The following is a 1,153,433-nucleotide window of genomic DNA, read 5'->3' on the forward strand; positions in this document are numbered from 1 at the left end:
ATATAATAAAACTCCTCCTTCAAAACAAAACACTCTCTCTGCGCATCACCCCCACAATATAAGACCCTCCTCCAATCCATCACCAGATCCCATAATCAATATATACAAACCTAACCAAAACTCAAACCCCTCACCCACACACATCCCTATAATACCATTAACCCTCACCCATAAAACAAACCCCTCTTTTTTTTTCCCCCCCCCCATAACTAATATAACCCAAGAAGAATAATAATAGAAAAAAAAAAACCCCCCACTCTCACCCTTACCTCTAACATACTCAACTCCCACACACTAGCCTCAACCACTCATCAACCCACACACACTATACAACTCTCATCAATATATATGACAATCAATTACAATACAACACTCTCCACTCACTCATTATCAAATCCCCCTAAATACAATCAAACACCTTAATGAAACAAACATCCCACTACAAAAACCAATCCTATCATAAATCAGACAACACAATGTATGTATTTAAAAGAGAACAACACATAATAGACATGTCACCATCCCACATCACATCTAATTATCCTAATCGTACAAGAATGACAACACTCCCACCTAATCAACAACACTATCCCTTCTGATTGAAATACATCATATGATCAACATACAAATCTCCCCAACAACAAACCAATACCTCCCCCCCCAAATTCCACTACACTAAAACATTTACTCACTCCTAGTCTACTAACAAATTACACCCCCCTACTCTAATCACACCTAAATCTATAGACTTACGCCAGATAAATGCATTATCTATCTCACTCTACTCTATCTCCTCTCAAATACACCCAAACCCAAGATACAATCAAAAAGACTCGAAACCCTACTCCCCCCCCCCCCCCCCCACATATCATATACAAAAATTCACCCCACTAACAGACAACCAGACAATACACAAATCATCACACCGTGATAGAACCACTACCCACCTATACCACCCCCCCTACAGATCTTCCTCCACAACCTCCTACGCATAATCTTCAAACTTCATCCCCCCATCTTTTCCCCTGTAACACTGACGCTACTACAATAATTAACCATCACAACATATAATTCCACACTTAGATGCGTTGCGATATTAAATCTGCACACCCCCCCCTCCACCCCCCCCCCCACCAAAGTAACTGTTAGATTAGGTTATTCGTATTGACAGAACCCCTATATTCCCCAAGTCCTTTATGCATCTTCCAAACTCCATAACTACTCGATTATTCCGTAGTTCACATTCTAGCCTCACCTCTATTATCTTCGGCTTGCTTTACTAGTCTCAACCAGACATTTACTTTGCTCTATTGATTTGTAAACTACTTACACCACCCTGAATAGTCAACTGATAATCTTGTTACTGCACATCATACGCATACCAATTTCAGCGCTTCAGCGCGGATTCTACTCAAATGCTCAGTAGGCACTTACGGATATTTCCTGCAAGTATTATGGTCGTATGGTCTAGAAGTAGAAACCTCTGACATGTGTAAGCCTATCTGTTTCTCAGTGACAGCTCAGTATCACCGAATCCATCAATCCGTCACACATACCACTCAAACTACAAATCCTATAAACATCCCATTTCACAATTCCCACCACTCCTCCATATCACCTATTATTATAATCCCCACACATGATATCTACCTCTTCATCTGACATGCACCACTACAAACAATACTCCATCACTCACCTCATTTATCCTTATACCAACCTTCATAAGCCATAATCAACTTCACTCTCACCCTAATGTCCACCACTTCCCCCATAGATTCCACCCATCCATGTAACTCACCCCCACCCCACACTCATATCACCCTAACATATCTACAAACCCCAATATTCCCCAATCCATCCCTGCTCAAATCACAAAATCTCGCCCACTCTACTCCACACCACCTCAACGTTCCTCTTATATCCTCCTCCCCCCCCCCCCCCCCCCCTCCCCCATCCACACAATCCAAACCCGCCCCCCTCTCACGCCCCCTCCCTCTCACCCTTCCCTCACCTCCTTTCACTCACTCCCCCCCCCAACAGTCAATTTACACACTTCCTAACCCTTTCCCACGCTCCGCCCCTATATGAGCTACCTCCTATAACTTATCATACTACACATTTCCCTACACTATAAAATTACTACTCGAACCGACGTACATGCACATCAAGAGTCCTCAGTCCATGACGATGAACGAGATGCCCAAGCCCCCACGCTAGACGCCACTATCACTGACGCCACGACCTTCGATGTCACCTCGCCCCACCCCCACACGCGTTCCCGCCTGTTGTCAGAGTCCCCCCCACCTCCCCCTTTACCACCAAAACTCTCGCCTAATCTCCATACAATACCCCCACCCCCCTTTAACCGTTAACATTACTATATCAGCTTATATTTGCTTTATTACTTGTCAACTGAAATGTCACGTAGACTAGATCATGACTACTTTATCGATGCTTGTATATCTGTTTAATAGACCAAGTAGTATCAGCGAGTAGTTCTTACCTCACCGAGTCTCTTCTTACGTTTGTACGACGTCGCAGCAATCCTCAGAGCTAAGCTTACGCTCCCAATTGTGCTACCTAATTGATCTAGTACATCTGTAACATGAGTCCCATTACCAAGAACTATTAAGTAAACGCCATTAATCCTAGCGCACACGCACTTTCTACATACGTCATATTGACTATAGACATGACCAAATAGATCACCATACAGACAAGAAACCTGACCACACAAATGGCATCTACCTGGGCCTAATAACTAAGACTGCCTGAGACACTATAAATACAAGACACCTATATCTAGCACAAAACCTCAAATAATCCTACTTGCTCCCGTCTATGCTGAACACTCTCCGAGCCCTGATGTTCCCAAGCGCACTCTACACGGTTACCACCCCGAGTGTGTATACGTCCCATAAGAGAAAATACGAGGACGCCTAAGAAAACCGTTCCCTCACAACCGCTCGTAATATGAATCCTTAGTCCTCTCAGAGCGTAGCGCCACCCCTCAGTACACTATGATATCTACCTTTATTGCCCGTGAGCATTTTTCAACTCAAGCGCCACTCGAGCCCGCTCCTCTCGCTGGCAGTGATCCCCCCCGCCCCCCAACTTTTTCAGATTAGTTAATGCAACCAATAGTATAGCTTTCCATTCGTGGTCAAAGCCGCGCTCTAGCCTAATAGACTTACAGTCTGTTCTATGTTGACGCTCTTGTTTCAGACACCACATACTACGTCCACCATCCGTCGTCTCCGTACATATCTGTGCCATCTTCGAATCACATTTGACGTGGCGCACATATATGCCTTCCTCTCTAGCGTACCGAATGACGATCACATTGACCCACAGCACCCTTAGTATGCGCTCCCTTACTGTGCACTACACACCACATATTATCGTCCTCAGCACGTCCCCTAAATGTCGAGGTATAGCGGGGGCGATGTTTTTCCTCTGCAACGAGAAAATAAAGCTTTAGCTCCGCAACTCCATTCCGCCCACTAGAACCAGTCATTTAATTACAGCAGCCCACTCGCCCTTCAAACATAACTCAGATCTCATCCACCCATGCGCTGACTATAGTACATACCACATACTGCACACATAGCAGTCCACCACTTCTATGTACCCTCCCACTCTCTCTCCGCGTGACCACACCCTCCCACCTAGATCACATAAACTCCCCCTACACTATCGACCCTATTCCACCTCACCAGACCAAGACCATAAATACGACACCACCCACCAGACCATACATCAGATAGCACATTTACTCACAATGCATGACACCTACCCCGCACACACTACCACTACCTATTGTCTGCACATCGCATAACACAGACGCATTACTCTAACTACACTCGCACCACCACCACCCCCCCCCAGAACTCTCCTCCCACATCCAATGCAGCGTCCCTCGACCCCAACAATTCTCCCACTCACTAGTGTTCAATACTCCCAACCAACCCATCATAGTCGCCCCAAACCAATACCGCAAACGTTCCACTATGTGTGTTCCACCCACTGTCCTCATAGTCCCTCTACTCCATCCATACATAGACTCCACATCTCCCCCCAGAGACGCTCATGTGTATCACCCTGTCTTCTCTCTTATCTACTGCTCCGCGACGCCACACAGACCTCACAAACTCGCCTCCCACGTCTCTCACGTCATCTCTCCCCATATCTCCCACTCCACCCCACAAATCACCTCACTCTCCAACGTCTTGTAACCCACCACCCCTATACGCTCTCCCACCCTACCTCGCTCGCTCATATTACATCTCAACAAAATGTGCTGAGTAACATGAATCACCAAAATCTTACCGACTACCCGCATTGAAACTCTACATACCTATACTACTGTATACTTTAGACTCCCCCTACCTAATCACAAACGATAACTACATCAACATACACATGATATAATGTCTCACATAAACTATGAGTATCAGTCTACATCGTCACACTGAAAACAACATAAATCATATACTCATAACTCTGTACCTCTCACCACATCCCAGCCCCAATAACCCACACTCAACCTCCACACACAACTGACCCCCAAACCCCCCTCCTAATCCCATCACCAAACCCTCCAAACACCCAACCCCCCCCCCTCAATACCCCCCCCCCCCCCCCCCCCCCCCCAATCCCCCCACAACATCCCACACTCACCCTCCACCACCTACTCACACCACCCCACTCCACCACTCCTCAAGCCTCACCTTCAATACAGACTCTCAACAACTATAAATTTTTCATATATCAGCATCTCTGATCAACGTCCTCAATACCCCCACCTCCCCCCCCCTTCAATCCCCATCACACTCATAGACCCGACCACCCCTCTCAATCCCCGTCCTCTGTTCCCCCCCCATATCCATTCCCCCCTCACACGATATCCTCGTCCCCATCCCCCCCCTCTACTCAGCTTCCACAGATCACATGCCAACATCCACACTCTATCACCACATCACAACAACTTCAAAATAAATACTGTACCCCCACATCCTCACCAACTCCCACTCCACCACCCTCTCCACCCCCCATCCACCTACAACCCCCAATAACCCCCAACCCCAACCCATACTACCCAACCCCCCCACCAATAACCCCCCCCCCACTACCACCCTCCCCACCACCCTCCATCCCCCACGATACCTCTCTTCCCTGCTATATACACCCCCCCCCCAACTTCAATCCCCCCCCCACCCCCCCCCCCCAACCCCCCAACTACCCACCAAAAATCGTGTCTATATATCATAACCACACTGTGAGTAACTACAAGTCATACACCCTGCACACCAGAAACACCCACCAAACAGCCTTTAAAGAAGAACCCTGACTATTTCCCCAATCAAATCCCGTCTCAAGACTCAAACCACCCACCCCCCCTCATATCCCCACCAATATACATCCTACACCATCCTCCCCTATCCCAAATAAAACCACAAAACCCTACCCTAAAACCCCCCACAACACTATAACACACACCAAAAACCCCCCTCCAATTCTTCCAAAAAAATCCACTCATCCCCCCACCACACTTACCCATAAAACAATATGTTTACCCTCCTAATCCGTCCACCCATTAAAAACACCACATCACACACTCATCTAAACCCAACCACCCAAAACACAACTCAGACTTACCTCGCTAGTAAACCCAATCCTTATATACTGAATTGTGTGTATACACTTACACACCACCACACATTTACCATAACCGTACAAAAATATACCTTGTTGTCTATCCAAACTACACCCCGTCTCATCCCCACACTCCTTAAATTTTTCTTCTCCTCCTTATATATCCCCCTGTATACCACCTCACATACCCCGCCCCCTGTTCCTCCAAAAAACGAACTTACACTGCAACCGTATATCCCTCTTAACACCCTCATACCACTAACTCTCACTACCCACCGACATGTCGCCACAACCGATCACTCTCTATCCATAACATAAACTCAACTATGTACCGTATATGTAACCTTTATATAATATACTCTCTCCATCATACTCCTACTCCACACACTCAATATAGTGTTAATCCACGATTACACTTTGTTCCCACCCCCTCTCTCTTACAAGTATATCCTAACCCCCAGCCATCTCACACACTCACCCTTTATTGCATAGTTCTTAGACATACTGACAAGTTCTAACCAGTCCTACACTGTTAGACTGTTATATACACATCCTCCTCACATCTGTTTACCACTAGTCCCCCCACTTAATCGACTGTAGATCATTATCTCTGATGACCACCAACACTATATAACCCGCAGAATGTGATCGAAACCTCTCCCCTCTGAGATATGATACATCTCCCGCTCATCAATCTCAACTACCCAGACACTATCCCATCGCCATGCCAATTGACCCCTACTCTACCCCCCTATTCACCGCACATCGCCTCCGATAACAACACACCCCCCCCCTCTTACATGCCGATATACTCTGATCCAACTTGTGTGTCATTACTAATCATATCTTATAGCCACGATTACCTAACTCCCAATGTTAACCTACCACAGCCAGTATACCCATATACCACCACTCTATCAGTCCATTGCCTTCTCATACCTGAATGCCAGCATACCACCCTGTTCGACCGTCACCCAAAACATCAATAAAATACACATCTAAACGAACCCACCACATTCTACCCCCACAACCCCCCACACTCACAAATGTAAATCACACCTCCATACCTCACCCCCCCACCCTTTGCAAGCCCCACATCTCACCCCGTCTCTTCAGTATAGTCCAACCGACTATAACATATACAATCGTCTCAATTCTGTCACAACAATAATACAACTCCTCCTTACTTACAGAGACAGACGAATATACCACACCAAGACTCCCATGATCTCACACACCCCATCTTATCCCTTTTGTTTACCCAACATCTACTACTAGTAATGATGTTAAACAGCAAAGCGCAAAGCAATCCTCCATAGTTGAGTACACTTGTACCTCAAACGTCTAACACATCATGTACTCTCCACCCCTTCCTACTACCCGCAATATACTTGAGATCAACATCTTCACAGCTCCTACGACACCACCGTATGTAGACATCTACATGTCAGACAATACGTATTCTGTATCCGCCAACCGTCGTCCTATCCCCCTCCAATCCCCATCGAACACCCCCCCATATAGTGATAATCCCCCCCCCACGCCCCTCTCCCCCTCCACTAACACACATATTACACCCATCCACCTGTCATACCTCAGTACACATTTCTGGTTGACTGTTGTCTGTCCCTCAGACACGATGACCAGTCACCATTCTCTAAATTTACAGATCTCAATCTTGTAGCTCACAAATATACTCAAACGTCACAAGACCCTGACTCACCTCCATACACTGTGTGTCGTCTCCTCACTCTATCAAGTTCATAACAGAGCAGTTATACATCACTCTCACTACCCTCCACCACAGAGAATCACAATCGTCGTCCTGCTCCCATCTAAACTACCCGCACGCCCCCAGTCCCCGTATCTTGTCCAACTCCGTACCCTCCGCACTCCCTCTAATTATGTGTACCCCGTTTCAAACCCACACAGCCCCAATTTGCAGAATCGCACTACCCCACCCCATCCCTAATATCTATAATATTATAATTATCATAAGAAGAAGACCTTTCTCCCCGATTAGTACTCACAAACCCTAACTCTCTCCAGCATTCATACTCTTGACGCTATTAATCTCACGCTAACCAATACTGTACACTTGTCACCCATACAACCACACCCTCCAATATACCTGCATATGCCAATACCTCTTAATAACTACTCTCTCCCTCTCCCCACTCACACTCGCCACTTCACTATCTCTGTAAACACTCCAAACTGAGACTCCCAGATCGCCCGTGTGTATCTGAACCACCCAATCATCCACCCTAGACTACCTCCCCACTGAACGATCTATGTCAAAGCTGAACACTCCATAAACACTAACACTACGCATACTACACAACCTCTACAATGTGTGCCCCCATGCGTTCCTCAGTCAGAATCAGATCTCTAATAACACCTATGTGTTCTCTACATCACTCTCACCAACTAATATCCCTCAACAATATCAAACCCCTCGATCACACATCCCCCACATGATGTGTCATTGCTAAATGTCGCCTCCACCACTAATCAACCAATCATAATATCTCACCACTCTCTATATGCCTCGTACTCTAAGACACAACCACAAAACCACTATCACCAATACATATGCAGCCATTCTCCTTAATATCTGAACACAATCCTCTTACTATCCACTAACACCTCTCTATAACACCTAGCCCTCTCCTCCAACCACTATTCGTCCTAGACCGTCCATTATCCCTACACCTAACGCACTTACGCTACATCTTCATTACTCCATTAACAGACTTGACAGTGTTTCAAAGTGTTTATGCACAAACATAGCTCACCACCTATGCCTCCACCCCCTACCAACCATCTACAATCTATCATGACCTGTATGAGTCCTCCCCCCCCACACTCCTCTAGCCACTTATCTATAGTGCAATACATACACCTCAGCTCTCCCCATAATAACGCCCCACAGAATATAGCAGTACTCCTTAGACCGCACCATACATCAAATCTTTCTCACCGCACTTGACTATCTCGTCCTAGACTCCCTATCATAAGACACAAAACATCCCTCGCCCATAAGACCCATAAACCTCAGTACTCATTTCTACCTCACTCGCTCTATTATATCATTCTAAACCAACTTAATAAATTTCAGATAATACCACTCTACTTATGACATCACACTGCACCTATCTAAACTGTGACCTCTACAATGAATCACAACTCATGACCCCAATTTACTATGAATAAATCTACATCACAAAACCCCCCTGCAACCACTCCCCCATCCTCTGTGTCAAGATACCACAACTGATCTCTGACTGTCACCAACATCACCACAACTCCTCCTGACCCCACACACCATTGTATAAAAAATCATACCCAACTCAAATTCATCTACTTCTCCTAGATACCCTTGCTCCTCTATCTCCACAGTCATTATACCACCACTCACAACATCGACATAGTGTCACACCCATCGTCTCATCCACACCACACATCCTGCTCCTATATCCACCCTGCCCCCAGACCCAATATCACCTCTACCATACTTATCACTCATCGCCGCAGATTAATACTAACCCCCCCTATCAGACCAACCCTATACAACTACATAACTCAACGTCTGATACACTGACCACGTTCTCAAACCTACTGCGACACTGACTCTCCACAACATCTAACCCCATCTACATACAAACATATCAATCCCTAATGTCAATATATGCACCACTCTTGTGACGTCACCATATTCCAAATTAAAAACTAATATAAAACGAATATCCACTGCCAAGAATCCATGTGTCTGCTTACATATAAAAGTACACCTAAACACCCTCACCCCCTATAACACCCACACACATACACCATTGAGCATTCAATAATACACTCACACAAAAACGCCCCCCTCCCCAGTCCCACGACTTCTCAGAGTCTGCAATCCTACCGCAGTGTTTAAGTGACCTATCCACTTAACTCCACAATCAGGCCCTTGACCTTCTCACTTATACATCACCTACTACACACCCCCCCTACCAAACCACCTTCCTCAAACCCAAACTCACGCAAACGCCTCATAAACTACAACACCTCACCTTTAAAACACCCTTCCACAAAAACAATCCTCCTCTCTATCAGCTTCAGCCCCCGCTCTGATAACATGATCTGAGCAGTTCATAAATACCAACCTAACAATATGCACAGTAGAGACAACTAGATAGATCCCTAGACTCAGATCCTAGCCACAACTCCCTCATCTGACTTTACGCTCTCTCAGATAACTTATATATCCTGCATACTAAGTCATGATAAAGACATATGCTCTTACTACCGACTACTACCTCACATTATAAAACTCACAATGCTCAGAGACATACCGTGTGTCAACAAATCTTATCACCATAACACCAACTTCCACCACCACAACCCACAACCCCCCACCCCAAAAATCCCCCCATCCCAAAAAACCCCCCCCCCCCCTACTCCCCCAATCCAATACCCAACCCACAAACTACCCAATCACTCCTGTGTCGTCCACACTCGTACCACCACTCTTCACATGTGATACCATACCTATGATCTAACGCCACATCCTGCAAACAGTTAACCCCCTGTCTATGACTGTCCACAATTGCCAACCTCACATTTAGATGTCACTTCTCGTTATCTAAGCGTTCTAACACACCTACACTATAAATTCACACTCGTCATTGTTCATCCTAATAATCCTTGTCGACACTTCTTCAACATACTCATCCAAAATCCTGTACCTAATAACCCGTGTGATTTCACATATCTCATATCATACAGTGAGTACATATATATATCTCCGAACTTTGATCCTCTCTGATCAGATGATACTCAGTTTATATTGTCCGTCACCTCCTACCTCCAACTCAGACCATACCAAAATAAACTAACACGACATACACTCTTACTCCATCCTCCCACACTACCTATGCATATAAAACTCCTCCTCATACCAGAGATTGTGTAAACAAAAGTATGACGCAATAATACTTGTATAATCCCCCTCATGGTCCACCGAGAAACTATGTGTGTGTCGCTATGCAATATATCTTCCATCAATACACTCTAGCAATACTTTTCACACATATACACTAACATTGCGAACTCAGATCCTGTCCTTGCATCGCACAACATCGTGCTTGCTCGTCTCTCGCCGTTACTGCCTCCAATTTGTGCGAAAAATCACAAGTTATAAATCAGTACTATACATAATTAAGCCCTCCTGCTTCCCCCGCCTACCAAGTTAGCGGATTTTAGCAAGACACCTGAATGTCGTAATTGACATTGCAGTGAAACGCTGTCTATATAGAGACCAGATACTTATGTTGAATTCATTAGTAGTTATATAGAGCATAATATGTGTATACTCTCTTAATTTCCAAACAACAGATTCCACTAGTACCGATCCGTTATTATTTAACTTACTAAGTGTAAGCATATGTCATTAAGTACCACTCGATAATTTATAAATAATTCACATCTCACGTAAAATTATTACCCACATCCCTCTCCGCCTCTATCATCGTACCAGAAAACACTCCCCTATACGTACCACCCCCCCCTATTCCGTTGTGAGAATCGTAGCTGCAGCCCTCTGCCACCAGAGGACGCCATAGACCGACACAGTAATTAAACTGTCCGTGTAATAAGTCTAAGTATCCTCGCGCAGTGAAGAGTAGATGGTGACTATACATCATGCGTCTAGAAGCTAATTCTACGCTCACACATGAGAAGACTGCAGAGTTAGAAGAGACATCGATCTTCATCTTCAACAGGAAGACATGTCGACCCTAATTAGAATCAACGTCGACCACCAGATAGATACACTCGTTATGGTCTCCACTACCCCCCCCCCCACATACTCTGGTGACTCTCATCTGCTCTAAGTCGTGTTATCAAGGAAGATACTGTATCGTTGCAGCGTGTAAAGAATATAGCTGTGCTTGAAGACCTCTAGACTCGTGCCACACTCTGACGATACTATCTGTGTCGTCACGTGCGGATAGCCAGAGAGCGATCGTCAGATTACCCTATCTACATGTGCCTCAGTGTTGCTAATTGTAAATTATATCTTTACCAATGCGTTGCGGGAACTTGAAAATATTTTCAACTAATATATGGTACCACTATTGTAGATTAATCTGACAGTTCCCATTCGGAATAAAACTCGTAATTCTTGGTATAATATAAATTAGCACATGGCGTTTGTTTATCACATACGTATGCAGTATCCTATATAGTGTGTAGGACTATATAAGCACTATAGGGGACTGTGTAAGACTAGTAACAATGTACGAGAACAATTTATTCTCCGACATTTAAGACTCTGCTGCAAATAGGTGCTATATTACTAGACCCATTTTATATTTACTCTCTTTAGCTGCCGCATTAATTTTTATTCCCTACTTTGGTTTTAGTGCCCTGGATCCCAGGCGACAGCGCCAGTCTTACCGAGAACTTTTATAAAGTCATGAGCTTGTAACGTCTGGGGCTTGAGTGTGTAAACAAAGGAAGGGTATGTTGAGGAAAATAAAAAATAATCGTGGTCTTTCAATCTTATACCCAAAGTTAATAAATAAATGTACTTAAAAACAAATTGTTCCAATTCACACCACATCCATTAAAATTAATCTAAAACATAAATCAAAACTATAAATTTTTTAAACGACATTTTTTGTCCTTGGTACCAAACAACATTATATGAAATCGTTTGCTTTTCTTGTATGTTATCTTAAATGAAATCGATCCAATAATAACAAAAATCCTATAGAACAAAAGTAGTATTCAACGAATTCTTGATTTACAGCTTGTAACATACATACTAAACCAAAGTACAGGTGGTGAAGACCGGTTAATCATTTATTGTAGCACTCTGTGATATTATGGACTGGCTCCTGCCCGGGACGAAACGCTGACTAACTTATAAAATAAACCATAAATTGATAGCCCTGAAAACTTACTTTATATCAGCGCATATTCCCAAATTCCAGCCCATCATTCCAAGATTAAAATTTATCCTCTTCGTATTATACCTTGGTCATATTATCAGTCTTGACCAAGAGTATGGATTTCAATCCAAGTACCTTTATGTTGGCCATTTTCTATTCGGAATTTGATCAAAGATTTATTTTTACAATTTCAACAGCTACTGTTCGTTTTAAAAAATTTCAGTGTGGCAAATATGATGTTTTGAATTTCGCTAAACATAACAATTAAGACAGTATCGCTCAAATAATACAATTAATAGTTTAATGGGGAGCAGTAAATAAACTAACAAGTCGAATAAATACTCTAAGTTCACATTTACCGTAATACGGAGCCGTTCTTGATGTGAACAACGTTCCGCTAGTATAATTACGTCATATACTTCTTTGGCTCAATCGGCAATAAATATTCCTTAACTCCTTTCTTAGAGTACGATGAAAACGTTTAGTTAAATTTAAGAGCTTCCTTTATTAAATTAGTTGTATAAGGCATGAAGCTGTGCTTTACTGCATTATTTAACCCTAAGCTTTATTCTATAGTGAGGGTTATATTCAGAACATACTCAATTAATATAAGTTGACACTTGACGAGTGTTTAAAGAACACAACCTCTCAGCAAAGTCTCTTAAAACACAAAACCAAAATGTGGCACGCAAGATCCAAAACTGTGTCAACAGTATAAAATGTACTCATAGTTGTAATAGACAATAAATAGGCGAGCCAAATGACCATTAAACGTTAGAATAAAAGAACACAAAGTAAGAACGTGAATTGTACATGTAGAAGTTTTGTTTGCCTGGCTCTTTTTTTATTGGGATTTTAGTCAAATACAGTAAAATTACATCATTTATTTCTTTATAAGTGTGTTAGCTGAAAAGCTAAGGACTTCAAAATCGTTGGAGCTATTCAATAAAATATCATGAAATATTGGAGAGAAATTTAGAAACTTTAGAGGTATTTTCATAAAACAATTTCACTTTCCAATTCCAGAGCTCTATCTTTAAACTTGAATACACTGTATTATCTTGCAATGGCTGTCACTAATTTCAGAATTGTTTAAAAAACAATACGCTCTTGGTGTCCCTTTTTTCAAAATTAAATTACGTGCAGAGCCTTAGGTAATTGCTATTTTTTTTAAGCCTAGATTTCACTGGTATGAAGATGTGACATAGGCAGGTGTAAATTTGACTTTTAAATTACAGGAAAAATACACGCGGAAATCGCAAACTATACGTCACTCGAACTACCACAAGGTAGTGACGTCTTACTACAAATTCCATCTCTGCATGGAGGTCTCTGGAATAGACCAAAACTTAGAGTTATATGCCAGTTAAAAAGTAGTAGTACGTTTACATTAACTGTATTTTGATCACAAAATTCTGTAACCCAGTTTCAACTAGTTATATACATTTTAAATGTGAGAATATTTACAAATATTTCATAATCACGAAAACTAGATTACAAAAATTCAGTTTAATACAAGGAATATGCGGTAACATCAGTGAAGTACAACGTGAATACACTGCTACATTTAGTACCGTGTGCATAAAGCTGCCGCCATTATAACTAGCCGTTGCGCTTACACGCCTAACTGGCACTCGTACCAACCTTAGAGTGACACTTCACTTTTATTGACACGGCTAATGGAGTTTGACTGCGCCAAGTCTATACATAGAAGCTTTAATTCACCAGCGGGACACAATACACACTGGTAAAGCAGCGTTCTAGGACTGCAGTGTGGGTATTTCCCTCACGTTTCATTTGATTTACTAAACTATCATTTACTTTTAGGTAGATTTGTGTACAAAACCAGTATATTACAATTAATTGTCTTCATAGTAGTACTTTAGTCATAGGAAAATATCTACATCACTTCATCAAACATGACCTTCAGAGTCCAAAACCAAACACTAGTCTAAAGTTTACGCTATATAACTAAGCTTGTGGAACACAAATGGTTGAAGCAGGGAAATATTTAGTGAAGTTTCACATACTATCAATCTATATCTTTACACTGAATACTCTGATACCAACAGTTTTAACCGTACTTATAAATTATAAAAACTCGAGAAAATGTTAAAACTTATAAAACCAAACACTATAAATGGCCCGTTTACCATGAATACCATTACTTTTATTTATTTTATACTGTTTATACACAATTTCTATTCCGTATCAAGATTTTATCACAAGACCTTCGGTACAGTGAATTTTATTTTTTTTATTTATTTTTTTTTACAAATAAGCTATATGTGTTAATATGGTACATGTTAAAATCTCATATACTAACTTGCATAAAAATGTATTTATACCGCTATTTTCTTGTTGCCATCACGGTTACCCAATATAATACTAATGGAAAAGTACTATCCCAAGTAACTATCCCACAGAAATGCAACCGCATGATTAAACGCAGAGTTGCTAATATAAAACGATGATTCATGCAAAAATTGAAGTCCATTAGATCAGTTCGTTTACGAGATACCGTGTGAACACTGAGACAAACAGAAATTAAATTTGTCTAGCCCCTTGGGAGATTAGCTTTACTAACGCATAACCAAACACTAGACGAGGTAGAAGTACGCTGCGCTGTACGGTGCGCCGTACGCTACGCCATAGACTACGCTAAGATTGAAACATTTCAAGTCTGTAGCTACATGTGTTGTTATGTCACATGTTAAAAATTATTGTTAGATTGTGCTTATCTTATTTAAAAAATGTATCATTGTTTTGTTTCCATCATGGATAACCATAAGACCAACGTAAAATTCACTAACGCAAAGCCAACTACCATGGAGTAGCATACACCATTATCAAACTCTATGTTCCCTATGAAGAAGTGTATTTTTTTTAAACTTTGAAGTCTATAGACCATTTCTTTCTCATGGTATTGTGCAGAAAGAAAGACAAACAAAAATTAAAATGTCCACTTCCTGAAGCGACAGACTACACTAACAAAATGTGAGAATAAATTATTAATTAATTATGTGTATTAATTAGTTATTCATTACAGTTATTTATGTGTGGTAAATTTTCATTTTTATGTATGTATAAATACAGCCTATATGAATAAACTATTAGCCATTTTGTTTGTCTTTCTATAAGTGATAAACAACTAAGATATCTTAGTCTTATTTGAACAAAACATATCTTTTTTTCTTTCAGGGAAAGAACATAACATTATATTTTTAGCTATACTTTTCTCAGTTTCTTATACTTCATTAATCTGTGCAAAGAATACTCAAACAGGAGGAAAGAGCTTATAAAACGTGGTATATAGTACTGATGAAGTTACAGGATTAGATTCCACATTATTCTTAATCCAGGCTCAGTTTCCAACTTCTCTAACTGCTTGACCAAGGCTCAGCCCTTCTTACTTCTTTTCTTTACTTTCAATGAGACACTCTTTCATTTTATGGTGAATGTATTGTCGATCCTTTCATTTACTTTCAGTTAAATTACAATAAATGTTGCGAAAATTATTGATGAATGTCTCAAAGCAAATTTAAATTTGTAATATTTTGTTATTTTAACCTTATTTTTTTAGTTTAATTTTGTTATTATGGAAACATAAAACTTTTTAAATTAAAGCTCATGTTTATTTTTAATTACTTGTTTTATTATTTGTGTCTTTTGCTTCTTTGATTTGCGTATAAACCTATTATTTTTAGCTTGTTGTGTAATAACCAGTATTCCATTTATAACTTTAGTATCAGAGCTTAATATTTGAATTGCTTCATATAGCTCAATTGAGATCAAGAACTGCTATCAAACCGTTTTTGATATTGTATGTTATAACGTTTTGTAACAATTAAGAAAACATTTTAGTTTATTTAAACGTAATCTGAATGAAAATTTAACAAAGTCCGACAATTATTAACTTACTGTTGCTATTTAAAATTTAATTATGGATTCTACAGCAAGTTAAAATATAGGCAATAATAAAATAGATTGAAGCAAAACATATATTTTAAAAGAATTAACAATCGAATGAAGATTTAAACTATAAGTTAAAAATAGTATTGTTCATGCCATGAAAGAGAATAATGCACTGTTTGAGGTATTTATTTACTTAAAAATGTTGAGTAATTTTTATTTTAAAAAATAAACATTTAATATCTGATTTTTATTTATTAGAATAAAAATAATAATAAAATTAAGAAATGCCTTAAATAAAATGAATATTTAGTACACAGTGGTTCGAATGACTGACAGCCGACTTGCATGCAAAACACATCATTATTGTACTAAAGGGTTGAAGTTGATTTTTGGGTTACTATTTATTAGGATAGCGACTTAATGAATCTAACTTTCCATTTTTGGAGATAAAAAATATAATGCATATGGCGATGCCATCACGTATTTAATGATAATAATGTAGGACGATATTACAATTCACTGATCTCATAAACATAAACTGGAACCAGTGACGTACAATTGGACCTCATAATGTCATGATGAAAAAATTCCACAAATACCGAAATGAATCCTATGAAGACCACTACGATGATCTCAAACTCGTAATGTTATAATGCGAACTGAAATATTGCTGGGAAATAAACGCACACAATAATATCAGTACCTGTGTTTCTATTTAATATAATGTCTATCCGACGAAAGAGAAGAAATCGATGGAATGGTCAAGTTATTTATTTTACTTGGTGCCTATTTCGAATTTTCTGATTAGGAGTCACCAACAACATCTGCATGGTGATTGATGCAAGGGTTTTATCTGAAACGAGGCATGGTGAATTAAATTATAGTAGAAGAGTATTTAATCTATTTAAGTAATTTACAGATCTCAACTGTAACCTATAATAACAATGACATAGTGTCACGACAGTATACAGGGATAGATGATAAGTAATTTAAATAAAACCAATGGTAGGGCAAATTATTTAACTACTAAATGTAACACCCTATGTGGCAATGTCTGTTTAGGAAGGTAAATTTAAAAGAAAGTTGTTCCTATAAAATAAAATAAATGAATTGGCGTGGTTAAGTACACAGCGATGAAAAATATAATACAGAATCAATTATTTTTTAAATCCTTACATTTTGATTTTTTTTACTTGTCACTAAGTCCAACCACTTTTATTTGGGCAAATTTATCAATCGGATTCACACATACATATTTCTAATGTGGGCCACGCGCAGATCTTGCAGAACTGGTACACTTTTTTATGAAATAACTCGTCATCAACTACCAATACCGGGCTAATGTCGGATGCGAACAGTATCGCCCGTACAATTTGAGCAATGTATTTGAGTAAGATACATATGATAAAGAATTAGAATGTTCCTATTAGCAAACTGACGACGGATCGCAAGGAATACGTGCCTTACCGCGATTGAAGCTGAGTGCATACTACTACGTGAACAAGTTGTGCAAATATATATTTTGTGAGAGCTCCAAGTAAAAGCCGATCCTGGCACCTTACCTCATGAATGGAACAGCAGGATCAGATTTGTGACGCCTTGCGTGTCCCACACGGTCTGTGCTCTTACAGTTCGTATTTTTTCGTCTCTATCTTTCTACTTCCATCAAGATTCAAGATATCTTTAAGACTTTAAGATGAATACCACTTCATACAGTACAATATTGAAGTACGCTCCCCTAGAAATATTCAAAGATCAATTATGATGATCGGTGTTGATATTAACACGAGGTTGTGCACCTTGAAGGATTAAAATAGTACTTTAACATAACAAGGTGCAATAATCTGAAAGTAAAATTATTTAAGTATCGAAGTTATATCCAAATTGATAAACTTGAAATGTGCTCTGTCCAAAGCCAAAAGTTTGTGTAGAAGTTTTTGTTTCTCTGGGACGCATAATGTCTGTAGTATAGTGGTAAAGATGAGGTTGTTGACAAATCAATGCCATGTGGCTTAAACAGTTTATCACAAGCTAAGGTTGTGAAAGATAACCACTCCCAGGACCAAATCTTTATTTAACACTCTCATAGTCGACTCGCGAGAATTAAAGACGAAATCAGAATTAGTGAAAATAAATATTGAGTATAAACATGATATGTTATATTTTTTTAATATATGATGTGCATAAATAGAACTCATAGCTGCTCAAACAATATCTTTTCATTTTACCATGAGATCGAAACAAAACCCTGTTTAAAGAAGAAACAACCACGGTACAATTATATAGAATAATAAACCTTTATAACACTTTTTATATATTTTTTTTATTTCGTACGATTTACATTCCAAATTCTAAGAATTCGTCTATACTCTTAATAATATTGTATGCAGGAGTAAAAGGTGTGAGAAAGAAAGAAAATATCTACTATTCTATTCTAGGTGTAATTAATTCCCTTTTAGGATAAAGCTTAACATTTGACTAGCAGCCAAGTAGTTTCAACTTTCTTTGTCTGGCTTTCTGTCAAGCTGGAAAGTAGTCTAGCGCCCTTTTTTGACTGGTATTCTCACAAATTTCCTCTTGTAAATTCACATCTTAAATTTTTTCCAACCCAATTGGACCAAAGGTGGCAAACCCTACTGAATATGGCCTGATTTAAATCTAATGTGGATACAGTGAGTCAAGTAACTAATCTGAATATTCTATGTATTACTTGCTGACCAGGATTGATAGTAAACATGTTCGTAGCTAATATGGAGCTCCCCCTCCCCCCCATATGTAACATCAATTCACAACTACACTGTTAGAGAAGATTAATTTACTAAACCTGACATAGCGGTTTCAACTGATCCAAAAGTGTTAATCGATTTCCAACAAATATGGCCACCGAGGGCCATATTCACTTTAGGTATAAGCAGTACTACTGTATCTTGATATTTATTATATAAAATAAGATTATATGAAGATATCAGAATATATACATTTGTAAGCAAGCTTAGTACATAGTAACACCCTAGACTTATTTATTAAGTAAAAAATATTAATTATAAATAATTAATAATACAAAAATAATAAATAAAAAATATCTGTCTGTAACAAGATTTAATTCCAGCACATTCTAGTGTTGCAGCTTCTCTAACTCACTGGAACTGTTTGTGTTTAATACTGCTATGAAACTTAACTAAATGGAAAAAATATGAATGAATATGGCAGGATATATTGATAAAGACTCATTTTTCACTCTTTCATTAATTAATTTCTTCATTTTTAGGCTATACGATTTGGACGAAACTTCATTTCTGCATAGACAAGAATGAGTTCTAAGATGGTGCACGTTAATCCAAGGAATTTAGTAGTATGAAACATTTTCCATTAAATATGGCAATAGAGGTGGCGTTTAGTGGAATGACCTAATGAATGGCCTTCAATAGATTATTCGCTTTTATTTCAAGTCTGATTGTGGTCAGACCAGAGGTTTTACCTAAAGTCTAATTAAAACTTGGGTATTTTTTACTACAAACTCAATATATTTTAATCTACAAAAATATATATTATATTTATCGCCATTTCTGACAGTTACATCGAAAAATTGATTTCTTTTTTGAATTCCAATTTTTTAAGTCTGAATGTTTTGTGATATTGTGACCTAACAGATAAACGCGTTGTAAAACTTAAAGCTGTGTTGCTTTTATTGACTATAAAAGCGTGAATACATTTTTGCTGTATCGCTTGCAGATGACCTTGTTAAATGGAGTTAGTTTTTGTGGTTGTGGTGAACACTACTTATTACCGAAAGATATTCACCATTTTACGATATTTAATTCAGTTGCCTGTTGTAAATGGATTAATGGTATCGAAAACATATTCATCTTTAGCCATGTTCATTACATTTATATTTGACTATAAAATTTCGATTAGTTAAATATGGTACTTTCTGGAAATTCGTAGAAAGTAGTGCAGTCAAACAGTCACCATTTCACAAAACAGTCAATGTTTTCCTGATTATTAATCTGTCTATTTGTATATATGACCGTCGGGATGTGATTGACTACACGTATCGATATGCACAGAAAGATATCAAGGTTTGTTGCTCATTGTTCAATGTGTCTGAAGATAGTTATTATTTCTGTTCGACTTTCGCAAAATGTTCACTAACCTTTTGCTAAGGTTTTCTTGTAAATGCAGTAATTGGTTTACTATATAAATCAATTGAATAGGAGAGAAAACAAATCTTTAGGATACAATAAATTCCAGAATTTTGTATTTACGTTGTAATGTCGCAATTATAACAAACATTGATAAATGAGTATACATAAAGCATAAATTGATTCCAAAATTAAAACCCAATTTTATTCTAATGGGACCAAAGGGGCAAAAATACCGATTCAAAGTTAATACAGAAACTGTGTTAGGTATCTTATTTGTTCGACGGACCTTTTAAATTTGAATAGTTTTTTATTTTATTCTTGTTTACCCATGCTTAATTACGTATAATACGTCCCTCAGCCTGAGACGTTAATGCAAACTTTTTAAACTAGTTACATTTTTAAAATTAGAGATGAAGTCTATGAAATTACAGTACTGTGAATTACAGTAAATTTTACTTGAGAACGAACTTAAACTATTCATGCCATCGCACTTCGGTACATAATTTACATTCTTTCTGTTCGCAACATTTTAGTGTAAGAAGATTCTATATACCGTATAGCCCTGTATCAAGTGTATAATTTAATTTAGATTGATAATTTGTTGTTAGATTACACAAATGTTGTTTATTTCGCTCCACAATATGTTTAATCCAGTTATCTTGAATAAGTTTTGTTTGCTGCAAATGTCGCCAAGAGCAATAACATTGATATGGAAGCGCTACCTGGAGAGACGTCAAGACTTGCTACTCTATATTTATTAATCCTGACCAAGTGTTACCAGCAGTCTCGAGTACTCCTTTATTAAGTTCTCTGTTTTCCTGTACTTGAAAAATGTATACAACTGGTCAAGAATTAAAGGTGTTGCCCAAATACATATAGAGATCAAGTACAAATTTAGAGTGTTATATAAAAAGGGGAAATATTACATACTCCAGCACGTTTAATTTTTTTGTAAAAACATGCAAAAACTTATTTATAAAAAAATCAAGAGATTGAACTTATTGATAGGAATATTTATGGATCTGAGGAATCTGACTAAGTTTTGGAAACATTTTTCAGTTGTTATGCCATTTGGACGTATGCAGAGGTTTAGATAGGTTGTAATAAAACTATCCAAATGTAAATATGCATACATATATATATTTACATTACATATATACATACATATATATATATATATATATATATATATATGTGTGTGTGTGTGTGTGTGTGTGTGTGTGTGTGTGTATATTCATCCTGAATAATTCTTTCATTGTGGAAAACACATTGTATTAGATGTTAGAAAATTTGTTTAATATATTTTTTTTAATTTTATTTTTTATAAGATATATGCACAGTATTTCCTACTTCTTATTAGCATAAAATATTTGAATTCGTCAAAATATTATAGAGTATGGAGAGAGACTATACGGGAATATATACATCTCGAAGAAACCAGCGAGATATCTCTTACTTTATTTCTGCAAAGCTACAGTAAATGCACGCATTCGAACAACAGTAATATACTATTAGTCAAAATGTGCTTTGGCCTTTGAATTTATGCAGGAAAGAGTAAATGATCAATTTTTATTGTTATAAAAATAAATATTTCACATGAATGTCAGATCGAAGGGCTGTCTGACTGTCAGCGAGTCTGAGTGGTGACGTAATTGCATTAATGAGGCTGTCTGTAATCTTATTGCGACAGGATCTGTCTCTGCCCTCTCAGCCCGGGGTCAAGTTGAGACAAGGATTATCTTCGGCAGGACTAAGCCTTCTCACCAACAATTTAATACTACGAATAGTAAATATTACTCTCTATTATTATTATGTACTTAGATAATTAGTTTATTAAGATTGAAACAATAACAGTGATGATAATAACTACTTATGTGTTTCCTGCTGAGTAGGATGAATTAGACTGGACAAAACTATTAATGAAATACCTCAAGTGACAAAATTGGCACTATATCTATATCAGTCCCTATCTTTATCAACTCCCTCAGAAAGAGGAGAAGTAAGGTTCTTTTGCTCAGCCAAAACTGTACTGAAGCGTTAGGAGGAATTCTAGATTTACTAGAATTTTATGTAGTAGTTTTAATACGCTAAAAATGGTAACAATTGCTAAACTGAGAATTAAACCAATTAAATTATAAGATTCTAATGGTAACAAAGGAAAATAAAATGAATACAATATCTTTTAAACTACTGCAATTTTAAAAATCCATATTTTCAAACGCTAAGAATCTAGAATATTGAGTGTACGAAAACAATATGAGATCGAAAAATATCAAATATATAAAAAAATTAATTAATTTTTATGTTACCTTTCTACACTTTAAATATATATATATATATATATATATATATATATATATATATATATCATTAAGTTTTTAGACTTGATTCTCTCTGTATATTTTTAACGGCTATCACATTAAATATCCTAATCAAGAAATTGTAAACATCGCCCATAAGAAATAAGTAAAACAAGTTTATGTTTAAGAATTTTATAATGGTAATCACTTTGATGCAATGTCACAAACATAAAATGATCATCATATTGTAAATATTATTTTAAACGAATTCCTTAGGAGTTTAGCCACTAATTATGTAATAAAACAATCTCTCATAACCATGTATAAGTGCAAGAAGAGTATTAACCAATGTCTTTTAATCTATACTCGTATATTAAATTTAACAATTATATTCCTTATTATAATAACACTTTTCAAATAATGAAACCCATGTAACGTTGAAAACTTTTACCCATTTATATGCTTCGATAATCCAAACAACATACCCGAATTTATGTTTAACGAACCTGTCAACGGTAAACCGTGCGGTATCTCCATTGCGGTCTAGCAGAGACTACATCGACCTGTTTTCCAAGTCAACAAACAACTCAGACTTTTGATACATCAGAGCCGAGTGAAATCATATCAATATATCACAAGCTTGTAGTTATATGCCTTCTGAATGTAAACATCAGCCGTGAAACCTACAATACTTTATTTACAGAGCTGATCCTTCATCCTTAACGAACTTCACTCAATTGAATGAAATAATTTTATTCCGATGTACATAAAATGATCATCTAATGAATAAAGAGCATTTTATATTCTTCCAATTATAATTTTATTCGAGATAATTCTCTCATTAAGCGGTGAAAGTTTATTTAGGTAACTCAACAAAATACAAAGCTGTATAGAGAGTGTCCATGAATTACTCTATCAAACTTCACCATTTGATCTCTCAGGACAAAATAAGTAATAACTATTATAATAACAAGTCATAATTTGTCGTAGCCAAATAAAGTTAGTTTTAATTTTTCCACTTACAATCAACCACTACTTCAATATCCTATAAACCCTGAAAAAAAACTCGCTTTTTAGTTACATCAGTTTAATATTTTATTCTGCAGCTTTAAGATAAGTTATTTTTTCAGAACTTTTTTCCAAAATATATCTTAACTAGACTAAATATTTTTCAAAGCTTGAACTTTAAACTTTTATTCAGTTAACACCTTCAAAGCGACTCTAGGAATGTACCGACTTTAGGAAAGCGGGTATAGAAGGAATAGAAAGGTATAGAAGTAAAGTGCATCCGGCACAGCCATTGTGTTACACTGCAAATACATCTCTAGTTACACAATTCGCTGTTAATGATATAATTTAAAAAAAAAAACACACACACAAATAGACATATCGTCAACTACGTAAAATAGGACTTTACTTAATATAAAATGTCTTATTTCTTTGGCCTGACAAATCAAATGTTTGATAGAGAAATTTATGAACATCTTGTATATGAAGTTAAATAAGTGTGTGTGTGTGTGTTTTATTTACGAGTATGTACGTGTATTATTGTTTATACAATCTTTTTAACAATCTTATTACATTCAATGTAGTTTATTTTACAGTTCGTTCATTTGTTTATTCCAATCAATTACGTTTAAACGCTACGGGTACCCTATGTGTAATCTGAATATAATTTACTAAATTTAGTTTATAAGTCACAGTATGATTAAATATAAGTTTATACAATCTTTTTAACAATCTTATTACATTCAATATAGTTTATTTTACAGTTCGTTCATTTGTTTATTCCAATCAATTACGTTTAAACGCTACGGGTACCCTATGTGTAATCTGAATATAGTTTACTAAATTTAGTTTATAAGTCACAGTATGATTAAATATAAGTTTATACAATCTTTTTAACAATCTTATTACATTCAATGTAGTTTATTTTACAGTTCGTTCATTTGTTTATTCCAATAAATTACGTTTAAACGCTACGGGTACCCTATGTGTAATCTGAATATAGTTTACTAAATTTAGTTTATAAGTCACAGTATGATTAAATATAAGTGTATATGAAGTTCCTGAGGTTTCTAGTTAATTACACCCATAAATAAACAGAAGACGAGATTGCTCTAGCTATATACCCTTAACAGCAAGGCAAGGGGTAAATACATCGCCTTCCACCGCTGTTTGTTCCCTAAGTTGCGGTTTTAGCAAAAAGGATTATCAGATTATTTATTTTCCTATGTATCGCTAGCAATACTAGCATTTAAACTGTTAGGAAATTCTCCCATTCGATTAGTCTCTAGGACAGTATGAATCACAATAATTACCTTATAATTCAAACATGTCCTAAATTTGGAAGCAATAGTTTAGTTTTTTGGAAATAATTGCGAATAGTTTGTTTGATACTAAATATACTCATTCAAAAATAAATTCTCAACTGATTATGTATCTCAAAATTATTACTCTACACACTAATGAATAGAAAACAATATAAGTTCTACATAATGAATTACTAACTGTGGAGAGTAATTATTCAAACTTTTGAATTAATTGTATTCCGTCATTATCTTTTATTCATTAATGTCATGGGGAAGTAGAGACTTTCAAAGATTTTGGGTAAGACGGCAATAAATATGAATAATTTCGGTATCGCCAGGTGCTCAAGTTTCTGCACACATTGTTACTTCACGCCCTGCGGCTCAGTGCTGAATTGCTAATCCCTCTTGGTTATTTAGTTTTGCCTGCTAGTTACATAATTCCAACCCCCCCCCCCCGTTCTCCAACTTTAAATCATCTGTTCCTGATGGTGGGTCTATATGATCGTACAACACTAAATTACATTACATCAAATGATCTTTGGAAACTGTGCCACCGGGATTTATATGCCTTTTAAACCATCGTGACCGAGATAGTTGTAATGTGGCACCTATTCTTGTTATCTATTCATATATTCACGTGGTACGGTCACCTAGTCTTGTGGTGGGCTCATCTAGTAGAGTGTTAAGGTTACCTAGTCTTGTGGTGGGATTATCTAGTCGGGTGGTAGTGTGGTTGAACATCAAGCATATTTTGTCTGCCAGAGACGTTTTATTTTATTCCTTTTTTGTTGTTATTTCCTTCCTGGTGTCTTTCAATATATAAATTTCATCTATAAAATTTGAAACTAATCTACGTAAATATAACATTGTTCAGTATATCTAACATTTGCGTAATTAAAGGCTTAATAATATTGAAAAGTAATCCATTGAATAAAAGCAAGAGAAAATTAATCATATATATTTGAGCACAATAAGGACTACAACAATCACAACTGTATGAACAAGAAAGGGTCTTATATTATGAATCGCTCTAAATTTGGGTTCAGGGATTTTATATAGATAGATATAAGTAGATATAAGTATGGGGTTCCTAGCGCACTTTTGGAGCCAACAGTAATTTAACATAAGATACTGTTCAATGAACCATAAATATGTAAAAAAAATTTACAATATAATTTACATAAATAAACTATGATAATCTGTATTCAAGCAATTTTTCAAGACAGTATGACAATATAAATTGTGGAATTTATAAAACTCGAATGTTGAATTTAGAATATGTTGGCAGTACCGTTATGAGTGAGAAATTTTGTTCTGTAAAGTTGAAAGCACTGCACTCTATGAGGAAAAGAGAGAATTAAACTCTTCGTCATCAAGCCTACGCCGCGATCAGTGCACTCCCAGCCCAAAAATGTTATCAGTCCATTCTTTACCGGTTTAATATCGCATTTTTAAATCTTCTCTTCAAAGCTCCATCATCTTCAACTCTATTTGGAACACTTTTACAAGACTCAGTGAAATCAATCCATAGTGACAAGTATGCAGCGCTTTTTATTCTACCACAACATTCTTCAGAAGCTTTTTGCTACAACTCCAAGACTCATTAATGTGAAACAATCTTTCTTCTAAAATTCAACAATCATCAATCATCAAGTGCAGTATAAGCCTGTGTTGTGCCAAGGCGCGGTGTTGTGCAACATCCGAAGCGGCGGAGGGTCAAGGACGCGTTATCAACCCATCCGGAGCCCTCACACTCTGACGCAGATATCATCTGGCTACTGAATACTCCGCTTACATCGCTTACCTGTTTCATCGTTTCTACATTATTGACTCCTTTCTACACCATCCAACTACGTCATTGCACCCCTTATGAAGAATGAAGATCACAGATGAGTTTTTAAAGAATTTAAGCTTAATCTATAGCTTCAATAATGTAAATAACGCTTATCAACACCTTCATGAACTAATTTCAAAAACCTTTCTAAAAAATAATAAACCAAAATTCAAAATTCAATCAGATGACAAAAATTGGCTTACAATTGGCATTCAAACTTCCATTAAAGTTAGAAATAAACTGTTTAGACAAAAGAGATTTGAACAAGCAAAATTTTATAAATCGAAAATTAAACATTATAGCAATATTTTAAAAGAAAACTATTATAAAGAACTGATTGAAATGTCATCTGATTCAAAAACCAAATGGAATTTTTTAAACAAATTTTTTTAAAAATCCAAAAAACCTTGTGGATACATAGGTGATTTAAATACAATGAACAAATTCTTTGCAAATATTGGTTCAGAATTGGCTTCAAAGATTCCAGATCTAGAAAACGAAAAAATGAAATCAAATCCGAACTCTATATATCTCTCTGAAATTACAAAATTAGAAATTGAGACCAAAATTAAACTTTTAAAGAATGATAAAGCAAGTGAATCAGATAAAATTCTAATCAAATTAATCAAAAATCTTGTATACATAATAAGTGAACCACTAGCATACATTTTTAACTTAAGTATTCAAACTGGCATTTTTCCCGATAAATTAAAAATAGCAACAATCAGTCCAATTTATAAAAGTGAAGGAATTTTATCAGATCCATCCAATTTTCGACCAATCAGTTTATTCCCAATAATCGGCAAGATATTTGAGAAATGTTTGTATGAGAGATTATATAGCTTTTTGGACAAATACAACCTGTTATCAAGAAAACAATTTGGATTTAGAGTTATCAAAAATACAGAGGAAGCAATCAATTTAGTTGTAAACAGTATTGATCAAAATACACTAATTACATTTCTAGACCTTAAGAAAGCCTTTGATACTGTAGATTTTAAGATATTACTATACAAATTAGAACATTTAGGAATTAGAGGTAAATGTTTAGATTTATTGCTAGTTATGCTAGTTATCTTGATAACAGGTTCTGTAATACAAAAATTGGCAACAAAATTTCAAATTTAGAAAAAATCACCTGTGGAGTTCCTCAAGGAAGTTGTCTTGGTCCTCTTTTGTTTATAATATATATCAATAGTATAACAACCCTTAATTTACATGGTGAATTAGTACTCTTTGCCGATGACACAGCCTTAATAGTTAAAGGTAATGATTTATATAAAAAAACAAACGAGGACCTGACAAAAATTAATAATTGGCTACAACAAAATAAATTAACTTTAAACTTTCAAAAAACAGAATATATAGATTTCTCAAAAACAAATGATCAACTACCCATCAAAAAAGTAGAGTGTTATAAGTATTTAGGATGTATTATAGACTTAGACTTAAATTTTAATCAACATATTAACCATATAGAAAAACAAATTAAAAAAGCTTTGAACCCGTTATATGTATGTAAAGAAGAAAACTTCAAAAAGTCAGTATTTTCAGCATTTGTCATGTCTTTTCTAAATTATGCAATAACCATTTGGGGTAACAAAAATATTTCAAACCTTTCTAACATTCAAAAAAATATTATGACTAGATTCAAGATAAAAAATATTATATCTTTAGATTCTTTATATACATATAACAGGATAAAATTAGCCCGTAAAAATAAAATAGATGTAAGTAGTTTAAGTAACATAGAATTAGATATTTTTAATAAAAATTTAAGCGATACCAAACTTAAGACATATTTCAACTATGAATACATACCAACTAAAAGTTATTCCAATCTGTAATTATCTTGTTTCAAAATTACTTAGGTACAAATGAGATTGCTTGGCCATTACTTTAAAACCGATTGATTGTAGGAAGTGTGGCTAAGTGGTCTCACCGTATCTCATTGTATCTCTCTTATATCGTTCTTAATCACATCATAGGCTAAAGATTTCTCAGAAACCACAACCACATAACATGTCGAGTTAGTAATAGCATTTTGAAAACCCATATTGATAATTATATCGTTCTTTGAACCAGAAATATTTGTCAAACTCTTTGTTGTATCAATGACATAAATAGGTCTATTCGCTAAAAATTCTTTAGGATTGTAATACATTTCCTTATTATTACAGTAAACTTTCTTAAAATCTTGATACATCTCATACATGATTCTGAAAAGACCTCCTGAAATGTTTAAATTTTGTAATTCATCTGGATAATAAGAACCGTTCAATTTTACTCTGATATTTTTTACATTCAAACTATCAAACTTTGAAGGATTTTTTTCTTGATTATTCTGTCTATCTGTTTGAAAACCTATAATAACGAACTTGGGATTGAAGATATTTCTATAAATATTTGTAATATCGAACGAATAAGTTGTTCCGGAAATACCTTTTTGTTCAATACATTGCCAATCTAGAAAATTAAACATAATGTTTTGACTTTTTGTAATTTCATCAATCAATCTAATTTTACTCGTGGTTTTATAATCAATCATTGGAACTCTAATAAAAAAATCTATAATTGTTATTTTTCCATCAACAGGCATAACATTTCCAGTTGCAGTCTTCAGAATCACATCATCGTCTTCTGCTCTTATAAAACTTAGATAAAATCCTCCTTTATAGATCGGAATAGTAACATTTTCAAAAAATCCTAATCCAAAATGAGATAAATTTCCAGCTGCTTCAAAAACACCAAATTTAAAATCTGATTCAAAGCCATTACAAGTTTGAGAAATAACATCACTTTTTTGAATACGAAATAGTTCCTTTAATTGTGCTTAATTGGCCACAGTTTTCGACTTCTTCTATCAATTTATTGTGTTTTCTTACTTCAATCTTAGAAAATAAAAACTGTATAAAATTACCGATTAATCTAACATTATCAGTTCCAAGATATGCTTGACCATCTTGTTTTGTTAAAGTTCCAGAAATATAAAACTGGAAGTTATACGAGCAAAAATTATCTCCAAAATCAATATTAAACTCAGTTCTTTTATTCGGTTCATTCAAATGTTGTTTACTAATTGGATAGAAATTTTTAAACTCCGCCCTTTCAATATCGCCTGAATACTTTTTGTAGTCCGCCATTTATTAAGAAATAATTTAGAAATTTTAAACATCATGTATAAGAAAGATATCATTTTTTCATCGATCTAATGTACGTTTTTATAAGAAAAGATATAAATTTTAGTCATTTTTAATTATCTACTTCGTCATATTCAGGATTCTCTTCCTTAAATTTTGCAATTTCGGCCACATATTTCAATACAATCTGCACAGGATAGTAACCACTATCTATAATATTATTCCAATCAACTGTATCTTTATTTTCATCCAAAAACTTTATACTCAAGTGTTGATAGAACAAATGTTGAGACAAAGAACAGACATATGATCTTTTAATTGATAATGTATATTTTCTTGAATGAACTCTGATGATAAAGTTTGATATTTAGCAATGTTATACCAATTCAATTTGTTTACGTATAATCTCATCATATCTTCGGATAATTCATATTTTTGAGAAATATCATCCCAATGTTCTTTTTTCAAATCTCTTTCGTGTTGCATTATAAAAAGATCGAAAGCACTGTAATGTCCCGCCATCTCTATTTATTAGGAAAAAATTTCAAAATCAAGTTTTTATAAATTGGCTCTTTTTAGCGTTACATTCAGCACATTTTCCAGATATTCTCTTAACTCCATTGATGTTTGCATAGTATTTTATATCATTCGTTGCAGTTTTTTCTTTACATCTCACACAGTATATGAGCGCCATTTATATAAGGAAAATTAGTCATCATAGCCGCCTAATCTATTAAATCTGTTATGAATATTTTCAAAAATTTTATTAATATCTTCATTAAAATTATTAAAGTTTTCTTCTAGTTTATTTACTTTATCAAGTAATTCACCAACATCGTCTACTGATCTTCTATTTCTGGCTTCTAACTTGTCATAGACTTCTGTTGTAAAATCTTTAACATGCTGTTTATGATTCTCATACTTTTGTTTTAGTTCATTAAACATTTTAATATGATCTTCGAATTGATCTTTTAAAGCACTGTAATGTCCCGCCATCTCTATTTATTAAGAAAAAAATTCCAAATCAAGTTTTTATAAATTGGCTCTTTTTAGCGTTACATTCAGCACATTTTCCAGAAACTCTTTTAACTCCATTGATATTTGCATATTATTTTATATCATTTGTTTCAGTTTTTGCCTTACACCTCACACAATATATGAGCGCCATTTATATAAGGAAAATTAGTCATCATAACCGTCTAATCTATTAAATCTGTTATCAATATTTTCAAAAGTTTTATTAACATCTTCTTTAAATTTATTAAAGTTTTCTTCTAGTTTATTTACTTTTTCAAGTTGTAAAGAATGTTTATCATCTATTTCTTCAAGTAAATCACCATTACTTTTTATTTTTTCACGAACATTATCTTGATATGTATGAAAATCTTCCTGAATTTTTATAATTAGTTCTTTAACTTTATTTTGATATGTAACAAAACCTTGCCCAATATTTATAACTTTTTCATTAATTTCACCAACATCGTCTACTGATCTTTTACTTCTTTCTTCAAGTTTTTCATAGACTTCTGTTGAAAAATCTTTAACGTGTTGCTTATGTTTCTCGTAATTTTTGTTTAGTTCATTAAACATTTTAATATGATCTTCTAATTGAATCATTACAACAACATCAAATGGATTAATTCCTTTACTAACACTGCTAATTCTTTTTCCTTTAAAATCTAAGGCATTTTTAACATTCGGATCATGAAAATCAACAATATCGATGTTTTCTGATAATTTTAGAGGTTTTAAAATTTGTTCTTTAACAACAACATCATGTTTGTCAATACCAGGTCGAACACCGACAATTCTTTTCTTATTAGCCAAACTAACATAATTCTTTTCAACTTTGATCGCTTCATTAATTTTATCAGCTTTTTCGATATGAGACATTAAATTGGTAAATAGTTTTTTTTGCACCATCATCAAATTCTTTTTCCAATGTTTTTATTTTATCAGCAACTTCTTTTGAACTCATGAAATTTGCAAGTTTGTTATCATATTCTGCTTTAAAATCTTCAATCTCGACAGCAAACATATCTGAATCTGGAAGGTTTTTTAATAAATTTTCTAACTTGTTATCAAAATCATTTCTCAAACTATCAAAATTGAAACTATTATCTACATTTTGATTACTTTCTGTTTTAATTTGTTTTCCAAATACGTCAAAAATATTTTGTGAATCCATATTTATTAAGTAATAATTTGTTAACAACTTCTTTAAAATCTTTACCATCAGTCAACTCATTCAAAACAAAAACACATAAATGACCACAAATTATAATCTTGAATCTGAGAATCATTGTAGTAGACGCTTGATTTTTTCAAATACTTAATCAATTCTATAGGAGGTTTGTCCTCAATTCTTCCATACGAATCAAAATAACATGCATTCTTATCATTTTTATAATAACAAATCCAATACGTTCAACTTCCCACAATCGAGTCTAAATTCACAATTCCACATTCAAATTTCTTAACTTTTTCAGGTAATGTATCTCTCATGAAGATTCCTCTAAAATGTTTAATATTTTTGCAGATTTCTTCCAATTCCCCGAATGTTAAAGGTTTAAATTTTTTTTTCAATGTTTGATTTCACGTAATTCAAAGTCTTTTCATCAAATCCAGATCCTGTAACATCTTCCAACTCTTTATCTAACCAATTTAAAATGTTTCGAACAATAGGAATCACATCTTTTTTAACGATTGGAGCAGCTTTACGAACATAAGGAACAACATTTTTAACAACTGGAATATTTTCTCCAAAATCTAATAAATCTTTCAAAAGTCCACCATTTTTAAGTTCTTTCAACTGATTATAAGAAAATACTATTCTGGTTCCTTTATTGTTTTTCTTATGTTTTTCGAGTTTATTGTATTGTCTATTTGTTAAAAATATCTTATCTTCGCCATTTTTTAGTTGATCTATTTTAATTTGAATACTAACAGGTATTTTCTTCTTAAAAGCGGATTTTATTTTTTCTTTCTGATTTTTGCTGAAATTTACGTTCACCTCCATTTATATAGTTAAAATTTCAAGTTCTCTTCGATTCCCATTCCTAGTTTTCTCTTCAAAAACATTGCTCCAGCTGTTGGAAGCGCAACAAATCTTTCACCTAAACTAGCATCTTTTGCCTTATCTTTTTGCCTAAAATCTATCCATTGCCTTATCTTGCAAAACTTTATCTGCTATATGTCTGGAATTTGTGTCTCTATGTTTTGCATAAAAAATATCGTGTTCCATTGCAGCTTGATCTAATTTATTCACACCAGGATCTCCTCTTTTTAGTCTTTTTTCGAGTTTTGTGCCAGGCCCCAGATACTGATAAGTTGGTACGTGTAATTCAAAAGGTAAATTGTTGATAAAATCATTCAAAAGTCCGCTACCCTCAATCATAGATGAACTTATTGCCGGCAAAATTCGTTTTAAATATTTAATTCCATCAGGTTTTTCAATCACTTCATCAAGTTTGTTCGAAATAAAATCTTTAATCGCTTTCTTTTCGTTCAAAAAATTTTTATCTCCAGCCTTTTCTTGAGCATAAATATAATTAATAATTCCATCAAGTTTTGTCAAATCGTCGATATATCTGTATTAAATCTTATTATCACTGTATTTTCTTACACCTGATCCTTCGATTCGTTTTTCCCAAATTGGTTTAATTAAATTCATATATTTTTTACCTCTACTTGACTTAGGCTTCTTAGTAGATGGATCATTATTTTTTTAAATTGAGTCAGATTCCCATAAAATTTCTGTATACTTTTTCAAATCTTCCTCAGAATATAAATTATCTTTTGGAGCGTTATGGTCTGTTAATAATCTCCATAAACCTTGAGTTCCTTCATATGTTTTTTCATTAATAATGATATCATTATGTTCAAAATTCACGGGCAAATTTCCAATCATAAAACTTTTCTTTTTTTATCCCAATACAAACCAAATTTATCATCTTTTATTCTAGGAATGAATTTTCTACCAATTGGACCAACTATTATATCCATTGTTCTAGGACTTATTGGTTCAACTATTGTAGATTCTTGAGGTCTAAATGGTGTTGAAGATGGTAATTTTGGCAATTCAAACTCTTCTACTTCAGATTCTGGAATTGACATATCAGCAAATTGTCGTACAACTGGAACTAAATTCATCAAATTTTGATTATCACTTAAAACGTTTTCAATTTTACCTTCAACATTTTTAATTGCAGAAGTTACAGGTTGATTAATTTTTTGAATAAATTCTTGTTCTTTTTCATCAATTCGAATCTGTTCTTTAAATTCTTTGATTAATTTCTTTTCGATTTGATCAAGTTTTTTCGCTTCTTCAGAAGTTACGTTCACCATTTAATTAGAAAAATTTTGAAACGTGAACGTGGAACGTAAAACGTGAACGTGGAACGTAAAACGTGAACGTGGAACGTAAAAACGTGAACGTGGAACGTGAACGTGAAACGTGGAACGTAAAAACGTGAACAGATTTACCGTTTTCAGTTGTTTTCATAATGTAAATAAAAAGTAAAGATAATGTAAAAATAATTGTAACAAATATTTTATCAAGTAGATTTGTCAGACCACTGAGCAGCACTTATATTAGAAAATTTATTCAGATATTTACCATTTTTAGGCTTCAAAGTTAGATTAATAGTTAAAAATCCATAGTCTTCTTTCCAAAGTTTATCACATAATTCATTACAGTGGTTAAAACTCATATCAGATCCCACATAATTGTTGTAAATTTTTCTCGAATAGTGATCATCTTGCTTAAAAACACACAACATATTCAAATTATTTCTAATAACTTGTTTATCAACCTTTGAAAAGCATTAGGAAAGATAGATACAAGATATGTTTTTGTGACGAGACATTACGAAATATTCCTTAATAACGTCCTGATTTTCCAAAATACAATCATCAAAAACGATTAACGAATTGGGTTTACATTCGCTTAACGGAACTATGTCCTCAGAAGCATTATAAAAATGTGATATTTCTTTGCTTAAGTTCTTCTCAATATTTTTGAATCTTTGTTGTAATTTTTTGTATGCGTCTTGTTCTAAAGATTTACTAAAAACATACAAATTGGAATAAGGAATCAACCTATTGTAGATAAAATTCAATAATAAAGTTGTTTTTCCACATCCACTTGAACCAACAATTAAAAATCTGATTGGTTGATCTTTCTTTTTTTCTTCAAACGTTTGAAGTTTTATCTGATCTTTTTGCTTTAAAAATTTCTCCATTTAAATAGCGAAAATGAAGCTGTTCAAGTTGACTTCAGAAAGCTCTAAATTAGTTTTAAACTTGGAACATCCTATTCATTTAGAGGAAGAATCAAATTATTTTATCGGTTTAAGCGGTTTTTATTCTGACAATTTTGTAATAAATATTAGTGAAAGTTCTCCTTATTGTATAGGATTTAGTGAGAAGAACATAACAAAATACTATGGTTTAAACAAAGGATATTATACCTTCGATCAAATAAAAAATTCCCTTAAAAATTATCTGAAAACATTCAAACAATCAGATAAATCTTTAAACTTTGACGAGGGCAAGTTTGAAATGCAAAAAAATTATCTCTCTAATAAAATTCAAATAAAATCACCAGTAAGAATAATGTTTTCAGCAATTATTGTAGATTTGTTAGGGTTTGATCAAGAAACTATTGAGCCAAATCAGGTATATTTAGGAAATAAAACGCCAAAATTTAGACCGTTTGATGTAATTGAAGTGCACTGCAATCTCGTTGAACCTAGTTTTGAAAATCATACCGAACATTTACACAAAGAATCTGAAATTTTGTACACATTTTTCCCAAATGTTGCTTATGGATCAAAAATCAGTGAAAAACCGAATGAAATGGATTATATTCCAATTAGAAAAAAATATTAAAAGAATTCAAAAAATCGTTCTAACTATACAAGACTCTAAGGGAAATTTATTAAATAATGAGAGTAAAACAACAATATATTTAAGATTGAAAAGGATTAAAATGGACCCCAAAATGTAAAAAAAGCTTCGAAAACATATATTCTGAAGGTAAGGGTGATTCGCCCCCCCCGCCTTCAAACTTTCAAAACAACACTATTTTCATTAATGAATCTGGACTTTATTCTCGAAATAAAAATTACTAGTTAAATGGAGACAGTTGTAGATCTAGTAAATAATCAACTCAAATTCAATAATACAGAAATTTTTACGATTGTTGACGAAAATAACGAAATTTGGTTCAAAGCAAAAGATGTTGCAGAAATTTTAGAATATGAAAACGCGAGGCAAGCTATCATAAATAATGTCGATAATGACGATAAAACAACTTTTGAATGTATAAATTACAGGAGTCTATCCCAAGTATCAATAACATTTAACATATACTTAAATCCATCATTTTGATCTGAATAGTTAGACATTATAACTAAATCTGCTGCCCATAAATCGTCAATTCCTAATGTTATAATTTTTCTCTTTTTAAACTTTTTTCGTACTGGTGCATGAATTTCTCTAGCTTCAATTTCTATCTCTTCTTTATTCTTCAATTCTTTCTTTACTTGTTTTTCATAAGGATTCTTTATAAATTTACTTTTATTTGTCTTACATTTTGAACATTTTGCTGCAATTCTATACAATCCGTTTTGAGTTTGAACAATCTTAGAATCTATATTTTTCGTTTTCTTTTTACACTTGTGACAGTGAATTAAATCATCTTCCATTTATATATCAAAGTTTCCAACTTTGTTTAACTCTTCTAAAATATCTGTTTTATATCCATACGGTACTGTATCGATCTTATTTTCTAGGACAATTCTCTCATCATCTTTAGCGTTCAGTGCTAACTTGTTTATAGTAACAGTGTACAACTCATGTTTGTAGCTTTTGATTACTGTCATCTCCCTAAATTCTTCTTTATCTTCGAAAAAACATTTCTTCAAGTTTTCGATATTTATTGTTTTATTTACAACGCTTCTCTTAATCCCTTTGCATCTTACTGGATTTTTGTCTAGATTTTGTACGAGTACATTTTCGATCTTAATCCACAAAATTCTTCTAAAACTTCGCTATTTAACTCATCTTTGAATTTCCCTATTACCTTCTTATTTTTAGTAGTGAAACATTCGTGATCTTTTGGATAATCACTTGTATCAAAGTCATCTATATTTTCCTTAATAATTTTAAAAGGATCTCGTTTCAATTCTAGGAAATAACTGTCTGTATCCATGTAACACAGATTCAAATCTGGGTCAAACTTCTTTAATTTATCGCAATAAAACTCGTACATTAGCAATTTTGATAGGTCAAGAACTGAAAATCCTATGTAGATTGGCTTGTTAAATTTAACCTTTTGTTTGTACATGTGACTCGCTATACAGTTATCGTCAAAGATATTAAAGCATTTGAAGTTTGTTTTCTTAGCTTGTTTCATTGAAAACTCTTCATTTCCTAGTTTGATATCACATCTATTTCGCACATTTTCCATAGATTTTCCAAAAACAGAGTTGTTCATGAGCTTGTAAAAATCTTTCTCAAAGTCACTTGTAGCTTTGGTTCTCATGTTTGTATTAAAATCAATGTACTTTTTCATAAAAGGCTTCTGATCGAATGCAATAACCCTATTCACATGTTTCAACACCATCCCTTGTTCGAGGTAAAATTTCAAATTTCTTGAATGAACAACGTATTCAGTTTTATCCAGTAAAGTTGTGCAAAGTTTGTTTTTATAATGTTCGGGAGCAAGAGGTGAATCCTTGTGATGTTCATGTAAATTTGTTGGATATCCTAGATCAACTCGAGAATATACCCATAATCTTCGTCGCCAGTGAGTTCCAAAATTGTTTCTTACCACTCTTCTTTTGTATATGTTTTAGGATTCATCCACTTGATATCACTAAACGGCAGTTTTTGCATAAGACCATAACCATAAAGGTTGTTTGCATCGACATAAAGTAAATAGTTTTCGGGCTTTATCTTATCGAAATCTTTCAAATATTTGTTATTTGCTTTAACATATCGTTTAATACATTGAGAAATGCCTCCACGAATGCCTTTTTCAATCATTAAATACATATCGTAATCGTGTATCAGTTGAAGCTCGATTTTCGTTAATTTTAACATAGCATCCCAAGCAAGACTTGGAGCAGTTAGATAATGTGCTGGATCAAGTTTGTAACAATTTAGGCAAATGTTTCTGAAGTTTTCGAATATATCAGCGAGCAATAGTACATCTTGGATATTGTACAAATCAGACTAATTTCCAAGATGTTTCTCTTTTAATTTGTTCCAAACGCTCAAGTAGTGTTGATAATCTTTCAAAGATATGCTCTCATCTGTCAAAAGTGAATAGAAATCTTCAATTTTCAGCTCTTCTGTGTAATCAAGTTTTTCAATACTATCGATAAATTCGTAAGGAAATATGCCTTTTCCAGATAGAATTTTAAAGATTTCTTCTTCGTCATTTGGTTGTCTTTCTAGAATTGCGTTCAGACCATCTTGTATAAAATGATTTGTATGTTTGAAGTCTTCTTTCTTGAGGTTTTTAGCTAACTTTTCAATAGACGATGCCATGAATCTAAATGTGTCTACGAAAGAAAACTTTATACATTTTCTAGGTTTATCATTGTCAAACTCATAGCCATATCCAGAATTTACAGAATAATTTATATATTTTTCATCTGTGTTTGCGATCAAATCAACATTTCCATATTGTTTAGCCATCTCTTTTATGTACAAATGAGTATCGTAATTTGACATATTATGACAGAAAACTGGAATATTTTGTGGAAATTTCAAATTCAGATTACAACATGAATGAGCTGCGCCTCGAAATTTACCTGTTAAATGACAATTATCTCTTACTTTTAATCTTTTTTCACCATCAAAACCTTCTGTTTCACAGATATGACAAACGTTTGAATTTTGATACAAAATTTCTTCTTCTTCAGTTAGTTTCATAGGCTTCATGTTCCTTGAATTATATTTTTTAGCTATGTATTTCGATAATTTATTAAGCTCTTCAAACAATTTTGCAGGAACATTAGGCAAATCGTCTTCATTTTTGGCTCGATAACATATCGGTTTATACATGCGATTGGTCACATTAGACACTAAATATAGAGTAAAACCATAAGGAATATGCTTCTGTCTGAATCTTGGTTGTAGTTGATCTTTGTGGATTGTTCTTGCATGTCGGAATCTTTTCCAATATGCTCTCAAAGTCCATATAAATTACGTACGGATGGTAAAATTTCTTTTGAAAATTATTAAATTTTGTTGTTTGACCTGGAAACGGCATAATTGGTTTACAAACTTCATGTTGTTTACAAATTTCCAAATGATCTGCTAAATCTCCAGATTTGTAGAAATGGCTTAAACATCTTCTACACAAAAATTTTCTTTCTTTATGTTTTGATAACTGCGAAGAAACAAGCTTATTTAAATCGGTTATCAAGACATAATGAGATTTGTCTTCTTGTTTTACATACAATAAATCAGTGTTTAATTCAGCGTCATATTTTTCAGAAATTTGTAATGGAACAATGTTAATTTTTTCATCAAAACTGTAAACATTCACAGACATTTTTGGATAATTGTACTTAGAATTATAGCTTCGTTTTTCAAATATTTGTATATCTTTCAGAGACATAGGATACTCAAAACCCGAAAATATTTCGTCATTCACAAATTTTTCATATTGTTTTACTCTTTCACAATCTCTTTCTGGTTTTTCAATAGCACATCGGATAGAATAAATAAAACAGAAATCATCTTTATTTTTTATATTTATACAAGCTTTCTTATCTTTGATTTTCTTTGGCAAATCGATATATGATCCAGCATTTATCATTTCGTGTTTGTTAAGGCTCAAAACTAGTTGTTTGCAGCTTTTAAATGTCCATCCTGAACCCCTATTTGGATGATTTGTCTGTTCTCGATGTGATAATTTATTAAATTGTTTAGTGATGAAATCGTTTACATTGAAGATTTCATCAGATTTCATTGTAAAATACATTGGACAAGTTTGCGGTTCACCATTCACTAAAGTTCGTTCGTATTCACATTCTAAAGATAGATAACCTTTCATATTTTTAACGGTCTCTTGAAAATTTTCGATTAAACTTTTAATTTCTGGACGCATAATTGAAAGATACCTGTAAATTGACATGAAACTATCGTTTAAATTCGTTAAAATGTATTGCTTGAAAAGACCGTGCATAGAGGACAAAACTTCGACATCGATGATATTTTCAGATTTGTGTTTATCTATTTGTTCGATCATTTCAGACTTAGTTTTTTCGTTAGTGTTGATAGATAATTTTTCGGCAATTGATTGAATTTTTTCATCACTAAATACTTCAAGATCTTTCTTTTCAATTTTAAAATCTTTCTTTAATTCCCTCAATTTATCTATATTATACATCCTTTCGTGATTAGCAATTTGATTTTCTTTGGCCCATTGTCTTAAATAATTTAGTTCATTATCGTAAATTTCTTTGTTCTTCAAATGAATCTTTGAGTTGTAATGCCGATCATAGTTTTTTTCTTAAAATTTCTTTTTTGCAAAAGGGACATGATATTTTTTCACGCTCCATTTAATAAGGAAAAATTTTATGAGTTGAGTTTCACTATTTAGTGGAATGTCTTTTTATTTAACGAAAATTATTTGCTAAATTCATATTATTTTCTTTCATTCCTTCTAATACTTCAAAAATATACTCTTTCGACGCTGAAAAATTCCGACTTCTTCCGTAATAATCTTTATAATCATGCACATAATAGCCTAAATAGTTGTACAAAAGAATGAAATTATTTCTATTTATCTCTGTTGTAGAAATGTAAACACAAACATTTGCGCTGAAAAATTTATATCTCGGCAGACTTAGTTCCATAATTTCCATTTATAACAAAAAATCTTTTTGTTTAAATGGAAGAGTATAATGCCAACTGTTACAAGTGTTATAATAGAGGAGAAATTATTGATAAAAGATATTTAGTTTGTAGAGATTGTAATTTAATTTTGTACGAAAGACCTAAACCTAAGAAATTTCGAAATAAACTAAAACATTTGAATAACCTGCTTACAAAATTGCAATATGGAGGTAAAAAACAAACAAAATTTGTTACAGAATTTAGAAAACAGAATAAAAATTTTTACTTATCTCTTAGAACCATCGACAAAATTATTTTCCTTTTCAAAGAATACATTAGGTTTGTGGGTATCGATACACACGTTTATTATGAAAAGATATTACCTGTATTTTTTCATTATCTGGATGTTGAATTTGTCTACGATTTTAAGCCAGAAATCCTCGATGATTTTATAGTACATTTGGAGAAAGAAAATGAAGAACCTCGTGAAAAGAATGTGGTTTTACTCACATTCTCCCCGAATTCTCGAGTGATTGTTAGCAAATTTCATTTTTTCCGTCTTTAAATTTTTTCTATTTAAATGGAGTTCTTGAAAGAGTTAAATGATATTGGAGAATGTAAGTTTAAAGAGTATAAGAAGTTAAATGAATTGGAAGAAAAGAAGAAACATAGAATCTTGAATTTGGAGAAACTGAAAGATAAATATGGTTGGACTATTATTGCAGATTTAGAAGATTGTAAAGTACATTTGCCTAATAGATTTGTAAATGTCTTAGATGATAAAAAGATAAAAGAGATGAACAAAAGAGATAATATATTTTTAATGATCATTGGTAAAAAAACTATAAAAGATAAAGAAATTATAACAATTAACTTTGTAGAATAAGGATTTTATTTCGTGGCTTGATCAATATACTTCCAACTCATCGGGGCTCCAACCGCCATGTAAACGCTTGAATTTCTCAAGAATTAGATTTTCTCTTTCTTCTTTAGAATCACAAGGAATATTACGAACATTAATGTGTTTCATTTCATCTAAAATGTCATTAAAAACTAAAAGCAAGAATTCTTTGTTATGTTTAATGAATTTTATTGATAAATCTTGATATTGACAAAGAGTCCCTAGTATTGCTGTATAATTCCTACATCCTCTTTCATAAACATTCATGTAGCTCAAATCCTTCATATCTTTAATCAATTTATGCTCGATAAAGTTATAATAGTGCCCAAAAAACTCCATACAAAATAGCTTAAAATATTCTGTTTGTTGTTTTTCTTTTAACTTTTTTCCAAGATCTTTTGAAATTAATTCATATATGTCCGCTAGAACTATCCGTGTTGAAATATATTCGGAATCCAATGTTGATATCAATAATTGTAGTTTGAAATATTCTGGCAACTCTTTGAACTCTTTACAATTTTTTCCCTTGGTAACTTCTTGAAATGCTAGAAATCGTAGAGACTTTGGAGAGTCCATGTTGTTTGGTGACTATTTAGTAGAAAAGAATTTTATTTAAGAAATATCTGTTCATTAATGAGTCTTGGAGTTGTAGCAAAAAGCTTCTGAAGAACAGAACAAAATTGCTCACTCATAACGGTACTGCCAACATATTCTAAATTCAACATTCGAGTTTTATAAATTCCACAATTTATATTATATTGTCATACTGTCTTGAAAAATTGCTTGAATACAGGTTATCATAGTTTATTTATGTAAAATATATTGTAAATTTTTTTACATATTTATGGTTCATTGAACAGTATCTTATGTTAAATTACTGTTGGCTCCAAAAGTGCGTCAGCAGCCCCATACTTATATATATCTACTGATATATATATATATATATATATACTGTATACTCTAAAGTTGGAATTTTGATTTATAAACTTTTCTTACTAATTTTCAAAATTAATGAGCGAAAGAGGTAGTAAAAACCTATTTTTTTCTTTTCACAGACTTTCTTTCGTTTGAAGCGTTTCGCAGTCGTAAAATCACACTTTACAGAAATAGTTGCAGTAAACCTGCATTGGAAGCTCCCTCCCTCCCCCTCCAATAGTGTTAGTAATGAGATCAGGGGACGGGTCTCTACGTCACCGTCCAATAAACCTGAGATTTAATGACGAACATGTTTCAGGCTCAATAAACGACACTATGTCGGCATTAAGTTCCTTTCTCACTAAATGGAATGTTAAATTGATTTTAAATTCAAAGATACACTATCCAGGTTTGTCTTAAACAGGAGTTTCAGCCAACGTCTTTACGTACGTGACTTCTAAGTACGTAATAGATTTATTAAAACATACAAACAAGACACAATTTAAAATGTGTGTGCCTTTTATGAATTTATGATTGCTAAGTAAAAATTACTTACTAAATTTATTATTGATGAAGAGTTGAACTCGATGTGTCGAAAATTGAATGAGAATAATTATGTAGAATTATCAGCAAATATCAATAATATCAGAACTGAGATGTTGTTCAGTAAAATGTTTCTAAATTTGAGAAAATTTACGAAAGCATTAACTGAAACAAGCTGAGTAACTAAAGTACGCCGAATGAAGAAAAGAGATTGAAATATGGTGATGTAAACAAGAGTCGCCTCCGTAAGTGGGTATTTTCAACTATATAAACTCATTCATTCGTGCTTGATACATGTTACATTATATATCAAAGTTTCTGCAAATAATTAATTAAGTCTTTGAATATGAAAAGATTTGAAAATATTAACTCTAAAAACGTCGTGTATTAGTTTCTTCTAAAATTAACGAGAAAAACTTTCATGAATATGCTATTTTGCCTCTCTTCATAACATGTCTTCGCGGGGATTATAATGTGATTGTATTTGATTGTTACAACACTTTTTCCGTTGGTAAGATTAATTTATTCATGACTTTGGATAGATACTCGTTGTAAATAAAAATAATATGCCATCTTCATTCCAATTTATTTTAATGAATAATACCCACATTTCCTTTGCATTATTATTTCTATTATAATTTATAACCACTTAGTTCTGGGCTAAATTCTGATATTCGTACACAGTAAAACATTTGAAGGTAACAAATAATAAACCACGTTTAAATTCCAATTTAAAAACATTTTGAAATAAAAATTAAATTTTAAACATATATAATAATTTAAATATTAATTTTATAGCAACTAAGGAAAAATTAAAAAGACTGAAACTCATAGTGTTTTTGTACATTTGCATTCATCAAATACTGAAAAATTAATATAAAAACCCTGATTCATCAAAGCGGAAAAATTATGTGTTAGACAAAATGGATCGGTTCACGAATACGAGCGAAATTAATTCTCTCTGAAGTGGTGTGGGATGAGCTGTCAAAACAGCTACATCGTATATAAATGCCCGAAATAGAATAGTTCAACCCATTAATCTGTAACCAGGCTGTGAACCCACTAACTTGTTTAGCATTTTCAACAAATATGGAAATCTCCAGTTGAAAATAGATCGAGACAGATGACAAAATGTTGAAAGAAAGAATACAAGGTTCGATGCTCACATAATTTTTTCCCACCCCGAAACATAATATAAATGGTCATTTATGCCTCAGTCGTTTTAGGCGTTTCCCGTCTTGAAGTGGTTGAGAAGCGACTCGTTTGAGCTAGGACAGCCCATACTCAGGACCCTGGAAAATATCTAGTGGAGGAAACAGTGGACTAGAGGACTAAACAGATCAAAGTATGGTTTTGAACTAAGGCGATTTCAAATTCTGTCAAGGCATATTGAAACCAATGCTAAAACGTGCTGACTTTTTGACCCCTTTTCTGAAAATACATGTGGCTAATACCTAAGTCTTTAGGTTTTTTACTGATATTTTTCCATAATTTTCTAATATTTAAAAAAAAACTTATATATGACAATTTTTAGAATTTAAAATTTTCATTTTGAGGTCTTATAAATGGTTCAGTTTAAAAAAGGCTCTATTTTGTTTGTTTTTCGAGAAAATTGTGTAAGACATCGAAAATTCATTTCCAAATCATTTCAACAAAGGTTAGATAAGTAACATTTTACAGAATAGTCCAGTTGTACTATTCCAGTTTTACTATTCCAGTTGTATTTATTTTCTTCCTATTATAACGTACTGTTTCTTTGCCTTCTGGCGTGTCATGTTTTCTTCGTCATTTCTTTTGCTTATTTTTCATTTTCAGTAAAGTAATATCGGCTCTTTTCTTACCTTTTTATAGCTCTTACTGATGAATAAAACTTTCATTCCCATCCCACCACAACTTCAAATATGACAGTATTCCCATCATTAAACAATATTTTCATAATGACCAGTGCACCGTTTGTATACCGACAAACACAAACACAGTTGCAATCAATGAAACTGTTCAATGTGGTGGTCATTCATATTTCGGCCACCCTTTTATCTCTTATAAAAATACCATTAAAACACAGTTTTCTTTGTTCGGGTATGTTATAAAAAGAAACACAAATACAAATTTACATTTTTCATAATATTTTAAGGCAATTTCAAGCAAAATTTATCCTTCCTTACATAAATAAGGAAGAATAAATTTTGCTTGAAATTAAACTTATGATTAAAATTATTAAAAAATAAAAATAACATCTAAGGTTTCGAGTTGGTGGCTGTTTAAACGTATAGAATATCTGTTAAAAGTGAATATATTCAAATATTTTAGTTCTGATTTACTCTAACCAAATCGAATGGGGTTTTTACAAATAAATTTATATGCTACAAAAACATACTTGTTTTATCATGTTTTATCTTTTAATAATTAAAGATTATGGAGTTTATGAATATTTGAAAAGGTTGCGATTGTATTCACATTCCAACATTATTATTTGGCAAAACGTTACTATCCAATCAGTGTTATGCAATTAAACATTTAAACTAATAATCCATATTTACCATGTGTTTACACAATTAAATATGATGGCTACATGCGAAATTTACTTTTCTTATGACTGAGTCGGAAAAGTTTTTTTTAATCCTTGACTACGATTTTGTTCAGCTCATTTGATGCCCAAATCAACTGTCTTCTAACAAATATGAAGAATGGTACATAGGAGATTACCGTTCATATTAAAACTGTTTAGCTGTAAGTATATTTAGTAATAGTATCATTTTGTGAGACATATTATGTATAAACTATGAAGAGCGAGAGAAATTAGCTGTTGAAACGAGATTAAATAATATAAATTCATCTACAACCCCTGTGTCGTCTCAGGTTTTTTGCCCTGTCGCTTAAAAGAGGTTGTCTTTGACTTCAATTGCAGTGAGGCATATATATGTGAGGCCATGGGCAACAGTTAGAATATTGTATATTTTGCCCAGTATTGATAAAAAGGTTCTTCAGCTATCTACATTTATCTGCTCTGTGATATAAATTCCAACCACCGTCGTGTATGTTGCTGGTAATCGTCGATTTTTTTCGGGCAAGTGAAAAATTTCACAATTTACCAGATAGCTAATGAAGCTGGGTTAATTAAAACCCAGGGTAAAATATTTTAATGTTTATTTAACTATTATTTATAGTTAGGAGTTGAATCAGATATCAACTGCGGAAGAAACCGATTCTTCCAAAATAATTGGGCTTACTTCATCATTACAACTCCAACATATTTTGAAAAAGACGAAAAGTATTAATTATCTTGTTTAGTAAAATGAAAATTATATTGCTTAGGGAAATTTATTGTTTATCGAGTTTAGAAAACAAACTTTGATCTTAAAATGTCAACACTTTATCAATATACCGTAAGTGTTTGTTAATACGTAGGTCAGTAAGTCTACAAATAGTATCACTCCCAAATCTTGATAGCGTAGACTCCACTAGTATCTTGTGTGGGAAGACGTGTATAGTAATAACTGTAAGAGCCCAGGTCAGCATGATTCATTGGTTAAATAATTGTAATACAAGAAAAATACAAAATTAGAGAAACGAAATAAATAGTAATATAATATATATGACAAACAAAGGCAATATTCAAATAACACCAATAGCAAATATACAGTGTTAGAAATTAATATTACTAGCCATACACCAGTAGGATCACATTGCAACTACTAGAGTCATAAAGTATGAACAAAAGAGTTAACTTTAAAAATCTTAAAAATGAGGCACAAAATCTGATAGATTTTGTATTGAATAATAGACGAAATTGTATTTATTCTGTTGGCAAAATGTATGACACAAATATATAATAACAATAACAACAAACAACTTGCAGATTGATGTTGTGCTTAACTATATGCAAGTTAAGAAATGATAAAGGCTTAAACCAGGCTCTATAAGCTACAAAGTTAAATTATGATGAATACGAAGGCTCTATGGATATGTAAAAATTCAAAACTTGCCTTATCTGCAAAATCCATTAAAAAAAGCTGAAATATCGTAAAGTAAATATTTATAAAGCAGACTCTCAGGTTAAAGGGGATAAGACCTTTGTCAATAAAAAATCTATTGATGGTTCTGAAATGTATAAGGAAAAAAGGATAACTACTTACAAACATGTAAAGAATTAGCAAACAATGTTATTAATTAAATTGAAAGCTAAAAATATTGATCTAAGGTAGGTTTGACATTTACAAAACATTTAATATTATTGAGATAGCAGAATTATGATCGATCGAGAAGTATAAAAAAGTAGTTTGAAAAAATAATATTGAATGAGTATAATGTAATCTTTATCAGGAAGGAGTACGCACGAAGAAAGTATTTTTGTAAAGGGAAGTCGTAAAGGTAGGATGTCAGGAAAATCGCTGGATAGAAGAAAATAATATACATGGCAAATCTTCATATAGGGGAATTTTTTCTTTTTTTAATTAAAAAAATTCTTTTTATTGTTAAAGAGAATTAAGTAAGTTAATATAAAACTATTTCAAATGCAGTTAGTTACAAAGGAGGGTTTACATGAAGCAATGCAAACAATCCACACAGGGTTAATGGAATATTATATTGCTCGAGATAAAAGCCTGGCTTTATTAAAGCTCCACCCGATCTACCCTTTCTTTACTCTTGGGTAAGGAAGGTGGAACTTTACTTGAGATTTCGCCTAATATTAAACCGGTTTTATGCAAGCTCAGGGGATACCCGAGTTTGTGATTAACTATAAAAATATTTACTCTATAACAATACTGCAGTCGTGTTAAAATCATGAAACCCAGTATTTGAGAGGCAACTCTCAAGTACTAGAAATATATTATCCAGTCTCAAAATAATGCATAGTGTTATATAATCTATAAGTTATAATAATCTATGCGTATGCAGGGTGTTCATAAATTACTGTCTTAAACTACTCGGTGTAAGTCCGTTTGTATTTCTTTCTTTCATTTTAAAGTATATTTATGTACTAAACACACAAACAGTCGGACAGACGGTAAACTACGCAAGGTATTGAATGTTTTCACATAGACACACAAGCACAAACTACACTATTGTGTGTGTAATGTGACCTTACATGACATTTTCAACTTATTTTGACCTGTTAATTCAAATAATGAAGTTTGATAGAGTTATTTATGGACAACCTGACAATGTATATGAAACTCTAACTTTGGAATATGTGTGATCACATATTATTAATTCATTAGCAGACCAACCGATCACTCAACCATCGAAATCAGTCCGCTTTATTTACTAATTGCAATAAAAAACCAACAATTAATTTCAAATTATCAAACAGATTAAATATTTCTAATAAACCAATGTGAATTCACTATATGGTTTTAAAAAGTTCATCTACAATGAACCAATAATAAAAATCTTAAAAATCTGAATCCCGGCACCTGATTTTCCTCCATCTTGTTACTGTTTAAAAAGATCGCCATTTACTATAGGCATCTGGTCAGTTTCCAGTGGTTGGTCGGTAGGTGCAGACCTCTGGTTACCTGTATTAAACTTTGTCCAAAACATTTTATTGACGATAGAAGGTTTAAAAGGATGATAGGATTCCGGACAGTTACCATCGTTATATCTTACAAAAAAAAACTAGAACTATTATAAATACCAGTTATTCCTGATGTGTCAAACTGATCATGTATGATTTATTTATTTATTTATTTAACTTCCAACGGTCAAAAGACCAATTTACAACGTGTTACAGTTTTACATAGTTTCTCAAGATGACTAATACTTATAAACACAAAGGGCCAAGCCAAACATGCAACGGAATTTAAAACTTAAAAAAAAAAAACTTAAGGTATGAGAAGGGACAAGCCAAACATGCAATTGGACTTTAAACTAATTGGTGCTTAAGCCCTAGCTCAAGCACCAAGCCAAACATGCAGGGAACAATACAGCCAACACTATGCAACAATAACAATAAATAAAGCTATATGATTTACAATAAATATAACTATACTAGTAAAGGTAAATAAAATCTACATAATTGTAATAAATATTAACAGTATTAGAGTAACAAAATAGAATCTATAGAATTCGTAACAAATTTTAACAACGATAACAAATAAATAACAATAATTTATAATAAATATTGAGGATCATGATAAGTAAATAGAATTAGGAAAAAAACTAATGAACATGCACCATATGTTATACTAATAACTACAGTTTTGATTGCCGAATACAGATTCAATGCAGTGCCTTCCAGTACAACAACTTCTTTTTGAAGGCCTCCTCACCTGTACAAAACAGATTAATGTCGTCCGGCATGCTGTTGGCCAGCAGCTGGAGGCGAGGAAAAGTGCTGTGGGTCGAATACTGACGTCTAGCGAAAAGATGGGTGTGGCGCAGGTGTCGAGAAGTGCGGAAGTCCAGCTTGACAAGTAGATCTGGGGCATCAATGTTCGAGTTAATCAGCTTCCTCAGGAACAGTAGGTCATTGATTATTCGTCTTGTGTGAAGTGGCATCAAGTTTAACTGAAGTTGCAGATCATGAACTGGAGCAGTGCGGTAGTCGAAGCCTAGCAGCACACCAACAAAACGGACGAAACGGGTTTGAACGTTCTCAAGTCCATCAATCTGGCCAATCAAGTAAGGGCTCCAAACAGGTGAAGAATATTCCAGTAAGGGTCTCACCAGATGGATGTAAAGGATCCGTAGAGCATGAATAGAGAACATGTTGCGGCTGTTCCGTATGACGAAGTATAGGGCAGAATTAGCTCTCTTACAAATATAGTTAATATGTTCTTGAGGGTTTAAATTAGGAGAAAGCATGACTCCAAGGTCCTTTATCATCAGAGAACGCGAGAGGGGTTGATCTTCAAGTGTGTAAGGGAATATGATAGGTGTGCTAGACCTGGAGAAAGATATCATAGAGCATTTGGAAATATTTAATGACATGTCATTATCATAACACCACTTCATCAACAGATCAATACTGTTCTGTAAAGCCTGGCAATCGTTGAGGGTTTTTATAGTTCTGAAGAATTTAGCATCATCGGCGAAGAGTAAAACTTTTGATCCTTGGGTTATTTGTTTGTCGATACTGTTATTTATTTAGTTATTTATTAGTTATTTCTTAGGTTAAATATCCACCTGAGGAAGAGATCAGATTTTAACTCTCGAAACGTAGTGTTACTGATATCTTGTACGTAAAATAATGACAAATGTCCGGAAAATCGTTTTTTCTCCAAGTCTAATCAATTATAAAACGTATTATAAACTTTTAGAATATATGTTTATCTTCTTTAAATTGAAGAAATTGTCACTACACGTAATATTCAGTTTTAGGACATGAAGCAACCTAGTTTTATTTTCAACATTTTTATTAATATATAATAAGTAAATGTGGTTTAACGTAATGTTTACAACCGTATTCCTTATCATAATAAGGCCATTCATGTTGTTGTTCCTGTAAGACATACGTAATTATTAGTAAAATAAAATTCATAAAATCAATGTACAGATAGTTGCTGAAAAGGAAGTCTTGTATTACAATTCGAGACAAACATCCTCCGGATGTAAGTGGATACGCACATCCGCCCAGACACCGATGATGAACAAACAGGAAATGCTTGTTTAAGCAGCGGAAATGCTTATTATCTAAAACCGTGCGACGATGTAAGGGACAGCCATGCTGATATGAAAAATTGGTACTCACCAATTATGATGGAGAGATTTGGCATAGGCGTGGTCATTGGAGAGCTGGCGGGAGAACAACATCAAAACTGAAGAACTAGGAAGATAGGAGGAAGTCGAGGACGGGAATTCGAAAAACGACGTTCGGGAGTGCCAGTGCTTGTGTTCGTGTGCGGGAAAAATATCTTTAGGCGTAATAAGTGTGAAGTGCAATAAGATGTAAGTAATTTTAGGAACTTAGTATATATCAGGGTTCATTAATCATTTACAATTCCATGGTACCTGTACCTAATATAATGAAAAGCAAAGATTATAATGTGTAAAAATCAAATGAATAGTTATTTAAATTCATATTTTCTTATTTCATATATTTTATTTAAATGTTCACAATTTCGAAAATGTAAATTTATGTAAATGTTTAAGATACTTTAAAAGAAAGTTTCTCACGTTAGTCCATGAACTCATATTTATTGCAACACTACAAAATTACTAGTAAATGTTATAGTGAATTAAATTAATAATAAATTGTAATGAATAATTTAATATTAAATATGTCTTCAAAGTATTAAGGTATTAAAATTTGTGCTCAATATGTCGGTTGACGTTATCAATTGTTAATTAAAATGTTAATCAATTTAATGAGATGTTGTCACAAATAAAATATGTGTTGGTTCATTTGAGGGTGTTGTATTGCCAATCTAACCTATTATTAAATCCTCTCACAGAAACCCTTGCTCATAATATATTATAATATTTCACAACCTTAATCTAAACTAAACCAAACTTACAACACCTTACACGGTAAATGGCGGCGAGTCGGTAGAGGTGTGGTGTAGGTCGTAGTTCTTAATTGAGGTATATATACTGGTGCTGTTTTAGTTGGAAGATTATTTAGTAGAGTAAAAGTAAAAGTTAAACATCATTGTAGCGCAATGAGTGATACCACGGCTTCCGAAGATGATGCCTCAATTGATAAAAATGAAATTGAAAAGCTAGGAGGCAAATCTGGCGTCATATTTTTGATCGACTGCAGACCATCTATGTTTTCTGAATCGGTTATCAATTCAGAAAATGTTAAAATAACTAAATTCATAGCCGCGCTGCAGAACAGGTCTGCTGAATAAGATGGCTCCTCAGCAGCAGGACCTGATTGGTTTGGTCTTGTTTGGAACTGCCAAATGCAATCCCAAAGATAAACTGAAAAATATTTCACGTCCTCTGGATCTTGCCCACCCAAATGTGGAATATGTAAAGCAGATTGATTTGATTATGAGTGATACAAATGCTGCATCACTACAGCGACCTTACAGTTCATCAGAACACTGTTCCCTTGCAGATGCTCTTTGGTATTGCAGCTCCTTGTTTTCTCAAAGTGGAAGTAACTTTGAAGCAAAAATAATCCTGTTATTTACGGATGACAGTGATCCTCACTCTACAGATACCGATCAAGCACACAAGGCACGAAAGAGAGCCAAAGATTTGAATCAACTGAACATTTCACTTGAGTTGCTCCCAATGGGGACCAATTTTGATTACTCAACATTTTATAAGGAGCTTGTGGAGATTGTGAATGGCTTCTCTGACACAGAAGTTGATGTAACATCGAAGCTGGAAGAACTCCTTGTACGAGTTAAGAGGTTGGAATTCAGAACTAGACGCCATGCCAAGTTGAAGTGGAATTTGGGAATGGGAGTTTCTGTAGGAGTCTCTCTGTACACATTTTATAGAGAGGCCAGTATACTACCTAAGGAGCCTTTGTATCGAGCTACGAATGAGCCGGTTAGAAGTGTGAAACAATCTCATGATCAGGCGACTGGACAGCTACTGTTGCCCTCCGATGTTGTGAACTATCTAACCGTAGCGGGAAAGGATATTGTCTTTACCAGTGAAGAAAAAGAAATGATGTATAAGTTTGAAGAGCCTGAACTAACTTTGTTGGGTTTTGAGCCACTTACCTCTGCCAAGGAAGATTTGCATTTTGGCCCGTCTTCTTTTGCATATGCGGAAGAAACTTTGATCAAAGGAAGCAATGACCTTATGGAAGGTCTGGTGATGCAAGGTATCGCCAAACAGAAGGTGGCACTGTGCCGCATGACCTCACGATACAGAGCCGCCACAAAATATGTGTACCTTTTTCCCCGTGATGAGACGTTTGACAGTGCTGGAAACCTGCAAACTTCTCTTGGCTTTCATGTGATTCCTGTGCCATATTACAATGATGCCAGAGAACAAAAGTTTGGTGAAAAATCACCTGAGGTTACGAGTTGTAAGGTTTGTAAGTTTGGTTTAGTTTAAGATTAAGGTTGTGACATATTATGAGCAAGGGTTGCTGTAAGAGGATTTAATAATAGGTTAGATTGGCAGTACAAATACCCTCAAATGAACCAACACATTTATTTGTGACAACATCTCATTAAATTGATTAAAAATTTTAAGTAACAATTGATTGCGTCAATCGACATATTAAGCACAAGCCTTAATACCTTAATACTTTGAAAACATGTTTAATATTAAATTATTCAGTACAATTTATTTTAAATTTAATTCATTATAACATTTACTAGTAATTTTGTAGTGTTGCAATAATTATGAGTTCATGGACTAACATGAGAAACTTTATTTTAAATAGCTAAACATTTACATGAATTTACATTTTCGAAATTGTGAACATCTAAATAGATATGGAATTGAAAATGATTAATAAACCCTAAAATATACTAAGTTCTTAAAATTACTTACATTTTATTCCACTTCACACTTACTACGCCTAGAGATATTTTTCCGCACACGAACACAAACACTCCCGAACTTCACTTTACGAATTCTCGGCCTCGACTTCCTTGTTCTTCAGTTTCGATGTTCTTCTCCCGCCAGCTCATGACCACGCCTCTGCCAAATCTCTCCATCATAATTGGTGAGTACCAATTTTTCATATCAGCATGGCTGCCCCTTACATCGTCGCACGGTTTTTTTATATATAAGCATTTCCGCTGCTTAAGCAAGCATTTCCTGTTTGTTCACCATCAGCGTCTGGGCGGATGTGCGTGTCCACTTACATCCGGAGGATGTTTGTCTCGAATTGTAATACAAGACTTCCTTTCCAGCAACTATCTGTACATTGATTCTATGAATTTTATTTTACTAATAATTACGTATGTCTTACAGAGTGAAGTTATGCTGCTTGCAAAAAAAATGATGATCAAATTAAAATTCGTTTTTAAACCAAGCGACTTTAAAAATGAAAAGTTACAACTTTTTTGGGAACATTTGGAAGCTCTTGCTTTGGGATACCTAATTCCAAATGATGTTGAAGATCAAACACTTCCAGATAAAGCCGCCCAGACAGAAAGATTGGGTCCATTAAACAAAGAGTTCAACAACGCTTGCTCACTGAATGGGGAAGACATCTCGACCTGCCCTGCGTCCATACGACCTGCTCCAGACACATCTGGTAGCCCAGCCAAGAAGGCCAAGAAGCCACTCCCCACAGAAGACCTGATACAACAAATTAAATCTGCCATACCCAAGAGAGAGGTAGACAGATTTACTGTTGCTCAAATCAAGGAGTTCCTTACCTATCATAAAAAAAAAATGTGACTGTTCTGTCAAAATGTGAAAGGCCAGTTTGATAGAAGCTGTGTACAAGAACTTCTAGAAAATTACCTATTCAAATATTGAACACATTTTATAGAGAGGCCAGTACTCAGTTTACATACAGTTCTTATTATCTAACTGACTTTACTAATAATAAAAAATAAAAAAACGAATGCGAAGTGTTAATAAGATAAAATACTGTTTATGAGCTCTTAACCCATACATTTGTATACTGATAGGAAATGTTTGGTTACATTTAGTAAATTGAGCAAACATGTTTTAAAAGAATAGAAAATGGTCATTTTCAAACTTTTGCCTCAGGCAGACAATTAACTTTAATTTATATTTCATATTAGTTAAAACTATCTATAAAAGAAATAGTTAAACGTTAAAACTGTTACAGTTTTTAATACGTAATTTTCTAGAAGTTCTTGTACACAGCTTCTATCAAACTGGCCTTTCTTAGAACAGTCACATTTTTTTATGATAGGTAAGGAACTCCTTGATTTGAGCAACAGTAAATCTGTCTACCTCTCTCTTGGTTATGGCAGATTTAATTTGTTGTATCAGGTCTTCTGTGGGGAGTGGCTTCTTGGCCTTCTTGGCTGGGCTACCAGATGTGTCTGGAGCAGGTCGTTTGGACGCAGGGCAGGTCGAGATGTCTTCCCCATTCAGTGAGCAAGCGTTGTTGAACTCTTTGTTTAATGGACCCAATCTTTCTGTCTGGGCAGCTTTATCTGGAAGTGTTTGATCTTCAACGTCATTTGGAATTAGGTATCCCAAAGCAAGAGCTTCCAAATGTTCCCAAAAAAGTTGTAACTTTTCATTTTTAAAGTCACTTGGTTTAAAAACTAATTTTAATTTATTCATCAATTTTTTTGCAAGCAGCATAACTTCACTCGTAACCTTAGGTGATTTTTCACCAAACTTTTGTTCTCTGGCATCATTGTAATATGGCACAGGAATCACATGAAAGCCAAGAGAAGTTTGCAGGTTTCCAGCACTGTCAAACGTCTCATCACGGGGAAAAAGGTACACATATTTTGTGGCGGCTCTGTATCGTGAGGTCATGCGGCACAGTGCCACCTTCTGTTTGGCGATACACTGCATCACTCATAAGGTCATTGCTTCCTTTGATCAAAGTTTCTTCCGCATATGCAAAAGAAGACGGGCCAAAATGCAAATCTTCCTTGGCAGAGGTAAGTGGCTCAAAACCCAACAAAGTTAGTTCAGGCTCTTCAAACTTATACATCATTTCTTTTTCTTCACTGGTAAAGACAATGTCCTTTCCCGCTACGGTTAGATAGTTCACAACATCGGAGAGCAACAGTAGCTGTCCAGTCGCCTGATCATGAGATTGTTTCACACTTCTAACCGGCTCATTCGTAGCTCGATACAAAGGCTCCTTAGGTAGTATACTGGCCTCTATATAAAATGTGTACAGAGAGACTCCTACAGAAACTCCCATTCCCAAATTCCACTTCAACTTGGCATGGCGTCTAGTTCTGAATTCCAACCTCTTAACTCGTACAAGGAGTTCTTCCAGCTTCGATGTGGCATCAACTTCTGTGTCAGAGAAGCCATTCACAATCTCCACAAGCTCCTTATAAAATGTTGAGTAATCAAAATTGGTCCCCATTGGGAGCAACTCAAGTGAAATGTTCAGTTGATTCAAATCTTTGGCTCTCTTTCGTGCCTTGTGTGCTTGATCGGTATCTGTAGAGTGAGGATCACTGTCATCCGTAAATAACAGGATTATTTTTGCTTCAAAGTTACTTCCACTTTGAGAAAACAAGGAGCTGCAATACCAAAGAGCATCTGCAAGGGAACAGTGTTCTGATGAACTGTAAGGTCGCTGTAGTGATGCAGCATTTGTATCACTCATAATCAAATCAATCTGCTTTACATATTCCACATTTGGGTGGGCAAGATCCAGAGGACATGAAATATTTTTCAGTTTATCTTTGGGATTGCAATTGGCAGTTCCAAACAAGACCAAACCAATCAGGTCCTGCTGCTGAGCAGTCATCTTATTCAGCAGAACTGTTCTGCAGCGCGGCTATGAATTTAGTTATTTTAACATTTTCTGAATTGATAACCGATTCAGAAAACATAGATGGTCTGCAGTCGATCAAAAATAAGACGCCAGACTTGCCTCCTAGTTTTTCAATTTCATTTTTATCAATTGAGGCATCATCTTCGGAAGCCATGGTATCACTCATTGTGCTACAATGATGTTTAACTTTTACTTTTACTCTACTAAATAATCTTCCAACTAAAACAGCACCAGCATATATACCTCAATCAAGAACTACGACCAACACCACACCTCTACCGACTCGCCACCATTTACCGTGTAAGGTGTTGTAAGTTTGGTTTAGTTTAGATTAAGGTTGTGAAATATTATAATATATTATGAGCAAGGGTTTCTGTGAGAGGATTTAATAATAGGTTAGATTGGCAATACAACACCCTCAAAAGAACCAACACATATTTTATTTGTGACAACATCTCATTAAATTGATTAAAATTTTAATTAACAATTGATAACGTCAATCGACATATTGAGCACAAATTTTAATACCTTAATACTTTGAAGACATATTTAATATTAAATTATTCATTACAATTTATTATTAATTTAATTCACTATAACATTTACTAGTAATTTTGTAGTGTTGCAATAAATATGAGTTCATGGACTAACGTGAGAAACTTTCTTTTAAAGTATCTTAAACATTTACATAAATTTACATTTTCGAAATTGTGAACATTTAAATAAAATATATGAAATAAGAAAATATGAATTTAAATAACTATTCATTTGATTTTTACACATTATAATCTTTGCTTTTCATTATATTAGGTACAGGTACCATGGAATTGTAAATGATTAATGAACCCTGATATATACTAAGTTCCTAAAATTACTTACATCTTATTGCACTTCACACTTATTACGCCTAAAGATATTTTTCCCGCACACGAACACAAGCACTGGCACTCCCGAACGTCGTTTTTCGAATTCCCGTCCTCGACTTCCTCCTATCTTCCTAGTTCTTCAGTTTTGATGTTGTTCTCCCGCCAGCTCTCCAATGACCACGCCTATGCCAAATCTCTCCATCATAATTGGTGAGTACCAATTTTTCATATCAGCATGGCTGTCCCTTACATCGTCGCACGGTTTTAGATAATAAGCATTTCCGCTGCTTAAACAAGCATTTCCTGTTTGTTCATCATCGGTGTCTGGGCGGATGTGCGTATCCACTTACATCCGGAGGATGTTTGTCTCAAATTGTAATACAAGACTTCCTTTTCAGCAACTATCTGTACATTGATTTTATGAATTTTATTTTACTAATAATTACGTATGTCTTACAGGAACAACAACATGAATGGCCTTATTATGATAAGGAATACGGTTGTAAACATTACGTTAAACCACATTTACTTATTATATATTAATAAAAATGTTGAAAATAAAACTAGGTTGCTTCATGTCCTAAAACTGAATATTACGTGTAGTGACAATTTCTTCAACTTAAAGAAGATAAACATATATTCTAAAAGTTTATAATACGTTTTATAATTGATTAGACTTGGAAAAAACACGATTTTCCGGACATTTGTCAATATTTTACGTAAAGATATCAGTAACACTACGTTTCGAGAGTTAAAATCTGATCTCTTCCTCAGGTGGATATTTAACCTAAGAAATAACTAATAAATAACTCAATAAATAACAGTATCGACAAACAAATCATACATGAGCAGTTTGACACATCAGGAATGAGTCATAGAATTGAATAATGAATTTGAATGAATTTAATTTTTTCTGTCCGGGCAGATGTACTTAATTCTTATCTGTATGATATATGTCTGTCTATCTAACCGCAGGACATCTCGTAAATGGAATGAGGCCTATAGGCTTTATTTTGCATGCAAACTCAACGAAGCTGTTACGCGACATTGTACTATATTATAATGCATACTATTACGATAAAACTATCATGAACCTCCGATTTGTTATGTTTGGCTGAGTTAAACACACTTCCGGTACAAAAGTGATGACATCCGTTAGGCAAATTGTACATAAATAGGAGATTTTGGCATGTGATATATTAACATGTAACCTAACTATCCTAACACTTACATCATTTAATTGTGAATTGGTGTGTAGAATTTTATGATTCACACAAAGTGATGAAACCCAAATTACCTAACAGGAATATGAATGTATCATATACAATATATCTCGAGAAATATTTCACCTTCATATTTGAAATCTTTCATGTAACTTCACTTCTACATAGTAGAATTAGTATAAGATTATGCATGTCCAACCATCAATATGGCTGGGTTTCATTGAAATATATCACTGAGTACGCTGATATAATTTCGTGTGCTCAAAATAATACTTTGGCTCTACATACAATTTAATATATAATAATGAATGTTTTTTTATTACTTTAACATATTATATCCGTATCAATTATAATGCTACCTACTTCAACAGAATTTTTAGCTGTCAAATAAATAAACATATATATGTACATATTCTAAGTTTGACTGTCCTTCTTTCTGGCAATAATGAAATGAGCTATTGACTTAAATTTTTTATTAAATGTCAGCGAAACTTGTTACGCGATAGGTGATGTGAAGTACTCCTACCTTGCTATCAATGGGAAGGCTCGATTTTGTCCCTGTATCAAACAAGCTACTATGTGCGATAATTTTGTAAATACTAATGAAATGAGCTATAAACTAAAAATTCTACTTGTAACGTACTTCAACGAGGCCTGTAACGCAACACGTAGTGTACTTCTACCTTATTCTAAAACAAAATATGTAAATATCCTGAATTATCAGCTTAAGTATCGGGTTATAGATATATGTAGTACAAGTACGTATGGATTTTCGAAAGTATATGTACAGAGTAGTTGTTCAGTTGAGTGAATGTGTAATTAAATATTAAGTGGTTTTTAGGACATGATCTAAGTTAATAGACCTATACCTCATGCTAACCGAGAGACTACAAATTATTTTAAGGGGAGGGAAAGAGGTAAAGAGCCCTGAAGCAGCACCTATATACTTCATATGACAAGCCGGGATACCACAGGAAATGCCGACAACGAATTTTTCCTCAGTCTTACACCTTCCCTGGTACGTGTGATGTGTTATTTAGTGCTCTTTGCTCTGTGCAGTGTCAAATATGTTGGGTTCATTTTCACTAGCCTGGACTTCATGGTGTTGGTGTGATGATTAAGTATTACTTGATTATGTTAGTAGCTGTCCATGTTCGCACTTTTCTTTTTTGTTTTTAAGTGTTTTGTTGGAAAAATGTTTACACCTGACGAACAGGGTAGAATTCAATCCTCAAAAACATATGGTGTTATATTTTTTAATTTAATCGTAGGAAATATCCGAAATCCTCTTAACATTTTAAGAAGATAGTAGTTATAACGTTATTTATATCAATTTCAATATATACTCAAAACACTTGTTACAAAACTTTGTATAGAATGGAAAAATACAACACTTTTAAACAAAAACGTGACAATTGAATCTGAGGAGTCCCATGAAACGGTATAACGAAGTTGACAAAGCAATCAACATGGCGGCATGCAATGATAATGTAACCCCTAGTGTGCAGTCTGTGCAGTCAACCACCACAATGTTATTGAACTGTAGATCCTATATAATTCTTTATTTAAATGGTCTGTAGAAATATCTGGTTGTGTTTACTATTCATCTCGATTTATATATCTCCATTATTTTAATTGTAAAAATCTTTGCTACTGTGATTATTGTCCATAAAATACAGGGTGTATTATGAATTCAATAAGACATTGTTTTCCAATTACTGTATACCCCTTTGAACTCCAACCTTGTTCAGACGTTTTATATACTTTATTTAGGGTTAGATTATTTTACAATGTATTGGACTATATCCCCGTGTAAGTGAGTAATGCCAAGAAGCTGCTGAAACACAAACGTGATAATAAACTTAGTTTCTTCAATAGATAATGCTTTAAGACTTGCAAGATTTATTGATACAAATTATTATTATAGATTGAAATCAATTAAATAAGTTTATCTACACTGTACCCTATGGGTAAAGATGTAATTCTATAACAGAGATGTTACGGTCGATTAGCTAGGAAACTGAATGGGTTTAAACAGCTTTCTCTTGAAAACGTTCAACATAAACCGTTATAAGCCCCAAACAAAAAGTTCTAACAAAAAACTCCATGCTTTGTAATAGTTATATCATAAATCTTAAATATTGGATATATAGGTCTTCCCTTTAATGATAACTGTAGATTTACTTCTAATCTTGTAATAATGGATTTATATATGTAAGTGTCGTTTTCCCCTATTATTATACGTAGTCATCAAAAATATCCGAACTATTTCATAAATTTTCGGGATTTCATATAATAAATACAATATGTACTTATTAAATTGTACGCGTAAAACTCAAAAACTCTGAAGTAAAAATAATATTTCTATATTTTAGGTATGTTTTCTTAAAAAAAGTCACCACAAACTTGTAGAAAGTATATACACAATAAGGATAAATATAATGAAGTACTTAACTAATCCATATTAAGAGAAGTTGGAGAAGTTGGGAGGTTGGTGTAATCCTTCATGTTGGTTTTACTTCCAATAAAGAAGGTTCATTTCACTCAACTTTATTTAAAACCTGTCATTTCAGTGAGGGTTTCATAGCCATAGCAATCTGTGAATGACAAGTGAATAACTACGGATCAACCACTGTTGAGATGACGGTCTGTAAATCCCTCGGATTGTTCTCTCACAGTACCATCATCATGACGATGATTGATTAGTTAATGTTTGCTAGATACGCTAAATATTTGATTTTAGTATTTAAATATACGTTGCAATAAAATCCTCTATTTCAATGATATTTCTGATTCAAATAACTAATTGCATTTTTACTCATACTAGTCTCGTTGACCCCTGTCACTTTATTTGTGTTACGATGATTAGAAGCTCTAATAAGCTAAGAATCTATTGAACAATAACTGGATATTGAAGTACATATATTTATAGTTACGGCCCATCAAATATTCATTTCTGGGACGGGATGAGTCAAACGTGTTTGTTACAGTGGTAAAGAATAATTCCGTTGTAAAATTATGATTTAAGCTTTATGAAAAGTATCATTTTATCACGTCTATATATCAGTCCAATTATAAATTGATAAGTAAAAGTAAAATGCGGCTTACCTACAATTTTCATACTGGATATGACCTCAGAAGGTTGGTAAACCTGTAAGACTGTATGCAGAGTTGCTTAGTTAGACAACTTGGTACAATGTCAGCCCTACAAGCTAATGAATTATGCATGCCTAACACCTGATCTTGGCTCTCTACACGGTTAGGGTGGGCCTAGGACAGTGCTGACGTCATACAAGCCTGGCACTGAGCAAACAAACTGCCAGGGAAATATAAACAAATATACTTCCATGAATATAGCAAAAAGTTTTTTAACTCAAATTTAAAGCAACAGCCGCAAAATATATGTCTAAAAAAATAGTTCCATTTAGTGGAAATTTTGATTTCATTAAGTTTCTTACACAATCGAAAAACCACGTTCTAAATACTTTAATAAACATAATATTTTCACTATATAACATTATTACACACCGATGCCATCGTTCACTGAAGACTATGGAATGAACATTTCAATGATATCAGTAGCATGTATTCTCGTTTCTAGGTTACAGAAATGTTGGGTGCTCGGAGAGCGAGAAAGGTCTGGGTCACTGGTGTCATATTTTGGGACTAAATTTTTGAATGATTTGAATGAATTCTTTATTAATTTATTACTCATATATAAATTATTACGTTGTATGACTATTTTAATTTGTGATTGTCCTTTGTTATTCGTTACTATACATGCAGATCTTACCTTTAATATTAATATTTTAAGCTATGTTGTGAATAAGCTGTTTATTTTGTGTGTTTTCATTTATTTGTTAAGGTAATTTAAAATCATGTATTTCGTATGATAAATAACTAGGCTAAGTGGAAGAGGTGGATTTATAAACAACCAATAAAGATAAATTTTATTTCTTGATACAGGCATACATAAGTGAATGAGTTCTCTCCGATGATAAAAACCTAACTCATGGTATAAACTATAATGTTACTCTAAATCATCTAGTGTTATGTAAATATAAAAACATTTTGTTTTTAATGAAACCCCCGTTCACAGTTTATCTTATCTAAATTCAAGTAATGAATATAAATTTCTGATATTTGAGTTACAACATAGAATGTGGTGACTTTAGAACATGATGCACTACCACCAAGCTTGTTTCCTATACTTGAGTCAAGGGAGTTCCTCTTCTTTGTTCTCAGTGTAAATAACATAGTTAGAAACCTCGTTAGGCTTGGCTAATAAATTATGTCTAGTCCCTGATCGGGGCTCTCTGTATGATGTGAAGGAGCCGCAAGCAATGTTGGGATGAGACTAGTCCCAACTGAGGATAGCAGGTATCGTATACGAGTACTACCTCTAAACTTGGTTGTTTCGTACGTGTAGTCAACGGAGATTCACCATTTATCTCATGTTTAGCCATTTAATACACTATAAATGAAAATAATTGAATGTATTGATCGCTTAAAAGTTTTAAATATTATATCAATAAGTATTAAGTATTCGAGAATATGCAAATAATCTAAACAATTCTTACCCTATAAAACTTTTCCGTATCTTCCTATTTTTCCTGGTAAATATGTACATTTTCCATATTAACGAAAACTGATATTAAAAATTGAATACTTTTATACTTTATTATCAAATGAGTCATTTAACCACGTTCAAGTGCAAAAACCTATTCTTTAAATTCTGTCACTGTCGAGAGTTACATATAATTTGTAGAACATTCAACCTCATACATTGTAAAGAACAGGTTAAAGGATAGTAATGGGAGGGTAAAGCATTGATATGAATGGCGTTTCTACCAGTAATACTTTCATTCCAAGGACAAAGCATGACCGAATCAATAGTTTCGGGCGCGCAAATCACTTAATAGAGCATGCACGCCTCTAGTATGGTTTTACACATTTACTCCGGAAGATGCCTTATTGGTTTATTTACTTACGGTTGTGGTCATCAGTACCCAAGGTGGTATTTTGGCTTACGAACACACTGTCTCCGGATTTCTCTGCATTTTGTATCCTCATTTTTTCTTCCCAGTCGTCTCAGGTCCTTGTTCGTCTGGTCCCACCACCTTTGCTTTGGCGTCCAAACGAATTTTTCCCTTCCGGGTTGTTCTCCAGAACTGTTGGTCGTGGTGCTGTCCTTTTCCGTCAAGACGTGCTCTGCTTATCTGCTCTTTCTAATTTATACCTCAGCTACAATACCTGGCCCTGTATACAGTTCTCTAATTTCCGATTATGCCTCATCATACATCTTGCATCGTCGAACACCGGTCCGTGTGTATCGTTATTTAGTCAGGGTACACAATTCTGTCTCAATCGGTGAGAGTATTGTCTGTATGTATTATACATAGACAGTTATTGTGCTGCAGTTTAATGCCTGGTATGTTGGTAATAGCAGTGTTGTAACCAGTCAGTTGTTGCGATTAGGTGGAATGGTTCGACAGACAGACACACGCACACACACTCGCAATAGGTGATTGATAGTCTGCCGCCAGCCCACCCCCACCCCCGGCCACACACTACCCCTAACTGAGTTGGTGCTGTGGTAAATACCTTGATTGATGGTACATGCTTAATTAAATGTCTTATCTGGTGCTCCCATGTAACTGTAGTTTACAAGTTTCCGTCTTTAGAAAATATGGCACAGTGCCTTCCTCGTTACTTATTGTTACTAATTCGTTAGACATCGAAAATAAATATATTATAACAAGTATTCCCGGTACCTGACTTAAAACTACGCATATTACAAATGATTTTAGTTAAAACAATTAGAATAATTTGTTCAAAACTAAGAAAATTTAATTGTGACCATCACTTAATATAGAGAACTCCCACTCAGTTATATAATAACTGAACAATGTCTAAAAATATAAACAAATTATAGATTATAATAAACCAATGATATATAGGAATATATGCAAACAGTGCTAAAACGTGACAGACGACCTCCTGTTATGTTCTTTCTATACATGACATCCCACCCGCCTTGTCAGAGAATTGTATAACAAGATTGGATAAATTTGTTGTACAATTCATGTGTTATTATAGTTCAAGTGCCAATATTTTTAATATATATATTTCATCTTTATATTTCTAAATGCAAATATTTCAGATGTGGTATTAATATTTTCAATATTTTTGAAAAATATCTATTTTTAATGTATTACAATATCAGTGCAAAATGACATACACTGATATATTTATGGTGTATGATTTTAAACAGCGTTTTTATGGTTGTAGACACGAAAATTGTATCTGTATGGTTGAAAAGGCCTGCTTGATCTTGATAGAAAGATGTCAGTAATCAATTCAAGCCTTCAGTCCAACGCATTGGTCACTCCGCAAAGTAAATTGCTGTGTGTTATTTGGTTTGGATCTCTCTTAACAATGGGTATCTCTGAGTCTTTCTTAACATTGAGACATAATCTTGGACCACATTATGGTGGTGAACCTCCTAGAGTAAAGACCAACCGTAATTAGCTGACGTATTTGAAGGAAATCGTCAGTATTTTAAAAGCGAATTTGCCAGATAAACATAGAACTTATGAAGCTACCATTAATCAGATACGTGTTTCGAGTTTTTTTGGAGCCCGAAGAATTCATTAGCCATCCGCAATATACTAATAGATTGCCTAAAAGTATTGTTTGCAAAGAAGTACATTTTATATTCGCTAACGCTTAGCCAAATCCATGCAGATATATTCACCAACATTGAACTCAGTGCTCTTCATGCGCAATATGAAGCCTCATGCGCAATGGCAAGCCGTAGGTCCGTTTATTTTCTAGATATTTTTGGACAGATTAAAAGAAGACAGAAATTTCATTTCTCCAGTTCCGCGAGTGATAGACTTTTGTAAAGCTCAACCAGTTACTATGTCACTATTAAAACACTACCGGCTTCCTTGAAAGAATATTTTTTGCCGTATAGCCATTGCATTGCACTGAACGCTTAACCTGAGTGCTAGATCAGTCGTTATCAAGGTCAAGGAGACCTACCAACCAATAGCGTACCCAGATATCTTCTCTGGGAGGTGTCCGGAACGGAATAAATATATCCCCGAATCAGTAGGGAAGTCCGGGGCTCTTCCCCGGAAAAGGGGTCACCGTGTATAAGGTTTATAGTAAAACCACCATAAGTAAGTTTATATAACTAAAACAACATTTTATCTTTCATACTATGTATATATATATATATATATATATATATATATATATATATATATATAGAGAGAGAGAGAGAGAGAGAGAGAGAGAGAGAGAGTATGAAAGATAAAATGTTATAATAAATATATAAGGTTTTATATATATATATATATATATATATAAACCTTCTAATAATCTTTACTGATAAGGGTGTTGCTATAAAAATTCTCCATAGAAGTCAATATGATCGATAATACCTTTGGTCTAGTCTAGTAGACTCCATTAGTGAACGTTGGTATGTGAGTCGAGATTGGGTTTATCTTATAAAATAACGCTGTCCTCGGAAATTCTTGTTGAAAACTTTTCGTTTCGTTCCTGTAATGGTATCCATATTTAAATATTGTTATTTTGTACATTTAGAGCGTGATGGAAAAAAAATTATGGTTGCCTGTAAAGTCGGTTTTACGGGCGAAGATTTTACGTGACAACGTCTTTTTCTCGGTAGAATATTTATTGATATGAATATTATTAAATTGCACAATAGGAACAAGGAATTGAATGAAAATAAGAATTGCACAAATTTTAACTATAGAAATATATTTTGTTTACTAAAACATTGTACATAATTTGAAATTAATTAAAATTTGTTATTGTAAATGGTAAAGTTGAATAAAACATTTTCTAAAATTGGAATTTGAAATTCTTGCTAAAAACAGTTAAATTCTAACTCCGCGCGTGGTGATTGGTCGGTTTAGTTCGTTTGTTTGGTCGCACTGTTATGACAGGTTAGAGGCTATAATTTGTTATTTTAAATGTTTGACTAGCAATACGCGCTGTTTCTTCTCAATCGACTGAATTACGATTGATTGCAGAGTGATTTAAACTAATAATTTACTTAACACTATCAAAATTTGTCAATAGTATGACATAACCTATAAACTCAGTTTCTCAACTTTTGTGTCAATCTAACAATTAATCAATCAATCATAGTTTACGATAATGAAATATCAGTGTACAATTATTTACCTTTATTGTTGTAGTTGTTGTAAATGACGAATCTAAGCACTCCACATTTTCACGAATAAACATAGTTATCTGCTTTATCCCGTGCGGCGGACCCACAGTTATCTGCTTTATCCCGTGCGGATCCCGTGCGGCGGACCCACTGGACGGGCATCGTAACGTTACCGGGCGTTACACTTTTTCATGAGTGACTCCGAGCCGCAACCTAATTTAAGACGTTGTCACGTCAAAACGCAATGGACCGACTCTATCGTTGCTTTGGAACCTTCTTAAATCCAAGTAGTTAACAAAATTTAACACTTCTTTTAACGTAAAAACACATCCAGCTGTTACATACACAGAGCATACGTATCACAAAACATATTTCAACACAAGTTATTTTTTGCAAAACACACTTTAAATACTCGTACTACAAATTATTACATTGAACAAAGATAATAGGAGCTTTTATAAATGTTCTATTATATGAAAAATTTATAGTGTCTCCAGTTCAGTTTTTCTATAAAGCAAATATAATTTATGCGTAAAAGACAAGTAAAAGCTTCAATAAATTCAAAAACTTATTCAATATATAACGTATATGAACAGATTAATATTTCATAGAGTAAAGTTCGAAACCTATATCAAACATTTGTGCGACAAAGAAGCTCAAAATGAACTCTTTACATCGTTTTAACATCGTTGACGCCTACACCACAAAATATAGTGTAATCTAGACAAGTTCTCTGAGCTCGGTGGAGAAAACCGAGTTGTCTAAACATTGCGTAGCTATGGTTAAAAGGGATGACACGAAATTTTAGTTTAGCTGCACATCACCCAATCATTTTGTATTTGTAACAATTTTTTTTAACTTTCCAACTCAATATTAACCCAAAACACGCAATACCTATTACAAACAATTATTTTGAAATGTCATTTTATCTTAGATGATGTTTCACTGTTGCTTATAAGAAGCAGATGATTACCACCGAAAGTAGATGATTGTTGACTTGATTGTAGGCTTTTAAAACCTACGTATGAATATATTTTCTTTAACGGAGCATCATGGTAAACCTAACTATGGCACCTAAAATATCTTAAACCGGAAATAGTTTGCAATATAATCAATGTTTTAACAGAAATAAAGATTGCATATTCCAGTGACAATTACTTATTTCATAATTGTTTGATGTGCGATTTAAAATGGATATACCAAGCGACCCTTGTCATTCTACAAAACGTTGCATGCATATCCGAAAGTGACCACTAGTAAATGAGAACAAGGTTATCAATACTCCACAAATTATAATTTTGAAGTAACGAAGATCTCTCAGATAAATAGGATCAAGAATAAGATTTTAAAGTTGAAAATGTTAATGAATATTTTAAATAAGATATATATCTACCTACCTTAGTAGATGTAAGTCTCCTTGGTGAATAAATACAATATTTGGGCGTAAGTATTATATGTAATACATCGTTAATTAATGGCGGAAATAATTATTCAAGTAGTTTTTAGGATATTGAGCTTAAAACAATATAAATATTTGTATCTATTTCCGCTTTATATTACTTTAAAATTTATTTTAGATGGCTATTTCCTTTGGGGTGTCAAGAACAGAAGTTTCGATTCCATATATTCAAGGTATAAAAAAGCCACTATATATATTGAACCTAAAAGGAGCAAAATATTTGCATCCGAGCATTTTGGAATAGTTCGCCAAATAATGTTTACTTTTCCTATTTTAAGGCAATGTATAACGGCAGCCTTGAAATAAATGAGAAAAAAGTGTAAAAGGGAGGAAAGAAGGTTGAAGTACAGAGTTTCCACTTTTAGAAATATACAGTAGCACTTGTTACCAGGGGGAAAATTAACGACGTATAATGAAGTTAGCAACATGACTTTAACGTCTGTGTAGAGTGCTAGAGACCGTGGGGACATTATTGTAATGTGGTTATCCTAATTGAGTTGGCCAACAGCGACAGCTTATTGGTGTTAATCCCTTATTGAATTCAACCGATAATTAAACGCATAATTTCTTGTTTAGGATTAAAATTGTAATTAGGACCAAATAAATTAGTTTCAACAACCTCCAATAAGACAAAAAAGTGTTAGAGTCTAACACTTAACCTCCAGGTTAAGTGTTAGAGAGGGCTTCTTAGCCCTAACTTCGCCTGGTAAAATAAGACATTCTTTACTTTACTTTACTTTACTTTACTTTACAAAAAAATACTGTTTGGGAAATGTTATACAGCATTAAAGCTTATTGGTAACTAATTTGACTATAGCTAAATTGTGAAAAAAATTTGACCACTTTTTTACCTATTTATAATAATGAAACGTTGGTAAAATTACCTCCAGTTAAAAAGTGTAATACATTTCAACGCACATATATCCCTCTAGTTTTCTTTTTTATGTCGCGTATCACACAGATCTGAATTACGGCTTATATTACAACAGCACTAACTCATTTACACACATTCCATGATGACGGGCGTTAAATGAAGCTAATTATGTGATTCTGGCAGTAATATTGTCAGTATGTGATGACCATAATCAGTGAAGTTAATTATTCTGTTCTGCTAATGATGTTTCATCCAGAAAATGGTTATGTTTACACGTCAAAATTAATGTATTGTTTTATTTGTAAGAACATATTATTAAATTCTTGATTACTTAACACATAATAAAAATAAACCATTGGTATGATTCGTACCAAGTACTTTCCAATAAATATGGAAAAATCAGTGCATTTATAGATAATTTAGTTTTATCGTTTTCTCAGTATTATTTACGAACTGTATTACCAAAAACACTCTAAATTTACTGTAAATCCCAAAATTAATTTAATTTGTAAATGCATAAATAAAAAATAAGACTTTAAAGTTTAAGAATATATTGTAAACCTTTCTAGTCATTTATTATAACTGTAGGTTGAATAACTCGTATCGTACTCAATTCAAACAACTTCCGTTATGGAGTTGATGAATAAAACTTATTCTAACATTTTAGACTTTGATGTTACGTTGAACTCTAAAAGATTTTATGTATGTGTATATCTTTTTGAGTTGCACCTCAATTGTACTATGAATAAAGGAAAATCCGTTCTTTTAGTTTTAATAAGACTTCCCCATCTTGTTGTCAGCAATGGCGTTCCAAATGATTGAGAGGAGACAACCAGCACGGTGTGACAGTAACAGTCATTCCTAGAAGTCACAGTCCATAGTTCACTCGGCTGATGGAACTTAATGATCTTAGTTGTCCCTGTTCACATTGCGTCGAAATATTGTCGTATATTTGGAGATTAATCTATAGTTAATAGAATGTGAAACTGTCAAACCCATTATTTTACTTCCACTAAGGTGAGTGAAGACGTAGAGCCAGTAATGCATAGGGGTGAGTGGTGATCGTGGAGTTTTAGAGATTAGCTGAAGCTCAAGCTATGGGCAGTCGGTATGGCCAATTAATCACAGTTTTTTTATTATTTCATGCTGCAAAAATAAAAGGATTTCGGACATTTGCTATCATTATATATGTTCAAAAAACACAACACAACATTTCGAGAATTGGGAAGTATCTTCCTTAGACGTAAAACGCTTACAAGATTAGCTAACATACGAACTTAAAACAAATCAAAGAGTGGACTTTAACTCGCCTTTGTCAAAATTTACAACTGAAACAGTTTTAATTGTGTGTACGTAATTATTCGCTATATTTTTATTTTTGTAATTTTATTAGGTTTCTTATGGTTTTGGTTTGGCCACAGAGATTCCAGTTCTTGATACTTCGTGTCATGCCGTATATTAATCTGTAATCCTGTTAACTATAGATTGATATTCTTATTCAATTAATATATTTGGGTGATCATTGATAGTATAATCCTGTTCAATATATAAATTGAAATGGGGTTCAAATGGAGGTAAAACCACGGTGCTCAGTACCGAGAATTTAATCGTCTGATCCCAATACACGCATCTGCCGTTTGGCTTACAGTAAGATCAACTCCAGCATACGGTATGAGGCTTATAACACAACTGCTGCTTAATTCCTGTGTGCTTTGCAGCCTGGGGTTTTTTACCGCTGCATTTTAGTAACGTGGTATACAACTTAATAGTCATATATTCAAGCATTCTACCTACAGTAGACAGTTTTAATTTATACAAATGCATGATAAAGAGGATATCGTATTATAAACTTATGTTGTAATTAAAACCAGATGATTTGAAATTCTGGTCTTATATATCAGAGTATTCCTCCTGAATTTTAAAGTGAGTGGCTGAGTGTAATTTTTAAAATGTTTAGCCTTTTTTTTATTATTTTTTATTTTTACATAAAATATTATTTCAGCAACCTTCTGCTCATTTCTAAAAATGTTTCTTCGAATATTACGTGCATTAAGGTTCAGTCTATTTCATTTATTTTCAAATGCCATTCGTTACATACTACAATATATTTCATTTTCATTTAAAAACTACCGTTTCAAAAAGTATTAAACAGTGTTTTTTTTAATTTTATATGAAGCAGAACCCATATATCCTTAAGTTTTTAAAACTTGAGAAAAATTAATCGCAGTAATTGCTACCCGTCCGGGCACACTATATGTTAAATGTAGCGGGTCAGCCAAAGGCATAAAAATACGAAACATTACATTTAGAAATAAAGTATGCTGTATTTCCATTAAAATTTGTTTAAATAAAAATAGAAAAATAAGGTAGGCAGACAGAATAAATATTTGTTTTTGGTTTGCGCTCAACTGAAGAATTATCTCTTAAAATTTCGGAAATAATAGTTCCGTAACAACCAGTGTAAACTCGTTGCAATTATTTATATCTAGGACTCCACGACAGTATTTCAGTCCGTAATCAAGGGGTACTCTTAGATTTATACATTTAAATCATTAATAAGCAACTACAATAATATATATTGTAATTTTTGCGCAGCCTAAAAACAATAAACTTTACTTTAAAAATTAATTTCTATTTTCGATTTTGAAGAATCTACTCTCCCTTTTGTTTGTTTAAATGCTGATTAAATTGACTCTGCTAAGTATGTGGGTTATGGGCATTTTTAGATTTTCAAAAAAGTAAATTTTACATTGGTAGAACATTATTGAAAAATATAGGCATATATGGTATCATTATTTAAAAGCTTGGGTCATAAAGTACAGTAAAGGTTGTATTTTCATGTGGATTGATATCACTACAGTGACATTAAAAAATAAAACCACTGTGTTCTGTATATTTTGTGCCAACATTATTAAAACAATAGAGATAACTAATTCTTCTTTGTCACAACGTTTAGGATGCAAACACCTGTAAAATTATGAGCAACATGAAGTGTGTTCGCAATACAAATGTTTGAAGTTCGAACATGGGAACCTCTGTTTCGAGACACCCTGTATTTTTACAGTTGATATTATTTTTAAAATTCTTTACAATTGATTTAGTAGGAACAAGTGTAAACTAAAACTCTACAGTTGCATAAGCCACAAGCCCTGTCAACATGTGGTTTACAAGGAACTAGTACTACAACATTTCTATGTCTCCATGTCTGCTGTTACTAACATATGACAGGCTAACCTTGGTCATCCATAAGCCCTGTCAACATGTGGTTTACAAGGAACTAGTACTACAACCCGTTTATGTTTTTGTTTCTGCTGTTACTAGCATCTGACATGCATACGCTCTGTAGATGTAGTAGCTAAATAGCTGTCATAGTATTTGTTATCATAGTTTACATTTGTGGTTTTATTGTTTAAATTAACTGGCTGAGCAGTAAAACAAATTTCATTTATGTCTGCCTGTCTGTCCGTACGATATCTCAAAAACGAATTGACCTATAGACTTGGTATTTCCATAAAGCTTCATTTATATATAAGGAACAGTGAGTCCGATGATTGTAAATTTCACACCATGGGATTTGGTTGAACGTTAAAAAATATTTGTTATTTAGTTTTATTTGTAACCATGATATTTTTGCTTTTTATGTGTACTGTCATATCGAAGTTTATAAAGTCTGTTCTATACTACCATCGCTGATTTTACAATCCTTGATAATACGTTATCCTTTTGATGAATCTGAGTGACAGCCTTAATAGAGGTCTTACAGGAGTGCAGGGAGCTCATCGTGTGTGGCAATCCATCATCCACCACTGCTGAAGAATAAAAACACGCTGTCTTATTGGGAGCTTATTATTCATGATTAATTTAATTATTTACTAACTTAATCTACCACAACCACTTCTAGCAAGACGCTAACTTCAACATAACTCAAAAATAACCTAATAATGCTGTTTTGTTGTAACAGCTGACAGGTTACAACTAGGGTTAAATTGATACTGAGTGACTTATTGGTAGTGTCAAGTGACTTATGTCCCACCCTGTATATTAACATATCGTATGATTGCATTCAGTTTGTTTACTAAAACAATAAATCACCAATTTTCTTGTTACCATCAATGTTACCTATAAGACCAATGTTAAACGATTCGCTGTCGTTCAGCCAAACCTCAAAACGTGACATACACCATCATCTAATTTTACGTTGTCTATATAAAAAGTATGCTTCATGCAAAATGTTTAAGTCTATAGTCAGTTCGTTTTTATGCAAATCCAACATTTAATTAATTTTCAATCCAGATACACGCTTAGATGCAATATAGTGGTAGCGAGAGATCCAGCTTCGAGTCCCGGCGGCGAAAGTACTTTTGTGATTCAATGTAAAAAAGTATATTAGGCTATTTATACAAATTTTATTATTGTATATATACATAATATATATAGTTGTGTATGTATAGCTTTGCTGGCCCACAAGATTTCAAATCTGAAATAATGTCAATATAGAGGTGTGTAAGCGTATTATGGAATAATTAATATCACACATGTGCTGCAAACGAAGTAGGTAACAGTTAAACATAAATTTACAGTCATTGTTATTCCATTACTAAGTTCTCTCAAGAGTATAAATACGACCAACCCATGCATTTAAGCGGATGAACTTCTTGTTTGTTGAAGTTTGGCACATTACATTAACCTGTCTCAAAGTTGGCAACACTGCGGTACAACTCATGACAGCCCTGTCTATCCCATGTCAGCTGTGAGCTGGTGCAAACGTGATCCTGGTCTCACTTTATTTAGGAATGCTTTTAAAAGCTGATTAAATTTGAAATAAGTCGTCACCCATATTAAATTTAAAGAGAACTTTCAAGTTAATTTATTAATTTTTATAGATAGAATTTTTTTAAATTGGTTCTAGCTACCGTTGCAGTGTGCTGAAATGTTGGTTAACAAAGGACAAGACTAAACTGCAGCAATTTGAACTTTTCGTCTAAGGCTTAATTTTGATCAAATGTAACCAAGGATATCCTTTCCTATTACGTAAAAGGAAGGTGAGTTTATGGTTTGTAAAACATTTAAATTAAATTGCTTTCATGGCCCACAATAGTGTAGTTTTATGTGAAGCTTAAAGTAGCTTATATGTTTATATAATTTTTGTATGCTAGTAGAAATGTTTCTACAAGTTCATAGAGATGATATAAAAAAATGTTTGTTGTCCAAAACATTTAAATAGGAAATGAAAATTATCTGCTATGTAGTGGAGAAAAATATTCATGTCAAGTTTGATGCAAATAAATATTAAAATAGTCAAACTTTAAATCTGTTAAAATTGAATGTAAATATATGTTAAAAATAAACATAAAATCTGTCAAAAACTTCTTACAAATAAATATTAAATCTACTACATACATGTTAAATCTGAAAAGATTAATCACAAACGTGTTAAAAATAAATGTTAAGTATGTTGACAATTAATTTTAATTGTGTTAAAATGATTGTCAAATCTGTCAAAAATGAAACATTTGATAAACATTAATGTGTAATTTATTAAACTAAATCTAAATTGACTAAAAAACTATTGAAATGTATTACAAAAACTTGAATTGGTTCCTACAAAACTACATTTTATTACACATTTTTTAAATTTTAATCAGAATATCTTTAAAATCGTCAGCATCATAATTGTTAAAAAAAAGAGTATAGAAAAGTAATATATTTCATAAAACCTGAGTTTTGGGGTAAATCATTACTTTCATCGTCTGTAATTAAAATATTTAATAAGATAAATACGAATTTCAATAAATTTATTTCAAATTGTCTACCATTAAAATTTTTTATTTAAAACTTTCTAAATGGCAAGCGAAAAAAATATTTTTCATTTTGTGGTACAGAAATATATAAATACGAGTAGTAACCTACAATCATTAGTAACATTAGTAACTGTTGCAACAGTAACTACTTTCTGATGAAAGTACCATTCAGTGTTACTGCAAGTCCTGTAGGTGACGACACACTTGCATCAGTGAGGCTGTCTGTAATCATGTTGTGGCAGGATCCTCATCTCCACTCTCAGCCTAGGGGTACTTTGGTACCGGGGTACATATTTACATTCGTGAGGCTCTCTATAATCATTGAGATAGGATCCCCCTCTCAACCCTCAGCCTTAGGATACATTGGTACCGGGTGACATAAGTGCAATCGTGAGGCTCTCTATAATCATTGAGATAGGATCCCCCTCTCCACCCTCAGCCTGAGGATACATTGGTACCGGGAGACATAAGTGCATTCGTGAGGCTCTCTATAATCATTGAGATAGGATCCCCCTCTCCACCCTCAGCCTGAGGATACATTGGTACCGGGAGACATAAGTGCATTCGTGAGGCTCTCTATAATCATTGAGATAGGATCCCCCTCTCCACCCTCAGCCTGAGGATACATTGGTACCGGGAGACATAAGTGCATTCGTGAGGCTCTCTATAATCATTGAGATAGGATCCCCCTCTCCACCCTCAGCCTGAGGATACATTGGTACCGGGAGACATAAGTGCATTCGTGAGGCTCTCTATAATCGTTGAGATAGGATCCCCCTCTCCACCCTCAGCCTGAGGATACATTTGTACCGGGAGACATAAGTGCATTCGTGAGGCTCTCTATAATCATTGAGATAGGATCCCCCTCTCCACCCTCAGCCTGAGGATACATTGGTACCGGGAGACATAAGTGCATTCGTGAGGCTGTATGCAACCGTATTGAGACAGCATCCACATCGCCACCCTCAGCCTGAGACGTTAATGCAAACTTTTTAAACTAGTTACATTTTTAAAATTGGAGATGAGAAAGTCTATGAAATTACAGTACTGTGAATTACAGTAAATTTTACTTGATAACGAACTTAAACTATTCATGCCATCGCACTTCGGTACATAATTTACATTCTTTCTGTTCGCAAAATTGTAGTATAAGAAGATAGAGAAAATACTTAACATTTTAGATCTTGACGATATTTTCATAACTGAATTATTATAAGATTAAGTCTATAGACCGTATAGCCCTGTATCAAGTTTATAATTTAATTTAGATTAATAATTTATTGTTAGTACACAAATGTTTTTTATTCCAGTTATCTTGAATAAGTTTTGTTTGCTGCAAATGTCGCCAAGAGCAATAACATTAATATGGAAGCGCTACCTGGAGAGACGTCAAGACTTGCTACTCTATATTTATTAATCCTGACCAAGTGTTACCAGCAGTCTCGAGTACTCCTTTATTAAATTCTCTGTTTTCCTGTACTTGAAAAATGTATACAACTGGTCAAGAATTAAAGGTGTTGCCCAAATACATATAGAGATCAAGTACAAATTTAGAGTGTTATATAAAAAGGGGAAATATTACATACTCCAGCACGTTTGAATTTTTCTGTAAAAACATGAAAAAACTAATTTATAAAAAAAATCAAGATATTGAACTTATTGATGGGGTTGTCTATGGTTCTGAGGAATCTAAGTTTTAGAAACATTTTTCAGTAGTTATGCCATGTGGACGTATACAGAGGTTTATATAGGTTCTAGTAAAACTATCTAAAATGAAATAGATATGGATATTCATCCTGAATAATTCTTCAATTGAGGAAAACACATGTTATTAGATGTTAGCACACTTTTCTAATAACATTTGTTTTTTTTTTTTTTTTTATAAAATATATTCACAGTAGTAGAGAGAAATTGTATGTTCTAGGACAACCGTTACACGGCCAAGGTCACACAACATCAACACAAAGGTCAATGACCCCTCGCCCCACCCCTCCACCCCCTCGCCCACAGAGGTCAATGACCCCTCGCCCCCCCTCCACCCCCTCGCCCACAGAGGTCAATGACCCCTCGCCCCCCTCCACCTCAGAGGTCAATGACCTTCAAGGTCATTCGATGACCTTGACTTTGGATTTCAAGGTCACACTATGACCTTGACTTTGGACCTCAAGGTCACCCGATGACCTTGACCTTGGACTTCAAGGTCACCCGATGACCTTGACCTTGGACTTCAAGGTCACTTAATAGCCTTGACCTTCAGTTGTAAGAACGTTTTCGTCATAACACTTGAGTCGTCATACAACTGTGACAACACCTGGCTATACGTAGTTTACTTATGATGTAATATTTATGACGTAAATATGAGATCATTGTAATAGTTTGTGGTATTACTGATATTGTATGTTGGCACAAGACATGCGCAGGAAGTAGTTTTCCTTCTGGAGTTTTTGATTCATTAATATTAATAAAGCGGATGACCAGAGTGATTAAGCCACGCGCAGTGCAATTTTGTTGCAACAGTATAATAATAAGTATTTATTCACTATGGTAATGGATTTCAACGAAGTGCGTGTAAAGTAAACAAGTGTAGTTATGCAACGTGTGATACAGCCTTGAGGTTTCTTTATAAGCTGAGGAGGAAGTTTTTACCCAACAGTGTTCTGTTCATGCTTTCCAAGACACTTCTAATATACAGGTATGTATTTCATACAATTACGTTCCATTATTTTCTACGTTTTTTGAAAAATATATTGTTTTTCCAAAACTAACTATTGGTAAATTATTTACAAATTGTGTTAAACTAGTATTAATTTGGTTTTATTAAATAGATGAAAACAGTGCATTTTAAATTTGTAATTTAAAAAATATTTAAATTTCTTTTGTATTGATTATTAACGAATTTTAATTTTGTGTTTTAGAAATGGATTCTGAAAACAGTCGTTGACTTGACACAATCCGAAGAGCATTCTTCAATACTACGTAAGCTTCTAAGTACTCCTCCACCTCCACCACTTAAACAGCAACAGCAACAGCAACAGCAACAGAAACAGCAACAGAAACAGCAACAGCAACAGCAACAGCAACAGCAACAGCAGCAGCTGACACAACAACCGTCTACTTCTTCATCTTTCGGTACGTCAGCAATGATGAGTTTCTTAACATTGACACAGATTATAGAAAATTTTATGGATGATTGGGTTTCGAAGTTTGGATAGTTGGGAACAATTGGTTAGTTCAACTGAAAAAATCAAAAGACATTTGCATGAACCCTATAGCAGTACAACTGCTATTTATTTTCAAAAACTTATGTGATTCTTTGACTAAATATTACCTAGTAGAAAATAATGACTTATCTGCAGATAAACAGGTTTATTATTTATTAGAAGAGCACACGTATGACATGTTATTAAGTATTTTTGATGATGTATTAAAAAATGTTACTAATGTTTCGTTTTCCACTAAATATTGTACAAAAAGATTCAGGATATCGGAAGAAAGTAGATTAATAGAAATTAGAAGGTAATACTGAACAAAAAGAGAGTAAAAAATTGAGAAAAGGAGTTAAAAGACCAAAAAGTGATTATTCGTCTGATTCAGATCAACTAAACTTTGATGATGACGATGATGAGGTTGACAAATTTGCTAAATTATTTAACCATAAAAAATAATAAATCCTTATTCATATCACAACATTTACAGTACCAGTCTGGCGATCAAAAAAGAAAAATATCAACACCTGGCGAGACTGGTACTCATTTAATTAAAAATTGAAATCACCGATGTTAAAAGATTTGAAAAAATGTAAAAGTGAAAAACAATACTGGCAAAAAGTATCGAAAAAAAGGCTATTTTTTATTAGACGTTAAAAAAAATCCAGAAGACAAAAGAAAGTTTGAAGTAATTAACAATGTGTTAACGTCTGTTTGGTCAAAAACATGTTAAAAATGGACAGTGTAAAACAAGAAACAGTTACATTTGATAAAAAAGACAAATCGTACTAAATGTTAAGTAGAGTTTGTTAAATATTTTTTAGGCTTACTATGTCTTATTGATTTTACAATAATTTTTCTATATTAATTAATTAGTTATTATTTTTTCAGCTAGTAACACTCTAAAATTTATTCGACTGTCGGAAAATGGATTTCCACCCGAACGTTGTTCACCATTAGCTGCGGGCTTTGATTTAAGAAGTGGAGAAAATGTAGTTATAAAAAAATGGGATCGTAAAATTAGTAAAAACAAATATTGCGATAGTATTACCAGACGAGTGTTATGGTCGAATAGCGCCGAGATCAGGTCTATCTTTAAAAAACGGTATACATGTAGGTGCTGGAGTTATTGATCCAGATTATAGAGGAAACGTAGGAATAGTGCTGTTCAATTTATCAAACGATAATTTCAGTGTAGAAATTGGTGATAGAATAGCTCAATTAATTTGCGAGCGAATAGTTTGGCCTGATATTGAGGAGGTTACTAAAAACAGTGTGTTAGAAAAAAACTAGTAGAGATGAAAATGGTTTTGGATATCAACAGGATTAAAATAATTATTTTTATTTTTTTTTTCAGATCATAAATAATGGAATCTTTTTCTACCATTTAAAAAAAGAAAACATACTTTTGTTTCTGAACCAATGAACATTGATAATAATGAAGAAGAAGAGCTCATGGAATTAGAAACAGGAAAATAATTATTCTCTATCACCATCTACATCATCATCATCATTATCTTCTGATGAAAATAAATTATTAGAAGTTCCCAATTTAAAACGAAAAAAACACAGATTAAAAATTAGTATGTCCAAATTATAAATTTATAGAAATTGAAAATGCGTTTAAAGGTATTTTAAAAACGTACTATTTGAAAAACCAAGACAAAAATTTAAAAGATATTTGTTTAATTTTACAAGTTTCTAAAGAAGAAATAAAACAGTTGATATTAAATTTACTAAATGAATATGAAGCATTAAAATTTAACATTGTTGTTGTTGAATGTACTTATATGAAACCTTTTTACAAAGGAGACTCAAGAAGTGGCTTTTAAAACCTCTAATTTTACAGTGTTTCGTGAAAATTCTTTAAATAATATCTTGAGAAATATGTTTACAAAAATTTGTGGTGAAGAAAATGATTATTTAGGAAAAGGTAGCGGTTGGACATTACATTCTGTAGATGGAATTCTTGTACGATGTAGTAAGTTATAGACCATTAGCCGGCTCTTCATACATTACTCTTCCAAAGTGTATTCAAAATAAAAAAGCTATTATTAATCCGCAAAATCTAGATGATGATAAATGTTTTCAATGGTCAATTCTAGCTCGTTATGTAGAAGGCGAGCATAGAGAACGTGTAGATGAAAGATATACATCTATAATTAATAACTTCAATTTTAATGATTTAGTTTATCCATGCACTTTAAAACAAATTAAAAAATTCGAAAAAAAATAATTTTGGAAATAAGTGTAAATGTTTATGGTATAAATTAAAAACATTCGAAATTTATCCACTCAGAGTATGTGAAGAAGAAGCTGAAAATCATTTTGATTTATTGTTATTGTCCAACGATCAAGGTATTAACCACTATTGTTTATATTAATGATTTTTCAAGATTAATTAGAACACAAATTTCACTCAATACGAAAAAAATGATATTTTGTAAAAGATGTTTTGCTCATTATTCAGGAATTGATAAACAAGTAAAATTAAATGCTCACAAATTAAACTGTAAAATCAATAAGCCGTTAAAAGCACAAATTGCCGGATAATCCATCAATTTTAAAATTTACAAATTTTCATTTTAAGTTTAAGGTTCCAGTTGTTGCTTACTGCGATTTTGAATGTATTTTGAAAAAAGTTGATGAACAACAAATCAAAAGTACACAACCATTAATGAAATACATGAAACCAATGAGTTTTTTGTGTGTATTTAGTTATTGATAAAGACTTTCCGGAACATATGACATCTCAATTGCCAAATGAACCGTATCTTTATAGAGGTCCTGATGCAGCTTCAAAATTTATGGATTATCTAATTTCAATTGCAAATTTGTTAGCAGAATTAATTGATATTAATAGACCTATGATACCATTGAGTGATTATGAAAGAAATAGAATTAAATCTATTAATAATTGTGAATTGTGTAATTTAGAATTTACCATGATTTGAACAACCTGTAAAAGATCATTGTCACTTTACTGGACGTTTTTAAGAAATTTACTCTGTAACAAATGTAATTTGAAAAGAAAAAATCAAACATGTTTACCAATATTTTTGCATGGAAGTTCTAACTATGGACACACATTTTATTGTTAAACAGTTAGGTTGTGACCAACAAAAAAATTAATGTTATTCCGAATTCTTCAGAAAAATATGTTAGTTTTTTCTAAAAAACACGACTGGTAAAATTAAATTACGTTTTCTTGATAGTTTTAGATTTTTAAATACCAGTCTAGCTCAGTTAGCAAATAATTTACCAAAAGAAAGATTTTATCATACTAAAATTATTTTTTAATAATGAAAATGATTTTACCCTTTGTTACTAGAAAAGGTGTGTATCCTTATGAATATACAGATTCGTGGGAAAAATTGGAAGAAACTCAATTACCTGCAAAAGAATGTTTTTTTAACAAAATGTCAGAAGAACATATTTCAAATGAAGAATTTGATCATGCCAAAAAAAGTTTGGTCACGATTTAACTGTCAAACATTAGGTGATTATTCTGATTTTTATCTAAAAACTGATGTATTATTATTAGCAGATATATTTGAAAATTTCCGCATTATATGTCTTAATAATTATGAATTAGATCCAGCTAATTACCTAACTCTTCCTAGTTTAACATTTGATGCGATGTTAAAATTTACAGAAGTAGAATTGGAATTATTAAACAATTATGACATGTATATGTTTATTGAAAAAGGAATACGTGGCGGTATTACTAGTTGTATAAAAAGACACGCTATAGCAAACAATAAAGATTTAAATGATACATTATTTGATTGTAATAAACCCTCTAATTATTTGACATATATAGATGCAAATAATTTATATGGCTGGGCCATGATCAAACCTATGCCAAAAGATGGATTTAGATGGTTAACAAATAAAGAAATAAAAAGATTCAATGTACAATCAATAACAAATGATAGTCCTATTGGATATATTATTGAATGTAATATTGGTTATCCATCATATTTACACGATTATCATAATGATTTACCATTTCTACCTGAAAAACAATGTCCGCCAAATTCAAAACAAGTTAAATTACTCACTACTCTTAATGATAAAGAATATTATGTGTGTCATTATGTCAACTTAAAACAGGCACTAGATAATGGATTAGTTTTAAAAAGAATACATCGAATCTTACAATTCAATCAGAGTCCTTGGCTTAAATCATATATTTTATTTAACACTGAAAAGAGGAAACAGTCGAATAATGAATTTGAAAAAGACTTTTATAAATTACTTAATAATGCAATGTTTGGCAAATCAATAGAAAATGTTCGAGACAGACTTAATTTAGAATTAGTAAATACTGAGAAAAGATTGTCAAAATTGATTTCCAGACCTAATTTTAAAAACCGAATAGTTTATTCAGAAAATTTAAGCGCAGTAGAATGTAGTAAAGATGTTGTATTGTTTAATAAACCTATTTATATTGGATTTACAGTCTTAGAATTAAGCAAATTTCACATGTACGATTTTCATTATAACATAATGAAACCATTTTATCCAAATAAAATAAACTTACTTTATATTGATACTGATTCATTTTTTTATGAGATATTCACTAAAGATTTATATGAAGATTTCAATAATTTAAGTATAAAAAAATATTTTGATATGTCAGATTATCCAAAAAATCATAAATGTTATTTTGTAGAAAATAAAAAAAAATTAGGCTGTTTTAAAGACGAATGTATGGGTATTCCTATAGTAGAATTTATCGGATTAAGGAGCAAACTTTATACCTACAGAACTATGAACGATTTGTATTTAGAAGAAAAAAAGATGAAATTAAAAAAAGCTAAAGGTGTAACAAAATCTGTAATAAAAAATCATATTAATTTTTATGATTATAAAAATTGTTTATTTTCATCATGTAACATTAGAAAAGAAATGAGAATGTTTCAATCAAAAAAACATACTCTAAGAACAGTAACAATAAACAAGTTGGCTCTAAATGGAAATGATGATAAAAGATGTATTCAAACAGACGGAGTACACACATTAGCGTATGGTCACACAAAATTGAAAATTTAATTTTTACATATCCATTTCTGTATATTATATTATATTTGTTATTATTTTTATTAATATTATACTAATGTTTTGTAAATATTGTACTAATATTATGTATTATTATCAAATATATTTACATACAATTGAATTACCATATACTATTGTACTTATTTTACCTCCTATTTCCTAATTTAAATATAAGGATAAAATAATAACACATCAATATTTACAAAAAAAAAATCATATTTATTTTTTTATATAATCTTTTTTACAATTCCTGATAATGGTGTGTACTGTACAATTGCATCATTTATAATTAAACAATAAACTGCAGTTCCAGCTGGAAAGTCTTTGTTTGCCTGCAATTCAACTCTTATATCCAATGCTCCGGTTTTTATTGTATCAACTTGCTTTGAACAGTCAATAACGAAAAGTGGAAATTTTTGTAGAAACTCATTTTTACTCAGACAAGGTTGGTTATCACTTCCTGCATAATATGAAGACTGGAATCTTGAATACAATTCATACATCAGTGCTGTGCATCCATTGAAATTATCATAAGGATAATATTTGCTATTTAAATAAAGTTTTACATTTTCCAAATCACAAAAATCAAAATGTGATGAATTTTTATCATTTTTATCTTTTCTATTTGTTTGAAAGCCTATTATTACATATCGAGGCTTTTCCACCAAAGATGTAGTTTTAACAGTCCAAGTCTGAGCTTTAGAAACAGGAAGTGAGGGATATTCATGAATTTGCCACCTTCTAAACGCCATTGTTATGGGCTGATCAGAGTCAGTAATCTTTAGTAATGATAATCTTATATTATCATCAACACGAACATAAGGAACTTTCCAAACAATCTTATTTATTTGAAATGAACAATCGTGAAGACTTGGTGTAGCTTGAAAAATTGCATTTTTATCAGTTGATGCGCGTATCAGCACTAATTCTTGTTTTACATTCAAAAGTATTTTTTTATAATCTTCTGCAAACCCCAATAACAATTGGAGCGGTACACAAAATGAAAAATTAGTTTTATCTGCAAGAACGTCCATCGATGGTGGATTCCAGCCTGCATTCTTAATCCAGTTTTCATCTCCCGGTTTCAGTGTAAGTATATTCTTCATAGTACTAGTTATACCAACATTTTTTACACGATCAATTTCCGTTCCACAAATTTCATATCTAATTTCATCAAATAAGAAAGCCATACAGTTATTAATTAGACTTGAAGTAGTATCATCTTTTGAATCAGCAGATTTAATAATTTTCCCTTCAATTAGTAAAAAACTTTTATTAGGACACGTATATGCGTCTTGTTGATGAACAGGAATACGAATTTCATCACTATTTTTAAAAGAATTAGATGTGTATGGATTGTGAGAATGCCATTCCCATTCTATAAGCGATTCATCAATTTCTATATTTTCATTAACATTTAATATATTACTCATTTTTAATTCGTTTAAATTCCGGAAGATTTTGTAGAAAAATTAAATTTTTCAATGTTAACGGTTTCAAAGTTCGACCATGACTAATATCTTTTTTAAATTTATTATTTCTTATACTAGAAACGCTAGTTGTAATACTGTTATTGTTATTTTCTCTAATCGGAAATACAATACCCATTATTATTTATTTCTGTTTTTTTCTTATATCAACTCTTAAATTGATTTCTTCGTTTCTAAAGTTCACTAAGTTCCCTTCTTGATCCTCTAATGTTATATAAAATTCACCTAATGTTGATTGTTTTGTAATTGGTAAGTATTTAACAATGTTTGGTTTTTCAACAATTTTATAACCAGGTGCTACAGCAGGATAAAACTCATGAAGCACATGGCCTTCTATCCCGTTTCTATAAGATCCTTTAACAATATTACAAGTGATTCGAATGATATCCACTTTATTAATGGCGACCTGATTAGTTGATATATGCCATTTATTTGCTTCTAATTTTTGACTATTTGTAAATCCTAATAGATTCGCTATAGAATTTGGAACTGTAAAGTCTACAATTTGATTACATAATATTTCACAATGAAGTGTGTTATTATTTGCAACAAGATTAAAAGTGGTAGAAGATTTTTTTTCTTCTAAATCTTTTATAATATAATTCTTAATATCTTCTATCTCGTATGCACCAGTTGGTAAACTCAGCACGTCTGTACCAATTTTGATTTTATTATTTATATCTTCTTCAACATTTGGAATTGAATTATATGTCATTAAATCTAAAAATCCCATTTCCCACTCATCAGACGAACTCAAATCCAGTGGTGGAAAAAGAGAACATTTTAAATTTGAATGTTTTCCAGTAACACAAATCATCTTCGCACGGCTAGAAAGTCTAAACACAAATGACCACAATTCACTGTGCCGGCTCGTTGTCTAGGAAAATAATTATATTTTATATTCACTTTGTTACCATCAACACTTTTTAAATATTTTTGAATTTCAATTGGTGGACGTAAATTCCCGAAACTGTCGAAATATTCAACATTTAAACCTATTTTGTAAAAACATACCCAGTGTGTACCTTGTCCTGCATAACTGTCTAAATTTATAATTGCAGATTCTTTATTACGTATTCTAATTGGTAGTAAATCACGCATAAAAACCCCTCTGAAATGTGGTAATTTAAGTTTTTTTGCACATTTTATTATATCTTTATTCGTTAATGGTCTATTAGCTAAACGATCGATTATTTTTGACGAGTACATTGTGATTTTTTTTTTGAATGACCAGAACCTTTATACGGTCTTAAATATAGACCTTTACCTTTTTTAACCGTTTTCTTTTTATTAACTTTCTTTTTTATTTTTTTCTTACATTTAAAGCAATTGTTTGACTTTTTCTTTTTTCCACCTCCTCCTCCTCCTCCTCCTCCAAGTTTGGTTTTTGCTTTCATGATATTAGTAACTGCCCATGCGGCTGCTTTTTCACCTAAACTTGAATCAGATGCTTTAACTCTTTCCCAAGCGCCTTCAGCTAATATACGATCCGCAATAGATCTCTGTTTATTATCACTATACTTTGCATACGCTATATCGTGTTGACGGCACAAAGAGTCAAGTTTATTAATTCCTTTTTGACCTAATGCAAGTCTCTTATTCAAATTAGTTCCTGGACCACAAAACTGGTAATTTGGTAAGTGTATTTCCGTTGGTAAAATATCGATTGCTTTATTTAAAACTGAACCTGCTGCATTGGCAAGTGATGTTATCAGTCCCGAGCCTTGATAACTACTAGCACAACTGTTTTTTCTCCTAGCCATAATATATAATTGTACTAAACGTCTTCTTTATCGTCTTCCAATTCTTCTAATATTTCTTGAATCGTATCACGAACATGTGATTTAAAATTTAAATAATCATTTTTTAAATTTATAAAATCGTTTTTAGTAAAATTTTCGAATTCGTTTTTTAAATCTAAAGTGTTTATTTTTATTTCTCTATCGGTTTGCTCTAATTTTTCTCTAGTTGAGTTTAGTTCTTGTCTTATCACAACATCGTTATCATTAATACTGGCACTAACATTGACGATCCTTCTTTTTTTAACCAGCGCGATGTAATAATTTTGTATATTGAAAATCGATTGCTCTCTATTTTTTATTTCATTTTTCAATTTAGTTTCAAGATGATTAATTAAACCGCTAACTTTTCCCTGAAAATCAGTTTTTAATTCTTCAACTTTATCATTTATTACTGTAAGACAATTTTGAATAGCATCGCTGAAAATACTAAAATTTATTGCATCATTAGGTTTTGCCGCATCACCTAGATTACAAATTCTCTTATTTAATACATCATAGTTTCCATCACCGTCGATATGGAATCCATCACCCTTAGGTCCTCTCAGATTACTACTAGAACTAATACCACTACCATTCGAAAAGTGACCAAACTTATCAACACTCATAGCTACTATCAGATACAAAGGTTGAAATAAAAATGAAAAATACAAGTATTGTAATCATTATTTATTAAAATAATTTATCCCTTAATTCATATAACTCTTCTAATATTGAATTTATTTCATTTGAATGTGCTGTATTGCCCGCCTTTTGAGAAGCCAATAGTATTCTCAACCTATCGACCAGTTCGTTAGGATCATCATAGTAAATTACATCTGGTTTTAAATTAGATAATATTATTCCACTGTCTGCCGCCGTTTCCTGGTGATTAATTTCATCTGTATAAGTGTTCATCATCATCATCGCAGAATTTGCTTTTCTTTTCTTAAATATTGGAAAATTATTATTATTATTATTATCTTTGTTTGACTGTGATTTTGTTTTTTCTAAAGAAGAAAAATTAGACAATACTATTCCACTACCTGAGGCCGCTTGTTGTTGTTGTTGTTGTTGTTGATTACCACTTTCATCGGTATTAGTGGTCTTCGTAGATTTCGGTTTTCTTCTCTTTAATAATCGAGAAATAATATTTTTATACTTGATGCCTCTATTTGATCTTATTTTTCCTGAAGACGAATAATTAGATTTATGTACATTGGTTTGCATTATAATTAAATAATAGTTTTCTAAATCATCTTCAGAATAAATATATGCATTAGGATTATTCATAAATATTAATTCATAAAGTCCTCGTGTTCCTTCATATCGTATTCCATCAATAATTAAATCATCACCGTCAATATCTACAAGTTTATCACCGATTTTCCAAGAATCACCTTCAACATGTAACCCGTAATTATGATCTATATGTTTAGTGCCTGTTATTAATTTAGAAAAATATTCTTTGGCTATTTTACCTGTAAAATTTTTATCAATATAATATTTAGCAAGTTGTTTTCCTTCGGGTGTTTTTAATAATTCCTCACCCGTAGGCCGGGTTTGATATATTTTTTCAAAAACGTCTGATCTTGCTGGAGTAACAGCAGTTGTTGTTGTTGTTGTTTCCATTTCTTCTTCCTCTTCATCAGTTCCAACTGTTTCCATATCACTGTTATCATCATTCGGAATTTGAGTTGCTCCTCTTTTAGATTTTGGAATGTCTAAAGTACCATCATCGTATTCATAATCACTTTCAAAATCATGTTTTGTTGGTAGATTAATTTTCTGTTTTCTTTTTAAACCCTGAGGAGGATTTACAACTCGTAATTTCACAGGAACTGAATCAGATTCAATTTCGTTTTTAAATAATTTTCGTTTCCGTTCAATTCTTTTAGTATTATCTTGTTCTTGTTCTTGTTGTTCTTCTTTTATTAGTTGTTTTAACGGTTCTGATACAGGTTTCAATTGTTTTTCCCACAATTCTTCCGTGTCAAATTGTTCTCGTTCAATCGATCTATGTTTATTTTTTATATTTTTTCTTAATTTATGTATTTCTTTAACCACATCGTCTTTTGTTTTGTTTTGAAACCAAGAATCATCAAATTTCTCCATGATGTTAACTCAACAAAACGTGTGACTACAATAATGAAATTCTTGCTAGTTTGTAGCTTTTATTAAAATCCTGTTATAAAAATATCAAAACCCGAACGATAACGTCCATTATTTAAACTTCTATCTTTGTCAATCACTACAAATTTATTTTTCCCTCGATTCCATACTTTGATACACATTTCTTTGAACTGTTCAAATGACATGTCTATATTTACATGATCATTATATACATGGTGTAAATTTTTATCATCTTGTTTAAATAGTATTATCAAGTTTGCATTATCTCGTACTAATTGTTTTGGTATAAAACTGTATGTTTGACAAATATAAAAAGTGTCAATCTTACAATGACGTCCCATTGCAAAATAATTTTTTATGTTTTTCTGTCCATCGCAAATAACATCGTCAAAAATCATAATTGAATACGGTTTAATTTCACTAGGAAATGGAACCTCATCTTTATCAGAGAAAGAAAAATATCCTACTCCACTTATATTGTCCAATACACATTGTAAAAATTTATACTTTTGTTGAAATAAAGATTTTGAAAAAATATAAACATTAGAAAAAAATAATCCTTTTGACGAAAATAATAAGTTTAAAACTAAATTAGTTTTACCGCAGTTAGAAGGACCGCATATTATACATCTTATTGTATCAGGTAGTAAATCACCGTGTCGTTTACTTTTTTGCATTTCACCAGAATTTCCTTCTACTAACTTATCCAAATTTAATATCGGTAACTGAACAGTTTGTTTAATAAATTTCATTTTACCAGCTCTTCTTTACTAATCCAACTGTCGTGTGATTCATCGAATCCTAGCCAGCGTACTAAAACTTTATCACCTTTACGTCTTATTATCTTTTCTATCAAATAAATATCGTTAAATTTAGTTTTACTTAATTCTTGTTGATAAAATCCACCTTGTACTATTTCTCCTCTATCGTCTTTCAAAATGTAAGTAACAGGAAATGTGGATTGTACTTTCCATATTGTATAAATTTCATTGCTCCATTTTGGTAAATAACCTTTTGCAAAAATATTACGAACTCTGCTTATCCTGACTCGATCACCAACCTTAAATGATTGTTTCAGGTAAAATGTTTTTCTTGCATTTATAATTCTAGTTAATACTTTTCTTTCATTTTTACTATTAACTTCAATTGGTCTCATTCCTATTGTACGGTGTACGGTATTATTATATTGTTTTACCAAATTAGGTAAAATATTTAGCCAACAATAGTTACCTTGTACACTAAACGAAATCCACATTTTATTTTTCAATGTGCGATTCCAACGTTCTACGATGCTTGCTTTTAAATCAGAGAAAGATTTATAATGATTGATATTATATTTATTGAATAAAGATTGAACTTTCACATTAAACCATTCTTTTCCCGCATCAGTTTGAATATGTTTCATTGGAAATTTGGATAAAATCGGGTCTAATGCTAGCGCAACATCAGTAGCGCTTTTTGATTTTAACGGAACAGCTATTGCAAATTTGGAAAAACAATTAATCATTGTCATTATATATTTATAACCTTTATTACATTTAGAATAAGGTATCATTTCAACTAAATCCGCTTGATATAAGTCTTTTAATCCCTTCAATTCTACATATCGTCGAGGAAAATTTTTACGCGCTTGTCTGTGCAGTTCTTTTGCTATTTCCTCTTTTACACTCATAGCTGATATGAAAAAGTAAATAACACTATTTTATATTTATAAAGAATAAGTGCAAGGTAAATAAAAAGAAAACATTTTTTTTTTCAAAAGCACACACACATTTATTTATTTACTATACACAATTTTCACCATAATTACAAAAGTAACAGTCCTTTATTTTCGGTTGTGGACCATCATTTTCACAAAATCTGGGGAAAAAATGCTCTTGACAACGTAGTGATTTTAATATGTCCTTGTCGTTTTTCAAATAAACTGGTAACTTATCATAAATACAATCAATGTTAACAATGTGATTTAATATATATTCTTTTGGTAGATATTCTAATTGATCTTTTGACAAATTTGTGTAACCAATTGTGGAACAAAGTTTGATTGCTGTATTAATTTTTTCCAAATTTTCCTTAACATATTTTGTATTCTTCCACCAATTTAAAATTGCATGTACATTTATATATGCGCAATTTGATGAATTATGACTAAACACACATGGTTTCAATATATCTACATTCATTTGTTTTCTTAAATTACATAAACTAGGACAATTGAGATTTTCAAGATTAATTACTTCAACATTGAATTCGGATAGCAATTTTTTTGTAAACGTTTCTTTTTCAGTGCCTTTTACATAAATTTTACCTTGTATTTTTATATTTTTAAAAACGTCTTTCAATTCAGAATAGTGTTTAACACCAGAACTCCATTGTAAACCGTGATGTTGTTTCTCTAACCAGTTGACTTGTTTTTGTAAATGTGTAGGGAGATTGTTAAAATTACACGGTGGTTGAAACAACTGCAGTTGGTACACTTGCTCGTCCGTTGATATTAGAGCAAGCTCTTTTATGACAAAATCGTTGATAATGTTTTTGAATCCTTGAAAGTCCAGTATAAACTCCATCCTATAAAACAAAAAATTAAAATAATATATTTTAAGTACTATATTGGTAATTTAATCTCTTCCAAAATTCACCATCAATAGTATTAATTTGTTTTTTAAATTCAGTCCATTTATCAAGATCCATATAAGCGAAATTATGTTTATTATCTTTATTTACAATACAAATTTGAACTTGGTTTTGCCAGCCGCTAACAACTACTTTCATATCTCCTGTAACAATAAAAGTTTTACTGTAAGAATACTCCATATTACCTGTTCAGTTCAACAAGTAGAATGAATATGAACTGAATATTATCACTCAAGCATATTTAACCAATAACAGTAGCAGTTCATTGAAACTAAAAAACCAACTACATTTTGATTTTCTTTAAGTAACCATATTAAATCGTTAAATTTTTGAAAAGTGATGTTATTTATTGGAAGATTTTTATATATTGATACATAACAATAATCATTGTGTTCTGAAAAATCTATAATTCTAAGATTATCATAAAAAATTGACTCTCAAAAAATCTATTGTAACACTTCGTAATATATTAATATCTAATAATCTAGAAAGACTAAATTCAGTATCACCTACAAATATTGCATAATTTGTAATACACCCATCCTCAACATAACAATTTCCCTTTTTATAAAATATATGTAACCATTTATGTAAATGATTACCTACGTAAGCTACAAAATCTGAAGAAATTTGATGTGAATAAATTTGACCCAAATACAATCTAGATGCATAAAAAGAAACTACATGCACACAATCTTTATTTAAAGTTTTATTAAGAATAACATTACTTTTCCAAGAAAATATTGCATGTTTTTTTTCAATACAGTGTTCTTTACAAAATAGATACCAAAAATAATCGTTTTCTATAAAATAAACATCTTCATATGAAAGGTTAAGCAATATTTTAAATTTTAACTCAAGTGGAAGTGAAGAAATATAATGGTTTATTAAATCACTCATTACTGTTCACAAAGTTGGCGACCTTGAGACGGTATAAGTTTCACAACTCGTCTTTCATTAACACACACATGAAAGTTTTCCACTCACGTTGCACTTGGTTTTTTTTCAAAATTGATTTAAACACTTCTTCAAATTCAGCTATTCTTTTTCTAAAACGATCTCTGTCTCTTGCAATTTGTTCCCATTCGGATTTTCTATCTTCATACTCATCTAACATATAACATTTACTGACTACAGGATTGGAAAATGATACTGTTCTATAATCAAGTCAATCAGTTATATCTTCATCATCATCATTGAAATTATTATGTCTCAATCTAAATTCAGTATCAATAACAGAAAAATATTTTTTAAACTTTTTCCAATTATCAATATCTAATATAAAAGTTTGATTGTTTAATTCTAAAACAACTTTTGTTTTGTTTAAATGTTCTCGCACAAAAACTTTAAAAACATTGGTAAGTTGAAATAGCCTTTCTTTAGGAAGTTCCATATTTAATTACCTGTATTAACACACACACACACACAAACTAAATAATCACTTTATGAAATGTTGTTCGTTACTAATGATTTCGTTCACAAATAACTCGGTTTTATAGTAAAATTATGACGTCAATAAAAAAAAATATTCTTATGAATCATGATTTATATTAATTTTAACCAATCAAATTAATCCTATACTTATATAATAACATATTTTTAATCACCTGATATCTCTGGCGGATGTAAAGTACACATGTATTTCATATGGTGATGCAACAAACAAGTTTGCACTGCGCGTGGCTTAATCACACTGGTATTTCCTATGCTGATGCAACAAACAACCTGGCACTGCACGTGGCTGGTATTTCCTAGTCATGCGCGTTTACACTGCGCAATCACCTAAGTATTACATCATTACGCTAACACGTCACAGTTGTATGACGTACATAATAAGTAAACTACGTATAGCCAGGTGTTGTCACAGTTGTATGACGACTCAAGTGTTATGACGAAACGTTCTTACAACTGAAGGTCAAGGCTATTAAGTGACCTTGAAGTCCAAGGTCAAGGTCATCGGTGACCTTGAAGTCCAAGGTCAAGGTCATCGAATGACCTTGAAGGTCATTGACCTCTGGAGGTGGAGGGGGGCGAGGGGTCATTGACCTCTGTGGGCGAGGGGGTGGAGGGGGGCGAGGGGTCATTGACCTCTGTGGGCGAGGGGGTGGAGGGGGGCGAGGGGTCATTGACCTTTGTGTTGATGTTGTGTGACCTTGGCCGTGTAACGGTTGTCCTAGAACATACAATTTCTCTCTACTCACAGTATTGCATACTTCTTACTATCGTAAAATATTTGAGTATGCAGAGAGATTATACGGGAATATACATATAGAAGAAACCAGTGAGATATATCTTACTTTATTTGTGCAAAACTACAGTGTATGCACGCTTTCGAACAACAGTAATATCCAATTAGTCAAAATGTGCTTTAGTCTTTAAAGTTATACAGGAAAGAGTAAACGATAAATCTGTGTTGTAATAACACTAAGTATTTCACATGAATAACAGTTCGAAGGGCTGTCTGACTGTCAGCCAGTATGGGTGGTGACGTAATTGCATTAGTGAGGCTGTTTGTAATCTTATTGCTGCAGGATCTGTCTCCTCTCTCAGCCTGGGGTCAAGTCGAAACAAGGATTATCTTCGGCAGGACTAAGCCTTCTCACCAACAATTTAATACTAAGAATAGTAAATAAGGCCTACTCTCTATTATTATTATTATGTACTTAGATAATTAGTTTATTAAGATTTAAACAATAACATATATGATAATAACTATTTATGTGTTTCCTGCTAAATAGGATAAATTAGACTGGACAAAACTATTAATGAAATGTCTCATGTGATAAAATTGGCAATCTATATCAGTCCCTATCTTTATCAACTCCCTCAGAAAGAGGAGAAGTAAGGTTCTTTTGCTCAGCCAAAACTGCACTGAAGCGTTAGGAGGAATTCTAGATTTACTGGATTTTTATGTAGTAATTTAAATACAATAAAAATGGTAACAATTGCTAAACTGAGAATTAAACCAATTAAATTAAAAGATTCTAATGGTAACAAAGTAAAATAAAATGAATACAATATCTTTTAAACGACTGCAATTTTAAAAATCCATATTTTAAAACTTTCATAATCTAGAATTTGATGAGTGTACGAAAACATTAATTTTAAACTTACCCTTCTACTCTTTAAATATATATGTATCATTAAGTTTTTAGACTTGATACACTCTGAATATTTAACGGCTATCACATTAAATATCCTAATCAAGAAATTGTAAAAATCACCCATAAGAAATAAGTAAAACTAGTTTTTTGTTTAAGAAAGTTATAATGGTTATCACTTTGATGCAATGTTACAAACGTAAAATGATCATCATATTGAAAATATTATTTTAAACGAATTGCTTAAGAGCTTAGCCACTAAAGATGTAATAAAAGAATCTCTCATAACGATGAATAAGTGAAAGAAGAGTATTAATCAATGTCTTTTAATCTATACTATAATAAATTTCACAATTGTATTCCTTATTATAATAAAACTTTGCAAAGAATGAAACCTATGGAACCTAGAAAAATTTTACCCATTTATATGCTTCGATAATACAAACACATATCCAGATTTATGTTTAACGAATCTGTCAACGGTAAACCGTGCGGTATCTCCTAGAGGCTGTCAGAGACTACATCGACCTGTTTTCCAAGTCAACAAACAACTCACTTTTGGTACATCAGAGCCGAGTGAAATAATATCAATATATCACAAACTCGCAGTTATATGCTTTCTAAACTTAAACATCAGCCGTCAAACCTACAATAATCCATTTACAGAGCCGGACCTTCATCCTTAACGAACTTCACTCCATTGAATAAAATAATTTTATTCCGAATGTACACAAAATGATCATCTGATGAATAAAGAGCATTTTATATTCTTCCAATTATAATTTTAGTTGAGATAATTCTCTCATTAAGCGATGAAAGTTTATTTAGGTAACTCAACACAATACAAAGCTGTATAGAGAGAATTACTCTATCAAACTTCACCATTGGATCTCTCAGGACAAAATAAGGAATAACTATTATAATAACAAGTAATAATTTGTCGTAGCCAAATAAAGTTATTATTACAATTTCCACTTACAATCAACCACTACTTCAATATCCTTATAAACACGCTTTTTAGTTACATCAGTTTAATATTTTATTCTGCAGTTTTAAGATAAGTTATTTTTTATAACTTTTTTCAAAAATAGATCTTAACTAGACTAAATATTTTTTCAAAGCTTGAACTTTAAACTTTTATTTAGTTACCACCTTTTCACAGCGACTCTAGGAATGTACCGACTTTAGGAAAGCGGGTATAGAAGTATAGTGCGTCCGCCACAGCCATTGTGTTACACTGCAATACATCTCTAGTTACAAAATTCGCTGTTAATGATATAATTTTTTTCTTAAAAAACACAAACAGACATATCGTAGACTACGTAAGATAGGACTTTACTTAATATAAAATGTCTTATTTCTTTGGCCTGACAAATTAAATGTTTCATAGAGAAATTTATGAACATCTTGTATATGAAGTTAAATAAGTGTGTGTGTTTTATTTATGAGTATGTACGTGTATTATTTATTATTTATTACTTTTTAACAATCTTATTACATTCAATGTAGTTTATTTTACTTTATACATGTTATTTTACAGTTCGTTCATTTATTTATTTCAATCAATTACGTTTGAACGCTTCGGGTACCCTAAGTGTAATTTGAATATAATTTACTAAATTTAGTCTATAAGTATTACTCATATTTAATAATATTTACACTTTGTCACAGTATGATTAAATATAAGTGTATATGAAGTTCCTGAGGTTTCTAGTTAATTACACCCATAAATAAACAGAAGACGAGATTGCTCTAGCTATATACCCTTAACAGCAAGGCAGGGGGTAAGTACATCGCCTTCTACCGCTGTTTGTTCCCTAAGTTGCGGTTTTAGCAAAAAAGATTATCAGATTATTTATTGCACTGTATATTTCTTCATGGCGCAGAACACATGACTTAGCTCAGTATATGTCCTACCTTGTTTTAGCCATTTCCTGGGAAATGCTTCTTATTATTACACTATTTATATTAATTTGTGATATTATTTTCCCATTTGTTTCACAATACTGAAAGTTGAACAAAATTATCTTCAAACATCTGTTCATTTAGTTACATCATCCTGATTATTACTTTCCATCTTATCACACACTCGCAATGTACTGCCAATAAAATAGTTAAATAGCGAGCTTTAACTCTCATAGAATATTTTTATAGTTTGGATTCCAATTTAGCAGAAATAAAATGTACACAAACACTGTTCCTTGTGGATTTGTCCAAGAATGCACTTGCGTGCTTTATCTGCTTAGATGTATTGTAATTAGATTATTAGAAGTTTTATTGTAAATAGATTTTTAATTACGGGTGCTCAAAGTGTTTGGTTTGAAGGTATGTAAATATTCTTTCAGTTAGAGTTGTAATAGGAGAAATCTATGCGTTATCCTTTAATTTTTAGTCAAAACTAATAACTCGTTTTAAATTCAATATCTGTAGAATTAAGCTATACATGACATATAAAAACGTGCCAGAAAAGAATATTTTAACATGATATCATTATTACTATTGCTAGCAGTACTGGCACTTAAACTTTGAAGAAATTCCCTCCATTCGATTAGTCTCCAGGACATTACGAATCACAATAATTACCTTATAATTTAAACATGTCCTAAATTTGGAGACAACAGTTTAGTTTTTGGAAAGAACTGCGAATAGTTTGTCTGATATTAAATATACTCATTCAAAAATTAATTCTCAACTGATTATGTATCTCAAAATTATTACTCTACACACCAATGAATACCCAACAATATAAGTTCTACATAATGAATAGTCAACTGTGGAGAGTAATTATAAAAACTTTTTAATTAATTGTATTCCGTCATTATCTTTTCCTTCATTAATGTCATGTGGAAGTAATGGAAACTTTCAAATATTTTGGGTAAGACGGCAATAAATATAAATAATTTTAGTATCGCCAGGTGCTCAAGTTTCTGCACACATTGTTACTTCACGCCCTGCGGCTCAGTGCTGAATTGCTAATCCGTCTTGGTTATTTAGTCTTGCCTGCTAGTTACATAATTCCAACCCACCCCCCGTTCTCCAACTTTAAATCATCTGTTCCTGATTTGGTGGCTCTATATGATCTTGCACCACTAAATTACATTAGACCAAATGATCTTTGGAAACTGTGCCACCGGGATTATATGCCTTTTCAACCATCGTGACCGAGATAGTTGTAATGTGGCACCTATTCTTGTTATCTATTCATATATCCGTGTGGTAGGGTCACCTAGTCTTGCTGTGGTCATCTATTCGTGAGGTAGTTTGGTTGAACATCAAGCATATTTTGTCTGCCAGAGACGTTTTATTCCATGCCTCTTTTGTTGTTATTTCCTTCCTGGTGTCTTTCAATATATAAATTTCATCTATATAATTTGTAACTAATCTACGTAAATCAAAAATTGTTTGGCTTATCTAACATTTGCGTAATTAAAGGCTTGACAATATTGAAATGTAACCCATTCAATATAAGCAAGAGAAAATTAATAATAGAGCACAGTAAGGACTACAACAAACACAACTATATGAACAAGAAACTGTATATATATATTCGAAAGTTGCTGTTTTGATTTATAAACTTTACTAACTAATTTTCAAAATTAATGAGCGAAAGAGGTGGTAAAAACCTACTTTTTTCAGACTTCCCTTTGTTTGAAGCTTTTCTCAGTCGTAAAATCACACTTAACGGAAATAGTTGCAGTAAACCTGCATTGAAAGCTCCCTCCCCACCCTCCTATAGTGTCCGTAATGAGATCAGGGGACTGGGTCTCTACGTCACCGTCCAATAAACCTGAGGTTTAATGACGAACATGTTTCAGGCTCAATAAATGACATTTTTTCGGCATTAGGTTCCTTTCTCACTAAATGGAACGTTAAATTAATTTAAAATACAGAAATACATTATCTAGATTAGTCTTAAACCGGAGTTTCAGAAACCTTTATGAAAAAGAAACATTTTTTAGTATAATTAGAAGAATATACTAGTGACTTCTAAGTACGTAAAAGATTAATTCAAACATACAAAAAAGACACGTGTTAAAATGTGTGTGACATTTATGTGTTTATGATTGCTACGCACAAATTATTTACTAACTTTATTATTGATGAAGACTTGAACTCGATGTGTCGAAAGTTGAATGAGAATAAATGTGTAGAATTATCAGCAAATATCAATAATAACAGAGCTGAGATGTTTCTTAGTAAAATGTATCTAAATTTGAAAAACTTTCCAAAACATTAACTGAAACAAGTTGTGTAACTAAAGTACGCCGGCTGAAGAAAAGATATTGAAGTATGGTGATGTAAACAAGAGTGGCCTCCGTAAGTGGGTATTTTAAACTGTTTTTTCAATATGAAAAGATTTGAAAATGTCAACTTTAAAAACGTCGTGTTTTAGTTTCTTCTAAACTTAACGAGAGAAACTTGCATGAATATGCTATTGAACATTGCTTCATAACATGTCTTCGCTAATATTATAATGTGAATTTATTTGATTGCTGAATTACAACACTTTTTCCGTTGGTAAGATTAATTTATTCACGACTTTGGATAGGTACTCGTTGTAGATAATAATAATATTTCATCTTCATTCAAAGTTATTTTAATGAATAATACGTTTACCTACCCTGGCATTATTATTCCTATTATATTTTATAACCACTTAGTTCTGATCTAAATTCTGATATTCGTACACAGTAAAATATTTTAAGTTGACAAATAATAAACTACGTTTAAATTCAAATTTAAAAGCATTTTGAAGAAAAAATTAAATTTTATCATTTAAAATAATTTAAATATTAATTTTATAGCAACTAATAACAAATAAAAATGACTGAAACCCATAGTACTTTTGTACATTTGCATTTATCAAATGCTGCAACTTTAATATAAAAAACTTATTCATCAAAGCTGAAAAAAGTTATGTGATAAATAAAATGGATCGGTTTACGAATGGGAGCGAAATTAAGTCTCCTTGGAGTGGTGTGGGGTGAACTGTCATAAAAGCTCTTATCGTATATAAATGCCATAAATTGAATAATTCAAGATATTAACTTGTGTGACCAGGCTGTGAACTCACTATTTTGTTAATCGTTGACATAACAGATATGGAAATCTGCAGTGGAAAATGGATCGAGTCAGGTGACAAAATATTGAAAGAAAGAGCTCTGGTAAAGGTACAATGATTACATAAATTTCTCCCACCCCGACTCGTAATATAAATAGTCATTTATGTCCCAGTCATTGTTAGGCGTTTCCTGTTTTGAAGAGGTTGAGAAGTAACTGTTTTCAGCTAGGACGGGCCTTACTCGTGACCTGGAAAAATATCTAGTAGAGTAAATAGTGGGCTAGAGGACTAAACAGATCAAGTTATGGTTTTGAACTAAAGCGACTTCGAATTCTTTCAAGGCACATTGAAACCAATACTAAAACGTACTAAATATTTTACCACTTTTCTGAAAATACCTGTGGCTAAATCAACAGTAAAGGCAAGAAACTGTTAGAGCTAATGGGAGACTTTGGTATGATAGTTTTGAATGGAAGATCTGAAAGTGATAAGAATGGTAATTACACATTCGTAGGACCAATGGGCAGTTCTGTGATAGACCTAGCTCTTATGACTGGCCACAGTTTACACTTAATTCGGGCCTTTGAGGTTGTCTGTCACCCCGGTTCGGATCATCTGCCAATTAAAATTTTATTAAAAATGAAAGAAGGTGAAAAAATTGAAAACAGAAATAATAAGAATAAGTTGTTGCCATTACTACCCAAATTAAAATGGGAAGAAAGGAATAAAGACCTTTATTGTACGGCAGTGGGTCAGTCTGCGTTAAATTTAGTCATATGCGACAACAATCAGGTAAATGTTAATAATATAATTGATTGCATTAAGATTTCAATAAACAATCAAAAGCACCGCGATGATACACGAAAGATGCGGCCAACTTTCAAACAGCCGTGGTATGACTTCGAGTGTTACAGTTCTAGAAAGAAGGTGTTTAGGTTATTAAATTTATTTAGAAAAACTAATTCGCATCAGGTTCGATTAAATTACATTGGAGAACGGAAATCGTATAAAACATTGTGCCAGTATAAAAAAATACAACATTATGAGAGTATTATTTTAAATATGAATAATATTTCGAATTCAAAGGGGTTTTGGGAGGCGATAAATAGTTTTAAGAAACAAAACGGGAGAGTGGTGGGAAATATTTCAGTGAGCCAGTGGGTTGCACATTTCAAGAGCCTGCGAAATCCCCCTTTATTATCAAATTATATCTGCTACGCAGAACCACTAATTATGAATGAAACCCTAGATAAGGAACTTGATATAGTTGAAGTCAGGGAAGTACTGCGTAAGCTGAGGGACGATAAGGCTCCCGGTTACGACAGAGTCCCCTACGAGTTTTTTAAATACGCTCCACATTCACTACTTGAAAAATTACTTACTGTTTACAATAAAATATATTTAAACGGCCAAATACCGGACAGCTTTAAAAAATCTGTTATTTTTCCAATATACAAAAAGGGCGAAATCAATGTAGTAGAGAACTACAGGGGATTATCATTTATAGATAGTGTATGTAAAATATTTTGTAGCATAATTTTAAACAGGTTAGAAAAATGGGTAAATGAGAGAAATATCTTGACGGAATTCCAAGCAGGCTTTAGGAAAGGCTATTCTACTATAGATAACATTTTTAATTTAACTTGTATGGTAAACTTACAATTGGCAAAAGAAAATTGCAAATTATACTGTTTTTATGTTGATTTTTCCTCTGCATTCGACACAATTCTTATTGATTCTCTATTGTATAAGCTGTCGTGTCTTGGGTTGTCGACTCACATGCTAAAAATACTCAGAGAAATGTACAACGGAACTTCGGCTGGTGTTTGGTGTAAAGAGGGGTGACGCCTGCTTTTAAAACTGAAATGGGTTTAAGGCAGGGCTGTGTAATGAGTCCCTTATTATTTTCTTTATTTATTAACGATTTACCGGATTTGCTGGGTGGAGGATGTATTTTTGGGAAAACCAGGGTGAATATGTTGCTTTACGCGGATGATATAATTCTACTCGCACCTACAGCAACAAGCTTGCAATGTATGATTAATAATTTAGAAAATTACTGTAAAAATTGGAATCTAAATGTAAATTTGAATAAATCAAAAATAATGGTGTTCAAAAAAGGCGGGAAACGGAGTAAAATTGAGAGGTGGCGGTACCAAGGGACAGAGATCGAGGTTGTAAATGAATACAAATACTTGGGGCTCATATTTACATCACAGTTATCGTGGAAACAACATTTTAAAGAAAAAGCAAGGGTTTCAAAATTAATTATAAATTCAGTTTGGGAATGTCTTTTAAAAGATAAGAAGGTGTCTCTGTTAGCAAAATTCACACTTTTTAATGCTGTTGTCAGGTCAGTTTTGTGCTACGGAGCCCAAGTATGGGGATACAGAGAATTTGACGCAATTGAGGGAGTTCAAAGAATGTTTTTGAAAAAACTTTTTAGACTCCCCTTTAACACACCAAATTACACACTTTTTGTCGAAACTGGCTCGGAAAAATTATATTACTTTACCCTTCAATTAAATCTAAATTATCTCGGAAGGATCTGGAGCATGACGCCAAATCGTTTACCTTACATATTAGCAAAGGAGATTGTATTAAAAAAAATGTTCTGGTTCAGGGAGTGGAAGAGCTTAGGAAGTAAGTGTGGAATCGAGGTAAGTTTTAATGTTGACAACAGCGTTGAGTTGGTGGGCCAATTGTCTAGGGTGGTTGAGGCGATGCGAACAGGCTGGCGAGTGGAACGTTCAGGCCGTGCTTGTATACGTCTGTCTATCATCCACATTATCTAACAATAAAACTTGACCTTGGAGATAAGACATTCCTGAAAGATTGTTATGATATGAATATTATGTCTTGGGCAATTAAGGCGCGGGCAGGCCTGGTTGATTTAAATTACAAACCTTGGATTCCTGATAAAAATCACGTATGTTCTTTGTGTAACCGGAATGAGTATGAGACGGTCTTTCACTTTGTGAGTATTTGTCCTATTCTGGCAACGATTCGGAGAAAATGGTTTGGGAGTAACGTGCTAAGCGAAAAACAATTTTTTGACTACCTTAATGGAAAGGATTGGCTTCAATTTGGAAAATATATGAGAGATGCGTGGAAAATGCGGTGGGATTTAGTGTATGAATTTAATTTTTAAATATTTAAATATAGATGAAAAACTTTTATATGACAGTTGTAAGGATCCCAAAATAAAATAAAAACAAATATTATATTATTGTGTGTGTGTGTGTGTGTGTGTGTGTGTGTGTGTGTGTGTGTGTGTGTGTGTGTGTGTGTGTGTGTGTGTGTGTGTGTGTGTGTGTGTGTGTGTGTGTGTGTGTGGGCGAGCGCGCGTGAAATATTACTTTTTCCTTTTCTTTTTTCCGATATTTTGAACCTTATTTGAATCGCCAAACTTAAAATATCTATAGTTTTGGTTAATTACATTTTTTTGTATTAATTGTAGTTATAAGAAGTGTACAGAAGTGCCAACCAGACAGACGGTCGAAATGACCATTGTATTTAGTGCAAATTTTTGTTCCTTACTTAGGATAAATAAATACTTATTTGTTTTAGTGAGCTAAAGCTAGTTCCTATTAAGATTATTGAGGGTAATATTTTGTTTTTTTTTTATTGCACAAATAAAGCACTGTTTCTTCTTCTTCTTCTTCTTCTTCTTCTTCTTCTTCTTCTTCTTCTTCTAATGTCTAAATGTTTTAAGGTTTTTTACTAATATGTTCCCAATATTTTCTAATATTTAAAAAATAACTTATATAAGGTAATTTTTCTAGTTTAATAAATTCATTTTAAGTTCTTACAAATGGCTCAGTTAAATCAATCCTCTATCTTTTTCGTTTCTGAGAAAAGGGTGTAAGACATCGAAACGTCATTTCCAGATAATTTCAACAACATTTAGACAATAACATTTTATAGATTAGTTTACTATTCCAGTTTTTATTTATTTCCTTCCTCTTCTAACGTACTGTTTCTTTTCCTTCTGGCGTGTCGTGCTTTCTTCGTCATTACTTTTGCTTATTTTTTATTTTCAGTAAAGTAATATCGGCCCTTTTCTTACCTTTTTATAACTCTCACTGATAAAAACTCTAATTCTCATCCTCCCACAACTTCAAATATGACAGTATTCCCATCATTAAACTATATTTTCATAATGACCAGTCCACAGTTTGTATACCGACAAACTCAAACACAGTTGCTATCAACAAAACCGTTCAATGTGGTGATCATTCATATTTGAGCCACCCTTTTATCTCTTATAAAAATACCATTAAAACACAGTTGTCTTTGTTCGGGTATGTTATAAGAAGAAACACAAATAAAAATTTACATTTTTCTTAATATTGTAAAGCAATTTCAAACATAATTTCTTCTTCCTTATTTTTTATAACATCTAAGGTTTCAAGGTGGTGGCTGTTATATGTATAGAATATCAGTTAAAAGTTAATATATTCACATATTTCAGTTCTGATTTATTGTAACCAAATCGAATGGCTTTTTTACAAAGAAATTTATATGCTAAAGAGCAGTATTTTCTTTTAATACTTAAAGATTATGGACTTTATAAATATTTGAAAAGGTTGCGATTGTATTCACATGCTAACATTATTATTTGGCAAAAGATTACTGTCCAATCAGTGTTGTGCAATTAAACATTGAAACTAATAATGCATATTTACCATGTATTTACACAATTAAATGTGATGTCAAATCTACTTTTCTTACGACTGAGTCGGAAAAGTTTTTTTTAATTCTACACTAGAATTTGTGTTCAGCTCATTTGATGCCCAAATCAACTGTCTTCTAACAAACATGAAGAATGGTACATAGGAGATTACCGTTCATATTAAAACTGTTTAGTTGTAAGTATACTTTGTAATAGTCTTATTTTGTGAGACATTTTATGTTTAAACTATGAAGAGCGAGAGAAATTAGCTGATGAATGAGATTAAATAATCTAAATTTATCTACAACCACTGTGTTGTCTCAGGCTTTTTGCCATGTCGCTTAAAACAGGTTATCTTTGACTTCAATTACAGTGAGGCATATATATGAGAGACCATGGGCAACAGTTAGAATATTGTATCTTTTGCCCAGTATTGATAAAAAGGTACTTCAGCTATCTACTTTTATCTGCTCTGTGATATACATTCCAACCACCGTTGTATATGTTGTTGCTGGTAATCGTCGATGATTTTTTCGGGCAATTGAAAATATTCACAATTTTCCAGATAGCTAATGAAGCTGGGTTAATTAAAACTTTCAGGGTAGAATATTTTAATGTTTAATTTAACTGTTATTTATAGTTAGGAGTTGAATCAGATAGCAACTGCGGAAGAAACCGATTCTTCCAAAATAATTGGGCTTACTTCATCATTACAACTCCAAAAACATTTTGAAAAAGACGAAAAATATAAATGATCTTGTTCAGTAAAATGAAAATTATATTGCTTAGAGAAAGTTATTGTTTATCGAGTTTAGAAAACAAACTTTGACCTTAAAATGGCAACACTTTATCAATACACTGTAGTGTTTGTTAATACGTAGGTTATTAAGTCAACAAATAGTATCATTCCCAAATCTTGATAGCGTAGGCTCCACTAGTATCTTGTGCAGGAAGACGTGTATAGTAATAACTGTAAGAGCCCAGGTCAGCATGATTAGTTGGTTAAATAATCGTAATACAAGAAGAAATACAAAAATAGAGAAGCGAAATAAATGGTAATATAATATCTATGGCAAAGAAAGGCAATATTCAAATAACACCAATAGTAGATATACAGTGTTAGAAATTAATATTACTAGCCATGCATCAGTAGCATCACATTCCAACTACTAGAGTCATAAAGTATGAATAAAAGAGTTAACTTTAAAAATCTTTAAAAAGAGGCACAAAATCTGGTAGACTTTTTATTGAATAATAGACGAAATTGTATTTATTCTGTTGACAAAATGTATGACTCAAATATATAATAACAAATAACAATAAACAATTTGCAGATTGATGTTGTGCTTAACTATATGCAAGTTAAGAAGTGATAAAGGCTTTAACCAGGCTCTATAAGCTATAAAGTTAAGTTATCATGAATACGAAGGCTCTATGGATATGGAAAAATTCTAAACTTACCCTATCTGTAAAATCCGTTTTAAAAAAAGCTGAAATACCGTAAAGTAAATATTTATAAAGCGGAGTCTCAGGGTAAAGGGGATAAGACCTTTGTCAATAAAAAAAATCGATCGCTGGATAGAAGACAATAGTAAAAATGAAAATAGTAAGTGTTGATAAATGTATAGGGGAATTTGTTTCTTTTATTCATTAAAAAAAGAATTCTTTTTATTGTTAAAGAGAATAAAGTAAGTTAATATAAAACTATCTCAAATACAGTTAGTTACAAAGGAGAGTTTACATGAAACCATGCAAACAATCCACACCGGGTTAATGGAATATTATATTGCTCGAGATATAAGCCTGGCTTTATTAAAGCTCCACCCGATCTACACTTTCTTCACTCTTGGGAAAAGAAGGTGGAACTTTACTTGAGATTTCGACTAATATTAAACCGGTTCTGTGCGAGCTCAGGGGCTACCCGAGTTTGTGTTTACCTATAAAAATATTTACTCTATAACAATACTGCAGTCCTGTTTAAACCATGAAACCCATTATTTGAGAGGCAACTCTCGAGTATTAGAAATATATTATTTCAGTCCTAAAATAATGCATATTGTTATATAATCTATAAGTTATAATAACCTATGCGTTTGCAGGGTGTTCATAAATTACTGTCTTAAACTTGAACAGAAGACATTTCACATAAAGTATAGTCCTTTCAATGTTTTAATTACAAGTCCGTTTGTAATTCTTTCTTTCATTTTAAAGTATATTTAAGTACTAAACCGACAATCAGTCAGACAGGCGGTAAACTACGCGAGGTATTGAATGTCATCACATAGACACACAACCACACACCACACTACTGTGTGTGTAGTGTGATCTTACATGACATTTTCAACTTATTTTGACCTGTAAATTCAAATACTTAAGTTTGATGGAGTTATTTATGGACACCCTGACAATGTAAGCTAACTTTGGAATATGTGTAATCACATATTTAATTAATTAGCAGACCAACCGATCAATCAACTATCAAAATCAGTTCGCTTTTTTACTAATCGCAATAAAAAACCAACAAGTAAAACCAAATTATCAAACAGATTAAAGATTTCTAGTAAACCAATGAGAATTCACCATATGGTTTTAAAATGTTCATCTACAATGAACCAATAATAACAATTTAAAAAGAACGAATCCCGGCACATTATTTTCCTCCATCTTGTTTCTGTTTTAAAACAATCGCCATTTACTATTGGCATCTGGTCAGTTTCCAGTGGTTGGTCGGTAGGTGCAGACCTCTGGTTACCTGTATTCTTAACTTTGTCCAAAGCATGTTATTGGCGATAGAAGGTTTAAAAGGATAATAGGATTCCGAACAGTTACCATAGTTATATGTTACAAAAAAAGCTATAACTATCATAAATACCAGCTATTCCTCACGTGTCACAATGCTCATGTATGATTTGTTTGTCGATACTGTAGTTATTTCTTAGGTTAAATATCCACCTGAGGAAGAGATCTGATTCTAACTCTCGATACGTAGTGTTACCGATATCTTGTACGTAAAACTAATCACAAGTGTCCGCAAAATCTTTTTTTATCCAAGTCTAATCAAGTATAAAACGTATTATAAACTTGTTATATATGTTTATCTTCTTTAAGAAGAAATTATCACTACACGTAATATTCAGTTTTAGGACATGAAGCAAGTTAGTTTTATTTTCAAAATTCTTATTAATATTTAATAAGTAATGTGGTTTAATAACATAATGTTTACAATAGTATACCTTATCCTAAATAAGGCCATTCATGTTGTTGTTCCCCATGCAAGATATACCATATACCATACAATGTTTTAGTGGCATATTCAAGTTTTCAGCAACATGGCCTGTCTTAAGAACGACCATGAATAGTCAATTTATTGCAACGGCTCACAGTAACCTTACGTCACGTAGCTGACTCTTTTTATAGTAGATTGCTTTTATAGTCGATGCCGTTGAAAGACTGAACAATAAACAGACAACCAGTAAATTAAATACAAAATCAAATTAAAATAGCAATGTTTCTAAATCGCGATGTGAAAAGATGGGCCGCTCCACGGGCAAGAACCGCAGAGTAATATTATTAGAACCACCACAAGTGCGTGTAGCTTTGTTTACGAAATTGCAATTTCTGAGTGAGAGGATAAGCCGTCGTATTTGCATATAATAACGAGCTAACAAGAGTTGTTACCTCCATACTTGTTCATAATTTTATGCAGCAGTAACACGATAATACCACAATATGGTGATGAAGATGTTTTGTTGTTATTGTTTTTTCTCTTAAATTTCATCATGTTTTGCCCCGGTAGCCTTTTAGGTCCAGCTTTTTAATATTGATTTCAGGTGATACAATATAATAATCCTTAAGTTAGTTAACTCCAACATATTTTAATTTAATTCTCGTTAATTTTTTTCTGTTTTCAAAATTAAACTATGGCCTTATTTCCAGTATAGTTACTGCCACTAGCCTACATTTGATACTTAATAAATATGTTGTCATATAAATAGCTTAAATGTCTCAGAAATGGCTCAAGAGACTACGGAGCACACCTCCACTTAAGTTCCAACATTCCAGTTATTTTTCACTAGTTATACTTTCAATTAAAATGTTCTAAAAATATCTTTTTTCTACAAATGTAAGCAAATGCTCTTACTTTGAGTTATTATAAGTAAACATTTTTAATGGCCGCCATCACGAAATGAATGCATGTAAAGCTTTCACTATAAAGTTTTTAAATATATGTTTTAATGCTGGTTGTAATAGATGAAATTATCCTATGTGGAAGAGTTTAAATTTAAAATCAGTTTTAATAAAGAAACAATAACATACGTACATATATGCAGAATAGTCAAACATTATATATATATATAAACTTTTTTATTTTGGGCTCTGGGGGCCAAGTTATGCAGAAATTTACTTTAAGTGTTACCTCGAGAGCACCTTTAATAGGCTGATATTGTATATAAAATGTACCTAAAAAATATCAATCTTAGCTTAAAAAAAAATGTTATAAAAAACAAGAAAAATCAATAAAATTGTTAGTAATTAATTAATTAATAAGTATGCTTACAGCAAGTGATCTTTTTAAACAGTGGAGTTCAATTAAATTGAATATTTTTTATTTCATTAGACAAAGGTAAGGCAACATGGAATTTTCTTACACGTAACCTGCACTGATCAAATAATCAATGAAAATTCATCCAATTTTTATATAAAACTTACTATTATAAAAGGTCTCACCTCATGGGAAAACAAATTAATGCCCTACACAATTATACATTCAATCACACATCAGTCAATTCCCTTCATTCCAGTCACCAACCGGGCAAAGCTTCACAATGGATGTAATGGAGAGAGGAAACGAATTCCATAAGCTACATGCAGTGATTATGATAGAATTTTAATCCATTACATGAAAATAGTTAGATCCTTTATCATGTAAAGAATTTTGGACAAATTATGAATCGGTTTTCAAACTAATTCTGACCGCTTCAAAGAAAACTTTGAGTAAATGGATCAAAACAAACAATGTGGATCACGTCCACGTCCATATCAACAATCTTTCAAGAAAATAATCCATATCAAAAAGGTAAAACTACATTTATATTATCGCTGTACCGCTTGCCGTCAACAGAAGACGAAAGAAAGGAAATATATAACAGAAATAATACATCGGGAACCACATTTATTCAAAAGGAAATTAATAGAGGCAACATACATCAAATTGGCAGACCAACCAATCAGTCGAGATTAGGCCGCTTTGGTTGCCAATTCAAAAAAATTAACTAAAAAGAAAACCAAAAGTATCAAACGGATCAGATATTTGCAATAGACCAATGCAGAGTCACAATATGGTTTTAAGAAGTTCATCTAGCATGAACCAATAATAATAATAATAAAGGCCTATTCCTGTCCCCCTTCCTTTTTATTTTCGCCATCTTGTTTCTTTCTGCCGTGACGATTGCCATTTGATATTGGCTTCTGGTCAGTCGTAGGTGGTTGATAGACGAATGCAGACGTACTGTGACCTGTATTCAGTAGTTCAGTTTAACGATTAGTGTTGTGTATAGTTTTTTATTAAGTTCATGTTTTAGAATTAGTTAAGTTGACACACAACATGGTAGTTGTGATTCCTGACTTAGGCGTGCCACAACGCTTTGGTATGATTTGTTTATTTTAACCTAGTTTGTAATTATGTATTAGGTTAGTTATTTACCTGAAGAAGAGATCAGATTGCAGATCTCAAAACGTAGTGTTACTGATTTTCTGTTTCACTGAAGCAAATGTCCGGAAAATCCTATTTCCTACACAATCCTTCCATCGTCAAAAAATAAACTTCAAACAAAGAAGATTCTATAACTTTGATTATTCAGTAACCCTTCGGTAGGGATATAGCCTATACAAATAAATAGTTTAAACTTGAATATGCTTGCGGTTAAAGCGTTGATTTTTTTATTCACTGTCAGAAGCGTATATAGATTATGAAGTCGGTAAGTACATATGAAATCATGAAATTAACGAAATTAAACCTAAAATATTAAGGCCACTTGTAAGATTTGTTAAACATTGTTGTCCTCCCACACTTGCAAGAAGGACTGGTTAAAATGAAAATTATGAATTAATCAATTACGTGACTTTTGCAAAAACAAAAACAATCATAGTTCTTATCGCAATACATTTTTGTATTTTTCATACAGACCTCCATTTATAGCCAAGGATAAAGACATCACAAACGTCCTGTACTATGTTATACTTTAACTTTAATGTTTCATAATAATTTATGAACTATGAATAAGGTCACTCTTAAATTCTCTCAATCTGTTACTGCCAGACATAAACATCTCAAAGTATATACTCTGCATCTTTACGAGTTTGAATGAACGCTCTACATTTCAAGTGTATTACACGAATTATTATGCCCGCTTTACAATGAAAACTGGGTTTGTTTACATTGAATTTAACTACAGATAACCCAAACTTCCTGCAACAGGACAAGTCATTAGTAAATTAAAGCATCCCAAGGTAGTTCTGTTTGTTATGTGCAGGTAGACGGTCCAGCGAGACAGAGCACTGTTCAATTGGAGTTTCTTCGTTAAGAATTCATTTTAAGTGATGCAACATCGAAAGTAAGAGATGACGCACTTCACTGTCAAATAATGCACAGGTTAATCAAGTAGGATAGAAACTATTATTTTATAACTGTAATGGGCATTTGCACTTATCCTTCATACTGCAAATAATAATTATAAAATTATTATATATTGTACCTGTTTATTATTATTCCTGTTGTTTTCGCAAGGAATTAATTCCTACATGGCGTGTTTGGAAAAAAATTAATGAATATGCTATTTTGCCTCTCTTCATAACATGTCTTCACTAATATTATAATTTGAATTTATTTGATTGCTGAATTACATCACTTTTTCCGTTGGTAAGATTAATTTATTCACGACTTTGGATAGGTACTCGTTGTAGATAATAATAATATTTCATCTTCATTCAAAGTTATTTTAATGAATAATACGTTTACCTACCCTGGCATTATTATTCCTATTATATTTTATAACCACTTAGTTCTGATCTAAATTCTGATATTCGTACACAGTAAAATATTTTAAGTTGACAAATAATAAACTACGTTTAAATTCAAATTTAAAAGCATTTTGAAGAAAAAATTAAATTTTATCATTTAAAATAATTTAAATATTAATTTTATAGCAACTAATGACAAATAAAAATGACTGAAACCCATAGTACTTTTGTACATTTGCATTTATCAAATGCTGCAACTTTAATATAAAAAACTTATTCATCAAAGCTGAAAAAAGTTATATGATAAATAAAATGGATCGGTTTACGAATGGGAGCGAAATTAAGTCTCCTTGGAGTGGTGTGGGGTGAACTGTCATAAAAGCTCTTATCGTATATAAATGCCATAAATTGAATAATTCAAGGTATTAACCTATGTGACCAGGCTGTGAACTCACTATTTTGTTAATCGTTGACATAACACATATGGAAATCTGCAGTGGAAAATGGATCGAGTCAGGTGAAAAAATATTGAAAGAAAGAGCTCTGGTAAAGGTACAATGATTACATAAATTTCTCCCACCCCGACTCGTAATATAAATAGTCATTTATGTCCCAGTCATTGTTAGGCGTTTCCTGTTTTGAAGAGGTTGAGAAGTAACTGTTTTCAGCTAGGACGGGCCTTACTCGGGACCTGGAAAAATATCTAGTAGAGTAAATAGTGGGCTAGAGGACTAAACAGATCAAGTTATGGTTTTGAACTAAAGCGACTTCGAATTCTTTCAAGGCACATTGAAACCAATACTAAAACGTACTAAATATTTTACCACTTTTCTGAAAATACCTGTGGCTAATGTCTAAATGTTTTAAGGTTTTTTACTAATATGTTCCCAATATTTTCTAATATTTAAAAAATAACTTATATAAGGCAATTTTTCTAGTTTAATAAATTCATTTTGAGTTCTTACAAATGGCTCAGTTAAATCAATCCTCTATTTTTTTTGTTTCTGAGAAAAGGGTGTAAGACATCGAAACGTCATTTCCAGATAATTTCAACAATATTTAGACAATAACATTTTATAGATTAGTTTACTATTCCAGTTTTTATTTATTTCCTTCCTCTTCTAACGTACTGTTTCTTTTCCTTCTGGCGTGTCATGCTTTCTTCCTCATTACTTTTGCTTATTTTTTATTTTCAGTAAAGTAATATCGGCCCTTTTCTTACCTTTTTATAACTCTCACTGATAAAAACTCTCATTCTCATCCTCCCACAACTTCAAATATGACAGTATTCCCATCATTAAACTATATTTTCATAATGACCAGTCCACAGTTTGTATACCGACAAACTCAAACACAGTTGCTATCAACAAAACCGTTCAATGTGGTGATCATTCATATTTGAGCCACCCTTTTATCTCTTATAAAAATACCATTAAAACACAGTTGTCTTTGTTCGGGTATGTTATAAGAAGAAACACAAATAAAAATTTACATTTTTCTTAATATTGTAAAGCAATTTCAAACATAATTTCTTCTTCCTTATTTTTTATAACATCTAAGGTTTCAAGGTGGTGGCTGTTATATGTATAGAATATCAGTTAAAAGTTAATATATTCACATATTTCAGTTCTGATTTATTGTAACCAAATCGAATGGCTTTTTTACAAAGAAATTTATATGCTAAAGAACAGTATTTTCTTTTAATACTTAAAGATTATGGACTTTATAAATATTTGAAAAGGTTGCGATTGTATTCACATGCTAACATTATTATTTGGCAAAAGATTACTGTCCAATCAGTGTTGTGCAATTAAACATTGAAACTAATAATGCATATTTACCATGTATTTACACAATTAAATGTGATGTCAAATCTACTTTTCTTACGACTGAGTCGGAAAAGTTTTTTTTTAATTCTACACTAGAATTTGTGTTCAGCTCATTTGATGCCCAAATCAACTGTCTTCTAACAAACATGAAGAATGGTACATAGGAGATTACCGATCATACTAAAACTGTTTAGTTGTAAGTATACTTTGTAATAGTCTTATTTTGTGACAAATATTATGTTTAAACTAAGAAGAGCGAGAGAAATTAGCTGTTGAATCGAGATTAAATAATCTAAATTTATCTACAACCACTGTGTTGTCTCAGGCTTTTTGCCATGTCGCTTAAAACAGGTTATCTTTGACTTCAATTACAGTGAGGCATATATATGAGAGACCATGGGCAACAGTTAGAATATTGTATCTTTTGCCCAGTATTGATAAAAAGGTACGTCAGCTATCTACTTTTATCTGCTCTGTGATATACATTCCAACCACCGTTGTATATGTTGCTGGTAATCGTCGATGTATTTTTCGGGCAATTGAAAATATTTAAAATTTTCCAGATAGCTAATGAAGCTGGGTTAATTAAAAATTTCAGGGTAGAATATTTTAATGCTTAATTTAACTGTTATTTATAGTTAGGAGTTGAATCAGATATCAACTGCGGAAGAAACCGATTCTTCCAAAATAATTGGGCTTACTTCATCATTACCACTCCAAAAACATTTTGAAAAAGACGAAAAATATAAATGATCTTGTTCAGTAAAATGAAAATTATATTGCTTAGGGGAAATTATTGTTTATCGAGTTTAGAAAACAAACTTTGATCTTAAAATGGCAACACTTAATCAATATACTGTAGTATTTGTTAATACGGAGGTCAGTAAGTCTACAAATAGTATTATTCCCAAATCTTGATAGCGTAGACTCCACTAGTATCTTGTGCGGGAAGACGTGTATAGTAATAACTGTAAGAGCCCAGGTCAGCATGATTCATTGGTTAAATAATGGTAATACAAGAAAAATACAAAATTAGAGAAACGAAATAAATAGTAATATAATATATATGACAAACAAAGGCATTATTCAAATAACACCAATAGCAAATATACAGTGTTAGAAATTAATATTACTAGCCATACACCAGTTGTATCACATTGCAACTACTAGAGTCATAAAGTATGAACAAAAGAGTTAACTTTAAAAATCTTTAAAAAGAGGCACAAAATCTTGTAGATTTGGGTATTAAATAATAGACGAAATTTTATTTATTCTGTTGGCATAATGTATGACTCAAATATATAATAACAATAACAACAAACAATTTGCAATCAATAAAAAATCTATTGATGGTTCTGAAATGTATAAGGAAAAAAGGATAACTACTTACAAACATATAAAGAATTAGCAAACAATGTTATTAATTACATTTAAAGCTAAAAATATTGATCTAAAGTAGATTTGACATTTACAAAAAAATTAATATAAGTGAGATAGCAGAATTAGGATCGAGTAGGCCTAGTATAAAAAAGTAGTTTGAAAAAATAATATTGAATGAGTATAATGTAACCTTTATCAGGAAGAAGTACGCACGAAGAAAGTATGTGTAAAGGGAAGTCGTAAAGGTAGGATGCCAGGAAAATCGCTGGATAGAAAAAAATAATAAAAATGGCAAGTCTTCATAAATGTATAGGGGAATTTTTTCTTTTTTTTCATTAAAAAAATTCTTTTTATTGTTAAAGAGAATTAAGTAAGTTAATATAAAACTATCTCAAATGCAGTTAGTTACAAATAAGGGTTTACATGAAGCAATACAAACAATTCACACAGAGTTAATGGAATATTATATTGCTCGAGATAAAAGCCTGGCTTTATTAAAGCTCCACCCGATCTACACTTTCTTCACTCTTGGGTAAGGAAGGTGGAACTTTACTTGAGATTTCGCCTAATATTAAACCGGTTTTATGCAAGCTCAGGGGCTACCCGAGTTTGTATTTACCTATAAAAATATTTACTCTATGACAATACTGCAGTCCTGTTTAAACCATGAAACCCAGTATTTGAGAGGCAACTCTCAAGTACTAGAAATATATTATTTCAGTCTCAAATAATGCATAGTGTTATATAATCTATAAGTTATAATAATCTATGCGTATGCAGGGTGTTCATAAATTACTGTCTTAAACTACTCGGTGTAAGTCCGTTTGTATTTCTTTCTTTCATTTTAAAGTATATTTATGTACTAAACACACAATCAGTCAGACAGGCGGTAAACTACGCAAGGTATTGAATGTTTTCACATAGACACACAAGCAAAAACTACACTATTGTGTGTGTAATGTGATCTTGCATGACATTTTCAACTTATTTTGACCTGTCAATTCAAATAATGAAGTTTGATAGAGTTATTTATGAATAACCTGACAATATATATGAAACTCTAACTTTGGAATATGATGTGTGATCACATATTAATTCATTAGCAGACCAACCGATTAATCATTCATCGAAATCAGTCCGCTTTATTTACTAATTGCAATAAAAAACCATCAATTAATACCAAATTATCAAACAGATTAAATATTTCTAATAAAGCAATGAGAATTCACTATATGGTTTTAAAAACTTCATCTACAATGAACCAATAATAACAAATTTTAAAAATCCGAATCCTGGCACCTGATTTTCCTCCATCTTGTTACTGTTTTAAAACGATCGCCATTTACTATAGGCATCTGGTCAGTTTCCAGTGGTTGGTCGGTAGGTGCAGACCTCTGGTTACCTGTATTCTCAACTTTGTCCAAAACATGTTATTGACGATAGAAGGTTTTAAAAGGATGATAGGATTCCGGACAGTTACCATCGTTATATCTTACAAAATAAACTATAACTATTATAAATACGGTACCAGTTATTCCTGATGTGTCAAACTGCTCATGTATGATTTGTTTGTCAATACTGTTATTTATTTAGTTATTTATTAGTTATTTCTTAGGTTAAATATCCACCTGAGGAAGAGATCAGATTTTAACTCTCGAAACGTAGTCTTACTGATATCTTTTACGCAAAATAATTAAAAAATCTCCGGAAAATCTTTTTTTCTCCAAGTCTAATCAAGTATAAAACGTATTATAAACTTTTAGAATATATGATTATCTTATTTAAGTTAAAGAAATTGTCACTACACGTAATATTCAGTTTTAGGACATGAAGCAACCTAGTTTTATTTTCAACATTTTTATTAATATATAATAAGTAAATGTGATTTAACGTAATGTTTACAACCGTATTCCTTATCATAATAAGGCCATTCATGTTGTTGTTCCTGTAAGACATACGTAATTATTAGTAAAATAAAATTCATAAAATCAATGTACAGATAGTTGCTGGAAAGGAAGTCTTGTATTACAATTCGAGAGAAACATCCTTCGGATGTAAGTGGATACGCACATCCGCCCAGACACCGATGATGAACAAACAGCAAATGCTTGTTTAAGCAGCGGAAATGCTTATTTTCTAAAAACCGTGCGACGATGTAAGGGACAGCCATGCTGATATGAAAAATTGGTACTCACCAATTATGATGGAGAGATTTGGCATAGGGGTGGTCATTCTAGAGCTGGCGGGAGAACAACATCAAAACTGAAGAACTAGGAAGATAGGAGGAAGTCGAGGACGGGAATTCGAAAAGCGACGTTCGGGAGTGCCAGTGCTTGTGTTCGAGTGCGGGAAAAATATCTTTAGGCGTGATAAGTGTGAAGTGCAATAAGATGTAAGTAATTTTAGGAACTTAGTATATATCAGGGTTCATTACTCATTTACAATTCCAGGGTACCTGTACCTAATATAATGAAAAGCAAAGATTATAATGTGTAAAAATCAAATTAATAGTTATTTAAATTCATATTTTCTTATTTCATATATTTTATTTAAATGTTCACAATTTCGAAAATGTAAATTTATGTAAATGTTTAAGATATTTTAAAAGAAAGTTTCTCACGTTAATCCATGAACTCATACTTATTGCAACACTACAAAATTACTAGTAAATGTTATAGTAAATTAAATTAATAATAAATTGTAATGAATAATTTAATATTAAATATGTCTTCAAAGTATTAACGTATTAAAATTTGTGCTCAATATGTCGGTTGACGTTATCAATTGTTAATTAAAATTTTAATCAATTTAATGAGATGTTGTCACAAATAAAATATGTGTTGGTTCATTTGAGGGTGTTGTATTGCCAATCTAACCTATTATTAAATCCTCTCACAGAAACCCTTGCTCATAATATGTTATAATATTTCACAACCTTAATCTAAACTAAACCAAACTTACAAGACAAAAACACGGTAAATGGCGGCGAGTCGGTAGAGGTGTGGTGTAGGTCGTAGTTCTTGATTGAGGTATATAATTATACTGGTGCTGTTTTAGTTGGAAGATTATTTAGTAGAGTAAAAGTAAAAGTTAAACATCATTGTAGCACAATGAGTGATACCATGGCTTCCGAAGATGATGCCTCAATTGATAAAAATGAAATTGAAAAACTAGGAGGCAAGTCTGGCGTCATATTTTTGATCGACCGCAGACCATCTATGTTTTCTGAATCGGTTATCAAGTCAGAAAATGTTAAAATAACTAAATTCATAGCCGCGCTGCAAAACAGTTCTGCTGAATAAGATGACTGCTCAGCAGCAGGACCTGATTGGTTTGGTCTTGTTTGGAACTGCCAATTGCAATCCCAAAGATAAACTGAAAAATATTTCATGTCCTCTGGATCTTGCCCACCCAAATGTGGAATATGTAAAGGAGATTAATTTGATTATGAGTGATACAAATGCTGCATCACTACAGCGAACTTACAGTTCATCAGAGCAATGTTCACTTGCAGATGCTCTTTGGTATTGCAGCTCCTTGTTTTCTCAAAGTGGAAGTAACTTTGAAGAAAAAAAGAATCCTGTTATTTACGGATGACAGTGATCCTCACTCTACAAATACCGATCAAGCACACAAGGCACGAAAGACAGCCAAAGATTTGAATCAACTGAACATTTCACTTGAGTTGCTCCCAATGGGGACCAATTTTGATTACTCAACATTTTATAAGGAGCTTGTGGAGATTGTGAATGGCTTCTCTGACACAGAAGTTGATGCCACATCGAAGCTGGAAGAACTCCTTGTACGAGTTAAGAGGTTGGACTTCAGAACTAGACGCCATGCCAAGTTGAAGTGGAATTTGGGAATGGGAGTTTCTCTAGGAGTCTCTCTGTACACGTTTTATAGAGAGGCCAGTATACTACCTAAGCAGCCTTTGTATCGAGCTACGAATGAGCCGATTAGAAGTGTGAAACAAACTCATGATCAGGCGACTGGACAGCTACTGTTGCCCTCCGATGTTGTGAACTATGTAACCGTAGCGGGAAAGGACATTGTCTTTACCAGTGAAGAAAAAGAAATGATGTATAAGTTGGAGGAGCCTGAACTAACTTTGTTGGGTTTTGAGCCACTTACCTCTGCCAAGGAACCTTGCATTTTGGCCCGTCTTCTTTTGCATATGCGGAAGAAACTTTGATCAAAGGAAGCAATGACCTTATGAAAGGTCTGGTGATGCAGTGTATCGCCAAACAGAAGGTGACACTGTGCCGCATGACCTCACGATACAGAGCCGCCACAAAATATGTGTACCGTTTTCCCCGTGATGAGACGTTTGACAGTGCTGGAAACCTGCAGACTTCTCTTGGCTTTCATGTGATTCCTGTGCCATATTACAATGATGCCAGAGTACAAAAGTTTGGTGAAAAATCATCTGAGGTTACGAGTGAAGTTATGCTGGTTGCAAAAAAAATTGATGACCAAATTGAAATTCGTTTTTAAACTAAGCGACTTTTAAAATGAAAAGTTACAACTTTTATGGGAACATTTGGAAGCTCTTGCTTTAGGATACCTAATTCCAAATGATGTTGAAAATCAAACACTTCCAGATAAAGCCGCCCAGACAGAAAGATTGGGTCCATTAAACAAAGAGTTCAACAACGCTTGCTCACTGAATGGGGAAGACACCTCGACCTGCCCTGCGTCCAAACGACCTGCTCCAGACACATCTGGTAGCCCAGCCAAGAAGGTCAAGAAGCCACTCCCCACAGAAGACCTGATACAACAAATTAAATCTGCAATACCCAAGAGAGAGGTAGACAGATTTACTGTTGCTCAAATCAAGGAGTTCCTTACCTATCATAAAAAAATGTGACTGGCCTAGGAAAGGCCAGTTTGATAGAAGCTGTGTACAAGAACTTCTAGAAAATTACCTATTAAAATATTGTAACAGTTTTAACGTTTAACTATTTCTTTTATAAATAATTTTAATTAATATGAAATATAAATTAAAGTTAATTGTCTGCCTGAGGCAAAAATTTAAAAATGACCATTTCCTATTCTTTTAAAACATGTTTGCTCAATTTACTAAATGTAACCAAACATTTCCTATCAATATACAAATGTATGCGTTAAGAGCTCATAAACCTCTAACACTATGAGTATTCTTGTTGTATGAGTACTCATAGTTCAAACAGTATTTTATCTCATTAATACTTCGCATTCGTTTTTTTATTTTTTAATATTAGTATAGTCTGTTAGATAATAAGAACCGTTCCTATCGTTACAAAATGTTTGTATTTTTGTACAAATAAATATTGTTTATATATAAAAAAAAAACTTACAAGACCTTACATGAAGGTCATTCATGTTGTTGTTCCCCATACAAGGTATACCATATACTATACGATGTTTTAGTGGCAGATTCAAGTTTTCTGCAACATGGCCTGTCTTAAGAACAATGATGAATAGTCAGTTTATTGCAACAGTTCACAATAACCTTATGTCATGTAGCTGACTCCAAGGTTGCTTTTATAGTCGATGTCGTTGAAAGACTTAGCAATAAAAAGACAACATGTAAATTTGAAAAAAATCGAATTAAAATAGCAATGTTTCTAAATCATGATGTGAAAAGGTGGGCCGCAGAGCAATATTATCAGAGGCACCACAAGTCCGTGTTGCTTTGTTTACGAAATTGCAATTTCAGAGTGAGAGGATAGGCCATCGTATTTGCATATAATAACGAGCTAACAAGAGTTGTTACCTCCATACTTGTTCATAATTTTATGCAGCAGTAACACGATAATACCACAATATGGTGATGAAGATGTTTTATTGTTATTGTTTTTCTCTTACATTTCTTCATGTTTTGCCCCGGTAGCCTTTTAAGTCCAGCTTTTTAATATGTATCTCAGATGATATAATATGAAAATCCTTAAGTTAGTTAATTTAATTCTTGTTCATTTATTCTGTTTTAAAAATTAAACTATAGCATTATTTCTAGTATAGTTACTGCCAGTAGCCTACATTTGATGCTTACGTTGTCATATAAATAACTTTAATTTTTTTGCTCAGAAATGGTTCAAGAGACTACGGAACACACCTCCACTTAAGTTCCAACATTCCATTTATTTTTCACTAGTTATACTTTCAATTAAAATGGTCTAAAAATCGATTTTATATATATATATATATAAGTAAATGCTCTTGCTTTAAGTTATTATAAGTAAAAATATTTAATAGCCGCCATCATAAAATGAATGCATGTAAAGCATGTAAAGTTTTCAAATAGATGTTTTAATGCTGGTTGTAATATATTAAATTGTCCTATGTGGAAGAATTTTAGTCAAATCTTATATATATCTTATATATATATATGAGGAGCAAACATTCAAAAGGTGATTTCTCACAAAAAATTTAAAAGTGAGTTTTTGGCTGATTGCTATTCTCTAAGTTGAATCTCACGAGATTCAATAATTAGTTTCAGTAAAAAAATGCTTTCTCCTATTAAAAATAAATGTAGAAAACTGACATCTCAATCAAAAAGTGTTTCCTCCAAAGCCTATGTTCATTCAATTAGTGGTTTCTCCAGTGGACCAATCACAGCTTGCTCACTTGTGTCACATGACCAGTTGTCGTCTGTTATTATTTCCAGCAGATATTTGAGGTTATAGTGAATGTTTAAAGTCATGTTAGACTGTTTTCATAAGTTTTTGGATTAAGTTAATGTTGTTTTATTATAATTTTGAAAATAATGGAAGAAGTAGTGGATGGTGTGTTAGTGAGCATTGGAAATAGTGGGACACGCAAGAGACAGGCAAGTGGTGGGAAAAGGAAAGAAGCCAAACGTAAGCGGTACTCTGCACCATCAGGTAGTAATGTTTACATCCCATGCAAACACTCCACTAAGACTTTATCATGTTCTGATATTAGACCAAATGATGTAAAGAAAATGCGGGACAAACTTTATAAAGTACCAGAAAAACTTCGCCAAGATTCTATACTTTCTTCATTAGTCGTTACAAAGAACGTTAAACGACGTAGGCCTAACATGCCGAACCAAAACAAGTCTCTTTCAGCAGGCTCACAGCATGCCTTTTCAGCTAATTACTATATTCAAAACAATGAAAAAAGAATTCCTGTTTGCAAGAAAAATTTTCTTGCTATCACCAAAGTAGGGAGAAAAAGGCTAGCCAATTTAGTCGCAAAAGTTTATTCTGGAGAGCCTATTGAGGATAAGCGAGGTCGTGATAGGAAAAGTAACAGGAGTATCGAAAAGAAAAATAAAGTAAGAGATTTTATTTCTAATTTGAGGGCATGTGAAAGTCACTATGGAAGAAAAAAGTCTAAACGTCTGTACTTAAATTGTAGATTAAGTATAAAGAAGTTGCACCAAATGTATAGTGACCAAGTAGTTAACAATGACCAGTACAAAGGCAGTTTTGCTATGTTTAGGAGATTATTCGTTAATGAATTCAACATTGGCTTTAAATCTCCATCAAGTGATGTGTGTAGCACTTGTGCACTACTTGATCAGAAAATAAAAAGTTTACCAATGGGATCTGCTGAACGTGTAAACCGTATGACTGAAAAGAGAATCCATAACCTAAGGGCGACCTCATTTTATTCGTTCATGAAAGAAAACACTGATGAATCAGTTATGAATTTATGTTTTGATTTGCAACAAATCCAACAAATTCCAAAAACAAACATCCAAGATGCATATTAACTAAGGCAGTTGAACTTTTATCGCTTATGTGTAACAAGCTTAGATGGTAAAAATTCAACTTTTTACACTTGGTCTGAAGAACAGGCAGGGAAAGGTAGTACTGAAATTTCATCAGCTCTCTATAGCCACCTCAAAACAATGAACTTAGAAGGTATAAAAACTTTGAGATTATTTTGTGATGGCTGCATCTCCCAGAATAAAAATAATATCAACCTTCACATGCTTTTGCATTTTTTGTATACGTCCAATTCAAGTGTTAATGAGATTAAGTTTTACTTCCCAGTGAGAGGACACAGTTTTCTACCAGCAGACCGTGTTTTCGGTAGGGTTGAAAAAGTCCTGAGAAAAAATGTTACATTAATATCCAATGAGCAATATTATGAAATATACAAGATTTTTGGGGATGTGAAAGTTTTGGGTGTTGATTGGGAACTTTAAAACACAAAATCACTTAGCGTGCTCTTCAAAAATCTCCCATACATTTCAGAATTAAAGCGGATTGCTTTTGAGAAATCCCAAGGAAGTGTCAAGGTCAATGGCTTCAAAAACTATAGGTTTGAGGATGAAAGTGAACAACTTGGGGTTAAACTTCTGAAAAAAGGTGTCAAACTTTCTAATATCAAGAAAACTTTCTTGGAACCTTTACCACTCAGTCATCATATTTCAGCTGAAAAGAAAAAAGATGTGGAGAAACTGCTGAAACTTTTGTATGGGGAAGATTGGCAAAATGAACCTGAAAACGCTTTCAAATGGTACGAGACAATCCTGTACGATTTACCAGACGGCAATGACGAAGAGGAAGAAGTGTGTGACTGTCTGGACAATGATATTGGGCTAAGGATATGATGATGCAGGTTCCAGAACAAACTGTAGACAACAATGTAGGCTACTATTTTACTTTTCAATCGACCTAAACCTGTTCATGTATCAATTTCAAATAAACCATTGATTTTGTATCATTTGTCTGAATTTCAATCAATACCATTCAAAAAGTGTTTTATCCCATTGATATTCAATCAAAACGTGTTTTCTCCTTGAGTTTCGGTCAAAAGGGGGTTTATCCAAAATTAAAATGCATTTAACTAGTTTGTTTTGAGGCTAACATCTGCCACATGTCTATTGATTATCTACGGACCATCTATACTAATAAATAAAAAAAAATCAAGGTTAAATCATGTGTTTGTGAGTTTCTATAGGTTTTTTTGGTTTCCTGTAAAATTGTATCAGAGTGAGAAATCACCTTTTGAATGTTTGCTCCTCATATATATATATATATATATATATATATATATATATATAATATATATATATATAATATATATATATATATATATATTTCTTGTGTGCGTGTGTATGTTAATGAACTCCTCCTAAACGGGTGGACCGATTTTAATAAAACTTTTTGTGTGTCTTCAGTTGGAATGGTTTAGATTCATAATTCGGTCCAATTTTAATAGTTTATTTAATTAATTTTTTAATAATAAATTGTTGTTGATGGTGGAGTGTTTTACATTGGATCCGCCAGACTGCGCCACGAACGACACGTAATACAAAGTGAACTGATACCAGCTGTGAATATTTTCAGCTAAAGTTCATCAAAGAAGCAGAAACATTTGTTCACATTATAATTTAGAAAGTTCATATTTTAAATTTGTAAAGTGCTTGATCAGTAGTGTAATGCAGATTGCAAAGATGAAGTTTCACCCATTGTTCTACGTAAATATTATAATATTACAACACAGCCATAATGTTTTTCAAATTTAATTCCAGGTTTTCCCGACATTTTGTGTTGTTTTGTAACATTCTGTAATTATTGTGTGAGTGCTAATTGTTATAATACTTTATAGAGATTGAAGATGTTTAAAGTGCATAAAAAACTATAGTTATTTATTAAAGTTATTGAACTCATTTTGCACATTTATTGAAGTGAGTATATTGGTCGCATACCTCAAATAACCTAAGTTGCATACAAATCAAAAGGTTGTGTTTCTATGTGTGAATATTGTTAACAGTTTAGATAATCAAGTTTTAAACTAATTGGATTTAAAATAATTTGTTGTAATTTACATTTTTTAATCTGCAGTCAGAATTGATCACATAAGTTCAAATTAAGTAGCATACAAATCACATGTGTGAATAACTACTTATTGTTAACTTAATAGTGTAGGAATTGGTTTTAAATTAAATTCTGTTGGCCAGTTCCGACATTATACTGTAATTTTAAATTACTAATTTTATAACAAGTATATTTTTTAAATTTACAACTTAATTTATCGTAATGCTATTGAATGTATAATATTTTTTGTTAATCCTTCAGGAGTGTACATAAACAAATTAGATGGTTTTCCGATAGGGCTGAAGTATAATAAGTGGCCTCCATCACAATCGAATTATTGATATTTCTGAATAGCCTATCCAAACTACTATCCGAATTGGATTATAGTTATTTAAAGGCTGAAGTATAATAAACAATCACAATCGAATTATTGATATTTCTGAATAGCCTATCCAAACTACTGAATTTCATTATAGTTATTTATTCGGTCAAATTTAATTACATTTTTAATTATAAATTGTTGATGTTGTAGTGTTTTATATTGGATCCGACAGACTGAGCTACGACATGTAATACAAAGTGAACTGATACTTAACAGCTGTGAATATTTTCAGCTGAAGTTCACCAAAGAGGCAGAAACATTTGTTTACATTTAGATTACGTTATTATAAAGTGCTTGATCAGTAGTCTAATGCAGATAGCAAAGTTAAATTTTCACCAATTGTTCTATGTAAACATTATAATATTACAACACAGCCATACGTTTAATCAATTATAGTCTTGAAAGCATAGAGTAAGCATAAACATATAAAAATAACAACACTTCTTATTTCAATATATTCTGTAGGCCTACTCACTTTGGAGGATAGAGATTATCCAGATATAAAATTGGAAGTTTTAGCTTTTAAGTGAAATTCTTAGTAAATTATTAAGTGTTGATCTTGGAAGAATACGCTACGATCGCAGTTTCAAATGTTTTTCTATTTTAATTCCAGGTTTTCCCGACAGTTTGTGCTGCTATCAATGTGTGTGTGTTGTTTTGTAAGGTTCATGTTTCAAAAGTAAATACGGCAAATAACATTAAAATATAATAGAATGAAGTTATAAAAAGTGTACTACGTGGCCGCGTTATAAGTTTATAAAGGCCAGCCAACAGGCAAAAAGAAGAAAATAAAAAATAAAACATTGTGTAATTATTGTGTGAGTGCTAAAATTGTAATAGTACATTAATAGAGATTATTGGTCGCATTACCTCAAATAACCTAAGTAGCATACAAATCAAAAGGTTGTGTTTCTATGTGTGCATAACTATTGTTAACATTTTAGATAATCAAGTTTTAAACTAATGGATTTCAAACAATTTGTTGTAATTTACATTTTTAATCTGCAGTCAAAATTGGTCAGATAAGTTCAAATTAAGTAGCATACAAATCACATGTGCGAATAACTATTGTTAATAGTGTAGGAATTGGTTTTAAATTAAATTCTGTTGGCCAGTTCTGATACTATACTGTAATTTTAAATAACTATAATGAAATTTGGTAGTTTAGATAGGCTAATCAGAGGTTATCCAGATATAAAATTGGAAGTTTTAGTAAAATACACTTTTAACTGAAATTCGTAAATATTAAGTGTGCAGTGATTGATCAGTTAATTTTTGGTTTATAAATAAATTGTTTTTTATCTTGGTATGTTTTACATTGGATCCAGCAGAATGCGCTACGATCGCAGTTTCAAATGTTTTTCTATTTTAATTCCAGGTTTTCCCGACAGTTTGTGCTGCTAGCAAATTTGTGTGTTGTTTTGTATAATCGTGTAATTATTGTGTGAGTGCTAATTGTAATATTAAATTAATAGAGAATCACATGTGTCAATAACTATTGTTAATAATGTAGGAATTGGTTTTAAATTAAATAGGCTAATCAGAAATATCAATAATTCGATTGAGTTGGTGGCTGCTTATTATACTTCAGCCTATAAATAACTATAATTTGGATTGTCATTTTAGTACTTTAGATAGGCTATTCAGATATATCAATAATTCGATTGTGAAGGTGGCCATTTATTGTACTTCAGACCAATAGGGAATACTTATTTAGTATATTAGATAAATTAAATTCTGTTGGCCAGTTCTGATACTATACTGTAATTTTAAATAATTATAATGTAATTCGGTAGTTTAGATAGATTAATCAGAAATATCAATAATTCGATTGTGATGGTGGCCACTTATTGTACTTTAGACCTATAGGGAATACTTCTTCAGTATTTTAGATACTGTAGTCTATGTTGTTATACATTTTTATCTAGAAGTTACTTAATTAAAATTACATATTCAATAAGTTACTCATATTCATTGTGTACTATTATACAGAATTTTATTTTTACAGAAAAATGCCACGTCTTCGTGGAAGAGGACGAATAGTTATTCAATCATGTGATTTATATGCTACTTAATTTGAACTTATGTGAACAAACTGTTAACAATAGTTATTCACACATAGAAACACAACCTTTTGATTTGTATGCTACTTAGGTTATGCGACCAATATACTCACTTCGTTCAATAAATTTTCAAAATTAGTTCAATAACTTCAATAAATAACTATAGTTTTTTATGTACTTCAAACATCTTCAATCTCTATTAATGTAATATTACAATTAGCACTCACACAATAATTACACAATGTTACAAAACAACACACATATTTGATAGCAGCAAAAACTGTCAGGACAACCTGGAATTAAAATAGAAAACATTTGAAACTGTGATCGTAGCGCATTCTGCTGGATACAATGTAAAACTTTCCAAGATGGTCCACCTATTTAGGAGGAGTTCAGCTCCATACACACGCACACAAGAAATATAAATATAAAGATAATGAAATTCGGTAGTTTAGATAGGCTAATTAGAAATATCAATAATTTGATTGCGATGTTGGCCGCTTATTATAATTCAGCCTTTAAATAACTATAATCTAATTCAGTTCATCATTTTAGTAGTTTAGATAGGCTATTCAGAAATATCTATAATTCGATTGTGAGGGTGGCCGCTTATTATACTTCAGCCTTTACATAACTATAATCTAATTCGGATAGTAGTTATATAGGCTATTCAGAAATATCAATAATTCGATTGTGATGGAGGTCACTTATTATACTTCAGCCCTGTCGGAAAATCATCTAATTTGTTTGTGTATACTCCTGAAGGATTAACAAAAAATATTGTACATTCAATGGCATTACGATAAATTAAGTTGTAAATTGAAAAAATATACCTGTTATAAAATAGTTTGTTGCAACGTTTTTACCTTCAGATTAAGTAAGTTTTCATTTAAAACATCCTCTACATTTCACATCACTCATGTTATACTCACACACATCGGTTGGTCGAAGTGTGATTAAATGTACATGTGATGAAGTTAGATATTGTAATAACTTTTTAATAGACATTTTTATCAAAACAGCCCAGATTGTTACAGATTAATCAAAGTTTAAAATTTTCGAATTAAAGACGTGTGTACAGGACAACGTCTGTCGGGTCTGCTAGTATATATATATATTTCTTGTATGCGTGTGTATGAGGCTGAACTCCTCCTAAACGGGTGGACCGATTTTAATGAAACTTTTTGTGTGTCTTCAGGTACATCCGAGAATGGTTTAGATTCACAATTCAGTCCAATTTAAATAGTTTATTTAATTAATTTTTTAATAATAAATTGTTGTTGATGTTGGAGTGTTTTACATTGGATCCGCCAGACTGCGCTATGAACGACACGTAATACAAAGTGAACTGATACTTAACAGCTGTGAATATTTTCAGCTGAAGTTCATCAAAGAGGCAGAAACATTTGTTCACATTTAAAATTTAGACAGTTCATATTTTAAATTTGTAAAGTGCTTGATCAGTAGTGTAATGCAGATTGCAAAGATGAAGTTTCACCCATTGTTCTACGTAAACATTATAATATTACAACACAGCCATAATGTTTTTCTATTTAAATTCCAGGTTTTCCCGACAGTTTGTGCTGCTATCAAATTTGTGTGTTGTTTTGTAACATTCTGTAATTATTGTGTGAGTGCTAATTGTTATAATACATTAATAGAGATTGAAGATGTTTGAAGTGCATAAAAAACTATAGTTATTTATTAAAGTTATTGAACTCATTTTGCAAATAAATTTATTGAAGTGAGTATATTGGTCGCATACCTCAAATAACCTAAGTTGCATACAAATCAAAAGGTTGTGTTTCTGTGTGTGGATATTGTTAACAGTTTAGATAATCAAGTTTTAAACTAATTGGATTTAAAATAATTTGTTGTAATTTACATTTTTTAATCTGCAGTCAGAATTGGTCACATAAGTTCAAATTAAGTAGCATACAAATCACATGTGTGAATAACTACTTATTGTTAATAGTGTAGGAATTGGTTTTAAATTAAATTATGTTGGCCAGTTCCGATATTATACTGTAATTTTAAATTACTAATTTTATAACAAGTATATTTTTTTAAATTTACAACTTAATTTATCGTAATGCTATTGAATGTACAATATTTTTGTTAATCCTTCAGGAGTGTACATAAACAAATTAGATGGTTTTCCGATAGGGCTGAAGTATAATAAGTGGCCTCCATCACAATCGAATTATTGATATTTCTGAATAGCCTATATAACTACTATCCGAATTAGATTATAGTTATGTAAAGGCTGAAGTATAATAAGAGGCCACCCTCACAATCGAATTATAGATATTTCTGAATAGCCTATCTAAACTACAATTAAATTAATTGAGAATCACATGTGTCAATAACTATTGTTAATAATGTAGGAATTGGTTTTAAATTAAATTCTGTTGGCCAGTTCTGATACTATACTGTAATTTTAAATAACTATAATGAAATTTGGTAGTTTAGATAGGCTAATCAGGAATATCAATAGAGGTTATCCAGATATAAAATTGGCAGTTTTAGTAAAATACACTTTTAACTGAAATTCGTAAATATTAAGTGTGCAGCGATTGATCAGTTAATTTTTTGTTTATAAATAAATTGTTTTTTATCTTGGTATGTTTTAAATTGGATCCAGAAGAATGCGCTACGATCACAGTTTCAAATGTTTTTCTATTTTAATTCCAGGTTTTCCCGAAAGTTTGTGCTGCTATCAAATTTGTGTGTTGTTTTGTATCATCGTGTAATTATTGTGTGAGTGCTAATTGTAATATTAAATTAATTGAGAATCACATGTGTCAATAACTATTGTTAATAGTGTAGGAATTGGTTTTAAATTAAATTCTGTTGGCCAGTTCTGATACTATACTGTAATTTTAAATAACTATAATGAAATTCAGTAGTTTAGATAGGCTAATCAGAAATATCAATAATTCGATTGAGGTGGTGGCTGCTTATTATACTTCAGCCTTTAAATAACTATAATTTGGATCGTCATTTTAGTAGTTTAGATAGGCTATTCAGATATATCAATAATTCGATTGTGATGGTGGCCACTTGTACTTCAGACCTATAGGGAATACTTATTTAGTATGTATTTATTTATTTGTTTATTTATTTGTATCAACGGTTACACCATTTCCATTCAATGACAAATTATAGACTCAAGAATACTTGACTTATTACTTATATTATATAAAAGAGAACTTACCAAGATAGTCTAAATAAGTGACAGATACATTGATAAGAATATCAAAAACAACTAAAATCCATAACAATAACGAGTAAATAAAATAATAACAAAAAGCAACTAAAAATTGGACATAAATAACGTTCAGTTTTAGGAGAACTTTCCCACTTTTGAATTTCTGTATGTGGCCCTTTAAAGGCGCCACCAAGCACTTTATTCTGCTCCGAACTAATCCAATCAGTAAAGTTCCACACAGGACCAAACAATTTCACTTAATTTTGTGACGCTATAAAGGCGCCACCTATCACTTCTCACCATATACACTGCTCATCCAATCTACTTATGTTGTTACACTAACAAAAAAAAAGAACTTCAAATTTAACCGTGTATAAATAAATAAGTTAGAAACGATAACAATAATAATAATAACAATAATAATGATATTTTAACAATAATAAATAGATAAAAATTCAATAATTTGATGTGTGTGATAAATTTAACAGTGATAAAAATAAATAAGTTAACAACAATATAAATAATTTAAACAATAACATAACATATGACAATATTTAATAATAACTATATAAGCAACAACAATGACTAATTAATCTACAAATCATAAACTTAGATGTGAACTGGATGCAATAAATAATGTTAATAAGTGCATGATATGGTAAACATATGATCAAGACTAATTGGTACACAATAACAAGTAAGAATAAATAGTAGTAAGTAGTTTATAACTTAAAAAGTCTTCTTAATGCTGATTCTGAATCAAAGAAGAAATCATATCCCAGCCCCGAAGACAGTGCATTTCCTCTTCTTTGGAGTCTAGGCAGACAACTATGGCGTAGAATGTGGAATACTAGTGACGAAAAAAACAAGTCTCGAGATCTGGTTGATCCAGGGATGCGGAAACTAATCCTTGAAAGAAGATCATCACAGTCAACCTGCCCAATGAGAAGTTTACGCAGGAAGACAGCATCAGCAAGTTGTCTTCGCACAGAAAGGGACAACAGCCCAAGAGACTCTGCTATTGTGTCAACAGGTGCTGCCATATAATCATAGCCCAGCCTAACTCCTATTATCCGCAAAAAGCGTCTCTGGATCTTCTCTAATCGATCTGTATCATCAACTTGATAAGGGGCCCAAACAACATAGCAATATTCCAGGATGGAGCGGATAAGTGCAGTGTACAAGGACATCAAAGCTCTGGTGCTAAGGCCATTTCTAGAAGTGCGGATTATAAAGCCTAGTGTTCTAGAGGCTCTGTTGCAAATATGGTCAATGTGTTTGTCCGGCCGTAAATCAGCCGAGAAAATTACACCAAGGTCCTTTACTTGAGTTTTTCTTGGTAACACAGTACCGCACAGTTTATACTCGATCATAACAGGGTCAGCTGAACGATGAAATGTAACAACTGCACACTTGCTTACATTCAACCTCATGCAATTCTGGGAGCACCACTTTTCAATCCTGTCGAGACTATCCTGAAGTTGTTGACAGTCATTTGGACCCGTAATTGCAGAGAAAACCTTGATGTCATCAGCAAATAATAAACACTTAAGACCAATTGCACTAATAATGTTAATAAAGATGTTAAGGGGACCAGGGTAGTGGGCAATCTCGCCCATGTAAAATTTACCTTTTTTTAGGTACACTTTTCTCAAAAACTAAAAGAGATATTGCAATGAAACTTTCACACTATTTTGTTTGTTGCTCTGTTAACAATAATAAGGATTTTTCAAACATATATTTTTTAAAACTTTTTTTTATTGATTTTTGAATTTTAAAACATTTTTTAAACATTTTTTTTTTGCATAAAAGTGTTATAATTTTTTTATTTTTTATTTTCATGTAATAATACATCTTATTATTGTTTATTGTGATAATACAAAGAATGTGTGCAAGTTTGGTCAAATTTGGTTCAATAGTTTGCAAAAATAATGGTACCAAATGACAAAAAAAACAAACTTTCGGAAAACCAACATTTAAATTTTACTCTGCCCTAAAACTAACAAATGTGTATAGGCCTACCTACTTGAACATAATTAGTGTGCACCATAGCCATAGGCTGGGTCATCTGGGTCTTCCTCATTCTCAAATATTCTACGTTTCACTGTTTTTTCTGACTTCTTTTGCTTTTTTTTCTATATCTTTCATGGCTTTTTCAGCTTCAAATATGCGGAGTTTATCTTGTCGCTTGAGTCCTACAACACAATTAGTTCCTGCTTGGCCACATAACTTATCAAGAACTTTTATCTTCCCAAGAGCTCCATCATTGTAACACAATATTGCATCTTGCACTCCAATTGTCAAAGTGGAAAGTCCAAACAAAATTGTTTTTGGAAATCCTTGTCCAAATCATATTATTGAAGGACTCGTTTTGGTTTTTGTGTCTTTCCGTGAACACATTTTTTTAATAAATTTGGGTCTTGCTAAGTCTTTATATATTGGTTTTATGTGTTCCATCACAGCAATTGGTAAATTGTTAGTGGGTGTAGGGGAAACTTTAGGGGAAACAAATGGGAAATCCTACTGATATGTGTATCAGCTCAGTGCGTTCCCGCACAAAAAAAATTAAAATTAATATGAATTAGTGCTTAGATTTGCATATATTTGGTATCAAATTGTTCAGAAAAAGATTGGCAACAATAATAAATAATAAAAAAAATTTTAAAAAATTAAAATATTTCACTACCTGGTTCCCTTAAACATAAAGGGTCCTAGATGGGATCCCTGGGGTACACCTTATTTGGCCAGAAAGGGTTCAGATAATGCACCCGCAAACTTAACCACAAGTTTCCTGTTAATAAGGTAGGAGTTAAACCATTTCAACAAGGAGCCATCTATGCCATAGGTTCTGAGTTTATAAATCAAGTGATCATGGTTGACACTATCAAAGGCTTTAGCGAAATCAATGTATGCACTGTCAACCTGTAGTCCGTCACTAAATGCTGAGATGATGTAATCTTCGTATAGAATAAGGTTAGTTGAAGTGGACCTTCCAGGCAAAAAGCCATGTTGCTCCTTCGAAATTATACTCTTGAATGTAAAAGACAACTGGTCCAACACTAAGCTTTCGAATACCTTCCCAATAGCAGATTGGATTGCAATAGGACGGTAATTGCTTATGTTTTTAAGATCAGAGGACTTGTGGATAGGGACAATGAAGCTAGATTTCAACCTCTCCGGGAATATTCCCAGTTCAAGCAAACGGTTGAACAAGACTGTCAGCTGAGGAGCAAGCAAATCATGACAATATCTTAGAACACTATATGGAATTTCATCAGGTCCAGGTCCTTTGTAAGGATCAAGAGACGCTAGATGGCGTTCACATCTTCTTGTCTGAGAACACAGGTAGAAATATGAAAAGGTGACTCAATGTTTAATGGCGAAGGTGGCAAATCAGAGGAAGAAAAAACAGAAGAAAAAAAGGCAGCAAACAGATTGCATACTGATTTAGGAGAAGATTCTTTTCTGCTTTCGTAAAAATATTCATCTACACTCTGAATATTTGTCTTCATGTTATTCACAAAAGCCCAGAAAGACTTAACGTTGGTGGGAATTGCAGAATTGATGTGGCCTATATAGTCAGAATAACACTTTCTACTGAGGGCTTTGCATTGATTTCTAACCTTGCAAAATTCATTATAATCATTGAGTCCAAGGCTACTTTTATAGATCTTATGAAGTATCTTCTTTTTAACCACAAGATGTCTCAGGTCAGCTGAAAACCAACAAGGAAACCTCCGTCTACCAATAGTCTTTAATAGGGTGGATTCAAGTACGACCCTGTGTATGCCATCAACATATTGGTCAAAGTACTCATTAGGATTGTCAATATCAAAATAGGTGGTTCCAATACTTATGCTAAGCCTCCTGAAGATATCAATCAAGTTGCATCTACGAAAATCAGGGATGGTTATCTCACCGGCATGATTACAATCAGCTCTAAAATTGATAGTGGTACTAAGTGCCGGGTGGGCATTCTCAACTGGTAAAAGGGGATCAGGAGCTGGCACCATATGGAGGAAACGAGAACTAAAAACAAGATCAAGAAGTACTCCTCGAGCATTAGAGATTCTGTTGACCTGAGCCAAGTGGTGAGTAGAAGCAATATCGATAATAAATTGTGAAGCCCTAGTAGCCCCCACAAGCTTAGGATCCAGCCAGTTAGTTTCAGGGGAATTGAAATCTCCCACCAGAACAATGTCCTCATGGTCAAGCTCGGAAGCAATCACCTCATCTACCATGTCGGCATACTGAGCATAGGAATTGGCAGGCTGTTGCGGAGGTATATATACACCGCTGATTAGCAATCGAGAAGAGAGACGATTTGATGGAAATAAACAAAGTTTCAATACCCTGAGCTGAAGGGTGTATTTCGGTAGCTCTGATAGAGGACTCGACTGCAACAAGGACACCCCCTCCTGACGACTTGTTACTGGTGCTGGCCGAACGATCCTTACGGAAAATAGAATAGTTTGACAGACCCAATTCCTCATTTCCAATATCTTTATGAAGGTTGGTCTCAGTCAATACTAATACATCATATACACAAGTTGCAATCGCTTTCCGTAAGACATGTAATTTAGAGCGCAATCCATTTACATTTTGGTAATAGATAGAGAGGTCATTGCGCTTAGTGTAATTTAGTTTTTTGGAGCCTCATTAACAATTTTGGGTACACCATTGCGGTACTTTATTGTGAGGTTGGGTTCACCAGCATCCACTCTGCTTTTGAGCTCCTCTCGTAGATTATTCAGGAACTGCCTTTCGGCAAGAGTTCTGTCACGGGAAATGCTGATATCGGACAACATCTGGTCCAGATCATCCTTGTTGAAATTCTTCATAAGTTCCGTAACATTGCCAACATTCTCGAAAATTATTTTGAGTGGTCTAGGTTTCTTAGAAGATGCACCTCCCAGGCGAGTAGTTCTGAAATGATGAGGGCCATTCGAATGGCAAAACTTCTTAATCAGAATGGTGGCCAAATCATTGTCATATTTGATTCTCAAGTCAGATTTCTTACTATCGCTTTCCGAAGCCCCGTACACAAGCACATTGTGAGCCCGACGGGTACGATCAGCTGTTTCTTCCAAGATAGCTTCAACAGTCACAGATTGCGACTTGATGGAACGCAAGGAATTTACCTCCTTTTCCATAGATTCCACCCGTTTCTCCACATCAGAGATACGTGGTTCAAGTGAAGAAATGGTAGCATTAATAGCAGAGATATCACTCTTTATGGATGTGATATCCGCAGGAACACCAGAAAGATTATCCAATCTTTTCAAGATCTCACCCATCTGAGAGATAAGCAGGGAAGTGGGGTGTTGGTCAGCAACAATTCAATCCGCTCGACCACAGTTCCATTTTCGACGGCTGTCGTTATCTAATTTATTATATTCGGACTCTGTGACATCAGTGCACATGGCATGAAACCATCGATCACATTTATGATCGCACTGTAAACCTTTTTCAGTATCAAGGACTGTTTTCATGCAAACAGTGGAAGTTTGCTTATTCGGAATAAAGGACATCTTGTATAGACCAATATATCCCACCTTATTATTTGAGGATATTTATACGTGTCAGTATTGTTCTACAGTTTATAATGAGTTGACGTTCAATTTGAAGCTACTCAGTCCACCTCAGAATTGAACACCTAGAAAATTGAATCTAGAAAATATGTAAGACAACATGCAGGCAACACGGTGATAAAGTAGCTTACATGCACAGTTCATACGAATTGCAAACTGTAGGCATCATGCATAAAAGACGTGCTAGGCTAATATACACTCTACATTTCACAGTCTATGACTATAAAAGAAGAAGACAATTTAAGCAACAATTTGCAATCGTCTGCTATCCTGCACATTCAATGTTAGTGAGATAGGTTGTTTTAATTTAATCAATAGTGAAATATTTAGCAAAGCATATTTAAAGATTATAATATTGTTGCACTCACTCGATTAAAATGAAGAGATAAATCCAACATTAGAGCACTTGAACACCAATGAAACTAAGAAAATCAGCTTAATTATTAGCACTAGCAAAATACGTTGGATTCAAAACTGCCATCCAAAAAAAGTGTATATTAGATAAATTAAATTCTGTTGGCCAGTTCCGATACTATACTGTAATTTTAAATAATTATAATGTAATTCGGTAGTTTAGATAGATTAATCAGAAATATCAATAATTCGATTGTGATGGTGGCCACTTATTGTATTTCAGACCTATAAGGAATACTTATTTAGTATTTTAGATACCGTAGTCTACGTGGTTATACATTTTTATCTAGAAGTTACTTAATTAAAATTACATATTCAATAAGTTAATCATATTCATTGTGTACTATTATACAGAATTTTATTTTTATAGAAAAATGCCACGTCTTCGTGGAAGAGGACGAATAGTTATTCAATCATGTGATTTATATGCTCCTTAATTTGAACTTATGTGACCAAACTGTTAATAATAGTTATTCACACATAGAAACACAACCTTTTTATTTGTATGCTACTTAGGTTATGCGACCAATATACTCACTTCGTTCAATAAATTTTCAAAATTAGTTCAATAACTTCAATAAATAACTATAGTTTTTTATGTACTTCAAACATCTTCAATCTCTATTAATGTAATATTACAATTAGCACTCACACAATAATTACACGATGTTACAAAACAACAAACATATTTGTAAGCAGCACAAACTGTCAGGAAAACCTGGAATTAAAATAGAAAACATTTGAAATTGTGATCGTAGCGCATTCTGCTGGATACAATGTAAAACATTCCAAGATGGTCCACCCATTTAGGAGGAGTTCAGCTCCATACACACGCACACAAGAAATATAAATATAAAGATAATGAAATTCGGTAGTTTAGATAGGCTAATTAGAAATATCAATAATTTGATTGCGATGTTGGCCGCTTATTATAATTCAGCCTTTAAATAACTATAATCTAATTCAGTTCGTCATTTTAGTAGTTTTGAAAGGCTATTCAGAAATATCTATAATTCGATTGTGATGGTGGCCACTTATTACACTTCAGCCCTATACGGAATACTTATTTAGTATTTTTGATAAATTAAATTCTGTTGGCCAGTTCCGATACTATAGGCTACTGTAATTTTAAATAACTATAATGGAATTCGGTAGTTTAGATAGACTATTCAGAAATATCAATAATTCGATTATGATGGAGGTCATTTATTATACTTCAGCCCTATCGGAAAATCATCTAATTTGTTTGTGTACACTCCTGAAGGATTAAAAAAAAATATTGTACATTCAATGGCATTACGATAAATTAAGTTGTAAATTGAAAAAATATAGCTGTTATAGTTTGTTTCAACTTTTTTACCTTCAAATTAAGTTTTCATTTAAAACATCCTCTACATTTCACATCACTCATGTTATACTCACACACTATCGGTTGGTCGAAGTGTGATTAAATGTACATGTGATGAAGTTAGATATTGTAATAACTTTTTAATAGACATTTTTATCAAAACAACCCAGATTAATCAAAGTTTAAAATTTTCGAATTAAAGACGTGTGTACAGGACAACGTCTGTCGGGTCTGCTAGTATATATATATATATATATATATATATATATATATATATATATATATATATATACAAGGTGTTTGAAAAGTCTGGGTATGGCTTAATATTTTACAAATTATAGCAGATAACATCTATAAACTTTGCACAGTGCCATATGGCTATGTAAACTATTTTTCCTTGCTATTACCGTGACATGCAAACCATGGTGGGACGCCCCACAGAGAAAAATATGGAAATCTTAAATGAAAGCATGGGTCGAGAGCTCACTTAGTAGAGTTGCATGCCGCAAACCGCATCTCGAAAAGTTTATCCAAACAGAAATGGCGGTTTGTTTTAGGTACACATTGTCAAGTACATTATGCGCTGCCATTTCTGACTGGATCGTCGTATTCTGATGCGGTAGGCGGCGTTTCACTCTACTAACCAATGGTTTCACTGATTAGTATTTATAAAAAATAACCAAAAAATTTAATTACAAAATTAAGTAGTAAGTTAACTATTTCACCAACAAAGAACAATGGTAGAACTTAATTAATTCATTAACATAAAGACGACAAATTCATTTTAGTTTTATTTATTGGGTTATAAATGTATGACATCATTTGCTATTTAAAAAAGTCAGTGAAAAAACATCGGTTTTCATGTAAGATTTCCATGTTTTCCTCTGTGGGCCGTCCCCCCATGGTTGGCATGTCATGGTAATAGCAAGGAAAAATAGTTTACATAGCCATATGGCACTGTGCAAAGTTTATAGATGTTATCTGCTATGGTTTGTAAAATATTAAGCCGTACCCAGACTTTTCAAACACATTGTATATATATAATTTTGTTATTTTGGGCTTAGGGGGCTAAGTTATGCAGAAATGTACTTAAAGTATTACCTCGAGAGCAATTTTAATAGGCTGATATTGTGTATCAAATGTACCTATAAGAAAATCAATCTTAGCTTAAAATAAAATGTTATAAAAAAAGAGAAAAATCAATAAAATTGTTAGTAATTAATTAATTAATAAGTATGCTTACAGCAAGTGATTTTTTTAAACAGTGGAGTTCAATTAAATTGAATATTTTTTATTTCATTAGACAAAGGTAAGGCAACATGGAATTTTCTTACACGTAACCTGCACTGATCAAATAATCAATGAAAATTCATCCAATTTTTATATAAAACTTACTATTATAAAAGGTCTCACCTCATGGGAAAACAAATTAATGCCCTACACAATTATACATTCAATCACACATCAGTCAATTCCCTTCATTCCAGTCACCAACCGGGCAAAGCTTCACAATGTATGTAATGGAGAGAGGAAACGAATTCCATAAGCTACATGCAGTGATTATGATAGAATTTTAATCCATTACATGAAAATAGTTAGATCCTTTATCATGTAAAGAATTTTGGACAAATTATGAATCGGTTTTCAAACTAATTCTGACCGCTTCAAAGAAAACTTTGAGTAAATGGATCAAAACACACAATGTGGATCACGTCCACGTCCATATCAACAATCTTTCAAGAAAATAATCCATATCAAAAAGGTAAAACTACATTTATATTACCGCTGTACCGCTTGCCGTCAACAGAAGACGAAAGAAAGGAAATATATAACAGAAATAATACATCGGGAACCACATTTCTTCATAAAGGAAATTAATAGAGGCAAAATACATTAAATCTGCAGACCAACCAATCAGTCGCGATTAGGCCGCTTTGGTTTCCAATTCTAAAAAATTAACTGAAAAGAAAACCAAAAGTATCAAACGGATCAGATATTTGAAATAAACCAATGCGGAGTCACAATATGGTTTAAGAAGTCCATCTAGCATGAACCAATAATAATAATAAAAAAGGCCCGTTCCTGTCCCCATTCCTTTTTATTTTCGCCATCTTGTTTCCTTCTGCCGTAACGATTGTCATTTGCTATTGGCCTCTGGGCAGTCATTGGTAGACGAATGCAGACGTACTGTGACCTGTATTCAGTAGTTAAGTTTTAACGATTAGTATTGTGTATAGTTTTTTATTAAGTGCATGTTTTAGATTTAGTGATGGTGATACACAACATGGTGGTTGTGATTCCTGACTTAGGCGTGCCACAACGCTTTGGTATGATTTGTTTATTTTACCCTAGTTTGTAATTATGTATTAGGTTAGTTATTTACCTAAATAAGAGATCAGATTGCAGAACTCGAAATGTAGTGTTACTGTTTTTCTGTTTCAGTGAACGATGGGAAATGTCCGGAAAAATCCTGTTTCCTTCACAATCCTTCCATCGTCAGAAATAAACCTAAAACAAAGAAGATTGTAAACTTTGATTATTCAGGAGGCCTTCCGTAGGGATATATACAAATAAACAGTTTAAACTTGTATATGCTTGCAGTTAAAGCGTTGGTTTTTTTATTCACTGTCGGAAGCGTATATAGATTATCAAGTCGATAAGTACATATGAAATCAAGAAAAACGAAATTAAACCTAAAATATTAAGGGCACTTGTAAAATTTGTTAAACATGTTTGTCCTCCCACACTTGCAAGAAGGATTGATTAAATCTTATTTCAAGAAAATTATGAATTAATCAATTAGGTACGTGACTTTTGCAAAAGCAAAAACAATCATAGTTCTTATCACAATACATTTTTGTATTTTTCATACAGACCTCCATTTATAGCCAAGGATATATACGAGGAAAAGGATAAAGACATCACAAACGTCCTATAATATGTTATACTTTAACTTTAATGTTTCATAATAATTTATGAACAATGAATAAGGTCACTCTTAAATTCTCTCAATCTGTTACTGCCAGACATAAAGATCTCAAAGTATATACTCTGCATCTTTACGAGTTTGAATGAACGCTCTACATTTCAAGTGTATTTCACGAATTATTATGCCCGCTTTACAATGAAAACTGGGTTTGTTTACATTGAATTTAACTACAGATACACCCAAACTTCCTGCAACAGGACAAGTCATTAGTAAATTTAAGCATCCCAAGGTAGTTCTGTTTGTTATGTGCAGGTAGACGGTTCAGCGAGACTGAGCACTGTTCAATTGGAGTTTCTTCGTTAAGAATTCGTTTTAAGTTATACATCATCAAAAGTAAGAGATGAATTACTTCTCTGTCAAATAATGCACAAGTTAAACAAGTAGGATTGCAACTTTCACTCCGGTGTTATGTGATGGACGCTCTTAGCCGCAGAAATCAAGTAGATGCAGTTTACATAGACTTTAGCAAGGCTTTTGACAAAATAAGTCACCGGCACCTTCTTGCTAAGTTGGAGGGATACGGGGTCGTTGGGGTAGTGCTGCGATGGTTCAAGAGCTACCTCTCTGATCGTAGATTGTTCGTCCGGTTTGCCAATCACCTATCTTGTTCCTTTGTTGCAAGCTCTGGAGTGCCCCAGGGTTCCCATCTAGGTCCTCTTCTCTTTTCGATATTCATAAATGACATCAAGGAAGCCATTGGTGTTCCCTTCCTGCTATTCGCTGATGACATTAAACTTTTCATTGAGGTAACATCTATCCACGACTGCCAAGTTTTGCAGAGCGCCCTGGACAATGTCCTTAATTGGTGCACCTCCAACGAAATGCCCGTGAACCCTTTGGAAGACCAAGCTTATCACCTATAGTAGGAGGACGACTGTTATAGTTGCTGAGTACTCCGTGGACGGATCCCGGGTGGAGAGATGTGAGGTAATCAGGGACCTTGGCGTCTTAATCTTCTCGTCTTTCGAATTTGGCTCCCACATCAGCCACATTTGCTCCAGAGCCTTAAGGTCATTGGGTTTGATTATCCGGACAGTTAAACACGGGCTGAGTACCGGCACTGCTGCCCTTATGTTCAGGACACTTACTCGCCCGCTGCTGGAATATTGTTCTGTGGTCTGGTCCCCATACCAACATGGACATATCAAACAGCTCCAGTCAGTGCAGAGACGCTTTGTGCGATTTCTGGGATGAGGTACTTTGACGTCTCAGTGGACGAGCTGTCGGCTGCGTACGGTTTTCGGAGTCTGGAGTGCAGACGAAGAGTTGCTGATATCTCCTTCCTGTACAGGCTCATAAACTGTCAGATCAATTGCTTCAGCCTACTTGAGATGATCCGGTTTCGCATCCCCACAGGAACAAGGCAGCAGCATTTGTTCGAGCTGAGTCATGCAGCCAGGAACTACCTCCGACATAGCCCCATCCCACGATTGATGCGACTCGGCAACGACATTAGCTCGTCTGTGGATCTTTTCTCCACATCCCTTCGAGCCGTCAAATGCATTGCTGCGGACTCCAGCCCAGACCTGCATTAGTCATCTCTTCTAGTCATAATCATAGTCTTATTGCAATTTATTTTTTGTTATTAATCACATTCTCTATAGTTTTCTTATTCTATGGTGTTGTTATTTATTCGTTTGTTATTCATTGCTCTGATTTTTGCCTTGTTATAGTTATTATTAAGTCCGTTGTTCTTGTTCTTTCTGTTATCTAATTCGTAGTACTTTCTAGTCACCGCATTATTAGCATTTGTGGCAGAGTTGTCGGATTTCTTCGTTGTGTAAGTGTTTAAGTATTCAATGTCAGATTTAGTTGTAAGACGTTGCATTACATGTGTGCATAACAGTACATATAGACAGTTAAGCATTTTGTAGCATAGCTATTGTTATATCCAATTGTTTGTTTTACTCGTTAAGTTTTGCTGTTTTGTTTTATTCTTAACATGAGCCATCAACGTGTTGTAAAGTGTAAATTGGTGTATTGCCGTTGGAATGTAAATAAATAAATAAACTATTATTTTATAACTGTAAGGGCATTTATATGGGCACTTATCCTTCAGACTGCAAATATTAATTACAAAATTATTATTTATTGTACCGCACATGGAGCAATGCTTTACTATTTAATGCTATGGAAGTGTTATTAAACATTGCTGTGTTATTAAAAGTAAACCTAACAAAAACTGTTGTTTTCGCAAGGAATATATTCCTACATGTCTTCCATGATGCTAGTTTTTCTACACTTTAGTGGCTATAGTTGATGTTATTATTAGGCCTTGTACGGTCTTTGAGGAAGAGCCGTAACCGCGGTATAGCCGAAATAAAAACGACTGGTGATGTACCTTGGTCCCCACCCCCCCCCCCCCCCACCCCCCCCCCCCCCCACCCCCCCCCCCCCCCACCCCCCCCCCCCCCCACCCCCCCCCCCCCCCACCCCCCCCCCCCCCATGGCGCTGTCGCCTGGCGATCCCAGGGCACTAGAAACCAAAGTAGGAGACATAAAATTAGATGCGGGCAGCTAAAGAGGAGTGAAATATAAAATGGGTCTAGTAATAAATAGCAACCTATTTGCAGCCTAGGAGGCGTGAGTCTTAAATGTCGGCAGAACTTAAATTGTTTCTCGTACAATTTGTTACTAGTCTTACACAGTCCCCTATAGTGCTTATATAGTCCTACACCACTATATAGGATAATAGCATTACGTATGTGGAGTAAGAATCATAACAGTCCATGCTGAATAATTTGATATGAAATTAAGTACCGAAGCAAGCTTACGAGTTTTATTCCGAATGTGGAACTGTCACGAATATAATTACTACAATAGTGGTACCAAGTATAATTAAGTTTTGAGAAAATAGTTTTCAAGTTTCCCGCAACGCACTTGGATAAGATGATTATAACTGGTTAGACAATTCAGCAAACCACGTTGTAAGAGCACATGTAGAAGTAGGGTAAATCAGCTATAAATTGAATCGTAGATGAATGAACATAGAATGTGATCGTGATGAATTCAGCACAGGAATAACAAGGAAGAATAAAAACCGAGACCAAACTCGTTCGTCGGCCAAAATGTCATCAATTCACAATCAAATCAATCTCTTTATTGCATTCTTGACAAATGGTGATCAGTTGAATTGCAAAAAGTCAGAAGTAAGTAAGGAATAAACCACAGGCATTAGACGTTCTAAAACACATTCATACTTACAATTCATGCATTGCATTCTCAAACACATTCAAAAAAACTGACTTCAGGTATCGCAAAGTTAGAATATTTAGACATCCCACGCGGGCTGACACCAGATGGAAATTCATTCGATGTAGACATTGACATTAAAGAGACGTCTATTAGGAGGTCACCAAGAAAGGCGTATTAAGGACGATAAGGTTCTTGAATTGGATATCTGTTAAGATTGTGCGGAGTATGTTTGAGTCACTTTCAGGGAAGCTTAGCTTGCATTAGCGGTGTGTCCCTGTACAGATACCAAGCTGAAATGTTTTAGAGGGGAGAATGTTGTCGATGTAAGATGATTCCCCCAGTCCTGTATTGCTACGTGGGCAGGGTGTGGTGGAAAAAGGTTGTCCCAGAGACTTTTGCACTCTCTTGTTTCTATAGCGGTGAACGTCCACCGCCACGAATACCTAAATCAACACTTTTGATTCGCCAGTACGTGCATCACCTCCTCCAGAAGAATATATAAGGGACAGGGAAACCCCAACCTAACAAAGTCAGCAATTCACCACACTCCCATGACTTGAAGAATTCCCTACAACGAACCATTCTACTGGTGAATTTTAAATTTGTGCAATGAATTTTCTGATTGCCCTTTTTTTGGAGGCTTGAAAAGATTGAAAACCTCTTTCCATGTTTTGTTTTTGGCACCAACCCTCAAACCGACCCAGAGTAAGACCAGAGTCCTCACTCACATTAGCGCAACATGTGTGGATGAATCAGGGCCGCCGAACCGTACCGAAATAATATGCCATTTTCAGAATACACTCTGGGGGTAAACAGAAAACTTTGCGCAGGTTGCCGCAAGGCATATATGCCTGAGGGACCACTCTAGCACATACATTTGTCAACATGAGTGCAGCCCCAGGGTCAGTCCTCCATGTCTGAGGAAACATTCCTCAGAAACTTTGTGGAGATTAGTTTCCTCTAAAAGCACATCATCCACAAACAACGGCAGGCTAAACTTCGTGATCGTTTTGTCGAAGACTAAAACACATGACATTTGTTTTTGAATGATTTGTTTTCAGGTTCAATTCATCAAAATACTGAATGCATGCATTCAGTTCCATGAAGGATGTGATTTCCAGGTCGTGAGTTGATTTGTTTTGATACAGAGAGTTGTGTCGTCAGCATACTGAACTAGTTTTCCATGCTGGATCACGTGAATTCAGTCTGCAGTCGTAAACTAGGAACAAAAGAGGCCCAAGGATGGAGCCCTGAGGGACACCATGGGTCATTTTAATTTTGTTCGAGACGAAGTTCGATACCTCAACGCACTGGTCTCGATCCTTGAGGTAAGAAGTGAGCCATAAGTGCGAGAGACCCGAACGCCGCATTTATCCAACTGGAGCAAAAGTGTTTCATGATGCACACAGTCAAACGCTTTGGATAGGTCGAGGAATATTACTGAGCACATGTTCTCGTCCTTCCAATCCATCGACAACATTGTCCAAAAGATTGTTCACAGCGTCTATTGTGGATCTGTTTTTCCTAAATCCAAATTGTTCCGGATTTAGGATATTGTTATTTTCTAGAAAGCTTGCAAGCTTTTCATAGAAAATTTTTTCAAAAATTTTGCTGAAGACTGGAAGAATTGAGATTGAACGATAGTTGCTTGCAAGGCAAGGATCGTCCTGTTTGAAGATCGGAATGACTTTGGATGTCTTCAAAAGTGATGGGAAGGTTCCTTTTTCAAAAGAAAAGTTGATCAATTTTTGTGAGTGGTCTCAATATATGCCTGAAGCAGTGTTTGAGTAGCCACACTGACATCCCCTTTGCGTCACAAGACAAGATTTTTTGATTTGAGTCTCTGTATGACTCGTGCAAACCTCCCCCTCACACACAGGAGTCAGGGCCATGGATGCAACCGATACAACAGCATCTCCTCCGTGGAATCCCCGTGGTTCAGTTTAATGCCGAACCCACTGTAGCCACGGAAGAGAAGTATTTATTTAAATTCGTCTGCCACTTGAGCTCGGTTTTCAACAATTTTGTCTTCAATTTTAATTGCGATTTCTTTGGTGTTTTTTATCTGGTGTGTATCTCGAGAAAAGTCGTTTATGATTTTCCAAGCTGTTTTCGAGAAGTTTTCGCAGTTACCCAAGGCCTTATTAACATCATAGGCTTTAGCAGCTCGTATGACTTTTTTTATAAATCCTCCGGTAATTTCTGAAAAAAAATTTGAAATGTTCGTTTTTGGGTTCCAATGAAAATTTTGTTAAAAAATTTAAGCTTTTCTCGAGATACAAGAATTCCCTTTGTCAACCACGTGCCTTTTTTAGGTGCGTGATTGACTTTGGTCCTTCTGAACGGACAAGCAACATCCAGATAATAGTTGAAACTATCACTGAATGCCGCATACATGTCATCGACACTTCCAGAGTTATCCAAAAATTGCCCAGGGCTCAGCTTCCAAAACATCGTTTTAAGTGGCGAATGTTCTGGGGCCGAATCACTCTTGCAATTTTAAATTTTGAATTTTGACTTTCAAGTTTGCACCCACGGATCACGGCCCCCTGCGCAAAGTGGTCAGAGATTGCAGAGTTCAAAACCGAGGACTGTGATGTCAGGAATGTTTGTGACAACATTGTCGATGGCATTCACGGACCAATTTAGATTGAAAGAATTTTAAAACATCGCGAAGCCGCTGGGTTAGGGGGTCGGTGGGATTCATTACATTAATGTTAAAGTCTCCCATTATATAGGAACTTCACAGAATTTAAAAACAGGGTCATTAAGAAGTCGCTCAAAATTTTCAAAAAAGGAGTTGCTACAGCCATTGGGTGATCTGTATAACCCGATGACTGCTATTTTTCCCAAACAGTTTGATGTGATTTTTTATGCCTTCGGCTTCAAAATTCATTTCAATCATGTTGTTAATTTTGAAAGGTTCAAATTTTGAAAATGCTTTTCACAAAAATTGCCACACCGCCCCCTTTGAAACGATTTCGACAGAAATGTTTTGCCAATTCAAAATTTGGAATTTTGAAAAGATGGATGTTGTCATCTATGAAACCGTGCCTCAGATACTATAAACACATCGGGATTTAATTCTTCGCACATGACTGCCAATTCATCAATTTTGTTGGTTGCAATTTGGGCATTCTGATGAACACAATTTCAAATTTTCGGTTGTGAATTTGGAATTTTGAGATTTTTGAAGATTTTTCCGTGTTTGGTTTTGTTTTACGGCTGGATCCGAAATCATCCCTATACCGGTTTCACTCTAACAATGTTCTCCAAGTTTTTTTGTTCAGGAGAGCGTCCATTTTCGTCAACACTGCCTGGCGTTGGTGACCCCCTGAGTGCTTCCGCGTAGGTGGCGTGCTGAAGTCTTGGAGACTGATGGAGGGTGTCAGCTGACTCCCCGCCGGCAGCAGCAGGAGCCGGGACGGCGGGGGCCGGCGCAGCAGCGGACGATGTGCAGTGGCGGCCGCAGACACCCTGGGTCTCAGCAGTGCAAGGGTCTTCACTACCATCCCCGCCAGTAGCCGCTTACCCCGCATTGAGAGATGCTGACTGTGCCTCGTGAAAATGCCTCCGGCCGATGTTATTGAAGTTTACCACGCGGGATGTTGTGCCGGACAGCCAACTCTTCAATGTAAAGCATTCACTAGCACGGTCTCATCATGGATGGGGTGATCTGGTTCCAAGTCATGTCGAAGCGGTAAGGTGACAAGAACAAGTTCAGTGTTGGCAGGTCTGGCAGTGATGTGAGCTCCAGATGGCGGTAAATGACGTGCTGTTTTCCCACTGCCAGATCGTTTGAGCTCGCGATTAACACCTCGCAGTGGGTCCCGGACCGAGGTGGAGTATGGCCCGTTCTTCAAGATGTCCAGCAGGCCGGCGCCGGGCATGCACATGTCACCAACAGAGGCGGGAGGGAAGGTCATGGATTTCACAAGTCCCGAGATTGTGGCGAGAGTGGCTATCACCTCTGATATTAATGGAACGGAGAGTGAGGGATAGGGGTTTGGGGCGTCTGTCGATTTTTCTGTAAAGGTTTAACTATGATTGAGTGTTGGATTGGGGATTTTAGAGCTATTTTTAATTTTTTGATCATGGAAAGGCATTTTTTTTTGTTTTTTAGTCAGAACTTGAGAAACTTTGTTTCTGCTTGGTTGGAGCTACTTTTTTTGAAGGTCTCACTTCTATCCATGGATGAGTAGGAAGTCACATCCACATCCTCACATGTCCTCAGCTGATTCTTCAGGCATTGATTTTGTTAGTTTTTGACGCGGGATGTGTTTACTGTAAATATCTGGTCAGTGAACTGGAGCAAGCGAGAGTCTGACTCAACGGTGTGATCCAGAAGTATCTTAAATGCATTTTTAAGGCGCTCAATTTTCCCTTTTAAGACGAGAAACCTCCGCTGCTGGGTCTTCAGCTGATACTGGGGCGATGCTAATCTCGTTCCGCTGGACCAGGTGTGGTGGGGACAAGTGTGAGGCCAGGGTTCGGGCGTGGAGCAGACAGGCGCAGGCGGTGTGGCGGGTGTCGGCGGTGTGGAGGGTGCAGATGTCGCAGCTGAGAAGCGGGTGGAGTGGAGGATGACGAAGCGGCCGCAGGACAAGGCTTGGTCAGCGGCGACAAGAGGGAAACGCATGGTGACTGCGTGATCGCCAGTGTGTTTGTCGTTACACACAGTTCACTCTCGTCATGTTTGCATCGGTTTTGATAGATGCACCGCAAATTTTTGCCCAGCAAGCAAAGCCAAGAAACATCACCATTCCTCAGAATTCTTTTTTGTCTATATTTCACATTGTTGAAAATAATGCAGGGACTTCCAGACTTAGTGTTTCTCAACGGTGAATGTCATGGTTATTAAATAAATAAAATATAGGCTATTATAAATAAAATATATAAAATAAAGTATTTAAAATATATTAAATAAATAAAATAGATAACAATTTGATAAAATTTAAATGGAAATAGTAACAATAAAATCTGGTCAATGAATAACAATATAGTTCGTTTGTGGAATTAAAATTATTTACAACAGGTTTGTTTGGTGTTCAGAGTCTACTGAGCGGGGGCAAAAATGTAACTGTCAGACTCGTGATTAGAACCAGGAATCCGTGAGTCGTAGTCCGTGACGCTACCGGTGTTTGCCACTGGAGCTGGTCTTGGCGGTGATTACTGGTGAGTTGACTAGCCGCGCCGCTCCTAGTTATGTTAAACGTGGTTTGTTTGGCAGAGTACAAGTCTAACCTTGTTAGTTCTTTGGTTAGATGTACACACAGTCATTACTCACGGAGGAGATAAGCAGTCCTATTCACTTAAAAAAAACATTGATTTACGTTAAATTACGCCTATTCCGAGGTCAAACACTATTATCAGAGTTATATAAAACCATTCAAAAATTTAAATAAACTGTGGAGCGTCGATCGTTGCGTGTTTACATGATAGGACCAGGCCTACCAACCAATGCAATAACTAAAAAACTTTACCAGGCAATGTAATAACTTTCAAGTTCTTCTCTATTTCAGTTTTTAAATTGTTAGGATACAACTCATGTCACTCGAAGCAGCATTAAGGGAAGTTTAATAACTCAAGATTGCGCAGAGTGCTGGCACTTTCAACAATTATAAACTAGGTGTATAACTTTTTTTGTATATATATTTTCAACAGTTAAGAATTAACGAAGACCAGAAATAACCTCGTGTAGCTCTTGCTACTGCTATTATAAACACTAGGAAAGTTGAAAAAAATATGTTTTATAAAATTGCATAACGCTATACAAAAATTGTGTTTATATAAAATTACGCTGCAGAACAGGAATGCCAACGCATTTATTTGCGATATTTTTCTATACTTTTCTATCCTAAAGTCTACTATAAAATACTGTATAAGTATAATTGTATGTATATGTATATATAACATGTAGTTTAAAGCTAATATTACGTTGTAACAGAAACTCTATCTAAAAATGTTTATTTTCAACCGATTTATTATAACTATTATTTATTCTTCTTCTTTATAAATTATAGTATACTAGGCTGGTGGTCATGTATTAAGCCTAATCCATATCGGTTTAAAACTTGTATCTGAAAGTTACCTTTTACAATTTTATACCTAAAGATTTCACTGTTGCTAAAAACAGTTTACATAAATACTTTAAACTGTCATAAGAAATCATTAAAAATAAACCTTGACATCATTGGTTTGTTCATAAAGTAAGTTAAATAAACGCCAGATATCTGTCTGGTCAGTGTAAGAGTTCATACATTAAGTGTTTATACATTATACAGACTTCTGTACCGTACACACTCACTCGTCTCATCTACTACACTATTCTTGCCTCATAAGGAAGTGTACAGTACTTGTATCACACAACAGATCAGACCGTTATGTCAGCCACATGGTGATGGTGATTCTGACCTGAAATTAGGGAACATTTAGCGGCTGTCTCTTTCCGGGATGTAACGAAAACTTACCTTATATTAAGATTCACCTGTGGGAGATATGTTTAATGAATAACTTTTCAAAGTACAGTATTTTCCAAAGACCATTCGGATAATACATTTCGAATAAAAACATTTCTACTCTAATGCACATCTTTCCGCTCATTCTTGTAATAATCGTATCTGAGAATTGCTATACTCATTACTCGTGTTCATTGATATACTATTTAAAGGTCACATTTTCTTGCGTATAGTCTGTTTTACGTGTTTAGTATACCTATTATTTTCATTCAGTTAAACTCCTGAGACTTTTTATATATTTAAAGTTTATTATACATATATTATATTATTTTATATATTATATTATTATATTATTGTAGGCTTAATTTAGTGGTATTACTTTTTGTTTACGATTTTAAGTAATTGTAAATTAAAATTTGTTAGTTTACTTACCGTTTACTATTATTAGAATATGTGACGTATTGTGATATCTATAAGTGGTTAGCATTACTTCCTTTCCATTATTTTACTATTTTGGAGATATTATGCAGATTTATAAAGTGATTTTAATAGTTAACAGAACAGTGGCATTCTGATTAATGTATTTATAATTTTCACTGGCTAGTTGGTACATTAATGTACGAAATATAAACTTAGGCCTACAAACATAGGAAAACTAGTATATAGAGTGTAACACATAAAATTAAAATATAAAATAAATATAGTAAAATAAATTTAAACGTATGTTTACAGTTTTAGTTTTATTGGACTTTGTAATACTTTTATATAATTAATTCTTGAAACAGGTTCAAATTAGTTAATCGAATTATAATTTTCATGCTGTATTAAACATTAGTGTCAAAATCAAATTACCTCTATTATTATACACAATTTGAATTGTTCAAAGAAGAGTTCTTCACATCTGAACAAAATGGTAGAGACTGCAAAATTAATTTGAATAATTGCTGGAAAGTACAGAAAAAATAAATGTTTTCTCAATGCCAGCCTGGTAATTAGGTAAATGCTCGCCCACGGCGCTAATGACGCCAAAACATTTCCCCAGGGAGTCGATGTTAGCGTTTCTCCTTCAAACAGTTTGAGCTCGCTTCAGTCCACTTCAGCTGATTCGAGCGCTGAATCACAGATAAAATAATATAGTACTACCGACTCCTACAAATTAAACTGAACTATTCTACTGTACAAAGAAAAGCAACACTTATACTAAGTCCGGCTGACATATTTATTTCATTAGCAATGTTTGACAATAAGGATAGTACTTTTGATAGTAATACACACCGGACATATCAATAATTTTAGCAGTCCAATATTTGTGCAGTTATGACACATGCAGTGTTTCGTAAACATTGCTACTTATTATTAGTACGTTTTTTGTTTTAATTATTTTAATAACTTTACATTATACTATCAGAGCATTGTGGCCCTTGAGGACCCTTGAAGACCCTTATGTTCAATCATGCGCACTCAGCAATAATGGGCAGGTTCTCCTCTCAATCATCAAGTGTGTTTCCAATGTACATTGTCCATTGATAATTGATTGTTATGTCATTCTGTTAAGGGGAGAGATCTCCCTTTTCCGATCGATGCTGTTTGGATAGTGGATTCACCAGTTATTTGGAACCAACTACTCGATCAATTTCTTTAACATTTCAAAATATAGTAAAGGTTATATTACGCATATAATATAAAAAATATAAGTTTACAATTAAATTGCAAAAAGATATAACCATATTGTATTGATATTTAATCTTTATTAATTTTAAAAACCACTAATTAATATTGCAGATATCATAGTAAACAATGTACAGAAAAATTTCAGATCTTTTAGGTGATTGGTTCAAAAGAAAAGTTTGCCTAAATTATGAAAACAAGGTAACTGAAATCAAGATTTTAATTAAAAGTTTAATTATGATTTAAAATCTGCTGGTGATGGAAACAGTATTTTTTACGGACATTTACCATCATATAAAAAAAATCAGTAACACTACTTTTAGAGATCTGCAATCTGATCTCTTCTTCAGGTAAATAACTAACCTATCACATAATTACAAACTAGGTTAAAATAAACAAATCATACCAGAGCCTTGTGACACGCGTAAGTAAGGAATCACAACCACCGTGTTGTGTGTCAACTTCACTAACTCTAAATCATGCACTTAATGGAAAAAGTAAGTACAACACTAAATATTAAAACTAAATTGTAGAATTGTTTATTAATAAGTGCACAGTAATGAATAAGTGGGCACCATGCAATCGCATTTTGCAATTACATGCAATAAATGACAAAATATTTATGTATTAACAGTTACAGTTACACATTACAGAAGGCTTAGTAATTGTTTCGTATATCGACTCCTCATTTTACTAGACATTTCGCTAAACACATTGCGCCTACTGTTTCCATATTGCACAAATTCTGTGGTAGCTAAGTTAAAATATTTTTAAAGAGAAGAAATCGGTGTAATTAAATAAGCCCATCTCTTTATAAATATAATTCAAGAATATACCCTGCCTTAAAGGTGTGTAATATTGTTTTATTTGGTGAAATATTAGAGTAATTGCATTTATCTTTATTCATATAAAATAAGTGTGGAAGTTGACTAAGTAACAGAATATTCATGAGGTACGTGACGGGCCATCACTTATCGAGATCCATTTTTAAATCCCCTATAAGGAAGGATGGTGGGCACTATCTTATTCTCGTCAATTTGGGGGTGGGGAGGAGTGATTTGCTGTGTTCCAGTATCTTCCAGTGAAAGCTGGCAATACGGTACACACTATGCTATAATGAATACTGTATATCTATCAATCCTTTTACCGCAGTATCTCGATATTTGTGGTTAGTGATGTGCCGCTCCTGGACAGGCTTCCTGAAGTAAATCGGTTCCTGCTGCATCATATGAAGCTCTACTTCCAAGTATAAACCAACCAGAAGTGAAGTCTGCTGTACATACAACAATTTTAACAGCCTGTTGAAAACCTACGCGTAATAATAGCATTGCACGGCTTTACCAAAGTGTAATTTAATGGCAAGCTTGATGTTTTTGAATATTAAAATTCAAGATCGATCTGAAGTAATAGTAAGGAATAGAAATGAAACAAAATTGGGAATACGGTAGGTTTGTTTAAAATAATTTAGTGTACATAATTAAATGTTGAGTGTGTATCAAAACTGGACCACTTCAAATTCTAATACAGATAAAAGCATGAATCACCTTCAAAATGACTTACCTTAATTGTGTTTAGTATACACAGTACTTGAAAATAATCTACTTTAAAAGTTATAGTACAAAACTTGATAGTGTGTACAATATCTTAGATATCTGGCGACGTACACGGTTAGCAGAGAACAAAGCTGATAGAGAACAATATGCTTCTACCGCAGGCATGAATACAGAGAGGTGCGGTGTAGAGCATTAACATAAATATGACGTCTTAGTTAACTGCTGCCTGTGATCTATAGTAACCTTAGAGCAAACTGGTATAGATGATACACTTACACTTATATAGTGTATTTATTCTCTCATTATCTGAGCCTTAAAACTTTGTATAACACATTGTCATTTCGGTTTCGAAAGAATCTGAATAAAAAAAAATAAAACTATTAAATATGATTAGGTTTGAATGTTTCATTATGATTTTATTTACAAACCAAAGGAAACTCTAAATCGCTTTGTCCTCATCCCCACCTTGCTATTCTTACATATATCCCAGCATTAAGTGCCAGTCATTATAGCAAATCACTTTACCCATAAATGTTGTTATTTCTCAGTTTTTTCAAGTTTTAAAGTATTCAACGGAATGGAACTTAGAAAAAAACACCATATTACATTTTAAATCAAGCTTTAATATTAGTAGCTGAAAATATTAATAAATAGTGGGAAGAAGAAATGTGTAAATAATGAATAAATAAAGAATGCGGAGTGGAGTACCGTACTACGTATTAAATTATCATTTGAGTTATTTATTAAAGGGTTGGTCATTATTCCTCTCATTACGTCAAATGGCAGAAATGAAAAGAATCAGCGCCTTAATTTAAAATTGTTAAGGATGAATGTCATATTAGTTGTTTGCATAAGTGCATTGCAAATTGCACCAGAGGTCCTTTAAAATTAATAACTATTAATTTTTATAAGTTTTAATTATTCCTAAGTAGTTACAAAAGTGCCAGTATTTAGATGGAAAACTAAACTGGGTTGCAGTACCTTATCGTATCAATTTAATGCTAAAACTATAAAAGTTTTAAAGCTTTCACATGAAACGCTTTGAAGTGCCGCCGGTCTCACAGTGAAACCTTTTTACTACTCTATTTATTTGAGTTCCAAACGTAAATTCAAGGCGTGTTTTGTTAGAAAAATATTTGCAATAGTTGTAATTATTTAACTAACTAAACGAAATGACTGAAACCAAGAAAATTATAACCTCCTAATTTTAGGTTTTGAAATACAACTGATTTCATACTAACACCGCTAGGATTGCTATACATCTTTTAGTTTTAAACGTAACTGTAAGGCGTATTTAGTTTAAACAACTAATATGAGTTACAAATGAAAAGACTAGAACGTTGTTATAGCTTGCACGATATACGTTATGAAGAGACACAGATCTCACTGTCTAGTACACTGTGTTGTATACTGTGACTTGTACACATATGCTTTTATTTGAGTACAAAATACATTTAAATAGTCCAAGAATTAACTTTGGTTATTCCATTCCAAGTATGTAAAATGAAATACTTGAATGACTAAAATACACTTCTAGCCTCAAATGTAAGAACCAAACTCATTGTACCTCTATATTAGTAGGAATATATCTTATTATATAGTTATTAAAGGTTTAACACTGAGTTTTTCTGTAAATCAAAGATGTGTGAAAAAGCTTGTGGTATATTTGAATTTTCTTACAAGGACAATGATCGTAAGGAGTACATGCCTTGCCGCCATTGAGCTGAATGCATACTACTATCTTAAGTACACAAACAAGCCCAGTTACATCTACTGTCACAAGGGACGCCACTGGTAAGAACATGCAACCACCTTTTATAACGTTTTAATTCATTCAACTAGAATACTATGTAACATATAATGTAAACAAGTACATGAAAAAAGTGCAACATTCAAAACAAAAGTATACAGATTGAGCTAAACACTGCAGGGAATTTTCCCTACTGATTACGAAAATGATTATTTATTAGAAAATAAACCGTTGAGAGATATAAAGGCCTTAAAATTCCAAGTATGCAACACACCTAAATTATTTTAAATGAAAACATTCATATATTTTACATGCACACCTTTTAACTTCATGTACGTTCCACAACATAAGTATTATTTTAGCAGAACGTTTTATGAAGGTACTTCCCTCTAGATTTCCGTGAACGAGCCGTGCAAACATATATTTTGTGAGAGCTGCAGCTAAAAGCCGATCCTGGCACCTTACCTCATGAATGAAACAGCAGGATCAGATTTGTGACACCTTGCGTATCCCACACGGTCTGTGCTCTTACAGTTTGTATTTTGTCGTCTCAGTGTTACTCATCTTTCTACTTCCATCAAGATACAAGCTCTCCTTTTCCTAAAACTTTGAGATGAAAATTCAGCTTCATACAGTACTACAATCTTGAAGCAAGATCCGTACAGCAAACTAAAAGACAAATTATAATGGTCATTCAAAAATCTTATTCCGTAAATTTAGTGTTCATATTTACACGAAATTGTGCACCTTGAAGGATTAAAACAGTACTCCGACATAACAAGGTGCAGTATTATACCTAGTAAGTAATATTATTTAAGACACGATGGTTATTTCTACATACGTTAAACTGAAAAGTACTCTGCCCAAAGCAGGAAAGTTGGTTAAAAGATTACGTTCCTTTAGGACTCAAGACGTCCTTTGTCCTCCGCTCTAATGTGCCATACTCTCTAGTACACTATATACTACAGTAGTAAAGGAGGGATTGTTGAAAAATCAATGCCATGTTGATGATGATCACCAGCTAAGATGGTCAAAGACACCCACATTACCATGGCCGACCATTTATTTTTATAGTCAACTCTAAAGACTTGCAGATGTATGCATTACTTAAATTATACATATTCATTTAATTGTGAATAAATAGAAGCAATGGCAATGGAATAAAAAGAAGAAGTTAAGATCTGTTAGTTGTACAATGAAGTTGACCCAAAAACTGTTTAAAAAAACAACCATGGTACCTCTAAAGATTTTATTGAAGACAATAAACAATTATTTATTCATACTACTAATAATAAGCCATGTAGGAGTAAGGGGTGCGAGAAAAAAAGGACATCTATTCTATTTTCTTCTATTTATAACTCCTTATTGGCAGAACGTAGTAACACTTAGCCGAAGAGTGAAAAGTTTGAAACTTTGTCTGTCCTTCTGTCTCTGTCTGTAAAGACCTGTTTCAGACTAATTTTCTCCATAGATTCCTCTTTTAAATCTAAACTTCATTGATCATCCTATAATGCGTTGTATCTTTAAGCCATCCTAATGAAATTTTGGAATTGTGATTTTACAGGTTAATTCCATGAATTTTGGACTGATTTCAATCTAACGAGGAACCAGATGGAAAAAAGTGAATCTGTAACTAATTTGAATATTCTATGAATTACGTGCTGACCAGAATTGAAAGTAAACATCTTTGTAGCTAAGGGGTAGAGCCCCCTCCCCTATGTGATATAAAGTCTTAACTATCAGAGTTAAGTTAAACTTAAGATTTAGTAAATTAATCTTCTGTATCAGAATAGAGAGGATTAACTTACAAAACCTGACATACCGGTTTAATTGAAAGATCCAAAAGTCTTGATCCGATTTCCATCAAATATTGTCAACTCCGGGCGATGAACTTGGGTGAAAGCCGTGAATTAAGCGATAATATCAGCTTCAACAGATTATTAGCTTTTGTTTCAAGCCCGACTGCTGCTACCCGGAGGTTTTACCTGAAATATTATTTCAAAATTTATATTTTTATATTAGCTCAATATAAAAATGGTTGTTAGAGATTGCAGAAATTAGTGTATTTCAATGTTTATCTGTTTATTAATATATTTGTATATATGACTGTCAGGCTTGATTGACTGCACGTGTCGGCATACAATGTAGATCTCGATTTGCCGCCGGAAATATCAAAGTTTGTTGCTCGTCATTCAATTTGTTTGTAGTCCTTAGTCCTTATTTTATACTCGACTTTCGCCCTAGCGTTTTGGTAATATTTCCTTTTAAATCCAGTACGTTGGTTCATTATACAAATCAATTGAACAGAAAGGGAGAAGAAATCTTTTGTAAACAATATATTTCAGCAATTTTTATTTAATGGTGTATTTTAACACTCGAAAAAATATTGATATATGATTAGTTATTGTATAAACTTATTCCAAAATAAAAATCAAATTTTATTCGAATCTGGGAAAAATGCTGATACAAATTGAATAGAGAACAGTTCCAGGTATCACATATATTTTACTCTAAAAAGCTAAAAAATATAATAATATTCTTTTCGTGAATGAAAAAAGATGTGTTCTGTAAAGATAAAGCTTACAGATCTAAATTTTTACGACTTGTGGAAAGACAAATAAAGTGCTTAATATTTTATCTGTTATATATATTGAATTTGAATTGAACTGCATTTATTCAAGAAATTATATATTTCTGAGGTCCCGCTAAGTACTATACTTGTCAGCGGGAACCTATATAACTATATTTTACTACAGTTAAGATACATAATTACATTCCATTATCTTTCAGGTCCTTAATGTAGTATTTTTAATTTAACTGTGGTGAACATTGGTATATAATAATATACATGCAACAGTGCAAGTATTAATTTGGAGTGATTTTAAAATATTGTCTGATTATTACTATAAGTAATAATAATAATAACATAACACTAATAAATATTTAGAACATTCTGTTGATTAAGTTTTTAGATAACCTGAAAAGTTGAACAAAAGTGAATAAATTGGGTGAATAGGTCAATGTTATTGACCGTGGCGAATAGTCTAAAGACTCGGCCAACTAAGTAACTCATCAGTCTTATCAGTTATTACCCCTTCCTATCCATTTGTGTAGAGTTCGACGATGGTACATGTCACTCCAGGATAGTTAGTTGAGCGTTAGTGAACGATTTTACATTGGTCTTATGGCTGACAATAATAAATTTGTAAATAAGTTGAGCACAATCATATGTTATTTTAACATGTGACATAATAACACATGACTTTGCATGATGAAATTTTGCATGATGGTTCATTTGTGTATAGAGAACTCTGAGTTTTATCATGGTGCATGCCAAGGGATTTGGCTGAACGTTTAGGGAGTATTTTTCCATTGGTCTTATATTGTGTAATCATAATGGCAACAATAAAATAACAGAATAAATAAGTTTTTAAGCAAACTTTAGAACAATCATATCAGATTTGGACATGTAAAATATCAACAAACATAGCTTATTTATAAAAAAATAGATTGGAAAGTTAGTGGATCAAATCTTGATACATTGTGATCAATGTATACAATGTATATAATACAATGTATACATACAATGTATACATAAAATACAATGTATACTCCCCATACAAATCATGATATTTAAGATTGTCAAGCTCATGAAGTTCCATGGAATGCCATTAGTATGAGAAATGACAGGGTTCAGCTTAGAGAAGGGTGTGTGTAAGAAAATATTGGTAAGGAATAAAAATTGTGAGTTTTCCTATTGTTTATGGATAGGTAAATAAAAGTTCATGGTTATAAGTTCATTTATAAGTGTTTAATTAATAGTGTTTCGAGTTTTAATAATTTATAAGTGGATTTTAAATTGTTAGCAGCAGAGCTTTCAGTGTAAATATATAACCTGATAGTTTGTGAAACTTCACTAAATCTTTGACTGTATCAAATTTTTGTGCTTTTTGGGACAGTTTTGGTTTCCACAAGCCAAATTGTATAGCGTAAACTGAAATAGTGTTTGGTTTTGGATTCTTGAGGTCAAGTTTGACGATTTGATGTTTCCTGTGTTTCCTCTATACTCAAAGAAAGTTTCCTGTGAGTAAAGTTCTAACATGACGACAATATTATAATATAGAGATTTTGTAAACATCTTATCTAAAATTAAATGATTTTGTGGTAGATCCAATAAAACTCTCTTTACCTGTGTGTATTGTGTCCCTCTGGCGAATTAAAGTTGCTGTGTATAGACTTGGCGTAGTCAAACTCCAGTAGCCTGGTCAATAAAAGTGAAGTGTGCCTCTAAGGTTGGTACGAGGCGTGTAAACGAAACCGCCAGTTATAATGGCGGCAGCTTTATACACACGTTACTAAAATGTTGCAGTGTATTTATGCTGTAATTCACCGATGTTTTTGCAGATTCCTTGTAGTAAACTTATTAATTTAAACCTAATTTTTGTGATTATCAAAATATTTGTTACATTATCACATTTAACTAAAGGAGATCCAAATACAGCAAACATGTACGTACTATTATGATATGTACTCACCTATAACTGACGCTGTTTTATTGAAGAGACCTGCCAGCAGAGATGGAAAGAGATTCAATATTTTCGTACCTAATAATAATAATTGTCAAAACAAATCAATGTTATCCATTTGTAGTGAGACGTCACTGCATTGTGGCATTTCGAGGGGCGTATAGTTTGAGATTTTCGCTTGAATTTTCCTGTAATTTAAAAACAATCTTTACACTTTTCTATGCCCCCTCTACATACCAGTGAAAATAAGCTTATTCAAAACTAGCAGTAATGGATACGCTTCCCACGTAATTTAATTTTTGAAAAACAGGGACACCATGAACACATTCTTTTGTGTTGTTATAAACAATCCTAAAGAATATGAGAAAACAGACAAAAACTCCAACTTAACACTCAATCTAATAAAGAACGAGGAATGGAAAACAATACTTCCAAGAGATGCTAAGTGAAAGTCGAGCAGAATTCATAAGCCAACCAGAGAAGGAAGATATTTATACAATAGGGGGAGAACAAGTAGCACTTGATGAAACAACAGTTACGAAGGCAATTAAACAGCTAAAAAATAGAAAAGCAGCTGGTCCTGGCAATATTCCGGCCGAATTAATCAAATACGGACCCAGAGAACTACAAATCATGATTACAATACTCATTAGAAAGTGCCTGGACGAACACAAAACCCCAAAGGAATGGAAGCATAGCTGGATAATACCAATACATAAAAAAGGGCCAAAAAATTACTGCGAAAATTACAGGGGACTCTCTGTTAACAGCACACTATGCAGTTTGTTATGGGCGAATAATAACATCGTTGATAACCCATGATTACTCTCCGTATTCAACTAGAAGAGCAAAGCTGGATTTCGAGCAGGCAGATCCACGGTCGATAATACTTTCTGCCTGATGCAAATAGCCGAAAAAAGATTAGCCACTGGAAGAAGTACTGATCTACTATTCGTAGACTTAACAAAAGCGTTATGACAATGTGCCAATCAAAAATCCTTTTTAAGGTACTAGACGAATCACAGATCGGTATACCGATTATAAAAACCGTCAAAGAAATGTACACTAACAATACTGCACAAGTGAAAATCGGTAATAGTCTAACTTCCACTTTTACAGTCAGCACAGGACTCCGACAAGGGTTGCTGCATGTCACCAATACTGTTCAAACATATACGTCGATGCTGCATTAGCAAAATGGAGACGGAAATGCAGTGGAATGGGAATTTCCGTGGGTGATCGAACGCTATATACACTGCCGACGACCAGGTGGTACTCGCTCAAGACCCTGAAGATTTAGAGTATATGACGAGGAAGTTGCTGGAGGAATATAAAAAGTGGGGACTAGCAGTAAATATAAAGAAAACCAAATACTTATGTATTAGGAGGACAAATACAAGACCTACAACTGAACTCTGGAGAAAAAATTAGTGGGTGTGAAGAGTACATATCCTTGGGCACGAGAATCACTCAAGATGGCAAGTGTGGAAAAAATGATCAATGACAGGATAGTCGGAGCACGAAGAATTTACGGGAACACTTAACTCCATCCTGTGGCAGAAAGATGTAAGAAACAGAAAAATGCATATTTACGACACGATTGTCAAAAGCACATTGACCTACGGTAGTGAAACATGGCAAATTTCCAGAAAAAATGGAAAATAAACTATTGTCCACCGAAAATGGATTTCCTGAGAAGAGCTGCGCGGAAATCGAAATTAGACAGAGTGCGAAATGAGGAGATAAGAAGAACGATGAAACGAGAAGAAACTATTGTTGAAGCAATTAGACAGAAACAGTTAGTATGGTTCGGCCACGTAAACCGAATGGATGAGGAACGTCTGCCAAAAATTCTTATGGAATGGCTACCAACAGAACGATGAAAGAGGGGGCGCCCTAGAGAAACATGGAAGCAGGGGATATCGAAGGCAATGTCGGAACGGAATTTAGGACCTGGTGATTGGAATGATAGGAAAGAGTGGAAGTTGGGAATCGGAAGGCGACCACATATGCTGATATATATATACAATCAAAGATAATCAGATCACTTGATCCATTTTAGATTTAAATTTAAAGATTAGGGTACAAAGTCGGAAAATGAATCTGTTTTTCATAAGTGCCTCTGAATTTTCTCGAATTTCTCTCCAGTATTTAATGATATTTTATAGGATGGCTCCAAGGATTTCAGAAATAAATTAACCTATTTAAGGGGGAGTCTGTACCTTTTTTGGACCAAAAATACATGTTTTTGTTTTTTATCAGAAAAAATTCTCCAATTCTTGGTGTTTAAGATGATATATAACACTTTATAGTTGTAAAATGCTGTTACTGTAAAAAGCATTAAACAAATAGCACTGCGCAACATTTTGCTTGGATTCAGTGCTGGGTCAGAAGCTGTGGATTAGCACTGAAGTTTGTGTTTAAAATATATTTTGTTGTAGTGTACAAACAGTTGATTATTCTTACTTTATTTACTTTGTTTTTTTGGCAATCCTAATTTGTGTTTAGACAACACAGCTGAAGTCTGTCTGCTTTGATTGTAGTTTGTTATTGTTTTGTTTGGTGTCAGTGTTGTGAAAGTGTTTTGATTTATTTCTGGTCTAAATAGTGCTTCATTGACAAATAAAAATGCCTAGAGTTAGAACATTTAATTCAAAATATTGAATTACAGGCATCCAACACAAAGGAAAAGTGTCCAATACTAATAAGATTGTGAATGAAAGTGGCATTCAAAGTCCTAGGCCTACCACTAACCTCTCATCCAGCTCCAAGAAAATAAATAACTCTAGCCTACCAAAAGGTTTTGTAAGTAGTAACATGAATGTAAATATTATTGTAAATATAGAACTAATTTCAGAGTTTGTACAGTTAAATTGTAAATGTAAGCAGTGTGACAAAACAAACAGTCTTCAAATAAATGTTGACTTTGATTTCAAATCTGGTTTAGCACAATAGGCTAATCCTGAATTGTAAAAATTGTGACTTTTAAGCATATAAAATTACCTCCAAAATTATTAGAAATACATATGAGGTGAACACACGGTATGTTTATGCTCTAAGGTCTATTGGCAAAGGATTGGAAGCAGGAAATTATTCTCTGCTGTAATGAATATAGCACCGCCTTGCACTAGAAGTAGGAAATATACTAAGTCCTTGCTCAGAGCCGCTACTGAAGTAGGTGATGCTTCCACTAGAAACGCCGCATGTGAAGCTATACGAGAAAATGATGGAAACAGTGACATAGCTGCCTGCTTTGACGGTAGGTGGCAAAAGCGAGGCCGTACCTCGATGAACGGGGTGGTAACGGTGACTGCATTTGATACTGGGAAAGTACTAGACTTTGAATGTCTATCAAAGTTAGTTTTGTACTGCCTGTGTGCAAAAATCTAATAGGCCTCAACAAAAACAGGCATTACATAAAGAATCAGGTCTTTGCTGCTGTAATTATGCTGGTTCTAGTGGCGGAATGGAGGTTGCTGGAGCTAAAGCTTTATTTTCTCGTTCAGAAGAAAACTTCGCCTTCGCTATACACGATATTTAGAGGAGGACGGCGATTCCAAGGGGTTTGCTGCAGTACTGGAAGATAGGCCATATGGAAATGATGTACAGATTAGTAAATTAGAATGTGTAGGCCACGTTCAAATGAGAGTAGGCACAAGATTGAGACGGTTGAAGGCTGAAAACAAAAAAAACTAAGTTAGCTGACGGCTTGAGCCTTGGCGGAAAAAGACGGTTAACTAATGCTGAAATAGATCGATCAGCTTCAAAACTACTATGGCAAGGAAAAAAGAAATAATACTCATGATGTGGGAGCCATGGAAAATGCTATTCGGGCTATATACTACCACAGAATTTCAAGTGACGGTAAACCGCAGCATGAACGTTGTCCTCTTGGACCTGAGTCATGGTGCAAATACAACAAGGCTAAGGCTTTGAAAACTTACTACACCCATGACCATGTAATTCGTGTTCCTGTTATGAAGGCCATAGAGCCTGTTTTTAAGGACTTGTCAAAAAAAAGACTTATTAGAAAGGTGCAAACATGGAAAGACTCAAAACCCGAATGAGAGTTTTAATAGTACCATCTGGCAAAGAATTCCAAAAACTGTTTTTGTTGGCTTGGAGACTCTTTACCTTGGAGTCACTGATGCTGCGATACGTTTCAATGATGGCTCAAAGGCAAAATGTAATGTTTTGGAAAGAGACTTCATGCATTGACGGCTTGAATAAGTACGAACACAGGGTTCGGAAAGCAGAAATTGAGGCACAAGATCAAAACAAGAAAAAAAGGAAGATTTACAAAGGGAAAGTAGGAAGATGAGGAGGAGACTTACTGCGCAGCAGGATTTTAATAAGACAAACATAGTTTAAATATTGTATATATCAAACTTTAAGTGCGATTTACCGACATTTGTGTTTTTTTTTAAGTTAAGGTACGCTTTACAAAAAAAACTATAAGAGATAACAACATGAAATTTGGCACATATGTACTTCACAATATGGTAAGTAGTGCTTGATACTTATTTTCTTCATAAACTAAGTTATGGTTTAATATTTTTAGTATAAACTTAATAAAAACAGGGTTTAAAAATTTCATAGTTGGAAATTTTTTTATAAAATAAATTAAAATCAAAAATCAAATTTTGACCATCAGGACATGAAATATAAGTTATAAAGAGCATTCCGTAAAAATTTCATTTCAATTGTTAAATAGATAAGTGAACAAAGCATACCTAAAATAGGGCATGTTCTCCCATTTCAATAACATTGAGGAATAAAAAGGTACAGACTCCCCGTATGGAGATCCTAATTATTAAGGGAGATTAAATGCAAAATCCTTATAATTTAATACATGTTGGAATTGTACTATATTTGACTAAACTCTCAATAAAAGCAAAGGTAGACAAGCAAAATCTTCCGCACGTACAATGAATTTAGTCAAGTGTAACTGATTTTGAAAGATATCAACAGAAAATATTTACTGTCACCAGATGAATAAATGTAAATAAATTAAAATACTTATTATTCTTGGCTTTGATAGTTGATTAGGAACAGAATACCTAACTGCTGATCAAGTCCATAAATATATATAGGATAATACAATGTTAGGGGAATTTTAAAGACCAGGGTTTGCGAAGCCCGAAGGAATTGTTGAAATAGGAGTTAATTTATGTGTTAACCTGGGACCCTAAGAATGTTCATGTGAAATTTAAATACAATCGGTAAAGAAGTTTTTACGTGAGTGAGTAAAACAAACACAAACACACACACACACACACACACACACACACACACACACACACACACACACACACACAAAGACACCATTAGATGTTTATATATTAGTATATATTGATTGGGACTAGATTTCGATTAAGGCAGGTACATACGCAACTTCACATCTCTCGTAACAGGCTTCGCTGTGGTTGCACACAAAATGTCGTAGTTTAATTTATTGTGATAGTTATACTATAATTTTTATTATGCATAAATAACATATGACTAATCATTTTGTTTAAAAGTTGATTTATTCTGCCAATTTCTGTTTAAAAATGTTAAGTACCGATGAGCCAATTCCAGTAGAATGACATGCAAGTCGATGTTATCTTTATAGAAATCGAGTTTTCATGGAAAACGTTTAAATCTATAAATCAGTTTGTTCTTGAGATAGACAGACAGAAAGACATGTAATTTTACAATCTCCCTTGAGGGACATGCTTCGCTGACGCTCAGACAGTGAAAATTAATTTTAAACCTAGTCTATGGTCTCAATATTTTCCCCGTATAAAATAATTGCTTTGACACTGTTCATTAGGTACATCGAAAAATCAATTAATTTCCCACTAACTGAAATTCGTTTTGTTGACCTCAGTAACAACCAATCAGGCCGCGCATACATTGACCTGAAGGGACCAAATAAGGTCAGTCACGGTCGTGAATATCCGTGGGTTGTTGTTGGTGCATAACATTTGCTAAACACTAGTAAATTTTTGTAACCACTGCAATATGATACTGTATATTAGCTCTGTATTAGATATAGATATTTAAGATAAATCATAAATGATGTTATTATATTTAATGGTGTGAATCATTAGTGATGTTCTTGCACTAAGAAAACCGTTTTCAAAATCTGCTAATTTGAACACTACGTACTCAAAATCGACTCTATAAATTGTGAAATATTAGTTATAGATTCTTGAGATATTTTGAGCATTGAATTTGAGCACACTTGGTACCTAGTTCAAAGACGTTATCAATGTTAAAGTACATCTTCAGGAGACGTTTACGGGCGAAATAGTTCATATGAATTTAGAATGTTGCTACTGCAGTAATATCTACTTTAATTTTAAAGATATTCTACAGCAATAACTGTAATAAAACTATTTTAAGACTAAACAGGTTATACTGTTTGATCATATTCTTTTCACAAAGAAATAAATTGAAAATTTAAGGTATTAGGTATTTTTTGTCAGTGACACTCAATGTAGCTGTGAGTGAGCTGAATGCGTGCAATATTTAACAGTACGAGTATCCTAATTAATGTTTTGTAAATACTATTAATTTTGCTACGTTTTTATGTATAATCATTGAATACTAAGTTGTCACTTCGATTTCATAGGTATCAACATTATTCCATACCACTAAATTCTGTGTACTTCTGTGAACTGTTTTTGGTTTACAAGATTAATACTGTGTTCTAAAAATAAACGTACGCAAAGTACATACTTTCAGGTACATACAGATCTTGTAAATTGCAATAAGAGTTTTCTAAACGATATTGGGTTAACGGATGACATAATAAAAAGACAAAATAAAAAATAAACATCCTTATTAATTTTTTACGTGTACTTATTAATGTAAACATGGCTTCAGCACGTTAGCATATTACATTAGTTGATATCCCATTGTACACAGTTTCAGAAACAAGGTAATGGAATAATACTGAATAACTTTCTCGGAAAGTGTCTCCATGGCGACACGTAATCCCTACTTGGTGTCGTATCACACGGTTCTGACGTCATACTCACACACACAATAAATCTTTCATCTATCTTTTGTAATATTTTAATAAAAAGTATTGTAAGAAACAGAAGGAAGGCTTGTATTAATTCAAATATAATATATTGTACCAGGCAACTTAAAGAATCCAAATAACCATTTGAAACTAGATATTTCCTGGTTAATTGATTTTAAACTGAAAGTTACCTAAATTATCTTTTTAAAACTTCCTTCGGTCAACCTAAATCCGTTTTGGCTGATATCTGATGATTTGTCTGGGAACAATAAGTATAATCTATATAATGATAATCTATAATCTATCTGTATCCTCGTATTAAAGGGTAGCTCTAATAAACATTGAATCTAATAAGACAACTGTTTAAATAACATTTAGGTGGTTAATAATTATAAAAACACCTCAATACCCACAGTTGTATTTATTGCAAACTAAGATTAAAAATATTATACAATACGGTTTTCTTCTTTAATTTATTATATAATATATTAGTAGTAGTATATATATATATATATATATATATATATATATATATATATATATATATATATTTAAGTATATATAACAGTTGGGATTAATAATAACACTGTCAAAAGGATTTTTTAACTCATGTCAAAACCTAGAAATCCAGTAAATAAATATAATTTAAGTGATAAAACTGAGGGACATTCCAAATTTAAAGACAAATTTTTGGTAGCTTTAAAAAGTTACGATGACGAAAATACGATAACAAGCTAACCGGGATGGCTGGCAGAGCTTGGTATTTATTTTATTTGTTATAGAGGTAAATTAGTCAAATCAATGACTCGAGCACATATAATAATCGACTTAGAATGGTTTAATTTTGACGTATTTTAAAATATTTAAAAACGCGCGCGTATAAATAAAAATTTTTACACATATATTTTCACATAAAAAGAATAAAAGTACAGAATCCTCCATACAATCTAAGTATCAGTAGTTTAAAATAAAACAATATTTTTTTATTTTTTAAGGCGGAAATACGCCACACAACGTGTCGTGCAATAGGCTTTTCAAAATGTATGTATTCTATTTCATTCTCGTGTTTTACTGTGACCAGAAAGATGAGAATAAAAGAAAAATATTTCTCTAGACTGGCAAGAGTGATATTATGATAGGTTTAAATGAAGCTCAGCTAAATTCTAAAGTTGAACATGTACCATCCTAAACATAACTATTTTCTATGTAGAAAGGAAGTCATGCAAAATTTTAAATCTACTTAGTCTATCTATCTTATACTAAACCGAAAGATCCCAAGGTCAGCCTGCAATCAAAGAAGCGAATTAAAGAATATTTACTGCTGAGTGAGCGAAAGAACGACTCTGTATAGCGGTAAATGTGAACTTGGAGTTCTTATAGTAATTGTAACATTTCTGTACTAAATACAACTATTATTTCTAACGATTAGGAATATTGTCTATTTTTGTGATTAGCGAATATCAAAACACATGGCTATAAACTGAGATGTAAATTAAACATACAGTAGCTGTTGACTTTGTGATTGATAATATGATGAATGGGTAAAGCGAAAAGTACAGATTTCAATCTTCAACAAGTCGTGTTATACATTTTGTAATATATAATGATGGCAAATTACCGAGATTATATTATCGTGTCAAACCTTCCATCGTCAATAACAATGTTTAAAAAATATTTAAAAAGTACCGGTTATTTGAACTACTGTCAGTTTTAACATGGGCTTGGGAATTAGACCGCTTCCAGTCGGCATCCCTTAAGGAGGGAAATGGGTACTAACTCAGCCATGTCACCTTGTAAGAAGGGATGAAATATAGCAAAGAGCAGGTTTATACAAATTCTCATGCTGTATTTAAACATTAGTGCCGAAAACAAATCTGTACCTCAGAACCAGACTAGCGCAACTCACATGTCACTAATTTTACAGGAGAGCACAAAACTTGTAAGAACATATGTTTCTTTACTGTAGCAATTCTATGGCTTGGACTTTTTATGAATTATTATGTTTTTTATGTTTTTAGAGGTGAATTATTCATGACTTTGGTTTAATAATTTGTTTGAAATTTTTTTAATAGCTTGGTAAGGGACTTACGCTGTTATGGTTCAAAATAAAAAACACATATATTTAAGATACGCTTTTATTTTTATATACATCTAAATTAATAATACTTATTTATTAATGTGTTTACATAAGTAAGGTTAAGTCAAAAATTAAAACATGAAATTCATTGGTAGATGATAAATATTTTTTTAAAATAACTCAACTGACGTTGAATCTTCATCTGGAAAGTCTCCCGCATCCTCTCCATGGGGCAGGAGTTGAAAGTAAGCTTTATACTCATTAGGTACCCATTGTAAAATTGTCATGAGATCTCTGTAATTTCTGTGAGCTGATTGGCTTTTTGCTCTGTCTTAGCTGAGGGATGGTTGTAGGCATTGTAACTTCTTGATTTCTCAGAGATCGTCTGGTTAGGTCAACTTCTTTGAACGTGTCATTTTTAAAATTAGTTTTGTAAAAAAAGAACACCCACTTTGTCAGATCTAAGTTGCAACCACACAGTTGCAGATATCAAAAAGGGTTCACCATCAGTGTTTTTCTTTCTTGCTACGAAAGCAGATTTTCTGCCTTTCACAATGGCCATGAAATCTAGAAAATCTTCTAAATTCATTCTCTTAACTTCAAAGGGGTCTTTCTTCTTACAGGAAGCAATAAAATTTGCCCAATCATTACATGTATATATTGTGTTGCCAGAAATATGTTTCTTGGCTCTTTCAATTATACTGTGTTGGCCATCTACTTCCATATGTGTGTGACCTGGAAGCAAAAATTTGTGATTTATCTCTCTCAAGTTTGGACTAGTTTTCAATAACCATATATACATTAAAATCATGTTCATGTTACGGTTTTGTCCGCTACAGTTGTCTGTCCAGACGGTTAATTTCTCAATTCCGCTTTCAATAATATCTCTACTTGCCCAAGCATAAAAACAAGAGGCCATTTCACTTCCACCTCTACCCCCTGTTACTTCATCCCATAGCATGCACCAGGTCTTATTGTTTGCAGGATCATGAATCGTGTAATTTAGTGTCCAAAGTTTCCTTAGGTAAAAGCTTTGTGAATTTGTAAGATTAGGTGTAGGGAGACATTTTTGAAGGTCAGCCATTACTACTTTGCTTTTGTGATCTTCTTTTCCATGAAGTTTGTCTTCCCTTTTCAAACGATATCTGGACGCAGCCTCATCTAAATGCTCTTGGTGTCTCCTGCTAATCTCTTCCAATTCTTCTGAATTTTGTTTATTCTTCAATCTACATTCAAATTCATCACACACATCGCATGTGTCATTGTCTGGTAACTTGAATGCCATGTTAAAGTCCTCATTAAACACTTTGCTAAACAACCACTTCTTTGCAGGATTAACTTGTTTTTCTCTACACTCTTCAACATACAGTCCATACATTTTGTTAATGTTGAGGTGATTGCCCAAATATTTCCTGCTTGTACGTTCTCTGCTGTAATGGCTTTGATACGCTGGATATTTTGAAATATGAGATTTAATTCCATCTATTATTTCATTCTTAATTTTTGTTCCAGGTACATGTTTACCTCTTTGGTCAGGCTCAACCATTCCTGTCTTGCTTGTTTTCTGTTGTGATATTCGCATAAACATCTCAGAGATAGCCAGAGTGTTTAGGAAAAATGTTTTGCAGACTATTTCTTCACAACTATTTATTTGAAAACTAAATTTATTACTTTGAGCCCGGTTTCCCTTTGAGCCATCTTTCTTCCTGGACCTAGCGACAGGCTTGCTGCTTATACAGGAAACAAACAAACTGACGTTTAGAATCCCAGTCTCTGTCTTCTCTCCAAAAATCTGAAAATATACCTTCTCTCTGATCTTTGGTAAAGCGCTGATAGCACTTGAGACGGCAAGTAGATTTGCAAGGAGATTTCAGAGATCTTGCTTTAATCTCTGCTCCCTTAGCACTAAGATAGTTTTTTTCCACTAACTCTTAGCTGTTTCCTCACACATTTTTTCCATTTGTTTTCATTCCTCACCCTCTTCTTTCCTTTTTTTACATTAGGATTGGTTTTGTTTGCTTCTTCCTCCGTGTCCGAATCAGTGTAAGGAACCAGTAGAATTTTGTCTTGAGCTATCTTTTGGCTCCTCCTCACATAAGAAGTTACTGTCACTTGAAACCTTTGAAGCAAACTCTAGGAATACTCACTATAGACTCATCAGTAGATAGTTCTGACTCTGAGTTGAAACGAGGACAGTATGTGCTATCAATATCAGTTTCATCTACGTTAGATGACAAAACAGAAGTTCCTGGTGATGGGATATCTGCATTACCAGAGGACAGCCAATTCTTGAAGACTATCCTCTTCTTCAGCAACTAGGCCTGAAAAATATGAAATTGTGAATTATCGGTTATAAATGTGGTATTATAAATTTAAAACTTGATTAACACAACCGCTGAAGATCATAATTAAAGTATATATAATTAGAAGTGTTTAAGCATCACATTTTTAGGTCCAGTATGAACTAATGTATGAAAGCCTTGGTAGAATCATTTGTAAATTAGTATGGACAAAACATTTGTTTTTATTGAAATTTTATTCACATTTTGTACAACATAAAATTTGTCTCTACAAAAAAGAAGGCCGAATGTCAAACTTGAGATTAAAATTGCAATATCAAGCATGGTAAACTACATATTTTTAGCAGTTTGCAATCATCAAAGCAGCTTTAAAAATATGAATTAGTTGTATATGGCACCAAAAATTAAGATAAATATATACGTGATGAATGTACTTGTAACACACTTAATCTGTAAGAACGAAAAACACTCACTTCATGGGTAAGCTTAAGTATACAAAATAGCTATTATTTGTGTAGTATGACAAAAAAACAAGTCTACTATAATTTACAAAACTTTTCCCATCATGGTGAATGGTTTTATAGGGCTGCAATATAATAAATGAACATCAGTCGATTAACAGTATATCGACTATTCTATAATCGTAGTATCGATATTCGTGATTATCTACCACAACCAAAATATCCTACCGGTAATTACATCATAGTTATTTCAATTCACAGTCTAATTCAGCTGTAATATCTAAAATAATAACAGATGACAATGTTATTAATTTTAAATATTTATAATTCGAATGTTTATGTACTCAATAGTTTCGATATTGACTATCGATATACTGGTATTCGACGGGTGGTCGCTTATTATTACTGCAGTCTTTTATAGTAGTGAGTTTAAAAACATTCTTGATGAACACTTACCTTGCGATGAAAAGGAGATATTCATATGACTGAAAATCCTGGTTGGTAATACCATCATTCCAAACAATATTTTCATCAGTAGCGAATTCTTTATTACTTTCTGATTCGACTTCCATTATATATTCATTTTCATTGTTGAGAAGAACAAACGGATCAACTGCCTGCAAAATATAAATTTATTGTATTTTTACGACCTTCAGTGAAAATAGGCTAATAGTATAATTATTGTTGTGGTATGCTTATAATTTAATTTTGTACGGATAGGCTCAGCCACTTGAAAGTAACTCACACCAGTATTGTAAACAGATTTATCAATCTATACCCAATTTGATTACCAATAAGTGTTTTAACCCTATATGTGGTAGGGATGAAGTTGCTGGAGAGTTTTTAACAAGTTTTGGGACCCAGAGGTTTAACAAAAGAATAATACAGTTGTTAGAAAAAAAATGAGGGCTAAGAGTTATAACAGTAAAAAAATTGGTTTGCAACACAAGTAATTGTATAAGTATATTTTAACCAGGCTTACCTGTAATGATGTCAATGAGGGTGCAGGATTTGTGTCCATCGAAGACAAGCTTAAGACGTTTGTTTCATTGTTTTCTTTAGTAGTTTGTTCTGGTTAATAATAGTAATTGCTGAGAAATATTTACATTGTCCTCCAAAGCTAATTGTAAAATAAGTTTCGCTCTGCTGCTCATGTTGATGAAACTATAAGTTTAGGTTAGGGCATCAATTCATGTAAATTTCACATTCGACCAAATCAGCTGAGACATGCCACAACTACTCTAGAAAATAAAACAGCTGTTTGTATCAACCATTCTAGCAACAATAAAAGTTGAGCCAGAGTAGCGTAACTCCCCAGCTGGAGTTACGCTCTGTACTTTTTAAATTTTTGTGAGGACCATAACATATTAAGTGACCTTACGCTGTTCTGGTTCTTACATCCCTTTGGAATTAAGCTATTTCAAACACTCCTATTTCCTGCTAGGTTTTTTTTTAAGGAGTTACATTGTTATGGCTTTATAAAGCAGAAAAAAATATATACAGAATGCTCAAAACCAGAATATCGAAAAATTTGGAGTTACGCTAGTGTGGTTCTGACGTACAGAAATTCCCTCTAGTAATATAACTTTTTGTAAATAAAAAAAATATTCCCACCTAAACAAAGTGATTGCGAAAGACTGCAACATTAATTTGAATAATTGCTGAAAAGTACCGATAAAAATAAATGTTTTCTCAATTACAGCCTAGTGATTAGGTAAATGCTCGCCGTAGCGTTATAATAACGCTAAGTTATTTCTGCTGGGAGCGGTGTCAGCGCTTCTGCCCACATCTGCTGAGTCGAGCGCTTGAACCACAGATAACATAATATAGTACTACCGATTTCTACAACGTGGAGGAATGAGTACACTGATACTAAGTCACATTGATATAATTATTTCAATTAGTGTTATTTGACCACCAAGTGTGGTAATTTGTTAGTGATGCACACCGGATTTATCAATATTTTTACTAGCCCAATATCTAAGCAGTTGTGAAATATGCAGTGTTCCTCAACATTACCAGAAAAGAGATCATATTGAAGATCACGAACCCCCCCCCCCCACCCCCCCCCCCCCCCACCCCCCCCCCCCCCCACCCCCCCCCCCCCCCACCCCCCCCCCCCCCCACCCCCCCCCCCCCCCACCCCCCCAATCACACAATAGAGTTGCGAAGTGACTTTGAGAAGGAATCAAAACAGGGTGCTTCGAAGACTCAGGCAAGGGAGAAAACTTCAGTCTACCCCCCACCATGAGGGTATCAGATGATAAAAATGGTGTGAGTTTTCTTAGCGAAGGAGAGCATGGCTTTCCTTGATTGACTGCTTTTATTTCTGGAGAATAGTGTTGCTTTTGAACGAGTTTTACACATTGAGCAAGGGCTTCGGTTCGTTCATTTACAGATAAAGGACCAAAACGTTTAGCAGACTGTCTGGATCGGATGTTATGAATGAATCTTAGTACATAACTCATTGCATTTTGTAGTTTAGTGAGTGAAGAAAATCGATTTATCCACTGGTACAGATCGTTTGGTGGTATAACGTTAGTTGTTAGTGTATTGCTAAATGGTGTCTTCTTGATCTCAATTACTTCAGAGGAGCTTTTTCCAGGTGATACAGGCCAAGAGGAAATTTCATTTAGTAGAAAAGAGGGGCCATGCCACCAAAGCGGGTGATCAAGTAAGCCAGAGGGCATCAGACCTCTAGTGCCACAATCTGCGGGATTGTTGTCTCCTGAAATGTGACGCCAAACATCAATAGACGTGTTTTCCGTTACTTTACAAACACGGTTTGAAACGAAAGTTTCTAGAAGGTGCGGGGGTGTTCTTATCCAACCAAGAACATTCATTGAGTCTGTGAATAAAAAGATATCTGATATCTGTAGTTTGGTGATAAGCTTCTGGTTAGCTTTGACCAGTTGGGAGAGGAGCAACGCTGCGCATAATTCCAAGCGGGGTATCGTTAGTGGTTTGAGTGGAGCAACTTTGGTTTTAGAATGCAATAGGCTACATCCGGTAGTTTTGTTTTCACATTCGACCCTTAGATACAATACCGAGCACATGCCTTTCTGAGAAGAGTCTGAAAAACCTATGAGTTGGACGGATATGTACGTACTGAGGATATAGCGAGGGATATTTATTTGTGACATAAGTGGAAGTTCTTTGACAAATTTATCCCAAACAATGTGTAGATGTTTTGGGAGTGGATCGTCCCAGTCCAGTTTTCCAACCCATATTTGCTGAAGCAAGTGTTTTAGTGTGAAGATAACTGGACTGATGAAACCGTTGACATCATACACTCGGGCAACTTGAGATAAGACATTTCGTTTGGTCGGAGTTTTATTTACAGGGGCAATAGCGTAGTGAAAACAATCCGTGGAAGGGTCCCATTCAAGTCCTAGTACTTTGATGGAGTGAATGGATCCAAGGGGATGTGGTCTTTCTCTGTGGTCAGAAGGGATGGTGTTGAGAACGGAAACACTTGAACTAGACCATTTGTGAAGTTCGAAACTACCAGATACGCAGAGTTGATTGAGTTCGTCAAACAATTGAAGGGCTGCGTGTTCCGAAGAGGCACCACAGATGATGTCATCGATGTAGCAGGACGAGTTTAGCACTTCTGCAGCATTGGGGTAGTTAGGGCCTTCGTCGAGAACTAGTTGCTTCAAAGTTCGAAGGGCGATGAAAGGGCTTGATGAGAGACCAAAAGTTAATCGTTGAAGTTCCCATTCTTGGACAGGGCCAGAAGGGTCAGAACGCCAAAACAAATGTTGGTATTTGCGGTCAGAAGGAGCAACTTTTATGGCTCGATACATTTGTTTTATATCGCATGTCAAAGCGATGGGGTGCAATCGAAACATAGAGATAACAGTTCCGATGTCGGCTTGGAGCTTGGGTCCAGTTAACAGCAATTTATTAAGAGACTGATTCGTGTCACTTACTTCAGAGGCGTTAAAGACAACTCGAAGAGGTGAAGATGAAGATGATTCTTTTACAACCCCGTGATGTGTGAGGACATATGGAGAGGGCTGAGGGGCGAGACACATGTGACCTAGGTCAACATAGTTTTTGTAAATTGTCTGAATAATGAGCGAGATTTCCCGGCTTTCTTTCAAGCCGTCTTTCCTGGTGGAGATACTTGCGAAGAGCTATTTCTCGTGTGGAGCCTAGGTCAGAGGGGACGCCATTTTTGAAGGGTAATGAGGCTACATATCGTCCGGTTTCGTCTCTAGAGATGGTTGATTGAAATGATCTTCACAGAACTGATCAGCGGGACTGAGGGGTTTTGGAAAATTGATTTCTTCCATCTCCCAGAATTGTTCAAGGAGTCGATCAGTGCTTAGAGGCGATGAAACAAAGAGAGAGTTTCGTTGATGAGAAGGTGATTCCATGGGGACATCACCCATGAGAACCCAACCAAATATTGTGTGCAGCGCGGTAGGCTGCCCTTTGATGATGGAAAGTTCATTGGTAAGCATGTCTGTGAAAGCTTGAGCTCCAAAGAGAATGTCAACTTTAGCAGGATGATTAAAGTCAGGGTCTGCTATATTCAAAGAATTGAATCTCTGCCTTAGAGATTCTGAAAGCGGGGCTGTAGGAAGATTAGATGCTATCTTAGAAATGATAACTGCATCCAACTGTAGTTGGACGTCGCTGTTGTAGCGAGAGGCTATGTTGCAAGTAACGAGGCCTTTTGTGTTTATGCCACATTGATGACCAATGCCTGAAATGTTAACATTACACCTTTTGATAGGTAGTCGTAAAGTATGAGCTAATGATTGAGTGACAAAGTTGATTTGACTACCTCCGTCAATGACAGCTCTGCACGTTTGCCAATGACCTAAATCGTCTTGAATGAGTACTTGAACGGTGCCTAACAAAGCAACATTTCTTGTGTTAGTTCGCTGAGACTGACAGGACAGTGTTTGAACGGGTGCGGTTGTCTGAGGTGTAGGCGCGGCGGCGGAAGCGCCGACTACTGAGGTGGGTGACGCAGGTGTAGAGATGTGAGAGTGAGGTGCGTCTGAGTGGACGGGCGGCGGAGTGGAGACCCGCTTGTCATGGAGTAGAGAGTGATGTTTCTTACTTTTACAAAATCTACAACTCGCATTTGAAGTACACGCAGACACATGGTGTGACCCAAGACATGAAAAACATCGTTTAAATGAGCGCACAGAATTATAACGTTCATGTAAGGGCAAAGCAATAAACTGGTCACAGCGGTAAAGTTGATGGTTATTTTTACACATAGGACACTGAGAGGCAGGGCAACAAGGCGACGAGTTAGTCTTCTCTGAATGTAAAGCACCGTGTTGAGCTGAGAACAACGCCTTGCGGGGAAGGGGTGCGGGTGGTCTTGACGTAACTACACTAGCTTTGTGTGTTTCTTTGGTGAGTTCATAGACGGTACACACCGAGCGCGAAGAAACTCCATAAGGTCTTCCAATATAGGAAACTGTTTGGATTTCACTTCTAGTTCAAACGCTTTTCTGGTATTATTGTCTAAGAGGCGTAAAGCTAGTTGCAAGAGCATAAAACCAGACAAGTCACTGATATTTAGACTTTTCAATGCTTGAACATTTATGTGAAACACATCTACGATCTGTCTTAGGCTACTTAGACTAGGGGTCTTTACAGGTTGTTGATCAAGTATTTTATTAAGATAAAAACTAGCTAGGAGGCGTGGATTAGTGTAGCGTTCCACTAGAGTGTCATAGGCTAGAGTGTAGTTAGCTGGATCAAAGGGTATGGCTTCAACAATGCACAGAGCAGGGCCTTCCAGTAAGCTTTTTAAATAACTAAACTTTTCAATAGGGGCCATGGAGGTATTGTGGATTAAATTATCATACAGAGATCTGAAGGAATTAAACTGCTCTAACTGTCCACCAAACTTACTTATATCTATTTGCGGAAGCTTAGGTTTTACAAGTGAGGCTTGTGAGAGATCTACATCGACAGTTTTAGTCTTAGTAGCTACAATAACATCATAGGTGGCTTTACATTTATAGTACATGGTATCAAACTGTATGAAGGCGGAACTAGTATCTACAGTGTCCTTGGGGTCATCTAATTCAAGATTAAGATTATCCATCTGTTCTGAAAGGGCTTCAAAGTCTGAGTACAAAGACTTTAAATTTGAATACCTAGCGACAAAATCATTAGTTTCACCTGGAAGTTCCTTGATTAAATCAAAACACAGCTGTAACTTTTGAAAATAACCTTTCTCTCTTTTTCACACATTCTTCTAGTTTTTTAGTAGCCATATTTTCAAACACTAATTAAATACAAAATATGAAATACACCCTACAGAAGACAGAATCCTTATTTACTAAATTAACCTGCTTACAAACTAATTTAGTAAACCTTGACAAAAATAAAACAAGTAATCTTCAAACAAAACAGTGACACAGAAATAATATTAGATAGTGAGTGATTAAGAAAATAAGAATGATTCCCTCAGTGATAGAAAATTATTAGTTTTTAAATAGAAACAGCTGACAGATAAGTTGCTCAAAATAGATAAGAGCGTCCGATCGGCGGACAGAAATACTCGATCAGCTGAGCGACAATCAGATAGCGGCCGATAAGCAGCGCAATCAATAAACATAACCTGCAGTTCTGTACCTGTCTGTCTGGCTCTATAGTTCAGTTCACGAAACTTAGCTTAAATGCTAATTTTATTTTTAATACTAATCAGGTTTGTTTCATGAGGCGGTTGAGTTTTGATTTGAACTCAAATTAAATGTTAAAACTGTAGTGGACTGTTTTTTTGCATGAGACTGAAGCGTTCGTATAGGACCAGCTGATCCGGCTCGAAGGACCAAATGTACGGTCTTTGAGGAAGAGCCGTAACCGCGGTATAGCCGAAATAAAAACGACTGGTGATGTACCTTGGGGGAGTCTCGTAGAACGGGGTCGTTGAGGTCCTCGGCCAGGGCAGCGGGGAGTCCAGGATCACCAGAAGTCTTGTGTAGGTCTTGTAGATGGAGAGCGGTGGACAACAAGGGGAATGATTCACTCCGAGAGGGTAAATAAAGTAACTATATTGACTTGAAATACATAAAAACAAAATAGAGCTGTATAAACGTGAAAACTGTTCATGTATTGGGGTGGAATGCGGGCAGCAGCGTGTGTCCAGTACGCCGCCTGCGGAGAGAATAATTGAGCCGCGTCTTCTTATCTTCAAGGGGTTGGAGAAGGGGCTGCGAGTCGGTGACGTCATCTCGGGCCAGTAACAACACCAGCCGTTAATTAAGAAATAAGTACTGAACAGGCCTAGAGGAAGGATTGAAATGAAATGAAATGAAAAATGACTTTATTAGAGGCGAAGTTAGGACTATAAAGTCCTCTCTACCACTTAACCTCATAAAAATGTGGATTGGGTACCAGGGAAATGGAAAATGAAGTGAACATGGGTAGGAAATCAAGGACGTCCACTGTATTAAATAATCTATTTGAAAGGCTTATGCGTACTTTATAACAATCAATCCTTGGATATCGAGTCGAATGCTACTGCAAACAGTAAGGATATATTTTAATTACATTAAACAAATAATAGTTATTGGCTGAGCGTTAGCGAAGCCTAAATTTCAAGGAGCTGGAAAACTTTAATTTGTGTGTGTGTTCCGCACGATATCAATAGAGATCGATGATGATGCGTTCACTCAATGACATTTGGCGGAGCGTTAGTGAATTAGATTACATTGATCTAATTGGTAACCATGAAGGCAACGAGAAAGTAGAAAACTAAATGAAGTACTACAATCATAGGAGATTTAAAAATGTAGCATATTAAAAAATTTAGATTATTTATAAAGTAAGAATACAAAATTATATAGTGAAAGTCTATCTAAAACGTTAGTGGCTAAATCTGATTTCGGCTCACTCTTGCGTTGTAGTAACCTACCTACCTATCTCACCGGAAATTTTATTATTTAAACACTGCTATGAAACCTAACTCTATAAAATGTGAACATATCATGTGGCAAGATTTATTGGTAAAGATCATCTGCAGGCTTTAAATTTTTGTATGAAATTTCATTTCTACGTAAACAAAAATGGTTTTTATGGTAGTGCATGTCGAATCATAGAATTGAATAATGAATTTGAATGAATTTAATTTTTTCTGTCGGGCAGATGTACTTAATTCTTATCTGTATGATATATGTCTGTCTCTCTAACCGCAGGACATCTCGTAAATGGAATGAGGCCTATAGGCTTTATTTTGCATGCAAACTCAACGAAGCTGTTACGCGACATTGTACTATATTATAATGTATACTATTACGATAAAACTATCATGAACCTCCGATTTGTTATGCTTGGCTGAGTTAAACACACTTCCGGTACAAAAGTGATGACATCCGTTAGGCAAATTGTACATAAACAGGAGATTTTGGTATGTGATATATTGACATGTAACCTAACTATCCTAACACGTACATCATTTAATTGTGAATTGGTGTGTAGAATTTTATGATTCACACAAAGTAATGAAACCCAAATTACCTAACAGAAATATGAATGTATCATATACAATATATCTCGAGAAATATTTCATCTTCATATTTGAAATCTTTCATGTAACTTCATTTCTACATAGAAAAGAATTAATTATGATACGGTGCATATCCAACCATCAATATGGCTAAGTTTCATTGAAATATATCACTGAGTAGAGTGATACAATTTCGTGTGCTTAAAATAACATTTTGGCTCTACATACAATTTAATATGTAATAATGAATGTTTTTTTATTAATTTAACATATTATATCCGTATAAATTATAATGCTACCTACTTCAACAGAATTTTTAGCTGTCAAATAAATAAACATATATATGTACATATTCTAAGTTTGACTGTCCTTCTTTCTGGCAATAATGAAATGAGCTATTGACTTAAATTTTTTATTAAATGTCAGCGAAACTTGTTACGCGACAGGTGATGTGAAGTACTCCTACCTTGCTATAAATGGGAAGGCTCGATTTTTGTGCCTGTATCAAACAAGCTACTATGTGCGATAATTTTGTAAATACTAATGAAATGAGCTATAAACTAAAAATTATACTTGTAACGTACTTCAACGAGGCCTGTAACGCAACACGTAGTGTACTTCTACCTTATTCTAAAACAAAATATGTAAATATCCTGAATTATCAGCTTAAGTATCGGGTTATAGATATATGTAGTACAAGTACGTATGGATTTTCGAAAGTATATGTACAGAGTAGTTGTTCAGTTGAGTGAATGTGTAATTAAATATTAAGTGGTTTTTAGGACATGATCTAAGTTTATAGACCTATACCTAATGCTAACCGAGAGACTACAAATTATTTTAAGGGGAGGGAAAGAGGTAAAGAGCCCTGAAGCAGCACCTATATACTTCATATGACAAGCCGGGATACCACAGGAAATGCCGACAACGAATTTCTCCTCAGTCTTAAGAAAAATATGTTTAGGCGTAATAAGTGTGAAGTGCAATAAGATGTAAGTAATTTTAAGAACTTAGTATATATCAGGGTTCATTAATCATTTACAATTCCAGGGTATCTGTACCTAATATAATGAAAAGCAAAGATTATAATGTGTAAAAATCAAATGAATAGTTATTTAAATTCATATTTTCTTATTTCATATATTTTATTTAAATGTTCACAATTTCGAAAATGTAAATTTATGTAAATGTTTAATATATTTAAAAAGAAAGTTTCTCACGTTAGTCCATGAACTCATATTTATTGCAACACTACAAAATTACTAGTAAATGTTATAGTGAATTAAATTAATAATAAATTGTAATGAATAATTTAATATTAAATATGTCTTCAAAGTATTAAGGTATTAACATTTATGCTCAATATGTCGGTTGACGTTAACAATTGTTAATTAAAATTTTAATCAATTTAATGAGATGTTGTCACAAATAAAATATGTGTTGGTTCATTTGAGGGTGTTGTATTGCCAATCTAACCTATTATTAAATCCTCTCACAGAAACCCTTGCTCATAATATATTATAATATTTCACAACCTCAATCTAAACTAAACCAAACTCACAAGACCTTACACGGTAAATAGCAGCGAGTCGGTAGAGGTGTGGTGTAGATCGTAGTTCTTGATTGAGGTATATAATTATCCTGGTGCTGTTTTAGTTGGAAGATTATTTAGTAGAGTAAAAGTTAAAGGTAAACATCATTGTAGCACAATGAGTGATAACATGGCTTCCGAAGATGATGCCTCAATTGATAAAAATGAAATTGAAAAACTAGGAGGCAAGTCTGGCGTCATATTTTTGATCGACTACAGACCATCTATGTTTTCTGAATCGGTTATAAATTCAGAAAATGTTAAAATAACTAAATTCATAGCCGCGCTGCAGAACAGGTCTGCTGAATAAGATGACTCCTCAGCAGCAGGACCTGATTGGTTTGGTCTTGTTTGGAACTGCCAAATGCAATCCCAAAGATAAACTGAAAAATATTTCACGTCCTCTGGATCTTGCCCACCCAAATGTGGAATATGTAAAACAGATTGATTTGATTATGAGTGATACAAATGCTGCATCACTACAGCGAACTTACAGTTCACCAGAGCAGTGCTCACTTGCAGATGCTCTTTGGTATTGCAGCTCGTTGTTTTCTCAAAGTGGAAGTAACTTTGAAGAAAAAAGAACCCTGTTATTTACGGATGACAGCGATCCTCACTCTACAGATACCGATCAAGCACACAAGGCACGAAAGAGAGCCAAAGATTTGAATCAACTGAACATTTCACTTGAGTTGCTCCCAATGGGGACCAATTTTGATTACTCAACATTTTATAAGGAGCTTGTGGAGATTGTGAATGGCTTCTCTGACACAGACGTTGATGCCACATCGAAGCTGGAAGAACTCCTTGTACGAGTTAAGAGGTTGGACTTCAGAACTAGACGCCATGCCAAGTTGAAGTGGAATTTGGGAATGGGAGTTTCTCTAGGAGTCTCTCTGTACACGTTTTATAGAGAGGCCAGTATACTACCTAAGGAGCCTTTGTATCGAGCTACGAATGAGCCGGTTAGAAGTGTGAAACAAACTCATGATCAGGCGACTGGACAGCTATTGTTGCCCTCCGATGTTGTGAACTATGTAACCGTAGCGGGAAAGGACATTGTCTTTGCCAGTGAAGAAAAAGAAATGATGTATAAGTTGGAAGAGCCTGAACTAACTTTGTTGGGTTTTGAGCCACTTACCTCTGCCAAGGAAGATTTGCATTTTGGCCCGTCTTCTTTTGCATATGCGGAAGAAACTTTGATCAAAGGAAGCAATGACCTTATGAGTGATGCAGTGTATCACCAAACAGAAGGTGGCACTGTGCCGCATGACCTCACGATACAGAGCCGCCACAAAATATGTGTACCTTTTTCCCCGTGATGAGACGTTTGACAGTGCTGGAAACCTGCAGACTTCTCTTGGCTTTCATGTGATTCCTGTGCCATATTACAATGATGCCAGAGTACAGAGGTGTCTTCCCCATTCAGTGAGCAAGCGTTGTTGAACTCTTTGTTTAATGGACCCAATCTTTCTGTCTGGGCGGCTTTATCTGGAAATGTTTGATCTTCAACATCATTTGGAATTAGGTATCCCAAAGCAAGAGCTTCCAAATGTTCCCAAAAAAGTCGTAACTTTTCCTTTTTAGAGTCGCTTAGTTTAAAAACGAATTTCAATTTGGTCATCAATTTTTTTGCAAGCAGCATAACTTCACTCGTAACCTCAGATGATTTTTCACCAAACTTTTGTACTCTGGCATTATTGGAATATGGTACAGGAATCACATGAAAGCCAAGAGAAGTCTGCATGTTTCCAGCACTGTCAAATGTCTCATCACGGGGAAAAAGGTACACATATTTTGTGGCGGCTCTGTATCGTGAGGTCATGCGGTACAGTGCCACCTTCTGTTTGGCGATACACTGCATCACTCATAAGGTTATTGCTTCCTTTGATCAAAGTTTCTTCCGCATATGCAAAAGAAGACGGGCCAAAATGCAAATCTTCCTTGGCAGAGGTAAGTGGCTCAAAACCCAACAAAGTTAGTTCAGGCTCTTCCAACTTATACATCATTTCTTTTTCTTCACTGGCAAAGACAATGTCCTTTCCCGCTACGGTTACATAGTTCACAACATCGGAGGGCAACAATAGCTGTCCAGTCGCCTGATCATGAGTTTGTTTCACACTTCTAACCGGCTCATTCGTAGCTCGATACAAAGGCTCCTTAGGTAGTATACTGGCCTCTCTATAAAATGTGTACAAAGAGACTCCTAGAGAAACTCCCATTCCCAAATTCCACTTCAACTTGGCATGGCGTCTAGTTCTGAATTCCAACCTCTTAACTCGTACAAGGAGTTCTTCCAGCTTCGATGTGGCATCAACTTCTGTGTCAGAGAAGCCATTCACAATCTCCACAAGCTCCTTATAAAATGTTGAGTAATCAAAATTGGTCCCCATTGGGAGCAACTCAAGTGAAATGTTCAGTTGATTCAAATCTTTGGCTCTCTTTCGTGCCTTGTGTGCTTGATCGGTATCTGTAGAGTGAGGATCACTGTCATCCGTAAATAACAGGATTCTTTTTTCTTCAAAGTTACTTCCACTTTGAGAAAACAACGAGCTGCAATACTAAAGAGCTTCTGCAAGTGAACATTGCTCTGATGAACTGTAAGTTCGCTATAGTGATGCAGCATTTGTATCACTCATAATCAAATCAATCTGCTTTACATATTCCACATTTTGGTGGCAAGATCCAGAGGACATGAAATATATTTCAGTTTATCTTTGGGATTGCAATTGGCAGTTCCAAACAAGACCAAACCAATCAGGTCCTGCTGCTGAGGAGTCATCTTATTCAGCAGACCTGTTCTGCAGCGCGGCTATGAATTTAGTTATTTTAACATTTTCTGAATTTATAACCGATTCAGAAAACATAGATGGTCTGCAGTCGATCAAAAATATGACGCCAGACTTGCCTCCTAGTTTTTCAATTTCATTTTTATCAATTGAGGCATCATCTTCGGAAGCCATGTTATCACTCATTGTGCTACAATGATGTTTACCTATAACTTTTACTCTACTAAATAATCTTCCAACTAAAACAGCACCAGTATATATACCTCAATCAAGAACTACGACCTACACCACGCTTCTACCGACTCGCCGCCATTTACCGTGTAAGGTCTTGTAAGTTTGGTTTAGTTTAGATTAAGGTTGTGAAATATTATAATATATTATGAGCAAGGGTTTCTGTGAGAGGATTTAATAATAGGTTAGATTGGCAATACAATATCCTCAAATGAACCAACACATATTTTATTTGTGACAACATCTCATTAAATTGATTAAAATTTTAATTAACAATTAATAACGTCAACCGACATATTGAGCTCAAATTTTAATACCTTAATACTTTGAAGACATAGTTAATAGACCTATACCTAATGCTAACCGAGAGACTACAAATTATTTTAAGGGGAGGGAAAGAGGTAAAGAGTCCTGAAGCAGCACCTATATACTTCATATGACAAGCCGGGATACCACAGGAAATGCCGACAACGAATTTCTCCTCAGTCTTAAGAAAAATATGTTTAGGCGTAATAAGTGTGAAGTGCAATAAGATGTAAGTAATTTTAAGAACTTAGTATATATCAGGGTTCATTAATCATTTACAATTCCAGGGTATCTGTACCTAATATAATGAAAAGCAAAGATTATAATGTGTAAAAATCAAATGAATAGTTATTTAAATTCATATTTTCTTATTTCATATATTTTATTTAAATGTTCACAATTTCGAAAATGTAAATTTATGTAAATGTTTAAGATATTTAAAAAGAAAGATTCTCACGTTAGTCCATGAACTCATATTTATTGCAACACTACAAAATTACTAGTAAATGTTATAGTGAATTAAATTAATAATAAATTGTAATGAATAATTTAATATTAAATATGTCTTCAAAGTATTAAGGTATTAACATTTATGCTCAATATGTCGGTTGACGTTAAAAATTGTTAATTAAAATTTTAATCAATTTAATGAGGTGTTGTCACAAATAAAATATGTGTTGGTTCATTTGAGGGTGTTGTATTGCCAATCTAACCTATTATTAAATCCTCTCACAGAAACCCTTGCTCATAATATATTATAATATTTCACAACCTTAATCTAAACTAAACCAAACTCACAAGACCTTACACGGTAAATGGCAGCGAGTCGGTAGAGGTGTGGTGTAGATCGTAGTTCTTGATTGAGGTATATAATTATACTGGTGCTGTTTTAGTTGGAACATTATTTAGTAGAGTAAAAGTTAAAGGTAAACATCATTGTAGCACAATGAGTGATAACATGGCTTCCGAAGATGATGCCTCAATTGATAAAAATGAAATTGAAAAACTAGGAGGCAAGTCTGGCGTCATATTTTTGATCGACTGCAGACCATCTATGTTTTCTGAATCGGTTATCAATTCAGAAAATGTTAAAATAACTAAATTCATAACCGCACTGCAGAACAGTTCTTCTGAATAAGATGACTGCTCAGCAGCAGGACCTGATTGGTTTGGTCTTGTTTGGAACTGCCAATTGCAATCCCAAAGATAAACTGAAAAATATTTCATGTCATCTAGATCTTGCCACCCAAATGTGGAATATGTAAAGCAGATTGATTTGATTATGAGTGATACAAATGCTGCATCACTATAGCGAACTTACTGTTCATCAGAGCAATGTTCACTTGCAGATGCTCTTTAGTATTGCAGCTCGTTGTTTTCTCAAAGTGGAAGTAACTTTGAAGAAAAAAGAACCCTGTTATTTACGGATGACAGTGATCCTCACTCTACAGATACCGATCAAGCACACAAGGCACGAAAGAGAGCCAAAGATTTGAATCAACTGAACATTTCACTTGAGTTGCTCCCAATGGGGACCAATTTTGATTACTCAACATTTTATAAGGAGCTTGTGGAGATTGTGAATGGCTTCTCTGACACAGAAGTTGATGCCACATCGAAGCTGGAAGAACTCCTTGTACGAGTTAAGAGGTTGGACTTCAGAACTAGACGCCATGCCAAGTTGAAGTGGAATTTGGGAATGGGAGTTTCTCTAGGAGTCTCTCTGTACACGTTTTATAGAGAGGCCAGTATACTACCTAAGGAGCCTTTGTATCGAGCTACGAATGAGCCGGTTAGAAGTGTGAAACAAACTCATGATCAGGCGACTGGACAGCTATTGTTGCCCTCCGATGTTGTGAACTATGTAACCGTAGCGGGAAAGGACATTGTCTTTGCCAGTGAAGAAAAAGAAATGATGTATAAGTTGGAAGAGCCTGAACTAACTTTGTTGGGTTTTGAGCCACTTACCTCTGCCAAGGAAGATTTGCATTTTGGCCCGTCTTCTTTTGCATATGCGGAAGAAACTTTGATCAAAGGAAGCAATGACCTTATGAGTGATGCAGTGTATCACCAAACAGAAGGTGGCACTGTGCCGCATGACCTCACGATACAGAGCCGCCACAAAATATGTGTACCTTTTTCCCCGTGATGAGACGTTTGACAGTGCTGGAAACTTGCAGACTTCTCTCGGCTTTCATGTGATTCCTGTGCCATATTACAATGATGCCAGAGTACAGAGGTGTCTTCCCCATTCAGTGAGCAAGCGTTGTTGAACTCTTTGTTTAATGGACCCAATCTTTCTGTCTGGGCGGCTTTATCTGGAAATGTTTGATCTTCAACATCATTTGGAATTAGGTATCCCAAAGCAAGAGCTTCCAAATGTTCCCAAAAAAGTCGTAACTTTTCCTTTTTAGAGTCGCTTAATTTAAAAACGAATTTCAATTTGGTCATCAATTTTTTTGCAAGCAGCATAACTTCACTCGTAACCTCAGATGATTTTTCACCAAACTTTTGTACTCTGGCATTATTGTAATATGGTACAGGAATCACATGAAAGCCAAGAGAAGTCTGCATGTTTCCAGCACTGTCAAATGTCTCATCACGGGGAAAAAGGTACACATATTTTGTGGCGGCTCTGTATCGTGAGGTCATGCGGTACAGTGCCACCTTCTGTTTGGTGATACACTGCATCACTCATAAGGTCATTGCTTCCTTTGATCAAAGTTTCTTCCGCATATGCAAAAGAAGACGGGCCAAAATGCAAATCTTCCTTGGCAGAGGTAAGTGGCTCAAAACCCAACAAAGTTAGTTCAGGCTCTTCCAACTTATACATCATTTCTTTTTCTTCACTGGCAAAGACAATGTCCTTTCCCGCTACGGTTACATAGTTCACAACATCGGAGGGCAACAATAGCTGTCCAGTCGCCTGATCATGAGTTTGTTTCACACTTCTAACCGGCTCATTCGTAGCTCGATACAAAGGCTCCTTAGGTAGTATACTGGCCTCTCTATAAAACGTGTACAGAGAGACTCCTAGAGAAACTCCCATTCCCAAATTCCACTTCAACTTGGCATGGCATCTAGTTCTGAAGTCCAACCTCTTAACTCGTACAAGGAGTTCTTCCAGCTTCGATGTGGCATCAACTTCTGTGTCAGAGAAGCCATTCACAATCTCCACAAGCTCCTTATAAAATGTTGAGTAATCAAAATTGGTCCCCATTGGGAGCAACTCAAGTGAAATGTTCAGTTGATTCAAATCTTTGGCTCTCTTTCGTGCCTTGTGTGCTTGATCGGTATCTGTAGAGTGAGGATCACTGTCATCCGTAAATAACAGGGTTCTTTTTTCTTCAAAGTTACTTCCACTTTGAGAAAACAACGAGCTGCAATACCAAAGAGCATCTGCAAGTGAGCACTGCTCTGATGAACTGTAAGTTCGCTGTAGTGATGCAGCATTTGTATCACTCATAATCAAATCAATCTGCTTTACATATTCCACATTTGGGTGGGCAAGATCCAGAGGACGTGAAATATTTTTCAGTTTATCTTTGGGATTGCATTTGGCAGTTCCAAACAAGACCAAACCAATCAGGTCCTGCTGCTGAGGAGTCATCTTATTCAGCAGACCTGTTCTGCAGCGCGGCTATGAATTTAGTTATTTTAACATTTTCTGAATTTATAACCGATTCAGAAAACATAGATGGTCTACAGTCGATCAAAAATATAACGCCAGACTTGCCTCCTAGTTTTTCAATTTCATTTTTATCAATTGAGGCATCATCTTCGGAAGCCATGTTATCACTCATTGTGCTACAATGATGTTTACCTATAACTTTTACTCTACTAAATAATCTTCCAACTAAAACAGCACCAGTATATATACCTCAATCAAGAACTACGACCTACACCACGCTTCTACCGACTCGCCGCCATTTACCGTGTAAGGTCTTGTAAGTTTGGTTTAGTTTAGATTAAGGTTGTGAAATATTATAATATATTATGAGCAAGGGTTTCTGTGAGAGGATTTAATAATAGGTTAGATTGGCAATACAATATCCTCAAATGAACCAACACATATTTTATTTGTGACAACATCTCATTAAATTGATTAAAATTTTAATTAACAATTAATAACGTCAACCGACATATTGAGCTCAAATTTTAATACCTTAATACTTTGAAGACATAGTTAATAGACCTATACCTAATGCTAACCGAGAGACTACAAATTATTTTAAGGGGAGGGAAAGAGGTAAAGAGTCCTGAAGCAGCACCTATATACTTCATATGACAAGCCGGGATACCACAGGAAATGCCGACAACGAATTTCTCCTCAGTCTTAAGAAAAATATGTTTAGGCGTAATAAGTGTGAAGTGCAATAAGATGTAAGTAATTTTAAGAACTTAGTATATATCAGGGTTCATTAATCATTTACAATTCCAGGGTATCTGTACCTAATATAATGAAAAGCAAAGATTATAATGTGTAAAAATCAAATGAATAGTTATTTAAATTCATATTTTCTTATTTCATATATTTTATTTAAATGTTCACAATTTCGAAAATGTAAATTTATGTAAATGTTTAAGATATTTAAAAAGAAAGATTCTCACGTTAGTCCATGAACTCATATTTATTGCAACACTACAAAATTACTAGTAAATGTTATAGTGAATTAAATTAATAATAAATTGTAATGAATAATTTAATATTAAATATGTCTTCAAAGTATTAAGGTATTAACATTTATGCTCAATATGTCGGTTGACGTTAAAAATTGTTAATTAAAATTTTAATCAATTTAATGAGGTGTTGTCACAAATAAAATATGTGTTGGTTCATTTGAGGGTGTTGTATTGCCAATCTAACCTATTATTAAATCCTCTCACAGAAACCCTTGCTCATAATATATTATAATATTTCACAACCTTAATCTAAACTAAACCAAACTCACAAGACCTTACACGGTAAATGGCAGCGAGTCGGTAGAGGTGTGGTGTAGATCGTAGTTCTTGATTGAGGTATATAATTATACTGGTGCTGTTTTAGTTGGAACATTATTTAGTAGAGTAAAAGTTAAAGGTAAACATCATTGTAGCACAATGAGTGATAACATGGCTTCCGAAGATGATGCCTCAATTGATAAAAATGAAATTGAAAAACTAGGAGGCAAGTCTGGCGTCATATTTTTGATCGACTGCAGACCATCTATGTTTTCTGGATCGGTTATCAATTCAGAAAATGTTAAAATAACTAAATTCATTACCGCACTGCAGAACAGTTCTTCTGAATAAGATGACTGCTCAGCAGCAGGACCTGATTGGTTTGGTCTTGTTTGGAACTGCCAATTGCAATCCCAAAGATAAACTGAAAAATATTTCATGTCCTCTAGATCTTGCCACCCAAATGTGGAATATGTAAAGCAGATTGATTTGATTATGAGTGATACAAATGCTGCATCACTATAGCGAACTTACTGTTCATCAGAGCAATGTTCACTTGCAGATGCTCTTTGGTATTGCAGCTCGTTGTTTTCTCAAAGTGGAAGTAACTTTGAAGAAAAATGAATCCTGTTATTTACGGATGACAGTGATCCTCACTCTACAGATACAGATCAAGCACACAAAGCACGAAAGAGAGCCAAAGATTTGAATCAACTGAACATTTCACTTGAGTTGCTCCCAATGGGGACCAATTTTGATTACTCAACATTTTATAAGGAGCTCGTGGAGATTGTGAATGGCTTCTCTGACACAGAAGTTGATGCCACATCGAAGCTGGAAGAACTCCTTGTACGAGTTAAGAGGTTGGAATTCAGAACTAGACGCCATGCCAAGTTGAAGTGGAATTTGGGAATGGGAGTTTCTCTAGGAGTCTCTTTGTACACATTTTATAGAGAGGCCAGTATACTACCTAAGGAGCCTTTGTATCGAGCTACGAATGAGCCGGTTAGAAGTGTGAAACAAACTCATGATCAGGCGACTGGACAGCTATTGTTGCCCTCCGATGTTGTGAACTATGTAACCGTAGCGGGAAAGGACATTGTCTTTGCCAGTGAAGAAAAAGAAATGATGTATAAGTTGGAAGAGCCTGAACTAACTTTGTTGGGTTTTGAGCCACTTACCTCTGCCAAGGAAGATTTGCATTTTGGCCCGTCTTCTTTTGCATATGCGGAAGAAACTTTGATCAAAGGAAGCAATGACCTTATGAGTGATGCAGTGTATCGCCAAACAGAAGGTGGCACTGTACCGCATGACCTCACGATACAGAGCCGCCACAAAATATGTGTACCTTTTTCCCCGTGATGAGACGTTTGACAGTGCTGGAAACCTGCAGACTTCTCTTGGCTTTCATGTGATTCCTGTGCCATATTACAATGATGCCAGAGTACAGAGGTGTCTTCCCCATTCAGTGAGCAAGCGTTGTTGAACTCTTTGTTTAATGGACCCAATCTTTCTGTATGGGCGGCTTTATCTGGAAATGTTTGATCTTCAACATCATTTGGAATTAGGTATCCCAAAGCAAGAGCTTCCAAATGTTCCCAAAAAAGTCATATTTAAAAAAAAAAGTCAAAAAAGACATATTTAATATTAAATTATTCATTACAATTTATTATTAATTTAATTCACTATAACATTTACTAGTAATTTTGTAGTGTTGCAATAAGTATGAGTTCATAGACTAAAGTGAGAAACTTTCTTTTAAAATATCTTAAACATTAACATAAATTTACATTTTCAAAATTGTGACATTTAAATAAAATATATGAAATAAGAAAATATGAATTTAAATAACTATTCATTTGATTTTTACACATTATAATCTTTGCTTTTCATTATATTAGGTACAGGTACCCTGGAATTGTAAATAATTAATGAACCCTGATATATACTAAGTTCCTAAAATTACTTACATCTTATTGCACTTCACACTTATTACGCCTAAAGATATTTTTCCCGCACACGAACACAAGCACTGTCACTCCCGAACGTCGCTTTTCGAATTCCCGTCTTCGACTTCCTCCTATCTTCCTAGTTCTTCAGTTTTGATGTTGTTCTCCCGCCAGCTCTAGAATGACCACGCCTATGGCAAATCTCTCCATCATAATTGGTGAGTACCAATTTTTCATATCAGCATGGCTGTCCCTTACATCGTCGCACGGTTTTTTAGAAAATAAGCATTCCGCCGCTTATACAAGCATTTCCTGTTTGTTCATCATCGGTGTCTGGGCGGATGTGCGTATCCACTTACATCCGGAAGATGTCTTGAATTGTAATACAAGACTTCCTTTCCAGCAACTATCTGTACATTGATTTTATGAATTTAATTTTACTAATAATTACGTATGTCTTACAGGAACAACAACATGAATGGCCTTATTATGATAAGGAATACGGTTGTAAACATTACGTTAAATCACATTTACTTATTATATATTAATAAAAATGTTGAAAATAACACTAGGTTGGTTCATGTCCTAAAACTGAATATTACGTGTAGTGACAATTCTTCAACTTAAAGAAGATAAACATATATTCTAAAAGTTTATAATACGTTTTATACTTGATTAGATTTGTAGAAAACCCGATTTTCCGGAAATTTGTCATTATTTTACGTACAAGATATCAGTAACACTACGTTTCGAGAGTTAAAATCTGATCTCTTCCTCAGGTGGATATTTAACCTAAGAAGTAACTAATAAATAACTAAATAAATAACAGTATCGACAAACAAATCATACATGATCAGTTTTACACATCAGGAATAACTGGTATTTATTATAGTTAGGTTTTAGTTTTTTTTTGTAAGATATAACGATGGTAACTGTCCGAAATCCTATCATCCTTTTAAACCTTCTATTGTCAATAACATGTTTTGAACAAAGTTGAATACAGGTAACCAGAGGTCTGCATCTACCGACCAACCACTGGAAACTGACCAGATGCCTATAGTAAATAGCGATCGTTTTAAAACAGTAACAAGATGGAGGAAAATCAGGTGCCGGGATTCGGATTTTTCAAATTTGTATTATTGGTTCACTGTACATAAACTTTTTAAAACCATGTAGTGAATTCTCAATGGTTTATTAGAAATATATAATCTGTTTAGTAATTTGATATTAATAATTGTTGGTTTTTTATTGCAATTAGTAAATAAAGCGGACTAATTTCGATGGTTGATTGATCGGTTGGTCTGCTAATGAATTAATATGTGATCACACATATTCCAAAGTTAGATTTTCATATACATTGTCAGGGTGTCCATAAATAACTCAATCAAACTTCAGTATTTGAATTGACAGGTCAAAATAAGTTGAAAATGTCATGTAAGATCACACTACACACACATTAGTGTGGTGTGTGGTTGTGTGTCTATGTGACATTCAATACCTTGCGTAGTTTAACGCTTGTCTGACTGATTGTGTGTTTAGTACATGAATATACTTTAAAATGAAAGAAAGAAATACAAGCGGACTTACACCGAGTAGTTTAAGACAGTAATTTATGAACACCCTGCATACGCATAGATTATTATAACTTATAGATTATATAACACTATGCATTATTTTGAGACTGAAATAATATATTTCTAGTACTTGAGAGTTGCCTCTCAAATACTGGGTTTCATGGTTTAAACAGGACTGCAGTATTGTTATAGAGTAAATATTTTTATAGGTAAACACAAACTCGGGTAGCCCCTGAGCTTGCATAAAACCGGTTTAATATTAGGCGAAATCTCAAGTAAAGTTCCACCTTCTTTACCCAAGAGTAAAGAAAAGGTAGATCGGGTGGAGCTTTAATAAAGCCAGGCTTTTATCTCGAGCAATATAATATTCCATTATCCCTGTGTGGATTGTTTGCATTGCTTCATGTAAACCCTCCTTTGTAACTAACTGCATTTGAGATAGTTTTATATTAACTTACTTAATTCTCTTTAACAATAAAAAGAATTTTTTTTAATTAAAAAAAGAAAAAAATTCCCCTATATGAAGACTTGCCATTTTTTTATTTTCTTCTATCCAGCGATTTTTCCTACCTTTACGACTTCCCTTTACACATACTTTCTTCGTGCGTACTCCTTCCTGATAAAGGTTACATTATACTCATTCAATATTATTTTTTCAAACTACTTTTTTATACTACTCGATCGATTATAATTCTGCTATCTCAATAATATTTTTTTTTGTAAATGTCAAAAATACCTTAGATCAATATTTTTAGCTTTAAATTTAATTAATAATATTGTTTGCTAATTCTTTATATGTTTGTAAATAGTTATCCTTTTTCCTTATACATTCAGAACCATAAATAGATTTTTTATTGACAAAGGTCTTATCCCCTTTAACCTGAGAATCTGCTTTATAAATATTTACTTTACGATATTTCTGCTTTTTTTAAACGGATTTTGCAGATAAGGCAAGTTTTGAATTTTTACATATTCATAGAGCCTTCGTATTCATCATAATTTAACTTTGTAGCTTATAGAGCCTGGTTAAAGCCTTTATCATTTCTTAACTTGCATATAGTTAAGCACAACATCAATCTGCAAGTTGGTTGTTGTTATTGTTATTATACAGGGTGTATATTATGTCTGGAAACACCCAAATATATCCTTTAATAATTTAAATATAAATTTGAAACCTCTTACAATCGTGATAAAGATTGGGCATCTACTTTTTGGAACAATGTTTTGTTATGTCACACCAACGGGGGACGTCCTGCCGAGGGTATCGTGAATATTCTTAATGGAAGCCTATACCTTGTGATACATAATTTTAAAGGTAATAGCTTACTGAATTGAATGCCACAAACCGCATCTCAAGGGAATTATTCTATCAGAAAATAGAGCATTTTTAGTATTGAAAATTTACTGATGTTCAACAATGTAATTTTAACATGGTTCTTGCCACAAAATGTGTTACACTAATTTTTTAGCACTTTAAATGTTCAATTAAATAAAACAAAAATTTCATTTTAAGCTGGGTCTATTAGCACAAATTTGCCAGTTTTTATTACAGTACAATTATGGAAATACTTATGTTATTGATTTCTTATTACAAATAAAAAATAATGTATGCTGTTAGAAAAGTCTTACAACAAACGTTTTACCTGCATTTGGTGTCAAAGCAATTGTTCGAACTGTGTTCCTTCTACGGTTTGACAATGAGCCAATCTTGTGTAAAATGATTCGACAGAGTTGCCTAACATTTCTTCAGTTATCAAAGCAATCTCCTCTATAATCCTGTTTCTTAGTTCTTCCAAATTATGAGGCTTTCTTCTATAAACATTGGATTTTAAATGACCCCATAGGAAATAATCGATTGGTGACAAATCCGGAGATCTTGGAGGCCATTCGATTTCTCCTCTTCGGCCAATCCATTTATGAGGAAACCTTAAATCCAAATACTCTCTTACCTGTCTCCCATAATGGGGTGGAGCACCATCCTGCTGAAACCATACATTATCAAAGTATTCTCCTGATGCAATTTGAATAGCTGGGATTATTTCATTTTGGAGCATATTGTAGTAAAGTTCGGCATTTAAATTTCCATTGATGAAAAAGGGTCCAACAATTTTGTTACCTAAAATTCCACACCATACGTTCAGTTTTTGTGGTTGCTGTGAATGGGACTCAGTAATCCAATGTGGGTTTTCACTAGCCCAGTAACGGCAATTGTGCCTGTTAACATTGCCATTTAGGAAAAAAGTTGCCTCATCAGAAAATAGTATGTTGGTCAGAAAATCTCTATTGTCATCACATTTGCGCATCACAAGTTCACAAAACTCAACTCTTCTGTCGTAATCATCCTCACTTAACTGTTGGACTAAATGAATTTGCAAAACATCTAGTGCATGTTCTTCATCTGTTGCAGATTGTATCCTACCCGACTTTGGCCGATTACGTACACTCCCTGTCATTTCAAAACGCTCAATAGTTTTTGATATTGTTGAAACACTTATGGGATTCCTTTCTGGGAAAGTGTCATTAAAGAAATTACAAACTTCCCGATAAGATCTTTGACGATCGCCATATCCTCGCATCATCAACAGAGTAATTCGTTCTCTTTCAGACAATTCCATTAAAATGCCAAATAAAAACTGAACTACTGTAATTAGATAACTTGTTGACAGCAATGCTTCAGAGACACTGATTAACTCGACAGGAATGATATGAACTTTGTCCATTTGTAATTCCCAAGCTTAGACCTGTCTAGTGAAAGCTCCATGCTCAACAAACTGAAACCTGTAGACCAGATGATTAATAACACAATAATGTTTCTCATAGGCTAGTGACCTTTGTCTCTTTAAACCTTCCTGCTGACTGGAAAACACCAAGTACAGATTCATAAGTAATCAGAGAAAGTGACTCATAAGTTTTATTCATTGTAATAAAAACTGGTAAATTTGTACTAATGAAACCAGCTTAAAAATAAATTGTTTATTTTATTTTAATTGAACATTTAAAAAATGCTAAAAAAATTAGTGTAACACATTTTGTGGCAAGAACCATGTTAAAATTACATTGTTGAACATCAGTAAATTTTCAATACTAAAAATGCTCTATTTTCTGATAGAATATTTCCTTTGAGATGCGGTTTGTGGCATTCAATTCAGTAAGCTATTACCTTTAAAATTATGTATCACAAGGTATAGGCTTCCATTAAGAATATTCACGATACCCTCGGCAGGACGTCCCCCGTTGGTGTGACATAACAAAACATTGTTCCAAAAAGTAGATGCCCAATCTCTATCACGATTGTAAGAGGTTTCAAATTTATATTTAAATTATTAAAGGATATATTTGGGTGTTTCCAGACATAATATACACCCTTATATTTGAGTCATACATTTTGCCAACAGAATAAATACAATTTCGTCTATTATTCAATACAAAATGTACCAGATTTTGTGCCTCTTTTTTAAGATTTTTAAAGTTAACTCTTTTGTTAGATAAATGTTTACACCTGACGAACAGGGTAGAATTCAATCCTCAAAAAAATATGGTGTTATATTTTTTAATTTAATCGTAGGAAATATCCGAAATCCTCTTAACATTTTAAGAAGATAGTAGTTATAACGTTATTTATATAAATTTCAACATATACTCAAAAGCACTTGTTACAAAACATTGTATAGAATGTAAAAATACAATACTTTTAAACAAAACCGTGACAATTGAATCTGAGGAGTCCCATGAAACGGTATAACGAAGTTGACAAAGCAATCAACATTATGGCATGCAATGATAATGTAACCCCTAGTGTGCAGTCTGTGCAGTCAACCACCACAATGTTATTGAACTGTAGATTCTATATAATTCTTTATTTAAATGGTCTGTAGAAATATCTGGTTGTGTTTACTATTCATCTCGATTTATATATCTCCATTATTTTAATTGTAAAAATCTTTGCTACTGTGATTATTGTCCATAAAATACAGGGTGTATTATGAATTCAATAAGACATTGTTTTCCAATTACTGTATACCCCTTTGAACTCCAACCTAGTTCAGACGTTATATACTTTATTTAGGGTTAGATTATTTTACAATTTATTGGATTATATCCCCGTGTAAGTGAGTAATGCCAAGAAGCTGCTGAAACACAAATGTGATAATAAACTTAGTTTCTTCAATAGATAATGCTTTAAGAATGTGTGTGTTTATTTTGTATCATAGGTATGGCAATTTCTGTTTAGGGTAAAATTTTTACACTCTTTTGTTACTTTCTGTATGCATAACTTATTGTTTGTTTGTTATTGTCTTGATTGCTGAAGTTTGTTCTAGGTTTATCTTTTTTTATTTCTTTAGGAAATTTAATTTTGTTATTTTTCAAATTTTTATCATATTGTTATAGTTTATCTCTTGTTATTGCTTTAAAAATTTTACTGTTATAGTCGTTCAAGTTTTATTTTTGATTGTTGCCCTCTTTTCATGTCTGGACACTAGTCTTGTTACACTTGCTGTTTTGCTCACCAGCTCCTGACTTTTTTTTTGTCTTAGTTTGTTGTCCACATATTTAATGCATGTATTATTGTGTATTCATATAGTATTAGTAGGCCTATATTGTATTGTGTTATTCAAATATTATTAATTATTATTGTAAAAATGGTGGATGCCGATGATGAATAAATAAAAAAATAAGACTTGCAAGATTTATCGATAAAAATTATTATTATAGATTGAATTCAATTAAATAAGTTTATCTTCACTGTACCCTATGGGTAAAGATGTAATTCCCTAACAGAGAAGTTACGGTTTCGATTAACGAGGAAAATGAATGGGTTTAAACATTAAACAGCTTTCTCTTGAAAACGTTCAACGTAAACAGTTATAAGCCCCAAACAAAAAGTTCTAACAAAAAACTCCCTGCTTTGTAATAGTTATGTCATAAATCTTAAATATTGGATATATAGGTCTTCCCTTTAATGCTAACAGTAGATTTACTTCTAATCTTGTAATAATGGATATAGATGTAAGTGTCGTTTCCCCTATTATGATAAGTAGTCATCAAAAGTATTTCCGAACTATTTCATAAATTTTAGAGATTTTATATAATAAATCAAATATGTACTTATTAAGTTGTACGCGTAAAAGTTAAAAAAACTGAATTAAAATCAATATTTCTATATTTTAGGTATTGTTTCTTAAAAAAGTCATCATAATCTTGTAGAAATTAAATAGACAATAAGGATAAATAGAATGAAGTACTCAACTAATCCTATCTTTACTTCCAGTAAAGAAGGTTCATTTTACTCAACTTTATTTAAAACCTGTCATTCCAGTGATGGTTTCATAGCCATAGCAATCTGTGATTGACAAGTGGACAACTATGGATCAGCTGTTGTTGAGATGACGGTCGGTAAATCCCTCGGATTGTTCTCTCACAGTACCATCATCATGACGATGATTGATTAGTTAATGTTTGCTAGATACGCTAAATATTTGATTTTAGTATTTAAATATACGTTGCAATCAATTCCTCTATTTCAATGATATTTCTGATTCAAATAACTAATTGCATTTTGACTCGTACTAGCCTCGTTGACCTCTGTCACTTTATTTGTGTTACGATGATTAGAAGCTCCAATAAGCTAAGAATCTATTGAACAATAACTGGATATTGAAGTACGTATATTTATAGTTACGTCCCATCAAATATTCATTTCTGGGACGGGATGAGTCAAACGTGTTTGTTACAGTGGTAAAGAATAATTCTGTTGTAAAATTATGATTTAAGCTTTATGAAAAGTATCATTTTATCACGTCTATATATCAGTCCAATTATAAATTGATAATTAAAAGTAAAATGCGACTTACCTACAATTTTCATACTGGATATGACCTCAGAAGGTTGGTAAACCTGTAAGACTGTATGCAGAGTTGCTTAGTTAGACAACTTGGTACAATGTCAGCCCTACAAGCTAATGAATTATGCATGTCTAACACCTGATCTTGGCTCTCTACACGTTTAGGGTGGGCCTAGGACAGTGCTGACGTCATACAAGCCTGGCACTGAGCAAACAAACTGCCAGGTAAATATAAACAAATATATCCATGAATATAGCAAAATGAATTTTTAAGCTAAAATTAATAGATACAGCCGCAAAATATATGTCTAAACAAATAGTTCCTTTTAGTGCAAATTTTGATTTCATTACGTTTCTTCCACGGTCGAAAATCCATGTTCTAAATACCTTAATAAACATACTATCTTCACTACATAACATTATTACACACCGATACCACCGTTCACTGAGGACTATGGAATGAACATTTCAACGATATCAGTAGCATCTATTCTCGTTTCTAGGTTACAGAAATGTGGGGTGCTCGGAGAGCGAGATAGGTCTGGGTCACTGGTGTCATTTTTTGGGACTAAATTTGTGAATAATTTGAATGAATTCTTTATTAATTTATTACTCATATATAAATTATTACGTTGTATGATTATTTTAATTTGTGATTATCCTTTGTTATTCGTTACTATACATGCAGATCTTACCTTTAATATTAATATTTTAAGTTGTGTCGTGATTAAGCTGTTTATTTTGTGTGATTTCGTTTATTTGTTCAGGTAATTTCAAATTATGTATTTTGTATGATAAATAACTAGGCTAAGTGGAAGAGGTGGATTCATAAACAACCAATAAAGATAAATTTCATTTCTTGCTACAGGCATACATTAGTGAATGAGTTCTCTACGTGATATAGTGTAATATGTCTCTTCTTTCAAGTTTATCTCTCTCCTTTGGTGGAGATAGTTTACTCTAAAATATAATAGGAAATAATAATTTAAACGCTTAAAAGACAAAATAATTTCCAGGATGGAGCCCTCTACAATTCAAGCTTAGATTTAATATCTCATTGATACAGTCCACATATTGCAGAAACAACTCTACAAATATTTTATTAATAATATATTATACCGATCATTTCCCTTTTCATATTGTAAAGGGTACCGTTTAGACTTTTAAATACCATAACTCCTACACACATAAAGATTTATTTAAACAGATTTCCCGTTTGTTGTCCTGAGAATGGGGTGGTTCAAAATAATTTTCCAAATGACTCCCCTTTCTTAAAAAAAAAAATACTTCTTAAGTCCAAGATGGCCGCCGCTGATTCCACACTTCCTAACAGTTGATCCCGCTACCGATACCTATCCCAAAAATGATTGTACCGTTCGATCTTTGTAGGAGTGGAACACGACTTTGGCCTTATCCGGCCTTCAGACTTTAGACTTTAGCAGGTCATAGCTCTTACAAAAATATCTTGAAAAAAAAGGATTTTTCCGGACATTTGCCATTGTTGAGTGATACAAAAAATCACTAACACTACGTTTCTAGATCTGCAATTTAATCTCTTCTTCAGGTAAATAATTGACCTAATACATAATTACAAACTAGATTTAAATAAACAAATCATACCAGAGCATTGTGACACGCGTAATTCAGAAAACACAACCACCATGTTGCGTGTTAACTTCACTAACTCTAAAACATGCAATTTAAAATGTATTTATTTTCATTTATCCATACGTATCAGCTCAATTTACTTTGCATTTTTATATTACTACAAGTTTTAATATGTTTTACAGTGTTTTAGCAAGTAAAATGTAATTTAAAATTTGTATAACTCTCTTTCCTTTTTAATGTATATGAGCCTGTTACGGCATTCAGAAAAAGAAATCATGTACTAATCTTTCCAAAATTTTTTTAAAGAAAAATTAGGGCACGTGATGGATACAGATCCCTTTACTAATATCCCATTTGCTACTAGAACACATTTGTGCAGTATTTTGAAAAGTATGAACACATAGTTCACAGTTAAATTATATACATTATAAGTGATTTATTTTGGTAGCAAAAAACAAATTATTTGCACGCCCTACAATAATATTTTGTATACAAATTAAAACATAAATACCAAACTCGTGTTATAAACTATAATGTTACCATTATATAAACAACTGTAACTAATCCACTAATTAAACTGTTTAAGGTGTTGAGTTGGTCACTCTTTATTTGAAAAGGTTGAATAAAATGATTTTAGCAAAGCTTAATTTATTAAATTTAGCAGAATTATAATTATATTTATCTGCTTTATAAATATTTACTTTACGATATTTCTGCTTTTTTTTAACGGATTTTGCAGATAAGGCAAGTTTTGAATTTTTACATATCCATAGAGCCTTCGTATTCATCATAATTTAACTTTGTAGCTTATAGAGCCTGGTTAAAGCCTTTATCATTTCTTAACTTGCATATAGTTAAGCACAACATCAATCTGCAAGTTGGTTGTTGTTATTGTTATTATATATTTGAGTCATACATTTTGCCAACAGAATAAATACAATTTCGTCTATTATTCAATACAAAATGTACCAGATTTTGTGCCTCTTTTTTAAGATTTTTAAAGTTAACTCTTTTGTTAGATAAATGTTTACACCTGACGAACAGGGTAGAATTCAATCCTCAAAAAAATATGGTGTTATATTTTTTAATTTAATCGTAGGAAATATCCGAAATCCTCTTAACATTTTAAGAAGATAGTAGTTATAACGTTATTTATATAAATTTCAACATATACTCAAAAGCACTTGTTACAAAACATTGTATAGAATGTAAAAATACAATACTTTTAAACAAAACCGTGACAATTGAATCTGAGGAGTCCCATGAAACGGTATAACGAAGTTGACAAAGCAATCAACATTATGGCATGCAATGATAATGTAACCCCTAGTGTGCAGTCTGTGCAGTCAACCACCACAATGTTATTGAACTGTAGATTCTATATAATTCTTTATTTAAATGGTCTGTAGAAATATCTGGTTGTGTTTACTATTCATCTCGATTTATATATCTCCATTATTTTAATTGTAAAAATCTTTGCTACTGTGATTATTGTCCATAAAATACAGGGTGTATTATGAATTCAATAAGACATTGTTTTCCAATTACTGTATACCCCTTTGAACTCCAACCTAGTTCAGACGTTATATACTTTATTTAGGGTTAGATTATTTTACAATTTATTGGATTATATCCCCGTGTAAGTGAGTAATGCCAAGAAGCTGCTGAAACACAAATGTGATAATAAACTTAGTTTCTTCAATAGATAATGCTTTAAGAATGTGTGTGTTTATTTTGTATCATAGGTATGGCAATTTCTGTTTAGGGTAAAATTTTTACACTCTTTTGTTACTTTCTGTATGCATAACTTATTGTTTGTTTGTTATTGTCTTGATTGCTGAAGTTTGTTCTAGGTTTATCTTTTTTTATTTCTTTAGGAAATTTAATTTTGTTATTTTTCAAATTTTTATCATATTGTTATAGTTTATCTCTTGTTATTGCTTTAAAAATTTTACTGTTATAGTCGTTCAAGTTTTATTTTTGATTGTTGCCCTCTTTTCATGTCTGGACACTAGTCTTGTTACACTTGCTGTTTTGCTCACCAGCTCCTGACTTTTTTTTTGTCTTAGTTTGTTGTCCACATATTTAATGCATGTATTATTGTGTATTCATATAGTATTAGTAGGCCTATATTGTATTGTGTTATTCAAATATTATTAATTATTATTGTAAAAATGGTGGATGCCGATGATGAATAAATAAAAAAATAAGACTTGCAAGATTTATCGATAAAAATTATTATTATAGATTGAATTCAATTAAATAAGTTTATCTTCACTGTACCCTATGGGTAAAGATGTAATTCCCTAACAGAGAAGTTACGGTTTCGATTAACGAGGAAAATGAATGGGTTTAAACATTAAACAGCTTTCTCTTGAAAACGTTCAACGTAAACAGTTATAAGCCCCAAACAAAAAGTTCTAACAAAAAACTCCCTGCTTTGTAATAGTTATGTCATAAATCTTAAATATTGGATATATAGGTCTTCCCTTTAATGCTAACAGTAGATTTACTTCTAATCTTGTAATAATGGATATAGATGTAAGTGTCGTTTCCCCTATTATGATAAGTAGTCATCAAAAGTATTTCCGAACTATTTCATAAATTTTAGAGATTTTATATAATAAATCAAATATGTACTTATTAAGTTGTACGCGTAAAAGTTAAAAAAACTGAATTAAAATCAATATTTCTATATTTTAGGTATTGTTTCTTAAAAAAGTCATCATAATCTTGTAGAAATTAAATAGACAATAAGGATAAATAGAATGAAGTACTCAACTAATCCTATCTTTACTTCCAGTAAAGAAGGTTCATTTTACTCAACTTTATTTAAAACCTGTCATTCCAGTGATGGTTTCATAGCCATAGCAATCTGTGATTGACAAGTGGACAACTATGGATCAGCTGTTGTTGAGATGACGGTCGGTAAATCCCTCGGATTGTTCTCTCACAGTACCATCATCATGACGATGATTGATTAGTTAATGTTTGCTAGATACGCTAAATATTTGATTTTAGTATTTAAATATACGTTGCAATCAATTCCTCTATTTCAATGATATTTCTGATTCAAATAACTAATTGCATTTTGACTCGTACTAGCCTCGTTGACCTCTGTCACTTTATTTGTGTTACGATGATTAGAAGCTCCAATAAGCTAAGAATCTATTGAACAATAACTGGATATTGAAGTACGTATATTTATAGTTACGTCCCATCAAATATTCATTTCTGGGACGGGATGAGTCAAACGTGTTTGTTACAGTGGTAAAGAATAATTCTGTTGTAAAATTATGATTTAAGCTTTATGAAAAGTATCATTTTATCACGTCTATATATCAGTCCAATTATAAATTGATAATTAAAAGTAAAATGCGACTTACCTACAATTTTCATACTGGATATGACCTCAGAAGGTTGGTAAACCTGTAAGACTGTATGCAGAGTTGCTTAGTTAGACAACTTGGTACAATGTCAGCCCTACAAGCTAATGAATTATGCATGTCTAACACCTGATCTTGGCTCTCTACACGTTTAGGGTGGGCCTAGGACAGTGCTGACGTCATACAAGCCTGGCACTGAGCAAACAAACTGCCAGGTAAATATAAACAAATATATCCATGAATATAGCAAAATGAATTTTTAAGCTAAAATTAATAGATACAGCCGCAAAATATATGTCTAAACAAATAGTTCCTTTTAGTGCAAATTTTGATTTCATTACGTTTCTTCCACGGTCGAAAATCCATGTTCTAAATACCTTAATAAACATACTATCTTCACTACATAACATTATTACACACCGATACCACCGTTCACTGAGGACTATGGAATGAACATTTCAACGATATCAGTAGCATCTATTCTCGTTTCTAGGTTACAGAAATGTGGGGTGCTCGGAGAGCGAGATAGGTCTGGGTCACTGGTGTCATTTTTTGGGACTAAATTTGTGAATAATTTGAATGAATTCTTTATTAATTTATTACTCATATATAAATTATTACGTTGTATGATTATTTTAATTTGTGATTATCCTTTGTTATTCGTTACTATACATGCAGATCTTACCTTTAATATTAATATTTTAAGTTGTGTCGTGATTAAGCTGTTTATTTTGTGTGATTTCGTTTATTTGTTCAGGTAATTTCAAATTATGTATTTTGTATGATAAATAACTAGGCTAAGTGGAAGAGGTGGATTCATAAACAACCAATAAAGATAAATTTCATTTCTTGCTACAGGCATACATTAGTGAATGAGTTCTCTACGTGATATAGTGTAATATGTCTCTTCTTTCAAGTTTATCTCTCTCCTTTGGTGGAGATAGTTTACTCTAAAATATAATAGGAAATAATAATTTAAACGCTTAAAAGACAAAATAATTTCCAGGATGGAGCCCTCTACAATTCAAGCTTAGATTTAATATCTCATTGATACAGTCCACATATTGCAGAAACAACTCTACAAATATTTTATTAATAATATATTATACCGATCATTTCCCTTTTCATATTGTAAAGGGTACCGTTTAGACTTTTAAATACCATAACTCCTACACACATAAAGATTTATTTAAACAGATTTCCCGTTTGTTGTCCTGAGAATGGGGTGGTTCAAAATAATTTTCCAAATGACTCCCCTTTCTTAAAAAAAAAATACTTCTTAAGTCCAAGATGGCCGCCGCTGATTCCACACTTCCTAACAGTTGACCCCGCTACCGATACCTATCCCAAAAATGATTGTACCGTTCGATCTTTGTAGGAGTGGAACACGACTTTGGCCTTATCCGGCCTTCAGACTTTAGACTTTAGCAGGTCATAGCTCTTACAAAAATATCTTGAAAAAAAAGGATTTTTCCGGACATTTGCCATTGTTGAGTGATACAAAAAATCACTAACACTACGTTTCTAGATCTGCAATTTAATCTCTTCTTCAGGTAAATAATTGACCTAATACATAATTACAAACTAGATTTAAATAAACAAATCATACCAGAGCATTGTGACACGCGTAATTCAGAAAACACAACCACCATGTTGCGTGTTAACTTCACTAACTCTAAAACATGCAATTTAAAATGTATTTATTTTCATTTATCCATACGTATCAGCTCAATTTACTTTGCATTTTTATATTACTACAAGTTTTAATATGTTTTACAGTGTTTTAGCAAGTAAAATGTAATTTAAAATTTGTATAACTCTCTTTCCTTTTTAATGTATATGAGCCTGTTACGGCATTCAGAAAAAGAAATCATGTACTAATCTTTCCAAAATTTTTTTAAAGAAAAATTAGGGCACGTGATGGATACAGATCCCTTTACTAATATCCCATTTGCTACTAGAACACATTTGTGCAGTATTTTGAAAAGTATGAACACATAGTTCACAGTTAAATTATATACATTATAAGTGATTTATTTTGGTAGCAAAAAACAAATTATTTGCACGCCCTACAATAATATTTTGTATACAAATTAAAACATAAATACCAAACTCGTGTTATAAACTATAATGTTACCATTATATAAACAACTGTAACTAATCCACTAATTAAACTGTTTAAGGTGTTGAGTTGGTCACTCTTTATTTGAAAAGGTTGAATAAAATGATTTTAGCAAAGCTTAATTTATTAAATTTAGCAGAATTATAATTATATTTATCTGCTTTATAAATATTTACTTTACGATATTTCTGCTTTTTTTTAACGGATTTTGCAGATAAGGCAAGTTTTGAATTTTTACATATCCATAGAGCCTTCGTATTCATCATAATTTAACTTTGTAGCTTATAGAGCCTGGTTAAAGCCTTTATCATTTCTTAACTTGCATATAGTTAAGCACAACATCAATCTGCAAGTTGGTTGTTGTTATTGTTATTATATATTTGAGTCATACATTTTGCCAACAGAATAAATACAATTTCGTCTATTATTCAATACAAAATGTACCAGATTTTGTGCCTCTTTTTTAAGATTTTTAAAGTTAACTCTTTTGTTAGATAAATGTTTACACCTGACGAACAGGGTAGAATTCAATCCTCAAAAAAATATGGTGTTATATTTTTTAATTTAATCGTAGGAAATATCCGAAATCCTCTTAACATTTTAAGAAGATAGTAGTTATAACGTTATTTATATAAATTTCAACATACGAGGTGTGTTAGAAAAGTAATGAGATTGGTAACACTGCGGGAGATCTGGCAACGTTGTGTCTACCGGCTGACGCTAAACCTGTTTATTTATCCCTTCCACTTCCTCAGTCCGAGTTACAACTCCGTACAGTTAACACATTAGTTTTGACAGCGCCATTAGTAAAGTTGTGTTTTAATTGTGCGTCACAGAAATGGAGCATCGAAATTTAGAGCAACGTTGTGCAATAAAGTTTTGTGCTAAACTTGGTGAATCCGCGAGTGTGACTTTTGAAAAGTTGAAACAGGTCTATGGGAAACAGTGCTTATCGAGAGCACAAGTTTTCCGCTGGCACAAATCATTTTTGGAAGGCCGAGAACACGTTGAAGATGAACCTCGCTCAGGGAGACCTTTGACTTCAAGAACGGACGAAAACATGGATCGTGTGAGGGCGCTTGTGAGATCAGACCGTCGTTTAACAATAAAGATGATCAGTGAACAGCTAAATTTAAACACTTTCACCGTGCATCAAATTGTGACAGATGATTTGAACATGCGAAAGGTTTGTGCCAAATTGGTGCCGAAAAATCTCACAACTGAACAGAAGGACAATCGAAAAAATGTGTGCGTTGATCTTCTTGAGAGGATTGCTAATGACCAAGAATTCTTCAATTGTGTGATCACTGGTGATGAATCCTGGATATTTGAGTACGATCCTGAAACAAAGCGGCAAAGTAAAGAATGGCACACTTCGTCATCTCCTCGGCCGAAGAAATGTCGAATGAGCAAATCAAAGATCAAGACCATGCTAATTTGTTTTTTTGACAGGAAAGGTATCGTACACAAAGAATTTGTTCCACCAGGACAAACTGTCAACCAAGTGTTTTATAAAAGTGTCCTTGAAAATTTGAGGAAAAGAGTGATCCGTGTGAGACCGGAAATTGCAGACAAGTGGATGCTTCATCATGACAATGCTCCATGTCACACGGCCATTTCCATCTGTGAATTTTTGAACTCAAAACGCATTACTGTTGTTCCTCAACCCCCCTATTCACCTGATTTAAGTCCTTGTGACTTTTTCCTCTTCACGAAATTGAAACATGTCCTAAAAGGACGTCATTTTGGAACTCTGGAGAACATTCAAAAGACTGTGACCGACCAGTTAAAAGCCATACCAATTGAAGACTTCCAGCGCTGCTACCAAGAGTGGGAACGACGACTCCGCCGATGTATAGCTGCCCAAGGAAACTACTTTGAAGGGGATAACATTGTTGTTTGAAAATAATAAAAACTTTGGTTAGTATGAAATCAGTCTCATTATTTTTCTAACACACCTCGTATACTCAAAAGCACTTGTTACAAAACATTGTATAGAATGTAAAAATACAATACTTTTAAACAAAACCGTGACAATTGAATCTGAGGAGTCCCATGAAACGGTATAACGAAGTTGACAAAGCAATCAACATTATGGCATGCAATGATAATGTAACCCCTAGTGTGCAGTCTGTGCAGTCAACCACCACAATGTTATTGAACTGTAGATTCTATATAATTCTTTATTTAAATGGTCTGTAGAAATATCTGGTTGTGTTTACTATTCATCTCGATTTATATATCTCCATTATTTTAATTGTAAAAATCTTTGCTACTGTGATTATTGTCCATAAAATACAGGGTGTATTATGAATTCAATAAGACATTGTTTTCCAATTACTGTATACCCCTTTGAACTCCAACCTAGTTCAGACGTTATATACTTTATTTAGGGTTAGATTATTTTACAATTTATTGGATTATATCCCCGTGTAAGTGAGTAATGCCAAGAAGCTGCTGAAACACAAATGTGATAATAAACTTAGTTTCTTCAATAGATAATGCTTTAAGAATGTGTGTGTTTATTTTGTATCATAGGTATGGCAATTTCTGTTTAGGGTACAATTTTTACACTCTTTTGTTACTTTCTGTATGCATAACTTATTGTTTGTTTGTTATTGTCTTGATTGCTGAAGTTTGTTCTAGGTTTATCTTTTTTTATTTCTTTAGGAAATTTAATTTTGTTATTTTTCAAATTTTTATCATATTGTTATAGTTTATCTCTTGTTATTGCTTTAAAAATTTTACTGTTATAGTCGTTCAAGTTTTATTTTTGATTGTTGCCCTCTTTTCATGTCTGGACACTAGTCTTGTTACACTTGCTGTTTTGCTCACCAGCTCCTGACTTTTTTTTTTGTCTTAGTTTGTTGTCCACATATTTAATGCATGTATTATTGTGTATTCATATAGTATTAGTAGGCCTATATTGTATTGTGTTATTCAAATATTATTAATTATTATTGTAAAAATGGTGGATGCCGATGATGAATAAATAAAAAAATAAGACTTGCAAGATTTATCGATAAAAATTATTATTATAGATTGAATTCAATTAAATAAGTTTATCTTCACTGTACCCTATGGGTAAAGATGTAATTCCCTAACAGAGAAGTTACGGTTTCGATTAACGAGGAAAATGAATGGGTTTAAACATTAAACAGCTTTCTCTTGAAAACGTTCAACGTAAACAGTTATAAGCCCCAAACAAAAAGTTCTAACAAAAAACTCCCTGCTTTGTAATAGTTATGTCATAAATCTTAAATATTGGATATATAGGTCTTCCCTTTAATGCTAACAGTAGATTTACTTCTAATCTTGTAATAATGGATATAGATGTAAGTGTCGTTTCCCCTATTATGATAAGTAGTCATCAAAAGTATTTCCGAACTATTTCATAAATTTTAGAGATTTTATATAATAAATCAAATATGTACTTATTAAGTTGTACGCGTAAAAGTTAAAAAAACTGAATTAAAATCAATATTTCTATATTTTAGGTATTGTTTCTTAAAAAAGTCATCATAATCTTGTAGAAATTAAATAGACAATAAGGATAAATAGAATGAAGTACTCAACTAATCCTATCTTTACTTCCAGTAAAGAAGGTTCATTTTACTCAACTTTATTTAAAACCTGTCATTCCAGTGATGGTTTCATAGCCATAGCAATCTGTGATTGACAAGTGGACAACTATGGATCAGCTGTTGTTGAGATGACGGTCGGTAAATCCCTCGGATTGTTCTCTCACAGTACCATCATCATGACGATGATTGATTAGTTAATGTTTGCTAGATACGCTAAATATTTGATTTTAGTATTTAAATATACGTTGCAATCAATTCCTCTATTTCAATGATATTTCTGATTCAAATAACTAATTGCATTTTGACTCGTACTAGCCTCGTTGACCTCTGTCACTTTATTTGTGTTACGATGATTAGAAGCTCCAATAAGCTAAGAATCTATTGAACAATAACTGGATATTGAAGTACGTATATTTATAGTTACGTCCCATCAAATATTCATTTCTGGGACGGGATGAGTCAAACGTGTTTGTTACAGTGGTAAAGAATAATTCTGTTGTAAAATTATGATTTAAGCTTTATGAAAAGTATCATTTTATCACGTCTATATATCAGTCCAATTATAAATTGATAATTAAAAGTAAAATGCGACTTACCTACAATTTTCATACTGGATATGACCTCAGAAGGTTGGTAAACCTGTAAGACTGTATGCAGAGTTGCTTAGTTAGACAACTTGGTACAATGTCAGCCCTACAAGCTAATGAATTATGCATGTCTAACACCTGATCTTGGCTCTCTACACGTTTAGGGTGGGCCTAGGACAGTGCTGACGTCATACAAGCCTGGCACTGAGCAAACAAACTGCCAGGTAAATATAAACAAATATATCCATGAATATAGCAAAATGAATTTTTAAGCTAAAATTAATAGATACAGCCGCAAAATATATGTCTAAACAAATAGTTCCTTTTAGTGCAAATTTTGATTTCATTACGTTTCTTCCACGGTCGAAAATCCATGTTCTAAATACCTTAATAAACATACTATCTTCACTACATAACATTATTACACACCGATACCACCGTTCACTGAGGACTATGGAATGAACATTTCAACGATATCAGTAGCATCTATTCTCGTTTCTAGGTTACAGAAATGTGGGGTGCTCGGAGAGCGAGATAGGTCTGGGTCACTGGTGTCATTTTTTGGGACTAAATTTGTGAATAATTTGAATGAATTCTTTATTAATTTATTACTCATATATAAATTATTACGTTGTATGATTATTTTAATTTGTGATTATCCTTTGTTATTCGTTACTATACATGCAGATCTTACCTTTAATATTAATATTTTAAGTTGTGTCGTGATTAAGCTGTTTATTTTGTGTGATTTCGTTTATTTGTTCAGGTAATTTCAAATTATGTATTTTGTATGATAAATAACTAGGCTAAGTGGAAGAGGTGGATTCATAAACAACCAATAAAGATAAATTTCATTTCTTGCTACAGGCATACATTAGTGAATGAGTTCTCTACGTGATATAGTGTAATATGTCTCTTCTTTCAAGTTTATCTCTCTCCTTTGGTGGAGATAGTTTACTCTAAAATATAATAGGAAATAATAATTTAAACGCTTAAAAGACAAAATAATTTCCAGGATGGAGCCCTCTACAATTCAAGCTTAGATTTAATATCTCATTGATACAGTCCACATATTGCAGAAACAACTCTACAAATATTTTATTAATAATATATTATACCGATCATTTCCCTTTTCATATTGTAAAGGGTACCGTTTAGACTTTTAAATACCATAACTCCTACACACATAAAGATTTATTTAAACAGATTTCCCGTTTGTTGTCCTGAGAATGGGGTGGTTCAAAATAATTTTCCAAATGACTCCCCTTTCTTAAAAAAAAAAATACTTCTTAAGTCCAAGATGGCCGCCGCTGATTCCACACTTCCTAACAGTTGACCCCGCTACCGATACCTATCCCAAAAATGATTGTACCGTTCGATCTTTGTAGGAGTGGAACACGACTTTGGCCTTATCCGGCCTTCAGACTTTAGACTTTAGCAGGTCATAGCTCTTACAAAAATATCTTGAAAAAAAAGGATTTTTCCGGACATTTGCCATTGTTGAGTGATACAAAAAATCACTAACACTACGTTTCTAGATCTGCAATTTAATCTCTTCTTCAGGTAAATAATTGACCTAATACATAATTACAAACTAGATTTAAATAAACAAATCATACCAGAGCATTGTGACACGCGTAATTCAGAAAACACAACCACCATGTTGCGTGTTAACTTCACTAACTCTAAAACATGCAATTTAAAATGTATTTATTTTCATTTATCCATACGTATCAGCTCAATTTACTTTGCATTTTTATATTACTACAAGTTTTAATATGTTTTACAGTGTTTTAGCAAGTAAAATGTAATTTAAAATTTGTATAACTCTCTTTCCTTTTTAATGTATATGAGCCTGTTACGGCATTCAGAAAAAGAAATCATGTACTAATCTTTCCAAAATTTTTTTAAAGAAAAATTAGGGCACGTGATGGATACAGATCCCTTTACTAATATCCCATTTGCTACTAGAACACATTTGTGCAGTATTTTGAAAAGTATGAACACATAGTTCACAGTTAAATTATATACATTATAAGTGATTTATTTTGGTAGCAAAAAACAAATTATTTGCACGCCCTACAATAATATTTTGTATACAAATTAAAACATAAATACCAAACTCGTGTTATAAACTATAATGTTACCATTATATAAACAACTGTAACTAATCCACTAATTAAACTGTTTAAGGTGTTGAGTTGGTCACTCTTTATTTGAAAAGGTTGAATAAAATGATTTTAGCAAAGCTTAATTTATTAAATTTAGCAGAATTATAATTATATTTATCTGCTTTATAAATATTTACTTTACGATATTTCTGCTTTTTTTTAACGGATTTTGCAGATAAGGCAAGTTTTGAATTTTTACATATCCATAGAGCCTTCGTATTCATCATAATTTAACTTTGTAGCTTATAGAGCCTGGTTAAAGCCTTTATCATTTCTTAACTTGCATATAGTTAAGCACAACATCAATCTGCAAGTTGGTTGTTGTTATTGTTATTATATATTTGAGTCATACATTTTGCCAACAGAATAAATACAATTTCGTCTATTATTCAATACAAAATGTACCAGATTTTGTGCCTCTTTTTTAAGATTTTTAAAGTTAACTCTTTTGTTAGATAAATGTTTACACCTGACGAACAGGGTAGAATTCAATCCTCAAAAAAATATGGTGTTATATTTTTTAATTTAATCGTAGGAAATATCCGAAATCCTCTTAACATTTTAAGAAGATAGTAGTTATAACGTTATTTATATAAATTTCAACATATACTCAAAAGCACTTGTTACAAAACATTGTATAGAATGTAAAAATACAATACTTTTAAACAAAACCGTGACAATTGAATCTGAGGAGTCCCATGAAACGGTATAACGAAGTTGACAAAGCAATCAACATTATGGCATGCAATGATAATGTAACCCCTAGTGTGCAGTCTGTGCAGTCAACCACCACAATGTTATTGAACTGTAGATTCTATATAATTCTTTATTTAAATGGTCTGTAGAAATATCTGGTTGTGTTTACTATTCATCTCGATTTATATATCTCCATTATTTTAATTGTAAAAATCTTTGCTACTGTGATTATTGTCCATAAAATACAGGGTGTATTATGAATTCAATAAGACATTGTTTTCCAATTACTGTATACCCCTTTGAACTCCAACCTAGTTCAGACGTTATATACTTTATTTAGGGTTAGATTATTTTACAATTTATTGGATTATATCCCCGTGTAAGTGAGTAATGCCAAGAAGCTGCTGAAACACAAATGTGATAATAAACTTAGTTTCTTCAATAGATAATGCTTTAAGAATGTGTGTGTTTATTTTGTATCATAGGTATGGCAATTTCTGTTTAGGGTAAAATTTTTACACTCTTTTGTTACTTTCTGTATGCATAACTTATTGTTTGTTTGTTATTGTCTTGATTGCTGAAGTTTGTTCTAGGTTTATCTTTTTTTATTTCTTTAGGAAATTTAATTTTGTTATTTTTCAAATTTTTATCATATTGTTATAGTTTATCTCTTGTTATTGCTTTAAAAATTTTACTGTTATAGTCGTTCAAGTTTTATTTTTGATTGTTGCCCTCTTTTCATGTCTGGACACTAGTCTTGTTACACTTGCTGTTTTGCTCACCAGCTCCTGACTTTTTTTTTGTCTTAGTTTGTTGTCCACATATTTAATGCATGTATTATTGTGTATTCATATAGTATTAGTAGGCCTATATTGTATTGTGTTATTCAAATATTATTAATTATTATTGTAAAAATGGTGGATGCCGATGATGAATAAATAAAAAAATAAGACTTGCAAGATTTATCGATAAAAATTATTATTATAGATTGAATTCAATTAAATAAGTTTATCTTCACTGTACCCTATGGGTAAAGATGTAATTCCCTAACAGAGAAATTACGGTTTCGATTAACGAGGAAAATGAATGGGTTTAAACATTAAACAGCTTTCTCTTGAAAACGTTCAACGTAAACAGTTATAAGCCCCAAACAAAAAGTTCTAACAAAAAACTCCCTGCTTTGTAATAGTTATGTCATAAATCTTAAATATTGGATATATAGGTCTTCCCTTTAATGCTAACAGTAGATTTACTTCTAATCTTGTAATAATGGATATAGATGTAAGTGTCGTTTCCCCTATTATGATAAGTAGTCATCAAAAGTATTTCCGAACTATTTCATAAATTTTAGAGATTTTATATAATAAATCAAATATGTACTTATTAAGTTGTACGCGTAAAAGTTAAAAAAACTGAATTAAAATCAATATTTCTATATTTTAGGTATTGTTTCTTAAAAAAGTCATCATAATCTTGTAGAAATTAAATATACAATAAGGATAAATAGAATGAAGTACTCAACTAATCCTATCTTTACTTCCAGTAAAGAAGGTTCATTTTACTCAACTTTATTTAAAACCTGTCATTCCAGTGATGGTTTCATAGCCATAGCAATCTGTGATTGACAAGTGGACAACTATGCATCAGCTGTTGTTGAGATGACGGTCGGTAAATCCCTCGGATTGTTCTCTCACAGTACCATCATCATGACGATGATTGATTAGTTAATGTTTGCTAGATACGCTAAATATTTGATTTTAGTATTTAAATATACGTTGCAATCAATTCCTCTATTTCAATGATATTTCTGATTCAAATAACTAATTGCATTTTGACTCGTACTAGCCTCGTTGACCTCTGTCACTTTATTTGTGTTACGATGATTAGAAGCTCCAATAAGCTAAGAATCTATTGAACAATAACTGGATATTGAAGTACGTATATTTATAGTTACGTCCCATCAAATATTCATTTCTGGGACGGGATGAGTCAAACGTGTTTGTTACAGTGGTAAAGAATAATTCTGTTGTAAAATTATGATTTAAGCTTTATGAAAAGTATCATTTTATCACGTCTATATATCAGTCCAATTATAAATTGATAATTAAAAGTAAAATGCGACTTACCTACAATTTTCATACTGGATATGACCTCAGAAGGTTGGTAAACCTGTAAGACTGTATGCAGAGTTGCTTAGTTAGACAACTTGGTACAATGTCAGCCCTACAAGCTAATGAATTATGCATGTCTAACACCTGATCTTGGCTCTCTACACGTTTAGGGTGGGCCTAGGACAGTGCTGACGTCATACAAGCCTGGCACTGAGCAAACAAACTGCCAGGTAAATATAAACAAATATATCCATGAATATAGCAAAATGAATTTTTAAGCTAAAATTAATAGATACAGCCGCAAAATATATGTCTAAACAAATAGTTCCTTTTAGTGCAAATTTTGATTTCATTACGTTTCTTCCACGGTCGAAAATCCATGTTCTAAATACCTTAATAAACATACTATCTTCACTACATAACATTATTACACACCGATACCACCGTTCACTGAGGACTATGGAATGAACATTTCAACGATATCAGTAGCATCTATTCTCGTTTCTAGGTTACAGAAATGTGGGGTGCTCGGAGAGCGAGATAGGTCTGGGTCACTGGTGTCATTTTTTGGGACTAAATTTGTGAATAATTTGAATGAATTCTTTATTAATTTATTACTCATATATAAATTATTACGTTGTATGATTATTTTAATTTGTGATTATCCTTTGTTATTCGTTACTATACATGCAGATCTTACCTTTAATATTAATATTTTAAGTTGTGTCGTGATTAAGCTGTTTATTTTGTGTGATTTCGTTTATTTGTTCAGGTAATTTCAAATTATGTATTTCGTATGATAAATAACTAGGCTAAGTGGAAGAGGTGGATTCATAAACAACCAATAAAGATAAATTTCATTTCTTGCTACAGGCATACATTAGTGAATGAGTTCTCTACGTGATATAGTGTAATATGTCTCTTCTTTCAAGTTTATCTCTCTCCTTTGGTGGAGATAGTTTACTCTAAAATATAATAGGAAATAATAATTTAAACGCTTAAAAGACAAAATAATTTCCAGGATGGAGCCCTCTACAATTCAAGCTTAGATTTAATATCTCATTGATACAGTCCACATATTGCAGAAACAACTCTACAAATATTTTATTAATAATATATTATACCGATCATTTCCCTTTTCATATTGTAAAGGGTACCGTTTAGACTTTTAAATACCATAACTCCTACACACATAAAGATTTATTTAAACAGATTTCCCGTTTGTTGTCCTGAGAATGGGGTGGTTCAAAATAATTTTCCAAATGACTCCCCTTTCTTAAAAAAAAAATACTTCTTAAGTCCAAGATGGCCGCCGCTGATTCCACACTTCCTAACAGTTGACCCCGCTACCGATACCTATCCCAAAAATGATTGTACCGTTCGATCTTTGTAGGAGTGGAACACGACTTTGGCCTTATCCGGCCTTCAGACTTTAGACTTTAGCAGGTCATAGCTCTTACAAAAATATCTTGAAAAAAAAGGATTTTTCCGGACATTTGCCATTGTTGAGTGATACAAAAAATCACTAACACTACGTTTCTAGATCTGCAATTTAATCTCTTCTTCAGGTAAATAATTGACCTAATACATAATTACAAACTAGATTTAAATAAACAAATCATACCAGAGCATTGTGACACGCGTAATTCAGAAAACACAACCACCATGTTGCGTGTTAACTTCACTAACTCTAAAACATGCAATTTAAAATGTATTTATTTTCATTTATCCATACGTATCAGCTCAATTTACTTTGCATTTTTATATTACTACAAGTTTTAATATGTTTTACAGTGTTTTAGCAAGTAAAATGTAATTTAAAATTTGTATAACTCTCTTTCCTTTTTAATGTATATGAGCCTGTTACGGCATTCAGAAAAAGAAATCATGTACTAATCTTTCCAAAATTTTTTTAAAGAAAAATTAGGGCACGTGATGGATACAGATCCCTTTACTAATATCCCATTTGCTACTAGAACACATTTGTGCAGTATTTTGAAAAGTATGAACACATAGTTCACAGTTAAATTATATACATTATAAGTGATTTATTTTGGTAGCAAAAAACAAATTATTTGCACGCCCTACAATAATATTTTGTATACAAATTAAAACATAAATACCAAACTCGTGTTATAAACTATAATGTTACCATTATATAAACAACTGTAACTAATCCACTAATTAAACTGTTTAAGGTGTTGAGTTGGTCACTCTTTATTTGAAAAGGTTGAATAAAATGATTTTAGCAAAGCTTAATTTATTAAATTTAGCAGAATTATAATTATATTTATCTGCTTTATAAATATTTACTTTACGATATTTCTGCTTTTTTTTAACGGATTTTGCAGATAAGGCAAGTTTTGAATTTTTACATATCCATAGAGCCTTCGTATTCATCATAATTTAACTTTGTAGCTTATAGAGCCTGGTTAAAGCCTTTATCATTTCTTAACTTGCATATAGTTAAGCACAACATCAATCTGCAAGTTGGTTGTTGTTATTGTTATTATATATTTGAGTCATACATTTTGCCAACAGAATAAATACAATTTCGTCTATTATTCAATACAAAATGTACCAGATTTTGTGCCTCTTTTTTAAGATTTTTAAAGTTAACTCTTTTGTTAGATAAATGTTTACACCTGACGAACAGGGTAGAATTCAATCCTCAAAAAAATATGGTGTTATATTTTTTAATTTAATCGTAGGAAATATCCGAAATCCTCTTAACATTTTAAGAAGATAGTAGTTATAACGTTATTTATATAAATTTCAACATATACTCAAAAGCACTTGTTACAAAACATTGTATAGAATGTAAAAATACAATACTTTTAAACAAAACCGTGACAATTGAATCTGAGGAGTCCCATGAAACGGTATAACGAAGTTGACAAAGCAATCAACATTATGGCATGCAATGATAATGTAACCCCTAGTGTGCAGTCTGTGCAGTCAACCACCACAATGTTATTGAACTGTAGATTCTATATAATTCTTTATTTAAATGGTCTGTAGAAATATCTGGTTGTGTTTACTATTCATCTCGATTTATATATCTCCATTATTTTAATTGTAAAAATCTTTGCTACTGTGATTATTGTCCATAAAATACAGGGTGTATTATGAATTCAATAAGACATTGTTTTCCAATTACTGTATACCCCTTTGAACTCCAACCTAGTTCAGACGTTATATACTTTATTTAGGGTTAGATTATTTTACAATTTATTGGATTATATCCCCGTGTAAGTGAGTAATGCCAAGAAGCTGCTGAAACACAAATGTGATAATAAACTTAGTTTCTTCAATAGATAATGCTTTAAGAATGTGTGTGTTTATTTTGTATCATAGGTATGGCAATTTCTGTTTAGGGTAAAATTTTTACACTCTTTTGTTACTTTCTGTATGCATAACTTATTGTTTGTTTGTTATTGTCTTGATTGCTGAAGTTTGTTCTAGGTTTATCTTTTTTTATTTCTTTAGGAAATTTAATTTTGTTATTTTTCAAATTTTTATCATATTGTTATAGTTTATCTCTTGTTATTGCTTTAAAAATTTTACTGTTATAGTCGTTCAAGTTTTATTTTTGATTGTTGCCCTCTTTTCATGTCTGGACACTAGTCTTGTTACACTTGCTGTTTTGCTCACCAGCTCCTGACTTTTTTTTTGTCTTAGTTTGTTGTCCACATATTTAATGCATGTATTATTGTGTATTCATATAGTATTAGTAGGCCTATATTGTATTGTGTTATTCAAATATTATTAATTATTATTGTAAAAATGGTGGATGCCGATGATGAATAAATAAAAAAATAAGACTTGCAAGATTTATCGATAAAAATTATTATTATAGATTGAATTCAATTAAATAAGTTTATCTTCACTGTACCCTATGGGTAAAGATGTAATTCCCTAACAGAGAAATTACGGTTTCGATTAACGAGGAAAATGAATGGGTTTAAACATTAAACAGCTTTCTCTTGAAAACGTTCAACGTAAACAGTTATAAGCCCCAAACAAAAAGTTCTAACAAAAAACTCCCTGCTTTGTAATAGTTATGTCATAAATCTTAAATATTGGATATATAGGTCTTCCCTTTAATGCTAACAGTAGATTTACTTCTAATCTTGTAATAATGGATATAGATGTAAGTGTCGTTTCCCCTATTATGATAAGTAGTCATCAAAAGTATTTCCGAACTATTTCATAAATTTTAGAGATTTTATATAATAAATCAAATATGTACTTATTAAGTTGTACGCGTAAAAGTTAAAAAAACTGAATTAAAATCAATATTTCTATATTTTAGGTATTGTTTCTTAAAAAAGTCATCATAATCTTGTAGAAATTAAATATACAATAAGGATAAATAGAATGAAGTACTCAACTAATCCTATCTTTACTTCCAGTAAAGAAGGTTCATTTTACTCAACTTTATTTAAAACCTGTCATTCCAGTGATGGTTTCATAGCCATAGCAATCTGTGATTGACAAGTGGACAACTATGCATCAGCTGTTGTTGAGATGACGGTCGGTAAATCCCTCGGATTGTTCTCTCACAGTACCATCATCATGACGATGATTGATTAGTTAATGTTTGCTAGATACGCTAAATATTTGATTTTAGTATTTAAATATACGTTGCAATCAATTCCTCTATTTCAATGATATTTCTGATTCAAATAACTAATTGCATTTTGACTCGTACTAGCCTCGTTGACCTCTGTCACTTTATTTGTGTTACGATGATTAGAAGCTCCAATAAGCTAAGAATCTATTGAACAATAACTGGATATTGAAGTACGTATATTTATAGTTACGTCCCATCAAATATTCATTTCTGGGACGGGATGAGTCAAACGTGTTTGTTACAGTGGTAAAGAATAATTCTGTTGTAAAATTATGATTTAAGCTTTATGAAAAGTATCATTTTATCACGTCTATATATCAGTCCAATTATAAATTGATAATTAAAAGTAAAATGCGACTTACCTACAATTTTCATACTGGATATGACCTCAGAAGGTTGGTAAACCTGTAAGACTGTATGCAGAGTTGCTTAGTTAGACAACTTGGTACAATGTCAGCCCTACAAGCTAATGAATTATGCATGTCTAACACCTGATCTTGGCTCTCTACACGTTTAGGGTGGGCCTAGGACAGTGCTGACGTCATACAAGCCTGGCACTGAGCAAACAAACTGCCAGGTAAATATAAACAAATATATCCATGAATATAGCAAAATGAATTTTTAAGCTAAAATTAATAGATACAGCCGCAAAATATATGTCTAAACAAATAGTTCCTTTTAGTGCAAATTTTGATTTCATTACGTTTCTTCCACGGTCGAAAATCCATGTTCTAAATACCTTAATAAACATACTATCTTCACTACATAACATTATTACACACCGATACCACCGTTCACTGAGGACTATGGAATGAACATTTCAACGATATCAGTAGCATCTATTCTCGTTTCTAGGTTACAGAAATGTGGGGTGCTCGGAGAGCGAGATAGGTCTGGGTCACTGGTGTCATTTTTTGGGACTAAATTTGTGAATAATTTGAATGAATTCTTTATTAATTTATTACTCATATATAAATTATTACGTTGTATGATTATTTTAATTTGTGATTATCCTTTGTTATTCGTTACTATACATGCAGATCTTACCTTTAATATTAATATTTTAAGTTGTGTCGTGATTAAGCTGTTTATTTTGTGTGATTTCGTTTATTTGTTCAGGTAATTTCAAATTATGTATTTCGTATGATAAATAACTAGGCTAAGTGGAAGAGGTGGATTCATAAACAACCAATAAAGATAAATTTCATTTCTTGCTACAGGCATACATTAGTGAATGAGTTCTCTACGTGATATAGTGTAATATGTCTCTTCTTTCAAGTTTATCTCTCTCCTTTGGTGGAGATAGTTTACTCTAAAATATAATAGGAAATAATAATTTAAACGCTTAAAAGACAAAATAATTTCCAGGATGGAGCCCTCTACAATTCAAGCTTAGATTTAATATCTCATTGATACAGTCCACATATTGCAGAAACAACTCTACAAATATTTTATTAATAATATATTATACCGATCATTTCCCTTTTCATATTGTAAAGGGTACCGTTTAGACTTTTAAATACCATAACTCCTACACACATAAAGATTTATTTAAACAGATTTCCCGTTTGTTGTCCTGAGAATGGGGTGGTTCAAAATAATTTTCCAAATGACTCCCCTTTCTTAAAAAAAAATACTTCTTAAGTCCAAGATGGCCGCCGCTGATTCCACACTTCCTAACAGTTGACCCCGCTACCGATACCTATCCCAAAAATGATTGTACCGTTCGATCTTTGTAGGAGTGGAACACGACTTTGGCCTTATCCGGCCTTCAGACTTTAGACTTTAGCAGGTCATAGCTCTTACAAAAATATCTTGAAAAAAAAGGATTTTTCCGGACATTTGCCATTGTTGAGTGATACAAAAAATCACTAACACTACGTTTCTAGATCTGCAATTTAATCTCTTCTTCAGGTAAATAATTGACCTAATACATAATTACAAACTAGATTTAAATAAACAAATCATACCAGAGCATTGTGACACGCGTAATTCAGAAAACACAACCACCATGTTGCGTGTTAACTTCACTAACTCTAAAACATGCAATTTAAAATGTATTTATTTTCATTTATCCATACGTATCAGCTCAATTTACTTTGCATTTTTATATTACTACAAGTTTTAATATGTTTTACAGTGTTTTAGCAAGTAAAATGTAATTTAAAATTTGTATAACTCTCTTTCCTTTTTAATGTATATGAGCCTGTTACGGCATTCAGAAAAAGAAATCATGTACTAATCTTTCCAAAATTTTTTTAAAGAAAAATTAGGGCACGTGATGGATACAGATCCCTTTACTAATATCCCATTTGCTACTAGAACACATTTGTGCAGTATTTTGAAAAGTATGAACACATAGTTCACAGTTAAATTATATACATTATAAGTGATTTATTTTGGTAGCAAAAAACAAATTATTTGCACGCCCTACAATAATATTTTGTATACAAATTAAAACATAAATACCAAACTCGTGTTATAAACTATAATGTTACCATTATATAAACAACTGTAACTAATCCACTAATTAAACTGTTTAAGGTGTTGAGTTGGTCACTCTTTATTTGAAAAGGTTGAATAAAATGATTTTAGCAAAGCTTAATTTATTAAATTCAGATTAAACATTCAAAACACCTAAAACAAATTCAGTTTAGAGACGCTCGCCATGGCAAAATAACGCAATGCCGATCTGGGGTTTAAGGAGAATATTTACATGTCATACCCTTTAAGGCTTAGGATATTAGTTATAAACCAGGTTAAAAACTAATATAACTTATATATAAACGTATATAACTTACTGGAAAAACTTAATTTATGTACTTGTTTGTAGTCCATAACCATAATACAGGTTTTCGTAATAATGAAATATGTCTATACAACTAGTTACTTTTTTACTTACAACTGATAAGAGATTCATCAGCTCAGTTTAAACCTATTCAAAAACGGTAAAGAATGTTTTAAGACCACTTTGATATTCTAAATCATCTAGTGTTATTTAAATATGAAAACATTTTGTTTTTAATGAAACCCCCGTTCACAGTTTATCTTATCTAAATTCAAGTAATGAATATAAATTTCTGATATTTGAGTTACAACATAGAATGTGGTGACTTTAGAACATGATGCACTACCACCAAGCTTGTTTCCTATACTTGAGTCAAGGAAGTTCCTCCTTCTTTGTTCTCAGTGTAAACAACATAGTTAGAAACCTTGTTAGGCTTGGCTAATAAATTATGTCTAGTCCCTGATCGAGGCTCTCTGCATGATGTGGAGGAGCCGCAAGCAATGTTGGGATGAGACTAGTCCCAACTGAGGATAGCAGGTATCGTATACGAGTACTACCACTAAACTTGGTTGTTTCGTACGTGTAGTCAACGGAGATTCACCATTTATCTCATTTTTAGCTATTTAATACACTATAAATGAAACTGGTATTAAAAATTGAATACTTTTATAATTATCAAATGAGTCATTTGACCACATTCAAGTGCAAAAACTTATTCTTTAAATTCTGTCACTGTCGAGAGTTACATATAATGTAGAACATTCAACCACATACATTGTAAAGAACAGGGTAAAGTATAGCAATGGGAGGGTAATGCATAGATATGAATGGCGTTTCTACCAATAATACTTTCATTCCAAGGGCAAAGCATGACCGAATCAATAGTTTCGGGCGCGCAAATCACTTAATAGAGCATGCACGCCTCTAGTATGGTTTTACACATTTACTCCGGAAGATGCCTTATTGGTTTATTTACTTACGGTTGTGGTCATCAGTACCCAAGGTGGTATTTTGGCTTACGAACACACTGTCCCTAGATTTATCTGCATTTTTTATCCTCATATTTTCTTCCCAGTCGTCTCAGGTCCTTGTTCGTCTGGTCCCACCACCTTTGCTTTGACGTCCAAGCGAACCTTTCCCTTCGGGGTTGTTCTCCAGAATTGTTTGTCATGGTGCTGTCCTCTTCCGTCAAGACGTGCTCTGCTTACCTGGTCATTCTAATTTATACATAAGCTACAATACCTGGCCCTGTATACAGTTGTCTAATTTCCGATTATGCCTCATCATACATCTTCCATCGTCGAACACCGGTCCGTGTGTATCGTTATTTAGTCAGGGTACACAATTCTGTCTCACTCGGTGAGAGTATTGTCTGTATGTATTACACATAGACAGTTGTTGTGCTGCAGTTTAATGCCTGGTATGTTGGTAATAGCAGTGTTGTAACCAGTCAGTTGTTGCGATTAGGTGGAATGGTTCGACAGACAGACACACGCACACACACTCGCAATAGCTGATTGATAGTCTGCCGCCAGCCCACCCCCACCCCCGGCCACACACTACCCCTAACTGAGTTGGTGCTGTGGTGAATACCTTGATTGATGGTACATGCTTAATTAAATGTCTTATCCGGCGTTCCCACGTAACTGTAGTTTACAAGTTGCTGTCTTTAGAAAATATGACACAGTGCCTTCCTTGTTACTTATTGTTACTAATTCGTTAGACATAGAAAATAAATATATTATAACAAGTATTCCCGGCGCTTGACCTAAAACTAACTAAGTATATTAAAAATGATTTAAGTTAAAAAAATTAGAATAATTCGTTCAAAACTAAGAAAGTTTAATTGTAACCGTCACTTAATATAGAAAACTCCCGCTCAGTTATATAATGACTGAACAATTTCTAAAAATACAAACAAATTAGAGATTACAATAAACCAATGATATATATGCATGCAAACAGTGCTAAAATGTGAGACGCCTTCCTGTTATGTTCTTTCTATACATAACATCCCACCCGCCTTGTCAGAGAATTGTATAACAAGATTGGATAAAATTTGTTATACAATTATTTTTTGCAAAACACACTTTAAATACACGAACTACAAATTTTTACATCGAACAACGATAATAGGACTTTTATAAACGTTCTATTATATGAGAAACTTATAGTGTATCCAGTACAGTTTTTTCTATAAAGCAAATATAATTAATGCGTAAAAGACAAGTAAAAGCTTGAATAAATTCAAAAACGTATTCAATCTATAACGTATATGAACATATTAATATTTCATAGAGTAACGTTCGAAACCTATATTAAACTTTTAAAGCTAATAAAGTTTTTTTTAATCCAAACTTAAATGTATGTAACATCTTATATCGTGAAATTCAAATAAATCACTTATTAACTTAGGCAAATGATGAGAGATTGAGCATGTACATTATAAAAAGTAAGGAAACACATTATTAGATAGGGCTCTTAAAAACCGATGATTTATCGGTGTAATAACATCGGCATACAACATAAATTAAGAGAATGATGTCCACTGTTACGCTTTCAGGTGTAAGCATTATAAACAAAATAAATTACTGTTAAAACTAAAGAATAAATTATACCATAATACATTTTGTAATTTTTCATAAATACATAAAATTTTATTTAAAAACATTAACAAATATATAAATATTCTATGATGAATGTAATAATGTTCTTCATAGAATATTAATATAGTCTGTATTTAACAATTTATTAGATATTATGTCAACTGCATCATTTTTGTAAACTTTGCTTTCAAAATTACTATATATTGACTGTAAATACTGCAAACTTATAAGGTTCGTAATATTCTATATATAATTCATTAGAAATAGTGCATACAGTGAACTTTCCAATAGCTTTCAAACTGTAATTTAGAAAGTATTGATAGGGATAATTCAAATTTTTGTTCAACACGCTTGTAAAATAAAGGTAATTTTATTATTACAAATTGAAACTGGCTAAAAACAATGGTTAATATAGTTTACAAAACATTACCTATGAAAATAGTACGCCTAGAATGTTTTTTATTATAGTTCAATTAGTGCTTTGAATTTAGCAAAAAAACATTTGAGACTTTTCTCATCCAAATAATATTGAAATCACTTTTTTTCCTGCTGGATAGGTCTAAAATTCTACTTTATTCGATCAACTTAACTGTACATAGATGTGAACCATAAAATTCATATATTAGTGTACCTGAAATATGTTAATACAAAAATTGTCTTAAAGCAAAATAGCACTTCATACAGGATACATTATAATGAAAATGTTATTAAGATTACTTTATTAGTACTCCTAATAAAATTCCTTACCAATCTTAATTTTTAAGCTAACGATAGAAAATCGTTTACTGAGTGTATGCTTTGGCCTTTACTAGTTATGTAACATTTTTCCGACAGAATGCAGTTATACAGAGCGACAACAGACACACATCGTGGCCTCCCCCACACATATCTATACAATTGTACCTTTCCCAGTAAAGTCCAACTTATCCTGCCAAAGTATTTTTATTAAGTGAACTAATAATATCTAATGTTTTCACAGTTTAATAATTGAAAGAGAGGTGTTGGAATAACGGTAGAAGAAACGCTCAATTATGGTTTGGTCATGACGAGGTGACATATTAGCAAGTATTACTAGCAATTCCTAATCGCTTAAACACAAGCGATTGTAGTGTCTGAGAAAGAGCAATGTAGCAAGCAAGTAGGCTTGTAAAAATATCCCTTTCTGGACCAATGGCAAATTTGCAAAACTATAATAATCAGTCAGTTACTTAAAAATACCAGTGACAGTGTCTTACGAATAGATAGCTCAGCACAAATGTAACAGGGTCGCATAAACAGTCCTATTATAATCTATCATCATCTAATAAAAATTATTATCTGTATAATTTTTTTTCTCACATACTTAAGGGTAATTTTACAAGAATCGTTGTCTGTACACCTATGTTTCTGGCTATTGTCAAGGGTATTTTGTTTAGTTTTAGGAAATGCATTTTTGAAATCATCTATGTAAATCATAGTGTTTAATTGTTGGAAGTAGAGAGTGTCTAAATTCTGATATTATTATGCAAGTTCTCGTTATCTATGTTTCGTTGGGTTAATTTTTAAATTCTTTAAACAATAATTACTCAGTTACATAGCTTTAAGAAATAATGTGACCATTCCCTATATAATTAAATACTTAGGGTGATAAATAATCATTCAACTCTTGTGTTTTCTTAGTAGCCTTTTTAACAGGCTGTAACTTTAAAATTAAAACAAATAAACCTTCATTGAGATTACCTTACAAGGATATGACTTTAATTTCTTAAGTGGCAAACCGTAAATCCACTATGTTAAACTTCTTGGCACAAAATAGATTCTTCAGGAACTATTCATCTGATCTTCCACAGGTTCTTTTTATATTTAGGATCTAAAACTTACAGTGAATTTTTATCAGAACTTACGTATTGAAGGCCATTTTATGCTAACTCAGTAATAACATCAAACACAATATTATGCACCTAACAATGTGATGCTGAAGCAAACTTGATTATGGCAAATTGTATATAACTCTCACTCAAGACATTGACGTTTATTACCACTAACTCGAATTGAACTCTTTTTTCCAAGCATAATTTCCACGTCAGAAACACGTAGATTACAAAATATACTGTAATCTTGGTGAAGAGGTACCTCATTGTCTCATCAGGTACACAATTCAGTGAATTACTATGATTTAGGCACAATCTCTAAACACAGTAGAGCAACCGAGGTTTCTATGCGTAACGTAGCGATGGTGGAAAGAGTCTATACAATGTGTATGTTGAGTTTTGCTTCAGTTCACTTTCCTCTTAGTGAACTGAATTATGCTGATAGTGCAGCGTTTGGCACCTGACGCTATCACAGACTTAACTCCTGGAATCTGGAGTCATTTTTGTCTAAAGAGACCCAAAATTGTGCTGACAAAGAAGCTCAAAATGAACTATTTACATCGTTTTAACATCAGAGACGCCTACACCTCAAAATACACTCTAGACAAGTTCTCTGAGCTCGGTGGAGCAAACTGATTTGTCTAAACATTGCGTAGATAGGGTTAAAAGGGATGATACGAAAGTTTAGTTTAGCTGCAGATCACCCAATCATTTTGTATTTGTAACACTTTTATTAAGTTTCCAACTCAATATTAACCCAAAACACGCAATACCTATTACAAACAATTATTTTGAAATTTCGTTTTATCTCAGATGATTTGTCACTGTTGCTCACAAGAAGCAGATCATTACCACCGAAAGTAGATGATTGTTGACTTAAGTAGGCTTTAAAAACCTATGTATGTATACAGGGTGTCAATTAAGTCTGGAACCTCTTTTTTTATTTTTAAACCACAATATAAAAAAATACCAAAGTTCACACGTGCTTACTGGTGATAGTAACGCACATATCTGCCCAATTACCAACCAGATAATCCCTTTTGGGGACGGTCCACAAGGAGTCAGACAAAATTCTTAAATAGCAGCATAGGTCAAGTTTGGTATCAAATTAAAGGTCTTACTTAGCAGAGTACAATGCCGCAAACCGGACTTCAAAAGGTGGATTCATTCAGTAGTTATAGCTATTTGAATTTTAAAACAATTGAACAATGTAAATTATTAAGTATTACAAGTAAACACCAATTTTTAAGTACCTGTGATCAAAGTAAGTGTTCAAAATGTTCCCCTCCCGTCATTTGACAATGTAGTAATCGAAGCCAGGAATCAATAATTATTACCAATAACACAACTACATTTAGAATGTGAAAGTGGCAGATTGAGTCATACACAGCATCCACAGAAACTTAACGTTTGGGCAGGTATTACAGGAAATCAAATTATGGGCCCATTATTTATCAATGGTAATTTAAATGGTGACTCGTATCTAGCAATGCTCCAAAATGAGATAATTCCTGCACTACAAGCTGCTCTTGGTCGACAATTTCAAAGAATTTATTTCCAACAAGATGGCGCGCCACCACACTTTGCTCTCCTTGTTAGAGAATTCTTGGATACAATATTCCTTCACAGATGGATTGGAAGACATGGTGCAGAGAGATTGGAAGTAGAGTGGCCTGCTCGTTCCCCTGATTTATCTCCGCTGAATTTTTTTCTTTGGGGATAGCTCAAAGATAAAGTTTATCGTACTAAGCCTCGAGATTTGGCGCACCTAAGAAATGTCATAGTCCAAGAAGCTCAAGATATTCCTCGTGACTACCTTTAAAATGCAGTTGACTTTTACAACCGCCTAGGACATTGCCAGACGATGGTAGGGGAACATTTTGAACACTTACTTTGATCACAGGTACTTAAAAATTGGTGTTTACTTGTAATACTTAATAATTTACATTGTTCAATTGTTTTAAAATTCAAATAGCTATAACTACTGAATGAATCCACCTTTTGAAGTCCGGTTTGCGGCATTGTACTCTGCTAAGTAAGACCTTTAATTTGATACCAAACTTGACCTATGCTGCTATTTAAGAATTTTGTCTGACTCCTTGTGGACCGTCCCCAAAAGGGATTATCTGGTTGGTAATTGGGCAGATATGTGCGTTACTATCACCAGTAAGCACGTGTGAACTTTGGTATTTTTTTATATTGTGGTTTAAAAATTAAAAAAAGGTTCCAGACTTAATTGACACCCTGTATATTTTCTTGATCGGAGCATCATGGTAAATTAGCTATGGCACCTAAAATATCTTAAACCGGAAATAGTTTGCAATATAATAATTTTTTTAACAGAAATAAAGATTGAAACATATTCCAGTGACCATTACTTATTTCATTACTTATTTCTTTTTTCTTATTACTTTTTTCATAATCATTTGATGTGCGATTTAAAATGGATATACCAATAGCGACCCTGTCATTTACAAAATGTTGCATGCATATCCGAAATTAACCACTAGTAAATGAGAACAAGGTTATCAATACTCCACAAATTATAATTCTGAAGTAACGTAGATCTCTGGGATAAATAGGATCAAGAATAAGATTTTAAAGTTGAAAATTGTAATGTATATTTTATATAAGATATATATCTACCTACCTTAGTAGATGTAAGTCTCTTTGGTGAATGAATACAATATTTGGGCGTAAGTATTATATGTAATGCATCGTTAATTAATGGGGAAATAATTATTCAAGTAGTTTTTAGGATACTGGGCTTAAAACAACATAAATATTTGTATATATTTCCGCTTTATATTAAAATTTATTTTAATTCCTTGGTGGTGTCATGAACAGCATATGCAATTCTATATATTCAAGGTATAAAAAGCTATTATATATATTATATATATATATATATATTGAACCTAAAAGGTGCAAAATATTTGCATCAGAGCATTTTGGAATAGTTCACCAAATAATGTTTACTTTTCCTATTTTAAGGCAATGTGCAACGGCAGCCTTGAATTAAATGAGAGAAAAGAGTAAAAGAGTGGAAAGAAGGTTGAAGTACAGAGTTTCTACTTTTAGAAATATTATAGCACTTGTTACCAGGCGGAAAATTAACGACGTATAATGAAGTTAGCAACATGACTTTAACGTCTGTGTAGAGTGCTAGAGACCGTGGGGACATTATTGTAATGTGGTTATCCTAATTGAGTTGGCCAACGGCGACAGCTTATTGGTGTTAATCCCTTATTGAATTCAACCGATAATTAAACGCATAATTTGTTGGTTAGGATTAAAATTGTAATTAGTACCAAATAAATTAGTTTCAATAACCTCCAATAAAACAAAAAAATACTGTTTGGCAAATTTTATACAGAATTAAGGCTTATTGGTAACTAATTTGACTATAGCTAAATTTTGAAGAAAATTTGACCACTTTTTTACCTATTTATGATAATGAAACGTTGGTAAAATTACCTCCAGTTAAAAAGTGTAATACATTTCAACGCACATATATCCCTCAAGTTTTCTTTTTTATGTCGCGTATCACACAGATCTGAACTACGGCTTATATTACAACAGCACTAACTAATTTATTTACACACATTCCATGTTGACGGGCGTTAAATGAGGCTAATTATGTGACTCTGGCAGTAATAATGTCAGTATGTAATGACCATAATCAATGAAGTTAATTATTCTGTTCTGCTAATGACGTTTCATCCAGAAAATGTTTATGTTTACACGTCAAAATTAATGTATTGTTTTATTTTTAAGAACATATTATTAAATTCTTGAGTACTTAGCACATAATAAAAATAAACCATTGGTATGATTCGTACCAAGTACTTTCCAATAAATATGGAAAAATCAGTGCATTTATAGATAATTTAGTTTTATCGTTCTCTCAGTATTATTTACGAACTGTGTTACCAAAAACACTCTAAATTTCCTGTAAATCCCAAAATTAATTTAATTTGTAAATGCATAAATAAAAAATAAGACTTTAAAGTTTAAGAATATATTCTAAACCTTTCTAGTCATTTATTATAACTGTAGGTTGAATAACTCGTATCGTACTCAATTCAAACTTAACTTCCGTTATGGAGTTGATGAATAAAACTTATTCTAACATTTTAGACTTTGATGTTACTTTAATCTCTAACAGATTTTATGTATGTGTATATCTTTTTGATTTGCACCTAAATTGTACTATGAATAAAGGAAAATCCGTTCTTTTAGTTTTAATAAGACTTCCCCACCTTGTTGTCAGCAATGGCGTTCCAAGTGATTGAGAGGAGACAACCAGCACGGTGTGACAGTAACAGTCATACCTACAATTCACAGTCTATAGCTCACTCGGCCGATGCAACTTAATGATCTCAGTTGTCCCTGTTCACATTGCGTCGAAATATTGACGTATATTTGGAGAGTAATCTTTAGTTAATAGATTTAGATTGAAACTGTCAAACCCATTATTTTACTTCCACTAAGGTGAGTGAAGACGTAGAGCCAGTAATGCATAGGGGTGAGTGGTGATTGTGGAGTTTTAGGGATTAGCTGAAGCTCAACCTATGGACAGTCGGTATGGCCAATTAATCACAGTTTTTTATTATTTCATGCTGCAAAAATAAAAGGATTTCGGACATTTGCTATCATTATATATGTTTAAAAAACACAACAAAACGTTTCGAGAATTGGGAAGTATCTTCCTTAGACGTAAAACGCTTACAAGATTAGCTAACATACGAACTTAAAACAAATCAAAGAATGGATTTTAACTCGCCTTTGTCAAAATTTACAACTTAAACCGTTTAATTGTGTGTGTACGTAATTATTCGCTATATTTTTATTTTTGTAATTTTATTAGGTTTCTTATTATTAGGTTTGGCCACAGAGATTCCAGTTCTTGATACTTCGTGTCATACCGTATATTAATCTGTAATCCTATTATCTATAGATTGTTATTCTTATTCAATTAATATATTTGGGAGATCATTTATATTATAATCCTGTTCAATATATAATTTGAAATGGGGTTCAAATGGAAGTAAAACCACGGTGCTCAGTACCGGGAATTTAATCGTCTGATCCCAATACACGCATCTGCCGTTTGGCTTACAGTAAGATCAACTCCAGCATACGGTATGAGGCTTATAACACAACTGCTGCTTAATTCCTGTGTGCTTTGCAGCCTGGAGTTTTTTTACCGCTGCATTTTAGTAACGTGGTATACAACTCAATAATAATATATTCAAGCATTCTACCTACAGCAGACAGTTTTAATTTATACAAATGCATGATAAAGAGGATATCGTATTATAAACTTATGTTGTAATTAAAACCAGATGATTTGAAATTCTTGTCTCATATATCAGAGTATTCCTCTTGAATTTTAAAGCGAGTGACTGAGCGTTATTTTTAAAATGTTTAGCCTTCTTTGTGTGATTGTTTTATTTTTACAAAAAATATTATTTCAACAACCTTCTGCTTATTTCTAAAAATGTTTCTTCGAATATTTTCATCATTACAAGCATTAAGGTTCAGTCTATTTCATTAATTTTCAAATGCCATTCGTTAAATTGTACATTATATTTCATTTTAATTTAAAAACTACCGTTTCAAAAGTTTTTGAAGTGAAAACTTCTTTAGGCGCGTTGAGCGTTTTGGTAGAGGGTAAAATCCTCGGTTCGCGTCACCGACATGCTAATGATACTAACCTGCATGAAAAAGTCAGTCTCGCTGTGTTTTTTTAACCGTAGACTTGGCCGCGGACTACTAACCTGCATGAAAAAGTCAGTCTCGCTGTGTTAAAACTGTCCCGGCGGAGTATGAAAACGGAGTGCGAAAATCAGTGACTTTTACGGCTTCCGCTCGCGATTTAAAAGTGAAGCCAATGTCGTACAATTCTGTAAGATGCGTCAATTAAAGCTCTTAAATATTGGCAATCTATTGGTTACATTTTTTAAATATTAAAAAAATTTTCGAAATAATTTTGATTATTGTTTACATTTTACATAGCGTTTACAATGACAAGAAAAAAGTAGTAAGCGAGGATTTTTTTTTATTTTTTGGTCAGACAAAATTTGTCAGCGAGAAAGTTGTGTGAAAATAGATGAATATTTTTTTTGTAATTTATCATTTTTTTATTGGAAGTTTAGTTTAGCCTGTAGTAAGCGTATGAAGTGATGAGTGAACGTTTTTGCCGGAACTGTAGGTTGGCGCATTGGCTCACTGATACCGTATTATAGGGTAAACCGCTAACAAAAAAACCTTGGTTGATTTGAGTTCACGCAGGGTGGGGTAAATATCCCTCCGCCGCCCCTCCAAGCATCCCCACCACTGCTCGGCGCTCACTCCATTTCAATCTAATAAAATCAGCTGACTAATCCGGCTCAGTCGGTATCGTTCACTGCTGCGACCCGTTTAGTTGAACCGGTCAGTACAGAGTTACTAAGCCTTCCCGCTAGAGCGTGTTTTACCGGTCATCGTGTTGACTGAACAAAAATGAACGAATGAACGACTGGATGTAATGACCAAGTGAACGAAAGGATCTGCTTGCAAAAATGTGTTCGGATAGAGGAAGAAACAACATATTTTAGAGTGAATGGTTAGATATATAACAATAAATGTATTGTTTCAGGAATCTAGTAAATGTAAATATATATTATTAATAGAAATGATTAACAAAAATTAACTGTATATACTATATGCATTACTAAATATTTTAAACGTTAATATTTAAGAACAATGGACTTGGTTTGATTAATATGCCTTTGATTTACAATAAGATTATTTCACATTTTTAAACATTTAATCTATTAAGTTACCACCACTTTTCATAATACCCAGGTTGAGTCATTAAAATAATATTACGCACACTACTACACAGAAACGCCTCCTCTCAGATCGACCCTGCACTCGCACCTATATCGACCATGTGTTTACCACATGATAATCTTTTAAATGCTAATTGGCAATCAATTTTTAACAGCACTAATGTTAATGTTTTTACGTTACAACTACAATTTCAATAGACAATCGAATAAATTTAAAACGAGGTCAAAAAAAGCTAAAACCATGGATTACTTCAGATTTAGTCCATGCTATAAGACAAAGAGATAAATTACGTAAATTAGTGAAAAAAGCAACCATTTAATATGGAGCTTAAAACCGCTATGTCAATTGCAGGAACATTTTAAGCAGAAATTTAAAGCAACTAAAAAATATTATTTTTTGTGATAAATTCGACCAAGCTAATGGGGATTTAAATATGTTTTGGGGGGGTTTAATTAAATTGAGTGGTAGAGGGGTTAAACAAAGTTTCTTCCCTAAATAAATATTTGCCAAATACCAAATTATTCAATGACAAAATTAAGCTTGAAAGTAGCTAACGAGTTTAATAAATTCTTTACTAATGTGGGTCAGAACTTGGCGAACTCTAATGGCTCAAATGTAACAATTTTTTTTCAAAGACAGATCTTATAGGCTTCATTCGATCTTTAACTTACGGACTGTTTACAAGAGGTTATACGTTACGTATCCAGTTTGAGAGGAAATTTCGCTCTTGGGCACGATTCAATACCTGCAAGTATATTAAAAAAAATCACAACACATTCATTTTTTGACAAATAAAATCCGCAAGTACATTTTTGCCTTCAGACAATTACGAGAAGTACTCACAGATAAGGAAATTAAAGTGGTCTATTTTGCTTTTGTTCAATCCCAACTTTCATTTGGTATTATAGTCCATGGTGCTGCTTTCAAAACTATTCTTGAGCCATTAATTTTTGAACAAAAAACAATACTAAAAATAATGTTCTTTTAGAGTACCTACAACATATTCTTTAGAATTAATTTTCTTCGAGGAAGAACTAATGACTATAAGAAATTTGGTCATCAAAACCATTCTTATTTACTTATACATTAATTTTCATACTATTTAGCGTTGAGAACTTATACTCATAATACACGGTACTCGCAACAAGTCGTCATTACAATTTCTATATTTAAAAAAAAACATTCAGTGTAACAAATTTGTATTACATTTCTCAAGTTTTGTACTGTAACGTGTGTTTGAGTTACAACTTCGCTTCTGTGTTGCAATTACCTAATCTTTACTGGTTTAAAAACGCGTGAAGGATGGGTTACTATTGTTAGATGGCGAAGAAGTATATATACTTATAGTCCCTTGTTATCGCTGAACTTCTAACCCTTCCTCGCTATTTATTGTATTCGGTCTTGTCCTTCATTATAATTACCATAACTAATACTTCATACGACAGTGCAGCAAAACTAGATTTTATACTCGGTTTACGTATCATTATCAATGTGACTCATCAATTGCCTGCGTGGTCACTGTTGTCATGCCATCCAGCCGGATTAAAAAATAAATTCTAAAACCATTAATAATATAAAAAATTACTAAACTACTATTTTTTACTTATATTATTTGTTCTATTATTAGTTTTGAGTTCCGATATTCACGACCAGAGCCTACGCACAGGTCCTAGGCCCATATAGGCTCATCCCGGTTATACTACTCTTCTTATTTTCAAATTTTAATTGAATTAAATAGAATTAATGCGAGGTTTATTATAATAAGAAATAATTAACTACGTATAAGTACCGTATTGTTATACTCTGATACATGATTTCAGACATTGTATATATTTGCTTACGTTTGTTGCAAAACGTGTATAGGCTATGTGTTTTACTGTACTATTTTTAAGAAAATTAAACCATTTTCATTTCATTTTCATTTCACCTGATTTGGAACAAGTATCAAATTTAATTCAGTTGCCAGGCGAAATTGAACAAAACTTTCAAAGTGAACGGGTCTTTTGAAACACTCCGACCCGGATCACTCGTTCACCTGACTGACTCGTTTCGAATTGAACGGTCCCAAGTAAGTAACTGCAGTAATAAAACAATATGGCGCGAGCAAGACAAGATTTTAAACAGCTGACAAAAGGTGCTCCGCCCACTCACCACTCCCCCCCCCCGCCAGAGGGGGGGCCCCTTCTGCGCTGTGCTGCTCAAATATTTGCTTCTGCGCAGGTTTCTTTATTAGCGGTTCACCTATAACTCAATAAATTAGTTTATTGTGCAATAAAAATACCTTTACGAAAGAACCAAGTTAATTTAACTAATTTATTAGTTTTAAAAATATTGTGGGTTTAATTGTTATTGCAATTATATACTTTATCCGTAGCAATAACTGTATTATTTACAAAGGTGTTCAACCTCACTGTTGTTCACTCGGTGTTTACTCACTTATAAATGAATAATGAAAACAACGAAATATATTTTTAAACATTTTTAATATTTGTACGAATATTTGTATTTAAAATTTAGCATTATTCATTTTAATTATGTTTTTTAATATTTAACCTCTTCATCATGAAATGAGTATTATTACGGTATAAGATTTATCTTACTAGCGTGGTAAAATAGATAGATTTCTAGTTATTTGATAATATTTTTTCGTGGATTTTAAAATTGGAAAATTAAAAACGCGTCACATTTACAATTACAGATGTACTGCTACTATAACGTATTGTTAATTACTCTCAACTTAATAGTTTTTTAATTTTATATGAAGCATAACCCATCTACCCTTGAGTTTTTAAAACTTGACAACAATTAATCGCAGCAATTGCTACCCGTCCGGGCGCATTATATGTTGAATGTAGCGGGTCAGCCAAAGGCATCAAAATTACGAAACATTACATTTATAAATTAAATATGCTGTATTTCCATTAACATTTTTAAATAAAAATAGAAAAATAAGGTAGGCAGACAGAATACATTTTTTTGCGCTAAACTGAAGAATGATATCTTAAAATTTCGGAAAAAATAGTTCCGTAACAACCAGTGTAAACTCGTTGCAATTATTTATATCTAGGACTCCACGACAGTATTTCAGTCCGTAATCAAGGGGTACGTTCTCTCTTAGATGTATACATTTAAATCATTAATAAGCAACTACAATAACATATATATTGTAATTTTTGCGCAGCCTGAAAACAATAAACTTTACTTTAAAAATTAATTTCCATTTTCGATTTAGAAGAATCTACTCTCACTTTTGTTTGTTTAATAGTGCTGATTAAATTGACTCTGCTCGTATAACTTAAATATCATATTTCATGTAACGTCATAGTGAATACTATAAGAAGTTTTCCTAATTTATTTTGTATAAATGTGAATAATAGATCACAAAACTGATTTTGTATGATATTACATTTGAATTATTACTTGGTAATTACTTAAAATAAATTTAAATATATTTATTTTAAACAACATAAACTAATATGATGTTTGAGAGCAACGTGAGGTTTGATTTGTCACTTGGTCAAGCTAACACGTGTAATTGAATGATCAATATTACTAGTAACCTCTTCTTTTTTGTTGGTGAAATTTATAATAATTTATTGAAATAACTTCAAATAACAACTGCTGCAATTGCCTATAACTGCTGTAAGAAGACCTGACATATTCCCTTTTAGTGCTTTAATATTTTATCATATGTCAAATTGTACTATACAGTGTAATATAATGTATTATATTGATTATAGCTATATATATCATATGTATATATATATATATATATATAAACACACAACTTGTAATTGTAAAAATTTATAATCACTTTTATGCTTCATAAGTGGAAACGCAATTCATTTAATTGCTGTTATATATTCGTATTTTGACTGTTTAGCTCGTGTTTGAAACCTTAAATAACCTTAAGGTGTGTATCCTAATACCCAGCTAAGATTTACGAGCCTGTTACTACGAGGTAGGATGGGGTGCGACTTTGGGTATATTTCAACTAACATAGATCCAGTAGTCATGTATGTCTAGAGAAATATTACAACGAAGTTAAAAGTTTCCGATGATGACCTTGTTTGATGCAAAAGTTTTTTGGCATGTTATGAAGTGAAGAAGACCAACCAACCAGGATAGCCAATTGCCGCACGGTCTAAGACGTTAGACTTTGGATTTTAGTTGGAGATAACACAGGTACAAATCCTCCCTATCAGTAGCATTGACCTTGTACTGTATCAATTTTTCTACTTATACTGGTTTTTAAGATAATAGCACCAGTTAGTACCCATAAGTGCGAGCAGAATAACCTTTAAAAGGGAATCGGCCTTTAAACATTCGATTTAGATGAGATTCCTCCCAATAGCATCACAAAATAAGACTATGCTTGATAACAACTAGTATATGTTAGGGTGATGTTTTGGAATCCATGAAATCTCGTATCTGGTGCTGTAAAACAATATGTAAGGTAGATATTATTAACTTCCCGGTAACTTTAAATGTTAGGGTAAATGAAAGGTAAGGGTCGCTGTTAACACTTATTTTAAGATTTATTCTCATAAAAGGGTTAGCTGCCATTATGATGTTAAATTAATATTTTCACGTATAAAAATATTTTTAAACATTTCAACTTCTTTACTGCATATAACAATCAAAACAACTTACACAATCTCTGGAAAGGTATAACATTTCAGATTTTACCCAGCTTTAAAATATTTATCTCGTAGCCTACACCTGTTTAAAACTGAAAACTAGTCTTAGAACACTATTGGTAATAATAAATTTGAAAATGCTTCATTCATAAACGCCTCCACATCCATAAGGACAATAGGAGTTAAGCAAAATTAAGTGCAAATGCACTGGAATGAATATGAACAACAAACAAAAGGACAAAGTAAAAGGAAAGATAAACAGAAAGTGTGCGAGTAAATAAAGGCGCCCGTTGCAGTGTGTGTCACAGCACATGACTGTAACTGTGCGTGCTCTTCACGACCGCCCAATGTTGGTTTTAGTAGTTTCGGCGTTCCACAAGGGAATGCAGGTTAGCTATGGTGAGGTTGTGGAGAAGAGGCATGTGAAAACAAATAAATATATCGGTTTATGTGTTTATACCTAAAAAAAGTAACGGTTGGTCTTAACTCAGGAAATGACGTCAAAACTTACAGCCAATCTATAGCTTTTTAACTTATCCACTTTATAAAATTATAACTTAGTACCACCACATGATATCTGTGATTACACCCCTCCCACTGAGATTGTGACGTCATTCCTGGGAGATTCTAAAGTCAGAGCCTGTTCAAGTCTAAGGAACGGAACATTAACTAGCTATAAGATTTTGTAGTACCAGTACCAATGTTTAAAAATAAATGGGAGCACGTTATTCAGCCTGTATACCGGGTGTTTTAGACCACCTGTCTCAATTGTTTCCGTTGTGATTTTGAGTAGGCCTACTCTAAACATGATCGAGCTATTCGAAATGATATTTATAAGAGTAATTATTGCACCTTTAAAATTTTATTTTGATTTGTAATCTCTTAATTGCCTAACTCTTGTAAAGAGAAAATGTAGACCACTTAGTATTCATAAATAACATTTATTTTCATGTAGTTTTGTAATAGTTAGACATAAAATGAACTTTGTAAAATTTATTTAGTTTTCTACGACCTTTATATTTTGTGTAATTAACCCCTAGTATTTAAAGTATGTGGGTTATGGACATTTTTAGATTTTCAAAAAAGTAAATTTTACATTGGTAGAACATTCATGAAAAATATAGGCATATATGGTCTCATTTAAAAGCTTGGGTCATGAACTACATAAAGATTGTATTTTCATGTGGATTGAATCACTACAGTGACATTAAAAATTAAAACCACTGTGTTCTGTATAATGTACCACCATTATTAAAGCAATAGTGATAACTAAGTCTTCTTTGTCACAACGTTTATGATGCAAACATCTGTAAAATGATGAGCAACATAAAGCCCTGTCAACATGTGGTTTACAAGGAACTAGTACTACAACCCGTTTATGTCTCTGTATCTGGTGTTACTAACATACGACAGGCTAACCTTGGTCATCCATAAGCCCTGTCAACATGTGGTTTACAAGGAACTAGTACTACAACCCGTTTATGTCTCTGTATCTGGTGTTACTAACATACGACAGGCTAACCTTGGTCATCCATAAGCCCTGTCAACACGTGGTTTACAAGGAACTAGTACTACAACCCGTTTATGTTTTTGTATCTGCTGTTACTAACATATGACAGGTCACCCTTGGTCATCCATAAGCCCTGTCAACATGTAGTTTATAAGGAAGTAGTACTACAACCCGTTTATGTTTTTTTATCTGCTGTTACTAGCATATGACAGGCTAACCTTGGTCATCCATAAGCCCTGTCAACATGTGGTTTACAAGGAACTAGTACTACAACCCGTTTATGACTCTGTCTCTGCTGTTACTAACATATGACAGGCTAACCTTGGTCATCCATAAGCCCTGTCAACACGTGGATTACAAGGAACTAGTACTACAACCCGTTTATGTCTATGTCTCTGCTGTTACTAACATATGACAGGCTAACCTTGGTCATCCATAAGCCCTGTCAACATGTGGTTTACAAGGAACTAGTACTACAACCCGTTTATGTCTCTGTCTCTGCTGTTACTAACATATGACAGGCTACCCTTGGTCATCCATAAGCCCTGTCAACATGTGGTTTACAAGGAACTAGTACTACAACCCGTTTATGTCCCTGTATCTGCTGTTACTAACATATGACAGGCTACCCTTGGTCATTCATAAGCCCTGTCAACATGTAGTTTATAAGGAAGTAGTACTACAACCCGTTCATGTTTTTTTATCTGCTGTTACTAGCATATGACAGGCTAACCTTGGACATCCATAAGCCCTGTCAACACGTGGTTTACAAGGAACTAGTACTACAACCCGTTTATGTCTCTGTCTCTGCTGTTACTAACATATGACAGGCTAACCTTGGTCATCCATAAGCCCTGTCAACATGTGGTTTACAAGGAACTAGTACTACAACCCGTTTATGTCTCTATATCTGGTGTTACTAACATACGACAGGCTATCCTTGGTCATCCATAAGCCCTGTCAACATGTGGTTTACAAGGAACTAGTACTACAACCCGTTTATGTCTGTCTCGGCTGTTACTAATATATGACAGGCTAACCTTGGTCATCTATAAGCCCTGTCAACACGTGGTTTACAAGGAACTAGTACTATAACCCGTTTATGTCTATGTCTCTGCTGTTACTAACATATGACAGGCTAAACTTGGTCATCCATAAGCCCTGTCAACATGTGGTTTACAAGGAACTAGTACTACAACCCGTTTATGTCTCTGTCTCTGCTGTTACTAACATATGACAGGCTAACCTTGGTCATCCATAAGCCCGGTCAACATGTGGTTTACAAGGAACTAGTACTACAACCCGTTTATGTCCCTGTATCTGCTGTTACTAACATATTACAGGCTAACCTTGGTCATCCATAAGCCCTGTCAACACGTGGTTTACAAGGAACTAGTACTACAACCCGTTTATGTCTCTGTCTCTGCTGTTACTAACATATGACAGCCTAACCTTGGTCGTCCAGAAGCCCTGTCAACATGTGGTTTACAAGGAACTAATACGACAACCTTTCTATGTCTCTGTCTCTGCTGTTACTAACATATGACAGGATTTCGCGTGAAACTTCATTTCTACATAGACAAGAATGAGTTCTATGAGGGTGCATTTCCAACGATGGAAATTGACCGAACGTTATTGTACTCAGGGAACAAACTTTCTGTATGATTGGTTCTATGTTTATCTGCCGTATAGCATTTCAACAATGAAATGAGCTATGTATTTGAAATTTTGCAAACCACGTCAGCTAAATCTGTTACGGGATACGTAGTGTGGCATACTCCAACCTGGATATATTTCATTAGCATTTTTAATTGTTATCTGTATGTAGCACTAATAATATTGCAGTACACGTATTGATTGTGTTATTTTTTTAAATATTGCTTCGCCACAAAACTTCACTTTTGTGGGCCATGAAAGCAGTTTAATTTAAATTTTTTACAAGCCCTAAAATCTCTTGTCTCCTTAACTTACCTTTCTTTTACGTAATGGGAAAGGATATCCTTGGTTACATTTAATCGAAATTAAGCCTTAGACGACTAGTTCAAATTGCTGCACGGTTTAGTCTTGTCCTTTGTTAACCTACATTTCAGCACACTGCAACGGTAGCTAGAGCCAATAAAAAAATTTCTATCTATAAAAATTAATAAATTAACTTGAAAGTTCTCTTTAAATTTAATACAGGTGACGACTTATTTCAAGTTTAATCAGCTTTTAAAAACATGCCAAAATAAAGTGAGACCAGGATCACGTTTGCACCAGCTCACAGCTGACATGGGCTAGACAGGGCTGTCATGAGTTGTAACGCAGTGTTGCCAACTTTGAGACAGGTTAATGTAATGTGCCAAACTTCAACAAAAAAAGTTCATCCGCTTAAATGCATGGGTTGGTTGTATTTATACTCTTGAGAGAACTTAGTAATGGAATAACAATGACTGTAAATTTATGTTTAGCTGTTATCTACTCGCTTGCAGCATATGTGTGATATTGGTTATTCCATAATACGGTTACATACCTCTACACTGCACATTATTTCAGATTTGCAATCTTTAGGGCCAGCAAAGCTATACATACACAACTATATATATGATGAACTTCAGCTGAAAGTATTAACAGCTGTTAAGTAACAGTTCACTTTGTATTACGTGTCGTAGCGCAGTCTGGCGGATCCAATGTAAAACACTCCAACATCAACAATTTGTAATTAAAAAATTAATTAAATAAACTATTTAAATTGAACCGAATTGTGAATCTAAACCATTCTCGGATCCACCTGAAGACATACAAAAAGTTTCATTAAAATCGGTTCACCCGTTTAGGAGGAGTTCACCCCCATACACACGCACACAAGAAATATATATACATAATATATATATATATATATATATATATATATATATATATATATATATATATATATATATAAGCGTGTATCTGGATTGAAAATTAATGAAATGTTAGATTTGCATAAAAACGAACTGACTATAGACTTAAACATGTTTCATGAAGCATACTTTTTATATAGACAACGTAGAACTAGATGATGGTGTATGTCACGTTTTGGGGTTTGGCTGAACGACAGCGAATCGTTTAACATTGGTCTTATCATTGGTCTAGATAACAATGATGGTAACAAGAAAATTGGTGATTCATTGAATTTGTAAACAAACTGAATACAATCACATTATATTTTAATATACAGGGTGGGCCAAAAGTCACTTGACACTGTACCGTTTTGCTGGCACATGAGGGGTTAGCTTTTAAATTTAAAAAAACCTTTGTGAAGGTTTAAAAATGAAAGTAAATCTTCTGAAATAAATAAAGTTCAAACTAAAATAAAACGTCTTCTTAAAAATAACAACTGGAATTAAAATTAAAATAAAAACTTCTTGATGACTTTTAAATTTAAACTTGTAATATATTCTTCACTCCCAAAAATGTACAAAGTTCTTACAGCTTTTCTTTTATTCAATTTTCAAAATTCAAACATTCACACTCTAATCTGATCTGGCAATTTTTCACTTTAATTTATCCTCAAAATTCAAATTTTATTTTGTTACTAATTTTCTTTACTTTACTTTAAAACATTATTCTTCATTGTTAGACACTTAACATTTCTTTAGTGTTAGAGATTTAACAAATCAAAAAATTGCTGAAAGCATCTGTAACAACCACAAGACTCTTTTAGTAGTTTTACATAAAATTGTATATACATGTGCTCACTGCACCAACAAGTTTTATATTGCACAGATCAGAAGGACAAGTTCCTACATTCCCATTAAATTTAATTTTTACAATATTTCTTTCCTCCAAAATTATTCAAAAATGACTAAGAATGTATATTGACTGGACTCCAGTTAAAAGTTCACTTACCCGCAGGTTCGATGACGATTAGCAAAAAGATTTACTCTAAGCACTATTTACTCTACTCGTTACAATCACTTCCGATGAACTGAGATGGTACGGTACGTCTACCTCACCCCACCTCTCAATTTCGTTATCAAACACTGCCATCTGCGATGCGCGCCTCGCCGAGTCACTCAGTATCAATTTAACTCTAGTTGTAACCTGTCAGTTGTTACAACAAAACAGCAGTATTCGGTTATTTTTTAGTTATGTTGAAGTTAACGTCTTGTTAGAAATGGTTTTGGTTGATTAAGTTAACAAATAATTAAGTTAATCATGAATAAAAAGCTCCCAATAAGACAACTTCTTTTTATTCTTCAGCAGTGCTGGTTACATGATCATAATTACAATGAGGTAGTAGAGTCATTTGTGAATCAATTCCCAAACAGTAGACCATTATCACGACAAGACATTCATAACCTAAATAAAAGGTTTCAAGTGACTGGGTCTGTAGCTGATCTTCCACGATCAGGTAGGCCTAAATCTATTACAATATTACAACAGAATTAAACGTCATGAATGTAGCGCAAATTTTGTCCAATCGCCATCAAGATAAACCGGAAGAGCGTCCAGTGAGCTTGGTATATCTAGAACTAGCATTAGAGGAATGTTAAAAACGGTAGGTCTGAAACCATATCCACCTACTTTACTGCAAGGTTTGAATGAAGCTGATTATGTCAGGCGACTGGAATTTTGTGAGTTGTACGTAATAAGACAAGAAGCTGACAATACATTTTATAAATCCATTTTGTGGAGCGATGAGTCAACATTCAAACTTAATGGTCGAGTGAACAGACATAATTGTGTGTACTGGGATTCTGAAAAGCCACATTTAGTCATATAGACTGAATTAAAAGCCCCTAGAGTATGTGTGTGGGCTGGAAACTTTGCTGATGGACTTATTAGACCATTCTTTCTTGAACTAACTGTTAATGCTGTCAATTGCCATAATATTTTTTTGTTTTATCTATTTAAAATATTTAATTTATCTATGAGTATTCTGTGCAAACTCTTTGGATTATAAGAAACAGATGAATACAGTTTTTATTTCATAAAGAGAAAAACGTGTTTATAAGGTATGAAATAATTAGCAAGGTATAAAATATTCCCAAACGCTCTGAAAATCCCATGCAGTTACATAGCCATCATCAAACTCAGATATGCTCATATAAAAATGAAGCTTCTTCGTGTAAACATTCAGGTTACTAGTCAGCTCGTTTCAGAAGTATCGTGCGGACAGACAGACACTAATTATATTTCCCAGCTTCTCGAGTACTGGATACACTTAATTTTCAAAATAAATAAGATAAAGTTCAAAATGATTTGTGCGATGAAAGGATCAGAGGAAAACCACTTGAACGTGCGACAAAACGTAAGAACCTCCTCCCAGAAGGGTGGATGATGGATTGCCACACACAATGAGCTCCCTGCACTCTTGTATGAACTTCTCTATTAGAGCTTTTCCTCATATTTATCAAAATGTTAACGTATAATCAAGGATTATATATCAGTAATGACGGTACATAACACACATTAAAGGCTCTGAGGTGATTATCCTCTTGAACATGTAACACAACTAACGACCCCCCTGCCAGAATGGTGAATGATGGATTTCCACTCAGGATGAGCTCGTAACGCTTCTGTGTGAGCCTCTCTATTAGGGCTGTTCCTCAGATTTATCTAACGTTTAATGAAGGATTTTAAATCAGGGATTAAGACAACACACATCAAAGGCCTAGAAGTTAACCCTCACATAAAAACCAAGTGACGCAACTAAAGATCCTCCTGCCAGAAGGGTGGATGATGGATTGCCACACACGATGAGCTCGCAGCGCTTTTGTATGAACCCCTCTATTAGGGCTGTCACTCAAACTATCAAAAGGATAACGCATAATCAAGTATTGTAAATTAGTTATTACAGATTCATAACAAACACTAATTTACCCTCTAAATCTATAATATACTAAATCTAATCTTAATTATATTTTCGTATCGTTGGCCAATGTTTTTCATTGTTTTATTTCATATCGAATGTTATTGAAGTTAAAAGGGTGACATTTTTGTGTTACTTATTTATTTTTTCGTCTTATATGCAAAACATATTACTGGTATCATGTATAGAGATGTAATGCGATGTTTAGATAAGGATATTTTAGTTTTTACTTTAATATATGCAAGCTTCAATTTATATTACTTAAAATTATGAAATAATTAACAATATAGTAAAATAATTATTACGTATATTAAATGTTGCAAAAGTTTTGAATTTTGTTCACTTTTCATATAATATTAACTTTGCATATACTTGCGAAACTTTACTTTTATATTTATGCTTTTAACAATATTTCAGACAAACTCTAATAAATGATATTTGTAGGCAAGCAGAGAGAGAATGATCTTATGACCAAATAATGCTAAAGGATACTTAATTTATATTTTAAACAATTATCAAACCCAAACTAAAACTGTATACCACACACATTAAATAAATTTAGAATTTCCATGGCATTTATATTTAAGTTTCGTAACATTTATGAACCACCCACACTCTGCATATTTCAGGTATTCACAATGCGTGTTAATTGTTAAATCTAGGAATATTTATTTAACATTTGTTACTGTTATAACTGTTGTAAATATTCTATTGTATATGCTCCAGTAATTTGGATAAGATTAATAATATTAAATAAGAAGAAAGAGCCTCATAGGCTGTAATTTGTTTGTTTACCTCTCTCATGTGAAGCAAGGAGTCAGAAGAGGTAACTAATAAACACCACCATATATTTTTTCACATTTATATCTTTCTATCCCGTTCCCATTTACGTATGTTAAGAAAAATTTAATTAGATAGTAATTGAAAAACACTCTTATATAAACACAAAATAAAATAAATAGCGTATTCTATTATAATCATACACTTTAAACGGTCACTTAATAATTTATATCATTAAAATAGAAAAATATCAAGTCGGGGAAAAAACTTTAAGTTTTATGTTATAATTAATAAGTATAAAGCTATACAAATATTAAAAAATATTATTGTACAAAATACAGTTTAGTAACTATTGATCTACTTTGTAGATATGAGGCTCGTACTTTAGATTTAGATTTGCAACCAAATAAATTCAATATTCAATAAATTACACTTACACAAAATTATAACAACATTTAATATTCACAGTTTGTTTAGTAAACTTTCTACATTTTAACTGTTAAGTGTGATTTCTTATATGGTGCACGTCTAAGACAAAATAAATCAGCTATAAAAATCTCTCATAAAAATGTTTCAGCTATCTTTATGTCCAATAAGTTTTTATTGCAGATTCGACACATATCTATATCCTTGATTATAATCGGTTAATTTATAGATAGAAACAAATGTGTTTTTATTCTTCAATATATAATATTCAAGTCAATAAGAATATTAAGCTCTTCTTCTCCTTCCTTCCCTTTTCTGAGTAAAGTTGTTCTTTTTTTGTGTGAAAATAAAGCAACAAGAGGATTTTACAGTGGATAATTTTATCTTAACTAAAGGTTAACATTTAGTTGATGAGAACATGAATATCGTGACGTAATTTTCGTAGAAACTACACTGATGCCGGGTTCTCGTTGCTACCAAAAATGAAAATCCAACCTAAGCTTTTAGTCATGCAAATCCCACAATTGAGCTCGTGTTATTATATAAAAAAATCTTGGCTGGGGGATAACGCACTTTCATTTTTTATTTTGTAAATATACGCTGCTCCGAAAAATCACAATTAATATTTTTTTAATAAATCATAACATTCATTTTAATATAACTACGTCATGTGTTTTAGTAATTTTGTTCCTCTTTTTGAATAATTTCATAGAATACAAACATTTAAAATGTTCTAAGAAAAATTTTGATTCTTTCAATTATATGATATAAAGGTTTAAAAAAATAGTAAATAGTTTAAAACCCGTTTATTCTCTATACATCGTCCAAATATTTTGTGACAAAGAAGCTCAAAATTAACATTAAAATAGCATTAGGGAATTCATCAGAAAGTTAGGAATCTAAACTCACATTGAATCAACCCTTCCCACCACAGCTACGTTATGTGTAGAAAAATAATCGGCCATGCTTAGAGATCACGCGTAAAACATCGTAGTGCACAAAATTCTGCAAGTGATGAGACAATGAGAATAGTTATTCACCTAGATTACACTATAATTTTATATTATTTAGACTATGTCTCCCTAATGTTGAAGTTCATTTTAAGCTTCTTCGTCACCGAATTTGTTGGACTCTTCAGACGAATATGATTACAGATTCCAGGAGTCAAGCCTATGATAGTAAAGAAGTAGGTGAACTGTAGTAAATTTCAACATTTACAAAACCGCAGAGTTTTAAAATGAGTAAAAATAATATGTTTTGTAGTATTTAAATGGTGCTAAAAATAGAACTGAACTCTACTCGTGCAAAATATTACATAGGAAGTATCGGTAATGGCATGTAGAGAATTTATATCTCATTATACTTAAAGTTCTTAAAGATCTTATTAAACATAAATCCATCAAAAATTATAAAACTATTATATTGCACATATTTGCAAGTTCTATAAATAACATAAATAATTCAATCGAAATACACGTAAAGGCTTATATTTATCAATACATGTATGAATGTAGGATTAACTCTTGTATTATGTATACGGGTCAACATTTCTAAGAGAGTGTTATTGAGAGCACCCCTGACAAAAGATGACGTATGACTAGCTGGATGTGAAAGAAAGGAATGTTAGATTATTTCTTGAGAAACTTTCTTTCGTAAACTTTATAAATGATATAATTTTTAATGTGTTTTTGTGATAATTATCTCAAAAAAACAAATACGATGGAATACGTTTTATCAAACCATCCCTGATGATATTTTTATGCTCAGTATAATGAATATTTTCATCTGAGGGGAAAGAAAGGGGACCACACAAGATTTTGCCTATTTTTGATACAAGAATATTATATATTTTGAAGTACGTATTTTATATTATATAATGGAAGGTGGCAATAAGATGTTTTTCCTTGATTCCAGATTCTTAATGATCACATAATTTACTACTTGATTTTGAATTTAATAAAAGTTCAATAAGTTAAAACTAATTTTCTCAAAGGTTTTTATTATTCCAAGTAAAATATAGTTTTAATCAAGAAAATCGTTTTAGTATTTTTAACATATGTTGTTCAAAGCTGATTTAAATTACCAAACATTTCAAAAGCGTTTAGAATATTAAACGTCTCACTCAAATTAATTTAAGTAATAAAGGAAACTTTTATTGATTTTATTTTGTGTCATATTGCAGAAGACGTGATAATTTTATTTTAGGTTTCGTTGGCAATAAATAGCTGAGGGAGAAATTCTTCATTGAAATGTTACTTTTTTTATTTATAAGTAAATACGTTGATTGGGCCTTTTTATTTTTACCTTAGATTTTTAAATTATTGATATTGTCAGTTACATATATCTTATTTTAAAGATTAATATTTTATTTTAAGTTCCATGGGGTTTAATAATTTATTTCAAACAGTAAAACTGAGAAATAAAAATATTCCCGTGTAACTTGATTGTTTTACAGCCTGGCAATAAATGCTACGAAACATGAAAGGATATGATAATGGGGATGGGACAAAGCGGTTTAGAGTTTCCCCTAGTGGAGGTTTTGTAATTTAGCTGTGATCATAAACTAACATTATAGCTTTATCATATTTAACAGTTGAATGGTTCGGATCCATATTTTTAAGAAACCAAAATGGCAATGCGTTACCCAAAGTTTCAAGGCTCAGAGAATGAGAGAATAATAGCACTACATACGAGTTATCCTGAGGTTTGCTACGGAACAGACAGTTAACTAAGACGTCAGATGTATGCTAATTCTATACACCGCACCTCTCTGTATTCATGCCTGCGGTAGAAACATATTGTTCTCTATCAGCTTTGTTATCTGCTACTGTGCACTTCGCCAAGTATCCAATTTATCGTACAAACTTATCAAGTTTTGTATTATAGCTTTTATAGTAGATTATTACCGAGGGGCGCTGTGAATACTCATCACCACTTCTTGTCCCGTATTTATAAAAAAATACAGCTTAAGTGAGTCATAAGTGTATTTGTAAATAACCTAATAAACCTAATGTATTTCTGAATTTTGATTACCTTCATTGCCATTCAATCACTTTGATCTTGAATTTCACACACACACACACACACACACACACACACACACACCACACACACACACACACACACACACACACACACACACACATATACGAGTATATATATATATATATTTCTTGTGAGCGTGTGTATGTCACTGAGCTCCTCCTAAAAACTGGACCGATTTAAATTTAGAATGCGGTCGCTCTATTTAAAGCCGCTAAATTATTATGTATGTTTGTCTTTAAAATACATTTCTAGTTGAACTGAAAGCTTGAGTGTAAGACAAAATCCCACATTGGTCTCTAAAGTAACATATTACTTATAAGAGCATTTGTAGTGTAATCGACTGTTCTGTGTAAAATTTCTTGATTATTTTGAATTTCTTACATTTTTAGTGATTACAACTATTTGTAACACCGTTTTAGATTTCAGCTATTAGATCTTAATTCATCATCTATCTTAAAATATACCCCAAAACATAAGATGGTCAGAATTTGACACCGAAGACTGCCTTTGAAGCAATCGGCAAGAACCATGATAGTTGAAAGTTCACTTGACTATGCTTTTGAACTAACGTACTAATTCCAGCTCTAAATGTTTGATATTTTTCTGTGTATAAAGAAACAAACTCTATTAATAATCGTACTTTTAACTGTACATTTTTTATAAAATATGAAGTATTAGATCTAAAAAACAGTTATACTATCCAACAATGTAAATTAGAATGGCTATAAATATAAACCTTTTGACGTATAAGAAATTGAGTGTGAAAAATGTGTTATTTCCACAACAATTAAGAAAAAGGGATTAAACACGAAGTACATTCTATATGTTAAAAAGTATTAGAATAATAATTTAAATTTAGTCCTAACATTTAAATATTACCTTTGTTATATGATATGTACATAGTATTTTGACACGTTTTCTCAGACTAAATATGTAATAAATTTAAGTAAAAAGGTTTTGGGTAAAAATATCGTAATAGTTTGATACAAACCTTATTTCATGGTAGATTTAGATACACTCACACATTGGTTCCCAACTAACTCATATTTAAATAGCATTCATAGGAAAAACGTAGATCTCTTCTTTTAACTGTATGACATTAAAATGTATTATCAATGTTCAATTTACATTGGAAATACACTTGATGATTGAGAGGAGAGCCTGCCCATTAGTTCTAAGTGTGCATGCTTGAGCGTTCGGGTCTGCAAAAGTCCTGAAGGGCCACAATACTCTGGGTATAGTTCAGGTAGTATAGTACAACGCTATTAAAAGAATTAAACCGCAAAACGCCATTAAAAGTAAGCTGTAATGTTCAGGTAGCACTTAATATAAAGTATCTGTATAGATATTCGACTACTAAGACTACGAATAATATCAGGTACACATCACTAGCAAAATTACCAAGCTCTGTGATCAAATAATACTAATCTATTTAGATTAGATTATGTATTATATTTTCTTGATTAGAACAGAATTATGTAAAATCAAAAATGGAACAAAAAATACTAACATTGAAAAAATTACAATGATCATAAATTTTAAAACACTTGTTAACATATTCTCTTGGTCGTGGTAAGAATTATTTAATTATATCGTATACAGTAATAAATAATTATAGTAACATAGTAACAATGCAGTTCTTCTTGGTCTACGTAGGGTAATTAGGTTTAATTTGTAGGACTCGATATTACTATATTATTTTATCTCTTATTCAGAACTCGAATCAGCTGATATGAGCTGAAGTGAACTCAAACTGTTTGAAGTAGAAACGCTAACATCGACGCTCAGAGGAAATAATTTAGCGTCATTAAAGCCGTGGGTGAGCATTTACCTAATTACCAGGCTGGCATTGAGAAAAACTTTATTTTTTTCTGTACTTTCCAGCAATTATTCAAATTAAAGTTACAATCTATCGCTATCATTTTGTGCAGTTGTGAAGAACTTTTCTTTGAACATTTAGAAATATGTATAGTAATAGAAAGAATTTGTTTTTACACCAATGATTAAACGTTCCTATCACATATACTAGTTTCTATAGCCATCGGTGAGGAATATGGATGCACTTTCGGCTTAGTATATTTGTACAATTTTTTGTTTATAGTTTTAAGTAATATTGAATCCAAGTTGGTTTACTTAAAGTAAAGTTTGTATAGGATTTAAAAATAAAATATTTTGCAAAACCACTTTGCTGCTCACTAAAATTTTATTTGAATTCAACATGTATTTTTTCTTAATTTATACCATTTTTTATTTCGAGCTATGTTCATACAAAGTTATGGAAACTTTGGATGCACACTTTCTTTAATTTCGTACTTCATCCATCAGAGTGTTTATCAAATCTATACTTAGCTACTTATGATTTTACTCATTATGTTGATTGCACCGCACCAATGGTGGTGACAAAATACAAACAACCCTCGAGAACTATATCGAGTATACGCATCAGCCTCTATCACGTAACAGAAAAAAGTTCCATAGGGTATGATTACAAATTCTTGGGAGATCAATGAAATATTGGAATGTACACAAACATATATAACAGTTTGAATTGTTTAATGTTGGCTAACAAATAGGCGGCTTTCTCTCCTTTTATTACCTAAGGAATCAATAATCACAGAACTGTACATTACATTACACTTTACAGGCGAGAAGTGCGGAATATTATATCAATAGCGAGAGTGACGAAATAGCGTACGGCTATTTTTACCATATACTTATTTTCAATAACAATAAATTATGATAATCGATTTGAATTTACCAAATTTAACACGTAAGTTTTATATGAACAGTAAAAATCAATACTCAACATCATAAACAAAGTGGAATTTGGTGTGTACTATGGTTGTGTCCTTTCTTTCATTTTAAAATTATTTAAAGAAAACGTAAAATGTCTTAAACGTACAAACAATGCAGCTTTTTTAAATCCCCTTTATTTTGAGATCCAGCCTCAGAAAAAGGGGACAAAAAGATAATACGGTCGTAAATTTCATTCAAATAAAGAAATACTTCCACACGTACAGTGTACGCGGGCAGTGAGTTTGTCTTAGTCATGTTCTTTCTTTGTACGCCTCTAAAAATCAGCACTTTTACTTTCTCTGAAAATGCTTAATATCGATCAATTTACATTGTTGGACAAAGTGGTAAAAAGAGAAGAGGTTTGCCAAATTGATTTTACTTGCAGTATTTAAATACATATCACGAAATATTGACACTAATCCCAAAACTACTACTATAATTTCAGAATCAATAAGTATTAGTCGTAATTTTGATATACTATTATAAAATGTTATAATTATTTATTTTTACATATATTAGCTATAGCGCTACTCGAGAGAAGAATGGCGAAACTCAGCTTCCACTAGTGATTCTAAATACAAGGGGAGTCATCATTATATCCTAGAAAGAGATGGTCATTGCATTTTACCCAATTTGGCTTCAGAATCACAATCCCCATGGGGCCGGTATTACGTTCTGATCAGTTGTGAGAGGCAAGTACTGTAAATGTCCTTATAAAGCAAGAATGTTCCAGTAGGTAAGGCTAGTGAAATATGTATGCTACAGAAATCTATACAATACTGATCTCTTCACACTGACCAAACATATATCGTGCGTTTATGTACCATATCTTATAAATAAAGCAATTATATCAGCGGTTAATTTTAATTATTCGTAATGCCAGTTTAAATTCCTAATCTACACTGTTTTAGAAACAGTAAAATCTCTGGTTAAACTGTAAGAGAAAACTCTGAAATAAAACACATTTTAAACCAACATTTTTAGGTATAAAACATAAACTTCTCCTAGTCTAGTCCTCTAGTCTAGTGAGTGTAAAAATTCTCCAATTTCTAAGGAATTTGGTTTGTTTTTCAAATAAATCGATTAAAAATTAATACTTTTAGGTTTTAGGTAAAACTTCTGATGAAATGTAACATTAGTCATACAAATGTAAAATACTCCATTTTACAACGTTATGTTTTTATTATAGTATACGTTAGGATAATAAAGTATATAATCTAAATATTGTAAATAAATAGATCTTAAGAGTTGCGTAAGCATATGTTATTCTGCGATTTTATTATACATAAACACAATCCTTTAACTTTGATAAGTCCTTTTTTTAATAATAACTATTGTGAATAAAATCCAACTCCCCTACAGTTTCGATTAGTATTAGCAAAGCCTAGATGAAATACTCGTTGAAAAAATGTATCCACGACCAAAGATAAAGTGTATATAATTGTTGAAAGTTGCACAACTTTGCACAGTCTAGAGTTATTAAACTTCCCTGAATACTCCGCGAGCGAGATGAGCTGTATCCTAACCATGAGCAAAACTGAAATAGAAAAGAACTTGGAAGTTATTACATTGCAAAGAACGAGGTCTCGGTTTATATTTCCCGCATTCTTTGTTGAATTCCTCACATTGCATTCACTTCGTCATCTACGCACTTACGGTGGACAATCTACGTGTGCCTCAGTGTTGCCAATTGCATATATTATTAACATTCTTACAAGTTTTATAGCACAGTATATGTCAATACCTTGAATCGGATGTCGGCCTTTCTGTGACAGTTGGTATATCTTCCTTTTTATTTTTATTGCTATCAATCGTATTACCTCTGACTGAACAAAACTAATTTGTTTTTTCTAGAAAAAAAAAAAAAACCAAGTAATAATTGATTTTTTTTTTTATTTAATCAATACAAAAAACGGCAATGCAATTTAAAATATTGACTCTAATCAAGATATAGCTAGTAATAAACAAGTTCAAAAACAAGAACACTAACAATACTAAATTCATTAACTTTTTTGTTCTCTTAGGATGAAATGATGAGGAATACACTTAGTCCTAATAGGACCTTTACGCTGCTGCCGGAGTGACAGGATATTCAGGATGGGTAGGTTGGGGAAAGGGGACGCCTCCTGGCGAGATCCATGAAGAAGTATTTTGGGCATTTATTTAAGTAATGTCTCCTTGAAAGAATAGGAGGCCAGTATTACATCATCCTCTCCAATCGAAGCAGGCAGGGGGTGGTACGCCCCTGTGTCTAAGATTGAAAGTGGCTTTAACACTTAGGAACCCATTAACTCCAACAGTCATTCCCGCAGTAGGTTTAGAATTATCAATCTACCCTTACAACCCAATATTTTAACACTTTCTTTTAGTGATGTGCCGCTCCTAGAAATTCATATGGTTGTCTTGGTTTGAATGTTTTATGCCTGTACTCAGTGTACATGCAGTTGGAAGGTATAAAACAGTCAGAAGTGAACACTCCTGGGGAAAATTAATTAATTAACTTTCTATACAAAGCAGCAATTATAAGATAAACGGGTAATGACAGAATACTGGTTCTGGTTGCGAAGGCGTGTCCCAAGAATTTACAAGAGGTCGTTGAGTGCAACATCGTAGATCACTCAATTGTAAACTTGAAGATACAATGAGAACAGCTATTCATTATTATAGGTGGCTGCTGGTAAACCATACATAGCTCATTTGTGGTCTAGGTGTCTCTGATGTCGAGACGATGCCAAGAGTTCGTTCGGAACGTCTTTTTTGTTGATTCTTTTGGATTTCTTTAGATGGACGTGGAGTCTGGATTCCTGGAGTAAAGTCCAGTCATTTCAGACACTGCACTGAGCGGATGGTGAAGAGGGGCTACACTCAACGTTGGCACAGTAAAATAGTTGGAATTTCTGTGTCTTCTGTGGAGGCCTATCTTTCGTCTATATATTTTATTGAAACTGCCAATTATACGTGTCTACTTCTACAGTAGTTGAGGTGGCGGAGCTGTCTCGTGACAATCATCGATCAGTAGCAAGCAATGATTTGACACGGACATAACCGGAAACTTATATGTTAAATTAACACCAGCCACGTAAATCTATAAACTAAGATTACTTTAAAGTAAACATAACTCCGTCATAAGCTACAGTATTTCTCGCAACTAATGCATAATACTTTTGCGACAGTTTCCACTCGGGATAACACTTGTGAGACTTAGTATAATATAAATTAGCAACACAGTGCTTGTTTATCACTTCTTTATGGTGTATGTTGTTTGGAGTGCAGAGCTTGTAAACACTGCAAGAACTGTACAAGAGCAGTAGTAATGGACGAAAACAATTTTTTATCAGATATTTAAGACTCAAATCAGCCCTCAATTAGAGTTTTAATAGTAGAGTCAATTTTCCATTTACCCACTTTATCAACTGCAATAATTTTATTCCCTACTTTGGTTTTAGTGCCATGGATCTGAAGCGACAGCGCCAGTCTTAACGAGAGCTGCTATAAAGTCACGATCTAGGATCGTCTGGGGCTGGAGAGGATAAACAAGGGTTTGTTGAGGAAAATAAAAAATAATGCAATCTTTTTTCTTTCGCTCTTATTTAATTTATCTCTTGTGTACTCTCACAAAAAATGTGTGTGTGTGTATTTTAAAATAAATTAGTTTCAATGCAAACGATATCGATTAAAATTTATCGATTAATACAAAAATCATAACTATAAACTATCAATTGCTTTAAAACTACATTCTTTTTGTCCTTAGTACAAAAAAACAATACATGAAATCGTTCATGCCTTATTCAAAAACAGTATTCACACAAAAATAGTATTCAGTAATCAGTAGAACAAAAGGAGTATTCACTAATTCATGATTTATATTTCTACATACTATACCAAAGTACAGGAAGGGTACACCATTATATAAATCTTAGCTTTTAAAGCTGACAATCATTTATTGTTGCATTCTTTAATATTATGAGTTGACACATGCCCGGGAGGAATCGCTAACTGACTTAAAAATACATTTGTTTAAAAACAAATCATAGTTTTATACCCTTGCATAATTCCTTTATAACAATGTAAAATAGATTCCAAATAAAATACTTCCCTTTAACTTTACTGCATATTGATGATCATGCAATGCTGTCACGAAAGTAGACCAAAAAATCCTTGAGTATAATGACATCCTTGACCAACCAACCAGACTAAAAACAATAACCAAGCTGCTTCACCAGAAGGTTTTTAAGCACGTGCAACTGCATTACAGGCTTAGTGTAATCATTAAAATAAAAAAGCTTGGAACTGTATCGTTTAATTTATAACATGTTAGTATTAATATTTGTAAGAATATTATTCTATGCTAACCTGTGAAGCCTAATAACATTTTTTATAAAAGATAGATTTTGAAATTTATGTCACTATTCAAAAATTATGTTTCGAGAATTGCTATCTATCCTCTTCTCCAGGTATTAATACATATAACACGAGGTTGATCGTGCATTAAACTAAACTCAAACAAACTCTCCAAAGTCGAAGGTGATAACAAAACATTTGCACGTAGAAAACATATATCCAAACTAAACACCACGTCAAGTGAAACAAAACAAAATATAAAAAAGGGTTTTATTTCCAGCATAGACAAAATAACACCAAGGGTACAGAAGCCATACTACGTAGTGTTTGTTTGTTCATTGTCATGCGTTTTAACTATTTATTTTTTCCACACTTAACCGAATATTTTAGAACTTAAAAAATTACGGTTGCCTGTAAAGTCGGTTTTACGGGCGAAGATTTGACGTGACAACGTCTTTTTCTCGGTAGAATATTTATTGATATGAATATTATTAAATTGCACAATAGGAACAAGGAATTGAATGAAAATAAGAATTGCACAAATTTTAACTATAGAAATATATTTTGTTTACTAAAACATTGTACATAATTTGAAATTAATTAAAATTTGTTATTGTAAATGGTAAAGTTGAATAAAACATTTACTAAAATTGGAATTTGAAATTCTTGCTAAACATAGTTAAATTCTAACTCCGCGCGTGGTGATTGGTCGGTTTAGTTCGTTTGTTTGGTCGCACTGTTATGACAGGTTAGAGGTTATAATTTGTTATTTTAAATGTTTGACTAGCAATACGCGCTGTTTCTTCTCAATCGACTGAATTACGATTGATTGCAGAGTGATTTAAACTAATAATTTACTTAACACTATCAACATTTGTCAATAGTATGACATAACCTATAAACTCAGTTTCTCAACTTTTGTGTCAATCTAACAATTAATCAATCAATCATAGTTTACGATAATGAAATATCAGTGTACAATTATTTACCTTTATTGTTGTAGTTGTTGTAAATGACGAATCTAAGCACTCCACATTTTCACGAATAAACATAGTTATCTGCTTTATCCCGTGCGGCGGACCCACAGTTATCTGCTTTATCCCGTGCGGATCCCGTGCGGCGGACCCACTGCACGGGCATTGTAACGTTACCGGGCGTTACACTTTTTCATGAGTGACTCCGAGCCGCAACCTAATTTAAGACGTTGTCACGTCAAAACCAAAGAAGAAATTTCACTAGAATTAACAGAATCCCAAAATCACTGTCTGTAAAACAAGTACAGTTCCACCACCGTTTTATTATACACTTATTATGTTTTTTCATCTGATTTGGAAAACGTAAAATATACGTCATGTTTTTTTTAAGACAACACTCTTCCTAGGGAGAACTATCTTCTGGCTGGTTTCTACCTAAGAGTAGCTGTGTAAAGCTAATACCGATCTGTGCAACTCAATGTATATCCAGGAGCAGCACATTACAAACAGCAAATGTAAAGATATTGAGATAAAAAGGCTTGATCAATAGGTCTAGAACAAATTCTTTTGAAAGCCTAAACATGAGGAAGTATTGTCTCCCCCGGTCTCCTCTGCCCGGGAAGAATCTGTAACAGAGTTAGCCTCCCTTTCAGCGAGGTGACTTGACTTAGTTAGTTCCCATATCCCTACTAAGGGATGTCGACAGGAAGGGGTCTCAACCTCCAATGAGGATACATAGGGCCTTCACTTGACGTCATCAAAAATATTGTCCTCATTTTTAAGTTAATATTACTAATCGATTGCTATAAGTACGATTTATATCCAAGCCCAAGTTAAAACTGAGATTAGTTCAAATAATCGGTATTTTTTTCTTTGTTTAAACATTGTTATTGACAGTAGAAGGTTTGAAAGAATAATATAATTCCGGACAATTGGCATCGTGATATGTTGCAATATTTATAGCACAAGGTTTCGAGGGTTTCATTCCGTCTTCTTCGTCTTATCCCCTAGTCATATTATCCATCTTGTTGAAGAAGATAGATTTCAAATCCTTGAAACGTGTTAAATTTTTTTCACTTTGAATATGTTCAAATTTTGACTTTATAGTTTTAATAACTACTGTTAACACAACAATTAACCTGTTTTAGACTATGTTACTCAAACTATAGAATTGTTACAATGGTCAATAATGCAATTTGTCGAGTAAGAACTCTAAGTAAACATTTACCGTAATACGAAGTCGTTCCCGTTGTGAACAAGTATATCTTTTACTTCTTTTGTACACTCGGCAATAAATACTCTTTTGTTCCCTTCTTTTTTGTAATCAATTCCAGGCTGACCTTTTAACCGTTCGGCTTATTAAACAATGAAAACATTTGGTATAATTAAATACTTCCCTTTATTAAATCATTTGTATAAGGTATAAAGCTGTGCTTTTACTACATTTTTAAACTTCAAACTTAATTCTATAGAAGGAGTTTTACCCAGAAAATACCCCATTAATTTAAGTATAACTGTACGAGTGTAAACTTTTTAAACGTCGTTCTAGTTTTGTACTTTCTACATAATCTGCGATAATCTTGGATTGATTTAAACTCAGATTTATCTCTATTCTGATTTACTAATTATTATTCTGTTTTGTTTGCACTTGTTTATCATCGACTGAAGGTATTCATTATGTCTAAGGTGCGACTCAATTTTATTAATTTCCTCTTTTAATCCATATTTATCTGAGTATTTAAGCTCTGTGCTCTATCACATAATGAATAGGTTATTCCTTTATTGATATTTTTATTGGTAGTTTTAATATTTTCCTGACTGTTTTCTTTAGAAACCATAGTCTTAAGGACATCCTTGTCTCTTAATACAAGCATATCCAAATAAGGAATATTGTTTTAAACTTTCATTTTCATTGAAAGTGGACTAGCGAAGAAAATTAAATAAGAAGGTAGAAGTGGAATATTTGAATTATGCTTAAAACATATAACACTCTCAGACAATGTCGTTTTAAAACAAAAAAAGGTGTTACACAATGTTTCAAAAACTATTCCTACAGTATAAAATTTAGTTTTAATAGAGAATAAATAAGCGGAAAATTCCTATAAAGGTTACCATAAAAGAGCTCAAAGAAAACACAAGGAACGGCTAACAGAAAAGTCAAAAACTGACTTTATTGTTGGTCCAAAGATTTTATCGTATGAATTGGAATGAATCCAGCATAAAATATCGGGAACCGCATATCTTTAAAAGGGAATTATCATATATTAAATCAGCAAATCAATCAGCCAGAAAATCATCACTCAAAATTAAACCGCTTCGGTTTCCAGTTCCAAAAATTAAACTAACAGGCTAATGTAAAGTTTAAAACAGATTATAGAGTACTAATAAAGCAATAGTCAAATAATGGTCTTGGAAAGTTTATCTAGAATAAAGTAATAATAAAATACCCAATCCCATTTCATCTATTGTAACCATATTTTATCTATCACGACGATTGCTATTAAATAATGCACTCTGGTCTATTATCAGTGATTGCTCGTTCAGTTTGTAAAAGTGTGGTAGTTGACACAACCTATATTATAATTGTGTGTTATGCTAGCTATCCACCTGAGAAAGAGATCAGATTACAGATCTCTAAACGTAGTCTTACTGATTTATTGTATCACTGAGCGATGATAAGTGCTTGGAAAATACGGTTCCTTCACAGTCCTTCTATCGTTAAAAACCATATTTTTTAATATAACACAACACTTTTGACGTTGAATACTTTGATGTATATTCAACATATGTTTCAAATCAATGTAATCCCAACTTGGTCCTTAAAAGTTGTGAAATATTAATTAAAAGAGCATGTCCAACATAATAACTGTTCTCTGTTATCATGGTTTATTATTTCCAATTTTTTTGTTCTATAAGGAATAATCATTATACATCACGTCGTTTTAGATTTCAGCAATTAGGTAAGTACTACATTAAAAAATGTCCTAAAACATAAGATGGTCAGAATTTTACTCCAAAGACACCCTTCAACTCAGTCTCTAAGAACTAAACTAGAATTTAGAATTAAGAACTAAGAATTAAGAACTAAACGTGAAAAAGTTCGTTGAAATATGTTTTAGAACTAATGTACCAATTCCCTAGATGTAAATTTAAAAAAATATTAAAAGATGTTTTCAGTTTATAAGGAAACAAACGCATAGTGTCATTTTCTATGTATTTTTAGCAAATAAAAAGTATTAAATAGGTATAAAAGACAAAGTTTCAATCTAAATTTTACTATAAACTTAAAGACTAACATAACACTCATCTGTTCTATTCTAACAGAAGTTGGCTTCTCTGATCTGTAATATACAGTATATTTCTTGATCATGAAACAAGGGGAAATCAGCTATGGTACAAAATATACTAAGAACGAATTAAATTACAATGGCCATAAATATGAACTTTTTGACGTATTTTCTTTATTATGGTAACAAGGCAAACTCAACTTTGGCATCAGAAATATAATTCACTCGGACCAGTAATGCTCATTCAGTTGGAAAACCTACGAAATTGCGTGAGATGCCCCGGGTAACTATTAATTGTTAAATAAAATATTGGCATCTAACACTCCAAATTTGAACGCTTTTATTCAAACGAGGTTGTTTTATGGGGATTCTTGACCATATGTCGTTATTAAAAGACTCATTGGGGTTTTCTCTTCATCCGTGAAGAGGAAATTCGCGTTAGAAAGTTTTCATTTGCAGCACAACAGGCTGAAATACTGCATTTTTGTTGAGACGGACTTCACCGAAACACTAAATATTTCATTAAAGTTTGTTTCTACAGATACAGGAGTTCAATGATAGTAGAATTTGGCCAGTGAAGGCCATCACTCAGGAGGCTGTAACAATAGTTTTTTTTCTGACAGGGCAACACTTTTCCATTATTATTGTCTGTCTGTCTATCTATGAGCAGGACATCTCGAGAATGAAATGAGCTAGACATTTTAAGTTGTGCATCCAACCTAAGTGGAGCCTGTACGCAGCTCGTGGTTTGGCTTACATCTTGACATCCGTAGCCCATTTCTGACATTTGAACTTTTAATGGGACGAAAATCAATTGAATAACTTATGATCGAAAACATATATTTAAACAGATTTTATCTGCGAGTTTCATATAAAATTGAAGTTTTATTGTGATAAAATTATGTATTTATATGTTTTACATAAAAACCGAAGCAGAATACCAGCACCAGCAAGCTTTCAGAGGTAGCGAAGAGGTCACAAATGTTCTAATTTGTATAACTATAGCTAAATTTCTATTTATACTCTAATTAATCTCTGTTTAAAAGTTGGTTACGAAGGAAGTCTAACTACACAAGGAAATTTTATATAATAATGCTAAAATTTGTATCGTAATAAAAAAACTATTTTCGTCACTATATCACAATTTGGAGTAGCTGTAATCTTACATTGATAGGCAGCACTTTACAGTAGCTAATTGTTAACTCCATCTTAACTATCTGCTCTCTGATTACAGGGAGTTGACATTGCCAAAGTGTGTTCAGGTTATTTGCACTTTCAGTATATCCACGAGATATCAAATACTGCATATCAAACACAGATTATATTTATATGTACCGTATTATAATTAGTACTACTTTTTTGTCTATGAAACATCTAGTACAAGTTTATTGGTGGAGCTGGAGCGAAGCCTATCACTCGAGAAATCCCTACATAACACTCTCATCTCGAGAATAAAATAGCTTTATGCATGTATTTTTGCGAAGCGTGTTGCGCTACACGTCGTGTGGTTTATGTACGTGGTACTCTCACCTTGTAAGGAAATAAAAACGTATTTTTTCAATAACAACTAATGATAATTGGATTGGAAGGGTTATTTTGTATGTGTTTTAATACATATAAAAATATGTATGTCAGTCTTCGTGTGTGCGTGCACTCGTGTTTAAATATATAAAATATCTAAATTAAACCACTCTGTCAATTAAAGCGTTGTGCTCTAGTCACTCAGTTGCCTTATTTAACTTTATACAATAAGGAAGAGAAATGCACTCCAAGCTTCGCGCGACAACCCGGTTCGCTTGTTATCCCATTTTTGGGAACTCAACTTTTCAAAACTAGCAAACATTATTCTTTATTTTGGAATTTCATTCTCTTTTTCAACCCTTAAATTTCATTGCTAAGTTTTTGACTTGATTTCAAAAATCTAAAAGTAATGATATAATTATTAATTGTTATATGTATTTAAAAGTCATTAAAGAAGACAGTAAATCTATATCTAACGTGTCTAAACAAAAAATACAATACATGCAACTGTTTGTATAAAGTATTTCTAAAGTTATAAATTGCCTGAATGCTATTTAAACGGATGTCTTATTTAATCTTGTGTGTATTAGAGCTACCATTTTATATCAAAATTACACTTATTGCTCCTATACAAATCATCAGATGTTAGCCAAAGTTGGGAATAAGGTTAATCGAGGGATTTTTCAAAGAGGATGATTAGATCATTCACAGTCTAGAATAAATAAATCAGAACAAATCTAACTGCAAATGATTCTTTAGATTCTTTAAGATTGTCTGGTACAATATGTTATATTGGAATTAATAAAACCTTCCTTCTGTGAGAATATTTTTATCAAAATATTACAAAAGATAGATGAAAGATGTATTGTGTGAGTATGACGTCAGAACCGTGTGATACGACACCAAGTAGGGATTACGTGTCGCCATGGAGACACTTTCGAGAAAGTTATTCAGTATTATTCCATTACCTTGTTTCTAAAGCTGTGTACAATGGGATATCAACTAATGTAATACGCTAATGTGCTGAAGCAGTTTCCAATGAATAATGGTATTTATTTTTAGTTTTTTTATCCCTTTATTGTGTCCCCTTATACTCAATGTCCAAGTACTCCTAATGAAATTTGCAAGTAAGGTACTAAACAAAAACTTAGATAAAGTGGGGGGAAATCGGTGCATGGTCTTGACAGTGATAATAAGCATGAGAGCTGTTATGGGCTCTAGAGGTAATATTTTTGTTTTCTATTTATTTTTATAAATTCAACTATAACATTTCTTTCATGATGAGTTCATTAAGCTTTGTTACTTTTCTGTTTTGTTTATTGTTATTGTTATGAGATGTAATATTCTATTTATTGTTATTGCTGTTTATACTCTGTTTATTTATATTCTGCTTCTCTATATATTTATAAGTGATAGAAGTAATGTAGAATAGGGAGAATTTATTTTATATGTATTAGTTGTTGTATTAGGAATGCTATGGCTAATGGTATGTAATGTGGAAGCTGCAATATATAATAAAAGGGCTAAAGGACTTCACTTTGGAAGTAGGCACACATTAAATGAAAAATACTTAAATTATGGAGTAAATGTGTGTAGGCCCACACACGGCTTTTTTGTGTCTAGATAGTTTTTGCATGTAAAGATAAAGATGTATATAACCGAATAAAGGATTTCTGACTTCTGACATGGCATCGATTTCTCAACAATCTAACGTTTTCTACTACACTTGAGATTATGGCACACTAGAGCAAAGGACGAAGGACATCTTCCCAAGTAGACTTCTACCCAAATTTCCTGCTTTGGGCAGAGTGCTTTTTAATTTTGTTTATATGGAAATAGCCCCATCGTAAATTAAATAATATTATTTTAAAATTATTACACATTTTATGATAGAGTACTATTTTAATCCTTCAAGGAGAATAATCTGCTACAATATTAACCTTAAAGTTACGGAATAAGGTTTTAAACAGTCATTAAAATTGATCTTTCAGTTTGCAGTACGGAGCTTGCTTCAAGATTGTACTGTATAAAGTTGTACTCATCTGAAAGTCTTACATAATTTTATCGTCATTCGATTGTTAACCTTTTTAAATTATACATTTTGTTCAGATTCATTTTATTATTCCTTAAATTCTAATTTGCTGTAGAGCCCGTAATTTTGTTCTCAATAACAATAATAAGTTAATTAATGACGAACTTTGTTAAATTTTTACTTAGTATTAAGTTTAATCTAATCAAAAACTGTTTAAAATTTGTTACAAATAATTAAAAGAACAATGCAATAGCAGAACTTTTTGAAAACAGTTCTTGATCTCTATTGAGCTACATTAAGAAATTCATATTTCAATCTCTTACACAAAAGATATAAATCGTTCAACGTTTACTAAATAAGAAACTAAATACAATAGGTTTTTATACAAATAAAATAAGTATAAGGAACAATTATCAAAAACAGTAACGAAAAATAAACAAGAACAATAATATTAACATTTTAAGGTTTTTACAATAAATTAAACTACATAAAAAATGTATAAAGAAAGATTCTTAACGTTTCAATCAACTTTGCAAGACCTTCATATCATCTTGAAATATGTTACATTACAAAACAAAATTTAAATGCGTTTCCCAGGACTATAATGGCAACTTTAACAGAACGTGTGCGAATAAGATGATAACAGATTTTCTAACTCAAGTGATCTACCAATCTTCTTTAAAGAGCTTATTGCAATGGTTGCGAAAGTGAGTTTCTTGTAATCGGATTTTTATATCTCTACTAAAGGCTTACGGCTTATGTACTAAACTTCTATGATATATAATCCAATGGTTATCTTGCTATTTAATTTTCGAAAATAAACATTATTTTTTTCATAATGTTCTAATATTAATATGTTGCTTTTCATAGGATTTATTTTATTTTATTAGTTTTAACATCATTATTACATAGACATATATCTTCAACTAGCAACTAACATCTCTTGTAGACACTAAATAATCTAAATAGAATGAGCAGACTTAAAATTATTTAAAAGTTTTGGAAATAATTATAAAACTATCTAAATACCTGAAACTATAATCATATTTATTTATTTATATATATATATATATATATATATATATATATATATACATAATTTTGTATCTTAATCTTTGTATTTTAATCTTCGATTTAGAATAATTACTTATATTATAGGATTATACATCTTTGTCAGTAAACCATTTCTATAACTCCAACAGATAACCTTACAATAATTTTAGTGCTAAATGTTCTTATGGAGTGTTTATAAAATTCCCTAGGATTTTTAAAAGAGACTATTTTTCTCAACATTTTAGTAGTTAATCCTTTAATAATCCGTTACTGCTAATGCAGAGGTACAGTTAGTTGTTTTCTCTTAGATTTAAGGCTAGATGTGTATTTTAGTCGTTCAAGGATGTCATTTTACATATTGGAATGGAATGGCAGAATATCATTCTACCCAAATTAAGCTACACTTTGTAGAAACGAAGCTGTTTAGTATTTCGCATGTTACGCTGGGAGATCTCATGCCTATACAGCAACCTCTCGCACAAGTACTGCGGGGTCCAGGACTCAACATCTTTATGAATCGTGCAGATGATCAATATCCTGCATACTGTCTCCTTTTGAAGGATATCTTGCCGATCAAGAAACATTATAAATGTACGAAGTGAATTATAATTATTTCAGTCACCGTTCTGCTTGAAATAATTATTTCTTTTGTTCAATTGTAAATGGTCATGCTAATGTTTATTTTGTAAACTAATTCTAATTCTGCATAAAACAATTAATATGACTGTTATTCTTTTAACATTTAATATGAAATTTTGAAAATGCCTAGTTTAAGAAATTTTACCAAGACTAAACTGGTTTTAAATAATAAATAAAATATCAAAATAAATAAAACAAATAAATTGAATAAATAAATACTTACAAAATTGAATACTATTCAAACTTTTGATAACACACCAAGAAAAACTGTACAAGTTATACACCTAACATATGTAAAGTCTTTTATTAATGTTAACCACGCGCATATGATCTGAAGTTAGACCACAGAATGATTTTTACGGTAAACGGATACCGAAGGTTTTAAAACCTTTTAAAATTACGTCTCGTGTAAAGATCACTGTCAAGTTCTAGTACGTCTGCGTGAACGTAATGTCCTTGTTTTGCTCCCCATGACATTGCATTCAACATGCAGGAAGAGAACTAAGCTGAATGGAGTTGATTTATTAATTTAATTGTGTCCTGACCAAAATATATTATACTACAACTAATTCCAAGTTTTATCTTCTATTTTGTAATAATACTGAACCCCTTGGACCAGTTAGTAAAAGTTTTAGTTTCATACTGATCGATTATAAATTTAAATAATTTATTTGTTTAATGTAATTTCCTGCAGCATAAATTCTGAAAGAACTAACTTCCATTTTCTACTGCTCTACTCCTTTTTCGTTAAGTTATTGAAATGAAAATTAGACTTTTGAAGGAATTTATTTTATTTTTCATATAGAATAAATAAATCCGAGCTAAGGAAATTTTATTCAAGACAAAATGTTGTCTGTTTCAACGGAGCATGTAAAACTCTGAAAGTGAGGTTCATATAAACATGATATTCGGGTGTCTGGAAAATGTTGCTTCACTTCCTAATACCGGTATAAATGTTTTGGATAGTGTGTTTTATATATAATATGAACCCCTGAATCGAACTGCAGAATTTTGTAGTCTTTGAATCCGATCTATGTCTCCCCTAGAGATACTGTTGCCGTATGCAGGATAGCAGTAATAAAATACAGATAGAACAAAGGAACTCATAAGCCGGAGCTTAGCGGATTCTGGCAGCAGACTTCTAAATCTGTACAGACCCCTGTTATAATTATGTATATAATTATGTATAATTATATAATTATGTATGTTCTAAATAATTGACAATACCCGCGTGTATTGGTGGTTCACACAGACACACACTACGACAGCAAAGAAATCAACGTGCGCATGCGCCAACTTTTACAACAGCTGTTATAGATAAATATTATTATTCTTTTCCGTACGTCTTCCACGTGTTACATTGTCGGTGTGCTTAATGTGTATATATTTGCTAATTAATAAACATTAACTTAATACCTCTGACTATTTATTTACAACAGGTTATGGGCCCAGTAACGTTTGTGTGATAGCGTTGGGTATTAAAAGTTAATAAAAGTCAGTAAAAGTGAAATTAAGTGTGTGTATCACGTTGTGTTAAAAAGTGGTTTGTATAAACTAAAAGGGATGGCTGGTACAAGTAGCAATATACAAGCACTGTCGAAGGACAATTATGACACATGGAAAATTCAGATTCGGGCATTGCTGATTCAGAAGAAATTATGGCCGTATGCCGATGGAAGTCTTCAGAAACCGGCAGAAAGTGTTGAAAATGGAAGCGCTGTAGTCAAGTGGGAAGATGGAGATCAATCAGCTCAGGCAAGCATCATTTTGGCGATGGCGCCATCAGAGTTGAAAAATATTAAAAATTGTAAGACAACTCGTGAGCTGTGGCTGAAACTTGAAACGATCTACGCATCAAAAGGGCCGGCAAGGAAAGCCACGTTATTGAAGTCGCTGTTCGTGCACAAGGTGAAGGAGGGGGAAAGTATACACCAGTACCTGGACAACTTCTTCGACGTAGTTGACAAATTGGCGGAAATGGATATCGAGATTCATGAAGATCTGTTAACTACTATGATACTGCACGGTTTGCCACCAAGTTTTGAGAATTTTAGATGCGTAATCGAGAGTCGTGATCAATTGCCGAAGCCGGAAGAGCTCAAGATAAAAATCTTAAATGAATGTTTGGCCAGGGTAGGCGATTCACAAGACACCGAAGACAAAGCATTCATGGCCAGATCCAGAACACGTAATTTTGGTAGACGTGGCGGCGGCGGCGAAAAAGGTAATTTCAAGGGAAAATGTTTCAAATGCGGCAAGGTTGGCCATTTTGCCAAAAATTGTCCCGAAAAGGAGGATGGAAGATCAACACAAGGAAGTGCTAGGGTAGCACAGGATTTTTACATCTCGGAACTGAACCGAGAAGAGGTCAACAATGTTCAAGGTCATAGCCAATCCAAGTGGTGTTTGGATAGTGGATGCATAACTCACATGTGCGGCGACGAGGATATTCTTGAAGATACGGTGACGTGCGATTCGGTGCTCAAGTTAGCAACAGAAGCATCGACAATTGCAAATATAAAGGGCGTAGCCAAGATAAATGTAAGTGGTGGAGTTATTTCAACCGCGAACTTGCATGGCACGCTGTATGTAACGGAATTAAGAACTAATCTGATGTCGGTATCGAAGATTACTGACAAAGGTAATACAGTAATCTTAAATGACACATTAGCTGAGGTACGTAATACAGATGGCAAAACCGTGATTATCGCCGATAGAGTAGGAGACCTGTACTTTGTAAGAGAAGAAAATACTGAACATGCGCAGGTGGTTACGCGAGCGCAAGCAAATTCTGAGGACACGTCAAGTCAAAAACCTTTTAGGAAAGGGGCAAAAATTTCACCGAAAATTTGGCACAGGAGACTTGGGCATATACACATGGATGCAGTCAATAAATTATTTGATGAGCAGCTGGCAACCGGGATAAATTTGTCGTTCAAGGGCAAAGCAACAGTATGCGACGTTTGCTGTCGCGGTAAGCAGGCTGCCAGACCGTTCACAGAAAGGGTTGACAGGAGTAGAGTGCCACTGGAAATTGTACATACCGACGTTTGCGGGCCAATGAGGGCAAATTCCAACGGCGGATCGAAGTACATGGTGACGTTTGCCGATGACTACAGTACGTGGTGCGAGGTGTATTTCTTGAAGAAGAAATCCGAAGTACTCGGTAAGTTCAAAGAATATAAAAATTTTGTTGAGACATTTACTGGCCGAAAAATTAAATTTTTACAGTCGGACAACGGTCGGGAATACCGAAATGGAGATTTCGACGAGTACCTGAAGCAGGAGGGGATCCAGAGAAGACTGTCAGCGCCATACACACCTGAGCAGAACGGTGTAGCGGAGAGGAAGAACCGAACGCTGCTGGATACAGCCAGATGCATGCTGATCGAGACCGGGATGCCAGAATCATTTTGGGCTGAAGCCATTGCGACGGCGAATTATATCAGGAATCGCTGTCCAAGTACATGTATTGGTGGAAAACCCCCGTACGAGATTTGGCATGGCAAGTTGCCGGATCTCAAACACATGCGTATATTTGGTTCGAGAGCGTACGTGTTAGATAAAACAGTCGGACTTGGAAAAATGGACCCGAGAGCTGCTGCAGGTAGATTCATAGGATACGACCTGAAATCAAAAGCGCACAGAGTGCGACTGGATACTGGAAAAACGGTCGTGACCCGAGATGTACGTTTTGACGAGAATATGGGGTCATCGAGAGCCAACGTTGATCCACTGGAAGAGTCAATAAGAAATAAAAATTTTGAGAATCAACAATCGAAAATTCAGGACAAGCCAGAGATAATCTACGCGAAGGTCGAATTGGACCCACTTGAATTCGAAGAAGAAAAAGAAATCGTCAACGAGCAGGAAAACGGGGAGATCTTCATCGTCAGGGGAAAAAGAGTCGGCAGACCTCCTAAGATACGGACCGCCAGCCGAGGCCGTCCACGAAAGTATCGTAGACCCGAAAGTGTCTCTAGCACTGGATCAGGCCGCGGAAAAGATATGAATACTGGTGACGACGACGTATTCATTGACGACGAGCAAGGTCGTGTTTTGAAAAGGCCGTTAGAATCATCCTTTGTGCAAGTTGGAAAGAGACACCGCGAGCAAAAAGACTCCTGCGATTCTGATGAATATAACAACGAAGATAGACACATCTTCGAGGAGTTAGTGTTCAATGCCGACGTGCAAACAGATAAAGCATTAACTGGAGATGACGCTGAGCTGTGGAAGCGTGCTATCACGGACGAGGTGAAGTCACATCTCGAATATGGGACTTGGAAAGTAGTGCCAAGGCCGGAAAACAAGAACGTCATCGGTACACGAACTGTACTCAAGAATAAATTAAATCCAGACGGTACAATCGAGCGCAGAAAGGCGCGCTTCGTCGCACGAGGGTTTACTCAACGACCAGGATTTGATTACGACGATACATTTTCTCCGGTGGCAAGATTCGAGTCGATTAGAACTGCGATGGCATTAGCAGCAGGGTTGAATACCAAAGTTCAGCATTGGGATGTCAAGACGGCATATTTGAACAGTGAGCTCAAGGAAGAGCTGTACATGGAACTGCCTGAGGGGCTAGCTGAGGCCGTGAATGACATCGTACGAACTGAAAGACGTGATTCGAAGACATACAAAGCAGCTATGGAGATGCAGAAAGCATTGAAGAAAAAGAACCAAGTATGCAGTTTGAAGAAGGCTATCTACGGGTTAAAGCAATCAGGGAAAATGTGGTACGACCATTTAACCAAAATTTTAAGAAAAATTGGATTGCAACCGACGGTATCAGACCCGTGTTTATTCACTGCGAAGCACGAAAATAATATCATCGTAATTGCTGCCTGGATAGATGATATGTTGGTATTTTCGAACAATGAGGCGCTGCTGGATCACGTAAAACATGAAATAAATAAAGAAATAGGCATCAAAGACCTTGGGGAAGCCAAATATTTCTTAGGCATCGAAATTGATCAACAAAACGGGATCAAAATGGGACAAAGAGGATACGTTCTGGAAATTTTGAAGAAATTTGGAATGGATTCCTGTAACCCGGTGGAAATACCAGCGAGTCCAAGTACAAAAATCGAGGGAACAGCAGAAGAAGACCAAGGAAAATCTTCAAATAATCATCCGTACAAAGAGCTGGTAGGCTCATTGATGTACTTGGCGGTATGTACGAGGCCGGATATAGCATATACCGTGAGTGTGCTCGCACAATTCAACGATAAATCATCCGATCGTCACTGGGGTTCGGCTAAAAAGGTTTTGAGATACCTCAAAGGGACAGCCAATCATTCCCTGCATTTTGATGGAAATATCCGAAAATTGACAGGCTACGCTGATGCGAATTGGGGTGCATGTACACTGGACAGAAGGTCATACACAGGATACACCTTCTTGTTGGGCGGCGCAGCCATAAGCTGGTAAGCCAGAAAACAAAAAACAGTGGCACAATCAACTGCCGAAGCCGAATATATGGCTCTGGGCGAGGCTGCAAAGGAATCAATTTTCCTGAATCGTCTACTGGTTGAATTGGGAGCAACGGAGTCAATCAACAGCACAATTCTTTGCGACAATCAGAGTGCCAAAATGATGTCAGAAAATGCTATGTTTCACCCCCGGACAAAACATATAGACATTCGTCATCACTTCATCCGAGAGAAAGTGCAAGAAGGACAGATCAAGGTGGAACATATACCGACGGACGAAATGGTAGCCGATATTTTCACGAAATCACTACCATCAATCAAACACTGGCAACATTGTGGGACCTTGGGTCTGAAGTAACAGATCCACGCAGATATTGAGGAGGGGTGTTATAAATAATTTACAATACCCGCGTGTATTGGTGGTTCACACAGACACACACTACGACAGCAAAGAAATCAACGTGCGCATGCGCCAACTTTTACAACAGCTGTTATAGATAAATATTATTATTCTTTTCCGTACGTCTTCCACGTGTAACATTGTCGGTGTGCTTAATGTGTATATATTTGCTAATTAATAAACATTAACTTAATTATTAATCCTCTGACTATTTATTTACAACAATGTATAATTATATAATTATGTATATAATTATGTATAATTATATAATTATGTATATATATAATTATATAATTATGTATAATTATATAATTATGTATAATTATATAATTATGTATAATTATATAATTATGTATATAATTATGTATATATATAATTATACTAGCAGACCCGACAGACGTTGTCCTGTACACACGTCTTTAATTCGAAAATTTTAAACTTTGATTAATCTGTAACAATCTGGGTTGTTTCGATAAAAATGTCTATTAAAAAGTTATTACAATATCTAACTTCATCACATGTACATTTAATCACACTTCGACCAACCGATAGTGTGTGAGTATAACATGAGTGATGTGAAATGTAGAGGATGTTTTAAATGAAAACTTAATCTGTAGGTAAAAAAGTTGAAACAAACTACTTTATAACAGGTATATTTTTTTCAATTTACAACTTAATTTATCGTAATGCCATTGAATGTACAATATTTTTTGTTAATCCTTCAGGAGTGTACACAAACAAATTAGATGATTTTCCGATAGGGCTGAAGTATAATAAGTGACCTCCATCATAATCGAATTATTGATATTTCTGAATAGTCTATATAAACTACCGAATTTCATTATAGTTAATTAAAATTACAGTATAGTATCGGAACTGGCCAACAGAATTTAATTTATCAAAAATACTAAATAAGTATTCCGTATAGGGCTGAAGTATGATAAGTGGCCACCATCACAATCGAATTATAGATATTTCTGAATAGCCTATCTAAACTATTAAAATGACGAACTGAATTAGATTATAGTTATTTAAAGGCTGAATTATAATAAGCGGCCAACATCGCAATCAAATTATTGATTTTTCTAATTAGCCTATCTAAACTACCGAATTTCATTATCTTTATATTTATATTTCTTGTGTGCGTGTGTATGGAGCTGAAGTCCTCCTAAATGGGTGGACCATCTTGGAATGTTTTACATTGTATCCAGCAGAATGCGCTACGATCACAGTTTCAAATGTTTTCTATTTTAATTCCAGGTTTTCCTGACAGTTTGTGCTGCTAACAAATATGTGTGTTGTTTTATAACATCGTGTAATTATTGTGTGAGTGCTAATTGTAATATTACATTAATAGAGATTGAAGATGTTTGAAGTACATAAAAAACTATAGTTATTTATTGAAGTTATTGTACTAATTTTGAAAATTTATTGAACGAAGTGAGTATATTGGTCGCATAACCTAAGTAGCATACAAATCAAAAGGTTGTGTTTCTATGTGTGAATAACTATTGTTAACAGTTTGGTCACATAAGTTCAAATTAAGTAGCATATAAATCACATGATTGAATAACTATTCGTCCTCTTCCACGAAGACGTGGCATTTTTCTGTAAAAATAAAATTCTGAATAATAGTACACAATGAATATGAGTAACTTATTGAATATGTAATTTTAATTAAGTAACTTCTAGATAAAAATGTATAACAACGTAGACTACGGTATCTAAAATACTAAATAAGTATTCCCTATAGGTCTGAAATACAATAAGTGGCCACCATCACAATCGAATTATTGATATTTCTGATTAATCTATCTAAACTACCGAATTACATTATAATTATTTAAAATTACAGTATAGTATCGGAACTGGCCAAGAGAATTTAATTTATCTAATATACTAAATAAGTATTCCCTATAGGTCTGAAGTACAATAAGTGGCCACCATCACAATCGAATTATTGATATATCTGAATAGCCTATCTAAACTACTAAAATGACGATGCGAATTAGATTATAGTTATTTAAAGGCTGAAGTATAATAAGCGGCCACCATCACAATCAACTTATTGATACTTCTGATTAGTCTATCTAAACTACTGAATTACATTATAGTTTTTTAAAATTACAGTATAGTATCGAAACTGGCCAACAGAATTTAATTTATCTAATATACTAAATAAGTATTCCCTATAGGTCTGAAGTACAATAAAAGGGCACCATCACAATCAAATTATTGATATATCTGAATAGCCTATCTAAACTACTAAAATGACGATCCAAATTATAGTTATTTAAAGACTGAAGTATAATAAGCAGCCACCACCTCAATCGAATTATTGATATTTCTGATTAGCCTATCTAAGCTACTGAATTTCATTATAGTTATTTAAAATTACAGTATAGTATCAGAATTGGCCCACAGAATTTAATTTAAAACCAATTCTTACATTATTAACAATAGTTATTGACACATGTGATTCTCTATTAATTTAATATTACAATTAGCACTCACACAATAATTACACGATGATACAAAACAACACACAAATTTGATAGCAGCACAAACTGTCGGGAAAACCTGGAATTAAAATAGAAAAACATTTGAAACTGTGATCGTAGCGCATTCTGCTGGATCCAATTTAAAACATACCAAGATAAAAAACAATTTATTTATAAACAAAAAATTAACTGATCAATCGCTGCAGACTTAATATTTACGAATTTCCGTTAAAAGTGTATTTTACTAAAACTTCCAATTTTATATCTGGATAACCTCTGATTAGCCTATCTAAACTACCGAATTTCATTATAGTTATTTAAAATTACAGTATAGTATCAGAACTGGCCAACAGAATTTAATTTAAAACCAATTCCTACACTATTAACAATAGTTATTCACACATGTGATTTGTATGCTACTTAATTTGAACTTATCTGACCAATTTTGACTGCAGATTAAAAATGTAAATTACAACAAATTATTTTAAATCCATTAGTTTAAAACTTGATTATCTAAAATGTTAACAATAGTTATTCACACATAGAAACACAACCTTTTGATTTGTATGCTACTTAGGTTATTTGAGGTAATGCGACCAATAATCTCTATTAATGTACTATATTACAATTTTAGCACTCACACAATAATTACACAATGTTTTATTTTTTATTTTCTTCTTTTTGCCTGTTGGTTGGCCTTTATAAACTTATAACGCGGCCACGTAGTACACTTTTTATAACTTCATTCTATTATATTTTAATGTTATTTGCCGTATTCACTTTTGAAACATGAACCTTACAAAACAACACACACACATTGATAGCAGCACAAACTGTCGGGAAAACCTGGAATTAAAATAGGGAAACATTTGAAACTGCGATCGTAGCACATTCTTCCAAGATCAACACTTAATATTTACTAAGAATTTCAGTTAAAAGCTAAAACTTCCAATTTTATATCTGGATAATCTCTATCCTCCAAAGTGAGTACAGAATATATTGAAATAAGAAGTGGTGTTATTTTTATATGTTTATGCTTACTCTATGCTTTCAAGACTATAATTGATTAAACGTATGGCTGTGTTGTAATATTATAATGTTTACATAGAACAATTGGTGAAAATTTAACTTTGCAATCTGCATTAGACTACTGATCAAGCACTTTATAATAACGTAATCTAAATGTAAACAAATGTTTCTGCCTCTTTGGTGAACTTCAGCTGAAAATATTCACAGCTGTTAAGTATCAGTTCACTTTGTATTACGTGTCGTAGCGCAGTCTGTCGGATCCAATATAAAACTCAACAACAATTTATAATTAAAAATTTAATTAAATTTGACCGAATAAATAACTCTAATGAAATTTAGTAGTTTGGATAGGTTATTCAGAAATATTAATAATTCGATGTGTATGGTGCTTATTATACTTCAGCCTTTAAATAACTATAATCCAATTCGGATAGTAGTTTGGATAGGCTACTCAGAAATATCAATAATTCGATTGTGATGGAGGCCACTTATTATACTTCAGCCCTATCGGAAAACCATCTAATTTGTTTATGTACACTCCTGAAGGATTAACAAAAAATATTGTACATTCAATAGCATTACAATAAATAAAGTTGTAAATTAAAAATATATACTTGTTATAAAATTAGTAATTTAAAATTACAGTATAATATCTGAACTGGCCAACAGAATTTAATTTAAAACCAATTCCTACACTATTAACAATAAGTAGTTATTCACACATGTGATTTGTATGATACTTAATTTGAACTTATGTGACCAATTCTGACTGCAGATTAAAAAATGTAAATTACAATAAATTATTTTAAATCCAATTAGTTTAAAACTTGATTATCTAAACTGTTAACAATATCCACACATAGAAACACAACCTTTTGATTTGTATGCAACTTAGGTTATTTGAGGTATGCGACCAATATACTCACTTCAATAAATTTGCAAAATGAGTTCAATAACTTTAATAAATAACTATAGTTTTTTATGCACTTCAAACATCTTCAATCTCTATTAATGTATTATAACAATTAGCACTCACACAATAATTACAGAATGTTACAAAACAACACACAAATTTGATAGCAGCACAAACTGTCGGGAAAACCTGGAATTAAAATAGAAAAACATTATGGCTGTGTTGTAATATTATAATGTTTACGTAGAACAATTGGTGAAAATTTAACTTTGCAATCTGCATTAGACTACTGATCAAGCACTTTATAATAACGTAATCTAAATGTAAACAAATGTTTCTGCCTCTTTGGTGAACTTCAGCTGAAAATATTCACAGCTGTTAAGTATCAGTTCACTTTGTATTACGTGTCGTAGCGCAGTCTGTCGGATCCAATATAAAACTCAACAACAATTTATAATTAAAAATTTAATTAAATTTGACCGAATAAATAACTCTAATGAAATTTAGTAGTTTGGATAGGTTATTCAGAAATATTAATAATTCGATGTGTATGGTGCTTATTATACTTCAGCCTTTAAATAACTATAATCCAATTCGGATAGTAGTTTGGATAGGCTACTCAGAAATATCAATAATTCGATTGTGATGGAGGCCACTTATTATACTTCAGCCCTATCGGAAAACCATCTAATTTGTTTATGTACACTCCTGAAGGATTAACAAAAAATATTGTACATTCAATAGCATTACAATAAATAAAGTTGTAAATTAAAAATATATACTTGTTATAAAATTAGTAATTTAAAATTACAGTATAATATCTGAACTGGCCAACAGAATTTAATTTAAAACCAATTCCTACACTATTAACAATAAGTAGTTATTCACACATGTGATTTGTATGATACTTAATTTGAACTTATGTGACCAATTCTGACTGCAGATTAAAAAATGTAAATTACAATAAATTATTTTAAATCCAATTAGTTTAAAACTTGATTATCTAAACTGTTAACAATATCCACACATAGAAACACAACCTTTTGATTTGTATGCAACTTAGGTTATTTGAGGTATGCGACCAATATACTCACTTCAATAAATTTGCAAAATGAGTTCAATAACTTTAATAAATAACTATAGTTTTTTATGCACTTCAAACATCTTCAATCTCTATTAATGTATTATAACAATTAGCACTCACACAATAATTACAGAATGTTACAAAACAACACACAAATTTGATAGCAGCACAAACTGTCGGGAAAACCTGGAATTAAAATAGAAAAACATTATGGCTGTGTTGTAATATTATAATGTTTACGTAGAACAATTGGTGAAACTTCATCTTTGCAATCTGCATTACACTACTGATCAAGCACTTTACAAATTTAAAATATGAACTTTCTAAATTTTAAATGTGAACAAATGTTTCTGCCTCTTTGACGAACTTCAGCTGAAAATATTCACAGCTGTTAAGTATCAGTTCACTTTGTATTACGTGTCGTTCGTAGCGCAGTCTGGCGGATCCAATGTAAAACACTCCAACATCAACAACAATTTATTATTAAAAAATTAATTAAATAAACTATTTAAATTGGACTGAATTGTGAATCTAAACCATTCTCGGATCCACCTGAAGACACACAAAAAGTTTCATTAAAATCGGTTTACCCGTTTAGGAGGAGTTCAGCCTCATACACACGCACACAAGAAATATATATATAAAGATATATATATATATATATATATATATATATATATATATATATATATATATATATATATTACACATTACACTATTCAAGTAATAGTTATTTAATTGAATTAAGTAATGATTACAAATAAAATTGTTTGATTTCAAGATCCTTTGAAACATCACAAACATTTATTAATAAATCAAATGGAGTGTATAGTACTTATAAATTTTCATTATTATATATATTAACAGTATTACATTTTAATGGCGTTTTTTATTAATTCCTCGTCTATGAATCTTGAATATCTTCCCACAATTCAGTCTCGACTGTGTACACACAATAACTATTTAATAATTTAAACATTAAGTGATTATCATTTCAAGACTCGATTGTTTTGGAGGGTCAACTCTGATTTAAGAGCCACTTTTCGTTCCTCGAAGAAATAAGACAATGGTTCGTCATAAAACTTACTCAGAGGTCTGATTCATTGAAATAGTTTCAACAAGGTCGCCGACTCGAGAAGGAGCGAAGGCTAGCTCAAGCGCTATTCGTGTTTGTAGAGGACATTTCCGTTTCCTCTGTAGCTGTCCCTGAGCTTCTATTGTTGAGTAGAAACAATGAGCTTGATTACATTAAGCACTATGTTCAAATTTAATATATTTCATACTTCTGACAAGTATACTATCATGTTATGAAACAAAATTATGAATAATTCAATTATTGAAGCTTAAATAAAACGTAACAAATAACTCAATTACAATAAAACCCTTACACATAGCGTTTAAATCAAAATTTTAAGACATATTAATTTTACCTTTCAAGAAATAAGAGACATTCATTTCTAAAAATAAACAACTCAAAATTGTAAAGAGTTGAAAAATGTTTAGTAAGCCATTTATTACTAAGAATTAGTAATATAAATTAATTATAATGTATATAATTAAAGTTCTGTATTCTTTTTCAATAAAAGAAGATAGAATCAAAGTGTGCAATAAATTATCCCTAATTTTGGTTTGCTTAAAAGTGCTTCCATATAACCATCTCATTCATTTTTTAAATGTGATAGTTATTTTTACTGTGATATACAATATACTATGCAGTAGTTATAGTATTAGTTATTTTACAGTAAACAAGTGCACCGAAAAGTTTTTATGCAGAACTTACTTATATTATATAAAAGTATATTTTCCACTTATATGTATAGTCTGTCTGTCTCTGAGTCAGTCAAGACTCTCGGAGTTGTGCTTGACAGTGAGCTCACCTTTTCTGATCATGTCACTCATGCTATCCAGCGTGCCCTTGGTAGGCTGAGGGGTCTGTACAGATTTAGAAGTCTGCTGCCAGAATCCGCTAAGCTCCGGCTTATGTGTTCCTTTGTTCTATCTGTATTTTATTACTGCTATCCTGCATACGGCAACAGTATCTCTAGGGGAGACATAGATCGGATTCAAAGACTGCAAAATTCTGCAGTTCGATTCATTTTCAATTTGAGGCGCTTTGATCATGTGTCACCCTTCCGAGATGCTGTCAGTTTGTCCCCCATGGAAAATGTATGCAGGATCCTGACATGTGGCATGATCCACAAGGTGCTTGCGCTGGGTGAGCCGCGGTACCTGATCGAGAAGCTCCAATTTCGGGAGGAGGTCTCTCAACGCAGTGTCCGCCATGGTGACCTGCTTCACTTTCCCAGAGTCAAGCATGAGTTTGGGAGGAGGAGCTTTTCTTACTTTGGCCCAAAATTGTACAATGACCTCCCCCAGAACCTTAAACAGACTTCTGTTACTGTTTTTAAAAGTAAATTAAGAAAAATGATTGTACAGTAATTTATTTGTCTTGTTTGGGTGTTTTCTTTAGTCTATAGGTTTTAGTTTTTATTTTTATTTCCCAGTATTGTAAATAGTGTAAGATATGACAAGAGTTGTTCTGTAAAGCAGTTGTTATACTGATAAACGCTTGCAATAAAGGCATTTTTATTTATTTATAGAAAATAAATTTAACTACTCTAAAATGATGCCGTCTAAGAAACTTTAATTTGAGTGCTTACAAAACAGATATTTTTCCTTCATATGAAACACCAAAGTTGTGAAGGGAACGTCTGGGTCAACTTTGCAAAAGACAATTTACGCAGAAAGGATAGATAATATTTAAGAACCACTCTCCATTCATCCGAGAAATAAGAAAAAGATTTTATAAAACTTAACAATAGCCTCGTTTGTAGAATTGTTTCAACAAGGTCGCTGGGTTGTGCAAAAGGCCAAGCATGCCCTCAAGCTGTGTTCTTGTTTGTAGAGGAAATTTCTATTTACATAGTTACTTACGTCATTGCACTCAATTTGTCGAAAAGCATCAGCTAGTTTAAGTAAAGACCTTAATAAGGTTCATTCCAAACCAGTTTAATCTAAATGTATTAATAGATTAAAATGTAATACTTATATATTGGGCAAAAGTTTACCCAACAAAATATTGAACTGGGACAGTTTCTGGCCCAAGTAGAAAGTGAATTGGATATTTCAATACCACTTCTACTTAATAAATAGTAGAATTATTATAGTAGAATACTTAACAATTTAAAATTATTGTAAAATACGCCTAGTTTTAAAAACAGTCTTTACTTGACTTGCATATGCGTTTTTTACACACACATACGGAGATAGAGTCTTTTAAACGGTCCGTTCCGAGGACGGACTTTCTAACCATACGTTCCGTGGACATAAATTATATTCAATATATACAGGGTGTCCCATAACGCTCTGGACAAAGCTATACCATATTATTGCTAAGGTCGATAAAAACACATTTCACCATATGAACATGGGTCTCCGTCGCTTAGTCTCACATCTGTCTGTCTGTATGTATGTGTTTTTATTATAAAATTAATATCTTAAAAACTAATACATTAAATTCAAAAATTCTAACAAGTTTGGCTCAAATCTGTATGATAACAATGTAAGTTACTGAAAAGATATCATGAAATTGTCTATATTAATTTCAAAATGGCGGCCATTTAAAGTGTTAAACTTTGAATATCTTAAAAAATCAGTAGTTTTTCTCAAAAATACCCGTTTTTAGAAGATTTAAAAACAAATCTAATGACATAATAATTATTTAAATCGAATAATAAATAAATTATAAGACATGGGCCACATTGAGGTTTTCAGCTAGCAGCCAACAAAACAAACACTTAAAAAACGGCAGCTCTCAATTTGGGCCATGTCTTGTCACAGGGGTTTCTATTAAAATATTTTTTTAATTACTCTCAAAATACCCCATTTTCGGGGGGGCTCAAACATTTTCATACATAAAAAAAACTCCTTAGTTGGTCATATAAACAACCCCTAAAGTAAATCACCCATCTCTAATCATAAAAAAGTTAATACGGGTGAGGGGTATACAGCGTGTTCATAAAATGGTGACACAACTGATGTGGCTGATAGTACTCATCATGCCAAACAAAACATGTTTATAAATATAGTTCAAGAAATCTTTATTGTATCCACTAGCCACCAATTGTATAAATATCTCTAGAACTAATACATCTATATATACCAAATTTTGCACACAGGTATCAATAAATAAGAGGAAGCTTGAAAAAAAGTAATGGTGTGATTTGCTTTTAAGATTAATAACATGGTGCTTGATGAATTTGTTTTAAGTCAAATAACAAAGAGACCATTACAGTTTAAAAATATTACAAGTTACCAACGACTACAATTCCAACGGAAACATTTTCAATGAAGTCAGTCAACAATCAATCAGCCGATACCTGTCAAATGTAACATGTTTGTTACTCCCGGCGTGTGTAAGCATACCTCAAAAGTGATCTATGCATTTAACGTATTTAATTGTGAAAAGTATCGTTGTAATTTTTATAAAAATTACAAAATAGTTGGTAACTTATAGACTTTTTATGACTATACTGATATTTTTGCTACTTGACCATTTTCAATAAGCACCATTTCGTTATGTAACATCTTTTTGAAATAAATAAAAAATTTGTCGAAAACGAAAAATTTGTTAAAAATAAATCTGAAATCTGTAAAAATTCATGTATAATCTTGTAAAAATAATTGTTAAATTTTTAAAAAATAATAAAACTGGTTAAAAATAAATGTGAAATCTTTTAAAAATCAATTTATATTTTGTAAAAACGTAATCTGAAGTCGGTTAAAATTTAATTTGAAATCTGTTTTAAAATGTATGTAAAATCTTCTCAAGAAACATTTGTTAAAAATTAATATGGAATCTATAAAACTGAAATGAAATCTAAAAAACAATCTAAAATCATGTGTTGAAAATTAGTATAGAAACTTATTCACATCCTGCAAAACTGCATGTAACAAAATATTATACAGTATTATACATTCCGTTTAAATCAGAAAATCTTTGTTAAAATAGTATAGAAAATTTAAACGTGTCTCCTACAACGTGTGTTTGGAAAACGTATGGAAACGTGTGTAAAATCTAAATAATAAAACATCTAATTGGACATTTAAATAGTTAAATTAAAATAAATATTATAAATTGGAAACGAAAGTAAATTTTTCATTTTGCGATATATAAATAGTATTCTGCAACAAAATTAGTCAAATATTATAAACTGTTGCAACAGTAACTATTTTCCTAAATGTTAGGATGAAGTACCATTCGGTGTTCTACAGCAAGTCCGAGAGGTGACGACATAATTGCATTAGTGAGGATGTCTGTAATCTTATTGAGGCAGGAACCACCTCTCCACCCTCAGCCTGAGGATATCTTGGTACCAGGGTTTATCGCCTATAAGATGGTTTATATTAAATAACGAATTTTCAACTACACATAATGTTAGATTTTATAATTGGCTGAGTCCTGACTACACATTAATACAATTAACTTACTATAAGTAACATTTATGGTTCACTTACGCTTTTTGAAATTAAAGCTAGAAAACAATTATCACAGCTTACAGTAAATAAGTTCTATTGGTTTTAGTTTCGCCAGAATTGTTGAAAGGGTAAATTAAACACTTTACCAAGATGAAAATGTCTATTGCACCAAACATTACCATCATATCGGATCCAGATTATCACATAGAGATATATATTTATAACTTTACTCTCCTATGATGATTAAAATATGTATGAGATAAATTCATATTTGTCTAATTTGTGTATAATACGAATATACCAATTTTTTACTGAGTTTACAACAGATTGCGGTATAAAAGTGTCTCAACACTTTATTACTACTGAAAGAAATTATACACTCTCTGCTCTTTTATACTTATTTTATTCTTACAAAAGTTTTATATCAATTAAATTTTAATACTGCACTATGTAGCAATAATATCCAACAATTAACTTAATATACAAAATAAATATTAAAGCTTACGCACTTCAAAAACCTCCCCTGTTAAAAATAGCGGCAACTGCTGCAAGCTTCACGTGCTAAAGTGGATCTTCTCGTAAAAATGTTATAAGCAACGACCAGTAATAAGAAACTATATTATCAAAAGAATGTTCTCATAAATTCACTTTAAAGCAGTTATCAATATAATGTTTGGTTTTCGTGGAAGTTTCAACATAATAGCATTCGTAGAGTAAAAGCAAATTCTAGCCACATTTTGAACAATTGCAACTCATCTTATATTTTATGATATTACTACAGATTTCAGTAATAAATTTAATGTATATCCACATTTTGTTTCATGTAAAAAGAACTAACATGCGTAAGTAGAGTAAACATTACATAAGTGCAGAATTCCAGAAATATAACTAATAAGAAGAAATGAGAACAGAATGTACGGCTATAAAAATTAACAATGTTCTCATCCGTGCAATTGTTTCGACAAGGCCCCTGAGTTGTGCAAAGGTCGAGAATATCCTCAGGCGCTAACAGTGTTTGTAGAGGACATTTCCATTTCCGTAGTTCCTTCTGTCACTGAGCTCTTATCGTCAACTGGACATAGTATGCCTGAATAAACAGAGTTAAAGACTAAGCAGTGTCTCCTCTTCACTTATTTTTAATTTTGTTGAAGAAAATAATAATATACTAAATCAACATATTTTATGTATGTTAATATTTATTTCGTACCAAAGTTTTCTATAGTTGTGTTGTATATAAAATAATTTAGTAATAATGTATTATTTATCTGAAACGTTCTCTCACACATTACAAAATAAAATTCGAATTTCAAATATAAAATATATTTATATTTACATAATTATATACAGGGAGATTCGTGAGAGGTTTGCATATCTGTAGGATAAGATAGTTGACACAAAAAGAAGCAAAATATTCCATAGGAACATTTGACCATGCGTATTAAAATTTTTTTTTAATCATATCTTAGAACCAGTTGGAACTAATATCTTGATACTTGGAATTAATATTAAACTAATTAAAGGTATAATAACAAAACATTATACAAATATATTATCACTCTCCAATTCATTATGGGTGACATTTAAAAGTTTTCAAAATTTATTGTCTCAAAACCCTATTTAAAAATGTTTCATGCGTAACTGTTTCTTACAAATTTAATGACAAATCTACAAATAACAAATTTGTTTGAATCGGTTGAGAAATAAAGTAATTACGGTAACCATGAGTTGGTGAATGTTTACGCTTTCTTACTGGAATTCTTAGATCCAAGTCTTATTTTTATATAGTTCATTGCACTTCATCAACTGTTTTAAAATTAAAATCGAACATGTATATGCATAAGAAATTTTATTTTTAGATAAATTCAAGGTATTTAAGGTAACAATATTATTTATTAAGATTAAATGAATCAGCGCACTATCGTTTCTTGTTGTAAGTCATTTAATACATCTGGCAAAGTTCTTTCCAAAAATACCAGGTAAATGTAGGTAAATGTTTCCATTGTGAACGGATATGCAGCGCCGCAGGTGATCTCCAAGTGTACCACACAATACATTTAAACCTAACTGCTGCTGGTGAGTCCTACTCACAGATTCGTGAGGATCTCTTGTAAATGTAGGGTAGTCTTGTGGGAGTAACTTTTGGACTTTAGTCTGTACTATGGATGAGTATAGCCCTTTGGAGTGAATCGTACACCACACTTAAGTTTGGTTTCAGTATAGTCCATTAGAAATTTTATTACGCTTTTCCCTGGACTTCCCTCAACAATTTGCAAAATGTTTTCTTACATGTCATGGTTAATTCCAACTCGCCTCTCTTTAATAGAGGTTAAACACGTACCTGTCTATCTAAATGACGATGAACAGCTTCAAAAGTCTTGTGATCAGGGATATGTCTGATCATATGCCAAGAAACCTTTCCATGTAAATCGTCTTTAGTTCAGCATTGCTTACCCATATTGCGTCATATGCTTAACGCATATCAGCATATTCCTCATTGCTGTATATATTTATCTTTTAAATAATTACTAATGTAATGAAAGAAACAGTGTCAGTAAAAGCCAATTAAACCAAATTAAAAATAATAATTGTAACATGTTGTAGCCTTGTAATGAAACAATCTTTAATACCATCATTATGCAAATAATGTGTCATTTTAGGTTATTAATACTTATAAGTTGCTTCATCGTAAATAAATTTAAATTCTGAAATACGTTGGAAATACTAACAACCTTTTCAAGAAACACTTTACCGAACAGGAAATTATTATTTAAAAAACACTCTTCATTCATCCAAAAATAAGAAAGAAAATAGTTGCAAAACTTAAACAATGCTCTTATTTGTACAACTGTTTCAACGAGCTCGCTGCTTTATGCAAAGATCAAGGATGCCCTCAAGCACTAACAGTGTTTGTAGAGGACATTTACGTTCCCATTGTTCCCTCTGTTACTGAACCCCATTGTCAACTGGGCAGGAGTCACTAAAGGAGTAAATAAAATCTGTAATGTAATGTTTGCACTCACGTGACTACACAAGCAAACACTCACTCATTGTTTGCCATTGTCTCAAGTCTGCGTTTAACTCAGCGTGGACATAACTGTAGTCCCAGTTGGAACTTTCTAGCCGTTTTGGTTGTTGTAATAAAAACTTAACTAATTAAATGCTTATATTCAGCAAAGATGTTATCCTGAATATTTATATGCACATGTATGATCAAATATTGTGTTGCCTTGTGAGGGTACGTTAGCATATATTAGTAAAATAATAATATATAGAAACTTAATAACAAATTTATTTTATTTTAAGGTTTATTTTTATTTTCACTGTTCAGTAAGATATAAGTGCTCATATTATGATTCGAATTAAATTTAACTTTAATAACTCTAATACGACTATTGAATAAAGTGAATGAAAAATCGTAAAGTCGAGTTATAAACCATATTATAGCGTAAAAATAGACTATTTATCTGTTCAAACCACAATTTAACATAGTTACTGTTGTAAACTTATAAAAAATTAAGTATAAAAATTGAGATGAGAAAATTAATGACATTACAGTACTGTGTGTCGAATCGTTTTGAATATAGTTATAAAAAGCGATGGAGTTTTGTAATCTTCTTCTCTTCCTGATGTTTAGCAGGCCCAGAGTCCTCAAAGCTCTCACAGGTCAGAGGTTCACCTTCTCTAAGGTATTCAATGGACGAGCAATAGATATCTGGCTGTTTAAAACTCTTGAATAACTTTGAATCATTTTAAGTGTTAGCTAATGATTTTTTTTAATTATATGGTGTTGAATTATTTCTAAATAGTTTTAGTATAAAGGAAATTACACGAAGTTATTCACTTGACCGTGCTATAAACATATAATTCTTTACATATTATTTCTTCTTATTCTCGTAAAATCACGTTACTCTCACACATGGAATTAGCAGAACCATCTCATTTGCTTTCATTACATTCCCATATTGCCTGTCCTTCGATAGTTCGGATGTGACGTGTAAGCTCTTTTTTCCTATGCAGTGACATCTCTGGGGTTTATGCTATTCAGTCTGGATGTCATACAGTTCATCAGATATTATTTAATAGTTATTTTAACATTGAATGGCAGTCTATTTTTACAGTCTTACATTTTGGCGGTCTTAGGGCCTTTTGTACACCTGAAGAAGAGTGTAGATTTCAACGTACATACTGTTATACATTTTTGTAACATATTTCGATCCCCAGGAGGGCCGTCAAGAATTAAGAGTGACGCCGAAACACATATATGGGCGCAAGTACAATTTTATTTTTTATTAGGTATACAAATGAAATATTACATATCCTAGCGCTTTTGAATGTTTTCTTGTAAAAACTAGTAATATGTAATTAATCCAAAAATGATGTAAGGGATTGAACTTTTTGAAGGGGGTAGTTTGGGATCTGAGTATTCTGATTAATATTTCAAAAAAATATCCAGTAATTCTCCTATGTGGATTTCTGCGGAGGTTAAGTTTTTACTCAATCTATCTAAAGTTAAATAGAAATGAAAATTCATCCTGAATAATTCGTCCAATATGAATAACACATTGTATTATCTAATATAAACCATGATACCATCTGGTAGCATACTTTTTAATAGTTTTTGTAATAGTATGATATATGCGCATTATTGTTTACTCCTCAAACAATATCATTTCATCAAAATATTAAAAAGTATCAAGAGAGACTATACAGGAATATATCTACACCTTAAAGCAACCAGTTGAATATGTTTTGTTTTATTTCTGCATAACTTCAATGAATGCACGGATTCAAACAGTAATATCCTATTCCTCAAAATGTGCTTTAGCCTTTGAATTTGTGCAGGAAAGAGTAAACAGTAAATCCTTGTTTTAGTAATAATTATTTCATATAAATGTCAGTTTGAAGGGCTGTCTGACTGTCTGGGCCGAGTCTGAGTGGTGACGTAATTGCATTAGTTAGGATGTCTGTAATCTTATTGGGGCAGGATCTGTCTCTGCTCTCTCAGCCTGGGGTCAGTCAAGACGGATTATCTTCGGCAAGACCAAGCCTTCACACCAACAACTTAATACTACGAATAATAAATATTAGTCTGTATTATTATGAAGCATGGGGTTTGTTAGGACAAAAACAGTAACAAAGATGATAATATTTGCACATATGTTTCCTGCAAAGTAGTATGAATTATACTGTACAAAAATATCAATGAACGCTTCATGTGGCACAATTATTGCCTCAGAAAAAGAGAAGCAGGCTCCTTTCGCTCACCCGAAACTGTCCTGAAGCGTTAGGAGGAATTCTAGATTGACTAGAATTTTACGTATTACTTTTAATATGCTAAAAAATGTAACAATTACTGGATTAAGAATTATACCTATTAAATTACTTTCTAATACGAATGAAAGAAAAATGAAGATAATATGATACTTACTCAAGCGGCAGTCATTTCAAAGATCCTTGTTTTCAAACGGTAAGAATCTATAAATTGGTGAGGTTACGAGAACCATTAGTGATACGGACAAACACTAAACATGTAAAAATATGAACTTAAATCATTTTTAATTTTACTTTTCTACTCTTCAAACATATTTGAAATATTAAGTTTATTTCTCTACACTAAACGGCTATCTCATTCAATAAGCCATTCAAGAAATTTTAAATATGTGTAAACACATAAAACTAGTTTTTGTTTAAGAGAATTTCACGGTTATACTTTTAATGCAAAGTTTAAAGAACCTAATTTGATCATTATATTGAAAATTATGTTTGAACTGAATGACTTAGAGGTTTATCTACTAATTATATAATAAATCTGTCATAGCCTAATATAAGTGAAGACTACGAAAAGTATTAATCATTGTCTTTTAATCTATAATATAGCATATGTAACAATTCAATTCCTTTTCAAAGAATAACACATATGTAAGGTATAAAAATGTGTTCCCCATATCCACAACAGTTCCCAATTCAGCTCAAACGAACCTGTCAACGGTAAACCGTGCGGTATCTCCTAGAGGCTGTCAGAGACTACATCGACCTGTTTTCCAAGTCAACAAACAACTCAGACTTTTGATACGTCAGAGCCGAGTGAAATAATATCAATATATCACAAGCTTGCCGTCATATGCCTTCTGAACGTAAACACCAGCCGTCAAACCTACATTTATTTAAATTTACATTCATTTACTGAGCCGGACCTTCATCCTTAACGAACTTCACTCCATTGAATTTTCATTCCATTTCTCATTTCATTCCAAATGTCCACAACATTTTCATCTGATGATTAAAGAGCATTTTATATTCTTCCAATTATAATTTTATCCTGGTATATATTTTTAGATCTTAATTAGACTAAACATATTGCAAAGATTGAACTTTAAACTTTATTGACTTTAAATATACACATTTTTTTAACACACAAGCAGACATAGGGTAGTCTAAGCATGATAGAAATATAATTACGTAATGTAATATTTCGTACTTATCTAGACCTGACAATCCAAATTGTGAAGTTTCATAAACTAATTTATGAACATCGTGTGTATCTACATATATATAAAATTGTATAAATGCCAATTGCCTTATTTAATATATATATATATATATATATATCTTTTCTGTGGTATCATCTAGTCATGTGATCGTGACTTTTAGTCGTCTGACTGAGTCATTTAGTCTTATATTAGATTCACGTAGTCTTGTGGTGGGATTTCTAGTCGTGTGGTGGAGTCGCCTAGTCGTGCAGTAGAATCAGCTAGTCTTGTGGTGGGATTTCTAGTAGTGTAGTGAATTCACTTAATCTTAAGGGTTCACCTGATAAGTGTGGTAAGGCCACAAGCCGTGTAGTATAGTCACCTAATCATGTCGTGAGGTAACCTAATCATATGATAGGGGTCTTCATATATAGAAGATTGTTGAATAAAAGCGGATTAGCAGCCTTGTTGTATTTCACAGCGATATTTTATTTCATTTCCTCTTTTGCTGATATTTCGTTCTTGGTGTCTTTCAGAACATCACTTTCATTTTAACAATTTGAAACTAATCTACGTGAGAGTAACATAATTCGGCTTACCTAACGGTTTGCGTAATTATAGGCTTAACAATATTGAAATTTAATCCACTTATTAAAAGCAAGAAAAAATTAATAATAATATTTCGCAAACTGCAATAAATACACCTGTATACACAAGAGAGGCTATTATATTACTATCTAGATTGGATTTAGAGTATTTCTCATGTGTTTACACGACTCCAGAGTTATTACTTTAATTTAGACATGTTTCTAATTTATTTTTCAAGTTTATAAACGGTAAAAGAAAAAACCTTTTTCTATGAGTATACCATAAACTTTATTTCGTTTGAACCATTTCGAACTCGTAAAATCACATTTGAAGGGAATAGTTGCAGTAAACTTGCTTTAAAAGCTCCCCCTCCCTCCCTCCCTTCCTCCCCATGAGTCGGTAATGAGATCAGGGGACCGACACTATAAACCGCCCAATAAACCTGAGATCTAATGGCGAACATGTTTCAGGCTCGATAATTGTCATCATGTCGGCATGAAGTGACGGTCAAATAGTGGACTGTGCAATTCCTTCCTCACTGAATCTCGTTTAATTTCTTGTCTAAAATCAGTCAGGTGATTTAACTTTTAGGAAGAAAACGTTTGCATCATGAATTTTTGTGACTGTTATAGCTTTACAGCTTTTCCTAACTTTAATATGTGAACTTAAAATAAAACAACACAGGAATGATGTAATAAATCACTGTGGTTCCAAACTGGTTACTCTAAATTAAATAAATTTGTTTGGTATTGTAAATGGGATGGCAAGAATTTTTTGTAGATACATACATTTCTTTTAGTGATATTTTTATGAATAACATGTAAATTCTTTAAATTATATCAAATATGTCATTTGCTAAAGTTATAATTTATAATCTCCTATTTATAAATTTTTACTTCAAATTCATTTAATTTCTTGCGACGTGATAAACAAGGGTTTTCTACTTTTCCACTCTTCAGAGATGTTATTTTTAAGGGTAGTGACTCTGCTCTATAAAATCCAACCAAAACTTACTGCACCATATTCATTTTCCGAACTTTTACTGAGTTAGAAATATGTACCTAGATTATTAAAGTCTTCCATACAAAAAAGAAATTAACTGTGATGGTTAAACGGATTTATGGATACAGTTATTCTTTTCCGTCAGACTCATTTCACAATTTCTATGGAAGAAATAAATCATCGCTACACTGTGTTTTCAAGAAAGCTACAAGAGTATAATCTTATTCTAATGACTAAAAGTGTTAGCGCTGGAAAAAAAAGTCTCAAAGGACCCTGAAGAAACGTGAAACTGCGCTTTTCAAAGCAGCTACACAAAGAGGTGGAGCTTGGCTTTAATGGAATATTAAATTGGTTTAAAATGCAGAAAGGCATTATACAGGTTCGTCTGAAAATGGATTTTTCGGCAACACTTTGAACTCCTTTGTGAAAAAGAGATGCGCGATTAAACATTAAAGGTAGGTATAAATCTTTTAGTATTGATATGAGAAGATATTAGTGAATTCTAAGTAGGTTTATGGTTTATTAAAATATAAAAATAAAACACAATTAGAAAATAAATGTGTGTGGCAGTTGTGTATATGTTTATGATTGCTACGAACAAAATGTTTGCTAAATTTTTTATTGATGTAGAATGTAACTCAATGTGGCGAAAATTGTATGAGAATAAACATGTAGAATTGTCAGCAAACATCAATAATAACACAGCTAAGAAGTGTTTGGTAAAATGTATCTGTAATTGAGAAAATATGCCAAAGCATTAACTAGAACAAGCTGAGTGTCGTTTCGGTACATTATGAGGAACAGGAGTAACTAAAGTGCACCGTCAAAAGAAAAGGAAGTGAAGTATGGAGATCTGAACAAGAGTGGAGTCCGTACGTGAGTCCATCTGTTGAAACTCATTCTATTCTGCTTGTGTTACATGATATATTAAAGTATCTACAAATATTGAATTTTAGTAAATGTGAACTCTTAAAACGTCGTGTTTAGTTTCTTCTAATGTTCATTCACGACATATTTTCACCAGTATTATAATCTTAATTAGTTTTATTGCAGCAATAAATTTAATGACAATACTCTTTTCCGTCAATAAGATTATTTTTACGACAGTAGATCAGTACTAGTTATAATGGTTATATCACTCAAGATAAAAGCCTGACTTTATTAAAGCTCCACCTGATCTACCCTTTCTTTACTCTCGGGTAAAGAAGGTGGAACTTTACGTGAGATTCTGCCTAATATTAAACCGGTCTTATGTGAACTCAGGGGCTACCCGAGTTTGTGTTTACTAAGAAAAATATTTACTCTAAAGCAGTACTGCAATCCTGTTTAAAACCGTGAATCCCAATATTTGAAAGGCAACTATTATTACTCTCCAGTATTAGAAATACAATATATTATTTAAGTGTTAGAATAATCCATATGTTTATATTATCTATAAGTTTATAATAATCTAGTCGTTTACAGTTTTAAACTTCACCACAAGATATGTTATATAAAATATAGTCCTGCATTGTTTGGTTTACCGCCTGTATATTTGTTTGTGTATATTTAGAACAAAACTGATATATTTCATGTAAATAAAGGTATGAAATTCAAAATTCACAAAGGTTTTACTGTAACTAGAATATGTTTTTAAAATAAGTTTCATAAAAATGTTATTTCGTGTTTCAAAATTCTATTCAATCTGTAATTACTTTAAAAAATGATAAATTGTCTTTATAAATTATTGATTAATATATTAATAAGGCTACAAAGTTTCGTTTTCAGTTTTATACTTTTATTTAATTTTTAAGTATATTTTTCTACCACAGAACAATCAGTCAGACAGACGGTAAACATTTCTTACTTTTTTTACCTGACAAATCAAATACAGAAGTTTGATTTATAGACACTCTGTATATTAAGCTAATTGTGGAATATGGGTAATCACATTAGTTAGGGGACCAACCATCGGTCAATATTAGCCCTCTTCGGTTACCAATTTAAAAAAATAACCAACAAGGAAACCTAATATAACCAATAACCAAATATCAAACCGATATTTCTAATAAACCAATGCACAGTGTTGTTTTCCTAAGTTCGTCTAGAATTAACCAATTGTAAAAATAAAGAAAGAAACTATATTTTACGCCATCTTGCTTCCGATGTATAACTGATGGATGTATAACTGATGTTTTACTATAGTTTTCAATGGTTGGTCGGTCAGTACAAATCTATGGTTGACTGTATTCTTTAGTTCGACTTCTATAATTAGTGTTTTGTTTTATTATATACGTGTTTAGAGATAGTGTTCATGGAGATGACTATATTGTGATTCCTGAATTATGCGTGTCAAAGCTCTATAGTATTATTTGTTTGTCTAGATTGTAGTTATGTGTTAGTTTAACTTTCCACCTGAGGAAGAAGTCAGATGCAGATCTCGAAACGGTATTACTGATAAATGTCCGGAAAATCCTGTTTCCTTCATGTGCAATCAAATAGAAAACACACCATAAACTATGAGGAAATGCGTTTATTGTGTACAAAAGGTGAAGAAATAGTCACTACACGTAATTTTCAGTTTTAGGACAGGAAGGATACTAGTTTTATTTTCAAAATTTTGAATTCTTATTAAAGTAAATACGCTTCAGTTAAATAATGGTTACAAAAGCCATTCTGATTGTTGTCGTTACAATATTTTAGTGCCAGATTTTCAAGTTTTCTGCAACATGGCCTGTCTTGAGAGTGATCAATAGTTTATTGCAACATTACCACAGGATTTCAATTGTCACAATTACTAGGTTAGCTTAAGTCATGTAATTGACTCTAAGATTGAGTTTATAATAGATGCCTTTGAAATTGAAAGAGTAAAAAACAAAAAGACAACCAGTAAAACACAAAAACAAATTAAAATAGCAATGTTTCTAAATCACGATGTGAAAAGGTTAGCCACTCTCGGGGCAAGAACAGGAGAGCAATATTAAAAGAAGCACCACAAGTGTGTGCTGCTTTGTTTACGAAATTGCAATTTCAGGGTGGAGAGGATAAGCCATCGTCTTTCCGTATAATAACGAACTAAAAAGAGTTCTTTCCATACTTGTGCATAATTTTATGCAGCAATAGCACGATAATACTATATATCTACCTACATATTTTCAATCTGAAGATGTACCTAGATGTTATGACAACTACTGAAGTATTATTCACATCGTATTTACACATAGGTATTTAATATCTCGTCATCGGTTATTATGAAACACGTACTCTTTGTTCGGGTCAATACTAGTGCTTTTTTTATTTCAGCGGAAATTCTGACAGCTATAACCCATAAATATAGTGAATATCACAATATTCGCTGAAGAATATACCATAATACAACAGATACGTTACAGCAAAGTCATAAATAAGTTAAATATATCAACCATAATTACATTTCTGTTTACTGCAATTGCTATGATGAAAACAATAACAATCAAAAATTAAAATAAATATATGTGGTATTAACAGTTGATTTATTACGCACAAATTCCAAATAATTAGCTGAGTGTTCACACAATATATCAACATAAACAAAGGACACAGTATTTAATAATAACCGATGTTTTTTGTTTAGATTAAGGTTGTGAAATATTAAAATGTATTATGAGCAAGGGATGGTGTGAGAGGATTGAAATAATAGGTTCGATGTATAGAGTTATGTTGTATGTATAGAGTTAGATCCTTTATCATGTATAAAGGAACGTTGAACGAATTGTGAACAGGTTTTATCATAATTCTGACCCCTTCAAGGATAAAAATCCAAAATTCCAGTTACTAAATCAAGCTTTCCTTCACATATTCCATACAATTTGAGATGATTAGTTCAATACATGGATCATAATACATACATTGTGCACTATGTCCACGTTCAAAGCAAGAACCTCCCAAAAATGAATGTGAGCTACATAAATAAAAACTGCATTTAGATGACCTCTGTAAAGTTTTTCTGTGAATAGAATACAGGAGTGCAGACTGTGTTGGCACAAACGCATGGTCGTTACATAACAGTCACGATGTAAAGTGGTGGAGACTTCATCCGATGTTGGCTAAACTTTCGCAAGAGCAGTTGTTCAGCATTGATGAGACGCCGTAAACCAATACAGTTAGTGAAAGAGACAGCTACTTCTATTAACGTGAACATACTAGATGTGGCAGAAAAGTAATGAGACAGGAATTACTGAGAGCGCTCTGGCAACACTTCAACATTTTCCTTATCGCAACTTGCACTTTGGTCTTTCCCAAAGACTCAGTGCAAGTTACTAGATGACTCTTTATAACATGATAGATAGGGGAGAGTCCGCTGGTATCGGCCACCTTAGCGTTTTTCAAAATTAATAACTTAATATTTATGTTATCTACTTTTTTTTAATGTTTTATAAAACTTTTACTTGTTACTTAAATAAACACATAACGGGAATATTTACCAAGACAATAAATATAAAACTGGCAATTCATTTTCATTAGATCTTGTATTTCCTATGATTTAAAATGCGTCTGGTGGTATCGGACATTGGTTGTCTGGTGGTATCGGACGAGGATTCTTTAAGAATGCACACATGAAATAATTTTTTAAAACAGATTTTATTACATAATCTGTATCTTGTATGAAAATTAAGAAAAATTACAGAAATTAGACTGCCTAATTTTGGCTAACAAAAGAGTAAACAGAATAATGAATGTTCATTTCTTATTCTTACATGTGTCACTTATGTAAAATAGGTCACTTCCCTCAAGATCAGCACAGTTTTCGTGAGCCCATCCTTTGCAAGTACTGCACTGAATCCAGTCTTCATTGAAATTTTCACCACAAATAATGCAGTTTGTGTCACTGTTTCTGTTGTCGTTCCTAGAGACCCCATCAAAATTTAAAGTTCGCTTGGTTGACACAAACTTTTGGCGTTTCTTCAAGAACTCTACCTTTCTTTACAATAATTTCTTCCGATCAGTAGTCGTTTTCCTTTTTTTGTTTTTATCGTTTAATAATAATTTTTTCTTCCCTTATCCTTTTCCTCTCTTCTGCTTGCATCTTTTTTTTCTTCGACTAAATGCTCGGCGTGTTTCAATTTGAGACTTGTAAGGTGTTGAGGTAAGAATTTCACTTTTTTCAGCTCTTCCTTTTCTAATCTTAAACTTTGAATTTGAGCTGCTGGGGGGAGGTGAGATAGCTTCCAAGACATTGGGTGACTTGGTTGATGTGCCAGGAACACTTAAATCTAGAAAAACTAGACTGTTCGGGTTGGCACAAGGATTTTGATGTTTCTGGTCCGGAAGCATTCTCTGGTTGGCTATCCGTATCCATCTGAGAGAACAATGAAGCCTGAAAATCCAGATCGGTAAATATGTTAGGGTTTAATGGACTTATTCCTGTTACAGGCAAACCTGATTTTGCCAGTTCCATTCGGCATATTTTCAAGAACGCTTCATTTACTAAGCCAGCAATGTCTGTTGAGAGCTATTTTCATCAAAGGATACCTTCTCATCCACAAAGAAACATGGCTTCGTTATATGCATTTTTGAAAGGCTTCATGATGGCCCTGTCTAACGGTTGCAGTTTGTGTGATGTGTGTGGGAGGAAGGCTAATCATGTGAATATGATGTTCTTTAGCAAATACAATGACATCTAAATCTTTGTGGCTACCATGGCCATCTACAATTAACAGGACAGGACTTTTCTCATCTGATTTGACTCGTTCCTGAAATAAGGTTAAACCATTTCAAGAAACCCATCCTTAGTTATCCAGCCATTTGGTTGTCCATCAAAAATACTACCTAGTGGAGCATCCTTCTTAAGCTCAACATCAATTCTTTGTCTTGGCAATACAAAATAATGGGGGAATAAATTGATCGCCAGCTGCATTGATACACAGTAAGATTGTGACATTCCGACCTCTTTCCGCAGTTGTCAATTTACCTACTTGTTTTTTTCCTTTAGACGAAATAACTTTAAGCCTGTTTGTATGTACAACAGAAACGCCAGTTTCGTCGGCGTTAAATATTCTGGATGGTGGGAAAGTATATTTAGTCATCAATTCAGTTAGCTTGTCAAAAAATCTTGACACTTGTTCCTTGTTAAAACCTACAGCACGTTGTAAAAAGCTTGTAGATTGAGCTGTTTCTTAAGCTTAAATCTTCATATTTAGTCATAAAATCGTAATAAAATGCTTTCCCTGCCATTTTTGTAGATTTGTTGAAACGATGCTTGACTTTTAAAAACTTCGGCAAACTGATACGCAAGTTTAATAAATTCAGTTCTGTTAAGTGGCATGAGCTGGGCATCTAATTTTTTTACAATGTTCATACAACATACGCTCTTGTTTCTTCATTAAAAGTACGCTGAAAAGTACCTTTATTATCTGTATTAGGTTTTAGTACGGCTTCCTGTCCACGTTTTAAGTTTTTGAGTCTTCTATCTGACAAAGAACTTTTGGGAACACAGTATCTTTGACTAGACTCTCTAATTGATTTTTCTCCCTTTAACACGCTCTGCACAGCAGCTTTCATGCTTTCTTCAGTCCACTTACCCCGTATCTTCCCCATTGCACCTGTGAAATGATACATAAGATGTATTGGCATTATCAAGAAAACGTTTTAGTGTCCGATACCACCGGAATATAGTGTGTCCGATACCACCAGAATGGCATGGTTACAAAAAACGACGATATACCTAACCTTGCTTAAAATAGATCTTTAAGCTACTTGTAGTTTGAATAATTAATAGACAATAGTTGTAATTAATATATGTGATAGAAGATATACTAACATTTCGTAAGTGGTACAGATGTGTAAAGTTAACTCGATACAGCGCCCACTGACCTCACTTACACTTAAAATGAAATAACTCACAGACACGAACAGAAACCATCCAAGATGGCGAGCAGACTGGTTCCTCCTCTAGAAGAATGCACAACACTATTGACAAGTGCTGAACTCACGCGGCAATTATGAGAATCACAAACTGTCCGATACCACCGTATGTCCGATACCAGCGGATTCTCCCCTAAGTGAAGTATTTCTAGTGTAGTGTGTTTTGAAAATGGAACAGCATAGTTTGGAGCAATGGTGTGCAATCATTTTTTGTTTGGCTGGGCGAGTCTGCGCTTTTTACTTTTGAAAAGCTTCAAAAAGCTTATTCTTGTAGGGAAAATTCATTACCAAAAGCTCAAGTGTTTTCTGTGGCGTAATGCATTGTTAGAAGGCCGAGAGTTATTTGAAGATGAAGCTCATTCTGAGAGACCTTCACATTGAAAACTGATGAGAACATCGAACAAACATGAGAACATCAAATCGAGGTCAGACCGTTCACTTACATTGAGACTAATGAGTATATAGTTGAATTTAAATCTTTTCGACCTTCAACAAATTCTGAGACAAGATTTGGGCATGAGAAAGGTGTGCGCCAAGATGGTACCAAAAACCTGACAATTGAACAAAAAGACAATCGCAAGACTGTGTGCCTTTATCTTCTTGATAGTACTGAAAATGACCCACATTTTTCATTATCGTGATGATTAGGGACGATCCATAAGTTTAGAGTATGATCCGGAAACAAAACAACAAAGTGAAGAGTGGCCCCAACCTCCTCGACCAAAAGATCTCGCGTCAGATCGGACCGTTAGATGCTCCTTCATAACGGTGCTCCCAGTCACACGGCAATCTACATCAACCAGATTTTGATCAATAAAGGTATGCCTGTGATTCCCCAGCCCCCCTAATCATCTGATCTCAGTCCCTGTGATTTTTATATGTTTCCTAAGATTAAAAACACTAGAAAGGGTGTTATCTGGGTACTATTGAAAACATCCAACAAAACGTAAACTAGGAACTAGACGCCATAACAGTAGAAGGCTTCCAGCACTGCTATGGAGAGTGGGGGAAACGCCTCCAGTGCTGCATGTCTGCCCAGGGAAACTACTTTGAAGTTAATAAAATCAATTTATAAAAATAGATTCAAATTACTTTGCACACTTGCATTTCCATTTGTTTTTTTTTAACTTGAACTTTTCTGCTACACGTCGTAATATTAGCTCCTGGACAGATCAAATCAACTAATAATAGGTTCTTACTTTCCGTCAAATATCAGACATGCGCGATGTAGATAGAATCAGGATTCCAGATAAAAATTATGATATAAATTATCCGGTGGCGTTGTCATTTTGAAACTACACAAACACTCCAATGTTTATATTTCCATCCATGCAGTCAACCACAAATCATATAGGCTCGATAACTCTACTGCTCGATAATTTAAGAGAAACTCACGTGATAGCTCCTGGCATACACTTTGAAAGTCATGTTTATTGGGACAACATCCCTGTCCTTACAGCCATCTATAGGTACTTGAAATAGACCCTAAACATCTATAGCTACAATAGGGAGTTTATAAATTAAAAATATTTTTTATAACACATGGAGACTGCGATACATTTGATCCTAATTACAGTACATCAACCTCTCCTCTTTACTAAATTTATTTTTTTCGCCACAGCGTTTATTTATAACAAAACAGTTAAGCAACGATAGAATCGTTAAGAGAAAATCTATCTGTCTCAATTTCCTCATGCGGTTGGGCAATATGCACTAAAATGAACATTACCAGTTTTATAGAGGTTCACGAAAGTAGCTTACGTCACACCCCGATAAAAACTCAAAGTAACCTCTCGTAAAGTAAAAGTGGGCTATAAAATGCTCTAAAAGGCATGGTGAAGAGAGCTCACTCCTGTAAAGCCTCTGTATTCTCAATCTTCAAAATATCTAATCAGCGATTTTAGTGACAATAAACGCATAGCAGTATATGGAGGATCCATTTTTCATTAAATTGTACCATATATAATAATCACATATGATTATTACAATAATTATTATCATTAAGCTTAATTTTGTTTATCAGAGAGTACTCTACAAGTTTCTACAACTAAAATAGTTTTAATTTTGCATGAAATGAAATGAAAATCACACGTTGTTTGGTAAAACTTTCTTTCGGAAATTAAATTGTTATCGCTCCAGTCAACTTTTATGCACATACTGTATTTACTTCATTTTCTTATCATCTACCATTATTCTTATTCTTTTGGCTTGATTATAGGACACCAATAAGTTCTGTTTTAAATGCCTACTCCTTATGCAATGATAAAAAATAATTTTTACTTTTCTACAATGTTATTGATACGAAGCTAATAATTTACATTCCCTCAGAGAAATATTGAGTTGCGCTACCAAGCGCAATATTCATTTATTTAGATTTGTTCTACCGAACGATGCAGAATGAAACATCCAGAGAATATCCTCCATGGCAGTAGTTAGCAGACTGTGTCATTGAGGGGTAATCACTGTGAAACCGCCTCACCTGTTCGACTGTGAACTGGGCTGGAATAAGCTGCCACAAACTATTACCCTTGGATTTACTTTTTTCTGTAAAAAAATTCGCAACTGTGTTATTTTTCACTCACTGGACATATTGTTTCGGAATAAAAAAGGATTTTGAGTTATTATATTTTTAAAATGATGTTGATATTTACTAATCGATATCAAGGTATAATTTTAACCTTATTTTATAATATTCGCTCTGAGTGCAGTGAACGAAACCATAAAAGGAATGTTGGAATCTCGGACATTTGTCATCATTATATTATGTTACAAAAATAGAACATAAAGTTTCGAGGATAGGGATCTATCTATCTTCTTCTTCAGCATTCAAAACCTAAAAAATAAGATTAAACGTCGTATAAAATTAAAGATTAAGATGTATTGTGACGAACTCCACGAAGTCCAAATTTGAGTAAACAAAATGTGTATTTAAAAATAACATATGGCTATAAGTCCAGTCTGGTGAGAGTGAACCCAAACAATGTTATTGCAAAAGAAAGCTAGACAGCACATTTCACACGCACCAAGGAAAGTGGAAGACTAGTAACAGTAGTAACACGTGACAAAATGTCCAAATTCCTTTCAAATCATCCATGACAAACCAAACAAATAACCATTGAAGTTGGCATGTACCACCCAGTTATAAAACCAAATAAATAAGAAATAAATTTTCATTACATAAATTAATTGGAAGTCTATATCATAGTACAACCATTAGAATTTTTACTTTTTTATGATCGAAGCTAAAGCCTAGAACCGTTTATCTTATTACTTAGGATACATAAGGTTAGGCTTAGATTTGTTAGCGTACGAGCATTTTGCGTCCAAACCGAAATTCGAACCCGGATTCGTGGAGATAAATCGAGACGATCACTACCTAGCTGTCTTGGTTCCCATTTCTTAAGGTAATGAAAAAAATTGAATGTTAAGATCTGATTTTTTACAGTTAAGAGAAATATGTGTATTAGTTATGATTAAGGGAATTGGAAATTATTTGTGAACTACATCTTAATTATGTAACATTTTTAAAGAAATCTGATTTGAGAAAGTAAAACACACTGTGTGTGTGTGTGTGTGTGTGTGTGTGTGTGTGTGTGTGTGTGTGTGTGTGTGTGTGTGTGTTCATATGTTATATTCCACATATACTAAAATTCATACGCTATCTTCAGCCGTTCTTCTGTAGACCTAATTACAAGATAACTCAAACTACATTTTACTTTAAATAGCAAAAATTCCTTGAGGAACTATCAAAATATTTCCGTATTCATATTCTGAACTATCTGAACTGAACCCCTATGATAATGGACCATTTAACTAACTCATTACGACGAATCAGTTTTAAAGGGTGTATTACTGAAAGTCTTATTTGATAATACTTTTAGACAGCCTAAGATGGCCTCCAAAACCACCCCTGTTGAAAAATGAATGTAAATATATGTGCTATATAACGTGTCTTTTGGAAACGATAAATGACCCACAAACAACCCAAATAACTTGTTACACAAATTTATCATATAAATATCTCAACTAAATTCGTTGACCAGCTTGCCACGCCATTTCGTTTCATCATGGCGGGCGTTTAAACTCTTAACAAAATTCACAAATCTGTTATTATAAGTTAGATAAAAATCAAAATTCTGTTCAAAGAAAAGGCTTTGGCTAATTCCGTTGGCTAGCTTGGTTCACTATTTTCATTACATTTTAAACTGTTCAAAAGATCTCAACTCCGTTATTATGAACCGATTAACCGAGGGAAACTAGAACTGTTCTGGAATGTTCTGCTAATGGATTTTGAGAGATTAAGTAAAGGTATATGCCATAAGAATAGATTAATAATATTTCTGTTGTCCCAAAATGTACCTACTTCCTCCGACTGAGACGGTAGGACTATTTTGATTTACAACATTCCAAGACTAACCGAGAGTGTACTCACATATACTACACAATTTAGAAATAATTTGGATTAGGGTTACATTTCAACAACTATTACCCAGTAGGATTGTTAAGAAATATGACTTTAGTACAATTTAAAAAATATCAGATTCACATTGGAAATATTTTGGGTTATTAACGTCAAATAATTAATGTTGCCATATTTGCTACTAATTATATTCAATTTTCTTAATTTTTATGTACATTTTTATAAATTTGTGTTTTATCACCTGATAAAAGAGTAAATAATAGTTAATAAACCATCATGATTCAGTTATGTCTGCTACACTCAACTTTGGTCAATACCCGCAAAAATCCTTTTTCCTTCAGTCCGTTCATCAATAAATATAGAACTAGGAAGCGTCTATATCTCCAGAGACCAAAGAGCAGTTACAGTAAGGAAGTTTATTGACTTGACTCGCCTCAGAACACATCTGTTCTGTTCAGATGGGAGTAAAAAGTTTGCGGTGCCACTTACAAAGGTGGAAACTTCTGTAAATGACTTGCTGTCCTAGAAAGTACAATAATATATTTACACACCACGACTCTATAAAATATCTTTGTACAAAAGATTGGGTGGAATGTATTGTTTTCGGGAAAAACGTTGTTTCGTATTTGTGTATGTTTATACTCCCTGTGCTTACTTGTTTATTTGAGTAGATATGCAATATTCTGTAGATATGCTACTGAACAAATTCTGTTCAAATTTGATACGAATTTGTGATCAACTAATACTCCCACTCAATTTTTTTATTCAAACTAGTTAACCAAATTTCTTGTTTCCCTAAATTAAACAAAGTTTTGTAAAGCTGTTAACAATTCTAATTATATGTTTACAGTTATAAAGTATATCATCTGTAGCGTAATATTATGAATAAATTACCCTGAAACATTTCATAAGAATATGTAGGATTAAATTTAGAGTTACATTTTACATTTAGAGTAAAAATCAAAGCAATAAAACTGTTTCATAGATTTAAATTCATGCATCGAACATTTCTCAAGACTCAATCTGAAGACAAACAGCTCAAAATCAAACTCAATAAATTTTTGCCTTCGGCATCGGCAAGAACAGGAGCATCGTCCCGCGGTAATGATGGACGATGTTCTCTTGGAAGAGGCCGAATCCGTTAAGTTCCTTAGAATGTACCTTGATCTAGGACTGACATGGTACTTTCACGTTGACAGCATCTGCTCCAAGGTTGCTTCTTGCATTTATGTTTTGCGCAACCTTGCAAAATTCTGTTCTATTGATGTATTAAAAAACGGCCTGATACATCCATATTTGTCTTACGGTTTGAGACTGTGGAGAAGATGTTCTAAATACAAATTCTAAAGAGTATTTTAGAGCTCAAAAGAAAGCTGTCAGAATTATTTACAAATTGAATTTCAGAGAGTCGTGCAAAGATGCCTTCAGAGAGCTTGGATTGTTAACTTCACCCTGTCTCTATATTCTCGACGTCGTTCTATACTGTCGACTCAATTGCGAGTTGATCCAAGGCAGTGACGTCCACCAATACGAGGCAAGAGGCAGGGACAACTTTCGGATTGTACAACGAGTGCATTTGAACACTTGCCGTCCCAAGTTGGTGTGAAACTAATAAACAAGCTGCCTAAGGGAATAAAACATCTCATTGATTCTAAACTATTCAAATCTCGATTAAAACACATCCTGTTGTCAAAGGCGTTTTACTCCGTTGAAGAGTTCATGTTGAGTTGCTGGGATGGAAATTATTTAAAACTATTGAAAACAAGAATAAAATTAACCCCCCAGTTCTGTTATACAATTAAATAGCAATAACTGCAATGGAATTGTATATTATTATGAATGTACTTGACGCATGCATGCAATCTAATAATTGTTGACGCAATAAAGATTATTAATATTATCTTGTCTCTTAGTGCAGAATTAAATTCATCTGTGAGTCTTTTAATGAAAAATGTGTTTTAAACATCATAAGAACGGCCTATTTTTGTTTCCTTAATTAGTATTCTTAAACAAAATTCGTTATGAATACTACACAGCTTAAGGCCAAGACACGCCGACAACCTTGAAGATCACAGGTGATTATAAAATGAAAGCTTTATATTCCTACTCTTTCTTGACTAACTAGTAGGACTGGAAGAAGCCTGAAATATCTTAAACTTCAAAAAGGAATTAAAAGCTTACATACTTTTGACACAATAGTCTTCGACTGGCTCCGACATCCATGTTGTCTATAGGAATATCTGGACTCTCTTCCATTTGTTTGACCGTATCCCCGACCGCGACTTCCAAGAGAAACTATCTTCCTCATAGCACTTAATGTTAAAGCACATAGTGTCATACCATATAGATCTACAACTATATTATTTTAGATTGTACAAAACTACATGCTATAAGATTAGGTGCTGAAACTGCACCTCATTAGACAGCCTTATTGGAGTATGCATCTTCCCAATAACTCTGAAGTCACTTATCTCTATTGGAAGAAATTACCTTAGTACCTATTAGTTCAGTAAGAGTCATTTGAAAAAGTAACGGACCTACTTATTCCGCCTATACTCACTGAGCCCGTAAGCTCACCTATTTGTAGACTTTAACAGGACTGTAAACACCCGTATTGTACGTTAAATTTTACGGAATATCATTTTAATCATGAAGACAAATTGCCGCCTCCGTCCTTTTTGCACCGGAAAGGAATATTATCGATATCCTAATTTTGCCGTGAAGATTTCTCCAAGCTTGACGAGGTTATCCAGAAATCTCCACTATGTATTCAGTTCTATTAGTAAATTACAATATATCAATTACTGTAAGCGAGTCACAAGAATACTCCTGGTCTCTTTGCATAACGGTAAATTCAAGGTGCTAATAATCTCCCTTGAGACTATAATTATAATCGTGTGCACTAATTTGTGAAAAAAGCGGTTGACAATTTTTTTAACTACACTAAAAGTCCGTATTTAGTAATTGTGATTAATGTACGCTTTACTGCTGTAATAATAACGTCATTTAATCAGTTACTTACAATTGAATTAGCACAGTTTAATTTAGTGCATTACCCACAACGTCACTTAACTGCGATATTCGCACAGGTTAACTCTACGGATAATCGAGGGTGTTCAAAAGACATAATCAATGTTTTCTATCCTGCATGGTACAATGTCAGTGGCAATTTCACTTTTATGCTATGATATTATTACAAATTTGTGCTATTTCTGTGTCACCATTCATTCAATAAATTCTTTTAAGTCAATACCAAGTTTGCATCCAGATTTTCTATAGTAAAGTAAAAATGAACTTGGAATATTTTACACTTTATAAAAATCTGTACCTTTATTACATAAACATCCGTGTTCCGTTAATGTACACATTATCTGCCTATCTGCAGTAACATGGCAAACAGAATAGATTACAATACCAGATGTTTGCTGCATGAATTGGTGTAATTATTCCGGGAGATTTGGAGTGAATGACGCAGTTTAGAACACACAATAGTTTAAGTAATTCTGACAAGTTATTCCAGGCCAGTTCACATTTGTGCTAATTGCGCAGGTGGGTTCACAGTCGTTACCTACCTCACAATGCAGTCAGTTAACCGCTGCAATCGTTTGAAGCTAACAACGCCACCGATTAGATTTTCTAAACCCACATGTGCTCGATACTTTAATATGATAATCAGCTTATTTATATCCATGTAATTACTGTATTATTTATGAACTTTATTAAATTTAATACCTTAAAATAATGCATATGGTGGTACTCAAAGTGATAAAGGTTGTAGATGTAATGTCATAAGTCAGTCTGATTGGTGATAACGTTTTTCATCTGAAAATTGTTTAGAGGTTATTTAGAAAAAATGGATCGTGACATTTTATGAATACGTTACATTCTGAGTGTATTTTACATTTTATTACCTAGCTATAATTTTGAGCAGGAACATTTTATAGCTTCGTAAAATGGACTTTTCCGCCTTCCTTCAGATCATATTTACATATTGGAAATTTTATAGTGCTTAAATTCACGCAATGAAAAGTATGTATAAAACAAAGGTACTTGCGAAAATTCTGAACTATTTCTTTGGAGTGATAAGAGAAACCTCAGTAACCATCCATAAAGTTTTAATAAATAATATAGCATCTGATTATGAAAAAGCTAGTAGCCTATAATAAAGAAGTCATATTAACCATTGATTGGGTTATGCTTAGGCCAATCACGATTCAGCTCCGTTTCCTTTAGTTATTTGTATGAGCGGATATGTTTCACTTGCAATTTCAGTTCAAAATATTACATTGACGATCTCCACAGCTCGGCCGACATATTTCAAGAATTTAGTTGCATTATGAATGGGGTGAACCGGAAAACAAATAAATTGTCTACAACCAGCGGTGTAAAGCTAAGAACTAATAACTAGTACGAGGTTATTAATTTGTAACCGTAATCCCAAATTGGGAAGTTCAGATCAAGTATAACGTATATATACGTATATATATATATATATATATATATATATATATATATATATATATATATATTGGAGGACATACATAATATACATACATATATAAAACTACCCCAAATAGCTACTAATGGTGTTGTCCTTCACTATAAAACATGACGATTGCTTTAATATTCCTCCATTTTTCATTTCAAAATTATAAATTCCATTGAATTTCATATTTTTAGTGAAATATTGTTGAACAATTAAAAATACCCTAGATTATGTATTAAGCCTACGTACGTACGTTTTGTCATCCCCAAAATTAAACAATGCCCCAGTAGCCCATTTCTTACTGTAATATATAATATATAAAACTTTCTCCCTTCACAATATAAGCTATGAGTTCCCTTAAATTAATTTGTATTACATTTTTAGCTTTGTATATAATACTCAATGGGCTGCATAGAGACAGAAGATTTGTAGGGTAAGCTGATCGTTCCCTATTTGTCTAGGTAATTTAAGATATCCCATGATTTAGCATTTTTGCCGCCCCATCTCTCCCTGGTTCATTCTTAGGCATGATCATCTCGAAGAGTGTTGCTCGATTTGAAATGAATGAATGAATATCCGAGAATATGGTGTTGTTACATTTCCTTTCTTTAAAGTTTTTAGAATGTGAGTGAAATTGCCCACAAAGTGTGTGTTGTCCCCTTTGACCCTTGTTAAGTGTTGTTTGTGGAATTGTCCATCCTCCCCCTCGATGCCAGGTAATTCTGAGTGTTGAGAACTGTTTTTGTGCTCACCTGTGCAGTCAAATTCTATAAACGGTGGAGGAAACATTGTTTAATTATGCTGTGCTGTGTGTGACGAGTAAGAACAGCGTCGGTGGGTCCGGCATTCTTTCTTTACCGTATCGTTGTTTGCCGGCTTTCCCCATGTGTACTTGAAAATAAAGTCATTTTTCATTTAATTTCATTTCTACCTCTACCTCTCCTACCCACGTCTTTTAATTCAATTATGTGATAAATCTTTTAGAAGCATTTTAGGTTCACTTCGAGCCGTATCAATTTATAACATAGATAGGAGGCTCTTTAAATCTCTACACTGCTCACTTATACTGAATAATCTTATCAAGAATCAGATTGTTATTTCTGAAGCCGTGCACATAGGTCGGCAAGAAACACTTATTTAAAACTGCAGCCGACACAACTAAACTTTTCACTTTTGCGACGAGTAATTCAAATTACTGCTTGCATATGCAAGCAGCAAGGGGTTGTTGTATTTATTAGATGTCTTAGTTTAGGCTAGTTATCTAACTTAACGTGTTTATACTCGTATATATTATATTAACGATAGACTTTTACAAAAATATGAATGGATTATTCTGTTACTGCTCAGGAAACACAATACTTCTCTCTCAAAATAGGTAATACGACTGTGTTTATCTGAGTACAGAAAGGTTTATGGACTATCAACACAGTTATGGGCTTCAAGGCCATTACTAGTGCAATATAACTGTTCAGAGTTGCAATTCTGAGTTGCAAATTGCCCGACTTGCTGTTCAATAAAATATGAAAATGTAAATTGATTAACTTTATCTTTTAATCTTATTCTTTATTTATTTTCATTCTTTTCGAAATATTGAGTGGACTTTTGGAATTAGTTTAATTTATTAGTATATTAAATGTTTACTTAACATTTTCGATCACGTACAGTTTTTAATTTTCTATAAATTATTAATGGAATAAAATAAACAAAATGATCTGATTTTTTAATGTTTATATCTTTTTACTATAAATTATTAGAAATCCAATGTAAATCAAATTATTTTCTGTGGATTTGAATGAATAATTATGATGTTATATGATAAAATTATAATATATTTGTAGTTTTCTTCCTGAAAAATTGGACTCTATCATTATTTATAAAACAGTACCGATATTATAATGTTTGGTTATAGATGCTGCTAATAGGTATAATTTATTTTAAATATAGGAACAAAAGGCAAAATATAACATATGTTGTTACTTGGTGCCAAATATTATAAACAAAATGTTATATCAATATAAAATATTAAATAGATAATCATGTAGCGTAACAAAGGAAGCCAAAGAGTAAAACGAAAGTATATAACCATCAAAGCAAAACTAAACTAAAACACACACTTATGTATGTATAATAATTTTAACCCAGATAAAAAGATTAAATATTTTGTGTCGTATAACGGGTAGTGTTCTTGAACAATTTCGATCTAATTGCTGAAACATGTAATAAAAATAACATATTAATTTAATTTACAAATTATTGAAATATGCATTATTACTTCCAATATATTGGGTAATATTCAATAAACGTGTTTAAATTTATCTTAAGTTTTAAAAAGGTGTATAAGTTCAGAAATCAATCTATATGTATGTTTCTAAACTAATATATAGTTGTTGTGTTATATAATTTTAAATTTTACGAATGACTTTTCCTACTAATTAAGGATAAATTAAGACAACAATCGTGTCTTACAAGAGTAAAATTTAGGAAAATGTAGCAATCTGGAAAATTTGAAGACTTTACGTAGCTGAGGACTCCTAACACACCCAAAAATTATGCACTGAGTTAAAATTATATTTGTTTTCTTATTTATAAGATGTAATCTGTAACGTGACCAAAATACTGTTTAAATAAAATTAAAATTGTATTTTTGCTTAGTCTGTCATTATTTACATGCTTGTAAAATATAATTACAATGTTATGCAAATATTTAAGCAATTTAAAAACAATAAAAATTTGAATAACACTTTGTATGAATTAATCCATTCATACATACAATTCATTTCATTACGTACAAGTATTAACGGTCTTAACCACCCAATCCCTCCCTTATCCCCCACCATTAACATCTTCATAACTAGCAATCTCTTCATCTATCTGCTAAGCTATAACACTTATACAGAGAATCACTTGCACAACAAATTACCTCTCTGAAACCACTCTTTGATAACCTAAGTGGTTTCATGACAAAGAGCACCACTCAAAAGGATCTGGATTTAAGCATCTCTCGAGCCCCAAAGCTGGTGGCCACCGAAGCATGATGAGGTTATTGAGAAGTCGCTACTGAAAGCCTGTCAGAGGACAAAGTAAGAGGTTCTCTTTACATTCGTGGGCAGCCACGTAGTAAACCGTGATTGAAGGTTGTGTAGTTGATGAAACACATTCACCAACCTATAAAAGCGGTTTAATTTGATATAGATCAATTAACGCCAGATACATTTTAATTAGTAATATTTAAACGTTTAAGTGGAAAACATTTAGATAATTTTATTCCATTTTTGATTGAATTGAAGCAGTAACTTATTAATTAGGATAGAGACTTTATTTTCAGGCTGAATGCAAGAAATGCCAGTTTAGACCAATCGAAACCATTTAAGATATGAAATATACGCTATAGCCTACACAGTTTATTATCTCCCTTGGAAACAGCACAATGATATTCTTCATTATACTGAACAACAAATTTTTCGAGAAGATTCTATGCTGCCCGCATGACCTAAGGCGTCGTTCTAAATTGGAGAGAAGTGCTTCAGTATCCATCTCGTACTATACCACCTCCTCCTCTCAGTCACATCACAAATCTACAGTCTCTCACCGTCTCTTGAGTGTGCAGCTCAGGCGTGTACAGTGCAGTGATTGTTTGTGCTTGTGCTGACCGCTTCGGATTTACATGTTTAATCCTGACATACAACTGCTTGCTTAACCTTATGCCTTAAAGTTTTTGACGGCTGAAGAAGAGGATGTATCCCAATCCTCCAAATGTAGTGTTCTACTTTTGCAACATACAACAATGTGGAATGTCCTACTATTATTGTAGCAACAGGAACTCATTGAGATATGTTTTCCAATTTAGAAATGTAATTATTTTGTGACGGCGTGAATGTGATTACTTTCTAATAATTTTGGAGTAATTCATGTCGTTTAGAAAAAAGTAAAAACCTTTATAAACTACTATTTCATTATATTACTTACTCACAGGCAAGTAATCAACTTTTAAACCCTCTCTTGTTGCTTTTTAGCTACAATTCAATAATTAAATATTTATAATTATTTAACAATTTAATTTATAAACATTTAAAACTCTTTTACTAAACTTCGTCCATTGTTTCCACTGCACAATATAAATCCATATATAGTTAAGTTTTTAAACAGTATATTTTACAACAGCAGAAAGAACTTCTTCGTTTGGAAATTTTAAAAATACGTTATTTGATTGCATTTGATTTTCGGCGAAAGTCAAAAACCCTGCTTCTGTTAGAACTTGTAAAAAGAAATTCTCACAATACTGTGGCAGTTCCTCGACCTTATTTCTAATAAATTCTACCTCCACGATTTTTGTATCTTTCTCCAAATTCATATTGACAGTCTTCTTCGTGACTAGGTCAAGGATGAGCCGTTTCAAATTATCAACTTCTAGCATCCTACGCACTAGATCGGGGGCTAACGCCGATCCTGTCCAGAACACCATTGTATTTTTATGTGACAAATACTCTATTATTGAGAAAGGGTTGCACACTTTGAATAAACCATCATAGGAAGAGTAGCCTCCATACCATTTGAGACCTTCCACCTTTTCTTCCTTTGAAGTGTTGAATTTCGCCATGAGCCGGTCTACCTCATCGTAAGTGAATCCGTAAAAGCGACTAAACTCTATTCTCTGCATGAAAGATACACGTTCTATCAAACTCACCGCAGGCCCTTTCAGTCCATATATCCAACTTTCACCGCACAACAATGCGTGAGATATGACAGTAGAGTTGTGGAACGTGGTGTTGAGAATCGAAGAATACAACCCAACTACTAAGCTGAGATCGAGGTGATTTTTTAGAATTCCTTCTGTTATTCCTCTTCCGAATTCATCTGCTAATAAAATTACTTGTTTTCCATGATGTTGGTATAACACGTCTGCCAAGAAAGCCAAACCATTGGCAACAGTGTCCGTGTCCAACAGCTTGATGTTAGTGAGGTCTGTGTAGATTTCCAACATCTTTATTTGATCTTCGCCCAACTTTTCACTCTCTAGGAGGTAGGCATGCTCTATGAAGGCATTGTACAAAGAGACTTTGAATGATGTAAAGGTGTGTTCATAGTTTGACGAATATCCTCGTATCTTCAGATTAAAGTGTATTACGGGATATTGTCCAAGATTGTTCCTAACAAACTCTTCACTCTCCCATATTTTCGTCCAAATAAATTGATTCTCTATAACTTTCTTCGGACGGTGACTAGACAAGAACAAACCTATCATGTCCAGGTTCGTAGACTTCCCAAACTTACTAGGAGCATTTATAAACAAATATTTGTGCTTGAGAAACTCGTAGATTAACGGAGTCTTGTCCACAAAAGTCGGCTTATTCCGTATCCTAGCAAAAGAATTATCTCTAATATCCGAGGAAAAACAAATCTTCACTAAAATCGCAAACAAAAACAATGCTGATGCCATAAATTAAAGTAAACACAAAAACTGCTGTCAACTATTGCTGGCTATTGTAACATACTATCAAAGCATTTTGAATGAATGAGCACTATCAGAATTGAAATCAAAGATAAGATAAATAAATGTGTTGTTCTGCTATCTAAAAATAAGTGGGTCTATAAAATATTGAATGACTGTACAGTTTGGACAATAATGTGCTATTATAGTGTATAAAAGTGATTATATCTCATCAGCTAGCTTGAAGATTTCTTCGTAAACAACTTGTTGGTTTAGAACTAAGAAACGGATAACTAGCTTATGTTTTGTAATACATTTTATAGTGTACACCGGAGTGCCTTCGATCAATACAATAGTTTGTGTTCTTTACACTTTTATTTAACAAATATTTTATGAAATCGACAAGAAAATATTGGTTAGAAACACATATTTTTGTTTTTAAAATTACAAGTGGACAAGACAATGTAATCAGTGCGCGTAATTTATATTAATTCCGTAGCACAACAACAGTTTCACTTTTGTAAATCATGTGAGAAAAGGATCTCAAATTTAATTAGTTCTTCCTTGATTAACAATGGCATTAACAATATAGAAAATACTTACATAAGCTTTTCTTCCATAAAATTCTGAAGGACACATGATTCTAATTGAATGTTGTTTTACTGAAACGAACAGCTCATTGTGCTTGTCTATAGTCTTGTACTTTTGTACTACGTATTCGTCTCTAGCAATCCAAAAATCATTTATTTAAAGAACTTGTTAAATTTAAATTAGTATTCCTTAAAAATTGACAAGGAAAATTAAAACATGCAAAATACAATGCTTTCAAAAACAGCTAATTAACAATTAGTGCGCAAATGTCTTTCTCTTTCAATATAAATAAGTAATTGCGCTGATTTTAATGTTCTCGTATCTTATGTAAAGACATGTCATAAATAACTACTGTAAATGCAATCTTTAAATATATCGTTTGCTCCAAAAACAGTTTGTAATGTATGTGAAAGTCTGTATAGTAATATTAGCACTAGTTACAATGTTATGTGAATGTGTCAGTGCTTTAAATCAAAACAAGTTTGTTGGAATCAGAAATAAACTAAATTTTGTAGATAAAACTTTACTGATTAGAGAAATTTTGAAACACAGGATAGTTTTCATAAGTGCTCCTAAAGGTTTTGGAAAGTCCACAAATCTTGAAATGATCGGTTTGTTCTTATCGAACCGCCACAAAAAGAGTGAGATAGCGATACATTTCAAAGAAACTAAAATATCAGATGAAAAGGAATTTGTAAAGGCTCACCTCGGTGAGTACCCAGTGATCCAGTGCGATCTTTTAGCGGAAAGTGATTTCACTAGTTTTGAGTCAGTACTAGCCTCATTTAAAGAGTCACTTCACAGTGCCTTTGTGGAGCACAGATACTTACTAAAGAGTGAGAAAATCCCTAAGGAAATGAAGACTATTTTGAAACAATACACTAACTTAACAGATATTCTACAAGCGAACAGCACCGAAGAAGTCGTTGAAGGCCTGGACTTTCTATCGGAAATACTTCACAAACATTATGCCAAACCTGTAGTATTGTTGGTAAACGGGTTTGGCCAAGCAGTGACCGAAAATATTATTCAGAAAAGTGAAGATGTCACTTCTATTTTAAATCTGTACTCGTTGATGATTCGAACCACGTTTGTAAACAGCAGTACAATATCTCATGTGGTGTTAAGTGGGGAGACTTGGCTCTACGGACTAAAAGGCACACCTTTGACTTTAATAGATTACGCCGGTTTCCTGCAAAGACCAGAGTTTAGTCTCTTCTACGGATTCACTCACAATGAAGCAGATGACCTGATGAGGAGATTTAAAGTTCAAGGGGATCAAAGAGAAGAGGCTTACAAGTGGTTCGGCGGATACTCCAGCCTTGATGGGAAAGTTCAAGTTTTCAATCCAACTTCACTACTTAAATTTCTTCAATACAAACATTTAAAAAAGTATTGGATAGGTTCCCAGCTAGGTACAGACTTGATTGAATTAATGCTTCATGAGTTAAATTTCAAGAATAACTTCACAAATTTAGTAACAAATGGAAGTTATTCGGTAAAAATTAATCTTGAAAAAGACATGCGATTAGTATGTTTGGAAAATCTTAAAAACAAAATTACACAAATACCGGAACACTGTGGAAATTTCTTCTATCGAGTTCTTTTGGAAGCAGGGTATCTAACATTTATGGATAATCAGGGTAAAGACAAAAAGAATGTGGCTTTAGCTTTGCCGAATGAAGAAATTCGTTCTTACTTTAACCGTTACATTTCAAAATTTAATGTTGTACAGTGGCATAATGAAAGTTTTGTGAATTTGGAACAGATATTGTCAAAAACGTAACACTGGTGATGTTGATTACTTGGTGTGGATAATGTTTTCATTGAGTGCCTAAGTAAGACAGTCAGAAAGAACGTTGTTTGAACACAACAAAAGGATTGATAGTACTATATCCCCTTGTGCATGTAAAGTTCTAGTTGATTGGAACATCCATCAAGTATTAGAGATGAATACACCTTAACGCTTGTGGTACAATATAAAAATCATGCTATATCTACATTAGTTACTTGTGTTATTAGGAATGTGTCACTAATGGTGTGTTAGTATTTTTAGGTAATGCAACCAGCTATAGGTTAGATATCTTCTTTTCACATTTCTTCTTAGGTTAGAATTTTCTAGTCACAGCTTTATAAAACAAATTTCATGTTAATAGGAAAGATAGAAAAATAATTGTTATTACCCCTAAGGACTTACAGATTAACGTATAATTCTTAGGTAATTTTTAACCACCTCGAGGAAAATGGCTGAAGTTAAGGTGTAATTTTTTAAATTACGTTAATAAATTATGACATCAGGGGATCATACATTATTTAATGATTCAAAACTCAAGAAAATGCCATATTTAATTCCAAAAAGTACTACTTCTGGGAATTGCCTTTTCCACAGAAACATGTTATCCACAGAAATCTGTAATAAATCTGTAATGTAAAATCTGTCTCTCTGTAATCTTTCATTATAAATATGTAAGAAAATCATCTTCTACATTCAGCCGTTTTTTCTACCCTGATTTCGTGCAAACAGCATACTTAATAAACAAAAAGATTATACTTAGTGTTGCCATCTTTATTATGCTTTTTTCAAAGTTAAATTAGACTACGTTGTACAAAAAAAATCAAAATAAAATACTTATTAAATTAGGCTTAATTGAAATTTTGTAGACTTACAGAACTGAAGGAAACAGGACTTTCCAGACATTTTCTATTGTTCAGCCATACAAAAATATCAGTAACAATATGTTCCGAGATCTGTAAATTGATCTTTTCCTCGGGCGAATAACTAACACATTATCATACCAGACCGTTGTGATACGCATAACTCAGTTGTCACAACTATGTTGTTAGTCAAATCCATGCAAATTAACTCTAAAACATGCACTAATGAAAACAAACCCCTAATTATTAAAACTTAACTAACATAAGAAATATCTTCACACACCGACCAACCACATAGAACTGACCAGAGACCAATAGTATAAATAAATAAATAGTGAACGGCGAGTTGGCCCACAACATGGTTGTGATCCCTGACGTACCCGTGTCACAATGCTCTGGTGTGATTCGTAGTGAAACGTAGTGTTACTGATTGTAGTGTATCACTGATCGATGGCAAAAATCCGGAAACCCTCCTGTTTCCTCCACAATCCTGCCATTGTTAAAAACAAGCTTCTTACAGAACTAGTGCACGATTTTAGGTGCCATCGGAGGAACGTAGTAGCAAGCTAGACCTGCAAACAATCAACCCTTCCCAACTAAAATAACATATAATGTACGGTAATGATTCGGGATTGATGAATTTGCATTGATTAATTTCATCCAATCCTAAAAGCGAAGACCAAATACTGGCCACATTGAGCATGTCTAGTATCCTGAATCATAATTACGAATACTTAGGTAATTCTAGTAATTTTCCCTTTTAGATTTAATTATTCAGTTGGAATACTTTTTCTGGTAATTTTGTATTATCCGGAGGCCACTATTTTTTGATCAGTTCTCTTTGTTTCTTCTCTATAATAATGTAGTTTTTTATGTTACCGGTAAGAAAACACGCTAAAAAATAGTGGCCCCGGATAGTAACCTTTTTCACTATAAATATGGTTGCTAATAATATAAAAATCTATAAAAATAACATTTTACATCTCAATTTAAATCTGTAATTATTTAATGTCTGCTTGGTTTATAAGCCTGCAATTATCTTAAGCTTATACATATTTATTACATAAAAACACAATTCGAATGTACTTCCAGAGGTGACCACCAATCATGTACAAGTAAGGTTATGGAAATATGTTCGTTAATTACGGTATTCATCGTAACTTAATAATTAAGTTAGGGACAAAGCTTCATAAGCCTTATTTAGGATTCTACTAGGGCTTAACATAATCGTGTCGTTGTCCGTCCGTCTGAGCAAAGACTTATTGATTTTAGGGCGGTCCGTCAGTCTGTCTGTCCGTCTGTTCGCTGAACTTTTCTTTACACTCTATCCGGCCCTTCGATACTCCGGTGTATCGATATTTAGTACATGATGTAGACACATTGTGGTAGAATACGCCGATTCATTTATATACCTGTACTTTACTTACATAATATTAAAAACAACGAAATGTATACATCTCCCCTTTATGCAACCTCCCATCCTCGAGAACAAATCCTGAATTTGCTACTGCCTCCTCGATTATAGAATAATATGTTGTTGAATTCTAATTAACACTCTTTTCTTTTCTTGTATCCTATCCACTTCATCTTTTACCCATTGGTTATATTTCAATAAAAAATAATTTCTTAAAATACAAACTACGAAATCGTAAGCTTTATCGACAAAGTATTTACACAAAATTCTAATCTGAAAGATGAGAGCCAATTTCCGATTTACAAGCGCACAAAACCTATTATTTCGTGAAATCAATTAATGTCTTCTAAGATATAATCGATCATAACCAAGCTAGTTTTTGTGAAAAGTTGGAATTAGCAGCTAGAAAAAGGGCTTAAAAATACAAAAGTATACAATCGTTCAAAGTTCACAATTGGATTAGCTTAACGTGCTTAAATTAAAATCAGCCGTCACGTATATATTATTGATATCAGCGTCAGCCGAAAACTTAAAAGGACTACTGAACATCTTTTCTATATATATATATATATATATATATATATATATTATTTATATCATCGTATATCGTCTACATAGTCGTGTGTAACGAGTGAGATTGATTAGACAACACTTAATGGACATGGACTTTATCTCCTAATATAGTTAGTTCTCTTGGGAACCCAACAACGCTTCAGCCGGTTTGCCCACTCGCCCTAGCACCTCTGGAAATTGCAATAGCCTTCATCTGGCCTTACAGGTTTTCTTTTCTTTCTATTGTTCAAAAATGGCATTATTGGAGGTGAATTTTCAATTTAGTGAACAGAAAAAAAGTCATAGGGGCTCAAGTATACCGTGTTTGAGGAGCGACGGGAAGGTCTTTGCTTATCAAAACTCAGTAATTTAGAGTAAAGTGTGAAAGGTGTATGTAATATCCAGTGGTATTATTGATGGTGGGTTTTACGCTGGCAACTTTTTTTTACAACCTTTTAAGGATTTGCTGGTAAACATATTGATTTACAGTTTGACCTACAGGCAATACAGACCTTCTTATAAGCAATGCAATCGAATAAATGAGTGTGGTTTTGAACAAAATTGTACTTGATAAAGCGATATATCTCCATATACTTTCTTCAATTTAGTAAACACTTCAGTAGTATTTCCACCAAGTTTGTCACAAAATTTGATTACACAACGTTTCTGTAAATTCATTTCACTCTTTGCACAACGAAAACTGGTTTACAAACAGTATGTTTATATTTCACTTGTTTACAATAGACTAAAACAATTAATGTTCAAAGTTTGTCAGCTGTTCGAACTGATAAAGAAATAAGAAAGTAATTTTATTCATGAACTTGGTTTTATTGGGAATTTACCAAACAACTAAGAAAGATTAAGTGCTAAGCTGTTTTTACTTTAATTAGGAACTCTTTATGGAGTGTTTACACTGGCTGACTGCGGTTTGAAGAGGAAGTCATTTCACGGGCTGTTCACCTCTTTGAGCCTCTAATGATGAATACTTTTGCTGTTCTGAAACTCTTTACTTGCGGGGAAAAAGGTTCAAGTATGGGGTTACAGTAAAACTATTCTTCAATTTTGTATTATTAAGTATTCAAGGATGTTAATTGCTTATTTAAATAAATTTGAATATTGAATACTTACTATCACTATGAAACAAATATTGTTATAGAAAGTGTGGTCCAATGACGTACCTAAATAAATGTTTAGCAGTATAAATGTACTTGCATCTTTGAGAACTAGGCTAAATATTGTATACACATCCATTATTTAAAAATTAAATAATTGTTAAATTCCTTTCAATGTTGTTAATTTCTAAACAAAATAAAACCATTTATAATTCAATGTGAATATTTTCATCAACAACATTACATAATAATCATAAGGTAAAATACCTCGGTGACTTATTATCTGAAATTTTCTTTTAAAATCATTCTTTTTGCAATGTTTAGAATTATTTTCCTTAAAACTATCAATATCATTTTATTATACATTTTTAACAGCAAATATTTTATTCATTTTTATTATTTTTGAAATTTCTAAAAATATATGACAGGAATCTAATTTAAATTCTATATTAAATCAATAAAAATGTTGAACACCTAAATTGAATATTTGTAAATGAAATAAATCTTTTACAGGTTTTACTTTTTAATACGTTAGACTTATTGGTATTTTTACTGTTAGTACATTGTACAGTTACACTTTTTTAACTTAATATTTTGTGGATAAATATTCAAATCGTGGATTCAGTGATTTTATTTAGATTGCAATCAAACATTCTCTGCTTTGCAAATTTACTGCATTATATATACAAAGTCATAGGTAAAATATTTTTCTTTTATTAAGTCAAAGATTGTCTCCATACATACTTACATACAAATGTTTTGATTTTATTTTATGATTTAGCGAATGTTATATTAATATGGGTTCATTTTGTGCTGAACAAAAGTAAGTTGTGACAGTCTACTGGAAAAGTGTTATTTCAAATTTTAATTGAGTAATCTAACTGGAAGTAGTGATACTTTATTATTTGTTATTATGTTAAGAAATTACGTTTTAATCTGTTACCTAGTGTGTTCTTAGAAAACGGACTTGTGTTGTCAGAAAATAGAAACAAGTATTTTTAAAACCAGTAAAAGTAGAACTTTTAATTAAATATACAGAATGTGCTGCAGATGACACTGTAAACTGTAATAAGACTTGTAGGGCTGTAATAAACTATATAAATTCAAACTAAAAAAGTGCTCTAGTTCAGGAATATTAGTTGAAATTAGTCCAATTAAGATCGAGACTAATATTAATATAGGCTAACTTCATGCTAAGTTGTTAATATAAATCTAAGAATTACTCTAAGAAGTTTAATAGACTAATCGGAAGCTAGTCCCAACAAAATCTTAGTGTGTGAAATGAGATTATCCCAAATGTCTGACAGCTAGAAGCGATACAGGTTTAGCATAGTTGGATGTGTTTAACAAAACTGTATTGATGATGGGCTTATGTAAGGGAGAAGAGGGTTCAAGTGGCTTAAGCCACCACCATAATTTTAAAAGAGAAACATTAATATTGCACCTGGTAGTTTGTTTTAAGCTTGAACACATTTATGATGTCTTAAAGCTCAACAATTTCCTAAGGAAAAGTTCTCAAGCCTCTGTTTTTAAAGGATATTTCATACCTAGTAAACCACCCAGTGTCTTAGCCCCCTTCAAAATTAATTTTCTATATACGCCACTGATACTCATATCTTAAAGAGATATACTGAAAATTATATCAGACAAATATATAAATATTTATTTTTACAAAAAATATAATCCTGTACCACTTTGGTAAATATAAGCACTTATGAAGAACATACAACATGGTGTTATACACCTCTCCCCTGAGAGTAATATAATATTCCATTAATGCTGCACGGATTGTTTGCTAACTCCTTTGAAAGGTTCTCTTTAACTTTTAACTACTCATGTCTTGCAGTGTTACTTTTCCTCAGTTCTCTTATTTCCTTTCTTTTAAAGCAATTATATTTTTATATGAAACCATTTTTACGTTTTTATACATTTAAGATATTATTTTATATCAATATTGTTGTATAAAAAGTTTACAGTAAAGTTTGAATGTCAAATGATTTGTACCTTTCTTAAAAAAGTATTTTTTGCACTTAGGTATATAAGTGTATTGTAAGAAATATTAGGTTTAGTAGCATATTGTCTAATATTAGAATGTTAATTAATTTTGCACTATATCAATAATAATTTGAATTCCAAATAAATTTGTAACTGTTTACAGTGACAGATTAAGAGAGGGCAACCGCCCCCTTCCATAATATCATATCAGGGTGGTCATACAATTGAGAAAACCAGGAATAAGCAAGGAATTTAAGACATTGAGTGGGAACGAGGAATGTGTGTGTAGAGAATGTTGTAGAACTGGGAATATTGAAACATAATCGTTTCAATGTCAAGAGTTTATGAAATCAAAAAATAATTTATTTTAATTTACCCAAATGTATAATTGCAATTTCTTAACCTTCCAGTGGCAAAATTTTGATGTTGGAAGTTGGTAGAGCCTAATTATAACAGAGAGGCGAAATTGTGGTGTATATGTAGTTCTACACAATGACTGATTAACATTTATTTTATAACTTTTTTTATTAATATCTGAAAAACTGTAGATGGATTACCAAAGTATGGAAATATTGTAGATTTTAAATAATATTTGACTTAAAGTTTCTACTTTTATGCAGTGCAATGTCGTTTTTATGCACGGACGTCTGTTCAGCAAGGTTTTTACCTAGGTTTAACATCTATTGCCATTAAGCCATCTTATGGTGTTATCACACAGTTGGTATTTATTTTAATTGGTCTCATGTGATGTCTATAAACTATTTCCAAGTAGGGAAAGAGTTTCATGTAATATACAGTACATATATTAAAGTAAAAAAATAAACTACGACTGTGTTTGATGACACTCGTAATATGTTTTATGAAATCATAGTTTAAATTCTTAAAAATCCTGTATATTGTGTCTAATTTTATAAATATTACTAGAGACGATCCCCTGATTCCCCACTTGAAGGGGGGGGTGTTTCATCTCCCCCCAAAGATCCCCTGGTATGCCAAGCGGCCCCCCAAAATGGCACCCTTAATCTGCCCCTGATTGTTTGTGTCACTTCCAGGAAAAATTATGTCATCAAGATAATTATCACAGTCTGAATTCCAGATATATTCTATTCTAGAAAAACTGAAATATCTCTAGAGCGCTAGAGCCTGCAAAGAGTCCAAAAGTTTATTGATAACTGTCATCAGTGTTGCTTCATAAAGTTCCAGCTATAGGTAGGCATTTGAAATATCAACTTTGGAAAACTTCTTTCCTCATTTTAATTTATAAAGATCTCGTATCACTGGTTACCAATATCAATATTACAATTGCAACCTTGAAATCATCACACACAGAACTTAATTGACTTAATTATGCATAACTCCAAAAGCTTATCAACTTTGGCCCTAACAGGTTCATGTTGAGAAAAAGGAATGGGCCATAGCTGGAAGAATTTTGGCCTGGCTCCAGTATTTAGAGATAAGGAAACGATGTGCATGTACCCGATGTACATGATGTACATGTACCCAAATCAGGTTCAAATATAGATGCATATATCTTTGAAATGTCATCAATTTTGTCTCTATTCTTTGGGTCATTACTAATAATGTTACTGATAAAATATTAACATCAATGAAGGGATCTGAAATAGTAATATTGAAATCATGAAACCAAGGTATTCCAATGATATTGGCACCTTTTGCAGAAGTTTTTACAAGCAATCTCAATTGTCTGCATTTAGAGATGTCTGCTTTGGATGTGTTAAAAAAAATAAACCGTGTACTATATGAAAACTTAAGTTTGTAATGACAGATAGAAACAAATTACAAAACAAAAAATTGGAAGCAATAATGTTATATTATGAATTAAGTTTACACAACAATGGGTACATAGTTCGTTTTTAAAATGTGTTGCAGCTGTTTTCTTGTAATCTGTAATTATTAAAAAAAAAATTAATTTCATCAATTTCAGCTGAGGAATTTAATATTGATGAGTATCAAAAATAAAATTAAAAGAAATAGTTTTTTTTTTTTAAGTTGGTTACAATAAAAAAGAATTGTTTATTCTTTTTTCATATTACTTTTTAACTACTTTTAATTTCAACTATAAATCTTGATAATTTTGATTAATGTGTGCCTAGAATGAGGTTTCTTAATAAAATATGAGTTATCAATACTACAATACTTGTATGGGGAGTACTATATGATACTCATTCACCATGTAGTCACTGGGTTTTTACTTTTTACTTGACTGCCACCCTTTTGAAATTGATACCTACAGAAAGTTTATAATATACATGGATGTCTACCTCAGTATGATTGAGGTTTCTGTAAAGGTTTCATGAATTTGTCTAAAACCGTTCATGAAATATTAATGTTTTCTAAAAACACATATAGACAGATTAACTTCTAAACCAAGCTAGATAGGATACATGTTACTGTTTATGTATTATTTGTTAGTTTTACCTGCTGAACAACGTGGTAAAGTTTGATCAAATGGTTGCAAGACACTTTGTTAAAGTCAACTTAAACCAAATAAGAAGAGCCTTAAAAATACATTTTCAACAGGGAAAGAACTGTCTTGTTATCACTTAACATTTCTTATTAATTTGTTTATATTTAATTTTTTTAATGTGATATTAAAATTAGAATAAAAATAATGTTACTGTTATAATTTATTTTTTATTTTAAAACAATAATTCAAAAGCAGTTTCAATTATTACAGTTTAATTGTCATAATATTTTACAACACATATGATTCAGAGATATATTCAAAATTTGGTTTTCGTTTAAAAAGTGTCTTAAACTTCATGTTCAATAATTATTCACCCTGATACTACTACCAGTGATACTAAAATAACTATTTACCCCTTAGAGTACCAGCTAGATACCGTGTTGGGACCTGCTGGTTAAAGTTACCTCCTTTAGCTACAGGAATATTTGTTACATTTTGCTCAGTTGGTAATATTAGGAGTCTGAGAATATCCAAAATTTCAAATTAAATAAAAAATGTGATTTATTATGTGAGAGGCCGACTATTAGAAGTGAAAATCAATGTCGAGAAGTTTCAGATAATTCGTTGTGTTAAATAATCAATACCGGTTTTGAAATCAAACAATAGAAATCAATCTAATATTGATGGGAAAGATGAGTTGAATAGCAAGACTCCTGTCATGGCAGGTCTTTTTGTCATGATCTGGGACTGATAGTAGGGAACTGGGGACCGAAAACAAACCAACCCTTGCTGTCAGATTGCCTTTGCCACATAACTGTCTAGTTCAGATGTTTATTATTCTGTCCTAAACAACTTAATTGTCTAAATAATTACGAAGAAACTATAAAGGTGTTTTGAAATTAGTCTATTAATATTTGAATGGTTTAAGCCACCATTTTATGTCGTACTGATGACGATAACTGTAATCACAACTATTTATATTTACACAACAAAGCACCAGCCGGATATAAAAGTTTTATTGCTCCCCCAATGTGCCATATACTAGTATGAATTTTAACTATTATTATCTTTCAATAGCATAACTTAGTAAATAATCACACCCAATATATCTTTTATAAATACTCTTTCTCCCAGATACGACATAAAATCAAATGCACTATATCTTATTGCATTATCACAAGTAATCAAACCCATTTCAAAGGACGTTAGCACTGTAAATATAAAACATGTACAGTAAAACAATTTTGATTTCAGTTCTATTTTGTTTGTGCCCATATATTTATTTATTTTTGTTCATAAAACCCTATACAGTCAAGTGATATGATAATATCTTTCAAAATCCAAAGGTGCATTACAGTAAATATTTAAATATAATTATGCGAAAACCTGTTTTATTAGTATTTCTATTACATTCAAAATTTAAAGAATTAAAGTCAATTACAACACTTTCAAAATAAAGCTTCATAAAAAGTATTTTTTTATAAATATTTTCAGTAAAACAATCTTGGTTTCAATTATATTTGTACAGTGCCATTTATGAATGTATTTTTGTTCATAAAAATCTATAGAGTTAAGTTATATCATAATACTTTTCAAAATCCAAAGGTAATAACAGAGAGAATGGATACATTAAAAAGTTTTATTTTTTTGATATTAATAAATATAAGAATCAAATAAAAATATATATGTTCACTAAAACATGCAGGACTCAACACATAGCTTCAATACAACCTTAAACAAAATGTTTTATAAATAAAAATTATAATATTGAGTAAAAATACATTAACAACTGCAATAATAATTTAAAAATAAGTTTTAGTAATACAATTAATTGTAATATTTCTAATAATGTAATAGCATACTATTTCACACTTTAATATATAATTTGCGAATCTGGATTTCTTTACATAAAGAGGTAATGATATGACACAAATTGAATAGTGTTGAGCAACATAGATATACTTGAGCAAAAGTGCTGAATTATATTGGACTCTTACAACTTAAAGTTAAAATTAATTGATTCTTTTAGATCTATTGTTAAATTTCTCCTTTTCTAATTTAAGATGTTCATAACATTCATTTATACTTCTATAAAAATAACTAATAATTTTACACTACCAAGACTGAGCGTTTCTGTTCACATTAAACACTCGCAGTCCCTTAAACGTACAAAATTGCAACAACGTGTAATAAGGCACTGATATCTTAACATATAACAATAATAAATTGGAGCTCTTCAACCATTATCACAGTTACATTTTTGCCTTGTTTACTTAATGAGGTTGAATAGCAAAGAATTAAATCTAATTTTACATATCAGTAAAGGATTGGTATTAAATTAGTTAGTATCAGCCTCTCAAATTATAGATAAAGGTTTCTTGCTGATAAAATTAATTGGAACTATATTGAAAATACAACAAAATCTATAAGGACCTAATATTGAGTCATACTTTATACACATTATAACAAAAATGTAAGAAATTCCACAGTAGATACATTTTGAGTTCTTAACACAAAAGATTTTGTCTTACTTACGTCCCTCATTATCAATGTCAAATTTGTCATTCTTACTTTATTTCTAGCACAACAGCTTCATTTTATTTATAAAATTTTTAAGTAGGGTTGATCCTTTTAGTCTTATTCTGTCCGTCCTCAAGGGCCACTGGCCTTGCAAAGATTTTATCAAACAGATTATGGGTAAGAATTGAAACAGTACAAGGTTCATGGTACTTATAAAGTGCTCATTCTGTCACAGACAAGATTTGAAATCCGCTCTAATTCAGATCTAAAGACTGCGTCTTAGACTCCTTAACCATTAACTCTCCCAGCTGGTAAGACCAAAAAGTGCTTCTATGATTAACGCTTATTTTATACGAAATAGATTTTTTGTGCATAAGAAAAATCAGGAATAATGTTGTAATAGAGTAGACTTTACCAAAAACTTTTAAAAAGTATGACAAATTTTCATCATTAAATAAAATTTCTAAGCAATTATTTGCCAAATGGGTTGACATTTTTAATACATATTGCAAATATCTACAAAAAATCCTAAGTTAAAAAGAAAATTTTAATCAAAAAGTCTCACTAGTTTAAAAAGTTGATGTTGATATTTTAATACTTAAAATGGAGTTTAAAATTTAAAAAAAAATACATATAGTGTAGATTAATTATTTACATAAAAAATTAATTAATTTTATATAGGTGAGAATCTATTTACGTACCAAACAAAACTCATTGATCTGAAGCATTGTTAAGGAGCAAGTTAGATTATATTGAATTCCATTAATATTTAAATATTTTAAGTAAAAAATTACATTACCTTTGGGCCAAAATTAACCTTCACATGAAACAAAGAAATGATATAACAGAAGATGTGCAATACATCCAAAAGACAATCTATTGCAGAGTTTTTAATTATTGTTATTAAAAACTAACAGTAAAGGACTTTTACCAGTTCTTTCACATAAAACAAATAGATTGAATGAAAAATATATTATACCTAAACTTTGCTGTTGTAATCATAACAAGTGTTGTGCTATAATAAGATACAATGATAAATGATTTATAAAATGTATTATTTAATGAGTAGATCTGTTGTATGTTGTGATCTGTTAGTTCACAATAAGTCTACATTTACAAATTCACAATAGAAGACGCCCTTTCACAACAGTTCAGATACATAGTTATTTCTGGTGTTGACTTTAAATGTGTAATGAAATGCATAATTGATTATTGATGATTCATGATTGTTTTCTCCTATTTAAAGAATTGTGTGCATCACATAGCATAATCAACAGTACCGACCCGCTTTTTGCATTTATTGTCAATTCACCCTTTGCAATTTATCTTACCTAATACAAAAATGAAATAACCTCAAAGAATTGAGCTAGACTTTCTATATCTATATCTTTGAACTCGAATATAAGGAAGCTCAATTAAGCCAATGTTGGTAACTCTGGAAGTGGCATTTGTAAAATCTGTAATGACAGCATTTCTTAGCTAGTTGTGCACATCATCATTTACGAATTTTTAAGATAGAAATCACTGAAATAAAATATATACTACTAAATTTCTTTTTGGTCTGTACATTACACTCAACATTTCAATATAAATAGTTATGTTTAAAAAATTATATTAACATTTCTACTACAATCCAAATTAAAAGAATTAAAGTCAATAACAACATTTTCAAAATAAAAATTCAAAAAAATACTTTTTTTATTAACTTTAATTTTTTAATATAAACAACATGTGTTAAAAAATGGTTTCTATGCAAAACAATAAAAATATCCTAATTTTACAAAAACTGATTTTTTTAAATAATTGCAGGCGTGCATAAGTGCCAAATCGTAGTTTGTAACTATATTTTTAGTCATTAATCTATATATTAAATTAAACAGCAAAACATCACAAATTATGTGATATACAGTATGGCCTATTTGAATTTAATGTCCAATAGCAAAAGTTTTATTAGAAGGTGACAACAAAAAGCCCTTTGCCACTTCCAGGGTTAACTCAAGTTCCTAATGCACTAGAAAGTTTAGTATTTTTTAAAGGAATATCTAGCTTTAACGTAGCACCGCTGGACATAAGTAGTTTCCATACACACACACACAAAAATGGAACTATAAAACTATATAATTTTCGGGAAAACTATAATTAAACCCTAGAGATCATTGGTTAGCCAACAATCCACCCAGCTGTTCTTGCACAGAATAGATCTCTCCTCTGTCCTACTGGGCAGCTGAACCAAGCAGTTGGCAGTGCTGACACTCAGCAGGTTGCTGCTCAGCATGTGGCCACCTTCAACAGCAAATTGTCAAAGATATATCATTTAATTAATTTTAATACAATACGAGGTAGGAATGATACGCCAACACGTCACGTAAGAGTCTTGCTAAAGTTGCATGTATATTTCATCCCACAAGCTGAGGTTGCATGCATGCTGCGAGTCTATAGCACATTGAATTCACGATTGTCCTACAGACAGACAATTATACAGAAAAGAATTTTTCATCCCCCGACAGACAAAAGACAAATTGTGTCAGCCTACTGAGTAATAGGTTTCAATAATGCTCAACAAATTCCATGGTTAGACATGTACCATCATAGATCTTATTCTTGTCTACAAATACATTAAGTTTCATACAATATGTAGTCTTCTGAAATAAATCTCTCAAGATATCTTGCCACTTGATACATTTACATTTTTGTTTGTTGAGTTTCATAGCAGTTTTAAATAATAAAAGCCTGCACACTATCACCAACAGAAGATGTATGTTGGAGTAGTTAGGCTACAAGTTAAAGTCTCATAAGACTGTATTCTGTTTCTTTACAAATTTATTTATTCTGCTATTTTCTTGTTGACATCATGTTTACCCACGAGACCAAAGTAAAAATATTCACTGATGCTCAGCCAAGTCCCAAGAAGTGCCTTGTGCCGTACTATTGTCTATGTAGAAATGAAGCTTCATACTGACATGTAGATGCAGTTCGTTTCAAGATATGTGGATAGAAAGAAAGGAAATTTTTCCTGCCTAGATTTCAGACGCTGTATTAAGCAGAAGGTGAAATGGAGTTGAACTCAACATTCACATTTTCCAGCACCTCGAATGATAGGCTTTGAAATAAATAATATTAAATATTATTCAATTACTTAACAAATTTCTGAGCAATGAAAAGAAATACCATATTTTCCCATTTTGTGGTATTACTGAAGAATTGCATGACAGTTAGTAATATCCGTTTTCATGTTTTCATTTTAAAGCCAATTCCATGAAAACCCAATTTTATATGTTAAATGACATGTTGATGAGGTCGACCAATTTGTATTACATTTTTAATCAGCTTCATCATATGTAATATTTGTTAATACGCATAAACGCTGTTTCTGAAGTGTTTCAAGTACTTTTCTTTCTACATTGAGACTATTTATGCTTTAGTGATAATGAACCTAACATCTAAATAGTTCCAAAACATAACAATTCAATAGATTTAATACTTTATGGATGTTCAGGTATTAAGTATCCACCATGTGGTGCATGGTGGTGCAACTAAACTAATACAAATTTCATTAAGATTTATTAAATATAGCTGTTATGTTCATTGAATTAGAGTAAAAACTTAGCATATTTGGTATTTCTCTACTACCTAGTGTCCCACAAAATGTTTTATGCTTATTTCTTACAGGTGGGTCTGTTGGTGTTTTATTAAGATATAAAGTTTTGCCAGTTACTGCTAAAATACAAATATGAACTATTAACTTTTGCGAACGCATCCATTTATCTGAATATCTGAAGTCTGTGACAGCGACAGATTCCAGACACTGCACTAAAAAAAGATGAACTGGAACTAAACTCAACATTCACATTGACCCCTTCTTACCATAATTTATGTTGAGTTATGTGTAGAAAACCCAATTGCTCCATTGTGCTTAGAGATTGTGAGAATACCTAGGTTAAACTATATTTTTGTAGTCTAGTTGTCTCTGATGTCAACACAATGCAAAGAGTTCATTTTGTACTTCTTCAGCCTTTTTTTGCATTTCTGCAGATGAACATGATTCCAGATTTCAGGAGCTAAATTCAACATTCACATATCTGAGAACACGTGCCTCTTACCTTTCATTAATTACTTTTATTTCCCACACTATATTTGTCGTACAACATCTCAAATTGTATCAATTATATTCCTAAATGGATCAAGCAGCACATATTTGCATTTATCCAGAATGACACTATTGAATCACAAACATGTTGCAGTATAAACACATTGATTTACATTACATACTTACCAACAATGTGCACAGAGGCTGGAGTTTCCATGCTGGCTGCTTGGTAAATTCCCCTCTTGAACTCAACTCTAGGATCCAACTTCAGCTCACTTTGAATCTGTAAACATTATAACAAAAAAATAAGATATTAGGATTTATTTACTGAACATAATTTTTTCAGTTGTACTACTGCCATAACAACTTTGGAACCCTACATTTATGTAAATTCACTTTTACAATACAACAAAATTACCTCTTAAAAATTGTTTTTAAATGTATCTAGAATTTGTTGAGGGAAAAGCTACCCTCTTAGTCAGATCCTGAAAAATAATAACGATAGGGAGAACTGGTGGAAAGATAACTACCGAAACAATCCTGACGATAAAATCATGAAGGAACCGTGTCTACAATTGTAAATGAAATAAATTAAATTAATGTACTTTTCCTTTACAAAACCAAGTACAAGACTGACTTTAAATACGAAAGAGAATTGCTCATATCAAAATTTTCTATTATACTAAGAATCAAAGAATCTTAGTCAAAGAATCTAATTAAGGTAACATAAATTTTTCAAACATTTGCCAGCAAAAGACAAAATAAATAACAGTATCACTACGTTTTGAGATCTGAAATCTAACCTTTTGACTAGTTCCATAAAAGCCTAAATTAATTATCTTTTAAAGAAATGAGGTTTTAAATGTGTTATGCTAGCTTCACCAGCTCAATTTGTCTATGGACCAACAAAGATAAGGAAGTTTTACTCAGTTCTGAAATGTGTTTTCTTTGTGTTCCTTTATTTAAATTGTTAAGGTTATTTTGTTCATACTATGTATAATACTCTATTACTACTACATTTTATGCTGTAAACATTGTTTTTTTTTTAAATCATGTGTACCTGTTTTAGTTATGCTTTCCCAAGACATTTTCTTTTAAGAGTATTGTATGTTTTGAACCAATTTGTAATTTTGGCGCATAAAGGACACATACAGACGCAAATTTATATCTAGTCTTATTTTCTATGTCTGGTACTTTTCTTTAGTTTTATTTTTTCACTTTTTTATAACGGATTGAGAATATCTATTTTGTCTAATTCAACTTTCTGAATTTCCTACTTTAAACTTTATCTGAGCAGAATCTCTTTGCTCTATCAAAGGAGAAAGTGTTGAAAGGGATAAGTTATACCTCAACCAGCTCCTAATCAATTAATACCTGAGCTTTGACAATCTGGCCCTCTGGCAGTATCTGACCACTGAGTCGCTTGAGTGTGGGTAAAACGTACAGGTGACAGGTGACGCTTGCTGACACTGGATTGCCCGGCAGACAGAAGAACAGAATGGAACGTTTGTCTGGCCCCTCACACGATGCAAATGTTGTGGGTTTACTGTTAAACAGAACAAGAACCACATTACTATTTAACATATTCAATGCAACATGAGTCGTACCGACTTTAGAACAGCCGGAATATTAGTAAGTTGCATCCACTGCGGTCAATGTGTTAATAAAACATAGCAGAGTAAATTTTTTAGATATGACAATCATATTATTCAGTGGAACATGAATAATTTTAATCTCAATGAACCTGTGAAAACATTAAACAACTGACAAATTTGAATTAAGCAAGTGTCTTAAACAAAGCTGATAAAAATAAATTCAATTACAAAACATAATGAAGACCTTAAAGTTAAAAACAGTTGAATACTGGTACTCTCCCTTCTCAGTATATCAATGGCCTGTGCAGCTGTGGACAGAGCTACAGTAAGTCAATTGCAGTAAAAGACTATGCATTTATCCTGCCTTTCTGCTTTTAGGACTCCTACCTCAGAAGTAACATAATGACGAACATAAACATTTTCAATTCACAAAGACAAAATTTGAATTAACCATTCTACTTTACCATTATCATCAAGAAAACAGGAGGGTAGTTTGAATCATCCGTGATTTTGAATTTAAAATGTTTGATTTATCATGTTCCACCGTAAGAATGGTCATGGTAATATAAATTTAAATAAACAGATTTCAATTAAATCTATTTAACAATTAGTATTTAAAATTAAACTAATTGTGTGATACTTTTAAGAAATAAATATTGTTAAATTGGTTCATGGAAAATTTATTTTTGTTTGTATTAAATAATCACAAGTAAACTACAAAAAATAGTTAAAAGAAATATAAGAGCTGGTAGTATATTCATGAACTACAGCTACACGGAAGTCATATTTTGAGGATGGTGCCTATGGTGTATTGAAGTCAGGTAACCTGTCCCATGTGATGGTTGCACTAGAACTTTCAATGACAAGGAAGTTTGTAAAGGATGTCATGGATGGAAGAGATGTAAAAATTGCCCAGGTCACTACTTTCTTCACTTGGATGAAAATGGGATTTGGGATTGGAAGCTGCATTTTTAGCAGTGAGGTAATCCACTGTAGGGTAGTTTGTGAGAACGATGATGGAAACATTCATGTTATTCATCTTAACTAAAGCAATAACTCATCTTCAGTTTGATATTTTGAGATGACAACCCCATATTCTAACTCAGCCAAAAAGAACATTTTAATTGATAAGTAATCTACTTTTAAAATCCAAAAAGATGCTGAATAGCAATATATAACAGAGCAATAATTCTCTCTACACCTTATAAATTGAAATCAATAGATTACCCAGGTTTCAGATTTACTCTGCCAAAATGTATGTCTGCGTTGAAGTCTTCTTTGAGGACTTGTTTGAGTAGATCACGTTCTCCCATTGATACACTGCCTGTAGTGACGATCACATCAGCACATCTTATACCTTCCTGCAGCTTAGCCAACGTCTCATTTGGTCTGGACATGACAAATTTCAATGGTACTAACTGGTACTTTATAAATGGGGGTGAACATGTGCATAATGTACTTAACTACTCTTTTACAATTAAACTGGATAAATTCAATCTACACCTAAAATATTAATTAATAAATCCAAAATTTTAAAATAATTTACACTAAATTTTCTTTATTCCATGTTTATTCCATTGTTTCCAAATAAATAGAATGCAATATTGTGTCTTTAATTTGTAAATTTAGTATTAAAAATATCTTTTAAAATTAGAAAGAATTCTAGTAAGCAATATTTTTCTCATATTTTAGACAAAGCAGATTTGTTGAAGAGTACTGTAAAACACTACAGAAAGTGTTGTAAAGAACGTGGAAGATATGGTTCCATAAAAATCCACCATGAAAAAAAAAAGAACGATACAAAACTTATTTTCTAACCAAAAGATAAACATTGTAAATCCACCATGACTAAAACAAGAAACAAGCAAATCCACTGTAGTAAAAAGAATTTTAGGTCTCTTTATAGGCCTCTTTTATTCATCTATACCTATCTTCTTACCTTCAGTTTTAATTTCAGATGACATTGTTTTAAAAGTATATTTACTATAACTGATTGTCCATTTTTGCAGCACTACTTTGTTGAACTATATTTATTTATGTATATTGCTTTTTTATAATATTTATTACTTTTAGTTATTATTTAGTAACTGTATTTATAACTGCTATTTATTATATTACCATTTCATTTATAAAATTAGTCTATTCTTAAATAAGAATATTTTTTTAATATATCACAAACTTTTAATGTTGACTTGGCTATATTACCATCATCTGTTATAAAATAAAGTGACATTATATCACTTTAATTTAAATTTAGATTTATTGTCCAACTAGTAGTTTCCCGCGGCTTCGCACGCGGCTTAGCACGCAATTTCCTGTTGAAAAACAGTACACTATATTTTCGTATTTTTTTCTGTCTCATTCTTATATACTCCTGAGATAATTGATAGTCGTTCCTTCGTGAGCCTCTTGGGCGCATTATGAAGGTACCCGTATAAACCATATTTCCTGCATCTGTCTTTCGTGGTTTTAGCTAAGTGTTCATAAGTTATTCAGTACAATTACTTTATATAGATGAATGTCGATAAACTAATTTGGTTTTAAAGAATCAAATTAGGTTTTTTAAAATCAATTTTCTGTCTAATAAATTTCCAGAATTATTGTGGAGTTTGCCTTGTGCTCCGATCAAAAAATGTATCAATGAAAACCAATTTCGATCATAAAGCTTCTTCTTTCGGCTCCTTTCATTTACATTCGATCTAACCAAATTCGATTACCTTATGTACAAACTATCACGGCTTTGTACAATGAGGTGTTTATAACAGCGTTCAATAGTATTTTCATTGCATTAGATAGTTTATTGATTATAGGTGCAATCTAAATTTAAAATTAGGTAATAACTTCGTCTATGCAATCTGCATTACACCACTAATCAAGCACTTTACAATAATAATTTTCTAAATTTTTAATGTAAACAAATGTTTCTGCCTCTTTGATGAACTTCAGCTGAAAGTATTAACAGCTGTTAAGTATCAGTTCATGTTGTATTACGTGTCGCAGCGCAGTCTGCCGGATCGAAGGTAAAACATTCTACACTTAGAAATTAAAAATTAATTAATAAAACATTTTTCAGTGGACTCTAAAAGTATGCCTATGTTACTTCCAGGAACGTGTAGAATCACTGTACAAAATTTCACAATGTTTCGTGCATTGGTTCCAGAGTTATAACGGAACATACAAACAAACATTCGCATTTATATATATAGAGATATTCAACTGGTTTTTTTTTACTTTTTTATTTTTCTCTTCCACTTACGCCTATAGAAAATCAGATTTCATGCAGTTTTGAGAGAATCAAATGATATTTCCTTTTTTCTGAGAAAGGGTTGTTTGAAATTGTTAAGGTCTGCTTTATATTTTACGATCCTTCTTTCAACATATCTGCAGATTACCGAGAGGCCTGACCTGCACCACCCATCCTCAGGCACTTTATACTCGTAATATTACACCCGACCACTAGACCACTATACTACTACTAAACCATACTACTACTGCTACTACACTACACTACCATTCATACTAGACGTTACATTAGTACACACCACACTACTACACTATTATTACATAGAATCATGCTGACTTCATCTCCCGTGGGCCAGGCACAATGATATGATGCCGTTGTATTATTATAGATAAACTAACACTAAATTATTATTTTTTACTAAATGTAACAAGCCAGTTCTCATATTAAATCATGTTTTCTTTCTTTTATTTTCAAAATTCTAGCACATTCTATTTATTAAATGCTATTAAAGACATCAAGTTCTTCATTTTAAGTTATCGTGGCGGATGATCAACTTCAGCCTGCGCACAGGCTGAATGCCCATGCAGGCTTTATTCCTTATAAATTATTTAAGTAATATCTTAGATAGATAACTAGTAAACTATTGATTTTAAAACAATTTGTCATTTTTAAGTGTATTTCATGTACAGTTGATGGAATAAACATTCATTCATTCATTCAACATATCCATCTTTTTAGATTTGTACGGTTCCCTGTGTGTTAGATAGATAACTAGTAAACTATTGATTTCAAAAGAATTCTGTTTAGTACTTTACTTTTGTCATTTTTAAGTGTATTTCATGTACAGTTGGTGGAATAAACATTTATTCATTCATTCAACATATCCATCTTTTTAGATTTGTACGGTTCCCTGTGTGTTAGATAGATAACTAATAAACTATTGATTTCAAAAGAATTCTGTTTAGTGATTTACTATTGTAATTTTTAAGTGTATTTCATGTACAGTTGGTGGAATAAACATTCATTCATTCATTCATTCATTCAACATATCCATCTTTTTAGATTTGTACGGTTCCCTGTGTGTTTAGAGAAGTAAAGACCACTGACTCATCTCTTGCGATGCCCAGGTCCACTGTCGGGAAGCCATGCTCCTTGAAAAGACAGAGCAGCATGGTCTTGTTGCTATCCCAGATCTGACCTGTCTCCAGCTTGTGGCCAGGCGGCCGCAACTCATTTCCTGTCGATAGCACAGCTACTCGAGGCAATCTGTAAGGGACAGTTCCCACAGGGGTTATCTTTTAAAATATTTAATAGGTCTTGAGTTTAAAATACTAATTGGAAGGGCTACATACTCAAAATCTTTCTAGCCAATATAGGGCAAAGGTATCTGTTTTTCAATCAAAAATTATCTTAAAGAACATTTTTTAAGTTCATTAGCTCTGTGGTGAAAACTATGACATTAGGTCTTGGGTACAGTACATGTGTTTTCACTATATAGTGAAGGGTTTAAACAAAGACTAAACAATATACAAGGACTGTCAAGAAAGTAACAGAAGTTTTGAAATAAAATACTAACAAGGATCCAAATGTAATTATACACATTTTATCAATAAAAACCTAATCCAGAACACTGACCAGCCACACAAGTCTATAGCAGCACATTTTTTAAAGCTGGATGTTTACTCAGTGTATAAGTATGGACACGAAGATGACGGCTCTAGCGCCACCACCACAATATGCAAAATGTCTGTTACTTTTTGGACAGCGCTCATAAATAACAATAGGTACAACAATTTTTAGACCTCAATCAAAGACCCTTTTTTTTAAGTACCACTCAAGGTTTTTCTAATTGTCTCAACTCTATCAAAATCATATTTCCAAATTATAAATAAATTGAATCATTCTCCTGTACCATATATAAAACGAAACCAAACCAAAAAAAATACTTCGGATATGGAAGTTTTGTAGGATGAATAGTTAATTTTGATTTTTGGCAACTAAGCAAATTTTTTAATCCTCTTAATAATAATGTATATTACAATTTTATTTTTCTATGTAAATAAAAGTTATAACTATTAAATAGACATACTTTTTATTTTTACCAATCAACTTATAGCAAAGTATGAGCACTAATTTTGTAACTCATTAGCTATATTAAACTGGATGGAAATTTGTATAGGTCTGTAAAGCTCCGTTTATTTTGTCTTTTACAGATGATTATTAAACTATAAAGTAAACTAAAAATATATTTTGAATTCCAAAAATTGTATAATCGTTACAAAGGCCTTATTCTTAATCCTCCCAAGAATTTCTCCCATTTTGATGTATAAAGGTGTAACAGTACCTGAAGACAGGTAGTGACACAATACCGACAGAAGCAAGTAGGCCAACTTGGGAGCTGGTCAAAGGAGTATGGGTTACCAGGAGCACAACGTCACCTTCTCTCACGTCACTGCCAATTTCTCTGTAACAGCACCGATAACTGTATAACCCAACGTTAAACACATCATTACACGCCCCATTGTTTATACACAAGTACACGTCCTGCAGCAATTACAGACCAAGTCTCTCTGTAAGTTCATTCTCCATCACACATATGAGTTTTTACATGGAAATCATTTTTATGAAATTAAAAATGTACATTTCCTTAAAAATTGTAAATTGTTATGTTTTGAGCTGTATTACCTACACAGAACATTAGCAATTTGCCATAGACTTATTCTTCTGCCACTATTAACACATTAATTAATTAAACATATTGAAGGACAAACAGAATTGCAAGTAAAAAATAATAAAGTAAAGCCTGTTAGAAAAATTGTAACACTATAACTTAACGATCAATTAATACCAGACCGTTGCAGACAGACTTTACCCAAAGCCATGTAGTGGAGGTAGGGGATGAGAATAAAATTTGATGATCAGCTCCTACTTTTCCCAAACAAAGAAAATATTAAGGAAAATCGATCTTTACAGAATTTTGCTATGGAACATGTAACAACGCGTTCTTTGCTAAGTATTCATGATGAACAAAATGTTGACAGTAATTTCAAACAATATTTTGGTATTTTATTGTAGACAACAATGCTAAAAAGATGTAGCTAGGGAGAAAATAATGCAATATTAATACTAACTTGAATTGCAGACCATATTATTTCAATTGTCAATAGTTCATGAAAGATAAATTTAACAGTATCTCTCTACCTCAGTCTGTGGAAATCAGTTTTACAGCTAAATACCTATGACTTTTCATCTATGTAAACATTGTAGTTTCATTGATACTTTAGAAATTATGACAAATCACAGTCCCAAGAGAATTAAAATTCAAAAGTTATAAAATCTTACATTTGTACCTTGGCTTCAATTTTAATCTTTGTATAGCATAGACTAGGCAATGCAAGAACAAAAACATGTTATGTACATGCAAATTAGAAATATTATACCATACATGTTTATTACATTCAGAAAATTTGAGTTTGAAATAACTTGAAATGGAAGGCTCTGATGATCTTGTTGGTAATATTATGTTGGTGTATTCACTGTATCAATTGAAGAGTAGTGAAATATTATGTTTGCAAAGCTGATAAGACACATTGCAATGAGACATAAGGTAGAGTTGATAACAAAGCTGTGTATTTTCGATACTGTCTTGATGCTAGTAAAATGGCGTTTTTGCAGAAGTGATAATTTTTTTCTGTTGAGAAAACTGGAGCATCCTCAACAATCCTTTAAAGCTAGAAAGAGAAGACTACTAACAAAACTTGATATAGGTTACTGCATATTTCCTAAGAATGACATTAATAAATGTCGCAGTAGAAATGGCTTAAACATATTTCATTATGTATTTCATAATAAAATTAAACTATTTTGTTGCCAGTATAAGTTACCATTTACTTTAACTCAGATAGACAATGTTTTTTTTACGGAATGACACAGCATTGACACAGAAAGATTTTAATCCATATTCATAAAACAAAACCCACCAGTAACAATAAAAATAAGAACCTACAGGAGCAGTATATCTGTAAAATGTCAATTTAATCAAAATTGTTTAAAAGAATGTTTTTAAATATGTTAGAAAAATCTAGTAGAATGTCTGGCATTAGTATTCTTTCTATAGTGGAGGGGGCAAATTCATTTTTGAAGTCTGCGAGTACTTCAAGTAAATATTTTCTCACAATGACTTCTTAGTTGTGTTCTCCACTCACCTAATGTCCTGACCTATTGTGGGAGCTACCAACACTTCAATCTGCAGCTCCTCCCTGCCATCGTCAGTCTCCTGCAGCACTTTGGTGTCTTCTACCTGCACCACGCAGTCAGCGCCTGGCGGTACCGGTGCTCCGGTGTTCACTCTTGCACACTGACCTGGCTCCAATACTCCTCCTGACATTGGCTGTACAGTGTGCGTCAGCATTAGTTACTAGCTTTACTAATATTGGTTCTACCTTTTAACCACAGACAACAAAAATTGTCCTACATGTTTTGGCCAACAGATTTCTAGGGTGCTAATACGATTAAAGTTTGTTGATAAATCACATACAATTCATCTCTGTGAATTTTCACTCTTTATTAGAACAAATTGTCAAAACTTTACATAATTTATTTAACCGACAATTTAGTTTAATTAATCATGGTTGTTCCATCTTCTTATAAAATGCTACAGTAAAAAGCAATACCTGCATAAAAAGCAATTTAATACTTCGGTAAAAAAAACGGCCAAAGAAAATACATACAATACAATTGTTACAAACAAATATATCTTCTGGTACTAATAAAATATAATTGAAGGTTCTGAAGACCTGTCCAACATAATACATTAATCTGTTAAATATATCAAAACCATGTCATTGGCACAAGATACTACTCTTTCTGACCTGAAAATCCCGGATGTCTAAATCCATCCAAATCCAAATTGGTCCATCTCCCTTTTGCTAATTGATCTAAACATTGATGAAAAGTTTTTACTCATATTAACGAACGAAGCATGTAATACAGACCAATCTCCAAAAATAAAATCAGGATTTAATGATTTGATCAAAAATAGTAAACAGAGAAGTTTCTCAAGGACTGGCATAAACAAGTTTTGTTTTATTCACATGTGACTTTACAAAAATACATGGAAATATACGGTAAATTGAAGATTAAGAGCAATAAGAAATGAAAAGACATAATTTAAATTCATTAGAATTTGATTTCTTCAAAGCTACTGATTAATACATCTCTTGGCACTATTCTAAACATAAATTGTGAGCCCGAAGAAAGGAGAAGCGGGCAGTTAAAGAGGAGAAAGTTTAAGTGAGACAGCTTGCTGATATGTCGCCCAAGAACAGCAAACAACAAGACAACAGCAAGAAAGAAAGCCCCTGAGGTGGTCATCATAGATGCTGGCAGGACTTATTCAGACCTCAAAAAGGAGAAACGGGGGAAAGTAAAATCTGATGACTCGGGCACTGAGATCTGGACTATTACACAGATAAGAACTGGAGGTGTCTTGTTAGAACTTTGCAAGGAAACAACATGTAGTATTATGATATATCTTTTCTGTCTTAAAACTACTATTTACTTATTCTAAATATTTATATTTAATGTTTACATTATGTAAATCCATTGATTTAACTATAGCTTGTTTTAAGTTGAATAAAACTATTTCAATTTAGTTCAAACTTTAATCCATTTCATAACACCACAAACCGTGACCTCTCCAGTGCTCCACTGAAGGATGGCAATCAGGGTGAGCAGAATCATTCAAAGGCTATTGCCGATGGCGGCCTAGAAATCTGAGACCTTGACTGTCTCACCACAGTCGAGAAGGTTTTAACACCAAAATCACCACAGATCTGGGAACAGACACAGGAAACCTGAAGGTCTCCGTGATAGCCTAATAGGCAGGAACAGAGACTGGCCATAGTGAACCTAAAGGAGCTTGAATCCAACAGCAGGATTTTGATAACGGCCTAAATAAATATCGATAGGATCAATGGCGAGATCTGCCGGAGATTTGAGTTGACAAAGTGCTTTGGTTTCGGCCACTTCCAGGCAGGCTGCAAAGAGCCCGACAGAAGATGTCAAACCCTCTGTTTTAAGTATGGAGAGATAGGTCACAAGCAGATCGACTGATAGGCAGAAGACTGGTGTTGTCAATGCATGAGGCTGAACGTATCCTCTGAAAAATTCAAACACCTTTCTAGCACAAGGACCTGTTCTGTCTTCGACAGGCTCTGGACATGGCTAGTAAAACCGTAAGAGGATAAAGATCCTCCAAGGATATCTCCGCTCCATCACAACAATGCACCTGCCCACTCTGCACCTCTAATTCAGAGTTTCCTCACTGAAAACAACATACCTCTGGTTCGCTAAGCTCAGTACTCCCCAGACATGGCTCCCTGCGACTTCTGGCTATTTTCTAAGCTAAAAATCCTTTGAAAGGAACTTTATTTCAAGAAAGAGAAGACTTTAAACAGAATACGACGCCCGAGCTTGACAGCATTCCAAAAGATACCTTCCAGAAATGTTCTAAATAGTGTCAGAAGCACTGGGAGAAGTGTGTGCATCACCAAGAATACTACTTTGAAGTGGATTAGAAGTTTGTAACTCTAGTTCAATAAATGCACTTTTAATTAATAAAAGTCTGATTTTTTTTTAACAGCCCCTTGTATGGCCCAGGTATTGCCCAGTCGATGCCTAAAATCAGTTCTTAAATTATTGAAACGCCAATTAATTGGTTAGGACTTTGGCTCACAAGCAGTACATTGAGCGTATGGGCTGCAAAATTTAAAATTTGCTTGATAATATATTATTTAAATTTGTCAATTATAGAGGAATATAAGGTATGGTAATCCACCCAGAAGGAATTAAATCTGCTTCTTGTTCAATGGAAGAAACCATAATGAAATGGCATAAAGGTATAATCAAGTAATTAGGTATTCTTACCTCTGTCAAATCCAAAAACAAATGTGAGGTATTTACATGTTTCGGAAATCATCAGACACAGAATAAAATATGATATACTGAATTGCTTCTTCTTGTAGTTAAAATCATATTACACAACAAACAAACAATCATCTCGCAAAAGCTTTTTTGCGTTCTAACAAAAACAAGTGTTTGTTAGTAAACATGAGTGTTAACAAGTCATGCAAACTACTGTAATTGACTTAAACCACCTTCAATTATCAATGACAGAATTACACAACATTCACAATTTATTTTAAATATTACATGCTCTGATCTTAACTAGTATTTTGTTCTCTAGATAGCATGATTGATTTTAGAGATTTCATTTCAAGTAATCACTATTATTGTACAAGTCACTCTAGAAAATACAATTGACAGCTTAACCTTTTATCTTCAATTATAAAACTATCTGATAATATAATGCCCTTTTAATCCTCTAAGAGATAAGAAGAGTGTATGGTATAATACTATTTCAAAACAATACAGACTCCAAATTTCACACTGTAGAGAATTCTAATTCATGTTCTCACATATTAAAATAATTGGGTAGTAAAAAAACATGAGTGAATTAAAAATACAAAGAAAGATTTTGAAAATAATCTCTACTAAAATAACTCTAGAAAAGTGTAAAAATATTATATAAAATTCTTTCAAGATATTACAAAACAACGATAAACATATAAGTATGCTTTTCAAACATTCCATAAATATTCAATGATGATAGCAAAAATCTGCATAATAAAGCCCAAATTACAATCACTATCATTATTATTTATTTATTGCTATAGTAGAAACTATATCATTGAACAAACACAAATTATAGATTCTTACCTGTGAACCAGCTACCATGACAGAGATAACTTCCCTTGGACCTTTGCCATCAGTAGAAATTGCAGCATAGCCATCCTTGACAGAGGCCCTGTAGGGAGGGAGGGAGCAGGTGGCAGTGACTGGCCTGTCTATCACTCGTCCCAGTGCCTGGCTGTAACAACATCCCTTCAGAACCAGCTACCATGACAGAGATAACTTCCCTTGGACTTTTGCCATCAGTAGAAATGACAGCATACCCATCCTTGACAGAGGCCCTGTAGGGAGGGAGAGAGCAGCTTGCAGTGGCTGGCCTCACTATCACTCGTCCCAGTGGCTGGCTGTAACATCGCTTTAGAACCCGCTACCATGACAGAGATAACTTCCCTTGGATCTTTACCATCAGTAGAAAGGGCAGCATAGCCACCTTTGACAGAGGCCCTGTAGGGAGGGAGAGAGCAGGTTGCAGTGGCTGGCCTCACTATCACTCGTCCCAGTGCCTGGCTGTAACAACATCGCTAATAGAACCAGCTACCATGACAGAGATAACTTTCCTTGGATCTTTGCCATCAGTAGAAAGCCATCCTTGACAGAAGCCCTGTAGGGGGGAGGGAGCAGGTGGCAGTGGCTGGGCTCACTATCACTCGTCCCAGTGCCTGGCTGTAACATCGCTTTAGAAACAGGTACCATGACAGAGAAAACTTTCCTTGGACCTTTACCATCAGTAGAAATGGCAGCATAGCCATCCTTGACAGAGGCCCTGTAGGGGGGAGGGAGCAGGTTGCAGTGGCTGGCCTCTCTTCCATAGCAAACCATTACAGAACTCCTATATAAGGACAGGGAGATTTATTACAAGATTGGCAAATTGAAAACTATTAATATTTTAATGATAGCAAAGGCATTGATTCCTTAAGTATTTATAAATTGCAATTACAAACTTTAACCCTCCAAATGGCAGTACTTGTTTCTCCAAGTGGTGGGACATTTTTACTGATTTTGTATGTTCGCAAAAGGAAATGTATATAAAATACTGTAAATTATATAAGTATGACATATCATATATCAAATTAAACTACATAACATACAGAATACAATAGTAATAATATGAAACACCTATCCTGGATAGGTGTGAAAAACTAATGGGTTAAATTCCAAAAATAAAAATCCAATTTTTTTTGTTTTTATGTTAGGCTGAGTAAATTTTACTGAATTTAATTTTTTAACACAAATCCAATATAGCTATTCTGTTTCAAATTTAATTCTGAACAAAAAAATATATATATAGTTTATATGTATGTTCCTAAAAAACACACTAATTGCTGATCCAAACTTTTATGTGCACATGTTTTAATACATTTTAGTCAGTATCAGAGCAACCTCTTTCTTCCTGGTTTGAGAGGCCTCCAGTAATGTTCCAAGTAAAGGAAACACTCCCTATAAACCCCACATTTACAAGCTGGGCACCAGAAATGACTTTTGTCCCTTTTCTTGGTTTATCCACACACTGCACAGTCTTTCACTAAATGAGCAATCTGGTGAGGAAGATCTCCACTTTGCCAGGAGGTGGTACAGTAGGTGGATAAACTGGTTGTAAGGGTTTCACTAGTGCCAGTATGTCTAAATACTATATCAAATTATAGTTTGGAATCAGGTTTTTCTAACCATACCTAATATATAGATTATTTATTTTGAGTTATCATATAGCATACATGACACAACAATCCAAAATGGCAAAATTTGGCCATTCATGTCACCTTGACTTGATTAATGATTAATTATATTAATTTACTTCAATTTGTACTGCAACAACTTATTATTTCCACTCACTGTATAGATACTTCTTCGATACGTTCAGATGGTGAGACAGAGGAGATACTATATGATACGATCTTCCTCACAATGTGAAGAGATTCTTCCACATCAACCATTGGGAATACTGATTCTCTTGCTCTCCTTGCCACTCTTGATACATCTACCTAAACACATGTTATATTACATAGTTACAAATCAGAACCAAACCAAAATGTGCATTTTGCACCATCCAATGTCTATTTAGATTATATAATGTAGTTATTATACTATTTTGATTATTACCAAAGTAATTACTAATACTTTTGAAAAAAAAGATAGACTAAGAAAAGTTATTACGGATAAGTACCAAATAACAAGAAAAGAGAAGAAATTAAATAATATAAACAAAGTAATAAAACAAGTATGTATTGTGAAAAGACCCTTTTAGGACTGCACGTTTTCAGATTTTCTATGCCTAAAAGACCGCCTTGTATTTTTTTAAAGTGTAAGGGTTTGGGGAAAAAATTGTATATTCTAAAGTAGTGGAGATATTTCAATAATTGTTTCAACAATTTTTTCTGCATGAAGTGACTAACAATAAGAAAATAGGTTTTACTTTGTACAAATCAAAAAAGGTTTGTTAACACCTATAAATAAAAAAAGTTTTTTGAAAAAAAAAAATTTTTTTTGTTTACAGGAATTTTGTGTAATCTAAAAAAAAAAATAGAACAGTCCACACATATAGATACATGTATTTACAAGTTATTGCTTAGGAGATTGCAACTTATTTCAATACTTTTCTTCAATAAATGGCTGAGATACGAGGAAAAATAATAATAATGGTAAAAATTTGAAAATAGATACAAGCAGAAAAAGATAACTTAACGACAGAGAACAGGCCAATTAAGCAGTAATGAAACAATATTTTGTCTCTAACTGTTATTTCATGGTCTTATTAAGTTTTAAAGTTCATGAGAACTATTCTAAAACTTACTCATACTAAAAAACTAAAAATAAATTATTTTGCACACAGAAGAAATGTTACAGAACTGCTGACAAGTCTAACAAACATGTTTGGTGAGGCACACTCCATGTAAGCCTTTATTACATTTGACACAGGCAGTTCTGGATCTCTTCATCTTGTCTTTTAGTCATTTTGAAGCACGATAATCGTCTAAACACAATGAACAAAACGTAAACAAACTCGGCAGGCCGCGTCAGTCAGCTGGCGCTGGCGATCGCGTGTTGGTTGCGGCTGAGAGCTAGCGCTACCAACTGCGCAATTTATCATTTCCCACTCCTCCGTGGATTAAAATTTTACTAAATTCAAAGACGAATGTGAATGTAGAAACTATCAATAGATGTGGAGTCAAAATTTGGTTGAATCAAAGTTATTAATTATTTTCTTATACCCATAAAACCAGTTGGTATTTTTAGCCTAAAAGACAAACTAACGATATATCGTTAGTTGGTCCTAAAAGGGTTAAATGTGTGGAAAAGACCAGTAAAACAAAAATGATGGCGGATAATGCATGATGGGAATGATCTGGTTAAGCGCTAGAACCTGTACTAAATGATGATGATGATTAAGTTGTAGACACTAATGATTTATTATTATTATTATTATTATTATTATCGTTCACAAAACTTACTTTGCTTGTGACTGAAGCTTGCAATGCCTGATGGGTGGCAGAGACTGACACAGTGTTATCTCTCAACAAAGCCAAAGCATGAGGGACACAATCTATCACAACATCTAGGCACTCTCCTACTGCTTTCTTACTGCCAGGGAAGTTAATAATCAAGCATTTCTTCCTGACACCACAAACTGCCCTAAAACACACAATTACCAATTGCTAGAATTTAGTGTCAGAGGAATTAGCAATTCTTAACTTGTTTAGCTATACCACGACTGTTCAAAGGAATTATCAATAGGTTTTTTGATGGAGCTATGGGAATTTCTCTGAGTGGATTATCTACAGAAGCTGTGAAGTCAATTAGTCTTTCCACCTATGCCATAAGTGAGAGCTGGGTGATTTTAAAAGGATCAGAATTTTTGGTACATACCATTTCTTTCCTCTCCTACTGCTATTATCTTCCTTACTTATTTCCATCATAATGCTGGAAACATTAAAAAACTAAAACTCTCACTGCATTTTAACGTATTTAATGTCTTCTTCAAAATGATTTCCAGAGTACAGGATATTCAAAATGGTTAAGAGTGGGTCATTGGGACCGTCTTCTGATCCTCTCGAGATCCCATTTATAGCTACATTAAGGAGGTATAACATCCTATCCACAATAATCATCCTCCGCAATTGTCCTTTATTTCAACATTTGCGTTTAGTCATGTTCCACTCCTGGACATCCAGTGGATTGCTAACATGTATGTGACAACATTGGTTTTTACTGTACCCAGTGTAAGTTCTATTGGAGCAGGTATAAATCAGGCAAAAATCGAATTATTAAGAGGTAGAATTTTGAGAATGGTTTTAATGTAAAGTGTACAAGAATTGAGTGATTTTTTGCCTTTCTAATCCTTTTAGAGCCTAGTTAAGTTCTGTAAGGATAGCCTTTGGATTGTGAAGGGACAGAACTGGCATTGGAAATTTTGACTTAATCAGCTAAATAATACAACCAAACTTGGAACCCTTGCGAAGTCAGTGTAAAACTTTACTTCAGAAATTACAATGTACTCTTGACTGCAATTAGTTATTGGCCTATTAATTGAAAACATTCATTAATTAGAACATAATTAGTAGAACTGATTGTTTTTCATACTGAATCTAACCACATGTTACATGCATGATAAGTTACGAACTTGCATATACTTTAGTAAAGCATCAAACATACAAACCACATAATAGAATGTCTAATGCCTATTTTACAATGTATTGGTCATGTTTTAACTGTTATTTATTTATTAAACTCACCTGGAGAGCATTGCCATTTTTGTTTTAGCCAAGCTTTGATACAGAATGGCTGAAGGGATGGCTGGTGCTTCTTTCTCTATAACATTACGAGTGGCCTCTGGAGTGACATCCCGAGGAGCAAAGCCTGTCCCTCCAGTCGTAAACACAGCGTCCAGTTTTCTTACATCTGCCCATTCTTTCAATGTTCCCTACAACATAAATACATATCAATATATTATGTTACATTATTCATAATTAAAGATAATTTCATAAATGTCAAACAAAAGATGTCAAATAATGTTATTTACATTATTTCGTAAATAACAAAAAACCTGGATTTTAACTTTTAAGCAGTTTTTAAAATTCTTGATGAATGCACAATAAAAATATTTTTACTTTGACTTTAACTTTGAAAACATTAGCGGGTAAAAACTCATTAAATTTATTGCAGATTATATTAGTTCACACCTTAGCATAAATTAACAAATATTACTTTGGTTACTGCAATGCCTCTGGTCAATAATATCTTTTTAAGATTTTTTGTTTGTCAATTAAAAAATGTCTAAAAATTAAAGTTTCTTTTCATCTCTTGGGGCGGCCTATTGTACATTGAAATGAAGTTTACAAAATCATTACAAATAAATATAAAGTGATAATTAACCAAATGTATTTTTCCCATAAACATAAGCACATGTCAAGAATTTAATTAAATTACTTCTTTAAGTTTCAAAGCAGTGATAAATCACATTCAAATGAATGATGTATATGAGTATTAAACACAATGACAAAATTATTGCATAACTATCATCATAAGTTTACCAGTTCACTCCACATCAAAACACTGCAAGCACAATTGAGATATTGAGATATTTTGGCCTTGCTATGGGCTATCTACGCTATTTTAAGTTAACGTCAACTGTCGATAAAGAAACAAGAATATTGATCAATGGTTGGTTGACCTCCAGCAAAGCACTGCTTCCCCCTACTTTACTTTATAAGCAGATTTTACTGCCATAGCAAGTTCAGTTTTAAATCTTTTGAATGAAGGTGGATCTCAATAGCGAGGCCAAAATATCTTAAGATTTAAAATGGGATGGCAGTTTTGAAAGGGAGTAAACTGGTGCAATATGAATCACAAAATCTAAGATGATAAGTTAGTTGTGACACCTGCACCATAAACCTATGAACTACAGTTGTAAGGTCTGATTGAAAAGTATCCAACCTGTGATTATATCTTCACGCTAGAGCACCTGAGCGGTCTCAGCGGAGTATGGGCGTAACTAATAGTCCCTCACAAACTATCTAAATGCCGTAATTTCTGGCTGAACACATTGGGCCGCACACAGCATGTGTTTATGTATCAGTTGTTTTTTTTTTTCTGTTCATCGCATTTGTGTGCTGTGAAAATGACAGAAACAACTGATCCACAAATTTGCATCAAGTTTTGTTTTCAATCTTGGCAAGAGTTATACGGTGAAGATTGAAATTTTACAGAAGGCCTTTGGGGATAGAAGTATGAACACAACAGAGATTAAAAAATTATACAGGCAGTTTAAAAATGGTCACATATCTGTTGACTGTGACCCTCGTTCTGGCCGAACTTTAATGACAACACCGGAAAACATTGAGTGTGTACAACTTGTGATTGCAGGTGATCGTCAATTGACTGTTCGTGAACTGGAAAATTATCTTGAAATACCAAAAAACTACTGTTTGGGAAATTTTTAATACAATTTTGGGAATAACTGGCGTGTGTGTGAAATTCATTCTGGAATTGCTATGGACAATTTGAAAATGGTCAGTAATGATAAAAATGTCCTTATGAAGAGTATTACTGGTAATGAGCCACAGGTTTATGTTATGTTCCTGAAACTAAACGACAATCTTCATAAAGGAAGCGCCCAGGCGAGCCATGGCCAAAAAGCACGTCAAAGTTGGAGCGAGGTCAAGTCAATGCTGATTATTTATTTTAGTTGTGCTCTACAAATTTACTCCAAAAGATCAGACAGTCAACAAAGAATATTAATGTGTAGTCTTAAAAAGATTGTGTGATGCCGTAAAAATAAAATGACGTTTCTGGTCAAGCAGTGACTAACTTCTTCACCACAATAACGCTGCAGCGCATTCATCAACTCTTGTACAGCAATTTTTAGCCAAACACAAGATTGCTCAGCTTCACCAGACTCCGTACAATCGTGACATAGCCCCCAGCGACTTTTGTATGTTCTCAAAATTTAAAATGGCACTCAAAGGAAAGCGGTTCGACAAGATCGAGATGATTCAAAGTAATGCGAGCTGAAGGCCATTCCAAAAGCTACGTTCGAGGACTGTTTTAAGATGTGGAAGCACCGCTGGAAGCATGTGGTTTAATCAAATGGGGACTACTTCGAAGAATGCCACGGCCTGGATGACGAAGAGTAGCACCAATACAAAGATATGAACACAGGTTAAATACTTTTCGGACATAACTCATATTTCACACCCAGTTTTTCCAATATATCAACCTATATGTTTAACTATGAATATACTGTGACACCAAAATATGACAAAAATACCTCAATTTCAGAAACTTCGTCAGGAACACACTTCAACACAAAAATAGGACTGTTCAGTTTCCTTGACTCTTCAATTGCTCTCCTTAAATAGGGTCCACTTTCATCTTCTGTTTCTCCACGGAAACAACGATCACTAACTAAACGTACAAAAAAATACAGTAGATTATTATTTTGAAACAAATATTTATTTATTAACTAGGGTAGAATAGGATAAGTGGATCCGGTTTTTTATATCAAAATTGGCAAATGATATTTCTTAATTATAACCATCGATATAATCAACCAATACTGATTATTTTGAACACTTAAATTATCTATATCAATAGCTGTACATACACTTTCAGATAATACACATAATATTTGAATTTTATATAAGTGACTTTGAATGATTAAAAATGGCAGTCAATTTTAAAAAACTATACGATTACTTTAAAACATGATGACATTTTTTTCATGAATTCAACATGTACTAGTACCGAAAAACCCATTATGTGAAATTTGTGGGAAAGAAACAAATTTAATTGTGAGAGAAGCAAAAAATATGGTTGTCTTCAGATGCAAAAAAAAAGGTAATGGTGGACATAATTTAAGTAAAAAGCACTGAAGAATGGTTTCTTTAAGGATCAAAGTTTGGAATGTGTAGTATTGTGAGTTTGATGTACTTTTTTTCTAGAAATCATACAAACTATGGTTTTTTTTTATTCTTGAATGTAATTTGAATTTATACAGCACATCAAGAAGTACGATATCTGACTGTCTATAGTTTTGTAGGGAGGTTTGTTTGGTATGGATTGATTAACAGTTTAATAGAGAAGAAAACCTTGGATGTCCTCCAAATAACCAGGATATGACCAGGTGGTGGATATTGATGAGTGGAAAATTAGAAAATGAAAATATAACAAAGGGAGGTAGGTAGAAAGAACCTGGATTTTAAGTTTAATTGAAACCATACCAGAAGGACAAAAACGTGGTGGAAGGTATAGAATTGAAATTTGTCCTGAAAACGAGTTGCAAAAACCCTCATTCCTCTCGTATTAAAATATGTAAAGCCTGAACAACCATAGTCAACAACATGTGGAAAGCACATTTTGGATTGAGTGACTGTGGTTTTGTCCATTTTACCGTCAATCATAGCAAAAAGTTGGTACTTTGGGATTATACCGACCACACTAGTATGAAGAACACAAAAATAGAAATTTATAGAAACAAACATGATAGAACGAAAAAACAACTCTTCAATTACAAAATTACAAACTTACAAGCATTTCCAGGTATTGTGATCGGTATTGTTGTCGCTGTTATCTTATCTTTCTCGAGAATCCTGATTACGGCAGGCCGCGCGGCATCACGTGATTTGCACGGTACATAATTGCCTTTCCATTACAATTCAATTTATATTTCTGATTAGCCCCTCTAGAATTTGATATTTTACTGATAGGTACTATCTCGAGGGATGTTTTTCTTTCGTCGACATCAGCGCGGGGCAGCACCGAAGGTGCTGCCAAAGCCCGCGCTGATGGCCGGAGGCACTCGCATTTTGGGTGGCGGAATGTGATCAAGAATAAAAACAAGTTTTTAGTGTTTTTTTAATAAAGAGTTTAGTTTGGTAAATGATTGTTTTTGTTGAATTTTTGTGTTTGGAGAAATGTAGAGGTAAAACACGGAAGTACAACAAAGCGATGCACCAGCTGAACGGGCGGCGAGACTGCAATCACGTTATCTACTAGACGCTCGACTTTGACCTCTGTCTGAGGATGGGGAGGGGTTTGCGATAAGACAATTCCTGTTTTATATTGACGAAATATTGTTCTACGCTAATCTAGTAATCAGTAGAAACGAAATGTGAAATAACGATTCATGTCTGGGTGTGGTCGGTATAATCCCAAAGTACCAAAAAGTTTTTAGACCCAGCAACTGGTGCCAAGACTCAGACAGTTAAAAGCCCGTGAAGGGCCGTAAAACACAGTTTGAAAAGTGGTATACCAGCCGACTTTTACACAAATTATGTCTGTGAATATTTATATAGAAGAGAGGGTAAATATTAAGATCAGCGACTACCGCTCGGGTAGGGTACGATAAGCGGATCCGGTTTTTTATATTGAAATTGGCAAACGATATTACTTAATCATAACCATCGATATAATCAATCGATACTGATTAATTATTTTGAACTATTAACTTAAAAAACCTATATCAACAGCTGTAAACACTCCAAAATAATACACATAGAATATTTCAATTTTACATAAGTAATTCTATTTCAAACATATGATTGTTATTTAGGAATATAGATCCTAATTTAAAATTGATTCATAGTCTAGTATTCAAGACATGAATTTTAGGTATCAATGATTATACTAATTGATATAAAAAACCGGGTCCGTTTATAGTACTCTACCCACCTACATACTACCTACCTACATTTTGTTTTCATTAAGTTATTGAAATATCTTATAGGCCTAGGCAAAAATAATTTTAGCCAGGTCTCCGATTAAATCAAAAGGATAGGTTTGAGCTGTCCACACATAGAATCTAATAAAAGTTATAGACATACCTGTCAAGATTCCAATGGAATAGGGAACACTCATTTTCACTTGATTAATCAAGAAATTCTAGGTTATGTAAGGTTATAAAGATTTAATTATTAGGTTACAATAAATTTTATTGTTCACTCTAATATATAAAGGTATCTTTAGATTTGTCTTGAGTACCGCAAAAAACTGTGTGATTCACAAACACTGTACAGTTTATTAAATAATATAAGTTATATAACTTATTTTAAATCGCGTAACCGACACAACCAATCGTAAATCAAACTGAAATTTTTTTTCTCTTTTAAGCCTCAGCTTTAAGCTATGCTGGCTTCGATGTAAACTGATATTTATTTTTTATTACACTGGTATTTATTTACAAAGTGCACTATCAATCGTGTCTATGCCTGATTGGACCTCCCCGAGATTTGAACCCGTTATTTCCAAATTAGAGAGCCAAGACTAATCTAAGGAAGAGGAATAAACTGTGATCGTATCGTAGTCTGCTCTGGTGCAAAAAAATCTTTTGTAGACTACATTTAGCAAAAAGTGCAGTTTCATTATTCTCCAACATGGTGATACTTCATGCTGCATAGGTTGATATGTATTTAAATTATGGTATAATAACGGGCACAAAACATCTTTAAGGTTTTAATGGCTCTTTTCCAGTAATTCGCCACCACTAATGTAGTTGAATTAATGTATAAAGGTTATACAGGTGAGAAGACGGAACCCAACTTCTCCAATATCACATAACGATCTGGGAGTGGGACGTGATTTGAGGTCGGGAAAGCAGACAGTAGCGGCCTTGATCTCTGACACCTTGCACTTTTTTTATCATTTAAGCCTCAGTCAGCTATGCCGACTTCGAAGTGCACTGGTTTTTGTTATTATTACATTTTTGGACCTCCCCGGGATTTGAACCCGTGATCTCTCGGTTAGAGAGGCGAGACTATAACCATTAGTCTACCGAGGAGGACACTTTTGGTGAAAAAAGAAGAACATCTCTCGAGATAGTACCTAAATTCAGGTCCATAAAATCAGTTACAAAAACTGGAATTAATACATCAATGTGCGTTGGACATTTACGTGACTGTATTTAATATTGTTAGTGGTGTTGAATAAATGGAAACCCAACAACGGTGGTGTTAGTGAATTAACTGAAAAGGACCTCTACAATATTTCATTTATGTAAAAGCATGTCCTATTGTGCTTAATTAGTTAGCTAATCATACCGCGGTCAAAGTCTATACGATAAGCTTGTTTAACAGTAGCAGCAATATAGTATACATAAATGAATCAAGAATATAGAGTGGAAAGTCCATATTAAAAATCTGTGACAAAATTTAATTACTATGCATTCACGAGAGTTATGGTACACTACTTCGCTTTCCTGAACGCAAGATCCGTTTCTCTCATTAAATATATAATTTTTTTTATTTAAAACTTTTAAATTTTGTTTATGGAAATTTCGCTGGCAGGCCTTGGTAACTCACATAACGTGGTTATCTGGTTATGATTATTTTTTTCTCATTCCGATATGGAGACCAATTATTGAGTACTAGTAAAAAGAGTGATAGTAAAGGTAACTCGTTTTTGATTGGCTGAAGGTGTTTCGATTAGTATCAGTTCATATAAATAAGGTAATAAAATTAATCATAATTTACATTCTTTCAGAGTGGATAATTACACTGCTCTTAGCGTAATTCACATCGCCACAATGATTCAATTTTTCATAACTATTATAAACTATGTATTCTATATTGCATGCATTAATTGTCATATTCCTCATATCCCACTGACACTGCTTATATTTTTATGGTATGAATGAAAGTACAATTAAAATCAATTAATTGACATCCAACTGTAGGAAAATGTCTTTGAACCAAAGTCCGCTGGATTTATAAGTTTTTAATAGAACAAAGTATACGAGATTTGAAATTGGTGCTATGTGGCAGGTGACGGAAATGAAGACCTCACGTTTTTTATGTTATGGTTGGCACCACAACGTGAGAGTGCGTGAAAATAAAAATTGGGAATTTTAAAAGATTGAATTATTTGTTATTCTTTTATCATGTTTTTAACCTGAAAGACTATACAAACCAGAATGGTCGGTGAGTAAGTATGTTGGCAACGCGAAAACACAAAATGAAGAAAGTTAACAGAGTATATAATTGTACAATCATATAATATTTTCAGAGACTTGTCAACACATGTGATGAAAATACTTTGTTGGGTTGGTTGGTTGGTGTGGTGTATATATCTGAATCCAATATAAATAGTCAGCTATCTAAAATATATTTGTTAAGATAGGAATGTTGATTGTCAATCTGGCCGTTGGCGGTTACATGTATGTGACGTCATATGAGACCATACTTTTTGAAATAAATCCTATTGGCTACTGAGATCACGCCACTTCTCCCCGCCAACGTTCCTTACCGTTCCAGCAGCGAGTGTTCTCTCCCAGTCCAGTTTTACCCACGGTCCGTGAAACCCGCGTCCTCCCGACCAAGATGTAGTCCAATAGTTTTCCTTAATTGGTGTAATTTTATTACCCAGTTTTATTACCACCGGCCACGAACATCACAAATGACGACGAGGATTTGTGGAAATTAGTGCGAAATTCCGAGTGTACATCGCCGCTGGACATCAACAGTGAACACCACGTGCGCGAACAACACGAGGACAGTTTTGATCGAGTGAACATCACAAAATGGCGAGTGAACATCACGGAGATTAACAGTACGAATTTTCTTTAGTTTCAAACCACCTAGTGTGGGAGGAAGTGTAGTGTGCAACCAAATTATTTTAGCTACTAGTTGATGTGGCAAGTACAATTTGACGAATTACCGTTTCCTGTAACTAATATAATGGCGCAAATAGGCGTTATCGGGGAATATGACGGGTCAGTTGAAACCTGGGCGTCATATATCGAACGTTTTGAGCTGTATGTGGACTGTAATAGCATTGACGCGGGTAAAAAGGTCAGTACGCTTTTAACTGTGATAGGAGTAAAAACGTATAGTTTGTTGAGAGACCTGTGCACTCCTAATAAACCGTCGGAAAAGACATTTAATGAACTGGTGCAACTTGTGCAAAAACATTTATTCCCGACTCCTAGCTTCATCGCGGAGCGATATCGTTTTAGTAAGCGAGTACAGTTGGAAGGCGAGTCGGTTGCCGAGTATATTGCAAATTTGAAAAAAATGACAACCCATTGTGACTTTGGCGCGTCGCTAAATGATTACTTGAGAGACAGACTGGTGAGTGGCATCAGAAGTGAAAGTGCCAAACAAAAACTTTTATCGGAAGCCTCGTTAACGTTCGAGCAAGCGACCAAAATAGTGCTTTCAATGGAGTAAGCAGAAAAATCGGCGGTAGCTCTATCAGTCGGAAGACCCGAGCGGATCCATCAGTTGAGCAGCGTGGTGGCCAGGAGGGGGAGATTCGGCAATGGCGCACCGCATTCCCAGACAACACGGAGCGACAACGCTGGAGCGGCCTGGAGGGGAGCAGGGGGGACAGCCAAGGTCAGCGGCGGCACGTCATCTGGGCCTGCTGGATGGCAGCGGCGATCCCCGCCAGGTGGCAGTGGCAGTGCGCAATGTTTATGTTGTGGCCTCACAGGGCATTTCCGTTCACAGTGCAGGTTATTAGGTGTGAAGTGTTATTTCTGTGGTAAACAAAACCACATAGCAAAAGTGTGTCGTTCTAAGTTAGCTGGTCGGCAAGGTACAAATGTAAATAGAGATAAGGCTAATTTTAGAGATAGTAAAAGCACTGGGAATTCCAAAAATTATCGCAAACATAACTACCTAGAAGGTGTTGATGACAGTAATCAGGTGTCAGGGGACACTGAGCAATTTGTGGATGATGTAGCCAATTTATTTAGGATGAATGAAAAGGTGACTGACAGGGTAGACCCAATTCTGCTTGATTTAATTGTTAATGGTAAAAGCTTAACGTTTGAGGTTGATACAGGGGCTTCTGTGAGTGTTTGCAGTGAGGAATATTACAATTCTCATTTCCAGATGTGTAAATTAGAACCTAGTGAGTTGACACTCAGCTCTTATACCGATCAACCTATCACACCTGTAGGCAAGATTGAAGTTGAAGTTAATTATAACAAAGTAAACAAAGTAATGGACTTGTATGTCGTCAAGTCTGGTGCTCATCCACTTATAGGTAGGGAATGGTTAAGTGCTCTAGGGGTTGAAATTTCGTTTAAAAATAATGACAGGTTATTTGAGATAAGTAAAACCGATGCCGATAGTTGTCTTGAATTTAAGAACAAGTTGTTCAAAGAATTTCCTAAGGTATTCAGTGACGAGATAGGTTGTTTTAAAGGCGAGCCTGTAAAGTTATCAGTAAAAGAAAACACGGTTCCTAAATATTTCAAACCTAGGCCAATACCTTCTTCCCTGAAAGCCAAGGTTGAAAACGAACTAGCTAGGCTAGTAGATGAGAAAGTGTTAATACCTGTAAGTAGCTCAGATTGGGGTACGCCCATAGTTCCTGTATTAAAGAAATGTGGTTCAGTCAGGATTTGCGGTGATTTTAAAGTAACCTTGAACCCTTGTTTAGAAGTAGAAAAATTTTCGTTACCAAGAATAGATGAGTTGTTTGCAAACCTGCGAAAGGGCGAGAAGTTTAGTAAGATCGATTTGTGTCAAGCATATACCCAATTAGAGTTAGATCCAGAGTCTCAGAAACTGTGTACCATAAGTACACACAAAGGTTTATTTTGTTATTCCCGTGTCCCTTTTGGCATAACTTCAGCAAGTGCTATTTTACAAAAGAAAATAGAGCAGACTCTCCAGGGTATAGATCAAATTGCAGTATTTTTAGATGATATTCTAATAACCGCTGAAAATGATAAGGCTCATTATGAGAAGTTAAGAGAAGTGTGTAAGAGGTTGAATGAGAAAGGCTTAATTGTCAAAAAGAGTAAATGTACTTTCTTTGCTGACCAAGTAGAGTATTTGGGGTTTGTCATTGACAAACACGGTTTGCACACCGATCCCAAGAAAGTAGAAGCAATCAAGAACGCACCTATCCCAAAGAATGTCACAGAAATTAAATCGCTAATTGGGCTAATTAACTATTATTCTAAATTTCTTCCAAATTTGTCAAGCATTTTAAGCCCATTGTACAATTTATTAAAGAAAGACGTTCCATTTGATTTTAACAGGCAATGTGTTCAGGCATTTGATAGAGTAAAAGAACTGCTAAGTAATGAGACTATCTTAGCGCACTTTGACGGCAAACTTCCGTTGAAGCTGGCGGTAGACGCGAATTCTTTTGGACTAGGTGCGGTCCTGAGTGTTGTCACACCAGAAGGTATTGAAAAACCATTAGCATACCAGTCTAGAACGCTAACTAATGCTGAAAAGAACTACTCCCAGATCGATCGAGAGGCTCTAGCAATTGTCTGGGACGTGAAGAAATTTAACCAATATCTGTATGGTAGGGAATTTACTTTATGTACGGACCACAAACCGCTTCTATCAATATATGGTCCTCATAAGGGTTTGTCAGTGTTTAGCGCCAGCAGGTTGCAGCGATATAGTTTATTTTTGTCAGGGTACAAGTTTAATATAGAATATATAAAATCAGCTGATCACGGTAATGCCGAAGCGTTCAGCAGGCTACCATTGACAATGAAAGAGCCGGAAGTGAGCGACGATGACCACTGGAAGGGCAGTTATTTGCATTGTCTTTTGGAAAGCTCTGTGCCTTTAACTTTTGAAAATGTACAAGCAGAAACGCTAGAAGATCCAGTTTTATGCAAAGTTATTGGTTATGTAAGGCACGGGTGGCCCAATAGCATCCCTGGGGATGACAAGGAGTTGTTGCCATATTTTGCAAGGAGGGAGGAGTTTTCTATAGTAAATAATATATTGGTTTGGGGTTACAAAGTTGTCGTGCCTAGCAAAATGAGAAAATATGTGCTGGACGAGCTTCACTCATCCCACATGGGTATAGTCAAAATGAAATCGATAGCTCGTAGTTATGTTTGGTGGCCTAATATTGATGATCAAATTGTGTCCTTGGAAAATAATTGTTTTTCCTGTTTAATGGAGAGGAATAACCCTAGCAAGTGTCAGCTGCATACGTGGCATTATCCCTCAAGTCCATGGCAAAGGCTTCACATGGATTATTTAGGTCCGATTAATGGAAAAATGTATCTACTAATTGTTGATGCGCACAGCAAGTGGCTGGAAGTGTTTCCTGTAGCTTCCACTTCAGCCAATGTAGCCATAAATCATTTAAGAGATTTGTTTAGTAGGTTTGGCCTACCAGAGACTGTCCACAGTGACAATGGTCCACCATTTTCCTCATTTGAATTTCATAATTTTATGTCAAACAATGGTATCAGACATACTTTGAGTCCTCCATACCATCCAATGAGTAACGGTTTGGCAGAGAACTCTGTCAAATATGCTAAGAATAAGATCAAATGTGCTTTACGTGATAAGAAAGATGTAAATATAGCTTAAAGTAGAATATTGTTTGATTATCGAAATGCTGTTCATGCTACCACCAATGAGACCCCAGCAAAGTTGATGTTTAATAGGCAATTAAGGACTAGGTTAGATTTATTAAGGCCTAACCAGTCAATGACAGTTAGTAAAAGACAAGACAAGCAAAAGGAGTATTTCTCTGGAACTAAAGTTAGACTATTTTATCCTGGTCAAAATGTAATTGTTAGGGACTATCGCACCCGCGACAAATGGGTTAGTGCTACGGTAATTAAGCAGATCAGCAATGTTATATACGAAGTTGAATTGACGTCTGGCATTGTGTTCAGACGGCATATTGATCAGATTGTAGCCGTGCAGGGAGAGCCAGCTGATGTAAACAAACAGGTAGAATCAGCTGACGCTTTCGATGACAGTTCCTCTTCCCCCCGGTAATGACGCCGGTGGTGGGGCGAGAGCCAATAGCGGTGAGTCCCCACTCTCCGCCGAGCGGCCGTGTGGCTCGCTCCCCTCCCCTCTCAGTGTCGTGCCGTTCTAACGGTAAACAAACAGCTGATCGTGGCAACACGTCACCGGCTGCGACGGCAGCTGTCATGCCGCGCCAGCTGTTCCCAAACAACAACAATGATAGACGCTATCCTGTGCGGGTTAGAAATCCCGTGGATAGGCTGAACTTGTAAATTATATTGTTTTGTTCTATTTTAGTTGGTTTCATTATGTTGTTTTATTTGTCTTAGTTGTGATAACCAAAGCGTTCATACCATTTTGCTTTATTGTAGTTTAAGGAAAATTTATTGATGTTACTGTATTAATGTGTTAATTGAATTTCAACAATGTTTTTTTTTTTTGTTAAACTATGTAGTGTGTTATTTTGCAGTGTTTTTCAACTTTGGAAGGGAGGAAATGTGGTGTACATATCTGAATCCAATATAAATAGTCAGCTATCTAAAATATATTTGTTAAGATAGGAATGTTGATTGTCAATCTGGCCGTTGGCGGTTACATGTATGTGACGTCATAGAGACCATACTTTTTGAAATAAATCCTATTGGCTACTGAGGTCACGCCACTTCTCCCCGCCAACGTTCCTTACCGTTCCAGCAGCGAGTGTTCTCTCCCAGTCCAGTTTTACCCACGGTCCGTGAAACCCGCGTCCTCCCGACCAAGATGTAGTCCAATAGTTTTCCTTAATTGGTGTAATTTTATTACCCAGTTTTATTACCACCGGCCACGAACATCACAGTTGGTTTCGTACAAAGCTTGAATATTTACCTTATCCCAAGTCAGACTATAAGAAATCCTGGGCTGCTACCCCTCACCACCAGCCTCCGCGTCACACGATCTGTCCAGCTGGCCGTATATTTCATACATATTTATCATAGCCGATTGATTAAAAATACGCAAAGAGCTTTATAATTCAAAAGCTTCTGTTATCTGTCCGCTTCAAACTCTTTTGTTGTATTAAAAATGATGTACCAACAAAGGAAGGGTTTACTTGAAATTTTACCACTGGCGTGTACTAGCGATCATATAATTCAATATTCCAGATCAGTTATGATCAATATAAGGGCTTGGGGGAAAATAGTGACAACCATCATTTTGGCTTAACTGGACAGTCAACTCAATCTGTAAGATTATCTAATAGACTAAAAGCTGCACTGATTAGTTTTCAATAAGTTCCACTAGAGTAAGCGTTATATCAGTTGCATTGTATTTCCTCAGCTGTTTTCATCGAATATTTTGGAGGGAAATGTCAAATACAGACACGGTTTTAAAAAATTGAATATTCTCATTATTTATATGATTCTGACAAATCATCTATACAAATGGTTGACACAGATAGCGATCAGACTTTCTAACGGGAGTGAAACCTTTTATTTACAATTCGAGATAAGTATTGCTTGGCATTATACTAGCGCTAACCTATAGCACGCCGGTGGAGCCGCTGTTTACGCCAGTCTCACCTTTTTACTTCTATCATATTCCTAGCCGACACTACTAGGAAGGGACATCCAGAGTATATGTTTCTAGATGATAGTGTGAACGGAAGCCATATTCTTGTAGGTGTTTGTTATAAACTCCCAAATATAGAGTACCTTGTAGAATTTGAGCATACGCTTATCAATCTTATGGCTCGATACAGTCATGGGAGACCTGAGCTCTGATTTAATTGTATATGTTACTTTACGAAAACGTACTTTACTACAATATTTCAAACTTGTAATTTGATTCTACTTCCATTTCAAGTTACTCACCACAATTGACAATTGGCTGGCAATCATGGCTGTCTCCTAACCGGCCCATGCGGCGCACCACGGACAACTTTCTGTTCCTGAATTTTCAAAGCGTGATCTATTTGTTTATATATCGCTTATAAACTCCGAACTCCACAATGTATGCCAAAATTCATTAAACACCGGAAATGCAGGGACTTAAATCATGTTGCTCTTCTCACTGATGTTGCTGCTTTGCCTTCACATAAAGTTACAGCTGCCAATAACGCGAATGACATGGTTATTAACTTTCTCTTTTCTTATCAGTTTATTTGATAAACATACACCTATTGTCACAAAGGAAATCTCTAAAGCTCCCGCCCCTTGTATAAATGATTTCAAAAAGTAAAAGTCTTCACAAGAGTGGGCTGTATACAAACGCCTTAGGAATCGTACGCGGTATCAAATCAGAAATGCCAAAGTTAGGTTTTACCATAGAACTCTGCCTTAGCGGCAGTCCTTGAGGTCGCTATGGAACAGACCTAACAAATCTAATGTCCATACACCTGTTTCCTTCGACCTCAATGTAATCAATGACTATTTTGTAAATTTACCAATAGATGAATCTGCAGCTCGCGATTATGTCGCCGAGCTAAGGACTGCTAACCGGTTCTCGTTTGTTCCTTTGAGTGAGGTCGACGTGTTTGCCGCGTTTTCGAGGTTGACTAGCAAACCGGTTAGTGATACTTCTACGCTTTCTGAAGGATACCTTACCAATCACACTGCCTATTATAGTATACCACCCCCTCCTCCTTATCAAATTAAAGAAGTGTGGTTTCTCCGATAGTTATGTTAATTGAGTCGAGTCTTACCTTAGCAACGTTTCAAGGAGGGGAATAAAATGTCAGACTGGTAACATGTTACACGGGAGGTTCCACAAGGCTCTGTACTTGAGCCCCTTTTATTCTCACTTATACGATTTGCACTTCTACTGTTTACCAAACGAACTTTTGTGTCACTACTCAACTTGAATATTGAAGTCATTAACTTTTGGGCAATACTGCAAGGACTGAAACTAAATGAAAACAAAACGCAAGCAATAATAATTGGTAACTCGAGAATGATAGCAAAGACACCAATGTAATGAAAGTTAAGCAAAACATGAATGGAGAATTTCTAACTTTGCATCTGCAGAAGAAAGGGTGGTTTTCTATTCTCATCATCCACCTGAAACGCAATTAGCCAAACAAAATAAACAAAACAGAACCAAAAGATTTTAAAACTCTTCTCGAGTATATTCAGTCTATCTATCATGAAAACCACAATGATTGTTAGGAAGAAAAGGAAGACATTGACATTGAATGAAATATTGCTCCTGTGTTTGTTTTCCCTCGTAAAAGGAGCTTTAAAAGCCAGTAGCTTTAGTAATACGTTTTGTTTTAACTAGTACGTTTGCTGTTTAACACTTATAATAAGGAATTGCATTTTCACTATTATATTTTTCTACAATACTAGTACTTAAAATTTTAGTGCTTTTCTTTGGAAAAATAAACTAACAATCATCAATTTTTGTGATTTGAGCCATCTAAATGTGAATTTAAAATATGTTAGTGTATTTTCTTCAAGTGATACAACAAACATATGCATATTCTAACTATGTAACCTAAAATTGGTAATTATTTTAAAAATAGGATTTATGGATTTTGTCCATTTTTAAATACTGAATATCTCAATACTTGTAAAATGATGCTTGGTACTATTTTACGCGAGCCCTTCAATTATATAACGTAATTGTGTTCGTTTTTAGAAACATTACGATGAGAAGTTATTATCAAAATTGAAAGAGATTGCATCATAGTGAAACATTCAGAATTAATAAAAAGGTGTCTGAAGTTTTAACAATAACCTAATTTGTACTAACATTTTGGCTTTTATCCTGATATTAAATACATAGGCCCTACTCACATAATAAATCCAGTTTTAAATTCAACTAAGTTAATTGACAGGTTATTAAAAAAACTAAAGAAGACTTTATCTCGAAAATCATGAACCACTTTAAAGATGACAGAGAAGAAACGGGTTTGACAATTTGGCAATTCATGAATTATGATCGATTTTATAAAGAAACTAGCTAACCCGGCCAACGTTGTTTTGCCATATAAATCTTATTAGTATGTGCGAATGTGGTGTATGTGTAAAAGAAGCATGGAGCGCTGTAAACGGTGACGGAATATAAAAATTACAAAATATTGCTCAAATTGCAAAATATCATTAATATTTTCTCATTAATATAATTTATTCTGTATAGATAGTTATCATCTATGATTCATATGATAATATTACTAATTACAACATCAATCCCTTAACACAATGGATTCTACAATATTTTCTCCTAGCCAATCTTTACACAAACAAACTAAATGATTTGCCCACTCGAGAGCATGCCACATATAAATGCCCGTGTGAAAACCAATACTTCTACACAGAAGCTTTTCTACAACCTAAGGTGCAAACGTATGTGAAGACTGTGGTTCGTGTGAATTATATTTTCGACGATAATGTTGAATTTCCCTTCTTCCCAAGATCAATAAAATAATTTTAAAACTGGTTTATTAATGGTCATTTTAATTTACTTTGATATTAGTGCTTTCTCCCATTGCTGATTTTGCCTTTTTTCCGATCAAAAAAAAAATATTTACATACACAGCTCTGATAACCCCACTTTTGTAAAAAGACAAATACTTTAGGTTTAAGAACAGTGTTTAAATATAAAGTAAATGTCAGACAACATTGTCTCGTGTATCTGTACTTCTAGCAGTTACCCGCTCCTTTGCACGCAATTCAGTAGGCGTTGCACGTATATGACCACTACTGGTTTGAGTAAATTTTATTTCCGACGCCAATGTTGTGTTTGCCTTGTTACCACAATCAAGAAAATACGTTACAAGTTTATATTTATGGCTATTCTAATTTACTTTATTAGATAGCAACATTATCTTTTAGATCTAATTCTTAATATTTGATTAAAATGCACAGATAAAAGTACGTTAACAATGTCACTACGCGTTTGTTTTCTTTTTAGCTGAAAACATTGTTAGTGTTTTTAGAAAATTTCGAGCTTGAATTAGTACATTATTCAAAAGAAAAGTCCAGCGAATCTACATCTAGCATAGTTCTTGCCGACTGCTTCAAAGGGAGTTTTCGGTGTCAAATTCTGACCATCTTATGTTTTGGGATATTTTGTAAAATAGATTAGTACTTACTTAATCGCTGAAATCTAAAACGACGTTAAAAATATCTTCACTCACTATAAATGTAAACAAATTTAAAATAATAAACAATGTTTACACAGAACAGTTGATAACATTAGAAATGCTCTTTTACTTAATATTTTAAAACTTTATAAGGATTATGTTGCTACTTTAAAGACCAGTACGATGTAGTCTAGAGGGATTTTAGAAATAAGAATATGCATGTATTCATTCCAGGGACCTCGAGAATCTCCATGTCCAATTTCAGCGCAGTAATTTGAATAGTTTGTGGTTGAACAAAAAAAACAAGTAAATTTTACAGACACACTATAATTAAAGTAACATTATTATTATTATTTTTCCTTGGGGCGGCTTACTGCCATGCACAAGCCTCAAGGGCTTTTTGCACACCCCGGAAACACACTATGAGGCCCACCAGTCTACAATTTCAGCAGTTCCACAAACAGCTGAAAACATCCTATCAGGTCCTCCTGGGAAAATTCACCACCCCTGTCCAAACTACCAAAGATTGCATACCGCTCCCTTGCTATTGCGGGGCAATCAAAGAGCAGGTGCTCAGCAGTTTCCTCCTGCTCATTACACCTTCTACAGAGCGGATCCTTCTGTGAAGGTTCCTCAGGTGACCATTCCCCGTAATAAGACCAATTACCTGAGAAGACATTTATCTATTTAATGAGAGAAGGTCCGAAGCCACCCTGGAGGAAGGTGACTGTAATACCATTCTACTCATTCTCAAGCCCGGATGCAATCTCCACCTTCTCTCATCCTCCGCGCGAATCCATTTCGAGACAACCCTAGAGGATTTACACCTTGGAACACCGCAGAACGGTTGAGGGCCCGTCATAATTGTCGCTGAGCCCCGGTTGGCCAGGGCATCAGTTCTTTCGTTCCCGAGAATCCCCTCATGATCAGGAACCCAACAAACGGTCATATTGTTGATTCTGGCAAGGGAGGAAATGGCCTGATAGCAATCCCAAACCAGTTTGGATTTGATCACGAGCACATTCAATAATAGCTGCGACCTCCGCTTGAAAAACTGTCGGATACGGACCCTTAGGGACCACCAGCTCCCTGCATGGTCTCACTCCCAGAAATCCAGCGCCTGTGCCGCTTTTTGTTTTAGAGCCGTCTGTGAACCATTCGAGCTCCGCTGGTGGAAGAGGTTTCTTTCCCTCTGACCAATCATCCCTAGAGGGTACAACAATCCTAAAGGGTTTGTCAAAGGAAACCTTTTGTGGCATCTGATCAGAGATCATGTGCAGAGCATCCTCCTGTATCAGAGTGCTAATTCTAAAGGTCCCCACCGCTGCAGCCCGGTCATCTGCTGAAGACAGTAGACACTCCTCCTGGCCATATGCCGAATCACAATGTCCATGGGGCGAGGTTAAGACAACAGTCCAGAGCCGCGCCTGGCGCATAGGAAAAACCCAAGTGATAGCAAGGCTGGCCATCCTTTGGATACCCATCAGGCGAGCTACCACCATCTTGGCCTCCTTGGTTTTTAGCCAACAGACGACAGCTCCATACGTTAGTGCAGGTTGACCAAGGAAACATAAAGCCAGTACAAGAGCCTCGGCTTCAGTCCCCAGGGCCCACCTATCACACGTCTGCATTGCATTAGAGACCATTTCCCCCTGGCAATGACACTTTCTAGATGAGGTCCCCATTTTAGAACCCTATCTAGGATCACGCCCAGGTACTTGACCTCAGACCAGTTCAATGGAAGAGCCTTTAAATATAAAGGTACCAATGCCCTCCATCTGTCGCCTCCTGGTAAATGCAACCACAGCAGCCTTGGTGGGGTTGACAGTGAGGCCAACCTCATCGCACCAATTTCCCACCATGTTCAGAGCAGCATTGGTCAGTTCCGTGATTGTTGTGTTGAACTTGCCACTCACAAGAATCACAATCTCATCTGCGTACCCCTGTGCAAAGACACCACTACTATTCAAAGGATTTAACAGGTCGTCCACAACCAGGTTCCACAGAAGAGGAGAGAGGACGCCACCCTGCAGACAGCCCCTCATAGTCTTCGCACTAACACTTGACCCCATGAGGGTTGTGACAACCACCCTGTCCGTGAGCAAGGTCCTTATCCAGTCACACACCTGACCATCAACACGACGTCTTGAGACCGCATTGATAATCGCCTGAGTGGCTGTGTTGTCAAAGGCTCCTTCGATGTCTAGAAAGACATCTATGGCTACCTCTATTGCCGCCAGCGTCTTCTCAATCCTGCATACCAATTGATGCAGGGCCGAGTCGCATGACCTTCCTGGAGTGTAGGCATGCTGGTTAGGATGTAGAGGTCGCTCCGAAAGAGCTCCCTCCCAAACAAACCTGGCAACCATTTTTTCCATGGTTTTAAGAAGAAAGGAGTACAGGTATATCGGCCTGAAAGACTTCCGCCGATCCATGCCAGCCCTACCCTGCTTCGGTGATAGCTTCTCCATGATAGTGGAATGTACCTGAGGGCCACGGAGGCTCTGAACAGTCTGCACAGCTGGGGAAGGAGAATATCCAACCCCTGCTGCAAGCACACCGGTCTCACCCCGTCACCCCCAGGAGCTTTGTAAGGACTGAAAGAGTTGATCGCCCACTCAATCCTTCCGAAGGTCACAATACGGTGCGCCAGACCCCACTGCAAATGAGTGGCGCGACCCGCATGACTCCCCTCACTGTCGGGTGGATGATCACCCTCATGAACAATACAGTCCTGAAAGTGTGTTCCCATCATAACCTTCAGAACTCCTTCCGGTTCAGTAATGTAAACACCTTGATCGTCCTTGAGATTACCAAGCGGCGAGATGGGATTTTTTGCTAGTAGCTTTTGTAGCCTTGCACACTATCGATATCGGTGCAGAGCTTCTTCCAGGCTAGCCTCTTAGCCGTACGAACCTTGTGGTTGTACAGTGCAAGAGCCTCGTGGTAAGTGTCCCAAGTGCCCCAAGTTTTGGCTCTCCTGAATAAAGCCCTGACCCTCTTCCTCAACGAGGCCAGTTCAGAGCTCCACCAGGCTACATTGGATCTATTCCTATTGATGACCGGGCAGCTGAGATCAAAGAAGCCCACAATCGCAGAAGTAAGACTGTCGGCAGATTTGTCAAGCTGCGCCGCGTTGTGAATCTGTTTCCCATTGTTGAAATCAGATTCTAGCTGTGCCCTGAGGTGTTTCCTGTATGATACCCAGTTTGTGTTCCTCGGATTCATATACTGAACTTTTTCCAGGACCAGTTCACCGATTTTAAAGCAGCTGTGAGCATGATCAGAGAGGGAGGGCTCGTCAGACACATGCCAGCCACGTATCCGACCAGCCATACCCTCCGACATCATTGTCACATCTATCACCTCCCCATTTTCCACATTTGCATCATTAGACTACGGGACATTATGTATTCCAGAAGCAACTTACCTCTGTTGTTAGTGTTGGTGCTGCCCCACGGCTCGTTGTGCGAGTTGACGTCGCATCCCACCACCAGTTCCGATCCACTCCTCCCAACATGGTCCACCAAGGCAGCCAGTTCCCTGGAGGACGTGGAATCCACATCACCATACGGTAGGTATGATGATGCAATCAGCAGGGTGTGTCCAGTCCCAGCCACCATGAGCCTGACTGTGGCGAAATCCCTGCAACAAACTTCCAGAACAGGAATGCTGTCCACCTTGTTGCCACAGAGTAACATGAAAATCTTCCGACAGGAAGCGTCTGCAGAATATAGCTGAGGCAGCTTTATTGTGCTGCAGGTTGATCTGAAGGACCTTGACCCCATGATCAGCCGTCCCACTCCGCGCCCTCAGCTGGACCTGCTCCACTCCAATGAACACCCTCCAGCTCCTCCCTTTAAGAGTAGCTGAAGACTGCTCATCTACCAAAATTACCGAGGTTCTGGAATCTCCCGTGTGGACATCACCAACAAGTCCGACACAGAGATCCCAGCATTGATAGTCCCAAGAGTGGTCGCAAGAATCCTTCCCGGCCATGGGACCATCAACCCTGAGGAAGACCTTGGTAGATCTTATGAGTTCTTTGTAGTCCCCACAGATCACACCCATCCCTCCAGGGCCACCGATGCCCAGCCCTGGAGCCAGACCCTGCAGCCAATCTCTGGTCTCGTCATCGCCACACAGCATGACGAGAGCCCCCCTTTCCGGGAAGCACCTCTTGAACTGCAGGCACACACCCTCTGCTGAGAGAACCTCGTCGAGGATGCGCCCCCGCAGCTCCATAGCCTCCTCCTCCGAGAGGCGTCTCTCAGGAAAGTTCACAGAGACCAAGACAAGCGTGTGTCCCGTCAGAACCTCCCTGAATGTTTCTCCCACTCCCTCCTTCAGCCAGAGCCCCGCATGACCAGGTAAAGCTATTTACGCTCAACCCCGAAGGGCTCCGTTTACTACGCACAACCCCTGCGCCAGGCATTCCTTAGGCACGGGTCGTCTCACACTGTAGTAACATTTAATAACTAATTAATATTACTTAATGATGGTAATTAATGATCATATTTAAACATTGAATTATAGAACATTTAAATTTTGTTGTGGGCTGAGGTGTCCTGAAAAAAACAACACAATTAAAAAAGACGCAAGATACACGTACATGTACTTGATTGTAGGTGGTCTAAAACTCAAGCTTTAAGTTGAACCATAGATTGTGTTTATTTTAAACACAAATATGCATCTAAAGTTAGCACCTTCAAATAGTATTTGGTTATATAACAAACGTAACTGTCCCGTATTTGCAGTTTCATACATGCAGACGCTTTGAAAACTGTGATCTTCTAAATTTAATTGGAGGACCACCCTGAACACTTCATGGTATGAAAAATAGATAGTAGCCGATTCTCAGACCTACTTAATATGGATATAAAATTTGGTAAAAATCGGTACAGTCGTTTCGGAGGAGTAAGGTAACTAACATTGTGACCCGAGAATTTTATGTATCAGATGAAGAGGGTATTTGGAAAGAGTTTTACATGAATGTAACCTTTTCCCAGAATGGAAAAGATAAGTATATTTTTGGAAATGAAAAATAAAACAATACTTGAAAATAAAAGTGGAATTCAAAATATTAAATGTGAAAATTTTGGGAAAATATGACAATGGCCATTTATACAAATATTACAAAGTGAGCTATTTTTAAGAGATATATAAGGTAAATGAAATGTATTTTAAAATACAGACACACTGACAAATTTATACATAAACTCATATTGTATATATAGCCAATATTTATTCATATATTTTATTAAGCTTTATTTTGCTGATAATGATAATTGTTTTTACATATTTAAAATACTTATGCTGCTACAAATTGTTTTCATTCACTCCTGGCGATTTAAAATTATTGGACAATAAGTAATTTTGTATTTCTTTTACTTCAATGTGATCATGTCATAGTTTCTTTTCTCTATGTTATGCCTTTCTTTGTTGCAGTGAATACTGGTGGCAAATCACTGTGGTCTGTGTATAACGAATAATTTTTAGTGATGCGCGATTGCGAGAGGTTGTTACAATCGAAATGTTCCTTCTCGAGAGGTTCTGCTTAACGATTGTTTCGATTGCTTAGCGAGAGGTCTTTACAATCGAAAGGTTTCTCTCGATTGTTGCATTCGTTAAGCCAATTTGTTATTGTTTACTTTTCACGAGCCTGTCTCAACCTGTTTTTCATACTTCCGTTCCATAATATATTGGTTTGCACCACTCTCCTCTCCATTCCAGACATTCCAGTAGTTTACTTTATAGCGTTTAGTCAAAATGTAAATTATAATTCTTCAAGCATTAAGATTGAGTATATTATCTTAAATTATAATAAATAGCTTATCTTGGTTATTAATTTAAAATATTAAATGTTTTTATTTTGTACAATGTTATTTTTTGAATGTTTTACTGTTCATACGTCATTATTGTAACGTGAATAAGCGTTTAATGTAGTATAATGTTAAATGTAGCTACTAATATAGTAATTCATTAAAACAACTCGGAATTCAAGTCATTAAAAAAAGTAACTAAATTAATTTATATTTCAGTTAAATCCTTCTGTCGATCGGCAAACATATCTCACTTAGAATTTCGATTCCCTAATAAAAGAATAGAATAGATCGTACACGTAAAAGAAACAATCGCTAGAAACCTCTCGGTAGGAACCTCTCGTCAAGCGTTTATGGTGTATCGCAAAAACAAAGTTATGGATGATGGAATCAAACATTTCGTTTTCATCATTTCGTCAAACACTTCGATTGCCCGGTACGAGAAGAGATGTTGTGTCGCAATGAAACAATCGCTAGGAACATCCCGGCAAAAACCTCTCGGTAAGAACCTCTCGTTAAGGGAATCACAATCGAAATGTCTCGAGAGGTCCAAACAATCGAAACGTTTCGATTGTAACATCTCGTAATCGCGCATCACTAATAATTTTGTTTATATTTCTAAATACAAGCCTATTATAGTATATATTGTTTGTTTAGTTGTGTTTAAATCCTGCATTGGTTTGCGTTTGTGTAGGCTTCTTAGTAAGTGGTTATTTTTCGTAAGTTTGTTTTGGTTTTGATTCTGCTTATGCTGATGTTTACAAAACTGTAAAACCCCTACCTTGCTACATAGGTTATTTGATTAGTGTTTGGAAAGGGTAATGATAGCAATTTTATTATACCTAAACTATGTTACATTTAGGATAACAATTTTTTTAATCTTCCTAATTCTTAATTAGGCTATTAAATATTTTTAATACATTTACCATAAGACTACTTTAATTAATTACTTATCATTAGCTAGAATAAGGTAAATGTTTTTATTACCTATTTAAATATAGGTTAATCATCAATTTTAATGATATTCCTAACACTGACTACAATTCAGTTCTTTGCAAGTGGGATGTTCAAACTTTTTAATAGATAGATCTACATGGTTTTATTGGAAACTATGGTTTTGGTGGTTATTGTCTTACTGTCTAAATATAGAAATTGAATGATTCTTTATATATCTGAATGTTTTTGTTGTTTTACAAAAATTAGCAAATGTCATTGATGTCTACAAATCAAGTGCAGAGGTGTAGCCTAACATAAAAAATTAAAAATATGTGTATAAAATCAAGATTTGTATTCAAAACAAGTTTATAAAATTAGTTTTGGAAATAAACGAAAAATTGATAGTCTTTATTACAATAACCACACCATATATAAGTATACAACCATGTAGATATCAAATTTGTAGGGAGGTATGGTTAAGTTAGTTTAGATGCTTTTTAAAATTAATGAAATTTACAGTTGTGTTCCTTTAAACAATTATATTTTCAATTGTAGGTATTAAGTTACAGTTCGGTCGATTGTTGTTTTTTCATAGTATGCATTGATAATTAGAAGCATAAATGATCAGAGTTTTAGACTTTAAAATACTAATTATAAATATATTATAATTTTCATTAGGATAATTATTATATTTATTTATGTTTTTGTGGAACACTTACAAAATCAAAAATTCCATTCATTTTCACACCCAATGTTTTTTACACAACTTCAGGTTTACATAAAAAAATTCCAATACTTATCCAAAAATGAACTGGCGATTCCAGAAATATAAGCTTAGGAATTAATCATAATTCAAATTGTAACAAGAATTTCAGGCTGCACAAGTCAAGAATATTAACTGTTTTGATACATGAAATTACATGTGTCAACAAGTCAGTTTGTCTAGCAAGAAATAAACTTCCATTTTTCAGTCAACTTAAGGTCATTTTGGTGCAATGTTATACAAGATTGAATATATGTTGTATTCATATAAGCAGTCTCTTTTGTATTAAAACATTTAATTATTACTACCAGTGTGAGTTTTAAGCTTAATTCACCTAGTGGTTATTGTATTTATTATCTTTGAAAAACATAAATTGGTTGTAATTAAATCTATTTAACAAGGAAAAAAGTAGGAAAACTACTTAAAATGTCTACACAAAGTATTCTGAAAATATGGACCTTCTGACGTTAAGGACTGAATGTAACAGGTTATAAACGGTTTCTCTACACCACAAAAGAGTGTTTTTTTTAACAAGTATGAGGCTTCAAAAGTTAGCATATTATTATTGTAACTCACCCCAAAAACATAAAAACCAGTTAATTTGTCTTTTAAATTAAGAATGGAATACAAATATATCATAAACCATTACAAGATAAAACCAGGTCAAAGACGAGGTATTAGAGACCGGTTGTCTAGGAACGAGCTCTTAAATAAACTGATGAGTTGGTTAATGAGGGTTAACTCGTGAACTAAACCAAGCATAAAAGACTGCACTTGACAAATTGAATGATCATCAATAAAATTACTGTACTGTACAGTATATGCTGAGCATAGCAAATATTCGTATAGTAAACAAAAGCTAAGATGGCTAATCAGAAAGACAGAATTACTTAGATAACAGAACTGACTACAACACTCAATGTAGGTAATAAACACTGTGCCACTTTGGAGCGGAATATCTAAACTAGTAGACTTACTTAAAAATATAATAAATGCGTAAAAACAGATTTAAATGTTGAAACACCTGTCTTTTTGATATGGTCCATAAAAAATTTAAGAATCTTAAGACGTATCATTTTGTTCATGAGGTTCAAGAAATGTTTAAAGACTTTTGGGTAAACCATCAAGGCTTTAATTAAAAATTGAAATGGTGACAATCTTTTATCAATGAACAATGTAGAAATTGGCCAAGAAGGGATGATTAGTGTTAGGTAAATGTTTCTGATTGAAAGAATTTGGTAATCTTGTTTAATTTTAGTGAGCTGTACTCAAATTGTTAATGGAAGTATCCACAATAATTATTGAAAACAAGTCTTTTGGTATTCATTCCTTAAGATCTAAGTGGTGATTTTTACTGTACACACTCAATATTGTGCTATACACAATACACCAAATACTGCCAAGTATAGATCAGGCCAGTGATGTGTCAGTGTATGAGTTAAGTGCAAAATGTTGTTGACAAAAAGACTGAAATAAAAAGCATCTATTTAAGCTAACCACAGTGGAGTATAATGCTATGAAACGTGGGTAACAAGTACATCTTTTCTAATTTTTTTATCAGGACAAGAATCTGAGTAATTGTACTGAGTCCTAAAAAGACCTCTGTGCTGCTTCCAGAATGACAGGGTATTCTGGATGGGTAAGGTTGGGTGAAGGGGCCGTATCCATGAGGAAGGATTTTGGGCATTGATATTCTTATGGTCATGTCTGCTTGGAAGATGAGGAAGCCAGTTCTGTACTCAGCCTCTCAAGTCAAAGAAGACAGAGGGGTACACACCCTTATGTCTAGTCCTTAACCAACTCCAACATTCATCTCTCACAGACCTATCGATCTACCCTTGCACCCCAATATCTTGACATTTGTGGTTATTGATGTGCCATTCCCGGAAATCCATACAGTTACCCAAATTTAAACGTCATCGGTTTTTGCTGTACCAGTGTATATTCAGCTGGAAAATATAAGCCAGAAGTGGCACCCTCCTGGGGGATAATTTATGGTTATTATAAGTGTTATTTACTTTGATTTAATTGGCTATGTATATAAAATAAATATTCATAAACAAGTGAAAAAATGTACTTTTTCCATTGCTCAACATAACATATTCAAGTATTTTTTTATTAAATCATTATTAAATTCCTATAATACCCACACTGTTAGTGTAGGAGATGAAAATTTATTTACATTTTATTTGTACATAACCTAGTTTTACATGGATTGATAGTGTAATTTTTCCTGTGAAAGAAATCAATTGTTGTCAAAGTTAATTTTGATGAGGATCAAGGTACAGTGAAATTGTTAAATATATGAAAAAATATTTTAGTTGATTGACTCATCTAAAACCAACTGTCAGACATGTATAATGGTCAATAATGGTTATATGACTGTTAGCAAGTGAGAAAAGAAGACTGAAAGCTCTCATTTTCAGCCAAATAGTTGGTCTTTGTATGGTTATCTGTCCTTGATTTAACTGAAAAATGAAATCAAGGCTTGTAAGGTCATAAAACTGGTAATTATTTTTAATCTACCAAAAATAAAGAAATTGCATAGTTTACTGTTTCATTATAATACCTGCACAAAATTTAAATAGTAGGGATTTTGTACGGATCCTAATTTGTTCTACTCGTTTTAATACTTACAAAACTGAATTTGTACTTTGTACTTCACAAAAATAAAAAGCAATAATTAATAAAGCCGTTGAGTTTTTATATGTTCGTTTGAGACCGATGAATATCCTATACATAGTAGGTTCGTTTAACAAATTCTTCCATTAACTTCAGGGTTAACATAATTGTAAGTACTGAAAGCTAAATGATTTCGTTTGCCCTCTTCATATAATGATGAAACGTACAAAAAAGTTCATTACAAACTCTTCAAACCTTTTACCTAGGCGTTAATTCCAAAATGTCTCGAAGTATCAGATCAAAATTGTGCAAACCATTCAACCTGTTGGCCAGACAATATAAATATACTTGGCTTATGTATTTATATAAGTAGAATTTTTTAGTTTTCAACAAATTCAGTATACAATTTGTTTTAATTAAACAATTTGCAAAGAAAATAAGAAACAAGTTTTTTGCATTCCAAGCACCTGCCAATAAACTTTAATTATTGAAAAGTTATTGTCTGTTCTTAGATATATATTTAAATGAATTTTAGGCTTCTTCTGATGTCTCTTTACAGTATTTTAAGTAAGGCATATATTTAATAAATTGATCGATACATTACCACATTGAATACTTTTATTATATTTAAAAAAATCGAATACTTAAAAATGTTTTGTATTGAATGGGGAAAGCACTTGAAAATATTTGCTACCATGTTTGCAGACTTATTCAATATAATGGCATAGAAATAGAAACTCGGCAAGGCCTGGGACTCCTGCTTAAACTTTTGACTGGTGGGATTTTCTCCATAAAAGGGAGTTTTAGAAATTTTACATTTAGATTTTTTTAGATGATTTGGGTTTACTGCTGGAGAAGTGGTGTGTAAAACACTCAATGATATGTTTTTGTTGTATTTATACAGAAATTATTCTAATTATGTATAAAAGTTATGATTACAAAATATGAGTATAAGATTAAATATTCATTATTTTCTCATAAACATCCTAAGATACACTTTAGGTACAAGTTAGTAACAGCACACAAGTATCCTCAAAAATTCTTTTGTATGTATGAAAAGGGGCGGAAAAAGTTGGCCACATAAAGCGGAACTTCACAATCACGGCATATCCATCTCGTGTCCCGGCGCCGCTGCACACATGACATTCGCTCATTTGCTTGTCCTTCTTATTTGTAACTGGGACAGTGGCAGGAAAATGCTGTGGAGTAAGTCTCGAGGGAGCATCTCAACCAAAAATTCACTTTAAAGTCTTTCGCACCAATTTACACACTCAGTAATTACACAAACACCCACGTTTATTTACTCACAGAAAACAACAAATCGTTGACAAACAAACAGGTCAACCGGTAACGAAAAAGTGAGTTTACAACATGAATTCAGTATGCAATTAGAATCAGCTGATTACTTGGAATAATTAATTGATTGAATAAAGTCATATGGCAGTAAATTGGGTCGAAAAGAAATAAAAAAAGAGCAACTGCAATCTAGTGGGAACAATTAAAACTACTTGAAATGGTTTCTTATCTATTCCGCTAGATCGCATACGTATTCAGGCGAAAGATTAATCATCACAAAACATTGTGAAAACTGTTTAGCACCATAGCGCTTTCCGCACGGCTATTGGGATTGCTACTGGCGGCGTGTTGCGTGCTCACGAATTTGTTTCAGGATTACTAGTCAAAGAGTTAAAGCTTACAGTATTTTAGAAGAATTTTGGATTAACAAAAAAAAATTTACTATATTTTTGGGATTTTTTATCACTAACATCTAACATATATAAAGTAAACATAGAGTCAAGTGTGAGCAATGTACTTCTGTATAAACAGGTCCTAAGTTGAAAATGATCGACCTACATTTGATGCATGAAAAAACATAATCTGAAACTATGTGCAATTAAGGAAGTAAAAAATAATCACTATTTGTTGGTAGAAACCCAATATTCAATTGTCTTCAGATCCTTCCATGTATGGTCTCTGATAAGTTATATATATTATGTTCAGACGAATCAGTTTATCAGCTTTCCGACAATACCAATATTAATGTTGAGTAGGATAAACTTTTGGTCACATTTTTAGGTGTAAATACTCCGCTGTGCTAAGTTAGGCAATTAAGCCATAGGTTAAACACCTTGTTATCGTCTTTTATCCTGTCCAGTGCTCTTCAATAGAAACATATGATTAAAAATTATTAAAGATGTATTTCTAAATAATACTGATTTCATTGTTTTAGGCAAAATAAAATATCAGCAAGCACATGGATCCAGAAGATAGCAGTATGAATGTGGAAAAGTCTCAAGCAAACGCATATTTATTATTACTCGGTCTAATGATGAGCGTCATGAATAACCACCTGTCAACAGTATTAAACTATGTGAGTACGAATTGTAACATTCCATATTAGATATCGATTTAAAAACCCGCTTATCCGAATCCCAGGGTTGAAATTCTAGTCCGTTGACACTGATACCGGTCCTCATATAGTCTGTACTCTGGTTTTTCAATCCCCATCCCCATTGGCACTCGCAATCAGTTTGTTTATTTAAAAAATATTTATTAAAAAAAATTACACTCCTCCCCTCCCCCAACAACGATATCCAATTCCACACAATGTTCAAAAATGTCATCATCAAAACTGTCTGAACTTGAGATTCTTCTTCGTTAGAAAACAAATATTCAATGAGTTCAGTATTCCCCTCCATTGGACTACAGTAACATATAAACAGTCACGATATATTAAACACAATACACAACAGAGAAAATGAATCAAGATGGCTATCCCAGAACAGTTTGCGCGAAAAGAAACATTCAGACAGGTACTGCACGTGGCAAGCATCACAACCTTTCCATCTGTTACTAGGCTCACAATGAGGTAATAAGATAGGGTGGAGCAGGGAGCTGGAATTCCAGCCTCCCGCAGCGAATGTGTTAAAACTGTGGTATGAAAAAGAGATAATTTATAATATTTCTTAAATTACAAAAATACATTTGTAAATGTAAAAAATTGTACTATGAACTAACTTATTTTAAAAATGTGAAGTTTATAAAATAATCAAACCTATTTTTTAACACCTGTCTTGACTTGAAAATAAAAAATGAAAAAATATATTTTTAAATTTTATTTATTGCACAAAAAAAGCAATTGTCGCTGCATTCTTTATTTATCAAGGAGAACTGAAGGCAATATAATATATTTTATTTTAAAATTTATCACTAACCTAGGTGTAATTTATTGTACTGCAAGAGTGGGGTATTTTCCTATGCTTCAATTTTGTAAGCACAATTTTTACAATCAGTTGTTATACAAAATATACAAGGAAAATTTTTAAAATTTGGCACAATATTCAATGTTAGTTATATAGACAATTATTTAATATGTTTTTAATTTTCAGGAATTAGTGTTTGATCTCCAAAAATGGGATAAAACATGTCTGTGCTGAGTACTCAAATGAGGCAATTTTTTATTCAGTACAAGTTTTGACAACTATTCAGTAGGCCTACTATTTGCGATGGAGGTTTTGAAGCTTTTCAGAAATAATAATTAATAATCAAAATTGTTATTTGAAAAACATGGAGATTTCAAATTTTTTTTGTATCATAACATGAAGGGAAATATATGATATATTGAATCTGTATGTCTATGTTGTTAATTTTTTCAGGTGTTTATACAATTTAATAAACTCAACACGTCATCATATTATCATAAGTTAAAAACCGACCTTTCTGAACTTCAAAAAGACTCATTCGGAATAAATATGACAGAAGAGTTTGCTAAATATGCCAGATTACAGCGAAAAATTATTAAAATTCAAGCTGAACTTAAAACAGAAGGTAAAATCCTGATTTTATTTTAGTGTAAGATTTGTGTTTAGTTATTATTTGTGTTGTTTGTTATTAGGTTCAGACCAGTGTACATGGTTAGAGAAGGCTGGCACAGTTTAGTAACTTTTCTCAGTGTTGTAGTGGCAACCATATTAACTTTACTTCATTTTGTGTTGGCAAGCATGGTAACTTTACTCAACATTGTGATGGCAGGCATAGTAACTTTACTCAACATTGTGGTGGCAGGCATAGTAACTTTATTCAACATTGTAGTGGCAGGCATAGTAACTTTACTCATTGTTGTGGTGGTAGGTATAATAACTTTACTCAATATTGTGGTAGCAGGCATAGTAACTTTACTCATTGTTGTAGTGGCAACTATAATAACTTAACTCAATGTTGTGGTGGCAGGCATAGTAACTTTACTCAATGTTGTGGTGGCAAGCATCTCATGATCAGATGTGTTTACACTCCCTGTATGGACAATACTTGACTTTCAGATGCTTTGATATACCATTTATTGATTTAGTTTTCCATTTATAGAATTGATATTATTACAGAAGCGATGGAGTTATGAATCTGTGATATCTTTTGCTTTCTTCTACTGTCGATTATCACACGATTATGAATGAATGAAATTCCTCTCTTGTTGGAAATCAAGTGCTAGTTAAAAAAAATGTTTGATGTAGCATTGTATATTTATGATTTGTGTGTTTTTCTTGTAGTCTTCTCTGCCCTTAATATAAATATAAATGAGGATATTGTAGTATTTATTTTAACTCTTTTTTTATTTTTGAAAGTTATGTTATTTGTGACCATACAAATAATTTTTCAGTACTCTGGTCCGACATCTGCCAGATTAGATACCGGGCCAGAATATCATCAGATTATTGAAAACACCGGATTACTAGGAAAGTAATACAGTAGAACCCTTCATATCCGACCTCGGGATATCCGACCATGTGCCCGACCAAACAAAGGCTGCCTATAGTCGACAAGTCTCAACGTGAAACATGACTCATCAGCACTGTGCATTGTTTCTCTGTTAAACGGCCAGTTGCGTTCTGATTGTCAACGTAAATGTTGCTCTACTTGACTGTTTTGTTTTCGTGATTGTTGTACAATCTTTGGTTTGTGATTGTGTAAAAAACTGTGTTGTGCGATTAGTGAACGTTAGCTATGGCTACTCAAAAACGTAAGCGTGTGTGCGTTACCCTTAAACAAAAACTTGAAGTGCTCCAACGATTGGACCGTGGTGAGTCACTAGTAAAATTAGCCGCAGAGCTAGGGGTCGGCGTGACAACAGTTAAAGACTGGAGAAAAAAACCGTAAAGACATCGAAATCTATTCTATGATCGTTGAAACGGAAGATGCTCTTAAAAATCGGAAAATGTTAAAAAAACCTAAGTTAGAACTCGTTGACGAAGCTCTTTGGGTTTGGTTTTGCCAAGAACGGCGAAAAGGGACTCCTTTGTCGGGGCCTCTTGTAAAAGAAAAAGCCGTAAAGCTGTTTGAAAAATTGGGAGGAGATGTTGAGACTTTCTAGGCAAGCGAAGGTTGGTTTCACCGCTGGAAGCTTTGCCATGGCATTTGACATGTTGTTATTGCGGGTGAAAAGTTGTCTGCTGATGACGATGCTGCAAAAGATTTTGTAGAAAAGTTTCAAAAGTTGGTGTCGGATAGTAATCTTGTAGCCGAACAAGTATATAACGTAGACGAGACCGGACTGAACTATAAAATGTTGCCAAAATCTACTCTTGCTTCTAAAAATGAGCCTGTTTTGGGTATAAAGCTAGCTAAGGATAGACTAACAATTGCTACGTGTAGCAACGCCAGTGGCAGTCACAAACTGCCGTTGTTTGTTATCGGCTAATCTAAGAAGCCGAGAGCTTTTAAAAATCTCAATATGTCAACACTCCCCATGTATTACCGTAATCAATCCTCTGCCTGGATGGATTGTGCTCTTTTTAAAGAATGGTTTTTTCTTGAATTCGTGCCCGCAGTTAAAAAACACTTAAAATAAAAAAACCTGCCACTTCGAGCTGTGTTGTTGCTGGATAATGCACCAAGCCATCCCACAGAGCATGAATTTAAGAAAGGCAACATAAAAGCGATGTTTTTACCTCCACATGTCACCCCATTAATCCAGCCAATGGACCAAGGCGTAATCGAGTGGGTAAAAAGACGGTACCGGAAAAAATATGTTGGGTCTCTTTTGGACAAAACAGAAGGAGGCTGCTCACTATTGGAGGCCATGAATAGTGGAAGAAAATCGTGGAAGAAAATTTGGCCATCATTAAAACAAAGCGATAGTGCTGATAAGGACGATGATGAGCCCACATCATCAATGGAAGTTGACCTTGAAGCTGAAGAAAACGACGTCGCAGAAACTCTTCAAGACCTGCAGGAACTGCAACACGGTGTCCAGCTGCAGCTGACAGATGTGGAGGAATGGCTGACCGAAGCTGACATGGCTGAGTCTACAAATGAAGAACTCAATGATGACGAAATAGTTGCTGCAGTTCAAAGCGCAAATAATGAAGACAGCGACGCTGAAGAAGAAGAAGTTGATCGTGATACTGGAGTGACGCATTCAGAGGCTAAAGACGCATTTGACGTAGTGTTGAAATATTTGGAGCAGAACCTGAGAGCTACACCTATGGACGTGTTGTGGGCAAAGAAATGGCGTGATTTTTCAGCTAAATCAAGATTGGGTAAATTGAAGCAAAAGAGTATTAAGGACTTCTTCAATTGTACTGTACACACTGTATGTAATTGTTTGCCTTTTTGATTAAACAGGACAGTTCTGTATTTATAATATTTTTCGTTGTTACTGTAATATAAAAATGAAACTTTTCCATTTTATAAAAAAACTGTTATTTTTTATTAAAATGTACTGAAAAATAATTTTGTATTAAATAATTTTGCGTTGGATACAGTTCGTAATTACAATTAAGCAGCACTATGTGTATTGAGTGGGTATTTTGTACAGTTCTGTACTAATAGTTTAGTGCAATATACGGCTTTTTTTACCCGAAAAACGTGTTTTATTATTCCTTGGCTTATCCGACCTTTTGGCCGTTCCAACCACGGCCCGGTCCCGTGAGGGTCGGATATGAGGGGTTCTACTGTAATAATAATGACAGAAACCACAAAAATTTTATAAATTAAAATTTAGTACGAGTAAGAAACAAACATACTAAAAATTAGAACTAGAAACCAGAGGAAATAAACTACATGAATGTGGAAATAATGCTTCTCATGCAATACCACCACAGCTTCGGTATACATTTAGTTTATGTAAAAATACTGAAAATAAGTGATGAGGAATCAGTTCTTATCTAAACTACAGTATGTTAATTTTTATCTACTATATGTCAAGTCAAAACCTTCTCAAAAGGTACTGCCAACTAGTCTCTCATTTGGATTTTCTCCACTGCCGGGTGTACATGATTTTTTGTAAATTAGTGAAATGAATATAATTTTATTATTTTTATTGCATCATTCCCTAGTACAGGACTCATATGAAACCTTTGGTTTTGCTCTTGTTTCAGCTCTAGCTCTCCAGCAGTCTAATATGACAAATAAAATGATTTTACAATTTGTAATGGTAAGTAAAACGCCTGCTGTATTAGTGATTCTCAGTTTTGAGTTAATGATAGGCAGGTGAGATTCTTGATTGGAAACTGAGTGTTTTTCCTCATGCTACTTAACCACTGAACAGTTATCTGTATTTGATACAAAAGAACTAACCTCTAGAATGTGAAATAAAATTTTTTGGAACTGTCTAAAAAATTACTGGAATAGAAATATGAATAGCTTATTTCTATTACAATAATATGAAATTTTGTTAGTGTTTTCTAGTACCATATACTTTTAAAACAATACAAAGGGCAGAATTCTTGAATCACAGTAATTGTTATGTATAGTTTAGATATAATCTAAATTTCTTTGCTGTCAATTAATTGTATGCTTTATTTTGTGCTTAAATTTAATTATTTCTATACCACTTCTAAGTACAATAGTAAATGAAAATATGCACATTCTCATTTCATGATGTAAAAATCATATAAATGAATTGTGCAAAATCTATTTTAGGTCTATTTTAAACTAAAATTTTATGTTTTTGTGAATATCATGTTAAACTTATAATGCAGTAATATAACTTAAAACGGTGAGCAAAAGTTACAGTAATTTTCTAAAATCAGTTATATATTTTCTTATAATAATATTGTAAAAACAAATGATTTAAAAAATATATCAATGTCAGTCAATAATGTAGTGGTTATAAAGAAATAGATATTGAAGTCAGCATATAATGTGTTGTCCAAGACCTTTTACAGCGATATAAGACTGCAACAAGAAAATTGAACATTATAAAATATTTGTTTGTGTCATATAAAATACAAAAATAATTAATACAGAAACAAACAAAACAATACTCAGAGTGAAATTTCTCTAATGTAGCAGAATCAGCTCACTCCATAACTGCTTGGACTCATGATATGGTACTAAAATGTTAATGAGAAATAAAAACAGTATCAGAGTATACAATATTGTTTTGTTTTTCAGGGTGTGGTGAGCGTAGTTCTGGTGTACATGTTTAACGCCCAGCCCGTGGTTCACCTCTCCTCCCGATGGCTCTATCCCGTATCAAGTATTATGTGTTGGCCAGGTATCCAACCGGGAGCAATCAGTTTTTTAGTATGGTGTGCCATCACCAATTCTGTCATAAAGACTTTTTCCTGACATTTCATCACTAAATAATTTATTGCATGGTAATTTATTGTATTGTTATTTTACCTTTGTTGTACCTAAATATTTTAAAATGTCATGTTCATTAAAGATATATCAATTTGTTTATGGTATTTTTAATTATTCCTTTACAAATTAAAAGTTTTGTATGGCCTTCAATTACAAGCAAGTTTTTTATTAGCTTCAATATAAGTAAGTGGCTTCCATAAGTAAAATGTAATAATTTATTACGCTTTTAAATGTTGTCGCCGACAACAAACTGTTAGATAACTGGAGTTAAAGATCTGTTTGAAATATTAACTCCAAAGTAGATTAAATTATTAAGCCAAAACACTAAATATATAATTTAAATAATTATTGAATAACAAAAAGTACTTGCTCCGCCAGAACTTGAACTGGGATCTCTCACTTGCCGCAGGCCCAGAGAAACAAATTTTGTGTGCCCTAGGCAACACTTTTGAATTACGCCCCCTCTAGCCAACCTCACTGCACCCCCGTCACACACCACTCAGACCCACACTAAAAATAAAACTTTATCATTGTCTTTGATCTTCAAAAAGTGAGGGAAACAAATCATTCATAAGTAGTCTTGGATATCAGGTTATTATTAACTCTTACAGTACCCTCTTCAGCCTCGAGTCCGTCCAGGGAGCGTTACAGTAGTGTACACTGAAAGCATTAAAAAATACATGACTAACGAAGGTTATAATAACAATACCATTCACAATAAAAAAACATATGTTATTAATCACAGTAAATAATATGTCACATAATAATTACACTTTAAAATAATATGAAGTCACTTTTTGTTACATCGGCTTCAATGCACAGGAGGGCAAGAGAATTAAGTTTCACCTGTTGCATCGTTGACCTGTGATAATTTTTTTATCCTCTTCAAACAGGAAAATTACCTTAAATAAAAGAAAATTTTGTTAAAATCTGTTGAAAACTGACTTATATTAAGAAACAAAATGAACATAATTAAAATGTTATTATTGTAAGCAGTGTTAGGTAAAAAAATAAAATATAAAAATTTCATAATAGAAAACATAAATTTAATGTCGCAACAAGTTGGGTAAGTCACTTTAGGTTACAATTGATTATTACTCTGCATTAATTTCAATAGGCAATAAAGTCGTTATGATAGTTCTCCATGAACTGAACTTAATTTAAATATTAATTAGGCTGTTTGTATTTTGATACATACCTCTCAGCTGTGTGTTCATCACTGGTAGAAAGAAATATCTTCAGCAAGATTTCTACATTAGGATAAATTTTCTGTAGGCCACTTTCTTTAAGCCATTTGGAGAGAGACGGTGGATTTTTAGTTTCAATTTTGTTGGCTATAAAGAGTGATTTTAGATGAACAAGTTCTTAAAAAATCGAAGTCCTTAAATTATTATGTAAAATAATAACTAGTTTTTTATTTAATTTTTCACTGATTTCTAGTTTTTTTTTTTTTTAGTCCACAATTTTATGATTGCTCCAAACTTGCCTTTAAAATTTGCATATGCAATTGTCCTCATTTTGATCTCTTTAGTTAAATTATCAATTATGACTAAAAATGCATTCACTTTGAAGTTGTCTCGTCAGGAAAAGCAAACCAATCGCTGGTTTGGGACTCGTCAGATTAAAGTTTCCTGGTTGTTATGCGTTTTTTGTCAAGTTCATATTTTTTTGTTTCGTAAATGTATTAATGCTTTGTTTTCATACATTTCAAATTGCTCTCTGAGTTCTCCAAAGAAATGTATATTTGTTAACTTGAAAACTTCTACGATGACTGCTACATCAACGTCTTATTTTGAACATATTTTTTAAATTTTATGAAGCCTAAGGAAAATAGTTTCCCATAACTGAGGTATTACAGCTGTTTCTAACCACATCAATCTTTTGATCGACCACTTGCTTCCGCTCAGGTACCATTTTTTTAATCTGGGTCACTCTCCAATTCTTGAAGAGTTCTGTTGACTGCAGACCATTGTTCTTGTAAAGCTCTGACAGCGTCATACCTGCAGACCACCTTGTCGTGGGAAGGGTTTTTTTTGGTTAAATTAATGGCTTTGTACTTATTTAGTACTGTCCATCTATATGTTGAGCTACAAAAGAATTATTCAACTCTTGAAGGAGATTAAAGAACTGTATCGCTTCAAGGCAGGAATCTACTGCGTGATACCAACTAAGTTCAGAATCAGAATCATTTATTGTTTTTAAACACACAATGTGCGATTAACAAAGTCAAGCCTTATAATAATAATATTAACAAATCCGACTTACATGAGTAATGCTCTAAAAAGAAAATTTAACAACAGTAGAGCTAAATGGTAACAATATAATTATTCAACAACAGTTATTTACTAACAACAAGGACTCAATAAATAAATAAATAAACAACAAGATTCAGACACCTTTCGTATTCTCTAAAAACTACTCTAGACACTAATGTCAATCAATATCATAGGCCAAATATTCGTCGATTGAATAAAAAACAATTTCCCTTAGAAACTTTTTTAGTTTTATTTCAAACTGCTTCAAGGGCAAACACCATAATTCTTTTGGAAATTTATTAAATAATTTTATTTTCATACACACATGACTACATTTAGTCTTTTCCAACCTTACTGGTATTGTTTTGAGAAGGTAGTTTTGCCTAGTAGGATAATTATGTGTTTCTCGTCTTGTAGGAAGATTATTCAAAGATTGCTTGATATCCATCACGCAACAGTAAATATAAAGATTAGGGAGAGTCATTATTTGATACTCTTTAAACAATGGCACACAGGATTCCCTAGCAGATACATTTTTAATTACCCTCAGAGCCTTTTTCTGCCATTTAAAAACAGTTTGTGCCCCACAAGAGTTGCCCCATAGAGTTATCCCATACCTCATATGGGAATGGAAAAAAGCATAATATGCAGTTATCAGCGTATTAAGAGTGACACAGGTTCTTAGTTTTCGAAGAAGAAAGATAACTCTAGATAGTTTTTTACATAACTGTTCCATATGACAGTCCCAGCTTAACCTACTATCTATATGGATACCTAACAGCTTAACAGGCTTGTATTCTTTATAAATAGAATGGTCCAGTGAAAATACAATAGTTTCAGTTTTTTGGTCATTTACAATCAAAGAGTTAGAGTGGAACCATTCTATTGCTATATCTAAGGCATGTTTTTCTTGAATAATAAGCTTATCTAAATCTTTATTACAATTAACAAGCGTTGTATCATCCGTATATAGAATTGAAGGGCAAGGAACATTGAAAGGAAAATCATTTACAGAGATAATAAAAAGTAGAGGCCCAGGACTGATCCCTGTGGAACTCCCATCTCTACTTTTCTAAAAACAGATTTATCCTCTCCCTGGACAACCATTTGTTTCCTGTCACTTGAGTATGATATCAATAGATTGGCTCCTTGTCCCTTATACCATAGCAAAAAAGCTTTTGTTTTAGAATGTCAGGATTAATGCAGTCAAAAGCTTTTGACAGATAGTTTAGAGAATGGGCCTCACAAAGAACTTATGATGCAAGTGAACTGACTTCAAGAATTTTTGCTTGTGGACCAAAATAAATCCCAGAAATGTTTGACACGTCGTAAAATTGCTTGTGGCACTTTAATATGTCCAATCCAAAAAGTTGCAGTGCCTCAGTGGTAGCTGTAAACATATCAAAAGCCATGTGTCCAATTTTCTGCAAGAACTTAAGAAATCTCTCAACAGGTTCTCTACTTTACTTCACATAGCATATTACAAATGAGACGCATATTACACATGCGAAATGTCTGGAGTAGAATCCATAATAACTGAAAGATATTGAGAGTTTCTAGCCTCATTTAAAATATAGCTTAGTACTTGTTTTCCAAGTAGCTCAATGAATTCATCGCACCACAGTAGATGACAGATACATTTTGTGTTTCCTCTCCCAAGATTTTCATATTTTATAATTCGGTCCGCCAAAAAAGGGTGAAACTCAGCAGAACATCATATTCAAGTAGTTCCCTTTAGAATTGGAACCAAATATTTCTTCTGACTCCTGAAACGGCTAACCATGAGAAGTCAAAGGCTTTATCACAAGGACATCTCTTTGCAGTTTAATTTTCCAGTAACTTGTTTCTTGATCAATAATTTCACTAATTCTAAAATCAACTATACCCATTTTTTCTCCTATTTCTTTTAAAATAATTCTATTGGTTTGGTGAGAAACCGAGTTTTCATGTTCTTTGAGTCTCGACGATACATTTTGAAGTCACTAAAACCTTTCAAAAAGACGACTCGGGTTGTGTTTCTAAAAGAAAAAGACCACAAAAATCTGTACTTTTAGTTTCAGAGATCAACCAACAAGGCTATGTTTTGTTTGTCTTCATGAGCCAACTGTCTATTATAATACTTGAATTAAGATGCGAAACCTTAGTAAAAATCAGCATTTTTATTTACAACCCAGGTCGCCGGATCTTGATCATAGCAAAATGTTTCGGGTTCTAAACTTGTTCCAAGTTGTTCTTCTTCATTCACACTGGAAGTAGAGGAAGAGAGTTCATCAGTAGGGATGCCACTACTACTTGCACAGATTAAAGGAACAGATTATGTTTTAGGTTTGTCCTCTTGTGGTGATACCAGATTTTCAAAGTTCCATTTCACTTTTTGACCTTTTCTGATTTAATTTTAGCTCTCTTCATGAATTCAGTCCTAGATAGACTTTTTTTGGTTGGCTCATTTCAAAAACTGAAATTTTAAGGGGTAACATTTTACTTTTTATAAGTGTTACATTTATTTAAAAAGTTTAGCATTTGTGAAACAATAGTCTCTGAAATAATTTCTTTAGTTATTACAAAAAATATCATGGACTTTAAGCCATCATACAGAAAGGCTGTGTCAGGCCTATTGTCAAACACGCCCTTAACACAGTTCTTTACACAGGTTGAATTGAGACCGGACCGTGAACCGTGTCGAGTGCTGGTCGTCTGTCGTTTTCACTCAAGTTTTATTCGTTTGAATCAGTGAAACAAACAGTTTTTATAACTTTCTTTCCATCAAAATCAAACTAAAACAGCATTATCCTTCATTCTGAGTGAATAAATTTTAAGAATCATTATAACTTTTCTTTAAATCTGAAAACGTGGTCATCAAAAGTGAGGTTAGGAAAAACTGAACTACATCGGCAAGGTAACTTTACGATGTTTGCGGTCTGGAAACACTGGTAACTACAACTTCAAAACAAACATCAATATCGAGAACTGCCTTCCTTTCTCTAAATCTGTACAAGGTAACAACCTAACCCATTTCATATTCATCTTCACCGGCACCGATTTCGAACCTAGCCCGAAGCATTTTTCTAAATTAAAAACCCAATTGGATAAAAAACCCTCAAAATTACTCAACAATAAAGTTTATTGACAAACAGGTCTAATTGCAATAAAATGTCTCATTCTTGGTTCTTTACACAGTATGACAAATGTTTTTAGACTGCTTGACAAACTGTAATAGGCCATTCATAGCCATTGTAATTTCATTTTACAAATTCTTATATTAGACTTTTATTTATATTGACAAATTATATTAGGCTAATTATAGCCATTGTAATTTTAGTAAATTAGTGACAAGCTTGTTAAATTGGCAGATATTTTATTTTATTTCTATTAGACTACAAATAGCCAAAGTAAAGGATTGTCAAAATTAGTTAGGCTATTGCACTTTTAGGTAAGCGTAGTGACGAAGCTTGTTAAGTTAGCTATGATTGTTGAAAAGTGTGGCAAATGTGGTGAGGCCATTGATGATGAAAAGTCTGGCTCAATAGCATGTGACATATGTTGTAGATGGTATCATGCTGAAAAGTCATGTAGTAAGCTTAAGAAAACACTATTTGTTAACATTAAAGCCAAAGACCAGTGGGCCTGTCCCATGTGTATCGAGTTTTACCATAGTCTTAGTAGCAAAAATATTGACACACTTCTTAGGAAGTACGAGGAGCAGGTTAAGGAATTAACAGCTAAAAATGAAATTTTATGTAAAAAAAATCAGGAATTGGCTGTGGAGGCTGAAAAAAATGAGAAAGAACTGTCTAGCTTAAGAGGGTTGATCATGGACATGAGAACGGAAAAATCAAGGGAAGACCGTGGGGAGTGGCGGGTTGTGGGGGGGGCGCGGGCGTGGGGGGGTATGCCGAATGAGTGTGGGAGGTGGGCCACTCGCTACCTCAAACTCATTTGAGGTTCTTGGAGAGAGGCACAATCTGGAGAGCCTAAATGACTTCCCCCCTCTTACTGGTAAGAGGAAGGGAGGTAAAAAAGGGAATGTGAGAGGGGAGAGTGGGTGGGGGGGACATGTGTCTGGGGGTGGGGTGGTTCGGTCTGGGTGTGTTTTGAGGGTTGTATCTGACAGTCATGGTAGGGGTTGTGGGCTCAGACTGGGGAGGTCGGAGGTGGGAAAAATTTGTTTTATTGAAGATCATACGAAGCCTGGTGATCCTGTCATGTCCATGGTTGACAGAGCGGGGGCGGTGACTGGCGAGGCCGAGGCCTCGGATTATCTTGTGATGGTCGGGGGGACAAATTTTGTCACTGAGGAGAGTGTTCAGAGGCTGGGTCCTAGGCTGGATGCATTGGCTGAGGGGATGCAGGGAAGGGTTGTATGGGTAGAAACACCATACCGGTACGACTTACCTCAACACAACAACCTATTGAGAAAGCAAAATGAGGTACTTAAAGAGAAATGTACAAAGTACAAGTGGGCCTTTTTGGGCATCAACTCTTTGATGGATAGGTCATGCTATACAAGGCATGGCCTACACTTGAATTGGAGGGGAAAAGATGTCCTCAGTGGTGTCATTGAAAGCTATATAGCATGTGTCGACCCACTGGTCCAGCAGTCTGCTTGTACAAAAAACCTGAAGGAGTGCTCAAAGCCAAACCAGACCTAAATGACTCAGTTGACATTGACATTGCCATGAGAAAAAACAAAGGTGGGAGGAGGAATAAATTTGCCAAAATAAAAAATTCAACTTTTAAAATAATTCACTTGAATGTCAGGGGTCTATATAGCAAAATACCTCAGCTGGAAATTTTTCTAAATGAACAAAAACCAGATTTTTTTCTCGTAACGGAACACGGACTTGATGATGACAAAATTCAAATGATACAAATTCAAAATTACAAGCTTCTAAATAATTTTAGCAGACATGACATGAAAATGGGAGGTACAGCTGTTTTTGGAAAAAATCAAACCAGTGCAAAAGTCATAAAAATTCTTAAAATTGGAAACAAAATATCAGAAAGAAAAAACTTTGAGTGTTGTGAAATTAAAGCGTCAATTGATGATAAAATTTTTATTATAGGTGCACTGTATAGAAGCCCGGATGGGGATATAGACATTTTTAAAGCAAATCTCACAAGTTACTTGAGAAACCTACATCTAGGTGGTGGGAAAACTGAGGTAATTATTGGAGGTGATTTTAATATTAATCTCTTGGAGCCAAACAATAACACAATCGATTTCAATAATATTATTAGAAGTTTTGACTTAATCACCACAATTAATGAGGCCACGAGAGAAACTGAACACTCAGCTACATGCATTGATAATTTTATCACCAGCCAGGAAAACTGCAACTGTACAGTTATTGAACCTTTTATATCTGATCATCATGGAATTGTTTTAAAATTTGATATAAACCATAAAAAAAATCAGAAAATTAAAAAGACTATTAGAAAGCTAAATCAAAACAATTTAATGGAATTAAAGGCTAGACTCAAGGGTGAAAGTTGGACTGATTTTGACAGAGAGACAGATGTAAACCAAAAATATGAATCATTCATTGAGACATTTTTGTATCACTATAACATATCATGCCCAGTAAAAGAAGTCTATGAAAGAGAAACTCAACAAATTAAGTGGCAATGCAATGATGTTTTAAGATTGAAGAATGAGATGACAGCTTGCTACAGCCTGTGGAGAAATGTTAAGTCTGAAGAAAATAAATTAAGATACAATGCTGCTCTTAAAAGATACAGGGACAATCTTAAAACTGAAAAAGCTAAGTGGTACAACAAAAGGATTGAGGAATCTGATAACAAACCAAAAGAGTCATGGAATATAGTAAATGGTATAAGAGGAAAAAGCAAAACAAATTCTGAAAACATGTGCATCATAAATCAAAATAAACAAATATACAATCCAATTCAAATATGTGAGCACTTTAATAAATTTTTTATCAACATTGCAAATGAAATTAAAGGTGATCTACAAGTCAATCATGATGTACATGTTCATGCCCAAGTAGAAAACAACCTCACACTTGATAGTTTTAAAACAATTGATGAAAAAACTATAAAACAACTCTTTGTCAACTTCAGTCCTAAGACTTCCTCTGGAGTTGATGGCCTCTGTATGAAGGCACTCAAATTCTGTCAGGAAGAAATTACTCGACCACTGGTGGATCTTGTAAACACATCAATTAGTAGCTGCACCTTCCCAAACGCCTGCAAGATTGCCAAGGTTAAGCCTCTTTTTAAGAAGGGGGATGTTATGGATGTGTGTAATTATCGTCCAATATCGCTCCTACCAGTGATCTCAAAATTCATTGAAAAAACCATCTGTAACCAGCTGATTGACTACCTTGAGACAAATAAGCTTCTGGTGGAGAGACAGTATGGTTTCCGAAAATCAAAATCAACCAAATTGGCTCTTATTGACTTTGTGAATTGTGTCATTGGGGCAATGGAGGCTGGTGAGACTGTAATGGCTTGTTTTGCAGATCTCTCAAAGGCCTTTGATTGTGTCAATGCTGAAATTCTTATTGGCAAACTTTCGGCCCTGGGCGTTCAAAATTATGCCAGAGATTGGCTTGCCTCATACCTGTCAAACAGGTATCAGGTAGTTGAAATTATGCACAAAACAAAATCCAAAATCAAAACCTTTCAGTCTAAGCCAGAATTGATCCTAAATGGAGTTCCACAGGGGTCAATTCTAGGTCCCCTTCTTTTTTTGATCTACATAAATGACATCACAAATCAAATTCCAAAAGAAAACCTTTACATGTTTGCAGATGATACCACTCTTGTGACCAAAAGTAGGGATTGTGAAATTCTTGAATTAGAATTATTTCACAAAACAAATGTACTAGCCCAATTTTTTTCAAAAAACAGTCTTAAAATGAACCCCGAAAAAACAAAATGCATTTGCATCCAAACCAAACAAATGAAAATTTCAAAAAACTTTTGGACTCCATCCTTGTTCATTGGTGACACTGAAGTGGATATCTCAGAGTCATCTGAGCTGCTAGGAGTGGTGTTGGACGATGTTATGGACTGGGGCAGGCAGTTGGGAAAAGTCGCTGGAAAATTATCCAAGGGCACCTTTGTTCTTAGGTGTCTCTCTGGACTCAATAACTTAGACCTAGTCAAAAGCGTATACCACTGCCTGCTTGAGTCACACATATCCTATTCAATCATCCTCTGGGGTGGCAAAACAACAAATATCAAACAGATTTTTACCTTGCAAAAAAGAGCAGTCAGAGCTATGCTGGGTTTACCGCCTCTGACTCACTGTAGAAATCTTTTTATTGATTTAAATATCCTAACAGTACCATGTTTGTATGTCTATGAGTGTGCAGTGTATATTAAAACACAAAATCTTGAATACCAAAATGATGTTCACTCGTATAACACCAGGCATAGAAACAATTTTGCTGTATACCATAGGCTTACTATTTTTGAAAATAACCATTATTCTGGAAACAAAATTTTTCAAGTTCTGCCTTCTAGTGTAAAAGATTTAAATTCTATAAAAAAATTCAAGTGTGAGCTAAAGAACTTTTTAGTCTTAAATTGTTTCTACAGTGTAGAAGAATTTTTTGAATTCTGTGAGGGCATTGTACCTTACCCACCCTGACCCTTTCCTGGGGCAGTTTGACCTGCAGAAGCCCAGTTTGGGCCAACTCCTGCGGAATTGGAAGTACGAAGTAAGTACGAAGTTAAGTACAGACCATAGTATAGCCTACTTTAACAAGTTTTTTAACTGTAAATAAATTTCAACTGAGCAGTGAGCATACTATGATTATTTTATGACATAGAAATTAACATAACCAAAAAAAGGTAATGTTAATATGCATTATCTATAGTTTTAACTAAAGCAAATGTGATATTTAATAATGTAATATTAAATAGTGATGATAATGGTTATCATATCATATAAGTTACTTCAAATTCACTCAGGTAGCCCAATACATCTCAGTTTATCGGTAATATCCAAATAAATCAACAAGCTAGCAGAAAATGTGAACAATTCACTGACAAATAATAACAGTGACACTTCAAGGTACAAAATGATCTGCAAGGGAAGGGGCTCATCTGGTCTATATTTTCAGTGAGTCATCACCTGATGCCTGCCCCATACCAGCTCCCTCTCCCTCCTGCAAGCTATGACATTGAAGCAAACCAAAAAAATTATGTATTTCTGCTCTGCAGACAAAGGGCAATTCGTTCACTGTTAAAACTTCCTTCCTCATATTCATGCGCGTTGCATTTTTATTTGTTGACTTTTTTTGGCCTGTGATCTGGGCCCCTCTTGGCTTGCACCCTTAGGTCATGGCCTAGTTTGGCTTATGGGTCATCCGGACCTGACTTGTCGGTTGAGTGCGCTACCACTACATGACAGAGCCCGTACTTTTTACGATTTAATTATTTTGTATTTTGGCCGTTTCTATTGCATATGTATTTAACCCTCTGACCTTCCATCATATTTTATCAAAACTTTTTGATGACACGTTTAGTAAAAGTCCGAATTGTCAAAAATAATGATGATGAACGCTTGGAGGGTTAAATAACCAAACTAACATATGATCAGAAGACCAAATACCTGTTAAATGACTTTCATTTACATTCATTCAATTTGTATAAATGTTAATAGTCTAATTTAATTTCAATGAGTATTGAATCACAAAAAGTACTTGCTCCGCTGGGACTTGAACCCTTCTCTTGTTGGGTGAGTGCACTACCACTACACCATAGAGCCTTTACTTTTTATGATTTAATTATTTTATTTTTGGCCTAAGCAATAGATAATAGCTCTATTTACATTATCACAAAGATCAGTAGCAGTGTCACGTCACAGTTAGATCTATGTCAGGGAAAAACATACGGTGATTAGTTCCAAAGGGTTCAGCTTTGGGTCTAGTTTTATTCAATTCCTTATATTATACTATGACTTTCCAATTATAGAGTTAAAACTAAAGTATTGAAACGGCAGTATTTAAAAGAATCTCAATCACAATAAAAATTAAACTATCTATAGGTTAAAATCTGATACATTGTGTGCCTTTAGCACGTTCACTGAAAATTTAAAACAAATTCTGATCTTGGTACCTATTAAAATAATGATAAGGCTTCGGAAAAATGAATAATATATTAATGATTGCACTATTATGATCAACATAAAGGGAAGATCTTGTAGAATAACTGTTAGTTTGAAAACAAAAATATTCTTGTAGAAATATTTAAAAACTTATAAACACATTAAATCTGATGCAAAATTCAAAAACTTTCTGTTGTATTCAATGGGAGTGATTCTATAATTTTTCATCAAAGAGTAGTAAAGTGGTAGGGGTGTAGTGGCGACAATGTATTCCCTCTAGAACTAGAACAATATTTGTTGATATCCACAAATCTATCAACATTAAGGTACGCCTCCCTCATTAAGACAACGATAATGGTATGACTCATGAGTAATATATCAGAATGTATTATATAGTTATCTTATGCCCTACAAATATTTTATTAATGAAGATGAAAAATAAAATATAAGATTTTGCATTCAAATCTTGCCATCCTGTGCGTGAGCACATAACAGTATATGCCTAAATACAGGCCTGAGTATGCATTATTTGTTATTTTTAATTTAAAATCCATTACTTGAAGAATGCCTCACTTCTATCATATTTAAGGTACTTTTATTTGAAGATCATCTCATATTCTTCATATGCAATATTATTGACCAATCCAACATATATCTTTATAGACTATAGTAACATATCGTGTTATAGCAGTATATACAAGCCATATATTTTTTGTTTCTGTGCTGCGAGTTTTGTCTTGATAGGTGTGTCTATAACTTGTAACACAAATTTTAGGTAATTTTAATGGAATTTGTTAAAATATATTTATAACTAAAGTTGAGTGATTGACTATGTTCAGAAGAATAGGATGTATATTATGAACTAAATAAAACCACTTAACATTAAGAATAGGATTTTTTATAATTTTATTTAATGTAATAGTTCTTTCTTGTGATATTCACCCCTATACTCTTAAAGCGCAATCACATAATTTAATTAAAATAGTTACACCACGATTAAGAAATTGAGAGACAAGGTGTAACCTCTTCAACAGTGTAGTAACATTTATTGTTCAGAATTCAAAGCGAATTTACTGCTGAGCTTGTGGTTTTTCCCGAGGAAAGACAACTCTTCGCCAATCATTCCAATCGTTAGTTCTCTCCGAGTTGATCCATTTCACGTAGTAGCTGCGATGTGGGTACAACCATTCATCTGTTCTATATCCACCTGTGAACTCAAAGAAGTGTCCATCAAAATACGAATTAAATACATAGGACAGTAAATTCAAATTCTTTATTGTTACAATTTACAGAATATTAGTTCTTTTAAATTAGCACAACTAAAAGAACAGGTGACATTGTCACGGTATAAAATAGAACTTGATAATACTATTAGTTATGAAACATTGTCAAAGTCAAATGTATGAATTAAATATGTATTATGTTATTAAATTAAAATCATAAAACTGTGTAAAAATTTATGTATTTATATTCATAATGTTATTAAATTAGTGTATCACATAAATATTCTTCTATTGAGTAATTGTTTTTTTCTCTGAACATATGTGAAACTTTTATTTCAAATTCAATGTCTTTTTGTAGGTAAGTAGACAACTCATCATATAATTTTCTTCCAAGATACTGTGGTGAACGCTCAAACAAAGTCTATGAATTGGAAAGTGCAACATATCTCTTATTTCTTGTATTATAGTTACGGTTATAGTGATTTGCAAAAAACGAGCTTGAAATTCTGCCTTACAGACAATAAACATCTCAGCATATAAACCCATGGACAAGTTATTATTTCAATCTTAAATAATTCCTTTGCAGGAAGTTCTTCTTCTGGAAAATGTCATAATCCTACTCAACCCTGTCTTCCAGCCTACTCTAACTTCCCCAAACTTCAATGCCATATTGTATGACTCAATCAAACATAGCATGATAAATCATAAGTGTTGTTTTTAAGTCAACAACATTTTTTTAAGATTGACATCTGAAAACAAGCAGAGTTAAGCTTTCTTCCCAAAATTTGAGAAGCTTCCAAAATCCTACATTTTAGATGGCTTAAAATTTTAAAAAATGCGTAGACAAATGTATAGCGTTGAACGATGATTATGTTGTAAGAAGAATATATTTAAAAAAAAGGTTTTTCTACTTTTTTCTAAGGATTTGTTGAACGACCCTCATGCAAGTAACACCACTCACTACTATTGGAACGTTCAATAGTGAACTTGTTTTATATATATATATGTCCCGGCGGAGCAAGTACTTTTTGCGATTCAATATTATTATTGAAATTAAATTAGGCTATTGCCACTTATACAAATTTAATGTATATACATATATATTTATATAAAACATAAATATATATACCTAGGACCTATATATATAAAAGAAAACAAAATATGTTTCTTAACTTTGAATGTTTAATATTTCGTCGCTTTTCCGTGATATTATCAAAAGCTCGTACAAATAAGATATAAACAAATATAAGAATTAAGGTTATAAGCACATTGCAAACAACAAAAACATATGGTATCGAAACAAGTAAAATAAAACATGTAACTTTTTCCTAAACACAAAGATCGCTAAAAATGTTTGAATAAATAATTTTAATTAACTGTGCCTCAGAATTAATCCAACTGGTGATTTTGATTGAAGAGCCATTATGTTTGCTTGTTCATATCTTAGCAATAATTTTGTGTATTCTTTATTTTCATTATTTTGAAACTTCTTGATGCCAATTAGAGAGAATCAATTTTCAAAGGTTTTATTGTATTGGACAGCATGTGCAGATACGGGTCTAAGTAAATTTTGATATCGAACATCGGCACGATGATTGTTCATCCTCAGCCTAAGTGATGTAGATGTTTCTCCAATGTAGGTTAAGACAGTGTTGACAGGATAATTTATAGACTACATTTTTGCTATTACATGTGATGTAAAATTAAGGAGACGTAAAAATATTAGAAGTTTAAATTCAAACCATAAACTTCATAGTAGTTTATATTTTCTGACATTATAGCAAAACTAATGCAGGATCTTTCTCCCTTGTTTTGAGAATTTGAGCTGACAAATCAATGACTTCTTGTACTTTGCCTCAGACTGCAGGCAGTTTATCCATATTGTCTTTTAATATGAAAGTGTAGAACTAACTTAAACGTAATAAAGACAACTCACCAAATTGTCTATCACCTGGAAATATCATGTAGTCAGAGTACATGGAATCTCGCTTTTGTGCTTCATTGACAGATTTCTCTGCCATCATTCTTTGCTCTGTCTTCTCCCCATTGGAGACTACTGCACCAATTATAAGTAGTAGGAGTGATGATGATACTAGCTGAAAATTATATTCAATTAATTTAAAAATACTTATTTCAAAGTTACAAGTTTGTGTGTCAAACACATATCAGATATAATTTATAACACCAATAAACCTTAACATCTGTTAATTAATAAAATAAACTAAAAGCTATGTACCTGCAAAGTTTCTAAAAAAGGTTTTTATGTTGTCTATATCAGAGATGACAAAAATGTACCATTGGTTTTTAGCAAGTCGCTTTTTACGTAGTACTGGAAAGTATCAACGTTTTCTTCCATCCTAATTATTACAAAAGCTTCAGATCTTATATTTTTCAGCACATTGAAAAATTGTGAACACAATTAAAGTCTTGACATTTTCAGTTTATGTGTTGAGCACTATCTTCAGACTTCAAATATTAAACCTAATTGAATTGAATTGAAAAAAAATCTGTATTCATCATAGTACATTATGTACAAGAATGGTGTCAATTTCTTTTGTTCAATGTCTGTTTTTAATAAACTTTAAAACTTACAAAGAAGTGAAACTTACTGTAAGTCCTCAATTAAATGTATGACATAATATTTTAAGTCGTATTTAAAAAAATCTATAAACATATGTCTTACATTATCATGTACTAAAAATTCATCAATGGTGTGCAATGGATGTTCAATTAGATAAATTTTAAATTTACCTTAAAGTGTTTGTTCCTCTATAAATGTTTATACATTTCAGCAATTTATTAAAAAATATGCTTCCCTGGTTGGTAGGTTTCTTCTTAAAAAATTCCAAATTGTGATGAGCAATTGCAATATTTTCCCTGTATTGGGAATTATAATTGTGGAAGTTCCCCAGAAGTGTTAAACTCTGGTATGAATGATTGGCTGTCAAAATTGTTTCATATAGGTAAATAAAGTGTATTAACAGTCACTATTATTCGTTTCTTAAAATAACAGATGACATAATCTGACAGATGAAGAATAATCTAAAGTCAATATAATGTTTAAAGCTCTTTTTTGCAAAATTAATATTCTGCCTAAATTTTACCTTGATGTTGCCCCATATATACTAATTCCAAAATAATAGCAGAATTTATGAAGGCAAAATATATTGTGCGTAAAGTTTGTCTTTAAAAATTTTCAATAAACTGTAGATGGCATGTATTTCTGAGGTAATTCTTTATATGACATGGTTGACGTGTTTGTACCGGCTAAGATTTTCATCAATAATTAAACCCAAAAATGTTTGGCGGTCAGTTTGAGTTATCGTAGAATGGTGAATAAAAATATTTGGATGATATGTATTTCTGTTTTGTTTAGTCTTAAAAAATATTAAATTAATTTTGTCAGGATTTAAAAGTAACTGATATTTATACAAACACATACACACACATATACATATGTTGTTTAAATTTAATGATACCTTTATTCCAAATTGGCACATAAAAGAATCATGTATCAATAGGTTAGCATCATCAGCATTTAAACGAAGACTGTTTCATTGATTTTAAACCACTTGTGATAAACTTATTACATAGCAAATAAATAGTAGTGGCTCCAGAATGGACCCCTGAGGAACCTCACTCCTCATAGTAAGCAAAAGGAGATACTGCTTAACAGTTTATTATTAACTAAGTATACCATTTGATCAAACTATTGTCTGTTTGATAGGTAAGACCTAAACCAATGTATTTTTCTCGTTTGCATTCCAAAATTAGTTAATTTTTTTGAGTTTAGTATAGTTTACACTATCAAAAGCATATGTTAAATCTAAAAATATTACTACTGTATTTTCTGTATTATCAATAGCGTCAACAGTACAGTAAACTGAGACATAGCACTTATAACTATGATTTCTTTGGGCAGAAACCTAGTTGATTTTCATCTATTAGTTATTTTTTAAATACTATATTAATTAATTGTACATGGATTTTTCATATATTTTTGATACATTGGATAATAATGCCAATGATCGATAATCGCTTACATCGTGCTGCTTTCATTTTTTGTGTATGGGAATAATTTTTAAAATTTTTAATTTATCTGGAAATATACTTAATACAAAAGATGAGTTTATTAAATGTTTTATTGATTTAACTAATTCATCATAAGCATATTTTATGACTTTTATAGGAACATTGTCACGTCCAGATGACAACTTGTTTTTAAAAGACATGATAATATTCTTTTTAGTTTTTTGTCTCTGAGTGGTCTATAGTTGAAATTTGTGCTGTAATATTGTGGTGTATAGAATCAGTGGTATTTAAAATATTGCAAGGCTTATTCAATTTAGGAACAATTTGGTTTCCAACTGTGTCTATAAAAAGTTGTTATAAATAGTTCGGTTATTGAATTTGAATGTGTCACTATTTCACCATTGATGTCCAGCTCAATTTGATGTATGTGTTTAGAGTTATTAGATATTTCTTTCTGAATTAATAATATTTTATGTTGATTTACACACGTTGTTAGAGTCGCTTAATACCTTTTCAAAATATACTTTTTCTGCATATTCTACATTTTTGTTAAAGGCTTTCTTTATATTTCTAGGAATTTATTACAAACTTTTATCTTTCTTTTTTCTACACAATTTACTTAAATTTACAATTGAGTTTTTCTGGTATTTCTAATCATCTGAAATCCATTTAGTTTAACCATTTGGGAATGCCGATGGCCGAGTGGTCTAAGATGTTGGACTTTGAGTCTGAGTTAGAGATAGCGCAGGTTCGAATCCTGTCTGTGACTGTTGCACTTTTTATCAGTACCATCGACCTTTTACTGTATCGACTCTCCCCCTTATTCTGTTTGATAAGATCCTCGCACAGGCCAGTAGCCCATGAGGACGGGCAAAATAAGGCATAAAAGGAGATCGGCTTCTTCCTTAAAAAAATTCTCTCTTTAGGGAAACAAAGTTGAAAGTAATACATAAATTTGCTGCAAAAAGTATCAACCTTCCTTTCAACTTCCACATTGTAGATATCCAGCAATATTTCCTTTCATAATGCATTTTTAAATATATCGAAATTAATGTTAGTAAATTTGTTACATTCTTTAATTATTAGCTGCTTATTGACTTTACTTAAATTGTTAGGCACAATTTCAATTAACAATCTATTGTGATGTGATATTTTTGCATTTATACCTGCTACCTTGATATTGATAGGACATAAATTAGTAATGACATTGTCCAGAGCAGAACTATATGGGTAGAAAAACATGGCCAAGTATATCATGCCATAGGCTTTTAAAGTATCATTTAAGCATTTTGTATTCTTGAGTATTCTAATACATTAATATTTATATCACCTATTGTAATTAAAATGTTAAAGCTTTACCGTAGTATTTTCAATATTTTACTATTCTTTTTAAACATGCTTTTACATTTGTATTCAGTGAATGATAAATTAAATGAAAATAATCTTTATTCATCATTTGTACAAAAAATGTTGCCAACTGATAAAATGAGTATTCTTAGGTTTGTAAGATTTTTAGATTACAAGAATGTAATCCCTATCATACTCGTACAATTAAAATCATCATTAAAAGTTGTTACTGTTTTTAAGTAGTCTTGGTAGAAAAAATTCACAATTGAATATAAAGGTATTGTTAAAAAGTGTTTTTTAAGATTATTTAAAAATTTGGTAATATTTTTGAAATCTTTTAAAATAGTTGGTAATTCTTTAAATTTGTACTTTACAGATTCTTGCAAATTCGACATGATGCAGATGGCATATTTATGCAGTATTAAAAGTCTGACCTTGTTAGATTGTTAGGTTTGTTAGGTGTTTAATAATTATTTCCTTCAAATGTTAATTCAATAAAACAGCCTTCCAATTCTTTATTCATTAAACATGTTTCTACTAAGGGTATTTTAACAAATTTACATTTGAGCTGATATTTAGAGAGGATCACAACACCTCCATCTACTGTGCTAGAACGACAACAAAGTATTTACAGTATAATTTGTAAATATAATCTTAAAATTTCAGAGCGTTTCATTTTGTGCTCACACATGATAACTACATGTGGAGTTAACTTGTCCAGTGTGATCTGTAATTTATCTATTCGTGATTGTAGGTATTGTATATTAATATAAAATATAGTTAACTTTTTCTGAAAAATTTTTTTGGTGTGAGGTAGTTTTGACTAGTCTATTTTTATATTTCTATATGTTTTACATGAATACTGATCCCTAAAAAAGTTTTTTTGTAAATAGGTGATCGCTATGTTTTACATAAACTAACTCACAACCAGCTGAGACACCATCCACAGAGCTCTCAGTCCCATTTAGACTGTGCAACCCCACGCTCTCACAACTCCTTGCACAATATGCTGTCAGGTTGACTGATTAGGATCCAGCATTCTATCCTTTGAAGTTGGCGAAAATACAGTGGTCTTAATTCTGCTGTGGGCTCCGAGGTTGTCAGTTTCATAGAAGATGGTACCAATGAGGACTTTGACTTTTCAAGGGGCTCCAAGGAAATCTGTCATACCACATGGTCAAGACAGATGCATTTTCCAGACTGGCAAATTTGTATACTTTTTTTATCAATCAGATCTCATAGTCTTTGAATAAAGCCTTTGTGTGTTAACCATTTTTCAATTGCTTGAAAGGATATTTAAAATGTGAGATGATTGTGACTTTGGTTTCAGTATTTTGTTGCAAGTTGGTGATGGAAAGATCCAGATCCACTCCATCTCTGACACACTCCATTGGTGAGAATATTAAGTGTTTCAGTCCTCTTTGTTTGAAGTCCTCCGTTAAATGCAAAAATGCAATGTTATAGTCCTCAGAGGTTGGGTTTTGAAAATATATTTTTTTAGTTATCAAACTGTAAATTTATGCATCAAATTCATTTTTCTGCAGAGCTAAATGACTTGTCAGGTAAATGGTTGGCTTGCCAAAAGTCCTCCTGAAAACCACAGCCATACCAGCAGTCATGTGGCGAGCATCATCAAAATCTGAGGAAATGCTATGGGTTAATCCCACTGACTTATCACACTAATACTCTTCTATAGCTGTGGAAATATTTGTAGTACATAAATTTATTTTGAAATCTTTTGTTATTACAGAGTTCTCTTCTTTCTTTTCATCACTGATACAAATATTTTGTACTGTTTTAGTAATTAAGCGGGCAAGCTTCGCTTTTCCTCTATAATTTATATGGAGACCATGTTTTGTGAAATGAAAGTTGTTCATAACATCTAAATCAACCAAAATTACATATATTAATCGTGCTGAGAGTTCTCTAATGTAGTTTTCACCAACTGAATCTATAATATATGTTATAAGTTCATTCCATTCAGGTTATGTCTTCTAGGCACTGTTGTAATAACCACTACCTGTTGTTGAGTTTAATTAATTTTTCTTCTAATTATGATTAAATAGAGGCAAAATCATTCTGCAGTGTGTCATTTGGTCCTCCAATGAGAACAACAATGGCATCTCTTAAGTTCATTGCAGTTTCTGCAATTTGAAGCAAACCTGCATTAGGCATGCTAGATCTTATTGTTTGTAATTTACCTTGATTCGTTTTTTTTTCAATCATTGGTCCCACTCCTCTTCCTTGGCTATCTGAATAAAGTGCTATCTTCAGTTTATTTTTAATATATATATTAAATCTGGCAGAGCCATAAATGCACAAACACCTATACAAGTGAGTATAGGGGGATCTCAACCAATTAGCAATCAGTATTCTAAATCTCTTTCCTATCGTATTAGTAGATGTAAAACAGTTAACAATATATTATGTTTGTATGTTTCTATCATACTTTTGTTACTGAATTTTTGACTGATATAAAAAAGTAAATAGGCTTTTTATTTTTTGAAAAAAAAACCTTGAATTAAAATATAAACATAATCAATTAATAGTTTGTAATAAAAAAGTGTTGGATAAATTCTAGTAAATGGAAACACAATGAATTCACATAGATCACTGTTAATTTACAAATTCAACTTAAAACTTCCATTGTTTATTCTTATTTCTGTCAGAAGTATGATTTTAAATTTCAACAAACTGAAAATTTAGATTACAGGAGATGATATATTTCCTTTCCTTCCATAATCCATAAGGACAATAGCAAGAATTAGCTATTTCGAAATGAAAACTAAAACATTTCATAATATTTGTTCATAGAAAAGTAAATTAGTTTAATTAAGTTACAGATTATTGCTACTGTTTGACTTACTCTATGCTTAGTGAATTGTTAAAAAATAAGCAAAGCAATAAATTAAATAAATATTGTTTATATATGATATGTTGGTAACCTAACTTGAATTAATTTTAAAACTACCGGACTTACCATGGTGTGAACTATTGGAGCTATACCTTGTACAATCTGACTCGCACACTCAGGAAGTGATAAAACAATTAATGGGTTGTACCTTTATACCTGGTAGTTTATGATATGTTATCTGTCTCTTTGTCCTTTGAGTAACTTGACCTTGAGTGAGACACTTGGAAACGTGACTGCTGCCCACTGGTCACTGGTGACACCTGACATTCATGTCAAACTATCGCTTTACCCCAGATTGTAATGATTCATATTTTATTCAAAAAGCGAAATTAGTTTTTCTCTGCTTTTTTGGCTAGGATTGATTACTTCAATGTTATTTACTAATCCAAAGTAGTTTTAAGTGTTTAATCATGTCTTATTTTACATGGCAGTCCTCACTAAAAAAATGGAATGGAATGGTTTTTGGCCATTATTATTGAAAAAAAATGCTCGCAAATAAAAAAGTCTAGAAATAAGCCGTCATCATGAACGTGATATTGTACATGGAATGAATAAAAAACTGATTGTTATGTTTCCCCTTAAAAATTTTTAATATAATAAATTTAAATCTCATTGGCACGGAAAGAACTCTTTTTTTAAATTATTCAACAAATAAAGGCTTTTTCATTTCATTAATTCATCTTCATAAATGAACTTTAAAAAAGGAGTTTTAACTTTTTCTTGGATCAGTTAATCTTTTATTCAAGGTAAGAAAGTTGAATGATATACTGCTGGAAAGAACTTTTAAAAGCTACCATTACTAAGTAATCAGTATGTAATAATCAAGCATATGTACTCCTGGAATGGATGACTGTTGTGATCAGTGGAGTAGTGCCGAATTTAGCTGTGCCGGAGCGATCATGGTGTAAGTATAATAGGTGTGCTACCGCGCAGATTCCCCCCGCCCCCCTCGCACAGGTCTGGCTGGCATGTGTCGTCGGCTTGGCGTTCTGACGGCGGCGTTACTAATATAAATATATTATACTTACACCATGGGAGCGGCGAGTTGCTGGGTATAGCAATAAAAATCTTTTTTATTATTAATAAAGGACATTTTATTTCGTAAACTAGGCTAACACAATTTGTAATGACAAACAGATAAGCTATGGTTTTAGACATACTTTGAAAAATTACTGTGCTGTCGTGCTAATACATTATTGTAGCCTGAAAAAGAATACCGTAAAAATGCATTGTAAAAACTATTAAATATTGTAAAAGTAATATTTTAACATATTTTCAACGGTAACGCGAACATGAATACTGTGCGATAACCTCTAAAGCATGTCCCAAAATTCCTCTCCTTTTTCATTCCCATTTCTTTTCCTTGGAGGTTCTGCTATTATTGTTTGGGTGTCGGCTGCTGAACGATGTCTTCCTAGCCATTTCATGACATAGGGGTCAGGCTTCCATCTGCGGAACAGGGGACCTTGGAGTTTTAAAAACATTAGGGCTGAGACATGACTTACTGTCAATGAGTTCCTTAATGGTGTGAGGATGTTATTCATACTGCTCAGGGCCCGATTAAGGTTTTTGGCGCCCGTAGGCTATCTTGTACTTCGCGCCCCCCCCCCCCCAACGGTTTCCGGCCGGCTTCCCTCTGTCAATTTTCAATAATAAAAAGTGTTCTGCTGTATAGCGGCCATATTATATTTTTGTAATAAAATTTCAACTTACTTAAATTTAAAGACCATTACAGAGAGAGACCATTTAGAGTATTAAACTTTAGGAAAAGAACAACATTCAGCAACTAACTATAAACTTAAATTATTGTTCAAAGGTCTAATGATACATGTATGTATAAACTGCTATGTAATATGTTCAAATTCAACGGTTAAAAGAACTATGCTGTTTGCTGTCATTTCCTAAAAAACACACAAACAAACGAACAAAAACAGCAAAATTATAGAAAGTGCAAACTTGCAAAGGGAAAGGATGCTTACTGCTGAGCATTTATTTGTATCTTTAAAATGGAATATGGTCTATTGTTGTAGACTTGTAGGTAACATTCTTTAAAGAGAATCAAGGGTTCTTATTTACCACTGGTTTTGTAGGACATACAAAAATGTGTCCTAGCTACAGCCAAACCTTACATGAGTTTTTAATTCTTATACATTTTTTGTAGATTACTATCATTAAATAGTCACAAAATTCAAAGTTCAGCACTTTGTAATGTTACTTTCAAAAAATCTGTAGGCTTATTTTTTTCAAAATAAATTAAAATGCATACTGTAATTTTAAGGCTGTTAAAATTATGTGAATTTTATCTCTTACTTCAGTATAAATGCTGCCATAATAATGGAGATTTTATTGTTGTCCATTTTAATAAGAAAGCTTAGTAGCTACGTATAGCCTGTTTAATTAGCGTTTTAACTGTAAATCACTGAAAAGGATTTATAATAAATCAATGAACATGGTCAAATTGGTCATCAACTTTCTCTGGTTTATTCAAGTACATTATGTTACATAGAAATGACATTAGACTTTGGTATACAACTTGGTGACTTGAACATTTAATCACAATAACAAACAATGAGCTAGAACTATAAAATTATTAGGCCTACTGTTAACAAAAGAACTTTTTATTTTCTCATGACGATATATTCCCTGATTAAACAAAGTCTTTCTTCCGTGCTTTTGATGAGGCAAACGCATCGATCAAGTCATCAAACGGAACGAGCTGTACATAGTCACTTTCTATAAATAAGAGAGCGAGTGCCTGGAGTTTTTCTTGCCGTAGAGTCGACCTCAAATAATTCTTGACTCGAGTAAGAGCAGAAAAGGATCTTTCTCCGCTGCAATTAGACACCGCCATGCTCAAGAAGATCCGCAATGCCACTTCCACGTTCGGAAAAAGAGATTCAAGTTTTAGGGTTTTTACATGTTTCAATAGCCTGTAGGCTTTAGTCCCGGTCGGTTTGACTTTCTCCTTTTCCTCCATTCTGTCTGACAGTACATTTTCCTCTTCATAGAATGTATTATCATCTTTTAAAAATTTTTGAAGATACAAACACTCATCTGGAAATGAATCATCTAGGTCTGTTGAATATTCATTCATTAGCTTTGTTGCCTTTTCCTTCAAGATTGAACTCTCAATTTTATTCAAATTCCATAAAAAGTTGAAGGAGTCTCGTAGTGTGACATAAATTGATTTTCTCCTTGTTAGTTGCCCTAGGAGTGTATCAATTGCTTTGTAGTAACAATTTATCAGGAATGATTTCCGCCCATCAAACTCAGTGTGCCCCTCTTTGCTTTCTCCAAAAGGGATTTTTGGTTTCTTTTTCCTTGTATTGTCTTGTTTGTACTCTTGAGAATTGCACATAAGCTTTGCCTCACTTTCAAAGTTAGAAAATTGTTCCTCATTTCTTAATGAACTTAGAAAAGACTCTAGGAGCTCGTACGAAAGTGCTGTCTGATCTAAGTCTCCATCTTCAGATTGAAGTCGTACACTGATGTCATGAAACTTCATGAGTACTTTATTCCAAAAACAAATCATCATGGTCATTTCCAAAGACTGGAGCTTCTCTATCAGTTGTTTGGCTTCAAGTCGTTCGTCTTTTTTATTTTCTTCGTTTGAAGTGATGTCTTGTAACACTGCGATTATTTGTTTATATGACTTGTGCATGGCTTTACTGGCATCTGCTCTTGCACTCCAGCGAGTTTTCGAAAGGGTCTTGACTGTCAAACATTCTTTGTCATATTGCGACAAGAGAATTTCCCATCTGTGTGTAGATGAATGGAAAAAGTTGTACATTTGCTGTGCCAGGGCAAAATATTCAACAGAACTACTACTACTTTCTGCAGCGGTCGAACCTACTAGCTGTAACGAATGAGCTGCGCAAGGAACGTAGTGAGCAAGAGGATTTTGCTCTTTGATTCGATTTTGAAGCCCCTTGTAACACCCAGACATGTTACTTGCATTGTCGTAATTCTGACCTCTACAGTCACTGATATTTAAGTTCAAACTTTCAAGAGTATTTATCACAGCCTTCTCCATATCTTCCCCTTTATGGCCACAATTTGGGATGAACGTTATGAACCGCTCATTAGGTGACCCGTCAGGTGCTACAAAACGAATGACAAAAGTCAATTGATCCACATTGGAAACATCTGGAGTAGAGTCGACAATAATCGAAAAATACTTAGAATTCTTGATATCTGACGCGATTTTGGATTTAACATTGTCAGCTAACAGAGTAATAAACTCGTTAACGATCGTGGAAGATAAGTATGAGGGCACTCCTTTACCTTTATTTCCGAAACGAGCAACATGGTCAGCCATGAAAGGATCAAACTTGCACAAAAGCTCGATACAGCCAAGGAAATTACCATTACTGGTTGACCCCAAAATTTCATTTTCACCATAAAACGGAAGCCCTCGAGAAGTTAAATACTTAACTACTTCAACAACTCTTGACAATACATCTCTCCAATACTTCACTTCTACTTGATGCTGCTCAAGTAGTTTTGCATCAATTCTCTGAGGTGCATTCATCCGGGTCAAATATTTGTTCACACATTCTCTGTGCTCTAGACTATTATCATGTTCTTGAATTTTGTGTGAATTTTTCCAATCATTAAAGCCGCATGTAGCTAAGGCAGTCGTCCCCCCATAGAGCTTACAAGGAGCACAGTATACATAGCCAGTTAATTTGGAATAAACTAAATGAGTTCTTTTTACAATCTCTCCATTTACAAGTTTTTTGAAAAAACAAGCTTTGTTCAAATAACGGTTTTGGTCAGAATACTGCCGCTTTGATTGGGAAAAATCCCCACTGTCATTTTGATTGATGCTGTGCACTGCAAAGTATTCACGCAATGCCTCATTTACCAGCCATAAAGCGGGATCATCAAGATTTTTTGAATCGGTTACCTCTTTATTTGCTGGTACACAACTTGCAACTGATGTCCCAAATCTGCTATTTGCTCGGTTGATGGTGGTGAAGGGACGTGTACAGGTGCAATTTCCGTTGTGGTGTCTGAGACATCGGTAGCAGTGGCACTGGCAGGCTGCTGAATCACTTCCACTTCCACTATAACACCGCTGTCCTCACTCACAACGTTTCGTTCAGTTCCCGTGACGACCGGCAATGTCTCAGCAGAACAACTGGGAGTTTCGGGTTTATTGAAAAAATCGTCTAGTCTATGAATTTTATTTAGAAGAGCACTTTTCCGTTCGTTACGCTCCCGGGCCCGTTTACGGTATTCGGAACCACTTGGTTTTTTACTCATAATGTAGCCTACATATGTAAAACAAGCAAACCACTGCTTCTTCTAATATTTCAGTATCAAACACTCTACTCGACTTACGAATAAATGTCAGTGTTTATAATAACGAGCAATGACACCAATTAATCACAACGAAAGTCCAAATAATTCATAGGCCATAGGCCTAAAACAAACAGTGCAGACGAGGAGACGACTGACTGCAGCTGCAGCTACACTCTGTCTCTATCTGTCAGAGAGCGTCAGTGTTGCAAACGGCGAAGGGCGGCGGCCGGCGGCGCCCCTCGCGCGAAGCAAAATTTCCCTTTTAGTTTCCCTACCGTTACGATAATTACTATGCGTTGTCACTAATCGCTATTAATTAATTTCTTTTTCTACTTAATAGTTATTTTTAAGTAAATGGAGTAAATCTAAGGTCTAGGTGGATGTGTAAATAATGTACAAAAATGTATAGTGAAGTTTTAGACCATACCATTTTATTTACTACATATAAAAAGCACTTCATCTTGAACTCCGAAGCGCCCCCCTAAAATCGTCACCGGTCTCGCGCCCTAGGCTGCAGCCTACTTAGCCTACTGGTTAATCGGGCCCTGATACTGCTGCATCCTCTTTCACAGTCAGCGGAACTACAGGGTATTATTTTAGTGCAGTTTATAAGCTCTTGCAGTCCATCAGGTATCCGCCTGCCGTTGTCCAAGTAATCCCTGTAAGCAGTCACAGCTCTGTTGATGTTCAACTTGAAGCGTTTGCATAGCTGCTCCACTTGAGTTTGGCCAAACCCAGGTTGAATATCAGTAGGCCAGTATTCGGGTTCCAAAACTTTTAGTTGCTCTACAAACTCCTCGTTCTTGACGATTTCTTCGCATTCTCTTCTTTAAGTTGCTGATTACACTAGAAATCAACTGCTCACAATTAAATGATACGACTTTAGGGTTTTCATTTAACTTTACAGATGCAAAACAGCCTTCCCTCATGGCGACTTGTGTCCAGAACTCTTGTCCCAGGTTTTTCTTTCAAAGATTCCAGATATCTGATTGATCTAAGAATCAGTTTGTCTGCAAATACAAGGGACGTGCTTCTGTTTTCCAGACTTTCACACAACAAAGCCAATTCAGCAAGAATGTCATACATAAATGCTAAGTTTAACAAAAACTTATGGGAAGTCAGCTTCTTCAATAAACCATTATATTTTCATCTATAAGTGGATGTTCTCTCAGGATCATCCATTGTTTTAGAGAAGTGGCTAACTAAGGCTTGATAACCAAACCACACGGCTGAAATAGTACGAAAACTGCTTGCTACCCACCTCGTGCTTAAAATTCTGCCGATTTTATTCATTTGAATATCGAGCTCCTGTGCACATTCTTTTAACTCTCGCTTATTCTTTGGAGATGTGCTGTACAATGAATAAAGTTTATCCATGAATGACTGGTTACCCCCGGGTACTTCACTTATGGCATCCCCAATAGCCAGTTCCAGTCTGTGATTCATACAGTGCCATATGATATTAGGGTAAACAGATAAAAAATCTCCTTGCTACACCTGAGTGCTTTCCCAACATGGCGTTCGCCCAGTCGCGTCGCTTGTAAAGGAAACCAAGTTTTGTTTTAAGTACTCGCCATTAAAACCATATCCTTCAAGGCACTGGTGAACACTGTTAAACACTGTCTCAGTTTTTTTATCAGAAAGCTCGACTAAGTCCAAAAATAAAGTACTTGGTGGTTTATTCTTGCTAAATTCACATCTTAAATATACAACGAGGACGGATTTAGAACTAATGCTTGTGTATTCATCAATGATTATTGACACTTTTCCAGAAATTTCCTTTACTTGATTCAAAATGCGCATTTTCATTTCCTTTGAAATATGATCTATTATTTTGACCGCGCTATACCTTGAATGAAGGCCTACGCCGACATCTACCCCATTTAGTTTTTGTAGCTCAAGTAATCCGAAATGGTCGCTGTACGGACGGTCGTTTTGAGCAATAAAATATGCCGATCTAAACACAGTCTTAGTTGAATCGAGCTGAGCTTGATTCATTTGATCAATTACTTGTGGCATCGAATGTTTGTTTGATTTGTCAATAATTGTTTGAGCGATTTGGTGAGCTTCCAACTGTTTATGTTCAATAATCTTTTTCCTCAAAGATTTGAGTTGATTTGTTCTATTTGAGCCATAAAAACAAAATTTGTACGAACGCCACTGATAAGAAAGCGAAAAATGTCCTTTTTTGTAGGCTCCCAAATTACCGACTTCAGAACCAATTTTACAGACAAATTTACCTTCCTTTGAGTCTATCCAAGGAAAAGCCGCCTTCTTTCTCTCCCACATATCTTCTGTCCATATTTCAGGCCACTGTGTTCTGGGAGGGGGGTCATCTGCTCAAACTTCCTTTTCATTAGGCTCAGGCTCAGCGAGGTTACTTATTTTAATTTTAGCGGTAATTATCATATTAACGGCCGGGGCGGAAAATTACGAGTTTTGTGTTAAAAACTTATTGAAATCGTCATATAGAACAAAAAAGTATAAGGTTTGATGGGGTGGAAATGAGAAATAACGAAGTTCTAGAAAATGAAAAATTAAATAACTTTTCAGTAATATCTCCATGTTCTACATCCACGTCTAGCGTCACGTGACCTTTTGTGGCCAATGATTGAACCTCGTGATGAGGTCATCGGTTGCGCCGCCATCTTTGCACACGTAAATGAAAAATAATACAGAAATGAGCAGAATTTTGATCAAAATAAATAATGTTTTTCTTAATTTCGAGAAAAAAATTAATTACGAGTGCCTCCGGCGGTGCTGCCGAAGCCCGCGCTGATGTCAATAAAAAAAAACATCCCTCGAGATAGTACCTATCAGTAAAATATAAAATACTACAGGGGCTGATCAAAAATATAAATTGAAATGTAATGCAAAGGCAATTATGTAAAGTTAAAAAAACTAAATAAATCATGAAAAACTCAAATATATAGATGGATCAGAGAACACATACCATTAGTGTGTTGGCGGATACAGCTGAGCAGCAGCAACAAAAAAGTCGTCTATCACAACGAAACAACAAAGTCTCCCGGTTTAAAAACACCACTCGACCGCACGACGAACACATACACTCATTTAAAAAAATTCCATGTTCAATTAAAAAAGAGATAATTCCGTTTCGGTTAAAACGTAAACTCTTTACGTGCCCTACAAAACACTCCGACACACACAATTCACTAGGGTTGGTTGAACTAGTGGATGGTTGATTCATCATTGTAAACGCACTCACTCAATCCGACCTACTGAACACGATATCTTGTGTAGAACTGACCCATGCCCCGGAGAACTCAGATAACAGGTACGTTATCAGGCTGCTATCAGTCCCGGCCGCAGATAATATTCAAGTAAACAGATTATCCAGACACAGCACACAAACTGAACATTAAAACATTAGGAACTTAACCACTTATCAATATACCCCCTAAAATCATGTTATTTGTCATTTGCACCCCATAGTACTATATATATTTTTTGTTCAGGAGGGTGAGCAGAATACGTTGGTAACGTCAAATTCGTGGTTTGCCGCCCCGGCGTTTAATCTTACTGGTACGCAAAAATGTATTATAGAGGACTCAACTCAAACAAAACTAACAGTATATGTATATGGTAAGCTGTTTGAACTCAACCACTACGACTAAGACTTTCGACGATAACAGCTTAATACAAGCACTCACAACATAGAGACCGGGAACGCGAATAACAAGTCTCGACCTGCCTGTGTAAGTATACACTTCCTGCAGTTAGTAGGAGATGGACGGGCGGGGTGGTGTGGCACACCTGTCATGGGAGGGGGGAGGGAGAGTGAGAGAACATCCTAATTTTTATGAAGGCGCTAGTTGCGAGTTACAAGAGTTGTCTATTGCACAGCGCCTACAATTACCTTGATACCACTCAACGGACATATAAGTGATGCGGGTTTGTTCTGGCCTTTTTATTATCCAGCGACTCGTCACCCGCCTACCACTTTTTACAGGCGGGTGGCGCTCCAGTTCACAGCTACGGCTCTAGATGCTATGCCGGAGCGACGCTCCGCTTCTTAAAGCTGTGCCGGAGCGCCGCTCCGGACCGCTCCGGCCCCACTACACCACTGGTTGTGATACTTGTACATGTTACTTCTCAGATATCATGGTGGAGATTGCCTTTTGGTGGTGTCCTTAGAAACATAAAATGAAATTTCAAATCTGTTATTTTTTTGTTTGTGTTTGATTGAAAACCCCCTTCTTTAACAGCTGAGCTTTACTGATATATTTGACATTCTTCCTTTTTCATACCTCAGACATTAACACCTTCACCTACTCTAGTCATGTACCGACCTTAGAACCGCTGACGTAGTAATAACATGTGTCCATATGTTAAGCTTTGTAACACTAGATGAGTGCTGCAACCTGCACTTCCTGATGAGATCTTCTAATATTGAAGGAACTCTGGATTTGGGAACAAGGAATACATTGTTTGAAAACTGCTTTGACAATTGTCAATCAGTGGTGTAAGTAAGGGAGCTGATGAGGGGATAGGACCCTCCTCAAAAACTTTAAAAAATGTATATTAACAATACAAACTGTTTGAAATACGGCAGTTAAAAGTTTTACTTTGAATTAGAACTATCTAGTTTATTTAAATTTAGATTTGTGCAGATATATTTTATAACCTCTGGTGTTGTGTGTTCTTCAATCTAATTAATCCCTCCTCCAAAGACCCTAGTTATATCAATTTTCTCAATGTAGTACATATTACCTCTAAGTAGTTATGTTGATGGGGGATAGAAGGTCTTGATCAATAATAATCTTAATTAATTGTAGGCATTCAATGTTTTTAATGGTAAAATGTATTAAATTAATATTATAATTTTATACTGCTCTAAAGCTCATTAAAAACAAATTATTAAATATGAAATTAGCATACTAAAATCTTGAAAATTGCAATAATTTATAAAGTTTCAAGATCAATTAAATTGTCTTCGATTCTAATGAAACATTATAAATAATTATATAATTTTAATTATACTTGTATTTTTTACATCTAAATGTCTTAAATTATATGGCATAATTACTAAGAAAGCGTAACTATAGTTAGTTAGTTGACGCTTACCGGTCATTATTTTGTGGTCATAAAGGCATGAAAGACTTTATTAAGAGTAAGATATCAAGAGCGGGCTGTATTGATGGCCATCTTGATTGTAGCTCCATAAGAACAACGTTAAACCTTTGCACATTTATGAGCTTATTTAAATAGCAACTCATTTTAAAGATATATTTAGTACACAACCAAACATATTTTAGTTTACCAATATTTTTGTAGGTTATTGAGAAAAAATTTCAATCCGTTTTTACTTCACTGTTTAAATATTAAAAACATATACACTTTACAAAAAAAATGAAACTAAAAAGCATCTTGTATACATACTAATTATTTTTAAAATGAGGCATCTCCAATATCGCTACAATCAAAAATAAGGATGTAAAAGTGTATGAGGTTTAACATTATTGTTATGGGAAAAACTCGAGGTCATTTCACTATAGCTGGTTCTTAAAAAAGTCATTCAGTGGTAAAGCTGTGGTGAAGGAGTGTTACATAATGCATGAGGAAAACAAGACCAGAACTGTGTGGGATGTCATCGACCATGTGACTGGAAAGTCCATATATGATTAAGATATTGTTTTAAGAAATTGGAGCAGGACACCAAAAAAATATATTTTATGTGTCATAATGAATTAATTAATGCTTCATGACGTCAAAACATTCTTAATGTATATAAATATAATAGGTAAAAATCTGAGGTTATTCAGTAAACTCATTGAAAATCAAAACAAAAATACAATATTTGTCTTGTTATCCCTAACTTATTTAGATGTATTGGGTGCAATTACAAGTAAATAAATATATAAGTATTTAACGCTTGTTTTAGCACTTTTTATTAATTTGTAAAACTTAAGTGCCCAATAACTTCCTAAGCTAAATTCCTAAAGCTAAATATTATTTTAACTTTGGTCCCCACATTCAATATTTATAAGAAACAATTTTTTAAGCAATGTTGGATTTTGTACCATTAAGCAAAATCTAATTTAACATTGTTTTAAGCTCACAATCAAACTGTGTCAGAAATCATTAACATTAAAAAATATATATTTTAAAGTTCAAAACAGTTTAAGTGATATAACACTCCATTGCCATAATAAATTGAATGTAAATTACCACATAACTATTAACAATCATTTTCATTAGTTGACATAAGTTTATTAGTACAAAATAATTAATATTGAACTAAAAGTACAATTTCCGCTGCTGAACAATTTCTGTCCAATACTGAACAAGCGGTATTCAAATTCCTACTACCATCTTATTTGCACATTTGGAATTGTCACAAAAGTTAGCACATTTCCAAATTCAATTTTGTATTCTTTATTGATAATATAAAAACTCAGGATAAATTTATTAGTAATCCAATAATGTAGTTATTTTTGTTTTTCATACTTATTTATCTATTTCAATATTTTTTTATCAAAAGAAACCTAATTCCTACAAAAGGGTAAAGAAATTGTAATCACAATCCAACAGTGTAATGTTATAATCAGCTGAAGATTGTAAGAGCACGGAAAAGAATTTATTACTAATTCATGTTTTTATTGAACTATATTCTCTAATTTTTCCTTTTTCCAGTGATATACATAGCATTATATACATATTGCTTGATATCTATAAAAATCAGTTATAGATTTCATTAATGGATTTTACGTTTTTTACCAAACTTTGCTTTGTTGCAGTACTATTTATAACTCATAATAATCCTGTGTGTTTGTTGTCATGTTGGCAACACTGTTTGAAATGTATCATTCATTATGTCTACAGCTGGTATTATTTATATAATTGAGACAAAATTATCAGATAGGTAATCCTTATCAAGACAAAATTTACTCACACACCACCACAGAAGCTACAAATAATCTATGGTTTGGCAATCATAAGAAACCTCTACAGCTTATCTGATATTCACAAATCAGTTTGTGCCATACATTTCCATGGTATGTCCAGGAATGATGAACCCAGACATGAATTATGTCCCAAAGAACAAATAACTATGTTCCAATTCAACACCCCTATAATTGGAAAGAAACAATATTATCATACCACGCATTTCAACTTACCAGAAATTATAATGACAGAAATCAAACATATGTTTAGAGATTTCTCTGATTCTGAATTATTGAGAAAGTGAGTAGCAGGAAAACTCAAAACCCTGAATCCCTAAACAATCTAATTTGGTCCTGTGTCACAGAAAGGACATCTGTTAAACTAAATAAACTCATGTTTGGAGTACAAGATATGCTGTGTTATCCTTCAGTATTCTAGTAAGTGTACAGTTGTAGAACTTTTATGATTGAAAATAGGACATATTTTTTTCCAACGCTCAGACAGTTAGAGAATACAGAAAAGCTGCAAAAAAGCTGCTGAATAATTAGTAAAAAGATCAGACAAAGCAGAATTTTACTAAAAAGGAAGCTTGAGGACCAATATCTTGAGGCAGAAGATCCACACAATCATAGGCATATCCAGGGGGTTTTGGGGGTTGTAACCCCCCTCATTGATAAAAACATTAAAATATATTTTAACTTGTGTGAAACTGAAATTATATTCATAGTCAGACCATGTTCATAGCTCGGTTTCGTTTTGATTTTTTTAAATTTTGTCTATAATAGCTGACGGATAGTAATGTCCAACCCATATTGTTGAGAATTGCAATAAATGCCAGTCCCTTTCGTACACTTCCCGAGCTTCAAGCGAGAGAGTAACGGCAATGAACGCTTACGGATCATCACTTGGAACGGCTAATTTGTAATAGTTTTAACATCATTCTTATCTGTTTTGATGTTGACTGAAGTTGTGTAATGATAATAATAAGTTGACTTTTGTTAATAACAAGTACCGACAGTGTTAGTAGTCACAAAAAATATAAGTACAACACAATAACATAATAAGTAAAACACTTTTAGTTTGACAATTGTACTGTTTTTAAATGTTTTCTTTCATTCACTGTTACTATTACACTTCTAACTAGGTTTCTACCAAAATGTTCTAACTATAGTAGACAATTTTAAAAAAACTAAGAGAAAACATATAAAAAATTAGATGTTTATCAAAACATGTTTTTATAGTTGAACTACTTTTAGAAATAAAATGATGGCCCATATTATGGAACTTATGCAATGATTAATTGATTTTATAACATATTTTAACAATCAAATGTTCGCACAAGCTTTCTACATAACGAAAGTAAGAAAATACATGATCTCCTTTATAGTATTTGATTTGAGATATGTATTTTTTAAATTTTACACAAGAGATTATTACGTTTCTTGGGAATTTTGTTTTTAATATTGGGAATGAGTTTAAAATTCCAGGTCATAGAAAAATAGAAACTTATCGGTAGATTGGCTAGGTATTTGAAGTTCTTGAGATTATTTGAACATGAACTTAATATTTACTTGCTAATAAATATGGTTATTTTAGTTATTATTATTCATTTATATTTTATTGTTGTAATTTATACAATGATAAATTAATAGAAAGGGGAGTGTTAAGACTGTCTGGTTGAAAACTATCTATCATCTGCAACTCTCTTGCGGCCTTTTGCGCTTAGGCAATATTTTTAGAACCACCCATCTTTCATTCCTCCTGAATATAATAGTATTTTCTGTGAAACTAACTTTATTTGGCCTAATTTTAAAAGGCAGGCACTGTAGTATTTGTATAAAAAGCCTAAATTAATTATTTTAATTGTCAGTTACTTTAATGCCAACTTAATAATCTAACAAAATGTAGGAAGACTAGATAAGTGAACAAGGAACAAGCTAACCAGTTACAACACATAATAAAATTGCCTAGATAACAAGTATGAATGTGATATAGTATCTTGCTATAGACTTATTGTATTTTAAAGAAAACACAAAACGAAAACAAGCTACTTTCCTCACTACTTTTACTCAATAATTTATAGAATAATAATTAAAGAAGAACAATTGCATTATGCCAGTTTTGTAAACAAAATATATCAAACATTATTGAAAAACAAAATAAAAATGATCTCTTTTCAATTTCACAAGCCAATTTTAGGGCCTGGGTGGTACTTACCGTTCGATACCCACTGTAGGTTGTTGGTGGGAAGCTAACATCCCAGGAGGTTGTTCTCCTGCACTTGCTTGGTAGAATCTTTGCAATGCAAAGAGCCTGATTTTCATTTGCCTGCCACATGAACCGTAATATTCAGGCCAATCAAGTAGTGGTGTATTAAAGTGAGGCATGTGTGCAGGGTCATCTTTTTTTTAAAAAAGAGGAAGGAAAGAAGAGAATAAATGTATGTAAATCATTGCATATGATAGCAAATGTTATTCAGCTATGAGATATGTTCCGAATTTCAAGACTTGGTTTCGGTAATACCAGTCAACAAAACACAGTAAAAGATCCATTTACCATTGCTTGCTATGAAAATGACATTGCATGTTAAGCTAACATGTTCAAGCATTTTATGAAATCAACTAATCTAAAAAGTAACTTTATCTCATATGTTGATAATTTACTGATGTCATATGACTAAAATTCACAAATCTACTCTTTTTGAGTTTTCTAGTTTGTAAATTCTGTTTTTAATTTTTGTACTGTGTTTAAATACTTAAAAAATTATATCAAGTTACTAAAAAAAGAATAGGAGTATCAGTAATACAAGGTTAAATTTTAAATGACCAGAACATAACAGAAAAGAGAGGACACTATGCAAAAATATGTCACAAAATGAAACTAAATGTTTTGGATTTGATAAAATTCACCTTGAATTTATTCCTCATAGTCAAAGTTAAAACAATGGAATCAAAAGTTCCTTAAACAATGTTTAACAATAAAGAGTTGAACATTAAAGCTCTGTACACAATATTTTAAATGTTTCTAAGGTCTTAAACTAATGATAACTTGAAAGTGGATTATCCTCACTATTTTGGGCATTTTATATCTACGTTTGGCAATTATTTTAGTGTAATAAGCCTAAAAGGACCGTGTTCAATTTATGTATAGAATGTATAAAATATGTATTCAATAATAACTTATGCAAAGTAACTTTTTAAATTCATCTAAGAAAGGTTAAAAAAGCGAAACTTTTGACTAGTGTTTGTTGAAATGGGCAAAATATTTAAATTTATTTGGTGTGTGAATGAATTTGACTATGTAAAACCTATCCAATACCTAGTCTTTCCTCAACAGCTAATTTCAAAAAAATTCTATGCATTCAATGTTTATTTATTAATAACAATGAATCATGTTTATATTGCTTTGTGCATCTAAGAATCCTTTTTGCATCATATATATGTATATGTTGAGGAAAGACTAGGCATTGGATAGTTTTTACATAGTCAAATTCATTCACACACACCAAATAAATTTAAATATTTTGCCCATTTCAACAAACACTAGTCAAAAGTTTCGCTTTTATAACCTTTCTTAGATGAATTTAAAAAGTGACTTTGCATAAGTTATTATATATATATATATATATATATATAATATATATATATATATATATATATATATATATATATTTACCAGTAAACTGTGTAGTTTTGTTATCAGACTCTGCTGGGGGTTAGAATTGCATGATAGGTTATGTTCATGGTTCAGCACAGTCTTTGGTATTGTGGAGGCCATTAAATTGTTTCCAGTAGGAGCCCATTACTTTATTCAGTGTGACCAAAACTTTGGTCTGGTAAGAACACACATAAAATGGAGGTCATAGGAACTGCTAAATTGTTTTAAAACTTGATTACATATTTTGATTGAAAAGATAATTAATTTTATTTTGCTCATATACAACAGATTAAAAAATAATACCAAATTTTGATCACAATTTTCAGAAAATAAATTTTTCCTATATTTGTCCTTTTTGGAGAATGTTGTCAATTATCGTTTCATATTTGAATCATTTCAGTACACTCCCATTTCAACCTTCACAAAAATTATTGTACCTGATGATCAATTTCTTTCTTAGAAGAAATTTGTACTCTATTGATTTCAGGACAAAACCAGATTGTGAGCTTATACAATGCAAATTGGCACTCCATTCCTGGTCTATTAATATAAACTTGTTTTCAGTCTGATGAGTGTGCTTATCATCCTAGAGGCCTGAGTTCTAATTTCGGTCCTGTAGTATATTTTTATATGCTAATAAATAGAACTAATATCTGAAAATTGTTTAGTTTTTCAAGAGAATAGACATCCACAAGCTATTTCTTCAGGGAATGGGAGTTCACCTATAACAATTCGTTTAATCTATTTGTAGTTTTTAAGACAACTCTTCTCCAATGCAGTTTTTATTTTTGGGATTAGGCTTGTCAAAACCAAAGGTATCATTGTCAGGTTGCTCCAAAATAAATTCAATATAATGGTTATATACAATAATATTAATATGGTGTAAATACAAAGATTTGCTAAATGTAGGGTGGGATTAAGTTACACATTTATATGTACAATGGTTGGGAACAAGGTCTATACTGTCATTTAATGCACTAGGAATATAATTAATTATCAGCTTTACATTCATGTCAATCACACATATTTTATCAATAGCCCCAGTGATGCGTAGTCTTAAGCACATCATCATTGACTCTTACCTGTGTTGCGCAACATCCTACATGGTACATGGATTCCATCATTTTCATGTATTTTAATTTCTCAAATCTCCTTGGAAGTAATGCTGAAAATCCTGTGGTCAGGTATTAGATGCTTTTGTAATATATTTCTATTTTATGTTTATTGGCTGAGCTTTAGCAAAGCCTATCACTTGAGGGACTGGAAAAATGTAATTTCTGTCAGTTTATCTTCCTGTCTGCCTGCACAATATCTCAAATACGAACTGATGATCTTAAAATTGTGCATGAAGCTTCATTTATATATGAGGAACACTGAGTTTGAAGATTGTACATATCACTCTATGGGATTTGGCAGAGCATTAACGAATATTTTTACATTGATATTATGGGTAACCATAATGACAAGGAGAAAATAGCAGATTAAATGAATTTGTAAACTAAATCAATACACTCATAAGAGATTTAAACACATGAAATAATAAAACATGTAGCCTAATATCCCAACACATAAAGCACCATTTTATAGCAACTTGGTGTGTAGATTTTTATTATTTAAACACTGATATGAAACCCAATGAAATGAAAGTAAAAATGTGAAAGTATTATGTGCTAAGATATGTTCAGAAAGGTTTCATATGTAGACTTTAAATTTTGCATAAAACTTAATGTCTACAATAATGAGTTCTGTGATGTATAATTTTCATGTCAACTTCTTTTTTATATGATTGTTTGTTTGTCTATCTTTCTGCAGGACTCTCAAGAATAATATGACATTTTTGCATGCAACCTCAATGAAGCCTGTTATGACGTGGTGTGGCGAACTTCTACCTTGTTATAAAGCATTTAATCTAAATCCTATTCATGCTGCCATATAGCGGTAATTCTTCCTTTTCAATTTCATCTAGCCTTTAATTCAAATTCTCAACTTATCAGATCAGTTATGTAGTGACAATTTTGTTGAAGAGCATGCCCTCATGATTACAGGGCATGAATAAATCTCTAGAAAAGGGAAGTCCGTTAGTGAAGGCCAAATATTTGTAATGTTAAGACATAAAATTTCACATTAATGCCTCTTTAGTTATGAGTCAAAAATGTATCACCATAGGCATGTGTTAATAGTTCTTTTATAAACTTAAAAATTAATTATTGCAATTTATTTTCATTTTGAGAGGAGGTCTTGTCCCTCCTCCTTTGTCTTGTTCCTCCATCACAAAAGGTGTTAAAATAAATCAAGACTAACCAAATTTTGTAACTTGAATTCTTGTTGATAAAACTTTACTTTGTTCTTCAACTTCTTCGATTTATATTTTTTTAAACAAATTAAAGTTTGATTTTATTACACTATTAGATTGCAATATAGAAAATGAAGTATTGTGGTCACTTACCCTCGTGGTAACACCCCCAAGTTGGAGAAGAAAGTGGATCAAGTCTATCAATCTTATAGAAAATGTTTTTAGTTTTTACTAGGTTAATTTTTGTATTGATGTGCAAGATGTGTAAGGTGGATTTTCCATACACAAAATATTTTATCAGACAAACTTATAGGTATTGAAATGTAATGTTGTACCTAATAATTATGCTAAGTTAAAATATTACAAAATATGTACTATTCTTTACAGATTTGAATAGTGGCTATTTAATCAGAAATATTTATTCATTTTCATCAAGAAAAGAATAGGTGTCAGATAATTGCAATATGGGCATGATTTTAACAATGATATAAAAACTAAAACTAGTTAAAATTCTTTTAAAGGTAAGTATTTGTTGGATCTTGAACTGTTCTATGGTGTAGAGTGATTTATCTCTAAGCTAGATGTGTAAGTAGTAGTTTTTTTTAAGGTCTTGAAGTCAATCTTTAAAATGTTAAGGAAGCATGTTAAATAGTGTTGTGCCAATATAGGAAGGTTTTTACGAGAAATGTATGGTTCTGTGCATCAGTAAGGAGAAGTCATTGTCATGTTGTGTGTAATAGTCATGGATAGTCCTCTGTCTAGACAAGTTTCCCTATGAAACAGCATGAGTGATGACTTCAATGATGTAGATAGATACAACTATAAGAATGCCGTGTCTTAAAGGCCTCTTGACAACTATATCAAGGTTGAAGGCCAGCCAGGACCCACACAGGCCACTTTTGTATAACAAGGACTCTTTGAGATTATCAACTAAAGAGCTTCCCCAAAGGATTATTCCATAACGAATATGGAATTCTAAGAGAGCATAATATGCCATTGTTGTTTCTGTTGTGCTTAAAATTTGTTGTAGCACTGAGTTTAAAACATAGTTGTCAATGTGAAGCTTCAAAGAGAGATATTCATCCAATATTACACCTAGATGCTTGCTTGCTTCAACCCTTTGTAGATGTAGAGGCTTGGTAATTTCATCTTTTAGCCTTCCTAATGATAAAAGTTTTGTCTTTGGAGGAGTTAAAAACAAGATCATTGTTATCATTACTGATGTACCATGCTCACTGCAAAGTAAGTGTTAATGTCCCAGAGCTCAGTGGAGTTATTGCCAGTTAACTGGACAGTATCAACGGCATACATGATGGGATACCATAAATTTCCGAGGTAGTTTGGAAGATCTGAAGTGAATGATACAAACAAAACTGGCCCCAATACAGAATCTTGAGGGACACCTCTTTTGATCATTTATGGTTTTGATTTTACACTTAGGGTCCCATTCTATTCTTGTTTTATTTAAACTATTTGCTCTCTTCTTGTAAGATAGCTTTGAAACCACAACAGTACACTTCTCTCAAATCCCAGAAATTTGATACCTATAGTGATTCAAAGAGTCAAATTCTTTGCTAAGGTCAAGAAAGACACTTGTAACAGTTTCTCCTTCTTCATGGTTGTCAATTAATTAGGTCAATAAGGGCCCTTATGGTTTATTTTCTATATAAGAATTCATTTTGTTTTGCAGATAAGATGTTGTTGACCTTAGCTTCACCTTAGAATGAATTATTTATCTCAGCATTATTTGCCTTTTTAATGTTAGTCTGTGTAACATTTTCTCAGCTGCAGTCGTGAGAAACGTATTAAAATGTTCACTAACTTTGTTAAGATCACTAACAATTTCTGCCGCAACTTCCATCTGCCATGAAAGAACTGGGACTATGATAGAAGACAATCTTTTGCTGTTGATAATGTTCCAGATGGCTTTTGATTTATTTTCAGGTATATAGTTGTAGCGATGAAAAGTTCATTTGCCTCCTGTCTTAAGAGTCCTCAGCTTCAGATCGTAACCATATTTCTTTGCTGTATAATCAATTTTCCTCCTTCTCTTCGAATTGTTTGGAAGACCTCTTGAGGCTCAATGAAGTTCTTTCTGAGCTCATTAGATTCTGGATGGTAAGTGACTTGGTCTAGTTTGTTTTATTTCGAGATATCTTTAGAGGACAGGCACTGTCCAGTGCAGCTGTGAAACTGTGTATGAAATTAGTGTAGACAGTCTCTGCACTATTTTCTTGGTAGATTCTATCCCAAGATTGAAATGCAAGAAGACTTTTCCTCCCAAGAAGATGTAAAAGATTGTCCTCACTTAAGTGCATTCGGGTTGAAGTAGTAAATCTTTTTACATGTGATAGAACTTCCAAGAAACAATGCTGTTCAATATGATCAGAGATTCCTGTATTGGTTACTTGAACACTGAAGTACACATCTTGTTTAAAGTTGGTACTGTAATAACTGCTGTAATCTGGCCTAAAATGAATGTAATTCTGTCTACATTATTAAAAACTGATTGTAAACAAATGTTTTTTTGCACACTGGATTCTTTTCTTTTTTTTTTTTTTTTAAAGAAAAATATAATAATTTGCATTATATAGTTTCAGCAAATTTCATTATAAACATTTTTTTTATTCAGGTGAAACCTAATCTTTTTTGAATCTGTTCAATCTTTTAACACATACTGGCTAAATGAAGAACTAACAAGAGGTGATGTGTGTTTGGACAACATAATTATAAATATTGCAAGGGGATCAGGGTGATTGTAAAGTAATGGAACCTCATATATCTGATCATGTTGCGTTATTTCCACAGTTTCTGTATTAAAAGATAGTGATAATTATAAGTTAATCAGAAATACTAGAAATATAGGTCCTACAGTAATAGCAAATTTTAAAGTAAAACTTTCACAAATAAACTGGGCAAAACTAAGTAAATTTAAAGTTGTTGAACTCACAACTATCAATTAGAACTAAAGTTATTGACCAATTCATTATTTGACGAGTGCTGTAAAATTAAAGCAGTAAAAGTAAAAAGTTCTAGAAGACCAAATATTAAATGGTACACACCGGAGCTAAAGAAATCAAAAGCATATGTTCTAACATTATATGATAGGTATAAGAATAGCAGAGGTGTGCCTAATGAATTAATCTATAAAAAATTATTATTTGTTCGAAAAACAATGAACAGATATCAAATCGCTGAAACAAAAACAATAGTAAATGACAATTATATTAAAAGTTTGTCTAATAAATGTAAGGCGACTTGGAATGTTATTAAAACTGACACATACAAGAAAACAGGATATCAAGATATAGTTGTTGATTCTAAAACATTTAATAACAATAATTTTGTTAATATAGTCACATAAATGGATTTTAAACTATAAATAACAGTGTACTTGATAATCCTGCCAAAGAATTTGTAAATAATTTTATCATAGATTGTATTATAGGTTGTAACATTTTTGTTGCAGGAAATCTAAGTTTTAGATGTATCTACTTAAAAGTATGTACTTTATCTAGCTTAAGCTTTTTTCCATGGTCAAGACTACTACGGGTTTTTAAAATATGTTTTAACTGTGTCATAATTCTTTTGATAGTAGAGCCTCTGACATTGTGTAATATTTACCCCAAGGCACTAAAGCTTACAAAAGTTACTTCAATTTATAAAAAAGGGGATACATTAAGTTCATCTAGCTACAGACCAATCTCTCTGTACCAATTCTAGTAAAATCATAGAATCATGTATTAAAATTCAACTTAACATCTTTTTTACAAAAAATGGTCTTTTCTGTGATGAACAATTTGGTTTTGTTCCAGGCAGAAATACTGTACAAACAGTTGAAAATATTGTGAACACAGTTTTGACGAACTTTGAAAACAAACTGACATCATATACAATACTGATTGATTTGACTGTAAAAGTCATGGGTACTATTAGAAGACAAACTTTTTGCTTATCGAGTCAAATACAATGAGCTTTAACTGTTAGCATCCTATTTTAAGGGATAGGAAACAAATGGTTGTCCAGCACACAGATAAGTCTGATGTAGAAAATCAAGTGTAAATAATGTACCACAGGGATCTATTCTTGGACTTTCCTATTTGTAATTGCAGTAAATGATTTTGCATTTAATGTGCCTTGTTCATCAGTATTGTATGTAGATGATATGGCACTTATAAATTATAATAAAAGTTTAGATAAACACATCCAGGATGAAAATCAAGCAATAAAAATATCCTTAGAATGGTTTGAGGTCAATTTTTACTGTTTTTGTTGTTATTATTACTACTAAATATAATATCGACTTTGTCCATTGCAGAAATTGTGTTTAAAGATAATACAATTCTTAATTTTGATTCTGATACTAAATCAATGGAAATGGTAGAGGTGCTAGTTATTCTGGTTGGGGCAGTGAAATTATTAAAATTGAGTACATGCTCTGTCAGTACAACTAAGTCTAGCTTATACAGGGTGTCAATTAAGTCTGGAACCTCTTTTTTAATTTTTAAACCACAATATAAAAAAATACCAAATTTCACACGTGCTTACTGGTGATAGTAACGCACATATCTGCCCAATTACCGACCAGGTAATCCCTTTGGGGTACGGTCCACAAGGAGTCAAACAAAATTCTTAAATAGCAGCATAGGTCAAGTTTGGTATCCAATTAAAGGTCTTACTTAGCAGAGTACAATGCCGCAAACCGGACATAAAAAGGTGGATTCATTCAGTAGTTATAGCTATTTGAATTTTAAAACAATTGAACAATGTAAATTATTAAGTATTACAAGTAAACACCAATTTTTAAGTACCTGTGATCAAAGTAAGTGTTCAAAATGTTCCCCTACCATCGTCTGGCAATGTCCTAGGCGGTTGTAAAAGCCATCCACTGCATTTTGAAGGTAGTCACGAGGAATATCTTGAGCTTCTTGGACTATGAGATTTCTTAGGTGCGCCAAATCTCCAGGCTTAGTATGATAAACTTTATCTTTGAGGTATCCCCAAAGAAAAAAATCCAGCAGAGATAAATCAGGGGAACGAGCAGGCCACTCTACTGCACCACGTCTTCCAATCCATCTGTGAAGGAATATTGTATCCAAGTATTCTCTAACAAGGAGAGCAAAGTGTGGTGGCGCGCCATCTTGTTGGAAATAAATTCTTTAAAATTGTTGACCAAGAGCAGCTTGTAGTGCAGGAATTATCTCATTTTGGAGCATTGCTAGATACGAGTCACCATTTAAATTACCATTGATAAATAATGGGCCTATAATTTGATTTTCTATAATACCTGCCCAAACGTTAAGTTTCTGTAGATGCTGTGTATGACTCAATCTGCCACTTTCCCATTCTAACAGTAGTTGTGTTATTGGTAATAATTATTGGTTCCTGGCTTCGATTACTACATTGTCAGATGATGGGAGGGGAACATTTTGAACACTTACTTTGATCACAGGTACTTAAAAATTGGTGTTTATTTGTAATACTTAATAATTTACATTGTTCAATTGTTTTAAAATTCAAATAGCTATAACTACTGAATGAATCCACCTTTTTACGTCCGGTTTGCGGCATTGTACTCTGCTAAGTAAGACCTTTAATTTGATACCAAACTTGACCTATGCTGCTATTTAAGAATTTTGTCTGACTCCTTGTGGACCGTCCCCCAAAGGGATTATCCGGTCGGTAATTGGGTAGATATGTGCGTTACTATCACCACTAAGCATGTGTGAACTTTGGTATTTCTTTCTATTATGGTTCAAAAATTAAAAAAGAGGTTCCAGACTTAATTGACACCCTGTATAGATCTAAAATGTGGTTCAATCTATCAATTTTACCTATTCTGTCAAAATTGTGCTGAAATAGTACTGTTTTCCTTCTTGTAGAAAGATTGTGGTACAATTTGAGTTTGTTAAAAATTTGGATTCAAGTCTTCTTTTTCTGACTTAGAACTAAAAAATGATGAGTAGCAAAGGCTGGATGAAAAAATGGTGCTGTAACTTGGGTTTGGTTAATAATTTCTTCAGATATCTAAATACCTTCTCTTCGTTCATAGTTCTGTGTTTGGAGGGAAGGGGGGAGGATGTGATATCTTGACTTTCTAGTTCTTCAATACTCTTCACAGATATCATCTATCTTATCAGTTTGGCATCATTTAAAGGTTTCAGAGAGTAATCCTCTTTTAATAACATAGACTCCTCAATATTTCTCTGAATTAACTCCAGTTGTCTCATCAATTAATGGTGTTTTGCATTGTGGGGAGGTGACATCATATTCTGGTCTTGTCCAAGTAAGACATTTGCATCAAAATCAAGTTTTTTTGATGAGGTTTCTCTATGTCTTCCTTGTTGTATTAGTATCTTGCTAGTAAGAGTTGGAGAGCAAGCTAAGTGTTATTTGCTAACAGTTATTTTTGAGCACATCTGTTCATATGGGGCTAAAAGCTTGTCTTTGCTGATATCATTTTGGCTTAAAGAATTCAACTTAAATTTTGGCTTGATATTGATTAAGAAATATATTAGGTAGGATCATATTTTATTTTTTATCAGAAAAACTTCAATACAAGTTTCTAAGTTAAAGTACAAAAAAATTTTAGAAAAAAGGAGGAAAACAACTTTAGCAAAAAGTAAAGCTTCAGACTGTCAAGAAGTTGGTCTGTGGTTGTAATGAAGTCATGGTTACTGATTGGTTGATTTTCAGCCAATCACAGTAAAAGTTGCCCCCTTCCACTCACCTTTATAAGTGGGTATATATTATTGGCATTGTCGGTTTTGGTACGTCTGTAGGTACTTCCTACCGAGGCTAAAATAAACATCTCAAGATTTTAACTGTGTTAGCAATGTTTAGAAGCAGTGTAAACTGGAAAATTTAAATGATAGACATAAGCATGTTCAAAATAAGTAATCTTCCAAAATTTAAGTGTATGACTATTGATGACAAAGTAGGAAGTTGATATGTGTTATGGTCAAGTTAAAATTTTGCACATGCTGGAAAATTCTTTAAAATTTTACCAAATTGATATAATTTAATTCACGCTTGATGTACTTTCAAATTTTCTATTTTTAGTGAAGCATTATACAGAATAGATTTTGTTTTTATAAATTATCTGTACAGTGAACAAAAATATTAAGAACCTTCAAGTTTTTCTTTACATATGTTTTCTCAATAATACTAAATACATCATTTATTTTAAAGTATTGTCACAACAAAATGCAAATGGACAATTCTGAGGAGTTAGAAAAAAGCTGAAAAATTTTCTACATTTTTATTTCAGTTTTAACATGGTACAAAAAGCAAGATGTTCCTGGGAAGGCAGTGGAATGTGAAGCCAAAGCCACCTTGATCGTTGTAATGGTGCATGTGTCAGGGTCCCACCGCACTTCCCAACAGCTTATCTTTGTCAGGTTGTTAAAGCAAATTATGAATAAATAAAATCAAGTTAACTAAGTATAATAAAATAATAACAATCCAAGGTCGGTTAGTTTGGGATTATCACCAATTTTATATAAATAAATATTTATACCATAAATATTCCAATAAGTATACACTTTATTTTCCATAGTTATATAATTTCAACATGTATATAATATGATAATCAAACTTACAATTTCAACAATAATAATCCTAAGACAATTAAATAGAGTTTAAAAATAATTTATAATAAAGAATCTAACATTGTTAAATTAAATAGCACCATTACAAACCTAATACAACAATATTTCCCTGCTGATTTATTTTGCTTGGCAAACAATGCAACAAGGTCATTCTATAAATATAACATTTACATTATAATATATTTAATACAACTGATATGGTGTGGTTAGGGACTATTCTAATACAAATGGTGTTTTTTGTTTGTTTGTTTTTTACAATGCACCTGGGGACTAATTTACTTACCTGCTCTTATCCTAAAGTTGATCCTGTATAAGGCCACCACTTGTTACGATACGTAACTCAATTTAGATTACTGAAAATACAATTACTTTTGATTTTTCAACATTGTTAAATGTTGGTTAAAAATTAACTTTACTTCTTATGAAAATAACACTTTTGTAATCTCTGGCCATAATTCTGTGTGTGGTCAGTCTATAAAAATAGTTTGATTCTATTCTAAGCTGCGACATTGTGTAAGACACTGTCAGTACGCATCGGTCCGATAAGGCAATGCTCACTGTATGCAGTTAACCTACGTGACAGATAAAGCGTTAGTAAGCATATGTAACTGTATATCTGTATCCATTAAAATAATTTGAACCTAATCCAGTGTTACAGTCTAGTATAAGAATAACTGATTAACAAGTTAACCTCGTGTAACATTCTATATTATATCTACGATAACTTTATCTACAGATTTGTTGCTAGCTCCTACGTAGGTATGGTGTAACATCAAACATACGTTAATACACAGCACATAAGCAGGAAGACACAAGCGTATATACACTAATTTATTATACTCTATACACGGTTTCTATAGTAAATTGCAGTTGTGGAATAAACGACAGGTGACGGTCTATTCCAGGAGTGCAAATGTTGAAGAGCCTAAGCCTACAAGGGACGATATTACTTACCTACCTGTATTGCACCTTATCATCTAGGATTCGGTCTCTAGGGCCACCGAATCGATCTTGCATAAGGCATGTTAATTGAGAGTAAAATCTCTAGAAGAAAAAGAGAGCGCATTTATCACGGCACAATCATGGCAACAATCAAATCACAGAGTACAATACTTTTTATACTTTAGCCGATCGAGGAAAATTTTGTTCGGGGACCTCTTTGGAAGAATCCAGATGGTGGTGGCCATTTGGGAATCTGAGGTCCGAAGTGCCTTGCAGCTGAAGAAATGAATTGTGCAGTTTGTTTGTTGATTGCTCTAGGATGCGTGTGCGAAGTTCGTTTACATCAGTTTCTGCTTGGCGCATTCTGGGCAGATAATATCCTCCGCATCAGTGATAAAGCCTCGGCCCACCAGAGACGTCTTGCAGGACGCACACATAAAACAATCGTTGTGCCAATGGCGATCCTCGAAAGAGATGAAACGGGTGCCACCAATTCCTGAAAATTAAGGATTGTTTTTACAATATGGTTAAAATGAGTAGAATTGTGTTGTATCATCAACACAACAAGTGTGATACAACATCATCTGTGTTGTCATCATGTGTTGTGTTGTATAATCTCTGTATTTTATGGGAGTGCAGTACTTTGTAGACAAGGATCTTACATCACAACTCTATAAGGGAATAATAAAGGACATCCATGAAGTTTTTCTGCAAAAACTTTACAAACATTTTCAGACTATAGATTGTATTGCTATAAATAACAATTTGTAGAGAGCGGGTGCCTGGAAAACTTTGTTCTCGAGTCACCCTCCTTATCACATGTGCTTTAATGTTAACTTTTAATAAATTTAATATCATTGATGGTTTATTTAAATACACGTAATGTAAATAAAGAAATAAATATGAATTGCAGCATTTAACTAGACACATGGATGCTAACTTCACATAAGGTTAAAGGTGTTTACCATTGAACCTATTCAATTAACCTATTAATGAATTACAACAGCAAGTACATTATTTTTACTTTCATATGGCAGCATTGTGGCGTTTTTTTATCCTTTACTATGTCACCATCTCTATATTTTAATTTGATTTATTCAGAGAGTTAAAATCCCGAATTTTAAGTTAATTATGTTAATTTAACACACAAATTATTCTTATATATTGTTGAAACTGCATTTTGCAGGGAGGGTATATTCATTTTGATTGTGAATTTGAATTACTAGATATTATATCAAAGTAAAAAATTATGCACAGATATTAGTCTTACTAAGATAATGCCACTGTGTAATAATAGGAAAATCAATATTTAGAATGCTATATATAGGTGCAACTATAAGCCTATTGTACTTTTTAAATCAAAATACAATATCAGGTTCAACCAGCTTGGCACTAGATGAAGCCAAGACTACCCCTCAATTTTGCCCTTACATACTAATTTTTCTATGTTATCTTGGCAGGATGTGACCTATTTCTCATTATCCTGAACGTCTTGTAAGGGTGCTTTCAAGTGCAAAGGATTGCTGACCTCATCATTACAAGTGCTGTGGCTAGTGCTCTGGTGGCAGCATTCTACCCTTAAGAATGTCCTATTTATTTAAAATATAGCCACAAGAAAAGTGCCAATTTTTTACAGTGGCCATGAAGAGTGTACGTTTTCTCTTAGAGGATCTGAAGCCCAGATAGGGAAACTGACAGAGGTAGGTCATCTCAGCTTATCTTTATTGTTAAGTGATGATGGTACTTTGGATATGTCCAAGATATTAAATATATTTTTACCAGACTTCCTGATTGCAAGGATGGTAGATACTACAAGGGAGAGCCCTTGTGTGACTATCTATGGTAAGCAGTGATCAAAAGTAGGGCAAGAATGGTTGTATTCAAAAGGTTCATCTGGAAAAAAGTTTCAGTGTGCCATTATGTACATTTCTCTGCTTTATATAATGTAGTCACAGTCAAAGTAATCATAGAAATCGGCTCAATCATACCAATGGAGTAGCTGTATGTTCATGCAGAGAATGGAGAACTAAAAGCTCTGTTTTCCTACAATTTCAGTTCTACAACTGTTGTGATTGTATTTTTAAGGTTGCCAGCTGAGAAAATTCAATCATGAGCTGTCAATGAGTGGGCAAATGAAGTCATCATTATTTATAAGTCCAGAACCTTTATGTGAGATTAGTACAAGCCTTGCGTGTCATATTATTAATGACTGGGTTTGAGACAATAGTCACCAGTTGTGGGTCTTTATATGAGAAAGCTCGTACTTCATTTCTTTTCAGTGTAGGTTGTGCCAAATATCCTGCCACTTGCTAACTGTAAAACAGGTAACAAGGGATTGAGACCATTCCTGAAGAAGCATTTAAATAGAATGGAGATCTTTGTTGGTAACCTTTTTTTTAGGTTTTGAGGAATGCTGAGTATATGCTATGTGAATATTTAACTGGAGAGGGAGAGGATAATAATTATATGATTCTGTAGGAAAGTTATTTCTGCAGGAAACGCTCGTAGGTAAATTACAACTTTCCATGGGACCTATACAACTTAGGCCTATAGAAATCTTTCAATAGTAGAAAACAAAAAAATCATCACAACTGGAAGGATTTGCACTTTTTGAACAGAATAGAAAATATTGTTGCTTTAGAAGTCATGCAAGATCTTTTAGGATTAAGTGCAGCAGAGGTTTCCTTAGCTTGTTTTGTAGAAAAAATGATGCAATGTATACCTGTGATGGGTTTGGAGCAAGCAGTGCATCTCTTAGAGAATAGCTCTCCAAAGCACTCGGCGCAGTAAGGTTTGTCGTCACGCGAAGTGAAGCGCACTCCGGCCAGTGTAGTACTGCAGTTGGTGCAAGAAAAGCACTCACGATGCCATGGCTCATTCTTGTAAGTTACGCCACCGCTTGTGATGATCTACAGAATCATGTTACAATATTACTATGAGAATTTTGGTGCCATTGCGTCTTAAGACATATGAAAATATGTATATTATATTTGCTTTCTATATTAGTAATAAGCCTGTCATTTTTTTGGTTCAACAACACTGAGAGTTGCCAGAAAACCACATAGATGTACTGTATATATGTACAAACTTAATATTAACTCAATGTTAGAAATACATGTAAAGCAAGATTATAAATGTGTAAATTTACACTCAAGTTCAATTGGAAATAGAATAATTGTCAGGTCAGTCCACTTTCCATGAAAATGGTGTAAAATAGTTTTACCCCCTTTAGAAGAGGACAAATAATTTGTTACAAAGAATTAAAAAATATTGGCACAGCTATCTTTTCAGGTGATTTATTTCACTTTGTATAGTACATCAAACCATATCTTGTTTGGACCTGTTTTATACCACGAAGGCACCTATGTACTATGTTTTATTAAACTTTGAGTGTAATTTCTCAACTTTTAACCTATTAAACTTATCTTTAAACAGTAACGTTTATTTAATGGTAATTACCAGGGAAAATTTTAATTTTATTTGTTAATTCAATTAAATAGTTGTCTGTATAATTTTTCACCCAATGTTCTATATAATAAAATATTTTTATTTCCTTGAATTTAAATATTAATGTTGTAGGTATAATACACTTCAAATATATTCTGATCATGGTAGATTTCAAGTTCCAAGAGAGATTCAGTTGAAGAATGAATAATTTTTCCATTTGTGGTATATAAAGACTTCTCAGTGAACAAGAAATATTCCACTCATGTTCCAACCTAGTATTTCTAAGCCAAGAAGAAGAAGTATAAACTTCCAATTTGTTAAATATAAGCCTGCTCTTCCTTTCCTACCATCCTATCCAATCTCATGGAGCATTTTACCTCAGAACATCGATTTACTTCCTATTTTCTTTAAACAAAATTCATTGTTACAAATTTTTTATATGTTATATGATTACATTACATGCCATCCTGACCTTGAACTAATCAGAGTATTATTCTAAACTAATAACAATTATTGCTAAAGCATTAACTAAACAACATAATCGAGTCTAATATATAACATAATATAAAAGTTTGATGAAATCTCTCAGACATTGCCTGTGTGTTTATTATACTTAAATAAACATTGTTTTGGTGACTAAACCAAACTCATAAAACAAAACCAAAATTTAATAAGACAAAGAAGACTTACTTAAGAAGTATAGTTATGGCAACAATAACTCTTGCTCATATAGTTTCTCCTTTTAATTAACAAATTAGTTATATAAACCTTTTAAAGGCTCACTGGTTTAACTCTTACTCCAGCTCACTCTTACCGGCAATCACTTAGGGTTGTTTTAAACCAGACTACCAGCTTTTGGACAATCTGATGCTGTTTTCTTTGTCGAAGTTCTTCTTGATTAGTTCTAAGAGCCTCAATTTCTCTTAAATTTCTAAGCGGGTGTGCACTGTTGGCGCTGCCACACAAGTTTAAGGCCTGTTCACAGTGAGGTCGAAGTATGTCAAGATTTTAAATGTGTTGGCAAGATGATATTCACGACAACGGTCAGGTAAGACTAAGAACTCAGATTTTGTACCTTGTTGCACTTGACACAGCGAGTGGCAAACTTCTCCTCGTAGCAAGTGGCGCAGTAGATCTCCTGCTCACGAGGGATGAAGCTCTTCGTGCCGATGGGAGTTTTGCAGACACAGCAAGCGAAGCACGGCTCGTGCCACTGTCGGGTCTTGTATTCCATCTTCTTGGTGCCTGCACACGGAAAACAGGATATTGATAATTTTCATGTGATTAGATTGTGAAACAGTACAATGATCCAGGCCTGTCTGCGACAAGTTGAATGTAAACTATTCCGAGCTCCGATAGTAGGGGACAAGGTTGACAATTTCACGAAAACAGAGACCGCCATAATCTGTCCAGTTATAACCTGTATACGATAAAAATGATACAGCACAGAGGCTTTAGCTTTCCCAGTACTGTCTTTTCAGTTTTTGTTACTACTTGTTTTACTTTGTACATTGAGAAACGAACTGTAAAGATCGTTTACTTATGATTAACTTACAATTATTCATTATTGTTTATACTCATAAATGTACAGTGATTAACAAATTATAGATTCAAATGTACCTTAATATTATTTTATTTATGCCCACGGTTTATGTTAGGAGGTTTATGTTATCTTCTTTACCTCGTTATGTCGCTATACACAGTATAAGAAATTGGACTTAAACAGGTTAAATGCTTACTAATCCAAGCGTGAGAAGTGGTGAAAGAATAAAATCTATCACAAAAACCTGTTTTTACTTCAATAATATTTAAAAACAAATTAATTACAATCTGTACATTTATAATACCATACATAATAATAAAGTGTTACAAGTCAGCAGACATTGAATATATTTATATTTTAATGGGTTTGAATATTATGATGAAAGAACGAAAAAGTGGTGATTATTTCGTCATTAGGTAGTGTGAGGGATAGTGCATTTTCCGAGAATTCAAAAAAATATTTTATTTGGAAAACAATTCGGAATTTTTTTGTAGTACAATGGTTTTATTTCTTTTTCGTTCAACATGTAAAAATTAAAATGACATCGTAATAATATTTATTATAAAAGAAAGATGATACCTTGATTGTGTAGCCTACATGTCGATATAAGCGAGATAGCAGTGTGATGAAGTCAGAGCCTAGGATAGCTGAGACAGATTCCAACCAGACCTGATGTCATCAGCATAAACACAACTACTTTACAAGTTATACTTCAGGAAACACGAAGAGTGCACGCGCCGCCAATTACTATAACTAGGTCGAATTGAGGGTGTAAAACTGGATTGAGGTGGGAAGAGGTTACTTAGGTTTACATTACCACCATTTCTTCACTCTCGTAGATTTTACGTAGGCTCTTTTTCGACGTGTTGGTATTTCTAGAGAAAATATTGAATTGTTACTGAATAATTTTTAAAAAGATGGCGTTTTTGAAGTTTTAAAATGAAATTAACTGTATAGTTAGACCAATTACACATTTTAAACTAATCCTAAAATGTTTATCCATATCGTAACACCTCTGCAACTATATTTGTATGAACACACACACACACACACACACACACACACACACACACACACATTTATATATATATATATATTACGATGTTTATACATTGACACCTAAAATCAGTAAACTGTGAAATTATAACGTTTGTGTAATTAGCACCAGTAAGTAGAGCTCAGAGCTAGCTACAGACACGGGGTAAGATTATATCATTTCCGAGTCGTCTACAGACGTGCGGATATCCTCCAACGTCCGACAGTAAGCTGTTATACAGAGCCAACAATCCGGTATCAGGAGGAAGTAGAACTCAGAACTAGCCACAGATACGGGATAAGGTTATATCATCTCAGAGTCGTCTACAGACGTGCGGATATCCTCCAGCGTCCGGCAGTAAGCTGTTATACAGAGCCAACAATCCGGTATCAGGAGGAAGTAGAACTCAGAACTAGCCACATATACGGGATAAGGTGGATAACTAGCCACATATCATCTATCATCTCTAAGACATCTACAGATATTTGGATAATCTCCAATGTCCGGCACATTGTAAGTTGATTGATACACAGATGCTGCAATCCGGTATCAGGAGGAAGTAGAGCTCAGAACTAACCACATATACGGGATAAGGTGATATCATCTATCATCTCTAAGACGTCTACAGATATTTGGATAATCTCCAATGTCCGGCACATTGTAAGCTGACACACAGATGCTGCAATCCGGTATCAGGAGCAAGTAGAGCTCAGAGCTAGCCACAGACACGGTATAAGGTTACATCGCCTCTGAGTCACTAATCTGCCATTAACGTATTTGGTATTGCGGTTTATACCCACCATAACTGTATGCAAACAAGCTGGGTCGACTAATCAAGGTGCATATCAACTTGCTAAGAGGATTAAAACGTGGCCAATGTAAGGAACTTACAACTAAATTTACATATTTTCGACAGAGATCCGTTTGAACTAAGTTTTTGCTATAGAATTGTGTAGCGAATTGAAACTGTACGTTTAAATACAGTTATCCGTGTGTTTAATCTGGGAATAATGTTACAGGATCTAAGAATGCAGTTTAAGTACAAAAATGAACATGTTTTGTATTATTAAAAATTGAAATCGTCAATTACAACAATGAACATAACCAATAAAGAACAACCTGTTTCTAATAATTAAAGTATATTTATTAACGTTTCATTTTGATTTTTGTCGTTATGTCGGTCTTCTGTGAACTTCTGCATCAAAGCTTAAAACCATTTTGAACTCACAGAATATATTTTTCTTCAAACGTCACAAATTGTACAAATAATAATTTCCCAGAACTAGAGTTCTTTTTAATTAAACTGTTTATGAATCATGATTTTCATAAGCACAAAATACAAAGACAATAAACAAAATAGCGCAATAGAATACAAGCATACATTTTCTTCCGTTACGTACATAATGCTACTGTAATTTTCTGTTTACTCTAATTTGTAAACACTGTAGCTATACATGTTAAACATCCAAACTCCCAAAAATATTTACGACTTTGATTCAAACGTAATGTCAATTCCCATTTGCACTAAAACAATTTTTATGTTAAAATCGAAACAACATACCTTATTACATATCTTACCTTATTAGGTAGTATTGTAACAGAAAAGAGCTTCTTAATAATAAGTTTAAGTAAGCTGTAACCAAACATAGTCCTAATCGAATGATTACATCACAAAGCAGAAGCGTATTCTATGTATTACAGTTATGATGTAGCGATAACTTCTATAATGTACTAGTAATAAAAATTGGGGCAGGCGAGCTAACATGAAGTGCTCGACATCGATTAAACCCATATTGCCGGAACCGCATCGACTGCTTTCGCCCTCAACCAGGTCACAAACTGGGCCGGTGATAATGGGCACGTAGTTTAGTCTTAGATGCTCCTTAAAATGTAAGGCGCCGATACTAATGGAGCCTCGGTGACATTTTAATGGCTAATTGCCTGACCTACCCTAACGAGCTCCAAACGAAACATGATTAACGATAATGTTAAAGCGCTAACATCACATTCTTACTTGTATATTATACCAGCTTCTATTCGGCTTTTTATACATTTAAAAATTTACTGAGGCATAATTAATAATTGATTCATCCTACTAAAAACTTAAAACGATTTATTGTCCCTTTTAATGGAAAGACGAACGATGGAGTGTTAAAGGAACCTTACCTAAATTTCCACAGATTATTATACCGAGAGTAACAAATTGAACTAGTGGGACATTTGTTAAAAGAATCCAAAATGTTGAACAACATTTCTACCAAGAGTGTTTAAGACAAGCTCATATAGCGGAGAATATAAAGTTTTATTCACCATCTTGGCACTCGTATTGAACCCAAACATTCTAAAGAGAACCCGAAGTCAGTCGTTGCACCACGATCTTGCTATAGTACACGCCCGAGTGTCGCAAGTGTCGCAAGAAAGTGGACGTATTGTCAGACAACTGCTGTTGTGAAACGAGACCACTAACGAGCCAAATGATCCCACAATATCAGTAAAGAACTCTTACGTAGCGGGACAATAGCAAGTATCGTGTCCAATGTCACTAAGCTGGACCTACAGCACTGTTGTTGGCCTACAACTAGAGGACAGTCTACAAATAAATTTTAAAATAAAGATAAATTAAATACAATTTTTATGGCACTACAACCCCAAATTATTGATCTTGCTGCTTGTTCTATGTGGCAAATTATGTTCCTAGTGGTAAATTTAAATAGAAATAAGACCGGATCTAAGCCACTTGTGGGCGGCCCCAAACTTCGAAACCACTCTCATACACTTCGCTCTCGGAATGAGGTAATTTTCCCGAAATAAAGAATCGAAAGCCAATTTAGCAAATTGTTGCGGAGGAGGGCAAGTGTGGGAAGGTGCAGACAAATTGGAGTGATAAGGGGTGTGGAGCAAGCGGTGGCGTGTCCGTTATCACCGACCGTAGTACACCGGTCCGCGGCTGGCACAGGGAAGCACCGTTTCCACTTGATTTCGTCATGTGACTTTGACCTTCAACATCTTGTCCAACGTCGGAATTGGATTAAAACTGAGGTGAATGCTCAGAGAAAGTCTCTTAAAGAAATACATGATAAGTTATTGTGATACAACTTCAAAGGAATATATACGAGTATGCGAGTGTATTATAATAATAACAATGCGTAAAATGTATATTGTAGAAGAAAACATTACACAATATAGCTTTGCAAAAGAGTTCCGAACGGGCGTGTTTAAATAACTAGGTTACTTGTAAGAAAAAAAGGTATCTTCAAACAATGTATGTACATATTCAAAAACACTCAAACACAGAAATATATTAATGTTGTTAAGATTTTCGATATAATGTACTATTTAAGTCTGAAAGTATGACTATTATGTCGTGGGCTGTGAAGTTGTAGATATAATAAACACCTGTTGCCAAGGTAGGTTATTATACTTGACTGCTTTGTGTGGTCGTAGTTGTTCCTGCCTCTGATGGTATAATCGTGTACCTAGATTCCGAGTTAGGGCACTTTTAGACATCCAACGGAATGTTGTTTGCTGGATGTAGACGACCCGCCGCTAACCTAATTCTATAATAAAACATTATATGCAGGATGACCAGAATATAACACCTTGTCAATGTGTTTAGCGTTCGAAATAGAATATACACCTGAATTAAAACTTCAAAAAGACGCCAAAACTTGATCGTGGAGGAAATAGTGGCAAAGATAGACATATTTCATTCATAGTATACGCTTTACAAATGTTTCAACAAAACAATATTATTTTTAGTGTATCCAATAGAAAAATGTTTTATATGTAGAAATCGATTAAAGATAAAAATCTTCAATTTTGCCCCAAAACGCTTACTTCTTTCAACCTTACTCCAGTAATGTATTAAAAGAGGAAATTCCAGTTTGAACAATTTTGAATTTGAATTCTGCGCTCATCCAGAATTATGAAATGTTCTATAACCCAAAGCTCTACCATTCCTAAGAATCTTTGCCACGCCAAAATGTAGGCTCCATTGAGCTACAGATATTCCTGTTTGTTTAATGTTTATGACCATTTTCACAAAGAAGAAATCAAGTTATTTCACAAAACACCAGGCAATTTGGTATATTTAGCATGGAATTGATCCTCAATGAATCAGAAATTAGTTCAGAAAGAAATGTTACATTCTTATTGGAGGTATCAGAAAGTTCAACCCTTTATCAAATTCTAAGCAACGGCTTTAAGGCATGTACTAGAATAAGCATCAGTTGGTGTCAGGGTCAGCATGCGGTAGAGTTCGACGTAATGAGATACTTGTCCTACCTGTACCTACTATACCGGTAGTCGCCAGTCGGTGGTCTACAACCCGTCTATATCTCTCGAGACAAGTCCAGTATCTCAGGCTTCTACAGTATTGTGTGCTGAACTACCTGCACATATGTACACCTGTCTGCACCTACTATACCGGTAGTCGCCAGTCGGTGGTCTACAACCCGTCTATATCTCTTGAGACAATTACAGTATCTCAGGCTTCTACAGTATTGTGTGCTGAACTACCTGCACATATGTACACCTGTCTGCACCTACTATGCTGGTGGTCAACAACACGAAATCTGAAAATCTACAGTGGTTATTGATAAACAACTTGCTCACAAACAGAATACTATGTGAATTACATACTCGTATATTGGTTGCGAATATTCTGTGGAAATCACACATCGTAAAACGATATTGAAAAGTGTAAATGTAACCTTAAAATTCGTTTTTATAACTTTATACAACCAGGTTTAGCAATAATAACGTTTTAAATGAATTACTAATAAATGGAATTTCTAATTGCCAAACAACTTTCATAGGACAGAAAAAGGTGGATTTTTCTGTATAAGGTATGCAGCCTGTGCACGAAAAGAAATTTAGAAGAACTAGAGATAGACGTCTTCCGACTTTCCATACTGTGATGTGACAAAAATATATTTAACATAAGTTGAAACAAATTTAGAAGAATATTTCTTTATGTCCTATATCGACTTTCCTATACCGCATAGAAGGAAAATTTACGTAGTTTGCACTTAAAGGGTACCTTGTTTAATATATGGTTTGGTCCATTTCTTCCAGAATTAATACATTTTACTCTATGATTTTGTGTTTAACTTAAGTTATGTCAAATTCATTACTTAGGCTTTGTGTTTAGTAAAGTAAATAAGCTACTCTCTATCATAAAATTCTTCCTGTTTAAAATCATATCATATTTAGAGGTAACAATGTCTACTTTAAAATATTGGAGAAGCGCTCCATGAAAGCCAAGCTGCAATATAAATCTTACAGTATGTCTACGAAAAGACGCGACAGAACGAAAACACAATTTGCATTCAAGTGAAAGAGAACTCAGCAGTCGGACTTACATTTGTAAGTCAAAGTGAAGACTCCATGAATCAAGTGGTTGGAGGAAGCAGGGTGAGTCAAGCCTGACAAAGTAGAAGTCTCGGTGGATAAATGGAGATGCAAATTGACCTCGAAGAAGAATGGCCATGTTGGTAAAGGTGGGATTTGACATGTGAGGACTGGATGTCAGAGCGGTTTTAACACGCACGCACTCACACGCACGCACGCACGCACACACACACACGCACACACACACACACACACACACACAACACTTTTTGTAACGTCATCTGAGGAAAACCCGGTTCTCATCGATTATACTGCACTCTGCAAGGTAATCCCTGCCACATCGTGAAGCAGTCACATGGCACCATGAAAGCTATTAATTAATTTAAAAGATCTTCATGTATATTTCATACAATTCACTAGTTTTGCATCATCATTTCTTTAATTTATGATTTCTACTTTATAAAAATCTACTTTCAGCTACTCGTACTATTAAATTGTATTATTGACGTTCGAAAATTTGAAAGTGTAACAGAATTATATATATATATACATATATATATATATATATATATATATATATATATATATATATATGAAACCATAGTTAATTTTTACAACATCGACAAAAACACGGTGTTTCAAAAACTAGCGTCTGCATTTTTCTTCAGGTACAAAATTCGAGACTTTTGCATCCAATTACGCAAGCAAAGCGGTAAACAATTTAAACATAAAGAAGCCAAATTCAAAGGCGTTGTACATGTAAACCATTTAAATACACCTGAAATCGAGCATCAAGTTAGGAGAAACACAAACCAAACATCACAATACGTCACAGATGTACCGCTTGAATACATTATGATGCAAATACCACAACAGGTGATTAGCGGTTGAATAGGAATTTAACTTTGCGGAACGCCACTCGTCATCATGACAGTCAAGTTCATCTTGCATGTGTGTGAACTGTTGCTTAAATTTAGGATTAGGTCGCCTGAAGAAGAGGGTAAATATCAACAGTTCGAAACGTCGCCTTTCTGTTGTTATATTACTTAATGATGGCAAATGTCCTGTTATCCTACACATACTATTGCAGTCTAGAAATTACGTTTGTTACTTCCAGACTCTAACATGGTTCCTGATAGCCGAGTGTTAAGCAGACCTAGGTTAAAATCCCGGAACTATTTTCACACGCAAGAAATAATTACTGAGCCTAACATATAGTAATGTGATTAACCTTTTTTGGGTTAGACTTTCAGATCATCACTATGAAAAAGACCTTCAAAAGATGCTTTTAACTATAGTATAAAGAGTAAGGATAAGGATTAGACAGTTACAGTATCCGAGAGGATCCGAATGACGTGTTTACAGAAGAAGGTCGTTGCTCCTACACGTATCGATTGTCGTGATCTGGAAAGAGGTCAAGGTATGAAAAGTACTAGAGTTCATGGATTGGAGGTTTCAGTTTGCTAAACAACGACGTATGTTTGATTTTTGCTTGGGGGTTTGGACAAATATAACAGCAATTTATAATGGTTTTTATATTTATAAGAATATTAAAACCATTTTGAAATATGATCTGATTATAGATTAATTCTCAACAAGGCAATTACGCTTTTGTGGTGGTATAAGCATAAGTAATAGTCTATTACTAAATAAGAAGATCGACGGGTCAATAAGAATACAAATACAACAAAGACTGGTAATGTGTTTCGGTCAAAGAAGCGTATTTTACTATTCGATGTAAATCGACAAAGGAAACTATTGAACTTTTCATAACAAAATAATAACTCATCACATTTTTGTATATCGAGATCAAGAAATGTATTTTGTTGCATAAACGATGATATTCATCCTTGTGATGGAATATAAACACAATACAAAAATAAAGATGACTCGTTTTCATTAATAATAAACTGATGTAACGTTTTAAAATATCGGATACACTATCTGCACCCTTATCGTATGTCGTGACACGTGAGTTTCCGGCCTGGGAGATTACGGAACTTCCACATTCGCCCTCCATTACCCAAAATACAGTAAACAGTAACTTAACAGTGCCGAGTTTTGACTTTTTTATTTTTTCATACACAAACCGATGGCATAGTCCAGACTTGATTCACCACTAATGCATATAACATTTTTCATTAATTTCCACTAACTAATGTTTCAACATTCCTAGACGATCTAGTTATGGCATACACAAACCGATGGCATAGTCCAGACTTGATTCACCACTAATGCATATAACATTTTTCATTAATTTCCACGAACTAATGTCTCAACATTCCTAGACGAATCTAGTTATGGCATACACACAACCGATGGCATAGTCCCAGACTTGATTCACCACTAATGGCATATAACATTTTTTTTAATTAATTTCCACTAACTAATGTTTCAACATTCAACTAAGACGATCTAGTTATGGCATACACAAACCGATGGCATAGTCCAGACTTGATTCACCACTAATGCATATAACATCTTTTTCATTAATTTCCACTAACTAATGTTTCAACATTCCAAGACGATCTAGTTATGGCATACACAAACCGATGGCATAGTCCAGACTTGATTCACCACTAATGCATATAACATTTTTCATTAATTTCCACTAACTAATGTTTCAACATTCCCTAGACGATCTAGTTATGGCATACACAAACCGATGGCATAGTCCAGACTTGATTCACCCACTAATGCATATAACATTTTTCATTAATTTCCACTAATGTTTCAACATTCCTAGACGATCTAGTTATGCATACACAAACCGATGGCATAGTCCAGACTTGATTCACCACTAATGCATATAACATTTTTCAATTAATTTTCCACAACTAATGTTTCAAAATTCCTAAGCGATCTAGTTATGGCATACACAAACCGATGGCATAGTCCAGACTTGATTCACCACTAATGCATATAACATTTTTCATTAATTTCCACTAACTAATGTTTCAACAATTCCTAGACGATCTAGTTATGGCATACACAAACCGATGGCATAGTCCAACTTGATTCACCACTAATGCATATAACATTTTTCATTAAATTTCCACTAACTAATGTTTCAACATTCCTAGACGATCTAGTTATGGCATACACAAACCGATGGCATAGTCCAGACTTGATTCACCACTAATGCATATAACATTTTTCATTAATTTCCACTAACTTATGTTTCAAAAATTCCTAGACGATCTAGTTATGCATACACAAACCAATGGCATAGCCCAGACTTGATTCACCACTAATGCATATAACATTTTTCATTAATTTCCACGAACTAATGTTTCAAAATTCCTAGACGATCTAGTTATGGCATACATAAACCAATGGCATAGCCCCAGACTTGAATTCACCACTAATGCATATAACATTTTTCATTAATTTCCACGAACTAATGTTTCAAAATTCCTAGACGATCTAGTTATGGCATACACAAACCAATGGCATAGCCCAGACTTGATTCACCACTAATGCATATAACATTTTTCATTAATTTTCCACGAACTAATGTTTTCAACATTCCTAGACGATTCTAGTTATGGCATACACAAACCGATGGCATAGTCCAGACTTGATTCACCACTAATGCATATAACATTTTTCATTAATTTCCACTAACTTATGTTTCAAAATTCCTAGACGATCTAGTTATGGCATACACAAACCAATGGCATAGCCCAGACTTGATTCACCACTAATGCATATAACATTTTTCATTAATTTCCACGAACTAATGTTTTCAAAATTCCTAGACGATCTAGTTATGGCATACATAAACCAATGGCATAGCCCAGACTTGATTCACCACTAATGCATATAACATTTTTCATTAATTTCCACGAACTAATGTTTTCAACATTCCTAGGACGATCTAGTTTATTGGCATACACAAACCGATGGCATAGCCCAGACTTGATTCACCACTAATGCATATAACATTTTTCATTAATTTCCACGAACTAATGTATTTCAACATTCCTAGACGATCTAGTTATGGCATACACAAACCGATGGCATAGTCCAGACTTGATTCACCACAAATGCATATAACATTTTTTCATTAATTTCCACGAACTAATGTTTTCAACATTCCTACGCGGATCTAGTTATGGCATACACAAACCGATGGCATAGTCCCAGACTTGATTCACCACTAATGCATATAACATTTTTCATTAATTTCCACGAACTAATGTTTCAAAATTCCTACGCGATCTAGTTATGGCATAAACACAAACCGATGGCATAGTCCAGACTTGATTCACCACTAATGCATATAACATTTTTCATTAATTTCAACGAACTAATGTTTCAAAATTCCTAGACGATCTAGTTATGGCATACACAAACCGATGGCATAGTCCAGACTTGATTCACCACTAATGCATATAACAATTTTTCATTAATTTTCCACGAACTAATGTTTCAAAATTCCTAAGCGATCTAGTTATGCATACACAAACCGATGGCATAGTCCAGACTTGATTCACCACTAATGCATATAACATTTTTCATTAATTTCCACGAACTAATGTTTTCAAAATTCCTACGCGATCTAGTTATGGCATACACAAACCGATGGCATAGTCCAGACTTGATTCACCACTAATGCATATAACATTTTTCATTAATTTCCACGAACTAATGTTTCAAAATTCCTACGCGATCTAGTTATGGCATACACAAACCGATGGCATAGTCCAGACTTGATTCACCACTAATGCATATAACATTTTTCATTAATTTCCACGAACTAATGTTTCAAAATTCCTACGCGATCTAGTTATGGCATACACAAACCGATGGCATAGTCCAGACTTGATTCACCACTAATGCATATAACATTTTTTCATTAATTTCCACGAACTAATGTTTCAAAATTCCTACGCGATCTAGTTATGGCATACACAAACCGATGGCATAGTCCAGACTTGATTCACCACTAATGCATATAACATTTTTCATTAATTTCCACGAACTAATGTTTCAAAATTCCTAGACGATCTAGTTATGGCATACACAAACCGATGGCATAGTCCAGACTTGATTCACCACTAATGCATATAACATTTTTCATTAATTTCCACGAACTAATGTTTCAAAATTCCTAGACGATCTAGTTATGGCCAAATTAGTTTGAACTTCGAGGCTCCGAATGGGCGCATTTTCTGAGATTACTTGTGAAACAAATAGACTTTGTCGTGTGCACTCAAAACGGTAGTGTTGTTTTTAACAGTAATTTGTAAGATTGTTCATTGTCAGATGTTACAAATTAGATCCAGTTGCAAGTAGAACAACCAAGCACAGCATTTCTTAATTTAGAGCATTTGTTGTTACATACATAATTTATACGATTTATTTTTTCTTTATTAGATCAAATCGGCCGCAGTGAGTGATATGACCTCAGTAATCAGCTGACACCACAGTCAACATCGCGGTGATGACGTCATATGTACAATATGCTTTGGTTGAGCTGAGCTCACACATTTCCTGTAAATATTTGTTTGATGACCTTCTTCGGTCAGCTAAAGTACTCGTATTTTCTTTCATCATGTCATCAGTTAATTTGGACATATTGCATGCAATATCAAACTAAAAAAGATTCCCGAGCAACTCCACGTGATTCAGGTGATCCGCAAGGTCTCGCATTAGTAAACTTATATTGGAGGCATATTACAACAGTACTATACGTTTAATTCGTATAGAAGATAAACTCTTACAATAGCTTCCAAAATGGACCTGTCCAGAGAAATATCACTGGAAACAAAACACAACCATATTTACGAGCAATTTTAGATACATAGAGAATATAATAAATGTTAAATTTTAAATGTTCCATTATTTTATGTTTACTACTTGTTTTAATGATTTAAATAATACAAGAGCATGGTTTATACATTTGATTCTAAGATTAAAATTTGAAAAATTTTAATTGCCCTTTAAAAAGATAAAATGATTTAAAGGAAGTCTCGAGATTGGAAATTGTAGCTTTATATCAATACAAATTACATTAAAAATAATCCAATTTTAAAATAAAAAGAAATTTGTCCAGCCTTGAAGCAGTGAGCAATTATAAATTAATTGTTTGTATCCCGTAGTACTTTAAAAACATTGTGTGCGGGTTTAAAAAAAAATTTAGTACTCAAAAGAATGTGTATGGACAACAACCAGAACAAATTTGCAATTCATTCATATACGACCCTATAATACCAAGAAGTTAGTTTAAATAACCGACAAAATGTTGTGTACCAGACCCAGAGTATATAACAAAGTTATTGTTGCAACAAAAATATTAGTCATTAAAAAATATTCTAAACAATTAGTCTCTCTTTGAGATTTCGCGTACAACTCAAAATGTAATTGAAAATTTTAATTGCTACAAATAATTAACAAAATCTTCATTAAATGTGATTTTTACCTTTTTACACAGTACATAGTAGTCTGTGATAGTTTTAGTATAGTATCTAGGTTATTACAGGTCTGATGCTTTGTGTAACTTCTATATAAATTACGTTACTATTCATTCAACTAAATTTTAATAGGATGTACCTGTTTAAATGTGTTAACCTATTACGAAACACTGTCATTACTGATGTAACAATTCATGTAGTAGGTAGAGGGAGTTTGGATTGAGCTATCAGATACTCCAGAGCTTGGAATGTGGCACGAGATGTATCAGGGAAATATGCGCAGATGGAAGTCAAGGGCTGCTACAGTTGTTGCCATATCAGGACTGACAAAGTTTCCTGGCAGTGGGCCACGCTTCAATATGACTGGAGCCGGTGTGTGGGCTCTCTCTGGAGTCTCCAGTTTTCCAGTTCCAATTATAGCTCTCCAGCCACAGCAGTTACCCCAGTTGTTCGTGCCAGCTGGACCCGTCCACTCTCTTTACCTATCGTTGCTACTTCTACGGCTTAACGTGAAAAATTAAGAAACAGAATCCAAGCGAATTATGTTATACAATCCAGTAAACAATATCCATGATTAAATAAATCAGTGCATAATGTATCGGGCGTCAATTTTACGCGTGTATTTAAGGTGGTACAATCGAATTTGTGTTTGGAAAATATTTGTTTTGTTAAAGTCATAGCTATTTAAGATAACTTCACTAATAGAGAAACCGTAGAGAATATTGTTTGGATCACTTCCTCGTGAAATTACAGGAATGTAAAGTAGACAATTTTGGCCATTTACTAATCAGACCTAAATAAAAATGATTCAAGATAAAATGTTAAATTTTGTACAGTATGTATATGGTATATAAATATATTTTTAAGAGTAATTATTCTTTATTTATAGAAAAAGTTGTTCTGTTAATAAGCATGTAATTTTCTTCAATTAGATGTACTTAAAAACACAGCTTCTTAATGTTTATAATAAATGAATAAATACATGTAACTTCCTGAAGCTATATCTAAATTACGAAAATAAAAAAAAAAAATTTATCTTGAGCCGTTTATGTTTGGGCCTAATTACAAAGTGGCTTGAGTTATCTACTTTAAATATAATTTCACGAGGAGTAACCAAGCTTGTCGTCTACTGTTTCTCTATTCAGGAAAGTTATCTTAAAAGATACGAATTCAACATAAAGTTTTTCTTAACCCAAAATTGATTGCATCACAAGTAAGGGCATAGTAGGTTTCATTTTTGTTGTAGGTTATGATTTTAGCATTTTTCCTTAATCTCTGCAAATACTTTAAAACATTGACTATTTGGTTGACAGCTTGTACATCATGAGATTTTTCCTATAACGGAGAACAATATTTTCCTCTGGAGAACGGTGGCGTTAGAAAAGGACGTATCCTGCCTCTGGTTTTTTTAGGGGATAAGGCCTAGACTAAACAAAGAAACACGCAATTCGGTTTAAGCATGCTAACATTAAAACACACTATTGTTATATCAGTATTTTACGATTTTAATGAACAAACATAATTATATCAAACATCTTAAAGAAGGATGGGATGAGTATACAATAATTTAAAACCTACACAAATTTATTAGAGCTGATTCATAAATAGATTGTGTTTGGTTTATCTGGACAACAGAACAACAGGATAATGCTCTAGGCTAAAGCAACAGACAACACCAACAGAGAGTGCCGCCATATCAGCTACTTACTACATTGTGGAGGGGGGGAGGGGAGTTGAGTATAAACTTCGATTTCCTGCTGAAACCAGTAAACATCAAGTTTATTTATGGGAAACTCGGTCGTAGAAGGATGGCAATTCTCTCTCTACAACCGCACTCCATTCTGGTTCACATCGATCCTCAGACCAGAACGGTGCGTTTTGTCACAGTAGGTTGTTTTAGTTTAAATTTAGTACTAAAATTACAATTAGTACCAGTAAAGTAGTACACTGGCCATTTTAATACCCGAACTATATACGCAATAACTGATTTGTGCTCCTAATCACTCGGAATAAAGCTCCTTGAGAAGAATAGAGGAATTATTTTACGTTTCTTGACACTAAAAGGAAAATGACAATCAATACACCCGGCTCAGGGAGACACAGCGGTCATTGGGGATCATCCGAATCGACTTAAGAAGGGAGATCAAAAGCAGGCTATTTCCTAAAGCATCGTGCACTGATTGGTTCTTGAACATTTTACCGCTTCTATACTCTCCTTTGCAGTAAATTCCCAGTGGGAAAATGAGGCAATTCCGTCATTTTTCAGAAAAATCCTAGCCCAGGATGATGAAATATGCAGGGATAACCACTAGAACACGTCTTTTTACAATCAACTCTGTATACATGTGCGCGTGCACATTGTAAAAACTTCACACAGGCCTTCCACTTAAAATTGTCTCTAATGGGTAAAAGTTCGTACCATTCGTAATATGACAACAAAATGTTCGAATCATCCAAGATTGACTGTGTATCTTTTTAAAATGTAAATTTAGTATCGAAAAAGCTGTTTGCACTCCTGTAAATCGCTGTTGGTTCTAGGTGGTGGCGTAGAAAGCACGTTAGCCCTAATATAATTGTGCGTGGTAGACAGACCTACTCACCTTCACTGCGGCTCTATTCTGAGTGATCTAGCGTGCTCTCTATCTGATTCTGCGCCATCAACGCGTTAACTGTATTTATTTTGTACTAGTAATTCGTGCGTATTACAATTCATTGGAAACAGCAAGTTGTATTATTATTCATAAGTAAGTAACCTCCCCCCCTACCCCCCCCCCCCGACTTCTAAACATTTATGATTTACGAACGGTATTTTTCCGAAACGCACTCAAATATTGAAGCATTTAAATAAGTAACCCTGAGGAGGCAGGCTAATCGAAATATAACGAGCAGTGCACGACCCATACCGGCACCAGCCGTCAAGGCCTCATTATATATTCACCACGGGCGACACTGGGCCGAGAGTCGCCTAATATGGTGCTTGTCTCTGTTAATGTAGTGAGCTCTATTAGCATCGTGTGGACAATTAACAGCATGTCCTATCTCTTCTCATTTCATTAAGAAGGCGTTTAATGGCTCGGCTTGCCATCAATTTACATTTATTAATGACTTACTTCCAGCTTTGCAATTCAATGTACTAGAGGAATTATAATTGTATGTTTACAAGGAACTGAGAGGAATGTATCAATGGCAATTTGTGTTTTTTATAATTTATAAAATGTACACTAACATTTTTTGTAAGATGTGTTATAAGCAACCTTCGTTTACTCGTGGTGTTACGTAACATCTGATCAACGTTAACAGAAGCTGTAGAATAGTAATAACGACTCGAATCGACTTGAGTCATGTTCAAATCCACATTGGGCGAGGGATTAAACCGTCTTTCCCATCAGTGACGTAATGATATTGGTGTGGTAATAAAGAACGTTACGAAACGTGTCTAACAAATGATATGGAAACTTAGAGCCATAAGCTTAACTACTATCAGTTATATAGATTTACAACTTGATCATTGTTAAGGTAATTATTTATGGGGATTATTAACGATACTTTAATTTTTGGAATACGAAACGTATTTAGGTAAAATATTAAACCTTAAATGTTATGTAAAAACTCTGTAAGGAAGTCGGCTGGATTCTCTAACACATCTCATTACAAATCGCACCTGCTGAAAAAGGCCATTGAATAACAAAGTTAGGTCAAATGTATTATATAACGTCACTCCATAAAATGTTTAAGCGTATTTTGATATGTCAAGAGAATAAAAATATTTTAGGCTTCCTTTTCCAGATGAATCCTGAAACGGGAGCATAATAAATAAAATATGTTTCACAATATTATTTAACTTTTAACAATATACTATTAAATATTACTCGATTACTCGAAAGGAAGAAGATGACAGCGGGTATGAACGTATATGGATGGATTGTGTGTGCGTGGTGTAGTGGAATGGAAAGGGGGAGCAGGAAGCTCGCAAATCACCCCAGCATTGTCTAGGAAGTCTGCCTCACAACGATAACCGATCGCGCTAACGAACTGGCCGACTCTATAAACAATCCGCTTCACAATATTGTAATAGGCATCTCTAGTTTGTATAATGCAACTTCAATTTGTATAAAGCCATTCAGATTGTGATGTAAATCCTTTTATTTGTATTGTATACGTACAAGACTTAGCATTAACCGTGTTTACATAGAATGGGTAAATAAATATATAAATATTACTTTCAATTTCATTGTAGATAACTATTATTTTAACAGGCTCAAAAATTACTTAATTTAACTTTTCCGATAACATCGTGTCGAAACATTGCTAACACAATTAAATTATTGCCACTTTTTGGCTTCGATGTGTGGATATTTATGCTGTGCTGTCGATGTTTCCACACAGTGTGAATCGTACAACTTAGATGTAAGTTAATATGATTTTTTATCTGCTCATAGTCAACAGTCCATCTTAGAACAAAGATAATTAATTTCGTGAATTGTGTAGTGGACTGCCAGGGCATAAATGTGATAAATATAAAATTAATTGTACACATAATAAAATAGACGAAAATTGTTAAAAAATGTAATGTTATTTACTACATTGGAAATTACTAAAAGTATGAGTTTATTATATTACTTTATTACTTTTAAAATAGTTTTCAATGTCTCCTCTTGAGGGTCTGCTCTCCACAGGAAAAACGGGATTTTTTTTATTTTAGGAGAATTTATTATTGCTCGTATCACGGGGTATTTGTCATAGCACAAACATGAAGATCGTATCAAACTTCCAGGCCACGTGTAGTTATTCTTATTTGACGTTTAATTTCTTTGAATCTGAGTATTAATAATTTATGGTTCTCGAAATAACACCATCTGTTACAAAATCACTTTTAAACTTGCTGAGTATATATCTCATTCAAATGTTTGCAAGTATATTCAGACGTCAATCACGTCAGTGTATTGATTCTGGTGTAGATTTTCTGTAACTTTATTTTCCATCAGGCTTACAATATATGGTTTTTTGGGGAAAACATAAAACCAAGGTACCAGTATTGAAGTAGCTACAACAGTGTGAAACATGTGTTGGACGTTGATAAAAGAGTTTATCTGCCGCCAGCTAATAAGTACAAGTGGCTCGAGCAACAATAACAGTTTGCGCCAGTTATTGCCGGGTAGCGCACATTTAGTCTTACCTACCTGAAGCCAGAGAACTGACATTAACAATTAATTTGTTGCTCACTTACTAACTCTCTTTAACTTGTTAGTTTATACTTATAATGAAAATTATATAAGTAATACTTATTCTATATAATTTCTAAATGAGACTGTTCAATTTAAGTAAAGGTACTAGACAGATATGGAAAGTCTGAGAGGCAAGTCTTACTAAGCCAAAGGCGTATAAATATGCACACTATTAGTTCTAGCGATACGGTGTGGACAGACAGACGTCGTAATACCTGTGCTAGTGGCTTCACTTACGATCATCCAGTGACCTTTTTCTTTGCTAGTGCAAGTAATTTTTGGCAGATAAAAAATCGTATTTTATGATAAAATGTATTAAAGTTTAAATAGCACGAGGTGGAACGTGAAATGTGACAAAGAATGTGACTTTATCTCTCCATTACCTTTACCCTACTGTAAGGCGCGGCGACATGCCGGGGTCCTTGGGATCGAACGGTAATTAGGTTAGGACTTGTTTGTCGCCGTTATCACTTATCAGGTTCGACTCTGCTTGCAGAACAAGGGACATGTCAGAATCTGTCTGACCCGAGCTGAACACTCCGATTCGAAATGAACAAATACGTAATTCATCTATTAGGTGTAGAACGACATGAAATCAAACAACCTACAATTATCTTAAAGAACTGAGAAGGTGACTATCCTTAAAACTAGAAAAAAATGTTTTTTTTATTTCATAATAGTTTCTCAGTAAACAATAATAATAAAAAAGAGCTATTTCACCAAAATTTTGTATTGAATAAAACAATAAAATTATGTCGATTATAAACACATTTTTAAACACATTAATTATATATTGATTATAAAATGAAATAAGCAAATACAATAATATTACAATCGTGTCAATAACGGCTAATCCTAATTTTTAGATTAAAATTCTTTCAAAGATAAATATTGGGTTTTCATGGGCAGGAGCAATTTAAAAAATTGGCTCTACAAAGTGATGCTGCTTAAGGAGCTCAACCACCGTTCTGGAGAATCTCGCGATTTGTAGGTGAAGGGGGGCTCTTTAAACTGTTGGCTGACAGGTAGATTGTCAAGTGATTGTCATGGGTACCAAAATATTAATTACAGTAAAACGAAAGGAAGTGATAGTGAGGATGTTATTCAAGTCAGGACCCCTCCTCCTCTTATTTTTTTCTGAAATTTATATGAGGAAATATCCTTTGGATAGTGGTGCAATGTGGAGTGGAAGTTCCATTTAATGATTCTGAACATTTTTTTGTGTTCCTCAAAAATGAGGGATTTGTGTGCAAGTACAACATTTAAAATGTAAACTCCTATCAAGTAACCTCATATTTTGAAGAGGATAAACACACTTAAATAATGGCAAAAACAAAGATCGCTATCGCTTTCTCATCCAAAATAATAGGTTGTATCAACTTTAATGAAGTCTATACACTACTTACAATAACAAAACACATGTAGAAAATGTTCAACATCAAAGAAACAGGTTTGTAGAGGCCTGCAACCAAATACCTGTAGAATTTTATAACAGTGGGGTGGCTTCATTTGAACATTTGATTTGACTTGATAACGTGGTTAATTATTAAAAATATGTTTCGGTTAAAAATGGATATTATTTTGGATGGGAAATAGCTAGCAATGTCTGGTGTGTACCGTTCTTTAAGTTTGTTTATGCTCTTCTAAATGAGAGGTCACTTGAGAGGCGTTTAAATTCGAAATTTTTGACTTGCCCTCAAAATCTCTCATGTTTGTGGGACACAACAATGTTCAAAATCATCAAATGAAACTTTCTTTCCACATTGTATCACTACCCAAAGGATATCTCCTTATTTTAGAAAAATTTTGGAAAAAAATAGCGGGTGGGTCTTGACTTTTTATTCACCCTGTAGAACTATTAAAATAGTTTCATATTAATGTAATACAAAGACTCTATACTAACTTTTCAAGAGGATCTTTATTCTGCACACTATTATTATTTAAGTTTTGAGTTAAATTCAAAATCAACTGTTTCAAAAACTATTCTATGCTATTTTAACTAATAAAAAAACAAACGCAAACTAAGTAAAAAGTCTGAAAGTTTGAAAAATATTAAAATATACTTCTAGGTTCCAAACGGCTGATAATTTGCGTTCGCATGTCAGTGCAGGGTAGCACTGAATGTAATAACGACGGACGAAAGACAATTTTCAAGATAATACCTATCAGTAACAGATTAATTCTAGATGGTCCGATCAACAATGCCTGAGATAGCCTTTAAATACTACGCTACACACTCACATTACAATATATTTCTAGATAATGTATGCTTTATGGGAAGGTAAAGGAATCTAACTAATTTTAGACTACGTATTAACATTTAGCCGATTTTATTTGGTAAAACATTTGCGTAAGTTTTTCTACATAAAACAAAACCTTTGTGCTAAGCTAAACAGACGTTAGCCAACTTTCTTCAACACCTTCGCAAATAATGAGCAAAGGTAAAGATGATAATTTCAGAGAGTCACCTTTCTACCAATAAACAGAATGTATGGAAGACCATCAAGAAGTGGTCAGATGAAGAGTGGGAGGGGGGGAGAAAGTGCAGTTTGTGGACGAAGATGGAACCGAGAGACGAGGCTGTCTAATGCCCCACCTTGACACATTTAGAGCCAGCTGTTCTGGCCTGGCTTGCCATTTTAGTCCTCTAGTGTAGTGGTCTGGTCCGCCTGCTGCAGCAGCTGCGCTTTTTGCGTCTCACGACAGAGCAAGCAAACTTCTAGTGACTGTTGAGAATTGCCGAGGATGTGGTCAGTCCTCCAGATACTGATGGGAACATTGAATACTTTTGTCGTTCGATTAATTTTCGAATAATTGATAATATATATATATATATATATATATATATATATATATATATATATATATATATATATATATATTAAAATGTGAGGCTTACAGGTCTGGATAAAATGGTACTAAAGTAGCATTCATCTTTTTGAAAAATATCAAAAATGTTAAACCTACAGTATGTGTTGGGGACAGATATTCGTAAACAAATATAATACAATGTGCACCGTATGACTATTATTAGCCAGCTGTTGTGCCTGCTGCCATCTTCAATTTAGCACACAGGAATAATGTTAATCCTCGTGTACTTTTACTGTCTTATTCTGAGTTGTAGAATTAAGGAAGATTCCTTTTCCATGGAAAGGTACAATTAACACACATTAAAACGCTTAAAAAAATTGTTTCTATATTTTTTGGTTACTCAAAAACATTGCCAAACTGTTTTGTAATTTATAATTTAAATACTAAAAAGTATAAACTTTACAAGAAAACACTAAAAAACCTTTGGTTTAGTCGTTACTCAAATTAATAAATTAATTTATCAGCTACGAATTATTTGATTTTTGATAGTATTCCGATATTTTAGTAGGAGGAAAAATGAATAATATAGAGATAGATATTTAAACCTTTTTCTATTCAAATGTACCCAAATGTGCCACTTTTGTATACAGTTGGTGTTATGGATAATATTTAATATCTATCCACTAATGGACTTTTAATAAAAAAAAAATTATTCCATTCCTGACTATATACAACTTTATACAGCACAATTACTTACTTACTATAAAGCAATCATCTGACAGTAATGATTAAAAAATTCCTGATCCTATTCCGTTTGGTTAGGTAACGTTACGAGTGCGCTGTAACATGCCGGTGAGATCAAAAACAGATATATGGGCGATCAATGAATACGAACAAATAGATTTAGACTTCCGAATTGTTAATGCAAGTCAATAATTTTTGGGGTGCAGATGTGAGGGTTTTGATGCAACCTAAATATATTAGTATTGATGTACTTAAAAAAAATCACTGATGCGTAAGTAGTCCCTTGTGGGATACCTATTAGATCAAGAGATAAGATGAGTTGATTATTTCAGGGATAATGCGTTTCTGTGCTGTAACTTTGCCTGGCAGTAAAGTGCTGGAGAGGCGACCTCGAGGAATGTAACCTGTGACGTCACAGGCTGAGTGAGTCAGGACAGGCGAGCGTGTCGCGGCACGGCGGCGCGGAGAGAGGCGGAGGCTGCGGAAGGATCGGTGTGGCGACCGACCTTATACAGAGAACCCTACACCCACAGAGGTTACTGGCTGGACCCGTGCTATGTTGTAAGACACGCTGAGAACTGTTGGAGGTGGATGTGCGTGTTCAATTATTCTGTCTGAGAATGTACGAGTACACTCGCGAAGTGGAACCTACGGAATAGATTATCTACGGGTTGCCAAGTCCATAAAACTGAACCACGACATTTCAATTTCAGTGATTTCTTAGATGAATGTCATTTAACCACCTATTAGTTCGAATTCTCTTGACAATTCCGCAAGGTTTTCTGAAGGTAAATCAACCTGTCCTGTTAGTTGCAAAGATTCTTAGCACACGAATCTCGTCATGCATCAGGTACAATAACGATTCTTGACGAACGGAATTAGATTTCAAAATATCAGATGTCAATTAAACTTGGCCTGCTGGAAAAATCCTGAAATTCACATATTTGGATGGTGGGTTGCGATGTTACTTTGATAATAGGAATTAAGGTTATTTGAATTGGGTTCACACAATCACCTGTCACCTAACTCTTCAAGAGACAAGGGGCACTGTAAAGGTGTCCTAGTCACCTTTCAGTGCGGTGAAAGGATAGAATTTCATATCATAAACAAGATTGAAGAGCCTACCCATAGCCAAGGGCAGAATTCCCGGGATTCCATTCCAAATAATACTTTTAATTTTTTAGACAATGATTATACTAGGTTGGTCGTTATTGTTGATTATTGTCATTTACGTATAACGATAAACAATAATTACATGACCTAGTCCTACTACACATTTGTTAGTAAATTAAAAAAAGCAGATGAAAACACCTTTTCTCAAAAACGTATTTAATTTCTCGGATAGTTGCTTTAGCTTTGCTATTTACTTACAATTTATGCTACACGCGCAGACCTCAAGAAAATCTTTCCAGTTTTGAAAATGACTAAAAGTGCCCTATCATGAATTTATGACCACGACGCGACGCAATCCATGCCAATCTCCAGCCGACAACTCCAAGCTACTATTAACCATCATTAGATCTGACTAGCACATCATCGTCATTTGTCGCGGAGTGGGCAGCAATTGTACGGTTGTCAGTTGCCCGCCACTCCCCTCCCCGCCCCCTCGGTTGATTGGGCCATCTTAACGACTTCCGACCTGCGGCACTCCTCCGTGACCTACCTCACCCACATGTGCCCTTCACGGCCGTTACATTGGTATCAGCGCTTGAGGGGTATAAATACAGTGCGCATAGAATAATTGGCCTATATGTGTCAGTGACATATATAGAAGATTATTTCGAGGGGCTCTGATTCATTGGGTGTTCTAGAAGTATAACATATCCTCTATAAATAGAAAGCTCAGGAATCTTCGCCCTGGACATTTTTAAGCTTTAACACATCAAAAATATATTCTAGCTCAAAAAACTACTGGATGCTATTTTAATGTATATCTTTCAAAATTTTGGAGTGGCTTCAGCCCTCTGAGCCCCCCTTTATATCAGCACACACTTTATATCAGCGAGCAAACCCATATCAAAAGTCAAATAAACCAAAAATATCACACATATATTATATTATCACAGTAGTTCAATAAAGGTGTTAATCCTTTATTGTAACATTTGCGTACTTGTGATGGTGAGTTTATACATTGTTGAAATTATTTGACAAATAATAATGACGCGTTCTTTTTAAAAATGGAAAACATACTGTTGCTCAAAACAGGACACACAGTATATTAGTCTAAAGACCTCACATATTGTACAATCGTTGACTTATTTTAAAGTTCAGAGGCTCAAACAAGTGACAACGTCATAAATTATTGATATATTTCCTGTTGATCTAAAAACGGATCTTCTATTGGACAGTTGGCAGCAACTGGCGGTTCATATAAGTTCAGTTCGAGGACATAGAACCCTGGACAGAGGATGTGCACCGCTACGCGGCTATTCCGGCCTACTCCTCGAGTTTATGTGCCATTGTCCGCACAGTTCGTGCATCTCAGATAAGCTTTGGATAGATACCGCATAATAATAATAGATACAGTGAATAATCTCCAGGCTTAAGCCTCGTGTATGATACATTTTTCTGATCGTACCGAAAAGAGGAATCGCTCGCTGATCCAATTTTCCAAAATCTTTGTTCCAAATATGAACCTTTGTTTGGTATATAAATCTTTTAAATTTAACAAACAGAATAACTTAGAAAATTAAAATTATCTATCACATTACATTGGTAGCTTGGAATAAAAATCCAACAATTAATTAATTATGACTCAAATCGAGACAAGCCTACTGGTGTTGACTTAGTTAAACTCTCCGTTCCAGGGAGAAATTCCTCTAACCTCTAGAGGAACTTTTATGAATAAAGATGAAACGGAGGGAAAGAGTTCGCCTCCGAGAAAGTCTGGAGGGAATTCCTTTGTGAAGTTTTAGTTAACAAGGAACGAAGCGCAAATGCTTCCTGTCTTTTGCCTTTGGGGGTTGTGAAAGTCGGTTATTGCACACTTGCACCTTGAAATAACGCGCGTTCCACTATTTGGAAAGTATTTTCTTACATATATTTGTTGTAACTAGCTTGAAAATAATTAAAGTTTCAGATAATTTGCGAGTAAAATTAATGTCAGCTTACGGTGATGAATCTTATTACAAATAAAAATTATAATAGTTGAAAATGTTTATTACATTTATAATTTTTCAAGTTTATTATTCACTTTTCTGGAATAATTTAAACAAAATATTTATTTCAGTTAGAATGACTTACTATTGACTTTGGATATGAAAATGTATAAGCAAGCGAGCCGAAATGGTGGTTGAGACATCAATAACTCGCAAGGTGAAGGCCAACAACAATTCGTGGGTTGACAATAATCCAAAAGTGATCGACAGAGCGAAGAACTGTCATTAGACAAGACGGATGGTACCTACCCATCACAGGCCCACTGATTTACCGACATCTTGGGTGTCTGCTGCATTGATATATGTCATACACAGCGCTACATAAGTTACTAATGACATAAACGTGCAAATAGGTGATGACAACATTGACGTTGGCTGTATTTTAGGTTAGGAATGCTATGTTTACTGGTGTTCATGTATTTTAAATTGAAAAGGAGAAAGGTTCATTCAATTTTTACTAGTACTTATAGTTCCATAATTCTTTATAAATCTAGTAAGAATAATGGTAATAATATAAAACATTATGGAATTATAATCTAAATTTAAAATAAAACTCAGATAAGTTAGGAGAGAGTTTTTGCAGATGAACCTTGCCACTGACAGACTCTTGAAAAAAGATTTTCTATGGGAATTACAACTTTAAATGAATGGTTTTTATTTAAAGTATAGCAGTCATTATTTCACCTTGCAATCCGAAAAACACCGGAATCGCAAAATAGAAATGGATTTCGCACAATCACCTTATAAACATGGAAACTGAAAAAACTTTTGAGTTTGTGGAAGATGAAGTAATAGATAAAGTACTTATTAAAATTGACTAATTTCATTATTAACAAGCTATTTCTATCTTCATAAAGGCGTAATTTTATTACTTTGACCACTTTATATTTATACTTTTATACCTTTAATATTTCTATTTATCTTTTGAAAAAGGGCAGGAATACTATCTGCCTGTATTATTTTATACTATTTCTTTTCAAATACCCAAATCCATGAATTGTTTGCTTCGCGTATCAAAGACAACCGAATTGTCTACTCTCGTGACTGCCTGTCTTCTGTAGTACAGTGGGTGGATAAGGCATCATTAATTCCTCCAGCACGCTGGGCGTCGCTTCCTGTCTCTCCAATTAGATATCGATCATAGACAAGAACTGACGTCATCGCAGTCTGCAGCTGATCGTTTGTCAATGTCAGCTGACCGGTCGCCAGTCACAGCTGATGTACTGATGACCCGCCTGACCTATACATGGGAGGGGGGAGATCGCTAAAATTACACACTTTGCCACTTTGCTTCTATTTTCAAAGCGCACGCCTTTTACGACGCGACCTACATTTGTGCAATCACAGTCGGCTCTTAATTTGACGTTTCTACTAATCAGCCTCTTCAGCTACAGTTTCCATCTCATCACATTTAGTAATACGGAATTGAAAACGTTATGAGTTTGTGTTTTGTAAGTTTGTTATCAATGATGGATGATTTGAATAGTAGGATTTGAGACATTTAGCGAAACGTAGAGTTATATTTCATGTAACATATAAGGATGGCAAACGTCCGAACTCCTACTATATGAGTTTTCTTTAACATTTACCAGTTAGGGTATCTGACAGGAAAAACCAATCACGGTGATAATGGGACAGCGAAAATCAGTATTCGAAAAAACAGGATCGTACATTTAAAGTTTAGGCATCGAAATCTATGAGACGATTCAGTGGTGCCAATACTGACAACAAAATGTTTGGTTAAATTTCTAAAAGTGTGGCAAACTAAATTAGATCCTTAGTAAAAAATATTTTATTTTCATCCAACAAAAAAATTGATACCATACACAAACAGTGAGTTGGCCGTGAACCACGGCGCAGTTGTATTAACGGCAATGATGTTATTTATCCAGGCCACTGTAAATATATGGACTGAAGAGTTTACACGCTAAGACTGTTGACCATTGCAGAACTGGAACGCAACACGAGATAGGAGTGTAAACAAAGTGTCCAGTAACAGTGTAATATGTAGGTCGACAGCTAGGCGAGAAGAGGCGGGGGTGTTCGCGTGCAGGCCGACAGTAGAGTAGTATACCGGAGTGTTCACACCAAGCTACCTGTAGTTGTAGTAGTAGTAGACCATTCAATGACGATATAATTTTAACGGAGTGATATTTAAAATTTATCGTATTAGGGAATTGATAGCAAAATTATTGATTAGAAATAAACCAGTATAACATTTGCCTTCGTTATTTGTTACAAAACAGAACACCACGTTTCGAGTATTGAAATCTATCCCCTTCTTCAGGTGTCAAAAAGTCACGAGGTTATGCAAACACAAATCAATACATGTTGATGAAACTTGACGCCATGCACGTTAAAACATCAAGTATATACATGAGGATATGTAACGTAAACGATTGAAAATGTCCACGATTCTGTTATTTTGTCAAATCATTTATCATCAAGGATAAATTTCAAACAAAGAATATTATGGAAGTTAAAAATTTTGTTCATCTTTCAAGACTAGACGAATTTGGTAGAAAATGTATTTTGTTTTTGTAACAATAAGTTATTTAAATCATTATTTAAAGATTTTCTGATTGAAAAAATGCGATGTAAAAGATAAACGATACATTATTTCCATGTTAATGACTTAATGGTTATGTTATATTTAAAGTATGTAACGCTAAAATATTTGTTTTTTTTTATTTTTTTAGTGTTTACTATATAGGCCATTGGTATAGTTAACAATTGTCTCATAACTTATTTGTATTATAATCAAGCAATGATTATAATGTGCAATGAATTACAGTGTTGCAAACCGGTACAAACAGAATCTTTCTAAACTTTTCCATTTTTAAATAATAAAAATAGAATTTTAATTTCGCTTTATAATAAAACAGCGATCGGTTCCAAGGATCTCGTCATCTGACTCGAAGCATTAGCCTGGACAAAAATGGTAAGAAAGCAAGCTGCCGAATTGTCACCGAATATCTCACCATTTACGAACTGAAAGGAAACTAATGGTGCGGTCCGGCAATCAAACATGTTTATACTTTGCCAACTAACAGGACATATCAAAACAAGCTTTCATCATCGACAACTAGACTGCGCTGTTGTTGCCAACAGAACACGGACCAGCTGTCCATTTCTCATGCCAAGGGAGGACAGCGAGTCTCGTGGAGCGGCGACAGTGGATAATCAATCACGGTATTTTAATCTCAATGCATTGCAGAAGCCGAAACAAACATTTATTCGGGCAAAGTACAAGTCAAAGATATTAGAACATACCGTTTTTAAGTTTCATACAATCTTACTAGAAAGACGGTTGGAAGGTATAAAATCTTCATTATTATTTTCATTTATGCTATAAATATGTAACAATTTATTTTCTAAGCAAATGCACAAAACGTGAAATTTTTTTGAAAAGAAATTAAAGGCACAGTATATTGGAATTTACAGAGGCCAGAATATTACAATTTTCCAACTATAGCAGGTGTATTTATTTATGTATAGAAGAACTGTTGGGAATGATAGGAAACGCCATTTACAATTTATGTAGTATGTGGAGACATACATTGTACGTACATGAAAATGTGCCTGATTTGGAGGCATGGGCAAATCGAGTCAAATATATTAGATGATTTCTGGTTCGGCTAAGTACTCAAAATAGACTTTTTCTAGTAGAGTAATTATTTTAAAATGATGTTAAATTAATATGAATTAATAAATAATAAATAAATAAATAATATTAATACATTTTAAATTATGTCATCTAAAGGAATTAATTTTTTCTTCTAAAGTGTGAATAAACTAACAACACTAAAGTTTACATTGTCAGTTATTGGAACTAGAACCACCGTCGTATAATATACTAACGAAATATTTTGTACCTCTTTCAAAAATAATTATGAAATAGTAAAATAAATATGATAAGCAAGCTATTTAGTTTTTTAACACCTAGTGGAAGCAAATATCTGAAATCTCTCAAGTCAACACAAAAAAGACTATTATTGTTAGAATTTATAGCACTTGAATAAGTTGTTGACACATTTAAACCAATCTGAACTATAAAGATTCATAGCATTGAAACTCATGATCTGATTAAGACCAAATGTGTATACAAGATATGCACAAGTGTACTGGTTTTGAGTCTGAATGGTTAGAATATTAGAACTATAAGAAAAAAAATTGTTATTAAATTAAAGTTTTATTCTAACCTGGTACGGCGCAGGCGGTCCAAAAATTTTATTATAGGTAAAGTTGTATCGATTTTAAAGTCTTGGGCGTTTAATTTTGTAAAAAACCGTTTAAAATGTTTCGTTTTGAGCCCACATGTATTTCAAAACGTTTTGTTAATTTATCAGTGCCGGTAGCTGCTCGTTAGAAGACACAAACCGCCAGACTGCCCAGAGCGGTGTTGCCTCGGAAGTTCGGCGGTATATAAACAAACTAAATGTTAATGTAACTTCCATTATTGTAGTTCTGCTAGTTAGTTTGTGGTTAACTTTCAAACTCGAGTATCTATACTTTTTGATCCGAGTAAGTTGTTTAAACGAGTTCCACATACAATACTTTACAATGCAGATGTAGATAAATTTTAATATAAATAACTTATTAAGAAACGACACGATACAAAAATATAAGAAAACAAGTTAGATAGAGGAATGAAAGCGAGGAGAGGTGGGTGATGATATTTACAAGCGATGAGCCAGGTGTCATCAACGTGCTAATGAGACAAATCCCTTTCACACTTATCAGACAAATGATGATACCACAACAACATGGTGAGGTGTGGGGGTGGGGTGGTATTGCGCTGTGGGCTTTGTTAAACCAAACTTTAGCGGTCTATTATACGGTAGTTTTGCTGTCTAAGCTCGCTGTTTCATTTTGCCAGCATCAGCAAGTTAGTGTTAATGGTAGTAATCCCTCTACTTTATTGTGATTATAACTCGTATTTAATGCTCATAATATATGTAAACCCCACAGCTTATTATCTGCTGTAACATAGATTATTATTTAGAACGGTTTTTTATAAAGCCATTCGACAAAATGCTGAATTTTAGCAGAATAACCACCAACGAAACAGTTAAATGCTGTCCTCCTCATTCTAGGGTGGCAACGAAACAATATATCTCTCCTTGATAAACATAGGTTCTCCCTGATAAGCGATGCATTACTTACTCAATTGCAGTCTGTTCAGGATACGTACCTGTGAAAAAATAGTTTGTTAGTACAAAAATATTGATATACGTTTGTAACACTTTTTTACGTGATAAAATTTGTAAATCTAAAACATGTTTAAATTTTTACTCAAATATAAAGAAATTTAATGTTTTACATTTTGCCTGACTTTTCTCGCGATTGGCATACTTATTGAATACCATATAGAATATCACATTGCTAACGTTTACGTCAATAACAGTGAAAAAGTAAAGAATGTCTTATTTTAACAGAAGAAATTAGGGCTAAGAGAGTTAGGGCGTAATCAGTGTTATAATTAAATATTCTTGGAGCAACTGGAGAAATTTTTAAATTTGAAGCAACTAATAAACTAGATAATTGTGTACTTTGATTAGTTACATTACATTTACTCAGCGTTATGATAGTTAAATATATTTGCCGGATACTCTATACGATGTCATAAAATCCATAAAACAATCGCAGATGATTGGCATTGAAGTTTATTTTCATAAATACAAATCATAAAAAGCCAAAACGTATCCCTGAGATCCTCCGTGTTACTGTAAATCTCTTCTTAGGCGCTACCTTCATTGTAATATGCTTAATGCTAATGGGGATTAAGTGTTTATGTTTAAGATTAAGTTTTTATTCCGCTGTTATCATTGAACCCCTCGACAAGAAGACATATAGAGATTTTTGACGTGAGTACTTTTAACAGGGTCTACCGTGGGGTTCATAAACAACACATACAACATTGTTAAGAAGTCTTGTTAAAATATCACCTTTGTAATGCTACTCCGGTTATTCAAAAATAAATATTTCTTTTTGAATAACTGTAAATTTTTCAAAGATATGTCACAAAAGAAAGTCATAATTAAAAATTATGAAAGCTTTGTGTCATGTAGGTCTCATTGATCGAGTATAATTTTACAATTTTAATTTCTTAACTCCACTAAGAAATCACCATAAAGGTCGGATATTATGATCAACCTGTACGTAAATCTTTCTTCAGGTCTCTTAAAATGTCAAATTAAGTTAAAATACAATGATAAAAGTATCAATAATGAGGAGTACTTGTTCCATGACGAAGGCACTCGGAACACTGAAGTTGTTTTGAAAGTTATGACCAAATTGCATGTTTTATCTTAGCGAAGTTTTCTAGGAACTGGTACGGCACTGCACAGCGCAGACAACAGTGCAGATTACTCATGCACTTTAATGGGTAGTAAACAGTTGAATACCTCTTAAAGCTATTGGTTTGCATTGTCTACAGAGACTAATTTAACAAAATTCGTGTCTTGTATTTGAAAAGTGTATGAAGTCTTCTTAGCAATACCGAGTTTTCTCTAGGCCTCCGTTTATTGTCGCTTGCTTACAATGGAAAGTGAATAAATATGAATTATTAACAGTTAAAATTACTGGAAGTAGTATGTTAACAGTCGAATGTTTGGCTAAGGAGTCATTTCTACTATTTACCACACGCCACCAGAACAAGTTCCAACACACCACAATCTTTACCAGGCTACTTGTTACAATAGGCCACGATCAGCCATCGCAGTAAATTGTAAACCGTTGTAAATGCAGAACACAAAGTGTTATTGGAAGCGGCATCCGACGGCCAAACTTAGAAACTAAAATTAGCGGGTCTAGCGTATCACTATCGAATGTTGTAGACCAGTTACTGACATAAAACGTCTAGACGTGACCAATAGAAACAATATAAGCACTGCTAGTCCTCCTGTAATCGTCACAAAATTGCCATTAATTCAAAATCACGAAAAGTATAATTCATTAGTACTCAATGTATTACTAATCTATAAGTGTTCTAGCTTTCGCACCTGGAGTTCGATCTTTAGGGTTCCCTAAAGTGCAGTTTTCTGCAGCGCTGCATTCAAATGCCAATATCTTCGCTGCCAACGCTGCATCGCACTCTTCCAGCGCGTAGAACTTGGAGAGGTACGCGTGATCGTCTGTCTTCTCATCGTCTGGCATACCTTCAGAGTGCACGATCCGCTCTATCTGGTTTTCCTTCATGGAGATCTCGAACTTCGACTTGTCCTCCGTGTCGACCTTCATCTCGAAAGTCGGCATAATTGTTCAGATAGAAAGAGGAGTCAACTGGGGAAAGTACAGGCGATTTCAACCGAGAGAGATTTAGATTCCAAGAAGAAAGTGTAAAATGGAGCACTTAGCAATGAAACAATTACGCAATCGTATATTCTTTAGCCTTGTAACGATTTGTGTAATTGAAAGGCACTGACCACTACGACACTTTAACACCTTTGCACCGAAAGTAACAATGGATTACTATGAACTGTTCATTACAGGGTTAACATAAATCACAACGTTACACGAACTCACTTTCGCAATGCACCATCTCAAAATCAAACTCCAACTGAATTGATTGTCTGTGCGCGCTCACAACAGATTACGACAGAACAATTGATACCCGTCCATCAAACTGGGGCCAACGTCGTAAATAGCCGCGGTCTGGCGTACACTCGGGTAGTGGAATGTGACGTACTATATACAACGGTAATTTGCCAGAGGACGTCACGCCGAACTTTCATCATTACTTTCTATTTTGTATCAATATCAGTTAAATTACTTTTCATTATATCGAAACAAACAAGCTTATCGAGTAGTGTGATGCAACATAAGAAAGTTCGTTTTGAAAAGGAGTCAAAACTTTATATACCGTAGGCTAACATTATTTTACCTGTCATTGTCCACTCCTTTGCTTAGAACTATATATTAGTATAGTGTAAATAAAAATATTTTCATACGAATCCCATGACAAAAATTAAAAGTTTTATAGTGAAAAAGTGAGAAATGAGAGCTGTACTTTCAAAAAAAGGACTCGATCCTGCCTTTAATACTCATGCATAGAGAGTATCACACGTTATTCAGGTTATATAGTTTTTTCGTACGTCTTGGTTTGGACTTGTCTTAACCTACTAGTTTGAAGCAGCGGCGCTGCGGTACAACGCCTCCACTCATGTCCAAGGTTCAGTTCAAGACCTTTCTTTGTCATCAATCACCATTTTTAATTTCGAAGGTTGAACTTCCTTTCTTATCAGTTCCTCACTGACTCGGCGAAATACAGGTCGTGTTCCTTCACGAGGAAGCTGATGACCGAGACTAATGGTATTACCATGAAGATTCACGTCTAACAGATCCAGTTTCTTCGATTTCCACAAGGCTGTACCCTCCTCCAGTGGATCAAGGAAAACACGAAATAAAAGAGTAGTAGAACTTTGAACTACTCGCTAAGGTGACTACGTATATACGTACTTGACTGTAGAAAGTTTGGATCATAAGTTAGGTCTAATTAATAAGAAAGCGAGGAGAAACTACAGACGCATACATTTTTTTGTAGGAGATATAACAGGCGAAGTTGCTATTCTTGATGATGACATCGACGACACATGCGGGACGAGTTGCTAAACTGCAGAAACATTAATCGATACCAGAGTCGAACTAGTGATGCCAACTTCAGCATCTTCTCTAGTACCACTCTTTCAAGATACCAGAGTCGAACAAGTGATACCAACCCCGGCATTCAGGTCTCTATTCCAATAATCTAAAGTTCTTGACTACAAAACTCTAAAACTGTCTGACAGTAACGTGTGAAAAAGTCGCATTTAGCTGTTCAGTCATATCAACAAAGTTTGTCGAGGCTGTAAGATTTTCACATTCAACAATTAGTTTCATCTTTAAAAATGCATCGTTAAATCTACTGAAAACCGAATTGATCTAAAGATGTCACCATTAGATCGTATCCCAACTTTGACAACACATAAAATCAGATTTAAATAACGTCTTGCTACCACTTCAGTGGCTGAACAAAATATTATTAATTTTTTCCATGTATCAAGAAAACAAACTTTTTACTGCAGTTAATCTGTTTATATTTCATAGATTAATCGGAACGGGACTCTTAACCAAATTTAATGCTTTGGAGGAATAAAATTTAGGCATGTATTAATTTTGCGATTAATACCTAATAAGGAATATATCATATAGTAAATGTTAAAGAAGAGAAAATAAATTACGTAACTTTCGTGCTAGTTTCACTAAATCGGAAAGGAAAACAACTGTCAGCGAAACACATAGTTTTACTAACTTTTATAGCATCCACTATACAAGTATTGAGTTCTCAAACGACACGGTTCCATCTAAGTATGTGAACGAGTACAGACAAAAATTTAACGATGTTAATAATTAAATTAATACATTTTGTGGTTGGGGTAGTATTCTCCCATTCGTAACTTTCTCCCATTTCTCTCGAGACGTAACTTTAAATTGTGACGAACTCGTGACACCTCATTTTAAACGTTTTTATTAAAGGAGAAGACTAAGAAAACTAGAGGTATCTACTTCGACCACGCTCGATATTCGGCTTAAAAAATCAATCACTTGTAAAATTACATAGTTTAGTTTTATTCTATATAAGTGATTGGAAAGCGTAAAAATCAAGGAATATCAAGTTGACTAATTATTATTTTTAATAATTAACCTAGTAGAAATAATCGACCCTTATTATGATCGCATATAACATTGTTTCAAAGGACCAAAGGTTATTTATAAATACGTCTAACCTAAGTAAGTTTAAAGATATAGGTTCATTGGAATTATTTACTCCACAATTCTTAAAGTCAGATCTGGAAAGTCTAATTCTTCTACCAAGATCTTAAAAAACGGTCTTAACAATTAGGATTCAAACATATTAGGTGTCACTCTTCCCTTATCTTTGGGAGGATGAAATATGACTAAGCCACCAAAAAGTATTATTTTAGATCCTGTAACGTCGATACATGTTCTGCTGGTGTCTACAGTGATTACTGGCAGACATGTGCAAGCGCTGTCAACATGGAGCCAACACATGACGTAAATGTCTTGTTCTTGAGGATGGACGAGGCGCTGAGATATTTATGTTAAGGCGTTGAGAAACTGTAATCTTCGGTGCCAAATTCTAGCAATAAACGTGATGCAATCACATTTGTTTTACTTATATGAAATTTCCCTCTCAATTAAACAATATAAAACAGTACTACCTGTATTTTTGAACTTTTATGTTAAGTTAAAGAGGTTTTTAGAGTTGTGATAGATTTTAAAATTACACAAATATAGAAATAAAGTAGGCGTTTCATAGCAAATTTGTTGAAAATATAAAAACAGCACTTTCTTGTTTCAAAAAAGAGTAAATTTAGTTCGTAAGTTTAATCTTATTCGTCGTTTTATATACTACGAATTATTCTCGTTTACGAGTGTTTTGCATGTTTGAAACGATACGTTTGCATAAACATCGTTGCGTACACGTTTACTGCTACTGGTGCTATAACACTTTTTACTGTGTAAATGTCAGTCATATTTATTGCCTAGTCGTGGAGGACTTGCTGAAGGCTGCGAAGTTAATATCTAGTTCTATTTGGAATTAGTAGTAGGCTAGCTGACTTCCAGAGTATGCTGCAGTCAAAACAAACTATATTATACTCACTTGCACTCCTGTGGCACATGTATCATTGCACAACTGAATGTCTAATAAAGGTTAACAACAGCATCCAACTCCACCATAATATTCTAAATATATCCTTCTTCATTGAGGTTCACGGTTGCATTTGATGGTTTTGCAGCGGTAAATCGGAAAATGCATTAGGTAGAAATGTAGATTCTTTTTTGGATAGTTTTATAGTATATACCATCATTATAAGATATCAAGAGTGTTTGCTAATTTCGCATATGGCAGAGAGAAATGCAAAGGCATAACATTATATGAAATCTCTGATTCGGGGGCATTCAATTACCATGAATTAAACCGTGATTAGTTACTATTTAGTACTTACTTAATTAATATTTAATGTTTTATTATATTTATAACGAAAGCAAAATAAGACAAATTTTGACGCTTCTGTTCGCTTTCAGGAAAAATCCCGAACGAATAGTGATCTTGGTCTCTAGCCTATGATATGACGGTATTATTTTTTCAGTATAAAAATGTACAATTTTACTTAAAGATTTTTATTTCGTATAACAGATTTTTGTATTGCATTTCAAAATACATTTTGTACAAATACTTCACTGATTATCTATCATAATCTGATTGCAAAATAAACTTTACTTAAACATTTATAAATGTTATAGAAATCTTTTTAGATAAGTTTATACTTTGGGTTTATAGAGTTTAAAACTTAAGGAGTTAAACAAATATATCGTACTAGTATGTCTAAAATGTTCGAAATTTTCTTTAAAATTTGAGATATATTTAGTTTTTATTTTACGTTATCATTTATACTTACAACCATTTTATTCTGCACATAAATTTACAAAATTTTTGATTTTGACTACTCACACAAGTATTTAGTAGATAGTTTCAAATTGTATATGGGAATATGCTTTAATAAAAAATATCTAAATAGGATGAAGGGGAAAATTATTCGGAGTTGGTAATACAGATTGATTTTTTGGGTATATGTTTGTAGGTAGGGATTGCTTTGAACTGAAAGTGAAATTCTCATCGGCTAATATTTCATATAGTTTTATAATAATAAAATAAAATAACTAAACATATCCATATACTACTAGGTAGAAAAAAAAAACATCGGTAGAACCATTTACTATAAAAACTGTGTTATACATCTGAAAAAAAGCGCTCATATTACGTACGTAGGCTAGTAAAATACATTACACGATACGATGGAAGGTACAGGATCATGTTGCCTCGGCGCAATGCAGCGTTACATTATAAGGTCCCAATCAAAAAAGATCGCACGTCAAATATAGTGAGAGCAGGGCTTCAGTTTTGACGTAGTTCGTGTCTGCACGCTAGCCAAGCTCCGGCGGTGCTATCAACTCTTTATCAGCAGTTCATTGTATAGGCTACAGTGCACAGTATGACGTTAAGCAACTTTTGTGAGAATAGGGCTTCAGTTTTGACTTAGTTCGTATGTGCACGCTAGCCAAGCTCCGGTGCTATCAACTCTTGATCAGCAGTTCATTGTATAGGCTACAGTGCACAGTATGACGTTAAGCAACTTTTGTGAGAATAGGGCTTCAGTTTTGACTTAGTTCGTGTCTGCACGCTAGCCAAGCTCCGGTGCTATCAACTCTTGATCAGCAGTTCATTGTGTAGGCTACAGTGCACAGTATGACGTTAAGCAACTTTTGTGAGAATAGGGCTTCAGTTTTGACTTGGTTCATATGTGCACGCTAGCCAAGCTCCGGTGCTATCAACTCTTGATCAGCAGTTCATTGTATAGGCTACAGTGCACAGTATGACGTTAAAGCAACTTTTGTGAGAATAGGGCTTCAGTTTTGACTTAGTTCGTGTCTGCACGCTAGCCAAGCTCCGGTGCTACCAACTCTTGATCAGCAGTTCATTGTGTAGGCTACAGTGCACAGTATGACGTTAAGCAACTTTTGTGAGAATAGGGCTTCAGTTTTTGACTTAGTTCGTGTCTGCACGCTAGCCAAGCTCCGGTGCTATCAACTCTTTATCAGCAGTTCATTGTGTAGGCTACAGTGCACAGTATGACGTTAAGCAACTTTTGTGAGAATAGGGCTTCAGTTTTGACTTAGTTCGTATGTGCACGCTAGCCAAGCTCCGGTGCTATCAACTCTTGATCAGCAGTTCATTGTATAGGCTACAGTGCACAGTATGACGTTAAGCAACTTTTGTGAGAATAGGGCTTCAGTTTTGACTTAGTTCGTGTGTCTGCACGCTAGCCAAGCTCCGGTGCTATCAACTCTTGATCAGCAGTTCATTGTGTAGGCTACAGTGCACAGTATGACGTTAAGCAACTTTTGTGAGAATAGGGCTTCAGTTTTGACTTGGTTCATATGTGCACGCTAGCCAAGCTCCGGTGCTATCAACTCTTGATCAGCAGTTCATTGTATAGGCTACAGTGCACAGTATGACGTTAAGCAACTTTTGTGAGAATAGGGCTTCAGTTTTGACTTAGTTCGTGTCTGCACGCTAGCCAAGCTCCGGTGCTATCAACTCTTGATCAGCAGTTCATTGTGTAGGCTACAGTGCACAGTATGACGTTAAGCAACTTTTGTGAGAATAGGGCTTCAGTTTTGACTTGGTTCATATGTGCACGCTAGCCAAGCTCCGGTGCTATCAACTCTTGATCAGCAGTTCATTGTATAGGCTACAGTGCACAGTATGACGTTAAGCAACTTTTGTGAGAATAGGGCTTCAGTTTTGACTTAGTTCGTGTCTGCACGCTAGCCAAGCTCCGGTGCTACCAACTCTTGATCAGCAGTTCATTGTGTAGGCTACAGTGCACAGTATGACGTTAAGCAACTTTTGTGAGAATAGGGCTTCAGTTTTGACTTAGTTCGTGTCTGCACGCTAGCCAAGCTCCGGTGCTATCAACTCTTTATCAGCAGTTCATTGTGTAGGCTACAGTGCACAGTATGACGTTAAGCAACTTTTGTGAGAATAGGGCTTCAGTTTTGACTTAGTTCGTATGTGCACGCTAGCCAAGCTCCGGTGCTATCAACTCTTGATCAGCAGTTCATTGTGTAGGCTACAGTGCACAGTATGACGTTAAGCAACTTTTGTGAGAATAGGGCTTCAGTTTTGACTTAGTTCGTGTCTGCACGCTAGCCAAGCTCCGGTGCTATCAACTCTTGATCAGTAGTTCATTGTGTAGGCTACAGTGCACAGTATGACGTTAAGCAACTTTTGTGAGAATAGGGCTTCAGTTTTGACTTGGTTCATATGTGCACGCTAGCCAAGCTCCGGTGCTATCAACTCTTGATCAGCTGGCTGTATGAGCAGTTCATTGTGTAGTATATATGGTAGTGAAATTTACATTAATTTTAAACATACAGGTATCCTAAATAAATAATCGTATAAAATGAAATAGGGCATTAGTTTAATAGAAAGAAAAAATGACACGTGTCAAATCATGAGCCTGTTAATGTTTTACTAATCAGTTTTAAATTAAACTGAAGGACCACTGTATACGCTTTTAAAGCGAATCCTGGCTTTTGTTTAGTTGTGGATTCCGTTTTAAGAAGTGACGCAGTGTAAAAAATGTTTTTTTTTTTTCATAAAATGTGACACCTAGACCAGTCTTGAATTCAGAGCCTACATACTTATATTCATTAAATTTTCTTTAGCAGACAGACAAGATGAGAGGAACGGAACATTAATTTGAAACTAGCGAGGCAGACCGGTCTCACAACCTGTAGATCTGAGATATGGCGGTGACTCAAGCTGAAGTGACGTAAGCTTTGTAGTAAAAAGCCGGTTTCAATTAAGCTTCTAGCCTTATCGCAAGAATATATATTCAGATGAGTTATACCAGACCTGTAACTTGGATAAACAGATTTTCTGAATCTAAACTCGTTCAAAGGTTACGTTCCGTATATATGGATGTTTTATATATATATAAACTTAATATTCTGATGCGGAAGAATTTAGGCATTTAACACTAATTCACATTTACAAAAATATGTCAAAAATCGTTATCAAACAAAACTTAATTTTATCTTAAAAATAATACTTTAGCCTACAAGTAGATTTAAATAATCTATATTAAAGGTTCACCATTCATAGTTTCTAAAATTATTTAAATGACATAAACCATATCTGCATATAAATTACGTCTCAGTCTAGAGATTCCAAAATACCATTGTTGTGGAGGAAATGGAGAAATACAATGTCTAGTTTGTGAATTTAAAGTATGTTATTTTTAGGCACTTTTTATAAACATAAGTTAGTGTAAGAAGGTAAGCATTAACAAATCCCGTCCAGTTCTCATGTATTTCTTGTCACTACGATATCATTATATTTAAACATAAAACCTACTAACAGCAAACATTATATGATGGGTAGCATTCCCATATACGGGCCAATAATTTAAACGCATTTTCATGATCTGTCTGGCTTGTAAATGTGATATAACAAAATTTGCATCGTTAACGTTATGTTCTTCAAGGTTCCATTAGAAATTTGGTATTATTATTCAATAGTAACACTTACTGTGAAACCCACTATATTGAAAATACAGGCAGGCATGAGGCTGCACATATATCAAACTTTGGAGAATCCAACTAAACATATGGGAGAAAATTACCCAATAGCATATACGACAATATGTTCATAAATTAACCTATCTATTTAATAGGTTTTTTTAATGTCGAACTAATGTAATATAACTTTGTAACACAAACAATTTGGTGGTGACAAGATACAAACTTTTCAGCTACGTTACTTGAGAATATATAATATTCTTATTATGCTTGTGAGTAGATGGACACTTAAAACAAATTTACTTTAATCACTTTTCAAATTTTACATGAACCTTTCATTTTGAATTGATTTGGATAAGCTATAAGCTTGAAGTAATCAAAAATGGAGAATTTCATGTATCTAATAACAAGTACATATATCAATATAAATATATACTTGTGGAGTCACCTGAAGAGGAAAACTTTGATTTCGAGAGACATCGCACAACTATAAGTTTATATTGTAAAATGTGTGGTTATTATTAGTTACACTGTATTACACGAGCTTGTTTATTCCACAAATTAGGGAGGGGCAGAGGTTGGGGACACCATGTTTTTAAAATTGCACTTTTAAAAGATTTCGTCTGAGATATATGTTTACTTCTGAGTACCAATGAAGAAGAAAATATTTAATTAAATTTAAAAAGGATTGATTTCAAGATAAAACTGAAAATGATTTTAGACTAGCAGGAATAAAATATTACAGAAGTTCGAAAAATAATGATGAGAAGTAGTGCATTTGTGGCTCTTTAAATATTAACCTTTTATATTTGATACGCAACGGGTTTAAACAAAACAGCTGTTAACGAAAAAATGGATGTAATTGAAATAAAGATGTGATTTTACTAAATTTCATAAAATACTTATTCTAGCATTGCATTTTAAAGAAACACGGTATACAGTGCTGAGCAATGCTTGGAAATCTTCCCGAGTTAGGGTTCAGCCGCGCTAAAACCACTGGAATCACGTTCACATTTTCTGAGCTGTGGGCCGCATAAATAACTTTTTTTAAATTTATTTAAAATAACGCTTTTAACATTTCACTGCAAGACCAAAGACAAATCGTTTGCAAACAGGGGACAAAGTTATTGGGAACGGTAATTGTAAAGCAGTTAGAGACAGGAGCTAGATTTATATTTGCCGCTCCCAAGAAACTTTCCTCGTTCGGTCATTTATCATCCGTCAAATTCACGATCAATGCCGTGGCCCTGTTCTTATTGGGAAAGCCTTTAATCCTGTAAAAGCTTTTCCTTTTGTTCAGTGAAACTGACGACCTCGATGCTTAATGTGTTTACACTCCTAAAACATGTCGTTCAACAGATTTGTCAAACATTAGGAATAACCGATGAGTCTCGAAAATTAAAGCGGTTCTAAACTTACGTCACGTAAGCTAAATAGCTGAAGAATACATTTATAAATTTATTTTCTGTTTGATTGTTAGTTTAATGTGTCTTTCAAGGTATTTGCTAGAGTACTTTTTAATCATACCCTTCAACCGATATTACTTAAGAACCTTATTAACAAAAGCAAAACACTAAATGACGTAAAACAACTGACAGTGGAAATACACAATTTTTAAACAGCAAAGGAAAGAGATCGTGTACAATGTGATCTGTGTATCACCTACAGCTTTGGACTTGATCTTTCAAATTATTCACAAAATTATCAGCCGCAGCAATGTTTTACATTGGCAATTAAGACGTTACTTACTTACTAGTTAAATTACGCAATGTGCTCTTTCCTATTGATATGGAGTAGAGTAATTTATAATCATGATCATTTTATTTTCATTTAGACAAGACATTTTTGAGGTCCACGTAATTTTTTCAGACCAGTTCACTCGAATGGCCTGAATCCGATAAAGATAGAGAGCATTGATTTTTAAGTAAGCAGTCCCTGATCATCAATTTAACGACTTTTCCACGTTTAAAATCAATAAAATGTGTTTTTGTAAACTATTTAAATATTACATTAGTATTTCTTTACTGCGGAAGAAATGTTTAAGTGAGCACCTGGGGTAGTTTTCTTGGGGTCTCCTAAGATGCACTTGGGGCCGAGGGCACAGACGAAGGCCGCAGTCTTGGCCTGGGTCTCGGCGTCTGCAAGGCTCGGCGGCAGGAAGGTGGAGAGGACCGCGATATCCTCGTTATTCTCCTTAGCCTTCTTGATCCTGTCGTCGCCCACCGTGCGCGTGATGTGGAGCGTGGTCTCCAGCTTGTTGGTCAACACGTCGGTAGCCATTCTCCTCTACTCACTTTTCGATACGTCTGTTTAAGTTCTAACTCTTAAGAGGTGATCTGAGCCACTTCAACTCCGGCAACTATAAATAATTTCTGCTATGAAGCCGACAAGTCGCTAAATAACCGCTTCACACTACTGGATATTTATTTGGGCGAAACTGACTTAAAAATTACAATAGAGTTATTTTTTGTACATTAATTGCCAATTTTTAGAAATGGTTACACAAAAATTAAGTGGTTTAGTTTTAACTGTCACACAAACCGATTTTTAAAAACTATTTTGGAGTGATAACGCGCAGATTTTGATGTTTTAAAAGGTTTTATCGAAAAAGGTAAGGGAAATTAATTAAATTTTGTTGTATAAAATATAATATTTTAAACAGGTTACCAAAGAAATGACTGATTACGAAAAATATTTGCTTATAAATATGCTTAACCTGTTAATTTATAGTTTTATTATTTATTTACAGAGTTTTCTTATACACAGTATGGTCATTTAATGATATAAGATAAAATATGAACAAAATTAGATTTAAGAGTTAAGTCAGCAAAGAATTATTTGAAATTATTTATTTAATATTGCTATAAGATTTGTATAAATAGCAATATTCATAAAGCGCGTCTAGCGACCTGTCGGCAGCGCTACCTACCACAATACTTGACGGGTTGAGGTACACGACACAACTGAACTGGAGAAGGGAAGAGAACAAGCACATGGAAACGGGAAGTGGAAGTGACAGTGTCGGCGCATGCGCAATAGTGGGCCGCGGGAGGCACGGACCTGTACTGCCCCAACACATCGATAGTGGTACTATACTACAGCAACCCGCTGATTGTGACCTCTTGATAACACTGACATTGGAGGTCGAGGTCAGAGAGGGAATTTGGAACACGGAAAATGAAGATCTAATTGTTTTCAAAACATGAAAAATAATGAACGGAGTTAGATTCGTATTAAAAGCGTATTATGCCTTTAATACATTGCATTTTTATAATTTTTTATATTTTGTCTATTCATTTGAAGATTTCTTACCCCCATAATTAAAGATTACAATGGAAGGTATCAAAATGAACGACTAATTACAATTAATGTTAATTAAAAAAATAAATGTCAATCTTACTTTTTAACAAGTAGGTCAAGCAATCCTCCTACAAAAATTAATTGAATTTATTTGTGGTGAGGGAGGGAAACAACCAATTAAGTCTGTGATTTTTCCTTGCGAATAAAATCTGGTTCATAAACTTCTAAAGAAGGCACCTAATTTTATAAAAATGGTTTAATGCATACATAAAGATAATATAATATCAATAAAGGTGTTGTCAACAAACAGAAACAGGATACAAATATAAAAATACAAAAGAATTGAGATGTAAATAACTGTAACATATTTTCATTTTATCTCGGTTAGGCTGTATTGATTTGACATGGTATCTGTACATTTCTTAATAATTTTATTATGCATGCATTAGGTCTGATTTGGATTAGAGATAATAAAATACTTTAAAATAAAAGTAATTAATCAAATCTGTTATCTTGGGTGTAATAAAAGGTGCGGGCAATGTCAGAACGATGGTTAGGCATCCTTAATCCAAGGGATTGATGGTTTTAACAATACAGTCATTTGTACCATGTTGGTGGCTCAAGTGGCAGATAACGTTTTGGTTGAAATTAATGCTGTCATTATAGGGGTATCTCTGCTAGTTGTACCGCTAATGAACTATTTTTCTTCCACGTCCAAATAAAATGTGAGACTCTCTTAGCTGCTATCGGATATGAGACTAGTAATAAATGGCACTTGCTAAAAAAGTTGATTGATTCCAACACTAATGTTTTGCCTCACTTTGCCTACTACTAAACAGCTCTTCCATTCATATTGAAAAATATGAAAAGGACTTTGGTATGTCCGTAGCCTAAGGTGGTATCGGATGCTTTCCTAAAGTCACGCTATTATAAGAGGTACACAAATTTATGTAATTATTTCATATTAAACGACGTCAGTTTATTGAATTCTTGAATTCTCATTGAATGAATATTAAGACTGGTCTCACAATGTGTGTCAATATATTGTTAACTTATGCCACTCAGCAGGCGAAACTGTGTTACAACGAATTGGCATTTGTTGAAAAAGCCGTGATCGTTCAAGGTCAATTCCCTCTTCATCTGATTGGAAACAAGACCTTGGACCATCAATTCATGTTTTTTAGACGAGTAGTACTCGAGTAATAAGCAGCCAGCTTGTGTATTGGGAGCTAAACAAAATTGAGAGGAGGATGACTGTCAAAATTGTTTATTGAATTGAAACAATACAGTACGTTTCATTGGCTATACAGGGTGAGTGAGGATCTTGCAGACAAAGACAATTAATTGGAATTTGAAAAGGTTGGCATACATATCCTGTACGAGGGAGCAGCTTTTAGTGCCGAAGGTCAGAGTGTGATAATAATCCACATCTAGCCTCTCAAAAATATAACGACGTGTGTGTGTGTGTGTGTGTGTGTGTGTGTGTGTGTGTGTGTGTGTGTGTACTGTTTATTCTTATGCTTTTAAATGAGTTCTGAGAACTCCAATACGTAAATTGAAAGAATTTCAGGGACCAGTTGTGAAACTTTTACATATTACTGATAGCACAATTATTTATTTCTAATCGAACTCAACGCTATTTTCGGTATCTATACACATACTGTACCTTATACTACCAAGGAACGTAAAGCGCCAGAAAAACGTAATGATGCAAAATATTTAGCAATTACTAGAGAACACTCTTGCACAAGCCGTTGGTTAATCTCTGTTTTATTTGAGCTCTTGTTCCTCCCTAGTCATAGTTTAAAAAGTTGTTAACATATAACAACTATTTTAAATTTGAAATATCGAAAGCACCTTCAAGATCAAGATTCGAATTTTACTTTTACATCTGCGACTAAAACAGTAGAATGTTTTAAAATGTATGGTATAATCTGAATATAAATAAATAATCTGAATAAATGTAGTCTTTAAGTATTAATTTTAAGTACAGACTACGTTCAGTACTTAAAAGACGTATAAAATACAAATAATATTACGGGTTAAAACGAGCATATTTTAGTGTTTCAATTATTGTAAACAATCGGATTTAGATTTGTCTGGTTGGTTTACATTTTAAAATGTCATTCCACCCGTAAAAGCATGTAATCTAACGAGCTTCATGATAATGGCTATGCACATTGTACATCTTTTCATACAAAGGAGACTGTGAGATTGACAATTTGTAGAAACCATGTAACTGTTAGCGCGTGGTAGGACAGCGGTTGGACACAAGGCAGGCACTCTGCGAGTGTCACGTCAGAATGAAAATGCAACCAATTAACGATACGGCTTCTGAGAAGCCGAGTGCAGTACCGAGAAGCGTATCAACGATATAGACAATGACACGTGTCAGCTGATGGCATGATGACGGCCACATTGGCAGTCCGGTAGGGCAGGATGACAGCACACCTGGCGGGTAAGGTGGCGGCAAGGCCTCTCACACCGCGCACTACCGCACTTTACTTTATATTTGTGTCAGGACAGGCCTCGCCAAATTTGGATTATTGTTAACGACGCGGCAGGGTCGGTGACGCCACCCCAGGTTCTTTGATGTCGCAGAGGAGAGCGTATAGAATACATCAATGTTAACGTTTCGTCATTAAGGACAACACTTGTGAAGAATGTCGAATTAGTTTAGCAATCGGTGTTGTAATCGTAGGATTTCATATGTTAAATACATTGGAAGGACGATCGGCTACCGTTCTTAGAGGTCTATGTATCGTTATATGCACACGAAGTGGTTTGCCGATGTTGGTCATGAACTAAGCTACTGGAGCAGTTTAATTGATGAATGACGCAAAATCGGTGAAATTTGGACTTTGCAAGTTTATGATGATGTGTTATTCTCCAATAAATAGCATACACTTTGAGATTTAATAAGATAAAAAGTAATCCATCCCTGAATCTAAGGCGTCAGGATTACGGTAATTAACCATAATGTTGCATTGGAGAAAATAACTACCAAACAGGATAAGGATGAAACTTGAAACTCATTTTATTACTTGAGGGACAGACTAAGATGGCCTTCAGGCCCAAAGCCAGGAGTAATGCTGTTGGTTCTTCAACAGGAACCCACCAAAAGATAAAACTTGCTCAGAGGAGACGTTCGGTGTTTAACTAGCACCCAGATGAAAGGTGGAATAATCAAGAAAGCGATCCTTAATGCTGGCTCTTTCTCTAAAGTACAATGCTGTGTTCTACTCGTCATGCACGATGATTGTCGATGGCCAACTCATCATACACAATCATTGGGCACGAACCCTTATCGTCTCAGACAGAGAAGTACTTGGCGAGACTGAACCTCACGCTTGTGCTGACTACATGAATCACGACTAGGATATTCCGAGCAGATTCTCCATACTATAGGGAACAGGATGATCATCAGAGTTGCTAGATCTAATAGTCCGTCCACCTATGTCAAGCGTGGAAGTTAAATGGATGAAAACAGGACAGAATCTAGAATACCATAACGCTTTCTATCTTCCCACTCGCTTCCTTTTCCAAACTGTTTCCGTTCGTGAAATACATAAAATAATTCCAAGCAAAAGAATACTAATTCTTAATAACTGATTTGCCACCGTAAAGATTTCCTGATGGTTGCTTCGCGAATTTTCCTTTATTAAATACAGGAAATAAAAATTATTATTTTGCTTGGATGCAAGCCTCGTAGTAAACTTGACATATTTACATTTAAACTATGAAAGATGCTATCGTCTCGGTTACATACTTGTATGAGAACATATCATAAGTTATAAAATGGCCACTCTCATGGTACAGGGAACAGTCGTTGTGTATGCAATCAATGAAAGCTATGTATACGACATCTTTATATTGACAGTTACACTGTCTGGGTCATAGTAAATGCTTACAAGACTTTAACAACAAATGGCGAGACATTGTTGTTTTATGCTTTAAAAGCCTTGTCATCCATCTGTAGGCGACTTTAATAGTTATCGTATTCAGTGGATAGGCTACTCGTCAACGATAAAAATGGCGTAGTGACTGAATAGGCTGTAAATTATACCTTCTATGTAGTTTACGATGTAAAAGACAACATCACATTCTTTTCATCCCACCGGCAACTAGGTACTTGCGATACTTATGTTTTGCCTTGTGATTAGTGACAATACCGGTGAAGATTGTGAGGAAAGTCCTTGACGCCTTTCCCCAGTCGCAACTGAGGCCTGTGTTCTTGGCTATTAGAATCATTATTTCCTCTTACTAGACTTCCCAAAATTCCCATATTTGTTTTTGACACCATAATCAGCTATGATGTGAAAAATACCAGATTAGATGTTTCTACTAATGCGAAGTGAGTTGGGTGGCATTTATACTTCATTCCTATCGTATATAGGCAGTGCAGATATATACAAATGGTTTCTGGACTCATAAACAAGTTTTACATTTTATCAGATTTCTTCTGATTGCTATCGTATTTACAGGATTCAGGATTACAGGGTGAAATTAAATACGAAATTCTGGACACAAGTACACAGACACTTTAAATGTTTTATATAACACTAACAGATTGAAATTTTGGGAACGGGATTTTAAAACTTTGATTCTATCCACAGCAGCAATGAACTGAACTTGACTGAAGCTGTCGAGAAAAACTGTCTGGCTCTTCTGGAAGTCCCATTGTTTCGTCAGAGGAAGTAGTTATTTTAGAAACAGCAGTTATCAACCTGTCAATAATTACAAGATCGATTGAACACTTCTCAGCCATTCTGATTTTGAAACAGGGTGGAGATCTTAACTAGTGAACAGAATGCCTGCACAATTGCCGTGGCTGTTGTTAGAAGCTGTTCGATAGATAAGACAACAAAACTGAAGCTGGAAGATAAAAAATCTTTAGCTTTAGAAGTGACTGTTGGAAATAGGAAATACTGATGTAGTGCGGCTTGTCAATCCTGTACTTGGTAAATGACAGGAACTTCTTAACTATTCTCGATTTTAATATCTTCACAAACACTTTACTTATAAGTTTTCGAGATGTTTACCAGATTGAAACACAACAGCTGCGGCCTGTTCAACATACTATTATAATCGTAGCCTGCTGAATCGTCATGATCATTGATGGTTTCATATAAACGCAAGTCAAATTCTAAGGAGAATTCAACGCAACGGATTTACAACACTTCGTTGTAATGGATCTTTTCTTTTGTTCCTTACAGAATTAACACAATTCATTTTAAATTAAAATATATGACATAGCTGAATTATCAGACTGCATTAATACTGTATGTAACAATGAACAGAAAGCCCGAGATGAGTTGATGGACAGCATACACAAAAGGAAATACAATGACTGTGTCTAAATGCAGCAAGAAAAGAAGCACACCTCACTGAGTACCAGTAGTAAACAATAACGTGTATTTACTCGTAGATGGCGTGAAGGAGAGAAAACATTCCAAGTTTCCAAATGTATACAACAGAAACGGAGGCAAAACTAGACAATTGTGTTGAGAAGCTGCCTCGGCCTTCGGCGCAGAACCAGGGTGGCCGTATCGGGTACGGGCGGGTTGCGACACTGCCGACCTACAGCCGAGCCTGCTTCAATGTTTTCTTCAAACAACGATAGTTTCCACGACCTCTAGTCTAAAAATCGTTTAATAGTTTCAATGACTAAGTTATATTTGTGTGTGTATTTTATTTTTGGCGAGTAATCTGAGCTTGAAGCCAATTAGGTCGTCTTTTAGGTAAATAATTTTTTTCACACCTCGGCTGATTAGCCGTAACACTCAGGTTTAATTACATTTTATCTTTTTAATGTTAATCGGTCATTGTTCTTATCTAGAAGAAATGGGCAGAGTACGATAAGAGGTTTTTATATTGCTAAGTATAATCATCAATACTTCATATATCGAATAATTCAACTGCCAATCAAAATCAACATATATCAAATACTAAATAAAAGTCATAAGTTTTAAATTATTTAGATTTACTTACATTAATTTAGTACTGATATAAATGGGCGTATATAAGGGAGAGACTCAATGAGCTCAAGCTCCCTCCCACCATACGAAATTTATAAAGAAACTAAAATTGCACTCAGTAGTTTTTATTAAGCTATACAATTTTTATGTGTCTTAAAACTAAAAAAAATCCCTAAGAAAAATGCATAAGCCTATGTTTTTGGAGGGTATCTCCCACCTCCTACATCACCAAGTGACACACTCTTCCGAAATAATTTATATACAGGGTGACTGAAGAGGTATGCAGAAACTGTAGGGGCTCATTTTACAAGTAAAAGTAATGAAAACAGTTTATATAAACACGGGTCCGGAAATGTTTCGTCATCACGTTACGGCTAGTGAAATATTTCACCCGATTTCAGATCATCATGTAAAACGAGATCTTCCTAAAAGTCTGGTAAGATAGATTAAGGAGCGAATTCAATTGTTTTTTGTGGTTTTTACTAAATAAATTGATAAATTGAGTAAAATAGGTCCCAGAACAGCAATTTAAGTAGTTTTTGAGGAAACCAGTGTCAATTGCAAGAAATGGAGTAAAAACACATTTTTCAACTTATTTGAAACGGTGTAAATAAAGTACACAGAAAGAGAATTTTACACACCACTCCGTACATAAAATTATATAATTTCATAAATATAAAGGGGATATAACTATTAAACAATTAATACAGTAAAATAAGGTTACCTAGGACAGGTAGTATAAAAAACTTAAATAATAGAAAACCCATAACGAGAAAATGAACATCTTGAGATCAATTAAACACAGTCCATCATCATTCAATGATATTTTTCTTAATTAATTGAGTAGTTAGTAACTTTCTAGAGTTGCGTTATTTTGAATAAACGAAGTCATTTTTACATAAAATGATATGTTTATAATATCAAACTGTCGAAAGATAGTACAGATTTTGGAAAATTAATTAATTTTTCAAGTTTATTAATTAGTATAAGTTTATTATATCTTATTATTTCAATGGATGTAATAAACCAATACCGTTTGTTAATATCGATATAAAACCGATACCGCTTATCATATTCTACGTTAAGAAATTGTAAATGCCCTGACTGTACTTACAATGACCTCCCAATGACCCTTTCCCAACAATAACATGCAAACATGACAGCAAATAAAAGATACGAAGTCGGATAAGAATATTAATACAATCACCGGCTATAATAAGATATCTGATATATTCAAGACAGTGCTGAAGCACATGACCGGACACGGGCCACATTCACGATCATCATGATGACTTTGATAGGTCATACTCATGCATGCAGCAGTGACAGCAGGCGTATCGTGTCATGCGCGTCAGGTACTCGGGTATCATCTACACGGCACGCGTCATCGGCGACCGATGCATTGCATCACATCTGTACCAATGAAGAGGGCTTCTACAAGGACTCAAGCTAGTATTCTTTAGTGTGAGGGTAAGACGCATTTTAACAGAACTTTAGGAATCGAACACGTGTAAAGCGTATCTTCAGTAAGGATCCCGTCTTAGGAAAAAAATCTATCATTATCTAGAAGGAAAGCTTATGAAGAAAAATTAAAGTGATATTGCTCCCGAAGCCAACAAATAAGTTAACTACATATATTTTCCGCTCGGCCAGATAGCTTTACCTGTACTATTGTAGACTAGTCCAACTGCCAGAAACAAATTTCGGGTAGAAGTAATGGATCTACAGATATATTTACTCGATTTATGACACATGTAATTTCAAGAATTCCCAGTCATGGAAGATAACTTATTAATTAAGTAAATACTGTAAACTTGTTACTCCATTGTGAATGTAACCAGGAAAATATACACTCATCATAACATAGTTTACAAAAAAGACGAGCTTATTGTACATTTTTTAATGAAAACAAACAATAATATATCCGATTCAGGTCATAATTAAGAAAAAATAGCGGTAATTTTATTTAAAAATCTGGTTAAATGTGTTACAAAATATTGTGTTTCTGAATACGGAGACAGCGTGTTACGAATGTTAAAAAGATCTTTTAATTAAGAAATTTTGTGTTTGATTGAGAAATCTTGTTTACAAAAGATCATAAATTTTTTGCTTACGATGAAACACGAAATACAGATTTTGTAAAAGTACTTCTGTGTATATTCGATATTGAGGTTCATAAACCGTTGCGATGTGTCGGAAGAATATCACCGGCAAAGATAAAAACACTGGCGCAGTGAGGGATGAACTCACCCTGAGGGTTCATGTTTGTCTGTATATATTCGATATTATGTACCATAACCATCCCGATGTGTCGGAACATAGCCACCGGCAAAGATATAAACACTGGTGCAGTGAAGGATGAACTCAACCCCAGGACTAATACCTGTGTAGATATCCGATATTGGGATCACAAACTGTCCCGATGTGTCGGAAGATTATCACCGGCAAAGATAAAATCACCGGAAAAGATAAAAACACTGGCGCAGTGAGGGATGAACTCACCCCGAGGGCTGAAGTCTCGCTCTGTAGATACCCATTGTGATTGTGATATGTAGGTCAGTTGCTTATGCTGCAGGCTCACAATTCCTCACTGTCTGGTTTAGCACCGTTTTGAGTTAACATAAAACTTAACTCAAACATAATACGATTTACTTTACAGTGAATCGTTACGAAATAATTGAACGATTGTGTTAACCCCTATTATTATCGTTATATGCACAAAATCACTTAAACAAGAAAACGGGAAGGCAGTAATTTACGAGTATAGTACGAGTAACATGTTTGTATTGGCTTAACTATTATGATTCTAAATTAAAATGTTGCTATTGAAATGAGGGCATTTAATTGATCCTACCTAACACTTTATGGCCGTATTTTACCCGATAGTTGGTTATCCCTATTTATGAATTAATATATACACGTAACAATGTTCTATTAAACAGTACTAAGGAATATGATTGTCTAATAATTTTGGTTTGGTTTGAAGACGAGAACTTTCAGATAGGCAGGCCACTATACCAGGTCATTTTTCTATATTTTTAGCCCCGGCAATTTGCTACTTTATGTCATATAAAGGCATTGGTGTAGCGGAAAAGCGTATAACGAAAAAAGCGCACTGCGAAGAAAGCGCACAGTTAACCCTCTTGGACAAGAGGAATGCAGCCCGTTTTTTGGGGGCCTAAATCGCCAAAAATTTGAATCTACAAAAGGGGTGGTTTTCTTTTTACGCGAGAAGTTGCGGGGTGGTGCCGGCGCCACCGAAGCTCGCACTGATGGCCAGGAACATTCTCGATCGGTAGGTTTTCCCCTTTCTAAAACGTGATCTGATGTCGGAAAAGTTGGACGATCTGGGACATGATCTGAGGTAGGTAACTTCCGACCGGAAGTGCCCCTAGCTACTGTATCACGTGATGTCACACCTGAAGAGTGGGATGAACTGTGAGGGATAGTCAGGAGGAATGTACCTGAGGTATTGACTCACCTCCGAGTAGCTCCGAAGTATTCAGTTCCTGGTAATGTAATCCCTACCATAAACTGTCAAAATGGTCCCTGTACGTTTTATAGGCAACTATCTCTATGTGCGATTATATTTGCATAATAAAAAGCATTGTGGATAAAACCGTGCAAGATAGCGTTTTTCTTGTTTATGTAGGTATGCTACCAACAGTTTTCTACTAACTCCATGCCCTACGACAAGTGCAGAAAATGATTGGCCATTCTTTCATTATAAGTTAAAAATCTTATGCATTATTTTATTTTTATTACGGTTCCCAGGCATCCACATCAAATTCTGTACAAACATTGTACCGTAGTTAGTTATGTTCTAAATCAGATCAAGCCTCACTGCAATTATGGCAAATACCTGGGATGACTGTTTGCCATTAAACAAAATTCTATACTAGTCAGTATATTCAAACAATATGTTATACCATTATGTATGAAATTACCGTAACAATGGATACAGCAACACTATACACAATATAAATAAGATTATATCCCTTATAGAAAAAGTACGTAGATGGCTCGTAATTATTATTAATTCCAAATACTTGCTCGATTTTTGAAGAAGCACCTATATTAAATAATGACACACGTATATAACATTACAATAAGTTTTTAACCTAACTTAAGCAACATTTGGCGAAGCCTTGGAATTCCTTGGAAAGTTTCAATCTCAAAACAGTGAAGACATGCATATTATTTGAGTATATTTTATACATAGTGTTAATTCTTTTATATACAATTCATATAGATGATTGTATAGTAGCATTAGTTTATATTACACATTTAATCAGTTTAAAAATACACTATTCTTGTGTCAAGTGTTTTATGTCTGTGCTAGGTATATTAAATGTGCGATTAAAATGAAATGAATGGGTGATGTAAAGTATTATATTTAAATCGTCTTACTAATAGAGTAATATATCTCCTACGGATATAATCACATATCTAAAACTTTAAGTAAATTACAATTACAATAGGAAACAGTTGCACAATCCATTTGTCCGCAAATAAACCTGCACAATAACGGTGACTTCACCACACGGAGGAAAGCAGTGGAAAATTGCCAAAATGTCGCATTAATGAATGGGTATGTAATAAACCGTTTCATATGCTGTAGAAACTGGCAACTGGCCGTGCTTTCACTTTGTAGCAGCGCCAGGCGCGGTAATGGTGGGTGCAGGGTTAACCATCGTTACGTACATCTCTGCAAGGAACACTTTCGTATTAAAATACAACGGAGATTATCACTAACTTTTTTAATTCACACTTTAACGGTTATTATTGAGTAACAATAATTAATTATACTACTAAGCTGAAGGATATTGTTCAAATAATTAACCCAAAGCATAATGGAACTTGAAGTCAACATTGAAATTAATTCTATAAATAAACTGCTTATCAATTTCTATGATATAGGAATATAGTAGCGATACAACCACCGTAATTGTTTATATCAAGAAAACTAAAGCATTGTGTACACCTGTCAGGTAACTGAAGTTGCATACAATTTTCTCGAGGTATTCTGCAGACAGATATATACATAGATAAAAAAATGAATCTTTCAGGAATGAAATTCATATAAAAATTACGAACTGTCAAATTCCATAGCTGGACATGTACCATCATAAGACACATTCTTGTCTATGTAGAAATGAAGTTTCATGCAGCATTTAAAGTCTTTCAATGAAATATTTCTCGAGATACCTTGCCATATGGTACATTCAAATTGTGTACATGAAGTTAAGTTTCGTAGCAATGTTTAAATAATAAAAGTTTCTGTGAGCTAGGGAGGGTAATACATTGCAAGATGCGCTGAAATCAAATATCGTCACCGATTTTTAACATTGACTTTCCTACTACTTTTTAGTTTCATTCTATGAATACAAATTTCAAAGTTCGAATCGAATATGATTGTACAGTTTTTTTACAAATTTATTTATCCTGCCATTACCAATAAGACCAATGTAAAGATATTCGTTAACGTTCAGCCAACGAATGGTGTGAAATGCACAATAATCGAACCCAGTGTTGCTCATATAGAAATGAAACTTAATACAGATATTCAAGTCCATCGGCTGTTTAGATTTCGAGATATCGTGCAGACAGTCAGACAAGTAGACAGACAGACATATATAAATGATAGTCTTAGCTAAAGCTCAGCCAATAACATAAAAAGAACATAGTATCCTTAAATTTTTTTTAATTTTCGGTTACGAGTTTCGGCACTTTTACTATGATAACTGTACTTAAGTCAAGTAACTATGACCAAATAAATAATAAAAAACAAACATACAACATTACCACTAACAAAATTATATTAGCTTGGAACACATATACATAATGAAGTATACGTGCGGCGCTTGTTAGAAGATGTTGCCTTGTTATTGGCTGAGATCTTCTGCTTCTCAACCAATTAATGCCGTTAATTAATACATCAGAGTAATGACAAACAAGAGCACTTGGTGTCTAAATTGTGCTTTTGCGCTTTGCCGTACTGACTGCTACTGAAATCTTGTTTGCAATTAATCTGTAACATTTGTCTCTTCACTATCCAGAGCACAACCAATCTAAAATATCACTTTATTCGATTTAAGACTTAATAAGAACGCAATCCTTATCATCAAATTATTTCTAAATCCGACCCCCGAAAAGCAAAATTAAAGGAACACAAAACCAGACCCAAGCAATTTAAAAAATACGAGATACAAGATTAAGAAAGTAAAAAGTGAGTGAAACAAAGTACACCTTATTACTGACCCACCTTATGGTCAGAATAACCAATTGTTTGTCAATTGGCGATGTATGAGGGCGAACTTGAGCTGTATTGCGTACGCTGCTTGTACAATTAATTTCATTACAGATTGTGATGTTACTTTGTACATTGTGTTGCCTTCCCCTTGTGTATCACAGGCAGAACATTATGTAAGATTACCGTTAACAGTGTGATTTGTTCACCTGAGAATTATTAAATAGGATACAGCTCTCGAAACGTAGTGTTTCATTTTATGTAATGAATATTCGTAACGATATTGAAATATATTTAAATTCCTAGTGGCGATAAAACCTCGCACCAAAGTCAAAAGTAACACTCTCCACTATTATACGAGTAAATAAATCCACTAAGTACAACAATTGTATAATTAGTCCCTCCTAAGGATAATTCACTAATTCTCGTAGTTCATACAGTTGAATTACATTACACAAATGCATAGAAACAATTCATTGTAAACTTACACTAATGCACCACGAGAATGTCACCTGATAGAACACAATGATCCATGCTATTCACGACCAGTTCCGACCTTACCGGTCTTTAGAGTGAGAAAGCATATACAGTTCTGCTAACATAATTCTGCTACACATCCCCTTACGCACACCTATAGCCTATATAGGGTATTTTTAATTTGAAATTATGGAAGTGTACTGTATATGTTATTGTTTTGTGTATGTGGATAAAATATTTTGAATTTGAATTTTGAATTAAGTCGACAAACACAAGTACTTCGAAGACTAGTTCACTAATAATGCATATATAGTTCAATTAAAATACACAGCTGCATAAAAATAAATCCATTTTTAACTAAAACTAATGCACTTCTGCAATAATACACCTATCATTGTAACACGGCCAGAAATGTGCCAGATATAATACAATGCTCCATACTGATACACGACTAGTTCCAACATCATTGGACTTTAGAATGTAAGTGGATCTCTACAGTTCTGTTAACATAATTGGAGCCAATAAAAAAATAATACCGTGAAAGCTGTGAAAACATTACAAGGTTACAAGGTTTCATATAAGTAAATCAATATTATACTGTGAGAATATTATAAATCTTTTCGATATCTAGGTGCAATCTTGACTGTTGTATAACATTATAATGGTTTCTATATGTGAGTTCGGGAGTAATTGCTAGACTTTGATGAGTTCATATTATTAGTTTCATAAAATCAAAGGTGCAATAAACGTATTTGAAACTAACTTGACACTTTCATTTGACATAGGCTGTTCACCGACTCCAATCGTGTGCCCAGTAGGCGATCAGCTGTCTCTATATGGCAGTGTGACGTCATCTTAAGTGGCTCTTACTCTTACTGTGAATCAGCTGATTTATGTCATTATTCATGATGGAAATATGGCGCGCATATCCAATTACATAGCATATCAAGCCATGCTCGCTCTAATGTGCTATTTTACTGCGAAATACGTCCGGTTCACATTAGCGATATCATGAGGGGGACGTGCTGACAAAAAAACTTGTTTAACAGTTTTATTTTTGGTAATAGTGTACGTACATTCTTCCGAAACGCTTGACAATAAAATCTACTATTTACAATGTTTGATGGAAACAAACTATGCTTTTGGCGCAACGATGCAATCCGTATATTACGTTCATATTCTTAAATAAAGAAATAAATCACTCATAATCTTCTTCTGGATTTAGGCATTTCTGTCCACATTTGACAATATATACCCTAATAAACAGTTAGCTGGAAATAGAATCTTCTTTAAAGCGAAAAAACACATTTTTACCTAGATATTTCGTTTTTTTAACCAAACATATTTGTTATAGGATAACAGGACAACTGACGTTAATTGGTACAAAAATAGACCACTATGTTTCTAGAATTGGAATATACACTCTTCTTCAGAGTTGTTCTCACTGTTCTTAACTATTTTTCATACATATTACATGGCTATTAACAGAAAATTTATTTATATGTAACAATTACAAAGAGCTTTTCGGCCAAGTGCAATCCTTATTCTCATGTCTTTGTGGTTGTATCCCAATTTCAATTTTATAAAAGAACTGAATCAAAGAAATTATATCGAAAAAAATTAACATTTGGAAAGAAATACATAGAAATATATATATATATATGATCAAATGTGTAATTTTATTTTGAAGTGTAAGAATTTTAAATGTGCTACTCTCTCGCAGTTTTATTTAAGTTTCATAATTGAATAAATTGTTTTTAGGGTGAAATGCCACATGATTGAAAATTTGTTTTACTGACTGAATGAGGATGTGCTATCTTAATTGTTCTTGTATATTTGATTTGAAAGAATGTATACAATAATGTAATTGCGTATTTATAGTACTGCACGATTTTGTGTATAAATCGATATATTAAGACAAAATAGCCTTTAAACAATTACAGCTTTTTAATATTAATAAAAATAGTCGATAAAAAAGATTGAATATAACTCGTAAGTATTTGTTACAATATATAAATCACCTGTGTTACACAAGGTCAGCTTTCAAAACGTAAAGATTTTAGTCCAAGGTTCAATTTTCTGAAACATTATTTGTGACATTCATGACCAGTAATTACTGAGTTTCAGACAGTTTGTACGCCGAACAGAACATTCAGTGACAACGTCTTAATTTGCACTAATTAAGCCATTAAATAATAATTAGACATGATGTGCAGTTGTAAACCCTAACAGTGTACCGCCCTAGAAACAGAAAGTTCAGTAGATAAATTTGCATAATAATTAGTACACCGTTGTAGCTTGTTAATTTTACGCTAAATTATAAGCAGCTACCTCTCCGGTCGCGCAACGCCAGATTTCTCCATTCACAAACTGTTGAATAATGTTATACAATTCCAATAAAAAATATTTTACCTTCGACATCTTATGTATGGTTTTGTAGAGATGCCTTTGGTTGAAAAACGAACGGACCTTGGTTCTTGGATATATATATATATATATATATATATATATGTATATCAATCCTGGAATATATATATGTTACACTCAAACACCGAATTCGGACAATGTCCGAAATTTTTACTCACTCCGCGATGTGGACAACGTGAATTACCCACGTCGCGGATTGAGCATTTTTTTCGGACATTGGCCGAAGCGAAATACCCAGAACGCGTTGTGGGTAAGCGAAAGTACTCAAGAGACGAAATAAACACGTTCATCGGAGATTGAGCAGCAAAACCATAATACCCATAACCCGACTTGGGTAATCTAATTTGCCCACGTCGGGTTGTGGGTATTTGTAATTTGCGCAAAACGCCGAAATCCGTTTCCCACAGTCCAGACGTGCAGGTCGAGACATGCGCCCCCCCCCCCCCCCACTATCGTCACTGTTAGCAACAAATAGGCCTACTGTCTATTTTCATTGACATTAGTGCACTGTCGTTATACACAAGCAGTTTTTCTTTGTTCTGTGCGTAAGTGGCGTGTGTTGACTTATTTTAAAGTGCTGTTGTGTTTTGTGATTTTGTTTGAAATGAAGGAATCATTTCACAGTAAAATTGTGAAGATCTGATGTCCAAGAAGAATGGTCTCACAAGTCGAAATTTTATTATCGAGGAGCCACGCTATGAAGAAATTATCAGCGAAGTAAAGGAGGCAAAACAGAAGAGGAAAAAATGGTCAGTCCTTGATGTCTAAAGATTATCGCCGAATCAATCGGTTTGATGTCATAAACATTGGCGATAAAGAAATGTTGATTGAAAAAACAACTGAAGAAATGACAGATATAAAATATTTCTGTCGCATTGATCAAAATGTATGACACAATTCATTCAGCTCACTTACGAGTTGGTCATAAAAAAGAAAAAGCTATGGAAGCCGAGCTAAAAAAGAAATTTTTGTAATATTACCAGGGAGGTAATTAAAATATATTTGGATCTTTGCGAACCTTGCGCACTTAAGAAAAAGTCAAAAAGTAAAGGGCTGGTTGTTAAAACCCATCATTATGACAGCATTAAATTCACGCTGCCAGGTAAGATATCATAGCATTTCTCTAAATAAGACAGTTTTCTCCTTTGCTGACAAATACCTAAGCGTATTACGCACTGGCAGTTATATGAGGTATATGGTATAGTTGACATAACATTTATGTTGAGTCGATTTATGTATTTTTATTGTATTTTAGGTGGATCTAATTGATATGCAATCAGAGCCTGACGGCGAATACAAGTTTTATCCTTAATTATCAAGATCATCTCACCAAGTTTGTTGTTCTACGTCCCCTTGAAAACCTAAAACTGCTGATGAAGTATCCGACATCCTTTTGGATATATTTTGCTTATTTGGGGCTCCATACATACTTCACAGTGATAATGGACGGGAATTTTGTAACCGGGTAAGTGGTAAAAAACAAATTACTGTAGTGAAAAGATTCCACCCTAGAATTTAGTATTTTTGTAATGGTAATGGTACGGTTTTTCAGGTTATCGAGAACCTACCAGTAAATGGAGTGCCATAAAACTAGTACATGGAAAACCAAGACACTCGCAGAGTCAAGGGTCTGTCGAACGGGCCAATCAAGACGTTCGAGATAGTCTTGTGGCTTGGATGACTGATAACAACACCTCAGGATGGGCAAATTGGTCTCAGATCATTCAGAATACTAAGAACAACAGTTACCACAGTGGGATCAAGAGAACCCCTTATGAGGCAATGTTTGGTTCACCACAGAAAAATGGATTAATTAGATTCCCCTTTGACAGCCGACGTCGTAAAAAAAATAACTACTGAGGAAGAACTAGAAGGAGAGTTCTCTAAGCTTGAAAAAAGTTTTAATGAAGAAGACAACGAAGAAATAAATGCTGTGGATGAAGATGCTTCGGAGATTTTGACAAGGACTGTAGAAAACAATGAACACGTAGAAAAAGAAACTATGTCCAGCGATAACTTAACACTCTGTAATATAGATTGTGACAAAGCAATAGATATTGTGACAAAGCAATAGATTGTGACAAAGCAAACAGCTGTTTTGAATGTGGTCATCACATACATTATGAAGTTTTAAATAACGAAGACCTAGGCTTACCTTTGTGCACTCTTTGCTCAAGAAAATCTGCCATAGACACAATACGAGAAAACTGTGTAACCTGCATTGAAAAGTCAGGCAGCCAAAATGTTAAAGCGTACTGAAAGAAAATTAACTCCAGTCTCAGTCGGCGATAACGTTTTGGTAAACATTCCTGATGTCGACCGGGGCCGACTAGCTCCAAGAAATGTAATGGCTGTTGTAATAAATAAGAACGATGATTCCTATACCCTTGGTACAAAGCATGGAGTTCTTGACAAACAGTTTTCCAGAAACCAGTTCCAGGTAGCTCCTAATAAATTTATTAATAACATCGATGTACCTGATGAACAGCTCAATGTCCGTAAAGAAGCAATGAAGTCATCCGGGTCCAAACAAGGTTTCATCAGATGTGGATGCAAGAAGAAGTGTTCGGGCAGATCTTGCAAATGTGTAAAATCAAATTTAAAATGCAATTCTAAATGTCACGGTAGCACTTCTTGTGCTAACAAGTAAAGTGAATACTTTCTGAAAAGAACTTTAATAAACATTGAAAGTGGTACATGTGTGAAAAATAACTTTTTTTTCTATTTTCAATAATAAGATACTTGTATTTTACTGTTTAGTTTTTGTTTTGATTGAAATAAATGGAATTTCAAGGAAAATTTGATTTTATTTGACTTGTTATAATGGAATTAGTGTAGGGTATGGTATGGTTGTGTTTGGAGCTTTTCGGCGCGTTTGCGCAAATTACAAATACCCACAACCCGACGTGGGCAAATTAGATTACCCACGTCGGGTTATGGGTATTATGGTTTTGCTCAATCTCCGATGAACGTGTTTTATTTCGTCTCTTGAGTACTTTCGCTTACCCACAAACGCGTTCTGGGTATTTCGCTTCGGCCAATGTCCGAAAAAAATGCTCAATACGCGACGTGGGTAATTCACGTTGTCCACATCGCGGAGTGAGTAAAAATTTCGGACATTGTCCGAATTCGGTGTTTGAGTGTAACATATATATATATATATATATATATATGATATCCAATCAAACCTTGCATATCACAAATTACAGATAAATGTGTTATTGACATGTTACATATTTCAGTATACCATAATGTATGTAGTTTTGTGTTTACCTATATATTTTTAATTATTATTAAATGTTTAATCTAAATTAAATGCCTAGCTTTAGTATCATATGCATATTTTTTGTGGTTAAATGTAAATGATACGCAACAGTGATAGGGGGGTGCGCAGATCATGTGACCGCCACATATATAACCGCATTCCTTGAGGGAAGTGACGCGTTCTTTCAGCCGTCGGCCCCCACAAGTTGTTCTTGACCACGCTACTGTTAAATAAACTCAGAACCCTCCTTGTATTAAAGATACTGTCGAGTCCCCCATATAAACATTAATCTTACATTTCTCTTACTTCCAAAACATTTATACCTTTTTCCTCTTAAAATGAATGTGTCTCACTCTACTCTGACAGCTCTTTACTTGTGTGTTCTCACGTTTCACCCATCCTGATTTTAATCCTTCGTAAACCTCAACAAGAAAATTGACGATCCCTGCTGATCTAGTTAAGAGAGTGTTAAAAGGATGCCACATCATGAAAACGTAATTAAATGAGTTCTAGTGTTAAAACATTCTTAACATTATGTTATAGCATAAAGTTAAATCAGTGTCTCTAACAAATTCCTCAAATAGACTAACTCAGAATTCCTGGTATATTTTGTACACAAAATTAATCGATTACGATTGTCCTCATGGTAGCACTTGAAAGAAAATGGAAACGATACTGCCCCATCTCCAAACCCTAAACAAGTGAAAACTTTATAGAAAAAATTAGGTAGCTGTTAGCAGTGCAGATATAAAATGCAATGTAGTTTAACTTTTATTTTACATTTAAAGACTTTTATGAAAGTTAAATTAGATTTCTTTTGACAAAACTAGGCTTTTAAAAGTTGTGTATGTATATATTCTTGATCAGGAAAGAGGCAAAATCAGCTATGGAAAAGTACTAGCATCGAATTAAATAACAATGACATACATATACACTTCTTAACACATTTTTTGATTATGGAAAGAAGGCAAACTCAACATTGGCGTCGGAAATATAATTCACTCGAACCAGATTGCTCATGCAGGTGTAAAACTTACAAAATTGCGTGCAAACTTTATATAGCAAACTTACTAGTATGCTATATAACGCGACTTGTGAAAACAATAACTGCTCCAAAAAGCCCAAATAAGTTGGAACTTGATGGAAAAATATAATTTCTCAGCAAAGTTCGTTGGCCCGATTGGTACACCATTTCGTTTCAATGTAGTGACTGTTAAAGCTTTTTTTAAACTCACAACTCCGTTATTTATGGATCTATATACAAAATTAAAATGTTTTAGAATGCTAAACAAAGCCCTAAACTATTGTGATTTATTGTGATTTTTCCCCAGTGGTTTGCAAGATGTAGATTACACGTAAAATGTATAAGATATAAATTATTAATATTTCTGCTCTTGGAATATATAACTACTTCTATCGAATAAGCCGGAGGGACTATTTAATTTGTGGTTTATTTGTATGCAATATGAAATACAATGTGTAGCCTACTTGTGATATTAAGGTAGTAAATGGGAAATAGCTGAAATAAAAAAAATGTTTTAGTATCCAAAAACTTAAATCGTTGATACATGAGGAAGTCACGTAGGCTTCTAAGAATCTCTAATACAGTTTCTAGCATTTTAGTAACTACTAGCAATTATCAATTCAATTCAATTCAAGTAGGTATTTCGGAAGAGTTAACGTTCTAATAAGTGCGAGACAGCAAAAATTGGCCCATTAAACTGACCCCGATCTTGACGGAAGCGCTATATTCTGCAGATTGCATGCGGTCACTATTGTGATAATGAGGCAGGTCAAGAACGTCCGCTCATTGGCTAATGTCGGTGTCTGTTCAACTGCTCATCACACACAATCTCGTGGCCTACTTGCGGCCCGTGGCCACCTACGATAGCTTAGCGCCAGCGTGTGAGATAGGCCTAGGGTATATTCTCCTCTGGCAGTCTCATCGCTAGAACAATAAATCGTTCTGTTCCTCAGATCACCATACACAATCTCGTGGTCTACTGCGGCTTGCTTGTGAATTGATAACATGGTAACTAAACTGTTTCCCTGACATAACGGGGAGATCTGAGCAACACAAACTCACGGAAGTAATTCCATCAATATACAATACTTTTATTATACAAAAATCGTGCACTTCAAATAACGAGTTTTACATTTTACCGTTGTTGTTGTTACCACTCAAGATACCATTAGAATTTTCACGCACGTCTTTAACATTTATTTTGTATTTCGTGCAAAATTAATTAAAAAAGATATAAAATGTATTTGTCGGAACTATTTTCATTTAAATTTTATTAAAGGAATTGAGAATCATAAGTTACAAATCCTTTTGTTAGTCAACTATGTAGCTCTCGATAAACGTGGTAGCAGTCAGTAGTGATGATGAAAAGAACTAGAAACTGTACGCCTACTATGGAACAAGACTGGTCCTAGGACAGGGCTCTTGTGGAAGCCCACACTGTTGGAGCGTGACGTCATACACCATTAGTACACGTCACCTGTCGAGTGTTGTCTGCGTCTTCATCTATTTTATTGCTCAACACGCGTGTCTCGGGTCGAGGATAGCACTCGCAATTAATCACGCCGTAAATTCAGCACTCAACTACAATGATCGGTTTTCCAAAACCTTATACTTAAAATGTGAGACCCCTCTTAGCCTCGAGAAAGTTGATGCCATTTCGTTGTTCAATAAAAATTCGATGAAAGGAATGGCAGTTTTTTCATGGTCCCTCTCATGTAAATCCAACTTGGTGAAGTATATTATTGTAAGAAAGTTTCGAATTACATAAGTAGAAAGGGAAAACTTTCTACTTGCATAATTTTCTACTGACAGTTTTCTCTTTATGTGTACAGGGCATTTTAACCTATGTTTCATGACAGTTATTTGTGTAGTCTTTCGTGTACATAATATGGTACAAAGAAAAAAACTTTCCCTTAATGTTTTAAGGCTACCCGAATACATTTTCAAATTTTACATTACAATACACCATGATGTTGAACCTGATCACCATGTTAATGTACAGCCAATCTAAGCTATTGTAAGGATTATAGATACTTATAACTTTACCTCAACAGATTCAGATTTTATAATTTATATTACATTTAATTTTTGTGTGATAAAATGTTTTCATAAATGTAAAGGACTTAATAAGATTTGTAACAAATAGCAGTTTAAAATAAGTGCGATTAATAACACTAAATAGGTATTGGTAAAAATACATTTTTTAGTGTTTGGTCCAAAACTGAACACGATTAACGACTAAGCTTCGCAAACCAAGCATTTGTAACTTGCCCATTTGTCCTTGAAATTTTAAATGCAAAAATGACACTTCAAAATATAGTAAAATATAGTTAGTTTCGGTACTTAATTAAAATTATTTCCAAAATAATTGCACTCAAAATCCATGAAAAATAATTAACTTTAACGGTTACAACGGTTATTAAATATTTAATAGTTTTATTATAAACAACTACACTGTAAAGTAAGATGTAACTGTAAATTATAATGATGCTAAGCATTACACATCAGTATTTAATACGGCTTAGATAACTCGCTGTTATGTTATGGCTCAGAATTGTAATGGATAGTCACAAATGTTAAATTCTTATGGATTAACGGTACTTTACAAGAATATAAATCACAGCATTAAGAGTATGATTCCTTATCTCGTACATTACAAGTCGAACGTTTGCAAAAAAGTTGTTTCTGGTAATTGGCTGCTTGTTCGGGAGTATTTTCCTTAATTTCCCGGCCAAGTGCCCGTGGGAAGTGATATGTGGAGTAAGGCCAGCGCCTACGGGCGTCGGGACCTTGAGATTATACAGGCAGGTGGGCCTACGATACTACTGCTGAGCCGCGTAGCCTTACAGCCCACCAGACCATTGTTGCTACATGATCCCCTTGCAATAATTGGATCCATGATTTGTTGTGTGGATTGTTCGGATACAATCGTGAGAGTTGGTAGGCTGCCTTATAGTGGTCGTTATACTACACAGGCTGCACTACAATACTGATCGTTACCGCAGCAATGCGCATAGCACAATTACTCTACGATAGACTAGTACAGGTTGTAACATAGCGTGTTCATAACACAATACTGCGATTATAAAAACATTGTACCTATTCCAGTGTGGCTTGTACCATTGTACTGTTTGGACTACAACGGTTCATATCAAATTACTGTAATATTTGCATAGAACAATAATCGATGAAGCAGAACTCAGTCCAGCCGTTATATTGGGTGAATTATTGTTCTATGCGGTTATGTCAATAGGAGTTGTACCTAAATATTATACATATTCCAATACAGCTCGTACTATTGTACTGCAGTAGAACGTCGATAATTCGGGCGTCAAAACTCTGGCTGTAAATAATCCGGATTTGTATCTAGCAAAGATTCACTGATGTCATGGCTAGAGAAACAAAACGAGAGCTCACCCACTCAGCTGATTCTTTTAAAACGAATTAAGGACTTAGCTGTGAAAAACTGAACCACTACTTCAGTTGAAAAGACCTATCACATCTTTTTTAAAAGCTCAAATAATGTTTGATGTTTTTACTGTACACATGTTGCTACTAACAAATTACAATAGTGTTTGAACATAAAAGAGGGTTTTGATTAATTTCACCTCTAAACCCTTTACTGTATAAGAGAAAATATACAATTTTAAAATGTTCGTGTACTTAAATAGTGTATACTGGTCTTTATTATGGTAATTTCAATCATCTGGATAATTTGATAATCCGGATGGGGTCCGGTCCCAATTAAATCCGGATTATTAAAGTTCTACTGTGTTTGGGCTACAACACTTCTGTAATATTTGCATAGAACAATAATCGATGAAGCAGACCTCAGTCTTGCCGTTATATTGGGTGAATTATTGTTCTATGCGGTTATGTCAATAGGAGATTAAAACAATCTGACTCACTCCTAAATTCAGTTATACTTTTATCCTATGGTATTTTCATAATGGTTTTCATTCATACGGCAATTTTTTGCTAAAATAGTTGACCCATAAGACAAAGAATCAATTTTATTCTCTAATAAATATACTATACTATACTATTTATCACACAACTCAGTTGTCTTCTAGGAAATGCCAGCGGTGGTATTCAAATAACCTGTGAATTAAGCAGTTTTAAAACATATACGAATTGGGCTATCACATTATTGTGACTCCTAGTTCTGAATCCTCGTCTACAACTTGGTTTTGGAAAATTTTTAAACGTTGCACCTGGCGATCAAAACAAATCCCGTGGCTCAGTTTATTTTAAAACATACTTGTGGGAGGTTTCAAATTCAAGGGATTTTGCCTTGTACGCATAAAAGCCTCGTAAAAAACGTCGAGAAACGAACATTATTGTACTTCTCTCATCTCAAACAAATCTATTATACAAATGTATTACGTAGGCACTCACTACTCTAACCGAGCTGAGCGAACTAATCTACAATGCCTAGTTGACCAATAGTTTGAATATTCAAGAGTGAACAGGTTCGCAAGTAGAATTCAATAAATAACACCTTTCTACGGGTTTCTTTGACAAATAATCAATAAAGTAAACATCCTTCCTTGACGTCAGCCGATCTTTGATGTCTGTCTCCCATAGTGACGTTTGATTGAACTCTTCAAACATCGATAGAGTTAATAGAATTGCGCAATTGGGTTATGTAATTAATTATTATACTCGGTAACGATATTGCTGTTTGTGTGTTAAATTGGTAGGAGCTGTATAGTATAACAATGTTTTAAGAACTGAATATCCTGGGAAATAGCAGTCCTATTCAAATTAAACTATCATAAATTAATTTTAAGAAACGCTTGTTCTAAGTACACACAACACATATGTGTTATATTGATTATACAGAAACTTGGCTGTACCTCACATTTTATGAATTGTATTTAATTTTTTTCTATAAAAATACTTTCAAATTGAAATTGAGAGACTGAATTAATTGTCGTTATTTACATTTGCGTCGTGAAAAAATGAAAATATAAGACCAAACATACTATAAGTTGTCATAGTAGGCCTATTTTACCAATGCAATGGATTATAAACATTAGTTTTCGAATTTGTTATATATTTACACGATATCTTCCTTCTTACCGTATAAATATTGTACAAAAAGGACGAAAGTGATAAATGTCAGTAAAAAAAATACTGTTACAACAAACTGTGTCCAACAGAGATTTACTGTTTATTTATAGAAACACATGTACGATATGTGTGTATATGTGTGTCACGAAAAGCATTACGAAGAAAGACGTTCGCTCTAATTTGACATGCTTCTCCAGGATGCTGGCCAAATTCTTTTATTTCAAAAAGTTTCTTGTTTTGATTTTGACAAAGCCCTCTCATTATTACTTAAAAAATATAGTATATCTAACAATCTCGAAGAGACAAAATTAAATTAACATTGCGAAGAAATGGGATTGAAACCATTATTATTAACCATATAAAGGTATGTCATACGAATCGAATGAACACGAAAAGACTCTACAGTTAGATACAGTTCAAGAATAATTAGTCCCCCAGATATAGTCTACACTTATTATGTATTTACTTTTGGCTACGTACTCGCTCAAGACTAACAAAGATGTACTTCAATTATAAAGGGAAATTAAATTGCCTTGTTGTAAGTTAAGATATATTGTGGGATAATTGTGAACATATCAATGATAAAGTATAACCAGTACCAAGTTTGGTTGCAATTGCTAGAGGAAGAGAATCGGTCTCACATTTGCTCTTACAAAAGAGAAAGGTTTAAACGGTTAACAAGACTGGCAAGCGATAAGGCGATCAATTAAATGTTGGCCTCCCGCTCTCCTGCCTCCAGACACCGTGGGCAGATATCCACAATAAGCAGTAAGCAGTACCTGTCCGGCCGGTAGTGGTGAGTGATATCATGTGCTAACACGCCTGTCTGTCTGCTGCTTGTCTGACCCTGTCTCTCTGACCCGATACCCGCCTATCCTCCACTACTTGCTTACCTCTGTCATTGTATAGATCAATCCTTGTCCAAGGTAAAACCTACTAATTTAATTTGCCTCCTACTGACTGTGAGATTAGTCATCCTTCTCCGACTACTCCTCCCTCCTCTTCTCACTCACACTGACCCGATAACTGTCTCCACTACTAATTGCTTACCTCTGTCATTGTTTAGATAGATCAATCCCTCTCCAAGGTAAAACCTACTAATTTAATTTTCCTTCTACTGACTGTGAGATTAGTCATCCTTCTTCGATGCTCTCTCTGTGTCACTGACTCGATACCCGCTTATCTTCCAATACTTGCTCTCCAAGATAAAACCTGCTAGTTCAATTTGCCTCCTACTGACTGTGAGATTAGTCATCCTTCTTCGATGCCCTCTCTGTTTCACTAACTTGATATGCGCTTATCTTCCACTACTTGCTCTCCAAGGTAAAACCTGCTAATTTAATTTACCTCTTAACGACTGTGTGATTAGTCATCCTTGGTTGAGTTTTCGTTAGTTTTAATTTCAGCTGCGTAGCAGAAAGCGTCGTTGTGTACAACAGTTGGACCATTTTTCCAGTGTAAACTAATTGTTTTAAAATGACTTAAAATCAGTTATACCTGTATGTAAATATTCTCCCTATAAGTAAGATACGTCTCCGGTGTATGCATATTTTAAGAGAAAACAATACTATCAATGTAAAAGATAAATCAATTTCTGCACTAAGAAAATCAAATATTAGGAGAGATTAGTTCAGATTTTACTCTACAAGATTCTGGTAATTTGTTATTTATTTAAGAACATTATTGACAATTTGTCCTCAAAGTATGTAAATGTATCCCACATTTAGGTCTTTATTTTTGGACACTTCTTATGGGTACCTTTATTGAAATAATGATAAGGTTTAAATGAATCATTTGTAGTAGTTAATATAAGATTTTCCGACAGCATTCAAACAAGTAGCATGGATGTTTAATTTTAGAATTATATTTAAAAAATGAATAATATGAGTAGCTAAGAACATGGTTGACATTAAAACCAACATTTCATCTATACAAAATAATGGACATTACAGGAGGAAACCATGTAGGACGGGGTTTTATAATTACGTAGATTATCTATAAGTACTCCATAGCCTGACTCAGAGTCGGGGATGGGGACGAAGGCCTCTCCGACAAGGCCTGGTAATATGGGGAACTTATCTCTGTACAGCGCGGGAAAGTGGATTCTAAGTGAAAAAGTGAACTGATAGCGAGCACCGGGAACAATTTGTCATCAAGCGACTTATCAGGTGGGCAGTGCCGTGTTTGTAGCACTTGGCTTATTTGTGTCAAGTTTATTCGGTTTACGTAAGCGTCTCGGGTGCAACGCTGGGGCCCACCCAGGAACATGGCCATGAACTACCGCAGCTCAGATCGCTTCTAGCGGTATTTTCTACAAGCGTCCATCTCGAGTTGTGTCCAATAAGAGCAATCACTTTTGACTACTTATTCTTAATACGCTTTTTAGAGATGTTTCGTCTTAAAAGTATAATTTTATAGCCAACTAACCTATGGATTATCGGATATTGGTTTGATTATTTAACAAAAATCTGTGTTATTTTCAACTATTACCTAATTATAAACCTTGCAATAAATAAAACAGTCTTGCGTCTGTTTATACATAATTTAGACTTCTCATAATGCATAGAAACCTCTGACCAAAAATATGTGTTAGTTATTAGTCTTATGGATTCATATGGTATTTTAGAAGACTAGCGCGGTTCCGAAATTAGTGGCAAATGTTTCCGTATGAAAAGAGTAAAAGTTTTATTACATGTTATTAGTTAAACAATTTAGCTATTCGTATTTGTTACATTTCCAAGCCAGGATTTGCGACAATTTAAAATTAACCAAACCACAGTTTCAAATACATGGTTCAATAATTTGTAGGTAAGTTAAAATTTATCTTTTTGTCTTGTTTAAGTAAAATCTTTACCATTTGTTTCATCTCTTTATCTCAACATAGAGACACAGTTTTAAGCATTTTACTAGTTTCATTTTATGAACTACCATGTAATATACAATTACATGTTTATTTACAGTTACGTTATTGAAAAGAGGCAGTTATGAATATTGAACAATATGTATATAAGTAGGGCAATTCAAAATGATTTCACTGTATACATAGCTTTTTCCTTATTTGGGAAACACAATATTTTGTGGTACCCAACATCGATAAACCTGTATTTGATACGTAAAAATGAACGTAGTTTAATTACTAAACACGAACCATTTTCATTTCAATTAGTTAATTTGATAAATTCTTTCTAAATCACTGCAAAAAAACACAAACCTATTTAATGTATACCTCATGAAATGTTTTATGTAATGTTTAAAATAAATGATGTGTGTGTATAATCTTTGGTTGACAAATAACAGGCTTTCAACAATGAACTGCAGCAATAGCTGTGTACTCTATTAGTACACTAGATGCCAACCAGAGCGCTCTACATACAATCAATCGATTCTGAAAGTCGGCAAGGAAGATTAGGTCTCGGAACCAATACAGGGATAGTACTTCTTTATCCGCGCACTATTCATTAGAACCATACAATATAGTCGCTGTAAATCATCCTGCATATCATTAAATGTAATGTAATATAATTTCACGCTCCATTGGACAGTGTGTTTGTAGTGGTTTTCTATGTCAACGAACGTGTATTGAGTTCTTGAGTCTGATACAAAAACACACAACTGCTTTGCACACTTACCAGCTTTGAAGATCTGACCACAGCCGTCACACCTGGAAGCGAACTGAGCGTCATAGCAGTTGCCGCAGAATATCTTGTCAAGCTTGGAGCCGAACTGCTTGTCGACCAGTGACACTCGGCACTTGTTGCACAGGAAACATGCCTCATGCCAGTGCTTGTCCTTGTACGACAAGTCCTGTAACACGACAGTGGTTATAAGACGACAAGTAGAATATTAGAGATCATAGCTCTAGCCATAGAATAGCTTATCGAGTTGGGAGCCGAACTGTTGTGTCGGCAAGTGATACTCGGCACTTGTTAAACATGAAAAACGTCTCGTAAAAATGTGGTTGTGAGACGACAAGTCAAAAATGGAGAAATAAAATGAAAAATGTCTTAATAAAGGAGGTGTAGTTAAGGCTATCAAGACCCCTTTACCACTCAACCTCACAACACAAGTATATACAGGACATTTACAATATACTGTATTGATACCTTTTTGGTCAATTATACTTTAGATAGACAATAACAAATTTGCTTAACCTATAAAAATTTAATTAACTTAAAGTAAAAATATATCTCAGTTAGTTAGTGACTCAAACGGAGGATGGTCTACAAGGAATTTGGCAAAAAAATCGTAAGCATAGCTCAAGGTGTACATCGTTTTAAAGAGTAATGTAAGGTGTTCATCAAGTAGAGTCCAAAGCCCAAGCTAAAATAAGAACTTTCCATTAAATAACTGATACCAGGTTTTTCCATTTATCATTCATATCTGCAAAACAACCCCCCTTTATAATGATGTACATCTTGAGCTATCCTTACGTTATATTCTTTTTCCGAAATCCTTGTGGACCATCCTCGATTGGGTTCGAAGAGTCAATAACTACTTAAAAAAAGATTTCTTAAGTTCAATATTCGTTTACTAAGTTTAACTTTCACAACTTGAACCAAAACAATAATATTAAACCTCCTAGAACAGGACCTACATTGTAAATGTTTCAAACTGTAAAGCAGCATAATTTTTTACAGAATGAACCTTTTCGGGTCAGAGTACGGCATTGTACTCTACTAATATAGGCCTTTAATTTGTTGTACTACTCGACCTATGCACTAATTTAAGATTTCCTTCTGACTCCTTGCAGGGCAACCCCCAGACATGACAAAAAATGGTAGTTACTTCAAAAAATATATTTGTATGTGCAGTAATGATATACCAAGTTTTATTGCTTTGCCTGTAGTCATTTGGAAATTATAAACCCCATACGGGATCTTTTTACACCCTGTATGTTGAAATGAATTCAAAACTTAAATACAAAAGAAAAGGTTTATATATAATGTAGTAAACACAAGGAGAATTAAAAATAATGAACAAGAAGCAAAGACACATTGAATCACTCTTACACACCGACTGACTACATAGAGCCTATCAAAGTACTAAGTTTAGAATATGTTTTCAAGCTTGGAGCCAAACTGCGTATATAAATTGACAACCTGCACTTTCAAATACTGGAATCTCGCGTCTTAATGAGCGCTTGTCACTATCTGAATTATTTTAGAAAACAATAAATTTTGCGCATCATTTGTTGGTTACCGGAAGCATTCCTAATAATATGTCAGTTTAATGCACATAAAAGGAAATCAACTGTTAAAGTGATTGAAATGATAGATATAGAGAAGGAAAATTAGAGGGTGGTAACTCAAGGAGCTCTGCGAACCTTTACAGTCACTAAACCATCAAATGCTACTAATACATTGGTATATATTAATTATAAGCAATTTAAATTGTGTTATTGATAAGAAATAAATTATACTTGATATTTTCATTGTTACATAAAATCAAAGTAAAAATAATGTACTTTTAAAAAGAGACTTAGCCTACCAATCAAATTTCCTAAATTTCGAGGATAATATTTTCTTCCCAAAATAAATCTTACACCACAAAATATTTACAATCTCCTCTTATTGCACTATCTTTAGCAAAACTATATATATATATATATATATATATATATATATATATTTTAACCTTAGAGAGTGTTACTTCCAAGAGATAAAAATTAATAATTAATTTAACTATAAAACCATATTTTGGGCTCTGGATAGGACCAGGCGATTTTGATTGTCCCACATTCACTGTACTTCCGCGAAAGCTCAATTTTTGTTATATTTGGTTTGTTTTTATGTAACTTTATAATATATACACAACCTGTTATACTTTATTTGTGTATGATATTTGTTTTTCATATATTTATACAATGTAATGCTTTCAAGGTTTAAGTGTCCTGAATGGTCAAATATACTTATAACATTACCGTTACAATCATCGTCGTAATTATCGCCATGCTGTTATACTAATCGAAAACTATAAAAAAATAATAATAAAAAATCACTTATAAGGGTTTAAATTCTAAATTACAAAAACATATGTACTAAATACTGTTAACAAATTAAATATATATTTACGGTATTCATGATAAACAAGTTTTTAATATTTTAAAACATGTTACTTTGAAAACATAAGACTTTAATAACCCTTTAGTAAAATAGATTAAAGTCCCTCTGGATTAAAAATAAACAAAGGCACGATTTAATATAAGTTATTACAGGCTAAATACAAACGCTAAATAGTGTATACATATATAATTATAATATGAATTATAAATATTATTTAAATTACTACAGTTACGTTAAAATATTAGTTTTTGAAAAATATCGTTATTATTGTCACTATTTAAAAGTGTTTGGCAAATATAACATCTAGACAAAAGAAAAGAAAAACAATCGACAGAGTTAGATATGCAGTTTTTACCACGAGCAAATGTTTTAATGAATTCTAAATGAGGAGTCTCAGGCAGTGACGGAAGACGTACGGACTGGATGCAAATGTGACACGCGACGGGGCTTGATTAAATTAATACTAACCCAGCTCGTGTACGGGTGTCAATAATGTAGGCTGCGTGTTACAAAGTCATTTATAAGTCAATTGATTCTGATATGCTACAAAAAATACATAATGTTATAGTACATACAGGAGCCGAGAGCCAATTTGCATTTTATATGCACACTTGTTTTATCTTTATATTAAAATAGGAATTTCCCATCAGAAAGAAATGGATCGTCACAATTTGTGTGAAGGTTAAAATGGAGGGATTTAAAAAGCGTTAAAAACATGAGGGGATTAAAAAAAATATATACTCTTTTCATCTTGACGCGCTTTTCATCCGACAGATACACCTGTGTTAAGTCAGCGTCAACTAAACTCATACCAACTAAATATTCGAAATTTGTGCTTGCAATCTCTATATATAGTTGTCTGACGGTGATATATCAGCACGTATAAAATACGTTTCTCAATATATGCTGGAAAACTTGCAATCAAATTTGAGTAAAACGTAGAACTTGGCCAACTCACATACAGTTCAGTGTTATGTTCACAATTACGATTAAAAATTGATTTCAGAACTGACTCTCCAATCGTGAACTGTAAAACTGTGTTTGAAAACAGACCCGTAAACTGAACTAATTATTCTAGGCGTATATGATTTTTATATTACGGCAAGTCTTCATGTTAGACTGTAAAAATGGTTAATTATATTAGAGAGGGGTTCTAGCTACAAACCATTTTCTTAATAATCGAAACCGTAAAAATTGACGATCCGTTGATATGATGATAACACCAAAGATGATGACCAAAACAAACATATTGCCAGATTCTATTATGGCACTCCATTCTTTAAAATACTAATAATCAAAGCTTGAATAATTTAGTTACTAAATTAGTTCTGTTGGTATAGTACACAATTGTATATTGCCAATGGGAAAAATGTTGAACACGAAAACTTTTTAGGTTGGGTATAAAGACAGTTGGTTATTTTGGGGTTGATGTAACTATTCAACTAGCTGGAAGAAAGAGATAGGGTGGCGTGGACATGGTGTAACTAACCGAGTATTGCGTCGGGAGAAAGAAGTCCTGTAACTTTTGCAAATTCGATTTTTAAATCAAGAAAATTTACTCGGTGTAGCGTCCGGAAGATATTGAGTTTATGAACCTTGGAGTCGATGTAAATATTCGCTTGTTTGGTTGAAAAGAGTAAAGGATGTTGGTATCAAAGTAATTAAAGTCAGGATAAAAGAGTCGGATATTTTGAAGTATATTCCTATTCTATGGAAGTAACTGGGAGGGTATAGTACCTTAGAGTCGATGCCGATGGTTTTATTGCACTCCTCGCAGCCATTGGCGAAGACGCTCTCGTAACACTTGATGCAGTAGGGATGCTCGTCCCGCAGCACATAGCGTTGTCCCGTCAGAGACTCGTCACACTGCCAGCAGCAGAAGTGGCCCGAGTGCCAGTCCTTGTTCATCGCCTTCGTGTATTCGCCGCTGAAAATCAACTGTAACAAACAAAAACATCATCAAGATGAGGAATACTTCGTTTTATCAGTGATGTAAATTATTCTTACATCTATGCACATGCTACTAGTGAATCCGGACACTTCCACTACAACCAATCAAATCAACGGAATTTCAGCATAGTGAGCTTACAACGAAATGCCTTTTTCTTCAACGAAAAGAACCAGTCAAATATCTCAGTAATCTGAGCAGCTATACAACTGACAGAACACTCTACATTTTACGGAAATAATGAGAGCATTAATAATTAACTACAAGTAAAATTACACATTTAATTCTCAATTTAGATAGGTTATTTCGATGACTTGCTCCTGAATTTGATCCTCCTCACCAAGTGACAGTTCGTCATGTATCCATAACTATACATTTCATCTGTCGTTATCGTTTATGGATATAATTAATACATACCCCAACTGTAGGGTAACATTAATAATCTGTATTGGCACAATTCATACATCATACTTGATTCTGTAATTTGAAAATACTCCTTATTTTCTATTCAAGAGGTACACTCTACTGCTAAATATGCAAAGTTGTATAATGCACGAAATGACATGCGGAAGTATAAAATAATCCTCTGAAGTAGAAACTATTTTGCTCGAGTGTCAGGCTAATGGCTCTCCCATTCGTATGATAATGCCGACAAACAAACTGATTATAGCGATGCAGTTCCTCTTGGCAGCGGTTTGCATTCCTCGTCAATACGAGCCGTCAAGTTGGCAGCCTTGAGTGACGTCACCAGACATAACCTCTACACTTAGCACCTGGTGAAAGCAGTTGATTGTTGCTTATGTTATAAACAGCTGTTGAACACCGGTATTAGCATCGTATCACGCCACTTGAACCACTCGGCCATTCATCGGGAGACGTGAATGGCGTGAATAGCCACCGTTTAGTGTTGGCTAATTAGCTGATATAGCGTGCAGAATCCAAGGTGAAGAATACAGGTGTGTACGTCCTTAGTGGTGGAATTTGGCGAGCGCGAAAGGTCAGAAAGTTTATGAAACATGCAAAATTCAAAAGCTGCACCGCGCATTAGAGGCCGACACCGTGTGGAATTATGTTTGCGGGTTTTTTGCCAACCGATCAAGTTATGTGGCGCAACCGGCCTTGCCTTCCTATTGAACGGAAACTAAAAAAAAATACTTCAGACCTTGGGCGTTTCTGACCTCTTATCAATAAAAATATATACCTGCATTTATTATAAGGTTTATGAATATAAATATTGATAAATATATTTGATAAAATAATATAAAATTACAGCATTAAAACTAACTAATTTATGTTGTAAGGGGAATAGTCTGTCGAATTTAAAATGCATCTAAATAACATAAGGGAGTGAACCGAAAAACAATTAGGACTATGTCTTGAAGCACTCAGAAAACTGTTCTATACAGGAGGAACCAGTTCAAAGTAAGATTCCCTTGGATTAGATTGAAAAACATTTGACTTTACAAGAGAATAGATTTCGCATCCATTTTAAAACTGTGCTGTTGAAGTTTGAATCTGCTAGTGATACCTCATTTTGGCGAATGTTTATTTTTAGATATTATCAGATTTTATTGCACCATAGTCTCTGTGATAATTCAATTTTAGTTCTTCCATTTTCATGCTTTGTTTTCTTGCACGTGCTAATATTTAATACAGATTCGATTATTAAAAACAATAACAAAAAAATTCAAAATATACTGTGATTATACTTAAATGTTACACTTCTTATTTTATTATTATTGTGATTATTATCATTTTGTACAAATGTATTTGAACTGGCAAGCCAACCAAAACGTTGCTTTATGTGCTGTGAAATTTCGCCCTTTTGCATTTACATACTTTTGAAAATGTTGTGAAAATAATATTTATTTGATTTGAGTTTTAATTGAGTTACACAATACTTTCCTGTCATATACTTATAATTACCGTTTCTGTTGTGTCCCACAGGATCATACATAGCCAGAGCCTTTCGAGCGGCAAGAGTTTTTAGCATTGGCTACAATATCTTTTCATAGAACGTTACAAAACCAAAGATACTCAACGTTTACGTTACCTACTGATATCCATGGAAGAACACAACATTCTTCAATTTCAAACAATCAACACTCATTTCAAAAACAACAATTTCAAAAGTTGTAGTTTTAAAATTCAACCTACTAGACACTGCTTTTCTGCAATAACTTAACATACCTGTAGTAATATATTCTTGTAAAGCTCGTTTTCCGGCTCTTGATTCAAAAAAATCTGGCCATATGATAAATAATATACAGCACCGGTTCCCAAAAATGTAAACACGGAGGAGAACCAGTGGCCAAGATGACTCAGAAGGGTTATGAAATGTGCCACAGAAAGTAGCTCGGTACTTAATCTTCTATTCCTGGTTGTAAATATGTCTACACACGTTTCCAGACCATAAAACTAAATAAATTATGTTGCACATACCCACTTCTACAATACATTGGGGTACACCAGCTCATTTCCATACAAATGGGAGTATACACGGGAAAGAAGCTCCGACTTCCTGCTCTACGGTTCGACATGCTGTGGTGGACTAGTCTTCTTATAGAGGTCATACTGAAAGGTCATGGTCTGGAGAAGAGTTGCAGGTTGTAATGTCCATATCCGGAGAGATCCGATGGGTTTACCGTGTTTTGGAATGTACGAACTAGCGACTACGAGTAAATGTCCGTTACGGCATCGCAAATATATTAGTGATTCAGATTGTATCGACTCTAACAAGTTTTTACCCATCGTGAAACGATATGTGAGACTAATATTGCACTCAGCTAGTTTTCAGAAAGGCATAATTTCTCACAAGCCTCACTTGGATGGGTATTAGAATATTATACAATTGGTTTTCTAGAGTTTTACCATAAGAGAATAACTTTTCATGATATATAACATGTTGTTCATCTACGGTTCCATTGGTACAAGTCATTGACCACTGAGAGAGTCGATCCTGTGTAGGGAAGGAAAGGACCCTACATATAGAAAAATCTAAGTAGTTGTTACACATCATTATTCTGAAGGAAAACGAATCGGACAATACTTGACTTAACAGTGATATTAAACACTGTTCTTATTAGTGTATTACAAATTATTTAGTGTACTGTTCATGAGCGTATTTCAGAAGCTGGCGGGGTCTGCCGCCCTGTCCTAGACCTGGTTGCATGATCACGCCATGCCATCACCACCCGGCTTCCATTAGGTGATGAGTCCAGTGCGGGCACGCCACTGTGACTGTGATATTAAACACAGTTCTGCACATTATTTAGTGTACTGTACATGCACGTATTTCAGAAACTGGTGCGGTCTGCCGCCCTGTCCTAGACCTGGTTGCATGATCACGCCATGCCATCACCACCCGGCTTCCATTAGCTGATGAGTCCAGTGTGGGCACGCCACTGTGACTGTGATATTAAACACAGTTCGGCACATTATTTAGTACTGTACATGCACGTATTTCAGAAGCTGGCGCGATCTGCCGCCCTGTCCTAGACCTGGTTGCATGATCACGCCATGCCATCACCACCCGGCTTCCATTAGCTGATGAGTCCAGTGTGGGCACGCCACTGTGACTGTGATATTAAACACAGTTCTGCACATTATTATTTAGTGTACTGTACATGCACGTATTTCAGAAGCTGGCGGGGTCTGCCGCCCTGTCCTAGACCTGGTTGCATGATCACGCCATGCCATCACCACCCGGCTTCCATTAGCTGATGAGTCCAGTGCGGGCACGCCACTGTGACTGTGATATTAAACACAGTTCTGCACATTATTTAGTGTACTGTACATGCACGTATTTCAGAAGCTGGCGCGATCTGCCGCCCTGTCCTAGACCTGGTTGCATGATCACGCCATGCCATCACCACCCGGCTTCCATTAGCTGATGAGTCCAGTGTGGGCACGCCACTGTGGCTGCACGTCTGGAACTGAATGGCTTACTGTTATCTCGAATAATATTTAAAGTTTTGCTTGCTTCTTCCGAAATACGTACATAAAGCAAATGGGTTTTTAACGTGAAATACTGCAACATTTCTTTTTTTCATTGTTAAAGGGTTACACACAATTTTTATTAATAATAATATTATATCGGTATACAGTGTACTGGTTCTGCACTGAAAAGTTTCTACCTTTTTCTTCACTCGTGTACATTAACACACTTAGTTCTCGATTATCAAAAAAGCAATGTACGCGCAATCGATTGGAATAGTTACTTATATCGATGATGATCTCATAACTAAGTTAATAAAGACAAAGCTCAAGTTTTGGGGCTGTTAAAATAGAGCCAAATTTAATAATTACAAACCTATTTTAGTTTAATCGCCCTTTTCATATAAAAAGTTGGGCAAGAGAACGGAATGTTATAAATAATAGTTACGCTGTTCAAGTTTTAAAACAGAAACTTGCATGTACTAACCGAACAATCACAATTCATGTAATCTCCGATTCTTTATTTCCTCACAATCATTCAAGCTCAGGCTCCGTCTCTGTAATGTTTACATAAGCCAAGTTACATGTAACTAACGCTACAATTGCTATTCGAAAACACAAAGTTTGGATTATTTGAAAAATAATGGCAACAATTCGTAAGTGTTCATTGCTACATTTTAACTGAGAAATATAAACATATTTAATTATTTTAGAAATATGACAAATAAAATTATTTTAGTATTTATAAACCAAAATATTGAGTTCTCAGTAGTGAGCTCTTTAAAGAAACATTGTTATACGTTCAACAGCCGTATAGATATGTATATTGAAACTAATTAAAAATGTGTTCTTATATCTTAAATAACTACTTTTTTCGTTAAGCATTTTTATTTTTCTTATTTGCAAAGCGTATACATTTATTACTCGGCATTTCATTAATATTAGTTTAGTTATAAATCTTGCTATTTAAAAGGTTATTTCATATTTTTGAACTTATACATGCACTCTTTGTAGACTATCCTTCTGGTAGTATAAGAGCAATCGTGGGTTAGGTACATATAATTATGACATTTTATATGGTAATTTGAAAAACTGAAGAAAATATATTTCAGTCTTATACGAAACTGCAATCTAGAAATAAGAACGACGTAACCAGTATATCATTGTATACATTTACCGACACGTTATACATAGGGTAAGAGCGTAAAGCGTAGCGAAACTAAACAAATCAACTCTATCGAGTACATAACAATGACCAGCTGATTAATGTAGCTGACCTTGACTCACAGCTGGAGGAAATTACCGCGGAAAACAACTTGTCATCCTAAGCTAGACTATTCAGCTAACCTGAGTAGAACGTATTCTCACGCCTGCAGACAAGGTTGAGTTAAGTATAGCGGTGACGTCAGTAAACCACGCCTGGGCACACTCAGCGAATTTACATTGCGTAAGTCGGTATTTCCGATGAAACGGAGGCCACTGATAAACGGGATTTGGCCATTTTGGGTGGGCAGTTACACAATATATACTAACGGTAGGATTGGGTTGGGTTGGGGATTAGGTTAGGTAAGGGGTTAGGTGGTAGGTTAGAGGGGTTAGGTTAGTTTAGGGGTTATGTTATGGATTAGGTTAGGGGTTATGCTAGACTAGGTTAGGTTGGGTGTTAGGTTAGGTTAGTTAGTAAACCTAAATCTAAATCGCCTAACCACATCAGCCGCAGCGTGCTTTGAATAGGTGGCCTCTGTTTAATGAGAAAGTACTTGTAAGTCTACGGGCTATTTCATATTCCGTAAAATCGATAAGAAGAAATCGGCCGCTAGACGTATGCGGGTTGAAATAGGAGGGTATTGAAAGGATTGGAAAATATCGCACGATAATTGTTTATGAGATCTTTCTTTTTAGCTTTACACACTTAAATTAAACAGTAGCACAAATTTAAAAAATCAGGGGATCTAACCATACGAAGACAGGCTGGCTGAAAAGGCGACCATCAGTATCTTTATATATTTGCCTGACAGTGATTTAATTATTATTTATAATCGGTTAAATTTAAGTGTCTCAATCTAAAACAAATATGAGTATAAGAAAAAATTATTGTTTGATACTTTATCCCACTCAATATCTTCCTATTCCGATGCTCATCAGAAATAGCGTGGCCGTTTCGATCCATTCTTTCAGGAAATTACTTGATTGATTTAAAACAACTAGTGCTTATACTACTGCTGGCTTTCAGTAAACAAACTTTTTTTAAATGGTTTGTTCATTAGGCCTGTATTGAAATTTAAATCGTAGCACACTTTTCAAATAAGGTATGGTTTGATATTTCTGTAGTTAAAGTCAACTTATGAAATTAAAATTGGAAATACAATGTAAATATTTGTGCAATTATCTTCGTCTCTTCCAGATATGAGTACATGTAGGCCTAGGCTACGATGCATATCCATATTAAAACGTTAACATTATTTATGGTCTATTATACAGGATGTAATGTTTTCTGAACTATTAAATATAAAGCAACGACAGTTGGTACATCATTACTATAGCTAAACATTTACTTTATCAATTAATTATCACCTTTCTGTTATTTCAGGGAATAGAAAACCTTAATCTCAAGTGATAGGAATTTTAAGTAGAATTTATGGTTTTCTTATAATCAGATCAGACTTCTTACAATTTTTCAAGTATGTACATGAAAGATGATTGGAGGAAGTGCATGATTGTTATTAATCAAAAAGTATGATTTCCTGAAGAAAATATTATTAAAACCATGTCGGTTCTTGAAGCTTTACCTCATGTACACACTGTACAATTTTCATATTTTTACCTTTAACAGTTTTTATTTAGGCTTAATTACATTTCTTTCTTTAACTGCCTGTAATTTCTTGCGGAGTGAAAAATATTGTTTTATACTTCTTCTGTTTTCAGCAAAATGTTCATAAAAGGACTAAATAATAGAAAATTTCAAACAAAAAGTTGATTGCACTACCTAAAATGTAACACGAGTCGCTAGAGGGCCCAATTTTGGAATTGTTCCATTGTATTGTTAACCTTGCGGGAATTTAATTCAAAATATGCCCTTACGTGTTTGTTTGAAAGTAATTAAGAGTCAAAAAGAACCTCCAAGGTCGGAGCTGACGTAACTCGGGTTTAAAGCAGTAACAGTTACCATGACTCAGCAGCGGAAGACAGAAGACAGGCGCGGACGCGGGCCCGTTTGCCCTACATCTGGCTATCATGGCCTGATTATACACCCGGAGTTATGATAAGTGATAAGGTGTGTCCGCAGGAGGTCAGGGAGTGTCGGCAAATCTTAAATATCAATTATGTGGTAACATCGGAAGTAATAACAGATATTTCTATAACGTATAACTAAAACGTGTCAAATGAAAAATGTCATAATAAATAAGATGGATGGAGACCTGTTATTTTTTACAAGTAAGACTAAGGTCTACAGAGTACATCAATGTTGCCGTTACAATACAAAATACACGATCAATTTTTCATAAGGGGTATAATATATTTCTTCAATAAATAAAAGCCATAGGTTTCAATTTTACCAACGAGGAATGCTGTTGTCGCAACCAGTTTGCGATCAAGCCGATGGATTAAGATATCATATCCCTGAACGTGTGACTGGACCAATTTTCATGATCATATGTCGTTTGTATACACCTTGTGCAATGTAAGTTTCTTTTGTGGGTAATTTGTTGTAAACATCGCTACCAATTGCCACCCTGAGAAGTTTGCGAATCCTATATAGAATTTTTTAACTGGCAAAAACCGACTGTAACTCTTTGGTATAATTGAGTGGTGGCCAACAAAGTGGCACTCGAGTAAATGTAGCCATTTTTTATTACTCTAGTTTTGGAGCGAGAAAACATTCGTCTCTTTAGTGGCTGTCACATACTAACTAGCCCCTACTATGTTGATAGTACTGAACACATTTAAACGTGTAAATATCAACACGCAAAAAAATATAATGGACAGCTTCAGGGCTTTCATACACTTTTACATCAGGAGGTTATTGAGAAAGTAAACATTACCTAAAAACATCCTCGAATTAAAACTTTAAAGATTTTATTGTAAACCAGCACCATTAATCTTCAATAGAAGTAATATTGAATGCCCAGAGAGATTTCAAAATTAAAAGTTAAATCTGCACGTCTTTGGCACATCTTTTTAGATCTCTTGCACGTATTAAAAGGTTTAAAATGTGTTTTTTATTATTTTATTGCAATATTTTATTAATACTTTATCAATAAAAATATACGATAAGTAATTAAGAATTAAACATTTTGTAAATTTAAACAGTTGACTAAAGCGAAATAAAATTGACTCACTTAGGTCACACTTTTACTATCCAGTTCTCACATATATGTATTCTGCTACTCGTAACAAAAAAATACTTAAGGTTCAACATGTATCCAGAGTTCTGACATGCAATATTTGTAAGGTCCAACGTGCTGGACACATGCAAACATCAAACAAACGGGAACAGACGTGGATCGACGTCGATATGAGGTATGGAAGTGGAGCGTGCTCTGAATTGGGTGTTACAAGTTCGTAGGGTAACCTACATTCCAGAACCTATAAACGTTGTAAAAATAAGGTTCAACATGTATCCAGAATTCTGACATGCAATATTTGTAAGGTCCAACGTGCTGGACACATGCAAACATCAAACAAACGGGAACAGACGTGGATCGACGTCGATATGAGGTATGGAAGTGGAGCGTGCTCTGAATTGGGTGTTACAAGTTCGTAGGGTAACCTACATTCCAGAACCTATAAACGTTGTAAAAATAGTCGATTTTACTTTGGACAAAGAAGGAAATTAAGAAACACTAGAAATGTGTTATGGAGTTTCTCAAGGTTAATGCTTGATCCTTTATTGTTTCTCAAAATTACCCTGTTAAACATCGTATTATTATAACGTCTTTCTTCATTATAACATCAGCGAAAGAATCAGAATAAAAAAACGAATGTCGAAAACAATGAAATGAGAAGTATTGTGAAAGTTGGTTGCTGCCTAAACATAGGCAGAGAGAAAATAAGTTTACTGGAGTAACGTGATTGAGTAACAAGCTTTGTTAGACAAACAACGGATATTGCCTGCGCGATCATCAAGGATATATTACGTCGGGATGACCTCACCATAGTCCCGAGGTTGTCTTCTTTTAAGAGGTTTCGCGGAAACCTTATGGAGTTAAGATTAATAAAAAGGCAAGTATTTGGCTCAGAAACAATCCTGTTAGTAGGGTTTATACCGAAACATTAAGAGGCGAGTTAAGGTTTATAATTAACTCTGAACAGATATAGATGAGTTGTTATGTACAACTACACGCATTGGACATTTGGACAGTGCCAAATTCTATCACTCAAACATAAAAATTAACAATAATTCAACTAGTGACAGTATGTAATATACCCGTATGTAGTAGGGTGTAATATTAATAATGGCTCCGAGATGAAGTTTATATATTATTAGTTAGTTAATTTATAATGGTTTCCATTAACACGAACTTTGGTTTAATAATCTATAGATAATGTTTAGAGAAATCCGCATTTAAATAGCGACTCTCTTCTCCCGCAACTTTATATTTAGGCTCCAACCACTATATTTTCCTATGAGAAGGGGCGCCAATCCAGCGTGCCAAATTACAGTACATGCTTCGGTTGTCTTCGTTGATATAGAAGCATTGGCAACTGCAAACATTCCAATTTCATAAAGGTTATTTCTGGCTACTGCATTAAACTATATCTTAAAAGAAATAGTGTTATTTAAATCATAGTGTTATTTTCATAATATACGATCACGAAATGATGTCGAAACACCTTCACTAGGCGGTGTATATCCTCTGAGATTACGGAAACCCCCTCTCTAGTGAGGAATAGAATTGCTGGAGCACGAACGGCGAGGAAGTTGAGCACGTTTGATGACCTCGCGGCAGCATGAGTTAAGGGTGCTGGAGCTGCGTCGGCGCAATCTGACAAAGTGGATCGCACTGGTGTACTTATGCGAGTCCAAAATTGCCATTTTCTCTTTCTGTACGGAAATACCCGAAGCCAATAATTGTTTGACATTCGATAGGCGTGGCTGTTACTCCCTCAAGTTGAAAGGCGAGAAAGTCCCAGATGGAACCCCAGGTCGCGGAATTATAAAGTCCCAGATGGGACCCCAGCTCGCGGTATTCTAAAGTCCTAGATGGGACCCCAGCTCGCGGTATTCTAAAGTCCTAGATGGGACCCCAGCTCGCGGTATTCTAAAGTCCTAGATGGGACCCCAGCTCGCGGTATTCTAATGTCCCTGATGGGTCCACAGCTTACGGAATACTAAAGTCCCAGATGGGATCCGAGCTCGCGGAATTCCTGATGCGTTTCGAAATGTCTCCTCTCGTTAATCACGCGGAGAAGCGCGAAACGCTAGGAATACGGACGAATCCATGAGTGAATAGACAAGTTGTAGTGTATCGGATTTTATTTAAATCTGAGTACTTTCACTGTGTTATAGCGTACTCAGTTGGGGTTACGATCTTAGCTCTCTCTTCGGGTACCATCCCAACCTGTGTAGGAGACTAAACTCGGCTACTAAAACTTTCCTAGTTAAAATGACTTGAAAGACTACAGCTTGTCTATCTCCTCATAAAAACCCAACGACGTGTTTGTAATTTAAACTGTAATAAAGTTAAGCTGCATGAGCAGTTATGAATTTTATGTTACAGGAAAAACTAAAAATTGGTATACTTATCAAGATAATAATTTATTGCGAAAACTATTTTAATACAAATAGTAGTAAAATCACTCTTAGAAAGACAACAATTCACTATTAGAAAGGCAAATCGTGAACCGAAAAACATGAACATTTCGACCTAACAAGCTATGAATATTAAGGAGGATAAGAAGAGCAACAACAAAGTTTTTAATATTTAAACATACTATGATAACCAATGCCTTGTCACAAATATGTTGAGTTGCTTTCTTTTACGAAACTTCTTTATTTTATAGCACTTAATAAGCAATCAACATTTTCTAGAAATAATATCAGATTTCACAACTCACTTTGTGAACAAAAAAAAAAGAATGAATCACATTTTAAATAATTTTAGATGATTTACATATGACTGTCTTTCGTACACATTAATGACAACTTCGAACTCCGTTATTTAAGCGAATGAAGTATTGTAAATTTATCATTTCTAAGTTCATAAAATTACTTCCTAAACATTTCTTGAGAATACATATATTTTGTTTGGAGGTAAGAACCCTAATTATACTAGATTTCAGCTCTCTTTCCAAACGTGCGTTGAATTTAAAATAGGAGAGATCAAGTGCATACAAGTTTATGATTCTGCTTATGAATGGAACTAATAAATACACTGCTTTGACAAATAAATTCACGAACCATTGTAAATAGAGTATTTATGTTCTGTGGAAAGGAACTAGTTTCAGTTTTTCTAGTTGTTTACCGGAAATTGTGTAATGACTTATACACGCCCAGGCCAATATTTGTATCCCTGTAATTAGGCATTCAAATGACCTACTGCAGGAAGAACACACAGGTAAATGGGCCACACAGGCATATCATTGTGTGGGTAGACCTGATAGACCGCCCTGCCCAACCCGACCTCCGCACCGCCCCACACCCGAGTCGGGATGGTTCTCTAATCACCACTGCCTCGAGTGAGCAGTTTAGGCTGCCAAAACCTCCAATAAGCGTTTTTGTACCCTTCCTCCTCAGGGGCCCATTTTGAGCTGTGAACATAAACATTTAAGAGGTGTGTGGGTGTTTTTAACCGACATGTTAAATGAATTTTAACCATTCTTAAGGTAAATTGTCCAGCATAAATTTGAATTGGTAGACGTTTAGCACTTATACGGACAGTCATGGAAGGATTTCTCCCATTTACTTAACACTTAATTCGTTACGTATGAAACTCTTAATTGTGCGTTACAACATGTACTATGAACCAAAATGAAGGTTCAGGTTGACCTTTCGTCGCTTGTGGTACACAATCCCCCGCAAAGTACTTCTGAGAAACTGACAATGAGACCCGGTAGCATCAGAGTGGACAGCGTAAACAAGTCGCTCTTTATGTGTTATGCGAGAGTGGGGGGTGATGAATAGCACCAATTCCACGTAGGCGACAAAGAGGTTGTTGTCGGCACGTAACTACTGATCAGCCTACGTACTTGTAATTTTCGAACATAGTGGTCGTCTGGCCGGTAAGTGAGATTTAATTCCTCTAGTAAAAACAAAACCTCAAACTCATGTAAAACAACATTCTGTTGGTAGGAAGGGTGTACAGTAACAATAAATGTTGTAATTCTGATTACAAATCTGCTGTAAGTAAATGCAGTAACCAGATAAATAACAAGTTTTCTTTCATCCTAAACAGTTTTATGATGAATATACAAAACTTTAGATTAAAATTCCAATTATTTTTAAAATGTTATTCTTCTCCAGATTGCTCCTCTAGTAGGAGAAGATATGTTTAAGGGGGTCTACCAACGTAAGTGATGCAATAAAAGAAACGCGACAATTCTACGCAAACTCCTTCCGAGCCTTGTATCTCCAAGTCTAAAACCGTTCTTGCTATCCTTATTTATGTGGTATCAACTATTTAAATGCTAACGTTACGACATATAAAAACGCACCGTAATGCTGATGCCATTTCTACCTGTTTGTGTAGAAACCCCGAAGACTGTAACATTTTCAGCACACCGAACGTCAAATCATCGCTCAAGCAAGCCGACTAAGCCTTTGACAGCGCTAAGCTGCTAATCCTGCCGTTCCGGAGGTTTTACCGAGCACTGATCTGAACAGGTGACAGTGCCAGTTGTATACTGGTGAGGCACTTCATAATCTGTAAAAGAAACGAAGAGCTATCCTGAGTACTATCAAACCAAGGCTAGTACAGCACATGTAGTCCAGTATGCGTGTATCCACCCATTCACACATTGGGGAACTAAGAAAGATCAGTATCGTAGTTATCAGAACCCCTTCAGAAATAATTTTACCCTCCCGGCACTCGTTCATACTATTGTATAATACGGGTAATGTAAAAGCATGCTTTTACCTATTGGCATGACGGCAATAGGTAAATTTGGGAACCCAAAAGTGTATTGTCAATATATTAATGTTATTTATCTGGCATTCCCACGCTTTAATCAAGCTTCTTTCTTAAAAAAAGGAAAGAAGGAAAAAAGAAGATTGAATATTAATTATTATAAAAGAGAATTTATTTGCATAGCAAATTTGCCAATTTTAGCAATGATACACAGATGTTCGTATTCTTTATTCTAAAAATGCAATGCTGAAACGTGGTTTAACGTTGAAATCTTTATTTTTAGCTGGTAGTTGTAAACCTCGACTTCCACTTTCCATGAATTCTACCTAAAATTTATGTACTGAAAGTGAAAATCTAATCTATTTAGTGTACTGTTAAGAGTACGAGGTGAATTTAGTGCCATGTTATTTCAATTTTCCTATTGATATACGACTTAAAACCAAGTTTTTAGCTAGCGAATAATTCAATCTATATCGGTCAAGGGGCTATCTGATTTCATATGCAAGTTAGACCAAGGATTATATTTACGAAAATGCAAACATAACATTCTGAGGATTAAAAAGCTGCGGCCATTTAAGTTTTTAACAGTTTATATCAGTTGTAACTAAATTATGTTTTAGTATGGTCTGAAAAAGATACCTGAATAGGAAATGTGTAGTTTGAATTCAAATTTACCCTCAAGCACTCTCATTCAAATACAGTTATATAATTTCTCTTACAAAACTCCCTTTTAATGTACAATAGTTTCGCTATTAATTGTTCTTTATCAGTTAATATAACTCGATTATTGGTGAATCATAGTTAAACAATAAGGCATATTTATAACAAAAAAATCCCTAAAAACAGGAAGTTCCCTGCGGAGGTAAAGTTAACTTGTGATTATAACGTAGTTTTCTCGATATTATGTTGGTGTAGATAGATTAAACTATAAAAGTTGGTTCATTAAGATAATGTCACATTACCTTTGTACTTTGTACTCAAAAAGCGTGTACACAAAGATTATAGAGAAAATGAATAAGAAGGATGAGAATGATATTGATCCCAGGTTATGTATAAAACACGTAATAAAGATGAAATTCCAATATTTCAGTGGCAGTATTAGTGGGGTGGAAACTAGGTCGGCAGGGTACAGGTACGAGTACAGCGACGCAGCAATCAGCAGCTAACCCCAGAGGACTGATAAAAACACTACTGCTGTGTTTTGTATCTCTGCCAATGACAATGAGCCTTTAAACTTGTACGTGAAGAAAATTGTACATGGTATGATGTAACTAACCCGAACAAGAGCCTTTGTTTTAATATTGTAAAATGCAAAAATGTATTCTTTTAGTTTTTATGACTCTCTTGAATCAAGAATGCGAATATATGAAACATACACGTGAAAAGTTAAAAAAACATCGATCATTAATTACTATAAATGAATAAAGACGAATTTCGTATGTCACGCAAGACTGGATCTGGTAACTTTACTTTATTTCACTTTATTTACTTCGCTGTCGTACTGACACATAACTGTGTATGATAAAGTTAATGGTACAAATATGTATAAACTATCTATTTTACATAGAGAAATATTACACTAAAACTAAACTCAAAATTAACAAATCTTAAAATTTTTAAAATATCTAAAAATTTTAAAAATATTTAAAAAGAAACACATTAAAACAAAATTTTAAGTCAAATATTACATCGAAGTTACAGACCAGTTAACACAGGATGAAATAAACGACCTTTCCGTCTCAGGCATCCACAATACCATGTGTATATATGAAAATTTTATTTTTGTTTATTGGTATTTTTCTAGGTAAAAAAATATCCAAATGTCTTTCAAACCTAAATATAATACATTAAAACTATATTTCGTTTGTATTTTTACAGTTCTACGAATTATAATTGTATAGTAAAAGAAAGTAGGAAAACAAGATGTTCAAGTGAAGATCTCGCGTGGGATCTATAGAAGTTTATAGTTTAGGCAAGGTTAGAGATAAGACTTATATTCTTTTTCTCCGACTTACCCTTCATATTGGTGGAAGGTTGCATACGATCATAAGTGTAAATAAGTGTACGGAGAGTTAATTATACGTGGAAAATTTTTATACGTAGCATAAAATAAAAACGTAAAAGAAGCGTTGACTAAACTTTATAATGCGCATATGGGACACAGCTACAGAAAAACGCGTAGTAATTAATTGGTACTTTGGTATTAACCGAAGGCCACTGTTTTTGGAAGAGGTTATCTCAATGTAGGTCCCCATACATTTTCAGAAAGAATAGACCTTATTTGACATAATGTGAAAATTACGTTGTTCTTGTTTTCTACCTCCATAAAGGAAGCGATGTAGGTGATATGAGGCCATTCTGTCCTTATTACTATTTGTTATTAGGCTCTGTAAGTAGGTAAATACATACTATTAGAAATTTAACAAGTTAATAATATATGTAAGTTAATAATATATAAAGTTAGTGGCCAAATGCGCCACCGAATCTCACACTTATGGCAAAGAAAAAAGTCCCTCGATATAGAACACAAATTCAAGCTCAGGTCACGTGATTGCTCGTTAAGCTTATCTTTAACTTTGGTACTACTAGTAAAATATTTGAGATAACCTATTTATATTATTGTAATAACAAGTAGTAGATAGGGACAGAGTGCACTACTTCTCCCCGATATCGCTTCGTTTTAGGAGGCAGGAAACAAGAAACAATCGTCACAATGATATGTAATTTTTACATTAAGTCAAATAAAGTCTATTTTTTATTATAATGCTTTTTTAAGCCTCTTCCAAAAATAGTGGTTTTTGGATAATACCAAAATACCAATGAATTATGGGAACAAACCGAAATATTTTGCACATATTAGGTGTACACAAAAATAGCTGTGTATGAAAATTGCTCAATTTTCTCCATACTCCAATACAGAATAATGAAGTGTAAAAGTGTCAAATATTATTGACTTGGTTACTACTTGCGTAACTACGCGTCAAAGGAACTGCCCTTTGACCTTTCGTTAAGTTACAAAATCCAATCGAGGTAGTTGATTGAATATCGACATCTTATTGAAACTCAGCAAAGAAAACTGCATGAATGGACAGAACACCACAGCACCAAAAAGACGAATGTGTAACAGGAGGTTTCTTTTCACATCGGCAATCTGTTGAGTTCTGTATGCGCTATACAAGAGTTCTCTGTATTTCTAAGAAATTATAATATTAATCAATACATTAGTGAATTAACTATACCATTCAAATTATATTTGTATAGAAATCCTAGGTAGGGTTGAGATGCTTTGCAAAATTTTGAAAAATTTGAAAAATAACTGATGAAAAATAATAATATAAATTTATTTCAATTGTATCGTTTGTATTCTGCAATGTGCGTTTTTTACAGGCAAAGTTATAAAATGTCATCTTTTATTTTAATTAAAAACGTTAAAACTAAAGTAACGTCCCACGTACTTTACGTTGTGTTTCTGTTCCATACTGCTCTGTACTGTCAGTGTACAGAATGTGAATGTGACTTTGCCAAGACTGGATGTAGGTCGTGAAGGGAAGCAACAACAAAACAAAGCGTAATGGTTCATTAGACGATGTGACAGCAATGACAACGGCAGCTGGGGGCGTCTGTGATTTACCGCAGATTTATGGCACTTGTTATGGCTGCCAAAAGTGGTCTCACGGGGGTATCTATGACTCGTGGCCGGGGTTGATATCGGGGTCAAGATGTGGTGCAAAATCAGGACAAACTTCCAAACCTAGGTGAAGAAGTGAAACAATGTACTATTGTTAAAAATTCTAAACAGTTATCTCCCCCGATTCAAAACTATTTTCCAAAAATAAAGAAATATGAAAGAAATAAAATCTCGAAACATATTCAAACAAGACTTTTACTAAAGATTGAGGATCCTAAAATTAAGAAAATCAAAACAAGTGGCTTTGTGTACCCTAAAATATTAAAATAAATACGAAACTCTCAAAGAGAAATAAAAATAAGTATGAATTTCATCGTTCCAGGTAAATATATTTACATACCAATTTCATTACCACATCTAAGGTTTTATATTTTCCAATAAAAAAGCATAAATCTAATACAGTTTACTGATTAAGAGAAAAAAGAGTAAATACAGCTGTTGTGGCTAACTTTAACATATTCTGGTGACCTACATTGAAGACTGAGTAAAAGAACAAGCAAATATAGCCCCCACTGGTTGTACCTTACTTATGAAATAAAAAATGTCAAGAGAACATTGGAAATTACAAAATTACGTTACGGTAATTATACTTTTCAGAGTAGAACGTCATCATTTCCTTGAGTAAAGTACTCGACATATTCCACGGAATAGTGCATTCTGGTTTATGTATTTATTTATTTTATAGCATAGTGAGATTTTGAGTAAAATTGTTGGTTACCGTGACTCAAAGAAGTTACACCAGTTTTGTTTTGATAAAATATTTCAAAAATGTTCTTAAATAAATTAATACTACTTTTGAGAATGAGCTTTTAAAGATGATATGCGGTTTTAGGAAATTCCATGTTTTAGTAAAAAAATGTTTTCCTTATAGTCATATTTCATTTGCATACTGTAAAATATCATATTCCTAACTTCAACTGTTTTGCCGAAAGTTTCATTTGAACATAGTTCAAATTACTACTTTACACGCCTACTATTCCTCAAAGAATTACCAAAAAGTTGTTCTCTTGCCTCTAGAAAAAGTATTTTAAAGTGATGTACTGTAACAGTGTTTAAATAATGCTCAACCGAAAACACAATTGACTGATGTTTGCCACAGGTTTTGTTATTATGCTGCTAATCTCAATTACAGTTAGCTCCGCGTAAATATCTACACTTTTAAAGTTGTATTATTTCCCCATAGGAAGTAGATATTTCATCATGGCTGTAGCTTTTATTTTTTACTCAAATTTCTTTTGAGACAATTGCATCTAGTAACTTCTTATCTTAACAAGGAAATAACAAGAAACAGTTACTTTTAGTTTCAGTGATTAGTACGTTGATTTGTAAACATACTTTTACTTTAAACTGATAACATAATATAACATTGAGATCACAGTTTAATGTGTTGGTTTCTATATTACTAGATTGCGACTAAAGCACACGAGTCTGAAGTTGCTTGTTTAATAAATTGTTGTAATAAATAATAAGTAACTGTTCATATTTTAAATAGCCGTAAAATTAATATTTCGGTAGAATTGATTAAAGAAGCGGGATATAAGTATTATATGACTTTTAATATATACACTAACATGACAGCAAACACGTCGGGATGTGTAAAACTGTGTTTTATAGTTTATAATTACCTTAAACTTAATCTCCTATGTTACCTATTTGTAACTAGCATTTGGTGAAGATTATTTACCAATTCGCGAAGCAATACCAGTACTTTTTACAGTAACACGCATAAAAAACGCCAAATTTATTATACTGCAATGGTTATATTATGAAATTATAAATAATACGAACACAGGTCGGAATGTCTGTATTGTGATAGAACTACTGAGTAAATCTTGGCAATTATGATAAATAAAATTTATTGAATAAAATAATTCTTCATGATATGATTTTAGATCTTACAGCTCAGATATTACCAAACGAACGTCAAATATTTTAATAAAGTCCTGCAGGAAGTGTCAACACAAATCCGCAGTACTTTGTTATTTCCATAGAAGACGGATGCTCTGTGTCATAATCCAGACAACTGCTCGATTTGTTCGCTTCATCTTCTTTATTAATGTAATTTATCAATCCTGAAGTTAGTTATAGATTCATTATTAAAAAATAAGATATTTTTAAATAAATCTTATATCGGATGGATCACATTTTACTAACTTTGTTCTGTAAACTTTTAAGCATGTGCTATTTATTTACAAAATTAATGTTTGTAGATTGATTTTACCAAATTGAATCAAAAGCAGAGAATCAACAACAAAGGCCACGTTATAATCGCACTTGAGAGAATATAAAGGATAAAAGGAATTAATATTTACCCAATAATACTGAATAGCTTTGTTCTACTAGTAGACATTAGTATGAGTTTAGGGTATGAGGATAATTCCCTTTTTAAGGAATAAAGCATGTGGTGGATTGTTTTCAAAATGGGGTATGAACATTGATGTTTGCGTAGCTATTGAGGGCACTACCATTGAGGTAGGTCATGAACTACTAGTATTAACAAGTGTACCTCTTTTACTTATATAAATATCGTTTAAACTCCGAGACTAGCTCGGAAATTGAACATCAAGAGAAAACAGATATGTTTAGGTCCAACAAGAAGCGCTTTTGAGGTCTTCGAGAAATCTAAGAATTGAGAGTTACCATTGTCGATTATCCAATACAATGATACTGGTAGCTGAGTGATCCTACCTAGTGAAACTACCTTAAAACCTAATTAAGGATCCCTTACTAGAACTCCTGGTAACTGGGCTCTAAATAGTACCAATACTATACAGGTCAGCCACATTCAATCCGCATGCTATTCCTTTAACATTCACCTATGATTTAGAGCCAACTAGTTCTCACAACAAAGTGAGTGCTATTACAAAACTGTTCAAACTTAATCTGGAAATTTATTTTAATTATAATATATTATACGCTCACATTGCTTTGCGCAACCGGTTTTGTGAGCTTCATCCCAAAATAATATAAGTGCAAGATAGGACAAATTTTAAATATCATTTACATTCCAAAAACTGATTTAACTCTTCTGTGTGAAGCGCCCAATTAATTAGTTCGAGTAATAGTGATGTACACTAATTATGGAATATATAACAAAATATACCACAATAAAATCTACTACTTTTTGGCTTCTATTAAAATAATTCATAAGACAAAGTATTTTCACGATTCTGAAATTCAGTTAAGCAAAGGTATTCAGGCCGAATAAACTAACATGTTAAATATATTTAATTCACTGTGTAATTTTGTTTACACGTTCTCCTATTTAAACAGCTATTACGTAAGACGAACTGGCAATTTTTCCGAGGCATGAATTTGGGGAAAGTCTATTAAATACGAGAGTTCTCTCGACCTGCAATATATTCGTAGGTTTATTTTTAATTTTATAATATTTGTCTCTTTGACGACAAATGGAAAGTGATTACAACGTAGTTTTGGCTTTAAATACGTCTTTCAGATTTAATCCTATTTTATATCGAAGTAGATCTTTATGAAAGGGTTGATTTCATGGCTTTGAACGTAAGATAAAAGCCAGTAGCGAATACTACAAATCTCCGGAGACTACAGGAGGCTGTGTCCGGGCCTGGAGACGGTGGAGGCGGGGGCGGTGGCAGCGCTGGGGCGGAGGCGAGGAGATGACGTCACTAAACTGCCGAATGTGTTTGGCTGGGCCGCGTGTTGCACCAAATTTAGGCCCAACTCCGACATTCCTGTGATTTGAAACTAAACACCGCATCGGCGACCGTCCGCCAGATGTCGTACTCAGCCCACGTAAATTTCCTTCAACCGCGTCACTTGCCAAAAAACTTGCTCCAATTCTCAGTCAAACTATCCCTGCATTTAGAACTCTAGTTTGCTTGGAATATTCCAAAATTAAAATATGATTCCATTTAAAAATTGTTATAATGGTCATTTAAGTTTGGCGTATTATGATTAAGACAGAAAGATAACCATATGGATGACAAGAAAGCCCGGCTTTCTTGTGAATTGTGTCCTTATTATCTACAATTTTAACCATTATTTCATCGTTTTATGTATTCAAATCGTTAAAAGCGCAATTATTAGGCACTCAAGTTACACGTGAAAATGCAAAATCCTTTATTTGCGTTTTTCTAAGGATGATTTGTTTGCCTAGCTTATAACTAACCATCGATTCGTTCAAAAGTGACAAAATCCCTAACATATTAAATCTGTAGTACTATAGAAAAGTGTAACACAGTCATTTATGTGAGAAAGTGTTTGAAACGTATTTGTAGTTCACACGGAAAAGTTAGTTACAATAGCTTATTTTAAAGGTTTATGTTTAACATGCTGAATAGTAAATGTCATTTATTTACCTTTGAATTAATTTTGGTGGGAGGGGTATGTGCTGTTCTGTTCTCATTAATTGTATCATTTTTTATAGTAATTACTAACAATACCTTATAAATTTGTTTGATTTACAAAATGGAAACAAACACTGTACTTATGACTATGATGCATATGCACATGAACTGTGTTAAGCATATGTTCATTTTAACTACTTTTTAACTAAGACTTTTAATGTGATCATTATCTTTGTTTCCCTTAGTCTAATGGAAATTTTAACGAATGTAATATTCTAGACACTACTCAAAGAGTGTAATATAATCAAAATTAAATACTACAAAAAAAACACTTGACAATTCACAAAACTTTGAGAAAGCCAATACTACAAAATTCAACACCAATCAAATGCTACAATTATCCTACGAAACCGGTTTATCCTAGTATCTACAGTTTTATAAAATATACAGTTCATATTGGTTTTCGAATTTGGCTTGTTTTTATTGATAGACCTTTAACAGTGAATGAATCGTAATTTGATTGGTGGAAATGTTTCTTTAACGGTTTTGACCTGATGAAAAGTGTAACCACATTCATGACTGAAGGGTTTGCTAGCTACATAGAGCGGTCGCCCGCTGCGGAGGGCTTGAGAACAGGACCTGCACATACCCCTCCTGGTCATTGGTGAGGGCCAGTTGCTGCTGGTTCTGCTGATTTTCGATCTCGGTGATCGTCACTTCGGAAACTCCCTGATCGGAACTTTCGCGCCTTTTCGAAGTCTTCTTGACTTTTCGAACTTTTTTCTCGGTGGTCGTATACATCTGAACCTCGACTTCCGCCATGATGCCCGCACTATCTCACTGACGCTCGGACCAGCACTGAGTGAATCGGCGGAGAGCGTCGGGACGCCGACACCCCCGCCCCCTCCCACGGCACCACCCCGCCGCGCCACGGATAGGAATAGCGCCGTCGACCCACCGACACACTTGGTGCATTTGTTACATCGGTTTCTTCCACAAATTTGTGGTTTCAGACCACATTAGTGAAGTTAATCATTGTATTTCTACGTAAGCTATCCCTTAACCAGTACAAATTACTTCATTTTCCAAACATCAAGAAACGTGCTCCACCTCGGTAACAGAAAGCGACCCTTTCTAAACACAAATCGAAGGTAACCTCCAGTCTTACGGTTCGGCGATTAGAGTTAAAGTACAAGAACCGATACATTAATATTGATTACACCGTCAAAGCTACAAATATAACAGTGTTACTGCTAACGCACGCTCAGCGATTGTGTAAAGTGACTACTAAGTTGGTCTAAAGTTGATAATAAATCAAATAGAAATTTACACGAGGTATCCGCTGGAATGAAACTCAAATTCATGTACTTACAGAGTCTGTTACTGAGAAATTTTGAGGGGGGGCATTTAAAAGCATTTAAAACCGTTGTATACATCAACTTATTGGAAAAAAAAAACACTTTGCAGTTACATTTACAGAAGATCCCATTAAGTGTCTTGTTGAGTTTGTCATCACAAAAGTAATAAATTTACTGTGAGCGAATGCACACAACTTAGCACCTAGAAACTGGAATCTTTAGTTTCACGAAATAGCCTAAATTAATGACATATTTCATACATGGAATTAGATTTATTAACGCTGCCTAAACCAGTGTTGTGAGCGTTAGTTGTAAAAATATAGTAATTTTTGAAAACCGATAGAGTGTAGGTCACTAACATGGTTAGAGTCTTTTTTGTCTCGATACCAAACTTCATTATATAATAAAGATATTAAAATAATAAGTACATTATTTAATAAGAACCAGAGCTTTAAAATGCGTAATAAATAAAAGTTATTAAAAAAGGCAACTCATATCACATTCAGGACTTATAATGTAAGTGTAAAAGGAGGTAAGAACTTCGCTTGTACGGAAAAATGACAATCTTGGCGACTGGTTCTGATACTCCACTATGCATAAGTGTTCAAAATTAATAAGGACAATATTAAAATATAGTTGATTCTATCCACATTTTAAAACGCTATAATCATAAAATTTATTGTACGTTTGACTTTCTTTCCTTTGAATTTACATTTAGGTTTTTTAACACGTCTCTAAGAAAAATTAGCTAGCTCCTTGAGAGGAAACTACTAACAAATATAAAAAAGCGCAAGCGCAATACGACAAGAGATGAATGACTGAGGATGCCCTGTATCGTCTTTTAAAATAGGGATATCAATAGATGGGGTCAGTAATTAATTTACACGCAATGACCACGTAAATTAGGGGTCCTACAAGTTCAAAGTAGATTTCCAACATCGACCTTCAAAACTTATTGAATCTTATTGACCAAGAAATCAATAAAATTCTCTAGTTGAGCAAGCAAAAAAACCGTAAATGTTACGTGGTTATAAAGCAAATGCGTGAACAAATTTGCCAATTCAAATATCCTTAAATATATACAAATCCCAGCCTCCCGAATGGTGGCCGGCAGGAATGAGATGCACACTAAGCGAGTTTAGGTAAGTAGTTATCGCACTGGCACAATGTACACAGTGAGTGAGGTGTGTATGTGCGGACAGGTAGCATGATACAACGTTCTGTGGTGGCCGGTAGGAATGAGATGGACACTAAGCGAATTTAGGTAAGTAGTTAACGCACTGGCACAATGTACACAGTGAGTGAGGTGTGTATGTGCGGACAGGTAGCATGATACAACGTTCTGTGGTGGCTGGTAGGAATGAGATGGCACACTAAGCGAGTTTAGGTAAGTAGTTAACGCACTGGCACAATGTACACAGTGAGTGAGGTGTGTATGTGCGGACAGGTAGCATGATACAACGTTCTGTGGTGGCCGGTAGGAATGAGATGCACACTAAGCGAGTTTAGGTAAGTAGTTAACGCACTGGCACAATGTACACAGTGAGTGAGGTGTGTATGTGCGGACAGGTAGCATGATACAACGTTCTGTGGTGGCCGGTAGGAATGAGATGCACACTAAGCGAGTTTAGGTAAGTAGTTAACGCACTGGCACAATGTACACAGTGAGTGAGGTGTGTATGTGCGGACAGGTAGCATGATACAACGTTCTGTGGTGGCCGGTAGGAATGAGATGCACACTAAGCGAGTTTAGGTAAGTAGTTAACGCACTGGCACAATGTACACAGTGAGTGAGGTGTGTATGTGCGGACAGGTATCATGATACAACGTTCTGTGGTGGCCGGCAGGAATGAGATGCTCACTAAGCGAGTTTACGTAAGTAGTTAACGCACTGGCACAATGTACACAGTGTATGTGCGGACAGGTAGCATGATACAACGTTCTGTGGTGGCCGGTAGGAATGAGATGCACACTAAGCGAGTTTAGGTAAGTAGTTAACGCACTGGCACAATGTACACAGTGAGTGAGGTGTGTATGTGCGGACAGGTAGCATGATACAACTAAGCGAGTTTAGGTAAGTAGTTAACGCACTGGCACAATGTACACAGTGAGTGAGGTGTGTACGGAAAGGTAGCATGATACAACGTTCTGTGATGGCCGGCAGATGCACTGTAGCATGATACAAGTCAGTTAACGCACTGGCACAATGTACACAGTGAGTGAGGTGTGTATGTGCGGACAGGTAGCATGATACAACGTTCTGTGGTGGCCGGTAGGAATGAGATGCACACTAAGCGAGTTTAGGTAAGTAGTTAACGCACTGGCACAATGTACACAGTGAGTGAGGTGTGTATGTGCGGACAGGTAGCATGATACAAACGTTCTGTGGTGGCCGGTAGGAATGAGATGCACACTAAGCGAGTTTAGGTAAGTAGTTAACGCACTGACACAATGTACACAGTGAGTGAGGTGTGTATGTGCGGACAGGTAGCATGATACAACGTTCTGTGGTAGCCGGTAGGAATGAGATGCACACTAAGCGAGTTTAGGTAAGTAGTTAACGCACTGGCACAATGTACACAGTGAGTGAGGTGTGTATGTGCGGACAGGTAGGCATGATACAACGTTCTGTGGTGGCGGTAGGAAATGAGATGCACACTAAGCGAGTTTTAGGTAAGTAGTTAACGCACTGGCACAATGTACACAGTGAGTGAGGTGTGTATGTGCGGACAGGTAGCATGATACAACGTTCTGTGGTGGCCGGCAGGAATGACATGCTCACTAAGCGAGTTTACGTAAGTAGTTAACGCACTGGCACAATGTACAACAGTGAGTGAGGTGTGTATGTGCGGACAGGTAGCATGATACAACGTTCTGTGGTGGCCGGTTAGGAATGAGATGCACACTAAGCGAGTTTAAGGTAAGTAGTTAAACGCACTGGCACAATGTACACAGTGAGTGAGGAGGTGTGTATGTGCGGACAGGTAGCATGATTACAACGTTCTGTGGTGGCCGGTAGGAATGAGATGCACACTAAGCGAGTTTAGGTAAGTAGTTAACGCACTGGCACAATGTACCACAGTGAGTGACGTGTGTATGTGCGGACAGGTAGCATGATACAACGTTCTGTGGTGGCCGGCAGGAATGAGATGCTCACTAAGCGAGTTTACGGTAAGTAGTTAACGCACTGGCACAATGTACCAGTGAGTGAGGTGTGTATGTGCGGACAGGTAGCATGATACAACGTTCTGTGTGGCTGGTAGGAATGAGATGGGACACTAAGCGAGTTTAGGTAAGTAGTTAAACGCACTGGCACAATGTACACAGTGAGTGAGGTGTGTATGTGCGGACAGGTAGCATGATACAAGTTCTGTGGTGGTCCGGTAGGAATGAGATGGCTCACTAAGCGAGTTTACGTAAGTAGTTAACGCACTGGCACAATGTACACAGTGAGTGAGGTGTGTATGTGCGGACAGGTAGCATGATACAACGTTCTGTGGTGGCTGGTAGGAATGAGATGGACACTAAGCGAGTTTAGGGTAAGTAGTTAACGCACTGGCACAATGTACACAGTGAGTGAGGTGTGTATGTGCGGACAGGTAGCATGATACAAGTTCTGTGGTGGCCGGTAGGAATGAGATGGACACTAAGCGAGTTTTAGGTTAAGTAGTTAACGCACTGGCACAATGTACACAGTGAGTATGAGGTGTCGTGTATGTGCGGACAGGTAGCATGATACAACGTTCTGTGGTGGCCGGTAGGAATGAGATGCACACTAAGCGAGTTTAGGTAAGTAGTTAACGCACTGGCACAATGTACACAGTGAGTGAGGTGTGTATGTGCGGACAGGTAGCATGATACAACGTTCTGTGGTGGCCGGTAGGAATGAGATGGACACTAAGCGAGTTTAGGTAAGTAGTTAACGCACTGGCACATGTACACAGTGAGTGAGGTGTGTATGTGCGGACAGGTAGCATGATACAACGTTCTGTGGTGGCCGGTAGGAATGAGATGCACACTAAGCGAGTTTAGGTAAGTAGTTAACGCACTGGCACAATGTACACAGTGAGTGAGGTGTGTATGTGCGGACAGGTAGCATGATACAACGTTCTGTGGTGGCCGGTAGGAATGAGATGGACACTAAGCGAGTTTAGGTAAGTAGTTAACGCACTGGCACAATGTACACAGTGAGTGAGGTGTGTATGTGCGGACAGGTAGCATGATACAACCGTTCTGTGGTGACCGGTAGGAATGAGATGGACACTAAGCGAGTTTAGGTAAGTAGTTAACGCACTGGCACAATGTACACAGTGAGTGAGGTGTGTATGTGCGGACAGGTAGCATGATACAACGCTCCGTGGCGACTTGCCACCACAGCCGATATCTGTTAACCGCTGTTTGGCAGTTCTAGCCTGTATATCTCAACACATTCTCGCTTTTACATTTTTCAGCTCTCCGCAACTTTTGTCTTTCCTGTAGTTTGCGCTTAGAGTACGTATTTCCTTTGTACAAAGCGATATTCGCTTGCATGTCCGAAACTCCGTAGGATGACGGCAAGGTCCGCTTGTCATTTAACAATAAACCGTTGTGATAATGCTTCTAAACGATGCTTACGCCTTTTTTAAGAATTATTTGTAAAACACCAGAGAACAAATTTTCATGCACGAATAAATTATTTTTATATACAAAAAAAAATTAAGAACCATAACTCTTAAAAACTCCTGACCTGCATAAAACCATATTCCCTGCTAAGACAAGCTTTCTTATTGATAGTATTAACAAATACAACTAATAGTGAAACTAATTTAAGACCGGTTCATCTCTAAATAATTATATCTTATACACTTATCTACATGAACATTTACACAAAACTATGCTGTTTGTAATAGTGACAAGTTTCTTTTGATGGGTTCACCTCTAAGTTTTAGAAACCAATGATAACACATTTAAAGGTAGTTCGCAAAGAGATGTACAAAATTGTTATTTAAACATTCAGTTGCGAAACTAAGAAAGCAATTAATGAAATCAATTAAAATAACCTGTTCCTTTGTGGAATGACAGTACTACCTTATCAAATGTCTTACTTCATAAATAATCATGTCACTTGTATTTGTCTCGTCGATTTTCCAAACTAGGTGTTAATTACTAAACTACTCAAAATCCCAACTCTTAACAATAAACTACCTTATTTTACTTGAATTAATACAACGCAGTAGTATATTTCATCAGCTGCCGCCTAGTTTTAAATGTTAAAATGAAATAATCTTGATAATAATAATGTGGTTTTATGAAGAGTATTCTACTTTCTTTCTCTTTTCTTAAGTTCAATTTAATCTTTGGATTCCTTCCGTATTCAAAAACGGTCGCCGATTTCATAGCAACATCAAATAGCCATTTTTAGTACACCATTCACTTTATCTCACAAAGATATTAAGAGTGATATACTGTACGATTTGGCCTAGGAAATTATATTTGGATAAGATTAAGCGATGTGTTTTCAAAGTACAGATCAATTTCTGTAAAAAGTAAAATTCAAAAGTGACAGGAAATTACATCAAAAAACGAAATCCACGACGCAGTACAAAAGAGAGTTGATAGAACGTGAGACTTGTGATTCAGAAGTACAAAACCTCGAGGAAATTGTCACGGGTTATGTCATACAGCGGTATCCTAATGGGGTTTCCAAGAATCTTTCAGGCCAACCAGCCCAGGGCGATAAATATAACAATGCGAAATAACATCAATTGTTTGCAAGCTTATATTCGCCCATAAGCATTGAAGTTTGCCTTGTGACAACAAACGCCGCGTTCTGTGATATAACACGGCTTATATTGCTTCTGTATTCAATTGTTATATTCATGGTTTAGCTCAACTTTTCAAGGTACTAAACTTTTATTAAATTCCTTCAGAACTGTAGTTACTCGAGTTAATTTCGAAATTATTTAGAAACAAGGTTTTGTTTATTTGTTAGTATTAATGAAAAAGTAACAGTATTGTTTTAATCTATGTACTACATTAATTTATAATCCATGCAATTTAAAATGTTTATTTTTTTGTATGTGGATTATAATTAAAATCAATGATATTCAACGTTAATTATTGTTTTACATCTATAATTTTATTTGTTAACACGTGGTACTAATTGCCTGATATTAACTAATTTGTCGGTTACCATCTTACGGTCTAACAGTGGAATCACGAACTCTGTATAGTTTCCTATATTATAGCACGCAATTTTTTCAATTTATTGTAAAAGGCAATGGAGTGTATAACCTGACAATATGATATATTATTATTAAAGCATCCCAATTAAGCTTTTAATTATGTCTTACACCATTAATTACTAAAATGGAGATAGATCCTCTGTTGTTCACATGTCCCACCGCAGTAAGTCCAATCCGTTAAAAATACTTTTCTCAACATCGGTAGCACAAATAGTTGCTATACCAAGAACGCAGAACTGTATTATTAATTATTATTATTATTTTTATGTCAAGATTAGACTGTGATTGATAACCACGATGTATATAATTTTAATATTAAATTGGTTCTCACGTAGGACTAAATCCACCTGTCAGGCGTGTTACTAGACAGCACAACAAGTCAGGTGGCGTGACGGATTGTTATGTGCGTCATGTGAGATATGTCGTCGTGCGCCAACATACTGCAGGGGTAGTTGGCCCGGAACTGAGTACGTACTTTGTCAGACTCACCGAGAGATCAAAGCCAGGCGGAGGGCTCATTGTATCGCTTCCTACTTGCGCGGTCTTTTAGTTCCGAGTATCAATGTAAATACAGCCTTATAAATGAGAATAAATATTAACGAAATGTTAATATATATCGCAATTTTGTGGTAAATTCTAGATCTTCCGTGGGAATTACACCACAAAGCTTTGGATTGCGTTTATATAACTAGTATCCAAGATACAAATAAAACGTGAAACGTTATGGACATTTGCCAAAAATGATAAATACTCGTAACATACATGTTATTTATCATATTATCTAGCAATTGTGAAACGAATAAAACGCGTCACCTTAACATCTGCGATGATCCAGGCAGTAATGCTGTGTCAAGAGGGTTGCGGAGAGATCTAGAAGAGCCACCTGGCCAGGATCATCTCACCTAATTATCTCACGACAGGCGCCGGACCGCATTGTTATTAAACAATGGAGTTTCGGTTGTGGCCCCGGTTCCACACAATTACCACTCGGAGGATAACAATGACATAGTGAGTTTCAATTAGTGAATGGCAGCGAGTAAGTAAATGCTAATTGGGCAGTTCATGAATGAGATGTGGGCTCTGGAATAGACTGGTCAGAGCCACAAATAGCCAGTGGTCATTGCTGGCTGCTGGTTCACCCGGGTTACTACAGGAATGTTCCGCTGCAACGCTATTGCCGTTAGAGGCCGCTGGCTCATTCGGCTTACCAGAGGGATGCAACACTGCTTCGCTATTATCGTTAGCACACGCTAGCCCAAGTAATTTAACCACAGATTACCAGATGAATATACCACTACATTGCTCTTACCATTAGTAGCCGTTTACGCACTTAATTTACCAAAGGGGCGCTCTTGCACCATTAATACCACTAGTAATCGCTGGCTCCCTCGGATTACCATATGAATATACCACTACATTGCTCTTACCATTAGTAGCCGTTTACGCACTTAAATTTACCAAAGGGGCGCTCTTGCACCATTAATACCACTAGTAATCGCTGGCTCCCTCGGATTACCATATGAATATACCATTATATCACTACATTGCTCTTACCATTAGTAGCGTTTACGCACTTAATTTACCAAAGGGGCGCTCTTGCACCATTAATACCACTAGTAAACGCAGGCTCCCTCGGATTACCATATGAATATACCACTATATTGCTATTACGATTAGTGGCCGCTTACTCATTAAATTTCCCATAAGGGCGCTCTTGCACCATTAATACCACTAGTAATCGCTGGCTCCCTCGGATTACCATATGTATATCACTATATTGCTATTACATCTAGTGGCTGCTTACTCATTTACCATAGGGATGGTAGATTGAAAGAATAGGAAGACTTGGTTATGATTTGAAAGGACCTTACTTCACTAAAAATAGAGTTAAGTCTGTCAAACGTGGTTACAGTTGTGGAAAACCTTCAACTAGTGGGTCTTGCGGCCATTCAGGTTTGTTATGTACGAACTTAACATGCCAAAGTTTGTAAGTAGACTTCTTGACCATCATCTGTGATATGGTTAACTTTGCTATACTCCGTAAAGTCCAAGTCATTCAACGCCACACATAAAGCACTGAAGAATATCAATAAAATTCAAATATAATATTTAATTTAGTGCCAAAATTTATTTGTTTGAGTTTTAACATACATAATTAATGCAGAAATATAAATAACTTCCATTTTTCTTTCACTAGCTGAAACTACTGATGAAAGAGGTATACTAAGCAATGCATGCATATGAGGCAATCTGTATTCGTACAGTGTATCATGTGAAATCGATAGGTGCTCGTCCATTGACTTTCCAATTTACTTGAATCTCATTATTCCAGAACAGTTACGTTATCGATCCAGATCTAGTGAGAATCCAGAGGTCATTTCTTAATTTTCGCCGTTTAAGTGCTCGTGGGCAGACCAATAAAACTACTAGCTCAAATGGCAGGTTAAAATGTAACGTATTTCTGACTGAGTATATTTATTTCAATATATTTGTACAAGAAACGTTTGATTAATATAAAAACACCATATTTGAAATCAGTGTATTAATTTAGATTAAAAATTTACTGGCTCAAGCCATTGTTAATAAGTGAACTAATTATAATCTGGACTCAACATTAATAATACTTATAACATTGCTCACTTGTTCGCGTTTATGTCGTTGATCTTCTAATTTCCAAATGCTACATCTGACCAAAGTGGGATGACCACTTTTAAGCAATGTAATTGCCTACGCTCGGAAAGTTAGCAATTACCTGTTGTTGCAGAGGGTTGACACAGGAGTGTATAATTCTATTTTCGTAAATGTCAAGTGTGGGGTGTCAGAGAAAATAAAGCCAATAACGGAATATGTTACGGTTTGTTACACATAATGAACATGGTGTAGTGAGATCAAAGAGGAAATGCAATTTTGTATCCTTTCCCCCTCCGATCCTTTTTAACACAACATGGCGAGAGAAACCCCTGTAAGATCACAAGGAAAGGGGTTTACAGTAGTGTTCTAACATTCAAATTTACTTCATAAATCAAATAATTTAATATGAGGAACATCAAATTATAAACAAAAACTGTTCCAAAATTACAATGAAACAAAAACTTAAATAACAAGTTTAACACTTTCCTACCTACTGTATATCAATGTTTCGCTTCCAGTTTAATTATGTTTGTGTCTGCACGAAAAGGCTATGGGCCTTTCACTCCACCTGAGATAAGAAATGGTATGACATAAATATTGTGAAAAGGTGAGGTTGATGTAGGTAAGAGAGCGTATCACACTGCTTACAAAGATTATCCAATCAGCATGTAGTTTTTCTGTGACTGGGTGTTATAATTCCTGAATTCTATTCCAGGAGAATAAAAAACTTAATACTTAATTTATATATATATATATATATATATATATATATATATATATTAAGTTGTTGGGGGAAATTATTGAACTATTTATTATATTGTTATGATGGTTCCAATAATAATATAATTAGGAGTAATACTATTATTTTTTTAAAGGATGGATCTAAAATAAATAATTGTCTATTTCTTGTTTTATTTTCCGTTCACCTGTATGTTTTATTTTCATTAACCATATAATTAGCATTTATATATTTAGATACATCATTCTGACCTATACTAGCCTCCGTGTACATACTCACTATATACTGCTACGAAAAGAATTAAACTAGCTACCACAATAACTGAATAAAGTAACATAGTTTTCGCAATAGTACTGTAATGTTTCTTGAGTTTACACTCAATTAAAAGTAATACCAAATGTATGCTGATTTTATAATAGTAGTCAAATGAAATTTTGACACACGAAAAAACCGAGAAAATGAAATAACCATCTAGAACAAACGGTTTTGTATTTCATGAAGTTTTGTATTTATGTGATTTTATTTAAATTTTTGACCATTTCAAAACTATTGAATAATTTTGTAAAACATGTACTATCATTTCTACAAACTAATTATAAAAATTACAATCGTAAAGTGACTATGTCCTGATATGAGTTAAGTTAAACACAGAAATATCGTAATCTTAGCAAGAAAATACTATTCTATATTTAATATTCTCTCTGTAATCCCTGTGCAGTAAAAGAGTAAAAAATGACGACTTCACTTTAATAATGAAACTCTACGCGAATAACAAACATTAATGGATCTTATAGTACAATGCGCTTATAAGATGACGTCATTCACTGCTGGCAAGGGTGACCTTCGTCTATAAATAGAACAAACAAGACACAATCAAGTATCAAGTTCCATACAATGCACCTCCCTGCCGTAGGCAATGGTGTGTAGCCCACCTCATCACGGACAGAAATAGAGTTATGTCCGCTCAAAATATGACAAGGTGCCACTACTTGGAGACGACTCAACACAAAGTAGAGCTGGACAGCAGCGGCAGGCCTGTAACAGCTCGGTGGGTGTTTGCGCCACCATCACTAACTTTGGAGACGACTCAACACAAAGTGGAGCTGGACAGCAACGGCAGGCCTGTAACAGCTCGGTGGTGTTTGCGCCATCATCACTAACTTTGGAGACGACTCAACACAACATGGAGCTGGACAGCAGTGGCAGGCCTGTAACAGCTAGGTGGTGTTTGCGCCATCATCACTAACTTTGGAGACGACTCAACACAACGTGGAGCTGGACAGCAGTGGCAGGCCTGTAACAGCTCGGTGGTGTTTGCGCCACCATCACTAACTTTGGAGACGACTCAACACAACATGGAGCTGGACAGCAGTGGCAGGCCTGTAACAGCTCGGTGGTGTTTGCGCCATCATCACTAACTTTGGAGACGACTCAACACAACGTGGAGCTGGATAGCAGTGGCAGGCCTGTAACAGCTCGGTGGTGTTTGCGCCACCATCACTAACTTTGGAGACGACTCAACACAACGTGGAGCTGGACAGCAGTGGCAGGCCTGTAACAGCTCGGTGGTGTTTGCGCCACCATCACTAACTTTGGAGACGACTCAACACAACATGGAGCTGGACAGCAGTGGCAGGCCTGTAACAGCTCGGTGGTGTTTGCGCCATCATCACTAACTTTGGAGACGACTCAACACAACGTGGAGCTGGACAGCAGTGGCAGGCCTGTAACAGCTCGGTGGTGTTTGCGCCACCATCACTAACTTTGGAGAGACGACTCAACACAACTTGGAGCTGGACAGCAGTGGCAGGCCTGTAACAGCTAGGTGGTGTTTGCGCCACCATCACTAACTTTGGAGACGACTCAACACAACATGGAGCTGGACAGCAGTGGCAGGCCTGTAACAGCTAGGTGGTGTTTGCGCCATCATCACTAACTTTGGAGACGACTCAACACAACGTGGCAGTGGCAGGCCTGTAACAGCTCGGTGGTGTTTGCGCCACCATCACTAACTTTGGAGACGACCCAACACAACCACGTGGGCAGTCCGCTGTACCAGGCCTGTAACAGCTCGGTGGTTTGTGCACCATCACTAACTTTCGACTAACTTTGGAGACGACTCAACACAACATGGAGCTGGACAGCAGTGGCAGGCCTGTAACAGCTCGGTGGTGTTTGCGCCACCATCACTAACTCTGGAGCGGATGTCAAAAAGTGTTTTTTTTCACACATAGTGAATCTCAAGAAAGTTGGCCTGATTAGGAATTTGCATCAACACCAGACGTTCTGTACATATGGTGTAATCGTGGATTCTTCCAGATTTTCCCGCTGTATAATGAATGCAACATCGGAAAATCATTTTCAATCCAACAGTTCCAGAGATACGATATCCTAGGATCATCTTCCGAATTATTAAATGTGTAAATTGGGTCGAAGATCTAAGTCAAAGAGCAACACCCATTTATTTGTACGCGTGTCTAGAGTAACATATATGGGAATGTATAATGAAAGACCCAATATCTATTCTCGTTTTTCGTGAGTCTTCGGAAAGTTATATCTCAAAACAGCATTTCCAATTCAAAAGCATTCAGAATTCAAAAACTAAAATTAACTATACAAAACTGCAACATTAGTAAATAACATTCCTAAAACCCTTTTCATTATATTTCATCACGTTTTAAAAGAGAGGTAATTCAAACTTGGAGAAAATGTGTCAACACAGATAAAGAAACTGAGCGTTTTTAGTGTGAAACACTGAATAAGTGGTGTAGGAATTACTACCGGTTTATATTTCTTTTTCCAGGGCATGAAGGACCGTAACTACGAAGGTAAAAGCCACATCTCATGGCCTTATGGAAATACGTTAAAACTGATCGTTCCATACATTTAATATACATCAATTTATATCCAGATTGTCATTAGCCATTGAAAACAATACGTATACGTGTAATTTGTTATACAAACAATCTATTATGACGATATATAGTTAACAATGTCTCAGACCATAAATAACGCAAACATTTAGTCACGTTGTAAACCACGGTTTACATGATTTGTACCATTCAAATCGACTGCATTTCGAGAACATAGTAAAATAATGTTCAACCGAAAATATATTTTTTAGAAATTAAATATTGAACAAATAGCCTGTATCAAATAAAAGGTATAACATATTTCACCTATAACCATAATTTAATCCTAGTGTGTATTTCTTTGAGTAACTGAAAACACAAAATGCGTGGTCTTTAGACTTGTAATAAGATTAAGAGGTTTTGACTTAAGAGGTAGCTGTTACCTTTAGTATTTCCCCATAAGGACAATGACAAACTTCATGCACTTTACCCACTTAATTTTGATCGTATCATACTGGAAAATCTCTCATTTTGAAAATCTTATTAATATGCATGTCGCAAAGTCATTCTTGTAAAGTTTAAACTTTTTTACTATTTAAAAAAATAGTAAAAAAGTAGTTTTAGTAATAGTAAAATTTTTTAATATTTAAAAAAATATAATGTTAAATAAAATATTATATTTTTAAATATTTAAAAAATGGTGAAGTACAAAAATCGGAAAACCAATTAAAAATTCTAATAATGAGTTGAATGCTTATAAAATATATCATTAAAATTGCACACTTCCCATTATTCTACGACTAAAAATAAGGTCGTAAAAGTGCATGAGGTTTAATATTGTTGTTATGGAGCTGATATCAATATAGCTGTCAGTACAAAAGGCTCTTAAAGTGACATTATGTTATAAAACAATGAAAAAGAAGTCAGTAAGTATAACTCTATAATGACTCATGTACTGAAAACACAATAAATGTAAATAATAAAATGTAAAAAACTGATCTAAAAATTGTAAGATGTAAAAAGGTAAATATTTTTTTAAACAATAATTGTTGTGAAAATAGAGAGGTATTAAGAAACATATTTATTTTTAATGAATTGAATTTAAACTCTTCTTTAAAAAGTAATAAATTCACCCTGCGCCTGAAAATATAGCTTTATGCAACACCCGCAGTACAGCAGCGTACCTCAATCACGTCTCTGCGTCGCACAGTGCAGTAAACAATGGACAAAAATTAAAATTGCAATATATTATAATTTATATTATATATCGGTAAATAGAATGTAATAAACCACTATACATAAGATAGTTACTAGTTTTACGTTTTATGACCGGTAGGCCCCAATGAACTGTTTGAAGTTCAGGATTTGTTGAGAACGTTTCGCTAGGCTTATCAGTACCGAGACGCTGTCCCAAAAATAATGCATTACCGTGGGTGAATTTTCACAGGATTTATCAAGTTACAAGAGCATGTTAAATACAATGTAAGTACGAATATTTAAAAGTATTACATAATAAATTTATCATAAATAATATAAGAATATTTTTGATAACAAAAATAAAATTTTTACATATTTGGTTACAAATAATTTAACATTGAGTAGGCTTTAAAAACACATAAAATAACGGTTTGTATGTTTTTATTTCATTTTTTTACCACTACTTCTTTAATCTTTGATATGAAGTTTACCTGCTGCTGATACCGATATTTTTATTCAGAATTCCTAATTTATGGGAATTATCAACAGAATAAATAAACCGAAAAATCAATTTGATACGGAATAAATGCAGGTTAAATTTATAAAAGTGTTCAAGTGTTTCAAGTAAAGAAACCTGGGCAGTCTATTTTAAAATGAACAACTAGTGAAAAGGTGTAGGCAGACGCGGAATCGTTTTGAATCAAGACACTCATTTAATTCATAACTACAGCAGAAAGCATTTTTACCAGGAAAACTTTCAATAGCTAACAGCTATAAAAAAGAAAAAGAGCCACTAGTCAACCTCGAGGAAGGCCTGAAAAGATTTTGAACCATGTAGCTCTAAAACTCCATGAGGCAGAATTCTTTTCTCTATGATACGAGTATTTTTGCTTTTATTGGCATTACGGCGTCAGCATATTGTTATTCATATTCAAATTATTTTTTTGCTAGATCGTGCACTTTGGTAACACGTTCTGACAAACACGTTTATCGAGCAATGAAACTAGGTCAAGAACAAATTATCTATGATATGAATACCTATTTTAAAAATATGTAAATTTTATACACATCTTTTTCAAGGTCCTACGGTTAAGGAGAAACGTAGTGTGACGTTTAATTGAATTTCGGATTGCTTTCATAATTATTTGTTATGTTGTGTCTCAAACGCATTTTTATTTTAAGAATAAAATGTATTACCTTCTTTTACCTTTTTCTAAGCTACAGTTTTTCAACCATATATGAAAGAACTCACATTTTACTGCTAAAAGTTTTATATTTCGATAAATAAAGAATTGATTCAGCATATAATATGTCTTATTTACAATATAACAACAATGTATATGTATTATAGTATACTAAACAAAACAAAATTATTTTATCCAAAATAAGATATATTACAATTTGTATTAAGGAAATTGTGAGAGTAAGCACTGAGCGCTACCGCACCGCGTCCAGTGTAAGAGTACACGAGCTTTGTGGGTCAAACCTTGGCCTTAAAACTCAAGATCGCCGCGTTAATTGTAGTGCCCGTGTGATTGAATACATACATTGTGAAATACTTATGCATAAAGTTGGCCTCGCCGGTAACTTTACCGTTGTACAAAATGTCGAAGTAACTACTCGGCCTTCTTGGGTGGCCGGCCACTCGGGCGGTCCTGCACTGGTTTCGGGGCACATCCAAACATAGAGTTTCCGAGGTGATAAAACATAACTAATATGTAACTACAGACATATTACAGCGTGTAATCACTCTTAAACATGGGCCTCTTTATTTCTTGCAATATTGACTTGTCATTAATTAATTTACCCGACATTACTTTGGACCATATTATTATCAGCTTGAAAAGAAGGGAATAAAGACGGAATGTCTGAAAATTACCTTCCTTTTATCTTAATAACTCTTAAATCTCGATTTTTAAGCGTACTTGAATTAAATTCAAATTTACAAGGAAGTTACTATAGCAGACATGATACTGTTGCAATAAAGAGTTCTGCATATTCAGATATGAGAATGCAAAACTAGGAGATCGAATGCTGAGATTTCATTCATTGATAGTGTTCAAAAGGTATAAACCAATTACGTGTAAAAGTATCACGTTATTCAGTAGACGATCATACAGTTTACAGGTGTCATGCCACAGTGCATGTTTCCTTCAACAAAGAAATGAGAGAACAGGATTTGTGTTAAGTTCTTTTCTATACCCAATCTAATGTACGCCTTTAGTCGAAGTCGAGGGTGCATTCAAAGACTTCTAAATGCGCCTCAAAAATGTGGAAACGTAAACAGGATAAGAAAAAAATTAATCGTTTAATATTATGCTTGAATTATTTGCAGCTCACTATGCATATTTATGTTGTAAGTTCATGACATTGCGTTGAGTTACAGTTAAACTATGAGCCAGTTACGTGTCGCTACGATCCCAGTAAAAACCAGCCACAGAAATATTTGATAATATCTGAGAGAAACATGTTTTAACAACATTTGTGTGAATGGCAGTATTTGAGGAATCATGTTCAGATTATTTGCGCAAGAAACGCATAAATGCAGTTAAATGTTTTAAAATACTACTTTAAACGTGTTAATTCTAAATCGTATTCTCAATAAATAAATAAGTATTGTTTGTCGCATAACAATGTATTCTCTAGGGAAAATAAACATGCCATTTTAAAGTGAATGTAATGTAATAAAATTAAACCTTTAACACCAAATCGGTTTTGCTCACAGAAGAAGACGAACTAACTGATTGTAAAAAGAAAGCATGGTGGCCAATGATATAGCAATTATTAGTAGGTAAGTTCAGAATATATATGAATAAATATTTCAAAACTCAAAGTTTATAACATGATATATATACAACTAACAGGAACATGAAAAGTTAAGACGATTTCGGACATTTGTCTACTTGTCTATTTGTCGTTTCAAGAATTATAATATATTTTCTTCTTCACGTATCTAAAGTTCTAAGACATAAGGTTAAGCATACAAAACACATGAAGAAACAAGAATATTTACAAAATCATGTTTAAAATCCGTGTAACTCACCCAAAAGGCCTTATTCTCTGGTGCGTCGACTTTAGATGTTGAAGGCGTAACTTCCTTTTGAGCAGGAACAGATGTAGATGGCTCCTTTTTAGGACAGACCACTTCACCCAGAGGAGGGCTGGCTCTAACACATGTCGTCTGAACACGACTGTCTGCGTGATCTTCCTCATCAGACTCCTTAGCTTGGCAGAACTCCGGCATGTCACCTTCTGAAGTAGTTTTGGAGGAATCACGAGCTGATCTTTTCGTTCGCCGTTTCTGGGAACTTCTGTGTTTTTCTTGAGATTTATTTTTTTCTTGCGAAGAAGAACCTCCTTTAATGTTTTTCGAATTAGCTATTTCAAAATCTTCTTTGGACATCCCTTCTACCTTACGGGAGTCCTCTGAAGAGGAATTCTTGTTCTTGGCTTTAGCTTCCTCTGGTAACGTGATATTGGATAAGTTCGGTTGAATGTTCTCCTCTTTATCATTGTGTTTGTTCTCATTATTTTCTACAACTAAACTATTTTCATTTTCTGGAGAAATGTTTTGTGCTTCTTGTAAATTGCTGTTGTTACGATTCTGATATTGTAATTCATTTTTAGATGTCGTTTCTTTCATTAAGTTTAATACTGGTACAATCGGTTCATGTTTTTCACTTGGTTCTTTTTCTAAATGTTTTTCCTTTAACTGTTGTAAAGAAAAGGGCGCATCTATTTCTCCTGAGTAGTTTGTTTCACTCGTAACTGAAGATTTGTGAGATTCATCAGTTATTGAGTAAGATACGTCTGTTGATGGTTCGTCACTTTCGGAATGACCTATTTCATAACTGTTATCTGTAGGTAAGGAAAGGACGTAGAGCTGCATCCTTCGAGTCCTCAGGTAGCTGAGGAATACCGCTCAAACTCGATGACGAAGAGTTCGTATCCGGTTGTATTGATATTTTCTCATCTGTTGCACACTCGCCGGTTATCTCTGGGTAAACAGTAGACTGAGATTGCATGCCTTCGAGTGATTTTTGGTAATCTGTTAATCTTCTAAAATCATCTAGATAATGTTCATTTATATCAATTCCCTTAACATCGTCAACTTTAGGAAGTTTCTCATTAATTCCGCTCCCCGTTTTATTTTCTACAGCTTCCAATTCAGTGCTGATAACTGGGTCAGCTTCTTGTTGTAAACAACGGGAAGGAGAAACGCGTATAACCAAAGGACGATCAGATGTTTTGCTTTTTACCAGCAATGAAGCATCACTTGTGTTTAAAGATGAATCTGAACTCTGCTCTGGGCGAAGTGGTGACTTTCCCAGTAATCTCATTTCTGGAAATTCTGGAATAGGCTCAAGACCCTCGTCTAAAATGCTTGATATTGACTGGTTTTCCGAGGACGTCGAGTATTCATAATTTGTTAATGGATTACTAATATTATCTTTAGTCAATCTACTGAGTTTTATGTCATTTGAGTCAGTTAGTTCATCACTAGTAAATACACTTTTGCAAGTTTCTTCTATGAAAAGTGGAGACGAAGACATATTTTCGGAAGGATAGCGGCCAGAGACCTTTGTGACATTTGTGGAAAGTATATTATCAGTGAAGACTGGAAGATCTGGGAGCACCGAGACTTCTGGAACGTTTTTTGCAGATTGTTTATCATAAATATCTTTTTCAATTCCTGATTTAATTTCGCTGTCGTTTTCTGTAAATGACCAATCCGGGTTCCCTTCTTCATCAGACTCCCAATCAAGATCGTCTGCTCTTTTCTCGTCTGTTGAGTCATGAGGAAGTTCGTTTGCACGATCATCTTTTTTTAAAAAGCTCTGACTATAATTCGGTGTACAATCTTTTTTATAAGCCAAGTTTTCAATCTGGGATGGTTCATCGACCTCTGACGAAGAATCGCTCTCTGTGATCACACCAAGCTCTAAATGATTAGGACTCGTGTTCCAGGATCCAGTTGGACTGTACTGATCGCGGTCATTGTCATCAGAGTCAGGCCCACACACCACTATTTGTGGACTGGAATTAGTGCCTCCGTCGGTAACAAAGCTTCGCTCGGTTTCGCTGTGTACTCGTTTTCTAATTACGTGAAGATCGTCGGTCGGCGATAGATCTTTGGGCCAAGAAATGTCAACATTTGACGGTCTCCTCGAATCCGAAGATGGATAAAGTTCTTTTTCACACAATATATCTCTGTGTGGGTCCAGGGGGAAAGGAAGGGGGTTGTATTGGGGCTGGACGAGGTGCAGAAGGAAGTGATGCCAACAATCCAGTACCTCCACTACACCCACACAAAAAACTAGCACAGATAACATTAACCCCATCGCGTCTGAAAGGTCGTCTTTTGGGGGTGTTAATTATAACATCAATGTTTCCTCATTTCGAAGCCAAATCTATAGTTTGTGAAAACATTTCATGGGTGAAGTAACCATTTTTGGATGTGAAAGGATAAACCTACAGAAGAGGTTAAAATGTCTTTAAACTCTTTTCAAATGTGACCTTTGCATATTAAACTTAAATCCTGTAGCTATAGTGATAGCACGATCATTAAATAAAGTTCACTAAAATTTTAAACATTGTATTTTTTCTTTAGAAATGAAACACTAATAGAATTATTATGTTTTAAAATATTGTTTACCTAAAGTGTAACCGTCAAGGCGTGAGTATGTGATGCTTTATGTAAAGTTCTTTCACCATTAGTGTTCACCCATTTTACAAGATACACGTACTACTACATGAGTTATAACTAAACATGATGTCATTAACATATCAAAGAATTAAGTAAGTTGTAACTTCTTTTTATAAATTAAGTGGTTCTGTTTTAATGTGTAAATACCTTAAAAGCAATCGCGTGTGAGTTTCTTGGCAACAGAGTCGATTTTAAATGTTTCTATGAAGTGTCTAAGTATTAAAAAGAATGACACACTGAATTATTTTTGGGTGTTTGTGACTATTGGGCATGCCAAAAAGTATATTTATCTGTTTCACTTAGCCCTAGTCCCATTTGGCAGGTCGGGACGCGCGCATGCCCCGCACATCACAGATAAAGACTGTCCTGTCAAAACTGGACTCAGTAACTCACGGTACACACAAGTAGACGAATTATAATGTCTAGGCAAAAATATAAAAAACAACAATTTATAATTTAAAAAGTAAATGACGACAAAGAAAGTTAGTATCCAACAGTATCTCTCGGGGATATTCTATACTAAGTGAACGATTAAAACAAAACTAAATACAATGAAATTTGCGTTTGTGAACAAAGTATAACTCTTAATATAGACAATGGCACAAATCTTTGTTAGAAAATTATTTAAAATACACAATTTGTACGCTAATAACAGTTAAAAAATTCTTGATAAAACAGAAAGCAAAGGTTTTTAAAACAGAAATGCAACATTACAAAACATATATTACAAGTGTTATACTTAAAAAATACATAAAATACAATTTTATTTTCACATGTAACGGGGAAAAGCTATTTCTAATTGAATATATTAGGATTTGAAGGCCTGCCCTGAGAACGTGTACACAGCCAACGTAACCTGATATGAGCTGTTTAACCGATGCGACCAGAGGTGTACTTAGCCATAAAGTGCGGAACAATAGCTATTACAGATGATCTGGCACATTCGGTAACGAAGGGTGTAGGTTAGAATGGGGTCGCGCGCGTCACAAATAGAGCTCTCACTTGGCACAGTGGCTGGCACGCGGCCAAAAACACCAATTTTTATGAAAACATCACAAGCGGAACTACGTACGCGCACTCGCACTTACACTCACACCACCAGAGGGTAGCACCGTTGATACATCACTAGCGAACATGGTAGCAGATTCGCCACTGCCAGGCGACATCGCCAAAAATCCCGGGCAGCGATAACAAAAGATGCGGCTTATTGCTGGCGAGTCCCGGCGTATTTCGGCCTCCCGGCTTCGTCTGCCAGAAAAACGGCGCCGCTGGCCCACTTACATCATTCTCAGTGTTTGTGAACTAACGTGACCTATTTATTTGAAAGAGAAATTTGAAGGGATAAATTAAAAACAAAGAGAAATTATAACTAGACCGACGAAGGCACTAGTTGTCACTGCGGCATTCGTAGTACACAAAAAAGTGCAAATTTGAACTTTTTTAAATGCGCATTATTATTTTTTATTGTGACATGTTACGACGAACTAAAAACAATACTTTTATAAAAATTTGCTTTAGGGAAACTACTAACTCCAATAACCATTGGTTATAAGTAGGAGTAATCGCGAATTAGCGAATAATATAAGCTATAATTAAGCAAATCCACTAACTTAGTGCTTGCAAACAATATTAATGAATCTACTGTGATTCATTATTGTGCTATTGTAATAAAGAAGCCGTATCGATCGGAGAATGTTTGAGCTTCGGCCAATCACGACACATGTTCACCCCCTCCATCACCTTTATTAGCGGATAAGAATTAATGACGCTATGTGAAACAGAGAAGTTTTAAGAGAATTATAATAATGTCCGCGTAAGTCTAAAAACAGATATTACGAGCCTCAACGAGGAGAAAGTACACAAGAAACTAATTTCTCTTCGATAATTGAGGGTAAAAATTGGGAGAAGCCTGGCTCGACTAGCTTTTTTGATGAGTAATAGGGACAGTGGAAATTTGAATTAAGTTTAATGAAGTTAAAACACCATTGTCTTTCAATGTTGAAGAGTACAGTTTACGAAACAAAATATAAGATGCCCGCCATGGTTTTACAAAACTACTTCATTAGTTTCATATAAATAAGGAGTTTGCTAATAAATTTGAATCTGATGATTTAAATTTTTAAACAGAACTATTCAGAAGATAGTATTTAAATATTTATTTCCTGAACTAACTATGGTAAAGCTCGTTACGTAGTTATAAACATTTTATAGAACATGCTTAAGCAAGACAAAGTCAAGTGTAATTACGAAATACAACGACACTGCCTAAGTAAGGCCAAGAACTAAGACTAGTAAGTATTATTGACTAAAGAACACTATTAATTAAGTTTTAGCCAAACCACGATCAGTGGTTGAAAACAACGATAACTAATGTTGGTTAGCGCATACTATTGGCTAAGGTTTTGCGAAACCCAGTAACTTTAAAACGAAATTAGAGAAAACAAACAAACTGTTGGAAATATTGATATATTCAGTTATATGGTGTAAAATCCGTAAAAAATAATGAGATAATATACGATAGAGATAAATATCTAATAAAAATACAGTATACAGGTTGTTTGTATTTACCATGTAAAATTGTAAACTACGGTAATTTTGTTGCACGAACCATTTCTGCAGATAAATATCATATAATTCTGCAGATTATAATGTGTTTCTACTCCGCTGAACTCAAAATTATTTCATATCGACTCAAATTAATTCTAATATCATTCAACCAACTTGATAAAGCATTTTAACCGTGTTTATGGAAAGTGTCAGGCTTGATAAGACATTATCAAATAAATTGAAGAAGGCTGGTCAATCAAATGTATTGAAGAACGCTAATCAACATAGGTAATGTCATTAAATACTCGTATGGTATCCAACAAATCCTTTATCCCATTATTTAAAAAAATTTTATATTTTAAATCAAAACTAAAATTGAATATTTGAATTATATTATTTTTCTATCTTAGCTCTCTGAAAATGGAAAACTCGATCAACTTACTCATTACTTTAAAATGTCATGACATTAAAACATTGTTCATAGAAATATAAAATATGCAAGAAACACATTTATTGGTTATCTAAAGTACAGAATATAAATACCAATTGAAAAGCTGAAAATCCCTAATTTTTATGATTGTTTACGAATATTGCGTTAACTTGAATCCATAGCAGTTCTGGTAGAAGACAACCGAAAAGATTAAACTTTTTATAGTAACGTCTATGTAATATTATTCAAGAAACCGTCCATACCAAATAAACTCAAGTAGTATAAATATTGTATCTCATCAAGCAATTAAGGTTATAGATACAATTAGACACGCGTACTAGTTTTTATTTTATTTTCAATCCAGTTAATATTGAGCGTCAGCCAATTATCAACTAAAGGGATGCATAATTACTTCGAAATTTTTCCAGTGATGTTCTGTTTTTTAATGATAATAAGTCATTTTTGTCATCACATCCATGGAAGTAAATAAGAACTGTACTATCCAGTGACTATTTTCAGACATCAGAAGGTACCACATCGTTTAAAGGATATTATCGCAGGTATATGCAAACATTCGTATACATATATACTACTGTTTACTATACAAAGCGATAAACTGCATATGTTACTATTATCAAATTTTGATCTCTGTTCTAAATTTCAAGGTTATGCGTTGCAAAATTAACTAAAACTCGTTAGATTATTTGTACATAATGGACAAGACAATAAGTTAATAAAATCTATCGAACTACTATACATGAGGTCCGTGTTCCGTCCATCCCATTATTTCATTAGTAATTCCCGAAAAACGCACTAAACGTCCATTTACCGTTAAACTTGATATGAAGATGAAATTGCAGGCTTATTGCAGGAAAATTCAAGCTTTGTATGAGACCAACCAATCCAATAAAGTAACTTTATCACACTTTATGTTTTCCCGTTGTCAACATGGTTATCTATAAGGTCGATGTAACCAGTACACTTATAGACAAAGATAAATCAACCCCTTCCCCCCGCCCACTCCTGAACCGATGATTACCATTTTAAATAGCGAGCGATGAAGAGGTAGTAGAGATAGAGTTACACCAAATTTCAACCCTCTAAGTCATATCGTTCGATAGTCATCATGCATGCAGACATGGGATTCGTTCACACAGGTAAGCACCTGGCAGGAGGGGCTTCACCATGATCTCACCCCACACACGCATAGTTGTGACTAACTTTCAGTGCAGTATCTAGTGACCGTCCCACTCGCTGCTGTAGTTTCACGGCGATACTGTTACACAGCCATGTATATTATGATCATTATGCCATTACATGCAAGTAGAGTGCAACACTCGGTTCGCTTCGGTGAATTTAGATAATTTTGATTCAAGGATCTCACATCTAGGATTTATGCCAAGGCATAGGTGTGTCCTGAGCCGAGAGGAAATAGTTGTTATATATTAAAATTGACATTTGTTTTTTTTTTCAAAATCTTTAAATTTGCTTTTTTCGGTTTCCAGCACAGAGAATCAAGTACTTTAACAGCGTGTCATGAAAAATAAACACAAGTATGATAAAGCATACGAAACCCTAGCTGAACATTAGCTAAACCACTAAGTGTGTTTGCCTGGCTGCTTAATGTCCCCAGTAAAATAATTATTAATAAATTTTTACAGTGCAATATACAAATAGTAGTGTCATAAATAAGTATTAGTTTCCAATATATACAAGCCTCTGTAGAGTAGTTCAAGAGGAGCTCATTAATATAAACTTGAATATAAATAAAGTGCACACTTTAACATTATAAAGATCTTGGTGTAATGAAACATTGAAGTAAATTTGTCAAACTTAAAGCCCTGAGAGTAAAGGTAAAATGTAAGCATACCGTGTGATTCCGATAAAAGTGCGTACTTTTTCAGAGTTGATAGAGGATGGGAAAACAAACATTTTTTGTCCAGTACACATGGAGTCTCAAATGTTTCGTTTCCGAGAAAATTGAGAATTTAAGAAACGCCTCCTTGTAGACAATACGTAGTGTTCCCTTTGAGATTGGGCTATACAAACGCAATTTGTTTTCACATCCTCTATCAACCATGAAAAATACGAAATTTTATCGGAATCACTATGTATATCGAGTTATATGTCACTTTTAAAAATATGTTTTCGTGAACCAAATATTGCTTACTATCTTTACGTGTTTTCAATCTCCGCAAAAAAAAAACTGAAAATCTCGTTAGGATTAGGTCAAAAATCCTTATCTATGTAGAAATACTATTGCAAGCAAAAGTCTACAGATATCTTTCTCGGAATATGTAACAGGTAGAATACATGTGCCACATGTTAAAAAGTCCTAAGATTGTACTAAGATTGTTAAAAATTTTATTTTTTCTGTAATATTTCTCATTACCATCATGGCTACCCATTAGATTTATGTAAAACTGTTTGCTAAAACTGAGCCAAATCCAATAGAGTCACATGCACTACCATTGAATTTTATGTTTTTATTAAACTGTATTTTTGACAATATTTGCAAACATTTCATATACTAGCGACCCATTCTTTAACGGTATGATATGGGATAAACATATGAAGCAGTTTCTTACAACGTATATCTGTATAAAATAGCATACACCGTAAAGAGAAAAATGGAAGAAACTCTATTAATAGAACGTGAGTTTATAAATATTACATGAGAGATTACACCTACTGACGGTATCTTTGATACAACATAACAGTGCCATCTAGCGACGGTAACAAGAAGTACGGGTAGTAACAAGCTGCTAACTCCCTGAGTAATGGAGGGACACTTCGGCTCAGCACATCAATTCTCCTGCTTCCTTAACTGCGGCAAAACAAGCACGTAATGCTGATTTACACGTTATTTTGACTTGCTTGTCACCGTTACGATGTCTTACAGAGTTTATTTATAACACCAAAATAATAATTACAGCTTATTTCCGATTTCATATATTCCGCGTCTATGAAAAATTGTCAATTTTATTATGCAACAAACAAAATTTCTAAGCAAAATTACATTTTCAGTACAAAAAATTACACTCTAAATTTGCTATCTTTGTAAAAAACCATCAGTAGTGGTTTATAGTGAATAGTGGTAGTTTATAAAATATATTTACTATTTTCACAAACATTATTTACAAAAATATGCAACAAATTAAATTACTTTTAAACAAATACCTTCCTATACCTTGTAGGGGTAATACTTTATATTGTAGACAACAATTTTCTGTTTAAGAAGTTTGTCATGAAACACAGTTGTATCTCTCGAAGTTTAAATTACAATCTTAAATACAATCGTAGATAAAATTATATGTAGATATTAATGCTTAAATTTAAATTCTAAACTAATACAAATAAAGTTTAATTGGCCGACTCTGACAATATATAGGTGTAATTAAATTTAGCGTTAAATTTTAGGTTAGTGGCAATATTTAATAATTAATCAAAAACGGACTAAACCGTAATTTCCGTAATATATTAAAGTGTGATTCAAAATAAATGTGTAGAATAGATATAAAAAGAGATTATAAATACAAATAAAGGTTGTATAGTCTTGAATCTTCTTTAACTAAGGCAAATGTTTTAAAACTTTGTTCCTATTGCTCCTTACTTTTCCTCTAAAACCCCATGCTTTTTATAAGGAATTATTTATACACCATTGACGTGTTTAACCGATTTCATTAAACATTTTAAGGAAAACATCTCAAAACTCATTTGCAAAAAATGTTTTCATGTGAGACATCTCGGTCAGATAATCTCAACCTAATCTCTAGAATATCACACATACCTTATATATTTATTCAGAAGAGGGTCATCATGAAATAAGGTTATATGAGTAGTTATAAGTAATATGACTTTAAATATATTTTAAAAACCTCCTTGAAGATATATTTTAGTTCTAAGTATTCAATAAAATCAATGATACATAAAAACTTATAACAATCTGTATTTTCAGTTTTTGAAGTATGTTTATCCTTGTATTTGTAGTATAATTACACCTTTATAGTGCGTGACTGTAATATTTTTATTCATTTTATTTAGTTTATTTTATGTAACATTGACTTTATGCGTCTATAAAATATCCTATCGTAATATTGAAACGTTATTAAATCGATTATTTAAAACGTAAGAACAAATTGACAAACTCATTTGTAATATATAAATTAATCCTTTTCTAATACCTTGTTATAGCTCTAAAAATTTGAATATAAGTGTTAAATTAAAGTACTTTTACTCATAAAAGAATAATATTGTATGTTAAAGGAGATGTTTTCAAGCGAGAAGTATCTCTGTCTACTCTAAGAGAGTAGAGACCGGCCAAACCTTAGGGAACACTGTTCACAGTTGTCTACACCAATTCCATTGTTTTTATTTGTATATTCTTCAGAGTTCTCCAAAAATGTAGTATGATATAAGTAAAATAAGTTGAAGTAAATTTGTAAACACTCCGTTAGGTTATACATAAATGTGTATATTATACACATATAACATGTATTTAAATATAAGTAAAAATTGCGTGTGTGTGTGTGTGTGTGTGTGTGTGTGTGTGTGTGTGTGTGTGTGTTTCTGGAAATGCGTTATGACTTGACAAAACCTACTTGTATAAGCTTAGTAGTATTAAAAAACTTAGGTTGTTTACAGAATAATTTTTAAGTTTTTGTATTATTAAATCAAAGCAAGAACAAATATAACACAACAATATAATTCTATATCTTGTCGAAAATGTTATGTTACTAAAAAAAGTTCTTGTTAAAAATAACTCTCATCAGGCGGTTAGAAAAACTTTTGTTCCAAAATACGCAGTGGACGTCTACAACATATGTTTTCCAGACTATTGTGTAGTCCTAGGGATCGTCTAACATAAGTTTAATTCTGTTTACAATTTCCATGGATATAAGCCATGAATTAAAAAACCGGTCTAATAAATATTGTATCATTTTTTCGAAACTAAAATACTTAATTTAATACTAATTATTTATATGTTGATTTAATAAGATATTCACTTAACAAATATTCTCAAGACAATTTATTGTTGTAATAATAATAATATTGTGCATAAACCCAAAAATTGACAGTTGTATTTAAATCTTGAAAATATTTTGTTGGTATTGTACATTTGATCAGTAATACGTAAAGGTATTTATTGACAGTCGGACCACGAATAACTAACGTGATATGTGCGTGGACGTGTCACCGCGCCGCGCCTGGACGTGATGGCAGGTCAGTGTTGTTACGCCACGGGAATGGGGCTGTTATTTTCGCGGTTGGTCTCAGTCCAACATTTCGTGGTACTTAACATTCTTAGTGGAGCTTGTTGCCTCCGTTTCTATTTTATAACCCGTTTTTGTTGAGTTATTTACCTCGTCCGAGTGTAGGCTGTGAGTTATACGTGATATCACAGCTGTGTCGGTGCTCTTCAACATCAAAGTGGAGATGCGATTTATTTTAATGGATATCTAGTAAAAGTAAACAAAATTTAGGATCTTAGTTGTTTTCTATATGTCTAGGTGACAAAAGAATTGACAACGTCCATTGCCAGTCTCAACTTCACTCCAACTTCGGTATAAACTGCTTTGATAAACCTTCCCCACGTGATTCAAAAGAAACATTCGTATTGGTTGATTGGAATAAGACAGGGAAGTCTTTTTCATATTCCAATTGTGTTTTAAAATTTTAAAAGCTTATACTGAAGTTGTAATACAACTGTATTTTGATTGGGTGTGCTCAGCTCAGATTTGGAAATATTCAGCGTAAGTTTTTCTATGCACTTCTCAAATTGCTCATTTAGCCTAAAAGTACTATTTACTTTGAACTACAAACCAGTAAAGTCTAGTCATGTTCCTTCTTCCATGAAGAAGGACGCACTTCGAAATGTCAAGGTTCCACCAACGGATTTAGTTCGACAGAGTTATCATGGGGAGATGGGCACGAACTAACGCCAATTGTTCTGACCAACCTGCGTGAGAATCCTTATGCATGATAAAAATATTTGGAGACAGCTGAAGTAAACTTCCTTCAAGGTCAAGATGTAAGGTGTGAAAACCACCTTTCCTAGGAAGGTTTAACGTAAACTAACTTGATGATTGGCCAGGCGTAGCGGCTGTTCGTTGTCATGGAAACGCCGCGACTGGTCTCCGTCCAACCTTTTTGTAGAACTCCAAGCCAACAAACGCTTATACGTTTGTCAGACTCGATCAGCTCGTACCTTTGTCTATTCAACACTGCCTTGCTTATGCAAGATGATGTAAGAAGTAAAATCGCTGAGGCCTTGATAGGAATGGGATTTAAAGCATAACCCCCATTTCCGACGATAGGTATACAATCTTATGTGCTGACCATATTCATAGACGGATTGGTGGCATCAAAATTATCTTATCAACAAAAAGAAGGAGGAGTAAGAGAAGGAATAATCATAACAAGAAATAAAAAATAAAAGAGCCGAAGTGTTTTGGGCCTTACTATCATACTAGTATTAGGAGTAGAATGTATATTAACCTATATATAGGGATGAGCAGAATGTTGAAAGATGCACATATTTGGGATAAAGAGACGGATATGGAACAATATCCGGGATTAAAGGCTTTATCAATTGGGAATCAAGTTGAGCCAGTTGATTATAGAAATAATAAGTCATCTACAAAGAAGAAAGTTGAACGGATGACCAATCCGTGCAAGGGTGTTGTAGTGACGGAAGCACGCGTAGTGTAAGGCTCACGTGAGCCATTTCGCCTTTCTAAATAGATGAAAATAGTATTACAGGAGATGACCACTTGATGGTAGGAAATAACAACAAGAAGTTGACGGGATGTAAAGTACCACACTTACTGACAGAATTTGAACCTGTACCTTCACCTCAACTCACACTCTGACCCTTAGGCTATGTAACCTCTCGCAACTAAAACTAAAATCTATTACCCTTAGATTAAATATAATAAAAAGTCCTCTTTTTGTGGAGGAATCCTTATACAGTTTACTTACTCAGACTCTGGCTAAGCTCTAACACATACCTGGAACAAAGAGTATTGTTATAAGATGAAGATCATTCTTGCAGTCTATATTTTAGGAGTAAGTTACACCGTAATAATACATACTCGTACATTAATGCAAAGTGATAACAGCTGCAACTGAAACGGATATTAAGTTACGAAGTGTATTTAAAGCGACAGAAATATATCAAACGAAGCAATTAGTGGTTTTTCAAACATATTTATTTGCTTTTGATGTTTCAAATCGCATCGTTTTGGTACTGTACTTAAGAGATACCCTGTCTATGAACAGGATACATAACACCTTCTAGCTGAGATAAGCATTCTAGGAAACTAGGTCACAACGACACAAACTCAGCAGACGTGCTAAAACTATCTTCTTCAACTCCAGAAAGAGGGGTCGGAGTGCCAAGACTACCACAATGAGCTGTTTCTGTCCACATTGTTGGTGTCGCAGTCCAGTTGCTGTGTGAACGCCTCGCGTCTCACCTCGCCGCCATCTCCACTTATTACAGTTCTGGTTCTTTATCTAGCCAAAATTTAGCGGGCTCATTAAACACACTCTCTAGCCGCACACACAACGTGTGGATTTAGAACAGTGAGTTGCACCACTGCTATTGTGGACCTCCGGTGTTTTGTTATTTCACGTCTTCTATAAATACTCTCACTGTCTGTCTGAGTCCAGTGTTAAACCGATTTCAGTCTTTAATTGACTGACCTGTTTTCTTTTCAATAATATTAATGGATATAACAATCCCTTTGTATGACTATATTTGTGCTGTTACATAGAGAAAAGGAACGGACACTCATATTATGCTTCCAAATTGGCCAGCCCATTCCCAATAAGCGCGCCAAAAATTATGAAAATGTATCAAACTTATTGTCTTTTTTTAGACATTTCCACATAGGATAATCCAAAAACAAACTACATGTATAATGTATGTATATGTTAACCTTCGAATGTGCAATAAATCTTACAATCGAGTGCTAACTAGTAATTTATTTTGTTTTGTCAGTTTGTCAAATATGGCATTAATTTTAATATAAGGGATATAATTTGTAAAGAGGTCATTAAAAAGATGTTTGTAAAACTCTCAGTATTTTGTCTTCCAAAAACTGGAACTCTAGATAATATTCAACAACCACCGAGTTAGTCAATAGAGATGTCTATAGCTCAAAAGAAACACTTATGTCTCAATGAAGCTCTAAATTCTGCCTATTTATGGTTACTACAAACCGAAGGACACGTTTAATTTTTAAATACAATACTATAGTTAATATTTTAATATAAATCTTAACGATATTTCATAATTGCTCAAATAAACAGACCTCTCAACAATGCTTAATTTTATGGATAAGTTTTAATATAATGTTTCTTTATTTTTTCTTAAATTGAAACTGTAATTAACAAATACCTAGTGGTGGGTACAAAATATATAGTTTAAGTGAGCCTGGAAAACATTATTTATATTATTTTAATTTTATTTTGAAAAATATAAGGTATCGAAGAAATAGATATTGTTCCAGGTATTGGAAACTAGCTAAGGTGTCAGCATTACAAAGAGAACCGGTTTATACTTTGTATCTTATCACAGATTAACAGTTTAACAAGCTTTAACAGTTTTTTTTAAATATTACTTTGTATTTACACAAAACCAAATTATTTTATTTTGTAAAATATAAATTTTTGTGGAACTTAGCCTACTACAGTGAAATATTTTATTGATTACCAAATACATTACCAAATTTAGTAGTATTTATTAAATTGAACTGTCCAAAAATACCGCTTTAAGCAGTATCAACACTAACGTTTCTATTACAACATTATCTGGTCTTGAGTGTAAATAAATTAAATGAAGCAGTTAATATAAATATTATCAGAAACGTTAAGTAATTGCTGACTAATTACTAATGTATATTTACATGAAATTCTGGCTTACATAAGATGTGATTTTATGGACGATAGACGAGTGTGGCATTTGAGTGATGTATAGCCGAGATTGACTTCTGAGAAAGTGTAATTAGTTGCGGTTGCTCTCTCTAACTTTCAAAAGGCCCAGTTTTAGATTCTCAGTGAGGTCAATAAAGATGTACAACGACATTGCCTTAAATGTTTTTGGATCATCAATTGAAAGTGCCAATAGCATAGAAAGAACTCAATAATAGAATAGTTCACAGTCGAGTAACCAGCTGTAATCAAGAAACCCCTAATATATTACGTGTGGCATTATTGGTATAGCCTTATCTCAGGTGCATTGTCAGATAATTAAAATACAATGTCCAATACCAAAATTCTTCCTTATATCACTTACAGTTTTCCTAGGTTACTTTACGTGAGACCGAGTCACCAAGCGTTACGGCGAAACAGCCTAAACAGGAAATACACTTTGTCTTAAATCCGTTGTCTAAAATCTCTCAGAAACAGCTCCGTCCAATATTTTTGCTAACTTTAAACTTTGCCATGTAAAGTTATTTCATTTCATCTCATTTGTTTCGAATTGTATAACCATCATGCAATTTCGGAATAGTACACTATACAATAATTAAGTTCAAAATAAAATACCTGGCTATTAAGTGGCGGCATTATACACGTTAATGTCTAACAAAAATATGAAAGATTTAGGCTGTAACAAGAACAAATACTTCGCAATCGAGATCGAAGTTTGACAGTCAGTTTTTTCTAATAAAAGGAAAGGCCGATTCCATTTAAAATCTTATTCTGCCCGTCCCCATGGGCCACTGGATTGTGCGAGGATCTTATCTAACAGAATAATGGGGAGCGTAAACACTGTACTGATAAAAAGTTGGTATGGTCCTAGACAGAATTTCAAATTGCGATATATTTTACTTAGACCCAAACATAGCCATCGGCACTCTGAGTACACTTAACAGAAAAATACGCAGTTAAGATAAATAAGTATATAACAAGCAATAAATATACTTAAAGCAATCAATAAGAATATAAATACACAACAAGCGAAAAATAGCATGCAATAAATCAATAATTTTAGAATCCGCGCGATTAAGAAAAGTTCAAGATACAAGTGTTTTATGCGCACTCGTGTGCGAGATATAGGGTACAGTATTATGAGCAACATTTTACGGAACAAATTAAATTGCTTTTGTGTATGCCTCATTGCCATTTAAAACCAGTCAATGTTTTATATCCTCTTCTTAACAATAGGTTAGCTTTATAAAAAGCTGTCTAGCATAGCCTCGACACCGGTCCTTTGTTTAGTTAATCGAAAGTAGCGAACGGACCTCGGCCAAGGCGTTTCAATGAGTTTTCGATTGTCCGGCGGGCGCGGGCGGTGGTGGTGCCAGATCCTCTGGTATTCCGGGCAGCATCAATCCTCGCGGCCCATTGCAGCAGTCACATCTCGACAGTGACACAGTGTTTACTGGGTGTCTGCTCACACCCGGCCAGAGTTAGAACTTTATAGACGTATTAACAACCAGGTGAGATAGATTTTTCCACTTAGATTCTAAAATTATTCAGTTTTGTGCCGCGACTATCAAGTGGAATGAAGTTAGTCTTGGCCTTCCACGAGAAAAATTTATTCTACACAAATCCCTGATTACTAAATATATGTAACACAGGTCTCTATTGCTTGAAACACAGGCATTCACAAGATAACTTCGGACTAAAGATCTACACATTATCAAACAAAAGTCTCCGATATTGAAAAATCTAACAATCCAAAATAAACCCTAGAGGATCATCTAGTAATCTGTAACATCTCAGTCCCACACAATGCGCGTTTTACTTCCTGCAGTTGGAATTTTTAGTAGCAGTCAACAATTTGAACTCTATGAATATGATTAACAGTTCAAATTCTAATTTTCCTTATTGGAGTTTGACAGTTTTAACAAGTTTATTGCAAGTGTCAATAAGCAAGTAAAGATAAATACAATTAATAATAAAATAAACTTAGTAATATAATATACAATTTGCTCCCCCATTCATTCTACAGGTTTTTCGATACATCATTTCGCATGCATTAAACCCAATATCACGATTCCTCAGCAAAATTTACTGGTTTGCCATGACCTCATCGACAGAATAAGAGACTCTCGGCACTAGAAGATCTCTTATTCGAGTCAATAATATTCTTACTTGCAACTCTTTAATGCACTTCGGAGGTTAATTATTAACTTGACACCAACATAAGATGGAAGTTATTCGAAAGCAGAAGTTCTGTGAGATTGAGTTTCTCAGGTTGTTCCTGCCCCTAAAATGTTTAGTGAATACCAATGCCCTGAGGCAATACATATTTGTATCAACAATACAGGGTCACTTCCAGAATGTAGAGGTAGGCAAAAGTATGTACTCCTACAGGCATTTATACACGACTCGCTGAAATTTAGTTTAGCAAATTTAGTTCTGATTCATTCATTCCAATATCACTAAAGTTGATGAAATTAGATTTTTGATTGTTGGTTGCAAGATGTTTATCAGCAAGGGATTGAATGGGTGAGTTATTTGTGGTTTCTAGGTCGCTTTTCGGTTTTACCCGTACACAGAGAGTCGTGTCGCCTAAATACTGACCAGCAGTATTAACATCTTCCTCGATGTTAATCTAGATTTTATTGCTTTTTGGACCTACTTGGCCTGCGTCATGGCTGTCACAGCAGTAGGTACCCGAGACGAAGCATTGTAACTAACACAATTAAACTATTGATATATTTCAGCCGCACTGTAGAGAGACAGCAATGCACATCCACTTACAAGGATGAGTGGGGAGTAAAACTGTGTCGCGATTGGTTGGAGCTCAACCTGTCTCATAGGAAACAATACAATTTACCAAATAGCAGGCAGCTGCGGATAACGAAACTATGTGGCTCGGTGATTTGTAACTTGGTCCTTTATTACCTGAGCTTATGCCAATCGAAGTACAGCTTCCATCACTCATCTTTATAGGCAGATATGCATGCATTTGTTTTAAACGAACATGTGTTACTTGAAAATGAACATATACAGCGAGGCTGAACTGTTCTAAGATTTAAATTTAATTTCTAACAGGTATGTTATGTTACTATGTGAAGAATGAAACAAAATATGTTGGTAAGATTTTTATACATTACTAGCTATTTCCCACGTCTTCGCACGTTTTTCGTAAGCTTTGCCCGTGTATGAGCACTTCTAGTTCAAGTGAATGATATTTCCAACACCGATGTAGACTTTACCTTGTTGCCGCGATAAACGAAATCTGTCAAAAGTAAATTTTTATAGCCATTTTACACGTACATTACTTTATTCTAAAGTGGTCTCATGCTATTTCAACCAGAAATTTATTTAAAAGACAAATATACATAAAAACTGAGCGACTTCAAATAGTGTTTGGCTATTTAAAATACGTAACTATCTCGTAATTGCAGTTTATAATGTGCAGGCGCTTTGATAATTTTTATATTTTGCTGCGCCACCTGGTGGTGAGTTACATCAATGGGCAAGGTATATAAACCTTCTACGTGGAAAAATACATACAAATTTCCACAATGATCGGTCAAATATTTTCTATGTTTATAAAGGACATACAGACAAACAGTCATATATATATATATTCACTTCGGTTGTAAAAATGCAAAAATTCTCAATTAAAAAGCTTAATAAGACTCCTGATTACAAATGTCCTTTAATATTCCGTTCTCAAAAAGAGTTAACAAAACATAATAAAATTTTACATCAAACAAACAAAATTAAAGTAAATAAATTACTTTTTGTCTGCATGTCCTTTATAAACTCAGAAAATATTTTATTAACTGCAATTACGAGACAGTTGCGCATATTAAATGGCCAAACACTATTTGAAGGCGCTAAGTTTTGATGCATACTTGTCTTTAAATTTAATTTCTGGTTGAACTTAAAGCTTGAGTGTTAAACCACTTTATAATAAAGTACATGTACGTGTACAATGGCTATAAAAATTTACTTTTGACAGATTTTGTTTATCGCAGCGCAAGGTAAAGTCTACATCGGTGTTGGAAATATAATTCACTTGAACTAGAAGTGCTCATACACGGGCAAAGCTTACGAAAAACGTGCGAAGATGTGGGAAATAGCTAGTAATGTTTAACAATCTTACCAATATATTTTGTTTCATTCTTTACATAGTAACATAACATACCTGTTAGAATTTAAATTTAAATCTTAGAACAGTTCAGCCTCGCTGTATATATTCATTTTCAAGTAACACATGTTCGTTTAAAACAAATGCATGCATATCTGCCTATAAAGATGAGTGATGGAGGCTGTACTGCGATTGGCATAAGCTCAGGTAATAGAGGACCAAGTTACAAATCACCGAGCCACATAGTTTTGTTATCCGCAGCTGCCTGCTAAAAATTGCGTGTGTGTGTGTGTGTGTGTGTGTGTGTGTGTGTGTGTGTGTGTGTGTGTGTGTGTGTGTGTGTGTGTGTGTGTGTGTGTGTGTGTGTGTGTGTGTGTGTGTGTGTGTGTGTGTGTGTGTGTGTGTGCATACAGGAGAGCTAATCAACTGACTGTACTATATATATAACAACCATTTACAAAGAAACAACAATTGCAGTAATAAAAATAGTTTAATTGAAATATTAAACTGTATATATATTCCTGTTTTCCTCCAACTGGTGTATAGTTCATTATGTCTGTATGCGGCCTACAGTATCCATATGTGCTGAGGTGGATATAAACGTTCAAATACATATTTCCTATTTTAAAAAATACCACAAAATATTAAATATATTTTACTAGTTAAAAGTATTAATATTTTACAGTTCAAACCTATTTTCTGAGTTTATAATGTGTCAAATAGATTGAAGATTTGCAAAAATATGGACTAATATTGAAATCCATGTTGGCACCGTAACAAGAAAACTAAGTAACGAATAACTAGTAATATTACGAGCCGCATATAAATTTGCCTGAGTTGAAAAGAGGTATAAGCCTTTATATTGTCTCATTTCAATTAGTTCGTTTCCAAAACGCCATGTAAATATCTTTCTTTAATTGATCATTAAAATGTTTAGGTTTTGTGATTCACTTTCCCTCATAAGTAGAGTACCAAAGAAGGGGTTTGTTTTAACTTTTGTAGTTTCGTTGAAATTTATATATGCAATACGGCATTACTACAGATGAATCTTCACGTGAGTAAAGACGGTGTATAAAGAAGGCTTGTTTGCACAGCTGACTCTTGTTTGTCTGTCCTCTGAGATTGAGATTTCTGAAAACAATACAATAATGTTGAGGTTACCGATATTGACAAGGCTTCTAGTCAGATGGTTCATTTCAGTTCCAAATACGGCAATATTTTCCTAAATATTAAGATTGAAATTATGTTTCTTATGATTTTCATCGATTTATTTATGCGAGTTCACTTACTGTACTTCAAATATAACGAGCCACGCCATTATAATAGCGATACATTTCAAGACAATAACAGTAGATCCTTAAAAAACAATGCAGTAAGTGACCGTTGATAATACTTCCTGCAAATCTATTAACAATTCATATATTTTTCTATAAAGACTTAACAAAGTTTTACGGAACGTCAAAATAACACGTTAAAAAGTTGGTGTTATTCTGCCAAACGAAAACAGAACCAAGAAGCTCTTTCTCACAATTAACTGGGTACCAACGTCTCAAAGGTGATTTCGGAACCAACACAAATGGCTGGGTCTTGGGGCTGCTTGCAAGGGCAGGATCATCAGCGGTCACCCATCCAAGCAGCAGCCATGCTCGACGTTGCTTGACTCAGTTATCTTGCAACGACTGCCATACCTACTAGACTGCACCACTGGCACACATGTGATCTAATTAATCTTATGACTGTGTAGCTTATTTTCGCACTCAGCTAGTTGTGAGTAAGGTCTCATTTTCTCAAGTGTTGCAATATTGAACCTCAGGGCTATTTTACAGCCAAGAGCAACATATGTATTGAATATTACAACATATTACGAAACTAGAACGGTTGGTTAATTAAGGAAGACGGCTGCTCCTTAATTTTAATATGAAAATTTAAAAAAATTAGTATTTCAGGTTATAATATAATCGAGTGACGTTTTGCGTTGGAGCATTAAAAATTTCAGGTTGTTATATAGATAATCATAACAACAAATGACCTTCAAAGTGGCGTTGTCTTATGACCTTCAAAGTTGCGGGTTTGATTCCCGTGGAGGTCAATACAAATTTGCGAATGGGTTGCGACCATTTCCTTTAAACACGTATAGTGTGACCAATTGAAATAAAATTGGCGAATAAAATAGTCCTTCCGGCTCATTCGGAAGAAGTATGTAGATTTTGTGATTGTGAAAATAATAATAATTTATTTCTTACGGGGTTCTTATAGAATCAATAACTCGAAAACCATTCTAGACATACACAAAACTGTTAATAACAAAAAGTTTAGTAAATTTTACAAACATTCTAGAATAAATTACATTTTGTCTCTAGATCCATAAATAAAGGAGTTTTAAATGTTTTTGGAGTTTAGTGGTAGCTATGATAGACCGAAGTATCGTTAAGATCAATTATTATAAGATCAATCATTTTTTTACGTTTAAACTTGTTTGGGCTTTTTAAAGCAGTTATCATTTCCCCGAGCCACGTTATACAGTACACATATATAAACTTTGGAACAGGGGTGGTTTTGAGCTCCGGGGATCATGTTTGATGAAGTTATGTGGAAATGTTCGGTATGTGTAACCACGAGAACAATTGCAAGAAACGTATAGATTATAAACTAAATCTACCTAAACCTTCAAAATTTTTAATTTACTAACACCTTCCAGTTAGTCGCATTCAATTAAATGAAATATTTATTAAATACATTAAGGTCATTTCAAACCGAAGACAGTGTTATTGATTTATCATAGAGTAAACTCTTTTGGTTTTGCGTCGTTTCCCAGAAATCAAACATTGAAACCGACACCTGTAAGGCAAGTCTCCGACATTCTTAGAAACGTCACGACTACGTTAACATTAATAATAATATTACCAGTAATAATATAACCGTGGCCAGAAGACCTCCAAATATTGACACAGATACGTGGCAGGTCCAGGTAGTAATCAAAGCTATAATGACACCTCCAGTCCAATCCCCGCACACAGTATGCAGGTCAGGGTCGTGTTGGTGGGCAATACATAACTAATCATTGTATATTATAATTACCTTCGAATATACCAATTATTGTCAATACCAAGTTCAATCCAATAATACAATTATAAAGATTAATTTTTAAAATATTTTTTATATCTTCTATTATTATGTTTTATTCACAATATTTGTAATGTATACTAAACAATAAATCTATGTTATAAATAACAAAACAATGACAATTTACCGATTCTTAAGTATTTATTAAATTAATCGGTTTCAAATATTTAAATAGGCTATATTCTTCCTAGATAATACATTTTAGCGTAGAAAAAATACACATTGTAATTACAAAATTTAGAATAATAATAATAAATATAGAAGCATGTGGTAATTTTATAGTTAAAATTAAAACAGCTTCAAGTATAAGTTTTAAATTTAATTTATTCTATTTTAATTCCTTTAAGGAATTTTTAAATTTAGCGTAGTTGACTCTTATTTGTAATTTTACCGTTATTATTAAGAGTTTCTTCACCAAAATAAACAGTTGCTAGCATTTATGAAATAAAGATATGAAATCTTAAATAGATTTAAATGCTACGGTTGATTGGCATATATAACTAAGCTTAGTTAATAGACAGTATTAGAATGCCAATCACCTATATGTTGATTGAAATAATATCACTACCATATTTAAGAAGATAAAAACTTTATATATAGAGAAGACATAAAATTATGTAAGGCACTATACAAATTTACACGCTATAAATTAAAGCTCAACAAATCAGTGATCAATATATCTGCTTCCTCACAGGCTGCCAGCTTTTGGGTTATCTGATTCTGTGTTTTCTTAAAGTTATTTTTCTTCTTAATAATTTCTAAAATGTTTCCAATTATCCTTGGACAATTTTAAAAGTGCTATGGTTTTTTCAACAGTAAACTGCTCCGGCTTATTTTTAGTATCGTCATGTTCTGAGTGTCTTATGTGCTCTCCACATGCTAATTAATACTCGTAATATATATTTTAGATTAATATATTGAAAAACTAGCTTTCAATTTACCAGTTGATTTTTAAACGTGGCCATACCGGTTATTTATTGGTTTAAAGAAAAACAGATGGTACGGTAAATTTAAATTGGTGTTTACGTTAATTCGATACAAACAAGTACCAAATACCAAAGTGTGATCCTGAAATTAAAAAACACTGGTTTATTTACAAAAATTGTTCAAATAAAAAGTGTTTAAACAGCTCATAATTATATTTATATAAATTATAACTTTAAATGTTCGGCACAAAATGGAAATTGAGACAAAACTTTAATATATTTAGCATTAAATAAAACGTAGGTGTTTTTGGAGATCGTTAAATTTAAACACATGTAAAAAAATATGATAAGATTCTTTACAGTCGGGAAAAAAGATAAGCTAAACTGTTTGTTTGCCATATTTATGAAGAAGTACTATAGGTTTTAACATCTGTTACAATTCAATTGTTCACGAAGAAGAAAAAATTGCTATCAGATTGATGTGCGATTGTCTCAGGCATAAGACGTTTTTAAGTTCCCTAACATTCTGGTTAGGCTTCATATCAGCACTAAGATAAACAGATAACCAGGTCAGATCTTGTAAGAACCATTACAAACTTTTGGATAGCCAAATTTCTGTTCTCTTGGGATGACTTTAGCGAAGTAAAGAGACGCACGTAGCGCTCGCTTAGCGAGAACATCGAGCCAAGAGGCAATATTCCTGCTCACGCTACACTTGACACCTTGATCCAGTTAAAGTATTCCCGATTAAAAGAATCGTATTACCTGTATTAATTTACATATTTCCAGGGATATACTGTATTGTGTATTAAGTACTTCAATGCCTTAATGTTACAACAATTATGTACGTGTTTCGTGAACGTGTTGACCTTTCAAACCGACAATTGATTGTGCTCTAACTACTATTAACCCAATTATGTATATAGACTTTAATAAACAATGTCATTACTTACATTAATTTTCGTATTCTTTTAGTATTTATTATTAATTAAACATTTCAAAAATGTAGTTTACAGGTTATATCATAGTGTTGTCTAAATGTCAAACAACATGTGCAATATTAATGATTTGTTTTGAGTGTTTATAATATTATGATCTTGAATTTCAGTTAAAGAAAGTAAATAACGTGTATTTTTACGACCACAGACGTTTAGACATATAATGATATAACTTATATAGAAATAAGATCTAGCCAGATTTAAACTAGTTAAACGTTACTGGCTTGTATTCAGTATAAAGAAGACATACTTCGGAAACCACTAACACTTGGAAACTAACGGTTGTAAACAAATTATACCTATTGAAATACATGCTAAATAACAGCTAGTCATGAAATCTTGAAACTGGCATATATATATATAACAGGAAACGTATAAGAAAATTAAAATGGAGCTTGTTTCAGGCTGTAAGAAAAGACTAGATTCGTTGGAAAGTTAAAGTATAGTGTGCATAAGGAGAGTCTTTCAAGGAAGAGGGATTGCTGATTCTGCCAGAAACACACTAAGATACGATTTGGTTTGCAGCAGGGATGTTAACTACGAAACCAGGATTGTAGGTAAGTTCCGAAATGAAAATCACAAAATGACATTATTACAATGTGTGCCACAACTATTGGTCTTACTGATTGATCAAGAATATCCCAGAAATTAACAACAGTTTCGACAATCAAACGAGTTCCAGACTCGGTATTATGTTGATGTTTAAAGAGTTTTATTCTGGTGATGAGTTCATGATGAGCCGCTGAGATATGTGAAGGATGCCTGGAATATGAGAATGAAAGAAAGGCGACACCGTGTATCTATATCTGTCAGGAGTTGCTTATCCTGTATAACAAATACTCATATATCCTCAGATGCGACGATATCAAAACGATGATTATTCGAAAATGTATCTGCTTGCGACTAAATCTTTCAACCAGCTCATTCATTGTTCACAGATCTCAACAGAGGAATGTATGCAAGAGAAAATTAGAATGAGAGGGAGAGTTTGTAAAAAATAGTGGAGAAGAGAGAAGGCTTGTGTTTGTACGAGTGGGTGAGATCGTGCATCTGTCTGCGGCTGGATATTTCTGGACGGAAAACAAACCTCCGCATTGAAAACCACCTAAATGTGGCTCAATACATTATTTAGAACTTTTTAAATATACAGTAGTTGCAGTCTACGTTATTATTTAGTTTGTCCATGTGAGGACAAACCAATCCTCACTTACAGATTTAAAGTAATTCTGCAAGTAAAACAAAATACTAATGCACGTTAATTATATAACAATAACTAAAAATAAAAGTGAGTTCGGGATTGCGATTTTATGTTTATTTTTAAGGAAATATAATAAATAAATTATTGTAATCCATACAATTACTTAAAAATCTAATTGTATTTCTTTGTGTGTGTATGAGTGTTAATATATCACGTAAACACTAATGGACAGCTTGTACGGAAAATTTTACAGGAACATTCTTAGGGTCCCTAGTTAAAATATAGAACTATTCCTATTTTGAAAATCCCTCCGGGCTATGTCCCACTGGTCTCTAAAATAGTTAAAGTCCCATCTTAGTCTCTAAAGTCGTGAAATATTAATTGAAGGAGCCTGTTAAATGTAAATCATCGGGACACATGACTCAGGACTTCAATTAGGACACAAACAATACTAAGACCGGAGTGTATTATAATGGGCATAAATAAACATTTTTTGACATATTTTCTTGATCGTATGTAAGAATTCAAGCTCAACATTGGGTCTGAAATACAATTCAGTTGAAACAGAAGTGCTCATACTCGTGGAAAGCCTACGAAATTGCGTGCGAAGCCACGGGTAACTGTTAGTAGGTAATAAAGCTCCAAATTCGCAGCCAGCTGAATACAACAGACCTGTTGTGAATGAGAGGAACGCCGTGCAATCAATATTTATAAGCTCAGATCCGATGATAACAGACAGAAATTTATTTGTGCACATCTGTTCGCAGTTATATATGTCATATATTTGTTATATGTGAGAGCAAATACTAAATTTTAACATTTCTTCTTCCACTTAATGTTTCTTTCTATCTCGGGAAAAAAACGAATAATTTCCTTAATTTAAATTTAAAGCTAAAACAAAATCAGTATTTAAATTGCTTTTTTGGGCCTAAGAGATTAGACTCATGCAGTGGCCAAGCAAAAAGCAGTTTTTTTTAATGGCTTCGATTTTTTACATTAACTTCCCAATTCCAATTCTTAGTGGCTCCGTTAATTTGCCATTGTCGAGGTTATGGTTATAATGCACAAAATTCCTTACAAACAAGTTTCCTTCATTTAAACACTTTTTTACTAATAGGTGAGGTTCAAATACTTTAAATGATTTTTCCTCAAAGAAGTTCTTTTTAGCTAAATACTAAAGTAAAAATTATTAGTGTTAATTTGGTGAGTTGTGGTATTTTTATATTTAGTAGCTTCGCAAAATTATTATATTTTGGTAAATTGTAGTTTTAAGAATGAAATCTTTGAATATAAAATGAATCTTTGATCGTCAAATTTACTATGAATTAGCGTAATAATGACGGAAACAGTATAATATTAATAATAAAATATAATATAAAAATACCTTTATAGTTACAAAAAACGTTGTAGTCAAGATCGGAGGAACAGACACAAAGTATATTTATCTATATGGAGATATTGATATTGATACATGTTATAGATATTGATAATATATAAAGTAAACTAAGAATGTCTTATTTGTAGATATTGATACATATAGATAGTGACTATGAATATGGTGCCATAAAACGTAATTCTTTTCTGAAATCAATTCAGTAAAAGTACATTTTGCAGGGTTTGGAACCGAAAATTAAAAATATACGGGGAATTATTAAATATTCGCTGTTATACTAATGATCGCTACATAATTTGTTAAATATCACATGCCATAATTTTTCTTTCGAGATTCTAAAATATAATTGTGGCATTATTTTTTAATAACAATACAATAATTATAGATGATAACCATACCTATTTATAGTTATACTATCTAATGTGAATGCTTTTATATTTTTATCAATCGTAGGTTATAAAATCAGCATAAAAATCCATAGTTCTGTTGTACAGTACACTCGTCTGTCTTCATGTTGGAAATGAGACGGGAGATACCGACATCTGTCTCGAGCCAAGCCAAGTGATAAATTGCCCTTGCAAGACACTTTTTGTGAAAAATTCCTAGTGGTCATAAAAATCGAGTCAGTTCTAAATGTGTTGGCTTATGTAATTGGCGAGTGGACGCATGCGCGCCGCGGCGCCCCAGATACCCGAGCCCGCTATTTCGAGCAGTGACGTCACTCGCACCATACTTGGCCGGGCAGCGCTCCCAACGGCCGTGGGCTCAACCAACAAACAGCCGATAACTGCTGATAACTGATAGGGAAACAAGAGGTACAACGAGATACAGAGCTCTCAACACACAGAACCTTTTGTATTCAAATTCTCAAAGTATGTACAAATTCGTTTTAAGACTTTTCCATCGGTGTTATGCTCATACTTCATTTGTTACTCAATTGCATTATAGTTCATATGTTACTTTGTAATGCATAAAAGATCACTTAACGTATCTTCAATACCGCAATAAGAAAATTTATTACAAAAAAGTTACAAACGAAGGTAATCAAGCAGGCAAACTGTGTCAGCGGTTGGAACGTTTCAATGATGTTTGTGACATAGGAACTGTTATCCGTCGCTGTTGAAGAGATTGCTGTAAACAGTATATGGTGTAGACCAGTATGTCTGTCATGAACATTGGTGGTAAATAAAACACTATATGTGAAAAAGTGGCCAGTTATCGAAGTGTTTCAAACCTCATATCGAGTCACCATGGTTGACGAATGTATTTAACTTTTAAGTCGTATTTATTTCTAGTGTTAGTTTCAAATATTCTCTTAGTCTTAATATACAACTTGTTTCTTCAATGCGTTCTGTTTGTACATTAATTTAATCTCCAAAAACTAGGTATTTTGGAAATTGACAAAACACTGCGCGAATACTATTGGTCTAAAAATTTCATATTATTTTTTAGGCTGGTAACTGAACAAACTTCACACTTTGTTGACATAAATCAGCCAACAACCAATGTGATATTTCAGGAACTAAAATTCCAAAACAAATATTACATTTATGGACTGCCTGTTAAGATTGTTAATGAATATTTATATTTGTATGACGAAGCTGCATCCGTTGCCTGTCAATAGTCACCCGACAACGTCCAAGGTCAGGACTGCTGGCCTCTCACCAGACAGGTAGACGAGGTACAGGTGGTTTCATCCATTGTTTTTACACGCCCGCAGGCTTATTTTTACAATCAAGGTTGTGTCTATTTTAGTTAAAACATATTTTATAGAGAATACTAATTTTTTTACTTATGACTTTTTAAATCCTGTAATGTAGTTTATATAAATCAATAATTTTTAACTGAACTTTTGAAGAGATCGTGATGAAAAATTGGTTTATAAATCATTTTACGTTTATAATTTATTTCAGTCTAACTCTGTAGTCTTTTCAGAAACCAAGCACACTTGTTAACTGTATTTATTAAGGGGAGATCCCAAGAGTTTCCTACATTTTTAAATAAATACTAAACTAACTATGATTATAGCAAAAGGTTGAAGCTTCGTTCTATTTCGCACAATTATACTTCACGAATTTATGTCCGCTGAAACTGAACTTGTCATTAAAGTGCTTCGGAATAACTTTATATCAATGAAAAATATTTACTTCAGTGATAGATGGATGAAGTCATATGTAAATGCAGTCGAACAGATCTCGCCTTTAAATAACTTCAATATTCAAAATAATCTAAACTACTTGTTTTTTTAAAAAAGGTCGTAGAAGTTGAAAGACTACAGGATTCCAAAGTTGTTCGGAGTTGACAGCTTTTAGAAGAAGAAAAAGCTTTGAATAAATTGAATGATTATAGAACTTGAACAATTTTAGGAAGTGTCCGTTGCGATCTCGGCTCGATTGATGTTTAGAAAAGGTCATTGAAGGTTATTGTTAGGGAAACTAAGGCAATAAAGCATAATGTGGGCCCCTAACCACTGTATATTGTTCTGACCGTATTGATCAATCGACAAAGCCGACTTAACCTTCATGCTGACTCAAAACGACATCCAGTAACAACGCCTTACTTATACAAACACAACGCCTAAGGAGTTGATCGGAGACATAGATGACGTTCGTAATTTATCGATGTTTTAACATACACATGATTTATGCCTGTGCAGAAAGGAGTCAGTGAACGTCACCCGTCACATCTTTGTCAGTGAAGAAGTGGACGAGGGTAAAATTTTGTCTGTGTTGTTATCAATAACTTGGAGTAAGAACAACATTCGCCCAAAGAACAAACTATACTCCAAATGCTTCCGCAGAACATGTTGTGTGTGGCTGCAGAGGAAGATGAAACTAAATAACTAGAATATTTATTTAACTTTTGACTAGTAAAAGAAAAAGCACGTTACAAAAATGAAAAATATAAAGGAGAAACAATTTGACGAGATATTCTGGAAACTGATGGCCGCATGTCACGCCTAGTTAGAAGGACACGTTGATCCTTTAGTGTAGGTCCCAGCGTCGCATTTACACGGACTCTGCGCTATTTCTGCAGTATACGACCCACCAACTGTCTCGTCTCCTCTCGGGAATTGTCAAAAACATGAAAACCTCTTCTACTGGACATGACGTGTAGTTAAAAATAATAAATAATACATTGTGCGGTATACAATAGCAAAATTATTTAATATGTGGCGATTTTTAATTGAATTAAAAGTCAATTTTCTCTTAGTAACAGGAGTCAAGAATCTTATTTGCCAAATCGGATTGGTCACTTTCAGCTCTTTTTCTAACAATGATTTAATTTTAATATGTACACATATGAAGATTTTTTTAGTTGTGTCAAGCTAAAATAAGTATGACGTAAGAAAGAAATGGTCGTTTCATATTTTTAACTCTTTTGATACCCTCCTATTTTGAGCTCTACCAAAGCTAATACGGGTAGCGATAATTTATTTCGTTGAAAAAGTTCCTCCATCGATTTCAAGATAAACTAGGTTGTGTGATTGTACAATGCGAATTTGATCTCGTCCCTGGACCATAACTTCAGGTCAATGTGTAAACCAATAATTAAGACATACCTTAAACATGCCAGATTAATGTTAATTTTATATTTTAAATATATATTAAAAACCCTTTTTCGAAGGTATTATATCCTAATATTAAAACAAAAATCATACTCTTGTCGTCAGGTTAAAAGTTTAGCGTTCCTTATAAACAAATTTTTAGTGATCAAATTTCAAAACCTTTTGATAATGGTTCATGTAAAAGAAAGAAAGGTACTATAGACATAAGTATAATGTATAACAATTTGTTTTAATATTGTTTTACAAGATAAGCTGCAATGTTTCGTTCACGTATCCACCAGTGGATTAATGTATGCATTACATTTATCACAATCAGCATGTTGAATTATACTTTAAATAAATTATCACAGCCGGTCCACTATCAGTGGTAGAATATATACCATACTTTAGTAATTGCTGAAGAGTTGCTCACAGTGGCCGGAGAAACTCAGTAATAACAACAAAGATTACACAATCTTGAAGGGAAATTGGCGTCTTCAATGAGTTTCCAGAACTCGATTACTCCTCCATTAAGGTTTTAACCGATGCAAATTACGGATTTTTCTTATAAGAGAATAAATTGCCTTTCAAATTCGTTTCCCTCCGTAAAATCTTTAATAGTAACTAAAGATACAATACAGATTTTGGTCAAAGTGAAACAAAGTAAACTTTGTGGCATTTAGTTTTTGTTCTGTAAAATACACGGATAAGTAACATATATGTCAATTAGCAGGCGGTTTTGTAAATTATTCAATATCACTATAATTGCACTCTGTAAGATTCATCGCTTGGATCAACCGTGATGACAATGTTTAATTTATATAGAAAGTACATGCGGACTTTCGATCTTCGCAGTACATTTCCAACAGACTAGTGTACTTTATTTTTCAGTACAAAGTTAATTGTTACAAAAATCTGTTAAGTTATAAGAATACAAATTTATTTGTTTTTGGTTCATAGATAGCATACGACGCGTTATCGCTTTGACCACTTATGGACAATATATAAGTTAACAAACTTCGTTATTATATTGAACTGTTGAAAACTTATGAAGAAGTTATACTTAAGAAGTACTATCGTTTTGACCACTTATGGATTATACATAACAAACTTCGTAATTATATTAAACTGTTTAACTTTTAACTGTTGAAAACTTACGAAGAAGACGTTACGCTTTGAATACTTATGGAAAATACATACGCTGAGTTATCGCTGTGAATACTGAAAAAGGGACCAATATGTTCCAAATTTCAACTTTTTAACCTTTATTACACCATTCTTAAGGAGTGGTTTCCTCTAAAATGTCTCCTTCAGTTGTACCTATAGTCACCAAAAGCGACTAATGTTTTTATGGTATTTGAGAAAACTTTGAAGGTAATGTAGGTGATAAAGTGCAGAGAATTTTACAAGTGAATACGGAATAATCAGAATAATCTTATACAAAGGTTTCATTCAAGTATAGGTAACAAGACAACATAAACAATTACCAAACTTGACATGCACATATTTTATTAACGACCATATAGGTTTTATTTTGTGTAAGTATAAATAAATATAAGTCGGGTATTAAGTTTGATAAAATGTTTTCTTGAGCGATGCAATGCCTTGAGTAAAGATATATGTCCTTCATCTCTCAAGACATCGAACTAAACTAGTGATTTTTGAATAATGTGTGTTATCCTGCATAACCGTACTAAATTACGGAAATTAACTTTCAATATGTTTCGCAGTAGTGAGATATTGACGTACAGGAGCGTATTTTATTCGGCTGAAGGATGAGCGAGATGCAGGCTTATAATGGCTGGACCAACAGGATTCATGCGCAATCTTAGTACTAATTTCAAATAAACAACATTAACCTGAACTTTAGGTTAAAGTAATAACAACGAGATTTCAGTACTGGCTGTATTGATATCGATGCTAATATTCCCAATGCCTTTACTACCCCTCCCCTCCCACTTTCCACCCAGGAATAACCTCTGAATGAATAGAAGTGGGATGTTAGGTAACAGAGGAAAACAAATTTCAATTCTTGGTTTGGAATTTTTTACACCAAAAATATAATGCCTCAAATAAAATTCAATCTATTCTCGTTGTGTACTTAACTAATTTACGGTTACATCGAGCAAGATTAGAAACAGAACTCCGAGATACACTTTAGATCGTAGGATTCATTTGTTTACCTCCAGTAGAGTAAATGGCCGAGCGGGTATAGTCTGTGCGGGAGAGGAGCTTATTTATACCGACTTGTAAATATATTGAATATCTTGATGCGGCGCGGCGGGGCTGCCGGCCGGAGGATACCAGCAGCTATTTCTGAGAGTCTGTGACCGACAACGTCACCGGTGACGTCACGCGTTATCGGTGGAGGGGGTGCAGAGAGGGAGGGGCTCGGTGCCGTGTGCAAAATTTCTCCACCAGTCCTTCTCTACTGTGTGCAGTAAAATATCGTGTATCTGGATCGATGTTTTTGCAACGGAGTGTAGTGCCACGCCAAGGAATTTAATGTGTTCGTATAAAACGTGTTACTCAGTGTTCGGAATAGAAGAATGCTTTTTCAACATTAGTGTGAAAATTGTTTTATCCAACCAAAATTAAAATTGTGCAATAAATTTGTTCAGTACATTTACATTCACAACGCCGATTTCCTGGAGAGACTTACCAATCTTATATTTCCTTCCTTTCTGTTCAAGTTTACGTTTAGTTCTTGTTAAAATTACTTTTAATTAAAGTTTGTTTTAATTCAATACTGTCCCAACATTACTCAGACTATTAACCATCATCTACCAATTTATTTTACTACCTATACAGTTATTATTTATCTAACACAAATGACCTACATACAAGAAGGATGATATACATCTTGGACACGTATCCTTGTGCAGTTAATTTTGAAAAATCATATATATGGTTTGATTTCAGATACCGTATATTAAACGTCTGTTAAATAAATATAAGAAAGTCTTTAAAACTTGCTGGATATAATATTTTGGAAATATTTACATTTTAGAAATATTACTTTGGAATTATAGAAGTGGAACTTGAATTAGACCATTATTTCAGTAGTTCAATGACTTTGAGTATTATGATTTCTCCATCAGTTTCATCGTATGATTGAAAGATTTGTTGTAATGATTTATTTACATATAATACAGAGATAGTGAGTTGGGTTTAGAAACCGACTTAGAGATGCGCAGAAGTACATATCAGCTGATGCGCATGCGCCACCTTTCTCACTTGTTTGTTTAAGCTGTTAGTTCGGTCCGTACTAGCCGTTCTAAAGACATGCCTTTTTATTCTCAGAAATCCTAATGTATTGATTACGGGCACCGAATTTGGAATAGAAACAATTGGGGAAAATAGATTAACTATCAAATATCTCAACTGAGTAAACCTGTATTCAAAGAGCAGTAGTTGTGTTAAAACTGCTCCTTTTTTGTTTGAACGATTTAAGGGCTAATAACTTTCCAGCAGCATCCAGCAAGGGAGACCTCCCTTGAAACCTAACGTGCATTACAATTACTTTACTCATCTCACAGCATGTACATTTAAACTGTGATGTTTGCTGATTTGCAAAAGCAAAACAAGTTATCTGGATGCTGTTACATTTATTAATTACGTAAGTTGATGTAGTCAAAGAAAACAGTTTTAATGAAAATAAGTGTTTCTGAATATACAGTAATACCAAAGTATGAGTGGGTACTAAGATATATGGATGAGTTACATATCTTTCACTGTAAAGAGATAGGGAAGAGTTTATATTTGTTTGCTACACAAAGTTAAAAGCGTATACTATAAATACTTTAATAAAAAAATTTAGCTTCTAGGTTTACCTCCATTTACTTTAACTTGATTAAATTTGGAATTGTATCATAACAAACTGGAAAGACCCAACGCAGAACCATCCTCTTTTAAAAGCGAATTACTGAAAAATTCTAATAACATGTTTCATAAAAAACAATTGTAACAGTCAACCATAAATTTTGCTTAAACTCATCGGGAAGGAAATTTAATACGAAAGGAATATTTAAAAAAAAACTATGCATAGTTCAAAACAGTTAGAAACACTAACATATTTCCTTTCTGCACATCCATCTTTTTGTCAGCAAAATATCTCGAGAAGCAATAGGACCTATAGACTTGAAATGTCGCAGGAAGCTTAATTTCAGATATAAAATGTTATCGCCTCTTATCAAGGTAACCTAACCAAAGTTATTGTTGAGGCTGTATGCTGTAAAAGTATTCTGTAATGGCATCATAGAATAATTTTCATAGCGCCATCCCATGGCCAGGACTAGGAACTACCATTGTAAGGCAAAGCGCATCACTAACGTATTATGTTGGCTGGTCCTCGTTACTATGATGACCTGAATGAGAAAATTCATAAAACAAATTTTGATTTTACCATCGATGTTCATATTTTAGTTTACAATTTAACTTTGAACAATATTCAGTCCATCCCTTCTCATTCCCACCTGCATTCAACACGACATAAGAGTGCTCTCATAATACCACACCATAGCAAAACTGTTGGATTGTCTCTCAGTAACACAGTTTTCGCGTCATACACAATCGTGCATTCGCTTAGGAGTGGGGATTCTTGAATGATTAAAATATGTAATATTAAGCATCTAGGACCTATACGAAATTCTGGTTGCTAAAATAAATAATCTATTAAAGAAATGCGGGATCGTGTACTTCACGTGTGGGAGAGGATGAACGATTCTTTTTGTTGATTCCAGAACCCAGATCATTTTATACTCACTTCAAAACCAACTTTCAGTCTCATTTTCACGTAGCTAGCAATGTATATTGTTCTCCATTCGAGTGAGTTCTAGGCTGTCAGGAAGGTCAGGTTACCGGAGCCTCTGCCGTCTCTTGGCCTGGAGCCAACGGCAGTTGTCTCACACCTCGTATATTCGCCCACTGGTACAACTTGTCTCTATTTACAGACCAACACACCCTCTCGATGCCCGGCGACACTGAGTCAGTTCATCACTAGGCAGTGGGTGTCAGTCACAGGACGCTGCTGCTGCTGCACGCTCCATTGAAAATCGTACAGCACGAGCGCTGACACAAGTTGGTACCGTAATGTGAAGACTGTATTCTGCCTTCAAAGGAAAAAACAAATACACCAATTTCTGGAGAAATTTTAACAAAAACTGCAGTCTAAAATGAATAGCTTGGTGAAAACTCGCCAATTGTTAATAATTGTTTCCTGGTCTGTAATGAGATCTTTCCCTTACAGAAGACTCAAAAAGGAAGGCCTGTGTTCAATAAAAATTTCAATGATTAGTATTTTGTAAATTGTTATTCAATTACTATTGAATGAATAACAAAGATTTGCCGATAAAACGGAATATTCAAGCATGACAGAACAGTTAGAAAGAGTTATCACACGGACAGTCGGACGAGCTGTCACTTGACCTTATGACTCCAAGGTCACTACATTCTTGGAGTAATAGAAACCTAAGTTCCAAGTCTCTAGGTCCTTTCTATAAAAAGGCCTCATACTGGCAGACGAAACTTTTTTAAGAAAGTTCAGTTGGGTACATAGTAATGTACAGGAGTATCTGAAACGATGCGACTTTTATCATATTATGCTGATCAAAATACCTTTTGTCAGATTGTTTAGTAAAAAATCACTCTTTTGGAGCTAATGCAATCAAAATATTTAGAAGTCAAATGTCTTTATATAAGGTAATTTAAGATAACGCCTAAAATAGTCAAAGATTCTTATTGAACGAAGGGTTTTTTATTTTTGCTGTATATTTATATAAATATGAGTATAGTGTTGAACTTCTTTCATATATTTTTCGGGATACAAACCTAAGTTTTGTATCCTGTGCATTGTAATTTATAAATTGTACTAAAACTATTAATGTTAATAACAAATAATACATTCATTTAATGATCTTTATATTAATCGGCAATATAATACTTCCATGGAGAAAAATGTGTGAGCTTCAACTTCCGTGTACAGTTTAATCATATGTCTAACAGTTGGACTAACTGGTTTATTATCATTATTATGGTTTACTATTTATTTTGATCTTTTGACTTGATAAAATGCTCTGTAATGTTTTGTTTTCTATGAACATGAACTGAAATTAGTGTATGACCTACAATGTGTTTTTAATTTTGAAAATTGTCATACAGTGAACGTTTTTAATAACATTTTGGGATATTTACAAATATCTAAAATATATAATAAACCAAAAATAATAATTGAAAAATATTAAACGAAGCATAAAAGTAATCGTCTATCCCTATAATTACGCGATAAGGTAAGATATAAATGCAAGTTCTAATAATATTATAAATGTGAAAGTGCCTTTGTTTGTTTGTTTTGCATTCACGCGTATTCCACAAATTGTACTGAAATTTTACATTGACTTAGGGTTCCTGGTTAACATATAGGCCTCTGCCTATTTCGAAAATCCCTCCGGGCTACGCCCCACTGGTCTCTAAAGTAGTTAAAGTCCCATCTTAGTCTCTAAAGTTGTGAAATAATAACTGAAAGAGCCTGTCAAATGTAATCCATTGTTCTATGGCAGCACAAACATACGTTTAACTAATTTTACCACTATATTGAATATGTTTACATTAATATTGTGTAAATTCTTTAAGGAGTAAACAATAGTTTCCACGCTGCTTATAGTTTTCAGCAGTTACGTAAGTACTCATCTACCTTAGAAAATATATAAGATGGTCATAATTTGACTCCGAAGACCTCCTTTGAAGCAGTCGGCAAGAACTATGCTAGATGGAAGTACGCTGGACTGCTCTTTTCAACTAATGTACCAATTCCAGCTACAAATTTTCTTAAATATTAAAAATATTTTTCAGTATGTAAAGAAACTAACAGGTAAACAGTGTAATTTACTTTTAACTGTACGTTTTTAGCAAATATTTAGTATTAGAAATAAAAGACAAAGTTACTTTCTAACGTTTACTATAAATTTAAAGACAGTTATAAAATGCATCTTAGTTTTTTTTTGACAGAAGTAGGTTTCTCTAATCTGTGATATATATTTTCTTGATCGGAAAAAAAAGGCAAAATCAACCAAAGAAAAAGTACTAAAGGCGGAGAATATTACAATGGCTATAAATATACACTTTTGGACTTATTTTCTTGTTCATTTAAAGAAGGAAAACTCAGCATTGGCGTAGGAAATATAATTCACTTGAACCAGAACCCAAGAGCCCATACAGGTGCAATACATACGAAATGGCGTGAAAAGGCGCGAGTAACTGATAGTTATAGATAATAGTATACATGTAACGTCACTTTATGTAAGTAATAGATGCAATACTTATTGAGTCAGAGCTAACTTAACCTTGAATTGAGATCTCGAGGGATGTTTTTCTTTATCAGCCAAAAGTCCGTGTGGCGCCGAAGCGTCATCGAATCCCGCACTGGTTATTTATTCTACGTGATTTGAGCACGGAGAAGCGCCGATCTAAAATGCCTCTGGTATAAGTACTCTCTTTTGTAGTTGAAAAAACATCTCTCGAGATAGTAGGTACCTAAAAAATCAAACTCAGACCACGTGAATGTCTCAACCCCTTTAGTTGGACCAGGGACACTAGATTAATAACCGTAGGCAAGACGAGATAAAAATCGATGCGTGAAAATTCAACATTCTTATCGCTGCCTGCATCTGAATATATCTAAATCCCCCAAGTTGAGCCAAGTATTCTTTTTAGATCACTTTTATATTATAAACAATACGTTCAAGTTACTAAAAACTAAACATAGAGTCGTTAAATACTTGTAATTGAAATAGTATAAGAAGGCAGAATATTTTATGTATTGTTTTTGTATGTTGTTCATTTATGTCGTTATTTTTACACCTCAATAATAATTAGTAATAATCTTTTATGTTTTAAAACTATACCCATTGCGTTATTTGCAAACTAATTTGTTTTCATGGTCTAAAAAGTTTTAGACGATGAAATGACGATCAATACTCGCGTTCCTTAACATGAAAATTCATTGATCCTCATACGTACATACAATATAGAGTAAAACACCTAAGACACTAAAAGATCTATAAATTGAGCTCAGAACTGCTTTTGGTTATCTACATGTTTAATGTTGTAATTGAGACCATTGATTACTCTGACACTTCTATTATATTTCAATAGTAAAACAGATTTAAAATGATGACAGTTATAGGTAATTACCGACATTGTTTATACAAAGGTTTTTGTATGTTCCAGTACATAGAAAACTATAAAAATACAAAAAAGAGATCATTGCCTCTACGGTTATGAAAAATAAGCGAATTTGGATACAAAATTGTGGAGAAACGTCAAATTGAAATATGTAGTTAAAATTTAACAAACTTAGTTTGATTATTCGTGGTATATTCCAAAGGTGTGTTCGCATTGCTATATGCCAATGCGTAGAGCATACTTATTTTCTCTAAGTAATGAAATCTTAACAAATAATTGTTATCTGTATCAGATACAGTTATGTTGTAAAATATAAAACAAATAATGTATTATTCTACCTATTCTAGGCAATAACCATATGACCCGATTATAAATTTACGCCTTATAGTAGGAGTTATAACCGGGTTGCAATATGAAAGTCCATACAACTCTCTTTTATGTTTCTATCTGTGGAGTGACAAGATAAATTATTTCAAGATAGTCTCGAATTATTTATTTGTTAGGGTATAAAACTTCTGTACCCAGGCTAAGATTCGAACTTGGGTCCCTGGGGTGATAAGCAGTAACGCTAATCGCTCAGCTATCAGGGAGAGCAATCAGACACAGCAGTCAAAACATATAAATCCTAAATTTTTAAACACTAACGAGCCTCACTTAGTCAGATGATTTATGGTACCAGCAGAAGCCAGGTGCAGTGTGGCCCCTAGTTATGTGAGCAAATTGTGTCATTACAGCCTATTTATTAGGCGGGAGATCTCCACCGAGCGCCTGCTCCACTTGGCAGAACCCCGCCTCGCTATAAGGAGCGACAATTTTGGCGCAAACACAGCAGAACACGGGAATCTATGTAATTGTGTCCCAATGCGGTTCCCAGAACATGCGCAGTTGTCGCGTAGTGTCACCGACATCAGTGTTACAGTTCCTATGTGATTCTACAAGAGCCTGAAATAGCAGCGAATGTTTCAGATTTCAGATCCTCCAAACAAAGCTCCCCTTCTTTCTTGTGTTTTTTACATTACTTGAGGCTCTTTACGTGTGTTTTTGTCTGAAAATTTATTACTTTGATTTTTTCATTAAGACCTGCGCTTTTCCAATGAAAAAAACCATTGACGGCTTTCCGATGAGATGTTGATAACTGTATATACTGAATTAACGTGAACAAAAATTATTTGCTTTCGTTCTGTGGTTTAACAGTAATCGCAGATAACGCTTGACAGTGCAATAAAGAACCTCTGAGGTCGGCTGAGGCAGCTGAGAATGACTCTATCTTAATTAGCTATCATCTCCTAAGAAAAATAGAAACGGAAATTCACTACTCCAACATCTCACAGTTTTTACGACGCACTGTGATCCGATCAAGCAGGTTGTGAATCATACGAAAAGTGTCTATTTCTACTGTTGTTCAAAAAAATATTACATTGTGTCTGTCAATTAACATTCATATAAACTTGATACGAGAATTATAAAATAAGGGTGGGGTATATTACATGTGAATCCTATATGTATATTACACTCTAGCCAAAGCTGCATTGTCAGTCTTGAACTGCTGTCTACAAGCTCGCAAACTACATGACTGTCTGTCCATTCTTTAGGCATTACTTCTTCTAAATGGATTTGAAAATATGTTTAAATAACATTATCTTTTTTAAGTATTGCTGAACATTGCAAAATACGGATATTCCGTATTTTCAGCAGGCACTTCTTACTCCTTTGGGCAGTAAAACCTTGGAAATACTACTGAATATAATTCAATTACTACAACTTATAAGAGCATAAATGTTTGTATTGGTCATGATTGACAGTAACCTCGTTAATTTTTCATGCCGGTACCTGGCCATCCGATGTAGCTTCATTGGTTGAAATGTGATTTTATCATTATTTTTGTATATCTGTGACAGATACAACAAAAGAAATTTTTTACCCGTTTTAATGTATACATAATCCGTAGAATCACATCCATTCTCAATATAATCAGATTCAATCGAAATGAGATCCGCAGATTTGTGTACACCACAATAATATCACGTCAATAATTTCTTCTTTTTATTAAACTGTATTTAGAGTAATACTGTATTTTCAATTTCATAACGTGAAATCAACTAAAAGAGTCCAAATTCTTTTCAAAAATATCACTTAATCACAATTATTTAATGTTTTGATTAATTTGTACAGTCTGACATTATCGCGCGTTCACAATTAATTATCTGCACGATCACTATGAGACAGCAACAACAGTTCATGAAAAAACAAGGTACAAGCCTAACTATTACTATTAAGTTTTATTTTTTTTAATGTACTGTTTCGATCAATCAATTTACCACACATACCAAGATATCTAAGCTAGTGCCTGCCCTAAACCGCCGAATTTGAGTTTATAGATTAGTAAATTAAAAGAAAGTTAAAAATTTGAATATTTGTATCAATGTATTCTACATACTTTTTCAAGTGGACCTCACCGACAAGTTTTGTTGAACTTGGTGAAGCCAAGACTATGTAAAACAACTGTTTATAAATAAAATAAATAAATAAAAATAAAAAATATGTTAAAATATTGTTATACGCTATAGTATCATTTAGGTAATTTAAATATTTATTTATATTTGGCACATATACACAGCCAAATTACATAAAAAGTGAAATATAACAAGTTATTCATTTTCAAACTGGTAGTAAACTATTCATGAAATGTCCCTACTTTAGAAAAATTTAACATTTCTTGATTATTTCTTTAATATAACGACTTTAACATAAATTATTGTCCTCTCAAGTTATTCTATAACATTGTTCCCTTTAAACTCATTGGGAATTATATCGTGTATTCTCCAACTGTATAACAATTTATTAAAATAAATAAATAAATTAGTACTAACTAATTTATAAATAGTTAAATATACAGGTCAGAAAGTTTTGTTTATGTTTGAATGAGAAAGAAGTCCCAGCTCTTAAATCATATAACGTACACAATATTATTAAATTTGCATAATTGGTAGATTCTCTAAATTACTAATAACTTATTTTTAATTGAAGGAAGCTAACATTAATTTCAATTAGGTAGTTCATTTCTCTTATTAACCTGCAGTGCTTTTTTTAAGAAGGTTTACTCCTTTGTCTAAAGTTTGTTTTCGACGGTAGAAGGTTTGTCCGGACAGATTATAAACTTGTAAATAAACCAATACGGAGCCACAGTGTGGTTTTGAGAAGTTCGTCTAGAATGAACCAATAATAAAAAAAGGCTCAATCTCGTTTATTCCTGTTTACCGCTATCTTGTTTCTGCAGCGATGATCGCTATTAACTATTGGCCTATGGTCAGTTCTATGTAGCTGGTCAGTGAAGACCTATGACTGTGACGCCCATAGTATATTTCAAGTTCATGTTTTTGAGACATTTTGTATGGAGTTGACACACAACATGGTGGTTATGGTCCTACCTATTTATGTCACAACGCTCTGATATGAATTGTTTGTTTTGACATAGATTGCAGTTACAAGTTAGGTTAGTTATAAACCTGAGGAAGAGATCAAAGTGCAGATATCGAAACGTAGTGTTACTGGCAAATTTCCGGAATAATCCTGTTTCCTTCTTAAGTCCACTCATTTTATTTTATTTTCTATAATGTAAACGAAACCGAATGCAATACATTGAGTAATGGCACTGAAACGAGCAATCGTAACCAATTCAGCTGACGTAGTTAGACGGACTTCCTCCGGTCCACATAGCTCTTGTGGTTCTCATTTCACCAACTACGTTTGACATAATTCTCACCCTTCACCCTCGGAAGACCCCTAGGTCTTAACAACCAGAACTCAAACTCAAAATACTTCTGAAGTGAAACGACTGGATCCGGTGCCAAGTGATGGTAGAAGGCAATGCTCTGTAGGTACACGTTGCAGACTTTAGAGTCAGCATTGTTTAAGCGATGCCCGCCCATTCATCCCATAAATCTGGAGAGGCACCGAGCTGTTTACTCCCGCCCGCAGCTGGGAACAGTTATCATAACGGTATTTGTGTACCCGACTGTATCCGATGCTCCGTGACTGATGATTGCTTTATTAGTTTACGTCTAGCGTCCTCCACAGTCGTGCTTCGGCTAATCTGCTCTTATTGCTGTTACAGTTATATCATTACATTTTAGTGGTTAACGACTTGTATTATGTACCTGCACAGTTATTAACACTACAGCCATTGTTCGTAAAATAAGACCATGACAGAAGATACTGATATTTCAATAATGATTATAATTCATTAGTAAATTTAATTTATAATTAATTACTAATAAAATATTAATATTTTTAATAATTTATCCGGTAGTGGAAGCGCTGACGTGTCAAAATAAATTAATAATATATAGAATACTGCATGACATTAGCCACCACGTTTAGTTGGAATTTGAAATGTAATTAGCTGTTTAAAAACAAGTTTAATAATATCCATAAAATTATTTTTTAATTTAACCGTAACCACAAGTTCTATAACCAAGATACAAATATATTTTGCCAATTTAAAATTCAATTTTAATAATATCGGGAAACGTGTTATGATAGAAAGTGGCTTACAGTATTATCAAGGACCGGAAGTAACATATTATTCTTGTGAACTTGCCATTGTCTGTGCTGCGTCTATTAATAGAAATAACTCTTAGCAGAAAGGTTCTAGAGACTTGGAACTTGCTACATAGGTTTGTCTTGGTCTAAGGTCTTTATTTTTCTTCTTCAAAGAGAATTTAGAAAACATTAAACTGTTATAAACAATTCCCAAAAACTGTAACTCTTGCTTGTTAAATAGCTCCTGAAACTCCATTCTACGTATTTGTCACATTATCCATCTTATCCACGATAATTTCAAAAGGAAACTAAATGCCGAATTTGAACAAATCTGTTGTGAAATTTGGATAGAAAATGACAATGTAGACGTGCTCCCCCTCCCTCTTCATCATCAAACAATACAGCCTTGAAAATACTCAAAACGTGTTTTAGTTCACGATTCACAGTCACGGCATGGGCGTTGTTACTTCCAGCAAAACCACAATATTCATTGCGTTTTAGGGTTTTGGTTAATTGAGCTTAGGATGATCACTTTTAATTTCAAGCCCTCCTTTAAAACATTTTATGGCTAGTAAATGGTCCTTATATCATAATATTATGGTGCAATTAATTTATGCATGAGTAATCCTTATTTATAGAAGTTTCAAAAGATCTTGACCTGAAGCACTGCACTTGTACATAGAATGCTCTTCAAGTAATTAAAACAAAGAAACAGACTTGGTACAAGGGTGAAGTACGGATAGGAGACGAGCACTCGACTATAGTGCAGTAGGAACAAGTGACTCGTGAGTCCAAGAAGAAGACCAAATTAACTTGACACGTCCGGAAAATTTAATTAACTTATAAGCCGCACCTCGACGAGTCCGCCTCCGAGGGCACGTGTAGAGACGGAATTAAACCGCTGGTTGTTTCCCAACAATCCGCTTGCTTTATGCAGTTATTTTAGCTACTCGTGAAACTTCGCCCATCTTCTGGCAGCAATGCAGGTAATATTTCGGTGAGAAATTTGACAAGCACTGTGACATATCTGTGAAACACGAATGAAACACGGTGTTCCAGGTTTCATATGTGAGTCAACGCTACGTGTACGGCCATAGTGTATACGTTGATTAGCCCGTGTCATTCCCGTGAATTGGAAGCGAAACTGCATTGTGTACATGAATGGACCCATATGTTCCCTTTTGTTACTGAGCGCGTATGGTTAAGTTCCAATCAACACACCGACTATTGTTTACGGTTTCAATTCTAAATGAGAATTTTAATACGAGCTAAAATACTAAATAACCACGTTATTAGCCATTTTCTTCACTTTTGAAAAAAAAAACGTATTGGGTGTTAGGTTTAGTTAGTTTTTGTGTGCTTTATTCATGAAATTAAAAGTTATTTAGAAATTTTCCACTCGTTGCTTCTAATTTATAATTTTATTTTGTAAGCGTTTTTTTTTTCAGAAAAGTTAATTAAAAGAGAGACCGACCTCCTTTTAGCTCTCATTCTACCCGTCCTCATGAACCACAATAAGGGGAGAGTCGATTACAGTACAATATCGATGGTATTGACAAAAAGTACAAAGGCCACAGACAGGATCTGAAATCATAATACAATAATCGGAAACACCGTGGTAGGGATTATTAACAGGAGTGCCTTGTCTTCCATTGAAATATTAATTAATATCACCTGATAAGTGAACGTTAACAAGTACCAAGCTACTTTTCATTCGTTCACTACACTTATTATCCTTATTCTTATTCATTTAAAAATACATAAGGTTTTCCCTTGTGTCAGAAGCCGTAAAACAACCGTAAGAAATTTCCATTACGTTAACATAATATTTCCCAAATCGCCTCAGGTGCTACTAATCATGTTTGTAACAGCATAAATAGTATTGCAAGAGGTTCTAGTTTAGTTCAGTGGTCTAAATATACTCTTTTGTGTCTGAAACATTTATTCAGCAATTCCGTAGGATTATTTTATAGTATTTTTCAACAAAAGCATTTTATTCCGTTAACATTATAAATTCGATAACGTATTTCGACTATAAAACTACCTTGCTGTAGAAGGATATTGTACAAAACAGAAGTGCCTGCTAAAACTTCGGCTGTTAAATGCAGTGCTGTATTGTGTGCGTGGTAGCATCACCACAATATTGAAGGTGTTACAAGTGCACAGTACCAGATAGCTGAGGAACAACTTACTTTTCTTTTTTGTGATAAAATTTTTTTTATTACAATGTTTTATATATTATCTCAAATTATATTCGCAGACAATTGTAAATTAATACTTAAGCCAGTGACCAACATAAAATTCAAATATTAATGACAATTTAATTATGATGTTATGGAAGTTATATTACTGAGCATATATATATAACTAGCTAGGCTTGTAAATTGTAATCCCGTGTTATATACACGATGCTGCTAGTGCCTGGCACAGGTTTTCCATTTAAAAAGTGAAACCTGAGTAAAGATTGTACATTCAAGGCTGAGTAAAGTGAAGCCTTACTACAAAATGCTTGCTTTCAATCAGGTTTATTGAAATGGAATCGTTCCACAACAAAAAAGCTGTGCTTGAGCTGAAAGCAGCAATAATAGTAAAACACTAAAGTTGATTGAACGGACAAAAGGTGTCATTTTGTGACTTTACACAAACCAGCTGATTTAATTCTTCTGAGACTCTTGTCCATAACTCACGATAATAATTTTAATTCAAATTTTTATGAAATAGACGTTTTTACATTGTACCCTATTGTAACATAAACTTTAAATATATAAGTTCAACCTAATTCAAAAAAAACATTACTTGTTTTTATTAAATCATTTTACAGTTATTATGTTTGAGACCAATACTATAATCAGAAACTATTTTATTCTCATGTTAGCGGTACACAAAATTAATTTAAGTGTTTGATAACTGATGTTTAATTTATTGATCTTTGATAAATTAATCAATAAAATTACAAAATGATATTAAACACGTTTTTATGTGACAACTCGATTAGTTACACTTCGTTTCTATATATTTTACATCCCCACACTAAAAACGTTACTTAAAAGAATTAAAAAAATATATGTAATTAATTACATGTACTAAAAACACTTTTCAAAATATACAGGTTTCTTGGTATCTTATTCGTTTATTACAATTTTTTAAATAAATTCACTGGCAACAAAATTGTATTGCTGGGAAAATACAATAACGAAAGAGCGCCTTCAAGGTTTCAGATGCCGTGCGTAGGATACAAGTGTGATTTCAAGTTTCACAGCTGTGTATTGCACAAGCTTAATATCATTTCCTTTTTTCTTTTCAATAATTAATTACAATTGCTTGGAAGACCGGGTCATAATGAAATTAGTGTTTAAACTCACAAAAACAGTATTAAATTATGGGAGATTGTTTTTAGATAATTAAAAGCATCCAAGTTTTTCTTGTAAAAAATGTGCCTTTGAATATGTACAAAGAAAAGTTCGAGATGTATTTTCTGGATAGCTTAAAATAATATAATTATAATCTGTAAAATCTTTAAAACGAGACTTAACTTATAATTATTTTATAAAAATAAAGGTATTCAAATATTTCAGTTTTAAAACTGCTTTTGTTGAGCCAGTTTTCTTTCAAAATAGCCACTAGTACAATTTTATATAGTGAAGGATTATGCAAAACCTATCTTAAAATTGTACAATATATGCTACTTTCTACTTTATTCATTGCATTTTATAATTTATCTTATTTCATTATTTTATTTATGATGTAATATTTATTGGAATAGGGCTTTATTAATTTTATATGTACATACTTTATAATTTTTTAAATGTACAAGGTATCAAATAAAGACTGAGAATAATGAATGAAGCTTGAAAACTCAATAAAATTTTTAAAAGCACTGAAACAAAATTTAATAATAAAACCTGTTATGATTTTAAAATTATTAACGTTATATTTAAATTTCCAATATTGTTTACCAACACAAGCCATTTAATGGTAACAGCTGTTCAAGTGTGGTGATGGAAAATATTTTAATGTTATTCAAAACCTGATCATTTACAATATATGGTATGTATTTTCATAGTCCAGTTAAGTTGAATAGGGAATGCTTAACATTATTGTAACATCAAAGACTGTGGTATTTATAGCTAACTCCTTCAAGCATGATGATGCTGCTATTTGCGTACACTACTGCATTACATTGTGTGGATTGCATTTGAAGGCTTTGAATACTGACGGTTTTGTAACTCCACTAAAGATCAAATTTAGCTTAATCCATACCATGCCATATTGTTTTAGATTTGGTGTATGATAAATATATAGGATATTCTATAAACTATAAATGTTATATGATAACTACACAGACTTCCAGTAGACACTAATTCTGTAAATAATACACAACTACGAAAGCCAGAGCGACACAGGTTAAATGATTAATCTGTTTACATTAATTTCTTTAATATTAATCTGAAAATTATCAAAAAATATGAGGAATATATTTTTATTTTACACTTTTGAGACACTATTCACTACAAACAATATAAGCCTACAAAAACTATTTTATCTGGCACTAAGGAAAATATATGCATGATGTAATTTTTATGTTTATTAATATGTTGAATCTGTTTTATCATCTTCTACATACACAGTTCAAAGTGATAGTATATACCAAATTTGATTTTAGTTTAGATAATGGAACACCTGAGTGTAAAAAATTAATTCTTTAAAATGTATGATCAACAAACATTCTCTTTTTTTAATACGCTCTATTGATTCCAATTAAAGATTAATATTTACTTTACTTAGCCATTAGATACTTATCAAAACAGTATAACTGTAGCTGTATAAAACTTTGTATTTAAAATATATACTGTAGGTACAATTTTGGCTTGAATACAAATAATCAAAGACAGAGACAGAGTATGGATGCTGTGATTTGCATGAAAGTGAAAATATAGATATAGAATGATATCCACGTCAAAATATAGATCTAGAGTGATATCCACATGAAAATATAGACGTGGTCACAGGGCCCTAGTGATGTCCCAATTTAGACTTTAATTAAACTTTCTGAATAGAAGGGTTAAATACCATAAAAGGTGTACCATACTTTGCCACTATACTTGGGTAAACTCTTTATACATCATAATAATACTTATTTAAAATTCATATAAGTTAATTAATTGATAAGTGCTTCTTATTGCTCCAAATGCTTTTCTCAGATGATTCTGGCTTGTTATAACTTTGGTTGTTATAAGCAATTTGATCGATATTTAACTGTGTTTGCACAAAATATTAATAACAGCACCTTGTAAACAACACTCTGAACCAATTAAATCTAAAAATAGGTTATATATTTTTATTTCTGTATTTAAGATTCCGGACTTAAATAAAGATCCAAAATTGTTGATAAATGTTGTACTTTGAACAAAAAAATATTGAAAGGTAAAAATCTTTTGTTTAAACATATTGAGTATTCAATTGCAGATTTTCTAAATATACTTCATATGAAAGAGACAACCACAATAAGAAAATGGACTAGCACAGCACCAACCAAGTGGAAGGGATGAACTATAGGAGTATCATACAACCACAACAATCAACAGCAAAAGTCAAGGTTACCCTGACACAGAATTCTGCTGTAACAGTGCTAAGCTAAAGGTCAGTGCTGTAAGAACATACCAATACCACTTTAAACTGTCAAACGATGCAAGTTCTTATTTCAGCAAGTACAGATCAAAGATATTTCTACCAATCAATATTCCATATGCATTTCTCAATATTACTATTCATGCTGAATTGCTGCAGTATTCTAAAACTTGTTGTGAATGTTTAATTGATGACGAAAGAAGTATTTACTCCTATAAATTGTTTACACTCCTCAAAAACCTAATACAAGTCATTTTATTAAATGCTAATTTAGTTGATTTGGATTATCTCTTCTTTACTACAGTAGTTGAATGTGTTTTAATTTAGTTTGTTCATTTTTTGTTGGATTTTTCATGCTTTTCAAATAATATGCATTTAAGAGCTGATAATTCAATATAGTTGAGGCTGGCAATACTTTTGACTATAAACACTTGACTAAATAGAAATTTTAGCAAAATGTGCAGTATAGCATTAGTTTATTGATACAAGAACTTATACTGCATTACTAGTCAATCACAATAGAATAACGACTCTGGGATTGCATACGAAGCACATTAAAATTGTTGTTTTGAGCGATTGTTGGAGTACACTATCCCATGAAACCTGCACTACTACACGAGTAGGCAATAAAAACAGAATAACAAGTGTCAGAATGGATATGAAGCATTTTATAATTGTTGTTTTGAGCGATTGTTGGAGTACACTATCCCATGAAGTCTGCTCTACTACACGAGTAGGCAATCAAAACAGAATAACAAGTGTCAGAATGGATAGGAAGCACTATAATTGTTGTTTTGAGCGATTGTTGGAGTACACTATCCCATGAAACCTGCACTACTACACGAGTAGGCAATCAAAACAGAATAACAAGTGTCAGAATGGATATGAAGCATTTTATAATTGTTGTTTTGAGCGATTGTTGGAGTACACTATCCCATGAAGTCTGCACTACTACACGAGTAGGCAATCAAAACAGAATAACAAGTGTCAGAATGGATATGAAGCATTTTATAATTGTTGTTTTGAGCGATTGTTGGAGTACACTATCCCATGAAGTCTGCACTACTACACGAGTAGGCAATCAAAACAGAATAACAAGTGTCAGAATGGATAGGAAGCACTATAATTGTTGTTTTGAGCGATTGTTGGAGTACACTATCCCATGAAGTCTGCACTACTACTACACGAGTAGGCAATCAAAACAGAATAACAAGTGTCAGAATGGATAGGAAGCACTATAATTGTTGTTTTGAGCGATTGTTGGAGTACACTATCCCATGAAACCTGCACTACTACACGAGTAGGCAATCAAAACAGAATAACAAGTGTCAGAATGGATAGGAAGCATTTTATAATTGTTGTTTTGAGCGATTGTTGGAGTACACTATCCCATGAAGTCTGCACTACTACACGAGTAGGCAATCAAAACAGAATAACAAGTGTCAGAATGGATATGAAGCATTTTATAATTGTTGTTTTGAGCGATTGTTGGAGTACACTATCCCATGAAGTCTGCACTACTACACGAGTAGGCAATCAAAACAGAATAACAAGTGTCAGAATGGATATGAAGCATTTTATAATTGTTGTTTTGAGCGATAATTGTTGTTTTGAGCGATTGTTGGAGTACACTATCCCATGAAGTCTGCACTACTACACGAGTAGGCAATCAAAACAGAATAACAAGTGTCAGAATGGATATGAAGCATTTTATAATTGTTGTTTTGAGCGATTGTTGGAGTACACTATCCCATGAAGTCTGCACTACTACACGAGTAGGCAATCAAAACAGAATAACAAGTGTCAGAATGGATATGAAGCATTTTATAATTGTTGTTTTGAGCGATTGTTGGAGTACACTATCCCATGAAGTCTGCACTACTACACGAGTAGGCAATCAAAACAGAATAACAAGTGTCAGAATGGATATGAAGCATTTTATAATTGTTGTTTTGAGCGATTGTTGGAGTACACTATCCCATGAAGTCTGCACTACTACACGAGTAGGCAATCAAAACAGAATAACAAGTGTCAGAATGGATAGGAAGCACTATAATTGTTGCTTTGTGCAAATGTTGGAGTAAATATTTTCATCAATATTTTTAATTTGTCAACTTCTTAACGAGTTTTTTTTTACCTTATAAACTATATTTTGTGAACTTTTTGCTTTTTTTAGTGAGGCAGTTTTGTAGAGTTTAGATATATATTTTATAATGGAAAAAGTTATTTTTAGTGTATTTCTGTAATTTTTTTTTATATAGTATCCATTAAGCAACTTTCACTACCGTGTTGGTGCCATCATCAAGTAAAAAAAGCCAATCGTCTATTGGTGCGTCGAATATTTCCATGGTGCATTAAACACAAGAAATAAAACCATAAAATACTTCAGGATGCGTGACGTGCGACAACACGCAGTGGCTGCCTGCGCTGTGTAACTACATCGAAACTCATCAAGGTGCAAACATTCATGACAGAGGACCAGGGAAGTGCTGAAATCTAGTATAAAACACCAGAACTACTTGCATGATGCATGGTTATCATAGAAATGCTTCTTTCAGAATATTGCAGCTGACAGGAACAATATAACAATGCATAATATTACATCAATAGCACACTTTTACGCAATCATTATGAACATAATATCACATCAAAAACCGGCAAGGGGTCAGTTGATCCACATGATACTTACAGTATGCCAATAAATCATTGTAACCATCTGTATTTCTTCAACCACATGATACAAATTTAATAATCTATATTATTAAAAATGAAATTCTATTCTTTGGTAAACAAGTCACTTGAGAACAGCTGGAACTATTTTGCTATTTTTTGTTTTAAATGTTCCTAATAATCCAAATTAGCTTTCTATGAAAAGAAAAACTGGATAAATTGAAAATTTATAGATTACAGACTTACAGAAAAAAGAGGAATTTTTAATTGTTTTGAGAGTTAATAAAGTATTGCAAATAGCGATGAAACTAGTATTGTCTTACTTAGAAATACTTAGAATTATCTTACTTTTACTATAGGTGGCACCACTGATGAATTCAAACCACTTTGTATATTCTGGATATTGTTTTAATATTTCTATAAAATTCAATTTAAATAAACAAAATTTTAAATTTGTTTTTAAGGTGCTTGTAATCTGATTCTTTTGATATTGTGGCACAAAATATTCACAGCAGCTGAAGGATAAAAACAGAGAGACCAGACACTAGTGTGACTCAACACTCCACCCTCCATGACTTCAGTTTGAGGAAGGGAGCAAACCTATGATCATTGTAAATGGAATCACAAAGCAATTCATCAGAAACAAAATACAGTTAATTTGAGGGCCATGAATATAATTAAGAGGGGAGAGGATGGATGTAATTCCTAGACTGAACCAAGGAAAGAGGATAATATACCAAACAGAGATTGGAAAGCAAGAACTTACAATATATTATACCAAGTTTACAGATACTCATATTTTATAATAACGAACACGAAGGATACAAACTAGGATAGAGATCTGGGTGGCCTTCTAAGCAGAAAAATGTGATTTATTATGAAATTAACCTAATAATTGGGTTATCTAAACTCTACAAACCTGTCTCTGTAGAAAACCACAACAAAATCAGCAAAACAACATAGTTTAAGAGATAAAGAAAACTGTTAACGGGTTAACAAATTCAAAATGTTGATTTTCATATAGAACAATAAAACTTTAAAGTGGTTTATTAGTTGAATTAAGTTCCACTGAAGTATTTAGAGGTATACAATGAAATACAGAAGTGTACCATAACAATTCAAGTATTTTATTTGGTTTTATTCTGCAAGAAGGAATAAGACTGGAGTTCTAAAAAAATCAAAAGAATATGGATTTAATTCCCTAAGAGGTCAATTGGAATTTGTGAATCGGTTTGTACCATTTTCCCATAAAAATGTTCAATGTAAATGATATTGTACTGCAGAGTAATCTTGACTCACAATTGTACTGAAATTCTAAGACTAAAACATCACAACCTAGCTAACTCTTCAGTTCTCTATTTATCTCCCAGTCTTGTATACTGGCACACGTAACAGTTTCCATAAATCCCTCGAGTACCTAGCCTCTAAGTAGCTAGAGGCTCCTATTTTATTCTGTTGTCTGGCGTAATATTTTGCAAGAAGCATTCTATGACAACCTAGCATTGTGCAAGTAGTTCTGGTGTTTCCTACTAAGAAGTGTTAGTTTTCTACTAACATAATTTTAATATAACAGAGAATGCATGCTGCATTGTTACACCTAGAAAACTGTCACGCTTTTGCTATACCTGGTTCAAGTGCAAAAAGACAATATGAGAATAACACTGATCTACTGTCTACTGAATGAAAATGAACACAACATGGTTGTCAGTAGACAATAGTACACTGGTAAAGGATATTACAAATCTTCTCACTTTTGGCCGTAGTAGATATATTTACAAAATTTGACTTATAAACCAAGAGTGGTGACATGAATGAACCTAACAAAGGCTAATAAGGCTTTGATGCTTTTCCCCTCAATATAATAGGGGCATGGCAATTGGCTTATTTTTATTCTGTTACATAAATTCTATAAGATATATAAGTTGTGGTAATTAGAAGATACTGGTTCTAGAACTAATTTTAAATCATAAAATATTGAAGTCAAAGTCTTAGGTTGAAGAGCAAAATAGTCTTTTAGTGAGTAACTCCAAAATAATCCAAGAGACTATAACTGTTTTTAGTTCACATCGCTGAGATAGCTAGAATGTCTAAGCTAAATTGTATTGTATGTAGCTGAGATCTTAATAAGACTGAATAAATTGTAGGAGTTCATAAATTTATCTCTTACACAATCTGTTTTGGCAGAAAGTTATGTTATAAATCTAAGCACTAATTACTAATTCAAAACAATGTTAACAAAGTTAATCATTTAATTTTGATAAAAAATTAAATTATTTTATTCAAATAAAAAAACTATTATTTATTATTATTTTCTATTAGTTTATTGAGTTTTTATTTTATTTCAATTGAATCAAAGTTCAATAAAAGTTATTAAATAGGTAGAAAATAAAATAATTTACTGCTAGTAAAGGAATTTAACGATTATAAGGATTAAAAATTGAAATAGATCCTATCAGATATGAATCTATAAAATAGTTTATATACTCCTGTACATATGATCTCAATCAAAATGGACAGAGAACACCTTCATTTAGTGAACGCAATCGCGTTGTAAACACGTGTATCTTTTCATTGTTTATGCATTGCAGGTACCTAAAGAAAAGTAAAACCATAAATATAATTAATCAATCTAAAAATAAAATAAAATTGATTTATATATTAGGGTGAAAATAATCAGTTTAAAAGTTTACTATTCTTAAAAAAGGGGATTTCTAGATTTCCAGAAGATCTTGCTTCATGTTATTTTATACACCATATTTTTTATTCTTTTACCTCTCTAAAATAAACAATCCCTAAATATGACACATTCCTTTACATACCATAATACTGTTTTTTTTCTTTACTTTTTTGTTTCTTACAACAAGAATGGAGGAAGTTCTTCTAAGTTTAAAAATCAATAAGTGTTTATTATAGTCACTGTATTTTTATAGGAAACAAAAACAATTAGTTGCAGAGAAATAATTAATCAGATGAATTTAAGTTGTAATTTTGATATAATTAGTTAATTTGTTTTAATATCATACTGCCAACAGGAGAAATATAAACAAATAAATATAATTAATTTCTCCTTTTGTCAATTTTGTTGGCACTCATAAAAATGTCTTGCGGAGCTTCTAACTTCTAGCTATGTAATGAAATACACACTTAAGGCTTTAAGTCTGTAAGTACTGGAATAATTAACTTAGAGCTAACAAAATAATTGCGATAGATAGGTACTCACAATATATCTAATATTTCAAATCAGCTGTCACATACCTGAAAATAAAATAATAATATTAATTGGCAAATAATAATAAATAACTTTTTAATTCCAGTGCAGAAAGACCTAACTGTTCTATTTTAAATTTTTTTGTAAACATAGTAAGAAGACAGTGTTGTAATGGTTCTAAAAATTGGTTATCTCACAGAGACAGATTATTGTTAGAACTGAGAGAGTTGTTATTTTTATCACAAAGCCACTGTCTGGTGGAGTCTGGCACCAAGAAAACATTCATCTTGTCTGCCTAATGTGTGCCATTCTCATTAAACTGATTACTACAGCATTAGGTCATAGGGGCAATAATACTCCTAACAAATTAGGGAAAACTCTACGATAAGGAATTCATCAATTACTGCACTTTACAACATAAGTGTAAAGGTATAATCCTTTTCAAGAATGCCAATAAATTAGCTAGTTATTTCATAGTTTGTACACACTGCACGAAAGTGAATATGGAAAGTGTAAAATAGTGGGATGTGTATCACCTGTACGAGATATCCAAGGTAGATCCAAGGATGGGTGCCAAAGTACAACCGACAATGCAAAACTGAATATTTCCCCCATATCCTTTTCTTAGTGCCCCTATGGTGAACTGCTGAGAAATGCCCATACAAAAATTAGTTTTACTGAGGAACTGCAATCTAAAGGTTTCAAGGTAAATGAAGATATTAATAAAATTATTGAAAATGATTCAATAAGAAGGATTGCCACTTTAAGTCCTCAATAGAAAATTTTATATAGAATCTATTACTGAACCATTTTATTGTTCCTTTTGAGAAAAATGAAAATAAGCCTGTGGAATTAATAATAAAAATATATGCATCTATAATAAATTACCTCAAGAACTAATTTATCACTCAAAGACGATATCAGTTTTTCATTTGTGCTGGAGAAATCCTAGCTTGTAATAAATAGCATGGTTTAAAAAAGAAATCAATGTACAATTATAGACAACTAGATGAATAAAGTAATCTCTGTTTTATGCAGCCTAAACAGAGCAATAATGTAAATTAGCTTTGAAAGAGGACTTCAAAAGCCATTTGACAACAAAGGAAAAGTTATCTGCAGTTTCATGTGTGACAACTGTTACACTGACTATCCTACAAGGTTACGCATTACTGCTTCAATGCACTTGTTTACAACCACTGTTTAACAAGTTGCATATCTCAAATTCATGATTGTATCAAGAATACCCCTTTATTGTACATTACTTGCCTCATTCCTTGCCATATTAAAAGGACTAGGTATAGCAGATTTCAGCACTCTATCTGAGATTTTCCCCTTTCATGTTTCCTACTTTTTTATAAATATTTATATTTATGCTACTGGAAAAACTAAACATGGGCTTAATACCCTTTTTGTCCAAAAAGAAGTTAAGAATTAAAAGATAAGAATGATAACAATCGCTAAAAAATGAAACAATTAATTGAATGATTTCAAGTACTTTTGTGGTACCTATTAAATCCATGGTAAATGTCGCTTGGAGTTACAAATTAGAAAAGCAATGTAAATACTTGGTAATATTTTTTTATTTCCATTTATGAAACCATTAAACACTTATTATTATTCTAAAAACAAAACATTTAAACGTTTAGCAAAATACACATTAACTGCAAATATGCCATTTTTGTGTTTGAAAGTAAAACCATATGAACAATTTGCTAAGTATAAATCAAAATTAATATTTCAGCAGTTAAAGTGAGGGACGATAAATATCCTGACAACTAATCATCTGTTGCTTCATGTACAAATGTAAGCTCATCTGCTATAAATATACAGCTGTCAGTCAAGGGAACTTAACAACTGCAGCATCAGCATCCCAGGCCACAGCACACTTTGGTCTTTACGACTCAATAAAATGTTTCACAAATGTGTGGTCAGATTTTAAGAGCGTGTGAAACTCGATATCGTACAACATGGTGGGAGAAGACAAAGCCAGATACACAAAGATTATTTGGGTTAGTTTAAATAAAACGTAATCTGTAATTGTTTTGCTTCCTTTATAGAATGTGTATTTATATGTTAAAGATCTCTTCATGTTGATGTGATTTTATATTCAAACAATATGATGGTGTTGCATAACAGGCTTCGCTGAAATTGCTTGTGAAATTTAAAATCTATAGCTCATTTTATTCTCGAAATGACTTACGAACAGATAGACAGACAAACAATCATAGAGGAAAGACATTTTTACATCCCCTGCCAAATGAAAGAGAAACTGTGTCAGCTTACTTAGTGATAGGCTTAAATGACTCTCAGCCAAATTCCATAGTTGGACAGGCACTAGCATAGAACTCATTCTTGCCTATGAGGAAATGAAGTGTCATGTATAATTTAATGTCTATAGATAAAATATTTCTCAAGATATCTTGGCATGTGGGACATTCAAAATTTTTCATTGGGTTATGTTTCATAGCAGTATTTAAATAATAGTAATTCCAGTGAGCTAGCGAGGGTACTATAACACAAGAGTGAGCTGAAATCAAATCTTGTCACAGACTTATATCATTAATTTTCCACTCCATTATTTTGTCCACATTACTCTATGAATAAACATGTCACACACACACACACACACACACACACACACACACACACACACACACACACACACACACACACACACACACACACATATATATATATATATATATATATATATATATATATAATAAAATTAAATACAACAAATTTAGCCACCAAGATAAGTTAAAACATATGACAATTTGGTTTCAACTATTTATTTTCATAATTTATCATATATATATATATATATATATACAATAATAAAACTTTTTTACACTTTATTATGTATTTTTCTTTTTTTTCTTTCATACAATGTTCATTTCAAATTCTAAGAATTCATCTTCAGGTACTTTTGGTTATGATAAATTATTGAAAATAAATAGTTGAAACCAAATTGTCATGTGTTTTAACTTATCTTGGTGGCTAAATTTGTTGTATTTAATTTTAGGATCAATGTATATTGTTTAAAAGTCTATCGAATAGTAAATTTTTGGTTAGAAAATCTTTGTCATTTAATAATACACTATGATTAATTTTGGAATTTTTGTTAAAAATGCCACATGTTAGAGTCTCACATGATTCTACTTAGTTTGTTTACAAATTTATTTATTCTGGTATTTTCTTGTTGCCATCATGGTTGCGCATAAGACCAATGTAAAAATATTGGCTAACGCTCAATCAAATCCCATGGGGCGTGAGCACCGTCATCGAATTCAGTGTTGCATATATAGAAATGAAGCTCCATGCAAACTTCTAACTCTGAAGGTCAGCCGTTTTCAAGACATTTTCCTGAGAGACAAAAAGATAAAAATGGACAGACTGACTGAAATAAAATTTGTCCAGTCCCTCGAGTGGTAGGCTTCACTAACACTCAGCCATTCAATCAGGTTAAGAGATAAACCATAAAATACCCATACCAAAATATGGTTCAAATCAGTCCAATTATAAAGAGGCCCAGAAAGTTTATGTATTTCACTATTCCATCCTAGGGTTTTGCCTTCTCATCATTGTTGGTTGAAATTAAGCTTTGATCTTGATATCACTACCTTCAGTTTCATTAATACCGTATCACTTTAATATCAAGGTCTAATAAACAATAATTATGAAAATGGCATTCTGCCCTATCCGGTGTGACTCAACTAAACAACAAGCTTTTTTCATATTTACAAGAGACATTTTTTTGCCAATTTACTGTATGCAAAAAATTAACATTAAATATTGTTTGTATAGTCTTTACAGAAAACATAACATTTTGTACTTTTTGTAAGTCAATTTTTATTGAAAATTCATGTTTTTTATATCTTGTAAGGTTTTAAGAAAGACACAAAATTCTGATAACCATAAAATTACTTTACTTATGTATCAGTAATATGAATGAATGAAATAGGTACATAATTCTTACATGATTCCAACCAAACCATACAATTATGGTACTAATCCTCTGAGTATCAAGATTGATCATACTAGAGAAGCTCTAGTCATTCTACTGATGGATAGCATCTACCCTTAGCACTGTAAGGGTTAAATATTCATTACAACAGTTGGGAAGCAATCTTTATTCAATTTCAAGTTTGAATATTTTGAGTCTATTTATCACAATCACCTATCAGCAATTAATAGTTTCTTATAGCAATGACTTTGCATTAATTAAAGTTCAAATATAGAAATAAATAGCAGTCTGATATATTAGACAGTTTCATATGGAGTGTACTGTGAACTATGCTGAAAGTGATATTGACATTATAATATGAATGCAATAATAAATAATATACCATAATACTATGAAATTAAAATACAAAATTTGTGGGATAACGAGTGTAAGAGGGGTGAAATTGGATTTAATTTCATAGCGCACAATTACTGACAGATTTCAGTTTGCAGATTTTAAAGTGAGGGTTAAGACTACAAATTCATAAATACTTAATAAAATTATGACAATCAAAGTTTTCTATATGGTTTGGTAAAGATGTTAAGTAAGATTATTAGTAAATATTATTATTCATAAAATAAAATATGATTGTGTCTAGTTTATGTTATTTATAGACATATAAGCACTATAAATTATTTCTAAATGATATGTTTGCTTTGATTATTACAGTTAAAATGTATTTGTACAAATACTGATTGTTTTTGTTCAGATTATTTAAATCGATAATAAATTTTGCTTTGTATTGTCCACTGATAAGAATTTTACACATCAGAAAATAGATCTGTATTGCACAGTTTCACTTAGGAATCATAGTCAATTCTATAAAACTGCATAATATCTGGCAACAACAGCAATGACTTTATGCCAACATTCAACTGTGCCAATCCCAATTATTTATTAAGCATGAATCACTTCACTACACAACCAGTTATAAAAATAAGCTAAATAATCACACAAAATGGATTAATATTAGAAAACATTTGAAAAATAACTTTTAAGGTTATAAAATTAAATATAATTAAATAAATAAAATCATTCGTAAATCATCAGTTTTTATCATTTTAAAACTAAACTATCAACCTTATCTACTCTTTATCTATAAAAATATGCTCTAAAAATTAAATAAATATGCAAAGAGTAAAACTGCTAAAATAAAATACTATAGATATTATAACATAGAAAGGGTATAAGGGCATGAAACCTTTAAGGTACCTTACCAAGAGGGGAGCTGAGACGTGTCTTACACGACGCTGGACCTATCTGTTGTGCTTGAAATGATCATCGACAGCTAGGCCGACACTTATTCTATTTCCAACACATTATGTTCTAAATCAAGCTTCTGACAGCTGCAAGTCCCCTTGAACCTCCCAGACTTGAGTTGTAGCCATTTCAAAACTGGAAGTGTCGTTCTTTAAATGTTTACAACTGCTCCGACATTTGTTTCCCCTCCAAGTGCTTTTAAATGGGTTCCATTTCCAGATACTAGCGTAAACTTTACAAGTCAACATTTTTATTTCTGTGTAAAACATGTCTTAAAGAAATATAAAAGTAAACATTCAGTGCAAGTGGAGAACTTTAAATATGTTGAAGTAAAATGATTTATTAACTGAAGAAGGCAATGAAGGTAGAATATAACAACAATATATGTTTATTCCTTTCAAGAATCAGCATCAAAGAGTTACTCTGTGAAATAACTGTCAGCTATGTTGAAACATTGACTGATAACTGTTTGGCATAAAAGGAAGTTTGTAGTTTCAACTTATTGGTTCACTATGTAATCATCAGTTACAATTTATTCACAACTTTTTTTTAAGGAGAGATTGATCCCCTTTTAAGCCTTTTCCTGTCAGTCCTCATGGGCCACTGGCCTGTGTGAGGATCTTATCAAACAGAACAAGGGAAAGAGTTGATACAGAACAAGGTCAATGATAATGATAAAGACTGCAACAGTCACAGACAGGATTTAAGGCTGTGCTATCTCTAACTCAGATGCAAAGTTCAACATTGCTTAGACCGCTTGGCCATTGAGCCCCAAAATATACTCCACATATACATTTAGTATAGTTATTGAATCAATTGTATTGCAATAGTGAGATATTACAAGTGGACTGGTCTCTGGGATTATGACCAATTGGGGAGAGAAAACAACAAAAACCAATGTAGACTGCATACATTTCCAGAATTTTGAAGTGCTGATTTTCATCCAATCCCAAAAAAATATTGACACCCGATGTGGTGGAAGAAGTTAACATTTCTTCTGGGGCTTATTACAATTAATTCATAAATCACATTGATGAAACTGTTATCAACAATATAAAGGCTCAAGCAGCTGAGTTAGCGCTTATGTAGACTGGATGTGAACCAGCCTGTCACCAATTTAGATTTTTACATGAGAATTAAAAGAACACTCATGAAAATTTTCAATCATAAGTAGCGCTTTTCCAAACAGTGGTGTATTCATGTCAAATCCATTTTCTTATCTTTCTTAGAGAGGAGGAAAGTTAACTCTTCTTTTATGAATACTACATGTCATAAAAGATGTATGCCACATACATCTTAAGAGTAGTCTTGGATCTTAAGCTTATGCACCGATGTTATGACTATCATCTATATAGGTTTTGATTACCATCTAGATTTTTAGTTCACACTGTGTTGAAACATTATTAACATGCCTAAACTCTTGCAATATTTGGCCTTATCATGGGAAAATCTTTAATCAACAAATTAGTTTCTGTTTAACATCTATTGACTCAGGGTGGCTTTCTAGTACGGTACAAGTTTTACAATGTTTCAATACAGTGGAAACCAGAAAAATGAGATGATAGTCAAACCAAAGATACATGGATGTTATCAAAACTTCAAGAAATGGTTAAATCTCGTATTTGACCTATCACTTTGCTATAAATTTTACAAACATGTCATAAACAATCATACAAATTGGGAAAGCACTTTCAAGAAGAGGAGATTGGAGGATTGATTCTCTCTGTTTTAGCTCTATGCAGTGATTATATATTCTGAACAATTAGCACATTTACAGTTTTAGGCTCATAAAAAGAGTTTATTACTCTTATATTATATCTTATATTATTATATTATATTTTATATATATATATAAGACAATAAATTGCAAAAGGTTACTTTAAATTTATGTATAAAGTGATTTTTATCCCATTGTCATTAGGTTAATTTTAATAAAAATAGATAAGAAATTGTGATAGAATAATTAAATTACAATTACTGTGGTATTGTCCTCATATATTGGCTATGAGAGCCCATCTATCACTCCTTGTTGCTGCTACTGATATAGACTACTATTGGCCATTAGGTTGTAAGTGATAATTGAAACAGCCAATCTTGGCTTACTTGGTTGCATATTCATAAACCCCTTACATTCCTTACTCTCACTCTATAATCGTATTTACCTTGAAATAGGCCTACATACTTGGGTACATCAGCGTCTCAGTTCATGACTGATAATCTTATAGCAAAAAAAAAAATAGATCTGGTTCTACATAGTCTTTTCTTTGTACGTTCAAAATGTAAACACATCAAAGGAGTGATCAACAGATGACTGGAATTCCTAGCAGCATTCATGAGAGGATCTAGAGCGAGAAAGGTGAAGAGAAGGAGGACGAAATGGCAGACTCTGTGACTCAAGCTAATGGCAAAGGTCCAACTGCAACACTAGGTACCGTTGTTCAACTAATTAGCGCAATATGTAACTGTCCACCCCTGGCAGGTTATTTACTCTGGTTAGTCACAAGATCAGAGTGTATAAGGGAGATGATGTCACTAGTACTTTCCATTTGAGATTTGTCCTTGAATGTAAGTTATTATAATTCTTAGAAAGTTTTACACGTCTAAAGTTTTTTTAAATACAAGTAATAAGTGTAACAAGCTATTTTAAATTTAGCAATACTTGGACAGGATTATCATGTTTGGAATTCTTCCATTACTACATTTATATTTAGATTTTGGACTCAGTGAAAGAGATATTTCTCAAGAAAAAGTAGACAAGGATCTATTTATTTATAGGTTTTGGACATTTAGGAACTATTGATACCTAAGTGTTTGGTACTCAGGATCTATTAGTTTGTAGGTTTTGAATGATCAAAATGCTCCATCGATCTGAAAACACTCACTTTAAGAGTACGGTACTGCATTTTAAAGGAAATGTAAAATAATTTATGCTTGTCTAGCATTACCAAATTATCTACACAAAGTTAACAGTACGGCATATTAAAGCATAATTTCTCCTCATTGCAAGATGATGTTCACAGGATTGAGGTTATTGTGTTCAACCCTTGTTTGGTGAAGTGAGAGTATGGAAACATAATCTAGTGCTATGTTAACATGAGATAGAGTGTTTATGATGGGAAGGGTTGATTCAATGTGAGTGTTAAGTTTAGCTCAAGTTCACCTTCTTCTTAGTGCAGCGTCTGATATCTGACACTGTCACAGACTTGACTCTTGGAATCTGGAGTCATGTACGTCTAAAGAAATCCAAAAAAAAGTCAGTGATGATTCCAGATGCTGCACTAAAAGGAAACTGAACTGGAGCTCAACCCAACATTCACATTTAACAAAGTGCTGTTGTCAAATGTGTAACTACCAAAAGTTACTCGTACTGAAATTATTTGAGATGTAAAGACTGTTCATGGTGATCCTATTGAAAAGTCTACAATAAGTTATAAAATTTCATGGTTGCCAACTGGAAAAAAGCGATGTTGTCCTTTGATTATGTTTTGGGATGCTCACAGAGTTTATGTATTATTTTCTGGGATCAAGGTTATCTGTGAATTCTTCTCAGTCCATACATACTCTAAAACCTCTCTGATGTCGTTTATATAGTCAGAATCAGGGTGTCTGCCAATAATTTTGTAACATGAGAACAATTGTTCAGACACTTCTCACACAACTGAAGAAGCTCAGTGTAACCTGAATTTGAACTGATAACACACTCTTCTTATTCCATCGATCTTGCACCTTACAATTTAAATTTATTCCTCTAGTTAAGGGTAATCATTACCTCTGGACATTGAGGTGAGTTGAAGGCATGAAATGATTATTCAGTGATGAAATGTATAATGTTATCACAAACTGAAAGAAATTTTGTTAGTTGTAACAGTGATTATGTGGAAAAATATATATATGTGCTTTTGAAACTTTAGAATTAAATGTACTTTTATCCCAATCTTTGATATATTTTTTGTGCTCAAGTATTTTTTGCATTACTCTCATCCTACCCATGTACAAATTAGAAATAAAGTAAAGTACACGAAAACCTTGGACCTTCTCTATAGGCAGGGGTAAGGCCATGTTCTACCCTATTCTACAACAGTCTCTGATTGAATTAAACATTAATTTGACAATGCTTTTATAAGATTCAATATTTAAAGTACCTGTCAGATATTTTTAAACTCTTCCAGTTCTCTTTTTTTTCTAATTTTGGTATTAAAAAAGCCTTATATTTACTAAGAATTGCTTGTCAATAAAGACATTTTGAACTGAAATTAACTGGAAATATAACTTTTAATGCCACCAAAACAACTAACAAAAGAACACAACTTACTGATGGCCAATTCTAGACAAGAGCATAGTTGATAACATGGAATATCGAAACACTCAAAAGTGTTGTACAAGACTGCATATGTGACCAACACAGCACTAGCGTTGAAGTTGTTACTGTAGAAGCATGAAGGAGATTGAGTTGTCTGATACTGAGACGAGCACAGCCAAAAATTTCAACATTGAAACTAACAATCCAAAGCTTGAAGGATCAGAAGATAGAAGAGAGTGCTAGGTAGAGTAGGTGATAACAGTAAGATTCTTCTACGTTTGAGTATCAACCATGTACAATATGCCAGATTAGATCTACAATTATGTATGACTTTCATTAATAGGATATTAACAATCTGACAAATAGAAACTTAAAACCTACTGGCAGTTTGCATACAATTTCATTTTGAAAAACAGGGACACCATGAGCATATTCTTTTTAAATGGCATTCAAAACAATTCTGAGGTAAGTGATAGACACTGAAAGATATTCCAAAATTGTTTTTATAAGTACCTCTGAAATTTCTTTCCTATATTTCATGATATTGTATTGAATAGCTCCAACAATTTCAGTAACAATAAAACTATTTTAGGCCAGTGTGGAGAAATCTTAAGTCAAGAGAGTCTAATGTTGAAATCCTTAGCTTTTCAGTTATTATGTAATAAATGGTGACATTTTACTGTAGTTGATTAAAATCTTAATAGTAAAAACACCCCAGACAAACGACTTTAACTGATGACAAATAAATAACAACAAAAATTTACTATCACCTATTTGAATCTTTATAAATTATTATAATGTATTATTCTTAACTTTGATAGGTGATTGAACGAGTCACACTACTGTGATCTCGTTCACACGTTCAAATCTGAATGTGTGTTCACACGAGAACACACACATATGACTAGAGTATATTTTTACATGGTAGTATGGATTATAAAATGTCTATTTTTTTACAGAACCTAGCACAATCATATTATAAAAATATAAATACACCAGTTCTTATAGTAGTTTTTAAATGATTTGATTATAAATTTCAAACCCTCAGTCTTAATGCTTTAATGTATATCTTTATTTATTTATTTTATTTAAGAGGGGACAAATTTTCCAGTTTCAAGAAACGAGGTTGGGAATCAAAGTGTCTACATTAAGAGCCATCTGTAAAGAAATTACTGAGTTTGTCTCATAGTAACAATGTTAATCTACACCATCCTCCTCCATTATTTGGTCCCTGAGATTTGCAAACTGTCTAGTTAGAAAAAGCACAATATAGCAGGCATTCAGAAATCTCAAATATTTTAAAATATTAATATCTTTATATGATTTAGTATTGTAATTAGAATAACTTACACATGCAGTGTTTTATATAAAAACACACTAATACTGGATACAATAAAAAAACTAAGGACAAATAAATTTGTATTCAACCAAAGGCGATTACAAAACTTAAGTGCATACAGTACCATTTTAAGCTAAATTGCTAAGTTTTCATAATACTTCAATGAAATTATTTTGTAAATCCAATAAAATAATATTATACTAACCACATTAATTTTTACTAATATATAAAAAGATTTTTACCGAAAATAATTATAATTTAACTGTGTTAAGTCGTTTACATTAAAACTAATTTTAATATTAAGTTTTTAAAATATCTTTATAGATAGAATACTCTGAGATCATCAATTAATATCACTTTTACATTTTGAGAGACAAGACAAGAAATTCTTATTCATCACAGTTTCAAAACAACGAAGACAAATGTTGTTCTCAGCCTGTGCCAAGAAATTATTTGAGTGAATGGAAATTAGCAAACAAAGTTTGCCAACAGACGGAATTGCCAAGTTTTTGGTACCGAAACACACTGGATGTGTTCTGCTTGAGTAGAAATCAATAAACCATGTTTCGTAAATATTTCGAATGTAATACAATAACTTTATAAATACTGTATAAATAATAAACCTTCAATAGTAATTAAAACCATAAACATATTATTCAAAAACAGATAGTGCGTAAGTATTTAAAACGTAAAAAACACGATTAAAACAATAAAACTTTACTCACAAAGAAACGAGAGCACAGTTGTATCCGTCCGATGAAACGAACCAACTGAAGAAACAACGTAAAGTGAGTTTAGACAAGTACACACAGGCGAGCAATATTGAAAGAAGAAATCGGTGTTCGCACTTAGCTGGGACTGTGAGAAATAAACACCAACACAGGAGTCTACTGCCCATCAAAACTATTTTCAGCCTCCCTAGCCTCCCATTTGTTAGGGATTTCTCAAAACTATAATTAACTGTTGCGGGTCAGTGAACGATTAGTACTCATTAGCCCTTTGTAATTAGTACCTGCAATCTTTTTGGTGACTAATTTGTGGCTATAAAACTTCTATAAATATTTTTTTCATTCTATGGGGATGATCTAATACAAGTGTAAAACAGCTTCTTACAAAGTAATGTACTATAATAAGCCAATGTTATCAATACATTTGTAAATCCTCTGGAGATATTTACTAATCTAATACAGTTATTTAAGATTTATTACTCTTGTGACAACATATACAGTAACTTGTGTGTTTATTCCCTATAGTGTAATAAAACAGCATTGTAAAGTTGAAACTAAAAACAGTAATAACATTAAACTATAATTTTGTTTATTGATTTCAATTTTCAAATATTTTTATTTTATAAATGATGATTATAATCCGTTATTATTATACTCAGTGGTGTAACTTGGATGTAACTTAAGGTGGGAGATGAATATGGTTGTAAGACACTTAACACCATGGGGAGGTGGTATAGATAAATCTGAATTTAATATAATTTAAATTTGAATTATATATCTAATTTAAATAAATTAGATAAATTTAATTCAAGATCAAACATTTCACTGCTGTATTTCAAACAAGTTCAATTCCGTTTGTACATTCATTTTATAATTTTTCAGAGTTTTTGAAAGGTTTCCATCCCTCTCATCACTCCTAACCATGTCATTTTTTCTACATCTTTGATTAATTTAATCAGCTAGGATTCTGTATATTTTCAAATTTTCAAAAACAGTGAAGAATTAAATATGAAAGTAGACAAATATTTCGAACAGGGGTATAAGAGTCAAATTTATTAGCAGCCATCTTGATAAAATGTGGATGCAAATATGGTAAGCGGGTTTCATAGCTATTATTTACAGGTACTTTAACTTCGTAATTTTTTTCTTCTCAGTAATTTAGTACATATTGCTTAAGAACCAGCTGTACTGTTGGTCATCTTGATTTTAACATTCTTATCCAATGCATTGAAGTGTTTGAGGTTTAACATTGTTCTTATAGGGTAAAACTGAAGGTTATTTTACTGCTGCCAGCTTTTAAATTAATTCCTTGTGCCTCCATCACTGTCCTCCCATACATCTGTGTTCAATCTTATCAGTATTTGTTTATTTATAATAGTATATCTTCGTAACTCACATGTCTATAATTTTGTATGATCATTTCTATAATTTAAATATGTTTTGTTTTATGATAATTTTAAATGAGGGTGTTCACTCCAATGGCTACAAAATCCATGTAGATTTTGCTCTCATTGATATAATATTAATAAATAATTTTCAAACTTAATCCATTAACTAATTTGGTGATTGTATTTTCTGTGTACTTATACTCAATTATCGTACTAAAGAATAATTGACAAAATACTACATGATGGTCATATGTAGTATTACATATGTCATTTCATATTTATATAACATGTAATAACTATTCTAAACATGTTAAATATTGTATTTTATTGTAACTCTCCTGGTTGATGAGACTTAATTTTGTAAAACTAACATAAACAATGTTTAACAATTAAAATATTATCATAATCTGCATTAACATTTGTATTTTAAGGGAGACAGTGTGAAAAAGAAATGAGACAGAGAGGAATGGCCGAACTGAGTCATCCTGAAGGAGAGACACTGAGGAGGAGTGACATTATATGTAAAATAAGAAGGAATTGAACAGCTGGGAATGAAGAAACAACTGAATTTGTAATGAACTGTGGATATTAACATGTGTTTCCACACATATACAATTAATTTGCTATTGTAGTCCAGACTCTAGAAACTCCTGCTTATTATGGCAGCCTGATCGCTAAATATCCACAGTATTGGTTTTCCTAGCTTATGGAAACATTAGGCATCTTGAATTTATCATTGGAAGGTCCCCAAATGTAAAACTATAAAGTGGATCTCAGAGTTCCTGCACTCTTAGAATTTCTACCCTTACAAGCCTTAGACTCTAATACTACCACTCCTGTAGGAGCTTCCTACATGTGGGAGCACATGGCTTCTAGGAACATCCTGACCCTGGAAAGGAGTCTCTGATCTCTAGATACATCAAGAATATGAAGTCTGTCTGAAAATTATCCAACCTCTGTTTATATCTTCGTGCCAGAGCGCCCGAGCAGTCTCTGTGGGTTATGACCATGACTAGTAATCACTTACAAACTACTTGAATGTCATAGTTTCTGGCTGAAGAACTTGTGTCTTGCACAGTGTGTGTTTAATTATGTCTCAAGTGTTTTTTTTCTGTTCGTCGCATTTGTGTACTGTTGAAAATGACAGAAAGAACTGATCAACAAATTTTCATTAAGTTTTGCTTCAATTTCGGCAAGAGTTGTACAGAAACGATTGAAATGACACAGAAGGCCTTTGGGATAAAAGTATAGGCACAAAATCGATAATAGAATGGTACAGGCAGTTTAAAAATGGCTGTACATTTGTTGACAGTGACCCTCGTTCTGGCCTACATTCATTGACAACACCGAAAACATTGAGTGTGTGTGACTTGCGATCGAAAGTGATCGTCAATTGACTGTTTGTGACTATAAAATTATTTCAGAGTAACAAAACCTCCTGTCTCTGAAATTTTGAATAAGATTTTGGGAATGATACATGTATGTGCAAAATTCAATCCGAAATTACTCACAACCGAGCAGAAAAACCTTTGTTGTGAAATCACCCTGGACATCTTGAAAATGGTTAGTGATGATGAAAATGAGCTTAAGAAGATTATTACTAGTGATGAGTAATGGGTTCATGGTTACAATCAAAACTTGATGTAAATTAGTTCATCAGTTCTTTCAGTCATTTTCAACAGTACACGAATGCGACAAACAGAAAAAACACATGGGACATAAGCACATGCTGTGTATGACTCAAGGTGTTCAGCCAGAAACTATGGCACTCAGGAAGTTTGTGAGGGACTACTAATTACGCTCATACCCTGCAGAGGCCGCTTAAGCCTGACAATATAAACGCAGGTCAGATACTTTTCGGACAGACCTCGTAGAATATGGTAGAAGACAACATCGGGCAACAGCATGAGCACGTGGTCTCTGAGCCCATCTGGGCTTATAACACACCTGGTCACTGGACTATCAGATTTATGACAGCCTCGTAATTCTGAAAACCCCTGACCTCTGAAAAATTTTACCTATAAAAACCCACCCTCTGAGACAACCTGGTCAACTCAGAATGAATATTGGGTTTCCCTAATCTGTGGTAAAACCACATCTCTAGAACCACCTGTCTTCTGAGACAACCAGAAGCTATCAATCCACATGTACAGTTTTCATTTTTTTAGGTATACTCCGTAGTTTCCTCTCCTTGAAATGTTTGTCAGTAAAATCAAACTGATTATAAATGTATACATTTCAGTTTCCAGTTTGAAATCCTAGTATACAATATATTATACCAAATTAACATTTCTGTCATAGTGCTCTAAATCCAGCTACTTCGAAACCAAGATTTGGGAGTTTTAAAAAGATGAGCTTACATTAGAGCATTGTTAAATGATCAATTCATCCTTGTACCATACCCAGTCTACTTTACTAGATGTGCCTGGCATATAAAAGTTGATTGAGACATCAATTGGATCAAAGCCAACATAAAAATTGTGAATCAGGCTTTTTGATCAGCTTATACTACACCAGATCAATACCTCAACGGTTCAACTATACATCTCTTTCTCTGGATTGTTAAGAACCCTTCAAAAGTTGACCTAAGAAAACATCAATAATATACAGGGTTCTCAATTCATTGTACACATAATTTATAATAAAAGTACATATGATTTAATGATTCACAATATACCTCACATTATTTGTTTAACTCAACGACTATGGCAGATGCCTTATGGTGCAGAATCAAATAGAGAATAACCAAGACCACTCGGTATAGAGCCGCAATGAAGGTGATAATTTATTGATATAATGAATTTGTAAACATTAGGCTATGGATGCACAAACACTTTTTATATTGTCAAATTTGGCGAGATTCTCACCACGTTTTGTTGATCTTCATGGTTTTTATTCTTTTGCATACACACTTCCCCTTGTCTTTGGTTTTGACACCTCGAAGAAGAGGATAGATTTAATTTCCCAAAATGCAGAAATCTATCTCTCACAACGATGGCAAATGTCCTAGAAAATCTATTATCCTTACTTTTAAAACTTTTCGGTATTAGGTTGTTTATGTTGTAAAATATGTTTTCACAGTGATATGCACAGTCTAGTGTGGAGTTTATAAACGTTTAGCTCACTTTCAGTTAGTGTTGGTTAGTATTATTCTTGAGATACTCTATTAGAAACTGTTGGGGATGGATGAGTTTATAAAATCCAGGTTCACTTAGATGAACCAGAATCCAGACTGTAAATGTCATATGGTGCTCGTAAATGAGGCCTATGACTTTAAAACATCAACTTCATGGCTTGTTAATGTTTCCGGTGGCTTCAGCTAATCTTAGAACCAATAAATAAACAGTGACCCACAGTCCAGTGGTGTAACAACCTACAGCCATGATATTTGCAGTTCAACTTACAGAATAAACTCTGTAGCTGGAAATAGAATAAAGGAATATTTGTTTCATGGCAGTAAACTTTGAGGATCAAAACTGTTAGTGTTAATTTTTAAATAAAATCTTATGTAAAAATGATCACAGAGTACATTTTTGTTTAGAAATATTTATTCCCAACAGTTAAGATAAACTGAAATGAATGGAGGAAAGAATATAGATGAAAAGAAAAATACTACTGTTTATAACACTGATTCTTTTTACTTCAAATATCTCCCTCGAGTAGGAGGAATTGACTCTTGTCTTGCAACTCTGTCTTATTCCACTCACTGAAACTCATATGGATGCCTTGGAGAACCCTGATCATGATTCCCTAAGTAGCTGAGATACAAAGCCAAAACTCATAAACAGCTCTACACTGTACATCTGAGAGAATAGATCCTAAGTGAAAAGATGATGTTTCTGGCTCCAATATTGTAGTTTTAGATAAATTGAATTTCAATAATTGATTATTTTGGCTACCTTTGCAGCATTCAAACCATTGCACAGGCATTTCACTTATGTGGTTATGTATTACTAAAAAACGGCTCCGGAATTACAATCTAACTATCATCAGATAAAACCACAACCACCATGTTGCATAAATATTTATAAAACAGATACCAATATGTTCAAATACATTATAGCACAAAAACAAACAGAATATCAAACCAACCATCAGAAAAAAGCCTAATGAAATGTGGAGTGCCACAGGGATCAACAGTAGGAACACGATTTTTGTGAAACATTGAAAAATAAGTACAGCAATAAGACATTTGGTACATTTGGTAACAAACAGAATATCAAACCAGCCATCAGGAAAAAGCCTAATGAAATGTGGAGTGCCACAGGGATCAACAGTAGGAACACGATTTTTGTGAAACACTGAAAAATAAGTACAGCAATAAGACATTTGGTACGACTGACATGAATTTTTAGCAACTGTTAATCTTATGACCGACAATCCCTACCATATAACCTTAAGCTAAGAGAAAAACAGTGTTAAGGTGAATCAAAATCCATCCATACAATTAAGGATGTGTTACAATCAGACACTACCAGGATTTTTAAATTGTCAATTGAATTATACAAAATCCTCCAGCCTTACATTTATATCACAAGTACTCAGTAAGTAGTTACTCTCCACAATCATGAATGAAAGTTTTCTGAGCCAAACCATTCCACTTCTCAACTACTTACAACAGGAAACCATTGTAGTAATCTGTTAAGCATTAAAACAGGATTGGAGAAGCCACAGAAGAAGATTCCTTGTCCATTGTTGTGGACTATGGTGTGAAAACATTTACATCTACAAACTAAGACGACACTACCACTAAGGCACAAACTAAGTAATCTATAGATTTCAATAGTATCATAACTGCATCTCTTGCTTACCATTTTAAGGACTATTGAACTTCACTCATCGTAAGAATACAGATGCAGGCCTGAATAGTAATATTATTTTCTAAAAGGAGGTACAATTACAAGATTATTGGGTCTAGACAAAAAGGTATCAAATTTCATGTTTATTTAAAACCACCATTCTGACATTAGGACATGCGTTAAACTGTGATACATCTCTAGCTACACTACATAATACATTAACACCTTCACTGTGACTCTAGCATGTACCAAATTTAGAACAGACAGGATAGAAGTAATGTGCATCCACCACAGTCAGTGTGTTAACCTATGTTACATCTCTAACTACAGAATACGTTAACATATCCACTGCAATTCTAGTCATGTACCAAATTTAGAACAGACAGGATAGAAGTAATGTGCATCCACCACAGTCAGTGTGTTAACCTATGTTACATCTCTAACTACAGAATACGTTAACATATCCACTGTGACTCTAGTCATGTACCAAATTTAGAACAGACAGGATAGAAGTAATGTGCATCCACCACAGTAAGTGTGTTAACCTATGTTACATCTCTAACTACAGAATACGTTAACATATCCACTGTGACTCTAGTCATGTACCAAATTTAGAACAGACAGGATAGAAGTAATGTGCATCCACTACAGTCAGTGTGTTAACCTATGTTACATCTCTAACTACAGAATACGTTAACATATCCACTGTGATTCTAGTCATGTACCAAATTAAGAACAGACAGGATAGAAGTAATGTGCATCCACCATAGTCAGTGTGTTAACCTATGTTACATCTCTAACTACAGAATACGTTAACATATCCACTGCGATTCTAGTCATGTACCAAATTTAGAACAGACAGGATAGAAGTAATGTGCATCCACCACAGTCAGTGTGTTAACCTATGTTACATCTCTAACTACAGAATACGTTAACATATCCACTGCGATTCTAGTCATGTACCAAATTTAGAACAGACAGGATAGAAGTAATGTGCATCCACCACAGTCAGTGTGTTAACCTATGTTACATCTCTAACTACAGAATACGTTAACATATCCACTGCGATTCTAGTCATGTACCAAATTTAGAACAGACAGGATAGAAGTAATGTACATTCACCACAGTCAGTGTGTTAACCTATGTTACATCTCTAACTACAGAATACGTTAACATATCCACTGTGACTCTAGCATGTACCAAATTTAGAACAGACAGGATAGAAGTAATGTACATTCACCATAGTTAGTGTGTTAACCTATGTTACATCTCTAACTACAGAATACGTTAACATATCCACTGTGACTCTAGCATGTACCAAATTTAGAACAGACAGGATAGAAGTAATGTACATTCACCATAGTTAGTGTGTTAACCTATGTTACATCTCTAACTACAGAATACGTTAACATATCCACTGCGATTCTAGTCATGTACCAAATTTAGAACAGACAGGATAGAAGTAATGTGCATCCACCACAGTCAGTGTGTTAACTCATGTTACATCTCTAACTACAGAATACGTTAACATATCCACTGCGATTTCTAGTCATGTATTAAATTTTAAAAAGACAAGCTAGTCGTAGGTGGTTGGTCGGCGAATGCAGACCTCTTGTGACCTGTATTTTGTAGTTCAGTTTTAGTAATTAGTGTAGCGTTTAGTTTTTTATTAAGTTAATTTTTTATGGTGGTTGTGATTCCTGATGCATGCGTATCACAACACTCTGGTATGATCTGTTTATTTTAACCTAGTTTGTAGTTGTGTGTTAGGTTAGTTATTTACCTGGAGAAGTAAATTACAGAAGAGTAAATTACAGATCTCAAAACGTAGTGTTACTAATTGTTTGTATCACTGAACAATGGCAAATGTCCAAAAAAATCCTGTTTCCTTCACAATCCTTTAATCGCCAAAAACAAACTTCAAACAAAAAAGGATAGTAGTATTGTGCTTCCATGGCAGTCAATGTGTTAAACAATGATACACCTCTGGCTACAGAATACATTAACATATTAACATCTCCACTGTGATTCTAGTCATATACTGATGTTAGGACTGACAGGACATAGTAATTTGGATGGACTGCAGTCAATGTGTAACATTTTTGAAACATTTTAAATACCAAAATATACCTATTCTTGATCAGTACTGTATGTGTCTTTTATAAAATTCAGGTTAAATGAATGTCAGTATAAATAATAAAATAAATCAACCCATAAAAATTATTATAATATTCAGCTTATTTTGTTTATTTTTAAATGCATTAATGTTTTTTTTAATTGGTCAATATAAATTTATTATCTGTTACTGTTTGTCTGGTGTCAATATAAATTTTCTGAATCAGATTTTATTGCTTTTGGTCCATAATTTATTAACAAGAAGCTCCAAATGACTATTGGATTAAATTAATTAAATCTGGGAGGACATTCACAACTATCAAATGAAACCAAATTATCTGGATTGATCAGTTGTCATTTTATTCATATTTTGTTTCTTGTCATATGTAACTAAAAATATGAAGAAATTTTAAACTTGGTTCTAATTATTTTAGATGTCAAAAATAAATTAAATTTAAGGTTGAATTAATTATTATATTCAACAATGCATGAGATAGAATTCCAGCAATTGTTTAGGAATTCTTATCCAGTACTTATCAAATATAATATTATATTTAGTTCAAATACATTAGTATATTTAATTAGGAACAGTAGTTAAATTCAATTAGTCTAAAGAAGTTTAAAAGTCATCTTTCAAATTGAAATTAAACTTATTGGAAGCCAGTAATGTGGTCATAATTGAATCCTGGCAAAAAAGGATATGTTTCAAGAATAATATTTTACCCAAGAAGTGCTTTTCCCTTGAACTAATTGTTACTGAATAACTAATACATTTCTTTATTAAAAAGCACCTTTTTAGGACATTTGAGTTCTCAGCATTTGGCCATGACAACATGTGGATATAAGAAAGAGAATATAATTGATTCAGTACTAATTCAGACCAACTCTCAAGAGAACGTATACTCGTATTACAAAAGGGAGACTTTGACTCTTTTAGGTTGTTACTACCAATTACTTTTTATAATTCTGTATAGTTAAAACCTAATAAGAGGAAATAAAGGTTTAGGAGTTTTGGTGTAAACCTTTCATAAGAGGGATCGTTGTTAGTCTTTGATTTGGGGTAAGTAATCTCATTACTAGCTGTAATGGTTTCACAAATGCTTTTAAACATTTAAATTTCTTATAAAAAAAATGTTGACAAGTTTTTACAGCATGTAAAAATGACAAGTGACCGTGGTTGTGTGACCTAACTTTGTTCTTTGCTTAAAGCCTCATTTTTTGTCAAGTAGGTAAGTTGCCAATAAGTTAGCTACCAATGTAACTGACTGGTCCTGATCAAGCAATAATCATATCATGTATACACGCTTGTGCCTCAGAGCTGTTGGACTATCCTGGTTGGGTGTCCAGTGGGAACATCAATGTTGAGTTGGAATCAATAATGAATGTAAGGGTATCTTTTAATTCTCTGGGAATTTGAGGAATGATGGCATATTTCCACTCCTATACATTAAAGTTTGCAAGTGAGCTTTGTTTTGGAAGATTACAGGTTTTCAGACATTTGTTATTGTTAATATTACAAAAATAGGATACTATGTTTCAAGGATTGAATCTATCCTCTTCTTCAGGTGAAACCCCTAAAAACATAAGTTTAAGTGTAAAAAAAAAACTAATAACTAATTAATATCTGGTGATGAACTCACCTAAGTCATGGTTAACAACATACAAAGTTGTACATAAAAGACTCTCAAGCACCCAGAGGGTCCAGAGTGATTAGAGCAAGTACCAACCATGTAATTACACAGAATAAGTACACTGAACAACACATCCACACTAGAGAAGTGAGAAACCCAAGCACATACATAAAGGTCCAGAGTTGTTAGATCAAGTGCCAAAATGTGATTATACAGAATGAATGCACTGAACAACACACCCGAACAGAGAAGGTGAGAAAGTCAAACACATACCTAAGGGTCCAGAGTGATTAGAGCAGGTACCAACCATGTAACTACACAGAATAAGTACACTGAACAACACACCCGAACAGAGAAGGTGAGAAAGTCAAACACATACCTAAGGGTCCAGAGTGATTAGAGCAAGTACCAACCATGTAACTACACAGAATAAGTACACTGAACAACACATCCGCACTAGAGAAAATGAGAAACACAAGCACATACAGGGTTTGTCCGGAAAGTAATAGGATTGATTTTCTTTCGCCGCGACTGTACTTCGGAACGTGCGCGCATTGACTGGATTCGGTAGAGGGCGTTCCTAGCTAACGAACAAGCAGCTGGTCAGTTGTCTCCGAGCAACTGGAGTGTTAGGGTAGGCATTTTCGCGTCACGTGTTTCTGTAAATGGTGCAAGCAGAAAATGCAGCGTTCGTTAGAGCAGAGGTATGCGATTAAACTCAGTGTGAAACTGCGACAGAGACATTTGATATGATCAAGCAGGCTTACCCAGATGTTGCTTTAGCAAGAAGTGTTGCATTTCGGTGGCACCAGACCTTTTTGGAGGGCCGGGAAGAGGTCGCTGATGAAGACCGTGCTGGACGACCTTCGACTTCGACAAACACTGACAATGTGACTCGTGTGCGCATAATTTTGAACTCAGACCGTCGCCTAAGTATTCGTTTAATTGCCCAGATGTTAAATAGACCGAAATCTCTGGTTCATGACATTGTGACTCAAACGAAGTGTCAATCGGGTTTGACAAGACATCGCAGCCAACTGGAAGTTGCATCACGACAACACCCCAGCTCACACCGCCTTTCTTGTGAACAGCTACCTGACCAACGCCGCCATCCCAACGTTTCAGCAGCCGCCCTACGGCCCAGATATGGCCCCCCGGACTTTTTTTTGTTTCCTCGCCTGAAAAGGCCGATGAAAGGCAAGCGTTTTGAGACGACAGAGAGGATCCAATCAGCATGCACCGCGGCTCTCAAGGCTATTCCGGAGAATGCCTTCTGTGATGCCTTCAATGCTTGGAAATCACGCTGGCAGCACTGCATCAACGCAGAAGGAGCCTATTTTGAAAGTTTTTAAGGAATTGTAACGATTGGCTCAATACATTTTTTAAATCGACTCAGTCCTATTACTTTCCGGACAACCCCTGTACATAAAGGTCCAGAGTTGTTAGACCAAGTTCCCAAAATGTGATTACAAAGAATGAGTGCACTGAACAACACATCCGCAATAGAGAAAGTGAGAAACTCAGGCACATACATAAAGATATTACCATATCTGCTAATAAGACAGATAATCAGAAAAAGCAAGCATAAGCATTGCAATATTGGTTATATGGCTAGTGACACCATCTTGCTGAAACATATAGTATGTTCTCATTCATAAAATGATAAATTTCAGGCAGGACAAAATTCACTCACATGTCTACATAACATTCAGAATATACTATGGATTATTTTTGTACTGGTACCAAAAATTCTACCTATTGACAAATCGACTAGGCTGGAAGTGGGCCTAATCATTTATCTAAATGTCATGGTAGCATTGGCAGAGGACACAGAGTTACATTGAACAAATGGAACCTCTTACTGAAAACATCCTGTGCACCAATATGTCTATTATCTGTGTAATATATCTTCAAGACAAAAGCGTGCTGCTCACTTGTCCATTGAGACATAGCTACTGAAAATACCAGCTGTCTACACATCCAAGGTAAAATTCCCCACTCTCACAACCCTGCCATACCCTGAATTTGATCATATGTTGTAAATGTTAGAAATGGTTAACACAGTTATTGGGAAAACATACAGTACATGATGATGAAAATTGTATAGTTCTATCTGAATGAAGTTCACGCTCCCTGAGTAAGATCTTTTCTATGGGCTAGGTGGATTTCAACATAATTAATTGTATGTATTTTTACTTTGTAGTAAAGTAAGCCTTTTGGCTTTTTTTGTTCACTTCTGGCTGGTTTATACCTTCTAGTTGAACATACACTGGGCTCAGCAAAAACCGACATGTCATTTAAATCTGGGCAATTATATGGATATCCAATAGTGGCACATCAGTAACAGCAAATGTCGAGATATTGGGGTGCAAGGTTAGGTCGATAGGTCTAGTCTACTGCAGGATATGAGTGTTGGAGTAGGTGGTGCTCCCTAAGTGTTGCTAGCCTAAACATAAGGACATGCCACTTCGTGCCTATTTGACTGGGAGAGAATATTAGAGCTGGCCTCCCTTCTTCTAAGGAGACATAACAGAGTAATGTCCAAAATTCATCTACATGGATCTTGACAGGAGGTGGCCCTAACTCCAACCTTGCCCAGCCATAATTTCCTGTCACTCTGAAAGCAGCACGAAATTCCTTTTAGGGCTACGTGCAATTTCTAAGCTTCTTGTCCTAAGAGAACAAATAAAATAAAATTTATTCTCCATATGATAAGTAACTTTGACTCACAGGATTTTATAGCTTCTACTTATGTACCAAAAGGGTTCATGAAGATGTAAAAGGTCTAGATGGAGATAGGAATGTAAGGGCTAATACAATGCTATGGTGTTAATGATTTTTTAACACCACTGGATATTCACCTACGACTAATCTCACTTTATAACACAAGAAGAGGATAGTGTTAAAAAAAGTTCGGAGTTTTAATTTCACCCACAACAGCTGCACATCTTGCACATGTGTTCCGACAAAACTCACCTATGCATCCTGATTAGTCCCCTATAATCAAAAGAATCGTTACCCTACCCAAAATATGCAATTGAGCTTTGTAATAAAATTATATCTCACTGACCAAATAAATAAAAATAATTGTCACCAGGCTTCCTTAGCAGTCCCCAACCCATTTTCTTAAAAAGGTTATTGCCAGCTGGAAAAACTGCAGGTTTAGATGGTATCTTCTCAGAATTGATCAAGACTTGATATGATCAAGTCTTGATCAATTCTTAAATCCCGATTTTAGCTTCTTATTCTTTTCAACAGCACTCTTTATTACAGTTATTTACTGTTTTATAGTTTGTGTAGATCATTACCATCCCACCCAATAGCCCTTTCAAAAGTATGTTGTAAGATGTATTTTAAAATTATATTTCATCTAATAAATATATCCCTCCAGTACAAACTACTTTCAGAATTGATTGTGATTGCTGGGACCAAGTCCTAGTGCTGACATACAAGGTATGTTTAAAAAGTAACGGGAATGTTTAATTTTTTTGAAAGAAATATTTATTTATTTATTTTCATTAATGTTGTCACCTTCAAAATAGTCCCCATTAGATATTACGTATTTGTGCCAGTGCTTCTTCCTATCCTTGAAAAACTTCTCAAACTGGATATTTGGGATAGTCCTTACAATAATGCACTTTTTAATGCACTTTTTAATGCACTTTTAATGTCATCTATACTTGTAAAACGACAAGGTATAAAAAAAAATATAAAAAAAATAAAAATTGTCACGGGGATCTACGTCTGAAGAATATGGAGGCTAAGCCATTGTTACAGTACAGTAAAGTTTTTGGCCAAAAATTCATGAGAAAGAAATTAAGTGTGAGCAGTTGCAATGTCATGGTGCTAAAATCATGAATTGTTTGGCTACACATCCGTGTGTTTTTTCAGATTGCTTCATACAAATGGTGTTGAGCTTGCTTGTAGTACTCCTTATTGGCCATTTCACCTTGTGGCAAGAATTCATGATGCACTAAGCTATTAAAATGGAAGAACACAGTGAAGCATAACCTTCACGTTCTACTGCATTTGTCGTGTCTTTTTCAGTCTTTGTGATCCATCCAGAATGCCTACACTGGGATGATTGAGCCTTAGTTTGAACGTCACATCTGTAAACCCATGTTTCGTCACCTGTTATAACACGTGTCGCTAATTTTTTATCTACTTTGACTTCATTAAGAGACTCCCAAACAATTTCCATTTGCTGCTGTTTTGGAAACAATTTAGGAAACAATTTTTTGCCACACGTTTTATATCTAAAACATTAAAAATGTCATGGCATGAACCAGATAATATACCAACATCATCAGTGACTTCTCTGATCGTAACATGGCATTTGTTCATAACAATTTCTTTTACTTCTTTCATGTTTTCATCACTTGTTGATGTGCTGGGCGTCCGGAACATCTGTCATCTTCAGTTTTCATGGCTACTTTGAAACGTTTATACCACTCGTAAGCCCTGGTTTTCCTCTTAACAGACTCATCATAGGCCTTTCTTAATATGTTTCACACTTTATTTCATTTTTCACAAAAAATGTACAAACTCTTTGATCCTTTATTATTTAACAAATGAAAATCGCTGGATTCATAAAATATCTATAACCTCAGGAGCTGCCACAGAAAAAGTAAACAATTAATACAGCTATATATTTTATTATACTTTAGGAGCATGATTACCAACGTAATATAAAAAAACTTGGATAATCGGACTCTACAAACCCATGAAAATTACAAATTTCCATTACTTTTTGGACATATCTCGTTGATACCAACTGTCCTAGGCTAGGTATAGCAAAATTCTCAACTTCAGTTAGCTTCGTGGATCTTAGCAGCTAATGAAATGGTACAGAGAAAAGGCCTTCTATTGAAGCTTTACAACCTAATTAATTACTTGCCATTTTCTTTTACATCTTATAAGCTATAAAATGAGTGAACAGATTGGTTAAGGTTTTGTTAATTGGTTGAAATGTAAGACTAGTGGTTTTAGACAGCTTTACGATGGCTTCCCACAGGGTTCTGCCCTTGCTCCTATTCTTTTCATAGATTCTAGAAAATTTATTTACGCCAATGGTATTCCTAGATCATATAGAGATTTCCATGTGAGACAAACTATTCTCCTATCTGACCTTCCTATCATTACTTTTTATTTTCAAAGCGGAAATTAAAATACAACCTTTTCAAAGCAGAAGTATCCTGCTTCCATCTAAAAATAAGATGGCTAACTATAAGCTGAACATCTGGTTTAATGGTACATAGCTCTAATACAATGAGCGTTCAAAGTGCGTGGGCGTCACATTATACTGATCTCTCCATTTCAAAAGTCACCAGAAAAAGACATTAAAGTAAAGACTAAAGTTAATATATTATGTCATTTAGTATTATCAAGTTGGATATTGAATGCAAAATGCTTGTAAAAATCAACCCAGTCTCCCTAATCTACTCTGCTACAAGTATGCACCTGTCTTGTTAAACAGTGTTCAAGTCATAGTATGTATTTTTCAGTTGATGTTCAACTGAAAATACATAGGAATGGTAACACACCCCAGAGAGTGCTCAGTTGTCCACTTTAAATAGCTATCAGTGTAAAGTAAATATTATTACTTCTCAATATAAAAGTTCAAGCCAACATTGATGAGAGAGTTTTTTGTAAGATCTTATTTATTTCCAGTCTTCCTATTTTATAAAATCTTCCATCTCTTATAACTTACTTACAATATAGTTGAGAGTAACAGTTACCAGAAGCACAAACCATAATATACTGCCCCTAATGTATCTGATGATTACACAGGGCTGACTTTACATATGGGCTTAAAGGGCTATAGCACAGGAAGGCATATTTTGGGGAGGATAGCAAATCGTGGGAAGAAAATTCAGAACTATCTAAACTAAATAATAGTTCAAAGAAAGCGATAAAATGTATTAAAATGAATCTTTGAAAACACTGCTTAATATAAAGCCGAAAATGCAGGCTCTTCTAGTATCAATTCTAGAATTTAAATAAGCTTTTATACACATCAATAGTAGTTATCCTTCGGCTGGCTACTTAAATTACAGTGTCATATAAACATTGTACCACTGATTAACACGTTCGCTACCGAGCGGACGCGCATATATGCGCCGGCCGGGTTATTACGAGAGACCGACGTCAGAAATACGATCTTTACACACAGACCAAGTTAATATTGGTGTGCCCTTCATCACAGACCGATGGTAAGATTTTGTTTAAATAGGTTATTATACTTTGTAATAACCCTAATTATATATATATTTGATGTATATTTCTGTTTTTGCGGTTTTTAGCATTATTTTATTACGGCGCATATATGAGCCGGTCGGTCCTATAGCATCAAAAATGGTATCATAGACCGAGTGTCCCAAATATGAGCCACTATTTATTTGTTGAAATACTTTAGATTCAAGGATAATTTTTAACAAAAAAAACACACCTATTCCATGAACAAGTTTATTTTACATATTTTATAAGACATATAAATTCAAACTTTTTACATTACAAAGATTACAAATAAATTCAAACAAAAGTGTACTTGAGATAAAATTGGATGTTTTGGGCCTACTTCTCATGCCATAGATTGAAACAAGTTGGCATGCAAAGGCCAAATGGTTTGTCTTTAGAGTCCTTGCAAATAGAGCAGGCATAAAAGGTTTGCTTCCTTGTATTGTGTGCTTCTCGGCAGACATGGCACCTCAGTCGCTTTTCCAGCTTGACAGGAGCATGAGTCGTCTGTGGAAGAGCGGATGGGGCGAGGTTTCCGTGGAATGGGTTCTACATGAATGTATTGTTTTATAATAATGTCTCTGAAATTCAGATAGGTTTCTTCGTTGTCAATTTGGAAAAAATAAATGTGCTGTTCCACAGTGATACATCTAGCAGGTGGAAAAATATTTTTATGTACCACCGAAGAGACTTTCTAGGAGTGGAATAATAAGAGATCATTTGATCACTGCGATCAATCCCACTCATACCCTTGTTGTAGCGAACAACCATGCTGGGCTTCTTGGATCACTTCTCCCCTTTTTGTTCTTGTTTCCTCCATCTCGGGGCCATTTGAAGTTGAAATAGTCAAAACATTTCTTTTATCTCTCGCCATTTTCATGACGGTAACGTCACCTCTTTGACGGCTCACCACACTCCCCCCTTTTTCAGTTTTGTTTTGCACCACAACTTGCGGATTCCCAACTCTATTTGACTGTATAGTACCACACATGTTAGTCTGGTTGGTCATGAGGTACTCGGCCAGGTCCACGCTGTTGTAGAAATTGTCGAGAAAGATTATGTGGCCTTTGCCGAGGTAGTTCTGCATTAACTTTTCTCACAACTTCAAAGGCGTGGCCCTTTTCTTTGTCAATAAGTGTCCCCTTTCCTAAGTAGATGATGATATTTAAAATGAATCCATCAGATGTTGTCAGTTCGTACAGTTTTATACCGTACTTGTGTGATTTGTTTTTTTATATACTGCCGAAAACGACAGTCGGCCTCTGAAGAGGACCATAGCCTCATCTAGAGAAAGTGACTTCCCAGGGCTGTAAACCCTAACAGAGTTTGCTAAGATATCATTGAGGACATTCTCAATTTTATGCATCCTATTGTCTGTGGAGTCTATGTTTGGATCATAAAAACACAAACATCTTAAAATACATTCAAAACGATTGCGGGACATGGTCCGGCCAAAGATAGGATGCTCATATAAGCCGTCCTTGGACCAATAGTGTTTTATAGATGGAAGGTTTACATTACCCATCAACATACACAAACCTAAAAATTTTTTCAATTCTTCAACAGAAACATTTTCCCAAAAGTTTAGATGAGCATGTTTGGAAAGAGGTGTCCCTCGCATGATTCCAGCTCTGGTGTTTGTCCATGTGACAATTTTTTTCTAACAGGGCGGTGTCAAAAATATTGCCAAACACTTCAACTGGATCAGTTGTTTGTATATTCACTTTTTCTTCACCCACAAAATCATGAATTAGTGGGACTTTGTTCGTGTCAGTCCAACAACCATTAATACTGATATGATCATTGTGGACTTCATTGGCAACGAACTGTACATTAACATCATCGGTAAAAATTATTTTGATTCTGCACATATTCATGTGCCTCTACTTCAGTAACAACTTCATTGCGGTCTACTTCACTACTAGAATCATCACTACTGTTAGAGGTTGGAATGTAACTCACTGTTACCATCTGATGAAAATAAAGAACTTATTTCAGTGTCACTGTCACTATCAATTAACTCACGGTCAATCTCACTGTTGGTACACACACGCCTTCGTTTTTCTATTTGGCTCCATGTTCATAAAAAATCAGATAGAAGCTTATACAGTACGTAAACTTACTCACAGAACGTAACCTCATTCACTGAACATAACCTCAAACTTAGTGAACCACGTGCTCTGCTGCAGTGGCGCGGCCCGGACGAGCATTTCACAAACTAATACTGTTGAGACCAGTGAAATATATATACCGTAAATACAGGTCATTGACTTTGACTTATCCAGAGACCAACCGTCCCATATTTGCGCCAGACACACCCCCAGAGACCGATACGAAAATATTAAACCGTTAAAAATAGACCAGTGATTTGTCAGGATATTATTAGTAACAATAGAACACTGTCCCAAATATGCGCCGTCGGTCTGTAATCAGCGGGCCCGAGCGGCTCATATGTGGGACGCTGGTCCAGGAGTAAAAACCGTACGGCGCATATATGGGACAGCTGGTCTATATATATGTTTTTTATTTAACATATCGGTAGCGAACGTGTTAATTACTACTAAAATTAATTTACCCAACACTTGTACTTATACATTGCAGATTTTATGAAAACGTTATAGAGAAATATTTACATATTCATTTGATGAGCGATCATCAAAACAATGCCTCTACTAGCTCTACAACCCCCTACACATTAGCAATTACCACAGAAATTTCAGAATCCTGCTAAATTTATACATGCCGATGACATACAGTGCACAGGGCCTAGAGTGATATCGACAGTCCTGCAGTTGCCACTTGTCACCACTGATGTGCAGTCTACAATGATCACAGTTGTAAAGAAAAGATCTTTGATCATATTTTGTAAGCAGTATGATAGGTTACATAAATATTAAAACAGTTGTCATAATGGTGTAGTACTGTGCTAGAATGCTGGTTATTCTATTTGTAATGATATGCAAGAGGACATCCTAAGAGAATTACTAAAAGGAAAGAGTATAGAAAACATTTTAGAAAATACAAGGAGCTTTAATAAGTTCAAATATACAAACATGAAGAAAGTTCAATCAAAACCTAAAGAGTCTTCCAGAAGCATTAATGATCAAAATAAGCTACAGAAAGGTTAAACGTAAAGCAGCAGGATCATTGAAAAGAGAGAGCTTCTTATCAATAATTCTCAATATGAAATGAAAATGGAACAACTCTCAATTGGAGACCCACTTATCTGGTGATTCTGACATAATTATGTATACCAAACATTGTCAGAACACAACCAGGAAAACAGATTTGAATGAACTATAAGTGCCTTAAACCACTTTAGGCCTTAGGAGCAAATAGGATTTTCTGTGTCACAGCAAAGAGGAATAGATATATCTGCTCATCTAACTGTGAATAAGAGAATGAGCTTTTACTTAGATTATAGGTATCCAAAACTCGTGTAGCGTAGCTTTAAGTAGAAAAAAATTAGAAAAATTCTTTCAGAAGAAGGGAAATAGAGGCAAATCCTACAGAACTTTGTATATACTTCTTTTCTATTACAATAATAGAAAAAAACTCTAAATAGGTAGTCGAGGGATGAAGCTCTCAAGTTCAATCTAGTTTATTTCAAACAGTGAAAGTACAATACTCATTGCACATAACCAGTATTGATCAGCATGCACTAAAATTACACAATACACAAAGTCAGAAAATAAACAGCAATTTTTCTGCATACTGTAATTGGAAGTGTGGGAATATTTTATGAACAGGTTTTAATAATATAAACTTTTCTTCCATAGAAAGGGGTATGTGAAGGCAAGGCCTTTAACAAGGCTTAATCCTTTGGTTGATATTTATGCTGCATAATATATATATATATATATATATATATATATATATATATATATATATATATATATATATATATGCAATCAAAATTGAATGATATATAAATTACAGAAGCAATCCAAAGAAGTTCTCCGTAGAGAGATGGAAGCTTTTGTCTCTACTGAGGAATTGCAGATAAATAATCTTCTGATTGCAGTTAAACACGAAGATATAACTTTGTAAGCAATTACAAACAACCTTGTGTTCAGAATTACATCACAAAACAAAACATTAGCAAAAAGGAGACAAGAAAATTGACTCATATTCATTGTTGACTGGTATAAAAGAGAAGGGCCTACCATAAAGTTTGATCAAACTCTAGTAATTCTATTTACTAGTAGAAGAAGCTTCGTATAGAGAAGCCTGTAGTGATAATTGGAATTAGCATTAAATATATTTTAAGTTAAATAGAGTTAGATCAGAAAACTGGAATCAACATGGTCTTTGTTGTTAAAACCACTTGGGGCCTGCACAAGGATTTTTCCAAGAACATAGTGCCTCAAACCAGAACTTATCTTCTAGCTACACCAGGGCATAGTCAAACCTATGGTAACAGTGCAACAGTTTTGGTGTGGTTGTCCAAAGTAGAACTGATAAGTTCAATAATAACATTACAGTACTAAAAAGAATAACATGCCTTCATTGCCTTGGGAGTAAATAGAACAATGACCTCAAAAATATAGAATTGACATTAGAGGCGGTTTTTGCCATTTTAACATTGCAGACAAGGTAAATAAAAGAGTTACTTTCTGAATCTGTCCACAAGTAGGCTACTTTAATGTGCTGAAACTCTTGTCTTATCCCAGTGGCACACAAGGACATGCAGTATAAGGCAAAACGGGACATTTCTGTCAGTGTAGACATCATCTTTAGTGTGCGAGTATCAGACAAGTCCGATTTATACTCAACTCAACTTAGCAAAAAAATTTTTTAAATTGCATGTTATTTGTTTTAATATATTGAGCTTAGAACATTATAAAGTAAAGATCACTGGGACACAGCCAAGATATTAGGTAGCACAATAATTTCTAAATGATCACAATGTAGTAACATAAATAGCAAAAGGTCCAGCAAAGTGACCGCTGCAGCAGTAACCCATTAACAGTTTTATTTTTTTCTCTCAAACTACGTTGTTTTGCTGATTTTTTTACAGAGATAGTTTTGTAGAGTTTAGATATTTACTTTTGTATTAAAAAAGTTGTTCCTAAGGTCTTTTCAAGTTTTTATTATTTTATTTTTATTATGTATTATCCACTAAGCTATTTTCATTATCAATGCTTGGTTAATCATCATGCAAATGAAACCAATTATCTATTTATGTTTTTGATATTTCCATGGTACAATCTCCAGGACGGGTGACATGCAGCAACATTTGGTTGCTGTCTACACTGTACGACTATAGCAAACACACCAAACTGCAAACACTCATAACAAAGGACCGAGGATGTGCTGATATTTAGTTTAAAATGCTAGAATTACTTGTGCCACATGCGGATGTCACAGAAATGCTTCTTGAACAATATTACGGCAGACAACAAAATAAAATAGGAACAATTTAACAGTGTGTAGTATTACATCATTAGTAAACTTTTACAAAACGCTGGAAAACGTAATATCATGTCAAAATGCATGAAGTGGTTAAGCGACACCACCATGCCTCAGAAATTGTTACAATAGAGAACCATATTTTATTGTTTATTTCTCAAGTTTATAATATACTTATTATGGTTCACTCAAAATAAACTTAATTGAATTTTTGAATGAAGTCATTGATATGTTGCTAATCATTAAAGAGTGTGTATGACTGATAAAAGAGTAAAACTACAACAGATCTAAAGATGATGTCAGCAAAGAACACTGCATCCAAAATTTGTATTAAACACAAATAATTAAATACATTGTATTAAATACAAAGTGCCTGTGAGCTTCTACTGATAAAGCACAATTCTTGATATAGCACAATATTTCCATATTTCCTCTTTTAATCAACTACTATACAAGAATGAATAGATGTTAAAAAAATAACTAATAAGTTTGTTTAACATTGTAATGTATGTATCTATGTAGAATTGATGAATACGTCCTGGAAGGAAGTAGAACAGCTCATTGGCATTTTTACACACTATACTCAAATCCAGATTCCACACTAAGTCTATCTGAGTTATCTGAGCTGCATCAGCAGCTTTAAGGAATAACATCCTAATCTAAGAAGAAAGTGCCTTTGAGGGTTAATATTGTTTACCAATTTGATTGTGGATCATATTTCTTCCTGCAGTTGCCATTAAAATTTAAATATAAAATCAACTTCAACATTAAAAAAGAAATTTGTGTTGTTCTGTCAAAACTTATACCAACATGTTTACTGTTTGTTTATATCAGTATAAATTATTCTGTGTATAGTGCACTTATTAGGCAGCACTTATACTTATACAACTGTATAGAAGTTTATAATGAGTGTTATTGTATTATTTTCTAGTTTAATGTATATTCCATTTCTAAGTAGTTTCTAAATTGATAATTATGAGTTCGGAAAAAATATAGGTCGCAAAAACATAGCGGATCGGTGGGAGGCTACTAAATAAATGGAGTCACCTAATGACTTGGATATTTCTAGTACTGTTGAATGTCTAGAGTTTGAAAATAGTTTTGATTTTTAAATATTTTTTTTCTAATAATTTAAATAACGTAAATTTAAAAATTTTCCATTTGAATATAAGAAGTTATTCAAAAAATATTGATAGTTTAATTGGTTTATTTGGAATCACTCAACAGAGATATTGAGAATTATCGTTTTAAAACCGAGGCCTGGGTTGGTGACGACATGATCGTGTCGCATCTCGACGGTTATGAGGGTAGTGAAGATTACAAGAAAAAGAAATCGTAACGATGGTACTCTTGTCTATGTGAAGAGGTCCTTATCTGTCGTGTCCGCTGAGGTAGCAATGGGTGATGTTTTATGGGCTTACGTTTGATTTTGTTTTTTTATGGTAGGAGATGTAACTTAACTGCTTTATACAGAACACATGACAGTGACACTGACCTATTTATTAACAACTGGAACGGTATTATAGTAGTACAACAAAGAATAAAACGTATATCTTTTTAGGTGACATAAATTTAAACTTACTGAACACTGATATGTATGCAGAGCGTTACCTTAACATTTTGACAGAAACTGGTTTTGTGAGTTGTATAAATATAACCCACACGCGTGTGACGGGTGACGGGGGCAGTGGCTCGTGTATTGACCATATATTTGTTAATCATGATAATTTCCATAACGTTCGAACAGCTGTCTCACACACGAGGCATTACGGATCACTACAGCACTGCGCTGGAGATACAGTTCAGTGCTTCAGGAGTTAGGGTGCAACAGACAAATAATAGCTATATAGATACAAGTATTTTTTTGGAATATGTGAAGAAATGAAAGCTGGAATTCGATCATTTTATCAAATGATATTGAAACTAGTGCAAACAATTTTAAAAATATAGTTGACGAAATTACGCGCAAGGCAAATAAATCAAATTATGGGTGGTTTCTCGTCTCACTAAGTTAAAAACCTTGGATCACGCCTGGTTTAATTAGGTCAATTAGAAAAAAGGGACAAGCTAAGCAAATTGGTTAAGAAACAACCTTTTAACACAGAACTTATTAACTTTTTTTTAAACGCTATCAAAATTCCTTAAATAACTGCTTAAAAGAGACTAGGTGATTTACTATAGAGAAAAAATAAATCAGTGTGGGAATAATCAACGTTTTATTTTTGGAAGACAGTTAATGAACTGTCAGGAAGAAATAAAAATAAAGATTCTTCCCAATAGGGAAATATATGCAGGGGACGGACAGTAACATTACTCACTGTGACTATGTGGACATAGTCGACGACTTCAATAACTATTTTTCAACAGTAGGATGTAACTTGGCAACTGCAATCGACTCAAGCGGCCCACCAGTGTTATGTGACAGGGATTACTCTACCGACTCCACTTTTACACTTTAAGCACTGTAACTGAGACTGACATTATTGAACAGGTTAACAACTTACGTGGACTGTCCCGCGCCTGGGTGTGATGGTGTATCAGCCTCCCTTCTCAAAAAATAACATTGAATTTTTTTTTGAAACCATTATTGCATATCTTTAATTTGAGCATTATTTCAGGCAAATTTCCATCTGTTTTTAAATTGGCAAAAGTTATTCCACTCTACAAAAATAATGATTTCCGTACCAAAAGTAATTACCGTCCAATATCATTATTAAAGCGTTTTTTTTTCTAAAGTACTCGAGAAAATAATTAAAAATCAATTAGTTAAGTATTTAAAAAACAATAATATTTTAACCTCATGTCAGTATGGATTTAGAAGAGATAAAAACATAACTGATGCGTTGTAACATGCTGACTAAAGGAATTAACGATGCTATTTAGTTCGAATAGGCGTTGCCTCATTGTATTTTTAGATTTGGCTAAAGCATCTGACTCCATTTCACGGAGTAAGCTCTTACAAAAGTTACATTGTATAGGATGCCGAGGTAGCACATACTTATGGTTTGAGAGCTACCTGTCGGACAGGAAGCAATATGTATCGATCTGTGGAGCAAAGAGTAGTGAACAGCAAGTAGACTACGGAGTCATCCAGGGAAGTACACTTGGTCCCATTCTTTTTCCTGATCTATATTAACAATCTTGCCAATCTGTATGTGGAGGGTGAGTTGTTTTCTCTTTGCAGATGATTCCGCAATACTATACGAAGGAAAGAATTGGGGAGAAGTCAAAACTAAGACATTACGTGGCTTACCCATAGTAAAAATATGGTTTGATCAAAACTTATTATCTTTAAATGTTTCCAAAACGAAATTCTTTGCCAATTTCATTACGAACTAATAATGATTTTAATGAAAATAGTCTAAAACTTCATTCCTGTGGCAATTTCACGAGTGAAACATGCGGTTGTGACACTATAAGCAGTGTCGATTCATATAAATATCTAGGAATTATGTTTGACAAACGGATGCGTTGGGCAGAGCACATAGATTACATGAAAAACAAATTAAGAAAATTTATTTTTTGTATTTAGGCAGCTACGTGAAATTTTAAATTTTAATGAATTGAAACTTGCTTATTTTGCTTATTGTCAATCAATGTTATTGGTTGGTATTATAGCTTGGGGTGGTGCCTATAAATCAGTATTAGAACCTATAAATGTTGTCCAAAGAGCCATTCTTAAGACTGCCCTGTGTTAAAGGTAACCGTTATGCATCATCTGCACTTTTTAATGATATGGGAGTTTTGGGGGTCAGGCAGCTATATGTAAAAACATTGGTTTTGTATATGTATAAAAACAATAACACAATTTTTAGACGAACTAACCATAGGTACGGAACAAGGATTTCTGTTTCAGTAAATATTTTAACAGATAGATTAACTAAAAAAAGCTTTACATTAACTAATTCTCATTATATAATGCAAATTTTTGATTAGAAAATTTACCGAGACCATTAACTGATTTTTTATAATATAAAAATTGGAATATTTAAGAAGCTACTGGTTAATTGGCTCACGGAATTTGGGAGGGGAGGCAACGGAGAACGTTATTGCATCCAATTACAGATAGGATTTTCTTTTTCTTTTACTTCAAGCTCATGTCTGTTACTAGCCTATGCCCCGTTACCTTACATACTTTTTTTAGCTCTATTATAAATGGGAGCTAGGTTTTACGTATTTATGTATGTACGTGAGTGTGTTTAAGTGTGCTACATATCTGAGTTATATATGATTAAAACTTATCGGCAATGTGGGTCGACCTATCTATTTTAACGACTCGTGCCCACGCACAGGCTTGCCTATGTGGGTACTTTTCCTATATTTTAAGTAATGTTAATGTTTTAATCATACTTGAAAATTACTATAGTATATATTACTCTATTATGGAACTGTAATTTCTTTATTTGGAAATAAATAAGGTTTTGAATTGAAAAATTGAATTGAACATTTAATGAACCAATAAAGAATAAACAAGCAGTACCCTCCCAATATGACATATTAATGTCTTACAAACATATGAAAGTTTTATTTATTTCTCTGTTTAACTTCAAAATATAGTTTAAATTTGAAAAAAAAACTTCTTTAAAATATTCCAAAACTTTATATGAAAAAGTTAAATTTTTATAAATCAATTTAAATTGATATATTATAGAGTGTGGACCTCATATTGGTTGTGTGAAGATCACTGCTAAAAATGATCTGTATATTACAGGAACCACAAGTAAAGAAGAAGTTTGTGGAATAAAACTCATCTTTTCTGAGGTAGAATTATGGACACACAAACAAACCTCTCAAGCATTATTATCTCAATGTAATATACATTTTCAGGATGGACAAGAGAAAAGTTTTGATAGGAAACCCTTGTTAACTACAAAGTTTTGAAAGAACAAACACTCCTCTTTTGAGATACACTCTTTATCACATTGAGGACCAATTAGGGCCAGTGGGATGGAGCCTTCAAAATGAAAGAAAACATAAATTTGAAGTGACCACTTTTTGTAAACTAAATTATTGCAACATGTGATATTTGGTAATATTGTAATATTTCAGTAATGTTTATTGACAATTCAAAGTTGAGTTTTTGAAGTTATAGGCCAAAAAGAATTTCTTACTAAGCACCTATATGGTATCATAAATATTTAAACAAAATTCTATGGACTTTTTAGTTTGTAGGATTTTGGTAGCTATAGTAAGAATTATTTTAAAAGGTAAAAATATACAATACAGTTCTAGTAAATATTTGGATTTTGAGAACTCTATAACACTTTCCATTTAAATCTTGGAGACATGGAGGAAGACCTTTGATACCAAATTGTAAAACCATTTTCATATCCGAAGTAACATTTGCTTTGGTTTAGAAATAAGAGATCTCTGTTCTAGATCAACAAGTGAGTGAGTCAGTTCATGAATCAATCTTTCCAAAATTCTGTTTTACCTTATGAGTATTTACATTATGTTCAAAAACATGTTATAGTATATCATTAATATTTTTGAATGTTTATTATTCTTAGTATACATATGTTCTTAATACCTTTGGAGCTATCACCTTGAAATAATTTCCTAGCGTCACTTCTGATATGAGTTTCATTTGTTTGAAAGTATTTTAATTTGAGACTTCAAGGTTGAATAATACTAAACAGCATGTTCTAAATAAAAACATTCTTCGAAGAAAATCTGTTTTGTGACGTTCTTCCACGAGATGCCGATCATAATTTTTCTATGTATATTTGAATATGTTGCACATGCACAGACTCAAGTTCAGAATAGATCAGATGATTATAATACGTGTATATTTGTTCTATTATAGAACATCACATGATGCAACAACAGTGAAGTACCTGGATAACATCATATGCTGTTTCTCTCTACAGTCAATCTGTTTAGTTGATTCTTAAATCTTACAGACTCACAATGCCTTTTGCCAAATACAACTATATTTCATTCTCACTGACTTTTTTCCAAATTATTTTTTTACAAGACTTAGAAAATATTGAATATTTAATCAGGTAAAGTGCGTATCCCATTGACCTCTGCATCAGATTGTTAAAATTTGTGAAATATATTATTTAGTAACGTTATTTCAAAAAATATTTACTTGATCACAGCTATTTTCATAAATAAGCTTTCTATATTGTAATTGATTGATAAGTATAGTTATGGAACATCTTTTTATATTAAATATGTTAAATTTAGTAAAACTGCAACTATGGAAGGATTAATAATTAATTATTTTATGAAATTAAATCAGTGCCTTAATTTCCTACGAGGCAAGGAGCTTTGCTAACATGTAGAGCTTTTGCATGTGAATCAACTGAAGGCACCCAAATTAATTACATGTTTTGTGGCTCTTTTACTATTTTTTTTTGTACACAACAGAGTTAAATCTTATGTTTAAAAAAATTAAATGTTATATCTCTGTCTGTTTTAAAATGTAAATTATGCAATGTAAAAGGTTACACAGTGTTCTGTGATTATAGTTATGACACCTGGATGTCATACACTTGATAAGGTGCTTGTGATCATTCTTCAGTATTGCTAACCCAGTACTTAATAACATAATGGGTATATAATTCATTTATTCAAATAATTTAAGAATTTCAATAAGGAAAAAGATCTGTTGAGATCTCTCATTAAGACACAAACACAGGAAAGTAAAATGCAGCGGCATACCCAAGGGTGTGCATGGGAAATCAATCACACTCCAAAATCCAATTTATCATAGAAGTATTTGTATCTTGTAAGCATTTTATAAGAGAAAATGACAAGATATTGAATTATAAAATATTTTATCCTTCAAGAACTCTATGTTAGTAATGCTTTCTATTCATTGTTGGGCTTTGCTAACAAAGACTTTGACTATTTGCAACATTTTTTACTTTATTTGTGCTGTAGAAATTTATAAATGAGGGATATTTTTGATCCCTAAAACTTTGTATGTTTTGATCCACCATTTTGAAATGGTTCAATATTGATTTGAAAGAATTACATCAAAATGCTCCTTTTTCACAAGAATATCAAGTGGCATAGTTATGCTAGCCAATATATAGTAATAATTATAATCTACAGCAATAATAATGAATTTGTTTTAATTTTTAAATTTAAAATAAAGAGTTTTTAGTTCTTACTCAAAAAGGTTAGAGATAGACATGCCTGTTGGTACAGTCAGAGCCAGATTGTGGAGTAGCCTTCTCCCACACTAAAGCTCCTGGGAAAGAGGGTTACACCCGAGACATGAAGAAAGGCCTCAGGGCTCAGGCAATCAAAAACGTTTATCTCTCCTTATACTAAAGGATGGACTTGGCTCTTAGATCTAAGCAAAGAGGATCTATACGAATAGTATTTGGTGTGCTAACAGGACATCCGCCTATTTGAGTATGTCTTCCATTCATGCTACAGATTACACTCCTTTACTTCCTGGGTTCACAGTTTAACCAACAAAGCAAAGTCTTCAGACCAGCAGTACAAATAATCGGGTTCAAGTCAACTGTTGGAGGAATCATTGATAAATTTTTACCTCATCACAAGCAGTGCAGCGAGGTTTAAGCTGCTCAGCGTAGTGGCGTTCACAGTACAGCTGGTCGTAGTGCACGCAATAAGTCAGGTCTACCAACAGCTGGTCACAGCAGGAGCAGACGAAGCAGCCAGGGTGCCACAGTTTCTGGTCTCCGAGCTTGGGTGCGAGGATGGCGATGTCATCCGTGTTTATGGCCTCCTTGCATTTGGTACACACCTGCATTACAGGGTCACGTTTAAAATGTTGATACAGAAAATATAGTCAATTGGCTTCTTTCTTAAGATTAATAAATAATGCTGAGCAAAATATGCACAGCATTAACTTTTCGAATGAATATCTTTTGGATTTCCACTCATTCAACTGGATGTGCATTCAGCTTACTTAATTAAGATAGGAGTATGGCCCACAATGTGTTGTGTAACAGGTTTTACTGAGGTAGCTATACAATTTCTAATCTATAACTCATTTAATTCTCATGATGTCCTATGGCCAAGATAGATATACAAATAATTATACAGAAAAGACATTGACACAAAAATTACACTCAGCTAAATTCCATGGTTTCACATGCACTATCATAGAACACATTCATGTCTATGTAGAAACGAAGTTTTGCAAAATTTTATATCTACGCATGAAATATTTCTTAAGATACCTTGCCACACGATAGAGTAAAATGTTTGTTCATTAAATTAAGTTTCATAGCAATAATAAAATAATAAACGTTACGGTGAGCCAGAGAGGATAATACAATACAAGAGTGCTCTGAAATCAAATCATGTCACCGACCTCTAAGTCATCATAAAATTATGTTGGATATGATGGTATAGTTAGGCTACATGTGTTTATATGTCACATTTTTAAATATGTTAGGAATGTATTGAGTTTGTTTACAAATTTATTTATCCTGATATTTACTCGTTGCCATCATGGTTACCTATAAGACCAATGTGAACATTTTCACTAACGCTCAGCCAAATCTCATTGAGTGACAAGCACTATAGTTGGACTCAGTGTTCCTCATATAGAAATGATGCTCCTGTATAATTTCAAATCTATAGGTCAGTTTGTTTTAGAGACATTGTGTGTGGACAGACAGACAGAAGTGACATTTTTCCAGCCCCACGAGTGATGCTGGAAGCTAAAGCTTTTAGCACTTACTTTCTATCTTTTACTATGTATATCTTTACAAAAGTAATAAAAGATGATTCTAGTACATAGTATCCACAAAACAAACTTTTTCAAATCCCAATCTTCAAATAGCTGAATTATAGAACAACATACTATTCCATCGGAAATTTATGTAAGAACTTATATAACATGTTAATGTGTTCATGTTCATCAGTTGGATAGTACAAATTTAATATATACTTTTAATAGCAATACACCAGAGTTATACAGAACACATTTGTTGTAATCTTTATTACATAAATGAATTTATATAAAAGATTTGGCTGTAGCAACAACAAAAACACTCACCTCTACAGAAATTGGAGCATTCACTCTCACAGTAAGAAGACAGACTGACCTTGGGGCTTGTGTTTATTGCTTCTGCTTATCACTATTCTTTTGCTTCTCTTATCATATACTATGCATTTGTTACTGTGAGGTAGTACCGTAATATCATTGCTCTTTAATTAATGACTAATGCTGTTAGTTAAGACACTTTATTTAATAAGTTATGGATCTATAACATTTCGATGTTTGTTTTGTATATTTATTCAGTGTCTATTTTCATTGCGCTACCATTAATACCTATCTCAAAAACGACAAAATTTAAAATGGGGAGGGCTTCACCTAATTCTTAGTGGCAATTAGAAATATTACCGGTAATTTAGAATCACCAGTACTGCTACCATTTTCCAATATGACGGACAACTTAAAAATTTGATTAGGACACACTAAATTATCTTATAGGTTTGGGCGTAAAGTAACATACAAAACAAATTATTCTTTTCAATTTGCCTGTTCAACTTACTTGTTACAGTCTACTGAAGTTTTTAAAAATGACTCTCTTTGACATGTTTAAGAACAGTTGTGTGAGTAATTTAAAACATAATAAAAAAAGGGAAATGACATTATTGTTAAGTGGATTATTAGTATAGTGTACAGGTTCTATAATAAAACCTTATTGTGTTAATAAATTTCCAACATGAGTATAAAATTGTAATACTATGACAATAATGTCCACCATAGCCGACAACAAAAACAGGTTTATATTTTTTAATCATTGAAGTTAAAACACTAAAACTGTACACATCAATAATGTACATAATTATGTACTATTTTATACAAATATCTTATTTTTCGTCATATCAGAGGATGGCCAAAAGGAGTCAGAAGAAAATCTTAAATAAGAGCACAGTACATTAAATGAAAGGTCACAACTAGAACACAATGGCACAGATCTGACCTCTAACGGTTAAATCTGTACAAAATGGCAGCGGTTAAAGTTACAAGCATGACATTGTTGAAAATAGCTTTGTTGTTATTCTTTTAATTAGGTAAATTAATGTTGAGGTTTTAGATTGTAACTAATTAATAGAATGACAATATTTGGCACTGGATATTAATAACAATATAAACTGCCATAGGCGAAACCACCTATTTAAAATTTCCTGTAAACACCTGTAGGATATCTCATATATTGTATTTGTATACATTTTATGTTTTTAAATTTTCTAACATTTAAAATAATAATTATAATTTACTATAAATTAATAGGAAGTTTTCTGCACATTTTCATCTTGTTTGTGATTCTTGTCACATTAAAGTTTGTGATCAAAATGATATTTCATTGATCAGTGGAAATAATTTTCATACAATTGGTATATTTTGGGGACATATTTTGTCTTAAATGGCAATAATAATAATGATACTCAATCTGAAACCCTAGCTTAGAATTATTACATTTAGCCCATTATTTCATCTGGGATCAGTTGATTTTTGCAAGGAAGTAAAATACTATGAGTAATGAGCTGAGATGGTAATCACTCAGCTTTTACTTAATAAAGAAAACATTTAATAAAAATAAACAATATATACATTTATTTGAAACTAGCTGTTTCCAGCTTCTTAGCACGCAATTCTAAAATCAGTCAGTAGTTTACCTAATTAAAGCACTTATGATGTAATATGATGATGCCCTATCATATTTTTCAAACATAAGTAAGCAAACATCAAGTATGTAAATTATTATTTCAGTGTTCATGGTTAAGACTATCAGAGGTTAACGGACTATCTCTTATATCAAATTTTGCATGTATTTCCAATGCCATAGTTGAGTTTTCCATGTTGTCCAGATAAATAAATTATATGTAAACTCGTAGGACTGAGAAATCTACTTCAGCCAAAAAAGTCCACTTCAGGCCATTTAAATCTACTTCCAATCTAATGTATTTATGGTGTCAAAATTTAGTTTGTCCTAATGTGCCGATCAAGAAAATATATACTACATATGAAGGCTACAGAAACCTACGTCTGTCAAAAAGGTTTACTTCTAGCTCTCACATTCTTCTTTCGGTCCAATATATTTTCAGTGTCGTAGTTGAGTGTGTCTTTTGGTACCGATGAAGAAAATATATTTACACACTTAGGACTGAGAAGCCTAAAACATCTACTCCCTATATAAGGGAAAATCATCATTGCTAAGTTCATGCAATATTTCAAAATAACCATTTAAAACAGGTTTGGTTACGGAAGTCTTGTTTTTTCTGACTGTAGTCTGAAAAAGAATGGCTCATGGAGGCATGTTAGTGTTTATTCCTCTTTTATTCCTTGACACTATAAAAACGCCATATCACAATTAATGTTAAGGAAGAAAACCAGTTTTGAGTACCTTATATGTAAACATTCACAGCTTTGGTCATTAAGATGGGTTTTATAGCAGTTTTTCAATATTATAAAAAACTTTAAACGAGGTATTTCCAATGCATTGGAAGTTTTTTCTTCGTCACCAGCACAATCTGGAATAAAAGTTATAGGATAACTTTGTCTTTGTTATATGGGTATACAAATGATCAAGCACTGTGCACTTAATATTTTATAAAATTTGGATGCAAACAAACGTTTCTACCTCTTTGACAAACTACAGCTGAAAAATCAAAGAAAGCTTAAAAGTGGCAACAGTTGTTAAGTATTAGTTAAATTTGGCTTGTAAAACCTAAATATTATCATTATTTTTTCAAATTCTAAATTTTTTTCAATTCTCTTTTTTCATATAAACCTTCCTTAGACTTCCAAAAGTACTGTTGGCAACCACATTAGATCAGTTAATCAGTCTAGAGAAGATATTCAGTTGTTTAAACAAGTGTGTTTACCTTCTCTGAAAAATTCCTGCAATGCCTACCAAATGGTGGATATCACAAGGTTGTTAGCAGCCTCAGTTGATCAGGTGATCAGTCTAGAGAAGATATTCAGTTGTTTAAACAAGTGTGTTTACCTTCTCTGAAAAATTCCTGCAATGCCTACCAAATGGTGGATATCACCAGGTAGTTGGCAGCCTCAGGAGATCAGTCTAGAGAAGGTATTCAGTTGTTTAAACAAGTGTGTATACCTTCTCTGAAAAATTCCTGCAATGTCTACCAAATGGTGGATATCACCAGGTTGTTAGCAGCCTCAGTTGATCAGGTGATCAGTCTAGAGAAGGTATTCAGTTGTTTAACAGCCAATAAAGGCTTGCTTGTTTGTCTGAACTCCAACAAACGCCCACTCACAGCTGAGATAAACACATCCTACTCTCACACCTAAACACCTTTGGTCCAGCAATCTGATTATCTTAGTATACCCTTTACTCAACCTAAGTGCAGTTGATCTTCGTCACAGGTTTTAATACGTAAAGATAATCGAATTCGTAGAAATGTTATTAAATTATTTATAAGGCATACTGTAATCTTTCAAACAATCAAATATACACATGAAACTACACAAAACAAACTCTGATCAGTCGATTTATAGAATAACATGTTTTCTGATGAAGGTATAAGAAATTTTGTTTACATTCTGAAAAACTTTAATACTACGAGTATATTATGAAATTTTAGTAGATTACTTAAAATTTTATATTCACACTGAGATTGTTGTTTGATTTAGGATGTTAGAGTTTAAAAGTAAAGTACATAGTAATAAATTTGTGTAATCAAAATTTAGAGGTGGTTTTGTACGAATGCGTTACCTCTTAATATTAAAAAAAATAACATTATGTACCTTAGAAATATAAAAATAATTTTATAATTCTGAAAATGTCAATCTTTAATTTCATTATTTATACTATACTACATTCCGTTAATTTATCCACTATGTGCAATGCTCTGAAGAACAAAAAATCTTTCAGTTTTCTAATGAATGATTTGTCATTGAGTGTAATTGCATATGTTCTGAGAGTTTAAGTCTATAGTACTAAATAGTGTAATGATTTTGAACTAAAGCAAAGATTTGTATTATCTGCATGTTGTATTAAATTCCTAAACGTTAAAAAAGAATTGCAATTATTTACATACATAACAAATAATATAGGACTAAGAAACAATCCGTGAGGAATGTCATATTCTAATTAAGTGGTAAGCGATAATTTTCCAGGAAATTTTACTTGTTCTATTCTATTGGCTAGGCATGATCCTAACCACTTTTGTGGCATTCAATCCCTATACATATCTTTGAAGAAGAATAAAAAAATACAAACAGTTAAAGGCTTAATTGAGATTACATGGTTTTAATCACTGACTAATTGACTAATTTAGTTCTAGTATAAAGATTATTCTAGTTCACCTACTATTCTAGTACCTACTTAAGAACTCAATCAAAATAAAGTGATCAAATATAGCCTACTTATAATGGTCTACACTATGATTTATAAACATTAATTTAAGTTTGATAAATTCAATTTTATTTCCTCAATTTATTTAGTCTTGGAAAAACTTTATACAGAGTATCAAAAGACCTGACAGAATATAGCAAAAGAATGCATGGACGGACGGATTGCCTTTTTATCTGTCTACCTGTATTCAATGGAAAAAACATTGCTTTATACAAAAATTATGGATGTTTACATAAAAACTTATTACGAAATTCTTTTTACATCCTCTACACATTTACACCATCTATTATACTTTACCGAGGTAGCAGTGACTTCCTTAGCATAGGCGATATCAAGAGCGATCTCATTGCGAGCGTTGACAAAGTCCTCATAGCTCGAGTAGTGAGCTGGCTCCACATGCTTGCAATAAGTGAGAGCCAAGTCCTGCTTGGGCAGCTGTATCACCAACTGCTTGTCTCGGTACTTCTCTCCTGCGGTTCCTAACTTGGGAACCTTGGCTGCTGGTACATTCCGGAAATACTGCTCTATCTGTAACAGTATAGTCTTAGTGAGCTGGTGTCACAAGCTTGCAGTATGTGTGAACATGGTTTCTAGCTTGGTCTGCTGTGACACTAAGTACTCATCTTAGTTTTTATCTCAGCTTTGTCTTCAGACTCAATAATACCTATATTTTTTCAGGAAACCCTATAATGTTTTAACAGCACATAACCGAATTGTAGCACTAAGTTATAACATTTTAATTGGTATTGACGTAATTTTAAAATACATTTTCTAAACTTAGTTAAAATGAATATTTTTATTTTAAGTATTTCATATTAAATGTTAAACCACCTGTACAAATTAATACAAATCTTGAATTTCATAAACAAGTCGTTAAAGAAATATATTTCATGATTCATTTTAATATGTATATATAAGTACTTGTGTGAGACACAGTTTTATATCCAATGCTGAAAAAAAATCTAGCTTTATATAACACTTTGTATATGTACTAAAAGGAAATCAACAGCAAAAAGTAACAGTTTGGCTCATAACTATATTAAGTATTAGGAAAGATTTGGCACCAAGAAGAAAGTAGAGAACTTTGTGCCAAATTATGTGAATAATTGGTACATTATACACCACACATTTGGCCAGTCAACATCTAGTAATGAATACGAGTTGAGTACCAAAATAAAAAAATAACCCATTCTCCTGTCACCAGATCTGACAAATATTGCTTCCCCTTCCCATACATCATATATAACCAGTAGAAGTACACCACACAAGCTCTGCTGTGGGTGCATGTAAACTTTCAAGTCTATAGCTCCTTGCTTATTATTCTCGAGATGTTCTACAGACAGATATAGAGACAATTATACAAAAAAAGAAATGGATACAAAAATACCACCACATAAATAATTTTTATCTATATAAAAATGAAGTTTCATGCAAAATTTTAAGTCTACAGATTAAATCTTTCTCAAGATACATTGCCACATGAATACATTCATTTTCATTACATTAGGTTTCATATCAGTATTAAAATAGTTAAAGTTCCGGTGAGCTACAGAGGATACTGTAACCCAAGATTGCACTAAAATCAAGTCTTGTTGCCAAATTTTAAAAATGACCGAATTTTTAATGATGTATTTTTTTCTTTTTACTTTATGAATCAAAATGGTGTGGTATGTTAAATCTCATATGATTGTACTCAGTTTGTTTAGAAATGTATTTATTCTCTTGAGTGATAAGCTTCCCTAACACATAGCCAATTAGTAATAATCACAGCTAAAAAATATATATTAATTCTTGAATTAAAAACTTTAGCAGAAAAATTACTAAAGTATTAATGTAAATTGTTGTCTTCTCAACCACTGTAGCAATTATTAATACACTGCACTGGTATAGATTTTGCAAATACTTGGGAAACAATTATAAATAATTGCATTTGCTCAGCTATGAAAAAACACAGTAAGCTTATAAGCATTTGAGAAAGGTTAGATTTTTCCCACACAATTTAAATTTTAATGTAGGAGTTTTTAATTGTTTTACTCTCCATTGAAATACTGCTATGATCAACATTGTTCAGAAGAAATTTCTCCCAATATTTAGTAGTTATTATGATGCAGTGGTTTACTTACATCTATGTTATTGTCAAATGTAACTTGTATTTTCAAAATTAGTGGCACAAATGTTGAAATAAATTAAAAATTCAATATGGTTTTATATACATAGCCTACATAAACTTTTAAATGTGTGGTAGAATTTAATTTTTAAACGTTAACATGAAACATTGAAACATTTTTCTGCAGGTCTGCTGTGTGTTATTGTAGTAAGGAAATGAAAAATACCACAACATGATTTTTACATCACAGAATGCAAAATATTTTGTCTTTCAAGTTATTATTAATAAACTTGAAACACATGTACTCAATGTGGTTAGCTTTCATATCTGTTCAATATAACGTCAGGGTAGCCATGGTAAATATTTTTCTAACATAACAATCTGAAATTATGAAGTAATATCATTTCATGTACCTATTGATTTAGTTTACAGCAGAAATGAAAATGAAACAGAACCTCTGCATGAGTCACATATGGGACTAAGCACACACCAAAGCCATAAATGTCACTACAGCCACAATAATTACTTAACAAACACCAAAATAACTCTGGCAAAGTAAATTATGGAAGACTGAAACTCCAGCCAACACAAACTGTGCATTGTTGGTGATGTCACCGCCTTCTCGGTATTGGCTAGAACATGATTGTTATTATTTCACAGAACATAAATTAGTTCCTACCAAATATATTTCGTGATTCTACTCGTAAGAGGTTTTCGAATGAAACAGGGTTTTCCGGACATTTGCCATTGTTCAGTGATTAAATACAATCAAATAAACTACGTTTCGAGATCTTCAATCTGATTTCTTCAGGTAAATGACTAAACTAATCCATGACTACAATTTAGGTCAAAATAAACAAAACGTATCAGAGGAAATAACTTCAAAGATAGACTACAGATTTCCTGTGTAATTTCTTAGAAAAAAATTGAATTAGAGGATAAGTTGTTCACTATTTGTAAACAAGCTCCTGCATAACGTAAGAATGACCTTTACGTTTACAACATATTTCGTGCATTTGTGGTTTTAAAACCCTTAAATAAAACATACTTTTTTTCCCAATTGATAGATTTTTCATTGATTACTTCTACCCAAGCTTGAGATGGGGATGAAAGCTCCTAAGTTATTTCCGAGACCTAGCATACAGATACATCCGTTTGGTGGAGGCCCCTGCGCGCAAGTCAACCCCGGGTGTCAAATTAACAATTAATGTCCAAGTTAATAAAGTACACTTACAATTATTCACTACGAATGTTATTCTTTAAATTACAAACACAATGATAATATTATAGATATACGTAGACATAAATTAGATGTTACTCATTGCCTACTTGGTCTCACTTGCGTTTAAGTTTAGGTTTTTATATTGGTGTTGAAACCTGATTCGGAGGAATTTAGAGAGGACCGCTACTTATATAAGATTTGGAAAAGTAAAAGTGCAAGTTAGTCCACACAAATACTAAAATGAGATGTAGGTACTTACATAAGCCTTATTACGTAACTCTCTAGAGAGAGAGAGATGTAATTAGCCTATAATATATTTCAATAACATTGTTAGAAACAACTTATTTCAATCGGAAATGCGTTCCATATTTCTAAACACTCTGAATATTTATTGCTAAGAGGACGATCTTTATCTCCACTGTTGTAGAAATATGTCATGGTGGATCTGTTAGCCCATTCTTCAAAACTCACTTCAATACTGAATGTATACAACAGTCATACTCCTGTCATGCTACTGCTTGAGACGTTATGATCCTGTGTCTCCCTTTAGGGGTACCGCCATCTTGTATCCAAAGGAAGTCTTGTGCAGGATAATGACGTTATGTTTGATCCAAAAGGTCCTTTGCTACTAGGGAACTTAAGTACCGAAGAAAGGTTGCTGATCGTAGCATCCGTCAAAACGGAAAGCTCTAACTTTCTACGGCCCCAAACCATACAACGACCTCCCCGAAAGTATGCTTAAGCCGTTATTGTCCATATTTTAGACAAAAGGTAAGAGTTTTTGTATTATCTTAAAAAATAAACATAATATTTAATGGACATATTAACGAAGTATTTGAAAAATATTTATGTGACAAAGGGCTGTGATTAGGTTTAAGTGTTTTTATTACCGTTATTGTACAGTAGAGTATTTATCACTGTTATTATTTAGTGTAGTTAGACCTGGCAGTATTATGACCAATGTCGATCTGATAAATAGTTAGTAACTCGCAATGCGATTGGACAATGTGTTTGTGAGTTCTCAGCACGTCAAGTGTAGTAGGTCTGCAAGGTCTACCCTTGAATGAAATCTGTTCCGCGTAGGAGACCGACAGCAGGGTGACATCAGTGTTGACGTAGATCTGAGATTTGTGACCCGTCAAACTGCGGTAATAATATTTACTGCTGTTCCACTTTATCCTAGATGACCACGCTATTACAAATAGCTTTTGTCCAAGCAGAATTTATGGTCCGCATGATCTTTTGATGTCATGGGCAGTCTAGCTCTACAGTAAACATATGGACTCCCAAGATAAATATCCTTTCCGGGAAAGGTAGAATTGAGAAGCCTGTAAATCCAAACCTTGCGTAATTTCATTCTATTTTTTGTGCAACCCGACTTTTAATATCTTTATTTCGTTCTTGTGATATTGGTACTTTAATCATGGCTAATAACATTTCAAAAAATATCTGAGTTTGACAAAGACTGAAAAATTCCCTAAAGCATTGAAATAAATGTTATTAAAATGTTTAAAGTTACTTTTATTAGACATACTTCTACAGTTTGTAACTTCAAAATACTCTCAACATGTATGGCAGAGTGTGTGGACAGGATATACTACTGTTAAGAAGTCGGTTGATTTGAACATTTACTTAACTAAAGGTACGGTGATACAAATTTGTAATTATTATTATTCAAGTAGTCACTTGGCATAATGTGCTGACTATAACTTTTATGTTTTAATGTTACTGAACAATTAAATATAAAACAAGCGGAATGTGGCACCGTACTCAGAGAAAAATATAGATGAAAAATTCGACTGAAATCGTGTATCACAATAGCCTACCACCTTTAAATTAAACAATAACTAATTCCAATATGGTGGATCCAAGATGGAGGCCAAAAATATTAACTTAACCAAAATGAAGTGCTTGATACTCAACAATGATCGGCGGTAGTTCGAAGTCGGCATCAGAAGAAATATAGAAAAAGTAGGGGGGGGGGGAAGCCATCCAAAATTCAACCTATATACGTGGTATATTTTAATTAAAATTCGAAAGCCTGCCAAACGTTTAATTTAATTCGCTGCATTGTGAAATCACCAAGATAAATCTTAGCACAAATGTAGCTGCTAAGTTTAATGGACATTGCTACAATAATTTCCTCTTCATCGTACCAGGTTTGGTTGAAGCCAGTTAAGAGTTACGACATTTATCAAGTTACACATAATATACAGAAATATGTGATTTATTGCATACTATATGTCTCAAAACTCCATAGAACCGCTGTCCTAAACCTCTATGAGTCAAAAAACGCTTATAAGTATAATTATCTTCGTGTATGACAAAGAATTACAAAACAGTAAGTTTTCTTCCTTGAGGATTAATAGTCAAGACTATTCATTAAAAAAAATTAAACTCCCTCCATCTTGAAATCTTGAGAGGTATCAGAATATTATGAGACCTTAGGTTATTTTTAGAGAGCTTAAGGATTCTAAAATATACATTTGATCTATATAATTGTGCAATGACCGAGACAAAAAATAAGCACAGAATTTAACGGCCACTATCATACAATATCTTAAAAAATGTTTCACAAACATTACTCTAATTAAAATTCTGGATATTGTCTGATTCAAGAGCTCATATAAGTTAGATAATGTTATCTATAATTTGGTAAATGTTTATGAATTCTGTAACAGAATGAGAAAAGATCAGTTTTCTCCATCCGATTTCCACTGTTATCATCAAAAGGTGCGAGAAAAAGCCATTATGGATTTTGTAACTGTGTAACTAGGTAGTCTCAGTGGTTCTTGGCTGAATGTACAGCTGTTAACATCCCTAAAGTATATGTAGAATTCTAAAGACACTTTTGAGTGGTAGACCTGCTTTGGTAGAGTTTTGTCAGGGACGACCAAAATTTTATTTCAAAAAGGTTCATGTACAAGATGTATAAATACTTACATTATAATTTTCTCTCACAACTATCCAGTAGTTAAAGAGAAACAAGGCTGCAGTATTCCAATGTCATTTAAACATAATGTGACCCTATCATTTACTGAATACACAAGCAAAGTCATTTCCACTGTACACGTGTATATTAACAGTTTTTTTTCAAATTCCTCAAGTCTTCAAAAGATTTTGGAAGTGTCTAAGGATACAGTCAGAAAGACAATTTCCTGTTGTTTGGTTACTAAGAACAGTTTATCAGCTTCTGGGTATAAATATTCACTCCCCTCCCCTAACGGGCTAGAGACAGTCTACAATTACCAGGAGTAAAGGGATACAAATGATCATTGTTTGAGTGAATGATTTAAGTCTTCCTTCACGTCACTAATATACAGAGCCAGACGGATTTATTGTGGTACATAAGTTCCCATTACCCTAAATATATAGATTTATAGAGCCACAATGAAATAAAATAAACTAAAATTAAAATGTTACTTAATATGTTACACATCAGTTCGAAGGACATGAACAAAGAATTAGTAAATGGAATGCAGAATGCAGGTACTCCAAGGCATCGGGTTGAAATCAAAACATGTTGGATAGAAGCCAAAGTGTATTACCATCTCTGACATTTGCTCGCTTCGCTCGTCTGTCAATACATAAATGTCAGCTGATTATTGTTCAGGGCTGAGCCTCGCGGCTCGGGTGTCTGCCATCGCTTTCAGTGACGTTGATAAGTGCAGCGTTCATGGCTCGTATCTTATTACAACGCCGACTATACAATTTGCGTTATTTACGTTTGGCATAAATGCGCTATCTACTGTAATCAAATAGTTTCTGGCCATGCGACAGAAAACATAGTCAAACCATAGTGGTTTTGGATACTACACTGCAGCTGTCACCACTACGTACAGAGTAAGTGGAAAAAATTAATTGAATTACGAATTTATAACATGGAAAGTGGTAACGATAATAAGAACTCCTCAATAAAATAAAATTTGTTTCAAAATGTAAACAAACTTACTTGTCCTTAACAATACACCATTACATCTTAAACATTTGCCAGACAAAACATTGTTTTCAATACTACGAGGGAAGAATTTCAAAATTGCACCTAAGAGAAATAGTTTGCGTAAAAAGTTTTTGTAATAATTGAACGCTTATTTCAAACAATTTATCATCGAATAGTAGATGTTCTACGCGGAAACCAAATTCATTTCTTATGATGGATGATTTTCACGATTAAAATGCTTTATTTGGCAGCAACTAAAATGTATCTGCTTGTGTTAATGACCCGTATTAACAGAATTAATAACTAATATATGTCATGTTGGGTGTTTAGAAAGTCTGTGCAGACCTACTTTCCAATTATAAGACGAAAAGTCCAATATTAAAAATAAAACTACTAAGGTAAGGTACTTTCACGGCATTTTTGAAGGTGTTGGCAAAACATTAGCCTTACAATAAAATATCGATTAATAACTGAATTATTAAATGGAATTACGTTAATTCCCCTTATTATCTCATTGGGATTATTCATAGCAGGTAAAATTAAATTTGTAAACCACTGTCATGCCCACGCTTTGACTTAAGCGGACAAAGATATGGTATTTCATTTTTTGAAACGGGGAATATGTCCCTATATTCTTGTTTTTAATATTGTATATTAAAGGTACAGTATCTTTGGATAATACGTGCCAAACTTTAAAACGTGTTTAAATGGTTTACTACCAACAGAACCAAGCAGCCTATGTTAAATAAGCCGTATTGGTCACTGTTTGGCCAACGGTTGTTGATTTCTTAAGCCTCAGTCAATCACGTTAAAGCTCCGCACCCTTTAATTCACCCGTATAGGCAAACATGTATTATGGGCAATTTCGGTACATCATCTACTGACTAAAGATGGCTCTGCACAATGAGGCCGAAATATTTCAAGAATTTAAGTATGTTAATAATGTTTCGACGAGGTGTAAGCCGGAAAACGTAATAGTCGTTACACCGGAAGAACTAAGGAAACTGATCGTGGTATTGTTCCCGTAAGATTACTGCCACGCGATGGACAGGGGAAGTTTCCAACACAGTGAGACAATACATATAAATATGACACACGTTTGTTTCAAGTTTAGCCATTTCTAGTGATTTTGGCACACATTTCCCAAACTCTCTACACCTTTAATATGTAATATTAAAACGAAAAGAAATTGAAAACATCCATTGTCTCCATTGATAAAATATTATATCCTCATTCTCAAAATACAATTCTGGATACGTCACTGACTTCCTAAATCAATTTTCACCTAGTCTGAAGAGCCTCCGTGAGACAATAAGGAAAATTCACTATATCGTTCAAAGTAAATTACATGACCAGAAAGAAACCAATGATGGAATTTATAAAAACTAAGTGTTTTAATCTTAAGAGAACGGCAGGATAAGCAAACTCATAAAATGAGAGAGTGACCATAAACCTTCCATAATCTTCTAATATGATGCGGCATAACTGTGGCAAAGTAAGCAGAGGGGGGATAGAGAACGTCTGGCCTGTCTTCAACATATTGGAGCACAGCATCATACTTTCTTGTATCAGTGCCTTTTTTTGAAGTAAACATCATCATTCGTTGGTGTAATATTTATTTAATAGTGTTAAATGTGACTAATCATAAAAGAAACTCTCCTTTAATTGTCGATTACCGGTAAAAAGTTTAGTATTATCTATCCTGTTCCCATTTTCTAATCTGGAAGCTAAGGGGCAGTATAGTTCAGTAACGTATTGATGGGACAAGATCAATTGAAGTCCTTCGCGCTGCTGAGAAATCATAGCAAAACCTACAAATAGGCAGTATTTACGAGCAGCAACTACCACAATAACATTTCACAATTTTATAATCGTGTATGTTTAGTTTTAAACCTTAAGCTACAACTGAAGTTGCTAATTTATGAATGTTGGGTTTGCCTTTATTGTACCATCTGAAAGTAGATACGCGGACCCGCGTGTTGCCTCCTTCAGTTTTCAATCAATTATTCGATTTACAAAAAAACTTTTAGTCGATAAAAAAATGAAATCTCTACATTAAGTTTGTTACATGCGGTATTTTCTAAAAGAAGAGAATTACATAACCTACACTCTTGGCACTTTTAATTGTTCTGGAACCTTTTTATTATTGCAAAGGATGAGTTATTTAAACTCCAATCCAAAACTCTTGTCTTTCATAACAAAACAGTTTTGACCAGCAGAATCTCATTACTGATCAATCTCCGATTACCTTATTAAATCTTAATAAGTCGACATCTAAGTAATTGCCTTACAAGTGAGTACTGTTTATACAAGGTGTTTACAAAACTTCCGAAATCCTTATTGTTAAGAGGTCTACATTGGACTTTTATCTTACGAACTTGAGTCCTGGAGCATATCTTTATGAGCAACAACAAGTTTCCAAAGATAGTTAAGAATATTTATTGCTACTTTAACCAAAATACAATTGAAACATTACATTTTTTGCGGGTGGGTATATTTAGTGTCTACTAGATAGGAACACTGGATGACATAGAATAACGAAGTATGACAATGTCGAAGTGTCAATGTACTATCACTTGCGGGGAACTATCTCCATATTTCCCGGACGGATGTGGTAATTCACCTCTCCGAGAGAGGGCTACAAACTACAAATTCAATTTCTTCAAGGACGGTTTGGTCTGGTCAAAAAATCTCCACATTTATTGAGATTATTATTATTATTACAAGTAAATAATAATATTACATATATTAAAATTAAGACTTAAGCTGTCTCTCCTCACAGTTATAAGAAACAAAAAAATACAAATAGATAGAGATGTGTTATGACTCAAATATAGTTCTGCACATACTAAATGAAAGAAAATCAGAAGGTGGTAGGTTAGTAAAAAAAAAACCACCAGGTGGTGGTGGTTCGTTAGAAAAAGTTAATATTTCATACGGACGTTGTAACCGTGTAGCTCTAAAAGATAGAAATTGGCGACACTTGTTAATACAAAGATGCATTATTTCCATTATGAACCCTGTAATACACTTCCATTATGCGGGTTCAGAGAGACCGGTAAGAAGCATACCTTGTAGGACGGCAGACCCGGCGGTACCCAGGCATAACCCTCGCTGTAGCTGCGGTCCCGGGAGTTCTGCTTGTCAGGCTCAGTGTTCGCCTTGAACCCCAGCCTCTCCTTCACGTTGACCCACTCCACGTGGTACACCTCGTGCTCCTCTCGCGGACACTTGCACCCCGAACATGTCTTTCTGTAACACACCACAACAAGGTTCACACTCACATCTATACTTCAAGTCGTAGGAATACATTTCAATGAAAGCAAATGCAGTTACAAAGGTGACCTGAAAATTAACAAACTGCAAAAAGTAAAGTAAGTCTTATTTTTAAAGGCGAAGTTAAGGCTAAGTTAGCCCTCTCTTACACGTAACCTGAGAACCAACGGCTTAAAAATGATTTCCGAACCATTATTACCAACAGGCGAGCAGGCGAGCAACACCTTCCCGCGGTATAGCATTAAAACATGTCCGTATATTAGTTTAAAATGAAAAAATGTTAACCACTTCAAAATTGATCGAGCCTCCGATATGAACTCAATTATAAAGATAATTAAGGATATAAAATTTTAGATGTTATATTAGTTATATTGTTATACAACACAACAGCATATTTTAAAATTTTTTAGCTTATTGTGGTTTGAAAATTCAAATTTAAGAAGTTTAAGATAATTTAAACTGTATCAACCTTAAGAAAAAAAATATATATATATATATATATATATACTTTTTCGGATTACGGTGGTTTTTGGTACTAGGCTATAATTGGAGAAAATAAAAATATCTTTCAGAAATTTCATCACACGGGTAATTATAAAAGAAATGCAATTAATTCATAGAAATCAACCTAATTGAACTCTCTACTTGTTCAACAGATTTGTTTTATTTGTTAATAAGACCCATTCCCACACCAATTTGTAAAAGGAGGCAAATACGTCAATAGAGGAGAAAGAAGATCTAATATTTGCACGTACCTGAAAACATTGCAACAGACTGAAATGTTACACATTAAATAGCGTGATTGGAGGGAAAGGAAATTTGGCCAATTCGTATAAATATCTAAGTGAAGTTCTTAGAAGTAAGTGTTGTTGCTTTATGCATTGGTAATCAGCATCCACGAAAACTCAGACAACACTGATATCTTTACTTTTAACTAAATTTACAAATAATCCCAAATAGATTCTGTTCGTTTTTAACAATGAAACTTCAAAGAGTCCACTTTGTTTACACCTGAATATTACAAATCCTGGAATATTCAATATTACCGTACTTTGACTACACCTAAAACAACCTGATCAGCAATTACGAGGTGAACAAATATCGAGTGCTCGCCTTGAAACATATCTGGTGGGCAAACAAAAATATGAAAACACATTTCACTGAAGCCGTCCAATAAAGATGTTTATATCCGAAGGGTAATGTGTGATTGCTGGCAATGGGTGTGTGATGTAAACACACTGAGGACCCTGAGGTGTTACCATCATCAACAGTTTACAGTTCTCTATGTATCTATAGCTATCCACAGCCCATACATTATGTATGCTTGTGTACATACGCTTCAGCAGAGTTAGTATACACTTCAGAACATTATGATTCGCAGATACTCCGACCGTTAACCAATAGTTCGTCTTGCAGACCGGAAGCGTGACCGTGACAAAGAGAATTACAAAAATACACCATTCATACTTTGAATATTCGGCGCAAGAGTCAATTAAATTTGCAATGTATAAGCAAAAAACCTGTTATCCTTGCAATCGATAGAGAAATTTTTACTAAAAATTAGCAAATGTAGAAATGTGAGAGTACTAAGAGAGTTAAATACAAATTTTTGCAAATTGCGTATTTTTAGTTTGAAATATAGTTAAAATCAACCGTCAGACACACAAAAAAATACTCAGCTAACCGTATACAGACCCTCAGTGTCGACTTTCAATCTCTTTAGCTAGTCATTTTACGATGATATAAATAGTATCTGTGCGTTTGACGGTCAGTATTAAGTGTATCAATCTAACAAAAATATAATGACAATTACAAAAAAGTATCGTTTCATACTTTTAACCCATTCGATACCTATCTATTTTGACCTCTAACAAAACTAGCACGGCTGATGATATTTTTATTTATCAGGAAAATCTTCTCAAAAAATTTCAAGATAACTGTAACTCCACTCATTGTGTCCTTATACAGGGCAAAATGGCTCTCGCTTCAAGACTATAATGTTATCATAAATACACATTACACAACACTACTGTAATCTTTAGTTGAGAACGTGTTATGTCAAGATTATAATAGCTGTAGTATAAAATATTAAGCATAATGGTCGTATAGTTTTTGTGGATTCTAGAATTTTTTGCAAACTGTTGGATTATGCAAAATGTAATAAAACTTTACTAGTTCGACATGTATTTTAAATATACAACTGAAGCATATTCTCACAGTACCGTACTCAAAATTTAAGTTTAGGGAGGAGTAAAATCCATTAAACTAAAATAGTGAAATAATAAATATCCCTCCACTTTCTTTTATTTTCGAATTTTGAGGATTACTCAGCTAAACACGTTGCAGGTAATATTAAATTTGAGATCGATACAATTATAATGAATTCAGTATTTAAATGTTTACAATATACACCTCTATTGCACTCTCCTGCCACCCGAAAGAGTGTAAAATAGAATACAGCTTAAAATAATTCGAGTATCTTCATACGTAATACACTTCACGAGTTTCATTTTATTCCTTTACTCTCTAAATCTGGCTGTCTTTACATTGATCCAATAATTAATAATTATTCTTTATAAGACGCCCTAGCAGAAAATAGCAACCCCATATCAAGGAAACCGACAACGTCGTAAATCCCAAATATCATTATCAATTGAGATAAGGTACAACCACTTGCCGGTTTGGTGCATTGGTGCTCTATTAAACTTAATTAACTAAATTAAGCGCAAGAACTTTGTGAAGATATCCCCACAGAACATATGTATATGAACAGTAATTTCAATATAGAATCAGTGTATCGGACAGTGTTCGAGATGGGTGGACACCCTTATTGCCGATAAAATCACGGTAAGTACGTTATTATCCTGTGCAGTAAATAAAACACGTCCTATACCACCTCAGCGTTGCTATAACCCAATAAAATATTTAATTGAAAGGAATTTTGATATTTTAAAAGAGGAAGTCCTCCTCCTGAGCAAACAACTGCTTCCACCAGTTTCATTCACAACAGAAACACAAATGTCTTCTTTAACACTTCAAGGTTATCTTCTCCAAAAATAGTAGATGCTTTACATCTTGAAAATGGCATTTGTCTGTTTTAAGGCAAACACAAACAAACTTGTCCTCTCGAAAAAGCTCAATACTAAAGTTTTAGTTAGAATTTTCACCAAAATCGTTTCAGTTATGAACTTTGCAAAATAATTCGCATAGGAATTCACTCACGATGATTGAGAGCAACCCTTTAATAATACTAAAATAGTGATAATTCCAAAGGAGGACGCGATATCAATCGATGACACGCGGAGGGCCGGGAGAGCCACAAATCACAGCCAACAAGTGTCCAATTACTGAGGATGCCTCTTATCACCCCACCCTTATCACTGCCCCACCCTCGCTGTCCCGCAGCTAATAAAAATCCACCTTTATATCCACTCCCAATCGATTCTCATAACACCACAGGAACTCTACCCGGAAGAAGATCAACCTCACCTTCCGACTTTTGCATTTAAAATTTAGAAAAGTTTTTTTGGAATCTTTGCAGGAAAGTATCAATGACGTATTAATAAAGTAAAATATGAATAACCAAATATAAATTTGATAGCTAAAAATTCAATAACATTATAACATATTCGGAATGATACGATTAGATATTCCGCTATTTTATTTTTATAGCAAAGACCCTGTTAACAAATTTGGAAACAAAAAGCAATCAAATAAAAAGTTTTCTTATCAGAAAAATTAAAAGACACTCACGAAAAACACTTTAGAACGTTAAAAAGTTTTTAACCATAAATAATATGCATTAGTTAATCACACTAAACGTCTCTCTTGTTAAACCTTCATTAGGTGTTGTTTGTTTGGTTTTGAGATGCTATGCATTCATGTTATGCGTTCCATTTAATTTTCATAAAATAGTGGGGACATAAAACAAGAGTATGCTAAACAGCGGTCAACTTTGACACGTACTGCTGAGTGTCGTCTAGCCTGTGATATTAGCTCAGCCAGCAAATCCTGCAGAGTGTAGATCACTGGCCATTCCTTGGTATAATTTAATTCTTCATTTAATATTCTCACGAGCTTAGGAAAAATTATAAGTGTCTTCTAGCCTGTGATATTAGCTCAGCCAGCAAATCCTGCAGAGTGTAGATCACTGGCCATTCCTTGGTATAATTTAATTCTTCATATAATATTCTCACGGGCTTGAAAGAAAATGACGAGTGACGTCTAGTCCTGTGATGTAGATGTAATGATGTAGCATACACTAAACTTTACGTGCGAACAAAGTACAAGGTCTGCTGTAACACGAGTACCATTGTATTAGCTCAGCCAGCAAGTCTTGTATAGTGTAGGATTACGGACCATTTTGAGCTGTAACTTAATTCACCAGTTAATATTCACGCGAGCTTGGCAGTCTATGGCTCTTTAACTGGTTAGCGATTAAAGCTGTGATTGAGAATTAAATATTTGTTATATGGCTTTAAATACGATTATTGTTTCACCTAAATAATACCTTGAATGTTTTGTGCATAATTGAAATAATTTAAAAATATGAAACTTTTTTTATTTTGTTATTGTATAACGAAAGTTTCACTCAGTATAACAAAATAAAGAAACTAGAAACTATCGTTCCTTGAACATTGTATGTTGTGCAGTTTTCATAATGTTACTTGTCATAAGACTTTACTTTTACCTTTGAAAGAACAATCTGATTATATGTTTTTAGATTTTGTGGAGTATTTATGTTGAAATAGGCAAAATACAACATTTATTTAGCAAGAATAATTATAAAACTGATATATTACCAAGGTTAGTGATTCCATTAACACAAAACATCTTAAAAAAAACGTTAATTCTGATTTCTAAAGAATGCAGTTATTAGTTCAAAACGATATAGTGCTAAACCAATTTTGATTTTTCTTTATTTGTTTGAAAGAAGGCGATATTGCGGTGACACTGCAAATTTTCATACTTAAGCTCTTAAGGAAATACCCGAGAACAAAATTTAATTGTTATTATTTATGTGAAAACAGTTTACGTAATATGTTTTTATTTCCTCAAGAGATGCAACGAGTGATGTACATACTGGTTTCTAAATGGGAATCTTATAAAGGATATTCAACCAACATATACCCCATCTTATTGAGTTAAAATAATCAGATTTAGTGTATCACCACAAATAACGCCTGATTAGATTTGGTAATATCGTTAACATAACTTGTATGCATATGCGTCTATTCTTGGATAAGCCTGATTGCAATATATTTAAAATGTTCAAATATAACAATAATTTTTAAGAAAAATATCAGTAAAGATATACTAGAAAATGTATATACGTAGTGAATAGCCACAGCAAAGTGTAATATTTTTTGTCACGGATGTAATATAAATACTGAACTTCTCACAGAAAAAATAAATTTAACTTCAGAAAAGAGAGTTGAAATGTGTTGTACACATGTTAAATACAATGTGGTGGAGATACTTACAAATGTTAGGCATGAGTTCAATCTTAATGACGCGGTAGTAATAATTGTGTCATTACGGTTTATTGAATAAAATTAAAACTAACAATCAAAACAATAGCACAAATCAACCTTTTAAAAGTGGTAGAACTAACTTTAAAACTGTCCAAAAAGTAACAGATTTCTATAAAATAAAATTTTTAAGTTGGTACCCACAAATTAAAGAACGTTCTGGATACTATGTTTCAGAAATAAGCAGGCAGTTGATAATTTTGAGCATGTATTAACTATTACGTAATTATGTAATTAAATGATTAAGTAATAGTGCACACAAGATGGAACATGCAGCTGTAAGGAAGAAGCAGATGTTCCTAAAAAACACAAAATGACAAGATTCAGATAAGTAGCTGTTTACTTATAATCCAAACATGCCAAATTTCATATAATATTTGTACTTCACACAGAAGTTTTTAAAAGGCTCATTTATCCTAATAAGTACATCCTAAAATATGTATTCATACCAATCTCAATACATTTTCTGAGCTATTACAATAATTATCTGTATTATGTGGAAAAAAGTAAAACACAAGTCATTTTAAATACACTTAAAAACAAACTTACGAAGCAGTCACTCTCCAAATCATAATGGTTGAAATTTGGATGAAACACTTCTAAATACCATCGTTATAATAGTACCGTAAGGTTTGTATTAAAATATTATTGTTCCTCTTGGCATTGCTTCTATTTTAAAATAAACTACTAATATGACAAGTTAAGTATCCAATAATTTTTTAATGGGATCAAATAAAAGCTTTTACATACGAATTTGAATTATGTATATTTTTAATTTTGTAATAGGTCACAAGGCAAAGTTGTAATCACAAAATACTGATTTGTCTCCCAATCCCCTAATCTAGAAACAGAATCAAAACTAACAAATACTTAAAAACAAATTAGTTTATTTTTATTTTACTATCGAATATCCAACAACTCACACAATAGCAAATCTATTAATTTAATTTATAATATTGTATTTATTAATTACATTTATAATTAAGTAGAAAATTGCAGTATTCAAGGGACTATAACTTATAAATTATGAGGAAAAACAAGGTGCTTTGCATAACGCATTTGAATTCGTTCTTTCATTTTATTGATTGCAAGGTTGATCTGCCCAACATATCTTATATACTGGGAAATCTGAAAAAATATAAAAGTCATACCAAACTTGTTAGCAGATGTACATTATCCAAAGCTTGGATAGTTATTTAAGAGGAAAGGGTTACTCCATTTTACCAGTTAATAAAAACTATGCGAATTGAAGCTATAAATAATTCAATTTAAAAGTACAGAATAAAAAGTAAACATAGTATAAAACGGTACCTAACGATCAGCTCGCAGAGTTCCTGCTGGTCAAAGACTTTCCCGTACAGTTCGAGGACTCGTACACAAGCGTAGCGCATCCCAGGCCACGGTATCAAGGAACAGTCCACTCCTTGGAAGAGGGGGCACGCCGGTATCCTCTGGGTGTCCAACATCTTCATGGCACTTTCCACAGTAACACTCACCTCACACAGTGTGTCACCAGACTATCTACAAGTCAAACTCTTGTCTCTAGCGTCAGGTATCGTCTCCAGAGATACTAGCATTGTCTATTCTACTGTAGGAGAGTCATTGTTGTCCATTCTATTGTTCCTGGGCCAAACAAATGCCTGGTTAGAATACCGTGTCTGTACAGATCCAAGTTAGTCTGCAAGGAGAGCTTTCTTAATTTAGATTTTTACATTGGTCTACACCGACTTATTAAAAACGTAAGTTATAAATGGTAAATAAGGTCAAGAATTTCTTATTTCACCAGGCAATGTTAGGGCTAAGAAGCCTTCTCTGAAAACTAACCTGGGGAACAATGTCTGTTCCAAACAGAACAATAACAACAAGAGCGGGATATCGGGAGTTGTCTGTCCTTCCGCACGACACTCCTTGGAACTTATGATACATAGGGTTCCTATTAGTATGCGAACAAAAGACAAAAATTAAATGTAAAAACAAAATTATAACGTAATTTACTCTGGTATTATAGGCAACCATGATGGTAACAGGAAATTGCAGAACAAATACATTTGTAAACCAATTGATTACAATCATACTTAATCATGACATAGAAACACACGTGATGAAGTCACACATGTGTCGATTGGTTGGTTCTTACAACTTCGTTACGTTGTGTCGAGTCCTTTGATATTCGTTGTATTTGTTTATTACTGTTATACAGGGTGATTCATGAAGTTCTCCCCCCCACTTCTACAGCACATTGTACTAGTAAAAAATAATGAAAAAATGTTATATAAACATAGGTCCGAAAACGCTTCGTTAGCGAGTTATAGCTAGCAAAAGATTTCGCCTGAATTCCTGGGTAAAGAGTAAAATAAAGCCATACTGAACTTTTGGAAAGGTTAATTAAGTAAGAAAATATTGTGGATTCTTATGTATTTTTACCTGATAAAGCTAATAAAATAGGTTTCAGAACTGTACCTGTAGTAGTTTTTGAGGGATTCAGGGTTAAATGCAAAAAATTGGGGCACGAAACAATGTTTTTTTAAGTTTGATGTACAATAACTTTGTTAAATTGGTAATAAATACATAAAAATCAACAAACATTAATTGTAGAGAATTTAATTCTGAGAAATTGATATAATCAAAGTCTAAAATAAAACAGAAATAAGTACCAAAAAATCGATTTGATTCAGTATAATACATTACTAGTTTTAAGCAAAATTAATCAGGTTGTGGGCCAACCATATACGCACCTTTGTATAATAGATGTTCGAAAATGAGGCCATCATTATCAATACATTTTTGCAGCACGTTTGTGTATTGCTTTTGTTGCGTTTCTTAATTTTTCAGGACTTCCCTGTATCTGCACAGCCGAATCCATAATACGGGCAATTAATTCATCACGAGAATTCACTTTTGTCTTGTATACAATGTCTTTTCATCCATCCCCAGAATGCAATAATCCAATGGAGATAGATCTGGTGATCATTGTGGCCAAGGGTGAGGCCCTCCACGACCAATCCAGTGTCCAGGAAATTGATGATTTAAGTAAGCAGAAACGGCACGTGAAAAGTGGGGAGGTGCTCCGTCATGCTGGAAGTACAAATTTTGTCTGAGATGTAAAGGAACATTCTCTAACAGCTGCGGCAACTCTTCTTGAAGGAAATGCAAATAGAACTCAGCATTTAGGCGTCCAGGTAATATGAAAGGTCCAATCAGCCGATTGTGCAAAAGGCCACACTAGTCATTGACGCTAAATCGGTGTTGAAAGTTCTGTTCCACTACCTCATGTGGATTTTCTTCTGCCCATGAGTGTTCATTGTGCAAGTTATTGACATCCATCCGAGTGAATTGTGCCTCATCCGTAAACAAAATAACGCTTGTAGAGTTGATTATTAATATTCAAAAAGTTGCAAAACTCCAAGCGAAGCGGACCATCCCCTAGCTGTAGATGTTGAACCTTTTGTTTATGAAACGGATAAAAATTTGTTTCGATTTAAGTGACCTCCACACCGTTGACTGCGAAACTCCTATCCGCCTAGAAATACGTCGTGTACTTACACCTGGGGCTGCGATGAACAGCATTAATAACAATATCATCATCAAGTTGGACAGCTCGTTCATAATTGGTTCTAGTACTTGGTTAGTGATCCTGTTTCCCGAAGAGTACGAAAAGTTCCTGAAATTGTTTTGGTATCTGGAATCCTCCTATTAGGGTAACGTAGTTCATATTCTTCTACAGCAGCTCTAGCATTACCATTACAGTAACCCAAAATAAAAACCATATCAGCGTATTCCTCTGATTAAATAAGTAAGGCATTTTTTTCGCTGAATAAAACAATCGAATTATAACTCACAGAAAAATTGCATTTAATAACACGATTCACAGAACCCCGATCTCCTGCTGTAGCTTGCAAAACACCACTAATACACAGTTCTAACGTAACAGTACAGAATACCATTGTTGATCAGCTGTTATTCGTGCGTTACCAACTTTAGAAATTAATAAAACAAAAAACTACATTTCGATGATTAGTAAAACAATAATGGGAAAATGTTTGCTTCATTTATTTTCGAAACATTTGATGTAAATTTTTATTAAAAAAAAAAAAAAAAATACAATGTAATAAAACATGATATATTTATTTACAAACAAATTTATTTAACAGTTAATCTTGTTTTCTCAATTTATCTCATCATTAAGGAACAAACATTTAGTTTTTGTTTTATTTTAACTAAATACCGTACGGTATTTCTTTACAGCTAGTAATGTATTATACTGAATAAAATCGATTTTTTTGTACTTATTTCTGTTTTATTTTAGACTTTGATTATATCAATTTTCTCAGAATTAAATTCTCTACAATTAATGTTTGTTGATTTTATGTATTTTATTACCAATTTAACAAAGTTATTGTACATCAAACTTAAAAATACATGTTTCGTGCCCCAATTTTTTGCATTTAACCCTGAATCCCTCAAAAACTACTACAGGTACAGTTCTGAAACCTATTTTATTAGCTTTATCAGGTAAAAATACATAAGAATCCACAATATTTCTTACTTAATTAACCTTTCCAAAAGTTCAGTATGGCTTTAATTTTACTCTTTACCCAGGAATTCAGGCGAAATCTTTTGCTAGCTGTAACTCGCTAACGAAGCGTTTTTCGGACCTATGTTTATATAACATTTTTTCATTATTTTTACTAGTACAATGTGCTGTAGAAGTGGGGGAGAACTTCATGAATCACCCTGTATAATTTTCGATTGTCTACGGCTGCATCAAATCTCTTTTCGCCTCAACATTAATTACTTTAGAAATTCTTTAAGAATATTCTAGAATTGAATTTAGAAGGTAAATTCTTCATTATTTAAATTGTTCATTCATAATTTACGTTTATTTTAGGCCACCGTTTGTAATGGGCCAAATTTTTAATATAATCGCTACAATATGTAAGTGCGCGGGTGCTCACGTGTAGGTCTGTGTATTACAATGCCGACTACATAACTTTAAGAAAGTTTGTATATAGTTTAAATATTGTTAAACACGCAGCGTCACAGCCTGTAATACGCAGCACCAGATAACAAAATCCAGTAGATCATTGTTGAATGAGTCCTGCATGATTAGAATACATTCCCACAACGTCATAACCTGTACTATGCAGCACCCGACAACAAAATCCAGTAGATCATTGTTGAATGAGTCCTGCATGATTAGAATACATTCACACAACGTCATAGCCTGTAGCCTACTATGCAGCACCCGACAACAAAATCCAGAAGATCATTTCTGAATGTGTCCTGCATGATTAGAATACATTCACACAACGTCATAACCTGTACTATGCAGCACCCGACAACAAAATCCAGAAGATCATTTCTGAATGTGTCCTGCATGATTAGAGTCTGTTCACCTATATTACTTGTTAGAGACGACCTTGACTCGTTGACCCCAACATCCACTTAGGACGAGGCAATATCTAAATGGTGTTTTTGTTGATTACAAATTGTAAATGGCCCGAGTCGTAGAGGAGAACCGAGCCAATGATACGCAGTATATCAGTATAACTATAGTCAAATCGCAGCAGAAAGGTCGATTTCGCCGTATTATAACATGAAAACTGGAGCTAAACTCAAAATTCGCAAGGAATCAAGCCTTCCCATCATTGCTACGTTATGTGTATAAAACACGGTTGCTCAATCGTGCTTAAGAGATTGTGTCTAAAATATCGTAATGAAATTATGCACTTGATGAGACAATGAGATCACATCTTCATCTAGGTTACACTACATAGGTGTCTCTGATGTCAAAACGATGTAAAGAGTTCGTTTTGAGCTTCTTCGCCGACTTTTTTTTGGATCTCTTCAGACGAATATGACGAGATTCCAGGAGACAAGTCTGCGACAACGTCAAATGTCAAACGCTGCACTAAGAGGAAGGTGAACTGGAGCTAAACTCAACATTCACATGGAAATGTTTATTATACTGGTTAATCCAATGTGCGTCAGTGAATTCAAGAATCCGTCTCATACATATTCTAGGCGCGATACCGCAAACCACAGGCGGAAGTGTGTCCGAGCATCCACATGAATTGTATGCAATAATACATACTATGCTCACTACTTTTGTTTAATATCTTTATGTACACATGAGATTTTGGTGTTGATTTGAGAGAAAGTGCATGAATTATGCTACTTAATTATCTTATATTGTATCTTAAGTGCGTCTCTTAGATAGTATTGACTGAATTATTTATGGGCGGTTTGTACGCATGTGATAGAGATGTGTACATCATCATTGCCAGACCATGCAAATAAGTAATTGTTGGGATTTCTCTTAGTTTTTTGTAAACTTCATAAATATTTTTAACAGTAAAACTAGTAAACATGTCGTATATTCTTTGTCTAATCAAGAAAAAATATAAAGATGTAACATTTGACCCTTACTAAAAACTTTACAAAAGTTTTATTAAACCTTAAACTTTTAATCAAAAACTTTTGGATTTGATATAGATCTTTTAGTTCACCTGATACGGTTTCAGAATACAAAGTCCGAGTCCTCAATTAAAACATTGCGTGGAACAGAAGCCCTTCATCAAAAACATTTACCAATCTTTCGACCAAATTAGCACAGTATTTCTAAAAATATTTATTATAAACTAGCAGTCACCCACGGCTTAGCACGCAATTTACTATTTAGTCATAGTTACGTCGTAAGCAATAAAATTTTTAAATGGATTGGACTTTAATTTTTGTTATGAGCACCAATGAAATACACACGTTTTATAATACAAGAAGTATGAAAAATCTCTATAGCTTGGAACAATTCAACAATTTTATTGCAATCGTCCAAATAAGTAGTCTATATTATAATAGCAAACATTTAGAGCTAGATAGCATATCTTTGGAATATTTGCTGCGCTCAAGCAAATTGTTATTTTGATATTAATAAATTGTCATGTGTCATAAAAACAATAAATAATAACAATAGTGCACAAAAATACAAATTTGCATGATTAAATTGTACACATGAGAAGCTTAATTTAAAACCATCTATTGTGCAGTCGAGCCGCCATCTATAAGCACCGGTGCCGAAAACTGGTTTTTAATCGTCCCAGCGACCCTCCATAAACTCGATTAGAATGCCTTAGACACCAATAAGCGTTTCTGACGTTTTTAAACTGGCTGATTTTGGTGATTAATATTTGTATGAACGGCTCCAATAACTTCGGTTACACTTGGACTATTTTAGATCATAGTGAAGGAATACTAAGTCCGTAGAAATCTTAGTGAAAACACTCATAATGTTAATATAATTTTGAATTAGAAGTCTAAATGTGTAAGTAAATATTATATTACAACTAATTTTTAAGAGTTTTCAAAGTTAAACAAATTTTCAATTGGCTATTACTTCAGGTTTAGCGCGTAAAAAAGCATTTCTGGTTCGAAACAGTTAAATTTCACACGCAGAATTTGCTTTGTTGCTACGTATAATTAAATGTATAACAATACTCGGGAAGCTTACTTTAGCCAAAAAGTGTCCTCAGTCCTTGTAATCTTCTTATGGTCTAATTTAGTTAATAGTCTGTGTTAGATTAAATCTGTATATTAATGCTAAAATGCATAATGTTTTATTAGTAATAAATTGTACTTATTTAAAAAATATTCAAAATATGGAATGAATGTGCATAGTACATTTTCTGTTTGTTCTCCCAAGTCAAGTCTGCTAGTTACTAAATTGACCTTGTACATGGAAGAAAGTTTTCTTTACATTTTGACTTCATAACTAATTAAGTCTAATAAACTCGTAAAATAAATAATAATTTACAAACGAATAATTGTTTAAGGATTTAATTTTAAAAGTATATAAAACATTTATCTATCCAAAAATAAAATAACAACATACAATGTTTATATTAGATTTAAGATTAACCATTCAACGTGGTTATACCAAATCCATCCAGCGCTATGCTAATGTAGCTGAGAGAGAAAATACTAGATATAGTCCAATCGGGACTATCGATTCGGATGATGAATGGTCGATCCAGATTCTGGCCAATCGCAGCAGGTGTGTTCTGCTTCGCACCGCAAGCTAAGTGGTTTTGAAATTTATCTCAACATGTGGCCGCCCCATCAGCTGAGGGCCGCAGACATAGTGTGGCGCCCGCGTCGGGCTCTAACTGATCTAGGTGATCTATTGCTACACCTCTGGACAAATCTATGGTCCGTGTGAGCCGAACTTGCATTCCCCTATTACCAAAACTCCTGAGATGATTGGCTATACCATCAGGTAGGAGAGAATCGGGTATGTGAACGGAATACCAATGGATGAGTGATGTTATAATAAGAACGTCGAGGAATGTCCATATGATCGTTGAACGCCTGAAAAGAAGACTACTTTAAATTTTGACTGTAGTCATGATAAGGGAAGTAAGAAATCGGGGAAGAATATATAAATTTGTATTCACCATTTACACCTTTATAAATACAGTAGACTCAAACATGATGTATTGGCAGACGCAGAACTTAACTCCAAGCAGCACCCGCAGCTCTGGTGCTGAACATTTCTACCTTCTACAATCAATACTACTGACTCGGAAATCTTAATAGTGATTACCATAATGAGATCCGAACATACTTAGGACCTAGTAGATCAGAGATCTCTTAACAAGTGATAGTACACGACGGAATGTTAATAATACTATAACTGTCTATGAAACGTTTGGCATCTCTTACTTAACACGCCATAAAATATTATGTTTTTCCATCGGTGTCGTAGTCAAAACATCGTCAAATAAATTCACGGTATCTATTATCATTGTGAAACTTAATAAAAGTTTACCTGCTTCTTTAGTAACTTAAGCTACATAAGAGGCAATGGGCGACATATAGTACCAGCATGTTATTGGACATTATAGATATTTGACCTTGCTTTTGTCGTATGTGGCCTATTATTGTTGAGAGAAAGTTAACTTGTACGTGAAGGGATTGAGCATAACCATAACTTCACGTTCTATTGAGAGCACTGCTCACCCACGCAATCAGTGAATTCAACTGTTGTAGTTGAGTTGAGGTGGTGTGACATTTGGTGGAATTCTCTCCCCCCTTTTCACTCTATCACTCCCCACTCTTCCTTACACACCTCCCATTTCTTTCCCTCTCTCGCGGTTCTGCAGTTTAGTTGTACGTGTGGTGTTTGATTAAAAACTCTGGCATTATACATAATCACTGACCATTTATTGGTTGAAATAATCCAAGAGAAGAATTCATATTCCATTAAGTGACAGTTAAATGCGTACCGAGAATACATATTGGATGTCAAAGTGTCTGATGTAATTATTTTGAATGCATAGTAACAATTTACCATGAATATTGAAACTGGAATAAAAAATTAAGTGAGAGACGTCAAAGTTTCCTTGATCTACTTTTAAATAGCCTCACCGTTTATACGGTTACCCAGTCCCAGCATGATTCACCCTCCGAGTTCCTGACGATCAATTGCATGACGAGTCCCGCTGTTTCGCGCCCCGCCCTCGGAAGTCGTTAATCGGAAATCGGCGAATTAACGCAGTAGAAACTGCTTGGTTTTTAAAAGTGCTAAATCTCAGATCTTATCTTCAACAGACAAAAATCTAATAAAAAAGAAAGTACGTGTTATAGATAACTGAGTTTCTGTCAAAATAATATTTATGTTAATATTATAGTCATTTTCGTATTAATACTTTTATCGCTCTTGATCGCTTTCGTACAAAATTTAAGAAGATTAAAAAATAAAGCAAAGGAAGATAAATTTTGAAAGCTTATAATGTGATTGTTTACTTTACTAAATACATATATTAGCTTTACGTACTTAGCAATAGCCGTATTATTTGAAATATGGCTATTACTGATTTCTGAACAGACTTCTGCGGATTTTTACATAGCTTGTGTGGAATGTCTATTATATTTCAACATTTTTATACGAGAATGAATTAATTGCACACTAAAATTTAGTTTAAACAAAGTCAATACTATGAAAACGTAATCAAAAAGGTCATTTATAGAGAACTAGCTAAACTGCGTAAATGAGGCTGAGATCGCTTTATAGAGGAAATACATTGGTGCGAAAACTTTCATTATCACGCTCCTTCTTCATCCTTTTCACTTGAAAGATGATTATTGTAGATAAGTTTATCTATGGCTATTATATTTAAATAGGGTTTCAAACATGGTCTTTCCTGTAGAATACACTTTCTTTAATTTATGTATCATGGTGTTCTCCAAAATAGCAGATGATAACCAGCTATGGAAGTATCTAGAAAAAAATCGTTTCAACAAATCTCCAGGAATTAAAAAGGAGGTATTTCAATGAGAATATAGATTTGGCTAATTCCTTACACAAGCTGTCATCATGTTGCGCCCAAAATGTCAAAATTCATACCAGACGTGTCACAATGAACACACGATTAACTGATAAAGAGAATGGCCTCTACGAGATCGATACATAGTACGAGGATGACATCAGCGTGCCCTTGGCAAGCCGCTTGTTGTTGCAAGTGTAACTTCCTATCTTATCTCATACTCAGGAATGTCAATAGTTTTATCTCCACCACATTCTACCATAGCAAATCGCCTAAAATATTACTGTACGTGGTTTTGGGAATTTCATCCAGAATTACCTCCACGATTTTAACCGTAGATTAGTACGGGTAGCTCTCATTGGCTGGACGTAGGACTAAATACAGTATGAACTACAGAGGACAAATGCATTTCAATTATGACTTTCTTGAGCTGTATTCCGTAGCAAGTTGCAGCTTGTCCAAAATTACTAAAACTCAACTATTAATAGCAGCTGGTAATAGCATAAAAGATGTAGGTTTAATCATGTTTCATACAATTCAGTAGCCAACAGAAGACTTCAGAACTACAGTTGAACTCGAAAAGCAGAGAATTTTAGTGGTCGTTATAACCAGTCGTGAGGGAAACAGGAATTCTCAGACAGATTAAGAGCGTTGTTCTCTAAGTGCTGAGAGGCATAAAGATTGGACTGAAGGCAGTAAATCCGAGGTAAGAACTATTTAATCGGAACCCACAGTGTCGGTTTTGAGGTTTTTGTGAGCATCCGTGATGAAACTTCAAATCGCCTACCACACAGGACGGTGACCTGAAGACGAACCAATACGTGACTTGTGAGAAAATGACGAGCATCCGGTTCTAAATTTTGTGGTGAAGATTGAAATCCATAAGGAACAAAATCTTGTGGTATAATAAAACAATATTTAAAAACATGAAGTGAATTACCTTTACATCGTACCCGTTCCAAACTTATAGAACAGAAATATTAGCGATATCCACCCAATGATTTAGCAATCGTTACAATCACACAGCTAGCACTGGTGAGAACCCAAATTTCACGAAGTCTAGTAGAGGGAGTATGACTCAGCGGTACGCGGCGCCAGCAGGTTGCAGGCGGGTGTCGCGGTCGGCGCAATTTGAATAGTGATGGACCAAAACGCCCAATCACCTGGGCCAGGGCCGTGAAAGGCGAACGGCAAGGATACGTGTGTCCTGAACCTATACTTGTCTTGTGGTCTGGTCCATACTGAGCGACGTCCGGTGCGGTGTGGGCTCTAATACCAGGCAGGACTAACTGTACTGGTGAGGTTTCATCTCACACAACTATAGGTCTCCATGTATTCCAAAATACTGAAAAGCAATGCCTTCCTTAACCATCCAATAAAAACTTATCATGACCAAGAACTTTAAAAAAATTATGAGGAAGTGAATGTGTCCGCCTTAAAGCCCATATTTGCCATATTGTTAAAGACATGATTCCTCAGTCATAATTCCATTTGAATGATTTTATTCAACAATATTTCAACTTTCTTCTAAATTTAACCTTAGGGGCATCATAATCTTAGGATGGACAACGTAAGTTTATATTTCGTGAATATTTTAGTCACGTACGGTACGCGATGATACAATCTCCTAAGTCTCGGTATACAATCTATTCCATGACTGTGGCGCATTCAAAAACAAGGAAGAAATATAAGAATGGTACAGGAAATTATGCTAATCATTTCGGACAGTTTCAGACATTACATTTAAAGAATCATCTAATTAACCTTGAAAACTCTATATACTGGTAATATTTATTTACAATATACAAGGTACTCGTATCTATACTGGATGTCCCAAAATCCCCAACTCCCTATCACTTGAAGGGCTGGAAATTTAAAAATCTGATTTTACAATGTATATCGTCTGACGATGTTGTAGATTAATTTTACATCCCCCCTTTCTCCCAAAGTATGGTGTAGGGAGCGACTAAAATATTGTAATGGAATGACCCATAAGTGTCTTGATGAGAAAACGCCAACTATCTCAAGAAAACCAAAATAAGAACCCTATAATGTAAAAAGCAAAATCCTACTCAAACGCTACCTTGGATGAAATCAACATAAAGAATTTTAATGAACGCCATTTCTCTTCTTTTATTAAAACGCTAAAATTATAAATATCACACGATAGTGTTACTGTGAAAATCTTTGTATTGTTGGTTATGATTCATGACCTTAAATCCAGAAATCGCTTGATGGGTCATCCAATTTAAAATTTTAGAAGTGCTCCTAACTCCCATTAAAAACGTCCTCAAGTAATGTTTAGTATACAAATGATTTTAACAGGTAAAAAAAAATTAAAACATTTTTTAAAAGATTTGCAAAATCCCAAGTTCAAAAGATAATGTGTTGAGATTGGGATTTTTGGGGGTCTCGGTATTGCATTAAATGTATAAATGCATATAATTTCAAGATAATATGTGTTTAGTTTGCTTCCAATTGTTTCTCAGCTATTCTGTTAATACATTCAAACTAAATTACCAAGCTATTATCTAATATAGGAATTCGTGAAACATTTTCAAACACTATTAGAACAATTAGAATAGTTTTCGCATAAAAAACATCGCTTCTTGCTGTTCAAAATCGATGACAAGATATGGGAGATAATTGGCGGCATCGCACGTCGCTTCACGCAGTGTAACAGGTGTGTCATGGACAATTTCCTTTTAACTGACATCTTTAACACTCTGAGATAAATTATGATTATTGGACGATATCTCCATCTCCAGAACCACTCCCGGATCATTAAATATCCAAGCTTATAGGACTACGGAGCCGATGAGACTGGAGAGCAAAACAGCTTTATGAGCAGCAATGAGGTAGGATGATTGTCCTTGCAAAATTCCAAGGCACTTGGTGGATTAGTTCCTGAGAGAACTGTAATACCCAAGTAGGGTGTTTCCATGTAGTCGTATTCCATAGCCATTTATAATAAACACTTACGTTGCAATAAGACTGAATACATTGGTATTTTGGTCGGCTATGAGCTCCGTTTATATTAAAAGGTGTTAATTGTTAATTTTAACCTTCATATTTTTCCTTCCTTGAAACCTTCAACGTGATCCTACTTTATCAGTTTACATTCTTTTGAGAACTTTTTTAGACAAGAATTTGATAAAAGCCTTTACACAATTATATACTTTCTCCTTTAAGGGAATCTTTTCATGTTTTTATTGTACCGGTACCTAAAAACATGAACGCAAAATATTGAAACCACCTCAAAACATGCTCTAGATATCAGGGTCAGTACAAATGCAATCTGGTTTAGATGGTGAGCACAGTACTTAATTCAATATATGGGAATTTAAAAAAGTATAAACCTCAAATTGCTCTTTGGTCCAATATTTGAATCATCACGTTTATTGTATTGCTGTATTAAAATACAAAACCTATGCCAGTATGTGTTAGCGATGTTCGTCAAATAATTTCCAAACTTTGCTCTCCAAGTATTTACTATTTATTGTTCTAGAAACTTACGACTATACAATGTTAAGGCCTCAAGGTAAACCTAGCTGTCTCATATCCTGTAAGTGAGTTGCTCTACACACGGTCGGTCGTGTACTGTTCCGGCAAACTAAAGCAGTCCGTCCATACTGTAAATGTCATGTCGGGATTGATTTACTGCGAGTCTCGGTCGTTACTCCTCTTCCGGTGTTTCCAGAGTAACACCGCAGTTCATCTTTCCTCAGCTCGGCCTCTAAATGATGGAATACAACCACTTCCGGTGTGTATTTCCAGAGTAACACCGCAGTTCATCCTCCCTTATTTCGCTCTCTGCGTTGAAAAGTAACAACTTCCGGTATGTGTTTCCAGACTAATACCGCAGCTCATCATACCTCAGCTCGCCCTCTAAGTGATGACAAGCAACCACTTCCAGTGTATGTTTCCAGAGTAACACCGCGACTCATCATACCTCAGCTCGCCCTCTCAGTGATGAAATCCAACCATTTCCGGTATGTGTTTGCTAACAACGTGGTTCATCCTCCTTCATCTCGCCCTGTTAGTGATGGAATGCTACCACTTCCTTGTTTGTTTACCGTTTAAAATATGGATACTAGAGCGCGCGTTCAGAACAAAATACTTAGATAGTACCGGTTTAGGATCACCGAGTTAAAAAAATTAGATTTATAGAAGATTTTCTAAATACGTTAAACTGCGGAAAGTGAACGTCGAGGAAGGAGATCCACATGGCAGTGATTGTGAGTCCGGTGGACCTAGAGCTAATTGAAGACACACATTGTGCTGTCATGCTGTCTGCCACTTTGTTAGTACCACAGTATCGAGTGTGCTAATATATTTAAATATATGTTTGAGCATTAGTTACAATAACAAATGTACACTTATAGCTCAGCTTAAAACATCATAAAACAAAAGCGAAAATCAAAATTTTCAATCATCGGGTTATTCTTTGATTTTTTAAGATTTTAAATATCTCTTAAGATTTTAAGATGACGGCTGTACACAGTTTTAAAAGTCGCATAATGAGAGTAACCAAGATTGTTATCGAAACTAAAAATTTTTATACATGCCTAAATAAGGTCCCTTAGCCACATTAAACAAAAATTTTCAAGATTGTATGGGAATTGAGTATCCGCATTTTATTGTTGTGGTGTGTTGATTTGTAGATAACGCTCACAAGTATATGGGCACAAGTATATTCCATTAGAAAGAGATTTACTGCGAAGTAAAAGTAAAGTGCCATTTAAACATATTTGAAAATGATGAATTCAGTCAAACTTCCTACCAAATACTGAGAAAGGATAATTATTTGACTACTTTTAAGAACACCTATGATTGTAAATTCTGAAATGTATTGCCCAGAAATAATTTTAAATTTATAAATCAGTGTCGAATCCACTGACACCAACAATCGAGTACCAATAACAATTTGAATTGGAAATGGAACGAAAATAACTAATGTAAACATAACTCAAACAACCACCAAATTCCCACCTATGTTTATTCTTGCACTAGGAGAATTTCGCCTGTATCTTTGTACATTGGACAATTCATAAATATGATAGGCTGACAATTGAAGTTTAATTACTCGCCCAAAGCATGTTTAGTCGGCTGCACCCTTTACCCTAGATGTAATAATTAGAATGCAACGTTGAAATTTTGGCTAGTAGAAGGGTAAAAGTTTAATGGTTCTAGATTAGAATTCTGCACAACATGGCAGAATATCCTGGCCTACTTATCAACCGTACAGAAGTACACAAAATCAAGCGACTGTGCAGATGTGGACTCTACTGTAATGATCCTGCTTATTTCTGTTATACTGATGCTGGAAGTCAACTTTAATCTTTGTAAGTTTTAAAATGTTCCAGTGCAGAACCCTGCACAACGTGGCAACATGGCCTGGCCTGCGTGTCAACCGTACAGAAGTACACAAAATCAAGCGACTGTGCAGATGTGGACTTTACTGTAATGATCCGGCTCATTTCTGTTGCACTGATGCTCGAAGCCGACCTAAGCTAGTGAGCCGCGGAGTGTTCTAGAAATACCGCACGCTCTGTGTCCGGTGAATGTGCTTGTTTTTGTTGTGCGGTCACGGATTTCACGGCTTTAACAATTCTTAGCCAAACAATTCTGAATATTTCGTCATTTCTGTTTCTCTGATTCAATGGAGATTTGTCGTTTCGTCGCACGTGCGTTACAATGAGCTTTTAGGCATTCTCAGGATTTTAGGTTTGAGCAACAGTTATTTTAGAGATATAGGTGGTACACTACCACTGTATGCATACAGTGTTCTAGATATTATTGCTCACACACTAAATTCACTCTAAAATATGGCAAATAACTCTTATTAGAGAGATGATTATTAAAAAAAAAATTATGGAGTGAAAGAAACACTGACAAGCACTCGTCACGCAGTTTTGTATTCCAGGTACTTGAATTTGGAAAGTTTATAACGATGATATTTAGTTACAATATAACATATTCAGGTCTGATGACCAAGAGTCTCCTCGGCCAATTTTGACATGATTAAAGTAGTCAGGTGTGTCTAGGCTGGCTAAGTGGAAGCCAATCGAGTCTCAGTGAGCGTGAAATCGTGTGTCGGTTTTGATAATCAGTGAATACTATCAAACCATAATACCTATGTGTTTTTTTTTAACCTTTTTTATTGATTACTAATGAAAATATCCATATTATGTAGTTAGGATAACGTAATAAATATACCCACTGACCCGTAGTAAAAAGAAACCCTCCTTCTATGCGTAAATCTTTGAAATAGGGCACACCACCCAATCCGTGCCATTTTTGCAATGCCACGGAATAGAAATATAATGAACGAAAACATATTTATGGATTTGTTAGGTCCTACGGTCCTCCGCTGATGGTTCAGGCAATATCCGTTGATTTCTATTGATTTCTACACATAACTTAGAAGGTTGATTCAATGTTAATGTTGCGTTCAACTTCATTTCATCTTTTGACGCTGTCATAGACTTGCCTCCTGGAATCATTTTCGTCTGAAGAGATTAAAAAGATATATATATATATATATATATATATATATATATATATATATATATATATATATATATATATATATCCCTTCCGGCTGAATGTTAGGTTTGCTCAAATTCACATTGAATCAACCCTTCCCACCAGGCTACGTGATGTAGCTGTAGAGATGTATTCAGAGCACATAATCTGTTAACGGTTATTAGTCTCTACATAGTCGAATCCATTGTTCTGGCCTCTACTAAAGCTTTGAAACGCAATGAGCAAGTCCACCAATATGAAACCAGAAATGGGTTAAACTATAACCTTCCTGCTCATCGCCTGACTCTGTATGAACGTAAGCCATCATACGCCGGGGCGAGATTTTTCAACAATCTTCCTCAAGAACTGAAGGATGACAACCCAATGACTCTGAAGAAGAAACTAGTTAGCTGGTTCTCGAAGATGCCGTTTTATAGTGTCAAAGAGTACATGGAGTGGCAAAATTTTAACCTAAACTGAAGACTTTGTAATTTAATTGTATTGACACCATTCCGATCTCCAAGACTGTGAATAAAGATTTCTGTATTCTGTATTCTGTACAGAAAACTTGGTTGCTCCACCGTACTTTGGGATCGTGTCTAAATATCAAAGTGCACTCAATTGTGCACCTGATGAGACGATGACATTACCTCTTCACCTAAAATACACTATATTTTTTAGTCAATGTGTCTGTGATATTGAAAAGACGCAAAGAGTTCGTTTTGAACTTCTTGGGGACCAATTTTTTTGAATCTCTAGATGAACAAGACTCCAGATTCCAAGAGTAAAGTCCGTTACAGTCAGATTTCATACGCTACACTAAGAGGAAGGTGAACTGGAGTAAACTCTACATTCACATTTATTGGCTTGTTGACCAGTATCACTCTAACCTTGTTCATCACATCATTTAACTTTTGGCACATACCCTGATGGGACAGTATTCATAATCAACAAGCTGATGACTGAATCTTATATGCCAAGGTTTCGCTATTTGATCCAAAAACCTACTGGACCTGCTACACTCCAGAACCTATCATGTAAATTCGAGGCCCATTTGATCCTCAAGGCTGACATCCTCGCGCACAAGTCTGTTTTAAAGCAACCTCCAGGGCTGTATTGAAACTATCTTCTGAACTTTCCTAGGTCCTTCTGTCCGTATATTCGCGTCAGTTTCTGTTTATGGGTGGCGTTATACAATTTCTCGGTAGTTAGGAAAAGGTTATCGGATGAGTTATGAACGAAAGACAAATTTTTGAAAGCAATTTCCTTTACATTGTTAGAAATTTCTCCATACGAAAGAGAACCCCGAGGACCATGATCAGGGTTAAAAACTGTATCCCAAAAATGTAGACATCTATTTCACCTGAGCCATCATTCTAAGTGTTCCCTTCTGGATGAGGTTGATGAAGTACAATCTTTATTTGAACATTATTTTTATAACTTAAACGAAAGGTCAAAAAGATGAACTCATATTACAGAAGGAAACGAAATAATGCATTACGTAAGTTTATTTTTTCAAGTAAAACATATTCTCTTGTACAGTTTTACTAGATGCCGCGAACATCTAAAGAACTAACACTCTGGGAAATTTGGTTGGCATATTATTTATAACGGCTGCGCAAGACAATATTAACGGCACCTGCCCATTAGCTGATGGCCTGATAGCCGCCCAAATAGTTGTTGCCCCTTGCTATTTCCCTCTCTCCACCACGACCCCACCCGTGCGATCGCCCTCCTGATACACACACGCAGCTTGCCATCGTTAGTTCCGTATAGCTCGCAGCTATCACTAGCCTCTTTGTCTTGCATGGTGAACTCGGGAGTGTGGGAGTGATTACGCACTATACACAGTTTTCATCTTCAAAACGCCCAATTACAGCACAATTTTACTTATCGAAAAAGGTATTGTTCTGCATAGAAACAGACAACGACAGAATTTGAAGCTAAAAAAACATTATTTAAAAATAATTTTATAATGAACTTCCAACTTCAACCTAAAGAACGAATCTCTGAAGGTCGAGAGTTACATAGAAGGGAGAGTGTTTCCGTAGGTCATCAAGCCAAGATTTGCTGGCCAAAACAGATAAACTCGTAAAAGAGCCTCGCTTGGGGACGAAATTGATGCTGGATAAAAATAAATTGAATGTCAGAGGCAATTAAGAATTGGCGTGATTCTGGCAGCGGCCGCTGGCAGCGACACAGTCGTGGCAATTGCTCTCGCGTGCGCATCATCAGCCAGATTGTCATGATCTATTAAAACAGCGAATATTAGAGTCTTTTCCATTAGCCCTCGCCACCACTTCAAAAGCTTTATTTAATTATACTGCATTCTATGTTAGCTTGAACTGAATCTACTCCCCGGCAGGAGGTGTGCATTATCAGCAAGATTGTCATGATCTATTAAAACAGCGAATATTAGAGTATTTTCCATTAGCCCTCGTCACCACTTCAAAAGCTTTATTTAATTATACTGAATCATATGTTAGCTGAACTGAATCTTTGAAGCTTGAACTGAATGTACTCTCCGGTAGGAGATGTGCATCATGTTATTTTTTTAGTTTTACTGGTGGAGAGAGACATCTACTTTTCTTTTCTTCACTTTGGACTTTTTTATTTTATTTCACAAATTTGAGATAATTATAAACAAATAGATAACAGTTATTAATATTTTTAAAGTAAATATTTTGAATAACCAACTCGAAAAAAGGTGAACAATATAAAACAATAATGCTTCCTCGTATAAAATGTTTCTTATCTTGACACACTTAAAAGCAACCGTCAGATACGTGAATAAATGTCAAATCAGCGTAGGCTGAAATATATTACAAATATAACTAACTGACGGTAATAAAACTATCATTTTACATTATTTACGGTCAGTTTTAAGTGTGTCTAGCCAAAAATAAATCTAAAAAATTGTAGTTTTATGAATTTTTAACCTTTTTCTTTTTTTTAGGAGAAATGTCTCTATCGATTTCAAGAAACATGCGAAACATGAAAATTACATACGTTCACACTTTTAAAACTCTTCAACAATATAACCGGACATAGTTGACAGTAATACCAGGTTAGTAATACGCTGTAAGAGACGCATGTTCCCAGAACTTCCGGATGACGGATTCTTCTTCGACTTCACTATTTAGCTTTTTTCAGTTTTGGACGTTTTGCCGAGTTTTAAATTCAGCCCGAGGTATGTGGTTTGTTTTTATACGAATTATTATTTTATTATTTGTAATTGTATTATTCGCATTGGTATTGGAAGAGAAATCTTAATATTATGGTGCAAGTGTCTTCAGTTTGGCACGGATTATACAGGGTGGAAAAAAAAGTATGGAAACGCTTTCACTAATTTTGTATGGCTTCACTTATACAAATTAAATTTTGTACATCACCACTTGTATTAAGAACCTAGTTTTTGAGACCAGTGGGGACATTTTATCTTTTCAGGCGGACGGCCCGTGAGGAGTCGGACGAAAATCTTAAATGTAAGCATAGGCCGAGTTTGGTATCAAATTAAAGGTCTAGTAAAGAGAAACTCATTACCGGAAACCGCACTTAAAAAAAGATTGACCCTATCCAGAGTACGGGCCGTATGAATTTCATGACAAAGAAAATTTAGTAATTTTGTCTTGTGAAGTAACTAATTTACTTTCAGTAGTATGTTTTATGTCGGTTATGTAAATTTGAAAAAACAATTTCCAACAAAAAATTATTTTTTTTACCTCTACATTTGTTGGATAGCAGTAAATAGGGGTTTTCAAGAAACTGAGAGTAATTCAATAATACCACTGTAATTCCTTATCAACATGAGGTCAAGGTCCAGTCCCTCCAGCCCTTTTATCTCAGGCAAACATAAACTGGTTTAAGAAATACAAACAGTACTGTCACAGCAAAACTCCACAGTTTTGTATTTTTAATATCAGCTTGGTTTTTAGTCTACGTTATAATTTTCGTCCAACGTAAGATAAAGTTGAAAGTCTTCACTAAAAGGTACTGCGATAGTTATAAATTTTTTTACTTAAGTGTTTACATTTTATTCTACTAGTTTTAAAAGCAATGTCACTTAGTGAGTTTGAGAGAATCACGCTGCTTATGATGCGTGGGTATGGATATCTAGTTCGTCCCTATGAAGAAAACAGCGCATTTGTTTAATGACACTTTTCTTGATAGACCCCCAATTAGTAAGTCAACTGTGTTTAAGGACAGTAAAAAGATTTGAAGAAACTAGAACAGTCAAAGATCGCGAAAGAAGTGGCAGGCCTAATCGGCATCAAATCAACAAAAATCTTTGGATGTACTCCAAACATTTGTTGGAAATCCCAGCACCTCGGCCAGAGTGGCTGCAGAAGATCTTGATATGAGCCATACCTCAGTGTTGAATGTTTTACACAAAAACAAGTATCACCCTTTTAAAGTAACCCTAACCAAGAACTTGCAGAGGATGATTTTGATTGAAGGACTGAATTTTGCGAAATAATGATGAGAAAGTGTGACGAAATTCAAAGTTTTTTAAGTTTTGATACTGTTTTCAGATGAAGCTACATTCTTTGTTAATGGGCAAGTTAATAGGCATAATTGCCGTTACTGGGCCGACCATAATCCACACTGGATGATAGAAGGCCACACACAAAGGCCTCAGAAAGTGAATATGTGGGCTGGAATAATAAACAATAACATTGTAGGACCGTTTGTGATAGATGGAAATGTAACAGGCGAAATTTATTTCAATATGTTGACAAATAACATTTTGCCAGCAGTGCGTGCTCTTCTTGGGGCAAATTTTAATGCAGTATGGTTTCAGCAAGATGGGAGCACCGCCCCATTACTATTTGCGGGGTGCCGGCAACCGTTAGATGAAGTTTTTCCTAGCCGTTGGATTCTTCGCAGGTGTACCGTTGAGTGGCCGGCTTGGTCAGCGGATCTTAATCCACTAGATTTCTTTTTGTGGGGCTTCTTAAAAGTTAATGTGTTATAAAAACTAAACCAGCCAACATTGAGGAGCTGACAAATCGTTTATTAGAAGAAGCAAGAAGAAGGAATTACACCCGAGATGCTTCAAAATGTGACTGCAGCAGGTTTTTATAATAGACTAGCTCATTGCCAACAAGTGTTCGGAGAGCAGTTTGAGCACCTCATTTAAAAGATATGGTTATTTTTTGTAATACATAGATAATTTTTAATTTAATTCTTTTGGATAATTGTGTTCCATAAAGTGTCATTTTCAGTCAGAACAGTTTACTTGAGGACTGTGAAAATTGCGGAGGAAATAATAATTAATCAAACGTTACTTATGAAATTCAAACGGCCCGTACTCTGGATAGGGGTCAACCTTTTTAAGTGCGGTTTGCGGTAATGAGTTTCTCTTTTACTAGACCTTTAATTTGATACCAAAACTCGGCCTATGCTTACATTTTAGATTTTCGTCCGACTCCTCACAGGCCGTCTCCCTGAAAAAGATAAAATGTCCCCACTGGTCTCAAAAACTAGGTTCTTAATACAAGTGGTGATGTACAAAAATTTAATTTGTATAAGTGAAGCCATACAAAAATTAGTGAAAGCGTTTCCATACTTTTTTTCCACCCTGTATGTGTGTTTATATGGGGGATGCCCTATGATTGTCCGTGTCCCTATCACCCTCATAAAATATTCTGCAGCCTACATAACTCATTGAGTGGGGATTGCAAAGCATTGCGTTTTTAAAAGAGGAAACTTATTTTTAGAACACATGGAAAACGTGGAAACTAATAAATCTGCTACGCATGGGTGTATACAAGGGAGGCTCAACCCTCCCCCGTACTTTAGAAAGACAAAAATTGCACTCAGTAGTTTGTTTTAAGCTGGAAAAAATGTATGAGGTCTTAAAGTTCAATTCCAGTGGGTAGATGCCTTAGCTCTCCTATCTCTATTTAGGATGGTATTTTTTACTTCCTACACACTCATAGAGTCACCCTCTCATCTGAAATGCTTTTCAATACACGCCCCTACTTCTACGTAATAAATCGATACGAATGTTTCACTTAAAGTGAGTTGATCCTTATGTATAAGCATAAGACATGAACAGAATTACCTTCGGAGCCTGCAGTACATAGTTCTCTGATATTTCTAAAATATTACACACTTTGAAAGTTCTTGTTCAAGAAAAATATTTTAGAGGAAACAAACTTTCAACTTTAGTCATTTAATAATTATATGATGAATATTTACGCCAACAGCCGAAGGGCTACCAGTAAACGGTGTCAGTTACGATCGAAATTGGTTGCGGAAGTTCTGGACCCAATATCGTTAGTCTAGTCCGTAATCAATCACAATTAGAAAGACAGACAACTGGATTTCATCGCCGATACCTTATCAGTAAATTTCAGGGTGACCGTCTACTTTAAGGTGAAGGACGGCGGGGGTTTCAATTATAAATCTATCCGCGTTGATACTCTACAGTATCTCTATAGGTTATTACATATTTCTATAAAGTGAATATGTATCATGGTTGGTATCAGAATCTGGGTGAAATGTTTTGGCTCTACATAAACTATTCTGGGATCGTACAAAATCTTATATGTAAATTAAACTCTTTAAATAAACATGACACCACGATAAGTCATGAGAATTGTTGCCTTGTAAATCTAACATACTCGTACATATCTCTTGCCAGAATTATAAGGTTAACAAAAGAAAGTAGCAAACATCTATAAATAAATATCTACATACTGGCCGGTTGGTTGATTGGATTATTGCACCAATTTTAAAGTATCGCTTAAGATCACCAAGATCAAAGTTCCCGTGGTTCCAATTCCACGTGACTCTGTGGTAGATTTTCCGTTAATCGTCAATAGTTACCATGTTGTTACTAATTGCCACTTACGATTACCTAGGTAACATATCTCATTAGTATTAGTTAATTCCTCTCTTCTTTCATTTATACAAAGAAAAAAGTGTTAAAACACATGATTGTTAGTGACTTAAATTTTATTTTGTTGTGTTTTAATCAACCCTATATTTTAATAGTCCTGTCTCATCTGTCACGCAGTAATATGTATTACAGTACCAGAGCGGTAATAAGCATGTATTGCTGTTACTTAACGCTTGGATAAACTGAAGTGAATGTTAGTAATAAGGGTAAGGAGTGTTGAAACAAGAAGATGATACAGAATTTATAATCGGATCTGTCTGATAGAGTTGATTTAATTTAACTAGACATTGATTAGCACGCTAAATAATAGTCTACGAGCCGAGATTCTATTTGCATCTTTTAAGAACACAATCTGGTTTATTCTTGAAATCGATCGAGGAATTTCCTCTAAAAGAAATTTATCGTCAGCCATGTTTAGTTTGGTATAAAAAGAACTAAAAACATAAAATTATTATATTCTTCTTAGATTATCTTTTCTTATATTGCGCTCAAGACCAACCGTCAGATATGTAAATGTCTGAAATCTTGTTATGCTTTGCAATCCACCGCCCTTTTTATCGAGTTGTCTGACGGTCATTTAACTATTAATTAGTGTCTGACAGTCATATAACTAATAATTAGATGTCTGACGATCTATTTAAGTATGTCACGATAAGGAAAATTTGATCACGAGAAAAATATTATTTGATATTTTTAAGTCTTTTGATGTCCTCGAATTTCAACCTCCATTAAAACTAGCGCGACCATTAAAACGGTCGATTTATTTCTTAGGCTAATACACTGACCTCAGGTAAAACCAGGCCTCAAAAAATCTAAAGCTTGGAGTTAGCTGCAATATTGTAATACTTGGATAAATAAGTGGCTTTACTTAACCCTTAACCGTGAATCTTCACTCTCTCGTGCGGTAACGGAACCGGAATTCTTCGGTAAATATTTATACGAGTAAAACTGACCCTTTCATCGTCGTTCGGATCCGGTTGGACAATATATATATCGTATGAAGGTATAGCACTTATGAAATACAATAGGCTACCTACTTAGTATATACGAGATGCTATCAACAATGTAATGGCTCCTAGGTACAAAATAATCACCATCTCGAAGGACTCTTCTGCTATAACGATCTTGTGTTTTAGTATGCGACCTGACCGTCTCCTAGGGGCCGTGACCGTGGCTGGCCGAGCTGGGCTCCATATTCGGAGAGATGACCTCTAAACTGCCGACCCTCATGCCTTCACGCACGTCGAACCACTCCGCTAATTTTCGCCGGCGATATTCTGCAAAACGCGGGAAGCTATTGTTGGACCCCGTAGTTCGCTCACTCTTTACCTTTAATATGAAATTTAAACAGTTCTTCCGGCTCAGTCGGAAGAAGTGGTTAAATATTAATATTTCATTTGTCATAAGGGTTACATGTACTCAATATCACAAGAACTGATCAATATAAAATATATTGTTGAATTTTCAAAATGTTATATGAATTCTAATACATTTTTCAAGTCCATAAACAACCGAGTTGTGATATTATGGATATTATAGGACACAATATTGGAACTGCCAACCTTAGCCAACATATTTAGAACATCAATTTTTGTACGAAATTTGAACTTTTTAGCATTCTTTTTGCCAGTTATTGGTGATCGAAAATTTGTCATTAGATTTACATGCAATCGATACAACGAAAATTGCTTGTAATACAAAACAAATGGTTTATTGCGAAAGGTTTTAGAAATGTGATAAGGACTTTTAGTATTTCCCCTAGATCCATAAATAATGGAGTAGTGAATTAAAAAATAAGTTTGAATGGCCGTCATATTAAATAGAAATGGCGTACAAATGTGGCCAACGAACTTAGCCAGGATATTCACAAGATCACATTTTGTTCCCGGTTTCAACTTGTTTGGGTTCTTTTGTACAATTATCCTTTTCAGAAGCCGTATTATATAGGATAGCATAAAATAGGGGTGGTTTTGAACTATGAGGGTCATGTTTGGTGAACTTATTTAGAAATCTTCGGTACGTTACCATGAGGACATTTGCGTTAGGGTAATTGTGTATACGAAATAACTATCACTTTAAATTTTGTAAAACCTTGGTTTTTTATGGTAAATAATGCAGTAAGCAATCGAATACCGGAACGCCTTAGCTACATTCGTTTTTTTAACCCATTATATGGTAAATTCTGACAGTAGATGGCAAAGATCATGAATGATTTTGATCAATTGCATTATTTCGCTGTGGTTCTAGGCCACAAAACACAGTGTTTATGTAAACTAGAAGTATTACAGCCAAACAGAGCATAGGGTCACAGAATTGCACAGTCCACCTACAAGAAAGTCTTTCAGTTCGAATGTCACTTATCTGGAGAGTGGCGCCATCACAAACCGTTAGTTGTGACTTGGTGACTCATATATGTTCTAGACTAATAGACTTCATTCAACTTGTTTACGAAAGGTGTAGTTCACAGTAACAACATACACTATAATTGAAAGTTAGTACAAATGTATTTTTAATTTTCGTAACTGTAGAGGCCAGTGGGACCGTAGCCGAGATCGGACAGAAAAATCCTTCCATAGTGAGGCTCTAGGGCACAATATTCACCTATCTATTGAATTTCATGTCTCTATGCTCCATGGTGTTTACTGGGCGTTGATGAATCTGTCAATCAGTGAGCGAGTCGGACACTAAGGAAATCTATATATTATATATATATACGTATATATCAAACTATTATATTAACATGTCTCTAGTACACAACTGAGTTCTATAAAGATCTAATCTCTGCCGGCTCTGAACTTATCGCAGCTCTTGAAATTGTGCAATTGGTTCTCTATAAGAATAAAGTTTTAATTTTTAACGAATTGTTTGGTCAAAACCCTTTGAAATGTCATTTTTATAGACATTATAATTGATTTATTACTCGAAAAGGATTAGTGAGAATTTAAACGGAATTATGGGACATGTTATAATTAGGCCCAAAGGAAAAAGTTCAAATTTAAAATATCCATTTTTATATTGAGTGTACAATAAATGAGTGATGTGAATCAAATGTTTTTTATTTCCGAAAAGGTTACTTTTGTTATGAAAAACATAATTAAAAATACATGTACTTAAAAAAAATTATATTTCCTTACAAAATATAATTTGCATAATTTACAAATCAATAAAAAAGTTGGGTTGTCCCTGAAGATCCACCTCATGTACATTCTGCAAAAATTTCACATTATAGTGTTATTATTTATGAACGATTAAACATTTCCTAAATTTCCTACTTGAAATTCGTGTAATTCATCGTGGAGTAATAAATAAATATTTTTTACTTGTTCTCTCTCTAGGGCAGTTACCTTAAATGGCTGTGAAATTAAATTACAAACATATTTTCCCTACATTAAGACATCAGTAAAATTTTCAATAGTTTTCCCAACCAAACCAGTCAATTTTTATTATTTTAGTACAAGTAATAAAAATTATTCATTTCATTAAAAAGGTGGTTAAAACAATGCTGCTGTTTTTATTCAAGTTTATAAAAATGAAGACACTTCTCATGCTCAGTAACTATGTATACGTCTAAATTTATTAGTAAAAGTACTCTTGTCAGATGATTTGATATATTTTTCAAGACCCCCCCCCCCCACTGTCTTGTTACTACACCGCTGGGCGACGGTTGGAAAGATTGAACTCATAAATCGAACAGGTTAGGGCGGTCGCCAGCTGTCTACCCACACACACACACACACACACACACACACGCACACACATACTGGGATAGTATCGCGACTCGCTGTTATAGTGTGCTGACGTATTTATAATATCCACTAAAAGTGTTTACAACACGTTTTGTCTCAGAGACAGATGCTCCTGCCGCTCCAAGCCGCGCCGGCCCCTGTCTGCGCTCACCTATTTAACATTGCTAGGACCCGACACCTCGCTACTCGGACTGGGAATGCTAATGGAAATATCGCGTAGTATTTACGTACTTTGGACGTTCAAATAATTAGCTACTACCACTTATACGGTGCCGGAGAAGGATCATAACTCGCGTTCAGAAACAAGTAGATGCCATTAAAATAACCAAACATGTTCCTGTAAACAAATCTATCTCCATTAAATACGTTTATAATTATTTTAGTACAATTAAAAACTCTCAAGCTATGAGCGTGTTACAATGTAGCGTTGCTCCAACCGACATACTGTAATACCGTACCTAATTACTAATTACATTAATTGAAATGTTATGTTTCGTGATGTATTACGTTATTTTCTACGTTTGTATCCCCTGTATATGAAAAAATGTGTAAAATACCATTAAAAAATCAAGTATGTAGTCGATTTTTATCTAATTATTAACGTCATTAAACGTATAACGCTGTTAATTGAAATTGAATTGGCTAGGGATATTTTATTACTAAAGAACAGCTAGGTACTAAAGAAAGCAATAATATAATATAGATACTAGTGAACACTATTTTATCGTTTGAATATCTTCCAAGCCTGGCCACTGACTCACTCCGTAATACGTGGAGGGACAAAAACGACGAACACGAAGTCAGTATTTTCTAAAATGGTAACATTTTCCAATAATAGCTAACAAGACACAAATATTTTAAGTGCAATGCACATTGGATTGTTTAAACAGTAGTGAAACAGTAAATTTATTGCAGTACACGACATTTAAAATGCTAGTGGTAATTTTTAGTTAATTGAAAACTGACAAGAATAATTGCTCTTTTACTACCTAAAGTTAAATCAGTTCTGGAAAGTTTAATAAAATACAGTATCGTACATTATTAGTATAAACCTCACTATTAAATAACTTTGTCAATATTTCGTACTGTTTATCATTTGTGAAATCCTAAGGTTTGGAGCGATACCCATTATTATAGAGTAATAATACACGGTTGCATACGAATAGAAAATGGTTACTGTATAAATCTATAATCAAGAAGAATCAATTAGGTAAATTCCGAGAGGAAATTATAGGAGTGGTATCTTGTGCAATTTTCAGAATCACTTTAAGTGCTATGTAGGTAGATGCAGTTGCTATGGCCTTGCTTCTATTATAGAGGAAGCTTCTGCATTCCGGAACATTCACTAATGGTACAGCAGTCATTGCTTCCGGATATCTACTAGCATTCATGGGTAAATTGTGTATTTTAACTGGATTTTGTGGTCAACTCCCTTCAGGCTCAATTCATACTTCTAATCTGCGGTTTACGGTTATTTTAAATGAAGTATATTTAATGCAATGAAGTACGTCAACAAAAATTTTAGGGATTCATAATGTGAGATTATGATTACAAAATCTAGTTCACTTTTTTGATAATAACAAGTAAAAATGATTACAGTCGTGTTCTATACTACGTATATTTTTTCAGAATAATATATTTTATGAACATTAAAACTAACCTATGGTCCCATAAATTTAAAGATATTACTTTCTAAATGAATCCCATAAAATAGATTATCAGTGCCATACAAATAGACTAAAATAATAATGATTTTAAATGTTATTTAATAAATCAGTTATAGAAGGGATTTGTTCATTTGTTTGTTATATACAACCAATCTAACACCATACACCAATAAATGTTTTATAATCATCTTCAAGAAATAAAATCGTATATTCTATAGTCTACTGAAATAACCCACAAACTGAAGCGGTAGCAATAAACAAAGTGGTGTTGAATTTCTCAACGTGTCTACTAATAACTTCTGTTTCATATTTATTCTTGGCATTTATTATTACTATTAGCATGTGTGAAGAAATAAAACTGATTAGGGTCCTCGTTTAACGACGACTTGGTAAATTGCTTCAAATTACAAATACGGCTATAAACCTTTTTGAATTATGTGTTAAAATACCTAAATACCGCAGTTGGTAGTTTTGGGTAGGTAAACATTAACTTATACCTGGCCAAACATTGATATACATGTTAATATTGATGGTTGTTATTATTTAAAGGGTATGTAGGCTGTATGTTTCAGGAATATAGAGTTGTATCTAAGTAAGCGTAACCTTCAAATTAGCCATAATAAGATTTGGGTCCATCGAAAAATTTGAACATTGCATACCTTTAAAACATTGTGTTAAGTGGTAAATATTTACCAAAATTTCGATACTATGTATATTAACGATATTTTAAATCTGTTATAAAACGTTACAGAATTAACTCATTGTGAACTTCAAATCAAAAAATATCCATAAATATTGCTACGTTTTATCCCATTTATCGGGAGAAAAAAATCTGAAAGGGATATTAATTTTTACTACAATAACAATAACTAAGTAACAAAACTTGAGTTTTGTGACTTAGTGTAATACTACTGCTACATCTCAACAACGCATTTGAGGTTTGAGTATACAGAAAAATGTGGTATGAAAATAATGTTTGTTATTAAATTACGTTTAAATGCCGTACGTACATACGTAATTTTGATGTCAAGGCTGGAGAGAATGATTTAAGCTACTGGAGTTGGATGAATCTCCTTCAAATCTATCAAAGTAAGTGAGAACGGTCGAAAATTGGATTGTCTAAGTATATTCGCTCCCAAATAAGGTAAACGTACAATTTTGCAATTACCGCTAGGAAATGTCCTTACTTATCCATATTCGGAGAAGGGTAGGTTTAAAGTAGTAAGGTGTCCGCAGTAAAGTTGCAGATTCGAATTTAATAATGGTGATTGCATAATACATATCCCGTCCCTAAACAAGGGGTGTCTTTACAGTGAATATATTTACATGGGGTGTCTTTACGGTAAGTATATTAGGATGGGGTTTCTTTACGGTGAATATACATAGATGAACTGCTATTACGATATCATAACTCTCAAATCACATTTAGTTATGCATTTTACAATATGTGAGTAATGTGAACGAATTATACGGTTTAGTTATTTTGTGTTTGATTAGAAAGATATGTTGTTAGTATCCGATTGTCAATTTTAGGCTAACAAAGATTATAATAAGTTTTTATTGGGTGTTCCCTTAAACTGATGTGTTAACGTACATGATCCTTATATGATAAGGTTGTGTGTATCTCCATAGCTATATAGATACTAGATAATACTGTGACACAAATTACAGGTAGGTGTGAAGAAAGTGAACACCAGTTGACGGACGGGACAAGAGTATTGCGTACGCATTTAAATTGGCGCTGGATGATTATTCTTTTGGCCGGTTTCCGAGTTCATCTGGCAAGGCAATTACCTGGGTTGTGAAAACCGCGGCCAAGACTAATATAACTGGGGCGAGCCGATATTGGGCTGCCGAATGTAAAATTTACAACTTACGAGAAATCAGCTGATGAATTACAACAATGGACAACAATGATCACCCACACAATTAATTATATTCCTTATAGTAAACGTGACACATATATTTTATTCACATATCCACAGCACAAACACTGGACACCGCACACACTCACACCAAAAGCTGTTTTGAAACCCCACAAATAAGAAAAGTGAGGTTACAAATTTACAACAATTCAAACTTGCGTCTCACTCGAGTTTCCGGGCGCACTGCTACCTAGCGGTCAGAAAAGCAACTGATTGAAGGCTGGAGGCCCGCGCTATAGGCAGCACACTCTGCGGGAGATGTTAAGAACTAAGACCTGCGCACTGACCATTTCCTGCATTTTCATTTTCAACTGTGTAGTAAATCGTAAATCAGCTGTTTATAAACATACGCGTCGGCTTAAACGGTAACAAGTAATTTATTTCTCTACGGTTGTTTTCTGTTTAATGTTATTCGCCGGCTGTTCTCTGACAGAGGCGCTTCAAAGCAAAACCGTAAAACCTATGGCTTATCAGAGATAAAGGTCATGTGGGTGGAGCGCCCGGAAATAAATTATCCTTCATTTAGACAGCAAATCTGCAATATTTATGGCAGCCTGCTGCTACTTTTCTTTTAATATATCAGTTTTTCCAACCACGTATGAAGTTTGCTCGGATTTTAAGTACACTACTTAGAACTTACAAAAAATTGTAAATCACAGGAAAAAAACTAAGACGCGTTTTCTTATTTGTATTTAAACTATAGAATCACAACAATTATTCTACGTCTATTATAGTTATATTTACCGTATTTCAATTGTTTTAACACATTGAATTAAAGTTGACACATCTTCTGAAGAAGTAATATACAATTCTCTTTAAAAGAAAATAATGACACAAGTGCTATTATTGACCATGAAGTAAATTTTTTTTTAATAGAGGAATATATCCGAGTAAGACTAATCATAAGGTGTGTTAAATGGCTTAATAAGTAACAACACGTATTGAATAAAATGAAGACAATTCTACGTTTTTTATAAAGTCGGCACTGTCGTCAACTGGGGGTTTTATATCCTTTACAAAACATAATTATTTCTTTAAACCTGTATCATATTTGTTTTATTGCCTCTTTGTAGAATAAGAATTTTGATACAAGTAGAATAAAATGTTTATATAATTTTAAATTATAATATTACTACATTTTATTGAACCTCGGCATTCCGTTTATTGTAATCAACTTTTTATTAACATGTTGAACGCTCTTGAGGAGTGGAATTTCAATTATATGTTTAAAGTGGATTAGTGACGATTTGAAAAGAAAATATGGTTATGGACCTATTCCAATGTTAAGTGTTTTAATAAGAATCAAGACGTTTCGAGGACTTATGTCTGTCTTATTCCTATGGTACCAAATTCCGAAATATAAGTTTAATCATGCAAATATAAACAATTTAAGTCATGACTACGGTTTTAGGACATTGATGTGTTTTTTGCTACGGGTTGAATTTTTAATGTTTTGTATACCTACTTAAAATAATTACGTTTTTGAATTTGACACTTGAAAAGAGGACTGATACTAGTTCTCGAAACCTTTTGTGAATTATATTAATTCCATTGGAATTTTAAATATAAAATTAAATTAAATATAAAACTTAAAATACTTCTAAGTACGTGTCTCTAAAATGCTTTTATATACTCCAGAAGTCAATAACTATTATACTAATTCATCATTCATAAAAATTGTATCAAATCAAGAAATTTAATATTATGGTATCTAAACTCGGCAAATGGTAATTACACGTAAATTCTGCTTACTATGCAAACTTAAAACATACTTCACAAGAACAGATAATCAAGTTTGTGAGAGATCAAACTCAAACACAAACTTTCGCAGAGTGAGGAGTTGGTCTTAGTCTGAACGGAAATCGAGATACTGTTACAAGTTTTAATTTTTTAAATTCTAAGCGATTTAATTCTATACTAACTATATAAGATGGGCCCTTAGAAGAATTCGTTAGGTTTCTTAAAGTAGAATTAAATTACATTCAGAAATATTCCAATAAATAAAATATTCACGTGACAAATTAGAAAGTCGTTAACATTATTAAATAATTATATTATTATAGATACTGAACTGAATAGTCAGTAATAATGACTTCATAACATACTAAAAAAAGTTGGATAACGTATCAATGTCAATCGGATTTACTTTTAGTTTTACTTGAAACCTTAAAGGGGAACGTTCTGAACTCAAAATTTTCAAATAACAAGCCTTTTGGTGCAATATATTTTAAGGAGAGTCGGATAACCCTATCTTTCATATGTAAATTTGTACATCTTTAGAAACACATTACTCAAAAACAACAAGGCACAGCCTAATGGTGGGTTTTTATTTTATTCCTCAGGCCTTGCTTAACATTTACAGCACAGAAATTTCCAAAAAATATTATTTACAATGTTTTTGAACGGAAAACGGAAATAAAGCATTATTTGTGAAAATCTGAGGTTTGTTTCTTTATAGTCGTTTTTCTTAATTCAAGATTTTAAAATTGTGATGTGACACAAATTAAAAAAATCATGTCTTTTTAAGTATGTAGAAGTAGATAATCTATGATTGATATTACAAGCACAATATTAGAATCATGCAGGACACAACTAAATCTATAAAAATGTCAACACAAAAACAGTTACTTAATCTTGATTTTCAAATCTTGTACTCTATTTTGATATAACATTTTACATTTATAGTTTAGCATTGTCACAATATTTAAACAATTTATAGTTCCTTACTGCGTCAAATTAAAAATTTGTTCTTGAATATTTAGAAAATAAATAACGATAAAGACCTCCAATTTATGCCAAAATGCTTGGTTTTTCATTTTTTACGCAATGAATTGCCTCAAAAGGGGAGGGAGGTTGCAGTTTAAAAATTGTGAATTAGAGCATACATATAGACATATTTTGAAACTTCGGTTCACTAAAAATGTATTCTTAGAAAAGTAGTCATTCCAACTATATTATACTATGTTTGATCTAACAGTAAAATATAGAATCAAGGGTATTTGTAAAAATATAACAAAAATTCATTTTGGGTAGTATGAGGTCCAAATACAAAATTTATTCAAGTAAAGACGCAAATCTAATAAGGCGAGGAATTCCATGCTATTCAATGCCGCGAGTTCCACAGTATCTGGCATTGAAATGGGACATGCGGAAGGCAGTGATATGAACCGTATATTGTCACATACTCCACATTCTGGACATAGTATTCAGATGTACCGTATTAGGGGTTTTCATCAGTTCTATGCACTTTCAGATGTATTGTTTTAGAGAAATTTTAGAAAACAGTTATGTGTTCCTGGGTCATTTAAAATCTGTAATCTGAACATTAAGGGAAAGCATTTTATATAAGAAATAATGTTGTGAACTGTAGATTGTATAATTAAGAGATGTATACATATATATATATATATATATATATATATATACATATATATAAACATAATTTCAATAAACATTGAATCACAAAAAATACCTTGACTCGAACCCGGCGGAGCAAGTACTTTTTGTGATTCAATGTTTATTGAAATTAAATTAGGCTATTGCCACATACACAAATTTAATACATATATATATATATATATATATATATATACATACATACATCGCTATATGTATCTGTTATTTACAATATTGTAAATAGTCTAGGAGCCACGAGTCTATCTGCAACTTGGGGTTTACTCAACTGGATAGGAGAAATGAAATGAGAAACTTTATTTCATAAAGTAACCATACACGTACATATTTGTAAGTGGAATATGTTCCCAGCAAATGCATATGCCTGTGTGCTGGGAACGAGCTCTAAAAGTCTAATAAACAAATATAACAACCATAAAGTATAAATTTTAATAAGATAGTAGAATTAATTCAAAGAAACAAAAAATGAAACTCTTGTAATGAATTTATGAATAGGTTTAACATAACTTAAATTATTCGATAAGCTAATTACAATTACCTAATTTGTTAAATTTTGGCATCTTTTCGTCCTGCATGTGAAACTATCAACAAATACAAAACGAATTCAGCAAGTCCTCTCTCTATCTCTTTCTCACTCTCTCCTTTTAGTTAATCTCCCTCTCACTCCCTTTTACACATTAACTCGCACTCTCCTCCTACATTCTCACTCATTCTCTCTCCCACACACCCAGCCGCTCTCGCACACACACACACACACACACACACACACACACACACACACACACACACACACACACACACACACACACACACACACACACACACCGTAAACCGTTCAACACCTTCTCTACCCACTTCAACGAACCATTTGTTTACTAATTTTTTGTAACAATTTATTCTTAGGACCTCGTTAACTTTAAGGTGTACTGGTAAATTTGCATACAACATGTTAATTATGTCAAACGAACAAGTTTTGTTAACAGATTTCAATTATTTAGGAATCACAATTCCAATATTTTCTAATAAACGCGTAAGGTAGTGATGGCCTATAGGCGTGAAAAGGGTAAACTTATTGTCAAAAATATATTAAATAAGGGTTCTTACATAGAGTTGATTTAGATTGAAAACTTTACCCTACGAATGAAATAGATTGTCCGGTTGTTGGAGGTCAAAGTGGGAGTGTATCCAAAGGGTTAAAATTATAAAAGAATGTTTTTTTTTCGAATTATATTTTTTATACCTCGATACACTGGCTGTCAGACAACTGATAAAGGGAGTAAAAGAAGCCACTGTTTCAGGGTCTGTATATTGTTATCTCACCCCTATTTAACATTCATGAACGTGTCCGATGATAGGTTTTATGTTGGTCAGGCTCGGAAAAAAATTGTCTCTGTACAAAGATCATCATTTCATACGTTTCACCCTTTGATACCCTCGCTTTGGAGCTCTCATTATTTCACTGAATAACCTCGGTATACTAAGGGTTAGGGCTAAAAGTACCATAGTACTAAGATATACTTATATGTAACTAAAAATTAATATATTTTAAAATATACTTTTAATTAAATAATTGTGCATAATAAATTAATAAGACATTTAACTAATGGTAACCTACTATTTTAAAAATAGCGAATGATACTAATTTTAAATTTCAAAATACGGTCAAGTAATTCTAAATATTATGCTAAAAGAGCTAAGATGTTAAGAGAAAATGATATTTTCAATCAAATAGCATGCATTTTGTTGTGTGGTAGCCCTTTGATAAGGATATTAAGAAATTACTAAACATTTTTTTAGAATCATTAACTTCAGTGTTTATCTTTAGAAACTATACAGAATTGAAATGGATATCGCATTAAAATGATGAATTATTTTGGTATCTAATAAAATGTTTAAATTCTTAATGAACACAACAGTTTTAATAGACAATGTTTTTTTTAACATATACACTTGGATAAGTATTTTAATGTTCCATTAATAATATTACAATTAGTATCGTTTAAAAAAATGCCGTATTAACATTTTAAAAGAAAAGTCTATGCGATGATTTTGTACATGATAATTCGAGTACTCTATTAGTTCAGTTTTAAACATTTGGCCTAAATTTAACTGACATCATAAGGACTTGCATACCACGTGATTTTATCAAGAAATTTATTTTAATATAAGAGGACGAAGAAAACTAACAAGAACAGACGACGACAAGGGTAGGCCTACAGTGAAAGAGAAGATGGACTACTGGGACACAGAAAACAAGACATTATGGACTCAATTAAAGCTGTGCGGAAATGAACTCAGAGTTTATTTTGAAAGGAATTGATTTCCTTGGAATCTTATAATAGGTCAGTCACTATTTAATTTTGTAATTAAGGAAATCATACATTTAAATTATAACGCATCTCTAGCTACAGAATACGTTTGTTAACACCTACACTGCGACTGTTGTCATTTATTAAGTTCAGGACAGCCGGTATAGTAGTAATGTACGTTTACCGCATTCATTTTGTTAATAACAAATTATAATTTTTTGTTGTAGATGTTAAACCTTGGTTTTGACTCCTGAAGAAGATATATTACAATCTTAGAAAATGGTGTTATATTTTTTGACAAGAAAAAGTGCGGAACCCTGTATCCTTTCAAATAGCCCATTGTCAATAATTACTTTTAAGAAACAACTAGTACCTGTGACATAAATTATTACATAGTTTTAAATTTAATTAAATTTTTATAACTCTGTCTATTTTTGTACTAAAAAAATACTCTTTAATCATTTTTTTAAATGTACTTTTTTATTTTTTTTTTTATTTTAAACAACTCACACACACATTGTATGCTGCCCTTGTAGGGATTTCTTTAAGTTTTGTTAAAAATGTTAATTCGTATGATATAGTATTAGGTTTCACTGTATTTAAATAATAAAATATCTGTTCTTTTGGTATGTCGTATCGTGTTCATCATGTAAAGCTACATGAAGGAATAAAATTTGATATGTTTTTTTTTTCATTCTTACAAATTCTGAAGATTTTCGTATGTTTCAGAATACACACAGACAACCTATTATGTTTAATTTTTATTGGACTTCAACTTTAAATAGCCAAAATAAAATGTCTACAACGAAACCTGGTAACTTTTGACAAAACTATCTCTTCCGGCATAAGACAATAAAAAGTTAGTAGACTTCTAACAATTATGTAATCGTCACAATTTGTTTAAACATGGCATCACATAATATTAACTACTATGCTATGTAATTTATTAGACATTTTATGATTTTTGTTCGTGTACGGATTTAGATGTGCCATTTTGAAGTTTTAGATGTACAATTTTGGCTAGCTGACTTTTCCAAGGCATTTCATAGCCAACACTATTAGAATTATAAAGCCAATAATAAAAAATATATATTTAAAACCGTTAATTCTCATTGCAAATGTGGATGTAAGAGAATTATTTTTATTTGGAGTTTTCTGAAGGTATAGTGGAAATCAGATTGTGAAAATAGATCCCCCTACACCACCAATTAACTTCTCACTTCCGCGCAAGTTAGTCACCAAATGATCAATAGGCCAATATATAAAAGTCAAACTCTATAAAACTTATCGTGTTATACAGTATTTATGTATTAAAAGACTAACTCTGAAATGAAAATGTTCAGAAAATTAATTAACCACTTTCAGACTTGTGTAAAAGTAAACTATATTTGAATTATAATTTAAGTGTTATGTATTCAATCCACTGTTAACAATCTCTTATTTAAGCATTACCATTTTTAAGATCAAAGCAAAAATATAGTATGCTGTTTGTTCTTTATAACTTATATGTTTGTGATACTTTAAGATAATAACTGTCCAATATATTTTTCATAAGACAGCTAAAGAACTACAGTGGTCAGATATTGATCCACGAAGCGTAAACCATTGTTCAGCAGAATTATTTGATTTCCAAAATTTTAATTTTTGTATAATTGTACAAAACAAGTATACTGTGCGCGAATTCCAGAACGGCTCAGACTCAACTACTGGAACAACTATGTACGCTATTTTAAATACGTTATACGTGATAAGAAAACTGTGAGTTGAATGTATAACGTTAAAAAATCTCTGTTATATGATCCCTGCTTTCCGATACATCTTGCCATAAGCAATGGGGTATAAAATCTATACGGAAGCCACTGATGTACCAGCTGAGTGGCGGCGTGACGTCCGGCTGGCTGTGAGGATTGTCAGCTTCCTTCTGGTAAGTATTTTTTCCAAATGTTTTTCATTACATCCTGTCACTGTGCAACTTTTTGTAATTAGCATAACTACACATTTTCCTTTTAATATATATATATATATATATATATATATATATATATATATATATATATATATATACTGTATTTTAAAATATACTGTATAGAAGGAATATCCCTGATCGATCCTATCGATAATAACATTCATCTCCTTTCCTCGTATCTGTAAATGTGAGATATTTATACATATAAAATTGGAAATAGAATATAAACAATAATATAAAAAATTCAATAAGGATTTTGATGTAATACCGGATTGTTGGACTTACTAAAAAAAAACTGTTATTACAAAAGTGTATAATCCTGCTAAGGGATCTAAGATTCATGTTTAAAATATTACCTTATATAATTAATATATAAAAATAACATTTTCTATTGTAGATAAGTGTTTCGCCGTTAAGTGTACAATTTAATAATCTCTAAAAAATAAGTAAAAGAATACATGTGGAACATTTAAACGTACGTTACATTTATTTATTTAGTGATATAGTTGTAATTGTGATCAGCGTTCTCTACTTTATCAGCGGAGGATCTTTTTATAATTTAGTTAAAGATTAGTTTGTGTTTATTTTTTGTTCTTCTCATTCAATATATAACATTTCCATGTTCTTTCCAAATTTGATTAACTATTATCATTTTCTAATAAAGTTTATACAAAATTTGATATTATTGTAGACATTTTGTTTATTTAAATGCTTGTATACGTTCTTTGAATATTGTACTACAATTTCTACCACTCTGTCCATTATACATTAATATACCTTATACAAGTATACGATATCAGTTGATCAACTTTATCCTGTGATAAAGGATACACCAATACATTTTTAGGCTTGAAAAAATTTGCTCTAACATTTTTATAAATTCTTCTTTTGGTAGATTTGAAGATTCATATTGCAGAATCGGTACGTATAAAACTGTAATATATAGGTTTAGTAATCTTTTTTATAAAAACCTTGAATTTAAGTTTTGCATATTAGTAACTAAAGCAAATTTTGAATAACAGTGTAAACAAATTGTAACAAAAACCAGCTTTAGGTAACTCGAAATAAATATAGTCAGAAAACTTCTAGTGGTACTAAATTCTATTGAACTATCAAGACAGTGTTAATGTTCAATCTCGAGCCGATAAATTATAGTAATAAAAATATTGTCAGTGTTCGGAAAGTAGCAATCTAAAAACTTGTTATTTTTGTATTTTAGAACGTTTAGAAATTCTGTGTGAGTGAAAAAAGAAAAGTGAGAACTCCTTTACTAATAAGAAAGTAATTCAAGAATTGTAAGTTGAAGGTTTCATGCATCGCTCCACAATCAACATAATTAACCTATATCGTTCACATAATACAATATGCAAGTGCAGAACGATTTGATTTCACTAATTGCAAAAGATTAAACGAACTGTAATGTCTTACACAACATTATAGTGAGTATTATACACTGTATAATTTATTCAAGTGTGCATAAATACTATAGATAGCCTATTGTATATACAAATAAAAACATGAGAATTGATATACATTCCTACACGTGTTCCTCTGTTCTCTGATAAGCTCTGAATTGCAAATGAAGTTACAGGAAATAAAGAGAATCCCGAGAAGAATTAATACATGCTTAATACTTTAGCAAAAAAGTTACATTCTGAAATATCAGTATAGATTGAGTTCTGGTACTCTTTTAGAATCTTAGATAACTAAACCTTCTGGTGGCGTCGCAAGCGTTACTTAGTTTAAATTATTTATTGTTATTTAAAATTTACACTTTTCTAAGTTATATAACTTTCTTGGACAAAGAAAAAGCATTAACAAAATATATTTTATTCAGGAGAAAAGTGGTTCAAAATCAAAATGTTGATTTTTACAAAACATATATAAATAAATTACATGATTTAATTAAAATAATATTATTTTTTAAACTTTCACTCAAAAATTTTTATTTGAATACACATTTTTATACACAAACCACTGTAGCGGGCTTTGGCAAAAATGAGTTAATATTTGCCTAAATGAATACCGATTGCTCCTGGATTTATTCTAGCTCCCTGATTAAATTAAATCCTAAATCAACTTGATCTTAGGATTAGGTTATGGATTGCAACACCCTATTGGTGGCCTGTAATCGAAGCAGGTGTGTATAAACAGCCTCAGGGGTAGCGTATAACACGTGTCTGGCGGATAGACAGACGGACGGGCGCCATCTTGTAATAAACTGTGGGACGAACGCAGGTTGCACGCTAATGAATTTACGCTGCACTCCGTACACACGGATTTTCTACCTCAACCACTGTAAACAGAGTTAAATTAGAAGTGACGTGATATCCTTGAACATTGAACACGAAAAGCTCAAAATATTTCTGAATGTTAAATTAGTAATATTGTTTTTATTGTATCACTTATAATATAATTATAAAACTTTAGAGGTAATTATTGAATTATAAAGTTTACACAATGTATAACTGGTTATTGTACCTTTTATAATTGGTAGAAAAATTAAAAAATTCAAGCGAGCTGTTTAAGCGAATTAGATCATACATTTAAGGTATGTTTCATGTAAGTAAATAATAAATTATGCAGACAGTGTGCTTATTAAATACTCTTTTCAAATTGATCATCGAATAAAACATGTTTATAAAACCTTTTAGAGAGTTATATATCATTTTTTTGTCCTGCTACATTAACTAAGAAAACTGTAACCTTACAGGTATGAATGAAAATATTAAAAACATGATTTAATTTTAGATGCATACTTTTGACTTTTGAAATAATATGATTATTACATTTGTAATAAGAGAAGGAGCTAAATAACAGTTGTTAATGCTTTAAAGGCTGCCAATACAGTTCTAAACGCATTTTTTTTATTTTTTACATCATTGTAGTAGATCTAATAATTTAAATTGAAATAATATATAATACGTACATATTTTATATTTACATTTCTCCTCGAGTTAAAAAAGTATTAACGTTTGAGTAATTAATTAATTTTTTTTTAATACTCTAATAAGTATTTTGTCTTGTATTTAGTTCCAATAATACATAAAATATAATAAACCTATTATTAAGATTATCAATCATTAATCACAACAATAATATATAATGTTGAATGTGAAATTGTTGTAGTATCTTAAGTAATCGTTCTGTCAATAATTATTATCCTTTACTTCAAATAAAAGTACTTTTCGTACATGAGTAAGTAGCGATTAAATAGGTTACAGATTTTATTGAGATTTTATTAAATTAATTCGTTGATGATTGGAAGCGTCGGAGGCCATTGGACGCAACGAGAAATAGGACCTGATCCTACATTAAAGGACCGCAACCCGCAAAACAAGCGAGCATTGCTCGTTGCTACACGCGCAGAACAGTGAGAGATTCGTTCCTTGTTTATCTAGCAATTCGTCTATAAAACATTTAATAATGGTTAAATACAATCTCCTTTGTAAACTGAGCAAGTCCTTTTAATTACAACATCCTAGGAGACACCAGCAGTACTGACCTCTTTGGGATGTACGTGTTTAAAGTTTGTTTGGACGATGATGTAAGGATTTTGAAGGAAATATTATTTTTTCGAACATGTGCCATCATTCAATGATAGAAAGAGTAACACCACATTTTGAGATCTACAATATGATTTCTTCTTCAGGTAGATAAAAACCCTACACGTGCAATACAAGTTACAATAAACAAATAGATTGTTGTTATAATGTTAGATTAGTTATCCTCCTGAGGAACAGATTAGATTACACATTTCAAAACGTAGTGTTACTGATTTTTGTATCACTAAACGATGGCAAACGTCCGAAACCCCTTTATTTTCTTCATACATATATGTGTAAGATTTAGAATTTTTACGTTAAAAACTTGGATTTCTGGCAAAATTAATGTTTTTCGAAAACTGGTAACGATTTTATCCATTACCCATTAGGGACACAGCGATGGTTATGTCTCTACACGTTAAGGGCGGACAACTTGACCTTGTCACTTGATGCTTACCCACCCACTTCTCATATCTTTTATCTGATAAGCTCCTCCTTTGTTTGCCGAACCCGGATTGAATAGTCAGATTAATTTTACTTCGGGTTTCTGGAAATTTAATTCAACAAATTAGTTTTCTTTTCTTTTCTAAAAATTGATGAGTACTTTGTTTGCAGTGTACCTGTTTTCTTTTTAATAAAGGTAACTAATTTATTCGTAACACCTATCAAGTTTTAAATTTCACAAAATCTTTATGCCGACCTTCTTTTAGAATAACTTTATCAACAATAGACGAAGAGATTGTAACAAATCGGTTGTAGTGATAAACATGTCGAAAAAAAACGCTTGTTGAATACTAGACAACTCAATATTGGAGTATTGAAGATTTTCTAAAGCAACGTTCTCCTCTATTATGCGACATAAGTAGCTTTAGATTAAGTTAACATAAGTAAGTTACTATTAGTACCAAAGTTAAAGTTAACCTTACGAGTATTCAGGCGATCTAACTTCGGTAGCGCCTTTGGCAACACCGCGCATTTCTAGCGGAAGAAGAAAAACATCTTTCGAGATAGCACTTAAATTTAAGTTAAGATCACGTAAACGTTACGAGCGTTTAACTTAAGTTTAACTTTTTATATTTATAATACGTACGTATGTACTTACCTACTTATGAGTGAGTAGCAATAAGGAGTACTTAGGGTCAAAGTGGTGCCCGTAAAATACTAAAGCATCTAGATTTCATAATAATGAAAGTCAATAATACTAAGTTTCGAGATCTGCTATCAGATCTCTTCTTCAGGTAAGTGACTAAACTAATGCATGACTAAGGAAATACATCTTGTATATCTTTTTAAGGAGTTTGAGTTGACAAACATTGAGGTTGGTGATTAGTTTTAGTACTGTAAAAAGCATATTAAGCAGCTCAAACTGCGATATAGTTACAATTAAGGTCGTAAGACTTTCTCCATGGTAATCGAAACAAGTTTCTTAAAGGAAATTAGCTGTGGTACTTTATGTCTGGATGTACTGAAACAATATTCAGTGTTGAAAATACGAACAATGTTATAGTAATAGGATTTTATCCATATTATAGAAGGGACTACTTTCAACGTGCAAAGAAAATGTTTATTTCTTTGGCTTGCGCGGCCGGTGACACAACAAACGTATGTTCCGGTACACACAGCGGCCACACATTGTATCAAAATTCTTGATATTTTTTTATTTTCCAGCAGAGGGACACGTTCAATACTGATGATAAATTAATAAACAGCCAATAATATGCAACCGTCTGTACAAAATTATGTGAATTGATAAGACCAGAGGCAGTATATACCAATAAGTGATAGTGTTGGCTAGGACAGGCTGACTCGGTGCTAATGAGTAAACTATACAAATATTGAGATAGAATTAATACAACTAAAGGCAGTTATCCAAAGACAGTAGATGGTAACATTAGTTAGCACAGGCTGACTCTGTGCTAATGAGTAAACTATACAAATATTGAGATAGAATTAATACAACTAAAGGCAGTTTATCCCAAGACAGTAGATGGTAACATTAGTTAGCACAGGCTGACTCTGTGCTAATGAGTAAACTATACAAATATTGAAATAGAATTAATACAACTAAAGGCAGTTTATCCCAAGACAGTAGATGGTAACATTAGTGAGCACAGGCTGACTCTGTGATAATGAGTAAACTATACAAATATTGAGATAGAATTAATACAACTAAAGGCAGTTTATCCCAAGACAGTAGATGGTAACATTAGTTAGCACAGGCTGACTCTGTGCTAATGAGTAAACTATACAAATATTGAGATAGAATTATTACAACTAGAGAAAGTTTATACCAAGGCAACAGGTGGTAACATTGGCTAAGACAGGATGGCTCTGTGCTAATGAGGTGAATATATAAATATTGATAGAATTAATACAACTAGAGGCAGTTGGTATAAACAGACGGTAACGTTGGCTAGGACAGGCTGGCTCTGTGCTAATGAGGTGACTGACTTAACAAATATTAAGATAGAAATTATACAACTAGAGGCAGTTTATACCAAGAAAACAGACGGTAACGTTGGCTAGGACAGGCTGGGTCTGTGCTAATGAGGTGACTGACTGTACAAATATTAAGATAAAAATTATACAACTAGAGGATGTTTATACCAAGAAAACAGACGGTAACGTTGGCTAGGACAGGCTGGCTCTGTGCTAATGAGGTGGCTATACAAATATTGAGATAGAAATTATACAACTAGAGGCAGTTTGGCAGTTTATCCCAAGGCAACAGGTGGTAACATTGGATAGGACAGACTGACTCGGTGCAACAAGTACCTATTTATACAAATATTAAGATAGAATTAATATTGTCTAGAGGCAGTTTATGCCTAGACAATAGGCTGTAGCATTGGCTAATACAGGCTGACTACTGATATCGATGAAATTCGACTAGAGGACGACAGTGAAGAGGTCCGAAGACAACAGGTGGCGGTGCGGGCTAGGGCACCTTGCCAACTTACGCGCACTGAAAATAACTCTATCTGAAAATTAAAGCAGATGAATGAAGCCTAAATATCTCACATTTTCTCTTTCCGTGGACCATTACTGCAGGTTTTATATATAATTACAGAAATTGTTTTTATTCCAAGTGAAAAGTATCAGAAACACTTCGTAACTTGTAGTGTAACTTGTTAGCTTTATTACTATTTACCCTATAGTTATCCTATTATAATAGGATAACTAATAATAAGTTAATAATTATTAACTTATTAGTGATATACTTACAAAGTATTTAACTGACTCTGCTTTAGAATTTGGAGCTAGAATTAATTTATATGTGGTGTTAGGGTGGGTATGATGCTTAAAACAAACGCATTCACAGTACTAGTTTATATTACGCGTATTTCTTCTGTAGTTTAATAAAAACTCAAGCAATAATTAGCCAAATTGCTACTATTGTGTTGAACCTTCAGTAAGTGATTGTGTTACCTGATAAGATCCTGTAGGTTCTTCATTTAAAGGTTTATACAATTGTCAAAAAACTAGTTTATGATTTTTGAGAAAAACTGTGTTGAAACTTAATAAAAATGTAATTTACTCTTAAAATATATACTTTATGACCTAAAATATTATTAATGAACTAAACCAACATTTGAAAAATGTAGAGGTGAAAATAATAAATTCCTTATATTGATACAGTATACGTGTATAAAATTAGTATATTTATACGGTAATGATACACCCATGGTGTAATATGACGTATAGATCAAATGTCGGTAACACAGCTGCTACTACAGCAAAGTGACGTCAGCACGTTATACAGTAGCGATCAGCAGTAGAGATCTGACACCATGCTGATGAGTAGTGGCAGCAGTCGACACGTGAAATAAACGTGTTAAAAGTGCCAATCTTGTTTGCAAATTGTCGCCTTGTCGTACTTTACAGTAGTCCAACACCAATCTCTTAAAATTTGTCAAAAAAAAGCATATCATATGTAAAACATGTTCTGGTTTGTTAATTAGTTACGTTTATTGCTTATTTTTATGTTAAGTTTTACTAACTAAAGATTTCACACAGCTTTCTTGACGCAAGACAACTTTTTCATACTCTTTTAAACTTGTAAGACATTATGAAATATAATGAATCATACACTAAAACATAATTTTATTTGTATTGATGGGTCAAGATTGCACAATTTTTTTAGATAATACCACTTGCATGCACATCAGATACACTTTGAACAGAACATTAAAATGGAAAATAAGCATAAAAACTATTGTGCAAGGTGTTAAAAAATAAAGGATCAGTCAGGACAGATTTACCCGCACCGCGCCCGATATATCGCCGCACTCGGCTAAGTGTCAATGCGGACATTGGTTTATGCTAGCAGGTTGATTGCAGTACTGCAATTGTCTCGCCATATGACGCCTAAAACTCGGGCCACTCGTGTTGGAAGAGGTGCGGATATTTGTTTTCCGATCTTTATTATGTTTGATACTCTTCCGATTTAGAATAAGCTCTGAATGATCCCCTTGTATTTCACCATAGCCTAAAATTATGCTGCAGCCTACCACCGAGAAGTCACGGGTTCAATTCTTGAGGAGGTAAATACTAATTCCAAATGGGATTTGACTATTTTTCCCTAAAAATGATGTAATACCATTAATTCTAATTTCGTTTCGAAAGTGAAAAGGCCAATACTTCCCAAAATTAAGGGAGACATGTACTCACATTCATATTCACAGTCACAATGTCCTTGTTAATCGCTGTAGCTCGTTTAAAAAAAGCTCTCAGGGCGCTGATATTGTTGTGCAAATGCTACTTGCGGGGTTTAATTACACGCGCAACATTTACTGCCGAGTTCTCGCACTCAAAACAAAGTGGTTACCGCTAGTGATTTAGCAATAATCAAAATACGCCAAAACTGTTGGATTCGTTTGTTAAGTTTCAAGTTTGTTTGGCTATTTTCAGCGTTCGTTCGGCATTCGTGTGCGAATTATAAAAAAACCAAACTGGTATACATGAAAGAAAGAAAATGTATTTGATTAAATCATCCACCGTAAAAAATCAATTCAGGGTAATGGTGGCGAAATTTTAAAAAGTACCCATTAAAACCCACCATATTGAATCCTACATAATTTAGCGCGTCTACCACCAATCTAACCAGTTTTTCTGTACTCTGGGGTTCCATTGGGGGCATTACTTTTTCGAACTAATTTATCTTGTAGACGTCGCTCCCGAACAACTATTTCTATCCTTTCACAGCCGAGCCACCATACATGTTCGTGTTAGTTGGTGTGCCTATTGTAGTTGAACGCTGGGAAGTTGATATTGTATGAGTTTAAAGTAATTATGTTTTATCAAACTAACTAATGTCAAAAAATAATTTCATCATGTATTATGAATATTATATGATAACATTTCACTGTATTTCTCTTTGTTTACCAATCTGTTCGCTCTGCGGCTTTTCTAATTGTCAAATTTTAAACCCAATATTAAGATTAAATAATTTTCTATTATTATTTATTTATTATTTTCTATTATTTAAATTATTTATTATAAATAAGAGTTTTAATCAATATTTGAGTTCTATAAATCCTTATCAAATATTTTATATCAAATATATCAAAAATGTTTATACAAATTCTTTTTAATTAATGCTATGTTTATTTATTATAACAAAGAACGTTTTCTTAGTTGTTTTACATACGATAAAAAAAATCTTTGCTTTGGCAACTTTTGATTCCTTAACATTATTTTGTTCTGTTTTATAATGTAATTGATCCACTTTTAAAACTATTTTAAAACTATGTAAACCTCAGTTTGAGGTGCTACCTACAATATACAAATAGGTAGCCTAGGAAGACTACCTATACAAATTGACAAGAATAATCTCTGTTTGTTGGTTTTACTTATGAGAGAAATAACCGTACGAAACTGCAAGGCCGCAATATAAACAATTTTCGAGTTGCGACTATTACATAAAAATCAACAAAGAAAGACAAAATAATTATGTTCGAACAACTATGTTGTGTGTATTGGATATTTTCTTCAAGTATAGACAATTGTTTTAGAACAGATTGAAAGGAATTTTGAAATACGTGTATGTGGTCAATATTTCAGTATATCTGGAGTAAAAGGTCCAACTTCGTTCGTCTAAACGATAAGAACAAGAAGTATTTTGCAAAATAATCTGTTATCGTGTTTCAACATTTACGCTTATCCGTGTTTACAAACAAATGGAGACTATTCACTTGACTTTCTCTTACGTTAATAAAACCTTTAGTTTGGTTTAATTTTAAAATCATACAATATTCAAGACCACTGTATTTGTATAATCACTCAGATGTAGCAGTATAGAATAATCTACGAATTAGTTTACCAACAATTTAAGTAAATGTATGGGTCTGATAATAACTGTTTACGGTTACTTTTAATTTATCGGTTTAAATGCGACAGTTTATAAAATGGTTTTTATATATAGATATAAAAAAGTATACAAAAGACATTTTTCTCAAAGTTAAATATGTATGGTACGCCTTATTTATTTACGGTCACCACCCTCTCATTACACAATTGCTATTTAACGATTGTTTGAGAATGGAGAATTTCGACGCTAATCGTAGTTTTAACTAACATTACATTCCTCCTCATATTACATTAGGCCTTTATTAGATATTAGATAGGCCATATCTGTTTGTGAAAGAAAAAAATACTTTATTTGTGTACTTTTAGGGACGAATAAAAATAATCCGATCCGGAAACCTTTGATAAATAAAGGTTTTTGTTAAGGTACAAAATCAAGAAGCATATTTTCAACAAAAATCTATATAAATAATAAAAAAGCTTAAAGTTTAAAACTGCAATGCATTGGTTGTGATTCTTATTTGATCACCGAAACCAAACCAGTAACCGTTTTGATTTCTTAAACAGTTTTATGCTGCTATTCTTTTTTTGAAATAATATAAAAAGGATCTAACCAAAATGAAGCATTGTGAACGTCGCACACTTATACTTTCAGTTATACGGTATTCTAGCTTGAAACCACTGTGTCATATTTAACTTTGCAAATGTTAGGCAAGTAACGAACTTGTAATATAATTTGTTACATCTCCTGGCAGACAAAAGAGAAATTGTCAGTCCATGTGATACGCTTCAACGATGCTCAGCTAAATCCCATGGTTGGACATGCGCCATCGTAGAATACAGAAATGAAGTTTCGTGGACAATTTAAAATTTATCCAGACATCTTCTCACGTGATACACAATTTTTTTTCGTCAAATTGGGTTTCATAGCAGCGTTTGAATATCAAAAGTTTAGACACTAAATCACCAAAAAATTATGTATTTATTGGGGTGGGAAGCCTAAATTTGATAATACGTCACATGTTAAAATTCCCTATGCTTGTAATCAGTTTATTTACTAATTTATTCGCCCTGCTATTTTCTCGTTGCTACCGTGGTTACCAATCTAATAATATTCTATATTCGCTCAGCCATGGAGTGATATGCACCGGCGTCAAGCTCAGTACTACCTATAGATATATGAAGCTTCATGCACAATTTAAAATCTATTAAAAAGTCTGTTTGTTTTCGAGATATCGTGCGGACAGACAGCCAGACAGACATTATTATTTTTTGCGGCAGAGATGATGGGCTACGCTAATTCTCAGTGAATAACAAAGTTTTAAAATTATATTTAGGAATACATTTTCAATTATTTATTTTAATTTATTAATTTCAAACTACAGACCTTTGATACAAAACCTCTAACAAATGATATTCAACTAGATCAAATGTATTAAATTTCAATAATATCTAAGTTAAATTAATCTTCAGTCTATCTTTTATCAAAATCAACCCAGTTTAATTGAGTTAACGTCTAGGATTGTCCATAACAATCATATCCAAGAATAAAACGTGAGTCATATATTTGACTAATGCAATGTGCACGGAAACAGCAAGCGGGGATACGGCTAATGTGTCAGAGAACAACACTTGACCTTTGCTCTAGGCTGGACAAACAACATTAGCACGATAATGGCGCTATCTGCAGGGGTGTTCATGAATCAACTTCTAATGGGCTGTTCGCTGTCGCCACTGACCGTTGTTTTCGTTCATTCCGACAATCCTGCACTTGGTGATAACGATTACTGTACAGTCGACCAATGATAAGATGTTTTCAGTTTATACGAAGAGATCGTTGTTTGGAAGGAGAAATAAACTACAATATTTGGCTAAATGTTTTAAAATAAGAAAAATATTTGGTAAGTTTATTAAAAAAATATATAGTAGCCTACCGTCTCAATTATATTCTTAAGATAATTATTTAATTGATAAAGTAGATAAAATATGATGTTATAATCTATGCCATATTGTATGAAAAATATTTCCGATTAAAGTTTATATGTGGTTCCGTTAATTTTAGTGAGTTTCATTTAAAGGTTCATTTCTAAAATATATTATATACTGTAATGTTTAGTTATTCGTATACTATAATACATTTTACGACTAAGTTCTACTTCCCTTGGTAAAATATTTGTTGGTCTTTAAAATAGAAGATTTTAAATTTATAAGTACGTAATTCTTGGAAGAGACAGAATATTCTTTTTTCTTTGTATACAAATTTAAATAAAAATGCAAATCTACTTTCAGTTTTATATCAAGTATTTTAAGTATCCACCCTAAAAGATACTGCAATTTGAAGTAGAGGCGTCTGTAGTGGAACGATGCTAAATTTAACTCTACCAGAAAAATGTTAAACAATAAAATATCCTCTTTATTATTTAATACCTTAAACTTTGAATATGACTCATGCGCATCCAAATGCTTTTGAAATTTATGTAAAACGCATATAATTTTTTCGTATCTAAGATTTATAATTAAAAGTTGAAGTTCAGAAACAAAACAAACCAGCAATTATATTAAGAGAACTAGAAGAATCTTAAATGCGTATAAACCATAACTTAAAAAAAAACAAATGAAACTAAAGGAAAAATGCCTTTATTAAAGAGGCGGAGTTAGGGCTGTTGAGCCCTCTCTATCACTCAACCTCATATCGTGTATAGTAAATTAACAATATGTTAAGAAGACATCTTGTAAAAAATATACAACCAAGCGTATAAGGGTAACATTTTTAAAAGATTATCCTCATGGAAAAAAATCAAAATGCCAGAACTTTATGCCACGTATAAAATCTTCACAGAGATGCACTGCTCAGTACCGGACGGAAATCTTACTTGTACTGGAGGAAGTCCTCGGCGGCGGTGATGGCCTCAGCCTCCCAGTCAGGGTTGGAGACGTCAGATCCTGAGGGGCTGACGGAGAGACTCCCCCGAGAACTGTGATGAGACCTCCTACGGACTGCTAGGTGTCTCTCTCTCGACAGCGCTCTCGAGTTGTATTGTCCGCGAGCCTTCATCATGCACTCACTGTTCTCGGCTCTAACTATGGTCTATTCTAACTAGTACTCAGTACTCACGAGTAAAAAAGCCTTCTGTGGAGTTCTTTTTCAATAAAATGCTAAAATTAAAATGCCCTTAAAAACAGCTCTATTTATGAGTTTTTCACAATAAAAATATATTGTGACAAGTATTTACACATCCAATAAAAAAAGAAAAAAAGTCTAGGATGAAATTAAAAAGGCGGCTCGGGCGTATACATAATTTTGTATTCATCAAGTTCAATTACGGACAAGGTTGATTTTTAATCCATAAGTTAATTTTTCTTTTCAATTTCAAAAAATCCAAAGGTTATTTTGATTTAACGACTTAGTGAACAGATGTAACGTTTGGTTTATTCACAAATAGTTCACATGTACTTTGTTTAATATTTGTATTTAGCCAATATTTTTCAAGTTGCTGTATAAATTAAACCAGTTTAGAATAGGCTAGTAGTCTATAAAAAGTAGTTTCAGGATTTTTCGCAAAAGGTTTTCCATTGTGTTACTCTTATAAATTAAAGAATATTGGTGTACTAATACAATACATGATTTCATTTAAACTGACAACTTTTGTCTTTTAACAAAAGAAATTTCCAAGACAGTAAGATAGAGTAAGAAATCACCATTCCCGAGTCCATCATATTATGCAACAGGTCCGAAACTTGACTGACTATGAAGTTGTTATTGAACACCTTATATGAACGATACGTCGTAATACAACTCATGTCTACATATCACACTATATGTCAGAGCGGCTGTATACTCCTCACGTATTTATCACAACTGATGGATTATAAGCGCGCGAATCACTATTATTCGTTGTTGGCTCCAAACTATTTTTGTTGTATAGTTTCCTTGTATATGTCATAACTAGCAGTTATTCGCGGTCTAGGACACAATTTCGCTGTTTCGAGATACACATACACAGGACTGAGGGAAACACTTCCGTCTAAAGACATTTAAGATGGGTTTTATAACAATCTATAAATTGATAGTAAAAGTTAGATAGTAACTTTGTTGATTTTACTTGCCTTACAGTACTGACCAAGCACTGTATACTTAATATTTGCTCAAATGTACAGTTAAAAGTACAATTTTAGTAAAAGTTTAAATGTTCTTATCAGGATATGTTCTTACCATGTGCTCAACTGCAGTTGCAGAAAGGTTAACAATGAAGTGTTGTTACCATTAAGCCTACTCTACGCTTTCACTCTATAAATGTAAACAGTTTTAAACTAGTGGTAAAATTAATTAAACATATGATTGTGCTGTCATAAAACAATGTTTATCAGAACAGTTCATTACATTTAACTCGCAACTTTAAAGCCCAAGGTGGGATTTTAAAAAATTTTAGAGACCTAGTGTGGCGTAGTCAGAAGCAAATTTTTATATAGGAATAAGCCTATATGTTAACCAGGACCTCTAAGAATGTATATGTAAAATTTCAGTATAATCGGTTGAATAGTTTGTGTGTGAAAGCGTAACAAACAAACCATTTCGTATTCATAATATTATATTAGGATTTTGGCTTATATTTGTTGTGGATGTTCTAATATTTACAAAACAAAAGCTATGAAATATTAACAATTATGAGGCTGAGCGCGCGCTTATTCCGATTGAATGAAGCGGAGTAGTCTGACGGGTTTTGTGACACCACAGTATCAGGGTTCCGACTTTTATTACATAAACTGTCCTTTCTTCAACCAGCCCTGAGGCTAAAGGCGTTCATTAGGTGATTTCTATTTAGATTCACCCCTAACACAGCATCTTTTCATTTTAGAAGGCCTAAAAAAAGTATTACTCTAGCGCACTAAGCTGGAAGGCGGTATGTCCATAGGCGTATCTGTGATGATAGATAGCAGTAGTATAAATCCCAAACTCTACAACCTCCTCAATATTTTTGTGTCAGATCCAATCTATATGTACGTTGAAAAGTGGTATCACGTGAATCGCCATTATTCTTAAAGCTTTACTTATTAAGCTCTTTTTGAAGATCGGCTATCTGTATTATAGCTCGTCGCCGAAGGCCTGAAAGCTCATGGGCTCAATTAGAGGGTTCACTGCGACCTTCACCTGGAAAGCGTCGTCAGCTTCAGCTGGATAGTGGTCAGTTACCGTCATTGGAAGGTAGGTATCTCTGCAAACCAATACGTTCACTACACCAAACGTGGAAGCTTAAGGTCTCTCTATAAGAGGCGACACTGGGGGAAGTTAATAAACTCATAATCCTAATTTATAAATTATATGTTAATGCTTTTGTAGCACAGAATAAAATACCTTTACATAATGGCTGTCACCTAAGCTGCCCATTAGGAAGGGTGGCTAAATCTGCGTAAATCTAAAGCAATCATGTTAATGACGTTGCTCGTATTATTGAAAAGTCAAGGAACACGTGTTATTCATAAGGACTGTTTTAATGTCATAAGTTACCAAAATAACCTTTAATTATTTATATGTATTATCATTTTCACAAATAGTCCGTGTTTCTTCATTCATTTATGCGATGGATGGTCCGAGGGTCTATTCAGAAACTGTTTAGATCGTTACATCTGAGTATATAAAGATGATTGTTTTCTAACGTGTTAAAATATTGTTTTCGAACCGGTATTAGTGCTGGGTTTTTGATGCTACAGCGTTTTACTACTTTTTACATCAGTAAACGTCTTACATATTAGACGTCTTCAATTTTATCGTCAAACATATTAGAGGATAAAATTGAACATTTAAAGGCAGTATTTCTAAATTTTCTCAAAGTAGAGAGCAATATGACGAACAACTTCATTAATGCGACCATTATTAAAAAATCGCAAAACTTATAATTTTACAATTAGTGCAAATATAGGGTGTGAAAAAACCGCATTTTATTACATCCTGCAAGAGCATAATTATTTTATGAAAAATAATGAAAGTTCCATAACTTGCCTATTTGCTTGTTGGCTTAGTTTTGTAGCGTATAATTTAAAACATAAAAATATCATTTGAGTACATGGGAATTATAATTATCAAGTAATATGTAAAACAAATAACAGAAAATGATTTTTCTAACACTTCTTTTTGATTTCATACGCCCATAACAATAAAATTATTTTGTTCGCGTTATTAGTTTCTGAGCGGCAAATCCGAAGCAATGCCAAATTATAAAGCTCGTCCAGTGCATAGTTGCTTTAATTAAATATATCCAATATGTATATTTGGAATTTTATGTTTTTTTTTTTCATTAGAATACGGTTGTAATGGTTTCAATTCGGGAAATTTCAGTCAGTTATATAAATATGTTCAGGACACATTCTTCTGATTCATTACTATTAATAGATCAATGACTTGTAATTATTTCATATTAATCTTCATTATTTGACTGTGCAAGTACGTTTTAACATGTGTTAATATATTTTTTTAAATTTACAAACGAAATTCAAGAGCTCGACTAGATTGTTTAGTTTAAAACAAGTTTGAAGAGTTATTTTGTGCGCACCCATGAACAAACTCATAAAATTTTCCCTCTGATCTTGATTGAATTGCCATATATTTGACTTATTGTTTTTTCTTAAGAAGATTTTTAAAGATTCACCCAAAGTAAGGGTGAATTAAATATGAGATTAAACTCCACGTCTTTGAATTTAGAATTTTTTGAAAATTGACAGTTAGGAGAATAAAATGCCAGAAAATATTATCTGATGATTATCGTAACTACTATTTAGTAAGGCTGTTTGGAATTACTGAATGATTTATTACAAACATTTATTCCATTTATTATAAGCGCCATACTGTGTATTATGTTATTTTGTTCTACATTTAAAAATGTAGAAAAAATAACATAATACACTAATACAAAGTATAATGAAATGTATATAGTTGAAACTTTTATTTTATTAAAAGGTATAAAGACTAAAGCAGTACATTTTAATACGACTAAGTACTTATAAAACATCAAATGTAATCCTCAAGATCAATTTAAAATGGGAATACGTGTGGGGCGTTAAAGAAAATATAATTCACTATTTAAGATGAGAATATTTCATAAAAGATTTTTAAATAAAAATGGAAGTTCTGCTTCAATAAAAACCCGCTGAAAATATAGATCTGAAATTTGTTTACAAATACACGTATGTTAAGAACCACGCGTTCACACGTTTTGAGAAAAATAAAAAAAAACGTGTTCTACAGCTTAGGACTTTGAGACATTTCAACTCTTCAGGGTTTGGGTATTACTTTGATGGTGCTATAATACGCGAGTTATAAGTACGCCACACGTGGTGTCATCAGGCTATGCTGATATTGCATGCGAAATTTCAAGTCTATAGTTCATTCATTGTATTCTTGAGATATCCTGCGGACTGTCACACAGTCAAACACAAAAGCACTCATCAGACATTTCTCATGGTCAGACAGAGAAAGTTAACTTTATACACCCCCTTAGGTTTCAATGACGCTCAGCCAAATCCTATTAATGAAAATCCACCATCATCAGATTCAGTCTTGTCTATAATATAAGTTAAGTTCATGCAAAATGTAAAGTCTAAAGATGAAATGTTTCTCGAAATATCATGCGGATAGTTAGGCTTCGTGTACTATGTCATAACTACCTTGCCTAATCTTTCCCTATACCCTTTAGACATGTCAAAATTCCATATGACTCATGAAATTCCTGTGCTTCCTGTTTAAAAATGAATTGATTCTGCGATTTTCTCGTTTCAACCATGGTTACCCATAAGACAACTATAAACATGCTCGCTAACGCTTAGTAAAACCAGCCACTCAAATTGATAGACTTCGCTAACGCTCAGCCAATTAGTAAATTAGAGAAAGAGAACAGCAACATTTGGTACAATTTACTTCTCAAAGATAATTGTTTCAGTGCATAAGAGAAAGGACTGTGCTTTACGCCTTGATTTTAAATATCTTATGTAACAAGACAGTGAAGTAAGACGTTATTTGTTTTATAACGTAGTATTGAGGTAGCTCAATAATACAGGCAGTTAAAAACTAAAATTTTACTTAAATAATTATAGAAAGAAATCATCTTTGTTGAAGTAATTTCCCTCTAAGCTATTCCTTTTCGAGAAAACCACACTAAAACATCAATGAAAGTGAACTTTTACGAGCGAATCAATTGAGTAATTAGTTATCGCTATTAGCATTCCCAAATTATCACCAGGATGCCTCAAGCGTCTACTGAACTCAAACCTGACAGACTAACTTGGATCTTAACGTAAGGGCCCGAAGGCATTCAATACCAATTATTCGCATTTACAACTAAAACTTACGATTTGATGAGCACACTTCTAAAATACCACTGGGACGACACACTCACTTGACACCCTAAACTAAAGAACAACTGAACTAAAAATAACTTTCACTCTGCTGCACTGCCGTCCACGCATGACTAATATTATTATCTACTGTTTAAGTGTGCGCCGATACGATAACGGAAGGGAAAGTAAATAGATAGATTCGCCGAAACGATATGAGTTGGTTGAATGCCACTTGCGCGATTCACTATCGTATGAAGTTCGATACGATGATTACGAACGTTTACAAAACTTTAATACACCGAGTAGTGTAAAAGAAAAAAAGTATGGGGAAGATGGTATTTTGATTTAAATCTGAGGCAGGTTAGATGTGGGCTATACTCTTGCCTAGGAGTTTAAAAGGTTAAGTAGATATGAGGTGGCAAGGTTCCAACGGTCCAATTTTCCAAATTTTATTTTGCAATTCAAATCATAGCTAAAAGAATTGCTTCGGAGGAGGGAGTAAATTACATATTCTCTCCCACGATGCCCCTCTAACGCATAGATATGTTACGTGTAGTAAGTAGCAACTTGACAATGATTTGATATCAGAAGTTAATTAAATTATCATGCACCAGATAATGTGTAGAACATTTAATCTTTCTATTGTTACTCAACCATGCACTGAATGCATTCCTTCTCCGAAATAGTATTCTCTTGTGTATACATTTGCAAGGCGAAACGCTTTTCAGAGCGTCTCCAAAATATCGAGTTCGGAGTTTACACGTTTCTCATATATTTGTTTATTTTTAAAGTTTCTGCCAAATATATAATTTAAAATGTTGACTTTTAATTAATAAACTACTTATAAAATAGTTTCATTCTAAACAATAAAAAATACATATCAATTTTGGCCAAAATATGTGTTTTTGTAGCCTACGGTTTACAACAAAATATTAAAAAAGGTAATTGTTTTCTTCATTACTTAATGCCTCAAAATTTTTCATATGGGAGGATTATTTCAAATCATTCATCTCTAATAATAAATTTTGAACTTAGAAAATTTTATATTTCAAAACTAAAAATAAACCTTTCTTATTAAAACTAATTATCGTACCCTAATTAGCAAAAGAATAGACGTTTTAGTCACTGTGTCATTCTGAAAGTCCTGATATGAATGTAGACGGTTGAATTTGACGATTGTAGTAGGTAGTTAAGGATATAATTCGACTTAGTAGATCGTTTCCGTGTTAGGTGCAATTCTGTTTTGAATTCACAAATTATTAAATATTTGTTAGAGTTGACATTTCTTCATTTGTAAACTTGAGCACAACACCTCGGATGCGGCAATAGAAATTGTATACAATTGTAAAAATATACAATTTTTCAAAAGTCCAACACTAATGTTTTATAAGTTTTTATTATTGTGATAATTTGAAGTACAAAATATAAAATATTACAGGATTGTTCGGACATTTTCCGTAATTCTGCGATACAAGGAAAAAGTAACACTACATTTCTAGATGTGCTATCTGATCTCTTACTCAGGTGCAGAGCGTCTCGAAGCTTAAAACTTTTGGCTCGGTTTTGGTATTCGTATCTGTTTAGACAACACATAAAATTTTAAGATAATATATCTATGATTAGTAGCAAGGTAAAATCAAGCAAAATTTACTGAGGTGTAACGTGAATTCTTTAACAAGTATTAGCAACAGTGCTTTATCCGTACTTGACCCACAAAGAATTCCAATTTATATTTCAGTGTTACATGAGTTCCATCGATGATTGTATAAACCAGAGCGATTCTATACCAGATATCCATACTGTTACGTATGTCAATAATTAAATCTATGCAGAACTGTTATTCCAGTTTGGCTAGAATCATAAGTAAGAAAATGTCCATTGAACTGTGCTTGCGAATCCTCATTAAAGAAAAGAGACCTAAACAGGAAAGGGATAAGGAGACCTAAACAGTAAATGGGATAGAGAGATTGAAACCTAAGGCTAATATATATTAAAACCCAGTTTTTGACACCTAATGAACACATCGTCGTAATTACAACCCTAAAGACAACTTTCCATGGTATTGCACTAACGAGATATTTCATGGCCAATATTTTCAACATAAAGACTTGTAGCCCCTTTTTGTAACACACTGACCTTAGCACCACGATGGGCATCAATTTCGAATGTCAGAAACCAAAATCTTTACGTAGGATGTTGATGTACGATTGGAAATGTACGATTAGAAACATCTAGAAAAGAATGAATAAAAAAGGGTTCTTACAAAATTCACTGATATTACCCAAGCTAACCCTATACTTGGGATAGACGGTCACACTCTTTGATTATATCATTACCAGATGTAATTGTATTCTTGGTTCTTTTATGAAAGTCCACATTAAAGGTTCTCTTGGAGAACCTCAAGTCGGAAGCGCCTCAACATACGAGATACGGTCTAGCTTATAGGGTGCTCCGTCATCATCAGTCCCCGCGTCCAGGTGGTCGTTCTGTAGATGTTTTTAGCATCACCACTGTACTGTTATGCTAGTCACTCCTAATGGTTACTGGTTTTTCACACTCCGCGAATGTGAAGCCTCCATGAGGAAGACCGGCCAGAGCAGTGGCAGTGGGAGCGAACTGCCAACATTAACGGCGACATTGTTGACGTACTGAGAGCGGCTGGACAAAGAATGAGTTACACAAGGCACTTACGTCACCGAGACGTCGATGGCGAGTGATGGTGTGGTGTAAGTCGCTATTGTCCACTTTCCACGGTGCTGCTGTCAGCAGAGCCAGTGTCACCAGTGGCAGCCACCAGGTCGCGCTACTGCTGCTGGGCTCTCTAGCTAGACACTGTCCAGTATACACTTAGGTGTGGGACATTCCTCCAGTCATAAGTCTTGTCGTAGATGCTACAACCCTTGTTGGGATTAGTGTTGTAGTCTGGGGCTCTATACGGAGCGATCTTAAGTCAATCGAAATTGCCTAAAAGGTTATTAGTTCATTTTTGTGAGAAAGTCGTTTGGAAACAATCTAAGATATTTTAGACATCGACTCATATAACTTAGCTCTATTAAAAAGATCACTTAGTAGTATAACCACAGCACGCGCACTATGACGTACGTCGCAACCAACGCGTTAAACTACTGTACAATAACTGTCTAGCTATAATACATAAAGTACATCTTCACTGCTTTAAGTGGTTTTATGTAGTCTAACACCACAGCACGCGCACTATGACGTACGTCGCAACCAACGCGTTAAACTACTGTACAATAACTGTCTAGCTATAATACATAAAGTACATCTTCACTGCTTTAAGTGGTTTTATGTAGTCTAACACCACAGCACGCGCACTATGACGTACGTCGCAACCAACGCGTTAAACTACTGTACAATAACTGTCTAGCTATAATACATAAAGTAAATCTTCACTGCACTAAGTGGATTTTATGTAGTCTAATCACCACAGCACGCGCACTATGACGTACGTCGCAACCAACGCGTTAAACTACTGTACAATAACTGTCTAGCTATAATACATAAAGTACATCTTAACTGCACTAAGTGGTTTTATGGAGTCTATCACCACAGCACGCGCACTATGACGTACGTCGCAACCAACGCGTTAAACTACTGTACAATAACTGTCTAGCTATAATACATAAAGTACATCTTCACTGCACTAAGTGATTTTATGGTAGTCTATCACCACAGCACGCGCACTATGACGTACGTCGCAACCAACGCGTTAAACTACTGTACAATAACTGTCTAGCTATAATACATAAAGTACATCTTCACTGCTTTAAGTGGTTTTATGTAGTCTATCACCACAGCACGCGCACTATGACGTACGTCGCAACCAACGCGTTAAACTACTGTACAATAACTGTCTAGCTATAATACATAAAGTACATCTTCACTGCACTAAGTGATTTTATGGAGTCTATCACCACAGCACGCGCGAACTATGACGTACGTCGCAACCAACGCGTTAAACTACTGTACAATAACTGTCTAGCTATAATACATAAAGTACATCTTCACTGCACTTTAAGTGGTTTTATGGAGTCTATCACCACAGCACGCGCACTATGACGTACGTCGCAACCAACGCGTTAAACTACTGTACAATAACTGTCTAGCTATAATACATAAAGTACATCTTCACTGCACTAAGTGATTTTATGTAGTCTAACACCACAGCACGCGAACTATGACGTACGTCGCAACCAACGCGTTAAACTACTGTACAATAACTGTCTAGCTATAATACATAAAGTACATCTTCACTGCACTTTAAGTGGTTTTATGGAGTCTAACACCACAGCACGCGCACTATGACGTACGTCGCAACCAACGCGTTAAACTACTGTACAATAACTGTCTAGCTATAATACATAAAGTACATCTTCACTGCACTAAGTGATTTTATGTAGTCTAACACCACAGCACGCGCACTATGACGTACGTCGCAACCAACGCGTTAAACTACTGTACAATAACTGTCTAGCTATAATACATAAAGTACATCTTCACTGCACTAAGTGATTTTATGTAGTCTAACACCACAGCACGCGCACTATGACGTACGTCGCAACCAACGCGTTAAACTACTGTACAATAACTGTCTAGCTATAATACATAAAGTACATCTTCACTGCTTTAAGTGGTTTTATGTAGTCTAACACCACAGCACGCGCACTATGACGTACGTCGCAACCAACGCGTTAAACTACTGTACAATAACTGTCTAGCTATAATACATAAAGTAAATCTTCACTGCACTAAGTGATTTTATGTAGTCTAACACCACAGCACGCGCACTATGACGTACGTCGCAACCAACGCGTTAAACTACTGTACAATAACTGTCTAGCTATAATACATAAAGTACATCTTCACTGCACTTTAAGTGGTTTTATGGAGTCTATCACCACAGCACGCGCACTATGACGTACGTCGCAACCAACGCGTTAAACTACTGTACAATAACTGTCTAGCTATAATACATAAAGTAAATCTTCACTGCACTAAGTGATTTTATGTAGTCTAACACCACAGCACGCGAACTATGGCGGCTGTTGCAGTGAACGCGTTAATATTCATACATTCAACAATAAATGTTGAAGGCCTCACGTTGCTAGTGTTAAAGTTTTATGACAGATCAATAACTCCTAAAAATATAAACAAACTATATCATGTTGCAGTGTTATGAGTCCCACTGGTCTTTAAAGTAGCGAATAATCCCATCTTAGCCTCTAAAGTGTGTGAAAAAAATATTTTTTTTAAACCTGTCAAATGTAATAAACCATATGTTTAATTAACTTAACCACTATTTTCATTTTTTTTACATCTGTAGTGTGTATATTCTTCAAGGAGTAATCATTAGTTTTTACGTCGTCTTTGATTTCAGCGATTATTTAAGTACTCATCTACCTTGAAAATGTCCTAAAACATAACATGGTCTGACTCTGAAGACTAACTTGAAAGCAGTTAGCAAGAACTATTCTAGATGAAAGTTTACTGGACTTTGCTTTAGAACTAATGTACCAATTTCAGCTGGTCTAAAATATTTACTAAAACTTTTTATTTTATGAAGAAACAACCACGTAAAGCATTGTTAATATACTTTTAACTGTACACTTTTATCAAATACTACAGTTTTAAAGACTGTTATAAACCCATTTTAGTTGTCTTTTGACACAAGTAGGCTTCTCTGATCTGTAATGTTTTTTTTTGATCGGGAAACAAGGCAAAATCTAGTATGGAACACAAAATACTACGATCGGGGTAAATTTCAATAGCCATAAAATAAATATACACTTTTTAACATATTTTCTTGATCGTGGCAAGAAGGAAACTCAACATTGGGGTCGGAAATATAATTCACTCGAACCAGAAGTGCCTATCCAGGTGGAAACCCTACGAAATTGCGAGCGATGCCGGGCTAATATATATTAGGGATTTAATAGTAATCACTAAAATCTGATCAATTAGAGTCGTTATATCAAGTTTTTAGGTTAAAAGTGGAAAGTCTGTGTTCAAGTTATGACGGAATGAATGGCTCGGCAGGGTTGGTATTTTGCAGATGAAATACTTAGTTGGTGGATTATGGCACAATGTTATGATTATTAACGATCGATAAAAAGAGAAAAAAATGTAGCCACTAAAATGTTCTATGTTTAGGATACCAATAGTTGATGCAATGTAGATAGTAAAATACTATATTAATAAAATAAAGCAAAAGTTGTCAACTTCACTGGAACTTGACGGAGATTCTCGTTGTAATAACGGAGAGTTAAAACGACATATCTGTACCGTCTAACGTACTTGACTGTTCGCTCCAGACAGTAATGTGATTTCCGCCGGAGATGCATCGCGTCGTACAGATCCAGTTATGTCAACCTCCAGCCCTCTATCTCGCCGCGCTTCGTGGTTCTTGCCTTGGGTACGGTCAAGCTGAAGTCGGTTCCAAATATAAACAACGCTGACGTCAACAGAATTCCTCGACTAATTTGTAATGCTGTCGTCACTTAGAAATACGTCTGTCTAGTACCGTCCATTCATCTGTGGTCATTTGGCAACAGAAAAGTTCCTTGAAAACACAAGTAATATAAGTAAGAACAACACCAATACTGAAGTGGACATTTATCTTTAATTGAATTTCTCAGTGAGTCCAAAAATCGCACCTCTAGGACCTCCCAGTATACAAAAAAACTAAGCAGGAAATCTAAATAAATTGTGAGTAAAAAAAGTCCTGTTCCATAAGAATGAGATACCACATTACCGCTATAAACTGGTTGCCAAAGCAGCGTAAAGATAGTTAGGCAGGCCTTGCGATACAGTTTTATACTTATACTAGACGGTCGACGTACTCAGGATTCGTAAATAAATCTATAAGAATATTAATATTGTACAGGATGAGCCAGATCGCACAAAGGGGAGTTAGATTAAAATGTATTCCAATACTTCGTACATTAATTACAGTAGTAATCAAGTTTACTAATTAAGTAATCATACCAAAAAACCGTAACACTGCAAATAAAACGCTTATAACGCTATACCTTCTACTTTGGCCACAGGAAACTTAAAAAGGTGCTTCCAGACGGCGTAATTGGTAATGTTTAGAAATTATTATATGTCAACACTGTTTATGTTTTACAGAATTTTAAATGTCTTATTACACTGGACATTTTGGCGGAAATAAAAGTTATCTTGAATCTTATTTAGAGGATGTGCCAAAACGTTTTTTAAAGGGATTTTACAAAAAATTATTGTTTTATTCTTAGCATTTACACAAAGTTATTACTGAGCCATCATTAAAGGAAGCGCGCGGTAGATGGCACTTTTGATTAGTGTTTAAATAAAAAAAATGAAACTATACTAAAAATGAAAAGTCTAACATTTATAGGGTTTCTTAACTCTTCTTTTGGTAAAACAGTTATTGTTTACTTATTTTAATTCTAAACATTTTAAACAGCAATGTTATAATAAATGGTCCGTACTAATTAAAATGGCTTTATATAAAACATTTTTGCATTTAAAAGTTTTTGCTTTTCTCTATCTGTTCAAAAATGGCAGCATAAAATAGAAATTTAATAAATGTTAATAAAAAGTTAAATAATTCCTATCCAATAAATGATATTTGTAATATATCAAAAACCTCTTGAAATAGTCCCCCTGGTATTCGAAATAAGATAAATTTCTTACACACGAATTAACAAATTTTTTAATAGATTTTATAAAATTATTGCTATTAATAAAGTCAACAGCCTAGTCATTTTAAATAATGTTTTATTACTGAGATCTAATTATTTTTTAATTCGATTGGATTTTAATGTTAAAATGAAGACAATACTGTAACATCTATTTCTGGGGAACATGATTTAAATCGACTAAATTCGATTATACACGAGTTATATCTTTTAAAATACTAGACGTGGTTATACTCGCACATAAGAGATCGGGTACTTCCAAACGTGCAATTGTGCTGTGGTAGTGTATTAAACAATGTCCTTTTTCTTTGGGGGGTTAAAATGTCAAAAAGGCTTAATACTTTTATTATGTTTCATAACTGTAGGGGGATTTGCGTATGATAATTTTCAATACAAATATTGGAAATGTTCCAGTATAAAACTAGTTAAATAATTATATTTTGTCTATGTGGTTAGTTTATACGGAACTTTTAAGTATAACATTATAATAATTCTGCAATTTTGGATAGCAATAAACATTATATGGGATGATTTACACATTCTTTGTTTAAGAGCGTATTACAATTATTTGACAATTTATATTAAATTTAATGCACTATGGATACTATTACTATATGATAATTTTTTAGCGAATCAAACTTGAACAATAAATTGAATATTGAATTGAATGTATAATATATTTTCATTAGCGAACAGTTTCGCAAATGCACTGGGCAATTTGACTTCGTTTGAAGCACTACCATTTTTAACACGTAACTTATATTTTATTATTTTATTGGACATTTTCAAGTATATAAATACATAATTTTCGGAGTAATACGCAAAGATAAGTGCTGAATTAAAAACGAAATTTTCGTGACTAATATTTTATTGTAGGTTATTTTTTTAGTTGATTTAGTAAAAGTGTAATCCTTTCTTACTAGGACCGTAGGCTATAATTATCTTCTTTGAGTAATTTATTGACAGTTGGCTGCGTTCAGCGAGCAGTTATTGTGGTAGTAGATCAATTATGTTTGAAAAGAAGTGACTGTTTTCTAAAGTTATTTTTAATACGAGCTAGTAATGTCGTTTTTGGGATAAATATTTGGGCCAGTATACACGCTATAATCTTTTCAGTTTTGAATATAGACTTGGTGCTTACCGCCATTTTTATTGTATGAAATACGCAGGAATACTAATCAATTTAATATGTACAAGAAGCATGTTTACATTTATTGATTGGCGTAGTGTAAATGTACGAAATTTTAGCTCAAGATGGTCAGTGTTGTTATAGCCCAGTCATATGTACATATGTTTGTTTCAATATAAAAGTTTTTCGTAATATACTCATAATTTTCCGAAAATGGAAAATAACTAGCCACGGTGAAACAATTGAATTAATTATCACGGAATCAAAATATTGAAATTAAGTAGTGAATAGCGAACTCTAAACTCGACAATAGAAGATTAGTCACTATTCAAGTAAAAAAAAAACATCAAATAATAGATTTATTCCATAACCAACTAACTTTGTAGTTTACATTATTTATTTTATTACGTTCTAATTCGCCCTTTTGTATATATAATACAAATAAAGTCATTTGAATTTGAATTTGAATTTGAATTTTTTACGAGAAACTCATATAAAGACTGTTATCAATCTACTTCAAACTACTAATACTACTACTACAGGCATCAAACTGAGATCTGACAGAGGAGTCACGGTATACGCAATCTTTTTGTTAATATATCACAAAACATGTTCGTTAGAGACATTCCAATTTTTCTTATGTGACCACGAAGGCCTTTTATTTATCAGAGGCAAGTAGGCTACATATAAAAAAATGTAATTGGAAATTTTAGTGTGCTATGAAAATTAAAAAAAAGTGTAGGAAAATATTACAGCAAGGAAATTGAAATAGTGTTAAAAAAAACTATATGTTGAACAACAGTTATTAAATTTTTAGACATGTTTTATAGACCATTCCCTTTAATTGGCAAAACAATATCAGTATAATTAGCCAACATTATTCAATCATAAATTTGGAAAAACCAGGTAAGAACTTTAAGATGTTTATAATTTACAGGTTAATGGTTAATCAGAATCGAAGAGTTGTTACAAATTAAAAAAGCAAGAAGATTAACATAAATACTTATTGTTAGACTAATCCAGCCTCGTCAGGGAGTCGATTGATGCTGGTGCTAACCTTATGATGGTAATCTGAAAATTATCAATAATTTAAATCACTATCATCTAAGGTTGAGTGGTACAGAGGACTCATTAGTCCTAACTTCACTTCTGAAATAAAGGCCATTTCATTCATCCTTCTCACAGAATAGGTATTTTTGCTATCCTATATCTTTCTTGGTCAACTCCTCTATAATTTGGATTCATTCTCAACTGATCTGAAGTTAATATAGTTATTCCCGTTCTAAATACACAAAACTTTTTCCAAAATATTTGAGAAAATTTCACATTCCTGCATAACGTGAATTACAATACATTACTTAAATACTGCACCGTACTGTACTTACTGCATTAATGAAACCATATTATGTTATCTCAATCGGAATTTCATTAGATCGCTTGTTTTATTATTTTGAAATCAGTGGCTTCCCTTGGGTCAATTTAGTACTAAATTTCTCCCTTTCTCGATTTAACTAAGGATATTGATGTTGTCGATCACGAGACTCTCATGATTGCTTATCTTATGGCATATATAGTCTAGGCTGAGATTTTGCTTAATTTTATATGGCTTGTGATTATTCCTTCACAATGGTAATAGAATGCTTGTTCCTCGTAGTTTTGCGGGTCGTCTGGGGTATTGGACCGCGAGAGAGTTACAAAGAATATTTACAGTAAGTTATCATCTTCACACTACCCTCTCTATTAATTTATCATTGTATTGATTTTGTTTTTAATAAGCAAATTTGCTTTACAATTCAAAGACATAGCAACGGTAACAGAAACTAAAGTTAGTTAGCAATTGAGAGTTTTGAGTTAATCATTTATAAAAATTAAATTTTCCATTTTCGTTTTACTCTTTCCCTCTTAAAATAAAAAAGCTTTAAGTTTAACATTATAGTGGACAAAATTAGGATGTTATTTGATCGGAAAGGCTTATTACAGTTTTTATGAAGTGCTGTAGGTTATTTGAACACGAGCTTAACATTTACTTGACAATAATATTTTTTCATTATTATTTATTATAAACAAATAATATATTATTTATGTAATTTATATTCTGCACAATAATGCAATATTCTATTTTGTTAAATTAAGGAGTATAATCTGTACAAATTTAGTATGTATGTGTTGTACTTTTATTGATAGGCTCATGAACTCTAATCTCTAACCCACGTCAAGTATGATAAGATTTGTGAAGATAAGATCATCACAATTTAGCCGTTCAAAGAGATGATCTTAGGCGATGATGAATTTAGGCGTTCATTGTCAACGCTCGCTGTCTTTCTCGCTCGAAGCGCGAGCGAATGTGAATGGAATCGTCATACACAGAAATACTCTGTTTTCAGGTGTTACAGTTTAAATATGAAAAGAATATAAAATAAATAGAACTATGAGTCATTATTCAACTACGAGTACTGAATAATTCCGGTTTCACCCAGTTTCATGACCACTGCCCCTCCCCCCTTCGACACTAGATACGCCTATGACCAGCCGTGATAACAGGCAAGCGATTGCACATGCAGAATTGGCTGTGTTATCTATTACCAACAGTGATAAAAGGCAGAATATAGATGCTGTTTTATTGTACTGTTCCTTGCGGTAGGTGGAAAAAAATAATAACATGACTAACACAATGGTATGTACAACTGTTCTGGTACAATGTGACAGAATGACAGTTCTAAGTTTAAATGTTCTAAAACCCTATTTAATGATGAAAAATATAAAAATGTGTTTTTGGAGGAACTCCTTATATAATAAGTAACAGACTAACCATCCACTATATGTTGAAGCCAAATTGAATGACTGATAACTTTGATTCAAAATAGTAAAGATAATATATATAATATATATTTTTTGTGCCATTAAAGTACAGAACGTTTCAAAAAGATAAAGGTATAATTCAGTATTTAAAAAAATGTAATATAGTAGCCATTAAGTACATAATAATAAATTTACTTTGCACTTTAAGTATATTTCAAAACAGAAAATTTACACAAATAAAGAACTTGATTATAATTAGCAACAAAGAATAACTAATTAATTTTGCTCCACATTTTCTTACTTAATGCTTAATAGAAAACAAATATTTTATTATTTAACAAACATTTTAAAGGTATTGTAGTTTGACCATTACTAGGTATTGGCTAGGCAAATTTTTAAAACACGTTTTTATGGGGTATTCCTTTTAATAGTCGTTTAATTATTAGAAACACTTCAAAATGTAACGAAAATTGAATCTCAATTAAATAAAGGTCACATAACCTAATGTATGCGATTGTATAATTAAAATAAACCTTATTTCTAATATAATATTTACGAATGGAAACGATACCTGTAATGAAAGGGCCATTAAGATATGTATGAAAAGCTTGTGGAAAATAAGATATATTCGTTTATATTGGAAAACAAACTATACTTGTGAAGGCTGAGAAGAACTTCAAATTTAAACACCGCAGTGTTATTGATATGACTACGACAGATTAGATAACCCCAATCATTGTCTAATTCAAACCTGCAAAACTATTTCAATTAAATATATAATTAACATCTTAAAAATTAATCTTATATTTAGATATTGGGTACCACTCGTATAATACACTCTTATTAAAAAGAACAACCACAGAAGGCTTACATCTGGAACGAAATCCACGTTAGAAAAACCACAATCACAATAAAAACCTAACGATAGGCGCGTCAAAACGGAGCACATGGATCACGACGTACACAGAAAGCAAGATGGCGGCGCACAGGAGGAACACCAGCGAGTACAGTACACAGAGAACTAAGTAGAAGTCCATCGGAGAGCTGAATCATCAGATAAGGCAGGGCTAGACACCTTGTGACACGGTGTTGCCTGCACGTGCACACGCACACACACAAGCAGATACCAAGGCCTTATCAACTCTTAGAAGTAGTCGTTATCTCTTGACGCATGTCATTCACTCAAACTAATCATGACCCTCACAGCATACCTTTACTTTCTGGAACATGCATCCTAAACCTACCTCAAAGAACATTTCATCTTCTCGAATGACAAGAGGTAAAAGATTTTTGTATGTCCGATGAAGATTAAAATTGACTATTACAGTTTAAACCTCATCACAGTGCCATAAATTTTCGTGATAGAAGTGTCCATTATTCTTGTATAGAAGTTAGATATTTTATAAAATCCTCGGTTCCCCTTGAGCCACTTAGTGTTACGTTGATCCTTGCATATGGCATATGAAACGAGCTCCCCATCTCACTTTTCTCCTGACGGGAGGCTATGTTCATCAGTTTCTCTCCTCAAATATCAGTCCAATTAGACAAGCGAATTTAAGATGTTCAACTACTGCAAGAATAGACCTCTGAATACAGTATTTTGTCAGTTTAGGATTTGTTGGGCTTCTAGAACATCCAACCTCTATGTTCCATGGACTACAGATCTCTCAAAATTGGTTTAGGTTTACCGCAATGTTTATAGAAATGAAACATTTATCTAAAAATTATACGAAATATTAATACAGGATACATGATCCAAACGTTAAAATTGGAAATCTATCTTAGAATATATTATAATATTAGATACACTATAATGTGTGTTTACTGTATTGTATATTCACTTTATTGTATATATTGTATACTGTTTCATATATTGTAGGTGTTTCTAAGTATTTAAAACCTAATTACTCGGAAAACAGTCAACAGAATAATCTAAATATTTCGGTTGAGAAACATAAATTTAGGTGTTTATATGTAATATTAGACCTATATAAAACACAAGTATGGATCTTTCAACAACCGTTTCTTTTTCTATAATAATTTAAATTAAGAAAATATTACGAATAATTCTGATTTCCTTGATGCAAACTGTATAATACAAAGAACTGTTAAAATATATTGTAAAACATGTTTGCAACAATGCTACATATGAATTCAATTCAATTCAACCAAGTCTGTATTTTTAATCTTAGCGTTTTGATTATAATACAAAAATTGTTCTCCCAAAGAGGCATACATACGGCTAATGAAAGCTGTGAAGCTAGCGAAATAAGTATGAACATGAGATTACAGAATAAGACGTGGAAATAGTAATATACGGTTATCAGTGAACTGGTGTTTTCCCCAATTTTATTCTACAGACTGTTGAGAGAGCTGACGTATCACAACTACCGACAGTAAGGTTAACAGAAAACAGTGATTTTTTTGTCGCAGGATAAAAAATGAATAGTGATTGAATACTCAAAAATTCAAACTAAAACTAAAAGAATAAATGATCTGAAAGATACATGCTAGCTTAATTAAACAGAAAAATATTGTAAATATGAGGGGGAGGATTGTTTACACAAAGAAATTTGCGTCCACAAGTCGGGGGAGACCGTTTAATAGGTTAAATGTAAATTAATAAAGATATTCATCTGTAACCTTCAGTTTAAAAAGCGATAAAAAGGATTTTGTAATGCTGTTCAATAATTCATTATATAAACTTCTTCAATTTAGTCGTGTCATCCTATGAACGAATGTCCTTATTTCCTTGAGGTCGTACTTCCACTCATATGATATTATTTTCGTCATCTCTAAAAGTAAAAATATGGTTTATCGTGAAAGGTACACACACAGGTTTATTTCACCAGTTCTTCGAATTTATTTGGAAAATACCCAGTTTTGGTATAAATGTAAATTTTTTAAATATCTGATTAAGCTACAATTTTATACTTTCCATATTTCTGTGTGTGTCCTCATTTTTTACAAGTAGCGGATAGCACTGTTTGAGTGGGATAAACACAGTTTTGGCTCTTTCTAACTAAAATAGGGTGATTATTGTAAACCGTGGTATCTAACTAAACACCATAAGCTATTCGAGAAGCCTTGGAGATATTCTCTTTCAACCAAATTCAAATATTTCATAAATGAAAGAAACCATTACATTTAAAACACTTATGATAAAACAGAATATCGCAAGGTTCTATATTAGTTTCCGTATTTTTTCATACAATTTACATTATAGTACACCAATTGCCCTCATATATTAAACATAACAGTCAACTTGAGAGGCTATTTTCGTAATATCGTATTTGATTATCTATGATTATGTTATGCATTTTACTTTATTCTGTTAAGGCAATTTTCTTAAATATTCGTCAATGAATTTGTCATTCTGTAATTTTTAGTGGATAACTTAAAGCAATGAGGTATTAACTAGAAGGAATAGGAAGTTAGATAGACTCTTAATGATTCACAGACATGAGATGTAGTTGGTCATCAGTCAGATTTCGTGGAATCCACATCATTGACAAGCTGAAATGGAGAGCCTACACAATGACCCTGAGACATCATGCCTTGGGCTATGTTACTACTATAATCATATATATTCTATAATTTTCCCCTTTCTGGCTCCTCTCTGGACAATAATTTGCAAATTTGAGCTACAACTGGCATATCTTAGATAAGTCTTAGATCTACTTCGATCGTCTTGTAGAATTTAGGAATGTATATAGTGGTAAAGGTTTGTTATCTATTCAGATCATGAGTCGTAGGAAAATTGTAAAGAATTAAATCAATCAAATTAATTCTGAAAGATAAGCAATAATACGTTCGGCTATTTTACGTTGTATACAGTTGCCGCTTATAGACAATCAGTTTCAACAAAACACGTTGGTAAAATAATTTCTTATGTGAAAACACCTAATAATTACTATACAAGCAATCTCTAATAATAAATGTATCAAGTTTAATGCATAAGTTTCTTAATAAAATTTACAAAATTCTAATTAAATACTAACATGCAAATCGAAGCATAATGTTAATTTAAATCGAGAAAATGCGCTAGACAACTTACTTACCAATATCGGTGTTGTGGAAATATAGTTTGGACTCTTACCTGAAACAGAAAGATTATTTCATCCACTGAAACGAGAAGAATATTACTCCAATCAGCTAAAACAGTTGAGGATTGTGTTGAGATTTTAGTGGTACTCTTAGCTCTTCCTGGAACGTCATTACTCTTGGCCCCAAAGGCAATTGCATTTGTTCATTCTCAGTGGGTGTTGTGAAGTGCTCAGAGTAAAGTATTTACATCCGAGGTTTGTTTCTGTGATTTAAATGGAAATTAATTTTTAATTTGTCTGCTTTTACTATTGCTTTTATTATTATTTATTTATTACTATAGCTCAATATAGGTAACTCAGTAAGTATGTTTATTGTATAAGAATTTTAAAATCAAATGCTTTTTTGTTTGTAAGGAGAACTTTTATAACAAGGGTCATCATTTTAATTAGGAATTTAAATCATTGTATTAATTTAAGAGTTTTGTAACTATGATTTAATACACAGGATTGGAGATTTGTAATCTTCATAAAACCCGTCTAAACCCCATCCCTTTCTGAAGATTACCCATTCCAAAATATTATTAAAGTCACAATTTTCCTTCTAACGTTGTTAAAAATTATCAGTGGTTACAGTTTTCTTACTAAGTACACCTTTAAACCAAAAAACGAATTTTTGCACACCCCAAAGAACTAATAACGGAATGCCTCTAAAGTTCAGGCATACAGGCCGGTGAATGACATTCTTTATTTATCTCGTTTGGTCTCTCGGGTGACGCTAGTTTTACATTAAACGGTCGTATTAACTGTATAATTGTACTTATCGGTCTGGCGAAAACGCTCACATTAATATTTCAGAAGTTACATGTTGCATAAGTTACAGTTTGGGCCGAAATTAGAATTAGTGGTGGATTAAACTCGTAGCTATTATGGGAAAGGTTTGATCCAATGTGAGTGTTGAGTTTAGCTCCAGTTCACCTTCCTTTTAATGCAGCGTCTGAAATCTGACGTTGTTGCAGACTTGACTCCTCAAATCTAGAGTTCTAAAATGTTAGTTTCAAGAGTCCCATAAAACATCGGAAACGAATATGAATGAACTCTTTACATCATTTCGACATCAGATACATCTAGGATACAAAATATAGAGTAATCTAATCTGAGACAGCGTTATATTCCAGACGCTGCACTAAGGGGATAGCGAAATGGAGCTCAACTCATCATCCACGTAGAATCAATCCTTCCCACCATAGCTACGATATGAATAGAACACACCACTAATCGGCCAACAACCAATATTGTCGGCTCAAACTGTAAGCTAATTATAAAAATAATTCAAAAATTAATGTCATTAAAAATAATTACAATTTTATAACTGAGCTGCATTTTCGTCTTTGCCGTACGCTGTATTTATTCATTTTCAGTTTTTTAACATAGCAATAATACTTAAAAGCGTTCCAACAAACCGTACAAAATATTACAAATCTCTGTACACATTTTACCATTATACATCCACCAGAGAAATTAGGAAGGTCTAGATTGATAAGTATTCATTGAAAAATTGTCCATTATCATAATATGAGGGTTTTTGTAAAAAGTTAAAATAAAAAATTGTGTTTTTAATTTATGTAGGTAATGAGACAGATTTAATCGAATATAAATGGACAAAAATTTGGAGATCTCAAAAACCTATATTTTCAAACAATCTTCTAAAGTGTTTATAAATCATACTTACGTGCTCAATTCAATGTAAAACTAGACCATCTTTGAGATCTCTGTAAGGGTGCAGATTAAATTTCCATTCAAAATCGAAATGTATTGCTTACGAATTGTAAGGGAGAGATTTAAGAGAGAGATATGCCAATTTAAGTATTTTTAGGCTGTAATGATAAATATGTAATCAGAATAGTTAATGTTTTTATAGATGTTTTTGTTTCGGACAAAACAAAAGGTTTTTCGGATTAGCTACTCAGATTTTGTAGGAAACATCATTAAAACATAGCTCAAATTTTGTCATCTGGATTTCTCTTCTTTGTGTAAAGCAATGATTACAGAATGGATTTATATCATTATATAACATTATTACTGGATGGTTATTAGTTTTCAGACTTAAATGAAAAACTTTGTCAACTTATCGCCATTTTCAACATATGCTTTCCTCTGAAAACTAGTGGAACAGAACCCTATAGTATTTCCACAACACGAATAGCCCTATATATTATTCCAGTGCTTAAACTAATTGAATATACAATTTCAACTCATGAGGTTCAGCAGCTGTTGCAGATTAAGCAAATACATTAATCTATATTTTCAGATTTACTTAAGTAGGGTATACATACAAACAAGTGTAGGGAGGAAACAATGCGAGTTTTGTACTCGGTTATTGCCGTAACAACTGATTGGTTTGGACGTAAACCGATCTGAATAGATGTAACGTTATTTATTAGCTAACTATAGATTGTAACCTAGTTATTCTTTCGCTGTGAGGTAAACAGAACGTTTTCATTGTACTAGATACACGTATCATGCAATAGATATTTCACAGACATTCATTTATTTATTTATTTAAATTATGAGCAAATGTTAAATAATAATAAAAAGGTGTTTAAAACAGTATATTAAAATAAATTATATTTTTGTTGGAAATATTTAAATCTTTTTATATTTCACAATGGTAAAGTTTTGAAATAATATATTATAAACATGAATTACATTAATAGGCTAATCATTAAGGAGTCATCAGTTTTGTACAGATTAATCTTCAAAACCAACAATTAAGATTTAATTAAATATTTTTAAATAATATTTACACATGAAAAATATCTTTATTCCGATTATTCAGGAAGATATAATTAAATCCGTAACAAAACCCTCTATGTTTCTCACCATTTTTAATATCATTTAATCCAAAACTCTAGGTTACTAGAAATTATTGAGTTTTAGTTTTAATAAAGGAGAGAATTTTTAATCCTTTTTAAAATATTGTAGTAATTCCTTTTCTGAGTACAACAATAAAATAACAATCATAAAGAATAAATTAAACCAAATATGCTGAATTGTATCTTACTCAGTTTTTATATTTAAAAAATCCAAGCATAGTATAACTAACTGTGAAGCCGAAACCGATAGATAGTGGGCAGAGTATCGTCAATACTGCCTCACCTGTACAGAGTGGCAATAAAGCAGCCTCTCTCTTTACACACTTTAGAAGTGTAAAATGTCAAACACTCCAAGATGATATTCATACACTTAAAAAACGTAAAGAAGCCAAAGAAAATTCTCTAAATTTCTTCATTTAAACGTTATTATAAGTTAAGACAAGTTAGTTAATTGTACTGCTCTAATGCTGTTGTTACTTTCATAAAAAATGTACATTATAGTACCTACATTTTTCATAGTTTTAACTTACATACTATTGACTACACCAGAATTCTCCCATTTTTAATATATGTACAATTTTGTCCAAAATCACCAAAAATTACTTTTTATATTTTTACATAACATATTTAAGTGTTTAAGTTGACTACATCGGAAATTCAATCATTTCAAAAATTTAAAAATTTTGTCCAAAATCACGAAAAATATTTGTTATACTTTTATTTCATGTAGTAAAGTGTTAAAATTTACTACAAAAAATGAACCATAGTAATTATATACCTACAATTTTATTCGAAAAACAAAATTTTTGTCGTATTTTTTACCTCTAATATATTAAGTGTTTTAGGTTGACTATACCAGATTTCAAGTATAACATTTCAAATATGTCAAAACTTTTTCTGAAGTATTAAACGTTTTATGGGCGTTTGAGGTTAAAAACGTTTTATAACAGCCCTCAACTTGAATTCAATTACGCAGAGGAAATAGAAATGGTTACTGACTGGTTTCAAATGTTCCAGTTTTCATTACCTGTCCAGGCCTCTAAAATTGCCAGTAATATATTCTCGGTTATGTTCTCCTGTTATCATTCTAGGCCAAGGTCATCGAGACGTCGACTATCGAGCGGTCAAGAAGGGCGTTGTCAAACTGTATAGATTGCTTACAATTATTTACAGCCCTCTGGAGCTTATTTATACGACCCTTGCTCTGCAGATAAAAATAATCAAACTTTCATTTATTTAATTGCAAAATAACAAACAGTACAATAGATTACTTTAGTTCTTTCTGTTTGATATAACTCAATTTCCAAGAACAGTTTGTAATTTGTAAATAAAATAATGACAGTAATTTAAAACAATAAGGGAATAATTACCTACATAAAAATAAGATGATTTTGCTTATTGTACTTTTTTTATAGTGTGGATTGTACCTTTTTTATAATGTGGATTAGGAGTGTGAAACCAGTAGTAACTGTATTATACTGGTTGAATCTTGTAAAAAAGATTAATAGTGTCATATTGCACTGAGGTTTCAAGAGCTCAGCTGTTCAAATGTATGAATTATTATTCGTATTAATAGTTGTTTAAAAAAACAACTATTCTTTTGAAGTGAAATTACACTGTCATATTGTTTCAAAATTAAAATATTGTAAATATGAATTGCAAGGAAACAGCTACATCTTAAAATTATCTTTCTACTGTGCTCCAATGTTTCTATGTATCCAATGTAACTATTTTTTGGCATTATTACTTTCTATTAAGAACTGTCATTATTTTAGTTACACATTACAAACTGTACTTAGAAATTGAGAAATATAAAAAGGTAAAACTCAAGTAATCTATTGTACCTACTGTGAAAAAGAGTAAGAAATATCATTGAGCCCAGCATATAATTTCATCACGATGCAACAAAAGCACAAGAAATCTTTAAAAAACAACTTAAATTTTATACCTAGCGATTACTCTTCCATAAGAAAACTTAACACTATTGTATTGTTAAAATTTTCGTGTTAAAATCAGCTGTTAAAAAAAAATAACGGAATCTCACAGATTGTTAATACACGGTGTTTACATAGGGAACGTAATGTTTGGGACAAAAAGAAACAGCTGACAGCTACGAGGGAAACGATGAATTTCGCAGGCTTCAGTTGTATTGGAAAGTAGCCATACAGAGTAATGAAAAAATATTCCCATCTCCGGAATCAATTCCGTGTCACTGAATTTCTAAATTTGAAGCAATGTAGGATTCTTATTACGAAATATCATTAATGTCTTTTAAGTTGTGTAATATTTTATCGAGTATGTTCTGATAAATAAGCGTTCCTCTTAATTTTAAGACCTCTGATACGGACACATGAAATTTTAGTTTAAGGTTAGCATCTTCAATGTTACAAGATCATTTGTGGTGCGCTGTATTAAGAGGAAGGCGAAATGGGGCTAAACTCAACATTCCCATCGAATCAACCCTTCCCACCATAGCTACGTTATGTGGATATTGAACAGCTCAATACAAACTATGCATGTCGATATAGACGTAAATAATACTTTTTTATGCCATCAGTGACTCTTAATTTCCTTAATGGGAGGTACTGTGAGGAGAAGTCTGTGAAGAACATAATTGCGTTGTTTCTATATGAAATGAAATTTCATGCAAAATTCAAATTCTACAGATAAGTTTCATAGCACTATTTAAACATAAAAGTCCACACACCAAGTCACCAAAAGATTATGTATGTGTTGGGGTAATTAGGCTACAAGTCACGTGGTGAATTCTTTATGATATATATGATACATAAATTGTAAACACACTCAGTGTGTTTACAAATTTATTTATTCTGCTATTTTTCGTTGTGATATTATGATGATAAGACCAATTTTTAAAATATTCAATAACGATCAGCAAAATACCATGGATTGACTTGCATTAATATCGAACTCTGAGTGTTGCATTGAAGCTTCGTGGGAAATATCGTTAGTTCAGTTCATTTTCCTAGATATCGTGTGCCCAGTCAGACAGAAAATAAATTTGCCCAGCTCCTCGTGTGATATAAATTGCTAACGCTCAGCCAATAAATGTACAAACTACGTTTCTAGGATTGAGAAATCATAATCAACGATTCAAGTATTAATGATTAAACAATTATTACCTGAAATTCCATTATGAAGGTACTTCAGAAATACTTCTCACTTTAATTTCGATTATCCGAAGCAAAATTGCTAATGCCTATTTACAGCTAACGCGAGAGGAATGTGTATTAGAGAGGAAACCTGTGGACTACCTTGTTTGACACGGGGCTTCACTGCCTTAGAACTCACAGTATAGAACCCTCTCTCTGCTCGCTGTATTGTGTTTCTTTGCTTTGATGCTCTAACGATGCTCAAACAAAGGCCGCTTGTTTATACTGTAAGGTAGTCGAGGCTAATCACCTTAATTATCCTTAGTGTATTTTTAGTGTCAAATACAGCACTCTTACCTTCTACCTTAGTGAGGTGTCATATCAGAAGATTAAAATTGAGTAATCAGTATAAATTGTCTGCTACTAATATTAAAATTCACCAAAAACAATATTTATTTGAATGGATTAAGTACATTTTGGTTCCAAATCCAAGTGTTGTCAATAATATTTCGGACAGTATCTATTTCAGTAAACCTAAACTCTTTTCTGCGCCATCTCATGTTTAGTTGGTATGACCAAATCTGCCAGGGCCTTTCTTAGCCAAAACGCATAGTTATACATTAACCATTATACATTTTTTATTTTTAAAGATAATTTCAGTGTTTATTTTGTTTTTTAAGTTCATAAATTTTATTTTATTTAATATTGTAAGACAACGTAAATAACAAAATCAAAAAATGTTTTAAAAAAATAAAAGTTTTTGATTTTTAACTTTGATGGATACAAACAAATTTCCAAAAGAAAGGAAGGCGACACGTTTGAATAACTTCCATTTATTCTTAACTTACTTTCTAACGTGGTTACAAAATTTGAAGGCCTTACATTGAAATATTCAGCAGATATTATAGGTTTTGTTGAAAGTTTGGTCAATGCAAGAATATTCTGAAAAATGTTAGTGTTGCATACAGAAAAATGAAATACATTTATTGACACATTATCACTATTTAAAGGAGATGTTCATAAGTACTTACACTATTTACAACATTATTTTTAGGATTACTACTTATTTTACATTTTTGTGACGAGCAAAACACACTTCGTGAAATCCCTATTCGCAGTGTCCACAAATGGTTCTGGATCTTTTACTTTTCCCCCAGTAGCTTTACTTTCAAGGATACACACACACACACACACACACACACAACCGATCCTCTCTATTTTATGGTAGGCTTACAAGTGCAAAATACAGTGGGGCTCTAGAATCACCACTCCTTCCTGCAGCGGTAAGGGATTATTTTGGAAAGTTCTTCCAACCAGTCTTCTCTTCTATGAGTGAGGATTGCTATATTACAAGATTAAACTTTAGCTTGCTCATTCATGTCGTTCCCTTTATTATTTTACTTGTATATAATACATAAATTTAAAATCATTCTACTTAAAACATTGAAAATATTTTTTTTTCCAATACTTTACCGTTCTCCTCTCATTAAGGTAAACGGAAATCACCTGGTCTGAATAATCAATGCTTCCCATATTTTTATTATAAGAGTCAATAACTTCTGGTTCATATTTCATTTCAGTCCCATTGTTCATTTTTTTAATACTTTTCACTTCAATAGATTGGGCATAAATGTTTGGTTCAAAGAAGAACATCAGGATATTTCAGGCTACCCTTTCCTCTGTATCCAAACATAAGTTTTTCCTCATGTCTTGGATACAATCTTTTACTTACTTTACATTTGCCTTTCGTGACTGATGGGACTCCTTCTTATATTTTCATTGGATTCCATTTATGATGGTGAGTTTCTTGTATAAGTACTCAGCAAGAGGGATGGATGTAAAATATTATCCACAAAGAGAGAATACTTCTTTTGAAATATGGCCCTAATTTTAGTAAGCTTACAACTAACTTGCATGCCGATCCATGTTCGGTTGCAGAGCTGTCATAACTTTTGCCTTTATAACAGGAAAATCCTAAATAACATTTCGTCACTCTCACGCAACATCCACAGCTTAATTCCCCACTTGTGATGATTCTTGTTGGGCAGATATTGGATTAACCGTGTGTGACTCTTTCCCTGTGAATGTAGTGCCTTCTAAGTAACGTATTAACATGATCAACCAGTGATAAACAATTTCCACAAGGGTCTCATCCCGGAGCTCCAGAAAGCAAGTGTCCTGTTGACGGTAATGTGGAAAAATTGGAGGATAGAAACAAATAAATTATGGCTAAACATTTTAGAGAACCATGGAGCTAACTCATCTAATGTTGACCATTAACTGTAAATAATAGGCTTTTTTATGATTCCCATATTCATTGTAGTGGCAATGACCCTTCGTTTCATTTAAAGTTTCGGGTTGCTCTAGGAGAGAGGTTTGGGTGTTTTTTTTATGTACTCATTTGCATACAAGTCTGTCATACTGACTATACTCTTTAGTAAACTTGTAATGAAATACATATAAAAAATAATTAATAGCCTTACATTTATCATGGGGACAATGTTTAGGTCCCCAATGTTAGGTGTTTTCATCGAATATAAATTCGTGATTGTAGTATATATTATTTCCTTCTTCTACAGTCTGCCAAACAATGTTTGGCCCAGACTCATCTGAGTCATTAACTATAGGCCTATGTTATACAGGTCAGGGTTAATGCTTGGCCTACCTCGAGGTAGTTTTTATTACCTCGTCACGTTATATCTTAAAAAGGTTAAGATATAAATGTTTTTGGAACCATTAAAAGAACCGTAGTAACCCTACGGTTGTGTAAAATGTAAACTATTTTCAAAAAATTCATTGTAGTTATTACACGCTATCTTTGTTTTATCCCAATTTTAGTTTTTAGTCGCAATTTGCGTCCATATCTAACCGATAATATTTTTGTCCATTCACGTACCTAAAAATAAGGTTACGCGTAATGAACAAAAACTCGCTAATTTCACCTCTGTTGGTAAATGTAATAATACTATTTATTGTGAATGTTGAGTTTAGATGCAATTCACTTTCCTCTTAATGCAGCGTCTGGAATCTGGCGCTATCACAGACTTAACTTCTGGAATCTGGAGCTTAGTTCGTCTGAAGAGATCTAAAAATTCGGCGATGAAGAAGCTCAAAATTAACTCTTTACATCGTTTCGTCATCAGAGACACCTAAACTGCAAAATATATTGTAATCTAGCTGTGGTATTCCTATTGTCTCATCAGGCGCACAAGTCAGTGACAGCGTCAGATTTCGGACGCTGCAGTGAGTGGAAGGTGAACTGGAGCTAAATTCAACAGTCACATTGAATCTACTCTTCCCAACATAGCTACTACTTATTGTTTTAATTCAGCAAAGAAGAATTGTCTAAAGGAAGCTATAAAAGTTTAAAATTAACGAGAATATTCATATATTGTTTTAAAACCAAACTTTATCACTGTTTTGTTTCCGATTATTTTGGTTTAGTTACAAAGCTAGCGGTATTAATTTATTTTCTATACAAAGTGCATAGCAGAGAAAATAATATGTAGACAAAAAAAGTTTTTATACTGTTAACGATTCAGGACTACATTTCATGATTTCAAATATAAAAAATTTATTTCATTTTTTTTTTAACAAAATCTGTTTCCTACGTTCCTATGTCTATATAGTATATTACGTTTTTGGACATATGGCATTACTACATGTTACTAGAACATTTTAATAGTACAATACTTCTTTACTGCAAGCAGATTGTTCTAGACACTTAAAAATAATTGTTTTAGTATAGATTTTGCCAAAAATAATAATAAAATATAAAAGCCTTTTTAACCTAAATTATCTAGAAGAAATTGCTTGCAGTAAAGAAGTAGTGGAAGGTATTTAAGTATGTAAAAATAAAACGTTTCATCCATATTCTGAGAACGTTTTTTATTGTTTTTTTATTTTCAATATTAGATTTTTATTTTTGATGGTTTCTATTAGGATGATACAATAAAATAATATTTTATGTGATATTTTATGTATTATATATCCGTTTATATATTAAAAGTACATAGAAATTGTTTTGACAATAAAGAAAATACAATTTCAAAATGTATCTAAAATATATCAAAGTTTATTTCGATTCTGTTACTCTTATCAAACGTCCATATTTATACGTGGATTATAATTGGCGAAGAAACAAGAATAAAATGATAAAACAGGCAATTGTAAATCAGTATGCTAAAATATACTTAATCCAAGTTACCACGTTTGAAAATGGTTTGAATTTAAAGTATTACTTGGGAAAACTTTTAATTTAAACAAGATTTTCTGCATCGATAATTTCTAATCAAAATGGGGTGATGGTTTGAATAATCAAATATGGTAAATGAGAGACTCTTTAATGAGATTAATGAGCTTGCCACACGTAGAATATACTCAGAAATGGTGAAACTTGTCTTACTTTAGTGATTGTACAATGGCTATACAGATTGTAGGGTGCCTAACATAATAAAATCGCATTTAAAACTTTAATACCGGATACCTGTGCAAATGTTATAACATTAAATGTTATAATTACATGTATAGAAAAGTTTCGCCTATAATAATTTATCTCTATATAAAATCAATAGCGCTATATAACACTTTTAATAAAGGAGCAAAGAGTAATTTCCACTGTATAAGTACACAAACTGGCTTTCCTTTAAACCGTTAGAGAAATTTTCCCTACGGAAAAATTATTGTTAGGCTCGCTAGATACAGTGGAACTCGAAATGGGACGTTATAAAAAGGGTTAAAAATAGGAAATAATAATTTTTTCTCAGATCATATCGTTTCTAGATTGATCAACCGCCAGGCACGTAAATACATTTTCAATGAGCGTTGGCTAACTATACACTGTGTATATACACACACCCTTAAAGTGAGGACTTTCAGCCTGTTTATCCCGTCAGTTTTCTGACGGTTATATAACTATAGTTTATGTCTGGCAGCCGGTTTTAAGTGTATTAAGCTAGGAAAAAATGTAATCTTACAAAACTATTATCTCGGTTTTATATTACAAACATACAGATGACACTCTCTCGTAATGTGTTAAAACACTGATCTGTAATCATACCTAGTGTAGAGTCCAATTATATATTTTAAATACGAGCTGAACTTGTTAAAATAGCAATTAACTCTTTCAATGCAGGTATAAATGTCCACTATTTCCACATCTACTAATAGTGGGAACGATTTTAAGCTAAAAAATTCAACCTCACTATTTACAGATTCAGTGAAAATTTTCTTTATTCGTCAAGCTGTAAATCAATCTATAGGTAAAATTTATTAAAAATACTGATAAGAGAAATAGATTTATTTTATTATACTTACTAGTGAAAGTTACATTAGTGAATTCGTGTGTTCATTTTTCAAAGTTTAGTATACTTTCATTTTTTATTTGTAAGTCAGATTTCTACCTCCGTCAAATCCTTAATACAAAACACTTCCAATATCAACGTAAACGAAATGTAGTCTTCGAATATTTAGCAAACTACTTAATCACAAATAACCATTTAAACTTATAATACTTTCCTGCTTACAACAGAAGGAAAATAACTATATAAATACGTCAACTGCCAAACTGATGTAACTAAAACCTTTTCCTAAATTTTCAATTAAGTTTTTTTATATCTTTCCGAGTATGATACATTTAAAACCACACAAACATTGATTTATCATCGTCAGACGACTTGATAAAAAAACTGAAAGACGAATCTTAAGAATCTGTATACATTTAAAACCACACAAACATTGATTTAACATCGTCAGACGACTTGATAAAAAGACTGAAAGACGAATCTTAAGAATCTGTATACATTTAAAACCACACAAACATTGATTTACATCGTCAGACGACTTGATAAAAAGACTGAAAGACGAATCTTAAGAATCTGTATACATTTAAAACCACACAAACATTGATTTAATCATCGTCAGACGACTTGATAAAAAGACTGAAAGACGAATCTTAAGAATCTGTATACATTTCATTGATTTATCATCGTCAGACGACTTGATAAAAAGACTGAAAGACGAATCATCTGTATACATTTAAAACCACACATTGAATCTTGATAAAAAGACTGAAAGACGAATCTTAAGAATCTGTATACATTTAAAACCACACAAACATTGATTTATCATCGTCAGACGACTTGATAAAAAGACTGAAAGACGAATCTTAAGAATCTGTATACATTTAAAACCACACAAAACATTGATTTATCATCGTCAGACGACTTGATAAAAAGACTGAAAGACGAATCTTAAGAATCTGTATACAGTTAAAATAAACTGAGTTCACATTTATTAACGTGTCTGACCGTTGGTTTTATATGTTGGTTTGGTTATTTGAACACATATGTGAAAGAAATGGCCAAGTACAAAATAATAGAATCGTAAAAAGTAAGAGCTCTGTGGTGTAATGGTAGCACATTCACCTGGCAAATGAGAGATCCGGGTTCGAGTCCCGGCGGAGCAAGTACTTTTTGTGACTGAATGTTTATTGAAATGATATATATATATAATGAGGTAAAAGTAAAAAAATGTATTCTTTATTAAAATTACAATTGTAAATTTCAATAGTTTTCTTGCCCACGCGTCTTAAACCTTTCCTAAAAATACTAAAAGTCCATTAATGCAAAATAGATATACTAATATTTTGTGCGGTATAAAAACAAATCTTTTATCTAGGCCGCTTGTATCATAGAATTTATTTCTAGAAGCATTTATGTAGCACATTAAAACTGTTATCCCTCCTTTTCCACATAGCACTAATTTCATGGCTCCAGTATTACTTAGTAATAAGTATTGCATAGTGGCAATTTATATATATATATATATATATATATATATATATATATATATATATATATATATATATAATATATATATATATATATATATATATATATATATATATATATACTTAGTATAGTAGCACTAAGAGAAAGGTGAACTGGAGCTAAACTCTTCGATCATACTTATTATTATGTACATACTTAGGATAAAGATGTAATAAGCTAAAAAAAGTCATTTTCATGATTTATTTAGGATGCAGTATTTCCTAAGACACTCGCTGCACTATTTGTAGTGACTTGAAAACACAGTACACTAACCCTCAAATTCCTTTATTTGATATTTATTTCACAGCACAAATATGCATTACGTATCTGAGATATCGTAGTGCACTCAATTGTGCACCTGATGAGACAATTAGAATACTTCTTCGCCTAGATTACACTATATTCTCTACACCGATGTCAAAACGACGCAAAAATTTAGTTTTGAGCTACTTCATCACCGTCGTCACCGACTCTCTTTAGATCTGTTCAGAGCAATACGACTCCATATTGCAGGAGTCAAGTCTGTGACCGCGTCAGATTTCAGACGTTGGACTAAGAGGATGGTGAACTAAAGCTAAACCCAACATGCACATTAACAGGTTTTATTTTGGTAAAACCTAGGATTTTGTTAGTTTATTCAATGCACTTTGTATAAAATTGTATATAATGTGTATAAACTTATGGACACTTGTAAGCAGAGTTAATACTAGTACTGTAAAAATTATATATGTTATTTAAAATATGAATATTTCAAATATTTCCAATAAATTCAAAATTATTTTCGCTAGATGAAAAAACATTTTTTTTAATGTCACGAAAATTGGTTTGTATTTTCTTTGATGAAAGAACGTAAAGCATTCATGCAAACTTCGACCTTCATGTTCACATGTTTACCCGTTATCGTGTGGATACGGAGACAAACATATAAAGAGACTTTTACAACCCACCTGCATAAATAATTGTAAATTATAATTATCTCTTTACGAGATCAGTTATGGTAAAACGTTTATGGAATCAAATTGTCCACGTTTGTGTTCGATATGTTTTAAAGAATTAAATGGTCGAAGTGAAAATTATTACAATAGTGATAATTTTGTGATATTTCCAAACCACAATGGAGTTTAGAACAGTTTTTAAATTTTTGTTTAAAGTTTGTTATTGGCGATGGAAGGTTTGAAAACATAACAAGATTTCGGAGATTTGCCATCGTTATATGTTACAAAAGGTATAACAACGTTTCGAGGATTGGAGTCTATCCTCTTCGTCAGGTGTGAGAGATAGTAGTATATACTAAATAAAGAATAAAAAGAAGAAAATATTTAAATAAAAGGGATCAAATATACCCAAAAGCTGCCTGGAGTCAAGTGCAGTTTCAAAATACTACAAAAAAGGGTGATATTGGAGGACTTACTTGTCTGATATGTTCCTCCAAGTTTCTACTATAAATTAAATAATACCCGAATTACTATTATATTATCAATGGAGAGAACAAGAAATCAAAATTATAGACTATGTAGTAAATTTTTAATCAAAGATGTTATTAAAATATGCCCAATTGCCTCGAAACGGCGAAGAAGACTGCTGATTTTAGAATAGTATTTTCCTGAATCTACATTACATTCAAATCTACTGGTTAAATACGGTTTCAATAATTTAGTTTTTATCTTTACAAAAACATATTTTGAACTGCGACCTGCGTGGAAATGTTAGGGGTAATTGTTGGCTGAGCTTTAGAGAAGCCTATTACTCGTGGAGCTGAAAAAGTTCATTTCTGTCTGTGTTTCTGTCTATCTGTCTGCTCAATATCTCGTAAAAGAAGTGACACACAGCCTTGAAATTTTCCATTAAGCTTTATTTATATTTTAGCAACACTGTGTTTAATGATTGTGTATGTCACTTCATGGGATTTGACTAAGCGTTAGCAAATATTTTTACATTTGTCTCATGTTATGTAACCATGATGACAACGTAAAATTCAGAACATATACATTGGCTGTGTACAGACAAGCTGTGTACAACCATATGAGATTTTAATTTTTGACTTATTAATCACGTGTCTTAAATTAAAATAAAATAAATAATAAAGTGAAATTCCATATTAAAAATAGATAACAATATTTGAGTGCACCGAAATTTCACCTTTTACATTGAACCTCAGCGGAGCCCGTTACGAGTGGGGTGGCGTACGCCTCCGTATTAATATTTTTGAACCTTAAGCGGTTACCCAAGGTAGGTTTGTTCTGAAATATTGTGGGTCTGATGAATGTAAAATTGCGTGGAAATTAAAGTTAGGGAGATATTTATTTACTTAAATTTAGTTTTGTATTTAAATGTATTCATCTAGGAGAAATATATTACATATAATAAATAGTTTGTATATATTTAAAACATTATTTCATTTAAAATATGTTTAAGAGTTACAGAAGTAATTAATTTGTTAATTTTTCATTTGTATTATGATAATTTATTAATTAACACAAGAAGACTAAAAAACTGAACACGCTGAGTAATTGATTATAAGAGATAAGATCTGAGTAAATCCCATTTTGTTTAAAAAATATATATTTTTTATTTTTATTTTGGATATACAGTATAGATATAATAGTGTGGAGACCAAACTGGTGCAATATAATCTAACTGAGATTGTACTGAAGTAAATTATAGCGCTTTTAACGTACAAACTGAGGCAAATTTACGATATTCCATTATTATTAAACCTAAACTACGGAAAGCCTTACTTATGATCTTAGTGATATGTTTAACGAAAGTCAATCTAGCATCCTTATTTACATTCTCAAAGATCATCTCAATGCTCTTAAATGACAATCCATACCTTCTCAAACCATCTCAATACCCTTAAATTAAAACATATACCTTTTCAAATGTATAAATATATAATATACATTCTCTCAGTCCTTAAATGAAAACTATACCTTCTCAAACCTCATTTCAAACGTTTTAGAGTTTTATTGAACACAAAAGATATTGGCTTCTTGAATAGTCGCTGCTATTTAGCCATTTCACAACAATAGTAGAAAATAACTTTAGGATACATACGTCGAATAAATACCATAAACGTTCTTCATGTAGTAAATTTTACTCAGTAGTGATGGTATTGTTACCTAGTGCTGGAAATTACTTTTTCCATAACAAGACAAATACTTTAACGTAGCTACTGTCAGAAGTGTTGATTCAGTGCGAACGTTGAATGAACCGTTCCCACCTTAGCTAAGTTATGTGTGGAAACCTCGGTTGCTCCTTCGTTCATTAGTATCGTGTCTTAAATATCGTACTGTACTCAGCTGTGTACCTCATGAGAATATGAGAACACCACTTTATCTAGATTACACTTGAGTTTGTAGTCTAGGTGTCTCTGATGTGGAAACGATGCAAAGAAGCTTCTTCGTTGTCGACATTTTTGGATCTCTTCACAAAGTTATCACCTCCACATTCCAGGAGTCGCGTGACCATCAGATTTCAGACCTTGCACTAAGCAGTATTTGAAATGAACCTGAACTCAAAATTCACAATATCAGTGATTGACACCTTCCCTAATGTTAAACAACAACTTTACTTATTACTTCTCCAATTATGACTTACTATGCACAATATTTTATATATCTGCCTACGAACATATACACAAAATTTAAATGTTACAAATCTGTTTAGTAGTCACTAAATGTAGCATATTTTTTGTAAATAATTAGTAACACCGTAATTAAATATTATGAATGTTGGAATTTCATAACACTGTAAATACAGCTCACACACTTACTACTGATTACTCAAAGTCATAAAATTAGTTGGAATACAAAAGATAATTAAATTGGAAAAAAATATTTGGAAACACCGTTCAAAAGCACGGTGATTCATAATTCCTCACAGCTATTAAAACAAATATGAAATGACATATTTCTTCAGTAATTATACCAAAGAAGAGCTTGGGAGGAGATCGTGGGAACAATTAGGTGTATATATCCTTATGTCTTAGATTTCCCGAGCTTGGATAAGATTCAACAAACAGAATTTGTGTAATCTACAAGACGTTAACAAACACACGTAAAAGGTTGCAAAGTCAACACGGTGTTATTAAATATAATGATAAGAAGGAACAGAAAATTTTTTAGTTGTTCCTTAGAAGATTACGATTGGTTTCATACACTTTTGATCTGTATTGTTTGGATTGAGAGCACTGCAAACAAAACGAAGACAATGGCGACGAGAACGATGAAACGTCCAACATTTGGAGCCTCAGGATCTGTTTAAAACTGTGTAGCGTCGATAATTTAAAATAACGAATGTAAGTTTTTGTAATCATACATAGTAGTTTAATTATGTATGTAATAAAGCGTTGTAATCTCTCATTAACAAAATATATGAGTTGAGTAATAACTCTCTTAACACCCACAAATCCAAAAATGTTTTATTTCTTAAGGAAAAACAACAGGTGTGTAAGCATATAGCAGTTGGGAAATAGAATACTAACTTTTGAAATGATAATGGGTTTCGGTTGCTAAAATATTTTTTTTATTTTAGATTTTTTTACAAGATAAATAATTACACCTAAAACTTGCGAAGCAGACTAGAGAATACGAGTAATATACAGCAAACTCCATGTTAAAATAATACTTGTATATATTCGTGTAAAACTATATAGTATATATCTGTTGTATTTTCACAAGCAATACAATTAAACTGCATATACGGTACTATGATCGATAAAAAATAGTATTTTTGATGTTATGTAAATATTTCATATCATAAAAATCCAAATTTTGTTTAAAACAAAGAACAATTTCCTTAAATTGACCGCAACATGTATGCAGGTATGTGGTATGTGGTAGAACACTAATTATATATATATATATATATATATATATATATATATATATATATATATATATATATATATAAAAATTGCAGATAAACTATATTACAATTACAACTATACATGTAGAAAATATTAACTAAAAATAGAACTACCAACATACCTCATGAAGGTTTAAGAGTGCTAGCTCAGAAGAGTAAAATAAATCAGGAGCTAAATATTATTTTTGTGTTTATTTATTGTTTAACGGGGCTTTTCCAACATTTGCAATTGTTACTTATACTGTTTCAAAAAAAAGTAGCACACCTTTTTTTGTTTAATTAAACCACAGAAAATGTTTAGAAAAATCCAATCTTATTCCCCAACCTTAAAAACAGAGTTTAACGTGATACAGTATTTTACCCCCTATAATATATTTTTAGGCTTTAGTATTTAATTAAAGTTTGAGGTAAGTAAATACACATAACTAGTTACAAAATACATAAATATGTGGGTTAATACATATGTAATTTATCGTTTTACGTTGAGCATAAACACTTACATACTTAATTAATATTAATATATTTTACATATTTTATTCAAACTTTAAGTTTAATAAACTTTATGATCTAAATAGATCTAGATAAATTCTAATTTTGTCTATGATCTGATGAAACCCCTTTTTTAACGAACAGAATAAAAATTATACATGCCACTGTTTCGCACTGGTTGCCTTATGACACAAGAGTTTGTGGTTCATTATAAATAAAAAAATGCATATGCATGTCTTATTAAATACGACCTCGAGTGCACGAAAGCGCGGAGAAATTGGTACATGCCGAAGTACAGGGGCGTACTTTTAATCTTCTGTAAGGGGACAACACTGGTCTATATATTGATCTATCCATATTGTATATGATAGGTGTTATTGATTTGTATTATTAAGAAGGCGTTTGTGATTTAAACTATTATCCTTCAATAAAATGATGAGGGAAGGTGATCTCCCATTTAACCCTAGGTTATGCTTTTTCATGTCAGTAATTTGTTCAGAATGCTTCATTCAACACCAGTCCCAAAGTCACGGACCATAATCTCTTTGAAAATACCAAACCAAAAATTTACTTCAATGCTTATCCATGCATTACGATTAATATGCACGTAAACTTATCTTAAACTGTATATATAAAGGTCTTCCACAGATAGTACAAATCGTAATAGGTACTCAGCACCAGTCAGTTCTCTGAACTGGCAAATAACTGTAAATATTAATGTAATGAAAGTAACTAAAACCCTTTTATTATAAAAGTGTTTTAGTTACTTTCATTACATTTATATATATATATATATATATATATATTATATATATATATATATATATATATATATATATATATATATATATATATATATATAGATAACCCTATAAGTGGAGTTGATAACATAACTGTAAATATATTTAGAAAACCATTGTTAACAGTTAAAAGATGCGATAAGATTATAGATGAACTAACCTGTCACCACGAGACTCCATGCACCGTTCTCATGTTGTCCACGCGCGTCCAGCAACAGTCGAGTGGTGGTGGAGGGTGGTGATGGAGGTGGAGGGTGGTGGTGGTGGTGGAGGAGGGTGTCTACCACCCACCACGCCAAATGCCAAACGACACTCTAGATTTGATTGACATTCACAGATATGATACGCCCTCGCCTCATTAAACGATAACATCTAACTAAATTTACTTTTAGACAGTTTAAAACTGGATATTAAAACTCACCACTTAAAGGGAAATTTAATAATTAACTTAACTATTTAAATTGTCAAGTTACGATTTTTGGAAAAACCAGTTTTTCGTATTCATAAAACATAAATGCAAAAGTAATATGCCACGCAGTTTTATATGGTTAAAAACGCGTTATGAAAAAGTAAGAAAATAATTGGTTTTACTATTCCGGTACCACAGTTATGGCAGTAACTGTACAACGTTAGAAACAGAAAATAGAGTATACAAAATTATATGTTTACGAAAGAAAAACAATATCGAAAGTACGCAAAAAATAAAAGTCGTTAGTTGTTATATAAACTCTCCTAGCTTTTATAAGAATATGCTATATAACAAACAATCCGTGAAATTGCTAAACTCATTACCTTCTCATAAATGTTTCATTTAAACGTTAATTCCGTTATTTTACATTTAGTAAACAAAATATCTTTGCAAAGACGGGTCTACATGGATACTCACGCCTACATTTTATTTATATAATTATTTTTATTATATATATATATATATATATATATATATATATATATATAATATATATATATATATATATATATATATTATTATGATAATAACAAGATGCCATATCATTTGAACCGCAGCCTGTCAAGCTAGAATTTGCAGAATGTTTTACACACTGTACCTGACTAATAAAATCGATATATTTTTATTTCTTTGGATGTTTTTTAATACATCGCAGCCCTAAATCATTAAAATGTAACTGCGAGTACATTTTGTTTAAAATTATTATTATTATTATTACGACTATTATACATAAACACCTTAAAGTTCTTATACATTCTTTGTACCTCCAAGACAGACATAACTCGTTTATTAGATCCACATGTTGAGTTAGATATTAAATTTGGCATGTTTTTAAGAAATATAATGTTACTTTAGCTTATATCTTGTGCTCAAGGTTTTGATCATCATATTCTTTTTATTTTTGTAATATACATGTGTACAAAATTTCTATTTTTATATTCTTGGATATATTTTTAGGGAAGTTTTAGTAACGTTTAATAACAGCAAATGTCCTTAACTCCTTTAACCTTTTATAATTTTATTACAGTTTCTTATTTAAAGAAGATCCCTGAAAGAGCCGGTCCCGGCGATCTCCATCACACGTAAAACTAATCACTTCAAACGTCTACCACATTAAAATATACAATTAGCAATAACTCAGAATAAACTTTTAACTACTTAGGTAGTCATTTCCATGTAGTTAAATAGTAAAATTAGTTTTGTGGATTATGATCACCAAAAACACCCCGTTTTCTTTTTATAATTTCAGCTTTCTCCTCTTTATCTAATTATCATTAAAAAAACCACGACAATTATTCATCAATATAAACAAACGTTTTCAATTTTCAATCCATATTTCAAACCTCATTATTCAGTATTTAAGATGAGAGCCGTGTTCACGTGAGTGGTATTGCGGTTCCCATGTCCTTCCTTTCAGTTCTCGCGATTTGTTATGAAGAAATGCAAAAACCCCTCATCGAGCGCATTTGTATGACTCACACGAGGTCCTAAGCAATACCGCAGGGTTTCGCGGATTTCCGCAGTTAGGCTTTGAAATTGTCAAACCAGGTTCTTAGCGAGTATGTAAAAAGTGTACACAACTTTCATACAAAACAATTCTATAATTTCAGAGATTTCATGATGATAAGAATTATTATTAAAAGTATCGCGGATTTCCAAATCCGTTTCGTAACGGACACTTAAGAGATAAGACTAGGATGTTTACTAAGTTCCTTGTAAGTCCTTTCAGTCAGTGAGTGGTATGAGGCTGTTGTATATTATTATATATTCAATACTAGCTGTTACCCACGGCTTCGCACGCAAATCTTAAGAACCGAAGTCCTTATATTACTTAGTAAAAGCAATTATGCGCGATTGGCTGCGGGTAACAGCTAGTTCGTCAAGAAATTCGTAGTATTTTATACCGAAAACTCTTCATTTTCAATAAAATACCAATTACAATCAAATACCCACGGCTTCGCACACGATTTCCTACAGAAAACTTGGGACATAGGAGGCATATTTCTTTTGAACGTCGTTATTACCCTTTTGAGATAAATGATAGTCACTGAAAGATACTCCAAGCTCATGATCTATTTAAGATTTAAATTTTAAAACAGTCTCAATATGCACCTGTGAAATAACTGGAATTTTTCTCCAATATTCCATGATTTTTGTATACAATTGAACTATATTAGACCATCGTGGACAGGAGTAAAAAAGTCGGAATTCATTAGCGCACATACAATGTAATAAATGATGGAGCTCAATGTAATTTTGAAACGAAAATAGGCATATTTTAGGTACATATTATTACAGTCTAATGATTATGAGCTTCAGATGTTAAGCGGAATTGCGTATGGTTTTATTTTAGGCTTTGCGCGTATATCACTTCCGGATCAAATTAGTTATATCTCCGATGCCATGATTGAGCTTGCTTTGTTGTCTCGATTGAGAGAATATGTACACACGGAGTTTTGAGAACCATACTTCTGTCAAAAAATAAACAACTAAGGTTGGTTTCATAACATTCTTTATATTTGTAGCCAACGTAAGATAGTAATTTTGATATCTGCATTGCTCTTCTGATCAAGCACGAGCATGGTTTATATTAGATAAATATTGCAGTTAAAGGTGAACTTTTACGTCAAATTTGAATTGTATTATCTGGTTAGTAAAGTCTATGTTTAACAGTGATTACAGAAACAGTTGAAACAAAATTTGCTGTTTCTCTTAAGCTTATTATATGCTTTCAAACTATAAGACGTGTAAAGAAATTTAAAATAGTAATTAAATGATATAAACATATATTTCTTTTGTCGCATTGTATATGTTTACAAAGAACAGCTGATTAAATTTGACAAGGCTCTTTCACTTAATAACATATGTTTGCTGCAATGCATTTCTTACGGGTATTTCTGTAACTTTTAGAGACCAGTGGGGCGGAATCCTCAATCGGGAACGGGATAAAAAGTATCCTATGTGTTTCTCCCAGTTCTTAGCTACCTCCCTACCAATTTTCAGCCAAATCGAATCAGCCGTTCTTGACTTATAAATAGTGTAACTAACACGACTTTCTTTTATATATATACTAGCTGACCCGGCGAACTTTGTCCCGCCTTAAAGGCAATATCACATGATCACATTTTTTACTTTTTAAATTAGGATAATTGTAAATAAAAAAATATAATTATTCAATGATTCTTTATTTGCCATTTATTGTAGCACCTTGTGATAAATTACATTTTTAGTTTTTTTATTAGGCGCGAAAACAAATAACGCGGATGGTCTTCCGACCCGTGGACATGCCACATTTAATTGGCCATGGGAAAAACATGGATGTTTGAGATTAAGACCACAATCTTTCAACGATTGGCCTTGTGACTTATTTACAGTCATGACGGATCGGAAATTGCAACCGTTTAAACTCAAATGGCATGTCGGGTGGGATCATCGGGATCCTCGGAATGAGAATTTCCTCACCTTTGAGTATTGTGGTGTAAATCAAATTGTTCATCAATTTACTTACCACCAAACTTGTTCCGTTGCCCAGTTTTGGTTGGTATAAGTTTCGAAGCGTGATTACTACAGAACCAATATTTAGTTGTAAATTGTGCCAGGTACATCCAAGGAGTTTAAACATTCAATTGGATAGTTGGTGGTATCATCTTCATTTGTTACACAGTCAACAGATTTGAAAGAATGCAGTGTACCAATGATCTCATTCTGAATTATGTAGTTTAAGTCATCTACATCTTTATTCTTAGCTGCCAAAATTGCTCGCTCACTCAACCATTCATTATTTTTGAGGTTAGTAATGATGTTTGGGAATACTTTGTCGATGAGTTCTTCTTTCGATGAGACAAAGTTACAGATATTCCGAGGAAATGAAATCAATCCGCTCGATTCGTCGACAGGTACTCGACCATTACCGATGTCAACAATTACTCAGAGAAATCTTCAGCAGATGTATCGTTCAGCAATGCAACTCTCATGTTTGTTGTCAGCTGAAGTTTCCTAACATAGCGCCATAGATTCGATGATTTGAGGCAAGCGTTTATTTTGTCGGCAGCAGTCGATCTGGGAATTACTGGCATTGTTTGGCGGAAATCGCCAGACAGTAAAATAGTTGCGCCTCCAAAACATTTTGAGTCATTACGTAGATCTTACAATGTTAGGTTAACTGCTTCCAATGCACGTTTATGCGCTATTGTGCATTCGTCCCAGATGATGATCTTCGATTCTGATAAAACTTTCGCCATAGCGGAGCGCTTTGTAATATTGCAAGTTGGTTCTTCAATATATTGAAGATTTAACGGCTATTTTAATGCAGAATGTGCCGCACGACATCCTTCTAGCAATGTGGCTGCTATTCCAGAAGAAGCAACTAAAAAACATGTAAATATAAACCACCGTTTCCATCATCAATTGCCTTCAATAATGTATCATAAACTTCCTTTTGTTAGGGATTCATCAGGGGCACATTTGTTTGAACTACTAAATCTAATTCCTGGTGATCATATTCACGTTCCCACCCCAATTCTCGATTAAATGCGTCATTCATTTTACGATTTGGCGCTGGCATTCCTAACCTGACTAATAAACTACCACACACGACATAACTCATGTCTTCGATCAAGAGCAAGGCCCGATTATGTATCTCCTCATTCATTTCAAGATCGTAATTTATTGAACTGACACGAATTTGATGTAAAATATCTTCTGCCATATTATCCTTGTATTTGTGCCACAGGTTAGATGGGTTCGATGGAAAGCATGTCGAAATGATGATAGCAAATAATGTACGTATCTGACTTGGAGATGCAGAGATAACTGCTTTGAATTGTAAAAAATTAAAATTTAATTTGTATTATCTGGATAGTAAAGTCTATGCTTAACAGTGATTGCAGAAACAGTTGAAACTAAATTTGCTGTTTCTCTTAAGCTTACTCTATGCTTTAAAACTATAAATGTAAAGAAATTTAAAATGGTAATTAAATGATATAAACATATATTTCTTTCGTTGCATTATATATGTTTACAAAGAACAGCTGATTTAATTTGAACAGACCCTTTCACTTAATAACATATGTTTGCTGTAATGCATTTCTTACGGGTATTTCCGTAACTTTTAGAGACCAGTGGGGCGGAATCCTGGATTGGGAAAGGGATAAAAAGTATCCTATGTGTTTTTCCCAGTTCTTAGCTACCTCCCTACCAATTTTCAGCCAAATCGGATCAGCCGTTCTTGACTTATAAATAGTGTAACTAACACGACTTTCTTTTATATATATAGAAGATTATATTATTTCACCGTAATTATGACTTTTCAAGTTAGGATTAAGGACTTTCTAAGTAGAACTTATATTAAAACACGTAGTCCTTATTTTGTTATTCGTGTTATTTTGATTGTATTTCTAAACAAATTTCTAACAAAACAAAAACCGTCAAGCGCTGTGAAGCAGCCGCCAAGCCATTAAGCAATTCGGTATCCAGTGAACCGAGAAACTACGGTCTAATCCAACTACAGTAATGGTCTGTCTCCCAACGAAGTCTTTTTGTACTGGAGTCAAGCCGAACGTAATGATCTAGTAGTCTGATTATTTTATTAAAAACGCCTTTACTTTACAGTAGAATTAGTCTATGGAATGATTTTCTGAACAGATAACAAGTACATGTCTCGCTGAAATTAGTCCCTAGGACCAGTCAAGATAATCCGCAAAGGTTGCGTTTGGCCACTGATATGCCAGTTCCTAGGTCTGGCCATCTGATTGCGCTGTGAACAGTTGTTCAGTGATTGTTCAAATTTCGCTCTAAATCTGTGACGAGCTGCCGAAACAGTTTACAAAATATTTTCTCAATTTCTAAACCGTATGGAAATACAATTGTACCCATTTTCTCTCTTTGGACAAGAAGCTTATAAATCGCACTTAGCCATGTAAGAAATTTTACGCTGCTTCCAAAGTGACAGGATATTCGGATGGGTGAGGTTAGGGAGTAGGGTATGTAGCTCCTATCGAGATCCATGAGGAATTAAGTTCGGCATTACGTGGCACTACATCTCAAAGTCATGTCACCCCGGAAGAAGGAGAGGACAGCTCTGAACTCCAGTCAAAGTAGGCAGGGGGTGGCACATCCTTGTTGAGGCTAGCAAGAACCTCTGGGGTTAGGGAACAAACCCCACCATCTCCAACAGTCATATCCCACAGTAGACTAGACCTATCGAATTGCCCATGAATCCCAGAATCTCGACATTTGCGGTTAGTGATGTACCGCTCCTGGACATCCATTAGCTTGCCCATATTGAAATGACACATCGGTTTTTGCTGTGCCCAGTGGTAAGTTCAACTGGTAGGTATAAACCAGCCAGAAGTGATCCCTGCTGGATCAATTGTACCCATGGTAGCATAAATAACATCCACATAGTGCCTCTCATAGTGATAGTAGCCTGATAGTGTGGAAATAGCGAAATGCAATTATAGTAAATAACAAAAAAGATTGCACCATATTATTTTACAACTTATTTACCATAATATAGTTAAAGAGAAATATTTACTTGAATTCATTTTCTTTAAAATCAAAATATGCATTTTACGTATTGTTTTGGTGGCGAGCAGGTTTTAATTGTCTTGGTTAAGAAGTTTTCACTTCTATTATGAGTTCTAAAGTACATTTGTAATGAAAGATACGGTTTCTGATACAATTACAGCAAAATGTGCTATATTTTGATGTGTCTATTGGTTTTCTAGATAAATAACACGATTTTTATTCAGTTAATAAGTCCCCTGTGTTATCAGAATAGGTTAATCCTTTTGGTTTTTATTATGATTTGATTTGCGATTCTACCAAAATTTAATTTTTTATAACGTTGAAAAATAATATTTACTAAACTATTTTACTTTGTTCTTGACAATTGCATATGCATCGTATTACAAAATCCTCAAAATTAATCTTGTGAGGAATTAAGTTTGCGTGTGATGTTATGTTTTTACATTTTATAAAACAATGTGTGCTCTGGAATTTTAAAGATCTAGTGATGTCGTTACCGTCCTTCAGCTTATAATAAATAAGTATTTACAGTATATATATGTGATCTCGTTATAACAAAACATCAACTAACGGAATAATTAACACTTTAGCTACACTAGCTATTCTGATATCTAGATTTTTTTTAATTGCTTAGAAAAATAAAACTAAATTGAATCTTTATATATATATATATATATATATATATATATATATATATATATATATATATATATATATATATATATATATATATAACTAAACATATCATTGTTGTGGTTTTCAGTACGTTCTTATAGAAGATTCAATTTAGTTTTATTTTTCTAAGCAATTAAAAAATATCTAGATATCAGAATAGCTAGTGTAGCTAAAGTGTTAATTATTCCGTTAGTTGATGTTTTGTTATAACGAGATCACAATCTGCCACAAATTAGATTTAGATTTGAATTAGATGCTTCTGGAAATATAATATGGATAGTTAAATACTTATTGGTGATCTCAAGAGAAACTAAATACTTTGTACTGCACTTAGTTTGACCTACTCCAGTTCGTTGTATCTTATTTTGCATCGAGGTTTGGCATCATACGGGCAAAGGAAAACCGTTAGTAAAAATTTACTTTACTTATACATGAATAAAGATCAAAATATACCCATCTTACTAATTTTTTTGGTATTTTACCTAATTGATCAATGGTTTTCGTATGTATGTTAAGAGTTTCTTCCTTTAATAATTTAAACTTTCAATTGAGTCAAATCTTTGATATTTCCAAAAGTGGTAGCGGGGGGGGGGGAGAACTCCAGTAACACGATTATAGCGTAGAAGCGGCGCGTAAAAGGGTATTATTGTTGGTCTTATGCAAGGTACTTTCTACCGTGGAGTATTGTATATAAGCGTTGTCTGACTAAGCGAGGAACAACCATGGCTGCCCTGCAGGTGAGTGCACTGCATGCTTTCTCGCATTACTTGAAAACACATTTTTACTTAAAAATAAAGTAACGTTTACAGTTTACAGTACGTGCAAGTGCAAGTGATTCCAGGAAAGCACGACTAAAACTAAGTTCTAAGTCAAACTTGCTTTAGAAAATCACACTTATAATTTATAATAAACAAATCGTATTAAGTATTATCTACAAAATCGTGCTTATTTTAAATTTGCCGGGATTAAAATAGTTTGAAAAAAACGTTATAATTATAATCCATGTTGAACAGTTCTGTTAAAAAAATTAGAGTGTATATATTTAATTATTTATACAAAAGTTTATTACTTTTTGAGGTAAATTAAACTTGAAATGTTAAAAAGTTAAATATTTATTTATACTATAAAGTTCAATTAATTAAATTCATTTAAAAAAGAAATTTTAGGATCAAAGAACATTTCCTGAGATACTATAAAATGAACTTTCAAAAAATGGTATCCACCTTTTTCTTAAGGTGTTAAACTAAAGTTAATTATGCGTTACAGTTAAAGCTATTATTAACAATGCGTTATAAGTGAACATTTTTTTAAAAGCTGCTTATTTAACGGTGGTGTATTTTAACCTCATACACAAAATAATAACATTGTCCCCCACAGTAAAAATTATTAAACAACAATAAAAGAAGCAATAGTACTCTATATTCTTATCATACATTTCTGATACTTATTATTGATGTTATTTTTTGTTTTTATTATTATTTTGAATTTTATTAATTTAACAGAGAAAACATACTTTTAATTTATAGTAAAAACTCACGAAACACACATATTTTTAATAAAAAATCACTATACTATAACTTTGTTTACTAGTCTTATAACTTCATTTTTTACAATTAATACATATAAGATTTGATTGGAAAGATAAGCACTTTTCAACTCTGTTATTTCTTTTACTATATTGAAATAAACATTAACCGTGTGCGTGATTAAATTTTATTGAAACACATTCAAATTTATAGTTTTTGAAAATATAGGAAAAGCGAAATCCAAAGCTTATTAACTCTATGAGACGGTGTAAATATTGAATGGGACACTCCGTTTGTCTATCGACTGAAGGAATAAGCTATTGTATAAAATGGGATAGGTTAAAAGGCGAACACTTCATTAAAAGTAAATAAAATGCAGCGTAAGGAGAAAAGTCTCAGTTATGGATTGTTATTTACCTCGTAGTTCCTGCCCAGCTGTATTCATCAGCTAAATGTCCTTCGAAAAAAAATCATTTAAATTAATATTTTGATTTGCTATTAGTAAAATATGGGTCCAGTTTAATTAATATTGTTTGAATATTATTGTTGAATTAAAAATGTGAATATATCCAATCTGTTGACAATATTTTTACAACTTTGTACACTTTAATTAATGCCACTGACATTCAATAATATGTAAATGTTATTTATAATTTACTTTTATTGTCTATTTGTTATAAAAATGTTTGTAAAGTCTAGTTAAACTTAAAATTTTACTGATACACCGATAGTTCAAAATTAACCTTTATTATTTCTGTTTGATTCATAAAATTTAACAGACATTATAAGATCATCTTTATTCTCGGAACTGGCAGCCATCTTGGTTTTTAGCCCCCTTAAGGACAATTCTAAACTTCATATAATTTTACGTATTTATTTTTGGTCGTAAATTACCAATGATATTTTAAACACACTTTAATAATATAACTAATACGTATCCAAAAGCTTTAGATTATTTTGTTATTTTTGTCGGTTATTCAGAAAAATACAAACTTTTTTGAACATTGTTTATTAAACACTCAAAGTATACATTTTGAAATAAAAACAAATTAAGACTTTTCTTATAATTGGGCGACACAAAATGGGAGCTTAAATGTTTGGAGGCTTAACATTATTCTTAATCTGCAAAACTCAATAATCATCGTTCCACTATGGCCTGCTCATAACTTGTGTTTTCTGATCGAAAATCTTCACTCATAAGTGGATCAGGCATTCAAATAAATATTCTCCTTACACTATGCTTAAATGTCTGTCTGTCTATCTGTATATCCGCATGATATATCGAAAACTAACAGGCACATAGACTTGAAATTTTGCATGAAGTCTCATTTAAATATTAGTAATACTGAGTTCGAGTGCAATTGATTTCATGGCATTTGGTTGAGCGTTAGGGAATATTTTTACTTTGGTGTTATGTCAACGCGAAAATAAAACTAGTTAAAACCATATGAGATTATAACATGTGAAATTTTTATTCGTAGAGAAAAATATTATAATGGAAAGCCAATGTTTAAACATGGTGACAATATTTGATATCAGCACACTCGTTTTGTGTATACCTTCCTTATCACAATGGAACTTTTATTATGCTAAAACCCAAATTAATGAAAAAATGCAAGATACTTCGAAAAAGACTCCATGTATAGACTTTGAAGTGTTGCTGCATTTATACATAGACAAGAATATGTTCTATGATAGTGCATCTCCAACGATGGAATTTAACTGAGCTTAAGAAGCCTTTCACTCAGTAAGTTGTGCACAATTTATCCTTTGTCTGCCGAGGGGATGTAAAATTTATTCTGCATGATAGTCTGTTTGTCTATCTGTGCGCAAGATATCTTGAGAATGAAATTAGTGATAGACTTGAAAGAAATTAAGGATCGAGCCTCATCGAAGCCTGTTACGCGGACACACGGTGTAGTGTACTACTACCTTGTTGCATTTTAACATCAGTTAAAATATACAACATATTTCAGTATTGTGACATCACTTTTCGACGTGACGTGATGTTTTTCACGTGACAGACGTGGCATCATAGCGTAAGTCTAAGCATTGAGTTTCAAATGGGATTTTTAGAGACCAAACTTTATTAAAAGAGTCTAAATTTAATAACATAGTCAGTTATTCCAAAATTAATTAATTGTCATGCGATCAAATGTAATGATTAAATAACATTAAACTCGTTACTGCAGCTTTTATAAGATGTATCGTTTAACCTCTTTCAAAATAATAGACAAACTATCCAAAACTGTATGTGTAATTAATTAATTTTAACTTAAATAATTAAAAGGTTAGTTTTAGTAGAACTTTACTGTCCAAAAGGAATACAGAAATAACAAAGACAAAGAAATGTTGGTTTTATAAAATACTAGGTCCAAGAGTGATATTAATGTTTAAAGTATATTTATTCAACCTTATTCTTCTGCAATTATCATTTTGTGAATCCGTGAGAACTATACTGAAACAAAAACTGACATTCCACAGCCACTATCGGTTTTTTATTCAATTAAATACTGATTTACAATATCCTGGTGAAATATTTCAGAGGTATAATGTTAAAAAAAGACCAATAGGAGCCCATCCTTCGTAATTGTGAGCTGATCATTACGTCATAGCAGGATGAATCATTTGTCCATGTCTATCCCGACGTCTTATTGATGAACCTGCCACCAGTGCTATCTGACCTTGCCCTCATCATTTTAAGGATAATGCACTTATTTTACATTTTACAAATAACGGTGTTATTTTACAATAAAAACTTGTTTAAATGCTTACTATATTAATGGAAGTTTTGTTCGTAAGCTCTCTAAATAAGTTTAAGACTATAAAATGTCAATACAAGATACTTTTGAAAGACTAACATCAAATTAAAACAACGTTTTAGGACCGTATAACGATGTTACGTGAGAAAAATATTTAACACGTCAAAAGTTTAAAAGTCAAATAATGTTTATCATGTTTATTTCATAAAATCTTAGCTTTATTTAAATGCGTTATTTTTTAAAGTTTACGAATACTATCTTTATTTGACGGGAGAATAAAAGAATGGAACATGAAAAAGCTAAGAATAAGAAGTGGGTTAGTACACAACACGTGGCTGACTGGCGCATCTGCAGTTGGCAATCTTGTTTTTCTATTAAAGACGGAAAAGGTGGTACGCCTGCCTCGATTTAGCAATATGCCAATGTACTCCAATTGCTCGGAATTCCATCGTTTAGGAGATGTTAGACAGCGATATGTCTCCTTCATTGGCTTACTATTTTATTATCATAATATGGCTAATTAAATAATTATTAATTTTAAGAGTTAACAAAGTAAGTTTCTATGTCAGGATAATCGGTCAGCTATGTACATCTGATCAAGAATGAGATTTCAGACTTCAGTTATTTTAGTTTAAAAAATTAAACATTATGTGGTTCGGATGCCTATCAAAATTGATAAACTAGAGTTATAACAAAACTACGCAGCGGAACGGACACAATCTACAATGTATCTCGAGCATTTACTCTTGATCTTTACCTTTAGCATCTTAAAGTAATAGCTAAGAAAACAAAATAATTTATTTCGTTATGCACCTCACAAAGAACAACATAAATAAAGTGAGATCTAAAACCTCTTTACATGTTGTGATGGTGTAAACAAAAAAATACATGTTCTTTTTATTTTATTGTTAAAGAAACATTGTATTACATATACTCGACAATTTTTACCGACCATTCTCGGTTTTAATTTCCTCAAATGCAGAAAGAAACAGCAATTCTCAGGAAATTCTCAAAACTTTTTGACACCCGCCGAATTTGGTCGGGTATCGAACTCATCGTATATAACTGAGAAAATAACATCGGTGCCAAATTTTTGAAACATGTTGAAAAAAAAACATATTGCAAAGTATCCACATGTACTCCCAAAATATGTTGTGGGGGTTAGTTTTAGAACATATATCACCCTCGCAGGTATTACGAGGGCAACAGCAAAGACTAATTTCCCTCTTGGTAATTCAGTAAAACCTTATGTTATTTATCGTATTTTACGATCACTAAAGCCAATATTTTGCAAGATCGGTTGGTCAATGATCAATGACAGGGGTGGACTGGACAAAATGGGGCAGTTACAGCGGCAAGTAGAGCGGAGCGCGCTGGAGTGGACAGTGACGAAACCCTTGGACTGTCACTGGCCGGCCTGTCCTACTGCTTTATCTGCAGATAAGCCCCGGGCTGGCCAGCTTTAACTCGGAGGCTGTTTGTTTGTTGGACTCTTATAGTAGAATAATGAAAAATAACAATTCCTATATAACCGTACATTATTATGAATATTATGAAAATAGCATCGCGTTTGTGCTTTTTTGTACATTTTTCAAAGGAGAAAGTTCAATTGAAATTAATTCCGATAAATGCATAAGCTATAAAAAAAGTTAAATTTTTTAAATTCTTCTTTTTCTTTTTGTTATATGCATTTTATTAAACAAATTATCTAACTGTAAGTAGGAGATACTACAGTAATCTCCAAGGGTTCCTATATATCCGTACTTTGAAACAGATCTGATGTGAAAGAAAACCATTGATACCTCAGAGTTAGATTAAAAGAATCATACTTCAGCTTTTACTTTATCGAATCGGTTCAAACATACGATATTATTTTTACTTGCGCCGTTAAAACAAACTTTGATATAAATTTCGTACTTACAAATACCAAACCGTGAATAATAAAAATAAAAATTGATGATGCTATAGCCTGTCAATGTTTTGTTCTTTTCTCATTTTCTCGTTTGGAAGAAACTCTATGAAGTACCCTTAAAATTGCATAGCTTGCAAACCATCCAACATATGATTTATCTATGTAAGACTATCTACGTATTACCCTATCCACTGCATATCCATTCGAACTCGCTGGTTTCTCGGTTCTATGTTTATTGTAAGTTTGAAATGTTCCAAATGTATGTCTTCCTGCTATGTATAAAACGTAATCCCACAAAAATGGACTTTAAATATTAGTAAAGTTTGAAATATTACAATAATTTAAACTCTATGCTCAAGCTCCAGATGTGTAACTCATCAAGAAATGCACAAATATATGTAGGCATTTTTATACGTTTACCTGCTTCTCTACTTATCTATTTATCTTACAGTTGGGGTTATTTAGCAGCTTATTCTATAATGCCACGCCATACACAAAAGATAAAGAGTAACGGCATTTCGTGCTCCTCACTATACTGATTAGTACGCACCTAAAAATTGGGATAATACCTGTTCTCAGGTAAAACGTACTTTTACTTTATTACCTTATATATATATATATATATATATATACAAGTATATATATATTATGTGTGTGTGTGTGTGTGTGTGTGTGTGTGTGTGTGTGTGTGTGGTTTAGGGTTGTAACGCCATAAACAGGGAAAACAGCTGTGATTTGATTACCTGTATAAAAGTACCCCATTGGGTGTGCTGTAAAATGTGTTGCTGACCGCTACAAAATGCAGGAATATATGGTTATTGGGGTTTGAGGTACATTACATGTGTTCCAAATCCAACTGTTTGTTTATTACTCATAATACTGTATACAATGATAGTAAAGAAATATAATGAACATCTTGTCAAATACTTAGTAAAACTACAATTTAGTAAATACTAGTAGAAACAATCGCAATCTCTTATACCATTTATCTGGAATTTTGTTTCAAAACCGTACAGTACCAGTTTAGTGATTCAAATACACTTTAAAAAGGGCAGCTTTTCGTAGTCCAATTGTTATGTGTATTCTGTAGTTACAATTATAAATTAATTTTAAAATTAAAAATTGTACTGTGAAAAATTGTAATAAACTGTCTTTATAACTTAATATGTTGTTTAGGTGTCACTCCTGGTCTTAGTAACGGTGGCTGTGGTGTCCGCCGGAGGCCACTACGGAGGTGGTGGCGGTTTTGGGGGAGGCGGTCATGGAGGGGGCGGAGGAGGCTATGGAGGTGGGCACGGAGGCGGAGGTGGAGGAGGGGGCCACGGAGGTGGAGGAGGTTTCGGAGGACATGGAGGTGGAGGCGGTTATGGAGGTCACGGAGGTGGAGGTGGAGGCGGTCACGGAGGTGGAGGTGGAGGAGGATATGGAGGCGGCCATGGAGGAGGAGGCGGTGGGGGTGGTGGACATGATTTTGATTATTTTGTAAGTATTGAACCCATGTTATTCGATTATACTGAAAGATATATTATATCATTCATTTCATATACGTAATTTAACATAGTGCGGCTACACGTATACAAGTATAGGTGTTTATATATTGCACTAGTGAAAAACAAATTTTTTGTTATAAAAGCTCATTTAAACATTTTACAAGACGATGTTAGCGAAATCATTTAAACTTTGGAGGGATTTATTTTTAAAAAGTACGTTATTTAAAGATATCTTTTAAGAGGAAGACGTACTTATTTTAACTTTTAGAATATATCCCAAGAGCTGTTTCATAGATGCAGATATAATCAGAAGTGTAGCCTACTCTAGTAGGCTAGACTCTAGAGAATCTAGTTGTTTGGCTAGGTCAACAGTTAATCGAATACATTGATAGAGTGTTTTAATTTATTTAAAAATGTGATAAACTTATTTAACTGTTCAGGCTCCAGCACACTATGCGTTTGAATACGAGGTGCACGACCCGCACAGTCACGACGTCAAGAGTCAGCATGAAACCCGCAAGGGGGATGACGTCAAGGGCTACTACAAGCTGGTCGAGCCTGACGGCACAGTCAGGGAGGTCCACTACACGGCAGACCACAAGAACGGGTTCAACGCCGTCGTCAAGAAGTCCGGGCACTCCCACCATCCGGCGGTGTATGGAGGCCATGGTGGTGGAGGAGGTGGTCACGGAGGCGGTGGTGGAGGGGGTGGTCACGGAGGAGGAGGTGGTGGTCACGGAGGTGGCGGTGGCGGAGGATATGGAGGTGGACATTACTGACCAAACTGAATACGTACCAAAGTCTTTCACTCATCTCACTGTGTTCTCATTACATGTATGTTGTTATTTTTATATTGTATATTAAATAGTTTGTATGTTATTGTGCGTGTTCTTCATTACCACTTCAAATTCTTTACATTTATAATCTGTTAAAATAAATGGGTTTATTTTTTATGACTTTCTGGTAAAGAAACAACATTTTCACGTCGAGCAACTGAAACTTCTCAAAATACATTTCATTTATTTTTGGTAGATACCGCCACTAACTCTTATTCGTATGTTGATATAAATCAACACATTATTATAGTTTTAAATAAATTATGTATTGAGACAGATAAGTATTGTAGTAATAAAGTGTAAAGTTATCGTGTTTTTGTTTAGTTTAAGACTATACATGTGATCAAATTATGAGACCTGAATATATTACAACAATATACACAACAAATACCGGGTATAAATAATTCTCTTAGCCAAACATAATAATTCATGTACCATTGAAATTTATATTGTGTAAAAAGTGTCCTTGAGAGTGATCACATTATAACTTTTAATAATTAGTATGAAATTAAATTTTCAAGTAATGCGAACATTGATACCATTAATTCAAGGTAGGATTATGCCAGACCACGTGTCGTGTAACAGACTTTGCTGAAGTTGTTTGCAAAATTTCAAGTAAAAGGCTTTTTTCAATATTGAGATATCATGCGAATAGGGAAAACAAATTTTCTAGCCTTCCTAAATGATAGGCTCCAAAGACATTCAGCCAAATACCAAGAAGGAACGTGTACCATCGTAGAACTAAATCTTGCCTGTCCATAAATCAAACTTCCTGTAGCATCTAACGTCTTCTCGAGATATCCTGCATATACAGTAGTTAGACTACGTTAACGGACAGCCAAACCCCATAGAGAGATATTCACCATTATCAAACACGAAATCGCGTATGTAGGAATAAAGTGACATGTATAATTTGAAGATCATAACTCATTTCGTTCTGGACATATCCTGCGGAAGACATAAACAGAAGAGAGCCAGACTGAAGAGGAAGAGCCAGTCCCCTGAGTGATTCTAAATTTCAAGTCCAGTTCTCAATAATTCTAGAATTAATCTATGGAAAACAGACAGACACATTTATAAATATACAGCCATACAGAATATAATGCCCACTTATTGATAGCCAAAAATACGAAATTTATAATAAACAGCTCAATTCATTCTCAGATTCTTAATTCATGTCATGGGGAAAGTTAATCTTCACTAACGCTCAGCCAAATCCCATGGAGAGACATGCACCATGACCGTACTCGATATTGCCTATATAGAAATGAAGGTTCATGGAAACCTTTTAGTCTATAGGTTAATTTGTGTTCGAAATATCGTGCAAACAGAAATACAGGCAGTCACACAGACAAAACCATTTTTAAGCTCCCTTGATAATATAGGCTTCATTGAAGTTCAGCCTATTATTCGCATATACAGTACTAAGTACTCTTGGCTAATTTTAACTAAACATGTTAAGACCATAATGTTCATTTGACATTTTAGTTTTTCGATAGGTGTTTCAATATACCTATATTGCTAGTTGAGATTATTTTCATTAGCCATAACGATTAATGAGAATCAAATCTCAGTAGATTAGATATTTGCTTATTAGACTACTCATAAAGAGGGTTAATAATGAAAGGACTATTCTTTTATTACGAAGTATAATTGTGACAATGACAAGCTAAAATAAATCAAATAAACAATAAAGGTCAACTGAGCCGTTTCTCACGAAGACAAATGGACATGAGCGAGAAGCTTATGCCGTTGAGTAGCTGGGATTGACTTGATAAATCCGAATCAGTATTGATTCAAGTTCACGTCAACTTTGCCTCATTTGTTACGTTTCCAAGGATCCTTTCAGTGCCTCGTAGCAGTAACTAATTCACTTTTTATCTGATAAGTGTAGATTGCGTTTTTATTGGAAGTGGATTATTGATCCTTATCTGTGTTTTGCAGGAGGATTATAGTAAACCACATAATGTCCTGTACCTCTTCTTCTCTAAGTGTCAATGTATACCACATTTACACAGCAAGCAACATACGCGTAAAATAAACCAAGAAAGGATTGCTGGCTGTTTCTAAAAAAAAACAAACAAAATGTTCGCTGATTTAATAGTAATAACAAAACACAATGACGGATAATCTTATATAAAATTACATGTACTCGTCTTTGGCCAAATACAAGAAATGATAGGGCCTCTTTTTACGTATCTTGTCTCTTTTGCCTTTTTTGTATTTCTTTGCCTCTCTTGTCTTTTTCATCTCCTTGTCTCTTTTCACATATACCAGGAATCAAAATATGAATAAACCTATGGGGTGACTTAGATCACTCGCACGATTTAGTCGAGCGAAGCGCAAGAGGGGTGAGCAAGTTCTACTCTGAGATAGGAACAACCAAAAGAATTCAATAGTCAGGACTCAAAAATCATGAACTAAAAAGATATATAAGCATAACCATTATGATAGTGAGTATTTGTTATTTTAAAGCCTGAAGTAATTGCTCCATGTTTTTCTCACTGATCGTTAATTCCAAGTACTAATCTCTATATCTACATTTATAAACACAAGAACTAAGCAACAACAGTAAATCTTTAACTAGTTTTATACAATGATAGTGAGAACCGATAAACATTAAAAAAACTAGGATTCGTTGCCATTTTGTAATATGTCAAATGATTTGTATTTGAAAAGTTTAAATGTTTAAATTTGATTATTCTTATAATGATGCTTTCTTTCGTCCAGATATTACAATGTTACATAACTTGATTAAGTTCAAAGCATTTTCAATCTTCAATACTCCTAGGTGTAATATTTATCCTCGATTCCAGAGTGAACCACTAACGAAATTTCAAAGATCAAAAACATCACGTTGAATTTAAACTTTCATGCTTGAATATTTAAAACGTTCTCAATATATCACGCAGATACAATAAGAAAATTATTTTTAGGTTTACGCCACCGGCGTCATGACTGCTATCTGAAACTTCCTGTTCACACTACGTCGAAACATTATTTACACAGTCAAATCCTTGAAACATTTCGCTGTGGAGAACATTCCTCATTCAAGAGATGTAAACCGAAACTGCCAATAAAACCTACGGATATTGTGGAGCTGTGTCGTGATTGGCAAAAGCTTCACAAATCAGCGATTGCTGATAAATAAAAACAGAGATCATCATGACCTCCTTATCACACAGACTATCTGATTTTAGGGAATTTAGGTTACGTTCTTTATTGAAGCCATTTCCTTTCTTAATTATTCTGATGGTTTATTTTATTGTTTTTTGATGATAATAGAAAATAATATAAATGTTAAGTTTACCTTCTTCGTAGTGCAGCGTCTGGAATTTGACGCTGCCACAGACTTGACTCCTGGAATCTGGAGTCATGTTCGTCTGGTAGAAATCCAAAAAGAATCGACGACGTAGAAGCTCAAAATGAACACTATGCACTGTTTTGACATTAGAGGCACCTAGACTAAAAATATAGTGTATTCTAGGTGAATTTTTAGACTTATGACTATGTTTTAGACACGATCTCTAAGTACGGTGGAGGAACCGAGTTTCCGATTTCAACCTCAAGTGTCATTCAGATTCCAGAAGCTGCACTAAGAGGAAGGTGAACGTGAGAAACATTGAATCAACCCTTCCCACTATAGTTACGTTGTGCGTATCATATAATTAATTGTTGCAAGGACTTCTTTTTATCTAATTCTATTGAATATTTGTAACTTTGTTCGCTATGGTGTATTGTTCCGTATTCTGACCTTCCGTTCGTCTAATGTGTTCAGTAACTCGTATGGATATTAAAAGTTTGGTTCTCTTATATAGACGGAGCCACAACTAAGTTGAATTCGTGCACTTAGGTATTCACGGTATTATCGGCTCGTTTACTGGTCTCAACATGTTTTGGATTGTTTATCTACTTTAATGCCGTCTTTTAAATACCCTGCTTATTTATTATCCCTCTTCCTAGGACACAGTAAAGGATATGCCATTTTTATCTGATATTTTTATCACACCTTTATCCTTTGGTTTTAAAATTTGTTTCAACATAAATTTATTATTTCTGCTTTGTATTCTTGATGGAAGTGAGTAGGTTTGAATGGAAAGACATTTTTCATACTTTCACATTTAATTTATATAAAAAGCGCTTTCGCCGGTTAAGGCATCATCAGTTAGATATTGTTTACAGAAAAAACATATGTGTAAAATAGAAAAAAAACTCATGATAAAATAGAATTAAATTTAAAAATAATTGTAAAGACCAAAAACTAATAAATTATAAAAGAATTATGTAGAAAAATATGGTTTCCAATTCATAATTTTTGAATGAAATTACAAACCATTTATAATTTATTAGTTTTTGGTCTTTACAACCAGTTTTAAATTTTATTCTATTTTATCATATGTTTTTTTCTATTTTAATCCTTAATCGTTGGATAAAGTTTCTGTCTGCGTAGAAACCGGTTTATAGATAGATCTTTTGTGTTCTGAATCAGTTAGGATGCAATGGACGAAGGATCCAATGAAGATTAGAAAGTACACTGATAAGAAGTTTATTTGCAATGAGTGACTGGGCTTTCCCGGTTAAAAGTATGGTCCTTTCTTTGTTTAAATCTCGTCAGAACAGGTCATATTTTTAGAATGAATATTATCTAGTGGTATGACTATTGAGTGGTTACTGTTTCGTGAAGGGTTTTAGAAATTGTTGTGTGTTTCAGTTTTATTATAGTTATTGTTTTTGAATCGCTTTTTCATTCTTAAGTTTTTTAATATTCTCAAATTGTTAATGCCTACGAGTAATAATGCCCCGTAGTCACGACGATAAAATATAAATGATATTTATTTTCGGGGCTTTTAATGAAAATTATCATAGGAAGAAAAGGTGGTTTAACGTTGCACATCCTGATAAACCTGTGACAAGGAAATACTTAAGAACTTTAGTAAATAAGTTTCGAATATCTGGATCCATCTCAGATGTTTCACGCTCACGTCGGCCTCCTTTAGGCTAAGACGAACAGTTCGACATTGTTGCACAATTTATTGAAGATCCGCAGCAGTCCACCAGATCAGTAGTAAATCTTTGTTACGTTTCCCCAGGGTCTGTGGTACGCTTAATAAAGAAAAACAAATTTCACTCTTATAAAATTCCGTTTGTACATGAGTTAAATGAAGATGATCCAGACCGTCGTCTACAATTTCGTGAGGAAATTAAAGCACTAATTTCTGTCATCAATTGTTCGAAACGTTGTGTTCAGTGATAAATGTAGTTTTTAGTCAATGGGAGCTGTAAAACAACATACTGCAAGTACTGGAACACAGAAAACTCCGTAAGTCCTGCACTCCAATACCCAGAAAAAGTAAATTTTTAGATTGAGATTTTCGGAAATAACATTTTAGGGCCATTTATTATTAATTAATTCTAAATGTAATTAATAATAAAATTAATTATTATTTTTTATTATTAATGGGAATCTTAATGGAGAACTTTATTTGCAATAACTACTGTTATTAGGGAAAATAAACATGAATAAGGTGAAGACATCGTTCACTTCGATCAGGATGGTGCCCCAGCACATTTTCACCTTGCTGTACTGCATTTCCTGGGAAGCTACGTGGTCAATGGATTGGTAGACGTGGTTCAATAGAATCGGCTGCGCAGTCTTCGAACCTTACACCCATGAACTTTTTCTATGGGATCACATTAAGGCTTGAACCAAATACCACTTCATACTTTTCAAAACGTGAGAGAAGAGTTGAAAAGTACGCTTGTCTCAATGCCAAATAGTAGGAGGGCTTTAGTTTGAACATTTTATTTCACTTGGCAACGCGACGAGTTATTAAAAACATTGTTCTAGTATCACTTCTTATTGTTTTTGGTGGAAAATAAATAGAGATATCTGGTTTTAACAATTCTTTAAATTTGTTTAGACTTTGGTGTCCCCGCAGTTTTGGGGACAAAGTGTTTATATCTCCTTATATAAACTTTATAAAAGAAATAGAGGGAGGCCTGATGTTTTATTCACTCTGTATGTCTTATGTCTCTGTATGTTTTATGTTATTAAAAAATAGAAAACATGTAGTAATGTTATAATTCTTATCATTTGGCTTGGTTTTGTACCTTAATGGATCTATTAATTTATTGATTAAATTTTTCATAAATCATTAATTTTATTGTTCGTAATGGAAACAATTCATGTTAGAAATCTTATTTACGGGTCTGATGTAGTGTTAAGTGTTTGTTGTATAATTGCATGGACTTTTCTGTTGAACGTGATCCCCAAATTTTCGAACACGATCGTTATGTGAAGATCTCACTGCCTCTTGTCTCTTACTGGTACCACATATATCCCATGAAGCAATTTACACTTGAATTGACAGTACAGATCGACATTGTGAATATATAAGCTTATGAATATATAAACTATATAAGCCTATTTTTACACCTTCACTTTTACAATCAATACTCTTTGATGTTCACCTTACCCTGAAATTTGAGTCATTCATGAAAATATCAGTATCATGTGAGATCCCAGGATATCACTTCGGTAGAATGACTGTCTCGGCAGCCATCTCTGCCGTGTACAATGTAGCAGCTGCCGATGTCACGGCGGATCACGGGACAATGTGTAGTTACCTCACCGACACTGCTTGTGATACAACCGGAAACTCCGACTGGCTCTACTCTACTGCACATGTGATACGTCAGCCTTAGTTACTCCCTCCCTGACAATCCTGAGTTTTACTGCTAAGCTTGTTGCGTTCTTACTGTTTTCTTATGAGTTATTTGTAGGATGAATGATCCGAATCGCTGTAGACTCCCTTAAACAGATGATAACGAATTGAGAGGGCTTGCTTCTACATAAATGTGATGAAAGATATGCTACAACGTAAGTTAAACAAAAGGACTACTTGACTTTTCAGTTTTTCGATTGGGATATCACGACCATCATATAAAAATACAGATAACATATTATTAAAAACAAAATATTAAAATATTTCTGTCTCGTTGTGGAGAGCCATCTTAAAGCAACAAAAGGTAGGGTGAAACTGACAGTAATACTTATCAGCTTATACTGATAAGTTGCGAATGGTGGAAGTGTATCGTGATTGGCTGACAGAAAATTATAGACGAAGTGACAGTCTGTGATTAAGACCAATTGATCACTGCGGCCCATAATGGTCTTTAATCGGTTGAGCTTTAGCCAATAAACGAACAGATTTGTCCCTTCAACAGATCTGTATAAGTGGATATGTATCACTCGCAGCTTCGACGAATTTAAGCGAGGCCGAAATGTTTTTTGTGTTAACACTGTTTCAAAGTAATGTGAGCCCGAAAATGATAAGTTTAGTCCTCCTATATCTGGCCGGAATATCCGGCACCTCCAGTATCCGGCTTGGTACCGAACGATAAATCCTTTTGTACGCTCACAAAGCAAGGATTGTCACGCGGCATAGCTCAATCGCTTTCTCCCATACATCAGTAGGGCGTGAACGGGAGAGGGGGTAAGATTGAGATGCAGGCTTTGTTTCCCATATGAGGACATAAACCTCGGTATTTTTTCCAAATAATTACGAAGATAATACTGAAACGTTAGTGATGCGTCAGGTTTTTAATGTACATCGGGACCTGTTCTAAGCATGGTTTCTAGTTAATTATTTTTACTTTTTCAGTAAAGTAAGGTCTGAATTTTATATATTATACATATATTAAATAGCTTACCTCCGTAGATGCCCAAGTCATGTCCCCATAACAATAATTATTTAAGGAAGATTTCAATAAAATGCAAAACTGGACAAATAAAGTGTTACAAATCGTTATTTGTACCCTTAGAAAACATCCCTACTTCAATATAGATAAAAAAATATAGCTAATATTTCACATTTACTAAATATCATCAGGTAAAAGTATTGATACACTTTTAATATGAAAACAAATCGTAATTTATATTCAATATCGAAAACATTGGAGTTCAAACCAGAAAGTTATAATTGTAAATACCACCGAATCGATAGGGGATCTCGGCTCAGTATACAGCTCTTTTACGATCAGCTGTTCGATACAATAAACAGCTGGCATCTATAAACTAGCGGATATAACCACAAAGATATTGCTGTTACCTTACTTTGAGATTTCATCAAACCCTTTATTGTTCTTTCATTAATATTGTTATGGTGGTCCTTAATGTAGCTTTTGCTTTAATTACAGAGATAACAGGTTTATAAGAAACCTTATTTGGAAAGTTAAGAAATATCTCATAGTATTAAAAGATTATAGGAGATCCATTGTTACGAAATATAATGTACTAAGTGTTACATAAAATATAACCATTGAAGATGTCGAGTTTTCAATTACAAAAAAGTCAGACAAACTGAATTTTGGAAGGTGTTAATTTTTATTGAATAATTGTATTACTATACTAAAATCATTAAATCATGCATTATTATGAACAAAGGAATGTGAAACATGTTTTGAGGATGTGAAATTTAGTTTATTGCTATATTCGTTCAAAAGTTACATTTTTGCATGATTTTTCCAAATACACTATCTGTATATCTGATTCGGATTGGTTATTTTGTGAGTAAAAAAAATTCATTATATGTTATATTTAAAATTTCCTATTGTTCCTTAAATATCTAGGCCTCTATCTACTTTATCGAAAAAAAAATAAACATGAAATAGGTAAAATTATGAGCTTAAGATTATTAAGAAATTTACGATTTCCTACATTATTTTATAAGAATATTGCTTATAAATATCGACTGTAATTCACATCACACATTATAATTAATTGCAATCAGTCTCAAATGTAGTTAGGCAGGCCACGGTTATATAGGGTATATAGGTTGTTCTGTGCCTATTAAATGTTACAGTTTTCTTTTATTGAGTCACTTTTGTAGAATCTGTATTTATGTTTTGTAGACTGGCGTGCTACCGCAGTAATGTATTATTTTTCTCAGCTTATTTTAAACTAACATTCATGGTTTACGCCTTATTTTTCTGTTTTTATCACTTCTTATCTACATATTCCAATAAAAACCCTTTACCTCTTGTAACTTCTTTTGTAATGAATATAAATTGGATGTTCTGAGAAATGTTTGTCATATAATCTAGAAAATGGTTTGAAATATTTGACATGTATCTTTCTTTTCAATTTTAGTGGGTAAGTTCGGTGATAGAACAACGAAAAGTTTTGGTACGTAGAGCATGACTAACCTGACCATACGAGAATCATAATAAACTGTGTGAGGAGAAGCAAAAGATTCATGTATTGATGTTGCCTCAAAAGAATAAATAACCTGCAATCTAAATACACCAAGTTTTCTACCTTGCTTGATCTATCACTTTCTTCAACTATTTCAATGTCTAGTAGATTTTTTTAGTTGGTAGCACTCTAAACAATTAGGATATTTCAATTCTCGTCAAAATATTCTTTGGTAGAAAGTAAAGGCGTAAAATACAAACAATAACTGATATCCTTCGTTTAATTCGTACTTTCGTAAGTAATGTATAATACTGATGATGCAAACTGATTTCTGAAGCGAACTGGCTTAAATTTCGATACCAAAACATATAAGAACAATTTTAGTAGCCGAATATAGGCTTCGTATCGCCTCACATATAATATTCATATTTATCCAACACTGTGTGATGTATAAGAGAAATCTATTTCAAGTAGATTTTAATTTCATTCAATATATTCGACCTTATGTCAAATTCAAGAAATATCCGAAATGTTTTAATTTATTTCAATGAAACGCATACATCGGCCATTTTTCTTATTACAATTCAGGTCAGTATTCAATTCACGTTCAATTCGAACAAATAAAACATGAAAAATGAATAGTCGTCTAGTGGTAAATAGTAAGTTTGTTTAATACGTCACCATTTAGTTTATTTGTAGAATGCATAAACCAGTGAAAATGTAATAACTTCGGTATCACTCATTGGTAATTTTATACCAGTGTGTAGCGGTCAGAATATTGGTGCGAACTGGTATGAGAACTTGACATGGTAGCCGCCGCGAGAGGTACCGAAGGTTCTAGACGCAGGAGATATCCTGTCAGTCTTCTGGAGACCGCTGGGCGGCCCGCACTGGTCAAGAAGTATTACAATTTACACATGAAAAACTCCCAAAAATAAAAACTTTTAATATTTGTGAAGAAATGGTTTTTATAAATTCGATAACTAATATTAACACGCTTTTTAATAGGTACTACAAATTGTATAAGTTTAATTAAAATAAATACTCGTACATTTAGACATCTTCCTTTGTTGAAAGTAATCACATTGTAAGCAATTGAAATGGAAATTGTATAAATGTTTATAGCAAAATGTTTGTGTTATTATACTAACTGTAATAACGTAAAAATCTATATGTTTGGAACTATTTTAGCAAAAACATATACAAGTTTATTTTTAACCACCAATATTTTTAACTTGTATACACATACACACACACACAGGTCTGAGAAGCCTAATTTGGTCAAAATACAACTTAGATAGGTTAGATACAAGTCCTCAAATGTATAGTGAAAGTTAGACTACATTGCCTCTTACATCTGTACTGCTAGCAGTTACCCGCTCCTTTGCACGCAATTTAGTAGGCATTGCACGATTATGACCACTGCTGGTTCAAGTGGGTTATATTTCAGACGCCAATTTTGAGTTTGCCTTGTTGCCACAATCAAGAAAATGGCCATTGTAATCTAATTTGTTCTTAGGATGTTTTGTTTCATAGTTGATTTTGTTTTATTTCCCGATCAAGAAAATGTACAACACAGATCAGAGAAGGCTACTTCAAACAAAAGAAATGTGTTTTATATCAGTCTTTAAATTTATAGCAAAAGTTTTAAAAATATTTAGAGCTGGAATTATTGTATTAGTTCAAAAGAAGAGTTCAGTGAAATTTCATCTAGCATAGTTCTTGTCGACTGCTTCAAAGGGAGTCTTTGGACTTCAATTCTGACCTTCTTATGTTTTAGGGCATTTTCTAAGGTAAATTAGTACTTACCTACACGCTGAAATGTAAAACTGCATTAAAATTTATGGTTAATTATTAGAAAAAATACTCACAATGTACACAAATTGGAAAAACAATAAACGTTTAAACAGAAAATGTTTACACAGACCAGTTAATTACATTTGACAGGCTCGTTCAATTAATATTAGACAACTTTAAAGATCGAGATAGGATTTTCCGCTACTTTAAAGACCAGTGGGGCGTAGCCTGGAGGGATTTTCGAAATAAGAATATGCCTATATTCATCCCAGGAACCATAAGAATATGCAAATAAATTTCAGTATAATCAGTTAAGTAGATTACGCGTGAAAGAAATAAAGGCACTTTCGCATTTATAATATGATTAGGATACACCTTATTGAACAATAATAATAATGATACAGAAGTATTTGAAAATATGTGTAATCACGTTAACGTAATATTCTAGTTATATTTCCAAGGTTACTTGAATTTATTTTAGCAAACGCTTGATATGAATTGATATCCCCTCCCTTGTACTGTTGGATTATGGTACATAATTTAATCCTTTGCGTCCTTCGGAAGTCCAGGTGTCATTGGATAGTGAAACACAAACTAAAAACAGTTTTGGGAAAAAGTTTGTATAGAAATGAACTGAATCACACGGATTTAATTAATAACGTGTTAACGTTTACTTTTTTTATTTCACTAGCGTTCACGTAGGAAGTGAAAACCATGATTGTACGAAGAATATATGTAGAAAAGATTTTTAGACAAACTGGAAACAATCATGTGACATAGTAATACATGTAGCCTAACTATTCGCAACATATATCTAAAAATATCTCTATTTAAATTAGAATTTTATTTCTACATTTACAAGAACAAGCTTGATGATGGTGAATATCCATCCACGTTATTTAGCCAATCACTCAGTGGACTAGCCAACGTCTTCAGTCTGCCTAGGAGCTGTCAAACTTTTGTGCAGCTGATCTCGAAAATGAAATTAACTATATACTTGAAATATTGCAAACCAACTCCAAAGAAGCCTGTTATGCGACACGTAGTATGCCATACTCATACCTTGTGTACATGTAATCCTCGCAGTTGTCATTGTATGACGACTTACTCTAATAAAAATATTTTATCTTATAACTTTTCTTATAAAGTGTCTAATATAAAACTTAATAGACAACTTTTTCTGGTATATTTAAGGGGAGTTGAACGCAAAAATCGGAAAAAAATGTTTTTTTTTTTCGCTTTTATTTTTTATTTTATTATTTGATTCTTTCTGAACAATTTACTGCAATCCCTACATAAAAATGGCTTTCCGTTGAGCTTCTATGATTTTTCAAATATAAGACTACATAACAAATTTCGCATCAACTTTGCCCTCCGCCTCCTAACACCTGGTGCATATACAGGTTAGCAGAAGTAAATGAAGAAGAAATTACCTACAATCACAAACATTCCCTACCTCAAGCTGTATTGACAGCAATAAAACCTACATACAGAGATTTGTCAAGATTAGATCTACTAAAAAAATGTCTTCACGGTAAAACCAAGAACGTGAACGAATCTTTCAACAATGTAGTGTGGAACTGAATTCCAAAAAATGTGTTTGTTGGAAGAGAGACTCTTGTATTAGGTGTTCATGATGCTGTTCTAACATTCAATGAAGGTAAAATTGGAAGGATCAAGGTTTTAAAGGAGTTAGGAATAAAAGACTGTGGCAAATACACCGTAAGCACATTGAAGAGCCTCGATGAAGTCAGGATGAGGAAGGCAGATCTGAAAGCAGAGTCAATGACTAAGGAAGCAAGAATAAAGAAAAGGAGACAGTTGTTAGGTGAGGAAGAGGAAATGGATGGTAGCTACTGTCCTCGAGGCTTCTAAAGGTAATATAAACTTCTAATTATTGTGATTTTTTGTTTTCCGCTGTTTTTGAAAATTACCGGTTTTTAATATATATGTACCTTTTTCTCAGAAACTATAAATGCTGCACACATGAAATATTTACTGGTTATAAAGTAGCCTTTTAGAAGTATGTAGCTCTAGTTTTATTAAATTTCAGAAATAAATAAATATTTAGAAAAATATTTTATCTTAAAATATAAAAATAAAAAATAACACAAATATAAAATTCTTTTTCTTTAGTTGTATCAATTATTTTACAAAAATTTTAGAGGTATAAATACAATATTATATCCTACACCTTGTGTAAAAATTTCATCTTCCTAACTGTTATAAGTTCTGAGAAAAAGGTACATAAAGTTACCTTATTTTAACATTGGGCCTTATGGACCGTTCAACTCCCCTTAATGTAGCCGTTAATTGTTATTGCATATTTGATTTGATCTCGGTAATCAACAATATTTTTGAACTGTATGAAGCTAGATCTAGGCTAAGTTTAAAACTCTTAATTAATGTTGAAAAATATACTGAGTGAACAAATTTACATTGTTTCTAGTTTACTAATGTAAATAAATAATCATATAATGTATTGGAAGTTTGCCAAACATCTCGCCCGTCTCAGCTGATATTTTTAGCAGATCGTCTACTAACTTAGACTTTAAAGTTCGTAAATAAATTATCACAGACAGACGCACACTATAACTTTCATAGAGCTACTGGCTCTTAGTTTAATAGCAATTTCTTAAATTATCAAGGAACGAGGCTGCACCTAGTCTGACAACTGTCAAACAGTCACTCAGACTTCCTACTTCTAACAGTATATCGCTCCCGGAAGGAAAGGTGGCCTTATCTTGATATTTATCACAAGGATCTTTTGGGCAAGATAGTATCTAAATGTGAATATTTACAGCCAATCACCAACTGAGGTGCTCGGAGCGATATCTTGAAAAGTTTTCTCGTGCAAGATTTACGAACGATAACGACAAATATAATCGTCAAACAAGAAAGATCACTTTTCTTAAACTTTTTCGTATTACAGAATCTTGTAAGAATATACATAATATATTATACTAAAAAATGCACAGGGAGAAGTAAAATCTATACCAATGTATACCGAATTAATGCCAGATTCAAATTGTGCCTTTTAACTCAATATCATTGGAAATTGTAATGTTGCCCTTAGTCACTTACATACTAAGGTACAGAATTATGGCAAATTTGATCATGAACTGAAATGTGAACTGTAGATTTGTCACTAGCTTAGATGATAACAACATGGAAAAATAATGAATTGTAACTAAGAATCTTACGGTGTGACGTACAATCAAAATAACTATGATATATTTATGACTGTACAGGCAGCAGAAACCTAAAAAGTTCAAAAGTTCTAATCTTTGTACTAACATTACTGGAGACCATTTAACCATTTTACTTTATTTCCTTGGAACTGAAGGGTATAAATATGATGTTTATTGCATCTACATGGTATTGATAGAGTAAAACAGGATCAAAGGATACGGGGAGACCGATTACAATACACCCCATGGACTGATTCCCATCTATCTTCAAACTACCCTCAAAATTCGAGCTCCGAAAAGCAGGATTACAGGACCGGTCTTGTTCTGCAACTGTCGGATCGGATCAGATCCACTGTAGAACAATCGGATGACGTAAGCAGTATTCGGGGGTAATATCGCTTGTCGGACATTACGTGCGGTAGCCGAGGCTGGGGCTCGCAGTTACGTGTCGAGACGCCGTGTATATAAGCCGTGCTGCCCAGGAATGTAGCCTAGTCTTCACTACCTCCTCTCAGCCATGACGTCTTACAAGGTAAACTTTACAAAAATATTAAATCAAATATAACTATTTCAAATTTTCAAAAATTTCAAGTGTTTCTTGCTTTAGACAAATAAATCAAATTTGGCAACACTTTATTAAAAAATATTAACACTTTATTAATCTCTTTATTACGGAAAATTGTTAAAAAGACTGTGTGGTATAAAAATTTGAATTGGGTATCAGAAATAGGTATTATTGAGTTTTGTAATGTAAGATTTATAAACTAAGAATAAAGTAAACATTCGAAACAAATGCTATACTGTCAATCCTCTCCTCCAAAAACACGGTGTATGTCCAACTTCATATACTAACTACACTGTTTGTATATGAGGATGGCTTCGTTAAACTGTGATTTGTCTATAAAGTTCTAAAGGCTGTTGGTGAAAATAATTGAATTTTATAGTAAAAACATTTGCAGTCTGTTTATTTTACTATTATTTCTTTGATAGGTTTCAAATGAACTAAACTTTAAAAATGATGCAAGGTGTTTATCGGTCGATAGAATTTAAATATAAATATTTCTCCTGATATTATATTAGTACTTCTTAATGAATATAATCAAACAAACAATGTACAACAAATGATAAAAATGACTTTGTTACATTTAATAGTTACCAAAAATATTTCCCGTGTTATACTGTTACAAAAAGTATAACTATTAATAGTTTTCCACTTTATTAAAACTAAATTGTTCTATGTTAATGATGTAATACGATTGTATACTTGCATTTTACTGAAGTTTTTCTAACAATAAAAATGAGTGATAACAAAAGTTAATATAACTAACTTGGAATTAATATTTTTGTGGAGAAATTAAACTTTCGTCTTACACATAACAGCTTCACGTAAATTGAACGTTTAGACTTATTTATGTGATGTTTGTCATGTGCAGCTATGTGTGGCAAGTCTCGCAGTCGCGATCGTCATCGTCTCAGCCACAGCCTCCCCTCAACATGACGACGACGATCATCACGGCCATGGCCATGGTCATCACGTCGATTACTATGTAAGTAGCCTGTCACTTATCTCATTTTTCGTTATCCCAGTATATGAAACCAATCTTTTCTAATTGAGATCTAGATAAACTACTTTGGTAATTGGTTTCCCCTAGCTGTGTTCCTAAAATATATTTGCTCACTTTAATTTTAAAATATGATGAAAATCATATTGTATCAAATTCACAATAGTTTTATAAATGTGTAGAGTCACCTGATTATAATACCTTCGGTTTCGAAAGGCCTCGTCCAGAAAATAAATCAATTGGAAAAGTTTTGATTTATTAACATTTAGTACTATTTTAACATTTTTTTTCAATTGCTCCAAGAATCTTCAATCTTTGATCATTTTTGTTCTCTATATTTTACAGGCGAAGTTTGATATTTTATTATTATTTTGTACTGCTTCTCTTTTCCCCTAATTTTTATCTGAAATGCGTTTACACGCTACGTGTGGTTATTTTTTAAGATTATCATGAAATCCCTCAAAATTATTAAAATTTACTAAATGATCTGGTTCAGATTGAAATTTTGTTAAAGCGTTTCTGAAACTGTATAGCAATTAGTGTTGGTGTTAGTGTGTGGAGAAAACATCCGTATTGCTCGTTTTAAACATGTAGGATTAGCCAAAATGAGATTTTAGAAGAGAAAATTTAGCAAGGTTTATCAAGAATGCTTCTTATTTCAATTAGAATTTTGTCAAGATGCACGATATCTTTTGATCGAGGATTTAGATTCCCAAACACAAACAAACAAAAGTATTTGAGCATAACTGAAAGTTTTTGGTACTATTATTAATCCTTATTAGCCAGAATTTGTATAGCCAAATCTTATCACAGTTATCCACAATCCGTATTGCTTCTTTCTGTTAAGATATCTATCGCACTTTACAAAAATAAAAATTTTGTATCATATTTTAACTAGAGCGTTTAGATGGATTTTTTAAATAGTTTTTTTTTCTAAGTGAAATGAGCTATAAAAATAAATGTTTAGTTTTATTATACAACGTTGTTTTTGACCAGATACCTAATTTTCTTGATAAAATATAAATATAAAAAGGTAGATATGAAAGTGATAAGGTATTCAGATATCCATCTACAACATCCAAAAGTCAAATGATTAATAACAGAATAATCAGTTTTGCCATGGTCGGATGTGCGAATAAAAACGAAAATTTAAATTTTTGGAGCATAGCGAAGTTTCCTGAGAGTATCGTACTCCAATATACTCACAACAACAGCCGCTGGACCAAACACTGCAATCCATGCAATTTCATTACAGTTTTTATAGATTGTAACAAAACCACTTCACAAAGAATAAACCATACCAATCTTTCGTTATGAGTATATGAGTTAAACGTGACGTTGCTGCTGGTCGCATCATAACAGTTGAAAGTACGCATGTGTTAATTTAGTTGGTAGAAGAGACATTATTGTCCAATATCTTACTTACTTATCCATAAGGGAAATGTTTGGTAGTGCAAGTGATCTAATGAAATAAATAAATGCAAGTTAAAGTTTTAAAAAGGTTTCTAGACGGATGGACATTTATTTTATTTACTTTATTGCAATACCGTCATGTTTTGGGATATACAGATCTAGTAAAATACTTTTGTTTGTCGAATAATGAGAAAGCCGTAATTGAAACAACAATTTAAAAAATGAAAACCATAGATGACATTAATCATTATAGTAGTGCTTTGTAATATTCTATGAACTTATTTATTTCGTGGTCGACAGCAATATTATTTTTTTATTTCCACTGACATAATGAATTAAGTTTGAAGTGTGCAGTAGTTTCTCATGAATGTTTCTCATGTTACAGGCAGAGCCCCACTACGCATTCGAGTACGAGGTGCACGACCCGCACACGCACGACGTGAAGAGCGCCCACGAGACGCGCAAGGGTGACGCAGTGAAGGGCTACTACAAGCTGGTCGAGCCCGACGGCAGTGTTCGTGAGGTCCACTACACCGCCGACAAGCACAACGGGTTCAATGCCGTCGTCAAGAAGTCCGGCCACAACTCACACCCTGGCCACTACGGTCACCACTAGTCACTTACCCTAGTGTAGGAAATGTTGTCATTCTAGATGTAAATAAATGTTATTTTTACCAACTCTTCTGCTTCATTTGTCTAAAAATCGTTTATGAAAGTGTATATCAAGCGTTAGGTAGTTTTCACACCACCATCCGTATGTAGAATTGGTAATAACGCAGAACCGTTGGAAATACTTTCTTGTGCTTCTTGACGGTTGTCAATTTAGATGAAACAAAATAAAACGTTCTTGGTTTAAACATACTGGAACACAGTCCTCTCTTATACTTGATAGACGTCTATATACTTTATAATACTACTTAACTGATAACAGGGGAAAATGGTAGCAACAGAGGAAATAAAATAACTCACTGTTAATGCATTAAAAAACAAGTAATCCAGAGTAGTAAAAACAACTAAAGCTTTGATAAGAAACTATAATGTATTCACACTTACGTAGTTTTACTACTTATCAGTTTTGGAATTATAGTGTAAAATACACGTGGTGCTCTGTATATTTCCATTTAGTAAAAGAAAATTATATATTAACATACGATTAAAAGAGGTAATCTTCTATTTTATCTGTATATACCGCATACAAGAAATTGGTTTCTTGGAACCCCAGTTTCTGACCCCAATTTATTCTCTTGACACCTTTAGACACAGAATGTATTATATTACTTCTATTATTTATAGATAGATTCTATACAAATACAAACAATTATAGGCCTGTCTCAATATTGCCGGTTCTCAGCAAAATATTCGAAAAACATTCGACCAGGATTCTTCTATTTCTAAATAAATACAACCTGCTTTTGAGAACTAATTTTGTTACAGAACGAGTAAGTCAACCGGAAATTATTTGTTGAGGGGATGGAAGGTAGAATTCTCTTAAGTGTGTTTCTTGACTTTTCCAAAGCGTCTTGACGATGCAAAACTGCTTGAAAAATTTGAATTTCTAAGGGATTAGAGGTGTGCCACTGCAGTGGCTTACTCATTCCTAAAGCCATAGAAAACAAATTGTCCATATCTCAAATACTTTCTCTGAACCGATTCAATTAGGATTTGAAGTTCCTCAGGGATCAAGACTCAGTTCTTTTCTTTTTCTAATCTATGTCAATGACATAAGACATCATTACTGCAAGTACAGTACGACACGACTGCAACAAAATCAAAATAAATCCTAGAGCAACAATCTTTGTGGTTACTAATAATTGTATCCAACTTTTGAATAGCCTCAATTTCCTGACTGTTGTATAGCGATCAGGATAATTGTCAGTTCTCAAGAGTATTCAAAATGCAAAAGCAAGCAATTCGGATAGCTGCACAACTGAAGTTCAGAGAATCTTACAAGGAAGGCTTCAAAAAGTTACAACTGTTGACTTTGTCTTGTCTGTACATTTTATAGACAACCTTATTTTGTATGCTGCGAACACGTATGGTGCCTCAAAATCAATTCTTTCCTCCAAAAACGTTTCCAAAACTATAGGAACATCGTAAATAATAAAAATGAAGAATTGAAACAGATCACAGTCAAAATTGGGGAACGACTTGTGCGTGATGCTTCTGAGGTTGCTGACGAGTTTAATGGATTTTTCGCGTCTGTTGCTTGTGAGGAAAAAACCCCTTGTCCATCAAATCCTTATGGTAATCCTACGCGTTTTGTTGCTTTAATGGCTCTGAATCCTATAGTTGAGGAAGAGCTCGAGCAAGGCATTCAACAATTTCCAGCAAAAAATCACATGATCTCGAACGGAGATTAATCTGGTTAATAAAAAAACTCAAGGCATATTGTGAAACCACTTAACAATTAGCAGTTTTTCTCTTTCTCCTATAAACTGCAAAGGTGCATCCAATTTTTAAGAAAGAAGATCCTTGTTCCCGGATATTAATTAATAACTATTGGCCAGTCTCAATTTTACCAGTTGTGTGAAAAATATTCGAAAAACTTTTTTAACAAGAATGCTTTACATTTGGACCAATACAATTATGACAATTTGGATTCAGGAAAAAAATAAATCGACGATAGACGCAGTTGTCTAGATATGGTTGTTGAGATGTTAGAACATCAGGATCATACATTAAGTGTGTTCCTCAACCTTTCTAAAGCATTCAATTACGTTGACCATGAAATACTGCTTGAGAAACTAGCTCCTCATGGCATCCGAGGTGTGCCGCTCTTATGGCTTAGATCAGTTTAAGTCAAAGAGATCAAGTTGTCCAGATCTCAAACTAATTATCCAAACCAATTCAACTGAGCTATGGAGTTCCTCAAGACTCTATACTCAGCCCAATTCTTTTCCTCATATACATAAATGACGTAAATTGATCGCTTTAGCATCGTGAAATCATGCGGTATGCTGACGACACGACTCTTTGTTTCAGAGATAAATCACAATAATTTTTGGAGCAAAAACTGTTGTTAATCTCAATAATTGTGTTCAACACTTCAACAGCCTCAATCTTAAAAAAAACTCCTCGAAATAAAACATATTGTGTTTTACATTGCGACCAATGTGGTCTGGCCGTCATGGTGGCAAGATTCCATATTGAAGAAAGTACTTATCAAATTTCCTTTGAATACACTTTTATCGGGGATTGACTTAGAATAATCGCATTGACCATGTATGTGCCAAATTGTCCTCAGGAATATACGTCCTAAGATCTTTCGCCCGATATTTCCATAGTCAGGTACTGATTACAGCATATTGTGGGTTAATTTACCTGCACCTTTCTTACGGGGTGGTTTTGTGGGGAGCCTGTGCAAGCAGTCATTTCCTGAGGGTGATCAGATTGCAAAAAATGCGGCTCGCGTTATCGAAAAGTTAAATTTTAGAGAGGCGTGAAGGACAGCATTAAAAATTTACAACTATTGACATTGCACAGTCTCTACATTTCGGAAACAATTTTACTCTTTATATATAAATGTGGCCTAGTCAGGGGCCAGGACATACATGGGTATGATACAAGAGGGAGAGCCAACTACCGTACTAGAAGACAGAACGGTAGTGTGTGAGCACTTGCTTTCGCAGGCAGGTGTTCAATTCACCAACAAAAGTTACTCGATTTTATAGAAAATGCTCCTACACCTAAGGCGTAAAAAATCGCCTGAAACACTTTCTAGCGTCAACCGCATTTACAGCGTTGACGAGCTTCTGGCATTTAACTAGGAGACCGCCCAAATTGGATGACACTCCGGCGCTAGAAGTGATTTGCAATTAATTGTATAAATTTGTTGTGAGTTCGAATGTGGTACTGTGAATGTTTTATTTATTTTTAAAAATATTAATTAAAAATTACGTTTGACATGTATCGTTAATTGTAACGAGCAAATCAACTATTTGATTTGATTCGGTAGATTTTATTTGTACAAGACAAGAGGCAGAGGCGCCTACGGAACTGGGAGACACAGTACGGGGGTGTACGAACACTTAACGTCACAGGCAGTGGTTCGTTTTATCAAAAAGTTGCCAAATTGAATAAAGAATGCAAGGCGTTTAAACTCGTTTGAAAAGTGTTTTAGCGTCCCAAGAATTTTTTTATAGTGCAGAAGAGTTTATTTCATGCGACTGGGTAACCGCTTAGTCAGCAGACTGATAACCGGTGCTGAAAGTGGGAATATTGGCAGGAATGAGTGGCGTATGATACCATATAATGTATGTTTGAATGGTGTTTCATTGTTGTGCGTTTTTTTAAATTGTAAACAACTATTTCAGACGATTCCATACATTCTGTCTACAGTAATAAAGAAATTTGTGTTTAAATACTGTTTTAAGCTTCCATTTTCTAAGAATAATGCACCTGGGTGCTTCAGTTTATAGCGCCAGACCCAGCACGAAATTGTACAATGTGAGCACTTATAAACACCGATTTTGTTCTATATTGGATCGTAACATAATTAAAAATTTGTAATCAGTGTAAAATCTATTTATGATTACCATTTTGAGGTTACAACTTATTTATATAAAGCAAGACAATTTCCGTGCCAAGTTAATTTTCAGTCAATAGGTGTTGCGGCGGATAACGTATTTATTCACATTTTCACAAAGCTATCATACACTTTTCAAAACTGTCTACGGCCCCTAAACCTTATTACACATCAAAATCTTATAACAATATAAGTTATAAATTATCCAGGAATTGAAAAAAATAATCTGTTTTAACCTTATACTTCTAAATCTGTTTTATGATACGTTATTCCCTTTTGCAAAGTGGAATAAATGCTATAATTTCAGTTATCAAACAACGTAAAAGTACAATTGTTATTACAAACGGCTTAAAGTTTATTTAAAACATTTATTTTTTGTCTATATTGATACAATTCTGACTCGAATCACTTTCTTGTCGTTTTCATAGTCTGGCTCGTAAAACTATACAACGTATATGTACACACTAAATATAAGCAAAGAATAGTGTGTATTAGGTATAAATTATGGTCGTCGTCGTATCCTCTTGTAATGATATTATCGTATATTTCCTAAAGCTCAGTACTGTCGCTTACCTAAACCGTACACATTTAGTATAAAAAAGTTTTATTACCATGAGCAGATTGATTACATTTCGTCGGTGAGAAAGGATGAAATCTGTACAGTGTAATACCAATGCTAAACTGTATATACTGTAATGTCACTCGTAAGCTCAAATAACTACTGACAAGCCGTAACATGAAAGTTGCCTAGTTAGCGTCCTGCCATATCCAAGAGTGTAAAATCATTGTTGATTTACATATAAAATTGACACTGTGTAATATCAGTGCTCAGGTTTATGTACAGTAACATTACTTGACAATTCACATAAACCACCAACAAGCCGTAACATGATGTTGCCTAGAGAACGTTCCTACCACAACCAAGAGTATAATAAAATCATTGATCCTTTACATATAAAATTGACACGGTGTAATATCAGTGCTAAGGTTTATGTACAGTAACATTACTCGAAAATTCACATAAACCACCAACAAGCCGTAACATGAAGTTGCCTAGAGAACGTTCCTGCCATAACCAAGAGTATAATAAAATGATTGTTGCTTTACATATAAAATTGAGACGGTGTAATATCAGTGCTAAGGTTTATGTGGAGTATTACTCAACAATTCACATAAACCACCAACAAGCCGTAACATGAAGTTGCCTAGAGAACGTTCCTGCCATAACCAAGAGTATAATAAAATGATTGTTGCTTTACATATAAAATTGAGACGGTGTAGTATCAGTGCTAAAGTGTATGTGGAGTATGTTCACTCAACAGTTCACATAAACCACCAACAAGCCGGAACATGAAGTTGCCTAGAGAACGTTCCTGCCATAACCAAGAGTATAATAAAATTATTGTTGCTTTACATATAAAATTGAGACGGTGTAGTATCAGTGCTAAAGTGTATGTGGAGTATGTTCACTCAACAGTTCACATAAACCACCAACAAGCCGGAACATGAAAGTTGCATAGTGAGCGTTTGTTGCCTTAAAGCAATTATTGTTGCTTTACAATTAAAATTGCCTCAGTGTAATACTAACGCTACAGATTATTTAAAGTAATTTCACTCGACAATTCACATAAACCACAAACAAGCCGTAACATGAAGTTGCCTATAGAACGTTCCTGCCATAACCAACAGTATAATAAAATCATTGTTGCTTTATAACTAAAATTGACACGGTGTAGTATCAGTGCTAAAGATTATGTACAGTAGTTTCACTCAACAGCACACATAAACCACCAATAAGCCGGAACATGAAAGTTGCGTAGTGAGCGTTTGTTGCCTTAAAGCAATTATTGTTGCTTTACAATTAAAATTGCCTCAGTGTAATACCAGCGCTAAAGTTTATGTACAGTAATTTCTCCCGACATCTTACATAAACTACCAACAAGCCGGAACATGAAAGTTGCGTAGTTTGCGTTCCTGCCATATCCATGAGTGTAAAATTACGTATTATTGCTTTACAATTGAAATTGCCTTGCCATACAATTGTAATGCCATAGCTAAATTTTATGTACAGTAATGTCACTCGATAGCTCACATAAACCACAAACAAGCCGTAACATGAAAGTTGCGTAGTGAGCGTTTCTGCCATATCCAATAGAATAAATTTATTTTTGATTTCATAATAAATTGTCAAAGTGAAATACTTTATAATGTAATAATATTTTATAGCATTAACTTATTTTTCTTTAAAATTTACGTAAAATGTTGCGTAACGCGCTATTGTAACAAGAAGTATATTTATATAACTCAAATTTTAATTTGCAAACCCATCATAACATACTTATTAACTCTATGTGAATTATAACAGAAAACAGCCTCTTAGTGCTAGATATCCACTATGGAAATTATTGTTCTTTAAATGCAATATTTTCAATTAGAGAATTATTGTAAAAGTATAGAGCTTATTTTTCAAGACAATTGAAAATCCACGGGTGTTTTTAAAAGATTCAAAACGTGGTATTTAACATTTCAAATATTGAAAGCTTTTTTTACTACAAAATTAAAGTTATGTTGTAACCAATTGCCCATATGGAACAATATTCTGATCATATTCAGCCTCTAGAATCATTTGCTAAATAGCTTTTCAAAACAATAAAAATTAATATGTATATATTAAAAGAATATGTACATATTCTTCCTTTCTGGATTATTGTTTATAAAATATTTGACCTGCACAACCTACTATAAAAAATAATCTTGGTTATTTGTTTTCAAGGAATTGCATTTTGGAATTATCCTTAATTTAAGGAAATAATTTTCTAGTAATCAGAACTAAATGAAGAATAACTCCCAATATTTCTAAGCCTGTTTATGACTTTATAGATTAAAACTTGGATATTTCTAAATGATAACCGAGTTTTGGGTATGTCCGGTCGAAATTACATAAAAGAGATAGTGATAATTGAATGTTATAAAAAAATTAGATGAAAAGTAAAGAAGGAAAGTATTTTTTTCTAAAAATGCAAGGAACGCCTCAATCGTTAAAAAAGTAACGATCTAAACAAATTGATATACTATTTTCTTCAAAATATCCCTTTACAAGTCAAAATATTTTTACGTACAAAGCTCTAGCTTGAAAGTTTATTGTGTTAGATTTTTAGATGTAAATCGAGACATTGACATTCTTAGACGTACACAACAACTCACATACTGGGTTCCTCTCTGTATGATAAAACTAACTTTAAAACATTTTCCAGTTTACCCTATATCAAAACATCACGAAGATGTGAATTAAAGTCAAACTGAAAGTGGTTTAAGAAATTGTGGTTTAACGTAGAGCCGATTCCTAGTTGTCTGGAGTCCGACCTATCATAAACCCTTTAAAACCATTTTTAGGCCAAGAGGCTGAGGAAACTCCTCTTTTAACTTATGTTTTGTACTTGCGTGTATGACAGAATTTTCAGAATGGATAAAGTTGGTGGTAGAAGCCGGCTCCCGATCCCATGACAACGATTACATACATTTTGTGTGTACTTTTCTTACAAAATTCACAGAATAGTTTTTAAATTATAAAATATTTATGCATTTGAATGAGGATACCTTCCTATAAGATGTACTTTAAGCACCATGGCACTCTATAAAAACTCAGTCAACCGTTATTGAAATGGTTGCTAAATTAAACTCACTGATTCTGTAACTTTTCAATAAGCATGCCTCAATTGTTAAAAATTGAGTGAAAAAAGTTATACAGTGCTTTGGCCCTGTATGTCTAAGTCTAACTCCCCCCCTCCGTGGGGCATGCATGCACTTTATTTCAATTTAAGCCAGTGGTGCTGTTGGATGTCCTGCATGTAATCAACTAAATCGGTACCAAGGCAGCTGGTGCTGATGAAATAACAATTTCTAGTGGCGAAACGTCCCTGATAACAGATGACAATCTTTGCGAACTGGTATTTATTTTATGTATAGAAGATTGCCCAAATCCATCAACTAAACGAGCCTGTCCTTTAAGACCACAGCCCTATCAGAGTCTTGCCTGATTTATCTTTTAGTGCATTATCAAAATACTAAATTCTTTGCTATCGCACAATATTATTAATATTTATCAGTCTATACTTCGGCAGTGTCATAGTAATGACACTGTGTTACAGAGAATAACAGATGACATCCGGTATGCCATGGATTAAAGACAGTGGCACTGTGCTAGTACATTTTGACTATTCTAAAGCTATCGATACTGTTATTTACACTCTATTACTATAACATTTCACACATATAGGATTTTCCTCGGGGGTTCTTACATGGATGGGATATTATCTAGGTAGATGACAGCAGTGTATTGTGGATGTGGTTAATGACATCCGATCTTACTGGAAGCCTGTTACGTGTGGTGTGCCACAAGGATTTATTCTTGGCTCTTTAATTTTTCACTATATATAAACTATATAATCAAGGTAGTGAGTGACAAATACAAAATTTTACTCTTATACTGATGACTTACATATGCGCACTGCAATGTTATTAACATTAACCAAAATATTGAAAATTTAACTTGGACATTCAACAGATTGTACTTTGGACTGAAAAGCACAAACTGAAACTCAACTTGGAGAAAACTAAACTCGTAATAATTGGGCATTTTAGACTTTAAAATACTGTTGACTTTAAAAAAGTACGTGAAATATTAAAAAACAAGGAGGCTATATATATTTAATGAACTTAAGACTGGGTCTATTTTGTTATTAAGTGTTTTGTTGTTAGTTTTAGAATACATAGCAACTATTGCCTAAAATTCTGTTGATATTATTTTTTTTTTTTTTTATTGGCGATTACCAATGGTTTGTACTTATTCTTATACTCAGTTTAAGCATAAGAAATTATTATTAAGACCTAACGTCGGCTGAAAAACTAAAGAAAATTGTTATTTTATTTTATTTCATGACGAGGGATAGCAGGCTCTATTTCTCAATCGTGTCACGTTGGAAGTACGAGAGACTAGCTCAATTTTATTCTCTTCCAGTTTCGACTTTGGCGCGTGGTGGAAGATAATCCCTCGTTTTTAGGCTAGCAAAAGCCACCCACCAAGGAAGCTCCATCCACTTCAACAGTTATCCTCTGCAGTTGTACAGGCCTATTAATTCACACTTCCAACCCAGTAGCTCGACATTTGCGGTTAGTGATATGCCATTTCTGGATATCCATGGGGTTTTCCAAGATTTAAGTGACTCATAGGTTTTTGTTGTACCCAGTGTAAATCCCTACTGTGAAAGATAAAGGAGTTAAAATATATACATGATTTAGTAGACATACGAAACAGGTTACGTAATATTATTAAAACGTTGACCATCTGCGCTAATGCTATATTGATCATTGATTTGATAAACTCTAGGTAATAACGAGATAGCTCCGCCTCATGCCACAAACATCAGAAAACCTGTGTCACTGGTTTATACATTTACTATATCAGTTTCACGTATATTTTTAGTTTCAGAAAACAATTTTTCATTGCTTTCCATAGCGGGCGTAAATATCCAAAAATTATAATTGAATTGTATTAGTTTTGTCTGCATGAACCTCCTAATTTATTGAAAATTCATTTTTCTAATTGTCAACCCAATTAAATGTACCATTTAAATTGTCTTATTTTCGTTCTGACTGTCTAATATTTGTTTTCTTATACCTATCAGTGTCTATGTCTATTGAAGTTTTCAAGCTAAAGTAAAACCTGTCCTATGTTTATACAAATATTTTTTCATTGACTCCCCGTCAACGTGTCTCTATCCTTTTGAGACACGATGAGTTTGAACAATTGACAATTCCAGCTGTGTAGATATACCATGTATTCCAAGAAGGTGTCTACATTTAGCTAACGTTTTGGAAACATATTCAATAGTATACCTTACAATTTTGCCATTAATATCTTCAATAAAAACAAAACGGCCTTTACCGACAGCAATGCATACTTTAAACGATAGCACTATAATCACATATTATTCTACTCGAGATTTGAATAATTATTGTTTCTAATCTATATGTTTCTATTATAAAAAAAGGTTTCGTAAGGCATTAGTATTATAATGCAGTAGTTAAATGGAAAACAACAATAACTATTAATATCTGTAGTTACCTATAAAACATAATTTTATTGCTGCCGTTTAAACAATGCATTGCTTCCTTGTTTGAGGTTTGTTTTTGAAGACGAAAAAAACTATGAAGGAAACATGACTCTCCTGAATATGTGCCAACGTTCAGTTATACAAAATATATGACTTTTTTATTACTGAACGAGAGTATGGATGGATGGACGGGAGTATGGAGTCGGCCGCCGACATTTTGTTTCTGTTGCAGATATGAACGTAAGTTTTAAGGTACCTTTTAGAAAATATTTCCAAAATTTAAAAAAATTGGTTGGTGGTATACGCTCATCTAATAGGCGTTCAAATTCCTTCGACACAGTGTACATGTACAGTATATTAGATACAAGTACTCTTTAAGACATTATTGTGTATAGAACAACATACAAATAAAGTAACATACCGTAGTCCTATGCTTATTAACTTACATACATACTCTCTCAGAAAATGAGAACTATGTAGACGTATCATTATTAGGTATTACAGCAGTTAAATTACAAGTATAGACCAGATTATCCATCTGATGTTTCAAGAATAAGATGATCCTTTAATGTGGTGGCGTGTAGAAGAGAATGGAACGGCAAAATGTTAGTAAAGCGATGAGCATTACTCATGTGGTTTATTATGTGCCTTTGAATGTACTGTTCGTTAACCTAAAATCTGCTCCGTGTACATATTATTTTATTTGATCCAATCTTCTGAATAGCATTAGAAAAGTTGTTTATATTGTGAATGTTGACTCCGAAAACATTTTCAAGTGGTACAATACAATTTATTTTTGGTTCTACCTTGGTAATGAAGATTGATATTCTAAATCGCAACCATCCAAAAGCCGTTATTTTTATTATCGGCTGTTAGTTTCTTTATTAATAAAACAATAATGTTTTATTAATGCTGTTATTAATGTCTGATAAAAAATAAAGTATGCTGAATATTCAAAAACCATAATAAATACTAATTAAAACTACCCATTTATTGGTTGACAACGGTAATTGATAGAGATAAACTGTTATAAAACTATAAATTTTATTAAAGAATTAAGTATAAACAATCAAATTATAAAATATCCTTAAAACTACCGTACTTTGTTAATTATATCTAACATATATTACTCACATGTCTGATCTTGCAACGTTAATGTAAATTACGGTACCTGTAACAACAACAGTCAGTCAAGACAATACATGAATAAACAAGAAACTGCCATTTCAGCAACAAAGCGTAAAACAGTGTAATGTGTTATAGCACATTAGTACACATAATCACAATAAATAATAAAAGTACAAAGATTCCAACATTCAATACATGAACTACTTCCGTCATAGAATTCTGTGTTAATATCCGTTCAGCTTCGTGAAAAAAAAAATAGAAAATATGTTATGGTTATCTAGATTAAACTCACGCCAAACTTAAGATCAGCGTTCAGCACAAGTTTGAAATTATTTACGGAGATTTAACATTTTTGTTTTAAGTATTAGCAACCATACAATTTGTTATTAACAGTAAAGGCAATCTTGAAAATGTTAACACAATGGGGCTGAATAAGAAACCCGTCCAAATTATATGTAAACTACCGCACTAAGATTGGATTGAAAGTTTTTTTAAAGCACGTGTTACCTGAAAATAACTTTCATTTCAACATTATATCATTTTATACTTCGAGCAGTATAAACGGAAGTAAACAGAGAAAGGTAAGAAAAATACGTTAAGAAATTAAAAGGCTGATAGTTATAATAATAGCACCCATAATACTGATTCATACTGTGGAATACATATTCGAACTGATTAAGAAACAGATGTATGAAGCCCTGGAGCTCTGGTAGTATTCTCGATCTTATTGGCTGCTTTGAGAAATTAGTTGTTCCCAAGAATGATTTTGAGGTTATGGCAACGCTCCGAGACGATAGATTGCACACCATATGTTTGTCACGATAAAAAAATCTTTTAGGACAGAGGTATTTAAAAATAAAAAAAAGATAACGCTAGAGAATGTCTTATTTATCCAGACAAAGTTGGGGCTAAGAAGGCCCAATCTTAACCAGGGGACCAACGGCTTAAAGGTGACTTTCGAACAACCATCAATGGCCGGACTAGAGGACTTCCTCCAATACAGGATTGCTTAGCATCCTCGAAACCCATGATCAACAAACCAATCCTCTTCGTTGCTTAACTCGGTTATACTACGAAAACCTTCCTACACGTTACATTGCACCATTGGCCATTTAGTGACTGGTTTCGTCTACCTTTAGGACATGCAAATCTTTTTACGTTACTCTATGACGTATTATGTGGAGCACTCGTTGTATATTTCTGGATAACCAGTCACTAAATGGCCAATGGTGCAATGTAACGGGTACGAAGGTTTTCGCAGGATAAATGGGTGGATCGTAGAAGTGGGTATTCCTTCCACAATCCTTGAGATGTTTTGCCCGCAGTAGTGATGCAAATGTTCCCCCCATCCCCTGTGTTAAAGATCAAAGTATTTGAGGATAGTAGTTGGAGAAAGAACATTCATTGTAATAACCATTACTCAAGTACGCAAATGATTTCAATAACCAAATGAATGTTTTTTTTTTGTCTTTGGATGGCTGTTTGAATTGTAACGAACTTTTACTAGTGGTTTTTTAATTTGTGTTTATTTGCTATTGGTTGGTACACAAGTGGTCCTGAGTTTGTTTTATTGCATCATACAGACTGAGTGAGTTTTAACTATATACAGTTTCTAACTAACATTGCATGATAAAATTCTTGTAAAGGTTCAACTGCAAAGCCTATCTTTGGATTACATACAAACTGCAGACGATTTAACAACTCACCAACTTCCCATCAATCATGGACAGCTGAAGTATCAATTTACCTATTATAGCTTGTTCGTCATTTTATGCATGCAGCCTTAAAGTATTACTGTGCATGTGAACTGTATTAATTTTATTCTTGCAACCTGCATATTTACTTCTTAATTTATTCTTTAATTTAAGTAATCTTCTTATTATCAACATTCTGCACTATAACAACAGCTTAACATCAGTGGTGGATCGAGTAGCTACTGATAAGCATTGTTAACTCAGCTCTATATAATATCCATTATGTCTGATTCTTGCCCTGTCTGTGTTAAGATGGTGTTGGACACCGAAGATTGGATTGGTTGTGATGGTGACTGCCAGCGGTGGTTCCATAGGGAATGTATCAAAATGTCGAAAGCTGAATATCAAAGTAAATGTGGCGATACGAAAAATAAATGGTACTGAGCTAGAACTGATTGCTTGGGGTCATCTAATCAGCCTTTCAGGTTGCTGTCTTCCCAAATGTCAACTGTATTGACCAAATTGGACGATCTCTTAGGCAAGGTTAAAAAGATAGACGATATATTTAAAGATACTGTTGACATAAAAACCGAGATTACTACAATAAGAGCTAGCTTATCTGTATTGGAGCCCAGAGTGGAGGTGATTGAGAAAAATCTGCTTGCAGCTGAGAATCAAATAGCTGACGTAAAGTCACAGGTATTGTCAAACACTACTAGGTTAAATAAAATTGAAAATAGTCCTGCCACGTCCTTGGACGCTGTTGTCGCTGAAGTTCATGATAGAGCTGGTAGGACCAAAAACATCCTTATGTACGCTATTCCAGAAAGCACCAAGTCACTACCTTTGGAAAAAAAAGAAGATGACCGAAAGAAGATTTGTACTGTCTTTGATGCTGTAAATTTTCAGCCCACTCAGTTTTCCTATCATAGAGTTGGCAAGAAATCTAATCGGGGGCCTCGCCCACTAAAAATTGTTCTGGGCTCCCAGAATGAGGTTTCCATCTTTATGAAAAATTTTTCTGGGGACAAAGTGTCCCTGGCTGATCCCTCTATGGATAATGTTTCAGTCTCCCGCGACCGCACCCCAAATGAGAGAGCCACTCTTACTGCCCTGCGCAAAGAACTTGATGAGAGGGTTGCGAATGGAGAAACTGGCATTACAATTAAGTACTTGAATGGGGTACCCAGAATAGTTAAAAATAACTCAAAAAACTAAGTAAAGACGGACAACCAAAACTAACAGTTTACTATCAAAATGTAAATGGGCTTCGGAGTAAACTAAATAACTTAAGTCTTTCCCTCTCCACAACTGATTTTGACATCATTGCTCTCACTTAGACAAATCTATCCCAAGACATTAGTGATGCCGAGCTGGGGTTTTCTTCTTATAACGTATTTCGCAGTGACAGATCCTACGAAACTAGTGTCAAGGCCAGCGGCGGGGGTGTCCTGTTGGCAGTCAAGTGTTGTTATCCTTCTCTGCGTATGCCCATCTCAACAGCATCTGTCGAGCAAACCCTAATCTCAGTAACGATTTCAGCTGGTGTAAAAGTTCTAGCAGGCGTTGTATACATCCCTCCTGACGCATCTGTAAATTCTTACGAAACATACGTCACGTGAATAGAAGAAGCTGTCACGTTGGATTCCTTCTCTCGAGTGCTACTTATGGGTGATCTGAACCAACCTGGAATTGATTGGAGCACTTTCCCTCGGACTAATCTCCGTTCCGGTCCATCGAGAGCCTTGAGCGATCTTACTTCTACTCTTGATTTAACTCAAGTAAATCTCATTGAAAACACTCGTGGTGTAATTCTGGACGTCATCCTTTCCTCGGGTATACACACTGTTGTCTCCAGGGATGATGAGCCAATGGTACCTGAGGATGCACATCACCCTGCTCTTAGGATCGCTTTTCCTTCCGTTCCCACAGCTGGCAACAGGACTTCCTACGTCCATAACTTCAAGAAATGTAACCTTATAAATGTCTATCAAGAACTGCAGCATGATATCCCGCGTGTTTGTCACAAAAACTCTTTTTCACCTGATGACGTAAACATGCAATTCTCTAACCTTGCTGAAACGTTAAAAACCTCTGTCTTAAAACATACACCTTTGATTAAAGTCGGATCATCATTCCCACCGTGGTTCAGTCCGGAGTTGAAGAGACTGGTAACTGAAAAGAAACGACTTCACTTACAATATAAGAGAACTTTGAATGACTGCGCATACTATTCTTACTCTCGCACCAGGTCAAATTGTAAACGGCTTTCTCAAGAATGCTTCGACAATTACATAAACCATGTCCAAAATATCCTTCCTTCTAATCCCAACAGGTTCTGGAGCTTCGTTGATGGGTTAAAGAAGAACCATGGAACTCCGTCAGCTCTGGTTTATAATGGCACTTCATCGACCTGTGTGAATGAACAATGCAAAATGTTTGCTGATTTCTTCTCCTCGGTGTTCACGTCTCAACAACAACCTCCTACTAGTTTAGACAGTGTCGACTCTTGCAATGTTATCTCTCATTGTATTTTTAGTGAAGATGAAGTCAGAAAGGAGCTTCTCAATCTCAACGTAAATAAAGGCTCCGGGCCTAACATGATACCTCCCGGTGTCCTGAAGTATTGCCACCTCCTTTTATCTGATCCGCTCCAGGAGCTCTTTAACAAATCAGTATCCAGTGGTGTTTTTCCTGACGTTCTTAAAAAAAGCTATGTTGTACCCATACACAAATCCGGGACAACATCTGAAGTTACCAATTATAGACCTATTGCTGTCCAGTCAGTGATCTCCAAAGTCTTTGAGAGATTGGTGCTTTCTAGAGTGTCTCCCCTACTGCAAAGGTGTATATCTTCCCATCAACATGGGTTTTCGCCTGGAAAATCGGCAGCAACGAACTTAGTAGTCTTCCAGTCCGACATTATCTCATCCTTCTCAAGACGGAAACAGGTTGATGCAATTTTTCTGGACTTCTCCAAGGCTTTTGACAGAATCAGTCACTTGCATCTGCTTGTAATGCTCTCTGCATATGACGTCCATGGCCCTCTTTTAGAGTGGTTTTTATCATACTTTCAAAATCGCAAGCTAATGGTGAAATTCTCTTCTTCTTTCTCCAGAGAGTTCGTGGCGATTTCGGGAGTCCCACAGGGTTCGCACTTGGGTCCCGTATTATTTAATCTATTCATTAATAATATATCTGACGTAGTTCCTGCCAATCACCTATTGTTTGCTGACGATATTAAACTTTACTCTGAAATCACATCTGAATGCGACTTTGAAATCCTTCAGCGAAGTATAAAGGCTGTTGAGAAATGGTGCTCTGATAATGGCATGTCCTTAAACTCAACGAAATGCTCCGTTATCACCTTTCACAGGATAACATCTCCTCGTTTCCATGATTATCAATTGGGTGGATGTAGTCTCAAAAGAACAAACGAGATTAGAGACCTAGGTGTGATGTGTGCTGCCTCTCTGAGTTCTGAAGATCACGTGAATCACATTTGTAGCAAAGCAAATAGGAACCTCGGCATGATAATCAGGTACTCACGTTTTTCACGGCTCCTTTGGCGTTAAAGACTCTATATTGTTGCCTTGTTAGGTCTCACTTGGAATATTGCACAGTTGTGTGGTCTCCTAATCAAAAATATCTCCAAGACAGACTCCAATCGATTCAGTCTCGTTTCATCCGCTTAGTTGGTTATCGCCTGGGTCATCGTTATGCTGATGTCCCTGTGAACACTTTGGCAGCTGAACTTGGCCTTCAACCACTTGCTTTGAGGAGAAGAATTTTTGATCTGGTGTTTTTATATAAGTTGGTTAATGGAGATCTCAACTGCCCTCAGTTACTGGAGCGGGTAAGGTTCCACGTTCCTGCCAGTACAAGATCGAGGGACCTGTTTGCAAGACTGCATTACTCTACAAACTACGAAAGGAACAGCACGATGGTCCGGATCTAGACGCTTGGGAATACCCTACCACTGGAACTAGACATTTTTAACACTGGTGCTGTATCGTTTAAGAGACAGATTAACCAACTGCTCTCCATGGAAGATTAAGAAAGGAAGGCTCCATGTAAAATATGCATTGTTTTTTTATGTTCGTATAGTAGTTATTTGTTATTACTATTAATTTATCATTATTATTTTTAGATTTCTTTATTGCTTGTAATCACTTTATTAAACGCTTCTTACTGTTAATACTTATTTTATTTCTATCATTTTTAATACAGTATATTAACTATTTTGTCCTTAATCGCGGTTTAAAATGTATTGATTCATATCTATTTCTGCTTGCTTGCACTGCTCACTAGTACCAAATTGTTCATTTGTTATTTATTTATGTTTCATTGTTCATAAATTATTTATCATTGTTATTTATTATCATGTTTTAAAAGTTATGTTTTTTTTTCTCTTTCGTTTGTTGATATTCTAGGTTTAGTTTTTTTCTTCTTCATAGTTGATCATTGTTAGCTCTTTCATATTTTATTGCCTTGTTGTCTATTAGTCATCATGTTATTTTTCATAGTTTATTATTGTTACCTCTTATTGTTTGCTAATTCATTTGGTCTTTTGCATCTTACATGTATTAATTCATCTTAGGTTGTTTTGTATCTATTATCATACTACAGTACTTTGTTAATATTACTGTTTTGTGTTGCAGCTTATCTATATTAGCCTTTGTAACTTTGTTCTATATTTTGTTAAAATGGGTTGTCCGTAAATAAATAAATAAAATGTAGACGAAGATGAAGGTGGAGTCTATGACAATTTATTTAGTGAAATATCACCTAGAAAGATCCGATTTAAACACAGCAGTTTTTGCCACATTTAGCTGTTATTTATTTTTTATTAGAATGCCACGATGGTTTATAAAAGAGGCTGGAAATTATGATAAAACTTATTATATGTTGATATGGAAAAGTTGGTGAAGAGACCGACGTTATTTATGAAACTCCTGTTTTTTTATCTTTTCCATATATATGTTGATCTACCTATTTCCGTCACCTCCACATAGTTTTTTCATGAACTCAGAAATCTGGCATAATTCTTAGATCACATAGCTATCTTTTTCAAAAGTTGTTTATTTGTGTATGTAAATTATATTGGTTTTGGTGTATGGGGGTAATGATCGGTGAAACAATTACAACAATATTCAGACGTACCAACTTTTGATTGAATTCAATGGACAAATTCACATATTAAATCTTTTTAACGTTGGCTTTTTAATATTGTGGCACGCCAAGCTTGCAATGGCTGAAAGTAACACATCGGAGAGAAGAACTAAACTAACACAACAAAAAGTCAGTATTTCAGTCTAGACAATCCTAGGAAACAAGTGAAAGTGGCGAATCCGCGACCATCGCAAAGAGAATTCCAAGTAATACTAAATTCAAAATAATACATCAGACATAAAGTCAACACTTTGAAAGCTCTATACCAACAAGCACGTCTTGATTAGCAATAAGGCACTGATAAGATATAAATTGATATAATTCTTAGTTATGTTTGAAGAAAAAGAAAATATTATGAAAATATAGCGAACAATGTTTGGAAAATTGGAATACACTATAGTCCAGTACTATTTTCCAAGGTTTATGCACAATTTCCTAGAACTCAAACTGAAGGAAAGCCGGCCCCGTCAGGGATGTTCTTTTGGCGATTTTTTTCTAATTCTTAACACTACAGTTGTAAATATTTGTATTTTAGTGCTTTTCTTATACAAAACATATTACTTAGGGTTGTTACCAACATTTTCCATTAGTGTAGTATAAATATTAACAATAATATTTATGTGACATATAGTTACCTATCTAAATATCAAAATTATTACAGTTTTTTAGAATACACATCATACGTGTTCAATAAGGCACTGATAGAAACTCACATTAGATAGTACGCACTGAAGACCTAGTGACTGCGGTCATGATTCATATATTCTTCTCTGGTTATGGACGCTAATTGGCTACCAGACCGGAAGGAACACGTCATGGTACCACGGTTATTATTGGCTGAGAGTTTATACTGCAGTATTATATCATAATATCAGATATCAAAATAAATTCACGGTTATCCATTATTCTCCTTCACCACAGGTTGTTGAGTTACAACTTTTCTTAGTACTTTTAACTTATTACTACCTTGTATGTTCTAGGGCCAAAACATAAAGCATGTATTTTTATCATGCAAAGCAATCTGAAACAGTCGAGCAGTTCAAGCGAAAGGTTTACAAAACAAGGACAACAGATTACTAGTTTTAGGTAATATTTATATGGTATTAATAGTTTTGGAATTGGCGCCACTTTTACGATACCAGAAAGTAGGCCTCTAGTTCCAATTGAGCTAGAGTTAGTAATACAACTGGATAGGGTTGAAATCATGAAGTACATGAGGGAGTATTATTTCTACCCGATTAGCCTGGAAGAGGCTGGAACAGAGCTATCTTCCATTCTTCCAAGGTGACATGACAGAGATCTTCCCCGTTATTTCCATGTTGGATGTTACATGGGATACCGACAGGATCCCACCTAAAACCTTTGCGACCCTGAATAACCCGTTACTCCGGAAGCAGTGGAAAGGTCCTTTTAGGACTAAGTGCAATGCTTTTTCTCCAAGTAAACAACAACTATAATTAAAGCCGATTCCAATCGATATGAGAAAATTTCTAAAGATATCACTCTAGTTAAACTAGGGTTGGGACTTCACAGCTAGCGAAACAAAGATTATTGCGAAATGAAGATCAGTCTTCGTTACAACATGATCATTTCCACGAAAGCTTTCAACAAGGATTCATTGTCAAACGTAAATTTTACTATATACATTATGACATATATGTCTATATACCACTTCCCTAAAATCACATCTAGCTAGGCAAACAAGACACGAAAGGCAACAGAATCTTACTTCACTACCCCAGGACAGACCGTAGATGCAATGCGTACATCCACTATACAACAGTAACTTTCTAAATTTTATAACATGCGATAAAAACCCTTTTTTATTTAAAAAAATATCCTCTGAGAAATATAAAAGTGAGGAATAAAGGAATATAATAGTACTAAAATTGTTAACATGAACAGTCTGCAATTTTTTTCAATAAGGAGAGCTCCTACTTCAATGAACTCCTAGGGGTGGTTTTGAGTAATACTGGTAGAACATGGTGATCACCAAAGCTGCAGGGGCTGGCATAACGATGAGGATCAAGTTCAAGTAAAAAATCGTTTATTTTCCAGAAATACAAAACATAATACAAATTCCATGAGTTCTGTTGAACTCGATCAGAATCACATAATCCACTATTTCATTTCATATTTCTTAACTGTATTACTTTACCGGTAGTATAATTATCTGTCCCTTTTTCCTGCTCTAACTTTTACTGATTATAGGGTTATATAAAATAAGAGTATATCTTTGTTTGTATTTTGAGTTCAATGCCTTTTTTCTGCCCTTCCCTGCCTTTTTTATTTATTTTGGATTATTAACTGTAAGTACACTCCCAGTGAAAAATGGCAGTAAGTATTACGTACATTATGGGTAAAACCCATATTAATATAATGCTGCAACCTATTCTAGTAAAACTGAACAAGTAAGCACACTATACTCAACACATTTGCCTACTTCAAACAAATCTCTCTAAATTCATACTTGAAGATTCATAAAAACCACATTCAATATTTGAATGTATTATTTTTCCCTAGATGGTAAATTTTTTTAATATTATGACACTATCTTAGGACTTTCTTGCCACTTTACTAAAAATGTCTAGGAATATGGCTTTATAACCTTGAATATGTTCCCTTATTTGAAAACACATACTGTATATGAGGGTAGAGTAAGTTGAAATAACAAAAGTAAGTCACATTCTTTGATTTTCATTTCAATTCCAGAACAACTAACGAACTAATACCCCATGCAAGGAAGTAGCCATACTGAAGGAAGTAGACTGTATGTGACAGGAAGGGTATTGTACCGACAGGTATGAGGCGATATGACACGTCCTGGAGTAACTGGGCCATACAGGCTAGCGAGTCCAGCACAAATCGATGTTCCAGCGTAAGCCTACTCTAATTATCCACCACTATTGTATTTGGCAACTATATGAAGCAAGGTCACCTTTACTTTCGCCCAGTATATAACAGCAGAACCGTCTCCTGGAGGTGGATAACACATCATGATCGGTCTCTGCTATCTGGTAAGTAACATCACCACCACAACATACCATCTTTTACCAAATTAGATTTTTCTAAAATAATAGGAAATTATAAAGTATTTAAGATTCAATTATTAAAGTAAACTTTGTAATTTAGCTTTTGGTAAAGAAATTAGACATATTCCAATTTTAGAGCTATGAATTTGATTTATGTATGATTTGGATACTACAGAAATTTATCCATAGCTAAATTAAAAAGTATCTGTAGATAAACTTTCTAAACATTGTTTCTGGATTCTTTCCTCTTTTACAAGAAACGGAAAACATCCATGTTTGCTTACGCTGCATCCACTTTTTCCTTTTATGGAAAAGGAGGACATGTATCGTCTACGTCTTAATAGTAAGGAACAGAAGTCGTGGGTGATTGTGAGCTTTCATCATGGTGAAAGAAAGAGAAGCAAATTCTTTTTCAAGTCTATATTTTTTTTTTAATCAGTCAAATCGGTCATTCCTGAATTCTGTGTATTATTATTAATCTTTTCGCATAGGAGGCTACACACATCCATATGAGCCGTACTGAATTATTAGATCCATCAAGCTATTCCCCTGCTCCATTATCTTGTAATTTGCTGTTACTGACGTAGATTGGTTGAACATCTACTAAGTTAATTTACTATCACTGGTAAATGAATACAACATTTTTCAATATTAATTTTATTATTGAAAGAGCTTTCGGAATTAATAATTCAATCATTAGGCACTTCATTCCGGAATCATGGAATCATTATTTCCGAAAGGACTTTAATTAATAAATAAAATATTGGAAAGTGTTTTATTCATTTACCAGTGATAGTAAATTACACTTTTTCCCAGTGCTCCAATATTCTACATTTACTACGTTGTCCACATTTAAGGTAACAACATAAATTTGCTATATTCAGCTTAGCTTCTATTTTGTAGGTGTAATAAACCAACCGAATATTTCTAGCTGTGTTAATTTTTTAACGGTTGATAAAAAAAGGAGGTGATTGAATGAAAATTTTACTGTTAAAAAATGAATTGTTCATATTGAAAAAGTTACTTAGGTACATTTTAAGGATCGACGATTCACTTTGGTATAAAGCATGGAAAATTAAGAGTTGGTAAAAGGCTTTGCAAAAGAGTTACTACAAATTGCAAGCATAAATAAACACGGCTATTAGCAGCCTGCCACCTTACCTGTAATTTGTCTAATTTGTGTACAAGTGGCAATTAGCCTAATGGGGGTGTCAGATGTCGAGATACAGTGCAGGCTTGGGAGGCGCGGCTTGTCTTGTACTTGTACTTTATTAGTGGGGAATTGTCGGGTACTTAATCATTGTTCCGGGAACTCTATAACCACTTCCAGAGTTCAGAATTGTGCTTGAAATTCACGCGTTAACGAAATAATATTACACTAACATTCCATGGAATTATTCCTACACGACAACGTTTCATAAAACCAGTTTAAACTTCTATTTTTCTTGCTGAATATATATTATTTTATCTGCAAGTTAAAATTCTGGAAGCTAAATATATGCACATTTACTTAGTAAAGCAACTGCGATGAACCGTATAGAATTGTGCACTTTCCAGAACAATGTTTTTTAATAAAATTATTTAGGATAATAACCTATTTAATAAACATGTTTCCTCACAAAGTTTACGGTTGACATTAATATCAAAAGTTCCAACATGACAATGTCTGTTTTGCAGTTATAATACTTGTAAAAGTGGCCAGGAAATTTCCAGATGATTTATGTATGTATATAAACTATGTAAAAAATAATTGGAAATAAATCATTATTTCAGTTATTGGCGCTGGCCGCGGTCGTGACGTCATACCCCGGCGTGGTCGAACAGGCGGCGGAGCCTGCTCACGATCATCACTACAAAGTTGTTGACTACTACGTAAGTATACAGTGATCGATACATAAATCATACTCATACTTAGTAGAATCAGTTGATCTTCAAAATATGTATTCAAAAATTTAATTTAATAAATTGCACAATCTTTAGTCATTTTTCATTAAATTTCCTTGTTTTGATTAAAATATAAAACATTACGATTCATTGTGACTATTATTGTTTTGCCGAGATATATTTTTATGTCAGTGACATATAATACAATTGATTTATATTTTATTTTATTTTCTATTTAATATTTATAAGGATAAACCCATATAAATTGTATGTTTATGTAACTTATGTGTACTTATGAAATTGAACATACGATCTTTCAGGTAGAGACCACAGGTTACAGCTACATTACGGTGGAAGTCATATCTTTCAAATAGTAAAATAATGTTTATTAAAATTTGTGGCAGTTTTATTAAGATTCGACTTTCATGTTTTGCTTTTCCTTTGAAGCAAGTGAGTGTATATAGGCGGAAGTAGTTTATGAGTTCAACCAAAGCAACGATCAACATTTAAAAGAATATTATATTTATTTATTCATTTTTTTATACGAAGTTAACTAAAGTTAAATTTACGTACTATCAAGGAATATTTATATGTGAATAATAATATGTTCCGAGACGTTCGCTTGTCTTCCCATTTTCCAAAAATGTCTGTACTAGAGATTATTACTATCATTCTACAGGATTTCGGAAGAAGGCGTATTCTATCCCTCGTACGAATCCTGAATAACCTGTTATCCTAGAAGCAGCTCAGAGGCTCTTCAGGCTTTAGTAAATTTAGGTTTCCAACCTCTTACCCAACATAATAATGATTGCTTTAAGAACCATAAAATCTTTCTTAACAGTTAATGATATTATCTTATTTTATCTGGCCATAAACAGGCAGAGCCCCACTACGAGTTCGAGTACGAGGTGCACGACCCGCACACGCACGACGTGAAGAGCGCCCACGAGACGCGCAAGGGTGACGCAGTGAAGGGCTACTACAAGCTGGTCGAGCCCGACGGCAGCATACGAGAGGTGCACTACACGGCCGACCACAAGACCGGGTTCAATGCCGAGGTATCCAAGACCGGTCACAACGTTCACCCCACCGGTCACGGTCACGGACACGGTCACGACCACCACTGAGACCCTGTCACTCCCTGCTACTACAAGCTGTGATACAACACCCAACAACCCATCGGACACAGAGATAACGGGCATTCCTAGAATTTAATACATTTGTATTCTTTCAATACTTTTTGAAAAAAGTCCTTTCATAAGATTAGCATTATTCAGAATCGAAATCTTAGCGTTTTTTGTAGAAGCTTGTGTTTTAATATACATTACGTAATAACTATACTAAGCAGATTTGTTGTTTTATGTTTATGTATTTTTTTATGATACTTTAGAAAATTGTTATGTCATTTAGTTTTTATTATCTTGACTTGTTTGAGACATTTCGAATCATGAGTGTTATAATGTAAATACAATTTAACAAACAGAAAACTCATTTTTTTCATACTACAAAATGTACTGACTGTGCTTAAAAGAAAATTACATTGGAAAATCAGTAGGACTAACTATTGTGATTAGTCTACAGTATACAATATTTTAACATACAACAAAGAGACTGTAGCGACAAACTATATTAGCTAAGGAACATCTTTAAACAATAATTCTGATTTGAAACATAACAATTAAACGAAACTTTTAAAAGCTCCACCTATTAAAAAAAATTGTTTATCACTATAAAAAATCATTTTAGTGTGTAACAAATTTTTAGTACTAACCGTTACGTTTTAATCTGTCATAACACATTTTGCCTAAAACACTTGCCTGAGTTATGTATATAGTATTCTTATCTTAAAGTTTTCACTAACTGATGAGTACAAATCTTGGTGGCGGAACTCTTTTTATTCATTGTTATAATGTCCTTATTATAATAAGTGTTAATGTTTGTTATCTAATGTAAATTTGGAATTTTTACTTTGTGTAGGTTTCATCTTCTAGTCACTATGAGATTAATGTACTGTGCCTTTATAATCACTCATATGAAAATTCCATAGATTGCTCTGTAAATGTTTGTTATTTCTTAGTAAATGATAATCTTTGTTCAGTGAATATGTATTGTTGCGTTAGTGTGCAAATAAATTTTCATAAAAAATAAGAATATTTCTGTTTTTGAAGTAAACCTTTAGGTAAGTTTCTCTCTGAACCATTTAGGCAAGTTTAAAAATATAAGAATTACAACATTTTTATTTATAAAAAAAATATCACTTTTCTGTAGTAGTCCATCTTTGTCAGTGTACACAATTAATTTCTTGATAATTTCAATTTGCCTTCTAATTTAACGGAGCAATACAATTTAATTTTTTAATAAGCAAACATTTTATTTATCGGTCAATATATATTTATTTATTTGAGCAAAAACGCTGCAGTTTACGTGCTGATAAATTTTATACTCCAATGTATTATTGGTTCCTAAATTATTACAAGGGTAACCAATTATGAATATGGTGTCAACCTACCCTGATCAATTATCTGACCACATATCAGATGAATACATGAATGTATCTATCATTCTCATTCATGTCTCATTACTGTATAGGCATATCATAATTTGATATTTACATTCCTATCCATATGTTTCCAAATGATTTCACTGTGTATTTATATAATATTATACAACTGAAAAGAAGAGGCTTTCACTGATATGTTTCTTAGACCAATAATGTATTTGTCAGGCTGTTGCTAATGTTAACTTAATTCTTATTTATATAAATTAATTGATGGCATATTTATTGAATTTTACTTACTCAAATTTTTATTAATGACATAGGGAACAAAAAGTTAAAGTTTTTCCAAGATCTGCATTAACGTATAATAATGTGTAGTTGAATATCTCACGCATTGTTGATACTCTCTATTGTAATCTGCTTGTGTAAGCAACTTTTTCTATTTCCAGAAATAAGAAACAATAAACAAGACAATTAAATTTTATAACTTCTTTCATCCAGGGACAGAGAGCGCGTTAGATATTATGTTAAGGAATTTTTCAGAGCAGAGCTTATTCTCGGATATCCGCTTGAGTAGAGGAATTTCACGAAGAAACCAAAAATTGGGCAATAACCCACAGAAAACACAAGATATATCATCACTAATTCTTCAACTTCCTGGTATCCCAGAAAGTTAACATGTGGTATACGATGATTCATGAGTTGAATCGAAAACTAAAGTATTTTCATAAAGATCTAACAATCATAGGGGTTGAAATGGGGTTGCAATTCCTAGAAGATATATTTTCAACTTATCATTATCCTAGAATGATGACATTTTACACAAACATGCCTCATTACATACCAAACACAAAAGAATTTGAATGAAGATCAACTACCCATAAGGGTTTAAAACTGGTCGAAACTCTAGAAAACCCACATTTCTCAACTTTCCTATGACCTAGAACGACGAAATTTAAAATACACGTAGCTTTCAGCAAAGTAAAGATTTTTCTTGATTTCATGACTCATAGAGGCGGAAGGCTAGCAACCTTTAAAAGAACTATATTTTGTTTTTCAACTTCCTGGTAAACAGAAAGTGAAATTTTACACATATGTGAATTATGCACTCTACATTCTACACTCTACCAGTACCAGAAATACGTTAGACCGGAAATAGATTACAGTTTATAGATTATAGCTACAGTGGTCGATAGTAGTCGCTTTTCGGCTGCAGAAGACCTTTTAGGTCAACTTTTGTATATACTTTCTTGATCGGGACAACAAGTTATTATCGGGAAATTAAATTATTATGAATAAAAATAGGCCTATACATATCAATTTTGATAAGGCAACAAACAATGTTAAAGCACCGGACATCCTTACAACAAAAGTAAATGGCAATGGTCAGAAGTAGGCACTTTTTCATAGAAGACTTTCCAGACCTAAGCACGGGTGTATTTTTTTGTCGGGGCAACAATGCAGATACTACCATAGCACGGTAAGTATCTTAGACCAGAACGTTATTGTAATGGCCAGAAGTAGTCACTTTTTGACAGAAGTAGATTTTTCAGACGAACGTATTTATATACTGTCTTGATCTGGACAAGGCAGCGCTACAACAGCACCGTTAATACTTTAGACCGGAAGTAGATTACAATGGCCGGTAGTAGTTGCTTTTAAACCGAAGAAGACTTTGCTGACCTATGCATGCGTATATTTTTTTGATCAGGGCAACAATGGAAACGTTTCTACAGCACATTAAATACCTTTAGTCGTAAGTTGATTTTAATGGCCGAAAGTAGTCGCTTTTTAACCGAAGTAGATTTTTCTGACCAACGTGTCTATATACTTTATTGATTTGGGCAACACTGCTGACGCTACTATGGCGCCGGAAATACTTTTGACCTGAAGTAGATTATTATTAATAGAAGTAAACTCTTTCCGACCGAAGAAGACTTTTCAAGCACTACAACGTCAAAAATACCATATACCAGTAGACGTTTCTGACTGATGTTGGTATTTCATACCTACTAATGTATATTTTTTATCGTGACAATAAGGTAAAGTCTAACATGACATCTGAAATATAATTCTTTTACACCATAAATGTACTTTGAAACCATTCCAAACCAAATACATGTGCAAAACCTAAAATAAGAGCCAGTCACAATTTCTTTTAACCTTTTGAACCCCAATAATTTACACTAAAATAATATATACTATAAATATAAACACTTCCGATTCAAAATTATAGAGCTTATATACATCATATTATATGATATCACCAAACTGGTTATAAAAAGTTGTTACTGAAATCATTAGAGCTATTCACTCTATCGAATGTAGGGAAATGTGTGTATTTAATTAGCATTGATAAACTATTTTAATCTCTAAACTCAGGGCCCCTAAACATTATCCTTAATAATTAAAGTCAAATTATTCTGGAATGAAACAGGAGATTGGAAATCTTCTAGTGACGATCAGTTATTTACATGAAACCTTATCAAACGTTACATTCCTACGACGTACCTTTTATTCAATAGGAAATCGTGTGCAAAGCTGCTAGATAACTGCTAGGTTATATTATAAATTCCAATGTTCATTGATCAGCATGGTACGCTATCTCATTCCGATAGTGTGACCGTTAAAACTATAAAAATCTCAAAACTCAAATTCACAGTTCAAATGCTAATAACATTTGCATTTTTTTAATAAACAATATTTTTTATCACGTACTGTTTTGAGATATCGCTTACATATAAATTCAATAAAAAATAAATTATTAATGTTTTAGCTTTAACAGAACCTACCAACTTCCTATTTTTTATTAAAATGAGGAAGCTTTGCAAAGTTGTTTTTTTTTTTTTTCAGGAAATAACGCAACTTTCCCGTATTTATCTAGTGCTTAGAATACTGGACATAGCGGCACCATCCTTGTTCAGCTCGGTGAACGTATGTTTTGTGAAACATTATATACTATACATTGAGATTTAGTGTTGTTAGTTAAAAACAGTGTGTCGCTAATTAAATTAAGAACATTTAATATATGGTGTTGAAATTGTTAACACAATATAGGTGTTCGTAGCCTCTAAAGCCTGCATAAATTCAGTATATGCAAAATTAACTCAGCTGAAACATGCATTTTGTGAATATGAAGGCGCAACACTCCTTCCTTTTACCATTTTTATCTTCACCTGTGATTTCTCCTAACAATGGGATATTCTTATTACAAGCTCTTATATGGCTTGCGATCACTAATCCAATTGCATGTATGTATGCATATCATTTAATGCATCACAATGAATATCAGGGATTTGAATTAAATAAATCCAGGAAGAATCTTGAAAAAAAAGCTTGAAAGTCTTAAAATCTGTAAAATTATTTCGTTCTAAGTGTAGCCAGTATTACATTTTATACTGAAATACTGCGATTCAGCCAAATTATTTTTAGGTAATAAATATTATTTGGGTCATTTACGTAGTCACTACTATTGAAACAAAAATATCTTAAAGTTATAAAATATTATATAGCTCTGCAAAACTTTTTGAGTTAAAAGATCGAGTTTAATGTATCATAATCAGTAATTAATAATGTATCTTCATACCAAAAAAATATTATTTTAATTAAAAGAACAAATTTTAATTTTAAGATTGATTTTCTAACTAGTTTGAATATATGTCCAGAGTTTCTGAAATTCAGTAATGCGATTGTTTCTATGAAGTCTATCTAATAGGTTAACGTTTGCAATAGTCGGCTCCAGCAAGCGCTTTCCGCCCGTAGAGACGTGAATAGGCAATAACAAAACAGTAGGTTGATGCGGGGCACAGCAAAAGGCAAGTGAAGGCGAACTAGCTACCTTATCCATACCGTATGAAAACATTGTAAACACAAAATTGCAAACTTATATGTTTTGGTCACAAGTAGAGAGCAACTCATAGGTGAAAGGTGATAAACAAAAATTGAAGAGATCGTAAACGCCTTAAAAAATATATCTTAACAAGTGAGAAGATCGATGAATACCCATCAAAATACATTTTATTTTTCCTTATATAATTTATACCTTTAGAGCACTTAAACTTAATAAAAAAGATTTTATTTCCAAATTAAAATAAAAATGTTGAAAGAAATAAAAAGCATTTAGGATCGTATTAACCATAAATGGAGATAACTTCAATATTTCTATTACTAAAAAGAGGTTGATAAAGTGTTTGAAATGTAACATGTTATTTTAGGGAAAAACTAAAATCAGTACTTTTTACAGTTGATTCCTAATCTTAAGAACCAAAAGCTCGGAATCATAGTGCCAAAATAATGTAAAACACCAGCGACTGTTTACATTAGATGATTTTTTTATTGTTCTCGAAATATATAGGACGAGCAATTACGGGCTTCAGGGAGGATATAGGCCAGAGACAGGTTTGAAGTAGGGACATTTGGACAAGTACATAAAACAAGTACCACTGAAGTACCATACCGTTCCGAGGCAGTTCAAGAGAACTATATGTTTAGCCGCGCTGTGAGCCATTTCCTGATGTTAAGTACGTACTGACTTTTAATAAATATCATGGACGTATCAAGACAGTTCCAGAAGTGTACCAGAGAACTATCTCTTTGGCCGCACTGCGAGCCGCTTACTGTTGGGAAGTACGTACCGACTTACAATAAGTACTATTGACGTATCAAAGCAGTTCCAGAAGTGCACGAGCGAACTATTAGTTTAGCCCCGAAGCGAGCCGCTTACAGTTGGAAAGTACGTACTGACTTACAATAAGTAGCATTGACGTATCAAGGCATTTCCAGAAGTGTACCAGAGAACTATCTGTTTGACCGCACTGCGAGCCGCTTACAGTTGGAAAGTACGTACTGACTTACAATAAGTACCATTGACGTATCGAGGCATTTCCAGAAGTGTACCAGAGAACTATCTGTTTGACCGCACTGCGAGCCGCTTACAGGTGGAAAGTACGTACTGACTTACAATAAGTAGTATTGACGTATCAAGGCATTTCCAGAAGTGTACCAGAGAACTATATGTTTGACCGCACTGCGAGCCGCTTACTGTTGGCAAGTAGGTACTGACTTACAATAAGTACTATTGACGTATCAAGGCAGTTCCAGATGTACCAGAGAACTATTTATTTGGCAGCACTGCAAGCCTCTAACTGTTGGCAAGATAACTTGTAACTTATAATATGTAACACTGACGTATCGAGACGGTTTCCAGAAGTGTACCAGAGGACTATCAGTTGGCCGCACTGCGAGCCGCTTACTGTTCGCAAGTACGTACTGACTTACATTAAGTACTATTGACGTATCAAGGCAGTTCCAGATGTACCAGAGAACTTACTGTTGGCAAGTAGGTACTGACAAGTACTATTGACGTATCAAGGCAGTTCCAGATGTACCAGAGAACTTACTGCAATAAGTTGGCAAGATAACTTATAATATGTAACAGTGACGTATCGAGACGGTTCCAGAAGTGTACCAGAGGACTATCAGTTTTCCACTGTTCGCAAGTACGTACTGACTTACATTAAGTACCATTGACGTATAGGCAGTTCCAAAAGTGTATCAGAATACTATTTGTTAAGCAGCACTGCGAGCCGCTTACTGTTGTCAAGTACGTTTTGACTTACAATAAGTACCATTGGCGTATCAAGTCAGGCCCAGAGGTATACCAGAGACCGATTTTTTTAGCCGCGTGACGAGCCGCTTACATTTGGTAAGTACGTACTGACTTACAATAAGTACCATTGACGTATCAAGGCAAATACTAACTGACGGACAATAAGTACCACTGACGTAACGTACCGTACCGATATAGTTCCAGAAGTTTACCAGAAAACTATTTGTTTATCCGCGCTGCTAGCCATTTACTGATGGCAAGTACGTACAGAGATACAATAAGTATCACTAATTTACCTTACCATACCGATACAGTTCTAGAAGTGTACTAGAAAACTATTAGCTTAGCCGCGCTGCGAGCAGTTTACTGTTGGCAAATACGTACTGACTGGCAATAAGTACCACTGACGTACCATACCGTACCGATACAGTTCCAGAAGTGTACCAGAAAACTATTTGTTTAGCCGCGCTGCGAGCAGTTTACTGTTGGAGGAGAGGTAAATACTAGAGCGCGCACTGGGCCGGACCTGATTACAGTCGGCCGGTAACTAAACACGGGCCAGAACGTATAATCGGGCTCTGTAAATCACCACTCTAAAATAGCCTATAAGAGGTCATACAAACAATGTTTCCTGCACTGGTGGTCCAGTTACGAGTGCTTAAAGAAGGTAATTGGTGAAACTCACATGAGTTACATTTTGGCTACAAATTTCTCAGTTATGTTATCCAGTATAAGAGTGTTGAAATGTTTCCTTCAGGTAATGCCCCCATCTCTAATTTTTTATGTTTGGTGTAAGTGTTTTAACTGTATTAATAATGAATAGGAATGAATTGTGTAAACTGAGTGAAATACTTCATTTTCTATTACCATCTGGAGTCTTCATTTTGGATAAATAATTGAAATATATAGGAAAAATTAAAAAGATCTCTTTAAAAGCAAAGGTACATGAGAGAGTTTTATGTAGGCCTACTAAGACAAGAAACTGACACCAGTGTAAGTTCAACTGGAAGTGAACCCTCTTGGGGAACATTCTGGAGTTACTTACTGCTAAATTAACTATCTAAAATAACACTTAGCAAAAGTACATTAATGATTTACATAGATCGAAATAGTTTACAATGGATTACGAAAACTTTACAACTTTGAGCCTTCGTAACCTTTCGTAAACGCTACTTTTGATGATATTGTCTGTTTCATAAATAGCTAGTCTACTGTATAACGTTATTTCGCCCAACCACTCTACTGGTTGGCCTAAGGCGTAGGAGAAGTTGCCCGTGAAATCAAGCTAAACTTTGTGAAACGTTCTACAAATTGTATAATCATAATCATAGAAGGTAGGTGTACTCCCCCCCAAGTGTCGTGTAACAGGCGTCGCTGAGGTTGTTTTTAAAATTTTAAGTCGATAGCTCTATATGTATATATATATATATATATATATATATATATATATATATATATATATAAAATTTCAATAAACATTGAATCACAAAAAGTACTTATATATAATGTATATAATGTATATATATATATATATATATATATATATATATATATATATATATATATATATATATATATATATATAATGTAAATAAAAGTCGTTTGACAGGTATTTGGTCTTCCGATCATATGTTAGTTTGCTTATTTAAACGCATATGTGACAGATACGGCCAAATACAAAATAATTGAATCGGAAAAATTAAGCGCTCTGTGGTGTAATGGTAGCACATTCACCCGGCAAGTGAGAGATCCGGGTTCGACTCCCGGCGGAGCAAGTAATTTTTGCGATTCAATGTTTATTGAAATTAAATACGGCTATTGCCATTTATACAGTTTAATGTAAATAAAAGTCGTTTGACAGGTATTTGGTCTTCCGATCATATGTTAGTTTGCTTATTTAAACGCATATGTGACAGATACGGCCAAATACAAAATAATTGAATCGGAAAAATTAAGCGCTCTGTGGTGTAATGGTAGCACATTCACCCGGCAAGTGAGAGATCCGGGTTCGACTCCCGGCGGAGCAAGTAATTTTTGCGATTCAATGTTTATTGAAATTGTGTATATATATATATATATATATATATATATATATATATATGTGTGTGTATATATATATGTATATGTATGTATATATATATATACATATATATGTATACAGATTAGTTTGTTCACGAAATACGGCCAGACATACACATATACGGACAGACAGACACTTTTCCAGGCCCTGTGTAAGCTTCGATAACGCTCAGCCAATTAGTTTATTTTCCGTAACTAACACATAACACAAGTGGCCAAATGCGTACAAATATGGACTCCTTACATATATGCTGAACCAACAAATCATAAATGTTGCAAGATCATTAGGTGCAGTATCTGGTAATTTGGTACGGAAAATTGTCTTCCGCGTAATTCATTCATTTAAACAATTATTTGGAACGTTTCGCTTTGCGAAATAAAATTATTATGAAAACAGAATACGCTTTTTGGGGTCAGACTGTAAGGTCTATTTGTTTCGAATTACTAAAATCAAAGTCACGATTAAAAGGATTAAAATAAGAATACGGACATTTTTTTATTTAACCTCGTTCACAGATTGCCCTCAATTTGTTAGCTTATTAAATTTGGTCCTAAGCAGCTGGAAAAAAGTATGGAAATCAAAATTACAATTATGTAATGATTAATTAATATAGAGATACATATGTATAATCCAACGACGTATGATATGTAGATTAAAAAAATGTATGAATTATCTTAACTGTGTAGTAAATAAGATACTAGGTCAACACCACCAACATTTTCTACCAATAATTTTTCGGTAAAACAATTAAGAAACGCAATCTAATAAGAGTCAATTAAATAACTAGCTAGTTACTTGTTTAGATCAGTTTGCGAAATATATGACGTACACTATTTTGATTATTTCCTTGCCAGCATAATTAAACAGAGAAATTTCAAAATTAAGTTCTCTGAATTAATTTTTATATTTTTAAAAGGTTAGTTAAGACTAAAAAATATAATTAAATCTGTTTTCAGCGAAGACATTATATTAAACTTGTGCTGAATTAGTTCGCCCTTCATGTTTCTGACTAATGCTGACATCACTGTAGTGTGTCCATATTGCTTGTTTCAGTTCGAAGGCGTAAGTCATGCACGTTAGACAAAATTAGACAAAATATTCATTTATGTTTAGAGCGCAGATGTACATTAAATTTTGTTTTCACAGTTGGCAATGCAACCTAACATCTCTTAAAAAAGGGGGGGATAGCGGCTCGTAAATTGAAGATGAATTTTATAAATCATTTCGGTAAAGTTCGCTAGCTGCCTCACCACAGATAGTACTGATCACTACAGCTGTGGTAGAGATACAGTTTAGTGCATGAAAGTATATCACAGATAGAGGTTGACGATAGCCATATAATAGTGTTTCGTTGATCGCAGTATTCTTATACAAGTTTGTACTATTTTCAGCATTTCTCTACCAGATGCCAGTTATGAACAAAAACTTCGTATGGGATTTAATATAATCGATATCTCGAATGGTATTTAAATTATTTAATTATTTCTATAAGCTAGTAAATAACAAATTTGAGATTTTTAAATTTAAATGGACTCCATTATGCTAATGAAATTGCGTACCAAACGGGCCAACGAACTTAGCCGTGATAGAATAAGATTGGTTTTTGTACCAAGGTTTCTAATTAGTTTGGTATTTTGTAGGTCTGTTATTGTTTGTTTGGAACTAGGAATGGCGTTATACCCTCAGTGCCTAAATTAAAAAAATTACTATTTAGTTTAAAAAATTTTTAAATAATTATTTAAATTACTATTTTAGGAATCCAATACGACAGCAACTAAACTTTGTTTACGTTGTATTTTGGTCTCAAAGAGTTACAAACTTTGACTTGAACTAGGATTAATAAGGTTAGCTGAAACAAGAGAGTGGCTAAGTAAAGTTTTAAAGAGGAGGCGATTTAAAAATGAATTCATTAAGGAGTTCAAATAAATTTTCACAATTGCTGTACAAGATAAACTAAAGCTGATTAAAAAATTCAACCAAATTGAAGAGAGATTTTGCAGAGCAATTAAAGAGTTTATAGAAAATAATAAAACAATGATTCTTTGACAGCCACGACTTGAATAATTACTTTCAGTTCGTAGATAGCAACTTCAATTGAATAGAGTGGGCCACCCAACTCTCGCGTGACGGGAATATTCGACTTAATCCATCTTTACAGTGCACGTTGTCACTGAGACTGCCACTGTAGAAGTTAGCAGCTTACGTGAACTGTCTTCGTGCGTGTGACGGGGTAGGGCTTCTCTTCTTAGAATAACATTGTTTTATATTGGGTCCATTAAAGCCCATCTTAAGTTTAACTTGAGCCTAGTTTTTAGATAAACTTACATTCATGTTTAAAAAATTATTATGTTGTAGAATAAGCAACTACTTCTGAATTTTATTATTAAGGGTGTTTATAAATTCTCAAGAAAATAACAAAACAGTTAATTACTAAAACCATATAACACCAATGCCAGATTTATCTCATGTGAGCATGTATTCTACAAAGATAGACCATAAATGCTTCATACATTATACAAATAAACACAAAATATAATCAATCAGTTAAATTACAATTTTTATATACTAATACATTTTGTATTATTTCGACGTCTTCCTCACAATTTAAAGTAGTCACCAAATAGAAAGTGGTGTACAGTTGCAGCTTTTTTGCATCTGTAAAATAAAAAAGAAAGGAATTACAGTGGTGTTCAGGCCATTATACAGACGGGCTAAAGATTCGCCTGCATTAAGAATATATAATAGTTGGAGAACGTTGGTTTATCGTTAGTAATAAAACGGTTCGATCAAAACTTTCAGTTTTTAAATATATCGAAGATACAGCTAATTTCATTAAGAACCAAGAATAATATAGTTGAGACCTTAAGCCCTCACTGCAGCTCTATACCGAATGACGTTGACTTATCTCACGTCACAGTAGGTCCAAAGGCGTCTGCCGTGATCAACGTATTAAAACTATTCTTATAGTGGTTACATAGTGAGATTTATTGTTGTGACGATTGTATGTAGTGCGTGTTTCACTGAGTGTCAGGGACATATGAAGAACATGGCCAATGAATGTGGAGTGCATAGAAAATCAAACAAGAGTACTTGTTTATGTGTTTTCTTAGGCAAATCAATGGATTTTAAAGTGAATATAAACTTTCTTTGCACATATTTAATAACTCAATATTTACTGATATTAGAACTTGAGGTGGTGTCTGGTCAATATTATAATCTTAGAGTGTTATTAAAATACGCTTCTTGAAGATTGTTTTGCACAACTACCTTGTTAATCCTGGGCTGTTTTTGACAAATGGAAATTATATGTATAAGGGTGGTTCATATAAAAACAACTTGTTTCAGCAAAACTTAATCAGAATTCCAATTCTGTAACTGGCAAAAGGAAATATGAAGTAAAAGTTTAATTCTAAGCAATTCTTATTATATAATGCAAATTCGTGTAAACATACCAAGATAATTGGTTTTTAGAAAAAAAAAAACTGGATCAAACAGGCACTCTGGCGTGAACTGAACTGGCGTACGGATAGGTAAAAAGGTATCGAAACTTATTATTATATTCAGTTAAAGTAAATAGTTACCAGTGGGGTGAATTTATGAGTTGTCAAAGTTATTCTTTATTTAAGCGTAATTTCGTTTTTATTGCTTAATTTGAACCAATCAAGCATTAAAATGTTTATGTGGTTGAGTTGTCCACTCATTTAACGCCAACATATATTCTTATAAAATTTAAAAGTACTGTTTATTATATTCCAAACAATAACTTATAGTGGTAATAAAATATTTTACTAACGATATAAAGGCAGTGATGGGTGAGGAATCACCCTCAATGAGTTTTAGCTGCTTTATTGAGTAAATCAGCTTATGCAGGGTGTGGGCACCTGTCTAAGACATATACACACATGCATATTGTGCCGATGCGTGCGTGTGCGTGTGCGTGTGCGTGTGTGTGTGTGTGTGTGTGTGTGTGTGTGTGTGTGTGTGTGTGTGTGTGTGTGTGTGTGTGTGTGTGTGCGCGCGTGCGTGCGTGTGTGTGTGTGTGTGTGTGTGTGTGTGTGTGTGTGTGTGTGTGTGTGTGTGTGTGTGTGTGTGTGTGTGTGTGTGTGTGTGTGTGTGTGTGTGTGTATATGTATATATGTAGAGCACAGATAACCTATGACTATAGCAAATTGAATCACAAAGTAATGCACCAGACACAAAGAGGTATTTATTTAATAATGAGAAAGCATGGATGGAGTAGCGAGTCCCTCTTTGCACTAATTAGGGATACATCCATTAGCTTTATAGCAGTTGATATTATTCCCAGTCTGAACTAAGAGAGTGGGATATAATAGTGAACAGAGATCAGGCAGCAAGGACTTGCACAGTACTGTATCAGGTTTACAGATAGTAAAGTATACTTTTCAAGAAAGAAAACCGAGGACATGAACGAGGACAGCCGTAAGCCGGGTGGCCCACAAAACAGGCAGATAGTTATAATTGTTTAATCTACATTCATACGTCGTTGGATTATACATATGTATCTCTATATTAATTAATCATTACATAATTGTAATTTTGATTTCCATACTTTTTTCCAGCTGCTTAGGACCAAATTTAATAAGCTAACAAAATGAGGGCAATCTGTGAACGAGGTTAAATAAAAAAATGTCCGTATTCTTATTTTAATCCTTTTAATCGTGACTTTGATTTTAGTAATTCGAAACAAATAGACCTTACAGTCTGACCCCAAAAAGCGTATTCTGTTTTCATAATAATTTTATTTCGCAAAGCGAAACGTTCGTTGTCGTTGAAATTGTTAGGGATTTAATTTAATCGTAAATATTTTAGATGTGATTGTTTGAACTTTTGTGCTCCTGTCACATAAAAGCTACCACGTGCGATTGTGCTGAATTTACACAAAAACGATGAAATAATATTTTTCTCAAATACTCGTATACCTACTTCCTTTTCAAAATTAGCATAGGACCCCTTCTTAATTACAGAGTACATCATAAGCGTTCTCAATAAAATAACTAACAGACTTTACAGCGCTTTTACCTTTTTACTTGTAATAAAAACTTTGATAGTCTTTGGCGTTTTGACCCTCAAATAAATATACTCGTGGTACTTTCTTTGGCGAAAAGAAATCTATGTACCAAGTGTCTAGGAACGCCCTATCAAGATTCTTAGATCTAGATTCTGAATAAAATTCTTTCTTCTCCTGTTGCCGTTATTAAGCAGACCTATTAAATCCAATACAAGTATCCAGTACATTCAATAGGCGCACTTTTTCTACTAATATCGAAGGATGTATAATATTATTATTTATTTACTTGTACAAATTACAATTTTACTTGTTACCTTTATCTTCAACAATATTATGGGTCTTTCAAATTGGGTCCTACTTTAAGTGATGTCCATCAGTAATTCATTTACTTCATAAAAATATTTAATTGTTTCATATGAATCTTATTTCTTAAATGTTAATCGTCAAACACGAGTAAGTCACTATTTTTAATGAGATTTCGTCGACAAACAAAATTTACCTGTTATAATTCGACAATTTTTATTTTTTAAATTATCTGTTGGGTTTGTTACATGGACTATGAAAATGGGCTATGTTAGTGGAGCTAATAAGGTGACCGAGATTTTTCAACATGTTAGACGTTTTTACTGTTTAACCGTAAAAATTAACGGGGGAAAAAGTTATACAAAACTGATAAAACCCTCATTCTTACACAAAGACATATTTCTAAAACAATCGACTCGCAGCTTATAACAAAAACACTACGCACTTGATGTGTCAACATAGGTTGCGTAACGCTACAAGAGACTAAATGGCCATCGGTCTCGGTCCAATGGCCGATAGATTATTAATCCAACGATATCAGCGAGAGGTGAATATTTCAGGGAAAATCATATCCGCCTTTCTCCACAACCGTTGTTCATACTGGTTCGTGACATTCTTGATATCTCGTAGGTTATTAACAAAAAATATAACAGTCGTTTCCAGTTCAATGTATTTTAAAGTAGAGCTATACAATTTATAGTTCAAAAGGTCAAGGATACAACAACACATATTCACAGTCAATACAGTTTTTATTACGACAAGAATGACTAATGATGCTTGAAATTGGGTAAGCTAAACAAAATCTTTAGTTAGAGTATTTGTTTGTTTACGTAGGACAAGAAGCTGAAGATAACTAACTACCTCTCTTTGCAGTTTGTTATAAGGCACCCCGTTTCACTCTCTGAATGATAGGGTATTCAGTATGGATAAAGAGTCCGTGTTGGGCCCCCTGACTTGTGGCTAACAGCTCTGCTACAGTCTCTTCCGGTTAAAGTAGATAGGTGGTAGTAACCGCTTACGCTTAGACTAAGGGTGGCCTACAACTCCCAACAGTCATCTTCCAAAACAAACGAGACCTCTCGATGATCTCTTTTACCACACTATCTTGATACTTGCAGTTATTAATGTGTTGCTTCTGGACATCTATAACGTTGTCCAGATATAAGTAACCACCAGCATATTTACACTTTAGTAAGAATACAACAATATAATTTTTATAACTATGTGTAAGAGTAAGTGATGACAGCATGTTAATTATAGTAGATGTATAAAACTAAGGCTTTCCGTGGTTCTATAGTGACGCTATTGTAAGAATTTAGTCCAATATATTAAAATAAAATTTTATATATTAACAATATAACGGAGTTTTTATAAAGAAAACAGGGTTTTTTCTGAATATTTTCCATCGTTTAGTGACACAAATAGTCAGTAACACTTCCTCAAATGGATAAAACCTGACACATTACTAAAATCTAGGTTAAAATAAACAAATGATACTACAACTTTGTGATACGCATAAGTCAGGAATCACAACAAACCGTGTTGTGTGTCAACTCCGTGAACACTAACTCTTAATCATGCTAAAATATGCGAGACTCAATTCTTTAACACAAACAAGTTCTATATTTTCTATTATTATTATACATTATCTTTTCATATTTTTTTACATTTCACATATTACAATACTCATTATCTTCTATATATCTTCTATGTATTAAAGTAATAAATATTTACACATTTTCATTATTATCGTTTTTATTAGTTTCTACAACTCAGTCAGTATCAATTTTACTACAATTTTGTATTTCCTAAATAATCAATTCATTTTTATTGTCATTATATTCTAAAAATGAAATTATGGGTTCATATTAACTTAGTATATAAAAAATAAAAATTCTGAGATAAGATCTTGCTAAATATCTAGTTAACACAGCATTTACTATTGTTTCATATACCGTTGTACTTGTATCTTTATCGTTTAAAATTGTTAAATCTTTATCTTTTAGTTTATCTTTTAAGAAGTCAATTAATGGTTTTGACCTTTCTTCAGCAAAATTTGTATTAAACTTTTGCTGATAAAAAATAAATGTACGTAATTTATGTTAAAATAAATATAAGGTAAAGCCCGATGTAACTGAGTAAAAATTATAATTATAATCAACATAAAAAATGTTCTTCCAGGATTCAAACACTAAGGCTTTGTTAGCTAGAACATATTTATTCGATTTATTTTTAATTCTTGTTTAAATCTCGTCAGGACAAAACTAGTAGTGAACTGGAATAGGAATTAATACTAAGCGTGCTGAAATTCAATTTAAAATCCGATGTGCTTCAAATGATGCTATTGCATTTTGCAGTAAGTTAATCAGTTTATGTTAGATTCATTGATTGATAAATTACTGGTTCGTTGTTTTATTCAAACCAGTATTTTATTATATATTGCAGTCTTTTTGCAAAGATTGTTTGGCTTTGGAAGTTTTTTAGTGTGTTATCGACATAGCAAATAACAACAGAGTGCGAATTGATTTTGTACATTTTGACAGCTTTTAAATTGGAGCTTAAGAAACCTAACCTGAAAAAAATCAATAACCAAGGAAAGTCTGCAGAAACAAATATAGATCCAGACGATGCGATATTTTTAACTTGTACGTCCATAATAATATGAGTAAACTGATCGAATACTTCGAAAACAAAACATTGCAAAACACTACTACATTAGAGAAGCGTTTCGTTATTTTCCTAACGATAAGTTATTTTCATATATAACGTTGTATGTTATTGTGGTTTATATTTCCCTTTTAATCTCTCCCAAAACACTTTTCATCCACGTCAACTTTTGTTATTTCATATCAGGTGTTCACATAACGTTTTGTTTACGTATCGATAAAGCTGTCATTCTACTTTATAAGTACGTGGAAATATAAACATGCGTAAGTTTTCCCCGTGCAAAACATACATCCATACCCCACCAAAAGAAGTAGTCACTTCAACAATGAGCGACAGAAACCTCTCACTAGCACGCCTGGATAGCCCCAGAACGGAGAAACGCCCTCCCTGACATCAAAATGGCCACGATAGTCCTGCCTCTAGCGACTACGGAGTGTACAAGCTTGACGTTCCGTGAGGCAAAACGAAAGTTCTCTCCTATGCAAAACATACATCATAACCCGCCAAAAGAAGTAGTCACTTCAACAATGAGCGACAGAAACCTCTCACTAGCACGCCTGGATAGCCCCAGAACGGAGAAACGCCCTCCCTGACATCAAAATGGCCACGATAGTCCTGCCTCTAGCGACTACGGAGTGTACAAGCTTGACGTTCCGTGACGCAAAACGAAAGTTCTCCCCTATGCAAAACATACATCATAACCCGCCAAAAGAAGTAGTCACTTCAACAATGAGCGACAGAAACCTCTCACTAGCACGCCTGGATAGCCCCAGAACGGAGAAACGCCCTCCCTGACATCAAAATGGCCACGATAGTCCTGCCTCTAGCGACTACGGAGTGTACAAGCTTGACGTTCCGTGACGCAAAACGAAAGTTCTCTCCTATGCAAAACATACATCATAACCCGCCAAAAGAAGTAGTCACTTCAACAATGAGCGACAGAAACCTCTCACTAGCACGCCTGGATAGCCCCAGAACGGAGAAACGCCCTCCCTGACATCAAAATGGCCACGATAGTCCTGCCTCTAGCGACTACGGAGTGTACAAGCTTGACGTTCCGTGACGCAAAACGAAAGTTCTCTCCTATGCAAAACATACATCATAACCCGCCAAAAGAAGTAGTCACTTCAACAATGAGCGACAGAAACCTCTCACTAGCACGCCTGGATAGCCCCAGAACGGAGAAACGCCCTCCCTGACATCAAAATGGCCACGATAGTCCTGCCTCTAGCGACTACGGAGTGTACAAGCTTGACGTTCCGTGACGCAAAACGAAAGTTTCTCCCCTATGCAAAACATACATCATAACCCGCCAAAAGAAGTAGGCACTTCAACAATGAGCGACAGAAACCTCTCACTAGCACGCCTGGATAGCCCCAGAACGGAGAAACGCCCTCCCTGACATCAAAATGGCCACGATAGTCCTGCCTCTAGCGACTACGGAGTGTACAAGCTTGACGTTCCGTGACGCAAAACGAAAGTTCTCCCCTATGCAAAACATACATCATAACCCGCCAAAAGAAGTAGTCACTTCAACAATGAGCGACAGAAACCTCTCACTAGCACGCCCTGGATAGCCCCAGAACGGAGAAACGCCCTCCCTGACATCAAAATGGCCACGATAGTCCTGCCTCTAGCGACTACAGAGTGTACAAGCTTGACGTTCCGTGACGCAAAACGAAAGTTTTCCCCTATGCAAAACATACATCATAGCGCGCCAAAAGAAGTAGGCACTTCAATAATACCAATCAAATTAGGACATTTGTATATTTGAAAGCAAATTACGTACGAAGTTGCGTGTTTAATTTGCAAAGACGTCTAACCTTGTAGTACTTACTGTACTAGGAATTTAAAAAATATTTATGGAAGATCAATATTAAGTTTGAACCTTAGAGAGCGGTGACCATAGAGTATCATATTATACATATCTAATAAGTTACTGTATGGTAACAGATATTTTAGAGAATGTTTAGTTTAGAGGAACTGCTAGCAAACAGTGTTAACTAAAAGCTAATTAAAGTTATAAATAATTACAAAAAAATCCCGAACAACAAAATTTCCCCCTCGAGTAGTTTGTCTGCGAACCCGAGTCTTGATGGTGATAACAACCTCTACCGGATAAGAACTACTCCATTGTGGTGCAACATTCGATTTGATACTGCGGCGGTCTGGGTTTCATATATTCGTGGAGTATCAGACCGTCGTGGGATCCAGATCTTGAGTGACAGAACAGATAACAGTCATGTCTCGGTCAGATTGCGACAAGCTGGAGTCTGTGGTGTGTGTACCTTTCTCCAGCAACTGTGCAAAAGAGTACGAGGAGAAGTCGGAAGGCTTGGAAGACTGTTTCAAGAGTAATCCCAAGACGTACATAGTAGTACTTATCAAGAACCTCAATAAAAGAAACTATAAAAATATTCAAGAAAAAATTACTTTAAAAAATTGGCATACAATGATTAAAACTGCAAGCCTATAACAAAAATTCCAATACTTATAATTATTCGATCGTATTTACTATTGATTGGTTAACAATCAAGCAATCATGATACGGCTCCGCGGCCTTCATCTTACTTGTTTAGGTGTGTATATATATATATATATATATATATATATATATATATATATATATATATATAATCGGCAGTTTTGGTTTAACATCTGATGCCTTAATAGATGGTTCTTTATAGCCAGTTTGATAGATTTAAATTGTGCTAATGTTCTTATGCAGTGGAAAAAATATAATCATTCATTTTTACCTTAATTGTCTGACAAAGACAGGCCTTTGTTTAAGCGTTACCCATTTTGAGCCGTGTGGTCAATTTGATAACGTGCTATCGTTGGTTTTGTCTCGTTATTTTGTATCGTTTGGTTGAAAATCTGTTTCCTCCAAAAAGACCGAATGAAGAAGGCAGGAAAGGGCATACAAACGAAGTGGTGAAAGAAGTCAGACGTGAAGGAAGGAGGAGCAAGCGTGGAGAAGGCAGAAGATAGAGCAGTATACACAGGCCTGTACTCAGACCGGCTTTTTCGGACAATTTTACCGGGGCCCGTATATTTGAAGAGACCGGGTCGACGGACGAGATAGCTCAATCTAATAACTGTAACTACTGAATTTTACTTTTATTACCAAAATAATAAGATGTCAACGAGTTAACTAGATGGGTTAACTCATTTTAAATTTAAGTTCATCACTTTTACTACCAATATTGTAGAGAAAGAGTATTTTTGAAATCCTAAAGTCATTATTAATCACACTGAAAGGAGATTTGAAAATTATAGAAAATATAATCGATTTTTGTTTGTTTTTTGTTTGTTTGGTTATTAAGGATATTCGGTAAGTACACAATTCCTGGGGAAACGTAACAATCTATTGAACTGTATAACTTCAGATATTGTGAGCGAGGTGTACTGTCCGCCAAATTACTTGTTTGATTACTTTTATCTAGTGTGTAACTCAGCATACCTTCTTTTGTCTGATAACAGAAGTGACATGCATGCAGGTGACGAAGGACACAGGATGACGTCATACAGAGGACAAATCCCGCCTTGGCGCGCCTCGCCGTGACAATCGCCCGGACACGTCTAAACCGTCGTTTAACCCAAATATCCACAGAGCTACTGTAGCGTGGACAATTGCTCTGTTAGGCTCTGTTAGTTTTACACAGAGCAAATGATGACTAAGGTTTAACCTTAATGGTCCATCTGTGCCTTTCTGGACTGGCCGCGTCCCATGTGGTCACACATTTTATGAATGTAACTGTTGTAAATCAAATAACCAGATAAAGCTCATTGTTGGATACACACTTCCTCTTCGTTTCATCTCGGCACACGAATATCTCGCCTCACTCTTGAAACAGTTAATTTTGCGACAAATATTACTTGTTTATTACTTCATTGATGGTTGATCTACTAAGGCTGTGTAATATCAGTGTATCGATGAACCAGATATTTCATCTCTTTATAGTGTGAGTCCTGAAACATTTTTAATGATTCGTTACTTTGCATGAAGCTACACACTAAAGAGACCACTTTTTGTAAATATGATTGTTTACAGTTTATATCTTAAATTAACATAATAAAATGTGCCCTGATAAAGAGGTAGACTATAAATTATTAAACCTTTCGACACATAGTTACAGGATGATTTTTTTATGAATATTAAATTGGGATAGGTTGAAAACAAGCAAATGTATTTGAATTATAAGCAACATAATTTAAAAATGTGAAACATAAAATTACAATATTTCAATTTTATTATTAAGATAATTTTTAAAATGCTAACTATATTCTAAATTATTTTAATTGAGTTAATATTTTCAATATTAATCATTGTGTTTAATCAAAAAGAATTGTTCTGTTGTGAATAAGACTTATTTACTGGTAATTTTAATAAATATTTTTTCGCGAATGATGTAATATATTCTTTATGGTTTAACAATTTCTCAATGGTTTTAAAGAATACAATTAAATTAAAAAGCTTTAGGTATTAAAATATTTTTAGGTCAAAAATCATTACAAAGGACTGCGATGAATTTTTAAAATTATTTGGATCTTAATGTAAGAATGATCATGCATTAAAAGTTTAATGTAAAGGGATGTGTCAAAATAGGTATCGACATAGAAACGTAAAGATTCCCAAATAATGCTATAATTGATTTTAGCAGATTCAAATTGTTTGTACAAAAGTGTTTGAAACCCCTCATAATGGAATTGGACAAATCCGATGAGAATATGTCAAAGTACAATTTGTCCTTATAGATGCAGTATGATAGCGATTAAAACATGCACAAGAAGAGTGTAGGTAGAATATAAAGCGTTTGTTGTTTAGTATTAATAATTCGATCCCAAGAGATGTGGAACTGGCGGAGATCAGAGCGATAGTCGGACAGTCGTACAGTAACGGGCCACGGATTATGAGTACAGGAGTTACAATGGTGAGTAGAGAAACGGCAGACGCAGGAAGTGAGTGAGGCAGCGGCCAACTGACATTGTGCGGACATTCTCGCCCGACTTGCGCAACTGGTGCTATAATGGCGGGGTACACCTTGATCCTAGGGTCCAAAACATTCCGGATCCGCCCGCACACGCGCCCGTCCTGCCACCAGAGTGGAAGTCGAGGATTGTCCCACCTTTCTTCAACATGTTAATCGGAACTGGTAGTTTGGTCATGTAATCCACCCACTTCCAGGGTGGATTTTAGTTATGGTCTGAGACCAAGGTGTCCTGAATATGTACCCTGCAGTATTCCATGGCATGAACATAAATAGCCATATTCCTGCTTGTCTTTACCACTGTTTATTTTGATTATTGAAGGTGGCATATAGAAATAATTAAAAATTAAACCTTTTATTAAATATAACCCTTCCGGCTCAGTGGGAAAAATAGTTATATTTTGTGACAGCTGAAATTAATTTATGCTCAAAGGATTTACATGTAGTCAATTTGTCGAAAACGAGATATAAAAAATGTTACAATTACAAAATATTTTGGGGATTTCATAAGCACTCCATAACACTGTTTGTCTTTTGTCTATAAATCGCATAAATATAAACAGATTTGTGAATTTTAAAAGTTTTAACAGGCGTCATATTGAACAAAATGATGTACCAAGATGGCAAACATACTCAGCAGAGATTTTTATAAAATACAGTTTTGTACCAAGTTTCAACTTGTTTGGGCTTGTATTGAATTATATAGTATAGATATAAACATTTGTGACAGTGGGGTAGTTTTGGGTTCTGGAAAAGTGGGGGTTTGTTATGTTCAGTGATATTATGTAGATTTCTTTACCATGAGGAAATTGTAATAGGCTGATTTTGTATATAAAACCTACCCTAAAACACCCAATCACACTATATCTATAACCTTATTGCATACTGATAATGTAGACAATAATTGCAATTCGAATGTAATTTTTAAGTTAAAGTGTATAGTAAAATTATTTTAGTTAAAATAAAATATTTTATTTTTCATGTTGAAATTTAATAAGTTCTATTTTAGTAGGATACTGAACATTGATAACCCTTATAATTCGTTTTACTTCCACGTGGGAAGGTGGACAGAGACAGACTACGGTCCGTACTTTGCTGCTATTCTTGTCCAACGTAGGAATGCATATAGCTTCATCGGTAGAAACTGAATTACTGCTAAAAACTTCATATATTTTGATTATGATTATAAGGAGGGAGTTAGAGAAGTGACGTATGGTAGTTGATTACAGGAGCCAGAAGCCAATTTATATTGTATAAACACACAACCTGGTTTTTCTTGAAATCGATAGAGGATTCTTTTCTTAAGAAATTAAGAAATAAATCGATCGTCAGTCACGATTATGTAGGTGGAGGTCGAAATGGGAGGGTGTCAAAAGAGTTAAAAATAACAGAAGATACTTTTTTTGAGATTATATTTTTCCTACCTTGATACACTTAAAACTGACCATCATACACGTAATAGCTGTAACATATCCCAGACACCTAGAGAAACTGAAGTCGCCACTTTAAGGGACTGTATATAGTCAGCTGACGCTGTTTTTATATTTATTTGAGCTGACGGTTGCATTTAAGTGTATCAATAAAAGAGAAATTTTTATCTGAAAACAATATTATAATTTTATATTCTTAACTCTTTTGATTTCCCATTGGGTGACGATTGATTTCTTTGTTATGAGAAATTTCTCAATCGATTTCAATGAAAACCAGGTTGTGCGCTAATACAATACAAATTATTAAGATAATAAAGTAATACTACAACATTTTTTGACTCGCAAACTTTCAAATCATCAGAACCATCAAGACATTTAAACAATTTGAGATTATGAGCTTTCTCAGCTATTTTCTTTACAAATGCAGTTAATTACTCATTTTTGAAATGCCATTCCTCTTTTTTATATTTTTTACAGAAAAGATATTTGTTATATCTGTATATTTATTGTAAATTTATTAAGTACATAGTAAGAATCCAAATCTAAGCACTGTAGCAAACTATTACCTGACTTTTGAAATAACAGTATTTTTTATAAAATATAAAGCAAGGCATATTCTTTGTATAATTTATTCGCCTAATATCTTCAGATAAATGATTGATCCAAAAAGATCCGGCGCATACAGCAGAAGTTACATAGTCTTTCATGCATAGTCTTTTCACTAATACAGTATATACAAGGACGAATATACCGTTGCTGTAAACACGAGCGGATTACAGTAGTTTCGTCACCAGTAAGTAGGCGCTGCGCTGGGCGCGAGACTTGCGGCTAGTGGCCAGTTGCTAGGAGACGCAGGCCACCGGAACGGCTACAAGCCACATGCTCGGCTACCGTCCAATAATTGCAACGCGGCCAAGGTTTGGACAGAAGAACTCTAATTAAATGCCATTGGATAATAGTGACCTCAATAATATTACAAAACAGTCCAGATCCGCTCACAAGAAATGCGGAAGATGGTTACCGTAGTCAAATAAAACTAGCCTAGCCAGTTGCTGGACATAAAAAAAAACACAATTTTTCATCCAATATTATATTTTGCAATGACGTTTTAACACTCTAAATCAAATGAAAGTATTCCTATGGCATCTTATGAGTTATACAATTATATTTCCCAAACTGTAAAGTAACCCAACAATTTTAAGGTACAACTTCATTTTTGTGATGGATCATATGGTTTTCAAGCCTTAGATAGTCTAAGAGAAAGAAATTAAAATGTTACAACAAATTTCGATCCTTAGTTAGCTGCAAATATAGCAATGAAATTAAAATCATCCATCAATTCTCGATGAGTGAATATAACAGGGGAGACAGTCAGGTGAATAAAAAGTCTTGAGGTTCCTAGGACTGGGTGAACCCGAAAGCATCTTATGGCCATGAGTATTGTAAATCCATAATATGGAAAGATTTTGATAGCCATTTAGTGCTGAGGGCTGAGTGATCCTGACACTGATACGACTAAGATTCGATTCAAAATTACCGAGAGAAACACTGAAATCCCAGGATCCCCGATTTACTCCCTTGACCCCATTAGAATCCTGAGGGCAGAAATACACAATCCGGAGAGTGAATGGCTCAGGGGATGGGCCGTAAAGAGTAAGAGGTTTGATTGAAAATCCAAGGGCTCAAAACAATGGGAAAATCAGATACTTAGGAATTGAAAGGATATAGGAGAGAACATTTAGATGAGAAATAATCAGTAGCTTAAGAAACTAGATGCTGGGAAGTCCCAGTTGTGGGGGTCCTAATGCCATAAGTATCAGGAAATGAACTATCCAGAGCTTGGAGGTATGATGAAAATCTGAGAACAGAGAGGAGAACTCTAACTTTGGTTAGACGCAGAGGATAATAATATAATGTGAATCATAAAACGGAGAAGAAAAGAGTTCTTAGATTGTGTAGACCCAGACACTGATGTAATCCAGAAACGGGAGGACCCAGAAGTAATGGATATACTAGTGCCACCGATCCTGGAGAGAGCCATCACAGAGTTGTCGGACGTTTAAATCACAGGAAAGAAGGACGAAACCCAGAGGATTAGTTGATCCAAAATGTGAAAAATTCAGAAGCCGAAACTCAACTGCAAGGAGTCCTAGTGCCAGAAAGCGGGGATGGATGCTGAACCATCTGCTAGTCAATTAAGAACGATAACAACAATTAAAGAATAAATGGCAATTTGACAACTAACAGGCGATGCTTGTTTCAAATCCTCCATGTATGTTAGAGAGGATAAAAGATAATACTAGACTGGTGTTTGCATAGGGGTGACACTTAACTAACAGAAATAAGAAATCCAGAGCGTGTATTACTAGTTTTAAAGAATTTCTATGTTTGAATTTTTGCATACGTTTATCATTTGTTCTTTGACATAAATGTAATAAATGTTTAACCAATAAGTAATAATCACAATTTAATTACAAGTTTATTGACGTATTTTGACGTTGAACGACAGCATAATGTACTTTCTTTACAGCAGTTTATCCATACAAGATTTCAGGTAAATGAAGAAATAACATCATATGTTTACTAACTTATACATCAGTCATTACAGCTGATATTTGTGTTTATTTTTAATTGGTTAGTTAAAATTTAAAGTTATCAAAATTCTTGTGAACTATCAAATCACCAATTTAAACTTAGATATATAATTAAACAACATATGATGGCACAATATCCTACAGCGATAATCTTGGCCGCCATGTTCCTCAGCTCCGGCCAAAGTGTGTTCAACCTACCCTACAGCTCACAGGACGACTGCAAGTGTACCACCATCTCCGCCTTCATCTTTCTGACAGCGGTGTTCGCCTGGTTGTCCGGCAAGAAGCTCACCCTCTTCAAGTGCCCGCTTCCCTACAAGGCCGCCTTCTTCTACGAGCTCTTCGTGTCTCTCTTCGTGTTCGAGATGGCCATTAAGATGTTCTGGGACCCACTGGAATGCTTCTTCTCCACCTCACTTCCCGCACTGATCGACGACTGCCTGCTGGACCACGGGTGTATCCTCGGAGGCCTCTACTGTCCTGGAGACAACGCCATATTCATTCTCCTCATCTACATCCTAGCCGTCGCCTGTCTCTGGGCTGTCCTCTACGGTTATGGTGTTATCAGTTTCTCGTTGTAATAACATACTGAGTTTAATTATAGTTCTCAGTTACCAAATAGAAGTATTTATTTGATTTATTTTTTGCTATTAACGGAAAGATGAATACGGAACATCAAAATTCAAAAAAGCTTGAATTATTGCAGTAACGTAAGGTTTTATTCTATTTATAAATATGTATAAACTAATAATAAACTATGAAACTGTAAAATATATTGAATTCTCTATCTCCTCAGAGAGTTTATATGCGACTCATTTTAATCCAGTTTCTGATCGATATTGTGGCTTAAAACAAGGCATTAATTAGGCACTCTTTCTTACCTATTGGATCTACAAGAATCATAATGTAATACACTAAAATTTGGAACATTCCTCATATAAGAGTTATTAATAAAAGTTTACCTTATCACACTTTTTATCTTAAACCATATTTTGAAATTGACCATATTTCTTTCAAATTGGCAATTTCTTTCTTTATAATCCATTAGATTATACCTTGGAGATTATGAAAGGCCTACAACACTCTATTATACACATACAATTGTTGAATCTTATCTATACTTTTTCTCTCCTATGATTATTCTTTGTTCAGTGTTCAAAATTCTACTTACAAATTTAAGTCCATTGCAAAACTATTACAATTGAAATAATAGATTTCAGACACTAAATTTGATTAAATATTTCAATCATGCCAGTAAATGTGAGAATACATGAGTGGACCGAGACATGAGTTGCTAAGGAGGCCAAAAATGCTGTAACGGTTGACGGTTTTTCTTTTATGATGAGAATAATCCATGATGTCCAGCACTTCTAGTGAAGGGGATGCTGGCCTGACGGAAACCCCAAACCAGATGAGAACCAGGGTAAATAGTTCCCAATTTCCCAAAAAGAAAAATTCTGGAGGCGTCGGTGTCTGCAACTATTCACAACAATATAACTACCTGTAGCTATTTTCTTGAGAAGTCATAAGCAACATATCGAAAGAATTGATAATCAATTGATAATGAATATATACCAAAAGCTTCCTCTTCACTATAATACCAAAATCAAAAAAGGGAAAAAGTAAACTCTAATTGGAAAGCTTATTCATGATATGACTTTTATAGTATATGAATTTTTAGTTTAGCTTCAGTTCGTCTTCCAATTCAGAGTCAGACGTCTGACCCCTGACTCTGTCACACACTTGAATTCTGGATCTGAGGTCATTTCAGTCTGAAGAGATTCAAAACACGTCGGCTACTAAGAAGTTCAAATCGATCTCTGCATCGTTTCAGCATCAGAGACAGTAAAGAGACATATTAAGAGACATAATTCCATCACACCTGACAAAACTAGGTGAAACTGAGTTGAGGTAAGACCAAAACTGAAGACGACAGGAACAAAATTGCTACATGAAACTAACACCTGTGTCTAAATTCCGAACAAAATGGTGTGGAGATAAATGTCCGCATTTTATTAATACATGAGTAGTGTTATTGTGAGCAAATACCTATTGTAGACCACATCGACCATTCCCGAAGCCGGTTCACTGTCACTGTCAGATTACCGAAGACATTCACCAGACCCTCAAGGACCGGGGTAACATTGCTTTTATTCCCCACAACAATTGCACTGATCCTTATTGTTCGTGGCCTCACTTTCTTATGAGAAAGGCTGATTAACGGTTTGCATAATATAACCTTCAAATAAAGTAAACTACCGCTCTTTCAACTACCATTATCCTCTAGGACGCATTGGAATTCCCTTGCCGTTGCGTTTCCAACCCAGTTATTGCTGGTAGCGCAATCCTTTCATGAACTGGATTTTTACAACTAGGATTCTTGTTTACTCTGATGGTAAAAAGCGTTGTTTCTAAAACTATTTCTACACACAGGATATCTCAGTTTGTTCGAGGAGCATCCCTCTGAAACTGTTCAATAAATTAAAGATACTCTACGTTTCTTAGAAAAATCTCCAAGTTTCCTTTTACTATCAACAATTGTCCAAACATATGAGGGAGACTTTGTACCATTGTTATAGAGTAATAATATTTTACTGTTTTACTGAATAATTTTCGTTGGAATTACTTCTAATTATAGTACATCAGAAGATTCCTTAGTTCGTTGAGGAAGCGATTTTTTCCATACCATGGGCGCTGTAAAGTAGTTACACTGATATCTAGGCTAATAAACGTACTTTCAGTGGCCCAACATATTAACAAAGAAAGATCTACTCCCTTAGTTAGAATGTTTCGTACTTTTTCTGTGGATTATCAGAAGCTCCGCCCGGAACCATATATCTTATATATTAGGCCCGCGTTATAAATTAGGAAGCTCACACCCAAAAGAGTTAAATTACAACATTAAGTACACATTTACTTTCAATATTTTTCCATTAAACCGCAACAGTTTAAGATTTTATTATCAATAATAGGTTGAATAAAATTATATCTGGAACAAAACATTTTCGATCAATAGATTTTCATCCTATGTAGCTAATAATGAAGTACGCAACCACCGGCAGTTTGAATTTTCATTATTTGTCCTTGTAGATACTCGCGATAAATAGTTTAGATAAATTTGGAATTAGCACTACGCCAAACATTGCCACGCCGGACATGTGATTTTTAAAGAAGGTACACACCACATGAAATGTGCTTTCGCTAAAGTTGCATGCAAGATTTCACATCTATAGCTCATGTTAATCTCGATATGTATCTCGATATGTCCGACAGACAAATAGACAGACAGACAGTCACATAGAAGAGCAGCGTTTATATACACCTGGCAGACAAAATCAAAATTGTGTCACTCTACTGAGAGGTAGGCTTTAATGACGCTCAGCCAAATGGATATGGTTGGATCATAGAACACTATCTTATCTATCTAGAAATTAAGTGTCATGCAAATTTAAAGTCTACAGATAACATTTCTCGAGTTATATTGCCACGTGATATTCATATATGTGCATTAAGTTTTTACAGCATCGTTTAATTTAAAGAAGTTTTTACTTACGTATGTTATTCGCTGATTTGTCGAAGCCTAACACTTGAGGGGGTGGAAAGATTGTTTCTGTCTGTCTGTCCGCACGATATATCGAAAGTAAACTGGAATATAGACGACATTTTGCATCAAGCTTCATTTACATGTGAGGACGACAAATTTCGATGATGGTGCATGTCACTCCATTGGATTTAGCCGAGCATTAGCGAATATTATTACATTGATCTAATTGGCAATCATAAAGGCAACGAGAAAATAGCCGAATAAATAAATTTGTAAGCAAATTCAGTACACTAATAAAAGATTTTAACATGATACATATTAGCACACTAAACTAACACACATCATTTTATGGTGACTTGTAGTATATACATTTATCATTTAAACACTGATAAGAACCACAATTTAATGAACAAAAATGTTAATGTATTAATGTGGCAAGATATCTCGATAATGATTTGAAATTATGCATGAAACTTTATTCCTACAAGTTTTTTATTTAAACAAGAATAAGTTCTATGGTTGTGCATATCCATTTTTAAACCACAGAATTTGGTTGAGCTTCGTTGAAGCCTATTTATTACATAGTAGGCTGACACTATTACTGTATTAAATTATGCATGAAACTTTATTCCTACAAGTTTTTTTATTTAAACAAGAATGAGTTCTATGGTTGTGCATATCCATTTTTAAACCACAGAATTTGGTTGAACTTCGTTGAAGCCTATTTATTACATAGTAGGCTGACACTATTACTGTATTAAATTATGCATGAAACTTTATTCCTACAAGTTTTTTTATTTAAACAAGAATGAGTTCTATGGTTGTGCATATCCATTTTTAAACCACAGAATTTGGTTGAGCTTCGTTGAAGCCTATTTATTACATAGTACGCTGACACTATTACTGTATTAGATGATTCTTTAATTTGCTTTAACGGTAGTAAACTTCTGGTAATATTGTAGCATTACTTTAAAAATTCCATAACATTAGTTTTCCTTTTAATTTTGTTTAATACTACACTCTTCATTTTTGAAAAATCATTTTTAGTTTTATTTCGGTAACAAGGTAGAGGTACGCCACCCACGTGTCGCGCAAGAGATAGATAAACAACCAGACAATCAGACAGAAAGAAATATTGTATCCCGGGCAAACAACAACTTCTGTCAGTCTACTGAGTTATAGGCTTCAATGACACAGCCAAATATAATGGTTAGAAAAGCACCATAATAGAACTCTTTCTTATCTATGTAAAAATGTGGTAGATTCATCCAAAATTTAAAGTCTAAAGATTAAATCTTAAATCACGAGTTATCCTGTAACTTGATACATTTATACTTTTCTTCATTTAGTTGGGTTTAATAGCAGTGTTTGAATAATAAAATTTTCCACAGCTAGTCACTAAAAGATGATGTTGAATGTATTGAGTTAGTTAGACCAAATGTGTTAATATTTGTATTTTATAAAACTTATATGATTGTACTCTACTGTATATGGACACAATAATACAACATATACCAATGACATAGAATGTACCATAATGTGTGCAACGTAGTGTATGCAAAATAAACTTCACCAATTTCCAAAATATGATAAACATAGAACATTTAATTATTGTTACGATAATCTGTTTATCTAATTGTTCCGTATCCATCGCTAACTTCCACAAAATTCACCGCAAGTGGAACAAATATATTGTAAATAAAAAAATACACATATTCGTTTCATTATTTGTTCCTGAAATAAAACTTGATTACTTCAGCAATAACTATAAATACATTGGTTTTTTTCCATTATTTTTCAAATATAAATAAACACTGTTCGTGGTAATGCGTTTAATGGCTAAGCAAAGTAGAACAAAATCTTGTGTGACAGCAGTAAATAAACTTTTTAAGCAACTAGTTCCAAAATGATGTGTCCGTAAAATATTAACTATGATAAAACAAAGTATTTACTTCTCAAAGGAGATTTGCGGTGTACGGTATCTAAAGAAACCTACAAATATTATGTATAACACGCTATAGTACGAACAAGTTTAAATTAGTACAAGTTACCCTGTGATAATAATCCCATTATTTCTTCGATCTAATTTAACTTAAATTGATAAGAGAAGGTGTTCATCCCCACATCTTCTTTTTAATGCATTCCGTATGGGAACACACACACACACACACACATTGGAGTTTGAACAATTGTCATGATCGGTCAGGCTTCGAACCAACATTTGCGAGTTTGAACTGCTAAGCACATACTAGTATTTTACCTCCTCGATCACTGGAATCTGTCTTTCACCAAATATATTGTTAATAAACAGTTTCATAGATTACTGTCCACAATCCATCTCCCCTTCCACATCTTCCACGTCACCCACCTCATTTTTAATTATCAGCTGATAATATAAACTCTTTCTTTGAAGTTTGTTATAGACAATGGAAGGATTGTGAAGGAAACACGATTTTTCCGGACATTTGCCATAGTTCAGTTATACAATCAGTAACACTACTTTTTGAGATCTCCAATCTGATCTCTTCTTCAGGTAAATGACTAAACTAATGCATGACTAAAATCTAGGTTAATGCAAACCAAACATACCAGAGCGTTTTGACACGCATAAGCCAGGAACTAATACAGCCATTTTGTGTGTCTATTCCAAGCACGCTAACTGTACAAAACATGCACTTAACAAAATTTAAACACTACTTATTAAACCTGAACTAAGACTACAGATCACAATAGGTCTGGACTCACCAGCCAACCAAATAGAACTGACAAGAGGCCAATAGTAAATGGCGGTCGTCATGGCAGAAACAAGATAATATAATGTATTATACATGCTTTTTCATACTTTATTATAGAATGGCATCACGCTGTGTAGACTATTATTAATCTCTTTTTTAACAATTTAACGATTTTTTTCTTAATGAAAGCAATGAATAAGTTGACTCAGCCAATGTGTTAAAGAAATATCTGTTGTCAAAGCAACTAATAAAAAAACTTGATATACAAGCTTTGAATTCATTAGAGTTCCAGCAACCGTATTTAATTAGTTACCACCAACTAGTTTGGGAAGGTGTGGATACTGATAGTCTGTGTTTATGGATATTATACACGTAATGCTGAATTTTAAGAAAAATGTTAACTTATATAATACTTAATCAAAACAGTCACTAATTGAACATAAATTATTTCTGTGGTTTAAGACTCCATTTTCAAACATCACAATACGAAAAATATCATTAGAACTGACGACGAACCCATATCGTGTAACGCACACGGTTAAGGTTACTGACTGCTTTCTTAGAGTATGAGTTAAACGGATCTTTTTGTGATTCGTCTATCATTTTCGGAGGCTCTAAAACTATAAAATAACTGCGAATTTCCATATCCTATATTAAAGAGCATTGGGTATCAACTACACTACCACCTGGGTATATTCAGAAATGACAAGTTATTAATCCAAGTATTTGGGTTCATACGAATGATACTCTCCATGCAAGATAAGGACGCCTTTTACTTCATTTTGGTAATTCTAGCCCCACGAAAGGAGACCTTTTGGGAAATTTTTAATTGAAAATTCAATTGTGGTTAAGAATAAGATTGCCAAGTTCTTTTTTATTTCTCTTTTTTTAATAATTTATAGTTAATATTGCATGAAAAACTTAACTAAAACAAAGGTTTGAAATTTCTATAGAAAGAAAGTTTAATTTTTTTTTGAATAATAGGAGCTTGATACTGGGTGTAGAGTGCTGTAAATATCAACTACACAACAATTTTCTAATTGCTACTGCATATGTCACTGCAGATCACAGTGTTGGCTAGGAAATTTAATACATTCATCCTCAAATGGAAACAAAATTTTAATTAATCTACTTTGTGATTGCGAAGAGTCTTCAACTGAGAACGAACATGAGGTCTCCCCATCTGCTTACACGTACGTAGTCAAGCGTACCTCAATCAACGAGTATAAAAAAATCCACCATGTATACACGTTTTGATAAACGTGCGTCTTCAAACCCGATGCTAAATGGAAACGTTTGCCGTTCAGTCATATTGCTCGAAATGGCAACTGACTGCCGGGAAGTTACAGCGGCAACTAGAATAAATGTCACCACCAGAAACTAACATGTCTCATTAGAGACTATTACAAAAGAGTGGAGACATGTTTAGCTGTATCATTAGTGACCAATGATCTGTCACATATGGGCCGCTCCACACCGCAATTCGGCAACAAGGAGCAGCGGACACCGGGCCTGGCCCAGGAGGTCGAGCTTTCCCGGGCTGGCGGGCCGTGGCGTAACGAAACCCCCGGTCAGTATATAAGCGCGCGGGTCTCCTCCGCAGCCACACTTCAACATGATCGCCCTCCAGGTAATAGTATCATTTCATATTTTTAATCCACACAATTTTTCATATTTTTGTTTAACTGATTTTTAATTTTTAAGCAATATTCAGCATTACAGCGTCTTCATAAATATCTATATTACCCCTTATGAAGCACAATTCATGACTACTTCCCAGAAAATATTTTATAGAGCTATTTACATTTATATCATGTTCTAAAGTTTTTCAAATGTTATGCTTACAAAAAAATTGTTTATTATACGATATTTAAAACAATTTATTACTCCTCTATTAGAAGCCAATTCCATCCAAATCACCAAGCTTTATCGTTACCTTCACTTAAAACCAACACAAGCAAAATTATAATTTTATAACTTTATCTTAAATTCTTTATTAAAGGTAACTTTTCGGGCCTATATTGCTTGTTTTTTTTTTTTTTTTTTTAATTATGAATGCTATAACTTTTTTATGTATATTCTATTTTATTGCAGAGATTTGAAACACTTTTAACTGTTCTTAAAATTGAAATTGATATAATACGTATATTTGTTTGTAGAGAATACCCCTACAATTTTTAGTTGTCCTTATGATATTATAATTAATAAGTGGTAATTATATAAACCAGATAATCGCATTGTAAATTGTATTTTGCATCTTTAAAAGAAATTGTGTCATCCACTAAACCTTAGTTAGATATCATATCTACTAAATCGTTTAATTTATTTGAAAAAGTAGTAGAAATTACCGTAAGATGATAATTTTTGTTATATAAGTTTATTTTTTTACAGGTTTAATGAGTTAAATTCATGTTTCCCTTTGTAAAGGGGAGTCCAAAATGTATTTCATCCAAACCGTTACATGAAATAAACCCAAGTTATTTAATTATGTTTGGTCTGCAGACTTGCCTTGCCCTCGCTCTCTGCCTGGTCGCTGCGACCGCCCAGTACCACGGACATGGTCACGGCCACGGATACGGCGGGTACGCAGGCCTGGGGGGTTACGGAGGAGGGTACGGCGGTCACGGAGGGTACAGCGGTGGTGATGGTGGTCACGGACATCATGTAGACTACTACGTAAGTACCGATCTTTTAACTCATAGTTAGAAATATTAATCCAATCAAATTATTCAGTTTTTTATTGCCGAATCGGTCCCAGATTTGCTTGGTATCTAGATTTGTTATCATTTCAATACTATATAACATACTATAACTTTTTTCTGTTTAATTTACTATGACAAAAACATTTTTAGATTCGCTTAAAATCTAACGTCTAGTGCCTGAGGATTTTAGAGAATACAACAAAATCAGTTTACGGACTGCTTAAGAAAATATTTATATAGGTACTCAAAATATAATTAGTGACACTTAATGTGTAATTCAGTTATTGTTCCGAGTGAAAGTACGTTCTATGGGATCCAAATGTCTTTAACTCCTTGAGTACAAACATCTCTAAAGAAGATAAGGATGTTCTACAACAAAGATATACGCTTACAAACATTAATAGGAATTGATACATAACTTGTTTTCTATATTATCTATATTTCCCTTAGATTATATACAGATTCAAATGTTATATATGTTACGTTCTCCACTCCTGCAACAAACTTCCAAACCGAATATTCTTGAAAAGTTATTTTCCGTGTAATAACTTCAAATTTTAAAGTAAAAATCTCAATCTTTATTTATTATCTTAGCTTGATAACAGTTGTTAGGGGTTTTCGCAACTATCAGTTCAAATATGAAAAAACCTCAACTGCAAATGAAGATAAGGTAATTTGTAACAAAAACTTGATTCCAAACCAACTATAACTTTTAATGTGGATGTACATGGCGGTTGCCGATATCCATAGAAGATTGTTTTATAGCTCTTCTGTAAATGTGTATTCTGTGAGATTTAAAAATTATAAACAAAAGCCTTTATATTCGATAAATAATCTTTAACCTTCTAGTCACGAGTTTCCAACGCTACGCTACAAATAATAAAATTATAAAGACATCAACAAGACGGTTAACGATATTTTTGTTTCAAACTAATACTATCACTCTGATGAATTGTATTGTATGTTCAACAGGCGTACCCCAAATACGGCTTCGAATACGACGTGCACGACCCCCACACCGGCGACTACAAGAGCCAACACGAGACCCGGGACGGAGACGTGGTCAAGGGGTTCTACAAGGTGGCCGAGCCTGACGGCACCCTCAGGGAAGTGCATTACACCTCGGACAAACATAACGGGTTCAACGCCGTGGTCAAGCGAACCGGACACGCCCAACACCCCTCGCACTACGGCCACCACTACTGATCTCCTTTATCCCCATCGTCATCGCCATAGGTTATAGCCTTCACTCGATCTTTACCATCAATGCACCTCATTTCTACTGTTTTTATTGTAAATAAATTATTTTTATACAAAAAAAACAACCAGTCTTCTTCTCTTATTTGATTAAACCGAACATGTCGTGTTACTAACATATACTCGCATTTGTCAATTGCGCAAATATAGCCCTACTCCATGACGATACATTTTATACAAGCAATATTTATTTAATTGTATACAATCAAAACTAATTATGTATAATTGCTTAGTTTAATTATTTAAACTCTCTACAAGAAAAATTGGGTATAATGGGAAAGAAAAATCATGCTAGCGCTTTTGTTTAAATTTAGTACAATATTAATAAAATATATTATTATTTGAATCAGTAACAACGTTCATTAATGGCACGTAATATATTATTTGGAATAAATTATTTTTCTAAACAGATTTGATTAAATTGTTGGCATTTTATTTCGTCAATAGCTACTGTCTTTATGTGTATACATCCCTATATATATGCAGCCGCATTATATACATTCTTTGTATATTAGTGTGTGATAATGGAAGTATCAGACGTTTTTGAATGGTGCAGTAGTGGGAGGGACTACAGCCGCCATCTTGGTGTCAAAAACACTCTGGTGTTCAGTACGCACCGAGCTGTACTCGCGCAAGGTCTGTATCTCTTATACTTTTCTCACTGTGATTAATTAAAATATGTACTGCAATTTAAAATCCCACCACAGTGCGTTCAGTGATAAGGTTTTTGTTGGCAAAAAACCGTAAACCAATTGAAATTTATCGCCAACTGTGTGAAGTTTATGGAAATGGAATAATGAGTGAAAGCAGAGTAAGACAGTGGTGTATTTATTTTAAAAATGGCCGCACCAATGTTCATGACGATAGGCGTAGCAGTTGGTCTAGCCTTGTGACTGAAGATTTTATGTTGAAAATCAATGACAAAGTTTGTGAAAATCGCTGTGTCACAATGACTGAACTCTCGGAACGTTTTCCAAACATTTCAGGAAGTTTACTTCATGAAATTGTTGAAGGGAAGCTTGAATGGCTTTCCTTGATGATTACGATAAACATAGTAAGGAACTTCTCGATCACTCGATCACTCACTGATAGGGTATACGAAATTCTAACCCACTTCTAGAAGTGCTGGAAACACCAAATTTTGCACGCACGTAGCTTTTACCTTCAAACCACCGGGAAAAGTCTGAAAACCGGATATTTTTACTTTTAAACCCCTCAAAAAAATTGGCAAACTTTCGCACTTTTCACTCTTGCAGGCATTTCTTGGAAGCCCGATAGCGGGAGAACCGTTGGAGCTAGCTCCGATCTGATGGAAAAATGTCAGTGTGGAATGAAGTGGTCTACAAAAATGGTCCAGTGATTTTTTACTCTATGTCGATTTGTTAGGCCGCAAAATGCGATGAAATGAAATTTTTTGGAAATTTTCGCCTAAAGATTTACCTTTTGGGCTCGATAGCGGCTAAACGGTTGGTCGTAGCTCAAAACAAATTTTCATTAGGATTCAGTAAATTGTGTGATCTACAAAAAAATTCTAGTAACATTTTCGCTTATTCTCTATTTGGCCGCAAAACGCGTTTAAATGTGTCGGTTTTTAAGTTTCACTTCAGAATTTTGTTTCTAGGTTCTATATCGGGAGAATCTTTAAATTTAGGTAAACTAAAAAGCGGATTTTAATACAAAATAAGACGATCTACAAAAAAGGTCCAGTGAATTTTCGCCCTATCTCTATCGGTTTGGCCAATAAATGCTAATATTTTGTAATTTTGACGAGAAAATGTTTTTACTGGAGACGATATCGGTTGATCCGTTTATCCTAGCTTAAACCTAAACACTATTAAATAGCCATTAATAGGATCCACAAAAAAGGTTCAGTAGCTTTTTGTTGTATACCTTTCCGTAAGCCTGTTACACGCTCTCAATGGCAAAATCTTTTTTGTGAATTGGCATTTTAGGGTTTTTTTTATTTTTTTCGAATAGAATTCGTACAATTAATAACAGTTCCAGATTGAATTTGTATTAGTTCGTAAACCAGTGACTAGTATAAGTGGCTAATAGAGCACTTTACTCAATTGTAAATTTGTCATAAAATCTGTTAAAATAAACGTGGAGACCTCTAGTTTTCATTATTTGATTTCTATTTTTATTCCCTTTAAAATGAGGGGTCACATGATAGGGGTTTGTATTTGAAAATGTTTAGTTGCCTCCCTTTACCCCCCTTTAGTAAAGGGGGGAAAAATTTTCAACAACTTGAAAAATTAAAAAAAATATGTTATAGTAGGTAGGGGAAAGGTCTCACATAGATATTTCGGGCCGTTTAAATTATATCCAGGTGTGCCAGGACATAAAACTCACTCTGTATACAGCCGCATATGTAACTCACTCACTGATAGGGTATACGAAATTCTAACCCACTTCTAGAAGTGCTGGAAACACCAAATTTTGCACGCACGTAGCTTTTACCTTCAAACCACCGGGAAAAGTCTGAAAAACAATGACATTTTAATTTTAAACCCCTTAAATACTGACTTAATGTCGGGGTTTTATTGCATTTACACTAAACAATTCACAATATCTGACCAGTGCACACTTTTCTCCCAACCTCTGTACCGGCTAAACCAAATGTCGTACTTTAAAACTAAGGACAGAATCGAAAGACAAAATTAAATTTCGGACAAGACAGGTTCAGTGACTTTTTCTCGTATCTCCAACGGTGAAGCCACAAAACGCCCACAAACACAAAAGTTTGGTTAAAATTAAATACTCTACTTTTCACTTCCTGGCAAACCTAATCTCGGACATTAGTTATCACCAAATTCTTATTCTACAAAATTTGCTAACACGTCACTTAATTTTTTGACAAAGTCCATTGATTATTTTTACATACCACACATCATTTGGCTGGGCGTCAGCGAAGCATTACATTCCACGAGAAAGGACACAGTAGCGATCACGTAACTTGAAACTCTCAAGTTCGAATTTAACCAATAACGAAATACTTCCTATTTTAAGCACTCACTTTGGGGGCCTGAGGCACTCTACACTCTTGAGTAAATTATAATCCCTGATGTCTTAACCCCCTGTAACATTAACCCCACCTGGAATTTCATTGTACGACCAGATAAACTCCTGAGTAAATTGAACTCCCTGATGTCTTATCCCCCGTTAACATTAAACCCCCACCAGGGAATTTCCTGGCATGACCAAATAAACTCATAAACAAATTAAAACCCCTACAAAACTTAAAAATACTGACTTATAGTCGGTTTTTTTATTATATTTATGATTTAAAGTAATAATTAACACCAGCTGATTAGTGCAGTCTTTTCTCACAAACCCTGTACTGCCTAAACCAAAGGTCGTAGCTCAAATTCGAGGACACATTCGGAAAACAAAATTAAATTTCCGAAAAGAAAGGTACACTTTTGTCGTATCTCTAACGGTTAAGCCGCAGAATGCCCTTAAAGTTAAAACTTTGGTTAAATTGGGATAAAAATCAACACATTCTAATTCTAATTTACGGATTTAGCCTGTCACCGAATTCCACTTATCCCCGAATTTTAAGCATTTACCTTGGGGGCCTGGGGGCGTAGCCCCCAGCGAGCCGAAGGCGAGTTGTATAATATAACATAAAATAAAATAATAAAACTAATGTAAATAAACATTGGATACAGGTGATACAATAAAAATAGTTAATTCAGATCTGGATATATAAAATTTATTGTTTCTGAGTGATTTTTTGAAGTTGTCTGACGATGGTTCATGAGGAATTTTGCTCTTCGATGTCGATTGCTCATTGAATTCGTGCCCTTGTTGAAATGTTGTGAATTAGGTAGGATTTGGATTTTGAAAGACTTACCGAGTAGGTTTGATAAATTATGTGTTTTCTAAATAATCATTATGGTGTATAAATATTATTTGGGCTTTGATAATATATCTTTCAAAGTAAAAGATCGTTTAAGTCCAAGACATAAAATAACTACTATAAATAAATCAGGTTTCACCACGGTATGGTTTTGTTGCTCATGTTACAACAGCTTTAGGAATTGGTGTTGTACATTTATGGGAATATGTTATGAAATCCAAAATAATGTTAACAGACTTTACATCAAGTTTTAAGTAAACCTCATTTGAATATAAGCCAATACTTTAAAATGTCACTAACTTTGTATAAATATTATAGGTATAATTAAATTATTACCAATTGCTTTTAAGAATCCAGTCTTTTACTACTGTGTATCAAATTATGAAAGTGTAGTAGATATATCTGTCTGGCCCAGAACAAAAATTAGACAAATTTCAAAGGTCGCCATAAAAGAATATGGTTGTGGCAGATCTATGATTGTTCCATTCTTCTTAAATACATACTCCTATTTTTAAAAAAATGTAACTTCAAAAACAATAGAAGGCTAAATAGAATTTACGAGATTTTTACGAAATTAGATCAAGGTTTTGAATGTTAACATGATTAAGGTAGAAAATGTTGTACAGCTTTGTTTCTTTTGTTATTAGTGTAGTCAATATTATTAAATAAAAAGCTACATAAATCATCAGCCAGTCGTAGTAAAACAAGTTTTAGCTGTTCTTTATAAAAACAATGTTAAAGTTCACGCAGTGTATCGGAGCATTACGAGAGTGTCTCACTTCAAAGACATATTTAATACGCATATAAACGCGTTTTAGTTTTTAAAGTATTATTTAAAGAGTAAGTATTTTTTAAGAGTTTTTAAACGATAAATTACAACAAACTTGAAGATTTTCTGAATAACTTGTAAAATATAATAAAGCTAAAAAGCGATTAGATGCGTATTAATTGCATCTTTTAAACAAGATATCTCCAATAATTCTTCACCTAAAAATAAAGTCGTAAAAGTGTACAAGGTTTAACAATATTCTTATAGGGCTACAATCAAGATAACCACCAATACACACATGTTCTTGAGCCATATCGATATCTCCATCCCAAGAGGTACTACTAGATCGAAGACAATCTTCCAGAGAAGATCCATGCCCTCTTACTATGGGTACAACTACAAAATAGGAGTCCCAAGACAACAGTGGCAGTGACGTGGCCCCACTGGTTGACTTCATGAGGCCAACTGGATTCAGAAAAGAACTGTTTAAAATTATCTATAAGAAACCCTAGTTAGGCTTTTTTTGTGACAGCATCATAAAAATATAAACATTTCTGATGTGGGTAAATTTTCTACACTCTTGTTACACTCTGTCTACCTAACCTATTATAGTTATCGTCCTGATTGTTGAAGTTTGTTCTAAGTTTATCTTTTTTAATTTCTTTCAGAAATTTAATGTCGTTATTTTTCAAATTTTTATCATATTCCTATAGTTTGTTTTCAAGTTCATCTCTTCTTATTGCTTTAAAGATTTTACTGTTGTTATAGATGTTCAAATTTTCTTTTTAACTGTTGCCCTCTTTTTCTTGTCTAGACACTAGACTTGTTACACTTGTTTACTGTTTTTGCTCACCAGCTTCTGACTTCTTTTTTTGTCTTATTTGCTGTCCACATATTTAATATATGTTATTATTGTATATTTTATATAGTATTAGTAGGCCTATATTGATATATTGTGTTATTTATACAAATATTGTTAATTGTTATTGTAAAAATGGTGGATACCGTTGATGAATAAATAAATACAGCCCACTTTTGTTGAATTAGGTTGGGGTTTCCTTTTAATGTTTCAACCAATGAATTGTTAAATTGTGAATTGTTTTTCAAAGCAAAGTACAATTTTCAACATTAATTAATTTTTTTAGCAATTCTTCCTATAGAGAGTGTTTCAGGTGTATATTCATAATATTACATGTACAATGTAGTTACACACAAATAGTGCCATGTGAGTGCCTTCCTCGATGCAACCGTTGGCCAGATGTTGCGTCTTTGTCCTGACTGGAGTCTCAGGAGTGGAGATGCCCGCTTTGCTACCAGTAATTTGTTCTCAATAGTTGAACCTACCCTTGGATGGTAGGATTGTGTCTGGTAAGTATGGGTTGTTTGTAAGAGTCGGCGGGGGGCGTTGAGGATTGCATAAAGCGTGACTTTTCTCTGAGTGTAATCAAAATAACCCAGGGGCAACCAAAATATCCCCGGAGTAAATAGGATCACGTCCAAATTGTATTCCCCTCAACCAAATACTCGTAATTGCCTGATTATTCCCCAGACGAAAAAATCTATGATTGATTTATATAGTAATATAAGACGTTTTATTAATGCTATTGTAGAACTTAAACACGAAAACCAGTTTTTACAAGTTGTCTAATATTCTAATAGTCTACAGTAAACAGAACAGTTAACTGGATTCGAGTTGTAGAAATAAACTTTATTGGTTAAAAAAACTCGATGTAATAATTTTTCCTCTTGCATGACATTATATAAAGTTTCTCTGAGTTTATAAGCATTTCCACCAGTTTACAGCTCAAGTTGTCTAATATTCTAATAGTCTAATATTTTCGTTATAAATTTTTTATTCGGAATTTAATTTATGTGTTTTTATTTATAAGTTTCTTAATATTAGGACCTTAGAATTTGTTATAAAATGGACAGCCTAAACAGTTAACTTACCTAACACTTCTTGTTCTCATTAGACCGTAGGCTATGTTTTATTATAATAATAAAACAATTATAAGCAAAGCACTTTAAGTTTCTTTGAATTTATAGGCATTTCCACCATTATACAGTTCATATTACAATGCGTACTAATACATAAATACAGATATAATTTCCAACTAATTTGATTAACATAATTTCTGAACAACACACATTATTAATAGATGGTGGACAAACGAATGTTGGTTGTTTACATGATTGCCAATAGATGGAGCGCAACAGTAAACAGAACAGTTAACTGGAGTCGAGTTGTAGAAATAAACTTTATTGGTAAAAAAACTCGAAATAATAATTTTTCCTCTTGCATGACATTATATTAAGTTTACAAAACCACGATATTTACAATCTAAATATATGTGGTTTCAAATGGTTTAATAACACATATTCTAAAGCTGAGGAGTTTAAATGCCCTATTTTAGGAGCACAGTATGATATGATAAAATGCCGGGACAATCAGGATTTTCCAGGACGTTTGGTCACCCTGTCCCAGTTAAACTGTTGCTGGTTGGTCGAAGTCGCTCCTTTTTCTTTCTTTTTTTTGCGAATTAGATGTTGATGCACAAGTATACTGTAATAAAGTACATTTTATTATAATCGTACACAAACATTTACAAAAACTCCCTTTAGACATTGATTATTACATGATTTTCATAATTTTTATATCATTTTAGGGGATGAAATTGCACTTTTTGTGTCTAGAACTAACCTGTATATTTGAAAATTTGTCTTTTTATTCATTTTATACATCTTAAACTGAGTTCAATGACAGTGCATGTCATTCCATGGAATTTGGATGAATATTAGCGAATGTTTTTACATTGGTTTTGGAGATAATTATGACAACGAGAAAATAGCAGGAAGAATAAATTAATAACAAGCTGAGTACAATGATATGAAATTTTAATATTTTACATATCAATATATGTAGCTTATTCATACAGTAAAAACATTATAATAGAGTGCAAATTCAATATTAAAAGTAGATGACAAGATTTAGTTTCGGCGTACTCTTGCGTTGGATTGCCCTTCCTACCTTAACGGAATGTTTATTACTTAAATACTGGTTTGAAACCCAACTAAATAAACAAAAATGTGAAGTCGCCATGTAGCAAGATATCTCTAGAAAGATATAATCTGTACACTTCAAGTTTTGTATAATAATTCATATCTTTATGATGGTGAATGTCACTCCATAGAATTTAGCCGAGCGTTAGCGTTTGTGTGGATGTACTTTTCCAATGGATTTATGGATAACCATGGTGGCAACGAGAAAGTAGCAGAGTAAAATAAAAAGTAATACAGTGGAAAGGGAATTTTAAATTTGATGATAATATTTGAGTTCAGCGCATTCTTGCGTTGTAATGGGAGTTCTCTACCTCACCGGAAATTTTATTATATAATACTGCTATGAAACTCATCCAATGCAAATACGCAAGTTTAACATGTGGCAAGATATCTACAAATAGATTTCATCTGTAGACTTTAAATTTTGCTATAAGATTTGGAATTTCCCATGGAATTGGGCTGAGTGTCATTGAAATTTATGACTTAGTGAGCTGACAGAATCTCTCTTTTGTCAACCAGAAAAGGTAAACAATGTATTTTCTGTATGATTTTCTATATGTGCAAAAGACATCTCGAGAATAAAATGAACTATTGACATGCATGCAACTTCGGCGAGCCTGTTATGTAACGCGTGGTGCGGCATTTGCCTACCTTCTAGTAAAGTAAGTGACAAATTTGACAAATTTCACATGATTTGTTTTCAAAAAGAGCTCTTTTTATAAAAACGTAAATTATCTCACCTATTAACATTACAATAATTAAGAAAGAATGTTTCTTAAATACAAATATGTCCTATAAGCTGTTTGAAAAAGAACATTAGGGGTAAGGAATCTTTGTGCTGAGCATTGAATAGAAAGATCCACTTTAATTTCCATCTATTATTTCATATCAAAAGTAAATATTATTATATATTAAATAGTAATAGACCAAGTTCTTTATTACCGTTAAGCAATGTTGCAATGCAATAGGCCCAGTCAGATTTTATTGCAGTGTTAACCATACATAACATTATGTTATTTGTTAAAATAAGCTAAAAGAAAAAGATACATGACTGTACATGAAATGATTCTGTCTTATCTGTAGATAACCCCCGGTTCTGATACATACAAGAATTGTATTGCATTGTATATATTTACTTTGTTGAACATTATTTATCTGATGTAGTTATGTACCTTAAGTAATTACGTTGACGCATCTCATGCAATAATGTCATTGTTTCACGCAAAAAAAAATATTTTATTGTAATTATGCAAGAACCAAACAACCAAAACTATGCACACCTGAAACATTAGATACTACGTAAATAAGCTCGGTACCTCAACGCATACATTGTATTTAAATGCGAAAAACATTGGCATTATTCCTACAGGTTATAATTTCTTTATTTTCCCGTAACTTTTACTTGAAACGGCGTAGATTTGTTTTCTTAGTGTCACTGTGTTTCTATTAAATATGGCATTAAAATGATATGTCACAAGATAGGGGTTGCAATTACAAAGTTTAAAGTTACCCCCGTACCTCCCTTTGAAAAGAGGTAGAAATTTGTATCATTCAAAAAATTCAAAATCTTATTTTATTAAGTATTATGAAGGATATACATATCTTATATGTAGTTAGAAGGTTTTATATATATATATATATATATATAGGTATATATAGTTATATATGGCTAGTTTTGGACAGTCTTTTACATGAGGAGGGACCAAATTACTTTTCTGTCTTGTTGTGTAATCATGAGAAGCGCTTTGCAAGAGGAAGTTCTGTTTAACATAGAGTAAATTAATAATTTAAAACAAACACTACAATAATATTTTTTTTATTTCTGTGAGGCCTTTAGTAGGTACTCAATGAGAACGTCATCAGACCCACATATTTGAATAAAAGTGGTTAAAATAATAATATAAACAATTTTTACTAAATAAGAACAAAGCTTCTAGAATGTATAGAGTAAATTACTGAGAATTTAATTATGATGGTGCTTTCATATCTAATGTTCTGACAATGTTTTTTGCTAAACGAAAATTTTGATAAATGACAAATTGCCCCATGGGCGAATGCCATAATATGAAAACTACTAAACGAAATATAAATATTGCAATTATTAGTAATAGAGGCGATATATTTTACACTCAAATAATTACATAAGTCTCCTGCACAAAATGCCAAGTAGTTCTAGGCCAGCTCGCACGTTGGGAAATCGGTAAACAATCTAGTCGCCGAGGCTATATTCTATTCAAAGTGAAGGTGGGAGAGGGTCGCGATGGTGGAAGTAAAAGTGGAATTGCGCGAAGTTCGGCCTGGATATCCAGCAGAGCAAAAATTAAATATACTTCCTTGCACGTCCCCGTCCACCGGCTAATGACTCTCGATGATGTGGAGGGATGGGTGTGGTTCACGTGGTTACTAACCGAGCACCGGTCACTGGTCAGATACTGTTATAACGTCCGGTGTGGCTCGGCCCCGCAGGTGCAGATTGTTCTCTGTCTCCTTCCTCCCTTTGATTACATTCATAATTACAGCAATAGTATATGGTCTATGGAGGCTGATATAAAACTTTGTAAATTACTTGTACCACGAACTGTATAATGAGTGCTACTTAAAACTTTTATCAGACGATCAAATACCTTCCTGACAATTTGGAATACCTCAATTGTACAGTTTGGAATCATTTATTTTTTAATTTCTAACGATACCACACTTTTTATGTATAGTTTGACTATCTTCGGTTGTTTTTTATATCATTACATGTAGATACCACTCTAGCCATTGTCCAGTTTTCGGTTTACACTGAGTAGAAACATTGTTAACATGACTGAAATCTTGAAATATATGGAACTCTCTGTTAACAGTCATCTTCATTAGAGAACAGAAACAAAATTGTCAATAATAAACATACAATTACACAGAAGAACTAAAGGAGCGAAGCAAAACCGTGATTGGTTGAAGCTTAAACGAATCAACGACGAGTATGTCTAAATAAGAATCAATATTGCATCACACTCAGCAAGTTTTTCATAATTTAATGCTATCTGTTTTACTGAGGCAATTTTTTTATTCCTAGGATTTTTTATAATTATTGGCTCTTTGATTAATCACTGATACGAGGCCTAATAATGGTTTCTAATTTGTCAAATAAAATATATGTATAGCTGCAAATACATCGATTTTATTAATACATTGTGAAATACTAAGGTCCTATATATCTCTTTATTTAATTTTCCGAATGATATAAGTTCCCTTTTATACAAGATGATTAGTTTGATACATGTTTTAGTTCAGTATGTAGTGAAAAATAGTTGTTAATTTTTTTATGTACTATAATTATTGCTCTCATTTTTACCGTCGTTAAACTTAATAACCTGGAAGTTTGCTCAATACCTAAAATTTAGAAACATCTATAAATACAAATTTGTGTGAGTTTTAAAGTCGATTATGAGTATCGGGATATAAAAGAATGGAATTTTGACAAAACAAAATAATTTAACGACTGTAGGTGACAAATTTTGAAGGAAAACGCCTAAACAAAGTTTAAAAAGATTAGTGTATCGTGCAGCGATGTCTATTTTACTATTCACTTTTAACCTCCTTTTTTCCTCTAAAAATGTTCATTGTTAGGAATTATTTAATGTTTGAAGAGTTAAAGAATATGAACACATCAAATAGTGTCGTTAATAACGATAAGGTATCACAAAGGTAAATGGTACGATGAAGGGGAAATGTGCAGTTATAAAGACAACCGTTCCCATCTTTCTCGCTCATAAAGATAGGCGGCATAAAGCTCGAAGGAGGTACTAAGATCACGAGATATGGAGAGAGAACTGTTCATTTGATGGCTCGAGGAACTGACAGGAATTAGGAGTTTACGTCCTATAATCAGGAGAGTAGGCGGGTCCGGGGAGTGTCCCACAGGACGTGCTTCCAAGCTCTAAAAGAAAACCAGCCTAAACCCGCTAACATTATTATAATTTAATAAACTTTCTATACAGTTCTTACTTTTTTCCATAATCGATTTACTTATATTATTTAATTGTGTTCTGCAGCTGTCATTTAAAATTTATTACTCAACTGTTAATAGATGGTGCAGTTGTAAAATTGTTACTGGTAAATTTGCTGGCAACCAACGAAAAAACGAAAAATCAATATGATATTCGTACATTTACATGTTTTATATTATACGACGACAAATACTCTAGAATATGAACTCTCTTGGTTCAATGCCGACACCAACTGCTTCACTGATTGGCACTGATACATGTACCATTAATTACGCATTAAATCATGAAGGTAGCCATCGGCATACTATTTCGGTCAATGCTTTGGAGATTTTAGGATCCCAGAGTATCCGATAGCGCCCCGCTACCTGTCAGATCGTAGCTGGTCGTAGCTCATGTCCCCGGATATTTTCTGGTGGGTTATACAGATGACATAGCTGCAGTTATTGGTTGCCGCGCCGTATCAAATACAGTGACAAAAATGTCCTTGTTGGTGCTGAACATATTAATGTAACGCTTTAGCTCTTGGCTACGAGAACTTGGGGGTGACGCTTAGGACCAGAATGACCGAAATTCTAGCCACGCAAAAACGAATTACGACAGTCATTCAACTGCAAGATGAAATTGTCGAGATACTGAGAAAGCCAGTAGTGAAGAATCGTTTTGTGCGTCTGGATAACAAACTTGCATTCTGGAAGCATACCCGGTAATCATCAGAGAAAGCTACTAAGGTACAGTAGGATTTTGTAGACTAGTAGCGGATATCAGTGGCTTGACGGTAGGTCGAAGGCGATTTTTTTATCTCGGTTGCATAGTCCTACAATGGATGTGAGGTTTGGGCCGACATTCTACAAAGTATCTTTAGCGAATAGCTTCAGTTCAGAGAATAGATCTGCGAGTTCCTAGCTCATACCCGAAAATCTCTGAATCAGCGGCTAGTCCATTGCAAGTCGTAAATTTATATTAGACCATAAGAAAAAGGTCAGTATTGAGAAAGCAATGAGAGCGACTAGAACCATACTAAAAAAGCAAAGATATGTATTAACTAAAAAATAAATAATTATTAATAGAGATAGGAGTACACCACACTATGTGTCTCGTAGCTGGCTGCGCTTATGCATATATGAAGACTACAGCTCATTTCATTAGGCTACGTGTGTTACTAGTCTCATGTTAAAATTTCTTAACCTGTATAAGCCTATGGGGTCAATATCGTCCCTCTACTAGCACAACTGTATGTTAGAGTAACAGTTTATATGCTCTATATTCTGAGTATATACGGGTATGATTGTACCCTGTTTGTTTACAAACTTATTTATTCTACGAATATCTTGTTGAATTCATGGTTACACATATGACCAATGTAAAAATGTTTGCTAGCGCTCAATCAATCGAATGGAGTAAAATGCACCATCATCAATCGCGATATTGTTTGTAGGCCTATAGATAATGAAGCTTCACACAAAAGTTCAAGTCGAATAAGCTAATTAGTTCTACAGATATCGTGCGGAGCAGACAGACAGACAAATAGAAATGAAATTGTTCCAGCCCATCTGAAGATACCTTCGGTAACGCTAAGCCCATTAAAATTAACATGAAAGCAACTATATCTGTTTAGTAAAGAAAATCCTTCAACACTACCTATACAATAAAGGATACATTTTTTATTTACGTCAGCAAACTGCTCAATCAATTATTTCGTAAGCTTTCCAAAACGTTTGCCTCTTTTCATTTTCAAACTAGTTTCAATGCTTAATAACTGTGTATATAAAATTTTTGTAATCACTACAGTGCCATAGACCCACCGTGTTCTCAAGGGTTAATTAAGACACAAACAAAAACCAGAGTATTTAATAGTGATCTCGTATATTGTTGTATTCAATTCTTCTTGTAGCATAAATAAGTAGTTTCCGTTTGATTTTTTTACTTCTCTTGCTTCTCTAAATGAGGCTGTTTTGAAGAACCTATTTGAAACAAATCCCATTCATTACACAACAAGTACCTTTTTCCTGTAAACTTTCCTAATTAATATTTAGTTACAAAATTTATATCTAGCTTATCTACACATTAATATAGATATCATATACTAAATACTATGATTTATTTACACCCATCATTCAAAGGCAATTAAATCGCTATTAATTTCTTACGTTGACCTAAATTTAATTTCTTTTTTATGTTTTTCCAATTTACGAGTACTTAAAGTCTTCTTTTAAATAATATATGTTCAACGTAATAAGTTTTCATTAACAATCATTATTTTATCTACTCTATTTATTTGTCCTAGGTGAAATATTGTCATAATCCCTACTGAAGACAGCAACGGTCAAATAAAATTTCAAAAACACATTCATTAATTTTCTTTATTCTTTTTTCTTAGGATATAAAACTGTTGAAACTGCATCACAACTTTTCCGTGGGCCAATACATACTATTTAAAATATACAGCATAGATTATTCAACCAATTATAATTGTAAGGTGATAAAAACAATATTTTCAATAGGTGACACTCGATATCTACCCAATGGCTTTTATTAAATTACATTAATTTTCTCTGTGTGAACGGGCTAAGAGTTAATCGTTGGGCAAAGTGACCAGCTGAGATGATGATGACGTAAGCGGTCTCTGGTCAGCTGACGGACAGCTGATGGCAATGTCGTGACTACAGATCACGTGACCGGGATCTCGTGTCGTGTCTATCGACTTTACTGACGGCGACGGATTAGAATGTTCTGTCCACTTGATGTACGCGGCTCTAATTGTAATTCGAATATTTACATAACTTTATTGGTGATTCAGAAAAGATAAGGGATTATAAAAATATTAACAGATCGTTCAATTTTCACATAATGACCAATCAGATGTTTAAGTTGTTTGTATTTTATACTACTAGCTTCAATGAATTTGTTCAAGATTTATTCATCTACTAATCTTAAAACAAACTATTGTTTTTATATTATGACTAATTTGTATATTCATATAAGCAGTTAAAATATATGTTGAATCTAGATTAAAATATGAAAACTGAGCTCCCCTTAATTATTTTTATGTGTTGCATAAGAATTTAAAATTATATTTTCCATTTTACAATAATATGCTTATTTAATATTTTATGATCTTTGGTGACAAAGATTAATATGACGTATTTAAAACGTTGATTCAGTTTGTTCTGGGTTTTATTCTCTTTCATAAATTGCAAATTTTCGTTTTGTATATTTAACGTACACATGCTCTGTTCTAATACTTTATTATTGCCTGTTTTAACGTAATGTGACAGAATTAAGTTGTATCCATCTACAACCTCTATATTTTTTACAACCTAGCATATTGTTATATTTCACATAATCATCTTGCTTCATAACAAAATAGTTATTCTCTTTAGTTGAAATCCGTTTACAATAATTTAAACGTATAATTTAAAATTATTCAAATTGTCTTGCTTTCCAAGATTCCAAGATAGTTTCCATATAATGAGTATCGTTACATTCTCACAACTAGTAAGGAAAAATGTTTTTTATAGATCACTAATGTAAATCTGCCGAATATTTCCCATATCAAAATTATAATTAAGATAACAAACATCCAGGATTGTAAATCATAGTACATCAGTCTGTTGATCTAGTATAATATCAATTCCTGTTCATAACCTTCTTATCAGATACTCTAGTACTGTTTAAAATGGGGAGAGAAGAAACCCAACAACTGCAGCATTTTAGATAATAGAACGATAGTGTGTGGTAAGTTTGTAAGTTCGATCACGATGCAAAATATATTTCATGACAGATTTTTCATAAACGGAATCTGATCATGCTATCATGGTTACCCATACGTCCACGAAAAAAATATTCGCTAACGCTCAAACAAATAGAGTGACATGGACCAACATAGAACTCAGTGTTTCTTATACAGAAATGAAGCTTTAAGTTTATAGCCAGTTCGTTTTCGAGATATCGTACGACAGTAAAAAAAATTAAATTTCTTCCAACCTCTAGAGTGGTAGACTCTGCTAATTCTCAGCCATCAATTCTTTACATTTTTTGCTATAAATACCAAAGATTACTCTTTAGTGGTTGATGATATTGGTATTCCAAATTGTTTGGAATAAAATATATAAATATCAAGCTTCCTTGGCTTTTAAATCAAGTATAAAGTCAACCTACAATAACTGGCTCATACTCAGTGAAAAAACAAAAGCGGACGAGTATGCAGTGTGTAATACGGTCACTATAAAACACACATGTGAGGATACTCACTGCTTTGACCATGAAAACTAAATTCTCTATTTATACTAAGCGTGAGGTTTTATTTCTGGCCAATCTCGTCGGTTATAAATCCCAAGAACGCAATAAACCATCCTCAATTGCGCTTTGCGAGGAATTTGTTCCTTCCCGAATAGCTTCCTAGTTTTCAAGATAAATTACGAGGTATAAAACAACTAATAAGGGGTATCTGTCGTCTAAACATAGAACACCGCAAGGTCTACAAGTTACAGCATGACAACCTTTCAATCTGTCTTCTCTACAAACCCCGTTTGTTAGAGTTGTTAAGTTCTAACTAGCTGAGCTTTATCTAAATCTGTCGTAGGGCTGGAAAATTTAATTTCTGTATATCTGTGTGTCTATCCGTATCTCGAAAACGAATTAACCTGTAGACGATATTTTGATTGAAGCTTCAATTATATACCGGTATAAGGAACACTGAGCTCGATGAGGTTGCATGTCACTCCGCGGATTTGGCTGAGCGTTAGCGAATATTGGTGCTATGGGTAAACATGTTGCAAGCGATAAAATAGCTGAATAAATAATTTTTAAACGTGCTGTGTGCACAATCACATGAGATTTAACAAGTGAGACGTTTATTCATACAGTGAGATTTAAAAATAAAATATATAATAGACTAGAGTCAATGTTAAAAAGTCGGTGGCAATATATGACTTCAGCGCGTTACGTTGTAGTACCCTCCCTAGCTTAAAGGGTACTTTTATTTGAACACTGGTATAAAACCTAACCTACTGAACAAAATGTTAATGTTTCATGTGGCAAGATATTTCGAGACACTTGCACTACACCTTGTATTTTGTATGAAACTTTATTTCTACATAGACAAGAATGAGTTATATAATGGTGCATGTTTAACTACGGAATTTTGCTGAGCGTCATTGAAGCCTATCACTCTGTATCCTAACTCAGGTTATCTTTTGTCTGCTGGAGGAATGTAAATTTCTTTACTGTATGACTTTATATATTACTGCCTATCTGTCTGCAGGACATGTATAGAAAGAAATGAGCTATAAAGATTTGAAATTTTGCATACAGTCTTAGCGAAGCCTGTTACGAGCCACGTGGTATGGCTTATTCATATCTTTTTAATTTCACATGATACATTGATATGCGTAATAGAGCTGAACAGTTATTGTAGGACATTAAAGAGGTCATTTAGTAATTCTGTTATAGGAAAATCTGAATTTACAATATACAGCAGATTGTTGAATCGAGCCTTTGATTGTGTAACAGTAGTAAGGCCGATCATTTTATCGTCATGAATATTGAAAACTATTTTTTTCATACTCCACAAAAGTTGTTTTTGTAGTTCCTTGAAACGAGTTGTTTCGTTACTTTATAACAGCGGATCATCAGTGCGAGTAAATAACCATTGTTTTGGCACATACGCTTCACGGGATGGCTATTTTGATTTCTCATGTAATAATAATTAAAATGAGCCTCTATTTTGTTTCCCTTACGGTAAAAACAGTTGATATCCACGCAAAAGGAAAATGGACCTTGTCTTCGTCTCGTCGTAAAACATAATTGCTCACCATAAACAGCCACTTTTGCTTATAGTGATGAAACTACTCTTGCAGTTAGCCATTAACAATAACCTCCTTCCTAGTGCATAACATTTTACTTCTATAATTACAATATATTTTATTAAAAGATAATGAGCTCTAAAGTTACGTTCGAAGTAATTTGGTTTTATTCGTATTTTCTAATAAATAAATGTTTTTATTTTTCTCATTCAAATATATGTAATTACAGTATACAGCAACACACAGCTGAAAAAGAAATAAATAGACCAACCCATTGCACTTGGGTGGGAGTCAATATCAGCTGTTCAATTAAAAACTAAGCAGGAAGCCCAAGTTGTACAATAACAGTATAAAACACATTTACTTATAAGCAAACTTAAATCACTCTATTATCACTAAAATAATACATATTATTTAGAACAATCCAACCCACTTTCGATATTGAAATCATACATTTATAAATTAAGAATAAAATATTTTTACTGAATAACCAAATATTTTATTTTAATCGTACTTGGAATTAAATTTAAAAAAATTACAACATACATACAATTACTGCGTCTAGTAATATAAATAGAGGTGTCAATGACAGGTCCAGTGTTATTACTTAATATGAAAATTGTACTAAAACTAAAAGCATGTAATATCCGTTACTAAAATATGATTAAAGACAAAAGTGGAAATGAATTTTCTTTAATATCTCATACCAATCTTATAATTTATAAATCTTATTTTTTTCTAAAACACTATTTAATTAGACAAATTTGAAACATATGAACTACCCCAAAAAGGCAATCCATAACTCAGCTTAGAATTAACCGAGGAAACATAAGCCTGTCTCATTACTGAGGGAGGACAAACCGATTCCAAATAATGAGAATTGTTCAAAGAACTTATATGAGGTATCCGTAATGAGGTTTTATCAAGAGTCAAACCTGTTTAATACTGTACGTACATCTATTGATAACAATAATTGCACGAGGATTGGAGGTATCGAAATAGCTGTGCGTATTTAGGGCGGTGGTGAATGAAAGATGTAACAGACGAATGAGGGCAGTCTTGTTATTAGCTGAGATAGACCGTTTGTTGTCAACTCTAAATAAATAATGACTATTTGGCCAATGGTAGCAAAAAGGAATGTTTAAGACTTGTGAGCAATATGAAACAAAAATATGGCTTTCCTTGGATACATTTGTAATTAGCTTATTAATTAAGTTTCTATTCCAAAGTCCATTTTTGCCATGAAAAACACATATGACAGATTAGATCAAATTTAATACTTTGGCTACGGCTAATGTTGTCACAAGCGCGCCCAAATTCCAACCACTTTTTTAATTTATGAACTGGAGTTTCAAACTGTTACTATATCCACTAAAACCAATATTTGACATTTTTATAAACACAATGCTACTTACAGCATGATGGCGGAAGTATAAAGCAAATAATGCAGACAATCAAAGCATACCTCCAAGGATGAGGATGGAAACCGTTCGTGCAGCGGTCACACAGTTGACAGGGCTGACCTTCGTCCACCTCGTGCACCACCACCCCCTGGAACATAGGGTATTGTGAGATAGCATTGTATTTTGCAATTGGACACTCGTATACAGTTACACTATTAGGGTTTAACATCGTCACTGTAAAATAATACATTAGCGTGAAACAAGTCACAATAACAAAATGTTTGATTCTTTTCCTGTAATATATTAAAACTATCTCCTTATCATCACAAAATATCTGCTTAATTCGTATTCGTTCAAAGAGTGGAATTTTATTGTAATAATACAGTATTTGTGTTAAAATCTAGATGGAACTTCAAAAACGCATCAAGGGGTGGACTGAAACTATCTGCAGAGTTGAACTTCTCTATGACCACCCAAGAAGTTTTATTAACTCTAACACTAACATGTTAAATTAATTAGGTCTTAATTCAAACGAAGTTAATTATGGACGAGTTAAAGTTAGTACATGGAGTGGATAATTAAGGCGAAGGAAAGTCTCACAGGATGTAGCGGAATTATTTTCTTACAAAACTCGGAATGAAAGAAAATTAAGTTTCTTCCACCATTTCATATTTAAAAAAGTTTTAAACAACTATTAAAACTGGGAAAAACTTAAAATTTTAAACAAATACAATATTTTATTGAAATTCTTTTTTTAATTGATAATATTCTTCATAAAATATTTAATTATAATTACAAATATTTAAAGCTTTAAAGACATTAAGAAGTTTAAAAATAACAATCACAGTTATAATAGTTTGTATTGGTTTATCCAAACGTGATAAAAAGGGCTGCTTCGCTGAGAAAGTACTTAAAAGTGCCTATTGCAATTCAGCTAACGAAGTCTTAAAGGAAAAAAGGAAAACATCTCTGCAAATACTCATCTCGATTGGTTGATGGTTTATCATATCGCAATGTTTGTATACAAAATAAAGTTTTATTATAACTCTGTCAAATCAAATTAGTTTTACGTAATAGTAATTATTATGTCCAATAATATAAAAACCAAAACTGTTTGACTGCGAGTAATTTTACTTTTCGTAGGTCTTAAATATTTGTTTCTTATTTTTGGCCTAAGCTTCACCTATTCAATACCTAGAAGTTCATTTGTGTCTATGATATATTGACGACATGCAAAGCGAGGAGACACACTCACCCAACAAAAATGCAGACAGGTCAGCAACATCATTACCAGCACCGATCACTACCACTACCACTACCACTCCCACTACCACTACCGTGCCCAGAATATCCCGGTGTCCCCGCGAGAATTCGGGGTTGACATACCATCATCTGCGAGTGATTAATATTTGACGCGACCCTGACTCCCAGCCAGCAGACACACGTCTCTGATACAACAAAGCGATTGTTTAGGTGCCCGCCGTCTGAAACGATCTTGAGATTTGTTTTATAAGAAAAGTACAAACTTTCAACCTATGTACGCTACTCCAAATTTTCTCGTTTTGTGAGATAACGCATTAAATTCATTTCTCACAAAACACAAAACATGTTCATTGTACATGTCATTATTGTATAATGTGTTGTGTTTTTATATGCACCCAACTAGTGGTAGAACTATAATTTGCCATTGTAAGGCAGTGGGGTGTATTTTTATTTTTATTAATACAGTATATCATATTAAAGACACCAAATCTAGACCAAGACTTCTAGAGATGGTTATATAAACTAACCCCTATAATGGCCGATAGTTTTATTTAAAGAGTAACTCTTGGTCTCTCTGAATGGTATTCTGATGTTTCTGATGTTGATTTAACTTTAATTTTCGTGTCTGGCTGTTGTTTTTAAGTATATAAAACTGAGAAATATTGATTGATTTGTTTAACCTTTTCGACAACCTCCCAATAAGATCCCACCAAAATTAACACAGCTTACGATTGATTTTTCTTCTTAGGAGAAATTCCTCTTTAGACTTCACGAGAACTTAGGTAGGTAGTGTGTTTATACAATGCAGGTTGGTTCTTATTCCCTAGACTATGACTTTGTCATAGCATTTGATCATTTTTCTTCTGCAGTGCGGAGATGGCCCGGCCTCTCAGGGGCCTCTCCCTTGAATACACCGCTGCGTCCAATAACTTTAGGTTTCTCAGAAACATTTCAAGGTTAATAACAAAAAGTGTTATAAAAAACCTAATTTTTGTTAAATAACCAAATGTGTGATACATTTACTATGCTGTACTAATATGAATGAAATATTGTTCAAATGTAGTATGCTGCTATCAAAGATTTTATTTTTTTTCAATGTTTTCAGAGGGCTTTGAAAAATTAATCTTAAAAATAGTTCTCTACCAAAGGTTATTTCTGTTTCTTTGAAAAGAAAAATCTTTTTAAAATTTTGTGATTAAGAATTCGAGGACTAACAGTATAAAGTTAGTATTTAAGTTTAACATAGGATTTTGGAAAGATGGCTAAAATAGCATTTTTTACCAACAGAGTTAAAGGTTGAAGGTTAGTGTACTGATTGAAATTATAAAAATGTCGGGTACACTGACCTTTCCGAAAATGAATAGTGACTCAGACTTTTAAGTTGAGAGTATTGTGAGTACATTTATATACCAAGAAGTCCCAAACAATACTGATATATATTTGCCATGCAACGGGAGGAAGAGTACCTGTGATGTATTCACTGACCCTTCTAATGGCGGTACTGAATGAGTTGGGCAGGTTTACGACCGTAAAATATTCAGGTGAGGTTGGCAAGCACAATGTCACCACGTTAGGAGAATAAAACATGAGAAAGCCACGACCAAGGCTTGCGGGAGAGATACTCCAGACATGTATACTACATAAGAGCTGCTTCACGTGACGGCTGCTTTGTTAATAAGTTATAGTCACTTAAGGCCAGTTCTATTTAAAATATAATGGTATTGCGTTTTTACAATTTGTTGTTACAGAAATAAACTGTCAAAATACGGTTTAAAACCGTTTTTCTCGTACTAAAACATTGTATTTTGTGAATTGTCTGATGGAGACAGCCTTTCTCTTAAAAGGCCGTAGGAAACAAAAATATTAATAACTGGTTTTTGTGATTTTTACGAATTATATTTCTCACAATTCTAAAGACTTCTAAGGAACCTGATGTACAATTATTATATATACATAATCAAAATCGAATATTGTTTTCTACGATAACGTAGGAAACAATATTCGATATACTCCATATAAATGGATCCTCAACACTAACCTAAAGTCCATCATCGGTCTACAAGTTTGGAGTGCTAAATACGCTAATTTATCATTGTATGTAATATAAGACAAAGATGACTGAATTGTAAAGAAAATGCCATCAGATGAATAGATACAAAGTTGTATATGCACAATATGAAAGTTACACCTCACCTACTCAGATTGTGACACATTTAGATCTGTAAAACGTATAAATCTACCTATTTTTCTAACATAATTGGCACGATAAAATATGGAGAGTATTAAAAACAATATAGAAATAGTATACAAGCTGGCTAAAAAATTCAACAACTGTTTTGGGTCAAAATCCTTCTATACGAGATATGCCTGGAGACTATGAAATTGCATGCAGTTCTGGACAGTTCAGACAGAATACACTGCAGAAATAAAAGGTGAATACAAATATCTACATATATATGAAACGTGAAAAAGTCCGTCATAGATCGCACCAGACTGTGTAACTGATACAATCCAAGTTAGAGCACAGATACAAAACCAAACATTTAGTAGAAGTCGCCAATAAGGTACTTGCTACATTTCTACTCTATTATCCAAGACAATAATAGAAATCTTAGAAATAATCGACAAAAAAATGACTTTAACACCGAAGAGGATATCAGATTATTAAAATATCAAAAGTTGGCAACTTGTGAGAAGAACCATATGGATTGCGGATTAGTTGTGCTTTATCCAATCACAATAAAGCTCTTCCTATCCACTCTTTAACCAGATGAGAATTGCTTAATTTTCTATTTCGGTTAAAGTTAACCAGTTGAAGATGACTATCTGCAGCAATACTGAAATACAAGTATTTCAAGATTTTAATTACGGTACGTCAGAAATATTTCAGAGTGGAAAATTCATGGCGTTATCTGCATACATTTCAGAAATGATTCAGTATGACCACTAAGGGCTAACAAATTTTTAAAATCAGTGTAGAATATAATATTTTGCATATTATAGTTTTGTCAATTTATGTAATATGACGTGGAAATTCTTTATTCTAATGAAATTAACGCAATATACTTTGGTTTTTAACTGGTTTCTTTCTGATCACATGGCATTTTTATTGATCACAATAAACATTTTTTACAGGAAAAAAGGCCAAACCAGCTTGTAATTCTTTTACTTCACCGGGAATCAAAACCATGCATTCCCGTTCAAAGAGCCGCTGCCTTACCTCTAGGCTATGCCTAGTTTCATGAGTTGCCATTTAAACTTGAACAAAGAAACCCTTCATCTGTTTTGTTCCTGTAACTGTAACTATTCTATGATTATAACAATAATCAACTCACAAGTACATACTGTATTACCACAGAAAACAAATTTGACTTATAATAATTTAAAAAATTATAAAACGAAACTGTGCATACGAATTAATTATTATAAATCAATTTTTATTTCTATATCAATGTAAAATCTATACATTTGTTTATTGGTATACAATTTTAAGTACCTTATAGCATTCATAATTTATTTTATATACAGGGTGATGTATGTAAGTGTGCCAGCCGTTTTACTTGAAAACTACTAGGGATGTAAAAAGATACAAATACACTTCCCTGGATAATTTATTATAAACAATTGGGTGGTTTTAAAATTGTTGCTATGTCAGCCATTTTTGTTTAAAGCGGTGGCCATCTCAAGAATTTAATAAACTCGTAGAATTATAAAATAAATATATACAGAGTGTCCCAGAACCCTCTACCAATTTTACAAACATTATTCGCGGACCTAAAACAAATAAAATTATCAATATTCAGACATTTAAAACCTCAGTTATTACCCGAACACGTACAGTTTTGTTTTTCTCCCTTAACAATTTTTAATTAGAAAATGGTTTGTTGATTACACTTATTAAAGTAGAACTTCGTTATGTAGCTATATGACTTGAATACCTAGACACAGAATACGTCTTTTTTAACAATGTTTATTTCCAAAAATAAGGCTTCTTAAAATTTTAAAACTTATATTTCTTAAAAACAACATAATACTAAACAGCTATAGTTATCACATATTATCTAGAACATTTAAATAAAAATCCAACGATATTAAATTTAAGAAACTTGGTTGATAAATAACGGAGATTTTAGTAAGGTGCGTACCAAACAATATCAACACTGTTATTAAGTGACAGCACGTCTAGTAAGCCACGATAATTAGCTGTTTTAACTTGTAACTGTTCTAAACAGCTGATTAAAACGTTGCATTGTTAAGATGTGTTCAGTTGCAGGATTTAAGTTTCTGTTTAGTTAAACATATTTTTTGCTACAAAAATAACAACTTTATTTACATAGGACTGCTAATACCAGGGGACTGGCTCTTGGTGTGAAAACATAAATCTGGTAATAATATAGACTAAGGTCAGTAAGAAACTATTATTTACAAATTTGTATCTAATAAATCCTGTTTGTAGCGATTTTTTTTCCTTTTTCAGAAAATGTATGTAATATGTAAAAAACAGCATTTTTCTCCAATTTTTACTTTGTAAATAATTTTTTTATTGGTGCTTTCTGAAAGTTCATAAAATTTCAATTAAATAAGACCATAATAAGCTATTCACATAGCTTTATGAGATACTTATTACCAATAAAAGTAAAAAAATTGAAATTTCTTTTAAAATTAAAAAATATTTAAACCAATATTCTGAGCAAATTTTAGTGAGATTCAATTGTCAAAATTCACAAAAACTTGTCCATTTAATAAGCTACTATTTAACATAAAAAAGTATTTCATTTCTGTTTCAAATAGCTACGGAAAAGTGAAGTTGAATGTGGAAAAACATAGAGGTTTGTAACAAACAAACAGCACTAATAAAAGTTGGTATTAAAGTTATAAATACACTAAAAACTACACATTTTATTATGATTATGAGTAAAATGGAGAAACTTTTGAAACACCAAGAGCCAGTCACCCTGTATATTTAAAATAGGTTTTACTGTTAGAAAAGTTACAAACAGTAATTTTTAATTCAAATAAAACTTTTCGCTGCTGAATAGTTGCATTTACAAGCAATTTTCAATATTCATACCACCAGTTTAATTCCACTTCTTGAATCATATAACTTTTCTCTAGAATGATCGTATTGACCTCTCAGAGTTTATAAATTTTGTCTCTGTTTTAATAAAAAAACTTTGTTGCAATTATTAAAAATCATATTTAAATAAAGTTGTTACTTTTTATATTATACACATGATTTATTATATTATATTTTAACTAAAGGAGTGTTCAATCTTAACATTTTTAAAGATATTACACACTTCAACAATGTAATGTTCTAATTAGCTTAATAGAGCAGCCCAAAATAAAACAGCTGATTGATGTGGCTCATTAATTATAGTGCTGTCACATTATTGATAGTTTATATTGGTTAGAGCTCAGATTTAATTTGACTATTACGTCTGGTTTCGTTGGTTTTAATTCGTTAGTAAAATTCTCTAAATAAAATATGATAACTAATAATGTTTTGTTACATGTTGTTTTAAGATATTTATGTATGAAGTTTATCAGAATCCCCTATTTTGAAAATAAAGCTTGTAAAAATGTAATATGTTTCCTAAATCTAGGTCTTTAAGTCATAAAGATATATACCAAACTTTAAAAAATCGTTAAAAAACTCAGATAAAAAAATTATCAAGTAAAAAAATTTAGTATGACATTTTATTTATGAAATTTGTCTTTGGGCCAGAAATAAAATCTGAAAGGGTTGGTAGAGGATTTGAGGACACTCTGTATAATTATATACATTTTGTTTATTACTGATTATTATCATGTACATAACTGTAACATTTTGTTACAATAAACAAATTAGTTTAATATTTTCAACACATTCATTCAAGTAAATAATGCATGTTTTTTTATATTACCACATTAGGTAAATCGTAATTGTTGGTGATAAGATGTAAAACTTGTCCAGTATTAGTATTTATGTAACTGATATTTTTCATCTTATAGTTCAATGTTTAAACATATATTATATCTTGATTGTCTATCCTAATTGCATGTTTTAAATTTAAGTACTTGTATTCTGTGCCAGTCCTATGATACAGTGGGAAATTAATACATTGTTTTGTATAAATGCATAATAATTTATAAATTGAAATTCTAAGGACATTCTATTATATTTCGTTACAAATAAACTTATATTAATTAGCCACCCTATAATGACTATAATAAGTACTACATGTATGATTTATTTATGCACATTACATCTTGGTTTTGTACGAAAGAGTTAACGCCTGCTTCATTCAAATGCAGGCTGTGTTACCGCAGTGAGCGCTTGTAGCCCACAAGTACATGTCGGGCGTTATAACTATTGCGGTAATAAGAAATACAAATATTCCAGACAAATATATTTAAAACGTACGTTTATGAATACATGTGATCTCTGTCAATATTCCTTTTAAATTATGTTTGTAATATTATTATTTACAGTATTTAACTCAAATATAGAGATCATAAAATCATATTCAAACAAAAATCATTCTGATAGTAAAGGCAAATAAATATTATATGCGGAAGTAAGTTTACCATGCTCAGATTACAAATAATTAAGTAATAACAACTTCAATAATTCGAGTATTATGGGACAAAGTAAGTTCAAACTTAACTTGATATTTTTGTAAAACATGCTTATGATATATTTACATATAATTGTAGATATTAAACAATTGTACTTATAAAATTGTCCATATATAAATTCACATACATACATACTTCATGCATAGAATGTTCGAGATAATATAGTTTACAAATTATTAATCGAATCATTGGCAAAATAACAAAGTTTTACTAGTAATTTCTTGAAATATCTCACAGACCCAAGGATTTCAAGTTGCGTCAAAGAAATTACTTGACAAAAACCAAACCGTGTTCTAATAATATTGAAATTTTTTTCTTAAAATAAACATGTGATAAGTATTCAAAGGTTGTATACTAACTAATGTTTTTAAATGTCAAGTACCCTACGCAGAATCAAAATTTAAAAATTTTATACCACTGTACATGTAAATAGATGGTGTAGTAATTAGGAGATTGACAATAATTTTTTATTATATAAATCCAAAATGTACAACTAAACGAATAAAGCACTAAATGGTTTGAGATTTAAGGAATATCACATATTGCTTTACTTTAAATACGATGTTGACTAGCCTAACCGAGGAAAATATTTAAAAACTGTCCAATACAAATTCAGATTTTACTATTAACTCAAATATGATAATGATTATAGGTATTAGGATCAAAACAAACGTAAGAAATTTTGACCTGTGAAGCAAATCTGGAAATCTGAAGCAAACCCAGAAATCCAAAAAGGACCAACTGGCCCATATAGAGAAAATATTAGAAATTTTGGTGGAGGGTGTACGCAATAGAGCATTGCCCTTTTTTTGTATATCAATGCATAAATAACATTATTATGAATAAATCGCAATAATCTATGTATAATATTTATTAATAAATCAATATTAAGATCATATTTAAGTGAACTGCGTAACTGTAAAATCCTTTTCGAGCAGACTTAGTCCATATTTTGTACTAAATACGATTACATTTACAGCTGGTTATTCAAAGAGGTAATGAGTTAAATAATGTTGAGCTTTTTACATTTCACGTTGTAATTTCAAACAAATTGTGGTAATTAAAAACAAAATTAACACAATAATACGTCAATAAGGAGAACATCAAATGTTCCTAAGAAACATTCTAAGGAATGACACTCAAGACGATCTCAGAAATCCTCTTCTGCAGAACTAAAGTTCTATTTCAAATTCAGAAGATCACAAAACTCTCATAAAACTATGACAACTCATCTTAGACTCAAATATGCCACTAAACGCCACCCTCAGAGTCTCTTGTAAGACACCGCAACTTAAATACTGAATTAAGTTGTTTTCACTGAGTTTTTACACAATTTGTCCATTTCATAACGCTGATTTATAAGAATTTTAACTAAGGAAGTACGTTTTATATCTGGATATTGGTTACTGATTAATTCTTAGTGATGTTATCACGAAAGGTTTTAAAATGTTTTAAAAATCTTAGAACAAATTAAAACACCATTGAGTAAGAAGTTGTAGTGAAGAAATTCAAAAGAACGTCAGTGATGAGGATGTTCAAAACGAACTTGTACGATCATTTTGACATCAGAGACGCCTAGACAAAATTGATGAAACAATGATAACACTATAGATTACACTTGATTTTGTAATCTAGGAGTCTGTCTGATATCAAAAAGCCGCAAATAAAGTTTATTTGGAGCTTCTTCGTTGCCGACTTTTTTCATATCTCTTTAGACATACATTGACTCCAGATTCCAGACCCTACTAAACGGAAGGTGAAATGGAGCTGAACTGAACATTTGCTATGAATTAACTCTTCACACCATAGATACGTTAGGTGTGCAGTAAGATGTGTAATTGATTAATTAACAGCACTGCAAAAACACTGGAATCGTAGTCTGTTGACAGCTAAATTATAGCAATGTAGCAATATAAGATTAATCTGCTGATTACTTACCATTTTATCAGAAGAGTTTAAGAGAGTCAGTGAATAATATTTTAATATAATATTATTTTATATTATATAATATTTTATATTATAATATTTTTTTAGATTAATAAACTTAAATTTGATACAATCAGTATTAGTAGTAGGATGGATAACTTATATAATATATTATCGGTTATTTGGAAAAACAAACACAGAGTCATAATATATTACCAGAATGTATTTTATGTTTATATTACGGCTTATCGGACCTAATTAGTATTTCAAAGAAAGGGTAAATAAATTATCTCGAAACTTCTTTCTAAATGCAAAGTTCTTTCGTGTAGATTTATAACTAAATTAGTGTAATTCGCCTGATGGAATTTGAACTGGGCGATAAACAATGAATTAGAAGTGTAGGTTGTGTAATATTGTACAAAAATAGATTATCAATGTGTCTGTCTGACCTATTTTTTTATTATTTTGTACTCTTTATATTAGTTTTACATTTATTCATGTTTAATAGTCGTGAGTTTCGTCAATATGCGTGAATTTTAAACTAATATAATTGTATAAAAGTTTTGTTATGCGTTCTTGTTTTTCGGCGAAACGAGCTAGGGACAAAAACTGTATTTTGCTGACCTAATTGGTCTAGTTCATAAACTGCTTCACCACATTTTAGAGCTATTAAAGACAAAATTGGCATTGAGCTCTACTATCTATATTCAGTGATACACTTTAATATTAGGGCCACGATAAAAATTTAAAAGTTTTATTAAATATTTTTATCAGAATAAACTACTACTCAACCAAATCAGTCTATGATCGTCAGACCCAATGCCCATCGTATACGAGTAGGCCCGAGGGAAGCTCAAAGATGTGTTTTTGCGGATGACCAGAAGTGGATGACTGGGGGATGATCCCCAGACAGAACTGAAGCAATATATTCAAGCTAGTCTCAGATGATTCCGAAAATGCTATGTTTGATTCAGAATTTGAACCCGTGTCCTTGAATTGATAAGCTGAGACACTAAAAATCCAGTTGCCAGGACAATAGAGGAAGGAAGATTTACATGATCAATTACTCCTTTGCATGAATTCCCAAATTAAATGACAGTAAGGACGCATTTTTTCAAGATCTATTTAAATACATTGAAGGGAATTTCACAATAGTATATATAACACAGTTATAGTTAATGTGTAATTGATTGAGCGTTAGCAAAGCTTATAACTCGAGGGGCTGGAAAATGTTCAGTCATGTCTTGAAATTGTGCATGAAGCTTTATTTCCATATGAGGAACGCTGAGTACATGGTGCATGTCACTCCATGGGATTTGGGCTTAGCGTTAGTGAATGTTGTTACATTGGTGTTATGGGTAACCATGATGGCAACGATATAATAAATTTGTAAATAAATTCAGTACAATCAAAATAGATATATGTGACAATACACGTAGTCTAACTATCGCAATACACGCAACACATTTTTATGATGACTTGTTGTGTAGACTTGTATTTTTTAATCACTGCAAAGAAACTATTTGATGAAAAAATTTTAAAAATGAATGTAAGAGTCTACCTAGTAGGCAAGAATGTTTTTTTATGATGGTGCATGTACAACCATAGAATTTTTAATAACATGTATACATTTTTGTTATCAAATGAGCTATTCAATTAAAGAAACTCATACAGTAAATTCTTATTTTCCTAAAATGTTGTAAAAATATAAACTTCCTGGGTTTTATTGGTAATGCCCATTAAAATACTCTACGATCAAAAAAATTTCAAAGCACACTAAAAAGGAGCAACCTGTATAATAAGCCCAAAGGATTAGTACTTATCCTCAACTAGTACAAAAGTATGTTAGAGTTACTGCTAATCTTCTGCAGGTTATGGTTTTATTAATAAAGCTTTGTTTGTAAAGTTATACAATCATATTATTATTATTTTTTCATTTTATAGGTGACTAATAATTTTAATCAGTCTTATAATGTCTTTGTTATTTTGTCGGCTGTATGGTAATATCTTCATATCAATCCCTTTTCTGAAAGGATCTAAAGTCATATAAATTACTCAATATTGACAAAATTGTAAAGGGTTTAGTCAATAAACTAAATAACTAACTTTTCAAGAGGAATTAGATACTTGTAGCTGAATTTGTATACATTTTCTATCCAAGCGAAATCGTTAAGGAAGTGCAGTCGGTGCAGGTAGGGTTACATTTTTTGGACTAAATTGACTAAAATTTTAAAAGGTTTTTTAATATACATTTCCTTAAGACAATTAAAACAGAAATAGTTGTGTTCATCAACGTGCGATTGTGTGGATTTAGAGTAGTATTTGGGGTATTTGTAATCAGGTCCTCATAGGGTTTAAGCTAAGACTACGATATTATAACATACGCATACGATAGAGGACTGAACGAAAAATGTGTTTTATTTATTTACAAAATTTATAATTTCTTAACTAGTATTGATTTAAAAACATATAACTCTCTTAAATTACATTTCATCACAAAATATCTTTTTTTTGTTTAGTTATGAATCATTAAAAAGAGTGTCATTTTCTGAAGTAAAAATTTGAACAATTAAAATTGATCATTCGAAATATGACTTTAATATGTGATTTAGCATATTAAACCTTAATATCAAAGTTTATGGCTCCTCGAAGTAACAATTTGCGAACGAACACACGTTGGTTTTAATTTATAGGTCACGTCTGTACCCTGTGCTGGTCTACCGACTTAGTACCCTCTGACGATTGTTACCTTTAGGGGAGACGAACACATAACCCTTAGGTCAACAGCACGGTGTTCTTTTAATATGAATCCATCTTCCTATATCGGTCACGGGAGGAAGTAACCTAGGTGTGGAGTTATGTTGAGATAATGTGGGTATATTATAAACATCTCGGCTTGCGTGACGAGAAGCCACGCCACGACCCCAACTATCATTACAGGCGTCGCGACGTCCGTTGCCGGGGACGGGTTACAGTCCGCGCGCCGCGGTGGCCGCAGTACGTTGAGGATGTTAAGCTTTGGAGGAGGCAAAGAATTGATTTATTGAAAAAAACCTCCAACCTCGTATATATGAGGTCAGTCCAAAATCTAATAAGAATCCATCTTCAAATAGCAATAAACTTTGTTGAAACATGTGGAACAACTTCTCGTATCCTTTTCTTACTCTCTACACAGATCAAGGGTGTTTTTGAGTCATACATACTTTATAGGTAGCGTATTTTTGGGTTGAAACTATGTTTCTTTTAACAGATACAAACGTCTAAAATTACTAGTTCAAAAATTATTCTGTCGCTCAGCATATCACCATTCAATCGAAAACAAAGTTTCAAATTATGAAACCCTTTCGTTGTAGCTAAATGTTTTAAGATACTTAACACTTCGTCTTTTTTCCAATTTCAAGAATGATTCCATACAACTAACGTCTAGACTTACTGGTTCACACCAAATTGGAACATAACTCATAAAATTCATTTCTTCAGAGAATTCTGTCTTACTGAGGGGAGCCATCTTCAGCCAAGATGTTAAATCGAAATCGCCAATGACACATTTGCCTGAATAGGTGAGTTGAAAGAGGCGAATTTGTTTCGCGATTGGCGAAATATCAATATCTCGACATTGGCGTATATAAGGGGAAGCTCAAGGAGATCAAGCCCTCCCCAAATTTTGAAAGACAAATTAAAAATTCACTCACTATTTTTTAAGCTAGAACACATTTATAAGGACTTTATAAGCTTAAAAATTTCCAGTAGGAAGATTCCTGAGGACTCTATTTTTTAGAGTATTTCATACTTTTAAACCGCCCAGTGAGTTAGACCCTCCCTGGAATAAATTTTTATATACGCCACTGTCTCCAGATCCCAAATTTCACGTGATTCACCAATCAGTTCGACAGTTGCAATAAAAATCTATTTTAGATCAACTTCTTCCTGGACTCAGAGAGAGGCATTAGCAGAATTTGCATTCTAACGAAGAAGTCTTATATTTACTCCTTATCTGTGCTTCAAAAGGTTTCATATGGTTTCAAAACTACCAATTTACAGACTAAATAAAAATTGTATTCACATTTCTTCTTTGAAATCAAGGTCATATATTGAAAACGCTGTATTTCTATGGTCACTATGTAGATTTCAAGTTTGGAAATATCCGCAAATCTCGGTTTGGAAAGTTAAAGAACAATAATCCTGGGCTGTAACTAAAACATGTATCCCTCCTCCAATATTAGTTATCACTTATGTTATGTTTTTTTTATGTAAATAGTCCAACAAGTAATCTTTAACGCTGTATATACGTATTCATAACGTCAGGCTCACACTACTAAGTGATATCTCACATCTCTTCCTCCCCTCCCCACCAGACTCAGAGATAGACAGCATACGAAATTAGAAGACTCGCTCTTAAATATTGGTAACGTTATTGGCATAAAAACTCAATTAGATTTGAAAGGAAAGAATAGTTTACTTTAAGTCTGTTTTCAGGGCTGGAGGTATACAATCAAGATTCTTCGGCAGCCTAAAATAGAGAGATGCTCCCTTATAACACCAAATTATATCTAATAGTTTTTTTAACTTTAAATTTGAGAACCGTATACTCGTATGTATTGTTTATAATATATATTTCAGGCTTTCAAGAACTTGTAAACATCTCAAAGACCATATATCAGTGTGTAACCACAAAAGGTGTTGGACAGGTCCTTGAAAAACATTTGAGTCAGCGGATTCCAGCAAGACCTGAATATTGAAGAGCTGAGAGTCAGTCAGTGTGTGTTGGTACTGGAGCGACTGTTGAATAATGTATAACGTCAAGGACACAGACGCGCGCACACAACACTAACACGTCAACATACAGGAGATCTCGTCTTTGGACATAAATATATTCAGGATCAACTTGTTATATAAATATTAGAATTTTTAATATTTGAACCCAAAATTGAGCTGCTTCAACCCCCAAAATAATATTCATCCTATATCAAAATAGTGGTAATACTTCCATCAAACCAAGGATTTCTTGGTTCAAACCACGTCAATAATTACAATCACAATTCAATTTAGAAATTTTTGAGGCAATTTGAACCGGTTAACATTGATTATAGTAATGACACAGGCCGCGTAAGTCTCATAATTTTAAGACTTAAATTCCCTTAAATTTTGTTAGATATGTTTTAAAAAAAAAAAATTTCCTGGTTAGGGTTTTAATACGTAGTTTAATTTCTTTGGTCAAAACTGGACTGAGACAAGAGGAACATTATATATCTAGAATACTACTAATAGACTACTAATATCTAGAATATTTGTATTATTCATAATTGCTAAATGAAAAAATTACTGAAATATTTTGGAACATTGGTACGGTACTTTTAGCTGGATTGGTAGAAGTTTTTGTAAAATCTGAATATTTATGTCACAAATATTAATTTTAAAACTTTTAACTCATATGTACCCATATTTCTAATTATATTTATATTTCCAATATTAGTCCAGCAAGGAACTCTAGAGAGTACCCGGCGCCTTGCAACGTCCTCTAGTTCTGGGTTTTTATGGGATGAGGTGGTGCAATCGAGTTTTGATTGGGTAAATTTTAAATTTTATAGTCACAATTCTTCAGATTAACTTCCCGCTCAACTGTAGGACACTGCACACTTCTATTACTGTACCGCTTTACGGCACTTAAGCTATCAGTGTCACTTTCCAATTAACAGCTACTCTAGGAAGGGGGAGGGGTACAGTAACACATGCCGGGCCGCTGCACTGCCAGTGACCGTGACAGTCGCATGGCTTGTAATGATAGTAAGGTCGATGGAACGTTAGTAAGTCTGCTCTAAACCTCCTAGGGTGGTCTCTTGGAGCGTACCCATCCTCCAATCCAACTCTCTTGAATCCAAGAGCCAGGAGCCTTTTTTATTCACTTTGGATACAAAGCAGAGAAACCTCTCATTGCACTCCGTCCTGAAAAGACCATTGCGCTTGCTTCCGGAGTGACTCATTCATGAAGAAAAGTTTAATGGACAATAAATACATTGGCTACGTTTTGCTGCAAAACAAATCCGTGACGGTGAAGCTAAATGCAATGATAATATGACGCTATACTATTATCAGTAATACCAGATCATAGTTACAAAACCAAACGTGCAATAAATTCCAAAAATATACTTGTGAACATTTTATACTGGAAAATAACTTTACGACATCCTGGCAGCATGTGATAAAGAAGCCATATTTAGGACCGACTGGTCAGATTGAGTGGTGATTAATTAAGGTACTACTATCAAGTTTGAGTTGGGAAGTATTTGATAATCTTTTTATATTTTTTCCGTTTTAGAACCATTAATGGTAGATTTTTTTCAAACATCGTTATAGTATTACTAGTTTTTTTTTCACGTAAAGTGATCAAACCGTTTACCTAATTTTTCTGTATTACGTAAGTTATCTTAAAGAGCTATGAATTTAGCATAAAAATATTTTGTAAGCCCGAAATCAACTTCAACACTTTGCTCCAGCCAGTTACGAGAAAGCTCCTTCCCTTTTCTCACCTGCGGATACATTTGTAAGAGGTGAAGAACATTATCTCTCTTATTTAAACGTGTTTTCGAGCTTGGATTTCCCATCTGGGGTTACCTGTACCACAGTGAAACACCACCTTCAGGTATAGAGAGCACTAGACAATGTATACTGTAATGCGTGCTATATCAGACGCCGTGCTTGTTATAGTATCAAGTCATTTCACAGCTGATTATTCCACGTTGATCTACAGTTACTCCTTTCTGTAAGAAATAATACGAAACAAATCTGTCTTTTTTATCTAATAGGAAAACATAATGATCACAATAAAACTTGCATTGTCCTTGACTTCATCATCATCAAATCTAGTTCACGAACGATAAACATACAGTTCATACATTTGATCATTCTTTGGCATGATATAGCTCCTACATAGGTTGTGTGAGCTGGGTTCATGAAGTTGAAAGGTCCAATATTACAAATAATAAGATACTATTAAATTACTCAGGCTAAAGTTTGATAAATAAATTAGAAATTTAACTATCTACTGATACTATAATGATATGCTGAGAAAATATTTTCCATTAATGGTTGTGAAACGGAATGGACAGGACAATTTTATTTCTAAAAAAAAAGTTAAAATAAAAAGTTTTGATCTCACAAATATTTTTGAAATAAACTCCGGTTTTAAAGAGATTTTACGTAAGCTTTGTACTATTTCATTACAAGAACTCTGTTTAATAGAAAGCCACAAACATAATAATTATACAGTCAATGTGAATGTAGAGTTTAGCCTCTAGTGCAGTGTCTGGAATCTGGCGCTCTCACACACTTGGCTCCTGGAATCTGGAGTCATGATCGCCTGAAGATATCCTAAAAATTAACTATTTACATCGTTTTGACGTGAGGGACACTAAGATTACAAAATATAGTGTAATATAGGTAAAGAGGTATTCTCATTATCTCATCAGCTGGTGGCAAACAAGTCTGGAGACGGCGCAGCGCGTTAGATTCCAGACGCTGCACTAAGAGGAAGGTTAACTGGAGCTAGACTCTACATTAACATTGAATTAACCCTTCGCACTGTAGCTTTGTTATGTGTATACATTCAATATTATTTTGACTCTCCAGTACAGTATAAAAGTTCACACCACCTCTGAGATTGAGAGATTGCGTAATCACGGGACATCCGCCATTCGTATCTAATGACATGAAACTTTTATTTATTCAACTAAGCGTTACAGTTTCATTGGAGTGTATCATCATGCACTGGTTTGTCCTATGAGCAGAAGCGAAATCTTTCTGATAGATTTGTCGGCAATTCAGATGTATTATGTTGTTGTGCCTGCGTTCACATGATAAAGCTGAACGGACTGTGCTGCATGATTTAAATTTTGCACTAATATATCTTAGCACTCAGACAAGCACTATTATATTTTTTTGGCTGAAGGGCTAAGGTTTTAATTGTTTTAGGGTAATCAAAAAGTTACAGTTTTGACGTTAATAGCATCACCTTTTCGTTGTAAATAATTGCTTTCTTAGCGCGGAATTAGATCATTTCAAAGTGCAGGCTTTGTAATAATTTTTGGGTCTCACGTCTAGGGTGCTTCTAGCTATAACCTATGATTCTCTGAAGCAACCATATGAACCAAGACGACAGCTAGAGTTGCAAGTAACTAAAGCGATACGTCTATATACATTAATCACACTTCTCTACTTGAAGTTTTTTAACATAAAATGCATGAAATGTACAGTTTAATTGTTACACCGTTCTAAAATTTAGTAAAAGTACTTATTCGATAGTCGAAGATTTTACTATTTTTACCGTGCAATTAAGAAGGACCCAGTCACCAGAACTCATCACCCACAAACGCATCGATGACTTCGGTGTAACGTTTAATAACATGACGCAAGATAAATTGTTAAAATTCTGCACATTTGCTTAGTTTTACTCCAAAACAATGAATTGGAGGACTGTCTACGGACTAATAAAAGGTAAGAAATTGTAAAAATTTGTAACATAAACAAATGAAGGGTTGACAAAACTATAGCACAGCTTTTCTTCTTTTTCTATAAAACTACCAAGAAGTTTTAGTGATGAAGGAAAACCATTTCCAATCTTAAAAGAAGTTTAGTCAGGATCAACGAATTATACTGCCTATATGTAGTCTAATTCGTTGGTCAAGATACGCCGATAAGCGATTTGTAACCCAATATGTTAAACATTTATGTTATCTGTAGATACATCGTATTTTCGCTAAAATTGAGCTTTACTGAGCAAAAAGTGTCTCAACCATCGTAACGCTGCTAAAGAAATAAATAGGTCTGAAATTTATAGAAAAATCTTCTTTAGAGAGTAAATGTCAAAGGTCGCATTCAGGTGAAGCAGGAAGGAGAGGAATTCCCCGCTAGTCCCGCAGGGAGCCAGCCTGTTGCGAAGGTCGACTGACGTCACCACTCCAGTTATCTCCCTATTTGGAGAGCAGACCAGTTTCTGCCCAACACCTCACAGTTTCTGGCCCAATTCCGGGGCCGCCATCGGCCAACTCGTCACAAGGCCGTCATCGTCACTGCACTGGAGCTGCATTCTTCAGCGGTGACTCTCCAGGCTACGGGGTGCGATATGGTTCCGGGGGAAATCTCCTGATGAGAGATAACGGTGGAACATGCAAAGTGCAAGGAATTGTTTATACTATTTATTCAATTTTAATAACAGAAGTACAAAGTTTTTAACCAAATTTTAAACATTAGTTACGTACCTGAACTGTATAACTTTTGTTTGGTGGCTGTTTTTATTAACATTTCCGTTTATAGAGTGTTCCATCCTTCAAATAATGTGAACTTGTGTCCATATATGGTATTCATGTCCTACTTGGATTCAAGGAAAAGAGTCTCGTTTTGGCACTAAATTTGAGTTATTATTTATGTTTTGTCAATGATTTAGTCTCATAATTTCATTTAATTGGTCACAACAAAGTATTATTTAAATTGTTTAGCTGCCTCCCAGTTTTGTGGAAGTGCAGGTTAGTTTCAAAGTCAATTAGAGTCAGTTTCAGGTTTTCTTTACTTAAAATAACTTACCGGGAGTAGATGAGCATGTCGATTAAATAATAATAATGATGTTCCTAAATTATACTCTCCATTGAAAATTTTTTTTGGACATGAAAGTTATCCTTGCTTTAAATATCCATTTTTTGTCTCACGATAATGTAACATAGTTGAAGCTGTAAGAAACAAGTCCAATTATCTCGTGTTCTTCTGAGATCGGAAATATAATCATATAATAATAATAATCAGAAAGATCCACTATATTTCTTTAAAACATTGCCCACAATATTATTTCAAACATAATAATAATAATCCAAACTAATTGATTAATACTGTTGCAAGGACTAACTTATTTGTAGGCCTCGTAACTTAGGTATATTAATTTAAAATGATATTATTCAGTATTAGAATCAAATTTATTTAGGATTTAGTCTATTCAATTAAATAATTAATTTATATCAATAAATTATCGATCTCCAATTAAAAATTGAGTCATTCATTAAGTAAACTACACAAATTTTAACATGATTTTAAGTTTTTATTTGGGTTATCAACGCTTTCACTTTCCTTTGTATAAAACCTATATATTTTGAATTATATATATGAACCATTATATATAATATATGAATGTTAGTTGAATGCTTATTACGTCTGTTGAATAAAGACTCTGATATTATGAAGCGTCGTACAACATGTTTTGTTTGCTGGATACGTCCGGGTGAGAAAGTAGATTGAGTAAGATTTATCGTCATTTAGCTTTAACATCTGCATAACATTTCCATGGATACATTTAGTAAACATAGTCTAAGAGATAGCCAGAGAGTCAGAGAGGAGGGGGCTGTGAGGAGCTATGCCCGTTTTATGGGCCTGTTGACATTTCAACGTCTTTCTTCCTCAAGACAAGGTTGTCTTTCTTCCCGACTTGACTTAATAATCTACAATAGCCAGTTTACTTCTCCTACAAGTAGCTTATCACAAAATATAACTCACGTTGAAAGTTTTATTGGAATACGTGGCGCAGAAACACTATCTAATCTGTTGATCCACAAGTACCAACGGCTCCAGAAATAAAAACGACATCTTAAAAGATATAGCGCTGTTTCCTACCAGACAACACTCTTGATGTGTGACGTCACAGCACTCTGAGATGTGATAAGCGGTGAATCACGGGTGACCTTGGGCAGATAAGCTGGCAATGAGCAGACTCTGCGTGGACATGTCTCCCGCCATTGTTTACAACATTCGACACGTAGATCCAATTTATTTCAAACTAGTTACAGCACGTTTCACTAATGTTACAAACTCGATATTCTTTGTTTAAAGTTACTTATTGACAATGAATGTTTTTTATGTATTACTGTTTTGGATACCTGAAGAGGGTGGATTTCAATTCTCTAAACTTAGTTGTATACTTTTTGTAACATAGAGCGATATCAAATGGCCGAAATCCTATTATTCTTTAAAACTTACTACATGTGAGCATTCTATGTCATTTTGGGGAAAATTTATAAAACTAATGCGCATTCACTTATGTTGGTCAAGAAATTAAAACAATAAAAGTCTTATTAATAAAGGAATCTTTTCGGTTTTCTGAGCACCCCATCTATGATTGTCAGTGTTAGGTTGTAAATTTGAGTATAGCAATTGAAAACTATACACTATACAAACACGTGTTAAAACTGTAAAACCATAACCCATCACAAGTATTTTTGAGTAGGTATTTCCAATAATGAGCCTATTCTAAAGCCTCTAGACAAGGCTTACAAAGAATACAAAGGCTTTTCGATTTTTTTAAACTTATAAAATCCAGAGTTGATATTTTTCTCAATATTTGAAAGAGAGTTATAATGCTATGGTCAATTTGTAACAAATAACATTAAAAACATTACTTTAAAGTTACATTACATTCTAGACTTATATTATAGATTATACACGTTACACATTTAAGTTGCACAGAGAAGGCAAGTGCTTTGTTTCCATTCATGGTCACAAAAAAATCATGAATGCAAACTATATTTATGTTGATTTGATCTTGATGTTATGATTATGGTAAGATCTTTTATATAATCAAGAATATGAACATTTATCTGTAAATGACATTTTAGATTTCTAAGTGTCAATGATCACAACTGAAAATTAACTAAATTTTCTTAAGAATGCTAAAAGTTTTTCTCTGTATAGAATTAATCATTTATAATCTTTAATGAACTTTCATCTTTAATTTCTGTATCATCGGAAATGCTAATAATTAAATCCTGGGTATTTTAAACATAAATTACGTCTCTATTGCATTTGGAACCTTTTTTACTCAGAAAATCTTCACGATCACTTCATGATGCACAATGTTGTGTTTTATTTATGTTTATGAAAAAATCTATCTATTTTTAAAATTGAACACACACTTGCTCTCGTAAGGGACGTTGTAAAACTCCATGCAATGTCATTGTTGTATAATGTTTAGAACCTGTTACATTCTCTAACCTGAAATAAAAGCGTTCAGCACAAGCGACTTTGAAATTGGAACTAGATTAGTTTCTTCAGGTTATTTTTTCAATTACATAGCCAAAGCCCGTTAAGGTAAACACGTCATTTTACAAGTGAATAAAGGAATAAAATTCATTTTGCCCATTTTTGTAACCAGGATAAATAGGAAATGGATGAATAAAGAATATACATTTTTTATAGCTGTTTGTGAAATACAAATAGAGGACATTACTGCCTAATGAAATATGACCTAAGCGGTTGAAATTTGTTTTAATTTGACTTAGGGAGATTGTAAGTTATCTTGAAAATGCCCTGTCTGCTTCCTAGATGGCAATCAGGTTTTAGGAAAAACCACAATACCTGCCTTGCATTGGAGAATATGTTTACTGCCTTATTTAAGGCGAGGGATAATGGCAAGCGTAGCTAAGGCATGTGTTGGATTACTACAAAGCACATGACTCAGTCAGTCACACTTTGCTTCTTGCACAGCTAAAATACTTTGGCTATTGTGATAGTCCGCTTAGCTGGAACCAAGGTTTCGAGTCACAAACTGGGGCTTGAAGTTTCTTCTATTCTTCCAAAATCACAATGGGTTACGCAGGGAAGCTATCTGGATCTTGTACTGTTTACACTTTACACAGCATTTTATATAACCGATTTTGTGAAGTACTGCAATGTGCACGCAAATACAGATGACTACCAGCTCATTTTTCGTACGAACCCAGTTCAACTGAATTGGCCATTGCGAGAACAAACTCTGATCTCAAGAGCATAGATATGTGGTCAGACAAACATTGTCTCAAGCTTAATGCTGACAAATGCACAGTTCTTCACCCTATTACACTACACAGAGAATGGCGGAGCACGACGTGCATGTTAAGCACTAGAGATTTCCGGCGCTGTCAAAACATTCGATGTTATACTCGACATTGAACTCAGCTTTTCTGACCACATCACCTAATGCTAAAGAGGTATGTACAGGCACAAGTTGGTCTTGCCAGAGATAGTAAAGATCCGCCTGAAACAATATTTGATTTTATCCGTGTCTTTTATCCTGCATACGGTAACTGCGTGTCGAGGGTAGATATTGAAAGAATGTAAAAAGAAAACTGAACACGACTGCCATTTCATTTAAAATTTGCGTAAATATGACCCCTTATCTACCCATCGCAGATAACTTAACTTTTCTATGTTTAGTGTATGAAAATTCGATCCTATTTATGTTTTTCGTCCATTTTCTGTGTTAAAAATTTGATATTTTTAGAAACTTTCGAAAAATCAAGGTATTGTAACCATTTATATCCACTTTAAGTACTCATTTTGGAGCAATAGTTCTTGAAAACTGTTATAAATACAAATCCTCATTTTATTTATTTCTATATTAAACTTAATACTGCCTTGTGAAATATTTCATCAGGTGACATTACGTACAATCACTAACACCTGATTTAATTTGACCCACTATTTAACTTTTTCTAGATCAGGTAGAGAGAGATACCTGTAATATTCCTCAAAAGACCTATGTTCTGCAAGAGGAATCCTGTCGAAGTTAGAATAATATGGGATTGTTAGTTTGTAAGTGCAAAAAATAGTTGTAGATGTTACTTGAAGAGTGAGAAGGAAGAGGAAAAGGAAGTGGGCACATGATGAGTAAGAGAAGGATGGAATCCCTTAACACAATGGTTAGTGTAATTCCCCACTCAGTTTCATAAATACGAATATAATTTATATAACACACCAAATCGAAGATCTACTGACGTTAAAAATCCTCAAACTACGTCCAAACACAGATAGAGTTTGACTTGTTATGGGATAAAAATACAATTGAGATAAAGTACCATGCCACAATATTTTTTCCCTTGCGTAGTACACATTTGCATTTTGCCGTTTTCATACCAACAGGTCAGGGATAGAAAAGTTTAGCTTGTTTGGGTCATCAGTTCTACGATTTTAGTTATCTATGGACACAAAATTAAAACTTTATATTTCACGTAATAATATAAAGATACACTTATACAATTTTTAAATAATTATAAACGTAAAAGATATACGGTTGCTTGTTCTTCCATTAAGCAAAACCATTAAAACTGATTAAGTACGAATGTTGATGTTAGCACCATTTCACCTTCAGTAGTGAAGTGTTTGAAATCTGCCATAGACGCGACTCCTAGAATCGTAAGTCATGTCGTCCACATCTATCTGAAGAGATCTAAAACATTTGGTGACGAAGACATTCAAAACGAACTCTTTGCATTGTTTCGACAACAGAGACGTCTAGGCTGCAAAAGAGACATACGAGTATATCTGGTTCAGCCAGCGCTTATCCAGTGTAATCTGAATGAATATTTATTCTCATTGTCTCATGAGGTTCACAACTGATTGAGTTTAAATTTTGTATGAATTTATTTCAAATACTAAGTTCTTTCTGGCTGAGCCTTTCTTTACTCTTGGGTTGAAAAATTTCGTCTCTGTCTGCCTGTCTGCCCGCATGATATCTCGTCAGCGAATTGACCTATAGACTTGTTATTTTGTATGAAGCTTCATTTATACTCGTACATAAGGACAGCTGAGTTGGATGATATTGCATGTCACGCCACGAAATTGGGCTGAGCGTTAGCGAATATTTTTATATTGGACTTATGAGTAACTATGATTGAAATGAGATAATAGCTGAATAAATAAATTTGTAAGCATATAACAGTGTACAAACACAAATGAGATTTAAACAAGTGAGACGTTTTGTCATGTAGTAATAAAAATATAATAGACTGGAGTCGATGTTAAAAGTCGGTGGCAATATTTGACTTCAGAGCGCAGCTTTGTAGTACACTCGCTAGCTTACCGTAGCTTTTATTTGAACAATGATATAGAACCTAACTTAATGATCGAAACTGTGAATTTATGATGTGGCAAGATATCTGGAGAAAGATTTTATCTGTACACTTTGAATTTTTAGTGAAACTTCATTTCTACATAGACAAGAATGAGTTATATGATGGTGTATGTCCAACCATGCAATTTGGTAAATCGTAATTGATGCCTAGCACTCAACAGGCTAACACACCTTCTATTTTGTCACCCGGGAGGGGGGGGGATTGTAAATATTTATTTTCTGTATGATTGTATACATGTATATATGTCATGACATTTTGATAATGAAATGAGCTATATAGATTTGACTTTTTGTATGTACCCTTCGCAAAGCCTTTTACGCGACTCGCCGTGTTAATACAGCATTTTAGTCAACTAACTACACTGTGTGGTGTTCATATAGTTCTCAAAGACCGCAGCCCAAGGAAACAGTAGAGCTGAGCAAGCACGTAGCCATTGCAAAGGGCAATAAATGTTGTAGACACAATGTACAATACGTTTCATGCCCGAAGGAATAATCGAAAGCAACGAACCCATTTTGCACTGAAGAGTGATGCGATGCGGATCAAATATAAGTTGACAGAAATCAAAATTGAGTGAAGACAAACGAAACAGTATGATACAGCGAAAAGAGATTAGACAGCAAGTGCATGCGACACTGAATTGCATCAGGTTTACAGAGTACCTAGTTCATACTGTCGAATGGCAGAGCCCGCGGGATCAAACGAGTACAGCGAACTGCAATGGCTCAGCGCAGAAAAGGAAGTATTGTAGCCTTTTATAAAATTATTCTAATCCTAAATATTATAAATCTAAAAGTTTGTAATCCTATCACGCAATAATTACAACGTACAATAGTGTTGAAATTTTGAACGAACATAGTTTAAACAGTACCGTAACATAATATTTATTTTATAACACAACAAAAATTTAAAAAATATTTATTTTCCTAGTCATTAAGATTCAACATTACTATAGGGCTTATTGTAATAAGATCTAACATTTTCGTCACGCACCCTCAGCTTGTAAAAAAGACAATAATCTTTGTATATTAATCTTAATTCTTTAAGTAGGATATATTTTAAAGGAGTCATTCTTTTAACAAAAGTTCATGGCACTTGTATCTAATTCTTATAGCAAGTACTGCCGGCCATTTTTATTTTAACTCAATTAGAGCAGTGTTAAACCTCATGCACTTTTATAACCTTACTTTTAGACGTAGAGATTATGGGGGATGTCTCATTTTATAGATATATTAAAATGCATCCAAACGCTTTATTGGTTTTTCGTTATTTAATGGGATATTCAGAAAATAAATCTCGAATTTGTTTACTTTATCTTTTAAACATTCCAAAAGCACACTCTTTACAACAAAAATATAAAACGAATTTGGGTACGTATTAATTACATTTTTATAATGAGACAATTCCCATAATGCTACGGTAAAAATAAGATATGAAAGTTCAATAGGTTTGACGTCGTTCTTATGGGGAAAAAATACAGCTCTTAACATCATATCCGATCTACATCAGCTAGGCTATATAGGCTACCTGATAGTTCCTCTCTTTTTAGGTAGAAGGTGCCACTGCCACTTCATTTCAACATATTCAGAAATTCTAAAATTAACATTTCTTTACGAATTAAATCATTGTATTGTAAGAGACGTTTGTACTCCTCAATTTTGGTAATTAATACATCACAAACCGTAATGAACATACTAAGAAAAATCATTTCGAACTTTTTTAATTTAGAAAAAGAAGCATGATACTGGATTAAAATACATACTATTTTTTAACCTACGTAAAAATGTATTATATATTCTAAAAACAACTGTAAAAATCAAGACAATCGCGGTCAGTCGTGGTCATAATCTCGTACGCACCTAGAGTCCGAACGTAATCTTCTTAGTTATAACTAAAACGCGCTGTCCCCATGAAACTAACATGTTTCAGCTTCGGTATAGTATACTCCAATGTATGTGTACGTGCGTGCGTGCATCGTTACTATTGCAAGAGAAAAGAATTACTCCTATACGCCACACGAATTCCTCGAATCCAAGCAGATTTATACATATGAGCTGTGGACGACATATATGGCCAGCTGATTTGCACAACAATGTATAAATATGTATGAGAGAGGGTTTCTGTATTGAAGAGTTAATGATAAGCCTAACCTTGGCAAACCATTAGTTGACCCCGGGTTAATGATCATGCCTCGGCCGGCGCCAATGACACATCAGCTATCTGTACTACGGGAGACCGGCCAAACCCACGATCACGATCGGCCGTGGGCCGCGGCTGCTGCCGACTGGGCTGCTATCGTCACCAGAGCTGTTACGCAATTACCACCATCAGGGTTTGACCTCTGGAGTGGACCTATTGAAGATGGACAAGAAACGGAAGCGGGAAGTAAACAATAGTGTAAACGTCCAAAAAATGCCTGCAGATTTAAAAAAATATAAATTATTTAAATAATTATTGATGTTAAGTGCCAGCTGTAGTAATGTTACCTTGAATTTTTTTCCCCACGAGAACAATGTTTAACCTCATGCAGTTTTACGCCCTACTTTTTTAGTTGAAATATTAAGAGAGGCGTCTCATTTTAAGGAGATGATTAATATACACCCAAACGATTTTTTTTGTTCTCAATATTTTTGTTGCATATTAAAAAAAATCTCAAGCTTTGGTATACTTCATCCTTTAAATATTTAGAAACAATACACTTTATAATTAATGAGACATCGCTCATACCGCTATGGTCAAAAATAAGGGCACGATGAGGAAACACCGCATGAGGATAAAAATTGTTCTTATGGGGAAAAACTCAAAGGTAACTTTACTACAGCTGGCTCTTAATGTGCAGATTTCGTTTATGATGAATCTATTTTATACGAACTGATGGTGGTATATTCTGACATAAACTATATACTTCTTCCTAAGTAGATACGATACTGTTAGTGAGAAGTTCGGTGATTGATTTGGAACTATCACATTTATCATGTACAAAACTGTCCTCGGGCATTTGTGTTTTGAGGTCTTTAGCCAAATACTACTCCATTCAGGCACTGATCACACATACGGTTGTGGGGAACCAGCGCAAACTATCAGTTCTTCAGAGCATTCCAATTGCAGAATCAAGCTATTCGTAATCTTGGTTTTATTAGGGATCCGACAGGTCCTATTTCAAATCGAGTTCTTATCCTTCTGTTTGTTTATGTGTAAGAAACTGATGGTGATGTATTATGATGTCATAGATTTTAAATTTATGTTAAGCGCATACGATACGGTTAGGGAGGGGTTCAGGATCTTGGTTTTATTAGGGATCCGACAGGTCCTTCTTAAAATCATTTCGTTATCCACCTATCAGTATTAGAGAAACTCTTGGTAGAAAAGTCCTAGAAACTTGAAACTTGGTACATATGTTCATCTTCGGCCAAGGAAGGACTCTGCTGTTTTTAAGATCAAAAGACTAAAGGGTCTCAAATGTTCAACAAAGATTGATTTGTCTAATTAGTAACATTTTTAGCCTGAAAGGATAATAGGAATTCGGACATTGCCATATTTATATGTTACAAAATGTGCAACAGTACGTTTCGAGGATTCACCTGTCTTCGTCAGGCGTAAGAATTTGTTTCACTTTTTATTTGTTTGTCCACTGCACATACGTCACGAGCACTAACACACGCCACATCCGAAAACTGCATGGAGCCCAGACAGGAGAACATAAACCCAGACGTTGTGACACAGCACAGGATGGAAGTCATGAGCACAATCCCACGTCACTCTAGCACTCTATCCCGTTTTTTGAGTCACAACGCCTGGTTTTATTTTCTCCTGTCTACACTTCAAGTTTTTTCTTGCACGTTGTAGGTGTTGAGTATTTTTTTATGCAATACACTTCACCTCAAGAAGAGGATAGATTTGAATCCTCGAAAATTAGTGTTACACATTTTGTAACATTAAAGATAGCAACTGTTCGAAATTATATTATCCTTTCAAACCTTCCGTCGTCAATAACAACACACTTTGATCAAACAATGTGTATACTTATTCCTTAACATACTGAATGCGTCAAACACAGACACAGATCATTAAATTAATAATCAGACACAAAAGTTAATAATTGTTTCTAGTACGACAGCGATATCCTCGCCATTTTCGGATTCTCTATTATCATAAACAACCCCTAAATCAAGAAACTCATGTTTTGATATTCACTAATTAAAACCAATATGTTTCATAGAAGAATAACATATGATTGTTGTTGAACTTTATCGTGATGAGTTGTCAATAAATCTTCTCCAATTTCTATGAAGGTGACGTCATACGGATTCGTCTCATCTACAACAAACGCCAACTCATAGTATTGTTCATAGATATAATGTAGGCTAGGTGCTGCTGCCTGGCCAATAAACTATACCGATGCGATTATCATAGTTTTAGAATAGTAACCTAAACATGGTGGATTTTAAAATCAGTGGATCGCCGTACATAATCATATTTAGACACGTCAAATAATATACGTGTATGAAACTTGCGCATGCGTAGAAGGAGTTACTTATGTGGCCTTCGCATTTATCAAAGTATTTATATTCTTTGGATATTACATTCTTTAGGCGAAAAAAATAGAAAACCAATTTCTAAACTATAGTTCATTTAAAATTAAATGTTATCCATACACTAATTAAAGTTTCATAAATATACACGTCATAAATCGAGACGTGAATAGTTACATCACAACAAAATATCGATGAATAAAAAAGTGGAAAAGAGTTTCTGAATACACAATACACGCATTTACGACAAAATCCATGTTTTGAAATTAAGTAATGTTACGAAAGTTTTGGTTAATTATACAATTACATAACGGCAATTCGAGTGAATAGAATAATTTGCGTATGAGAGCAAATCTTGTGATCCATAAAAAACAACAAAAATACAGTTTTTAAAATATGATTTTTATTTATATTGACTGAGCGATAGTAAAGCTTGTAACTCAAAGGGCTAAATAATTCCATTTCTGTCTGTCTGTCTGTCTGTCTGCACGATCTAACCTACAAACCTGAAATTTTGCATGAAATTTCATATGTACAGTGTATAGGCGAAACAGAGTTTTATGATGTGAATATCACACCGTGGGATTTGGCTGAGCATTAGCGAATACTTTCACATTGGTCTTATGTGTTACCATGATAGCAATTATAAAATAGCAAAATAAATAATTATAAAATTTGTTAATGAATTACACACAATCACGTGATTATTTTATTAACACGTGTATACTACATACTCCAACAGCTTTTGATGACTTTGTTTGTAGACTGTTATTCACAGAGTATAATGAAAACATCATAGAGTGGAAAGACAATGTTAAAAGTCGGTGACAAGATTTGATTTCCGCGCAATCTTGCGTTGTAATAACTTCTCTAGCTTACCGGAACTTGTATTATTACACACTGTACAAAATCCAACTGAACCATTTTAGGTCGACGAAATTGTTAGTAATTGTTTCAGAATATAATTTAGAAGTTACCACTTTTTCCAAAGGGTGTAGTTAAGAAGACAAAGGCAAAAATAGGGAAAAAGGCACATGTTTTATAAATAAAGTATAAGTACAGTATTAAAATATATATAGATATAGTGTTTTATCCTACTATTCATAGTAAATCGTATATAATATAACACTATTTATTAAAAATTGTATTAGGTACAAAATAAAAGAACAATTACTTTGTCTCTATTATTTTGTGATGTTGTTTTAAAGTTTTTATGAACTGTTAGTTTACTTTAAGAACAAAAAATAGTGTTACTTGGAAAACAAAAATTTTAGTTTTGTTTTCTATAAGAGTACAACATTTGATGTTGACTGCTTGATAAGGATAAAAACATAAAAACACAAATCGCCTGTCTGACGACACAGCTGCTGTGCGATAAAAAAGATTTAGATGACATATTATTATCATGACTGCATAACATATTTGTAGAAAGGAAATAGGACACACGATAGCATAGAGAATCATGATTTACAATGTTTCCTCACTCATAACCAAAGTGGGCCACAGATAACCTGCTCTTCCTTTTCGGCAAGACTAATGCGGGCTACATATAAGTTAGCCTGAATCGTCCTCTTGGACAACGTACTGAAGAGATTATAAATAGCCCGCTCGTCCTAAAAGAAAATTATCCAAAACGTGAGTGTATCATATGGCAGGATACCTCGAGAAATATTTCATATTTAATATGGTCAGTATATCTGCAGGACAACTGAGGATGAAATAAGCTATAGGCATACGTTTTCATGCAACCTCAGCGAAGTTTTTTTCAACTGCTACCTTGTTCAGGTCCAACTAAAGTAAAACTTTTCGTTTAGGATTGTGATAGGCACGGTGTTACAATTAAAATTTTGAGGAGGTGATTTCCTACTGGTAAGGTACTCAAAATAACTACGCTACTGAGACCTGGTGTTATAGGAAATTGTCTTAACTATTCATTATTCGATTACATAGAAAACATAGATCATACTAAAACAATAAGTCAAGGACACAGTTAGCTGTAATGGAACTAATATTCTGGTGGCATTAAATTCTAACTTGAGCACAAGAAACTGAGCTGCCATCATTACAAAAGGTTGCATCATTACCACTTGTAACGTAATGAACGAAACAAGAGAACCGCGGTGAATGATCAGCTAACAAGTGCTAACAGGACAGACAACTACTCAAGTAGGCACTTCTGTAGTCTGTTGTGTAGTTCCTCATTTCTATACTGAGACTAGATGGACCTGCAGGCTCCATTTCCATTCCGAGTCCGCTGTTCAGATCACCAGAATTGCGTTCCATCTATTTATAATATGAATTATACTCTACGATATTTTATTTGATCGGTTATACGTTCTTTTTAACAACGAAAATGGATTAAAAGAAAGATTTCGGACGTTTGCCATTGTTGCATGTTACAAGAATAGAACACAGCTTGACTTTACATACTTGAATATTTATGTACAACTTGTTATATTGTCAAAGTGTTTGACTTTGGTGAATCCATCGTCGTATTTCTGTTTGCGTAAACCTACGTGTACAGTTTTTTGACACAACAAGAAAGGGGATAGAGGATAGATTCCGGTTCCAATTCTTAAAAATTAGTGTTCTATTTTTTGACATATAACAATTTCAATATACCACAATCCTGCTATCTTTTCAGTCAACCAACATCAGTAATAAATTTTAAACACAGAAAGCAAAATTCAAATTTTATATACTGTTTTTGATCAATATTCTTTGGTATTTTGCAATACCATGGAAAAGTTATCTTTTCATAGAAAGATTGTGAGATCGAGCTGGATATATCGAATGAATATGTTTAATTCAAAATATTAAACAGTATTAATTTCTCTCGGTTCCATACAATAATAATAAAATCTGCTTCAATTCAAAATCTTGATTAATTTTGTATAATTCATATAAGTTTCGAATTATCCAGGTTCCATTGTAGTATGTTAGCTCGAATCTGATAATGGAACGCATTGTTTTAAGTGGAATATAGTAACTTAGTATAGTAAGAGTGGAAACTCCTAAGTCCAAACAATTCCTTTTTCGCTTTATTTGTATTATGGGACTTTACCAATTATTAAAAAAAAATTTAATTTGTTGTGCCAAACAATTTTTGGAATTATATAAAACAGTATTTCTACGTATAAATAAGGGGTTTAATTCGCTGTTAATACCATTAAATAAAAAAAGTTCAGTATTTTTTTACATTTTCGTTTTATTTCTTCTTTTCAAACTTTGACCTCTTTAATCATACCAACGACTGGCCGTGAACTCTTCGACCAAGTAGAAGAGGTATTCTAATTGTCTCATAAGATCCACCATTGAGTGGACTGCGATGTATTAGACACGATCCCAAAGGACGGCGGGGGCACCGAGAGAATACGTTTTCACCTAGATTGCACTGGATAGCTAGCTGCTGGGTAACCAGACTGAGTTCCTTTGTGGTATAAGTGTATCTGATGTCGAAGCGATGTATTAGATACGATCCCAAAGGACGGCGGGGGCACCGAGAGAATACGTTTTCACCTAGATTGCACTGGATAGCTAGCTGCTGGGTAACCAGACTGAGTTCCTTTGTGGTATAAGTGTATCTGATGTCGAAGCGATGTATTAGATACGATCCCAAAGGACGGCGGGGGCACCGAGAGAATACGTTTTCACCTAGATTGCACTGGATGGCTAGCTGCTGGGTAACCAGACTGAGTTCCTTTGTGGTATAAGTGTATCTGATGTCGAAGCGATGTATTAGATACGATCCCAAAGGACGGCGGGGGCACCGAGAGAATACGTTTTCACCTATATTGCACTGGATAGCTAGCTGCTGGGTAACCAGACTGAGTTCCTTTGTGGTATAAGTGTATCTGATGTCGAAGCGATGTATTAGATACGATCCCAAAGGACGGCGGGGGCCACAGAATACGTTTTCACCTAGATTGCACTGGATGGCTAGCTGCTGGGTAACCAGACTGAGTTCCTTTGTGGTATAGTGTATCTGATGTCGAAGCGATGTATTAGATACGATCCCAAAGGACGGACAATACGTTTTCACCATTGCACTGGAAGCTGCTGGGTAACCAGACTGAGCTACGATACGATTACGTTTTCACCTAGATTGCACTGGATGGCTAGCTGCTGGGTAACCAGACTGAGTTCCTTTGTGGTATAAGTGTATCTGATGTCGAAGCGATGTATTAGATACGATCCCAAAGGACGGCGGGGGCACCGAGAGAATACGTTTTCACCTAGATTGCACTGGATAGCTAGCTGCTGGGTAACCAGACTGAGTTCCTTTGTGGTATAAGTGTATCTGATGTCGAAGCGATGTATTAGATACGATCCCAAAGGACGGCGGGGGCACCGAGAGAATACGTTTTCACCTAGATTGCACTGGATAGCTAGCTGCTGGGTAACCAGACTGAGTTCCTTTGTGGTATAAGTGTATCTGATGTCGAAGTGATGCAAAGAGTTCGTTTGAAACGTCTTCCTCACCGACCTTTTTTGGATCACTTCATAATTCATATTCCAGCAGTCGAGTCGAGTAATGGTGTCGAACTCTTCAGGCGCTGCACTAAGCCGAAGTTAAAGAAAACTCAACATTCACACTTTTCAAAAAATTTGGATCTATATTTTCTTCATGCGTGAAAACCATTAAGGCAAAAGGTTGAACACTACAATTAAAAACTAATAAATGTATGCCAATGAACTCGCCAAAGTTGAAGACAGAATAAGTTGTACGCCAAAAGAACTCAAGTGTATGTACCAAGTTCAAGGTGATTACAATAAGCAAACTCCATGTACTGCACAAAACAGCCGTACTGAACATCACATACCGCACATACACCAGAGGTAGTAAGAGACATATAACGATTGTAAATGTCCGAAAACTTGTTATTCATTCATTAATTAAAGGCTGTAAACTTTCAGTTCTTTAGGCTTTCTTGGAGCAGTCCTTTGAGCTTCGTGAGCTATATTGAGCCAAAGATGTTTTTATCTTCTCGCATATCATAAAGTAATTATAAGCTAATAATTTTAACAATAAAAGCTCTCAGATAATTATTGCTAATATTTTATTATATTGTTAGCTTACACTTACTTTATGAGATATAAGATCAAAACAGCTCTGGCTCTTACGTTATATAAAAGTATAATGTTTATTGGTGGTAGAAGGCTTCACAAACCATTGTATTAACATCTTACGGCGTATTAAATTAACACTATAGCGTACAAGGCAGTGGCCGGTATGGCTCTGATACTGAAGAGCGATGAAAGAAACACAGAAATTACTGAACGAAACATTTTACACATTTAACGCAACCCGATTTCCGTAATATAAAACTCTAGCCCTAATGATTGGCAGCTCTTAAACAGAAGGGCGATGACGGTAATTCCGCCTGACTAATGCAATTCAATGAGAAGTCCCAAACTTTTCCGCTGTTCCTTTTGCTCACCAGATAAGTGCAACCTGCAAATTTAAGCGACATCTCATGAGAGCTTTTGTTTTTGTGATGTATAAATGAGAAGGCGCATAGAAATAAGTATCTAACATTCTTTAATGCTACTCTCCCACCGTTCCAACCAGCACTAGTGCACTGCCTCCATAGAGATAGTGATTTCCATCAAAAGTTATGAAATTTCTAATGGTAAAAATTAAGAATCCTGTATAAATTCAGTCTAAAATTCAGGCTATACAGGTTCATTCTTGTATAGCTTTAAGAACAGCCATCGATTGATTTAAGTGCACAAATAGAAGGGGAAGTACAGTTATTCTAGATGCAGCAGAAAAAACGGGAGAGTAAGGATCGGGGAATTGCGGACGGTGACTGCCCTGTATTAATTAATAGCAGGCCAATGGACGCAGCCCATCGCTCGTTCGGAGACGGTCGAGTGGCCACGGCCATCTGCTGGCTGGCTGCGCCCGCCTCGGGTCGCTTTCTTCTCTCAGGTCCGACCGGGGGTTGTACCTTCCTTACCGAGATTGCCAAGCGTGCAAATTTGAACTCAATTTTTTAGTCGAAACGTTAGAAAAAACCCACTGCCAAGTATACAATGCCAAGCTATATTTTATATAAGTTTACATACATAGTATATGCACATTATCCAAGAATTTAGATACAAAAAATACAAATTCGAAGAGTTGTAGAATTAACTTGTTATTCAGGTCAAATGCAAAAACTATTGCATTTTAAAACCCCGTATTTTTAACAACCATTCCTATTTATTTATGTGGCATGAGCAATAAATTGATGCAACTGGATTTAAATCTTGATTCAATTAAACTACTTTTGTATTACATAGAAATAAACTTTAATAGCTGACAAACCAGATCATCCGTCAAGAGAAAGCAGACGAAATATCGCTTAATGATACCGTTCAGAGTCACGTAAAAACATGAAACCGTTAGGTGACGATTGGTGTAATCACCTACGTCTGGTAGAGGCAAGAACACCTGGGCTGGACGTAGGCGTAGCTGAGGCTTCATTAGAGCCTACTCATTCCTAACATCACGATCGTATTACAAAGTGTATTACAGAACGTATTACACGTTCCTCCACTATAGCAACACTGGGAACCGAGAACGAATACCAATCACACGACTGGCGAGGGCAGAGGAAAGAGAATCCCCTGAAGTCTTTCTGAAACCAATATTCCACATCCGAACGTCCGGCCTAATACTACCGTTGATTACATCAATATAGTTCTAGCGAGTTCTGTTGACTAGTCCTAGTGACTTAAATCAGCGATATGTTCATGATTTGATTCAATTTGGGCGCGGGATACAACTATAATTACGGCAATGCCTCCTTCATTTCTGATGATTTGATTTGGTTGACCTACAGTATCTTACACAACTGTAAAAAAATATATTTTGGGCGAAGTTCTTTGTCAATTCGAATCTTAAGTGTGTGATTCTGGGAAGATTATAAGGAGGGGCCCTCGATAGCCATAGATGTACAGAGATAGCCATCTCAAATGGAATGACCATATACAGTTCTTGGGAAAAAAGTTAAGACAAATTAATCATTCTTTACACCACATGAGAGGATTTTTGAATAGCCAATTTTTAAAGTATTTGTATGTCTCCTGGTTTGAAAGCATGATAAGATATGGTGTCATACATTATGGTGGCACGTATAATACCATACTGAATCCTATAATTATGTGTCAAAGAAATGCATTGAGAACAGTTTTTGGCATTGGGCGTATGGGTAGAATAAGCAGTTTTTTTAATAATAATAATAATGTTGTCTTTATTTTTATCAAGCGTTTCTCAGTTACATACAGAACAACTGCTTTTCAGAACAACTATCGTCACATACAACATATACATGAAAATGAAATACAAATAAATAAAGAAAATCTATACATTAAGCAAATTCTGCCTCATCTTATTCTTAAATGTAGCTATCGAACATTGTTTCACGTTTGGTGGGAGGTCGTTGTACAATTTCGGGCCGAAATAAGAGAAGCTCCTCCTTCCCAACTCCAGCCTAACTTTGGGAAAGTGAAGAAGATTCCCATGGCGGGTTCTGCGCTGAGAGACCTCATCCCGAAATGAGAACTTCTCACTAAGGTACTGAGGCTCCTGATTAACAAGAGCCTTGTGGACCATGCAGCACGTCATGACCCTGCAGACGGTCTCTACCGACATCATCCCAGCGGCATCTCTGTAAGGAGAGACATGCTCAAATCGTTTCAAATTAAAAATGAAACGGATTGCAGAGTTTTGCAACTTTTGAATGCGATGCATGTCTTCTCCAGAAATGCTATTCCCGTAGGCTGGGAAACAGTAGGCGAAAACGGACAGGACTAGTGACTGCATGATACGTAGTTTCGCAGACTCAGGTAAAAGATCTCTAAATCTGTAGAGTCCCCTCAGTCTACCGAGTGCTCGTTGACAGGCATGCGTGACATGGTCAAATAATTAATGATAATAATATTCTTAAATTTTTCTCAGTTGTATAGTTTATGTGTATTGATGTATATTTACAAGTATTTAGATGACTATCCAATAAGACAGACATCTCGATTAACGAGAACTGCTCAATATGATCTCCTATATGTGCCAAATTATGCAAAAGAAAAATGTAGACACCAGTTTTGTTACGCAGGGTTAACTTTATTTAACATGTTTATTAGAGTATATGGTAATAGTTTATTTCTTGATTGTAAACCCAAATTTAAAATGAAAGCTGTTCAGTTTGTATTAAGCCTAGTTCCTTGATAATTTATTTCTATTTGTTATATTTATTAAAATTGTTTATTTATTTATTGCGTGCTTATCACACCTTATGTTATATTATGCCTGTTAATGATTTCTATGTTGTATTTATTATTGTTATTGTTATTTATTTATTATTGTTATTTATTTATTTATTAGTTGTTGCTGTTTTAATTTACACTCATTTACATAAATGTACTCAATATTGTTGTCTACTATTGTCAGTCATATTTATTTTTATATTTGTTAGTATCTTATCTATCTATTAGTTATAAGTAGTATCCATTTATTAAAAATTAGTTCGCATTGTTATTGGTCTGCCAACATAAAGACTAAACTTTTTTACTTGTAAACTGCATTCCCGCACGCACCTTACAAGGTGCCTTGGGGTAGTACATAAATGTAATATGTCTTTTTTCTGAATAAATGAGTTTGAACTTGAACTAGAACTTGAACCTGAACAGCTGCGAATATCTTGACTTTTTTCTAAGGGTAGCAGCACAAATCCTTTCATTATACTACTTCCACAATTCCATTCATTATGTTACTTTCTTCCAATGACCGTCCGTCTGTTCTCTTGATAAAAACGTCCTAGAGACTTGGTACATAGCTTTCTCTTGGTCTAAATAAGAAGAATCTAGATATTGGGGTCTATCCATCTGTATGTGCGTAAAGTACAGTCGGGTCATTCGAAACTGTTCCATACTATTTTAATAATTTTTAATTAGTTGTAGTTATCCGTACTGCGAACTGTCTAGGGACTACCAAGTCAGAAAACCGTTACTATGTTATATAAACATGACAAATTAAGTTATCATCATACGTATTATATTCAGCTCTCGGCAAGAATTTATTTTAAATAACATAAATCAATCAAGACAGTAGAATACAAAAATAGAAGTTTAACTGAACAACTGTTCGCTGCGCAATCCGAGTACTCCAACAGTTACTGTTAGTGAGACATCTAGGATTGACTTTTCACAGTCTAAAGAGTGGACAATTTCTCTCATGACACTTGAACATAACATGTGAACATAACACTATACTTTTGAAATCTTATAAGGTTATTATATTTAGATATTGTAGCTTACTTGAATCTATATTTTCGTGTCCGATCGCAGATAAAAAAACTGTCTATTTTAAACTGTCTGTCAGCGTACGTTAACAAAGGCTCTCCTAATTCGAAACCCGCGTTCACTAGGCAGAGAAAGTCTTCTTTAATAACATTACCAATTACTAAAATGTTCAAGATTCAATTAGTGATAGTAATTTCGGTACAAGGAAAGGGAATAATTTATTTTTTACGGGATTCAGAAACGTTGCCATTTGTTCTGGGTTGTTAATCCCTCTAGTACAGTACTTTAAATACAAATTTCCATTTGAAGAACCATTAAAGAAGCAACCTAGCTACAACGCTCTATCCGCGCCGGATGTGCACCGAAGTCTCTATTACCGACTAATCGCTCACGGTCTGCTGCTCGACCGCTTTTGCTGTGGGATCCCTAATGACTTTTTTCGGACCCACTATTTTCTTTGAATCCACTTCTTTTATATTAATGCTGATGTGTGGAAACTGACAGTACCAAAGTTGAGTACAGGAACTTTGTATTTGCACCAGTGTTCTTCAGAGTCGTCCTTTTAGATAAAGCTTGTGCATAGCGGGATTTCATCCAATTTTCAAAACAGAATTGACTGCAGACAAAACAGTGTAACGAAGAAACAACGTGCAAAAGTACGCTTAAAATTTGTTATTTCCAGTCTTAAACTGTAACTCCCAGAGAGTTCCAGAATAATAAGCACATGCCAAAACCTCTTTTCTCGACTCGGTGATTTGTCAAATCTTCATTGATGAAGATCGCGTCCATATTGAACTATCCAATTTCCAACATTTCCTTGAGCAAGATCTGTTGTTTGTATGAGCATTGTCCGCCATTGGTCTTGGCCTGGTTACTTGCACCAGTGCCACCTTTTCTACTGTACGTCTTTCTTCTGCTCAGAGGGAGGTCAGCATCCATTCTCCACAGGTGCATCAGCTGACAATAGACTAGCTTATCCAGCCACTGTACACTACACACATTACAATTCGTGTAGGAGTATTTTTCAAGAATGTTACATATACAAATAATTTTACATATCTTTCTTATCTTATACATAGCTAAATAAATGTCCATATGTAAATGAATATTGCAAATATTAAAACACATTTGAAAATTTAAATTCATGGGTATGAATCAATCTCTAAAAATGTATCTTAAAATTAATTACACTCGAATACTTTCCGCTAATCTTTAAATAATCCAACATCTTCTATATTAAAACCATGGGATACCAATCTTATTACAATTATTATTGTTGAGTTTCTCCAACAAAGGTTATGGCAGAAGAAAACAATGAATAAACTATACGATTCAACCATTTAAAACATATTTAAGTAATATATTACTATTATCGTAAATGAAATCACTACACTCATTGGCTACTAAAATCGAGTTGAAATATGGCATTATGTCTAGTGTGTAGATATAGTGATTGTTTTACTTCTTAAAATATCGTACTGAAATATTTACAGTATTAGAAGTAAAATTAAAAGAGTTATTGTTATTTTTGTATGTATTTTTTGTAAATTCAGTTCATGTCAGTTTTGTCTACAAAATAAGTGAATTCTGATACAAATATTATGCATTACAAACTTTGAAACTGAAGTAAATCAAAATAAGGCTGAGGGAAGTAAAAATGGAGAGGATCCTAACTCTGAGTCCAGAACAAGGTTGAAATATTTGGCAGTTGTATGGATCGATGCGGATGAAGAGTGTTGATCTACAAACGACAATAGACTACAACTTCAATGTGGGATGATGGACAAAACTGACAGCGTGGAGAGATGGTATACAAAACATCTCTTGTGGTCTGATCATGACTGGCTGTTTGGAGCTGTTTCCGACCACTTGACTAGTCACGCTCAAATGGACGTTAAAACCTCTCCAAGAAGTGATAGGGTTGACGAGATGGCATGCAAGTGTTTGACGACTTTATCCGTTGACAGGTGTAAAAAACTTATGTAATGATGTAGAGAACTAATGAATCGTTCAAGATAAAAAAAATTGTGCAATAGCCATCTCCTTTTCGGTTTGCTCACTCCTAGAAACAGTTGTATAAAATATAAAACATAATTGTTTAACTTACTCGCCTTATGATCAGGTTTGCAGAAATAAAGAACAAAATCAGAAGAAACTATTTGCATGATTCATTTGTTCCTCAGATGCATCTAAATAAAAAAATAGAATAAATATTACTCTGGTAGAGGTGTCCCATTTATGCATTATTCTGATTATAAAGTGCAGCCAAATAAAGCACAAAACCGTCAATAACTTCACCTTTTTTCATTGTTAAATTAGTTATCAGTTCTTACTAACTAGATCAGAAAACCGGTTAAAAAAATGTTATATTGGCATTATTCGGTTGGTCAGGTCAGTAGAGATATTACACAAAATCATCAGAAACGTTGCAATTCTGATTATCACATCTAGCCAAATAAGGCACAAAACTGTAAAATTATCAACTCTCCAAAACTACATTACTCAGTTGTGATGGTTCTAACTGAATAGAGCACAAATTCAGTAAAAACGACCCATATTAGCATTACTTGGTCGGTCAGATCTGAGAAGAAAACACCAAAATCAGTATTGTTCCATACTACATATTAAAATTACGTGGTCGATACTATGGTTTAAGTACACAAATTTCTGTCATAATCGTGTTTCAAATGTATCGATAGTACAGACTGCGCGAGACTAGAGGAGTAACTATCAATCAATTGATCCCCTAAAGTCAAGTGACGCTAGTTACGCTACTGTAGAAGAGTCATCTTACCGAGAATTGTTTATTTTTGTCGATATCAACAACGAACTGGCCTATGGACTTGAAATTTTTTATGAAGAATCATTTCTGTATAAGCAAAATCGATTTCAATGATGGATTATGTCACTCCATGGGATTTGGATTAATTTTAGCGAACATTTTTCTCCTAAGTAACCATAAATTTATTGCAATCATGGCATTAATTTAACATGTGACATAGGAACACATGTAGCATATTAAATGAGAAGTTGAAAAATGTTGTATGCAACCTCAAAGATACAAGGTATGGTGAACCCCTTACCCTACAGTAGACAACGCACTAATAAGTTTTATTATAACGTCTAAATAACAGGAGTTTCTACACAAAGCAACGGGAGAGTAGGCTAATAAACAGAGGCCCGTGTAATTGTTGTAGCGTAGGTCAGTGGCGAGATGTGGGACAAGCCCGCACGCGCACCCACTGGCACTCGCAGTGCTCCACAATAAAATGAACACAAGGTCTGCGGTATTGTAATGATCCTTAGAGTATAAGAGACGACATGATAATAACACATGGTTCATCCACTTCCCAACTGGACAATCGAGCCCGGCTTTGACTGCCTCAGCCATTCCTCGCACAGTAGACCTAGCTACATTCTTCGCCGCAAGGCAGTCACAAACCTAATCACTATGCAAAGTTGTAATGATTCTTAGAGTATAAGAGACTACATGATAACACATGATTCATCCACTTCCCAACTGGACAATCTCGAACCTGGCTGTGACTGCCTCAGCCATTCTTCGCACAATACACCTAGCTACATTCTTCACCGCAAGGCAGTCACAAACCTAATCACTGTGCGAGGTTGTAATGATCCTTAGAGTATAATAGACGACATGATAACACATGATTCATCTACTTGCCATCTGGACAATATCGAACCTGGCTGTGACTGCCTCAGCCATTCCTCGCACAGTAGACCTAGCTACATTCTTCGACGCAGGCCAGGTGTAATATAGCCCTATTCTAATCCTGATAAACTATCAACGAAGTACAGTATTATGACTGATGACTGTGAGTTGTAACTGTCAATTGTTATTAGTTGAACAAATGTATAACTTCTGTTATCTTATGACACTGTACCTATCCAACATATTTTCTTTCTACAATATATTTTATTTTCTTTGTAGAAAGATAATTGGTGATTTAAATATAAATTGAGCCTGTTAACAGAAAAATACCGTATGTTTTTACATTTGCTTCTAAATAAGAAAGTGCTTGAAACTTCGTGTTAGTTTTGCTAAACAGAACGAATGCAACAAGCGAATAATCCTATTGTGTTTTGCGCATTACAAAATTTTCAAGGGTATTTTATGTGTTTCGATCCATGAAAAATGCTTTTCTTACAAAAGGTCACTATCAATTTTTGCCTTAGTTTTCGTTTTAAGATTATAGTGAAAATTGAGCCATAGTGGAACAAAATTGAAAAACATATATTGCGCAAACTACAATACTCTTTTATCCAGGGACAATAAGCGAAAACCTTAGAAATAATTATGAAAGAAAATGTCTTTAACAAAAAAAATCATTAAAAACATATTAAAAACTTGTAGCCTTTGATAAAAAAAACCATACAAGGTACCTCTTCAGTTACAGTGGTAGTTACTTGATGGTTCAGCTTCGGCCAGTCAATACACACCTGCAAATCACCGGTATAAGTGGATAGTATTAACTGAAGTATCAGTTTAAAAGTGTAAATCGGAAAACTTGGATGATAGTCATTACTTGAAAAGTGCTAGTCTTATGATTGACACGCGGGCACGCCATCGCCATTCAACCAATTGAAGTTATCTCTGGGATTTCGTTTCTGTCTTAAACTTAACACAGAAAAGTTCTTGGTTTTAGGATGAAAGAACTAATGTGAATTTAATAAACCTAAATCATTAGTTTTGTCTTTAATTTACCTTTAAACCCTAAAATTACATAGAATATAAACAAATTAATTTAATACCAAAGTTATTAGCAACATTTATCCTTAAAAGAGGACTCGTGCTTCCTAAATCAACCTCAGGCATTTACGGGAGATATTCCCCCTTACACCTAACCTCGGCGTTGGCGCGGCAGCGTGGCAATTAAATGTATTCTGTACCACAAGCCAATGCCCCTCGTATGTAGTGTCCCTGTGTATATTATAGCACAAATCCGTCCAGCTGTACACAGCCAGGCACACTGGACGTCGGGTTGTGCTTGTGCAACCAATGTGCACCAAATGACTTGCACGGTGACGCCATCGCCCCGCCCTTTGCGACTGCCTACGTCCTAGCAGATGTGGCGAACTTGTCGAATAAACTACAGTCAACAATATTGTACTCAAATACAATGGACTTTCTACCGTTAGTGAAACAGATCGCATTTCTGCTCAAAACGACGTTAAACTTAATACCTTAATTGTACAGAATATATAAATCTAGAAGGTACGAATCGATATCGAAAATCATTACGTTATTTATTAGTTATTGTGGCTACACGAACTTATCAAAAGTATCCATAACACATATCGGAATATATAGACGCAGGTTAATAAACTAAAGAAAATAGACTTCTTAATATTCCTTTAATATTTCAAACAGATAACTTAATACCTTAACTGTACAGAATATATAAATCTAGAAGGTACGAATCGATATCGAAAATCATTACGTTATTTATTAGTTATTGTGGCTACACGAACTTATCAAAAGTATCCATAACACATATCGGAATATATAGACGCAGGTTAATAAACTAAAGAAAATAGACTTCTTAATATTCCTTTAATATTTCAACAGATAACATCGTTCTCATAAGAGACTAAAAATGACATATATATATATATATATATATATATATATATATATATATATATATGTATATATATATGTATATATATGTATGTATATATATATATATATATATATATATATATGTATATGTATATAACCCCTTATTAGTGCAAGTACGATTCTCTTGTAATCATAGGTTAGTGTAATTTCCACTTTCATTTCTATTCATCCGAATTCTTGTCCATTCGAATTACTTTCAGCCTTAACTTATCCGGATACTCGAGATCGTACATTATTGTTGTATGCAAGCAATTCTTCCATACGAAATTTAAAATTATGTCCTTTATATAAAATGAATCATCGAGAAGAAAACCACTTGGAACTTCCGCTTTTCCCAATAATGCTTAAGGATCATTTAAATTACAAAAACAAAATATTATTTAAATTTGTTCGAAACAGTTAGTATATGACATCCATTCAATATCCATTCAATAATTGCAAAAGAAAATCTAACAGAACGATGAATCATAAATGTACTAACTAACCAAACCACATTAATTTTATCTTAAACCACGAAATAGCTAGTTTTTATTAGCTTCAAGATATGACAGCCAGAACAAATGTTTATCAAACAGTTTACACTAAGAAATCCATCTCTACTGCAATTTATTTTTTTATATTATGTAACGATACATAATTTAAAGTATTTTTTTTATTTATTCGGTTAATTTATTTATCATATACGATCAATGTACTTTCATAAGACTTGCAAAATTCAGTCAAACTGAACAATTTATGTATCTAGTTAGAACTATTGACGTGTTTTGTTTTAGTGTGAATCACGGAAGTACCAACTTTAGACGATTTTGTGGTGTGACTCCACATATTTCGTTACTAATCGCCAACCAAAGAGATACTTCTCCCAGAAAATGTTATCCTATTCGGACTGTATTATAACTGCAATATATTCTCACTCAAATATTACAAAAACTGAGGGGATGACTTCATAAACTCTTTGTTAGCTATTGGAATATTAACAAGTTTGCTTACTAAAAAAGACCTCTCTATGAATGTATGTGATGACCTATACAAGCTCACCCTAAGCACAAGATATTTTATTGTGGATCCATAGAATCGTATTGTGAGCGTGACCTAATACATTTGTAAGCAACTTGTGTACATGATTTTATTATATTATATTGATCGATTGGATTCAGTTTTATTTGTGGAATATTGACATGGAGGACTACTCAAATTTAGCAAATATAATCTATTCCTCGAAGAGCAACGTTGAAGCACGAATTACTTTACCTCGATAATATCAGCGCAATCTCGCAACCGCTAACTTTGCTTATGGGTTTATAGTTTGCTATACATTGAAAATAATATTTTTTTTTTTAATGACTATTTAGTTCCCTTTTCTTTTACCATACGTCTTTAAGTCTTTTTTTTATTTTTTACTATTTTTGTATTTCAGAAACCAATAGAGATATAAAACTCAAATTTCGTACAATTATTTTTTTTCAGACTTAAATCGAGAGAAAATTAATATTGTATTAACCCATTACATTTCAATATGGCGGATGATTCAAGTTTTTAAAGCTTAATACCGTAAAAACTAATACGATTCTAAAACCTTTAAAAAAAAAAATAATAAAAGTTGCGGCAATTACTCACAAACATTTCGGCAACCATACCATTACAATCGGTTTGTAAATAATGTAGATATAAGCTTTTGACTGTTGTAATCCACGGTTAATGATTCCGTAAACCCCTAAACAATGCAGATTCTGTCGTGCATTACAACAGTTAAAATCTTACATCAATATTAATTCTTAGCCGATTTTTATCTTGTTACACCCTGTACACTAACGCCAACTTATGCGGTAATCGGATATTTTCAGTAAATTACATTCATATGTGACGAGAAAATTACCTCAACTTACAGTAATTACGGATTAATTTTTACCGGATGTTTTACTTTGATGCTTTTATTTTCATCAGCGTTTATATATTCTTTAAGTCTTATTTCATTAAACGATTATGGAAGATACAGCAGGAGAACGTGGAAAGATAAAATGAGACATCATATATTTACGTGTGAGTTTCGGGATCAATGAATCATGTTGTCACTGACGCTCTGTGTTTACCTGTTATCTATAGTGTTGATAACCAGCAGTGTTATCAGTTATTGTTCGTTCTCACACATTCTCTCATAAACTAAACCTAACCTATTTTCAGGAGTAGCTAACGGCGATAAAATATTTTAAAGAGTATAAATTGCAAATAAAAAGTAAACGACATTACACGACTTTGATCTAACGCGACGCATCACAAGCCCTAGATTGCGTAATAGTGGGTGGATAATAAAGTAGATGATAAAGTACAAAGCACATGGAGAGCTGGTTGCTGCAGGTAATGAAGTATGCTACGTTCACGCTTGGATAACGGGATGCAAGTCATCTAGGTCAACATAACAGAGCCATAGCCTAAACCTATCGCATATGGGAATTTATCAGGACCCTGTCTTAGGCTCCATTCTGTTCTTTATTTCATATTTTCGCTTTCAGACCTTAGCAGGTAGTCATGGACCAATCGTCTAAAGTTATCATTAGTTCAGAATAAGCCTTTGAGGGCAATAATATCTTCGAGGATGATATGAACCCCAATCGTGTAGAATGATAATATTAACAGTTCTTGACCAATTATCTTAATTTATGTTTCGCAACTACAATGTATATGACAAGCTCTTACAGGTGAGTGACAATTAGGATGTACCATCTACTAGTCGAAATCAAAGAGTTGGATGTATCAACGATTAGAACTTTATGGGAAAGTGATTGAAACGAAAACTATTTTAGTCTGTAAGTAAATGGTTTGTGAGCCTATAAGCAAGAATTCAGTATAATAAGTAATTTTTTTTAGAATCCGTCTAGCCATTAATGATCAAAGGTTAAGAAGAGCGTATAGCCATATGGCACCATTATGTTGTAATTCTATAATTGCTGGAAACTAAGTTTCTACTATTATAGCTTATGCTTACTACGAGACTGGAAAGTGGAAATCCAGCATACTGACAATGCTTTTACAGTTACACAGTTCAGTTGGCATATTTAAATTACGTCTTTTACTCATGCTATCACCATTACGAGAATCATGTTTTATTCATCGTTGTGTAATATTCACTCGAACGACCATGGCTGATTTAATAAAGCGATAATATTTCCGCCCTTCTCTTTATGGAACTCATTAGAGCTGTCTAAATACAAATGTCATGAAACTGTTAAACACGTTCCGATAATGGTTCCTTAAGATACGTTCACCTTTTAGATGCTTTCAATCGATAGGATAGTTCACCAGAGGATAGTTTCAATTGCATTGTCGTTTCTGTTACTCCCTTCGAATAACATCGAATGCATATTGCAAACTTGGCAGTTACGACTATGCTGTGTCAACTGCAGGTTCAGATGACCCATGCATGAGCTTGAGCGGTTTCTGAATTCGTATTACTTATCCAAGAGAACAGTAATTTGTACATACTGACCATTACCGCGCTGTTCTCTTCTTTGACCCTTTATGCCTTTGTTAGACTTCCACTTCTCCAAATACTTCCATTTATCAGTTTATAACAGACTTTTACAGTTTGTGAAATTTAACTTAGTACAAGTAACTTAAATTTCTTAGATAATAATTAGAAATGCGCCAAAACTCTGTTATTTGTCAGCACTAGAACATCCGTATTAACATAAAAATAGGATCTTCAACGTCTAAATTAAATTGTCGGAAAACATTCCTGACACTACTTAATATACTAACATAATTGATGGACACTATTCTGGTTTTGCTGGCAGTGAAGCCTCCTATCACAATAATAAAATTATATAGACACTTGAAACAAACATGTATTTTGCATAGCATTATGATGTGAGTTGGGGTCATTGTATGGTTAACTGGGCTTCGTGTGTTGACACCATTACTACTAAAAAGACCGGGGAAATTAATGTGAAGATGTTCCAGCGCTATCGGTTTGATTTGATTATTGAACTTGTGCTCCTTATCGGTGCAGTTCGCTATTTCCTCCGGCCATGTTAGCAGTCATGGGCGATATCAGCTGACCTCAGCTCGCCATAACCGCTCACAGCGAGTCTTCTGTCACGAGGCTGGGACGGTGTCATCGCGATAAACAGCATCGGTGTCAAGCCACAGCCAACTTTCACTGCAGTCCTCACTGCGCTGTACCTGTTTTGTCCGGGTGAAAGTCCTCAAAGTATCAAGGCCAAGTAATGACATCTGGGCATAATTGGGACTTGCCACGCGACGACCACCACGACTCCACATGGCGTCATTAACCGCCAATTTTAAGTAGTAGTTCGTGTTCTAAACGAATAAACCGCGTGGAAGGCAACCAAACAATTGCAGATTTAGAAACTTTGCACAACTTCATGGCGTTTTTGTCTAAATTATTTTTTAACTCTTGGTATCTTACTCCAAATTGCTTTAATTTTAAATTATATAAAGAACATGTTAAACTATTTGATTCAATAACTTACCCTTCAGTTTTCATTATACTTTTCTGTATATCCACCATAATAAATTAGCTTTAATGAAATTATTTATGGCTGTAATTTGTTTGCTTTTTTATTTATTTAAATTGTGACTACGAAATCTAAAACCCGCTTTATGGTCGAGGGATGCTCTTGAAAACTAATCATCGTGGATGTATGACATATTGTGTTCTGGTGTTGTCGAATATTTTAATAAGAAAATTGACATTTGCTCATGCTCGAACTTCGAGACACGGCAGTAATTCAAAGAACAGCTTATACTAATTCTTTTGCATCATTCAAACTGTTCACTAAGGCATTAATGTAAGTAATTAATGCATGACAATTTTACTTTCAGACACTATTGAGAACATTGAGGTAACTAACATTTTTCTGATTAGTTTTTATCAATCCTTTTCATAAACAAGTAAACTTGTAATAAAGAATTATCATATTAATGATGATAGCAGATATTTTTGCGTGTGGCAGAGCCACAATACAGAGAACGGCTATCACTCATGTCACTGTTGGCCGTGATTCATCACGTCATCAGTCACGATCAGCTGAGGACCACTCGCCCACACGTGGCCCCTGACCCGGCCCGACAATACCATCAGTACTGTTTGTTACTCACAGTCTCGTTGAAGAGCTGTCGTGGCGTCCGATGGACCCCGTTCATTATCCTGTTTGAAATAACCACACAAACGAGCGCGCAAACACAACACAGACGCACTCGCACGAGGCGCAAGACACTGGAAGTAAATCCGACTTAGTGGGCGGGCTTTGCGCAGGGACGCCGCGCCGGCCCGGCTGCAGCCATAACCAATCCAACAGGTTGGTTCCAGTGTTGCCACCTTCACACCGCGCTAGTCCCTCGCTTCTGGCCGCAGACATCATTGTTGCGACCGCTCCAACGTTATCTCTTATCAGTTTCTTGTTATAAGCCGATGTTTGTTTTAACACGTCAAATACTACTGAACTAAACTGAAAATTGATGCTTTTCCAAAAGATGTATAGGTACAAAATGCTCAAACAATTATTTCTATATAAATTATAAAGAATAATTTTGATGATGGTTTTCAATAAAATCATTTCATCTTCTCTATGGCAAAGACAGTGAGTGAGTCCTTCTGCGTCACAGTCACGAACTTGTTTACTTTGTACATGTATTTTAACATCACACTAAAGAGTACTTTTGCTTAACGACTATGGGCAGTGGTTTGGTAAAGAGAGGTTATGGGGTATGGCCTACAACCTCCCGTTAAAATACGGGGTACTAAAATATAATCCACGAGAAAAAAAAATTTAAATATAATGCACGTATAGGAAACCAATTAAGCATCGTATAGCTCACAATCGAAGGTTTTTGATAAAGGGGATTATTACGTATAAAATTTTGATAATTCCCCTTTTTTTAATTCTTCGTAGTCGTGGACAACTTAGGTTAAACCAGAATGGTGACAGGCGTAACAATTGCCAACCTGTCCCCAAGGCTCTCTTTCATTATTATTCTACCCTGTTATAAAGAACATTACGATTTGGAGGTATCCTCTGAAGAATTTAAGAACGCTAATTTCATTCTTAGTTCATCTCTGTGTCCGAGCAGCTTAAGAAGAATTCCAGTGTCCTCGATAGTGTCCGAACAGCCTAACTTACGACTAAGTCTTACGATTGTACAGAGTTACGAACGCAGTGGGATCATTGCCTACATTTACACGAGAGCTTTGTGGATTAGAAAGGGTCGGTTTTGTGGATACCCTGCTGCCGACCGGCCATTTCATCACCAATTCTTCTCCTATCAATTTATTATCATTATCCTACTTTGTTTCCAATTTTGTTACTGGCAAACCTCTTCCAGAAGACCTTTTCCCCTCCTATTATTCCATGCCAACTTATGAAACTTCTGGCCAGGAATTGGATACCCAACAGGCTCGGTACAGAGCTATTACATACTGGTGGAGTGGGCTATGCGGCCTAGTTGGTGATTTGGAGAAGACGTCATGCCTATTTATTACTGAGCTCCATTACAGTCTAGCTGCGTAGTCCTTTAACAAGCTTAGTTACTCGTGGTAATGTTGGATGGAACTTCTTCGTGTGGATAGTGAATATCACACCCGAAAATGTTCAAAAATTTACAAAAACATAGTTGTAAGATTTTAACACTTGTGTCTAAAACTATATTTTTCTGTATTACTATTGTTTCCCCTTTCTCCAATTGGTTTTTTCACAACAATAAAGTTTACTTGTTACATGTATTTTATTGTTATTACTTACAACAAAATTCTATAAATAACCTCATACACCAAAATTACGTCTCAAAATCATTCTTCCAAAACGTCCATGCACTGTCCCCCAAAATTATGCAATCATAGTTTGGAAAATCAAGATCTGTCAAATTTATGTGAAAGGTCATGCTAGATTAAATTTGTTAATTTGACTTTATCGACTTGATCAGCCTTTATCAAATAATTTGAATGTCTCGTATTTCTCATTATTTCTCAACAAATGATGGCAAACCAATTGATCAAGACTGATTGGCTAGCATTAGGATCGGTTAGAGTTCTTTAAGTTTTGGTGGTTGTGATTTCCAACATTACTTGTCTCATATATCCCTGCCACACCTGAGAACACATTTGGACATTTAATTAACTGGGGTTGCCTGCACCCCATTTAGAGGCACGAAAGTGTCAAACTCTAATTAATTGTGAGAGTATAACTGCTTACTTGAAACCTGAAACTCGCGGATTAAACGTTTGCTGAACTAGGTGAGGTAAAAATAATATGGCATCAAGGAACTCGAGTCGAATACAGTAGTGTTTGGATAGTGACTCAAGACGCAAACGTTACGTTATGTGATTCCAGACAAATCCACTATCGACATGGATTCTGGGAACTTTCTGATTGTACCTACTTCCTCTAGCGGGGCATCATCGATCGTAACGAGTGGGCTCCACACTCAGTAAGTTATCAGTTTTGATTATATTATTTTGCTTTGTATTGAGTCTACATTAAAGCTACCTGATATTTCATATTTCTTCAAAGTTCCAAGTACTGTCACGATCTATGCACGGATCAGCTTGCCGTGCCGCTAAACCAATTATCTCAGGAATTGTCACAAGTCTGTTTCACACCTCCTGATAGAGAATCCATTGAAGTGATGGAGAAACCTACACAACTTAGCTACATGTTCAGTTCCTGAGCTGATCACTTACATAGTGAAATTAAGTATCACGCAATAAGCTGCTGGACGCGCATCTGAAGCTCAGTTTTTAACATGGTGCTAAGATTTTTAACTGCGATTTTTAAATACGAATTCGTCTCAAATATATAAATTTCACACTGTAGAAACTTAGATTTTAGTGTCTCAATACCAATGAATTTTTAACGACACATTATCTATTAATACTAAACGTTCATAATTCGTATTAAATAGAGTTTCTTATGGGAAAATCTAAACTGAATAGAATTATAAACTATTACCATTAATATCATTTTTAGTGTTAATACTAGCGTAAGCAGTTTTAAGCTAAGATACTTAAAAACATACTTAATTCTTGGCCAGGATCCATTACTCCGGCTAACCCAATAAATTTAAGTATCATAAGGGATTAATTTTTCACAAACTTAATTAATTTTAAAATCAAATAGGCCCAAATTGGTAAAAAATTAATAGAATGTAGTTATTAATGGTCACCACCAGGGATGACCACTTAAGGACAGGGAACTTGATAAACTAATATGCATGTGGGGAGAATAATGTTACATAATACATACATGTGTTTGAACAATATTTATAAACCAATCTCCAAATAGGTTATTTGATCTTATTTGAGTTATTACTTAAATCCATGGGAACAACATGAATCAATTGTGCAGAGGAAGTTTTAATCAAGTAAAGCTTAGAAAGCACTGGATTTATAGTGAGGGTTAAAGATAGATCTGCCTAGGTAGGCACATGTATCACTACTGCCCACCTCACAATGCTCCGACTCTCTGCTTGTAGTTTTCCCATCTATCTATACTGTTCGGCAATCAACAGTTAGGTAAACAAATTGCCTTTTCTTTCAATAATAAACTACTCATCATTTTGTGGCTATGCACACATTTAAGGTTAAATGACAAATCAATTCCCATGGTTGAAGGAAATAATTTAAAAAAGAAAATATAGATTTTGTAGATGCACAGTTACATTATAAATTTCATTGCTCTTTCTCTAGTACTGACCATAGACAGATTGATACACTTACGTATATGGATGGATTTCTTAAAAGAACTTATTTTCCACTTTTATGGGACTAAGAAGAAATATTTTATTATCATAACAAACTTTAAAATCTATTTCAGCACCTATATGATATTCTGTCCTATACTATATAGGTATATATTTTTAAAGCAGGAGAAATTGTATAAGGGTATTTAACTTATATTTCAAATTTCAACCAAATTAGTGATTTTTAACCAATTGTTATGGAGTGAATTTTACATTTTTATTAAAGAGATGAGGTTTGTGCCACGTTAAAATATCTTTCTATGAATCAGTTGGCCTTAGAAAGTAATAAGGCAACACGGGCCACCTCACTCATTCTAAAAATTATTAATCTCATATAAAAATACTCCTGTCCCTGATTAAACATTTGCCTTAAATTAATATGAAGTACCTAATTCTCTATAATGGTGAAATTTTTATCAAAATCGTTAAAGAAGCATTTAACAATATTGTAATGCCCGAATTTAACTGTCCAAAAATAAAATCCTTAAAAAATTCAAATTTTTGATGGTATTTATAAATTTAAAACTCTGTCAAAATAGAACTATAAATGAGATTATTTGCATCATAGAATGCCAAGTTCGTCTGCATACATACATATTTCACGTTATTACAAACTGGTATATATTTTTAAAACTTGTAAGCGAAGTGTATTCTTATTTATAGACAAATGCAAGGTAATTTGTTGCATCTGCAACAAGACAGAACAAAGCCAACAGCATAGGATCAAACTGTCTTAATCTAAGATAACACACTGAACAATAAGTTATTCTCCATCAGTGGTATAAATCAGAGAGAGGGTTGATCAGTGAATCAGCTTCCCCCCTACCCCAAAGAGCAACAATTAATTCAAATTTAATACTGTACATGTGTAAGTATCTCAAAATATGAGTTTTGTAAGATGCAACTCCAGAAAGCTTAAAATTCCAAAAACTGTTCACTCAGATCTCTACACCTACCCACCCAGACAATGATTCTATTTCCACCACCTATTAAATTCTGTTGTTTAAAACAGCTCGGGGATGAATAAATTCAAATGGACCATTTCTTTGTGAATATTTATACTTGACAACAATGAGATAGTAATTTATATTAGTTTACATTTGCAAAGAAGTTTCTTAGTTTAACTTACTCACTAATTACATTTTTTATTACTGTAAATGTTTCATTTTCGATAAATACGAGTATAAAACTATATTTTGCTGTTTTAACCTGAGTTAAACATTTCAAAAATATAATGTAGAGCATTTATTTATCTGACATTAACTGTAAGAAAACAAATGATTGAGAGCTGGCTGCCCTGAAAATCCAATACTTCTAAACCATAAAAACAATTATACCTTATTTTTAGCTACATATACTATTTTCTAAAATGACTCATTTTAAACTATACATCCACCTTAGGAGTGTTAGAAAAATATTGATAATTTTTCATAATAAAACGTTTTAATGTTTTTCACTGATATTCTTTTAATAACTGAATATTGTACTAGAAATACTAAAAATAATTTGGATGCTATAAATTGTATGTTCAAAATAAGAAGTTTCGTAAATATCTACAAACAAAAATTAAGAGAGTAAAATTGTTTAAGATTATCATTATCCTTGTGCAATACAAATGTAAATTCCTGTCACAGTCAGACCTCCACAGCTCACATTTAACATTATCTAAATACTAAAGTTTAATTACTACAGTACTAAAGTTCATTTTCTAAATATAATAATTATTTAAAACAATACGGACTTTCAAACTGTTCAACAATTATTCTATTCATGTTCTAAGATATTGTTACTCTTGTAATAATCTGTCATCAAAAAAATTATAATAGGATAAATTACTTTTTCCTCAACAAACTTGTGTTGGAAAACTCTGGTGAATTCTCTGAGAAATCCCTCCATGGCCAACTTTCTCGTCTCTGTTGGAGTAAAATAGTACTGCAACAAATCCATAACATAAAATAAAATAAATACATAACACATTAAATTTGTTTATATATTTTGATTAAATTAAAAATTAAATTTCATGACCATACTGCTTTTATAAGTAAACCTTTTATATTTACCTCATGTCTAATTGCAGACCTATTAATTTGTTTTATAAATTTTAAAAACATTTACCAATAATTACAAATTTTATTACAAACCAAGACAAAATTCATAACTATTATTGTAAATTTTAAGTACACAATACTTGCCTATCATTTAATTTCCAATTCACATTGCGTCAAAACATTGTTAACAGTTTCACGGTCTCTTCAATTTGATACCTTCTTAATGAAGATGGCTTACCACATAAAGGTTGAAAATAGAATTTATCTGTGCTAACAATATTATAGTCATGGCACCGCTGTGTAAGCCTATGAACTGTACAGTATTTTTAAATTCCTTCAACAAAATTCCAACTTGAGAATCATGTCTTCTATAGAAGATTTGAAAGAAATCTCAAATTAGCAGATGATTGGTTAACTCTTGAAGAGTCAAGACAAATGCCCAAATATCTATAGGCATTATTCGAGAAGAGAAGAAGTAGAATTTGTTGGTATGTGCTGAACCTCTACAGGACTGGATTTGGAAATTCTGTCTTTCTCAAAATATTGTATTATAGAGACATAATATGTTGTATTGTAACATAAAGTTTTTCTGTGCAAATACATACTTCATTAGTTTTACGCAAGTTTTACCACAAAACATACTCCAATCCTCAAATTTGGAAAATTTATTGATTAAAAGTAGCCCTTATGCAGAAAACCTTCTAATTGGATGTAAAAAGGCATTGAATGAAAGGATTTATAGGTGTAGAAATTATATTGTTATTTTGATCACAAGAGAGTTCTCTGAATTTATATCCAGCAATGGCGAAGAGATTTTCCAGTGAGCTGAATTGTATGATTTATCAGAGAAAGCCATCAGAAGGAAAGTGTAAGCCAAAGGTTAGTTTAGTGTAGGTTAAGTTAAGATTTTGATAGATTATTCAAACAAACATTGAAGTGATTGAAATGACTAAATTATGCTCCAATCCGATGGCTTACTCCATGAGCAATGAGACTTGTCACATACCCGAGGTTAAGACTCCTTAACAAACTCTCAAGCAAAATCTGTACTAGAAAAGAAAAAGATATTGTGCTTTGGAAGGAGGAAAAGAACGTGGAATATTGATGTTGCGTTACTTACTTTACACTACAGGGCATGTGAATTGCTATCCAAGGCACAAGCATGACTAAGACAAAAGCAGAACTAAAAATATCTTCATGAATCATAAACAAAAGGAAAGTTAGCGAGAAAGTTGTAGCCACAGACCACTTTTACAGGCAATTTCGAAATCAGTGATTTTTCAGTACATTGATATACATAAAAGACTTAAATGAATTTGTCATTAGAGAAAATATACATATTCATAATACACATGGGAAATCAAAATTGATATCCAATACATAGATTAACAAAGACTGCCAAATCACACAGACTGTACAGTATACACGTTTTCAATAATTTACCACTATCTGCTAGAACTGCACCTACAAGTATGTTTAGGACTAGAATGTACAGCTGGTTGCTTGAAACTCCATTTAATACTATAAAAGAATTCTTTGGCTGTAAGATTACTGTTGTTTTTAATTAGGCTTATAAAGTTTGAAGATAATTTTATATCTTTTAATTTTGACATTTATGGATGAAACCTATTTCATTATGTATGATCAATGGTTAATAAAGACCCTTTAATATTGTCACAAAATTCAAAAATAAGGTCTGAATAGACTCTCTCCAAGAGTTATGAAGGAATGTAGTAGAGCTATACATTTGATTTCATTTTGTTAAATTGGTGTGATCTATTAAATTTTTATAATAGGATGAAAATAAAATAAGCCACTTATAAAATGAGTTTGCATATTATAAAGGGGCTCATTACACCTCAATTTCAGTAAATTGAGTTGTTTAAAATAGTATGAGATAATTGTAAAATAGATTGTCTATGAAATGTATAGCGACCTCCACTGGATTATTAACAATCTGTCTATTTATAACAAAATTAATATTTTGTTTGTTTTTATATGAGCTCGTTTCGTCTCAGAGTGTATTATGTACCAGTTTTTTTTTTTTTTTTTTTTTTTTTTTTTTATAGTACCAGAATTTTATAATTGACTTTTAATAGACACTCTTTTTGATTAATTAGCTCATCCCTATGTTGATTTTAAGAAAAGTCATATTTCTTACAACTCAGTTCTGTATCTACTGATTAAAGCTTAGGTAAATAAATCACAGACACAATAGCAGTTTTGAAACAACTGAGAATTAGCCCAAATGAAAACATCCGATAGATATAATTGTTCCGAAGAGTTAAAAGCTGCTCGAAGAGAGGCCTACGATGATCTTGATATTTGGCTCCACAAAATAATTACATACATAATTCACTTTTGCATTTTAAAAGCTTTTAGGGATTCATAGGAAGATTTCCAAAACCAACAACATATTTTACTCTACTGTACACATGTGTATTCAGAATGATTGTTTGCTGACTATGTTTAAACATTAACATTATTAAACATTTTAAATATGTAAATTACTACCGTTTATGTAACAACTATCAAGGTATTTTATTCTTACACTTTAAATTTAACTTGTGCTTAAATTTAATATTTGTATATCTCAAAGGTCCTAAGGACCATACAGTGTCAGATATATTAATGAGTAGTTTTATGCAGTTTTTAATTTAACTTTTTATACCTTACACAACCAGTGAGAACATAATGTAGAAAGGTACATTCTGTTTTTACTGTTGACTACATAAAGATCCTTTATGAGTGATATCAATTAAGTTATTAATTCCTTTTACTGCAAAGACAAAAACAAAATTTAATTCCAATATATTACTTACTTTAATCTTTCTATTTCTTGAATGGTATTCTGTATTCTTATTTGGATTTCTTGTATTCTTTTATGGTTATGTACATTTGGTCTATGAAGCAATGCATTATGTTGACTGCAAGATACTAACTGATCGAAAATTAAATCGGTTTGTGTTCCAATCGATATGGTCTTGTTAGTTTCTAATATACTCTCATTTTTCAGGTCTCTTTCTTTATCATCTGTAAACGTTTGAACATGAACAGTTTTATTCTCTTGATTATTATCATAATACCTTTTTTCTATCTCACACAACTGAGAGTTGGTTATCATCATGCATGAACTTTCCTCCTCAACTGATTCATCATAATCTCCATGTTCCTGTAAATTATTATCTTCAACGATTTCTTCTAGTTTATCAATTTTATTGTTTACAATAGTACTACAAGGTATCAAATAAGAGCCATTTTCTTCAATATGAGCAATTTCAGAAGTAAATCTAGATTGAGATTGTCTTAGACCTTCTTCATTATTAACCTCTTCACTTATATTCTTATCATAAATGTCACAAGTATTAGAATGTTTTGAGGTTATGATTTCTCCTGATAGTTCTGTTGGTTCCAAAGAATATGAAATTCTTTTACATTTAGAATGTTGCGAACATTTATCAGTTTCATTCAAACATGTACTTTTTTCATTCAGTAATTCATTTAAAACTTCTCCCTCCTCCTCAGAAGAATCACTATTTTCAAATAATGAATCAACCATCACAAAATCATTATAACTTTCTCCTTCCTTATTTTTTATTTGTACCGTTGATATGTTTGTTTTATAGTTACCAAAACATTCAATTTCTTCATATATTTCATGTTGATTTAGTGTGTTGGGTTTATATTCGTATTCCTCTTTATCACTTGTACTTTCCTTTACTTTGTCTATGTCATTTTTTTCTTGTTCATGGCATATGAATTCTTTTTCTTTGTTCTCTTCTATAAATATAATTTCTTCACATTTTTCATACCGATTTAGTCTGGTGGGGTTATATAATTTTTCTTCATAATTATTAATATTTTTTTCAATTTTTTCATGTTGTTCTTGTACAGTGTATATTAATTCTTTTTCTTCAGAATCATTAAAATAATTATTTTCTTTCAATATTTCATACTTCTCTAGTGTTGTGGAACTATATAAAATTTCTTCATGATTTTTAATATTTTCTTCAACTTTCTCATGTTGTTCTTGTGCAGTATTTATTAATTCTTTTTCTTCACAATGATTAAAATGTTCATTTTCTTTCAATGTTTCATGTTGATCTAATGTAGAGGGTATACATTCCTTTTCTCCAAGAATGTTAATACTTTCATTTCCTTCCTCTTGTCCTTTTTGTTCTTGTACTGTGGATACTAATTCTTTTTCTTCCCAATTTTCAATACATTTATTCCCCAGAAGATTTACATTTTGATCTTGTATATTGAGTTTATATTCTTTTTCTTCATACTCATTAATACTTTGATTCTCTTCAATGTTTTCAAGTTCTTTCTTCACTGTAGATATTAATTCTTTTTCTTCATCATCTTTACATTTATTTTCTTCAAATTTTTCTTTTTTATTTGGTAATATGGCTTCATATTCCCTGCCACTGTGAAGATTGATACTTTTATATCCCTCCTCTTTCTTATCTCTATTTTGTGATGTTGATTCTAATACTTTTCCTTTAAATTCTTTAAGATGCCTTTTATTATCAATTGTATTCATTGCTTTCATTATAACATCATGTTCACAACAATTTTTCATTTCACTGAAGTGGATTTCATTTACACGTGTATCTACTTTTTGGTTTTTCTGAATATCTTCATCTTTTTGTTCCCTTAAACTAGATTTAGATTCTTGTTCTCTATGATAATTTGTACTATCTTTTTCTTCACAATCCTTATTTAGCTCAGGTGTAGTTATTTTGATTATTTGTTCATGGAGGTAAGCTTGACTTTTAAGTGTAATAATTGATTTTACTTTATCTCCTTCCCCATTTAAGTTTCCACTTACAATATTGTTATTAAACGTTGTTATTGTATCTATTTCACTATAATCTCCAGACTTAAGGATGATGTTTTGTTGAATATCACTATACAGGTGTTGTAATTGATTACAGTTTGGGTTTAAGTCATCCTTAACATTTGTGTTTTGCTCTTCATGACCATTCATAAAATTTTCTTCAGTTTGAGAATCTTGAAATTGTATAGTATAACTTTGAACTTTGTGTTCATTAATAACATGACCATTATCTTCCACCTGTTTGATCTTACCACATTCATCATCATTAAATAATTGTAATGTATCTTGGTTTACTGTTAAAGTTTCATTTATGTTTGGGTTTTTATTTATTTGATGGGTAGGATTTAAGATACACTTATCTGTTGTACCATCATGTCTTTTATTACTGTCATCCTGAATTGAAAGTGGTATTTCTTTGCAATTTTCAATATTAAAATTGCCATTATCAAATATCTGTTTATGTTTCATTTTTTTAATGAAGTCTTGTACATCATTTATTTTTGTGTTTGTTGATGAAGTGAGTTTTTCAGAATCAAAGTGATTGCTGTCTTTATAAGTTGTGTTTTTAAAATTAGTCGAACTAGACATGTCCAACTTATGTTTTTTATATGTATAATCAGGAATGTTTTCTTTGCATTCTTCAGGAAATAGCCTTTCATTTGAGAGTTTACCTTTGTTCAAGTATGTTGTGTTAAATTCAGTATTTTCACATTGAGTGTCAACTTTAAAGGGAGGTTGCCAAGGCTTCCTGCAGGTGGAACCACTAGGTGTACACTTATTAACGGATGATGATGTTCTACTGTTTTTTATGTTTGGGTCAAACTGTAGAAACAACAGTTCTGGTTCTGAATTAGCTTTCATTGACAATTTTTCTGTAACAAAAAGTATAAAATCATATTTAATGACAAAATACTCAGGCTAAGTAGAAATAGTAATCAGAATACATGTAACTGTTTATTAATGCTTTTGAGTGCTTATGTATGAGTTCATACACCTAAAAATAGATTTATAGATTTATGTTTTCATATAATGACTTAGATTGTCATCAGTCTCTCAATATTATTTTCCTTTTACTAAAGACATGATTTTTAGTGATGTTACAATTAATTTTATAGCCTACATGAGAAATTAAATGTTAAATATCTTGATCCTTCGTTACAAATTGTAAAACCGATTTGTAATGAATGTGAGTTGGTCCATGTATGGGAGTAGGTTTCCAGCAATTTGCAGCACTATAATAAATAATTCAAGACAGTTATAAAGATATGAATTTATTTTATGTACATAGAAACAATGAAATAACAAAATTCTAATCAGTCCACTAATTTTTAGTTGGATTTTCAGTTAGTAATAAGGAATAGCGTAAAGTTGACCATGCATTAAAAATTCTAAAAAAATACATTTTAAGTGGAATTAACTTTTTTATGAGTGAACTTATAAGAACTAAGGTTATCAAATCTAAAACTAATAAAAAACTGCTTTTATAATACTTTTAAGGTGTGAGTGGACCAGTGTGAAGTTGGCCAATACATTTGGATTAAGCAAAAAATAATGGGTAAAAAGCTGAACTAACAAATTATTTATCTGAACTAATGAACAACTAATGATCGAGTTGCAATGTGTGTTCTATATGAGAAGAGCTCATGGCCTGAATATTGTAATGAGTAATCCTGAATTAAATTAAATTCAAATTAAAATTTTCTTTATTGCAGTTTGACAGTTTTAAAAATTTTATTCCAAGCGTCAATGCAAGTAAGGATAAATACAATCAATAATAAAATAAAATTATTACTATAATATTACCATTCACTCTCCCATTCATTCCACAAGTTCTTTTAGTCACACAACTACCATGCACTCAATTCAATAACACAATTCCTCAGCAATAGAATTAGAGTTCAATTTACTAATCTCAGCGGTTTACCATGACCTCATCAAAAGAATAAAAGACTCTCGACACTAGAGGTCTCTTACTTGCCAACTCTTTAGTGCACTCAGAGAGTTTATTGATTAACTTGACACCAAAACAAGATGGAAGTTGCTCCAAAGCTGAAGTTCTGCAAGCTTGACTTCTCAGATTGTCCCTGCCCCTAGTATTCTATCCTTGGACACCACTGCTCTAACATACATTTGTATAGACATTACAGGGCCTCTTTCAGAATGTAGAGGCAGGGTAAAGTCAGTAATCCCAAACTCCTAAAGGCATATATACACAACTCTCTGAAATTTATTTTGACAATGATTCTGACTGCCTTCTTTTGAACCTAAAGGCTCTTTCAAATTTGTATTTTGCATCCTTCCTACAACATATTCCATAAGGAAGTGTGTGTATACAAGACCAAAGTAGGCCATTTTTAAGACTCCTAATGAACAAAACTTTGCCAAGTTATTATTTATTTATTTATTTATTCAAACAATTTTATATGACAGCTACAGAAACATGTTCCAAAACAGCTATCTTAACTAAGTTACAATATATAGACATAAATAGTAATGTACAAGTTATAATGAAAATAATATTCTGACAGTCACGTTAAAAAATAACCAAAAGCATATTTTTATCTAAACTTAAACTAATTCTATGAATAACTCTAAACTCAATTAGTTAAACTAAACAGGAATATCAATATAACTAATCTAAATCAAAAAGGTTGCTACATTTCATTAAAAATACACTTAACTTATCATTAAAAACATCTAGATCGGAAGCATAACAATTTAATAATCTCAATATTTTGTATAAAGGAAAGTTAAAATGTGACAGTGTTTTACACCTTGGTAAGGAAAACAAATTAAATGTTCTTACACTTCGTCCAGGTACATATAAATGAATGTTCTCTAATAAAAATCTGCTATCGATAGAACCATTTAAAACTTTGTGTGTTAAGGATGCTAATGAAAGTTTTCTTCTCAGAGACAGTTTAGGGACAGCAAAAATGTTTCTCAAATCGGAAGTAGGAAAATCAAAGGGACATGAACGAGAAAATCTTTTGAAATATAAATATCTTAAAAATTTGTTCTGGAGAATTTCTATTTTATCACAATCAGACTTGTTTATTGAATCCCACACTACCGCACAGTATACCAATTTGCTTCTGATTAAAGTTTGGTACAACCTTATTATGGCTTCTGTATCTTGGAAAGACCTAGTATTTCTTTTAACAAACCCTAACAGCTTATAAGATTCAGCTATCAAGCTATATACGTGATCATTAAAAGTAAGAGTGGAATCAAATATTATGCCCAAGTCCTTTATTGTATTGACTGACTTTAACGGAGTACTTCCAATATGATATAAATTATTGATAGAAACATTTCTCCGAGAGTATGACATAGCAAAACATTTCTGGACATTGAGATATAATTTATTAAATAAACACCAGGAACTGAGTTGATCAATTGAGATTTGTAACAGTTGTGTATCTAATGTACTGTTTATTGGTTTGAATATTTTTAAATCATCAGCAAACAACAAACACTTGCAGTCAGAGAAGCAGTCTGGTAGATCATTAATAAAAATTAAGAAAAGAAGAGGCCCCAAATTTGAGCCCTGGGGCACACCCGAAGAACTGTGAAATATTGAAGATCTAGTACCAGAAATTGAGACATACTGAGGTCGATTTTTTAGATATGAAGCCATCAAACTGCAAGCCCTCATTGAGAACCCCAAATTTAATAATTTATTTAACAGAATATCATGGTTAACTTTGTCAAATGCCTTAGAAAAATCTGTATATATTACATCCAGCCTACCCCCAACATCGAGTTCAGAAGAAATATTAAAAGAAAATTCCATTAGATTAGTCGCGGAAGACCGTTTAGGAAGAAAACCATGTTGCTCAGGGCGAATTTTACTCCTAATCGCATTGAAAATTTGTTTAAATAAAAGTAGTTCATAGACCTTAGCAAATGAATTTAATAAAGAGATAGGCCTATAATTTTCTATTTTATCTTTATCGCCAGATTTAAAAATAGGAGTCACCTTTGCTTCCTTCCATCTGTGCGGAAATACACAGGACGAAAGCGATAAATTAAACAAAAAACATAAAGGTTCAGCTAATACTTCACCACAACCCTTTACAACATACGCTGGTATACCGTCAGGTCCCGATGACTTTTTTGATTTCATTTCTTTTATTGCAATACGTACTTCTGATGGAGTAAAAGGTGATATTTGAAAGTTATCCACAGATGAAGACTCACAACTTAACTGGTATTTGGAAGGAGAACTATCATACACAGAAGAAAAATAACCTGCAAATGCATTTGGAATTTCCTTATTACTGATACTATTACCCTCACAAGTCATACTCTTAAGTGTACCAATATCAAAGCCACTTCTGCTATTTATGGTCTTAAAATAATTCCAAAAATTTTTAACATTAGTTTTAATGCTATTTTCAACGTTACGTATATAATTTCTATGGGCAAGTCTAATATTTTCTTTAATACGTTTTCTTAATTGCTTAAATAATTCGTCATGATACTTTGAGTACTTTCTCTTTTTGGATAATTTATTTTTCATTTTTAAGTCATGTTTAATTTCAGACGTAAACCAAACTGGATATTTACTTTTTACTACAAAGCTTTTCTGGGGTACAGTACTATCGACACAAGAGAAGAAAACTTTATAGAAAAAATCTAAACAGTCATCCACACAAGTAAGACTATACATTTCAAACCAATTAATTTCTCTCAGTCTACAATACAAGTCAAAAAAATTCGCATCTTTAAAAACATAATATTTCTTTGGCAGACAAACATTTGTAAATTTAAATTGCCTACAATCACTCATAAAAGATATAGATAGTGGAGGGTGATAAGTATCTGGTGCCAACAGGGGAGACTCACTTTTTTCAACTTTAACATCCTTTAAGTTACTTAAAACTAAATCTAATGTAAAATTATCACAATTACGTATGTTATTAAAGGAGTTCAAATTATATTCACACAGGAGTGTATTAATTACTCCGGCTGAGGATCTAGCAACAGAGAAGTCAAAATTTGTACCGTTTATTCTAGGAATATTAAAATCACCCAGAATTATGAAACCATCATATTTAATATTCAAATTATCATATGAATTACAATAGTTAGTGTAAAGATGAGCTGAGCGACCGGGAGGAATATACAGTAAGCTCACAAGAACCGTGCCTTGCGGCGGCGGCAGTGTCAGCCGAACCAAGAGCAAGTCAAGGTCGTCTGCTATCAGTGGATGAGTCATCAACACAGTTGAGACGCGCCGGTGCACTGCCAACAATACTCCTCCTCCCCTCTCTTTACCTGTCGCCATCTGATCCCTATCCTTACGAAAAACTTCATATCTTGCATCAAAGATTTCAGAACTACTTATACCGGGTTCGAGCCATGTTCCAGTTAATGCTATTAAGTCAAAATCCTCACCTAGTATAGATTCATAAAACTCAAAAGTTTTCGTTCTCATGCCACGCACATTTTGATAGTAAATATTTACACTATGCTGATTTTTCATTTGTAATCAAATAAAACCAAATACTATTCATTACTATTAAATTAGAATAATAATCAATGACGAAAAAATTAAATAAACTCAAAGTACTGTTGTATAGTAGATCAAACCGTACAGACTTACGTACATTAACTTTAAACTTACAAACATATATATATATATATATATATAAATTTAACTACAAACAAGTAACATTAACAAAGTGAAACAATATATTTTGACAGAGTAAAATTCAGATTAACCCACAAACAAATCTAAGACCCCTTTGCCTCCCTACCAACCAGTCCAGCCAGCTCGTCCTCATTGTTAATCACAATCACCCTACTAGCCTTATCATCCGATTTTCTGACTTTCACCCGACCAGCCCTATCCACCCAAACATATTTATAATTAAAGTCATTTTTTAACTTACGGGCCTTCGCAAATAGTACCCTTCTTCCTGGTGCCAAGGACAGGTTGACGTACACCGGAGAGTCCTGCTGATAGCCAGACAGGTGTCTGGTGGAGAAGTCCCTCTTCACCTTCCTTCTCTCGATCAGGGCGTCTGCGTCATCCCTACGAAGGAACTTGACGATTATTCCGGACGTCGGTCGGTTGCTGCCTCCGTTGATGCGATGACAAGCATCAATTCCAGCCTCAGAAAGAGTCGCACCCAACGCTGTTCCAATCTCCACAACCTTCCTTTTCAAAGCTTCCGAGGTTTCATTTGGACCTTCAGGCACCCCAAAAATCTCCAACGTATTACGTCTTGAGTACTGCTCAAGATCAACCTGACGGTTTGACAGTTCCTTAACTTGAACACGCAGCCGGTTGTTTTCCTCCTGAAGACTCGATATCGCTTCTTGTTGTTCCTCAATACGCTTCTGCTGACTTTCGATTAATCTGTTATTTTCAGCAATCCCCTCTGAGCAGTGCACCAGAGACTTCCCAAGCTCCGACTCCAGATTAGTTTGACCCTGTAATATTTCCTTTTTCATCTCTTCAAGTAAGGACTTAATATCTTCTATAGATACAGACATTTTACTGGGACTCGCACTTACTGAAGAAGAATCAGAAAAACTCCTACTCACTCTTTTCTTTTTTGTACAAGCGTCACAGTTCCAGGCGGTGTTAGTAGCAGCAAATACTTCAATTTCAGCCTCCGTTAATTTGACACAACTCCAGTGGAAATATCCACGGCAAGACTTACACTGCACTTTGTTTTTATCCGATCTAGCAACAGGTTTAGAACACTTAACACAAACACTCATATTTAGATTTCATTTCCAAAAACAAATTATTTATCACGTGCACGATGATAGCAACCACTTTGAAAAATAAATGTAAACGACTGATAAACTAATACATTAAAATGGAAGAGCGGCGCATTATAATATATGAGTCAGAGTTATAGTTGAGGTTATGTAACGTGAGCGAGACAAGACTACACCCGAACGCTCTGACTGCCAGCGCACAATTATGCAAGGCAAAGAGGCTGTTGGCGACTCTGGAGCAAACTAAATCAACATGATCATTCTAGGTCAGCCCTCTATCGAGATGCATTCCCAGGAATGTGGTAGAATCAATTTAATTTTAATTTCCTAGTTGAAAACTTGTCTTCAAGGAGGGACTGGAAGTCCATGTACACCGCAACATACAAACTCATACAACAGTGTCACATGTTGGATGCAGTCGAAGGCCTTGGACAGATCAAGGAACACAGTGAGTGAGCTCTCTCCCATATCAAAACCCTCCTCATCCTCTACTACGTCCACAAGCTTAATCATCATCGATTGTTGAAATATTTGTAAAAACCAAGTTGGTTTGGTGAAAATATTTCAAATTGTTCCGCAAACTTCAATAATCTTTTAAGAAATCATTTTTTTTGAGAATTGTACTAAAGACAAATTGAAATTTGTATGTGTGTGTGTGTGTGTGTGTGTGTGTGTGTGTGTGTGTGTGTGTGTGTGTGTGTGTGTGTGTGTGTGTGTGAGCCTAGCACTAAAACACTAAAAATCACAATTTTGTTTTTTAATGAAGACAAAACTAAGCAGCTGATTTTTGGCAGCAAGAAAGATAACATCTAAATTCCTGATCTTCAAACTGTTACCTCAACCAAACACCTTGGTATAAACTTTATGGCAACCTATCCTGGGCAGTACATATTGATAAACTATGCAATAAGTTAAGTAGAGTACTTTTTGCAATAAAAAGATCAAAAGCAGTAAGCGCTACAGAAACCGTCAAGAGGCATTATTTGAGAGCCATCTGAGATATGGAATCCTTGTGTGGGGTACATCTTCAGCCAAGAATGTTGACTTCGTTTTATTAAATATTATTAAATATTAATAAAAACACTACTTTTCCAAATTGTTTATTATTTCGGGCGAGGCCTTTCAAAACCAAAGGTTTCATCTTCAGGCAACTCCACAAATGTTCGTTTTATTGTTGCAAAAAAGAACACTAAGAACTATGGCTGGCTTAAAAACCTCTTGATAGCTATAGACAAATATTTAAGGAATGGAAAATTTTGATCGCTGTAAGCTTGTACATAGAAAAAACAGTTATTAATGTCATTGGAAGACAGCTTGAACGAAAAAAGATCTATATCACTATAACACAAGACATGGAGAAAACATAACCCTACTTAACCACACTAGAAAATTATTTGAGAAGAATCCTTTGTATATGGAAGCAAAATTGTACAACACTTTATCAAATGAAATCAAGAGTGAAGAATTAAAAGTGACAAAGAAACAACTGCACCAATGGCTACTGGCCACAAGCACAACCTCTTTCTTTATGGTGTGGTTAATAGGCAGGTCATAGCGATGAAGGAGTGGGGCGACTATGAGCTTGGTTCCAGAGGGTCTGGAAGTAATTCAATCCTCCAGATGCTGATAGAGGTGATGTTGCTTCCTGTCAGTGAGGTTGTTTGTCCCAGCGATCAAAACAACGCAGTGAGTTCCATTACTTAATGGTTTAGGTTTGTAAGCTATAATGTTTAGGAACTTAGCACCGGACAAAAAAAACCCTTGAACAGTCTTAATGTGCCTACATCTTTCTACTGCAGATCTGCTATTTGCAAAGTCTGGCTATTACCTGCAATGTGTTTTTGCTTTCTCTTTTGTTTGTAAGAGGCTGTGAATGTACTATCGGGACTTACACTGTTTTTCCAATGTACAGAGCTCTTGGGGAATTGCTTGGGGACTCAGCAACCAATGCAATTTCTTATTTTTTTACCAGTGTTCATACACTTTACTGATCGTCTCTACATGAGCACATACATTTTCAACTTCTCATGCAGCCACTGAATTTCAGCCTCTAGATTATTATGACATTGATATTATTAATTTTCTATTTTATTATTAAGCAACTTACTTTGTTAATAATTCTCTAATTGAAAGATTACTTCAGTTTAAACCAAGGGATTCCTCTTTGTTTTTAATGTACATGATACAATACTTGTAACTGGTTCCAACTGACACAGGTACATTATAATATAAATTAGTAGTGTAACAATGAGTTGTATTGCTTTGTAATGAACATACAATAATAAGGCCTATTGTGTTGATTTGCATACTTCTAACACGAATAGAGAACTGTTTGTTATTTAGGAGACTTTCATACATAATAATATAGATTACAGAAAATAAAAATGAATATCATCTCTAAAAAAATTATTTGTAATGTGGAGAAATGTCTATAATCTTTGATGAGGACAGTATAATATGTGGCAAACAGCTTCACTTGGGTTACATACAACACATTATAAATTTAAAATTTTTATAAAAAATCATTATAAAATGTAATATAATTTCACCATTCATACTTCTCTTGACATTTTCAGCTTGTGTTTTTTCTTGCATCACATCAAAGTATAATGAAGAAGTAGATTGTAGATTTTGCTTTCTTCGCTTAGGCATTTTCAGTATTGTTTTAATTCTTGAACAGATGGAAAATCGTCTAAATTAAACAGAGCACATTACTAACTTTATAATTCAACAATATATCTAAATAAACTGGTATTATTTGTAAAATTTATAACTAATTTTATTTTATGGTCCAAAGTAAATTAGACTACTGAGACTAATAAAAATTAAAGCAAAAGTTTTTGTATAATTTTAGGTTTTGAACCCCCCAAGATAGTGGAGGGTCATAAATATATAGCCACTTTTATATATAGACATAAAAAGTACAAATTAACCCCAGGCCAACTAATTTATTTTGTTCAGCACTATTTGTATTTCACGGGAAAGCGCTATACAAGCTTCCAGTGTTAGTAGTCATACACTTAGTTTAGTACTCATTACTTTACATACAGATCCCACTCTTATGTGTAATTACATAATTTTAAATAAACATGTTGGAGGTGTGGAGCACCTCCTCAACCCTCCATAAATTTTCCCATTGTATGTATCTTAGTTTTAAAGATGCTTTACGGTTGAAAGCAAGACAGCAATCTACTACAAGCTCATTTAAGATTTCCCACTAGATGCACCTATAATACCTACCCATTACTTCACCTTCATATGAAATAAAATATAACATTTAATGATATTTTTGGCCATGGGATTCCGACTTCTTATTACAAGGTAGGTGGTACGCCACACCAAGTTCAGTAACAGTCTTTCTTGAGATGTAAAATTTCAAGCTTCAAGATGTAATGTTTATAGCTTATTCACTCTTAAGATGTTCTGCAGAAATGTTTCAGACTCCAGGCAGACAGAAAAGAAATTGTACCAGTAAAACCTTTCTCAAGACATCTTGCGGATGACTAAGATACAAGTATTACAATGTCACATTTGTTTTATTGCAAATTATACAGTCTGTAAGTCTGTTTGTCTATCTGTGTTCATAATATTTAAAAACAAAATTACCTATAGACTTGAAATTTTGTATGAGGCTTTATTTCTATGTAAACAACACTGAGTTCAATGATGGCGCATGTCACCCCACGGAATTCGGCTGAGCGTTAGCAAATATATTTACATTGGTCTTATGGGTAACCATGATGAGAAAATACAAGAATAAACAAATTTGTAAACAAAGTGGGTACAGTCATATGAATTTGAACATATAATATTATTCATAAAGTAAAATGAAAAATAATAGAGTGTAAAGTCAATTTTAGAGTGGAAAGTTGGTGACAAGATATGAATTCAGCGTACTCAGGTATTGTAATCCCCTAACTAGCCCATCAGAACTTTACTTATTTTAACACTGCTATGAAACCTAACTTATGAACAAAATTGTGAATATATCATGTGAAATGGATATACAGAGAAAAATTTCATCTGTAGAAATTAAATTTAGGTTTAAACTTTATTTCTACATAGACAAGAATAAGTTCTATGATTGTGCATGTCCACTCATGAAATTTGGCTGAGCATAATTTTTGTTTCACTAGCTTTTTTGTATGATTCTATGTCTGTCTATCTGTCCGCAGAACATATCAAGAATTAAATGATTTATAGATTTTAAATTTTGCATTACAAGTGAAGCCTGTTATATGACACATGGTAAGTACTCCTACTTGGTAATATCTGAAGACAGCAACAGTGACAGCTCTTGATGTACAGAACGAGAAGATCTCCAATAAAGTACCAAACACTACTGATGAGTTGCCACAGCTCAATCCTTTATCGCCACCTCCCCCTACACTATCAACTCTATAGCAAAAACACTGTCACCAACAAGGTGAGTTGCAAAGGAAAAGGCAGAAGAGGTGTCCTGTAGTTCTAGTGAGTCATTCTTAGCTTCTTTCAGAAGGGTGCAAGCACTCTCGTGTACTGAATGAATTGCTATGAAGAGTCATGAAAAAGAAAATGTCATCAAAGAAAAAGCTTCTGACTACTCAAAAGTTGTCTCTAGCAGTGGTGCACCCAGAAATCTTCTCTGTGGGGTACCCGGAACAAGGTTGAATCAGGGGTATGGAAACGCCCCAGATCAGTAGGGGCCTCACTTTCATGGTTGGTGCATGATGGTGAAATATTTAGTGATTTGAACTAAATTTAATTATACATGCAGTATTGTTATATTGTAAATAAAATAGCAATAAATTTTGAATTATATATTTGATGATGTAAATTACAATGACCATAAATATACATTTTTTAACATATTTTCTTGATCCTGGGAAGAAGGCAAACTCAACATTAGTAACTGAAATATAATTCACAGGAACCAGAAGTGCTCATACAGGTGCAAAACATACGTTTGCACTGTAGGTTGTTAAAAAGTATCCATGTAGAACTATTGCTTTTCACACAGGCAAACATACTTTGTATGCTCTCGAGTGGGCAAACCATTCAGTTTGTTTGTGTTAGCTATAAATGCGATAACAAAAAATATTGCACACTCCCATTGCATTAAGGGATTGATGTTGTAATTAGTAAACTTATCTTATGTCTTATATATGAATATGATTATCTTTACAGAATAAATTTTAATTAATGAGAAAATATAAATGTTTAGTCTTTTGCTATTTTTATATTCCACCATCGTTTGCAGTGCTCCATGCATTTTCCACAAATAAACCACATCTTCACACTTCACATAAATAAAAATCAATTTGGCTTCCAGTCCCAGTTAACGACATCAGATGCCATTATCAGTTTAATTGACTCTGTACTGACTGCCTTGGACCAAGGAGATGTAGCCTGTGGCCTGTTCTGTGACCTCCGGAGGGCTTTTGACTGTGTTGACCAGGAATTATTATTAAATACCGTAAGTTGGAACAATATGGTGTTAGAGGAGTTCCTCATAAATGGTTCAAAAGATTTCTGACGGGCCGCAATCAAGTAGTAAAGATTAGAGCAGTGCTGGCTCTATCCTGAAGTATCAATCTCCTCCATGCTACAAGTCTAATTAAGTCACAGAGCAGATTTCACTTGAGCTTGATATTTAACTTGGTTAAGAACAACAAACTCATTAAATGTCTCAAAAACATCAATACTTAGCTTTCACTTCATCAGAAATACTGTTGAACAAATAGAAATAACCTTCTGTGAAAATAAATTAACTTACTCAAAAACTAGCAAATGTTATGGTGTTATTTTAGATGACAATTTGAGATAGGAAAATCACATCAATCAATAAATTGGAAAATTAAATTCAGCATGTTATACAATTAGAAAAATTAGAGATCTCTAAGAATGGCAAAAACTGTTTATGTTTGTATTGGAGTCTTTATTGTGGTGTGGTATTGTTTGCTGGGGCATATCACCATTTATAGAAAAAGATTTAAAAGCTGAGAAAAAATCAATTAGGATATAAAGCAATTTAGACTTTAACCAATCACGCAGGAACCATTTTAAAGATCTTTACATTTTTACAGTGAGGGACACATGTATATAATGGAAATCCTGACTCAAGCTTACAAAAGTGTGCAAACCAAACCTCTCATTTCCCAACTTATTCATTTTACATGGAACATTAATGTTATTACAGTTCCAATACATAAAACTACCCAGTTTAAAAAATCATTTTCTTATAACAGCCAATATTTTTCAATAAATTACCAATAGCATGGGAGCAGATTCCAATATCAAATTCTTTCAAAAGTCATTAAAGAATATTTGCTGGAAAATGAAATATATACGTGTATAGAAGTAGATTCTTTTTTACCAAAATTAGCACTATGTATGAATAAGTTATTTTTAGGCCAAGAGGACGTGCAAGGCAGGTCCTAAACTGTAAAAATATTGAGGATGAAAATCTCCAACAGGGTGGTGTGTTGGTATTGATGTGTGGAACGAATGATGTGGCAAAAAATGAAGCACAACAAGTAACAGACAATATAGTTACAACTTTGGACAAGATTAACAAAATATTATTTTGGTGGATCTGCCAAACAGGTATAACCTAATGGAGTGGTTTTGTGTGAACAAAGAAGTTAAAAAGACTAACTCATGTCATAAAGAACTTAGTGAGAAGTACTCTAATGTCACTGTGGAGGAAGGTAGAAATTTATTAGACGTATCTTTTAAGTAGTATTAAATGTGATATTTTGATGCTAAATGAACATTGGCTCTATGAGGAAGAATGTTCTTTATATATACCAAAGAACTATGTAATTGCAAGTATTTACTGTAGGCAAAAATTATAATATAGAGGTGGTGGTACTGTTATATTTATAAAGAAATGCATTGAATTCACTGATTCAATTTTGTTCTGACAGTGATTTTGAAATTACAACTATTATCCTGCCTACATTGAATCGTACACCAAATTCTAATACATCTGTATTTTTAAATAAATTAGAAACTTTTATATTATATCTAATCGAAAAATACAATAGCTTTCATTATGCAATTACAACAGATTTTAACATAAATACAAGACAAAATACAGGACAAAATAAATGCCCAATTATTTTTTAATCTGTTACCATCATTTAACACGTATTAGCTCACTGAAGAGCCAACAAGAGGCAATGCATGTTTAGATAACATAGTTACAAACGCTGCTAGAGATCACCTGGACTATCGTGTAATAGAGCCTCACATATCCGATCATGCAGGAGTATTTGTTAGGTTTCATACAACATTGTAATTGATGATACTGTAAGATAACTAAAAGTATAAGAGATGTAAGTACTATAGCAATTCAAATTGGAGAGAAAATATATCACACATAAACTGGATGAAGCTTTGTAAGTTTCCATATATAGAAGATGCATATGACTTTTTAAATTTAATATTGACAACTTCTTTTGAAGAAAGCTGCAAAATTAAGGAACTAAAATTAAGAAGTTCTAATAGATTGAAGATAAACTTTTTCACTCCACAGCTGAAAAAACTTTCAAGAATATGTAATTTCTTTATATGATAAGTTGAAGAACAATATAAATACAACACATGAAATTGAATATAGAAATGAGTATTTACAGACTTAAAGATTATATAGAAGGAGAATAACTCATGGTAAGAAAATAGCAAATAATAACAATACCACAAATTCTGGCAATAAATGTATAAGCTGCTTGGTATATTATTAAAGCTGAGTCAAACAAAACAAAAGGAAATCAGGATATTATAGTAGTCTTAAGCTTTTTAATGATTATTTCATTGATTTTAATAAAGAATTAAATTTAAATAAAGTAAATAAGGAGGTGTCTGATAATTATGCCTTAGAACTGGTAAATAACTATGTTTTATCTCCTAATAATAGTTCTAATAATATAATTTTCATGTGAAATGTAATTAAAACTGATGTAATGAAATATGTAGCTAGCCTTAGTTTGCCTAAAAGTCAAGATTACTATGGGTTTTCTAATTATGCTATTAAGATATTGAATAACATTGTAGGGCAATAGTAGTGGTGTACAAAAAGCTTTTAAATGGCAGAAAAAGGCATTGAGAGCTATTAAGAATATACCTAAAAGAGAAACATGTGTACCAATTTTTAACGAACTAAAAAATAATAACAATTTCAAATTTGGACGTTTATTGTTGTTTAGTGAATATTAAAGAGTCGTTATCTAATTTTTTTACTATAAAATTCATAGTTACCCAGAAAAAACCATATTCTATTACATACTGTCAAACTTGAAAAAAGTAAATGCAGCCACATACATACCGTACGAAAATTAATCTATTTAACAAATTACTGGAAACAGCATGGTCTGTCCCTATAAAAAGATTTAAAATATTAGTGGAAAGGTAGTTAAAATAAAATGTATTTTATTCTGTTGAAAGTTTTTTAAGCCTGTGATACTAGCACTATAATTTTTTAACTCCATTGATATATTGTTTTTTATTTTATTTATTTCTGATTATGTATTAATTGTATGTAAGTTTTAATGTTATCATGGTTCTAATACCTATAGATTATTTGTATATTTATTTAATTACTTCATTGTTACCTGTTCTTACCTGAGAAAAAACTACCGAGAATTTGACAACTGTCCTTTGGACAGAGATTTATATTAATAAAATAGTTAGTTGTAAATCTGACTTTGGCAATTTTACACAATGTGCTTAAAGGCAATAAAAATTAGACAACTTTAGAATTAGAATTAGTGTTAGAATTAGACACTTTTTGACCAAAGTAGGTTATTGAGGCCCACTACATAAGTATATATTCCCATGATCATGCATCTGTGGCATCAGAAATATAATTAATTTGAACCAGAATTACTCCAACATGCACAAATCCTGATATAAGAACCAGCTGCAATTTCGCTCATTGTCTGATCTAATTAACCATCAATGAAATAATATGCACCTAATGTATGCCTACTTAAGTTTGAAAAATAAAGTTCCATCATATTACATGACAAGAGGCTTTACTAAGAAGGCTACAGATTTCAATTTTCAAGATCGTGTGTGATTATATGTGTGTGTGTGTGTGTGTGTGTGTGTGTGTGTGTGTGTGTGTGTGTGTGTGTGTGTGTGTGTGTGTGTGTGTGTGTGTGTGTGTGTGTGTGTATTTTATTCTGTTAATAGTTTTTTAAGCCTGTAATACTAGCACTATAATTTTTTAACTACATATATATATATATAACACTCCTAATGAACATATCCAGAAAATTATAACAACCATTGGCATTTTTTAATGAATTTGTAGACAATGTTTAGTTTTGTTTCTAGATGTTAAGAAGGCTATCACAGTATCATTGGAAATACTGTGCCAACTGTTTGTTAGTCTATATATGTAATTATTAACGTTTCTTTTATAATATTTAGCACTTACTTTAAATTTATAGTTTTTTAAGTGGTTTGACTGAAATAAAATGAATGGGCACATTTCCCACTAAATGGAAATACTAAAGGACAAGTAACAAGTGTTTACTGCTGCACAAATGTTAGTGAACCGTAAAAATTAAAAAAAAGTTCATGATAAACAATAAAACCTTAATTATGACCAAAGATTGAAATTTGGAGTCACTTTTAATAATGCTACAGTACTTCATTATCTGACCTGTAATATAGCAACTGTTTACCTTAATACATTTTTATTTTATTTTCCATTATTCTATGTTCAAAACTGAATAAATCCTATATGTGATTTTATTTTTAATTCAGATATAAATTCAAATCAATAAAACTGAGTAATAATTTAGTTATTTTGTGGTTTAATGAATTCAGTTTTGTTTTGGATTTGATTTTTTTAGTATATTTCAGTAGGAAAATCAATATGTTTAAGGACTATTTTGTTTAGCAACATTTTCTCTCATAAAGCTTTAGTGGATAGTCAGAACATCTAGTTTAAAGTATGGGGTAGAAAAAAGTTTATGAAGCAATAAAAAAAAAATTATTAATATTCCCTATCTTAATAATTTATTAGTTATGGTATTTGTCTTTTTTAAATAGTCACCTTCTACTAGCTCAGTCAGAAGTAGGTAGATTTTTTGAAAGCTGAAATATTAATATGGTTTATTTTGGAAATACAGGACTCCAACTAAATTCATATTATTATTTAATAGTTTTGTCTAGGAGCACCAAACTGATCAATGAACTTAGCGAAGAGTTATGTATGTGGAAAATTGTTGTGCCAACTTTCATTTTGTATCAGTATTTCTTTTGCCACATTTTGGAGATCAAAAAGTTTTACGGGATTTCACATGTACCTAATGTCTTCAAAAGCTGGAATACAACAAAATTTTACCAAGATGGTGAAAAAATCGAGTGCAGGTATTTATAAATCAACATTTTGTACCAAGTTTAAACTTATTTGTGCTTTTTGTTAGACTATTATTGTATTCACAAGCTGCATTTGAGGTATATACAATATAATATACATTAAATTTGTATAAACATCAATTGCCTAATTAGATTTAAAAATCACACAAAAAGTACTTGCTCTGCTGGGACTCGAACGTGGATCTCGCACTTGCCGGGTGAGCATGCTATATACACATATGTAGTTTATAAATAATATAGGCCTGTATTGAATAAATATATTTAATGTTCATTAGACTTATATATGTGACAATAGCCTAACTTATATTCAAGAACAATTGATAAACATAAAGTACATGTCCCAGCTGAGCTATATTACTTGAAATTATATAACTAAATAGATAAAAATATATACTTTTGTATGTCACAATCTTTTGTAAGTGCTATCATGAGGACAATTTTGCATAAGGTTTATTTTGTATGTAATGAATATACTCAGAATAGTTACATAAGAGTCATGAGATAGATTATGTGCTAATTATAGTCCAGGAGCCAAGAGCTAATTTGCATTGTATAAGCACATAATCTGGTTTATCTAAATATCTATATAGTAAAATCTCTGCTAAGGAAGAAATCGATCATCAGCTATACTAGTTTTGGTGTAGGACAAAATGTGAGAATACATATGAAAAGGATTAAAAATATGAAATGACAATTTTTTTCTCTGATTATATTTTCCTTAGCTTCATACACTTAAAACTATTAGTAGGCTATATAAATTTTAAATCAATGTTAACTAACCACATATAGGTACATATTCTTAAAATGGTGATTGCTTTGTCTCTTTATTTAGTTGTCTTACAGCAATATAGTTTTCAGAAGTCTAACAAGGTAGGAAATATCTGAGAAAAAATTATTGTTTTCTTTTTAACTCTCTGGATAACCCTCCTACTTCGACATCCGTCAAAATAGTTAATATGATTCATGATCAATTCTTTCTTACAAAAAATTCATCTATAGAAAAAAACCAGTCAGTCTGCTTAGTGCAAATTGGCTTTCAGCTCCTAGATAAAAAAAATAACAGTTTGCAAATATTACTATAAAATAATTATTTGTTGATATCAAACTGAAGGAAAACTAGACTAATTTTAGTATAGAATTGTGCAGGAATTTAGGGGAAGATTTTAATAAGGGGCTTACACTATTTATTCGATTGCTAGTATTAAACAATTTGATATATTATCCAACTTCAATATGTAAAAATCGTACACAATAAGATTTATAATAAATTACTAACAAGGAGAATCTCATACTACACTACAATTTTTAAAACATAAATTTCACAATAACATTACAAACAACAAAACCAACCATAGCCTAGATTTAAATATCAAAGAAACCCTCTTATATTTATAATTTACCCAGCTTGATATCAATAAGTGCTTTTGTGAAATAGAGGAAAGTATTCTCTCCATGTGTTGTTACCAGAAGCCAAACCCACATGTTGAAGCCACTTAAACAAAGCTCGTCAATTGTAAAAAATATCTTACGTATTCATTGCCATTTTCAAAGTCTCTAAATATTAGTTTTTATTGTTTATAGTTTAAGTTAAATAACTATAAATAATAAGTTGAAAACATATGCTAAATTAAATAAATTGTAATATTGAATTATCCTTTGAATAAAAACAATCAAACTTTTGATAATAGAAATCGAATAACAAGTGTAGATGGCTTGTTAGTCTACCTGAACATAGATCTGATTCATAATGAACTCTTTGAACTTATCACTCTTGTAACAAGACTTATGCCTATTAGCCAATCAAATTACTGGAATTTATTAAATAACTAAAGTAAATTGAAGTACAGTATATTACAACACTTACGTCTTATAAATCTTGCTAACCTGTTTTTAACATTGAACTTATTTAGAAATTATATTGTACACACATAATGGTTTCAAAGCAAATGTGTTGATTACTCCTTTCAATAAGAGTTATAATATTTCTAAAACGACAATCTACTAAAACTAAATCAAAATTAGTTGTTAGCCGGAAGTGACCAAACTAGCCTTTAAATTGGAAACATAGAGAAATGAAATTACCAATAAAAAAATCTTACAGTCATACAAAACACCTTTGTTTTTTTTAATAAAATAGATCTTGCATTAAATACGGGGATTATGTATCTGAACATTTGTTTGATAAACGTAAATCTGTTCGGTAACTTGTATATAGCGCTACCACATTGACAAATTAAATTTTAAATATTAGGTATTTTTCTTACTTTCAAAATTTACTAAATACAACATGTTTGATACTTTATCTTACAAATAAAAATGAATATATAAATGTGTTGTTAAGCGCTATCATGAGAACGGTTAGTCCAGTTTAATTAATTACTTTTTTATGATTTTTGAAGTCCAAGGAAGGTTTGTAGGAAGAGGAAAATCGAAAAAGTTTTTTCCGGAACTATTACAATTTGGAAAAATTATGATCATATTATGTTTCACAATACATATTTAATTGACATTAAACAGCTGTTTAAACGTTCATTAATGTCTCAGATGAAGTTCCTCAAAGAAGTTTAAACATCATAATTTTATAAAATAGTATTATTACATATTGCTTGATCAATAGTGGAACGCAGACAACAGAGACAAAGTTACCCTGCAACCGTCATGCCTAATTGCACAATGACGAATCAAAAACGGGTAATGTATTGGTAATACTTTGTTTAAAGTTTGTTTTTGGAAATACTTTTAAAACACTATTACTTTACTTTAAAATCCACCTTAATGAACAAAGTTACGAATAGTAAGCATTAATTATCATATTTCATTGGGAATCAGATTCTGACGTCTATTCATATCAAAAACGGCCAGATATGTGTTAAAAATGCATTTGAAAATCTGAGTGAGTTACAAAGTCGGCCAGGTCCAAACGCACTTGGTTACATATACGGCCACGTCCACAAGAGCCAATCGGTGAGCTGTATTCCAGTCACGTGACCTCAGACAGTAGTCAGTGTTTTCTTTCTGCTGTCACTGTGATACCGTTACTCCAGAAAGCATCTTTTATTTCATGAATTTAATTAATGGTACATTAGACTATTAAGAGATGGAAGTTAATGTTGATTTATGTTCACCTGAAAATGCAAGAAAAAAGCAGAGACAACCAGAGAATTGGAAAGTTACCAAACAGAAACTGCAAAGGTAAGAAACTTATTTTATAGGTTAGTGACTTCATCGTTATACAGTTAAACATCATAGTAATAATATGATCTAAATAGTATAATCCTAATTTTTACTCCTAAAATTATGTTAGTTAACATAACCGTCAATTGTTATGATAACATTTCTAAAAATGTTGTTGTATTTTTTAGGTACAGCCCAAAGGCCATGCCAAACTACCCAACGTGTGGTCACAGAGGAAAGTGTCTGAACTGCAGCCTACTGACAATGGTAGACATTAAGGAGTTTCATGCTGCATTTTATACCGTAAGAACTAAGATGAGCCAGGATGCTTTCATCTTAAAATACTGCAGTGTCTCAACACCAGTCCGATACCGCCCTAGATCTGGGGACAGAGGTAAGAAAACCATTAAATATAAATACTTTGTAAAAAACCAAGTTGGAAACCGAATTGAAGTTTGCAGAAGAGCATTTTTGGGAATTCTTGGAATAACCAAGCACAGAGTAGAAGGTGTTTTTACTCGTTTTAAAAAGGAAGGGTCTGATATACCAGTCGAAACAAGAGGAGGTTTCCGGAAAGACTGCAAGTACAAAGCTAAAAATGAATCTGTTATTGGCTTTATTAAACAATTTAATGGACTCGAATCACATTACTCTCGAAAAAACAGCAGACGAATGTACCTTGATTCAGATCTAAGTATCGCAAAAATGTGGAGGATGTATCAGAATTCTGTTGAACATGAAAAAAAGTAACTCAGTCTCTGTTTAGAAGCATCTTTGTTTCAAAGTTTAATTTAAGTTTTAAAACACCTTCTACAGATGTATGCTCTACTTGTCTTGAGCTAAGTGAGACAATTAAAAGAGAAAAAGAGGAAGTAAAGCTAGGTTCTCTAAAAACTCAGCTGACTCTCCATAAGACAGTAGCCAAAGCATTTTTTACACTTTTGAAACAACAGGATCCAGGTTTGTACATAATATCTTTCGATATGCAGAAAGATTTACCTCTGCCCAAGTTGCCAAATCAGATTTGTTATTATTCACGACAACTCTATTGTTATAATTTAACAGTAGTATCTGGAACATCTTGTGGCAAGAATGCTCTCGACAAAAATAAAGTTTCTATTTACACATGGACTGAAAATGAAATGTGCAAGTCATCCAATGAGGTTGCATCAGCAGTCTTCCATGAGCTTGATAGTAAGCTAACGGAAGGAGAATTTGACAGTGTTCATACCATACGTTTGGTAGCTGACGGCTGCGGTGGACAAAATAAGAACAGTATTGTTTTGACCATGTGTTTATTTTGGTTTAACCGCAGCCCAGCAATATAAATAGGATGGAAATTATATATCCCATTACAGGCCATTCATTTATGCCCAGTGACAGGGTTTTTGGTGGCATTGAAAGAGAAATAAACAAGAAAGAGAAGATTGTCAAAGTTGAAGAATACCATGAATCATTTTCAGGTCATGGTACAGTGAAAAAGCTGGGAAAACTTTGACTGGAAAACACAGACAAAGGAGTATATTAAAGATACTAAGGACCTCCATTTTAAAATATCTCGTATAAGAAGACTAGTTCTGACTAAACACAGAAAGCCCAAATGTATCAAGGTTCAAGGTGAGATGACGTACTTACATGACACTGCTCAAGCTCTTAAGGTTAACAAACCAGGCAAGAACCTGTCAACGATCAATCCTGTTCAGTTCAATATTGGAGTGAAGGTCCAATCAGCAAAGTTGAAGGACGTTCAAAAGCTTCTACAAAATCACTATGGAAATCAATGGCATGAGATAGGATCATTACAGTGGTACAAGGACATTATTGACAAAAATGATGGACTTCCCGAAAAACCCCATGAATTCCAAAACGAATGTGAATGTATGGTTAATAACGAACATGAAGAAGAATTAATAGAAATTGTGAACGATGGCAGCGCAGACTTTAATAGGCCTACTTAAGGTCAATCTATTCTATTAACCATTGACTCAAGAAATTAGAGTGCTTTGTTTTTTATTTTGATTCTTTTTTAATGTATTGTCAGTAATGTATTTTCTTAAAAACAATTTTATTAACTTTGATATTAAAATTCAATTGAACTATTGATTTTGGGTTTTGTTTTAATTAAACGCCTAAACACACTCATGTTAGTTACAATATTAACACATAATGCTCCTAGTTAAATAAGTTTGATAAAGAGCCTGAATTTGTTACAAACACGGCCAGGTCCAAAAGTTGGTTACAAACCCGGCCACGTCCATTTTTATTTTCTAAATATCTAATAAGCCACTTGTTTGTTGTAATACATCATGTATAATTTTAATTTCGGTCATAGATCTCAACTCATACAAAAAAAAACCAGCTTTAATAGTATGTTGAATCATTATGAAACAGTTTTTGTTCTCTCCTGAAAATTTTTGTAAAATGGACCTGGCCGTGTTTGTAAATAGACTACTCATTTTACCCTTATATCGGGAATGGATTTTATTTTACGGTAGTATGATTCTCAGTCCTAAGCATAAGTATAAGTATATATCTTTATTTTTCATCATGTTTTTTTTCACTTGTTGCAACGAATTCCCTGGAGAATGCACCAGCGAATCGTACACGGAGCCGTCGATTCTGTAGATAGCTTCCAAACCATTCCAAGAGGGGCCCGTATACTCCATGAGCTTGCAGCTTTTTCAAAAGATGCGGATGGCTGACCTTATCGAACACCTTTGAAAAATCAAGGTAAACAGCATCGGTTTTTAAAAGAAGATATTATCTAGTTCTGAAAGAGTACCAGATTTGTTACGGTAGATTTATTGAGCATAAAACCATGCTGACTTGGCGTGATGATTCTCCGCAGGAAAGGATGAATTTTAGAAAGAACAAGCTGTTCAAATATTTTGGTAAGCACTGGTTGGATTGCAATGGGTCTACAATTTTCGACGTCATTCGTTGATATAGACTTATGAATATACAATATAACTGACTTTGAGGACATCAGGAAAAGTACCACATACAATGCATCTGTTGAAGAATTTTTTTCGGGTGCAGCCAATACAGATGAGCAATGCTTTAGTTCTAAGGGGGGTATGCAGTCCGGTCCACATCCCTTGGACACATCTAAGGATTCCAGAACACTAGTTACATCTTGCAGAGAGAAGAAACACAAAGGAATATACTCTAGTGGAGCAGCCATTAAAGTTAAAGAAATAGGGTAGATCCATGAAATACAGAAGAAAATGATTCTGCAAAAGGCTGCACATATCTTTGGGACTTTTAGCAACTTTGCTCCCCTGTTTCATGGGACTGATGGACAGTCAGAACTATTTCTCAAATTTTTCACGTAGGTCCAAAAGACTTTAGGATTTTGAGGCAGGGCTTCCTAAACCGGCAAGCCTTTGGCCGGTGTAGTCATTGAGACACTTCTGGGATAGTTCTTTACATCTGGCACGAGCTCTGGAAAATAGATTGTAGGTGTTGACATCGAGAGTTTCATTGTAGCATCTATGCAGTATCGTATTTTCAAAAATAGAGTCTTTAAGTTCTTTACTGAACCAGGAGGGATAGTGGAAATTTCCAACTCTCTTTAACGGTGTGAATTTGGAGACACAACCACCAATCATGTCAACCAATTTCCTAAAACAGCTGTTATCAACATCATAGGTACTGCAGATATGGTACAAAGGAAGAGAATGGTGTTCTGAGAATACCTTTTCCAAATCACATTTCTTGTAGTTAGGCACAAAATTACACGATTTAGAAATATCAATATCACCTATGCGCAGAGAAATATCCAATGCTGGATGACATTTTCTTCACAAATGATTTATAAAACAAAAATTTAAGTGTAAAAGTGTGGCTACTTATTGGTATCTATTACATTTTGAAGACTAAATACGTGTGGCTTTATAATAGAAATACAAGTTCAAAAAGGAGCAATATATATATATATATATATATATATATATATATATATATATATATATATATAGAGCTAATGTACTGTAATGTCTATGGAAATCTGTTTATTTTGTAGTTGGACTCTTACCCGTCTGTCAGCTGGTTGCTGGTTCGTATCGTTGCCGTTATGACTATTTAGTAGTAGGCTTAGGCTATGTTTTTTGAATTAGTATTTATACTCGTTTCTGTAATTTACCTGAGTTTCAAAGCCATAAATTTCACCATGATTAATAAGAAACACGCTGATTCAGCCACCTCTTTTCGTAAAAACGTAAGGACAAGGAATAGTGACAAATCAGTGCAACAGGTTATTACATTATTAGATGAAAGTGAGGTTATAGAGAATAAAACGGACAGTAAGACAAACAAAATCTCTTTAGCTAACATTAGTCATAAACAAGCATGTGGAGCAAATAACTGGTTCAATTTCATTAGAACTCAATCCTCCCAGAAAAGTCTACCAGCGAACAAAAATACTACTCATATGAGACAACATGCTAGGCCTAGGCCTAGTTCTAAAATCTCCCCAGAGTCAAAGAAATACAATATTATAGATGATGTACACCCAGTACCTTCATTTGAAAGTGCAAACAAAGAAGCAACACGAATTAGAAGTATGACAAATTACAAGCAAACTGAAGCATGGAATTCAAGAAATACTGAAAAGAAAGATGATAGTAAATTTGGAAAATGCACAGAAACAAAACTAATTGCCATGGATTGTGAAATGGTTGGTGTGGATGTCGGTGTAAATAATAATATGTTAGCTAGAGTTTCACTAGTAAATGCTCGGGAAGAATGCATATATGATAAGTACGTAAAACCAACTGAACCTATTATTGATTATAGAACTCATGTGAGTGGTATTAGGCCTAAAGACTTGATAAATGCACACGATTTTAAAGTAGTACAAAAAGAGGTAGCAGATATCCTAAAAGGAAAAATCTTGGTGGGACACGCACTGAAAAATGATCTGAACGTGTTATATCTGACTCATCCTAAGAGAATGATGAGAGACACATCAAGATTCTATAAATTTCGTGAAGGAAGAACTCCAGCTTTAAAAAAATTGGTAAAAAAATATCTGGATGTTACCATTCAAGAGGGTGAACACAATTCAGTACAAGATGCTCTTGCTACAATGCAGCTTTATAGAATGTTCCGCAAAGAATGGGAGGCAAGTTTAAGGGGTACCAAAAAAAATAATAAAAAACCTCCAAATACAGTTACAAGAACTAATATGATGGTTGATGTTTAGGAATGTGGAGAGATATAAGTTAAGCCTATTGCATGTAAGTATACTTAGTCTGATTAAATTGCATTCTTATTAATCCTTTGATGGCTGACAGCTGTAATATACCACGTGGTAAAATTGACACATGTAGTCATTGGTTGTAATATACCCCACAATAAAATTGTTGTTTTTAGTCGTTGTAATAATTAACTTTTATCAGGCCTATTAGTGTAATATTAATCTAAATACTGTGAAATTTAGGATCTTTGCAATAAAACATACAAACTGTACTAAACATGAAAACTATTAACTTTCAGTTTGGGAGTTTTTTTTAACTTCTATATTATAATTGCTAATAAACTACACTATATAATTGCTAATAAACTACAAGTAATGTAACTTTCTCATAAACTGTCATAACTTTCACCTATGATGAAGTTAGAAACTTCAATTATGTTTAATTTTAGAATATATGCTAATAAAATCCTAATGTAATATATAGACTATTATAATAGAACAAACTAAGGATAACTTTTTTTACTTCCACAATTGTTTTTTAACGTGTTTAATATTGACACTTTCAGCTGAAGTTCAACAAATTGGCTGAAACATCTGTTTACATTTAACCCTCGAACTGGCGGTGTCTGCTCCTGTACTGGCACCCTGTTTTTAGCTGTTTGTAAGAATTACATTAAACTGTTATATACCTCTCAAAATTCTTCAGATATATAACTTATTAAATATTGTTTTCAGAATATTCCAAATAATAATAATTCATATTCATTAATATATTATTTGAATGCGCTAGATATAATTTTTTCAATACTTTATAACTTTGCTCTATCTTATCATATATGTATGAAAAATTTGTAAAAAATCCAAAATGTACAAAAGAAGCACAGGTTTATCCTTAACCAAAGTTGATGTAGTTTTAGTGGCCATATTAAAAAAAATATTCATTTTTTACGAATTTCTGAACTTTAGCTCAAAATCCACTAAGAATTTATTTTTTCAGCAATTTGTTCAATAGCTTTACTACGCTGGAAATTTAACCTATGTATGGCTTATTATATATCATTAGTTTCAGAATATTTCAAATATAATAATATTAAATTACCTTAATTAACATGTTCTTACTTTCACAAAAGGTTTGGTGTTTGTATATTCTTTTATAACTTGAACTTTCAACAATTTTCTATAACTTTTCACCATCTCATCATATATGTGTGAAAGATTTGTATAAATTCCAAATGATAACAAAGGAACACAGTTTGATACTTATAAAAAATATATAGTTTAGATCTTTTACTCAAAAATATTTACTTTTTTAGCAATTTTTGAACTTAAGTGCAAAATCCACTAACATTGTATTTTCAGCATTTGGTACAATTAATTGCTTTAGAGCACTGAAATTCAACCTAAATATGTATCATTATTTTCAGGAAAACTAAAAGAAAATAATAAATGCTATTATTGCTGCTATAATTCTTTTATTCACAAAAAAATTAACTTTGAAAAAGCCTGAAAAGTATGCCAGTTCCAATTCAGGTAATAGTTATCTCATATCATAAGATTTGTTCCTAAAATTAAGCGTGACTTCATCAATCATATTACCAATAACCAAAACAAAATATAAGTTAAAATAAATCAATTAGACAGACACCAAAACACAATGACAGAAGACGTAACTAATAAGACAGTCGGTCAGCTGGTCACAGTCAAAACAGTTGCTTACACAAGACGTTTCTTCTAATCATTCAAAGAGAAATAAAGTTTGATTTATTGAGTAATAATATACCTCAGTCGCTTGATTATTCTGCCATCTATTTATATTCGGTTTTAAACTGAAACTCGAGAACATGCAGATTTCCAAAACGTCTGCTTACTTCCATATATACCGCAGTGCCAGTATACGGATGGCCAACTGCTGTATTTATACAGCAGTTGCCAGTTAGAGGGTTAAATTTGATAAAATATTAAGTATAGGGCCTACAGTGCATGATCAGTGGTATAATGCAGCTAACAAATACATTTAGTTAATTTCTAAATTTTACTTCATATTGCACCAGTTACAAATTAAACACATTTAATACATTGTAAATACTATTTAAATTTTTTTTAAACCAACCTTAATCAACAAAGCTGTAATATCACGTAAGGTACTCCAAAACTGGTGGGCTCCCTTGATGTTGTGACAATAAGGCAAACTCTCCTATGGCACTGGAAATATCTTGGACTGTAAAAACAACGTTTTGTCCAAGGGCTGGATGTAAACGTTTTTATTACAAAATTAGGTTTCTGAGACCTGTGTATAGTATTTTCATTATCGGGGCAACAAGGCAGACTCAACTGTGGTGTTGAAAGTATAATTAGTTCAAACCAGAAATGTTCCTATACATGCTAATCTTGATATAAGTGTCAGGATAGCTCTGAAACTTTTAACTGTGAAATAATATGTAGGCTATCTGGTTTATGCCTACGTACGTTTGAAAAAGTTTATAGGATCTATCATATTACATCGTAAGTGGTTTTATTAAGTAGTAAATTTGATTGTGAAAATTATGTGCGAAGCCGTAACAGCTAGTATTGTAAGTAACTAGAATTTAATAACATTGTACGGAAATTAAATGCAATCACAGCCAAACCAGATGACAGACACCAAAGCACATAATGCATAAATGTTTATTTTCAATGTTTGCTACTTCAATATCAGATTAAACTTGTTAGAAATCACTATTTTCTAGTATTACAGTCATCTATGTTCCTGCATTTGCTACTAAAATATCCTGTGGAAATACAATCATCTTTAAGTGTTTAGGCTTGTGGGGTTATGTGACTTGAGGGGGGAGGAGTGTTTGAAGATCTAATATATTTTCTAATAGCACAATATTCTTAAAATTATCATTCTTTATGTTATCATACAATATATTTTTTAGTTTGTTACTGAACATACAGTAGAATAAAATAGCCTATCAGTCCAAATATAATTGTTAATAAAAGAAAGCTAGACAAATGCACGATCTTAGTTCTAAACATTAAATTGCCTCGTAGAAGAGATAACTTTAAAAAGTATTCCATACCCCTATATATGTGGTGCAACAATAAAGTAATGAGACTGATGTGAAAAAAATTGTGCTTATCGTTATAGTCAAGTTTAGTGTTGTCTCCTTCAAAGTAGTTCCCTCCTGATTGCACACACTTTTTCCAGTGCTTTTGCCATTGATGGTAACATTTCTGGAACTCATCTTCTGTAATATCCTCGAAGACCCTTGTCACAGCTTTTTGGACATCTTGTGTTGTTTGAAAATGGTGACCCTTCACTGCTGTATTGACTCTTGAAATAGAAAAAAGTCGCACAGAGCGATATCTGGTAAATAAGGCGGCTGTGGTAGTACTGAAATTTGTTTTGAGTTTAAAAATTGCACAGTATGGGATGGGGCATTATTGTGATGGTCCAATTATCAGCAATGTTGGCACGGACACAGAAGAACTCTTTTACAAAGTTATTACTAGACGAACCGTTTATCGATTGATGTTTGAGTTCTTCTTCAATCATTTTCACGGACAAACTTTGATCAGATCGTACGAGTTCACACACCCTGGTCAAGTTGACATCTGTCCATGAGGTTGATGGTCGTTCACTGCGGTCTTCATCTTCCAAATTCGTTCTGCCTTACTAAAAATTGTATGCCAACGAAAAACTTGACATAAACTCCTCTCCAAAAGCCTTTCTGAAGCTACCATAAGTTTTTGTTGCGTTTTCACCCAATGTAACGCAAAAAGAAATGGCATTCCATTGCACAATATTATGCGGTTCCATTTCCGTGACGAGAGACACAAACATGTGTTAACTTATTACAGCACAACTCAAAACTGAGCAGTTGCATCGATGTGCCGCTTGGACTAGAAGCAGCTTATAGATCAATGTTAAAGATATTGTACCTATGCAAGCCTGCAGGGTTGCCACATCTTGCAAAGAAAATCAGTCTCATTACTTTATTGTCGGACTTCGTATACTATTTATATTTTTTTAGATAAGATTTTTCCAACTGAATGTTTATATTAAATTATGACTGTTTTATATATCATGTTTATAAAAGAATCATCCAATTTCAATATCATAATTTTTTAGCCTGTAAGTAGTTTAAGAGGAGCAATGTAGCCTACTGTTAAAAAGAGGAAGTTCTCGAGGTGTGTGTGATTGCCAGTAGGTAGCAATAGTGTGCTTCACTTATTAATTGTGAAAATGGTACGTGCATAGTAGAAATCTGTCACGTTATTTGCTTCATAAAATCTGAGATAGCTAACTGCTCAAGACATGGGTTATGTTTTTCAGCGATGTGATATTGGAGATTGTATCACTGAAAGCATTTTTAAACCTATGGTATCATCAATTTAAAAACACAGGTTGTCTAAGAAAGGAGAAATAAACTGGTTGTTACTGTGTAACAGGCAAATTTGTATAACGCATCCAGCAGATGTTCATACATAACCGGTATAAGGTTAAAGGTTGTGCCATTCGTTTACTAAAGATTCCTACAATGTCTGTTTGATGTGTTTTTATTACATCTATTCATGACACATAAATGTACAAATTAAATTACTACAGGTGACAATGATGCATGGAGATGTATAGATATTTTTCATTTAAGTGGTAAAGTCAATCATCGCAATGTAAGAACGTGGAGGGGGGAAAGCACAGCTACATGTAACTGTATAGACTAAGAGAGAGTTCCAAACATTCTGGCTTTGCACTATTTAACAAGAACAAATAAATACAATCTCTGCATAGAAATAATGGGACAATCTTGACTAAGTAGAGATTATAAACAATTATGTATTGATTTGATATAAATTCTTATTCATGAATCAGTTTTAAACTTTAGCCCCGGATTAAAAAGTGGAGCCTCAGATGCTTCATCAGCATTATAACTAGAGTTCCCTCTTAAGTGAGATGTAGTTTAATGAATATAGACGTTTAATGTATAAGCAAGATCGATAAGTGTAGTAAATTTGCAAACATCAGGTCACTGGTGCCTTGTGCACTTATACAGTACATACTCCGGTGGCCCCAGCCCTGTGTACAATATTGCATAATTAATTACACATGGAAGGCAATATATAATCTAAACAACGGTAACCAACAGTTAGAAAAACTAGAGTTTGGATTACTGTTTAACTAATTAAAGGAATTTGTGTTTGGGATTGGATTTGAAATTGAGTAGATAAGGAATTCAAAACTGTATGGAATATCTCTTAGGTGGTCCCCCTAGAAAGGGGTCGTCCCTACAGATCACCCCATGGGGGAGGAGGGTTTTCGGCAACATTAAGTACTGTTACGGTTTTTGGACACAGTGTTATGTAATTATTAAACCTTAACAATTAATGAAATTGAATTCATTCACACAATTTCTCTGTTTCTCTCCCCTTAAAATTAGTATTATAAGAAAGCAAATGGAGCAAGGTCCGAATCCTCTATATAAATGTGTCCTTAAATGGTAAAGCATTTTGCGTTTGTGTTAAGTGTTTTGACCGAGAAGGGTTTTGTGATGTTTGAGCCAAACGTTGACAGTAAAGATAAAACTTTGCAAAACATTGTGGGTAAACATTTTCTCTATCATAAATCTAAATATGCAAGTTGGTAAAAAAGAATAACGTGAAATTATCTGGTGGGTTCACTTTTGGCTGGTTTATACCTTCCAGTTGTATCTACTGGAATCTTTCAGATAAACATACACAGATTTTCTTCATCATAGCAACAAGGCAAACGCTACATTTTTGTTGGAAATATAATTCACTTGAACCAGAAGTGCACATACACGGGCTATGCTTACGTGAAGCCGCAGGAAATAGCTAGTATATAATCAATGAAAATGGCATACATAAATATCAATGCACATGGAGTCTACGACAATTTAGGTTATTAAGCATTTTAATGCAAAAGTTGGTCTAATTCTCCTCTAATCATCTAAGAATGTACATGCCAACAAAAAGCATTTCAATTTTGTTAAAAAGATAAAGGAATTCTTCAAAAAATATGAACTTTTGTAATAATAATAATAATATTTATTTCCTGGAAGAATGGTATAAAGTCATTGATTTAACTAACTTTACTCAGAACTCTATTCCCACTCAAACAAAATCTCCATCTACCCAGATGAATTTCATCTACTTACCTTCACATTTTCTTATCTGGTCTGAATGTTTTCTTTTCAGCTGTTCATCACAAAAAAGGAATAGAATAAAATAAGAATAAAAACAATTTTGTTTTTTTATTTCTCTAACAGACGAAACACTAAAATGTTAACTTTTTATCCATAATTCTTCCCCTTCTTTAAAAATTCTAGCCTATCTTCTATCATTTTTGGTTTGCTCATTCAACATTTTCATTTACATTTCCTTTTGTAGATTAGGTTTCATATTATAAAATATGGTTGACCTTATTTATCCTTCCAGCCATAGTCCTTTTAATTGTTTTTTTTGTGGGGAGTTTCTATAGCTGAACAACACAATTTGAAGCACTAACATATAGATAACTTCAAATAGAATCTCTCTCCTTCTTTTTGAAGTATAATATCTTCTACTCAAAGTTCGGATTAACCTTTCAATTCTTTTTGGATGGCAGTGGGTTGTTTGTGTGTGTTATATAGAAGTTTTCCATCTCATTTGCACAAATTGTGATCCATTATCTGTCACAATTTCTGATGGCAGTCTACATACCTGCTGAACCATGATCTCAAAGAATGCATTATAACAGCAGGATTTTTTTGCCTTTAGACAGTCTACCTCAACCAACTAGGGTTGTTTCATGATAATTATACACATTGTCACTACTATTAAAACTCGTATCCCGGTTTTTCATTGTCAGTAGCATGAAATCATTGATCGAACCAAATTTACTTAGAACTAGAACTTACTTGACAATTCTAACTAAACATTAACAAATAATCTGGAAATTGTAAACATACTGGCTATTACTCATGGTTTCGAATGCAATTTTGAAAATAAAAGTATGTAGCCTACTTAGTGAAAGCACTTATGATGTAATATGATGGTCCCCTATGATATTTTTCAAACCTAAGTAGGCATATGAATGATCAGGTATTTATTATTTAAGTGTTCATGGTTAGATGATTAAGGGACTAACTCTTATATCAACTTTTGTGCATATTTTTGGTTCATATGAATAATTTTTCTGATGCCATAACTGAGTTTGCCTTGTTGTCCCAATCAAGAAAATATATAGGCCTACATTATTTGGTCTCAAAAGCTATTTTAGTTTTAAAAGCATGTATTTATAGCTTTTGTAATCTATTATTTTGTAGTCCCATGGTTGAACATATAAATATGAATTGGGTTTTGATAAAATAACCTTAAAAATAAAAGATCTTTTAAATACAATACATAGAGTAGTTATTAGAAATAAATCGGGTTGCAAGTATTTTTTAGTTTTTTGTATTGTTACTAAAGCTTTTTAAATTGATCTTTTACATTTAGGGGATACCATATAATATCCTAAATGTTATTATGCTTTACACTATTTTTTGTTTGTAATTAAATCTACGAATATACGTCAATATTTAAAATAAATGACACTGACTTTGTATAAATATTATAAGTATATTTAAATTATTACCAAATCCGTTTAAGAATCAAAAGTTTTTCATTACTGTCTATCAAAAGTCATAAAAATTTAGTAAATACAAGCTGAACCGGCCACGCTTTGCTTTGACTTGGTTATTAAACGATAAATATTATGTACAAATGATGCATTATTATGTACTAGCTGTTATCCGTGGCTTCGCACATGGTTTGTAAATTCGTCCATAGCCTACTTTGTCAAAGCTCTTACGATGTTATATGATGGTTCAAATTGAATATATTTCCGATGGCATAACTGAGTTTGCCTCATTGCCCTCATCAAAAATATATACGGTATAATATATATAGAGGTCTCCAAAAACTACTTTGCTCTTGTAATGTACTTCCAGTCTAATATATTTCTAGTGCCATATTTGAGTTTGCCTCTTTGTCTTAACGAAAGAAATATATTTACCTACTTAGGACTGAGAAGCCTACTTCGATCAAAAAGTGTCTACTTCTTGGTGTTGAAATTCACTTCTAGTCTAATGTATTTACAGTGCTACAGTTGAGTTTGCCTTATTTATTTGATCAGGAAAATGTTTATATGTATGGGTGTAGCAGCATGTGTAGATCTAAAAATCCTACTTCTGTCAAAAAGAGATGACTTCCAGTGCCAAGATTAAAATTTTCCACATTGTCGTGATAAAATAGAATATATGTAAAAATGTAGAACTGAAAAGCTTACTTCTGCCAAAAACTAAAAGGCATCTACTTCATGCTGTTTAAATTAACGCTCTAATATATTTATGGTGTCAAATTTGAGTTTACTTTATTGTCCCGACCAAGAAAATATAAACATATGTAGATCTCAGAAAACTACTTCTGAAAAAAAATTGTCTACTTATGTCTCTTGTGATCTTCTTTTTTCTAAGATATTTCCAGTGACACAGTTGAGTTTGCCTTATTGTCACGATGAAGAAAGTATGCATACATCTTAGGACTGAGAACAGGAGTTTAGTGTCAGTTAAATTATTATTATAAAACATAAATACTATAATTAAAATAGTGGTTAAATTAATTAAACATATGGTCGTGCTGTCATGTCGTAATACAATGTTTACACAGAACAGTTGATTACGTTTGACAGGCTCTTTTAATTCATATTACACAACTTTAGAGACCAAATAGGATTTTTTTTGCTTTAGAGACCAGTGGGGCATAGTCCAGAGAAATTTTCAAATAAGAATAGGCCCATATTCATCCCAGGGACCCTTAGATTGTCCATGTAAAATTTCAGTACAATAAGAATAGTTTATGCGTGAAAACAAAACGTACAGACACTTTCGCATTTATAATATTATTAGGATTGTATTAAATTCAAGTACAATGTGAATTAAGTAAGTAATATCATGGAATTTTAAAATCAAAGTCTAGCTTATTTAGTAAAAACACTTATGGTGTAATGTTATGGTTTCTTCTGGTATATATTATGATCAGAGGTTGAGGGACTAACTATTATACCAAGTTTTACGCAAATATGAGCATTTCTGGCTCAAATGAATTATATTTCCGATGTCATAGGTGAATTTGTTTTGTTGCCCCCATGAAGAAAATATATATATATATATATATATATATATATCGCTTTCAAAAACCTAATTTTGTTAAAAAAAAGCTTATTAAAAGCTCTTGTGATCTACTTCCGGTATAATATATTTTCAGTGCCATAGTTGAGTTTGCTACGTTGTCCCTATGAAGGAAATATATTTACCTACATAGGTCTGAGAAGCCTACTTTGGCCAAAATACAACTGTTTCAGGCAGTTTCAATTTAATTCTGGTGTAATGTATTTACAGTGTCGCCAAAAAGTTTAGGGACAGGTATAAAAAAAAAAACTGTTTCACAAAAACATCAGATTTATTCATTCAAAATTAGACTTAACTTGATTTAGGTGATTTAGGTTACATAATACCTTTTAATAATCTATAGGACCCCTTTTAGCATTAAAACACATTCGTTTAGGCATAGTGTCAATCAATTTAATGCACTCCTCTTTGATGATATTGTGCCATATGTGGGACAGGAACAACGTCAAATCATTCTTGTTTGAAGGTTTCTTCTTGGCAAGTCTAATAGCCATCATATTCCAAATGTTCTCAATCTGATTGAGATCCGGACTTCTAGATGGCCATTGCAATGTCCTGTTGACTAAACCAGTTCATGGTAAAGCGTGATTTGTGACAAGGTGCATTATCTTGCTGAAACAAAAAGTTGTTACCCAGCTTGGCTCGTACAGATCGCAGCATAACCTCCTCCATAGTATTACATTATTTTTCACTGTTCATAGAACCCTCAACAAAGTGCAATTCACCAGAACCCTCGGAAGTTATACAGCCTCAGATCATAAGAGCCTCGCCGCCTTGTTAAACTGACGGGGCAACACAGGCAGTCAAAAATTTTTCAGTTTTTTTACGCCTCACACGAATTTTGCGCCTAGGAAACAGCTCAAATCTACACTCATCAGAGAATACTACTCTCCTCCAAGCTTCTTTGAGCCAATGCCTACGGTTTTTACACCAAATACGGCCTCTGTTCTTAGCCAAGTCATTCAGTAGGGGTTTGCGAACGGCAAAATGAGAATTCATCCCTGCCTCTCTTAGCCGAGATGAGACTGTTGACACACAAACATTAATATTGGTATCTTCTTGTTTGAATTTAGCCAATAGATCAGGTGCACTGTCATTACGGTTCCTCTTACTTAAGTTTACTAACTTTCGGTCAATCCGGGGCGTGGTCTTTCTAGGCCTACCAGAGCGTGGAGCTTCAATCACGGTGCCGCTTTCCTTGAAACGCTTGATTGTGTTCTCTAAACACGTTTTTGATACACTTAAAGCAGTTCTAATTGGTCTATATGACTTACCAGTTTAAGACTATTTACCATTTCATTTCCACTGACACAGAATGTTTTCTCATTGTTTCACAACAACATAACTTATTATGAAACACAAACACAGGTTATGTTATGAATGATGACACCAGAAAGAAACAAGAGAAGAAGAAATGCGCGTACAGCTCTTTCCGTATCAGCGACATCTGTTGAACACAACTGTGCAATCCGCTTCCATCTAGCAGCAGTACAGTTGGAGGAATTTAGCTGTGCTCGTGCAGCCCTAATACTACCCTTTCAACAAACTAACGCTATCTGTGTAGCGGGTTGCGTTTACGTGCTAGCCGCTGAGATGAAGCCACAACAATCTCTTTAACGACTTGAAACTAACGATTTCGATTTGCCGATTAGTATTGACACATACATTATTTTCAAAAAACGTTTAACAACAGTATAAAAACTGAAATCAAGGATAAGTCCTATTATTGTTATTATTTGATATTCTCTTATTATTTAATTTACAATCACTTCAATAATATTTCGTTAATTAAAATGCTAGAATATAATTTTCTAATAACAAATGTTACTTACAATGATTGTTTTTCATTGGAGTTCTTCAATCCCACTCAATTTGTCCTCCTCTTCTGGATCACTGTCACTCCTGTCTGTATCCGAACCAACTGATATAAAAAGAGATTCTATAATATTGTCAATCTGGGGTTCTGCGGCTGCATAGTCCCTTTTGATTTTCTCTACGTGCTTGCACTTTACTGACCACTCTTCTGCGCCCATATTTGATATCTTGTCTTCACATAGAGCTTTAGTGAAAGATGAGCCGAGATGAGACTGTTGACACACAAACATTAATATTGGTATCTTCTTGTTTGAATTTAGCCAATAGATCAGGTGCACTGTCATTACGGTTCCTCTTACTTAAGTTTACTAACTTTCGGTCAATCCGGGGCGTGGTCTTTCTAGGCCTACCAGAGCGTGGAGCCTCATGACTTTTGACTTCGGCCCAAATTAACTCAATGGGATTGAGGTCTGGGTGGTAGGGCGGAAGTCGTATGATGTCATGACCCTCTAGTTGAACAGTTTCGTCCAAGGCGTACCGGACATGCCTTGGTTTATATAGCTGCACAAGTTTGTAGAGTTCAGGTAAAAGCATATCGTCGCAGAATGGTATTTCGTTTTTTGAAAGCCACAGCTTCATATCTTGCTTCCTACTTTTTGAAGTAGGAGCTTTATCAATTTGTATGTTATGGTAGGGCGCGTTATCGACTACCAGTACTGAATTTGGTTCCAAATTCGGTAACACTTTTTCCTTTATCCACTTCATAAATATGTCCCCATTCACGTTGTCGTGGTAGTCTCCACTATGGTTGCTTGCTTTCCAACAGGTAAAAGCATTGGGTACGAACCCTTTCTCTCCATCCGCATGGATAATTATTAGTCTCTCGCCCTTGGAAATCGGCACGTGTAACCCTTCATTTTAGCCATCCGACTAAGTTTGGTTTGATACGTGAGAAGATAGTATATGAGATTCATCTAAATAAATTATTGGGCGTCCTTGCTCCCTGTAATTTTTCAACGCCCTCAAGTATGTTGTCCTTTTCTCTCAGATTTCTAGCTTTTCAATTATTAATTTCCTGTTGTTTGCCGTCCTTCTCCAAGTAAATTCCAGGTCCATCTAAAACTTTTCTCACAACCCTGGAAATTTATTTTGTCCCTTAGCGCCTCCCTAAAAGTTTTGCAGTCGGTATTCGATGTTCTTCAATATGGAAATTGTACACTAGTCTTCTCACTACACATTTATCGAAGTCATCAAAATGAGTAACAGTCTATGTCGACAACGGAATTTTAACAGTTTGATAGTCTCTTCCTTCATAAATGTATAATCATTACTCACAATATCGCGAGCCTAACTATGAATAGGCCTTTGACTTTCTACTTTAACTCAACATCCTTCATAAATGTATAATCATTACTCACAATTTCGCGAGCCTAACTATGAATAGGCCTTTGACTTTCTACTTTAACTCAACAGACATTATCGGTAAAAGCGAAGCACAAGTTACACTCAGCACTGTCACAAAACAGACTGATTTTAGCGAGTGTGATGAGTTATTTGGGCCAATACGATTCCTGAAAGGAGGGTTTTACCCTTGAGTCATAGGAAATGTTTTCGGGACGCAGCACTTAATGCTACCCCGCCACCCCTCCCACCTATCACCACACACTCAAGGTCACGCGCACAGCTAAAGTCCTTGAACTGTACTAGGCGAGAAATGTCACCTCAAACCGAGGTTTTGTAGCCAAATTTTGGGAAAAATCTAAAGAAACTTCAGCGAATTTATATTTTGGGTGCGAATTTTTTCGCCATCTCACAAGTATGTATTTCTATTGTTCCATAGTTAATGATAAACATAAAAAAATAATCAGCTTAATATCTGTCATGGTTTAGGAGAAAAAACATTTTTGTGTTGGAAAATATGGTGTTTTTCAAGTTTTTTTTTTTAACAGAAAAAAAATATTGTGGGAAAACTATAAGAGCCACAGTGTTGGAAGTTGTACTCAAAAGTTTGGTATTGTCCATAGTATAATGCAAAATATGTGAAAAGATCACAAACAGTTAGTTTAAGGACAATGTTAGATCTTCATGAATATAGGGGTGTCTCTAAACTTTTTGGCGACACTGTACATATGTAGATTTCGGAAACCTACTTCTGTCACAAAGCGTCTATTTAAGTCTCGCAATCTTCTTTCGGTCTAAGATAATTCCAGTACCATAGTTGAGTTTGCCTTGTTGTCTTGATAAAGATAATATACATACATACTTAAGACTAAGAAGATTTTTATGGTCAAAAGAGGAGTCAAAAGGGTCCTAGAAGTAACCCTTAGGAAGTTTATGCAACATTTCAATAGTACAATCAGTTAAATAGTTTAAACATGAAAGCAAAACAAACAAAGGCACTTTTGCATTTATAATATTATTAGGATATATAATTAATACAGTTTCCTATTTATAGCAGAAATGTTACATGCATAAAATTTTTAAATATGATAATAAACTCCTGAGATAAGTGTTAGTCACTGGAAGACATTCCAAACTCCTGATCTATTTAGGAATAATTGGAATTTAAGTTTAAAGACAGTGTTTTTGGAACTCTGAAGTTGGAGAGTAATACAGTTAATAAATACCAATAAAATAACTCAAATTTCCATACAAGATTCCATAAGATTTGAATAGACACTAACTTAACTAATTTAGGTCAATGGCAAGAAAACTGAAATTCGAAGTTCATAGTTTTCTTAGTCAAAGTGTATTTATAATGTAATGTGATAGAACTTTATGATAATTTTGTGCCAGAAGTAGGTATTTATTATTTCAGTGTTCATAGTAAAAAAATTCAAAAGGTAAACAAAATCATTGTGACTGGCCCTCATTTCAGATTTCATGCATGTAGAAGCACTTCTGGTTGCAATGAATTGTATTTCAGAGGTCATAGTAGAGTTTACCTTGCTGCCATAACAAAAAAAATGTATACATACACTGTATAGGTCTCACTCAAAGCCTACTTCGCTCAAAATTATTTCCCTCACTGGCAATTCACTTCCAGTGTAAGGTATTTTTGGTGCAATAATATTGTTTGCATTGTTGCCCCAACTAAGATAATAATATATACATATGTAGGTCCAAAGCCTACTTCAATCAAAAAGTGTCTGCATCTTTCTTATATATCATTCATGTCAAAATAGAATAATCATAATTTATGAATATGATAAGAAGTTTCTCAACATAGGAAAATTGAAACGCAAATACTCATAATATATATATATATATATATGAGTTTTCCTGGAAGTTGCGACCCTATTTCAACCCCTATGGTTGTTTGATCTGATTGAGTAGACGTATGTGTCAAATATTGTCTTTCAAGGACATCTGGATGTTGAAAAACAAATATATAGGTCTTCTAGTTGTTGCAACTCCTAGTCATGAGATGTGTGTGTGTGTGTCAAATTTAAATCTTTCTAGGACATTGGGAAGTTGGAAAAACAGAAAAATTGATATTCTTTGGGGATGCATCCCCATTTCAATCCCTTTGGGCTGTTGGTCTTCATGACAAATCTATAATTTTTCTGTTGAGATCATGAGATAAATTTAGTCTTTTTAGGACATCAGGAAGTTGAAAATCTAAGTATAGTTCTTCAAGGGGTAGCAACACCATCTCAACAGGTATGGAAATTTGACCTTCATGAAAATGCTTTAGTTTTTCCATTCAAACTACGAGGCGTACGTGTGCCAAATTTCAAATTTCTGTGATATCCAAAAGTTTGGAAAATTATTGATGAATACATAGTGATAACTTTGCCTTTTATATATAGAGAGCCATTATTAATTCATTTTCCATTGACAATTGTTCAATATGCTACTATATTCCCTACTATATATGTAGTTAATTCAAATGTATAGATTTGTTTTATGAAAATAAACAGTATAATAAACATATTTAATTCAATACCTTTCAAATAGCAGTTAAATAATTTAAAACTTGAAATATTTGTAATATTATCAAAAACGTGTTTTTAATTTTTGGTGATTGTTGCAGGCAGACTACTCTTGGATGGATACAAATTTTCTTCAAAATGTGCAAAGCAAAACATGGATGTTTTATAGATAACTAATAAAAATAAATTATAATAGAAGTTTCACAAAAAGACAAAGTTCTGTAAAAGGGCTAATGACGGAAAACCCAGATTTTATTATTTTTTTGTTGTAATGACTTGTTTGCTATGAAGATTATATTATTTTCTTACAGAACATTCTATTTACATTATTTAAATCCTTTATATTTGCATAATGCTGAGTTAACAATTCTGTATATAAATTGTTAACTCAAACTTGTTAATATCAAAATAATGTGTAGGAAATCGAATTTTGAAACCATCTGATCATGTGTTTTTTGTTTTATTGATTCTCTTCATCCAGAAGTGGAAAAGGAATTGTTTTAGAATTTAGAGTAAGCTTTTTTTTAAATTTATATTTTACATAGTATTAATAATAATCATCTTTACTGCTGGGGACTATGTAACATAGTATAGCAAACGTTATTGAACATTGCGTGTTGAGTTTAAATCTAAGTATTAAAAGTTAAATTTACAATAACTTGGTAAACACAAGTACCTAAACCTCTGTAATCATCCCAGGAGTGGTTATAAACTCATCGACCAACTAGAAAGCTTTAGAACCAGGAAGCTTTTTTAGCCAAGCTTTAAAATCACTAGTATTTACTCCCAATTTCAGACTCTCAAGGAGACTGTTGATCAGTTAACAACAAGTTGGTTACCACTGAAGGCAAATGTTCAAACGCTGATGTTCACTGTTACTGAATTTAGATCCCTGCCTCTAGTGTCGTATTAGTGGATCTGTCTACCTTGGACCAGCTGTCACAGCTGAATGTACAAAGTCACCTCAAGAATGTAAAGACAATGCAACATAAGTAAGCAAAGTCCCTTGTTCCTCTTTGCAACAAATAGTTTGGTTTTGTGCAGTGGCACAATTCAGTAAAAGCAGTAGAACAACTTATGGAACAAATTATTTTGAATTTTGAAAGCAAATTAATATCTACTACTACTTTTAATTAGATTACATATTGCACAATATTTATTAATAAAGAAAATTGTTTGGTTACGGAATAAGATAAAAAGTTTGAATTTTTTCATTTTATACAGAAGAAAGAAACAAATGGTAGTCCAGGGCCAAAAAATTCCCGTTCAGTTTTTGATTTTTTTTTTTTATTTTAATTAATAACCTAGCATGTAATTTACCATGCTTACACTGATGATACTACACTTTTGTGGTGTAATAACAGTTTGGATACATTCAACCAAACAGCAAATTCAGCAAGTTTTTTTTTCATTTCAGTGAAATTCAAGCTGTACAAAACAGCACTAGAATGGTTTAAAGCAACAAATATTTTTTCCTTGATGTACTATATTTGTAAGGATGTAAGTAACACCTGTGAAACTGTTAGAGAATGGATAGTAGATTGAGCCAGGATTAACATAATCCGGATTTGTTTAAAAATGATGTAGTGTATCATATCTTTTGTGTAAGCTAAGTTTTTCTGTGACAGTGAATTACTCCTTACACCTTTTTTCACTCTCATCTGATATATGGCTTTAAACTATGTGGGAATAGCTATAGTTATCAACAAGTGTTTATACGATAAAAAGAGCTCTAAGTGAAATAAAAACATGTTCTACAAAGATTCATTAGGGTCTCTTTTTTGAGAATGACATATAATGACTTTACCTAGTTTTTACACTTATCGCTGTTTACTTAATATTAAATCTAACATCATTTAAGGCAAGATGTGCACTGCTATCCTACTAGAAAGAATCATATGATAAGACATGTTACCAGTATAACTGGGAAAAAATCTAGTAGTCATTTCATTATGAAAGTAAATAGTTCAATAAACCACCACAAGACACATGGCATGTACTATTAAAAATGTAGAAAGAAAATTCAAGAGAAATGGCTTAAGGATAAAGCCTTTTACTCTTGTCAACAATTTTCCGACTTACAGTAATACCATAAGATTTTAAATTAGTGTAATACATATATTTTATAAATTATCTTAACATTTTTACCCTTTTAACAACTCCTGTTTCTAATGTTTGCTAAACTTGTACTGTGATTAAGTTTTCACATTGTACAGTACATATTATTACAATTACTTTGAAGAATTATGGAATGCATAATTTTGTTTCATGCCAGTATATTGTGTACTATTGCCAACTATACTGATTTAACCTACTAGAAAAATATTTATTGCACAATAGTATGAGTTACTCCTTATTGTAACAAATAACTTTGTCAAATGTATGTTTCATGTTTAACCCTCAGGTACACCCACTGGTGTGTATTCCACCCAAGCAATTTTAGATTTGTGATGATTCTAACTGACTTTTTATGAAATTTCAAAACTCTGGTCTATACTTTGCATAGCCAACCCAGAATATAATTCCATATTCTAGATGAGAATGGATTTAAACCATTTTAAAATCTCCAGCCAAGCAGAACTGTAACGAGTTAGGTAAGGCATAATACCCAATGACATTTTTTCAGATATGTGGTCAATCATACGTTCTCACATCATCTCTAGATCCAGGTGTGTTCTAAAGAATTTGTCTGTTTCCTTTAGGACAGGAGTCTCTTCTGAATTTTCTTACAGAACATTTTACAAAATTTGTCTTATGTGGTTTTCTCTCAATCCATTTCCAGGAACATTTTCTGTCACTAAAGTAAGAAAAGAGTCATCTGATTGGGTAGCCACAAACACCACATCTGTCCAACTGTGCAGCAGTGTCTCATGAGGCACACATTCAAAAATCTTTGGAGAGGTTGAGAAATACACTTAGCGCGTTTTCCCTCCAATCTATCAATAACAGTTACTGATAATTTAGTGACTGCGTCTTTTATAGCTTTATTTTCCCTAAATCCAAATTGAGTTTCTTTTAGAATATTAAAACTTTTAGTGTAGCTTTCTAACCTATTAAGAAATAGTTTTTCAAACCCATTACTAAGAGTGGGAAATATTGAAATTTAGCGTTAATTACTTGATTTTACACTCCCATTTGTGTCAAGAATCAGTTTTCTTGACAGTATCTTGGGCATTTGTTTCCGAGAGCACCAGTTGAAAATAAGGCCTTAAGAATAAAAAAATCAATAACTTAGCTATGGTGGGAAGGGTTGATTCAATATGAATGCTAAGTTTAGCTCTAGTTCACCTTCTTCTGAGTGCAGTGTCTAGTATCTAAAAAAAGGAAGTCAGCGACGAAGAAGTTCAAAATTAACTCTTTACATCATTTCATTATGAGAGACACTTAGACTTTAAAATATAGTGCAATCTAGGTGAAGAGGTATTCTTATAGCTTCAATTGAGTACACTATGATGTTATATACACAGAATTTTCTACACATAAATAGTTATGGTGGGAAGAGTTGATTCAATGTGAATGTTGAGTTTAGCTCCAGTTCACCTTCCTCTTAGTTCAACATCTAGAGCCTGATGCCCATCACAAACTTGGCTCCTAGATGCTCAACAGATTGAGCAACACAAAAAATGAAGGCTGAGGTTTGGAAGAGAGAGTCATTACTTGCAGACAAATCAAAACTTAAAAGTGACCATGTTTTACCTATGAAGCAATAAATCTTACAATAACACATAACCTACATCCAGTCTATTATAGTTTTGATTGTATTAATTACAAAAGAGTTAACTCATCCAATACTATAAATTGAGACACAGAAAAAGTGAGTGCTCGAACTACTTTCTGTGGAGTGAGAGGCCCAGGTAGTAAATATATGAGTGATAACAATCAAAGTACATGGTGGAACTCTGGCACTGGACCTCATAACTTAATGAATTAATCCCCTGGACCTCAGCACACCTCGTCCACATGAATAATTTTCCTCCTGTGTAATTAATACATTCAAAGATTATGATCACTTTTCATATAGTGACCACCGACTAAAATATGTGGTCTATAAAATAAATAAATTCAACCAGTTTTACTATGTAGTTGATTTCTTCACAAGGGGCTGTGAATTCGACAAGTACATGGCTCCTATTGATCTGAATAAGAAGCTCAACACGTCAAAATATATGGGGAGAAATATTCATTTGTAACTAACGGTATCATCCAGTTTCAACTGGTTATTCCATCTGTACTGTAATTTGAAAATTTGTGAAATGAAAATTATATAAAAAATTGGAAAGCACAGCAGAAATACCTGTAGAATCTTTAATCATAGCTTTACATGCATAATATAGTGACATACTTTGTTACAGATGATGGATGATTTGAAGGAATTAAAAGATCATGGAATCTTGCCATTGGCGTTACAATAAAAGAAACACCATAATGTAGTTATTTCTTCATGGTGACATAATCATTTCTAAGGTAGAAGTATCAATAACGGTTAAAAAAATATGAACATAAAAAAATAAAGGGTTAACTTCACATTGTATTCTTAAGCCATGATATTATTTTCCCAACATTAGATCAGAGGAATGATCAGAATGTTTCAGGTGGCAACAAATTTTAGCGTTTGATGTAACATATCTTCTCATGATATTACATTATCAAAGTCGGTAGACTAAGGGAGAGCGATACGCTCCTCAGTAGGGGAAGATACCGGCTGATTTTCAAACCTCTAAAAACTTACTCTATATAAATAACTGCTTTGCATGTTTTACAGTTTTATGATTAATGATAACATAAATATTATAGAGTGATAACACAGGTATAATCAAAACAGCTCACAATTTCTGGATATACATTTTTATTTGAACATTTCAATATGCAATAACAGGAAAGTCATTCTCAGTTAAATGTATTAGTTAATGGATTTAAACTTTAGAAAATTGTTTCTTATAATCATTAGTAAAATCGTTTATAATGCTAGTAATAACTTGTTTGTTGTTTGCTTTAACTAAAGAAATAAAAATTAAATCAAAATCTCTCCTATACAAATAAACAAATCATTTCTCAATAATCAAATCTTATCCATAACAATACCAACAATAACAACATTCTTATAATTAATAAATTCATCACATATTTGATAAATTTTAAAATTATAAAATTGATTGTGCACTCTAAGCCTAGGTAAAGCTTTAAAAACCCCACAAACCGCCCAAAATGTGCCACATTATGTATATATAACAATAACAATTGATATCCGTATGTACAGTTGTCGCCTTCTAAGCTGGGTAAATACTTGAAATGTTTCAAAAGTGCTACATTGAAAAGCCTAAATTCTATAGTTCAAAGTGTATTTTCAAATTCCGCTGTGTGCAATAGTATCCGCTTATATTAACATGAAATGCAATAGGATGAAGTAGGAAGATTTGATTTGGTTTTTTCACATGATAAAATCAACTAAATTTAACAAATAGAAATTTTTTTAAATTAAATTGTCACCAAACTAATACACATAGGAGGCAAAGAACTTGAATCATTTACAGCCATGTATAACTTTTAAAAACATATATTTGTATAAAAGTCCAAAAACATCTAATACATTCTAACTACTGTCGTCATATCCATTTTAAACATTTTGTTCAGAAGACCATAAGTTAATTCTATACTAATGCCATTCTAAATATTAGTAGATTAAATTATCATATGTGTATAAATAACATTAGAACAGATCCAACATAAACTTGAGGATACTATAACACCAACAATAACAATATGAACAGAATAGTTGTCAATGGAAACAATCAAGATGGTTACAAGCCATCTGATGTGTTTCAATGAACTACAAATTATACATTTCATTACAACTAAATTTATATCATTATATTTTGAGTAAAATGTACATTTCTTTTGTGTATATTTTAACATGAGTGCCCCGGACATTATACATTTCAAAATTAATAGAGTTTACTCAAGTAAAATTGAGTTGCCTAAATTTGACCGCACATTTTTATATACTTAGCCTAAACAATGCATCCAGAATAAATGCTATAAAAAAGATAAGAATTAATTATTACTCATATTAGGGCAAAAGCACTTAAAATATATTAGTTTTTAATGAGACCAAGCAAAACGTAACTTATAAAACAATTTTGGAAAAAAATTGCTGAGAACCACTTAATTAAATTTGTTATGCTTGCACTTAAATGTTAAAAACAAATCTAAAAAATGATTTTTTACACTAGTTAAAACAAATTTATGTTCATTAGATACATTGCATTTGTTCAACATTACTAACAAATATTTAAGTACATTTTTGTTAAGTAAATGGCTGTGAAGTTAAAAAACACACACCGTCATGACTGAAAGTTGAACTGAATGTGGTCTCTTCTTCTTCTAATGGCAGCAAAAGATCATCACATGTGACACAAGCATTGAGCAAAGCTAACTAATTCCTAAGGTGTCTTTACATTTTGTTTAAGCGTTCGACACAGTTATATACTTCTTCCATTAATCTAATTTACAGTAGAAATATTAATTTTTGTATATTATATATATATAATCAATGTAGTAAATATTAGATTTAGTTTTTAGTAAAGCTACGAGAAAGTTTTACCTAGCAAAATGTACACCACATTCAAGTTTTGCGTTAAAATCGCGTTGTTCTGTACAAAGGTTTACATAATATTGTGCTTAATTTGTGCTTATTAAATTTTCTCAATGTATTTAATAGTAAAGCTTATTTATTACTCTAACATTAAAAATTATATAAATTAATGTATAATAAAGCAAGTTCTATTATAATTCAGTTATGTCCAGCTAACCAGGAATTTTAACTTTAATAGGAATTTTTATCCAATTTTTATACTTAAAATTTGTAATCATAATATAAATACTTTGATGATAGGTGATTTAGATCATAGTTAACACTATAATTGCAGTTATTATTATTGTTACTTGCAATCACAATCCATTTGTCATTTTAGCACTTCAGACCACAGCTAACTCAGCAATTGCGGCTATTACTGTGGTCTGTGGTTGCAATCACAATCCATTTGTCATTTTAGCACTTTAGACCACAGCTAACTCAGCAATTGCGGCTATTACTGTGGTCTGTGGTTGCAATCACAATCCATTTGTCATTTTAGCACTTCAGACCACAGCTAACTCAGCAATTGCGGCTATTACTGTGGTCTGTGGTTGCAATCACAATCCATTTGTCATTTTAGCACTTCAGACCACAGCTAACTCAGCAATTGCGGCTATTACTATGGTCACTAGTTGCAACCAAAATCTTATTTACAGTCCATACATTAATCGCTTTTTCTCTTGAACTTTAAAAATAAAGAATCATCAGTCTTTCTCCTGTAAAATTACTGAAAATTTCTTGTATAATTTGGAAGCAAGTGTGTAACGTATCTAAAACTGATTCCAAGCTCTGAACTGAGTGTTTTCTAGAATTGAAATGAAAGCTTTAATTTTATATTGTGAACTAAATTGCCATATGGTTAGCTGGTAATAACAACATCGTCGAGGAGATTTTAGTGTACTATCAATTTAATTTTAATTAAATTGTACTATATATTTTTAACATACTAAAAGTAACAAATAAAATTTTGGTATGGGAGATTTTATAAGCAGAAAAAGCCTATTCAGTACTTGCATGAAATATTGTTAAAAGTTACACACAAGCCTATAAAAAATAACACTAAAAATACTGCAAAACTCTGCTACTAAAAAGTGTAATATTTCTTAGTTTGCTTCTTAAGTGTCTTGTTAGACCTTAAGTGTCTTGTTAGACCATTTATAATGATCGAATAACAAGATTGTTCTTAAATTCAAGTCAAACATGGCTGCAGCAAAAAACTGTTCCAGCAGCTTCGGCCGAGCGAACCTTGACAAGTCGCAGCGCTACTCTATACAATGTTTTAAACAGATTTTGTGGAATATCTCTGGTTTGGTTCCTAATTCTAATGAGATGAAGTAAATTACATTTTATAATAAGGATTAAATCAAGATAACTGAAGTTAAGAACAAAATTAAATATCAAGATTAACCTAAAAACTATTTCCCATTCGCCAAACTCGTCTAACAATATTAAAAGGCACAACTAATTCTTATATTAAAATAAGTATTTTCATTTCTGTTATAATTACAGAGTGCCACCAACACCGTGACACAGGAACTAATGTTAATAAAATTCTGAATTAATTAACAAGCTACAAAACTTTTTAACCTACAACGTTTATATTGATTGTGACTTTATTCTTTGACTATGTTTGGAGTATTTATAAATTAAGCTTTTTTTGATAAAATGTAAAGTTAAATTTGATAACGTATATGATTTATTCACCTATTTACAAGCAAAATTTACTTTCAATGTTTTGTTATACATGACTTTTATACTTGGCAAAAAATTTGATTGTTTATAATTTTTATTAATAAGTATAACTAATCTTTTTATGCTAAAAATTAATCAAAATCTTGTTCAATCAATTTGTCGCAATATCGTTCAATCGTTTGCTAAAAAATATATATATTTACACACTTTCACTAGCCACTGGAGAGCAGTTCAGGAACTGGAGTTATGTACAGTAGAGTCAGCATAAGCAGCAATAATAGAGGAAAAATTTAATTTAGTAATTTAACTGCACATTATGTGGTATATATTTTGAAATAGGCATCTAAGAATGCATTACAGAAAACTGTACGGCAAATGTAGAATTTTTTCAACCCTTCCATGCTTGTGTCTAAAAGGGTTTTAAGTTTGACAAAAAAAGTAAAAATTAATGTGTGTGCTAATGTACTTTAACTGTAGTAATTCACACATAATTCTGGTGAGATTTATCAAAATAAAAAAATGTGGTTGGTAAACTCTCTAAATATTCTCCCATTTCATTACAACAATAATTGGAATAAAAGTGGACGGATGTTAAAAACTAATTTGTTTATATAAACACAAAATATTGTATCATGAAAGGGTTGAAACCACTAAGCATTTTAGTAGTGAAAAGAAGATTGGAAGAGATAAAAATGATAGCTTGAAGTAGCCTTATATATATACCTTCACACTCTTTGTCCAAACAAAGTGCTAAATTACAAGCTGTGGTAATGAGACCAGAACTCAAATACATAAATGCCAAGACTTGATGTTAGGGAAGTTTAAAAAATTATTAAAATAATAACTGATAACCAAACATTCCTATACCATGTGGACAGAATGTCCACGGAGGAAGTTAAAAAAGTTATCCTGTAATAAAAACATAGTTCGTAATATATAAAGAAAAGAATTTATCAATATTGTGTCTTACTATTTCCCTGGAAAAATCACAGAACTTGAGTTAATAATTACACTGCCAACTACCAAAATATTGGTAATAGTCAATGGAGAGTAGAAATTTGATAGCAAAATGATTCTCTATTTAGAAAAAATTCACCCTGCACTCAAGGAAGAGACAATGCTTTAACTTTTGATTTGTGAACCAACTTCATTAAGTCTAAGAATTCTTATTTAATATTTTTTTAAATTTTAGTCATGAAATCAGGAAAACTATTTTTTTCTTCTATTTTTAACTGGCTTTCAACCATGCTAAAAGTAGTGATATATTATATCCAATTTATATTTTTAATACCTATTACTCTAATACACTACAAATATTATAAAGATATTTGTTTTAATAGTTACAATTAAAGTCAATGTTCTTTAAAGGAAACACTAACTTTGATTGAATTATATATTTCTTTTAAAATTTCTTTTTATTCAAGAATTTCTCTAAAAAATATTGAGTACAAGATAATTGCGTCGTCTCTTCCCTACCCGCAGGAGCCGAGATTATAATTGGCGGTATGTCATCTACAAACGTTATTTTTTCCTTGCTTTATTGATTAAAGATTTCAACCTATCCAGTGGCGAGGTTTTAGTTTCCAAAGCGGAGATGTATCGAGGCGGCAGGTGGACTTGTAGCGGATCCCGCAAGCGGTTCAAGTCCAGTTCGGTTCGGGCCATTTCGTCCTTCAAGGCATTGTACTGTTCTAAATCAAGTCCCATCTTCCGGGCTCGTTTGTGAAGAATAATGAGGTGCTGGCGATCTCGCACATCTGGCAAGATGTACTCCTGAAATAAAACATACCACAAACAAATGAAATAAATGTTAAAATAGAAAATAGTATATTTATGTGAAACTTAAATCAAATCAACAATACATCATTATATCTATTAACAGGTTCTTTAGATTGAGTGATTTGGATAAATTGAGTCACATTTTCTCATTCATTTGAAATAAAATTCTTATTTTTTTTCACAACTGATTGTAAATCTTTACATTATTTATATCAGTAACTTATTTGTATGGGTTAAATGCAACCTTAAACTTTTGGAGGCTTAACCCACTGGACTTTGTGTATAACCCACTGTGAGGTTTTGTATACACCCCACAGTGAGGCTTTGTGTATACCCCACAGTGAGGTTTTGTATACACCCCATAGTGAGGCTTGGTGTATACCCCACAGTGAGGCTTCACGTATACCCCACAGTGAAGCTTTGTGTATACCCCACATTGGACATCTTGATCTGACGAATGACTTTCAATGACCAATGTTTTCTAATCATTAAAGAAAACATAAAAATATGCATCATAAAAATGATGCACTGTGTTGTCATCAGAACATTAGCTACAGACGATACTATTATTTGGGTTACAGTTGCCTTATTAAGAGGGCATTAAGAATGTAAAAAAATATCTCTCCAGTTTTGTATTGTTGAGAGATGACTCTCCAGTCTATGCTAGAGGATAGCATCAACCCTTTGAGTTCCAAGCACTTGTCAGTCACCTCTCTCAGTTCCAAGCACTCTTTTGATGCTTGTAAATTGTTTAGCCAAATAATTCACAACTTAAAAAAATAAACCTAATGAGGTGATTTTATCCTTTATTACGTACGGGAGAAAGTAGGCTATACCTTGTAATATTTATTTTAACGATCAAACATATTTAAATGTTTAAATAAACAATAATACAAACAATAAATACGTTTTTTATTTTTTTAAAGTTTGTAATAAAACATTTTAAATTTTATGATCTTAATTTATTTGTATGCATCTTTTTATTGTTCCCTATGTACCTAGGAACAAAAATACCAAATTAAAAAAGTAAGTATTTGTGAAACTGAGTGTTGATTATTTTAATATTTGGTATTTGTGTAGTGTTCCACAAAATAATTCACAACTTTTTCAAAAATAAACATAAAAGAATGATTTTTGTTTTATTGCATTGGAGGAAAAGTAGGATATGACTTATAATATTTATTTGATACGATATAATCTGTTGAAATTTTTAAATTAAACTATTATAAAAACAAACTTTAATTTTGTTACATGTTATAAAGAAAAATTGTAATTTGTTTTCTTAATAGATTTGTATGCAACTTTTTTATTGTTTCCTATGTAAGTAGGAACAAGTATAACATATCAAGTTTCAAAAAAGTAAATATATATAATATTGAATATGACTTTTCTTATATATTAGTACAAAATATTGAAAACCTGCACTAGCAAAAAAGTTGTCTCATATTTGGCAAATAGCTTTTACCAGCTGTAACAAATCATGACATATAATCTTGTTTATTTGATTGATTATGTAAAAGATGTGTCTAACTACAATGCCATATGTCAACGAATAGTAACAGAATAATAAATATTCGAAAAGCCAATCTCATTGGCCCTCTGCACTTTTTGGACATACCCCATGGCCCGAACACATCAGCTCTTGGCACTCAAAGGGTTAAAGAGACAAGAAGTTTATATTGTTTTATGAAATGTTGGGAAGATTGGAGGAGATGTTTATGTCTAGTGTTGTGTGCTTGTGTGTGCATTGAAGTAACAAATCAGTCAAAAGTGTGTTTGATTCGTAAAAATCAGACATCCTCTACATACAAAAAATAAAATAAACATAAATTGCATGTTGCCAAAATAATTTAAGTTTCTTCAAATTATAGCAGCTACATAAAATACATCTTTCAAAAATAATACAGATCATAACAGTAGCATAACTGGGACTTGGCTTTGAGGAGGGGGTTTTAATCTGATTGAAGAGTACTACGCCACACCTTAAAGGAATAAATCTGAATCTAAATAAATTAAATATGTAGACCTAATAAAAAAAATTAATTTCTGCTTTTAAAATAAGTTGGATAGCTGTTATACATGCATTTACAATTTTTTTAGAGATTTTGGAGGGGTTTTATACCCCCGTATACCCTCTTTTGGTTAGGCCACTGGATGATAGATTCATTGATGACTTTCCTGACAGTTTTTAATCTCAGTTATTTCATGTAACTTTCCTGAGTATTAAAAATAATGTCTATTACTCATTAGTAATTTTGTAATTTCAAGTGTGTGAACAGAAGGAACAAGCGAAATCAAATATTCAATCACTACTTTTAGTACTTTGGGTCGTGTTCCGTCTAATGCTGATTAATTATAGACTATATGCGAGGAAATGGGTGTAACAAAATATTCTATTACAGCCGAGTGAAATTACCTGCTTGGTAAGTACATAGTAAGCATAGGCAGCCATGGCTGTGCCGTAGGTAACAAAGTAAGTAACAGGCTCCATGATGTCCCAGGAGTATTCCCACCATGTGAGCCGAGCCAGGATGCCAAACTGTACTCCCATCAACCCCAGCCCTACCCAAGTAAGAGCATTTGTGCGTCGGCAGGCCAACATCTCCAGTTCTTGCCTTTTCTGAAACAAGTTCACTCATGACCAGGACATACAATACGTAGAATGTAAGATACTATGTTACCATGTGAGCCGAGCCTGATACCACACTGTACAGTACATCCATCAGCCCAAGCCTCACCCAGGTACATAATGATATGAAACAATAGTATGAGATATGACATGAAATTTCAACAATTCTCTTGTTTTCTTCCAATTAAAAAAAATCTCCCAAAAAGTACAAATAATATTTTGATAATAATAATTTTTATTGCTTTCAAACATGTCAGTCAGCCAATCATGTGGACGTGCCAAACATGTGCCATGAACTCGTCTGTACTATAAAAAGCTTCTGAGATCAATGAGGTTTTCAGACAAGTTTTAAATGCCTTAGGCATTGCGGCACTTTTATCAAATTTGGCAGTTTGTTGACAAACTGAGCTCCTGTCTGAGAAGGCAAACGCTCATGTACTACCGTCCTGTCTCCCAGTTTGGTAGTTGTCTCTGCCTCTAGTCTCATAAGAGTGTATACCACTACCTCTAATGCAATTGCATTTTGATCTGAAAACAGAGACGACTAGAATGTAGAGGCAGGGTAATGTCAACAGTTTCAGATTTCTGAATGCTGGTCTGCACGACTCTCTCCATTGTAGTTTTGCAATTGTTCGAACGGCTTTTTACTGGAGTGTAAACACTCTAGAGAAATATTTATTTGCACAACCTCCCCACAAGAGCACTCCGTATGACAGTTGGGGGTATATAAATCCATAATACGCCATCATGTACCTGAGTTGGGCAGTATTTGGATAACTGCCTCAAAACATAAATGCCTGAAGACAATTTTGATTTGTGGGATTTAAGAATTTAAAAATATTTGTTGGAGATTCCCTTTATGATACGACAAATTTTTAGCTCTCTTTATCCTAAAATCATTTATTGATTTCATTATTTAGTGAATCTTATTTATACGTGGATAAAGCTTATTTTGTATTCCATATTCAAGTCACACTACATTATTGGTCTTGTTCCATCAAAACCTTTAAAACTATATGGAACTGCAACTATAGTAACATTTAAGATTCTCTACTTTGGATACCCAGTATATATGAAGTAAGAACACAAATGACATAAATAATTGGATATTTGGGTTTTCAATATTGGTGGCAGAGTTCAATTTTTATAAATTAAATCATTAAAGAATGATTGCTCTGATTTAATACTTTTCTGTGCCCAAAGTATATAATTGTGTATTATATTATAAAGAGGTGTGCAAAAATACAGTATATGCAGTAATGGCTGGTTTTCTTTTTTTCATTGCCATCGGCTTTTTAACTTGTTGACTGCAGTAATTGCCAAAGTGCATGCTATGGTGTTAAGATTAATTAAAATAACTCAATAAAGAGCACTGAAAGTATTAATGCATTTAATAGTAACAGATGATACTGATTTTTCCTTTGTTATTGTAGAATTGAAATTGTAGTATCATGGCTGGTAACTTGACAATCAATAAAAATCGGGTTTCAAAGAATACTGAAAGATAGAAAACTCTGAAAGTTAAAATGTTTGAAAGTTAGAGAGAAATTAAGAAAAGTGCTTGACACCTCCACCAACTGGATTAAGTATTTATTGACTAAGAGACAGATTTAACCTTATCTGATGTGTCTACAATGCTCCAATGGCTGGATGACCATTTATATCGCTATTCCTAAAAATAAAACGTTTCTCATGCAGGTCTATGTTAATATTAAAAAATAAATAATATTTGTCTTCAGATTACTTATTTGTCTACTGATTTCGCCTTAATAAGGAAGTGTTTCTTTCTTTCTTTTTACTAAATGAATCGGTTAAGTTTAAAAATATAAACACTTTGGAGCCATGAGGTTAGTTTTCAGATACTGAAAATAGACACAATTGGGTGTTCTAGTGGGTGAATCCTCATATAACTTTTTTGTTTCAAGTTTGATATTGTTACATTTTACAAAAATGTATAACACTAGGCATCAATGTTATACATTTTATAACATAAAACAATGGCAGATATCCGAAATCCTATTATCTTCACATAACGTTGCAAAAACAGTAAAATCAATATGGAGTGACAATTTAGGATAAGCATTTGGTTAAATTCTATCATCTGATCTCAAAACTTAAAACTTGTTTTTGCTGCATGACATAACATACTATTGGAATAGAAATGCAAACCATGAAAAACAATCTTTATGATTGGTTGAACAAGATAAGAAAGTATGTCTAGTTTACCTATGGCAGCGGCAGCAGCTACAATGAGATAGTACTCATCAGGTAATGGATCAGAAATTCCCGAGCATTTAAGCACAAATGCCTGAAAAAGCTAATGTACATTCACCTAATTATAACTTTGTAGAAGAAAACTGAAAGTATTGAGGTCAAACAACAGAATCTACCTTAGATGTCTTATACAGGTTCCCCAATGCATAACATACCCACCAATTTTGTACCATAAATTAAAAACCACCAGATTAATTAGAAGTTTCTACTTTCAATAAATGGAGCTAGCTCCAGCTGATTTGGTGACAATAATGAGTGCCTTAATAGATCTCGTGTTTTATAATATGTGAATTAGTTATAGAATAACTGTAAGCACACTTTTACACTCCCTCCCCCTCCCCCTATATTGTGAAGTCTATTGAAGATATTGTTCAAATGTTGGAAAATATTAAACATAGCAAGATAAAAATGAAAGTGGAGTGTTTATGTATTGGCATCAATCCTTTGTTTAGCCAACAAAACACAAGCGAAACTTACTTCAGTTGTTGAGGCAACAATATAATGTAATGTAGGCAACACAGCACTGAGAAAGGTACATGGATTATGTATTGCAGCTTTCTACTGCACATTGTCTCAGCAACACAAAGTTATGCTTGCACAGTGTCAGATGTTACTAGGTGGCTAGCTACAGCTAAGAAACGTGAGTATTTACCTAGAGAATAAAATGTGGTAATAAGTAACAAATGCAGCAGTGACATACTTTTCTAGAATAGTTGGTAAAAGTCGGCTTGTTTATACAATGTACTCAGTTAGTGCTCCAGATCCTCCTCATTACATCTGAGGAATATTTCATAGCCTCCACACTTTGCTCTTTTAAATGGTTGGGTTCTTACAAAAATTTAAAATAAAATACATTACTGAAAATTTAAATTCCTCTAAAATTAATACACTTTAGATTTGTGTTAATATAACTGTACGTCTGCATAATACTGTAAAGTCAAAAATAAAAATCATATGTTTGTTATTTATTTAAAAAAAATGTATATACTGTATCATACAATTAAGCAAGTATTAAAGTATTTGTTTGAAAATGCTCATTACTGCTGAGGAAAAGAGCTTCATTCGTAACTGGAAACAATAAATCTTAAAACTGTTGGAAGTTGTTTTCCTACTGTTATAATATTCAAAATTTTATGTTTAGGATATCCCTTCACAATCTTCACATTTTGTCTAAAGTCTAATTGAAATCTACAACATTATTAATTGCTTGCATATTACCATATTAACAAATGTGATGCATCAGTTTGTAGATATTAAGTCAGTTCATAGGAAAACTAAAATTAAAAATTGTAAATAAATATTTTAATTACAATTAACTAATGGTCTCCTTTTTATAAATATACCTTTTCCATTGGCTCTAAGGCAATCTTGAGATCTTCCAGCTTCGTTAACAGCTCTCTCTCCTTCTTCAGTTGGTGTTCTTCAACATTTAATGCTTCGTAAAGTTGATTAACTAAGCATCTGACATCAGATAACCTTTTGATTTCCTCCTAGAACAAAAACATAAAATGAATCATTTCATAGAACTTATTTTGTATATCCCATTATTGAACTAAAAATGGTGAATTTAAGTAATTATGCATAACACTCCAAAGTATACGTCAAAAATTAGTTTGGTCCTTTAAAAATTCAATAGATATTTAGTTTTGAAATATTTGAAACTCTCGTCAACTTACAAGCTCGATTGGTCTCAATGCAGGCATTAAATTCCTGTATAATTCAAAAAGGTTACCTAACCCATGATATACCAAGATATTAAGGTGATTAGGTAATATCGAGGTGCATCCCCCTTTTGAAATGAAAAATTAATACTTTTTATTAGTTATTAAATGAGTTAAAACTAATTCAACAGAACGACCCAATAAGAAAACACTTGGGCTCCTAGCTACAAGGATATAATCCATATCATCCAGACAGCTCAGTTATTGGACTAGATTTACAGAGGAAAACCATTGCCCAGTAAGTTGTTCTTATGAAACTGAGGTATCCTAAACCAGGTAGGGAGAAATAAAAATGATGTAACTAGACCGTAGAACTTCCTAAAATTACCATTATACAGTAGTACAATAACTGTAAACAATTACTTCATTTTACTTAGTTAACTAGTTTTTTATTTTATTTTTTTTAAGAAAGTGCTTAATATCCCAAAACATAAAAATATAATCCAAAAATCAATATTTTATAACTTTCAGTTTAAACATATTTCTTTATACTGCACTGCAACTTGTCTGGAGGTATTTATAAACAGTGAAGTAACATATGTACTGTATGTTTGTCAGTTATTTGCTAGCTTTACAAGAGAAGTAAGGGTTAATCAGTACAATAATACCCTCTTTGACAACATTTGCAGGATTGTCTGGTGGTATTTATAAACAGTGAAGTAAGGGTTAATCAGTACAATAATACCCTCTTTGACAACAGTTGCATGATTGTCTGGTGGTATTTATAAACAGTGAAGTAGGGGTTAACCAGTACAATAATACCCTCTTTGATAACAGTTGCAGGATTGTCTGGTGGTATTTATAAACAGTGATGTAACATATGTACTGTATGTTTGCCAGTTATTTGCCAGCTTTACAGGAGAAGTAAGGGGCAATCAGTACAATAATACCCTCTTTGATGACAGTTGCAGGATTGTCTGGTGGTATTTATAAACAGTGAAGTAAGGGTTAATCAGTACAATAATATCTTCTTTGACAACAGTTGCAGGATTGTCTGGTGGTATTTATAAACAGTGATGTAACATATGTACTTTATCTTTGTCAGTTATTTGCCAGCTTTACAAGAGAAATAAGGGACAATCAGTACAATAATACCCTGTTTGACAAAAAGTTGCTGGATTGCCTAGAGGTATTTATAAACAGTGAAGTAACATATGTACTTTATGGTGTTTATCGGAAAATTGATTTTAATTACATTTTTACCAACAATAGCCCCAACTAAAGATGTAAAACTACATAAACACATATGGATACAACTTTGTTGTATCCAATAAAGTTTAATTTTATTTCATACAAAATTGTATTTGATACCACGGGGGCTCAAATATTGCCAAAATATGCCACCCATATATTGGCAATGTTTAATCAACAAATTTTAACACAGAAAATAGCATGTAAGCAACAATTATTGTTGACTATATTTCTATTTCTTTTTATATTTTTTCACATTTTTTCCTCTTTTTTCCATTATATCTTTATTATAACCAACAGTATATATTCAAGGCAACATAAGGCAAAGTTTGCTTTACAGATGAGTGGTAAAGCTGGATCCTGACATCTTTCAGAGTATCTTCTTAGTTCGTGATAAACTTTTTCAAAGCACACATAAGAAAATATGGTCTAAATTAATGGAAAAACTTGCTCTTGGACTTTTATACTGATTTGAAAAACACTCACAGGTAGAGAAAACTGTTAGGAAACAAAAAATTATTAGATAAAGCATGAAACGAGACAGTCACAAACTCCAAATATGAATGAATGATAATGATTTTCATATGGGAAAGTCTTTTAAGACTCAAACCATGCATTTGAAAATGAAACTTTACATTTCGGAAACTAAAGTTGCGAAACTGTCAAGCTCATTCTCTCACCTTCTCTTCGGTCTTTACCACGGTGAGTGCTTTTGTGTTTGTTGTTCCGAAATTCAAGCCAAAAGAAGATAGAGTTTCACTAATAACTTTTACTGATTGGTCATAGAGCGTTTGCCAAAAGTTTCTTTTAACCTTAGAAACCGCAAAGCTTTCATCGACCTACAAAGTACATTGAATATAATCAATATTTGTAGAACTAAATGTGTAATAGCTGCTGAATTCACGAACTCTATAGGGTACAATGAAATGTAACAGAAATTATCAAATCCAGTAGTTTGCATAATGTTGACCTATCCCCTTAATATCCTTGTGTCAAATTGTACAGACTCTCAAAAGAACCGAGGCACAATGATTTTTTTTGTAATTCCACATACAGGATGACAAAATATATTGGACGGTTTACAATTCTTTGAATGGTTCAACTTATAAAAATAAAACTCATCATAGAACTAAGAAACCTCTTTTTATATCTTCTCAGCAAGACAGCCCTTGCAGAATCAGTGACAATCTTCAATTTAAACATATAAGTCAAGTGGAATATAATTTTAAAAGTCTTTGTTAAAAATTATCATATTAGTTTTAGTGACAGAAGACCCCCTCCCCTTCCCATAATAAAGAAGAGCTTGTTTTCTCTCAGAGAAAGGATACTGAAATAATGAAAAGTTGGCTGTACTGTCTACCATCATGATTCTGGTACATAAGACAATTTTAAACTTTACACTATTTTATTGTGTTAAAATTGGTAATAGAATTTTACAAGAATTATAATTTTAAATATAGTATTTATAAAAAACAGTCTCTTAGTTTTTCATATATATCGATAATATTTAGCTAAATTATATTTATTAGCATTTAAAACAATTTGTTACTTACTATTTGTAATTACAAAATAGTACATTACATTTTCAACAATCCATAAACATTTAGATGCTTAGAGGTCATACCAGTAATGAAGCACATATAACGAGAATGCCATTCAATGGCAAAATAGTCTAAAATATATTTCTTCATAACCGTTATAAACTCTTTCAAGTCAGTAGTGTATAGTGTAGAATAATATAATATTAAGCAGTTCCAAGATTTTTGTAATCCTTTGCACAATGGTTTGTTGTTGAGTGCAATATGAATAAACCATTTGTTAACCACTTAAAGGATTCATTAAAAATCGTGTTCCTAACTTTCATATAACTAACTATTTCTTGATTCGTATTGAGTATTCTAAATTTGATATCTTATATTTTTTGTCTTAAGTCAAATAAGGTTGCTACAAGAGCTAAACATAATTTATATGCCTTATCATTATTTAATAATTATAATTCTAACAATTTTGCTAATTTTTATGGCATCAAAATGTATATAAAATCTCAAATCCAATTTAAAAATCTTGTTTTCAGCTCATAAGAACATTATATGTTTTACTATGTTAACTATAGTTACATAAGATTTTTCACTTACTTATCATGAACTACATCATACAAATGTTGTCCTTGGCCCTTTCATGCTTCATTCCACCCTTGGTTAGAAATTAACTCACGAATTTCACATGGCAAACATCAATCCCAATGGAATGTAAAGTTTCATTTTTATAAGTTAAACCACATGTATATTAAAGATCTTTGAACTTTTGACACACTCTGTTAGTAATACAGTTAAGTTATTGTACTTATACTTTTACTTAAAACAATTGTTACACTTATTAGAACAAAAAATAAAGCAAGATGTTCACTCTAAAAACCGCAGACACTTTATAACTAAATTAGGCAGATTTCCATAAAATATACCTAAACATATTAATTTTGGTCATTTTGTGGCTTTTAGTTGGTTTAATTACATGATATGAAAACCAAATAGAACTGATTCCAAATTTATGTTGGTGTTTCTAAAATAATGATGCACTGGGCTACATTGAACACTATACTTAAATTTTAACAATAAATTAATAAAAAACTACAAAAATATCTTTAGAATATTAATGATTTTAAAGTATGAAACACACACATATATTTGTATACTAGATATTATGTTTTTCTGCATTCTTATTTCTTTTTTATTTGTTTTGTAGGGGAGGAAAATATTATAGCAGTCCAAAAAAATCAAATTTTAGCCTTTAAAAGATCAGACCATTAATAATAATATGATTTATTGCTTACAAACCCATATATGTTAATGCAATGGTCAAAATATTTTACTCTCCAAAATTTAGCATTTATTCATTACATTTGAATCTCATTTATACCTACAAATTTTATATTCATCCCAATTCTTATTCATTCTGAATGTTTTCCACTCTTGTCCCAATCAATATCAGTCAGCCAATCATGTGGTCTCCTTAAGGGGGTTCGGGAAGTAAAAATTGATCAAAAAATCAAATTTCTGATTATTATATTTTCTTATTGTAAATATTGTTTTAAAAAACTTTAAACTTATTTGAAGTTAATCCGACAACTATAAATGTTTTTTATAACTAATTTTGTAAATGCATGTCAATCGTCCGGGTCAGTAAGAATTTCAAGATTTTATATAATGCTACGTTACTTTTCTGCTGTCAAAGAAATAATGTTGTGTTGGCCACTCTGCTCTGTGTTTTGTTTGCAGCTGCTACTTCTGTTTACTTCTATACTGTCAGATACTGATAAAAAAAATTTGGGCAAAACAAAGCTCTCCGATGACAAGATCATTGGCGATCATTGGCGACCGTGGCAGGTTGACTGATGAAGCAATAATAAAACTTCAAAAATACTATGACTTGGCTATTAGAAGGAATGTAAATGGCACTGTGGATGCCATGAAGAAGGCTGTATTGGGGAAATATTTCCATATTGCCTCTACGAATGAGAATCCTATGTACGAGTTATGTCCAAAAGAGCCTGACAGCTAGTGTAAGTATCAGCGCAGCAGTTGCAACAAAAACCAAGTACGACCACAACAGCCATTTTCACCTTCCACAAGAAGTAATGTTAAAAATAAAGCCTATTTTTCAGGACCTTCCACAGCCTAGTTTACTGAAAAAGTGCTTACATGGAAAAAATCAAAACCCGAATGAGTCGGTCAACAACATTATTTGGTCTCGACTACCAAAAGGTACTTTCGTACAGTTGGAAGTATTGAAAACTGGGTACATATGATGCAATTTCAAAATTTAACAAAGGTAACATTATCAAGTGCATGGTTTTGGAAGATCTTGGGATGACTATGGGAAAGAACTCTTGTGAAGTTTTGAAAGCGATAGACAAGGTGCGCATACGCCACGCCCAAAAAGAAGCCACGGATATACAGAAAAAGATACGGGAGACACGAAAAATTGCCAAGAGGAGACTGGAAGAGCTTTATGAGGAAGATGAAGACCCTGACAACCCTTCTTATGCACCAGGACAGTACTAAAACCAAAAGTAACTCAATAAAACATCATTCACTACTATATGCCTACTTTAATTGCAAATTCCCGAAAGTGTGATTTTTGTATGTTCATGTACCTTTTATTAAAAAAATATTTGTGCTACAGAGCTGAAATTTTTACCACATCTTCTCCTAATGCTAGTATACAATTCTATAACATTTCATCAAAATTTAATCACAAATAAAAAAATAAAAAATTTATTACTTAAATATTTTGATAAAAAAAGTTTATATAAACAAAATTTTATTCTCCATAAGTAATAGAAATATTTCAACTAAAAGTTATAAATATGTTGCCAAAGGTGTAAAGAAACTGTGGTTTTGTTTTCAGAAGATTATAACCAGTATTACCAGAGAAAATGGTACATAAAGTTTGTTAAATGAACATGGGTTTAATACAGCCTACCGAACCCCCTTAAAAGTGAGTCATATCTTGACTCATTTACTTTTATACCATTGAAAACTTATTTTTCCAAAAATTTCTAGCTGTTAATTTGTATATAAATATCATATTTGATAAAATTTTCAGATAAGTTATGACCAAATTTGGCATAGGGATATAGTTAGTAAAACACCAAACATATTTTTTAATTTGTTGTATTTTTAATTTTTTTACAGTCTTTTTCATAATAGTCCATCTCACCCAAACACAAAACCAAACAATTATAATGAGAAAAAAATTAATAACCCATTAAGTGCTCTAGAAAGTGGCACAAAATGAATCCCTTTAAAAGCCCTCTTTCAAAATTGGTATGGCCTATTTTTGGACAAATGTTTAATAATTCTCAATAAATTTTGTTCTCTACAAATATAACAAATAAATAAACAAATATAACAAATATAATAAATTTTGTTTTGGCCTTAATATTTAATATTTTCATGGCTAAGTTTTTTGGTTGGTGTTACTTCCCAAAATACTTTGTTTGAAGGTTATTTTTGACAATGGAAGGATTGTGAAGAAACAGGATTTTTCCGGACATTTGCCATCGTTCAGTGAAACAAGAAATCAGTAACACTACGTTTCGAGATCTGCAATCTGATCTCAAGATCTGCATTCAAATCTGCAAACTTGCAAGATCTCAAGATCAGATTGCAGATCTCGAAATGTAGTGTTACTGATTTCTTGTTTCATTGAACGATGGCAAATGTCCGGAAAAATCATGTTTCCTTCCCAAAATACCCTTGGTTAAATTTTACATGGGAAATTATGCTGTTGTAAAAAATGCAATTTTTAAAAGGAATAGTGGTCTGGATAAAATTTTCTTATTTTATAACCATTAAATGGTTGAACACAGAGTGAAATATATATGATATTAACCAACAAACCATATTAGAAATTTACTTTTGATTTTATTTGAAAATGAAATTAAAATTACGATGACATACACAAGGTGTAACAAGAATTGCTTGAACCAATAGCTGAGTAGAAAAGGAGAAAGGAAGAAAGTTACTTCCATACATGACGACGTTGATGGCTTCATATCAGGCTGAGAGAGTTCTTATAGTTTTATTATGTAATAAAGTATGAAAGTGAGACCATTGTAAAAATTCTTTTGTTTCCTGTTTATTCTCTGTGTTTGATACAATAACCAGCCACGTGCTGCTTTACAAAAATGCTAATATAACACAAGATCATTTTATTTTCTTTCATGCTATTCATAAAACTACTGTGAATACGTATAGATAGAATAACATTTTATAGTAACAGAAACTTCAACTTTCTGCTGTTTTATGTGATTTTGAAAGTTTTACTAAGTAAGTGTCAACTGATTAAACAACACTCTAGACTCCAATTTAAGAGATCACTCAGGTTAGCTGGTGATAGTACATCTGAGTGTCTGATTGAAGTTGTTCCATGCCCTGATGTCAGCTGATTGAACAATTACAAGAATTTTAAGGTTCCAACTAAAGAGGGTATTGAGGTTAGTTACCGGTAGTACATCTGAGGATCCCCTTTAAGTTGTTCCAAGCTCTCGTGCTAACTGGTTGAACAACCACAACACTCTTAACGTTTCAACTTAAGAGGGCACTCAGGTCAGCTGCTAGCAGCACATCTGACGCTCCGCTTTAAGTTGTTCCAAGCCCTGGTGTCAGCTGGTTGGACAACCACAACAGTCTTAACGTGCCAACTTAAGAGGGCACTCAGGTTAGCTGCTGGTAGTACATCCACTTTAAGTTGATCCAGTGTTAGCTGATTGAATAACAACACTCTTAAGGTGCCAACTTAAGAGAGTACATAGGTCAGCTGCCGGCCGCTTTCCGGAGGCTCCGCTTTCAGTTATTCCATGCCCTAGTATTAATGGTTTATAATTTATATTTATGATACATTTTCACATAAGAGATCCTACATCACATTGGAGCAGAGTCTCAGACGTGCGCCCTGCATCTGACCTGTGTGCCTTCTTAAGACACTTCTACTTATCTGAAGTATAATGAGAAAAGTTTCAGTAATAACATAAACATTAAGAATGTTTATTGTCGTATAATTACCTTACTAAGTTTATCTTTAAGTTGTGGTGTTTGGACAAGGAATTCTCTATCATTGACTAACAGCTTGAAATCCTCCTCCATCAGAGATTCTATAGAGTTGGAAGACGCTATTCGAACACCTTCTGCACAGAAAAAATACAAATATTGATGATAGTTTAAAATATTTTAAATGTAACCAATAATATAAAAGAGTAGTCTTTACAAAAGTAGGAAACAAACATATTAATGTCCCTGGAATACTAAAACACTAATTCCTATCTTCTTACAATTTCTAAATTTCCTGATTTCTTTTAACTAAAAAAATTACTGTGAAACATAAAATAAGATTCCTTCACTATTATTATACAATTTATGCATTTTTAATTGTAACAAAATCAAATTTCTGTTTTAAATGTAATTAGATTGTTGAATTTGTCTATATGCAATGTTATAATATTTGTATATAAGAAAATAACTAATTACTTAGAAGCAAACAAAGGCATTTCATTTTGAACTGTAGTGTCGAGTTACTAAAAGAATACACAGTATACTAATAACTAATTACTTACAAATGTTAGCATGAACATTTCCATGACTGTCAACATTTCTGAAAATAGAATGTAATTGTGAACATCATGCAAATATCTCTGTCCAAGTTATTCGCAGAGATAAAATGTTTGTAACATGTAATATTGTATGAATTACAGTATATTTTTATAATTTTTATCATGACAATCATTTGGTGAAAGTCCCGCAATCAGTAAATAGTCTTTACTTTTCATACATTGTCTTCCCATCTTCTTTCTTCTAGTTCTCTTTATCTTACTTCACAACAAATCCCAACACTCTTTAACTGCTTTTTTTCTTCGATCTAACTATCACGGCTCTTCTGCCATGTATCTATTAATCTGACATCTTTTTTGAATTCACTTGCCTAGATGGTATTCTTTTCTTTCATAATCTATATTTGTCTGTAATTAAATACTTCATGTACATAATAAAACTTAGTCATCTTCCTTTAGTTGATTAATTTGTGTGTTAATTATTTCGTTTTCATTTCAAGGAAGATGTTGAAGGCAACAATTAGATCAACCTCATGTCATGGAGTTGGAAATATAATGTTAACATATGTTGAACAATGAGTCATTAAACCAAAATACCACGTGCTGTCAGAAGTCTCATGATTGATAGTGGTTAATGAGTCTCCTCAAGTTCCAGAAGGGTGTCATATGAGACCTTTTTTATTTTCCTGGGCACAAGTGAGCATTCAATGCTAGGTCTTAATCTAAAATAACAATAAAAAGCTTTACTTAATCAATACTGCTGAGAGACACACCATCAAGTCTTGGTTATTTCACGGTTCTTTGATCTTCTTGGGCTATCACCATTTCCTATTATTGATTCTGAGATTCTCTCTTAAGCATAATTTGTAAAGAATGTGCAGTTATAATAAATTAATAACTTCTGTCAAAGATTCAGAAAACTGTCCTCAAACAACCATGGCTACTTAGTTAGGACAATATTGATAGTATGTATAACTCTGAAGAAGATTATCAATAATGATGTTGCAGAGGAGTGGAAATAGAAATTTCCCCTAAGGAAATTCTTAAATCCTGATGTCCTCAGGACAAGCGATTAGCTATCAAGAAATTAATAAAAATAAAATTATGTATTACCTATTGAGCAGCCATCCAGAATCCTATTATCCAACTACATACTAAAGAATCTACTCCTGTACTTCTAATATATATGAATCGTTGAATTACAGTATAAAATTTATCAAATGCCCCCAGAACCAAATCCAAGATTGCTCCATTTCGAGTTTCTATACGTTTGGCACATAAATCGAATATAACAGATTCTTAAAGTTAGTATATTAACGACTGTTGTACCTGTGTGACAACACACAAAACATTTATATACAACATGACAGAATCATGTTTTTGTATTTAAATGTATAAGGCATACAGTACACATACAAGCAGGAGAATCAAATAAATTATACTCGTAATTTGTAAAGATACATTAAAGACATAAGAATTTTTTTTATTCAAGAATTTGAATACTTTTCTGAGATTTTCGGAATGGAAATAAATAAATAAAATGAAATATAACTGAAAATGATACTTAGCTGAGATGTATTAGCCAAATTGTTATATCAAAAACCAACTATCAAGCAGAACGGTAACTGGGAGATTTATTATACCTTTGGTGGAAATGGCGACTCTGTCAATGCCTTTGTCCTCTTCCCGCAGCATGGACAAGAAGTCACCGACAGTGTTGCTGATAGGCCGCAGGGTGAAGCGGCAGAGCTCTCTTCTGGAGGGGAGTGGGACCGTCACCTGCGGAAGCCCACCTTGGTACTCCACCTTCAACTCTGTAATACAACAATAATCTTTAGTACGTTGTCCACCTCTCACAGCATGGACAAGAAGTTACCGACAGTGTTGCTGATGGGCCGCAGGGTGAAGCGGTAGAGTTCTATTCTGGAGTGAAGTGGGACCTGTGGTAGCCCACCTTTGTACTCCACTTTCAACTCTACAATAGTCTTTAGTACATTGTCCTCCTCACACAACATGAATAAAAAAACACCAACAGTGTTGCTGAGCTCTCTTCTAGAGAGAAGCAAGACCGTCGCCTGCAGTGGCCAACTTAGTAGGCCTGTTCTACCCTCAACTCCTCAATACAACAATAGTCTGTAGTAATTCGCCCTTCTCTTGCAGCATGAACACTAAGTTGTTGACAGTGGCCCATAACATTATGGGCCATATTGAATGTTATTTACAGCGCCTTACAAATTACAATAACTTTATTCACTGAATTCACTAATTTATAACTATCTTGTAAATCTGTCCATACAACAATTTGAAAAACCATTAATTTCTATTTACTTCCATTGTCCGTTTTTTATTATTATCATTACCAATATAAAAAATGGTGATAACAGCAATGAATTTTACAAAGTTATAACAATGTTTATAGAAAACCCTTTGGTTTAAAATGTTGTGAACATTGCAGTACGAATGATTTGACACCGTATAAGTTAGTCCATGGACTATCTCCATCAATAAGTACTTGACAGTGCCAGTGAAGTGTTTGGATAAGAGAATTGACTTCATCTTCTCACCCTCCTTGTGTCAAGGGTGCTACAAGACTCAATAGAGCAGACCGAACTAATCAGATCATGGACAACAAATTGTAAAAAACTTCTTGTTTAAAAAATTCTTCCTAAAATGCTTATAACAAGAATTACACTTTATATTGGATTAAATTCTTTAAAATCCTACAGGCTTGAACTATTTTTTTATTTTTTCATAAAACAATTTGAAATTAAACTAAATTTGAATTGTCGTTGTTGTAAAAGTTCAGTTACACAATTATTCATGATCAGATTATTGTTTTAATGACTTGAAATAGTCATAAAAGTCTATACATGTAAGAATGTTTCAATTATTATTAATTGGATGTAATCATTGTGATGACTAAATACGCTTTGTATATACCTAACATGTTTCAATATTTTTTTTTAATGGTTAGTAACACTGTTATGAAAAAGAAATAATAATTACATAATTACAGATTTGTATTACCTAGAATCATCCACCATTAAGACAGGGACTAAAACCTCAAATATCAAATAATGATATTAGGAAGCAGGGTCAGAGTAATCATAATTTAGAATTGTATATTTCATTACATTATTACAATTTCCTTCTTTTTAATCTAAAAATGCCAATAGGAATATCATTCACATCTGTAGATAAAAATTAGAAAACTATTAAAATCTGGTTTTATCCACCACATCTGTTCAATATACTTTACTTATGGTGTTTAAATATAGGAATTGTTATTACAGCTGGCGTGAAAGTAGTTTAAAGGGACTGCTGCTGCTTCCACAAGACCACAAAAAGTAAATATGAATATGGTACCTTACATTATGTAGACAAGATAGTAGATAAGGACCAATAAACCTTTATGTGTGTTTTTTGAATAGATTACCTTTTGGTCAACATTTTTGACAATTCTTTGGACTCAAAGAATTCCTGAATAGAATAAAATGGCAATTTAACCAAAAGCGATCCAGAATGATCCTGTAAAGGATATAAATTTTCAGATTGATTGATCTCATTATCATCAACTAAGATGTCTTTCATAGGGGCAGGCGTTACAATGCCCCACAATCACCCCCCCCCCCCCCAACAATCACTGTCTTGCATGGCATTATTATTTTTAAGTACTCTTATATCTTCTTCAAGGGACCTTGTTATCGATAGAATTTTCATTGATTCTTCTTTATAGATGTTACATGTTTTGCATGGGATAGTCGGCTAACGACCATGCAGTTAGTTGAGTTTGTGTCATTAGTTCATCACCCTGATTCATCAGTTCATTTTTAAGCTGAATTTCTTTGTAAAATTATCTTTCCAATGAATGTATTTTATCCTCCATATCTCTTTCCTTCTTTTTGCTTTCTTTTACAAACCCCTCGACTTCCTTTTATTTAATCATATCTTCTAGTTTAAGTTTGTTCATGGGTAGACTTGAATATTTTAGCATTATGCAGATTCTGCTTTAATTCCTTATTTTCCACGAGCAGAGTATTACTTGATTCCTTAGCGAGAGAACAATTAATACCACCCTCGCCACCAGATATACTGTCATCAGCTTTGTTTATCAGATAGTTTGGGCATTCTTATGTAATAATGTCATCATTAAGAAATGTCTTTATTTCACTATATGCCAAGTTCACACACCTGTAACGATTCCATGTATTACAACATGTCCTGTGCACAAAACGGCACTCATCTTAGCTGATTTACCACAAATACCACAAGGGTATATTATATTTATGGTGCTGGTTTTATCCATCTCAGGATTCCACTAACAAATTATTAAAGGAACCAAATTAAAAATCCAATGTTAAATAGGAACAAGTTAAAATTGAATAGAAACAACGTAAAAAAATAATAGAAGTAATTCAAAATTCATTAACTGGTTAGAACTAGTTTATACATAAAGCAATGTTTGTAAATAAACCTCCAAGCTGATTGGTAAAATCAGCTGACTGGTAAAACAACAGGTTGCCACTAGCTTGAGCAGGTTTGTCAAATCACAAATAATCAGCTCAACAATTACATCAACAATAGGGAAAACCTACTTTTACTTTTAAATTACAATGCATGTTAAAGGTTCAGTTTATGTTTGTAAATGATGAAGGGCTTCAGTGGGAGGTTAAGATCTAATGTGAAACATTTAAACCTTCAATTAAGCGGCAAAACACGATTTTTATCAAATTTAACCAATGTAACATACACTGAGATTTATTCACTAGTAGCAATTTTTCTGGCTGTATGTAATGCATATCTAAACACATTGCCGATTCTGTTAAAAATGTAATATTTTGTTTAAGAACGTTTATACCGTTCTTAGAATCAATAATGTCAATGTTTTTAGGACAGACAACAATATAGGTTGAAATTATATAACTTACAATAAGTGCAAATTACTCTTGATAAAAGTACTCTCTTTCTCTTACGTAAAGGGTGGTTGCAAAAGCTGGGAGTTGCTTTGATGCTGTGTTTGAAAGAAGCTTTATGAAAGATCATAACCTAAAATAGCGAATCAAGAGGGCGGAAACATTCAAGCCCCGACTGACACTGATTTTCAGTGAAGGCTTTTAATATAGGCCATATACAGTACAAATTGTGTTGACCTGTCTGGTTTAACTTATGAAATTGAGACTCTGCATATTGACGTAATAGATAACAGCTAATTTTTTAGTCTACAGCAATGATAACCCTTAATTGGTGAGGTGAGATCTCGTAGACTCCACGAACATTTGGATTCCCAGTTTTTTGAAAAAGTACATCCCATTCCGTTAAAAATACATGTAGATTCAGATTAATTGCTTCTGGACAGGACTACGTGTTTTTTTGGAATCGCAAGTACACATGTAGCCTACAGTATGTGGCAAAGTTAAATTTTATTTTGGAATCTTCAGTTCACTATACACGTTATATTTTTAATTTTATTTCTTTTTTACGTCATCTTTGTCGTGACGAGGAACTTCCGTGGTAATTGCCCTGAATTTTCGAGCAATGTGTATGCCATGGAGGTAGATAGTGAGTCTGAGGCAGATAATAGAACACTAAGGATAAGTAATAGAGAATTTGAATTCTGAATATTTCTGTGTCATATAATAAATCAAAATTTTATTGCTGGTAAATTTTATTCTTAGTTGTTAATATTTTAGTACATAGAAAATGGTTATTTCACTGTATAAGGGCTTCCGTTTTACACAGATTAATAGGTGAGTAGAACGTTTGTTAGTAAAAAGGAAATTCTCCACAGTAATGTTTGTATGTCAGTGACATGTATAGAGCTGTATTTTAGTTACACACTAATTTTGAAATAATCCAGAATTAATAAAATTAGATTATTAGAATGTATGTATTTCCTTCCCCAAAAACGTGTGTCTTCGAAAGTTTATCTCAATACAGTCCAAAAACACAGATGTTATTTTTTTAAGTAGGATAACGATTTATTATGCATTCTAATACACAATGTGTTTGGACATATTGTGAACTAGAATCAAATTTAAAAAAATAATTGACGCCAATTTATAAAATTATCTTTCCACTTTATCACTACAAATGTCACATGTTGAAAGCTCATAATATGATTTTTTTTCAGTTTGTTTACAAATTTATTTCATCTAGTATTTTGTCGCTGCCATCATGGTTACCCATAATACCAGTTAAAAGTATTTGCTAACGCTCAGTCGTATGATATGGGGTGACATGCATTATTTTCGAGTGCAGTGTTGTTCGTATAGAAATTAAGCTCCATGCAAAATTTCAAGTCAATAGGTCTGTTCGTTTTTGAGACATCACCAGGACAACCAGGCAGTTATGAAATTCCCCTGCCCCACGAGTCTTCGATAATGCTCAGCCAATGAGGATCAAATGTTAACAGCTTGTATCTATTCCAAAAAACCGAAAAACTCTAAATAACTTGTGTTAATTTTACTAGGAGAACACAGGCAAGCGCGTTTTGTAGGTATGCGTCAATAAAGCCGCGGCTGTAGTAGGTGAATAGGCACGTCAAACATGCATGTTACAGGTCCGAGGCAGGCGCGATGCTGCGCAGCCCCCTGGCATGTGCTTAATTAAAACAGAGCCATCAATTACAGGTGATTGCGCCACATACCCTGCCTTCCTGCGATATTTCCCTCAGCCGCGCCGTGTCGAGCGAATCCGCTGTCTCAATTCTGATCAATTTATAATACTTGTAAAGCTATAAAAAGTAGTGTTACCAGTTAAATGATGAATAACAATTTCAACAAGTCTCCAAAACTTCTCACAACGTAAAGACATTTGTAGATACAATCACGTACAACAAGAGAAACAGCTCACACTAAGTTATATCATTCCCGATAAAGTCAAAGGCCTCAACAGCGTACTTTTCAGGATAAAACCGCGGTCACCATTTCGTACCAAACCATCATCATACTCCGTAGTATGGAATCACGTTATCCATTTGACACAAATTCAGATAAAGCAGCTCTGTCAAAACTCGAAATTAATTCTCTTTTTAATTCTGGAGATTCATACAGGGTTTGTCTGGTCCGTTGTGGCAAACTTCTAGGATGTAGTCTATTCAGATTATTTTGCTGCACAATTCGTCCTTTCCTAAAAACCACACCATCGAAGATTTATGTCTAAGTAGTATGAAATATTAATGACTTTTAAACATTTTAGCTACAAATTTGCCAGTTCATACTGCTTTTGAAACATTTCTAAAACAATTCAAAATCTTAAAGACATTTCAGCCTTGGTGAGGAGAGACGACATAAATCAAAATATGTTGAACTGAAACTGGGAAATGGTGCATATCCGCTAATACAGGCGAGTGGAAGGGGTGACACCCAATCTGCGAACAATGTAGCTTCTTTCAGGATGATAACCCTATGATAGTTTGATGATACCTTCATTGTTAAAGTTTTATTTCTTTAACGTGTATTTATTTTTTGGCTAGAGCATCAACCTAACATCTCCTAGCTAGAACTGCAACCCCGCGGTAGCACCAGGAACCTACTTTCCTCCTGAGTGGTTCCTCCGGTTATTCCGACAGTGAAGGGGGAGATTATAAGCGGAGGGGAGACGCTGAGTAAGGTTTACCTCTTATTTTGACTGCTCAGGGCAATCACGAGTAGTGTCACCCACGTGAACTTCAGTAGCCTACGTAGAGCAACACAGCCATAAGGCTGCAGTGTGCACAACTACTGCGCGTTACCGTTCAAATCATACATCCTCAGATGTGAATATTTGTGAGAATTGGTGTAATACTGGGGGTACCAGGAACCTTACCATCATGTATACCTTCTACATCGATTATTTTTCTTTTACGTTTCCATTTACAATACTATCGATTTAAAATATCACCTTACATTAATGTTCATAAATATTTGCCTTATGTATATTTACCGATTTACCGAGAGTTTTAAAATCACGCAATATCGCAATTTCATTGATTATTACCAACAGATACTATCTTGTGTGAATACCTTTTCAAATGTAGAACAATTTCAAACAAGTCTCATTAACAACCCAATTACATGTTTTTTACATTCCATAAATTGGCGAAGGCGCGAGCGACAGAATTAAATCCGAAGTTTACCGGAAAGAAATAAAAAGAACTTTAATAAGAATAAAATCTGCATGAGGAGCGCTCGAGTTTTATCAACACAATCGTCTTAATTAGAGAACCATAAACTAAATGAATATTTAAAAGTGGTATAAAAAGAACTCGGGATTAAATAGTTCCCTTCTGTTCTCCAGTGGATTAATACTTATACACATCACAGTTGCACTGTATTTTACAAGTACTCTTCGCTTCCTGCCCTGTGCATGCTACACATTGATAAGTGTAACAACAATTCTGAATGAGTTAGCACAAAAGTTACGATTATTCTCCTTCATTAAGTGAATCAGGAACAGAGGAGAAAACAATGATTTATCAATAAAATGCATATTTTACGTAAACTCAGTATTAATTTGGTTTTAACGATGGATGGTTTGTGAAGTTAACAAGCATTTTTGGCCATGTGCCATCGTTTAATACATAACATATTATAGTATAATAGTAATACTACATTTTGAGATCTGCAACTCTATCCCTCAGATGGACAGTAATATAACATTAAGAACACAAATTATGTTAAAGTGAAGAATCATACACACTAGTCAAGAGATCCGACAAAACATTTTGTGTGTAAATCCTATTATACAATCTAATACAATCAGTTTGGGTTGTCAGTTTTATTTGTTCTAAAGAAAATTACACATTACATTATCGGACCGACCACTCAGTCTACTATATTATGTTGCAAATGGGTTACTTTGGTTGCCAGTACAAACAAAAACAAACGAAACTGCTTTGGTTTGGGGTTGGTTATTTCTACTGCAATGAAGCCCTTCTTAATGTATATTATTTCATTTGTTCTGTTGTACCATATTCTTGCTATGTCCTAGTTATAAGCCATACCGTTCCTATATGATATTGTAAAATTATATTACCATGGAAATAAATTAAATAACAAATAAATAAATGCAAAACAAAATTAAATGTAATTTCGAATTCAAATAAATTTATATAGTCAAGTTGTTGTGAACAGACACTGGTCAGCGGTCCGTGATCGGTTGTTGCGAACAGACACTGTTCGGCGATCCGTGATCGGTTGTTGCGAACAGACACTGGTCAGCGGTCCGTGATCGGTTGTTGCGAACAGACACTGTTCGGCGATCCGTGATCGGTTGTTGCGAACAGACACTGGTCAGCGGTCCGTGATCGGTTGTTGCGAACAGACACTGTTCGGCGATCCGTGATCGGTTTTGAACAGACACTGGTCAGCGGTCCGTGATCGGTTATTACGAACAGACACTGGTCAGCGGTCCGTTATCGGCTGTTGCGAACAGACACTGTTCAGCGGTCCGAGATCGGTTAATACGAACAGACACTGGTCAGCGGTCCGTTATCGGCTGTTGCAAACAGACACTGGTCAGCGGTACAATAAGGATGATTTGTTAATCTTTATATACATAGTACATTATCGGCAATACATGCAGTACATACTGCAACGCTTGTATTTTAGTTATACTTTTAAAAAACTTGACCATGCACCTGTTTGTATTACTTATGTAATTATTCAAATGTCAATGTGCAATAAATACTTTGAATTTGAAAAGGAGTGTTTAAAGAGTGTCGTTGTAAGAACAATGTTGTTTTTATAGAAATATATAACGTTCTATTTTACTTTTCCTCGAAAGTAATATAAAAAATTTTTTGTAAATTCTAATCACGACATTATTATGTTCACCTGTGACCTTCTTCATTTTATTATTAGAAACAGAATTTAGGTATGAAAGAATTTTCACCTAGATGGAGAAAATTATAATGATTATTTAATATTTTGAACTAATAGAAATTTCAAAGACCGCTATTTTATACGCAGGAATGTGGTGGACAAGTATGTCAAACAACAGTTTCCAAACTTGCTCTCCCGAGTAAAATATTCAAATCTAATTACTGAACAATGGACGTTGTCGCTACTTGAGGCAGGTAAGAAATAAATCATGTTAGCACATGCAGTGTTGATGTTGCTTTATTAACCAACAGATGATACACGGATGGTATCGATTTTCCCAGCAACCCAATCATATTTTAGAACATGAGAAAAGTTTGATTGTGCAATCGATTTTAGATATAACGCCTGTGATCTTTTTATTTATTTTGTCCTTCGATGGATTTTTACCACGGGAATTGATTCGTGTAGGTCGCAACTGTGGACAAATTCGAGATTCGGTCCCCCTCTACTGACTAACGATAAATGTACCCACTGCGTGGCCTTGCAGTTTTATTAATTATAATTAGTGGCATATGTAAATAGATCGAATATACAAAACAGGTACCAAACAACGTACTAGCTGCTGTATCGCACGCGTACACGTACCTTAACATAAACGAGCAGTGTTTGAAATAACTCTTACATGTTTTGATTTTTAGTGTCCCCGGAAGGTTTAATCAACGTGCTTGCTGAAGGTCAACAAAGTCCTTCAAAACACCGACCCCAGTTAACTTTGAAAAAAAAGAAACGAATCGAAAAACAAGTAACGAAATGGAGATCAATCAAACAGACCCCTCTACTACAATGTTTGGCTGAACATCTCAAAATTACGCTCGGTATGATTAGGTAAGCAAAGGAGCGAAAAAAGTATAACTAATCAAGTATAACATAGTTAAACGAAGAAGAAATGAACGAACGCCGCACCCCATTAAAATCGCCGACACCATGTTCGATATTCCGAAGAGCTTGGCTATGAAAGAGTGATTCACCTCGAGCAAAACAGTCATAATAAACTTGACAATCTGAAGAAAATACCAATGTCCTAGCACAAGTCCACCAACATATCTAATGCCAGCGCTCCATAGTTCCGCAAAGCCAAAACTGCAAGTTCACCTGCTGCCGAACACAAACGTCTGAGAACAGTTCCCGTCAACAGATCCATCCACGATGGAGTCATTCGGCGACTGCTGTCTACTTGGTAATATCGGATACACACAGCCACGATTCCTCCAATGAACTAGCGCTGCTGTTCACGTGATAACACCGCCTTTAGGAAGGTTACTCGATGACATCTTCGTCTTCGTTATTCAACGTCACTGACCAACACCAACTCTAAAGTCGTCTATTGCTTCACAGCCGGAAGCCAGATCTACGCCGCTTGAACTTCGCAGCTCAGCCAATGTAAGACAGAGAATAACATTCGGAAAGACCGTGCAACGACCACATGTTGGTCCTCGACCCCATTGAAGCTGGCTCCGAATGAATTGCTGCTACGCTGAAACCAACAAATATATTATGAATCTATTGGAACCAAATCCCGTTTACCCAGTCTAGGAATTCAAGAGCAAACTATCAATATGATACACGCATCGCCGCCGGTTGGTATTGACCATCTGAAACACAACGTTGCAAAAGCGAACGAATATCAGCCCATATATTAATTGGTATCTTAACCCCAAATAAAGTTACCGAGCTTCACTCGATCTAGCGGTACTTTTTTGTCAAATCCAGTTCAACCCCACCACTAGCTATCTACACCTAGCTACGTTCTTATGCAAGAATTCACTTTTATAGACAGACAAAAAGTAAACCTCTTCTGGAACCTTTGAGTTGAAACATTTTCGTATCATAAGGTGACTATTGTAATTAAAAAATGTTATAAGAGAAGTTTTAAATACTAGACAGAATGTAAATTGAAACAGACGCACGAAAGTATAACGGCACGTGCGTGCATAGAGGGAAATATCGGTGAAACCCTCTCAGACACTTGTGGGGGTGCCAGTAAACGATTATGTGGCCAATTATCCATATGTGAATCAGAGTATCATTGTCGGAGATAGGCCGACTTTCCCGTCTCGCTGACGGACAAGGAGGTTAGGCCGACCAGTGCAGTCTGTGCCTTGGTGCGGGAGTGAAGTGCTTCTCTTGCTCACACGACCCGCGTTTACAGGGATTACAAATGTAAGTATTTATACTTTGACTTTCTCACTCTGGTAGCGGTTAGATCGCTATGCATTTTTATATTATATCTCGTCACTATATAGAATGTTCTGTTACTAACTGATATTCTCTAATTCTTCATGGATTGCTTAGTTAAGATCGACTAGAACATTACTTAAGAACTTCTTTCGAACGCAATTTGTATTCACTCCCAATTTAGTACATGCTGGATTATACTGTAGAACTTTTAAATTACCAAAAATTGTGCATTGAAGAATTTTTTTCAGAATTATAATTTATTTTTTTCTGAAGCTTAGACCAGATTGTTCAATTGTTTTGTGTACCTTTAAAGTTATTATCTTTATTATTATAGTTAGGATATAAAAAAGTGTGTTGTTTAAACTTCAAAATGCAGATTAAATTATTAGTTTTAGTGACTCGTAGTACAAAGAATTAGAGTCTATTTATTTATTTTCACATTTGGTGCGACGTATGTTGTCTGATGTACCTTCACATATTCCTCATTAAAGTTTTCAAAATTTTAAATACATTTCCGATTTTTTAATAATAATGTGAAGACGCGTGGGAGAAACCACATATACTAAATACTGTATTATCTCATTATTACTAAAATAATCACGTAACTTAAGTGTAAAAATATATACGAGTAATAAACCAAACATAATACCATACACCATATCTCAGGTCAAGTATCGCTATTCATCATAATAGATAAAATATCGAAGTGCTATTTCAAAGTGTAACAGATAACACGTAATCAATGAAACAATCGAATAATTACTTGGGATTCCAAATTGATACAAAATGAATGACTGATAAAACGAACGCTCAGTTCTCACGCTCTCCAATCTACCTATATTCTCCACTTTGCTCCTTCTCCCGCAATATCCGTTGATCGGAAACGAGATAGTAAGTTCCCAAACTAGTACAGCAATATTTATTGTTATACGAGTATTCGGGTGAAAGTTTATCACGCAAATAAACTCCAAATCATAAAGACCATCCTCCAGGGATGTTGTACGTTACTATACATTCTTTCACTGTAGTATACGATTTCTAATATTCACCCACCCAGGTGAAATGCCAGGAGGGATGACAGCAATCAAGTCGGTAGTAACTTTTCACAAATATGGCTCCTCCAGATTATGACGGGGGAGCGGTAGGAGGGGAGGGGGTGTATTCACGGTTCAAGTCACACGAGTTAGCACGAGAGAAGCAATAACTGAATACCAGTATTTCAGTTACATTATTTCTACTGTAGAATATGAAGAAGAACGTCGACAAAGCAGATAAATCATTCGTAAGGATATTTCTGAGTGACAAATATCAGCTTTGATGTCTAAAAATTTCAAATATGAGGATGTTATTATGACAGAAATGTCATCATTTATATTGTAAGGCGGATATCTCGGACCTGAGGATGTTAGTAAACGTTATTAGGAAGAACATGAATATATAGAGTGTGTTTAACAAGCCACAAATATTAGTTCTGAGGATGTCATTAACTTCAGGAAACAACTTTTGAAATTGTTACCATGATGGGAATATCAGCTCTGAAAATGTTACCAAGGCGGAACTATCAGCTTTGGAAATTTCATCAAAGCGAAAACATTGGATGCGAGTAAATTACTGAGGCGTAAATAACAGCTCGGAGAAGGGGTCCAAGTTGGAAAGATTACCTTTGAGGTAATATACCGTGTTGCTGATAAGGATCTGTTACAAAGGTATGGCATTAACTTGGTCGATGTTATCAAGGTCGAGAGACTCTGAGCACGTTACTAAATGATACAATCGCCACAGAAAATATCAGTTGGAAATATGAACACGTTGAAAGTATTAATCTCTAGGACATTATCGAGTTGTAGATATCGGTTATAAAGACGTGATTAAGTTTAGAATATGACGTAAGCAAGATGTAAACACCATCGTGAGCATGTTACTATGATGGAGATAACAAATATGGGGATGTTACTAATGGGGGAATGTAATCGTTACAGTGAGAGGTAATTGTCAAATCCTGCTTAACAAATAAGGTTTGCCACGACGCGACGCGACGCGATGAGAGGCAGTGATCAGGAGTAATTGGAGCTGATCCAGTTTGACGCGGTGTTTACCAAAGCAAAATGCCGAGCACGAGCAAACACCGTGCCGCCAACCAATTATAAGTTTTCATCCTTTGACAGATTTGCATCGACGCCAATATGTTTCCCCATGTTGACATTCGGCGGCAATCAGAGTTTTGTTGGTTCAGTCGAATAGACAATCTTGTGACGTTATAATAAATACGTGTTCCATAACGGCTCGGAAGTATCCATCCGTCCACTGGGTGTAGCCACTTTCAATCACATCCATGAGGCGGTATGTTTTTATACTCCATACTTTGTTATTACCATCTGATAAAGGACATTACACCTATTAGCATCAAAATATGAGCTTCCTACGTGATTTTCTGTTCCAAATAGACGATAGATGAACGTTGTTTTGATTTTTTTCAGAACCAAGATTAATCGAGTTAAACTAACATAGGGCATGATAATCATGGTGATTAAATGTAACAAATTCTTACAAAAGTTGTAACGTCCAAAATCGAATATCTGCCTATTTTTCCATTGTCTTTTTTATGATACACTGTCTAAGTAACCGTTATAGATACAAAGGGGAAGTTTTTAATATATGCTATACGTATAAGTCCTAGTTATGGAAAACACCAATATATATTTTTAAGATTCTTGGAGCATTGGAAATATTTTCATTTTATACAAAAAAATTTAAAAGTGAATTACAAAACATTTATAATTCACTAGTGGCATAAAATACTATGTTTTTAATGATAATATTCAAAATAGTGGTAAGTTAAACACGTTCATGTTAAACTATTTATATTTTAAAACCCAATAGTCTTTCATTTTAACGTAATAACAAAACATCAACTTTTAAACTTAGTTTATTACATTATTTTAAATCACTAAGACCACATCTGCAAGAAATTTTCTCGAAAAAGAAGTGGAAACTATGTGAACCCAAAGACATCCTAACATAGACTTTATAGCACTCTGGAGATAGGGAAACTTATAAATGAAATAAAATTAGGATGTTTGTAGGTATATAAGTATGTTTTTCATACTCTCATTAAAACATTGGTGATATATTTAAGAATTCATTTAATACAAGTTAAATTATAACAATATACATAAAAAATGTAAAATTCCCTATAGTTTCGTTTTTCTCATATTGCTTTAACTCTTAATTTGTTAAGGACCCAACAAATTATGTCGCTGTCCGCTTGTCTATCCGTTTTTTTTCCAAAATGTCCTAGAGACTTGAAACTAGATACATGGGTTCGTAATGATCCAAGGTAGAACCCTACTGTTTAGGGTGAAAAGGTTAGAGAGGAGTCAGTATGTCTGCCTGTCTGCGCAATAAATCTTGATAGAAAGATTCTAAAGACGAAACCTGGTACATAGGTTCCTCTTGGTACAAGGTGGAACCCTACTGATTATGAAGTCCAAAGGTCCAATGTTAGACTACCTAACTGTCCGCTTACCCGTCTGTGCGATAACTCTCAATAGAAACTTGAAACTTTTCACATAGTTAAGTTCCAGTTGTACCCCTCTTTGTCCAATTAAACGTATTGATTTTAGGGTCGGAACGTAAAAGTGAAGTCCGTCCATCCTTTCCGTCTGTGCGCTGCCACTTATTTTCTTTCTTTCCTTCGGTACAACGTTGAATCGGTTCATTCTTATTAATATTCACGCGCGAACGTAAATTTTAACCCACACGTTAGTATGAATGACTATGATTATGACTTTCGTTTATATTTAGTTTATATAAGTGAGACAATAGTAAAAAAACATCTCAATGAAGTCAATAACATCTGATTTGACTGATGAGTAACAAATGTACAAGAATTGTACTGTAAGGCCATGGTAAAATGTGTCTAACTAAGCGTTCACGGGTTAGATTTCTGATTTCTGGAACGATGCGACAATTTAGTGCAAAATAAAGCAGTTTATGGCAACGCTTACTTTAGAGCTAAAGCTTTTTAAAAGAAAACTGTTTAACTGCGCTAAATATCATTGTATTACTTCGTATATCCTCCAAACATAAGAAAGGGAAGGGATAAACAATAGTTTAATATATTATAAGTAATGCATACATTTTTGTATCACGTAATAATCCTGATAGCCCGGCAGACGAACACAAGACATATGTAGTTAGAGTTTACTTTCACAATAAGAAAGTTATCACTGCTCTTCCGAGGCATCGTAAGCGCGAACATAACGACGGTTTATACGACCATCGCATCGTAGCTAAATGCTGCTTCAAGGAGTAATAAATTACAGTGTAACTATAACTAACAAACAAAACGTCTCATCTTCGCCAAACACCATTCCACGAAACATACATAGTTTCTAATAAATAATAAATGCACACATATCTTGGGGGTGTAAACAATAATTATGGGAGTTTCATACTATATATTAATGTATCAATGTTATGTAACGATTGGCAGCTACTAAACACTTTTAGGGTACCATAAATATAATGATGTGGTATACAGGTACAGTATAGTATATTATTACGATGTTGGGTGCTGTTAGAGTATTGTAAATATTATGGTGTAGGGTACTGCCACGATATACTGCCATACTATAATGTAACGTATTGTTAGAGTAAAGTACATATTACGATGTAGGGTATTGTTCTAGTATAATACAAATATTAAGATGTAGAGTATTATTCCAGTATTAATAGTACACATTATGATGTAGGATGCTGTTACAGTATTGCGTACGTTATAATGTGGGGTATTATCACATTATAGTACAAATTATGATTTAGGTATTACTATGGTACCGTAATATGATGTATGGTACTATTAGGTAGAGTATTATCACCGTATGTACAAATTATAATTTAGAGTACTACCACAGTGTGATGTAAGGCGCTGTTACAGTACTCTTCATATTATGACGTAGAGTATTACCACAGTGTAGTAAATATCATGATGTAGAATATTACCACAGTACAGTACATATTATGATGTAGGGTACTGTTACAGTAATGCCGGATCCGGATATGTTGTCTATGTACGCCTACGCCACAACGGAAAGATGCTCTAATGAGTATGGATTCTTGTGAAAATCAAATTAAATGTGCTAACAAAGGCTATATTTAAAACTTTCTCTGCTGCATAATTCAGTAGCCCGCTGAATACACAAGCGTCTAGCAACTAATGAACGCTTCTTTCTGCTTAACGCTCATTTTATCGCGTGATAAATATTTTCCGAGCAAGTGGAGCGTGCGTTACGACGATGTAATGGTGTTAAACAGATCGAAAATAATTGTCTCGTTTCATGTGTGTGTATGGCAACGAAAAGGTTTTGTTTCGAAGGAAAGTTTAAAAACTGTTGCTCGTCTTGTTTGGGTTTATAGTTCGTGTAGCTTCGTGTCAAAGAAGTCGAGATGGCGCTCCAGCAGTAGATGGGGGTGAGGGCGTGGCTGACATGTGACTGCTTAAATAAATCATGCCATGTTTTCAACACGTCGTATCTGGTCTTCAATGAAACTTTTTCCACACGTTATCTTATGTTGATAAAAGATAAGAATTGTACGTTCTTTGAACCGACTGAATTTTATTAAATATTTTGTATGTTTATTGTGCTCTTGTTATGTTTTACGAGAAGGTTTATACTATTAAATACTTTTGTATTATTTTTTACCCAACATAAATGACTACAACTAAAAACATGTAATGAAAATTACTTTTAAACATTGTAAGCATTTCTTAATCTTCGTCATATGTATCTACCATGTTGATAACAAGTAATAAAGTTGTGGTCATTGTATATCTACCACCTTCAAATATTTCTAAGGTCATAGATTTATAAATATTATACACGAATACATACATTTGTGAGGGAAGCCAACTTCAATCACAAGATGTTAAACCAGAATTAACAGTGCAAGTAATATATATCTGCTTATAAAAGTGAGTGGAGGGCAGATTTATCTTGATTGGCTCGACCAATCAACGATCAATATGGCTTTTTTATCACGTACTGCCAGCTTTATGTCAGCAACTAACTGATGATGTCTTCCTGCGACGATATACGAAAACCGAATTTGGAAAGACTGGGTCCTAAATATTAAACGAGGTCGTGAAAACGTTTGATTGGAAGGTAGGCATACGAAATTAACACCAAAAACACCGTGCCGGTTCGTAGAGGGAGCGGGCAGCCAGCTTTGATTTTGTAACTCCTCCGACCACAGAAAACTCCAAGATGTCCTTGCCCTATCGAAGTCAGAAGAGAAGAGGACAAGAAACCTAATTCCCGATATCTAGAAAAACCTGAAAATACTAGAACCAATCAAAAAGCCAGAAAGCCACAGAAACATCTAGAAAGAGAACAACCATCTGGTAAAACAGATGGCTCGACCAGCTGTAAGGAAACAGCTCCCGGTCCGTCCAAAACACCAAAGGCCAGTCTCTAATCTTTCCGTCCTTGTCTTCCTACCTTATCCTTTGAGTTTTTTTTTTCTTTTCTCTCCCGGGGTAGAGGGGGAGGATGTGGCGTTTGCCACTTTATTTTGTTGGTCTTTGGACGGACCGGGAGCTGTTTCCTTACAGCTGGTCGAGCCATCTGTTTTACCAGATGGTTGTTCTCTTTCTAGATGTTTCTGTGGCTTTCTGGCTTTTTGATTGGTTCTAGTATTTTCAGGTTTTCTAGATATCTGGAATTAGGTTTCTTGCTCTCTTCTCTTCTGACTTCCATAGGGCAAGGACATCTTGGAGTTTTCTGTGGTCGGAGTTTAAAAAATCAAAGCTAAAAACAAAAAATAAAAAAAAAATAAAAAAAAAAATAAAAAAACTCCAAAGGATAAGGTAGGAAGACAAGGACGGAAAGATTAGAGACTACAACTGGTACTGCTGTCGTTAGCAAACAGCTAGAAATAGCTCTAGTATGGATATCCTGCACGCTCGCGAGGCGCTCCAAAAGCGTAACGGCTAGAATCTATTCCGACTGACCACACTACTCAAGAATAAATCTTTTTTAGTTTAAAGAGGCTTGAGGAAAAGCCTAGTAGTAGTAAAAAAAACTTGAACAAAATTAACTACTTTCTGTGGTAGCTACCAATAAATAAAGGTCTGAAGTGTTGACACAAGGATGGGTTTTTTTCGTTTGTTTCTACATCACTAATACGCTTGGTGGTCAAAAGGCTACAAGAGGGTGTTCCAGTAAGGTTGGGAAGGAAAATTAAATAAGTGTACACTTATTAGCCAAAAGCCCTCCCTAAGTCTCCACCATCCGGGTATCTCCACCCCGGAACCCAAGGGCCACTTAAGCACCCGAATGGAAACCCCGAACGGTTGGTGGAACTCCTTGAACCACCAGGAGAGTATTAACTCCAGACATAAAGTCTGTATTTTTTTTCTTCAAAGATGGGAGGAACAGAAGGGATGAAGAGACCATTCCAAAGCGAAAAATTAAAAATAAGAGAAAATTACACCCATCATAATATCAACAGACCCAAGTTCGTGTTGTAAAGGCTAATTAGGTAAAAAACCTGGTACTGGCAAAATTTAGCAAAAGTGGGCCAGTACTCTCCTCCCCCCCTACGGGACGGCTGAGAAAAAAAATTGGTGGCCAGTGGGAAAAGACAAAATAAAGTTTTATTTTTCCATACTAGTTTTTTAAATTTAGAGACTTGGAGCAAATAAATTCAGGCTCTTAAAAGGCGTGAAAGACAAACTGTAGAGCTACGGGAAGAGCTTAACGGAGTTACGGAAATCATTTGGTCGTGGTAAAGTGGTTTAATTAGGAACTATAAAAACAAAAAAACAACTAGTTTCTAAGTGTTGGCCAGGAAGAAAGGCAAAAAAAAACCCTGATGAAACCTACAGAAAAGAGACCCAAAAAAAAAAAACTAACTGGGCCAAAACCCAACAAAATTAGGTTAACAATCAATAAACCTTCTAAAAACAATAACAATAAAAAAGCCTTCAAAGGAAAACAGTAACAACAGTAAAAAAAAACACTTCCAATATAAACACTAAACAGCAAATAAATAAGATAGCTGCTGGAACATTTAGCAGCTTCAGAGACAAAATTATAAAGTCTTAAAGACACAAAGAGATAACAACACAACAACTAACTACAAAAATATATAGACAAACTACAATCTTCAACAATATTTTCAACAATAAAAACTAAACCTATCCATCGCTGCTAACTTAGCTGAATAACAAAGAATTCCACCTACTGCCAAAAGACTGACCCTACTAAGCAAGAGAAAGACAAAGAAAAGGAAAAGGGAAAGAAAATGTAAGCTTGTGTTGTAAAATGTAATGGGTTGGCCGAACCAAGGATAGCAGGCTGCGCGACTGCATTAGGGAATGGTAAAAATAAATAAACATAAAATTCGCTCCCAATGTACAGCCTAGAAAAATTGCCGAAGCAAAAAAAAATTCTCTAAACAGCCAATGCTAATCCTGATCCCCCCGTGTATATGTACTGTAAAAGAAGAGGAGTAAAAGTATCAGAGTGTTAATGTGGTGTAAGGAAGAGAAGAAGAAGAAGAAGGAGGAGGGAAAAAACTAAACTAACATCACTATGCCCCTAAACCATCCCTATAAACGTCCCGGCAGCGGTGCTTTGGTCTTAGATAGGCCCAAAATATTTCTTTAGGTGGGAAACATGGGCCGAACCTAATAAGTTTCCCTGACTTGGGACACCTCAATGTCACGGTGACTGGAGAGGTAAAATCATGAATAACCAGAGGGCGTGACCACAGAGGTTGCAGTTTGGCTGAAATTTGATTAGCCGCATTACTCAAATTTACTCGTCGAAACATTGCCAAATCACCGATACGAAAATTAACTGGTAAACGACCTTGGTTGTACTGCCGAGCAACTTTTCGGTGTGCAACCTCCAACCGATCCAAGGCCTGAGACCATCTCCTCTGCATGTCTCTGGAATCTTGTGTTTGGAGGAGATCATCCAAATTCCAATTGTTTTCCAGGGGAGGAAGTAATTTTGTAGCCAAGGAAAATTTCAGCAGGAGAGGTGCCAATTGACTCATGCTTAGCCGAATTAAAAGCGACTTGGAATAAATGGAGATTAGTGTCCCAGTCAGTATGATTTTGAGAATGGAAAATTCCTCAAGGCAACGCCGAGGTTTTTATTAACTCTTTCAGCAATTGACGGCTTTCGGATAATATGGCGAGGTCATAACGTGTTTGATACCAAGTTCCAGACACATGTTATCGAACTGTCTGGATTTGAAACAACCACCACGGTCGGTGACGAGTTGTGAGGGGAAGCCAAAATACGCGAACAAGCCCTTATGCAAAAGATTCACCGTAGTAGGAGCGGTAGCATTTTTAGCAGGCAAAATCACTGTATATTTTGAAAAGGCGTCAACGATTGTAAGAAGCCATTTGTGGCCTTTTTTTGTTCTAGGAAGAGGTCCCACGTAATCAACAAACACCCGTTGAAAAGGCCTGGTTGCTAATTGAGAAGCCAAAGGGCCTACCTTTAGTATTTTGAGCCTGTTTGCATCTCTGACAGAAAGGACAAGCCTTTACCCTCTCTTGGATAGCCTGCTTCAGGTCGGTAGAAAAGAAAATTTGACTAATCCGATCCCAAGTTTTCTTGAATCCCAGATGAGCTCCGAGAGGTGACTCATGGTAAACTTTAAACAATAGGTCGTAGAGTTTTGCTAGGTACCACTACTCTAGGTTTGGATTGATTAGGCAATTGGTGAACTAAAATGCCTTGAATTACAGAATAATTTTGATTGGGATTAGTACCCTTCAAAGATTTCACAATATTGCGAATTTGAGCATCTTGCTCTTGGTGGCCTTTGATGTCTTTGAAGGCTTCCGGTACAGAAAAAAGAATAAAAGCCTGTGTGTGGTCGGTTTTATTTTGAATAGTAGAACTCTGTGATGATTCGGTTTGGGGCTCAAATAAACGCGAGAGGCAGTCGGCCACAACATTGTCCTTTGCCCCTAACATGCTTGACAGTAAATTGAAAGGCATTGATGAGAGTGGTCCAACGTGCTATTTTTCCTACCTGGCGAGGATTGTTAAGTAACCATGAGAGTGAGGAATTGTCAGTCTCAAGCGTGAAGGAACGATGCCTCTAAATATTGTCTTAAATTTTGTAAAGGCATAGACTACTGCCAAAGCTTCTAAAATGGAAAGTTGAATAGTTCCTCTCGTGTACATTTAAAGGACGGCTCGCAAAAGCGATAGGGTATATTTGGCCCTGGATTTCCTGAGACAGCACTGCACCTACAGCAGTACCTGAAGCATCAGTTGACAGAATAAACGGGGCATCAAAATTTGGTAAGCGTAGGACCGGAGCAGAGACTAAAGACCGTTTAAGTTTGTGAAAAAGCATTCTGTTGCTCCTCACCCCATATGAAATTTACATCCTTTCTCTTTAACCTATTCAACGGCTCACAGATTGACGCGAAATTGGGAATAAATTTAGAATATAAAGGCACACATTCCAAGAAACCTGCTAACCTGCTTAGTATTTTTGGGTTGAGGGTAGTTGTCGATAGGGCGAGTTCTATTTGGGTTGATGTAACTTTCCCATCTTCGAAGACGTGGCCTAGAAATTCTATTTTATGAGAGGCAATGACCATTTTTTCTGGGTTTAACTGTTAACCCTGCCCTACTAAGTCGTGTCAAGGACTAAATCGAGATGTCTTTGGTGATCTTCCAGATTTTCAGAAAAAATAACAAGGTCGTCGAAATAGCAGAACAAGAAATCAAATTTCACATCACCAAAGATTTTATTTTATCAACTGAGTCAGTATCATGCTACCACTAGCTAGGAACCAAAAGGGAGGTAATTGTATTCCCATTGGCCAGTGCTTGTGACAAAAGAAGTGTACTTCTTGGAAGCCTCATCAAGTGGTATCTGGTTGTAAGCGGACACCAAGTCTAACATAGAAAAGATCTTAGCCTTGCCTAGAAATTGAAAAGAAGACTCCTACCGTAGGCATCGGAGTTGAATCGAGCTCCAAGACATTGTTTAAGGCGCGGAAGTCAACCACCAGGCGTGAAAGAACCTCCCTTTTTAGGTACTAAAAATGCTGGACTGGAGTAAGGGGAAGTTGAAGGTCTAATAACGCCTTTCTCCAGAAGGCCTTCGATATGCTCACGAATTAAAGCCATTTTCGGGGGAGCATAATGATACGGACGGCACCTGAACGGCTTGTCTGACTTGACAGTGATAGAATAAGTCAAAAGGTTAGTTTTACCCAGCTGTTTGGTCACAGTTTCGGGAAAACACCGCAGAATATTTTTAAATGTCTGATTTGGACACTGCAGCTGGAGCTAAACACCTACACGGTTGTTAGTGAAAATGGGAAAACTTAATGTAACTATGTTGAGATACCTCACGAAAGAAGACTTCAGAGTTCTTACAGCAATAGAAATGGGAATGAAAAAACCACGATCTGCTACCAATTTGCGACGATATACGAAAACCGAATTTGGAAAGACTGGGTCCTAAATATTAAACGAGGTCGTGAAACGTTGATTGGAAGGTAGGCATACGAAATTAACACCAAAACACCGTGCCGGTTCGTAGAGGGAGCGGGCAGCCAGCTTTGATTTTGTAACTCCGACCACAAGAAAAACTCCAAGATGTCCTTGCCCTATCGAAGTCAGAAGAGAAGAGGACAAGAAACCTAATTCCCGATATCTAGAAAACCTGAAAATACTAGAACCAATCAAAAGCCAGAAAGCCACAGAAACATCTAGAAAGAGAACAACCATCTGGGAAAACAGATGGCTCGACCAAGCTGTAAGGAAACAGCTCCCGGTCCGTCCAAAGACCAACAAAATAAAGTGGCAAACGCCACATTCCTTGTTCAAGTTGTGTTTCTTATGAATTATTTCTAAGGTTTCTTATACTCATTGCATTTAAATGATAGTAAGGCAGTTTTAAGTAATTGTCAATTTTGATAACCTATTTGGGTTTTTAGCTTAAAGCTTAAGCTTTCAGATAACTTATTTCAATGGTTCCACCATTTTTACAGAAATAACAATTGATCATTATTATATCAAGATGATAAAGGATTCCAGACGCACACAGTGAAATCGTGCTTTATACTGGTCTCAAATCAGAATATCTGAAGATTTTAACTGTGTTGAGCGCAAGCGTAAGCACTTAAGTATACTAATTAATATTATATGTTTAACGATCCTGTATATTTTGACCTTGACAGCGTTACACGCATAAGGAAACCCCCCATCCTAACGATCGAATAACAGAAATAACTTGTGTACTATATTTGTAACTACCATTACAGAAAACAATAACAACAAATTACATTATACCGATCATCTGGTCTGCAGATGACGTCTCTGTAACTGACGACGTCACAAACACTCGCTTCCACAACACAATTGCCATGTTGATAACTTGCGATCAAATACACCGTCAACATTCGACAACTATGTCACATATTGATTACAGTATTGTATTCAGTCGAAGAAGTTATACAAAACAATTAATTATGCAGTTGAATCATATATGTTCCAGAGTTAGAAAACATTTTTTTTACAGATATCAAGAAATGGGGAATGTTAGTGGAACAAATTAATAGGGCGAATATACAAAAAATATTATGATTATTAGGAGTAATGTGAGAAAGAAATTGTAAACTTTATACTAGATATAATTTCGTTAGGAAATGTACTAAATTATTAGGTCAACTGCATAAGATGACGTAGAAAAAACAATATCACGTGAAATCTGAACCGAAAACGAATTTGTTGTATGCTAAATGATAGGCTGAAGGTATTCAAATGTTAACTCAAAATCTATGGCTTCATCACTCAAAGGTGTAATGTGCATAAAAACTACTGTTGCATAAGTATGGTAATTTACAGGTAATACCTACCAAATATACAGCCTTCTCGTGACGATATTTTACTTGAGAATTTTCAGCCTAAGTGGACAATAACTTCTACGGCAACAACGATTTTGGTAATTACAAATTTGAGATTAGATTCAAAGAACGAGTTCCATGGAGGATTGAGATACGTATACTACTAGAGCAACACAACATATATATATATATATATATATATATATAATATATATATATATATATATATATATATATATATATATATATGGGGTGTGTTTAAAGTCATATTCTAGCCCTGAGGACAGAAAATCAGAGAAAATCTCAAGTTAGATCATTAACTCCAAATGTGATGACCCGTTGTTCGATAGCCAGAATGGGCTTAAAATTTAAATGTAAACACAAACTACTTGTAGCACGATGGAAGACACATTACAAACAAAAGTGACAATCGAGTTACCCTTAGTAGAGTTGTCACGTGACACAGGTAGATTATCCAACCCTACTCAACTCAGGTCAAAAAACACCCTCAAACTCCGATAACCAAATGGGCGGATTGCAATCACTGTGTTCTCGTGATACCCTTCCTCCTCACCCAGTTCAAAACTCTTAAAGAGACCGTTAATCTTGTGACAGTTATTGCTCACGATTACAACATGTGACAAATAGATAAACTATTGTTTATCAAGCAAAAGATAATCTTTTCGTTGTTATTTGTTTCACACAATAGTTATTTGATTTAAATAATTGTAAGTCAAATCACTTTTTTATTAATAGACTGAATACATTTTAATTTATATCATCACTTGGGGGCTATAAAATTAATTTCCGCCTGCCAGTCTGTCTGCAAGATACCTCGAGAACGAATTAAACTATGAACTTGAAATTTTTCACATTTTCCTTAGATAGCAGTTCATCTTCTAACTGTCTGTCTGTCTACCTGTTCGTACGTAGGCATGTGTTTGTGTTGAATATTTTAATAACGAATTAAACTATGGACTTTCGGATAGTTGAAACCTATGGACCTATGAAAATTTTGTAGGTAACTGCGTATCTAAACAAGGCATAGGTAACATCGTTATCCATTATTAAGATTTGGTTGAGCGTTTGCGATGTCTAACTATCCACAAGATAATTCAACTGTAGACTTTTAATCCTGGATGAAGAATCATTAAACCCTATCATTTAGTAGACTGGCAAAATTGCCATTTAATAGGCTAGAAAAATTGTCCTACTGTCTGCTTGGGGGCTGTAAAATTTCCTTTCTGTCTGACTGTCTGTTCACAAAACATCTCGAGGATTAAATTACTTGTAGATTTGCAACTGCAGTAAGGCCTATTACGTGTGGTCTGATGTACTACTTCGACCGTATAAAAATATATTTTATCTATTGATATGGAAACATAATGTTTAGAATCTTACATTAAATTACGTGGTCCCCTAGGAAAATACTTCCTAAATAACTAATTCTTCCTCATGAAGTAATTCTCTGCCTTGAGGTAACTTCTAACAAGTTATCAAAGTTTTAATTTTCCCTCGGAAGTCAATAAGAGTATTCATCCTCAAGTGGAGGCAATCAAGCCAGCTAAAAGTTTTGACACAACTTCATCAGCCCGTCATGAACAGCACTTAATGGAAAGTGTTCAACCTTTAGAATAAAAACAATATGATGAAACTCCTGATCCTTTTACTAATTTACGGAACACAGGTCTAATTCATGTATAGAAACATACAACTTTTGTTGTGGTTAAGGCATTACTAGTTACAACTTCCTTTTCATTATTTTGGGTGTGGAAACAATATGAGGATTTTAAATGAGATGAATGAGTGTGGTATTTCCCATGTGTAGTATTGACTTAACGTTTAACAGCTAAGGGATTACTTTATTAAAGTGGACTCTGGACCAATTCGTGATCAACTAATTGTGATCAACTAAATCCGTGCCTGCAAGCCTCGGCCTGGACGAACAATGCTTCTATATATGAATCTGGATGTGCATGATAAACGCAGATATACAGCCATTGAATCGAAAAATAGTTTTGTTCTCCTATGCCTGGGTAACCATCCAACAAACAAAATAAGTAATAAACTAAATGTAATAACACCAAACTTGATCAGTTTTCAAATAACAAATCATTCGTTATTATGATTTACGATTTGAATTTCCTAAAATATTACAATTTTACTGTCATAGGCAAAATCCAACGCCACAGCTAAAATTAACATTTTGATTAATAATTATTCTGCATTGATACCCATACATTTATTCTCTTAATATTTGGGTTCGAGTAGAAAACATATACTGCTAATTGCCAAAATACATGGCGTGTGAGAATTATGTTAATAGTCATAAATTAGTCAAGTAACTAGTTACATGATATTATACTTCACATAGTTCGTTATATTTTCCTTTCTATTACAGGCTCTTACTTAAGAATATGAATAAATATTAAGCGGCTGAACACTGCAGTTTTCAAAAATCTTTTTATTGAACGTGATTTTGTACTGTATACAAAAACTCTGATTTGCATGAATAGCGTTTAATTTCATGTAAATACACTTGTATCCTAAATAACAGAATGTATTCACGGGAACTTAAAATATACTTTGTCGTAAAAGGACAAAAAATAAATATTGTTTTAAGATTAAATGCATTGAAATGCTACACAAATGTGGCAAGGCCATTTATAAATCGTTTTTATTTCATTTTAACAAATTAGGCAACACAACTTTTTTCTTTTAATTTTGCAATATTTCTATGCCACATTTTTAGGTATTAGTTTTTTTAACGTTAGTCCACTTTAGATATTTATATTAACAAAACAAGTAGTAGTATAAAACTACATGTTTTGCTTTGATTATAGGCGTTAAAAAGCTTCATAGATATTTTGTAATCAGGAAGATAAAATAAAAGATGTTTTTAAACAATATTTAGGGATCAAAGTTTTGAAATAATTTATGCTTAGTTAATTGTTTGATTAAAAAATACCACGAGGCAAAACGATATTGTACAATTTTGTGTTGCCAAAGTTTAAGATATGTTTTCCCAATATCTTACTATCCTTTATTTAATACTTTCAACTGGGATTATAGCAGCCGTACCGTGTCTCGTCATTTCCCCATCACACTTCAGCTATACAGACACTGTACCTAACCGAGCATATGGCTCAGTACAGAGATTGCTTTGTATCTCATCAAATCTTGCTATCAATAAATCTTCCTTAACTGGTAACAATACACAGACAGATGTAATAGTCCTGGAGCAGAAAGCCAAATTACACTGTATAAGCAGGCAACCTGGTTTTTTTAACCGATAGAGGAAGTATTCCCAAGAATGCAATTTGATCGTCAAACGCGTTTATTCAGGTGGAGGCCAAAATGGAAGGGCATCGACATGGTTAAAAGTACGAAACTATACATTTTTATCAGATTATATTCTTTTAAGCGTGATACACTTAAAACCGATCCTCAGACACAGAAATGATAGTTATATTATCGTCAGACACAGAAATGATAGTTATATTATCGTCAGGCACAGAAAATGATAGTTATATTATCGTCAGACACAGAAATGATAGTTATATTATCGTCAGACACAGAAACGATAGTTATATTATCGTCAGACACAGAAATGATAGTTATATTATCGTCGTCAGACACAGAAATGATAGTTATATTATCGTCAGACACAGAAATGATAGTTATATTATCGTCAGACACAGAAATGATAGTTATATTATCGTCAGACACAGAAATGATAGTTATATTATCGTCAGGCAACTAGAAAAGGTCTGTTCGTTACCACTTTGAGGGTCTGTATATAGTTAGCTAACACTGATGTAACATTTATTTGCGTTAATATCATTTCATATTTTAACCCTTTTTAAACCACATTTCGACCTCCACTAAAACACCTATCTCATGGGAAATTTCTCTGTCGATTTCAGTAAAAATCAACTTGTGTGCTTATACAATGAAAATTGGCTCTCGGATCCTGACCTATACCACAAGTGCTAAATTTCAAAAGAGGACTTAAGCGCCAAACTATAAAGGCCGCTAAGGCTGAGCTCCTGTGTCGGGTGAACTCCGATAAACTCTTAAGTCACTCAGGTCTGTCTGAACCTCTCCTAAAGTTTTAAGTGCTGAAGTTAATAATTCAACAAACCGACCCCAACAAGTCCACTAGCCGCGCCGCCCCGGCTCTACTCCAACTAACTAGAAAGTTGTCCTCCTCAATTAATTCAGTTGTTCACATTTTTCTTTGGCGTAGCTCATACCAATTGTCTATTGATATTATACTTATGACGAAATTTTCAAAAAATTCACCGACCGCGAGCCCCAACCGAATATACCGGGGCCCTAAATATATGATCTTCAATTTTGAACGGTTCAATTTTCAAATCTCATTTCGGAATATGTAATAATATTTTCTGAAAACGTTTTTAATATATTCACTGCTAAGTCAACTCCTACTTTCACAAAATGGAATGGATTTAGGAGGTCATCAAATTGTTCAATAGGATGACCCATTGCAGAAACTCAACTGCAGAACCTTAAATAAATTAGAGCGGAAGTGAATTTAATCGGTCTTATCCGACTCTTACGGACTGTAGTAACTTTTCAATCGTAAGTAAGTTATATACTTTCTTTATCAAGACATAAAAGCAAACTATCACTATGGCACTTGAAAAATCTTATATAGAAAGTAAATTCAAAGAGTAGAACGTTAATTTTGTTGGCATATATTTTCTTGATGGGAACACAAGTCAAACTCAACTACGGCACTTGAAATACCTCAGATATAAGATTAATCTAAAGAGACGCGTTGACACTTTTTGACCAAATTAAGTTTTAGAGACTTATTCTCATACAAAAAACCCTAAAATGGATCTAGTAACAATTTTACGTACGTTTTGAATGTCTCAACTATATGTACTATGTTTACAACATTGTAGGGATACATCGTATTACATCATAAATGTTTACACAAAGAAAGCTATGAGCTTCGATTTTGAAAATTGCGTGTGAAGGTAACTGCTACTTTATCCTACAATGATACATTTTTATACAATAGTATTTTCACTTGTATAAGAGTTAGGCCATTACAAAAAATTCATACCATATTTCACAAAACCCAATGTAAGAACAAAAAAGCGGCATGTGTCGAGACTTAAAAACTAGCACATAATAAGGTATCATCGGTAACTTATTTATTACGATTGTATGAATTACAAATAAATAAGAAAATATAATTCTACCGCTCTTGTGGAATTATTGTTGACAGAATTTACATAAGACATTTTGTTCAACATTACAAAGTGCATACAATATTAAATAAAAGACAACTGGACAGTTTGTTGTAGAAGATTTAAAACTTATCCTCATTTAATCGCCACCACTTAAATATATTGCCAGCCTTTATTACAATGGCAAATTCCAACGTTACTAAAGTTTTGTCGTAGGATTTGACTAACGACTGCAATATAAATCAATCTCGAGAAATTGTAACCGGATACCGGAGAAGGGGGCGAACAATATCCGCTGATGAAAGAACAAACGAGGTTCCAACTCAAACATTTTCCAATAACAAAGAAGCACTTAACGACGAGGCCTTGCTCTCCGCACAAACATCCGACACGACCACACGCCTAATGAAATGAGACTGCAGTCTGGCAAACCTGTGAGGCCAACACGATACTGGCCTCGTTGTTATTGATCCTTTATCACAAAGTTCACAATCCCAACTTCGTTTTTTTCATTTTCATTAGTTGAAAACTGTTCTACAGGCACAAAAAGAGTGGAAATATTTATAAGAATTTTGTCCTATTCATATTTAAGAGACGAGCAGTTTTTTTTTATCTAATAGTAAAATAAGAAAATGACACTAACAAAACAACATTGTATATAGAGTGGACTTGACACAAAAAAATACGTGACATTCACACTCGTCATTAGCCGATATACAAAAATAGTTGAAACTATCAATGGTGATAGAGCGGACTATAATACCATGCGGGCTCCAGTGTCGAGTAAATGCTGTTAAATGATTGTATGCCGTTAAAATTCGAGGCTTTAAAGTTTTAACGACCTGTAAAAGTGATATTACGTGTCTGCGTTTATGTGTCTGTGAATGTTTCTGTAGGCGTGCATAGTTTTGCTGTTGCAAGTGTGCCATTAGACAATGCTATATAGTTGGAAAAGGCGCCACACAACATGAAATTACTAAAAGCAGAAAGCAAATAATTGAAACATATCAGTTTGTGAGTAATAGTTAAATTTCAAATTTAAATATGTTTTAAACAGCTTTTTTTTCTTTAATGATATTAACTACATTATCACTTCTTTGTTTAAAGTTTGTCATTGACAATGGAAGGTCTGAAAGGACAATACAATTTCGAACATTTGCCATCGTTTATGTTACAAAACTAGTATAACACTACGTTTCGAGGATTTAAATCTACCCTCTCCTTCAGGTGTTAAAAAGACCCCAAGATATCAAAAAGAACTAAGAAACTGCCACTGTAAGTTAAAATAATTAAGTGATACCTGACGAAATGAATGGGTCCAGACATTATTGAGTGTGGCACGTTGGTGCCTCGTCTAAGCAATAAACTCACCAATATATGTATCAAATATTCTTGTGACAGAAAGGTAGCGAACAATTATTGCTGCGTAGTTTTGTAATAAATCCAAAAGATATTTTGGCTCATTGCTTACTAAGTGACTTAAAGCCCACCCGTCCCCCCTGTCATCAGTAATCCCTTATCATATTCGTATCATCGGTTACTGAACTTTTTGGTATTATTCTTCTTCACAGCCCTACCAGCCTCACTCCCAGACCCCAGGTTCTTTCCGACCTATGAATCTTCTTTCTGCAACACTGATCTAGATAAACTAAGTCAGAGAGCTCTTTAGCGCATAAGGTCTCTTCTTCCACCCACACCCAAGCTTCTCCGTTGGACATTCATCCTTCCCGTTTCGATGTTCCTTGGTTTTATTGTTATCCTGCACACAATTCCAATTCTTTTAAATAGTTCAAATTTAGGGGAATTCAAATTTGTAAAAACTATAATATTATCATTCCAAGTTATTTCATTTCACCTATCAATAGCTGTCTTAAAACCTTATTTTCCTGGATTTTTTGGAGTCGAAATATGGGGGTTTTCGTTAAAACGAAGAAGGTAGGTTTCTCGCGACTGAACCTCTATATATCGCGGACGGGTGGTCTGCCTCACCCTGTATATATTCATATTAAGGTATAAATAAAAAACCCTCTCCATGCCAAATATAACCGTATAAATAATAGTGCAAAAATACATTTTTCAATAATTGTATCTATAATTTATAATAAACTTCTACTTGCAACGATAAGAGTTGTAGTCTATTGTCGATAAATAAGTGGGCTACAGAGGAAACGATTTCACCTCCACATTGGATAAAAATCTCTCCTCCAGGGAATACAAAATGAGGAAGAGGTGGGGAATCATTCGGAGGAGCCCGCCTGGAACTATCAGATGTGTGGTCCGCCACCGTGTGCAGCATACGCGGGTATTTCTTCTTCATATGGATAACAATTGTACAGTAATATGCATTTAACGTTCTCTCCAGAACAACCAGTTGTTGTTAATAGGTAAATGATTCTAAAAAAAGTATTAGTTACAGTTTTGACAGTAACCAGACGATACGATGGAAAAATACGTTGCCATCGCGGTGTGTTAAAACAATATCACTCTAGTTTAATACAAAAGAAAGCAATCAATTAGAGAAGGATAATTCTTTTGAAAATTAGAAACGCTGAGATAAATTAAACAAATTGTTTCATATTTGACAATGAACATAAACTTGTTCACATGTATTAATGGACATCGGTGCACATTAGGTGATTGAAGTATGGTGTAAATATTTTAAAATATAAATTACATAATCTTAATTAGTGTTTGACTCAGAATGATACTTAACTTCTCAAAACATTTGTAGTATTTCTCATTCAAATGAATCACAGGACTCACTCATTTCATATTTCCACAGCCTCTTCCACTAATCATACGAAGCCCGTCAGTTAATAATAGCATCTTAATCAGATGGTTCGGAAAGTAAGTTATTGAAAGATTATCAAACAAAACATTATTCAGAAAAAAACACTATTAGCTCACTTGTATTACTTTAAGTTATTCCGTTTTTATAACCTCGTATATAAGTTTGCAATGTTTGTTCTGGTTTTTCAAATTTTGTTTCTCGCCATTTTACACGCCTCTCTCACTATGCAACTATGTACCAAAGTTTTTAAACTGGGTCAGAATATTTCAAAGCCAAATAAGGCCCTTGTCATTAAAAATGAGATGTGCAATATTATTATGTGGACAAAGACACTATAACTTATTATTATTATTTTAGTTTGTTTTGACTTTTGCCTGTCCAATGCAAACACAACAAAGGTATGTGAAGGGGATTGTTGTTGTTTGTGACAAGAAACTGACAAATTGAATCTGATTTGTTTTGAATAATCAAGAACTTCAAACTTGTATGTAACTTGACTGACTTGTGCTTTCTTTACAAATGTTTCACCTACCTACTAACTTTCCCCTAAGTAGGGTTGGTGGTGACATGAAATGGAACTTTCTAAAACCTTATATTTATATCAAAAGATTGTGATCTTGGAGTTGAACGATTAACAAATTACCAAGACGTTTCCAGACTTTAGCACACTGTACATAGTAAGCAACATAAATTGACAAGTTATTGATTCAACAGATATCCCAATTTTTGTAATACTTAATATACTATTTTTTACTTAAATACGAACTCTCCAGTGCCGAGTGGTAAGGGACAAAATTCTCTCGAGTTCAAGTGTATTTTTTATTCAACTCAAAGACATCGATATTTAGAAAACACTTTAGCGTATGAGATTTTTCACTTTTATTTTATGTGAATTTTTGGCTAATTTTCTGACCACATATGACCACACACAGAAGAACGAGTTTTAAAACGAAGGTACATACTGCATTCACTGCTGTCCACTATCAGTTTGTACACTATATTATATGGTTGTACTTAAACGTTATCCTGCCATTTATATATTTATATCTGCGTTAACGTCCAACCACTAATACAAGTGGCATTTACGTAGTCTTCAGGCCGACAAAGCCTTTGCGAAGAAATGCCTATATAAGTAAATATTAATGTAAAGATATAATTCTCCACAAAAAAGTTTTGGAGTGTTATATATCAACTCAATCGGTTATGGGGATTTGCGATCAATTTGTAATGTAACTAAAATATAAATGTGCGGCAACCTTTAACACAAACAAATTAAGGACTGCACATGAAAGGTTAATGTCTGCGGACATTGCAGCGTAATATGCATACCACTCGCTCAATAATTTAACTGCTTACTAACGACATCAAGCTTGACAGTTAAAGAAGTCTGAAATGTGGATAAAGGTTGTAGGCCTAAGCACAGTGCATGCATAATATATTTGGGATTTTTCATATCTATGTTTTAGAGTTAATAAACAGAAAGAAACCAAACTCTTTCTTTTATGAAAATACGAAAAATAGTCTTTACCTTTCATATTTAAAAGTTTAAACATACAATAAATTTAAATTTCAATAAATGTTTATAAATTTGAGACACCATCGCAATTATTATTAATAACGTACTTGCCAAAAGCTGTACTTGAGCGCATAATTGAAGTATCTGAATTGTATCGGAAACAAACAAGTTCAACGTGAAAGGTCAACAGCAACAACCCAATTGGTTCATCTGTGACTCTCCATAGTCGAGGATAATGCAAAGAATCAATTAATAAAGGGTACACAACAAGCGCTTTAATTTATTTACCAAGCGGATGAAAACTAATTTGTTTTGTCGAGAAACCATCCATCACCATTGAGGAGATAATGATCAATCTTTCTCTAATGACCAAGGAATCCCCTCGTTATGAATTGTTTGCGTGTATTGTTTATTATTTATTACACGTGCATTCAGAACATGAAACATTTATTACTTCAAATTAATGGTATTCTGAGTGGAAAAACGACATTTTAAACCACTGAAACAATAAATGCACATAACTAACTTAACTTAACATAAACTAAAATAACTTTTACGTCAAAATAGATACATCTATAAGTAAAATACTATATTTCACGTTTTATTTGGGTTAGTTTTATTTATGTACTGCAATAAGAGGTAATTCACTACACGATATCTCAGCTAAAATAAGACTACAAATATTATACGAAAACACAGTATATGAACACAGGTATATTGACAGACATCCTTTTGAAAAACAGTATAGAAAGATTTAAACTAATAAAGAATTTCAAATATCTAGGAAAAGTCATGCAGAAAAAGGGACTGATTATATTGAAGGAAGAAAGGATTATGAAATTACAGAAAGGATACAGACTTACATGGAACTAATACAACAAGAGGAACATCTCCACTAATCCGTCAGTACTTACATGGAACTAATACAACAAGAGGAACATCTCCACTAATCCGTTATCTTGGGGATTTCAGTACTTGAAACATTAGTAATCAAAGAAAGAACAAAACCAAGAACATAGAAATCAAAAAAGAAAAATGTCTGCATGGGAACTATACAAGCAGAGCGACCACTACAGATACCTTTAGGAAAATACTAACTAGGGTTTATTGACACATTCACAGGATGAAAGGAACCACGGAACATTTCGTGAAGCTTAACATCTCTGAAGAAGATATGTCAAACAGGAAGGAGTGCAGTAGAAAAAATCAGAAAACAGGACCGAAATAGAAAAGAACAGGAAAGAAGTAGACAGGATAGAGGAATTAAGAACATAGTGAATACATGATATTTTGGGATGGAAGGAGACGGTCACAGAACAAGACACCATGATAGTTGATTGTATTTTAATACTTTTGATGCGTTAAATGAGGAATTTGAATTTGAACATTGTGGGCAAGCTAACAATTTGGGAAGGTTTAGTTGTCTACTGTATGCCCCGTTAAGTCAATGGCTTATTTAATGGACCACACATTGAAGGTATTAATTAACTTTTTAGTTGCTTTATGAACCGGGCCAACTCCGGCCTACTGAACTAAATTCTTTACTCTCATTCTGGTTTATACAGTTCGTGACAAAGAGATATTACTTCTAGGTATTGATTTAATTCATAGATTCACAACCTAACCACAAGAATAGAAAATTATTTAATTTTAATAAATTAATATAAACAAAAGTTCCTTTTAAAATATACTTCTTGCTTTGAACAAAAAGTAATCTCTAATCTATTACTAACACGTATATACGCACGCATCATGATACGTTTTATGTACATATTACAATTAAATTAGCATTTTACAGTAACAAATTCCGGGTTAATGAACAGATTTCACTTGGCACACTTTGGTCCACTCATTATTACAGTTTGATGGTTACCTGATACCCATATGTTGCAAACATATAATGTATACATCATATCGTACGACTGACTGTACTAACAGGATTTCTTTCTCTACAATATATCCGATCTTCTTTATACTTACTTTCAAACCACCTGATATCCATATGCTGCAGACATATAATGTATACATCATATCGTACGACTGACTGTACTAACAGGATTTCTTTCTCTACAATATATCCGATCTTCTTTATACTTACTTTCAAACCACCTGATATCCATATGCTGCAGACATATAATGTATACATCATATCGTACGACTGACTGTAGTAACAGGATTTCTTTCTCTACAATATATCCGATATTCTTTATACTTACTTTCAAACCACCTGATATCCATATGCTGCAGACATATAATGTATACATCATATCGTACGACTGACTGTACTAACAGGATTTCTTTCTCTACAATATATCCGATCTTCTTTATACTTACTTTCAAACCACCTGATATCCATATGCTGCAGACATATAATGTATACATCATATCGTACGACTGACTGTACTAACAGGATTTCTTTCTCTACAATATATCCGATCTTCTTTATACTTACTTTTAAACCACCTGATATCCATATGCTGCAGACATATAATGTATACACATCATATCGTACGACTGACTGTACTAACAGGATTTCTTTCTCTACAATATATCCGATCTTCTTTATACTTACTTTTAAACCGTATCCGAATACTCGATTACAACCAAGCATCACAAAATACTATACATAAATACAGCCATTTTCTATTTTCTAGAATCTTATTCCAAGGCCGGATTTTTAATATAGAATGGGACTAAAAGTGTAACATGTACATAAACTCTTATTTGTACGAAACAATTTTACAAAAGCTACTTATCAGTTTCAATTTTATTTAATACGACTTTTTGCTGAAGTAAAAACCCGTTTCCAGAGGGGAAATGAAAAATGCCGAATCCATTGCTGGCCAATCTCGTCCAATAAGACGTCGGTAAATGAGCCAACTGAGACGGGTCGGATTGGAATTGCTTCGCCTCGCTCTATCACCTCCGTCTCTCTTTCAAACATACGTCCACTTATAACCTTAAAAGCAATCCACAGGTCACCGATTTACAGTTCTCGAGCTTAAATTTGTCGGCGAAGATTGACTCATTTATTTGTCATTTTGTATTTATTTGTAAATTACCTTACCTTGTTAATCCATAAAACATAATTGTTTGATACAGCAAGCTAAAATATTGATCGAGATTGATGTTGGAATAAGTACGTAAAGGATGTAAAGGCGACTATTGATAGTTATTTTTTATCAACCAGTATCAGTCCAGACAATAAAGTGAGAAATGATCACTCTGTTCGAGCACTGAACTTATCCCTATGTCCATATGGCTACACTAGTTAAGGGTTAAACAACTGAGATATTTACTAGTTTAACCCATATCAGTGCAGATAATAAAACTAGATATCAAAACTGTTCGAGCACTGAACTTACCGTTGTGTCAATATGGCTTAACTAGTTGCGGGTTTTACAATTGATATATTTACTAGTTTAACCCACATCAGTCTATATAATAAAACTAAAGATCAACACTCTGTTCGAGTATTGAACTTATTCCTGTGTCCATATGGGTTACACTAGTTACGAGTGAAAAATTGATATATTAGCTAGTTTTATCCATATTAGTCTAGATAATAAAGTGAGAAATTAACACTCTGTGCGAGCACTCAACAAATCATCTAAGAATTTGCAATTTCGTATTCTAAAAGTACAGCGGTAGTACGTATTTTCAACAGACTCCAGTACATAAAAAACGAATGAGATGAAACAACACATTACGTAATGTGTTTTCTTATGTGATTGATAAGTTATTTTATAGAAACAGATAAGAAAAAACCCCATTGACAGTAAGAAAATTATAAAAATAATTTGTTAAATGCAGGACAGGTGGCACATTAGGTGAAGTCAAAAACCTATATAGTACATTAGAAAGCTTATTATTCATATTCCAACCATTTATCTACCAAACCTTACGATTGAGTTTCCGAATTTCATCAATATTCCAAAGTACAGTATAATGAATATCCTAAGAAAGCTAGGTTTTGATCAGGTTTGAGTTCAACGTTAGGTTGGAGAATGTTTCATTAACACAATACTCTTTATTTAAAACTGTACCGATTTCCCTTATTAAGAGAGAAGAATGGGTATGAACTAGAGGAATAAATCTTCTTGAGGTGTTTCTTTTTAAGATCGGATTGATATGGCATACTCCATTAATTTAAAACACGAAGAGAAATATTGATGGTGAAAATACGAGAAGTATCAACGCAATGAATAGAGCACATGCTGGAAAGTATCGGAGCAATCGGTCATCCAGGGTTAACTCGGTATCAAAAATACATTCGTGGGGTTAGAAACATCGTCTTCTCATCGCGCACGTTCACTTGGCGAGAAATCTGATCATCTGAATGTGGTCATCTGGATTTGGTAGTCTAAAAATACATATTTCTCGACATTCACGCCAAGGGCGTTTGGGCCTTCCTTTTCGGAAGTTTTGGGAAATCCGACTGGATTTTCTGGTAGGTTAGCTCTAAATGCTGTGCGAGTTCACCCACTTTTATCACTTCTACGTAGTAACTGGCTTCTGAACGTGGCTTCTGAATCAGGTAACTTTCAAGAAGTCAGGATTGTGAATACCAATGCCGTTGTTTCCTTCCATTCCAGTCGGATTTAAACAATTTAACAGTCGGCACTGGTAACTGACCGAGTTCTGTGAGAGGGAGAGAGTGACAGAAAGTGAGGCTCCCCAAAGCCGAGTTCTGTGGCTCGGTTCCCACTGGGCCAGTGTGTCTATGAGGGATATCTCGCATTAATCACTCACACAATTAGCGTTGCCAGTTACACTTTCCCGCTCGCTCCGCTCCCTTTCCCCGCACGCAGCGCCTCGCCGTGCTACTGCTACTGCTGCACGTTATGTAAACCGTCTGTCTGGATCGCACTAATTATCACTATTGATTCTTATTATGGACAGCGCCTACTGCTTCCTTTGCCGTGGTATATCAGATAGTGAGACAAGAAATTAGCGATGCACAATAAACGCAATAAAGAAGAGAATGTTCAATTTTTGGTGAGACCAAGTATATAGTAGAATACTATATCTTTCAAATTCTCTTCCTGCTATATGGAACATGTATCTGATCACTAAGTCGAGTGATTATGACTGGTGTCTTGGAGGCCGTCTGATTCGAGAACGGTTGAATTTAGGGTTTACTGCAATATGTTTATATGTATAACCCATTTGATAAAGATTTAAAAACATAAGGTATTCAAAATTTAGTTTATAATACATTATCGAACATGATTGTCATAACGAGATCAAATATAAACAGATCTAAGTATAAGAACATTTGAATAATTGACGAATTTATACAAGCGTAATAAAAAGTTATAAATATATGACTACATACTGACAAGTTAAACATTAACAACGGTTTAAAAATGTTTTGCACATTTAAATTGAAAAAAGTTTCGGATTTCCCTTACAAAGGCGAAAAACATATGGGAATGTTAAAGCAACGCAGAGAAAGTTTTAAATCGAGGACAGCGACAAAGAGGTGTAAAAAAGGAAACAAATGTGACAAGTCATATTTTCAGTAAACAAAGAGGCCAAAGATATTTGAGGCCACTGGACAAGGACGTACCTACATTTGTCTCCTGGGCAAAAACTGACCGCAATAGATTCTGTACTCACTGACTTATGTATTGCAGTACTCTGGAAACACTTCACTAGTTGTTATCATTACTTATCAAGTTACTCAAAAATTAATAATTTTACGTTTAACATATGTGATTTAATTTCTGAAGTTATAACCTTCAGTAACAGTTTAATTAAAAGAGACCTATACTAAAAACAACTTTATATAAAAATATATCTAGGCTAAATTAAAATTGTTTATATTAAAAGTTTGCTTGGTAAGATAATTACAACAAAAAAGTTTTATGACTTAGTAGAAGGAATAAAACATATAAATAGCTACTTAAATCATATTTCCCTTTAGTTTCACTGGTGGAGCAGGGGGGGGAGCTGCTAAAAATTTAAATCAACTTGTAAAATCCTCTTTTTTGGCATTATTTAACTATAGTAGTACTTAGCCAGTTGAAATCCATTTTATAACATTATTTAGTGTAGTTTACTTTCATTTAGCTTTGAACACAATACCTACACCATGGTACAGACAAGAAAAACAAAACCTTCATCTCCACTGTATAAGTTAACCATGTTGATTATTGGAACTAAATCGGGATAAAATAAACAAAAAATCGTACAAAGGCTATATGTACTAGCCTAATTCTTGAAAAAATGCTTATCATACTCTCTTACCATTATTATAACTATAACTGGCTGTGAAACATGGCAGCTGAGTTAACCACATAACATGACTTAACCACACTTTTAGCTCAATTATGGGTTTGTACGAGTCATTTCTATTCTAACACGAGACACTGTCGGAGGCATTAAACCGAGATAACGAACGAGAGGTCGTCAATACGAGCGTAAATAGTCTTTCCAAATGATCTCTGAGCATTCTCGAGTTTTTCATTTACGATTTAAAGTGTAGAATAAATTAACTAGCACTGACAGAAAAAAACTTAAAAGCTTAATGTGCTAAAACCTAATTAGGATCGTGGATATTCCTCCCAACTTTGAGGTGTAATTGGTTCTTAGTTGAGATTTCTCCTTAATTTAACTTTCCTCATAATATAACTTCGCTCAAGACATAAAAACGGGTTCGAGCATTCAATGACGAATTTAAAATAAGGAATTTGGGAAACTTTGTTACTAGGCCCAAAATAAAATCAATATAAAATATGAAGATTTTACAGTTTATTCATACGATACACCACCAGAGAGTGTCCTGTTTTTTATGATTTATAACGTATGACAAGTACATGTTTTTTTACACAAAACATTTACTATCGAAATAAAGTTTTAAACATGTCGTTTCTCTAGTCTTATTTTTTCATGTGCATTCTGTAAACAATCCATATTAAAATTTTCAACAGAATTATGTTGGTACGATTATAATATGTGCCTAAATATTACTTTAAAGCACATTACGGTTTCTGTAACTGAAAAAAATCTTTCTATTTTGTATGTATTCATAAAATGCATTTTAAAAGGTTAAAACTAAACTTTTTTAATGAGATAATTATTCTAAAAAAGAGATTGGACCGCTTTAAACTATGTATATACAGGACTCGTTAATTAAAATACATTTACACTATTACTCGTACATAACGACTTGCCAGTGTTTTTGAGATAAAACCTATATCAAGAATTCAATTTAAAACGGAGTGTCAAGAAAAGTTCACAAATGCTGTTTGTATAAAAATCAGACTTCATTTCGCTATAGACGGGCGACGTGTTCAGTCTTCCAGTCATAGTTTAGTTCCAGACGGTGTTCCATTGATGAATTATTAACGACAGCACTCTAAAGTTGGGAGTCCGGCGAGAACCTCAGACTGGCCGGACAGGATTGAGTGCCTTAGTGTTTGTTCGGTTAGTTAGCCAGTCTAACTTTGACTTTGGCTTACACACTGCAGACTGTTGAGAGCTCTCGTCGTGTTCGGCAGAGAGATAGAAGCGCGGTAAAACAGCTCAACATGAATGTAACAAAGTTGGGAGTCCGGCGAGAACCTCAGACTGGCCGGACAGGATTGAGTGCCTTACAGTGTTTGTTCGGTTAGTTAGCCAGTCTAACTTTGACTTTGGCTTATACACTGCAGACTGTTGAGAGCTCTCGTCGTGTTCGGCAGAGAGATAGAAGCGCGGTAAAACAGCTCAACATTGATGTAACAAAGTTGGGAGTCCGGCGAGAACCTCAGACTGGCCGGACAGGATTGAGTGCCTTACAGTGTTTGTTCGGTTAGTTAGCCAGTCTAACTTTGACTTTGGCTTATACACTGCAGACTGTTGAGAGCTCTCGTCGTGTTCGGCAGAGAGATAGAAGCGCGGTAAAACAGCTCAACATTAATGTAACAAAGTTGGGAGTCCGGCGAGAACCTCTGACTGGCCGGACAGGATTGAGTGCCTTACAGTGTTTGTTCGGTTAGTTAGCCAGTCTAACTTTGACTTTGGCTTACACTGCACTGCAGACTGTTGAGAGCTCTCGTCGTGTTCGGCAGAGAGATAGAAGCGCGGTAAAACAGCTCAACATTGATGTAACAAAGTTGGGAGTCCGGCGAGAACCTCTGACTGGCCGGACAGGATTGAGTGCCTTACAGTGTTTGTTCGGTTAGTTAGCCAGTCTAACTTTGACTTTGGCTTACACACTGCAGACTGTTGAGAGCTCTCGTCGTGTTCGGCAGAGAGATAGAAGCGCGCTAAAACAGCTCAACATTAATGTAGCACAGTAATGTTCTACTCGCAGCATGATTTATTAATATTTATACCGAACAGTTACTGACTTGAATCATTTTTCAGGCTTCAAGGAAAATTGAATTTAATCTAGCCTTCTTCTTACTTTGCCTACTTCCAGTAAAATAATATCTGTAGTATTTATCTCATAATTTTTAAAAATTGATTTTTTATTCAAAGTATCTAAACAAGTAGTGATTTCAGTCCACCATGTACTGCTATGACGTGAGCATACAATGCAATAATCGGTTAATTATAATTTCGACTACCTTTCTGCTTTAGATACAATATATACTACAAGGTCTTGCCAAACCTGTTACTTGGACAAAAACAAGAAGTAAATAACAGTGTCTCTACGTGGTTCCATCTAGCTTTTATTTATTAGCTTTTTAAGCGTAATGAAAAAGCATTCTTCCCTCCTGTCCTTTTCTTATTATCTTTTTTCTTCCTATGGCTTTAAATGTTATGTTTAGAAATTACAATCTTACGTTCATGAATTAATTCAGTTAAACTATACTTTCTGAATTTCGGGACTATTATTGCAATGGAAAGTTATATCGTTGTCGGTGTTACAGACCACAGTGCCCGGCCACCGCCAACATAGGGGGAGTGTACTCTGCGGACGGCCAAGTGGTCGTCCACCGGAGGCACCACGAATGGCCCATATTCCGGAAGAATTCCCGGAAAAGGTAAGTTCAATTAAGTACATTTACTGTAGTAGTATTATAACTTTCAAAATGTAAGAAACTCATAAGTATTAGTATACCAGAATAAGAATTCAAGCGAATGTTTTAACGACAATTTGCTAATTAAACAAAAAGGTGGCTGCCATGAATTATGTATTAGACAAAAGCTTCAATAATCAATATTGATCATAATTATATTATCAGATATGCTTATATTTCATAAGATCTACTTTCATTGTAGAAGGCTCTAGTGTATTTAACTGAATAGTGGACAATACAAAACAAATTAAATGAGATTCTGAAATTATACTCCTATGGGCATATTACTGCTGAGTGAAATCCCATAACCGGGAACTTACACTGAGCGGGAATCTGCAAAATACGGCACACGTCGTTGCCCGCGAGAGTTAGATGTATTCAGAAGTCCTAGCATTAAAGAGGCCGAATTACAGGTCGCAACCTGGATTTCAGAGACAAAAAGGTTTTATTGGCTGTGATCTTTTAAACTGCTGGGTGAACATGGTAGAAAGCTCCTGGACACCATAAGTTGAGGCACTAAGAAGGTTCAAGAATCAAGGTAAACCCAGGATCTTGATACCGGATGGAGTTTGGGGTACTAGAGGACTTTTATGGTAGGCTGCATATATGTCAATGAAGGTTTCCTAATAACTCTCACGGGCCAGGAGGCTCTACAAAGTTAACTAACAATGAGATCAAAATGGTCCTAGACGGTGAAGACTTCTAGAGCCTTTATAATCAGACGTTTGACGGACTAGTGAACCCGTCGTCAGGTGTTCATTATAGTCATTAACGTTGTTCAAGACAAGAACTCCAAGAGGTTAGGATGACACAAGAGAGGAGTACATTTAGGCATAGAGGATTTAAGAGGATATGTGGATGTGCCCATAAGACTGAAAATAAACTACATTTTTGACTGAAGCGGATGTCTGCCTACCTGTAATCTGTGACCTGTGTGTCCAAGTGTTTGATTTTCAAGTTTATTGCAAAAATTTATTACTTTAACAATAGCTCTTTCATGTAATTATTAAAATTTTTATGGAAAACTCAACAATTCCATACAAAATTTAAGAAAATGATAATAATGTCTCACACACACACACACACACACACACGCGCACGCGCGCGCGCACGCACACACACACACATTATATATATATGTGTTTGTGTTTTTTTACTTTAACATATGTTGTCGAATTCATTAGTAAAATATTTTTTGCTAAGATACTCTTTTTACCTTTCTTTCTATCATTTATTATACCAAATTTTATTTGGAAGGAATGATTAAATAATATATATCGTGTTTTACATTATTGTTTGCAGAATTATCCATGAGTTGTATAAACATTATTTATTCCAATATATTTTCACTAAAATAAACGATGCAGGTATCAAAGTTTCACATATAGCATATCAATTGTCTATTGAAGAAAAAAGATTGTAAATGAAACTATGTTTTTAAAAACTACGATTTTTAATCTTTAATTCTTCTATTCAGACCGTTAGTAGTTATATTAAAATTACTAAGAGTTTGCATTTGCTAACGCGAAAAAGGTGACGAAAAAATTTTTCAAAATAAAACTGTTGATGTGAAAGAAAACGGACCAACCGTCTAGATTGTACTGAAAGACATAATTATCAGAGGCCAATACCGAGGAAAGCCAATCTTGTTAGGGAGTTCTCAGTGGCGCTAATGTTCCATTTCCGTGGGTTCTCAGAGCATTTATCATGTTATCAGCTTCAGGACTGTAATGGGCTCTCAGTGGGACATGGCGCAGGTTCCCCGTGTCTTGGAATTGACTATTCAACCTGTTATTGGTCCAGGAGCTTCTTACTATAAAGAAATTGATTGAATTTTTAATACTGATACTTTTAATAATAATTTTAATTGATGCTAATTGTTTTCTAATTTATACTATAATAACCTAAATACTTATACTACATAGATTTTAAAAGCTATTTGAAGGAACAAGTATTTATTTTGTCTTTCAACTATCTATATTTGGGTAATAAATCGCTTACACGAGTTCGTGAACAAACCAGAATATCAATTTACGGAAAATTAGTCATCATAAAGCTTATTCACAAAAGCTAACATGCAATATAATTTTAAAAACGAAAGTACTTGCAAAATTAATTATTAGTATTGAAGGATAATAAGGAACACCTTAGAAATAATCAAGCAAGAAAACAAAGATAACATCAGATTATCGAAAACTTGGCAACACGTGATGAAAACGCCATACTAATAGGCGATTGGATAATCTTGAGCTTACCACGACAAAACTCCCCGCCTCTTATTTCACATCCGGCTGTATTTTTAGTATTGATCTACCACTCACTGAAGCTGGTTCTACACAAAAGGGCCAAAATATCTCAAAATAATTGTAGCCGTATTACAAATGTTTGTACGAGCCGCAAACCAAACACTTAGATGATTACTGAAATCTGTTTTAATTAATAAAGTTATAATTAGATACAGGAGGTGTATGGCAATTTGCCAATACTGCTGTTATTAAGATTTGCCAAAAATTTAAGGAAATTAGTACGATACACAGCACATGGAAACATATCTTTATAATAAACAGCAAGAATAAAGGACCTCACAATTAATCAATGACAGGGAAAATAAAACATGTATTTTTACTATGTTAAAAACCCCATTTAAATAAATTTACACATAATAAAAGTAAACATTGCTCTGAATCTTTTATTTTGTCTTCACAATCGCAAACAAAGTTCATAGGTTGTAGACTATTGCTTGAAGTTTAATGTTTTATTGAATAGTTTGGTGGAGTTTGACATTTAAGCTTCAAAGTATGGGTCTCTATTTTTAGTTCTGTTGGGTTGTAATAATGCAATCGCAGATGCAAGCACGGTTTGCAGTCAAAGTGGAAGACTTCATATTACTGTAGTCTTTTTGCCTGCATTTTTTACCTTTGTATTTACTTTTTTCAAAAACATTGAGAACATGTAAGAGTACTAAAACTTCAAATTACTTATCTGAAATGATAATCTGCGCACAAAAATTATGCAAAACACACAGTATTTATTATGCCTCTATAAACTAAAATTTAGGATCGAACATCACTTTGTTTTTTAAGTTAAGGTTTTTTCACCTTTTTATTATCTGCAGGATTAATGGAAAAAAGAGAGCGTAGTACCTAAACATATAACAATATATAAGAAAATAAGACATGCGTATAATAGGGATAGTAATTAAAATTTATTTAATTTAAGGTTATTGATAATAGATAAAGCGCATTTTAGTTAATCACAGTCGGTGGTAAAAATTTGAACGAACATAACTTTAAACCCCTAAACACAGTGGCGACGAAAATACAACAGTCACTCACTGAGAGCGTACTCACAACAAATCCAATTTAAGATCCAATTATTTAGTCAACTCTTTTCAAATTTATTAGTAAAATTTAAAATTTGAGACATAGCAATCAAATTTTGATGACACAAAACAAACTACATCAATCTTCTACTACTGCTTTTGTATCACATCATATCTGCAACGTTAAAGTGAACGGTTTCATTTCTATTTCTATATCACAATGGAGTCAATAAAATCGTAGGGGTTAAGTAGACAAATGTTCAGATCCATTTTAACTTTGATATAAACAATGGGCGTGTTATACTAATTTATGTAAATAAACAATAATATGGAAAATATGTATCTCCTTCAGAGTTTAAAATGAATTGAGTACAAAGTAACAATGAAAAGAACTCTAACAGTATCTTGTAACAAACTTGAAGCAATCTTATATAAACATTAAGTTATCGTTAACTTTTACAGAATTTCCCCGACTAATCAAGTAAGTTACTGAACAATAACTTCCAATATCACTGTGACGGAACTTCAACTGGCGGTAGTTGTCTTAAAGAATGTCTGAAAGGGGAAGGGGGATAGCACGGCTTGGACGATGAATTTAAATGGCAGCTATGCCAAGAATTTATTGCCCAACTTATGAATTCAAATGAAACTGTTATACAACACTTGGTCGCGTACCTCGTTATTACTGAATACTTTACAAACTCACTTTCCAATATTTCCCACAAAGCTTTCACATAAATTAAATTAGATGTAGATACTAAACGTCTAGGTCTGTTGAATCTCAAAAATTGTGGAGAAAAAAATAACAGAAATAATAATCTTAAAACGACTGTCTAATACAGTTTTATGCAAAAGTTTAAGTCTACTGATGAGTTACCACATGAGTTTCATATCAGTGTTTGAATAACAAAAATACAATTATGTTGTATGTATTGGGATAATTAGGCTACGTGTGTTAATATGGCACCTATTATGGGTGTAATAAGTTTGTTTACAAATTTTTAACCATCATGGTTACCCATATGACAAAATATTCGCTAACGCTCAGCCAAATCCCATCGAGTGACATGTACCACCATCTACCTCAGAGTTTCTCACATAAAAAGCAGGACTACACAATTTAAAGTGTATATGTCAGTTCGTTTTCGAGATATCGTACGGACAGAGAGACAAATAAATAGGCAGAAATGAAATTTTGCCCAGCCCCACGAGTAATAGGCTTCGCTAACGCTCAGACCACTGTTTAAATTTTTCATCTTAGCTTAAACTACTTTATTACATTTATCTCAAACACTTGTATATTTCCATTTCATATTTTAGAAGTGGGTTCAAATAAAACGGCACCGAATAACTGTAGAACTGGCTCAAAAGGATTTTACTCGTATGGTGGCTTGAACTGGAATACTACAGGAATTACAAGTTAAAATACACTCTCGTCCAAACTAGTATCAACAAACTCACCACATCACCAGGAGCACGACGAGTGCACGATGCTTTTTACCTGTAACAAAAGACCCAGTTTATGCAAACTATTAATCCATCTAAGCAACTCATTAACATTTTGGGATGTAGGACCAATTTCTCAGTACAGCACCTATGACATATTTTCCAAAAAAAGTTAATAACACAATAAAAAAGACACACCAAAGTGTGATCAAAATCAGTGAACAACTTTCTAGTGTAAATACATGTTAAATTCCGAGGTAATGATAGCGTTGTTTAAGAAGTTAAAATGAAAGTAAACAAAATAGTAAGTAAAATAATTATATATAATTCATTGTACCGAAGATTTTTACATATCCATTTAGAGCGCATCCAAGGCAATAATCATTGCAATACAATGAAGAAAAACATTTATACTATATTAGCCATCGGAGGTGTTGGTGCCAGGTCGTGAACTTTGCCTACTACACGAGTTACATCGTGCTTCCGGAGTTGAAATATTTTCGAATTGTAGCATAATTTCCCAAAATGTGCAAAAAGGACACGAGAATCCATTGCAGGAGTAATTGCTGACGTATAGACCGGGGAGCCAGTGCTGAATTCACAGAATTATAGGAGATCTATAGACCGAGACTCCGGAATACGGTCATCAATTACTTCGGCCAAAGGCCCACTAAAAGCCGGCTGTAGTGAAATGACCTTAAGTTTTCCCCCTTAAAAGCAATGTTAAACCTCATGTATTTTACGCCCTTATTTTATCACAGCGGTATGGAAGATGTATAGTTTTAAAGGTAGAATTATTACGCATCCGAACGATTTTTAGTATTTTATTTTGTAACATGTACACTTTTGGAATATTTAATCGGAAAAGAGAAAGTTTTGAAATTCTGTTCGAAATTACCTATAAAATATCAAAATAACTTTAAAAATTCGTTTAGATACGTATTGATTATTAAAATGAGACTTTTTCCATAATTCCACAACTAATAACCAAGTAGTAAAAGTGCATGAGGTTTAACATTGTTCTTATTGCGTAAAAATAAAGATGGCCATCAATACAACTGGGTCTTAAAGATTCCATACATAAATAATATAATATTAATAAACTTTTAACACTTTTAAACTTTTATTTTTCTTACTATGTACATTTCGGAATCATTGATTCCATCTTCAGGTACAAAATAAGGTTATATTAACAACTTAACCAACTCCGAAATGTACATAGTAAGAAAAATAAAAGTTTAAAAGTGTTAAAAGTTTATTAATATTATATTATTTATTATAAAACACTTTTCGAGGCTACATCTCTAACATTCCATACATATTATTCAGTCGAGCACTACCCAAATATTTATTTAAGATCTAGGAAAATTTCAGTCCAAAAGGTTAGGTTAACAACCAATCATTCATTACATTCTGTCGTTTTAATATAACAAATGTTGTATTTATGAAATAGCAATACTTAGTATAGTGTACCAGACTAAAATATATTAGAATAGTAAAACAAAATAGTCATTAATTTCACTTTGAAACTGTCGGCGTTCCTCATAACGTTAGAACAATAGAACAATGCTTGTACCAGACACTGGAGTTGTTTGCGAGAAGGCGACTCCTACACGCGAGTAACAACCTTCACTCAAACAATATGGAAACAAGTCCAACAATAATAAGGTAACAAGAGCGGACAACAATACAGTAACGAGACACGCCACACAATCCCGTGTTATAATTAGGCCACCTTGATAATTGCTACCAAGCTTACACTCGAACAGGTCTCCCTTTCTTTTTATTCATTTGTATATGACTTTCTTTATATGAGAATTAGGGTGTTACTTTCTTGAAGGCGAACTGGACAAAACTAAATAGTATATCGTATGTTTAAAGTTGTGTTTTTTCTTCTTGACACATAGGACATGGTAATACGCTACATCGTCTAAGGGGGTTTTAATTGCGTAGCGGGCTTCGATCTTCGCTAAAGTTGAATATAAATTTTCAAGCTTATAGCGCATTACATTCTCGAGATTTCTTGCCGTCAGATAGACAGACAGACATAAAAAAATAAATTTTTAAATCCTCCCGACAGGAAAAAAATATAGTCAGCCTACTAACTGATCCTCAGCGAAATTCCATGGTTGGACATGATCATCATAGAACTCATATTTGTTTAAGAAGAAATTAAGTTTAAATTACGTTTCCTACATCTCGGTCTCTGTTTTGAACGTTGCGATCTCTGATCACTTCGCGCAGGAGGTTGTGGTCTCTGGATGTTCCCTCGTAAACGAAAAAAACACCTTCAGCATTAAGAGAGACGTCCGACCCCAAAATGTCAAACTTTTAAATAAAAGTCTCCAGAAAGAATCCTGGAATTTTTTAAATAATTTTGACTGTCCGGATGCAATGTTTACGGCATTCGATAAATGTTTAAATTTTCATTTGGATATGTTTGTCCATTGAAAAAAAATCAAAACAATAGGGAAAAATTACAAAAAAAAACCTGGATCACAAAAGGCATTCTTGTCCTCAAGGGATAAACTTAAATTTTTTCACTCAATTTTTATAACATCTGAAAATGAGAATTTTAAAACTTTTTATCAAAATTACAAGAAAATTTACAGACGAGTCATCCGAGCTGCCAAATCCTATGAAATTAATAAATGTTTGCAAAACTCTGATAACATATCAAAAACAGCTTGGGAAATCATAAATGGTTACTCTAAATCTAATAAACCAAATAGCTCTAAAAACATCTCAATAAAAATTGATCAAACAATTCTTAAAAAAATCCTTTCGAAATAGCGAACAAATTTAACACTTTTTTTCTCAAACGTGGCCGTTGTTGATACAAGTTTTACCAGTTCATCGTCCTCGTGCTCACAACCTGCAGGGACCAATGTCATCCTTCGCTTTGACCCCTGTGACGGAGGTGGAGGTGGTTCGTGTCATTCAGAGACTGAATTCCAAAAGATCCTGCCGACATCAACGGAGTTTCAATGTGGATGTTAAAGCAATGCTTCAGACATTTACTAACACCACTAACAAAATTAATCAACCGTTCATTTCAAACCGGAATCTTTCCATCAAAATTAAAAACTGCAAAAGACATTCCGATTTTCAAAAAAAGATGATCCCTTACAAACCAACAACTTACCGTCCAATTTCTATTCTGCCGGTGCTGAGCAAAATTTTTGAGAAACTTTTCCTGAAACAGCTCAGCAGTTTCCTCGAAAGTTTTGATATACTCAGCCCGACCCAATTCGGATTCAGAGAAAAAAGGAGTACAGTAGACGCTGTAACTAACCTCATAGAACATGTTGTTGATGGACTGGAGAGGCGTGAACACGTGCTCAGCGTGTTTCTCGACCTCTCCAAAGCATTTGACTGTGTGCATCATGAAATACTTTTGCACAAGTTGGAAAGGAGTGGTGTACGAGGTCTGCCTCTAAAATGGCTTGGATCATATCTTAGTGACCGAGAGCAGTGTGTGCAGATCTCAGGTGCCTTATCCTCAAAAGCAAAGATCACCCATGGAGTCCCGCAGGGATCTATCCTTGGGCCAGTTCTTTTTCTGCTTTACGTAAACGATCTGAACCCATCGATCCAGAATGGAAAGGTGGTTCAGTATGCTGACGACACGACTCTCTGTGTTAAAGCCAAAACACTTCAAAACTTGGAAATAATTACTTTTTCTGAGTTGAATTCCTGTATTCAATTTTTTTCTGAAATAAACCTGAAAACAAATGAATCAAAATCAAATTTCATGACATTTTCGCTAAGCAAACGAGAATCTGAAACAAGGACCTTCAGTATTTGTAGATGATCTCCCGCTCGATGAAACGGAATCCACAAAATTCCTAGGAATGTTTCCTAGATCGAGGACTAACCTGGGACGTTCACGTGGATCATGTCTGTGCCAAGGTTGCATCGAGCATCTTTGCCCTTCGCAATTTGGCAAAGCACTGCCCTATTTTACGGTATTAAAAACGGCCTATTATGGTTTAATTTTATCCCCACTTGGGATATGGAATCAGACTTTGGGGCAGTTGTGCACAGCACAAGCTGGAGCGAGTCTTCAGGCTCCAAAAAAAAAAGCCGTAAGAGTAATTTTGAATTTAAACAATAGAGAGTCGTGTAGAAGCGCGTTTAGGGAGCTGGGATTTCTGACTTTGCCTTGTCTCTACATTCTCGAGGTGATCCTCTACTCCGTGTCAAGGTGTGCTTTGGTTAGTGGGACGGGATGTTCACCAACACGGGACGAGAGGCAGGGACAACTTGCGCGTCCAACAGCACAGGACAAATGCGTTCAGAAATTTACCATCCCAGGTTGGTGTCAGATTGATCAATAGTCTCCCTGAACACATCAAACAACAAAATGGAAAACATTTCAAAACTCAGTTGAAAAACTCTTTTAATTTCGAGGGCATTTTACTCAGTTGGTGAGTTTATGATGGGTCGCTGGGATGATTAAAACCTAAAATTCTCAAAGACCATAAAAACAAATAAATTTGCCGGGCCTGTAAATCGTGTGTGAAAGAGGCGTGAGTGGACACAATGTATGTCTGAATGGTGTATTGTCAGTGTGAATGATTAGGTTAGGTAGGACGATTGTGATACAATGTGTGCATTATCTGTTCACAATAAAGTTTTATTATTATTATTATTATAAAATATATCCGGTAAGGTAGGGTGGGAAGTTACTACAACGTAAGAGTGCGCTGAAATCAGATGTCACCAACTTTTAACATCGACGTCACTCTATTATTTATTCTTCTTACTGCATGAATAATATACATGTGTTAATATGTCACATGTTAAAGCCTCAAATGAGAGTACTCAGCTTGTTTCCAAATTTATTTATTTCTCTACAGTAGTTTCTCGTTACCATCATGGTTACCCAAAAGACCCATGTAAAACTATTCGCTAAAGCTAAGCCACATCCCATGAAGTGACAAGAAACATCATCGAACTAAGTGACATTATGGATAAATGAACCTTCATGCAAAATGTCAAGTATATAGGTATATTCGTTTTCAAAATAACGTTCGGAAAGACAGGCATACAGACAGACAGAAATGAAATTTTTCCAGTAGTATTTTTATGACGAGAACTTTATTTTTCACTTAGAAAATATGTCTTTGGTCTAATTAACAAAATTTGTTGGTTTGACAAAGAAAATAAAGGAAAAACTCAGGTTTAGACTACTTAACTACTTACGGATTTATCTAGGTTTTATTATGTTCTTAAAAAAGGAATAAAAGAAAATAAATACCTGTCGAAATTCTCGTTAAGTGTTTAAACACACTTACCGTGGCTTTAAACAAAGTGATCTTAACAAGGTTTCTTTCTTTCTTTCTTTTTTTCTTTCTTTCTTTCTAACAAGTGCACGAGACTAAGAAGTCCCAAAGCCACACGTAATCTGCAACAGTCAACGTACTAATAGTTAAAAAGAAACAGAAATTTGAATTTAGCTAGTTCAATTAAAGCCATGATTCAAATTATACGCATGGTCCGATATGTATGAATTGTTCGCATTTGAATGTAGCTACTGAGTTAAATGTTGCATGAAAATCCAATTAAAGCCAAAGGGGCACGTCGCTGGCTGATAGTGCAAAATTAACGTAATAAATTAATTAGTATGTAAAAGAAGACACTCTACGATAAGGTGGCAGAAACATATGTCACTCTGTTATGCCATTCAAAACAGAAATTGCAAATTGAACTACCTTAATATACAGGTTGAAACAGACCACCTATCCGCGATGTATAGCAGCTGAACCAAGAAACCTACTTTCTTCACAAAAACCCTAATATTTCAACCCAAAATAATTCAGGAAAATAATTTAAACACACAAAAATTCCCAAAATGCAACTATGAGGGGAGGGGAAAAGCGGACTATTTATTAAAGATTTTCAAATGTCGAGGTAAGTCGAACCGTACCTCATGAGTACCAACATGTTTGAAGTCTATTATTCACTGATAAGTTTGAAGAAAGTTAAAATTTTATTTCGCTTCCTGTATACAGGGAAATCCAAATTTCAAAGTTGTAATTATTTTGACTATTACCTCATTAAAAATGTTATCAGATCTAAGTTTTTCTTCAAGGTTACCAAAGAAGTACTGTTTCTAGAAATATGTTTCAGTTATAACTTTTTAGCTCATTTCCAATTTTGTAAATAGTTCTAATTTAGGATATTTAAAACTCGTAAAACCTAAAAAATTCAAATAGAAAGCAAGGTATGCCTTTCATGATTACTATCAATATTGATCTCTTAAAAACTAAAATGTTCCACCAGAGAAAGCACAACGCCTGAATTTCAGTAGAACGCAATAATGATACATGGCTGTATTAGAACAAAAGAAGGCACAACTTTTTTATATGTGTGTGTAGGAAGAAACTATATGTATTTTAGCACACGTTAGTGGTAAATTGAAAATACATTTTATGCACAACAATGCAATTTGAGAGTTATGGTGTGGAAAGCTTTTTTCAGTTTTACAAAATTATTAATTAGTTCTAAATTTTAAACGGAATTGCAATACATATTATGTGTAGTTAAGGTGGTGCAATCGTTTTAAGTTTTATAACATGTTTTGTATGAAATTAACCGCCCTGTACAATAACTTCCCTGAATATAGCAAAAACAAAAATATTTATTTGGCAATCTAATTAATTGGTAATTTATTTTCAGTGACTTTGTACATGATTATTTCAATTTTTATTTGATGTAGTATATAGATCAGCCGTTTTTATTTTGGTTCTGATTACAAGTTATTTTAACAGCTATGAATCGAAGTACATAACACAAAGCCGGGTTACTTACACATTTATAACTGGAGAATGGCTGTTCCGGTTATAATGATCTCTGATCTGTTGGATTCCTCTTCGCCCCGAATAGCAGAATAAATATTGAAGTATCGTAAAAGTCCACGGGAAACAAAATCAGGTAAATAGAAAAGGATTTGTATATAATAGTATAGATTAAAAGAGCCTGTTAAATATATAATTAACTGTTTTGTGCAAACATTGTTTTATGCCAGTACAACCACATTTTGATTACTTTAACCAATATTTTCAAGTTGTTTGGTCAAAGATCTATGTTCTTGAAAGCATAGAGTAAGCTTGAAACTACACTTCTTATTTCAACATTTTCTGTAACCGCTGTTTAGAACAGAGCAAAAAAATATCCAGATAGGAAAATTAAAAGTTTTACTAAAATTAAACTTTTAACTGTACATTTGACCAAACATTAAGTATGCAGTGCTTGGTTAGTACTGTAATGCAGATATCAAAGACAAAGTTATTAACTAACATTTACTATATTTATAAAGAATGTTATAAAACCCATTTTAGTTGCCTTTTGACGGTAGACTTCTCAGACCTGTGCAAGTAAACATATTTATTTATTTTTTATTTATAATTTATATTCTGTGTATTCATGTATTTTATTATATGTGGACCTATCCTTTTTCACAAGCAAGCACTTATTTTGCTTATAAAATTATAACTTGTTTATACATAAATGGGCGAACTGCAAATTAATTTATTCAGAATTTATTTACTGTCATTTCAATATGATTAGATTTTTGTTTGCCAAAATAGAAGAAGTCTTCGTAGTAATTTTGACAGTTTTCTAGCTGAAATCGAAACAATATTACTAAAACCTGAAGTTATTGTACTAACAGAGATCTGGGTCTGTTCTAACGAAATAGCACAGTACTCAATTAAGGCAGATATAATGACCGGTACCGTAGTGGCGGCGGTTGCGTTACTGTTTATGTCAACAATGCGTATGGATCGGTTGACTGTCTTTAACCTTGAAATTTAACTTATTCCTATTCAAGATTTTGTTGGTGAACTTGAACGTGTGTTTTTCAGTTTCGAAAATAGTAACATAATCTATTTAGGAGATATAGATTTTAAAGTTTTAATGCAAAATCAATTATTATGCTCTAATTATGTTTCAACTTGAGGTGGAAGAATTCAGACTGAAAATGAATCTATCTAAAATTCCAGAGCCAATATCCATGAACTAAAACACATTTTAAATAATACAAATTGGTCAGTTGTATAATATAAAGGAAATTGTCAAAATAATATATAAGTTTTCAATAAAATCAAACTACAGAAAGCTTGCTCCCTGCTAAATGACTATGTTCAAAAATAAAAACAAGAAAAAGGTTGTATAAAACAATTACGTTCCAAACTGAAAATTATAGACTACGAAAGTACTACAATTGCTACAGAAATTATTAAAAAAATGAAATAAGATATAGAAAAGAAAATTATTATTCTGAAATGTTTGAGCCTGCTTCTGGAAATTTACAGACTCAGTAGAATTTGGTTAATACGTTAATCGACGGTCCTGCTAAAACCAATTGTGTTAAGCAAATATATATAAATGGAGATTTTGAAACAAATATTGATCAAATATCTTCAGAGTTCAATAACTTCTTTCTCAAAATAGCCGATGAATTAGCAATATAATTAAAATAAATTATAACTATAGAATCACTTTGGACATATTTTTCACACAAGTACATTAATAGTTCATTCTTTATGACCCCGACAACGTCAGATAAAATAACTAGTATTCTTCATAATTTAAAAATTGGAATTGCTCCAGGATTTAATAATGTAACATCTTTTGTAGTGAAGGAGATTTTGGAAAACATTATAAACGTACTCACATATCTTTATAATTTTAGTATTCAGCAAGGGGCGTTAAAAGACTGTATAAGGATGGCAATTGTAACACCTTTGCATAAACGGGGGATACTAGTTGTTGGAGTAATTAAAACCTATATCATTACTTTCGGTACTATCTAAAATTCTTAAAAAATTATGAAAAAACGACTATTTAAATTTGTTTAACTACATAATTTTTTCAGTAAAAACCAATTTGGCTTCACCAAAAAACTTTTTACAGAAGACGCCCTCTTAAAAGTTTCTTGAATACATTTACAATGGCTTAAGCAACGGTAATAGTTGTGGGGCTATATATCTTGATATAACCAAAGCGTTCGATACTGTGGATCATGAAATTTTGTTGGAAAAGTCATTGTTGGCAGGAATTAGGAGTTTATCTTATAATTGGTTCTCTAGTTATATAAGGGACAGACCGCAAAAAGTCTTATAATCATTTAAGCGAGTTGGGCTTTATTAAATACGGCGTTCCGCACGGATCGGTATTGCGACCAATTATATTCCTTGTTCATATCAATGATTTATGTAATGCAAGGTCCAATGGTGCTGTAATAGCTTTTTCTGATGATATATTACTTAGGTATTGTGTTGAAAAGCTTCAATAAAACATGGAAGATGATCTTATATATTTAGAATTTTGGTTTTCCAAACATTTTCTAACGCTAAGTGATAAAACAAAATATATGGTATTCGATGTATAAAAAAAGAACGATCCTTTCCAAAGCAATTAATATATCACACGTCACATTGTTTTCACAGACCAATATGTGCTGGAAAATGTATATTTATTCAGCAGGTAAAATATATAAAATATTTGTGGCTTTTTGTAGACAATTATCTTTTTTGAAAAAACCATATAAACATAATTAATTAAATGCAGCTTTGCGTTTTTGGCTGAATCTAAAAGGGAAAGCTACATGTTGCATACAAGGAGGCGTTTCACAATTCCTAAATTTTCTAATACGAAATATTTGGGACCCCATGTGTATTAGACAAAAATGTTTGTATTCATATCCTCTACCAGTCCTGAAAAAGTGCGCACTTTTATTGGAATCACCCTGTATTATGTAGAATGTTAGGCTTAAATCGAATTGAAAAAATAAAAAAAATTCTACCGTTTCTCCGGAACTTCTCCACTGTAATGATTCATTTTCAAAAATAAAAAATTACTGTCTATAATAAAGAAATAAGTAGGAAATTTCAATATCTTTGTCTCAAAATAACCGTTAATAGCTTTCCGAAGGTTATTTCCTGCAGATTCGCTATCATCAACCAACAATATTCTCATTAGTTACTTTCTTAAGACTTTTTGCATACTGCTGTCTTGTCAACATTAATTTATAACCACTAATTCGAGATCAGTGACCTCGAAAATCACTCACTATTCAGAGCAGCACATTTTTGTTTATTAAGTATTCGAAAATCAACTCTTATAGGCGATTAGGAATACTTACGCGGAAAATGAGCTTTTGCAACTTTTTCTTTCGACATACCAACGACTAAAAACGTACAAATCTGATTATAAAATCAAACTTTTCCAATGCTTTGATATGTTATCAGGTATATCAATCCACGTTGTACGTAGTAAAGCGTAGTAAAATACAGCATTATGTTTATACGTTGCGTATTTAATTACTATTTACGGTACTATCGAAATAATTTAGTGCGTAAAAGTAATAGTGTTTTAGTTTACTGGTATATTATTTCAGTTACAACATTCCGTGAAACTAATCTGCAAATAATATTAGTATTTTATTATATTGTATTTCGATAATTTCGGGTCCCTAATATTCGCTCCCTTCCAAGATACCCTAAGACCTAATTGTGAGAAACCCTTTATTATACAAATGACCTTTTCCTATCACCACGAATCCCAGAATCATACACGTATTGATATAACACACATCTATTACCCTTTTTGTTTCAATTAACAAACAATACATTTTTGAACGCACTTGGTTCGAAATTATAGTTCGTTACTTATATTTTTAAATAATTTTAAACTGTAAAACAACTATTTTCAGACACTTATTTGCGATTGTTTTATATACCAGATCCCTGTGCGTACAGTTAATTGTACTGCACGTAGCTGGAGTTGTCGCCACAACAGTCGTATTAGTCCAGATTCAATCACGGCCAAATAAAATGGATCAACAATGCCGATATGACAGCAGCTGGTTGCTGGGATTAGTCTGCCACTACTCTCTCCCACCCAGCATGCGGATTAAAAACCAATTTGAATCATCCAATCAATGCCTCCTCCACAATAGGCCCCCCTTATCAATTTCTGTTTATGTTAATAAGTACGGGATAACTTTCTATTCTCTGATGCATGCATGAATGAAAATGTAATGTACAATATTAAGAAGTAATGGAATCATAAAAATACACCCAAATTTAATATAAATATTATTATAAATATTCAATGCTATGTATAGTACATCACAAATAACCGAGGACAGTCTCTGTTTAATGGGTATGCTTAAAAAACGAAAGTCGATTTTATTGAAAGCTTTTTCAGTGAAATTCATCTATACCCGAATACAGTAAAAGGTCTGTCTAGTCTTTCATAACTTTAGTACGCTTAAATGTAATCCTTTTAGAACAATAATGGCCACAGTAATGCCTGAATAAATCAGAAAATTACCTGCAGTTATACAAAACAGTTTTTCCTAATAAAAATATAAGTTCTAAGCTCTGTTAACACTAGCTGATGTTTATATATGAAATATTTTATATTCAAATCCGGGATCCATCAAATTGTTGATCCGTCATTTTGTTAAACACATTTAAAACGTACGATGCGGATTTGCACAAATACAATCAGAGCGTATTAGTTAATAGACAAAAATGAAGAATAAAATACAACTTCTAACTGTTTTGTATTTTAAAGGGCTGTGACTTAACCCCATACAAAACCAATAACAATATATAAAATACTTTGCTTGACACTAATTATTTAATTCAGTTCTACTATCTAATTCATTTGTGAGATTTCACATACTGGAGGACATAACATAGTGTACATTAAACAACGTAGTCTTCTTCAATTATATTTTATTAAAATAAATATAATTTACTGAAACCATAAATCTTTAATGCATGTTAATCCTTACAGTTATAATTAAAATGCAGATTATTAATTTTTTAATATTCAGTTATTTTGATTTTTTCCTAGTAACAAAACTATAGAAATTCCTATATAAAATGCCCGTAACTCCTCAAATTCTATTCTACTTGTCTTCAGTGAAGTTGTCCTAATGGGCTGTCACTCTGAACATTAAAAAAAGAAAAACCAAACAAAACCGGTAGCGCCAACTTGAGCGATATCTGTATTAAGTTCAACATAGAACTAAAGATTCAATTTAGATAGATCTATTGTGTTGACTGGAATATTGAAATCCAGTCGACCCAAACTCTAGGCTGCTTAGTATTCCCTTTCTGTCAAAGGTTTATGCTTATCCGATATTATCGTATTAGCTTAAAAGGAAGGTTTAGTAGGTTTAGTGCTTCCCATCCTTTAAGTAGACGTTGTAAACTATAAATAAGTATTACATGTACTATACCACGTCAATTGTTATTACAAGGCAAACTCAATTTGTTATTAAATATGTAAAATGCCCAGCTATGTACGATTCAGGAATTACTCAATTTTAATAAAAATCCGACTTTAAATAAACTTTGAATAGAAAATCCCGTCTCAAAATAAGTTAAACCTCGGGAAATGTGTAAAATTAATTTTTCAGAATTGTTAGAACACTATAAAGTTATTAATATTAACAGAAATTATAACTAAAACAGCACTATGGTTAAAGAAATAGAATTAAATAGCTCTAACCCGTTTACCTAGAGCCCCGAAAACATACTTCAGAAGTAAACGATGAATTGCGTTTATTTACAGGAAGTTTCATAAAAATCGTTCACTCAATAGTTAACAAAACTGAAAAATCTTTCACACGAATTCAATTTATTATTGTTAATGGGTCCATTTTCACTATAAAAGTAGCAAGTATCCTCCCCTCTCACATACTAGTTGCTATTTTCCACTAATTAGTTAAGCTTTTGTTAAAGGATTTGAAAGTGTTGTGTAATAAATAAAAGCCAACTATAGTACCTAGCTGACAAAGCGTTTGTAAAACCTACCACTCCAAAAGCTGGAATGATTTCATTTATGTCTGTCCACACGATAACTTGAGAACGGATTCACCTATAATCTCGAAATTGTTCATGAAGCTTCAAATTCTCTATATACAACATCAAGTGTAATGGTGGTTCATTACATCACTGTAATGAAATAGCATTAAATCTTTAACAATATTAAAAACAATAAAATTATTTTCTCCAACATGTTAGGTCCATTTAAGAAACAAAACATAAAAATATAGTTTAAAGAACTGAGGAAGACAATTGCATTGCAAAATTTATAAATAATCAATATTACCCGAATGCACTTTTTCATTTTCAAGGGTAAATATTGTTCCTAATTACAGTTTAAGACATTAAATGATATGAAATATTTGTTAATCCTTGTTTGCTCAACACTTCACCAAACATTAGTGTTTTATAAAGCTAAAACAATACCCTCGTTTTGGGTATTTAAATAGGCACTGGATAAATACCTCATTTATATTTACCTTTCCGCTGGGTATTTACCCGGAGAAATCACTATTTGTGATATTGTTGAAACCTAAGTATTACACGATGTTAAATAAACGTCTTATCATGTTTGTTCTATACAGGATATGCTCTCCGTAACTAGACTCTTCCATGACGGCCATTTCTAAAAATATAAATATTTCAGAAATACCTTATTTTTTATTTAAATTAAATAAGACAATAGAGTAAAAGAAATAAATAATACGATTTAAAAAACAATAACTTTACTTATTTTCAACGTATATCACAGAATATAAACGATTTGTATCAGTAATAAAGTTACTAATCTAAGTTAAATTGTGCATCGTTCACGCATACACGTTCATTAAAACTTCTTATGTGAAAACACTTTCTGCTGTAACGAAGAATATGTTTGTAAACATAAATATCCATTTGTAATGATTCAATACTAACACATCCTGCGTATACTTTTGTATTTACATTATGAATGGAGAATGTTTTAAAACTACGGCCAATTATAGTACACAAGTAGTTATATTTCCGCTACGTTAATGTATATGCTGCACAAAATTGTGAATGGCCGCTATCTCGAAACCTTACAAACAATAAAAAAGAACATGCAAAAATAAACATTGTTAAAAATCTAAAGCACGTTTCCGTTTTACTTTACAAAAGCCTAATAATCTAGATACTACCATTCATTTTTTGCCAAACTTTGAAAACATATCGAAACATGTGAAAGACTGAAGTTGTTTAAAATTATTGAATATTTCTAACTTTTGAGTATATTTTGAGAAATAGATCGAGATAAACATGTACAAATGCGAAAGGCCGTCACATTCAAAACCTTCATATTTAATAAAACGTTTAATATTGGATAACCTACCTACCCAAGCTATGCGCAAATAATACGTCTGTATAATCTATTACAATGTTGTAGCAATGATCGTCTTCACTATTATAGACGATTAATTTAAATTAATTGCAAATATTGAAATTGATGGTATTTTAAAATACAAATCTTGCGAAATAAGATATAACTGAGATTACCCCGTTACAAATGGCACCAACGAGAGATATTAATATGGCAGAATATCTCGAGTTTAATTATTAAGGAGAGCCAACATTGACGTGAAGAGATGAAACAAACATTGATTTATCACACAAGAGTGTAATGATTTTTTTTACTAAATTTATATCTGTTTTATGCTTACATTGATACTTTAATTTTAAGGCAACTACATTATGAAAATATAATAAATAAGAACGTGCCTAAATTTCAAATAAAATTCCAGCCTATATTCAAAGTTTTAGTCTTCTATACAGATTTTTCTAAACAATAACAGTGAATATTTATTTTTTTATTTATATAAGTCTTGATGTTCAAAATATACAGGGGCGTGTAGGCACTACTTACTCTGCAAGCTGCGCTGGTCTCTGACTAGTAGAAAATATAGGTACAAAATCTTTTTACATTTTTCATTTCGCTTAAGAATACCGGTACTTGATATCGAACTACATATTTTGTTTTTAAATTTTTGATACGATAACAATTTTACAGCAACCAATTTAGAATACTAAGTGTAAGTTTTTTTCTAAGAAATATATACATTTTAGATTAGTACTTAGACACACATTTCGACTGTGCATAATGAACATTTCCCGACAGTGTAGAAAGTTCTATTAATGTTTTTACAGATGATAACATCGCCAAAATGCTGGTTTACTTTTGTATTAGAGGACGAACTCGCATTATTATGAAAACTAAATAGTCAGATAAGATTCTCGGAACATTTATTAGAACTTGGCCCAAGATACTGGTGACACACACATCATTGTTAGGAGGCTTGGAATGTGATATACCGGCTATAATCTCTAGGTGTGATCAAGGCTGAAGGTATGCAGTTACTCTTACTCACTTTACACAAGGGAGATTACAAAATGTTGAGTGCTGAACAAATTTACTGCACTATAATAACTTCTCGTAAAGATAGGAAACAATTTATTCAAAGGCACGCACTCGTTTTTACTATTTAAAATCTTTATAATCTATTTCGCACAATAAAGATACCACAGTAATCGGCACCTTTGTAGATATACGCTACATTGGTACGATGAATTTCAGATTGATCTGACACCAGAAATGGTTTTATTTTTAACTGCAGTCTATGGGGGTCGATGCTGGATCCTCTTTACTTTACTCACATCGATCTCCGGTATAATGGCACAGTACAGGAAATTTAATGTTCCATGTTCAATGCCGATTGGACCAAATATTCCAACACTAACATATTAGAACCTTTAATTAAGGAGCATGCTAGTTTGGGTAGACCTTATCTCTCCTCTTTGCCCTTCAAAAAAGACCATGTCAAATGAACAATGAATAATTGGAATAAACAATTGTTCGATGTAAATAATTTTTTAATCGCTATAAAATTTAAATTTAATACCAACTGAATCACAGCCTCCATGGGCACAGGTCGATGTCGACTAAATGCATTAACAAATAGATGTGGATAACTCTACCTCAATCCAGGAATTGAAAACAAGCATAATAGTGATAAAATAGCAATTCATTTCTATTCCTTCTAATAAAAAAATTAAAGAGAATGAAGAAGGAAATAAGAATAGGAAAAAATTAAGCGTTAAAACGTGTTTGTACTGATCTTCTGTCTGTGGAACTTACGAGTTGTGATAAAAGAAACCCACTAGGCTTAAGACTGTTCAATACAAGCACATGGACCACACCCGTATGAATAGTCAGGAATAAAATTACCAGTGGATAAAAATCAGGTCTTTGTGAATTAATTTAGTGAAATAGTTAGAATATATCTAATTTAGGCTCACAGTGAGTGATGCTGATTGGGATAGATAAATGAAATGAATTTTTATGCAACCCCAAAAATATATTTTGTACCTCAGCAGCATTAGATTCTGATAAACATTTTTACGTTCAGAAGATAAAATGTTAAATTTTCTGAGCACTTCCATTGACTTTCAAAAAATAAAGTAAAGTTACGAGAGGAAATTCATGTTATTTGTTAATCCCATACGTAATTTAGGATGTTTTGAATATTTTTAGTAACTTACATATCACATTTGTCCTAGCAAAATAAACTTTTGCGATAAAAGCTCAAACTTGACTAGGCTCTATGTTTAGCACGTATGTTTCTACACATGTGCTGAATTTGGTGAAAATCTCAATATTTTAGAAAAGGGCATCCGTGAAAGCAAATCGCTCACTAACCAGTATAGAAACGACTAAAAAACAATGTACAACAATATTAAATACCAGTAGCTTACAACCACGTCAGTGGGCTAAGAAAAGAGTCGAATCAAAGAATAACTAATTTTAAGTAATATATATGAGTGTTGCCTAAACTTTAGGTAAATTCAAAGACAATGATCTTAACGAACCAAAATTAAGAAACTACGCCATTGCCATAATTAATTTATATGTTATGCTTTGGATATTTTCCCAATTTTAAATACATACTTTAAGTTAATTTATAACTGAAAACATATACGAGTAATTAAGAATATGTGTGTATGTTATTAGTTTGATTGTAAAATTGCACTATATTTTTGTAATTGCATTCTTGTCATTACATTGTGTTAAAGTGTTAAGATTTATTTGATGTTGTTTACAATGTAATATAATCACCAAGTGTACTTAACTGTTACTAGTATGTATAATGGTGTATTGGTGTTAATAATAAGTAAATAGTACAAAGTACATATTATACACGCGTTATCTGAAAACTACAGATAAATACAAATTGATGTTGCTACGGCTTTGCTATATCCGGAACCAAAAGGATGTACCGGGAAGACATTCAAATATATTATAAGCCGTGAATCAGCGTTATGACGAACCTTGGAGTTGAGAAGAGGGCGTCCTTCTCGAGGGTCAAGAGTTCAAGCCTGGGAGAGGCCTTTTTCTGAATACAACAGCTGGACATCCTTGTCCTACAAAACGTGTATGTGTGTGTGGCGATGATAACACCTCGCTCCATCATACACAGGATTATTGTACGAATGTGTACGATATACAATATATAGTACATGGTGATCACAAAAGAGTGTCACAAACTTCTGTGGCAGATAGTATTCATAATTTCAAGCGAAAAATCTCCTATATATGTCGAGAAATGTGTCATTTAGCCACTAGCCGCCATGTTTATTTGTTATTAAAAAAATTAATATCTCTAGAACTAATTGAGCGAAGGAAACCAAATTTGGCACATAGGTTTGAAGAGATAAGAGGGAAAAAAATAGTTGTGTTACTTTCTTTTATATTAACAAAATGGCGTCTGTAGAAAGTATTTAAAATACAAAACCACGGATAGATATAAACAAGGTACTAGACACCAATTATTTGAGCAATTTCATTACATATATTACATTTGTTAAATAGCAATAATCTTATTTAATTTCAATAAAGATTGAAAGATTAAATCACAAAAGTAGTACTTGTTCCGCCGGGGCTCCAACCCGGGTCTCTTACTAGCCGGGCGAGCTCGTTACAACTATACCTCAGAGCTCTTATTTTTTATGAATCAATTATTTTGTATTTTACCGTTTTAAAACACATATGTGATCATTTGAAAAAATTTAATTTGTGCGCTTCTACTTTTGGAGAGGGTAGTCCAAAATGTTAAATTTGGACATTTAAAAGTTTCTTTTTAGTTTGCCTTACTGTCTAAAACTAAAAGAATAAACACATGAGTAGCTCTCGGTAACCTACTTCGATCAAAAAGCGTCTACTTTTGGTGTAAGATATTTCCAGTGCCATAGTTGAGTTTGTCTTCTTGTTATAACGAAGAAAATATCTATATGTACGTAGAATTGAGAAACACAGCACGATAAAGGTGGGAAATCTACCTACTTCAGATATAAGGAAAAAATCCTTACTAAGTTTAAGCAACCTTCAAAATAATCGTTTATAAGGTTTTGCGTCATATAAGTCTGGTTTTTCTGGACTACAGTCTGAGAAAGAACGCATCGTTGTGGCATGTTCATTTCTTAGTTTTTCTTTATACCACTGTAAAATTTACGTATAGCAATGCCAAGGAAGCCCACCACTTTTGATTATCTTATGTGAAAACATTTACAGTTTTTGTTTATTAAGGTTTGTTTTAAAACAGTGTTTAAATTTTTATCTTTAATATCTGCATCACTACTAATGAAGCACAGTTCTGAACTTTAAATGCAATGAAATGGCGAAATGATGTGTCAACAGCTGTTTAGTGTTAGTCAATTTAGGCTTATGACACATAAATACTCCTTTTTTCAGAATTATAAATTATTTTATGGCAACCTTTCGATTCATTTTTTTGTACACACCTTAATCGTATATCTACGAATACTTTACAAAAATAAAAGAGCCGGATTGGTCTGGTCATGCTCGATATTAGCACTAAGGAACACATTTTGCGATTCATTTTTAATTATGAGACTAGCTGTGCCCATGGCTTCACACGCAATTTTTAAAATCGAATCCTTACATTTCTTACTTTCAGCGTTCTTGCTGAAGAGAATCAGAGTACAACCTGACTTTTGTATAATTTTTTGCACTTATAGGAGCATTTCTGTTTCGAATTAATTATAATTTCAACGCCACAACTAAACCTGCCATGTTGCCCCGATCAAAAATACAAACACATAAGTCTCCGAAACCTACTTCGGTGAAAAGTGTCTACTTAATTCCTTGCCAGGTCTAAAATATTCCCAGTTTGCTTTGTTGTCCCGACGAAGAACGAATATGTACGTACGTGGCACTGAGAAGCCAACTTCGGTTAAACTGTGTCTTCTCCCTACGGTATAAAATCACTTACTATGCCACAGGTGCCACTTAATACCCCAATAAAAAAATATATGTATAAAGCTCTCTGAAATATACTTTAACCAAAAAGCGACAAATTCTGGCCATTGTAATGTAATGAAGTCAGTTCATATGTTGGTCCGAAGACCATCGTATGAATTGGGATAAATCTAACGTTACACTGGGAAACTAATTGTTCAAAGGAAATTAATTGAGGCTTCATATATTAAATTGACAAACCAACCGATTAGTCAGTCAACCATGAGTTGAGATTAGGCCGCTTTGTTTGCCACTTCTGAAAAATGAACTAACAATAAAACCTAAAGTACCGAACAGATTAGAGATTTGTAATAAACCAATGCGGAGTCAGAGTATTGTTTTATGAAGTTCATCTAGAATAAATCAATAATAAAAAAGGCCCACTCTCCTTCCTCCTTTTTTGCAGCCATTTACTATTGATCTCTGGTCAGTTCTATTTCATTGGTCGATGAGTGCAGAGCTATTGTAACTTGTATTCTGTAGTTCAAGCATCCAATGACATCTTGTTGTTCGAACCTCAAACCTTCTGTTACTCCTACTGGAAGAACAACCCCATCTGCTTGGCATGATCAATCAAGCTGTACATGAGGGTGATGTTATAGGTAGAAATCCCCATCCAAGCAGCATATTGCAAATTTTACTAACCGAAACCTCAAAACTTCTAATACTCCGATTGGGAGGTCAAAACAAACCCACCTAATTGGCGTGAGGACTCCAAGCGCCTTCGTAACGATTATTGGAAGACAACGCACTAATAACTGATTGCACTAGGCCTCAAAACGTTTACAACCTTTATTGGGAGAAATTCTTATCAACACAATCAATTACTAATAGATGGAGTAAGCCTAAGAATCTCCTTCTCCAAATAAAGTCAACCGATACTAACTGGCATTATTACTCCAATTTTGCATGATACTGATAATAGTTTGTACGAGAAACCCCTTTCCACGTAATTACTCTACGTTCACGACTTATGATTCTATAACTGAGAAGTAAGATATTGCAATTCTAAGTGTAACGATTCTAAGCTTACATGGCCGCATTAATTAATACTTATTTAAAGACACAGAATCCCACGCAGCCAACCACCACTAGTTGTACTGAGCTGAAAACCTGTAATACTACAATAAAGAGGACAATTCACCTGATTAGCATGATCGACTCCAGTTCTCACCAGCATCTGCTCCAGAAAATATTAAAACTAAAATGTAAAATAGTAAATAACACAAGTATTATTTTGGATTTCCTTACTTGATTTTTATGACATAATTTTCAACCATAAATGGTAGAAGGCGTTTTTATATCAATTCATCAAGCCTTATTTTAGACATATTTTATTTACTACATCATCATTATGACAAAATGGACGAAAAGAAAGATAGCAAGGAGAGATTAGTACCCACAATTTCAATACGCTTAACTCCAGCATCTAGGAAGTGCTGGACGAATCATTTACCCCTATCGTAGTTATAGCTTTCATCTTACACCCCATCCCCTTCAGGACTGCGGAAATCTCTAAACCAAGAGCTGTGCGATATCCAATTAACAACAAGACAATGTTATTAGAATTAATTCAAATCTAAGACCTCTTAAGGTCTCAAAACTCTACTGAGGCTATCTTAGTGGCATGCAAACGAGCGAAAGTAGGAACTCCACAAATCACACCAGTGTCAACAACAAATCCAGCGCCATATTTCAACCGACACTGAATTTAGCGTATCCACAGTGGCGCTTAATTCAGAATCACGATTAATGTGATGCTATCATTTCTATTGCAACTGTGTGCTACCCCAAGAGCCTTGCATTGTGTGATATCTAATGCCATCTTCCCTTGCCAAGCGGTAGCAGTGTTGTCTCTCCTGCAGAGCGCCGTGTCGAGGTCATCTCAGTTTACCTGACAGTAACCTTGACCCTGTATCGGCCGCGACCTTGCTCGGCTCTGACGTCACGCAGTCAATCACGTCTGTTCTGGCTCGGTTGTTGTTTATGCACGCTGCACCGATGCTCCCCATGTACGACCGAAATGCGAGACACGTTCGGTGAAACTGTAGCCCGTATCAGACCTCGTTGCATACGTACGGCCAACAACTCACTGACGTGTGTCCGCCTTGTTAGTTTGTGTGCTGGACTCTTATGGTCACGCTACAGTGCAATGCATTCCTGAGTGATTGTATCAATTATACTTGTAACAGAGTAATAAATTTTTTAGAATTTTAAAGAGCTGATTTCATCATACGGACTTTAAATATTTATTTATTATTTACTTTCAAATGAATGTAAATTGTTTTGGAGCTTCTAACATGATTGTATTTCAAATTTAATTATAGCGGTAACCGTTGACGCGGATTGTTTTTCAAAATACAAAATGTTTATTGACTGGGCCTTAGCAAAGCCTGTCACTTGACGGGATAGAAAAACTATTTCTGTCTATCTGTCTGTGTATCCGCACGATTTATCGGAAACGAACAGACCTATAGACTTGAAACTTAGCGCGAATCTTTATTTATATACGAGGAACATTAAGTTTGATGATCGTGCATATTTCTCCATAGGATTTGAATGAGCGATCTAACGAAAATTACATTGGTCTCATGGGTAACCATAATTGGAACGACATAATCGTAGAATAAATAATCGAATACAATAATACGGCGTTTAAACGTGTGATATAATTACACATGTAATCTTAAATATTGCATTCAGCATGTAACGTAGTAGTGTGGCGGACTTCCACCTTGCATCAAATCTTCACTTGAGTAACGATAAAGAGAATTTCATTTTGGGATACACTACTCAAAATAAATTGTTAAATATTTATTGATAAACGCCATTATATTTATTTGTTTTAAAAATGAATTCTTACAAACTCAGCAATTACAGTAGTATTGCCGTATGGTTTAGTAAAATAATTGTACTATTATTCAATAATTGTATTGCAATCAATAGGTATTACTACTACTCAGTAATTGTACTACTCAAACAACGTCAAATGTTTTTTTCCATCAGTGGTGCGGAAAACACGTTATTCTCTATTCTGAGTAGGAAACGGCCCCTCAAAGGCTTGGCCTATTTGAATATTCACAACAACATCACATACAATAATGATAAGAAACAGGCTTTAGCGCGGAGAACAACAGTTTGTAGAGGCCACTAGGAGATAATAAAACTGTTTTACGGTTAGTCAACTTAGTACAGAATTGTGACGAGTAGTCTACATGTTACACCTGCGAGTATGAGAAAGTATGAGTATGAAGTGAGGTGCAAAACAAATGGCTTCCGGATAATCATAATAATTGGTTTACCCGATTTGTGCATCTTAATATATTTTAAACGAACATTCTCCATTAATGAGTCTGTACAAGTTATAGTTTTGTTTATAAAAAATATGGAAACTTACTCAATTATAACCTCTGATTTACAAAAACTGACTCCGTAAATTACATGTCCGAAATGACACAATATTGATTACGATGATTTCAAGAGTCATTGCTTCCAAAACGTATTCTACTACAATATCCAATTACAATAAAAAAGACTAACACACAAGTCTATAATGGTTTCATGTTGCTACAAAACATAGCGATTTTTTTATTTTCATCAAAGGAATAAAAGTTTTAGTTGACAGAACATGAAAAGTCTGTGTCACCATTTCCGCTTCCGCTGTCCAAGTGCAATATTGTTTGCGGGGTCGGGCAGTGTGGGGAGGGGGTGATAGGAGGGTGCTCGGAACCGTAACATGTAGTTTTATTGGGCACCTCCCTTCACCTGCACTTGGGGTATAACGCGAGGGGAAATACACACACGGTGCGGACAGTGTCCGTCCACTCTATGTTTGTTTTATTCCGTTCTTAACCGTACTATAAGTATTAGAACAATGTTTGTACAATAATTGTTGTAATCGTAGTTTAGACTGATGGTTCTATTTCCATATACCTAAATAAGTTATTGAATAATATAACAGAATTTTTGTGTGTCATTAAGCATATTTAAAAAACATTCAAAATTATAACAAAACTAGAAGATGCCAACTCTTCTTCTAAATTCATAAATCATAACGTAACGTTTCCGAATATAGAACGCATCACAGTATTAAAAGACTCTGTGAAGACAAAGTATTCATGTGAGGTCGTCCAGAAGATGCGGCAGTGGTCATTTTAACTGTACTATACTTGAAATTAACCACAAAATTGTTTAAAGAATGAATTTTTCAAAAGATTACTCTGAAAGGTCGTGACGTTGTATGTCCGTCTTTGCTAGAACTATTGGTAGAAGGTCCTATAGATGTGAAGGGTGGTTAGTATACAGGATCCTCTTAGCCCAAGGAAGTACTCTACTCAATTTGAAAGTACAAAATTCCAATATTTTGAAATTGGCTTATTGGCTGAGCGTTAGCCAAGCCTATCACTAGTGAGATGAAAAATTTCATTTCTTTGTCTGTCGGTCCGAAAAATATGTGGAATACAAACTAACCTAAAGACTTAGTTCGATGATAGTTCATGTCACAACAAGAAATTTTGGCTGAGCGTTAGCGAATATTCTTACATTGGTTTTATAGGTAACCACGATGGTAACAAAAAAGTACCAGAATAAGTACATTTGTAAACAAACTGAGTACAATCATACGTGGTTGAACATATGAAGGTTTTATTCACAAAGCTATAAATAAGAGAAAAGATTTAATTTTGGCATATTCTTGCGTTGCACTATACCATCTCAAGGTCACCTTGAAACTTTGCTATAGAACCTTTTAACGTAATGAACATAAACGTAAATTTATCACTTGAGACAGATTTCATTTGTAAATTTGAATTTTGGGTAAATCTTAATTTCTACATAAATAAGAATGAATTGCTGTATGCTGTATTTGCAATGTATGCTCTTCTGTATGCCGGGGGGATGTAAAAGTCACTTGTCTGTACGATTGTCTGTGTGTCTATATATCTGTCCACGCGATATGTCAACAATAAAAAGAGCTATAGATGTAATATTTCGTAAGCAAGCGTGAAGCTTGTTACGCGGGTTGGCGTACTTCTATCTTGCGGGTAACCATCATGGTAATAAGCAAATCACAGAATAGAAAATATTGTAAAGATAACTAGTACAATGACGCAAACATGTAACAAATATGGCATAAAACATATGTGATAGAGTTTCTTTGTTGGATTGGTTGGTATATTTTTGTTTCAGTCTGTCGGGACCCATATGTGAAGTTGTTTTAATAGGAGAGACCGATCACTTTTTAGCCTTGTTCAGCCCGTAGTCCTCGTGGGACACTGGTATGAGTGAGGATCTTATCAAGCAGAACAAGAGCTAAGACTAAGTAACAAAAAGGACAAGTAAGAGATTTACACAATTGTTTTCACCCTTAGTGCAAACTTTCCACCGCAAATCAGTAAGTCACATTTTTACACAGAAGTGTCTTCTTTAGCAATGATGAATCAAACCTTAACTAACTATAGTTAATGTATATTGATAAACCTCGTGAAGTGAGAAATCCAAAGTACTTAGTAACCCCCCCCCCCCCCGGGTTACTACACCCACAACACATTATAATTATACCAGACACACACCAATCCCAAAAGCATGATATGGAAATATTCACGTTCATAGAGACATCTAATTTCCAACAAAAATAGATTTTAGTACAGACATCTTAACAGTCTGTACAGGGTACATCAAGAGAATGTAAATTTCTGGAAACTTACATTAAATATATATATATATATATATATATATATATATATATATATATCCTAAATACTTTTTATACTATAACCATAATAGGCCAATTGTTTTTTTTTGGGGGGGGGGGCAGCCCGTTGAGAATCTCATGTAGTATTCAATGCAAGCCTACAGGTAAATATGCATATAATTTTAAAGGTGTTAAATTTAGATCAATAATGAAACCTTAAACAGCCGTGCGACATTTTGTACAGCATAAGCGTTTTAGGAATCACTCTTTCAGAAAATAGAGCACTTTGAGTATTTAATTTGGGTTATAAAGAATATTTGGGTGTTTTCAGATATTACTCAAATGTATTAATAAAAATATGCAATAAAGACAAAACATCTAAAAATTTAAATAAACAGTGTAAATTTATTAAAATAGCTGATTTATGTCTAATTAAGTTCCACTGTAAGCTGTGATTTAAGAATATGCTGTGACGGATTTTAAGATTGTTTAAGTTAATTTTTAACGTCTTTACGACAAAGTAGGAGGAATTAATTTCTGTTGTGATGTGCCTACACGTTTTATTTATTACTATATTTATACATATAACGCTTCAAAATTAACATTTGAAATAATCAAGTACACATAACCGTTGATTGAAGTACACATAAGTAGTGATGGTTTATATTTTGTTCGATAAGGAACAAGAGAGACAAATCTTAATAGTATCTCAGGTTGCTGGCTGAGCTTAGATCGGTAAACCTTCCTGAAGGGGATTGCATAGGAAACTCATTAACGGTGTGGTTCAACAACTCGGTTCTTCTTTGTGCCCCATTTCGACCTCGATGTTTGTAATAGTGAAACATTCATTAAGTACGTAAAGATAAAGATAATGTTCTCCGAAAAAGGCACATTACAATCTGTCCTTTTAATAGCCTATATTGGTTATAATTTGTTTGACGGGTAACAAAAACCAACAGTCCGGTAGCTCTAAAAATATATCAACACATAAATGGAAAGTGGGTGGATGATTTTCGAGAATGATTATAGAAAACAATAAACTTATTTGTGGTGGAAAGTCTTGTAAAATCTCTCGTCAGAAAGTCCTAGCGCCTTATCAGGAGGGGCATTGTAATCGGAGCTAATGAAACCAAGTTGCTCTATGACGTCACTAATCAAACTTCGTGTTCTGTAAATTTGGACACTCTAAGCACGACTCCACGTGCTTGCCATACTGTACTCGCTCCGCAGTATACGCTAACTAAATGGTGGAAAAGATTAAACTTTAATTTCAAATTTTCACCTACCTTTTAGCAGAACATTTTGATTGCGAATAATCCCCTTAAAATGACATTTAGGGTACGCCCCTGGTATCGCGTGACGGACGGAAGGGAAGGACGGCTCACGCATATTTGGGGCACCCACAGCCACAGTACAGACACAAGCGTGACGATGACTCAGAGGCCTTGACTGTGTGTCAGTCACAGTGGGGCAGAGTACAGTGTACAGTGTACAGTGCAGAGCGCGGTGTCGACAGCTGAGCTGCGCCGCAGTACCGTATCGAGTGGCGTAGTGATAGTGTGTACGCTCCGGCTCCCTACATTCTGGATACGCTGTCATCTGCGCACAAGGTAAACATTCACCTTGCTGGCTCTCATCTTCATATTTTCCGTTATCAATAAACACTATTTACAAATAACATGTCAGCGCAAATACAGCACATTATGTTTTACTTTGTTTTTAATCTAATATTCTTAACTTCATACGTTCCAAACACCTTCCACAATAAACAAATGTTTCGAATTTGTCGTGTGAATTCCACTGTAATAATGAAACAGGTGGCAGTGCAGTGCATCGAGGCATATTATCAACCGACGATACGACGAGTCAACAACGAGCGAATGTACATTACTTATCTGTGTGCCTCATTACATTGCAGAGTAAAGAATTCATCAAAAACCATTATGGCACCAAGATTTATATTACGAAAGCTCCAGTTGAGAAATTTAAACAAGCCAATTAGAATGTTTTTTATTAATTTTTTCTAAATAACATCAGTATATAATTACATTGAACGACTCCTCTTACATATTACAGCCTAGGAACCGAGAGCTAATTTGCTGTGCATAAGGTACGACCTGGTTTTACTTTAATAATATAGAGATATTGTTCCTAAGATAAACATGGCCTGCAACGCTAGTTTTGGTGATGATCGATATCAAAAGGGTTAAAAAGTATGAAACTATAATTTTTTTCTTAGATTATATTTTCTCACAGCTTAATATGGTTAAAAGTGCGCCAAACACATAAATAATGATTATACCATCATCAGGCAACAAATTAAAGCGATTGAAGGTTACCGTCTGCATAATCCTGCATAATCGTTAGTTTGCTGACGCTGATTTAACAATTACTTACGTGCCTGAAGGTTGGTTATAAGCGTGTTAAGCTAATAAAAATATAATATGAGAAAAAATAGTTTCATGTTTTTAAATCATTTGGTACCCTCCAATTTCGACCGCCAAACGAACGTCTGATGATCAATGTCTTTCTTAGGGAAAATTAATTTTTCTAAAAATTTCGTGAAAACAGGTTTTGTGCTTATGCAATGAATTTGCTCTCGGCTTCTGGACTAATAATTTATCAGCATATAAAAATCGCTCAAATAATCGACACGCTAATAATATTGCATTACCAATGTTTAAAACAACCATCTCATTTTCACATACAAATTATACCAGAACTATATATGTAGGTAATGTATTCTAAATTTTAATTCGGGATAAAAAAACTTCTTCTTTTGAGAAGGGCGAGACTAGTGTAAAGACTGTGAAAAATATTAAATGTTGGCACATATACGGCATTTACCTTAACGCAAGACATTCATCGAAAACGAATTAAAAGATTTTTAGGCAATACAGATAAAAACCCCATTTATAAGAATGAAATCTTTTAATATTAATTGTATGCCTTCCAGACACCCCTTTAAGGGATGCAAAATCAGAATTGTTTGGACTCTCACTAGTAGATATAAGTTTACAACTGATATAAAAATACTTTTGGAGCTCGGATTGATGAACCCCTCATTATATAGCCTGTTTATTTATCAATATTGAAAACTCGAGGTTCCCTTTTGTACAGCAGCAGATCTCATTTCAGTTTTGCCCATAGCAATATTCTCATCTCATCTCATCGGGACCTTTAAAGTGATTTACGGTTATACTTACATTTATTTCTTATCGGATTTTTCTCCCTACGACTTACTCAGAAGACGAATGGCTAATGGCGTAAAAACTTTGGTACTCGGACTACACATTGATATAGTGGGTCTCAACTTGTTACTTTCAAATTGCTTAGGTTAAGAAAAACATCACAACATTCAGAATGTTTTCAAAACCACCTATTATAATAAGCATATTACTTTAAAACATTGTCCAAACACCGATGTTGTTATGATACATCACGACACCGAAATAGTCGTCTGAAATCCAATATTGGCCCAAACTCGGCTCCTAATTGTTTACATTATTCTTACGACCATTATTAACGGAACTGCACTACCGACCAGAATAGTTTTAATGGGCGACCGTACAAAATCATTCTTACATCTTTTTTAGGGTACAAATACACAGGCAGCATAGCAACGCTCTTGTATGTTTTATCCTATAATATATTATTGTTTTATATATATACACACATTATGGATCTGTTTTAGATTCGAGTCGCTTCACATTACATCGCATCACTGTCTGTGTATTCACACCCTGATTCGTTATAAGTCTGTTTCGATATCAACTAAAAATTATCTTTAAAACTGGGAGCGAAAATAAAACGATGATGTCTGTGAGGGTAGAAAAACACAAACAGCGACCCGATGAGTTGCGATGTGAAGTTACACGAAACGGTAAAATAAATGTTAACATGGAATAAAATGGAACACAGAGAGCGACGCGGCTGGAGGCGCGTATAGTTCATCTAGTATAGTTCATCTTATTCCATGTGAACTATACTAGATAATTTCGCATCGCTGTATTTGAATTGGTACACTATCGTAGAATCATTTAATACTTCCAACGAATTGGTGGAATGATGGCAAACAGCGCGTCACCGCTTGTGGCGATGAACACGTTCGACACTGAAGCCGCTGTGGTATTGATGGTTGTGTACAGAACGTGGATAAACAGACGCATACAACAGAACGTGTTGCGGAGGACAAGCGGGTACAAGATTCATGGCCTCCTACCTGCCGCAGGCTCTTTACCTTTGGTGTTACCTTCGCCACCAGCGTTACATTAGGGTTAGCTATATTATTAGAACCATTCTCGTGTGGAATACAAATATTCTAAAACACGTTAAACGTACCAAAACTTTAAAATCATTGTTAAAGTAAAGTAAAGTATGACAATTAAAAACTTTAATCTGCCCCTATAAAGCCCATTTTGGTGAAATGGTTCGTTTTTGTTCCCTAGAGGGGTGTCCTGAGTTTCATTTTTCTATCTTTGTCCATTGAAGGTTGAGTAGGATCAATCTACGCTTTTAACTTAACTTAATTTCAATGAACTGTCATTTTGCACTGGGTTAAGATAGAAAGTTCTAGTTTTAACTGTTCTTCTTCTTTTATCAAGACTTTTCAAGGGAGGTCACTTAATGGCCTTTACATTTAAAAATTTTGAACCGCCTCCCTCCCCAAACTCCCCAAGAGGGGTGTCCTGAGTTTCATTTTTCTATCTTTGTCCATTGAAGGTTGAGTAGGATCAATCCACGCTTTTAACTTAACTAATTTCAATGAACTGTCATTTTGCACTGGGTTAAGATAGAAAGTTCTAGTTTTAACTGTTCTTCTTCTTTTATCAAGACCTTTCAAGAGAGGTCACTTAATGGCCTTTACATTTAAAAATTTTGAACCGCCTCCCTCCCCAAAATCCCATTTTGGGGAAATGGGCAAAGTTGTAACTGTGACTAAAAAGTTCACTTCTAATTCGTAGAAAGGTGTCCCGAGTTCCATCCCTCCATCTTTACCTATAAAAAACTAAACAGAGAGTATCCATTCTTTCAACTCACACCGTACAGAAATTCCATGTGTAATTTTTCAAGCCTATAGACAATTTCTGTTAATTCTGTAAATGATGTCCTACGTGTTGGGATAGTTAGGTTACATGTGTTAATGTCACAAGTTAAAACTTCTAATGAGTTGACTGAGTTTATTTATTTTTTTATTTTCAACGGTTGTTTCAACTATAGAACTGCAGTGACAGCAATAGTCCGTTGCTAGAAATAGACCAATGTAAAGAATCACTACATCAATGTAATGTGGTACAACTGTGAGTATCACTATAATTTGCATTCAGGATGAAGAAAAGTCCGTTTATACTCCAGTCGTAGTTGCTATAGAAAGTATTATTTGTATTTGAAAATCCACTCGTACACCCACTACCAAGCTCCTATGTGATACAGGGCCTGAACGCGTAAACTATGAACGTTGCAATAATTGTTACAGGTACATCGACCACACCAACGAAACACTTTCCATTTTAAGTGTTCAATATACCTGTATGAATACTGTTTACTAAATCGTTCTAGAAGTTTGTGTACTGCCTTTGTAATTCGTGATATATTCACCGTAGAGAGTATAGTACCACTTCTATGGTACCCACCGGGGCCAGAACACTACCAGACCGTAACACACAACAAACACGCGCTAGACCACAAACACACTCCACACAACAGAATTAAAAACCCATCAGTTGACAGCCAGACATCTAGCAGAGACGTCTACATATGGATACTTAAATCAGGATTTATGTATAACAGTTCCAGTCTGTGTTAGTGGCTACTTTGTTGTAATGGGTTTGAACGTGGACAAATACTACGTAGCCTACTAACTGTACCTTCAGATAAAAATTCTGTACAAATCTTTCAGACATTTTTTGTATTACGAGTGATCCCTTAAACATGTATATATATAACATGAGAATAGAACATTTTTAATTGTGACGTCACATGAGCGTGCACATATCATTGATTTTCACGAAAATAGTAAAATCCACAATAAATTATAAATAGATAAATTGTATTAAATATTAATGCAATAATAACTATTTTTAAGGATTTAAATTCATCGTACATTTTACATACTATACAATTTTAACTTCCATTTCAGCACAAGCTAATTAAAAAAAATTAATTGTATATAGGCAGTTTTTAACTAATTTATTATTATTGTTTATTTTATCTGCTTAAACTTTTACAATGTTTTATTTATATACATGTTTAATAATACATAAAAATGTTACTATATTGTATTTATTTCAATTCATTTCTAAAGTAAGGCTGTGCATATTTTCTGTGGTGTAACGAGAGAAAAGACATAAATAAAGTGACGAAAGTAATATAAAACTTAATTCATAATGTAATTGTGATTTACAAGGAGTCTTTTCAGTGTTTAATGTCCCACTTCGTCTTTTTAATGACCACAAGTATGATAATTTCTGATAAAATCAACACTTATCCATACTTATACAAGTTTATAATCGGTCTTTTAACAACACACACGTACTGTCAAACTTTTAAAAAGACCTTCGAAACCGTCTAAAATTGAAGTGAAGCTGAACCAAAACATCCTACCAAGTACGGTACTAAACTTAATGACTTGGGAATTCAAAATTTTCCGCTTTGATTTAACGCCTGCCGGTATGAAGATTGTTGCAAAGAGAGTTAGTGACATAAAAATATTTATAGTCATGGAAAGTTTAATTACACATGCACAGGAAAATGGATTTTATATATTTACTTTCCTGGACTAGTGAATGAGTCAACCCTGGTCGAAGGTGACTGTGTATGACCGGCTATAAATGTTGTATACACAAAATTATATGTATTGCCTTATGACATGAGAATGCTTCGATTAATGCTGAAACAACGCTAAGTTATTTATTTAAGTTTATTTATTTAATTATAATTCCCAAAGTGGTTTGCTACACCAGAAATATCCAACAACCTATTTGTCACAATACATTGTACTGCAGTTTACTCTCCAACTATTACTCTCCAATTGAAGGGTTTTAATTAATACAAAATAAAACCACGTTACTATGAATAATCCATTTATGTTTGTTTTCATGTTTCGTTTCTTGAGCATTTTGTTATGATGAATAATTCGTTTATGTTTGTTTTCATGTTTCATCTCTTGAGCTTTTTGTTATAAATCAAGCTTACGATCGATCACTCATACAACTGAAAATTCCATATTTCGTGAAATAACAAATACGGAAGTATTTTAAACAAAGTAGCTGTTTTCTTTTGTTCGGGTTCAATGTAAATAGCTCCCTCTTTAGAGTAATGTAGGGACAGGCCGACGATGAAAAAAATCACAAAAGAGCTCACTGAACTTTTTTTGCATCGAAACAAATACAACTATCTAAACTACACAGCTAATACCAGCTACAGACTACACATAATCTGGGAACCCAATACTGAAGCAGTTAATCTTCAAAAGTTGTATTTTGGTTACAGGCATAACATTTGTTTGGTAATTTGCTAGTTAAGGACATCATACTAGCATCATACGCACATGGCACGGACGTTCTTTAATAATAGCTTAAGTACAGGGGAAGAGGTGTTTTATAATAATTTTAAATCATATAATTGGTTAATATTTAATTAAAATAACCAAATGTTTGATTTTTGTAAGAAAATAAAACTGTAGTGTAAATAAATATAAAAAATGTAAATTCGTTAAAATTGGGATCCTTTAATTTTTGTTTTAAATATTTTTCTTTCTACGAGTAGTTCGACATAAAACAGCCACTGTGTGGGAACCTTAAACTCCTAGTTATAAAACAAAGGACTACGTTAATGAATTTTCTACATAAAGTAAATATAGTCGATAAACAAAGCTACACCAGTACAACGGCACAACAAATTCTTTTGTTTCAATGTTTGAAATGAATTCTAAACTTATCTTCTTAATTTATTATGTATCCGTTGTTTACAAGGTCTCTGTGAAAGTTCCGAGTTGAACTCTACCGCAGTTGTCGCAGTCCCGGGGTGAGGCGCGTGCGGCCGCTTCTCGACGTAACAATCAGATTCTATAACCCACTGACGTAACAATCGAGTGACTGTAGTTAGTTATCTCGGCCATTGTTGGGGAAGAAGGTCGCGATGATGCAACACACAAGGTCACTCAGAACATTTCCTGTGGGCACGCCGAGGCGGTCTTCGCCAAAGAGGAAACTTGGTGCAGCACTTGGTATTTATATACAGCAGTAAACTGAACCTGACAACAACGCCCCTGCTTCATGGCAATACTGATACTTACGAGCAAAGTTCTTAAATTACTAAAACCAGGATTCGATAGGACAAAAGGTCACCTTTAAAAATTAACATGGTATCACTACTTATTGTACTAATTATTGATACTTTATACTACATACGAAACATTTTTACAACTTCAGTCTGCTGTAAAATATTGTTTGAATTTTCATTTACACTAATGTAGTGGAATCAATAAAAAAACATTTCAATGATAACCACAACTTGTGATCTATCAAACGCGAAAGTAGATCACTGATTCTTTCTTTGTTCAGTCTACACTTAGTTAAACAAGAATTAGTGTAGTTATATTCTTCTGTTCAATACAAATTTTCAACGTGATCTACATAGTTTTAGTATACAAATGTAGTGTCTCGTACTTTATAAAATAAGTATTAACATATAAAAATATTTGACGTTGATGTAAAGCGATCAACTTTACTTTTGTCTTTCTCGTTGTTTGAGACGTTTAAAATTGAAATTTTCGTTTCTGTACAAAAATCACGTATAATAAAAATAGTAGGGATTTAAGTTAACCTACATTTTCATGATTTAACCCCTAAACTAATAATACATGCCAGGTGAGGTGTCTTCAGCTTTGCTCGGTTTTAAAATATCCCCAATGTATTTTTTAAGGGACCCTTCGCCACTCGTAACGACAGTTGCATATTACAGTCGTTTGTTACTGATACTATCTTACTAATGTTTACTAAACAACAATTTACTACATAAATAAAATGGAATATTTAATCACTCTCGCAATTTTAAACATTCTAATTTACTTTCCGCAGGATAAACTATTTACCCCCAAAACGTCATTCGTTTGGAGCAACGATACCCAACATCAGTTAGAATTTCCTATTTATAAAGAGAAATTCACGGAAAAGAGACTGTTTCACACACACTGTTTCACGGCCATGAACCAGCGAGCGGGACAGGCTTTACCTGCAAGTACATTGCAAGTAGACGCGACAATGTTAAGCAGTGTAATCGCCAAGTCAATGAACCCCCCACATTTCCAGTTTACATCATTACAATGCACCCGACAACCTGGCAACCATATGGTCACGTGCTCGATCGTCACGTGACTTCCTGCACATGTGATTTGCTCAACAACCGTCATCTAATTTATCCTAATTAGGTAGGAACGAACATCCTTCTGACCGATATTGATATCCATACTGGCCTGCTTATACTAATGGGTACGCAGATGTTTTGTAACCTTTCACACTGATTTCAATTAAGAAACTGAATGGTAAATGTTGACTACATTTTGCAGTGAATTTTAAGGCGTAATCTAAAATATATGAATTTACCTTAATAAAATAAAACAAATTGTTCGTCATGAAGTTAAATGTGAGGTTTCTATACTTAACTTTAACATTTAAGCTCTATCATCTTTAAAGATTTAAATAGAAACAACGTAATACAATTAAATATCAGTAAAAGATATAACGTACGTATAACTGACAACTAAACTCAGCTGATCTAATAGTGATATAAAAGTCGTTACAGTTTTGTTAAACTTAATCAAAGGGGTTTCTTCGAACATATAATGATTTCCTCAAACCTACTACACGTCCGTTGCAACGTAGATTTAGATTTCATATTCTGATATAAAACATGACAATACACATTGCACATCACAATACAAGTGATCTCTTACCCAATTCGTCCCGAACTGCAAACTTAACAATAATGTAAATATTATTGTGCAAACAATTTTATACCAAGTACTAAACTATTTTTTAACTTCTCAAACAATATTATGAACCTAATGAAGTATGGAAGGGAGTAAAATGTAAAATCAGTAAACATTTAAATAATAAAAACTTGTTTGCATTCACCTACACGTTTAAATTGAGCGAAAAATCTCGGATTGATTAATTTTCCACAATGTAAGAATGTAAGGGAAAACAGGAATTTCCGGCCAGGAAATAAAGAGAGAGACGAGCGGCTGATCGGTTCCGAGCTGTGGAGGAAAGCTAAACCCCACCTTTCCCCAGCTAAGCCTTACATTACCACGAAGGTAGGTTCTTGTTGAGTAAGTACACCGTAGCTTATTGACAACAGCAACACATTATTCTCTATCTATAACAATTATAAGGGATTTACTAATAATGTAGAGCCGCAGATAATTCAGCTATTATCAGCAATAAGGAAACGTGCACGATATGCCACACTGTTGATTAGCGCTAATAGTCTGGTTATCCCTTTTATAATTTATCGCCAAACTTAGTTGTTCATTACGTGCTAATTATAGTAAGTCCTTAATTGGCTGAGGTTTAGCGAAGCTATCACTCGTGGGGCTGGAGAACATTCAAGCCTGTCTGTCTGTTTGTCCGCACGATGTCTTTAAATTGTCCATAAAGCTTCTTTTCTTATATAAAATATCACAACGCACACAATATATTTTTTAGTCACTTAACGTGTTCTCTGTTATTATTTAAAAATAATATGATACACAATCAATTAACAACATTCAACGATGATTGTGTCATATTGCAAAATATACCAAGAGAATGTCATATGCAGTCTTTTAATTTTACAGGAAACTACTTTTACAAGAATGAGTTCTATGATGTCATTTCGTATAAACTTCTTTTTTGTATGATTGTCTGTCTGCCTATCTGTCCGCAGTACCTTACAAGAACAAAATGAGCTATAAATTACAAATTTTTGGGTGCAACGTCAGTGAAGCTTGTATACAAACAGGTGGTATCTTGATATTAAACAGTACAGGGAAGATTTTTGTAAGAGAGTAGTATAAAAGAAAACATGTTAAAATTGCAAAATTCTTTTATAACATATTTTTGAAACTACGTTTTTTTAAATCAACTTGACTTTTCTAATATAAATATGGCATTTAGTGAGTAAAAAGCTGAAGAATCATATGAAAGGTTTGTGCGGGAATTTCCGCACCATCGCCTGATCTGCCAATATCACAGCCCGTGTTGACTTGGGGCACAGCTGCGGCAGGACGGAAAGAGGCCGACTGTGACTTACTGAGGCGCCAAGGTTCGGTCGCAGACGAAGTCAATCTTTGATCTTTGAAATATACAACGATAATTAAACTAAAATTAAAATCACCTAGGCCTCAATGAATACCACAACCGCATGAACAAAACTCATGACATGAGCGAGATATTAATGGCTTGATGTGCTCATTTGTCTTTCCATCTTTTTTTATCGTAACTTTCATTAAAAAGAAGTTAGAACACTTTTTTTAATTTTACATTTTAAAAAAGCTAGGAGATTACAATTTAACTAAATTTCTTTGAAATTGCATATTATGACAGAATTATTTATATACAGTACACTGTAAATTGTACGATGGTAATGAGTAAGTTTCCGTATTAAATCTATGGGATTTATTTTCCTACTGTTGGAGACCAGACTGAACATAGTACTTCACCGCTCAGGTAAAAAACAAGAAATGAACCAAAAAGAAACAAAATTAAAAAAAAAAAAAAAATACGACCAAGAAATCTATACATGTTACCGACGCACGAGCGCGCGCGCGCGCACACACACACACACACACACACACACACACACAAACACAAAATAAATTCATAATAACGTTCGCCATTAAACCGTTCCCAATCTAACATCTGCAAACACAATGTAGAGACATTACGCCACACAAAGCCGTCTCTCACTGTATAGAGCATCCCCTTCAACACGTGCCGAAATAGCTCAGTTGGGAGAGCGTTAGACTGAAGATCTAAAGGTCCCTGGTTCGATCCCGGGTTTCGGCAGTAGCTTTTTGTCCTGCCTCGTTAAAGTTCATACATAAGAAAATTAAATAAATCGTATAAACCTATTAAAATACATATAACACTACGTGCAAATTTAGTATTTTTTTTACCCATTTAATATAACAAAACAAATATAAATATACACATATTTTTTTATTAAGATAAACTAACTCCATTAGTTTCTGGAACAATTGAGTTCTGTCATGGAATCCGGGATTTAATAAAAATGACCAATTGTTTGTAGAAACAGAGCTAGACTGCAGCAAAATCTGATTCATGCTGATAGGACATTTTTATAAATTTTCACAACACAAGGAATTAAGGGGCTGGACTATACGAGTATATCTTGTGTACAAGACTGTTGTTAGTTAGTGTACAAGACTGTGTTGTTAGTGCTCGGAGATATCTAAACCATCTGGTTTCTGGCATTTTCCTGTTCCGACCCATCCGGCTTAAGATGATGTTAGTGCCCGGTAAACTTACGAAACTGCACTTTCTCAGTTACTCAAGAGGAAAAATAATACAAGTTGCAACACTAAATATTATTAAATGTTACCTATAAAAATCTAATAGTTGCAATTACCTAATACAATTTCGTAAGTTAGGAGCCTGTACTGACGTCATCCATAAAAATGTATGTGTGAGTTTTGTCACTTAGCCCAGGTTAAATTATAAACGAGTTTCATTACTTTTTGTCACATAATTTTGAGAGATACTCTATGCACACTTGCATAATTTATCCGATATAATTATTGTTTTGATCAATTATATCAAAATTATTGAGAAGACAAATCTTATGATTCCACATAAAAATTAACTCCTTTAACACTATTTTAGTTTAAATTAGAGGACTACCATTTTAAATAATCAATCAATCAACGACTGCAATTCTAATTAAATCTACTGATACTTAATGTCTAACACTCTAGTTACAATACGGTTGTTCGTTGTATATATTCAAAATACTCAATATACCTGTATACTGAATACGAGACAATATAATTAATCAATAAATCTCCGACGGTTAACATTCCCGTTACTCAATGGATGGAGTAACAGGATAACACTTTCCTCTATGGAAGTTCGCTGTGTAATAAGCAATTTACTTAATGTGTATTGAATACCAATTAATCGAATTACTCAATTGTCTATAACATGTCAATAACATTCCTGCTACTTAATGAATATTAGATGGGTAAAACTTTCCTCTATGGATGTTCACTGTGTAATACTCAAATTACTCAATCGGATGCCGAATAATCGAATTACTCAACGAATATCCGATTTCTATCATTCCTGCCACACAACAAATATTAGATCGTTAACACTAACAAAAACATCCAAGGGAATATGGTAGCTTGGTTCACTAGCTTTATGGGTACCATTTTGACCACTGTACATTGACAGCAGATCCAAGTTAAATAATGTCTAAACATAATTCTGCAGTGTGGTCCACGGACCGTGCCTGAGTCGTGTTGTGCGATTGAGTGCCATCAAGGGGATTACCTGCCCCAATCCGAGAGAGAGGTGGAAGTACTAGACAGGATTGATGTAGAGAGAGAGAGAGATAAATGGGAACAAGCGGTTCAATCACTTAGCTCCGACCTGCAGACTTTCATGAGCTCACTATTTTATACGTCACCAACTCAATGCGTAAGAAACCTCACGGTATCTGCGATGTACCAGATTTCTGCGTACGAAACTCAAATAGAGAACGTGAAAACGGAATTTAAAAATGGTTCACATGTTCATTCCAGTAAATATTTGGAAAATGAGTCCAGTTATGGTTATCTAGTATCGACCGACACTGGGTCAACTATCTGGGGTCGAATTATTTTATCCAAATAATACATTCTTTAAATACGAAAGCTGAAAATTAAAACCCTGTCAGACATACACATGCAGTGCGACTCTGAGGAAGAAGGTCCGAAAGTGAAAGTACAGTAGTGTGCAGTGTCCATGAGCGAGCCATTAGCGATTCCGCAGCGATTAGCCAGTCTAATGTTGGACGCGCGGTCGCCACGGACCGGCGAGGGCCTTGTCGCGTACTGCACTGAGCAAGGTGACAGCCGGCTTGGCCGGTAGCTCTGGCAGTTGACGGGTTTCGCCTCATCGCACTTCGGCTTATAGTTACATCGACTAACTAATTATTGTTCTAAATTAAGAAGTATTCAAGGCAACACGACTAATTAAAGTATATTTTACCTCTAGTCCATTAATTTTTGTGGAGTGTTCAATAATTTACAATTCTGATTGTTATTCAATGAAGTAAACTCAATTCTTAACAAATTGTTTTAAGAAAACTGTTCCATATATGTACTAAAAACTGCCTATTCTGGTCATCCAATTAATCTACATTACTCGTACGGCCTAAAATTTGGAGATAACTGTTCTAATTACAACCTTAAAAAAGAACGTTTAAAGTACGGAAGAAAGGTATCATAATTCACAAAATTTAAGAAATATACGCTCTCCTGGAGCTAGAAATTTTAAATTCACTCTATGCTCCAGAGAACTCTCTGTACTGTTGATTCAAATACGAGTTGGTCTGAGGCAGTAATACCCACCAATACCACACAAGAGGCAGAGATAACTTTTGACATGAACAACAAGTAACGAAGTCCTTTGAATAGTTGCCTTTACAAGTTGGCCTGAGATATTGGCCAAAATGCTCCTTGCCGGTGTTAAACGCGTCAATGATCCCAAACAATCCAAACATCCTGTTGCCAAAGGAGTTATAGTCTGATGAGGGATGACAATTTAAAAAAATTGCTAACTAATTTAAATAATAACCCCAGTTTGATATAGAAACCGTACTGTTCGCTTTACAGTTTGTTTCAGTAGTATTATCTAGGGAAGTATTGACGAATTCTGTGCACTTTTATTATTGTTTTTATCCAATAAAGACGATTCGGTCAAACATTTATTAATATTTCATAATGTACGTCGTCTTTAAGAAAACGAAAGACAAAAGTACAAAAAACGATAACAGGAGGAGACGAATGCTGTTAACATATGTGGCATATCTCTAATCCTCTGGATTTCTCCCCACACGCGTGTTGTGTGGACCTCACGCCTCACTGGAAGCTCTAGTTGTGGTGTAAGGTCTGGACCTCGCGCAAAGTATTCTTGTACCACATAAAGAAGATGTAATTGGCGGAGGAACAACGCGGGCCGTAGTTAACGTTGTAATTAGCATAAATAACGAGCTCCTTCTGCACTTTTTGCCTTCTTCTTTAGTCTCGTGCTAATTTGTCATCCGGGATCACTTAAACAGCGAGGCTTCAAATTCTTGCGGAAACTTCTCGACTCGTAAACCAAGCTGACACCTCCGTCACTGAAGGCAACTGAAAGACGGTTAATCCCCTCATTGGCGCCGCTTAATTAGCTCTGTCACTTAGTTACGCCTTTATAACGCCCCTCTCGTTATCGTTTGTAAGGTTTATTTCCACCAGTGACAATTTGTTTCGTGCACTTCAAGAAATCAAGGGCTAGTGGTCCAAATAAGTGAAATTTTGGAATCATTAGTTGAATAAAACAAAACGTATGAGCTTAAAAGTTTAGGATGGTAATTATTGAGAAAGTAATTTCAATGTTTATAAACAATTCGTAGTGATATTTCACTCACATAAAAATAACGAACTCGTTTGGACGGGTTAGATACAATAACCGAGGCAGAGGTAGGGCTCGCGTCGTGTTTAGGAACGCTGCAGTTTTTATGAGCCCGGAGTTCACCTCCCCCAGCGACAAAGTTAGTACTAGAGCGCCGACACTGCTCAAGATTTTAAGCTTAACTGCTCCGAGGCAAGAAGTTATCAGGGCAGAACTCCGATTTCCTGTTTGTTTCCCGAAGCATCTCGCAGATTTATTCTGCTTCTTCAACTGCGGCCTCGGGCTCACTGGTTACTTTAATCCTTGGCAGTATTTTGCATACTTGGTAAACCAGATTGAGTCAAAAATCGTAACTCAACTTAATAATATACATAACGGACCTAAGTAACATAACAATGTAAGTTCTATAAATTTTACTTATACAAATTTTTACACCTGTAGCCAGTTATAACATTATACCTTATAGTATAAAAAGCGAACTATGTGTTATCACATAATACTACACTATTAACGTAATAAATACTTCATTTAATGTTCCATTATATTTGAATTAATCAATACTGGATACGAAAAAAAACATTCTTCTATATTATAGTATGATATTCCATATCATATATTTATTAGATTGATCAGTACTCGTTCGTTCAAAACGGTGTTTTAATAATTCTTTGTGCAGTTACATTGCTAAATTGTGAAAAGAAAACAAATGTTTTCAATTGAAAATGTGTGTATAGATTTTAATAAGTTTACTGAGTACTCTGCATTGATCCAGTGTTTTTTTTTTTTTCAGTAAACTGCTGCTATCGACGTTTGGTTGGATCAATTTTGTAATATTTAAAATTAGTTCACATACTTTTTTTAAATCATTTTTGAAGAAAAACCAAGAATACAATTGTAACACTCCAGGAATCACGGATAGTCTATTTAAAATGGACAATTAGGAAAAAAACTTTAAGAAATGGCTTAAAATCAAAATGTGAATTTTTACATATTGTATGTGAGCAGAGTTACAACTAACCGAAGGGATTTTTATAATGATATAAATTAATGGAAATGGCATACATAAATAATTTGTATAGTTATTATATTTTATAATTAATACATAATGATACTTTTACCCGATCTACACTAAAAATACTCACTTTCAAAGCACAAACGAGAAATTCGTATAGGACAGGTAATTAAGTGATACATAATAATTCACTAAGGCGTTAAAATTAGTATACAACGTATTACAGCAATGCCTGCTAGCTCATAAAATGACAGATCAGCTGGTGCATTGTAAAACAAGATAGAGGTTTCGATAAACTCGCTGTGTGAAAAGATGTTACAATTTATTATTATACAACGTACTACAACAATGTCTGGCATCTCATAAAACGACATGATAAGCTGGTGCACTGTCAAGACGAGATAGTGTGTCGGTTTGGATAAGCTAATTGTATGACAAGATGTTAACATTATTATACAGCCTACTACAACAATGTCTGTCATCTTATAAAATGACACGATCAGCTGGTGCACCGTCAAGACGAGAGAGGGTGGCGGTTTAGATAAGTTTGTTGTGTGACAGCGTGTCAAAAGAATGACAAATACTTCTCGCAGGTGTGCTTGGGGATTGTTTGAGTTTAGATGATGCCATATGGCGTATTACTGATGGATATAGGTTCGTATCGACTTTGCCGTGTATTTGTACAGTTTGCCATTTCTACTGTCTGACGAAATGTGTTGAATTCGTTTACTAAGCAAACTGTTAAAATTCTAATACGAAATAAAAACTGTTGTTTTTCTCTATTATAATGCATATTAATTCAAAAGTATTATTTTTTTCTGCCAATTGGTGACTTTTTTATCTTATGTTATCGAATGCTCTTGTATAAATTGATCATACATAAAAAGTACTTCCATCTCCAATATAAGACTAATTCGACGATGAGGATTTATCATTACAATGTCAATAGATTAAATTTATCGTACATTAAAATTTTTAGTTAAACGTATCGATTATGTACTATTTGTTGATATTGTTGGCGAAACTTGTATGAACCTAAGGGTGGTAATTAATCTATCTCGTGGTTTGCACAGTATTGGCTCCCAACAATCAAATGAGGGATTTTATATACCAAACAGTGATATTTTACTACATGGGTGTTTATGACAACTGACATTATTAAAATAAAACAAAATAACCTTTAAATAGGATAGACATTAATTATGTGATGTAACTTCTGATTAACATATCTAATTCTTGTACGCTATATTGGAGTTGTTTCAATTCTTTACGGTTTGATTGGGCTTGCCGGAATCAAACACTGCAATGATTTACACATATGTGTTTTATATATATATATATATATATATATATATATATATATAAAATATATATATATATATATTGAATTACATACATAGTTTTACCACAGAGATACAGCTAACTCGCACCCTACACTGCTCCAGTCGGAGACACGTCCACATAACAGTTAACGTTCGGTGAAAGGCTTTCTACTTAGATGTGAGGACACAGACGTGTCTATTGTGAGCCCAGTTATTGGTGCAACAGTCGCAGTCGCAGGACCCGTCTCCAATCACGCGCAAGGCCGTGTCCTGCAGGATCAGGATCTGTCTCGCGGCTGCACCGTACATCGACTTGTATTCATCCACATGTATGTATCCTTATCCGATACACAACAGTTTGTAATCTGTTTGACAAGCTTGCTGTATTTGGAAAATTAAATTTTCTTATTTATCAAATAATCATCCATCACAGAATGGTAATTTAAAACCTGGCGTCTAATAAATAATACGCGTAACATCAAATTAAGGTAGCTTAAAAGTAAATAAACCTAATTAGTAGAAAAGACAAATTCTAAGAATTAATTCATTTATATTCAACACAAAAATCAACAGTAATTGTGCAATATTCTTCGGAGTGTCTTTTTAACAACTACAATGCACACTTAACGTAGGTATGGTCCTTGTGAATGTTGAGTCTAGCTCCAGGTCACCTTCTTCTTAGTGCAGCGTATAAAATCTGTGACAGGGTCAGATTCCAGACGCTGCACCAAAAGGTGAACTACATAAACTGCCTAAAATGAATTAAATTTCAGTATAATGGTGACATCCTTACCTTTATAAACGTTTTTGAATAGAGACATTATACTCAATCGAAAATATAATCAAATTGTGGACATATGCTGCAAGTTCTTTTCTTATATAGAACAACTTTCAGAACAACGCGCACGGATTGATTCCCCGTAACTGTGTTAATAGGTTTACAGATGGTATGCTGCGACTTCACTCCAACAAGAATAAACCAATACAACGAAATATATAATGACTCGACAAAAGGTTACAAAATAATTTAACTGAAAGAGGACGAACAAACTGCCCTTTTATCTTTTAAAACCTAAAACCGTTGAAACCTTTCTTGGACCAATAGAAACCCATGTACCACATTCGTTTCAACTCCCTCAGATATTTCTATCATGGGATATCCCACACACGACACAATTTTAACAAGACGTATTTTTGAAGTGTTTTACATATATATATATATATATATATATATATATATAAAACATTTATACATATATACGTTATATATAACATTTTTATATATATATATATATATATATATATATATATATATGATTAGCATGGGTCAAATACAACATTATTTACATTTGACATCAATTTATTGGATTACATCAACCCTTACATAACTGCGACAAATTAAAATTTCACAATACGTGGTTCTGACGCACTTCCACCTACAATTGCCCGTTGTGTCGCCTCATGGACAACCCTTTTATAAATACCAACTGAAGGATCCCTGAGAGAAATGCGCTCACTTGAAGGTATCTTCACCTTAAATTATTATACTTGAAAACTGTGTTTGATAATTTATTGTATACTGCTTTAAATTTGTAGTAGATAATTTATTTTAATAATTTATTTTTTGTCACATGTTAATTTCATCTCAAACATGACAGCGTATTTTTCGCTAAGTAAGGAAGTTATCGATTTTGTTATAAACAGTTATTGTAGGTAGAAAACGTAAGTAAAGGTTTGCAGTCTGCGTTTTTATGAGTACCATACAGTAATCTAGGTACAATTCGTTGAGTAATAGTGACCGTTTCACAAGTTGATGTGTGTTTCCCACGCACCTGTCTGCAAATTTAAGGGTAGCAAATAAAGGCAACTGCACCCTTAGTTACATTACTGGAGTACACGACAAGAGTTTACAAACAGTATTGTGTGGGACAGCCGCTATTATATAGGGATGATCCTAGTTTTATGAGCTCATATGTGAACCACACGTGCTGTACGTTTCGTTTCTTACACATTAACACATTATAGTGTAAGAATCGCACACTCAGAACTGTGAATGATGTTTGTTACGTTCCAGACTGATGATGTCACCAATCTTTTGTGATGTTTTTTTACGGTTTCGTGAAGAAATATATTTTAAGCGGGTGACATATCTCACAATGTCTGCTTACGCGTATTACATTGTAAAATGTGTCAATTCAATATCAATATACAATCTTTGGACCTGACTATCCTTGAGTTATTATAATCCAGGAGTCGAGAGCCAATTTACATCGTGTGGTACATAATCTGGTTTCTTATATGTGATGGTCGAAATGGAAAGATATAAATAGGGATAAAAACATGTAACACTAATTTTTGTCGATTACTATTTATCATTACGATAAACTTTACTCAACTCAGACACGTAAATCAATGTTTAATTAGCGTCAGCTAACACACGTACCTGCTGACTTTCTGGTTGAAAGTGGTAGCTTTCAGTCTCGACCTCGTTACTTGAAATAAATATTATTGATGAACCTGATGGTTGGTTATTAAGTGTTTTAAGCTAAGAAAAGTACGAAATGAGAAAAATGTTAGTTTTTTATATTTTAACAATTTTAAAATATTCTTCTATTCTGACCTCCTAAAAGAACTTTTGATTGAGGTGCCAAAATGTAACAAGGCAGCAAAGTTGCCTTCACAGTCAGTTCGGTAAAGACTTCTGGTGTGTGCTTCTAAACTTCGCTGTATCACTCTATTTATTTTATTATGAAGAAAAAAAAAAACTAATTACTGAGAATATATAAATTGACTTATTTTTCAACAAAAAAAGTCACGGCTGATGTTTCTGCAGGTAATAAAAAAACACGTCCTACTTGTTATATTTAATAAACAGAACTAATTTATCTAATAGATTTCTGACCAGACAAAAAAGCCAAAATTAGTGAGTGGCCCAGTTAACAAGTATAATGGGCTGTTAGCCGTTATCAGCGCTTAACGTAACATTGCCATTGTTTCCGACTTATCGCTGCAGTTAGCTTTTGTCACGTTTCTGTCGACTTGTGTCACGTGATAACTCTTAATGACTGCCAATTCTGCTGTAGGGGTTTATTTTTACAATTTCAACCTGGTCATTTTATATATTACTGATTTTAATGTCATTCACTTGAAAAACTCCTAAATACATTTCTGTAGTTTTATGCAATCTGTCAATTATGCTTGGATGGAATATCTAGTTTAAATAGATTGATACAACACATTATTCCTCAAACTATTTAAGAAGAAAGGATGCGTTATGCAGAGAGAGTATTTTATATCGCTTAATTTAACAACGAAACTACTATAATCGATTATTTATACTATTGGCATTGGCATCATTGGTACTATAATATAGAATAAATAGCGGAAAATCTAACACGAATTTAGAAAATTAATTTAAATAAATATATTCTTTATGATAAACACTCTTGAACACAAAAGTTGAGAATATATTTTCCAATAATTTTAATCGGATTCAAACAAAAAAAGAACAATAAAATACTATCAAACTCCATCTTATGAAAACAGCAATGGGTTAACAGTTTTTATATGAATCAAAACTTTTTCTAAGTTGGTTACTTACAAATTTCACATTCTGGAATTCTCCGCAGTAATCCAACTACATTTATGTCGCCAGTATTATGTTTGAAATCAAACCCTAAACATCCGATTATATAATTAACCTTGTCTCGTGTATTTTTATGAACGTACCACAACATCTCAGTGTAGGAACTATCACAGAATACACATAAGAGACGGAAGTTACTACTTGCTCCAGTACACGTGTCCGCTATCATCTCTAGCGCGGCTCTCACCTTTACACCTAAGCGCTCTTTATCACGGGTTCGTGTCCGTACTTGCCTCACTCAACATTCCGCGCCTTACGGTGCAAACTCTCCATTATAATATAGTGTAAGGTAAGTCGGTACAAACTACGGGGACAAACTGATTTCGATAGTATAATCCCAATAGTTTTCTACTTACAAGGAGAAAGTGTGTAGAACGGCAATTTCAATATTAGACTACATCGAGTGAGTATCATTCGGAAAACCCGCAAGGTTTTCCTCAACAACTTCATTATAACAATACATAAACAAGTATGGCCTTCCTACTTCATTAATCTTCTTATACAACCTCAGCACATTATTAGACAACAGCCTTTAACTAACTTTCCCATGCCCTCATGGGAAAGCGTACGTTTTGTTTTTGTTTGAACAAAAACAAAACATGCAAAAAAAACTATGGTTTGTAAAATATACCAGGATTGTTTTATTTACACTCGACGGACGAGACTTTTTTATCATTCTTGTACAGAGTGATTATGTCTACCTTTGTGCTAATTTTCTAACGGTTTAAGTTTCAGAAATTAGGAGTGCCCCTCGCCCAAATAAAAACTACTTTTTATGTAATGTTGAAGATTGAGTTTATATTCTAATTATATATTTTGGGATGTGTCTGAAGCAGATAGCCTTGCTATCGAAAGGCCTCACAAAACTTTACAATATTGGTTATTGTGATTTTTCAATGTACTCAAAAAAATCACTACTAAAAATTTTCAAATTTGAACTTTCCTATCTGTGATTTGTTTTCGGAAATGGTAAACTATCACAAAATTCACAGAAGAGACGGAAGTTACTACAAAAAATCGGATGTCACTGGTTTTCCAGGTATTTAGGAAGAAAGCTAAATTTAATTCCATTAATACAATTACTATGTGCCAATGTTACTATGTGTATCAAACGGTCAGCGTAAACTAAAAAATCATCGACAAACAAAAGAGAAAAATACAACAAAGCTGACAACATTCTAAGCGCATTTCACCAAAATGTTGACTACTGAAGTTTTAAAACGCTTACTGATTACTTAACTAGAAAAGGAGTCGAGAAAGAGAGTATGCTTGAATCGTGCAAGACAGTCCAAAGAGAATGCCATTTTGAACGTTGAACTTACGAAGAAGTAAACAGGAACAACGGAATAGCGAAGGGTTTGACAGAACGTAACGGTATTGGAAGTGCACAGACGGAAGGATTGCCTGTTGTATTTTTTTTTTACCTCTGTACCATATTTCAACTCTCTAGAATCTTTCTATCAATTGTTATTGCAAAGCGGACAGACGGACATACAGACAGAGAACCATTTTGCCTTATGCCACATAATCCGTAGCGTCCTTCATTGAACTCAGAGCAACCCGTGTACCATTTGTATCAAAAGTTATTGTACAGATAATGTACAGTAGAGGTGAGCAGAGTTGTTGAATACTGGAGGGCGACGCGAGCCCCGACGTGTCCGTTAGTGGTACGGTGTCACAGCGCACTTTCCAGGTGATAGTCACTCTAATGTGTGTATTAATTATCACGGTAGAGTGTCGGCATTAATTACTCGTTTGTTCGACACCTGTGCCGATATAGGGCACTAAACCACCGGTACAAGCCATCACAATACTCTAAATATACCCATCAGATATGATACTATAATTTCGAGCATATCAAAACAGAATAATAACGAGACGTTCCGGTTAAAAATACATTTTCAGTATATAATGAATCTTATTGCACTGGATCTTAACAAACTAATGCCATCTAAGTTAGATTGTATGTAATACAATTTCAGTTGGCAAGTTGAAAAAATGTTGCCTGAGTCACTTTAAGGTGTAATGAACATATGTACTGTATATGAACGTAGTATGTACTTAAAACAATTTAAATACTATATTTATTAATTCAATCTATTATTAGGGCCACACATTAATCTGGTTTATATTCGATGTTACGTCAACTGTGAGTGTTAATTAAAAAATACATATTTATAAAATATTACAACAAATTATTAAAATTAAATAAAAAACATAAATGTCTAATGTACACTTTATTAGCCTATATTATTTTAGGGATTCCAAGTTAATCCAATGTAGCCAATAGTCTTGAATTTTCTAATACGAAATAGTATATTGACAAATTATCAGACAGTTTATCAAAAGTAGATTATCAAATTGAATTTATTTTGATCATTTAAAAAAATTTAACAATAAAATAAAGAAATAAAATAAATACTGTTTCCACCGGTTTATCACCACGCCCGCGACTAAAGAAAGAGTACCTAAATGTATAGCCTTAGACGAATATTACACTGAGCCTAATACATTTCACGAAATCAGCATGCAATCCAATGATAGGAGCAAACACTCTGATCGAAACATTGTTCTACATCCCATTGTTATCTCGACGACCCATTCAGGATTACCAATTTCATTAACCGACCGCGCCATTAAACTGTAATTAAAATTAGCAATGATAAGCGGGGTATTGATGAGCCGCCATGGTGCGCGAGATTTACATAGTAAGCGAGAGAGGGTCGACACCGGAGACCAATTTGTACTCGGCACATTAAGCCGGTCCTGACCTTGAGATCTTCACAATGGCTGATTAGTGTAATCTGCGCGCGCATCCGCGTGTATACCTGGAGCCGCAGGCCAAGACGTAATGACAACAAACCGCAGTTTATGTACGCTGTGGTTATCCTTCAACACACTTGAGATATTATTCACAGTCTAGAAACTGTATTGATACAGTTTTGGACTTTAAATTGGCTAATGTATTTATTTATTTGTTGGAAATAACTGTGCATTATAAATAATAAAGAATGTATGGAAAGGATGATAAGTTTTCATGAATTTAATCAAAACTGTTTTGTAAGGTAATTTGGCTGGAGCTCAATCCTGGAGGAAAGTTTACATTTTACATAAGCCTGTGCAACTAAGCCATACTGCTTCATTTATCTTATTACACTAAACGTCTATAGTGAACCTCATACTTCAAAGACGCAAATTTCAATGACCGATTTTTATTATAAAAAATTGCTAAACTGTATTATTTTTTGTATGTCGCGTAAAGTAATAAATATTGTAAATCATGTTGATTTAACTGTCGTAAGGGTTGATTATTCATAAGTATTTAAAATGATTAGATTGATTACGATAAATGCAGTAATATAATCTCTAGTGAGGTAGAGGGACCCTACAAAGGCATTTTCCCGGGCCGAACAAAGCTGTTAATGACTCTGCATGATGCTGATTTTTTCATTCGAACTGTAATTCCTGCTACTAGTCTTTCAACTTCTTCACAAATGTTTGAAGTCTCTCAATAAATGCGTATATCACTCTTTATTTGTGACAAAAATTCTTGATCTACAGGAATTCGGAGCATTACATAAATTCTACAATGTAGTCCTGGTGAATAATCATTAATACGGATATAACAAAATAATACAGGCAGTGAAGGATTTCCAGTTAAGGTTTTGGTAGTGAAATGGTATGATATTCCTTCAGCGCTACCGACTTGTCTAATCTTGAGAGACAAAATTAGACGCGCCCTAGCGTTGAAGATGTTTGACCAGGTCATTCTCAGTGTGTAGGTACTTCTTAATATGTTTGGTAGTAGTTTACTTTGTAATCTGTATCCTGATTGGACATTGGAAGTACTTAAGACTTTCTGGCCGTGCCAAATAGCACGTACCCGTATCACAACAACTCGGGCAGGTGTCCCGTTAAATGTGCACATGGTCGACCATTGGCGGACAGCTGAGCTGGTGGCCGGAAGTGGGGCAGTTCCGGTCGGAACCACGCCGCCGCGCCGGAAGTGACGTTTAATAGTTCCAGTAGCCACTCACGCTGTACATGAGTATATGGCAACGTAGTGTCGGGCCTCTACTCGCCACGGCCCACAGCTCGCCGTGAGGTCTAGCAGCGCACTACAGGATGTGTCAGAATATTATCATAGTGCAGTGGTCTATAGGTACACTATGCAGGGAATGTGAATGTTGAGTTTAGCTCCACTTCACCTTCATCTTACTGCAGCGTCTGGAATACGACATTGTCACAAACTTGACTCCTAGAATCTGGGGTCATGTTCGTCTGAAGAGATAAAAAAAGTCGGCGATGAAACTCAAATTGAACTCTTTGCATCGTTTCGCATCAGAGACACATAAACTACATAATATAGTGTAATCTATGTGAAGAGGTGTTCTCGTTGTCCCATCAGGTGCACAATCAGCAGTCGTGATAATGTTATATATTTTACGACGGGATAGTACAAATTACTCAATCCGATAACAGACACTTTCCTGTAAACTCAGGGGGAACGCAATTTTCGAGTAAAAAAACAAATAATACATAATTTACTAAGACATAACAACATTCCGGTTTACAAATCTCCAATATTATCCGATCATGCAATATATACTCGGTTACAACATAAGCGTATTTTCGAGTACGCTTATAATTATTTAATGACATAAATCATACAAGAGAATCTGAATAAATAAAATATGACCTACTTGTAGCATCAATTTCCTTCACGAGAGGACGGGGAAGTTGATGGAAAGTTAAATAAAAGCATAGTTGAAGTTTTCATTTTAAAGATCTCGAGATTGGTCGGGACGAGAACAATTATACGGAATATTAAAATGTGGAAACCTCTTTAAAAATCAATTAAAATACTTTGTACAATATTTTGTACAATTAGTGGTTCTTGTCTGAAGTGAATTAAAACAAAGCATCTTTAAATGAACAATGCTTACTCCTAGTACACGAAATTACAACATGAGTTATACCTAGATATATGTTCCGCTATTTCATAATGTACATCAATTACTGTCATTTATGTTCCAAAGCAACTTCACAGTGGCTTTACTTTACTGCTGCTTCTGTAACGGAATTATTAAACTTTTAGGACCATTACAATCAGCCAAGTTTCTGTACGTTACTTCAGCTTCATATGAATACGCGATCAGCAGAATTCAACATGTTTACGTACATCTGTACTGCAGCAATTATAATGTCACCTATACATCTCAGTTACACCGTGTCTTGAGAATGGCGACAGCAACATGTGCAGGTGACAAGTTTTGCGGGTTGAAAAGGCTCGCTTGTCAACACTGCAATGTTGTCATGACGTGCAATCTACAGAGGTACAGCTATCCAGGGTGTGACTTATGGGGGGGGGGGACTTAGGGGACAGGGAGGAGCGACCTCTATTTATGTATATTATGTATTAAATTTAGGTTTATTTTGAAAATATGGGCCAAATATTCTAAATATAATCGAGAAATTACGATTATAAAATCGTGAGACACGAATTTTATCACTCAGAAACTGTACATAAGAACAGAGCTTCTTCTCTCATTGTAATGACATCTACCTTAAGGGCACCCCAAACGCCAAATAATTTTTTTTAATACATTTTCTGATTATTATTGATTATTATTCTCTAGAAATTCCTCTTTCCAGTGATATATATAACACTTCATATATATAAAGCTCTAAATTAGATAGAACATTATTTGAATGTATGCTTGCAACGTAATTTTTAGCAGATATTTGCAACAACATTTGTGTTTAGCATCATTTTACTTTTTATAGTGCTACTAGTTATTTTTTTCAGTATATGCCCTATGGTGAGGATATAAAAATAAGTAAATTGGAGTGTATAGGGCATATTCAAAAAAGAATGGGAACTTGATTGCGTACACTGAAACAGAAATCAAAGAACACAAAGCTTGCTGATGGTAAGCCGCTTTCGGGAAAATATCGACTAACAGATTTAGCTGTTCAAAAGCTTCAGATTTTTTATGGCCTAGCTATAAGAAGGAATTGTCACAGCCTGAATGATATGAAAAAAGCAGTCTGGGCCACTTACTTTCATGTCATGTCAAGTAACAATGAGCCAAGTCATGAACTCTGTCCTAAAGAACCTGATATGTGGTGTAAGTACAACATTGCAGTTATCGAGTGCAAAGAATATGACAACGACAAGCACTTTCACCTTCCTGAAATCATAATGTCAGAAGTAAAGCCAATATTTAGAGATCTCTCTAACCCTGAATTGTTAAAAAAATGCTTAGCTGGTAAAACACAAAACCCAAACGAGGCCTTGAATAATCTTATTTGGACCCGTGTGCCTAAAAGGACCTTCGTAGGCCTACCAACATTAAAATTTGGTGCCCAAGATGCTGTATTGTCTTTCAATGATGGCTATTCAAGCAAATGTAAAGTAATTGAGCACCTAGGGCTACAATTAGGTAAGCACTTCATTGAGGCTATGCATCGCCTAGACAAATACCGAATACATAAAAGTGAAAAGGCCGCAGAAGAATTGGAAAAAAAGATCAGACAGAGCAGGACCTTGCTTAAAAGGAGACTTGAGGACCAGTACCAAGATGCAGAAGACCCAGACAATCCAGCATATGCTGCTGGAGGGCACTAAGTGTGAGTAAATAGCAAAAATATGATTTTATTTTAGTTTTTGTTGATTTTCCGAAAGTTGCATTTTTTATATTTTGAAGACACATAAGTAAAAAAGTATTAAAGGTAGACCAATGAAACTTTCAGGACATCTTTATATGGGCTTAAACTAGTTTCCTGAGAGAGCATATTTGAATTGAGTCACTAACTTTTGAGATATTGATTTTTTTATTAAATAAAATTTGTAAAAATAAAGTATAATAAAAAAAAAAATTAAAATAATATTATTATTAGTTGTATTCAAAAATCCTCTCACCACAACCTAGCAAAAAGGTGTCCTCTAAGTACTGTAAAAGTTTCATCTAGATATCTCTTTTAGTCTTTGAGTAATGTGTCCCACAGTTAACATTATGTTTAAATGGCGTTCGTTAGGTTTATTTTGAAAATATGGGCCAAATATTCTAAATATAATCGAGAAATTACGATTATAAAATCGTGAGACACGAATTTTATCACTCAGAAACTGTACATAAGAACAGAGCTTCTTCTCTCATTGTAATGACATCTACCTTAAAGACATGAAGCTACGTCTCTGTCTACTGTGTTGTAATGATGAATGTGAAATAACAGACAATACTAACGTTAACCTAACCCCCTCCCGGTCACCTAATCTACTACTCCCCCTATTTCGATCTGCCCACTACTCAAATGAGAGGCAGTCACCCCTAGGAATACTCCAAATAGGGTTCTAGCTGTAATGTAAACTCATATGCACTACGAATGTAAAAGTATATGAACCGAGTAATAAATTACACCAAATTTATAAGTTTATGCTCAATTTTATTTTTGCAGGATTCTCTAAAATTCATTAAACATGCTTGTACTCAAAAGAGGTTCAAACCGAATAATTAAAGGTAAACCTTATTATTTGCACGGTCCAAATGGCGGGTAGTCGGATAGTAGCCTATCCCAAGTATCGTCGGAGTAAATTGGTTTGATCTTAAGGTTGAGTGGAACTTCTTGATGAAATGTTATCATTCATAAATTAACACTATATTTGTTTTATTCAAGTGCTGAACCCAAAAAGTTAATGAAATTTACAATATAATTGATCCCTAAGTTATGAAAAGAATTACTCTTTTAGTCTTATGACTGTATTCCTCTTGCAAGACTGTCCGAGAGGTTCGGTCCTCTACGTATTCAGTCGCTGTAACAAGTTGCTTTAACTTGCATTTCAAATATTGACATATTATAAACATTTACCCAGTATGAATATAAGAATATAACGTAACGAAATTAAATAAACACAGATCGTTTCACATCACTTCTAATAAATAAATAAAAATATTACGCACAAATTTACGTAAATGTATCTTTAAACGATAACTATCCCGGATCTGCCTCCGTCATAAAATTTCCAATTCGATTTGGAGGCAAATGCTATTTAACGCTCCATGTACGCGTTCAAGTGATCTTTAGTAAAAGAGCGTTTTTTACGAGTAGTAGTTATCTTACAAAGCTTGATTAAACATTGAATGTTTTTTCATGTTAGTTGCTCCTATCATTAACAATAATAAATCGTACATTTAATGTGAAATATTTCGTAAGCTACTACAGATATATAATTAATCGATGCTAATTTATAAGCCACCAATTAAAATAAACGACAGCCGTGAAATTTGTAGGATATAATGATGAAACCTCTTTATATGTGCAGACTGTTTACTTGGAGAAATTTGAATTAAGCAGAAAGAGGTCAAGGTAATGTTGCCCACACCAATTGTTTTATAAGACAATTCCAAGTTCCTTGTCATTTAAAGAAAAGGATTTCCATGGAGACAACAGACCAAACGAGCTCGACTTCCAACGATCGCGGTAAATGAATATGCAGAATTATTACCGTCCGTACAACTGAAGCCGGCAGAGGTTGGGGCGCTCTCCGTGTTTTAATTGCGGCACAAAACAACGATGGGCCGGCTAAACTTTAATATACAAAACCAAACATTAAGCGGTAACAGAGCGTTAGCATTGTTTGTTCCTTAACTTTCTTCTTAGGCATTGGGAAACTTCAAAATGAAATAGTTGTTATCTGTGCAAACAACATTGCATTGTACAAAACAAAGTTATATTTAGAACTGGAAAGGACGTAACAGGTTTGCAACCTTACAAGACTAACAAAGAAAAACAGATTTATTGCTTTTGTTAGATAATCATAAAGCTTTATTGGGAATTTAAATCAAATTACTATTTTGATTAATAATCAACTCCACCGCAGTCCAAAATAATATATCATTTACGAATTAAAAGAGAAGTACTATAAAGTTATATTGAAAGTGATTACTAAAAGTTATATTATGTAATTACACTAGTGTATAGTTACTAACATGTTAATTAGACCAATTAGTAATTATTCAAATATTTCTGACAGAAGATTCAAATTTCTTTAGCTAAATAGATAGGCTAACTATTTACAAATTTTGTTTTCGTAGTAAAAAATAACTGTGTAATACATATTAAATAAACAAAACATACATAAAATTAAACACCTAATACTATAGAGTTAAATTAGAGTTTTGTTCATCATAATTCATAGAATTTTAGTTTCCGAAATGATTCGTTTGATAGTTTTAATAGTTTACGAACAACAGGCGTGGAAATACACAGATCGAGCTCATTGCATAACTAAGATCAATATTGTGTATCGTATTCATCGAGTGTTTTCTTCTAGACTTCCTTGTACTATCAGTACTTAACAAACCAACTTTCCTTGCAAATTTTGCTTTAACGATCTATTGTTAAAGCAGTCCATTAATCATTCTGATATGGTGCCTTCACCTTTACAGGGTGATTATAAAATCATTGCTGAAGTTAATTTGCTAGTATCTACGAGGAATAACACAAGTACACTCATATATGGATATATTAATATCGGGATATACATTTGAGAAAACATATCAAAAGCCTGATTTTTGTGATATAATTGTATTTTGGAATTAACCGTTTGGTTAAAATAAAACAATTCATTATGGAATTACCTGAGTTTTAGTTATAACTCACGGAAAGGATTAGCTGGTAACTTACTTCAATTTGAGGGCATATCACATCTGCAAGTGTACCTGTAAAAAGAAACAAGTATTAAGAAAGGAAAAAACACTTTTAGTACTACAGTCTCTTTGGCTTATATATACTGCATACGATCTGTGTATATTCTGGGAACATACAAAGTACGGGTAAGTAACTGAACAGGCTACGTTTGGTGGTTGTGGCGTACACTCTTTTGTTTCCAGTTTTACCTCACACGTAACTAGATCGTACTGTTTATCTCATTTATAAAAAAAGCAATGTAAAATGAAAATAAATTATATAGTTTCCATCAATAACAATTATTGAACTTTGGAAATATCGTTATGGTTGAACTATATTACAGTTCTTTGAGGTATACTAAAAAACGAAAATAACGATAGTTTTCTTCTTTAAAAATTATTAGTTCTTGATAATATCGTTATGTCTGAAGAATACTACTGCTAATTGGGGTGCACTAAAAAGTCAAACGAACAATTGTGTATTTCACGAAAAATTATTTATTTTTGAAAATATCGTTATGTTTCAAGTATATCACAGTTCATTGGGATATACTAAAAACCAAACTTGTACATAAAGAATAGAAGACAAATACGAATACGCTTGCAACTTTAGTACTTGAGCTTTCAAAATATCAACTGAATGTAAGTATTATCGGCTAGCCGTCATAAAAAATATAACACTGTCACGAGTATTGAAGATATATACTTTTAAAACCGCAGTATGACTAACATAATTACGGGTGAATATTTATTTTACAATTTTAATTTGAAAGAAACGTTTCATCAATTGAGCTTGCGACCACAATTTAATTATACTATCACATTTTAATATAATGCTTGGATAATTTTTATGTGAATAACACCTAGTATTTAAGTCTTAAACTTTTTAAAGATTTTACCTTTATCCGGCATATTACTTTTTGATTTAGTGTGATTTTAATTAACATGAGTATTATTCAGACCGACATCACCTTTACGGATCTACTTTGAATTTTTAACGTGTAAATACAATTCTTTTCATTATTTTTACGTATTATTTATAGGCTAAACATACATTTTTTAACGATTGCAGTAAGGTTTATGTTTCGCATTTATCACGATTATAGGTCAATAACACAAACTGAAAACTGATCCTGGCCTGAAACTCTCCACGAATAACCTGAAATTCAGACTAGGACAATGTTAAAACAGAGTCAGCAAGGCCTTGAGCAGTAATAGGAGCCTCTGCCAACAAAGGCGAGCCCACGGTCGCTCTCACAGGCCTACTCCTCTTTCCTGGTGGAAGTAGACGTCGGATGTGTCGGTAAACAAACCATTTGTATGTGTGGCCCTTGCGGCTGTGACAAGGTCGCTCAGTATACTTCCCATAGCTTCGTGACCTCGGTTCCTGGGAACTGTTGACCACGTGGTACACTTGGCAGATCGTTTATACCTGATATAGGGGCGTAATTACTGTGGCTACCGTGGTTACGCACTTGCGAGAGTAACCGTTTGGATATTTTACCTTATGTCTACACAGGCTTTAGGGTAAGAATTTATGATAAAACCCTAAAACATAGGTATACTATATATTAATTCAAACAAACTCTCCAATAACATAAAGTTTTTTATTTTTGTGAGGCCTTTCGTACTCAATGAGTACATCTTCGGACTCACACAACTGAATGAAAGTAATAATAACAATAGTAACATAAACAATTTTGTACTAAATAAAAACATATGTCATTAAAAATACAAAGAGGTAATATTCTATAACAGCACAGTAAGTTATATATATATATATATATATATATATATATATTTTTAAATATTTATGCTGTTATAGAATATTACCTCTTTGTATTTTTAATGACATATGTTTTTATTTAGTACAAAATTGTTTATGTTACTATTGTTATTATTACTTTCATTCAGTTGTGTGAGTCCGAAGATGTACTCATTGAGTACGAAAGGCCTCACAAAAATAAAAAAACTATGTTATTGGAGAGTTTGTTTGAATTAATATATCATTTCCAATAAGACAAGAGCTTCAAGAATGTATAGGTATACTAGTATCAAAAGAAGTAAAAGTATATGTATTTCAATTACATAGTGTTTTATATACTACACCTTTGGACGTTTGTAAAAAAAATACACACCCAACATCTTCTGAAAAGAATTTTAAAAAAACTTTGAAAATTAAGGAAATTGTAAGGTAACTAACAACGGTAATCTGATGATGAAAAGAAACAATCTATTGTAAATGTTCTCATACATTGATTAATTAACAAATCGCATATTCTTAGAACTTTTTGGTGATTATAAAGGTATTTCGATGAAGGGATAAATCCATAGAAAAGCCAAGGGTTTTAGGATTAGGTTGAGTAGACAAATATATTAGTGAACATTTTTCTTGACGGGGAAAAACGTATTTAAAATGGCAAATTACGAAATACGTATATATAATCATGGAATAGTACAATGACATAATTAACCGACAAATATACTGAAGATATATGATGATGACCAACGTACTGGGCCTTCATTTAAAATGGCAAATTACGAAATACGTATATATAATCATGGAATAGTACAATGACATAATAAACCGACAAATATAATGAAGATATATATGATGATGACCAACGTACTGGGCCTTCATTTAAACCTTCGCTATCTCTAGACCGCTCGGCCATCGCCACTCCCACACGTACATCATTACCCGCCTTGGTTTAATATGTTGTTGAAAATATGTGTAAAACAAAGTACAAGTACGCCACGCCAGGTGTCATAACAAGCTACGCTGAGGATGCATGCACAATTTCGAATCTATAGCCTATTTAATTTTTGGGATGTCCTGCGGACAGGTAGACAGACAAAGACAGTCATACAAAAAAGAGTTTGACACAAAATTACACACCATGGAATTCATTCTCGTATAAATTAAGTTTAATGTGAAATTTAAAGTTTATATATAAAATCTTTCTCGAAATATCTAAACAGATAAAACGTTTACGTTTTTATTAATAAACTTTGGTTTCATATCAGTGTTTAAATAATAAAAGTCTACTCACCAAGTCACTATACAATTATGTATGCGTTGAGATAGTTAGGCTACATGTGTTAAATATGTCACACACTTGAATCTCTTAAGGGTGTAATGAGTTTTCTTACAAATTTATTTATTCTGCTATTTTTCGTTGTCATCATTTTTACCCATAAGACATATGTAAAAATCTTCCCTTTGAACGCCCCTAATTCAAAAACTCTAATTCTGTGAAGGAAACAGGATTTTTTCCGGACATTTGCCATCGTTCAGTGAAACAAGAAATCAGTAACACTACGTTTCGAGATCTTCAATCTGATCTCTTCTTCAGGTAAAGAACTAACCTAATACATAATTACAAACTAGGTTGTAATAACCTGGTTGAAAAATCCTGTTTCCTTCACAATCCTTCCATCGTCAAAAATAACCTTCTAATTCAGTGTTCATCATATATAAATGAATTTTCATGCACAATTTTAAGTCTATTGGTCAGTTCGTTTTTGACATATCGTGCGGACAGACAGACAGATAAACAGAAGTGAAATTTGTTCAGTGTTACGAGTGCTAGGCTTCGGTAAAGCTCAGAAAAAAAAACAGATTAATTAAATACGGGCCTTGGTAATCAATGTACTTTAGTACAATTTACTCCGAAACGTTTAAAAGCGTATGTTTGAAAATACAATCGATCACGAGTGACTTTCCACCCTTGAGAAACTTCAAAAGCGCTGTATAAACTCGGTGTAATAAATAACCGAGTGAGTAGCGCTGTAGCACGTGTTGTGCTCAGGGTTATAAATGATCCTCTGTCGCCGGCGGGTGAAGGTTCAGCGTGGCGCGGGGCGGGGAACGAGAGACAGACGTATCCTATCAGCACGGCAACGGGCTAAATATCATGTAGAATATTAGAGAAAGCTTTAGGTTGTTGTATTGAGCTCAGCAGTATCTACGATGAACATCTTTTTATCGTACATCGAATCGGTTTAAGACAGGTAAAATGAGAGCCGACGGAAACAAACTCTCTTAGTGTTCAACGCCTAAGTTATGTTACATCGGAATCAAACATACTAATCATGTTTATCGTAACGATCAGCAATGTAGGTTAAGTGGCACGAGTGTTCTCCTCACCTACAACGTAGTTTACTTTCAAAAATATTAATCTGTATAAAGCTAAACACAACGAATCTCTAGAATATTCTTGTTGAAAGAACGATGCAAATATCAATAACGAAATGATTGTAACGACGCATGAAATATTTATTTAAAATCATTATGGTCATGTGTATTTTACACACATGCACGTCGCCAAATTAAGGTGGTGCGATTTTAGGATTTAAGTTATTATAATTTATGAAAATGACATGTTTTTAAATATTTTTAACAATAATTATTATTAAAAAATCTACACATTTTTATTCTAAGACGTTTGTTTGTATTTGGACCTGATTGAAAATATTTAAACTTGCAACATTTATGCTTCTACTTTCACAAGGAGAGATCAAAACCTTTCTACTTTTTCTGTATTCATATCTCGTATCTTAAAACGAGACAAGAATTAACTACCGTAAGTTCCTACCAGTGCGCCTTCCAATAATATTACGCAATAAATGTTGAACTAAACCAATGAATACAAAGCCACCTAGCCGACCCCGCCACCTCTTCCAGACGTGGTTGACAGCTGTCACAACATTTTTAATATGCGACAAATAATTATGGTCTGTGCTGTTGCACAGAATATCAATGTGAATATCATTGCACAAAATAAAAATACTACGATAAATAACATTTTCAGTTTAACCAATATAGATACATCATAACACAAACAACATATAGCATACCCAATTCCTCAAGTAGACGTGTGTTAATACTGCAACGGTACATCTTACGTTTTAATGGAACCAAGGGTCTGAGGAGACAGGCGCTGTTGACAGTTGTCTCTACACTAATATTCTACAAAGAGTAGCCATGTTGCTGTATCAAATGATGGTCCTAATAACAACCACATGAAAGAAATACATGATCGTTCTCGAGAAAAGAGATCATAACCTCTTCTCTATTTAGAAGAATATAAAAAATTAGGACTGTACGAAATTTGACTTACAACCAATTACACCTGTGTTCGATGAATTAAACGGGGATATTGCACGTACCAGTCTTTCTCATCTCTAATTTCTAATCCTTTATTTTCATCGTTACTGTTTTCCTCCTGGCAGTGCGTAAATCATTATTATGTTTTAATAATATTACTTTAAGTTAACCATTGAAGAGCTGCAAGGAAAAATTAAGCCTCTGGTCACTAATATCCATATAGGCATATGAAAATAAATTACAAATGAAACACAAATAATATTTATATTTCTTACAAGGCGTAAGAAAACATATGGAACACACGTTTGAATTTCAAAATAATGAGAGGACGACGTATGAATAACAGAACGTATTTTTATGTTTACATTTTTACATATGCAGGTTTAGAAAGTTTAAGATATTGACATTATTGATGTATAATTACTTTAATCGCCTTTCGACTCATTATAAACGGGTTGTGAGATAATCCAATTAAAGCATTATTGTGACTAATCGACTCTTGAGCTGGCAATAAGTTTATACAACACTATACACTTTACATTATAATCTTTATCGTTCTCCCCGGATGATTATTGCCCATATGGGCAATACAATAAAATTAATCTGGCCTTAATTATTGAAATTTCTTATAGTTTTTACCTAATAAAAAAAATAAAAAAAATGTATATATATATGTGTGTGTGTTTATATATATTCATTAATATTGTATTCGTATTATTATTATTACAGTTACTGCATGTATTAGTAGTGTGTTATATCATGTTAGTTGTCACTATGTGTGGATTTGTTTCCGTCAAAAGTAAATAAAGAAATAAAACTTTGTTCGTAATAAGGGTAGATTAACTCTTCTATATAAACACGTCCAGTCCATGAGTAGACGCTGTACCGCTTGGTAGCCGAGGTGTCAAGAATAACTTATGTAAGTAGGTGGTTTAACTGATGATAAAATATAAATGGCCACGATGTAAGCTGTACATTTTATTTCCGGTTGGTAGTTGCTGGTTTAGTTCAGGAATTGGGATATTCAATAAAAATATCAACATGAAGACTGCGTAGGTGCGGTGTGGGCCGCGGGTAACAGCTAGTAGTATACACAGAAATAAAGGAAATGCGATTGCTCTGAACCATAAACCGAGGAAACAATAACAAATGAAAGCCTTGGAGCCGTGTTAACTTGACTCGACCGGTAATAAAGTTAGGCGGCCGCGCCCGTTTTGTCTCCCAATTAAAATGTGAAACGCAAAAGCACTGCTCGCCGGCTACAAAATAACGCAAGGAAGATGAACCCTTTTACTGATCCCTAATTGTGTTTGGTTTGTTCCAAGAAATCATTTTTAATGTAATTACCACAGTAATTATTTTGTAGCGTTTGACGTTAGAAGAAAGTCTTAACTTTTGACACGGACATCGCACTGAAGTCTGATGGTGCATTATAACGGTTTATGTTATATCTGAAAGGCATTCCCCTGGGCGGGTCCCGAAATACAAAGAACTTGTTCATTCCTTTTCAGGAAGGATTAAAGAAATATTTTGTGTTAGTGAAAATTCTTTAGCGTTGCAGTTAAGAACTTTGCTAACCACCTATTTAGGCTACCGGGTTCTGGTAGAAATTAATGTATCTAACAAAGACTTGTATAGAGTCAAACTTCTTTCTCACAGCGAGAAAAAAAAGTAAATTTATTTAATAATCAAGAACTTAAAACAAATATCAACCTCTAAATAGAAAAAAGGTAAACATTAAAAATACGTAAATATGACGAAAACTATACATCACTTAAAAATAATCGGAACATATTTAAAAAAAATAACCATAAGATAGAATACATTATATTTGTTCACCATCTATTTTTATAGTACTCTAATCAGAATTGTAAGAAAACTCATTGCTATTTTAAGGCTGTTTTTTCATTGTCCAAATGTACACTAATAGTAATTTTGGTTAGCTAAATTCTGCTCAGGTTAAACTTTGTTGCAATACGTGTTTCAAATGATGTAAATAGTAAGTAACTTTGGTACACTAGAACTTCTGTGTAAATGTTAAGTTTAACTAAAGCTCATCTCCTTTCAGTGACGCTGTTACAAACATGACTCCTGGAATCTGGAGTAATTTTCGTCTGAAGAGATCCAAAAAAAAGTTCGCGACGAGGAATCTCAAAACGAAGTCTTTATAGCGTTTCGACATTAGAGACACCTAGACTAAAAATATAGTAATCAACTTGAAGAGTTATTCTCATTGTCTCATCAGGTGCACAATTAAGTGCACGACGATGTTTCAGACACGATATCTAAGCACGGTGGAGCAACTGAGTTTCTACACATAACGTACCCTATAATGGAGAGGGTTGATTCGGTAACAAATTTCGCGTAATTTACTGCCATATAAAATTAAAGTTACTAAGTTATACATAATGTAACGCAAAATGTCAATCTGTGTAAGCTGAAAATCTAATATGGGAACGCTTATTATCAAAGGATATAATAGAAACACGTTTGAAAGATATATAAAAACAGCTGACTATGAAAGGAACAATACTACCACCACACTCTCTGTTGAAGTGTACTTGCGTCTATAAAATGCACATAAACTTTACTGTGATTGACATGGCGAGAATAATAAAACCGAGTCATCAATGTTAATTGATGACTTGCAAATACAAGCGAACGTTGGCTTAACGAGATTGTCAAAGAAACGCGGATTATTGTTTAACTCACTTCGATAACGACTGACTTATTGACACAGAAGCGTTCAAATCGATACTTTTGATCATGTCTATCAGGGCATTATTAAATTACATCTGGTTTATAACAGTACAAAAATGTCCCTTTACCGTCGAGTCAAATGTAGTTTTCATTGGGCAACATTCTTAATACATTATCCGATTTAAGATGCATTCATCGTTATAAAGAATCTGCATCCATTGCATAGCTTGAAAACAGCATTCCATATATTCAAACTGTCACCACCCATCTTATTGATATTCTATAGGTACTATATCTAATTTATTATAAACATAACAATTATTATGTAGAACTACTTAAAAATTCATATTGTGTCTTGAACTAGGTGGCTACTGAGCTTATCCCTATTAATTATAATGAAAACATGTTAGAGCAAAAGAGTTATGAGGGATACAAGTCGATGGGACCTCCTTTTTGGGGCATTTTCAAAACGTTCTGGTGACGCCCTTCAAATAAAGTGTGTAGTAACAGCTTTCAACTGGTAAGCCGTCTATGTGGTACATAAATAAAAAATAAACAAAAGATTAAAAATTGGGGTGCAATTTGAATGTTTTTATCTTTGATTGTTTTCTAGATATTTACGATTAAAATAAAATTTGTAATGTTATAAAAACCTTGATTTAAGATTTGGAAGAAAGGTAAACTATAATTATATTTAAATCGTTTCACATTGAAGTGGTAGTGTATGAGAGGAATCCCAGGTAGGGGATGTTTGCTTACACAGAGAGAACTGAGAGTGGGGGACAGGAAGTGGTGAAGATGGGATCTCTGGGGAGTCTGCTGGAGCTGGAGTGTTCCAGACAGAGTTGCAGTTTCTCCAGCCCGAGACTTTTATATAGCACGCGATCACAGCACAGCATACAAGTTTCAGTGGGATACAGAGCAGTTTCGTAGATACGGTACTTACTGACGACTTAACTGCGTTTAACTTCCAAGAACAATAACACTAGAGAGCTTGATAAAGCAATCCAACGAAAGAACACAAAAAAAGATCAAACTTCATTCTTATGTCGATACTTAATCAAAACCGAAATAAAATTCGCAATTATTCCGTTTTATTAAATATGAAGTCAAAATAAAGAATAAAAATTACATTTTAGTTTACTCTATGCTTTTTTGACGTGACAATGTACTTAATATATAAGTTACATAATTTTTTTATATGTATTTGTCTTATCATATGTTTTATTACAATATTTGAGCAAAGTTCTGAGGTTATAAAGTGGTGGGTGCATGAATGAATTTTTAACGAAAAAGATGAAGTTAGGATAAATATATATGAATATATATTCTAGCACAGCAACTTCAGTAGATAAACCAGGAAATCATATGCGCGTTCATATATATACACACGCGCGCGTTGTTGACTGTGACATTTTAAAGTAAGCATATTATTCGTTTTCATTTCAGTTTATTTTTTTTCATTTCATTATACTTATTATATTAAACACCAATGTACAAAGTTGTGATACGATAATTGTCAATGTACAACAAAAAATTAAAAGTAATTACAATTATAAAAACCATTGATGATGACAACATAATATAATAACAAACTAAACGCAATAAATATAACTTACCTAAGAAAAGGTATTTTCAAAAAACTTTAAAACAAACCAAAAACATATTAAATATACAACTAACAAACAAACGCGGCTAAAGTCAGTTCAGTCGGTAAGAAACAATTCGACCTAGTACAGACAGCCTCCAATAAGGTGCCCTTTCAAATTTTGTTTGATCGCTACCTTCTTCTGGTCCGTTTTAAGGAACTGTGCAGAAGCAACTAGCGCCGACACTGTGTAGATGACGGACCCGCCAATTCCGACCCATGTGGCGTCTGTCGCGGGTCAAGCCTTGCGCTCGTGTAAGACCTCTTTCTTTAAGAACAGCTGTAATATGAAATTTAGCAATTGTGTGTATTAAAACACACTTTCTTGCCCATTTGTTTAGTACAGGGAGAGAGTAGAACATATGTTTAAACAAGCTGAAGGTATAAAACCACACAAGAGCCCCGAGAGGCAGATAAGGCGGAAGGAAGCTATTAGTGACTGCACGCTCGAGTCCTACTGGAGATTACCTCAGCCCGGTCTGTTCCTGTGACCTCCGAGATGTTCGTAAGGATTGCCTCGCTAACCCGGAACTGTTCACAATTCGCCTTCCGTGCTTCCTGGTCAGATAGACCATCGTTCGTCCTGGAGAACTTTACTGACGTGCATTCGACCCCTTAAAAAATTCCCAAGCGGCGGAGACTGAGATGTCTCACCTTGACACTCGGGCACGGCTGAGTCATCACTGACGGGCTCTGATGCAATTCTCGCTAGTCACGAAGCACTTATCAGTCTGACGCAATATTTATGTTGTTAGTCAGGTGCTACAACTGCTCCTCATGAACACCTATTTCATAGGCGACACACATACGGAGTGTGTGGAGCAGATATCGCTCTGACGATTTCATCATTTATATATTACATATTCATCATCGATACACGCTTGTAATACACTATTGATCGTATACTTTACTTTAGGATGTACCTTTTTTATGAAAGAAGCCTTTTTTTCAACATCATACGTTCTAAAAATTCGTGTTCAATGTTTTAAGCCTAAAACATGTAAAAATGAATAACAGATGTTTAAATCAATAAAATTCGAAATATTTTGAGCTGCTGATAAGTAATTCTATTTTCCAAAAACACCACCAGGTACAACAATGACAAAAGAAAAGATAATTGATACTATATAATAGATTTTTCTGGGACCATTATCAAAGAAGAAAAGCGCTTCTTTTCCCGTAATTTTAGTTTTTGTCCTCCAAAATTATGTTCAGGCTTGGACCTGACTGACATATTTGCATTATTAAATCACGCTGAGGCAGTTTAAGGACATCTTGCCTTAAAGATGTAATTTGATATAAACTGAAAGAATTCGTTCCAAGTTGCATCAACAAACTCTAATATACTTATTTCCTAAATCTGTTTATGCAAAAAACTTAACTAGATAGAACTATATAAGATCGTCAATATATTTAGCTTTCATAATTTTATTGATTTAGTAATTACAAAAACATACCTTTTCTACAAGTACTATGGAATCCATATAGTTAAATAACTGGAAGAAACTAACAAGTTTAAAATAATGTAATTTTAATTTGAATAATTGTTTTAGGCCATTGCCTATGCACAGCAAATTTATAAATGTAAAAATAAGAAAAAAGAACATCACATAGCACTAGTGTATCTTGGAGACTGGACGATGTTTTGTGACGGATGTATTAGTGATATTAACAAGGTAGAGGTAAAGTTACATTGTTACATAGTCTGCATGCAATCAAGGAAGTGCATCAGACACAGCAATAGATTGCATGCAAGGTGGAGTGATTAACACTCAGACTGGCGCGATTAACTGCACCTACAACACAATACAGGCGGAGTTGTCCCGGTGACCCGGCATTGACCGGCCATCCTTCTCCGAGCCGTGACAGCGAAGCTCGCTCACACAACACAATGCAGGCGGAGTTGTCCCGTAGCCCGGCATTGACCGGCCATCCTTCTCCGGGCCGTGACAGCGAAGCTCGCTCACACAACACAATACAGGCGGAGTTGTCCCGTAGCCCGGCATTGACCGGCCATCCTTCTCCGGGCCGTGACAGCGAAGCTCGCTCACACAACACAATACAAGCGGAGTTGTCCCGTAGCCCGGCATTGACCAGCCATCCTTCTCCGGGCCGTGACATCGAAGCTCGCCCACACAACACAATACAGGCGGAGTTGTCCCGTAGCCCGGCATTGACCGGCCATCCTTCTCCGAACCGTGACAGCGAAGCTCGCCCACACAACACAATACAGGCGGAGTTGTCCCGTGGCCCGGCATTGACCGGCCATCCTTTTCCTTGTCGTGACAGCGAAGCTCGCCCACACAACACAATACAGGCGAAGTTGCCCGTGGCCCGGTATTGACCGGCCATCCTTCTACTGGCCGTGACAGCGAAGCTCGCCCACACAACACAATACAGGTGGAGTTGTCCCATAGTCCGGCATTGACCGGTCATCCTTCTGCAGGCCTTGACAGCGAAGCTCGCCCACACAACGCAATACAGGCGGAGTCTTCCCGTAGCCCCTGCATTGACCGGCCATCCTCCGGGCCGTGACAGGGAAGCTCGCCCACACAACACAACACAGGCAGAGTTGTCCTGTAGGACGGCATTGACCTACCATAAGCTACGCTGCCTTTTCAGTAAAAAGCCTACGATATTCATGTAAAAATTTCAAAGCAGAAAAGGAGTGAGAAATTAAGTCAAGGTGAATTGTATTTATTAATAAAAAAATGAATTTAAGTGGGTTCAGTTTGTTGAGTGTTGGACTTAACATACAATTTTAATCGTTATTTTCGACAATGAATACTAACTTCAAACAGGATGAGTTTTTATGGTAATACCCAATTTGTCATCCAAATAATCCATGAAAATAAACCAATATGACTGGTTAATTCAAAGAATTGAACAATCGTCAAACTAGCGTCCTCTGGACCTAGTAATATTCACACTCTCCAAATTGATACTGCTGGTTTTGGTGTTTTCTTGGTCATAATGAGTACGTGGTTTTAAATAAAAGCTAAGACGGTTAAGAGTTAAAATAAATCTGAATTTCCAGAAAGAGCATCAACGTTCATCGAACCATGGTTCCTATTCGGGAATAGAACAAATTTTCTTTAAAAAAATATAATTGTTCAGAAGAACATAATACGGTTTGAAAACATGGTCTATGGAAAATATTAATATACATTACTGTTTTTAAGCTTTTGTTTTAAAAGAACGAATTTGTGCTGTTAAATAATCACATAAAAAAATAAACATTTCCTTTTATTAATTTTTCATATAATAACGGGTTTAAATATAACATAAACTAAAAAGTAAACATATTACATAAATTGTTTTATTTTTATCAATAAATGGTTTTTATAAAAATACTAGTAGTAATTCGAACTCAAATTTGTGCTCCGACAAAATCATTATACTATGAGGTAGTAATTAAAACCGTATGAAATCCCGTTTTTCTAATGAGTTATCGGATGAAAAGCTTTGAAATATACTACGAGAATATATGCATTAACATTTTGTTAGAGACTCAATATAAGTATTAAGAGAGGTAACAATATCGTAGAAAATATGCACTTTATAAAAAATTATTAAATTGTTAAATGAACAAAAAATAGTGTCTTAAAAAACCCGAAAAAGCATTAAACTAAATTACTTGCATAGAAGTGTAGATATTTTCAGCTTAGTACAGTATTAGCCGTGCTCATGTTCGCTATATTGCTAAGTGTACATCACGTGGAGTATCTGCTGTGTATGAGTAGTGCATTATTCATGCTAGTATCTAAGGGTTTCCTGTGTTCCCTCAATCTCAGCCTTGCTGCATGCCTCGCCGTAGCGCCGCATCGCATCGCGACCTGAGACTCAGATATTGGCTTATACCTGCTGTGTATGATTAGTGCATTATTCATGCTAGTATCTAAGGGTTTCCTGTGTTCCCTCGATCTTAGCCTTGCTGCATGCCTCGCCGTAGCGCCGCATCGCATCGCGACCTGAGACTCAGATATTGGCTTATACCTGCTGTGTATGAGTAGTGCATTATTCATGCTAGTATCTAAGGGTTTCCTGTGTTCCCTCAATCTCAGCCTTGCTGCTGCATGCCTCGCCGTAGCGCCGCATCGCATCGCAACCTGAGACTTAGATATTGGCTTATACCTGCTGTGTATGAGTAGTGCATTATTCATGCTAGTATCTAAGGGTTTCCTGTGTTCCCTCAATCTCAGCCTTGCTGGATGCCTCGCCGTAGCGCCGCATCGCATCGCGACCTGAGACTCAGATATTGGCTTATACCTGCTGTGTATGATTAGTGCATTATTCATGGGTTTCCTGTGTTCTCTCAACCCTTCGTACCGCTGCAGATGGTAGAACTCCATAAGGTTAAGGCAACTGCTAGCCTACACATGAGAGCGTGCCACCCTTGCCTTCTTGTCTGGAGAGGTTGATACAGATCTGGCCTCCCCTTCTTCCATGGTGATATGACTGGACCTTGACAGGAGGCTGCCCCTACCTCCAAACTTACTCATCAAGAATATCCTGTCATTACGCAATCAGGGCAAAGATCATTTTAGGACTAAATGCAATATCTCAGACTCTTGTCCTAAGAGAAAAAAACAACATGGTTTAATCGGTCATCTATCAACTCCTGTTTATCTAGGGGTCTAAATGGTCGATGACTAGTTTCATATAACACTCACGTTTAGGTCATTATCACAAATCAATATAAAAAGATGCGAGATTTATGTAAAATCATTTTAAAATGTTAGGGTACATTTGTACAATCCAATCTCTAACACGAATTTTGGAGTACGAGTTACCAGAGTTCACACTATCTTATGACAACGCTCACTAGTGCGCCTTGCCTTTGAGTAACGAACCATTACTGATCATCAGGTTATACATTAGTTTAGGTGATCACTTAGGAATTATAAATGAGATTTCCAAAGTCATAATCAAATTAGAATTTTAAAAAATCGGCTAACAAAACTATTTGAATTTTTTAATTCTGGAGGTCGATGAATATACACGCTAATAATAATTTCACAATGATTCAGTGCTAGTGTATAGGCTTGGTTGCTCTTGCCATGTTTGATGTACAGTTTGTTAAATGTGCGATGGTCGAGCGAAATCTGTGTCCGTGGCTCATGCATGGGTAACTAGGTAACGGGTCATGGTCTATTTAATTGAAGGCTGAAGAGATCGAATCCAGCTGCAGCCGCTGTAGCCTCCGCGATTGTAATTCATACGGATTGCTCTTGTTATAAAATAGTATTCTTTATTGTTACTTCTCAAATCTCATTGCTAATATTCGTTAAAATGTGGAAATTAAAGTAACATTATGATTATTGTACAAAACAAAGTATGTTCTTCCCTAAGTTATAATTTTTGCTAATCGTGTACTGAGTCAATATTAGTTTTACACGTAAAGTCACACTAGTATAAAATAGTTTACACAAAATTAATGATTTTTACAGTATAAATTAAAAAGTTACTTTGATATCCTTTGTTGTTATATTTATTCCTACATTATTCAGATTGGTCGATGAATATGACATCTCAACGTCTAAAATGAACTGAACCATAATAAATGAAACGTCAAAACCAATTCAGTAAGGACAGGTTACCCATCCCTATATTCGGTGTATGAAAAATGACGTAGGCCCTGTGTTTGCTCAGCGGAAAATTGTTTGAACAGATGATGAGGCGGGGATCATCAGCTGCGTTGTGAGATCGTTCAGGTTCCAGGCCAGCCAACTGACAATTACTTTCGTTACACAGGCCTGCCAACTTAAATTATCTTAAAATATTATCTTTACTCAGAAAATATAGGTTTTAAGGGTGACAGTGTAGTTAATATCGATTAACAATCAATCGAATCACCAGCCTTCGTGGTAACTACCTCACAAAATAACCGAACTCGGGTATAAGGAATTCTATGTTACAAATATTTCAAATACTCTTGTTGGTATTAATTTTTCCTCCATACATAGTATAAGGAAAATTACTGTCATAGAAATTAATTTGAAATATCCGTTGTGGGACGGTCCGGATAAAACAAATTGTGCTTGAAAATACAATGTGTTGAGGCCTTCACTAAACAATTTTGTGGACGTCAAAAATAAAAACTAAACAAAACTTTTATGAATAATTAAAACAAATATTAAATGGGTCCTGAATTAAAGAACCGGCCTGCCTAAAACAGCTAGCCGCTAGGTGTTTGTTCACGACTGACGGAAGGGAGGGAAACCCTTTGTGAAAACAAGTAGTGAAGCAATCTCACTGAATATTGCGCATGGATCTCATAAATATACATTAGACTGCGTTTTTAAACGGCTATTACAGCGCACCTCTACACTAGCAGTGACCTTGATAATACCTGTCAGGGTACAATGTGTTCCCAACACAGTAACACGATATCTCCCAGTCACACACATCTCCGTATTATTTTCAGTTTCCTGTCTTATAAATATAAATCGCTTATATTTTGCGTTTAAAAGTCTATAAAAAAAACTTTAAATGCTCGTTTTCTAGATTTATAAAACTCACAGGAGAAATATTTTACACAATAAGTCTCGAACATCAAAATTTGCTATTTGTGATAGATAAATTAGTCCGTTGTATTTTTAATACTAAATTTCTAAGTGGGCATTTCTGGATCCATGTTTACGGGAAGATAGTGAATACATCTTCCAGTGGCAGTTAATCTTCAAACATTGTATTATTCATCCTAGAAAATATACAGGAAAAACTGTCGATGTAAACAATCGTTAATTTAACATGATTGTTTGCAATTATTTAGTACTAGTGGCAAATTCCAAAAATGAGAAAAAAAGAGAAGGGTTTAGATAGAATTTGACGCTCTAGGTTGGAGTGAATATTATACCTGATAACTAGCCTATTGTCATGAGATATTGGTCGGATTGTATTAACAAATCGACTCTCAGATTTCGCCATCGATGAAAACCAAGCAATGGCCCTTGGAGATTGGTCATACTAGAATTCTGCAGCGCGTCTGGAGGTTGTGCCTAACTACAAGGTAACATCGTGGTCAACCCTGAATGTCTTAAATTTGCAAAACAATGTAATCAGTAGTGTCCTTTCCTGCATTCAATTTTCGTTAAGCTCGAGAGTTTTGAAAGGCGAAAGTTATTCTCAGTGAACATTAGCGACGAAAAACTAAACGAAGTTAGTACAGTTCCAGGCTCACGAAGCAGTGTAACACGCGTCTTGAATCATCTACCGCTTAATACCGGCCAGGAGCCAAGGATTTACCGCAATACGTCAGTCCGGCCGTCATCCGCCAGTCATCATCGGGCTCCTCCGCTCCACGACTGGTCGACTAAATGGTCTGTAATGATCTGTCTTGCCGCAGTCATCTCATCATTCTGCCATCTGACAGACTTCCAGTAAGCGGGATGAACATTTCCATGAGGTTCTAATCATTAATATTACATTACCTTTTCTAAATTGGCACATATGCTATTAGCTTCTCATAATATTGAGAACGCAGACTTCCAGCACGCAGAAGGAACGTTTCTATTAGGATCTATTTATTATTAACACTACAACTCCGAGCCCGTGTATACAACGGTCACAGGATACATTTTAAGAACATTTCTGGATCTAAATTAATAATATGGTAAAATAAAAACATACTGCAACACTGTGATCTATTTCGCCTTATTTAGATTCTATCTGTAATTTTAATTAAAATTTATAATTCAGAAACTGTTTTAAGTTGGAGCGGTGTAGTTATGTACTTTTGTGCCTCTTATTACGATAACATTGTCCAATGAATGAAAAACATCATTGATAGTTTCAGAAAGATGGACTTATTAGAATTTTAAAGCAAAGGTTCATAAAACCCGTCTCTACGGGTGTGTCTATAAGACAAAATATTTAAGACATATAAAGTATACATTGCATACAACACTTTTTATACTTTATTTGTGATAAATGCGTGCTAACAAAATTAGCGTGCTCAATTTTTAAATGATTTGATGTGCGCGAGAGTAATATTTTAAACTGTAGAATAACTTTTTAAACAGTTATTAAACCGTTTTTTCATTCGATAGACCATTACACCCACCTAAAGACAATCGTATGTGCTAAATTACAACGCTACAACTTAAACAGTTTCTGAGTAATGCATTTATTTATTTATTAAAAAAACATATACCACTAATCGAAAAAAATAGACCATTGTGTTAGAACCGTTGGAATATTTAATACAAAAGTAATGGCACTGTTTAAAATATTACAGTGGACTCGACGGAAACGATGGGAATGGGGCGATATAAATAGTAGAGCTGCAAAACTATCAGACGGGTTGCATTTTCCGTGTTGCAGGCGCTCACAACGAACGAAAATAATAACTTGTCAAGAGAAACTTCAATCTTCCTTCTCGCCCGCCGCGCCGCTCTGTTTAAATACTGCAGTCAACAAACGGATCATCCCCCAAAACCGCTGCTCTAGTGGATTAGAGATTAAAAATTATATGTCTTCAAAAATATAAATATACATTTTAAAAGTTAAGTAACTTAAAAAATAACTTATTGCTCAGGCAATCGCAGAAGTAAAATAAGTGTAAAATAAAATAAAGTAACTTTTCAGATTCATTTTTATCTCCATCGAGTAAATTGAGAACATATAACTGATTTTGGTTAACTTGAATTTCAACATCTCTGCTTTATCATTTCTATTTGATGTAAAAGTTCACATTAGAAAGGCAATAAAATAAAAATAAAATACAATTAAGGACTTATATACAAAATTCTACTATCAGGAAATTAATACAAATAACCAATTTAGTATGCTATGTTTAATTATTTATTATTCACTATATTTCTCTTACATTAAATAGAAAATAGCACGTAATTTACCTCCACTTGTTGGAATTTTAAAAAGTAACTAAAGAACAACGTTGACACTAGCCATTGTAAATTTAATACTTTGAAAGTATATTATTTTTAATATCAAGACAAATAGTAAGTATATATTCCAGACTTTAATGACAAATAAAAATAGCATATTTCAGATAAATGACCGGAAAATTTGGTATCAGGAATTGGACAGTGAAGCGAATAGAAGTGTCAAATTTGTTAAAATAAAAATGTTAGTGGAAATTACTAGAACACATATTTCTATACACATAGGTAGAATGATTGCGGCTGAACTGTGTGACAAGTGATGAAGACAAACAAGCTTCCCTCGAGAGTATCATATACGAGGTAAGAGCGAAAACTGGATGACAAATCACTGCCGGCCGCCAGCGCTATTGTGTGAGATACAATGCGACAATAACCACCCTTACGTGGCAAATAGAGCAGTTGTCAATACACCGGGGATGTAGTGAAGTGATGGTATCGGTCCCACGGTAGTGATCTGATGTGATGGCATCGTCTCATAGTGATATCGACCTGTGTTACAAGTGATGAAGATAAACAAGTCTCCCTCGAAATATTCAGTACGAGGTAAGAGTTAAAACTGGATGACTAATCACTGCCGGCCGCCAGCGCTATTGTGTGAGATACAATGCGACAATAACCACCCTTACGTGGCAAATAGAGCAGTTGTCAATACACCGGGGATGTAGTGAAGTGATGGTATCGGTCCCACGATAGTGATCTGCTGTGATGGCATCGTCTCACAGTGATATCGACCTGTGTTACAAGTGATGAAGATAAACAAGTCTCCCTCGAAATATTCAGTACGAGGTAAGAGTTAAAACTGGATGACTAATCACTGCCGGCCGCCCGCGCTATTGTGTGAGATACAATGCGACAATAACCACCCTTACGTGGCAAATAGAGCAGTTGTCAATACACCGGGGATGTAGTGAAGTGATGGTATCGGTCCCACGATAGTGATCTGCTGTGATGGCATCGTCTCACAGTGATATTGACCTGTGTTACAAGTGATGAAGATAAACAAGTCTCCCTCGAAATATTCAGTACGAGGTAAGAGTTAAAACTGGATGACTAATCACTGCCGGCCGCCAGCGCTATTGTGTGAGATACAATGCGACAATAACCACCCTTACGTGGCAAATAGAACAGTTGTCAATACACCGGGGATGTAGTGAAGTGATGGTATCGGTCCCACGGTAGTGATCTGCTGTGATGGCATCGTCTCACAGTGATATTGACCTGTGTTACAAGTGATGAAGATAAACAAGTCTCCCTCGAAATATTCAGTACGAGGTAAGAGTTAAAACTGGATGACTAATCACTGCCGGCCGCCAGCGCTATTGTGTGAGATACAATGCGACAATAACCACCCTTACTTGGCAAATAGAGCAGTTGTCAATACACCGGGGATGTAGTGAAGTGATGGTATCGGTCCCACGGTAGTGATCTGCTGTGATGGCATCGTCTCACAGTGATATCGACCTGTGTTACAAGTGATGAAGATAAACAAGTCTCCCTCGAAATATTCAGTACGAGGTAAGAGTTAAAACTGGATGACTAATCACTGCCGGCCGCCAGCGCTATTGTGTGAGATACAATGCGACAATAACCACCCTTACGTGGCAAATAGAGCAGTTGTCAATACACCGGGGATGTAGTGAAGTGATGGTATCGGTCCCACGGTAGTGATCTGCTGTGATGGCATCGTCTCACAGTGATATTGACCTGTGTTACAAGTGATGAAGATAAACAAGTCTCCCTCGAAATATTCAGTACGAGGTAAGAGTTAAAACTGGATGACTAATCACTGCCGGCCGCCAGCGATATTGTGTGAGATACAATGCGACAATAACCACCCTTACTTGGCAAATAGAGCAGTTGTCAATACACCGGGGATGTAGTGAAGTGATGGTATCGGTCCCACGGTAGTGATCTGCTGTGATGGCATCGTCTCACAAGTGATATCGATCTGTGTTACAAGTGATGAAGATAAACAAGTCTCCCTCGAAATATTCAGTACGAGGTAAGAGTTAAAACTGGATGACTAATCACTGCCGGCCGCCAGCGATATTGTGTGAGATACAATGCGACAATAACCACCCTTACTTGGCAAATAGAGCAGTTGTCAATACACCGGGGATGTAGTGAAGTGATGGTATCGGTCCCACGGTAGTGATCTGCTGTGATGGCATCGTCTCACAGTGATATTGACCTGTGTTACAAGTGATGAAGATAAACAAGTCTCCCTCGAAATATTCAGTACGAGGTAAGAGTTAAAACTGGATGACTAATCACTGCCGGCCGCCAGCGCTATTGTGTGAGATACAATGCGACAATAACCAGCCTTACGTGGCAAATAGAGCAGTTGTCAATACACCGGGGATGTAGTGAAGTGATGGTATCGGTCCCACGATAGTGATCTGCTGTGATGGCATCGTCTCACAGTGATATCGATCTGTGTTACAAGTGATGAAGATAAACAAGTCTCCCTCGAAATATTCAGTACGAGGTAAGAGTTAAAACTGGATGACTAATCACTGCCGGCCGCCAGCGCTATTGTGTGAGATACAATGCGACAATAACCATCCTTACGTGGCAAATAGAGCAGTTGTCAATACACCGGGGATGTAGTGAAGTGATGGTATCGGTCCCACGGTAGTGATCTGATGTGATGGCATCGTCTCACAATGATATCGTTTCTTTCGGCAATAGAAGCGGGCACAATATTACGCTATTTGGTGATAGAAGTGATGAGTGTGTACTTCATGATACTATACAGACTGAATTTAAAGGTTTTCCTGGTTATTTCGAAAAAACAATATATAATTTTGAACAAGGAGTTATCTTGGAAGTGTCGCGGATATTACGCAATGCGAATGTTATACACTTTTTTGGGGAGGAATTATTTTCAAAACATACGTATTGGGTTATTCAAACACATTTGCAACAAAAACGGACATACACAAAATAATTGAATCGTAAAAAGCGAGGGGTTACAAATAACTTCATGCAATCTTAATTGAAATTAAATTAAGCATTGCCGTTTATACAAATTAAATGGATGTTAAAATGTGTTAGACGGATAGTTTAGTCTTTAGATCACATATTAGTTTGGTTATTTAAACATATATCTGACGGAAACAGTAAAATACAAAATAAGTAAATGATAATAAGCAAGGGCTCTGTTTTGTACTGGTAGTATATTTGCTCGACAAGTGAGAGAAATGGACTCGAGTCCCGGTGGAGCAAGTGCTTTTCCGATTAAATGTTTATTTAACTATATATTACACGCATGCGCGCACACATACACAAACTTATCGTAAATTAAAACATGACGATGAGATGGATTAGTTATATTTTAATTTTTAATATATATCCTGTCTTCAAATAAGTAAATAGTTTTTGCATAAACTATTTCTAATAGATTTACGTAAATCGAGTTAATTATGGATGGGTTAGTGCAGGTACGCAATAACACGTTTGTACGTTACATTAAAATTACGAGTGTTTCCAGTTCTTACCTGGAGAAGAAAGCAAATGGTGTTGATACAGTTATAACATTATGTTCCAGTCGTCTAACTTAGTTTAGTGGCTCCGAGATTACCCAACAGCGAGGGCGATGTAACCACTAGATGTATTACGGTACTGCCATAAACCTAGCGATACTCCGAGCGAGTAACTGTATTACCCATTATTACTCCTAGCTTGTAGCATGTACAACATTTTATGACAACGACGTGAATCCTTGGCAGCCAGCAGGAAAGTCAAACCTGTCCTTGTTAACGTTGATGGTTACAATAACAGTTGCTTTCACTGAGACTACGCTTTCAGTTTTTAACTTTCATGTTTACTGATCAATCCGATCGGTTTTGTTACGAAAGTAGACAGTGGTGATGAACTGGTAGAGGAGAGGAGTTTGCAGTTGAATTCATTACTAGTAAATAAATGTAAAATCGTCCGCTATGGCCGAAAATAATAATGCCGTTGTGACGCGGCGAATGTAGACGCGAGTAGAAGCTCCTCTCTACTACCGCATGAGTGGAGTAACGGTTTGACATGTAAGAAAATTTAAATTTTCGGTGATATAAAAATCTATCAAAATATATACTGTAATAATTTCAAATAGATTAATCATTCGTCTAGGTTATAATTCTGGAATACATGTATCAAATTTGAAATTAACGAAATCGATTTTTACATAGTTCTTTATTACATAACTTTCCTTGACGCAGCCTTTTGGTTTATCGTACAATGATTGTATCCCAAAACCAAATTATCACGTTGTCAAACAATGTTACATGACACGAATTAGCCGACCGAACATATTGTGGTTTATAAAAAATTTACATAAAAGCGTTTATACAAAAGAAGGTCCTTATTTATAAAACTCATTAAACCGTTTATTTCATTTAATTCTTCTGATAGTCTTAGACTATAGCTACAAGACTCTATAACATTGGTGTATATATTCCATTTGTGGAACTTAACTCTTTTGGGTAAACTAAAATAGAACTTAACGATGAGCAGCCCCTTTCATCAACCACAATACATTTATTAAGTAGGAAAAAGTTCGTGATCATTATCACACGAAGACAGATATGGCGTTTAATAATCTTAACAATAAATTGTCTGCAGAATTGTTATAACTCAACAGAGGGATGTGGAATTAGGTTGACATAAAAGTATTTATAGACAAAGAAGCTTGCGGGGAGTCAAGTGTGCCGGAATCAAAGACAGTAAAATACGCATTAATGCCCCGGGGATGAGGAGGGGTAAGCACAATACAATCAAACTCGAGTGCAGCCCTTTCAGTTGCTTCACTTGAAAAGTAAGGAAGATTCTTTCATCTTTGTAAATCGCTGTAGATTTGCGCCAATGTCTGATTCAAATCTTTTGTTTCGACCTATTTAAATTTTAACGGACAATGCGTCTTTTTCTGTTTCAACTTCTTGACCTATACATCACAAATTAGGGTCCGTCTTTCTCGTTACATTGTTGATATGTACTTGACCTCTTTTCTCTTAGCGATCCATCCCCCAACGGCGCTTGGGATGCAATGCCTATATCCCACTGATAATAAGCTCTTCTGCACTTCTCAAAATCACGATGGCTGTTTTTGTAAGTTGCTTGAGGAGAGCAAAAAAGGAAAGTATTTTTTAAAGTGAGAGTTAATTTTAAGACAGAGTTAAATAGGTAACTTATAACAGTGTAGTGTAAGAGCTTCCGAATATAGTCGTTTATCAGTTACAGTACAGTAAAAGCTTTGGAAATGTAGTGGTGTTAGATTACCTTATATTGGCGAGAAAAGACCATATAAAATGCCTAAAATTACAGAGTTTGGTAAAATAACTAAGGTAGCATTTGGAGCTCCATTTCACCTTAAGCTCACTGCAGCGTCTGAAATTTTATACTGTTACAGACTGGAATCTGGAGTCCACGTCCGTCTGAAGATATAAAAAAAATCGGCGACGAAAACGTTCTAAACAAACTCTTTGCATAATTTCGACATCAAAAACACCGAGACTATGAACAGTATTGTCTGATATACCCAGCAACAATACAGTGTAATCCAAATGATGTTCTCATTGTCTCATCATGTGCACAGTTACAAATTTGGTTTCCCTAGTGTTTAAAAAAGATTTCGTTCGTCTCCGTCGCCGACATTTTTAGATCTCTTCAGATAAATGTGAATTTCAACATTCCCTTTGAATTAACCCCTCCCACTACAGCTACGTTGACTAAGAAAGATTAGTGGAGGTTCGTTTGGTCGTGACTATATTTTTAGAAACAGATCGAGGACAGCTTTCGATACAGGAAGTATTTGAAGAGAATATCAGTGACGCAAAAGGGTCATTGCGGTCAGAGGTAAAGGGCGGCAGACCCTAATGAGACCAGATGGAAGAAAATAATTACAACAGAGGAAATTTGGAATATAATTATGTTGTTCACGTTGCCAACTTAGAAGGCCTTTGGTATGTAGCTAAAGGCAGCGTAGCGCCTGTAAAGCTATTCACAAACACCGTAGAATTGTCCTTGTGTGAAGAGCAACAATTCTGTAACAAGTTAGAATTCTATAAGTCAATCCGAATGTCTGTTGGTAATGAAACGGACAATTCTCTTTACGAAAATGGTAGTCTTTTCGAGGGCTAACTTAAATACTGAACTAGATATAATAGTTCGATGACTTGAATAAGTAGGCCTATTCCCAATGTGTTAGAAGTAGAGTAGACCTACTCGCAATGTGTTAGAGTAGAATACAGGAAGCCGAGTTCGGACAGTCGGCCCGGAACAGTTTGTATGGAAATGTTGGGGAAGTACTCACGTCTCGACTACGTCCCTTGTGAAATGGTACTGGACATACATATAACAGTCGCACAGACCGAGTCCCTCTTGGCCATTTAAACTTCGACATTCCCGTACCACTACCAACAAAACGATCCCGTTTCAAAAACTAGCATTATAGGAACTCGTGTTCTCAACTTTAATTAAGTATTTCAGCAAAATATTCCATTAATATGCCCTTATATGGTCTTGTCACGTACGCGTAACATTCTACACTTTCCACTATATGTTTTCACTCTTTTTACTGTATGAATAAAAATTTTATTCATCACATTTTAAAATCCTGTGATTGTACTCAGTTTGTTTAAATAATTTGTATGCTGTAATTTATTGTTACTATCATGGTTACCCATAAGTAGAATGTAAAAATATTCGTGTATATAAATATTTAGAAATAAAGGTCAATGGACAATTTTTATTCTATGGGTCTGTTCGTTTTCAGAAACCATACGGACAGACAGAAATTAAATTATTCCAATCGCTCAATTGAAAGGCTATGCTTTTGCTCAGCCAATAAACTACCAATAAATAATACAACTAATAAGAAATGCAACAATTTAACGTTTCCTTAAGGTAGAATATGATGAATGATATGAAATCCGTCTGCTGCGTCATGGGTAGATGAAACTATTACAGACGAGTCTGGTAACACTTATAAAACTAAATTGGTGATAAGTATGCCGGATAATGTGCCGAGTAGCCAATGTGATGACAAGGTAGTTAACGTGAATGTTGTGTTGACTATGCTATGACAGACGTCAGCTTAGTGATACACAGACGTGTTAAGGGCCCCATACACCTGCGAGTCTGGCTCGCGAGCCTGGCTCGCCGAGCCTAGCTCGCGAGCCGGACCCGCTGATTATTCACCATACACCTACGTATTTTGCTCGCCCAGTTGCAAACATGAGTTTTTCGAAGAAGGTTGCATCTGCGGTCATAGTGTTAGATGAGCTAGGTGTATTAAGAAGAAACGGAAGAAGAGGGTAATGTGGTCAAAGAATTGGTTACTAAATAGAAAGAGAATTAGTCACATGAATTTATTGAATTTTGTTAGGAATGATAGTCGCCAAAACTATCAGAACTATTTAAGGATGTCAGCTGAAAGTTTCAACATGTTATTGGACAAGGTTAAACCGCTTATAACAAAGAAGACACTATACTGCGAAACGCTATATCACCAGAGGAACGCCTCACTGGTACTCTCCGTTTTCGTACGTAATAAATGCTATCGGAAAATTTCGATACTCTTCAATAAATGTTGTTAAAAATCAGGGCTCATAAATAACTTGGAGTCAGCCATGTTAACTCAAAACAAACAAAACACCTTACCCTTGGCGGAACGAGTGGTGCGTAACGTTTGGCCTACAGTAGTGAAAACGTTTGGCCTACAGAGTCCGATCCGTAATGCGCCCATAGATACCACCTGAGCTGAGTTATTGTTCAAGAGTTCATGAGTACGCGATTGAACATCTCCATGGTTTCGGTTCATGATGGATATTCAGAAGCATAAATAAATTGACATACCCATACACGTATGTACCTCATTTTATGCATCGTTCGGAGATACTTATGATATTGCACATATTAAATTAGATTCATATTACATTGAACACGTATTTTGGGTCTATCTTGTATTAGGCTTTATATATAGGTTATAATACTAACATCTTAGTTGCTATACTAACAAACTTTTTGTTCCAAATCTAAATATATTGCAATTCTGATATTGAACACTTTAAGAATTGATGTTATATATTTGAATAAAGGTTAGGTAAGTGTAGGTACTGTATACAATCCAAGTTCCAAAAAGAACATTGAGATCCATTTGAAAAAAAGGGACCTCCATTTCTTTTACTTTTTAACTCTAAAATCGATATTACTCTTATTTGAATCAAGAGAAAGGAATGTAAAAGATTTCAAGTATCTAAGCCCTAGTTATTGCTTAAACGGACAGACATACGGACTGTTCTGTGGCGTTTTGGCCCCAAACTCAATAGTCCTTTTCCTTCTGCCGTGCATAACTACAGAGTATCAAGTCTAGGACCACTCTATGGAGAGTTATCACACAGACGGACATACTGACAGACAAGACAGACGGACTGCCATTTGGAGGTTAGACACCAAAATTTGTAGGGTTCTTTCGTGAAACACAACGAACGCATGTACTAAATTGCAAATCTCTAGGACCTTTCTAGGAAGTTATTAAACAAACGGACGGAAAACATGATTTCAAGAAGGCCCTGTCGGGTGATGAATAGAAGAAACAACCCCGTTGTTATTGACATACATACTCTTAATAATATACTAATTGATATGGAAGTTAACGAGCTAATCACTGCGTACCGCCTGCATTACGAGGCTCCGCCTGAAAACAAAAGTACAGGAAGAAAAAAATGAGCGAGTAGGAGTCATCCAGCTATGAGCGGGATACATTACAGGGCACCACTAATGCGGTTGTCGCCACTCCGTCTTGCCACCCCCCCACCACCACCCCCTCCCACACCAACAGTAATGGCTCAAGGCTGGCTCTGTTTGGCTCCTGCTATACTGGCCTACCCCGATTGTTCTTGCAGCTAACAAGCGCTTTCTCCACTCGGATTAATCTGACTCCTAGGTCTGACAAAGTCTAGAGAGCCACCGACCTAAACACATGTCATTTGTCCTTAGCATTTAATGTTTTCTCATATTATTGAATAAATTAATGTATTTACCTTAGCATTATCCTATTGAAATAATTCGGACAAAATTAATTCATTTGGTGTAAAAATACTACCAATGAACACTTCATTACAAGTTCTGTCCTTTTAAATTAAAATGATTGTTAGTTAAGCCTTTGATTTAGCAATACTTAAAGGCCTATACAACTAAAAACTGCGAGATATAACATTACATTTAACGCCATAATATAAGTTAAATCTCCAATAGAAAAGGTTTTATTAAACTGAAACTATAATGGCGAATAAAGGTTTTAGCCTCAGTTATAAACATATAAAAGGAAAAATAATACATTAAATACAATACTGATGTCAAGACACAAAAGAAAAAAAGAAATAAATCTACAAAACCTTGAGACCATACATACATTTTACACTGTAGTTTATCATGTAAGCACAACGTTTATTAACGCTTAATAGAAAGATCAACTTTATATACGCTAGAATATTTAAAGCATAGTGTATTTGATTGTTACATTGTATCTTTGGCGAATAAGTCACCTTTAGGCAGTTCATTATTTTCTTATTTCAAGGCCTAATATAAAATCATTCATATTTTTCTGTCGTTGTATCATCCACGTTATAATCTATCAAATTATTAATATTGACTTGATATTGTTATATTACGAAGTGATGACAAATATAGATGATTCATTTAGATTTTCAAACTACTTTCAGATTAGTATCATTAATAATATACTTTCATTACATTACTTTATATTATATACATAAATTTCTGTTACATATCTGAGTAGTTCTGTCGTTAAAACAGGGGATTTTTGAAAATTAAAATACAAAAATTATTGAAACACTAGACATTAGATAATAACACTGTTGAGTGATAGCAACATTTCGACTTTTTTATAACAGTCCAGTCTGATATTATCTATTGCGTCTACACATTTGTTTAAGTTTACAGTACTTAAAGCCAATGTTAAGTACTTTTCGTCTTAATGTAAAATAATTGTGATGGCATGCCTGTCAACGAAAGATTTTCAAACGAGTAGGAGTTAAACGCAATAGAGATACATAACAACACTGCGCATTCTGCGTACTACATTTGAAGGCGTCAACTAGAGATTGGTGAACAAATTTTATCACCTTATTTTGTGCAAAATAAAATATTTTATGGCCATCTATGTGGTATCTCACTGCATTTTCGTATTTATATGTTTTACTTAAAACATTTTATTTTGAAAATGCATCCAATACATAATTTTTAATTACGCTTAGTGTAAATACGGTAGCCTGTAATAATTGGTAATACCATTTTTAAAATAAACTTAAAATCCAATTTTCGATTTTTATCGTAAAAATTAATTTAATATAAAATGAAATAATACTAATGTTTATAGAAACATAAATCACTTAAAGATTCTTTAAATAATGTTCACTGGATAAAAAGTATTTTATTTTGCTAGGATATTGTTACTTATCGTAGTATTTATTTACTTAATGGTTTATTGTAATTTGACTCACAACTTACAAACAAAATCTGGCTACTTGGAAAACGCACAGTATTAAACGAAAACAAAACTTATTGAGTAGTTTAACCAGTTGATGTAAAATTAGTTTTATATAATAAATAAAAACACGTACACAGAAAGTTAAATTGAATATAAATAAGAAAGCTTCGATACGAGAATTTTGATATTCACCAGCTTAATTATTTGTATATTTGACTGATTGTTGAACACGTTGAAGGTACAATGTCGGACTGCAGTACACTATTTTGTATAAATTTCTGTAATGGCACTATATTTTCTCATTGTATGCGACACATAAACGTTTCTTGAATGATGCAGTGACGGTAAGAATGACAAAGTGGGACGCTGGAAGGCACAACATGTCTAGACAAGTAAATAAGTGTGGTACATCAATCACTGGTAGATTCTGCTGACGGGCGGCTCCTTGTGTCGGTATTGACACACTGTACACATTGGAGGCCGCCAACATCACGTCACGTCAACGGTACAATACACTCTTAAACGAGATGATTTGCAGCCTCCACACTTCATCCTTTAAAGAAAGGATCTGATCTTTAATAGCTTACAATATTCTTAAAGAAAAATTATAATTTCTTAGGGATATAATTAGTTCATGTTGACACGACAAGGAATAGTTGTTGATGAAACAAAATCGCCTTGCCATGGAGACCCATTTTTGGTAAAAAGAGTTAAGTAACAGAGGCTGAACTTTACTGAGATCGTAAACTCAAAAAATCAATGAGTAATAAAACCAACCAGTAATCAATATGATTTCGTTATCACAAGCTGCCAGCTTTTTATAAGTTTATCCTACCCTTTTAAAGTGACCTAAGAAACAAAACGTTTAGTATTTACTCAAGTTCGTGAACACGGTAGGGACTCAAAACATCTGGATAAGAAAAAATCGACCGGAGAACATAATAACAATGTAAAATAAGCAATTAAATTCGACATAGCAAAAGTACTCGTAAAAAATTAATATTATTACAAAATGAAAGTAAGTGGAACCGTAGAAATACTCAAGTAACTATAATTGAGTATCTATTACAGATTGGAACTGTTGAAATACCACAATTAATCCTTTCTTCCTTAATGGTATTGTTGTTCTCATGTTACAGGAGCGGAAGTGGGTACGAGTGGGAACATGGAGCCCGGGTACGCAACTGTACCCAGCTCCACTGGTCACTAGACGCGGCCGTACCCAGGGTTCGTCGCCAGGAGCTGATACCTCGCGCCAAGCTCAAACCCGCGATCCACCAAAATATGTGAGTGTTCGTTTTCACAGTGATATAAGTAGTTCAGTGTTTGTATTGCACGGTTTGAAATGTCACTTTAATATAGTAATTATATACACTATGTCATTTATCTGTCTAAAATACCCGTAATGGTTACATGTAAGTATTAAATAGCTACCTCATAAATCCTCAAGACAGTATATACTGCCAATTCTTATTTCATTTCATTCCATGATGCATCTAGAAATGGACTTATTAACTTGTTTCTCCTTCATTGTAATCTCTCATTAATTCTGCCACCATAAACTAGAATAAGAAAGAAAGCGTAAATTTCATAATAAGGTTTATACGTGTTTCATTTGATGAATTTGATCTAAAGTTATCATTTTGCCTGTTAAACGTATGCCAGAGATTGTTCGGACCAGAAAGTGCCGGGGAATTATAAACAGGACTGCTGATTATAATAGTGAATTCATGCCAGTCGCTTAGTATTACATTATGTGTCACATTTTATGAAAATCGTTCCCAATTGTTTTGAATGGAAACATTCACTTCGCCATGAAAAGCGACCGCAGTCAGTGAACTATAGAAACAAACTGCACACTGTAGCTTGGTAAGGGATCTTTCATAATAACACAGATCCACATTCTATTTAATACGTTACGGACGAACTGTATGAACTGGCCACTTCGGAATTGGTCTTGGCGTGAAAGGGACGTTTTGGACTAAACACTCTTAACTAGGGGATGGAAATTTCGAAAAATAAGAAGACGTGAGTATATAAGGAGAAGTCCAGAATTATCTCGTCAAACATACATCACAAGGTAGAATATGTTACAACACCAGATATTAATTATTAAAGGAATCAATTAGGCATGAGGGCACCAGTGATTGCCCATATGGCCCTAATTACCTCACGTATACGCTGGTCAGCTACCAAAACTGTACAATCCCTGGCAAGATGTCCGTCTTCTTTTATCATTTCCGAACTAACTTAAGAGAGAGTTTGCGATCGTCGGTAGAAGTCTCAGTAACTTTTCATATCTGATAATGCTACAGTGTCTAGTAGTATCAAAACGATTTTTTTCGAACGACCGGCTATCGGAGTCGGACTGATAACGGAATGTGACATCGATGCAATCGGTACGCATTATAGGAACACCTAGCCTCAAGCTACAGAGTCTAGTAGTATCAAAACGAGTTTTTCCGAACGACCGGTTATCGGAGTCGGACTGATAACGGAATGTGACATCGATGCAATCGGTACGCATTATAGGAACACATAGCCTCAAGCTACAGAGTCTAGTAGTATCAAAACGAGTTTTTCCGAACGACCGGTTATCGGAGTCGGACTGATAACGGAATGTGACATCGATGCAATCGGTACGCATTATAGGAACACATAGCTTCAAGCTACAGAGTCTAGTAGTATCAAAACGAGTTTTTCCGAACGACCGGCTATCGGAGTCGGACTGATAACGGAATGTTACATCGATGCAATCGGTACGCATTATAGGAACACATAGCTTCAAGCTACAGAGTCTAGTAGTATCAAAACGAGTTTTTCCGAACGACCGGCTATCGGAGTCGGACTGATAACGGAATGTGACATCGATGCAATCGGTACGCATTATAGGAACACATAGCTTCAAGCTACAGAGTCTAGTAGTATCAAAACGAGTTTTTCCGAACGACGCTATCGGAGTCGGACTGATAACGGAATGTGACATCGATGCAATCTGTACGCATTACGTAGAAGCACATAGCCTGAACCCTCTGAATTCATTATAACGGCCTGAACTCAGGCTAGACTGGCAATATGCAACGATGCTAACGCGTTTCCTCACTTGTATGTCTCTACTATGAGTATATAGACTGTTCGTGTTCCATAGTGGAACCAGCGTCGTATTAAGTTACATCACAGTGTCACAAACAGCATAATAAAGCCAATGTCTCAATGTATTGGGTGTTAAAAGTTAATGTTAGAACATTTCAGGCGTATTCGGGGAGAGGGTGAGTAAACCTAAAGTCTAACATACTCTAACGTACTTATGTACTCCCGGACCCGCTGAAATTAGTATTGTTTTCACAGCGTCACCATAACTAATAAACCGATCACAATATTCGTTTTAAAAACAAATTGGTCGAATTTCCATAAACAGAAAAAGGTAATAAACATTGGTGTGTAGCAAAATGTTAACTTCAAAACAAAGTTATCGATAAATTGTGTTTCCAATTTTAGATCCTTCTAATTCAAAACTCAGTACGTACATAAATTGTATAATGTTCAATACTATGTCAGACGAATAAGCGATTGAGAAGTTAAACACATATTTATGGCAAGTAGACATATTTTCAAATACGAGAACTGATAATTTTTTGTGGCGTTTAAAAATAATTATGGTAAAACACCAGAATGAAAATGGAATAATACTGAAAAAGCAGTTGATAACCGGATCGCTTTAAATGAAATATAGCCTGTGATTTACATACACATCTCTGTGTCACACTCCCCTGCCATGTCAGTGGGACGGGCTCTCCTGCATTTATTCCGACCCTTCCACAATATCTGACAGTCGCGCGTTTAGAAGTTAACATGGAGAACTATGTATTGTTGTAATCACTGCTATTGTAACTATGGTTATCTTTCGATTGATGTGTATTCAATAAAAGTAGCTATTATGTCTGAGCGTGCAGTTTATATAAGTTAATTTTACTCTGCGTTTGAGAAGTTCCATTACTATTAGTTCCCTTTACTATTTGTAAAAAAAGTATAAACTATTAAATCAGTAAAGAAAATGAAGATAGTTTTATAAAATGTAAACTAGTCTACACAACACATCAGAATACTGATGAGATCAATGCACTTTTATTCCCGGAAGAGATTTAAAATCGATTTCGGCTGGACAAAAGGCCTAGAAGGCATTCCACAAACGAGGGCACGACGCGACTAACTTTATAACGGCCATCCTGGGTAGTGTTAGCTCGGCCGGTATGTGATTAGGGGAAGGTTCGACCGCCTCTACGTTCTGACCTCAAGCATATAGAGTACCGTACAGTAACTGCTATCTCTTCTCTGTTATCATACGTCACTGCACAGCCAAACATGTGCCGCTCTTATCTCTGACGAAACTTTGTTAAAGCTCAGCGGGACTTTGCAGCAAACGTCGTTTAATGATGTTTCAGCTGATTTTAAATCCTGGTTCTATGGGTTGCCCTAAAGCACACTATAGAGTGCCGTACATTAAATGCTATCTTAGTGTACGTCTCTTCCCCGCTGTTATTATATTACGTACCTCTAGAGCCAAAACTTTTCTTATCTCTGACAAAACTTTAGCCAAACTTTGGAACAATCATTGTTTAATAATATCTTTCACCTGGTGTGCACTACTACATCTCTATGACTTCACCTCTAAGAGCTCTCAATAAAAATTTGCGAATTAGTAAATCACTTTTGGCTGTGAAATGATGATTATTACTATTATTATTTGTTAATGGTTATTTAATAGCACTAAATAATCGGTTACGTTTTTTTATAAACTAATTTTGGAAAGAATAGACTAACAGATCTAGAATAGGTTTAATTCTCAAATAACTTAAGGATTTTAAAGATAATGCCGTTGTTATCTGAATGTTAGCAAAGCTCTAGAATACATATCAAGAGGCTTCAAGTTTTACGCCAAGCTTTATTTCTATATAAGCAAAATTGAGGTGAATGATTGGAGGGGGAAGAAGCACAACGAGATTGTGCCGCAATGCAGGCAGTCTCGGTGCTTGTGTCAACCGTCCATGTCAACTAACAAGACAAAATGTACACTAGACAGATCACATACTAGGAACAAAGTAAGATTGTGAAGGGGTCAAGAGTATACCAAACCTGAAAGATCAACTACTCGGATCAAGTAGGATTATGGAGAGATAAATTAGTACCGCAATGCAGGCAGGCTTCAAGATTGTGTCGACCTTCGTGCCAACTGTCGAGACAAAGCACAGCAAAGCCCACGTTAGATCTCCAGCACTCGGAGCGGTTAACCGCACAAGAACAGAGAACAGCCGATATTGTACGACACAAGGTACAATACAAAGACAGATATAGACTCCAAGTTTCACTGTTTGATCTAAACTCCTTCAATGACGGCTGCCGAGGATAACAAAGGAACAAAGGAAACTACCGCCTTATCCTCTTAGTTTCAATGACATTCCTCTGAGTAGAGAGACCGACTACTAGAGCATTAGTAGGAGAGACGGAATAATAGCGAGTTACACTGTTATAGACAACTTGTGAGGAGCGTGGTTTAATTTCTCATGGTTCAATGAGAGACATACCAATTTGTTACTTGTTTATTATTTCAATTCAATGAGTAAAACTAATTGATAATATCAGGTTCATAGTGTATTGTTAAATATTTATTTGTCACGTGGAATATCATGAGATTAATTACGAAAAGAATGAAGATGAACTGTGTAGCCTTTTTACTACCAAAGATTGGTGGTGAAGGGAGTGAGGGTTTTACGTGGATTGTGAACCACTAAGGGCGTGAGTCTAATTGTGTTGGTTAATTAAAAAAGTCTATCGTTAGCCGAGATCGATTGATGGCCTCTAATCAATCTAGACGTACTGGTCTTCTGTAATAGTCCTAGTACTACATGCCGTAAATGAGTAAAAATATGCATAATACGCTAAATACATGCAAACACGTTATACGGAAGAAGTGGTAAAAACCAAGTAATCATAGTGCTGCACAGTATGTAAGCCAGGAGACACGTAATGCCACAAGTTAGTGTAAGACTTGTACCGGGCTCAGGTCTACGTAAAAACCAAGTAATCATAGTGCTGCACAGTACGTAAGCCAGGAGACACGTAATGCCACAAGTTAGTGTAAGACTTGTACCGGGCTCAGGTGTACGGAAAAACCAAGTAATCATAGTGCTGCACAGTACTTAAGTCAGGAGACACGTAATGCCACAAGTTAGTGTAAGACTTGTACCGGGCTCAGGTGTACGTAAAAACCAAGTAATCATAGTGCTGCACAGTACGTAAGCCAGGAGACACGTAATGCCACAAGTTAGTGTAAGACTTGTACCGGGCTCAGGTGTACGTAAAAACCAAGTAATCATAGTGCTGCACAGTACGTAAGCCAGGAGACACGTAATGCCACAAGTTAGTGTAAGACTTGTACCGGGCTCAGGTGTACGTAAAAACCAAGTAATCATAGTGCTGCACAGTACGTAAGCCAGGAGACACGTAATGCCACAAGTTAGTGTAAGACTTGTACCGGGCTCAGGTGTACAATTACTTGTATTGTCTTAATGCTCTTGATACAGACTAATAGTTAAACCTGAAGTTGTGATAGTAGTGAGTCACTTGCGCCCTTACTTATCCATGATGACAATTTATAAATATTTATTTTAATAGTTTAGAATATTTTCGACATTGTTTATGTACTATTCCATTAATTGCATAAAATATATTTGCCCAATTATTTTACGTAATTTATATTATTTTCTACAATTAGAGTATTCATTAATAATAACGTCTTATACTTCCCTACAAGGCCTGTTAATCAGACACGTATGTGTATTGGATATAGAGCGGGATCTCCTGAGTTAAGGGGTTTGACTACATTTCAAAATGGTAAGCACCGGGTTAACCGGCCATGGAGGGTTTGCCCTAACCGAAAGGTTTTGTTTAAATATGTATTTCATCGATACTAAGACCAACGTATTCCGTTAAATTACTACCGTCCGCATGTAAAAACCTTCAATTTAAAATTATCATCATAGAAACGAATTAATGTTTACAATTTATTATTAAGGATAAAATTAACAGTTTTTATAGGTTATTAGTATTTATTTAAAAAGATAACAGAATTTCGGGCATTTGCTATTGTTAAGAATTACTATAATAGAACACTACGTTTCGAGGATTGAAGTCCATCTAAGTGAAAAAAGATATTATAATTTTCAATAAATTTACTTAAATTAGTATTACACAAATTTCAGTATTATAACACATAGTAATTGATCGACAACTATTATAATGTATTACACGTCAAATGAAATTTTAAATTAATTATACAAGTTATTTAGTAATTACTGTCACGGGAACTACTAGTCATATGATTTCATTACATATTCAATTCAGTTAGTTTTCTAATGAGGACAAGATAAAATTTTATAGGCCTACATAATAACAAATGTAATATTACTACAAACATTCATTCAAATAATAAACGGAAATATAAAACCAACAACAACAAATTTTAAGCGTCTGGAAAACGAATTTATATTGGAAACGTACCGAAACACAGCTAAGGGCATAAATTCACGTGCACAAACAGGAAACCCGATACAAATTATTATGGAAAGTTGTAACCGTAAACATATTTTCTGTGGGTGTTTTACCCCACCTACCCCTCTACCGCCTTGCCCTGGACATGCCGCACCACAACCAATATTACACACTGACATGTGTGTCCCAGTCCCTCTACGGTAAAATCCGTTATCACATGACGCCAAACTTGTTACCGGATATTATCTGCACCTCTCTCATTTCCTCATCCTACCCCTCTACCGCCTTGCCCTGGACATGCCGCACCACAACCAATATTACACACTGACATGTGTCCCAGTCCCCCTACGGTAAAATCCGTTATCACATGACGCCAAACTTGTTACCGGATATTATCTGCACCTCTCTCATTTCCTCATCCTACCCCTCTACCGCCTTGCCCTGGACATGCCGCACTACAACCAATATCACATACTTACATGTGTGTCCCAGACTCTACTCGGTACATGCCGTTATCAATCAACACCCACTTGTTACCGGACACATGAAACTGTTCTCTTTTCCTTTTACGGGGACGCTGCCTTAGGAACCCCTGGAATAAGCACTCCCCTCCCTAGAATCTTGACGTCACGCCTAGGGGGTGTCTATTTGGCGCATGGACACGGTCAAGGTGCTGAATTAGTCCCCCACAGTTTCAACATTTTCCAGTTAATACATAAAAAAAACTAATGTATTACAGTTGAAATATAGCACCCAAAGTTGTTAGCACCAATTTTACAAAGAATTTTACAAAGAAACTATTTTTGATAAGCAAAGCCCAGCCTGTAATGTGTCCTATTCCCTAAAACGTCCGACATATTTTCTTAAAACTATTCTAAGTATATAAATAAACTCTTAATATGTTATTTTAAAATAAAAGCAGCAATATTAAGGGATAACAGCGTATTCACGAAGTTGCTGTCATGGATATAAAAAATTAGTGACAATTAATTTGCAGTTGTTTCTTTGAAGGTTAAATTCACGAAATGTCTCGTTTCAAATAGTTCTGTTTTATGTTTTGTACTATTTACATAATGTTTTAATTAGCTACAAACTCCGTTAATACTTGCATTACGAAAAACTCTTATACTGAAAACTGTTTCTAAAAGAAGAAATAATGTACCATAACAGTAAATCCTTCTATGTTACCTATAAAATGTGTTAACTGGCAAGTTTACTCGGATGAAAAGAGATCCGCAAAGGATAAACCCATGACATCATAGAAAAACTTTCATGTCGTAATCAGTGCGTTATTTGAGTAATTTATTCAGTATATTGTAGGGGAAACACATAAATAATATGCTTGATTTACGCAATGTTGCTAGCTGTAACATATTTTAATACATGGTCTCATTGATGTAAAAAAACATAAAACTTAAGTCAGTGCATCTTACTTGACTAAGCCAATTAATAATTAATATGCTACTTTATGTATATAAATAAAAATAAAGTTTTGTTCGTTGATAAGAAAGGCTTGTCCGATATAGGTATTTCAATTTTTACGGTAGGCAGCAACGACTGATCAAATTTCAGTGTATTAAGTATATTACTTGAACATTGTTTTACAAATAAATTTAATAAACTAAATTGTTACTATATGCATGAAAGATTCGTGGACACAGCGGCACGGAATATTTACAGAAGCGGAAAGAATAAAAAAGAGTAAAAAAGTTAAAAAGCAAAGCGAGAGCAGCGAGCTCGTCATCGTTGAAAAAATAATCGAGGAGTGCTAATTCAGGGCATGGACACGGTACAGCACTGATTTAGCACCCCTTTCGTGGCGTCACGAGCGAGGGGGTGCTACGTCCAGGGGGTACTAAATCAGGCGCACCCCTCCTACTACCCTTATACCCCCCATCATCCTAGTGTATAAATAGGCAGTACTACTGGCATTTCCTGGTAAATATGTAGCCTTTTTGTGAATTGAAAATACAGTCGCTAACAATCTGCGAGATAAAACTTCCAATGTAGAACAACCTGAACTGTCCATATTCAACTAAAACACAAGTAGACCTAGGTTTTTATTTAAGATAAAATTTTATCTTTAACAGTATTATTTCATAAGGAATATAGAAACCAAAATCGTATATGCATTTAAATAAACAATTTTACATAGTTATTATGGGTAAGCTAATGGATGGCAACGAAAAACTCGCAGAATAAACCAAAATTGTAAACAAACAGGTAGAATCATAAAAAGTTGTATGGTATGACATGTAGTGCAGCACATGTGATGAATCACTTTGCTGGATTAGTTTGTAAGATTTACATTACGTTCTGTCGTGTCCATCAATACGAAAAGGGAAAGTTAATTAATTATGTATCTTTTAATACACTCATGTTCAAATTAAACAAAAGAGGAAATGAATAATTATACTAAAAATCACAATAATGGAAACTAAAGTTAAAACTTGACTAGATCCAAGACGGCAGTGACACGACATCGGCAATAACCGTGCAACACAGACGGCAGTATAAGTATGAATATCAATACAAGCGTCCGTATGTGTCTCAATATATAACACGTTATATGAGTGGTGTTTTTATCGAGTAATAATTTTATACAAGCTTAAATATTATAATAATATAAGAAGAGGAAAGTATTCAATTTTTCAATTGAAGCTTGTTCTGGCTTATGAATGTAGTTAGAGGTAACAACTCCATCGTGGACGATGATTTGGTACAGCAAATGATCGTCTCGGAGCTCAGTTCTTCTCCGTTGCTTTCAGAAACCACGACTTGCAAGTTATCCAAGAGGGTTTACAAACCTTATTCTAGTAAACGAAATACAATTAGCACATAATCAGATAATGTAAACAGCTATCCAACGTGTAGATCTGCGTTAACTAACGTTGATCACTGTAGTTGTATCAACACCACCTGTCCATAAACAGCCCTTAGTTGCCAGCACACATTCTAATTTCTCTTGTAGTACTTTCTCTTCGTTTTCAACGTGTTTTTTCTGTATATTTATACACAATTTAGTTTTATAAAAACCTGGTATGATGGGAGACCGAGGGGTGCATCAGAGTGAGTTCCGTCTCATTGCCCGTAGTTACGGTGCGGTGTAGCACTAGCACGCCTGGTATGAGGGGAGACCGAGGGGTGAATCAGAGTGAGTTCCGTCTTATTGCCCGCAGTTACGGTGTAGCGCTAGCACGCCTGGTATGAGGGAAGACCGAGGGGTGCATCAGAGTGAGTCCCGTGTCATTGCTAGCAGTTACTGTGTAGCGTTAGCACAGTGCCGAGGGGTGCATCAGAGTGAGTCCCGTGTCATTGCCAGAAGTTACTGTGTAGCGTTAGCACAGTGCCGAGGGGTGCATCAGAGTGAGTCCCGTGTCATTGCCAGAAGTTACTGTGTAGCGTTAGCACAGTGCCGAGGGGTGCATCAGAGTGAGTCCCGTGTCATTGCCAGAAGTTACTGTGTAGCGTTAGCACAGTGCCGAGGGGTGCATTGGAGTGAGTCCCGTGTCATTGCCAGAAGTTACTGTGTAGCGTTAGCACAGTGCCGAGGGGTGCATTAGAGTGAGTCCCGTGTCATTGCCAGCAGTTACTGTGTAGCGTTAGCACAGTGCCGAGGGGTGCATCAGAGTGAGTCCCGTGTCATTGCCAGCAGTTACTGTGTAGCGTTAGCACAGTGCCGAGGGGTGCATCAGAGTGAGTCCCGTGCCATTGCCAGCAGTTACTGTGTAGCGTTAGCACAGTGCCGAGGGTTGCATCAGAGTGAGTCCCGTGTCATTGCCAGCAGTTACTGTGTAGCGTTAGCACAGTGCCGAGGGGTGCAACAGAGTGAGTCCCGTGCCATTGCCAGCAGTTACTGTGTAGCGTTAGCACAGTGCCGAGGGTTGCAACAGAGTGAGTCCCGTGCCATTGCCAGCAGTTACTGTGTAGCGTTAGCACAGTGCCGAGGGTTGCAACAGAGTGAGTCCCGTGTCATTGCCAGCAGTTACTGTGTAGCGTTAGCACAGTGCCGAGGGGTGCATCAGAGTGAGTCCCGTCTCATTGCCCGCAGTTACGGTGTAGCGGTGCGAGATTAGCACGAGTTAACACTAGGTTTACTATGTTGACCGAAGCTATCAGAGTGTACCCAACTCAAGGTTGTCTTGACTGTTTCAGCTGGCGAACCATGAGCAGTTCCAGTGACTCTGTGCGCCGCCCCGCACTTCACGTCCCACCGCCCGTCACTGTAAGTTCATCTTACTCGTATCTATATATATAAAAATGAATGTTTGTATGTTTGTCCTTTATGGAATCGTGAACTATTGGACCGATCATGATGAAAATTTGTACGTATATGTATTTTTCCACGGAGAAGGTTTATAAGCTATGCCCATCCCTTTCCCGATTCAGGATTCCGCCCCACTGGTTACAGAAATACCCATAAGAAATGCATTGCAGCAAACATATGTTAACGTCTTTTCAAATTTTTAATCAGCTGTTCTTTGTAAACATATATTACACTTATAGTTTTAAAGCATAGAGTAAGCTTAAGAGAAACGACAAATTTTGTTTAAACTGTTTTTGCAATCACTGTTAAACATAGACTTTACTATCCAGATAATACAATTCAAATTTGACGTAAAAATTCACCTTTAACTGCAATATTTATTTAATATAAACCATGCTCATGCTTGATCAGAAGAGTAATGCAGATATCATAATTACTATCTTACGTTGGCTACAAATATAAAGAATGTTATAAAATCAACCTTAGTTGTTTTTTTTGACAGAAGTATGGTTCTCAAAACTCCGTGTGTACATATTCTCTCGATCGAGACAACAAAGCAAGCTCAATCGTGGCATCGGAGATATAACTAATTTAATCTAAAATTTATTATAGTAAAAAAAAAAATTTACTAAGTAATATAAGGACTTCGGTTCTTAAGATTTGCGTGCGAAGCCGTGGGTAACAGCTAGATAGAGGCAGGAATATGGTACATACCTTCATAATACGCCCAAGAGGCTCACGATGGAACGACTATCAATTATCTCAGCAATGTTTAGAATGTGATAGAAAAAGAATAAGTGAATATAGTGTACTGTTTTCAACGGGAAATTGCGTGCGAAGCCGCGGGCAACTTTTGCAAAAAAATTATTGAAATGCGCAGCAAAGCGCGCCGGGCCCGCTAGTATTTTATAACTAAGACTGTATACTAAATTTATATTACACTTCTTATTAATAGTGCCCAATGGATTCCAGATTTTTTTTACGTAGCATGATTTAAGATGATAACAAAAAATAAGAGTTGTAAAAAGGGAATTTGAAAATTAAACATCTAGCAATTATATTTTAATTAATATTTCTAATTAAAAAGACTACTCATATTTTTATCGAGAATGAGTACAACACCGACAATCAAATAGAATGACACAGGGAATATTTCCGGATTAAATATCGTAAATTTAACTTAAAACACAATTCACTTGTACAGTTTTAATTTAAAGTTTGGGATCAAAAAGGCCGACGAGTTGCTTTAATTTAAAAGTGCAAAGTACATGTTTAACCTCTTGAAAGGTTTTTTGTGATTTTTACAAGTGTATTTGATGATAATCAAGATAGTATTGGAATGTGTCTTTGTGCCATAAACAATATAAGGCGGATAATAGTAAAAAGCAATTGGAGTCCTGTAATGCTTTAAAATAAGATATGGATAAATATGAACGATAAAATTTGTCTCGATTTGTACCATAAAATAACCGAGTGTACTTAAAACAACACGAGTGTATAATTCTATACCCGTTTAAAAACTCTAAGCGTGTCAATGTAAAGCGAGGACTTCTTTGCAATGAGAGATAGTGCACACCTCTGCGACCGATAAGTAAGAGAATGATTTACAGTCAACATTAACTGGTACAGAATTCAAGGTCATTTCAATATATGTAATGATTAAGTCTTAGTATTAGACTAGAATACCCCATATCTCACGGGAAGGATCCGAAAGGTGCGAATGGATTGTTTACTCTCGGAATATGATGGCTTCACACCAGCATATACTCCTTAATCTGGATTAATCCGTTGCAAAAACAAACGATAGTTTACATATCATTACACCAAACTCGTTTACTCCTTCACCTTTAAGCTCTCCACTCAAATTGTGGGAAGTGTAGCCAAGCGATTGGCTGGTAGGAATTACGATTCTGAGACCTAATCGACCCAGGATGTAGGAGCACTGTCACTAGGGTACATCGTCGGATTTCATTAAATAAACAACAATAAGCACGCTAAATACGTATAGCACACAATCCGTTACATTACAATACACCCTTTGCTTATTACAATGTTGAAATTTGCCACACAACGTGTCGTAACAGGGTTCGCTGAGGTTGTACGCAAAATTTCCACTCTATAGCTCATTTCATAAATATTAAACGACGCAACATAGAACTCATTATTGCAGAAATAAAGTTTCGTGCAAAATTTTAAGTCTAAATACGAAATCTTTCTTGACACGTCTTGCCACATGATTATGTGATTGGGCTTCACATCAGTGTTTAAATAATAAAAGTACACACAGAGATCACTACAGAGTAATGTATAGAGATAGTTAAGCTTACATGTGTTTAGGGATCAGTTACATGTGTTAATATGCCATGACTGTCACATGTTGGAATCTCTCATGGGTGTACTGAGTTTGTTTACAAATTTATTTATTCTGATATTTAATCGTTACCATCATGGTAGGACCCTTTGACGAATGTAAAAACATTCTCTAATGCTCAGCCAAATTTTGTAGTGACATGCGCAATAATCGAACGCAGTGTTCCGCATTAAGAAACGAAGCTACGTGCACAATTTCAAGTCTATTTAGGTCAGTTTGTTTTCGAGATATCTTGTGGACAGAAAGAGACAGACAGAAATGTAGTTTTTCCAATCCCACGAGTGATAGGCTTCGCTGACGCTCAGCAAATAATTAGTATTTATATTGTATTTTCTACGGTCCAAAAATGTTTCGTCGTCTGAGGCTAAATACGCTAATGAATTTCAGTATCGATAAAAGTAAAATTTCCAGGCAAACAAATTTGTTCTGGTACACAACTGAGGTTATTGTTCCGATTCATCAGAATCAGTTCAACCTTTTGTCTTAAAGTTGTACGGTGACAGTTTGAAATATAGTGTACGAATACCGAATTTAAACAAACTATCGGATAAAAAATCTTGTAAATAGTCAGATGGATACGGGATAGGAAATAACAGGGACACATAACATGTAATAAATTTACTAGATTGTATTAGCTTTCAACCAAATGTGAAGTATAAATTCACCCGTGCTCATCTACAGATTGTGCTATCTCATATAAGCGCCACCTTGAACAAACAAACCACGCGCATACACATGCTCTTATCAGTGAACGTTTACTGCTTCATATACGTATAGTAAGTTAAACGTTTGTGTATGCATTTTCTTTAAAACATCTAGTAAAATGGTGAAGATTTCTGTTAACAATTTTTAAAATCCCATTATCTGAGTACTTAACACTGCTGAAATACTAATATATTTATTTCAAAACATTATTAATATTGTAAATGTGAATAATTCATCGATCATATCCTCATTATAGACCTGTATGTTGTGCCTATCTTACATACTATAATAAAACGAAACCTCCCGTACGTCTAAACAAAACAATAAATTTTGAATATAAAAACCCTCTGAATTCTTTTAAAAATAACTTTCAATTACTTTGATTTATTTATTTACTTCAAAAAGCTGGGGGTAAGGATGCGACTGTCTAAGAATTCTTGGCTTGATTTCCTAAAACGTCATAAGGAATTAGATTAAATTTAAATTAAAACTAATTTATTTTAGTTTTAGAATTTGAAGTATAGAAAAATATTTAATTAAAATTTGTAGAATGCAACTGACATAAAACACTATACTACAATAATGTTAACATCGCAACTATGCAAATATTGTACAATAGTAACACGAATTTTAATAATCCTGCTGACATTAAATAGTCCATTTAAAAGAAACATACTAGGTTAGGTTATGTAAAAAAATCGCACAATTCGCTTGATAGGCACAAGTAAAAGAAAGAAAATTGGACCTACATCTAAAATTACAAGGTCTGCGGTTGAAGAAACGCAATATTACTTTTCATGTTCAAACTTTCAACATGTTTTTCTGCAGAATTGTAGGCATTTAATAAATGCATTTAATAATCTAGCTACTAGTATAATTATAAAATAACCTTCATTTGATAGACAAAGTTTTACTGATCATACAATATTAAATTTTCTACTTGTTCCTCTACTGTGGACAGTAATTCCAAAAAACCATTTAAAGTAGAAATCTAATGCATGTTGTATTGGAATACAAAAAAGGGGTGACAATTTGCACATTTTGTGAGCGTTTTCATCTAGGGTGCATCGAAACTTTACTAAAAAATAGAAGTCGTTTGCTTAGTGTTTTCCATTTTATCAAAGAAATACAATCTGCACTTGGAATAAAAGTTTGCACGTTAATATAAAATATATGCACCAACAAGTAATTCTCTTCTCACTATTGTCAAAAGTATAATCAGATAAAGGTGGGAACTTAATCTATGAAGCGACATGTGCATGCCATATAACGAGTGTGAATCATTAACCCTCCGGAACGCCATGAATCACTTTTATAGTGAAGTGTTGTCTAAAAAAAGTTTCCGTTATAAGTTGTAGTAATCGCGTTATGAATGTGGATACGAACTTTGAATATTAATGGAGAGCACAGAAAAGAGGTGAAGGCGCCGTGCCCTGCCGTGCCGTGGTGTCGAGCTCTCATTCATCTCCGTTACTGGGTTCAGGTTCATTCATCAGAGAGCTGGGTCAGCGTCCGTCATTTATCATCCAGATTTGGCCTCACGCTGCACTCTGAGCGAGGTGAGGAGAGGAACGGCCGCCATAAATAAGGGATTTCACAGTGAAGATAGATTCGCAACAAGTTCTACTTTCATGACATTGACATTATAACTAATATATATTGAAAATATCTATTTCTCGAGGTGATTTTAGATTAAACTGATCGATTTTGCGTAAATGCTTGCAAACTCACAGGCAGCATATGACGTAACATTACTGTTGGGGTTACATAACTCATAACACGATATGCAGAATCTCCAATAAGGAGAAGAAAACCAGTTGTCTCCAGTTTAGTTATTGCCAACGTGATACCACGGGTTAGTTATTGACAATAGGATACTCCGGTTAGTTATTGCCAACGTGATACCACGGGTTAGTTATTGACAATAGGATACTCCGGTTAGTTATTGCCAACGTGATACCACGGGTTAGTTATTGACAATAGGATACTCCGGTTAGTTATTGCCAACGTGATACCACGGGTTAGTTATTGACAATAGGATACTCCGGTTAGTTATTGCCAACGTGATACCACGGGTTAGTTATTGACAATAAGATACTCCGGTCAGTTATTGCCAACGTAATACCACGGGTTAGTTATTGACAATAGGATACTCCGGTTAGTTATTAAAAAAGGATGCTCCATGTTAGATATTACAAACGGGATTAACTGCTATCCTAGCTAACATCTATCCCATCTCACCGTATAGGCAGAAGTAAGTAAGATACAATAAACATCTATGCCACCTTTTGCTTCCAGTTCGTATTATTGAAAGCAAATAGTTGCTTTAAATCTGGAAAACGTAAATATAGATCTCACCTACGATTCCAGAGGAAACAAACTCCAACATGAGATTGATGAGATGGTAATATTTGGCATCTTGCTTAGCTCAACACTATACGGTAAATTGTAAACGAGACTAACGGTTGAAGGGGTACGTATGGCTTTCAGTATGTGAAGCATCATACCAGATGAAGTATATAAATGCTAGACAGGTTGTTTGCCTGTATAGATCATATATAATCTTGAAGAAATGGGAATAAAAATATGAGTATATTTAAAAACTGAAAATGGTCTAAAATAAAGAGTTTTTAAAACTTTGATATAATCTATATTACTGTACTGTTAACCAAACCTCTGATTCAAAAGGTTTTAATCTGGGATATTTAAAGTGAAATATGTTGTGATACTTGGATTTCTTGAGGGATTGTCTAAGGAAACGACTTATAACCCTTCATTCTTTTTGTACTGTTAGGAACTTACTCTCCTGTTTTTGCACTATAATTTATTTGATTTATTAAACTCCCTGTTAGTTTATTTGATTTTCCCATTAAAAAATTGAAATTACTATTACTATTTGCTAAACTGATAAAACAATAATGTCCCTCTTATCCCTTTCTTTTAAGATATCTAGTTGAATAGAAAACGTGAAAATTAAATGTAACTCTACATTTACTTGCATTTAACATTTTTATTTAATCCATACGGATCCGTGTAGTATGAGTATACTCGTAAAGAATTACTGCAAAAGTTACAACATAAACTTTTTAATCCTACCAGGAAGGTTTAATACATTTCTATCTCAAATCAGTTAAAAACCACTTATTTGTAATAACAATAATCTTTGATTATAATAGAGATGTAACAAACACACTACGAAGATTGGTAACAGTGAACGAAAATTATGTAATTTCATCTTCTCGGAATAAAAATAACTTTCTTATCATTTTGCTGCGATGTTATCTTCGTTAGTTTAAAGCTTCATAACTGTCATTAGTTCTTATCGCTCCATCTTCCAGTTTACGTAACTTCTTGTACTTCTTACTTTGCACTGCTCCCTACTTCAAGACTTACGTACCTTACTTATATCATATATTATATCATTATTGTTGGTCCACCGTACTGATCTTTGGGTGGTTAATTTTGTAAATTGCTAAAAACAATGAAAACTTATACCAAGAAAAGTTCACATTTAATATATCGATCAAATGAGCGAACAAAGAAAAATGTAATGAGAATTCGAAGACTCCCCACAGTATTTACAACTAAAGCACATGAGAAGACAACGCTGTTTGATATTTGTGCTTGTAACGGTAGACCACACTTCACGTTATGTACGGAGAACTTACAGATTTTAATTTGTCATAGTTCCCCACAGTATTTACAACTGAGGCACATGAGACGACAACGCTGCTTGACAGTTGTGCTTGTAGCGGTAGACAACACCTCAAGTTGTGTACGCAGAACTCACAGACTAGTTCCCCACAGTATTATGAGATGACATCGCTGTTTGACAGTTGTGCTTGTAGCGGTAGACCACACCTCACGTTGTGTACAGAGAACCCACAGATTCTAAATTGTCATGGTTCCCCACAGTATTCACAACTGAGGCACATGAGAAGACAACGCTGTTTGATATTTGTGCTTGTAACGGTAGACCACACTTCACGTTATGTACGGAGAACTTACAGATTTTAATTTGTCATAGTTCCCCACAGTATTTACAACTGAGGCACATGAGACGACAACGCTGCTTGACAGTTGAGCTTGTAGCGGTAGACAACACCTCAAGTTGTGTACGCAGAACTCACAGACTCTAATTTGTCATAGTTCCCCACAGTATTATGAGATGACAACGCTGCTTGACAGTTGTGCTTGTAGCGGTAGACAACACCTCAAGTTGTGTACGCAGAACTCACAGACTAGTTCCCCACAGTATTATGAGATGACATCGCTGCTTGACAGTTGTGCTTGTAGCGGTAGACCACACCTCACGTTGTGTACAGAGAACCCACAGATTCTAAATTGTCATGGTTCCCCACAGTATTCACAACTGAGGCACATGAGAAGACAACGCTCTTTGATAGTTGCGTAATGGCAGACCATATCTCATGAATATTGTTTTATTAATTGTTAGAAAAAAGGTCGTTAACTCGTTTCTTTTGGTCCAAGAAAGAACTCTATTGATTTGTTAGCTCAATTGATTAAAATTGAATGTGAAATAAAATTACTTACATTGTTACACTATTCTTATGGGTAACTATTTTGGCAACAAGAAATTCCTAAAATTAAAATTTTATGAACAAGCCGTGTACAATCGTATGGACGTTTATCATGTGACTTATTAACACCCTTGGTATAATTACTTTTGTTGGACTGTTTACTAAAACGTTCGTTACGTTTTGTCGGTTCCTTCCTTACTCCGATGTACCGGTTTTTTAATACAATGTTATAAGAGTACATGTACACTTGATTCGACTACGACAGATGATATAACATGTGTTTTTTGCATTTATCTGTACTAGTAAATTATATAGGACACTCTGACTCTCATTCTTGTCGTATAACATGGTTGTCTTTGAATTTTGAGTAATAGAAGTGTTGTAGGAGGAACGGTTAAAGATATTCAGAAGAATATGTCATCTATACACTTCTTTTTTTGAAGGCTATTTTTGACGATGGAAGGATTGTGAAGGAAACAGGGTTTTTCATCTCAACGCTTTGGTATGATTTGTTTATTTTAACCTAGTTTGTAATTATGTATTAGGTTAGGTTTTTACCTGAAGAAGAGATCAGATTGCAGATCTCGAAACGTAGTGTTACTGATTTCTTGTTTCACTGAACGATGGTAAATGTCCGGAAAATCCTGGTTTTTTATCTATACAGTTTTCGTCTGTATACCATTAAACAATTATGAGTAAATTATACAGGAGTAAGTCTAAATTTGACGCAGCTCAGGGAAGAGTGTCCTGAATGAACAAACCCACAAGTGATCGTGTTTCCTTTAACGAACAGGAAATAATGAAAACAAAAGATTGCAGCACTCGTAGAACCTGTCGCATATATGAACACAATATCTGAACTCTAGATGTTTCTATATTTGCGGTATAATAACTCACAAGGGAAGAGTAAATTAGTTGCAATACAAGTTGGCCCGAGTCTCCATCACAAGTTTCCTAATTAAACCGCGAGTTGCTTGCGATATTGGTGCCAAATGGAATGCGCTAAGAGAGATCTCTCGATCATTTAATCCACAATGTACAACCACAACCATCCAGCAATCTTGTTGTAATTTCATAATAACAGATGATGCATATTCTATTGACCGTGAGCAAGTTGCTTTATATCAGCCCACAACCTGGTTTTTTTATTGCTATAAGAATTTCTTCTAAGAAAGAAATCAATCGTCAGCAGGTCAGTTTTTGTGGAAATTGTAATATGAGAGTATCCAAAGGATTAAAAATATCAACGATAATATTTTACTAAAATCGGAAATTTCTTAGTTTAAAACACTTAAAACCAACTGTCAGACTTGAAAATATATGTTAAATCAAATGATGTCAACTAACCATATACAGACAGACCATTTGGTCGAAATTAGCTAATTTAAGTTTCATTATCTCTTTGTTTGACGTTGATGAAAGTAATATCCATGACCGTCGGTTTTAAGATATGATCTGACAAAAAATTACAGTCTGATACTTTTAACTCATTCTATCCTCTCAAATTTTGACCACTACCCAAACTAACGCTCCTAATGATCAATTTCTTTTTTATAAGAAATGCCTCTTATAAGTTTCAAGGAAGACCAGGATATTTGCTCTACAATCCAAATTGGCTCTCGGCTCTCAACTAAGGCTAACCCAAACACAAAATTGAACGAAACCATAATTAGATAATTCCAACATACAATTTGATACTACATTCGGAATACAATGTCACTTAGATAAAGCATCTATGCCTTAGATTTTTGACAATATAATATTTACCTAAACAAAAAGAGCTTAGGAACGTTATATTTTGTCTCCGGAGACTTGATGAATGGGGAGAGGCTAACCGAGATGAATGGGTGAGGCGGCGTCACCCTCCGTACATGAATCGTGCTCACCTTTCTCGTCTGTGACTTGCATACGCCTGAAAAATATTGACTCTTCCATTTGTTATATATATATATATATATATACATACATATATATACATACATACATATATATATATACATACATATATATATATATATATATATATATATATTTCTTGAGAAGCTGGAAAAATGTTATTTCTGTATGTATGTCTGTCTGTTTGTACGCACTATATTTCGTAAACAAACTACCCAAAGACTTGAAATTATCATGAAGCTGTATTTCTATACAAGCAACATTGATTTCGATAATTTTGCAAGGCATTCGGAGGGATTTAGAAGAGCGTTAGCGACATTTTTACATTCGTTTTATAGGTAACCAAGAAAGTCGCAGAATAAATAAATCTGTACACAAACTAAGTACAATCGACTTGAAATTTTGCATGCAGCCATAATAAAGCCTGTTTCGCGACACGTGCTGTGGCGTGCTCATACCTTGTTTTATTAAACTTCAATCAAATTAAAAACTTTAATTTACATTTTTAAATATCACATACCAAGTTGTTAACGAATAAATTAAATACTGCAATAATAGTTACGATTAAGCACAACCCTGCTGTATACATTAACTTAAAGGAGAATATGCATCAAACCTTCCTTTCACATAAAATACACTAATGAAGCGAAACCGTAAGAGAGAAACGGAAATCTAAGAAGCCTCGAGTTTGGGCTCACGATATCTAGCTATCAACTCCTCGGAGGACTCCGCATTATCAGCCTATCTTAAACTAGCTTGAGGCACGTCATTTGAATCAGTAGATTGATTCTTGATACTTTTATGTCCTAACCCATCCTTAAAATACAAAGTCCTCATAGTATTAGTGAAAACATAAATATATATAATATAAACTAAGAAGCGTTAACAGAAAGCAGCTAGTTAGCTGCAATTAGCCAACAATATAAGTATTCTGATTTACTTAGTACATAGTATGCTAACAGATAAGTACCAGTACACCGTTTCTTACTTACAAAAACAGCCGTAGATTTATAACAGCATATTTACTTGATTTACACACTTTTGATACACAGAAAGGCCCATTCATGTGAGGATTTA

General features: G+C 33.7%; 15 protein-coding genes, 1 non-coding gene and 1 pseudogene across 27 annotated transcripts in view; 9 read left to right on the plus strand and 8 right to left on the minus strand.

The window, feature by feature from the left end:
* Window positions 1-49,686: 49,686 nt before the first annotated feature.
* Window positions 49,687-50,370, minus strand: LOC124358276. Its single transcript, XM_046810570.1, has one exon. The coding sequence runs from the start codon at window positions 50,368-50,370 to the stop codon at window positions 49,687-49,689; it is 684 nt and encodes a 227-aa protein (XP_046666526.1).
* A 1,442-nt stretch (window positions 50,371-51,812) lies between these two features.
* LOC124358277 (X-ray repair cross-complementing protein 6-like) lies at window positions 51,813-54,732 on the plus strand. The gene is made up of 2 exons (XM_046810571.1): window positions 51,813-53,410; window positions 54,449-54,732. Exons 1-2 carry the CDS (start codon window positions 52,261-52,263, stop codon window positions 54,730-54,732), a joined length of 1,434 nt encoding a protein of 477 aa, XP_046666527.1. The 5' UTR covers window positions 51,813-52,260.
* Window positions 54,733-55,747: 1,015 nt separating this feature from the next.
* Window positions 55,748-56,758, minus strand: LOC124358278 (X-ray repair cross-complementing protein 6-like). The gene has a single exon (XM_046810573.1). The coding sequence runs from the start codon at window positions 56,756-56,758 to the stop codon at window positions 55,748-55,750; it is 1,011 nt and encodes a 336-aa protein (XP_046666529.1).
* A 60,887-nt stretch (window positions 56,759-117,645) lies between these two features.
* Window positions 117,646-118,784, plus strand: LOC124358279 (annotated as a pseudogene).
* An 11,962-nt stretch (window positions 118,785-130,746) lies between these two features.
* On the minus strand, window positions 130,747-131,457 carry LOC124358280. Its single transcript, XM_046810574.1, has one exon. The coding sequence runs from the start codon at window positions 131,455-131,457 to the stop codon at window positions 130,747-130,749; it is 711 nt and encodes a 236-aa protein (XP_046666530.1).
* Window positions 131,458-181,762: 50,305 nt separating this feature from the next.
* LOC124358281 (X-ray repair cross-complementing protein 6-like) lies at window positions 181,763-182,768 on the plus strand (the record flags this gene model as incomplete). Its single annotated transcript, XM_046810575.1, has 2 exons — window positions 181,763-182,416; window positions 182,688-182,768. Coding segments are annotated over exons 1-2 (735 nt in total), but the record flags the coding sequence as incomplete, so codon positions are not given.
* Window position 182,769: 1 nt separating this feature from the next.
* Window positions 182,770-188,387, minus strand: LOC124358282 (X-ray repair cross-complementing protein 6-like; the record flags this gene model as incomplete). Its single annotated transcript, XM_046810576.1, has 2 exons — window positions 187,395-188,387; window positions 182,770-183,309 (listed from the first exon to the last, which is right to left on the minus strand). Coding segments are annotated over exons 1-2 (1,533 nt in total), but the record flags the coding sequence as incomplete, so codon positions are not given.
* Window positions 188,388-313,238: 124,851 nt separating this feature from the next.
* Window positions 313,239-316,134, plus strand: LOC124357164. The gene has a single exon (XM_046808673.1). It carries the CDS (start codon window positions 314,059-314,061, stop codon window positions 315,442-315,444), a length of 1,386 nt encoding a protein of 461 aa, XP_046664629.1. The 5' UTR covers window positions 313,239-314,058; the 3' UTR covers window positions 315,445-316,134.
* Window positions 316,135-325,439: 9,305 nt separating this feature from the next.
* On the minus strand, window positions 325,440-353,323 carry LOC124357165 (gephyrin). The gene is made up of 13 exons (XM_046808674.1): window positions 352,828-353,323; window positions 350,274-350,410; window positions 347,740-347,927; window positions 346,459-346,639; window positions 344,843-344,991; window positions 343,040-343,190; window positions 339,466-339,650; window positions 337,605-337,724; window positions 336,368-336,526; window positions 333,244-333,405; window positions 331,796-331,967; window positions 330,608-330,704; window positions 325,440-328,617 (listed from the first exon to the last, which is right to left on the minus strand). The coding sequence occupies exons 1-13, from the start codon at window positions 352,859-352,861 to the stop codon at window positions 328,481-328,483; spliced, it is 1,872 nt and encodes a 623-aa protein (XP_046664630.1). The 5' UTR covers window positions 352,862-353,323; the 3' UTR covers window positions 325,440-328,480.
* A 17,798-nt stretch (window positions 353,324-371,121) lies between these two features.
* Window positions 371,122-383,576, plus strand: LOC124357166 (guided entry of tail-anchored proteins factor 1-like). Of its 3 annotated transcripts, none has more exons than XM_046808676.1 (5): window positions 371,122-371,277; window positions 377,127-377,267; window positions 378,553-378,724; window positions 382,270-382,325; window positions 383,288-383,576. In XM_046808676.1, the coding sequence occupies exons 2-5, from the start codon at window positions 377,151-377,153 to the stop codon at window positions 383,462-383,464; spliced, it is 522 nt and encodes a 173-aa protein (XP_046664632.1). In that variant the 5' UTR covers window positions 371,122-371,277; window positions 377,127-377,150; the 3' UTR covers window positions 383,465-383,576. The 3 variants fall into 3 exon arrangements, with proteins under 3 accessions (XP_046664632.1, XP_046664631.1, XP_046664633.1); XM_046808675.1 differs by having other exon boundaries at window positions 371,134-371,393; XM_046808677.1 differs by having other exon boundaries at window positions 371,134-371,294.
* A 46,166-nt stretch (window positions 383,577-429,742) lies between these two features.
* Window positions 429,743-921,819, minus strand: LOC124357168 (four and a half LIM domains protein 2). 5 transcript variants are annotated; one of them, XM_046808680.1, is made up of 10 exons: window positions 921,697-921,819; window positions 872,446-872,531; window positions 661,802-661,982; window positions 651,759-651,989; window positions 645,647-645,862; window positions 511,532-511,732; window positions 507,362-507,536; window positions 435,570-435,739; window positions 433,770-433,956; window positions 429,743-431,543 (listed from the first exon to the last, which is right to left on the minus strand). In XM_046808680.1, exons 1-10 carry the CDS (start codon window positions 921,739-921,741, stop codon window positions 431,386-431,388), a joined length of 1,650 nt encoding a protein of 549 aa, XP_046664636.1. In that variant the 5' UTR covers window positions 921,742-921,819; the 3' UTR covers window positions 429,743-431,385. The 5 variants fall into 5 exon arrangements, with proteins under 5 accessions (XP_046664636.1, XP_046664634.1, XP_046664635.1 ...); XM_046808678.1 differs by lacking the exons at window positions 872,446-872,531; window positions 921,697-921,819 and adding an exon at window positions 719,046-719,196; XM_046808679.1 differs by lacking the exons at window positions 872,446-872,531; window positions 921,697-921,819 and adding an exon at window positions 668,849-669,126.
* Window positions 921,820-926,383: 4,564 nt separating this feature from the next.
* LOC124357169 (uncharacterized protein PF11_0213-like) lies at window positions 926,384-951,354 on the minus strand. Of its 4 annotated transcripts, none has more exons than XM_046808686.1 (4): window positions 951,203-951,354; window positions 941,523-941,656; window positions 930,203-933,095; window positions 926,384-927,264 (listed from the first exon to the last, which is right to left on the minus strand). In XM_046808686.1, exons 2-4 carry the CDS (start codon window positions 941,614-941,616, stop codon window positions 927,165-927,167), a joined length of 3,087 nt encoding a protein of 1,028 aa, XP_046664642.1. In that variant the 5' UTR covers window positions 941,617-941,656; window positions 951,203-951,354; the 3' UTR covers window positions 926,384-927,164. The 4 variants fall into 4 exon arrangements, with proteins under 4 accessions (XP_046664642.1, XP_046664640.1, XP_046664643.1 ...); XM_046808684.1 differs by having other exon boundaries at window positions 941,514-941,656; XM_046808687.1 differs by having other exon boundaries at window positions 941,523-941,635; window positions 951,203-951,340.
* Window positions 951,355-952,156: 802 nt separating this feature from the next.
* Window positions 952,157-954,010, plus strand: LOC124358283. Its single transcript, XM_046810577.1, has 3 exons — window positions 952,157-952,530; window positions 952,701-953,096; window positions 953,890-954,010. The coding sequence occupies exons 1-3, from the start codon at window positions 952,436-952,438 to the stop codon at window positions 954,008-954,010; spliced, it is 612 nt and encodes a 203-aa protein (XP_046666533.1). The 5' UTR covers window positions 952,157-952,435.
* A 2,542-nt stretch (window positions 954,011-956,552) lies between these two features.
* Window positions 956,553-972,987, plus strand: LOC124357170 (RNA exonuclease 4-like). Of its 2 annotated transcripts, XR_006921926.1 has the most exons (3): window positions 956,553-957,752; window positions 959,137-959,242; window positions 972,776-972,987. XR_006921926.1 is itself a non-coding variant. In XM_046808688.1 (2 exons), exon 1 carries the CDS (start codon window positions 956,615-956,617, stop codon window positions 957,716-957,718), a length of 1,104 nt encoding a protein of 367 aa, XP_046664644.1. In that variant the 5' UTR covers window positions 956,553-956,614; the 3' UTR covers window positions 957,719-957,752; window positions 972,776-972,987. The 2 variants fall into 2 exon arrangements, 1 of the variants encoding a protein (XP_046664644.1); XM_046808688.1 differs by lacking the exon at window positions 959,137-959,242.
* A 4,516-nt stretch (window positions 972,988-977,503) lies between these two features.
* LOC124357173 (calcium uniporter protein, mitochondrial) overlaps window positions 977,504-1,153,433 on the minus strand; it is a 433,451-nt gene continuing 257,521 nt past the window's right edge. Inside the window, exons 4-9 of one of the 2 annotated variants that reach the window (XM_046808690.1) lie at window positions 999,346-999,516; window positions 997,161-997,282; window positions 991,275-991,433; window positions 989,026-989,172; window positions 985,196-985,399; window positions 977,504-982,773 (exon numbers count right to left, since the gene is read on the minus strand). In XM_046808690.1, the coding sequence (XP_046664646.1) occupies window positions 982,522-982,773; window positions 985,196-985,399; window positions 989,026-989,172; window positions 991,275-991,433; window positions 997,161-997,282; window positions 999,346-999,516 (1,055 nt within the window). In that variant the 3' untranslated portion in view covers window positions 977,504-982,521. The remainder of the gene's footprint in view (window positions 982,774-985,195; window positions 985,400-989,025; window positions 989,173-991,274; window positions 991,434-997,160; window positions 997,283-999,345; window positions 999,517-1,153,433) is intronic. The other variant, XM_046808691.1, reaches the window with a different exon arrangement.
* LOC124357171 overlaps window positions 1,011,963-1,153,433 on the plus strand; it is a 146,593-nt gene continuing 5,122 nt past the window's right edge. The window contains exons 1-4 of the mRNA XM_046808689.1: window positions 1,011,963-1,012,083; window positions 1,041,041-1,041,154; window positions 1,132,168-1,132,314; window positions 1,142,732-1,142,801. Coding sequence (XP_046664645.1) covers window positions 1,012,076-1,012,083; window positions 1,041,041-1,041,154; window positions 1,132,168-1,132,314; window positions 1,142,732-1,142,801 — 339 coding nt within the window. The 5' untranslated portion in view covers window positions 1,011,963-1,012,075. The remainder of the gene's footprint in view (window positions 1,012,084-1,041,040; window positions 1,041,155-1,132,167; window positions 1,132,315-1,142,731; window positions 1,142,802-1,153,433) is intronic.
* Window positions 1,082,807-1,082,879, plus strand: Trnaf-gaa. The gene has a single exon. It is a non-coding gene; the product is annotated as a tRNA-Phe (tRNA).

The sequence above is a fragment of the Homalodisca vitripennis genome, chromosome 3 (genome assembly GCF_021130785.1).
Source record: "Homalodisca vitripennis isolate AUS2020 chromosome 3, UT_GWSS_2.1, whole genome shotgun sequence".
Classification (NCBI taxonomy): Eukaryota; Metazoa; Arthropoda; class Insecta; order Hemiptera; family Cicadellidae; genus Homalodisca; species Homalodisca vitripennis.

What these genes read in the sequence shown, in the direction of transcription:
- LOC124357168 (XM_046808679.1), bottom strand. Translation starts at nt 669,009, where the DNA reads ATGAAGATGTTGGACACCCAGAGGATACCGGCGTGCCCCCTCTTCCAA. An exon ending in TGGTCAGATCTTCAAAGCTG is followed by an intron (nt 435,740 to 507,361) that starts GTAAGTGTGCAA and finishes TTCCGTGTGCAG; the next exon opens with GCACCAAGAAGATGGAATAC. An exon ending in TTGCTCCAAACCCATCACAG is followed by an intron (nt 431,544 to 433,769) that starts GTATACATTGCA and finishes CTTAATTTTCAG; the next exon opens with GAATTGGTGGCACCCGTTTC.
- LOC124357169 (XM_046808684.1), bottom strand. Translation starts at nt 941,616, where the DNA reads ATGCCTAAGCGAAGAAAGCAAAATCTACAATCTACTTCTTCATTATAC. An exon ending in TGTCAAGAGAAGTATGAATG is followed by an intron (nt 933,096 to 941,513) that starts GTGAAATTATAT and finishes TTTTTGTTACAG; the next exon opens with AAAAATTGTCAATGAAAGCT. An exon ending in CAAGAAATAGAAAGATTAAA is followed by an intron (nt 927,265 to 930,202) that starts GTAAGTAATATA and finishes GATTTGTTGCAG; the next exon opens with TACTATTTTACTCCAACAGA.
- LOC124357170 (XM_046808688.1), top strand. Translation starts at nt 956,615, where the DNA reads ATGTTTTTTGAATTAGTATTTATACTCGTTTCTGTAATTTACCTGAGT.
- LOC124358276 (XM_046810570.1), bottom strand. Translation starts at nt 50,370, where the DNA reads ATGATATCTTTCTCCAGGTCTAGCACACCTATCATATTCCCTTACACA.
- LOC124357164 (XM_046808673.1), top strand. Translation starts at nt 314,059, where the DNA reads ATGTATGTGAAAGTCTGTATAGTAATATTAGCACTAGTTACAATGTTA.
- LOC124358277 (XM_046810571.1), top strand. Translation starts at nt 52,261, where the DNA reads ATGGCTCCTCAGCAGCAGGACCTGATTGGTTTGGTCTTGTTTGGAACT. An exon ending in GGTTACGAGTTGTAAGGTTT is followed by an intron (nt 53,411 to 54,448) that starts GTAAGTTTGGTT and finishes ATGATGTTGAAG; the next exon opens with ATCAAACACTTCCAGATAAA.
- LOC124358280 (XM_046810574.1), bottom strand. Translation starts at nt 131,457, where the DNA reads ATGAGGTTGAATGTAAGCAAGTGTGCAGTTGTTACATTTCATCGTTCA.
- LOC124357165 (XM_046808674.1), bottom strand. Translation starts at nt 352,861, where the DNA reads ATGAGTGTTCCCTATTCCATTGGAATCTTGACAG. An exon ending in ATCGAAGAAGTATCTATACA is followed by an intron (nt 343,191 to 344,842) that starts GTGAGTGGAAAT and finishes ATGTTGTTACAG; the next exon opens with CCAGGCACTGGGACGAGTGA. An exon ending in TCATGGTAGCTGGTTCACAG is followed by an intron (nt 339,651 to 343,039) that starts GTAAGAATCTAT and finishes CACACTGTACAG; the next exon opens with CCAATGTCAGGAGGAGTATT.
- LOC124357166 (XM_046808676.1), top strand. Translation starts at nt 377,151, where the DNA reads ATGGATCCAGAAGATAGCAGTATGAATGTGGAAAAGTCTCAAGCAAAC. An exon ending in TGTCAACAGTATTAAACTAT is followed by an intron (nt 377,268 to 378,552) that starts GTGAGTACGAAT and finishes TAATTTTTTCAG; the next exon opens with GTGTTTATACAATTTAATAA. An exon ending in TGATTTTACAATTTGTAATG is followed by an intron (nt 382,326 to 383,287) that starts GTAAGTAAAACG and finishes TTTGTTTTTCAG; the next exon opens with GGTGTGGTGAGCGTAGTTCT.
- LOC124358278 (XM_046810573.1), bottom strand. Translation starts at nt 56,758, where the DNA reads ATGACTGCTCAGCAGCAGGACCTGATTGGTTTGGTCTTGTTTGGAACT.
- LOC124358283 (XM_046810577.1), top strand. Translation starts at nt 952,436, where the DNA reads ATGGAAGTTAATGTTGATTTATGTTCACCTGAAAATGCAAGAAAAAAG. An exon ending in ACCAAACAGAAACTGCAAAG is followed by an intron (nt 952,531 to 952,700) that starts GTAAGAAACTTA and finishes TGTATTTTTTAG; the next exon opens with GTACAGCCCAAAGGCCATGC. An exon ending in GGTTTCCGGAAAGACTGCAA is followed by an intron (nt 953,097 to 953,889) that starts GTACAAAGCTAA and finishes ATTTATGCCCAG; the next exon opens with TGACAGGGTTTTTGGTGGCA.